This window comes from Lissotriton helveticus, chromosome 5_1 (assembly GCF_964261635.1).
Source record: "Lissotriton helveticus chromosome 5_1, aLisHel1.1, whole genome shotgun sequence".
Classification (NCBI taxonomy): Eukaryota; Metazoa; Chordata; class Amphibia; order Caudata; family Salamandridae; genus Lissotriton; species Lissotriton helveticus.
In genome coordinates this window covers 941,127,127-942,280,559 of record NC_136065.1, presented here as the reverse complement: position 1 = coordinate 942,280,559, position 1,153,433 = coordinate 941,127,127, and the positions used below count along the sequence as shown (strand labels likewise).

General features: G+C 44.1%; 1 protein-coding gene across 10 annotated transcripts; it reads left to right on the top strand.

The window, feature by feature from the left end:
• The first annotated feature begins 267,237 nt into the window (after window positions 1–267,237).
• Window positions 267,238–1,116,851, top strand: BLNK (B cell linker). 10 transcript variants are annotated; one of them, XM_078643456.1, is made up of 24 exons: window positions 267,238–267,375; window positions 341,887–341,949; window positions 566,425–566,471; window positions 779,449–779,514; window positions 846,657–846,713; window positions 853,493–853,542; window positions 871,042–871,082; window positions 872,816–872,972; window positions 930,950–931,200; window positions 934,526–934,613; window positions 950,974–951,048; window positions 982,349–982,374; window positions 994,969–995,000; window positions 999,155–999,200; window positions 1,003,996–1,004,038; window positions 1,029,632–1,029,698; window positions 1,034,513–1,034,540; window positions 1,043,750–1,043,789; window positions 1,044,764–1,044,851; window positions 1,046,683–1,046,714; window positions 1,097,190–1,097,272; window positions 1,100,540–1,100,623; window positions 1,100,737–1,100,892; window positions 1,115,747–1,116,851. In XM_078643456.1, the coding sequence occupies exons 1-24, from the start codon at window positions 267,301–267,303 to the stop codon at window positions 1,115,864–1,115,866; spliced, it is 1,815 nt and encodes a 604-aa protein (XP_078499582.1). In that variant the 5' UTR covers window positions 267,238–267,300; the 3' UTR covers window positions 1,115,867–1,116,851. The 10 variants fall into 10 exon arrangements, with proteins under 10 accessions (XP_078499582.1, XP_078499572.1, XP_078499573.1 ...); XM_078643446.1 differs by having other exon boundaries at window positions 267,239–267,375; window positions 930,956–931,200; XM_078643447.1 differs by lacking the exon at window positions 846,657–846,713 and having other exon boundaries at window positions 267,239–267,375.
• The last annotated feature ends 36,582 nt before the right edge of the window (window positions 1,116,852–1,153,433 follow it).

Genomic DNA, 1,153,433 nt, shown 5'->3' with positions numbered 1-1,153,433 from the left:
GCAACTTACCTAGTTTTGATATAAGTAAAATGGTTAGAAATAGCTTTAAAAATCCTAATAAAATACGTACATACATTTTAAATCTCTAATAAGTGGATATACATTAAATTAATTTAACCTAGTTATTGTTCTCTTGAATGGGATGAATGAAAATGATATGCAAATCTGGCATTCTGGCACTAAGAGTGCTCCAAAGGAGATGTGCAGACTTTACTAATGTGGAGAAAGGACAGTTTTAAGTGTTTTTCCCAAAAATTTGCGTCACGCCATAGCTCAAGAGGGAGAGAGTCTCAGTCCAGCACAACTAGAAAGGTGAATGCTCTGTCTCCAATCAGGGCCATCTAAATTTTAGGATGACACAGGAGTTTTGATGGCACAGAGTATGGGATTCTGGAATGAACAGTACGGAGTGCTGTCGAAAGAGAGGACCATTTTAATGCAGTGCACAATGACAATGACAAATAGATAGTGCCTGGCAGATGAAGGGTTTCAATTAAAAAACACAGCATACAGCGGAAAGGTGAGAAGAAATAGAATTGTAATGCAGCAGTCTCAGATGAGTTGCCTAACACTGTCCTGAATGATTTGAAGGTTACTGAATGCGAAAAGGCGGGAAGCCCAAGAGAGAGGGAATAATAATGTAATGAGAAGAATTAGAACTGACTGCACAACAGCTTCACTATAGTGAGATGGGAAAAAATGGATGATTTTGTAATGCTTATGGATGTAGTAAAGCAAGTGGATGAAACAAGGTTAATCTGTTCCGAATAAAAAGAGAAGATGCAGGAAAATGAATCGAAGATTTTTTTTGCTGACTCCACCAATGTGGGCGATTGACCCAGCTCCACCAGCCACCAAAGAGAGCACCATATGGTATGAGATCGTTTAAAAATGAGAACCCTTGAATTGTCACTTTAAGGTTTTAATGAATTTGTCTTCATTCAGAAATCAAGTGTTAGCGTACAAGTCCAAATATGTTCTTGGGCAAAGACAGATCGCTACTGAGGGAAGTCATGTTTGGGTATCAATGTGCGCTGGATATCAGCAAGAAACCAAAGTACTGTATGAGTAAGACTAACTGAGAATTATATAGATTGAAGAGTGGAGGCCCAATAAATTCCAAAATTCAGAGGTTTAGAACATAATAGAAATAGGTGGTGAGTGAATTGTTTCAGATTTCTCAAATCGGATACAGGTAAACTACACCAGGGGGGATACTTACATTCCAGGTTGTACTAGTTGATTTATAAGCACTGGCTGAGAAACAGTGTCAAATGTGTTACTAACTTTTAGTAGTATTAAGGCTGCTCTAACTCTACGATCAAGAGTCAACCACAAATCATTTGATACAGCACAAATGCTACTTCAAACTCCTAGAGTTGTCAGAAGTTAATGAGTAAATAATGTTTTATAAAAGAGATGTGGAAGTTGACTTCTTTTTTCTAGTATTCAAATTTCTCTTGCTGTTTCTGACCCTTCAAACTTCCACCTCTCCCCTCCTGTCTCATCCTGCCCAACCTCTGACATCTTTCAGTGGTCCTGCTTTCTTTCATCCATCTCTCAGCAATACTTCTCTCTCCACTCTGCTTATGTTCACTTGCTGGTTCTGTCTCTCTACCACACATCTTATCCATACACTCCCCTTCAACTCTAATCTCTCCCCCAGCCTCATTACTTCTTTCCTTGTTTTGCTTCATTTACATCCACCTCTCCCTTTCCATCCTCCAGGAGCATCTTACCATTTCTTGTTGATGATGACTCTTTTAAATTCACCTTCGCCTCAATACTCTTTTTCTCATCTTTCCCTCAGCTTTCTGTGATTGAATCAAGAAATATAAGACAACAGCTGACTTACATTTAAAAACAGCCAAGGGTCTTGTTTTTTTGTCAATGACTGTTTAAGATAAATGAGTAACAACAATACATTATTTTACGTTCACCCTGTCACTGTTTTGACCAATGAGTACCTCCTTCACACACATTTGCACAGAATACCAACTGCAACTGGAATACAGAACCGTTGATCAGTGTGCTCTTCAGAGAGGCCATGTTTTGAATGACCATGTATTCTGGACACCTTTTTGACCCACAGACAGGCACAGTGTGAAAGTTGTACTGCCTGCATCCTCAAATCCAAAGTACTCAACTGTAGCCTGTTATAAACACCTGGAGGCAACTCACTACGATGTGTGCCCCATACAAGAGTAAAATACTGTGAAATGAAATACAGAAACACACATCCTGGACATAGCTAATACTCTTGGGGAATGCAAGATTAAGTAAAGCATGTGAAATATAAACAGGAACAAAATCGTTGCCATGGATTACTCTATCATGCAGTGTGAGACTGGGTCAGGAAATAGGCCTGGCACTAAAATAAAAGTGCCCCCCATTAGTGAATTAGTAAGCGAGAAAAGTGTCACATGTTTCAAAATTAGGGCAGTTTTTAACTTGTAAAGACATGCTGTTTAGGTATGGGAGACTGCATAAATGTGATTTAGCTGCAGACAATGTTTGTTTTAATATCATGAAAATAAACATTAAAAATTCGCATACCATAAAGCAGGCAACCAAACTGCCCAAAAAAACAGGTCACATATTAACCTGACAGATTAGACCATCACACACTGCCTGATTGCCCTAATGACAGTCCAACCCGGCCACTGTGTTACACAATTATTGTGCAGATACAGGATCATTGCTTTTGCAGGTAAAGTAAAGGACATGAATATAGGGTCCGATAGGGGCCTGTTTCAATGTCCATTTTTATTAGCCACCAGGTAAAGAAGAGGCACCCAGCACACTTCAAGCCCTAGTCCAGCCAATTTTACATTCGGATTGTGCTCCTCTTTGTGCACCAGTGGCTGCTGTACTCACACCGATCTGCTTCCCGCCCCCTCTCACTTTATTCCGTTTTTCGTACCCCTTTCATTCACCTCTGTACTCCTTTCCCTCATCCTGGGTGAGCTGAGTGGTTTTCATTGTGAGGCACAGTCATTCTACCTTTTGTTCTGCGCCCTGCATGTTATCCTGCTTTTCATTCAAACAGGGGCAGGGTGCCCTTCACAGGTGAGGACTCTTTAATTACGTGTCTGATCGCTGCTATCCTCATGCAGATGAAGCGATTAAAAGAGAGACGGACCAGCCCGCAGCTATTGATCAAAATCCCCTGGGCCTCCTGGACCCCCTGGGCCTCCAAACTCTGAAGTTTATGAAAGCGCGAGGCCCCCTGGCTGTGAGCCAGCGTGGGGCCCTGGGCAGCAGCCCACGCTGCCCATGCCTAGCGCCGGCCCTGGATAAAACTGTCTAAACCTCACAGTGTGTGTAGCTGCACATGTGAAAAACGCCCCATAAACACAATCGATAACACAGCGGTATTCAATCAAGCTGAAAGGTTTATCCCAGCTAGCTTCCTTTTGAGGCCACGGGTCCCTATGCCCATGTACATACTTATTACACTTTGGATCCTTTCTAGAGGTGTGCTCGAACTCAAAGGTAGGTGACAGCTCTGGCTGTGTGGTCAATGCTTTATAAAACTCTGTGGCATATCATAAACAAACAGTAAATCGAAGAGAGCTGTGGGAATCCACCTTCACCGTCTCCTGCCCGCTCAGTCATGTTCTAGACTTTCTGCCTCACTCCACTTCCATGGGAAGACACCATCATAAATAAGCAAGGGAAACAGAGCTAGCGCTCATTTTTTGGAACCTGCTGCAAAATACAAGTGCAGCTTGGAAGGAAGCAGACACTTCTCAGTCTAGGGACCAACTCCATGTAGCATCTCACTGAATCCGGACCTCACCTCAATACAAACTTCAAAACTCACCTTTCCTGAGCATGTTGTTCAGGCACTACTTCCAACCGCAAAGCGCCCAGAGTCAATCCAACTCAGGCCTGCGCTATATACATAGCCCAGTTAATATGCAGTATTAGGAAGGTGGTCTGATGCGCCCATTTTGAAACGGAGTTGATGAATGGCTGGAAAGCACAGAGATACAGGCTCTCTCTGATGAAATAAGTTCAACAAAGTCAACTTCTTACAAAAATAGATATGTGAAAAGTTACAGCAGCAGTAAAAATAGCTAAAGATACACAATTGATGGACGGAATGTAGAACAAATCAAAACATGCACCCCCAGTCAAGAGATCTGGGTTAAATCCATCATTCTTTTGCTTACCATGCCACCCCAGTTTAGACCTAGCCATATGCAAATCAGTCTTGACCCGGTGCCTCATGGGAACAGTCCAGCCCGAACTGCCAAGCCAGGTCCTCCCTGGACCGGAACAAGCATCCTAGGACCGGTTTCGGGAATTCACCCCTCTTTAGCCAGGATAGCTTGCTTCCAGTGGCACAGTGAGCCCAGGACCCACGTCTAGGCATACCTGGCGCACTAATAACAATACCCCTTAACAACACTTCCAGTGTTGTTATGGGGTCAGGAATGAAGTGTTCTAGGGGGCGGGAGGGGGGTGGGTGGGTCCATGGCTCGCTTAAAAATGAAAGCACTCTAATCCATTTTGACAACATTAAGTCAAGAACACAAAAGGTGCAGAGTTGACAAACATGCTTAAAGTTGGAACTGCGAGCAGCGACCTCGGAGCGAGTGGTGGTGATGGGAGCAGGCTCCAGTGTTGTGATGGGGTCAGGCAAGGAGTGTTCTAGGGGGCAGGAGGGGGGTGGGTGGGTCCATTGCACGCTGTGTGAAGAGAAAGGGGGGATGGCCAACAAAAGTAATCACTAAGTGAAATCGCCTGGGATGAACCAAGCAGCCAAAGGCGCGACAATTCAGTGGAATGGACCAATTGAAAGCCAGCATTTCTGAATGCCACGAGAAAGAACCAAGGGCAATGGGCGGGTGTGCCAAACCCCACAGAAGAGATAACAGGTCGATCAGAGCTCGACCTAAAAATAACTAAATAAAGTAAGACAAAGTTGTCGCAAAGTGTCCATATTGATTTTATTCACACCCAAACACATCAGCGTCACTTTACAGAGTTGGCCACTGAAGCGCTACTTTTGTTGTTTTGTCTTTCTTTGAACAGCATTGTTTTCCCCATGTGTGGAATTGCATCCATCCTGGAGGTACTGGAATGCCTTACTGATGGGAGGATTGGAAAACAAATTGCGTACTGCGACTCTGTTAATTGATGTGGTCTTTTTAAACCATACTGCTTACGATTTATAAGAAAATAAGCAATGGACATTGAAAAGGGTCCCTTCCGGGCCCTTAACTTTTCAAGCAAAAACACTCACTGATTTCTGAATAGTAAGTGTAAAAGCATCATTACTGCTTACATTTCACATGCTTTACTTAATCTTGCATTCCCTATGACTCTTTGCTTTTTCTAGCATGTGGTTAATTTTTTTTTAGGCAGCATATTGCCCTTGGCTTATGCTTAATTTGAATTGAGTCACATCCAGGTGTTTATCGCGGGGCACAGTGCAAGTTTTCTCAGTGGGGCAGTATGGAGTTCAGAGGGGATGAGGATGCGGCACTATGGTCAGAGCTGCTGACTTTGGAACTGGGGAACCAGGTTTAGCCTTCATGACCAGACACCCAGACCACTCTCCTGAGGGAGCACATTCCCATGCTGGACCTTAGAAGGCCCCGCAAGACCTTAGAAGCCCTGGTGCCCTAGCACCAGCAGGTGGACCTTAGCGGTGTCAAGTGTGGGTTAACCTTGAAGGCCTGTACACCAAAATCCATACTGAAGTTCACCTCCGGTCTTGTGGGCAGGTCTATGACGCTTTACACCCTAGAGCAACAGAGACTCAGTCCCTGAGGTCACAGGACCCTTGAGAAGGACCGGTTCTAGGGTGGTGCGACCGATGTGACCGCACCGGGGGCTGACTTTGGGTAGGGACGTCAGCAACAATAACAATTTCATGATAACTCCAGTGATTAATGTTCTTCCTAGAGAGAGAACAGAGTTTTGTCTATTGGAAGTTTTGACTCATAGAAAGGTAGCGCAGAGGGTTAATGTGCCTGCTGCAAAAAAAATGTACCATGCAGATCATAAAGTGCACATAATGTAAATAAGTCAGTGGTCTACTGCTTTTGTCAGGGAGATCCTTTTGTTACTTGCAGTTTATAAGTTAAAATCCTAACATAAAACAGTGAGATATTAACTATCTAAGCGCTGCAGGAAAACTTCAATGTATAAATTAGTGTGTTACGGTGTTTTCCCCCCAGTCCTTGATTATCCTAATGTAGCAAAAAGTGTTCATTTGTATCGAAATCAATTCTGATTATTAAAGAGAACCCCCAACCATGGTATTATGTTTTAAATTCTGAATGTGAGTGTGATGGTGGGTCTATCGCAGGCCGGAAAAGCAGGCAAGGAGGCCGTATATAGTGGGCTATACTGTTCGTTTATTACACCAAAGACAGAACACAAAGTCCCAATAGAAGCAAGAAGGTCCAGGGGAGGATGCCGCTGTTCTTTCCGGTTCTTGGGATCGGGTCCGGGTCTTCGGGACGTCCGTCGACGGCTCCGGTAGTGGGGAGGATCCACGGAGGACAGCAAGAGGAGAAAAACAAGGGACCGTTAGTCCTGTCTTGAGCCTTTGGGCATGAAGGGAACAAACACCGTCACCCGGGCAGTGAGGGGGGCAGAAAAGAACCAGTGAGGGAAGGAAGGGCTCGAGGGGGAGGAAAGACAGGACGGCAGATAGCAAAGGGTGTTGCTCGGTCGGGCGTGGAAGGCTTTATACACGGTGATAGTGCTTTACAATTATACTACAGTGCAAGGGATGTGAGACTACAGAGAAAGGAGATATTTACAGGGGCTATACAACGGGCTCCTAATGAGCTATGAAAAGAAGACTCTAGGGTACTCACGCGGTCCGCCGTAACTCTCCAGTGAGTCACGGCCGCTCTTCAGCCACCTCCTGAGGGCTCCACCACTCTTCTGTCCACACCTCTTCCTCGCACGCCTCCTCTCCTGCTCCAGCTTCAGTCCGAGTGTCCTGCCACGATGCTCCGACGGCGTTCTGCTTCCTGGGCTCGGCTTTTCCCTGTTCTGGCGCTGCCGCGGGGGCGGGACTTCCGGGGTTGGTGGGATGTGCTTCCTCCGGTCTCAGGGCTCTGGTTGGTTCCTGCAATAGAGAGAAGGGCGGGGGTCCGTGGGTTATGGCTGCTGCTCCGAGTCCCGTCTCCGGCGCGGGACTGTGTCTTTGGGGTTGCCGTCTCGGCGAAAAGGAAGGAGGTACGTGTGGGGGAGGGCGGCTTCCCTTCAGGGGGGCCCGGGGTACCGTCTCACATCCCCTTCCCCTAGCTGTCCTTCTTGTACCGGAGGGAGACAGAGGATATCGTGAAAGGAAGTCTGCATTACCCTGGTCTGAACCTTTTCTGTGTTTTGTCGTGAAACGGAAGGGCTGTAGGGACAGAAACCAGCGGAGGACCCGGTCGTTCTGGCCTTTGTTCCGGGCCATCCACTCCAAGGGGGCATGGTCAGTGTAGAGGATAAAGTCTCTGCCGTCAAGGTAGTAACGCAGGCTTTCCACTGCCCACTTGATTGCCAGGGCTTCTTTTTCCACGACAGCGTAATGTTTTTCTCTGGGGAACAGTTTGCGGCTCACATATAGTATGGGTCTTTCGTTCCCTAGGGCATCTATTTGTGATAGCCTTGATCGGAAGCATCCGTTTGCAGAATAAACGGCAGTGAATAGTCAGGGGGCACCAGGACCGGACTGGAGGTCAGGGCGTCTTTTAAGTCCGTGAAGGCTTTCCAGGCTTCGGTTGTGGGGTTTCGTAGCTGCTCATCAGATCGGTTTGTTTTCTTTAGGAGATCTGTGAGGGCTGCAGCTCTCTGGGAAAAGTTAGGTACAAACCGCCGATAATAGCCTAGAAGGCCTAAAAAGGCTCGGAGGTCTTTTTTTGTCTGAGGGAAGGGAAGGGACTTGATGGCCACGGTTTTACTTTCTTGGGGTCTTATCAGGCCATCCCCCAGGAGATACCCCAGGTATTTGACTGTCCTGGCTGCTAGGGTGGTTTTGGCGGGGTTGATGGCAAACCCAAAGGAGCCTAGGGAAGAGACAACGCTGTGAAGATGTGTCAGGTGTTGGTCCCAGCTATCACTAAAGATGACGATATCGTCTAGGTATGCTCCAGCATATCGTGAGTGGGGCCGTAGGACGTGGTTCATGGCACGCTGAAAAGTGGCGGGGCGCCATGTAGCCCAAAGGGCATGACCGTGAATTGGTACAACCCCTCAGGGGTGGAAAAGGCGGTTTTCTTTTTGTCCTGTTCCCTGAGGGGTATCTGCCAATACCCTTTGCAGAGATCAAGGGTGGAGATGAATTTAGCCTTTCCTATCCTCTCTATCATCTCATCCACCCGGGGCAAGGGATAGGTGTCAAAGCTGGATACCTTATTGACCTCCCGAAAGTCAATACAAAACCTGACAGACCCGTCAGGTTTTGGCACCAAGACTATAGGGGAGTTCCAGTCGCTGACTGAGGGCTCTATAATACCCATCCTCTGCATCTCCTCTATTTCCTTCCGTATAACCGCCCGTCGAGCCTCTGGGACTCGATAGGGCCGTAAACAGACAACCTTTCCTGGCTCTGTGTCTATGACGTGTTCCGTGATAGCGGTTAGGCCTGGGGAAGAGGAAAAGACCCCTTTCACAGAACATAGGGCTTCTCGGATGTCTCGGTTTTGGGTGGAATTCAGATCGGGGTCAAGGCAGGGATCAAAAGGGAAAGGTAGGGGCAGGCGGGTTCCGGCGAGGACCGGACGGGGTCCTTCCCATTTTTTTAGCAGGTTCACGTGGTATGTCTGGGAGGTACCCCGAGTGGGGTCCAGCTCTACCTCGTAGGTGACTGGGGTCACCTGCCGTCGTATGGCATAGGGTCCTTGCCATTGACCCAGGAGTTTTTGGTCTGACGAGGGCATCATAAGGAGGACCAAATCACCCACAGCGAAGACACAGGTTCTGGTGCCCTTGTCGTATTGCCTCTTCTGGGTGTTTTGGGCTGTTACTAGGTTCTGCCTTACGATGTCTCGTATCTGTGACAGGTGGGACTTCAGGTTTTCTAGATATTCAGGGAGAGGATGAGTGCGATCAGGCTCTGCTTCCCAGGCCTCCTGTGCCATGTCTAACAGAGTACGTGGGGGCCTCCCATACAGCAACTCATATGGGGAATAACCAGTGCTGCTCTGGGTCTTGCAGCAAATGGCGAATAGGGCCAATGGTAGCATGTCTTCCCACCGTTTTGCTTCCAAGCCCAGAAGTTTTTTCAAAGTTTGTTTTAACGTAGCGTTGTAGCGCTCAACTAATCCGTCGGTTTGCGGATGATACGCTGAGGTCCTGATCTGTTTTATCCCTAACTGGGAACATACTTGTCTCATAAGAGCAGAAACGAAGGGGGTACCCTGATCAGTCAGGATTTCCCTGGGAAACCCCACTTGGGAAAAGATAGAAATAAGGGCTTTGGCTATGCTCTGGGCCGTGGGTTGACGAAGGGGTATGGCCTCCGGCAAGCGAGTGGCATAGTCGACTTTGACCAACGCATAGCGACACCCACTTCGGGCGGGTAGGAGGGGTCCGATGATATCCATCCCTATTCGGCTGAACGGGATGTCAATAAGGGGGAGAGGTAGTAAAGGCACTTGGGGGGGTCTGTGACGGCTGTGTTTTTGACAGACCGCACACTCACGGCAGTATGTTTTAATCTTCTGATGTACGCCAGACCAGTAGAACTTTTCCAGAACCGCTTGACTGGTCTTCTCGTCCCCGAAGTGTCCCCCTAAAAGGTGGCTGTGAGCTAGGAAGAGAACCTTGTCTTGGAAAGGACCAGGGATTAACAACTGGGGGTTCTGTTGGGGCCCACCCTTTGATACAGTAACCCGTTCTTTTTGTAAAAGTAGGGACCTACTTGCAGCGGATCCTCGTTATCCAGGAGGAGGGGATCCTCCTGTTGTGCTGCCCTGAAGTCCCTGTCGGTCTGCCAGGGGTGGTCTTCCGTGAGGGCGGGGTAAGCACTGGTGTAGTCCTTTTTTTCTCTTCTCCTCTGGCTTTTGGGCTTGTGAGGTTTGGGATCCGTAGTCGGGGTTGTTAGGCCTGAGGAATAGGGAGCCACACTCCACCACTGAGCCAGGGAGTCTGTTGTGTCCTGGAGGAGCATAGGCCGTCCTGGATAGTCGCTCCCCAAATGGCTTGCTCGGGTAGCGCTGGCACCAGACTGACAGTGAGACTTGTTCCGGGGTCTTTGGGGTGTTGGACATGAACCTGGGTGGTTGGATACCGTTTGGTATCCCCATGGACACACTGGATATCCACGACTCCTGTAGGTTTGCCGACTGGACAAGAGAAGTCCTGAGGCCGGGGAACGCTTTGACGACAACCTGTGTCGGCTAGAGCCATGACTCGCTGTCCATCAATCGAGACGGGGCAATGAAACGGGGGAGGGGTGGTTTCCTGAGTGGAGCACACATAGTTCCTCACGAGACCGACCTCCATCAGCTCTTCTTTCTGTGGGCACACACGGGCAATGTGCCCAAAACCCCCACACGAATAACACTGGGGTCCTGGGTTAGGGGGCCGGAACAGGACCGGTGAGGGCATAAGGGGGGTTGGTTCTGGTCTTCGTGGTAGCAGAGGTCGGGGGGGGGCGAGGGCCTGTGGCATTGTGGGGCCTGTGAAGATGGTCCTCCTTGCCCCGCTGGAGTTCTTGAGCACGGCTAAAGGCACTCGCTATTTCGATGACAGTGTCCAAGGTGAGGCGGGAGTGTTGTCTAACCCAGCGTTGAGTAGCCGGGTACAGGGAGTTCAAGAACTGTTCGAGATATATCTTCTCCAGGATATTCTCTTTAGTGGAGGCTTCTGGTCTGAGCCAACGATTTGCCAGATCCCTAATCCGGAATGAGAGTGTTCTGGGGTTCTCTCTTTCGCTTGTCTTAGTTGTACCCGGTAGGTCTCGTCGTCAATACCGAGACGCTCCAGGATACACCGTTTGATGTCCGCATACGGGTTGTTGCCCTGGATGTTGGCCTGTTGGTAGGCGGCCTGCAAGTCGCCTGTTAAAATGGGACCTAGATATTGGCCCCATTGGTCCACAGGCCAATTGGCTGCTTGGGCTAATCGTTCAAAGTTAGTAAAGAAGTAGTCCGGGTCTTCCCCCGGCACATACTTCTGGAGGACCACGGAGGGGAGAGAGGTCACAGGCCTCTGTTGTCCCATGGCATCAGTGAGTTTCCCCAAAGTTTGTTCATGGGCTACTCCCTGGCCCTTCAGAACGTCGTGGAGCTGTCCTCGGTCGTCTTCCGCGGTCTTCAGGAACCGCTCCATGAGCTTTCCGAATTGGTCTTGTGATTCCGCCATTTTCGTCAGGACGGCCTCCATGCTTCCAGCAGATCCCACTTCTGACACCAGATGTGATGGTGGGTCTATCGCAGGCCGGAAAAGCAGGCAAGGAGGCCGTATATAGTGGGCTATACTGTTCGTTTATTACACCAAAGACAGAACGCAAAGTCCCAATAGAAGCAAGAAGGTCCAGGGGAGGATGCCGCTGTTCTTTCCGGTTCTTGGGATCGGGTCCGGGTCTTCGGGACGTCCGTCGACGGCTCCGGTAGTGGGGAGGATCCACGGAGGGCAGCAAGAGGAGAAAAACAAGGGACCGTTAGTCCTGTCTTGAGCATTTGGGCATGAAGGGAACAAACACCGTCACCCGGGCAGTGAGGGGGGCAGAAAAGAACCAGTGAGGGAAGGAAGGGCTCGAGGTGGAGGAAAGACAGGACGGCAGATAGCAAAGGATGTTGCTCGGTCGGGCGTGGAAGGCTTTATACACGGTAATAGTGCTTTACAATTATACTACAGTGCAAGGGATGTGAGACTACAGAGAAAGGAGATATTTACAGGGGCTATACAACGGGCTCCTAATGAGCTATGAAAAGAAGACTCTAGGGTACTCACGCGGTCCGCCGTAACTCTCCAGTGAGTCACGGCCGCTCTTCAGCCACCTCCTGAGGGCTCCACCACTCTTCTGTCCACACCTCTTCCTCGCACGCCTCCTCTCCTGCTCCAGCTTCAGTCCGAGTGTCCTGCCACGATGCTCCGACGGCGTTCTGCTTCCTGGGCTCGGCTTTTCCCTGTTCTGGCGCTGCCACGGGGGCGGGACTTCCGGGGTTGGTGGGATGTGCTTCCTCCGGTCTCAGGGCTCTGGTTGGTTCCTTGTCCAAATTCAATAATGCCTTGAGTACGGCGGTCAACCTGATCGCCCCCCTAAGACGCTGCAACCAGCGGTCGGACCGCAAACAAGAACTATGGTACTCAGACTTACTGCGCACGGAGAAAAGAGCCTGCAGAAAGTTGGAGAAATCTTGGAGACTCTCGCGCAGCACTGTCGATAGAGACAGATATAGCTCAGCAATGAGACTCTATCATAAAAACATCAGAGCTGCCCGTAAGTCCCACATTATCTCCCAACTCTCTGGGGCCGGCAACGACCCCAAAATGTTGTACCAGGTGCTCTGCACATTCACCAAGCCTGTCGCTTGCGACAGTGCAGAAGTGCTGACCCAAAAACTGTGCGATGACACGGCCGGTTTTTTCACGGACAAAATTGATGCTATTTATCGAAATATCTCCCAATCAAGCACATCCGCGGATGAAATTGTCCCCTCCTCCAGTCTCCAGCCTGGAACGGCCTGCGCTGTTCCAGCCTCACTATCATTCATCCCTGAGATCACTCTAGACCAGGTCAACTCCCTGATTGGGACCATTAAGTCAGGCAGCCCAGTAGATCCTGTACCTGCCCGTGTCATGCACCTCATTGGGAGTGTCCTCAGCCCCTGCATTCGGACGGTGATCAATCGCTCCCTGTCTGAGGGACTGGTCCCCCGGGTGTGGAAGGAGGCCATGGTCAAGCCTATCAGGAAAAACACCGCTATCCCCTGGTCAGACTTGACCAATCTGAGGCCAATTTCCCTTCTGCCATTCATTGGCAAACTGACGGAGAAGCACGTCAACCACCATCTCTCCGCCTTCATTGAGCAGACTGGCAGCCTAGACCATTCTCAGTCCGGGTTCAGGCCTAGGCATAGTACCGAGACCGCCCTCCTCTCCGTTACGGATGCCATACGCCTGTCCCTGGACAGAGGGCTGTCTGTGGTGTTGGTGCTGTTGGACCTGTCCGCAGCATTCGACACCATATCCCACGCCATTCTCCTCACCAGATTAAAGGAGACAGGCATTGACAGATCTGCCTTGGCGTGGTTCACCAGCTTTCTCTCAGAGCGCACCCAGAAGGTGAACATGGGCTCCTTTAGTTCCACCTCGGCTAATATCATCAGAGGAGTCCCGCAGGGCTCCTGTCTTAGCCCTACGTTGTTTAACGTATATGTCTCCTCTCTGGCCAACATGACAAGGTCCTTTGGGTTTATGCCTATCTCCTACGCTGACGACACGCAGCTGCTGTTTACTTTTAAGACCTTTACCCCGGAGATAAGACAAGCTTTCTCCAGCGGCATGACTGCAATCGCCAGCTGGATGGCCAAGAACTTTCTACAGTGCAACGTGGGAAAGTCTGAGGTCATGTTATTCGGGGAGGCGAGAATCCTCTGGACCCCAGATTGGTGGCCTTCCAGCCTGGGACAGGCCCCGCTCCCTAAACAGGTAGTAAAAAACCTGGGGGTTCGTCTAGACCAGGACCTCACCCTTTTTCACCATGCCAGCACCACTGCAGGGTCCTGTTTCCACATTATTGGCCTCCTTCGGAAGGTGTTCCCCCTTCTACCCGACGATACTCGGAAGACCCTGGTCCAGGCCCTCGTTTTGAGCCGCCTGGACTATTGTAATGGCCTACTTCTAGCTGCCAATGAGGGAGTGCTCAATAAACTACAGGTGGTGCAGAACACCGCAGCACGGCTGGTGACCAACACCCCCCCCAGAACGCCGTCCCTCCCCCTCCTCCGGGCCCTTCACTGGCTTCCTATCCGGAAACGGGTAGAATTCAAGATTTGCTGTGTGATACACAGGAGTTTACACAATCTGGGACCCCATTACTTGGCGGATAAATTTGTTTATCACCGTCCATCCCGCATCCTCAGGTCCACCAACCAACAGTTGCTTCAGGTTCCCAGACACTATAAGACCAGACAGGGAGGCCGCGCCCTCTCCATCATGGGTCCACGTCTATGGAACAGCCTCCCCCTCTCCCTCAGAGAATGCCCGAGTCACTCAGCTTTCAGGAAACGCCTAAAGACAGCCCTATTCTAGGAGGAGCTTCCTTGACCTGTTCACCTCACAGCACCGCGCGGAGATACACCTTCGGGTGTGATGCCGGCGCGTAATAAGCCCATAAATAAATAAATAAATAAGGGCGGGGGTCCGTGGGTTATGGCTGCTGCTCCGAGTCCCGTCTCCGGCGCGGGACTGTGTCTTTGGGGTTGCCGTCTTGGCGAAAAGGAAGGAGGTACGTGTGGGGGAAGGCGGCTTCCCTTCAGGGGGGCCCGGGGTACCGTCTCACAGTGAGTTTCTCCAGATCAATCACTATTAAACTATACTGCCTACTAGTATGGTTGTCATGTGACTCCTACACCTTGTAGTCCTTAGTCTTTTTTAACATGATCTATACAGTGATTTACACACATATAATTGATGGTCCCTGTATAATGTGTGTGATGTAAAGTACTCTGATACCCTACACTGGTAAATCAATCAATCAATCAGTGGTTTATAGAGCGCGCTGGGGGGGGGGGGGGTAAAACAGCTCGAAGAGCCGGGTCTTGAGGTCTTTCTTGAACGTGTAGAGGGTTGGGGAGCGTCTGATGTTGACCGGGCGCACATTCCAGGTTTTGGCTGCAATGTAGGAGAAAGCTCTCTGCCCGTTATGCTTCTGTGGGGGACCTCTGCTAGGGCAAGGTCGGCGAAGCCGAGGTTCTTCTTGGGTGCATGGAAACATACTCGGTTGTTGAACTATTTGGGTCTGATGTTGTTGAGGGATTGGTAGGCGTGGGTGAGGAGTTTGTAGGTGACCCTCTTCTCGAAGGGGAGCCAGTGGAGGTTTCGCAGGTGTTGGGTCATTTGTTCGTGGCACGGTGTCCCTAGGACAAGCCTGGCGGCAGCGTTCTGGATGATTTGGAGCTTGCGTAGAAGTGTTTTGTTGATTGCGGCATAGAGGGCGTTGCCGTAGTCAAGTCTGCTGGTGATGAGTACACGTGGGTGACGGTCTTTCTGCAGTCGGGGGGGGGATTCATTTGAAAGAATTACGGAGGATGCGGAGGCAATTGAAGCTGGTGGAGGAGACAGCGTTGATCTGGTGGTTCATGGAGAGTGAGGAGTTGAGGATTATGCTGAGGTTCCGAGCATGGTCTGTCGGGGTGAGTGGGCTCCTGAGGGCGGAGGGCCATCAGGTGTTTTCCCAGGCGGAGGTGCAGGGTCCGAGAATGAGGACCTCGGTCTTCTCGGAGTTGAGTTTTAAGCAGCTGTCCTTCATCCAGGCTGCTACGTTTCTCATTCCTTCCTGGAAGCTGAGTCTGGTGGTTTCTGGGTTCTTGGTGAGCGAAAGGATGAGTTGGGTGTCATCAGCGTAGGACACGATGCTAAGCTCATGCTGTCTGACGATGGCGGCGATGGGGGCCATGTAGATGTTGAAGAGCGTCGGGCTTAGTGAAGATCCTTGGGGTACTCCGCAGAAGATGTCAGTGGGGTCGGAGAGGAAGGGGAGGAGTCTGACCCTCTGGGTTCTGCCGGAGAGGAAGGATAGGATCCAGTCGAGGGCGGACCCCTGTATTCATGCGTTGTGGAGTCTGGCGGCTAGTGTGCGATGTGAGATGGTGTTGAAGGCTGCGGAGAGGTCTAAGAGGATGAGGGCTGCGGTGTGACCCTGGTCGAGCAGCATGCAGATGTAGTCGGTGGCAGCAAGGAGGGCAGTCCCAGTGCTGTGGTTGCTGCGGAAGCCAGACTGGGGGGTGTCCAGGATGGAGTTTTATTCGATGAAGGCAGCCAGCTAAGTGTTCACGAGTCCTTCGGTGACTTTAGCTGCGAAAGGGAGGAGGGAAATAGGCCGGTGGTTCTTCAGCTCAGTAGGGTCGGTTGTTGGTTTCTTGAGGAGGGGTTTCATCTCTGCATATTTCCAGTAGTCAGGGTAGGTGCCGGATGTGAGGGAGGAGTTGATAGTACGTCCTAGTTTGGGAGCGATGGCAGTGGCAGCCCTGTGGAAGATGTGAGGGGGGCAGGGGTCAGTTGGTGCTCCTGAGGGTGTCTTCTTCATGGTTGCGGAGATGAGCTCGATGGGCGCGGTGGCCCAGGAGGTGATGGTCGGCTTCTCGGCGATGGTGAGTTTGTCGCAGAGTTCCTGGGAGGGTGCGATGCCAGTGGCTTTGCAGGAGGGCTTTCCAAACTGCTGAATGACATTGAACAGCTCCTTCGTGTTGGATGCGTTAGTCTTGACTTTGTCACTGATGAAGGTTCTTTTGGTGTCCCTTATACACTGGTGGTAGTCCTTCATGGCTATCATGTGGTTGTTTCGTGTTTCTGTGGTCTTCTGGTTCTGCCAGGTTTTCTCCAAACGTGTGCAGGTGCGTCTGGCTTCTTAGAGGTCAGTGGTGAACCAGGCGGCCTCTGGCGGGCATTGTTTGGAGGTGTGTCGGAGAGGTGCCAGATTGTTACGGTTTTTTCCCCCCAGTCTTTGATTATCCTAATGTAGCAAAAAGTGATCATTTGTATAGAAATCAAGTCTGATTATTAAAGAGAACCCCCAACCTTGTTATTATGTTTTACATTTTGAGTGTGTGTTTCTCTAGATCCCTCATTATTACACTATACTGCCTACTTGTATGGTTGTCATGTGACTCCTACACCTTGTAGTCCTTAGTCTTTTTAGGTTTCGCCTGTCGAAAGCTGCGCACTGCGCAGCCTTTCGCGCAGGTGAAATCTTATGTTAGAACACTGTGGCCTTCGTTCCGCCTCTCTCTTCCATTGGCTAGCTCCAGAAATGGAGGCTAGCCATTGGAAGAGAGAACTGTCCGTCATTTCCCGAGGCGATTGGTGGGCGCCGATTCTTTCCCTCTCCGCAACGTCATGAAGACGTGGCCACTGTGGGCGCGTACTTTTTTTTTTTTTTTTACACCGATGTTTGTGTTCATTGTTAACCTTGTCCCTGTCCCGCTGGCTGTTTCCTGACCACCTTCCTGCTGTCCGTCCCCCCTCCCGCTACACCCCTCCCGCTGTCCGTGTGCCCGTTAACCTGCCCACCCTCCCGCTGTCCGTGAGCCCGTTCACCCGCCCCTTCTCCCGCTGTCAGTGAGCCCGTTAACCCGCCCCCCCCTCCCGCTGTCCGTGAGCCCATTAACCCTCCCGCTGTCTGTGTGCCCACCCCCCCTCCCGCTGTCCGTGTGCCCGCCCCCCCTCCCGCTGTCCCCCTCAAGCGGACACTAAACACCCCCTTCCCCGCCAAGCAAGACATATTGCTTTCGATGGCTCTCTTTTCCTTCGCTGGCCTCGCGCCTGAGAGGGTGGGTGGCCGGGGCTGGCACGGGGCAGCCTGAATGCGCGCTGATGAGGTAGCTGAGCGGGTTAAGGTTTTCCTGGAGAGATCTGCTTATCACTTGGTCGAATCACTGGGAATGTGTGTCCGGGAGGCAATACAATTAGCATTTTGTTAGTCGGCCTATTGTAGCCATTGTTGTTAACAGCGTTTAGAGGCACAGTGACAGCTTTACATATGGTGTGTTTGCATATTGATAAATCTTCAGAAATATACACGCGCCTCTTTCAGCACCCTTCCACGCCGTAACTTCCTTTGTGGCACCCAGTAAGCTGGTGTCCCTTCTGACTGGATCTACCCAGGTGGAGTTGGGGGTTTACGAATGTTTTGCCTGGTGGGGCGAAGTAAAACTTGTCATCTCCCCCGCACTCCTTTCCGCCTCTCTTGTAAGCTTACACTTCGCCAACAGTTTATTCTTACCCCAGTGGCCTCTGTTCATTAATCTCGTCCCCTCCCTTTACTGTCCTCTCTTCTTTCCCTGGTGATCTCATCCTTTCCTGCCTGTCTTCACTCCGTCCTCATCCTCTGCCCGCCGTTGGCTCTCTTCTCTCGTCCTCTTTCCTATCTGTCCCTCGCGTCTTCTTCACCCATAAGACTCCCTCCCCAGCTCCTCCCCCATTCATCAGTCCCGTTCACACTTTTTTAAATGTCCCCCTACCTTCCCTCTCTTCTGCCCTCACTCACCCCTCTGCCCCAGCCATCCCCTCTCGCGTTTCCCCTCTATTTCCTCGTTGGTTCCTCGCTCTGCCTTTCCCTCTCTTTCTTCTCCTCGCACCCTGACCAGCTCAACCTCCTCCATTCGCCGTCCCTCCTGCCCGCTCACCGTTGTCCTCACACACCCCTCTCCATTTCGGATGCCCCCTCCTTTCCTTTCTCCCTCCCATCCTCTCACATCCTCCATTGATACATTGTACTCGCCCTATCTTTCTTTTGTTTTTCTCTTCCAAATCTACCTCTTGCCCTCTCGGCTCATTCCATGACCCGCCACTACCCCTTTACTCTGTCCCCTTTCTCTCTCTCTCTCTCTTGTGCTTTCTCCACATCTTTCCCTCTCAGCTTTCTTTCTTCCCTCTTACAGTTTCGGTTTCTCTCGTTCTCTCACTCTCTCTCCCCTCCTGCCGTCTCTTTTCCTCTCACCCCTCCTCTTTCCTCGCTCAATCTGTACCCCTTGTGTCTGCTCTCTCTGGTCACCAGAAGAGACAGCGCCTCCCACCGCCGCATAAATGCCCACCATAGAAAGAGCGCAAGGGACAGGAAAGGGAAGGAAAGACACACAACCAAGAGTGGAACACTTAAAGCTGCTTCAGAGAGGGGGAGTCGAGCAGGTCCGCCTGGGAATGTACATATGTAGAGACACTTCCCCGGGAAGGCCCCCCCGATCAGACCCTTTCAATTATTCAAAAGCTAGAGCAGACCAAGTGACTGCCAGGTGCAATAAATCAGGCTTAGGAAGGGCTCTCATTAGATTCGGAGAGATTCACGCTGCTCTCTCCCTCCATCCCTCCGCCCTCACTCCTGGAGCTCCCACCAGCCCCTCTCTGGCCATTGGCGCCCATTGACCTTGGTGCTCCTCATGCCAGCTGTGTGTGCCAAGTACAGTGACTGTTCTCTTACAGTCTGCTTGCCTGAAATGCATGTACCCCACTTTGAATTTGACCCTGGTTAAACCTTCACGTACATCTAGTTAAGAGTGCGCCATGAAGCTGTCATTAGCGGGCAGAATGTTTGGCGCTACAATATTTAAAAAAAACGGAATCCTTCGAAAAATAAAATAATAATTCCTTTAGACACAGTTCTTGCAGCCAGCAGGGTTGTTTCCCGAGGGCAGGAGCGGTCCCTTCAGCTGGCCTAGTTATCACACGGTCCCAGGCCGAGCGGTGGCGGAAGGCCCTGCCCAGGCCTGGTGGGTAGGATTGGTGCTGAGCCCAGGAAGCTTCTACACTGATCAGGAAGCGGGCACCCTGCTGCTTATCCATGGATCGCCATGTATCCCACCCACAGCCCACTCTGCACTCGCACACGCTCTTAATAGATATTATGTGTACACACTCCCAGCTCAATGTGTTATTTTAAAAGAGCTAATTTCTTGCACTGCATTAAAATGTAATTTTAAGAATAGCTATAATTATACACTATTTTCTAGCGGATCTAAAAACACGTGCACGCGTTTTCTTATTTCCCCTTACAAGGATAGTGTGCTAAATGTATTTCTACGGGGGATTATTCCCTGACCCTGCTTACTCCTGCTTACAGCTGCGCGGTAAGTATACAAACATCACGTTTGTCCAGTGAGCCGCACTGGGGTCCCCGCCGCTGGGCGCACCTGAAGCCCCTGGGCGATGCCCGTGCTGTAATGCACGGTAGAGGAAGTGTGTGTGTGGTGTGTGTGCCCGCGCTCTGCGGCGGCTGACTGTGCAACATCTCCTCTTCTCTTCCTTTTCAGGATCAGGCTATTTTTGGTGCCTCTATCGCAGGCTCCGGTGAGCGTGAGATCATCGCCGTCCAATCCCGAGGCCGGCAGCTCGCCCCAGCCCGGGAAGCATGCATTCTTTACAGTGTGCAGCTGCCTGCAAATGTGTACTCATTACAGAGCGTTGGTGCACAGTCCTCAACTTATTTTCTGTACTGTGTGTGTTGGGGCTGTGTGTGTTGGGGCTCTGTGTGTGTTGGGGCTCTGTGTGTGATGGGGCTCTGTGTGTGATGGGGCTCTGTGTGTGATGGGGCTCTGTGTGTGTTGGGGCTCTGTGTGTGTTGGGGCTCTGTCTGTGTTGGGGCTCTGTCTGTGTTGGGGCTCTGTCTGTGTGGCTAGCTTTTTTGTAGGTGGCTCTATGTGTGGGTGGCTCTGTGTGTGTGTGGGTGGCTCTGTGTGTGTGTGGGTGGCTCTCTGTGTGTTTGTGCGTGTGGGTGCAAATGCAATAGGTCTCGCATTTGTGAGAGATTAAGCTATTGGCATTGTAAATGACAATGCCATTTATTTATCTGTTTTCAAAACCAACACATAAATAAAAAAATTGTCATTTACAATGACAATAGCTCTAACTTTTACAAGACCAGATCTGATCTCTCCGCTGCAAACCCCTGGTGTCTTCTATTTCTCCTTGTGGCTGGTCGGATCATTTTCTGATCTCCTTCTCCATCCCCCTGGGTCAGCCCGAGAAAGCTACCTTGCCCAAGAACATCTGGGCTCGGTGCTGGAAGAATGTTGATCTTAACGACCTTTCCTCCTCTCTTTCTCTATCGGCTCCCGGCCTGACTGATCTCCCTGTGGAACACCAGGCGGATGCTATTCGCACTTGGCTTTCCTCGGCTTGTGATCAGGCCGCCCCTCTCAAAAAGATTAGATTGGCCCGTCATCACGACGCCCACAGGTGGTTCTCCAACGACCTCAGATCCCTGAAGCTCGAGCTCAGACGGTCGGAACGTCGCTGGCGTCGTACCTATTGTCCCACTCTCCGCCTGAAGTATAGGGCTCTTCTTAATAACTATAAATTGGCCATTCTAGCGGCCAAATCCAAATACTTCTCGGACCGCGTTGCCCTTTCGGCTAACAAAACTCGCGAGATCTTTTCTCTGGTCCGTAGCCTTGCCACCTCTGACCGCGCTGGACTTTCCCCTGCTCCTTCGCAATCTCTTTGCCTTTCGTTGAACACCTTTTTTATTAATAAAATAATCACCATTAAGGCCAACATTCCGACTGTGCCTCACCCTGACCTCCCGGTCCACCCCCTTTCCTCTTCCTCTGTTTTTGATCACTTCGCACCCATCTCACCCGAGCTTTTCCTTGACCTCCTTGTCAAGGTCAAGTCCGGCTCCCCGGTGGATTGCGCACCTGCTCGCATCCTCAGAACTCTATTCACCAGTTGTCCCACCCCTCCCCTTTCCTTCCTTAATTCCTGCCTGGCTCTGGGTTCTGTCCCTTCTTTCTTTAAGTCTGCCATTGTGCTTCCCATCTTGAAGAAAGCCGGCCTGGACCCCTCTCTTCCATCTAATTTTAGGCCAATCTCCCTTCTTCCCTATCTTGGGAAGATTTTTGAGAGCCACGTAACATCCTGTCTCTCATCCTACATCGAGGAGAGTAACATCTTGGCCTCCCACCAGGCTGGCTTTCGACCGGGCCACTCCACTGAGGGTGTGGTCCTCGCGGTCCTTGACGAACTGAAGGGCAGGGCCGATGGTAATCTCCCTCAGGCCTTGGTCCTTTTGGACTTGTCCGCTGCGTTTGACACGGTCGACCATGCTATTCTTCTTGACCGTGTCAGCGCTGCGGGCATCCAGGGCGTTGCCCTCTCCTGGATCGCCTCCTTTCTGCAGGGACGCTCACAGGCAGTCCACCTCTCCACCTTCTCTGCCCCCCCCTTCCGGTCACGTGTGGGGTACCCCAGGGCTCCTCTCTCTCTCCCCTTCTTTTCAACCTCTATATCCGCCCCCTCATTTCTTCGCTTCTAGAGCTGGGGGTCTCGGTGTATAACTACGCCGACGACCTCCAGCTCGTCTTCGATCTGTCTTCCCCCACTCACTCTCTTCCCAAGCTCAGGTCGACTCTTGTCTTTATCTCCCAGTGGATGAGCCTCAATCATTTGAAGCTCAACCCTGATAAGACAGAGCTCGTCCTCACTGGTGGCCCCTCTAATCCCTGGTCCTCTGCTCATTGGCCCCTTTCTTTTGGTCCTCCTCCTTCCCCGGTTTCCTCTGTTCGGACTTTGGGCATCAAGGTCAGCAATGATCTTTCGATGCATGCGCACATCAGTTCTGTTGTATCCTCTTGTTTTCTTTCCCTCCGTCTTATCCGCAAGATCTCCCGGTTTTTTTCTGTTGATGCACTTAAAGTTATTATCACTGCCCTCATTACATCCCGCCTGGATTATGGCAATGGCCTGTTTGTATGCATCCCTGCCTACGAGACTCGTCGTCTCCAGGCCATCCAGAACCAGGCGGCCCGTCTTGTCCTTCGTCTTCCTAAGTTCTCCCATATCACTCCCGCCCTTAAGACCCTTCACTGGCTCCCTGTTCAGTACAGGTCCCAGTTTAAACTTGCTTGCCTGGCCTTTCGGGCGCAAGCCCGTTCCGCTCCTTTCTTCATCAACTCCCTCATCTCCTCTCATGCCCCTCCTCGCTCCCTCCGTTCCTCCTCCCTCTCTTTCCTTCACGTTCCCCGCTTCCGTAAGTCTCGCACAGGGGGCACCCGCTTCTCTGTGCGCGCTCCGCAGATCTGGAACTACCTCCCCCTCTCCATCCGTTCCATCCCCATCTTTTCTCACTTTCGGAAAGCCCTCAAAACTTTTCTCTTCCTTCAGGCTTTCCCGGACTAATTCCTCCCTGTACCTGTTAGGCAGATGCTGATGTGTTCCCCAGCGCCAGGAAGCCGCTTGGCCACAGAGCGCTTTATAAATCCTTTTTTCATTTCATTTCATTTCATTTCAAAGGCGAAACCGTTGCATTGTAAATGCTTGTTTTAACATTATCGATACAGTGATTTACACACAGATAATTGATTCTCTCTGTATAATGTGTGTGATGTAAAGTACTCTGATACCCTACACTGGTATAATTGGCACTGTAAAACAACGTAAATGCATCTGAGAGAGAGTGTGGTTATGGAGATTTGAGGGGCACTGTTAAACGGTGGTAGTGTAGGATTCTGTGGTGGAGGTGGTCATTGAGTGGCACCCACAAACATTGTTGCACAGGGCTCCGCCAGCACTAAGGCTGCCCCTGTCCTTTGACGCCAGTCTGCCTCACCTATTTGTAACCTCCATTGGCCTTGTTTCAGCACTAGCAGTGCAACTCATCAAGGATGGGCAATGCAGGATTTGCACACACCAAACTAAGTTTGCGAACTTCACAGTCTCTCTGCTCCATGCAAAGCACTTTTAAGCTGTGCTGGCTGCTTTGGGGCTACTGGAATTATGCAGCAAAGGAGGACAAAATAATGCTGCAGTGTTTCCTAAAATATGCAGCAAAAAAGGCAGCAGCATAATGTAGGATATTTTCTGATACTTTATTATTCTGACATTTTTACACATGCAAAGTCTCTGCAAAGATGTTGCCTTATTAGTACCAGTGTAACATACAACTGCAGCAGTGAGGAAGGTGATCAGTCAGCCTTTGTAAAGGGCCGTCACTTCACAGCAACAGAAGTCATATTTTTTAGTAAATTTTGATCTGTTTGAGCTACAAACAATGTATTAGTTAAAAGTGTTAGATTATACAGCAGATGTATTATGTGGCAAGCACTGGCATAACGAAAAGTGAGGGGGCCTCCCTGCACGGTACTTAGTGGGCCCCCCTCCGGGCTCAATTAGGAGCTCTCCTGGCCAGAGTTCAGTGCCGAGGGGGGCCCTTGGAGCTATATAGCGTGGGTTGCGGGGGCCTGTGTTACGCCCCTGGTTGCAAGAGCCATAATTATATAGAAAACATTTGCAAACTAGGATATTTTGCCATTCATGTTTGAACTGCTCTTGTGGAAAAAGGGAGGAGAAGTGCTGATGACAGAAACTCCATGCCTCTGAGACAAACGGCTTGTCCTTCCGCTTTTAAGAGCATTTGGGACATTCCGTGATTGGAAACATATCTCACTTTGTGAATATATTTTAATGTCAATAACCCCTATTAAACCTTAAATAATCATGTGTAGATTGGTTGAATTAAATAACATAGTAAGCTGTAACTGGTCAGTGAAATGCCAAACAAATACTAAAAATTGGAATGTTTTGCGCATTCTGGCCACACCTCTGACTCCGCTCACTGAACCCTTCCACAGGTAATTCCAGCCCTCAGATTCTCCGCCAACATTTCCCCACATTTTGTCCCCCACTTCGACCACTGAATAAGGCAATTGTGAAAGTATAGTTATGACATCAATAAAGAGATTTAATTTGATAATAACGTAGGTAGCTGCCAATAAATCTCAGTGGGTTTTCAGAAATTAATTAGGGGGAAATTACTGCGTCGTGGTGTTGTTTATGACAATTCTCCCGTCTCAGCAGGAAGAGAGGTTTGCCCAGGCATTAGAATTTTATTGGACAATTTGTTTTCATGGCATGGCATTAGCAGTGCCCTCGGAGAGGCATGCCTTCTGAAGCTTCCAGACATTTTTAGCCTGGTGCTGTGTAAGCCCTTTCTTGCAAAGAGAACTACAAATCCCAAAATACCTCTTGTTTCAACCTTGGAGAAAAGTTGAATCTGATACAAATGGCAGGGGGCTCATTATTTCAAACCAAAAAGATGCAATTCATGAAAAAGCATTTAGGTTGCTTCGTGTAGAAAGTTAATAACAATTTAATAAAAAAATATGTACTTTTTTGAAAGCACTTACGGTCTAAGTGTCAGAACACTCTGAATTAAATGTAAACTTCAATGCTATTAGCACACAGAGTTGCATTTTTTCTGTGCTCACAATAAACACCCCCCCCCCCCCCTTATCTGTCAGTTATGAGCAAGTGGACGTTGCTGTGGCAATACCGTTCCTATGATTAGGTGCTCGAGGGGCAGAATGAATTACTTTCCGTTCTGCGGGACTCGGAATAGCCGGGCTCCGATCAATCCAACAAGAACAGCACCTTCGGCGTCCATTTTAAAAAGCACAGCCTGTTAATTCCACACACCGGGGCTTTGCCATTTGTCTACATCTGTGTTCAGGAAGGTCTGTTTTTATGACCTGACTAGCCATTTGTCAGGACATAAAGACACTGACAGCAGGCACACAAACCGCTTCGGGATTTCACATTTCAGTGACACACTTGACTTGATAGAAGTTGAGTCCTAAATAGGTAGTTTAGCTCATAGTTTGCTGATGTGGCTTACACAAGTTAAATTATTGAGGAATAGATGTCAGAGGCTGAAACCAGCTGGCAAACATACTTTAGTCGTTTTATTCTATTGGTGTTTTATATTTTATAGCTTGTTCTTATAGAAGGATCGCATATAGCCCTCAGCAGACCTTCGGGAAGGCAGGGTTGGATTGGCAGGGCGGGCAATCGGCCGGTGCTCGAGAGGCCAGAGGCAGAGGCCAGATTGTGGACCGATTGTTTAGTCTGTGGATGAAGCAACTCCAAATACCTGGGCTGATTTTCCCAATAGAGCTGCAGCTTCAGGTGAGAGGTAGTCTGAGCAGCCCACATATTAGGCCCATTAATTATTATTTGCAGAATGACAATAGGGCGTCAGGAGGACGTGCATAACCCAGGGACCCAGAAGGTATCAGTGAGCCTTTGTGGGATGTGTGTCTTTTGAGCAGTGCAATTAACAAGTCGTTGGTGTGGAAAGGAGGCTTTTGTCCCCCACCGCAGGTCACAACGACCTGCCTGCTGCCAAGTTTCTCAGATGGAGATTAGGAGTTCCATTGAAATACTGTGCAATGGAATTAGAGAAAAGAACAAGAAACACAAATGTTTTAAAAAACTTTGCAATAAAAAAAAAATCTGACTAGAAACGGATAAGAAGAAATCACCTCTTTTGGCATGAAGGGTTGCAAACTGCAATTGTCGGCCTCTTTTTTTTGGATGCCCGGGCCGATTTTTCACCACAATCCGACCCTGTGGAAAGGTCTGAAAAGAGGCTAATTAAACAAACCAAGGTCAAGGTCGGTGTAGCCCTGAACGGATGAGTGTCTTTCCATATCTGTGGTAGGCGCACAACACTCGTATCTTCTATAACCTTCATGGGAACCATTTCACCCAACAGATTGGCACAGTGGACAAGACCGAGATTGGATTCAGAAGTGTCATGACCTAAGGAAAAGTTAACTCAGGGGCCGATAGTGTCTCAGAGTCCCACATTGCTTTTCGTAAGCACCATATCTACTAAATAAATATTTTACTCTTTCATAAAACGTAGTTGCTTCCCAGCATTCATTCGTTTGTGGTTTTCCTAGTGTGTCGCTGCTGTGTGAGTGTGTTGGCAAACGCTTTACACATTGCCCCTGCGATAAGCCTGTCTGCTCGTGCCAAGCTACCAAGGGGGTGAGCCGCGTGTAACTCCCTTGCCCTGACTGGAGTGGTGGGTTCTGCCTGGCTTAGGTTTCTAACATGCCTCTACTGCGCATGTTGGGCTGGCCGAAGAAAGGCAGATGGCCAACCCGACATGTGCACTTTGTAGCCCTAGGCTACGCGTTGCGTGCTACTGCGCTCAGTGTATACTGTTCGTTATGGTTAGTGGTGTAATTGAAGCCCCACCCACTCAGAGCCGCAAACAGAAACAGCCTGCCGCTAAACACTGACTGCTGTGGGTGCATGCATAAAAAATCTAATACATTTGGAAGTTTGTTTGAATAAAATGTATTTATTTATTTACATGTCATGGAAGAAAAGGAGGCAAAAATATGAGCGGGGTAACACCCCCATGCTCTACTGCAGGGACCACCCCTGTGGGCCACAGCAGAACATGGACGTGCGCATAAAAGATACTATTACTTAGCAGTAAGTTTCATTACTCTTGGTCCAAGAGTTCCTTGTCTCAGGCCTTATATTAAAAAGCGGCCTCACCCCAAAGCAGGCCCTGTCACAAAAAAATTTCCCCTTCCAACTTCAGTTAAAGGGATAGTGCCTCTTCTATTTTACTTCCTGTGAGAAGTTGGCCTGGCATATGATGTCCACTATTCTAGTGGGCACCTTGCACCAGTCCAAACGACCCTTATTGATGGTAGGTTTAGACAACCTTTATAGGAAGCTATCCTAGTGGTAGCTGTGGAGAGCAGCCTAAAGGGTAAGTCTTGAAGGAATGTAAAGCAGCTTGTTTTACCAGTCTATAATCTCCTGAATGATCAAATGAAAGCAGAACCACATCAGGTATATATATATAAAATATATATACTTATTCTAAACACAACCCCTCTAGTCCCCTTATAAGGCTAGAGGTCAAAGTACAATACAAGGACTTAATTAGCACACAGTACGTTGTACAGTATACGTTTTGCTCTAGGGGCCTCACAAACTATATACTAAGAAAGTGGTATAAGAACCAAGTAGAGCATAGTGACAAGGCCTTGGGCCTGTAGAACCGCTGGTGCAACCAGGAACCACCCAAGGTAGGGACACAGGAGACCCACGGGGAACGCGTGCAGTGTCTAAACACAGCCACGAATCACCATTGACTTCTATGGAGGAAATTCAAGTTACAAAGTTAAAGTTTAAGGACACTTAGGGGTGAGTTACGATGGAACCCTTTTAGACTTAGACACTTCGAGAGTCAAGACCCATGGGAGCATCTGAGTACTCGTGTTACCTAACCCAGGGAAGCCGGGTGCATAGGTGTCTTTTCGTGTCGGGTTTCGTCATCCATTCCAATGTAGAGCTGCGAAGAAGTGCTACAGGCGACCAGAGGAAAAGTATATACTTATACTAAGTTTAGGGGTTGGACTAACTCTTGGGTCCGCCTATGGGAGGCCCCGGGGAGGGGATGGTTACACCCCTTCCCCTTTGTCAAGTTTGGCGCCTGAGCTGGGGCTGAGTGCCCCAGCAACCAGTTTGAACTGGGAAATGCATGGAGCACCTTGTGTGCCCCAGGTAGAGTGTGAAAAGCATTCGCTGAATGCAATCCACTCTGCCCCAATACACTAAAGCCTGTCTGGGGAGGTGCTGGCACCTCCCTGGACAAGAAACCTATTGTCTTTGCCTCCCCTGCTGGAGTTTCGTCCAGCAGCAGGAGGGCAGACTCTTGTCTGTGGCAGCAGCATCCATTTTGTGATGCTGAGGCTCTGTTTAGCTTCTACCGGGTTTACCAGTGTGTACATGTCTTCTCCATCTTGAAGGGTAGAATGCTACCCACGCCGCCAGAACTGGCGAGGGGGTAATATTCTAAACACGCCATGTTTTGATGCAGCCAAACCAAAGTTAGCATTTACAGTGAGGATTATAATGCACTTAAGAGTATATGGTATGGCTGTATCATGGAACGGCTATAAGGAAGGGATTCCGAAAGCTGCAGACGGGCTCAGCTCATGCTAGGGCACCCTTTTACACAAAAACCAAGCACTCTGCCTCCAGGATTGTCAAGGCCTGCCATAGGAGTGACTTATAGGTTTATATGTGCCCATATATATAGGTAGATATAGGTATACTATATCTAAGCAAGGGGCGCTTACACCCCCTTACCCCGGCTGCAAGTTCAGACCTGTGGAGCCATTTTGGCAGGCGTTCCAGGGGTGGCATAATACATGCTTCAGCCCCTGGTAGGCCTCTGGGGTACCTATGCCCTTGGTACCTAAGGTACTATATACTAGGGACTCACAAGGGTAACCCAGTAACCAATCTGGTATGTACCTGATGTACATGCAATCAATTTAGGGAGAGAACAGCTAGGCTGTGGTCCTGATTAGCAGGGCCGCAGCCAGACTAAAGTCGAAAAACCAGTGAAACACAGCAAAAAGTGGGGGTAACCATAGGAAGCAGATCCTACTCTCCTACACTTCCCCCTTAAAGTGTTTGATTTTTTAAAGAAAAAATACCAGTGCCTGAAACTCTGCATAGCAGGTCTGGCTCCAGGATTCGGGAACTGAAAGAGTTAGTGAGGCATGCTGAAGAATGGACTTGCTCAGCATTTCCCGGGCTTTAGAGACCTCGGTATAGGCATGCTTAATGATCTTGGGGGATGAGCTGCATTCTTTGCCTCCTGAGGGGAGTCATGCTTTATAGTTTTAACTGTAGTTCTATGGTTTTGTTTTGTACCTAGATTCTTTATCTCTTTTGCAGTGGAAGTTCCCCCTAAAGGGCAGAGGAGTGTCGCCCTGCCAGCTGCGAGCACAGCAGGTAAACACAGATTAATAAAATGCTCTTTACCATTTTATTACAAGAATGCCTGGGCTATTATCGCGTAAGTGTGAGGATGGCGATGGACTGATTCTTGCGGATTGCAGGATGACTGCTGCCACTGCACAGTGCACATGTCAGATTGGCCAGCTGTCTTATAACAGCCAGCCTGACATGCGCATTCCAGGCTCAGCAATCCCAGTGCTATGAAACTGTTTGGGGATTGTAGACACAGGCCCCTAGCCTCAAAATGACCTCTGGGTTAGCCTGCTCCAACCCATCCTGGTGCTTCTCTCATGTAGATTTTTCAGGTAGGTAGTCTGTCCCTTGGTAAAAAACCCTCATGCACGTGAGTAGATGTTTTATGGTAGCGGTATATCTTGGTTCTCCGCTATTTTACTCTTGTATCTGCATAATCACAGGGTTAGTTGGTATGCAGCCTACACCAGGAGGTAGTAACCCAAGGTTAAAAGCAGTAGTGTCCAGTGATAAGTGGTAAGTGTGAGATTAAAATAACTCGGACAGCCAGATGCCGTTATTTATTGTTCTGGATTCGAGTTAAAGGTGAAAATCCGGTAGATATGCGTAGGGAGAATTGTTAAGATTCTCACGCTATCCTTTTTCGTGATATTAAAAGGTCGACATGTTTCAGCCCTATATGCCTAGGTAGGTCGGTGGGTCTTCTTCAGGACCGTGTGGTGTGTGTGTGGTAAAGCGACGTATTAGTCCTTTACTTCTGGGAGGTCAGTGTTGTGCCTGTAAATAAAAATGGTGTGGGTAACCTTGTGGAAGGTAGTGGGACATAAACAAGTGTGATGTATATATTAAAATGCAACATATAAAAATGGCAATACTTTATCGATCACTACATCTTGCAGACAAACACCACATACTCAGGTGCCTGGTTTTCATCAATGTTCATTCTCGTTTTCTGCAATCAGTTGGTAAATTTCCTTTCTCATTATCAATATATTCCCACAGACCGGTAATGGTGTGTATACTGTGAGCCTTATTTTTAGTAAAGATAGAAGTAAGCATATGGCTGTTTGCTCATAGTATTAGTAAAAGACTGGCTGCCTTAGCGCAAAAAATCATGCTGCTCGCTAGTTAGTTTCGATATCAAATCAGTTCAAGCCCTTTTGCATGTCAAGTTAATTCGTTATTGATGCGCCGGTTGGTTCTGGCGTTGCGTAAAAATGATTAACAGCCTTGACCGGATACATATATGCTCACTGCTTATTGTCAGTGCTCAATAGCGGTTTTCAAAATACCCAGACAAAGCGGTCGTCAATAACATTTTGTGCCTGCACTCATTGGCGTTATGCAGTTAAAAGTTATCAGGAAATTGGTGCTGTTCGGTGATCAAAACGCGCTCGCATTTTTTAAAAATAAAGGTGTCTGATTGTTAGCTACGTGCGTGGCTTTCGCTCAGGCATTACTTATAATGATCTGTTAAAGTACAGTCACACGCATCACCGGAACTTGTCTTCCTTATGACATTGATGCCACGTACCTCTGCGCATTGATTAAGTGCTTCCTCAGGTGACCAGAGAGTCTTTGGGAGGGGGGCCCTTTTCTAAAAACAAGGGGTAGGGAATTAGTAATGGAGGATGGTACTTATCCGTTAAGACGCCAGACAGGGCTCAGTCCTCGCTGTAGCTGTAGCTCCTCGCCTCCGGCGCCACTTGTGCTGACTCTGCCGTCCTGGACTTGGTAAGGCTAGTTTACTTCTTGGGTTGATTATATTACTTTTCCGGCTATGGGAAGTGTAGAGAGACTATGCTATGGGTGATTATTTATATTATGATGTGCTTTTTGTGTTCCTGTGCAATAATAAAGATTTATAATAAAGATTTATTGACTTTAAAAAATGTCTATGTCATGCTTATTTGCCAAAATTTGTTTACCAATTATAAAAGGCTCAGGAATTACAAATCTAATTATGGTTCATCACTGGGTTTGCTGGGTGATTATTTACCAGTGTTCGAATGGTCGAGGTGAGCTGGCATTTGCCAAGGTACTGTAAAAACAGGTCAGGGACAATCAATATTTGCCCGGCGGTATCGCCTCTTTAACCCACAAAATATTAATCAATGAAGAGGCAGGCGCTGGAGACTGGAAGGCAGGAAACAAGGTTTATTCTCTCCGGAGGAGAACACATCAGTTCGGACAGCCAGTATCGTCACAAGGTGCTCTAACCGCATCTCTGAGGCCTGGCCTCTTATACACAGGTTTATGAATTTTATTGCAGGTAACACATTCTTGCAATGCTTTGAAGTATGAAAGGACATCCTCGGAATCTCCCCTTCAGGCCCGTTCCCACACACATTTACAGTTGAAGTCCCCACCCCGGTCACAACAGGTGATGATTATCGCGCAGCTGGACATTCCGCCGATTCACGGAATGTGGGGGGTTGATCGGATCTCATAGGGTGGGGGCTTTGATCAACTCGAGGGTCCTTTAATGGGGGAAGCTTCCTACTGTACGGGGGGGGGCAATAAACAGTATCCGCAGAGCTAGGTGGCGGCCTGGGAACGAGGAAGACAAACGGGCACACAGGAAAGGGTGTTTGTATCAAAGGGCCTGGGACCATGAAAGGAATGAAGGGAGGTGTCGCGCTGGGAACAGGATGGGGTTCTGAGGCAGAGCTGCGCTGAAGAGGGGTTTATGACCCAAGGCATGTGAGAGCGGGGGGGGGGGGTGGCCAGTGCGTGGGGGGTTTGTGGGGGCGAAGGGCTGTGCTGGGGGCCAGTGGCGGGCAGAGGGTGGTTCTGATCGAGGCACCTAAAATGGCGGGTGCGCACGACAAAAAGTGTGGCATCAGGGGAAAAGGCAAGATGGCGCAGATAATGTTTACCAAACCGTACTAATTTTTCACAGTCCTCCCTTTAACATTTCCAAGACATCTTGCTGGCCTATTTCCTATCCATGTCTACTGTGGCGGTCATAAGTAAAGAAGTAGGAACCCAGGTGAAGGAGCTATAAACATAACATTTAAAATCTTTCGTCTTAGGAGGCGGGCCTATCGATAAGCTCGTTTGCAGGAAAGTCATAGTAATGCAATATCGGACAAAAATGATTCTGTAGTGAGAGCGTTGAGTACATTTCATAGATGCTTATAGTCATTCGGAATAGGAACTGATAGGTTATTACATATGTAAATTCTTTTCGCATTCGGTTGGAGTTTAATCAATACAATGGTGGCTGGGAGAGAAATGAGACGTAGTAAAAGCGACAATCAGGGGTGTCATTGTTCGAAGGGGAAGTCCTATTGTCAATGGACCATTATTAGTGAGTTCTCAGCATTCTTTGTCGTCTTCTGTTGGCACCGTGGAGCACCGGCGGTGGAGCTATGTGTCCAGCTCTATTCTAGGTCCCGCGTTGCAGGGCATGACCTTTTCCTCGCTTTCCTGGTCAAAAAGGTCCTTTTCGCCCTGTGTCCTTTTGAGTCGATTGTCCAAGAGTTCAGGTGGAAGAAGGGTGTGTGTGAGTAGTCCTTAGGGTAGGTCGGAGGAAAAGGGGATGGAGCAGGGCCAGATCGGGAACAGACCAGGGGGACGGAAAATTTTAGGTAGGCGGGCCCATGACCGAGTTCAGAGAGCGGGGACTTTTCGGCACATGTTGATCATCGAGCAGGGGCATCAGGTCAGCCCTTTCCTCTCATTTTGTCGGAAACAGTGCCTCGTCCTGCGACTCCTTACTGTTGCGGTCTCGCCTTGGCCAATGTCGCAGATGTTCCACGATCTGTAGTCAGGCCGCGTGCTCCCACATCCGGTCTCTCTCTCCTCTGACAGTTGGTACCCTTAAATGAGTTTGAAAAGACAGTCTTTAGAGAATTGGCAGAGGAAGGTAATCACATAAGTCTATTTCTCTCCCAGCTCCAAGCTACTGAGAAACATCCATTACATTGGGGTTCACAACCAACATATAAATAATTGATGATGGGCTTGCTGGATTTCCTATAACTTTCCTTCGTAACTATTTCTTTGGCGTTTGTTGGTGTTACATTCATTGTCGTGGTACGAGATCTGGTACCTATTCATTGCATTTTGTTTATTACAGTTACGTCAGTTATTCTGGCAGAGACCCACTTTCCTAGTACGAGCCTTACGAAGCTATACCGTTCTCCAGGGCTTTATATTTTACGAAAAAGTGCAACGTGCTATCACCATGGTCTGATAGGTATCTTTCTGAGGAACGAACATAGGCTAAACAATTTTCCATTCTATCAATGCATCCTACCTTTCAACTAAACATTTTACTTTCAACAGGGTTCATTGCAACAATTTCTTCATTTCGGTCTAATCTTAACTTTGCAAACATCATTCTAATTTCTACATAGTCTCTCACAACCTGACTACTTAAGTAAAAAACCGGGGTCTTATGGAAAACAACTAGGAACATAGCAAACTGTGGTGAGGGACTATCGTCTTGCTTTGTGTCATGAGGGCGTTATCTAGCAGAAGGCCACAGTTCAGTTGGTAAGCGTTCAGTGACATTTCTCGAATTCTAAACTCTGTAGCTTGCTCATCAACAAATCATTTCTAGGAACAACGGCTGGCCTGTGTTAGTCGTAAGTCGACCCATCTCTTACAACCGGGGGTGAGGGACAGTTTTAAAACTCTCGTCCGGGGCAGCTGATACAAAACTGGGGGTGTTCTGGGAAGATGGGGATGTTTCGATCACTTTTACTGTTTGGGTATTGAGACAATTCGGGACGGGAAGGTCGCGTTATCTGAGGCATTTTTTTATCATAGAAGCCACTGACATGTAGTTCCCTTATTACGGGTCAGATTAGGGAACCTCAGTCGTCTTACCTGTCCTTTCCCTTTTGGCCAATTCTAGGTTTCATCAATTTTTAGCAGAAAGGAGAGGTAGTGACACGGCATCAAGGTGATTTTATTTAAGACAAATTTGTGCAAATACTTGCGGTATTTGGAGCCAATTGGGTCGTGCACCAGGGGTGGCGGCTTGCCAATTAGGTGCTAGTCGTTCAGAAGAGTGAGAGTGTGGAGGAGAGAGAGAGAGAGAGAGAGAGAGAGAGAGAGAGAGAGAGAGAGAGAGAGAGAGATGTGCAACAATAGGCTAAATAGTACACGTGCGACATTGGGGGTGGCAGTGTATTAAGATAGGCTATTCAGCGCATTACACAACATAATACATTACGGGTCTGTGTTAGAATTTCGAAAGCATGCAGTTTGGGACGGACGAGCATTAGGCCGGGTACAGGGGACATGCATTGAGTAAAAGGCACTATTGTGTCGCACTTCTCGCACTCTCGGTCCTCTGACTAGTTAGGTCAACGCTTCAGTCGCATAAAAAACATTTTCTCATAGTTTCAGACATACGTGACATGTGCCCATTCACGCAACACGGATTAGGGGTGATCGTGTTTCATCATATCATACAACTTATTGGCTCTTCCGTTACATGAGCAGTTTGTGGGTGTGCTTAGGTGCCACCTTGCAGCGTTAGTCCGCTTCATGTATCAGACATGGCGAGGCTTCAGATCTTCACTATACCTCAGTCGTGATTCCAATGTAACCTGTAGAGGGAGGAAAAGAGGGGAAGGGAGGGGGACAACATTCGAGCATATCAAATGCATGGGCACGAAAGTCCTTTACTTACCACATACTCGTCTTATCTCCTCGGGATAGAATCCCTGGGGTCTTGGTTTCTGAAGCCAGGGGGGGGGGCAGTGTGTCCTTATAGGCCGTGTGTAGGGAAACGTTAAAAATCAGAGGCACTTAGTGCGAGGTATCTAGTTGGTAGATGTATCTAGCTATCGGGGTCCTTAAATCTTTTCCAACGCTGTGATGTTCTAAGGCATATCAGCTCTTCGGCCAACTTTGTTCCCTAGTACCTTTGAGTGCCGTACCTTTATAACATTCTATCATTTACACCGCTTCACTTTACCCGTCCTCAGAAGTCGAGGTCCTTCTCCATGCATTAGTTCCTAAGCCAGTCGCATACTTGGAGGCAGAGTATCATGTCTTAGATTCGATCCTCCATCCGGGGCTGAGCAACCATCTTCTAATAACCTTAAAAAGAGAACAAAGCAGGGTGCACAGAAAAATTCTCCCGCTGATCCCACATTTTTTAAAAAAAAAGCATGCAATACCTGTTCATAGTTTGGAAAACCTTTATTTGCACAATCATTCAGCATGTAGATATGAGGGTGCAATCGCATTTGGCCGGACACGGCGATGGCTGAAGCACGTACAGTAAGGGGGGTATTTTGCAGCATAAAAAACATTTAAAAGGGTTTATTTAGGCATTTGCAGGAAACTAAAAAGGTCTATCAATAGGTGAGGGATCAAGGGGCATTCATTTCATAATTGGAAGCACAGTCAGACTAGTTGCAATCAAATTTCCTAAATGCATACCGTGGGCGTGTGTCACAAGCGAGGTTATGTATCAGTTACAATAATATCCTAATAAATCGTACATTGAAACCAACATTTTTCACGGGATCCTTTTACATGTTCGTCGAGTGAACCCTCCCTCTTTTTCGTCAAGTGTACAAAGGATCATATACATATCTCAGAGCATCAAGTCTTATTAGCTAAAAACACCACGAGGTGTTCGTAAGTTCTCATTGACACCGGCGCCATTTTGGGCGGGGCCGGGTTAGTCCGGAAGTAGCATCAGGGACAAAATGTTTCCTACAACCGGCGGTTGGACCAGAGTCCCTTTCGGCAGTTCAAAAAAACTCGTGTTAACAGAAGGGGTGGCTATGTCGTGGTTATTTCGTTAGCGATCAAGGCAGTTGTTCCTCACCGGAAGCCTGCAGGGGCCGAGGGCTCCGGGGACTTTTGTAGAATCTTCAAGGCTGTGGGGATGCTGTCGGAGGTGGGGGCTCGTGCCCCGGTGGGCAAGCGTCCGAGTTACATTGCTGGTCAAAGTTACTCTAGCGGCCTAGACCCGCCTTCCAGGGGGCCCAGACGCCATTTTGAGGCCCTACAGCAGCCGCCCTTCGTCGAGTCTGCAAGAGTGGAAGAGACCTTTTGGGGTGAAAAAATGGAACACCGTGCCGTAGGAGCAGGACATTCGGCTAGGGTGCAGCTGTGGCGCCCCCACCTGGGGGGGTGAGGGAGACTCGTTTCCGCCGCCTCCCTCTCCCAGTGCACCCCACGCCGCCCCTTCTCACGGGCATACATGATGGCCACTCCACATCCCGTGCTCCACAAGTACACTTGAGGGCCATCGTATGTCTTGTGCTGCGCAAGTAAGGCCGGCGCCATCCCATGTCCTGTGCTGCGGAAGTATGGCCGCCTGCGGTGCATGTTCTGTGCTGCGCAAGTATGGGCGCCGCCGTTGCATGTCCTGTGCTGCGCAAGTATGGGCGCCGCGGTGCATGTTCTGTGCTGCGCAAGTATGGCCGCCGCCCGGCTGGAGGATTTCGGCGCCGGGCCGGGGCTGGGAAACCTCCTATCCGAGGAGGTGGGAGAGGCTCGTTCGCGTCGCCTCTCCCTCCCAGCCCACCCTGTAGAATCTTCAGCGGAGGTATTTGTGATGGCCGGACCGGGGCTGGGAAACCTCCTATCCGAGGAGGTGGGAGAGGCTCGTTCGCGTCGCCTCTCCCTCCCAGCCCACCCTGTACCAATTTCAGCAGAGGTATTTGTGATGGCCGGACCAGGAGATACGAGGGAGGGGGTCATCTGCATCCGCCCCCTCCCTACTCGTGGCCCGGGGGACGCCACCCCACGAAGAAGAGGATGGGACGGGCCCGTGGTGCCTCCTGGACATCCCACTGGCGATCTTTTCGATCGATGGCTGTCAGCAGGCCCCGCCCCACACGTGCTGTGTGTTTCACCTTCCGGATGGGCGTGACCGGTGACCTGCGGCATTTCGGGAACTTCCGGAGTGGGGGTAGGTATTTTGTTTGGACAGGCATGTCTGGGTAATGGGGGGTTGTCTATGCAGGCCTGTAATTGCTCCTTTTTTACAGAGTGGGGGGGGCAGCAGAGAGTAATCAGTCCCATTGCACTCGAAGTTTGAGTTCATTAATGGAATGTATACTAATCTGTCCGAGACTACTCTGTGTATTGTTTCTGTAGGTTATCCGAAAAGGGTGGCTTTTTGTGTTAGGGAACAGTAGCGGTAGTACGGGGTTCGTCACCGGGTAACTTAGAGCTAGACTGGGTTTCCCGTCTTAGCGTGGTTCGATCTATGAGGACTCAAACATGTCGCTGAAATCGGTCTGGCGAAATCTGTGCCATCGGGCATAATCAAACGTGGTGGTTCTATCTGGCCTGTCCGTGTCAGTCTGATTCATCTTTGTCTCACGCCTTTTCCCTTTCTGCCGGCCTGTTATTTCTGTCGGCCCTCTGCTCTTACCCTCGTTCAGTAGAGTCGGGCATTGGGCTTTCCAGTGCCCGGAATATTTACAAAAAGCACATTGGTTTTGCCCTAAGTCTGGTCGTCCTGTGCGTAGTGTCGGGGGATTACTTTCGGGTCGTTGTGTCTTAGGGTTGTCCTGTCGATATATTCCTTTACCTACTCTGACTTCGTCTCTTTTCTTTCGTTGCATTGCTTCTTTGCGCCACATACCGAGACTGTCGAGCATAATAGGCGTTGTCTTATTACTACAAAGGGCTATTTCTAACGTTTCTATTTTATCAAGATCGAAGGATCCTATCAGTGGCCACTGTTTCTCTTGATTTTCTTTGGTATACTTGTGCCACAGCTTACTATAGGCTATGGTAACTAATCTATACTTTGTGAACATGTCTTTATTAGGGGTGCCTTCCAGCGGAGCTAGATGGTCCACCTCTAATAAACGGTCCGGGCTGAACCAACTACCAATCAGTGGGGAGAAGACAGACATGACGGCTCACAACGAGGACAAAAGTCAGCACTGCCTATCTTATCACTGCGTGCAAAGACTAGACAGAATATTTCTATTCTACGTTGTTTGCAGGCAGTGAATACCTCATGAACCAATATCAAATAGTCAATAAACAATCAGTGGGGAGAATAAGTAGGCCCGCAAAAGGTCTGCGTCCTCTACCCTTTCACTATCTGCAAAGAGGAACCTGTTCTTTCCTGTTTGCAGACAGAGAATCTCCAGAAAACAATCCGCGAACAGTAGTTCGGGGTCAAAAACAATTAATCAGTGTGGGAGAGGGAAATCTCCCGAAAACAATCCGTGAATAAACAATCAATCAGTGGGGGAGAAAGATAGGCACGCTGGCTGCGTTACCTATCCTTCACTGTTTGCAAAGAGAGAGAGCCTGTTGTTCCTCCGTTTGCAGACAGTGAATCTCCAAACAAGTCAACAAAGAGTAATACTAGTATTTTCCGAACAATAAAACAATCATTTCGCAATTCGTCGTGTTTACACGACCTTACCCGGACCGTATGGACAGTTTCTTATCTTCCGAATCCAGCGCCCGATCGTCCTCTTTTCCTTGTATTCCTCGCGGCACTCCTGATGGTTCCCAGTCAGGACCGTAGATCACTCGAGAGAGGTCTGTTCGGAACCAGTGAAGTTCAGATGATCGGCTGCCAGACGAGGGTCTATTGGGCAAGAGCTCTCCCGATCGTTGCAGTCGTTCACTCTGTCGTCAGGACCTCTCCCACTGGATCCACGTGTCGCTGATGGGCCCCACGTTGGGCGCCAATTGTAAAAACAGGTCAGGGACAATCAATATTTGCCCGGCGGTATCGCCTCTTTAACCCACAAAATATTAATCAATGAAGAGGCAGGCGCTGGAGACTGGAAGGCAGGAAACAAGGTTTATTCTCTCCGGAGGAGAACACATCAGTTCGGACAGCCAGTATCGTCACGAGGTGCTCTAACCGCATCTCTGAGGCCTGGCCTCTTATACACAGGTTTATGAATTTTATTGCAGGTAACACATTCTTGCCATGCTTTGAAGTATGAAAGGACATCCTCGGAATCTCCCCTTCAGGCCCGTTCCCACACACATTTACAGTTGAAGTCCCCACCCCGGTCACAACAGGTGATGATTATCGCGCAGCTGGACATTCCGCCGATTCACGGAATGTGGGGGGTTGATCGGATCTCATAGGGTGGGGGCTTTGATCAACTCGAGGGTCCTTTAATGGGGGAAGCTTCCTACTGTACGGGGGGGCAATAAACAGTATCCGCAGAGCTAGGTGGCGGCCTGGGAACGAGGAAGACAAACGGGCACACAGGAAAGGGGGTTTGTATCAAAGGGCCTGGGACCATGAAAGGAATGAAGGGAGGTGTCGCGCTGGGAACAGGATGGGGTTCTGAGGCAGAGCTGCGCTGAAGAGGGGTTTATGACCCAAGGCATGTGAGAGCGGGGGGGGGTGGCCAGTGCGTGGGGGGTTTGTGGGGGCGAAGGGCTGTGCTGGGGGCCAGTGGCGTGCAGAGGGTGGTTCTGATCGAGGTACCTAAAATGGCGGGTGCGCACGACAAAAAGTGTGGCATCAGGGGAAAAGGCAAGATGGCGCAGATAATGTTTACCAAACCGTACTAATTTTCCACAGTACCCGGTGGTTACATGATGGTATCCTTATTGTTTGTACCTGCCACATGAGCATTGGCTATGCGATGGTACTACAGATGCAAGTTGACAACTTGGTGGGGTGTATATGTTAATTGACGGCAAATTAGTATTAGGATGTTGCAAGGAAGTGTAACTTTTTTGGTACCTTTGAGTGGGCTCGGTTCACAAGGCAGGTGGATGGTGTAATACGTTTAATAATTACTATTAAGTTCTTACGGTGCAAGGTGCTGGTCATAGTTCTTAGCATGTCACCCTAGGTCTGTGTGATACTGAGAGGGTGTGCGGTCCTTCTTCTATCTGGTCAGGCTAGCCCATGGGATATTGTCATTGAGACCTCGTACATCGGTGGCGAGTCTATGGACCCACCTTTGTTCTTTTTCATAAAGGATGTGTTCCGCGTTATGGTCCTTGGTTTTCAGAGTTTCCAGAATTACCCATTGTAGGTCATTCACCGTGTGGCCTTTTTCTAGGTAATGCGTAGCCATCTTGGTCGTTGCTTTTTTGTATTTGACGTTACTGCGATGCTCGCAGATTCTTTGTTTTGCTTTTCTGCACGTCATGCCTATATAGATCAAGTTGCATGGACATGTAATCATGTAAATTACATGACTTGTGTTGCAATTTATGTGGTTCCGCATAGTCCATTTCAACTGCAGTAAGAGCTGTAGTTCTTTTGTGGGTCTGGTTAGTGGGCAGACCTAGCAGGATCCGCACGGGAAGTGTCCCATGGTAGGTGGGAGATTCCATAGGGTCGATTGGTTCTGTGGTGTGGTGGGACTGGGTCTCGTGTGGACCAAAAGGTCTTTCAGATTTCTAGTTCGTTTGTTGGCAAACCGTTGTTTTGGCCAGGAAATGTTTGCAGAGGTAAGGATGCACCAGTGTTTATTTATGATTTTCTTAACTTTGTTTGAGGCAGGGCTATACGTTGTTACACACGTTAGTAGGTCTTCTTGGGGGGCTCTGGTGGCTATTTCCAGTAGGCCTTCTCGGTTTTGATTCCTGGCTCTCTTCTTGCATTTTCTGATCACCTTCTTGGGGTACTGTCGTGCTTCTAGCTTCTTGCAGAGTTCGTTAGCTTGAGACTTGTAGTCTTCGGTCTTGCTGCAGTTCCTCCGTAACCGGAGGAACTGGCTGTAAGGGAGATCCTCCCGTAGTGGACGTGGGTGGTAGGTGTTGAAGGATAGAATGCTGTTTTTGGTAGTGGGTTTAAAGAAGGTCCTGGTTTGAAGGTGTCGTTTTCGACATAGATGGTTATGTCTAGAAAGTCTAGGCTCTTCTTGTCGGCAGTATAAGTGAATTTTAACCACTCATCTTGTGTGTTTAGCCATGTGTGGAAATTGATTAGACTTTCCATGTCGCCTTCCCAGATGAGAAGAATGTCGTCTATATAGCGCTTCCAGAAATGGATTTGATGTTGGTAAGGATTATCCTGGTTGTTGACGATCATTTTCTCAAAATTGCTGACATATAGCCCTGCCACACTAGGGGCAAATGTACTGCCCATAGATGTTCCATGGCACTGTCTGTACATGGTGGTATTATACTCAAAAAAGTTTTCAGTCAATGCAAGTCTACAGCACTCCAGGACAAAATGTCGTGGAGTTTTGTAGTGCCAGTCCATATCGAAGAGTAGGCTCTCTAGGGTATTTAGAGTCTTTTCTTGTGGCAAGCTTGTATAAAGACTTTCTACGTCCATCCCTACCAGGACCATTGTGCTCTCTGAGTAGGTTACTTGTGTAAGTTGATTTAAAAGGTCCCTCGTATCTTTCAAATAAGTTGGGGTCCTCTGTGTTAGAGGTTTGAGGTATTCGTCAGCGAATTGGGAGAGGGGTTCCAGGATAGACCCAATGCCGGAGACAATGGGTCCGCCTGGAGGTGGGAGGCGTGCCTTGTGGGTTTTTGGGAGGGAGTAGAAGTAGGGTGTCCTTGGTGTTTTTGTCTCCAGGAACTCCCCTTCTTTCTTTGAGATCCAGTTGTTGGTTTTAGCCTCCTCAACCATTAGGGAGATTGTTCGTTGTAACCTGGGTGTAGGGTCGATTATTATGATTTGATAGAACTTGCGGTCCAAAAGGAGGTGCAGACATTGTTTGTGGTAGCCTTCTTTGCTGAGGAGGACTATCCCGCCCCCTTTGTCTGCTGGTTTGATTACGATTTTGTCATCATTTTTCAATGCATTCAGGGCCTTCTGTTCCGACTTGGTTATGTTCTGGAAGGGTTTCACTGTTTGATCAGTTCGTCCAATTCCTTCATCACAGCTTGTTCAAAGGTCACGATTTATATCGGTACCTGAGAATTCAGCAGGCAGAATTTCGATTTGTGTCGTAGTGAAGTGTCCCCATCTGTTGTTGGTGGTGCTTGATTGGTGAAAAAAGCCTTAAGTTTCAGTTTTTGGCAAAATTCTGATATTTCGCATTTAGTCTTGAAGACATCCAGATTGGGTGTCGGTACGTAGCCTAGGCCTTTGTTTAGGACTCTTGTTTTATCAGGGGGTGGCAGAGTGGGCTAAAGAACGGTGATGGATTAAACCCAGATCTGTTCACTGGGTGTGAGTGTTTGATTGGTTTGGATGCTCCGTCCATCACCACCCCCTTTTGTACCACTACTTGCTGGGCAGCTGGAAAAATTGGCACAGGTACCCAGGTGCCCCCTGAGCCCCTCTCTGGGACTCTAAATAACACTGTCCCCCACGGTCGCAGCTGCCGGTATCTGCTGCGCAGCTGTGGCGGCAACAAACTGCCCTGGTGCCCAAAACAATGCCCCACAAGCAATGGGGACGGGCACTGGGCACATGGGAGTCCCACTCAGGGACTCTGAGACTCACTATGCCCCCAATGTTAGTAAAAGGGTACTGGCCCTCCACGAGCCGCCGGAGTTCCCCCTTCCTTGTAGCCAGTATGAAACAAAAGGGGCACCCCTACTCACCGGGCTGACTCAGGACTCCCCCGGCAGGTCCTCCCTCCTCAAGTCTGCCGGTAACTCCGCTCTTCAGGCACCATCCAGAGAAGTTTCCTTTAGGGACTCGCTGGTCTCCTCTGTCCTGCTCCTGACTCCCACCAGGCATCGAGGAGTCCCCGCTCACCGGGCTCTCTCCTTCGTCAGCGGGTCAGGCTCGGCAGCAGGTGGGGCTCTCCATGAGCACGGGTTGCCCCGCTGGCTCACATGATCGCTTCCGGCTGTCTTCACGAGCACAGGAGCGCAGGGTAGCCTCCCGTCTGATACCTGCTCAGCTTGCGGCCCCGCCCACGTCCCAACACAGGTTGCCTGGCTTCTTGTCTGAGCGGGGCTGCGGCCCCGATTTCGCCGATTCCTTCCTGCGGGCACAAAACGGGTAGGCTCCCGTTTTAAGTGAAGACACTTGCGGGTGGGCACCCGCTCAGTGTACTTTGAACAAAAACAAGTCCGCATGCAGGCTGGGCACCCGCTTGGAGGCAGGAAATAGATAGGTGGGCACCCGCTGTTTAAATATGCAGAACAAACGGCCAGGATGAGGGGTGGGCTCCCGCTTAAGAAAGCAATAATCAGCTGGGTAGGCTCCCGCAAATTTTAAGAATACAAATGCGGCAATAACGCGGGGTGGGCTCCCGCAAGACGATAAAATATGGGGGATTCCCCAGGCAGCCTCTCCGTGCTGCAAATTAAAAATAGAAGCGCCCTCTAAGCTCTAGGGCCCACAATTCAGTAAAAGGTCAGAGGGGCAAGCTGGACAAAATAAAAGTGCTGTTCCCACGAAGCACAGTGTTCCTCAGTAAGGATGTAGCGCTGTTCAGCAAGAATCCAGATAGGTGCTCAGTCCAGAGAATAGTCCTTTAGGAGGAAGGGGGCAAGGGCTGGGCCCAGGCAAGCCAGCTCACAGGGCCTTCCAGCAGGGAGGCAGTCCCTAGTGGCGGTTCCTCCTGGCACCCAGCAGCAGCAGCAGGCCCCCCTCAAGTCAGAACAGCACACCAGAGAACACATTCATGGGGTCACAGCTTCTATATTTATACACCCTTTTTCCTTTGTGTCACGACATAGGGCTTTGGGGATACCAGTCAGAACTGGTTTGGGGAGCTTTGGAGCCCTTTGTTTTTCTCAGCTCCTTTCTCCTTTGTCAGGTGGGGGCTCAGGGATCAGATGCACCACAGGGGGCAGAGCCAGCATTGTGGAGGGAAGGCACAGCCCTATTTTGGTCCCAGGTGCAACTCCTCCCTCCCATCGGCATGCAAATCTCTCTATTCACCACTGGGCTGACTCCCCCTGGCTCCTGGAGCCACCCAAACCTCTCAGCATCTGTTAATCACAAACCAGACATGCAATTCACATCAGGCAGGCAGACACATAGCACACAGAAATGCCAGCTTCTAAAAGTGGCATTTCTCCACCAGTCACCATACATCTGTGCACACCATTGCGCAGCATTTATTCTAACATGTTCATACATGCTAAACTCGCCCCTGCACTCCTCTCATACCAGGAATTACCATGGACACACATATCCCCCATGCATTCCTATGGAAGGGCAGGCCAATCTCACCACACGCACTCAGAGCGCGCACGCATTTTACACTGGGCCACAGTGCTAAAGTGTGCAGAGGCTAAAAACTACCAATATCAGGTCACAGAAAAGGCAAAAAGTTTAGAGGTGAACCTGCCAAAAGGGCCAAGCCAAACACATACCAGGAAAAGTGAAAGCACTCTTTTGGGAGAGACATTCAAAGGGTTATGATATACTTCTAGCAGAACAGGCCTGGCCACCAGAATTTGTCAGGGAGTGCCCACATGGCGAAGACATCATTATGCCAGCCTTCTCCAACCATGTTCAAGTACATTTAAAATATACTTATGCCAGGAAATGGGCAGATGCCCAGGCCCCAGCATTATACAAAAATCATGTAGGATGGGATGAGGATTTACCTCATCATAAGATCCAGTTAAAAAACCAACCAACTGCGCAAAGCAGTATCCAATTAAGCAAGAAGCTAAAAAACAGGTCAGGGAGATCTTAGATCAACTTGAATACCAAGGGGTGACTGAAACATGCACCTTTCCCCACGCGCCGGCGACGTAGGTCCAGCCTTTGCCCCCTTCTACAGCCGTGACGGACTTCGAAGTGTACACGCAGCGGGACTTCCTGCTTACTCACTCAGGCCCACGGAGGAGACGGACTGCGACCAGGCGTCCACACGAGGTGGTGAGGATTGCGGATTATCCCAACCAGAGCCCAACCCGTGAGAGAGCAAGGTCCGAGGTTCCGAAGGCCCACCTGTTCTGAGGCACATGCGTGGTATCAAGTATCAAGTTTCCGAGGCCTTCAAGTTCTGCTTCCCGATGAGTACCACTATGGGGAACGCATCAAGGTAAAGACGTGTCCGTTCACACGGACACGGTAAAGACGGGTCCACGGTAAAACGTGGGCACGGTAAAGACGGGTCCACGGTAATACGTGGGCACGGTAAAGACGGGTCCACGGTAAAACGTGGGCACGGTAAAGACGGGTCCACGGTAAAACGTGGGCACGGTAAAGACGGGTCCACGGTAAAACATGGGCACGGTAAAGACGTGTCTCATTTTTGGGACCGGTATGGTTGTACTGTATTCCAGTGCATAAAGTTAACTGTTTTCAAGTATGTGTTTTATTCCATGTATCAGGTTAGACTGTATCTGTTTTAGTGTTTTAATGTTGTAGTGTGAATGATTGTTGATTGTTTCAGTCTATTCTGTGTGCATTGTATTTCCATTGTGTTGGTTTCAACATGCCACTGTTTTCGAAATTACGTCAGATAGGGACCAGGAAAGGTATACTAGAAGAGTCAGTTAACATCCCGCCTAGAGACACACCTGGTCATTTTATGTATAATAAACACGGGCTAGACGCCATTTTGTTTTTAGACTTCTGGGTAGATTACACGAAAGATCTGAAGGAGAAATATAGATGGCCTGTCTCGGGGACATGGGATTCTGAATGCATTATGAGAGTGGAGGAAGCGCTATGGAAAAAGAAGTCAAGACCCTCTCAGAAAGATGCCATTGAGTTATGGCGCAAAGAGTCACATAGGAGAACAGAGAAAGAATTGAACAAGGCAGAGAGAACTAAACTAGCAGGGGAAAAAGCCAAAGAAAAAGAACTGCGGGAGGAGGGGGAACGGGTCAAAACAGAACAGGCTGATAGAGAAAGAAATGCCGTCGTTACTGGTATTTATCCCGTCCTCTCAGAAGAACTAGCTAGAGTGACCACCTCAGAAACACCCAGTAGGTCGCGAACGCCACCACCTGTACCATATAGAGTACGTAGAATAAAGCCAACAGCATCTGAGGCGTTCATTTCCTCGTATCTAGACGAGCCCCTACCAGACTATGCAAATGCAGATTTTCCTCCGCCTCCACCAGCGGAGCAGCTCCAGCAACTTGGGAAAGATGATGTAGTGCCAGGGGCAGTAGGAGGAGGGGTGCCTACTGTAGATGTAGCAATTCCACATTGTATATATGATCCAGAACCAGGAAAGGGTCCAATGCTTGTGATTTCACTAAGACTGAGACAAGCTGTCGCATATTTGGAAAACTTACCAGACATGAAAGAGCACGTAGATAAAATGTACTGTTTCATTAGAACGGGGGAGGAACCCGATTGTATAGTACAAGCCATGCAACACAGAAAGGTAGGGGTTAAGAATTATATCCTACGTTTTATTATTAATTGCCTGATCAGGAAACAAGACGGAGGTGACGGAGATGTAAGATCTGGTTTGATAGAATGGAGTGATCACATAGATGCCGGTCGACATGATAAACAGGGACAGACAGAGAGCATGTACAAGAAAATACAAAAGGAAATATTGGCCATACACAGAACAGGGTCTGACGAGAAGGGTGAGTCATCAACGGAAGAGGTAGAAGACAAAATGAATTATGTAGGTAATGCACGACGGTTTGACAGGCCCAAGTGCCTCGACTACCGTAAACAGGGGTCAGCTATAAAAGAAAGATATTCCCTTGAAAATCTGTTCCAAGCTACTGAACAAGCCCTGAAAAAACGGATAGGGAGTGAGAGACCTCCCACCTCACACGAAATTGAATTAGCCCGGTCAGCCACCCAGTGGGTGTCTAATTCTAATATATATAGCAGTGATATAGTGGCTCAGACTTTCTTGAGCCTTCCACCGAACGAACAGCGTTTGGCTGGTATTTACATGGTCCAACATTTAATAACGTTGTATGAGAGTCAATATTCCGATCCCGGTAAATTGTATAAATTATTAGACGACTTGCTTCTAGACAGATGGACAGGCCTAGGTACTGAATTAGTTAATGTTATCCTGGATCAGCGACATAAGTACATAAATTCTTTGACCACATGCATGCTTCCAACCTCACACCACGGCAGAAATAACTTACACGTAGACAGACAGAAACCCCTACGAGAGGTACATCCAGTCAAAGGTGCGGACAATGTGTTGCAACGGGTGTATGTTTACACCCCCTTAACGAAATTAGAAATACTAGAAATGAAAAAGATGCTGCCTTGCCATGATAAAGACCCGGGGGGGTTTCACCGAGAATTAAAGGACATCCTCCGCATAGGAGATTATACGTACGCTGACATTCTGAAGTTATTGAAAGTACTATTGCCTGCAGGGATTTATGAAAAGCTTAAGGAAAAAGACTGGGAAGTAGGCGAGAAAAAGTTAAGTTGGGATGCATTGGAAACAGAAGAAAAAGGCAGGGCCCCGGGGGTTGGTCTAGGGGAAAAAGCTAAGGAACGCCTGAACTCCTAATACAGGTTTTGCCAAGACTATTGATTACTAAAAAGGAAGACTGGGATGCTATTTCAGCCTGTAAACAGAAACAGGAAGAGGACACAAGTGATTTCTATTCTAGGTTTGAGAAGTGTTTTACTATTAATAGTGGCCTTAAGCCTGGTAGCGAATCATATTCACATCTTTTTGTGAGCAAATTAGTAGAGAATTCCTTACCCCAGATCAAGAATAGAGTACTGAAGGTTGAGAGTACTTGGCAAGCAAACAGCCCTTCACAAATGTTACAGATGCTACAATATCACCAGAACAGAATTAGCGAAGAGCAGGATCAGGAAAAGAGACGCATGAAAGACACAAAAATGAAGGTGCTGGTTGCCCAGACGATACCAGCAAATAAGAACAGAAATAACACGACACATGTTAAGGGGAACTGTAATTATTGCAAACAACCAGGTCACTATGTAAATGAATGTACTGTCCTGAAACACAATATAGCTACAGGCAAGACAAAGGAACGACAATACACTCCTAGACAGAATCGCACCCAACAGAACACACAACAGACAGTAGCGGCTTTTCCACCTCCACCACCGCCTGTTCATGCAACACCACAAATGTATCAGTACACACAGTCAGACTATCCAGAATATCTACAGTTCTCATGAAACAGCCTCGAGAGGGAAGTTGGCTTGCCCCTTATTGAGGTTCCTGTAGATCAAGAGGGTCCGTATGTACATAGTCGTGTATTAGGACAAGACCAAAAATTTCTGATTGACACAGGGGCGAGCAGAACTACCATCAGCCATGACGAGGTTCCAGGGGCACCTCTCTCGGGCTCACAGAATGTTTCCTTGGGATTTTCAGGAAAGCCTATTGTTAATGAAGTATCGAAACCAGTCTCCCTAGGGGTTGGTCCACTGTCACGTACTACAGACTTGCTACTTACTAAATCATGTCCAGAAAACTTACTTGGTATGAAGACATTAAAAGAACTAGGAGCAGTTATCTGTTGTTCTCCAGAGGGAGTGCGACTGTTCTTACGTGATTTTAAGGGACATTATGTGCTAACTGATTTTGACCACAGACTCCAGAACGTGCCACAGCACCTATGGGCACAAGGACCAACTGATGTAGGGTACATGAATATAACACCACACCATGTCACTATCGAGGAAGGAGTAGTACTCCCACGTATTAGACAATACAAGTTACCACCTGATGCCGAAGTAGCCTTATTGAAGATAGTTGACGAGCTCATTTCACGAGGGGTAGTTGTAGAGACCGACTCGAATGTATGTAACTCACCTGTCATTCCTGTACTTAAGCGATCTGATCCTAGTGTACTGCCAGTGTACCGACTAGTTGTTGACGTACGAGAATTGAATAAATGTGTCGTACCACAATATCCAGTGGTTCCAGACATTTCTTCATTACTGACTGCCATTGATTCTGAGGCCACGTTCTTCACTGTCATAGACTTAAAGAACGCTTTCTTTAGTGTACCCATTCATCCTGACAGCCAATATCTGTTTGGATTTAGTTTAAAAGGTCGTAGCTTTGTATTTACAAGAGCTCCTCAAGGTTTTACAGAAAGCCCTAGCATTTACAGTCAAGCACTAAAAAGACAGCTGGACAGTATTAGCATGCCTCCCAACACTGCTCTACTCCAGTACGTAGATGACATCCTAATTACAGCACGATCAGAACCAGAATGCGCGAATGCATCACTGACAGTTTTACACTTTCTGGCTGACAAGGGGCACAAAGTGTCCCCTTCGAAGTTACAGTTCTGTGAACAGCAAGTGGTGTACCTTGGACACTTGCTGTCCAAGGATGGTAGACAGCTAACACAAAAACGTATACAGCTCATTTCTAACCTTTTACAGCCCAAAACACAGAAGGAGGTACGTGCATTCATTGGCCTCACTTCATACTGTAGGCAATGGATTCCCCAGTATGCCTATCTAGCCAAACCACTCATACAGTTAACTACACAGGAGGCAGCCACTTCGACTGTCCTCCCTTGGACACAAGAACATACCTTGGCATTTGAGGAATTAAAAAGAGCATTATGTCAAGCGCCAGTTCTAGCGACTCCATGTTACATGAAACCTTTTATGCTTTTCGTAACTGAACGGGATGGAACAGCGTTATCTGTCCTCACACAAGATCAAGCAGGAAAACACAAGCCTTGTGCTTATTTTTCTAGTACACTAGACCCAGTGGCCCAGGCTCTGCCTGCGTGCCTGAAATCGGTTGCAGCAACAGCCCTAGCCATAAGACAAAGTGACTCGATAGTGCTGGGGCACCCTCTGACAGTACAGGTACCACATTCAGTAGAAGTTCTCTTAAACAGGACACAGACACAACATTTGACTGTAGCGAGACTGACAGGATATGAACTGACATTGTTTCAACCGCACATAGAGATCAGACGATGTAACATTCTAAACCCTGCTACACTTTTGCCCTCAAGTACAGTAAATGCACCACCACATGACTGTGTGGAAATAATGAATATAGTGACGAAACCAAGACAAGACCTGACAGATATTGCACTTCCAGACCCTGACCTAACACTCTATGTAGATGGATCATGCATGAGAACGAGTGCAGGAGAGTTAGTAGCAGCATATGCCGTGACCACTGCTACTGAAGTCATAGAGACACAAAGAATAGACACACTGTCAGCACAAGCAGCAGAGCTCATCGCTCTGACACAAGCCTGCATAAGAGCTAAGCACTTAAGAGTGAACATTTATACAGATTCACAATATGCTTTTGGCGTAGTTCATGATTTCGGAGTACTATGGAGGGAGAGAGGTTTCTTGACCTCTCATGGAGCCAAGATTCAGCACGGCCCGCTTATTCAAGCCCTGTTGGAAGCAATACATTTACCTACAGCCATAGCTATCCTGAAATGCAAAGCACACACCAAAGTTACAGACACCATTTCCCAGGGTAATGACCTGGCAGACCGAACTGCTAAACTTACAGCCCAGACACCAACAGACACGACAAGGACAGAGGTACCATTACTGACAAAAAGCATGACAGTCAGGGATCCTTCTCAAGATGTACTCGACATACAGACACATGCCACTACAGATGAAATAAAGAAATGGACTGAACAAGGAGGGGTCCAGACTGACCAAGGTTGGATGACTAAGGGAAAAGGCACATGGTTTCTTCCAGATTCCATGGTACAAGTAATTATAAACACAACACATAGTCCAGCACACTTGGGAGAAAAGGCAATGATAGACAGCTTACAGAATATCTGGTTTAACACGCACCTGCGTGCAGCAGCGAAACAGAAAGTACGAACATGTATGATCTGTTGCCAATTCAATCCAGGTAAAGGCATCCCGGTGGAACAAGGCGGATTTCATCCCCCTGACCACCCTCTTGAGGTCCTCCAGATGGATTACATCCAAATGGACAGACGTAGAGGTTACAAGTATGTCTTGGTAGTTGTGTGTGCACTATCTAGATGGACAGAAGCGTATCCAGTTCCAGATTATACTGCTGTGACAACAGCCAGGCAATTGGTGCGCGAGTTCTTCCCCAGATATGGTTTGCCCCGTGTCATCTATTCAGATAACGGTCAGCCATTTTCCTCTGAATTAATGAAACAAGTGTCTCTTCTGTTAGGATATAATTGGAAGTTCCATTGTGTAAGACACCCTGAAGCAGCAGGCCTTGTAGAAAGACATAATCAGACAATCAAGACGAAACTTGCAAAGATTTGTGCAGACAAAGGCGTGGATTGGATGGTAGCCTTGCCGGTTGCCCTCTTTTACATGCGCATGGTAGCTCATTCCAGAACAGGCCTATCCCCGTATGAAGTAGTCTTCGGTAGACCGCCAAATATGTGGGGTACGCCTATGCCTAAAAAAAAAAACTGATGTTGACAGTAACATGCTGACAGATTACCTGGCTTCCTTGATGTCTGCACTACTCTCTTGTCGTTCACAGGTTGCTGCCGCCTTCCCTGACAATACCCAGGTCAAGGAATACGCCATAGTCCCTGGAGATTTCGTGTTTGTGAGGAACTTTGATCGTTCAAGCCCCCTTGAGCCACGTTGGAAGACGCCGAAGTTGGTGTTACTGACCACGAGGACCGCGATTAAAGTGGAAGGACGCAAGGGATGGCTTCACGCTCAACACTGCAAAAGATACTTTGGACAATCTGGAACTTTTAAAAAAGAATAAAGACATTAAAGACTTGGCGCCGCTTGCGCCGCCTTTGCTAGAAAAGACTCCACAGCAAGAGTATAGGTCTAAGTTACGATCTAGTAAGTCAGACGAAGTTTAATTGTCTAAGTCCACTCGGTGGTGAATCGGTTAGACTAGATTTCTGACATATATAAGATCACATACGAGAATAGTAAGAAAAGCAAGATGAGAGATATCAGATAGTACCAGACGTGCTGGTCGCCCTGACACTGAAGGCCTCCCTACTAGACTGAATGTCAGCTCCCCCCAGTTACACGTCTGTTGCACGTCATGACCAAGTTACGCAAACCAGTAGGGCAAAGTTCCAGCTTGCCATGCAACCCCCTCCATGTATCCGCCCACCTATGACTCACCTATGACTCCTCCTCAAGTGAACACCCTCATGCACGCCCACATGCTCTTATCTTCTTTTCTCTCTTGCTCTGCCTCGAGCGCTCCTCCTATGTACAAGATTGCACGTATAAATATGTACTCTGCAAATAATGTTTTAGAAGACCCTTCCTGAACCTCAGTGGTGATGGAACAGATTCTCCCTTAACTCGAGTTATTGGAATAAAGCCCTTTTGAAACGGACACCACGGACTCTGCCTCTCATTTAATGCATGATGCATGTTTATGCCTAGAAATTATGATAGGGTAATATTTTATTTACCACACATCAATGAACAATCCTTTGTTTCCTGTTTCCCAACCAGGCAATATATATTGTCTACTTTTGGATTACAGACACCTAAACTCTTGTTGTAAAACATTTGCAGTGCAAAATGCACACAGTACAGCATTAATGAATAACACTGTGCGTAAAAAATATAAAACCACATTAGATATTTCTAACGGTTTCTTTTGTCAAAACATAGCACCTGAAAGTAGGTATTTGACAGCTTTCTCAACAATGGGGACCCAGCCTCAATTTTGTCGACTCCCACAGGGATTCGAGAATAGCCCAGGCATATTCTAAGCAATGGTAACAGAGTTACTACAAATTTATGATGATGAGGCATTGTCATATGTCTATGATATCTATATGACAGACAATGACCTGGACAGGCACTTGAACAGGGTGAACACCATTATACTGGGCTTCGCCTCTGAGGGTTATAAATCCAATTTCAAAAGATCAAGAATTACCAATCACAATGTCCTTTTTCTAGGATATGAACTATCAAGTGAAGGCAAAAGCCTGGCAGCCAACTTTTTAGAAAAGTGTGCGCTGCTCCAACTTCCAAAAATGCAGAAAAACTTACAGGTAATTCTAGGTTTCCTAAATCTTGGAAGAATATACATTCTAAATTACGCAGAAAGGGTTAAACCTCTCTACGAATTAATCAAACCTGATCTCAAAATCATAAATTGGACACAAGAACACACAGAAATCTTACGTTCACTTCACGCTGACAGTTAGCAACAAAACACTTACAAACACGAGTAAGCGTACGCAACTTAGTGATCCGAATCATTCCAGGTCAATGTGGATTCACCTACTTAACTTTTAACGAAGGTGAAAAAGTACCAATTACGTACAAATCAGATTTGTTGCAAAACTCACCATTTTGGTGAGTCCTCGCGTCCCCTCTGCTCCCGACCGCCATTTTAGGTGAGGGACCAGGGACTCCTGCACGCTTCCAAGACGCCATCTTGGTTAGTGCACTAGTGTTGCAGGGAAGACAGCAGCAACAATATTTAAAGATCAGGGATGCAAGCGCGCAGCGCGCGTGCGCAGCCGGCGCGCCACTGGTGTGCCGGAGGCGCGCCAGAGGCAAGCCAGTCGGCGCCCGGCCGTGCCCGGCCGGGCCCGGGGGCCAGGACTCCTGTTCAACAACATATTTATACAGCTGAGACACACATAGCACTGAAGACAGGCAATGAGGTGTTAGAGGGAACTGCGCTAGCCAGGCTACGAGAGGAGTCATTATTGAGGGATGTTATTCAGGAAGGGAAGGGAACTACATTGGCTCGGAGACATTCTCGTGTGAATACGATAAATGGCCTGAAGGTAGCAGTGCTCAATACGCGTTCACTGCAAAAACATCATCTTGAAGTGTTCTCCCTTCTTCTCGAAGGGGATATTGATATTTTAGCTCTTACGTAAACATGGTTGGGGGACACATCCACCCCAGATATTCTGGCAGCACTGCCAATAGAATTTGATGCGTTATGGCATAACCGACCTGGGGACTCTAGAGGTGGGGGAGTTGCGGCCATATTTAAAAAGACTCTCATGGTGACCCAAATTGTCGCAGAAAACTGTGACAGTGCGGAGCTTCTGGGAATAAAAATCTCCCTAAAATCCTCCTGTATTGTGATGCTGGTAGTCTATTGTCTACCTAAATGCTCCCCAGACTTTAACAATGTCTTTCTGGAGCTCCTAACAGATCTCGGATCAAGAATAAACATCTCCTTGTGGTAGGGGATTTTAATTATCACTGGGATAAGTTACCCAGAGATTCTGTAGAGGCTGTGTTCGAAACAAATTTGACCTCTTTGGACCTGCTAAAATTGGTAAATGGCCCTACTCATATTAAGAGCCATACTTTGGATTTGACCTGGTCTTCTTTACCTCGGGTGGAGATTACAGATATCAGTCCCTGTGTATGGTCGGGTACCATGTGACTGTCCTCCTCTATCGACAGCACCCTTGTGGAGGAAGGTTAGATCCTGGAAGAAAGTGGAAGCTGAATCTTTAGTCTTGACGCTTCGTTCAATTCCTCTCCCAGTCATGTGTGAGGGTAACCTGGATCAAAAAAGTGTGGCATTCATATCTCGGCTTCAGGTCGCAATTGATGTATTAACCCCTGAACGGATAGAGAGGGTTAGAGTGAAAGGAAAAAGAGTCCCTTGGTGTGATGCCACTCTAAGGGAGGAAAACCAACTTCTCCGTCAAGCAGAAAGGAGGTGGAGACTCAACTACAAGCTAGTGGACCTTGACACTTATAATGCTCTTCTGTCTAAATATAAATCAAATATCCTACTCAGGAAGGCAGCCTTTTATGAGGGCAGAATCGGCCGGGCCGGTAACAAACAAAAAGAGATCTTTGCTATTCTGAAGGAACTTACGCAGATGGGGGGGCAGAGCTCCAACAATCGACCTCCCGAACTGTGATACTTTCCAGGAGTTTTTCCTTCAGAAAGTCCGGGATATCATCCTGGATATCACTACAATCTCGACTGATCTCAGTGTATTAAATCCACCCAGCCCTCCCTGCCTGAGTAGGAATCTGAATAGTTTTCCCTGCTTGGACGTAGTGAGTCTGATGGCAATAGCCAACCAGATCAAATCCGGCTCTAGAATGGACCCTTGTCCTCCGGGGATATTTCAAATGGCCCTGCCGGGTTTGGAAAAGCAGCTGCTGGATTTACTCAATGAGTCGCTAGACTCAGGATATTTGCCAGTGAACCTGAAGGAAGATAGGGTTATCCCCCTCCTGAAAAAAGCAGGGGCGGATATAAAAGTTTACAAAAACTATAGGACCATCTCTCAGCTTCCTCTCTTGGCGAAAATCCTGGAAAAACAGGTCCTGAATAACTTGGCTAGCTATCTGGAAGATCATGAACTATTCCATCCCAGACAGGCAGGTTTACCATAGCACTGAGCTGGTGATGGCCTCCGTTGTTGACGACTTGAGAATCAGGGCCGACAATAAACAGCCATGCGCCCTGATTCTCTTAGATCTGTCAGCAGCACTCGACACGGTCAGCCATTCCATTTTGCTGAACTGTGTGTCGAATCTGGGGATAAAGGGGCAAGCATTTAAATGGCCAAACTCCTTTCTAACCGGCCGGACTCAGAGAGTGCAAATGGGAGATCAACTATCATCTGCCAGCCCAGTAACTTGTGGTGTGCCCCAGGGCTCTGCATTGTCCCCCCTTTTATAAAATCTTCTCAGGTTTACGGTTAACTGGATGGCAAATAACCTCTTGACCGTTAACTCGGATAAAACCGAGGTGCTTATCATCGCAACACAAAACAGCCCCTGGTGTGAGCTTTTCTGGCCCCCCGAATTGGGGGAGGTACCAACCCCAGGGAGAGTAGTAAAAAGCCTACGACTGAAAATTGATTCAGACCTGTCCATGGCCCCCCAAGTCTCCGCAGTAGTAGGCACCTGTAAAGGCCTACTTAGGCAACTGCGGAAACTTGTTCCCATTCTCTCTGTTCCGGCATTACAATCCGTTGTGTCAGCCACAGTTATTTCTCGGCTGGACTATGGCAATGCTCTTTATCTAGGCCTCCCCTCGGAAACTCCTCAGGAAATTGCAGGTAGTTCAAAATGATGCAGCCAGGCTCATCTTCTCCCTGCCAAGGAGAACACGAGCTACCCCCCTTCTACATAAACTGAACTGGTTGCCCATCGAACACCGAGTGCAATTTAAGTGCCTTTGTGTAGCCCACAAAGCTATTTATGGAGAGGCTCCCAAATACATTAAAGATCGACTGGTAAAGTACACCCCAGGCAGAGCCTTGTGCTCCTCCAAGGCCTGTAAGCTTGCCCCATCAAGATGTGAACTCAAATCCAAGGGTGGTAGAGCTCTGTCGGTCCTCCTTCCTCAAATCTGGAATGAGCTACCAGAAATCTGTGCTATTATCCTTCAGGAAGTCTCTGAAGACCCACTTGTTTAAAAAGACAACAGCCCAATTTAAACTGCCAGCTTGGTTGCTGGCGGATCACGGGTGGCTATCTATTTTGTTCCTTTCTTTAAAAGCGCTTAGAGACCAGTGATGATTTGCGCTATATAAAAATAAAGTAACATAATATAACATAACAAGCAGAAGTTAAATTTACATCGACAGAAAAAATTCTGACAACAGTTCAAACCGCTGTAGCAAAAGAAAGAGCCCTAGCACAGGGGAAACGCATTATGGTCGTAACTCCTATACCAGCCTTAGTGGCAGTTACAAAAGCGAGCATTCCAAATGCAAAAGCTTTACATACAAGATGGATACAATGGGTTAATTAACTTGCTGCAACTGGTGTTGAATATGTTTTTGATCCTTATTTGAAAACACAAGCATTCTTGCAATACGAACACGAATGTCCTCTGCCTACTGAAATTCTCCCTCTTGATCAGTACGAACTTATAATTTATACTGACGGATCTGTACAACCCGCTATGGGGGGGTAAGCAAGCTTATAGTGCAGCATGCGCTATCGTTAAAGGTTGTATGCGCGATGGCAAATTCAGACCAATGGTCACAAAAATGCAATCTCTAGGATATTGTACAGCTCAGCGAGCTAAACTACATGCATTCAAAATGGCACTTGAAAATACGGATCGCGAATCTCCCACACTCATAGTGTGAGATTCCTTTTACAGTGTTCAATCTTACAATGAATATTTACAGAATTGGCTTCAAAACAGTTTCAAAGATGCAAAACGTGGCACAATCAAGCATAAAACATTTTGGGAACAAGTAGTTCTGTTGCAAGACGGACTACAAAACACTCATGTGATACACACGCTGAGTCATCAACGTGATGGCGTTCATGTTGAAGGGAATTCATTGGCTGATGAAGCCGCGAAGGAGGCTGTGCAAACGGCTTCCGTACCTGCAATCACTCATTCAAAAATGAAAATAGACAGTGAAATAATACTGGCTATCAATGTTTCAAGCCAAGGCAGTGGTGCAGTGTTACCTAGAAAGTTTCCACTCAAATACTCATATACAATTGATGCGAGCAATGTTCCCTTGGCTCGAATCCCTGGAGTGGGGATAGGGTAATACCAAACATGGAACATAGATTAGGACTAATCCTAGCAGCACATAAAGGGATAGCCTCTGCTCATGCAGGTGTTTCCTCCACAGTATCATTATTAAATTAGAGATATTGGTGGCCAGGCATTAGGAAACTGACCAGAAACTATGTTTTGGACTGTGAAATATGCCAAAAGATGAAAGTCTCTACTGCGAAACATTCTGCGCAGACGTCCCTGTTAATTTCAGATAAACCACTAGCTTGTGTTTACCTGGACCACTGCGGTCCCTTACAAAGGAATGGTAACTATACATATATCATGGTTGCAGTGGATTCATGTTCAGGGTTCCTATGGATGGAGCCTCAGAGCTCGGCTGACGCTTGAACTGTTATAAAAGATTTGCAAGTCTTTATCGGCACATACGCAATTGGCACATAACACTCTGACCAGGGCCCTACGTTTAGCTCTCGAGCTTACAAAGAAGCCATGGCCAGTTTGGGCGTAGCATTGCAGTATTCTTCTCCATTCCATCCTGAGGGAAATTCTGTTGTGGAAAAAAAAACGGGACATAAAGCAGTCTATATCAGCTCGGGTATTGCCGTCCCAGCAAGGCCTCTCTGGATCCCAAAGCTTGGGGAGCTAGTCGGAGAAAAGATCGCGGATAAGAAGGAATTTCGGCCTTCTTACAGACAACCAGTACCTATCCTAGCAATCCACGGATCAAGAACAGTACTACTGCCGGCCCTTGCTGGTAAAAAGGAGAAAAGATTTGTGTCTATCGACCTGATCAAACCACACTATGTGACTGATACTAAGCAGTAGGCCAAGTGGACTTGGACAATGTAGCAGGTGCACTCCTCTAGCTACAATCCAAGAGGTTCAAACTGAGAGACTCATCATCTTTGAACATTCTACAGTGAGAAGTGAAGGACTTAGCAACAAAGCTATGGAACTCGTTCCTCTTGAGACCCAAATAACAGTTAATCCTGATACACCTGTCTATAACGAAGTAACAAGTGATCAACTGGTTCCAGTGATTTCAACAAATCCTAATGCAATTCCAACCATTGATAGAACTGCCTCTGGCTATTTTATGTGCTTTGATACGTTTTCTGAGGATCCGAGCGAACCTGAAACGACGCCAGCACAAAGAACTTTCAAAGAAAAAGCAACAGATTTTTTTCATCTCCTAAAAAAGACTTATCTGGTTTCACCATGGATTGAACTATGGATTGTTTTGGGTATATTTTTCTTTCTACTTTGGTTAGTTCTAGTAATAACTCTGGGTATGCTGATAAATGGAAGATATATTTAAATGGACACGCCGAGCAAAAGAATGAACTTCCTTCTCCAGCCACACAAATCATTCCATCGTGAAGCAAGTTGTCAGCAGTGAACATCAAAGCCGTTCCTATACCAGATGGTATAGTTTGGGACAAAACAGAATATGACATTTTTGGCCCATCTGAACTTTTGAAGATTCCACACTTATTTAAAATTTCATTAAGTGACTTTATTACCTCTAGTACCTTTTCTGATGATTGGGACTTCAAGACTGTTAATAACGATGTCTGATCTAGAAATGTCTGCAGCATTCACAAATAATGAATATTTACATGGTTCATCAGACTATGAACAAATGCATTGTTATAACCATTATGGTCATCATTTCTTGCACAAATCTGCATCACCTAGAAATGTATTTATGTAAAACCAATGGGAATATTGTCCTACACCTCAAAAGAGTAGCTCAAAAACTTTTTCAAAGAAGTTTCCATATTTTTCATGGTTCAACTTGTCAAATCCAAAATCGTTTCACTTTAGAAATGTGAACAAGACAGGAACGAAAAATATGTTAACCAATACAAAACAGATTTATTCTGCAGCTTTTATTGCCCAACTGTCTAGAGAGGGTTTCGACTTTTGGAAAGACAACATTGAGACAAAATATGTCTGGGGTACAAAAGATTGGCAAGTGCAGAGGGTAGAAGCTTTGTTTAGAGCCTGTATCATCCCTGAGCAAATTTTGAATGCCACTGTCCAACAAACGTCTTGCCTTGGGATAGCCAAGATCAAAGACATGAACACTCCGTCCATACCTGCACCTGCAAGTAATAGCACTTCACAGGGGGAGGTCAATGTACATACTATTTTGTATCACAACAGATCAGATCCAGATTGGAACATATGGTTGCTCTGGCCCACAGACACAAAAAACTGTCAAGATCGATTCCTGAACAAAACACAAGGTTTTACAATCAATAGGCCAGACCACGCTATGTTCAAAGACAGAATCCAGGGGGAGTAACAACATACATTGTAGGGAATCTTTGTCTTGATAGGCTACGCAAAGCTACACTAGAGGATGTAAAACAACACTTATCTTTACTTAAAGAAGGCACAGACCTTGGGGAATTCTTGCTAGGACCAATGAAAACCGCATCAAAAACGTTTCATATATGCGGTATCTACGCTGCTTATATTGAAATATGGAAGATTACCCAAGCAGAGACCGCAGAACGAATAAGAGAAATTGATCGTATTAATTTAGAGAAATCTATCTCTGTAGTAGACAATGGGTTAACGACTCTGTCGTCCAGGATATATACATTGGACAGCATTGTGTCTTCTGCCATAGACATCATGGAACAAGACTTGGTCATGTTGCAACATGGTCAGTCTCAATTACGTTCTATCATGCTATTGGGCTGGACGCTACAAAACTTGTGTTCAAGCTATGTGCCTTGGCGTTTAATCAACACTACGTCACTGTTTTCAGAATTCAATCTCACTGATAAACAGATCAAACTGGCACAAAGGGGAGCAGACTATACGGTGCTGGGCATTGAAAAACTGGAAAAATTACCATTTACAGTGGCAGAAAGACCAGCTACTGAGTGGATTATGCATGGTAAAATTACTCTGCCTGTTACAACTTTCCATTTTCATTATTGCCTAAAACACATACCAGCAGGCAAATATGAAAGGTTGGGTAAAGAATGCATCAAGACATCCTGGAATTTACCATACACACACAGATGTAGGCACAATTCACATTGCCCTTATTTAGGCATATAAATCCTACCCTTATTTAGGCATTATCCATGCTAACCAAATACAGGCATGGTCACCCACATCTGTCTATCCACATCACAACGAGTTCTTGGAAAACCAGACTCTTAAGCCTTTAAGACTTCCCCTTGCTTGGATTATTGATTTCTCCAAGAACTCATTTATTATGCATGAACATCTATTCCTTAGGGGTTCATTCATGTTGTTCCTCTGCCCGACTTTTACGTCAATACTGGCATTCCTAAACACCTTCGAGGTATAAGTATACCTTCACTTGCCATGGCAAAGCATGGCACGATTCGGCTGCATACTTGCAAGGCTCGCCACGGCAAGTTCAGAAGGAAGTCAAGTCCTCTCCTGATGCACTGACCAGATGCTGTCATCCTCCTCGCAGAGAATCCAGTTCCAGTGTTTCTGACTCCCCTTGCGGGGTGTTAGAGATCGAGACCCGGTAAGAGATTCCAACCTCTCTCATTCTAAGGTATGGAGCAGACTGGAACCGAGATCAACTCTTGGCAAAACTAAACTATAGCTAGCTATACTTTAGAAAAAGGCACCTACTTCTTACCTCGTACTACACTTAGGTTAGGTACACTGGGGTAGAACTAGCTAGAAGCACCAGATGAGTATTCATATTTTAGCCTGTGTTATTTATGTATGTATTTTTATGAATATATGTCATAGCTACAAACCATACTATTGCAGTATTATTTTATTCTACTGCTAACGCTGTACGTATTATACTTTGCATTCTATCTTACAATTGTTCATATCTCTTGCATGAGAAATAAGACTGTTCAATAAACCTTTTTTATTGAAACACTCGTCTATCTATTTCTGTGTACCTCTGTAGAAATGAAGCATGAACGATTGACAGAGTGAAACTGTTATCTATTGTTTCCACAATTCTGAGACTGTTCCGATGCTAAGGGAAACAAAGTTTTTTTTTTTTTTTTTTTTAGTTCAACACTGCTTTATTGCATCATTTGAAAAGAAGTACACAGCTGTGCGTGTCCACAACCCGGAGGCCGGCAGCATGGCGCAACCATCATAACACAGCCTTTAAACCGGCATCCCGGTGGCAGATTGTACACCTGTGGTGTCGTGGAGCACCTGAGGGAAGAGCAGCAGCAGAACAGTGTTTTCGAGATTTACGTATAGTTTCATAACATCAAACAGAACTCCCCAACTTCAAAAACCCAAGAGGCAATTCAATCTTCTTCAGAACAAAAAAAAAAAAAAAATAGGAGGTGTCTGGCCGGTAAGGCAGCTTAGGTAGGGATGGTCATGCAATTCGCCGTATTCGCAGCTCCGTTTAACCATTAGGGAGCTTACACGTCCACTGACCTCTGCATATGTGGTGCTCTGTTTTGTGGCGAGGTAAGGATAATGTGTGTGTATGCGGCAGGTGCGATGGACAGTAGTTAGGACCATACATGTGAGGGAAACAGCAATCTCCGAACGGGGGGGACCCCAACAGCAGGCATCATGTGGAAGAAGGAAGTAAGGACGCTAGCCCTGCGCCTCTGGAACAATATGTCGTGATGGGTGTGGGACACACCTGTATGTGGAGGTAGGATCAGAACTAACTGCCCCTGTCAGGTTCGCAAGGAAGATCCTTAGAGAGCATCCGGGCCGCCCTCCGACGTGTCCGCATCATCAGTGTGTGCTAGTAGATAGGACACTAGCGGGCCCCATATGTCCCTGGGTCGACTGGAGATGGGCAGCAATTCAGCAAATGTAGTGTGTTGGTCCTGACAGTAGGTCAAGTCCTCTAACCAGTTCTTGAATTTAGGTGCCCTACCCCGACCCCATCGACAAGCCACTCATCTCTTAGCCAATAGGAGCGCAGTGTCTACAAATCTCCGGGAAGAGCTAGGAATCAGTTGAGTGTATCCAAGGAGCGTCACCAAGGGGTCAACAGGCACAGATGCGTTCGTCATTTCCGCAAGAGCAGCCGTCACCTGTTGCCAATATTGTGCCACCTGGGGGCACTCCCATGCCAAGTGTAAAAAATCCGCATGTTCTGCTCGGCATCGCAGACATCGATCGTTATCTGCTAAGCCAAATCTATGTTTCCGCACCGGCGTATAGTACAGTCGATGTAGATATTTGTAATGTATAATTTTCAATCTGCTACTGGCCGATATACGGGAGGTGAGCGCACAGCAATAGAGCCATTGGTCATCAGTGATGTCGATTGCAAGTTCAGAGACCCAGTGTGCCCGAGCATTGGAATCCAGCCTCAAGGCCGTGGTCCGGAGTTGGCGGTAAAGGCCAGAGACCAGGTGTTATGTTATGTTATGTTATGTTATGTTATTTTTTATTTGTTAAGCGCACATACGCCCGAGGGCTTCTTGGCGCTGGAGAGAGTCAAACATAACAGTATATAAAAGACACAAGTCGCTACTTACAGTAAACCTGAGAAAAAAGAAGAGTTTTAAATGTCTTCCTAAAGGTAAGGAGGTCCCTGCTGTGTCGCAAAGTCAGGGGGAGTGAATTCCACAGCGAGGCAGCTAAAAATTGAAAACTGCTGCCTCCCTGCCGTTTCCTTTTAAAACGGGGGACCTCAAGTAGGTCTTTGTGGGCAGATCTCAGGCTGCGTGAAGGTTGATATCTACGCAGCAGTTGTCTAAGAAACATGGGACCCTTGCCCTCCAAAGCCTTAAACACAATGCAACCCACCTTAAACATTACTCTCTGCTCCACAGGCAGCCAGTGCAAGGTCTGCAGTCCATGTCTAATCGATTCCCACTTCGGGACTTTACAGATAAGTCTCGCTGCTTGATTTTGCAAATATTGCAATCTTTTCAACTGGCCAACAGGAGCCCCCAAATAGAGGCCATTTGAAAAGTCAATGTGGTCCCGTCCTGAGAGCATAACAGGAAATGTAGTGGGGGTAGTGTATCCGGTTCATCAGGGAAATTAGGAAGAACGTCCCTCATTCCCGCACGTAAACGGATGTAGTAGAAAAGTTCTAGAGGGGTATAGGTGTGCGCCGCAAAGAAAAGGTCCGCTGATTTGAACTTGCCATTTGAGAACAAATCACCCCAGGTCGAGACACGAACCTTCGCACAGAGGTTGCGGAATCCCTGTTCCCTCAGTAAGGTGAGGTCAGGGTGATAGGCAAGTGGCAGCCTCGGTGAATTAAGGGAAACAAAGTTGTCATGTTTATGCGGTTGTCGGAAACTAATCCCTTCTTGTTAATTCGAGAAGTTTCTTGTGACCTCTGAGTTAGCTGGCACACACAAGTAATTACGTTTTTTTTAAAAAAAACTTTATTTACAGATTTTTGGAAAATACAAAAGGCAAACCCCCACCCCACATAGGCATCATTAAAAAACAGTAGTACACAGTTCGATGGACTCATTATGGCACTCCACGGAAAAAGACCACATCTGTAAACAAGGAAGTCCATGTGACAGAGAAGCGTCACCAGCAGTACATTACAAAACACGTGAGGGATTCAGGTCAGGTCCTATAGCTCGCACCCTACAGACAGGTACTCATATACTTGCATCCCCATCCCCCTCCGGGCCTGAGTCAGGAGCAGAGAACAGCTTGCCACTGGTCCCCTCCGAATCAGATTGAGACTCCGTGCCAAACCCTGCCATACACATGGTTCGCCAAACCAACAGGTCTTTCTGCAATTTGTCATCTTTCCTGGAGCACTGCATATGTGTTTCCTCAGCTAGTACCCACTCCCTCACATCCTTAAGCCAAATGTCAACCTCAGGGGCCCTCTGTCCCATCCACGTAATAGTGACCCTACGCCTAGCTAAAACTAGCATCAACTGCAGCAGCTTATACAGGATTTTTAGTTTCCTGGGCTTAGGTCCCAAGCCCAACAGACAATGCAAGCAGGACAAGTCAATTTGGAGGCCGGTAGCGGCCGCTATACGACCCACCACCCCCGCCCAGAAGCTCCCCACCAGGGAACATTCCCAGGCCATATGTAGGAATCCCGCCCCTCACGCGCCACACCTGGGGCAATTGTCCCGTCTGTCCGTCGAATATCGGCTCACCGTTTTGGGGGTAAGGTAAGTGCGATGAAGAAAATTGAAGTGAACGAGCTTGAAGCGAGCATTACAAGACACTCGCCTCGTCAAGGTCCCTATGCGTTTCCGCTGACCTTGGTCCAGGGGTGCACCCAGGTACCTTTCCCAGGCCGCCCATGACGGAGGGACCGGGGGTGGGGGCTGAATCGCGTTTCATCGCCGTGTACAACAAAGTAATCAATTTACGTCCCCTGCCACAGGACAATATGATATGAAGTGTATGGGTCGTCTGGGGGGTCTCCGAACACTGCGGCCAGATCGTTCGCACAATGGAGCGCAGGCCCTGGTATTGAAGAAATTGCCCTCCGCTGAGGCCAAAAGTTTCCTCCGCCTGCTCATAAGTCAGGGAGCTGTCCGAGGGGTACAGGTCGGCAAGCAACTCACAACCCCCTTCCCTCCATGCACGGAAGGAAATCTGGCTCTCCACCTCCACCATAGGGGCCAAGATCCAAATCAGCAACTCCCTATGAAAGGGTGCCGAGCGCAGGACCCTTTCCACGAAACGTTGCCATACACTAGCCGTGTGCCGCACCACATACGGTAGCCCGGGTGGAGCCCCCGAACCCCGCATCAGTGCCTGCTGCTGAAGCTCCTGCGCCGTGGCCCGCCCAGTCAGCAGTTTTGTCTCCCACGTATCAGTGTCCGCAAACCATCTGGCCACCGGAAGGAGCTGTGCCGCATGATAATAAAGGTCAAAGCGTGGGGCCTCCAAACCTCCCTCCTCAAAGGAGCGCACCACGGTGCTCAGGGCCACCCTGCTACGCTGTCGCGCCCACAGCAGGGACGTGAGCAGTGAATTGAGTGTTCTAAACACCCTCGGCGGGAGGGGGCACTGCGAATTCTGAAGAATATACAGCATTCTTGGCAGCATCACCATTTTGGCAATGGCCAGCCGCCCCATGAGGGAGAGTGGCAAAACATTCCAAAATGTTACCGACTGACGCAGCGAGGCAATCACTCTGTACGCATTGCGGGTGAGGGACTAATCCTCCGTCGGGGCCATGTGAATGCCCAAATATCTAAAGCTGGTCAGTTCCCAACGTAACTCCGGCTCCGGTAAATCCTCCTTGCGCATCCCGAAAGCGGAAAAATCTGAGATTTATTGCGATTGAGCCGCAGGCCCGACGCCTCCCCAAAGGAGTCAAGGAGATGTAACAACCGCGGAAGGGCCTCTCTAGGGGTGGACAAGTAGAACAACACGTCATCCGCGTAGAGCGACAGAACATTACAGGTGTCGCCTACCATGATGCCCCACTGATTGAGCTCAGTGCGAATCTGAACCGCGAAAGGCTCTATAGCCAGGGCGAAAAGCAGCGGCGACAAGGGGCAACCCTGTCTGGTTCCCCGTCCCAGCTGCCACTCCTCCGATCTCGCTCCGCCAAGGCGCACCCGGGCACTGGGGGAATTATACAAAATCTCGATCCAGCGAGCGAAGTTGGGTCCAAAGCCCATCTTCCGGAGTACCTCCTGCAGATAGCCCCAATCGACCAAATTGAAGGCCTTGGCCAGATCTATAGAGACCAACACCGTCTGCTCTTCCCTACCGCTCACCTCTTGCTGTATGTGGTTTAACCGTCTCAGGTTCATCGCCGTATTACGACCAGGTATAAAACCACACTGGTCCTGATGCACCAAGTGTTCCATGTGTGGCACCATCCGAGTAGCCAGCAGCTTAGTCAGTATTTTAACATCCGTGTTGATCATAGTGATTGGGCGGTATGAGGAAGGGTCATGCTTGTCCCCCCCTGGCTTGAGAATCAAACAGATCTCCCCCTGAGCCATGCTCCTCGGAAGAACTCCCCCCTCAAAGGCCTCAAGATAGACCTGCAACAGGAGTGGCGCCAATCTTTCCCGAAACTCATAATAGAACTCCGGGGGGAATCCATCGCTCCCCGGTGATTTGGCGCGCGGCAAGCGAGCCAGCGCTCCCTGTATCTCCAATAGAGACAAGTAATTAAGTTTAATGTACTCGATAGAGACATATTGACCTCAGTCCTATGTCAAAACTATAGTGTATATTTTTCCAATGCGCAGAGCCTATCAGGGATATAGGAACTACACTACAATGCAATAGACATGTCATAGGTACCCCTTCTTTTCACATGTACCTGTTAACAGCCATTATCCCCTATGGACTTCACACTTGTCTCAAGGCTTCAAATAGCCCACAGCATTGGTGTTTGTCATGGAAATAAAAAATTAGGCTAAAAAAGCAAGGCTACAGACCCACGGTATTATTAATTAAAAACATGAAATGTTTTTCTACTTGTAAATGGGTCATCGGAGGGCCTGGCCCATCTGGCCACCTTGGTTGAACCAAGCCTGCTGCACAGAAGCCTGTGGTCTATGCAATTAAATGTCAAGCATACAGAATGCCAAGCCTGGCAGTTTTAAACCTATCTCATACCTCCTTCATCCACTACCAGACACACTCTCTCCCTTTATCTTCCTTCTGCAAGTTCCTGCTTTCTTCTTTTTGACAGTTTTGCCGTCTTTCTCTTCCTCCATCTTTCCGATCTATGTAATTTCCCTCTCTTGCATCCAGTAAAACAGATAATGCAGATAAATAAGTGCTGTTCTGGTGCATCCTAAGGGGTGCCACCGGCGCAAATCAAGCACTGCCCTTTTACAAAAAAAAGCACTCCTCTCAACCCAGTGGCCGGCTTGTAACAAGGAGATCAAACATTGGAGGTGCCACCATAAGAAGGGAGGGAGGGTGGTTTGTGGACTCTGACTAGGAGCATTTGGACTTAGGGTAATGAACATTATCGGAAGGTATTAGGATCATTACTTCTTCGTCCATGCTCCTCATCCCTGTTCTTACATTACAAGGATATGCAAAGGAATATAAAAAGCACCAACATTAGCGAAATTACTGTCTGAATTTATTTAGCATCACTACTTACCTTGAAATTACTTCATTTCAGCTTGAAAAATGACAGAACCAAAATTAGCAGAATGATAACTATTCAAGTCCAATTTTTATAGTTTAACAGAGGTATGGGCAATGACTGCATTCTGGCTCTTCATATCTCCTATAAATAGAATCCAGCCAACTCCGCCCAAGATGTGGGCACTGCTCTTGTTTATCTACTTTGCAAAGGAGTCGAACCTTCATGGCCTGCTGACAGGTAGCCAGCTGGATTCACCTGCTTAATACTGAAACTTTATTGCCTCTGTTAACTGTCCCAAAAGACACAAAAAGGGCATTAAAAGTCTCACATTTTATAGTTCTCTCTAGATAAATTAGGAACACCTTTTAATGCCCAACAAAACATTAACTGTAGAAGATGGATCGCCATCAAAAACTGGAAAAATTATGTCCTGGAATAAATGATACTATTGTGGAACCTTTGACTTAAACCTCGGGTCCAGTTTTAATCCCACCTTATTCAGGAAAATGATTTGATATGGGTATCAGTTTGCTTGGTCTTCTCACTGATGCGTTCGCTCGATGAAGTCACACGATGAAAGCCAGGAAATAGAAACCAATGACCAAAACAATTTTCTTTTAAACCTTTCAGTACAATTGATATTTTACATGAAGAAACTGGATTATGGACCACCAATTTTCTTAACCTGAAACTCAAATAGGTCTAGCCACGGATTGCTGAACCATTTTGTTACAACAAACATTTCCTGACTCAGATGGAATGTCAGTGAGAAGAGGGTGTTGTAATTTAACGGCGATTAGATTGAGCGTTAGCAAAAGACATCTGAGTTCTAGTCGTTATCTTGGCATTTAACGGACTCCATTTTACATTCATGGCAGCCATTTTGTCTGCCACACGTTACCTCGTGTCGACCATGTGCTTTGTCCTATCTTCCTGCCCATGGCACTTGAATCTGCCCAGCAACAGGCTATTATTAGCATCTCCTTGTTTTGCCGCTGACCGTTAGGGTCCACATCTGTTAGCGATTAGCCCTAGATTGGAATGTGTTAGCAGAAACCCTAAGACTGTTAGCTCCACCCACTGATCGATTGTGCTTCTCGATATTACCCTATATGTACATAAAATGTGCTCTTGTGCTTTGTACCGCCTTCTTTTTAGCCCCTGTGTGGGTATAAATAAACCACGCACCCCTAGTTTGGGGTGCTACTTCTTGCAATGCCGCAGGGTACTGTTTGAATTGTAGCACCACCTAATGAGGTGTAATAAACGTTATGTTTTGTATTTCCAGTTCCTCTGCCAACTTCTTTCATCTTGTCTGAGGACTTTGTGCGGAGAAGGGCGAACCCCTTGCACTAGCGGGCCTGGCTGAGGCTTGCTACGACAAATTGGCGCCGGCACGTGGGGCTCATCGGCAACTCAGTTGCCAGAAGGATTGGTCGTGACGAAGGTTTGGAACCTAGCCAAGGACGCGATCACTGCCAGAGGAGACCCGAGTCTTGGCACCTGATGCGTTTCTTCCCTCCTTTCCGATCCGACCATCCAGGCGGCGCCGGTCCTCGACTGAGATCTCTTCTGTTGGTCTGCCGTGCAGTGACTGTTTGGTCGAATTTAGAACTTGGCAGTTGGAATCTGGACAGCCTATGATTGGTAAGAGCCGTTTTTCGGCACCTATTGTAGGTTTTTGGATGCCTGTATGGTAAGGTAGTTTTTAGGAACACTTGCTGTGGCATATTTGTATTTGGAATAGACTAGTCTAATTTGTACTTGGAATTTGTATTTGGAATTTGTATTTGGAATTTGGAATTTGTATGAATATATGTGTTGCAACTCACATAGGCGGGCAATGTGAAGACTTTTCTTCAACTATTTGATTTGAACGGCGCAATGTACTAAGAAAGTACCTTAAGCGCTACTTTGCATATAATATTGTATATTTTGCAATATTTCTGGCATGCCTGTTTTCAGCGCACTTCGAAGGTTGTGCTGCTTTTGTAAGGGTACCAATTTGAGACTTGAGGAATCACAGCCGGCTCCCCGGAAAGGACGCCTAATAGGTATATGTATGTAAAGTTTGGTCTTTCTGCCATAATGTACAGCACGTTGTTGCACAAATATACCAAAAGGATCCTGAGTTACGATGACCAATGCATGGGTCATTTGATGCGCGAAAGATTGAGTATGTGGAGCGATGTATGTTTGAGCAAAGATCTTGACGTGATATGTTTGAATGTTTGCGTATGTGGGAGAAAGAAATACGACAGCAAGAGAAGCGTGAGCAAGCGTTGGTTGAGAAAGAAGAGCGAAAGAATGTGTATGAGAAAGCGCTGGAGTTGAGAAAGAAAGAAGTGAAAGAGTTAAAGGAGCGAGAGGAGAAAGAACATAGGTTGCAGGTATCTGGCCAATATCCTGTCCGACAGCCTCTCTATCCCGACCTCCACCTCCGTATGCCGTTAAGTCCGCTCCGGCCGAACGCGACGAGGATTCTGACGCAGATCAACGAAAAGCGTGGGACACTCGATCCATGTTGTCTGCTGAGCGGAAATCAGACAAGCAGCTCGTAAAGCATTACGTAATATTGATTCTGCTCCGGATCTTTAAACTATTATGAAGGATTGGTCGGAAAAGGAGCAGATATATTTTTTGAGACATTTGCTGACGAAGTTGTAGAAATGTTTCGAAAACACTCTCCAGTACTAGAACCTAATGATATAGCATATGATCGTAAACAGCTACTTGATGGTTCTTTTGTTTTTTCCCAGGTAGAAGATGCGATTAGACGACTGGTTAAATTACGAAACGAGGCGTTCCATCTGAAGGAGCAGAAAAAGAATGCGGACGTCGCTCCACAGCCCAATCTGCCCGGAGAGACGCAGTCCCCTATCCTCGTGACAGATAAGAGCATACCAGCCGAAATGAGACCTATGCGGGAAGCCGCGCCCTTGTATGTTCCTCCTAAAGGAACGGGTGATAGTGACGATAAAACTTCTGTTGATGCTAAGGGATATTTTATTTATAATTGGGTGTACACTCCTTGAAATAGAGTAGATGTAATGGCGCTTAAATTAGCGTTGCCTGATCCGCGTACAAATCCAGCCGCCTTTTATGAGGACGTTGAAGGAGCTTTAAAATCTTGCACTATGACCCTATGTGATATAGATTTATTTTTCAGCCTAATTTTGTCCCCAGATATGTGGCGGACTGTTCGTAAAATTGATGACCGCGTTACTTTTGGTGCCGAATGAAAAGATTTGGAACGAATAGACGCGGAAAGAGAGCCCGCCCAAAAGCCACATTGGCTAATACTAGATCTTCCTGCTGCGATTTTAACTAAACTTAAAACAGTTATTCCCCCTAAAAAGATTGATTGGACTGTTTTAGCATTGTGTAAACAAAAGGTACATGAATCGGTTTCTGATTTCTTTACACGTTTTGAGGAAGCCTTTCATGACTTTAGCGGTCAGTCTTTAACGGATGATACCGGCAGACATTTGTTTGTCAATAAATATGTTACGAATATGCTACCAGGAATAGCTAGCCGCTTAAAAGCTAGTGAAAGTTCTTGGACTACATCCTCTCCAGCATCCGTTTTAACAATGGCTCAATATTATGAGCGTCAAGAGTTAGAAGCAAAGGGTAGTGAGGATAAGAAATCTAAAGAATTAAAAACAAAAGTTATGTTGGTTCAGGTTTACGGACCGCCCTCTAGAGGCTCCGATAGAGGCTATGATAGGAGTTATGATAGAGGCGGACGAAGATTTCCCAATCCCTCCTACACTCGTTCGAATTTGTCTATTGACCAATGCGCGTATTGTAAGGAGCTTGGCGATTGGATGTCTGATTGTCCAGTGTTGCGCGCCTAGCAGAATCCACGAGGGCGGGGACAAATGAGAAATCATTCAGGGTTTTCGGGGCCCAGGGGAACTACGAACGATCGTGCCCGATCTGATACGAATGTACGAACACAGAATAATCTAAATACTTTTGATAGACGAAATCAATATCAAGTGTCTGATTATGTCCAGCCTGATCTTTACGATTCCGCTCATGCATAGGATTGCCTAGGATGGGGTAAGGAATCAGTTGAAGTCCCAGTGGATCAGACGGGTCCCTATGTTACAACACATGTTTTGGGTTCTACTGATCGGTTTCTGGTTGATACAGGAGCTACTCGTAGCGCTTTCTCTAAACAATTGGTTCCGAGGGCTCCCCTGTCTGGCATGACTATTACTTCGATAGGTTTCGATGGAAGACCTTCCCTTAGCCCATTGTCACAACCACTTGCATTCCATGTTGATAGATTTAGTGCTCCATGTCCATTTTTGCTTTCCCCAAATACACCAGATAACATGGTGGGTCTTGACATGTTGAAGTATTTTAGAGCCACGATACGATGCTTCCCTGAAGGAGTGCGTGTCATTTTGAATGATAATTACTCCGAGCCTGAAAGAATTTGTTTTGTTAAAGAAGATGTTGCATTAGCTTCACTTCCCAAAACTTTGTGGGCTACCTCAGACACTGATGTGGGTCAAATGGTTATCCCACCGATTCAGATTAGTGTCAAGGAGGGAGCTGTGTTACCTCGTTTGCTACAATACAGGATCTCACAGGAGGGTGAGGAAGCACTCATCCGTATTGTACATGATCTCATCCAAGTTGGGGTTGTTGAGGAAGTCCCTTTTAATGTTTGTAACAGCCCGATTCTTTCAATTTTGAAGAGAGACACTGATACGCGAGTTTACAGGTTCATTATAGATTTGAGGGAAGTGAACAAGATTGTCGTACCACAGTATCCTGTGGTTTCTGACATCACGACACTTCTTACTTTGGTTCCCACAACTGCTACTACATTTTCTGTAATAGACTTGAAGAACGCTTTCTTTTCGATCCTTATTCATCCTGACAGCTGATATCTGTTCGGTTTCACTTTGAATAATCGATCGTATCGATTTTGTAGAGTTCCTCAAGGCTATACTGAGAGTCCGAGTATTTACAGTCAAGCATTAAAAAGAGAACTTGATTCTTTTGCTTTGCCCGAAGGTGTGGCTCTCATACAATATGTCGATGACATCTTGTTGGCAGCCGACACCCAAGAGCAGTGTGAAAAATGTACGCTATCTTTGCTTTCTTTTCTTGCTTCACGTCATCACAAAGTGTCTAGAAAGAAACTGCAATATTGTAGACCAAAGGTAATCTACTTAGGTCACCTTTTGTCTAAGGAGGGACGTGCATTGACATCAGATCGCATACAAGCCATTTTAGATACGCCAGTTCCTACTACACAGAAAGGAGTACGTGCATTTTTGGGTCTTACTTCGTTTTGTACACAGTGGATTTTGGGATTTTCACACATTGTAAAGCCATTGTTAGCACTTTTGACGAAAGATACCCCCATACCTCTTCCATGGACAGATGAATGTGAAAGTGCTTTTCGACAGTTACGACAAGCTCTTTGTTCAGCACCAGTGTTAGGCACCCAGATTATACGAAGCTTTTTACAGTTTACGTACATGAGAAAGATGGGTGCACATTGTCAGTTTTAGTCCAGTTACATAGCGATAAGCAACGTCCTTGTGCTTATTTTTCGGCAGTACTTGATCCTGTTGCTAGAGCATTACCTGGGTGTTTTCGTTCAGTCGCGGCAACAGCTGTGTCAATACGGCAGAGTGAGGGAATAGTTTTGTCACACAAGCTGTTAGTGCTGGTACCCCATGCTGTTGATGCTCTTTTGAATCAAACAAAGACGCAGCATTTAACTAGCGCGCGTCTGACAGGATACAAACTGACATTGCTAGCTCCTCACATTACATTGAAGAGATGTGCAACTTTGAACCCGGCCACTTTGTTGCCGTATCCGGTGACTCAGCCTCAGTCACAAGAAACGCATGATTGTATATTCCTGACTAAGGAACAGACAAAGGGTCGCATTGATCTGCAGGATACGCCCCTTCCAGATGTGGATGGTGAATTGTGGGTTGATGGGTCTTGCTTGAAATTACTTTGTTTTTTGCAAATTACCAGATGGCACGACCTCAGCTGCGTATGCAATCACCACGCTTGAAACAATAGTGGAGGCAGCTCGCATACCACAGAAATCAGCTCAAGCAGCTGAACTGATAGCTTTGACACGAGCATGTGAGCTTAGTGCTGGTTTATGTGTGAAAATTTATACAGATAGCCGCTATGCTTTTGGAGTAGCGCATGATTTTGGCCTACTCTGGAAGGAAAGAGGCTTTCTTACATCTTACGGAATGCAGATAATGCACGGAGAATTAGTGCATATTATCTTGATTGCATTGACATGCCCAAAGAAAGTAGCCATAGTGAAATGTAGCGCGCATAAGAAAGTAACAGACAAGATTGGACAGGGAAATGCCTTTGCAGACCATGTGGCACGTGAAACTGCGGTGCAGAGAAACTCTACTCACATGTATGTAGTGAAGTCAAAAGCTGAAAGATGGGATGATGCTAGGCAAGAGGTACGAGAGATACAGAGGACAGCCTCTGACAAAGAACGTGAGCAGTGGTCTGAAGAAGGAGAGTAAGATGACGAAGGTTGTTGGAGAAATAAACAGATGGATAGATGGAAGCTGCCGATAGCTTTTGTACAACCTATGGTTCAGATGGCACATGGGCTAGCACATGTTGGAGCTTCCGCAATAACGAAACTGCTTACGCAAGTTTGGGAGCATCCAATAATTGCTAGCACAGCTAAAAGAGTAGTACAGTCTTGCTTGATTTGTTTGCAATACAATCCTGGAAAGGGAACGCGAGTTCCATCTGGAGGTTTTGCTACACTGACTGCACCTTTTGAAGTCCTGCAAATGGACTACATTCAACTTGAGCGTTGTAATAACCTGAAGTATGTTCTAGTGGTGGTTTGTGCTTTCAGTAAATGGATTGAAGCATACCCCACAAAGGATAATATTGCTATTACTCCTGCTAAGGTGCTATTGAAGGAGTTCTTCCCGAGGTTCGGTGTTTGCAGACTTTTATGGAATGATAACGGACCTCATTTTGTTGGGGAAGTTATCAAGTATGTCTTGAAGGGATTAGGAATCAAGCAGAAGTTCCATGCTGTGTTCCATCCACAATCAGCAGGATTGGTGGAGAGGTATAATGCTACTCTGAAGCTGAAAATTGCGAAAATTCAAGCTTCTACGCACTTGACTTGGCCAGATGCGTTGCCATTGGCATTGTTGTCCATCAGATCAGTACCACATTCTAGAACGGGTCTCACCCCATACGAAGTGGTATTTGGACGGCCCATGAATATTTGGGGAGTTCCGAAACCGAGTTCTGTGTATGATGTACCTTGTGTCTTAATGAGTGACTATTTGTCACAATTAACTGACAGTTTGGTTTCTATTCATCAACAGGTTCAAGAAGCACTCCCCGATAAATCTGAAGGTGATGGCCATGAACTCCGTCCTGGTGATTTCGTGATGGTGAAAGTATTTGAGAGGTCAAGTAGCTTGGAGCCGAGATGGCGTGGACCAGAACAAGTGCTCCTTGCCACGAGGACAGCGGTTCGGGTTACCAACAAGAAGAATTGGGTGCATAGCACTCATTGTCGGAAGGTATTGTCGACCTTGGTGGAACCCGCTGTGTTGACCGATCATCGAGAGATCTTGACCATGGAGAAAGGCCCTGCTGTATCACCTGACGGATCTGCGGAGTTCTTCCCGGACCAGACGACTCCTGGAACAACGCGATACAACTTGAGACCGAGGAAGTGATCTACAGTTTTTTTTATAGAGACTGGTTGAGCAACCGCCTTGGGTAGTGGAAACGGAATGCCAATATGACAAGGGGGGGATCAGCCCTGCGTAGTGTAGTGACACCCGTCTTGATCTGTGGCGAAGAAAACAACGTCTACCCACGGAGAAGAGCTCATTGACTATTTTTGGTTTTCTTTTTGTTCTTGTAGTTTTGACAATTATAGCAGTGATTACTTGGTCTATTGAAATGATGATTCCTGCTCGTGGGTTTTTTGTGGTGCCGACTACTCCAATCCCAGAAGAACATCAGCATTTTACTCTTCCGTATCCTGAGCAAAAGCATCGAGAATCTTATCTCAATATTACGTTTGTTCAGATGCTCCACCATACTCACAATGCAACGAATGCCACAAATTGTTGGATATGTGGTATGCTTCCAGCACATCAAAAGAAAGGTGGAACACCGTTTATTCCACTTCCTTTTTCACATAATGGTTCTTGTCGAGCTTGGTACACTCTTCTTTTTTGCAACTAGGAAAGCTGCAGTAGGTGGACTTCTTTTCCGTCTGAATAAAGAGTGTTATCAAGATGAACATGGGTATCCTCAAGCAAATGGAACTATATGGGAATGGGAGGAATACCGACCGGACAATGCTTCTACACCATATGTTTTCACCCATACGAGAGACTCTACCACAAGCAACCAGTCTGTAATGACTGTTACAAGGACTAAGGCAGACCTGTGTGTGCAAAGTACTGGACGAATTCCAGTTGGAACTACTGATTGTGTTACTGTGTTAAATATAGATGAAATAAATGATAGTCCGTTCTTGGCTTCGCATAACACAAATCTAGTATGTGGAAGTCATGGGTATCATAGACTACCGGTAGGGTGGTCAGGTATATGTTATGTTTCTTTCCTATTGCCTCCTGTTTTTCTGGCACCTGCTTCATACCATCGAGATTTTAAACTGTTTAGAAACATTTCAATGAATCATTATAAAAGGACAATAAGAGTTGATGACGTGGATCAAACTGATACTAGTCTGCAGCAATATGTTGATTTTAATTTGGGTCAGTTTCCTTTTGTGGGTGCTGCATTAAATAGCAGGAAAATACGACGATTGACTAGAGTTGTGGAAGCTGTCACTAATGAAACTGCTATAGCTCTTGGCAATATTACAGAGGAGTTGCAAATTGCTAGAATTCTAACTCTCCAGAATAGGATGGTTCTAGATGTTATGTTAGCAGATAGAGGAGGAGCATGTAAAGTTATTGGTAGTAGTTGTTGTGTTTTCATCTCAGACAATTCGCCTTCAGTGTATGAAGCAATTCTTAAACTGCATAAGATAGCTACAGATATTCATACCAAAAATGGCTCTTGGACTTTTGCTGGATGGTGTTGGGCTCTAGTTTCTGCTTGGGGTTGGAAATTACTGACTGTACTATGTATTGCAATTGCAGTGATTTTCACCTGTTGTATGTGTATCCACTGTGGCCCAATGCTATGCTCTATGTGCATAACTTCTTGTATACCATCCAAAAGGAATGCCGTGAAAGCACAACACATGTTGGATAAGGAGGTGACTAACATAATGAGTATAGATATACGAGATGAGTGTTTAGATTACCCTAAAAGAGCATATGTCTTTAGCTAACGCTAAAAGGGTCGTCTGTTGTAATTTAACAGTGATTAGGTTGAGCGTTAGCAAAAGACATCTGAGTTCTAGTCGTTATCTTGGCATTTAACGGACTCCATTTTACATTCATGGCAGCCATTTTGTCTGCCACACGCTACCTCGTGTCGACCATGTGCTTTGTCCTATCTTCCTGCCCATGGCACTTGAATCTGCCCAGCAACAGGCTATTATTAGCATCTCCTTGTTTTGCCGCTGACCGTTAGGGTCCACATCTGTTAGCGATTAGCCCTAGATTGGAATGTGTTAGCAGAAACCCTAAGACTGTTAGCTCCACCCACTGATCGATTGTGCTTCTTGATATTACCTTATATGTACATAAAATGTGCTCTTGTGCTTTGTACCGCCTTCTTTTTAGCCCCTGTGTGGGTATAAATAAACCACGCACCCCTAGTTCGGGGTGCTACTTCTTGCAATGCCGCAGGGTACTGTTTGAATTGTAGCACCACCTCATGAGGTGTAATAAACGTTATGTTTTGTATTTTCAGTTCCTGTGCCAACTTCTTTCATCTTGTCTGAGGACTTTGTGCGGAGAAGGGCGAACCCCTTGCACTAGCGGGCCTGGCTGAGGCTTGCTACGACAAGGGAACGTTCGACCAATTCTATGCGCCAGAATGTTTTTCCTCCCTGGGATTTACAGTACTCTGAATGACAGGACATGAGACTCCACTCATGAGCAAATGAACATTGCTATCTCTGACAGAGCTTTATTCCTTGTTCTCTCTTGCATGTTGATAAAGCTCTTTTTGCCATCTGAGTGTCGGTCCTGATTAAAACCAATTTCCTGTGAAGATGAAACAAAAACGCCTGTGGCACATACCAAGTGACCACAAATTTCAAGAGTGTGGTTCCTCCAAACTAGACTACTTCTGCTTTACCTCCATCCTATCTGATGTTGCCCCCGAGATGGCGGAGATTTGAGGTTACTATTGCAGAATTCAAATAGTTAAAACACACTCCCTTCGCAGGAACTCTCAATCCAACCACTGTTGAAGCGGTTGTCTCTCCATGCCTGAGACTGGAATTAAGGTTTTGCAAGGTTGGGAGATCAGAGTGTGAGAACATGAAGTACTAACATTTTTAAATTATAACAGGATCAGAACATTGGACCTTTCATTTTCAGCCACAACTATGTCTGATGCTTGGGGAAGAGCAATTAAGTCTAGGATTTTTTTAATTCTGGAAGGAACACTTTTCCCTGATAGGAGGTGAGCACGGGCCCTATGAATGTCTTCTGCTCAGTTGACTGTGGACTCGATGTTTTTTGATTTATGGTGAACCCTACAGACTCTAGACGTCAGAAAACTGCACTGGATTCAGCCTTTAGAAAAGGAGAACTAGAAATCAGACAATGATCAAGGTACCAACATTCTAATTAAAGTACAGTGTCTCAAAGACATAAAAACCTGCAAGCCACCAGGATGGGCCGAGTTTTAAAAAAAATAAGATTCAAGTTGGAACAAGCATTTACAATGCAACGGTTTCGCCTTTGGAAAAGTTAGAGCTATTGGCATTGTAAATGACAAAATTTATATTTATGTGTTGGTTTTGAAAACAGGTAAATAAATGGCATTGTCATTTACATTGCCAATAGCTTAATGTCTCGTAAACGTGAGACCTATTGTACCCTACGGACGAGCTCAGCAGACAGCAATTACTACCACACACACACCCAGAGCCACACACACCCCCAGAGCCACACACACACACACACACCTGCGCCGCTTAATTTTTTGCGACAAGGCGGGATTATGAACACTAAAGTTGTATTTCAGAAATTAGCACAGATGTCTTCTGCTTATGTCAATACAGAGAATTTTGCAGAAAGGCCTCTAAGTTTACACAAGCCCGCAGGCTGCTTGTGTAATAAGCTGTCTCGGTCCACCTAATAATGACTTCATGTAAGCAATGAGCCCAGGTGGGTTGTTGGTTCCTGACCTCTTGCCTTCATCTCCTATTTTTTAAAGTAAAAGTGGCAATGAACTTTCTGACGCGGGTCAGCGGAAAAATGACAGCAGGCTTTCAAACGAGGAGCTTTATTTGAACTCCCTGACAGTGACAGATGACTGCAATAATCAGATTTCACCATATGCCATAACAAGGTGTATAGTTAACTCACCACTTAACACCTGAAAATTGATACTTCTGAAAAAGAATAAAGTGCGGCTCTGTTAAGTTCCTTCCCATGGCTATCTGTCGTCTCCCACTGTTCCCCCATCCCCTCCGTAATTTCCTCTTCGTCTTCACAAACAGATCAGCCGATTGAGATAGACTTTGCGACTTTACTCTGTGGACACGAACGGATCCCCTCCTTGATGAACTGGAACCTGCACCCCCACCCCCAGCGCCTTGAGACCCTTACAGGTGAGTAGTCGCGCTCAACAAACGCTTGATTGATTGATTGATTGATATATATCCGGTATCGCATACTGTAGAAATGATGTCAAATAAAGTGCCTTACTTTTTGCTCACCAAGAGGAGTCATTGTTTTCACTTCTAATATGGTTAGTCCTAAACTGTACAACGAATAGAAGCACATAAAATAACCGCCCAGGGTTTGCATGCTGCCTGTTATGTTATGCACCTATTATCTGTCTTCACTGTCATAGAAGTGGAGCTGGCCCAGATCGTGAGCTAGTCCTAAATGTCCGCTATTCCTATAATTGTATTTGTGGTGTCCACTTTGAGGAAAAATTATGCAGGTTTTGTAGAATATTAGATTAAAACCTTTGCAAACTTGATAATACTGGTTTTTAGACAGCACTCTCTGACGTGGCTTTTGCAGTTTGTATTTGCTGCAGGCACCACCATGGGCGATCTATTATCTAACTTAGAGGTTCTAAGTTCCCAGCGTCGGAATGATAGAAAGCTGAGCAGCTTGCTGCGATTTTTTACTTGTGACAGCAGATGTCAGCAGGGAGCTATGATCTGTGCATTAGCCATGCAACCATGAGCGTGTTCATTTTTTTTTTTTTTTTGTTGCGATATTAACACGAACATTAATCCAAGCGACTCCTCAAAACAAGACACGACAAAGGGTCTTACTGTTAATGCTGGCTTAGAGTGGGAACTGTCAGAACCCGGGTTCCATTAGCTTTTCTTATGCGGGAGCTGGGTTCTGGGCTGGGCCTGTTGAAGCATCACGTCTATGGTACCTGCACCAATGTGATCAACTGTTAAATAACGACTCGTTAAAAACATTCTGTGACTGAAAGGTAGGGCTATTTGCAGGCCCGCTTAAATCCATGAATTATTTTACCAACCGGAAACTTGTGATCTGCGCTTAACGCAAGGGTCTCTGCAAGTATCGCACTAACCCACTGATCGGTCTTGCATGGACTACTGCAGTTTACATGCAGTGTCCTGGTGCATTGCCACTTTAAGTTATTTCATGATGATTCAGACCTGCGACCGCGCACAGATCTCTGTAGCAAGTGCATTTCCCAGCTGAACTACCCCACTTGTAGTAAACTATGAGACGAGTTGTATACACGTAGACTATGTGACGTAGATGTTTACAGCAGGTACCTCAACCCCTAAGCTACCTTAAAATGCCATTTGTTAGTGACCCAGAAAGTAAACCGGAATCGCATTACTTTTCGAGTTTTCGTTGGCGCCAATTTCCTGAGGGAGGGGTACAATAATGCCATTGTACTGATATACCATAGACTGGCTGTTATTAACCCGCCTCGTGACCCTGGCCCATGGTAGCTGCCACTAGTGCAACAGCGAGGTCTTGTTAAGCCACGTTGAAGGCAGTGCTTAATTTGTAAAATTTGAAGTGCAGGTGCTCAAATGTTTGTCAGAGGCCACACCTACTTTTCTCCGGTTCCACCCACTTCCTCCATTGGCTCCACCCACTTACTCTATCCGCTCCACCCACATCCTCAATTGGCACTGCTAAAAGTCAGATGTAATACCCGATCTGAATTTCAGGATAGGAGGTTCCCCTGCCTTGTGAAAAAGATTAAATCAAAAAGGGCATTTTAAGCACAATTTTGGAATAAATTGGCTAAAATCACTAATGATTTGAAAAGGAACAAATCCAGTGCTCTATGTGCCTATTTGGGGAAATTACAATATTGGGGTATCATAAGGAGGACAGGTACCTCTCCAGGCAGGTGCAGTAACAACAGGCCATGTTCCAATGCATTGTGAAAAGTAGAAGAGCTACTTTAGTCAGCCGGTCCATGTTTTCACTAATGTGCTGCCTCCATAGCAGGTGTGAAGTCACGGCTGCCCGGAGAGAGGGGCAGTGCTTTATATATGCACTGACCAAGTCTGCATCTGGTGCACCCACTTAAAGAGGCCAGGCTTGTTCACTGGAATATTGGGCTGCAGTTTAAGTCCCATGTGTTTCTAAGTTCAACAGATGCTGATGCTCTTATATCACTCCTTTCTGGTCTGATGCTCTTGCCAAGTAGAAAACCTGCTCTCAGCCTCACTGGCTATGCTGCAGCCCCACATTACCTCTTTGAGCCACAATTGTGTATTTTCAGGTTCAACAGATGCTAAATGACTGTCAGTGCAAGTGCTCTTACCCTTTAATCCAACTGTAGTTTGTGTTTGGCTACTGTTTACTCACACAGATGATGGGAATGTCGCGATGCAATCTACATGGAGCTTTCTCTTTGCCTGAATGTTAGCACACCTCCCGTTTTTACCAGCTCAAAACAAGCTCCCAACATCTGAGCAACCGTGTAATGAGCAGCATGTGTTGTTTGAATTATAAAAAGTGCAAGCAGAGGTCATGAACTTGGAATTAAATAGGTGATCAGCAATATAAACACACAGTGTGTCAAACGGTCATGTATACATGTGTGCTTTTTCAAAACGGAATTCTGTTCCTATTCAATTTATGAATTTAAAGGGCAGACTTACTTTCCTGTCCTGTCCACAATCCTCTGTCAAACTCCAGGGTGCTCACACTATCCGCCCTTCCTGCTGAACAGCGGGACTCACACTGTCCTACCAGGCAGAGAGATGAGCTGAACTACCCCACTGCCCTCCATTCATACAGTACAGTTCTGTCTCTTAAAATGGCAATGTCTCACGTCATTTCTCTCAAGCACCAGGGCTGCCTTAGTGTGTTTTCTGTGACAGAGTTGAGTTATCTCGGAGTTTTCTCTCTCTTGCAAAAAGTATAAGTGTGCTTAATTCGCAACAGGGGTTTCTAATTTGACGTCGGTGATACCATAGGGAGTCGGGACGTCTCATTGTCATCTCTTTCAGTCTCAAATCTCCGGGACTGCCGTGGTAGCACCGAGGCCCCCACTCTCTCTTGACAGGAGTTGTCTGCTGAGGTGTGTGTTTGATGAGGAGGAATGGAGGGCGGAGGTGGGTCGCGGGGCGAGGCCAGACGATACAGGATACATCCCCACAAGAAGGCAGACTAGATGCCGAGGGAGCTTGACAAGCGAAGTGATGCAGGAGTCCCGGCACTACCTCTGCTCTCTATCCCCACGACATTTGTGTGGAGATGGAGGGTCACAATTGGGGGGGCTATAAATATTACAACTTAAAACCATTTGCGGACCGAGAAATTCTACTACATCTGAATGCAGACACAGGATAGAGAGGCACAGGGAACTCACATCAAAACATAGGGACCCATACATGGGGCATAAAGGTATATGTAGGTGAATTGGCACTGCCCTTTATGAAAGTGGGGCAGAAAGACGGAAACTGAAACTTGGAGAGCTCGAAAATGAGGTTAATAGGTTAAAAATGAATGTATTGTGATCGTGTGTAAAGTAACTTCTGCTCAGTGACACTTACCCCATCAATGCATTGGTGATGTCACTGCCCTCCTAATCGCACCGCTGCATCATGGTGGCAGCTGAGCTCTCCGCAAACGCCAGTACCGGTACTTGCCGGGGCTGGGCCAGTCACTCCTCGCTGATTGTCAGCGAGTACTGATTGATGGTCATGGAGGCATGAAGAACGGGCCCAGCCGTGAAGTGCAGCGGTAGCGCGGCCCATCTGAGAAGAGAGGACTCGAGTGCCTTGCACAGATCAGGCTGCATTCAGATTTTCACTTGGCTGCAGGCCGCTGCACTCTGTAATGGCAGAGCGGCCAGGCTGCTGAGGTACCTGGCACCACTCTGTAGCGGCCGCGGGCCCCATTGACTTCAGATAGGGGTGCGGCAGATCGCAGTAGAGAAGGAGCCTCCTGGTGCGCGGGGGCGCCATGTTCTACCGCCGCACTTGGAATAAGAGATATGCCTCGGTAAAGTGTCATCCCCACTAAGTTGGTAGGGTCAGCGGAGCTTGCCTAGTCACTCGGCACAACGCAGTGCAAATTACAGCGGCAGACTACTCCCACCTCTGACAGCTTGCGCAGGCTCATTCATACTTTAAATGTATCGCGCGCGCCCAATATGTCACACTATCGGCTGTTGCGATTGGATGCCACGTTAATACCGCGCATCATCATTGAGCAACCATCATCACGTTGACAGACTCTCGTGAGCAACAGGTGTTAGTGGAACACTGTAACCAGGCGAGCCCAGAGCGAGGTCAGCCAGCCCCCAAACTTAGTTTACTGGCTGCAAAGCAGCGCGGACGCACAATCTTATCTAAGGCAGGAACTCTGAACACTCTGCACCGAGTCTTGGGGAAATCAATTATATCAATAAATATCATGTGAATAATGTGACGTCACGAGCAGCAGACGCGTAGACCCGGCCCTGATAAGAAAGTGCCGATGCTAAGCACCGGCACAAATTAAGCACTGGTTGAAGGGCATGTGTTATTCCGCATTGCAAAGAATTAACCCGGATGCAACGTTCTGATTGGGTGGAGATATCTGTGAAAAAATTCAGAGGTTGGCAAATAAATCCATTTCTGATCCGAGCGTTTGCTATATAGTCTGTCTGGAGATTTAATGTAACATACTCTCCTTGGAAATATAAAGTAGAATGGCAAAGAATGCACATTGTTTCAGTTTACTTTTTATGTGAAGAGCAACCGATATTCTAAATCCAGCCCGTTGCCTAACTCAGACAATTTGCCACACTTCCGCGGTGTGAAGACAAGTACCTATTTAACTCAATCCGTCGTCTGCCTGCTGTTCACACCTTGGCAGACATGCAGGCTCATTCGTAAGGTTAGAAACCTTGCACATTCCCCAAAGTGCCCCCTCCCCAAGAAAGAAACCCCTTCTAAACAGCGGCCGAAAAGGAGCTTGCTGCGTTGGACGTCAGGCGGAGGTTCCGCTTGTGGGAGAATGAGTCACGTGCCTGCACAATGATTAGTGTTTGACGGGATCCAGGCCTGATTCTCTAGGTTACCATTCACATTTTTAAAGTGCCTGATGTAATGGGGCTGAATCAGCAAACTGCTCCCTGCTGAACCATTACTGGCCACGCAAACCATTAACCCTTGCCGAAGATGTGCTTCTAGTTAACATCAGTTAATTAAATTCCTTTCTTTGGCGGTCGCTAGACCTGTCTGCCGTCCCGATTAGCACTTAACAAGAGTTGTTCCCTTCTGACAAACATGCTCGGTAATTATAAAGCTCAAAGTACATTAGCGGGGAATGACGTGGGTGTCCCGGCCAGCAGATTCGGGGACGGGTTTTTCGTGCTCTCCCCCTCCCATTGGCTGGAAGGTAAAATTCCAGCCAATGGGAAGAGGAGAGGGCGGGACTTAAAAAAAGACACGGAAACGCCCCCGAATCGCGTTTTCACGGGGAAAGCGTGATTGACAGCCAATCTCTTCCAATGGCTAGCCGCCATTTATGGAGCTAGCCAATGGAAGACAGAGGCAGAACCAAAGCCCCATATCTAGGACATAAGATTTCGCCCTGGGCGGAGTAACTGCTACGCAGTTGCTACGGCCAAGGCGAAACCTAAAAAGAAGGAGGTTTGTGAAAGGGTCTGTCTAGAGGGTGGAGCCACCTCTTAAAATAAGGACTGGAATGAGAAGTGTGAAAGAAGAGGTAATGTACCCATGAATTCGCAAACTGGAAAAGGGGGCCTAGCCTTATGTAAGGGTTTGGTGGCTAAGTAGTGTCCATTGCGGGTCGTTCTCTCAGAGACTAGAAATCAGTAGAAGGAGGCCAGGACAGGCTTCTCATGGTTGTGTTTTTCAAGCCAACTAAACTGCTTGCAGCTGCATTCTAATTGGCAGGTGTTTATTTCTCTAGGCATCAATAAATCTTTGGCTCACACTGGTTCCCCCCCATCTCTACATGAAGTGGAAGAACAGTGAGGTGGATGGAACAGGTCATCCACCAAGTTACAAAGGATATGTCATTTCCACCCACCTCTAAATTATGCCTTTTGTTGTACCACAAACACTATTCAAGGGTTGTTGGAGAATTTGAGAGAAGAAAAGAAAACCTTTCTACATCACGTTTTATCAAGGATTTTATCAAGGATTTAGTACATTTTCACAATTTTGAATATGGCTTAATTATTATTATTAAATAATGTATGCATCACAATCTGTTTATAGTTTAATTTCTGCAATATAGGCATCGCATAAAGTGGATGACAGAGAAGCAAACTAGTCCAGTGCATTGTCATCATTATGTCGCTATTAAAAATGCATACAAGATGAGGAGGAGGATTATTTTTAGGGGAAGGAAAAGCAGCATAGTATTCACAACAATGCTTAGCAGTCATGAACGTAGGATGAGGGATTAGTTGACAAATAGCCAATCAAACTGTGTGTCCTAGTGCCTAATATTCAGAGAAATAAAGGAGATAGATTAGAAGTTGTGAGATCGGAAAAGATAGTCAGAGGTTCAGAGTCATATTAATCATGTAGGTGCATCGCACTTGTGCCACGGAACGGGGTGCCTGCGCGAAACAACTACTAAGTGTGATTTATCAAGCCACACAAGGCCACCTTGCGTGGCCCTAAGTGGCTTGAAAAATCCAGAGCAGTGCAATGAGGCGCAAACTGCAGCATTGTTATACTCTGCCCCAGGGAGGAGTTCCAAGGGTGGGTTGTGGGTGTCCCCATGCAACACCTATGGATTATGAGACATTCCCAGATTTACCATAAGTGGCACCAGACATAGAAAGAGAAAAATGCCTCAGGGGATTGTTTTTGTGCAGGAAGGTGCCCCTTCCTGTACAAATGCAATCCTTTTTACAATGCAGGTGCCCTTGCACCATGATGTAAGGATGCCTGTGTTGGCGCTAAGCAGCACATTGTGCACCAGGGCTGCAAAAAGACAGGAATGTGACATATAATGTTAAATTCTTGCCCTTTCCCTGTCGTGCAGCGCAGCAAGGTGGCTTGGTGCGCTGTTTGACTTTTTGAGAAATAGGCTCCTTAGTGTGTTTTAAACTGTGTCAGTAACCGGTGATTTTTTTTGTTGGACTATGTATGATGTAAGAGAAGGGTCATGCTTTAGCTCAACATCATTCCAGGTCTTGTTGCAGTGTTGGTTTTAAGGTGGAGAATATTGGTGCTCCTCTGATGCCGATGGTTTCCTGATAAGGAATTCCTTTTTTTCCTCAGGTAGTGTTGTGTTTACTTACCTTAAGGATGATGCAAGCTGGTGTAAATGGGCATTGCTTTTAGAGTGGGAGCCTTCCGAGTTTCATTAGTACCTGGATGTTGTGATCACATTTCTTGTGCCTGTGGTCAATCTAGCTGCTGAATTGTGGATGACTGCTGCTTGACTTACTTATTTTATGTCATTCATATGTAGTTTGGATTGATTTTATTTATTTTAGTAGAAGGGATGTATCACTGTGTATCATTTTAGAACAATTTTTAGGAGGTGTAGCTGCCAGTACTTATTGATGTTACTGTTGGGGTGATGGGTGAATATGAGGAACTCCATTTCACTTCGATTCGAGAGGTCACCCTGTTTTGTATTTTGAATATATTATTCTTGAAGTAGTCTGTGGCTAAAATCCCTATTGTTTTTTTGCATAAATGTGTGCCATTCACATATTGGTTGAATGACAGGCCTAGAGAATTTAGGAGTTCTCCTAATGGGTCCTAAATATTCAAAAATATACAAATGTTACCTTACCCTAATGAACTTGTAATATGGCAACAAGGATATCACTTGCATTTGTGGTGAGTAACCCATCCGCCAAACTCTGAATCAAGCTCAAAGTTTGATGTAGCACGCACTATATACTATATACGTTTTAATTTTAAGTCAGTCAACTCTCATGCAGAAAGGATGGGGTTTGAATACCAAAGCAAGCAAGCAAGCACAGCATGATAAACCATTTAAAATGTGGGATCAGGAGGTATTGTTTACCCTTGTACATCATCTGTTATGCGTCATACATGAATTGATGATGGCAGTTTGGTCTGATACCCTATTCTGAAGCTGGATTGGAAGTTATTCAGTGGTCTGTGTCCAAGTTGTGAACTAGATGTTTTTCCATTATTTTGCCAAAAATGGAAAAGGCCAGCCTTTGGTGGTTTTGGTTAGGTTTTATAGTGCGGTTCATAAAAGGGTTGTGAACAAGACTTTGGCATTGAGGTGCATTAATTACACAAATTGTAGTGGAGAGCAACTTACTGGCTTGGAAGGTCAGTTGGTGGAGGGTCGAAATGATTGTTGGGTAGGGGATTACTTCTTTCGGTTTCATAAAGTATATAGTTCAACGTAACCAGCCATCCAATGGCATTTTCTTGCTGGGGTGAATAGTAAGCGTTATTGTTGGGGTTAACACTGTAGATGCAGTTCCATCTTGAAAATCTTGAATCATTTTAATAAAGACATTTGCAGGTGCAGTACATTCTGCGCTCATCTGGTATTCAGACACATTTCTAGCGGCGGCTCCTTCGCTCTGGTGGAGTAGCATCGCCCCACCTAACAGCTGCCTCAAAACGGCAGGAAAGTAAAAATAAAATGATAATAAACATGCTTTATTGTTGTTTTATTTTTCCTTTCCTGCTGAGTCTTTAGGGGTTGGGTCATGGGGATGAGAGGCAACAGGAAGAGTGGTAAGTGCACTGTGATCAGCGTGTATGACGGTTTACCTGGCTGTCTCAGCCAAAGTTTGCTAGAAGATTTTTTCGATGTTATTATGTGATCTTTGAGAAAAGGGCCTTTGATGTTTATTGGATTGGATTAGTATTTAACTCTACACTGCTTTGGGTTTTAGCCAGGGTGAGTGAAGAACATTTTTCTGTTTACATTCTAGAAAACAGAAGGTTCATCTCAATGCATGTTCTTTGGGTGCATATATTTTAGTTCTCTGGAAGCATGTTTTTAGTTCTTTTTTTGAAACCAGTTGTAAGAGACACTAAGGAGTGGTCATTTTCATGTTCTTGAATCATGCAGTTAGGATGAGCAATATTTAGGTCAAAGAATTGGTAGATGTTTCAAACAGCTGTATACGGTCCATGGTAATTAGGAAAGAAAAAACGTTGCTCTGGATGGGTTTATGTAGTAATGATAGAATTTATTAAAGCCCCCCAGCAAAAAGTGATCTTTAGAGTATAGTAGTGATAATAAAGAAGGTCTTCAGTCACTGATTTATGAATTCTTGTCAGTGATGCAATAGAGAGTTTGAAAACAAAATCCAAGACCTAATTCACAAAGAGTCTTTGAGACTTTTTGAGGTGAAAGTCCCCTTCATACAGGTCAAAACTGAAATTATAGCCACCGCTGTGGAACTGCCGTCAGAAACTGGAAGCGGGCTGGCCCGCTAACAATCTGGAGCTTTTCAGTTTTGTCTAAAAATCTTGTAAGTACTGAAGCAGAATGTTTTTGCAGAGGTGCAAATATCTCCATGCGGAACAAAGCTGAAATTCAATCCAATGCTGTGGAACTGCCTGTTGGACACTTTTCACAGGAGTTACCACTGAGGTTCTGGAGCAAATTTTCCAGACTTAAATATGGTGCCAAAACAATGAGAGGAGTGCAATACTATGGTCCCAGTACAGTAGGGGAAGGCACTTAGAGACTTGCAGGGTATCAGACAGAGGCCAACAGAAAAGTCCAGTCCAAGTCCAGTTGGGACTGGTCAATTGGGCACTTTAGGAAAAAGGCTTCTTGTAATTTGTTTGGTCCCTGGAGCCACACAGGACATCTGCCAACTGACCCTTGGAATTCACTTATTTTGTCCTGCGTACAAGAAGGAAAGGTCCAGTCCTTAAGGGCTCCTGTCAGAACACAGACTGTAGGTCCAGACATCTTCTGTTCTCCTTCAGGTCTAGAAAGTGTTCTAATGGAGTGCCTTGTGTTGCCACATGTATGCCTGAACTTACCTAGTTGGTGGTAATAGTCCTGGGCATGCCCTAACCAGTAAAGTGAAAGTTCCTTAGTGAAACCTTCCCACTTTTTCAGTAGTTCAAGTTTACCATACTACAAACAGGCCCAACATGGGGTGTGTCATGGCATTATTCAAGATGGCAAAAGTCTTCTGGGCTATGAGGATTGTGAGTGTTTAGGGCAGTGCACTATGGTAATTACCAGGTCCTCCCACATCTAACTATAAAATCAAGTTTCAAGTTGGCCCTGTATCAACTAAAAACTAGCAGACAGATGTCTGGTAAGACAAAAGCAGAGACCTCCAGAACCCAGACAGGGGATACACAAACAAACAAGACTTGTCCTGGACGCCTGTTTTCTCTTCTCATCAAGAGCACCAAAAGTGTTACCTTTCGCTAAAACAGACCCACAGGTGGCAGGATTTTATACTATGGTGTCAACAGGATGCCTACAGCCCCCATTCTGAAGATTCTGCAGAGCTCAGAGGAGGTATCTCCGCCCATAATGGTCGCCGTTTTGTGTAACTTCTAGAAGGAATCTCACACCTCATTTACATCTCATTCAGGGTTGAGAATGGGTTAGGAGCTGGCAGAGCTAATGCTAATTATCCAAATGAAATGTCAGGCAAATAAACTTTCTGAAAGTTACTTTTCCTTAATATTATTAAAATTCTGACATCACCAGTGACTTTTTTTTTAATAACTAATAAAAATAGTGGTTTACTTATGTTTCTAGCTGTTCCCTTTCCAAAGTTAGCAGTACTGGTATTTTAATCTGTGCACTGGTTTACGAAGGATAGCTAGACCTGCCAAGGTGAAAACAACTTTTTGGGCCTTGTCACTGTAGGGACATGGTAATATTCTTCTTCTACCTGTACCATATTTAAATACATTGTACCCTGCCTTGTAGGCTACAGGAACTACATAGAAGTGACTTCCTAATATTTAAAATGGAGCAAGTTTTACATGGAAAAAGTCAGACTACATGGGGTAGGCCTGTAGCTATGTTTCCACTGCCACTGTAGTGGATGGGCCAATAGGTCCTGCCGACCAAAGTGGCATTTAACATCTAGACCCTGGGGCACTTTCTACGCCATATATTAGTGACATACAGTCAAGATAAATGTGCCAACCAGGAATAACCACGTTTAACTATATTTAAAGGGGGAGCACAAGCACTTTACTCCTGGTTATCAGGGATAAAGTAAACACAGCTCTGAAGCCCACCAAGTAGAAATGGCAATAATATGATGGGGCATTTTACAAAATACGGTCTTTTCCTACAGGGGTGATCACATGTCCCTAGTGCTTAATTTGAGCCTGTGTTTGAGGTGCTCAGCACCAACACTTAATTGTTAACACCAGTGCATATGACAGTCTGCCACATGGTGGCATGTTTTTTTTCATTCAGAGATCAGCACCACGGTTGTTTAGTAAATCGATATACATTAAGAATGATTAATACCTGCTGCAGTAGGCAGTAGGCAGTAGGCAGTAGGCTGTGCAAGTGGAAATGGCCTACTGCCTAATGGCACTTTTTTTTTTTTTTTTTTACAAATTAAACACTACATCACCCCTATCCTGATGGAATTCCATTGGCTTCCCTACTGGCCTGCCCCAACTTCAGAATCAGTTGCATCATTTACAAAGCCATCACAGTGAGCATCGCTGCTTATCTTGCAAGCATCATCACCATCTCTGGTGGCTCTAGGCAGGATGTATGACGGTACGACGCGTACCGTTACAACGCGTCCCTTTATGGCGCAGTTTTAACAACGCAAGTTGTTACAACGACTTGCGTTGGGGGGCGCTGACAGTGAATAGTTTAATTTACTATTCCAACACCAGTCCCCGTGGATAGTAGGGAAGGTGTTGGATAGTAAATTAAACTATCCCCTATCCTAGAGCGCCCTCCAGCGAAAGTCGTTGTAACGACTTTCATTGTTAAAGCTGCGTCGTAACGCAACCGTGTTGTAACGGTTACATTGTAAAGGATGTTCCCCCTCTAGGCACACGCACAGCCAGGACACCATCAGACTGAAGACTAAGAAGTGTTTAAAAAGAAAAAACACAAAGAAGCAAGCACTTTCCATCTATGCACCTAGGACCTGGAACAAATCCCTGTATCCATCAGGACCGCCCCAACAGGGCTCCAATTTAAGAAAGAGTTGAAGATGCACTTCTTTAAAGAATACAACATCATCATGGACTAACAGTTCACAAACCAGCTAACTCTCCTATCACTTATTGACTGTATGCTTGTCTTTGACCCTGTATAGTGATCTGCAGCCTTTTGGCTAGTTTTGTATTACATAGGCATCCAACAGACATTCATACAAACATATATAAATCTTTGACCTGATGGCCCATCTGCACCAGGCCGTCAGACCACAGTCATGGTTGCTCTGACCTATTTAGAGAGGAGCGACCATCAATACCTCTCAATTTCAGTTCAAAGAATAGTATAGAAGACCTGTTTGTCCATAAGAACAGTACATAACATGCTTGCAATACCAGACAATAAACTTCACAACTAAAAAACAAAAAAAGGTGAAAAACATAAAGTATTTATACAAATATCACTAGTTTTCCCATCAAAGACCACCATGCAACCTACAGCATGGTGGTTCAAGACAGAAAATACATACCATAGCCTCCACACAAGTGAGAAAAATCCTTGCACATCAGCCACATCACTGTTTTGTTTCAACAAAAACGAACTCCCACTCTGAGATCTTCTTTATTGAAAACAGAAAAACCTTTCTGAGTGAGAGCAACAAAACTCGGAAAACTTCAGTGCATTGAGTGGGAACCGCCCTGGCAGCAGCTCCGCCTGCCTGGTGGGAATCTTTAAATATAGGGGCAGTCTGCCCCCAATGGAGCAGACGTCACTGCCTTTGATGGCCTTGTGGTCCACCCGCCAGGCTCTACATTGATTGATAATGACATATAACTTTGAGTCTTAGGCAGACAATTAAGAACAGCTGGAGTATGCTCTCGATAGCTAGCACCATGTGAGTTTCAGTATCATATTGTATGTGTAGTTCACATTTTCGGGCTGCATAACCTAAGATAAATAGTTTATGACTATTGGCTATGGAATTGACATTGATTACAGAGAATAAATTAGACATTTAAGAGTTCCAGGTTTTAGTCTCTTCAATTGTGTTTTCTACGTTTTTAGGTGTTTCTGTGATACAAATAGTGTAGAATACTTTAAATGTATTAGATCCTGTGTTTTTAATTTGGACGTGCCATCTGGATTCTTTGCGTTAATAGGAGCCATGATGTGCCATGCGGGAACCTGCCATTTTTTGCCACACTACTGCCATTTTTTGCCACACTACAGCTTATTTAACAATATAAGAAAGGCAATCGTAGTTACACAGGGGAATTGGTGCAAAAATACAATTGATAGTGTGTGAAAGTCCCCAAGTCGAAAAGTAATAAATAGACTGGTGGATCATGAGCCAGGCCTGCGGGTCAAGTCCCAACACAAAATGAAGTTAATGTAGGAACCTGGCTCAATGAGGGAAAAGTATTTCAATGCCAGCTGCGAAGCAATTACAATAAAAACAGGTTCTCCTACAGGTTGGGAGGAAGTTTTCATTGAGACATGAATGTCATGAGTCATGCATTTCTGTGAGAAAGTAGTGTTTCTGCAGATGCATTTTAAATCCCGGTGAATGAGTTCCCCTTAACAGTGCTTAAAACAAAAGGGTTGCTGTAAACTATTTTTCGCATTACTTTAAAAGAGATGTGTCAGCTGAACTGTCACTTGCAGGTTATTGGCCCTGACTACTGCACAGGTCGCCCTGCCCTTACAATAAGGCCCCTTGTGTCAGTGTGTCTGAACCAAGATGCAGAGGAAGCTAATTTTTTTTGTGACTCACACGTGAATACAGACCTCATTGTTTGTCCTGGCGAGGCCGCGGGGCAGGAAGAGGAAGGCTTTCAAATCTTATGAAGCTTAATACTTTGAAATCCAAAATACATTCTGAATATGCACTTCTCACATATTAGCATTATATAGCAAAGAGATGTTCTATCCAAGGCAGATTCAATGAGTGTTGTTTCTGTGCGATAGTGTGTTCCCTGCTTGCGAAGTTTTAATGAGATAATAGGCAGAAGCAGTACAGCTCGGTGGAAAACATAGCAGGGAAAGGGATTTTAAATATCTGTGGGGTAAGTAAAAAATGAAATTGAAACTATACATAAATATTTATCATTGAGGTTGAGAAACATTTTACATTACACAACTCTTGCAGTGATAACTATTCTTCAACATTGGTGAATGTTTACACAGGCAAGGTATTTATCATATTAAAGTACTCTGCTCCACTGGTAACTTCCTAAAGCCCCAAGATGTTTGAGGTCGAGATATCTGCCCCTCAGGCCACTGTATGTCGATGCCAAGACCTCTGCCACAGTCAAATGTTCTGATTCCAGTCGTTCTGCCAGCTTCATTCATCTCTGCCTGTCCTAATTGTGAGCTCGTGCCAGGACTGTGTCCATTCACAAACACCATCTCTGCACCTTGCCCTTCACGAGACAATCACAGCCGGCCGCTGTGCTGGTCCCAGAATATCTTCCCTCTCACACTCCTCTTAATAAATGTCAGGTCAGGCAGTACAAGGCATTCTCTTGCATTAAGCAGTAAGCCTGAGAAGAGTCACTCAATGAAATGAGATCAGAGACTGCACGGACTCGCCATATGTGTTCCTACAACTATCGCCTCCTAGCCGGTATACCACGAGCTCTAAAATAGCAGAAGCCCACAAAATGCTAGATAAACTCTGATCATGGCTGGATCCAAACTGGGGTGCCATAGTGAGCAAAAGAATGATGGATTAAACCCAGATCTCTTGATTGGGGTGAGTGGTTGAAAAGTTTCAGCACTCCGTCCATCATCTTGTAGTGTTTACCATGACATGGGCCTCAAACAGCTCTTTTTAATGTCTGGAACGACTATCAAGATGGCTTGAGGCCAAGGTTCCCTCTGCATGTTATGACTAGCTGCCACCTTTGATATGCTAGACCACAATATCTTCCTCCACCCTCTGTAATAAAAAGCAAATGTTATTGATTTATACCACAAATGTTTCAAATACTTTCTCTGAGACCACAGGTAAAATGACAAACTTTGTGACCAGTCCTGCTGTCTCTATTATATATAAAACTCCACCCATACTGCACAACTGAAACATTTGTGTTACACCTCTCAGGAACCACCTCAAATGCTTCCACTATTTTTTCAACTCTTAGACTCTGACGACCAGCAGATATACCTATGCGTCTCAAAAGGGAATGGTACCAGAATATCATTTTTCAAAATAGCCTCTGACACAACTATTGTGTCCTAAATAGGGCTCACAATAATATTGCCCATTGCAGTTAAAAATGGAAAATACACACCAATGGCATGATAGTTTTGTAAATGACATTTAGGAAATTATATTTATGGCAGATATGCTGAAAATAATAAACTGACATTCGAAGAGAGAGGGACACATTTCGCTATATACATGTGCCTCAGGGCAATAGAGACCCAGATTACCAAAAACGTCAGAAACTTAACTAGCCCCAAACCAGTCTGAGGACCAATCCTGCTACTGAAACAAAAGAATTTGCTGTGAAGACACAGTCCCCATGGAATCAAGATGAGGAATAATGGCATAATATGTGGCTCAGAACCCAATTGGAAGAAATAGTGCAATTAGCCTTTAAAAAATGATGCTACTAAAATAAGTACCTGGCTCTTCATTCTTCCAAAATCCTTCCCCATGGGAGTTGACACACTTGTCATCCAATGACTAGAACAAGGCAATAGTATGAGTGCTGGTGTGCTAACATAACTATTAAGATTACAACAGGCTCGGAGGGCGTGGCCAACTGCATGGCCGGGTGAGACGTGCCTCGGTGCAGCTCCCTGTAAAACTGCTCGTAATCCGTCATTTATGCATCCAGTGACTCTGACAAGCCTGAAATCTGCAGCGGGGGAGACGGCGGAAGGTCTGGGGCACCCGAGGTGAGCATCGGACCCGTCCTGCATGCTCGCAGAGGAGGGATTTTGCTTTTCAAATACCTCCCGAAAGATGGAATTCTCCGTATGCAAGATGGCGGCGCCCGGGGCTCCCGAGGCCTACATCTAAGACATCGGCGTGGTGGTGAGAGCGGCGGGTGGTGCTTGCTCCCCCCGTGTGCATGCAGAGGACTCCGCGACTCACTCCTGCCCCCAGCTGAGATTGGCCCCCCCGGACGACATTGAGGGACGCTGACGCGGGATCGGGCGAGATCCGGTGATTCTGGGATTGCGACCCTTGGCTTCCTGTTTCCCGGATGGGCTGTCCGGAGAGTGCGGCCCCTGCGGTGTGGCCCCGGTGACTGTCGGTGCCCCGGTGACGGTGCTGAGACGCTGAGGATCCAGTGACAGGCCGTCCGACCTGTGAGCGGTGGGTGCCCATCCTTGCCCCCACCTCTGCCCGCGGGGTCGGCCGGGGCCGGTGAGACCCGAAGTACGTGCTTCCCGAGGCGGGTGGATTGAGCCCGACTGCGGCGTACCCGCGCTCTACCAAGGGAGGGCTTGACGGGCTGTTCCCTCTCGCCCCCCCCCTGCAAATACCGGCGATTGTTCGGCGGACCCTGGCGGACACACACGGGGGGAGAATCTGGTGAGCGGATTGGGAGGCGGACCTGGCTGAGCCCCGGAGGGGTCCCTGAGACACCCCGCTGGTCCCGGTCATCCCGCTGTGGAGGGTCGGGGGTGACGGTGGGCCCTAAAATCCGGGAACTGGCACTGAAGCGGAGAAGGCCAGGGGTGAGGTGAGGGCCTTCTCCCTACATACTCTGCTACATCGGAGAGGCCCTCCCTGGGCCCCTGGGTGCTGGGGACTGCCGTTTTGGTCGCTCTGCAGGGCACCGGTGCTGCTGCTCTCTCCCCCCCCGCCATCACATCGGCTGCAGAGGGGCACGCCCGTGGACGAGTCTTTGGGGGACACCATGGGCAAAAGAGATCCGGCCCGAGGACGGCCAGGCAAGAAACTATCACAAGGGCCCAGAAGGAAACAGCCACTGGGGCCCGGGAGACACACAACGACACTGCCATGCTCCTTGAGGCCATACAGGCATCGAGAACGGACATCCAGAACTCGAGAGCGGCGCTAGAGACCAAAATAGGGGAGGTGGGGTCAGAGGTCCTCCTACTGTGCCAGGACTTCAGGAATTTATCTGACCGAGTGGGCACGGCGGAGACCAGGAGCTCGGACGCGGAGGACTCACTTACTTCCCTCAAAAAAGACATGCTGGAGCTGCAGGCATCACACAGACAGCTGCTGTGGCGGGTGGACGATGCAGAAAATAGGGCACGCAGAAACAACCTGCGTTTCGTGGGCCTGAGAGAGGGAATTGAGAAAACGGATGCGGCAGCCTTCCTGCGTTCATGGCTTTCCTGATTACAGTCAGGACGTACAAAAGCAGAGACGTTCGTATGACACCGTGAAGGCAAAACTGAGAGAATTGAACATATCCTACATGCTGCTCTTCCCGGCGAAATTGAAAGTTCTCTTCAAGGGCAAGGCACACTTCTTCACTCGCCCGGAGGAGGCCTGGCACTGGCTGGAAGAAAGACCACTCCTGCGAGAGGCGGAGGAGGAGGGGCGCAGAATCTGTAACTAAATGGCGGCTGCCAGCTTCAGGGGAAGCCCGACCAGGTCGCAGAGATCAAGACGCCACCGGGCAGGCAGACAACAGCAGCTAACGCCATACCCTCCCCAACGCGCGGAGAGCGGAGACGCCCAAGGAGGAGAAGATTTCTCCAAGAAGGACGCTGCCCCGGGGTCCAGGTTCAGGTGCCTGCTTTCACAAACAGGAAATGAGTCGGAACACGAGGATGACACGAATACCCCAGGATTAGAGGACCAGACGGAACAGTCCCTGCACCCGTTGGCCGTCGCCATCCGAGAATTAGAGCAAGGGGAACCTGGCAACGCGGAGGTCGCTGAGACAGTAACCCAGGACTCCCACTCTTGAGACACTATGGGAATGCGATCCAAGATAGCAGTTCTTACTTTGGGACACGCAAGTAACATTTACAGTTCTTCGGGGTGGGCTTAAACCACTGGAGAACTTAAGTTTGCAACGCTAGACATCTCTTAGTTGGGGTGGTTTGTAGGGTGGGCGACAGACCTTACTACCTGGTAGTCCGAGCCGCCGATGGTTGCACGGGTGGGATGGCCGGGGGGTATAGGTGGGGTGGGGGGGGGGGAAGGGGTTGTGCATGCAGTTTGGTTGTTGGGGGAGGGGGGAGGGGGTACACAGTCGGTTAAGCACAGTCATGGCTCTTGGAGCAAAATGTGGTTCTTTGCTAAAGGCGGCAGCACGCCACATCTGATCTTCCCGCCAAGATGGCAAGTACACTAACGCCTCCAGCTCTGGACACTGAGACACTCAACGTCCTGACGTGGAATGTGAATGGTCTGGGTAACAAGATAAAACGGGGATTGGTGAACAACTATTTTAAAAGAGTAGGCCAGATGTCATTTTCCTTCAGGAAACACACCTTAGGGGCACCGCCTGTGCCTTCTTAGCAAGGGGCAGGTACAAGGTCCTGGCGCATGCGGGGTACACGTCTGACTCTAGAGGTGTAGCTATCATTGTTAAGAATACCTCTCCGTTCCACATCACGCGTACGTGGGGGGATCCATTGGGGACTTGTGTTGGGGTACAGGGGACCTGGCGCAGACGCACCTACACCCTCATATCAGTTTATGCGCCTCCAAAACTGCAGGCGAATACGCTGAAGATGCTAGCGAACATACTCCTGGATACCTCAGACACCCTACAAATAGTGGGAGGGGATTTTAATTATGTAATGGATAAGGGCTTAGATAGAACAGGAGTGCCAATTGCCCGAGAGAACCATACCCCCCTTGCCCAGATGGTCTCTACGATAGGTCTAACTGAAGTCTGGAGGCTGCTGCACCCGGATACTGCTGCGTACTCGTTTTACTCGGCTGCGCACAAGGTGTTCTCCAGATTAGACTACATATTCATGCCCAGACAGGAACTGGCTAGGGGCGCCACGGCGGAATATCTGGCAAGAGTTCTCTCCGACCACTCGCCGCTACTGTTGTCGCTGGGCCGGACTGGGAACAGAGGAGAGGCCTCATGGCGTCTTACCGCTTGGGACCTGACCAATAAGACGATACTTAAAGGTATTAGAGCGGACGCCCGGGTATACCTAGCCGACAATGAAGGGACGGTGGACTCGGCGGTGACGGGGGAAGCTATGAAGCCAGCGATGAGGGACAGAATTAATGGCAGATTGAGGGAGGAGAAGAGAAGGTTACAAGACGAGGTAGGGACTGTAGAGCGAGACATACTGACACTGGAGAAGGAGCACTTATCCACAAATAGCACCGACACCTTGCGAAAACTGCTGGACAATCAGAGACATTATAGAGAGCTGGTGTCCGGGGAAGCTAAAACGCAAAACTTGGCCACACTCCACCGTCTCTATGACGTAGGGGATAAATCGGGTAAACTACTGGCCTGGCTCAGCCGTAGGGAAAGGGCGGCGAGATGGATAGATAAAGTCAGAGATGAGTAGGGGAAAACCGTGTGCTCAGACCCTCACATCGCAAATGCGTTTGCGGCCTATTACGAACGCTTCTACAAGGCCAGACAATTGGGCACGTGGGAGAATTCTCTCCGGTATATGGCCCGAGTGGCTTTGCCCGTGTTGGACACGGAGATGCTAAATACATTAGAGGCTGACATCTCCCTGGAGGAGGTTAAAACCGCCATCGCTGGACTAAAGCCGGGGAAAACGCTAATGGTTTCCCACCGGAATTCTTTAAGGGCACGGCGGACATCCTGGCACCCCATCTGAGAATACTTTTTCTTGAAGCGTATCAAGAGGGAGGTTTACCTGCTGGCCTCTCCCTGGCGATCATAATCCCTATCCACAAGGAGGGCAAGCCACAGGAGGACTGTGCCTCCTATCGACCCATTTCCCTGCTAAATACGGAAGTGAAGCTCCTTGCCACGATACTGGCGAGACGACTGAGAACGGTAAGACCAGACTTAATCCATATGGATCAAACCGGCTTTCTGTCTGACAGGGCCACCAAACTTAACCTCAGGCGCACTCATAATTGGTTGCAGGAGGTTGGGGACAGGGAATCACCACATTGGTTCCTCTCCTTAGACGCCGAAAAGGCCTTTGATTCAGTGCATTGGCCGTTCCTAGAAGCTGCCTTACAAAAGTTCGGTTTTGGCCCCAACTTCCGGACCTGGGTTCGCCTCCTCTATACTAACCCACGTGCTAGAGTAAGAGTGAACGGGAGGCTTTCTCGTGAAATTCGAATTCAAAGAGGCACTCGCCAGGGCTGTCCTCTATCCCCGCTTCTCTTCACCTTAACGATTGAAGTACTGGCGGCCAGGATTAGACAGAACCAGAGGATATCTGGCTTCCGGGTAGCGGACTCGGACGGATCGCAGGAGAAATTATCTCTGTATGCAGACGTAGTCCTCCTTTACATCACAAACCCAACTGTCACGGTACCGGAACTGTTCCGGGAATTGGAACACTATGGCAGTTACTCTGGATATGCCATAAACTGGCACAAGTCCGTCCTTTTTGACCCCGGTGGAGGTGCACGTGGGGAGGCTCTTCCAGACCGACTGGTGGTGACCGCAGAGGGTTTCCAATACCTGGGAGTATATATCACACGGGACAGGCACCTATCGCGACGCAAAAATGTAGAGAGAATACTCGAGAACTCCTCATCGGACATGGACCGGTGGCGACAACTCCCTTTGACACTCCTGGGTAGGGCGGCTATGTATAAGATGATAGTACTTCCCAAATATCTATACGCCCTACAAAATGAATACTATTTAATCCCAGATAGCCTGCTCGCTAAGATTCATTCTGATCTGCGGGCGTTCATATGGCTAGGTAAGCAGCCGAGAATTGCACTGACCACCCTCCAACGACACCAATATTGTGGAGGTATCTCGCTCCCAAACCTCGAAGCCTACTATTGGGCGGAGCACCTGACCCCCATTAACGACTGGCTTCATGCCCCGGCGGACCACCCCACTTACGCACTCGAGCGTAGCAAACTGGCTCCACATAATCTGTTGTCCTATCTATATGGTAGACCGGCACAGAAGTCATTACTTCCGGCTACGAGCATCACACTCCGGGCTTGGAGACTGGCCACAAAACGCACAGGTTGGGATAGGAAGCCCACCCGGAAGACACCACTCTGGCATTGCAAGTGGCTCCCCGAACTACATAAGCTCATCGGCTTTCAGCGGTGGGTCGATATTGGAATATCTATGATAGGGGATGTAGTCGCCAAGGGAGAGCTGAAACCTTTTGCGACCTTGAAGACAGAGTTTAGGCTCCATCATTCGCAACTTTTTAAATACATTCAGCTGCGCCATGCATGGAGGGCACAGAATTTATCCCTGGAGGGTCTCCCCGAGTATGCTCCGTTAGAAGGCAGGCTCCTACAGGAACAGATGCCTAACAAGGCAGTTTCACTCACATATAAAACACTTACCAACAATATGCTGGGAGATTTGGCGAAACTCAGGGACACCTGGGAGAAGGAGGTGGGGACACTGGAAGACATAGACTGGGACATAGTTCTAATGCATCCAAGGGAGGTGGCGATCAAATCCCGGCTCCGCCTTATTCAGTACAATGTGCTGCATAGGACGTATTTTGATAGGGTGAGACTACACAGAATGGGGAAAACGGCAGATGATAAGTGTCTCCGTTGCCACAGTGAGGGAGGGGATTTCTTTCACATAATATGGACCTGTCCCACGATACAATCCTATTGGACCCTCATCTTTACTGAACTGAGGGAAGTTCTGTCTGTACCGCTGGAGCAAGAGCCCAAATTAGCTATTCTGGGAATGACTAATGATGTTGATCTCCCCCGTCCCCTGTTGGTGTTCCTGGTCTTGGCTTTAGTGGTGGCAAAAAGGGATATTGCTAAATATTGGGGGGCAGCGACCGCCCCTACTGTGGAGGAGTGGAGACGAGGGTTGGACCTTTATATGGCAGCAGAGCGGGTGACATATAAATCAAGAGGATGCCCGAGAAAGTTCAGAAAGGTCTGGTCTAAATGGAGACACTATCACGGGCTAGATGGAGGGCTGGGTGAGGGTGGCACATGAATGCATTACACGCTGGAGGGGAGAGATGAGATGGGGTGGAGACACGTGTGCTGAGTGGATCCTGCTGTATTAGGACTTGTGGGTGGACGAACATTATATGCATCAACTGCATGCCAGGTGCGGGGGGAGGGATGGGACCTAGGGGACTGTATAAGGCCACTGACATGACTGTACTGTTGAGTTATGAACAAAATGTTAACATGCTGATTTTTCTATTACTTTGTCAAAATGGGGAGGTAGGTCCTGGGACGTAGGGTCAGCTGGACCATATATTACTAGGAAAAAAGGCAAAATGCTGGCCCCACTGTTATCTTTACAAGCTCTTGAATATGAGCGACAAATCAATACTTAATTCAGATTTGTACGGTACTATTTATTTATACCATTTACTTCTTCTTTTTAAATTTTTAAACAAATCCAATTGTGTGAGAAAGATACCACATTGGCATTACAATTAAGACGTTAACATGACAAATTAACACAACAATTCATTATATACACATATATACATTACATCATGATCGCGCCTTTGCTATGCAGCAAATTCAAATCTTTGCATTTGTGATTGAACAAATCATATTTCCACAATGCTTATCAAGGATAAAGTCGCTTATGGAAAAAGGAGGCAAAAGAAATATGAATGACACAACATTTTTAAAGTCAAACAAATCCAACTCAGACTACACTACTTAGTCTGATTCCTAGTCAGTACAAATCCAACTCAGACTGCACTACTTAGTCTGATTCTTAGTCAGTCCAATTATTTGGCTTGTTCTTTCCTATTAAATATCAATTGTCTCCTTTGTTGCCGACGCGTTTCAAACTCGCTATTTCATTTGGCGAGTTCTCATCAGGGCTTTATCTTTTGAAATCTGCAAATTAGGTACAAAAGAATAAAAAAACTCAATGTCTGAATGATCTAAGACTTCCCTTTTCTCTGACACATTGTCTCTTGGATGGAACATTGCATACCTTTGTCCTGGAAATGTAGCAAGCTTCTGACTAAGAATCAGACTAAGTAGTGCAGTCTGAGTTGGATTTGTACTGACTAGGAATCAGACTAAGTAGTGTAGTCTGAGTTGGATTTGTTTGACTTTAAAAATTTTGTGTCATTCATATTTCTTTTGCCTCCTTTTTCCATAAGCGACTTTATCCTTGATAAGCATTGTGGAAATATGATTTGTTCAATCACAAATGCAAAGATTTGAATTTGCTGCATAGCAAAGGTGCGATCATGATGTAATGTATATATGTGTATATAATGAATTGTTGTGTTAATTTGTCATGTTAACGTCTTAATTGTAATGCCAATGTGGTATCTTTCTCACACGATTGGATTTGTTTAAAAATTTAAAAAGAAGAAGTAAATGGTATAAATAAATAGTACCGTACAAATCTGAATTAAGTATTGATTTGTCGCTCATATTCAAGAGCTTGTAAAGATAACAGTGGGGCCAGCATTTTGCCTTTTTTCCGATTTTTCCATTACAGCATTGTTTGTTCTGGGGGGGGGGGTATATAAGAGAAAAGCGGATGCCCAGATGGCTCCAACGGATGCCCACTATGTTAGGTTGACCATGTCTGGATATCGCACCATCTTTATTGGCAGATTGATACTTGAGATGAATATCGAATGGACATGTGTGGCTCCGCTGCCCATATTTTGATATGTAATGTTGCTTATTTGAATAACTGTGTCAATGTTGACCCCTCTTTTCTCTGGGCATCTGCAATAAAAAGAATTTAAAAAAAAAAAAGATTACAACAGGCTCAAAATATGTTCAAAAGGCAGGAAAGTGTCTCATAAAGTAACACCAGATTGTCACCTTCAAATTGGAATCCTTTCTAGTTCCAAATACAGTCCAGACTTTTGTTCAAGAGTTGTGCCTCACATGCAAGTGCCTAGAAGGATGCAAGTCCGCTCTTTAGGACCATATCCAACAATACATATGCTCAATCTTACTCTGCTTTTACCAAGTAGAACACCTAGTGGTAGGAGGGTCACCCACAATCTTTTTGCCTTCTCCCCACCTGGTTGCTGAAATTTTTTTTGTTGGCATTAGGACTCTGCACACTTTACCCCTGCCAAAAAGTGCTAAAGTGCCTGTGCTCCCTCCTTCAAGCATAGTAAATGTGGCTTATGCTCAAGTCCCCAGTAAAGTGTACACCTGTACCTATGGACTGTTAATAAAATGCTACTAGTGGATTTGCCACCCAAAATGTCCCACCCACTTAAGTGAGTTCAACATTTATCAGGCCTGGAATTGCAGCCTGTGTGCATTTTTAAACTGCCAATTCGATCTGGCAAAGTAAACCTTTGTCTAGGCTTAAACCTTCCTTTTGAATTTATACAAGTCACCCCAAGGCCCTAAAAAACTACAGAGCAGGGTGTAATGTATTTAAAAAGTTGGGCATGTACTTTTAAGTTTTACATCTTCTGGTAGTGAAAAACTCTTAAATTTGTTTTTCACTACAATGAGACCTTCCTCTCCCATAGGATAACATTGGGTTACCTTAGTTCATTTATTAAGTGATAACATTTTCATTGAAAACAGGTACAAATTTAATGTTTCGTGTCTAATTAATTAAAATAATCTTTTAGAAAGTTACAAATAAAATATGTCTTTGGAGGAAATATTTATATTCAAGTTAACCTTATGCTGGTCATAAATATGGTTCAATTACATCAATACATCACTTATGTACAGTACCAATGTCATATTGTTATGAGCATGAATATATTTATAAAGATTGAATCATCAAAACATCATATCCATTGCACATAATTACAGTGCAAGTATAATATTATATGCAACAGTACATCGACAGAACAACACTGACGCCACCTTATGATCCCGATAATAACAATTATTCAGTTTGGAGATCCAGGGAAGTGCAAAATCCTCCTAACCATGTAGGTTCAAGACACCACGGTCCGTGAGATACAAATCATTAAATTTCAACTTTAGATGAAGGACTGAAAGCTGGTAGTCCATTTTCCTATGTTTCGTAGTTTCAACCTGCTAGCAGTTTTTTGTGGAAAAGGGTGTCAAACCGATGGGGGAACCTGCAATGCTATACATTTCCTAATTCTAGACTAACTTCCTAATTCAGCAAGGGGCCATTTATTTAGATTGCATATGTTGTTCCACAAGAAGCTAATTGCTGAAATAAAAAAATAGTACAAATATGGAGAAAAAATAGTAATTGCTGATGTTTTCATCTGTAATTGTAGTCCTGATGTCCATTTACAAAAGTAACCTACCTTTAAGTCCAGCAAACCCATCTGGTCTCAGGGATCTATAGTCTTTACTTGTTGTCCAGAACAAGCATTACTCAGAGCCAACAACTGAGCTGCAGCTTGTAATGATTTTTCATTCTGTGCCGACCATGCAGCAATTCATATACTAAAATCCAATGAAAGAAAAATTGCCATTTAGAAATGTGCACAAGATGCTGAATTCAGGAATAGTGAGTATTACTACACTATTGTGCTTTAGAGTAGTTTACAAAATGTGATTTTTCTTGCACTCTGGCTTACATTTGGAACCCAATAATGGAAAGATAATTCGTTCATAATAAAAATTGTCATCCTATTCTGTGATTCCACACTTCCCCTATTAAAAGTGTTATCCCTAGGGCCCATGACACATAAAGCCCCAAAATGCGAGGTGGGGTGTTCACAATTTCCTGTAAAAAATAAATCTGCTTTGGTGAGGGTGGCAGCAACAGTATTTGGGCATGGACTCAAGTGTCACCCAAGGAAACCTACCAAACCATGGCATTTTTGAAAACTAGACAACCAGAGGACCTCAGGGTAGTGTGTCTTTCATGGGTCTAATTATATTGTCTTACCATAATGCTGTGTACACTTCACTCATTCTCATAATATTTCTATAATGGAAACCTCTTGAATCTACAGGGAGCCACAAAAGTCTTACTACTCAGCTTTCTCACACTTTTCACAATAAAAACTCTACCCTACATGTGTCCCTCGGCTTGCCCCTGTGGCAGAAAAGATCCCATAATGGATTACAGATAAATCAGCTTTTCCTGTCAAATAATGGCCTGTTATGGTGATGGTGCTAGCTGTGGCTGCCACCACCTAGAGAAACCCAGACAAATTCAGTCATTTTTTTAAACTGGACATCAAGGGCAATCTATGGTGTTCTGCCTTGTATGGATGACATTATGTTTTCTTACACAAAATGTCCTGCAACCCTCAAACATTGAGTAAAATCACACATTTTTCTTGAATTTCCACCACAGAAACTTCAGTAATCTGCGAAGATCCACAAAATGTATTCCACTCAGTGTTACCATACTTCTTCAGATAATAACGCTACTCCGCTTGTGCTGCTCAGCTTAGCACCCACGAAAGAAAATGCCCCAAACAATTTTCGGTAAAAACAAATTATCTGTTTTGGCAAAGAGGGTAGATGCTGTATTTGGGGCCAGGCTTGCCTGCCACCCAGGGTCACCTACCAGACTCAGACATTTTTTTAAACTAGACCCCCCCCCCCGGGGAGTCCAGAGTGGAGCACCTTGCATGAATCCCACAAATTTTCCTTACCGAAAATGCCCCGCAAATCGCAAACTTTGCCTAAAATTACAAATGTTCCTCATGCTTCTGTGATGGAAACTTTAGACATTTGTAGGGATCCACAAATTACCTACCACCAAACATTCTTACACTTGCCCCAATGCAAACGGTATCCCACTTGTGTTGGTGAACCTACAGCCCCCAACAGAAAAGGCCGCAGAACACAACATGGAGAGAACACAATTTCCCAATCACAATTATGAGGTTTTTATGTGGGTCACTGAGGATTTTGGGTCAGGGCTAGGCTGCCTCCCAGGGAAACCTGCCAGGTTTCAGAATTATCTGAAAACTAGACAAACAGGGGAGACTGAGGATATCTGGTTTGTGTAGATCCTTCTACTTTGCCTTACACATAATGCCCTGCAAACCTCAAACATTGGCTACAAACATGCATTTTCTTCACATTTCTCTGAGAGAAAATTCCAGCACCTGCAGGGACGTACAGAATTCCTACCATCTACTGTCCCCACAGATGCAGCGACAAAAATGCTACCTCACATGTGTAGGTTGGCCTAGCGCCTCAACAGGAGCAGAGCATACTAGGTACCCCACTTGTATTTGGGGACCAGGAGCCAACAAAAGGTACAGATCAAACCAGAGATCTAGCAAACTGTGCTAGGACCTTGGTTTAATCTGTTTCTGTTGCAGGCTCTAGTTCGACTCATGCATATGTGGTACTGTTTTTGTCTGGTAAATGTGGCTACGTGGGTGGAAGAATTGTGTGGATCTCCACAGATTCTGTAACTCTCTATCACAGAAGTATGAGACAAATGTGTTTTAGCCATAGTCTGAAGTTTGCAGAGCATTGCGAGTAAAAATAAAACAGGGATATCCATGCAAGCCAGACTTTTCCGGCCTTCCCCTGGAAATCTAGATTTCCAAAATGACTGGATTTGGTAGGTTTACCTGAGTGGTGGCTGAGCCCGTGCCCAAAATACACAACAACCCCTACTGCAAAAAGCGAGTCATTTAGTTTGAGAAAAAGTGATCTTTCCATGTTGCGCTTAGGGGCCAATTCTGTTGCAAGCACTAGGTCCACCAATTGCATTATTTTGAAAAGTGTAAAAAAGTTGTATGTGGGAATTTTGTAGATCTCCCCAGATGCTATAACTTTTCCTCTCTGAAATGTGAGGTAAATGTGTGATGTTAGCCGAAGATGGGCATTAGCAGGGCATTGTGAGTACCAATACCTAGTATGATCCACGCAAGTCACAACACCATGGGCTCCACTGGGTGTTCAAAAATGTCAAGTGGGGATATTGTTCCCTCAGATATTACAGACCCAGAGCTAAAATACCATAGCCATACTTAAGCTCAAGTTGAAATAGAATTATGCATATATTCTAGGAAATGCTGAACTGTCATCAAGGGAGAGTCAGGCCAGCTGTTGAAAAAACACCTGCTGCACAGTGTTTGTAGGTGAGAATGGCATCAATGTGAGAACAGATTTTAGGAGCAGCAGTTCTAATTAGAATTGCAAATATATCCACTATAAGTACAGTCTCATCCAGGTTGGGTTTAGCTCAATTGTAAGTGGACAGTTCTGTTAAAAAATGATCTCATATTAATTAAAATGAAGCAGTCAATGTTAATAAAATAATTTGAGTATCAGAAAAATAAACTCCTGACTTACAGCTTGTTAGCTATGAAACCTTGTTAAGGAACCAACCACTTTTCCGGCCTTCCCCTGGAAATCTAGATTTCCAAAATGACTGGATTTGGTAGGTTTACCTGAGTGGTGGCTGAGCCCGTGCCCAAAATACACAACAACCCCTACTGCAAAAAGCGAGTCATTTAGTTTGAGAAAAAGTGATCTTTCCATGTTGCGCTTAGGGGCCAATTCTGTTGCAAGCACTAGGTCCACCAATTGCATTATTTTGAAAAGTGTAAAAAAGTTGTATGTGGGAATTTTGTAGATCTCCCCAGATGCTAGAACTTTTCCTCTCTGAAATGTGAGGTAAATGTGTGATGTTAGCCGAAGATGGGCATTAGCAGGGCATTGTGAGTACCAATACCTAGTATGATCCACGCAAGTCACAACACCATGGGCTCCACTGGGTGTTCAAAAATGTCAAGTGGGGATATTGTTCCCTCAGATATTACAGACCCAGAGCTAAAATACCATAGCCATACTTAAGCTCAAGTTGAAATAGAATTATGCATATATTCTAGGAAATGCTGAACTGTCATCAAGGGAGAGTCAGGCCAGCTGTTGAAAAAACACCTGCTGCACAGTGTTTGTAGGTGAGAATGGCATCAATGTGAGAACAGATTTTAGGAGCAGCAGTTCTAATTAGAATTGCAAATATATCCACTATAAGTACAGTCTCATCCAGGTTGGGTTTAGCTCAATTGTAAGTGGACAGTTCTGTTAAAAAATAATCTCATATTAATTAAAATGAAGCAGTCAATGTTAATAAAATAATTGAGTATCAGAAAAATAAACTCCTGACTTACAGCTTGTTAGCTATGAAACCTTGTTAAGGAACCAACCACTTTACAGTCTTGTCACGCACCTTTCATGCTCCACACACACCAACCAAATTATAACAACAGCCATGTGACCAACACAGGATAATGCACATATCAGCAAACTGCACCCAGTCAAGGGTCCATCACTCGCATGTTCCCACAAGACTGAGAGACCAATCACACCATCACTCACCCAGACATCAGCCAATTTAAATACAAAATATACCTCCAGAAAACCACTAAACATATACCACAAGCCAAAAGCTGCATATACCACCAGTAAATAAACAAACATACCATCAGCTAACAGCAACACATATCACCAGCCAGAAATGCCACAAGCTAACATCCACACATACTGCCAGTCAACAGCCATGCATATTTGCATAACACCAACACACACATTATGTCAATATCATAGCTGACAAGGTTTCAGATTGCCTATGTGTGACATTTTCTTATGTTTAGTGTAATTATGAGTGACAATCTATGCCTAGGAGTGACTTTCTTGCGAGCAAAATCAAGCAATGAAGACTGGGCAAACACATAATTATCAGAAATTACACCCATTTGAGCAACGAGAAACTCTAAGAAGATCTTAAAGCTGCTACAAAGCACCAGAAATGGAAGGTCACTCTGAGAACCAACTGTACCAAACAGGAGGGAGTGGCCATACTGCCTGCAAATGAGCCTCATGTTCCATAACGCCCACAACTGCGAAGTGTTCAAATTGCTTATATGTGACATTTCAATGGCTCCAGTGTACTTATGAGATTTAACTCCCAAATGTGTGATACTTAAGTGACACTTTCGCATGAGTAAAACCAAGCAATGAAGTGCATAGAAAGACATAAATATCAGAAATCACACTATTTTGATAAATGAGAAGTTCTAAAAGTGTCTCACAGACAATGTCCTCTTGCACAGATCAGTAAGTGCTCTCTTTCTGGACTCTCCTTTGCTCCCAGAAACAAGTCCTCCTTGCAGTACCAGACTGAGGCAGACAGCTTCTTTGGCCCATGTTTTTAGACAAGAGAGCAACAGTGCTTGCTGGCAGGGGTCCTGTAGTCTGTAAATCCCAGAAGCTCACAGTCTCTGCTTTTGTGCTTTGCTTTTACACTCAATACGAAACAACTTGCTCCAGTGCTATGCCAGCAAGTGAAAGTAGAGCCTCGCCATCGTCTTTGTTGTCCCTATCAGCATTATGATATGTTAGTCATGTTTCATTGGTGATGCACCGTTACATCGCAACTTTTACAACGGGAGGCTTTTACATCGGAATTTTTACAACGCAGGATCTATTACATCGGATGCCATTACAACGCATGGCATTACATAGCAGATGCTATAACAACGCATGGCATTACATCGTAAGTATAAGTAAGTATTTAATTTTTTTTTATTTTATTAATATTAATTATAATTAAATATATTTATTTATGTTTTTTAATATTATTAATTTATTATTTATTATATTAATTAAAATAATTTTTAAAATAAGTACAGGTGTACAGGGGTGTTTTTAGGTTTCAGGATAGGGTTTGGGTTTTGGGATACAGGGGTGTTTTTAGGTTTCAGGGTAGGGTTTGGGTTTTGGGGTACAGGGGTGTTTTTAGGTTTCAAGGTAGGGTTTGGGTTTTGGGGTACAGGGGTGTTTTTAGGTTTCAGGGTAGGGTTTGGGTTTTGGGATACAGGGGTGTTTTTAGGTTTCAGGGTAGGGTTTGGGTTTTGGGGTACAGGGGTGTTTTTAGGTTTCAGGGTAGGGTTTGGGTTTTGGGGTACAGGGGTGTTTTTAGGTTTCAGGGTAGGGTTTGGGTTTTGGGGTACAGGGGTGTTTTTAGGTTTCAGGGTAGGGTTTGGGTTTTGGGATACAGGGGTGTTTTTAGGTTTCAGGGTAGGGTTTGGGTTTTGGGGTACAAGGGTGTTTTTAGGTTTCAGGGTAGGGTTTGGGTTTTGGGGTACAGGGGTGTTTTTAGGTTTCAGGGTAGGGTTTGGGTTTTGGGGTACAGGGGTGTTTTTAGGTTTCAGGGTAGGGTTTGGGTTTTGGGGTACATGGGTGTTTTTAGGTTTCAGGGTAGGGTTTGGGTTTTGGGGTACAAGGGTGTTTTTAGGTTTCAGGGTAGGGTTTGGGTTTTGGGGTACAGGGGTGTTTTTAGGTTTCAGGGTAGGGTTTGGGTTTTGGGGTAGAGGGGTGTTTTTAGGTTTCAGGGTAGGGTTTGGGTTTTGGGGTACAGGGGTGTTTTTAGGTTTCAGGGCAGGGTTTGGGTTTTGGGGTACAGGGGTGTTTTTAGGTTAAATTAAATTAATTATATTATATTAATTACATTTCTTAATTAAAATAATTAAATTAAATACATTATTTTAAATAATTTAATTTAATTACAATTAAAAAAATATTTAAATTAAATTAATTTCATTATATTAATTAAATAAAATTAATTACAATTTTCATTAAAATTAATTTAAATAAATAGATTTAAATTTATTAAATAAAATTAATTACTATTTTAAAATGTATTTTAATTAAATTAATTAAATTAAATTAATTAAATTAACTTAATTACATTTTTTTTAAAAAGGTATACTTACCTATACTTACGATGTAATGCCATGCGTTGTAATAGCATCTGCTATGTAATGCCATGCGTTGTAATGGCATCCGATGTAATGGATCCTGCGTTGTAAAAATTCCGATGTAACGGAATGCGTTGTTATAAACCGCGTTGTAGTGACACCAATCCGTTTCATTTAGCCCTGTCTTTTGTATACTAATGAGACTTACAGCTTATTTGCCATTTTGAGGATCGAATGCTATTATTGGATTATGCTGGTCTTTAGAATTAAAGGTTTCACTATGAAATGCTGGCATGAATGCTCCAGAGTAATATTGCTGAGTTAACAGCATTTTAGAAAATTAGAAACATCTTGAGGGCAGCACATGTTGACAAGCGTTGAGCAGCTGTTTTCGTTTGATTCATTCCGGCAGGCTCGCCCGGGCGACAGAAATTACTTTCTGGGGGCCGGGTCGGCAGGATTTTGAATTAAAATGAAAAACACCCTGGTGCTAGTTGTTAATGACGCCGGCCCTGTCTAGGCAGACTAGCACACAGTGCGCTACCAGTAAGGCTGAGGTCAGGCAGTGTGGACGGACCAGAGTTGCTATCTCTACTCAGATTGGTTCTACAGAGCCCGAGGACTTGTGAAGAGGAGCTGATGTCCCTTCTTCCCCGGAGTTCCAGCTCAAACCAAACTGGGGGCACAGGGGCACCAGACACTGTGATTTGGGGTGTGAGCAAAGCTGTAACAGGCTCTCGGCATGTATGCTGATCACACTCTAAAATTAAATATAATTAACACCCCCCTGTGTGCATGCACCCCATTTCCTGCACAGCATGAACTTTTCAGTCCATGCCCTGCAGGACCTGTTTTTGGCATTCTCATTGCAGTGCCCATTTCCTGAGCCCCCGCCGTGGGAAAGCCAAAAACAAGCCCACCTGACAAAAGGAAACTCCTAAACTGATGAGCGGTCTAACCACAGCTATGGCGGTGCGGTGGCGGACAGACATGGCACTGCATGGCCAAAGTCGGATTCAAGTCCTAAATAATGTATAGCACTTCTGATACAGCGGATGGGATATTCACCACATTTTGATCGGGTACACCAGTCACCACATTTTAAATCAGGCCCAAGAACCTTAGGTTTGGCAAACCGGATGTTCTGCCCTCGGCATTTTGCAGTGCAGTGACTGGAATGCACTTGTAATATGGCGATCAGAACATCTCGAAAGGGTGCACAAGATCTGTGCACTCTACACAAAGCGTACTACTCATGGACCTCTAAGGTTCCTACCAACAAAGTAAATTGTTTCAAAACAATTTTTACAAATTCATTAGGACACTCCTTTTCTTGATGCTTTATCTAGATATATAGGTTTAATATTCAAACTTTTTATATATTGAAGACAAACAGATTTACATATTAATCTTGCTCGCTGGAGCATAACCAATGTTACATCACATTGTACAATTTCATTGACTAAATGTTATTGGAGAAAAGGTTATGAACTGATTCCCAATGCATTTCGGGTTGAAAACCCTTCCTCAGGTGTACGGAAATTCTTGCATATTGATAACTCTGATGTCACACGGCCAACTAATTACTAAACATGTACAAACTAGTCAGTGGTAAGATGATCCAACACAGGACGACTTGGGTACACTGTGGCTTGCCATCTTGTGCTTCCGTTGTGTAGATACGCGATTCACCCAGCGTGGACCGTGCAGTATTCCCGGTGCACTAAGAGTCAAAATATCTGCCACATTTTGACACAGGATGAAGATAGGAAGCAGGTCAAAAGCAAAAATAATGTGTACCTATTTACTAAATCAAGTAAAGGCAGAGCACCTCAAAGCTATCATCCCAAAACTTCCTTTCTCAAGGCGCCTACCAAAATGTAGCCATTGCATAATACAGATTGAAACATTGGGGGTGGCATAGCGCAGGATTTGGGGGAAGTGGGGAAAGTAGTCCCTGGTTTCCTGTCTGATTCCCTTTTGGTAACAAACTTGTCATCTCTGGTAAAGTTTGTGCTTCTCATGTTCTGGAGGAAATTCTAAAAAGTGCTGTCTAACCAATCTAGAATAGCCTAAAACTATAATGAATGGCGCCCGCACTTCTTGTATACTTGATTGTTGTTTGTCTTTTTCTGTCTCCTGTTACTCCTGTGTTTGTTTTTCAGTATGCTACCTTTTGCATCACCATCTGAACACAGGGTGATAAATGTCAACTGAAACTAATTTCACAGCTGTTAGACCTGGCATCCTTGGCGTGGTTTCCTCCGATCTTTTTGCCTCTGCCTCCTGTATTTTTGATGCCGTGCTGGATTTCGTTTTTGCTGGTTTAGATGCTTTGGACACTCTGCCACTGCTGATCAGTGTCAGAGTGTAAGTGCTCCCTGTGTAAATTGTTATTGTGATTGGATATACATGATTGGCATATTTGTATCACCAAGAAGTCCCTAGTAAAGTGCACTGGGTGTGCCAGGGCTGGTGATGACAAATACTACTAGTGGGCCTGCAGCACTGATTGTGCCACCCACATGAGTAGCCCTAAAATGGTGCCTCAGGACTGCGGGGGGCGTGGCTTGAGCGCCGATGGGTGAGGCGGCGTGAGCTGATAGCTCCGTGCCTGATCCCTAGATTATCCTGTTTAAATACTCCTGTAAACAGCTGAGATCGACGTGAGGGGTGTCAGAAGATTGGGAGGTAGCAATCCGACCGACACTGCAGATCCTGAAGCCCTAAAGAGACCCAGGCGCAGCTTTTACTGCTATCGGCGACTGGAGGAGGAGGGCAAGATGGCGGCCGAAGCTCGTAGCGGACGCTGACCTGTACTGGCGGCATATCGCTCGCACCGGAAGAGAGAGCGTCCTGAGGGCTCTGTTGTCCAAACTGGCGGCGGACCCACCGAGACGAGGGAGCAGAGGTGCGGATCGGCAGGCGGTGCTGATTGCTGTATTCCCAAGAAACGCCGAGCCGGAGCTGGGATAAAGATGGCGGTCATGACCCGACTAGACTCCAGACCTTAACCCGAAGATGAAGGGAAAAGAGCTCGAACGACGGGGTGATCGGCCTGGGACGGCGGTGTGAGCGTCTGGCTGTTGTCGAAGCCATAGAGAACTGTGCAGCGTCCTGGGACTGCGCGACGCTCAAGGAAAACCGCCTGAGACACCTGAAGGCCCAGCGCGCCACCGGAGGTACAGCCGAGCGGTCAGGGCTCCTTCGGCTGGCGTGGCTGAGGGCGCCCGACTACAGTCACCGGTAAGTGTGGTGGATGGGCCTGCGCCTGGTACTGCAGAGGTGGGGCGGGAAGCAGGTCTGGGCCATCGCATGAGCGGGGGATGGGGGCGCGCGACCAGCGGTGCCAGACTGCCCCAGCAGGCCCGAGTTAGGAGAGCTGCGGGAACCGAGCGGCCGGGGATCAACATCGGTGCCCACCGAGGTGGACGGGGGTGCTCCTGGGGACCTGTGGATTCAGCGGGCAAGGAGAGGAACTAAAGGAAGGCCCGCGCTGCACTGGAGTGCAGTTACCACCTCCCTGGAGATAACACAGTGGACTCCGCGATAGAGAGAGCGTGCTGCATAGTGCTCTGTTGGGATACATGCTATAAAGGAGGCGCCAACGGCACCAGAACGGTGCGGGAGACTGGACCTAGTCTTGGGGGCGGTGCAGGGAGCACTAAACTTCCACAGAACTGACCGCATGCAGGACAGGCAGCAATAAGGCTTGGGCCCAACGGGAATATCCATACCCGGCCATTGAGAACTCGAGCGATTTTGTGAGGGATTGCTGAGCAGCGAGGTACAGACTAGACAGTGTGACTACCACCATAAATCATGAAATCCAAGGGCAAGAAGGAGGACGCTGTAGGACAGGATGAGAACCAGGGTGCGGGAAGTGGACTTGAAGAAGAGCTGTCAAGTATAGGGCTGCACCAACACCTCGACAAGATACTGGAGGCGATAGCTGCAACGAAAGAGTCCCTTCACCAAGACATTGCGCAGGTGGGAACGGGGCTTGGGCTCTTGCGCGCAGATCATGCGAAATTAGCAGACAGAGTAAGGCAGAACGAACTAGCTATCCAAGAACTGAAACCAGCGCAATCTACAACGCAAGCCAGGCTAGGAGATGCTCTTGAACGGCTTGCGGTGCTGGAGAAGAGGGCTGAAGACTCAGAAAGTAGAAACCAGCGCAATAACATATGCATGGTGGGTCTGCCGGAAAAAACGGAGGGAACTGACATGATTGAATATCTAGAAAACTGGCTTAAAACAGAGGTTGCCCCGGAGGGACTGTCCTCCTTCTTTACGCTAGAGAGAGCGCACAGGGTGCTGGCTCGGCCGCCGTTGCAGGGCCGTCCTACACATCCGGTAGTGGCTAAGCTGCTTCATTACAAAGACAGGGACGTCCTGATACAAAAAGCACGCACAGCGGGACCCTTTAAAGTCGGCAACGCCACAGTCACCATATTCCCGGATTACACCCAAGACGTCCAGAGACGCAGGGCCTCCTATCTGGCGATTAAAAAGGAACTGCGAGACGAGGGGATCCAATACTCCCTGATGTTCCCGGCGAAACTGAGGGTGATCTTGGATGGCACGACGCGTTTCTTCCAAACGCCTGAGGAAGCATGGACCTGGTTTGAAACGTACAAAGCGGGCACGGATCGCCGGGCCCAAGAACATGCTGCGCCACCAAGGCCCTATCAGATGCGTAAGTCCCAACGCATAAGGAAACAGACAAAAAATCTGCAGAAACAACAGTTGGCCCGAATGGCGAGGGACAGGCAAGATGCATTGGTGGCGACAGCGGAAATAACGGGATCGCAGAAAACTGAATCAGTAGTAGGGACAGACTCGGACAAGGACAGAAGGAGATCGGAGGCAGAACATTCGGAATCGGACAGCACTAAAGGACCTGTGGTCACGCCACGAACAGCAGAAGGAATGCTGGACGAATAACATGCGAAGAGGACTCCCGAGGGCTGTATGATCGTCATAACCAATTTACTCATATCGCTCCGCCTGGCAGCACTTGGGCATTCATGTTCTCAGACTGGTATTCTCTGGGGTCTGCAGCGGGAAGGCTTGGGTGAACGCTGCTCCCTGTCAGGCCGAGTCGCCCTTCCATTGCCCTTAAGGCTTACTGTGGTGACTACCACAGAATAGTGTTGTATGTGCTGTTGAGAAGTTTGGATGGGGGCTGATAGTCTATTATTGGGTCCTGTTCTGGGGGGGAGGGTTCCAGGGGTTCTTTGGGGTGTTGATATTTGGGGATTTGACGATGGTGTGGGCGGAACTGCAGTGAATTGGGCGAGAATGCAAAGTTACTGTTATGGGGACGTTACCTGATTTGAAATGTATCACGTGGAATGTGAGAGGCTTGCACATAATGACTAGGCGCCACAAAGTGCATGCTTATTTACTGAGTAGAGGAATACACATAGCTCTATTACAGGAGACACATCTTACTAGGACAGAGGGTCAGGCGCTACAGCGTAGATGGAGGGGTCAGGTCTTCAGCACAGCATATTCTGCGTTCGCTAGGGGGGCGCTCATATGGATAAAGGCCGGAGTCCCTTTTCAAGCCACCAGACAGGTGTTGGATCCAGAGGGCAGGTATGCTGCTGTAGAGGGTAGGCTATATGGCATGGACATTGTGTTATGCAGTATATACGCCCCTAATGTCGAACAAGCTCACTTTTTGGCCAATCTGTCGGGCGCGCTGGCGACATACCTGGCGGGCCCGGCTGTGGTGGGGGGCGATTTCAATGCCATTGCAGATGTAGACATGGATAGATCACATCCTCCTCTGGCTGCCGCCCGGTGCGGAAACTGGCTAAAACTAGATCTGATTGGCAAGACAGATGGGGCTGATTGATGTGTGGCGGGCACAACATCCATATGATAGGGACTACTCATTCTTTTCCTCCATGCACGAGCTTCATGTCCGTATTGATGTAATCTTATGTTCCCATTCGATTGCTCGCGTGGTGGCATATACTGAGTACCTTACCAGAACTATTTCCGATCACAACCCGCTGTTGATGTCGATCAACTAGAAACGAGCGGGCTTCGCAGTTCCGACATGGCGCTTGTGCCCTGACACGTTAGAAGACCAGGCATTTCGAACAGAGGTGGGAGAAGGTATTGATCGCTTTCTTCAGGAGAACCAGGGAGCGGCGACCACGAGAGCGGTAGGGTGGGATGCCTTTAAGGTGGTCATTAGAGGGATTTGTAATAATAAATACTCAGGGGCCAGGAAGACAGTGCTGGAAGATGTAGCGCCAGCAGAGAGGGCACTAAGGGACCTAGAGCAACGAAGGACAGAACAACCGATGCTACAGGGGCAGCTAATGGAGGCTAAAGAACGGCTAGCGGCTGAGACCGAGAGGCTACGCTGCTTTGACCACAAGGGCTATCTGGCGAAAGTGCATGCGGAGGGGCATAAAGTTGGTACGCTGTTGGCCAAACTGGCTGATTCGGTCCCAAGGAGCGGCCCGATCATGCGGATAGAATCGGCTTCTGGCCTGCTGGTTCACTCGCAGGCGCTGGTGCTGTCTCGTTCGCTACTTATTACGAGTCCCTGTATCGCAGTAAGCGGGAGGGAACGGAGGCAGACATAGAGGAATACATGGAGAGGATCCCTCTGCCACAGCTTGATAAGGACCAAACTACATTATTGGGGCAGGACATCACATTAGCTGAGATACGCGGTGCAGTCAAACACATGGCCCGGAATAAGACACCGGGACCAGATGGGCTCCCTGTTGAATTTTACGTTTAATATATTGACGCACTGGCTCCCCGCCTGCTAGAGGTATATAGGGAGGCAGGGAAGGAGGGCCGACTCCCATGTTCAATACGTGAGGCACTGATCATTCCCCTCCTGAAACCTGGACGTCAGATGTGGACGTGGCCTCCTATCGACCATTATCCATACTAACGGTGCACTACAAAATCTTGATCCGGATATTAGCGACCAGACTCCTACCGCACATGACATCGCTGGTTCATGTGGACCAAGCGGGTTTTATCTCTACACGGTACACAGCTGTGAATATTGCAGAGAGCCAGGCGGACCTGGGCTCCGCGGCGGTCCTATCAGTGGACGTAGAGAAGGCGTTCGACAGTCTGGAATGGGCCTTCCTCCATAACGTCCTGGGCAGATTTGGACTGGGCGACCAGTTTGTGAAGTGGACGAAGGTGTTGTACTCCTCAGCCTCGGCCCGGGTATGATTGGGAGAGGTGATCTCTGACCAATACTCAATCATGAGAGGAACAAGGCAGGGCTGTCCGTTGTCGTGGCTGTTGTTCGCACTGGCGATCGAACCTCTTGCAGTTCAAGCGAGGTCGGGACTGTTGTACAGGGGGCTGCTGCACCGGGATAAACAACACTACATTTCGCTGTATGCAGACGATTTGCTTCTCTTCCTCCGAGATGCTGAGACCGATTTGCAAGGGGCTACGTCCATGCTGTCGCAATTTGGGGACTCAAAGTGAACTGGACTAAGACATGCCTCTTCCCGACTCGACAGGGTCAGCATCCTCCAGCATCCCTTGGGGAGATCGCGTGGGAACCCACATGATTCACCTACTTGGGGGTTCAGATCTATCATAACAACATGGACCTGCTAGAAGGAAATATAGGACGCTGTATTAGGGCTTTGAAGGGCTGTATGGAGTTCTGGTCGACACTCCCCGTCGGTAATGGGTAGAATAGCGTTGCTTAAGATGGTAGCACTCCCCAGATTACTGTACTATTTCCGTACTTTGCCGATCTGGATCCCGCCGTGAATATTTAAAGACCTGAGATCACTGACTGTGGGATTCCTCTGGGACAGTGACATACGGCGAGTAGCGCTCACGACGCTGATGAGACCCAGGTACGATGGCGGACTGGCGGTGCCCGATTTTGAGCTTTACTATCTAGCGGCACAACTACAGGTCCTAACACAAAATATAGCACGAGAATATTGAGGCCCGGAAGATAGACAGGGAAAAGGTATACAGCGCCACGTCCTGGCCTACATAGTTCTGCAACAAAAACTTGATCGGAAGGATTTGACTGGGGAGGAGCGGACCCTGCGGCTTTGCTGGGATAGAACCCAGCGTAAGGCGGGGGTTCATCACCCGTATACGCCGGAGATCCCGCTGGGGATGTTGTCGGCACTACCGCATGAGGGGACTGGACTCCATTAGCAAACTGGGAACAGCTGGGTATCCAGATGGTAGGGGATTTGTACCTGAACAAGGAACTGCTGCCCTTCCCAGAACTACGAGATATGTATGGGCTCCCGGAGGGTGACTTTTTGATCCATGCAGCGGTCACGACCGCGATTCAAAAGCACTGGAGAAATGGAAGAACTGAGCCTGTGCTGACACTTGCATGCCAGTATACCGTGATGGCGGCGGGGACGGTTAAAGCAGTCACGTGCCTCCAATCCCGGATGCTGCGGGAGGGCTTACGCCCCTTGGCGGATCTTAAAACAAAATGGGAAGCGAGCATAGGTCGCCCGATCCCGGATGCCACATGGGAACACATTCTTAAGAGGGCATGGAAGGGAAATAGGTATGCTAGGCTTCAACAGATGCAGTATTTTATTCTGCACATGGCCTATCTGACCCCAGGCAAGATCCGGAAATATTTCCAGGTCAGAGACGCGGCGTGTCCCAGATGTTTAGAGGAGGATGTTGAACTAGAGCATATGCTATGGTTATGCCCAAGAATGGGGGATTACTGGGAGGAAATAGGGGAACTTTTAACTGCAGTAACTGGGAGACAACTCGAATATGATATGGTCACCTGTTTGTTGCACTGGTTCCCACACACGGCTAAGACCAAGGTACCCCTCAAATTTATTGATCTGGGGCTCTTGTTGGCCAAACGAGAAATAACCTGGCATTGGAAGGCGAAGGAGGGACACTCGAGCTGGCGATGGCGAAAGGAATTCTGCAAATGGGCGAACTGCGAGAGTGTGGTGAGGCTCAGACAGGCTACTCGCATGGGCAATGATAAAGCGCTGGAGGTAGCTAGAGCATGGGAGGCCCTAGCACAAGCTCTGAGGGATTATCAAATGACTGAGGAAGAGGAGTGAGCGCGCAACATCCATGTGACTGATACGCAAGGTACAAAGATTTGCTAGCCCTTTGGAAAACTGTTACGAGGGATTGTGAGATTCTGGAAATGCCCACACCATCGATTCAGTACGGGGGGAGGGTGTTGAGGGGGGGTTGGGTATTGATATGGGAGCATATCTGATTATGTGATGTTTGCTTAGACTCGATAACGTATGCTTTCAAAAGGGAAGGGTAAGGATGTAGAAAGGCAGGGGGGAGCATACCGAGTAGTAGCTGTAAGGACAATTAGATATCGCTTTCAGGGGTTCGTTAAAGTTTATATGTTGGGGGTGGGTGAACGGGAGAAAAAGAAAAGCGGATACGAGAACTTCTTGCTCAACGATCAAAATTGTATATCTATTGCTTTTATGCTTCTACAACCTTCCGCCCGACCTCCGGGATGTTGGCTAAATGGCCGTATGATGCACTATTCAGGGATGTGTGCACAGCACATGTCAGAAGCTGGACTGTTGATCGGAATGGATATGTAATATGTCAATCTGCAATAAAAATATATTTTCAAATAAATAAATAATAAATGGTGCCTCAGGCCTGCTACCGCAGTGCCTGTGTGCAGTCTGTGAACTGCCATGTCCTCCTGGTCAGTGTCCCCACTGACCAGGCCTAACCCCTCCCTTTCTGTGCACATTGGTCACCCCTATGGAAGGCCCAAGGTACTTCCTTGGGCAGGGTGCCGTCTATGTGAAGGGTAGAGCATGTACTTGTGCAGGTGGCATGCTCTGGTAGTGAATTACAGCCATTTTCATTGATCACTGCTGCAAGGCTATCTTGCTCCATAGGCTATCATGGGGGATGCTGGCTACAGAGGCTACCAGCATATCTTCTCATAGGAACAAGATGGGACATAAAAGTCGGGTATCCCTGAACTCAGAATTTAATAACACATCTTTTAGGAAAGGTTGTTTTTAAATCCTGTGTTTGAGAACAGCACTTTTCGAAAGTGGCTGTTCTCTTGTCTGACCTTTCTGTGTGCCTTGGCCTGTTTGTGAATTGACTGTCTGGTTTGAGAGTGGCAGGGGCTGGGGAGCTGCATTTGCAACTTGAGTGGTGGGAGGAGATAGCACCTGGGCCTGAATAGGGCTGTGCCTGCCTTCCACAATGCTGGCTCCACCTCCTGCTGGGCAGCTGACGACCCTGCCCCTCACTCTGAAAGGAAAGGAGAAGCCAGGAAAACAAAGTGCTCAAGGAACACCCAGACTGGTTCAGACCGGGCTCAGGGCCCACTTGCACAAAGAGAACAAAGACTTTTAGGGGTATAAGTAGAGGGCCCCTGACAACAGAAGATTAGATCATGCTTGAATCAAGAAGGAACCTCTGCCAAGGAGAAAGCTGAAACTGAAGAAGGAAGTCGGTCCTGCTGTTGCTCTGCTGGACTGACCTACTGTTGCTTTGCTGCCAAGGAGAGGGGAAGGACTTTGCTTGGTGCTGTGTCCCCTTACTTGAAGGAATCTCCAAGGGCCTGAGAAGAGCTGGCTCCCTGTTCTGAAGTCCCAGGGACAAAAGGACTTCACCCCAGCTTCCCTGAACTCTACTGAGAGAGTTCTGTCCTTCCTGGAGTGCATGGCCCAAGTGTGGTGCCTCTAGAAGTTGTACCTGTGTTGGGAAGCTGGAAACCAAACTTTTAAAGACTTTCTGCAAGTATTGTCGCATCGCTCGCTTGCGGAGGGCATCCCTGACAGTGCGAGGAAATTCCCGCCGCTACGAAGGTAGAGATCGTCGCAGTGCCTGTTGCCGCTGCCAGAGCCGTCGCATCCTTCGTTTGCGGGATGCACCAGACCGGCGCGGGAAGATTACCATCGCTGCGAGTGTCGTCGCAGAGCCTGTCGTCGCTGGGTGAGATCGCCGCACCGCTTGCTTGCGGACCGCATCACGTCGCTGTGAGTGTCGTTGCAGAAGCCATTGCATTGAGGAGCTGCGAGAGAGAGATCACCGCTGGTCCGCCCATCGTCGCCCCGGAGATCATCGCAACTCCAAAGATCATCCCATCGTGCCTTTGCGAGAGAAAACTTCCTATGGAACCTACACACCGGAATCCATACAAGTCCGCCTTCCTTCCCATACAGACCGGATTTGTCCCAACACGCCCACTGCTGCAGCGGGGTTGTCGCATCGCCTCCCCAGGGTCTCAGGAGCAACGCATCACTTGTTTTCCACGGCACCAGCTTCTGCTTTTGAACTTTGTCACTTCTAAAAGGTACTGTTGGCAAAACGTGACGCAACTGTGAACTTTTCACGCAACTGTGGATTGTAATGTAATGTATGTATACTTGTAAAGCGCACTGTTACCTCGTTACGTGGCGTCCTGGCGCTGTATACCGCTGGGGAACCCGTCCTGGCTTTCCCTGTGAGAGGGCACCCCAAGGTGAAGCCAGGCATCCCCGGCGTTGCTGGGCCCGTTGTGGAGATTAAGCAAGCTATTGCTCAGAGTTGCAGAGTGGGACCCATGGTTAGCGTAGGCACCTAAGTGAGAATTGTCGAGTCCGCAGACATTGACCCAAGACCCTGCTGCGTCGGGAATGAAACCCTGGTCCCGGGCCGACCTCTGCTTCAGGGTCTGCCGCTTCTAACCAGTGAGCCACACTTCTACACTTTTGGCGCAACCTTAAGGACTCTTTTGCAACCATATTTTTGAACTGTGTATGTTGGATTTTTGTCGTTTTGATCTTGTTTAGTTTAGATTAAGTACCATTATTTTTCTAAACTGTTGTGGAGTCAGTTTGTGGTGTTTTCACTGTGTTACTGTGAGTGTTGCTACAAATACTTTACACATTGCTTTTGATAAGCCTGACTGCTTGTGCCAAGCTACAAAGGGGGTTGGCAGAGGTTATCTAAAGAGTGTTTCCTCCTTACCCTGACTAGAAGCAAGGGTCCCTATTTAGACAGTGGTACCCACCTCTGCCAACTAGAGACCCCCAGTTCTAACAACAGCCATCCTAGGGGGTCTGTGTCGCACCTAGCTTTGCTACTTTCTTGGTGTTGTTGGACTTTCTTTTGTCAAGTTTGAATTTCAGGCTGGAAATGCCCTTTGTCACGGAGGTTAAGGAACATGGTTGTGAATCTATTGAGCATTAATGGTGGCTTTCAGATGTTAGCAGCAACCGCTGCGGCAGTTAGGGCCCTCGCTGCTATACGAGGGTTTAAATAGAATTACAACTATGTTCTAACCACCTGATGAAGGCAGTTTTCAGAATGAAATGTATTTGATATTAGGGAATTAAGCATTCATACAGAATGAAGTGTTGAATAAACAACGTGATGATAATGGATTAAACATAACAAACATTTTTACTCTTCATGAAAGCATCAATTATGCAGTGTTTGTTAAGTAACCCCCAGAAACTAAAGAAGGTAGTCAAATGACACCAAGAATGTTGTGCACCCAATGTGTATTTTCTGTGGTTCTGCTCTCTTGATTGTTTGTCCTATGGGAGTCAATAGCAATTAGCCTTTTTGAAATGTATCTGAGTCGCTCTTTCTGACATTGTATTTGTGGGGTTTTAGGATTATATATTAAATAAATGTTTTTAAGAACTATTTTTAAGCAGCATTAATATTTAAATGTGCATTACATGTTTTTAGGTCGAGATTTAGCAGCCGCGTGCATGCGCTGTTCCCTCTGCGAGGCATGCAGTAGTAGAGTATGGGAGACAAGCGGCCCTCACACTCCGCCCACACTTTTCATTGGCTTCTATCTTTGTCCTTCGTAAATTCTGTCTTCTGATTGATTATGAAACTTGTTAGTCCCGCCATGTTGGCATTTGTACCCTCTCATGGCTATTGGCCCCTTTACTTCGAGTGTTACACTGTACGTATGTGTAATTTAGAGCACTATTTTTTCCCCCTCCCCTGCAAGCACTCCTGTTGTCCTTGCCTTCTCACCCCCACCCGCACTCCCGCTGTCCGTGCCTTCTCACCCCCATGCCCCCCCGATTGCCTGCCCACCCACAATCCCGTTTGCATGCAATAGATCTCGCGTAAATGCGAGTCCTATTGCTTTGCAAAAGTTTGTTTTTCTACTGTTTCTCTCCAATAGTAGACCAGGCATCTAAAAAAAGTATCAATGCATCAGTTTAAGGTTTGCAGTTGTCAGAACTTTTTACTGCTTTTATTCACAGTTCTATCCCACCAGTTGCCATTTTCATCTATGCCCACCTGGAGGTGTATCATTCTTGTCTCATGGCACTCTTTCTATAGTTCATATGGAAAAGGATCAGTGCCTTTAAAGACTTACATCTGAACTCGGTGCCATCTTCGAGGCTCTCTGAGTTGACGACATTGTGCACCATGCTTCGAGAAGAGGCCACACGTAGGGCATTAGTCTGAGTCGACATGGCGTTTCCAGAGTTTAGATGCAGATGCACGTTGCTGTATTTCTCTGTGCTCGCTCTTGGTCTGCCCATTAGACTGCGTATACTGTACTGTTGCTGGACAATTTTGAAATGTCATTTTACAGTCAGTGCCAAAACATTTCCATTTGACCTGACCTTACAAAAAACAACATTTTGCACCTGATGCAAAATGTGTTTTACACTGGCTGTTCGGTGCAAATAATTCTGCAGGGCTACCAGCACTGGTGCAATCTATGGCATCCTTCCAAAACTGTGCTGCACCTGGACTATCTTTTGATTGAAAAGGCTTCTTCCCTTCTGTGAACACCAAAGAAACCACAGCTGGTTTCACAAATAAGTATAATTTTCGCGCCAACGTATACCATGCAGGGAAGGCGAATGTCTGAGTGGGACGCCATGACCCGAGGAACCCACGCTGGTTTCAGCGCTGCCCCACACAGCCTATGAATTTGACCCCCACCCCTGACACCGAGGTGCAGTGTCATGACTCATTGTCCTGGGCTCTTACAGACGCTAGCATCGCGCTTCGATCGAGAGGTGTTTGGTGAGGCACGGCGGCAGGATTGCCTCTTTCCCTTGGGGCTGCTTTTGTATCAGGTAAGTGTGGCGTGGAAGATGGAAGGTAATAGTCGTTTTTAATGACTATTAAAATAATAATTAACTGTTATTGTGTCATCTCTAAATTTAGCCAGAGGTCGCCACCTTGTGGCAGACTGCCACAAGTGCCGTTGTTGACAATTATGTGCTGGTGCCGAGCACCAGGAACCACTGGCTCAAATAAAGGACTGGTAATAGCAAAGGAAACCACAAATCTTCTCTTCTGTTCCAGGTGGGGCCTACAAGGACAGTGAGGTTAGTTTCTGAGCGTACTTGGCAAACTGCTTTTAAACATTTTTTTTCAATTCCAGGCTGCCAGTGCTTGTTTTTTTCACTACAGCCTCTCAGTTCCTTCCTGCGCTTTTCTTTCCTTGCCTAGGGATGCCACATTTCCCAAAATACTAGTCATTTGTTCATGTTTTAGGATTCTGCAAAGGTCTGGGCCCGTCTTCACTTTCACCACAGGGTTTTTTCCATTGTTTAATCAAACTATCAGTCACTGATCATTAAGTCAGTATTAGAACATATGTTACAATTATTTCTTATGTTTGCTGCTTTAAGTATGTACTGATAAGAGAGAAAATACTGGATTTAGGTGATTTTTCTTAATTTTTGTACTGCCAGAACATTAAAATATTGGTCATCCCAGTAAAAAAAACAATGGGCCAGGTGACAAACCTATTCTTGTTCTCCACCTTCCTTCTCCTCTTTCTCAAGGCTCCCACAATCTGTTTGGCTCCATTGGAGCTTATGTGCGGCATAGTAGATCAGGTGAGCAGAGGAGGTGGATATGTGTTCACCGTCCGTTCACTGTTGTGAGGTGATCAGCATGACCTGCCTGACCTATGAGCACTAAAGGGCTCAACAGTGACACCAGAGAAGGACCAAGGCGAGGGGGAAGAAAGACATAGAGTCAGTTGCTCAGGTTGCTACATTTTCAAAAGAAAAATACTGGCCATTTGTTCATGTTTAAGAGTCTGCAAAGGCCTGAGCGTGATACTTAAACAAAACGCCATATAAAATCATTTGTATTCCTTTGAAACATGACTTTTCTCCTTTTGTTTATTTAGCAGTCAGTGATCGTTAAGCCAGTTGTAGGGCATTTTAAAGTGTTTTCCTATATTTCTTGTTTGAAGTATGTAGTGATAAAGGGGAAGAAAATACCGGCTTTAGCTAATTTTTCTAATTTTTCTTTGAGAAGGGCTATAAAATAAAGGTCATGCCTGTAAAAAAGGGATGTATGACATTACAATGCAAACTATTACAACGCATACTTTTACAACACAGTTTTTACAACACAACTTCCATTACAATGCATAATATTACAACGTATGTAGCATTACAACGTAAATTACTATTCTAACACCGTTGAGTGCTTACCTCAGGGAAGGTGCTGGTCAGTGAGGCATATGTGCTGTAATGGCATGCATTGTAATAGCATGCATTGTAATGGATGTTTCCTATTAAGGAAGAGCCAGGTGGCAACCCTATCAGTTGCAGTGAAGGTTGAAGAAAGTAAATCTTCGCTTATTCTCATCACAACCCAGCAACACCGTCCCTTCTATACCCAGAGGCACACTCCACCATATTTCCTGTCGTACATAGAGCTTAGAAAGTCCAAGTGAGAGAAGAGGGGAAGAAGATCATGAAGGGTGCCAAACTTGGTTTTGCTGAGGGCGCTATCTGAGAAAAGTTCAGCTCTGGCTCCAGACATCACTTTTTAGTTTGTGCCAAGTCAGCGCGCATGCGCTGATCTGCGAGATATGCTGTAGTCGAGTATGGAAGAGAAGCCCCGCCCACTCTCCGCCCATATTTTTCATTGGCTTTCGTCTTTGTCTTTCGTAAATACTGGCTTCTGATTCAATAATTGGATTGTTAGTCCCTCCTTAGTACGGCCTCGTCTTTATTTGTAACCTCCCATGGCTACTGGTCTCCTTACTTCGGTTGTTACACGGTACGTGCTATTTAGTCTGTAGCACTATTTTCTTAATTGAGTTTCTCTTACTGCAGGCACAAGGAGCTTTTCTTACATTCAGCGACCCCACTTCTTGTTTTAACCTCCTGCTCCATTAGTTCCACCCCTCCCCTGCCTCATTCCCGCCCTGCCTGTCACCTCACTTTTCCACCCCTAACTTCCATCCCTCAATGCTCTAAGGAAAAGTGAAAGTAAGGTTGTGGCGCATCGGTTGAACAAATCGCTGTACCTCATGTTACTGTGGTCTGGGTGGCGGCTGACCCAAAGCCAGCATGCAAGGATATAAAAAACACACTTGCGTGTGCCAAACACAGTGAAATAAATTAATTTACCGCATTGCTTGCATGACGCGGTTCAAGCAGCGAGCAGAACTTTCACGTTCGGTTGTTTATTTTGGAAACATAAATGCTTTAAATGGCAGCTGCTTTACCCAGTGGTAGAAGTGGGCGGGGACGGAAGGGCACGGCGTGCCCCTACTTCTAAAAATTATTTCAGTCCGTTCCCCTACTTCTTTCTTTTAAAAAAGCATCCCGGGACGGCAAGAATAGTCCTACTTAAACCGACAACTTTTTTTTCAGCTTCCAGGGGCTGCTCGCACTTCTCTGTGAACTCCAGAGGCTGCAGCAGCCAATCCCTGAGCTAGCACAGACCGAGGGCAGGCCCATTGTCATTCCAATTGAGGCAGATTATCTCCTTTGGAATGACAATGCGCCCGCCCGCTGCCTGCCGTTAGCATATGCCAGTGAGATCTGCATGAGGTGTCTCTGGTATGTGGGTGCTCAGAACAGCAGAGAGCATCAGCCTGACTGATGGCGTCATGAAAGAGGATAACGTGGCAAGGTCACAACGAGAAGGCCATCATCAGTGCAGCGGACCCTCTGTTCTTGCTGGCTGCACATGAGTGTCTGACCATTGCACACTGAAGCAGGCAAAATAAATGCTCAGCTAAAGTGCTCAGTAAACTCCGAGCCGCATTCCTGACATCCTATGATCTGCCGCCTCAAAATGCAACAGGGAAACATCCTTTCTTCCCTTCCACTACCATCCTTTGAGCTATCAATCTGCAATACGTGATCAATCTTATTGTTTTTACGTTTGCTCTGCTTCTTAAAGGCCTATGATGGCTATTAGACAAAACCACGAGTATCAAAATGAGGATGCGATAATTAAATGACAAACATGAAAACATTTGTAAATGTTATATTATTGACTCGAGGTGTAGGATAAACAATCTTGCTATTTGCATTTCTTCGATCCGCAGGGAGACACATGGATACTGTCATTAGTCCAATGCGCACCCTTGATTATACATATAAAAAGTGCATATTTTATATCCGAGCACTGTCAAATATTACAACAAACATATGTACAACCATTGCATAGGCCTCTACATGGTTTCAAGAGAAGGGCACTTTCAGAGCGCAGTTTAAAGAGGCATCTATCACGTGGTGTGTGTTTTAACACACACTAAAACAATCTTCATGTTTTGATGGGTTAGGACACTGGCCCGTCAGTGACCACAGCTGAGCATTGCTGCAGCTGTCTGAGCCCAGGCAGTCTCAGAGATGCAGGCGACCCCTACACAGGTGATCAGGGAGCATAAGCTAATGATTAGGACTTGGGAAGAAGCACTACGAGGCTCATTGTGCAGTGCACTAGGCCACAGGCAGAGCATGTTCGGGTCTAAGGTAGCAAGGTATGGTGCATCTGTCAGCAGGATTAGCCCTGCAAGACGAGTGTGTTCATGTCACTAAATAGAGACATTACAAATTAGACTATCAGTTCTCGAAAAGGACTTCCATATTTCCTCCTAGCAGTGCGATACAGCAGCGTATATTACCAGCGGTGCTAGCAGAGAGGTCAGAGGTTACGCTACTCCCAGTGAAGAACGCTCCAGTTGTGCACAGGAGACACTGCTCAGTTAGCACACACTGGAGTATCAGCAGCTCTGCCTGTGAGTGCCAGCCAGTAGTGCTGCTGTCTCACAGGAGAAGGGAAACAGCAGCTAAGTGATGCACAGCGATAACTGGGTACAAGTCCCAGGACCGTAAAGAAGAGATACATAGTACAGCAAGTCACGTGGGATATGCTGCCATGCAGCAGGCATCAATCATAGTGCATGACGTGGAGAAGGCCGAATAAGTTCAAACTGGGATTGCTGGAACGCACGTGGGCTGAACCGTCATCCTGTGAGGGCTCAAAACACCCTCTAAACTTTGTCTGTCCCTGGCAGAAAGGGACGGGAACAACGCAAACTCGACAAGGAAGATTTATAGGAAGGGGAACATGTTACATCTCAGCTGATTTGCGTGAGCATTCTGGCCCCTCGCGGTAATGCGGGGAAACTCCCAGAATGCGTTAGCCTAACGCCTGATGGGTGAAACTTGGCAGTACTGCTCAGGTCAGGTGAGTCTGCAAGCCTAGGAGGCTGGAGTAGTGGTCAGATGTGTCGGTGGCTGGCTCTGTGCGTTTAGGCGCTTGGACTGCTCTGTGCCGGTAACTAGTCATAATATCGACTGCAAAATATCGAATGGACAAAATATCGAGTCAAAAATATCGAGTATAGGAAAATATCGTAAAAAAGAATATCGAAGTAGAAAATATCGTATTATTTAATGTGAAAATAATATCGAGTACAAAAATATCTAGTCAAAAATATCGAGTAATATTAATATCGATATGTAGTAATAGTAAAAAATATCGAAAAAGTATAGATAAAATGTTAATAAAATATTATTAATATATTTTAAAAATAATATATATATTTATATAAATATATAAATGTATGTTAATGTTTAGGAGCGGGATGTTGGGTTAATAGGGGATAAGGGTGGGGAGTAATTTAAAAATATGTTATAAAATGTGTAAAAATCAATAAATTATTAGTATATTTTTTAATAATTTATTGAATACATTTTTTTACAGGAAAAAATATTTTTTTATTTAAAAAAATAAAAATCTACTCAAAAAATGGAAAAAAATGAAAAATACAATATAATTTTTTTATTTTAAAAACACCTATATATATTTATATAAATATGGAAAATAATGTTAATGTTTAGGAGCGGGATGTTGGGTTAATAGGGGATAAGGGTGGGGAGTAATTTAAAAATATGTAATAAAAAGTGTAAAAATATATAAATATATTATAAAATAAAATAAAAAGAAGTTTATAAATATAATTTTATTACATAAATTAATTTTTTTAAACATTAAAAATGTATATAAAAATATTTAAAATAATAGGAAACAAAAACAATTTGGGATAATTTATGGTAAATAAGTAATTCTAAAATAAAACATTTTTTTTTAAATTTTTTAATTTTAAAAATATTTTTTAAATATTTGAAAAATATTATTAATAATTTTATCAAATACTATAACATATTTTAATATTTATAAATATTTATCAATATTTTAATCAAATAATATAAAATATTGTAATATTTATAAATATTTATTACAAATTGTATCTAATAATATAAAATATTTTAATATTTATTAATATTTATTAATATTTTTATCAAACACTATAAAATATTTTAATATTTATAAATATTTATGAAGATTTTTTCACATATTATTAAATTAATTTATTATTAAAAAAAATGTTTTATACATTTTTCAAATAATAATTTCTACTAATGTTTGCTCATAAAATAAAAAAATAAAAATTCAGAATTACTATTCTAAAATATGTAAGAAATACTTAAATCTATTTAATTTTAGAACAATATACTGATACTGAAAATAACTGATTATAAAAAATACACATAAAATATATCTGAAAATAACATAAATATTTTTTTATAACACAATATATATAATTTAATATGTGGAAAAATATTATTAAAATATGATATAAAATATAATCTTTTGCACATAAATGTAAAACATTTAGAATAAAATTAATAATTACAATTAATATTTTTACAGTAATTCATTAACAACAAAAACATTTGTATATTAAAAATACTAAATGATCAAATATATTATATATAGTGTAAATCACAAATAATATGTGGACAAATTTATTTAGAATCAGTGTCCAATACCTACTCTGATATATGCCTGACTGGAGTTGGAATAGTAAATTATAATTGGTCAGTGTCCTGCACCTTCCCTGATATTTGTCTGACAGGAGTTTGAATAGTTACTTATAATGGGAAACAAGCTTTACAACGCAACTTTTACAACGTACTACCATTACAACAAAACGTTTACAACGCAAAAACCATTCCAACGCATGTATTTACAACGCATGTTTTTACTACGTAGGTACCTTTACAACGTATAACATTACAACTTAAGTATTGGTAATTATATAATTCTATTTTAAATGTAATATGTTTGGGGTTTTTTAAGGGGTATTTTTAGGGTTCTGGGTCAGTTTGGGGTTTTTGGATAAAGGGGTATTTTTAGGGTTCAGGGTTAGTATTTAGTTTTTTGGTAAAGGGGTATTTTTTGGGTTCAGGGTCAGTTTTCAGTTTTTGGGTAAGGGGGTATTTTTAGAGTTCAGGGTCAGTTTTTAGTTTTTGGGTAAAGGGGTTAATTTTAGGTTTCAGTGTCAGTTTTTAGTTCTTGGGTAAAGGGTTATTTTTAGTGTTCAGGGTCAGTTTTCAGTTTTTGGGTAAAGGGATTTTTTTAGGGTTCAGGGTCAGTTTTCAGTTTTTGGGTAAAGGGGTATATTGAGGGGTCAGGGTCAGTGTTCAGTTTTTGGGTAAAGGGGTATTTTTAGTGTTCAGGGTCAGTTTTCTGTTTTTGGGTAAAGGGGCATTGTTAGGGTTCAGGGTCAGTTTTCAGTTTTTGGGTAAAGGGATTTTTTTTAGGGTTCAGGGTCAGTTTTCAGTTTTTGGGTAAAGGGGTATTTTTAGGGTTCAGGGTCAGTTTTTAGTTTTTGGGTAAAGGGGCATTGTTAGGGTTCAGGGTCAGTTTTCAGTTTTTGGGTAAAGGGATATTTTAAGGGTTCAGGGTCAGTTTTTAGTTTTTGGGTAAAGGGGTATATTGAGGGGTCAGGGTCAGTGTTCAGTTTTTGGGTAAAGTGATATTTTTAGGGTTCTGGGTCAGTTTTCAGTTTTTGGGTAAAGGGGTATTTATAGTGTTCAGGGTCAGTTTTTAGTTTATGGGTTAAGGGGTATTTTAAGGGTTCAGGGTCAGTTTTGTGTTTTTGGCTAAAGGGGTATTTTTAGGGTTCAGGCCAGGTTAGTTTTGGGTTTTTGGGTTACGGGTACAGGGTAAAAATGACATTAAATTACATCTAAATTATATTAAATAATTTTTATTAAATTTAATTACATTTAATTAAATTAAATTATATTAATTTCAATTACATGCGTTGTAATGGTTTTTGCCTTCAAAATATTTTGTTGTAAAGGTATGCGTTGTAAAAGTATGTGTTGTAACGTAATACATCTATTATAATTGGTCAGTGTCCAGCACCTTCCCTGCTATTTGTCTGACTGGAGTTGGAATAGTAAATTATAATTGGTCAGTGTTCAACACCTTCCCTGATATTTGTCTGACTGGCCTAGGAATAGTAAAATATAATTGGTCAGTGTTCAGCACCCTCACAGAAAAATGTACATGACTGTGTTAGAATCTTAGGAAAATAAGTACACATGGATGTTTTTAAAAGTTTTATTGTCAATTTGTTTTTATAACATGTACAGTACAATAGTCAAAACAATTAATATTCTATATAAGTATTTAGGAAAAAAGGATGTGTTCATTTACATTTATTGTCATTTATAAATGTACATTTTTTAAGCATATCTTTTGTATTGTATTTATACAAAACATAATAATTTGTAACATATTTATATTTGGGTGACAAATTTTAATATTGAGAACAAATTATAATCATTTTAATTGACAGACTGTTTATTATTTATTTAATAATGTTAATATATTATATATTAATATTATTAAATATACATTTCTGATATAGAGATTATTATAAAAAAAACAATAGTAATTATATGTTTTAAAGATATTATACAAAAAACATTGTAAAATACTTTGATAGATATTACATAGAATGTTTTTAATAAAAAATAAACATTTTTTAATTCTTGTTATATATATACAAATATTTAGGAGAAAAACATTATTCCAAATACTATATGAAATATTAAAACAATGACTTAGTTGGATATAATGTTTAAAAATATATGTTTTTAATTTACATACATTGTTGGGATAATTAATAATAATAATTAATATATTATATTAATATTATTAAATATATATTATTTATTATTTATTTATTATTATTATATTATTAAAATTAATTTACAATTTAACAATAATTATAACATTTGTTACAAAATAAATATATACATTCTGAAAATAGTACATCAATTTTAGAGTTGTCATAGTATTTATTTCCAATGATGTATTTAAATTATATTATTAATATAAATAAATAACAATATTTATTTATTTATACTATTAATTTACAAATGAAATAAATTGCTACATTTACTTAAATATAGGGAAAAAAAATATAATAATTTTAATTTAACATTAAACATTTAAAAGATATGTATTATAAAGTTTATATTTTTTAAGTAATATTAATATTAAATAATATTCTATAAATATTATTTAATATTAATTATAAACGGATATCTAAACTAAATAAATGGTCATTAGTGTTACACATTTTTATTCGAAATTATAAGTTGGTGTATGTATTTTATTTCTTATTAGAACATTGTATTTATTATTTTTACCTTTCAAATATACTTTAAGGGGACTACTTTTTGACCGCGTAAGGTTATTTTGCTTCATTCAGGACTGGAGAAGGGCGCGGTTGGAAGCTGCTTCGCGTTGAGAAAGGTAAGGGGAATTTTAACTAATATTTCGTAGAGAGTAGTAGTGTTTGAGACTATATTCGACGTTTTTAGAGTTATTGTATGTATGTAGTTGTCGTTTTGGTATGTTTTAGGTGAAACTTCGTATTTACCGAGGCGTCGTGTATGTTAGAGGCCTAGTGTTTTTCTATGCTTAGGATATGTGTTTGAACATGTTTTACATAAATTTTAATGTGTATTTTGGAATCTTTGGGTGTTTGTGTGGGTGGGTTACTTAATGTATGTTTTTTTACAGGTACCGGAACTTCGCAGTATTATTCCATGGAAGGATGCGTTTTTTTTTTGGAGATAAGATTGTATTACAAAATATTGTGATATTTTAACATCTATCTCCTTTTTTCGTGATTTCCTGGAGCGATTTTTAATCTTTTTCACAATTTTTCGGGTTTTTATGGTTGTTGATTTGGAATGGATTACGATAAGATAGGGCTTATTTGTTTTTTACTAAGTGTGTGTATGTTCATTTTTTTAAATGAATTTTACACACTTTGTTTAATCTACGTTTACTGGAGCGATTTTTTTAAACCGTTTACTAATTTTCGGGATATTTGTAGGGTGTCGCATTGCATTGGGAGAAGAATATGCGTAATTTAATTTTTACAAGGTGTGTGTATATCACTTTAAATAATAAAGTGTCCACACTTGTATTATCGGGATTTCCTGGAGCGTTTTTCACAAATTTTAAATTATTATCGGGTTTTTGAGGGTTTCCGAAATTGATTTTGTACTGGATTGTAAGGTATGTTATGCATTATACGTGGCTGGATGACCTCTTCTTCTGCTACATAAATTGTACGTTTTTTACATTTATTTAATTTGGGTGGGAAATGTCGATTTAAATGTCATTGCAATGTTTAATATTATAAATATTGCATATTTCTTAAATAAATATTTCTTATAATTTAACAAATTTATTTAACAAATGTGTATTATTTATGATTAAATGAAAATTGTTATTCATTGCACAATTTCTGTAATTACCTGAAGTTTTTGTTAGTCTTGGTATGATACATTATAGTAGGCTTTTAGCTATGAGTGATAGGTACTCTAAACCTCTGGTTGAAGGATATAGAGTTACTTGGCTTTGCAGGAGTCTGAACATTTGTTTTGTTTGTTTTGTTAGTTTAGGGCCAATTTGTGTAACAGATTGTTCTATCCTTAGTTCTTGGTAGCTTTGTTCTTTTTTTAAAGATTGTATTATATTTAGGAAGGTGGGTTTGGCTCTGTTAGTGGTAGCTTGGAATGCATTGTGCCATCCTTCCACACTGCTATTCGTTTTTGCCTCTTGGTTTAATGTACTTAGATATACATTCCACCAAGGTATGTGGAATTTAGGTTGGCGTCGGTGCCCAGATCTATGTAACCTTCCCACCCAAGTATCGTCAAAATAGTCCAGTAGTGGGGCCAGTTTGTCTTCATACTTTTTGTAGTATGTGCAGTTAATAAGTAAGTCATAGTGTTCCGCTACATGAGTAACTGGAACATAGGCTAGTGCTATTAATTTTTTTACTTGATATGCAAAGTTGCTATCAGTTGAGTATTGAATGCTTAGCGTTGATTTTTGGAGATGTCTCCATATACTATGGTTAAAGTGATAGTAGCAACCTTGGATAGCTGTGTGGGGAAATGTTTTCAAAATGCTATTGATCATAGCAATTTCGAAATCAATAATTATTTTTTGTGGAAAATAATTATTGATTTCATTTTTGATAACATTTAATATTTCTATATATGTATTTTGTTGTTTGTTAGGTAACAAACAGTAAATGAAAGGGATATTGTAGTGATGATATAATCCATGAATGGTATATAGTTGATAAAATGGTTTGGGACATGGTTTAAAAGTCCCATCCATCATCCATTGGTCGCATTGTTGTATTTTTCTTAAATTTGTTGCTGTTGCAAACATGATAATTCTGTTGGTGGGGCTTTCATTGTCAAAAAGTAAAACATTATCATTACTGTGTGTTACGCTCATTTCTGGGGAAATTATTATTTCTTCAAAAGATGTAGGGTTAGGTTGAGTAGTAGTAGTTAATCTTTTAGTGCGTGCTATTGTGCGTTTAAGGGAGTCAATTGAGGGTAGCTGCCCTGAAGCATGGGCAGGAATTTTTAACAGTTCTTCTTTTAGGATTTGTGTGGTAGGTTTGTCACTCCCTGTGCTAGCTGTTTTTATAGTTTCTAAAGCATCCCTTATTTCTATCTCTGTGACATTGGGGGGGTGATTATGTTCTCTGGTAGATAATACATTTGTGTCTTCAGTAGTAGCCCTACCATAGCATTTGTTTGAATAGTATTTGGTACATTTCCAGAATACTTTTCTTCCTGTTTGTCTTTCTTGATTATAAACATACCCCAAATAACATAACAACAATTTATTTTTCTGTGACATAACAAATTCTGCACCTTCAGTCATTTTGTATTAATTGTTCTAGGAAAGATTAGAAAGAAACATGTTTAAATGTAAAATATTATTGGTAGTGTTTTACACATTTATATTTCACTGTTTATACTTACAGTTAGTAAATCTGGTGTTGAAAAATTCTGAAACTGTTATGTTCAATTTATTTCTAGTATGTTCTTCTTGTTTTCCTGTTGGTAGGCAAAGTAAAAAATTATAAGCCATTTGTTAAAAATGTTTCGATTTTTTTTTGCAGAAAGCAGTATTACATTTAGCTTTTTAGGCAATTTTAGGACATTATTAGAGATACTTACTTTTTAAAATTGTTCACTGTTTGTCTTTGGTGGAGTAGATGAAGGATGTAATGTGATTAACTGTAGAGAAGATATAATACACAAGAAATGATTATTAGTACATAGATTTATAAACTTTAGGGACTTAGAGGAAGTTAATAAATATACTTACTTGTTTTAATTCTGTAGTGTTAGCTTAAGGTAGAGGAGATGTAGGATGTTTTCTGAATATCTGTAGAGAAGATAGAAGAAAAAACAAATGGTGTTTAGAATATAGCGTTAACTTTTTAGGGCCTTTGAGGAATTTTACACATATACTTACTTTTTTAAATTGTGTACTCTTTGCCTTTAGTCTAGTAGATGTAGGATGTGTTTAGAATATCGGTAAGGAAGATAGAATAAACAAGAAATGGTTTTTAGAAAATAGTTTTCGTATTTTTGTGCCTTTTAGAACTGTACACATATACTTACTTGTTTAAATTGTGTAGTCTTTACATTTCGTTGAGTAGAATGCGGATGTTATCAGAAATTCTGTTTAGAAGATAGAATAAATAAAGAAAGGATTTTAGAAAATAGTTAATAAGAACAGCAGTTGGTGTATTAGACAACATTTACATATACTTACAAATAGTATTTAGTGGTAAATCACTAGGAGCATATATTTTGATGTGTTTAGGAGATGTCAATAAATCAAATGTTAAAAGAGAAAAATAAATGTAATTTAAACTGTTAGGAGAAATACATACAATTTTAGCCTAGTACTTGTGTATTATAATAATTAATTTTCACTTACTTGATTAATTTTGTTGCAATCTTGAATAGTAATCTCGATTTATCAGGAACTAGTTGATCAAAGAGTTGCCTTCTGTTTTCTATAGCTTGTGCAGCAACAAATGGTAGTAGGCATGTACTCCTTTTATAGTGTGTATTTTTTGTGTTCTCTAATCTCATTGGATGTTTTAAGAAAGAGAGCATTTTATTGGTTAGTTTGAATTTTTTCACAATTAATTGGTTTGTTTGTTGAAGTGGAAATGGTCGTTTGTGAAGAGTTTTGCATTAAAGCAGGTTAGTTAATGTAATCTTTTTAAATATATGTACTAATAATGTGATGATATATGTTGAAAAAATTCGACAAATGTATATATTATTTTCTAACTATTCATGATATGTAGGAAAAATGTTTACACATTTAAATGTGTTTTAAACATGTATTTTAATATATAATATATAATTAGCATTGTGTAATGTATTTGACAAGAAGATTTATGTATCATTTTATATATATAATGTGTATAATCACAAGTCGATAAATAAAAAAATACGATATTTTTGTAGTCTATATATTGGTAGTCGATATTTTTGTAGTGTTAGGGTTATTTAGCTTACAAACGATATATTTTTAGTCGATATATTGTTTGTCTATATTATTGAAGTCGATATTTTATAGACTCGATATTATTTACTCAATATTTTTGTAGTTACTTAAATAAGTGTATAAACTCGATATTTTTGTAGTCGATAATTAGTCAACTATATTTTGGCAACTCGATATTTTGGCCGTCGATAATATTTCAGTGATCCCTCTGTGCCCACCTGGCCCTGGCGCAGTCCGGGGACCTGGAAGCTCTCTCAAGGTCAGCTTGTCTCTGTTTATAGTATCTTCTGCTTAAGCCATCTTCCCCCTTTGCGCTCTCTCTTTCTGTCACTCTGTCTATAGAATCTGCTATTCGTCCTCTCTGTCACGCTCCCTCTCGCAGACTTCCTGTCTGTCTCTGCAATTATTGGGTGATTTTAGCTGCTGCCTCTGTCTCTTTTACCACAGGCCACTAGAATGAGTGATTCCACGACCATGGTGTTTTCCACTTAATTATCTGTTTGCCCCACTTGTCACATGATGCACAATATGCTGCATAATTAGTACTTTTCAAAGAAAAATGTTTCTACCTCAAAAGGATGAAAACGCTTGGTAGGGTTGACAGCTCACCTTTCAACTGTGAATCCCTCCATATAAGTGCTGAGCTGCTACAAATAAAGCGCACCCTTTGCTCACATATTATTACTGCCTTGAAAAGGATAATGCTGAAAATAATACTGACATAGAATATGCCGCCTGTGGCCAAGTTTGGTCTTCTTTAGCCACATAATTGCAAGTGTCCCTGTTTATAGACAACTAAACACTATTTCTTGAATCGTTTTTTGGACTCTGTCTTTTTCTTTCCATCGGTCGTTCTCTCCGTCTCCTTCTTCCCTCTCCATGTCTCTTTCTTTCATTGTTTAATTATCTCTGTCGTTCTGTTTGAGTTTCTTTATTATCCCATACGCTCTCCCCCGCTCCGCCCCTGTAGCTTTAGAACTCCTGTTATTCTCTCTCTCTCTTTTTTCTCTCTCTCCCTCTCTTCTGCTTCTCTCTCGCACTGCCCCTCTCAATGGCTACCTCTTAATCTTCATTTAACTCGACCTATGTATGTGTGCCTCTGCCCCCAGCCGTCTCGCGTCCCTCTTATGAATAAATGAATGATGAAGGGTGGAAGGAACTTGCACTCGTATAGCGCTGCTCTTGGAACTGAATAGTTTTTAGCTGCTTTATGGCTTGGAGAAGTATCAACATCTTCACTGTCTCTCACTGTGAGTCAATTGAGCTACCTTTGGTGAAAAGTGCATACAATCGTCAACCACTACCCCAGACTTTTGCTGGTGGTAATTGCATTGGTGAAAATGCCCAAAAGTGATCGACAGCTGCAACAGTAATCCAGCTCTCCTTTATGTTTTATCCCACTTCAAATGTCTAAACCTGAAATTAAAGTCCTGCGCAAACACGGTAACAGAGAGTGTGCTACAGGGGTGTACCTCTGGACTTCGCACAGAAGTCATCGGAGGGGACTGCGCTCTAGGGCTTCTGAGCTCTTTGTTGACTTTTATTGGGATCCCTTTGTTTTCTCACTGCAACATTTCTGAAATAGAGTTCACTTTTGTGATAAATTATTCTCGAACTTTAAGAAGGTGCTCAGCTTGCTTTTACCATAGTCATATAATTGTTGCACCCACGAGACAATAGATATCTCCGGAGTAGCGCCAGTGGATGCCCGAGTGTGAGTGTGCCATAAGAGCTGTCTAAAACCGAGTTGCACTAGTGCAAGTCTGGTGAGTTCTCCATTAGAGTTGTGTAAATATGAAGTGCTCCGGACAGTGCACGGCTCTGTCAGTGGGCCATAGGGTCTGTGCAATCTAGAGATGCCCAGTGTAAATCTCTGTGAGTGTGCCATATGATCTGTGCAAACTGGGGATGCTCCATAGTAAATCTCTGTGAGTCGGCCATACGATCCGTGCAAACTGTGGATGCTTCATAGTAAATTGTGAGTCGGCCATACGATCTGTGCAATCTGGGGATGCTACAGAGTAAATCTCTGTGAGTCTGTCACAGGGTCAGTGCAGTCTAGAGATGCCCCAGTGTAAATCTCTGTGAGTCTGCCATACGATCCGTGCAAATTGGGGATGCTCCAGTATAAGTGTTTGTGCTATGAGATCTGTGTAAATCTGAGGCGTCACAGTGCAAGTCGGCAAGAGCATGCCATAATACCCGTGTAAATCAGAGTTTTACCAGTGCAAACCTTGGTGAGTTCTCCATGGAATGCGTGTACATTTGAGGTGCTCAGTTGCAATTCTCTGCGAGTGTGCCATAACATCTGTGTCATTTCGAAAAGCTCCAGTTCAAGCCCCCTGGGTGTGCCACAGTGCTTAATTTGTAATAGAATAAGTGCCCGTGCCCAAAACTTTGCTCTGAACCCCGCAGCCGGTGCAATTAAATATCAGCGTACTGAATGCCAAGGATGTGTGGTCTTGAAACAGCCTCAGGCCTTTTTATTCTGCTGCCAGACACTAACTGTCCCTTTATCTCATCCTTACACACTCCTGCTTTCTCCCTTTATGGTGGGTTTTTCGTCATTCTCTTCCTCTGTCTTTCTGCTTTGTTCGTTTTTCAGTCTCTTGCTCTTTGGTGCCCAAAAATAAGTGCTGGTGCTCCCCACCGGCAACCACCGGCTCAAATTAAGCACTAGTATGCCATAAGATTTGTGTAAATCCGAAGTGCTGCGTTGCAAGTCTATGTGAGTGGGCCATAAGACTCGTGTACACCAGAGGTACTCCAGCCCAAGCCCCTGTGAGTGTGCTGGGAAGTTTGGGAAATCTAAGATGCTCCAGAACAAGTCGATGTGAGTGTGCCATGACACCATTGTACATCGAAGGGGCTACAGTGTAAGCCTCTGTTAGTGCACGTGTCATAAAACTCGCGCATATGTTATCTTCTGCTTGCCAGGCATTGATTTCAGTCAATGTTGTTTGTTTATAAGGTCGCTACACGCATGTTCTCTGGGACATGGCCATTGGAATCTTACTGGGGGTCCTGGAAAACCTTAGGACCTCTCTTGCTCAGACGAATCATTGCTGACGAGATGCAGGCAAGCATGTGATTCATGCCATCCTAGATACTTCTGATAACTGACGCTCTTGAAACGTTTTCTTGTAACTGATGTAATTTGTAACTGATGTCATTTTGTGGAACCTTATGTAAAGTGCTCTGATACCTCCGGGTCTAGCCAGCGCTATATAAAACTCAAAATAATAAAAATAAATAAAATCCTAGTTAGTGATTACAGAGCTTTCCCCAAGCAGAGTACTGTGGGGAACTTGCCACCTTGTGTAATTTGTCAATGTTTTACACAGAGTGAACTGGGCAGGAGCAGTGATGGGAAAGAAGAGGTGACTGGGCAGGAGAGTTGACTGGGCAGGAGAGGTGACTGGGCAGGAGAGGCAACAGGGCAGTAGAGGCGACTGGGCAGTAGAAGCAACAGGGCAGGAGAGGCAACAGGGCTGGAGAGGCGACTGGGCTGGAGAGGCGACTGGGCAGGAGAGGTGAGTGGGCAGGAGAAGTGACGGGTCAGGAGCAGTGACAGGACAGGAAAGGTTACAGGAAAGGAGCGGTGAACGGGCAGGAGCAGTGAACGGGCTGGAGCAGTGAGCGGACAGGAGCAGTGAGCGACAGGAGCAGTGAACGGGCAGGAGCAGTGACCGAGCAGGAGCAGTGACCGAGCAGGAGCAGTGACTGAGCAGGAGCAGTGAACAAGCAGGAGCAGTGAACGGGCAGGAGCAGTGATGGGGCAGGGGAAGTGACTGGGCATGGGAAGTGACTGGGCAGGGGAAGTGACTGGGCAAGAGAAATGACAGGGAAGGAGCGGTGACAGGGTAGGAGAAGTGACCGGGCAGGAGAAAGTGACATGGCAGGAGAAGTGACTTGCCTATTTATTTATATACTATTGCATGACATCTACTGATGTGTCTGCAAAGCATACCTGTTGCCCCACATTTTTGTCCTGAATTTTGACCCCTTGTCCTGAACTCTTACACTCACCATCCTCAATTTGCACCCATGCCAGTTGGCCACCCTAGTCTGGAGTGCCCACAACCTCCTCCCCCTTCCCTTCTATCTACAGGCACACAAACTAGTTTATTTTAACAAACTGACTACACTGAACTGAGTACCTGCGCGCCCTAAACTGGAAACACATTGAATAACACAAGAGACAGTGCCGCCAAATCTGGGACTAGTAGAAAGGCCATGAAGAGGCAGAACACACAGCTTCTGTTCTAAAGAGCTGGGTGATCCTCTGCCTTGACAAAGCACCGTCTAGGTCACGCTGCTTCCAATCCACTTATGGCAAGCGTGTCTCTGAACCAGCAAGAGGAGAGCTTAGCCTCTGGCACAACACCGGAACCTCTGCCTCAGTAAGGGTTCGGCTGGAGTTTCCCCGGCCTGGACCCAAACCCATCTCTGCACAATACAACTTCTCTTCAACTCAAAGTCACAGGACTGCAGATGCCATGAATGCATTCTGCCTTTACTTCTGTTCTGTTCGGCATGGCCCTAAAAAATTTACAAAATTGGCTAGAAGTTAAAAAACATTATATTGCTTGTTAGAAAGATTATGTTAAAGGTGCAAACTTTAAAACATCTGCCAAAAGATTATGCATAGTTAAGCACAGGCAGGAATTGTACAGGAAGATCAAAAGAGTAAGTGGTCCTGTGTGAGGGTCCTTATGAATAACATTAATGTGCTTACCTCAGAGGTCTACACAGATACCTTCTTTTGTGTTCCAAACATGCTCATGTGTGTCATTCAGGCAGGAACCCAATTCAAAGGATATTCAGGAAGAATCTGAATCTTACACTAACAGTGATCCATGACGTTTATATCTAATAAGTATGCATATCTGCAGTATTGCATTGAAAAAGGTAACTATGCCGGACTGGCCGTTCCAGGTATCAGGCGTTTCCCAGGGCTACTGGAAGGGTAGGGGCCAGTTTAGTTTGGGGGGACCGGTTTTGTACAAGTGCAGGAGTGTTAAAAACACAGCAAAGTTCTTTGTATATTCAGCAGGTTTTGGCCAACAATACAAGTGCCAAGATAACTTTGGTGATCAATGTACCTGCTGGAGAAAGATGGGAGTGTGTTTTGTCTAGTGGCTGTTTTACTCATCTAAGGTAGCGCAGAGGGGTAATATGCCTGCTGCAAAGTGTACCATGCATATCAAAGAGCAATATTTTATGTGCATAGTTCAGTGGGTACTGCTTTGTGTTCACTTCTTGAATGAAAGCACACTTGAATACATATGACCTGGCAGTTTGGGCTGGACTGGTCCCATTGGGTGCAGGATCAAGACTGATTTGCATATGTCTGGGTCCAAACTGGAATGGCATGGTGAGAAAAAACAATGGATTTAGGTCCAGATCTCTGTACTGGCAAGAATGTATGACATTGTTCTGCATTCTGTCCATCTTGTACTTTTTGCTTTTGTCATCCCGAGTGGGACGGGTATGTCCAGACGTGGGTCCCGTGCTCTCCATGCCACTGGAATCAAGCTATCCTGGCTGATGAGGGCTGAAAGCCCGAAACCGGTCCTAGGATGCTTGTTTCCAGTCCAGGGAGGACCTGGCCTGGCAGTTCGGGCTGGGCTGTTCCCATTGAGCGTAGGATCAAGACTGATTTGCATATGTTGCACGCTTTACATAAACCTGCATTCTCTATGAGTGTTTGCTTTTTCCTGAATTAAACCTAAAATAAACATGTTTATCCATTGTTTGAATTAAATAACGTTATAAGCTGTAACTGGTCAGTGAAATGCTAAATGCTAAACGTACATAAAATTGGAATGTTTTGCTATTTCTAGCCAGACCCCGGACTCCGCCCACTGATCCAATCTTCGGTTATTCCCGCCCCCTGATTCTCCACCCACAGTTCCCCTACTTTTTTTTCTCCACTTCGACCACTGGCTTTACCCTAAAGTGTGTCCCTGTCTCAGGCAAGCAGACATCGAGGCAGGCACACCCTGTCCTCGTGGTAAAGTTTTATTGCACCAGCTTCTGGACTGCGAGGCTCACCAATACAAGGTTCCACTTTCACTTCTGCTTGCTGCCTCCGATTGCTCAAGTACCTGAAAAAAAAGATTCACACAGTTACGGATCTTAATGCGGCGGAAATAGAGCATTTAGAGCAGAACTGCACAGAAAAGGAAAATGTGTACTTTCTGCTGCAAATTGAATTCCTTTGAGGAAAATATTTGATTCTCGACTACCCGTGCTAAACATCAGTTTGCGCCAGCAAAAGCCTACACAACAGAAGAATGTCAACAAAATGTAACAAAATAGTGCATTGAATAATGGTGTACACACAAAGTGTGTAATACAAATACGATCGTTCAAAAATGTGCGGTGAGTCAAGGGAGAATATACCGCTTTCTCCAAGCGGGGGCTGTGCTCACCTCTTAGTCATTAGCTATTCTGGTGTGCAGCTGTTTATGTGCACGATTTATCAAGCTATTTTTGCATATATACACTTATTTGACATAAATGAGCTTTTACGAATACAGAAACAGTACCTGCACATTTAAACACAGCACATTTAAAAACAGCAAAGCACAATAGAGGCAACCCGAGCCAGCACACAACCCCACAATCCCCATTGCCAACTAAATATAGCAGGCCATCTTGGACAAGGTGAATGCAGCCTGAGAGCGGAGGTGGACAATGGAAGAAAACCAGAACATCCGGAATGATGCGAAACGCACAAACAATCAGAAACACACCGACAACAAGAAGGCAGCAATGCACACCAGAGGTGGAAGGCCAGCGCCACACCAGGAGCCGGATGACATGGTGTCGACCACATCAGTCTGGAGACGGTGGCAGGACTCGGGACTGGAAACTGCCCAAAACAAACACATCAGCAACAGGGAGAGGAACCAGCAGGGACTTGGGGGAGATGGGCACAATGGCACACATGCACAATTAAGCTCAGCACCACTGCATACAAACCATGGGTATCCGCGTTGCATGATCATTGTCTCCATGGCATCTGTGGGTCTTCAGGTGCGGCTCTTCGCTGGGCTCCCTTTCATGCTGCAGGTAGTCGTCCTGCTTTACACCAGCAATGAACAGGTGTTAATTTCCTGCTGCTACTGCGGCTTATGGCCTGTTTTTGTTTAGCATCGCGGATCTGGCATTTAGTTGTGAAAGTGGTCAGGTGTTTTCGTGTGTTTCTGCACGGGAAACACCTACTCTGCATCTCATTAGGGTTAGTTAGTGGTGTCCACCGTGGAGATATATTTGGGGCAGTTATCGCGGGAATGCTGGCAATGTCTGCAGGTTGCACCAGCTTGTGAATAGGGTGTTAAATCTATCTCCGCATTTGTTGAGTTACGGTGGGGATCATTTGCAACTGTGTCCTTGTGAATATCCCCCCTAGAGTCTTTCAAAATGTACAAATATAAGGATGCTGGTCCCTTCATTAAGCAACTTCTCCCAACCCGAAAACGAATTCTCCACCGCAGCAGCACCCAGTAATGAAGGGAGGTGTCCCATAGAATCCTCGCAGCAGATGGAAATTTGCTTTTCAAGTGCATTTTTTTATGTTTTTGGAATTTACAAAACATTTGAGGCATATGCCTGGAAAGCAGTTGCAGGTTCCCAGGAGTAGTTCTGGGATTCGTTTTACAAAGGTGTTTTCCCATGCTCAAATGTAACAGCTATACATTTACCCACGCATAAGCACCATACAGTAGTGAAACTGCACGTCAAAACTTTTATTTCTCCACGTGGTAAACATTTTTTAAGTCAGGCTTACTGCGCTTGTCCTGTAGGATGATATGTGCATGTTCCCACTTCACCGCACTGTTAGGCAGGTAGTGATCCTTAGTGTCTGAACTCATGCTTCTATGATTAAAAAAATATATGCATAACAATCACCAGAAATCTTTGGGTGTTCCCTGGGTTGAGGTGATTACCATCAGCTGGGGTTGTCATTCTGCTGAAAATACGTGTGAGCGAGGCTATGTTGCAATAATGTGCGATAATATGCAGCATCGCTAAATACTTATCAGTCCCAAAGGCGAGACCAATTGCATTGCAAATGCTTGTTATATTTTATAGTTACATATTTCATGTTGCTTTACTTTGTAAAGATGTTTGTTGAGTTCTTTTGTTTCGGAACGTTATGGCATAAGTGCTTGATTTTTGCTTGTTTAGAAATCAACATTTGTTAGCATTAGATATTTGAAAAAATATATTTTTTTGTTTCTTGGCATTTATTTTGTTTTACTTTTATTTTTAAACATTTCAGTGCTTTCGGTGTTTTTACATTCAGTTATATTTACTTGTCAAAATGTGTTTGTTGCATTTGGAATTTAGAAAGATAATATTCTTATTTTCGTCTTTTTAATTTTCTACTTTGCTCGTTGTTGTTTGCTATATTAGGGAAACATAAATGGAAAGCATTGCATTAATTTTTGTTTTTAAAGTAAAAGTTTGTCTGTCTGTGTTATTTAATTATAATTTAAACAGTTTATATTACTTACTTTTTAGAGTTGCCTTTATTTTTCCTGGAATTGGGGCCACCTGTACGACCGTTTTTAGCAGTCGCAAACAGCGAATTGGGCCATTTGTGACTGCTAAAATAGCCTTAACATACTCACAATATTGTGTATTTCTTTACTTTTTCAATATTTTACTAGTAAATATTTCTTGTTTTTTTTAAAGCATGGGATGGCAATATTTTTGTGATTAGTATTTTTGGGAAATATTTCTATTTCGAAATTGTTGTTTTCAATATTGCTACATATAGCTAATAATGGCAAGTTACTCTTCAGTCCTAGACAAACGCATACATTTGGGAGTCTACTATAATGGCAAGCGGATCACCACCGCCCATATGGCAGTGGCGATCCGCCCGCCATTATCCACCGCCCACATGCAATTTACCCCCGCCTGATTATGTTGGCAGGGGGTACCACAGCGGAGGGGAAGGCCGTCCGCTGCTTTTCCGCCCGGTCGATGAGTTGACCGGGTGGGAAAGGTTTGAATATGGTGGCGGTGTCCATCCATATTACTATGCTGCAGGGATCAGCCTTTCCGTGGTTAGTTGATATCAGAATTACTTAATTCCATGATATACACAATATATAGGTTAGCTGTCCAGACCCGCCGTGACCACCAACTGGGGCACCATAGGGTTGAAACGTCGATGTTTACGCTAGGTCCAGTACTACCGGGATTCTATACGACGCAAGATAGGAATCTCTGGACTGAAATCAGCTTCTGGCCTACAACACACTTGTATATAAATAACCATGATTTCCCTGTATATGTTGTACACCACTTGAGCACTGTGCACAATTGTCACTCCTACTCACTTTGTATTCCTGTAAATTATTGATCTTGACAGTCTACCTATATATTGTGTATATCATCGAATGAAGAAATTCTAATATAAATAATATCAACAAACCATTCATCTCAGTTCTTATTCATTAAGTGCTAAGTAATACAGCTCAGTTCTTATTCTTGAAGTGTTGAGTGGTTGTTCATATGAAGCGTGTTCCAGAGATTGCTTTCCATATTGCATTTTGAGCATCCTCAACTAACGGTTGTTCTACCCGACAGAACCATTTCTTGTTTAAATTGTAACTTACCCAGGTTCTGAGGGACACAGGGTTACCCCTTTATACTTAATCATTGTCAATGAGTTCACACTCCATTTCTGACTGGTTTTGATGGTTGGAGACAGATGTAGCATTGGAAGTGAATCTGAAGAGGAGTCTGCCTACTCTCCTAAGCGACCATTGCTCACTAGCACATAAGACTGGTTAGCAAGGTCCCTCCAGGAGTAGGGGAAAGAAAGAGCTGTGATGTCATAGGAGCTGAAATGAGAGAATGCAACAATCAGTAAGATGTCTTACAATATGATTCTATGTTTTTACTTCCAGACATCTCTTGTGAAATACTAAATCTAGAATGGACAGCGGCAGATAATCTCATCTGTAACAGCAGCAGCACCTTCAAAGAAATAGTGATCAACACATTTGGAGACTAATACAGAGCTGACAGAAACACAAGAGAAGGTACCCTCCATCCCCTCAGGGGAGTGTGAATATTCAAAATAGTAGGTGGCAGAAGAGGGGTACAATGTAGAGAGGGACAAGAATCAAGGGAACGCCCCTTAAAGAGACAGAAAGTAAGACAGTAACTGGAACGAGGTCAGTGAAAAGTCTAAATATATTAGCAGTTAAGGCTGGAAAGGAGGTGTTGATCTGGGCAACAGAATAGTCTAACAGAGAGGTTGCTGAGATGCTGCCTTTGTCTGGATGTTCCTTTTTACAGGCCTTACTCTGATTGCTATTTGGTGTCAGGTGACCTGGCTCTGTGAGTGTGTTGACTGTTTGTGTGTGCGCTGTGTGTGTGTGTGGATATGTATAACACATGCTGTGAGAACCGTATCAGTCCTCTTAGCATAGGTCAACCCTGACAGAAGCAGACAAACACTACCTTTGTGAGGACTGGTGCATTAGGAGGACCAGTCCTGGTAGTGTGTTTAGGTACTGTCGAACAATCAAAGTGCGTGTGGAGTAAGAATAGTAAATTCACACTTTATTACGGTCAACGCCTGGTCCTCATAACAATAGGCGTGTTATATTGTGTCTGTGTATGTGTGATTGTGTAAGAGGGGCTCCACATGAGTGATCTGCACTAGAAAAAGCAGAACTTCCCAGTGGCTTCCAGCTCCCTATTTGGTATGGGTGTCTCGGAGCTCCCTGCTGTATCGATTCCCACTCCCCACAATGCCCACAGTTTCCATTGCATTCTTGCCAGCTTCTTCAGTCTCCCAATGGCACATCTTGCCCTGAGACCAACCTGTGTGGGTGTGCCTGTATAGACGCAGCCTGTAAGCAGGGGGTTTAAATTAAATGGTGCTAGGATGAGAATTATTGCGCTCTGTCCCTATCCCTTCCGCTACGGCAACCCTCAACTCCCCTTGCTTTTCTAAGTCAATCAAGACGATTTCAAATAAGTTGGGAGATAGGTATATAATAAATATTTAAGTAAGAAATGTAATTTGTTGATAGGGAACACCCAGATGTATTTCTGTAGATACTCTCTTCTTAGCATTGCTATGGTCTGAGTACTACTGAACGAGTCTCATTCCTATATGCTCATTTAAATGACATTTGCTCACTTCCATGTGCATAGCTCTTAACAAAGGACTGGATTGATACATTGTGAGGCCAGCACTTTATCACTACCAGGTGCGCAAATTTAGCACCCAGTATGGGTACAGGGCAACTCTTTTCTGGTTATATGAACAGGTTGTTATGAGGTTAGGGGTTATGTGTCTTTTTCTCCCAATTGCCTCAGAATCCTGTACTTTGTATTTGGACACCTAGAATTGGTCTTTGCAAAACAGTCAACTGTAGGCCCGTCAAAGGCAACAACTCATTCCCTTCCCTATGTATAGCCATTTGCAATTTCATTTGATCAATGGCAGGAAATCATCTTATGCTTGAATCATTTAAAATTAGTCCCAATTCAACAAAAGTAATGGTTATAACAGGAAAGAGTTAAGCTTTTATCCAAACAGCAATTTAGTCTAAATTATATGAGGTGCTCTGTAGGAAAGTAGGATCTGCTTTCATGGTTGCCCTCACTTTTTGCTGGTGTCATACTGTTTTTCTGACTAGTCTGACTGGGATCCTGCTAATCAGGACCCCAGTCACTGTGCTTCCTCCTTAAATTGGCTACGGTGAGTACCTAGGCACGGTCCTAATTTGCTGCTGGTGTACCCTAGTAAGTCTCTAGTATATGGTAATATGGTACATGTATATGGCCTAGGTGTGGCCTAGGTGCACCAGGGGTCCCACCAGGGCTGCAGCATGCATTATGCCACCCATAAGAGACTCTCCAAACTCCGCCTACAGGCCTGCCATTGCAGCTGTGTGAGTGGGTGCTTACACCTCTCACATAAGATATGTTTCCTTATATCTAACCACACTGCACTTAAAACCTCTAAGTCACCCCTCTGGTAGGCCTTCAGTCTCAAAGGTAGGGTGCTCGGTTCTAAGTGTGAGGGTATCCCTGTACGAGCAGGTCACCCCTACAACCTTCGGAGTTCATTCTCCCGGGTTGGAAGTGTACCAGCCATTACGATACATAGAGAGGCCATGCGTCATTACGCCATGACGATCTCTAAACTGGCTGTAATGAACCCTGCCATGTTTGGTATCAAACATGTTTGAATCACACCTCCACACCGTGAACGGTGTGGGAGGTATGATTTGTGCACTGCAAATCTCCTCCCGGGGGCCTTCAGTGCTCCTGATACTAGTCGTCCAGAACCGGACAGCAAGCTAGGGCTGCTGCCGATCTGAGACACGATTCTGCCCTGCTGCTGCTGAGCCAAGCTCGAGCAAGGGAAGGCAGAACAATAGGTATCCTGTTACAGGGAGGTGTGACCACCTCCCATACAGGATTTAGTGTGTTGAGACAGGGTGGGGTGCTTGCCAGCGGCACTCAGACTGCTTGAGGGGCACATTTGGTGCCCTTCTTGCATACTCCAGCTCAACCATTGGCTCCCGCTCTCCCGTGAAACTGGACAATGGACATGGGAGTATCCTCCCCACTGTCCAGCCCGTCCTCTGGGAGGGGCCCCTGAATCATCACAACCCTTTCCTTAGGCCACTTAAGAGCCTACCTAAGGGTGGACCCCTAGATTTTATGTGGGATTAAATTCAGATCTAACTCTGCGTCCTCTTCAACCATCTGGACATTCTCACTGTGTGGTACTGACCGCGTCAGACTGACCGCATTGGACTTCGCCTTGGAACCGAGACTGCAACCGGGAAGACTCTGTCTGCTCCTGATCTCTTTGTTCTTGAAAGCCCATTGCTCCGTTAGTGCCTGTGCTCCATACAGGTCCCATCTAGGGCAAAAGACACCCGAAGGAATGTCCCTTGGAGTGAAGGAGTCACTCCTCTACATCCGCTGGCACCGCAATGTAGCTGACCGCTCTGCTGATCCTGGGCTTCTACGGACTCCAACAGGTTCAGTAACACAGAAGGTGGTTCTGCAACTTCTTTGAGGCCTGCACTGTCTTCAGACCGAATCTATGGCCAGGATCCATCGTCGGCATTGCCGGAACCGAGTCCCTGTGCACTACCTTGGCTGGCCATTGCTAAGGCTGGTTGGCTCTTTTCTCCAGAGATCATTGGGCCCCGTTGAGGGTCTTCTTTAATTCCAATAGGCTCCCTTGCTTGCTCGGGCCTACCCTGATTTACTCAAATGTGGAGAGTCTCTTGGACCTTGTTGGCCCCGACACCATACCTTTTGGTCTTATTCCACGTGTTGTCGTTGCCAAGGCCAGTGGGAGATCCTTCCAGACACCGACCCCCTGGATATTGACATCCGACAGCTCGTACACCATTCCTGGTCATCCTCAGCATCACCTGGTCCACGTAGCTGTAGAAACAAAGGCACCGTCAACTCCCCTGCAACAGCCGACATTGGTGGGCACACGACTCCCATGCCCCCTGGTCACTCTTGAGTGAACTAGACTCTGTCCCCTCTGCTTGCAGGTTCTACTCTTCTTGAATACAGGCTTGGATTCCACCGGACTCTTCCAGCTTCCTCGCCAGCAGCATCTTGCCTCCATTGGGGTATATGGAGGTTCCCAACATTACTTCGTACCTATGCACCTAGCTCTCCTGGGGAAGGTAACCTGGTCTCCTGGGTATCCACGGGTGGAGTGACTTTCAAACCATCCATCTTCCATGGGGTGTCTTCTAAGTCCTCTGGAAAGGGTCCTTTTTCAAAAGAACTGTAACCGTGACTTCCACGTTGACTTACCTTGACCACACGGTCATGTATCCACCTAGCACACAGCCTCTGTGGGGTTCCTGGGTCCTTACCTCGGGTGGTTCCTTGGTTCTCCAGCCGGTGTAAGTCTTCTGGGTCCACTCTCGACCTCGGTCGTTAGTCGCATTCCACTATTTTTGAATTTTCTTAGGTCTCCCCCTGGAGCCCACTGTATTTTCGTGGTATTTACCTATCATAATACCAAAGTATTGGGTGTATTGTAATTATATGTCCGGATAGGAGATATTGAATTGAGTTAGTGAGAGACTGTAATAAATAACTATTTTTATAACTACACTGCATGGTTCTTTTTCACGTAACCTGCACTATAAGATTAGATTCTGGTGAAACAAGCCGTTTTAAACTCCACCTAGACTGAGCCTGAAGGCTGCTCTCCATAGCTACCACTTAGAGAGCTTTCTAAGGTTGTCTAAACCATTAAAAACACTATAAGGGTCATCTGGATTGGTGCAGGGTGCTACACTTGAATAAGTGTGCATCATATACCAAGCCAGTCTCCTACAGGCTCTAGGCGAAAACTATCACCTGAATACAGATAAAGACGAAATCTTCAGTTCAGTTGATTTTTTTTTATATAAAACCATAAAAGGTACACAAACACAGAACAAATACACACTATATAAAATACATACAAAAATAAATCAACCTCATGCAGCTAGCCCAGGAGCAAATCATGAATATACTATTTTCAAATTTTAGCTGCATCAAGTCAATTATCCTTTTTAAAAATTCAACACATAGGGCCATATGTAGGTAATCTACATTTACCGATTCTAAAATAACGAATTTTACCGATTCGGTATTTTAGAATCTGTAAATGCTATGTAGGAAAAAAATCTGTAAATTTTACCGAATCGTTAAGATTCGGTATTTAAGAATCGGTATTTACCGATTCCGTAATTCCCATTCATTCTAATGGGCCTGGAGGCCCATAGGAATGAATGGGAAGCCATTCACTATTACCGATTCGTTCAATACCGAATAGGTAATAGGGAGCACATATTCAAGGGTGGCAGGATGTCACGTTGACACCCTGTTGCACCCTTGAATCGTGCATGTGTGCACATGTGGCACACATACATGCCCTAAGGGCATGTATGTCTGCCACATGACACTGTTACCTAAGCACAAAATTGCTTTTGTAAAGGTTTTATATTTACCACCAACTTGTAGTTGGTGGTAAATAACGAATCCTTAAAGCACAAAAGCACTCTTAAACGTGCTTCCTACATACCATTTACCGATTCAATAAATACCAAATCGGTAAATAATGATTCGGTTTATACAGAATCGATAAATACCGATTCTGTATTTACCGAATCATCACCTATACCGAATCATCACCTACATCGGAAATGGCTCAATACCGGTCGGTAAGCCTGAAATTTACAGAATTTTGGGTTTACCAACCGGTAATTAGCCACCTACATCGGACCCATAGTCCTGACAATAAAAACAATTGTTTTTCAAAGTGCAAAATGCCATTTGTTGATGAAAAGCTTTCCTGGCTAAGCAACAGTATATAAGCAGGGTGTGTAAACATTTAAGTGAAGTGCTTAATAACGTTCCAAAGAAACAAATAGGTTTCAGTCAGGTGTGGCTCATTTTACTATTGTCATTAACTTTCAGATGAAATTTGGGGTTCAGACAATAAATAAATACTGCCTTAATGACAATCGTTCTTAGAGTGCAATAGTGTTTTGTTAAACAAGTCCAGAAAAGTTAAAATATGAAGTATGAAATCCTCTGCCGGTTGCAGGTAATATATATAAAACAAACTCAGAGGGTAGCAAATAAAACAGCATCTCAAGTAAAAGGGACCTACTATTTTCCAACTATCCTCCTTAGGCGAATTGCAGCAGAAATAAATCTATATATCATTTCGCAAATGTATTCTGACTGGAGTAATCGGAAATAAAACAGCACTGGTGTACATTTTTTAATGTTCAGAATCCAAAAGTGGTATCATGTATTCCCTGCGTGGTGTATTGTATTACTCGCAGAAGAAAAGAAAGTGCAGCAAGTTCTGAATAAAATTACAATCACAGGGGCATGGTTCCAGAAGTGCCTCGTAATATGTTTGACTCCGATACAAGACCAATAAGAACAGTGCCAAATCTGAATCTAGTAAGATAACATTTAGTAAAATGGCTAAAAGGGTACAAAATATATTGCTCAATTCCTTCAGTGGTACTCAAAGGTAAATAATCAGTTACCTGCTTTTTACTGCGCTCCTTGTATTCTCTATGGTCTCTTAAAATATTTAAAAAATCTCTTTTTAGTTGAGATTTTGTGACAGAGATCATGAGCTGAGGGTTTGTGAAGAAATCCTGCCTTACTATGCTAGTCAGTTGTGTCTTCAAGTAGCTGAGCCATGGTATTTTGTGAGCATGGTCGCAGTTTAGACAATCTAAAATTATTTCCCCGTTAAGGGCCGGTTCTTCATTTACCCAAATCGAGCACCATAGCATAACAGGAGCACATTAAATGCGGTCCGCAAGGGGGGTTAACCCCAGTTCCCGGGGGCAGGTAATAGAATGGAGGCTTTGGGAGGAGGGGGTGACAGTAATCTTCTAAGTAATATATTTTCCGTTCTATGTAGGGTAGAAGAATTGCAGAAACCCCATACCCCAGCTCCGTGCAGAATCACAGCAGAGCATTGGGCGATGTAAATATTAATAAGGGATTCAGTGGGTCTACTCTCTCAAAAAGAAGAGAGTTTCCCAGGGACCAGAAAGGACTGGGTATCAACAATTTTATCAAAAAGAATTCCTTTCTGTGTATTAGTCTTTCAACAAGTGACCAACAGGCCTACACGTTTAGATCATTTGTTATCACTTTATGCTTATAGAATTACTCAACATTAGTACGCCACACTAGAATGTCATTTTTAGTTACTCTCAAAGTTTTATTTTAAAAAAAAAAATTTTTTATAAAAAGAAAGACATTTGTATTTATAAACTTTGTATTGAATTTTACACACTTTAAATCATTAAAAAGGGTGCTCTGTTACACTTATAACTGCTATCTAACAATTCCAAATTACGGTTTCTAATTCAGAGTCACACCAAGTTAAAAAGATTTTGTATATTCACATTAAATACATCAATACAAAACAGTTCATATACAATTAATAAGTCCCATTGTCGACGCGTTTCGGTGCGTAGGTTACATTTGTGGCACCTTCCTCAGGACAGACGAATATTTAAAACCAAAGTTATTGCTTCTTTTTGAAGTATAGGGGTTTCAGTCCTTGTATTGAATTTCAGGACTTCTTTATTTCAGTTTGGCGTTGCGCTTTGCGTCGTTCACACCAAGACCTTATTCAATCATTGACTTTCTAACACTTTGCTGCTTAATGCTGACACTCCGGCTGTTTCTTTCTTACACCCTCTCACGTGGTGTCTGGCAACCTTATTGAGATGAAGTGTTTTGCATTAGCCCGGAGTGCAGCTCTTGCTTTTCTTGTGCCAGAGAAGCTTTAACTCTTGGGTTGGAGCGATGTTTTTAATTCAATCTGCTCTCGACCTTCTCGTTGCCGGCGTGAAGTAAAAATGCTTGCGACCGCTTCCTGCTCCTCATCAGAAGCGGTCAAAGCAGGAAGCGGTCGCAAGCATTTTTACTTCAAGCCGGCAACGAGAAGGTCGAGAGCAGATTGAATTAAAAACATCGCTCCAACCCAAGAGTTAAAGCTTCTCTGGCACAAGAAAAGCAAGAGCTGCACTCCGGGCTAATGCAAAACACTTCATCTCAATAAGGTTGCCAGACACCACGTGAGAGGGTGTAAGAAAGAAACAGCCTGAGTGTCAGCATTAAGCAACAAAGTGTTAGAAAGTCAATGATTGAATAAGGTCTTGGTGTGAACGACGCAAAGCGCAACGCCAAACTGAAATAAAGAAGTCCTGAAATTCAATACAAGGACTGAAATCCCTATACTTCAAAAAGAAGCAATAACTTTGGTTTTAAATATTCGTCTGTCCTGAGGAAGGTGCCACAAATGTAACCTACGCACCGAAACGCGTCGACAATGGGACTTATTAATTGTATATGAACTGTTTTGTATTGATGTATTTAATGTGAATATACAAAATCTTTTTAACTTGGTGTGACTCTGAATTAGAAACCGTAATTTGGAATTGTTAGATAGCAGTTATAAGTGTAACAGAGCACCCTTTTTAACGATTTAAAGTGTGTAAAATTCAATACAAAGTTTATAAATACAAATGTCTTTCTTTTTATAAAATTGTTTTTTTTTTTTAAATAAAACTTTGAGAGTAACTAAAAATGACATTCTAGTGTGGCGTACTAATGTTGAGTAATTCTATAAGCATAAAGCGATAACAAATGATCTAAACGTGTAGGCCTGTTGGTCACTTGTTGAAAGACTAATACACAGAAAGGAATTCAGTGGGTCTACCACAGAGTTTCTTGAAAACCTAAATAGGGCCTGAAGCGTTCTAACAAAACTCCTATTCTTAACCTCAGTACGGAGGGCCCATGAACCTTTTTGATCAAATGTAATGCCTAGATAGGAGAAAGTTGGCACCTGAGCTAATTTTTCATCATTAATAAAACAGGGTCTCATTTTACTTTCCCCACCACCATGACCTGTGACTTAGGGGTGTTGGTCTGCAGGTCCAGCTCACTCATAAATTCATTACATTTGTTGAGGAGGGTCTGCAGGTCCACACCTGTTCTTGAGATCAATACATAGTCGTCTGCATATAATAGTGCAGGGATATTTCTCCGCCGCACCTTTGGCACACCCATTGCCTCTTCATTCAGGAAACTCTCCAGATCATTTACATATCGGCAGAATAGTCAAGGGCCTGGCACACACCCCTTTTGTACCCCACTATTCATTTGAATCAGGGCTGATAATTCTCCATCCACACCATATCTTACTCTGCCCATGACATCCTGATGCATTTGTGCTAAAAAGTGCCCATGCCTAACATCTGTTGCTATAGTTTCCCTCGCATCACACAATTGAAGGCCGATGTCAGGTCCATAAAACCCAAGTAGAGATTAGTATTTTTTGCCATGGTGTATTTGCTGATTACCAAATGAAGGTTGTTCCACCGTGCCCAGGCCCCTTCTAAAACCATATTGAATGTCCAAGAATTTCCCCTTTTCTGCTATCCAATTTTCAAGGCGGTCAAGTAGAACCCTGCCCATCAACTTACATATGGTACCAATGAGTGATATTGGGCGATAAGATTTGGGTTTTGACTTATATCCCTTTTTAAAAATAGGAACAATTATTGCTGTTGACCAGGATTCAGGAGGACCCGTAACTGTGATGCAGCATAAAATATTGGTTAAAATTGGGAGCCACTGGTCAGGCTTTGCCAGGAAGAGACTGGTCAGTACGCCATCTGGTCCGGCAGCCTTGTTTTTCTTTGTGAAGCCTAGGGTCTTTGTGACTTCCTTAATTGCCGGGGGTCTCATTTTCTCGCAGCCCCTTTTGTGTGATTGCCACAGTCTGTAGTGCCAATTGGGTCCTCCCATTATTATCAATAGCCTGGAAGTGATCAACCCACTTGTTTGAGGAAAGTTTGACATCAGTAGTATTATTATGGTAGTCTTGAAAAAAGGGGGCATTATTAGTCTTCCAGAAAAGGCTGCTATTTTTAGTGATACTTGCTCCGTATATCTTCTCCCATGCCTCCTTCCTGACGGTCTCCCTGCGGTTTGCAAAAGTCATTTTGTACTAGTGTCTGCAAGTTCTCACCCGTAATAAATCTCTGGGCATTTATTTTAAAGCTTCGACGATCTTGTTATGGCTCCTTGTACAATCATCGTTGAACCACTTAAACTGCTTGCGGGCGTAGACCGGTCACATTTTAGAATTTTGTTTGAAGTTATAGAGATGTCTGTGAACGTTGCTAGCATTGTATTTGGGTTTGATTCATCTTTGAGGCAGATCAGTATTTGCGACTTATTTCTTTCGAAAAGTTTTCCCAACACCACCTCAGGATTCATGGATGCCCATTTACACATGAGAACCTTATTTTTATGATGGATTAAAGTAGGAACTGCCGGGGGCAAATTCGTGGTTTGTGTTTCAAAATACATCACTAGAGTAAAGTGGTCGCTAAAAAGAACTTTTAGGATTGAGAAATTTACCGACTTAGGTTTATAAAAGTCAGACAAGGCAATAAAGTCAATAAGGGTGCTCCGACCACAGCAAATATGCGTAATCTCCTGCTGCCCATCCCCCAAAGTCAAATCTATAGTTAGAAAAAAGGAAAATTTAGACAAAATAGAGTTAAAAACATTACCAAAGGATGCGTGTTCTTCCATGTGGGTACAAACAGAAACCGGTGATACTGTTTAGAGTCTACAATTAAAATCCATACCCCATAACATTATATAATCTGTTTTCAAATCCATGATGTGTTTACTTAATAAAGTTTCAAGGCTAACCGCTATTTCTATGGAATAAAATTATTATGATAAAAATGTACAGTTATAAGTGTGACATTTAGTTCATATGCAACATTAATAAATTGAAAGTGCGGAGTGTCCAGATTGGAAAAGGTATTTTGTTGTCTAAAGTTGTTGTTGTTAAAGTGAGCAGGCCACCTTGGTCATGATCTCCACACGAGTGGACAGCTGGTGTGTCAATGGGCATAAATTCATCTATATATATCTTCTTGTGGGCCCACGTCTCCTGAAGACAGATAATAAGGTAGCCTTTTATAAATTCTAACCAGTCAACATTTTTCAACTTAGACGCAAGACCAGCTACATTCAAAAATAGGCAACTAAACTGATTGCCCTCTTGCGTGATGAGACCACACTCTCTAACCACGGGACTGTTCAAACAATTGGGTAGGGTCTGTGTAACCTTCTTTTCTATATTGTCTGTGAACATACAAGGGGGTGCCAGAGGCAAGGGGGTGGCCACATGTGTCTGTGTTATTACTCTCCCATCCTTATTAGCGTGAGCTTCAGCCTGGGCCATCCTCTGTTTGTGCAGTTAATCAATTTGCTCCAGGGGTCAGAAACGGTTGTAAGTTGGAATGGAACACCGCTCCGGGGCATCCCCATCAACTTAAAGCAGCTGCGGGGGTTTGCTTGATAGGCCTATAGAAGTATCCCAGGGGTCCTGCCTCAATCCCTCCTCCCATCGAGAAAAATTGGGATGCTCTATCCAAAATATAGACTACTATGTGCTTGTTCCTAAAATTGACCACAATACAGTCACCAGGAGTCTCTTTTGAAGGAAAGCTTACCCAGGACAAACTTTAAACATTATTTATATTCCTGTAGAGTTCTTCACAACTAAAACAATGTTTGATTTTAAGAAGCCAGTGGATGACCTTGTTTTTTAATTGGCAGTGCTCCTCAGCTAGGAAGGAAGGAGGGATGTTTTTTAAGACAATTACTAGTGGTGTTGCAGAATTATTTTAGGTCTTATACATAGTGCTTCATGATTTGCAGTGACTAAATGTTTTTTAAATAAGAATCAAGACCATTGCTGTGCAACCTCGATGGGCCTGATTGTACCGTGGGTGGGATTAAACTGGGCAGTACGGGTAGTGCTATTTTCCATACCATCCTCTTGTACTCTGCCCACACCTTTGCGGACCTCACCCAATGCCCCCTGGTTGACGCTAGACGTAGTTGTACTAAAGGCCTCTGAGCTTTTCCTGCGCTCCCCCGGGCTTCTAAAGGTGCTTGCGACAGTGCTCAAACTTGATCCAATCAAGATATTTAGGGAAGTCTCGATACTGTTGAACAGCATAAACTGGTTCCAAGCGCACTTTTAGTGATTTTACCAGGAGCTCTGAAAGATTGGCTTGTGTTAGACCTCTGTGTGTGGTTTCGTTTGGTGGCTTAGACCTAGGTGACAACCCGCTGTTTCTGCTGACTGGGGTTAATCTGTTTCCAGCTGGGGGCAGCTTTCTGTTTCGTTTGTAACTAATTACTATTTTTTGCCTTTTTCACTGGTGGCTAACCGCTAGAATCAAGCTGGGAACTCTGAACTACATGAGACACGATCACGAGGTCGCCATTAAAAATACAGGGGTTTTAATGTCCTTACTGCTATTGGCCTGGTGCGGAGGCTGTGGGGGCTGGGCTGTACCCCCGTCTCCGGCGTCTCCACCCTGGGGGTTAGTGTGCACAGCTCTCATAGTAGCTCCTCCACAGGCTCAATCTCTTTGTTTATCTCCCCATTGCTGTGATCAAAAGGCTCAATAAGGTTTTGGCCAGCGGGCGTTCTCTAGCATTCTTCAATGCTGCCTTCCTTTACCCCATGATCTTACCTTACAGGAAGTTTTGATTCCTTTCCGAACTGCTTTTCCAGTTACGGACCCAAGCGGAGTGGCCCAACCCAGCCCCGGTCAGGCGCAGATGGGCGCAGACGGTCCAGGGCTTTGCCCAGGAGCGGCCCGGGCACGCCAGCGTGCATCCCACACTGCTGGAGTCCTGCAGGAATTTTAGGCGCTTCCTGGTGCATTGGTGGCATGCAGCCACGTGGTTGTTGGGGGCTGTGGTCCCCGGTGGCGGCAACAGCAGCAGCAGCATAACAAACTTGGGCTCCCAGATGAAATCTCTCTGTCCTCCTCCCTTACAAGGGTTATTTTGGGAGATGAGATTTCTTTAATCTCCCAGATAACTGTCGAAGAATTGTTAAAGTGGAGACTTAAACCGCTTCAAATTGTCTCCAGGGTGACTTGCTCAACTTTGAGTCCAAACTATTTGTGTGGGATTCCCAGCAGGTGAAATTCTTAGAGATATGAAAATGTATTTGCTTATTTGTGGTGAAAACCCTGTCCACAGGGAATCATTGCTCTGCAACACAGACCTCTCCTATCGTTGTTAGTGCAGCATACAATGTGTGGGCTTTTCTTGATCAGACGCGAAACCTGAAAGACTTTGGGCTGTATCACAGTCTAGTAAACAATTACAGGGGTACATTAACATACAACTCTTGTCTCTTTGTAATACCATTCTTGGTAGGCAATCCCTTTTTTTAAGCTGAATAACATGAGAACAGAAGAAGCCCACTGTCACCACAAAAAAATAACTAGGAAAGTAGTCCATGCATTTGCTGGAGTCTCTTATGGAGTAAGGAATTGTCTTCCAGGCAGAGACTAGTATAATCCCAGACCACGTGGAGTCTAGGGTGCACATCTATGGTCTAGTCATTTGTCTGCTATCTAGTGAGAAGCCTACTTTCCTTCTCCTAAAGTGCCTTCACGGTGAAGGAACAACAGTATTTATTTTGCTTGATTTGATGGAATACAGGAAATGCTCTAAAACCAGGTATACTGCACAAAATGATCCCACCGAAGCTTTGTATGAGTGGTCTAGATTTACCCAATACCTCCTCTATGGTATTGTTTGTACCCTTGTACACAATTGCTACTTTAATGCCAGTGGGGAAAATGTAACTTTTACAACCATTTTAGGCCCAAGGTAACCAAGTTTCATCCACTCAAAAAAATTTTAAGTGAGCCAGATTGGGGGTGGCCTTTAACTTGCTTAAAAAACTGGGAGAGCACCAACCGCCATAAAATGTATTCATCCTTAGCATGGAATACTGCAGTCAATAATCATTAAATTGGTGACATTGGCAGTGTCTTCTGCATCTGCGAGAGCTCCAGGAAATCTGAAAATGTAAAACTGACAGGATCACCAGGAGCTTCTGATAGCCCTGTCTCACCTTGGCTGTAAAAACGCACTGTCATTTAACTGGAGATTTTTCTATATTCCCCAATTGCTCCTCTTCAGAATGACTGGCCTTGTTTAAGCCTCAACAGCAACTCACTTCAGCAAGATACTTATAGGAAACTTGGGGTCAGATGTACAAAAGCATTTTTCCAGTCGCAAACAGCCCAATTCGACGAATCAGGACATTTGGACCAGAAAAATGTTTTTTAAAATGTACAAAATGCAAAATTGATATTTGGAAGGGGTGTGTTTAGAGCGTACCTTCCAAATACCGAATCGGTATGGTATGTATTACTGTTCTGCAACCAAATTTCAGTCACAAAACAGTAGTACTTTGCCACCAGTGTAAAGCTGGTGGCCTACCCATTCGCCAAGGGGAAGAAGTCCCCTGTGGACCCCTTCCTCTTTGTGAATGTAAATAATAATATTTTTTAAGAGCAGGCAGTGGTCCCAGGAACCACTGCCTTCTCTTAAAAAATGAAACTGCAAAGTTTATTTTTTTCTTTTTAAATGTATCCCGTTTTCCTTTAAGGAAAACAAGCTGCATTAAAACAATTGTAAAAAGATTGCTTTAGGAAAAAGCAGTCACAGACATGATGGTCCTCAGCAGACCACCATCCCTGTGATGGCTGCGATTCCTAATGGGTTGCAAATTGTGACCTACCTCATTAATATGCATGAGGTAGGACTATTTTCAACCTACTAGGAATCACTAATGAAACTCAAAAGAGTTTAATACATTAGGAATACCGATTTCCGAATTACGATTCAGAGAGAATCACAATTAGGAAATTGGTTTTCCCTACGTTAGTACATCTAACCCTTGGTTATTAGTTGAGGGGTGAGAGTCCCACTCAAGTAAAAGACATAATCCTTGTCAGTGTGAATAACACTATCACTAAATAACCGCTTAACCCTCTGGCAGTCAGGCTTAACTTAGAGTCAATGTGTAAAGTATTTATGAAGCACTCAATAGTAATAAAGTGAGAACACAACAAAAGAAAAATCCCAAACCAATTTAGATAATATAGAGAACATTTTAATAAATAATAAGACAACAAAACGACAAAAATTCAGTAAGCAGAATCAAGAGTTATGAGTCTTTAAAGTTTTAGTTAAAAATAGCACCAATAAGTGCAAAGTGCCAATCGTGGTTATCTGGTCACGCTGGACTGAGTCAAAGTCAAAAGTTCAGACTGACCACGATGGAGCATGGGTTGGATACAGGAACCAGGTTCAACCTGGTGGAAAGTTTACCTTCTAATTTGGTCCAGTTCCACACAAGGAGCCCCAGTCAGAACTTCGCGATGGCGGTGCTATCATTGGCAGTTTCGAAGAGCTGGGCAGCAGTCAGAGATACGATTGGCGGGAAATGCAGGGCAGCTGTTGACTCGTCAACTTCCAGATGCAGGTCCAGCGTTGGTGTTGGTTTAGTCAACTCACGTTTACAGGGAGTCTGGTGACGGTCTTTTCAATGGGAAAAGGACCTTTGGACTTTCAACTTCAGTCCATTTCCTTCAGTTTTTAGGTTGGAGGTGTACACTCTGATACCAGCCAATGGTCTCCCTTAACATGGAATAAAAGAAAGAAGGATAAAGGAATCGAATGAGCAAATGCTATGGATTGTTCCTTCTGTAATGTGTGCGGACTGTCCTTGTCCGTTTGATTCTCTTCTGCTGAGCTTCAAGCGGGGAGAGAAAGAAACTGCTTTTGCCAATTCTTCATGAAGCAAAAATTAATCATTTAAAAGATTTGATAACATCAATTATGAATTGTGGTAATATTCAGTTGTATTATGCATTGAGCAAATATCTAGAAACTGTGATAAATTATGTAGAATAGGATACAGAGATCAATAATGAGAGTAGCTACTGTCGATGGTTCCTACAAGCCAGGCAAACTGCATTTCCCATTATCTGAATAGTTTTTTGTAGCTAGATTGTTAGATTGCATGGAGAGGGCTAAGAAGTACAGTTATTTTAAACTATAGGCAATAGTACCAGCACATTTCACTTTTTCATATGATTTTGACTCTAATTTTGATTTTTATTTAATGGTTTTTAATGAATTTGGTTAGATGGAACAGGAGTTTAATGTATGTGCTGTTTTAGGATACATATTTATTCATAAGATGTATTTGTCCATCTACACTGAAAGCAGAGTTTAACGAATGATGAATTAAGATTTTAAATATATGAAAACTGTGATTAATATTTTAGAATGGGAAATAGCGATTGTTAACAAGCATATTTATTGATGATGGTTAATATAATCGGGAAACAGACTTTAAAATTAGGTTTTTACCTCGTTCTGCCTTTACCACACATTTTTAGCACACATATTTTTACAGCAAATATGCATTTACAATGCATACTAATACCACGTATTTCAGGTAAGTTGGGGATTTGGGGGGTCTCCCCCCCACAAATTCATTGTTTTTAAATCTAAAAACAATGCTTGGGATTGGCATGCGTTATAAATGCATATTTGCGGTAAAAACATGCGTGCTAAAAAATGTGTGGCAAAGGCAGGCGATGTATTTGCCTGCATTGTACCGTCGTAGAACCATATAATCTAGGCCCCTTCCACTTTTCCCTGGACCATTAAATAACTTACTTGACCATAAGAGAGAGAAAATGTTGAATTTTTTTAGAAGATATCAAACAATAAAATTAAACAAACTCAAAACCAGCCAAGGGTCCAGGACTTGAGGTGGCACCTCTTGTGGGTCTGGACTCCCTCCAGAAGAGGTCAGTAGCAGGGACCAGGCTGGTCCACTTGGTGCTGGGCAGCTGGGTAGTTGAAGGGGAGGCCTCTGGAAGCTTGTTGTTTTCCTGTAGTTCAAATAGGAGGTCAGTCAACTGACCCTTGAAGACACATCTGGGATCCTGGTTTCAAGGTAAGCAAGTCCAGTCGCCCTTCTTCAGAAACTAGTGCAGTACTTCTTCTGAATCTTTCCAGTCCAAGGAGTGTTCAGACTCTTGGTTCTGGGGGTGTCACTTTTATACCCAGTGCCAGCCTGTGTGTGTGGGGGGGGATCCCTTACCAACTCCCAAACTAGTTCTGGCCAGTTCTTTCCTTTTTCCTGGGGTTAGCTTGAACCTGACAAAGGCAAGGATGGGCCTGGTGTCAGGTTCCTTTGTGTGTGATTTAGGCAGCTTCCTTTGAAGTGTAATCAAGGCAGGGCACAACTCCTTCCTAGCCATCCTGTCAGGAAGTCCACTGCCTCTACACCCAGGCACCTTTTATCCCCTGTATGGTAGGAATGCACCACAGAAGCGCCATTAGCAATCATGTGAACCTAGACACTAGCAAAAAGGCACATTTGGTTTACTTTAGGCATAAATATGGCAGCTTTCTAAAAGTGTAATTTTCAGAATAGGAACTTAAAACCCAACTTTTGCAGCACTTCTGTTTTTTCAAAGCACACCATGACCAATCATGAGGTGATGTTATGACATATGTATGCGTATCCTCAGCCTTTAAAGACAATTAATAGATTTGATGATGGCAAATATGTTGTTCACTAGGACTGCTGTATAGGTGGGTATGATGCTCCTGTCACAATAGTCATTCTTTCTTGTAACTTGGGTATTTGGTTACGTTTCACTGGATTTTATTTTGTCTGTATTGTCTTTGATTACATGTTCTGTAACTATTGATATTGTTTATATGTTTTTAGCCCTGAAGAAGTTTTAAAAACGAAACACCCCAGCTGGCTACAACAAATGAGATGTCTGTTTGTTCAAAATGTAATCTGATGTGAAGATGGATCATGGATAAAGACTTGTTTTTATTCCCACATCGGATCTTCATGCAATATATTAATCTTGGAGGGACTGATACTTAAATATACATTAGGGGTCTGGCCAGATTGGTATATATCAATTTTGAGTGCTGAGTTTGTCTTTCAAATACCTTTACACAGACACCCCCAGAAAGGGAGGCCCAATAGCACCTTCTCCTAGGCACCTCTTCCTTCCCTTTCATATGGAGGAATCTTGCACTTGCTATAAATGTAACATTTATTTAATAAAGAGGGTATCACACTTACTAAGTCAACATTGCATTATGATATTTTGGAATTTTAGAGGTATGATGCAGATTTTTGGGGCGCTGGTTCTGAAGCAGTTAGGGGTTTCTATGCAATACCGTTTATGGGTTCTGTCATTTACCACTGGTGTCCTATGACCTTACTACTAATGTGCTCCAACAGGATAACAAAATAACTCCTTTTGGGAAATTGTCTCTCCCTCTGCAACAAGGACAAGCAGTCAAGGTTGTGGTAGGAGGTAGTAAGGGGTAGAAAATTGGATACAGTATGCCACAGTAACTAACACTAAAAAATCTTTAGTCGGTCCTTTATCTTTGAAAAAGAAAATGTTTATTTTACGGCAAGGAAAACATTTAAAGATAGGTTACTAACATAAAATGAGAAGGTACTAGCACCATTCATGACAGAGATACAATCCTGTGTTGCCATATGTGATAGCAAAACACATGGAATGCGAAAGTGCCACTCAAGGAAGGAGAAACCTACTCTAAGCAAATGAATGAACTGATCAACCCCCCCAATCACCATGCACAACATGCATTTTGGAGGGGTTTAAAACATGTACATGCATGCTGACCGGTCCTTGATGAATAAAACCAGCCTTTACTATGGAAATCCCCATGCTCTGCAGCAGACACATACAAAGACTCCCTTCATCCGTGTCTTATCATAATGAAGGCAAGTGACCTCAATTAAAGGAATGGATGGACCTTTAACTGGGGAGAGCTTGCTGGCAGCCTTCCACATGAATACAGTTACAAAGGCATGTTCCCCAGGACTAACGATTCACTGCACCACATCCAGTTACTTCATGGTTTGAGTTGAAGGAGTAGTAGTCACACTCACTGCTCTGGTAATGAACAGTGGCTACACTCAATGATGTAATTGGCACACTTTAAGTGTGACCTTTCATCAGAGCACATCACTGGTGGGGAAAAAACCCTACTTGGTAAGTCCTGTGTTTTTCCTTGAGTGGGTTTGAAGATCATTTAAACCTACAAAAAGGAAACACATAGCCATGACAACACAAAAGGTGAAGGGAGGCTGAACCCGTCATTCTTTTGCTCCCCATGGCACCTCAATTTGGACCCAGCCCTATGAAAATCAGTCATGAGCCTGCTCCCATGGTTAGACTTATGGCAAGCAGCCTCCCATCACCTTTTGTGAGTTTCATGTACCGCCTTATGTGGCATGGGTAATGCCAGACGAGGGTTGCATGCTCACTGTGTCACTGGAACCAAGCTGTACGCTGATGAGCCTATAAGTAGGGAGAAACCGGTCCTGGGTAGCTTTTGTGTTTTGGTTTGGTGAGGATCTGGCCTGGCAGATCAGGCTGTACTGTTCCATGAGGAACAGTGTCAAGACTGATTTACATATGGCTGGGTCCGAACTGAGGTGTCATGGGGAGCAAAAGAACGAAGGGTTGAAGAGCAACCCTCTGCGATTGCCAGTCATTAGACTTATTCCAAGCAGCCTCCCATAACCTTTGGTGTGTTTCACAATCACGGCCAACCAGAAAACTGTTACACTGCATGACAGAACTGCTATTCCAAGCCATGCAAGGGTGCTTTCTGTCCCAACAAGGTGGTTGCCTGTTTGCTTATTCGACATGTACCTTCATATGTGTAGTAGTATCAATGTGCTATATCGTGGTCAGCAGTAACCAATGAAAACCACAATTTTCTAGTTTGTTCCAGAGAAGACCTCTGCCAGCTTATTTAAGGACTGCATTGTAACCTATTTAGAAAGCACATAGGTTTGATTTACTTGGTTGCAGTGCTTTTGAACTAGAAGTGGTAGCACCATTATAATATTAATGTAATCGATATTATTTATAAAGGGCAATGAAAACCCAAGGGCGACTTGGCACCAACATATGCTAGGTGAGCGACAAAGGAATAGTTTCCTGAGGCAAGTGAAATTGTACTGATTTTTTTAACTGGATGTGCAGTTTATTCCAGAGATTGCACGTTAAAAAGACAAAACTTCTGCGCCCCCCCTACCCCCCAAACCTTTGTTACATTTGGGGATAATCAAAGTTTTAGATGCAGCGGAGCAAAGAGCTTTCCTAGGTGTACAATGAGAATGTTTTCCTCAGGTACTCTGGGCCCGTGTTATGCAAAGATTTATGGGCAATGTGTTGTGCCTTAAAAGCAACTCACATTTTGATCAGCAGACAATGCAGCTCAGCTAACTTATGAGAAACCGATTTAAATTTGGGTGTTCTTGTAAGAAAACAAGCATCTTCATTCTATAATATTTAAAGTTTGTTCATGAAGTTTTGCTGAATGCCCAAATTAAGAGCATTACAATAATGCAACCAAGAGAGTACCAGTGCTGTGAACACTGATTTCTGCAGATCAAAAGCAGGAACAGGAAGAATCTTCCTCAACAGCCTTAGGGGTCAAAACAAGAGGAAGAAAGCACATTGATCTGATCAGAGAACATTGGATTAGTGTCAAAAATCACTCCCAGATTCCTGGCTTTTTGAACAGGAGAAGGAAGGGGTGCCTAATGTTGTGGCCACCAAGAAGAGTCCCAAAAGGAAATGTCCTTTCCAAAAAGGAGGATATGAGTTTTATTCGAATGTAATTAGAGGGAGTTATATCTCATCGAACAGACAACTGCGCTCATGCAGCTATTGAACCATTCTGAAACATTCTTGACATCATTAGAAATTAAGACCACAATTTGGATGTCGTCAGCGTAGGAAATAGTCGAAAAGCCAACAGAGTTGATCAGGCTTGCTAAGGGGACTACATACACATTGAAGAGCTTGGGGCTCAATGATGACCCATGAGGTACCCTACAGGGCAATGAAAACGGTTTACACTCTAATTTTCCTAGGGAGACAGACTGTTTTCTGTTATTAATAAAAGTGCAAAATAGATCTAACGCCATTCCACCAATCCCTATCTCCTCTAAGTGATCTATGAGGGTGGAGTGACTCACTGCGTCGAAAGCTGCAGATAGGTCCAAAAGGATCACTGCAACCTTGTCCATAATTGATCTAATCTCTTCAGTGGCCGCTACCAAAGCTGATTCTGTACTATGCTTTTTCTAAAACCATACTGGGCACCATCTAAGATTTCATTTTGATGTAAATAATCAGAGAGAACAGGATAAAGATGCTTTTCCAGAATTTTCACCTGCATTGGCAAGCTCGAAATCGGACAATAATTGTTTTCCTTCTTAGGACTGAGATTGACTTTCTTTACCAAAGGAATTATGGAGGTCTTTTTCCAATTAGTTTGATATTGTTCAGACAAGATAACATTATTCAGAATGGGAGTGAGATGACCTGCTACCGTCCCCGCTATTTCATGGAGAAGTTTAAGGGGACAGGGGTCAGAAGCACCCTTGACTTAGAGCCAATTATAATTGTGATCACTCCCTCTTCGGTGAGCAAGGAAAAATTAAAAAACTAAGGGGTTCATTAGTATTGCGGGCGGATCGCCACCGCCCGTATGGCGGTGGCAATCCACCCGCGAAAAACCTCCACTCGCTCTCCCTTTACCCCCGCCACATTACCATGGTGGGGGGTCCCTGGCGGACGGAAAGACCGTCCGCCGGTTTTCTGCCCGGTCGCAGAGTCGACCGGGCGGAAAAGGTGCTAACATGGTGGTGAGACCGCCATCCATATTAGCTTGTCTGCTGGGTTGTGCCTTTCCGTGGTGGCGAAAGGCAGGCGGGTTTTACCATTGGGGGCCCGTAGCGGGTCCCCTGTGATTCATGGGGGTGGGGGGTGCACATGGGGGGTACCTATGGTACCACCCTGCAGTTCCCTGCACAACAAGGCAGGCACCGCGCGGTGCCTGCCATGTTGTGCAGGGAAGTGCACGCCATGCCTTCCTGGCATTGTGGCGGGCGGAGCTAAATGCACCACCCGCCACGATGTCAGGAATGCAGGATGCGCCCGCCACTGTGGCGGGCGCATCCTAATAGCAGGCATGGGAACTCCACAGCATCGGCGGGCAGTCCCATTCCCCGAAAGGATGGCCGGCAGACAAAGTCCACCCGCCATCCTAATGACCCCCTTAGTATTCCTTGCATCTGGAATCTCAGTTCCAGGGCCACAGGTTAGTGACGATTAGTGTCAAATTCCCCATAGACTCCCTGTACTTTATTTTGAAAAAAGCTGGTGAGCGTACCGCAAAACATTGACTAGGCAGGAGGGCATTAGTACAAATACAACCAGAGAGGATTTTAACAGTTTTAAAAAGTTCTTTTGACGAGTTATTAGCCAAGTCGATTTTCTCAGTAAAGAAATTCTTTGTTTCGAGTATAATCAACATTTCTTGGATACGTTTTATTATAGTTACCTCTTTCAGCTAAGCAATAGTGTTCTCTCCACTTTTTCTCTTGTCTACGACATTTTTGTTTGAAGGCCCTAAGTTTAGAACAAAAACATGGAGCCGTAGGCTTATTTCTGTGATTTTTGGCAAATTTAAAAGGAGCCAATTTATTAACTGCTGAGTTGATCCAAAAAATTGACTGTAGCTGCATTGGGATACTTTGGAAGATGGGGTAAAGTAATAGTTAAAATATCAGTGATATCAGTTTTGATAATCTTATTCCAGGCCCGGTATTGTGCTGACGGATTTGTAACTAGGAGATTTGTGTTAAAAGTGATGGTTTTATGGTCTGAACAAATTCACAAGTGCACTACTTCCACCTGCAAGTGAGGATTACTCATAAAAATCCCACCTAGATGATGGCCTGCAGTGCGTATTGCGGTATTTACCAATTGATTAAGATCAAAGCAACTCAAATTATCAATGAGTTGGTCAGTTTCATAATTAGAGGAATTCTCTAAATGAGAAATAAAATCACCTGGAATGGTGTAATCTGAGTATTTTCATATAGGGTTCCATTAAATAATTTATGGATAATAAAAAGTTGGCTCTAGGGCCAGGCGGGCTATAAGTCAGCAATCCATTGAAAGTATGACTATAGGTTAATTTACATTGAAAAATGAGAGCTTCACAGTCTAATTGTTTGATAGGTTCACATCAAGGGGTATATTTATCAAGACCTTTTCCCGTTCCAAACGGGCAGATTTTCATAATCGGCCCGTTTGCGACCAGGAAAAGGCCTTTTGGGATGTACCATCCCAAAAGGGAATCACAAATGAGAGAATTGCAAAATTTGCGATTATCTATTTTGCGATTGCATTCAAGGAATCTCAAATTGGGATCCCTTTAATGCGATGTAGAAATCACCTAAGTTGTGCGAATTTGGCATAAGAAATCTCAAATTACCACCAACTGACAGTTGGTGGTAATTTGCGAATTCTGTGAAAGAGTGCCATGTGGCACACATAAATGCCCTTAGGGCCTGTAGGGGTGCCACATGTGCACATATGCGCATTTCAGGGGTGCATCAGGGTGTCCTTTTAGAACCCTTGCACCCTTGAAATTGTGTGTTCAATTTCGGAGTACCTATTGGGTACTCGCAATTTGAGCATGCAATTTCCATTCATTCCTATGGGACTCTTGGCCCATAGTAGTACATGGGAATGGATTCCTTAATTGCAACTTGCAATAGCGATTCTGGAAGTCACATAACCTCTCAGATATGTGGCTGCAAGATCTGGGCCTGAAGCCTCATCTGCCCATGTCTCGGTAAGAAAAGCTATGTCCGTAGTATATGTTTCTAAATAATCAAAAAACTTATATTTGTGTCTAATTACCGATCATGTATTGATCAGAAAGCATGTCAGATTATGGACACATTCCGGAGTTTTGGAAAGAGGGGCAGCGAGCTTTTGTCTACAGGTATGTGCTGACACCCTCTAATTCAGGGCTTCCAAGCTTTTTAGAACCACAACCCAATTTTTAGAACAACAATCTTTTGCGAACCACCTAGCTTTAATTGACATTTATTAATGTGACTAAAGCATCATGTGGAAGCTCACTGTCATTTACAGACAGCATATTTTACATTGAAATGGCCACTATATTGTTTGTATACGTACTTTGTACAGACAAACAGTTTTACTGGTAAAACTATATTGCACACAAATGTTAATTTGTGGAAATCGGGTTTCTGCGAATATTTATCATTTGTGCATCACCAAGTAAAGTGTCTTGATTTGTTTTCATCGTAATAAAATCGTTGTTTTACATCACACTTCAGAATTATAAAAAGCAGTGCTTCATTTTTTCTGTCTGAACTGCTGAATGTATGCAGTTCATTTACAGGTATTTACATGTTGTTGTTGCCAGGCCTGGAATTCCCGAACTGGCTTCCGTGTGCGGAGGAGGCGGAGCATGCACAGTATTCTTTGGCAGGAAGCTGCTTGCCGTTCTAGTTGTTGAGGTCCACATTCCTGCCACCGCATCACCTTTCTGTTTTCGTTCCAGTGTTTTGCTTTCAGCTTTCTTTGGCCTTCCTAGTCGTAGGGGCAGACTCATTCTGGATTCGACGTGCACCACTCATCCTGGTGTCCTTAGTGTTGCTCAGCTCTCAGATCCTGGATTTTCCCACTGCAATGACAAAAAGGATATTTGCTGCCGCAGACTAGGTTTGGGTAACAGGCTAATCGTGCATTGTGCTTTCATATGTTAAAGACTCTAATACTTATTTGACTCTTGCTGATGCTTCTCGATTCCTTTGCTTTAGTGATGACTTGTACTTGATATTACCTGTGGAATCACAAAAGACGCATATCTACTGATTTAATCATAGAGAACTGGGCCACAGCATATCATCTTGTTGTACTCTCTGTACACCTAACTGATACTAGGATTGTGTGTTATTTGTTTTCTTTTTTGTCAAATCATAGATGGTTGAAAAACTAGGCACATGACGTAATGCACTAAAGTGTATGATTTATATATGTATGTTGTTCTCTCTACTATACTCTCTATTTATTCAGCCATCCAGTATTAAGCCTATTGTTTTGGGAGGCATGAAGATTACTAGAGGTAGACTATCAGAAATGCATGCTTGATAATCTAGAAAGCATTATTGTTATTTAGATTCCTACGTGTCAATCTCTCTTATTACTCCTAGATATGTGGAATACCCAGTTGACCATATTATCACCACTAAAGATTGAAGAGGGCGTTCTAATAGGTATAACAGGCATATTGTATTCTAGAAGCACATGCATTACAGAGAAAGTCAAAATATAGTTTTGAGGTGTTTAGTCTGATACACTCTTTTTCCTAACACAGGGAGAGCCATAGACGGGTCCCGATAGATGCACCTTTATCAGGGAAGTTAGTGGTGGATGCTCATACAGTTTCTTCTTATCCTTCCCCTCTTTTCCATCGGTTGGGGGGGAGATTGGAACTTCACATCATGACCTCATCTTGCTCCAGTGGAAAAGCCAGGTGAGGTTCTGACAGAAGAGCAAGCCCACGTGGAGTTTTTCTTGAGTGAGATGGAGGCACGAGATATCCCCGGAGCAGACCTGGCCCATATGATAGACAGAGGCATTATCTCAAAGAGTAGATGCGCTACAGGAGTTGGGGGGCTGCAGGGTCTAGTGGACAGATGCCAGGTGTAAGGGCAATGGGTGGTACCCCTCCTACATCCACCACAGCAGGGTTTAGTCAGGGGTCAGGTGCACCAGTCATTCAAGTCACTGCCCCTCCCATGATCCTGTTAGATCCTTTTGAAAGGTTTGCAGGGGATCCTGTGATATTTGCTTCATACATCAACCAATGCTAGTTGCATTTTACATGAAAATGGTATGGTTTCCCCAATGAACAGTCAAAGGTAGCTGTTGTGTTATCATTCCTAGGTGGTACGGCAGCTACGTGGCTCATTCCTTTAGTGGAACATAATGATCCTTTGTTGTATAACTATAATGCCTTGAAAACTGAACTGAAAAGGCTATTTGATCGTCACTCATTTATGCAGTCGTTAGACTCAGAGCTACTGAATTTATGACAAGGTACTAAAGACCTCATGATGTATATTTCCACTTTTAATAGGTTAGGTGTGGAAGCCAATCGGCCAGAAAGCAAGCATAGTTCTTTGTTCTACAGGGGCTTGAAAGATGAGCTAAAAGATCCATTGGCCCAGGTAGTGGATCTTCCAAATTTTGTAGTGATTTAATAGGCCTAGTAGTAAAACTGGACCATCGCCTTACAGAAAGATGTCAGGTAAGGAGTCAGACCAACACCAAGATGTTGGTGTTTAGAGATAGAAAACCCGAACCAGGGAAAAACTCAGAAGAGCGTGAACCAATGCAGAAAGGTAGCTTAAGGAGAACTTTAAGTGAGGAAAAACACCAGAGACGTCGGGAGATGAAGCTGTGTTTATACTGTGTGTCACTTTCTATGTTTCTGTACTTTGAAGCCAAAAAAAAGAGGAGAATTAGGAAACTAGAAACCACAAGACCTGCTGAGACAAGCTTTTCTGCTTTGTCCAATTTCTACAGCCTCAAAAAACATTGCCACAAATAAATTCTACGTATACCTACCATCACTTTTTTCTTTGTACCCAATTGACTTTGGGGGGAACACTCCAATCAACTGCATATTTTAGTAGATTTCGGAGCAACAGGGAATTTTATGAATATAGCTAGGGATATTTTCTTGTGCTCCGCTTGATGTGACCGCCGCCACATCACTGTCCTTTTCCACAAAGACAGCTCTCAAGGAAAAGCGAACAAGACAGACCCAAGTTCCTGGTGCAATTTAGTGTTTTATTTCCATAAAACCCAGCAAGACCGCATGACGCGTTTCGCCTCTGCCTCGAGGCTTGATCACATGATACCAGGATATGGTAGATGAAGTTAAGACTACTGATGGACGAGCTCTAAAGTCAGGACCCATTACTACGTCCACCAGGGATTTGATATTGCACCTACAGGAAATACACAAAGAAGTAGTACATTTTGTTTGATTCAGGACCTCCAATTCCAAACTATGGGCCCGATTATGATGGCGGTTTTCCCGCATCGTCCGGGCCGGCGGAAGCCACCGCCGGCCCGGAGGATGCAGGAAAACCGCAGCGGACTGAAAAAGACCCACCGCCAGATTAGGATGGCTGGGGGATCGTTTTTCAGTCCGCAGCTTTTCCGCCGCGGTCGCCTCCCGTCCGCGGCGGAAAAGCACTAACATGGCTGGCGGTGTCTATCAGACACCGCTAGCCATATTAGGATGTCTGGAGGAACATGCCTTTACACTGCGGCATTTCCGCCGTGCAAAGGCATACGAATTTTTGTTTGGGGGCCCGTTGCGGGCCCCCTGGGTGAAGGGGGGTTGGGGGGTGCACGTGGAGGGTACCTATGGTACCCCCCTGCATTTGCCTGCACAAAGCGGCAGGCACCGCGCGGTGCCTGCCCCTTTGTGCATGCAAATGCACAACTTACATTTTTATCATTGCGGCGGGTGCTGCTTCAAGCAGCACCCGCCGCAATGATAAAAATACAGGATGTGACCGCCAGGGTGGCGGTCACATCCTAATTTGCACGGAGGGACCTCCGCTGCCCCTGCGGACGGTCCCTCCTACTCTATGGTGGCGGACGGACTCAGATCCGTCTGCCATCATAATCGGCCCCTAAATTAGGGAAGCCCAACCTTGATATTGATTGAACTAAGCATACCCTGACATTTCGATCTATCTTTTGTGTTAAGCATTGTTTACCTAATACTTCTGTGCTTGACACCCAGAACAAGTTGGTGGCAGCTACAGAGGTTGCTACGTCTGTTATGCCTCCATGTCACCTCAGCCTTGCAGCTGTGTTGGGTAAAAATGAAGCTGCAGTACTTGCCCCTCATCAGCAATACATTGCCAAAAGGACCTTCTACTTGGTGCTCAGATTCCTTGCAGTAGGATATATGCCTTAACTGAACTTCACGCAATTGGTATAGCTTATCTTATTGTATTTTGCAGAAACCCCTGACGAAGAGCCTAAGGCTCGAAATGCATTGGGTGATTTAAACAGGGCCTACGTGGGTGTTTATGAAATTACACATGCTGTTGTCTAAAGGCCTGGAATGGCATGCAGCAGCATTTGAAAATGGTTAATAAACATTCAAACCCAAATTCGCTGTCTCCGCGACATTTATGAGCATGAGAAGGAGAAAAATTAATGTTGAAAAGGTTAAAATGTTGATGAAATATGGAAGAAAGCAAGGTACTTTTAAGGGAAAAGGTCCCCATTCCGCAGTGCGTAAGTTTGGAACAGATCGACGCTCCTTCATGATTTTCACTTTTGAACGAAAGACCTGGGACGGGCCTCTATGAACAGACGCACCCAAGTCACAATTAAGCAAAACTATGGATTATTTGAAAGGGAAGGAGTGCACTCTGATCTTTTGACTTTGTTGTTAACTGAGAAAGAGACACTCCATCTTCATGACTACCTCGATGAAATGCTCCGTATAGGTTTAATAAGACATTTTTACTCCCCTTCTTCGTCTCCTTTATTTTTCATGCCAAACAAGGGAGGAGAGCTTCTTTTGTGCATTGACTACCGAGCCCTTAACAATGGGACTGTTAAAAATCATTACCGATTGCCATTTACAAAGACATTACTTGATCAAGTCAAGAATGCAAACATTTTCACTAAACTGGATTTGAGGAGGCAAACTATTTGGTACGTGCCAGAAAGGGAGACTAGTGGAAAAGAGCCTTCTGTACTAAATTTGTTTTTGACAAATACTTGGTCATGCCCTTTGGCCTCTGCAATGCCTCAGCAGCGTTCCAACTCTTTATTAATGAGGTCTTAAGGAAATAACTGGATGTTTGTGCTGTAGCATATATTGCTGATATTCTGATATATTTCTCCTCTATACAAGAACATGAAAAACATGTTAGAGCCATACTACAAAGATTGAGGCAGTACAGTTTGATTGCCAAATCAGAGAAATCTGAAATCCATGTAGCAACAGTTTCTTATTTGGGCTATGTCTTTTTCTGCACAAGGAATTAGCATGGATCCTCGGAAAGTTGTAGCTATCACACAGAGGAAGTCACCCCAGATGGTTAAAGAAGTGCATAGCATTCTGGGGTCCACTAACTACTACTGTTGGTTCATTGACCATTTTTCCACTATTGCCTTTCCCGATACTAGGTTTCTATGCAAGGGAATGATGTTTCTGTGGATGGAGAAAGCAGAGAAAGTGCTCCAACAGCTAAAGAGGGCTTTTATTAGAGCTCCCATTCTGCATCACCCAGCTCCCCACCCAGCCTATCCTTGTTGAGGCGGATGCCTCTCAGGTAGCTGTGGGTGGGATTTTGTCCCAAAGATATAACAAAACTAGGAAACTTCATCCTGTAGCATACTTTTCCCATAAATTAAGTCCCACTGACTCCAATTACGCGGTGGGTGACAAGGAGTTGTTGGCCATTAAAAGGGCTTTCGAAGTGAAGGGGCATTACTTCTTAGGTTCTTTACATACCGTTATAGTACTAACAGACCACAAAATCATGACATTTCTGAAATCAGCCTGAGCCTTGTCCATGCGGAAATTGCTCTGAACTCAGTTTTCTATTGACTTCAACTTTTTTATTCAAATTCAATCAGGTTGACAACATGGTAAGGCCGATGCCCTTGCTCGTCTAGGGTACGAGGTGCACGAGCCCACGATGGAACATCCACACATTATTCCATTTGAACGAATCCTAGGGGCCTCGTACTCAGAAAAACAATGTACCCAATAGATATCAAAGGCATAGAAAACCAAAGAAGCAGAGGTAGTTGCACACAGACATAATGGACAAAGGTTTCACAATCTTACATATATATCCAAGGGGATTTACATGTACCCACTACCCCTCTTCAACAACAGGCCTTAGAATGGTGCCATACACAGTTATTAGCAGAGCATCCGAGTGAGAAGAACACCTTGGATCTCCTTAAGAAATACTTCTGGTTTTCTACTCCCATGGTTGACACAAAACAGTACAGTCAGAAATGTGGTATCTGTGCTCAAAGTAAGATTTCCCAGCCAGTACCCACAGAGCAGATAGTTCTGTTACCCACTCTTCTGGCTCCTTGGCATATTCATTCCATGTATTGTATGGTGGAATTGCCTATAACTGAACAGTCTAATATACAAATCCTAGTGATTGTAGATCTTTTAACGAAGATGTCCCATTTGTTTCCCTTTGAAAGGTTTACCCACCTCTAAAGAGCTAGCTGAACATATTGTGCATCTCCATGGACTCCCTTCTGTTATTATTTTTATTATTTTTTTATTTAGATTGTGGTTCCCAGTTTCTTTCTACATTCTGGAAGGCACAAGGTGACACACTACAGATAGATATTCGATTATCCACAAGACACCATCCTTAAAGAGACGACCAAATGGAAAGGGTAAATCAATGTGTTAATCAATACTTATAGTGACAGCTTTACCAAATGCCTCAGACTGGGCTGTATATTTGTGGGCAGCAGAATTTGAATATAGTAAAGTTGTTTACAATTCCAACTACTCCATGTTTTTTGTCACTATGGTTTTCATCTGTGCTTCTATTTATCCCTTCCTCACTCACACCTGGGTTTCCTGCTATACAGGACTATGTTGATAATGTACATGAAATAAAACAGGCAGCACAGGAGAATCTTGATCAAGCTAAGAAAGCGTACAAAAAGTATGGAGACCAACATTGCCGGTCCAATCCAGACTTCGAAATTGGGGACAAAGTGTGGTTATCCACAAAATACATAGCCTTGAAAGGATCACGCAAATCTAAACCCTGATTCATTGGGCCCTACAAGACTGTGAGAAAGTTAATTTGGATGCAATGAAATTGGAACTACGCTCTATGGTGCGGATACATCCTGTATTTCATGACTCCTTGTTGATCCCGGTCATGCCTGGAACTCAAAGTCTCACGAAACCATCAGCTGTATTAATCGATGATGAACCTGAGTTTGAAGTTGAGGCTATATTGGATTCCAAACGGATAAGACATAAACTGCTTGATCTCACACATTGAAAAGGATATGTTCCCGAAGATCGCTCTTGGGAACCTGCTGGTCATGTTCACACCCATCGGTTACTTAGACAATTCCATTGCAGAAATATTGACAAATCCAAACCAGTTGGGGGTGCTGTAGGAAGGGTATACTGTCGGCCTGCTGACTTCCTGTGTCGTCTTCTGTGTGCGGAGGAGGAGGAACATGCACAGCATTCTTTGGAAGGAAGCTGCTTGCCATTCTAGTGCCCCAGCTTCCTGCCGTCATCACCCTCCAGTTCTCCTTCCAGTTTTCCCCCACAGACTTCGGCATTCTTTGGCGTTTCTTGTTGTCAGGGTGGGTTTATTCTGGATTTGATGCACCGCGAATCCTGGTGTTGTCAGCATTGTTCAGCTATCTGATCCTAGATTTTCCGGCTTGGTGCTTGTAACAACAAAAATGACACAACAAAGGACAGCTGCTGCCACGGACTACATTTGGGTAATCCACTAAGCACACGTGCATTCATATGTTAAAAACAAACTCTTACTGATGCTTCTCTGTTCTTCTGCTTTGATGATGACTTGTGCATGATATTACCTGTGGGGAATACAAAAGATACAGATCTACTTATTTGATTATTGAGAACTGGGCCATAGCATATCATCTTGAAGGATTCTCTGCATATCTGATTGACACTAGGCTTGTGTATTTTTGTTTTCTTTTTTGTCTAATTATAGTTGGTTGAAAAACTAGGCACATGCCGTAATGTACTGAATTGTATGATTTATTGATGTATGTTGTTCTTTCTACTATACTCTCTTTTCATTCAGCCATCCAGTGTTAAGGCTATTTTTTTGGGAGGCATGACGATTACAAGAGGTAGATTATCAGAAATGCATGCTTAATAATTTAGGAAGCATTATTGTTATTTAGATTCCTACATTTCAATCTCCCTTATTACCCCTAGATATGTGGAATGCACAGTTGACCTTATTATTACCACTATAGACTGAAGAGGGCATTCTAACAGGTGTAACAGTCATATTGTATTATAGATGTACAAGCATTACAAAGAAAGAAATATAGTTCTGAGGTATTTTGTCTGATACATTCTTTTTTCCTTACACAGAGAGAGCCATAGACGGGTCGCAATAGATGGACCTTTATCACAGAAGTTAGCAGTGGACGCTCATATCGTTTCTTCTTATCCCTTCCCCTCTTTCCCATCGGTCGGGATTCGCTTTGACTTCATGGGGCAACCTCAGTTGAGGGGGATGTTGAGACCGCATATTGTGACCTCCTCTCGCGAAAAAGCCAGGTGTGGTTCTGACAGTTGTTGTGTTACAAAAACATGGCAGCCTACAGTCTTTGCTTTACACTTGCTGTACCCCAGATTATTGTCACATAATTCATTTTACTTTTCTGTCTCTGACTACAAAGAGAGAGGAGTTTGTAAATACCAATTCCCATGTTAAAAAGAATAAGCAGGATTTTTACAGATGACATAGCCTGACATTTGATCTCTGTCTTTGAAGCACAGCAAATGTAACAAGATAAATACAGAATTTCTAGGCATCTTCATATGCTTCATGGACTTTGCGACCCCTCCAAAAATCAGGTCACGACCCACAGTTTAGGAAATACTGCTCTAAATCCATTTTGACTTAGCAGAAATATCTCTTTCTCATCACCCCTGCAGAGGATTCCTGAAAACACATTTTGTTTCAGTCCTTTACTATTTAGCAAGGTAACATGCCTATATTTAATAAAACTGTAATAATCTACTGCCTATTTCTGGTGGCCGGAGACAAATGTACCCCCAAGATTGGATCCAAAAAGGAACCACCCAACACACTTAAGCAACCAGTACTCATCACAACAGCAGATTGGGCAGCAAGGGGTCTGCCACAGGGGCAAGGAAACAGCAGATGTAACAAGAAAGTTGAAACAAGAGAAAGGGAATAATCAGTTGTAGGAAATTACTACGTTTTGCATGGAGCACCAACAGTTTTTGCACTATGGGGTCGATTAGGATGGCGGACGGAAATGGGTACTGTCCGCCATGGTCGGGGAAATTTTACTCCCGGCTGCGCCGCGGAGATTCCGCGGTTGGGATTAGGATAATCATGTCACGAAACTCCGACCGCGGCGGACGGATCATAACCAACACCGTCCGCGGTGGACGGAACACATCCAACTCCGTCCGCGGCGGACGGAGTCCAATGAACAACCACTGCCGCGGACGGAAATGACCGCAGAAAATAACACATGTACCGCCATACCTGTGAATACTCCGTGGCCGCAATTAGGATAAATCCGCCCGTACCACGGAACGCACAGCCATCCACGTCCGCGGCGGAAAGAATGCAACGATAAACACTGCATCACTGCGGAAGGCCAACACGCACAACATCCCTAGCGGCAAACAAATGTTAGAAAGTGTACCGCAAGTCCAAAGCAAACATACGAACATTGACAACGCCCCCCCCATACACCAACACCAAGCACAAGCCACCATGACACGTCCCAAGTATCCAATAATGCACACTAGTAAACACGCCCACCTACCACCTGACTGCCAACAACCATTGAGACACGACTATAAAATGACACCCACACACTACCACAATCCTTAGCATCACAGCATTGCTGCTAGCAAGAGGCCCAAATCTAGATACTGCTTACTCACATAGAAGACACACAACCACCACCCTACCACACCCACAACACAAACACCCACCACACAATTCCTAGACATCACACACCACACACCTGCACCCCCCAACTCACTCAACTCACACACTGAGCACCACACACCATGGCACCCAAAAAAAAAACTAAATTCACGGAGACCGAGTTGAGGGTAATGGTAGATGAAATAATCCGTGTTGAGCCCCACATCTTCGGGGCCCAAGTCCAGCAGACGTCCGTGGCGCAAAAGAACCACATGTGGGACAGGATCGTCACTCGGGTGAATGCATCGGGGACTGTGCCGAGGACGAAGCATGAAATTCAGAGGCGGTGGCATGACCTGAAGACCAGGGTGAAGGGCATCCGATCGAAAAACAATGCAAGAGCCATTCTTACTGGCGGTGGAACACCCCCGGAGCCCATACCCTACACCGATTGGGAGCAGAAGGTGCTGGTGATACTACACCCAGAGAGCCTAGACGGACTTGACGAAGGAGAAGAGGCTGGTAAGTACAAACCAAGCACCACGATCAGCACGACATGGTCAGGCTCACACAACTGAGAAGAAACATCTCCTACGCCCCAACCCATGCACGTTGGACACCAACTCACAAACATGTACATGGCTCCCAACAGGCCCCCATGTTCACGGTGAGGGTGGTGGTGGTGGAGGGTGGGGTGTGTGAGAGGCCCAAACTACAACTCCCAACAGGCCCCCATGTTCACGGTGAGGGTGGTGGTGGTGGAGGGTGGGGTGTGTGAGAGGCCAAACTACAACTCCCAACAGGCCCCCATGTTCACGGTGAGGGTGGTGGTGGTGGAGGGTGGGGTGTGTGAGAGGCCCAAACTACAACTCCCAACAGGCCCCCATGTTCACGGTGAGGGTGGTGGTGGTGGAGGGTGGGGTGTGTGAGAGGCCCAAACTACAACTCCCAACAGGCCCCATGTTCACGGGGAGGGTGGTGGTGGTGGAGGGTGGGGTGTGTGAGATGCCCAAACTACAACTCCCAACAGGCCCCCATGTTCACGGGGAGGGTGGTGGTGGTGGAGGGTGGGGTCTGTGAGAGGCCCAAACTACAACTCCCAACAGGCCCCCATGTTCACGGGGAGGGTGGTGGTGGTGGAGGGTGGGGTGTGTGAGAGGCCCAAACTACAACTCCCAACAGGCCCCCATGTTCACGGGGAGGGTGGTGGTGGTGGAGGGTGGGGTGTGTGAGAGGCCCAAACTACAACTCCCAACAGGCCCCGATGTTCACGGGGAGGGTGGTGGTGGTGGAGGGTGGGGTGTGTGCGACAGGAAACAGAAATGTCTACAAATCTATATGACCATGTAATGTCCACATTACTGACCAGCTCTATCTTGTCCCTCAGGTGATCGTGAACTGACTGGGGAAACCAGTACCCGGCCACCAGCCTCGCCTCCCACACATACAGGACTCTCTGGTGACGAGGACACAGGCAGCTCCGGTGCGGAGGATGGAGCGGGACCAAGCACACAGCCAGGGCCATCTGGCTCACAGGGACTCCCGGGACCGACCACCGTCGCATGTGTGACTCCAGCGACACCTGTCTCTGTGATCTGCACAGTCCCCACCACCACCAGTACCACCAGTACCACCAGTACCACCAGTACCACGACTCCTGCCTGTGCCACCCAGCCTAACCCAGCGCACGACGCTGGTCCATCGGCCTCACACACAAGCAGGGTGAGTGGGCCACAAAGAGAGGCAACGGGACATCAGCCAATCAGGCGATCCACACACCGCCGTACAGAGGAAGGACAGCTACCCCATCCAGTGGCAGAGTCCCTACAAGCCCTTGCCAGGTGCCAGGCGTCATACGACCGGTCCCAGGCAAACGCTGATCGTGCACACCAGGACTCAGTGGACAACACCAACATGTTGCTCGAAATCTCTGGGTTCCTTGGCCAGATGGTGCACATCATGGGCCAGCAGGCAACAATGTGGAGGGAATGGGTTGGCCGGAACAACCCCCCCCCTCCACCAATTGTCGTAGCGCCACCGCCACCGTCACCTCCACCTCCACCGCCACCGTCACCTCCGCCTCCACCGCCACCGTCACCTCCGCCTCCACCGCCGCCACCACCACCTGTGCCCCTGGCGACGGATGTGGCCCATCAACAACCTGCCCCCCCAGCTGCCTCTGTTCCACCTCAGAGACGGAGGGGCCGGCCGAGGCAGGAAGTGGCTGAGAGCAGTGTTGGAGCGCCATCCACACGCTCCAAGAGGGGACGCCAATGACAATGTCACTGCCTGTGCCAGAGATTCACCCTGCTAAGTATCCTGTCCCACATAGACAATCATTCCCACTGGTCTGCTGGACTACCCTGACACCCCCCAATGTGGTGTCAGCACGGACATTTCATCTGCCATTACCTTCAACTCCAACTCCCTCCACCCCACTTACTTGTAAATATTCACCAGCACAAAAGCACAACCTGTAAATAAATTTCACTTACACACACAATGATGTTTTGCCTCCATGTTTATTCACATGATTGCCTTCAGAAACAGACGTAAACAGGTTCAGGGATCATAGTCGTACATGATCATGGCGCTGCGGGAGTGACCTAGGGAAAATCAGAGACAGCAAACACACGTCAGGAAACAGATTGACACACATCACAACACAATGCACAGCAACATTACACAAACTACAATCATCACAAAAGCATGGGATGAGAGCACACACATCATGGAGACTTGTATGTCCAAAGAAATGAAGACACACATATGCAACCATCACAAACAACACACAGCTGATGCACCCCACATCCACACAACACCAGCAAACATACATGAGGCATTGTCAACCGCCACTAGAGGTAGTTACTCACATTCAAGGGAAGTAGCGATCTATGAGCTGGCGCCTCTGGTCCACACCTTCCTCCTCACCACTATCCTCATCAGTCGACATGGGTGGGATGGGAGGCCGAGGAACATCTTCGTCTTCAGGGTCCAAGAGCAGTTCAATGTCATTGCGTACTGCCAGGTTGTGGAGCATGCAGCAGGCAATCACGATCCTGCATACTTTTCCTGGTGAGTAAGGCAGGGCCCCTCCGGTCTTATCGAGGCACCTAAACCTAGACTTTAGCAGTCCAAAGGTACGTTCGATGACTCTCCGTGTCCTTCCATGTGCATCATTGTACCGCATTTCACCCGCTGTTGTAGGATTACGTAGGGGACTGAGGAGCCAGGGCCGGTTTGGGTACGCCGAGTCGCCTATGTAGGGGGATGAGAGACACAAACATCACAACAAGATATGGTGGGTACCCCATGCCACACAGAGATCACAAGAGTCCCCACTGCACACTCACCAACAAGCCACGCTTGACCGGGTCGCAGATTTGCCATAAGTCGTGGGACAATGCTGCTCCGCATGATGTGGGCGTCATGTGCGGAGCCAGGAAATCTTGCACACACATGGGAGATGATGTTGTTTGCCAGGCACACCACCTGCACGTTCAGCGAATGGAAGTGTTTGCGATTCTTAAAAACTTGCTCACGTGCCCGTGGTGGAATGATAGCGATGTGTGTGCCATCAATTGAACCCACAAAGTGAGGTATGTGACCCAGTGCATAGAAGTCAGCTTTGACTGCTGCCAACTCTTCCGGCCGTGGGAAATGTATGTAGTCATTCTTGTACAGCATCATAGCTGTTAAGACATCCCGAAGAACCGTGCTGAACATGGCCTGTGACATCCCCCCGGCATGTCCAACTGTGTACTGAAAGGTGCCAGTAGCAAAGAAATGTAGTACCGCCATGACCTTTGCAGTGGGTGTAATCGAACCAGGATACGTCCTACGTGGCTGCAGATGAGGAGACAATTGAGCAACAAGCTCCAGCAACCGACGTCGATCCAGCCGGAATTTCCTAATCACCTCCTCGTCAACCATATCCTCCAGCACAGTGTATGGCCGATGCACATTTGGAGCCCTCCTGTGTGGGAGAGAGATGTAACTTAGGTCAACTTACAAACGACGCATACGTGTACAACTCCATCACATGTGAACCTTACTGACAAAACGTCAGTCTTCACCCTAATGTTTAGTAGCCACATCACAGACACACATGCAACTGCATGCACACAAACGATAATGATACACACGCCATGTCATCAAGCACCAATGCCAACACCAATAATGTTGTGCATACGGTAATTACATGCATGGTGTCACAACGTCCAAAACACATACACGGAATGCATGTGTACCACCACCATTGTAGTCACCTCGCCAGAACCACACACTGACAACAGATGCATAATTTGGCCATACAGCCGTGATGTACTGTGTAGTTTTGAAGATGTAATAACGTGTGTAGGGTCACACCCGACGTCAACACGTCCAAATGCACATCTGTTGCCCATTGTGTGCCGACCGATGGGCATAGTATGGACACACATGCTATATTGTATGACATATGACCTTTCCCTATCACGCTCACAACCCTCATGACGCAACTGCACACAACACATCACGGTGCAGCGTCTGACAAGATAACATAATTGGCGCCGCCATGGCGGTGCACAACTTCCGCTACTTCCCAAAGGCCATACGCGGCCAGCGGCCCTCTTCCCATTGGCTGCATGTGCACGGACCGTCACGGGCACACATCAGCAACCGCACGTGCAAGCTTCAGGCACGGATGCTTCAGTTGCAACAATGTTCTATCACTGGCACCACCATGGCGGTGCACGTACTCAGCGGGGGAGGTGCAGGCCTATACACCCTTTGGATGTACTCAATGGACATGCCAGTTCATGTCCCCTCTTACAGTCACATTGCATCATCCACCAGCCGGAGCGGCCGGGCCAAGGACGGCCGTGCCCGGCCATGTACACACCCGCCGTGCCCGGCCATGTACACAACCACCGTGCCCGGCCATGTCCACAACCACCGTGCCCGGCCATGTACACAACCACCGTGCCCGGCAATGTACACAACCACTGTGCCCGGCCATGTACACAACCACCGTGCCCGGCCATGTACACAACCGCCGTGCCCGTCCATGTACACAACCACAGTGCCAGGCCCGGCCTGGCACGGCGGTTGTGGACATGGCCGGCCACGGCCGTCCTAGGCTGGGCCGGGCACGGCGGTTGTGTACATGGCCGGGCACGGCGGTTGTGTACATGGTGGAGATTAGTCGAGGAAATGAGTCCGGCTCAGACTTCGCACACACGCAGACTGACACAGAGGAGGCCAGCGCCGGAGAGGGGGACAGGACCGTCCCTGAGGACTCGCATTTGGAGACACCATCGTCCTCCTCGTCGGACACTCTTGGTGAGCCTGCACTGTTGTCACAGACTGGGAGTGGGCAATCATCACCTTCTGTCGGAAGACAGCACACAGGGCCCACACTTCCGCCAACTGCACCATGTACTGTTCGTGGCCGGAGGAGTAGGGGGAGCAGAGTGGCGTTCGGTGCAGGCACCGCTGCCCCTGCCACGGTGAGCCAAAATGCACTGTGTGCTGAGGCCGTTGATCTGCTGCGACAGCTGTGTGTGGGGCAGACCAATATGACAAATGCTTTCCAGGACCATGATAGGAAGTTGGGGCAGGTGGTGGCATTCATGGAAGGGATGCATGGCGATCTTGCAGGTCTACAAAGGACAGTGCAGTCATTGGCAAGCAGTGTGTCGTCTGCAATAGTACAGTCGCATGAACAGGGTGCTACTTCTGTTTCCCCATCTACACCACTGGATGTCTCAGGGGGTAGTGATTATTCTGAGCAGGACTCAAATACAGGTTATTGCACTAGAAGCAGCGTCAGACAGCACGTCAGGGCACGCAGGGCACAGACCCCATCCCCTAGATCAGCTAAATCTGTTCACGTAGACAACGTCAGATACACTGGAGTACACACACAGGATCCACAAGTGTTGTTGGGGGACATGCCTTCAGGAGCTACACAGGCATTCAACACAAAAGGTACTCCCAAGGCAAGGGATACTCACATATCCATGGACTGTACCTTGGACAAGGCCAGTCAGAAGACAAAGGCACCTCCTAAGAGCAGGGAGACTCCCAAGGACAGGCCCACAACAGAGGAAAGGGACACTCCCAAGGACAGTGAAAAGACAAAGGCACCTCCTAAGAGCAGGGAGACTCCCAAGGGCAGGCCCACAACAGAGGAAAGGGACACTCCCAAGGACAGTGAAAAGACAAAGGCACCTCCTAAGAGCAGGGAGACTCCCAAGGGCAGGCCCACAGCAGAGGAAAGGGACCCTCCCAAGGACAGTGAAAAGACAAAGGCACCTCCTAAGAGCAGGGAGACTCCCAAGGGCAGGCCCACAGCAGAGGAAAGGGAACCTCCCAAGGACAGTGAAAAGACAAAGGCACCTCCTAAGAGCAGGGAGACTCCCAAGGGCAGGCCCACAGCAGAGGAAAGGGACCCTCCCAAGGACAGTGAAAAGACAAAGGCACCTCCTAAGAGCAGGGAGACTCCCAAGGGCAGGCCCACAGCAGAGGAAAGGGACCCTCCCAAGGACAGTGAAAAGACAAAGGCACCTCCTAAGAGCAGGGAGACTCCCAAGGGCAGGCCCACAGCAGAGGAAAGGGACCCTCCCAAGGACAGTGAAAAGACAAAGGTACCTCCTAAGAGCAGGGAGACTCCCAAGGGCAGGACCACAGCAGAGGAAAGGGACCCTCCCAAGGACAGTGAAAAGACAAAGGCACCTCCTAAGAGCAGGGAGACTCCCAAGGGCAGGCCCACAGCAGAGGAAAGGGACCCTCCCAAGGACAGTGAAAAGACAAAGGCACCTCCTAAGAGCAGGGAGACTCCCAAGGGCAGGACCACAAAAGAGCAAGGTCCATCTCCCAAGGGCAGGGACACACACAGAGAGCAGGTGTCTACTGGAGACAGGTGCACCACAGACGACAAGTCTGCTGGCAGGAACAGGGCGGCGACCAGGGCACAGGCTACATCCAGAGACAACACTCCACCTAAGGATAAGGCACATCCTACGGACAAGGCTTCTAGCATGGACAATGGCGCAATCAAGGACAGGCATACTTCACCCCTGGCTGCACTGAGGCTGATGTTTTCTACTGAACGCAAAACAGATGTCTCCGCGGCGGAGTCCCCCCATACCTCCACTCCCATCCAGGCCAGTCAGAAGCAGAGGAGGGTGTCCCCTGTTGTTGCATCCCCCATTACACATGATTCAGAGTCCAGGCGGCAGGCACACAGCAAACGACAAGCAGGCTCCAGCACGTCCCCAGAAACCCGATCCCCGGCTGCAGATGCTCCACCTATGGTGGGTGGTGATTCTTTCGAGTCCCCACCACTTGGCAGTCCTGTCCTGTCCAGGGTGCACTCACACATCCCTAAGAAACGCAGACACACACCATTGACACCTGCCAACCCCGATGTGGCTCAAGGTCAGCTATCCCCAGCTCCCAGGCCCACCCTGCCTCCTGGCCCATACAGCCCTGTGGCTCATCATTTCAGTTGTCCCAGTGGCGCAGGTGCAGTTGACTCTCATGTATCAGATGGTGGCACTGTGTCTGTTGTTGGCTGTCATGCATCATGTAGTGGCACAGTCTCTGTTGTGCCCTCTCCTGTTGCAGGTCCTGGCAGTCTATCTGGGTCTATGGCTCACGTGTCAGTTAGAAGATCTGTGGCTGTGTTGCACACTCCTGTTTCTGGTGCTGGCAGTCTGTCTGGGTCAGTGGGTCACGTGTCAGTGACTACATCTGTGGCTGTGTCTCACATTCCTGTTGCTGGTGCTGGCAGTGTGTCTGGGTGTGTGGCCCATGTGTCTGTCACTTGGGCTGTAGCTGTGTCTCACACTCCTGTTGCTGGTGCTGCCAGTGTGTCTGGGTCCGTGGCCCATGTGTCTGTCACTCGGGCTGTGGCTGTGTCTCACACTCCTGTTGCTGGTGCTGCCAGTGTGTCTGGGTCCGTGGCCCATGTGTGTGTCACTCGGGCTGTGGCTGTGTCTCACACTCCTGTTGCTGGTGCTGCCAGTGTGTCTGGGTCTGTGGCCCATGTGTGTGTCACTCGGGCTGTGGCTGTGTCTCACACTCCTGTTGCTGGTGCTGCCAGTGTGTCCGAGGCAGGTAGTTCACGCAGTCCGCCTGATTCTGTGATGTGAGGTGCTGAACACTTCACTCAAATGTTATTTCACATGGTGTGTCCATTGAGAACTGCGTGGCACTCTTGTGGTCCCTGTGACGGGTTGGTAGGGACACGTACTTGTGCTGCCTCTGATGTACCTGCTCTGTACTCCACAATGCCCTGTTGATGCTCTGATACTGCATTCTGCCCTCTCGTTTACTGCCAATGATGTAGCTGCTCTGTACTCCACATTGCCCTGTTGCTGTTCTGATACTGCATTCTGCCCTCTCGTTTACTGCCAATGATGTACCTGCTCTGTACTCCACAATGCCCTGTTGATGCTCTGATACTGCATTCTGCCTTCTCATGTGCTGCCTCTGATCAACCTGTTCAGTGCAATGGACTGTTGATGCACTTAGCCCCTCTCATGTGCTGCCTCTGATCAACCTGTTCAGTGCAATGGACTGTTGATGCACTTAGCCCCTCTCATGTGCTGCCTCTGATCAGCCTGTTCAGTACAATGGACTGTTGATGCACTTAGCCCCTCTCATGTGCTGCCTCGGATGGACCTGTTCAGTGCAATGAACTGTTGATGCACTTAGCCCCTCTCATGTGCTGCCTCTGATCAACCTGTTCAGTGCAATGGACTGTTGATGCACTTAGCCCCTCTCATGTGCTGCATCGGATGGACCTGTTCAGTGCAATGGACTGTTGATGCACTTAGCCCCTCTCATGTGCTGCCTCTGATGGACCTGTTCAGTGCTATGGACTGTTGATGCACTTAGCCCCTCTCGTTTACTGCCTATGATGTACCTGCTCTGTTGGGCACAATGCCCTGTTGATGCTCTGATACTGCATTCTGCCCTCTCGTTTACTGCCAATGATGTAGCTGCTCTGTACTCCACAATGCCCTGTTGCTGTTCTGATACTGCATTCTGCCCTCTCGTTTACTGCCTATGATGTACCTGCTCTGTTGGGCACAATGCCCTGTTGCTGTTCTGATACTGCATTCTGCCCTCTCGTTTACTGCCAATGATGTAGCTGCTCTGTACTCCACAATGCCCTGTTGCTGTTCTGATACTGCATTCTGCCCTCTCGTTTACTGCCTATGATGTACCTGCTCTGTTGGGCACAATGCCCTGTTGCTGTTCTGATACTGCATTCTGCCCTCTCGTTTACTGCCAATGATGTAGCTGCTCTGTACTCCACAATGCCCTGTTGCTGTTCTGATACTGCATTCTGCCCTCTCGTTTACTGCCAATGATGTAGCTGCTCTGTACTCCACAATGCCCTGTTGCTGTTCTGATACTGCATTCTGCCCTCTCGTTTACTGCCAATGATGTAGCTGCTCTGGTGCCCACTTTGCCCATGCTCACGCATACACTGTGATTATACCCCTATTATGTACAATAAAGGTAGTCTATCAAGTCTCGTGGTCTGTCATTGTCATTCCTGCTTGCGTACTACAAATGTGTATTCGTATTTGCTTCTCATCAGTGGTTTCGGTAACATGACACTCCCCCTCCCTACGTCACGACCCTTGCTGGTATTCCCCTCCAGACAGCCAATGGTTTGTGCCTTACCTGCGTCGTCGTCGATAGTGGGCCATGACTAGGACGTGGTGGATCGCGAAGAGCATCGGGAAAGCGTGTAGCGCTGGGTCCATGGTGGTGATCAGCTTGCGGTGGGTATCTCTGATATGTCACCTATGTTCGCTGTGGGGATTCCGCCGTGTTCAGACAGGTTGTTTTTCCGCAGCGGTTTTATGTGTATTTTCCGCCATCTTGATTTGGGGGACGGTCTTAGACGTCAGTACGTACGGCGGAGCCTCCGGATGTGTTCCGTTCGCCGCGTGGTCGTGTGTAGTTCGACGGCGGTGCGTGCTTTCCCGTCGCGGACGGAAATTTGACACGTTTTCCTATCCTGATATGGCGGACGGAGTATCCGCGGCAGGCGGACACGGAAAAGGGTTTTTCCGCCTACTCCAGGGCCACGGTGGCTCTTCCGTCCGCCATCCTAATGAGCCCCTATATGTTTTTGCTGGCGGTAGAACTCAGTGTACCTTACCTCTGCTAATCAGTAGTAAAGTGGCTGCTCCCCCATTTAATGTGGTTGAATTGGAATACTCCTAATTGACATATTTAACTTGCCTATATGTCCCTAGTCTTTAGTAAAATGCGTACCCAGGGCCTGTAAGTTAAATGACACTATTTGACTGCAGCACCTATTGTGCCATCCGCTACAGTGGCAGTGTAAACAAGGCTTCAGGCCTCTCATTTAACCATGACTGCAGCAGTGTCAGAGGTACAATTTGGCCTGTCAAATTAAACTATTTTGACACTTCACAACCTCACTTTTAAATACTAATAAGTCAGCCCTATGTAGTGCATACAACTCATGAGGCAGGGTGCATGGTATTTAAAAGGGGGACATGTAGAAATGCAATGTTAACATGTCCCTACAGTGACTAGCCACCAAAGCTATTTTATTGTAGGAGGGTTGAGTGGCCAATAGAAAAACACTGGGAAGCAAAACTAAATATTATATGGTAGTGGCCAGCTGGAAGTGTGATTACACTTATATGTTTAATATTTGTTAAACGTCCAATTCAATGGTAAAGATGTACTTTTAGAAAGTTACTTTATCCCTACCTAAAGCCTCTGAAGGCTAATTTCCATTAGTCTCCAACTGCAGCCCTCTGTGTACTCAAGCCCTGAATGAGGTGTGAAAACTGCTCCCAGAGCAGAGGCGAAGGCCTGGGTGTGTGGAGGTATTTTTGCTCCTCTAGTAGGATGACCATTTGGGCTGTGCCCAGAAACTTAATGTACTCCAACGGGCCCTACCTGTCACAGGCAGATGTTAGATGACTCCTGACCAGGACACTTCTTTTGTTCCCCCTGTCACACAGGCACCAATCCCAGTGGGAGGGAAGCTACCTCCAGAACTGGTTTAAAGTGACCACAGAGGAGCGGCTGCTCTTTTTTATGGGCACACAGGTTCTGCACAAGGGAAGAAGGGATCCAGCATCATGAATTTAGGCAGAGAGGTGCCCTGTAGGATTGCTTGCCAAAGGGCACAGAAGGAAATGCAGCAAAAGTAGGTAGGGTAACCTTTGGAACATTTATCTCATTGGTTATGAGTAGCCAGGAATCACCCCCATCAACAAGCTAGTGCAAGACATAAATGTGGCATCTCTAGTACCCTCCACAGAATAATACTGGACCTGAGAAAGATCACAAGAAGACTAAACCTACTGTCTGCGACTTGAGAGCATCCCTGAAGGACTGGGCCTGCTCCTCCTTGTGCCCAAGACAAAGAAGTGGACTCCAAGAGTCAGACTGCTGCAAGGACAAATCAGGTTACAAGAGGCCTTCCCTGCAATTGCTCAGCTGGCCAGCTCCAACTGGAACTAGCCTGAACCTTGCTGTTGGCCGTTGCTGGTGAGAGTCCCCCAGGTGCTGTTCCTGAGGTCCTGAAACCCTTGACTATGTCTGGCTGGACTTCTTCCACCACCCCTGAAAACCTGGGGCTTAGAACATTTTTGTCTTCAAAGACCTCCAGAGGACCAGGACCAACCTGCCAAGTGGATGTGACCAATATGCGCTGCTGCTATACTGAAGATCTAGGTTTCTTTTGCATAGAGCTTTTTACAACATCAACTCCTCTGCAGTGGGACCTTGAGGAGACAGTATGGAGCTCTCTTTGGCTACAACTAGCAGCCTTGCTCCGCTGGAGGAATACAAGCTCCAAAAAAGTGACCAACTGCGAATGATTAAAACTTGACCGAGTTAATACACCAAAAGTACCTGGCCGGCGATGAGCTTTACTGGGTCCCAAGGTAAAACTTTCAATTGGATCAAATCTGATCCCTGTATCCCACCCACACTCCAACGTGGGTCGGCTTAGTTCCCAGTATACCAGTCGGCCGCAGTTGGCGCCTAATGCTTTCTGGCACTATTTTTATTTTAATATAAAATCTGGTCCACTTATGGAATTTTTGATATTTGGTACATAATGTAAATCCATGGGCAACTTCAACAACAACAATATCCAAAACCAACAAGTAAATACTAAGAGAGACAAGTGTAATGAAAAAACTACAAAAATAGTTATCTATTGATAGTAGTATATTCTGCTTTCCAATATAAAATGTAAATAACCTACATGCACTACACAAACATCTAATCATACACACTCAACATTCAGAATATATACATATCCAAGTATATTCAATATTTGAGACCTTGTCTATCAACATATTATGTACATGTTCTGATGCATTAGATCTTAATAACACTTTATTATTTTTATCATTTTTCAAGACTGGGCCTTGTCTTTAGGCTTTTGATATTAAACATGTATCTGTGTCGTGAAGCGTCCGCAGTTCCCAGGTGGTTTCTACGCGCGTTTCGGCATAAAAATGCCTTCTTCAGGAAAAGCCACCTCAGATACAGGTAGTATCTGAAAAATCAAACATATCAAGAGTATATACCGTCTCTCCTATTTGATAGTGAATTACTCATTGTTTATATGTACAATTTTAAATTAGAATTTAAAATTTAAAAAGGCTCCGTATTTGAAGACCATCACCCTTGTGAAGATTGTTCAAAATAGTGAATGAAGAAATGATTGGAAATAATAAAAACAACTGAGAAAGGCAAAATGGCACCTGTGTGAAGAAAAGGAAGAGATGAAGAAGAACCAAATGACACCAGAGAGCTGACATCACCTACTTGTGCGGGCGATATTGTGACCATTGCAAGAATCTATATACATGCTGATGTGAAAATGAATGTGCCAGTGCATAGAACTATCCTGTGGCATACCAAAGAATGCTAATCTGATATTTGTACAGTGATTACCTATGATTCTGAAAAAAGTCCAGCCAGACCAATGCAGAAAAACAGGTGTCTTGCGCTCAAAAGGAATGTCACAATATCGTCTAAATATGGAAAAAAAATAACATCAGGTATGTTATAGCTTGAAGTACCGGTCAGAAGAATATTCGGATATGTAAAGGCATATTTACCTTGTGATGGTATCATATCGCTTGAAGGATAGTGCCTCAGGAATGATAGTCGCACATTTACTTCGTAGTTTACTACAAATGCAGAGGCCAATGGCCGGTAGTATTTTTCCTCTTTTTATTCTTCGAGTTCAAAACCCAGTGGATGGTTACCTGAATATATGTGAAAACAAAAAAATGGATCATTGTGTAAAGCTATAAATATTCAGCTCATTAGGATGCCTAAAGTACTCAGGTGATGCTATACTAAGAGTGAGACTAAAGGAGCAGTGTCCAAACAGTAATTAAAGATCACAAGGCTAAATGAAAGAAAGAAGACATACCAAATAATGGTGGCTCTTAAAGCCAGAAATGCATGGGAATAGGAAAATAGTTTGGAAACCTGTCTATAACAATGTAAGATAAGCTGTAAAATGTGATACTGTGGTATTGTATCTTGAATCTAATGTTATTCTTGCCCTCTCTGTGGAACCTTGCTATGATGTCATCCTATAGAATGTTTGGAGTCAAATCTTCACAGTTCACTGGGCTGAGTAGCCTGCTGGCTGCTCCTGGTGGGGTCTATTGTACCATCTTGAATAAAATTACATGAATCTCATCATGCATACTTGACTCAATCACTACAGGTTTTTGGCGACGATCCTGAAGCGAACCTGTGTCTGTCACCTCATCAAGAACCTGAAGCTACTTCAAAAATACAGAACCTACAGCAACTTAAGTTAAGTTAACCCAACTGGCATCCTGACCCCATCAGTGACCTCCCATTGGTCGCCCACAGCAGTCTGCCAGTTGTACCTGTGTGTCTGGGGAAGTGCTACTCTTGCAGCTGCCAATTTAATTTTGGGTGACTACTCCCCTCTATCTGTATGCATTTTGTGCTGTGCCTTCGGTGAGGGTAAGCCTGCCAAGGTCTACACTGTCTGGTGAAGAAGTGTGCTATTATATTAGTGCACCAGCCAACGCGTCTCTGCTATCTGGATCTCTGTTTCTCTCGAAGTTGTTTTGTGCAAAGGTCTACATTTCTGCACTTTCTACAGTTGCTGCAGTGAGGGTAAGCCTCTTCAATTAGACATTTGTACCACTCCGTGCTTTGCTTCCTTCAAGAGATGTCCCTTTTCTGCTACTGTGTCCTTCTGCATTGGGACATAGAGCAACACACCGAGTGACTGTCAATTGTGTCAAGCTGTCATTTACAGTCTCTATCATTTACAGAAGCCATATATACGTTTGGAGCACATTTCACATCTACAATGCTGTTTCTGTTTTTTGACTCATCACTGGGAGCGATGTGCTATTGTCAGTTTCTAGCTAAATGCTTTGGTGAGTTTTATTCTGACATTATTGACTCTACGTGGCTAAGACTATTTAAACTGTCATTGCGCGGTTTACATTTTACAAACTCCAACCCCTCTATCCAAGCACAGACTTACTTGTCTCACCCATTTGCGTGGATGTTCTGTGCAAGTTCTCTTGCTAGGCAGTTTTGCTTCCTATGGGGACGTTTTGGTGCATTAATGCACCGAAAGCCACTCAGCGCAGCTTCAGTGGCGTGCCGCTATTTTGGAGTTGGCATAGGCTGTTGTTGCTCACTTTGGCTCAGTTTCTTTTTCCAACCACGTCTACACTTCAGAAACTGACATGGACGTCGTGTCAAGAAGGAATGATGGTACGGAGTACATATTGAATCCTCAGCGCTTTTCTAACGGACATTCCGCTGTCTGTGAAGGGCCGCTCTAAAATAAAAGCTCTTGTTCGCTGGAGGTACTTCTTCAATATGTTTCTGTGTGGTTTCAACTGTTTTTGATCGCTTTGTTGCAACTCCCTATCATAGTATTGGCACTGTGTTCTACTGTCTGTGGTCGCTTCACAAGCTCATGAGTTGCAAGTCTTCTGGAACTAGTTTGTGTTTTCACAATTCTGTGTGCATACTTTGTTTGGTTAGTTCTCTTCACTCCGGTGACAGGCACACCACGTTTTAAGTACTGCCTGTCTGATTTAGGGTTACCATTCCATGTACATTTATAATCACACATAAACCTTCAAAAGGATGTTTCACGCAATCGTTGCTCGGGTGAGTAGTCGCTCACCGGTGTTGGTCGAATGTCATGGTTGTTACACTTTAACCGCCAATACAAATGATTTTGCCATTGTTTTTTTTTTCCTCTTCACAACATGCTGTTGTTCTCATGTATATTTATTTACAGGTTTGCATGTCAAGAGTCTAAGAGATAAGTCATGGGTTGCTACCCATTTATTAGGGTTCCTACCCACATTTTACTTGAGCACTGTAGTTTTTCCTCAAGTCATGGGTAAGTCTTGGTTTCAGGCTGTGTCCTCTTGTATACATTCCCCCACACAGGGTGCATATACAGTTATCTTACACAGTGTGTAGGCTATGGGCCTGAGTCAGCCCATAATTGTGCTCAAAGTTGCTTTTACTGTTTTGGGTTATGTCATGAGTTCCTACTCATACATATTAAGTTAACACAGTCACATGCAGTGCACAGCGTGGAAGTTCCACAAAAATTTGTCCTCACATGGATTTCGTTTGTCAATTTATCTACTCTACATAGGGTGTGTATGGGGAGTGCACAACTTAGTTCTGGTTTCCTTCTGGGAGCTATGCAAGGGTGTCATCCCCTTTTTCATTTATATATTTTTTGTTCCTACCCAAACATTTTCAGTTCTACCCTTTTACAGGGGATCCATGCAAAGGTTTCAGTCTTTTTGCATTAGTAAGGGGTCCTAGCACAGACACTTTCAAATGACGGGTCTCCACCCGATGTCCACTCCACATGTTAGGGTGTTTCTAATTGGTTCATGGACCCTTGGTATACACCATGTAGGTACATGCTATCATGGTACACGCCGTCAAGAGTCCATTGTTTTTTTTTCACTGTCTCATGCATGCTTTAACTTTCCCTACATGGGACTCACAGAGTGCTATTGTCCCATCTGCTCAGTGTACATGTGTTCACGTCTCACATGTGCACAACGCTATTCTGTTCTGCTCCTGGGAGCTATGCAAGGGTTTCAGTTCCTTTCGCATTATCATATGAGTTCCTACCCATATCTGTTTTTGACATCACTCCACCTCTCTTAGTTTTAACTATGTCAACACTACAAGGACTACTGTTTCTATGGGTCTTAGTTCCATCTGTTACTACTATAATCCCTTATCTTTTTAGGGATTGCTGTTGGGCTATAGTCCTTACAAAATTCACATAGGTATGTTATTGTTATATTGAATATTATATTTCCACTGTTGTCTTTACTTTATATTTTTCATTTTGTATTGATGTGGGTGTTTGACTTGGGTGAGGATTATCTTTTTACTTTTCCTCATCTTCCTTGTTTTCTTCCTTCATTTCTGTTATTTTGGTGATGTTTTCTCCTGGTGTCTCGTGTGGATTCTGTGCTTTCCTCTCCTTTTCTGCCGTGCTTCCTTTGTCTGTGTTATCCACATCCTGTAGTCCGGAGTTTTGTTGGTTATTTCCTCTTCTGCCTTCTTACATTCCTGTTCTGGCCAGTGGGTGTGTTTTGGGGCAGTTGTTCGTGCTTTTTTTTCTTCTCCTCTCTGATCTTGTTTTTTTCTTTCCTTTTCTGTTGTGTGTAGAAGGGAGGATAGTTCCAATGTTTGGTATATTTGGAATTTCCTCTCTTATTTCAATTGTTTCTTGTTTTGGCTTTTCTCAGCTTCTGCTTTTCTCAGCTTCTCCTCAATTTTGTTTTTCCTTTCTTTTTCCTTCTTTGTTGTTTTTTTATATATAGAAGAAAGGGGATGTGTTGTATCTTGACTCTAATGTTATTCTTGCCCTCTCTTTGGAACCTTGCTATGATGTCATCCTATAGCATGTTTGGGGTCAAATCTTCACAGTTGACTGGGCTGAGTAGCCTGCTGGCTGCTCCTGGTGGGATCTATTGTACCATATTGAATAAAATTACATGAAACTCATCATGCATAATTGACTCAATCACTACATGTGGCAATACGTAGTAAAAGCATACCACAGTTCAACAAACAGAAATCAGTAAGCCCTATGCCGGAAACTCTCTATGAGTGATCAAATGTAAAAACCAACTGGGCCACGCAGAGATATATAATGCGCTCACATGATGTAGGTCAAATAAAAAATCAGTAATCTCAATGCCAAGCACTCTAAATGAGTGGTTAAAAGCAAAAGACCAAACGGGCCACACAGAGATAAATTAACGCGCTGACAAGGTGTAGATCAAACCGACTCACCACATGTGGGTAGTGGAGTTGTCTTCAAACCGGTAGGTCCGTCGCGGCGCCCAATGGGTTATTCACTGTGTGTGCTGGACTACAATGCGCACAACATGATGTTCCTGAACAAGTCTAGCCGGTATGCGCGTTCTCTGCCGGCTTAAGAAGCGGTCGTGAGGAAATCATGTGGGCGGGATATTTGGGACTAAAACTAATGAAAGGTAGGCGGCCATGATAGAATGGAAAAGGTGGAAGAAAAAAAAACTCCGTAATACCGAGGATATGTATAGCGATGGTCATACATGGTGTATAAGCTGGACTTAGAAATACAGGAGCTGTTCACCTATAATCAATTTATTAACAATCCCATCCATGTCTGTAGAATAAAATGTCCTTATATAATTCAAGATACGGACACATATGAGAATGGGCCGTAGCAGTAGCGTTTCTGCTTGATTGGTAGATATATGATTAATGAACCCAAAACAACCGAAGTTGGAGTCATGACAAGTAAGCCCTAATTAGCAAAAGAATTTGTAGTATTTACCTCGGGCATTGATCACATGACATCTAGATACCTATATATAAAAAATCTGATTTAGACTGTAAAATCGAACACCATTTTCTGGAAAGGTGGAGAAGTTACCAATGAAGCCTATGAGAATGGAACTGGTCTACAGATGAAAATGCATAGAATAATGTATGAACAACATGTTTTCTAATATGAGGTAAGGGTACCCGGCTAGGCAACAATGAATGGAGTTCATCTGTAGATTCTAGCTGGATATGGCTGCGTAGGTTATCCATTATTATAGCGGATCGCTTGGTCCCATGGAATTTCTTAATTCAGTCTACGGGAACAAGTGTCCCACACAAAAAGCCAGTACACTTTTCTCTGCTTCCTTATTTCCTCTGTGTCTACAACTGTTCTGTTGTCAATCTTTTCTAAAATTAGCCATCTGATTTCCTAAGAAGTGTGGCCTTTCTTCACATAATGTTTCACTAAGGGTGGCGCAATTTTATTGGTTCGAATATCCTGACAATGCTCTGTTAGGCGTGTGGAGAACGGACGTGATGTCTCACCCATGTAGCCCAAGTCACATAGACACAGACGTAGATATACAACGTTTTTAGTCTTGCAATTGGTAAACGTCTTTAAATTGATCTGTTTTGTGTTGTATGTATATGTGTTGGTGACTATGGCTCCATTACACGCTTTACAGTGGGAACATTTATGGTTGTCCCTAACTGCATTTTGTCTATTGATCGTCTTTTGCACAAAGGGGGTGTTGGTCATCATCCTAGAGTGTGCCACCAGATAGCTCAGGTTTTTGTTGCGTCTATGTGCAAACATTGGACGTGGCACTTTGTTAATTGTTTACATTAAGAATGTGCCACTGAGCATTAATTATTTGACGTATCTTCTTGTTGACGACTGAGTGTCTTGTCACAGAAACCAATTTAGAGATTTCTGTGCGTTCAGAAGTTTGTAACAAGTGGTCTCGATCATAAAATCGTGCTCTTTTGTATGCCTCTAGGACTCGTCTTCTCGGGTAGCCCCGATTGATAAACTTAGGCTTCATGGCTACAGCTGTAAGGTCATAGTCGTTTGAGGTTGGTGTAATTGTCCCTAAGGCTTTTAGGGTGATAACTGTTAAAATGTAAAAGGATGTTTCTTGCCACGGGCTTTTCATAAAGATCTACTTCCAGTTTTAGATCATACTCTCTGATTTCTATGTCCAGAAATTCTATGTTGTGAGTTCCTGTGTTGGCAGTGAAACGGAGATTATCGTTGCATAAATTAATACATTCAAGGACATCCGTGAGGGCTTCTAAATCACCACTCCACACAAAGAAAATGTCATTAATATATCCCACATATGCATCTTCTCAAGGAAAATTCCCTAGTGCCTCCTCTAGGGTCCCTGGGCACATGGTCAAAACAAAACGTTTATGTGTTGTCCTTGTGACTGACACTCATTTACATGAACCGCCACTGGATATCTTACATCACCTACTTTTACCACTCTCATATGCTCACTCACTCTGTCTTTGAGAGCACGGATCGTACTTCCTATATACAAACAGTCACACTTACATATAATGATTTGTACCAAAAACTTTGTGTGACATGTAATATCTAGGATAATATGGCCCCTGTTGTTGCTATTAGTGGTGGGTGGTAAACTCAGCTTTCCTGGCAGAGTTCAGGGAGATTTTGTAACTCCACACTCCGCTTGGAGGGCGGAGTATGGCAAAAACTCCACCTACGCCACATAGTGGAATTTACCAGCACCCACCACTAGTAAGCATCCATTGACAGTTGTGGTGGGTGTACATGTAAGCCACCCACATCGCGGCAGACAAGGTTTAGTCCCTCAAGTCACACTCGCCCCCTTTGTAGCCCCCCGGCAGCAGCCCAGCACACAATGATGTAGGAGTAGGACTCGGAGGGGAGACAGTCCAGGGGAAATCAGCAAGAACACTACTCACGCAGCTTAGCGGGCTGGATCGTAAGAAAAAAATATTGCCTTTATGACATTCAACAGATCAGGTTGCTCACGGTGGCAGCTTGCTCCACCAAAGCTGCTGCAGGGTAGAGTAAGGATGATCAAAGGCAGGAGCGTGCTGAAACGTGCCTGTGAAAGTTGCTCTTCGGACGTGCTCCGAGAGAGCTCCAACCCTGGATGGTGGGATGGCACTAGCAAATATCTCCGGTGCTCTACAACTGCAGAACTGACCATTCTCCAGGGCGGATTGCGGAGAGACGAGCCGAAGGCAGGGAGACCCATTCACGGCAGCGGGCAATGGTGGTGCATTTCCTGGTATAAGGGCCTATGAACCCAGCACCAGACTGATTGTCACTTCAACATCTGCTTCCTTTTATTTACTGCTATACGAAGGTGTTCTGAGGAGTATCCCTGGTGTTGCATCAGATCAGTCCCCTGCTCGCATATTCTAGCAGGTCCTCAGGTCTGTCTGCTAGCCAGATCTCAATCATTAATATCAAAGATGGGCTTCGAAACGCTGTCGACACCATCCCGAAACAAACCATTTCCCAGCACCTACCATTGTTCTCGATGGCTGTGACTTATTAATGAATACCATGGTAATTTTTGTATTTTTGAGACCTATGTGTATGTCACAAACTGTCACAAATGTGATATTTAGGTTCTATGTTCACTTGGAACACCGTGCACCTTAGTTGATTTAATTGATTAGCTATTTCTATAAAACACAAACATTCATAATTGTCTTGTATATGGTTTTGGTTTTTTCTCTCTCTGACATCTCATCTCCCAGAAACATTGCCATTGAGCTAATCATTACCCTAAATCACACACATTGTCCACAGGAACAACTGATCCTGTGAAAGGGCAGCACCACATTCATTGTGACTTATCATACTGATTCTGTGATCTGGGTTCTTGGTCCATAGGTAGACCTGACGGCATGCACACTTGGAGCTATGCCTGTCTTACAGCCACCTGTAAATGTGACAAAAGAATTCTGATTCTCAGTTGAGTAGTAGAAGCATGGCATACCTGTGCTGAATATCGCCACAAAAAAATCAGCGGAGAAAACACATGACTGCCCACAGGGAGAGTACTTAGACTCTCCTGTTCTAATTGCACTGCCCATGACTCGCCCACTGAAACACTATGAGACTGTTTCAACTAATGCTTGGAGGTAGCTAAACTAGAGGATGCCAACTTTGCAGACAGGGGCTTTCTTCTAGCCTTCATTCTCTGTGACCAGTGGGGGGAGGGGCCCTGAAAAAGCCACTACAAATAAAGATCTTGATAAGACTGTGAAAGAGAAATGTTTATAGAAAGGGACATTCACCAGTAATTCAATGAGACTCAAGTGGTAACACTGGAAGTGCTGACATTAAACCATTATCTCCAGAGACAAAAGAGTATGCACTGGGCCAAGGCTGATTACCTGGTCTAACTTTGGCCCTGATTGTGGTAACAGACTACACCGGTGGGAGTAACTCTCTTGTTTTCCGCAAGACATTGAGTGACTGACTGTCACATCCTATCAACCTAAGGTAACCTAGATCTGCTAAGTAGGGATGCAGGTGCAGAGACATACTACATTTCCAGTGGAAGGAATGGACGTCAGCCACTAACAACAGACTCATAAGCCTGCAAATTCAGAGTAGACTTCACCAAGGGCAAATGTGACCGCATCCTCCAGCCAGGACATTGAAGAAGCAAGGATAGTGATGGATCACAAGATAGATGCTGTCACAACTGATATTAACCTGCTAAGGACCGATTAGTGCAAGCTGTCAGAAAGAGTCATAGATTCTGAGGGGCATGCCTACTAATCCTTCACGCAACCCAGGTCAGCAAGCTAAGTTGCTGTGCTGCATTGCATGAAAGAAAAAGAGTAGAAATGGTCAATATTTACAAAGATATGGAGTGTTTCTGCTCTCTCCTTGCACTATCTGCTGTCTAGCGCCAACTGGGGCACCTTTGCACAACAGTGCAAGGGTGCCTGAGCTACGGGAGGATTGTTTTTGTTCAGGTAGGTCCTGCACAAAAACATTCCTTAGAAGCATATTCCACATTCTATGTGTGCTGTAGAATGGAAAGAGGTAGTAATAAAGAGAAATAAAGATATTTCTCCTTGTTATGCCTCATTGGGGAAGGCGTAGCATTTCAACATATTCCCAGGTTTTCCATCTTTAGAAAATCTGTGAGTGTGGCAAAATCCATGGGTGGATGCAAGGGAATACCCATGCCCCACCCATGGAATGCCTCCCAGCTTGAAATGTAACATAATGCAGCACAAACCGCTGCGTTGTGTTAAATTTCTTTACAAAGGCATGCAAGGTGGTGCTTTGTTAATATCATTGAAGCCTTTGTGTTGTCCTTGTGTCATCTTAATGACGCAAGAACAACACAAAGACTTGCTAAATCTGGGCCAAATCAAACTTTCTGAAGTGAATTGCTGGTCGGCCTGCTCCAACAGTCACAAGACTTACATATGAGACTGAGTGGAATATTTCCAACACAATGGCGAAGCATGGTGTTACTCCAAAACTGGTAATGCCATGCACTGACATTTTTAAAACGCAGTGATGCACCATATTTCCAAAAATACAGCGCACCCCTGTGTTTCCCATAGCGCCGCCGCTAATAAAGCGGCCTAGCCCTAGTGCTGGCAGTCTTGCACCATGTTTCAAGCATGCCTGAGCTGCATGGGACATTTTTTATTGTATTGTATTGTATATACACCTTCCAGCACAGAAACAATCTTGAAAGGCGATTTGCTCTTTCTATGTGTGCTGCAGAATGCAGCACACATGAAAGGAGCAAAATACGAGGAGAAAATAATAATTTCTCCTTGTATCTCCAGTCTACGACCAGGTATTCCCTGGTCCTAGATTTTGGTTCTACCCCAGCGTGGTAAATATGGGGCAGAGTAAAAAAGCAATGGGTGTTACTGTGGTACGCCCACTGCACTGCCATTGCATGCCCCTTTCACACTAAGTAAAGCGTGAAAAGGGGGCTTATTTACAAGGGGATGTCAAGCCACGTTAAGTAGCTTAATGCCGCTTTGTAAATAAGGAGAAGGAGATTTCGCCACCAGAACATCTCTAAAAGTGATGTGCTGGTGGTGGTATCCCCTTGAAAATATGACCCCAAGATTTTGGGAATACAGAGTAGAGGATGCTGAAGCACAGTCAACATCCAAATTGTAGGACTACGGGAAATAACAAAGCGCCACTTAATGGAATTATTTTTACAAGAATGGTTCATAAAAGCATTGCACCGCAAATGATTATCAAGCCTCTTCACAGTTGAAAGGGAACACAGGGCCCGGGCCACCCCCCACCCTGGTGCCCACTGCATCTGATTGTCACAAGTCTGGTAAATTACAGGAACTGAGATGCTACCTTGCAAAGTACAAGACAGATGGGACCAACCATGCATAACAGTAACACCACAGTATGTATACACTCAGATTAACACCCTTACTGTACAACATGCTCAGAATAACTTACTAGAGGTGAAAAGAAGGTTATGAGAGCTCGGGCTGAAGCACATGTTACCGTTTACAGTGAAATTGAAAATAATGGCCTATGAGAGGTCCCACTTCTTACCAGATGCAGTCACCGGCAATTCAATTACACTAATCCGCAAATTGTGCAAGATGATGATTGACGCAAGGATAAACGGGCAATGCACAGAGGAAAGAACCAGCACAAAATCATGACCAACTCAGGTCAGGTATCAGCTGGCAAGGCAGTAGTACTGAAGGGTGTGCAGCAATCAAACTTGAAACAACTTAGTGATGCCAAAAGTGAGATGGTCTGACTGGGAGGAACAGGTGGACTAGCTGGGCACTGTGCTTGAGCTGCTCCTTTTCACTACTGGATCGCCCAATGATGACGTGGTCACTGAGATAGCTAGGCTGGGGGATACCAGTGCCCATGTTGTATCAATACGCTGAAGATGGTGAGCTGAGACCATGTGCTGGCACCCCAGAAGCTCCCCTTCTTTCCTTTACTTCTACTCCATTCCTGACTGTACTAAACTTATCAGTTGTCATGCTGTTTCAGGTTGAAGTTAGAAAATGAACAGTTAGTTTGGACAATATATGTGTGGACATATGTTCTGTTATGATTCTTTTCCCGCCCTGGGTGAGGGTTGTATGTTATCTCAAATATGCTGCTATATGTGGTCACAAAGTAGGCATAGTTGCGCGACTCAACATGGATCGCCTGCCCATGGCTTGCTCAACCACTACACACCTTTTTTTAACGAATGGCCCGGTGCTCCAAATGTAATTTCAGATCCTGGAACGCGAAAGGCATGACCACCCCAGCTAAAAGATATACAATTTATTTATATTTCAATTGCAGAGGCATTCATATAGCCATCTTGCACAAGACCCACTATAATGGGGTGGGAGGATAAGGATCTAAAGTAGCTAGAGGGGGGCAAGTATATCACACAACCTACTCAGCATACACAGGAAGGGTGCTGGTGTGGATCAGACCTCATTCCTGTGGACGGATCACAATGCAGACTCAGAAAGTACGTGGTTGGTTCAAAAGTTACGGAGTCAATATTTCTGATTGGCCTCTAAGCACCAATTGATTCTCTGATCTAGTTCATGCACAAGCTTTGCCCAGCACTCAGATTTGGCTTGACTGTATTCCTGATGCTGTTCTGGATTGTTCGTGTCCTCCTCCTCCTCCTCCGAAGCAATCCAGCGCTAGAGTGGCGGGTGACCTCAGGCATGTATGAGGTCCTGGAGCCAAAGAGACACCAGGAAGGACACTCATCTACTTTAAATGGAATATTCAGTCTTCTACACCACCTCTTCTCTAGGATAGGCTTGTATGTAACCTCTACACACATGAGAGTGCTAGCTGTAACAATAGAATAGAGATGCAACACATTAAATCATTCTCCCATGATGTACACAGTGGCCTGGGTCAAAACTCTATCACTGATACTCTCATGAAGACTACAATCTTTTGCAGTCCTGTAGCCCCTGTTTAAATGCACACTTGGGGACGGAATATCAAATTGCTTCCTGGATGATGAGAGGAATGCGTAAACAGACGATCTATGCATGTAGACCAGAGTTAAACAAGAAATTGCTAGTAGAAAAACATGTGCTGATACACAGGAACGTTTGTTGTGCCTTAACTATTGGGATTATGCAAAGAGGGAACATGTAGAGGGGGACAAGACATGCAAACTATCAGTGCGACTGATCAGACTAGAGGCAGATAAATGTCCAGTGATGGCCCAGAAAGAGTGGGAAGTGGAAGTTAAATGTGTCCAATCAGCATACATGACATTTTCAAAGATGACTACAAGCAATTATATGCAGCCAAGTCTATCCATTCAGGACATGACATGGAGGATGTTCTGGAGAGAGCACAGCTCCCTCAGATCGATCTTAAATACAAGAATATCCTAGCTGCCCTCTCACTGCTGCTGACATTAAAAGCGTCTTCTTGCCTATGCTGGCAAAACACCAAATGATGGCCAAACACCAGGTCAAAAGGCCCTTGATAGCAGGCAGAGAACCAGAATCTACTAAGAGGAACTTTATAGTAGTGCTTCATAAGCCAGATCACGAGACACTAGATATAGCCTCATACCACCAGCTTTCTATCCTCATCACTGATAACAAATTCTTGAACAATATTCTGGCTTCCTGGGCACTCATAATTCTGCCGACCTTAGTGCACCCTTTTCAATGGGGGTTTGTGCTCACACAGAGCATGCCCTATAACCAAAATACCATGCATCTGTTGTCACTGAGATGGGCATGAAGAAAGCATTCAATACCACTGACTGAGACTTCAGTGATTCCACCCTGACTCATATGCAATTCAGGGAACAGTTTTTTTGGCTCCAATTTCAACAGAGTAGCCCAACAGAGAGAACGCAGACAGACACAGTTATCTCAGGTGCTAGGCCCACTGGTAGGTGCACAAATCAGGGATGTCCACTTTGCCCTAAACTTCACGCTCACGGTCAAACTCTTGGTGTGGAATATGAAGGGAGTGTTAGAATACAAGGGGATTGGAATACACACAGGGATGTATAAAACAGCATTATAAGCTCATATCTGCTCTAACGGTCATCTACAATCTTTCCTTGGAGAGTGGATATGTTCCTGATGCATGGAAACATGTGATCATGTGCCTACTACTAAAGAAACCTTTCTTGGATCCTGATAAGACGCATAATTACAGACCCATCTCGCTGCTTGCAGGCATTAGTAAAATCCGGAGAAAATTGCTAAATGGTGTCCTTCGTGAATTGTTGGACTCTAACAACCTACCGCACCAGACGCAGACCGGTTTTTGATCTGGGTGTAGTACAGAGGCCGCTCTCTTATTGGCCACAGATGACCTTAAAAAGACTCTGGAAAAGGGAGGGTCACTTGCGCTCATTCTTGTGGACTTGAGCACAGCTTTTGAAATGGTCTCCCACTTGATTCTCTGTCAGAGGCTAGAAGAAATGGAAATCACAGGTTTGGCACTAAAATTGCTAACCTCCTTTCTAGCTAATAGGAGCTTCTTTCTTTTGGCTTGGCTCGACTGCAGAGCCATTTTAAGACTTGGACAGAGTAGGCAATTGCTCAGGGCCCAACGTTTCAAGGGGCCCGGCCCCTGTCCGCCCTCCACAAGCACTAATTGAACATTGCACCGCCAGAGTTTGGCAGGGTAGGAGGGTGCTACCTATTCAACCACTTGACCGTGCCTCTTCTGTCTATGGCCTCTCTGCAGAGACTTCTCTCCAGTTATGCAATACTTTCCAGTACACAGGGAGGGCCTTCCTGATTTTAGGAATTGTCCCACCTTGTTCTTCTCTTTCTTATTTATCCGGTTCTTAGCATTGACCCTTTGAATCAGTTGCTGCGGATCTCCCATCTGATCTTGACTACATCCTGCTCTTTAATAATCTCTCTGATGGTTGGATCGCAATCCTGAGAAAAATATAGTGTCCCTGCTGCATACTCTAATGCAGCAGTCAGGCCTTCCTGGTGCTGTGAGACTAGAGACAAGTTGTGGATACCTCACATCCTGACATTTAGGGGCATATTTATAAGGGGATTGCACCACTGGAACATCACTGTTTTCGACGCTTCTGTGGCACAATGCATTGAACCATATTTACAAAGCACTGTTAAGCCACTTTGCATGGCTTAATGCGGCTTTGCAAATATGGTACCCTTTCACATGGGCATCTGCGTGAAAGGGGTGTGCAATGGGTGTTGTGGGCATTCCACTAGAACACTCCTTGCTTTTTAATGCTGCCCCAGATTTACATGGATGTGTAAATCTAAGGGAGCGACAAAAACTAACCACGCAAAGAGCAAATCGCCGTTAAAGATTGTTTATGTGCAGGAAGGTATCCCTTCCACTATGATGCAAGGGTGCCTGTTTTGTCGCTAGAAAATCATCCCTGCAACAAAGACACCCTTGCACTATGGCCCAAGGGTGTCTATTTTGTCGCTAGGCAGCTATTTTTAGTGCCAGAGCATGGGAAAAAAAAAATATGGGTGGATTTTTGAAAAGACAAAAAAACACAACACTGTGCCATTACTTATGAATATACCCCTTGTTGTGACAATATTTGGGTAAGAGTAATGCCCTTGACACCATGCTCAGGGTTTCAAATTACTATTGAACAAAAACATAATGCGCCATCTGAATGTAGCATACCTAGAGGCACTGTCATACGCAACACAGTGAATAAGTACTACAATATAAAATATAACACATACATGCATTGATAAACCAGAGGGGCATGGTCGCTCCTTCTTTGTTCCTGAATTTTTGTCCTGAATTTCGACCCTTTGTCCTGAATTTTTGTCCTCGATTTTTGTCCTTAATTTTTAACCTTTGTACTAAATTCTTTACAGTCCCATCCTGAATTTGCCTCCATGCCAGGTGGCCACCCTATTGAAGAGTGGTGACATTCCGTATGTTGTACATCAATCAAAAACTTGTACTGTAAACATTGAAGCTATCTGTCAAGTTGAATCCCTCATAAACTCAGATCGGAGGCAGATAAACCAATGGGTATTCCAGCAGAGAGGTTGGTGAAGGTACAGCAGGTCAAAGCAGAGTGGACCAAATGTTTGGCTCCATAGGCTAGAAACGAACCTTTGAAAGGTTATAAGGACTGCAGAAGGGTCATCAAAATTCAGCATTTTGAGTTTAGCAGACAGTATTCAAGAAGGCAGAGTCAGTCACATGTAAAATGCACCTTTAAAGTGCAGCACCTGACCAATATCAAAAATGAAATGTACTTATGGTGGACACTCCCTGACCGCTTTGTAATTCAATCTAAGGGCCAGATTCCAATGCTGTTAGGAGTGGCTGCAGCCCTCGGTCGGAGCCATCCTAACTGCATCAAACCTGCACGTTCAGATTCCTTTCTGACCGAGCTCGGTTAGAATGGAATCCAACTTAGTTTTCCAGATGGCTTCTGACAGGCTCGGAGAGCCAGTCCGCCATTCGGAAACCCTTCAGTACTCCCCCGGCCGGCTCTTTCCGACCAAGGGAGTACGATGGCAGTTTTCCACTGCCTTTCAGTGCTGACCTTTCTGACACAGAAAAACGGTGAGAAACTGTCTTTTGGGGCCCCCAGCAGGGCCCCCATGGGTGCGAGGGCACCAAATGGCAGCCTAGCTATTGTGCCCCCCTATCGATCCCTGCACCTTGGGGTGCTTGCCTCGGGGTGCAGGGATGAACTTCACCTCTGCACTTTACTATGCGAGCATTCATCCCATTCGGAATACAGTATAGGATTGCGACCAAACAGGGTTCAGTCGCATCCTACTTGCAGGTCTGAACCGACAACAAGAGGTTGTTTGGTTCCAGTTCCTGACCGATGTCGGACGGACTTGGTTCCGTCCGACATCGGAATCAGCCCCTAAGTGTATTCCTGTCCCTAAAAATTCACTATTAAATGATGAATGATTGTGTGAGGTGGGAGGACATGCCCTTCCTGTAAGTAGAGGTTCTTCTAGCCGTAGTTAGTAACTTCTGCCTTTAATAAGCAATTGCATTTTTTCTTATACAAGGCCCTCCCTCCCTCAATAGCTTTATAACATGCATGCCTGATTAATTTTACACATAGCCTCAAACATTGCCAAGATCATTGTCAAGAATGTGTCATCTGGACCAGCCCCAAGTGAACAATTCACATTTTGTGGTATTAGACTGGATTAATGTCTTGGGTGGTAAGGGCAGGGCATTGCAGGAATAAGTAGATACCATGATCAGGAACAACCTGACTATTTTGGATGTGGTTACTGTAGAAGACCCTGGTGGCAGTGATTCTCTAAAGGTTGATGGAAGCTACTAGGGACAGGTGGATCCCTGTGCTTCAAGATCCCTGAATCTACACTCATGGACTGCGGACAACATGAGAATGAAACTGCTTCTACTCTCCTATAGGATGAAGTGAATAGAACAGATTTCAGTGAAGCTTTACTGTGAAGCTCAACCCACAAGGGTAGTCATCTGGCTAGTAGTTTGCTGATATGGTCAGTATTTTTATTTCAAGGGCTGTAAAAAGAAGTGTAAACCTAAAATGACTCAAGATCTGTTTTAGATCTGTCTCTAAACGGTCCATCAATGATTAATAAAAACACAGAGGCAGAATTAACCTGTTAAAAACAATACAATGGATTTTATACAAAACGTTATTTATGATCAAGGTCCAGGACCTTGCAGAATATTGAGACATAAAAAAGTGGTTGTAATTTCTATTTTACACGTGTGTAAACACTATAAAACCAAACAGAATGTATTATTTTTCAGCAGTGTGTCAACTGTGCTCACTATCTAGGCATTCTCCAGGAGGGAATTGTAGTAAAACACATTTGTTGAGTGCCAGCTTTTGAACTGAAATCATTGCTTCTAAAATTCATACTCTGCACGTCCCATTCTATCGAAACACCTGAGAAAATTCATCTTAATTTATCAGTCATACAAATACCTTTGTATGAAAAGGTTGGGGAATTTTGTGCAAAATTAGGACAATTTGAAAGGCAGGGCTAAATAGAATTGAATTAATCTAGGAGCATAAAATATTTGTGAACAGGCAAAATAATAAAATGGCTCTAATGTAGTGACTTCTTTAAATTGGTAGTAGCCCTAGTTTTCATTTTGAAACAGACAAAAACCTGAAGCACACCCGGATTTTAAACGATACAAGTTCCTGTTGCTTTTTAATCCAATTTAGCGTGCAGCACTCGAATGCGCTCCATTCCATACGCGCATGTATTAAAACATCGGTAAATGGAGGCTCGCGATTTGGAAGTCACTGCGAGTTGCACAGCTTTATGCTCTCTGGTCTTCCAATTAATAAACCATCAACCATAGTATTTCCATTGTAATCCATTTTATTCATAAAAGTTTTCTCCAATTTTAATCCATCAAGTCAAAGGTGCAGGATTCAACTCATCTTATGCATTTTAATGACTCCAGAATTGCCCATCCGGGCCTATTCATAGGCAATAAACAAACCCTGAATCCTCTGAATATATCCCAATAACATATCTCCCAATGCATTTCGGTCAATGATGACCTTCGTCAGGGGTATCTGCAATTTACCAAAAATATATGTCAGTCACACTCTCTTAACATACGACATTGCAAAACATTATCCCTCCCTTGTATGTAGTCATAATAATCAAAAACATAATCCTGATCTCAAACTGAACCATTACCCATGTGCCCTTCCTCCATGTGCATCAATCTTGTAAAGAACGAAATACTGCGTGATTAATTGGTGTCAATTCAGTAAACATTTTTCTAAGTGAAACTTTTTCATGAAGTATTTCAAATTAAAAACGATAATCTAGATTGTGCGGTACAAAAACAATCCCCCATTGCTTAACTGTCTCTCCTCAAATTGCACCAGGCTCGCTAGCTCTCAAAAGAAACCATATTGATGCCCCAGGCGTACCTCATATGTTATTTTCACGAACAAAACCTCCTGATGTAGGCTACCGCGTCTGCTTCATCTAAATTGTGCAACCAACTCAATTTAAACTAACGTTTCCACCCCACCGTAGTTTTCATTTTAACAGAGACCACTGTAAGGCCTCCTGGACAATGCATTATTAAAATTCACAAAGAAGCAGCCTATTGGGTATCTAGGCTTCCTTGTAGTATGCAAAGAATGTAAAAAATGGGTAACATGGCAAGATCTTGAAACTCTTGTGTGTCAAATGTCTTATTCAGACTTTTAACTCAGTTTCACCTTTTTTCACTTGTAATTAGGGAGAATCCTCTCTGTTGAGGTCACCGCAGTCTGAGATAAAAATCCACATCTTCTTCCAAGCATATGTCTATCTAGAGAGTATTTCAAATTCAATAAGCAAAATGCCTAGATGGATAAAACAGGCAGATTTTGCACAATTCACAAATGCTTTAAACTTTTGTTTCCATCTGGTGCAGCTTGTTTACATGGACGTAATTAAATTATTGTTCTCAAACTGAAAACTCTGACTTCACACAGGCCACAGCATAGGCGGGCCTTGCATCAACATCTTGCCCTTATGACTAAAGGTCTGATTTAGGCGTTAGTATGCGGATTGTAAGATTCAATTACATATTTTATTTATTAAGTTATGGAACTCAATAGAGATCTACATAAGGAATACAACAATTCATTCTTATCTTCAATACAACGATATTAAAAACATTCACAAGAAAAACGTCTAAAAGGAAATACGTATCACTACCATCAAAGGCTAAATTATTTCATCCATTCAAAATTGACATGCAAAAATCCACAGGCATAACCATCAAATGGCCTAAATCTATGTAAGTGACAAATCTAGTACACAATTCTATCACAAATAGCATACACAGCCTTATTAAGTACAAATATTCAATACCGATGCTAAATACAGCTCTCTGTTATAAAGTGCCATGATCTGAAATGGTGAAAATATGCAAGACAGTCAATTTAGTCAAAACAGTTTAATACAAAATACACACTCTACATTAAAAAACAAAATATTAAAAAGTGCAAATGAGCAGCTAATATTATATAAGGGCAAACAATAAGCAATTATGTCTACTCAAATTGTAAAAGTGCGTTAATCCCATTACATCTGTCGAGCATCCAACTTAACAAATGGCATATAGAGTACTAATAGTACTTGCAATTGCAAATTAGCAATTATGGTCCTCTACAATTCGGGCGGAGTACAGAAATCAATTACACATGGACATATGAAATGTAAAACACATTTAATTTTTTTTTTTTTTAAATGTAAAAAAATTGTGCAAACAATTTCAGATGGGGAGAGGGGCAAATACACATTGGTGAGCTTCAACTACCGAAGTTATATTATACGTAAAAAAGAACGGTCTCAAAAGGTGGTGACATACACAGTGAAGGTATTGGCATTCAATAATCACATGGTTTAAATCTTTGAAATGGTTCAGGCAAAGATCACAAAACCTCTCGTCCCTCAGTTTGCCTTTCCATGTTCCTGTGATAACTCGTTACGGAAGAAAATGTAACCTCAATAACAGGATGAGTGCCGTACAGCATGTGGGAGATTCCATAAAATATAGGGTTGGGGCTTTTTATAGATACATTACAATTTAATTCCATATATACTGTGAACAAAGCAAAATATTCCTTTTCCTATTCACTACGTGTAAAGATTTATCCTCAAGTTTTTTAGAAAAGATTTTGTGAATGGAACATCCCCACTATGACTGACCTTACACATTTCCAGAGATTTTAAATAATTAGAAAATAAGTGCACTTCTTCCTTTCAGAATATGAAACATTTCAAACTTCAATGCAGCTCAGATAGAACCTATTTCACTACCCAGTAAACTGTTCCCCCACCCTAGGACAGGTGCCTTAGCAAGCACAATTGTGGAAGGTAACCCAAATTCAAGCCAAAGAGCAAATGGAGATGCCAAAGAAATCAAATTACAAATTTAGCGCCATAAGTGCCCTGGTACTACGCCTTACTTTTACAGTCATTTATGCGATCTTTGTTTAGGCAGTTACTTGAAAAGATTTGACAGAGGTAAGAATAGAACTGCACAACTTCCAACTTGACATTCCCCAGGAATCAATGAAAATGTTGCCAAATTCTACACTCCTTCATTCTAAAAATCATAACTTTACTGTTGGATATGTTTATTTTTAAAAAAGTGTTATTCTACATAATTCTCCAGCACACACACATGCCTATGAAGGCTTATTTGGGTTAGATCCAACAAAATAACATTGTATGCATAAAGAAGACAACTAACATTCATTAAGCCTAATTTAGATGGGTCTCCCTTTATCTGACCAACTCTATGAGGCAAATCATGAGTATAAAGCAAAAAAAGAAGAGGAGCAAGCAAGCAATCCTGCTTTATGCCAGTGTGCATCTCCACTCTACTTGACAAACCTTGGTTACCTCCCATCAAGACCTGAGTCCAGGTACAGGAGTGCAAGGCAATTATTAGCCTCAAACGATGAGCAGGGTACCCTAATGCAGACAATTTTCGCCACAGCGTACCTTGGTCAAACTGTCGAATGCTGTGGAGTAATCGATAATTGCAGAATACATGAGCTTACCCCTAGACAAAGGATTCTTATCAATTAGTGTTTGAAGGGCCATGATATTATCAAGGGTACCACACTTCTTACACACACCAGCCTGCTCAGCAGATATGAGGTTATGAGGCAGATGTAACTCTTTCGGGATGGTGGAGGACAATAACTCCACCATCTTGAGGGACATCTGCCCGCCAATTCTAGAGTCATCCGTGGACCATGCAGGCAACTCTCGGCATTGACAGGAACCACCATGATGGTGATTCCTGTCAATGTAGGATAAACTTGATGGAAATTGCCATCAACCATGATGGTTTGCTGTCAAACTTTTCCATTTAAGGAACCAATGAGGACTCCAACAAGGAAATACTTACAGCCCACCCTACTTTAAATGAGGCAAATGGACTGTCAGTTTGGCTGACAGGTTACTCCGTCATGTTTGCGAGAGAGTACCTTGTCCCCCAAACTCTTAATTAGGTCCTAACACTCTATACTAAACAATGGCAGATTGCATTGGCCCAGCACAGAAGTAAAATGTTTAAAGAGGATTGTGCCCCACTGGACAGTTAATTCTACCTTTCGGTATTACATATCATCCTCTTCTCATGACTTGTCTTTTAAACATTAGAGAAATTCAGTGCTCCACAAGGTTTACATGTGACTGTGATGCAATCCAGATATTGATTCTACAAGCTCCTTCAGTCTTATTCACTAGTGTGGTAATTTGATTGTGGTACATTTTTGTAAAGAAAAAGATGAGGAAGAATTTCACTTCTATAGCATTTACTGAAAATGAGCAAGTTATGCACTCACTACAAACACCAAACAAGTACATGGTGTGTGGTATGCTCCTTGCAAGCTATTGTGAGAAAGAATTGTAAAAGTAATGAAGTAGTGCAACTAAGAAATAATGGGAAAATAGTGGAACTGGTTTTTAAAATGTCAGTATGGAAGCTCACTATTGTTTTAATGTCTTACGCATTAATCATATCTAGTATAAGCAATAAGACTGGGGAGCTTATTTGTGAGAGGGTTGCATCACGTTTGCACCATGTAATTTGGTACATGTGTGACGCAAACCTCTAAGTCGGATTTTTCATGCCACGCAAAGCCACCTTGCGTGGCTCTGAGTGGCTTTAAAAATCTAGAGTAATGCAGCACAAAAATCAATGCATTGCGTTACTCTGCCCTGGATGTGCATTCCATGGGCATTGCCAACGCAACTCCCATGGATTTACAAGAACTTGTAAACTCGGGAATGCGCCAAAATCGTATTCCTTCCCAGGTGCCCCTTCCTGCACAAAACCAATCCTGCGTGCAACACAGGCGCACTTGCGCCGTGTTGCAAGGGTGCTGGCAATGGTATTAGGCTGGCAAAAGGGCGCAAGGAAAGGACAGAAATGTGCTGTATTGACTTAAATACGGTGTTTTCTTGCCCTTTCCCTGTTACACAGTGCAGCAAAGTGACTTTCTGTGCTGCACTGCGTCACTTGCTCATAAATGAGGCCCTAAGAATCTGTAAAATTATGTGGGAAGAAAATCGTGAGGGTATATTCAAAAAGTGAACAGTTTTACCTAAAGGAAATAGTGGAAGTAATCATGAGCAGCCTAAAATTCATCGACAGTTCTATCAGTTGATAGGGTTTTGTAAGTAGGTATGCCTAAGATACAATGTGCTGTGGAAAACTGACAGGTACATACTGATGGAGCAAGGATTCACACGTATAGCGCCTTGCTTGTACTCATGAACCTCAAATAACCCTAATAGTATTTATCAACCTGTTTGTCTTATTAATTTACCCTTTATTCCGACATTTTGGGTGTCCGAGAGAAGCTTGCCTATGTGTTTACTAATCCTAATACCCTTGCTGCTAAGATGGCTGCTGTTACGCGGGAATTTCTTCTGCGCATGCGTCGGTCATAACCATGTGATGTGACGTACTCGCAGTTTTGGTGGGAATCCTTTTGCACTTGCGCAGTAGAATTAAAATGGCTGCTTTATGTTCTCACACGCCTGAAGCTTGCATCGCTGCTTTGGCTATGCTGTTTGTTTTGCATTAATTCTAATGCTATAGTTATTATGAAATAATGGGAATAATATAGGGATTCCTGGTATACAGTACATTTATTATTTCTGTGTTTTAAAACTGTTTCTATTTACTTTTCATGTATCGTAAATCCGTGGGCATGAGGGACGGGAATATTCCATGTTGAAGATCCCTTCTGCGCATGACAGCCTTTCGCAAGGGGATAAGCTCGGTGTTCTTGAAACCAAGCCAGATGGAAGCACTAGCCAAGATGTGCCTGGGAACCATTCGTCTGACCCTACTAAGAAGATGACAAAAGACTACAATGTATAAATTAATAGACTGTCCATTGTTTCACACATTTAAATCGTCATGTGAACCTGAAGTTCGGAAGGCGTGCCCAGAAAACGTAAATTATGGGCTAGAGAAAGTCAAATCCTAGGTGGTGTGATGACCTGTCCTTTCTTTTGCCCAATCGAAATTGGGGATCCTTACACTTGCAACATTTGGGGGGTGGTACACTGACCCGAAAACAAGATAACTAGCCTAGGTTTAGCTAGAGAATTGTCCGACTTGTCCGAATAGCTGACCTGTCACTGACCCTACGCACTCAATAGCTGATCGAGAAACAGAGGTGCTGCGGACCACTCTGTCCGACAGACTCACAGACCCAATCGGGGTTTTTAGAACTTTAAGTGCTGGCGAAGCACTTTGCTGGGGAAATTCGAGAACCCAATCGGGGTTTTGACTGATAGCTGCAGAGAGGGTGGAGCGCCGGCGTTGCAACTGAACTGCGGGTGCTGGTCTTACCTTGGTGGTCCTGTCCTGATCCTAATCTGGTTTTCCTGTCCTGGGTTTCGATTCTGCACCTGCTGGCCTACTGGCGACTGCATTTCCTTGGGGTTTCTCCTGTCCTTAACTGACCCGTTGCCAGGGTTGGTCTCCACACCATTCTAGGTAAATATAAATCTGTGAGGGAAATACACTTACGTCTTTTTCTTGTCTTCTGAAACTGCTAAAGTCTTATTTGCGCATTTGTTCATTTTCTTTACCTTCCCTGTGTTGACCAATAATAAAGTTTTACACTTTAGCTGTTTATTAGCATGTTCCATTCTTCCCCATCCTTTAAGTCAATAAGTGAAATACTGTTCATGAAATATAGATGTTCCTTTTCTTTACCCTCCTTTTAGCTGAATTTAAGAGGTTGCTCTGAATTATTAGCGTGTTCCATTTTTCCCTACCCATTTAGCTACATGGTTATTTCTAATTCCTTCAGTACAAAAAAAAGTCTTCCGCCTTACCCATCTTCTAGGGGTACTCAAACTGTGATATTCTAGCATGTTCCTTATTTTCCACGTCCTTTAGACACACAATACAGTCTAAATCCTGAAAAATTCATACTAGTATGTTCCCTGTTTTTCCTTCCCTTTAGAGTTCTAAATGGTTGGCATAATCTATTTTCTACATGGTTAACCGATCTTCATGATTTTGCTTATCGATAGTTTGCTTACTGTAAATGTAATGCTTTCTGACAGTGACGAGAACTAGATAAAGGTTTTCAAAACTTCCTGAGTCTGTGGTTATTATAAAAGTGTAAATATTATAAATGTTATTGTATTTTGGTGACTGCTTATCTTTTTCAGCTAGCTCCCTGATCCATTGTGATCATAGGTACCTGTGACAAGGATTGGTAAGTCAGGTACATAGGAAATAGGTAGGAACTAATTAGGGTTACTGGTAGTAGAGTGTAGGTTACCCGATTAATAAATATGGTAAAATTGAATTTATGGGCCCAAGTGTGCATATGGTAAAATTATAGTCGGGTGACCTGCGCGCTCTATAAATACAACGTGGAATGATGGGCCATGTCTATAAACAGAAGTCGTGTAACTGTTTTATGATTAATACTTGTAATTGGTATGCTATCGACAAATAGAATCGGTTCTGCTGGGAATAAATTCGACTGCAACTATAATTGTGGTGATGAGACAATATTCAATATGCTCCAACATTTTGATGGATGGGAGCACATCGGTGGTTGCCCGTAGTGTCAATTGGCTTAAACAGTTGTGGAAAAATATGACCATAAATATTATGCATTATGGTCCTTCTATTTCTTCAAATGGTCCTTTTACATTCTGAGTCATTGATTGTGGTTCAGAATGAATCTTAATCTATTTGCATCAGTCACAAGAAGTGTAATGGTTCAGTGAAGTGCATGTATTTTTTGCAGCGCTGGAGCTCCTTTTTAGGTTTCGAAACCTGGCGAGGGGCGAAGCCCCTCCCAGATCGAAATCTATTGTTTTCAATAGTGAGGTTAGGAAAACGCGATTCGGGGGCGTTTCTGGTGCTTTTTTTAAGCCCCGCCCCTTTGTCCCGGGCCGCGCTGCGTTTGGCTGCCGGCCCGGGACACCCCCGTGACGTCATTCCCGGGCCGTGCTGTGATTGGCTGCCGGCCGGGACACCCCCGTGACGTCAGCCAATCACAGCGCGGCCGGGACCTGACTTGTTTATGATCTCTTAGCCTCAGTCTGCAGAATCGCCAAATGTTGTTGAGTCTGAACAGGTAAAGTATAAAAATAACAGAGAACGGAGATACCCGTATCTTACAGGCAGATCCGACGGTCTCTCCCGGGAATTCACCGATATGTCCCCTAGCTCTCCTATGGGTCGGTATCTCGTGACCTCTGTGTACAGTGGGGATTTGTTAACATCTCTCCTCTGCGGGAAGTGCAGATACGGAGACATCGCCGCAGGACCTCCAGAGACACACAGCCCCTCCAGATAGACAGCCCCAGTCAGTCTCTGCTGCGGAGCCGAGGAGGTGTTCGCGAATCTGCATGTTTCTCACCGGGGCATTTCGGTAGCAGCGGTTCCAGCCGAGCGCGGCCGGGGTCTGCTCTGCCTCATTCATCACTGGCCTCTGCTCTGTGCTCCTGTGGAGTAGAGGGTACAGCTGTGGGGGAGAGTGAGAGGGGAGCCTCAGTCCGGCAGCTTCTGCGTCCGACCCTCGCTGATGATCCGCGAGAAAATTATCGCAGGGGGCAGGAGGGCCCAGACCCCGGGCTCTCCTGCCTTATCTCACGGTCACCTCACTGCTGATCCGCGGAGAACCCCCTCACCTGGGGCATGGGGGCGACCGTCCTGGCCGGGCTCCCTACCTTATCTCACCCAGGGATCGGGCTGAAACCCAACGCGCAATTAAGAGCCCGTTCGGCCCGCAGCGCCAGGTGTAAGTCACGGCTGAGCTCCAGACACCAGTGTGCCCCTGGCCCGGTCGACAACTTGCAGTCACTGCTGCTAAGGCGAACCCTACTGCCTGCTGTCAACTGCAGGGCAGCCTCAAGGCGAGTTCGTGGGGTATGGTTATGTGGTCGTATCACATTATGAAATATAACAGCGCATACAATGTTTATATCATAACATATAGCAGCACATAGACTTATCATCCATTCTGTGATGGATGTATCACACTATAGGTGCTATCTACCATAATGTTGATACACAATATTGATTGATTCAGCGAACAGAACAAAAAGCGCCTGTAGGCGCTTATGAGTCAGAACAATTATGTGTTTAGTGTGATGTGTACCATAGCCTGCAGATTATCTAAATGGAATAAAACACAATATGTGGAAATGTGTGTAACCTGAGCGACACATGCTCTGTTCTACCCAGCCAAGCCTTTCATCCTTCTGTTGTCGATAAGCTGCGTACCAATAAGATCGAGCAATGCATTAAGATTCTTCAATGGCCTTACATACTCTACTAAAGCCTGAACAGGTATTATTGTTCCAAGTATTAACATGTTACTGCTGAATCTACGCCAGTCCTTCTAACAGCATCCCCTGGAGTGCACGCCCTCACGAAGCACTTACCTGTCAGGAAAGAGGAAGCCAGGGACAGGTGCACCAAGGCGTTGATGAAGAGGAGGCAGCCCGTGCGGGCCATGCTACCCTTGGCGGGGGACGAGAGCTGCAATCTGCCCCTGGAGAGGATGACGAGGAGGGTACTGGGAGTGGAGCTGCGGGGCATGGTGCACGGGTCCGGTGCAGGCAATAATCCAGGCGCCCAATGTGCTGCTGTGGAGTCAGGCGCAACCTGGCACCTCCAGGGGCTCCGCTCTGTAGAAGTCCACCTGCTGCCCCAGTGCCGGGAATGTAGCGCCTTGAACACCAGACGCCGGAGGCGGAAGCACGGCGATCCACAGTCCAGGAGTGCAGAGCACACTGGGCGAAGCTCGGGACACTCAACCTCCGCGTCTTCAGATCAGCAGAGACGACACTTCAGACTCTGGCACTGTATGGAGTACCGACGTCAGTGCACAGCAGTATAGACTGCCCTTTGAGCCTCCTGGTGCTTGAAGTACCGAGGGTGGGTGCCCGCTGGTAGACGAGATGGGCTCAGACTGCAGGAGCCTCCGTGTCCGGGTACTGGTGTCTGAAAAGCTGCAAAACAACGCTTTAGCCTCCCAGCACTTCAAGGGTTTAGAGGGTTAGTGTACTGTTGGAGAAACTGGGAACTTCGGAGCATCCCGGTGCTTAAAGTGCCTAGAGGATGGGTGCTCCCTTGGGAGAGCCTGGGAACACTGTAGCCTCAGGCTCCGCCGCCAGAACCATCTGCATACACAGGCTGAGAGACGCCGGGAGCACCGGAGCCTTCGGCGCTTTAAAGGTGCAAGTATACGGGGTAGACAGGGTGGAACTGAGATATGCAGCCCATGCTCTTCAAAGGAGCAGGGGCGAGGTGCGGACTGACGCGGGACTCTGAGCGCCTTCCAGGGCTCGAGATGCAGGTCACAGATGGGAGTAAGCGGACTGGAGCCCCTGGCACTGCAGCTGCACAGACGCGATCCTAAGCACTTCCGAGTAAGTGCCGGTGATACTGTGCACACTGGATACTCCCGCACTTCCGAGGTGTTGCACCCACTGCACTGTTCATAGTGTGCGAGCGCTTACTTCCCATGTGTTGCACGCACTGCGCTGCGCACACTTGATTCTTCTGAGATGCAGTACACGCTGCACTGTGCACGCTGGACACTTCTTCACTTCGGAGATGTTACACACGCTGTGCTGCTCGCGCCGGGTGCTTCCGCGTGTCAGGGATGTTGCGTGCACTCAGCACTGGATGCTTCTGTGTTGAGCACAGCTTACAACGCGCACTGGTTGTGACCCTGGAAGGGACAGGACCGGACTTGCCCTGCGCTCGGCGTTTCTCACAGGGGGTCTCCGCCTTGTCCCGGGTCCTTTACTCCCTCCTCCTCTGGGGTCTCGCAGCTTTCCGCCTGCACCGGAGCTGGACTGTGGTGCGCTGGAGCTGGCGCTGGGATGTACAGACTGCCTGTCCCGCTCTCCCAGATAGGATCAGCCTGACATATCACACGGGGCGGGGGGTCAGAAACCTCAGGCAAGGAGCTGACACCGGCCGCGCTCACAGCCCGCCCCTTTTACGAGAACCTTTCCTCTCACTACCACCACCTCCAGCACCCCTCCCCCAGGCACTCTCCTCTCTCCAGCAACCTCCTCTCGCCAGCACTCTTTTGCAGGTCCCCTTCCCCCCCACACCTACTGTCACTTCCGAGGAGCGCCTCTTCTAGCGCCCCATTCTAACACCTTCCTACACCAGCAATTCTAACCAAGCAGCTCTCCTCCTAGCAACACCCCTGTACCTCCGTATACCCACTCTTTTCACCTGCACCCCTTCCTCTACAGCCCCTTCTACTTACCAGTAACCCCCATCCCACAGAGCCCGCCCACTCACCAGCACTCCCCTTCCCCGAGTATTGCTTTCCTCAGCACCCCTTCTGCTCACCACCCCTCCTCCGCCAGCAGCTCCCCCCTCAGTAGTACTATTCCTCCACAAGCACCCCTACTCTCACCAGCACACGTTATCAATTAACACTCCTGGTCTCACCGGCACCCCGCTTCTGACCACCGCCGCACCCCCACACCCCTTGGTCTTTGGCGGGAATACCCCGCTGTCTGCCTCCTGGACTGGTGGCCTGTCCTAGCACCCTCATCGCGGGTCTGCGACGTATTTAAACAATGTTTAACCCCTTCCCCCCGTTCGCATTTCTCTCCCCTCTTAAACTATTTGTTCTATTTCCCCTTTCATAGCCGGCTCACCTCTTCTCTACATCTCGCCCAAGAGCCTGTACAACCCCACTCTTCCATCCTGCCCGCTTTTCATTATGCTTTAAAGTCATCGCATCTCTCCGTTGCCCTCACTCAAGCACCCTCGTTTGTACTCTCTACCCCCATGCCCCCCCCATATGTCCCCGTCCCTCTCAGTTCCTTTTCCACCCAATCCCTCGTTGTTCCGTTACACTATGCTGAAGGCAGCACCTCGGCCTGTCCACCGGTGAAGCCCCTGCGCAACCTCGCTCCCTGAAGCCTGCCAGTGCTATCTCAAGGGAAAAGGGACTCATTTCCCACACATCTTTCCTACTCTATCCCTTCTGGAATGTTTTGATCTAGCTGAACACAAGCTGTGTCCCCTCCACGCCTGTCACAGCAGGGGGGGCGCCTGCCACCGACACTGCGCCCCATACACAATGGGGCGCATGCAGACAGCGGGGAGCTCGAACCCCCACTGTTTCCGACCCTCTCATTACAGGAGCATCGAGACCCGACGCAGAGCTCCGTCTACAGAGAGCCCATCTGCCCCAGTCCTCGGCCCCATGGTCTGTGTGCTACAGGAGCACAAATGGCCCCGGGTAATGGCTTGCAGCGAGACCCTCGCTTCCAGAAAGGGGGGAGGGAAGGTGTACACCAGCAGCTCTCTTTCAGAGTAAACATTTTTATTCCCATGCTGTATTTTCTCTGTGGTTTGCTTACTTACTGCCGGCCTACTATGTAATGTAATGTCCTTCTGCTGTTTACTGTGTGTATGTAAAGCGCTCTGATACCTACGGGTCGAGCTAGCGCTATATAAAACTTTTAAAATAAATAAAATAATGTGGGTCTGGTGCATCCCTTCAAAGCTCTTGCTTGGTACTGGGTGTTTGGTTCTTTCGCTGGAATAAAAAGACGCTTTTACACCGGCGTGACCCCTGCGTTCAGTTCACACAGGGTGTCTTTTGCATTCTGTATTTTCGGTGCATCAGCTACCTGAACCTCCTGTCTGGAAACCACCTTCAGACGAGCGCAATGCTGCCTGCGATGGGAAGGCAGAGACAGAAGCAGTGAAATGACTGCAGTTTGAAAACAGCGCCAGGATATAGTTTGCAAGCTGCTGATCAATGCCTCGTCACTGGGAGGCAGTGTCCTACCTGCTATCACACAGGAGAAGCAGGTACCCCTGGAGTTACTCCGTACAGGCACGTTCAATACAGGTCAAGCTTAAAAGGAATGTCGCGTTTTAAATAGAGTGAAATGCAGTGAAGATTATTATGATTATTATTATAATTATTGTTGGTATTGTTATTATTAGTATGGTTGTTGTGTTTGACAATAATAACAATTATAATTATAATTATAATTGTTAATATTAATAATAATAATGACAATATTAAGGATGATAATAATAATTTTCACTGCATGTCACTAGTTGATTAAAACAAAGGCATTCCTTCTAAGATTGACATGTGTTTAAATATGTTTATGCGTCCTCGTTTTTTTTCGTCTTTCTACATATTTTGCATTCTGCAGCACACATAGAAAGAGGAAAAAGCCTCAGAGGATTGTTTTTGTGCAGGAAGGTGTTCCTTACTGCACAAAAACAATCTTGCCTGCAATGCAGGCACCATGCCTGCGTTGGCGCATGGCAGCTACTAGTGCACTAGCATAGAGGGAGAGCAGGAAAGCCCAGGGCATTTTTTAGGTTTCGCCTGGCCGTAGCACGCTGTGCTTCGCCCAGGCGAAAACTTTTGTTAACAGTATGGATGTTCGTCCCGCCTCTGTTTCCCATTGGCTAGCTCTATAAATGGACGCTAGCCATTGGCAAACAGAGGCGTCCGTCATCCTGCGAGGCGACTTGTGGGCGTTTCTGAGAATTTTTCTCATCCGGCCCCTTTGGACACGTCAGTGCGGCGGTGGGCGTTTATTTTTTATTTTTTTGGCTGCCTTTTATTTGGTCATTTGCCCCGACCTCTGGCGAGTGCTTGCTGCTGTCCTGCCAACCTCCGTCCCCCCTCCCGCTGTCCGTGTGCCCGCCCGCCCCCCCTCCCACTGTCCGTGAGCCCGTTAACCCTCCCGCTGTCCACCCCCCCTCCCGCTGTCCGTGAGCCCGTTAATCCTCCAGCTGTCCGCCCCCCCTCCCGCTGTCCGTGAGCCTGTTAACCCTCCCGCTGTCCGCCCCCCCCTCCCGCTGTCCGTGAACCCGGGGCACATTCTTGCGTCCTCCAAAATTCAGCCCTGAGGAGGTTCTTGCTCCTGCCCCAGGGTGTAACCATCTGCGAGTGCGACCCTCCCACCGAAACTCGGGGCTTGTGCTCGGGTTACTTTGGATGCGGAGTTAGAGCAGAGCGTAGCCCGTCCGGACACAGCGCCTTCCTTCTCTGCCATGGGGCTCCTCCAGGCGCCGCTGTGCAGCTTCATTGGTAAGAACTGAGCGGTAACGATGCATGAACCGGGGTCCCAGTGAGAGAGAGCGCACGCTGAGCTAATGCTGCCCGTAAGGGCCGTCCTGCAGTTGGGTTCGTGGCAGTGACTCAAACCATGCCACTTTGTATACAGTTGTTTACACATGTCTCTGCCTTAGAGATAGGTACAAATGAAGCCTACAAAGGCGAAACCGTTGCATTGTAAATGCTTGTTGGCCTTTGTTTTAAAGGTCAACATTTTGGGAATATTAGATTTGTGCTGTGTTACACATTAACCCGTGTTGGCTCTATTTATGGAACCTTCACCTGGATGAGTGGGCCTTCAATGCGATTTAAGCACTGTGCAAAATGCATAAGGTAATTATGGGAGCAGGAGCAATATCGTTTTACAGAAAGGATAGCAACAACCCATTTTGGCATTGAAATGAATAGAAAGTATGTCCATTTTCTCTCTAGTATGAGACGTGCCACAGTAGTGTACTTTCAATTAAAGAAAGAAGACTCATTTGTAAAAAAAGGTTTTAAATAACTCATATCAACGTTAATGGGAACATTAACTATGAAAGGGTATTATAACCCGTCAGTGCGATTCACCCCGTTAAACTCACTGCCTCCCAGATATCAAAATACTCAGCATTGTTGGAGCCGCACTGTTTAATGGGCTGCAATGTTAATTTATTCTAGGAATTACTGAACGTGGAAGAGCCTATTATAAAGAAGCAAGCTAACCTTTCCCGAGACAAGAAAATTATTCAGTATGTAAATATTGCAGGCGCCTGCCACTGTTTCACACACAAAAGAACAGAGCCACTGAGTGTGTGGCGTTGTAATCACCATAGTAAGGATTTTTTGTTGTTCACTTTTAATACAGAGAACCTTGAACCTATTTCAGCTCTTTATAGAAAAACAATGGTTTGTCTGTAAATTTGATTTCCACGAGGCCTTAGAGAGAAAGCATGTATAACATTTTTGGATTGAATTAAAAATGCCAGAAGTCCTATGTTTACACATTTTCCATGGTCTATCATGGATAATATTATTGTATATCTTATGAATATTAAAAAGGAATTTGTGCATATTTTATGTGAATAAACAAGACACTTCTACCACTTTTGCAGATGGCTGTATGGATAATTGACAGTGCTAACGAAAACTAAGAGTTTCAACTAGCTAGACTTCAAAGGACTAGCCAGACTTCAGTGAGCCTAGCTAGACTTCTGAGGGACTAGCTAGACTTCAGTGGGACTAGCCAGACTTCAGTGGGCCTAGCTAGACTTCTGAGGGACTAGCCAGACTTCAGTGGGACTAGCTCGACTTCAGTGGGACTAGCCAGACTTCAGTGGGCCTAGCTAGACTTCATAGGGACTAGCCAGACTTCAGAGGGACTAGCCAGACTTCAGTGGGACTAGCTAGACTTCAGAGGGTCCAGCTAGAATTAAGTGGGACTAATTAGATTTAAGAGGGACTAGATAGACTTCTGAGGGACTAGCCAGACTTCAGTGGGCCTAGCTAGACTTCAGAGGGACTAGCCAGACTTCAGTGGGACTAGCTAGACTTCTGTGGGACTAGCTAGACTTCAGAGGGGCTAGCTAGAACTAAGTGGGACTAATTAGATTTCAGTGGGCCTAGCTAGACTTTAGAGGGACTAGCTAGACTTCAGTGGGCCTAGCTAGACTTCAGAAGGATTAGCTAGATTTCAGTGGGACTAGCCAGACTTCAGAGGGACTAGCTAGACTTCAGTGCGACTAGCCAGATTTCAGTGGGACTAGCTAGGCTTCAGAGGGACTAACTAAACTTCAGTGGTGCAATTGGGGTAGACCATGTCTGTAAGTCAGATATAGTCCAAGGCTGCGATGACTAATAAATATAGGCGCTGGAACCATGCTAGATTTCCGAAGGTGAATGAGGAATACAGATGCCTTTAAATGTTCTTTATATCTTGTCTCATTGCTGTACATTCAGAGACAGGTATCAAATGGCAAGCTATTTTTTCTTTTCTGAGTTTTATATAGCGCGAACTAGACTCGAGACATCGATTATCAGAGCGCTTTACACGAGAACCAGTTTCTTACAAAGGGACACATTCATTTTTGTTAGGCACGGGGAGATTAAGCGATTTGCCCAGAATCATAGGATGTTGAGTGTTGTTGCCAAGACTCGAACTTGGTTCCCCAGCTTCAAGGTCGACACCTCTAGCCGTTAGGCTACATCCTCTCCCTAAGCAATGTCTTCTGACAAAACTGTTGCTTGTTCTTTTAACTTGGAGATCACTCACTTTTTTAACGGAGGTTTCCAGGCATCTAAGACTTCACAGCACCAGCGCACTTTTGGACTAGCCCACGAGGCTCCCTGCTCCAGCTGCAGCAAACTCCTCGCCGCACCCGCTTCGCGGGTGCCGCTTCGTCGGAGGGATTGTGCGTCTGCAGCGGCGCGGGAGGACAGGCAAGGCGGCAAGGCGGTAAGGGGCGCGAGGCACCGGCGGGGCTGCGAGCGTGCAGGGACTTCGTTTCCCAGAAGTCCCTGCGAGACCAAGGAAGAGCTTCCGGTCCGCTCTCCCCGCCGGCCCGCACCCCGCCCCAATCACCAACTACATAACGCCATACTACTCCCGCAGCGCGGGACGCAGCCCGGACGAAGACTGGGCAAAGACAGGGCCGTTTCAGGCCGTTAGAGGCTGGTAGAGACTGGACTGGGCCACCCCCCTTGGTTCCGTATAGGGTTGTTTGCCCTCAGACTGTAACTGTAGTGAGCTCCACACAGAAACTGTAACTGTAACGCATTATGTGTACTCGGGGGAGTCGTAGTAAGACTGCGATGGGGTTAACTAAGCCAAAAGGCACTCTGGACGATTTTCTCGTTAAGACAAATTTGGCAATAGACGCCGAGATCACTAAAATGCAGAAGAGGGTTTCAATGGAGTTAGATGCTGCACGCAGGCTTTCCCAAACATTTGCAAACTCAAAAAAATCCTCCCTGGGAAATATTGCGTTCGCTGCATCTCCCCAACAGGTGGAACGCCCGCCACCTCTGTTGATCCAAGTTGATGTTCATCATTCTCCCACTCTCCCTTCTCCACCACCAATAGACTCCTCATTTATTTTTTCCCCTATGACCGCCCAACCTAGAGAGGGTGATCCACCTAACGAACAGGGAAATCCCACCATTTTGTCGCTTAAAAGTGTCCCCTCCTTCTCGGTAACAAAAAGTACAAACCCAGCTAGTCAAGCCTTGAAGAAGAAAAACAAAATAAAATCCGCTTTTGCTCGAAAGAAAGCCAAAGTTGCTAGGCAGCAGTTTTTCAACCGTAGAAGATTTTTACACAATGAAGGGGACCCTAAACGAACATCACCCCCAGTTATCCATCAAATAGGTGGTGATAGTAACCTCATTACTGTCCCCATGGGAGAGAATCTTATTATCCCTGAAGATAACCTTACAATGGGAGGGCCAAATGAAGCAGGGAGGGAAAAGGATAAACTGGGCAACGATGAAGACTTTCTTCAGACAGTCTGGGTCACCTTAAAACAATTATTGACACCTTTCGAACTCAGACTGTCACGCATCGAGAACCACCTATTGGAAATGGACAAAACATTAGTATCTCTAGCCACGCTCAGCTTAAAACAGCTAGAAGTAACACATCCTCATATTAACGAGAGTCCATCACTGGCTAGAAATGATGTTATCCAATCTCCTTTAGCCTCTAACATTGGCACCAAAACAGCGACAGCATTTAAGGAGGCCCATCCTGCCCCGTTGATTTCGACTGCAATTTTACCCCCCTCTTCATCCAAACCCACTCCGATCCCTAAACCTAGGACACTTGTCAATGTTGCTGACAACCCCCCAAAAATAGAGGAAAAACCACCTAAAAAATATCTTCAGCCCAAACCCCCCTCTAGAGTTGAGCAGAAGGTCAATAATCCCATTACCCCTCTATTAGAACACACCCTAAAATTATACCCGAACCATCAGAATTTCCGAGGAGGCTACATTGATCTTCCCCCTGAGGCTGGGCCCTATGTGGCTATTTTGGCAGGGGTACCTCCGATTGCCCCTGAGATTGTGGAAACCCAGTGGTCCTTAAAAAACAAAGTGATCCACTGGCTAAATACCAATAGGCAGATTCCTCTTACCAACAAGAGCAGGGTATTAATGGTCAGGAGAGTCCCCTGGGTGGGCCGTACCTACAAATCGATACCAGGAGACTGCATCGTGGTGTCCTTTGCGGACCCTCATACGGCCCATCTTATTACCACATGGGACCAACACATGAACGTTGAACAAACTATCGTCACCAAACCCCTAACCTTTTTCTACCCTCCAAAACAGCTAGCAGAGTGTCCTGGGGCTTGGACCATAGTCCACAACCATAACTGGAGGGGACAGGGGCAGCGATGGCAACCTCCTAATAATTGGTGGGAGGGTGCACCCACCATGAATAGGTTTGGATGCTTAGACCAGGTGGACTGACTGGGAACAGTCGATCAAACACTCCGATCAAGTGATCAAAACCATGCAAAGATTGATAGTAATAGTAACACATTCCTACCCATCGTTAACAACTTGCCCCACTTGATGGCGGTTTCACCACCCTCTCACCAGCACCCGCCCCCTGTGCGAGTCACACAACACCTAGACATGGTCGCTTTGCAAGATCAGGTAGAGGTAATGGAGAGTGAGGGCCATACACAGCAGGTAGAAAATGAAGAGAAACACTCATTATTATCATGGAATGTAGCAGGACTGGGCAACAAGATCAACCATATACCTTGGCTGGAGACTGTCCAGAAGCACGGTATACTCTGCCTACAAGAAACCTGGCTTGTAGAAGAAAAGCATATCATGGGGTATCAAACATTTCATACACCTGCTGCTCCCTCTACCCATGGCCGCAACAAAGGGGGTCTGTGTATATACATGTCAAATGTGGGGGATACAAAAGTGCTTAATTTCCACTCTGACCAATATTTTCAAATTCTGTCTTTTAAATGGGGCTCCACACAAAAGGTCATACTGGTGAACTTTTATAATAACATGCCATTATATGAAATGGAATCTACTTTAAATAAAATGTTAAACTGTATCCATAAAGTGAGGGATCGAAATGTAGGAGACCATACAGTTATATGGGTGGGAGACTTTAATTGTGCGGTCTGCCCACTTTCTGAGTTAGGTTTGTGCGGCCTTGCAGATCGTGATGAGGACTGTCCTTTTCATTTCTCACACACTAAGCTGGGGTCTCTCCTTAACAGTATTATGTTCACTTTTGACCTCACTTTTGTTAATCAGGCATGTTCTCCTCCTGTTCCCTTTGCCCCAACATACAATGGAAGAGGTTGCGAAACTACAATAGATTTTGCACTGATATCCCCCATTTCGCCCAATTTTATAACTTTTTGGGAGATAGGGGATGATCCAATGAGCGACCACTACCCGATTATTTTTGGGTTTAGACTTCCACTGGAGAAATCAAAGGAATTTAGTGGCCGACTGTATCCATTGGAGGTGACCTTAACAAAGATAAATGGTTACGTCCTTAAGTGGGAGAAGTTGAACCCCACAATCTTCTTCCATAATTTAATATCATCCTGTTCTGCAGATATTTTTGTCTGCTTGGAAGAAGATGTGGAACCTAAGGTGATTATGGCAGCTTTCACTAAAATACAGGAGTACATAAAAAGTGTTCTAACTAAGATCCACAAAAAGAAGGGGAAATGTGCTTCTGGGTGGTTTGACTCTGGGTGCACAGCTGCCTTAAAGAAACTGAAGAAAGCCTCAAACGCCATGCCGAAAAATAGGGCCCAGATCTCTGAGGCTAGACGAGAGTACAAGAGACAAATTAACCGTAGGAAATTAATGATGAAAAAGGAAGCCTGGGAAGCACTGGGAGAAGCTGCCAGGAATAAGGACACTAACCTTTTCTGGAAAGTGATCAGATCAGTATATAATGATAAACACTCTGATAACTGCATAGATGTGGCTATTACAGCAGACCTTTGGGTGGAACACTACGGGAAACTTTATAGTAACCTACAGGGAAACAATACGAACCAACAAAAGGCACTTTTACTCCCAAATAATCCTACTCGAGAAAAGCAGCCAAGTGATCCCCCAGCCTTGCCGTATCCAATTGATCTGGTCTTTACCACCCTAGAAGTTGAACATGCAATCAGGGAAAGTCCTTCAGGGAAAGCTCCTGGTCCTGATTATACACCAGTGGATGCCTATAAAACAAATTTGGAATTTTGGGTACCCCTTTTAACGAACGTCCTGAATATGGGAAACAAATGCGGCCTAATTAACACCTGGTCAGATGCCATTGTAGTTCCCATTTTTAAAAAGGGAAACAGGGACGATCCGGCTTGCTACCGTCCCATATCCTTATTAGACGGTCTTATGAAAATTGCAGGAAGGATCGTACTAAAAAGGATACAGCACTGGGAGACGGAAAACAAGGTCATTTCGGATTTCCAATATGGATTCCGAAAGGGATTGGGAACCCAGGAGCAATGTCTAAACCTGTCCTTATTAATGTCAAAATACATTGAGGCTAAAAAAGGGGACTTGTATGTTACATTTGTTGACCTCAGCTCAGCATTTGATTGTGTGGATCATTTGCAGCTTTGGTCAACTTTGGAGCATATTGGGGTGGATCCCACTATTGTGACATTTATCAAGGAACTTTATAGAGATGCTGGTGCTAGGGTGAGGTTCGGGACCCAGGGGCAATGTACACAGAAATTTTCCATAAATAGAGGGGTCAGACAAGGCTGTATACTTGCGCCCCTTCTATTCAGTTTCTATATAAATTCTGTGGTAGACCATTTGATAAAGCTCCAGATTGACTATCCAGCCGTCAATGGTAGGCCTGTACCCATCCTATTATACGCCGATGATGCGGCTATTATGTCGAGGACTAGGCTAGGGTTGCAGAGAGCGGTAAGAGAATTTACGTCCTATATGGGGCAAAGACACTTGAAAGTAAACATCTCAAAAACTTTCTCTATGCCGTGTACCAGAAAGAGTAAAAGGCCACAATGCTCGATATACCTTGACGGACAAAGAATTGAGACCACAGACACCTTTTGTTATCTGGGGGTTGTCTTTGACAGAAAAGGAGCCTGGAAACATGCAGTTTCGGCTAGGAGGCTTGCTTTCACTCGTGCTATTGGTGCCCTGAGATCTTTTGCAACGAAAATTGGGGGCAAGCCGACCGCTGAAATGATACAGATTTATCAAGCAAAGTGTGTAGCGACAGTTACCTATGGAGCAGGCTTATGGGGCTTTGAAGATGTGACCTCACTCCAGATTTGTGAGAATCTTTTTATTCGTTATTTATTGGGGGTGAGTAAATCTACTTCAACTTTTATTACTCACATTGAGACTGGCCTCAAATACCTCAGTGATTCCATAAAGCTGTCACCGTGTTTACTTTGGCATAAAATTTGGACCACCAGGGAATGCCAACTTAACAGAGAACTCATCACGGACTGCATGAACTTGGACGCTGTATCAAAAATAAAATGGTTGTGTCATGTACGATGGATGTTTGCCAAGATTGGCTGTCCTGAATATTATGATGACCCAGAGTCTTTAGAAAACCTGTCTAGGTCGTCCCTCAAAAAACTTCTAATTACCCACCTGGAGGGCGTTAGATGGGATACAGAGAAACTCAAAAATACCACCTTGAGTTATCAGAGAATTACTCCCACTGAAGGTCTGCAATTGTATCTCAGGACCGAAACGTCACCTTACTGTCGCATGCTTCTTACCAGGCTGCGTCTAGGCACCTTCTTTCGCATGGTCACTTTCCCAAAACAAAATGAATGGACTGTCCCGAACCTAATTTGCCCATGTGATGACCACTCATCACAAAGCAATATCCATATTATGTTCTTTTGTGCCTTTTACTCTGCCCCAAGAAAACTGTACCTATTACCACTCTTAAAACACTGGGGCATAAGAACATGTAAAAACGCTTATGAAAAACTCCTACTGTTAGATGAGGTATATGTCACTTTTGTTGTTTCCCGTTTTTTAATGTCAGTGATGAAACATAGAAGTTCTATGATGTAACCCTTACATGTTTTTAACTTTTCCATACGTTTTTACATGAGGTTTACGATTGTAATTTCACCATTGACTTTTATTACTTGTAAAATTGCTTTATTGAGTCCTATAAATTCGTTGGGGATAAATTTTTAAAATTTGATGTGAAAATGTATTTGTATGCTTTTATGATTTTATCAAAAAATCGAATAAAGCTATATTTGAATTTTGAATTTGAACTTGGAGATCGTTGTTCACATTTCTTTTGATAACTACAAAGTGGGAAGATTTTGTAAAGTGAACAGTGTGACAGGATATTGTGTAAACGGGTATTAATGAACATTAAAAATATTTGAAAAAAAAATCAACAGGTAGAAATTCACACATTAAGCCAAATATTTACTGAAAGTAAATTTCCACACATTTGTTTGTGCTATCTCTTTTATCAGTAAAACTATGTGCAAAATTAGCTGTAATTTCAGTGGTAAATCTGCTGTCGGCAAATGACAACGAGCTACCATACTATGCTTCAGTAATATATTTTGGACAGTATGCTCCAAAATTCACCATCAGCTACATACTACACCCTTACTGCTCCATTGCTAATGGACGTGGCTGAGGTGCCACAATTGTTCTTTGTGTGATGCTTGGATTTTTCACTGTCCCTATGAGGTCAGTGATATAATATATTGATGGCGGCACCCTCAGTCTGAAAAATTTTCCTGCACTACTGCTAACAATAACAAAAGAAATGCAAAATTGACATTACACTGGCCATGTTAAGTACAGACAGTGGCAGTGCAAGTTACATTCACACATAGAATGGGCAAAGCACAACAGCACCCGGTAAGCACTTCCTTCAAGGTCCTTACTTCACTGTCTGGGTCTCCAACCTCCAGCAACAGGAAAGCAAACAATACACTTCTACTGTCAGGGAAAGTAATCCTCACTCACAATGTGTTCCACTCTGAACCAGGGACATCCAAATGAATCCCACCTTACTCTTCTAATTAATACTGTGAGTGATAAGTTAAGGGTGAGCATCAGAAGAGGTTATCTCCAGCATGTGCAGAATCTCCTTTTCAGTGTTTGCACTATTTACAAAGAATATTCTCTCATGTTGCTACTGTTGGCAGGTGGTTTATTGGTAGTGGTAGGTAGGTACCTAAGGTCAGAAAGTAATGGAATTCACACCATTTTCCTCAGTGCAAACAACACTTTAAGAGTACTCAATGGCTAATATTTGCATGCAGACTTGATGTGTGCTCTGCCCAATTAGCTCAAATATGCAATAACAAGAATGTCTGGTGAGTAGTCACGCCACAGGTTCAAGCCGCACAGCCATGCAAGAAATTGCAAAGATCAAGAATCCAATATTTCATCTGAGTAATCCATATTTAATCCATGTTTTCATTTTTCTCATGATTTATTTGTTCACAAATCGAAACAGCATCCTACCAAACTTTAAATGCTTCAGAAAGGCCCATCCGGGCATGTTTTCATTGGCAGATAAGAAGATGCAGTTCATCCTGGGTAACCATACACATATCTTCCCAATGCATCCCTTCATCAGCGGTAACTAAAACAGAAAGAAAGCCCATCAGAAGTTGTAAAGGACCACATAAAACATAAACCTAAACCAACCATAAGGTATGGAACATGTACTCCTAACAGTGAATATGCCAATTACAACATGCATATTCAATTTAAAGCTATCAGTGCTTACAAAACTGAAAAAGAATTGTGCAATTAAGCCATAAAACTTGGGACACATTTTGATCGTGCATGTTCCATACTTTATGTGGTTCTTTACGACTTCTGATGGGCTTTCTTAATGTTTTGATATTTATGCTTCAATTATGAACAATTAAATCATGAGAAAAATGAAAATATGGATTACTCAGATGAAATATTAGATTCCTGATCTTTGAATTTTCTTGCATGACTGTACGGCTTGAACCTGTGGTGTGATGACGCACCAGACATTCTTGTTAGGTTGGCACCTAACACCAGAAACAATGCCACTGACACAATACTGGGTCCTAAATAGGGACTAGTCCCTTTCTCAACCCTTGGTAGTTGACACCAAGCAATGAAGCTTAACTTAGGAGACTGCCATGTAAGGCATTTAATAACACCACTACAGTAAATAAATAAGCTACAACACACAATAAAAACCCCACAAAATAGGAAATATTTTTATCTTTAAAATGACACCAAAACTATCCAAAGTAGGGAAGATAGACATTTTTTAATGATGAACACTTTTGAGTGCTTAGAAACCAATAGCGCCACTTCTGGACATCTTGTCATGATTGACCGGGACAAAGTCAAAGTTTGAGGCCGACCAAGATGGAGCCCTACTCAGATACCCCACATGTGAGACCTCGGTCAAACTTTTACTTTCGTACTTAGAAACTTTTCTGGAGCTTTTTCCGCTGAAGGCCCTTTCTACTCTCCACCAGTCCAGATTCGTTGAGGGTTCGCAGACTTGACTCTCAGGGAGCTCCAGGTCAAACTCTGGAAGTCGGAACTCCGGAGCTCTTCAGCATGATGGAACTGGATCTGGGCCAGGTCACGGTTGAAGGTGGCTGATTTGGCTATCTCCGTCAGGTCAGTCACCTCCAACGTGTGACATCTTCTTGTGTCAGAAAGCACTATTCCTCCAAAATGCATCATGTTATGTTATGTTATGTTAATTTCGATTTATATAGCGCCAAATCACCGACAGGTCTCTTAGCGCTTGCTTTGGGAACCCGTCCTGGCTTTCCCTACAAGATTACCCATACTGGTCATCCCCAAGGTGAAGACCAGGCATCCCGCCGCGGGGGGGGCCGTAGTGGAGATTAAGCAAGCTATTGCCCAGAGCTGCAGAGTGTGAACCCATTATTCGAGTAGGCACCGAGGTGAGAATTATCGAGTCCGTGGACATTTGGGCTCAAGACCCTGCCGCGTCGGGAATTGAATCCTGGTCCCGGGTCTGACCTCTGCATCAGGGTCTGCCTCCTCTAACTAGTGAGCCACACTTCTCCATCATGACTGAAGTCTCAGCAAAGCAGTAGGAGTTCACTAAACCATCTAACAGTGTGGCTCATTTTCATAGCTCTCCTCCCACTAACATCTGTAAAATAATTCCTTAAGTCTGCTAGCTGGCTGCTGCACAGGGGAATGGGGGTAGATAACTCTGGAATCCCCTTCCTGTCCTATCCTCCTTTGAAGCCACGTGCTTTACGACCCCACTCCCCTGGCATTCCTGTGCGGCCGCAGAGCTCTCTCCAGCACATAGTCTCTCCCCTGGATAGCCACTTATCACCTAATCAAGGTAGCCTTGCTAAGCCTGTTAGCACTGACCAATCAGGGACGACTGCAGGAAGGCTAGATTTTGGTTTACATGCAAGAAAGTGTTATAACTTATTTTCAGCATGAGTTAGGATAAATTCAACATGAGCAATTTGTTGGATTCATCAATACCATTCTGTTAAGTCTTTGAATTATATTTTCATACTTTCCTAGCAATAGTTATGCGTCCATAAAATATTGCCATGTTAGCCTAAGAGGCCAAGTATCTACAATGCGGAAAATGAAATGTGCAATTCCTTCCTCACCACGGTTTATAAAACATATTTTATGAGAACCCTGCTCATAATTGAAGGACCCCCAACCCTGGGACACATAGGGAAGCCCTGGGGGGTGCCTAATATGTCAAACGTATGAAGATTAATACTTCACAGTGCCCACAGAACCAAAGCAACCTTGCAGGGTATTTCCTAAAGTGTGGAGCAATACAATGGACAGCTTTCACACACCAGGGTTTGTAAAACATATTTGCTAGAGACCCTGCTTTTAGTTACATGACACCTCACCCCTGGAATACCTAGGCGAGACCTAGGGGGCACCCAAACTGTAGAAATAAGGTAGATTATCACCTTTAAAAATGCCGATGCCACCAAAGTCGAGTTTGCAGTGAATTTATTTTTTAAAGTAGTGCTGCAACACTGCTGCTTTTAAAATTACATCATGCTCTCTGCAGTGCACACATGCATGTGCAAAAAGGCTGCTGGTCTCTAAACTGCCAGGCCCTATTATATACTATGGATTTTTAGGTAACTTTCATCCCTTGCCCAATTATCTACTAGGGACTTACAGGGTAGGTCAGGCCAATTGTAAGTGTACCCTAAAACATAGTGTACCCTATACATGGAGATGTTTAAGCATACCACTGCCCTGGGCCTGCCTAGCAGAGCCTAGGGCACTCTCAGAGTCAGACAACCAGAATTCGGGGGTCTCAAATGGGCCATGGGTAAGGGTACACTGCAAGCAGGTCCTGATTCCTCACAGCTAAGATCATGAGGTTACTGCTGCCTTTGAGTGCAGCCTAAAGGTCTTGGTTTTTCCCTAGATATGCTTCCAGCCACTACTTTACGCTTCCAACCACTGAGCTGATTAGCTCTTCTTGCTAAAGAAGTGATCGAGAAGTAGAGTAACAGGATAAACTGTTTTCCCATTCTAATGCCTCTCACAGGTTCTAATAAAACCCTATCTCATATGCAAATGTTGTTGTTTCTTTCTACAGTTTTGCATCCCGAGATTGCATAATATCTCAAAAACCTCCACTGTATTCCCAAAAGAATACATTAAAAACTTCCCTCTCTCTTAGTTTCGAATGGCCCTCTCCTTACTTTCCATCCTCTCATTGTCTTCTCTCTCTGGGCTTAGCCTTCTTTTTCCACATGCACATTTGCCCTAATCTTTATTATTGTATTTTCTGAAAATTGCCCTCATTTCATTCGAAACTTTCAGAAAATTAGCTATCTTTCTATAATGCTCATTGTTGCAACCTAACAATATCCAATCTCCTCTGTCTCATCTGTTAATCCCACCATCCATCTGCATGAACTCAAATGCCCTCCCACTACTAATTATTACACCTAGCTCCTATTAACTTAATTGACCACAAGGAAACTGGAGTAAGTGCATGGAATGAGTTTTTTTTGCTTGACAGCCCAAGGCTAATTATACTAACTGCTGGATTAACCACTAACCTTGGGTTTGGTAGTACTGTGCTGTCTGGTGTAAAACCCTTCCACACCTCATCAGGAGTAATACACACTATGTAAATGCAATCACAGTACAATACCTCTTTACATATTGGTCAAGATACAGGGATGTCAGAACTCTGGCAACTATTTGCTCCAATCCACAATGTATTCTCCGACGATATAAAAAACGAAATGGTAGTTAAAAATACTGTTTAGGATATGCCATTTGATAAAAAGCAAAACATACCTTTTGACCTGGAATCCACACATTGAAATGGGCTACTTTAATGTGCTCTCTTGTCCATTTTTTTATTCTTCCAGGATAATTACCAAAGGATGAGTTTATTATTGAAAAACGAATGACTCAGGGTTCCAGTGGGTAAGCTCCCTTCCTAGGACTGTCAAGCCTCGAATGGGCATTACAGGCAGGGAAATCTGGTGATGGTTGCCAGTGTGTTCAATAGGGTTGGACAGCTGTCAAGATGATGTAATGGACCACTAGTGGATGATCTGTTAAGTCAAAGATTCCTGATGATGGAGCCAGCAAAGGCTCCATGTCTGAAAACCAGCGCTTCTCAGCCTCTAAACTAAATCAAAGGGAGAACTATGAGTTTCACAGAGCAGGATGACTACTGATTTGCCACAAGCTTGTTGCCCCCCAAATTCTAAATGACCCCCCCCTTGTCTTTAGTTGTTTTATATGAATGTTGTACTTGGACCTTTCTCGAGGGTCATCCCCAAACCTTTTGCCTTCACCCTCATATTTTCTGAACCCGTTTTTTGTTGACTTTCTGTGCACTTTACCACTACTAACCAGTCCTAAAGTGTTTGTGCTTTCTCCACGGTAACATAGGCTTTCACCAAGTTGACACAAGAAGGTACTTATAAGACCATAGTAAAGTGGTAATACATGTACCCAGGGCCTGTAAATTAAAATCTGCTAGTGAGCCTGTAGCACCAATTGTGCCAGCCTCTAAAGTAGCCTTTTAAACATGTCTCAGGCCTGCCATTGCAGCCTGTGTGTGCATTTTTAAACTGCCATTTCCTCCTGGCAAAAGAAAACTTTTGCCAGGCCTAAAACTTCCTTTTTAATACATATAAGTTACCCCTAGGATAGGCCCTAAACAAACCAGAGGACAAGGTGCAGTGTATTCAAAACGCTGGACATGGCAGTGAAAGACTCTTACATTCGGTTATCAGTAATGCATGGAATGTCTCACCCATAGGATAACATTAAGTCAACTTATTACATTTAATAAGTGATAACTTTCAACTGGAAGCAGGTAGGAATCTCAAGTTTGGTGTCTAATAAATTGTGTTTAAAAACATTAATTAATGGTAAAGTCTGATTTTAAGTCACACTTCGGAAAATGCCACTTTAGGAATGTTGTATCCCTAAGGAGTTAGGGGCCAGATGTAGGTAATTCATATTTACCGACTCTTAAATACCGAATTTTACCGATTCGGTATTTAAGAGTCGGTAAATATGAAGGGGGGAGATGTAGGTATTACAGATTCTGTAAATACCGAATCGTTAAGATTCGGTATTTACCGAATCTGTAAATACCGAATCGGTATTGCCCATTGATTCCTATGGGCCTTGAAGCCCATAGGAATCAATGGGAAAAACCGATTCTGTAATTACAGAATCAGTAAATACCGAATTTGGCAAGGGTGCAGGGGGTGTCACTTTGACAGCCTCTGGCACCCCAAAAATAGGCATGTGCGCCATGTGGCACACAGACATGCCCTAAGGGCATGTCTGTCTGTCACATGGCTAGGTGTGCATGCACACATGTGCATGCACACCTGATTTCGGTATTTTAACACCCAATTGGATTGTGTGTTAAAATACCGAATTTGTAGGGCCTTTGGGACTCAGAAGAGTCCCACCTACATCTGGAAGGTACCGAATCGGTAAAAATACCGATTCGGTATTTTACAGATTCTGTAAATTTACCGATTCGGTCAATATACAGAATCTGTAAAATCTGGCCCCCTACATCTAAAGATGCCAAATACCGGTCGGAAACAGCCGAATTCGGCCGTTTCCGACCGGTATTTGCCACCTACATCTGGCCCTAGGTCCTTATCAATGGTTGGGACTAGACCTTTAAAGTATCATAAACAACAAAAATGTCCCAAACACAATTATTTCAAAAAGCACTTTAAAGGATGGAAAAATGTAAATTCATTCCAAACCAGGCAAATTCTTTTATTGCCATTTACTTTGAATTTTTTAACAATTATCAATTGTACTAGCAAAAAACAAAAGCACTGTACATTCAATATTCCACTTTTAACAAACAATACATGAAATTGTGAATCAATAAAGACAACATCAAAACATGCTGCAGAAAGTGAGACAAATTCATAAAACAACATATATAAACCACAACAAATGGATGTATGTAAATGTGCGAGGAACTTATGCCAAATAAATGGCAAAAAAATGCTAATCACTGGACTGATAAATCCTAGTTGTTATTACAAAACCCAGTTTGTTCCTTCAAACACAGAAGCCGACGCGTTTCAAGGCCAGGACAAGTGTCCCTGGTCTCTCATCAGGGCTTTTAATTCCTTATGTCTGCAAGGTAAAAAATGAAAAACGCTAATTACTGGACTTAAACTGATTGATTGCCTCTCCTGGTCTCTCAAAGAGTGATAACATTAGTACATACCAAATGTGAGTCATGTGGCGAGGACGTCGCGTTCTAAAAGAATCTGCGACACCAAGAGCTGAGTGTGGAGCGGGGGTACCTGACAATGAAAAGGGAAGCGCGTGTAAATGTGGCGCCAAAGAACGTTGTTTTATGAAGGAGCTAAAACAAAGAAAACTGACCTTTACTGTGCCGTATTTCGGCTTGACCTTGAATGGGTGTGACCATATGCCGGTCTTTCTGTGTTAAAAACATATTCAAAAAAGAAAGAATCAATATTGCTTCACTCACCGCTGTCTGTATTTGAAAAAACAGGGCAGGGGACAGGGGGGGCGAAAAACGGGGGCCTACCTTTTAGAATTCTTCACTCGCCCGAAATTGTTTGTTACTTTTCTCAGCTCACTCGGATCTGGTTAGATAAAGAACGGGCGGAATTAGATCAGCTAACCGGATAAAGGATTATTACCTAAAAGAATTCCGGTAAACTCGAGCCTCTTACCGTGTATAGCTGTGCCTTCTCAGGACCCGAATCAAAACACACTGATTCAAAGATGGCCGGCCCGCTGATCGTGATTGGTTATAGCGGTTGTTGAACCATTGAATTCTGGACTTGGTAGTTTTGGAAAAAATATTGAAGCATGCAATGTGCGGTGCAAACAAAAACTGGTAGCACAGCTTGGACACTGCAGCTGGTGTCACTAGGGTCAACAGGTGATTTAATGGGGAGCATTAAATAGGCAGTGATATGAATTATGGAAAAGGAGGGGATGAATTAAATTTGTAAGTTGTGGCCCCGCAGCTCTTTAGGTGTCATGTCTCTAATGGGGTGTGAGGAAACAGGCTCTTAGACCCCCCAAGGAGGCCAGACGGAATGCCAAGTAACTCAGTGAATACAGGTTTCACAGGCGTGTGATCTCAGACAGGTTATTCAATCCTGTCTGGGCAATGTTGAATTTTAAGAATAAAATGCTTCTTTTTTAAGCAAAACACGGTCAATGTCTAGGAGGTTCTTTTTAGAATTCACTACGTGCAGCACAGACCATTTAAAGTCATGCTCAGTATGGTCCTTGTCAAGGAAGTGTTGCACCATGGGTGCCACTGTCACTTTCTTTTTAATTCTTGAGCGATGTTGGCTAATTCGATGATTGATCTTTTGGTTCGTTTTTCCAACATAAATCTTAGAACAGGGGCACTGTATAACATATACAACGTTTTTTGTGCGACAGTTGGAGAATTCGTTGTGAGACCATTTGATCCCCTGGTGAATAAATTCCTTTCCCTCAATTGTGTTCGGACAAGCGACACAATTTACGCACTTGTGATGGCCCTCAATGGGTTTAAGTTTCCACTGTGCCATTAAATCACTTCCCCCATTGGAAAGACTTGTCTGCGTCACGACATTTTGTCCTGACACGCACAAACTTAGGCAGGCTGTACTCAAAAATTGGCATCTTTTGGAAGGACTAGATTGTCCTTTCCCTAAGCCCATTTTCGCATTCAAGAAAAATCGAAGTATTGGCCAACAGCTGATTCGAGCAGATATCGCTCTACCGAAACCACAAAGTGATTTAATGGCACAGTGGAAACTTAAACCCATTGAGGGCCATCACAAGTGCGGAAATTGTGTCGCTTGTCCGAACACATTTGAGGGAAAGGAATTTATTCACCAGGGGATCAAATGGTCTCACAACGAATTCTCCAACTGTCGCACAAAAAACGTTGTATATGTTATACAGTGCCCCTGTTCTAAGATTTATGTTGGAAAAACGAACCAACAGATCAATCATCGAATTAGCCAACATCGCTCAAGAATCAAAAAGAAAGTGACAGTGGCACCCATGGTGCAACACTTCCTTGACAAGGACCATACTGAGCATGACTTTAAATGGTCTGTGCTGCACGTAGTGAATTCTAAAAAGAACCTCCTAGACATTGACCGTGTTTTGTTTCAAAAAGAAGCATATTTAATCTTAAAATTCAACAGTGCCCAGACAGGATTGAATAACCTGTCTGAGATCACACGCCTGTGAAACCTGTATTCACTGAGTTACTTGGCATTCCGTCTGGCCTCCTTGGGGGGTCTAAGAGCCTGTTTCCTCACACCCCATTAGAGACATGACACCTAAAGAGCTGCGGGGCCACAACTTACGAATTTAATTCATCCCCTCCTTTTCCATAATTCATATCACTGCCTATTTAATGCTCCCCATTAAATCACCTGTTGACCCTAGTGCCACCAGCTGCAGTGTCCAAGCTGCGCTACCAGTTTTTGTTTGCACCGCACATTGCATGCTTCAATATTTTTTCCAAAACTACCAAGTCCAGAATTCAATGGTTCAACAACCGCTATAACCAATCACGATCAGCGGGCCGGCCATCTTTGAATCAGTGTGTTTTGATTCGGGTCCTGAGAAGGCACGGCTATACACGGTAAGAGGCTCGAGTTTACCGGAATTCTTTTAGGTAATAATCCTTTATCCGGTTAGCTGATCTAATTCCGCCCGTTCTTTATCTAACCAGATCCGAGTGAGCTGAGAAAAGTAACAAACAATTTCGGGCGAGTGAAGAATTCTAAAAGGTAGGCCCCCGTTTTTCGCCCCCCCTGTCCCCTGCCCTGTTTTTTCAAATACAGACAGCGGTGAGTGAAGCAATGTTGATTCTTTCTTTTTTGAATATGTTTTTAACACAGAAAGACCAGCATATGGTCACACCCATTCAAGGTCAAGCCGAAATACGGCACAGTAAAGGTCAGTTTTCTTTGTTTTAGCTCCTTCATAAAACAACGTTCTTTGGCGCCACATTTACACGCGCTTCCCTTTTCATTGTCAGGTACCCCCGCTCCACACTCAGCTCTTGGTGTCGCAGATTCTTTTAGAACGCGACGTCCTCGCCACATGACTCACATTTGGTATGTACTAATGTTATCACTCTTTGAGAGACCAGGAGAGGCAATCAATCAGTTTAAGTCCAGTAATTAGCGTTTTTCATTTTTTACCTTGCAGACATAAGGAATTAAAAGCCCTGATGAGAGACCAGGGACACTTGTCCTGGCCTTAAACCGTCGGCATTTGTGTTTGAAGGAACAAACTGGGTTTTGTAATAACAACTAGGATTTATCAGTCCAGTGATTAGCATTTTTTTGCCATTTATTTGGCATAAGTTCCTCGCACATTTAAATACATCCATTTGTTGTGGTTTATATATGTTGTTTTATGAATTTGTCTCACTTTCTGCAGCATGTTTTGATGTTGTCTTTATTGATTCACAATTTCATGTATTGTTTGTTAAAAGTGGAATATTGAATGTACAGTGCTTTTGTTTTTTGCTAGTACAATTGATAATTGTTAAAAAAATTCAAAGTAAATGGCAATAAAAGAATTTGCCTGGTTTGGAATGAATTTACATTTTTCCATCCTTTAAAGTGCTTTTTGAAATAATTGTGTTTGGGACATTTTTGTTGTTTATGATACTTTAGGAATGTTGCCATTTTGTGGTCCCAACCATTTGGTGCCTGCAGCCTCTAGCATGGGCCACATGACTAGTGTTAGACTTGTTTAAGGGTGGTCTTCTCCCTGGCTTTTTGTCTTCTCCTCCCTTTTTCTGACCTTGTTTATGCTGGCATTAGGACTCTGAGCACTTTACCAGTGCTAACCATTGCTAAAGTGCATGTGATCTCTCCTCTAAACATGATAATATTGGCTCATACTCAATTGGCATATTTAATTTACTTATAAGTCCCTAGAAAAGTGCAGTACATGTTCCAAGGGCCGGTAAATTAAATTCTATTAGTTGGTCTGCAGCACTGATTGTGCCACCCACTAAAGTAGCCCTTTAAACATGACCCAGGTCTGCCATTGCACAGCCTGTGTGTGTAAGGTTTAAACTGCCATTTTGACCTGGCAAAATAAAACTTTTAATAATAAAAACAAAGAAGGCCTGAGGAGATTTAAAGACTGGCAGGGGGCGACTCCCCTCGTCTTAACTATGGCACCACAAACAAGCCACCCTGGGTCAAAGTTGCAACAACAGAGTGCAGGGGAGTCCCTTTTAAAGGAAAAATTCCCTCACCCACCCGTAGTTGACATGCTTCATCATCGGGAACCTCCTCGCACTGCAAACCGAGTCGCAGTGTGGGGAGGAGCTCAGGGATGTTTTGATGAAATAGTTGAGAGGTATGCTAAAACCTTCAGATGAGCCGGGTGTGGAGTGAGTGAGTGAGGAAGGTGTGAGTGAAGTTAAAACTGACTACCTGGTATTCTAAAGATACATTTTAATGGGACATCCAGTGGTCAGAATTAAAAAGATGTATGGGTCACGGCAGGAAGATTCAACCTGTCAGGTCTCTAAGTGGTCAAATGGTCGACATGTTTCAGCCTGAATGACCTCCGCAGAGGTGACATGGCTTTTTTCAGGACCAGGTGAAGAGTGAAAGTATGTGAAGTAGTGAATATTGCCACAATAGCAAATTGGGTATATGGAATCAAAGGATACAGCCAGCTAGCAGGTTAATTAACCAATTCATATGGGTCTGTTGGTCGACGTTGTCCCTGTAAAGAGACAAGTGTTTAGAACAAAGAAGTTCCTAAACATTACAACATGCACTCCTTAGTTTACGTGCCACATATACATAATTTAGTGTCAATTGTAGCTACGCAAATACTTTAACATAACAATTTCTTAGGGCTTACCTGTGTTGTCGGGGAAGCTAATGGCAACTCATCCTCGGCGCACGCACTTGAGGTGGCTTCCAAACCCTATATTAGGAAGATGGGCAAATAAGGGGTTGACTGTAGTGTACAGTCATACATATACATAAAATACATTTGACTTTGCATGCTCACTGTGGGAAACAGGTGACTATTTTGTACTCTATTTTGAAACCAAATCCACGCCTATGTAACCAGAGATATGGTAAAGCAAAGAGTAATAGTGCGAAAAAGCGGTTACAGAAGTCCCATGGGACAGTGTATTGATGCCTACATATACAATTGCAATACTGAATGTTAGAATTGAGTGTGAGGGCCTCATTCTATGGCAACCCTGAATGGTAATGGACACTGAATGTGTCCACTCAAAAATTCTGTGAAGATTACACACACAAAATCTTGGAAGGCACACGAACAATGGACATATCAACTCATGGAATCTGACCCAGACAAGAGTGAGACGCCTGGGTTACGGCGATCACTCGTTGTAATTACTGAACACTCATAATAATAGATGGACAGCTGTAGAGGCACCATATCACCTCCTCTGTGTAAGGCAGGTCTCCATGATAATAATGGGATGGAGACTATCTCAGGAGGGAGAGAACTCTTAAGCAGTATGACTAGCTGTAAAATAGGGGGGGAAATAAATATACCTCGGTTAGCCCTTCATAGGCAAAAACCTGGTGTACTAAGGCAACAATGGTGAATGGACTAAGCAAGGGGAGTCTCATGACCGGTCTCATGAGCAGTCTCTCAGGCCATGCCCGAGGGGTTGAAATATCGTGGTCGGTCTGTGTTAGATAATTCATCAGTTGGGTGTTGCCAGACCGCTATCTAAAGCTAAATGTGGGGTAGTGAAGTCGTAGAACAGAGCTTAACCACTATGACGGGGAAACTACATGGAATACCAAAGACAGCAATTAGGATGATTGAATAATGCTTACCTTGAGGGGGAAATACTCCCGACCAATCCGTGCGACCAGGATGGGGAATGCTGCTCAAATAGGAACACACGGTATACAGCGTCCTACTGAACTTCGGCTCGACTGGCCCGGATCTGGAAAAATAAACTAAGTCCTACGGAACTCGTGGGAGAACCGTAGAAACAAAAGAAGGGCTCGCCATGCTTCTTGTTAGAAGTAGTGGGAGTTTGGCAGTGATCCAGCGCCCCTATAGAAAATATGTCATAGCAACGCTACCCAACTACACAATACTCACCATTAATCATAAAATACTCACAAGGCCCATAAACTAATGTGACATATTTTGAGCAACTGAATCATGTGACCTAATTAATAAAACCTATTCACAAATTATATACACATTTATATACAACTGCAGTATAATGATTTCACCATGGCTTTTGTAAAACTCTGTATTTAATTAAGTCACTTAGGGTAATGGATCTGCTGATGATAACGTGACTCTGAAATAACAAGACCAGCTTGTCTTTTCAAAAATCTTATTTTATTAACTATTTTATTCGAGGAACGTGCATTTTATTAGAATCTTTTTATTCAAGCAGCATTATTTGAAGTATAGTAAATAGAACCAACAGTTTTAAGCAAAATCAATTAGCATGATTTAATGAAGAATAAACAGTTTTCCATCACCTAAGCCCTAACTGCCCTGTCTAAAACTCACTTCACCTAAAAGAATAAAGGCAAAAGTCATTTAGCCCTATTGATCCTTACGTGCTCCAAAGAGTCCGACAGCACATCACGCCTAACTAGAATCAGGAGAAGATGAGCAGCAAGAGACCCCTCCCTCCCATGGGGACAGTTTTTATACCTTTTCTGACTAACTAAAGTATCTTTATCGGACGTTTTTTCTGTCAATCCAAACGTTCCATTGGCTGAGCCATGTCAGTCCACTGTCAAGTCACGCACTCCTGACCAAGACCGGGGCCTCATCATAGCCCTTATTGTTCTTAGTTTCACCATCCTCTTTGCTTCCTCAAAACGATACTTATGACGGGGAGAAACATTTACTTCCTAATCTTGGCAAGCCTCTCGACATCCTGTCCTTGGAAATGTCACCAAGAACACATTCAACTCGACCAGGATTGCTTCTGCATTAAACGTTGTCAGCTCAGCAAAATACTCTGCGCATGTGTGAAGATTTCACTCTGGTCAAGTCTCGAAAGCTGCAGCACGGCAGCCATTTTCTTTAGGCCCATTCGTAAAACTAATGTATAAACAAACACAAAACATCGATTAATGAAAGAAATAAAGTTCGTTCTGTTACCCACCCACCTTTGCTCATTATTAGCCCATTAATCTATGTTACCTAGCAGAAGCAAATGAAGCAACAAACAGATTTGTGCAACATTAAGACGAAAAGACAAAACATGAGCACACAGAAATAAGCACATGCCATTATTAAAACAGCCGCATTTAATTCTGACAAAATCGATAGACAAAATTAGTTTATTATTTTTCACAAACATGCATTTGCAACATAAAGCACATATATGAGCACATATATTAGTTCCCGCTTGTCATGAACTGCAATTTTATTCTAAGTTGGTTAATAATATTCACTCCATTCACATTAGTATAATTATTTTATTATGGAAGTTTAACTTTACGAGTTGAAATAAATATATTTCTAAATCTCGCTCCATCAACTCCCTCATCTGGTGATTTCAAAATCACCAAACCATACCCAAAAATTTAGCAAAATTTTATCTCATAGAAAAACATGTCTTGATTTTCACTGTGTTAGTATTTCTAAAGCCTTGTCTCAGCTGTTTGTCTGCAACTCTCATATTGAGTTCTACGAAACTCTTCCAGTTCTATCTCTCTCTCCTGTTCCTTTCTGATCTTGTATATTCTATTCTTTTCCCTCAGGTATTTCTTTCTCTTGTGTAACATGCAACTGATCTTCAACAACAGTATCACAAAGACTATAACTAGCAAAGGTGTCAGTATTTTGCCAAGATTTGAACCACCAATTTCTTGAAACCAAGTTTTGATTGCTGCAAATCTTTTGGATAAACATTCTGAAAAATAATTCTCTTCTAAGGGTACAATTTCTGATTGCAACTCAGTGATATTTTTGATATACATCTCAATATTCTGACTCTCATCAGGAATATAGGTACAGCAGTGTTGGACATGCAAAATGCCACAAACTCCTCCCTCTTTTGCTAGCAGAATGTCTAAAGCAAGACGATTCTGCATTACCATGGACCGTATAGCAATGAGCTCAGTATCCACCAATTGGAAACCACTAGCTGTGTCAGTTGACCAACCTGTCAACAATTGTGGACAATTTTCTAATTCTACCTGCATTCAGGGTTATACCTACTAAAGGTATCACTGCTTCAAAGATGTCTCCCAAAATTTCAGAGAAACTTTCTCTTTTAAACCTGCTTAAATGATTGCTGATTTCAAATGAACCTTCTGCATTTCTGTCAACATGAAATATTTTTGGAAAAACAAGTCCAACAAAACACGTCCCATACCAGTGATCTGAGAGGTTATAGTAAGCTTTGTCTCCACATACAAAATAAATTCCAGGAAAAATTGGATCCTTGCCACCCTTGAATCCCCAACCCCCATGATTTGAAAAGTGTCCTCACAATGACTTGCACCCACAAAATAGTTATCTCTCCTAATACAAAATTTACCACTAATTGGTTTATCTATGTGTATAGCAACATTCTCAAATGATTTACCATTAAGCTTTTCGTACTCTAACTGCCGGAATTTTGATTTGGTCTGCTTGAGCATCTCATTTCTTTTGTAAATTGCTCTCCTCTCCTCAACTAAATTCAGGAAATATTTTTCCTCAGTTCTCAATTTACAGGTCAAATTGTTTCTAAAAGCATACTCATAGGTGAGTTCATTTGTCACAATGAAAAATTCCCTCATCTGTTTGGCTTGTTTGTGCTTATTTAAACTTTTCTCAATTTTCAAGTTAGCAAAAATGTCGTAATGGTTAGAATAATAATACTCCAAACGGCCAGTCTGATACAATAAACTAGCTATTACACTACAGGTTATGCCATAAGTAAGAGGACGCATATTATAAGTCACTCCCTCTGAAACAGAAGCAGGCAATTTCACACAAATATAACAGTCTTTGACTTCCATGACCTTTACATATTCAGCCAGAAGTCTTGAAAAAGTATTGCTAGAAAAATCACCAACAGATCTATCTTGGTGAATCTCTGGTCTATGATCAATAACTCTGTTAGTTTTACCTGTTGCATTATGTTTGTCTTGTTTAACTGAAGCTTTGCTCGTCATATTAACCTTATACGTTTCCTTGTCAATTCCAAAAGGGAAAATGACAGCTAAAACTAACCAAAGCAAGATTATTAGAGCCACACAAATCAAAGACATCTTGCAGCATCTCTTAAGAATGGAACACCTTGAACTGTTATTAACAAAAACGTAAGGCATTTTCACTCTTTTAACAAAGTCTTGCAAAGAAAACAAAAATCAAAAATTAAAAATGTCTACATTTTCTAAATTTCTAATACCCCCCTATTTTAATTTTTTTTTTTAATTAAAACTCCACTTTCTAACAACTTTTCTTCGACCTTGTCACAATTTGTTTTCCAGCTAACACAATTTCTTCGACCTTGTGTCACCTAACACAATTTCCTCAGCCTTATGCCAAAAACTAAAACCTTAAATTTTAACAGAAAAATACTTCAATCGTTGTCACTATTGTCTTCTATCTCTTCCTGACTACTGCTGTTGACTTCCACTACAGGTGGTATAATTATATAAGTCCACTCAGGTGACTTATATTTCTGGTTTGGTTTCACAACTCTCTTTGCCCTACTACTAATGACTTCTATTTTCTTTCCTGCTTCACTTTTCTTTTCAGGTTCCTTTTGAGTTGATATCTCATTAATTTGCTCCTTTGATTTCTTTATCAATTTGAATTTCAGACCTTCATTTTCTTTTGGCCAGTTATCACTTTTTCTTGGTCATTTCTTCTTTGGCTCAGTCACATTACACTCTGTTCTCCAAGCCCTTTTTCTGAAATTTCTTATCTGAGAATCTTCATCGCTCTCTTCAGTTTCACTGTCAGAAATTTGAATTCTGGACTCAGGTACTTCTTTACTCAGCAATTTCACTCCGTTAGGAACTCTATCTTTATAGCTGGTACTCGGTAATTCGTCTTCTTCTTCTTCAATTACCTTCAGCTTCCCAGTTTCAGATTTTCTGTTCCTGCTTTCAGAACTTCTTTTCTGCTTTTCAATACTTTCCTGGTCTTGAATCACAACTTGATCAGACTCTTCCTCTGCTTCTTTTTCTATCAGATCTTCATCATTATCAGAGTCTAGTATTACAATTTCCAAATCTTTTTCATTCAATGCTTCATTCGCAGTTGAATCTTCCAGATGTCGACCTGCCTGTCGATTTTCAGGATCTGGATTTCTCTCAGGTTCTTCTTCAGAATCCGAATCGGCAGTTGTGTCACTTTCTTCGTCAGAATTTTCAGGAGTAGGTACAGGAATAGTATGGCTTGCGTGAATCCACCTCTTCAAACCCCTGCACTTCACTGCATTTGTTGTGACCAGAATGACTTGTCTTGCCTTCTGCCACCTGGGTAGCAGACAGTTTCTTCTTTGATGAACTTTTGTCCTTACCCAGTCACCTGGTAACAGATCATGTGCTTGCTCTTTTTCTCTTGTTTGCCCTTCAGTTCCCACCTGATGGAACACAGAAGTCACGACGTCCGACAAGTTCCTGCAGTACTCCAAAATGACGCTATCATTAATAGTCATCAATTTTCCTACTGGTATAAATGCCTGTCTCATGACCCTGCCCATGAGAATGTCATGTGGGCTTAAACCTGTCTTTTTATCAGGTGTACTTCTCAGAGACATCAAAACAAGTGGAAGTGCATCAGTCCACTTCATACCTGTAGCTAGACACATTTTAGCAAGTCTATTCTTAATGGCGCCATTTACTTGCTCAACAACACCTGATGCTTCTGGTCTGTGTGAACAATGTAGCTTCTGTTCTATGTGTAAAGCTTCACAAATCATTTTTTTCAAAATGTGTTCCACGATCACTTTCCACAGTCACCGGAAAACCGTACCTAGGTATAATTTCCCTTAAGGGTAATTTTGCAACAGTAATTTAATCATTGTGGCGTGTAGGAAACGCTTCAACCCATCTTGAAAACAAACAGATTATTACGAGGACATAACGTAATTTGTTGTGTGGTGGCATTTCAATGAAATCCATTTGTAACCTTGTGAATGGACCACCCTCCCGTCCCATGGTTCCCATGCTCACAACTGTTTTTCTGTTTGGGTTCATTTGTTGGCAAACTAAGCACCTCAGGCAAAAATATTCTGCTATTATTCTGAACTTTGGATTGAACCAAGTCTGTCTGAAAAGCCTGGTCATAGAATCTCTATATGTCCTTGCCCATGATACATCCTAGCCATGTCAGCAATCATGCTATTCGGTAAAACTGGTCTGCCATCTTTGTAAGTCCAAATTCCATCCTCTTCTCGCTGTCTACATTCTGCTTTTAACCATGTGTTTTTCTCCTCATCACTTGCTTCATCTTGTAAATCCTTCACTCCCTGCCATGTTTCAACTACTGATGTTAGCATAAGTGAGCTCAAGACATGTTCATCGTTTCTTTCCCGATTAATTGAACAATTGTTTTTCGCACAATACCTAGCAATCTCATCTGCATAGGCATTTCCTTTAGTAATAAAATCCTCACCCCTTTTGTGAGCTACACATTTCACTACAGCAATTTTTTATGGTAATTGAATGCCATCGATCAATCTCTTAATCAATTTTGCATTTCTGATGGGGGAACCTGCAGATGTTAAATAACCACTTTGAGACCAGAGCTGTCCATAATCATGCACAACTCCGTATCCGTATTGGCTGTCAGTCACTACAGTGATTTTTAAATCTTTTGCTCTTTCACATGCACGAATCAAAGCAATCAATTCTGCTACTTGAGCTGAACGAATTCCTTCGAGACATGATGCTTCAATTACATCAGCAACTGTGCAGGCAGAATATGCTGCTCTCAAAAAGCCCTCCTCTGTTCTCAGACAAGAACATCAACAAAGTAAACAAAATCTGACACAGGCAAAGGAACATATTTAATGTCCTGCCTAGGCTTGGTGCAATATTCCAAAACATCCAAGCACTCATGGTCAATGTCATTTTCATTTCTGATTTCTGTCACAGTTCCATCAGGCAATAATGTGGAAGGATTTAAATTCATACATCTTGCTATTGAGACATTATCTGATCCCAGAATAATTTTCTCATATGTGGTAAGCCTGTTGCTTGTTAAATGCTGCGATTTGCTTCTGGTAAGGAAAATTTCAACAGAATGGGGTACATAAACTTTTACAGGAAACCCCATTATAATTCCCTCACTTTGCTCAAGGCTCACACTAGTTGCAGCTACTGCTTTTACCTGGTAATGCTTTTGCAACAGGATCAAGCACTGCTGAGAAATATGCAATTGGCTTTCTCAGTTTTCCATGTCTCTGAATTAGAACAGACAATGCACATCCTTCTCTTTCACTGCAATACAGCTCAAAATCCTTTTCGTAGTCTGGCATACCTAAAGCAGGTGCTTCACACAAGCTTCTTTTTAATTTCTCGAAAGCTTCCATTTCATTTTCTGTCAAAACAATTGGATCTCTTATATCTGATTTTGTTAATCTCTGCAGTGGTTTTGCAATTACTGAAAATCCACTAATCCATTGTCGACAATAGCCAACCATCCCTAGAAACATTCTGACCTGTCTCTGTGTTTTTGGAGGTTGCATTCCCTGAATCATTTTTATTCTCTCAATTGTCACTTGTCTGAATCCCTTTGCAATTCTGTGACCAAGGTATTTTACCTCTTGTTTACAAAACTGTAATTTTGCAGGTGACACTTTATGTCCCTCATCTGCCAGATGATACAAAAGAGTAATTATATCTGTGACACAGTTATCTCGTGTTTTTGCTGCAACAAGTAGGTCATCAATGTACTGAACCAATGTCGATTTTCCAGATGAATTTATATTCTCCAATGATTTGTTTAGGAACTGATTAAAGATAGATGGACGCTCTGTATACCCTTGAGGAATACGACAGCATGCTAATGTGCGACCTTGGAACCGGAACGCAAACATTTGCTGCCTGTCTGGATGCAAAGGAACAGTAAAGAACGCATTGCAAAGGTCAATGACAGTATACCATTCTGCTTCATGCGGAATCTGGTAAAGGATCACTGCTGGATTTGGAACAACTGGGCAAAATGGAACAACTATCTGGTTAACTTTTCTCAGGTCTTGAACTATCCTGTATGTTCCATTCGGCTTTTGGATCCCCATGATCAGTGAATTACAAGGATTGCTTTCAATTTCTTTTAGAACACCTTGTTTTATTAATTTGTCAATTACAGGAATGACACCTTCAATTGTTTCTGCTTTCATTTTGTACTGTGGAATGTTTGGAAAATTGATTTCCCTGTTTCACTGTGACTTTAACAGGATCATCAAGCCCATCTCACTTCCTGACAAATCCCAAATTTCAGCTTTGACTGTCTTTTTCAGTTCTTCAGGTAAATTGTCTTTATCAAATGCAGGAAATAATTTACTTTCCTCTGCTTCAACTATTAACATTGCTAATCTGTAAAGCCCATCTTCCTCTAATGTTTGAAGCTCAATACCCTCCGGTGAGCAATATATTTTGCAGTTCATCTTGCACAATATGTCCCTTCCTAACAAGTTTACAGGGCTGCTGTTACAAACTACAAATCTGTGTTTATCTTTGAATTTTCCAATTTCAATTTTTACAGGCTCTGTCAAATCTGTTTTAATCTGTTGATTAGCTACACCAACTACTTGGATTGATTCACCAGAGAGAGGCAGGTATTCTATTTCCACTGATCTAACAGTAGAACGGGTAGCACCAGTGTCCACAAGAAAAGTGATTTCTACATCATTCACTTTGCCATTTACAAATGGACCAGACTGGTCAACCTCAAGAGTGGCTCCAAGCATACACTCTTCCCCCTCTCTCAGGCACCGTCATAAATAATCCTCAGAATCACTTCCACTATTTTCTGTCATCAAAAATTATCGAGAAACATTTGGCACATTCACTCTTTGTGGTCTGATTACCTGATCACCTCCGCTGAATCCTGTTTCCGAATTATACCTCTGACCATTCACACAGTTAGTAAGAGGAGGTTGTGGAATCTGACTCTGCTGATTCGCTAACTGTCGCTGTAGCTGTTGCTGATGATTTAGCTCATTTAATTCTCGCTGTAGCTGTTGCTGCAGATTTACATCATTCTGCATCTGTGAATTTAATGATGCATTTTTAAAATTTCTGGGCGGATTTTTACACTCGCGCTTCCAGTGTCCAATTTTGCCACAATTAAAACAAGGCAGGTTTTGTTTTAGCTCTTCAATGTTAACATTACATTTTGGCTTATTAAAATTGCCTTTAAATTTTCCTTGACCCTGATTCTGGTTAAGATTTACATTTTTGTTCTCCAAATTTGCAATCTGCTGTTCAGCTACTTTTACCTGAGCCCACATAGCCTTTTCCTTAAGCTTCTTCTGCTTCGCTTCTATCTCATCACTGCAATATTTTGCTTTTCTCAGTATATCGTCAACTGAGAGTGATTGCCAGCCGAAAATTCCGTTTCTAATCATCTCACCAATTTCAGGTCTCAGGCCATAAACAAATCTGTATATAAAGTGGCTCATGTCCTTCTCACTTAATTTTTCATAGCCACTGTACTGTTTAAAAACCAACAGTAGTCTTTCATAGAATGAATGCACTGATTCTTTTGGCTCCTGATTTGTTCTGCCAATTTTAACCCAGTCCACTTCTTTAGGAGCAATTTTGTTTTTCAACCATACAATTACTTTATCATAAAGATCCATAACAACTGATGATGGAGCACCTGTTGCTTCATCTCGAGCAGGTTCTAGCTTTGGTCAACTTACAGAGACTTTACATTCTGTCCAAAGATCTGATGGGACAACAATGTCAAAGAATCCATCCAGATCAATCCACAGAACTTTTGAAACCTTTATGAATCTGTCTACCTGTCGATACCATTCCACTGGCTTTTCTCTTAACCGAGGAAAATCATTTGTGAACAACAGAATGTCCTGTCTAGTCCAAGGAACATGCACATAACCACCTCCTGCTATTTCTCTCATTGGGTACTGATTAGCCACCTTGCTCTTTTCTCTCCTTTCTTCCTCTCTTTTCTTTGTCCACTTCACTCTCCATCAAATCTTTTATATGCAGAATTCTTCCCATCGCATTAAAATTCCCAATGTCTTTTTCAGTAAAATCTAATCTGTAATGTTTTCCCAAATTTTTCTGTTTGCTCGAGTCAATTTCTAATTCTGTAGCCAATTCCTCTAACTGTTCATATTTATTTTTCGTTTTCCATTGTATGCTTTTGCAAATGAATAACAATTCATCATCTTGATAATGCTTTAAACTGTCAGGACCAATTGTGCCAATGATTAATTCTTCCAAATCTGCTTTAAGTTTCGTGACATCATGCTTTGAGACTGAATCTGTTTTCTCAACACTCTTTTCTGGAGATTCAGTATCTGACTCTGCACCCATAGGTGTTCTGCATAATGAACCTGGATTAAAAGTTAAATCAGGCATCATTGTTTTCTCTCGATGTATTTCAGTCAAATCTGAGTAACATTTTTCAGCCACTTTCTGAATTTCTGCATTTAATGGAATTGTCAAACCTGGATGTCTAATTTCTCCCTGATCAAAAACAGGCTGAACAGGACCAATCGTTACTGGAACTGTTACTGCTTCCATGCCTTTAGTTAATTGTCGAATTAATTCTTCTTTTGATCGTAAATATTCTGAAGTACTTGGAATTTCCTCATCTCTTCTAGCACCCATTAGACCTCTGGAAGGAGTCTCATTCCTTGAAACTGGAGTTTCAGGAAAATTTCTACTTTCACCATATGCACTAGAATTAGTTCTCGTTTCTAATCTTTCAGGGGTTTCTGTATTATTCAGGTAAAATCTGGGTGATTCTTCATTATGTGGAGGTGCACTTGGTGTGGTTCCTGTAGAAACCATCGGGGTAGACCATGAATAAGCTGGTTTTAAAGGAGTCTGTTTCTTATTTGTAAGGTATATTTCTTCTAAAACTGGATCTTCCAAATCACTTTCTTCAATATTATTTCTCTTTTGGGTATTCTTTTGACCTGGTATTTCAGTAATCATTACTCTTACTGGGTAGAGACCATCACACATGTCTGCCTGTCTCCATCGACGCATTCTATCCTCATGGGTTTCTCTTTTAAAAGTTGATTTTGGAGGTCTTATTATACCACTTGCTTCCCGTTGAAACACCTCATCCTCCCATTCAACTAAAGCTTCAAATTGTGTTGGTCTAGGCTTCTGTACAAGAGCCATCATTTTTTCTCTCAAATTTCTCAAAATTCTCATATTAAATGAGCCATCCTCTGGCCAAGCTAAAACACCATCATCCTTGGTATAATCCATCCAATTGTCAAACCAAAGGCAAGTATGATAACCATATTCACCTTAGGGGCGCTGGATCAATTCTCATAGCAGCGTTACGGTTATTCTTTTGCGTGGAATAGACGACGCTACTCTCACAGAATATACAATCGTTGATAAAGTAAGCTTTTACTCTACCCTTCTAACAAGTAAATAACGAACTCGTTTCCTTCTGAATGCACATAAAGTAGCAATTCAAAGTTTGACTCGAACGAATTCTCCACTATGACGGGGAAACTACATGGAATACCAAAGACAGCAATTAGGATGGTTGAATAATGCTTACCTTGAGGGGGAAATACTCCCGACCAATCCGTGCGACCAGGATGGGGAATGCTTCTCAAATAGGAACACACGGTATACAGCGTCCTACTGAACTTCGGCTCGACTGGCCCGGATCTGGAAAAATAAACGAAGTCCTACGGAACTCGTGGGAGAACCGTAGAAACAAAAGAAGGGCTCGCCATGCTTCTTGTTAGAAGTAGTGGGAGTTTTGCAGTGATCCAGCGCCCCTATAGAAAATATGTCATAGCAACGCTACCCAACTCCACAATACTCACCATTAATCATAAAATACTCACAAGGCCCATAAACTAATGTGACATATTTTGAGCAACTGAATCATGTGACCTAATTAATAAAACCTATTCACAAATTATATACACATTTATATACAACTGCAGTATAATGATTTCACCATGGCTTTTGTAAAACTCTGTATTTAATTAAGTCACTTAGGGTAATGGATCTGCTGATGATAACATGACTCTGAAATAACAAGACCAGCTTGTCTTTTCAAAAATCTTATTTTATTAACTATTTTATTCGAGGAAAGTGCATTTTATTAGAATGTTTTTATTCAAGCAGCATTATTTGAAGTATAGCAAATAGAACCAACAGTTTTAAGCAAAATCAATTAGCATGATTTAATGAAGAATAAACAGTTTTCCATCACCTAAGCCCTAACTGCCCTGTCTAAAACTCACTTCACCTAAAAGAATAAAGGCAAAAGTCATTTAGCCCTATTGATCCTTACGTGCTCCAAAGAGTCCGACAACACATCACGCCTAACTGGAATCAGGAGAAGATGAGCAGCAAGAGCCCCCTCCCTCCCATGGGGACAGTTTTTATACCTTTTCGGACTAACTAAAGTATCTTTATCGGACGTTTTTTCTGTCAATCCAAACGTTCCATTGGCTGAGCCATGTCAGTCCACTGTCAGGTCACGCACTCCTGACCAAGACCGGGGCCTCATCATAGCCCTTATTGTTCTTAGTTTCGCCATCCTCTTTGCTTCCTCAAAACGATACTTTTGACGGGGAGAAACATTTACTTCCTAATCTTGGCAAGCCTCTCGACATCCTGTCCTTGGAAATGTCACCAAGAACACATTCAACTCGACCAGGATTGCTTCTGCATTAAACGTTGTAAGCTCAGCAAAATACTCTGCGCATGTGTGAAGATTTCACTCTGGTCAAGTCTCGAAAGCTGCAGCACGGCAGCCATTTTCTTTAGGCCCATTCGTAAAACTAATGTATAAACAAACACAAAACATCGATTAATGAAAGAAATAAAGTTCGTTCTGTTACCCACCCACCTTTGCTCATTATTAGCCCATTAATCTATGTTACCTAGCAGAAGCAAATGAAGCAACAAACAGATTTGTGCAACATTAAGACGAAAAGACAAAACATGAGCACACAGAAATAAGCACATGCCATTATTAAAACAGCCGTATTTAATTCTGACAAAATCGATAGACAAAATTAGTTTATTATTTTTCACAAACATGCATTTGCAACATAAAGCACATATATGAGCACATATATTAGTTCCCGCATGTCATGAACTGCAATTTTATTCTAAGTTGGTTAATAATATTCACTCCATTCACATTAGTATAATTATTTTATTATGGAAGTTTAACTTTGCGAGTTGAAATCAATATATTTCTAAATCTCGCTCCATCAGCAGCCATCATAGTGGCGTCATAAATGCTGATGAAAGCCCTCAGCAAGAAATAAAAAGGACTAGGGAGAGGGACCCCATGAGGTAAACTAGTCCTATCTCACTACTACTTGGTTAATTAAATAATGGACATGGGAAAATGCCCAAAGACTCGGAAATAATAAAATTGATAGAACTGCATCAAACGGGCATGTATACATTGAATGCCAAGTAGGGAAAGGGTCAACAAAAGTAACAAAGGGGCATGGATGGTGCAAACAGCGTGGTGGCATGGGAAATGCTGTCGAGCCAAAAAGCCTTATTGAGTGTGAGTTGAAAATGGCGGGCAGCCACAATTGAAACTCAAAACTTTATTGAGGTTTCAGTGAGCGATAACAGGCCTGGCTGGCTCAATAGGTATATTACTCAGCTGAGGCATTAAATAAGATAATAAATGGGAAGAACATGAAACCTATCAGCCAAGAAGAAGGAGTATACAAGAGTGCCTGTGAGTAATACATTTCTAGTTGATAAGAATAACATGCACATACTACCACTTACGAATGGGTATGGCTGAACCAGGGTATATCATCATTTAAACCCCTGGTATCCATGTGCAAACTGAAGACCCAGCATTGTTCTTTTCTGAATAGGAACTGGGTCATGTTGACAATGGGCTGGGAATGTTAGCTTTGTCCAGAACAACCCACAAAAACTCATTGGGATCATGTCTCACGTCCAGGAAATGTGTGCTAAGTTTATTGATCTGTTTTGTGCAGCATATTTTACTCTTGTGTTCAAGTATACGTGAATTGACCTTTCTCATGGTCATTCCCACATATCTAAGTCCACTGGGGCAGGTGGTGAGATATATTAAGCACTCTGAGTTACAGTTGGTATGTTCTCTCAACTCCCAGGGGTGAACTGCACCTATATCTATAGTGGTAGTGTGTGAGGTCTGTGTGCAGACCCTACAGTTCCCACAAGAGAAATGCCCTTTCACCGGTGGAAGATTCCAAAGTGTATTCTGTTGGGATGACTGTTTGATCCGTAGTCTTGTGTGGACTAACTGGTCCTTTAGGCGGATGCTGCATTTGAAGGCAAACATGGGTTTCGTTAGCCTACAGCTGCCTTGTTCAAGATATTCCAGTTCCTATTTATGCATTTCTGTAGGAGACTTGACTTACTGCTAAAGATGCTGACACAAAAGTGAGGGGTGTTGTAGCCCGCACTGTGACTAGGTTCGCAGTGAGAGGAGGTTCCAGATGCTGAAGCATGCCACCTACGGGTGGGTGAGGGAATTTGTCCTTTAAAAGGGACTCCCCTGCACACCTTTGTTGCAACTTTGACCCAGGGTGGCTTGTTTGTGGTGCCAACTGCAATCTAAATTTTACCTACAAAAACAAAGGGACAATAAGCTAGTCCAGGCCCAGAATACATCCTCCTCTATATGAATCAATATAAAAAGAGTATGAAGTTCCTAAGAAGAGTCAAATGGGAGATCCCATAGGTATCAGACCCATGGAAATATTCCTCTGATCTTTTTTTATATGAGTGTAATACCTACAGGATCTCCCACTTGACTCTACTTAGAAACTGCATACTCTTCTTATATTAAAATTAATCTTTTACCAGGCCCAAGTATTCCTTTTAATACATATAAGTTTCCCCTAGGGTAGGCCCTGAATAGCCCAGAGGGCAAGGTGCAATATATTTAGGCTGTCCGGTTTCAGGTTTAAACCTATAATAACTGATAGAACACCACTGAAAGAGAAATAGCCCTCACCTGTGAAAACATATAAACACTGAAAAAACACCTGCACAACCGCAAACTAATTGCCATTCAAAGAAAGAAGAAGGAGAGTGAAAGAGTATTTTTTCTTCTTCTTGAAGGGGCCAATACAATGTAACTTTGTTATACAAGCTAGCTGCAAGAAAGACTGAGCTAGCATTATTCTGCTTGAGTTTTGTTGTTTAGGGATACCACAAAAATATTGTTTATTCTTTCTTTTGCTTTTTTCAGCTTTGTGGCCTTTGGTCTAAAGATGCAGGGTTTGTAAGCATGTTTTAGATCTTGTTTTATTATTTTATAAACTGTAGAGAATCAGGAAATATCAAAATCATGGTTGATATGTGGCTGCATTTGATTCTTTCACTGGTAGGTAAAATGACTGGGAATCTTCACCAATACGTGTCATCACATTTACCCACAGAGAATGGGTAAAAACCCTTAATACATCAGCCCCCAGTTTCTAGTGAGTCAGTATTGATAGTAGGTGAATTGCCAACACCTCAGGCTTCAAACATTAAATGCAAGGTATAGTGACAAGTATATGTGAAAAGAGTGCTTTCACCAAGCATCTGGGATAATGGTGAAAACATGACACCAGACTTTGGAAAACATGGAATGCAGTGTCACTTGGAATGCGTTGTAAAAAGGCTCTTTCCAAGTTCAACAAAGATTGGAATGATATTGTTTGTATGTGCAGTGATTCAGCTATGTATATGAAAATGTTTTGTGATGACCTATCAAAATCGATACCTGAGCTGAAGTTCTTCCCGGTAAGAGATCCTTGCCACTTGTTAAATCATATGTTGCAAGCATCTTTACAATATTTAGAGTTAATGAAAATGCTATTGACTTTTTAGTCCATTCTGGTGCACTGTTTAAATATACACAGGAACTAAAATGCAAATATTTCTAATTTTGTGCTTTGTGTGGCATCAAAGAAAGCGTCATCCCAACTGTGTCACTTAGATGATGGTTCTCAGTCCAAGGGGCGATAAATGCTATATTATCCATGTGGCGACCATTTACAGAATTTGTGCTGAGTGATGATGGAAAAGGCAAGACATGTGAGGATCTTTGGTCGATATTGATAGTGAAGTGAAAAAAAGTACATTCCACAGCATTTTTAGATTTTTACAGGAAAACATAAATGCTGTAGTGGACATAATTAAAAAAACTAGAGTCGGAAATCACCCTTGTCTGCCAAGTGTTCAGCATAATTGGTGTAGATGTGAAACATCTCCTGGAGAGTAGGCTGGGCAACACCTTTAGTGACTCTGGCACTGCAACATGTTCCATGTTAGAGTGCTTGCCACTTGGTAAGCAAAGCAACGTTGAAGAGCAATTCAGGATTTTTTTTTTTACAATATATGAGAAATGGCTTGCAATGATGCATAGAAATGTCCCTTCACCAACATGGCATTTGAAGTCAATGAAACCTCACTGTGGTACTCTGTACAAGTTCTAGATCCCTTCCATAAAGGGGAATTTCCTCTGTAGTTTCAAAAGTGCTGCTTCATTTTTGACCGATTTAATAACTCTGAGAGCCTTAGCGCCCAGTTCAATGCAAATATGCAGAACCTGCCATGAGAATGGCAATCTTCAAGTGCACCAGTATTAGCATGGAAAGCTATGTCAATGGCCAGAGTCAACAAATTGTGTACTGGCTGCTTTGGTGCCATCTCAACTGCCAATGTTGAGAGGGCCTTTTCACAGAAAAAAGTTTACATGGGAAGGAAAGAGTGAGCGCACATGAACAAAGGCTCACTGAAGAAGTATTGTATGGTGTACTACAATAAGTTAAATTTGCAAAAAATGTATTTGGACCTCATATACACTATATGTACACTGTTTCTATACCATGTGCTATCAGTGCATAAAGCAAGCAATAATAAAAGCAATACATTCCATAAACACCAGAAAAACACTGTTTCTGTTGTTTTATAATGGTGCAAAAATGTGTAACCACTGATAACCACTGTTTTTTAAAGGTATTGAACTTACCTGAAAACACAGAAAAAAAACACCAGAATTTGCCAAAAATAGAAACTGAAAACAGGAAAGCCTAAATATATTTCAAAAGCAGGGCATGTACTTTTAAGTTTTACATGTCCTGGTAGTGAAAAACTCCTACATTTGTTTTTCACTATTGCAAGGCCTATATCTCCCATAGAATACCATTGGAAATACCTTATCACATTTTATAAGCGTCATTTCCAACTGTTAAGATATATCTGGTTCATGTGTGGTGTCCTTGGAAAACTAATTGAAAAGCCTAACTCATGGTGAAGTTGGATTTTAAATTAAAATTCTGAAAATGCCACTTTTAAAAAAGTTGCCATTTTCTTGCCTAAGCCATTTGGTGCCTGCAGAATGTCTCTGGTCACCTGACTGAGTATAGTTGGCAGTTGGGTTTTGTGTATTCCTCCTAGACAGGCACACACAAAGGGAGATTAGGTGTGACAGAATGAGCCATCACGATCAGGATGGGAGGGATGAGCTGGACCCAGCCTCACTTCCACCTGAATACGATGAGTCCTGTCTCCACACAAAGGGCAGGATAGCCCCTGTAGTTAGTCTGGAGCCAGGGGCACTTCTGGACCTGTGGAAACTCTGCCAAAAAGAAGGTATGCTGTGTTGCTGAAAGACTGCCACTCTGCTAGACTTCACTTTGCTGGACTCCTGCCTTGTTGTGCTGATTTATCTATTGCCTACTGCCCTCTTGACTGGGTGGTAAGGAGTGGATCTGCATCTCTTTACCACATACTTCAGGGACATAACAGGCTTCCAATCCCTGCACCTGGACCCTACCAGGAGTCTACCCTGCCAAGTGGTGCCACCACAGACCTGGATCCTGGGAAATGGACCTAAGGTGTTTGCCAGCGGACCTGCCGCATGGTCTCTCTGAATGACGCATCCCAGTGCAGAACAAACACATCTTCTCGGCTGAACAGCGCATCCCCGAGCAGAAATTATGCATTGCTGCTGCTGTATGGATTGGACATGTCGCAACAGATTTGCCACAACATGCATCTTGCAACCGATGCATCCCCTTGGAACCACCACTGAGCGATGCTTTCCCATGGTGCAAGTCTTTGTATCTCTTGTGTACGGCAGCTCCGGCGGTGATGCCGAAACTCTGCATCGCAGCTTCACCTCTGATCGGAATAGAACACATCGCCCTGACTGCGCATCCCATTCCCCAACAATGGACCTTGCATCACAAGCTCCATCGATGAGATCTGCAAAATTGGCGCAACAGGACCTTGTCCCGCAGCCTTGACGCATCTCAGAATCGACGTATCGCCTCGCCTGTGCAACCCATCTTCGACAAGCAGCGCTGCACAACCAGGATTTAAGGTACTCTTTCAGCAGGCCTAATTGGGTTCCTGTAGCCAGCCTGTGTTTCATCACCATCAACCTGAACTTGCAACTTTGTCATTGTCCAGAGAATTATCCCCATTAGCACTTTGTGCTTTTTTGCGCTATTTCTCTCTACAAATTCAAAATTCAATAACTCAAGTTATACCTTTGGGATTTTTGTCATGTTTCGTTTATTAAACCAAGATCTATTTTTCTAGCCTGGTGTGGGATCCTTTTCTTGTGTGGTGTTGCACAAATACTTTACACATCGCCTCTAAGTTAAGCCTGACTACTCTTCTGTGCCAAGCTACCAGAGGTAGAGCACACGTTTATTTAGGGTTTGCCTTTACCTTACCCTGGTAAGTTTGCTGTTTGTGGTTGCTGTTTGGCCAGAATTCACACACCAGTCAACCAGTATCCCAATTTCTAACAACTAGGTGTAGCTGGTAGTTGGTCTGTGTGTATTGCTCCCAGACAGTTAGACAAAGGAGCATAGGTGTTAGCAAGCTGGGCCATCTTTGACTTGATGAGGGGGAGGAGCTGTCACCTACCACACTTGCACATCACAAAAGCTCTGCCTGAGAACACTCACAGAGGTTTTGGGACTACTCTATTGTGACCCCAGATAAGCCCGGGCTAGGGCAAGTAGGCAGGAAGATCCAAACACCTCTGGGAGCGGAAAACTCCATAACCTTCTCCTACTTCAAAGGGGACACCAGGTATAAATAATGAACCCTCAGACCCAACTCTTGAGTACACCTTGTGACCTTCGAAAGACTCAGAAGGACTTCTACTCTGTTCTCCTACTGTCCTGTAGTCTGAGTAAGAAGGAGCGCACCTACATCTTGATCCCAGGACCAGTGGCTAGCTGGATGGTCTTGTGATCAGAGACTCAGGGGCAAAAAAGGTGCCAACCGTCTTGGACCAGGCATGTGGACTCTATTTGCTGTAAGTCTTGCACTCCAAGTGGTGCCACCTTAGTTCTGCACCCTTAAAAAGTGGTCCTGTAGGCAGAACTCATGCAGGGGATGCATTTCCTCAGAGCTCCAATTTGGAACTGCTGCTGTGTGACGCATCCCTAATGCAGAACTTCACATCGCAGCATCAAGTCTCCTCAGAACCACCACTGTGCACCACATCCTTGACACTGGCCTTTATATTAGAAGCCCCTCATCAACGCCATCCTTGACGATGATGCAGAGCTCTGATCACAGACCCTCAGCTGGTGTGCGATGCATCTATGATACAGAACTTCAAATCACAAGCCCCTCGTCGACAGCATACTCGATGATGTCGAAGGACCTGCCACTGCAGCCTCGCAGCTCCTCAGAACCACTGATGTGCAATGCATCCTTGATACGGGATCTCGAAACGTTCCGCAACCAGGATATAAAGTCTTTGTTCAGCTGGCCGAATTTGGTCCCTTTATCTGGCCTGCACTCCAGAGCAGCTGGCGTGGACTTGTGACTTTGTACTGGTCTGACCCAACCAGATAACCAGAATTTGCGCCCTGTGCTTCTAGACATTATTTTTACTCAAAATTTTGAAAGTGCATATCTCTGATTTTACTGATTGGATTGTTGATGTTTGGTCTCAAATAATGCATTAAATTGTGCTGTGTTTCTTTAAATTGATGTGGGATTTTTCTTGTAATGTTTTCACTTTATTACTGTTTGAACTGCTGCATAAATATTTTACACAATGCTTCTAAGTTAAGCTTGGCTGCTCTGTACCGAGCTACCAGAGGGTTAAGAACAGGTTAATTTGAAGTTTGACTGTTACTTCACTGTGACAGAAATTGTTGCTGCTGCTTGAGCAGGGTTTCACCCCGTCAACCAGTAACCTGATTTCCAAAACCACACCGCCGCAGCACCCCCAAACCCGTGTGAGAACCTCCTATCATAGTATGGCTTTTCTAGTCACAGATAGGCAGTTTATTTGGGGTTTCCACAGTGATGCCTATGAACTAAGCACTGCAGTAGGAACATCAAAGGACATTCCAGCATGTCTGGCTGGAACTGGGGCTGCATGCACACAGGGGGGCACATGTTGTGCCCTCCAATGTGCATCCACACGGAGTAAGGCACAAGGGGACATGTAGGGGCCCCTTTCTTTCCTCACCACCACTGTTTTCATAAAGGAACGACCTCCATGAAATCAGTGGCAATGAGGACAGTCGTACAATGCTTGACGGGACCGCGGTTTCCTCAAGCCCATGGAGCCACCGCCAGGGAACGGCGGTTCCCTGGCTGAGTTGGCAGCCCCAGGGCGGCAGGATTGTCAAGGTCGTAACGTGGCAGTCAGACAAGGCACAAGTGGGGGGACGCTGACGTCACAACAGGAAATGACACCACGAGAGTTGGCTTGCACTCAGTTGCAGTTTATAGTTATCGAGCACCCAGTAAAATAAGTGGGGGGACGCTGTCTACCCGCGTGGTACCCCGACTCGAGCCCTGCAGTCAGAAGACCACCTCCGACCACCACGAGTCTGTTGGTCCGAGGACCGCCAGGCTCATAATTAGGCCCTTACTGTCTAATAAGGAATATTTGTGTATATTGTTTTTAATGTTCCTTAATGGTGGAGTAGCAGGGTTGTAAACACAGGTCCCCGTAGCCCCTGTGGTGCAAGGAGGGCCCCAACCATTCAGGGGCACCCAAACCCTTCAGAGAAGCTCCATTCTGTCCGAGGCCAATGAGAATCTGTGCAATATGTGAGACTCAGGCGCCCCTCTACACATTCTGCAGGGGAGGCCCGTCATTTTAGGTTACACCATTGATTGCAAGCTATTCTTTAATGCCATACGATAAATAAAATAAGTTCAAAACACAGATGGGTTATTTTCATCTTTCACGCTCAGCCCTTAGCAGCTTAACGTTCACATGCGGTAGATACTCACCACAGTGACGAACCACTAGCCACGTTCGGTTACCTCACAAGCGGAAGATAGGGGCGGTCAGCCGTGTGCGCATTGTGGGTATTTTTCAATGACTTGCATAATCTTCTGTCAGGAACGGTCCAGCGAAGCTGTCAAGTGTGCACTTCCTTCCCGTGTGTTGCAAGGCTAACTTCAGAGGCACACAGGGCTCTTTGACAGGCAGAGTCAGACGGTCACACAGCGAGCGAGAGGAGCTCCCACCGCACAGCAGCAGCATGGCTGCGAAGTTCCCCCTCCGCGAGGAGTTCGAGCGCTGGGCAGTGGAGCAGGTGGTGGAGTTTTTGAAGCAGGTACGATACCGAGTGCAGCACAATACACAGGAGGTCTTTTTTTCTAAGCTAAGTGAAAGGAATGCATTTCAATCGTCCTTTTTCTTTACCGTGCCAGTCAGTTATTTACACAGAGAAGTATTTGTATAATGGATAACTTTGTGTTCTGATATTTCTAATGATGAAATCGTAATTAAAGTTACATCTCCAAAGTTCTCGTTGAGCTACAAGAGACGCATTTTTTAACAACGTCGTTCATATTAGGAATCGGAAAAGCTCCAGTCCCACAATAATGGATATAAGGAAATGACAACAATATGGCGGTCCCTTCACGTCCCGGAATATAATACAGTTTAATTCCAATTAAAAATGTTTACAAACAGCTCATGTCACATCCACACGGTGTCTTGCTGGCACAAAAAATAAGCACCAATGAAGTACAAACTAAGGAAAAAGCAGGAATGTGTTTTTCTTACTTTCAATTGTTTAACGGTACAACAACGTCACTATAAATCCACACTAGCGTTAAACAACCTTACTCACGAGCCTAAATTAAGCTGTTATGTTGTTTCTTGGACCACAAGCTCTATCCCCACCGATAATGGGATGGAAGCTGGGCACGAATTGCGTAAAAACTAGACTACAATCAGCATGACAACTGTAGTAATCACATACATAACATCGTGTTCCTAATTAGTGAGAAGCATGTCATTTAATCAAATCCACAGAAACGAGCAACATTTGAATGTCAATAATAGCAGGAACTGCATGATACTGAATGCATGACTAACTGTCCCCATTATGTCAGACTAAACCACGAACACAGAGATCTCAAAGAGAAGTGCGCTACCCCGTCTGCAGAGCGTTCCACTGTCTCGATAGGGATAGTAAACACTGCATAATTTCCTCTTAACTCATTTACAAACCATCTGTACACTATTTTAATTTGACCTGAACACTCAAATCTACTTTGGATGAATCCTCAGTAGCACTATCAGAGTTTATAGCCTTCATAAACGTTGTATAACTGTTGCACAATTGTCTATTTTCACATAATTTCCATGAGGTTCTTAACAAGTTTTTGTTTTGTCAGTTTGTCTTTCAAAAACAAAACAAATAAGGGCCTTGACACAGATGGAGTTTCCTCCCTGAGCACTTGGACCATTGATGGATTTACTGCACAGGACCACCAATCTTCTCAAGGAGGCCCATGGCCGGGAAATCTAGTGAGGGTCACTGGCAGCCCAGTGGTGGACACACTGGCGGGTCAAGGACGTCCACTAGGGGATCCAGCTCTGACTTCATCCAAGGAAGTCATGTGGTTTTCCCATATCTAAATGGGTCAGTAGAACAGCGAGTTTGACGGGTGCTTTACCCATCAATTAAAGGCTGTTCACCCGTTCCATCAAGCTCGAAATGCCCTCCCGAGGTGTTCATGTTTTTGCACGATTATGTGAGCCTCCTAAGGTGTCCCCTTTGGTTTATGATCTGCAAACGGAAAATACCTATGGTTGTATAGAGTAGACAGAATTCCTTTGGTGCAGAATGTTTAATAGTGCATGTTTTGCCAGGGCCAGATGTATCTCTGTTACTGTTGGTTTTTAATTGTTCCTGTGCTCACTGACTATAAAAGCTTCACAATTACAGTTTAGTATGTGTTATTTAAAGTAGGGGTGCTGCATCCTTACCCTTTGCACCTTAGGGGCTCACTATAGAAAATCATAGTATTTATTACTTAGTGACAGTGCTTTTCCTGTCCATTGGTTTGTGTAGTAGTACTCCAAATGTCTTTCTTTCTTTGCCTTTGGTGTCGCATTGTAGTTGTATCCAAAAAGTACTAATGAGGTGTATGCCCTTTGGTATTTGTATGTCACTAGTATGCACTTTCAACACATACTGTATTCAATGGTTTATTGTTTTCTAAAACACGTAATATGAATTATTGCATGGGACATTTCAGCCATTTTAAATGGCTAAACTTCCATCCACCATTGGGATGAATTGAACCGTACATTCCATGCCCAACCTAGGAAACATATGGTAGCCGACTGACTTGGTAATCTGCATAGAGATGGAATACCCAGATTGGTCTCTTGCAGATAAAACCCCAGCACAGTGGAATTCCACAGAAAGGCCCTGAATACAAGTTGGGCAGAGCAGAATTACAGTGTGGAATTTCACTCCACCTAATCATGACTGACTCTGCTTTTGTGACAGATTTTCCCTGGTGCGGGTTTACCGACCTGATGAGGTTTCAGTGGACGGGGTGTTAAGCCCTTTTTACTGGATGTACAGACAAGTCTGTGTGCGAGTAACAGTAAAACTGATACTTTGGCAACACGTATGGACAATATCAAAGAGTGAATGGACAAATGGATGCATGGACATGACTGAGAGACATATTTCAGACACTAATGATTCAGGTGCCAAGGGAGAAATCTTCTTATAATGGAGACAGTACTAGTGGTTATCCAAACGAAGAATGAAGACTTGGGGTTGTGTTCATGCAATAATAAATTAGGCATAGCTGGAATACCGGAGTCCACACATAAAGGAAATATGGGAGCATATGTTGAAAAGCTCATCTCTGATTAGATTGATAGGTAGCAGTAGTCAGTTCGCTTTATTGTGGTTATGGGCACGATCCCTAGGGCAGTGTTTGGGGCTTCCCTGACACCCATTATTTTATGGATCCTGTAAAACAGGGACCGTGATACAGTGTTGTGCATAGCTAGGGCTAAGAGAGAGTTACAATACGAGGTCTCAGTCATACTGATCTTTCCAGATTTCACCATCGCAGTCCAAGAGCAGGGAAGAATCTTTTGCCTGTAAAGAAAAAAACTACAAGCGTTTCACCTAGAACAAGCTATGCTATACCCCACCAGACTGAAAGTCACTTGCAAATAAAAAGTACATGACTTCACTGATCTTCAACCTGTCATGAAGTTTATTAAAGCAGCTGTGCTGAAAGACAAACAACTGAGGTCTGAGACTGTGCAATTAAACTCAATGTAGCATCTAGATGACCCTTAGTGTGATGTGGCTTCGCAGGTGAGAGGGGATTTCCACAGACTGAGAAATAGTTGTTTTCTGGACCAACTTGATACTGATGCTTGCTCATGTAGGTCAGTCATGTTGATTGCATTGCTAGCAGCATCACAGATGAGGCCAATGTCAGATGATGCCCGGAAGACGGGGGCTGGACAGAAATGCTCTCCCAATGTGATGTTTTTTTGCTTCACATTATTGTTTTCGTCGTCAATGATCCATGTTATTGAGGCCACACCATGGGTGCAACTGTGTGGGATAAACTAATTGAGCGCACACCCTGTGAACAAAAACATTGGGAATTGGTGAGTTGGGGTGTAATTTCATAGATGGCCCTTTCTAGATGTGCTATGACAAAATGCGGGGAATGAGTTGAGCCCATCCAAGGAATGATATTATTCTTTACATTAGAGACCTGACTAGCATTGTTGCCCCAGTGTTACGGGAATTGAGATGCATGGATCGATATCAGAGCTACAAATAAAATGGAGTATCTGAGAGGTGTATCCTGTGACCCTATGCACTTTTAAGCTGACGTGTGACTTTTCTTTGGAATGAAGGGAGGATTCTGTAAGATATCAGGGTATCATGATTCATTGGGTAATTGAATAAATACTAAGGAATTATTATGTTTATTAATATCCACATACCACATTTGAGATCTTCTTTTAAATCTTTCCTCATGGTACTTTCTAAATTCATATGGGAGGGCAAACAACCTCTAATGATTCAGGACACCATGAACTTGCCATATGAGAGAGGGTGGTTTGCTATTACTGATCCTGAACAGTATTTTCTGGCAGCAGAGTATGTACCATGCTGAAGTACCACCTCTTAATGTGATGGTGGAGGCAGATGTGGATCCCTATGTCTATAATCCATCCCAAGACCCTTGACTCAGATAAATATGGTGTGTTGCAAAAGCCTGGCGTGGTACTGGTTGGTGGACAGTATTAGGCTGGTGATGGTTTACTACCCTGAACTTCCATTGTTAGATTATCTTTAGTGACAGTTCACAATGGAAAAAAAGGATCAGATGCAAATGAGAGACCTGGGCTTACGTGAAAAGGGAGATGTGTACCCCAGGGTATATTGATGACTCTGTACCGGATTAAGAAGCTGGGTAACACTACCACGTTGGATGTGTTTATGTATTTGTCGACTCAAGCTCTCACTTGAGCAATATTTCCCCTCGTTTCCTACTAAATCACCAATACTAGTAGTCCTCACACACATTATCTTTGTAGATCATTCGTCGCTCGCTTATACAGTATGGACATCGCTAATCTTATGCAGATACCGGTGACTGTGTCAGGATGACAATGGGACGCAGACCTAAAGGAATGATACACGATACACTGGCAAATAATGACCCTACTGCTGCACCCAAATGAAAGAAATAACATTAAACACTAGGCACTTATTGTTGCATTATAAATATCTTCATAGGTTGTAATATACCCGGTGCTTAATTTAAGACATTGTTTTCCAGTACTCAATTGTCAGCATTTGCACTTTCGGCAGTCTGCCAAGTGGTGGTACAGTTTGTCTAATTTAGAGAAGAGCACGACAACAGCTGTTTATTAAAACAATATAAATACAAAAATGATTAACATCTGCCTCCCAAGCCATTCTATACCTTTGGGGAACTGGACAAATCTGAGTTGTCCCAGTTGTAGGAATGTGATGATTACAAGTTGTGTTGGCACTGTCATCGGCAGCGTTGGCAGGGGCAGTGGGTGGTGCAAGCTGCAGTGGCTTCTTGACGAAAGCCCTGACACGTATGTTTTTTACAAATTAAATACTGAATATACTTCAGCAAAACTGCTGTTCTTCTGGCTGGAGACAGACTGGATTACTCTCTGTGTCAGCTCATAGAGGCAGACTTCATGGATTTGACATGAACATGACCTCCATTTGTGGGCTACTGAAACTAAATATTTGACAAACTATCTGTGACGATAAAGATGCCCATCCGACTCGGATAGAGCGCAGGTAAATGGCCAACGAGGGGATCATTCACAAATGAATTACAAATGTCTTAAATATATTTCATGACAATGTCACTGTTTGGGACAAGAATTACATGCAAGTAATTTTAAATTCAATTGTAAATGATCCTGTGTTGGCCATATATCTGTACTCTATCAGGTACTAAAGCTCGCAAAGGGCTATTGGCTTGCCCTATTCCTTTCCAACATCCCCCTCTGATGGCATTGTTTTTTTAAAGAACTACAAGAGCAGTATGGCAAAATTCAGGGGTAGGGCCCCATCACCCACAACACAGGAATGGAGGACGAACTTAATATATTGTAATAAAGCAGGGAAAACGATGCTTCTGTCACAATAGAGTTATTTGGAATCCTCTAAGAAGTTTATTTATTTATGTATTTTTTTTATAATTTGGAGTATAATATAGCATGTACTAGAACCAGGTTTATCAGAGTGCTTACAGTGTAGAAGAGGAAACATTTGCACAAAACACGAGCACACATTCTTAGTTAACAGTAGTGGGGTTACACCGCAGGTTACAGACCAATTAATGGCGCTGATCTATTTACAATAGAGCGGTTTTATACAGTCATGTGGGGATGGAGGCTTGTATCCGATGCGGCACTGAATGACCAGGAGATGTGCATGGTATACGTGTGAGCTATGTTCTGAGGTATAAAGACACATGATTTGTGGTGCTAAGTCGTTCTTGGTATGTGAGGACAGTCAATGGCTTTTTGGTAAAACTATGCAAAATGTTGAATTCAAGTTAAATACACCACGTGCTGATTGTTAAATTTCGAAGTTTGTACACGTATCACTGTATGTACCAACTAGTTGTGTACCACGCTGTACAGTTTGCGTGGTGAAAAGAAAAATTATGTTATAAAACAAAACACAATCTTGGAATAGAACACTTCAGAACAACGTAAATGGAAAATGGGAGCTACCTGCTTCCAACATATTCCGAGACTCTGTGTGAACACCGTACTTTTAAAAGTTACCCCCAACAATTTCAACTATTGATAGTGTGGGGGCTAGACCGTCAAAGATTCCCTAATGAGCATCAAGGGTGGAAAGGATAGGGTAGTGCAATACAGAATAACAATAGTTCCCACTCCAGACAGAGTAGGCAAAATTAAACTTAGATTGTATAATACAGCAAATGTAATATAGTAAATTGCTAAAGCTGGTGAGAAGGTGGTTTAAGCAAAATAGAAGGAAATTCAAATGAAATATAGAGGTTCAAACGTTTTTTCGTTATTTTGTTGAAAAGGACACTGGTTGTAGAAGTACCGTTTGTGCTGACTTCAGCTTCTAGCTTCAGGCCACATGTCAAGTCTGGAGTCTGGATGTAGAGGCCATCTTAGATGTGAAGATTTCCCACTGAAGCCAATGGAACCTCATTGGACTGTGACAGAAATCCCCTCCGATAAAATGGTCAAACATCAAAGTCATGACTATTTGTCAATCTTATATGAGGAGAGTCTCCTCATAGTCCTTCTTTTTGCCTAATCACTTTGCACCATCAGAATCAACACATTTGGCAGATTCTGTCTCACCTCACCCACTGACTTTCAAACGATTGCTTCCCACAAGCTTCTGTGATATCTGCTCACATAACATTTGATTGATGAAGGATGCAGTTCTCACCCATTTGGTTTTCTTCTATTTCTAAGCTCCTATCTCATCCATTCCCACAACAACTCATTATGTGACAGTCTACTCATTTCATCCGTAACCCCTGTATGAATTCATATCCACTCATTCCTTTAAAACATTTGCTTTGAATACAATATTATTCTACAGTGAAATGGGCTAAGGCCTCACTATTCATTTATTCAGCATATGATTGGAAAATTTGGTTAGACGACAGCTGAGACATCGCAGAACTGTGTCCCCGGGCACCAGGAGACACCATGGCTCCCTCTGTGTTCTGGATGATGGCCTCCATCCACATGTCATTGTCATGGCAAAGTGGATATCTTGGAAGAAGGTTCCCTCAGAAACAAGCAGAATTCCCATTGGGTTATGAGAAGAAGGCCTTCATGTAAGATTAAAACATAGCAATGTCACAACATAGCTGCCATCTTAGATGGGAGTACTCTGGTCAACTGAGCATTGCTGACTAAAGAAAGACACCAAACAGAAAAGTAAATCACCCCTTTATGCTAGCACTGTGTGAGTTTGCTCGCTGACTGTGTTGCTCATTTTTCGAGGGGGAGGAGTGAGTGGCAGTGTTGACAGTGTGTTCCGGAGGCAAACTAGTTGTTGCCAATCTCTGCTGCAAAAGTAATGGTAAATCAGTGCAATAATCACAAGGGCTGACTAAAAATGTGGAAGAAAGTTCAAATAAGAATTAGTTGAAAGGGGTGACCCAAACCTCCTCTCTGTTCATGTTCTTGATAAAATACCTTTGGCGTGCAGAATCCATAAAAGGGTCCAAGCTCTATGGATTCAGTTTAGAGCCTTGTAGCTACAACATGCTGCAGTCAGGGTCTGCATTGATTTCTTGCTGTTAGGAGAGCAGGAGTCATTGCTGCATAACATTGCATTTTAGCTACCTTTTGTGCTGGCTTAAAGGACTGTGTGGTCAGTAGGGACTCCACAATCTGAAACACCCATCAAAGCTAGAAGTTTCTGCTTATGTACTGAGGGAGCTGGGATGTTTATATCTTCATCTTTGGGTATACTCATCAAGTAGCCCCCGCCACTGGTTGCATGCACCCCTGCTGGTCGACAAAGAGAGTTTAAAAGGAGCAATCTTGCACATAAACCTTTCAGTATAAGTAATTCATTTGACATTTGTAAAGTCAATGGAGAGAATTTCTGTGAGTTATAGGGTTGTGTTAACAATTTAGTAAATTAAATCTATTTTATTTAGAAAGTATTACTCTTTAGTAATTGTACTTACAAATTCAAATAATCCATCAATTGATATTTCAAACCAAGATAAAATCCAAATTTAGTGAAAATTATTGTCAAAACAGTAATAATTCAACAAGTGTGTTCCAGAAAGGAATGTCCTAATCTACATTAAATTGATAATAAGGTGTCATTTCAGAAACCAATAAAGTGTTCTGATGAGAGAATAAAATGCATAAACACGACACATTTGCACTTCGAATAAAAGAGAATAGTTTAGCTGGAAAGTATTCTCAGCTATAATACAGCAGGCATCTCGTAAATGGGAATAGGATCAAAAAGTACTATCTCATGAAGAGAGATATGGTCTCAGGAAACCCAGGGAAAGGATCTCCAGAATGTGATGACCTACTCTTGGAACACATGCTAATATAAACAAAGTGAATTGTGAATTGAAATAAGAATCACATTCTCCGTTCACAGCATCCAATAGGATTTCAGTACATTCCTGGCAGTAGACAAACTCTACTGTTTCTCACATCTTTACAATAGGCTACAGACACGTCCTTGAAAAGATGGGTTGTCCACATTTTACAGTTCAGACAGCTCTTCCCATGAATCATCCTTCCTGTTGTCTCTTCTCCTCCTGGTGACAATCTCACTATCAGTTGTCTTATAAAAAACAAATGCCTTTTCACTAACAGAAAGCTTTCTGGAAAGTTACAGCTTCTGCAGTGGAAAGAAAAATGTCTTAATCAAAATAACAATTCAGCACGAAAACAGGCCTTTCAATGTTAGAATAAAAATCTCTGTTCATATGGCATCAACTGTTAGGCTAACTGAAGCCAGTACATTATTATTTCTTTTGTATGCTCATAATGCCTAAGTTTGAATTTGTACGGCAACATTTATAATACCTAATACATGTATTTTTCTGGGAAGCAGGAGCCTGGCAGAAAGAGCTGTCGTCAGAAAACTCCTATCCCACTCAATAGACCACACCTGCCTGGAATGCGATGTCATCAAAAAGACTAAACATATTGCATATTTAAGGGAATTAATTCAGCAGAGGACACTTCTGGCCATGAGACAGATATGGTGGTGTTCAAGAAGGAGGCTGGAGTTGGGCTGAGAAAGATAATTAGGCAGATGGAGGCTCCAAGCTAGCATCACCGAGGTCTGAATCAGGTACTGAACAGGGAAGATGAACAGGGAACTTACTTGGATGTCAGAAGGGTAGGACCCAATACAAATGGTAGCCAAAAACGTTGAAGAACAGTGTTCTGGTACTAAACTATGTATCAGTATCAAGCCACCAAAATATTAGGGGGCAGATTTACAAGCCCCTTTGCGACACATTTGCACCGCCGTTGCATCACTTCTGTGATGCAGCGGCGGCGTAAACCATGCGCCACGTTGCAACTTATTTCCGTTGTAAAGCACTGCGCCACAAGAAATCTGTGCAGACTTCATCTGGGCGTTCCATCGCAGGGTGGGTGTACCGTCGCAGGAAAGCCTCGTAAAAGTGACACAGTGAAATCTACAAGATTTCACTGAGTCAGTTTTACGACGCCGCTGCGCCAAACCCTTACGCCTGCTTGAAGCAGGCGTAAGGAGTGAAGGACCACGTTAAGTATGTGCGGCTCCTGAGCATTGCTGGAGTTGTGTCACGCTTGTGACACGAACCCAGCAATGTGTTGCCCTTACGCCACAAGATGTGATATGCATCTGCCTATCCTTGCGCCACGGTGCGCCGCATTGTAAATGCGACGCGTCCATGGTGGCGTAAGGTGAGAATTGCGTGTCGCATCTATTCTGGTGCATTCCTGCTGATTTGTAGAGATGCGCCTGACTTTGTAAATATGCCCCCATACATTTTTTGCTGAGTTAAGAATCAGTTATACAGCATGAGCCATGTGGCTGGGTTCACCTGGTACTTTGCTTGAAGCAGAAGGTAAGATGTGCATGCACATAGTAGACCTATGTTTTTTCATAGCATTTAAAACAAATAAAAGGTGGGTTAGAAATGAACAGTTTTTATGGCTAACCCTCCTTCATCCCATTAGTTAGCGAAGTTAATGAAGACTAAGCTAAGCAGTGGAATGTATATATTGAAGAGAAATATGCAGAAAATCAAGATATTCAGATAGACTTTGCCAGCTTAACTATCAGAGTAAGTGCTAACTTGCAAAGACGAGGACTGTGGATTTAATTTTGATGGTAGTAGGACTTTATCACCAGGGCTTGTACTACCTCCTGCCGGAAGGATAAATGCATCATTTCTTACTGGGTATCTTTGATATTTTTCTGAAAAATCAGTATCAGCTGTTTTTGAAATTTGCTTAAATTTGTCACCACATTGCTTGAGTCTAATAAGGAGATGTCCTTTCTAGTCTCAAATACTTGATTGTGGTGTGGCCTTATTGTTAAATGTAATGATTGCATGTTTTGTTAACTTCTTCTTTTTACTTATGTTTGATTGACTCACTTCTGTGAAGGATTATCAAGCAGCTATTTACAAATTTCTTATTACGTTGAATCCTAGCAATGTATATGAAAATTTCAGGGGTGTAAGTTGCTTAACACAAAGGCCAAGAGCAGTAGGGTCGTTTAACAAGATATTAACTGTTGTCAGAGAAGGGTAGACTAATACATTAGGTTTGCACCCATTGACTCAGAAAATCATTGAAAATCAAAAAAGGTTTCCGAGTTCACCATCAGAAATTTGGCCTCTTCTTTGGCAAGGTGGCTATTAATAAGTCTTCCTCGTGTTTGAAGATAGAAAATAATGTATTGATTTACATTTAAGGCTTTTTAGTAGGGTTCGTGATACCAACGCTATACGAGGCAGGGTACTGCTGGACAACCCTATCTTTTATTCATACCATGTTGGGCACAGGTACTACATTTGTTTAAAAAAAATCATGTCTTTCTCTCAGCCCCCAAACTTCTAATTTAGAGTGGTGGCAAAATACAGGTGCATTACTAATAATTTTCTTGTCCAAGGTATTTTGTAGAGTAAATGCCGTAGACTTCCTTTGACAGAAAAACTGTTGATGCTGTATGATAGCATGTCTTAACACATTTCCTATAGTGAAAAGACATTTTATTAATGAGCTGATTTCACAGTGTGATGTACGAATAATGACAGACATTATGGGGCAGATTTATTATTTTTTCACGTAACACACTGCAGCAGCCCTAAAGCCTGCGCTACGTGAAAAATAGAGAGGAAGGGCACTCTATTTACTGAAAATAGGGCACTCTCCTCCCCTATCACTAGCGCTAGTGCTGAAATCAGCTGCCGTGCCACGGATACACCTTTGCGCCATGGTGCAAGGGTATCTCTTTGAGTCTAGCATAGGTTTTGTACTGGAAGAAACCCTTCCAGTACATAATACTATGCACAGACTCAATGTAACCATTTTCCCACTTTGTATGTGTGCTGTAACGTGCAGCACACATGCAAAGCCGGAAAAGGAAAGAGAAAATAAAGAATGTCTCCTTCCTTGCGCCTACTTGAAAAGGGTGCAGTTTTCTCACGCTAAACCCAATCTACTTTCTTTAGTAAATTGGGTTTAGCTTGACAAACCAAGGGTGGTTGCATGGCAATGGCCACGCACCACCCTTGGTAAGCCCCCATGGTGCAAAGTAATGTGCGTGCTTTGCATTACTTTTCTGTTATTTGCAGCACTAAACAAGTATAGCACTGGAAAGTAAATTGGGAAAAAAAATTGTGCAGATTTGTATCACTTTTGTGTTGCAAACATGGCGCAAAATCTTGGTAAATCTCCCCCTATGTGTCAAGTATTGCATTTTGAGAATGGTGTAATTATCCTGATTCCTGTTGCGACAGGTCTACGCTGAAGATTGCCCGGTTAAATTGAGGTCGCGTTACCAAAACTCTTCTCAGGTGTGTAACAAATAATGGGCTGTGTAGTGAGATGAGTGATATCAGTCTATTTCCCATTGCAAACTATTACATTTTTATCCTTGCTTAATTGACATTTCCTGCATGTCTTGCTTCCTTATCCGTGAAAATAATGACCAAACTCAAGCACGTCCCTAATCAAAATGTTTCCTCTTACAAACCACTGAGTCATTTCAGTTCTTTACAGAAAACCAGAAAAGGGGAAGTGAATCTATGACTCCCTGAAGCAGTATAACATGTCGAACACAGCACAGCCACACGTTTTCCTGATAGGTTCTACTTAGGTGGAGGAATTAGACAGATTTGGGTTGAAGTGATAAAACAAGCCAAAATATCATTGTTTGGTAACAAACCTTTGTGCCCTTAAACTATCAGGAGCTATAGAGCGAAATCGCCAGGCCACCCTCCTCTCACAAATTATTCCTACTAAAAGGCCTGGTTACACAAGAGTGTCTTCAATATAACTCTTGAAAACTGCTACTAATGTGGGATTATCATTTTCAACCCAATCTTTGGCACCCTGTCCACTTTTTCGCAGTCCCAGAACTCTCAATCTAATATAATCTTAAAAACACCACAAACGGCTGTTAGGCAAAGTGTCCAACCACGCATATCCTTCCCCACAACATATGAGTAAAGAATAATTCACAAAAATAAGTGAGAAAGTGAGAGGGCACCTCACGTATGCAAAACCAGAGAGGCTACCATCCGGTTCTCGCCAGTATGCCCACGTATATCATCATCGGTTGACCACTCATAGAAAAAAAGAAAATAGTGTCTAGTGCAGTAAGAGGAGGAAGAGAGGAATCATCATCGGTTGCCCACTCATAGAAAAAAAGAAAATAGTATCCAGTGCAGTAAGAAGAGGAAGAGAGGAATCATCATTGGTTGCCCACTCATAGAAAAAATGAAAATAGTGTCCAGTGCAGTAAGAAGAGGAAGAGAGGAACTGTTCCCAGAGGAACTGTTCTTCTCTTCCTCTTCTTACTGCACTGGACACTATGTTCTTTTTTTCTATGAGTGGGCAACCGATGATGATTCCTCTCTTCCTCTTCTTACTGCACTGGAAACTATTTTCTTTTTTTCTATGAGTGGGCAACCAATGATGATTCCTCTCTTCCTCCTCTTACTGCACTAGACACTATTTTCTTTTTTTCTATGAGTGGTCAACCGATGATGATATACGTGGGCATACTGGCGAGAACCGGATGGTAGCCTCTCTGGTTTTGCATACGTGAGGTGCCCTCTCACTTTGTCACTTATTTTTGTGAATTATTCTTTACTCATATGTTGTGAGGAAGGATATGCATGGTTTGACACTTTGACTAACAGCGGTTCGTGGTGTTTTAAAGATTATATTAGATTGAGAGCTTTGGGACTACGAAAAAGTGGACAGGGTACCAAAGAGTGGGTTGAAAATGATATTCCCACATTAGTAGTAGTCTTCAAGAGTTATATTGAAGACACTCTCTTGTAACCAGGCCTTTTTGTATGAATAACAAACCTTTGGGCTCCCCTATGAGAAAGTGATGTAGTGCAGCGCATCAAGTCACGTCGCTGCACTGTGTAACAGGGAAAGGGCAAGAATGTGCTGTATTTAAGGCAGTACGGCAATTCCTGTTCCATTCCACTCTGCTGGCACCCTTTTGGCAGCCTAGCACCAAAGCATACACCTTTGCACCTTTGTGCAAGGGTGCCTGTGTTGCAAGCAGGGTTGTTTTTGTGCAGGAAGGAGCACCTTCCTGCACAAAAACAATCCTGGGAGGCATATTACTCTTCCTATTCCGCAGCACACTTAGAAAGAGGAAGAAACAAGGAGAAATAGAGATTTTTCTCCTCGTTACTCCTTCCCTGGGAAGGCAAAACGTTTTGGCACATTCCAAGGTTTACCAGCTCTGTTAAATCTGGCAATGCATGAAAATCCATGGGAGTTGCTTGGGAACACCCTCACAATGCCCATGGAACGTCTTCTAAGGGCAGAGTAACACAACACGCAGTGATTTGTCCTGCGTTGTGTTACTCTTAAGTTTTGAAGCCACTCAGAGCCATGTAAGTAGAGGTTTGTATCGTGCATGTACCATGTTGCGTGGTGCAAATGCAATGTAAGGCTCTCATGAATATGCCCCCTTGTAGCTAAATAATGAAGTAAGAGCGTGTTAAGGTCATGATTCCCCAAAAAGTTAACAGATCCAAAATCTCGCGAAATACGAATTTTTAGGCCTTCAATTGCACTCTAGAATGGCAACCGCTGGGATTATGCCTGTGCGCCAATGTACTACATTTGAATAGGAATGTTACTGTTTCTCCAATATTTACTTTGACAAGATGCAAATAATAGTGCATTTGCATGCTGGACTGTTCAGGGGAAAATTGTGTGTTCCCCAAATAATCTAGAATTGGAGTTAGAATAGTAAAATGAAAGGACACTAAAGGCCCAGTCTCTATCCACGTTCAATAATCTGGTGCAAATTGTACACCAGCTAGATTACACTTGCATGCTGATCATGCATTATCCATCACAATTTGAACCAAACTATGAGGTTTATTTACAAGTCCATTGCGCCATCGGTACTTCACTTTTATTGATGTTTTATTGATGCACCAGCAGCGCAATAGGCTTCGCCATATTTACAAGGCCATGTGAAGTCATCCTACGAGACTTATCATGGCCTTGGTAAATATGTTTCCCTTTCACGCATAACTCTGCGTGAAAGGGGCGTTCCATGGGTGTTGCTGTGGGTGTTCCCATGGAACGTGATACAATCCCAGATTTACAACATTTTGTAAACCTGGGAATGCGTCAGAATTCTACACCCCCCCAGTGGAAGCATAAGGAGGTGCAACGAGGACAAATACTTGTATTTCTCTTTCTTTTTCATCTTTCTATGTGTGCTGCATTCTGCAGCACGCATAAAAAGAGAAATCTTGCTTTAATGATAGTTTTTGTGCTGGAAGGTGTCTCATTCTGCACAAAAACAAATATCACCTCAGCGTAGGCACCTTGCAAAATTAAGCAAGTGTGTCTGCGCTGTCGCACGGCTGCTGTTTGTGAGCAAGTGATCAGTACAGGAATGCGGTGTATCTTGTAGATGTGGCACATTCCTGTGCTTTTATTTTGACGCACAGCAGCGCAGCAGAAAGGCTTGGTGCGCTGCTGTGCCTCAAAATCTTGTAAATGAGGCCCTATGTGTTTGGTACCTTGGAATTAACCCTGGGCGTAGTGGGCGTAGTGGGGCTTCGCGAAGCTACGAGAAGTGGGCAAACAACGACGCCCAACCACGCCCGCATTTCTCGCGAGAAATGCGCATGCACGGGCGGCCGCGCATGCGCATTAGTATCCAAGACGGCGGCGGCGCGATGATGAGAGGGAGCCCCGGGGACGCAGCGGACAAGGTAAGTGGTTTTATAATTCATTTTTAAGCTAATTTAAGCATTTAATGAGGGCGGGAGGGAGGCGGGTGGCGGGCAACTTCGCTACGCCCAAGGAGTGGGCGTAGTGTTGCCTGCTTCGCCTACTTTGCAAAGGGCGAAGTAGGCAACACTACGCCCACTTCGTGGGTGTAGCGAAGTTGCCCGCCCAGGGTTACTTGGAATGGGAACTATCTACTTAAGAGTGTTACAGCTTAGAAGGTGTGCACTCTGCACAACACATACACTTATAATGCGAAGGAAACAAAAACGTAAAATGAAAGAACACTTTGCTCAATCCTTAGAAAGTGACAATGATATATGAGAAAACGTATAATAAAAGCACAGTGAAAGCGTGCTTAGAGGATAGAAATAGAGAAAATATATATTGTGTGTCTAACTTGTCTAAGAGCTGAAATTCAAAAAAGCCTAAATCATGCTAAACACTTTGCAGTAGTTAGGTATGTCGTTTATTTGAATCTTCCAGTAGGAAGTAATTAAAATGAATCTATAGATGGAAGCAATGATAATGATATATTATTAGGCTTTACTTACAAGTCTAATGATTTGCATACTGAAAATGAACGCATAACTGTCTCAAAGTTATCATCATTTATTCTCATTGCAATGTACCATTGACTTTGAAAAGTTGGTGCAAAACTGTCTTATAATAAGTTAGAAAGCTGAAACTTTCTGTAGTATGCGCTCTAGTCTATGAGCGTGAACGCGATGACGCGTCACGCTATAGACGAGAGCGCGAGGCGCGCGCAGGCGCAGAAGCGGGTTTGGTGAAGGCGCGAAGAGGGAGAACGGAGTTGGCGACCGGAGCGTTAGTGTTCAGACGCTCGGCGCCCTAATGCTCGGTATTGCTTTGTGACTAATGCAAATAAAGAAGTCACACATCTACAAAGTCTCAGTGTACAGTGTGGGGGCAAAGAAGAAACATTACAGTGGCGACGAGGCTGGGACCACGAACACCAGGGAGCACAGTGGTCAGGAGCAGGCACTCCACAACAGCCCCACACCAACCAGAAGGACAAAAAAAAAAAAAAAAAGCAACCTGGACGAGCAGAGGGCGTGGCAGTAGCGGAACAGCACGAATATAAATTACAATACAGCTCCAACAACCAGGTCAGTGCTGGGACAGGGAACGGAGAGTACAGTTAGCACCCTGGCAGCCAAAGGCATCACCCCCAAGACAGAGGAGGGGGCACAAACTGACAACCCCACGCAGGCTATAAGGGACAACGCCCCAGGTAGCCCCAGAGGGCAAGGTGACACGGCAGGGAGTGCAGGAGCATCCGGTGTACCCATTCAACACGGTGCCCAGGTGGTAGACCCCAGAGGTGAGGCCAGGATGGCGAATCAAGCGTCGGCCCTGATGGCCCCTGTCCCATTCCTGCCTAGACCGGGAGAACCACAGTTAAAATGGGAAGATTGGAAGGAATACTTTCAAAACTACATTGAGGCACTTGAAGATGAAAATGAGGGGGCATTCACCCCGGAAAGGAAGAAGAGACTGTTACTCCACAACCTGGGCCCGGAAGGGGTGAGAGTGTTCAAGAACCTGGTGCCCAAGGAGAGGGGAGCGACTGAAACAGATGTCTTTAAAAATGCACTAGATGACTTGGACAGCCATTACCGTCCAGCAGTTTGTGTCTCCATAGACAGGTATAATTTCCAACAGAGGAGGCAGGAGACTGGTGAATCGATTGATGATTATGTGGCAGCACTCCGGCGCCTGGCCATCACGTGCCAGTACGGTGCTCTTCAAGAGGAGTATATCAAAGACCAGATAGTCATGCATACCACCTGCAGGGCTGTCCAGGACAAACTTTGGGCGCAGAGCGAGACATCACTTAAAGAAGTTGTTGCTATGGTCAAAAAGGCTGAAATGTCAAAACGCGGCGCTGATGCAGCCAAACGAGAGGGCGCACCGAGACAGATGATCAACAAGATAGACGAGGCGCCCCAGCCCAGCAAACCCAGAGGGACGTATGGAGACCAGAGGAAGGATTCGAGATGGACAGGGAAACAGACGGTCCGCCCCGGTGCAGACAACAAGTTTGCATGTTACAGATGCGGCAGCACGGCACATTCGGCACAGGATAAACGCTGTCCCGCGTTCCGCGCCAGATGCTCGTTTTGTGGCCTGGTCGGCCATTTTGAAAAGGTATGCCGCAAGAAGGGGAAGAAGTCCACGGTCAAGTGCGTCGATGCGGCCACAGCGGACGTCAGCGAGGAGGACGACCTGGAAGATGGAGATTTGGTGCTATGCATCGAAGACCAGGTGCTGGAAGTGGCGGGGAAGCGAAGAGATAAGCCTCGCACGGACATGCTGATAGGGGGAGTGAAGGTACATGTGGCCGTCGATTCAGGATCCCCTTGGACTATCGTGCAAAGATCCATTTGGGAAGAAGACTTCGTGCCGGTAGTGGGGTCAGACCTATGGCCGCCGGACATCAAACCTATCTCGTATACCGAGAATGCCATTCCGCTAGTGGGGTGCCGAGACTTCGCATTTGAATTCAGAGGGAGATCAGCCACGTGCACCCTGTATGTGGCAGAGAGAGGTCCTTCAGTGCTGGGGTGGAGAGACGCAGGAGATCTAGGAATCATACTCAACCCAGGTGGAAAAGAGCAGATTCTCTTGACGGACGAGTGGCCCCTCACGAGAGATGAAGACTGGAAATCGGCATACCCCAAAGTTTTTGATGGCTCAGTCGGAAAACTGGACAAGTTCGTCCACAGAATGGTCCTCAAGGAGGGTGCAGTACCAGTGGTGCACAAAGTCAGGAACATACCCATATCCACTAGCGGAGCGGTGCAACAAGAACTTCTGAGGCTGGAGGAGCAAGGCATCATAGAGCCGGTGGACAGTGCGGAGTGGCTATCCCCCTTGGTGGTGGTCAAGAAACCCAATGGACAGGTCCGTCTCTGCGTTGACCTCCGTGAGCTCAACAAAAATCTCATAGTGGAGAGATTTCCCCTGCCCAGGATCGAGGAGATGCTCGCCAAGACGAAAGGTGTAACCCACTTCTCCACTATAGATCTCACATCTGCATACTATCAGATTGAGCTGCATCCGTCGAGTAGGAAGTACACCGCCTTCATTACACCCTTTGGGTGCTACCAGTTCCGGAGGATGCCCTTTGGCCTGGCATCCGCAGCGGCTGTCTTCCAGAAGCTGATGCATCGGCTGTTCAAGGACATTGCGGGGGTACAGTACTTTCAGGATGACATCCTGGTGATGGGCTCTTCCAAAGGAGATCACGACAGCAAGCTGCATAGAGTCCTGGGAGTACTGCAAAACAGGGGGCTAACAGCGGAATGGAGCAAATGCAAGATTGGGACCCACACAGTGACATACTTGGGTCATGAGATAGGCACGCTTGGAATTTCACCCAAGGAACAAAATGTGAAGGCCATCAGGGATGCCAAGGCTCCCAGCACCAAGGAGGAAGTGCGGTCATTCCTTGGAATGGCCGAGTATTATAGCAAGTTTGTGAGGCACTTCGCCACCAGGACATACAGAATGAGGCAACTCATCAGAGACAAGACAAAGTTTGAGTGGGACTCAGAAGCACAATTGGAATTTGACACGATAAAAGACTGCATCAGCCATGCTGTTCCACTGCAAGGGTATGTCCCCATGGGCAAGACCGTGGTGACTACAGATGCCAGTGATAAGGGCTTAGGGGAGGTTTTGGCACAAGTGAGAGATGATGGAGCTACTGAAACGATCAGCTTTGCTTCACGAGCGTTGTCCCCGACGGAGCAAAGGTACAGCGTCATTGAAAAAGAGATGCTGGCGGTCACCTGGGCCTTAGGCAAGTTCCGGCAGTTCGTGTGGGGCACGAGATTCAAGCTTCAAACCGATCATAAACCCTTGATTAAAGTCTTGACGTCCTCGGGTCATGAGACAGCGACCCCGAGAATAGCAAAAATGACTCTGAAGCTGCTCGATTACACCTATGATGTGGAGTACCTACCAGGAACGCAGAACAGGGTTGCGGATTATCTCAGCAGAGCTGCGGCGATGGAAGCGGCGCCGGTGGATGCCCTGGATAAGGAAGAGATGGTGGCCAGCATGGAAGACCATGAGAAGTCGATAAGTATCCAGGAATGGGCGGCAGCCTATGATCAGGACGTGGAAAAGGTAGAGATAAAGAGACATCTGACGTCGGGCTGGCCTGACAAAAGGAGGCTCACCGATGGAGTACGGAGGTTCTATGAAATGAGAGAGGAGCTGTCTCTGAGTGACTCGGGAGTGTTCATCTACAGAGGTGAGAGGGTCGTGCCACCAGATTCACTAATACCCAGATTATTAACTCTACTTCATGAGGGACACCTGGGTATTGTGAAGACCAAGGCACGTGTCAAGCAAATGTACTGGTGGCCAGGCATGGATGTCCACATAGAAAGGCAAGTAAGGGAGTGCGGCCAGTGCCAAGGAGCGGACAAAGTGCTGAGACCACTCCGACCAGCCTTAGGGAAGTTTGACACGCCACAGGGCCCCTGGGAGAACGTGGCCATCGACATACTAGGGCCTGTCCTGGACAGCAAAGGTGTGAACAAGTACTTATGTGTGGTAATAGACAAGTATTCCAAATGGCCTGAAGTGGACATTCAAGAATCCATGGATACGGACACGATTCTGAAATTCCTGACGACGGTGTTCTTAAGAGAAGGTATTCCCAAAAATATCCTCAGTGACAATGGCCCGCAGTTTGTCTCGGACAAATGGATTAGGTTTATGAAGAGGAATGGGATTGAGTCTAAACACACGGCAGTATATCATCCAGCATGCAATGGTCAAGTGGAGCGGTTCAACCGCGTGCTAATGGGCTCCATACAGGCGGCCATCACGCAGGGAAAGGACTGGGAGACTGAAGTGATGAGTATGCTGTGGGCCTACAGGATCACCCCCACGGCTGTGGGGTACAGTCCACTTCAAGTGCTGAGAGGACGGCATCCGTTCACCCGGGACAATGTAGTGTGGAGGGAGAAGACCATCACTAGCAAATGGTCCCCCGCGGTGGTTCAGCACAACTTGGAAAAGGCCCAAAAGATCTATGCCGCAAACTATGACAAACGTCGCAATGTGAAGGGGGCAGAGCTGGAAGAAGGAGAGTGGGTCAGGGTTAAACTCCCTACCCTACAAAAGAAAGGTGAAAGCAAGTATAGCCAGCCTTTACAGGTCAAGGAGGTGCGAGGCAGGGCAGCCCTCCTCAGCGACGGCAGGGTGTGGTCCCAAGACCGCATGGCCAGAGTAAACAAGATAGTTGTGTGGCCCAAGATGGAGGAGATAGAGACACAAGTGGACTCCCGTGAAACCAGGCCTCGACCAGAGCAAAGCGATGAAGTCCTGCCTGATGGAACAGGAGAGGACAGTGAGGCGGAAAATCCAAACACAGGGTTTACAGCCAGAGATGGTGCACCGACCGGTGTAACACAGAGTGGAGATCAGAGAGACGGTGCGAGATCAGGAGGAGAAAGAGAAGTGGAAGAGAACATGCCGGTAAGACACACCCGTAGTGGCAGGGCAGTCACTGTGCCCTCTCGATATAGAGACTTTGAAATGAGTGGACACTAGTCATAGGCATCCAGACATAGCGCCCCCCAGAGACTATCGGGGACCATGGACACTCAGTGAGAGTTGGAAAAAATGTTATTTTGTTTATTGTTGAAAAGGGGAGATATGTAGTATGCGCTCTAGTCTATGAGCGTGAACGCGATGACGCGTCACGCTATAGACGAGAGCGCGAGGCGCGCGCAGGCGCAGAAGCGGGTTTGGTGAAGGCGCGAAGAGGGAGAACGGAGTTGGCGACCGGAGCGTTACTGTTCAGACGCTCGGCGCCCTAATGCTCGGTATTGCTTTGTGACTAATGCAAATAAAGAAGTCACACATCTACAAAGTCTCAGTGTACAGTGTGGGGGCAAAGAAGAAACATTACACTTTCCTGACATAATCCTTATACTGATAGAGTCTCAGATTTACTAAAACGAAAAATATTTCCAAATGTATGCACATATAGTACATGTATACGGACTCAAACATAGAAAAAGGCAATACTTACTAGTGAACGTTTCATAAGACTGTTTATAACATTGACTGATATGCCAAATGTATTTATGAAAACACACAAGGCTCTGTTAAATGTGTACTTATAGATATTAATTTTGATATATTGCTCAGGGGGTGGCTCCTCCGCTATGACGGAGGAGCATCTCCCCACTGCTTTTAAGCAGTGCACTGCAAAGTAAAGAAAACATAAAATGATAATAACTTTTGAGTTATTATAATTGTATGTTCCCTGCTTCTTTGCGGGCGGATGGGCAGAGGAGGAGTGGTTTGCCCACTCCTAAGTGTGCAATGACTGATTGGTCGACCCTCTCGGGCCGCCAAAACCAGTAATGCGCAACTTTCCCTGTTCTCCATGCAGGCTGCATTACTGCCTGCGTGGAGAACAACCCCAGGCCCCTATTCCCTGGTTGAGCATGAAAACCAGGACACTCAAAACCAATCACAATGCTTTGCAGCATTGTGATTGGTCAGGGGAGCCTTTTCTGTGCTTCCTGTGCCTCATTCTGACGAGGAGAACAGTAGTAGAGACACGGGACTGGCACGGCAAGGTAAGTGCTGCTTTCATTATTTTTTTACCTTCCCCCACTCCCTCCTCGCGCGCCCTTATCTGCCTCGCCATCCGCGAATAATGCCAGCCGCCACTGATTGCTTCTTTAACCCCTTCGATGCTTGTGACGGAACCGTTCCGTCATCAGTCACGGCTGAGCTGTGCTGATGACGGAACGGTTCCGTCAAAACCGCACCCTGTTCTGGAATGTCCAGCACAGGGGCGGAATCGGCGCCGCACGGAATCGGTTAATGTACTGCCATTCTTGCTAATGTAACATTTTGCGTACTTTCTCATGAGACTAGAGGAGTCAATACATATTTTATTTGCATATTGATATGTTACATTAACTTTTTGCACTGGCACAGAGGACGTTTCAGCTATCAATAGCCTATTGTTAATTAACCGGTGTGCCTGGGATGGAAAGTCATTCTCATGCTTGCTGTGGGAAGATTCTTGGTTGTCGCCACTTTGCACTTTGTGAGCAGAAGATGACCTCATTGAAGTCGAACTATGATGGTGTGACAGTGGGTATAACCTCTGGACTAATAAACAATAATATCAAATCTCTCTGAAGAGTTGGGATGTTGGTTCGTTGGAGAATTCATTTGTTGCTTTGTTGGCCTTTGACAGAGCTGTTCCCCCACTTCATTCGTGTAGCTGTTCCCTTTGCACTTGCCTGTATGGACTTACTGTTTGTAAACTCTGACCAGACCCTGTGCTGATGCTGAGAGAACCTGTCAGACTGTCTATGGACTCCTTGGCCATCCCAAAACTCCACAATGCTTTGCTGAGTTTCCCCTTTTGAGCCTCCTGCTTCCTAAATTCCTTACCATGAGGAAACTCCTTCCCACGGACTTTGGAACTTTATCCTATGAACTCTGTTTAATGTGTAGTTTTGCACTACACCTGTAATTGACCAATTTGAGACTGTATTGCGGTGTAGCAGAGTTGTTAATCTAACCCATTCAAACTTCTGCAGGTGGTTTTAACTTCCAGTTGCTATTTTGTACATTTACAGTATGGTCCTTAGGGTCATATACCTGATTTCAATCACCAACTTGTAAATTTATTGCCAGTTCCTGGTCCTCATTGGGTAGCCAAAGTTGACACCTTAACTCCCTCACCCCTCAATGCGATAAGCAAGAACCATTGGAGCACCAATTAAAGGAGAACGAAATATTGATAGAGATAAATAAACATAGAAAGAATCCCATGTGGGCCGGGTAAACGCTGGATCAATAGCTTATGTTATTCTACAGTTCATTGTGTGTATGTCGTGTAAGTGCACAATTGCTTCCACAATTTGAGCAAGGTTTCACCAGATGACAATCACAGTAGCTAAAACCTGCAGTTTGTTCCTTCACTGTAATCTCATTATGGGAACAAAATATAGCTTGCACACAAAATTGAATTAACGGGCGAATTTCCAGGGAGTCCTGCCTCATCCAGAAGTGTCTTTAAGATGATTCAGCCCAATTTAAAATGTATTCTTGCTTCTAAGGAAATCAATGAAGATTTCTTAGAACAGGGGATATATGGTTGAATAGTGCTTGGGCCGGACACAGCACTGGTCACCAAGTGAAAAATAACTTTAATTGGTATTAGGCAGAACAATGTTATGTCTGTTAAGATAGAATTCCAAAAATAAATTCTGGCTAACACCATAGACTTTATTACGTATTGAATTTGGACATTTACATCATCAATCACTAGAGGAGGACATTCTCCAGGAATTCAAATAACTTGGGCACAGACTTCCACTTCCTGGCATACAGATACATTTGCTGAGGCAGCACAGGTGGTTAAGCACAGCTCATCAGGAGAGGATGGTGGTGGGGTTGGCCTTCATTGGAGCATATTTCTTTCCCAAACAGTTACCTCCACATTGCAGAATGGTTTTTACTGCTGTGCCAGGATTTACCCCAGAGGAGGGTACATGCTGTACAGGTTTGCATAGGGGCCTCTGACACAGCACTCCTCAGAGCTCCAAGCTAACCACCATTGATAGCTATACGCTCCAGAAGAGATTTGGTGGCATATTATCAAGGACCGACAATAAATATCGCAAAGCGCGCTTAGCGCTAGCATATTTATTGCCAGCAATCTCTTGAATCAATCACCCGGTTAGAGCGTTATCAACAATGAGCATCGCCGAGGCGAAAAAAATTCCAGAGATAGTGTGGATATCGCCGTTTTCCATGGCGGAAAACGATGACATCCTAGATGATAGGGCCTGTGGTCTTAGCCACACAATCCACCCCCCATGTTAGGTATGCCTTAGTCAGGAATTTAAGAGACGTTAAATTCCTGCGTTAAGGCATACTTAACGCGATTTTATATATCACTAAACCTCCTTGATAATATTGCGAAGCTGACTTCACAATATTATCCCATGTTGTTTTCACAGCCAGGCCTCCTTTGTATATCTTTAGCGATGCGAGGCGAGGCGTGTGAAACCGGGCGATAAGTCAAGGAATCACGCGCTAGCGTGTCCTTGATGATACTGCGATAATATTAACGCCGCTTTTCGCCCGAAAACGGGCTCTAAAGTGGTGATAATATTATCGTCGCCCCTGGATAATATGCCCTGTAGAATTGCAACCACAATGTCTGAGAAGATGAGATTGTGTTGCAGGCTGATCTTCCACTATTTATAGGTCTAAACTATTGTATGCCATTTCAGACTGTCTAGGTTATACAAAAGCAGGGGCACACATTTTTGGAAGCTCTAGAAGCATTGATTACTCTGGATTTCTGAGCTTTACTGAAGAGCTCAAACCAGCAAGAAAGCACAAGCACTTCCACTATGATGGGTGTATTTTGTTATGGCATCGCAGCTACATCTTTTTTTTTTCTTCAAACATCTCTGACTCTGCCACATTCTACCACTATATTGATACCTAAGGAACCGACCAGACATTTGAAATAGCATACAATCCCTCTTGAGCTTACCTTTGACTGCTGCGAATCCTTAAATACAACTGACAGATACGGCCCACTGGCAATATTCCAACAGTACAGGGCCTTCAGTGGTATCTCCCCATATGTGCTGTGTTATCTCTCTCACTTAGCCTCCTCCTCCTTTGATAGTACTATAGAGTGCATGACGTGGCAGACCACCCAAAGCAAGAGAAATAAACAAAAAAGTGTCTATAAGTCGAAAAGAAGTACCAACTTAAGGAGGCACCAACTCCTTATTTCTCAAGCCCACAGACAGTAGACACCCCAAACCTGGAGGTTAATTCTGAAACTTCATGCAATGTGATTACACTGACCTCTGTATGACAGCATCTTCATAGTGGAAGCACGTTGACTCTTGAATATACAGCAGCATCCACATTTCCACCACTCGCATTGATGGAAGAGGTCTACACTCTGCACTTCTTCTTCTCTTAACAATTTACTTTTGAAGAGATCTACCATTAAAGTTGGGGTGCTCAATCTTGTTTTCATAATACAGTCCACATATCTTTATTTAACTTTTTACTGTTGCAGTTTTATTTAATACAACCAATAACTGGGGGTGTCAGGGGACTTTACATGGGCACAGTTCCCATTGCATGCAAATTACCCGAAAACAGTTATTAATTTATGGTTACGACTTCCCATAATAACGTTCCAAAGATAAAATATGGTAAAATATTAAAAGCAGTGAAAATGGTTACAGTATTATTGATGAAGTCAATATAAATTTAAAGAGGCAAAAATCATTTAGTTCTAACTGCAAGAGTCTCAGTGAAGCCTCCATACTACTGGTGTACACTGGGGACAAGATTCACTAAGGTAAGCGTACAATATTATGAGTTTATGATTTTTTGCAATTCACAAAGCAATTTTACGAGTAGTATCTTTACGAATGCCTATCTTTTTATGTGTGAAGTCTCCGCCAAGAGTACGGATACACCGCAGTCGTAAAGATACCACTCGTAAAATTCTTTTGTGAATTACAAAAAATCCTCAGACTGCACAAAAGTGCAAGTTTACCTTTGTGAATCAGGCCCTGAATGAGTGGGAGTAACTCTAATATGATGCCAAAATATACTGTGTACATGTAATGTTATTTCGGGCAGTGGCGTAGCTGGGGGGGGGGGGTCCGGGGTACTTTTTTTGGGGGGGCGGCAAGCACAAGATACAGTTTCTATAGATTCTCCTTCATTGTCGTCTGTCTGTCACTGCCCACCCGCTCTTACCTGCATCTGGCCATCACTGGGTAGCAAACTCAGCGACCCCCCCAGGCAGCAAAAGCTCTAGGTACGCCACTGGTTGCAGGTGTATTCAGCATTCTAGACTGAAGAGAAAATTCCTGCAAGAAAAAGTCCATCTTCTGTTTAGAGGTTTATGACTCCTGCCATTGATTGTATACAGTTAAAAGTAACAGTAATAGCATTTTTATGGCAAGGTAGAGTGCCGGAGGCATCCAGTCATATAGTCTGCCTCAGAATGTCTATTGTTTAAGGCCCCCATCCACAATCTGTCCTAACTTACCCATAAACCTCTACAGCCATGCACGAGGAGAGGGAAGAGGTCAGACGAGGTCCTGTCTACTGATCCACTATGCACCACAATGGAGAACAGCCAACAGATGAGAGCTAAGATGGCTCACAACATCTGGAAGCATCCCATTATTGAGAACATGCATGCTGCTGGACCCTGAGTGCATCAGAGATAGCCACTTATAGTGCAACAAGAGCCAGCATCAAAGTGGAGGAGGGGCTCTTACAACCACCAGGGAGTCCTGCCTCATCACAACCACAACTTATATGGCAGAATGGAATTCTATTGGCAAATTCCAGGTGATTCAGGACTCACTGTTTGAGATCGGCCTGCAGATGACACACTGTAACATGAGTTGAGGAGCTGGAAAAACGAGTATACTGTGGAAAACCGTGGGCACCCCGTCTAAGGCAGAGATTGCATAGGGGTTGCTATCAACTATTGAAAACTGATATAGACAATATGGAAAACTAAATGTAATGGTATAATGTTAAAATCTTTGGGATCGTTGTAGTAGTCCAGGAAAAAGACCTTGCTAAAATGAGACCACTTTATTAAGATTTGCAATCACCAAGCTTACAGCTTGGAAACATGATAAAAAGGTCCAAAGGACCCACAACTAGTGCATTTCACTGGGAGCCCAAGTGCTGCTCTAATTTGATTTGAATTAAGTTTTGTAGAGCATGGAGCATCCTGGTAGGCATCTTGGCGCTACCATCTGCATGAAGGCTGAAAACTGTCTGTAGTTTAAAACCACATGAGAGGAGTAAATAACCAAGGGGCATATTATCAAAAAAGGGCGATACATTATCGCCGCTTTTATCGGAAGGAAACTGCCACTAAAGCGGCGATAATAGGCTTGATAATATGCCCTTGAGGATTCCCATAGAAGCCCAGGTTCTGGTGTTAACCTGGGCTGCTATGGGAATTCACAAGGGCATATTATCAAGCCCATTATCGCCGCTATAGCGGCAGTTTCCCGCCGATAAAAGCGGCGATAATGTTTCGCCCTTTCTTGATAATATGGCCCTAAGTTTTGAGACATTTTCTGAAAATCTGTAGATTTGGCTCACTTCTCAAATGCTACAGCATTTGATTCCAGAGAAGGAAGGTAGCATAAGAGAAGCTTCTGCCACCCCAAGAGGCTTTACGAATTTTTGGAACTAACATTTATTTTTGGCTGAAACTAATTGAAGACATTTTTTAGGAGTATACCATGAGATTTTTTTACTAAGAAAAACAGGGCTGGTGTGATTGAGAGCTTTATGTGCTGGGCAGAGCGCTTTGAAAGGTAATGTATTTTTAACGGGTAGCTAGTGTAGTTCTTTCACAGCTTTCAAAACTGGTTTGAACTTCCTGATGTTCCGAAGGAACTGGACTTCTTAATTTTGCAGTCTCTGAATATTTTTTTTAAATGCCTTGCTGCACACCAGTTGTAGGGCATTACAATAGTCCAGCCTTGATAGAACAAGAGAAGTAGTAACAGTTTTCTTATGATCAAGGGGTAAGAAGGGAAGGATTTTATTCAAGGTTTTTAAAATTAAGAAACATGAAGACATAAGTTGACTAATTTTATTCATGAAGAGCAAGTCATTCATTAGCTACAAGGGTAGATATCACCAATGCATCAGCGCACTGAAAGGCATGTGTTTAAAAGCTGCCTTTCATAAATTTGAAGAGTTAGGCCTGTCAGCCTTAGAGTGGTCTTCCCTCAATCCTTTTACCTTACTCCTCCTGTTTTGCCGAAACTGTTTTTGTTGAACCTAGGACTCTGTGCACTTTATCACTGCTAACGAGTGCTAAAGTGCTTGTGCTCTCTCCCTTAAACATGGTGAAATTAGCTTACACCCAATTGGCATATTTACTGTACTTGTAAGCCCCTATTAAAGTGGTATTACAGGTACCCAGGGCCTGTAAATTAAATGCCACCAGTTGACCTGCAGCACTGATTGCGCCATCCTCTTAAGTAGCCCCTTTAATCCTGTCTCAGGCCTGCCACTGCAGCCTGTATCTGCAGTTTTAAATTGTCATTTCACCCTGGCAAATAAACCTTGGGCCAGACCTAAACCCTCCTTCTTAATGCATACATGCGGAGGGTGGAGAGTATTTGAAAGGTTGGACATGTACTTTTAGCGTTTACCTATCCAGGTAGTGAAAAGAATCTTCTACCGTAGAATAACATTGGATCAACTTCTTATATTCAATAAGTGATAACTTTCAATTGAGAGCAGGATTGGAAAGTCAAGCATTGTCTCTAAAGAATGGCAATTTAAACCCCTCTTTAATGGTAAAGTTGGATTTTAAGTCACAATTCTGAAAATGCCACTTTTAGAAAGTTGGTGTTTTCTTGTCCTAACCATTTGGTGCCTGCAGCCTGTATCCTGAGTCACTTGACTAGGTGTGGCTGGCAGCTGGTCTTTGTGTATTGCTCCCAGACACTAAACAAAGAGGCAATAAGTGTTAGCATTATGGGCCATCTCTGTCAGGATGAGGGAGATGAGCGGTTACCTACCACACTTGCACATCACAAAAGCTCTGCCTCAGCACACTGACAAACGGTTTCACACTAGTCTTTTGTGGCCCCAGATAAGCTGGGGCCAGGGCAGGGAGTCAGGAAATACAAGACTCCTCTTTAGGTGAGGACTCAAGAAATTTCTGCCACTTCAATGTGGACACTAGGTATAAATATTGGGCACTCAGACATAACACTTCAATACACTCCTGAATGTGTGGATACAACTGAAGAAGGATGCCCTGCTGCCCTGCTGCTACTTGAGGCCTTCCCTTCCCGTCTAGAAGGAAGACTGGACCTGCAACTTTCATCCCAGACTGAAGTCACTCCAAGAGTCAGCTGACTGATCTCCTGTTCAGAGCTACAGGAACACAACAAGCTCCAAAGGACTCCCTAGAACTGATCCGCTGACCTGCTGCACTTGACCTGCCTGGAACTGCAACTGGACATCTCTGAGCCCTTCTGGCCTCTTCTGAAGTGAGTTCCTGATCCTCAAGAAGAGCCCTTCCAGTCCTGGATCCTTATGCCGCATCAGTTGAGCTCCTCCCAGAAGAAAATTAGAAATCGTGAAGTTTTAGGCTCTTCGTGACCGCAAACAGGCCGTTTGCCCCAAGAGCTTGCCACCCATGCCACCCACCAACATGAAGCTCCGGTGAATTCAACTATTCAGGCAACAGTGAACGCGAGTGACTTCCGGCAATGTGAGATCTGCACTTTATGCTAGATCAGCGACAGCCCATGGCAACCACCCACATGAATCTCCATCAACACTGTATGCGATGCTAACAGGATCTTCGTGCTACAGTGATGACCATGCATGACCCTTGGCCTTCTCTTTGCGCTACAACGACAAACATCTGCAACGCTGTCTGCTCCTTGCGGCGTCCTCCGCCACAAACTGAACTCTTTTGCACTGCACTGTAGAAAGTAACGTTTCAGTAAAACTAACCTGCCACCTGTATCCGGCCAACACTCCATCTCAGTCAGCCTAAACTTGTGCCTTTCACCTGGTCTCGCACAATCAGATACCGGTGAGTGGCACTTTGTGCTTTTAGGCGTGATACTTACCATAAATCTTTGAAATGGCAGGTCTCCAGTTTTAGAAAATAGATTATTGTCATTATGGTATCAAATAATTTATTTCCTTTTACTATTTTTCAAAATTTTTGTGAGATTTTTATTGTGTTGTTTTTTCAGTTTATTACAGTTAGTGTGCTGAATACATACTTTACACATTGATTCTAAGTTAAGCCTGACTGATTTTGTGCCAAACTACCAGAGGATTGAACGCAGATTAATTTAGAGACTTTTTGTGGTTCACCCTGACAAGGATTGTGGATGCTTAGTGAGTAGAGTTTCACCCGCATAAATTAACAACCCAATTTCTTACATTAAGAAAATGGGGTTAGTGGCAAATCAAATATATTTTATAGGAATCAAGCTTACCACTTAAAAAGTGGATTTGTCTTACTTTTTCCACTTGTACTCCTAGCATTTTCTATGTCGCAAAAATGCTTGATGATGTATGACCCAGCGGTGGCTCCTCCGCAAAGGCGAAGAAGTGTCGTCCCACTGCCTGGCTCAGAGTCAGCAACTGAAAAACTAAACGATGTTCTAGCATCGTTTTAATTTCCATTAATGGCTCTGAGCCAGCGCTGTAGGGTGGGGCAGAGCTGAGGCATGAGAGGGGGAAGAGGAGTGCTATCTGCACTCCCTTAGTGCTCATATGTGTTTTGGCCGGCCTTCTCAGGCCGACCAAAACACACATGTACAATTAGGTTTCTCCAGACCAGCTGCACTGAGCAGCCGGGCTGGAGATACCCCACAGACTCCCTGATCACAGCAGGGCATCTTTTCAGCCCGCTCAGGCCAATCTCTGTGCTGCTCTGCAGCATGGTGATTGGATGGGAGTCTGTCCCAGGGGCTGCTGGGACCAGGAAGAGGAGAGGAGGCATGATGTAACAAGGGGGCAGCTTCAGGTAAGTTCTTTCTTTTTAAATTAATATATTATTACTAACCCCCCATACCACCGAGGCAACAAGATCCCTCTGGCGTTCACTCCACCCACTCCACCAGCCTTTGTTTGTTGCGGCTGCCACTGGTATGACCCACCAATAACACCACCACCACTACCACCACCAATATCAACACCACCACCACCAATACCGCCAATACCACTACCTCCAATACCACCACCAATACCACCACAACCACCAATACCACCATCACCAATACCACCACCAATACTACCACCACCAATACCACCACACCAACAATACCACCACCAATACCACAACCAATACCACCACTAACACCACCACCACGACCAATACCACCACCAATATCACCACCACCAATACCACCACCACCACCCATACCAACAATACCACCACCACCAATACCAATATCACCATCACCACTAATACCACCATCAATACCGCGGTCACCAATACCACCAATACCATCACCAATACCATCAATACCAGCAATACCACCACCAAATCAACCACCAACAATACCACCACCACCACCAATACTACCACCACCAATACCACCAATACCACCACCAATACAACCACCGCCAATACTTTCACCACCAATACCACCACCGCCAATACCTCCACCAACAATACCACCACCACCAATAGCATCACCACCATTACCACCACCACCAGTTCCACCACCAATACCACCACCCACACCAATACCACCACTACCACCACCCCCATACCACCAATACCACCACCAATACCAATACCACCACCAAATCAACCACCAACAATACCACCAATATCACTACCGCCGCCAATACCACCACCACCAATACCACCACCACCAATACCTTCACCACCAATACCACCACTGCCAATACCTCCACCACCAATACGACCACCAATACCATCACCACCATTACCACCACCACCAGTACCACCACCAATACCACCACCCACACAATACCACCACCACCATTACCACCACTGCCAATACCACCACCACCAACACCACAACCACCAATACATCACAGTCAATCGCACCACCACCAATACCACCACCACCAATATAAACTCCACCACCACCAATATCCAGACCACCACCAATACCGATACCACCACCACCCAATACCACCACCACCTCCAATACCACCACCACCAATGCCACCAACACCAATACCACCACCAATACCTGCACCACCAATGCCACCACCACCAATACCACCACCAACACCAACAATACTACCAATACCACCACCAATGCCACCATCACCAATACCACCTCCAATACCACCAGCACCACCAATACCACCACCACCAATATCTCCAATACAAAAACAACCAATACTACCAATACCAACACCACCAATACCACAATCACCTATACCACCTCCAATACCAGCAATACAATACCACCACCACCAATACCACCACCACCATCTATACCACCAATAACAATACCACCACCACCAATACCACCACCACCAATACCAATACCTCCACCTCAGTGCCTCTCGCTCACTAGTAGTAGCTGGGGCACTGTATGAGGCCGGAGCTGCAGCCGAGACCACCCCTCCCTTCCTCCTTCCATGCCTGCCATAAAGCACAGCCTACCCTGCACAAGGAGGTGAAGCCAGGGCCCTGCTACAGCTGAAGTGTTTTTTATTAGACCAAAGATAGCAATGACATTACGCAATGTCACACTGCACACACAAATCACGGTGAGGGCAGGAAAAAGCCCCCCCCGCTCTTCCTCCTGAGCAACGACAGTGTAATCACAGAGCAAAAGGTGTTGGAGCGCTTTGTTAGTGTTTATAGCTCAGATCATATGTAACTCACTTCACACTTTGTGTCTGTAAAATTTACAACACTTACACATCTTCTTCACTGCACTGTTTATCACTAATCTGAAGACGTCACTGGCCTGTTTCTTCCTTTGATATTTACAATCTAACAAGCTGTCGAGATAGCCCTTTATTGCAATGCAATAGGTCTCACATTTTTATGAGTTTAAGCTATTATTTTTGTAAATGACAATACCTTTATATTTATGTTTTAAGACCTAAAACATAATTAAAAGGCGTTGCCATTTACAATGCCAATAGCTCAAACTCGCGTGTATGCGAGACCTAATGCATTGCAAATGCTTGTTCCAAAGGGAAATAGTTTCAAAATGAAGAAAAATACCCACTTGTTACATTACTCTACACTGCTGATGGCCTGCGGGATATGTTGCCATGCTTCTTGGATGCAGGATTTGGAATATTGTAAATTTCTCCAGCTCTTATGTCCTGACCTTGGGCCCTCAAAAACCAGAAAAACAAATTCATGCTTATTGGTAACACATTAATAACACCTGGAAAAGCATTTAATTATCTATGTATATTATTTGGCACTCAGGGGCAGATTTAGCAATATTTTTTGCGCAGGTGCAAAGGCAGCAAAAGTACTTCTAACTGATGCAAAGTGCTGATTTGTGTTTTACTTTCCAGTCGGAAATATTCTGCCCTGTAAAATTGCCTAAAAATAACACAAAGTAGAGATTTGCTCTACTTTTCATTAGTTTGCATCAAGAGGGCATTACAAGGATGGGACATGGGCATTCCCATTGTACCACCCATGTATTTGATGTGAAGCCCAATCTACTGCCATTTTGGACAGTGCTTTATGCCCAAACATTATCCTTTCTCAAGGCAGGCATTAAGGTGGAGAAAAGTATTTATTTCTCCAAAAATTTCCAAACTATCCATGTGTGCTGCATGTACAACACACATACAACATATTTTGTTTTTACTGGAAAGCTATCCTTCTTGTATTAAACCTATGCCAGACCTCAAGCACACACCTGTGCATTATGGTGCAAAGGTATGTTTTTGGTGCTAGAAAGCCTAATCGACAGCCAGCACAGAATATGACATCAGGGGCTGCATCATAGATGCAGGGCATTTCCCTTCATAGCACTGGGCGCACCTCTTGTCAGAAGGTGGACCCGGCGCAATGAAGAGAAAAGACCTGTATTACCATGAATGCACTGCCCCGAGGGCAGCTGTGAACTCGCGCTACCCTGGGGGCAGCGCATTCATGTGAAAACCGGAGCGGTTGCTTGGAGCTGCTCCATGTTTTCACAGTGCAGGTGGCAACCCACCTGCACTTTTAAAGGGGATCAGAGATCCCCTTGCAGGTGGGTGCAGTCAATGACTGCACCCGACTGCAAGGGGATGTCTGGGGGGATCCATGGGGACCCTTTTTACTCCTTCAGAAGGCTGCTCTCAGGGGGCTCACTGACAGTGCACCACCTTTTAGGTGGCACATTATCAGTGCACCTCCTGAGAGCTTCTTTGCCTCTGTGCCCACGTCTATAATACAACATGGGTGCAGAGGCAAATAGATTCCCTCATTTGCATGGGGCATGAGCCCATGCAAATGAGGGAACACCCCCTGAAGTAAGCGGTGGCGCTTTATGTATCACAAGCTGGGCCTAGAGTACTTACGTGTTTCATTCCACTCTCCTGCAGCGAAAGATTTCCATCTTCTGTAATCCCTTTGCATTTTCCATCAAGGATTGACTGAAAATTTATGAATGTTTCAGGATGCTTTGACTGACGTTTATTAGACAGGTTACCTGGGTTACTGGATGACCAGATCTTTTTACTGAGCCTGATGGGATCTCTTAGGCAGACAAGAATTGTCTGGGGAGTATTTTCTTAACTAATATGTTTGTGAAAGAGACAAGAAAGAACTAAAGGAAAGTCACATTAGAGTCCATTTGTAGTGAACGTTTATATGTGGATGGAGACTTACTTAAAATGATAATTTGGTGAATGAGGTCACATTAGATCTCACAACCCCAGCTGATATCAAATAAATAAACAATCTTGAATGACTATTGTTGGTGATTTGTATAAATTGAGGACTGGGTGCAAAGAGAACCATATTTATCTTTACAATGGATGGCCATTTAAAGATGGTTGGCAGTAGTAAAACCAGATTTCTGCTGACTAAGCTGAGATTTGGCACCATCGTCTATTTATTGCCTTCTTCAATGACATAATATCTTTAAAGTGATGCTAATAAGTGTGGCAACTCATCTAGACAAACAAGTATACATTACCTTTTCTTTAGTAAATTTCAATCTGCAGTTCTTAATGAATGTATTAATCCTGCGATTAAGGAGAGTCATTTCAGTTCATGCAGTTCAGCCTTCCTATATCTTCTCTCTTTACAAGTTCCATTGATTTGATATTTTTTGAGGATGGGCTAAAAAGAAGGAATGCATTGCTTGTTTTATTACAAAAGATCCCTCAATTAGACTTTGATGGTCTTTAGAACAGTTTTGATGGTTTTAAACTTGGATCATTGATTTATTTTATAATTTTCTTTTATTAGAACGATGATGCGTTGGATATGTTTGAGCGTTCATTTGCATATTTTCGTTGTGGATGTGGAACATTTTTGTTAATAACAATATTTTTTTTTATTTTTTATTTGTATTACTATTATGATTCTTTGGATATGTTTGATGATACTTTGGATATGTTTAAGTAGTATGTTGCACATTTTCTGTGTATTTAATGTATTTATCAGATGCAAAACGTTTTTTAAATAAATTAAAAGAAACTAGGAGAAACTTCGAATTGACAAATGAATTGCAAGACTACTCCTGCAAATCTGCAAATATCACAGCTGCATGGTATCAATCTTGTACTCTTTTGTGAAGCAAAAAATAGTTGGAAATGTACTTCAAACTTAAAAGCACACCTACATTAGTGCATGTTAACATTAGAGAATTTTAGACAGTGGGGCCTTGTTCGCAGTTCTAGTGGCACATGTAAGTGAAAGGTGTAAACAAAGCAGTGAACTGTAACATTGTTATTCACAATATGTGAATTTGCAGTTAAAAGTTGATTTACCAACATGTGAACAAGTCCCCTCATAGGTAGGGTTTAGGAGCATCTCAGTTAGTAGGTCGGTAGTGAACACACACAATCATGAGTGTCACAACCAATCTTGCAGTGCTGTTTGTTTGCTAAACGTTGTCCTCGTTCCCTAATTTAAAAAAACAAACATTTTGTTGGTAGTTTCACAACCTGTGAATGGCTAAGGATTTACTTATGTGAAGAGCAGAAATAAATACATTTTTAGAAAAAGTAAGATGTAGAACATTAAGCTCATTTTGGAGACGTAGAGGAAAAGTGGATAAATATTTTCTCTGTGGAAAAAAAATAACAAGGTGCAAAAGCACTGACGATTTATTTCTTCCCATTCAGTGATGTATACTTATGTTCTCACCAAGAGCATAAATGATTGCAACATGTGAGTAGCTGCAACTTTCTCAACTTTCTTAGTCTAATCCTGCAATTCGTTGTGAATTCAAAGACAGCAAAAAGAAATATTCAAAACTAGGAATTACCTACAGGAACAACCTTACAACATATTGTGAACCGGGTCAAATTTTCCACAGGCCAAATATTACTCATCGAACTTTTATTCAGCTTGAGTTGACTTGGTAAGAAAGGGGGAGATATTTTTTAACAAAATATATTGTAGGAACTTAGTCAGCCAACCTCATTTCAAGATGTGTTTTATGATGCCATTGTACCGGGCGGTTCTTATTCCTTCATCTTTATTTTTGTTTATTTTTACTTAAATGTGATTTACATACAGTTCGACCTGGAGACGTTAACCTATACAAATGACAGCTGAAACATGTCATTGGGACCATATCCACGGTCCATTCCTTCAATTCACATCTCAGCGTACTGTGTCAAATATGAGCATGTGGCTTAAGTGAGTACAATTGAGTTCATGCAATAGCAAGGCTATTTATGGAAATGCCCCGGTCATGCAATTTATGAGCTGATGTTGTAATTTAGGTTTCATTAGTTTCCTCCACGTTCAAGTTTTTGATTACTGTTCCCGTCTCACATCTTTATTAAAGATTAAAGGCGTTGGTGTCTCACGTTTGAGTAGCACAGCATGTTATTTTCATTTAATTGAATCAGACCTTTAACTTAAATGTTACCAAAACGTTTAATTAAGAAAGGGAACATACTTCCTTCGAGGCCTTTAATATCTATAAATGCGAACCTAAAAAAATATGCGTGAGTTAGGCTCTTTGTGTAAAGTGATTTTGCAATTTCAGCAACTGTTTTGCATAAAAAAGAATGTTTCTCTCTGTTCTGCAATTTTGAGCGCGGAATATTCCCGCCCATCCCCCAGCAAGAGGCCAGTAGTTCTGGTGACGTGGTATTACTGTTATGTAACTTCTGTTAGAGTGTGACGGGTGGGTAGATATTGTCAGAAGTGAACATATTAGAAATTCATGATCTTCTGGTATATGCCTATTCAATTCTCAAATTATAACTAGTGTGGAGAAACTGCAGTTTTTCCCTCACAAGTTTCTGCAGGTAAGACCTGATAAAAATCTGCAGGGAAAATAACACACATTTTAAGGTCTGCAGCTCGGAACAAGGGAAGCGTGTGGTTTTATTGCATATAGAAGATGCAGACCTCGGAATGGGGAGGTAGCACCGCACACTGTAAATAGGCAGCCGGGTTAGTCTGCATTAACCGGGTATGGAATTACCTTCCAAAACACCTGGGCGCCCAGAAAGAGGCCCTAACTAGATATACTTAGGTCTACCTTAGGAACCTCTCGTCCTAGAAAGAAATTTTAGAAAGGCCTAGAATATATTTCACTATCACTGTGGGGCACATCGGGACAAGAAAATGCAAGCATAGTCCAATGAATTCCCACTTAAAGTGAATCCTAGAGAATTATTGCTGTTTCATGGATCGGCAGTAGCCCATGATCCCTTTTAAGAGTAAACAGGAACTTCCTCCTTTTCAGCAGGGTTGAGTGCGAAGTCCTTGTCTTCTGTAAGGGGTAACCCGGGTTGGGCAGGAAGGTACCGCATTGGCGCATTGGCTCGTCCAGTCTGGACTCATCTCAATTCTGCAAATGTAAAAATTCCCAAATGCCTTTCTGTGTTTGTGTCTACTCTTGGGACTGCAGACTGAACTGCAAACTAGGATGGTGTCTACTGTGAGTAGCAGTTTATCATCAACCAGAAGGTGCCCACCGTGGGGCACAGACTTCTTCCAGTATGCTTTCAATTCCTTTCTACAGTTTAGAAGATTCCCATCCTTGTTCTAGAAACATCCATACTGATGCCCTTTACATTGCAGTCTGGTCAATTTAAGCAGTGGGGGGACTTGGTTGGGTTTCTGTTAAGGCAAAATCAAAACTTGAAAGCATGCAGCGATGGGGAAATTATGGTAAAGTTGCCTGGCTATCTGAAAAATCATATTCTGTTTCACAAGCTACAAACAACTACACGCGGTGTTGTGCATCAAAAGCATATTGCTTCTGCCTGCAGCTAAATCAAATTTAGCCGAAGCACACTTTAAGGTGTTAGTAAAATGCTGTGAAAACAATTGCCAGCACAAATGATAACTACTGCAGGGCCGATTCACAGAACTAATCTGAGATAAAATCCTAAACTTACTACTTTTGGTATTCATAGAAGGCATTTAGTAGTAGTAAAGTTAGGACTCCTAACTTCACTACTACTAAATTCCTTCTGTGAATACCAAAAGTAGTAAGTTTAGGATTTTATCCCAGTTCAGTAGTAGTAAAGTTAGGTGTCCTAACTTTACTACTACTAAATGCCTTCTGTGAATACAAAAGCAATAAATTTAGGATTTTATCTCAGATTAGTTTTGTGAATCGGCCCCTGCGTCTTTTATTTGTGTTAAAATCGAATGTGATAAACCATTTTTGAAATTTCTATCCCTATGTGTGGAGCACTAAAGGACATAATGCCATATACTGGTTCAGCTAATTTATTGTTAATGATGTATTTGTTTTTATTCCTTGTTTTTAAGATGTTTATAGCATTTGTAATGTGGGTTATTGTGTTTTGTTTAGATGATACTGTTTGGTTTGTAAGTGTCTGCATGTTTTCCAAGCAAACTCTGTCACAGGATGTATCTTGTAGTATATAAATTGAGATAATAAATACAATTGCTGATTTCTATCCAGCAGTTCCCCCAAAACAACCCAACTAAGTATAAGAAGTACTAACTATTTTGAAGTTAAGAAATCAAGAACAATACAATTCCCAAACCAATTTAGAAAAATAAAAAATAAACTGTATTTAGCAAAAAGACAAAAAATGGTTAAAATCAGGTACTGGGAATCAGAGATACGAATTTTTAAAAGTTTTATGGCAAAATGGTAAAACAGTCCACTACATCAATGGATATCAAAGAGGCACTTACAGACTGGGTGCATTATTATCTAAAAACAGCCACCAGATGCCTCTCTTGCACAAGAAATTAAAACAAGGATACATTACCAGCAATCGGTCTGTTTTGAGAAGCCGGGAGATCAGAAGCAGAGTCAGTAATCTTCGTCACAGGTACACCCTAGCATCTGCAATCTTCCGGGGACTCTTCTGGGTGACTCCAGTCACAGCTCCAAAGGCTCTACCAGTACTTCCGCCTCTGCTTCTTGCTACAACTAAAGTTACAAATGTTTCTTTAGTCTGGGAAAAACCACTCCTGAGGTTTCTTCTAAAGCCCACAGGTTCTCACAACAGTCTTCCAGACCAGGTCACTTCCCAAACAGGGTACTCCCACAGTCCAGTCTCAACTGGTCAGCTGGGTCTTTGTCAGAATAGGGTGCCCTTCTGTTTTATTTAGAGCAATTCCAATCCCTGGGTGCTAGCAGGAGCAAGTAGTTTTTCAGTCTTCTTTCCAAGGCAGTCAGTCAGAATCTTCCTTTCGTCCATATGTTTCTTCGTAGGTCCAGGAATATTCTGATGTGTCAGAAGTGAAATGTCAGTGTTACCATGTGTGCATCAGCCAGTGAGTAGAGAACTTCATATCCCCAACACTGATACTCTCTCACACAATTCCCACAACTTTTTTCAGTACCTTCTCTCTTGGTTTACTACAAAATTCACAGAAGCCCTCAAACCAAACCGACTGTCACCATACTCCACCAGGAGGAGTGATATCCCTCCCTGAGCCACTACACCATTTAGATGAGGTGCCCTCCTCTCTGTTAGCACCCATGCTAGGTTTTCCTCTTGCTGGGCCTTGGAATGAATGGAGCAGTTTCTGTCAAATCAATAAGAAATCAGGTTGTCTGCTGTTCTGCCAGCTTTTTACACACCCTTCAATATAGCTAATCCTTGTTAAGTTACTATTTGTGACAAGACCCTAAATACATGTTCCCAGAAGCAATCTATTGTATGCTGAGTGCAACGTAGATAACATCCAGCCAGGCATGTATATTGAGCCTCTGGAGTAGGGTTGAGAAGCAAACAGTCTCTGAACCAGTTTTCTCTCAGGCAACGCGAAGAACATTGTTGTGAACTCGCTCTTTATTTGAATTAGCATGATGAAGATATTACAGCCTTACTCTCTTATTTTGAAATTATTTATGCACACAGCTTTGACTCATAACACAGTTGTTTGTGTGGTCTTGGGTGCCTTAACCAACCATGCTAACCTGCCTTGCTGAATGTTAGAGCAAAAGACCATTTGGAAGGACCGAAGCATGTTCTTTTAGGTGCCAAGCTTAGTCTGCTGGCCAAGGTCAATGAGACAGCACACATTCTGGGATGCAATCCAATATTTTGGTTTCAGAAGCGTAAGTAGACAATGAAGAGCATTGTGTAATTTTGGATGGGTTTCAATTGATTATGTAATTCAGGTGTGAAGCTGTGTGCTCTACTGAAAAAAGCAAGGTAACAATAGGTCACTTTCTCTCACCTTTCTCCAGTTTGAACCAGCTGGTGATCGAACCTCGAATTCACAATCTTTTCTATTAGTCAGAGAGGGTAATGTTACGTTTTCCGGATTGTGTGACATTTGTTTAATATAGGTTTGATTGATTCTAAATGTGTCAAATTACAAGTATGTAGGTGTTCTTATCAGGCAGGGGAGCGGACCAAATTGTTTTTATAAACACCTGTCTTTTGAAACCATCAAAATAGATCTCGAGGTTGGTCAGGATTCTGCTTGGAAAAGTGCCAAAGGGAGATGTAGAAACCTGCATGTTTCACTGGCATATTACCCTCTCGTTTGAATGGGGCATCTCGAGACAGGGACCTAACAGAACAGCTGTTTAAATGAAAGTGATTGAACCATTCTTATAAAGATCCTGGAATGACAAAACCTAGTGGGATATTAGTAAGAACTTCGGTTTTCGTTTCAGAGGGGTGGTAGAGCCTTTTCTTGCCAAGGTGACTAATAAAACATCACTAAATTAACCTGTGCTTAACACACTGGTAGCTAGGCACAAAGAGGTCAGGCTTAACTTAGAGGCAATGTGTGAATTATTTATGAAGCACACAATCAGTAATAAAGTCAAAACACAACACAAGAATAATCCCAAACTAATTAAAAAAAAATAGCGTACACTTTACTAAATATTATGACACCAAAGTGAACAAAATCCTATCAGCAGAACCGGAGACATTGATTTTTAAAGCTTTTAGGGAAAATAGCACCAAGAAGCACAATGCGCCACTCACGGTTATCTGGTTGCGCTAGACTGGTGTAAAGTCACAAGTTTAGGCTGAATGTGATGGAGCATGGGCCAGTTACAGGGGCCAGGTTAGTCCCTCTGAAAGTTTACCTTCTCAAGTTGTGGCGCAAAGAGTTCCATTTGTGTCAAAGGAGGCAATGAGAAGGAGGCTTTTGGCCTGAAGAGCAAATCTAGTGTTGTGGACAGTCATTATTGTGGAGGAGATATGGACGGCGCTGGAGCGCCACGTTGATAGATCGTCACTGTTAGTGTGAAGTGCAGATCTTGCATTGTCAGTTGCCGCAGGCAGTCACAGGCAGTCATTGTCGGCGTGAGGAGCAGGTCCAGTTGAAGCTTCGTGTTGGTGATTTTCGCAGGTGACAGAGTTGTGGCATGACTTGACCCTTTTGTGATTTAGAGGAGCCATAACTTCAGGATTGTTACCTCTTTCTTTAGGAGGAGCTCTCACTGATGCCAGTCAAGGGTCCAGGACCTGAGAGGCCACCTCTTGGGAATAATGGTGCAGTCCAGCAGAGGCCAGCAGCAGGGCTCAGGCAGATACAGGCAGGTCTAGTTGGTAATAGTCAGCTGAGCAGTTGCAGGCTTTTTGTTTACCTGTCGCGCATAGGAGATCAGTCCCTAGAGTGACTGTGGGCAGACTTGGTTCAAGACACGCAGGTCCTTCTTCAGGCAGCATGGCAGTCCTTCTAGCAGCAAGGCAGTTCTTCTTCTGAATTTCCCACAGGCCCAGGAGTGTTCTGAGAATGCCAACTGTTCCCCAATGCCAGCCTTGTGTGGGGTATATCCCTAGTCCACTTCCAAACTAGTTCTGACCAGTTCCCCAGTCCTTTCTGTGTTTGGCTTTCAACTGTATAGGGCGACAAAGGCAAGGGCACGCCTGGTGTCAAGTTTCTTTGTATGTGCTGTAGCAAAGCCCTTTGAAGTGTAAGTTGGGCTGGGTACAGACCCCACCCCCAGCCATCCTGTCAGGATAGCCCATGCTGTCTGCACCTAAGCCACCTTTGTCCCCACGTCTGGTAGAAATCAATAACACACTCCAGGAGAGACAGTCATGTGACTCTGTTTACTGGCAGAAACGCGCAGTAGTTTTGGGCACAAAAATCCCTACTTTCTAAAAGTGGCATTTTCAGAATTGTGAATTAAAATCGACTTTAGTATTAAAGAGCATTTAAAATTACAATTAATTTAAGTGTAAACATAATTTCTCAATTTTTTCATATTCTGAAGTTAGCACTTATTAAAATATAATAATGTAACCCAATATTAGCCTAAGTAAAAGAAAGCCTTATAATAGTGAAAACAACTTTAGGAGTTTTTCACTGCCAAGACATGTAAAACGTAAACCAATATGACCTACATTTTAAATACCATGTACCCTGCCCTAACAGCTGTTATGGCCTACCTAAGGGGTGACTTATACGTCTTAAAAATGAAGATTTAGTGCAAGAAAGTGGGTTATTAGTTGTGAAGGATGTGATGCCTTCACAAGTAATACATCTATAATCTTTCTTTTTTTTTATTTAAAAAACTTTTATTGGCATCAGCACGAATATACAAAAAACATACAAAAATATATATATAGGTGGAGTGTACATTAGCGGCTTTTTCTATATCTACAGTCCATTTGTGGATGCGCGCTCTTTTCGTTTGTTTTCCCTCAGTTACGAGGAGGGAAGGAAGAGAAAGAGGGGGAGAGAGAGAGGGGGGGGGGTTCTCACTGGGGTTTCCTCAGGTGGTCGTCGAGTGGGCCCCACATGTGTAGTTTGGCGTTGTGTTCTTTCGAGAAGTTGCCTGTGATGTTGTCAGCCCCTCTCAGGAAGGTGACCCAATTAATCCATGTTTTAAAATTTGCTTTGGCTGTGTTCTTCCAGTTTGTCAGGATTATTTTAAGGGCTGCTGTGAGGAGTAGGTCTAGTAGTTCTCTCTCTTCCCTACTTTTCAGGTTCGCGGTCATGTGTTCTGTCGCCAGGCTTACGAAGCTAATTGTTAGGTCGGCTTTGAGCATATCGTTTATGAATGTGTTAATTTGTGTCCAGAACCTCTTGACCTTTACACAGCTGAAGATGAGGTGTTCGAGGGTGCCTTCTTCTTTCTGGCAGTTCCAGCAGTTGCCTGATTCTGCAATGCCGACTTTGTGGAGCCTGGATGGCGTCCAGTAGGCCCTGTGGAGTAGCCAATACTTTGTTTGCGCTAGTTGTGGGGTGACTTTGTTTGTTGTCGCTGCGCTCCACATTTTTGCCCGTTCTATTTCATTCAGTTGCCTGCCTAGGAGCATCTCCCATGTGTTGGTGGCCTTCTTGTTCTGCGCCAGCGTGGAGGGGCTTAGGAGCTTGTAGATCCTTGCAGTTTGGTGACCTGCTGAGTTGAGGGCTTGCAGGTACTTGATGATACTTGGCTCCCCTCTGTGTAGGTTCGCTTTCGTTATGGCTGTCTTGATCTTTAGGAAGTTGTAGAGTTCTTGGTTTGGGAGGTTGTGTAGCTGCTGTAGGTTCTGGAACGTCAGCGGTCCGTGCTTGGCTTCCGTCTGGTTGGGAAGGCTTATGCCTTTCTCGATCCATGTGTCGTTGTGCAGTGTCGCTCCATGATAGGTTACTTATGTGTTGAACCAGATCGACTCCCATGATGAGCCTTTCAGCTTCTGCGCCATGTGTCTTTCTACTTTCATCAGTGCCTCTCTCGTGTGTTTCAGTATGGCGTTAGTTTTTTGTGGGTGTTTGTTTGCTGTTAGGAGGGCTATTGGCTTGAGCCCTCCCAGGATGTCTTGTTCAACCTCAAGCCATACTGGTTTGTAAGTTTGTGTGTCGTCTATCCAGGCAATCCCCTGTCTCGCCAGGCAAGCCGTTTGGTATATTTTGAAGTTTGCCAGGTTGAGGCCTCCAAGGTCCCTTGTCAGTCTTAGTTTTTGTAGGCTTATCCTTGGTTTTTTGTTTTTCCATAGGAAGATGTTTATGAGTTGGTCTAATTTTTTGTGGAATGTCTCTGTCATTGGGAGTGGTAGCATTGTGAGCGTGTAGTTTATCGCTGGGGTTATCATCATTTTGATGGTTTCAATTCTTCCCCACCAGCTTATGTATTTTGGCGACCATAGTTCCAGCCTTTCTTTTATTTTTTTCAGTGTAAGGTCCTCGTTGTGTTGTAGCGTTGATGTGAAGTCTCTTCCAAAGTGGAGTCCTAGATATTTTAGTGGTTTCGTCTGCCATGCCAGTCCGGATTCGCCTAGGACCTCTCTTGTGGTATGGACATTCATTGGCTTGCACTCCGATTTCTCCTTGTTGAGTTTGTAGCCTGAGGCTTCCGCGTATTCTCCTATTGTGGCCATTAGCGCTTTTATTGACGTGGAGGGGTTTGCTGTTGTGATTAGGATGTCGTCTGCGTACGCCGCTAGTTTGACTGTCTTCTTCTTGATCTTGACGCCTGCTATACCTGTGTTGTCTCTTATTCTGGCTAGCAGTGGTTCTAGAGCGAGCAAGAAGAGGCCGGGGGAGAGGGGACATCCTTGTCTGGTGCCTCTTCCCAGCGTGAGCGTTTCGGATGCACTCCCGTTTACCACTATTTTTGCTTTCGGTTTGTTGTAGAGGGCCATGACCATTGCCGTGTATTTTTCCCCCAGTCCGAAACTCCCCATGCAGTTTCTCAAGAAGGGCCACGAGACTCTGTCAAAGGCTTTTTCCGCATCCAGCGCTATCATGACTGCTTGTTCATTGCTCATTGCTGTGTGGTTGATTAGATGGCACAGTAGCCTTGTGTTGTCCTGCGATAGCCTGTTTTTAATGTATCCCACTTGTGAGGTGTGGATGATGTCTGGCAGAATTCTGTTTAGTCTATTGGCCAAGACCTTTGCGTAGACTTTGCAGTCGACATTTATTAGCGAAATTGGTCTGTAGTTCTGGGGGTATTGTGGGTCTTTCCCCTCCTTGGGGATTATGGTGATATTGGCCTCGCACATGGACTCCGTCATCTTCCCGTTCTGGATGCATGTCGAGTACGTTTGTGCCATTAGCGTTTTAATGTGTTCGCCGAAAGTTTTGTAGAACGCTGCGGAGTATCCATCTGGTCCTGGCGCTCTGTTCTGTTTTAGTTGGCTTATGGCTGTTTCAATCTCCTTTTCCGTTATGTCGGCTTCGAGCGACTCCCTCTCCTCCTCCTTGAGTTTTGGCAGATTGGTGTCATTGAGCAGATGTAGTCCTGCATCTTTGCTCAGGTTCTGGTCCTCAGTGTACAGCTCTTGGTATAATTGTCTGAAGACTTCTAGTATTCCTTTGTTCGTTGTTTGGGACTTGTTCGTTTGATCTGTTATTGCTGCTATCGTGTGCTGCCTCTGTTTTGCCTTTAGGTAGGATGCCAGCTGTTTCCCTGCTTTGTTTGCTGCGCATAGGTTGACTGATTTGAACTTTGTTAGCCAGGACCCTGCCCTCTCGCTTAAGATCTTGTTCAGTTCGTATTTCTTTTTTGTGAGCAGGGTGAGCGTGTTCTTGTCTGTTATGTTTGCGCAGTGACCTCTCTCCAGTGCTGTTATCTCCTCCTCAAGCTCAGAGATTTTCTTGTTTCTGCTTCTGTTCATCCTGGATTTGATGTTTATTAGTTTCCCCCTTAGTGTCGCTTTGAGGGCGTCCCATATGATGTCCTTCCCTACTTCGCCATTATCATTGTGCTCGAGGTATTCTTTAATTGTGGCTTCAATTTCTTTAACGTTCTCTCTGTTCTGGAGGATGTCGTCGTTAAGCCTCCATCTCCTCGTTGGGCTTTCGTTGTGTTTGCCACTTAGAGTGAGTGTTATGTGAGCGTGGTCCGAGATGGTAATTGGAGCTATCTCCGTTTCTTCTATAAGGTGCGTGTGAGTGTTGGACATCAGTATGTAGTCAATCCTGCTGTAGGAGTTGTGTGGGTGTGAGTAGAAAGTGTACTCACGCGCTGTTGGGTGTTGAAGCCTCCATGGGTCTGCTAGATGCTGTTTGATGCACAGGTCTTTCAGGGTGTTGTTGTTGTTGTTGGAGTTATGGCTCGGTCTGTTTGGGTGCCTGTCCGTTGCCTGGTCCATTGTCCTGTTCATGTCCCCGGCTGTGATCAGGAGGTCTTCTTGGGGCAGGCCGGATAGTTTGCTGTCCACTTCCTGCCAAAATTGTTTATCTTCAGAGTTGGGGCCGTATATGTTGACCACGTGAATTCTGTCGCTCCCTCTCTGGACGCTCGTTATTAGCATGCGGCCGTCCTCGTCTGCGTCCGTTGTTTGTGTTGTTAGGTTGGCCCTCTTGCTCAGGATCGTTATTACTCCTCTTTTTTTCCCCTTTGCTGGCGAGCAGAGTACTTTCCCTATCCATCTAGCTTTGAGTTGCTTTGCTTCTTCTTCTGAGAGCTTGGTCTCTTGCAGCATGTATACGTCTCCTTTTAGTGTGGCCAGGTGTTCTAATATTTTCCTTCGTTTGACCGGGTGGTTCAGTCCTTTAACGTTCATGGATACTATCTTCAGGTCAGTGGACAGGCCAGCTTTTGTTGGGTCTGTCATGGTGGTCTGGTGTTGTCGCTGATGCTTTGCATTTTGCAGCCCCCCCCAGGGGGTTGGATGGGAATAGAAAGAGGGAAAAGGTAAAGGATGTATATAGAAAAAGGAAAGAGTAGAGGTATTTTGTTCATTACACAAATGGTGGCTGTATCATGTACTGTCATGTCCACCTGCTTCACTCCCCCCCCTGCCCGCCCACCTCCCCCCCTCCCCCCCTCCCCCCGTCAGTAGTATCTCGGGTATGCAACAGCAAGTGTCCTCACACTCCCCCCCCCCCCCCCCCAAGTCCTTGCTAAGTCTCTGGTGTTGGGCTGGCCCCCAGCCCTTACGGTTTCTTCGTTCGATCGGGTACTAGCTAAGAAGGATATGGTTGTTGGTGTTCTGCCCCTTCTTTCCGTGGCTGCGGTGGCTCTGCTGAGGTAGCTGCGGTTGCTCTTGTTGTGCGATTGTCTGAGGTAGATTTGTTCGTTTAAGTTCAGAGTCTCAGTACCTGGTTGCGCATGCTTGTTACACAAACATTCCCTTTCCTATTCCCCCCCTTCATGTGTTTCGTCCGAGGATGCCCTTCGCTTCGCCCCCGGGCTTGGTAGTTCCATCTCTTCTGGTTCCGGGCCTTGTAGATATCTGTGTAGGTCGTTGGGGTCGTCGAAGATTCTGCTTCCGTGCCTGTCTGTCACTCTCATTTTGGACGGGCCCGCAAAAGTGAAGGCAATGTTCTTTTTCCGCAGGTGGTCCCTCTGGGCTAGGAAGCCTTTCCTCGCCTCAACTGTTAGTTTGGAGAAGTCTTGGGTGATTGTTACTTTGCTTCCGTTTACCAGCATTGGACGGCCCTTCCTGGCTACGGCAAAGATCGCGTCGGTTTGATTTTCTCTTAGAGGTTTACATATTATGGGCCTAGGGGCGTTGCTGTTCGCTTGCTTTCTGGCCGGTATGCGATATGCTTTGGTGATTTCGAGCGGTTTGTCGAAGCTGAGTCCGGTGAGTTTGGGTATTAGAGACTCCAGCATTAGGGCGCATGCCCCCGGTGTATCTTCCTCCTCTTCGGGCACTCCCAGGAGTCTTATGTTCCCCTTGCGGCTCCTGTCCTCTTGCTCCGCCATGGCTTTTTGTAGCGCCGTGGTTCTCTTTATCACCAGCCCCAGGTCTTTGTGTGTTATGTTGGCATTGTCCTCCAGCAGGCCTATCCTTTTCTCTGCCTCGTCTATTCTGCCATTGGCTCTGCTTTGCTCTGCTCTGATCGCTATTAACTCGATCTGGATGCTATCTACTGTCTTTTTCGTGGCCTTTGCCAGCTCGTTTCCTTCTGTTATTTTCTTCAGGAGCGTGTCTAGCGTGATTGTACCGTCCCCCTGGCCACTGCGCTCCTTGCTCGGGGAGGCTGGAGTTTCATTCTTGCTTTTTTTCAAGTCGTTTGTGCCCTGTTTCCCGTCTCTGCCTGCCATGGCTTCGGTACCTCCTTTGGCCTGGTTAGTCTTGGGTTTCCCTTCTATTGGCGGTTGTCTTTTGGCGGCTTTGTTTTCCCCCTTCCCTTCCTTGTTCCTCAGGGTGCTTATAGCTGTTAGGGGGTTGTCCCTGAACCTGGGTGGCCACTTGACCACTCTAGTTTTTGTCCTGTACTCCGCCAGCCTCTTGCGGTTCCACCCCTTGTCTTCTTGCCTTTTTCGCTTTCTCCGGCTTTCGCTCTGGTGGCTCTGCCCCCTCTACCGCTTCTTTTGTTGTGGGTTCGTTGGGGATGTGGGGCCTGGCTGTGGCTTGGTGTTCCCACGGCTCCCTGGGCCCCCCCTTTCACCCCTTGCTTCTGTGTGTGCTTGCAGCTCTGCGTCTACTGCCATGCACTGCCCCTGCGTCCGCCTTCGCTGTTTGGGGGGGGTTGTTGACGTGCGTGCTTGCAGCTCAGCGTCTGCTGCCCATGCACTACCCCTGCGCCCGCCTTCGCAGTTTTGGGGGTTACTCGCTGTTTGGGGGGCTATTCACTCTCTGGGGTCGTTTTGCGCTTGGTTGGTGGCCCTTCCCTTTCTTCCTCAGGTACTCGTGCGGTGCTTCTGGGTGTGCTCCCCGCTTCGCCTTCTTCAAGATGGCCGCCTGCCCGCTTCAGCACCTCTTCTAAAATGGCCCCCCCTTCTGTGCCACACCCTCGTTGTTGCAAAGGTGTTCCCCTCCGGACTATACTGTTTGTTTTCCCCTCTGCCGTGCGTGAGCTGGCGGGTTGCACTTCAGCCCCGAGCGCCTCTCTCAGCCGACTTGGTGGCGGGCTTTGCACCTCCCAGCTACCGCTTCTCTCCGGGCCTCTTCCGCCCCTCCTCCCCTGTTCGCTCGTTTCTTCTGCTCGCTTTGCGCTCGCTCTGCGGTCTTTCCTCGCGGCTTGGAGTGTTCCGCTTAGGGAACGAGCCTTCCTTGCGTTGTGGACGCCCTCCGCTTCTGCCCACACCAAGATGGCCACCTTGTTTCCCTCTTCCCACTCCAAAATGGCCGCCTCGTTTCCTCGTCTGTGGCGCTTTTGGGGGGGGGGTTGTTCTGCTCACCGCTTTGCCTACGGTGTCGGCGGGTGGCTTCTCCTCCCTTCTATGGGCCCGGGGGGGTGCGCGCCTGGGGTCGGGTGTTCTTACTTGGTTGCTCGGTGGCTCTGTTTACTTCTTCTCCGAGACGTCCGCCATCTTGCGCCCGCTCTCCTCCTCTCGGCTGGCTTCTTTCCTTCGCTTTTTTTCCTGCTTCCCGGTGGCGGCTCCTCGATTTGGCTTGGCTCTCGTGGTGCTCCTTTCATTCATGCACCCTCTGTCTCGGTTGTTGTGGTGCTTCTCAGCGTTTTTCCTTTCTTGCTCGCCGTTCTTTAGACTTGGGGGTCGGGAGCTCCGGACTTAGGTCTGCTCCCTCCTTGCCATCCAAGCCACGCAATCTTTCTATTACTGTGAACCTAGTTGACAATTGAAGCACTCAACTCTCTCAAGATAGTAAAGTAGAGTAGTTCAAGGCTTACTTAGGGGGGTGTGGTGTGGTTAAAATATATACAATCAGGTAGATGGAAATACATCCTCAGAACAGTTCATTCCCCCAACAAGTCCTGAACCCATCATCATACACCTCCACCACCTACACTAACCGCGACATCACAAAATTAGTGGGTGTCAGTATAAATTAGAGAGGCCTACTAGCTTTATCAGGATGTCACCACAATGATAAAAATAGAAATATGTCATAATAAACCAAGATAACACCGTTGAAATCAATAGGGATGGTACCATCTTACAGCAACATTCATTAAGGCGAGTCATAACTCACTGTTAACCTTGGTGGTGTTCATAATTCAATTCAACAAAGTGATTCAAATTTAGGTTCATACCCTTGATTTAAACATGCAATGATTGACTGTTACCCTATTGTTCATCAATAAACTGTTTTTATGGCCATGCATGAAATATATATCAATGTGTTGTCAATATTATCATGGTCGATAAAGCATATTTAAAAGAATTCAATGGGTGCAAGATTGTTTCTTCTACTTTAATGATGCTGCCTTTTAGTTTTATGGCCTACCGAGAGGGAGATTACAGTCCAGAGCCCATGTGCAAAAATACAGGCACCAAGAGTGCTTCAACACATTGAAAGTGTATCCTGGGGCATGGTTATCACCCCCTAGGAGACTTGGAGCAAACGTTTGGGAGCATCTTCTGGGAGGGCTGTTACACTCTCGGCAGTCCCCCACAACACTTACACAATCTGTTGGTACTGCCCCTGTCCATTGTGAGATACCACATGTAAAAACATAGTGCAAATTTAGGGGCATTTGCTGGGATTTATGGGAAGATCGTCAGCAAAAAACAGTGCACATTCATTTAGTGGCTTAGCCGCTTGTATGAATGCATTTATTCCGAGTGACAATCTTTGTGACGCAACTTTCCCATGACCAGGTGCCCATGCACATTTAGGCACCTGGGTACAATGTTTTCATTGGGGCCTCGGTGGAGGCCCAAGGCCCCGCAGCCCCTTCCGACTCCCTCTGTGTGCTGCACTCCTTCAGTGTGCCATCCAGGAGCCGGCTGCAGCTTCTATTTTTTTATCCCCACCTGCGATCTATGTGACTGGGTGGGAAGAGTTGTTGGATGCCTCCAGATGCATCCAGGACACCTATCACCTACCTGGCCTAAACAGGTCTAGGCCTACCCTTGCTATGGTTCACATAACTCTATGCCCACCCCACTCCTGTGGAGAAGCATGGCTCAATGGTTAGCGCGGCAGACCCTGATGCAGAGGTCTGGCCCGGGACCAGGGTTCAATTCCCACCTCGGCAGCTCTTGGACTCAATTTCCCCGGACCTGATAATTCTCGCCTCGGTGCCTAGTCTAACCATGGGTCCCACTCTGTGACTCTGGGCAATAGCTTGCTTAAACTCCAACTCCACAACGACCCCAGCAACGCTTTGATGCCTGGCTTCACCTTGGGGGTGCCCAGGAGTGGATATTTCACAGGAAAGCCAGGATGGGTTCCACAGCGGTATGAATACAGCGCTATATAAATACAAACACATTTACTCTTCCTGGCAAGGGTTCAGTGCCTCAGCTTCAATGTTGACAGGTCTGAAATCTGTCCCTCAGGCCGCTGTCTGTTCTCCTCCTGGAGCATACAAAGCCCTAGTAACCTTAGGTACCTTAAGTATGACGACTAGCATCGAATCCATAACCAGGATAAGAGGAAGGAGTGTACATAGACGCAGGGAAAAGGGCATTAGGAAAGACTTTTTTTTATTTTAACCAGTTTTGCGTCTGGGATTGGCCAAACTGATACATTTTGATAGCTTAGATAATAAGGTTTATATAATCAGAAACATAATAATCTGGCACCATGAAGCTGAAGATGTTCATGAATTGCCAGAAGAGACATTAGTACAAGTCTATCCATTTTTAAAATTCTGCATATAACCAATTACTGACTGGACAGACTAAGAAAGGAAATGTTGAACAGTTTCCTGGGAGTTTGATATAATGCCAAATGATTAAAGATTGTTCACCAACACTCATTTACAAAACGTGTCATCAATTACAGGGGAACTTTTTGTAAATTCTTTGGTGTTGTATATTTATCAGACAAGTCACGGGTAGTAATAAGCATAACTCAATAAGGATTCGGGCATCTTTACTGTGTCTGCTGTCAGATAATGAAATGCTAGTTGTTCAACATATGCAGCAACAAGTATTGTCATTACTTAAAAATGTCTTGCACAGAAATGTTATAGCCTTACAGCTAGCCACAAAATGTTGCCTGTCTGTTGTAAATTGTTTAATTCTCTGTCACCAGTGCATTGAATAAAAAGTAGTTGAAGATGAAGATGGCCGCCCGGTAGGAGCTCTCGTCCGGAGCTCCTAGTGCTCGGGATCCCTCGTTTGGATTTATCCCAGATAGCACTCATCTTCTTGGGTGAAAAATAAATACGAGTAACTGGATTCTTACCGAGTAACTGGATTGGTCTTAAAAGTAACTGGATTGGACAGCAACATCGTTGAAAGACACCTACCTGTGTCACTGGCGGCTGGGACCCCTGCGACTGTCACCGGAGCATCGGCAAAGCGTGAGATAGCGGGGGAGAGCCACGGTGAATGCAGCAGGTTGCTGGAGGCTGGTGGCGGCTGGTAACTGGGAGGTTGTGGGCGTCGGAGAGGCGCTGCTGTCTGGTGCCCCGACGCTGCCGTGGCTGCCTTGGCTGTCTGCTGTGGTCGCCGATCACTGGCGGGCATAGGATCGGTCATCGGATCCGCTCCGGTTCCCCCTGTTGATGGCTTGAAGACTGTCGGGACTGTCTGCCGGGACGCCAGTCACTGACGGGCACTGTGGAGGTGCTGTAGGCGAGGCGGGCAGTCTGTGGTGGTTGAGGAGGTGCCCCAGCACAGTAGTGCGGAGCGGGGCAACGGGGCCGATCCTCCTGCTGAGAGAGCCGACGTGGAAGACGACGAGCGCGACGGAGGCACCGGAGGATTGGTCTCTGCACTGGAGCCCCGGTCTGCGCGGCTCACGACGGAGGTTTATCTGGCCTCTCTCGACTGCACACCGGGAGCTGTGGAGGTGAGGGGCAGCTGGCGGGAGAGTTGGGCGGTGTGTCGGCTGAACATCACGAAGTCTGCACACAGAGAAGATGCCTAATAGCCGCCCCCCCCCCCAGGAAATGCGTTGAACAATTGAAAAGAACTATGATAGCACTAACATCGGCTATCTCTATGTAACCCTCATCTGCACAAATATACCTTTTGCATTCTGACTTGAACAGCTTCAGTGCAGCTTGACAAACATGTTATTTGCACACATACTTTTAATTATTATTTCGAACATGCTGGCTCTGCATTCTATGCCCTGAATCCTACAAAATTATCTGCCTGCAAACTATCTTCGTGGCATGGCGGTCGATCCACTCTTCTCACTCTCCTTTAACTAAAATGGCGGGGGCCAGATACCGGAGCCATAAATCGCCTCCACTGCCCACCAGATGACCATGAAGCTACATACCAGTGTGGTCACAGGTCAACAAAACAGAGATAAGTCTCCCTCCTCGCCTCCAAGCAGCATGGAAGCTAATCTCTCTCCTCCCCACCTAACAACACTGAAGATGGACTAACGCGACCTGCCCCTGAGCAGAAAGAGAAACTATCTCTCTAAGGCACACCAACAACAGAGAAAGGACCACTACTAGTGTCTCCCTTGATGCTATTCTGGCAGCCATCTTTGACGAGTCCTCCACTGGGGCGGCCATCTTAGACTAGTCATCCTTACCAACTACCCATACGTAAGTTTACTTGAGTTTACATCCCTGCAATTTTACACACTCACCCACTTACCCCCCTCTCTTCTATCTATGCGTCTTCCACTATGGAACGCATGGGCGAACACACATACAAAATAAACTACCCACCCGAGCTCTCCATAAAAAACGCCAAACGCTACAAACACAACTTCATGAAGGCACACCCTGAAACTCCGTTCGTGGACACTTACTTCTCACAGATCAACGGAGCCACAAGCACCGATATCATCTTCTACACTCTGCGTAGAGCACAGTGGAGGAAAGCGCTCCTCTCCATTCTCACTAGCTCCACCACCAGTAAATCGGCTCATGGCCTAACGCTGTCTATCTCGTCATCCCAAGTATTCCCAGGCAAAGCCACCATCACCATCTACCACAACGGGACTATATTATTCCAAGCTACTGATAGGAACCTCGACCGACTCGACATTCTGTTCCCTACCTTCTTAGAACACATCACCAAACGGCGGACCTCCTCTCCGAACACATCAAGCTACACTACACCCTCCAACTCCAATCCCCAATCTAACTTGCCTTACCCATCTCTACAGCGGATTGACACACACCTGTCCCATCCCCCCAGCGCTATAGTTAGTCGCACACCAGATCTAACTCCTCCTCATCCCTCTGCTACTGGCGTAGATCGCTCCCCCCCATACATCCTCCATACCCCCACTCTCCCTCCCCCCCACCTCTCACCTCCCACAAGTCTCGCTGAACCAACCACCGCCCGGAGCTTATCACCCCCCCTCCCCTCCCTGCGGTAGATCCATCTCCCACCCTATCTCCCCCCCAACCCCCACTCTCACTCCCCACTTCCCCACCCTCCCAACTAGACACACAGAACATATCACCTCCCTTACCTTAACATCCCCCCCTCTCCTCCCCACCACCTCCCTGCCACACCCATTGTCCTCAGCCTTCACTCACTCCTCAACTCACCGGCTCCGCCTCCCGCCGACATATCTACCTGTGCCGCCTACCCTCCCCCTGATAGAGCGCGCGAGGTCACCCAGCCAATGATTTCGCCGTTTCCGGCTTCAGGGCCCATATACTTTCAATTCACACTATTCATTGACCAGGCGACTTCACGGGCTGCTACCAATTGTGTGTGTTCCCTACTGTTATTACTTAGTGTACCCGACTTACCATCCACCGACACGGGTACCTATGACTTCAATGGATCAGGGGCCTAGCTGTAAAAGGAAAGGCAGCAAATACAATTTCAAAATGACATTCAATACTGTTGTAAATGACCACGGACAACTGGAAGTTTTAAAATGTTTATCTAAAGTTCGTTATCATCAAGCATCAGACTTACAAGAATAAGGCAATCAATGACCAAGATAATGAAAAGTATATAACTATAGAGAAATAAAGTCAGGGTAATCATTAAATGTAATAATGAGATGCAAAGGAAATATGCTATGCATTCAAGGCAAGAATTCTTTAGAAAATCTAAATAAGGCCGTTCTAGACCATATCAGAAAATGACAAACTGCAATGCAAAATATGATTTCTAAAAGGTAGGGTAACATGGGAACATATCAAGAAAAATTATGCAAATGACTTTACGTTTCAAATAGTTTGCGGCAAAAGCATGGAAAAATCAACATGTGCAAGATGTCTTTTTATTAAAGCAAAAAGACAGAAATATAGAAAGGTGCAAGTTTTAAAGAACTTAGAGCCAGTATTTACCTAGACTGGTGTGGAAACCAAACCCTGGCCACGGGTCAGTTAAGGACAGGAAACCCTCAAGGAAGGATACCCCTCAAAGGACAGCAGGTGCAGAATGGACACCCGGACAGGTCAGGATACCCTCAGATTAGGAATCAGGACAGGACCTCAGGACAGGACAGCAAACCCTCAGGACAGGACCGCTCAGGACAGGACCGCACCCGCAGTTTGGAAGCAACGCCTGCGCTCCACCCTCTCTGCAGCTATCGATCAAGACCCCGAATGGGTCAACGAACTCCCAGCAAAGTGCTTCGCCAGCACTTTAAGGTTCAGTAGAACCTTAGTCTATGGTCAATTTTGGACAGAGTGCTCCGCAGCGCTCTGTAGCTTCAGTCACCTATTGAGTACGATGGGTCAGTGACAGGTCAGCTAAACCAGACAAGTCGGACAAATTCCATAGGTGAACCCAGGGTAGATATACTCTTTTGGGTCAGTGTACCACCCCCCAAATGTTGCAAAGTGTCAGAATCCCCAATTTCGATTGGTCCTAAGGTAGGATTTGGGTAACACACCAATCATAACAGTCTATTTGGATACTACATTTACATATTTGGGTACCGCCTAGCGAGATTGGGGTTCCCATGAGAAACTGTGCAGAAATACGAGTGACAATTTACATTGTTGCCGAGCTAGGACAACTGGCTCCGCTTTCCTGGGTTTTCAGGTCAGTTCTCAGGAGCATCTTGCCCATCACTGCCAGCTGGCTAAGTTCCATCAGCCAAAGTTGTCAGGTCCCTGGAAAGGCGATCATGCGCAGAAGGGACCTCCAAGATGGCTCTCGGTACAGATAGACCCCCATTCCCCGCGGTACATGAAAAGTAAGCGAGAACAAATTAATACATAGAGATAACGTTATGAAAACACATCACAGGGTTTGTACTTTCAACTTATCACTAAGAAATATACTTATGCAGTCTAAATGTTAGCTACATATATACATACACAAGAGCAGTGGCACGAGCAGTACCACGTTGTAGGCAAAGCTATGAATTACGCATGCGCATAAATTTCCCTCCACTTCTACAGACCCGTCAGGACACGTGAGTGTGGCTGACGCATGCGCAGTAACTAAATACAAGCGGCGGCCATATTTTACGGACACGGATTAAAATCATTAGGAATACACATAGGCAAGCTTCTTATTCCTTATTCAAACTTAATATAAACGTTAGTAAGACGTACACTTATTACCTTGTTACACATAGACGAGGTTCATGACTTCGGCAAGGTCGCAAAATATGCGAAGCTTTGCTTCATCAATCCCCTCTTTGATGATATTTACTATCATCACAAAATAAATGGAACCAGATGCCAACTTTTCTTTCACACTTTATACAGTTCTATCTCTTCCAGCAATCGCTCCAGCTTTTCTCGTTCAGTTTTGGTAGGGTGAGAATTCTTCACCTTTTTATAGATCTGATTATTCATCTCTTCTAATTCGAGCTCATCCACACTCCGTTTCACTCCTCTTGTATTTACTTCTCTTGCATTCACTTCATACTTCTTTGTGTGTTTACGACACTTGCAGCAGACAAATATGAAAAATAGGATGAGACCTATAATTCCAATTGGCATCAGTACTTTGAGCAATAAGCTTTTACCTAAGCTAGCAAACCAATGACCTACATTTGAGAGACCATCTACCAGTCTCTTCCAGGCACTATCAACCTCGAGTGGTTTGAGTTCCTTCGCCAAATTAGTAATGTTTTTCACGTATCTTTTGAGCTGTACACTTTTGTCCGGAATATAAGTGCAACAATGTTGCGCCTTTAACATCCGGCAGACTCCGCCCTCTTTCGCCAATAAGGTATCAAGAGCAAGTCGATTCTGCAAAACCATTGATCTGATCGCAACCATTTCGGTATTGACCAGCAGAAATCCATGAGCTGTCTCAGTAGACAATACATCCACTATAGTGGACAATTTACAAATTCTGTGAGTGTTCAGAACCACTCCCACTCCAGGTATCAGTGCACTGAAAATACTACCCATTATTTCACCTATACTTTCTCTTTTACTACGCACTAAGCCATTAGTATTTTCACTGCTTCCAGCAACTCCATTCACATGGTATATTTTCGGGAAGACAATGCCAAAATAGCAACTTCCATACCAGTGATCCGGCAATTTGAAATAAGCCTTGTCCCCACAAATATAATAAATTCCAGGAAACACAGGCTCTGACCCATTTTTGAAACCCCAACCTCCAATTACCTTGTAATTATGTTCGCATTCACTGGAACCAATGAAAATGTTATTATAATAGCTAGTCTTCTCGCGGTGAAGACATAGCTTGCCTTTCTTTTCAAAATCCAGCAACAGAGCAGGACCCGCCCCACCAGTTGAGGTGCCTTCCATGTTCTCTGCCCACTTTGGCTTTTTCTGACTTTCGTCATTAGCCTTCTTTTGTATTTTAATTCTCCTTTTCTCTGCCATGTTTAGGAACATCTTTTCCTGCTCATGCAAAGAACAAGTCAAGTTATCTCTGTGTGCGTCAGCTATGTCGATATTACCTATGGTTAGGAAGTAATCTCCCATGTATCGTATTGCGTCACTTTTGGTATGTACAGGATTCAAGTTCCCACGTATAGGAAGCTCAGAAAAGATCACGTCATTATTAGAGTAATAGTACTGTAATGGTCCTCTTTTGTAAAATAAACTAGCTAAAATGCTACAGGAGATTCCATATGTCAGCGGTAAGTGATGGTATGTCACGCCTTCAGCTACAGAGGTAGGTAGCTTCATGCAGACATAGCAATCTTCAATTTCCATAGTCTCTACATAGTGTATTAACAAGTTTGCAAAAACATTTAAGCGTGTCCTGTTTTTAATTCTATGATAATGTAGTTCTCCCTCATCTGATGCTTCTAAGTTCTGTTTTGTTTGTCTCAGTGCTCTCTCATGTCTTGCTACACTCTGTGTTGTTAGCTCCTCACTGTCAGTATTTACAATTTCAGTAGGGACAATATTAGTATCTTTGCTTACAGCAAAGGGAATGAAAATTGTTAGTCCTATCCAGAGTAATATCAGGACAACTATACTACAGACACATACCTTGCAGCATGTTTTGCAACAGCTGCGACTAGGTCTACCACTCACGTTTGAATCAGACATTTTAGGCTTCAGAAGAAGTTTCTCGACCCCTCTTTGTGACTTTACACGAGTATCTTACTTTGTGCAAATTCACGGTGGCTCGTCTTCTTCTTCGTCAGAGTACTCGGGGACGGGCTCTCCGTCGCTTACGTCAGTGATATCGAGATCTTCAAGCTCTTCTAACACAAGTGTCCATTCAGGTGCCTTGTACTTTTTGTTTTGTCTCTTTATCCGATCACTCCTTCTTTTGGAAGTGTCTTCTGGTTGTTCTGCTATGCGAGCACTTCTCCTTTCTTCTGCACGTTTTTCTTCTACTGTTTTTATCCTTAGTCTTAATTTCTTTACGAATCTGGGCTCAAGATGCTTTCTTTTCTTAAGTCTTTTAGTTGGTACTTGGACTTCGTTTCCTTCTCTGGCCCTTTTGTTCTCATTTACTGTTGGTAATTCTGTTTCAGTTTCTTCTTCTTCTATCTGACTAATACCAGGACTCGTATTTATTTCTTCTGCCTGGTTACTAATCTGGCCTTGTTCAGGTAAATTATGTGTTTGCTCTTCAAGTGTCTCTGATTCTGTTTCCTGAACACGTTCTTCTAATTCTATCTGATCCTGTTCAAGCAATTCGATCTCTGGACTTTCTTCTGCTCGAACTATTACACTATGTCTAGTCTGTCCCTTCCCGATATCAGGAGTCAGTGGAGGAGTATCAAACACTTGTTCTGTATCCTGCACTTGTTCAGTATCGGGCACTTGTTCAGTCTTATTCACTTGTTCTGTATCAATCACGTGCTCTGTCCCTGTCTGACCTTCTCCTTCCTCAGTTTTGATGTGAATCTCAAGATTCTGAGGTTCTTCGCCTGTGCCTTGCTTTTCCTCACTAGCCCACTCTCTACCTTCTTGTAGTCGCTCACTCGTTCGAATGGGGTCCTCAGTGAGATCAATCAATGGAATCCACTCTTCTGGCCATATGCTTGGCAGCTCGTCTTCAGCTACTTCTGGCTCACCTTCTTGGACCCCCTCAGCAGGCTGGACTCTTGGTAGTTCGTCATCAACTATCCTTGGGCCAACGTCTGCTGATTCTGCAGCTCGACTGGTACTGGGCTGTACGTCGTCAGCTACTTCCGGTCTGGCTCCTGCAGAGTCCTCTGCTGGACGTCCTTCTGCTTCAGGCACCTCGTCTGGTGGTACCTTCTGGGTGTGGCTGGCGTGTACCCAGCGTGGAACTCCTGCACACTTTACTGCTGTGGTAGTTACCAAGATCACCTGACGTTTTTCTCCCCACCTTGGCTCCAGGCATCTCTTCCGAGTATGCTTCTTTATCTTCACCCAGTCCCCCGGGACCAGTTTGTGGAGAGGAGTCGTTGGATTGAGGATGGCGTCTTCTCCGATCTGGCGAGAGATAGAACGCACTTGGTCACCCAATCTCTTGCAGTATTCAAGCACCAAATCATCAGTAATACTCAACAGTTTGCTTCCTGGTACCCATGCTTGTCTCATCACTCTTCCCATAATGATTTCATGGGGACTTAGGCCTGTCTTGCGATCGGGAATACTTCTGAGTCCCATCAGGACCAAAGGCAGGGCCTTCACCCAGGTCAATTTAGTTGCATCACACAGTTTTGCTAGTCTGTTCTTGATAGTTCCATTTATTTGTTCCACTACTCCAGAAGCCTCTGGACGGTAGGCACAGTGAAGCTTTTGTGAAATTCCAAAGGCCTTACAGAGTTCGTCGATCACTGCATTCTGAAAATGTGAGCCTTGATCTGATTCAATAGTGACTGGAACCCCGAACCTAGGTATCAGTTCTTTTAATAAACACTTAGCTACTGTTTTTGCGTCATTTTGGGGAGTAGGGAAAGCTTCCACCCACTTTGAAAATAAACAGACCATGACAAGGACATATCGTTTCCCTTCACAACGGGGCATGGTGATGAAATCAACCTGTATCCTTACAAAGGGACCCCCAGACCTCCCAATTTTCCCCAGTTCCACCACAGTCCTCTTCCCTGGGTTCATCTTTTGACATGACAGGCACCTCTGGCAGAGGGACTCTGCTACTTTCCTGAACTTTTTACTGTACCAAGTCTGTTGGAACACTAGAATCATGGCGTCCCTACCAATGTGTGATCCTTCATGTATCAACCTCGCCATTGTGCTAAGTAGGTCTCTAGGCAACACAGGCATACCAGTTGGACCTAAAATGACACCATCCACACGTCTTGGTCTACACCCATCGTCCTTCCACTTCTCTCTTTCTTGCCAAGGTGCCGCCTGCTGCCACTCTTTCACTTCATCCCATGTAGGCACTTCTTCAAACACCTGAAGTTGGCAGCTGGTTCCTGGCCCCCCTCGTTTTGGATTTACGATATACCGATCTCTTGCGCACCATTGGGCCACTCGATCAGCATAATCGTTTCCTAGTGATACCTTGTCCATGCTCTTCTTATGAGCAGCACATTTTACCACTGCCAGTTCCTTTGGTAACTGGATTGCCTCTAAAAGGTCCTGAACAACTTTTCCATTTCGAATAGGGGTACCTGATGAAGTCAGGAACTCCCTCTGTAGCCACAACTGGCCAAAGTCATGCACGACCCCATAACAGTACTGACTGTCAGTATACACTGTTATGCGTATGTTCTTCCCAATTTGGCAAGCCTTTATCATAGCAATCAATTCGGCTACTTGTGCAGACTTGATGTGATATAGATAACCTGCTTCCTCAATTTTCTCTAGGGACACTACTGCATAGGCAGCACTCAGGCCTCCTTGTTCATGCCTTAGACATGAACCATCTACAAATAGTTCTTTATCATGCACAGGCAATGGCGTTTCTTTTATGTCTGGGCGTGGCTTGGTATTGAATTCTGTTAGATCAATACAATCATGTTCATCATCCACCCCCCCTTCCATATCCTTTGGGTCGGGGAGTAAGGTGGCTGGGTTCAGAATACTGCACCTAACAATGTTTACATTTGCAGCACCCACAAGAATCCTCTCATATTTAGTCAGCCGACTAGGGGTGAGATACTGAGTTTTTGTTCTGGTCAACAAAATTACCACTCCATGCGGAACATACACAGTTACCGGATGTCCCATGACAATTGACTCACTCTGTTCTAAACTGGCACAGGTAGCAGCTACTGCTTTCAGACAACCTGGTAATCCAGCAGCCACTGGATCTAAGGTGGCAGAGAAATATGCCACAGGCCTTCTCGTTGTGCCATGTTCTTGAGTTAGGACTGACAATGCGCAATTATCGCGAGTGTCACAGAATAGGGCAAACTCTTTGGAATAGTCTGGCATCCCCAATGCAGGAGCAGTGCACAGACAATCTCGTAGTTTGGTGAAGGCTGTTAAGCTTTCATCATCCCATTCTACAATCTCGGGTGTTCCTCTCTTAGTCATTTTTATTAAGGGCCTGGCTAGGACTGCAAATCCCAGAATCCACTGCCTGCAGTATCCTATCACGCCCAGGAACATTCTGATCTCTTTCTGAGTACGGGGTAACTGCATCTTTTGAATTATCCTCACTCTCTCCGATGTCACTTTTCTGACACCTTTTTCTATCTGGTGCCCCAGATATTTCACAGATTTTGCACAAAACTGTAACTTGTCAGGGGACACTTTATGTCCCTTTTCACACAGGTGATTCAGTAGGGCAATGGTGTCAATCACACAATCCTTATGACTTTTAGACGCCACCAAGAGGTCGTCTATATATTGCACTAAGACAGAGTTCCCAGGTAGGACTAAAGTTTCCAAACATTTTTTCAAGATCTGATTAAAGATAGATGGGCTCTCTGTATACCCTTGAGGGACCCGGTTCCAGCAATACACGTGACCTTCAAAGGCAAATGAGAAAAGAAATTTGCTATCTGGATGCAAGGGAATGGAAAAGAATGCATGACACAGGTCTATCACAGTGAACCACTCAGCATCCCAGGGAATCTGATACAGAATCACTGCTGGGTTCGGGACAATAGGGCAACAGGGAACTACTATTTTGTTGACTTTTCGTAGATCCTGTACTACTCTGTACTTGCCACTAGGCTTCTTGATGCCCATAATCGGAGAGTTACATGGGCTACTCATCACCTCCTGTATGATGTTTCCTTCTAGTAATTTCTGTATTTCCACAGTAACACCAGCTTTCACTTCTGCATTCATTCTGTAGGGTTTAGTATTGGGGTATACTGCATTGTCCTTAATGGCTATCTGTATGGGGTCCACATTTTTCATTAACCCTACATCTTTCCCAGTAAAGTCTCACACCTCTGGCTTCACTGCTTCTTGGAGTTCTTTGGGTAAATCCTGCATGGTCATTCGTTTAATTTCCGAGTCAGGGCGGACTAACATTAATTTATAAATGCCGTCTTCATCTGGGGTCTGAATTTCAACACCCTTTGGTGTGCAAAAGATGGTACAGTTCATTTTGCACAGCAAATCACGTCCCAGTAAGTTCACTGGACTGGTGTCGCAAACGACAAATCTATGCATTTCCTTAAAATTTCCAATTGAGATCTCCATGGGCTTGGTAACAGGAGTACTAATCAATTGATTAGATACACCCACTACTTGGATGGCTTCTCCCGAGAGGGGTAGGTTTGGAACCTCCACTGTTCTCACAGTAGAACGGGTAGCGCCAGTGTCCAACAGAAAGGTGACATCATTCCCGTCAACCTTTCCTTCAATGTATGGTCCGGACTGGTCCACCGGCAAGGAGGCGCCAAGTACGCACTCCTCGTCCTCCCCTCTCAGGCCCCGTCAGTACTGGTCATCACAAAGGAAGGTATCATTTAAAAGATACTGCGAAGTTGCTGCATTTCTGTTCTCATTGCTTTCCCAGACTTCTATCTCATCTCCCTCTGCCTGTTTTCCCCTGTATACTTGCTTTGGTGCTCGGGGCACCTGAACCGTTTTTACCTGTGGTTGAGTCTTTCTTGGTCTCTCTTTCTGCGTCTGTGGAGTTAAATCAGGAGGTTTGGGGTTATCTTCGGGCAAGTAAGGACACTCATTACGCCAGTGTCCAATTTCGCCGCACTGATGGCAGGGAAATTTCTTCATAGCCTCTTCCCTGCTCATTTTGGGCCGGGGCTTTGCTCCCCCCCTCCCCCAGGGCCTTCGTTCTTTGCATTTTTGACCATGTTACTCAACTGCTTTTCCTGCTGTTCTGCGAGCTTCACCTGAGCCCACATCACTTTTTCCTTGAGAGCCTTTTTCTTTTCTGCCATCTCGTCCTCGCAATACTTTGCGTACCGCAGGACCTCGTCTACCTTTTTGGAGTGCCAACAGATTTTATTATCTTTTATCCACTGACAAATTTCAGGTCTCAAACCGTTTACAAACCTGTAAATAAAGTCATTATATCCTTCATCTCGATGTTATCTATACCACTGTATGTTTTAAACACCTGCAACAGCCTTTCATGATAGGAGTGCACTGTCTCCTCCCTTTCCTGCGTTGTTCTATCTATCCTGGTCCAATCAGTTTCCTTAGCTGGCACCTTTAGTTTCAGATGCTGAATTACTTGTTCATACTTTCTCATGACTTCCTTCGAAGGTTCCCCTGTTTCTTTATCTCTTGTGTACTCTTCACTGGGCCATGCTATGGCTATTTTACACTCGGTCCATAGATCGACCAGGACCACAATGTCGAAAAACCCATCCAGGTCTTTCCACAGGCATTTCTGCACCTTCACGAACCTTTCCACTTGCCGGTACCATTCAACTGGCTTCTCACGCAGTTTCGGAAAATCGTTAGTAAAGGACACAATATCCTGTCTGGACCATGGAATGTGCACATACCTCCCACCTGGTACTTCACGCATGGGGCATAATGTTTCGGGCTTGTCTACTTCTCTCAGAGGGAACTCAGGGGTAGCTTGTCTCGATCGGGCCTCATCTTTCTTATGTGCCCACCTCGTTTTCCACCTTTCCACGTCTCCCCATTTTTGCAAAACTGCAAGCAACTCTTTAATCTGCAACTTCCTCCCTGACACATTCAAGTTCTCCAAATCCTTATCTGAGAACTCAGCTCGGTATGGTTTCTGCAAGGGCTTTGATCTGGATATATCTATCCCCATACTAGCTGCGGTGTCGGTCAGTTTTTCGTGGAGCACCCTAGTACTCCGGGTAAGGCTTTTACACATAAACAGCAACTCTTCCTCGGAATAAGTATTCAATCTGTCTAATCCCACATTTCCTGCCATTAATTCTTCTATTTCTACTCTCAGTTTGTAGAGGTCTAAAGGTTTCGTTTGCGGAGCCTGTTTTTCTAACTCACGACTCCAATTTTCAATTTCTTCCGGCGTTACCAAAGAGACACTCCTGGTACCCGTTGCTGATTCTAATTTAATTTCTTTTGTATCAAAAGGATTATGCCTCTTCTGCACTCCCTTTCCGGTCTGTTTGTTTGGTAGATCCAAGAACACAACTTCGGACTCGCACTCACTGGACTGGTCGTCTATCAGTAGGGGCTCTTGCCTCGGCGGGGCCATTATCGGGTTCATAACTGGAGGGTTCGGACCTCCTTGACTATTCCCGTACAATGGAACCACGGGTCCGATTGTTACCGGAATAGTCAAAGCTTCAGGACTGGTATTTAACTGGGCGATCTTCTGAATTATTTCTGTCCTCTGTCTAGCTAGGACTTCTTGCTCCCTTTCATCTAGTACTCTTCCTAATGTCCGGTCAGGTATCATCTGTGGGGTCAGTTGAGGCGTAAAACTCGGGGCAGTAGGATGCGTTTCACTTGGTCCCCCACCATAATTTGGTTTCGGGAACAAAGTTCCTGTCCCAAATGACCTGCGCTCCTCCCCATATGGAGGCTGCAAAAAGGGTACTCCTGAACCTACTGGCTTTTCTTCGTTCTCATAAAGAGGTCTGGGGTAAAAGAGCTTTTCACGGGAATATTTTTCCTCCGGGTTCACGGGCATACTGGGATATATATTTCGTACTTCCGGGGGCTCGGGCTTCTCAAAATAGGGCAATACCTGGCCCCCTCCCCCCCTACAAAGGGATCTGTCCTCCTCCTTAATAGTTGGACGCTGGAGATTCTCTCCTGCACTGGAAGGTCGGGCTCCTTCATTATAAGGGGGCGGACTTCTCGTAAAGATGTCATCTAACAATTCATCGTCTGACTCCCCAAGGCCCCCCCAATGCTTACTCTTTTCTGTCCTTTTCTCTCCCCCAGAAGGGTTTCCTGCTGGCATCATTGGAAACAGACCCTCAACAATCATGCTCTGTCTCCACTGTTTCATCCTCTTGTCCCTAGTCTCCTGTTTCAGCCTTGGGTACCACTTGGTCAGACCTTTGTCCATTCGGGGTTTCTCTCTTTCAAAAGCCTCAATCTCCCATTCCTCTAATGCCTCATACTGCGTTAGTCTTGGTCTGGGATGCAATTCATTCATGCGGGTCCTCAAATTAAATAAAATTCTGCCATTGAAAGTACCGTCTAATGGAAAAGCCAATACTCCGTCATCTTCTGTGTACCTTACCCAATTCTCCAACCACACACATGTATTGTACCCTCGGTCAAACATCATGAATGAGGCAGGAGTATCCGGTGGCGGGATAGTAACACCCTCTCTAGATTTAATCGGTTTGTCCGTTTTGAAGAAATTCTTTACCCTACTTACAAGGGACATTTTTCTCTTTGCTCCGTACATGATATCGTATCTATTAGCTTTCCACTGATCCCTCTCGAACCCTTGGTTTCTTGGATCGGGTCTAGTCTCTGGACTATAAGAGTGCCACATACGTTTTCTACGCTTAACTCTGTTTACAAAATCACCTCCAATCAGAACGCGTCTTGCAGTTTCGTGCGACCAATGAGGTGCACGCGTTCAAATATTTTCGGCCAATGGGTGCGCGGCCCTTCGTGAGACTGTTCTCACGCTCCGGCGCTTCACCCCTCCTTCACAATTCCAGCCCCGCTACCCGCCCGCTGTTTCTACCAATCCCAGCGCGGCACGGAGTGACGTCAGAGGCGCTTCGCGACTGACTCCCTCCCTTCACAAGGTAACGGAAACTTTCTTTCCTTTTAAAGTGCTTAGTGCTTGGTTATTTTACAACAAATACACATTCGCCACAGTGCTCAAGTGTCTAGACAGGATAGCTTTGTTTTACTGCAAGTAAACTACTTCCATTTACTTTTCACGCTCTGCGGGTAGATCTCTTCCGCCTACCCTTCACTCTAGCATCGGTGCACCTGTTATTCCCCTAAACTCATCCACTTCTTTCCGGGATATATCCGAGTCTAAGGTTTCCCAGCGGACCCCTCTGCTTTCACCCAAGCTCCGAGGAACCTGCTACTCTTCCGATGTGACCCTTACTAGGTTACGCCACTATGGGAATTTTGCCAATGAACCCCGTTACTGACATTTATTCACACACGTATTCAGAAAAACCCTAGTTAGTGCTTCCCGGTTATCCTAACCTGCACCTAACTTTCCTTAAGCCTGTGACCTCAGGACAATGGATTCTATTCACCACTTGCCCTTTCAATTCCCCGGGGAGTTCGGACAACAAGAAACAATACGGTTTACAAATGCATGGATTAATACATATAACAATATAAGAACAAGAATAATAACAATACAACAATTCATGAATTTCAGCAGCGTATTCACAAGAGAGTGATCAGTCCCCTCGGAACAGCCGCTCTTATAGCAGCATTAATGTACTAGCAGCTCCCGACTTAACTAGTCTAACTAGTTCTACCTAACCTTTAGCTAGTCCCTAACCATCCTCTGATCTACCAGAAAACTGATAGAGCGCGCGAGGTCACCCAGCCAATGATTTCGCCGTTTCCGGCTTCAGGGCCCATATACTTTCAATTCACACTATTCATTGACCAGGCGACTTCACGGGCTGCTACCAATTGTGTGTGTTCCCTACTGTTATTACTTAGTGTACCCGACTTACCATCCACCGACACGGGTACCTATGACTTCAATGGATCAGGGGCCTAGCTGTAAAAGGAAAGGCAGCAAATACAATTTCAAAATGACATTCAATACTGTTGTAAATGACCACGGACAACTGGAAGTTTTAAAATGTTTATCTAAAGTTCGTTATCATCAAGCATCAGACTTACAAGAATAAGGCAATCAATGACCAAGATAATGAAAAGTATATAACTATAGAGAAATAAAGTCAGGGTAATCATTAAATGCAATAATGAGATGCAAAGGAAATATGCTATGCATTCAAGGCAAGAATTCTTTAGAAAATCTAAATAAGGCCGTTCTAGACCATATCAGAAAATGACAAACTGCAATGCAAAATATGATTTCTAAAAGGTAGGGTAACATGGGAACATATCAAGAAAAATTATGCAAATGACTTTACGTTTCAAATAATTTGCGGCAAAAGCATGGAAAAATCAACATGTGCAAGATGTCTTTTTATTAAAGCAAAAAGACAGAAATATAGAAAGGTGCAAGTTTTAAAGAACTTAGAGCCAGTATTTACCTAGACTGGTGTGGAAACCAAACCCTGGCCACGGGTCAGTTAAGGACAGGAAACCCTCAAGGAAGGATACCCCTCAAAGGACAGCAGGTGCAGAATGGACACCCGGACAGGTCAGGATACCCTCAGATTAGGAATCAGGACAGGACCTCAGGACAGGACAGCAAACCCTCAGGACAGGACCGCTCAGGACAGGACCGCACCCGCAGTTTGGAAGCAACGCCTGCGCTCCACCCTCTCTGCAGCTATCGATCAAGACCCCGAATGGGTCAACGAACTCCCAGCAAAGTGCTTCGCCAGCACTTTAAGGTTCAGTAGAACCTTAGTCTATGGTCAATTTCGGACAGAGTGCTCCGCAGCGCTCTGTATCTTCAGTCACCTATTGAGTACGATGGGTCAGTGACAGGTCAGCTAAACCAGACAAGTCGGACAAATTCCCTAGGTGAACCCAGGGTAGATATACTCTTTTGGGTCAGTGTACCACCCCCCAAATGTTGCAAAGTGTCAGAATCCCCAATTTCGATTGGTCCTAAGGTAGGATTTGGGTAACACACCAATCATAACAGTCTATTTGGATACTACATTTACATATTTGGGTACCGCCTAGCGAGATTGGGGTTCCCATGAGAAACTGTGCAGAAATACGAGTGACAATTTACATTGTTGCCGAGCTAGGACAACTGGCTCCGCTTTCCTGGGTTTTCAGGTCAGTTCTCAGGAGCATCTTGCCCATCACTGCCAGCTGGCTAAGTTCCATCAGCCAAAGTTGTCAGGTCCCTGGAAAGGCGATCATGCGCAGAAGGGACCTCCAAGATGGCTCTCGGTACAGATAGACCCCCATTCCCCGCGGTACATGAAAAGTAAGCGAGAACAAATTAATACATAGAAATAACGTTATGAAAACACATCACAGGGTTTGTACTTTCAACTTATCACTAAGAAATATACTTATGCAGTCTAAATGTTAGCTACATATATACATACACAAGAGCAGTGGCACGAGCAGTACCACGTTGTAGGCAAAGCTATGAATTACGCATGCGCATAAATTTCCCTCCACTTCTACAGACCCGTCAGGACACGTGAGTGTGGCTGACGCATGCGCAGTAACTAAATACAAGCGGCGGCCATATTTTACGGACACGGATTAAAATCATTAGGAATACACATAGGCAAGCTTCTTATTCCTTATTCAAACTTAATATAAACGTTAGTAAGACGTACACTTATTACCTTGTTACACATAGACGAGGTTCATGACTTCGGCAAGGTCGCAAAATATGCGAAGCTTTGCTTCATCACCCCTACCTCACCCACACCCCTCGCCCACAAATCCTCTCACACACCGAAGACCATCACACACGCTACTACCACAGAGCCCTCCTATAACGCTAGCATATCCCCCCCTTCGGTACCCAGCTCGCTTTCCAACTCACTACTCAACGATGCACCCACGGCTCTCATCACCAACACCATCCCCAATCCACCTCTGGACATGATTTTACCCACCCTCCTACAATTCAAAGAAGATCTCCTACAAGTCAAAGAAGATCTCCACACCATCAAAGAACTTCTCTATACACACCCCAGACAACCCCCCACCTCGCCATTACCCAACAAACGCCCCACCCTCCTCACCGACCCTCGCATCCAACTGTCCCCGCACTGGCCCACTATCCCCGCTCGCAATCACACTCACCGCCCCCGTCGCGCCCTCAACTCCCTGTCGGACCGCGACCTGTGCTCCCTCCTTCGCTCTTTTGGCCCTGGTCCTGTAAAACACACAACGATCACACACCTCCCCATACCCACAATTCTCTCAAATACCCTTAGGCCCCAACTCTAAGCAACAGAGGCTCCGTCCCCAACAATCTCAGAATTGTCCCCCTCTCGCTAGAAGGCTCAACTACCCTTCTCACTCCCAGACTTAAATGCATCCTACTCAACTGCAGATTGGCTCAGAGACACTCCTCCGACATCGCTGATCTCGTCACAACAATGGATCTGGACCTAGCCATTCTGACTGAAACGTGGCTAACTGAAGCTTCTACACCGATATTGGACATACTAGTCCCCCCCAACTATCACATCATTAGACTTGACAGGCCTGGCAAGACGGGCGGGGAATTGCATGCATTTTTAGGAGCAACCCCTCCGTTACTAATGCCACCTCCCCCTCCCTCACTTCCTGTGAACTCTTCTGCCTAAATATCTCCAGCGAGGGCAAACAAGTATGTGCTCTACATCTCATCTATCATCCGCCTGGGGACAACCTCACCTTCACCCATCAACTCATGGACACGATCACATCCAATGCCGGTCGGCAGATCACTCAAATCTACCTGGGTGACTTTAATCTCCACTGGAACGATCAGAAAGACGCAGTGGTGAATAGTCTCAAAACTTTCCTTAATGCGCTTGACCTCACCCAAATATGCAACAGCCCAACACACGACAAAGGCTCGATACTTGATCTCATTATCGCCAAAGAGGACTCTACCCAACTGGAGGCGATCCAACCCTGTGACTGGTCAGACCACCACATTATCACCTTCTTTAACAACGAAAAAGTTAAACCTAACCCGGCTCAACCTACCAAATCCAAGATCTGGAAAAGGGACATGAAGAATCTTAACCCCAATTCCCTGCCTCCCCACACATGCAGTCTCCTCCTTCCCCCTTCGGGCTCGTCGGATGTTCAATCACTGACCGATCACTACCTCGACTCTATGAACTCAATAATCAACGAAGCTGCCCCATTGTAACTGAAGAGAATCTCCACCAAGAGCTCAAACCCTTGGTACGACGGTAGACTCAATGAAGACAGGCGTGCTTTGCGAATGGCAGAGCGCACCTGGAGATCTGACCCCTCAGCACTGCATCTCAAAACGCTTAAGATCAAGAGAAACGCCTACTTTAGGAAAATCAAGCGCGCGAAATCTGACTTCTTTAGCCTTCAACTGGACCAAGCAAAAAACAGGCCAAAAAAACTGTTCGAACTAATCAAAACTCAAACCAAGACACAACCCTTACAATCGAACAGCACAACAAGCGACACCCCACACTGTGAAGACTTCTCTGCTTTCTTTAAGCTAAAGACAGACAACATAAGAAGTGACCTCATCAATGATGTAAGCCGATATCCTAGTCTCACCAGAATGTCTGACACTCAACCTAAAAATAACGCATCATGGACGTCCTTCGACATCTGCTCTGAAGAAGCAATACTCAAAATGCTCGGCACCTTGAAGCCCTCTAATCACCTCATAGACCCCCTACCTGCTAATGCTGTAAAATACTTCATCCCCCTGCTCCTCCCACTTTGGACCAAAATCATCAACTGCTTCCTTCAACAAGGTCTCATCCCGGACACCCTCAAGGTGGGGCAAGTCACGCCTATACTCAAGAAACCTACAGCTGACCCGTCTGACCTAAACAATTACCGCCCTATCACCAATATCCCCACCCTGGCCAAACTGCTGGAAAAATGTGTACAACTCCAACTAACAAAACACATTGACCAGTTTGACCTCCTCAACCCTCATCAATCAGGCTTCCGTGCGAAACATAGCACGGAAACGGCTATGACGCACATAATTGATGACGCCCTCCAAATCCTTGATCGCAATGATTCCTGCCTCCTCATCCTGCTTGATCTCTCCTCAGCATTTGACACGGTCAAACACGAGAACCTACTGGAGTTGCTAAACACCAGAATGGGCTTATCCGGGACTGTTCTCAAATGGTTTACTTCCTTCCTACATAACCGGTCTCAGAAGTTCAAGATCAACAATGCGCTGTCTTCACCTGTGACAGTAGATCTAGGCGTCCCACAAGGATCTTCCCTTTCTCCCACACTGTTCAACCTCGTCATGGAACCTCTCGCCACCTTACTCCAAGCATCCAATGTTCAATTCCATATGTACGCCGATGACACTCAACTTTACCTAAAGCTACAATCACCGGAAGATATCAAACTGCTGAACTCCACTCTTAGAAACACCCAATCGTGGCTGGCCGATAACCACCTTAAACTAAATGCTCTGAAAACTGAGTTCCTTCTGATCTCTCCTCCTGCGAAAATTACCACCACCCAAACTTGGCTCAATCACCTAACAGCACTCAATGTCCAACCCACCATCATGGACTCTGCAAAATCCTTAGGCATCACACTCGACGCCAAGCTTAACATGCAGCAGCACGTTAGCAAAGCAACGAAAGGAGCTAATTTCCAAATCAACACATTGAGGAATCTTAAACCCTTCTTACCAGCCAAGGACTTCCAAACTGCTGTACAAGCCCTAGTCATCCCCCGCATAGACTATGGAATTGTGGCCCTCAGCGGACTCCCTCTATCAACAACAGCACCCCTTAGAGCCTCCCTGAACGCTGCCGCGAGACTCATTACTGGCTCAAGAAAACATTCGCATATTTCCCCAGACTTAAAATCTCTGAAATGGCTACCTTTTGAAGCCAGAATACAGCTGAAAATTGCCGTTATGACTCACGCAGCCGTACATCACAAGGCACCCAACTACCTCACTCAAAAGCTGTCTTTCTCAGGAGGTTCGAGATCCAACAGAAGCACAAAAAGTCTACTACTGAAACCACGTAGATTCCGGAAGGAAAAAACATACAAACGCTCCTTCTCAGGAATGGCACCCAGGATCTGGAATGCACTCCCTCCTGAAACCAGGCTTATCTCCTCCACTGCATTCTTCAAGAAAGAGGTGAAAACCATCCTTATGGCTAAGTTCACCTGAACTTTATTGTTGTTGGATAAGAGACCTTGCACCGCCTTCTACTATTGGCTACCTGATTGTATATTGGCATTATACTCTTACTTGATTGCATATTGGCTTTATATTCTTACTTGATTGTGATCTCACTATGCTACTCACATACTACCGACCACTTTATTCCACTCATTAGTTTGTTGAATCACTCTCTTGATGCCCCTAACACTTGTTCCCCCTAATTCTAAGAAAATGGTATAAGCCATCCATACTGTCAAAGTTTTACCTGAACACTATTGTAGTTGGATCAATGACTTTGCGCCATCTTATATTACTGTTTACCTGATTGTTTGTTGTTTTTTTTATCTATACATTACTATCACATTGTATCCAATAGTTTGTTTAGTCACATCCCTGTTGCCCCTACCCCTGTCTCTGTAAAGCGCTCTGATATCTGTAAAGATCTTGTTCGCGCTATATAAAACTTTGAATAAATAAAATCCAAGAAGAGATAGTGGGAGGACCATTGTGTGGTATGCCTTACCAGTTTGTGAATGCCTACAAACCTTTGAATATGTGAATATTTACACACTCCTATCAGACCCTTTCCCACCCTACATATTCTTAGAGCTTCACTCCAGCAAAGGGCTGTGTAATGGATCACCACCAAACCTGGTGGGGTGTAGGTCAATGGCTTTTCTCAGTAGAGGAAAATACAAATACATTTGCCTATCAATATGGAGCTGTTTTTCAATAGATATGTACATTTACACATTGGGGAAATAGCATCCTTTAAAATTCTTGACTAATGAAGGCTGTACGTTGCATAGTTTTCCTGGAATACTTAAGTGGAGTTTTCTGAAAAGTGGAAAATCCTAACCCCACATCCATGAGAACTAGTACTTATACCAATGTATATTTAGAGGCTTATTTATAAGAGCCATGTATCACTTTTGCACTACGTAAAGTGGTACATATGTGATGCAGGATTCTCATAAAGATTTATGAAGCCCTGCAAAGCTAACCTGCGTGGCTTTGAGTGACCTCATAAATTATGAGTAAGGCGATGCAGTGCAAATCACTGCGTCGCCTTACTCTGTGTCCGGGAGGCGTTCCATGGGCATTGAAGTGGGTTTTCTCACACAACATCCATAGAATTTGATACTGCCCCAGATTTACAATGTGATGTAAACCTGGGGAAGCATCAAATCTGTACGCCTCCTGAGGTGAGGCGTAATGAGGTGAAATATGTTCATTTCTACTAGTTCATTCCTCTTTACATATATGCTTCATTCTGCAGCACACATGGAAAGAAGAAAATGCCTCGTAGGATTGTTTTTGTGCAGGAAAGTGCCCCTTCCTGCACAAAAACAATCTGCCTGCAACACAGACACTCTTGCACCACGATGCAAGGGTGCCTACGTTGGCGTTAGGCTGCCAAAACGGCACCAGTGCAGACAGACAGGACAGGAATTCACAGTATTGCTTAAATACGGTGAATCCCTGCCCTTTCACTTTGGCGTAGGGCAGCGCTGCAAGGTGCCTACGCCGCCCTATACTAAAATGCCATAAACGAGGCCTTTTGGATTATATTTGTGAATCTGACACAAATTTAGGTACACAACAGAGTAACTCTCCCAAGACTCAGCTTAATGTCTGGCTGCATTTTATTTTGTGCAATCTATTAAGGCAAAACATAGGTTTAATGTAACCCAAATGTAATTTTCAAACATTTTGTAACTTTTCTTTATATTATTTATTTTATCCTTGTTTAGTTTGGAATGTACCAGTGTGCTGGCGTTGTCGAGAAATTCGAATTAAATGGAAGTCGATTTCTTGTAAGTATTAAAATCTATTATTATTGAACTATTAAAAAGGTTTTATAACTGCTTACAATTTATAAACTGCACCTGAAGTTCAGCATGACTACTCATTCAGACTCAATATTTCATGTCTTTTTTACAATATTTCATGGATCTAGGAACCTAGGGCCTCATTTACAAGGCTCCTGCCCCACCTGAGCATCACTTTTTTACGATGCTTCGGTGGCTCTGTGTTCTCCTCCATATTTACAAGGTAGCACTAAGTCACTTTGCATGCCGTAACGCAGCCTTGTAAATATCGTTCCCTTTAATGCAGTTGTCTGCATTAAAGGGGCGTGTAATGGGTGTTGCTGTGGGCGTTCCCAGCAACACCCATGGCTTTTTAACACTGCCCTAGATTTAAAAGGAACCGTAAATCTGAGGCAGTGCCAAAAACGTACGCTTTCCAGAGGAAACATAAGGGTGGCGCAATGAGGAGAAATACTTTTATTTCTCCCCGTTTTCTGCAGCACACATAGAAGGAACAAATTGCCATCAATGATTTTTTTGTGCAGGAAGGTGTCCCTGCAAAAACAACAGTTGATGTACAGAATGCAGAACAATGTCATACATTCACCCCAGTACAGAGATCTGGGCCTAAATCCATCGTTTTTTTGCACTCCACACCACCCCAGTTGAGACATGGCCATATGCAAATCAGCCATGACCCTGTGCCTCATGAGAACAGTCCAGCCCGAACTGCCAAGCCATGTCTTCCCTGGACCGAAATCAAGCACCCTACGACCGGTTTCTGGCTATCAGCCGTCATCAGCCAGGATAGCTTGACTGCAGTGGTGTGGAGAGAACGGGACTCACGTCTGAGCATACCCGTCCAACTTGGGGTGACAAATGCAAAAACAACAGTTGATGGACAGAATGTAGAACAATGTCATACATTCACCCCAGTACAGAGATCTGGGCCTAAATCCATAGTTTTTTTTGTTTTTTTGTCCCTTCCTGCACAACAACAATCATCTCTGCAGTGCAGGCACCCTGGCACCACTGTGCAAGGGTGTTTGCGTTGGTGCATGGCTGTTGTTTGTACGCTGGCACAGGCGTGAATATAGGAATGCACTGTATTCTTATGCATACAGTGCATTCCTGCACTTAGACAATGATGCAGCTCGGCGCAGCAAAATGTCCTCACTTTTTATTTATTTGGGTAACATATGACTTCTCTTCAACAAGGGCAAATGAGGGAACAATGATATCTGGCAAATTATCAGGTGCAAGACTAGAAACGTAAAACTAAAACGTTGGCGCCTGCTTAGAATGAAGAGAGGAAAAATGACAAGGTAACCAGGTCAAGAAAGAGTTTTTGAGTCAAATATTGAAATCAGAACGGTTGCCCAGATTCTGAAAGTGCATTAAGCACCTAGGAATGGTGGGAATGCACGACACACATACATATTACATAGCATAGCTGATGCTTTCTAGGATCTTGTACTACTGTGACAGGTGCCTTTAGTGCCTATAAATTCAAGTGTCCCATTCTGGCAACAGAATATTTCCAGGTATAGCATGATAAGGGATCTCCAAAGTATGGTGAAATATCCTTTCGTTGAATGATGAATGGGGCTACTTTCAAGTATGTCAGTACAATAATAGAACGTGTCATTGTACAGTCTCTTGAAGCTGGCCTGAACACAGTTTATGGTCCTGTGGTTGTTCTCACCAGCATCGATAATCAGTCTTCAGACAGTTGTCACTCTGTTTTCTAAATTAAAAACTAATTTATAGCAGTGTATTGGGATTTCTTACAGCCTGAAGAAAGTCACCTGACCAGTGCCACATTACGTTAGGAAACACGCGACTGGTGTGGTTTTCCAGGTATATTATTTCACCCGTTTGCAAATGTCAAGTACAAAATTAGTTTCAGGTGAAGATGTAGGACGTTGCCCCTATTTTACATCTTTGTACCTGAATTGGACATCTGGCATTTTGACCTTTGGGTAGTTGAGGCCTTCTACGCAGCTCTCAACTACATGTGCTTTTTCCATTTTTGTATTTGAATGGGCATATTCTATCTTTTTGTGAATAAGCTGGATTGTGCATATAGGCCATAACAATACTTTGTTATCCCACCTCAGTAAATGTTTATAGCCTTTGTATAGAAATGAAGAGAAATATGTATCCTTCAGAACTGTAGCTCAAGCTTTGCACCTCGTTATTTTGCTCTTTCTGCTGTAAAATCTCAGGAGTTCTAGCCTGTGAAAATATTTACTCTGCCTGTCCTGAAATAAAGTCAGTGCTTAATTTGAGCTGGTGGTTTCCGGTGCTCAGCATCAGCAGTTAATTGTCAACGCAGGCACTTATGTCATGACTGCCCACCACATGGTTGTGCTGATTGTCTAATTTTGTGATGAGCACAGCAGTTCTTTAATAAATCAATGTACATTAAAAATGACTAATACCTGCCACATAAAGCTATAATAATAGTTTGGGTGACAGGTATTAGTCATGTTTAATGTATATTAAAAGTTTGAATTGTCTCACTTGAAGGAGCATGATGGCTAGTAGTTGTGCTGGTACTGTCATTGGCAGCACTGGTGGGACAATGGGTGGTGCAGGCGACAATGGCCTCCTGAGAAGGGGCCTGGCACTTACATTGTTTACAATTTAAGCATTGAATAAATTGTATGTGTGCATACATTCACATATGCTTTCCCTTTCCTAATTTGTATGGGGAAACGTTATATCACTCTTTAATGCACTTGCGGCTCTTGCTGTAGTGGCACTTTGCAATGAGAATCTTGACTTGTGCTTAATTACTTAACTTCATCTCTCACTTTTAAAAATTTTCTTTGGCAAGCCATGCTCCTCTGGATGCTGCTGGTACTTCCCTAATGAGTATGTTGGAAAATTCCCCTACAAATGGCCCACTCAGTGAATGCTACACTAACCCCATATAGTTCTACTAGGCCCGTGATCCTGTCTTTATCCATTTCTATGCAGTCCCGCCCTACGCACTTCCTTTAAACTATCCTTTGCCACTGCAGCATTTCTGCCTTTATTCATTGAGCCGCCCCCTAGATCCAAGTATATATGTTCCACGTGTTGTTAAAAACTAAGGGGGAGTCCATTGTATGGGAGGTCTGTGCACAACTCATAATAGAGAGTGATCTACGGTATGTGCATGTATCGAATTTCTTAACAGAGCTGCTCTGTCAGTAGTTATTTTGTGATGATTAAGCTATGTGTCTAGAATGAAGGTATAAAGGCATCAGTAGTTCAACAGCTGTTTCATTGTCTTCAGCGCTATGCTGAGCTTTCCATGACTCGCTAGTAGAGCTATCCCAGTGGTGATCCAAACATCTGAAAAACAGTTCAGACATAATCACTGGCATTTCTTTAATGAATCTTATTTAATCCAATCCATGTCTAGTACATTTTAGAAATGTCCTCCACAATAACCTCAATAAACATATGCCTGAATGGCATAACAGATAAACCTCATTGGCAAATCTTGTTTTTTTTGCCTCCCATGGGTTGTACTACTGAATGTCAACACCCACAATAATGAGATATAAGAATATCATGGGACAAAATATTGAAAGGTAAGTGAATATGGGGAAGCATAAATTTACTGTTCCTAAATCCACATCTTTGTACCTTGAAGATATATTTACCTCGTAGGTACACATATTTAGAGTTATGTATAGAAAATCGAGACCTACTTACCTGTCAATATATTTTTGGGTATATTTTGACCTTCGGTATTCTGTCCCTTTGATGTTGTGGATTAGATATTTAGGGTGCACCCCCTTTCCAATGAATTCATGGGGCATTGAAATTAACACATGCTGTCTCTTAGGATGAACTGATTTGTCAAGAGTCAAATCCCAGTACCAAATACAGCGCCCACAAGCATGCACATTATATATCAGTGCTCTTATATTGACTAGGGCTAACTAATCAACATTTGGAGTTGTATTTCAAACTGCTGCCGCTATTTGAGTATTTCGCCTTAACTTCAACAAGAGCTCCAACAATGAAGGGTAGTGAGGCAGACAAAGTGTCCATTTGACGTAGGACTTTTCCTAATATGGTCAGGTACTTTTTCTGTGGCCTGGATCTCATTGAATGCAAATGAACAATATAATTTTGACTACATAAGCATACACTCAGGTTCTCTTCTAGAGGCGAGTGCACCATCAAGAGTTAATACTTTTGCAGTCATAACAGTAAAACATATTGGGATATGCTACATTACCCCCGGATTTGAGTCGAGAAGTAAAGAACAGTGACTTTTAACTTATTCAAATTTGGGTATTTCTAGGGTTGCAGACTTTATAGTCTAAACATGTTCACTTCAGTTCAAAGAGCTTTATTTCCAATTGCCATAAAAGCACATAGAAAACAATAAAATGTAGGAAAAACACAGTGATTAAATGCAATAAAAAAATGTGGCTTAAAGTCATGGTTTAAAAACAGCCTTTGAACAACAGTCTTGTATACGGCAAAAAAAACTTTAATAATATGTTTACATTTAGTCAATATACTTAAAAAAGATAAAATAGGCCCATCAAATTCTGAGTCATCTGAAAACGAATTAAGTATAATTATACAAATTATGCTCATTGTACCTCACGTCGGGACAGAAGCTTTGGGGTGTTTCTCAGGGGGGCACATATATTTCCTTAGCTCTCCACATAGCCATCAGAAATCGAGTGAACCCATAAATCAGTGGCTTGCTCAAATCTGTTTTTAACATCCTAAATGCAATATTATACTCTCTGATACCCAAGTTCCGACATAGAGGAAGTATCCAGCAGCGCCTGCTTTTCTTGTTGGCCGGGGTAAAAACAAAATACATGTTCTAAGGTCTCTTCAGGGTCGAGCCAAGCACCGCCGATCATCTGCTGCCTGGTTTTTAGCCGACTTTCCAGTAAACAAGTGAAGGGGTAGAGTCCCGTAGTGAAATAGCAAGTGTAAGTGCCTAGCTATGGGGGACTCATCTCATCCAGAAAATTCTCTCTAATATAGGATTTATTTTAAATATAAGAAAAGCATCCGTCATTGTGCCTCGGCTTGCCCGGGTGTGTGTGTAAAGGAGTGGCTGGGATTACAGCTTCCTGCGGAACACTAGAACGTGTCCCGCAGGACACTACAGTGTGTATTAGAGAATCTCTATACTGTTGGTAGGCTGATTTAATATTGGACTTGGGTCTCAACCTTGCTTCTCTCGGGGTACTCCACAAAGTTGACATCCCAATCTCTCCCAGGGGGGCTTGATCCAGAGTATGTTACGGGAGCCCACAAGACTATGTATTTCTTGTAGGCCTTCGCCATATGGATGGAGCTCTGGGGTAGCCTAGATCCTCCTCCAATAGAGAATGGTACTTAGACCTGTTTTATCTGATTGGACTCTCACCCCAAAATCAAATCTACGGGAGAATAAGGGAGTACTAATGGGGACCCTAATAAATAGATGCATGAATCGATTCCCCGCTGATTCTAAGATAGAAGCATCTAGATGACCCCACAGCTCTGCTCCATAGGTAGCTGTCCCCATGGCTTGGTGTTGGATAACTGCAGGGATGGCTGTCCAGGTCGAAACTGAGAGCTGTGTGTCATCTTGATTATGACTCCTTCAACTTCCTTACGTTTTAACCTGTGTTGTGTAATGTGTGCCTGCCAATCCAGATGTTTGGTTAATGTGTTGCCCAGATAGGAAAAAGTATGCACTCTCTCAAGGGGATTCCCTGCTACTGTCGAGTTAGCCGTGGTCGAATGCCCCGGGTTCAATATCATATGCTTGGTTTTACCCACATTACTTTCTAGGCCCTCTCTATACAGAGTTTCTCGAAGTTATCCAGGAGCTTGTGCACGCCCATGGGAGACTTAGAGAGGAGAAGTTTGTCATTGGCGAACATGAGGGCTGAGATCCTTATCTTCGCCAACTTTGGAATGTTGTTATCACTCTGTTTTTAGAAATCAATAAGATCATTGATGTAGAGTGAGAATAACGTGGGGGCAAGTATAAACATGTGAAATTGTACACATTTTCAGCAATCTTCTCACAACAAATGCCTACCAATTCGATTAGACTTTAAATGAATGTATCAGAAAACATATATAAATTGAAGAATTGCATGGTCTTCAAAGTAGAGGGACCTCCATTGTTACTCGTGTCCTTTGACCTGCAAGTAAATAGGATGAAATGCTATACAGTTTTTCTTTTGCTAGGAATAGGCCATCCAGCCACCTGTCAACCTGCAGGTGCCTAACAAGACAGCAATACCTGTAATGGGAAGGCACCCCTAATTCACAGAGGGATACACCTTGTGTGCAATCCGTGACATGCCTTCCTAGTATTGGGTCCTTCCATGCATAATGAAGTGATAACAAACAGAGGGGCCAATTTTAACTCCTGTCTATTGCGGTGGCGTGTGTTCTTACACCAACCTGTGGGCACATCTTCAGCTTTGGTGATTATTCCTTCTAGAGAAGTTTGAAACTGCAAATCTTATCTTTTGTGCATGTCATGAAGCTGCAAGAAAACATTTCACACATTTTAATGAAGCTTCCACAGTTTCACCAAAGAAGCAGTTGCAGGATATTGTTCCATGACAGGGGTATCCAGTAATGAAGGGCCCGATACAATGTCGGGCGGAAAGCCATCCGACAGCTAGTCTATGGTTTCCATCCGACCGCCAAATATTATAATACTGGCCGTCGTAGGGAAACCCACTGGGAGATTCCGCTCTGCTTCCAACGGGCTCACAGAATCCGTCGGGGCGGCGGGCGGAATGATAATCCCATAATACTTGCAGAGCCAGCCTCGGCTCCACCGTCGGGATGATGATATCGTTTTCAACCTTCCCTTTCATGGCGGTCCAACACTGCACAAGCTGCAATTGTAAAACGGATCTTTCCAACCTTTTGGAACCCCCGGCCTATGGTCGAGCGGCTCCATTCCATTAAGATGTCAGTTGGACACTTGTCCAACTGACATCATAATCAGGCACAAAGTGTGCAAGAGTTAATATGGTTAATGAGAAATATGACAAATAATCTACAATACCCATTTGGCTTTTTGTTTTCCAAAGAGACAATTCTGGCTATTGTCTTGGGCTGTCTTTAGAAGTATTTTATTTGTCACAAAAGGCATTGATAATTATTTTTTTGTCAATATTGCTTTCATCAATTCACATTATTTGAATTTAGACAAAATGATCATAAAAATACAATAGATCATAAAATACAAATTCAGATGTATATTACATTTCAACCACATATAAGTAAATAAATACAGATAGAAACCATCTAAAAACTGCGGTTAAAAACACTGCTAAGACATACTAATTTCATCCAGAATACAAAATAATGTGCAAAACAGTGCCAAATCAGTTAAAGTACAAACTATGGGCCGTTCAGTTTCCGATTTACATAAATAGAATGCAAAAGTAAAACTTACATAAGGGTCAGGAAGCGAATAAAGAAAAAAACAAAGCTGGGCAACATTGTGCAAAGTTATATTTCTGAAATATGGGTACGGATATACCTTTTGAGTTCATATATATAAAATTTGCAAAAAAATATAAAATGAAGATTAGACTGAGGGGAGATACCATCACAAGGACAAACTGGCAAATCATTAATTGAATAAACTCCCGCAGGAAAACCCAGCATGCATGGGATAAGATTTAATCGAAATCTCACCAATACATACTGGTGGTGATTGTTAGTCACAAAAACCAGGTATGAGTTTGCTTCGTCAGGGACGAGGGGAAGTCCCAGATATAGCGCTATAATTCTACCATGGTTTTATTACACTTTAAGTGCATGTCTTTTGTTTTCCCTATACATTTTGAAGCAAGATTTAATTTCAGCTTTGGGAATTTTCTGGCAGTTGGATGGGTCATGATATGGGGATTCAAAGGCCAGTATCCCTAATAATATTTTGGGTTAGTCCCACCATATCCCTCCACCAGATTGAATCCCATAGTAGAACCAGGGCAAGGGATATTAAATCTGCAATATATAGAACATTTGTGGCTCGATGCATAGTATAATTCGAACAGCTTTTAGGAAGGGATAATAATCTTTTTTTCGTTGTAATACATCAACCATTGTTATTCCCCATTGCTTTCAAATTTCCTTGCTAAATGGGGGATATTGCGACCCTGTGCAGAGGAAATCGAGATTTTATTAGAAACAAGGACAAATCGATGTTTGCTGAGAAAAACATAATGAGAAAGTCATCATCCTCATATCCTATATTTGGCTCCGAGCAAAAGCATATTCAAAAATAAATAAGAACATATACAAAATAAATACAATAAAATGATACATCCATAAAATTACAACATTACCGAAGTCCCATAACATTTCCTTATAATAAGTGTAGCTTTGATAAAGTTTAAAACAGTGCAACAAATATCAGGGGAGATTAGTTTCTGTAAATAAATAAAGCAGTGTGATGATGTCTAATATTGGCTGCACCCAGATGAGATACGAAAAGATTTCAACGCGGAACACTATAAATTATTGCAAATGAAGCATTTCATCTCCCCAAAGCCATCTTTATAAAAGACCATCTACCTTTGCTTGATCAGTTCTGCATGAAACAATCTAAAACTTAGTGTTGATAAATGGACTACCAATCCTAAAACAGGCTTGTGTGGTGAAGACAAACATAGGGGGTGATTAGGATGGCAGGCGGACTTAAGTCCGCCGGCCACCCTAGCGGTAACGGGACTGCCCGCCTGCCATGCGGCAATCCCACCACCCAAATTATGATGCGACCGCGGCGTTTGCATCAGGCATTTTAACATTGCGGCTGGTGCTGCTGGCTGCAACACCCGCCATAATGGTGAAATGCCATGTTGTGCATTGCCACGCACAACGCGGCAGGCACCGTGCGGTGCCTGCCACCTGGTAAATGGCAATGAAGAGGGTACCATAGGTACCCCCCAGGTGCAACCCTCTACCCCCCCCCCATCCTCCCCGGGGGCCCACATTGGGCCCCCAAAGCATATCCCAGCCAGCCATGAATGGCTGTGCCTGCTATGAACCACCACCATATTGTGGCCCAAGTCCGCCCGGCCGGCAATCGGAATGATTGCCGACTGGCGGAAAAGTGGCGGACGCACTTTGCTTCTGTTGCAATACCCCCGCTATTATGACATGGCGGGGGGTAAACCAGGTTACGATGGCGGGTGGATCACCACGGATCCGCCTGGCATCGTAATCAGCCCCTAGTCTTTTGAAGGTAACCTTTTAAATATCCCTAGGTTAGGTTGTACCCCGAGATCAGAATAAATTGTACATTAAAGGGCAGTGGTTAGTCTGTCAAATAAAAAGTGCCGGGTCTCTCCTCAGGAGGCAGTGCTAACAGGAGAAATGTGCTTGTGCAAACTGCCTCCTCACTAGAGCCCCTGTACTTATTAACCTGGAGAGGACTTGGCCTAATGGGTAGTGCTGCCGATTTCGGAGCAGGGGACCCCGGTTCACGGCTCGGCGTGGCTTAACATCCTGTGAGTCTGAGGTAAATCATGTGCCTTCTAAATAGATGTGTCCTTAAGTGGTGCTACAAGCACCGGTGACGAGGATTAGGTGACGGGGCTGAACACCAGAAAGCGCTGGCTCAAATTAAGCACTGTTGAAGGGTAAACTGGAAAAGAAGTCACCCTGTTTCTTAAGGACACTGTCCATGTTGTTTTTGGGCTGGGTACCTTTCCTTTGGCTGCAAAAATAGCAAGGTGGTTGAATAATTATTCTGCTTTACGTAAAGGTGGTTTTAAGGGGTTGTAACATGAGATACAATGTCAGTCTAAATTGATCTGCAAGCTGCATGCCAGAGAATACAAAATGTGTCTGAGATCCTTTTGGACTGATAAAAGTATAATAGGATGAGGGAAAGATACAAACGTGCTTGCCTGTCGTGCTCAGCATAGACTGATGCATCAATGTATCCAGTGCGAAGAATTTCCAACCAGAAAAGGGGCCTATTTTGACTTATTTACCTTTATACATTTTTAGAAATAGTGGGATTTTACATAGTTAATCCTGACAAATCCTATTTTTTTTATCAAAACTGTTGGTCTTATACATTGTGTTTATTATGAAATAACCAGTTATTGTAGTATTATGTTTTTAGCTTAAGACATGGTGGCTTGATTGTAAATTGTACAGAGCGTAGGTTATCCTTGGCTGGGAGATCACTCCACCCTAGTATAAATGGCCCAGTGTCTTCAGGTTCATTTTCTATGGAAGTGGCATCCCTGAACCCGTATTTACTGGCTGTAAATTCAGGCCTGTTTAAAACAGCTGGTAAATGCAAGCATTAATCCCCGTCGGATTGGCAAATCTGTGCTGAATTTCGACCCGAAAAAATGTGTTTGAATTGCTATTCTCCAGTCCATGAAGTATTTGTATGGTACTGGCAGCAGGTTACGGCACAGTGCCAGTGTTTACAGGTGTGGAGTTACGGCCAGAACCATGCAAGTTTTAATCAGATCTATACAGCCCTAGTGCTGGAATAACCTCATACTTGGCCTTATTAATGTGAGTAAAATGAATTTATGAGATTATTTTTACTTATATCATTTTATATTCAAGCGTTCTTTATTATAGGCTGTTGCTAACAATACAATGTCTTAATGGGTAATGAAGAGAATAAATGGTGCAGTCAAGTATTCTTGGCCGCGAAAGGTACAGGACATATTTTCCTCAACATTTATTTCTGATTATATTTTCTGTCAAAACTATGGTGTTCCATTACTGTGCCTCATTATTTCCCTGCAATATTATTTACAAAAGTATTATTTGAATAACCATTGTTTGAAAAGGTATTTCTTACAAAGGAAATAATAGTTGTTTTTACTTCCAGTTGAAAGATGTTGGTTGAGATAGGGAACAGTCATTGTGGTTTACGGTAGAGATAGTAGAGATAGTATTCTATTTCCTGTTGTGATAGGTCATCTAAGTCTGTGGTGAGACGCAGCGACTGACAAGAAATGCTTTGTGCATCAGGTCTGGATTTTTAGATATAATCCAGATTTAGGACAAGATTAAGATGTAAACTATAATATAACTATATGTTATTCTCTTTCTGGAACTATTTTTTATCAAATAGCTCTGGACTCGTAATGGCCTTTCTTTTTTCTCTTATATTGTTACAGTGTACACAGGAGACTATTCACAAACTGCATTTTGTAGAATATTTAATAGTACTACAGTCATACTACTCACGTACTACAAAATGCTGTTCACAAACCTACCTAGCTTTTCTATGCAGAGATCTCACTCCAGTTGTGAAGGTCGCCACACACGTACTTATACATTTTAGCAGTGGGGAGAAGCTGTGGCAGACATCTCCCTATGGTAATGTCTAGGGAAAGGAACAATGTTACTAAATCTGACAAAATGTATAAAATGAATATTAATGTAAATACATGTTATGTATTTATTTTAAATGTACAGCAAAATAGAAAATGCAACAGCAATAGTAACTTATTTTTTTATTTAAAAAGCAATAATGTTGAATCCACTAAATAAAATAAATACTTTTTCTGTAGTTCAAATAAAAAAAATAATCCCACCTAAGGTATTTTAAAAAAAAATCATGTATTACAAATTAATACAACTGATTTATGGAATTAATTAAACATACTCTATTTGTATTTTAATAATTAATAACATTACATTAATTTTCAAATTCTAAAAAGATTATGAACATATTTTAAAATAATATAAGTTATATGCTTAGATAATTTTTCAAAATTGAAATATATGTTTTCATACTTCCAAATAGTTTCAACAATTAAATTTTATTTAACATTTTTTCCTAAGGGGTTTTATTGTAAGTTCCTGTCCCCATTATTTTCTATGAGAGAGTGTTGCAGGACCAGTGATTGGACATGTGTGGTGCTGAGCTTACTCTTTTTCTGAGCTGGAATGTATTTACTACTGTTTTGGGATTGTAGTTACTTTAGAAGTGCAGTTTGAGAATAGCACCAGGTTTACTCCTTTGTGGCTTATTGACTGTCATTTTGTAAACCCCTCCTAAGCCCTCCCTAAGCCCCTCATTACTTCTTTGTAAAGCCCTCCTAAAAGCCCGTCTTTCCAGCCATTATCTTAGTTGTTCTCACATTTATTAGTAAGTAGTAAACCTACATGTATGAGAGGTTGAGATGGAGAATTACACGTGTAGATTATGACTTGAATTTTGTAGTAATAGTATTTTACATACTGCAAAATGGAGTTTTGTAAATCCACAAAATAATTAATATATGATAAATTAATGTTTTATTTAGTTATGTATTTATTAAACATTTATTTAAATAAGTTATTGTGCTGTAACATTTTAGGTTATTAATACTAATTTTAAGTTCCTTTGCTTTTTTTAATTTTCATTAACATATTTTGTTATTTTATGTACTTTGCCATATGGAGCGCTCCACCCCTGTAGCTCCTGTAGCGCAGACCTCCGCCTACATGTGAAAAGTTACTAGTAGTAACTTTACACTCCTGGCAGGCTCCACCTCATGTTAGGAGGATGTGGAGACATATAAGTTTGCACCTAATAGTAAATGGCGAATAGCAAAAAAGTGTACAATTACTTCTAGGGCCAATTGTAACTATTCACTGAGTAAATCTAAACTTGTAAATTTATATTTGTCAATAGGCAGCCCAGTATTTAGCGATGTATCATCTGAAGGATTATTTCAAAAGTAAGCCCGAAAGATAAAAAAGTTTGGCCAATTATTTTTACCAAAATAGATTTTTTATTTTGGTTTTGCTCAATTCTTTGCATCCACTCTAAGATGTTGCAAAATCTCCTAGTTGACCGTGAGACAGTGGCAATGTATTATGTGGTTACTTCCTTCTCATTTGCAATAGAGGGGGTGAATAGTTGCCTATGTTTACGGCTATGGCTTTAAGAACAGCACTCTAGTTCCTTTTTTGATTCTCGTAAAAGAAGCTGTTTTGCATATTGCTTTTTTCCAGTAAGCATTTTATTCTGAGGTGACTATAAGAAAGCCTTTGTTGTGGTATAAATACGATTGTATGCTCTCCCTATACTCATCATTTTGAAGTTAGAAAATACATAGAAAACCTATTTTAAAAAATCACACTTTCAACGGACCACCTTCATTGTTTTTCTGGTCAGTTTGAGACCCCATGAGCTCTATGGTTGAGTTCGCATAGGTCAAGAGTTATTGCGCCACGTTATGAAATATCTTTATGCAACCCTTATTTCATCAGAGCCTTGCATTACAGAGATAACAGAGGCTAAGAGACAAATGCTGACTTTACGTGAACTTTGCGACAGCTCATATAGGGCCATGTTCCAAATCACACATTTGGTTCTAAATAGTGCGTTCCCGCACCTGGTATTGGTTGATATTGGGCATGGAAGTAACACCTCCCTCCCACTTCCCCGGCAATGAGGCCCTAGTCTGACAAGCCCCCTCCTTGAAGAAAGTAGAACCGTACCCAAACACCATGGAAGCAATGTTATGCACAACCAGATTGCTTATGTATACTTATGTTGCTAGTGCTGAAAGCACTTTTCATTGCTCTATTCAATTTTAGAATGTACTTTACATGAGTGTACTCACCTTTCCGTAGGACTCATTGATCTAATGCAAAAGTCTGTGACCTTGTGGCTTTCATCCCCACGTCATATACTTGTTTAGTAATTTAGTCTTTAAATATTAATATTATTTATTATTTATTTGTTTGTTTGGTTTTTGTCTGCATATTTATTCGTCTGGATATGCTCAGCACAGCTGGGTCTGCCCCACAGAGCTAGGAAGGTACAGAAGTAAAAGGAGGCATTGGGGATTATCTTGTGATGGGAATGTAATTAGCAGACACAGGGTGCCCCTTCACCCAGGGCAATGCCACCACTTTCAGGAACCACTAGTTATGTAATTGAGATAACTTAGATTAGCATCCATCCTTAAGGAGGGCACACCAGCAAATTGAACAGAAGAGGTGTGATGTGCTTAAGCAATTGGGGTGCTGGTCAGTTTGACCTGAGTGTGTTGTAATGCTCTATTAGTTTCCGATAATCTTCATTACTCCGGGTCCCGTTGTTCTCATTCCATTCATTACAAAGTGGAGATAACCATCTCCCGAAAGAAAAAAGACCAGCACTACCACTGGGAGTACATATGCAGTACTTACTCAACATTCCAAATGAACTACCAAGCCCCCTACAGGAAGGCCGGCCCTCCGGGAGGGAGGGCGGGGTGTATGAATGGGACGAGTACAACGGGACCCGGAGTAATGAAGCTTAAGGTAACTAATAGAGCATTACTCCCAGGCCCCTCCTGTCCTCATCCCATTCATTACAAAGTGAAGAATACCAAAGCAGAAAATACGGCCATCAAAAACCCACAAGCACACCCAGGAAACCACACCAAAGGCAGCAACCCAAGGAAAGGGAGAACCACTGGAAACCCCAGGCTGAGCACCCATACAGAAGGGCACCCCACCAAAGCATGGATGCACCCACCAAGATAACGAGGCGGACAACTAACAGAGGCCCCCCAGCACACACCAGGAGCACCCCCCCAGCGAACAAGAAAGGGGGAGAACATGGACAACAAAAACCAACAAAGGTTGCAAATAATAAAAAAGAGGAAGGAGGCCACCTAAAGAAGAAGACCCCTCAATGGCCCAACGGACCAGCAAGCCAAGACCGGCCAACAGGGACACAACAAAGGCTTGGAAACAGAACCAAGGAAAACAGAAGGCTACAGCAAGAAAGCAGCCAACCAGAAAACGAAAAACAGAGAATCCAGCCAACAAAAGGGGGGAAAAAATGTCAGGCAAAGGAGAGCAGGCCCAAAAAGTCAACCAGGCCAAAAAAAGGAGCCGAAAAGGAGGTACCCTAAAGAGACCGCAAAGGCAATGCCCCAGAAGGGAAACAGGCCCCAAAGCAACCATCACTCCAAACCGCCGCGGGCCAGAGAAAACAAAGCCCCAACAGGACACGACCAAGAGCGCCCACTTGACAAAAGGCTGAGAAGCCCCGCACCACCAGGCAGACACACAGGACCAACCTAAAAAAGGAAAGGGGACAGGGCCAGCCAACAGGACACAGGCACAAACCCTAAGAACCATCCAAGGGCAGGACCACCCAGAGCAAACCAGAAAAGGGGAAAAGCATTGGCCAGGCACAAGCCCCCCCAACCAGAACAACCCGGCCCCAGAGAGCCCAGAGGAAAAAGCCCCCAGAACCCCACAGAAGAATGAATGAATGAATGAATGAATGGCATCTTGTTACGCGCAAATTAGCTCAAGCGCATCAAGGTGCCTAAATGATGGTATTACTGGTAGTATGGACCGGAGACACGATTACGGATAGGCCTCAGTGAAGAATAATGTTTTTAGTGCTTTTAGAAAAAGCAGAATGGAACACTGTCCTTTTAATTCAGGAGGAAGAGCATTCCACAGTCTTGGAGCAAGGGAGGAAAAGGCCTTCCCATCCCACCTGCAGGCCCGGACTGGTCTTTGCAGGCACCGGGCAATCCCCCGGTCGGCCGCGAGGGTGGGGGCCGGTTTTGGACCCCAGGGGGCCGGTTTTGTTACAGGGTCGTTTTTTGCAACATAGCTGCAAAAACGGCACTGTTACAAAATAGGCCGAAAACCGGCCCTAGCAAAGAGCGCGGTCGCACCCCCCAACCCCCCCGGGGGGAGGGGGGGCCGGCCGAGCACTTTGCCAGGGCCGGTTTCGGTTCCCAGTCCGGCCCTGCCCACCTGGCTTTAAAGGCCCGGGGAACAGACAAATGTTTTTTATTAGAGGAGCGGAGAGCTCTGGTAGGGGAATATGAGGACATAAGGGACCTTATGCCTTTTGGGCTTGTGCCATACAAAGCCCCATGGGTAAAGCATAGGATCTTAAAGGAGATCCTAGCCTGGATAGGTAGCCAGTGTAAGTTCTTCCTGGCTAAAGAGGCTGAGGAAAATCTTGGGGCGTCAAGGACAAGCCTAGCGGCCGCATTCTGCACTTTCTGAAGGCGCTGAGTAAGCTTTTTATTGATGCCTGAGTAAAGCGCATTACAATAGTCTAGTCTCGAAGAGACAAGAGCCATAGTAACCTGCTTTCGAGCTTCTAGGGAGAGGTAGTATGCGATCTTTCTCAAAATCCTGATGACACCACAGCAGGTTGAAACCGTCCTACTGACCTGAAGGTCAAAGGAGAGCGTGGAGTCTATCAGCACACCCAGATTACGGGCGGATTGCGAGGGCTGAGGACAGGCACCAAGGGACGGAGGCCACCAGTCACTTGACCAAATGTCCTGATTGCCCCCAAATATCAGGACTTCGGTTTTCTCACCGTTTAACTTCAGGAAATTGAGGACCATCCACTGAGAGACTGCCTCCATGCAATTCCTGAAGTTAAGTGCGGAGATGCTCACTGACTGGGAGAGGGAGACCATAATCTGGGTGTCGTCAGCATATGACAACACTTCCAGCCCGAAAGATCTAACCAACCTGGCAAGTGGGGCCACATAGATGTTAAAAAGTGTGGGGCTCAACGAGGAACCCTTAGGGACCCCACACTGCACAGGTTTGGCGGCAGAGAAGAACTCACCCACCTTAACCTTCTGTTCTCTTTGATTAAGAAAAGAGGACAAGAGGCTCAGAGCTGGGCCCTCAACTCCCATCTCCCTAAGGCGTGATACCAAGACAGAGGGAGACAGCGTGTCGAAGGCAGCTGTCAAGTCGAGTAGGACCAGGAGGGTAGTCTGGCCCCTGTCGACTTTCAGACGAATGTTATTGACGACCACCGTAAAGGCGGAGTCAGTGCTGTGGGCCCTTCGAAAGCCGTGCTGGGAAGAATCCAGCAGGCTAGAGGCATCCAGAAAAGCGCTCAGGTGTTGATTGAGATATGCCTCAAGCATCTTCACTGGAGCAGGCAGCAGGGATATAGGACGGAGATTCTTCAAAACTCCAGGGTCCAATGAGGGCTTCTTCAGAAGCGGCTTGACGACCGCCATTTTCCAGGAAGATGGAAAAATGCCTTCAGTGATTGCTGAATTCATCACCTCTAACAGAGAAGGCAATAATACCTCCCTGCAATCCTTCAAGATCTTAAGAGGACAGGGATCCAAGGGGGATCCAGATTTTATTTTGTTGAGGAGCAGGTTTAGTTGCTCAGAGGTGAGAAGAGGGAAGTTAGTCAGGCTCCTGGTATTCGACGGTGGAAGATGCCAGGAGGAGTGGAGGTCCCAGCTCGCAGTTAAGAGATTCAAGAGCGGTGTAAATATCCACTATTTTCTCGTGGAAAAAGGTAGAGATCTTATCACACAGCTCTTGAGAACCTATTATAGGATCCGACATTTGGAGTTTGGAAAGGTAGTCAACGATCTTAAACAGTTCCCATGGGGAGTTGAGGGAGGCCGTCAGATTGGAAAAATGGGCCTTTTTTTCTCAATAACCGCTGATTTATACTCTTTCAGAAGGCGTTTATGTTTTTCCTTCTCATTAGGGTCAAAACGCGATCGCCAGAGCTTCTCCTGTTTCCTACAGCCCTGCCTTAGCAGCCTGAGTGACTCGGAAAACCAGGGAGCAGAGGGACTCTTTCTGGCGGAATAATGCTGTTTCATAGGGGCCAGAGAGTCCACTGCTCTCGCAATGGTTTTAGAGAATTCAAGGGCGACAGCATTGGTGTCCCTCCAGGTGGATGGTCTAACACTAGTCAGGAATGGAACAAGTGTCTCATTGTTGATCGTCCTATAGTTCCTTCTCAATTCCCATTTCCTAAAATCAAGGGGGGGGATAGAGGAATGGTGAGTTTTGAGTTCAAAAGGGACGGCCATATGGTCTGACCATGCTAGAGGAATGGGAGAACCTATCCTTAGTCTGGGGTCATTAGAAAAAACTTCATCCAGCGTATGACCAGCTAGATGGGTAGGAAAGTCCACAAGTTGCAGCAGACCACACGAGGCTAAGGAGTCTACAAGGGAAGACGTATCACTAGAACTTGTATTTTCTAGATGAAAATTAAAGTCTCCCATTATGGTGAGGTTAGGCCTGTCGATGAAAGGTTCTAGAATTTTTAGGAGGTCATAACTGAAAGCAGACCTAGGGCCCGGGGGCCTATAGAGCAGAAGGCCAGAGAAGGAAACTGTAGGGGAGGAATTTAAAGAAAAATACAAAACCTGAAGGGAATCTGAGGGAGGAGAGAGGGACTTCGTATGGCAGATAGAGGAACTTTTGTATAAAATGCCCAGTCCACCTCCCCTACGTCCGACTCTGTCCATCTGAGCTAGAGCTTAGCCCTCGGGATGGCATTGACAAGCTCAGGACCGGTGGATTAGGATGCCCAGGTTTCCGTAATGAAAATCCAAGAGGGCTTCCTAACGGCGACGAAATCCCTGAAGGCAATATTATTTTTAACAAGGGATCTTGCATTAACAAGAAAACCATCTTCAGTGGACGATGAGGGAGGCTTTTGAATCTCCGAGGTGGGCTGCAACTTAGGCGTGTCAGGGGTTTTAGGGGGGCTATCTTTAATAAAGCATCTACAACTCAAAATACCAAGAAGTGCCTCTGGGGGAAACGCATGGTGGCAGGGCAGAGTGCGAGGTTTAAGTGCAAATAGTTCATGGGGGGAATAGAGAGGACTTACTTGGGGGCGAGCCGGAGTAGAACCAGTCTCCCTGGCCCCTGGCACGTACTCAGCGCAGACGGGCTGGAATTAGGCGCGACTTCGGTCCGCGCCCTCTGCGCATGTCGGCTAAGCGTGGAGAAAGCCATCGAGACTAAATAGGGATCGACCTAAGCGTCAAGCCCCGCGTGACCCTATGCAGCCAATCAGAGCAGGGGGAGGAAATGTTTGCCGGCGCCCTCCACAACAACCGGGAAATCCTGTGGTGGACCGGTGCACTGGCAGGGGCAGCGTAGAGCAGGTAGGAAAATGCGGGAAGGTTTAACAGCAAACACAATGAAGGTCACAAATTTAAAAGATGAAAAAAATCAGAGCAACATCGTAGTCATGCAGCTCAGATAAACATTTGAATAGCAGCGTTTAAAAGCGAGGCATCAAAATCATGCACTCGAGAAGAGCAGCAGGCCCCAGGAAAGAAGGCCCGCACCAACCACCAGAGCCGACAGATGACGACCTCCAAGCACCCAGCCCGGGAGGCGAGACAGAGCCCAGGGACAAGCCAAGAGGAAAAGCCAAGGCATCCACAAACAGAACTGGGAATACACAAACACAACCCTGGACAGTCACCTGATAAGGCCCCAGGAGCCGGAAGGGAACAGCCCTGTCAAAGACCGGAACCCCAGAAGGCCAAAACACCACCCATGGAACAAGGACCCAAACAGAACAAGGGTCTGCCGGGAAAAGCCCGAGCAGCAAGAGCAAACCAGGAGAAACCAAAAAAGATAGGGGAACAAGAGGGAGGCCCTGTCCCAAACAACACAGCCCCGGCAGAACACCCCAACCGGAAACTCGGGGTCACTTGAGCAGGATTCCACAGCCCCAGAGAAGGCGCACACCGACCACTGGAGAAGAGGCATAATGGGTGCCCAACGGAACAGGCAGCCGACCAAGCGGCCCAGAGAACTCAAAAACAGAGCAAGTGAACCCCAAGTGAGCCCCAACACCAACAGCTGACTAGCCAAGAGCAGAAACGTTTGAAAGAACAGGCCAGCCAGAGACACCCCCAAACAGACCAGGCAGACTGCTGACCAACAACAGACAGGCCAGCAAAGACCGGGAGCCAACAACACACACCGCAAAGAGGCCCGGAAGTAGCGGAAGAGGGTCAACCGCCACAGCCCAGAAACCCCAACCCCGAATGGAAAAGTACCCCTAAAACCAGCCCAGCCACAGGGGCATAGAGGCCAGGGCAGAATCAAAGCAGACGCACAGGCACACCAAACCCCACAGCCCAGCACGCACAAAGGGAGGGCAGGAGCAGGGGAGAAACCCCCACAGCAGAACAAAGGCAACAGAGGACAAAAGCAGCCACGAAGCCAGGGCAAAAGCCAAGCTACCTGCCCGAAACAGATGGACCCGGAGGTCCAACCCACACCCTGGGAAGGCCAAAGATGGGAAGGCCCAAGCAGAGCACAGGCAAAGCAAAGGCTCGGGAGGGCAACAGAGACCCCCGGCACCGAACCGCCAGACCACGCAGGACTGAAACCTAAACAAGGCAACAGCCCAAAGGCCTGGACCAACCAGGGCCGAGAACACAAGAGCCAGGCCCAAAGCCAAACAGAAGCCGGAGCCAAAGCCCAGAAGCATACGGGAGCCGGAGGACACACTGCCCACACCACTCAACACGGAAACAGAGACCAGAAGAGGCCAAAGCAGAGAAAGAGCTGCAAGCAGGCCAACCAGACACAACCAGAAGGCAGAGAGCAAGCGGCCCTGGGGACAGCACAACAGGTAACGCAGGCAGAATGACGTCCAGAGACACAAGACCCCCCCAAAACACAGCTGCAGACCCCTGGGAACCAGCAGCCAGGCAGCAGCAGAGGCAAGGCAAACACCACGGGACAGCCTCCCTCCGACAGGGGAAGGGTGGCACATCACCCGACCGATACCCACAGCGAGGGCAGGCCTGCAGGGAAGACAGGAGCGGGTGGACAGACATAGACAAGCCCAGCCGGAGCCAAGAAGCCACAACGGCAGGAACACCCCACTCCCGCAAGGACAGGAACCCGACTGCAGAGGGACCAGCCACCCAACAGGAGGATAACACGCAAGACAGGAGATAGACCCCAGAAAAAAAGGGGGAGCCAGAGGCGGACACCCCACCAGGCCGCAACCAGCCAAACCACAGACAGGAGAAGAGAAGGTGATACCAAGGAAGCACAGCCGAAGGCCAAGCCGAAATAGTCGCAGGCCGGCAGACCAGGAGCATCCCGAGCACAGCCCATGGCCCGCCAACTACACAAGGTGAAAAGAAAGAACAACACCCCCAGCGGCGCAACACAGGGGATCCAAAACATGGCAATGGAAGGGCCGGGGACCCCAACAGCGCCAGCAAGAGGCACACAACACCAGGGCCACCACACTGGCAAGATAAATCCAGAACCACCCACAGGCCACAAAAAGGGCCAACCAAGGAGGAATGCTGGGGCAACGGCGGAAAGCCACAGTCCACCCCAGGCAAAGAGAACCACCGCACAAGGCAGGGACAGGCAGACCCCTACCAGGGAACCAAGTCTGAGGAGAATGCCGCACAGGTTCACCCAGACAGGTATCTTGCCACTGAATAACAGATTAATAACGTCACCCAACCCAATGAAACTCAGGAAAAAAAACTTACATTGACAAAAGGCAGAGGGGACCCACTGGGAATTGAACATCAAGAGGTCAAACACAGGACTCCACAGCAGAAGCAATAGTCCACTGACACACCAGAGCTGGCTAGGCCCATGGAAACGTAATGCCAGCGGGGACCAGCGAAGCCCGGCCAGGACTCCTAGAGAGCACACCGGCAAGGGAACAGAGACAGTCCCACGCCACAGCACCTGCTGAGAGCTCGCAGAGGAGAAAAAGCGGAGCAGCAATCGAACCAGGCCCAACTGTGTCATGGACAGCACCCCGAAGCAATGTGACCATGGCAGGCGCACAAGGGGAACCTACAAGAAGCAAGAGCGCCGTAGTCCGAACACTCAGTCGCCACCATAGGAAACAGCACTACCGACAGAACCTCACAAGGGGAGAGAACGGAGCCCGCTGAAGAAGAGAACAAGCGGCCAGAGAGGTGCCGGAGGGAGACACGAACCCCTGCAAGAAAGGGTCCTGCTGCACCAAACACAGTGTACAGGCAGGCTCACCCACCATTGTAAAGTATGGTCACCAAACACAGTGTACAAGCAGGTTCCTCCCCCCCATTGTAAAGTGTGGTCACCGACAGCAGGACCGAACTCACAGCCTGGTGGTTTCCTTGCACTTGTGCCCTATGTGGGGAAATGAGTGAGCTAAATACCAAAGAATCCCTGTACCCTGGACGTTGGTTAGCATTCATCTAATAGGCATCAAAACACTATTTGCTGGAAAAAAATACTCTTTAGATCCAGCCTTACCCCCTCTCTAATTATAGTTAGGTGTATGCTATCTAGTGCCTGACCGTCCAAATCAAACCGCTGTTTGTAACTGCAAGCGGGAGATTCTGGGCAGAATTCAACTCGACACATCCAATGATGTCTGCTCCACTGAGACAGTCCATCCACCCACACTTGAAAAATAAACACAATGAAAAATGTGTGGTGAAAAGGAAGGCACCTCAAGGCGCGAACAACCCTCGGGGCGCTTGGCATATGTTACCAATTCCCTGCCCCTTTCTCATCATCGGTCGCCATTCCTTTTTTCAAAATAAAATAAGTGTCCAAAACAGAAACCCTTCGAGTTGTGCAGAAGGACAGGTGCAAGACAAGCAGCTCAAGGAATTGCTCCCTGATGTGACAAAAGAAGTGATTAAAATCGGCAGACACACCAATGGTACAACTTTATTACTAGATCTGGTGTGTACTGGTGAAGTAAAAAGGCTGGTAGCTTACTGTCGCATACCACTACCTGTAACCGACATGTTTCACTGCCTTATACACTTTATGGCAGATTCATCAGGGTTCACCAATCGGTCACCGCACCAGTGTTGGACATCTTCATTATGGAAACTGTTGAGTTGAAAACAAAGCCCAAAATTTAAAAACACTTCCGGAGAGTACTTGTAGCATTCATCATATGTTTGCATATTATTGCATATAGAGAAAGGCCCATTACCCTCAACCAGCCACGTACTCTCATACCAGCTGGCCAGGGAAATGTCAGCCCTACTGTCGATTGTTGTATCAATCTGAAAGTAATCAAAACATTGTCGCAAAAATTAGATGTAGATGTACTGCAAACACATTGGCGAGCAACAACCTTGTTGTGCAGTAATGTTCAAGCACCGCGTCGATTACTAACCACAACCACTCGCACTCACTGCATGTCCTCATACCCCTCATAGAAGGACCACACGCGTGCGGCGCTGTGGTTCAGCCCAATATTCAACTCCTATTCAAGCCTGTATTTACCCATATACCATTGTAACAGACTAATTGAGGCTCCAATATCTGGCCGAAGTTATTAACATTGCCGGGTAGCAGAACTCGTGTCAAACTAAGCCCACTACACGCAATTCTCGGCAGAAAATATCATTCATACTGTCCCCAACTCCTCACCGTACGGGTATTGAACCAGGACCATAAATCATCCCAGGAATGCCGATGGTCGTATACAGCCGCCTTTTAAAACAAACATGGTTTAACGAACCCAGATTACCCACGGTCACGTGGTAGAAACTACACGCCACATAGAGGGTTATTGCGGACGCCATCTTTAAACGGGGTGAAAAATGTGCCTTTCGAATCATAACGTAATATCGTTTATCAGCATAGCGAAAGTGTCCACAATTAAAACATCGACACAGAAAACAGGAGATTCATGTATAAATCCATTGTTTCCATTGTTTTTAGTCATGTCAACAAAGGAACAACCCTCAATGTTATTACAAATTATGTAGCGCCATCTTTAAACGGAGTGAAAAATGTGCATTTCGAATCACAACAGCACTCTGTATCGTTTATTAGCCTAGCGAACATGTCCACAAAAACACCGACACAGAAAACAGGAGATTCATGTATAAATCCATCGTTTCCATTGCTTTTTAGTCATGTCAACAACGAAACCACCATCAATGTTATTACAAATTATGGGCAGTGTCATGATCCATAAGCTCAAATCTTTAATAAAAAGACATTGCATTCAAAATCAGGGCATTGTAATGGCTCCCCAAAATATTTTCTTTATCAAAAACCATTCGTGAAAACTTTATTGACAATACCTCTAGACACCCTGAATACAAAACAGTGTTTAGAAATCCCGTAAATCTTGGATAAGTGGAGCACTATATACAGGTATCACCGGACTTGCAATTCGGCGGCGCACATGTTGCCAGTGTGTTATATGGCGTTTAGCAAAAGTAACTCTTCACCTTCCATAGTCAGATCTTTAATTGCCTCAACAATTACGGGGTACAAGGCACATGGTTCCAGTCAACGGCTTGGTTGCAAATGCACAGCCTATCACTCTTGGTGAACTATAAGGGCACAAATCCAGAATATCCACTATGCTCCCCTAAACTTAAACTGTCGACAAAACAGAAAATAGTGGCCTACTATGCGTTATTTTACTTCACTCTGTTCCATTCAATTATTTCGTTCAAGCCCTGTGTGTCACTTCTTTCTCTAAAGATCCATCTGGCTTCCTTGGCTAATAACACAGCCTCAATATTGTTCGGGTTGCCCTTGACTGTCTCAAGCACAGTCCACGTGAAGCCATGTTTCTCCTGATAGCAATGCTGGACCAGTTTGGTAGTTAGTTTGCCTGCCTTTATCGTGCTTAAATGTTCCTGTATACAGACTTTTATTTTTCGGGAGGTGAGTCCAATGTATTGAAGACCGCAGCTACACAGTAATCTGTAAGCCACTTTCGTGGTATTGCAGTTACTGAAATGGTTTAAAAACCATTCCTTGCCCACTGCCAACATCACACTGCTGCATTTCTTAGTAAGTGGGCACACAGAGCACATCCCACAGGAATAATGCCCATTGGGGATGGTTGTAGATTCATTTTTGGGGGGCACCCGTTCACGGGTATGGACAAGCCTGTCCTTTAGATTGCCCGACCGTTTAAAGGCGAATCTAGGTGGTGGCATAGAGAAATCTTTATTGGATAACAGATTCCATTGCTTTCTTATGGACTGCCTGATCTTGGTGGCCATGGGGTCAAAAGTCATAACTACTGGCAAGCAATCCTGTTTTTCTTTGCTGGTCTGTTCAAGTAGGGCACTTTGCGGGGTGTTGAGTGCCCTTTTTCTAGCATTCCTAACCACCTTTCGAGGATAATTACGCTGTTCAAGTTTCTTAGTCAGGTCGAGGGACTGTTCAAGAAACACGTCCGTTGCTGAACAATTGCTTCTGTACCTGAGAAACTGGCCCACCGGGGGTTTTTGTCTCGGAGGGCCCTGGGATGGTATGAGTTATATAGAAGGAGTGACTTCCTGTCAGTGAGTTTTTGATGTACCCGGCTACTCAGGCCTCCCTCTTTCCCTGCCTCAATTTCAAGGTCCAAATAGATAGCGTTGGTATGGCTATAAGTCCAAGTAAAATTCAGGCTCTGGTCCTGTGAGTTTAGCCAAGTCAGGAACTCTAGTAAGGAATCCTCAGACCCTGACCCTCTCCAGAGCACATCGTCAATATATCTCTTCCAGAGGCAAATGTGTCTCTGGAAGGGGTTGGTGTCTTGGTAGACGATGTGCTCTTCAAATTGGCCCACGTATATACATGCCAAACTGGGGGCCATAGAGGCCCCCATGGACGTGCCGGAGGTCTGCAGGTAAAGTTGGTCTTTGTAAATGAAGTAGTTTCTGGTGAGAGCCAACTCCACACATTCCATGACAAATGATTGCGGGGTGTCATAGAACCATTGGAGATCCCCCAGAGCGCACGCTGCTGCCACCAGCGTCGCGTCCTGGGGAATACTCGTATACAGAGACTCGATGTCAATTGTCACCAGAAACTGTTCACATGGGTCATACGAGACATTCTCCAAGATGTTCAAAACATCGATGGTGTCCTTAACAAAGGACTGCTAGTTAACCACCGATTCGCGGAGAAAATAGTACGCGAATTGGGAAAGGGGTTCCAGGAACGACTGGATCCCCGACACTATGGTCCTTCAACAGGATCCCTATTGAGGGGTCTGTAATTCGTGAGTACACTGAGCAGACGTTGTATCTCTGCATCATAATCCCGTGTATAAAGGACCACCAATTCTAACCAACAAGCTTGCCGGTGCTGGCCGGTGCCCCTTTGCGAGGTACCACCTCTGCCAGGGAAGAATGGGATAAACTAACAACATTAAAAAAGAAACAAGTGAGGGTTGCGCTGCATGGTGCGTTGATGACCGAATATTATACAGCAGGAGTAGCACCAGCCAGCTTGTTGGTTAGAATTGAGCCACGAATTTTCCTGGATGACAGTAAGTTTCGACTTGATTGGAGTTTCATCGCCAATAAGTGTACCAGGGACTGGCTGATTCTAATAATTAGCACCGCTCAACGACTGAGTGAGGATCTCCTGAAAGAGATCCTTGAGTTGGAAGAAAGTATAGCCAACAATACCACTCTGGTGGACACTAAGGAGCACCTTCAGAGAATCCAGGAAGACCTTACAGACTATAAAAATTATATGGTCAATCAAAAAATCAAGTGGTTGACTCGTAATTTGGAAAAATACTCACATGAGTGTGCTTTCCCTTATGTAAAAGAGGAGTATTATCAACAAGGACCAGAGCAACTCAGTGCAGGATCACGTCAGAGAGGCAGGGGAGGCAGACCACAACCTAGGCGCACACCCAATAACTGGACGTTTGAAAATACATCAAGCGAGGAAGAAGAAGAACCTCAGCAAAGCAATAGGGTGACGTTCAATCAACAGGACCGCCATAACGAAGATCTAGGGTCCCTGTTACGTTCTTTTTTAGGGCAGGGTCAGAGAACCAATCACAACAGGGGAAGAGGGGCTCCAGGAAGAGGCAGAGGGAGAGGCAACCCACCACCCCCATGGCAGACCTACTCGCCCAGGGTGACCTGCAGCCGGGGCCACACATTGAACTAAGGGAGAGCATTGTAGTGAACTTGTCTGATCACGCTTTAACATCTAGCGAGGAGAGAGTTCTTAACAAAGGTTTGGGGTTTGTCCCGACGCCTACACATGATGCATTTAAGTGCCGCATTGAATTCCATGAAACAGTGCGAAAGATTAAATTAAAAAAATTCTTTTCCAATAAAGAAAAAGATACTGATTCGTTTCGAGGCACTAATTTGAAAAGACCATCGACCTTCTGTCCCCCTGCTGCATTGTGGGCCCAGAGGTGGCAGTGTTTGAGGAGAAGGTCCTTCAGGACATTGAAGCTTTTAAAAAATCCCAGGAACCATGTAAATATACTAATATGACCAAAAATGACTGGGAAGCAATCAAGGGACTGGAGCAGAATGCATTGCTGACCATCAAGTCAGTCGATAAAGGGGGCGCGTGGTGGTCCTTAATACACGGGATTATGATGCAGAGATACAACGTCTGCTCAGGGTACGCACAAATTACAGACCCCTCAATAGGGATCCTGTTGAGGGCCTTTTGAAAACTATCCGTGAGATGGTGAGCAAAGCTAAGACAAATAAATGGATTTCTGTCAAGGAAGCGGAGTTCCTAGTGAACTACACCCCTAGGACTCCTGCTTTTTATATCCTGCCGAAGATACATAAACCCACCCGTCCGCCGCCTGGCAGGCCCATAGTGTCGGGGATCCAGTCGGTCCTGGAACCCCTTTCCCAATTCGCGGACTATTTTCTCCGCGAATCGGTGGTTAACCAGCAGTACTTTGTTAAGGACACCACCGATGTTTTGAACATCTTGGAGAATGTCTCGTATGACCCATGTGAACAGTTTCTGGTGACAATTGACATCGAGTCTCTGTATACGAGTATTCCCCAGGACGCGACGCTGGTGGCAGCAGCGCGCGCTCTGGGGGATCCCCAATGGTTCTATGACACCCCGCAATCATTTGTCATGGAATGTGTGGAGTTGGCTCTCACCAGAAACTACTTCATTTACAAAGACCAACTTTACCTGCAGACCTCCGGCACGTCCATGGGGGCCACTATGGCCCCCAGTTTGGCATGTATATACGTGGGCCAATTTGAAGAGCACATCGTCTACCCAGACACCAACCCCTTCCAGAGGCACATTTGCCTCTGGAAGAGATATATTGACGATGTGCTCTGCATTTGGTCAGGGTCTGAGGATTCCTTACTAGAGTTCCTGACTTGGCTAAATTCACAGGACCAGAGCCTGAATTTTACTTGGACTTATAGCCATACCAACGCTATCTATTTGGACCTTGAAATTGAGGCAGGGAAAGAGGGAGGCCTGAGTACCCGGGTACATCAAAAACTCACTGACAGGAATTCACTCCTTCTATATAACTCATACCATCCCAGGGCCCTCCGAGACAATCTCCCTGTGGGCCAGTTTCTCAGGTACAGAAGGAATTGTTAAGCAACGGACGTGTTCCTTGAACAGTTTCTCGACCTGACTAAGAAACTTGAACAGCGTAATTATCCTCGAAAGGTGGTTAGGAATGCTAGAAAAAGGGCACTCAACACCCCGCGAAGTGCCCTACTTGAACAGACCAGCAAAGAAAGACAGGATTGATTGCCAGTAGTGATGACTTTTGACCCCATGGCCACCAAGATCAAGCAGTCCATAAGAAAGCATTGGAATCTGTTATCCAATAAAGATTTCTCTATGCCACCACCTAGATTCGCCTTTAAACGGTCGGGCAATCTAAAGGACAGGCTTGTCCATACCCATGAACGGGTGCCCCTCAAAAATGAATCTACAACCATCCCCAATGGGCATTATCCCTGTGGGATGTGCTCTGTGTGCCCACTTACTAAGAAATGCAGCAGTGTGACGTTGGCAGCGAGCAAGGAATGGTTTTTAAACCATTTCAGTAACTGCAATACCACGAATGTGGTTTACAGATTACTGTGTAGCTGCAGTCTTCAATACATTGGACTCACCTCCAGAAAAATAAAAGTCAGTATACAGGAACATTTAAGCACGATAAAGGCAGGCAAACTAACTACCAAACTGGTCCAGCATTGCTATCAGGAGAAACATGGCTTCACGAGGACTGTGCTTGAGACAGTCATGGGCAACCCGAACAATATTGTGGCTGTGTTATTAGCCAAGGAAGCCAGATGGATCTTTAGAGAAAGAAGTGACACACAGGGCTTGAACGAAATAATTGAATGGAACAGAGTGAAGTAAAATAACCCATAGTAGGCCACTCTTTTCTGTTTTGTCGACAGTTTAAGCTTAGGGGAGCATGGTGGATATTCTGGATTTGTGCCCTTATTGTTCACCAAGAGTGATAGGCTGTGCATTTGGAACCAAGTCGTTGATTGGAACCATGTGCCTTGTACCCCGTAATTGTTGAGGCAATAAAACATCTGACTATGGCAGGTGAAGAGTTACTTTTGCTAAACGCCATATAACACACTGGCAACATGTGCGCCGCCGAATTGCAAGTCCGGTGATACCTGTATATAGTGCTCCACTTATCCAAGATATACGGGATTTCTAAACACTGTTTTGTATTCCGGGTGTCTTGAGGTATTGTCAATAAAGTTTTCACGAATGGTTTTTGATAAAGAAAATATTTTGGGGAACCATTACAATGCCCTGATTTTGAATGCAATGTCTTTTTATTAAAGATTTGAGCTTATGGATCATGACACTGCACATAATTTGTAATAACATTGATGGTGGTTCCGTTGTTGACATGACTAAGAAACAATGGAAACGATGGATTTATACATGAATCTCCTGTTTTCTGTGTCGGTGTTTTTGTGGACATGTTCACTAGGCTGATAAACGATACAGAGTGCTGTTGTGATTCGAAATGCACATTTTTCACTCCGTTTTAAGATGGCGCTACATAATTTGTAATAACATTGAGGGTTGTTCCGTTGTTGACATGACTAAAAACAATGGAAACAATGGATTCATACATGAATCTCCTGTTTTCTGTGTCGATGTTTTGATTGTGGACACTTTCGCTATGCTGATAAACGATACAGAGTGCTGTTATGATTCGAAAGGCACATTTTTTACCCCGTTTAAAGATGGCGCCCGCAATAACCCCCTATGTGGCCTGTAGTTTCTACCACGTGACCGTGGGTAATCGGGGTTCGTGAAACCATGTTTGTTTTAAAAGGCGGCTGTATACGACCCTCGGCGTTCCCGGGATGATTTATGGTCCTGGTTCAATACCCGAACGGTGAGGAGTTGGGGGCAGTATGAATGGTATTTTCTGCCGAGAATTGCGTGTGGTGGGTTTAGTTTGCTACCCGGCAATGTTAATAACTTCGGCCAGATATTGGACCCTAGTCTGTTACAATGGTACATAGGTAAATACAGGCTTGAATAGGAGTTGAATATTGGGCTGAACCACAGCGCAGCATGCGTGTGGTCCTTCTATGAGGGGTATGTGAGCGTGCAGTGAGTGCAAGTGGTTGTGGTTAGTAATCGACGCGGTGTTTGAACATTACTGCACAACAAGGTTGTTGCTCGCCAATGTGTTTGCAGTACATCTACATCTAATTTTTGCGACAATGTTTTGATTACTTTCAGATTGATACAACAATCGACAGTAGGGCTGACATTTCCCTGGCCAGCTGGTATGAGAGGACGTGGCTGGTTGAGGGTAATGGGCCTTTCTCTATATGCAATAATATGCAAACATATGATGAATGCTATGAGTACTCTCCGGAAGTGTTTTTAAATTTTGGGCTTTGTTTTCAACTCGACAATTTCCATAATGAAGATGTCCAACACTGGTGCGGTGACCGATTGGTGAACCCTGATGAATCTGCCATAAAGTGTTTAAGGCAGTGAAACATGTCGGTTACAGGTAGTGGTATGCGACAGTAAGCTACCAGCCTTTTTACTTCACCAGTACACACCAGATCTAGTAATAAAGTTGTACCATTGGTGTGTCTGCTGATTTCAATCACTTCTTTTCTCACATCAGGGAGCGATTCCTTGAGCTTCTTGTCTTGCACCTGTCCTTCTGCACAACTCAAACGGTTTCTGTTTGGACACTTATTTTATTTTGAAAAGGAATGGCGACCGATGATGAGAAAGGGGCAGGGAATTGGTAACATCTGCCAAGCTCCCCGAGGGTTGTTCGCCCGTGAGGTGCCTTCCTTTTCACCACACATTTTTCATTGTGTTTATTTTTCAAATGTGGGTGGATGGACTGTCTCAGTGGAGCAGACATCATTGGATGTGTTTAGTTGAATTCTGCCCGGAATCTCCCGCTTGCAGTTACAAACAGCGGTTTGATTTGGACGGTCAGGCACTAGATAGCATACACCTAACTATAAATAGAGAGAGGGTGAGGCTGGATCTAAAGAGTATTTTTTTCCAGCAAATAGTGTTTTGATACCCATTAGATGAATGCTAACCAATGTCCAGGGTACAGGTATTCTTTGGTATTTAGTTCTGTTGAGGGGAGGGCTATCCCGGAGGTACCCTTATTTCCCTCTGGGCTCCTATGTGTATTACACGGGAAATGAGTGAGCCCTGCCTGTATTCCAAAGGCCTTCACACCAAAGCAAAACCACATAGCGGGACTCACCCCGGGGGAGGGGCGACAGACATGAACAAGCACCCCCTTGTAACAGCCAGCCCAAGGCATAAGGCAGAAGCAGAGCACTGGCCACCAAAATAAAGGAAAAAAGCAGATATCGCTACGCGGTCTTCACCCAGGGGCGGGATACCACCAGGCCAGACAGGAACAAGGACCCCACTCCAGTCAGCCAAGGCATCCACAAGGTCCCACGGCTGGGCAGGAAAGGCAAGGAAACTACAATCACGGCGTGTCTTCCACCTGGCCAGGCCACAGGAAGACGCGTCCAGCATCCCAGAAGCAACCGGGAGGCAGGTGCACCAGCCAGAAAGGGTCGGCTGGCATGCCTGAGCTGGGCGGGAACAACCAGGCCTCCAAACAAGTCCGGGCAGGCCGGGAGGTAGGCCACCAGACTCCCTACCCGCACTGCTAGGCAACTGGACGGGGAGAGGAAGAAACACCACTCCAGCAGGAGCAGCACCAGCACCTTATCCCAATTCTGTTGACAGACAGAAAAAAAGAACAGGCAGAATGCTAGGTAAGTACTGCTTATGTACTCCCAGTAGGAGGGGCCGGGTCAGGGTCTCCCTCACCATGAGGTGGATTGCCCGGATTCTCGGGGGGCCCGACTCAACTAACCCCCTAGAAGTGGGTAATATCGGGTTACTTGGAAGTTCAAGTGGTAAGCCATTGGAGGCTGGAGGATTATATATTGGGACAGAAGTTGCGTCAATTGACCCAAACTGACCCCCCCCTGGCAAGATACTGGTCGATTTATTAAGTACCAAACAAGATTCAAGAGTTTGTCCTCTATTAGAGAGAGTCTGTCAAGGAGTGGTCGAAAAGATGAAGTAAAGAGGGCTCCCATTTTGGCCAGTAGGTCATCTCCAGCTCGTAGGGAACAAACCTCCATTGAATCTAGGTCTGACAACCCCATCGAGCAGATTGGTGATCGGATCCCCGCCCCTGAAGAATTTGCTGTGGACTCCCTCACACCATTTTTAGTATGTTTTTGAATGTTAGCTTTTTTTGGATTTTTGTTCATCTGCAAAGCCCCACCCCGCTTTCTCTTTGTAGCTGGTGCCAGGGGTTGGGCCGCAGTTTGCTGAGGGGGATTACAAACAGACCTTGTCAAGGGACGGGAAGGTAAATTACTGACAGGGTCTCTAGAGGGCAAAACAACAGGCTCAACAGTAAGTGCAAGTTCCAATGAAGAAGGTACATTGACAAGGTTATTTGGGGCCAGTGGAGGCTGATGGCTTCCTCCATGCGCTGGAATAAAGTTATCAGCCATGTCAATGTGCTGCTCTGGTGACCTCACCCAGGGATGATCGTTTTGATACAATGGGATCCAGCGATAAGCGCTGCACAGTCAGGGCGATTTCACGTGCCAACACCGAGGTAGCTCTTATCAAGAACAGGTCCAGTGTGCCCACTGATCCCCCTATAGCGGTATTGCTCTCCTTTCCTCCCTTAGCGGCCATCAAAAGAGATCCTACAGTTCAGTTATACAGCAAAACCAAACGATGCAAATACCAGAGCTGAATGCCAACTCGGGAGATCTGGACGGCTAAACAGCACTAACCTTGTGATGATAGAAATGACGTTCAGGTAAGAGGGGAGGCCCGGCGCGGCCTCTCGCGATCTCTAACGGGCTAAAACGGGCCCGCCCTTGGCCCGGGCTTCGCCCGCGCGCGTCCCGCACAGCGGGTGCCGCGATGAGATAAGTAGGTGGTGGGGAGGGGCTGGTACTCTCGACGTTGTGGGTCTTGTAGTCCGTCCCAACACTCAGGCTCTTCCCGCAATGGTCTGGGTCTCTGTCAGCAAAGGCTCCCACCGCGAAGCGGCACCCGCGCAGCGGGTGCTGCGAGGAGCTAAGTAGGAGGCGGGGAGGGGCTGGTACTCTCGGCGTTGTGGGTCCTGTAGTCCGCCCCAACACTCGGGCTCTTCCCGCAATGCTCCGGGTCTCTGTCAGCAAATGCTTCCATTACGAAGTGGCACTTCTGCTTTTATGACACTGGTGACTCAGCTTGAATTCAGCATGCTGTAATAACCTTTAATTTCCATGCATTCGGCTGTGCTATATTTGGTGTTCAAAAGTTGGGGCATACACACCGGTGGGAGACAAAGCTTTTCTTCCTCCTATGTCAGACTTCATTTACATTCTCAACTATTTTGAGAGATTGCTAAGCAGAAGGCACTCCAAAGATGTACTAACATAGACCATGGGAGGATTCAGGTGAAAAAAGTATGAAGAAGTCACTGATTAATCTTGCTATCTGTTGTGGAATTTACGGCTAGAGAGTAATGGTCATAGTATATTTTAGAATTCATTGTTAGTGTTTTAGAATATTTTTTCAGAAACATCTCTGGGCAGCAACATGGGTTTTTGCATGTCCTGCAAACTCTTGTCTAGCATCGTAAATCAGCGATTTGAAACCCAACATTGGTGACTACACATGCAAAAAAGGTTATGTAGCTACATTGAGAACTTATAGGTTCTGTAAGAAAAACATGTGATTTGCAAAATAAAATGTCAAGGGGTGTTACAGTGTCTTACAGGTGTCCACGTTTACCTGGAGTGGAAGCTTCTGGTGAACTGGGGCAGAAATATCACCAGCTACTTAGAGGATGTAAACATTATTCCCCCTGGAGGGAGGTTGACCCCCGAGATTCATTCCTGACTTGTCTTCCGAATGTAATTGTATGTGCTTTATTTATTTTCTCTGATGAGAAACAAAAAAGTATCTGCACAGATATTAAAGCAGCACAGAAATGTGCACTTTCAACATTAGAATTTTTTTACACATAGAAAACACTGTTTTTTTACTTTTCCCTTAGATTTTATTGTGCTGAAAAAAAGACAATTTCATTTGCTATAATAATCAAAGGAGAATGGATCACTTATCCTGTTAAATCAGGGTCTTTATTGTATGCATGTAAAAAAAACTCAGCAAACGTACACAGGCCGGTGGCCCGTATGCGTGTATTCGGACGATACAGTTTTGTTTATACAAATGGAGCCGTAACTCAAGACCAGTCAAGCGTGCGGAATTTGTATATTTGTCCTGAAGAAAGACTCAAGAATTTAAAAGAAGGCTGAAACATGTCGACCCAATAGTGCGGAGGACTGGTAACTGGGTCCATAACCACACCTCAACCGTTTTTAATTTTCTCACTTCATTCATTTTTGGAATAAAATTCTGGCGCAATAGAGTGGAGTAGAGAATTTTAATTCACAGCACTTGAGCACTTGCACCATATTCACTGCTTCTAATCTCTGGACACTACTGGAAATCAGTTGGTCTGCCTCCTGGTGGAGGACAGCATACTACAAATCTTAAACCCTATGATGATGCTGAAACATTACACCTAGGCGGAGAATCAAGATATGCCGCCACTGGCCTGTGTACGTTTGATGAGGGTTTTTTTACATGCATACAATAAAGACCCTGATTTAACAGGACAAGTGAGCCATTCTCCTTTGATTATTATTGCAACATTAGAAAGCGGAATGGACACATAGCTTCTACTTTCCTCGACTCTGATGATTACAATTTCATTTGCTAGACAAGTGGATCAGTTGGCTGTGATATACCATGATCATGAAGGAAAAAAAATCAGAAAACGGGGAGGAAGAGGTTTCCACTAGGTTCACCCTCCTTCTACAGTAATGGACACAAAAAAAAATCTGGGATACCGGAAATTGGAACCTAGCTAAGGGGGAAAGGAGACTTCTGCTCAGGTAGAGTGGAAGGGTCTACTGGTAGGAAAGAAAACTTTCTTTCTATAGTCCCCTCACTCACCAGGGTTTCCCCTTGGTGACATGCTTGATCAGAGGGGTCCTCTCAATCCGCTGCAGATTGAGGCGTGCTACGACTTGTGGAGTTACATAGGAGCACTTATGTGAAGTAATTGTGTAGCACAGTGATGTGGAGTGGAGAAAAAATGGGTTAAAATACCTAACTAGTGGGAGAATTACTTTATTCTTGCTCCTAGTTGGTATGTGTAAAAATTGGGGTAACTAGGAAAAAACAACATAACATGTTTCAAGCCTCCCCAAAGCTATTCCCCAGGACCACACAGGGACCAGCCCTGTGTGTACCACGCCTAGGTGACCTATAAATAAGGTAATGTGTGAAGTAAAAGGGTGCCACACCTACTGTGCGCACACTAGTAATACATACGATTTACTCAATGGTACGTAGTATCAGTAGGGAGATAAAACAGAACGCTGTTAGAGTAACACTCGCCTCCCAGGATACTGGTAAGCATCATAATTATAGTCGTCATTCTAATTAGTATAAATGTGTGTAGTTTTACAACTACCTTGTGTTCCCTCATTCTATATGGAAGGAAAACATATGATCAGTGTCTCCGATGGAGAAGGTGATTCAGTGCTATTTACAAAACATAAACCACGTGATATACAAGGCTCAAATGTGCCCCATGGTCTGGAGGAGTTGAGGGGCTCGAAGTCACACTCTGCAATAGTAATGGTAACAAATGTGTGGTTATTATTTGACCCTGTAAAAAATGCTGTGAAAAATGGGGATTGCCTGAGCCTCCATGTGGTCAAAAACCGCCAAGTGTTGCCTCCGCTGTAAGGAAAAGGTCAATGGCACTTACTTAGTCAGAGCACACCTCACCGGCAATACACATATTCGCTCTCCTAGAGACCGCATATTAACGCATGTCTCCTCGGGTGCTTCTAAATATACTTCCGCATCCGCCTAGTCATTGTGGTATTGACTAGGGTGGCACAGAATCGAAATGGCCGCCGGGGAATGGCAAAACTGGTGGCCATATTGGGAGTATAGAGAGTTGTTTCCATAGACAGGAATTGGTACTTAATAGGTGAAAAATGTGGGTTATTTCCGATGATACGTTAGGTAAATGGAAACAAGATGGAAAAAAGATGAGACCATATTAGGAGATATTGAATGACGGATTTTGCATACGATATAGTACCGCCTTAGTGGAGAGCGAGACTCAGATCTCATAGTGAGTTGGTTAAGGGAACGAAAATGATTATGCGTTCCTGCATAGTTGATAAACCACATATTCTACCTGTGTTACCATATGAGTGCGAGAAGGGTACCTCAGCAAATTAAGTGTGTTTCAAGCCCGTGTCACTCTCTTTGATGAAAGGGTAAAACGTTAAAATGTTAACAAACATCAAGGCTCATGATTAGTCATGGTTGAAAAAAACGGCGACGGCCAAGATGGTCAATCATCTGGAACTGTGGGTGTGATGTCAAGAGTACATAAATCAGTATGGATTATCTTACTAAAGATTGTCACTGGTTATTGTGTTTACTTAGTAAATTGACCCCAAAGGATGTTATCATTCAAACCTTGGGTGCGGTGCGGAGTTTGAACACTCAGCGTTGTTCCTTCTCGAGCAGCCTGTTTTCTAGCTTGTCTACATGTTTCAGGTGCTCCAACACTACCCATCTGAGATCATTAGGGGTGTGTTGTTTCTCAATGAAATGCATTGTCATTTTAGTGGTGGCTCGCTTACACCTGATGTTACGGCGGTGTTCCACTATTCTGGTGCTAACCTTCCTAGTGGTCATTCCTTCGTAGTGGAGGTTGCAGGTACAGGTGATCATATACACTACTCCTACGGTGTTGCAATTAGTGAATTTCCGCAGTTCCCATGTCCTGTTGTTATTAAAGACCACCTTTTTAGTGGAGATATTAGGTGGCAAACACTGCAATTGCTGCAAGGGTGGTGTCCCCCCAGTGTTGTGTGGAGTACTCGCTGCGCTCCATCAATGTCAGTTGTTGATTTTGGGCGTGCATGTACCAGAATGTCTCTCAGGCTCTTTCCATTCCTGTATCCCGTTTGTTTTGTGTTCACTACCATGATCATGATCAGGCCAGTCTAATAACCAGTGCTGCAGAGCCTCTGTGTAGTCTTTTAGCCACAAGTGGATCGACACACATTATTGCACCAAGGTTAGTCATGGTGTAAGTGGAGTTTTTGATGGATCACACAGTGGCTTCTTGTGATCAATGAAATATTAGACACAAGTAACACACACTTCTTGGAGTTCATCATCAATGCGTCCCTCTTTTATTCACTCATTATGAAACCCTCTCTGTGCAGTTGTAGTTTTATTGTAATAATGCGTATGTGGTTTTCTTTATGTGCTTTTCTGTCACTTCCACACGTGATCAAATAGATAGTTTTTTTAGGCATGCTGCTTATTATGCCAAAATGTAATGAAAGATGAGTTATTTAATGCATGCAATAACTATCGGATGCATTACATACCTCCCAGCTGATAACTATGGGATGCATTACATACTTCCAAATTCGTAATTCTGACCTGTGTATATACACGGGTTTACGCACGAGTCACAATGAACTGACCAACTTGTAATCAAGCCCGGAGTGTTGTAATCAGAAATAAATTAACATCTTGTGCTTTGCAAATGATTACTGGCTGTCCAGGTTCCATGCTTCCCAACCACATGAATGAGTGCAAAGCATTTGTGTAATTCTCAGGGAGTTGCAAGAAGTGTGAAACACCTCTGTGTCTTCCTTCCACCTTGTAACTTGGGAGAATTCGCAAAATGTTCACTCACATTGTCAATCGCATGAGTAAATTGTTCTCACTGTGTGCAGAAGAGCAGATAAATTGCAAATTCAGTAAGCACAAATGTTTTTTTATGCTGGATGGATTAGGCATAAAAATGCAAATTACTCTCAGAAGATTTATGTTGCCCAAAATAATCTATAGCTCTCTTAATGCAATAATTATGTTTTAAGAAGACTAGGAACCTTTCAACCATGAAATGAGTGTCTTGGGACTCGCACTTGCGGTTCTTCTGTAAAGCAATAGGGCGCACGTTTGCCAGTGACTTCACTTGTGGGTTCAAAAGTCGAGCATGTTTTCAAACAATTTGAAAGAGGTCAGGTTTGGTGTCTAAATCTTTAAAAAGTTTATATTGGTATATAATATATGGTTGGGTTCTCTGAAGTTGTTTCAGTGTAAATCTACACTTTAAGAAGAAGGCGCTTGTTTGCGTCAGCAGACCACATCCTGCAGGCCTAGTTTCTTAGGCCAGTGAAAGGTTTATGGTACGCTTTAGATTAACCTATTTAGAATAGGCACACTAAAAAAAGGCACGTAAAAACATGATTTAGCAGTTACAGTCCAGAGAAAAAGTTAGGATTTTATCAATGACTGGTCTAAGAAATAATCCTTTTTAATGTTCTTAAATTAAGTAATACCTGGTCCTTGGCAAGTACAAAAATGTTGTTGTTCAAGCTATTTATTTTCTTAAAGGTAGTCGCGGTTTTTTTCAACACACAAGATAATCAATGTTGGACCTGGCTCTCCCTGCAGGTCACCCCCAAACCTTTTACCCTTACTCTCCTATTTTCTGAACCCATTTTTGCTGGCATCGAAGTCTCTGCACACTTTATCCCTACAAAACAATGCTAAAGTGCTTGTGCTCTCTCCTTTAAAGATGGCACAATTGGCTTGCACCCAATGGGCCTATTTAATTTACATGTAAGTCCCAAAAAAGGGGGTACTATATGTACCTTGGCCCTGCAATTTAAATGCTATTAGTGGGCCTGAAGCACTGAGTGTGTCACCCACTTCAGTAGCCCTTTAAACCTGTATAAGGCCTGCCATTGCAGCCTGTGAGTGCAATTTTGAAACATCCAGTTTGACCTAACAAAATAAACCTTTTGTCATGTGTAGACCTTCCTTTTTAATGAGTTTATGGCACTCCTAGGGTAGACCCACAGGGCAGAGTGCAGTGTATTTAAAATGTTGGCCATGTACTATCATGTTTTACATGTCTTAGTAGTGAATAACTTTTAAATTCATTTTCCACTATTGTAAGGCATACCTATACATTAGGATAACATTGGATTATCTCATTCCAATTAATAAACAAAAACTTTCAATTGGGAGCAAGTAGACAGGTCGTGTCTGGTTTTCTAAAGAACTGCAATTTAATGCCATCTTTAATGAAAAAGTCCGATTTTTTCAATTCTGAAAATGCTACTTTTAGAAACTTATTTACAACAAGGGGTGGTGATGGACAGAGTCTCTGAATTAAGCAGAATACTCTCACCCAGTCAAGAGATCAGGGCTAAATCCAACACCGTTTTTTAGCTCATTGCACCATCCCAGTTTCAGAACCTGGCTGTATGCAAATTAGTCTTGCCATTTTTCTGTCCCAACCACTTGGGATCTGCTGCCTACATTCTTGGTCACAGGACTAGCTGTAGTTGGCAGTTGGTCTTTCTGTATTTCTCCCAGTCAGTGAGACAAAGCGAATACAGGTGTTTGCAAGATGGGCCACTCTGAGTTAACCAGTGGAAGGAGCTGTCACCTACCACACTTACACATTACAAAGGCTCTGTCTGAGCACTGTCACACTGGGTTTGTCACCAGTTGTTTGTGACACTAGACAAGCTGGGGCCACGACTGAGAGGAAGGGTTTGCTTGACACTTCAGGGGGTGGAAACTTCAGGAAGCTCCCTCTACTTCAAAGTGGGTACCAATTATAAAATATTGGACCCTAGACCCCAACTCTTCAGATCACTTCTGGACCTGCGTGCCCTGATAGGTAGAAGGACTGCCCAGCTGTGTAGTCTGCCCTGCTGTCCTGATTTGCTACCCAAGGACTACTCTGCTGCCCAAGACTCTTCTGCCCTGCAGAAACCAGACTGCCTGTGTGTATGAAAACTCCAAGATGCCCAAGAGTCAGTCGGTTGACCTCTTGTTCTCAAGCCACAGCGATGTGGTGTAGCAAGGGGGTTTGGGGTAGTTGGCCCCGGCGGCACGTGTTTTGGGTACGGCGGTCTCCCCTGCTCTTCCCTGTGGCTGTCGCGAAGTGGCTGCTTCACACTAGAGACTCTGAATCAGTCGCACTTTATTGGCCAGTCAAGGGTGCTTTTGTAAAAATGATAAGGTCTTTAATGATCAAAGGCTAACTGCTAGCTTTATCGCTGTCCTGCTGTTATAATGCTATGGGGTCTATACGAATGCGGAGCATGTGTTTGTTTCAAGAAGACAATGGTGCAACGCAAATTGTCCTTCTCCTCCACCCCCCCCCAAGATTGTGAAAAGAGCCACCCGAACATTCCATATCTGACAGATATTTATGAGCTTTCGCTGAATAAGGGCCCCTCTGATTGATTAGGGGACCCCTGGAGGACACCTGTACCCCTGAAAGACGACCGTGGGTAACTAGAGTCGTTTTGGTTTTATACGTGCTGTGTTTTGCGAAATCACATGTATCTCGCTGTCACTGATAGCTTTAGTAACTCTCCAAGACAATCTCTCTAAAAACTGTAGAGTGTACAGATTAACTCAACATCCGGTGATTAAAAAAAATGAATATGTAGAAACTGAAGGACAGGAGCCCTCTTGGGGCCTTTCATTTCTTCCATGCGCACATGCAACATACACACACAGCATGGGTTTCTATTGTGTATGGAGGCGTGGTAGAAGCCAAAGGTCGTGCATTTCATGATTTAAATGAAATCATGAAATGCGCGGCCTTTCGTTTCTACCATGCCTCCCTCCTTATACAAAAGAAACACACACACTCTTTTGTGTGTGCAGGGCTTTAAGTGGGATGAAAAAACTGGGGGGGTTTCTCTCATAGGGGTGTTCCATGTAATTATGAGCGTGGCTTAAACTGTTAAGCTTAAAATCCGTACTTAGCATAGTGTGCTGCCTCACTGATATTGTGCTTCTTCTGTCATTGCCTCCAGATATATAATATGAGTGACATTACACCTACAACCAGCCAGGAATATTGGCTTTGTCAGTGGTTGTAAGTTGTATAAGATAAATAGGAACAAACTGCAGCATTTTCATTATTATATACAATGTAAACTTAGGTGGTTCAGAGATGTGTTACAGGGGAGAAACACTTGGAGGGCCTGTTTCCGTTGGTTGGGTGTGCTTTGCTTGGGGGTCATCTTGCAAGCAGACCATTTAGAGGATTCAGCATATTTTTTATTTGTTTCTAATGTTTTCTTCACATTTGTGCTCTAAAATGCTATATTTGGATCCCCTTTTTTCAACAATTCCAGTAAATATGTGGTGTAAAACCCACCGTTTGAATCCATTACTTTTTTCAAAATGTTCTTGCGGTGGCAGAACCCCCATGCACCCTCCTTTTGCGGTTCGGGCTCGCTCACTTCACTCACTCGTTGAAATGAAATGAAATGAAAAAGAAACTTGCTAAAGCGCACTGTGGCCAAGTAGCTTCCTGGCGCTGAGGGTGGGAACCGGATTCTACAAAGCAACCAGGGGGACTAACCGGGAAAGGCCTGGGAAAAAAGGAAAGTTTTTAGGGCTTTACGAAAAGAGAGATAAGTGGGAATAGAACGAATGAACAACGGAAGACTATTCCAGAACTGGGGAGCCAGAACCGAGAAGCGAGTGCCACCGGTTCTGGATTTACGGTAACGGGGAACTTGGAGAAGAAGGAGAGATAAAGAGCGAAGGGTGCGAGCTGGGGTATAGGGAGTGATTAAGGAAACGATAAAGAGGGGAGCAGAACGGGTATAAGCCAAGAAGGCTAAGCAGGCCAATTTGAAGAAGGATCTAAAGTGCACTGGGAGCCAGTGGAGGGACTTGAGTACAGAGGTGATGTGCGAGGATTTGGGAAGGTGAAAAATAAGACGGGCTGCCTGGTTTTGAATAGCCTGCAGCCGTCGTGTTTCAAAGGCCGGAATACCCACATAGAGACCATTTCCGTCATCAAGACGGGAGGTGATGAGGGCCATAACAATGGATTTGAGGGCATTTGTGGAAAAAAAACGGGAAATTTTTCGGATGAGGCGAAGGGACAGAAAGCAAGATGAGACAACGGAGCTAACTTGGGCGTGCATAGAAAGGTCATTGCTGACCTTGATGCCTAGGGTGCGAACGGAAGGAACAGGTAGGGGAGGGGGACCAAAGGAAAGGGGCCAATGAGTCGGGGACCAGGGATTGGTGGGACCACCCGTGAGGACAAGCTCCGTCTTCAATTTAAGATGATTCATGGACATCCATTCCGAGATGAAGACTAGGGTGGAACTGAGAAAGAAAGGAGAGTCGGAGGTAGAAAGATCAAAGATGAGCTGGAGATCATCCGCGTAGTTATACACGGAGACCCCCAGCTCACGAAGCGAAAGAATGAGAGGGTAGATATACAGATTGAATAGAGGAGGGGAATGAGAGGAGCCTTGGGGAACCCCACACACAAGAGGGCGGGGGGGGGGGCGGAGAATCCTGCAAGATGGACGGCTTGGGTCCTGCCCTGGAGGAAGGACGCTACCCAAGAGAGTGCCTTACCCCTGATGCCGGCTGCGCTGACACGGTCGAGTAGAATGGCATGGTCGACCGTGTCAAACGCAGCAGACAGATCAAGGAGTACCAAGGCTTGGGGGAGATTTAAATCAGCTTTTCCCTTGAGCTCATCCAGCACTGCAGTGACCACGGTCTCTGTGGAATGGCCTGGGCGAAAGCCTGCCTGATGGGAAGCTAAGAGACAGTGTTCCTCAATGTGTGAGGACAGGCAGGATGTGACATGGCTTTCTAAAATCTTCCCCAAATAGGGAAGAAGGGAGATGGGCCTAAAATTATGGGGGGAGGAGGGATCCAAGCCGAGTTTTTTGATGATGGGAAAAACTGTTGCAGTTTTAAAGGAAGAAGGGACAGAGCCAAGAACCAACGAGGAATTGAGCAGGGTCAGAGGGGGTCCAGGACAATGGGTGAAAAGGGTTTGAAGAATCCGGGCCAGGGCACAGTCAGCCGGGGAGCCGGACTTGACCTTAGCAAGCAGAAAAAGAAATCTTTCGGTGGAGATGGAGGGGAAGTGATCCAACAAGAGGGGCGGAAGGGGAAGGGGACAGGTAACTTGGGGTTGAGAGACTGCAGGGATATTGGCTTTTATAGTGGCAATTTAAGTTATATTAGAGTACAACATTTTTTGCCCTACCACTTTCAAAATCCACCAGCCACCACTGGCCACAGGAACACAACAGGCTTCTCTGTACCACACATTTTCGATGCAGGATTGCACATCGCCTCAACAGCTCCCCAAGCTTGATCCAGCGTGACGCGTCTCGTTCCCAACAACCTGCCCAGCGCTCCACAGCTATGATGTAAGACTGCGCACTTCCTCATCAGCTCTGCCTACCCAACCCAGAGCGACATAGCTAAACACCTACAAATGGCCTAGCTTGAAGCAGTGCATATCCACTTGAGTCCTCACAAGCCCCAGCGGCTTTACCAGCCCTGGAACAGCACGACGCATCTTGACCACAGCATCGATGCATCGCTGCTCAAGTCTTTGCAATCCCAGCAGCTTCCTCAGCCATGGATCTGGCATTGTGTGTTCCCATCAAGTCACTGACTTTTCTGCATGACACATCTTGGCACAGCACCTTGCATTGCAAGCTCCACATCACAGTTACTTGATGTCGGAAAGTTCAACTCAATGCAAGAACTTCCCACCACTCGGTAACCAGGACATAAGACACTCTTGTTCAGTGGACCTAACGAAGTCCCCTTAGCTGGCCCACACTCCATCGTGGTCGGCCTGAACTTGTGACTTTGTCCCAGTCCAGTATGACCAGATTACCACAGTTGGCACTTTGTGATTTTTAGCACTATTGCCCACATGCATCAAGGGTTTTTGCATTCGCAAATGGTGCGAATCGCAAAAATCGGCCGTTTACGAATTCAAACCCCTTTTTTGAGATGCATTAAACTTTTTGTTATTTTCGCAATTTAAGAAATCGCAATATATTTGCGATTTCTTAAATTGCGATTGCATTTAAGAAATCGCAATTTGTGATTTCCTAAATGCAATGCATTAACATTTTTTTTGCGAATTCGCAAATTGGAAGAGGTAAATTACCATGAAGTTGAACTTCATGGTAATTTGCGAAAACTTTCATCCGCAAAAGTGCATTTTTGAAAGTTTCATTTTACACACACATGCCCTTGGGACATGTGTGTGTGAAAAATGTTCTTAAAATTTAATTTCAGGGGTGCAGAGGGGGGTCCTTTGAAACCCCCTGCACCCATGAAATAGCATTCTCATTTTGCGATTCCTTAATTGCGAATCGCAAAATGAGAATGGCTTCCCATTCATTCCTATGGGCCTCTAGGCCCATAGGAATCAATGTAAAGGGATTCCTTATTTGCGATTCGCAAAATTGGGAATTGCAAATAAGGAAAAATAAGAAATCGCAAAACAAAATGCGAATTTTTAATGCATAGGTATTTGCGATTTCTAAATTGCGATTCCTTAATTTTCGCAATTTAGGAATCGCAAATACCAACAATGATGCATGTGGCCGTATATTCCCAGAAATCTTTAAAACTGCATATCTCTGATGGTACTGATTGGAATTTTGTCATTTTGGTGTCAAATTATTTATGATATATTTTTCTTTTCTAAACTGGTGTGGGGTTTTTCCTTGTGTGGTGTTTTGCACTTTAACACTGTTTACATGGCTGCAGATATACTTTATACACTGCCCTTGTGAATTCCCATAGCAGCCCAGGTTAACACCAGAACCTGGGCTGCTATGGAAATTCACAAGAGCATATTAGCAAGCCCATTATTGCCACTTTAGCGGCAGTTTCCTGGCGCTAAGGCGGCAATAATTTTATCGCCATTCTTGATAATATGCCCCATATATCTTTTTAGAGGAGCTTGCACATGTTCCTTTTAATCTGTAAAACATGGACTTGGATATGGAGACTGACGGTGCTTTTACTAATGTGCTGCATAATGGCTTTTTCCTATCTCATGTAAGCTGGGTTTTTTCCAGGTCTGACATATCTGTACTTTGCAGAGCTTTGAAATTGCCTTTAGAGTATAAGATTACATAAGAGGATTTCTACCGGAAGGAAGCTTCAGGGAACGTTACAATGGGAGACGAAAGATCCACTGCATCAGCCACGTGCAGTGAAACCATTCTCTTACAATTGGTCGACATTGCACAAGTGCCATAGCGGTACCTTGTTCATAGAACTATTTAAACAAGTGGCATAGGAAGGGGGGGCGCGGTGGGTGCGGGCCGCCCCGGGTGTCATCATAAAATGGGTGTCATGACAAAATGGTAAAAATATGTGTTTTAAACACATATATTTGCAATTTTGTCAAGCCGGTTGTGACAAGTGTCATCAATGATGGGGGTGACAAAATGTCAAAAATATGTGTGTTAAACACGTATTTTTGCCCTTTTGTCAAGTCGGGGGTGACAAGACATTTTCCGCCCCGGGTACCACCTGACTTTGCTGGCCCCAAGATTCCCATCTTTGGAGTTCACTGCCACCAAAAGTGATGTAAAGTAAGGATTAGTAGATGTGGGTAAAGGTGTTGATGGGAACAATTATGCTTTGTGTTACATAATAGCTACGTTAGAGGACCACAGAGTTGCCGCTATTCAATGATGTAAAGTTTTTCTGGCATTCTATGCTTGTTTTGATCTAGAAAAGCAGTTTTAGTGGAATCAAGACTTGTAATTGTCCAAATAGGGGATGTGACGTAATAGCCAGAGCTGCTGACTTTGGAGCTGAGAAACCAGGTTAGAGTCTTTGTGCCAACTCAACATCCAGTGATTCTGAACAAATAACTTAATCCCCCCCCCCTTCCCATTCCTGCAAAAAATGAATGTGTCTTTGTGTAATGCAACTGTTGCTCACGTAAAGCCCTCCAATGTCTTCAGGTCGAGTTTGCGCCATACAACACTGCCAAAAAAGGTTTATCTAGAGTTTAGCATGACCACTAATTATACTTTTGAGCAGAGTGGCTGCTATGTGTTTATATGTCTATACCCCTTCGGTAACATCCAAGCAAGGACATCGCCTGTGCATTTAGCATATTTGTTGGCCTATATAAATATTGTTTCTTGTGTCTTTTTGATGACTGACATTGTGCGTCGGAAATAGTATCAGCAATGACTGGGCCATTTACAGAACTCTAAAGAAACTTTAATCTTGGCAAAGTTAATTCTGCTCAGCCATGGCATTTCCTAGTGCTACTACCTCTCACATTGCCCAAGGTCCTCTACCACTGCTTATACACTAATAATGCTACCACTGCCCATGCTGTAATGCCACTACCTCCGTCAGTGCCCTACAGTGCTTAATTTGTAAAAAAAAGTGCAGGAGCTGAAAATTTTGCCAAGGAGGCCACCGCTCACGTCTTCTTCCGGTGAGCCCCATTTTTAACACTCTCACGGCCTCAGACTCTATCTTCTAACCTTGATCTGTTGTCTGTCCCCTAAGTCTTTGCTCTAAGAGTCTATCCTCTCCCCTCTCTAATTGTTTTCTATCACCTTTGTCACACCCTGTATTTCTGATTTGCCCTCTATTCATTTTAGCCCTGCCCTTTTTTCTCTTCACTTTTATCCATGCTCTGCTCTCTCTCCCCTCGATCTTGGCTCTTTACTATCACTCTCTAGCAGTGATTAGCTGTGTCTCCATTTTATCATTTGTCTGCTTTTTTTCCTCTTTCCCGTCCTCCACATTCTATCATTCTATCTTCTCTCTTCTTAATGCTCTCTTCTTCACATCATGGCTGCTTTCTCTTTGTATCTGATTTGCTCTCCTCCTTTTCTTCTAGTTTGCTCCATTTTACCTCTCCCCTCTTGTTGTTTCTTCTCCGCTTTACTCTTGCTGTCTCTCATCTCTTACACTGCTGCTGCCTGTGACCCCTTTCGTCAGCCTGTACATGTCCCTGCTATTTTGAACTCTGCTTTTTCCTGTTGTCATTCCTAAAGAAGCGGAAGATGACGTGTTTTACTTTCTTACCTACACAGAGTGCAAAAACAAAATGTACACCAAATGTAAATGCTTTTTTGCATATATTAATCAGTGTGGTATGACTGGGTTTATTGCGTAATTAGTAGGTCCAGGGATGACGACGGCATCGCCATCCACTGCTCAGCTTGCTGTGATCCTGCTGCTGCAGCCCAGGCATTGTCCCCAGCAGTAATGCGGCCAATGCCAGTAAGTATGGCTGTGGTGCCTACTGGACTCACTCACGCTCAGCAAATTACCATGCTGGGGTGCAGCGCACATATTCTACTGGTGACGCCATGGCGCACAAAAGTTGTGTTGGGCCACAGGCGCATCAAGCACATTGAGGATAGCAGCAATGCAGGGCTGCCGGATATGATACTTTGGCTACGCAACAAGTGGAAAGTCCACACTTACTTTCATTTATTCTTCCTCAAGAGCCCTCACTCCCAAGGTCCAAATTCTCTCTTGCAGCTTCCTTGCCTCAACTCCGTCATGAGCCAGCCCCCCAGCTACAATTATCCAATGGGAGGTTTAGGCTCAGGCAGTGGCAGGGTGCAGCAGACTAGGGGAATAGAATGCAAGCCATAGTTTGTCGATGACTGTTTTGATTTGTGATCAGCGTGATGACATCATCACTAACGTGGTGATACACAATCATGCCTGCCTGGACAGGCATATGCCGGCCTGCCTATGAACATTTACCAGCCAGTCACCATGCAATGTATGTTATTCTTTTTACTTTGAATTGAACAATTAATATTGAGACCACCACCTGCAGGTTCAGAAATTGTAGCCCCGGCCCTGTGAAAGAAGTGCAGGTGCTGAGCACCTGAAAGCACCTGCTCAAATTAAGCACTGCTAGTATCTCTATGACAGGGCTCAAGCATTTGTCATTAAAAATGTAATGCCAATATGGTGCCCCCTCATAGATGCTGACTCAATATTATTTTAGATTTTTAGAAATAAACCCCCGAAGAGTGAGCTTGTTTCTTAAAAACAAAAACAAATGTACAGTACATGCTAGGATGTTTCTCCCTGTGCATCAGGGACATTGCGGCATTTTCCTGCCTAAGGCCACCAGTTCCACCATTTCATTATGGACACTGTGATATCCTAATACATTCTGGGAGTTGTAGTGTTTGTTTGTTTCTATTGAACTAATTAGACTAACACACCTCAAATCCGTAACTTATAAGTGAAAAGGTCAGGACTGGAGGCAGTGTCCATAATAACCTGAAATTAAGTGGTCATCCAATTCCTGGCAAAAAACGCCATACATCACATCAATGCCGAATGCAAGAAAAACCTAAGAATGGCTGCCCTATATATGGTGGTCTTTATGATGTTCTCTTGCCCAGTGTCCCAGTCCTAAGTGAGGCAGGAAACCCATGGGTTTGGCAGAGCTAGAGCTCCACAAATTTACACAGATTCTCCTGCTCCTCCAAACTCTAAATTACCTTCTGTTCTTCAGATAATTGAAATCCATAGCTACATGTCCTAGCATGACTCTTGTTTTTTAACTATATATATAAAACCGAGGGTCTACCCAGAGCTAGCCATACATTTAGGGTAAGAAGAGCAGTCTTCAGCCATTGAATTCCCATATATTATCACCCCTATAATCATCCTGGACTGGACAAATAGAACTCAGTAATCTGTAAGGGACAGTCGAACAGGACATGATGAGATGATGTATTAATACATAACTAAATCTCTAATACTTAGTTTAGTTGTATACACCCACTAATGCACGCTGTATTGCAAACAATGGGGAATATGGCTGCACCTTGTACCAAAGCACTTGTTAGGTCTGGCATCAGGCAAGACCTTTTGATTTAAAAAAAAAATATGTGTACAGTATACCCATATAAAGGCTTTTTAAGCCAGCTTTCTTCATCCATTGGTCTGTTGGTATGTCATTCACATCTTGCTTCTGCCCTCTACAACATACAGCATGGGGCAGAGGGTCAGCCCACTTCTACCACTGGTTAACTTCACTTTGAGTGACTTCATTTTGCTCTTTCACAAAGAGCACATCCACACACAAGCTAGTTCCTTTCTATGCCAATGTTTTTTGTTTTTAATTTTATACTTTGATGTTGCCTTTGTGTTTTGACTCTGATGTGACAGCAGGAAGCTATATGCCAATGAGAGCACAGGCCACATTCCAAGTTTTATGAGTTTCTGTCTCCTGCCAATGCTGTTGAAAATTCTCTTTGGGAAGGACCTTTGTTGATATGATGTTCTCAGATAAACAAAGAATACTCCAGAAAGATTTTCACAGCATAACAGGTTGTGTCCATTTGAAACTGTTCTATTTTAAGTTATTGAAAGCTTCATTATTATACATATGAATTCATTAGGGGATAATTTGTCTGAACACATTTATTCTGGGCTCAATTTGAAATGAAATTAAATGAAATGACCACTAGTTCTTTAATAATATTTGCCAAGAAAAAACCTCTCTTCATTGTGTTCAAATTTCATCATGTGTAATACTTTCTTTTATTCCTTCTTTCTTCTCACTTTCTTTCTTTCTTTTTTTCTTTCATTTACTCTTACTTTCTTTCTTTCATGCCTCTTTCCTTCTTTCCTTTTTTAGTCCATTCTTTCTTTCTTTTCACTTTAATTCTACCATTCTTTTGTTCTTTCTTTCTTTCTTGTTTTCTTTCTTTCTTTATTTTTTCTTTCATTCCTTCTTTCCTTCTACCTTGATTCTCTTTATTTTTTTCATTCGTTCCTCTATTCATACTTTCTTTCTCTCTTGCCTTCTTCCCCCTTTTCCCTTCTTTCCTACTTTGCTTCCTATTTTCCTTCTTTCTTGCTTTCCTTCCTACTCTCTTGCTTTTGTTCTTCTTTCTTTCTTCTGGCCTTCATTCCTTTTTTCTTGTTTCCTTCTCTCTTTCCTTCCCTTCTTTACTTCCTTCTCTCTTGCTTACTTTCTTTATCCTTTCCTTCTTCCTTTTTTCTGTCACTCTCTTTATTGTTTCTTTTTCTCTTTTTCTTTCTTTCTCCCTTTCCTTTTCTATATTTGTCTTTCTTTTCCTCTTTCTTTATTTCATTGCTTCTTTCCTTCTTTCTTACTTGCATTCCTTCTTTCTTGCTTTCACTCCTTCTTTCCTTCTTTCTTGCTGCCTGCCTTTCTATTCTTCATTCTCTCTTTCTTTAATTCTTTCTTGATTATTTCTTTCATTCCTTCTTTCTTGATTTCCTGCTTTCTATGCTTATTTGTTTCTTACCTTCTTTCTGTCCTTCTTTCTTACCTTCCTTTCTTTCTTTCTTTCCCTCTTTCCTTCCTTTTTCTTTCTTTCTTTCCTCCTTCCTTTTTTCTTTCTCAAATGCAAGAGGCTGTCATCCAATGGCACAACAATTGGCTTGTTTAAGACTGTGCTACCCTAAAATTATTTTTATGACAAAGTTACTTATAAGGATTTTCAGCCACATTTTATCCATTTGTTTGTGGTTTTGTCATAAAAAATGTTCTCCAACTCACTCAAGCGTGCATCGAGGGCCAATGCGTCATCCCACCTCAGCCATTCACTGACTTCACTATGAGTTACAGCATGTTGCCCTTTCCCAAGGAGCAAATCCACAAACAAAGTAGTTCCCTTCAGTTACAGGGAGTACTATGGTAATGAGTGCTTCTTTGAGACCATAACATGTTTTTGCCTTTGGTCAATGTGTTGCTTTTATTTTGACAGTCGCATGGCAGCTTCCCAAATGATAAAGTTTTGAAAAACTCATGACAAAACAAAATAAGAATTGCCATAAGGCTGGGGGATGACGCCAGACCTATTTACTTTGCCAATGATTGCTAATACTTGAACCCTTATAACAGGACCTAATCCTGAGAGACAGTCAATACTGCCTTTGAAATACTGATAATGCGTGATTTCTTTTTTCTGTGTTGAGGTATTGCCTCTCGTTCTGAGTTTCAGATTTAGCCCAGGGGATAATCTTGTAATAAATACTTTGTTATTTAGAGGTCACATGGAATGCTCAAGGGAGTTGCCACGTTTCCAGAGTTTCCAAGATTGTGCCAGAACGGTTACATTACTCAAATGCCTTTCGGTTAAAACATATCATGTTTAAACGTAAAATAGCGTGAAATATGTTGTATTGGGCCATCTTTGGTCCTCAGTTTAGCTGGAATCCCTCAGTGCCAATGAATTCCTGTCAACCCTCAGCTTTCCTCTAGATAAAGATCTAAAATACCAGGGGGGTCACTTTTTTACAAGTTTAGGGCTTTCTACTGTAATTGAAGGTGTCACTAAAAAGTGAACTGCCCACAGATAAAGAGAATGTGAAGATTACCAGTTTTAAAATTGCATTTAGGAACTTGGGCACTATATTTTGTCATTTCGAAATGTCCTATTATGAGTATATTAATGTATGGGAGCATACTTGGGAAGTTGCGACAGTTGCAGCTTCCCATGATGAATAGTACTTAAATTATTTGTAAATTCCAAGACAGTTCGAACTTTATTCCAAATGTGGGAGAAGCCCTATGAGAGATTTCGAAGACACTTCAATTTGGAAATACAATAAATATTAAAAATGTTCTTGCAATCCATTGTATTAAAACATGACAATTTTGAAGTGTTCTTGCTGTAGCAGTTCCTCTTGTTGTCACTAGAGGTCCGTGTTGTATAAAATATAGCTCACAAAATATTACACTATCAGGAAAATTTAACATGACAGGTTGAAACTTTAAAAAGTAAATAAACGATCAGAAATGTATTTGGCTCTAGGGGTCAGGATTTCCTACCCCTTCTAAATAGAAAAGAACATCAAGAATTGACCAAAATAATGCTCGATTCTGTATGGAGCATGAACAAAGAAGCACAAAACGTTAAGGCAGATATTGACATAGATACTGCATACATGTAGACACAGCAACACATGTGGAAATACCTATGCACATACAAGCAAACACATGTACCAACACACACCAAGACCTGCATGCTCCCAAACACATAAACCAGAAGACAAACAGCCACGAGAACACACAAAGCAAACTATATACAGATAGCCGTGCACAGCCCAACAGACCCACATGCAACTATACACTGACACCAACAGGCACACTGCCAACACAGAACACTAGATATGTCTCCAAATATACAAACAAATACACAGCTGCGCTCTCTCTCTTACACACACAGAACACGGGGCAGAAACACGCGCACTCCCACACACCACATATCGTGCACACCAGTCGGAACACATAGATGAACAGACCTATGAAAGCTCACTTGGTGAAGGAGAGGTTCATGGTCAATATTCATTTATTATTTGGCGCCTTCTCCGAAGATAGTAATATTTGAGGTAGACAAAGTAGTGGTGTGCTGACACCCCTTCAATCCTTAGTTTCTTCTCGTACATTTTTCTTTACTGGGTGGTATCAAACCTAATTTCCCATGCCCATCCAATGTTTGGCCTCTTTGCAATGCAGCATGGGTATGTAATATTATCATGCACTCCGGGAGACTTTCACCAATGCTCTCTTCAGTGTAATCACATATATATAGCACTTCCATTAATTACCTGCTTCTCTCGATTCACATTTAGTAGGCCTGAGTTTTCGTTTGTTAAATAATTGTTATCAAGTGTTGTAATAGGAATAGAAACATAGGCCCCCTTTTATGGGATTGGGCACCTTCCTGCACAGAAACAATCCTGAGTCGTTATCTTCTTTCTATATATGCTGCAGGAAATATAAATATAAATAAGGTCAAACAATGTAATAAAAAGATAAATACTAGAATGTTATGTTTGTGACTCACTTCTTAATAAATCTAGTGATGGTCAGCCCATAGAGCTCTAGCAAGCATATAAAGAAGTAATACAGGTCGTGTGGGAGTCTTTCTTGTTCTCTAATCGGAATGACAGCCTTGTGTCATGCAAGTGCCATTTTACGTGGTGCAAAAGTGAAGCAGGGCTCTAATAAATAAGCTCCATAGTATTTATTGAGTATCTATAGATCTGGCCATCCTGGATGCACATTGCTCTCTGTAATAGTGCTACTAAATGCAACTTTGTACAATAAACTAAATATTTGGTATTTACAATTTAAACTAAAAACAATTAGTTTAGATTGTAACCTGAGCTAAGTATTACCCAGATTTTTCTCCATCATGGATGGTTTCTGTGGCGATCAGGAGCATATTGGGGAGTTGAGTGTTACTCATTATCCATGTGATCCCTTCAATAAAGAGCTAGAGTATGCCCGGTCCCGGTCATTAAAGAAGCCACATGCAGATTTTTAAAGGAGGGACACGTCAATGCTCCTCTGAAACATGCCTGGATTGCCTAACTTCTCAAAAACGTTACTGTAGGCCCTGAAATCCGAGCTGCAGACACTTTGCAGGGATCCGTTTTTTTTCTAAGGCTCTTGAAATGGTGATAACAAAACAACTAACCAGATATAGAGGGGCATATAAATTGCTGAGGGGTTTGCAATTGGGCTTTAAACATGCACCAAGCAGGTACAATGCCATACTGGATGTATACAAGAGGTTGCTTTAGATTGTAGAGCAAGGATCAGTTGCACTCTTGATGCTTGACCTTTCTGATGCTTTCAATACCACTGATCATGGCTTTTTGCTGAAGCACCTAGAGAAAGTGGCTGAGTGTCTTCAACTTTTCTCCTATGGTTCAGATCTTTCATGCGGACTAGATCACCACAGTGGGATGGGTCTAATGCATCAATGGTGCAGTCTGTTCATGGTGTATCAGATGGCTCTTTCTGGCTGGCCCCTATGCTTTTAAGAGACATTAAGTTTTATTAGGATCTGCTGGAAGGGCAGGGTATGGATTTCCATGTATGGGAATAGTTAGAGAACCCCCTAACTACATCAGCCTTGGCAGAGCTGATACAGGGAATCAATGAGTGGATGCCGCAAACGAGGGGAACTGATGTTAATGTGGTCGCATCCATCCTTAAAGAAGGTGGATCGCACACACTCAGTCTGGACCCAGGGTGATTGCAACATCAGTATCTCTAGGGAAGTTAAACCCTGAATGTGGTGCTTGATGGGTGAGTTACCAATGAAGGACAGCTCAACAAGCGCACAAAGTAATGATGCTGTTACATCTGTCTGCTGCATAAATTTCCGTCTTTGCTTTCAGAACCTAACAGAGCTGCTAAAAATAGAGTGATAATCTACTCCAGGATCGACTTCTGTATTCGTATGTATCCCATATAGCTCTTGGATTACCTGCAAAAGATGAAGGGAAATATTTACAAGGCTTTATCTCCGCTTTTTGGCTTAAAAAGCCAAAAAAGCAGAGATAAAACTATCTCCCTATTTACAAGATGGTGCTAACATGCATAATCACATGTTAGCACCTTTTTTTCCAAAGCCTCCCTTTGCATCTCTAATGAGATGCATAGTGGGCGTCACTGAGTGTACCCCGGATGGACAACCTTGCAAATATCGCTGATGTTCACATCGCGATATTTACAAGGCTGCCCCAGCATTTTAGCACGCGTACGTTTTTGGAGAAAACCGCTGTTTTCTCCAATATCTAATGTCTGCTAAAATGCAGACTTACCTATCCCTAACATTGGGGTGGATTATGCTGATACGACCCTGTGGGTCGTATCAGCAAGGTTATCGCAGTTTTGCAGGGAACATCACTGGAAAACCAGCGATGTTCCCTGCAAATCGACGATAACCTCGCTATCTGTGGAATTGTTATCGCCGTGGATAAACGTGTTGTTAATAACGCGCTACCAGGGTGATAAATTCCAGAGATAGCCTGCAATAATAAAATTATCCCTAAGCACGGCCAGTGATAATTATCGCTGGCCGTTGGAAATATGCCCCGTAAAGCCATATTAGCAAGAAGCTCGTTTAAATTATCGCCGTTTTAGCGGCAGGAAACTGCCGCTAAAGCGGCGATAATGGGCTTAATAATATGCTCCATAGAATTCCAATAGAAGCCCAGGTTAGATGCGCAGGACATCTAACCTGTGCTTCTATTGGAATTCTATTGCGCATATTATCAAGCCCATTATCGCCGCTTTAGCTGCAGTTTCCTGCCACTAAAACGGCGATAATTTTAACGAACGTCTTGCTAATATGTCCCATGGAATTCTACCTATTGAGTTGCTTCATCCATCAGTACCAATCAGACCTGTTTTGTAAAGACACCACTGGATCCCAAATGAAGTTTTGTAAATTAGTTAGGATTTCCTAAGCTTTCATCAAAATGGCCGCCAACCTGGAGAACCAGATTTAAATATTAATCTCCATTCAGGGTTCTGGGATCTCAGAATATTGACTTGCCGGAGGTCACCAGGACTAAAATTACCAGTCTATGTTGCAGCACCTCCAGGTAACTGGGGCAATTTGATGGAAAGTCCTTCCTCTAGACCAGTGAAATATTTGGGCTTAATGCACTTCAAGAGCAGACTGGAACCCTACTTCTTTTACATTTTTTTCGATCTTGTTTGTGCAGGCATAATGACACTTATTGGTTTTAGTGCTCTAAAATGGTTTTGAATTGACTTGTTTTGAATATTGACCTGACTTGACCACCTGAATCCTGAAATCCAATATCAGCTCAATGCTAAAGAACTGTTAGATTGTGTAGTAGTTAATCACCTGTCATTACGTTTGCTGTGTGCTCTGCGTGAACTAAAGGTCTGCGTTCAACTTATGAAGAATAATGTGTACTTTTCTGATACTGTTGACTGGTCTGAAATGTGCCTACATCTTTGGGATTTTATAAGTAGTCGTTGGCAGGCAAAAGTATGGTACTTGGAAAATGTTTACTTTTTTTTAAAAATAATTGCATTTTTACGCGCCTATTTTAGTAAACTTCACCCACTGTAAATTTACTTTTGAGTATGTGTGAAGAAGCGGCTTGAAGTTGCCACATCAGCCGTGCCACCTGCCTTTTCCACCCGCGATTATAGCCAACAACTCTGGCTGCCATTATGGTAGATGCAGGGTCCCCAGCAGAAGGCACAATAAGCCCTGAACAAGGCATGCACCAGAGAGGAAATGTTTGTGAGAAGGAAAGAAGCAGGAGTGACTGTAACAAGAGGGTTATGCACCACACCAGCTGTTTCTTGCACCTGCAGCACTTGAGGTGTATAATTTGTTTCTCTCTCCTGCGGGGGACAGAAGCAGGTAGTGGGGGTCCAGCGGTAATAATGAATGAGCCCTCTCTTTTCACATACAATTGTTTAGGGAAAATGTACAAAATTCCGGTTGGCTTAGAAGCTGGAAATGTTTGTGACCCAGTAAGGACTTTGTATAGCTTCTTTCAAAACCCATGAGGACTGGGGAAGAGGGGAGATCACATGACATGGAATCTTTAATTTTTTTAAGACGAATATATCACGTTTTCCCTAGGCTTAATTTTGACCCCCTATACATCCAACTTATTGAGGTGTAAACCTGAGTCAACCACTGCCTTTTGCGTAAACCTCATTGATGCATTGTATATCATACTGTTTTATTTGCTTCATGCTGTCAAAAGGCGAATGTGATAACACCAAAGTACATTTATGAGAAAATTGAATCAAATCTTATCATCTGACTGTAACTTTGTGGGGAGCGGCTAATAAAAAAGATGATTGTGCGTGCCCTAGCATTGAGTTTGGGTACAATAGGTTAGTGGGTGAAGGTACGTGGACTGCTCTTGGACACGGTGCGCATATGCATGACAAGGGTATGTGAAATCATTGCCATGTCACCATGTTGAGATACTCAGAGACAGGTCCAGCCCTATATACCGGGACACTGTCTTCTTCTGGGGAAGAAGCAGCTCAGTAAGAGGAAGGCCGAAAGAAAATGTGGAGAATTGTCAAAGCTGAGTGAGGTAGTCCCAGGCATCGATCACAATAATTCTGCACAGAAGAAGAAGGAGGGAGAGGTTACATTCCTACCCCGACCTCCCCAGTCAATGACTTTAACACACAAAAGGAGATAGGAAAGTATATACTGGAGGTGGTACGTGCTCATTCAGTACGTACTCCCCCCAGTATACACTTTTCTACCTCCTTTTGTGTGTTAAATCCAACACGATGAAACAGATAAGTTGGCAAGAACACGTTACCTAGGATCTTCTCCTTTGTGTCACAAAGCTAGTCATCTAGCAGTTATACATGAGTATAGGAAAAAGTAACCCCTGCTGCTGAACAGAAAAGAAGAGGAAGAGCTATGGTAGGATATGATGTAGCAGAATACTGACGGGGGCGGCTCATTGGTTAAGAAGGCGAGGTGGTTCTTTTTCTTGGAAACTTCCTCTTTGTGTCTTGGAAATTGAACTAGATCTTTGTAAACATTGTTCCAGTCTTACAGTTTTATAAAGTAAAGAAGTTATAGCAAGTCAAGTTTCAAAGCTTTATTCGACAGTATTGTAATAAAAGCATTTTCACCCTACTCTATACATAATAAATACTATTCTACATTACAACAATTAAAATACACATTAAACATAAAGTACTGTCGAAAACATATTTCAAATGTACAACCGTTTTAAAAATAGAAACCTGATACGTCAAGTGAATAAAAAATCATATAAAAACGTTCTACTAATTTTGAGACAATTCATGAGATAAAGTGCGGGTGCGTATCATCCATGCCCAGCCCAAGTATTTGGCTAGTGCAATGGCAAGACAAGGGGAGCAATTTGTTCTTAAAATTCTAAGCGCTTCTTGATGTATTCTAGTCCCTAAATTTCTACATGCAGGTTTTACCCATCTTTGCCTTGGAGCCGCATAAAGGGGGCAGGCGAACAGAAAGTGTGGAATGTCCTCAACAAGATCCTTGCAGCGGGCACAGGTGTTGACGTTACCAGGGGACCATTTTAATGTAAATGCATTAAGCGGTGGGCAACCCACCCTAAACTGAAAATACAGCTTTCTGTCCATTGGTTTTGTGATCAAGTCCCAATAATGTTCACAGGTTGGGACTAGTTTATGTTCCAAAAACTGGGAAGTTAACACCGAAGATTGGTTGGATGACAAAACCGAGCTGAGTATCATGTCCCAGTACATTTTCTTTAACAAATCCTTGGAAGGAAAACCTGCAGGGTCAGTAATAGTCCATAGATGGTCAAGATGGAGCTTGTTTAATAGATTCCTGATTTCTTTTAACCACGTGATTTTATGGAACCGATCAGAGTTGACAATGTCCATGAGTGCAGCAGCGTAGTGGGCCAGTTCAGGCGTAGTCTTTATGCGCCTCCAAAATAATAGTGGGCGCAGCCGAGCCTGGTCCTCAATCTTTTTCCTCCCTAGGTCATAGAGGAGAGGAATAGATGGGGTATTCTGCGGGACGCCTATCAGCCTACGTAAAAATTTATTCTCTGCCACTGTCAACCCATTGATGTTAGCGAACCCCCATAGTTCTGCTCCATAAAGACATGCACCAAGAACTTTCATGCTATAAATCTCCATAACTGGTTGAATAGGTTTTGTCAATGAAGATTTATGCTTCAGAGCTATGGCCCCCGACAGCTGGTGGAACTTTAAACCCGCAAGATCAATGTGCGATTTCCACTGCATATTCCCCTGCAAATTTATGCCCAAGTATGTGAAGGCATCCACCTCTTCTAGAACAGCCCCATTAAAATACATTGCCCCCTTAAACGTCTTAGCAGGGTTCATGTTCATGAACTTGGTTTTAGCAGTATTTAATTCCAAACCCCGAGACCTACAAAAGTCCCCAAAGGCGTTAATTGTCTTTTGTAACCCACTAGGCGTTCGCGATATTAGCAGAGTGTCATCCGCGAACATGAGTACCGGGACCCGCACCCCATCCAGAATGGGTGCATCGGTTGGTGATTTCCTAAGATGGTCCACTACTCCATTGATATAAAGGGAAAATAAGGTGGGGGCCAGGACACATCCCTGTCTCACCCCACGCTCTACGGGGAAGGAATCGGTGACTTCGCCCTGAGTCCCCCATCTAATTTTGCCGTAGTTGCCCTCATGCATACGCACTAGTAATGACAATAGTTCAGGGCTAATCCCAAGTTCTCCTAACACATTCCATAATTTTTGCCGCTGCATATTCCCCTGTAAATTTATGCCCAAGTATGTGAAGGCATCCACCTCTTCTAGAACAGCCCCATTAAAATACATTGCCCCCTTAAACGTTTTAGCAGGGTTCATGTTCATGAACTTCGTTTTAGCAGTATTTAATTCCAAGCCCCGAGACCTACAAAAGTCCCCAAAGGCGTTAATTGTCTTTTGTAACCCACTAGGCGTTCGCGATATCAGCAGAGTGTCATCCGCGAACATGAGTACCGGGACCCGCACCCCATCCAGAATGGGTGCATCGGTTGGTGATTTCCTAAAATGGTCCACTACTCCATTGATATAAAGGGAAAATAAGGTGGGGGCCAGGACACATCCCTGTCTCACCCCACGCTCTACGGGGAAGGAATCGGTGACTTCGCCCTGAGTCCCCCATCTAATTTTGCCGTAGTTGCCCTCATGCATACGCACTAGTAATGACAATAGTTCAGGGCTAATCCCAAGTTCTCCTAACACATTCCATAATTTTTGCCGCGGAACTAAGTCAAAAGCCTGTTTTAGGTCTACAAAAACGGCAAACAATGGGCCATCTGCTAGGGTGACATTTTTCCAATACAAGGTTAGAAAATGGAACACCTGGTCAATGGAGCTGGTTAGGGGGCGAAATCCAGCTTGATATGGCGAGAGGACTCCATTTTCATCTATCCAGTCTTGTATTTTATTTTGAATCATTCTACCCATCAATTTTTGCGCTGAGTCGATAAGGCTGATGGGTCTATAATTTGATGGTAAGGCCTTATCTCATTTTTTAAAGACTGGTATAATCTCTGCGCCTCTCCACGAGGCGGGTATTACTGCTCCTTGTGCTATGGAATTTGCAAGCCAGGCAAAGTACAGGCACCAATTCTCCCGGTCCGATAAAAATACGTCGGCCGGTATGCCGTCGATGCCTGGTGCCCTCCCTCTTGTCACCCCATCTAGTGCTACACTTACATCATTTTTTGTAAATACTTCCTCTTTGTAGAACACTATGGGCGGGGTAGGTTGATACTCAAGAGGCCTTGTACAGGAATATTGGGGCTTGAAGTAATCAATCCAGCATTCTTTTGCCACATGGTTTTTTGGGCATTCAGCTATTCCACCCCTATCCCATTTTATAATTGCCCAAAATTCTTTTTGTTGTTTAGCTGCGCAAGCGTTCTTTAGTTCCTGCCACTGGCTTTCATCCCACGATCGTTTTGCCCTGATCTGGGCTTTTCTGTACTTGTCCCTAGCCTTCAGGACTTCTCATCTATTTTTACTTCTCAATACCACGCTTAGATTTTGCCTCGCCCTTCTGCAGGCATGATCATACCATCCTGCCATTTTCAAAGGAAACACGCCCTTTTTCTGCTTGACTTCCTTTAAAAAGAACCCCTGAATCTTTAGAAAGAATTTGGGATGTGCCTCTTCAATTAGTTTATAAAAATCAGTGTCATTGTATCGGTCCTGCAAACTACTCACTTCATTTGCCACCACCACTTTTAAATCTTGCAGTTTTTCGGGCCTATCTAACAGTGCAGCCCACTTTATATGACGTAGATTGTTAGTGGAGATTAAATCCAGGGGCAGGAGCCCCATACCCAAGCCTGGCACTGTCACCCCATGATTTAATTGAAAGAGCAGACACAGCGGATTATGGTCACTCTCCACTCTAGGGGTGACCCTCATGTCCCTAACCATGTGCCAGACTCTAACATCTACAAGGATGTAATCAATCCTGCTACTTGCCCTGAGGTTGTCAAAAGTGGGAGCACCATGTAGGTCTGAGATGGTGTGACCATTTGCAGCCCTCAACCCCCTGGCTAAGCACATACTCTTCAATTGAACGGCTGCCTCAGACCACTTCTTTATCGGGGGTAAGTCTAGCTGCGGTATTCCCCATTTGGCATCCTCATCTTGGGAGAGTACACTATCTTCAGGACCCAAGGGTTCAAATGTGGTATTCACATCACCCCCCACCACGATTGTAATGTGCTGTGGCAGGGCTTCCATGTTGTTATCTAGTGCAGTTGCCACATCTGAACCTCTACCCCCAGGAACTCCCCTGGCATAAATGTTAAAAAGGGCCAACTCGGAACCATCCCTCCAAGTAATCACAACTGATAGTATGTCGCAATTATTCACGGGCCTTGCTCTTACAGTGCATTGTAGAGATTGTCTTACCCATATAATTAACCCCCCTGATGGACACCCCTTGGGGTTCTTTTTTGCAGGAATAAAAAAGTTTTAAAACCCTTGCCGATGGACAGGGAGGACTGCCCACGTTTCCTGTAAAATAATTATATCATGGAGCTGGGTAAACTCCCCCCATTCTGGGGACTCTAATTTGCTAGAAATTCCCGCCAAGTTCCATGATAAAAGTTGGAGGCCCTCTTCAACTAAGCCAACCATCTCTTTTGATAGCAACAAATTTTGGCTACTAATAGGATATTGTAGATTAAGTGGAGGGCTACATGCCCTACGATCATTGGAACATCTGGCGACAGAGTCTAAGTGCCCAGCTAGACCATGCTCCACCTTACCCCGAGAGTGTTTACTCCCTTCTACTGATTTGGAGGCAACTCGAGGGATGAATTTAGGTACTCTCCTCTCTACAATGACAGCCTCTCCAGATGGAATGTCGGCTGTGCGAACCATCCAGTCACTCTCCCTCTCATACAGTCAATCACACTCGTTTAAGCCTGATAGAGCTAAAAATCTATTCTCCAAAGGCATACCCCAGCTACTTTTGGCGTCAGAAGGCTTTCCTCTCCGTACCACCGTTTTCCATTTTGTTCTCAGCACAGAGGGATTAAGCTTATTACCTCGCCTTGCATAAAAAAAGTCCAAAGTTAGGGGGACTATCTCTGTGGATCTACGCTGTGGAGGATATATATTAGCCAAGACGTTTGGCAACACCTCAGGATCGGAGAAATGTAATACCACACAGTCCCCTCTGTATTTTTAGTTACTTCCCCCGATCCACTCTACTCTTCTAGCCTTTACCACCTCTTGGGCCAGTTGGTCCATACCCCCCGGGGAAAAGGCCATATTTCGCGAGAGCCAGTGCAGAGATTTGTTTATCAGAGAGGATGAATTTTCTATGTGCCCAGATTCCAGATGAGGGACATTGGCAAGGACCAATACTAGAGGCGAGGCCTCGACGATCAATTCTACTGGGCCCTTTACACTCTTCGGATCTATCCCCTCTCCCCAGCCCTTCAGAAGCCCCACTTGCACCCTGTCCTCCCAGATCCCCCCCTCCAAGAGCATTATCCAGTGTGGAAATAAGGGGGATATTAACCAGGGGTTCTAACCTGTAGGGTGTCTGGGTTTCTTTTGTCTCAACTCTCAGTATCTAATGTCTTGGGGGATTTTCCTTTTCCTGAGTTGCTTTATCCAGGAGCTCCCCTAGTCTAATCACCTCTTCGGTTAGATAGTCAATTTTGGTCAGGAGGGGTTTGGTTATGTTCTTAATTTTAACTTCTAGGGCGCTTACCAGCCTCTTGAATTGGTCAGCGTCCAGCGTTACCTTCCCTTCAGTAATATCCCTTTCATCCTCTCTACTCTTTTTACCTGGGGAATTGTCAGGACGTTTTTTGCCTGAGCGGAGCCCGTCCCTCTTTGTCAGATTTTTGTCTCCCCCCTTAATACCTCTAGGGGATGGAACAGGTGCTGGGGGCTCATCTTCTAGTAGTATAATTTCTTCATCTGGCATTGCTTCAGCTTCTGCCTCAGCTAGGACCGCTACTAGCTGTGTTAAGGAGTTATTCTCCTGGGATGGCTGCTGGAGTACCTCACTATTAGTGTTAACATCAGATGTGTCAGGAGGCAAAGTTTCTAATAATGGTATTTGGGGGGATAAACTCAAGCCCAGGGAAGATCTTCTCTCGTTATTTATCTTGGCGACAACTTGAACGAGATAATTGTCAAGTGTATTAACAATTTGGGGTGTTTTGGGTTTTGACATTTTCAATAGGTATTTCACTAAATTACCACAGTTATCACCCTTAAATGTCGCAGTAGGAGAAACTCTTGTCCGAAGACGAACCGATGTTACAAAATATACTTAATAGAGGAGGAGACTCACAGATGAAGAGTTAGGCAGAGTCCCTGGCCCAGTCCAGTACCGGCCAGTCGCGGACTGTCGCAGACTGTCCCGCCCTTGTCCCGGGCTTAGCCCGGGCGCTCCTGCGCGCGACTCGCGGGGCGAGAGGGCGGACTGTCCTTAAATGGCGCCTTCGGGCGCTCTCTGCGCGTCACGAGCGCGCCGCCCCAGAGGCTGCTGGGGGATGTGGTCCTGCGGGGCTGGGAGTCTCCCGGCGCTCTCGCTCTTCCAAGGGTAGATGCAGCCTGGTGTGGCCGCCGCCGTTTACCTTGCGGCTCCGCCGACCCCAGTAGTCAGGTCAATCAGGGCTGGGACCTCCAAGTGGTTACAGGCAAGACAGGTAAGTGATACAGCATAACACGAGTCCCTAGTCTTGCCACAGAATCGACCTGAAAAAATGCTACACTACATATTATGATAAAATCACGCGTATTACAAATGATCATGTAGACGTTCTAATTTTTCGGGAAGTGGATAAAAACACGTCATTTGATTTGTTTCCTCTCAACAAAAAAAATCAACAACATTAAAAAAAAATATTATTTAAATGTAATACACACAAATTTAGACCAGTAAAATAAAGAACTAAGAAATATCAAAATGACTTGTTACTTACCTAATGTAGGGAAACAACTGATATCTCAATATAGAAAATAAGATAAAAACTCTATTTCCTGATGCAGTTTCTTAAGCAGAACCTTACGTCATGTTCAGCTATGTCTTAATAAATTAAACAAACCAGTTTCAGTTCCATTTGCACGAGCATGTCAAGATGCTCAAGACAGGTTTTCTCTAGAGCAAATCCTAATGAACCAATAACACATTGCTGTTGTAAATAAGTGATACTCTGGGCTACTATTTATTTTTGAAGTCATTTATTTTATATTAAACAAGATTCTTGATACTCATCCAGTACATTATTGCATCAGAATATTGCAGTGAAGCAAGGGGACTCCATATCTCCTAGTCCTCAAAACATGTATAAAAAAACGAATGGGGGGCAGGATAGGGATACCTTTGGCCTGGTGGGAGTGCATTTCTCGTTTGTGGCCAAAAACAATTTCGCGAACACACATTATTTTCTTAATTTTAAAGCACAGCCTCCCACACTTTAAATAAACAACCCCCCCCAAGGGTGGGCCAGTGCTCTGGGAGATGGGGGGTGGGGAGACGCAATCCATTTAATAGGATCCCATTCCCCCAAGGTGAAATTCAAATTAAGGGAAAAGGGCCACACAGCCTCTCAGCCCTCGGGACCCCCATCCCTCAGGCCATAAATTTAAATTAAGTGAAGGGTGTGTGACCCTGCACCCTAAGCCTCCAAAGGCCACAGTGGCCCCATCCCCTGGGGTCACTATTTTAAAAAGAGAGAAGAAAAACTGCTCCCTCTAGATAGGAGCAGAGCTGGCTCCCACTGCATCTAGAATAGATGCTTGCAGGAGAGCTGGAGGGTCTGCGGGGTATGTGTTACAGGTGCCCGGTAGGGACCGGGGAACACACCTTACAGTGGTGGCCCCTCCACTAAGGCGGAGAAGCATCGCCCCACTGCTTTATGCAGTGTAAAAATAGGAAAAATAAAATGATAATAACTTGAGGTTATAATTTTATTTTTTCGCATTGCGGCATCATTGTGGGGCAGGGCTGGCCTCAGAGCAGGAGGAATACTGATTTGCACTCCCTATGTGAGCATGAGTGATTAGTCGACACTCTCGGGCTGGCCAAACAGTCAGGCGCACAAATCATGTTATCCATGAGTGCCTGGGTAGAGAACAAGCCCACCCCTCCAGCCCCTGGCTGAGTGCTGTGCTACGACACTCAGACCAATCACAATGCTACGTTGCAGCACTGTGATTGGCTGCGGGGAGCATGGGAGCCCTGGTGCTTCCTGCTTCCTGTTTTCCCCAAGAAGCCAGTAAGAGGTTGTAGGAGCAGCGGCTACCTGGCCGGGAAGTAAGTGATTATTTTGTTTTTTAACCCGATCCCTCCCACCCCTTCTCCCCCACCCCGTCCCACTGCTGCTTCCAGGTAGCAGCCGCCACTGCCATCTTAGGCCCCAGGGATGAGGTCCTCAGGGGCCAGTCTTGGCCAGTGCTCATCATATAAGCATTGATATTTCATGTACTGTCTGCGGAAACTGGTACCACAATTCCAACTCAAGGGGCGCATTTCATACTAGGCATTACTAGAAGAAAAGCAAGTTGTAAAAAGGGCTGGTTTACAAATGAAATTCATTGCTCTGGCTCTGGTTCTGGCCAAACGTTCTTTGGCCATGGCATGGAAATGCCCAACAGACCCATCCACTAGACATTGGCTGCTCGCTCTTCGGCATGCCCTAGTGGCCGAACACGTTAATTCGATGTCTCAGCCTCCGATACCAACGGCTCAGGCACTGCCTGTGTATTGGCAACACTAAGTGACTACCATAGAAGCTAGTCTGCAGGATGCAAATGACTACGAGGACATGTCGACGGCGCTGACACTGCACCTGGCCAACGCACCTAGATCTCGCTCATACCCGTGGTAGGATGTGCCTACAGACGAAGAGCTGGGTCATGTATATGTGGGAGTGGCACTGCCATACTATGGCCCACACCTGCCTCCCCCGATCATGCACGCTCACATGTAACGCAACACCCGCTTTGCACAATCCCTCCATTATTCTACTTATATAGTGAGGCCCACAACAGCAGGACTCTGATAGCTTACATTCTGCATAACCGACATACTCAGCGAGAATACACTTGTGATACGTATAGGACAGACACACTAGGAAAGTGGTATTAAGTTTACTAGTTTATTTCCCTTATGTTATGTTTGGACATTGCTTTGTACAGTATCATCAGCTGTTAATCTCTGAAATTAATTATTGTTGTCATTGTTGGATAGCAATGATGAATATGGCGATTTGCTCCCCCTACCTAGTTGGCAAAATAATGCGAATGGGGATGTACCATCATTTGCACTTTACTGTGTCATAATCACAGCTGTATGTTGTGCTGAATATAAAACTAATACAAATTATTCAACAAAAAAAGCATTGATATTTGATGATATCAAAACGGATACCTGAAGGTAGTCACTATTATGTTTATGTTCTTGTTATTTTCCTCTTTGGGATTTTCATGTCTGTAAACGTCATAACCATATTAAAAATGTCGAAAGGATTATGTTATTGTAACCAGTTTAAAATCCAATAAAACGTGTTTTAAAAAAAATAATAGGACAAGTGTGAGATATACAAATTTAAGTTCCAGACTCTTGGATTTAGGGAAGAACCACAACAGTCCTCCTTCTGACCTAGAATGAATCTTTCTTCCTGCCAATATGGTCAGTATTGTCTCCAAAGCTGAATGATTTGCCCAAAACAATTAAATATTTGGATAAACCCATACACAATGGTTGAATAATGCTCCTTTGGGACGGCATCATGGGCACCCCCCTACAACCTTATAGTATGTCTTACTCAACCCACTTGGGGATAAATATGCTAAACTTCAGAAGTTTAAACCTGGCATTTTAAGAAACTGTGGCAAAGTATCCCGCTGCCCCAGGTCAGTTATCATCCGATATTTCTCATCCACTGGCTGTTTCCCAACTGATTCTCAAGTCAATTAGCAAATGTAGAAAAGGTTCAAGCAAATCTCTTTACAAGCCCATCACAGTCTTTCACTTATCCCAATGCTGCCTCAATACCAATTATGGCACTATATCTGCCTGTGGTTCAACCAGCCTTCCATCCCAAGTTTTAGCCACTGCTTTCACTATGGAGTCACAGGCCAGGATCTGGCCAAGAGGAGACTCATAACATTATATTCAGATCCCACATCAGAAGAGGCATGCATGGTAGAGGATTCATAAACGTGACCCATTTGTTGTATGCCTGCTCTACACAGACCTTGTTATCAATCAGCCCTATTTTCCTGCAGATTCTCAGGTAACACTACATAGGCCAGAAAACTTTAGATTTTTTTTTAACAGTGATTCCAACAGTGTCTAGCTACCTTTACAAAAAGTGGAAAGGTTGTCCCAGTTCAGTCACCTCAATTGGCCTCTTATTGAGTGAGGCCAAATTTCAGTCGCTGGGTACTGTGTGTCCGCTGATTTCCACTTTGTTAGTCATTTGTCCAAGCTTTATAACTGTGAACAAACTCCTGCACACCAAGCCCACCTTCATGTAGCGGAAGCTGCCACCCGCTGCCTGCCTGAGTTCACATCAAATCTGTAGGAAATGAACAGAGCAATTAAAAACAGGTCCTGCAGCACCATCACTGGCAGATTAACAAAGAATTACAGCAGAGACAGTAGCATGGTCATCCTGAAGAAGGTCACCCTGCCCATTGCCCACAGAGGGAGTCTCTGCCAGAAGTCAACTGATACCTGTAACGTTGTTATTATTGCGTATTAACTTCCATCTATAATATCAGGTTGGAGTGATAGATAAAGACCCGAGGTATTTATATGAAGCAGGCACCCACACAAGTGGGGCATAAACATGTCTTATAACTCCACATTATCATGGGGCCTCAGTGGAAACAAGCAACACTTTTTACAGTGTACCTTAGACTAGGTACAAGCTCTAAGTGATGCGCTATGCCCAACAACAAGGTCATATCCCATCTAGGATTTAGTAGATACAGGAGAACATCAACTGCAAAAAAATGGAGATAATATGAGAGGTAATGACACAGAGTAGTTTTGTACTTTCCTTTTAACGTATAGGGAGTCAATATTTTTGTATTCTATATTTTTACCTCAATATTTTTTCCATCTGTACTTTTGTGTCGATATTCTGCCAGTGAACCACGGTGTGCGTTGTAATTTTGCGTACATATCTCGCCCAATGAAAGAATAACAATATTGTACTTCAGCGACATTCCCATTCTATTAGTCAATGTGTGATGAAATATCAACTAAGCAGCAAGGAATTCATAACACAACGGAATGCCTATCTTTTCACATATTAAACTATAATTCTATAAAAGTATGGTAATTAACGAATCAATATATAAAAACATAGAAACCCATGAACGCAGATGAAATTGTAACCATAATGTTGTAATTGTAATTAAAAAAATGCATTCATCATTTATCAAAATCAAGAAATATCCTCATTTCACGATGCCGGTAATATGGGGTTGTAGAACTGGGTGCACTATTACTAACATTCCTGCAGGTAAAATCACCCCTTTTACCAACTTTGATATGTTTTAAGCCCAGAAGGCGTAAAAGGAAGCAGAATAACTCTGCCCCTTATTGTATGTTTTTTGCCAAATATTCCCTCAAAAATTTGCAACAGGTAGAAAATGTGGATCGAAAAACATGCAACTTTACCTGGTGCACATCCTCGCCGAATAACCCTTGTAATTGTGTGGGCGGTATTTTAATGGATAACCTATGTATATCCCAAGACCAGAGGGCTATGGCAGACAGCTGTAGTGATTTATCCCACTATACGTCATCTCGCAAAGAGGGAAATCAGGAGTTTGCACGCCTTAAATGCTCAACTATTTTATGTGGTTGTATGATATAAGCATGCATGGTTAAACCACACACACAGCCCAAACCACAAATTTGTCTTAACCATGCATGCCTTTGGCGCGAAATGTTGTGTATAGGCATGAATGGTAATGGGGTATGTGTGGCTAAGGTCGCCACTACCCCGCCCTTCCACCCCCTGCGATGTCCCTTAAACTACCCCAACCCTTTCCACTGCCCTAAAACCTACCCAACCCCAGCCCTAAAACTACCCTATCTACCCATTTCCCTCCCAATGTTCTTTTTTTGAATAACAAGTTCTTGATTGTTCTTTTTTATATAGTGCACCGTCACTAACCTAACCTCTTTTCAATGTTTAGTTATCATGAAGGAAAATAAAAAAACAATTTAAAAAAAAGAGAACAATTTTTACAAAAAAATAAAGCAGCAGTTAAGTCTGTGCAACTGACTGCTGTAACACTCAGTGGCAATGCCCACTGCTTTCACTGTGCTCCCTTGTAAGTTAATGCTGTACTGCTTCCTCCACTGACTGCATTCTCTGGCATCCACATCTGAAGTATTACTGCAGCTGCCCGGGCCTTCACAATACCCTGTTTTGTGTCTTTTACTTACTCCTTTGGGGAGGTGACTGAAAACAATGGTTGTACGTTTCATGAATGTATTGACCCTTTGATGAACACTGTCAGATCTGCTTTGCCAGTTTCTGATGGATTACACATACAGTTTTAGGTAAACTCTCGTTCTACAGCAGCTTAAGCAAAACAGTGAGGTATTATAGTTTAGCTTTTATTACCACTGACTATTCCCATGCCGTAACAAATAGCTTGAAATATTTACTATTGTCATAACAATACGGTCAACGAGCTGTGCGCTGATTTTTACTGTAGTGCTCATTTTGAAAAATAAGTGTTACAGATTGTTAGCAAGAAAAAAACATGTTGCTCAACAAACCGTGGACAGCCATGACATGTTGCACCTGACAATGCAAGCTGTTTCTCTGCACAGTGAAAGATCCCTCTCCAAGACGTACAATTATAGCGGAGGAGACTGGAAAACGCAGGAGCAGCCGATAGTGGTGAACGTGTAGTCTGGAAACTGCTGATTTCATGGGTTGTAAAAGTATAGGGTTTTCCAGTTGCTCACATGCACTTTCAGTTAATGTAATGGCATGACATTAATTTGCGATTAAAGGTGCTAATTATACACTTGAAATGTGATGACAACCAGGTGAATCAAATTATGCTACAGCAACTTGATCAGCAGGATTAACATTGTCTACATATTTGGAAATAAAGGGATGTAAAGCAATATTTAAAGATTGCTCAACAGTCGCCTACCGCTCTGTGCGCATGTCTGAACCAGAGACTTGGAATCAAGCCAGAGAGAACATGAGAATCTGAGTGTCAAGGTAGATGGGCAGCTCTCATAGCTGCCCAGATATTTCTTGTCTAATATTGCTTTGTCATTTCATTGGTTTGTCATTGTTTAAAGACGATCAGTTGCTCTGAATGTTAGGTCATTCACCTGAGAAGCAATATGTTGTTTTCTTTAGCAAAACATTATCTTTGCTTCAATACAATCTCCATACAGACATACTTGTATATTGCATTTGGAGAGATTGGCAATCACACAAATACATTTAAAGCTTTTCTTATAACTCTCAAATAGTCAAAATAGGCAAATATTAAAGTTCAGTCTCAAATTGTAGATAATCTCTAAAGCCTTGACATACGAAATATGTTTAGATTTTTATAGGGATTACTGTCTTTAGAGGTGCTAAAGTATTTTCACATGAGAGCAATTTCTTTCAGCAAACTGACTGTGAAGAAGAAGAAAGAAACCTCTATGTAGGGAATGAAAACCTTTATAATAAGATTCCCAAATTATTTACACATAAAAACATTTCATGAAACTATTAACATACAAGACAAATTAATTACAATTCTTATAAAAACCATCTAAGCAGCAACGGTGTACTGTTATTCAATTTCATTATTGTATTAGACTTTTTTCAATATTGTCTATGAAATTCACAATTCTGGTGATCCACTGAATGTTGTCACCTCTCATGACATAGATCACAGTATCCTTTACGTTTGAAGGCTCAGTTTTTAAATAGTGGACTGTTAGACCTGACTTTTCCAGCAGGTTAATCTCCAGACTTTTTGCTTTTGGGCCTCCTGTTTTTTTCCCTGTTTTGGTTGGTTTTAGGACTCAGGGAACTTTACCACTGCTGTTCAGTGCTGAAGTGCATTTGCTTTCTGTGTAAATTGTTATTATGGATTGGTGTTTCCATAATTGGCTTATTTGATTTACTGTTAAGTCTCTAGTATAGTCACTGTGTGTGCCCAGGGTCCCTAAATCAAATGCTGCTAGTCGACCTGCAGCCCTGATTGTGCCACCCACACAATCAGCCTTGCAAAAGGTTTTCAGACCTGCCACTGCCATGTTGACCTGGCCAGTGCACCCACTTGCCATGCCCTAACCTTCCCTTTCCGTACATGTAAGGCACTCTTACATGTACATGTACTGGTGTGTGTGAGATGTCCTGATAGTGAAATACAGTGTATCTCATTTTTCACTATTGAAAGGCTATCTGTCAAATAGAATAGAATGGGTGTTTATTTATATAATCTTATAAGTATACCTTCCCATTGGGACAAGATAGAAAGTTGGAGTTTAGTATGCCTGAATTCAGATTGTAAAAATGCATATTTTACTAAAGATGATTTTTATATTGTGTGTTTGAAATTTCCACTTTTAGAAAGTGTTTCTTGCTTAGCCATCCTGAGTGCCATGGGCTGTAGTTGTGCATTCACTGTAGACAGCCACTGGTGGGTTGAGGTGCGTCCTGCCTTTCCTGGATGAATCAGGGCTGGGCTGAATAGACCTGGGCTGCATTTAAAGTAGTGGGAGGTGATTTCCTTGCACCTGATTGGGCCTGGTCTGTCTTACACAATGCTGTCTCCACCTCCTGCCGGGACGCTGGACCAGAGAGGACAGAACTGATTTTAACTGAGCACAGATCCTCTCTACCACAAGAGAACAAAGATAAATTGAGTATAAATATTGGGGCCCAAACCCCAGAACTTTAGAATACTTCTGGACCCAAGAGGAACCATTGCCAAGGAGAAGAGCTGGGAAAGCTGAAGGAGAGGTATTGCCCCTTTGCTGTGTGCTATCTGGGGTTGGCCTGCAGTGGCTGTTTCTGCCAAGGGGAGGACAAAGACATTGCTGTGTGCTGTGTATCATGCTTGAAGAAGATCTTGAAGAGCTTGAAGTAGAGCTTGCCTCCTGTTCTGGTGTCTCACAGACACAAAGACTTCACCACCAGCTCCCCTGAACTTTCTTGTTGGGTGTTTTGACCTACCAAGAGGTGCTTGTTCCTGTGTTGGGTCTCTGGAGTTTGTTCCTGCTGTTGGGAGCTGAGAAAAGAGAAGCAACTAAAGTAGCATGATGCATCCGCGCCCGTGTCCAATGCAACACCGCTGTTCAGGAAGACTTCACACGCATCGCCACCATGCTGCTGAAAAAACTGATGCAGCGCCTGCAAGTGGCAGGAGAAATCGCTGCACGCTGAGTCTTGTGTACCGATCTCCAAAGTCTGAGATCACGGCACTGACTGCAACGCAGGCAGGCCCTTCTGTGCAACTGCAAGAACCAATGCAACGCAGGACCGCGGCTAGAGAGATCAACGCAGCGCAGTTGCCGCCGCCTCATCGAGAACCAATGCATCCCTGAATACCCACGCATCACACCGGGGTGCCAAGTCTACAACCACGCCCGGGCTACAGTAAAAAACTGGCGCATCACCTCCCCGCACAGTAAGAAAGTGACGCATCAGCTCCTCTTCAGTAAGGAACTGATGCATCACCTCACCTGTGTGGCACTGACGCATCACCTCCCCTGGAGCGAGGAACCGAACCATCACCTTATCTTGGCGAGGGATTCGACTCATAACCTTCCCTGCGGCTGTTTTTATTTATGATTTTGACGCATCCAAGGAACTTTGTGTTGAAAGTGTTGCATCTATAATTTGCTATGGACAGAACTGTTTTTACCTTTTAAAAGTCATATCTTGATAACTGTATATTGGATTTTTGTCTTTTTGGCCTTGTTTGGTTTAGATAAATATTACTTATTTTTCTAAACTGGTGTGGTGTCCATTTGTAGTGCTTTTACTGTATTACTGTATGTGTGCACACATGATTTTCACTCTGCCTCTGAGATAAGCCTGGGTGCTCCTGCCAAGCTACCAAATGGGTGAGCAGGGGTTGTCTAAGGTCGCAACTCCCTTACCCTGACTAGATGCAAGGGTCCCTACTTGGACAAAGGTTCAAACCATTGCCAACTAGAGACCCCCATTTCTAACATCATTGGTCCGGGGTGAGGATTAGGACTTGCATTTGTGCCTTACATGCAGTGATTGGTGTACACTACTAGTATAGTGCAGACCATTACACAACCACATACTGTTTTTTTCTGTTTTTTGGTGTTCTCCTGGAAGTATTTTTGATACTGAGACTGTGGTTAGTTGTTGCACCTGTGAAGTCTTGACAACATGGAAATCAACTTGTACATCTACACAATGAAGGAGATAAAGGTATTTTGCAAGGAGAGGGGGTTGCCTGTGGAGAGAGGATCCACAAAGAGGTATCGTGAGGCATGCCTGTATTCTTATGAGAGGGGCCAGCCTGCTACCCTGCCTGCTGGACTCAAACACGCACAACTATAAACGATATACAGTTGTTCACCAAAATCTATATAACATAACAGTAAAAAATTAATTCACTGAATTTTAGTCAGTTTTCTGCAACTTCTTGTACTCAAAGTTTTTTAGAGAAATTCAAAAAAGCATCATCACCATAATGCTCAGTTAAGCAAACAGTAATAATAATGGTAACATTCATGGAACATAAACACTTTTTTCGACTGCGAATTTTATACAATAAACAACGTGGATGTCTCAAGCCCAATGCATTTCGGGACTTATTTGTCCCTTCTTCAGGGGCAACACTGAAAAACAATCAAATAAAATATACATATATCAGCAAAGTACACAGTTAAATATCATTCAGTACCAATCCCATCAAAACAAGTGGAAAGTAAGATGTAAGAATGTGCCGAATTTTGAACAGAAATAAGCAATATAGGTCTAAAGATGGACTGCCCATGCACCTGATTTGAAAGTAAATAGTTTAAGTTGAAGTGCTAGGAAGAGTATCTAATTGTGTAATACTGTCAGCAGTGCTCAGAATTAAAAGTGAACCTTGTGGGGGGGCGTGGCCTTAGGGAGCGCGGAGGCCTCGGAACCTAGCGAGGCGGGGCCCCCCCTGGGAGTGCTCATGGAACTGTCGGTGCCTGGATTGGGGGCGAAGGCGAGCTGAGCTCCTGCACGGAGGTTGGATACCTCATCGCGGAGCTCGTGTATTGAGAAGGAGAGGATTCCCGCCGCTGGGCGCGGCCTGCTGTTTACCCTGGCATACCCGGGCTAGTGGTTGTGGCGGTCCTGGAGGGGTGTTGACCCTCGTGGGTTCAGAGCGCAGCGGCCTGAGGAGACCAGGAGTGGTGACGTGGTCTAGCGACTGGCTGGTGCGGAGCGCCGGAGGAGCTGGTGGGAGCATCTTTGAGATATCGGAGCGGCGTGGAAGATCCGGTCCTCCACAACCTTGGGGTGAGCCGCCGGGGGGCATTGGGTGGGCCCCCTGGCGCCATCTGTTTCCCTGGGAAGGAAAGCCCCGGGGCGGGCGGTGCCATAGAGAGAGGTGCTGCCTATTTGGAGTGAAGGAAGGCGCTAGTCGGGTGGCGGATATTGGCGCTCAGAGAGGCAGGAGCTCCACGCCTGGTCTCCGTGAAGCGGCGCTGGAAGCAGCGGAGCGATAGTTTGTGCCCAGCACGTGTGGACCAGAGGGGCAGACTGCACAGTCACAGGCCACGGCAATATTCTAGCAGACGCACACCCGGATCGGGGTAGACAGTCCCGGAAGCAATAGGCATGAAGCCCGATGGGGCGGCAGCAGGTGGACCGTAAACACAGTGAGTGATGTGTTTCCTCCATCACCGCGGGGGTCTTCTCAGAGGTAGCAATGAAACCTAAGAAGTCCACCACCACGCAAACTAATACCATTGACAAATATACAGCATTGGCGGGAGGAACGGAGGAGGCCGCCCCCGAGGGATCGGCCAACAAGGTGGAACCGTCCCTGGCCTCCATCATGCAGGCCATACAAACTTTGGGTACGACACTGGAGGCTAAAATTGATAAAGTTACTATTGAAATGGCTCTTCAGCGGGCAGGCCTGAACAAGACCTCAGAGAAGGCCACTCAGAATGCCACGTCTATCGCCGTGCTTCAACGATCTACCAAAATGTTGAAAGAACAGGTCCAGCAGCTGACCCACCAACAGAAGCAGACAGAGGCCAGGCTGGAGGATCAGGAAGGAAGGGCCCGCAGGAATAATATCCGCATGGTGGCAGTTCCGGAGACAATGGAAGGGCTGAGTGTTGACCTGGTCCTGGAGGACATTATCTTGAACCACCTTAAACCCAAAAGACTCTCCAAGTTTTTTGTTATTGAAAGAGCACACAAGGCACCGATTCCTCCACCGCGACCCGGAGCTCTCCCGAGAATGATCATTGCCCGGATCCTTAATTATAGGGACCGATACTCTATCCTGCAGGCCGCTCGACAAAATGGAGACCTCCGGCGCCACCATCCAGTTCTTTCTGGATTTTACCCTTTTACCCTCAAGGTCCAACACGAGCGCCGCTCGTTCGACGGCGTCAAGAGCGAGCTTCGGGAGCGTGGCATTAAATATATGATGTTCTTCCCGGCGCGTCTCAAGATTCATGCACATGGGAAATCCTTTTTCTTCACGTCCCCGGAGGACGCCCACGCCTGGCTGGAGGAGAACGTACAGCGACCCGAGGGTCCACGACCGGGAGACAGCTGGAGGAATACCGTGGAGCGTTCCCCGACCTCATCCACGGTATCGACAGAGAGAGAGCGACGCCTACGAGACGGACTTCGTGCGCCCTGTCGGTCTAGGTCGCAGAGTCTGTCTGTCACGCCGGACATTGGGTGAGGAGGCGGAGGGCGCCCTGGCCTGGAGTGTCGAGTTGGAGCACACGTAAAGTATGCTGGTTCTCCTATATGTAAAACTGCTGGGACATTGAGGTATAGTGGGGAGCCTAGCCCGAGTGACTGGCAGAGTTGGTCCCTATCAGACTTGGTACCGAGGACACGATACGTTTGGGGGGCAGAGGTTGGTCCGTATGTCCAGCAGACATACCTACGTTTACTGTCCTGTCTCCCCTAGGAAAGGATTCTATAGGGGCTAGACTTATACGGTTAAGGGCTGGCCGAGACCCTCAGGATACCAAACCGGTTGTAGCACACTCCCCCAAGTTTTCGTTTTATGGGCGACAGGCGCTCTGCTCGTTGGGGCAAGTCGGGTCATGTTGGCCTGAGAAGCAGGGTAGCAGGGAGGGGGGAGGGCACAGGAGGTTGTGGGGGAGAAGTTGAATGTTTGTGTTTTGCATTCTGGTTTAAGCATGGTACTGTTCTTTTGGCTCCGATGGCACTAATGGTGGGCATGCGGGTGGCGGGTGGTGTTGAGGGTGGGCAATCACCTCTAAGGTTCTTTCTAATAGCTGTATATGATGCATACACCGAAGGCACAAAGAGTTAGCATATTATCCAGGAACATCAATGGTCTGCAGAATAAGATAAAGCGCACTATGGTCCTCCAGTATCTCCATAGACATGCCCCAGATATAGTCTTCCTACAGGAGATGGACCTGATAGGTAATCATTATAAGGCCCTTAACAGATTTGGGTACACGCTACAGGCCCACGCTGGCTTCACTTCTGGCTCCAGGGGCACTGGGATCCTTATTAAAAACTCTCTTCCATTGGTGATTGGGCGTAAGTGGCTGGACCCTTTGGGGCGCTATGCGGCGATCTCTGGGCGGTGGGAGGGTCGTACGATCAATCTTTGCTCTGTTTACATTCCACCAAAATTACACACCGCCACTCTCCCAGATATTGGAAAACTGTTACTGGACATGCCGGGTGGGATCCTGATCATGGGGGGGACATGAATGATGTGATGAATAGGGATACTGATAGGTCCGTAGCTTTGCCTGACCGGGGGGGCGGGCGGTTTGAGGCATTTTGGGGACTTTGTGCATGCAATGGGCTTGGTGGACCTATGGAGGGTGCATAACCCCCACCTTCGGCAATACACGCATATCTCCACGGCGCATGGCTCGGGGTCCAGGTGTGATGTATTCCTATAGGTTCTGTATCGATCCCCCTATTCCTGACCCTATTCTGGTTAACAAGTTAACTAGCAGCCATCCCATGAGGCAGAAAACCCCCATGATGCAGGAACCGTTATCTGATAAAGCCACACTACGGCACAGGAACGTGTTATCTGATTAGGTCATAACGCTTGCCATCTAATTAGACAAGCGATATTCCTCCAGCCCCTGATAAGGCATACGGAGTTCTCAAAACAAATCAAACCTATGACAGACCTGGGAAAAACCCTGCGGCCATTGTTTTGATTTCACCGAGAACTTCAGCAAAAGAATGTGCTAACGACCAGGTCGTATGACATCCTTATTGACGTATCTATGTCCATCCTTACGTCAATCTCGGCACCTTAAAGGTATAAATATTACCGATATTGCCCTATGCAAACACACGCGGTGGTGACGAGATCGGAGCAGCCAGACTTGCCGAAGCCCAGAGCAGAGCAGACCCCGCTGGCGCAGCCCCGCCTTCCTGACGCGCTGAGAACGAGAAGCTGCCTTTTCTCCTGCCGAGAAATCCAGCTCCGGCGCTTCCGGGTAGCCCTCGCAGGCAGCCTGGAATATCGAGACCAGAGTCGAGAGATACCATCCCTCATTCATCCTAGATTACAGGTACAGAACTGAATAACCCCTCGCAGAGAATTCTTTAGTCAGTCACTTGGCAAAACAAACTTAACTTAAACTGTAACTTTCTATTCCCGCCCACGTATTAGGCTTAGGTCAGGTACACGGGGTAGGCGTAGTTAGAAACACCAGTTGAGTACGATTAGTCAAATGTATATGTGTATGTATTCATTTTATTCATTTTAAACCATCATATGGCTTAGAAACCATATCAATGTTTTTACAGTATTATTTTATACTTCTGCTTTTAATGTATGCACTTTACTTAACCATAAGTATTGCAATAATATCGATCCATTTCTCTTGTATGAGAAAAGAGACTGATCAATAAATAACATCTTTTATTGAACACGCCCGTCTCTTCCTTTTCTCTACAATCTGGTGAGACTAAGAATGCACGTACTGACTGAGTAAAATAAGTCGTCTTTTGTTTTCACACGACTCTAGAGATACACTCTTGATTAGGGGAGAGCAAAGTTGTCATGTTCTATGGTTGTCAGAAACTAAATCCCTTCTTGTCTATCCAGGGAGGTTCAACTCCTCCTTGCCTATTCGAGAAAGTTTCTAGTGAACTCTGAGCAAGCTGGCAAACCCAAAACTTTAAGTCTAATATCGACAGTAGTAGACCTAGTTAACGTCTGGTCTAGGCCTATACTATTGAAGGTATTATTCCAATGCGCAGAGCCTATTGGGATAATAGGAACTACACTACATGGCGCCCAACGCGTTTGGAAGGGCGATAAAACTAACGTAAGACATTTAGAGTAACTCAGTCGTGCTTTTTCACTCAGACCCCCTTTTCCCATAATACTCCAAAGACGTCTGGAGTGGGTAAAAGGTAATATCCGCCAGACCTCGCAGGAGGAAACTCCTATGTATGGTTCTTGGTTTAGTCAACGTTGAAGGATACACTGTTCCAAAATATTGTGCATCTAATCTTTGTTTCCATAAGAAACCTGATCTGCAAACAAAAGAAATAACCTTCCTGTCGGTAAAATGGTAGACAGTGATGATGAAAGAGAGACAGTTAGGATAGCAACTGAACTCGCAGCAGCTGATAATGCACTGCAAGACGCTGACCAGGATATAATACTCATCCCGGTCATCAAAAGGAAATCTATAACCTTAAAACTTATAGAAAATGGACTGACACCTAGAGGTGGCACAGTCATATTCGTGATTGAGGCACATGAATATCGGCAGACAGAGGTATACTATTCATGGATATATTTTCCAGCAGCAAATGCTGTAACAAAGTACTTCCACTATTACAAAACAGAGGACCCTCCTAATGAGTACACTCCTTTCGAGGAGGTGGAAGTACCACTTAAATTTCAAGAGCATCTGCTCTTATTTAATGGCGCCCTAAAACATAATAATCACATCACCAGGCTCGGTCCCTTAGGTAGACCAGGAGCAACGTGGCCGGTCCTAGCCGGATACACACCACATCCAGACATCGATGGGATGTCTGCAGCAGAGCTTTTGACACAGCTAAAACAATTAATAAAATTACATAGACAATTAGTCCAATATGTGATGCGGACTTCAACAATTCAACCAGCAATTAAAATTCCACAGCTGACCCCTCACCAGGGGAACACAAATAAAATTACACCACAAAACATACAGTCCTGCCTAGGTAAAGTACCGGCTAAACGAGAACAAATACCATTCTGGCTAGCACAAAAAATCACCCAAATAGAGGCGGTGTTTCCAGACACCACCCCGTTAGAAAAACACAGGATTCTGACTATCTGTCTTCCAATGGGAATCGCACCACACGTGGAGGACTGTGACACTTGGGGTACAGTCTTTGCTTCCATCTACACAAAAACGCACGGTGTTCCATCCATTTCGGTAATACCAGATGTGCTAAAACAAATTCAAGACGAATACGGTCCAGAACCCGCTTTAACTCTTGGTATGAAATTACTAAAAGACTTCAAGCAGGTCTCGGCTATATTTTTAGCCAACATAAAGGGAGAAGCAGCAAACGTGGCGATCCGCCAGAGGTTAAAGGAGACAGATATAGCAGACCAACCAGCTGAAATTGCCAGAATTATAGAAAAGTCCTATGAGGAACTAGGTAGAGATAGTTTAGGTGGAATACCAGTAAAACCACAACTGATTGAAAGTCCTGAAAAAATATTTTTTAATAATAATTCAACATCACAAAAAAAGAGCTGGGATGGAAACAAACAATCCAATCCTAAAGAAAAGAAATTCCAGTCCAGAGGAAGGTCTCCTCGGCGAAGAGAAAAGTCTCCAAACCAAAGACACAGGTCACCCCAAAGTGACCCCTCTGGGAAAAGATATAACCTTAGAAATAGGGATAATATAAAGAAGCCTGATAGATATCAAGACATTGATACACGTCCCTCTCAATCTTTTCAGACTTCCTCGCAGAAATCGGAAAGAAGAGGACGGTCAGAACAAAGAGAAGAGCACGCCAAGTCCAAAGACAAGGAACCTGCTCATCTAAAAAAGACACTACAATTTCCAAAAAAGAAGGTAGCCAGTATCAAGGTAGTTAACAATGCCGAGAATACTGAGGACACAACTGAAAAACGGAGAATGGGCTCAGACAATGCTAGACAGCGCAGCAGAAGTGAGCATAGCTCGCAAAGTCCTTATGAATCATCTGGAGACAGTGGACACGAATGAATATCTTCAAGTGGAAACTGCAGACACCAGAGTTAGCAAACCTCACAAAATATATGAAATAACTTTACGTATAGAAGGGGATAAGACTAGAAAAATAAGGGGACTATTTTGGGATAATCTCTCCAAGGGCTATGACATCCTTCTAGCTGAAAAAGACTGGCCACCAGAGTTTGTCAGGGAGTGCCCTCATGGCGAAGAAATAATTATGCCTGCCTTCTCAAATCATATCCCAATTCATAAAAAATATACACTTGCCAGAAAGTGGGCAGTAGCTCAAGCTCCTGCTTTATATAAAAATCATGTAGGATGGGATGAGGACTCTCCTCCTCACAAAATCCAGTTAAAATCACAACCTACTGCACAAAGGCAGTACCCAATTAAGCAAGAAGCTAAAAAACAGGTAAAAGAAATCCTAGATCAATTAGAATACCAGGGGGTGATTGAAACTTGCACCTCACAAATGAACAACCCTTTGTTTCCGGTCTCCAAACCAGACAATTCATATCGTCTAGTTTTGGATTACCGACACCTTAACTCATGTTGCAAAACTTTTGCAGTACAAAACTCGCATAGTGCTGCACTAATGAATAACATAGTGCGCAAAAAATACAAAACAACATTAGACATCTCTAATGGATTCTTTTGTCAAAACATAGCACCAGAGAGCAGATATTTGTCTGCGTTCTCAATAAATGGCACTCAAAAACAATTCTGTCGGTTAGCCCAGGGGTACAAGAATAGCCCAGGGGTATTCTCAGCGAGAGTAACAGAGTTACTACAAACATATGATGACGAAGCATTATCTTATGTCGACGACATATACCTAACAGATGATGACTTGGATACTCACTTGAAGAGAGTGAACACCATAATACTTGGGTTCGCAGCAGAGGGTTACAAATTCAACTTTAAAAAATCCAGAATTGCCCATCTAACAGTCCTGTTCTTAGGATATGAATTATCAAGTGAAGGCAAAAGCCTGGCTGACAATTTCCTAGAGAAATGTGCCGTACTCCAAGCACCTAGAACACTAAAAAACCTACAATCAATTCTAGGCTTCCTAAATTTCGGAAGAACATACATTGCAAATTACGCAGAAAGGGTCAAACCCCTTTATGATCTAATAAAACCAGATTTTAAAAGAACCAATTGGACTCAAATACACACAGAAATTTTGAGATCCTTACAAACAGACATGTTAATTAAAACAAAATTAGAAACACGTGATAACACACGCAATCTTGTGATTCGAGTCATCCCAGGAAGATGCGGATTCACATACCTGACCTCTAATGAGGGAGAAAAGGTACCAATTGCATTCAAATCACACTTGTACACTAAAGCTGAAATGACATTCAGCCCAACGGAAAAAATTCTAACTGCAACACAGACAGCTATAGCAAAAGAACGAGCCCTGGCACAAGGTAAACGAATAATAATCGTGACACCGATACCAGCCCTGGAGGCTGTAACAAAAGCAAGCATTCCAAATGCTAAAGTGCTCCATCCGAGATGGATACAATGGGCTAATTCTCTTGCTGCAACAGACGTGGCATACGAATTTGATCCTAACTTAAAAACACAAGAATTTCTCCAATATGAATTTCAATGTCCTCCGCCGACCGAAATTCTGCCTCTAGAACATTACGGCTGTATAATATATACAGACGGATCAGCACAACCCGCAGTAGGGGGTAAACAAGCTTACAGTGCTGCGTGCGCGATTGTTAAAGGTCGCTGGCACGAAGGAAAATTCAAACCGGCTATTACTAAGACACAATCTCTAGGAGATTGTACAGCTCAGCGAGCTGAACTACTGGCGTTTAAGATGGCGCTTGAAAATACCGATCGAGAATTCCCCACACTCATAGTGTGCGATTCGTATTATTGCGTTCAATCTTACAATGAATACTTGCAGATCTGGCTTCAGAATGGTTTAAAGGATGCAAAAGGAGGCACAATCAAGCATAAGACGCTTTGGGAACAAGTAGTTCTATTACAAAAAGAACTACCAAAGACTCACGTGATACATACGCTGAGTCATCAACGTGATGGCGTTCACGTTGCAGGGAATTCATTGGCTGATGAGGTCGCGAAGGCAGCTGTGCAAACGGCTTCCGTAGCGGCCATCACACGGTCAAAAACAAAAATAGACAGCGAAATATTACAGGCTGTCAGCGCTACAGAAAAGGATTCGATAGAAACACTCCCGAAAGGCTTTCCAGTAAAATACTCATACATAACTGATGCAAACAATGTTCCTTTTGCTCGAATCCCTGGAGTGGGGGATAGGGCAATTCCAAACATGGAACATAGGTTAGGACTGATAATAGCGGCACACGAAGGGCTTGCTTCTATACATGCTGGCGTCTCAGCCACAGTATCATTATTAAAACAGAGATACTGGTGGCCACAAATGAGAAGACAAACAAGGAACTATGTTTTAGAATGTGAAATATGTCAAAGAATGAAAGTATCAACGGTGAGACGTCCAGCGCAGACGCCCCTTCTAATCTCGGATAAACCATTAGCCTGTGTTTACCTAGACCACTGTGGTCCCTTACAAAGGGATGGTAACTATAAATATATCTTGGTTGCAGTGGACTCATGCACGAGATTCATATGGATGTGGCCCCAGCGAACGGCTGACGCCAGAACTGTAATAAAAGATTTGCGAGTCTTTATCGGCACATACGCAATTGGCATGCTGGATTCGGACCATGGTCCTGCTTTTAGCTCTAGAGCTTATAAGGAGGCCATGGTCAGCATGGGCGTTACATTGCGGTACTCTTGTCCATTTCACCCTGAGGGGAACGGAATTGTTGAAAGAAAAAACTGTGACATAAAGCAATCGATAACGGCAAAGGTATTAGGTTCGGGAGCTGGGTGGGTCAAACATCTAATAAGTGTCCAACGTAGTCTAAATAACTTGCCAAGAAATTCTCTGAAGGGATTCAGTCCGTACGAATTATTGTTTGGAACTAGGATGTTAGTCTTAGACCTCGACAGTCAGACTTCAGTGGTGAAGGAAAAAAGCTTTGATATCAAAGATCGTTTGGCTATTTTGCAGGACTTAAACGAAACAAGAAAAGACCTGAGCAACATAAAGTTGAAACAGCAGCCAACAACCACTGAAGAACCACCACCTGTCCCAGCAAGACCTGTCTGGATTCCAAAAGTCGGGGATCTAGTCAGGGAAAAGATCGCGGTAAAGAAGGAATTTGGGCCTTCTTACAGAAAAGCAGTTCCTGTCTTGTCTATCAACGGGACAAGATCAGTTGTACTACCGCCGCTTGCTGGTAAAAAGGAGAACCGAGTTGTATCCATCGACCTGGTAAAACCACAATCATGTGGCCGATAACAAACAGTAGGCCAAGTGGACTCCCGAGAAGTAGTAGAACACCAAGATTTGCTACTAACACAGAGGTTCAATCTAAGAGGCTAATCACATTCGAAACGCCTACAGAACTACAACAAGGACTATGCAACAATGCAATGGAACTTAGACCTCTGAAAACCCAAATAAAAACATTTAGCAGAGACACACCAATCTATAATGAAGTAACAAACGACTATGCAAGAAACAGTAATCCTGAAGCAATCGGAACAATTGACAGAACTGTATCTGGCTACTTCATAAACTTCGATGATTCCTCTGAAGGCTTCACTGAAACAAAAACACAGCCATCAACAAAAACCTTTAAAGATAAAGTTAAAGTACTTTTGAAACAACTGAAAGAAACATATCTAATTTCTCCATGGATTGAATTTTGGGTGGGTTTTGGTGCATTTATCCTCATACTTTGGCTCATCATGGTACTAACTTTGGGACGCTTCATTGAGGGAAAATATGCTAAAATGGACACAGCAAGTCAGAAAATCAACTTGATCCTCAAACCACACACATCTTCACACGTCGAGAAAAGAGAACTTTCTTCAGTCAACTTCACAGCCAATCCTATACCAGGTGGGGTAGCATGGGACAATACTGACTACGAAATTTATGGTCCGGTTGAAATTCTGAAATATCCACACCAAATTAAGATCTCGTTGAGTGACTTTGTAAAACCGAGCTCATTTGCTGATGATTGGGACTTTGAAAGTATAAATAACATGATGTCTGACTTAGTAATGTCTGCTAAATTTACCAAACATGATTATTTGCAGGGTTCGACAAATTATGATAGTATGTACTGTTATAACCACTATGGTAACCATTTTCTACATAGATCTGCACAACCTAGAAATGTTTTAAATTATAATCAATGGGAACATTGTGCAACCCCCCCAAAAGGAAGCTCAAGAACCGTTTATAACAAATATTCATACTTTTCAGGTTTTAACACAAGTAATGCCGAAACATTTTATTTCAAATTGTCAAATAAGACAGGGACAAAGACCATGATAACAAACACGAAATTGATATATTCAGACTCATTCTTTGAACAAATGAATACTTTTGGTTTTGATTATTGGGACAAAAATGTTGAAGTAAAAAGTGTTTGGGGTACGAAAGAATGGCAAGTACAAGGTATAGAATCTTTGTTTAGAGCCTGCATGATCCCAGAACAAATTCTATTTTTAAATGACACTGTTCAACAAACCACCTGTCTTGGCTTAGCCAAAATCAAAGACTTAAATAAACTGTCTATTCCAAAACCAACAATGAACAGCAATAGCTCTACAGATGAGGAGATAGACGTAAATTATGTATTAAACCAAAACAGAACACATCCTGATTGGAAAAAGTGGTTGATCTGGCCCACAGATACTAATAACTGTCAAGATAGATTCCTGAACAAAACACAGGGGTTCAAAATGACCAGGCCAGACCCTAGATATTCCCAAAGACAACACCCAGGGATAATAACCACATACAGTGTGGGCAAATTATGCCTTCAGTGGCTACAAACTTCCACACTGGCAGAAATTAAGCAACACCTAACTTTACTTACTGATGGTGCTGACCTGCGTGATTTCATTATGGGACCGCGCAAACAGCGTCAGAAACGTTTCATAGCAGCCTCTGTATATGCAGCATACAACGAGGCCTGGAAGGTTACTCAAATTGAGACAGCAGAAAGTATACGGGAAATTGACCGTATTAATTTGGAAAAATCACTTTCTGTAGTGGACAATGGGTTAATGACTCTGTCCTCCAGAATTTTTTCTCTGGACAGCATTGTGTCTTCAGCAATCGACATATTATCGCAAGACTTACTGTTGTTACAACACGGCCAGTCTCAATTGCGTTCTATTGTACAGCTTGGCTGGACGTTACAAAATCTGCGTTCAGGCTATGTGCCTTGGCGTTTAATCAACACGACGTCACTATTCAATATCTTTAACCTTACTGATAAACAAATCAGTATGGCACAAAAGGGTGCTGATTATACAATCCTGAGCATTGAGAAACTTGAGAGATTACCAGTGACAATGTCAGAACGACCTGTCAGTGAATGGATAATACATGGGATAATTAATATTCCAATATCAACCTTCAGGTTTCAATACTGCCAAAAATATATACAGGCTGGCATGTACGAAAAATTGGGAAAGGGGTACATTAAAACAACATGGAACCTGCCCTATTCACATGCATGTGTCAGTAATAAAGGACAGAAAGTGTTTCTTAGTGGCAATAATTGTGCAATGTCACTAAGCGGTACACTTCTGTGTAATGGAATTAGTTTGCATGGAGCCTGTGAAGGGAACTCAAATAACCTTTCATGTCACCAGCTAGGCGCACCTGCAACAGAGATAGAACCATTCTTTCAAAGACTCTATAATGGGAGTTACATTCTAATTGTAGATCGCAGATGCTGTAGTCTTATGCCCGGGACTCCTTATCTCGTAACTACGACTGCGAAGGTCAAGTGCTGTGGACGCTTATTGTTCCCCAGCTCCCTTCCAGACAGGGAGGCAAGGGCATGGCCCAACTTGAAAATTACTTCTATTCGAATAGATACTTTAAGCAGAATGAAAACAGTGCTTCTTCAGACGCCGACCAGACTCACGTCATCAAAAGAAACGTATGATCTCCTAGTCGCAAGGACGACTGCAGAGATTCACTCCTTATTATCAACTAATTCCCCCATACATTTCGCAGAAATCCTGAATGAAATCTTAAATATTTCTGATACCAGTGGAGTCTCAAAAGTATTTAAGACAGTATTTTCGATGGCATTAACACCATTCAAAGCCATACTGGGTATTTTTCCAGACTTCGTCCATTCGATTTTTGGCGGACTTCCCCTCATTTTGGGACTAATTGCAGGAATCCTATTCTTAGTCCTTATATTTCGTTATGGCAAACCATGTCACAGACAAAACACCTGCGACAAGGGAAGAAACAATCCTAGCCATTGGATACCGGGACCGGATATCAAAAATCCTGGGACTATCCCGGCTTAGAGACCTGAACATGACTTGGTTTCTTTCATTTCGACCAATGTGGCATCGATGTGTTTTACCTGTATTAAGGTGCTTGCTATGCGGAGAAGAATGCGTGTTAGACACCTGTCTGACGCTACAATCAGATGCGCCTATGGATGCAGAAACATTGTTGAGTCCGATAAAGGCTCATGCTTTGTGCTGCCCTCAACGGCTACCAATCCTGATGACGGCATTCGTGGAGGCTTCACCACTACGATTAAGGGGTAGTGAAGTTCAAGATGAAAGCAGCATTGATCAGGTACGACCTTCTGTCAGCGACACAAATCAAAACGTCAATGGAGACAATCATGCGCACGAATGCATGGTTACACCTTTTTCCGAGTTAGTGGAACTCTCCCAGGAAGCTGTTGACAACTTTTTCGAGAGTCTAAATGATATGATGTTCTCACCAGAGCAGAAATAGAGACTTTTGAGCAAGCTCGCACACGGCGTTCCCTGAATTTGGCCTTCAACTAGAATAGCAAAATACCATGAACAATTTTCCCTCCAGTTCACGGACAGCAATTTTTTTCAGCAGCCCCAAAATATTTCTACATATTTTTCGGGACACTTATCTTCTGCTTAAAGTAAGAACTATTCTTAGAGAACTAAGGTTTCTATTTTTAAGATACTTTATAGACATTAGCTGCCCGCTGATATGTTCATAATTATTTTACTCTGTGATGGAATGGTCTCGAACATTTTTTTTCTGTATTAAGAGCCATTTCATGTGTAAATTCTCATATACAAACTAGTGATGATGTATAGATATGCGTGATTACTTTAGCATTATTCTACAGCTTGAGTGCATATATTACATGTGACTGTTTTTTCCGTATATTTGATAATTTCAAAATGCATTTATGTATTTTGGGGTGGTAAGGTATACACGATACCCTACAGTATGTTTTACTATGCATAGATTCGTAAATATGTCCATAGTTAGCGTGGAGCGGGTGTGATGTATTCCTATAGGTTCTGTATCGATCCCCCTATTCCTGACCCTATTCTGGTTAACAAGTTAACTAGCAGCCATCCCATGAGGCAGAAAACCCCCATGATGCAGGAACCGTTATCTGATAAAGCCACACTACGGCACAGGAACGTGTTATCTGATTAGGTCATAACGCTTGCCATCTAATTAGACAAGCGATATTCCTCCAGCCCCTGATAAGGCATACGGAGTTCTCAAAACAAATCAAACCTATGACAGACCTGGGAAAAACCCTGCGGCCATTGTTTTGATTTCACCGAGAACTTCAGCAAAAGAATGTGCTAACGACCAGGTCGTATGACATCCTTATTGACGTATCTATGTCCATCCTTACGTCAATCTCGGCACCTTAAAGGCATAAATATTACCGATATTGCCCTATGCAAACACACGCGGTGGTGACGAGATCGGAGCAGCCAGACTTGCCGAAGCCCAGAGCAGAGCAGACCCCGCTGGCGCAGCCCCGCCTTCCTGACGCGCTGAGAACGAGAAGCTGCCTTTTCTCCTGCCGAGAAATCCAGCTCTGGCGCTTCCGGGTAGCCCTCGCAGGCAGCCTGGAATATCGAGACCAGAGACGAGAGATACCATCCCTCATTCATCCTAGATTCCAGGTACAGAACTGAATAACCCCTCGCAGAGAATTCTTTAGTCAGTCACTTGGCAAAACAAACTTAACTTAAACTGTAACTTTCTATTCCCGCCCACGTATTAGGCTTAGGTCAGGTACACGGGGTAGGCGTAGTTAGAAACACCAGTTGAGTACGATTAGTCAAATGTATATGTGTATGTATTCATTTTATTCATTTTAAACCATCATATGGCTTAGAAACCATATCAATGTTTTTACAGTATTATTTTATACTTCTGCTTTTAATGTATGCACTTTACTTAACCATAAGTATTGCAATAATATCGATCCATTTCTCTTGTATGAGAAAAGAGACTGATCAATAAATAACATCTTTTATTGAACACGCCCGTCTCTTCCTTTTCTCTACAATCTGGTGAGACTAAGAATGCACGTACTGACTGAGTAAAATAAGTCGTCTTTTGTTTTCACACGACTCTAGAGATACACTCTTGATTAGGGGAGAGCAAAGTTGTCATGTTCTATGGTTGTCAGAAACTAAATCCCTTCTTGTCTATCCAGGGAGGTTCAACTCCTCCTTGCCTATTCGAGAAAGTTTCTAGTGAACTCTGAGCAAGCTGGCAAACCCAAAACTTTAAGTCTAATATCGACAGTAGTAGACCTAGTTAACGTCTGGTCTAGGCATATACTATTGAAGGTATTATTCCAATGCGCAGAGCCTATTGGGATAATAGGAACTACACTACATGGCGCCCAACGCGTTTGGAAGGGCGATAAAACTAACGTAAGACATTTAGAGTAACTCAGTCGTGCTTTTTCACTCAGACCCCCTTTTCCCATAATACTCCAAAGACGTCTGGAGTGGGTAAAAGGAAATATCCGCCAGACCTCGCAGGAGGAAACTCCTATGTATGGTTCTTGGTTTAGTCAACGTTGAAGGATACACTGTTCCAAAATATTGTGCATCTAATCTTTGTTTCCATAAGAAACCTGATCTGCAAACAAAAGAAATAACCTTCCTGTCGGTAAAATGGTAGACAGTGATGATGAAAGAGAGACAGTTAGGATAGCAACTGAACTCGCAGCAGCTGATAATGCACTGCAAGACGCTGACCAGGATATAATACTCATCCCGGTCATCAAAAGGAAATCTATAACCTTAAAACTTATAGAAAATGGACTGACACCTAGAGGTGGCACAGTCATATTCGTGATTGAGGCACATGAATATCGGCAGACAGAGGTATACTATTCATGGATATATTTTCCAGCAGCAAATGCTGTAACAAAGTACTTCCACTATTACAAAACAGAGGACCCTCCTAATGAGTACACTCCTTTCGAGGAGGTGGAAGTACCACTTAAATTTCAAGAGCATCTGCTCTTATTTAATGGCGCCCTAAAACATAATAATCACATCACCAGGCTCGGTCCCTTAGGTAGACCAGGAGCAACGTGGCCGGTCCTAGCCGGATACACACCACATCCAGACATCGATGGGATGTCTGCAGCAGAGCTTTTGACACAGCTAAAACAATTAATAAAATTACATAGACAATTAGTCCAATATGTGATGCGGACTTCAACAATTCAACCAGCAATTAAAATTCCACAGCTGACCCCTCACCAGGGGAACACAAATAAAATTACACCACAAAACATACAGTCCTGCCTAGGTAAAGTACAGGCTAAACGGGAACAAATACCATTCTGGCTAGCACAAAAAATCACCCAAATAGAGGCGGTGTTTCCAGACACCACCCCGTTAGAAAAACACAGGATTCTGACTATCTGTCTTCCAATGGGAATCGCACCACACGTGGAGGACTGTGACACTTGGGGTACAGTCTTTGCTTCCATCTACACAAAAACGCACGGTGTTCCATCCATTTCGGTAATACCAGATGTGCTAAAACAAATTCAAGACGAATACGGTCCAGAACCCGCTTTAACTCTTGGTATGAAATTACTAAAAGACTTATAGCAGGTCTCGGCTATATTATTAGCCAACATAAAGGGAGAAGCAGCAAACGTGGCGATCCGCCAGAGGTTAAAGGAGACAGATATAGCAGACCAACCAGCTGAAATTGCCAGAATTATAGAAAAGTCCTATGAGGAACTAGGTAGAGATAGTTTAGGTGGAATACCAGTAAAACCACAACTGATTGAAAGTCCTGAAAAAATATTTTTTAATAATAATTCAACATCACAAAAAAAGAGCTGGGATGGAAACAAACAATCCAATCCTAAAGAAAAGAAATTCCAGTCCAGAGGAAGGTCTCCTCGGCGAAGAGAAAAGTCTCCAAACCAAAGACACAGGTCACCCCAAAGTGACCCCTCTGGGAAAAGATATAACCTTAGAAATAGGGATAATATAAAGAAGCCTGATAGATATCAAGACATTGATACACGTCCCTCTCAATCTTTTCAGACTTCCTCGCAGAAATCGGAAAGAAGAGGACGGTCAGAACAAAGAGAAGAGCACGCCAAGTCCAAAGACAAGGAACCTGCTCATCTAAAAAAGACACTACAATTTCCAAAAAAGAAGGTAGCCAGTATCAAGGTAGTTAACAATGCCGAGAATACTGAGGACACAACTGAAAAACGGAGAATGGGCTCAGACAATGCTAGACAGCGCAGCAGAAGTGAGCATAGCTCGCAAAGTCCTTATGAATCATCTGGAGACAGTGGACACGAATGAATATCTTCAAGTGGAAACTGCAGACACCAGAGTTAGCAAACTTCACAAAATATATGAAATAACTTTACGTATAGAAGGGGATAAGACTAGAAAAATAAGGGGACTATTTTGGGATAATCTCTCCAAGGGCTATGACATCCTTCTAGCTGAAAAAGACTGGCCACCAGAGTTTGTCAGGGAGTGCCCTCATGGCGAAGAAATAATTATGCCTGCCTTCTCAAATCATATCCCAATTCATAAAAAATATACACTTGCCAGAAAGTGGGCAGTAGCTCAAGCTCCTGCTTTATATAAAAATCATGTAGGATGGGATGAGGACTCTCCTCCTCACAAAATCCAGTTAAAATCACAACCTACTGCACAAAGGCAGTACCCAATTAAGCAAGAAGCTAAAAAACAGGTAAAAGAAATCCTAGATCAATTAGAATACCAGGGGGTGATTGAAACTTGCACCTCACAAATGAACAACCCTTTGTTTCCGGTCTCCAAACCAGACAATTCATATCGTCTAGTTTTGGATTACCGACACCTTAACTCATGTTGCAAAACTTTTGCAGTACAAAACTCGCATAGTGCTGCACTAATGAATAACATAGTGCGCAAAAAATACAAAACAACATTAGACATCTCTAATGGATTCTTTTGTCAAAACATAGCACCAGAGAGCAGATATTTGTCTGCGTTCTCAATAAATGGCACTCAAAAACAATTCTGTCGGTTAGCCCAGGGGTACAAGAATAGCCCAGGGGTATTCTCAGCGAGAGTAACAGAGTTACTACAAACATATGATGACGAAGCATTATCTTATGTCGACGACATATACCTAACAGATGATGACTTGGATACTCACTTGAAGAGAGTGAACACCATAATACTTGGGTTCGCAGCAGAGGGTTACAAATTCAACTTTAAAAAATCCAGAATTGCCCATCTAACAGTCCTGTTCTTAGGATATGAATTATCAAGTGAAGGCAAAAGCCTGGCTGACAATTTCCTAGAGAAATGTGCCGTACTCCAAGCACCTAGAACACTAAAAAACCTACAATCAATTCTAGGCTTCCTAAATTTCGGAAGAACATACATTGCAAATTACGCAGAAAGGGTCAAACCCCTTTATGATCTAATAAAACCAGATTTTAAAAGAACCAATTGGACTCAAATACACACAGAAATTTTGAGATCCTTACAAACAGACATGTTAATTAAAACAAAATTAGAAACACGTGATAACACACGCAATCTTGTGATTCGAGTCATCCCAGGAAGATGCGGATTCACATACCTGACCTCTAATGAGGGAGAAAAGGTACCAATTGCATTCAAATCACACTTGTACACTAAAGCTGAAATGACATTCAGCCCAACGGAAAAAATTCTAACTGCAACACAGACAGCTATAGCAAAAGAACGAGCCCTGGCACAAGGTAAACGAATAATAATCGTGACACCGATACCAGCCCTGGAGGCTGTAACAAAAGCAAGCATTCCAAATGCTAAAGCGCTCCATCCGAGATGGATACAATGGGCTAATTCTCTTGCTGCAACAGACGTGGCATACGAATTTGATTCTAACTTAAAAACACAAGAATTTCTCCAATATGAATTTGAATGTCCTCCGCCGACCGAAATTCTGCCTCTAGAACATTACGGCTGTATAATATATACAGACGGATCAGCACAACCCGCAGTAGGGGGTAAACAAGCTTACAGTGCTGCGTGCGCGATTGTTAAAGGTCGCTGGCACGAAGGAAAATTCAAACCGGCTATTACTAAGACACAATCTCTAGGAGATTGTACAGCTCAGCGAGCTGAACTACTGGCGTTTAAGATGGCGCTTGAAAATACCGATCGAGAATTCCCCACACTCATAGTGTGCGATTCGTATTATTGCGTTCAATCTTACAATGAATACTTGCAGATCTGGCTTCAGAATGGTTTTAAGGATGCAAAAGGAGGCACAATCAAGCATAAGACGCTGTGGGAACAAGTAGTTCTATTACAAAAAGAACTACCAAAGACTCACGTGATACATACGCTGAGTCATCAACGTGATGGCGTTCACGTTGCAGGGAATTCATTGGCTGATGAGGCCGCGAAGGCAGCTGTGCAAACGGCTTCCGTAGCGGCCATCGCACGGTCAAAAACAAAAATAGACAGCGAAATATTACAGGCTGTCAGCGCTACAGAAAAGGATTCGATAGAAACACTCCCGAAAGGCTTTCCAGTAAAATACTCATACAGAACTGATGCAAACAATGTTCCTTTTGCTCGAATCCCTGGAGTGGGGGATAGGGCAATTCCAAACATGGAACATAGGTTAGGACTGATAATAGCGGCACACGAAGGGCTTGCTTCTATACATGCTGGCGTCTCAGCCACAGTATCATTATTAAAACAGAGATACTGGTGGCCACAAATGAGAAGACAAACAAGGAACTATGTTTTAGAATGTGAAATATGTCAAAGAATGAAAGTATCAACGGTGAGACGTCCAGCGCAGACGCCCCTTCTAATCTCGGATAAACCATTAGCCTGTGTTTACCTAGACCACTGTGGTCCCTTACAAAGGGATGGTAACTATAAATATATCTTGGTTGCAGTGGACTCATGCACGAGATTCATATGGATGTGGCCCCAGCGAACGGCTGACGCCAGAACTGTAATAAAAGATTTGCGAGTCTTTATCGGCACATACGCAATTGGCATGCTGCATTCGGACCATGGTCCTGCTTTTAGCTCTAGAGCTTATAAGGAGGCCATGGTCAGCATGGGCGTTACATTGCAGTACTCTTGTCCATTTCACCCTGAGGGGAACGGAATTGTTGAAAGAAAAAACCGTGACATAAAGCAATCGATAACGGCAAAGGTATTAGGTTCGGGAGCTGGGTGGGTCAAACATCTAATAAGTGTCCAACGTAGTCTAAATAACTTGCCAAGAAATTCTCTGAAGGGATTCAGTCCGTACGAATTATTGTTTGGAACTAGGATGTTAGTCTTAGACCTCGACAGTCAGACTTCAGTGGTGAAGGAAAAAAGCTTTGATATCAAAGATCGTTTGGCTATTTTGCAGGACTTAAACGAAACAAGAAAAGACCTGAGCAACATAAAGTTGAAACAGCAGCCAACAACCACTGAAGAACCACCACCTGTCCCAGCAAGACCTGTCTGGATTCCAAAAGTCGGGGATCTAGTCAGGGAAAAGATCGCGGTAAAGAAGGAATTTGGGCCTTCTTACAGAAAAGCAGTTCCTGTCTTGTCTATCAACGGGACAAGATCAGTTGTACTACCGCCGCTTGCTGGTAAAAAGGAGAACCGAGTTGTATCCATCGACCTGGTAAAACCACAATTATGTGGCCGATAACAAACAGTAGGCCAAGTGGACTCCCGAGAAGTAGTAGAACACCAAGATTTGCTACTAACACAGAGGTTCAATCTAAGAGGCTAATCACATTCGAAACGCCTACAGAACTACAACAAGGACTATGCAACAATGCAATGGAACTTAGACCTCTGAAAACCCAAATAAAAACATTTAGCAGAGACACACCAATCTATAATGAAGTAACAAACGACTATGCAAGAAACAGTAATCCTGAAGCAATCGGAACAATTGACAGAACTGTATCTGGCTACTTCATAAACTTCGATGATTCCTCTGAAGGCTTCACTGAAACAAAAACACAGCCATCAACAAAAACCTTTAAAGATAAAGTTAAAGTACTTTTGAAACAACTGAAAGAAACATATCTAATTTCTCCATGGATTGAATTTTGGGTGGGTTTTGGTGCATTTATCCTCATACTTTGGCTCATCATGGTACTAACTTTGGGACGCTTCATTGAGGGAAAATATGCTAAAATGGACACAGCAAGTCAGAAAATCAACTTGATCCTCAAACCACACACATCTTCACACGTCGAGAAAAGAGAACTTTCTTCAGTCAACTTCACAGCCAATCCTATACCAGGTGGGGTAGCATGGGACAATACTGACTACGAAATTTATGGTCCGGTTGAAATTCTGAAATATCCACACCAAATTAAGATCTCGTTGAGTGACTTTGTAAAACCGAGCTCATTTGCTGATGATTGGGACTTTGAAAGTATAAATAACATGATGTCTGACTTAGTAATGTCTGCTAAATTTACCAAACATGATTATTTGCAGGGTTCGACAAATTATGATAGTATGTACTGTTATAACCACTATGGTAACCATTTTCTACATAGATCTGCACAACCTAGAAATGTTTTAAATTATAATCAATGGGAACATTGTGCAACCCCCCCAAAAGGAAGCTCAAGAACCGTTTATGACAAATATTCATACTTTTCAGGTTTTAACACAAGTAATGCCGAAACATTTTATTTCAAATTGTCAAATAAGACAGGGACAAAGACCATGATAACAAACACGAAATTGATATATTCAGACTCATTCCTTGAACAAATGAATACTTTTGGTTTTGATTATTGGGACAAAAATGTTGAAGTAAAAAGTGTTTGGGGTACGAAAGAATGGCAAGTACAAGGTATAGAATCTTTGTTTAGAGCCTGCATGATCCCAGAACAAATTCTATTTTTAAATGACACTGTTCAACAAACCACCTGTCTTGGCTTAGCCAAAATCAAAGACTTAAATAAACCGTCTATTCCAAAACCAACAATGAACAGCAATAGCTCTACAGATGAGGAGATAGACGTAAATTATGTATTAAACCAAAACAGAACACATCCTGATTGGAAAAAGTGGTTGATCTGGCCCACAGATACTAATAACTGTCAAGATAGATTCCTGAACAAAACACAGGGGTTCAAAATGACCAGGCCAGACCCTAGATATTCCCAAAGACAACACCCAGGGATAATAACCACATACAGTGTGGGCAAATTATGCCTTCAGTGGCTACAAACTTCCACACTGGCAGAAATTAAGCAACACCTAACTTTACTTACTGATGGTGCTGACCTGCGTGATTTCATTATGGGACCGCGCAAACAGCGTCAGAAACGTTTCATAGCAGCCTCTGTATATGCAGCATACAACGAGGCCTGGAAGGTTACTCAAATTGAGACAGCAGAAAGTATACGGGAAATTGACCGTATTAATTTGGAAAAATCACTTTCTGTAGTGGACAATGGGTTAATGACTCTGTCCTCCAGAATTTTTTCTCTGGACAGCATTGTGTCTTCAGCAATCGACATATTATCGCAAGACTTACTGTTGTTACAACACGGCCAGTCTCAATTGCGTTCTATTGTACAGCTTGGCTGGACGTTACAAAATCTGCGTTCAGGCTATGTGCCTTGGCGTTTAATCAACACGACGTCACTATTCAATATCTTTAACCTTACTGATAAACAAATCAGTATGGCACAAAAGGGTGCTGATTATACAATCCTGAGCATTGAGAAACTTGAGAGATTACCAGTGACAATGTCAGAACGACCTGTCAGTGAATGGATAATACATGGGATAATTAATATTCCAATATCAACCTTCAGGTTTCAATACTGCCAAAAATATATACAGGCTGGCATGTACGAAAAATTGGGAAAGGGGTACATTAAAACAACATGGAACCTGCCCTATTCACATGCATGTGTCAGTAATAAAGGACAGAAAGTGTTTCTTAGTGGCAATAATTGTGCAATGTCACTAAGCGGTACACTTCTGTGTAATGGAATTAGTTTGCATGGAGCCTGTGAAGGGAACTCAAATAACCTTTCATGTCACCAGCTAGGCGCACCTGCAACAGAGATAGAACCATTCTTTCAAAGACTCTATAATGGGAGTTACATTCTAATTGTAGATCGCAGATGCTGTAGTCTTATGCCCGGGACTCCTTATCTCGTAACTACGACTGCGAAGGTCAAGTGCTGTGGACGCTTATTGTTCCCCAGCTCCCTTCCAGACAGGGAGGCAAGGGCATGGCCCAACTTGAAAATTACTTCTATTCGAATAGATACTTTAAGCAGAATGAAAACAGTGCTTCTTCAGACGCCGACCAGACTCACGTCATCAAAAGAAACGTATGATCTCCTAGTCGCAAGGACGACTGCAGAGATTCACTCCTTATTATCAACTAATTCCCCCATACATTTCGCAGAAATCCTGAATGAAATCTTAAATATTTCTGATACCAGTGGAGTCTCAAAAGTATTTAAGACAGTATTTTCGATGGCATTAACACCATTCAAAGCCATACTGGGTATTTTTCCAGACTTCGTCCATTCGATTTTTGGCGGACTTCCCCTCATTTTGGGACTAATTGCAGGAATCCTATTCTTAGTCCTTATATTTCGTTATGGCAAACCATGTCACAGACAAAACACCTGCGACAAGGGAAGAAACAATCCTAGCCATTGGATACCGGGACCGGATATCAAAAATCCTGGGACTATCCCGGCTTAGAGACCTGAACATGACTTGGTTTCTTTCATTTCGACCAATGTGGCATCGATGTGTTTTACCTGTATTAAGGTGCTTGCTATGCGGAGAAGAATGCGTGTTAGACACCTGTCTGACGCTACAATCAGATGCGCCTATGGATGCAGAAACATTGTTGAGTCCGATAAAGGCTCATGCTTTGTGCTGCCCTCAACGGCTACCAATCCTGATGACGGCATTCGTGGAGGCTTCACCACTACGATTAAGGGGTAGTGAAGTTCAAGATGAAAGCAGCATTGATCAGGTACGACCTTCTGTCAGCGACACAAATCAAAACGTCAATGGAGACAATCATGCGCACGAATGCATGGTTACACCTTTTTCCGAGTTAGTGGAACTCTCCCAGGAAGCTGTTGACAACTTTTTCGAGAGTCTAAATGATATGATGTTCTCACCAGAGCAGAAATAGAGACTTTTGAGCAAGCTCGCACACGGCGTTCCCTGAATTTGGCCTTCAACTAGAATAGCAAAATACCATGAACAATTTTCCCTCCAGTTCACGGACAGCAATTTTTTTCAGCAGCCCCAAAATATTTCTACATATTTTTCGGGACACTTATCTTCTGCTTAAAGTAAGAACTATTCTTAGAGAACTAAGGTTTCTATTTTTAAGATACTTTATAGACATTAGCTGCCCGCTGATATGTTCATAATTATTTTACTCTGTGATGGAATGGTCTCGAACATTTTTTTTCTGTATTAAGAGCCATTTCATGTGTAAATTCTCATATACAAACTAGTGATGATGTATAGATATGCGTGATTACTTTAGCATTATTCTACAGCTTGAGTGCATATATTACATGTGACTGTTTTTTCCGTATATTTGATAATTTCAAAATGCATTTATGTATTTTGGGGTGGTAAGGTATACACGATACCCTACAGTATGTTTTACTATGCATAGATTCGTAAATATGTCCATAGTTAGCGTGGAGTGGGTGCGATGTATTCCTATAGGTTCTGTATCGATCCCCCTATTCCTGACCCTATTCTGGTTAACAAGTTAACTAGCAGCCATCCCATGAGGCAGAAAACCCCCATGATGCAGGAACCGTTATCTGATAAAGCCACACTACGGCACAGGAACGTGTTATCTGATTAGGTCATAACGCTTGCCATCTAATTAGACAAGCGATATTCCTCCAGCCCCTGATAAGGCATACGGAGTTCTCAAAACAAATCAAACCTATGACAGACCTGGGAAAAACCCTGCGGCCATTGTTTTGATTTCACCGAGAACTTCAGCAAAAGAATGTGCTAACGACCAGGTCGTATGACATCCTTATTGACGTATCTATGTCCATCCTTACGTCAATCTCGGCACCTTAAAGGCATAAATATTACCGATATTGCCCTATGCAAACACACGCGGTGGTGACGAGATCGGAGCAGCCAGACTTGCCGAAGCCCAGAGCAGAGCAGACCCCGCTGGCGCAGCCCCGCCTTCCTGACGCGCTGAGAACGAGAAGCTGCCTTTTCTCCTGCCGAGAAATCCAGCTCCGGCGCTTCCGGGTAGCCCTCGCAGGCAGCCTGGAATATCGAGACCAGAGACGAGAGATACCATCCCTCATTCATCCTAGATTCCAGGTACAGAACTGAATAACCCCTCGCAGAGAATTCTTTAGTCAGTCACTTGGCAAAACAAACTTAACTTAAACTGTAACTTTCTATTCCCGCCCACGTATTAGGCTTAGGTCAGGTACACGGGGTAGGCGTAGTTAGAAACACCAGTTGAGTACGATTAGTCAAATGTATATGTGTATGTATTCATTTTATTCATTTTAAACCATCATATGGCTTAGAAACCATATCAATGTTTTTACAGTATTATTTTATACTTCTGCTTTTAATGTATGCACTTTACTTAACCATAAGTATTGCAATAATATCGATCCATTTCTCTTATATGAGAAAAGAGACTGATCAATAAATAACATCTTTTATTGAACACGCCCGTCTCTTCCTTTTCTCTACAATCTGGTGAGACTAAGAATGCACGTACTGACTGAGTAAAATAAGTCGTCTTTTGTTTTCACACGACTCTAGAGATACACTCTTGATTAGGGGAGAGCAAAGTTGTCATGTTCTATGGTTGTCAGAAACTAAATCCCTTCTTGTCTATCCAGGGAGGTTCAACTCCTCCTTGCCTATTCGAGAAAGTTTCTAGTGAACTCTGAGCTAGCTGGCAAACCCAAAACTTTAAGTCTAATATCGACAGTAGTAGACCTAGTTAACGTCTGGTCTAGGCCTATACTATTGAAGGTATTATTCCAATGCGCAGAGCCTATTGGGATAATAGGAACTACACTACACAGGTTGGATTACCTTTTCACGCAGGTGGGACAGATGGGCCTTTTTCATAATAGTTGTCATAAAGCCAGAGGTATATCCGATCATTCCTCGGTGGAGGTGCAGCTAGGGGGTCCCGAGAGGGACTGGTCTACTCCCCCCAGGCTGGATATATTCCTGTTTAAGGACCAGGAGCTTCAGGAGCACTTCAGGGAGCGAGTGGATCAATATTTTGAGGAGAATGTGGGGTCCGCTAGATCTCAGTGTACCCTCTGGGTGGCTTATAAAACTGTGGCCAGGGATTTTGTACAGGCCGAGATGGGGAAACGACGAAAGGAAAAACATGCGCAAATTGATCAACTGGAAGCAGAGTTCCACACCTTAGAGAGCGCGAGGGGGAGACACAGGAGCAGGAGAAGGAACTAAGGCACAAGCTGCGATTTAAAGAAAAAGAACTGAAAGACGTCATGTCCGACCAGGCGAAATTGCGCGCTATCGCCACGCAGCGGCCGTTTATGACTTGCGGGATAAAGCTAATAAGATGATAGCCTGGCTTGAGAAGCATTACATAGACCGTAATTGGGTGCCTGGGATCCGAACACTAGACGAGGCATTGCAGAGGCGTTTGCGCAATATTATGAGGCTATCTATCAGCCGCACACTGAGCGACCGGAATGGGAATGTGACAAATTCTTGCAAGGTATCCATCTACCTACACTAGATCCTGAGGATAGGGATATCCTGGAGTCCGACATTACGGTGGAGGAGGTGGAGGCTGCTATGGGAGAATTGCAGGCCGGCAAGGTGCCGGGTCCCAATGGGTTTCCAGTGGAGGCGTTCGGGTGTGTGTCGGGAAGGGTAGCTCCATATATGTTAAAAATGTTTAACAAGGCCAAGCAGGATGGGATACTTCCGAAGGATCTTAGATCTGTAACGATAGTGGGGATACATAAGCCTGGCAAACCGCAGAATTTGTGCAGCTCCTACAGGCCTATTTCACTCCTTAATTATGAAACCAAGGTCCTGGGAAAAATCCTAGCCACCAGGCTGGGGGCACTAATCCAATCCTTGATCCACCCGGACCTGTGCACAAATAATGTCATCTATGCAGTTAAGTGCCCTTGTGGCCTACTTTACATAGGCAAAACAGAGCGCGAATTTCTGAGCACAAAAGCAGAATACACAATAAAAACATAACCTCTTAATTAGCAACACACTGGTCTGACAAACATCATACAATAGCCCAACTTAGATTTCATATCATAGAGATTGTACCAGATAACCCAGGTTTAGACATGAATAAACGGTTACTTCAGAGAGAGACCTTTTGGATAAAATGTTTAGGTACAATGAGCCTAGGGGATCTCAACGATCGGGTTGAAATGAGCTGTTTCTCATAAAGAATTGTTATATAGGTAGAATGTGTAGATTAGCTTGTGTATAGGTAGAATGTGCATATTAGCTTGTGTAATAAATGAACTGCTCATGCAAAGTTACTCCACAGATCAAGTGGTTTCTTAGTACTGCTTGTTTTTCTCTTTTTTTCTGCTTTTCTTTAACACTTTTTTTATCATATTTTGCACACTTTTGCTTTTTGAGTTTGACATTGGTTTCATAAGAAAGGAAAGAGGTTTGGATAATTGCCCTACGTTTTCTATATTCACAGGATAAAACGGAGGTTCACTTGGTCCGATGTCCTGTCTCAGAAGATAAGGAGTGGCAGTGGACTGTGTCTCGAGGTGCCCCAAACCCAGTCTCAAGGCCTGGTTTGTGCCATGAGGGAACATCAGGAGGGGGCCTTGTCTGAAACGGGATGCCAACCCCTGAGAGAGATCCCAAGGTGTCAGTTGAGCTGTGGGATGCAGCTGTAACCAGTGTCCCACCAGATTTGGCATCTGGCAGCACCTCCCTAGTTGGGAGAGTGCATGAGTCAACAGAAAAGTGTGAGGGGACACAGGGACCAGTGGGTGAGGGGTTGCCAGCTCGGAGGTCAGAGCACCCCAGGACTGACCCTGGTGAGGCCACTTCTGGCCTGGGCAGTTTTCATGCTCTGTCAGGTGGACAAGAAGCTGGAGATCTGCGCCAGGCAGACTCTTGCACATCTCATGGGAAGTGTGTTTCCCTGGAAGGGTTTGGTGTACTCCCCGGAAGTCCTGGCTTGGAAGTACAGACCCTGGGTTGGAGGGCCAGATTCAGGGTGTCCCCCTTGGCTTGGAGGCTGCTGACAGTGCCCCTCCCAAATTGTCTTCTGGGGGCACCGCTCCAGGTGGGAGGGTACAGGGCCCCAAAGGGGGGGGAGGGGGCGGGGAGCGGGAGCCTCACCGCTCACCCCTTCCCAGCCTAAGGGTACAGACCGTAGGCTGGGATACCAGTTGCACAATAGCACACCTGAACTTGTGGGTGAATTGTGCAGGACACCTGCCACAGGTCCCCTGATAATTCTAGAGTCTGGGGGTAACGCTCCAGGTGGGAGGGTGCAGAGCCCCAGGAAGGAGGACAGGTTGTGGGTGAGCCCACCCCAGTCCCTTGTTCAGCCTCAGGTTACACACCCTAGGCTGCTATACCAGTTGCAGTGTAGCACCCCTGAACTGGTGAGAGAAATGTGCAAACACCTGCCACAGGTGCCCTGACAATTCTGGAGTCTGAGGGAACCACTCCAGGTGGGAGGGTACAGAGCCCCAGGAAGGAGGACAGGGTGTGGGAGAGCCCACCCTGTCTCCTGTCCAGTCTCAGGGTACAGACCCTGTCCTGGTGGATCAGTGTCAGGATGTCATCCCTGACCTGACAGGAGGGAGAGTGGAAATAAGGTGGCAGGCACCAGGGGCTACCGCCCCCACTCTCTGACACCACAGGTGTTAGAGAACCATGAATGGTCCGGGCCTGGCTCTCAGCATTGACAGTTGTCAGTAGCCACTGTGGCATGCTATCCTGGTGGGCAGAGTGGCACCTGGGGGGGGGCAGGTGTCACACCCCAGGGGTTGACTGGGCCACACCACTGTGTTGGCCTTGTGGGTACCATCTGCCTGCAGGGGCACACCTACGAGCAAGCTACGGTTAGGTGCTGCACAGATGGGGTCCCCAGGTGAGAAAAAGGGTTCCCGATGGGTTAGCTTAGTAGGCCCAGAGCGTATGGACAGAGGGATCCAACTAGGTCCAGTAAGGAGTAGAACCAGAACATGCCCCGCTGTTGTGTGCCAGGTCTAGGTTCTTTTGCCCCGAGCAGGGAAGCCCATCAAGGTATTGATTAGTCTACTCTGGCTTTAGGCTGGAAGGGCGTTGTGTTAGACCTGGCTTTTCCAGTGGGTTTAAACATTTTGCGGTCCATTAGGATGTCGTGCGGATTGCCTCCGCCAGGCTGGCGGGGGCCACCGCCGGCCTGGCGGAGGCAATCCGCACGACATCCACTGCCCATTCCCCCCCGCCATATTACAAAGGCGGGGGGGACCGCGGCGGTGCAAAACACCGTCCGCCTGTTTTCCGCCCCAGTCGCCTTGCGGCCGGGGTGGACAACGAGTAATATGGTGGCGGTGTCTGCCATATTACAATGGGCAAACTTCAATGCATTTCCGTGGCGGCAATGCCGCCACGGAGAGGCAGGCGGTGTTCACTCTGGCGGCCCCCTGTGGGCCCCAGAGTGAAGGCCAAAGGGGGGTGGCACACAGGGGGGTACCTGTGGTACCACCCTGCCTTTGCATAATAGAAGAGGCAGGCACCGAGCGGTGCCTGCCGCTTCTATTGTGCAAAGGCGTTTTTTTTTTTAACATTGTGGTGGGCGGTGCAGTGAGCACTGCCCGCCACAATGTTAAATCGTGAAATGCGCCCGCCACTGTGGCGGGCGCATCATAATTGTGATGTCGGGACCCCCGCCCCTTTAGGCGGGCGGTTCAGATTGCCGCTAGGGTGGCGGGCGGGCAAAGCCCATCCGCCATCCTAATGGACCCCTTTGTTTTTGGGCCTTCTGTTTTTGACCCTGTTTTTGTTGGTGTTAGGACTCTGGGCACTTTACCACTGCTGTTCAGTGCTAAAGTGCATATGCTCTCTGTGTAAATTGTTATTATGGATTGGTGTTTCCAAAATTGGCTTATTTGATTTACTACTAAGTCCCTAGTACAGTTCACTGTGTGTGCCTAGGGCCTGTAAATCAAATGTTGCTAGTGGGCCTGAAGCACTGATTATGCCAACCACACAAGCAGCCTTGCAAAAGGTTCTCAGACCTGCCACTGCAGTGTCTGCATGCAGTTTTCACTGCTATTTCGACCTGGCCAGAGCACCGAATTGCCAGGCCCTAACCTTCCCTTTCCTTTCATATAAGGCACCCCTCAGGTAGGTCCAGGGTACCTCTATGGGCAGGGTACAGTGTATGTGAAAGGTAGGACATGTACTGGTGTGTGAGACATGTCCCGATAGTGAACAACAGTGTATTTCGTTTTTCACTATTGAAAGGCTATCTGTCCCGTAGTATCGAATGGGAGATTATTTATAACATTGTATAAGTATACCTTCCCATTGGGACAAGATAGAAAGATGGAGTATAGTATGCCTGAACTCAAAATATAAAAATGCATCTTTTAGTAAAGATGATTTTTATAATGTGTGTTTGAAAATACCACTTTTAGAAAGTGGGTATCTTCTTCCTTAGCCATCCTGTGTTCTTCTGCTGGTTTGTGGATAGACTGTCTGGCTTTGGAGCGACAGGGGCTGGGGGTGTGCATTCAATGTAGACAGCCACTGAGGGTTTGAGGTCTGTCCTGCCTTTCCCAGATGAGTCAGGGCTGGGCTGAATATAACTGGGCCCCATGTAGAGTAATGGGAGGAGATTTCCATGCACCCAAATGGGCCTGGTCTGCCTTTCACAATGCTGTCTCCACCTCCTACCAGGAAGCTGGACCAGAGAGGACAGAACTGGTTTTGACTGAGCACAGAGCCTCTCTACCATAAGAGAACAAAGAGAAATTGAGTATAAATATTGGTCCCAGACCCCTGAACTTTAGAATACTTCTGGGATCAAGAGGAGCCTCTGCCAAAGAGAGAGCTGGGAAAGCTGAAGGAGATGTACTGCCCCTTTACTGTGTGCTGTCTGGGGTTGGCCTGCAGTGGCTGTTTCTGCCAAGGAGAGGACAAAGACTTTGGTGTTTCCTGTGTATTTTGCTTGAAGAAGATCTCCAAGGGCTTGAAGTAGAGCTTCCCTCCTGTTCTGAAGTCTCAGGACCACAAAGACTTCACCACCAGCTCCCCTGAACTTTCTTGCTGGGAGTTCCGACCTGCACAGAGGTGTCTGTTCCAAATCACTGACAGAATATCGAATACACAAATATTGTGTTACCAAAATATAGGGACATAAATATCGTTGTCAAAAATATCAACATCCTATCTTTATAGTAAAATATCAAGAAAGATATATTGTTGTTAAAAATATCGCTTTTTTAAATGTATTAGAAATAATGTAAAATAAATTAAATAATATGTAATTAAACAAAACATATTTAGAATTATTAGAAAATGTTAAAAATTATAAGTAATAAATATGTAAAAATAAATTAAACATACATATATAAAATATTATATATATGCACTTAATATTATTAATAAATATTTATTTTAATAAATTATAAAATGTTAGAACCATATTAAAAATGATCAATATATATATATATATATATATATATATATATATATATACATACATACATACACTTGTTACACAAAAATAAAAATAGAATATACATATATACATTTATATATTATATACATATATGATTATATATATATTTAATAAATTAAAATAAACATTTTTTGTAACTAGATTTTACACTACATTAAGTGCAACAATAGGGAAAATGTGGATAGGGGAGGGGATAAAATTACTATTACCACTCCAGGGAGTGCAACAGTAGGGAAAGTGTTGGATAGCGGAGGGGAATAATTTACTATACTCACTCCAATGAGTGCAACAGTAGGGAAAGTGTTGGATAGCGGAGGGGAATAATTTACTAATCCCACTCCAGCTAGTACAACAGTAGGGAAAGTGTTGGATAGCGGAGGGGAATAATTTACTATTTCCACTCCAGAGAGTGCAACAGTAGGGAAAGTGGTGGATAGCGGAGGGGTAAAAATTACTATTCCCACTCTAGAGAGTGAAACAGTAGGATAAGTGTTGGATAGCGTATGGGTAAAAATTACTATTCCCACTCCAGCAAATGTAACAGTAGGGAAAATGTTGGATAGCGGAGGGAAATCATTTACTATTCCCCCTCCAGCAAGTACAACAATAGGGAAAATGATGGATAGTGGAGGGGATAAAAACGTACTATTCCGACTCCAGAGAGTGCAACAGTAGGGAAAGTGTTGGATAGCGGAGGGGATACAATTACTGTTCACACTCCAGCAGGTGCAACAGTAGGGAAAGTGTTGGATTGCGGAGGGGAATAATGTATTATTCCCACTCCAATGAGTGCAACAGTAGGGAAAATGTTGGATAGCGGAGGGGATAACATTTACTATTCTCACTCCCTAGAGTGCAACAGTAGGGAAAGTGTTGGATAGCGGAGGGGAATAATTTACTATTCCCACTCCAGCAAGTGCAACAGTAGGGAAAGTGTTGGATAGCGGAGGGGATACAATTACTGTTCCCACTCCAGCAGGTGCAACAGTAGGGAAAGTGTTGGATAGTGGAGGGGTATAATTTATTATTCCCACTCCAATGAGTGCAACAGTAGGGAAAATGTTGGATAGCGGAGGGGATAACAGTTACTATTCCCACTCCCTAGAGTGCAACAGTAGGGAAAGTGTTGGATAGCGGAGGGGAATAATTTACTATTCCCACTCCAGCAAGTGCAACAGTAGGGAAATTTATGGATAGTGGATGGGATAAAAACTTACCACTCCCACTCCAGAGAGTGCAACAGTAGGGAAAGTGTTGGATAGCGGAGGGGATACAATTACTATTCCCACTCCAGCAGGTGCAACAGTAGGGAAAGTGTTGGATAGCAAAGGGGATAAAACCAAATATAACAGCTATTGAACCTAAATCCCCAAACAAAAGAAAAACAAAACAATTTCCAAAAATATTTATCAATTAATAAATGAATATTAATGGTCAACTAATGATTAATTTATTTAAACTAGATTACTTTCCATCCTCTACCCCAATAAACACCAAAACACACACCTAGAAATATTTACACAATTTCCATAAGTAATTTTACATTAATAAACAAATAACAATTAACAACAAATCATGAATTAATTTTTTTGAAAGTTCTACCCAACATTTACAACTATAAACCCCAAAACTCACACATCAAAATTATTCCACAATTAGCATATTTAATATTTAATTAATTAGCATTAATTAACCAACAATTAATTAATTAAAAATAATGTACCTTCCACCATATTTCCCTATAAATGACACCACCAATGTCGTAAAACATGACACAATTAACATAATTATTTAACAATGAATTAATAACAAGTAACAAGCATATTAAAAACAATTAATATTAAATACATTCATATAATTAACACTATAAAATAACATTAAATAAATATTATATAAAAATATTAAAAAATATATTAAAATTAAATTACTTCTCACCCTACTCCGTTATCAACTCACAACCCGCTCCTAATTAAGAACTAATTAATAACCAATTAATTAATAATTTCTAATAAATTAATTTCCACAATTAACAATATAAAATATTCAATACATAAATAATAATTAATAAAACATATGAATTAATTAATTATATTTAAATTACTTCCCACCCTACTCACCTATAAACCGAACACCCACTCCTAAAAAAATACACAATTAACATAATTACCAAATAATTATTAATAATTACCAATTACCACAATCAACAATATAAAATATTAAAAGCATAAATATTAATTAATAAAAACATATTGCCCTATAAATCCATAACCCGCTATGGAACTGAAACGCAAAATTTAATTTAAAACAAATTAATAACTTCTAAAAATTATTAATACATTTATTATAATTAAATTGCTTCCCACCCTATTCCCCTATAAACCCACAACCCGCTACGGAACTAAAACGCTAAATTTACTTTACTTACACATTTTTTACTTACTTCATAAAATGTAACACATATATCAAAAAACAAATGCAATACTTAGACAAAAAAATAGAACACATACATTTAAAATACATACTAAAATACATAACACTAACTACAACAACGATACTTTTAACAACTATATTTATGCAAACGATATTAATGACTTTGATATTGTTGAAAATGATATTACTTACCTTAGACTCGATATTCTTGACCACGATACTTGCTGATATTTTTGTATCACGATATTTTGCACTCGATATTAGTGCATGTCGACATAAACAACTCGATATTCTGTCTGTTTACCGCCTGTTTCTGTGTTGGGCCTCTGGAGGTTATTCCTGCTGCTGGGAGCTGAGAAAAGAGAAGCAACTAAAGAAGCATGATGCATTCGCATCCGTTTCTGACGCAACACCGCCATGCAGGAAGAATTCCCTTGCATCGCCACCGTGCCGCTGAAGAAACCAACGCAGTGCCTGCCTGCGGCTAGAGAAATTGCCTCACACCAAGGGGGTCATTAGGATGACGGGCGGACTTAGTCTGCCCGCCATCCTATCGGAAATCGGAACCGCCCACCATAAGGGTGGGGGTCCCGTGGCGGCTATTAGGATGTGCCCACCACAGTGGCGGGCACATCCTGTATTTTTAGCATTGTGGCAGGCGGTGCTCTCAGCACCGCCCGCCACAATGCTAAAAATGCATTACAGCATTTGCATAAACAAAGCGGCAGGCACCGAGCGGTGCCTGCCGCTTTGTTTATGCAAATGAAGGGGGGTACCACCGGTACCCCTGTGTGCAACCCCCACCCCTCCTTCACTCTGGGGGCCCGCAGGGGGCCCTCAGAGTGAAGACCGCATGCCTTTCTGTGGCGGCATTGTCACCACGGAAAGGCATGTCTGAAGACTAGCATACATTTTTTGTACATTCCTAAGTTATCCATCGGTCCAATTATATCCATGGCAAGCTTACTCCATGGTTTCTGAGGTACAGCAACAGGGGATAAAGTGGACTTGCGGGTACATTTAGATTTGTCACTTTTAGCACAGCTGTAACAATTGTTCACAATCAATTCAACCAAAGAATCCATTTTGGGGAACCAGAAATTTAGTCTGACTCTATTTTTTGTCTTGCTTCGGCCTAGGTGTCCTTCGTGTGCGAATTCCACAATTCACGTTCTCAAATCTTCTGGTGGTACTATTTTGTTGTTACGACAAACTTTACCTTCCATGATACTCAGTTCAAACCTAACCTCACAGAAGTCCCTGATCTCCTCGATGACATCACATCACTTGCTTGGCAACCCATTGACAATCAATTCCTTAACCATACTTAATCTCTTATCCATTTCCATCCTTTTTTCTCATTCATCTTCAGTTAACATTGGTTCGATTATAGACAAAATGGAACGATCTAACATCAGGTGACTCTACTTGTAAAGGTGCCCTAGACAAAAAATCTGAAATTTTGTTCTCACCACCAGGAACATACTCAGCTTTAAAACAGGCCCAGTAGCCATGTGCAGATACTGGAGTACTGTATTCCATTCCTTTGATTGTACACATAAACGTAAGGGGCTTGTGGTCTGTACGAATAGTAACATTTAAAGTAAGAATTTAAAATGTTTAACTGCCCAAAAACATGCCAGGGCCTCTTTCTCCACCACAGAGTAATTTATCTCCATTTTAGTAAGGCACCAGGATGCAAAAGCAATCATTCTTTCTTCCTTACCATCTTTCTGTGAAAGTGTGGCACCTAAATCTTTGTTCGAGGCATCAGTAGTGAGGATTGTTTTTTCCTGGGGTCAAAAGTACCTAAAGCCAGTGAATCCACAATTTCTTCCTTCAATGTATCAACCATGTATTTGTGTTCATCCTGCCATATAAAATCTATACTGTTTTTTAAAAGATCATGCAACGCTTCACATTTGACTGAAAAGTTCTTAATGTATTTAGCCATATACTCTAATAATTCTAGGAAGGATTTGAGCTCATCTCTCCTCTTTGGATAAGGGTACCATTTTCTGAAATAGAGTGGCCTAAGTAATCTACCGATGTCACTTTGATCTGACATTTAGATTTTTGCACTGTCAACGCAGCATCCATCAATCTCTTGAAAACACATCTGAGGGTTTGGTCATGGGATTCTACAGTCGGACAATTTACTAAAATATTGTGCTGGAAACAAACAGTGTTATTAACAAATCCAAGATTTATTGCATTATTTACTGGAATACAGCTGCAGCCGATGCCAGGCCAAAAGGCATTCTCAGAAACATGTATGCTCCGTGAGAGGTAATAAATGCTCTAAGGGGTCTATAATCAGGATGAAAGTCTACTTGGTGGTAGGCCATGGAGAGGGCGATAACACTGAAGTATTTAGCAGCTCCCATTGTACTAAGCATTTGGTTTATGTGTGGAAATGGGTATCTTTTAACCCCGATGTTTTCATTAAGACTACACAAGTCCACACATAAATAAATGCTTTCTCCCTTATCCTTGGGAGCGATAACAATTGGTGCCAACCACTCTGAAGAGTCAATCGGTTGGATGATGCCCATGCTATACAAACTCTTTCTTCAATGGCTCCTTAATAAAATGCGGCACAGGCTGCATCTTATGCACTATGGGTCTTACACCTTTATTTAACTTAATCTTATGCTGGAATTCACATAGTAATCTTAGTTTGTATGAAAATAAGTTGGGAACTCCTCACATATTCTTGCACCAGTCTTGTTTTCTTCCAATAAAAGTACTTGTTCCTGGTTATTGAGATCAAGAATTATACCCAACTCTTTTTTATGTTGCCATCCCAATAAATTTGAACCAGTCTCAACAATGTAAACTTTTCCGCAGTGTTTCTACCTTTGAATTTGGTGAGCATCTCCTTCATACCAACAAGTGGTATGTGTTCCTTAGTGTAACCTGTTGGAGAAATGTCTTGTTTATCTAGCAATACACTTCCATCTGTACACATCCTATCAAAATTTGAATGGCTCAACAGAGTAACAGGCGAACAAGACTCTGCATAAATTGTAATAGCCTTCGTATTGAGAAATACATCACATTTGGGATAAATTAGATTCACATTGCCCATAATGTCCTGTACTTGTAAAACATATTTCCTTTCATTAGATGTGACACAACTAACTTCTTTAATGTGTTCACCCTCCTTTTCGGCACCTTCTCTGTTGTTAAAATCTTCCTCTCAACCAACTTTTGCAAAATGGCCTCTTCTATTGCATTCATAAATGTTATATTTTTTGCTGGACATTGTAAATTATTCGCTAAATGATTGCTGCTGCCACATCTGAAACACAAGTTTCCTTTCATACTGTTGTAATTTACTCTTCACTTTACAAATGTTACCCTCGTTTACACTCTCTTGCACGTTTGCAGCCATTTCTGTTGGAGATTTCATCTCCTTGATACACTTAGCTTTGTGCTCCACATATTGTGCAATTGAAACTGCCTCTCTGAGTGTAGGATTTTTTAGCTTTTTAGCTAACAACTTTTCTTGGATGCACATATTATTAGTGCACCGATCTAGCTGATCCCTTATTAGAGAATCTGTGAGGTTACCAAAATCACACAACTTACTCAAACCCCTCAAGGCTGCAATGTAATTAGTTACAGATTCTTGTTTCCCTTGCAATCTGCAAAAAAACTGTGATGTTCTAATACTACATTTATCTTATCACTAAAATGAATCTCTAATAATATAATAATGATATGTTAGCACATATGTGCAACGCATAAAATTTTCCTTCTCCTACAACCTCAGGTTTAGGCAAGGTCTTGTAAATATTCCAGCCATAAAACCCCCAAATTATGTAACAGGATATGCTGTTTACGCGGAGCAGCGAAACGTTTACCACCAAGGGCAATTAGGTAAGATTCAAACAGTTTAACCCAGTCTTTCTAATATATGTCTGGTACTCCTTTTTCATTTAGGAACGATGGAGGCTGACTCATGCTTGCTGTATCCATCATTTTATACGGTTGTCTTAAGTGAATTAATTATGGTATGTTTTCCTTTTTATGCAATCCAAAACACTGAGATGTGGAAATATTCTAGTTGAGCTGAGAATGCAGAAGTAGCACTAAAATAAACACATACACTGGGGGGTCCTCCCTGTAAAGTTGTAAATGTGTATGAGTGCTTTTTTTGTGTTCTTTTTTGTGTTTTGTTTCCGAATACATTAAATTGAATTGTTGTAGATAAGTATTATATATAAGTAAAGGCTCCTGACTGTCAATGTACTTTTAAGCAGTTGAGGCTGAGATACTTGCTTGATTATAAATGGAAGACTGTTTTTCCTGCAATGTAGTATGTTCCTTTAGCTCGCGTGTACAGCCTGTACTCTGCTGCCACACAATTCTTAATTTATGGCACAGCACTTCCCGATCCCCTGAGCAACCATGCACAAATGGATACTGTTTTGGCAGGGAATGTACTTCCCTGTGTGTAGAGGCTCAGTCACTCACCTGCGTAAAAAAGCTGGAAACGGTCACCTGACAGGAAACACATTGAGTATCAGAGCAGCACAGGTGCACAACTGAACATGTTCTTTCCTGTTCAAATGAGGCCTCTGATGCGATCCGACAATGAAGGCTCCTCGCGTCTTCGGCTTGCACACCAGGATTGCCCTCGAAACCTCCTCAGCACACAATGACTGCGCCGGACATCAGGCTCACCCACGTCAGCACTTCACAAAGACTGCTGTTGAACAACTCCAAAGCCCGACAATGCGTGGAGATCCTGGCCACACACATCAAACTCTGCCTCCGACGAAGAACACACGACAACTGTAGATGGAGAGAGCAAACAAAGCTTAAATGGCCAGACTGCCCCTTACGCAGTAGATCGTCACCAGTGTTGGGAAGATAAAATGAAGAAAACAAGGTAGGAAACTGTGGAATCTTCTTTATTTAGCAACAGCAAAACAAATTGTTGTTTTTGCATTTGTCACCCCGAGTGGGATGGGTATGCTCAGACGTGAGTCCCATGCTCTCCACACCACTGTTGTCAAGCTATCCTGGCAGAAGACGGCTGATAGCCAGAAACCGGTCCTAGGATGCTTGATTCCGGTCCAGGAAAGACCTGGCTTGGCAGTTCGGGCTGGACTGTTCCCATGAGGCACACGATCAAGGCTGATTTGCATATGCCCATGTCTGAACCGGGGTGGTGTGGAGTGCCAAAAAATGATGGATTTAGGCCCAGATCTCTGTACTGGGGTGAATGTATGACATTGTTCTGCATTCTGTCCATCAATTGTTGTTTTTGCATTTGTCACCCCGAGTGGGATGGGTATGCTCAGACGTGAGTCCCATGCTCTCCACACCACTGGAGTCAAGCTATCCTGGCTGAAGACGGCTGATAGGCAGAAACCGGTCCTAGGATGCTTGATTCCGGTCCAGGAAAGACATGGCTTGGCAGTTCGGGCTGGACTGTTCCCATGAGACACAGGGTCAAGGCTGATTTGCATATGGCCATGTCTGAACTGGGGTGGTGTGGAGTGCAAAAAAATGATGGATTTAGGCCCAGATCTCTGTACTGGGGTGAATGTATGACATTGTTCTGCATTCTGTCCATCAATTGTTGTTTTTGCATTTGTCACCCCGAGTGGGATGGGTATGCTCAGACGTGAGTCCCATGCTCTCCACACCACTGGAGTCAAGCTATCCTGGCTGAAGACGGCTGATAGCCAGAAACCGGTCCTAGGATGCTTGATTCCGGTCCAGGAAAGACATGGCTTGGCAGTTCGGGCTGGACTGTTCCCATGAGGCACAGGGTCAAGGCTGATTTGCATATGGCCATGTCTGAACTGGGGTGGTGTGGAGTGCAAACAAACAATGGATTTAGGCCCAGATCTCTGTACTGGGGTGAATGTATGACATTGTTCTGCATTGTGTCCATCAATTGTTGTTTTTGCACTTGTCACCCTGAGTGGGATGGGTATGCTCAGACGTGAGTCCCATGCTCTCCACACCACTGGAGTCAAGCTATCCTGGCTGAAGACGGCTGATAGCCAGAAACCGGTCCTAGGATGCTTGATTCCGGTCCAGGAAAGACATGGCTTGGCAGTTCGGGCTGGACTGTTCCCATGAGACACAGGGTCAAGGCTGATTTGCATATGCCCATGTCTGAACTGGGGTGGTGTGGAGTGCAAAAAAATGATGGATTTAAGCCCGGATCTCTGTACTGGGGTGAGTGTATGACATTGTTCTGCATTCTGTCCATCCATTGTTGTTTTTGCATTTGTCACCCCGAGTGGGATGGGTATGCTCAGACGTGAGTCCCATGCTCTCCACACCACTGGAGTCAAGCTATCCTGGCTGAAGACGGCTGATAGCCAGAAACCGGTCCTAGGATGCTTGATTCCGGTCCAGGAAAGACATGGCTTGGCAGTTCGGGCTGGACTGTTCCCATGAGGCACAGGGTCAAGGCTGATTTGCATATGGCCATGTCTGAACTGGGGTGGTGTGGAGTGCAAACAAACAATGGATTTAGGCGAGGGGCGCTAGAGGGCGCACTAGCTAATGGCCGCACCTCTGTGAGGCTCTGGCTGCCTGGCCAGCATTATCCTGCTTTCATTCGCTTCCCCTGCAGATGGATGCCTGAAATTCGCACCGCTGCTGGATGCACCTGTGACGCGGCGCCGGTCCAAATCTGGAGGAGATCCGACGCCCAGAGCCTGAGTTACGGCGCCTTGAGAGTGCCCCGAGGGTCGTTGCTGTGGAGGGCCGCTGGCCGGGACCGGGAGCTGTGACACCTGAGGCCGTGGCTTTACACGAGGCGGCTAGGCCTCATCATCGCGCAACCCGGCCGGAACTGCGGGAATCCTGCTGGACGAGTGCCGTGGACTGGCGGAGGTGAGTCTCGCCCCCCCCCCCTGAGAAAGCGGCACTGGGGAGTAGGGCTGAGCACCGCGCCACTTCCCCTGCAGCGGCGGCGAAGGGTCGGGTTTCTGCACCCTGGACCCGGCGGAGGCCGCGGCGGCCATCCCCAAGGACGCGACCCTCCGCCTGGAGGACTTCACCCGGACCCGGTTGGCCATATCGCTACACCTGTGCGCGGCGGGCGGCTGGGCCCCTGATCTCGCCGGAGGCAGCGGGGGACACCCCCAGGGGCGCAATCCTTTACCACTGAGGACTCCTACCAGGCCCAGCGGGGCCTAACACTGCTCTCACGCAAGGCGGCAGCGGGCACCGCCGGTGCTCTTGTGCCACTGAGTGCGTGGTCCCGCCGGCGGCTGCGGCTGGGGCGTACGCCCTCTGATCTCGCCCTCCTCTGCCCTATCCTACCCGAGGTGCTCCTGTTGCTGCCGGGGGCTGATGTGCTGGGGGCTGGCCGGCTCTCAGGTCTGGTGGGAGCTGTGTTTACCCCGCTGACAAGACTCTGACACGGTTGCCCCTAGGGCATTATATACGGAACGACCTGTGCGCGGGCTCTGCTCGGGGGGCCTGACGGGCCGACCACTCATTCCAGCCACTGGGTGCCAACGGATTGGGCACCATGGGCAAGAACGATGCCAAGCAACCCAGACTGTCCTTCGAACCTGCAGCCTCGAAGAAACCAACTAGAGGCGCAACGGGCGCCGGGAGCTCCACGGGACAGCCAAGCACCGGGGTCCCTCCTGCGGTCATAACACCAGAACTGCGCCTGATCATTGAGGAGATGCGTCAGGGATTCGCAACGGTTGTGGACAAGGTTGATCGGCTATCTTCCAGGATGGACGGTGTGGTACAAAAAGTGGAGGTGCATGAAGAGCGGCTCTCTGAGGCGGAGCGACGCATCTCCACGGCCGAGGACACTGCCGCGACATACGACACACGCCTTACCCGCATGGACAACATCCTCAGAGTGATAGCGGCGAAGAATGAGGAATTGGAGGCGAGAAGTAGACGCAATAACATCCGCGTCACGGGGGTTCCGGAGTCCACCAACACTGGGCGCATGGAGGACTATGTTGAGCGCATACTGCAAACGGCAGTGGGCAAGGAGGCCTTCTCGAGTCAATTCATAGTAGAGAGGGCGCACCGCTCACTGGCCCCGATCCCCAAGCCTGGGGCGCCGCCGCGGCCTATCATCGCCCGGTTACTTAACTACCGCGACAGGGACGTTGCCCTTAGAGCTGCCCGCACGCATCGGAATTTATCGTGTGATGGTGTACAGTTTTCACTCTATCCGGACTTCACGCCCATGGTACAGGATCAGAGGAAAAAGTTCCTTGAAGTGAAAAAGAAATTGAGGGATATGCAGATCGACTATGCCCTTCTTTATCCGGCCCGGCTCCGGGTAACCCATCAGGGCAAACAGCACTTCTTCACGAACCCACAGCACGCTGAGGATTATGTTAAACGGATTCGCACAGAGAGGAGAGACAGGCGTAACGAGGGTGCGGACGAAGCGGGAGGGGATCCTGCTGCACAAGATGAATGACTCATAACGGCGCCCCCGTGAGGTTTCTGCCACTCGCCCCCTGTCGCACTGCTGGAGTAGGGGCCGGGTGCTGCTGGCGGTGACATCGGTGTCCCCGCCCTGGCTGCTCTGTGGCGGCATGCTCCCTCATCATTTGCTTGTTGTATCTGCCTTACTGCACCATGGACCCCCAGCGGACTACTTGCCCAGCTGGCGTGCATTGCTCCTTTGATTGACTAGTGCCTGGGACGCACGCACTGATATTGCTGCAGGTGACTGGGCGGGTGGCAGTTGGGAATGGAACTGAAATTATTATTGTTTTCTACTGTTAGCGGGCTGTGGGTCCGGTGCTGTTGGTTTTTCTTAGAGGCATACATCTACAGGACTACGTTAGGCCAGGCACCACCCCTTCTTCTCTGTCTTCCCCATATGGTATATGCGGGAGGGGAGGGGAGTGTTGGGGTGAGTAGACGTGTACCTCTGATGCCCCCAGAAGGGGATTCCCCACATGGTTCTGCTGTGGTTATTGAGTACGGGGTTTGGGAGGGGGGAGGAATTGCAATACTGGCAAGTTTGGGTTGCTTCAGTGGGTTGGGGGAGGGCTCGGGGAGTGGGGTTTCTGTTACTGTGAATGGAATGAGGGGGAATGTTCAATTGTTGAGGGGGGGATTGTTGGGAGAATGAATGACTGTGCGGATGATAGTTATGGCATGTGTGCTGGGAAAGGACGTACGGGTTGTGGCAGTATCACTGATCTAGACACCCGACGATGCTATACGCGGTGGTTTTTGGTACAGGATGTGGCACCACAGGGTGCTGGGACTGTTTGCACTCATTGGGTACAGGGATGTGATGTTGAGCACGGGTGATCATGCTTTAAATACTGTGTCTATAATGTCATGGAATGTCAGAGGCCTTAATAATCCGCGGAAATGTAGGAATGTGCTGGGATACTTGGATAGACACCAGGTGCAAATAGCTCTACTCCAGGAGACTCACCTTAATCCGCGTTGCGTCCCTTGCTTTGCAGACAGATGGGCGACCGTGCGGGAGTTCTCCTCCTATTCCACCTATTCCAGGGGCACTGCCATTTTGATTAATAAACGACTAGCGTTCCAGAAACTGGGTGTTCGGACGGATAGTGAGGGGAGATATGTGATCCTCTGGGGGAGACTGGGCACTGATGTTGTTATGCTCATCAACTGTTACGCACCCAACATTGACACGCCTGGGTTCTTCTTGACACTATGGGGACATGCACTTGAGGTCGAGGCCGCACATGTGATCTGGGGGGGGGACTTTAATCTCTCCTTGTACCCGGGGGCGGACAGGTCAGACGGTAGCGGACAGTACAATACGAAAGCCGGTGAGGCGTTGCGGGGCATACTGGAGGAAGCGGGATTGTTGGACAGCTGGAGGCACTTACATCCTGGGGCTAGGGAGGGCACCCACTTCACCACGCATGCACGTTCATGGGCCAGGATTGATTACTGCTTCATCTCACGTGGTCTGGCTGGTGGCGTCGCCAAGGTGCGGCACCTACCTCGAACATATTCGGATCACTGCCCTGTGCTGACCGTCCTGGAATTGCCTGGATATGCGAGAATACGCCCACCGTGGCGGCTATTCCCCTCGGCCCTCCTTGACCCGGTGTTCAAACACGAACTCGGAGAGGAAATCGAGGCCTTCTTCCCTAGGAACAGGGGTTCTGTTGCTAAGGTTGAGACGATCTGGGAGGCTTTTAAGGTCACCGTGCGCGGAGTCACAATCTCTAAAAGCTGTGGCGTGTTACGGGAAATAGTGCGCACGTTGACGGGTATTGAATCGGAACTTAAAGCGTTGGAGGCGGAGATGGTCGGTAACCCTTGCCCTGACCTGGCGATAGCATTCAGAACCAAGTTATCCGAATTTGAGGAGGAGGCGGCCAGGGAAGCCAAATTCCGTGGTAAGTACTGGACGGCTCGACGCTATTGCGAAGGAGATAGGCCGGGAAAAGTTTTAGCAGCGCTCACTAGACACCAGCGATTTGCCACGCACATACTGGAAATCACTGATGGCGAAGGCAGGACTTATCAGGACACTAAGGGGATACAGGACACCTTTCTGCAGCATTATAAACGGCTGTATACCACGCAGCAGACTGGAGAGGTTGACTTCAGTGGGTTCCTCGATGACATTGCATTGTGTTGGCTGAGTGATAATGATAGGGCTTTCCTGGGGTGTCCTTTCGAGATTGATGAAATCCGAGATGCGATCATGTCACTCAGTAACGGTAAAGCCGCGGGATTGGACGGCCTGCCGGCCGAATTTTATAAATGTTATATAGACATAATGGCACCAGTGCTGAAGGAGGTGTTCGAGGAGTCGCTGGAGGAGGGGATACTACCGGGCTCTATGAGGGAGGTGGCAATCACTTCGCTGCTTAAGCCGGGGAAAGACCCGAAGGATACCGACGCCTATAGGCCCTTATCGCTACTAAATTGTGACGCAAAGATTCTTGCGAAAGTGCTTGCCACTAGGTTATCCCTACTTATGACTACCCTGGTGCTGCCGGACCAGGCTGGATTTGTTCCGGGTAGAGCTACGTCCCATAACCTCCGCACCCTGTTCTCCCTCATACCTACCATTTCGCCGGACCTGCCGGTTGCTGCTGTGTTTCTGGACGCCACCAAGGCGTTCGATTCGGTGGAATGGGACTATCTCCTGGCCATTCTAGGCAGGATGGGCTTCCCCCGGATCTTCATTGCCTGGGTGACATTGCTTTACACCTCCCCAGTTGCTAGGGTCATCATCAACGGAGTGTTGTCGTCGCAGATACCAATCACGAGAGGGACTCGGCAGGGCTGCCCATTGTCGCCCCTGCTCTTTGCCCTAGCTATCGAGCCCCTGGCTTGCAGGATCCGGCAGTTGCATAAGGACAGCGCCTTTAACTGCAACCAGAGACAGATAGGCATATCCCTCTATGCGGATGACGTTACCTTATATGTGCGGCGCCCGCAAGTACACCTCAACCCCCTATTGAGAGAATTTGTGTTGTTTGGTGGAGTCTCCGGCGTACACATCAATTGGCAGAAGTCGCAGTTCTTCCCCCTCACGCCCTCGGTGACCCCTTTCCCGCTTGATTACCCGCTGGAATGGTGTAGTACGGATTTGAAATACCTGGGAATTGTTGTGTCACTCGCTCAGGAGGACACGGTCCGCCTGAATTATGGGGTGGCCATCTCCAAATTAGCCGATACTGTGACTCGCTGCTTGGCCCTCCCACTGTCGATGGCGGGAAGAGCCTCCCTGATAAAAATGGTCATCCTTCCGCGCTTCCTCTACCTCTTTCAAAATATACCCTATTACCCGGGAGCCTACTTCTTCAAAAGTCTTCGGTCTGAACTGCTTCGCCTATTTTGGGGCGGGAAACAACCGCGTCTCAGCTGGAAAGTATTGACGCAACCGTATGACCGGGGTGGATTCGACGTGCCTGACTTGGAGGTGTATTACCTCAGTGCGCAGGCTCAACATGCTTATTATTGGATTCACCCCACTCCCTTCATGCCTCAGGTGGCAGCTGAGGACTGGATAGTTCACCCGCTACCGCTTAAGGGCATGCTGCTGGGCCAGATCGGGGACGTTGAGACGCCTGCCACCACTGTAACTTGCACCATGGACGCTTGGCGTAGAGTGACTAGATTACTGGAAGCCCCCATGCTCTACTCATTGGCGCTGCCCCTTTCATATCATCCGAAGTTATCGCTCCTGACGGAAAATGGATTTCACTCCATGTGCAACCGCATCCAACTTCATACCTGGGGGGACTTATTTCATGAGAAGCGGTTCCGCACTAAGGAGCAGTTCTTTGGTGCTACTCCCCCGACGCCAATGGAGGTCTTTTATTACATCCGGCTCCGACAGGGTATGAAGGAGATAATTCCTGGCTACCCGGAGGAACCGGGCGCGGTCCTGCCGCTGCACATCATGCTTGTTTCGGACGGCAGACATTTGGTGTCGAAGCTATATTCGGCCATTCGAGAGCAACGGCCCCCTGTTCCGTCCAAGGCACGTACTGCCTGGGATGCTGACCTACCCACTGCTCTCACTGATGAACAGTGGGGATACTGCTGCTCGGTTACCGCACGGGTCTCCTCTAGTTGTAGACTGAAAATTATCCACTATAAATTTGTGCAACGGTATTACTATACACCAGTTCGGAAACTGCGATTTCGACTGTCGGATGACGACAGATGTGCGCGTTGCCGTGCGGAGGGCGCAGGTTTCCTCCATCTGGCCTGGGAATGTGGAGTAATTCGGGAATACTGGGAGCAGGTGCATGCCGCGTTGCAGGTGATGATCGCTGGTCCTCTTGACCTTGAGCCGGTGATGATGCTGCTAGGTTATACCAAAAACATTCCCAAATCGGATCGCAAGTTTGTCGATCTCGCGCTCCTTCTAGCTAAACGGAGGATTGCATGCAGATGGGGGAGAGGGAGGGCACCTAAGTTTAAGGAGTGGCTGGACGACCTTAAGTACTGCCAGGACCAACATGGCGTTTATGCGGACCTTATGCCTGCCCGCTGCAGACCCAGGGACTTCTGGTCCCCCCTGCAGGTTTACTGGCTGTCCCAAGCTGCCGGCAGCGACTCCTCCGGTGAAGACGAGCCGATTCCTGGCCCATGAGCGTGAAAATGCACATTACACTGCACTCACCATGATGCATACCACCCGACGGATTGGCCCTTGACCAGTGGTGCTCCACCCCTTATATTCCTCCCGTGGTAGGCTCCCTGGGGCGCGCAGCGGCTCCCTATCCACCTGGGCACACTCATAACATGTTGATACACCGGGCGCCGGGGGTGTCTCGCTGGGCGACGACAGGGAGACTTCGGACTGATGACATTACGAACTCCTGGTTCTCCTTGCTGAGGGGATGCCTGACTACGAGGGTGGGGGGGGGTCCCCCCCTTTGCTAATTGCACAGCTACGATGGCGGGGGGAGGGATGCAGGCGCAGTGGCTTCTGACTCCGGAACATTGTTGGAATTCATCTATGTTGTACCTTGCCCGCTGCAGATGATGGGTATCCGCTGAATGTACCATGATCGATACTGTACAGGATAATTGATGCTGTTACTGTCATGACTATGTGATGCACAATGTTAATAAAAAAAAAAAGGTTTAATAAAAAAAAAAAACAATGGATTTAGGCCCAGATCTCTGTACTGGGGTGAATGTATGACATTGTTCTGCATTCTGTCCACCAATTGTTGTTTTTGCACTTGTCACCCCGAATGGGATGGGTATGCTCAGACCTGAGTCCCATGCTTCCACACCACTGGAGTCAAGCTATCTTGGCTGAAGACGGCTGATAGCCAGAAACCGGTCCTAGGATGCTTGATTCCGGTCCAGGAAAGACATGGCTTGGCAGTTCGGGCTGGACTGTTCCCATGAGGCACAAGGTCAAGGCTGATTTGCATATGGTCATGTCTGAACTGGGGTGGTGTGGAGTGCAAAAAACGAAGGATTTAGGCCCAGATCTCTGTACTGGGGTGAATGTATGACATTGTTCTGAATTCTGCCCATCAATTGTTGTTTTTGCATTTGTCACCCCGAGTGGGATGGGTATGCTCAGACGTGAGTCCCATGCTCTCCACACCACTGGAGTCAAGCTATCCTGGCTGAAGACGGCTGATAGCCAGAAACCGGTCCTAGGATGCTTGATTCCGGTCCAGGAAAGACATGGCTTGGCAGTTCGGGCTGGACTGTTCCCATGAGGCACAGGGTCAAGGCTGATTTACATATGGCCATGGTCTGAACTGGGGTGGTGTGGAGTGCAAAGAAACAATGGATTTAGGCCCAGATCTCTGTACTGGGGTGAATGCATGACATTGTTCTGCATTCTGTCCATCAATTGTTGTTTTTGCATCTTCTTTATTTAGCCATTCACTCTCCGACTCCGCTTTCAACTGATATGCTACCAACATTCCAAGGCAAGCTCCTTTGGAATGTTTCACTGGGAAATGTTACGGGGGAGAATAGGGAAAAACCAAATGGAAGAACAAAGGCAATTGAAAAGGATGAAATTACAACAGTTTAATTGTGAACTCATTAAAAGATTTGAACCAAAATAAACAGTTTGAAAGGGTAAATATTCTGAAGGTAGCCCCTTTCCTATACTCTCTAATGTCTAGTGAAAGTTCGAATTTCTTGCATTCAACAGTCTCAACTTCCTTGACACTAGCTTGTTTTGGGGAGGAATCTGTACAATTTGCATGTGAGATGACAATGGCATGGGAAATGCACTCAAAAGAGGTAGAAAGGAACAGATGGGTGAGACCTGTCCCTGTGTATTATCCTAAACTGCTCTAAGGACTGCCTAGAACCCGAGACAGCTGGAAAGAATTTAAATTGGTCACTTCTTTTCATCTGAAAAATCAGATAAATGTTTGTTGTCCAAGCACGACTTATGGGGCTTGCCTCTTGATTGCATCTTCATTTTCCCATCCAGGAATAGTCTAATTTACGTAGTGTGGTTGGATTAATTGACTGCCTTGGTGTTGTGGAACAGGAGTGGTAGGTGTATTCTTTTCTTGTATTTAGTATTTGGTACCATCCTGCCATGGCAGTGGTGAATTGTGAAATGAAATGCTAGATATTAATTGTTTCCTGTAAAAATATACTGTTACTTAATTGTACAGATAAAAACACTGGGGTGTCATGCCAATCAAGAGTATTATTCTGATTTCAGTTCAAGCACATTCATGTGGCAATGTTTGTTTATAAATTTTTGAGATTCGGTTTATCCCAGAACCCGTGGTATATGTTGCATGTAAAATGTCTTTGAAGTGTTTAGTTCCTCTTTCCCTGATCTTGCTTCTTGCCTTATCGATTGTGAAGGCAGGCTAGCACAGAACTGGACGTATGTGTTGGCTGACAAAAGCTAGGTTAACTTGTACACTTTCAGCTCACTGTAGGAACGCTTTCCGCCACCTGTACTGGATATTTTTAGGTCGAGCCTGTGCATCGCATGCATTGCTCTGCAAGGCATTCTGTATTGGAGTACAGACTTAAAGCCCCGCCCACTCTCCACCCATATTTTTCATTGTCCTTGATAAATGCAGGCTTCTTATTCATTAATAGGCTTGTTAGTCACTCCTTAGTACCGCCTTGTCTTCATTTGTAACCTCCCATGAGGCCTGGCCCTTTTACTTCAGTTGTTACATGGTACTTCTTATTTAGTAGTCTGTAAGCACTATTTTCTGTAATGAGTTTCTCCTCCTGCAGGCACGACATGCTTTCCTGCAACATTCAGCGCGCCATGCGCACTTTCAAGGAGCGCTTTCACAAGAAAAAGCATTTGTTTGTCAACTTGACAAACAAATGCTTTTTGGGTAAAAGTGCCCCATACCGCACTTTCACTTTAATAGCGGCTGCGGTCCTTTCTTTAGACATGGCTCATGTAAAGAAAGGAACGTGGCCTCTATTAACATAAAAGCGAAGCATGGGGAGCTTGTAAACAAAAAAAGGATTTGCAATGCAACAGGTCTGCATTTTAGAAACTTTGACCTATTGGTATTATACATACCAATGCCATTCATTATTGCAGGATTTTTAAACTCATAAATAAAAGGCATTGTTATTTACAGTGCCAATAGCTCAAAATCTCGCAATTGCGGACCTATTTAATAGGAAAGGCTTGTTTAATCTGTATGCAATACTGTTCGGCAAAGGCAGCTCCAAATGCATGGTAGACCTTTAGGCTCTGCCTTGATTGTGTGTTGTTTCTTTTACTCCGAGGGCCCCTGCATTCTCTTTATGTGGTCAATACCTTCATTCCGCAGTCTCACAGTTCGCCTGCCCCCCCCAGTGCTACTCCACTTTAGTTACAATCCCTGTTTTTTTATTATTATTTTTTGGAGCCAACAGCAAAGTTTTACTAGACAGCTCACCTTTCTTTTTGCCTTCCCATGCAGTTTATTTTTTTAGTTATATTTATCCCTCAGAAATGGCCGTCAACCGTGTTGGAACAGTGAAGTAAAAAAGTCAAAAGGAAAACCAGTGCATCGTGATGCAAGCATCACACGCAGAGGTAGTGAACATATGCACGTAAATTGCTCACCTTAGAATAAGATGGACGTAATGTACTCAGAAGCATGCACATGCTTTGCTATGCATTTTGGTCAGTTTTTTTGTTTTTTGTTTTTTTTCTTTTGCCATTACCATGTCAACATGGTTAACAGCCATTTCAGAAAGGTAAAACAAAACAATATAAAGTTCAAGGGAGTACAAAAAGGAAGCAAGCAGACCGGTTGCACTTTGAAGCTGCCAGATCCCCAAGGGGAAAAAAGCTAAATAAACAAAGCTGTGGTGGAACCTATAGTTTGGCACTCACCCGTTAGAGGTGAAACCTATTTTCTTTGCCAATGCTTTAGTTCCCTTGCCCTGGGGAGTGAAATGTTGCCAGCTATTGTTTTGTAATAATTTGTTCAAACCTCATGCTACCAGGTTTGCGATGCTATGCTCATTCGTCTCCATTTCCGATTTCAAATTATTTGTGGGGTGTACGAATGAGACGAACATAGTTGATCTGTCTTCTTCTCCCATTTTTGCACTTCTAAAGTGTTTTTCTTGTTTGCTAATTGGACCCATGAATTATAATCTGTCCCTCTGCTGTGCTCTTGGAACATAACCTTGATAAGTTCTGTGCAGGTGGGCAGATGGTAACTGAATTATCATATTACTCTTGTTTCCTTCCTTGTCCCTTCTTAATTCTGTCTTTCTGGTGCCACCTCCCCCTATTGAATCAGACTGTCATCTCAGTTCATAGGAATGTGTCCCTGTCACATTTTTGTGCCCTTTGGTCTTAGTTATGTTTTACATTCTCAAGAATGGTACAGATGCTCATAGATCCAGATTTGTATCATAACTTTCTACCATGCCAGCATGTCTCCTTGGGGCATGGTGTAGAACGCACTGGCATTCGGAAATCAAGTTGACTCTCAAGGGTGAAGCTGTCAATATTTAATTTCTAAGGTTATAATGTAAGTCACAATCATCATGTCTGGTACTGACTTGAAACTGGTCATGTTGCTCGTAGAATGGTTTCTTTTATTTAAAGGTAAAAGTGATATCTACATAGAGGAGACATTAAACAGTTCTCCCACCTTGTGTATCCTTCCAAACCAACATAAATCAAATACACAATTATCGTGAAATTGTATAACGATCAAACAAAAGCGATCATTCATGCTTTAATCTTTCAATGTGTTAATGAGAGACAGCCTCATCTGGACACTTATAATGCGGTTAACACTCACTTTTCTGAAATAATAATACATGTCAGCTCATTAAATGTGAAAAATGCACAATTCAAAGAAACGTATCAATATGCTGTGGGGAAGCATTTTCATGTTACCGTGTCATTGAGGGGGTGCAGGAAGAAGAAATAAAGCAACAGGTCTAAGGGTCTTGACCATGCTACAGATAAGTTGGGCAGTTAAATAAAGCTACAAGAACAAAAGCAGCAGGAGGAGTGGTTTGAAGAGCATAAAAGGAATCAAACGGATTAGGTCATGTGGGCTAAAAATAAGAGTTACCAAAGGGTTCATTGTAGGTAATTGCAGCAATATGTTGCGCATGCGTGATATGTTCCATTAGTCGCTTCCACTTTAACAAAAATGTAAAGGCTTCAATACATTTCCCCCATGACATAGCGCGTTGACTTCTGAGGAATTGATCCTTTTGATGCGTTAATGTTTAATCTAGTAAATTCATCTCATATTTTAATAGTAATATGGTGCAGCTGAATGAGTGAGCAGGGGACTGAGTGCCCTTAATTGGTACAGTGTGGAGTGATTTGTGTTTGTAAGGTAGTTGGGTGGAGGAGCGGTGAGGAGAGAGGCTTGTGGAGAACAGAAGCTGCTGTCAGGAGCATTTAGAGTTGACAGGATCAGAGGCATTGAGGTGCCCTAGAGCTGGACTGTGGAGGACAGAGTAGCTCTGCCCTCTTCTACTCACTAACTTTTTTTGCATCGAACAAAAATGGCTAGAATAAACATCTAAGGCAGCAACACAATCTGAATCAGTTTATTGAATGTGGAGAGTGAGTCCAGAAATAATTAATTAGACGTTGAAAGATACTGAGTGTTTTTTTCTGTAATTTCCTGAAGCTCTTACTTATGTAGAAAGGCAGCTTCAAACAATGATTGCAGCATCAGCAAAGGATGGTTGCAGGGGTAAATATGCTTTAATTTTCAATGTTTCAAGGTGCAAAAATTCTTTATGCCTTCTGCCATTTCCAATTACGATTTCAGAGGCACTACTCTCCTGAGGCGGAAGCCGGGAGACGCTCGATTTAAAAAAAATTGTAAAACAGTCACAAATACTTTGTTTTTAAACCTGCACTGCACTCACCTAGTGCTTACTTCACCTCTCTTTTCACTGCTTCGCCGCGCAGCCGATTCAACGCTGACACGGCACAGTGAGACTCGCCGCCATTTGCCTCCCTCAGCCCACAGGCCACGCCCACGGCCCAGAGGCCACGCCCCCCTCGCCTCGGCTATTTAAAGCGCGCTGATCTAGAGCACGCATTTCAGAGGCACTACTCTCCTGAGGCGGAAGCCAGGAGACGCTCGATTTTTTAAAAATTGTAAAACAGTCACAAATACTTTGTTTTTAAACCTGCACTGCACTCACCTAGTGCTTACTTCACCTCTCTTTTCACTGCTTCGCCGCGCAGCCGATTCAACGCTGACATGGCACAGTGAGACTCGCCGCCATTTGCCTCCCTCAGCCCACAGGCCACACCCACGGCCCAGAGGCCACGCCCCCCTCGCCCCGGCTGTTTAAAGCGCGCTGATCTAGAGCACGCATTTCAGAGGCACTACTCTCCTGAGGCGGAAACCGGGAGACTCTCGATTTTTTTAAAATTGTAAAACAGTCACAAATACTTTGTTTTTAAACCTGCACTGCACTCACCTAGTGCTTACTTCACCTCTCTTTTCACTGCTTCGCCGCGCACCCGATTCAACGCTGACACAGCACAGTGAGACTCGCCGCCATTTGCGTCCCCCAGCCCACAGGCCACGCCCACGGCCCAGAGGCCACGCCCCCCTCTCATATATAAATGTGCATTCCACGGACGCGCGCTGCGGCGCACTGCATGCGCGCCAAAGGTAAGCCCGTCTGCGCCCGTCCGCGGCCGACCGGGGCAAGGGGCCACCCCCCCTGCTCAATCATCTTACCAGGTCATTACCTATAGTTCCCAGTTCCTCCGCCAACTAAATCAGGCTGGAGTGCCACCCTGCCAACATGCATGGGACACATCCTTAAAACACCCCACCTGCAACCAGTGCGGATTCCACTTCTTACCTCATCCTAAAATTGAACCCACACTATACTCCATGCTCCTGCTTAACTGCAGATCACTCCCCAAACACTCCATGGATATTTCCCTAATGATAGAGGAAATAAAGCCAGACATCCTTTTTATCACAGAGACATGGCTGCAGGAACACTCGGAACCCGACTTGGTACAAACCCTTCCACCTGGATACCAAATATCCCGCCTCGACCGTAAGATGGGAATTGGCGGTGGGTTAGCAGTAATCTATAAAATAGGATACGAAGTCACTAGCACCCCTGTACATCTTCCAGACAGTGAATGTCTTTCCTTTAATATAAAACTTAGCCCCACGCACACCTTCTCTAGTATGCTCATTTACCGCCCGCCAGGGACTCAAGGACAGTTTCTGTCTAATCTTGCTCCAACAGCTGCAAACCTTGCACTTAGTGCCGCCAACTTTACAATTCTGGGCGACCTCAATATCCATCTTGATGACCCGAACGACCCAAACGCCAGAGAACTATCCTCCAGCCTAAGGGCCCTTGAACTACACCAACGTGTCCTTGGCCCAACTCATCTAAAGGGTCATCTCTTGGATCCCATATTCAGTAACTGCCCCAACCTTCACGTCGGAAACCTTTCCCCCCTCCCCTGGTCCGATCACTTCCTCATCCCTTTCACCTGGACCCTCCCCAATCACCCCCCCCCCAATCCACCAACGATTCAACAGTCACGCAACTGGTCCAAAATCCCCCAACCTGAATGGCAGGATAACTTACAGAGCACCAAACCTATCAATACTTCTAACCCCATCCAGGGCAACTAGAATTACAACAGATGGATGACCAGCTCCTTAGACCGAGTACTTCCACTAAAAAGTACCCATCCTAAGCGGGGCAACCCGACTGCCCCATGGTACACGACTGATCTCCGGGAGGCTAAACGCGCCTGTAAACGAATAGAGAGGAAATGGCGTCTCGATTATCTTCCAGCAGACAAAGCAACCTATAGAACAGCTATCAAAAACTATAAAGCAGACATCAAACTAGCTCAGGCCAAATACTACGAAGAAAAGATCAACAAGGCAGCCTCGAAACCCAAGGAGATCTACCGGATAGCTAAGTCCCTTCTGCAACTTCCCGAGGCCCCAAAGGATCATAATAACACCCAGACCCATTGTGAGGAGATAGCCGAGTTCTTTTACCAAAAAATAGAAATTATCAACTCCTCTTTCTCTCACTTCACCACCCCACCCAGCGATATCGCCGACATAGGCCCTACGACAGTCTCAGCTAACGCTCTCAATAGCTTCCCGTTACTAGACCTAATTAATCTTGAAAAGATTATGGGACAGGTCAAATCTGGATCACCCACTGACCCAGCTCCCCCACGGGTTCCTATCCCGATAACCAGTCAGATTTCACCTACCATCAAGGACCTGCTCAATTCCTCCCTCCATACTGGCATCGTCCTGCCTCTATGGAAGAGAACTATGGTCAAGGCACTATTAAAGAAACCCAGCCTCGATCAAACTAATCCCTCTAACTACCGACCTATCTCCCTTCTACCCTGGCTCAGCAAACTTCTCGAGAAGCATGTCAATTCTGTTTTGACTCATTTCCTGGAATCTAACAATATACTGGACCCCACCCAGACGGGTTTTAGGCCTCGTCACGGAACGGAGACTGCTCTGATAGCAGTGACGGAGGAGGCAAGAAGGATCCTGGACGGTGGCGGGTCAGCGGCCATCGTCCTACTCGACCTTAGTGCCGCCTTCGACACTGTAAATCACGAGATTCTACTCCACCGCCTTGGCCAGATAGGAATCTCAGGAGCAGCACTCACCTGGATGGACAGATCTTTCCAGGTATTTGAGAAGGATTTCACCTTATCCAGTAAACCTCTTAATTGCGGAGTGCCTCAGGGCTCCTCCCTGAGCCCCACCCTTTTTAATGTTTATCTCAGCTCTCTGGCCGATGTCGTCTGCCCCTTTGGTGTGAAAATTGTCACCTATGCGGACGACACACAGCTGGTGGTAGCGCTGGACCCACCTCTCAACTCCCACCACAGCTTACATAATTGCATGGAAGCAGTTGCCGCTTGGATGTTGAGCTCCTGTCTAAAACTAAACGGAGATAAAACAGAGGTAATGCTCCTGGGAAACAACATCACTAAACCCATTGATTCCATCTGGCCCCTCTGTTTAGGCAGCCCCCGCAACCTAAAGAACAAATCAAGAGTCTAGGCATCTGGCTAGACCGAACTCTTACTTTCAACCACCAAGCAACCAAGCTTGCTGCCACATGTTTCGGGCTCATGAGACTACTTCGCAAAATCCTCCCTCTCCTGCCGCTTCACTCAAGACGGATCATGGTCCAAGGACTTATTCTATCCCGCCTCGACTGCGGAAACGCCCTATATCTTGGGGCCCCACAGTCCACACTCAACAGACTTCAAATCATCCAAAACTGCGCGGCAAGAATCCTCCTCGACATCCCTCACCGCGTCTCAGTCAAAGCCCGATTGAAGGATCTCCACTGGCTCCCTGTGAGAGCAAGAATCGAATTCAAGAGCATGTGTATCGCTCACCGCTCCTATTGGGGAACCGGCCCCACCATCAACCGCCCTTTGGTAAAGGCCTATCTTCCCAATCGCCCTCTCAGATCTGCAACCTCTCACCTCACCTCAGTGCCACGTATCAGAAGAGCCAGATGTGGAGGTCGGTCGCTCTCCTATAATCTAGCCAAGAACTGGAACTCCCTCCCTCCCTCAATCAGATCAGAATCCAACCTACTTACCTTCCAAAAGCTTCTTAAAACTTGGCTCTTCAATAAAAACACCTACCTAAATCTTCCCACAGACCCACTAAATCCAGCGTTCCGGCTAAAACCTCTTCCTCTGCAGCGCTGGGACGCCTCTGGGTAGCCATCGCGCTATATAAATTTTCTTTCCATTCCATTCTTTCCATACGTAATCATGACATAATTAGACTAACACGCACATGGCTCTGTTTTTCTAAACTCAGTACTATCTTGCCCCGAAACTGGCCATCTCAGGTGAACAATGTCATGTTCGAAGCGTAGTCACTCTGCTTGAAGGACCAGAATTTAAGAAACCAAGGACACTAAAGCAATACTTATTGGGAAGTGAACCTCAGATGTGGAACTCCATCACAGCAGCCTTGACACAATTCTGTCCTATTAAGCTCTCAAAATATAGCTGAAATTCCAAATGATTCAGTGTCACTTCCTGCTGTGAAAGGTCTTTGGAAGGTAGTGTACTGTATTGATCCTTTCCCTCGGCTCGCCAGTAATAGTAGTTCTGTAAACAATGTATTTTTTTTATTTTGTTGATGTCAACACCTACATTTTGTATGATAAAAGTTGAATGTTACCATAGATTTAAGCATGTTTATTTTCTATGATAAGACTTAGATCTTACTGCTTGCGATTCACCCTTTGTAACTATATTATGTGCAATTATAGTCTTATGAAAATATTCCTATGTAAAATCTCTGCCATCCAGTCAGTCTTTTCTCTGCTGTATACAACTTCCAATTAACAAATATGAAAATTCATAAACTTGGCTAAATAAGACAACATATTTTAAATTTGAGCCTGTTCTCCAAGATCTGGGTGTCATACAGTTTCCTCTCTGGTGAGTTTAATTGGTCAACAGAATGAATACGGTCTTAATTGGGACAAGTAAAAATGTAGAAATTCTAAACAGAATATTGTTTACAAGGTCCAAGTAGGATTTGATTAGAGCATGATACTCTGTTTTTATTTGATTTGCAGCCAGAAAGCTTGATTTCTTGAACGAGTGAAGGACAAGATTTGTACCAAGCGCTACTGTGTTAATGTGAGTAAGGGTGGGAGGTGAACTCCTATCTGCCAGTGGAGTTTGCGGAGTTTTGCCAACTCCACGCTCTGCTGGGAGCGTTGAGTTTGGCGAAAACTCTGATTCCATCCATAACAGAGTTTGCCCCCTCCACCCACCTCTGCTGGGAACACACATCCTTTCCTGGCTGTTGTATGGTTGAAGTCCACTTTTACAGTTGGACTGTACCACTGTGCGGCATTAAGGTGCCTGTCTGGCTGCGACTGTTGTTGGTTGGTGTCATCTTGCTTAGCACATACTCTGTACAAAATTGAAGATGCTGTGAGAAGGTATTAATAATACATCTCTAGGGGTTGCGGCGTGCATGGGCGCATGCATCTTAGTCGCCTGCCTCCGCAGGAGACTGAACCCCCAGTGGCGGCTGCTTCGGAACATAGGTGGTGCGGCAGGGGGCGGATGAATTACAAAAAAGTTATAATAAAAAAGTGACTTACCTTTTCCTTCCCCGCTGCGGTGCTGCATGTCTCTCCTCCGTCTGCTTCCTCATGATATACCGGAAGCAACCAGGCATCCGGGCTCTCCCAGCCAATCAGGATGCTGCAGGAGCAGCACCGTGATTAGTCTGAGCATCCTGTTTGGACTCTCAGGCTGTGCCTCGGGCGGCTGGGCATGTTCTCCACAGGTCTGTGCAACACAGCCCAATGGTAAACATGCCAAGGGCGCATGACGGTTTGGCCAGCCCTAAAGGGCAGGCCAAATTGTCATGTGCACTTAGAGGAGTGCAAATCAATTATCACTCTGTTTGGCATCATGGAGCCCTGTATCGACCCTGACTGGCTCCGAGCTCCCCAAAGAAAAATAAAATGATAATAACGTTATGTTATTATCATTTTCGTTTTCTTTTGTGCACTGCTGAATTAGCAGTGGAGCGACGCTTCTCAGCATTAGTGGAGGAGCCTCCACTGTGAACCCCTCTCCACTAGTGGTGGTTTGTGCTGCTGGTTTCCTGTATGGGTGTGGGAAGAGGGCAAAGAAGCTCTCTGCATTTACTGGGCTGATGTCGCAGCTGCAGCGCATTGCGCTGCTTGCCTTCCTCCGCCACTGGTACCGACTCATCTCTAGACTGAGAGGGATTATTTTCTGTCGACATCCGCTCATCATGGAAGGCGCGGTGGCCAATGAAAAGGCAGAGACTGGCCGGAGAAGCAACGTCAGTGGCAACACAGGCCAAGGCCGGGCAAGGCGACCCCGACGCAGGACGAGGAAGGGAGACCGAGCTTGAGATAAGATATAGGGTGGGGTCTGCGCATGACCTAGTAGGGTGCTTGGTACAAGGAGCTGCTGTCTGGACACTGTGCATCCTGCGCCCGGTGACCCACCATCTTCCTAGTTACAAAATCTGTCCCAACCACAACACTTCCTCTTCCTACTGGTCTTCAGCATGGTAACCCTCTTCAGCCCAGGTGTAGATGCCCAACCTTGCATACCTAATCCTCCAACTCACTTTATCAAAAGCCTTTTTGTCCAAGCCCTCTTTGACAACCCCCCCCCCCAATCTGTCACAAGTAGTTCTTATTTGATTTCAGTCACTTTAAGGTGGAGTGGAACTCCGTGGAATCCTACGGAGTTTTTATGCAACTCCGCAGAATTCCGCGTAGTGCAACTCCACGAACTCAGCCCACCCCTAAATGTGAGGTGATAGTGATACAGTATAACTTATGGTATAATCCAAATCTCAACTGCTCCTATTGGAGAAGGGCCAAGCCTGATTTGCATACAGCTGAGTCTACTATGAGGTGGCATGGTGGGCAAAAGAATGATTGTTTGGAATGCTACTCCAATGATTGTCAGTGGTTATAATATTGCAAGCATCCTCCCATCACCCTTTCTGTATTTGATGTACCACTCTAAGTGGCAAAGGGTATGCCAAAATGTGGGTCTCTTGCTTACTGTGCCACTGGAACCTAGTTGTACCTGGCTGAAGTGCCCCAATCAGGGTGAAGCCAATTTTGAGCATTTGTGTTTCGGTTCAGAGAGGACATGTCCTGGCAGTTCGAAATGGACTGTTCTGACTCAAGCAGGATCAAGTAAGAATTGCACATAGCTGGATCTAATATGAAGTGGCCCGGTAGGCAAAAGAACAATGGGTTGTAATGCTATCTGAGCAACTGCAAGTAGTTAGACTAATTGCAAACAATTCTCCCATCACCATTTGTGTGTCTAAAGGATTTTCATCCTTGCAAGTTTGCATAACTCAAAGTAATAAACCCTGCAAGTATGAAAACCAAATCACAATGTATTTCGATACGAAATGCCTTTGCAACGCACAATCTCAAAACTGCAATCCTAAAAAAAAAGGGTCAGCAAAGAACCTTTCCACTGTTCCTTATGATTAACAAGGAAATGTATCAATACTTTATCACCATTCAATCAATCAATCAGCATTTATTTTTATAGAGCAGCACTGTCACCCCTCGGGGTATCAAGGCACTGAGGGTTCCATGTCTCCATTGAAAAGCCAGGTCTTGAGTTCCTTTCTAAAGTCCGCCAGGGAGGGTGCTGCTCGAAGGTGGAGTGACAGGCCGTTCCAGGTCTTGGCAACGATGTAGGAGAAGGATCTTCCCCCACTGCAGCTGCAATGGATGTGGGGGTGTGCACGTGGACAATTGAGGAGGAACACAGGTGTCTTGTGGGTAGATGGAAGTTCAGTTGATGGTTGATGTAGGCCGGCCCTCGATCGCGTAGAGCTTTGTAGGTATGAGGATATTGAACTGGCATCTCTTTTGGATGGGGAGCCAGTGCAGGTTCCTGAGGTGAGGGTGATGTGGGACTATTTGGGGAGGTCCAGGTTGAATTTGTGTAGAACTTGGCCCTTTTTGGCTAAAGTCCCTAAACTTTTTGATTTCCCCCAGACCTTTTTTCTGACATGGTGTTGCCAACTTAGATGCTTTGGACACTTTGCCACTGCTAAACAGTGTCAAAGTGCAAGTGCTCCCAGTGTAAAGCATAATGGTAATTGGTTGTCCATGATTGGTATGTTTGCCTTACTAGTAAAGTCATTAGTAACGTGCACTATGTGTGCCAGGGCTGGTAATGCAAATGCTACTAGTGGGCCTGCAGCACTAATTGTGCCACCCACACCAGTAGCCTTAAAAAGGGAACAAAGGTCTGCCATTGCAGGGCCCACGTGCAGTTTGTTAAACTGCCATGTTGTTCTGACAAGTGCACCCACTTGCCAGACCTTACGCTTCCCTTTCTATGCACATCAGACACCCCTATGGTAGGTCCAGGGTAACCCCTGGGCAGGGTGCAGTGCATGTGAAAGGTAGGACATGTACTGAGGAGTGTACCAAGTCCTGACAGTGAAATAATCTCCAATTCGTTTTTCACTGTTGAAAGGCCATCTTGTCCATAGGATAGAATGGGAAGGCTGTGTAATATGTATTCCAGCCTATCTTCCCAAAGGCTTAAGATGGAGAGGTGAAGTTTAGTATGCCTGAACTCACAATGTAATAACACATCTTTTTATGAAGGTGGGCTTTGCATTGTGTGTTTATAAGCCACTCTTTTAGAAGTGGCTGGGTTGTTGTGCTCTAAATATATCTGTGTGTCTCTGCCTGGTTGTGGATTGACTGTCTGGATTTAAAAGCGATAGGATCTGGAGAATGGCTTGACCCAGGGGAGGAGGTGAGACAGCAACAGGCTGACCTGCATCTGGAGTGTAGGGGGAGGAGTAGCCCCTTGAGGTGAAGAGGCCTGGGTTGCTGCTATAAAACATTTGTCCCATCTCCTGCTGAGTGATTGAGAACCCAGACCCTCACTAATCAAAGGAAGAAGGTGTCACTGACAGGGAGACACCCAGAACTGGTTTGAACAGGGGTCAGTGCCCCCTGAAACACAAATACTTCAAAGCCATTGAGGGGTATAACTATGTGAGATGAAGCCCCTGAACTTTGGAGCATGGCTTGATTAAGATTGAACAAGACTGGGGCTACTTTGTGGTCAAGAGGAACCTTTGCCAGGGAAGAAACAACTGAAGAGACTGAAGGAAAGGACTGACCCTTGCTGTGTGTTCTGAGGCTGGCCTGCAGTTTACTGTTTTAACCAGGGAAAGGCTAAAGGAACTTTGCTGTGTGCTGTGTCCCCCTGCTTGAAAGGACTTTGCTGTGCTGCATCCTGAAGTAACGTATCCCAAGGGCCCGAGGTGAGCTGGCTTCCTGTTGCGGAAACACAGGAACACAAAAGTTTCCAGGAGAGTCTCAGCGGCTCTGTGTGCATGTGATTGTTGCAGCCTGAGACCCTCGTAATTGTGCCCTTTGATCATGCACCTGGAGTCCAAGGAAGGATCAGCCACACTGTGTGCGTGTGCGTGTGCTTTTGGCAGCCTGAACCCTTTGTGAGGATTATCCAGTTATCGAGTGCACCGGAATCCAAGGGAGTCTCATCGATGATGTGTGCTTGTGCTTTGTGCAGTGTGAGACCTTCGTGAGGATTGCCTTGTTATCGTGTACACCCTGAATCCAGGTGAGTCTCATCAACGCTGTGTGCGTGTGCTTTATGCAGCATGAGACCTTCGTGAGGATTGCCTTGTTATTGTGCACCCGGAGTCCAAGTGAGTCTCATCAATGTTGTGTGCGTGTGCTTTGTGCAGAGTGAGACCTTCGTGAGGATTGCCTTGTTAACTTGCACCCGGAGTTAAAGTGAGTCTCAGCGGACCTCTGCGCATGTTCTTCGTGCAGCCTGAGACCTTCATGTGGAGTGCCTGGTGATCGTGCACCCCGAAGCTTAAGGAAGTCTCAGCGGCTCTGTGTGTGTGCCCTGTGGCAGCCTGAGATCTTTGTAGCAGTAGCGGCCTGGACCGGCAACCCCGGAGGAGCTAAGCCGCCGGCCCGAGCCCGCCGTTGCTCATACACCAAGATTGCATCGGAGGCCCAAACCGTTAGTAGAGGAGAGGAGAGGGAGTTCGGGCCCCCCATGTAACGTGTGTCGACTCCTGGGGTGGGGTGCGGGCTCGAAGGGACACTCTCTCGGCCTCTCTCTCGTTCTGGCAGCGCGAGCCTCTGCTTTAGCTCGTGCACCGGCCCGTAGTGCCAAGGGCGTGGCAGTACCGGAGCCGGAGTGCGGAGATGCAGTTCTGTTACACCATACCCGTGTTGGGTGCAACTTTTGACAGAGGCTGACTGCGAGTTAGAAGAAGTGGCAGAGAGACCGCCAAAGGCTCCATGATCGGTGCCGGAGTGTATTACGCATTATCTGATTTCTGCATAACGGAGTACCTGATTATCGTTTACACATTGCATTATTTCTGCATAACAAACTACCTGATTAGTGTATGACACATGGCATTATTTCTGCATAACTACGTACTTGGTGGTTGTATTACGCATTGCATTATTCTTACATTACAAAGTGCTGTGTTGTTGCGTTACGCATTGCATTATTTTTTTACATTGCAAAGTGCCTGATTATTGTGTTACGCATTGCATTATTTTTACCTTGCAAAAGTGACTGATTCTATCATTACAAACTGCATAACATGGTATTAGGATTACAGTAGGATGTTTAGAAGTGCTCATTAATATCATCAGGACTTACAAGGCCTGGCTGGCCTAACAACCGGCCAGGAGAGATAGTACACATATTTATATGTTGGATTTATATTGTGTGGTCTTATCGTATATCTTTTTAATATAAAATGTATACTTGTTTTTATAAAACTCGTGTGGTGTCATCATTGGGTTGCTGTGAGTGAGGTTGCAAATGCTTTACACATTTGCCTTGAAAGTAAGCCTAGCTGCTTGTGCAAAGCTACCGAGGGGGTGAGCAGGGGCTATCTCAGAAGGTGACATTCCTTACCCTGACGTGGAACCGCGGATCCCTATTTGGCCTAAGGTACCTACCTCAGCCAACCATAGATCCTGGGTTTAACAGTCTGGCTTCAGAATGTTGTATGGTCTGTAGTCTTCGGAGGAGCTGGGTGGAGATGCTGGTGTAGATAGTGTTGCCGTAGTCGAGGCGGCTGGTGGTGAGGGCCTGAGTAACGGTCTTTCCGGTGTTGACTAGAATCCATCTGAAGATTATGTGGAGGATATGGAAGCAGGAGGTGGCGACTGTGTAGACTTGTCATTTCATTTATCAGTACACTGTCGAGGATGATGCATACATGGTCTGACGGTGTGGGTTTGGCCCGAGTTCTGCTAGACACCCGCACTGGTCCCAAACAGAGGTGCTCTTCCCCAAAATCAGTTCTTCTGTCTTATCGGAGTGGAGTTTGAGGCAGTGGTCTCTCATCCAGTTCCTCTTTGTGTTTCCAATTATCCGGTCGGGCAGCTCTAGAGATGGCGACGTTGATGGTGCTAATGGGTTGGTTTTGGGGTTGAAAAGACTGTAGGGGCAGGATTCGGTGGGTACCCCATAATGTATGGAAGACATGATGGCTGTGCTGGTCTGAGTGGTGAGCAGACACCAGGTGGTGATCTGGTTGATTCTGTCACTGGAGGTGAAAATTCAGTTGAGCGTGTGTCCGGCTTTCTGCATGGGTTCGGTGACCAGTTGGGTGAGCCCAATGTTGTTCAGGTTCTTGAGGTGGGTGACTGAGTTGGCATTGCTGGGGTCATCAATGTGGAAATTGAGGGTTTCAAGTTAGACGTAGTGGTAGGACTCGATGGCTAGGAGGGCAATGAGGTTGGAGATGGCATCGTAGAAGGCTGGTTGGGGTCCCAGGGGTCGGCATAGGAGGGTGCCTCTTATTGTGGTCTTGGTGTCAGTCTGGGGTTGGGAGTTGATGTGTTCCATAAGAGGTGTGGGGTCATCATTGGTGACAGTGAATCTGATGTTTTCCTTGAAGATGATGGCAAAGCCCTCGTCATGTTAGTTAGTGCGGTCTAAGTGTATCATCTTGTAGCCATCAGGTGTTGCGGTGGCAATGTTGGGGTTCGAGGAGGGGTTGAACCACGTTTCTGTGATGAAAGCAACTTCAGGGGAGAGGAAGGTGATGGTGTTCCAGGTTTCCGTGGCATGTTTGCAAAGAAAACGGGCATTGAGCAGGATGCATTGGAGTGGTTTGGGGTTGTTCGTGGCCTTATGAGCAGGAGAGGCACAGGATCCAGTGAGGTCTGTTGGTCTTGTATTGCAGGAGAAGCAGTAGTGGCAGCAGGTGAAGGGTCTTTTGGTTGATTGCGGGGAGAAGGTGAAACAGCTGTTGTTCTGGTGGCTGGGGTTCAGGGCCAGGAGCCCCTGGTGGTGTATCAGCAGATGGCAGGAGGGCCAGGAGTCCTGGTGCTGGGCGCTGTCCAGGCACAGACGGGCTTGCCTTCAGTGCACCAGTGACCCGCCCCCTAAATAGCTGGCAAAAGTAGTCCTGGGAGCTGGGAGGTGGGAGGGGCTGTCAGGGAGGTGGGAGGCTGGGAGCGGGCAGTAACAAAACGGCAGGAGAGGGCAGAGAGAAGAGCACTAAAAATCAACCAGAAGAACTAAATTAAGAAATTAAACGGAAGCACTAAATTATCAAGAACCAGAAGCACAAAAGTTCAAAAAACAAAATAAACACCCAAGCGGTTGACAGCGGGATGAACCTGGTTGGTCTCTGGTCTTGTGGCAGGAAGAGAGGCAACAGACTCTAGTCCTAGGCTGAGGCAGCAGGCGCTGTGCACAAATCAGGTTCGTCAGGGCTACCCACTGGGGATGCGCAGCAGCATGCATAAGTAGTCCCTGGGAAGTGGGAGGGGCTGTCAGGGAGGTGGGAGGCTGGGAGCAGGAACTAGCAGGTGGGTAAAAAACAGTGGTAGAGGGTGGAGATTAGAGCACCAAAAATTAACCAGAAGAACTAAATTACGAAATTAACCAGAAGCACTGAATTACCAAAAAATGAAGTAAACACCCAAGCGACATATGGATCGTACCTGGAAGGTATTGGGTCTTATGGCAGAAAGCGAAGCAACAGACTCTAGCACTAGGCAGGGGCGGTGGAGAGCAGCACACATAAGAGGAAGGGCAGGGCTACAACTGTGCCTGCTGAGCAGTGAAAGATTACAGACTGTCCTTGCCTCTGTGAAATCCTTTGCTCAGAGAAAATTATCAATAAGCAACAGATTTCGCTCTGCCAATTAAAGTTGTGGGCATAAACAGAGCGACATTGATTCTATAGACTGTTGTGGTCTCTACGTGTCCCTTTTACAAAGTGCCACTTTTTTGCCATTGCACCTTCTGTCCCTATAAGGGACAAGGGTTCAAATAATGGCCATTTCAAATACAGGCCTCCACCTTTACATTAATATCTGTCCACGTGGGTTTGCAGAAGGAATCCTGCATCATGGTGGTTGATGAGGCAGAATTTATGTGCATCATTGTGGCCCTACTATGTGAGATGTTAGACTGATACATTGGCACCTAAATTACACCCATTTATCAAAGCCAAGGGTGTACACTAGGACAGACAGGGACGTGGGATCGTGAAGTATTTTTGAGGGTACATGGGTCCATATCAATTCAAATACAGAGAACAATCAAGTCCACAATGAATGTGCAATTAGAAAAGAAAATGCAGAGAAAGAATATCTGCCGTACATGATGAAGTTAGAAAAGATTTATTTAATCCACAATCATGATTTTCAGTTTTGAAATGAAATACTTTCAAAACTGGTGAAAGAGCACATTGTGATAAAATAATTCTAAGGCACAACAAACAGTGGTTTCCGGTGCACCTATACATAAATTGTTTTAATGCACTTTCTCACAAAACTTCAAAAAAGGTAACAAAATATTCTGCTCTAAAATCACAGATTACCCTGAACTAATTAAGCGAAAACATATGACATGAAATGTAAGTGGTAATGTTTTTACCTTGGGTTTCGAATGTCATTGCTCACAACGCAAAAAGTTAATTCGTTTGTCCACGATGTCATTCAAAAACGTTCGGTGAAAAGAACATTTCCAGAGTTTTATAGCGATCTATCTTCAACTCAAGATGTCCAGCCTACTGCCTTGTTCTTTTTGTTCTGATAAATAAAAAACAATTGCATTACACAACTCCCTGTGTTAATAACTTAAAAAAATTGTGAAATATATGTGACACAATTGGGAATTTACTGCATACATTGTAATCCCCGATTGAGTCGGGTGCAATAATTACTGGCTGAATTGAGAACTATTGACCACTTATAATGATGTTTATTGAGGAACCAGTACTAGTTAGTAAAACAAAATATCTGACCTCCCTCAGTCTGTCAAACACTCTGTGAGGTACCCTGGTATTCTGCTGATTTTCTGTAAACTGAAATACTCTTGCACCACCATGTAATTAGGTTTACAAGTCAAAGCAGGTGCTCCACCGTACCTCATAATTACACAATGCATGTCAAACATGCTGTTCTTCCAGGCTGGTAACATTGCAAACCATAGAGAAACAATTGTAAAGAAGACTCCCTCGTTCAGATACCATTTAATGCTATCTAAAGTTCAGCTGCCTCAAGGACTCCTGCTGTCTGTGAAGAGGTGAACAATATAAACAATTAATGCTATTAAACAGACTCTGTACAACAAAGAACAGGAGGAGAGGGTCCAAGGGAGGAAGTTTAAAGACCTGCAAGGAAAAATATCCCCTTATCCAATACAATTACAGCACAAAATAACCTTGGGTCTGAGTACGCCCAAAAACAAGCTGAAAGTTATCTCGTATTTGTCTCATCAAGTCTCCTCGGGGGGGGAGAGATCCCTTTCAGGACGAATACCCTCACCCACCTATGGTGGTATGCTTCATCATATGGGTGTCTCCTCCCAGTGGGAACGCCTAGTCCCACTGAGGGCTACAACTTCCTCAATGTGAGGAAGGAGCTCTGGGATGTTTTGAAGGTAGCGCAACACTTATAAGGATGCTAAAATCCCATATTCCATGAGATTATATGGAATTATAAACAGTAATAAATAGTTAACTTGCTGGTAGTCATTGACATGGAAAAGAAAAGATCAGAAAAAATAAAACGAGAGATGATTGAAGAAGTAAAGGAATAGGAAAAGAGAAGTATAACAAATAGAGAATAAGGAACATTAAGGAAGGCAGCAAAAAGAAGATAAGGAAGAGAAAACAGAAAACAGAAAAAGAGATGGTACAAATCCAAAAAGGACGACTGGAAAAACGTACTAGAGGAAGTAGGGAAGAGAATGGAATTGGGGTGGTGATAACACATGAAACAATGACTCACCCAAAAGGGTGGAGAAATTCAAGACACATCAGGACAACAAACATTCAAGAAGAAGGACCACACCGACGCAATTACATAAGATGCATCTGCAAGCAGTTAAAAAGAGCATTATAAAACATATTGTATATAATAAATATCTCCAAAAATTAAAAATGTTAAAATATTCTAAAGAATTCATAAAACAAAACATCAATTCAAACGATCTGAAAAGCCTATTAGGAGTTGAAAAAATAATAAAAAAGAAGAAGATCAACTATTAGAAGGTCCAGCAGGATCCATAGTAACCAAAGTATGCATTTGTTTAAACTTCTGCTGGATCTTCAAACACCGTAGTATTATTATTATGAAAAGTCAATTTGAAAATGCAGGGATGAAAAAGACCATATCTGGTGGTAAGAGAACATAGGGGAGCTCTCAAATTGAGAAATTCTTTTCATCTTGCTGCTATGGCAGTGGAAACAATTCAAGATAGGAACACTCTTTGTACAAGCCAAGTAACCTGGTGCTTGGTTTTAGCCCCAGAATGAACTGACAGTAAGTCAGTAAATTTCAAGTATAATGAAGCCTCTGGGTTTAGCTAGCAGGATAAAAGAGGATGGGGTCCAAGTCTATGAGCTCCCTGAATGTTTAGCGATCGTGAAGGAGGCATATCTAACAATTTTGTCAGGAAAGGGGAAAAATGGAGACATGATCATCTCCTGCCAAAGCTTCAGGCAGGCCATGAATGCAGAGATTATTCTCCCTATTTCTGTTTTCCAAATCCTCTGTGTGTTGCAGAGGCAGTGCACCTCCTTTTCCAAGGAATTAATCTTATGAGTTTCATCACACAGATCCACAAGCTGCTGTTCTAAAAAATGCAAAAAGAAAAATTGATGGACAGAATGCAGAACAATGTCATACATTTACCCCAGTACAGAGATCTGGGCCTAAATCCATCGTTTTTTTGCTCACCATGCCATTTCAGTTTGGACCCAGCCATATGCATATTAGTCTTGACCCTGCACACAATGGTAACAGTCCAGCCAGAACTGCCAGGCCAGATCCTCCCTGGACTGGAAACAAGCATCCTAGGACCGGTTTCGGGGTTTCACCCCTGTTCAGCCAGGATAGCTAGACACCAGTGGCAGGGAGAGCACAGGACCCACATCTGGGCATACCCGTCCCACTCAGGGTGACGAATGCAAAAAGAACAATTGATGGACAGAATGCAGAACAATGTTATACATTCACCCCAGTACAGAGATCTGGGCCTAAATCCATCGTTTTTTGCTCACCATGCCATTACAGTTTAGACCCAGCCATACGCAAATCAATCTTGACCCTGTGCCCAATGGGACAGTCTAGCCCGAACTGCCAGGCCAGGTCTTCCCGTGGGTCCTGGGCACACTGTGCCACTGGAGTACCTGGCTTGGCAGTTCGGGATGGATGGTTCCCATGAGGCACAGGGTCAAGACTGGTTTTCATATGGCCAGGTCTAAACTGGGGTTGCATGATGAGCAAAAGAATGATGGATTTAACCCAGATCTCTTGACTGGGGGTGAATGTTTTGATTTGTTCTGCATTCCGTCCATCAATTGTGTGTCTTTTGCGTTCTTCTAAAGTGCACGGATTTCTTCCAACAATAGCTCCATGGAAATAAGGGACATTGACTTGTCAGGTGAAGGAGGATCCTTCTTCAACCTTTTAGATACAGAAGAGGGCTACAAGGTCTTGTTAACAGCAGATTGTAAAGAGGCATTACCAGGGGTGACGGAATTCACTACTACGCCAAGAGAGATTGATTGGATTCCAGGTAATTACTGTGGACCAGAAGTAGCACACACACTAGCTGAAGAGTGTCCTTTAGGGGTGAAGACAAACCGCGGTTTTATCAGTTTTCCCATAAAAAAGTAATAGTACACTGCGTCAGAAACAGCAAAGTGAAGTAAGATAAAGACTTATTATGCCACAAGTGTTCCTCTGCTAGATATCATTGAGCTTTAGATCATCGTAGCACCAGAAAAAAACAGAGTAAGAGCAGCTTGAAAGCTGTAACAAACATATACAGCACCTCAAAACGAAATCCTAAGTACACGTATGTTATATTACAATACACGTGGACATACGTAACGTAAGCACAGATCAAATTCAAGTAGGTACGTTCTCGTTCTTTTTCTTTTATTTCTGGATGTTCAGACAGACAACACGTGTTTTGTCGCATACATGGGAATTAGTCCCACGACTTTATCAAGGCTATTGTCTTCTTGTATGGAATCCTTTATTTGTGGTGATACTTCCAACCCACAGTGGGGTTCAGTTTCTTGCGTCGTCACAAGTGTCAGATCTCAAATCCAAATTCGCAAACACGTACGTCGCTCCTCGTGTAGCCGGGTACGGTGCACCGTACTCTGCTCCAGTGAAATATAACAAAATGGCAGCCGCTTCTGTGTCACTGCCAATAAAAAGAGTAAGTAAGCGTTATTTTCTAAAAAGCAGCACTGCAGCATGCTATTACATTCCTCTTTTAAAATCTGCTAAGCATGTCCATTGAGGTGGCGTCTAAACACGCCGAAAAGCCACGAGCAGCCTGTAGTGCAGCAGATTCTCCTTGTTAGGTGGCCAACTTAGGTGGCGCCAAAGCCATGCCCCGTCTTTTCATTTTTTGACTAGCTTTCCTCTTCAGAACCTTTAAAAGTGTTTCGGACCCATTAGGAATCAGGTGTGTAGTGGGTTCTTCATCTGGACTCTTGTGACTCCTCTCACCTTACATCTCATACACATTGACTTTATGAGGTGAAGGTGGATATTTCTAATTCAATTACATTTCTTTTACATGACATCCCCGATAGTTACGGTGTAGTTGTTAATTACTCTGGGCAGTTAAATACTCCTCAATTCCTGCAAACAATCATTGTGAGTACCTTACTGCATTATGTGCCAGCCTCCGTTTGCTAGTAAGCATGTTACTTGGTATTTCTCCATGCACAAATGGAATTGCATGCCTGCAGAAATGCGACACAAAAATGCATTTTCCCTTATTAACTATTTTGATGAAGTTTTTATTATTTCTCAGTCACAAACATATTGAATCCAGAATATTGACTACCATTACCCCTCAATGTAAATATATACCGAGAGCTATAGATTTACTGTTCTTCACTTCACCTCAATATACTATTTTTCACTTAGTAATTGGAAATCTATACTTAACTATATATACTTGGCTTGATGATACAGTGGTAGTAGCTATTCAGGGACAAAATAAAATACTCAATATTTTGCCATGCAACCAAAATATTTTTCTTCTGAATCAAACCTTCTCCTTCCCCCTGAAAACACATTTATTTTCACTATGAATACCTCTTACAGTTTGTAGGTATTCACCAGCTTTTACAGATGAATCCACAAAGTGAGCTCACAACCTGATTCCTACAGCTAGGCTTGCTCTGTTTGGAATCTGTAGGTGAAAAGGTCCTATTTGGAAGTGCAAACCCCAGCATTGTTTAAGCTGTTATCCAGGAATGCCTTCATTTGCACATGTAAGGTAAACTTTGGTGTACACATAGCTTTGTGAATTGGGTGAAAATATGAATGGAAGGTGGTCAATGATCTCTGACTAACGTTAATAGCGTATATGAGATATTGTGTCATTATTAGAAGTCATAATAGTACTAGTAGCATTTATATTATACTCATTAGCTGCAGTGGTTTTATTATAAGTAGTAGTAATAGTAGGGTTAGTATCAGTAGTAGTGACAGTGGTAGTTGCAGAAGCAGTATTATTAGCTTAATAGTAGCTGCAACAGAAGACAACAAATAGTAGGAGAAGAAAGAGCAGTAGTAGTAATATTATCAGTAATACCAGTAGCAGAAGCAACATTAGGCAGAACAGCCATAGAAGTAGTAATAATAAAAGTGATGGTGTTGTTTGTATTAGTAGTAGTAGCAGCAGTGGTTTTATTATAAGTAGTAGTAATAGTAGAGTTAGTATCAGTAGTAGTGACAGTGGTAGTTGCAGAAGCAGTATTATTAGCTTAATAGTAGCTGCAACAGAAGACAACAAATAGTAGGAGAAGAAAGAGCAGTAGTAGTAATATTATCAGTAATACCAGTAGCAGAAGCAACATTAGGCAGAACAGCCATAGAAGTAGTAATAATAAAAGTGATGGTGTTGTTTGTATTAGTAGTAGTAGCAGCAGTAGCCAAAGTAATAGTAGTGCTAACAGAATTTCCAGCAGCAGACGCATTATCAAATAATAGCAGCAGTAGTAAAAGCAGCAGGATGAGCAGTAGTAGTACTAGCAGTAAATGTAAAGGTAACAATACTAGTAGCAGTTGTAGTATCTTCATGAGCAGTAGTATTGGTAGTAGCAGTGGTGGTAGTAGTAACAGCAGCAACAGGTGTACTAGTAGTTTTAAGCAATGGTATGAGAAGCAGTAGTAGCAAAATAGTAGCATTAATAGCTACAGTAGTGGTAGTAGTAGTAATAGCAGTAAAGGAGTGCCAGTAATAGTAGTAGCAGTAAGTGCTAAAAATTCATAACAAGTAAGTGTTGGTATTTCATCTTGCTAAATACAACATAACCCTATTGTAACACACTGAATAATTACTGAAAGGAAGCCATGCATGTAGGTTATGACTGCATCAATCCAAATGTATGCAATCAATGGAACTAAGTCCAATTCTTGTGTAATGGACGTCTGTTCCATTGTTTAACTTTTGTCTTTTCATTTAATACTCAAATTTTACTACCAGGTCCCAACCCAGCAGTCTTTACGACTCTGAGAAAATGGCACCAATTACACATTTTTCCCAAAAAAGGGAAGTAATGGGTAATTTTTTTCCCCAACAAACATCAGCAGATTGACCTGCTGAAATGAATTTGGGGAATGCAATTTTGTATCACTAATCACATGGGTCAGATAAATGCGGAGCCACCAACTTATCAGAATTTATTAGGCATATCATAATGAGGTCCTAGATATGTCATGATGTGCAGTGAGAATCCATTCACACAGCACAAATAATGGACTTTCACATAGAAGTGTCCTTAGTTTCAGGAAAAAACACCTTTAAGCACAAGCCTCGAGGTTCAGGTCCAAATATGTGACATGCCTTTTATTCTTTTAACCCCTTGGCCGCGGGGGTAATTCCCCCGCTGTGCTGGGGGGGCGGGGGGTGCAGACAGCGCCACGGTGCTCGTGAGGAGCTCAGCTCGTCATGAGCCACGGTGGCCGTGTGCTCATGACGAGCTGAGCTCGTCACTGCCACACCCGTTTCTGTGGAACGCTCAGCACAGCGGGGGAATTATCGACGCGTGCGAGCGTTGGAGCCGTTATGACGAGATCAGCTCGTCATGAGCACACGGCAACTGTGGTTCATGACGAGCTGAGCTCGTCATGAGCATGGGAGGGGTTAAAGCACCCCTCGATCCATGGAGTAATGTATGCACCAAGATCCCTCGTCAAACATCAGAGAGAAGAATTTAGGGGCATATTATCAAGAACGGCGATAAAATTATTGCCGCTTTAGCGGCAGGAAACTGCCGCTAAAGCGGCGATAATGGGCTTGATAATATGCCCTTGTGAATTCCCATAGCAGCCCAGGTTAACACCAGAACCTGGGCTGCTATGGGAATTCACAAGAGCATATTATCAAGCTCATTATCGCCGCTTTAGCGGCAGTTTCCTGCCGCTAAAGCGGCGATAATTTTATTGACGTTCTTGATAATATGCCCCTCAGTATCTTCTTTCCACAAAGCCTGCGTGGAGTTGTGTCTTGCTTAATTGTGTCATGTCTCCTTGTCTGTACTATGATATGTCAAGCCTTTGAATAAAAGGGTGAAGTCAATAAAGGCACAACGAATCAAGGGGAGAGCCACCCACTTTAGCTTTCTTGAGTATGAGATCAAAGAGAAGTAAAAAATAAATACTAAATATTACTCAACCGTATTAAAATATCCGAAATATTTTTTGTGAATGGTGTGTCCCTTTCCTCGAAAAGGCTCTGTGGGTAAAGAACTTCACGATGATCTATTCACCCAAGAAGCAGCTGTATTTTAAGCAGCTGAGGCGAAATATGGCCCTCTCATTGCTACACTCAATATTAGTTGAGCTGTGCAGCTCTTTTTAGGTTTTGCCTGCACAGCCCTGCGGTGTGCTTGAGAAATCTATTATTTTTAATATAAACTTAAAAGGGACTCTTCTCTTTCCTGGATTCTCGAGGTTACTGTGCATGCCACTTACCTTTCCTCCTTTTCTAATAGCTGTAGCATATTTTTCTGCGTTCATCAATGTTTGTTCGTTGTCTGCTTCTCATATCAGTTTCCCGCTGCCGACATACTGTTAACATCCACTTTGGTGGAACTATATTTTCATAAAGTTTTGCCTTTTACTCTTGCAGCATATTTATATAACAATATATAACCAAAAGAGATTAAGTGATTTGCATAGAATCACAGGATGTTCCGTTGCTCTGCCGAGAATAGGACCGGGATCCCCAGCTGTCCAGTCAGAAGCTTTGCCCGCTGCGCCACATCCTCTCCACGCCCGTGTTATCTGTCAGGGAGCTCTTTCCTACTGATGTTTGATGAAAACACCTCTTTATTTATTGTACAGGCGAAACCGATGCATTACCAATGCTTGTTTTGTATCATTCTGAAAACGATGTATTGGCATAATCTAGCCCTTAGAGTACAATTGTGTTTGCCAGAAATATGATATGATGTGTGGTCTTCGGAAATAATTGGAAAACTTTGTAATGCCACCATATCATCGCCACAAAATATAAATCCTCATTATCTCTACAACCAGGCCTCAGATCAGCCTGTTTCAACTGTTTCCATAATTAGGCAACATTGCTATCCTTATTGCACAGCACAACAGGAACTACCTAACACATGACCAGTTCAAATATGAGGTTTTAACTCTGTAAGTCTTTTTTTGTCAAGCGTGGGCACCATTAAAATTCTTGCATTTAGTAGGATGATTTGAACTTTCAAGGCCCTTTGTTTAAAGTTCTAAACCAAACATATTTCTCGGAATATCACAGTAACAGCATCTTTTTTTCAGAGAAAGGGGAAGTGTCCTGTGGACCGGAAACAGGACTCTGAAGTAAGTTATTGAACTCAATGCTAATGCAACTCCAGTGGCTTCCTGGGCCAGGGTTGAAATTGGATCACATTTCTCTATGTGTGCTGTATTATAAAGAAAGTTACAGTGGCCCTTTTGTTATCAAATGGATTGAGATCTTGGTCGAGCTGAGAGGCACTTCCTTAAAACATTTAGTTCATGCATTTGTCTTTTACTAGACCTAAGTTAGAGTGTTAAATTGTGTCTCCCATTATATAATCCATTCTCCATTTGATTAGGGTAGTTTTTTTTACTCTTCTTTGACACTGACTACACTACTACAGTGATAATTCAATACTATAGTGAAATATTTACATTGCTGAATTACTTATGCTAAAGTGTAGATGTGGAAGGCAGAATCCCAGAAATCCCAGATCAGAATTTGGGAAATCGTACATTTAGGTGTAGAAAGTGAATTACATGAATAGTCTTTTGAAGGCGTATTTGAAACTGTGGTTTGTAACAAAGAGCTTCATAAAAACACAGCGGATAGGCAGTGGTGTAACATTAGCCCCCATCCACTGTGGTGCGGGAGTGCCCCTGAGCTCCAGATGGCCCCATCTGGCACTGTGCATGGGAGGGAGCCCCTAGCCTGAGAGCACTGGATGGGGTGGGCCTCCTTGTACTTTGTGTGGGCCTCAAGTTTTGTTTCGCCATTGCAGACAGGCCAAAACAATAGAGCAGTGGATTGTTTGATAATTGTTCTGTATGTGTAGAACAACTAATGCTGATAAATGGAACATTTGGTATGGAGGATGTAGGGTTCCTATAATCGCAGTGGCAGTGACTAGGTGATTATGCATGGGTCGAATAGGCTAGGTCACAGCGTGATGATGCCAAGGAAAAAAATATACCAGAAGTTTCCCTAGATATTGTTGTCAAGCGGAGCATGTCAAATTACTGAATACAGAATATTAGAACACTGGAATGTTTAAATCTCCACTGAAGATAATAGAGCAGTAGCTAGTATAGAGTCTCTGCCTCTCTCTTTCCCTGTCTCTCCCAAAAAAATGGATTGGATAGGGGAAAACAAAAGCCAGTAGAGCACACACAAGCCTCTTTCTCCCAACTCCAGTAGCTCACAGTGTCACCAGAGCTTAGGACTCAGAGAGAGGGAATTCTACTCAGCTTCTAGGTCTCACTGTCTTGGCTGAATGAGGTACAGCAGCTTAGTCAAGCCCAGGGAGAACCAGGGGCTGAATTATCTCCCCTTTCGATGTTTCAGCATTCCGTCCATCATCTCCTTGTGTTTGCTTTGTTCGGCCTAAGTTAACAGGGTATGCCCAGTGATTGGTTCCTTGCTGATTTTGCCACTGGATTCAAGGTAGCCTGGCTAATGAGGGGTGGTACCTCAAAACTGGTCCCAGGATGCTTGTTTCTGGTCCAGTGAAGACCTGGCTTAGCAGTTAAGTCTGGACTGTTCCCATGAGGCACAGGGTCAAGACTGATTTGCGTATGGCTGGGTCTGAACTGCGGTGGAGGAGTGAGCTAAAGAACGATGATGGATTCAACCCAGATCTCTGAATGTGGGTGAGCATCTGGAAAGTTTCAGCGCTCTGCCCATCATCTCCTTGTGTTTACTTTGTTTGCCTTAAGTTAGATGGGTATGCCCAGACGTGGGTCCCTTGCTCACTTTGCCACTGGATTCAAGCTAGCCGGGCTGATGAAGGATGTTACCCCAGAACCAGTCCCAGAATGCTTGTTTCTGGCCAGGCAAGACCTGGTTTTGTAGTTCGGTCCGGACTATTGCTATAAGGCACAGGTTCAAGACTGATTCAAATATGGCTGGGTCTGAACTGGGTTGGCAGAGTGAGCTAAAGAACAATGATGGATTCAGCCCAGATCTGTGACTAGGTGAGTAGCTGAAAAGTTTCAGCGCTCCGTCCATCATCTCCTTGTGTTTGCTTTGTTTGCCCTAAGTTGGCATTGAATGCCAAGACGTGGGTCCCTTGCTCACTTTGCCACGGGATTCAAGCTAGCCTGCCTGATACGGGACGTTACCCCGAAACCGGTCCCAGGATGCTTGTTTCCAGTCCAGTGAAGACCTGGCTTGACAGTTCAGTCAGGACTGTTCCCATGATGCACAGGGTCAAGACTGATTTGCATATGGCTGGTTCTGAACTGGGGTGGCCGAGTGATCTAAAGAACGATGATGGATTCAGCCCAGATCTGTGACTAGAGGTGAGCAGCTGAAAAGTTTCAGCGCTCCATCCATCATCTCCTTGCGTTTGCTTTGTTCATCCTAAGTTGGCATTGAATGCCAAGACGTGGGTCCCTTGCTCACTTCGCCATTGGATTCAAGCTAGCCTGGCTGATGAGGGGTGTTATCCCGAAACCAGTCCCAGGATGCTTGTTTCCGGTCCAGTGAAGACCTGGTTTGACAGTTCAGTCTGGTCTGTTCCCATGAAGCACAGGGTCACGGCTGATTTGCAAATGGTTGAGTCTGAACTGGGGTGGCGGAGTGAGCTAAAGAACAATGATAGATTCAACCCAAATCTCTTACTGGGGTTGAGCGTCTGAAAAGTTTCAGCGCTCTGTCCATCATCTCCTTGTGTTTGCTTTGTTCACCCTAAGATGGCAGGGTAAGCCCAGATGTGAGTCCTGTGCTTACTTTGCCACTGGATTCAAGCTATCCTGGCTGATGAGTGGTATTACCCCAAAGCCGGTCCCATTATGCTTGTTTCCGGTCCAGTGAAGACCTGGCTTGGCAGTACGGTCTGGAATGAATGAATGAATGAATGAATTTATTTGTGGTTACTCAAAACCATAAAAATAGAGCAATTAAATAATTAAAAACATTTGCATTGTAAAAATCTAAAGTGCATTAGTCCATTTGTGCTTTCTCAGCAATATGGCCTGCTCTCAATCGCATAGGCTATTAAGTCTCAACGATGTGGGAGATCAGTGCAGGTACTGGCCCAATTACTTAGCTGGGGGAGTCCATCAATTTCCGGCGTGTCTGTTGTATAAATTTGCCGAACATAGCCATATGTTTCACTGTTTCCAGTGTGTAGAGATGAAAAACAGCCTCCTTGGTGGATATGATCCCTTGTAATAAAATGGGCTTGAGGTAAAGACTACGCTCTAAACATAAGGCGGGCAGCAAAATAGGATGTGGGCCAAACTCTCATATTTATATTTACATAGCCGACACTCCGAAGAACCCATCCTTATCGACTTCGAAGGGTATAGTTTATTCAGGGGGAGAGGATGTAATCTGAACGCTACAATCCTATTTAGGGCTTGTCTCCCTACTGCCTGGGTAAGATGGAGTTTGGACTTATGATCTGTGTGTGGGAGGCTTTGGGACTTGTGAAAGCCTCTTATTTCCAATGATTCCAGGTCAGTGGTGCGTGAGCGGAGGCGAACCTGTTTTTTTTATTGCACTTTTGATGGCGGTGTACTTAGTTATCTTGGGATCCCAGTTTTCCACTGCGAGATTCAATACTTCTTTGGCAGCAGATAGGCTGGTTGACCAGGGGTTATCAGGTTCCAGAAAGATGTTTTTTATGATGGACTTCAATGTGTTCTCTGTTGCCGCCATGGTGAGAAAAAAGTATTTGCTCATGGAGGCCATCTCTTCCAATTTTTGTTGATTCAGATGGAATTCTAGCCGCACTAGATTGTTTCTGGTACATGCGGGTAGGTGGAATAACTTTTTGTATGCCGAACAATGGATTTTTTCTAGGACGCTTGGAAGTTTTCCTGGGAAGGCCTGTTGTGCATAATTATGTGATGGTATTAACTTTGCCCTCAGTACTCTTTGGATTGCTGTTGTTGTGGGACTGTGTAAAGTAGCATAAAGCTTACCAAGGGCGTAAGTAATGCTTTTCCCTTTTGTACGTATTTTGTCGAGATGTACTCCTGGGCGCCCTGTTTCAGTAAGCCAGACTCCCAAGTAATTGTAGTGTTGTGTGCAATCCAAAGACAGCTGTCTTATCCTCCATTTTGGCAGGTTTTTTTTCGGATGGCGCCCAAAGATTCTTATTTTTGATTTGGATGAATTGACAATCAGTTTGTTCTTGGTGTTGTAGGTTGCCAGGGCCGTTAGAGCTTTTTGTAGGCCAATTTTAGTGTGGTCAACGAGTACCAAGTCGTCGGCATATTGCAGTAGTTGGAGCTTGGCGTGTCCTATCCTCGGTGTTGCTAGTGAGGCTCCAGTCAGGGCTTGGACCATGTCAGCAGTATATAGATTAAAGAGCATTGGAGCTAAGACACAGCCTTGCTTCAGGCCGCGGTCTGTGTCGATTTTCTCTGAGGCAGCAGTGCTTGAAAGTTTGATTCTAACCCAAGTTCTTGAATATAACGATCGAATAGCTTGTAGTAAGGGGGGGATCAATGTTCCAGCTTGCCAATTTCTGCCAAGGGATGGAAAGGTCAACGCCATCAAATGCTGCAGTGTAATCTATGAAACAAGCAAAGAGCGGCAGACATTTTCGTGCCACAGCCTTCTGCGCAAGGTATGAAAGCGCTATAATGTTATCCACTGTTGATGCTCCGGGTCTGAACCCTGTTTGATAAAAGGGGAGAAGGCCCTCGTTGCTTACCCAGTTTGAAAGTTCCACCAGAAGGGTACTTGCGTAGGCCTTGCCCTCGATGTCAAGCAAGGCAATCATACAATAGTTGAGGGTTAGATTTTGGCCCTTTCTTATGTATTGGGTGCAGTAACGAGCCTCTCCAAGAATCAGGGACATCCCCCATTAGTCGGCATTCGGCGAATAGCGTGGACAGTTTGTCCGTCCAAAAGTCGGTGTCTTCCCTAAAAAGGGAACCAGGCAGACCATTAAGACCTGGGGCCCCATTATGGCTAATCTTTTTTAAGATTTTATTGACAACCTTTTTTCCAGGGAGAGCCAGGTGATCCACAGTGTTTATAGGAAGGGTAATGTTGGATGGCCGTCAGCCTCGTCCGAATCTTGTTGTCACATGGACTACACTGCTGTCAGCATCAAGTGAATTCTCTCTCTGGTTGCCGCCTTGATTTAAGGTGTTTAGGTATTGCCAAAACTCTTGGGACTTCCCGGGTCTCAATAGGTCGAATATCTTTAGCCATTTTGCCTCGATGCAGTCGCGTTTTGCGGCCCAGACTTTCTTCGAGTGGATTTTTGCTGCTTCTTGAAGTAGCCTTTTAGCCATTGCTGAGCCCGTTTTCTGAGAGGCCCTTCGTTTAGTTCTTAATTGTTTCGCACTCCCTTTGATTGCAGGGATGTGGCCAAGGTTGTAAAATTGACGTGGAAGTTTTATTTATTGTTCCTCCTTGAAGTTGTATTACCAGATTGCAAGCAAACTGGTCCCATTTTTCTATTGCACCCCTGTTGTTTTCACTTTGTGGCCCATCGGCCCATTTTTTTTTCCATTCCTCAAACTTGCTAGATGGCACTGGGCCCCATTTAATCCTTCTCACTAATGTAAAGAGTTCTGCTCCGTTTGATGACCCAACGCATTGTAGCTTATAGGGGGTATCTACTGCAAAGTTTAACGTGATTGTTAGTGCGGTGTGGTCGCTTTCGTTACGTTGGTCAACTTTGTAGCCTGTCATAAGATTCTGTAGGTGACTGCTTAGTAAAATATAGTCAATGGTGGTTTGATTATTGTACGTTGGCGGGCAGAGAGCCCCTGGTGTATCCCTTAAGAATAGAGAGTGAGCTGATTGCAGCCGATAAGAGCACATTAGGTCATTAAAGGCCTCTGTGGCCGTAGAGTTGATACTTTGTGTTAACTTGACCCCGATGGTATGTGTATTAAAGTCCCCAAGTACTATTGATTCCATGTGTGGAAATTGTAGGAGAAGATTTCTATTTGGCTTATTAGCTGAAACAGCTTGCCCTTGGCTCCCGGTCCATGGGGATTATAGTAAACATTAATTAAGAGTATTGTAAGTGGGCTCTTGTTTGTTGAGAAACCTTTCAGAGTGCCTGCCATGAACATGTTTGACGGTGTTTTTATTTCTGTGAATTGTATTTTCCGAGAGTGCCTGATGTATATAGAAATACCTCCAGATGGGCTACCAAATATGTTCTCCTTGATAGCCGGTTTGCCGTATTCCGCGAATCCTCTTATTGATAATGGTTTAATGGCCCACGTTTCTGGAATGCAAATTATGTCCACTCCTTCTAAGTACGGCAGCGTCGCCTGGCTTTGTACTAACTTTAAAATCCCTGCTGCGTTCCAGGACATGATACTTGCACAGTGAGAGCTAATCGATGAGTTTTTATTCTTGGCTGGAGGATCCATTTACGGGTGCTGTAAGGTTTTCTTGCTTTCAAAGCACCTGTAATTAGGAATTGTGATTTAGGGCCCTTGTCACCCAATACCAGTCTTCGCTAATATTGTTTTTCAATGAGCAAGACCAAGTGCCTTTGCCCAAATTTGTGGTTACTTTAATTAAGCCATTGCTTGTTAATTTTTTATTTGTGTCACCGTTGGTCCCGTGAAGAATGGACAGTGCAGGCGGCTGTAAGTGGGGTGGCTCAGTCAATGGACTCTTTTTTTGAGTTTCCAATCCCACAGAGGTGTTTTGTTGCTTCGAGTAATTCTGTTTGAGGGGCAATGGGTATTTTAGCGCAGGCCTACTCGTGATATTTTTGCCTCAGTCTTCCAGTTGTTTCCTGTTTCTTTTTAATGCCTGGGCCGTATCCAGATTGGAAAAGAGCAGTTCTGTAATCTCATTGCACTCACCTGGTCCTGGGGTAAGGAAGGAGACACTTTCAATATCAGTTGTTTTTATGGTTTCTAGACCTGGGATGTTGGCGCAAAGTTTTAAAAGATTGCTGCGATTAAGAATGTCCCACTTGCCTTGTGAGACATATTCAGGGTGGAGCAGTATTTTCAAGTCATTGTGAGTTATGGGAGTTGAGTTATGTAGTGTCATAACTTCCCGCGAGTCTTGACAAGTTAAGTCGTTTGAAAATTTCTGTGTCAAGACGTTGACCTTGGCCTCTGTTTGGTTTATGTTAACAGCCTTCATCTGGTCTTTCATATCGGACTTAACTGTGGTTGTTGAAGCTTCCCTCACTCTATGGGCAATAGTCTAGATAGAGCCTTGCGGTCCCCTTCGGCCCGGTGATTGTTTGTTTGTTTTTAGTATGTCTCTGGTCGTGCTGCTCGAACCTTTTTCCAACGCGTTGGTCAACGAGGAGTTCCCTGAGTTTGGTGCCAGGGTTCTGTGCGAGGCATGCCTTCCGTCCCAAGGTGTCTATCCTTGTAGGCGGTTAGAACACCAGCCGACTTTTACTTCACTTGTATCCAAAGATTTTGGCCGTTGCTCCATGCACTCGTCCGAGACATCCCCAGGGGTTCTTTCAAGGTCATTTTTACCCAATTTAGTGGAACTGATGGTCTTTTCGTTTAGAATTTGAGGTTTTGGAGGCGTATTGGTCTCAGAGTCATTATCGGTGTGGGGCCCAGTTTCTTGTTTTTCCGGCATCAGCCACTGTCTGATTGAACCGTGAGATATGGAGTTGTTTTTACTTTGTTTATTCAACTTTTTAAATTTGTTCTTATTTTTCCGTGAAAGGTGGGCGGTGTCTAAACTTGTCATGTGCGTGATGATTGTAGTTTCTTGTTTTTTAGCGTTGGCGCGGTTGGGGTCTGTTGCCGTTTCTTTAGCCCTGCATGGGTGTTCCTCCACTGTCCTTATGATGTCCTGCAAGGGTTCTTTGACGTTGGTTTGAGAATGCTGCAAATTTTCAATAAGCGTGAGATCCTTGTTATTCTTGGTATTCTGCTGGAAATATACCGTGTTCCGATGCCTGCTGGTTTCTGACTTGAGGTCCTCGATCAGTGTGTTCATTATCTCTGGGAGCTTTTCCAAGTTAAGCAGCACAGGGCTGCAACCACAGTCCTGCTGTTTAAATGTTGTTGCTGTATTTGCCTGAGCTCGATGGATCAAGGAATTCAGGTGTTCCAATTTGGAATCTATTCCTGAAATCAGTCCAGCGACTGTTTGTAAAATGCTTATCTGAGCATCCAGTTTATCTGTGTGCATTAATGCAGCGTTTACCATTGAAGACAGGACATCGTTAATTAATACAAATTGATCATCTAAATTGGGCGGCTTCGACTCCATAGCCTTTTCCACTCCCTGAGGGCTAGGGCTTACAGGAATCAAAGGAATCAAAGGTGCAGTGTCATGTGCGGTGCTGCTATGATTTGGAAAGTAGGTTACTGTGGCTACAAATGGGTCAGCATTTGCACTTAGTGATTGAGCATTAATTGTTCTGACCCCCTGGGGCCCGGTCATCCCAATTGCCCCAGTCACTCCAGTCTCTCCATTCGCTCCATTGGCCGGGCAATCCATTTGCATATCCCGCGGTCGTTGGATTGCTAACTTGGGAGGGCTATTTTTGCTGTTATTATTACTGGTCAAAGTTGGAGCCGTGGTTGATTGTGCTAATATGCCGCCCGGCTTCATGATTATTTTTGGCGATAGTGGAATGGCCAGGCGCATGTTCGGTCTGGACTGTTCCCATGAGGCACAGGGTCAAGACTGATTTGCATATGGTTGGGTCTGAACTGGGGTAGCGGAGGGAGCTAAAGAACGATGATGGATCCAACCCAGATCTGTGACTGGGGGTGACCTTCTGAAAAGTTTCAGCACTCCCTCCATCATCTCCTTGTGTTTGCAATATTTGGCACCACCCCATCATTATGTGGTGCATTTATGTTCAATTATTTTAGTCTCAGATCTCTACTAATGGAGATGTTGCAATAAGGATCAATGCTAATCTTAGGCTTTAACCCCCTTGCTACCTCGCTAGTGCTGCCATCGGCCAACGGCCGACGGCCGACGCGGCCCTGCCCATTTTGCGGAAGTGCCGCACTGCCGCATAATCGCGGCCACGGTAAAGGGGCTAACCCAAATCAAGTTGCATACATATTTGCTCCCATTAAACTATGCAAGAGTGTTTGGAAATATAGTTTCCCAGTACATCTGTTGAGAAAGTGTAATTTGCCTTATTCAGAGGATAACATTTATCAGTGGCCCACTCTCTCATAAACAGGCACAAAGGACAGTGCAGCTTCTGACATTGGTAAAAGGGGTATTAAACAATGAAACCCCTCTGCTGCTCTCCAATAATTGTCATTAGATTAAGTCCTTGTTAAATTCTGTAACGTTAATGTCCTATGGGCCTGACACATACAGTTTTCTTGAACCACATAAAGCTTTCCCCCATTCACTCTTCTCCACCCTTGGCCCATTGAGATAAAGATCCATTTTTGCCTTCATGTATTTGGTTGAAGCCCCTCACACTGTCTCTGTAGGCCCTAACTAGGCCACATGAAGGAAAAGTGGGAATTATGTAAAGTAACAAGGAAGAGTAATAGCCAAAATTCCTGCCAAATAATCAGAACATTCCGTCTCAAACCCTCTTGGTCATTACCTATCTTAATTTTGGGCTATATCAATGAAACAGCACTTGTTAAAAAGCATGACTCAACTACATTTAGTAACGCAACAGCAGAGACCACTGAAAAACAACTCTGTGTGTAGTATGCTCTAATGATACTGAAACCTTTAGCTTGTAATGTGAAATGGACAGGGAGGAAAACTCTCAAGCAGATTACTTTACAAACATCAATTTTTGGAGCACTTATGGTCTTTTTAAGTAGGCCACCACTCACCTCAAGGGTGTTTCTTGATCACCAGAGGAAAATACACTCTGCAAATGCAAAACCTCTTGCACATACCCTAGATTTAGAATAAACATGAGCGCTTCCGAGGACTCTTGAAAAGTGTACGCATGAACACCAAAATCCCAGTCACCTGACTCAGACTCAAGTCACTTCAACCAGAAGGAGGACTTTAGATAATAGGAACTCCAAACAGGGAGGCGAGAATTGAAAAATTTCGCCCCCTCCCTTATACTACGATCACTTTCGCCCCCGTCATCCAGGATAGAAGAATTAAAACATCAGATATAAAACAACTTGTATTCAACATTAAACGATAAAACACATCAAACATTAAATATTAGAAAACGCAGACTTTGAAACCAATTAAGCATAACAGATGTACTACCATACTTCTCCTGGTTACCTATTTCTTTATGGCAGGGTTTTAAAAAAAAATGTAATTAGTTTAGGCCCACATTTTGCTTTGGGTGTGCCACTTTTTCAGGACAACCTTAAAGCAAAATGTGTTGAACCAAATAATGTGCTTATTTGCTTAATGCACTCATAATATATATTTGATATTTGATATTTGATATTTGATATTTGTGGGTATTTGTAAAGCGCGAGCGTTCGCTCCCAGGGGAGCATCATGGCGCTGGGCGAGTTACGGAGGAATAACTGGGATAAGTGGTGAATAAAAGATGGAACTAGATGGCAGCCAGGACAGAGGAGTCGGAGAGTTTGTAGACCCATGTCTTAAGAAGTTTCCTGAAGTTGTTCTCATTATTAATGACTCTGAGGTCAATGGGTAAGGTGTTCCAGGCTTTAGCTGCCAGAACATTAAAGGATTTTCCTCCTCTGGTCTTATATTTAAATCTGGGGATTTGGACAAGGTTAGTCCCAGAAGATCTCAGGCAGCGCGAAGGATTGTAGCGCTTGAAGCGGTTTACAAAATAGCGGGGTCCTGTATTTTGCATGGTCTTATGGACTGTGAGAAGCAGTTTGAAGAAGATTCTTTTGTGCAGTGGCATCCAATGAAGTGAATTCAGGGCTGCAGATGCAGATGACCTTCTGGGGAGTTGCAAAACCAGTCGAGCTGCAGCATGTTGCAGACTCTGCAGCTTCCTGAGGGTAGATTTTTTCACCCCAGCCATAAGGCCGTTGCAGTAGTCAAGTCGGGAGAGTAGAAGGGCTACCGCGACTGACTTTCTGGCTGCAATTGGGAGGAAATCAAAGAATTTCCTCAGAGATTTTATTAGTCCAAAACATCGACCGGCAGTGATCTTGACGTGGTCGTCAAAAGTGAGGGAGGAATCAAATTGTACGCCCAGATTTCTGGCTGCTGTAACTGCACTAGGAGGAGCCTCGGAGCCTGTGGGCCACCAATCTTTAGGGGAGAAAGAGATATTCTTGCCTATTGGAATGATCTCTGTCTTTGCGCTATTGCATCTAAGATGGTTAGTGTTTAGCCATACAAAGACATCGGATAGGCAGTTTTTAAAGCGAAGCTCTGCGTCCGTACGCTGTTTGTCGATGGTGACGACTAATTGTGTGTCGTCAGCGTAGGACGTAACCAGGATACCATGCGACTCTATCACAGCTAAGAGGGGTGCCATGTAGATATTAAAAAATAGGGGGCTCAATATGGACCCCTGGGGCACTCCAGATGTAATTGACTTTTCGCTGGAAAGATATGGTCCAAGTGCTACAGTCTGGGACCTGTTTGATAGGAATGATGAAATCCAAGCCAGGGCTAAGTCTGTCACACCGATCTCTCGCATTCGATTGATTAGAATAGCGTGCGAGATGGTATCGAATGCCGCTGTGAGATCCAGCAGGATGAGGACAGCTTGCTTGCCCTCATCCTGTAGGAATTTAATGGAGTCGGTAAGCTCGATCAAGGCTGTTTCTGTCGAGTGACCGGAGCGGAAGCCCGATTGCTGTGGGTGCAGGATGTTATGGGCTTCTGTGAAGGTTTTAAGTTCCTCGTGCACTAAATGCTCCGTGACTTTGCCTAGGAAAGGAAGTAGGGAGATAGGCCGCATATTAGTCAGGTCTGTAGGTGGTTTATTCTGTTTTTTTAACAGGGGTTTGACAGTGGCCTTCTTCCATTTGACAGGTACAATTCCAGATGCAAGGGATTCATTAATGATTCCATTGATGTGGGGATTGACTGTATCAATCAGGTGATGAAGGATGATAGGAGGACAGGAGTCCGTAGGTGCTCCTGATTTACAGGCGCGGATTGCCTTGCTTGTCTGTTCCAAGGATACTGGTTTAAAACTGGAGAGAGGAAGGTGATTGACTGTGACTTGTGTGGTGGTCGTCGGGGGTAGAGGAAAGTCTTTCTGAATGTTGACAATTTTGTCAACGAAGTAGTCTGCAATTTGGTTGCAGAGACTCTCTGACGGAGGTATGTCAACGGTAAGAGCTTTTGGGTGGGTGAAGGACTTGACTATAGTGAAGATTGTTTTTTGGTTTTGGTGCGCTTCCATTATGAGATTAGTAAAATAGTCCTTTTTAGCTGCTTTGATGTCAGAGAGATATACTTTTCTCTGTTGAACATAGCGAGTTTTGGAGGTCGTGTCATATGTTTGTCTCCAGTGTCTTTCAAGTCTCCGGCATTGGAGGTGGCTATCTGCCAGGGTCTTAGTGTACCATGGGGCATTGGTTTTTTTTTTCTTGGGTCCCTTTCCTTGGTTATTTTTGGGTTCAGAATTAACCGCAACTATTTGGTGCATCCAGGTGTGGAAGTTACATGAGTCAGCTTCGGCATCTCCAGTTAGTGCGGGGGGTAGGGGCAACGGTTTTGACTCAAGCTGTATACGTTCTGCCACCTTCTTCCAGTTGACTGTATAAGCGGCTTGGGTGTGTCTGGGGTTAGATGGGGGAGCAGTAGGTGTCGTGATGTCAAAGGGGATAAAAAAATGATCGGTCCAAATTAAGGGCAGTGGAAGGGAGGTGGAAAGGGTAGGGATATTAGAACAGATGCCGTCAATGGTATGACCAGCACTATGGGTGGCCATATTAATAAGTTGGGGGAGGCTGAAGATGTTCAGGGACTGTAAAAAGGAAATGACGTGGGGGTCAGTGGATGATTCCATGTGCAGATTCATATCGCCAAGGAGCATGAAATTAGAATATTGTAACATAAGTGCGCCTAAGGCCTCGTCCAGAGAGTTGAGGAAAGAGGAGGGATTGCCCGGAGGACGATAGAGAAGTCCGGCCGAGAGAGAGAACGATGGAGTAATTTTAATTGAGAAACCCAGACTTTCAACGTCTTTAAGATGGTATAGGTCGAATGTGTGGCAAGGAAATATATCCTTGATTATTAATGCTATCCCACCACCTCGACCTGAGGGTCTGTCCCTTCTAAGAATAGTGTAACCTGGGGGGAGGGCAATGGCCAGGTCAGGGTTGGAAGAATCGTTAAGCCAACTTTCGGTAATAAACAAGGCATCCAGCTCTTGGTTTAGTATTAGGTCGTGTACATCTTGGCAATGGCAGGTTAAGGACCTGGCATTAACCAGACCTCCCTTGAAGAGGGTGGGGCGAGTCTTTGGAGGGGCGTGCATATCGTCGAAGCCATTTGTGGGTATCAAAGGTGTCCATTTACAGCAAGGACATAACAGAGGGCTGGAGGAGGGATCAAAATGGGGGCAGACATGACCATGGGGGGCGGGTGGAGGGCGTAGGGACAATAAATGATTGTTGTCATACCTGATGACAGGCTTTGGACCGACAGCGTGCCCTGCGCCCAGCGCGATCCGGTCGCGGACGGGCGCAGACGGGCTTGGCTTAGGCGCGGCTTCGGCGCGCATCCGGCGCGCCCGCTGCGCCAGCCCGCTGCGCCGTCTGGCCGGATTGCACATGATATAGGGAGAAAAGGGGGCGGGAGTATAGCGCGACTAGAGCGCTCTCCCTGCCTCCCTCAATAAAAACCAACGAGTGGGATCTTACCTTATCTGATGTTACTTCTTGCGATGTCACTTACTGTAATGCCACACATTGTGACATCATAGGCTATGTGGCCCAATAAGCACCAATTGTGGCTAGATTTTAGTACTCAACTGTAGGGGCAACAGGGCATTTTTTCTTTCAAGCAATAGGACAGCCTCCAATTGAGGTCTATCCATAGTCCGAATTATCCTACATAATCCTCCTAAATCTTTTAATTTGTACCACAGAAGGGCTAGCAGTGGTGAAATGCTGTGGCACTGGCACTCCGCACTCTTGACACCAGGCTCAGACAGTTCCACGCATTGCTGGAATGCACGCAGCTCAAGGAAAGGGGAGCCTCAGAGTTTAAACTACTAGTGGAAGGCACACGCTCTTCACGGCCTTCCTTTTATTTTATTTATTTATTTTACGCGTTTTTCTATAGAGCAGACTTCACCCGAAGGTGTCAGAGCGCTTCACAATGGGAACAGTAATGATACATGAGGAGAAAATTACAAGTGAACAGATTACAAAGGCATACGTTAAGTTACATGACGCAGAAGTGACAATTGTGAGCAAACAAAATACAAGAGGTAGCAAACGGTGCATTACAGGAGGAAAAAGTGACATGTGTACAAGATACAAAAGCGTACAAAGTACAAGTAGAGGTATAATACTGGAATAAATGGCAGGCCTCCACTCAGCCTGGCACTGGTGCTCTACACTCTTGACACCAGGACCAGGCCGAGACAGTTAAAACACATTGCTGGAATGCGCGCAGCTTAAGGAAAGGAGGGCCTCAGACTTTAAACTAATGGAAGGCACACGCTCTTCACGGCCTTCCTTGACCCCCTCTCCCGTGTCCTGACCTCCACCCAGCCTTGCCCGCATGCACAGTTGTGGAGGGATTCTATCACCTCACTGACTGGAGCCGAGGCCTGCCGCCTGGACCTGGGGCGGCGGAAGCCAATCACAATGCCTGTCATTTTATGACTTTTGAATTAGGGCCTGCTGCTGCAACAAACAAAAAATTAACAAAACCCACGCAGACATATCTCTCACAGATGTTCCCCCGTCTCTGGAGCCGTGAGGACCAGGACGAGCTCAGAGACTGACTCGGACTCACAGGCCTCTTTTCAAATTAAGAGTAGGTACTGTAGATATTTTGCACATTCGCAGCAGGCCTGCATGAAGTTCGTAATAGTCGCTTCACTGTAACTGCGCGGTAACTTACTCACCTGTGCTCGGGTGAAAGAAAGTCACGTCCACGCGCAAGTCCGTGCCGTTTGCAGGCTCAGAGGCTCATGCACTGCTGTCCTCAGTCAGATGCTCCGCGCTACCACCGGCACTACTACTGTGAGACTCTGGGGTCTCAAGCCAGGCCAGCAGGAGCCGAGGACTCGGAGTAGCCAGCCGCTGGACAGGACAGGTCTGTGTTGTTCTTGTGGTGCACTGGCAGCAGTCAACAGGTCGTCGGGCCTGGCAGTCAATCACCGCTCGAGGATTGGCCAAAATGATGATGCCTAGGGCTGTCATTGGTAGCGCTATCCCGCGCTACTAGATTGACGGCCCTAGGGAGGGACCCGCACATGATAGAATACTAGTACCGCCCGCCCGCTCATCTCCACACGCACCACAAACCACCACTAAGCTAGGGTGCGCTGCGCTGCGGAGCAAAAATGTACTAATACAAGCATAAAGAATGGTGCGCTTGCACTCCACTTATAGGTGCTGCTGCCCGCATGTTTTTTGCCGCCCTCTACATTTTGCCGCCCTAGGCGGCCGCTTAGTCCTGCCTAATGGCAGAAACGGCCCTGACTCCAAAAGCACTTACTTCAGAAGTTTGCCCAGGGGTCATTCCAAAGCTTGAATATATAATTGAGGCATAACTACTTGTCTTAGAGCATTAATCAAGATCAACCAATTCAACAACCCAACCATGTAGCCAAAACTACACAAAGATCCAACCATCTCTAAGGCAGTTGTAAGACTCTTAACTGATGCCCTTGAGGTTCTTTTGCTGGAGCTGACTGAATATTAAATGTTAATCAGCAGTTGTTAGCTAGCTGGGTATCTTATTCATTTGGGTGTACAGTGTTTTCACACACCTGTAGTGGCAGAAAAACTAAGATCAACAATTTAAATAAAGTACAGCACATTCACTTCTGCAATAGAGAGAAAACGTGCATCACTTCAGCAGATCAAAAGATTGTAGAGTGGGGCAGACAGTTTGCAGGCTACAATCATAGTCAATATACTAGGTACAGCACTTGTAAATGTATAGGTTTGTGTAAGCTGTCGAAAGTATGAAAATACGTTATGTTTGTTTTGTAAGCAAGCCATAAAAACTAAAAAAGAAATGGTTTAGAAAACATATAAGAAATATTGTTAAATGTCAGAATGCTAGGCACAGCGATAGTAGATGGTTAGGTTATATAGGCTGTCCAAAGCATACGAATATTTTGGATTTTGTGTTGTAAGCCTACCTTAAAAAAATGAATTCTTTGAATTGTTTTAAATACCTAATGGGGATTGTAGATGTGCCTCAGGTGGACATGGATATTCTTATGCTTTGACAGCTTACACAAACCTATACATTTAAGAGTGCTGTACCTAGCATCCTGGTGCGTCGCTACCCTCAAAATACACATGAGAGATACCAGGATAAACCTGGCATATATATATTTTTTAATCTCTGCATTTTCCCTCCCTCACCGCCCCTTCCCCCCTTAGCACTCATATTACGTCTATAAAAAGAAGAAATGACTTGTGTCCCTTTTTGGTACATCATTGGGCACAGAGGAAAATATGTGACCTCAATCCACAAATTGATCTATCTGTAGAAGATTAACCCTTTCTCATTTTCCTCCCAATATTATGCTATCACAGGTTACATATTTAAAAGGTTGCTTTACATTTTATACAATGTGGAATGTGTACTACAGCCAGACCTGCAAGTAAACAGGTGGGCCAAATATATACTTACCTTCTAGTTACCACTGCCTGACCAGAGTAAAAATTATATCAATTTGTAAATAGAATAAACAATCTATCCTTCTAAACAAGTAATATGCCACATCAGTTTAAAAAACCCCTGTAGTGACAAAGGCACTCCCATGTATTGGGTCCACATGATGACCTTTGACTGCAGAGTGGGATTGTTTTCACAGAGTATAACAGCCTTGCCAGGAACAGAGCTTGTGGGATGTGCATTTGCAAGCATGAGAGCGAGAAAGGTGTGGAATATACATCTCTGGCTTGGAGTGGCGTTATATGCAGTGGTGCTCAAATGTGCATTGTGTTGTACATTGGGAAGTTTTATGAAGTTTTACTATTGGCTTTTACATGCCCTCATGCAATCTTGAATTCTGATTCTGTCTAGCTTGAGCTTTGCACACACAGGCAGGTCCCCATATCACTCAAGTTGTTTAGGGTATTCACGTTTAAGATTGATTTCTGTACTTTTGGAAATGTTTTCTGTATTTTTGGAGATGTTTTCGACTTTACCAATCTTTGCTAAGATACGGGCCTGAAACATTTGGGAATGCAGAAGAATATGTGAGAACTCCTTTGCCTTTGGAATGCTTGCCAACTCCAGTAAGATTTTCTGGCACAGAGGCAATCCTCTCTGAAATATCTAGTGAATTCAGATTATGAAAATGGGGTTTTGTGATTTGGAAAGGGGGATTTTGAGACCTGAAGGAAGGACGGATGCTTTTAATTCAGTGTGGCAGTTCCCGACTTGCTGTGTCTCTTGACCCCAGCTGTGAATCCCCCAGTCTGGAGTGGGCTAAGATAAAGTTATTGCAGCCAGTGATATATTTTCTCTGATTATTGGCATTGTGATGTGTGAGTGTGTCTGTATGCATATTCACGTCTCCAGTGGGTATAATCATGTGATGTATTTAGTGTATATATCTTTGTATCTTTTCATGCTTTCCTTTGGTTCCTTGTTTCTGATTATTTGCATTCAACAGTGATTATTTCTTGAACTGGATATCTAGTATTATTATAATTTTTAACTGCCTGTATTTTATTCCAAGCATTTAACTATTGCATTTGCTTATTTGTAAGTGTGTTATTATTGCTTGCACGTGTGTGTGTGTGTGTGTGTGTGTGTGTGTGCGCGTGTGTGTGTGTGTGTGTGTGCGTGTGTGCGTGTGTGTGTGTGTGTGTGTGCGTGTGCGTGTGCGTGTGTGTGTGTGTGTGTGCGTGTGCGTGTGCCTGTGCGTGTACGTGTGTGTGTGTGTGTGTGTGTATATATATATATATATATATATGTATATATATTTCAACGTACAATTATATGTTGTTTCATTTGACATCTGGGAAAGCCTTTCTGTTAGAGAGTGTTACACCAATAAAACCCCACTCTTTATTCTGAAAACTGTCTTTTGATGTGCCTCATTTTATGAGAGTGAAACCCTTTTACAGGTGTTTTCTTGCTTCACTCTGTGTGTGCCTCCGTGTGGGAGAGTGGTATTTTTAAAATATTTTTGAGTGTGAATAAATACAATCACAGACATCCAGAGCAAAACAATGGGGGTAACATGGCAAAAATATGAGATGCCTTAAAGCATAATCTCATTTGGAAACAAATTCCTCTTTGGAAATTAGAACTATTTAAGGTTATGAAAGTGATGTAAACAAGAGGACAATGCCTATGGCTACATATAAATGACAGAGCGCCTGAAAAGTGTGAAATAGCCACAGAAAGAAAACCACATGACTCTTGATCTAGAATTGGTGCTATAAAAGGAAAATGCACAAAGTCATATATGCAATAGCGACAAAATCATAGACGTACAGTATGTTTCGTACAACTCAAGTGTAGGTGACAATTAGGGGTGGACTGGTCATTACACTTACCATGCAAATGCTTAGGCAGTTCAAATGCACTAAACCATTAGGAGCTGCTCATTTGGAGATGTAGGACTACATCTCGACCTCGGAGCACCACCCTCTCTCAGCAGAGATAACTCTTCGATGTTTTATTAGGATGGTGCATTTTCTCAGCTCCTTCTTTCAGTCTCCCAAGCAAACAAAGATTTGACACTCAGCATGTCTGCCTTTGCGGCATATGTTCACAATGTGGTGGCCACTTCAGAATTGTTTGTGCATAGGGCAGCCAAGGTGCAGAGCGGGAAGTGAATATGACTACCTTTATGAAGGGATGCAAATGTGAGGGGCTACTAAAGGGCAATAAGAGGCAGGTACAGTGGAATTTGGCTGCAGTCACATCTGCTGGGCTGCTGTTGGTATTCCAGTCTGTCAATGATCAGGAACAGAAAAGAACAACTAAACATCAGAAGCTAGACATTTTAGATTACATCCAGAGAAGATCACAAGGCTGTACTGCTCTCTCCAGAGAAAATGTTGCATTTGCTCGTTCACACAGGGCACCATCTACCCCAAAGAAAAGGCAAAAGGGTAATTTTATCCACACACGCAGCTGGCAGGTATTGTATGAGTTCCATCATCCGCGTCTCCCATAAATGGAGCGCTTGCTGCAGAAGAATGCTGCAACATCCCATAAAGTATTCCACCACATCAATTATGTTCTAAAGTCCATCACCACATTCGCATTCCAAAAAAAAACAAGGAACATACAACCAGGGAGGATGTCTATAGCATTCGTATGTTGCCCACTACTATAAGAGTAACTCCATGTACATCCCCTTCACAGCACCAGTCACCACCTGCACTTAAACACTGAGTTCAATTTTAATTTTCTGAGTATAGGAAACACAAACAACATCTTACCAAATACCGAAAGAAAAGCCTTGATTCAGTCCAAGACAGTGACGTACATATACTGACCTACATGGAGGACATGGACATGGACAGCAGAAAGAGAAGACATGGCTATTACCTTAGAGTGGACCAGCATGTCTCCCAACCTAGATGTACAGAATGTCACATCAATGGAGTCATTTTAGAGTATGGTGGGGTTGTTTGCTCCCACAACTGATGGAGGCGAGGCTATGATATGGATGTGAAAGGGGGTGAGCATGGAATGGTGGGTGACAGGGTGATTGTGAACACGAAGATGTGGAATGCGAGTTATTGGGTTTTGGGTTTCTAATCCGAGGGGCAGTTGGAGGGATAGCAACTTTCCTGATGGAAGCTCTTTTGCTGGTATTTTGCTCAGTCCAGTGCTGCTCCGGTTAGTAACTGTAATCGTACTGTTACTGAAATCTTATATGAAGCATTCCCTTGGGTCATTGTGCGAGAAGATCATTTCTTAACTTGTTGTTGCCACAGTGACTATAGTCCTGGCAATCGTTGCCCTGCAGGGCATGCCTTGAAGGCTGCCTTTAGGTGGAGTAAGGGAGGCTTGGAAGAGAATGCCTTCATGGAGTAAGTGTGACTCAATTGTGTGGGATGTTCTTGTCACCCACAGCGATTTTCTACAGGGAGGGATTGTTGGGTCTGTCATCATTTACAGTATGGATACTCAGTTTGGTAGTATTGTCAGGTGTGTCAATGGCTCCAGCAGTACAGGGGTAACAAAAGATTTAAATTAAGATTGGTGATTGCTCAGTAGCAAGCTACTGAAGCAATACCTTTCAGAAGCGAAAGCAGGCCCCTCCTTGAAGTATCATTTGTAGTTTTATGATCAGTGAGTTGGAGATCTAAAATACAAAAGCTCCTGAGTCGTACCATTCAAAGTTTTAATCATATTCAAATGTACTCTTTGTGTCGATCGTGAAAGCATGAAAAGTTGGTCAAACTGTGATACAAACCGGCAATCTGTGGTGGGACACACACATCACAGCACGATAAAACACAGATCATGTATAGTTAATTTGGGTTTTGTGTCCTGTAAGTTAGGTTACATGTAAGTGTGTGCAATAAATACTTCCCCTCTACCTACTTCCCCAAGGTACCCACATAGTTTGTAGTCTGTCACTTGCGGGATACAAGAGTTTCCCGCCGCAGAAACATTACAGCATGAGCTTTCTTTCTGTGATGGGAACATGGGATATACAGGGAACATATATGTCTCTGTAATAGGAGCATCAACTATGGAAATGGCTTGACAGTTCGGGCTGGACTGTTCCCATGGGGAACAGGGACAACACTGATTTGCATATGGCTGGGTTTAAACTGGAATGGCGTGGCGTGCAAAAAAATGATGGTTTTGCAACAAGATCTCTGACTGGGGGCGAATGTTCGATTGATTCAGCATTCCGCCCATCATCTGTTCAGTTTAGGATGCTTGTTTCTGGTCCAGGGAGAACCTGGTCTGGCAGTTCGGGCTGGACTGTTTCCATGGGGAACAGGGTCAAGACTGAAATGCATATGGCTGGGTCTAAACTAGGATGGCGTTGCGTGCAAAAAACACAATGGATTTAACCCAGATCTGTGCCTGGGGTGATTGTTTGTTTAATTCAGCATTCCGTCCATCATCTGTTCTTTTAGCATATGTTGAATTATACAGCACAATATTCTCCCAAGAGGGTATACAGGCACTTGGGCAAGGTGTGTGATTTCCAAGGTGCTTATAAGAAGAGCCAGATCTTTAGCTTCTTGCAGAACTCAAGAAGTGAGGAGGAGGCTCTGATGATTTGAGGGAGGTCATTCTATGTCTTGAGTACGATGTAGGAGAATGTGCTACTTGCAGTTTTGCTTTTGTGGATGCCGGGAGTGTATGGGAGTGAGAAGAATGAGGCAGAGCATAGGCATCTGGTAGGTAGGTGAAAGTGTATGAGGCTATTCAGTTATTCTGGACCTTTGTTGTCTAGGCCTTTGTATATGTGCAAGAGAAGTTTGAATTGGCTGATCTTGTGAATTGGGAGCCAGTGAAGCTTTGTGAGGTGCAGTGTGATGTGGTGCGGAGTGGAAGGTCGAGTATAGTTCTTGTGGCTGTGTTCTGGGAGGTCTGGAGTCTGTGCAGGAGTTGTTTGGCGATTCCGGCATAGAGTGCTTCTGTAGTCCAGCCTGCTGGTGATGAGTGATTGCATGACCGTCCATCTGGTGTTCTGAGGCAAGCAATTGAAGATCTTTCACAGCATATGTTGGGTGTGAAGCAGGAGGTGCACAATGCATTGACTTAAGCTGTCATGTTAAGCTTGTCATCTAGGATGATTCCTAGATTTCTTGCATGGTCTGTGGATTGTGTGTGTTGGTCTTAGCTCTGATGGCCATAAGGTGGAATCCCACAGAAAGATATTGTTACCGAAGACCAGTACTTCCATCTTGTCAGAGCTGAGCTTCAGGCAGTTAGTTTGCATTCATTCTGCTTACATGGTCATGCAATTGGCGAAGCTGGTTCTGGTGGTGTTTGTATTGTCTGTGAGGGAGAGGATGAGTTGGGTGTCATCAGCATTGGAGATGACGGTGATCGGATGATGTTGGTGAGGGGTGTCATGTATATGTTGAAAAGGATGGAGCTGAGGGATGATCCCTGTGGGACACCACATACCAGTTTCTTGGTCTCTGGTGTGAAAGGTGGCATCCTCACCATTTAGATTCTTCCTGTGAGGAAGGGACAGATCCATTTCAGAGCGAATCCTTGTATGCCAACCTCATGGAGTCATCGCATGAGGGTGTTATGGAGCCATTGTTGAAGTCAGGCAGGAGGTCACTTGCAGTGCTTTATTTGTAAAAAAACATAAGTGCCAGGTCCCTAGGCAGGAGGCCACCACAGCTTGCACAACTCTTTACCGCTGCCAGTGCTGTCAATGACAGAACCTACAGAACTACCAGCCATTACACTGCTACAAGTGTTACAATCCAGACTGTTCAAGGCACCACAAGATATTAGAATGGCTTGAGCAGCAGGTATTGGTTGCTTTTAAAGTATTTTGAACTAATAACCAACTGTGTTTCTGCTCATCTTTAAATAACACAAGCAGCGCCACCATGTACCAGCTGTCATAAGTGCTGATGTTGATAATTAAGTGTCAGTGCCGAGCACCAGAAACCACCAGCTCAAATTAATCACTGGTTGAAGGGAATGCGGGCCCCTGTGCAGTCTCAGTCCAGAATGTTTAGAATGTCATTGGTGGCAGCAAAGAGTGCTGTTTTAGTGTGCTGGTTCTTTCTGAATGCTGATTGTGTGTTGTTTAGAAGAAGGTGAAGTTTGAGGTGATATGGGAGTTGCTTGTTGAGGGCCTTCTCAATCATGTTGGCTGGATAGGAGAGCAGGGAGATGGGTTGGGCTTTGCTCAGTTGATTTGGGTTGACTGTGGGCTTCTTGAGGAGGGCATTGATTTCGGCAAGCTGGGAAGGTGGCAGACGTGATGGAGGTGTTGATGATGTGGGTCAGGGTAGTGCTGTTTGGTGATGTTTCCAGTTTGTAGATGTGGTGGGTGCATAGGTCCACTCAGGCTACTGAGTGGATGGTCCGCATGAGTGCTGCTGTGTGGTTTCTGGGGAGGGTTGTCCTTTCAGTCTGGTGCCTGTTTTGGTAGGTGGTGTGAGGGTTAGCAATGAGTTCTCTGAGGTTTGGTTGGTGTAGAGGTATGCGATTCTGCTGTGGAAGAACTTGGATAGGTTGTCACAGAGTTGGTGGGATGCAGCAATGTTGTTGAAAACGGATGAGGTAGAGGTGGAATCCTTGACAGTCTAGTAGATCTATTTGTAGCTGTTGGGCCTTCCTTCACCTAGGTCTACTAGTGCTTTTTTCTTGGTGTCTCTAATCTGAGCCAGTCTGCTTCTGTGATTTTTCCCCAGCTGCGGCTCAGAGTGCTGTACCTGGTAGAGGTGATGACGTGAGATGTGTTCATTTTACAGTGGATGATGGAGTGGTAAGCCCATGTGAGCTGTGTGGGGGCGTTGTATTTGCTGCTGTTGCTTGTGGTGAAGATGGGGTTCAGTGCGTGTTCTCTAGTGTGTGTTGGTTCTGTGATGAGCTGGGTGAGTCCAATGTTACTCAAGCTTTCGACGAGTGCTGTGGGGCAGGGGCTGTTCGAGTTTTTAAGGTGAATGTTGAGGTTTCCGAGAAGAATGTAGGCTCTGGAGTCAATGATGAGCGGAGCAACTAAGTCGGTGGTGAGGTTGGTAAGGTAGCTTGTGGTCCGGTGGTCTGAAGGCGAGGGTCCCATTCAGGGTGAGGTTTTGAAAGATTTGCAGCTTGAAGTGCAGGTGTTTCATGAATAGGACGGTGTTCTCTGTGGATGCTGTGAATTTGATGTATTCCTTGTAGGTGATGGCTTGTGAAGGCAGTCCTGTTGAGCGATCTTGTAGCCCGCTGGGATTGCAGTAGTGATGTGGGGAGTTCAACTTGAATTCAAGCTTATCTCATGTTCTTATTGCAATAATATCAGTGTATGGTGCAGGTCTGTGTAGAGATGGACTGTGAGAGTCACTCAGTACTGGGATATCGGTTCATAGAAAAGGTCAGCATATAGTGGCACTGTGTGAATTATTGATGTCTCAATAGAAGGGTAGCAGAGCACAGTTCACTTCAGTATGTATGTGTGTTATGAGAGCTATGCAAATATCCCACTAATACCTTATCAGTGGTTGTCACTGTGTTTGAATAATGCTTCATAATGCAGATCAGATTAGTGGTGTATTGTGAAAGTGTTGTGGATGGCTCAGGATTAGCATATAAGTACATTGAGCAGGTCAGTAAGGAGTGCATCATGAAAGATTGGTAAACTGGGAAGTCAGTATGTTATGCAAATTAGTATAATGTTACTACTTGGTAGCGCTTCCAAAATACATTGGTTGCGTCCCACTGGGCACTCCTGACATCCTGGAGAAGGATTTCTCAATCTATGCTGCTTCACTCCCAAAAGAAATTTGACTCTTGTCACAATCCTTTTAGAATTTCTTTATTTGATTTTTCTATTCTCTTTTGGAAATTATTTTCATTTCAACATCCTTTTATTTAACATCATTATTTCTTTGAGCTGCAAGCTCCAGTGCATTTCGGGCTACCCGCCCTTCTTCAGGGAGCATTACTGAAAACACAATCATAGCACACATACTGGTAAAAAGATTGCCTGTATTCACAGGGTTCATCCTTTCCCCCATGTTATAATATGTTAGTGGTTTTTATATCAGGTACCCAAATTGTGTAGTGATAGTGGTGAAAACATGCGATACTGTGGTTGTGAGGCTTAACTTATAACGCAAGTTCGTGTAATGTGTTGATATTAAGAGGCACAAAGTGGTATGGTGATTTCTTAACCGACGTGTGCTCTTGTCACCAAATTAAACAACAATTACAAAGTGCCGATCCCCCGTAATAACTTTCTAGTTACTCACGGAGTTTCTATGTCTGAATTAAGCCTTTGCTGTAGGAGGAAAGACAGCATAATATCAAATCGTTTAGACGCGACAAGATTTGAACATGTAGTAACGCTGACTAACAGCTTACTTACATTTATTTTGAAGAAATCGGGCTGTTCGTGTCTCGGTATTAAGGTGCTCAGTATCAGCATTTCTATTTTTAAAGCACGAGTCGTGTAGCTGGTGAAATATGTAGGACTATTGTTGCATCGTATTCGTACGAACATAAACGTAGGACTACTCTGCCGAAGTATTAAGAGGTGGCCATCTGTACGTGGAGTTAACCGATCGGTGTGTGTTTAAAAATGAATAAAGATAAAGTTGCCTCTCGCCTCTATGTTTAACTATTATGTGTTAGAGAATTATATGTTTAAAAATCATGTGTTACTCGTCCATGTTTCAATTTGTAAGTGTACCAGTGGGCTCTTTTTGTGAAAACTGTATATCATATATGTGATTAATGTACCAACAAACAAACAAGGAATTGAATTAAACAAATAATCAAAACCAAGTAATTTAATCAAAAACAAATTATAGATAACACGCATATTCCATACGTTCATTCATTCCATGCGGCTTCAGTGATTCGAGTTTCATGATCCAAACGTTTTCTCTTCTAGGTAAATGTTTGTTATTGTCTCTGCCTTCAATTTTGTGAATCACTTCGAGTACCTGAAATTTTAATTTAGATATATTGTGATTATGTTCCAAGAAATGTGTTGTCACTGTGGATTTCATATTCTTTGTCCGGATGTTCGATTTATGCTCATTAATATGTAATATGTATTTTGATCTTGCGTTCTGTTTTTCCCACTTATACTTTTCCACGTGGGCATTTTAACATGTATATTACGTTTGAGGTGTCACATGTGGCTGTGACACATAGTTTAGTGTTATAACCTTTCCTTGGATGTGACAAGTTGATTCCTTGTATCACGTTATTACAGTTATTACAATTTAAACATGGTTTAGTGCCTTTTGGAGATGGGGTATCTATTTGTTGCTGCTTCAAGATCTCTCCCAGGTGGTTGTGCAAACATGTGTTAAAATCCGGCTCTATTGTTAACATTGGCCAATGTCGTTTGATTATTCTTTTAAGGGTGTTGCTCAACGTTGAGAATCTGGATACTATCACCATTCGATTGTTTTTAGGTTTCATGGTATTCTTAAGCAGGTCTAATCTAGAGGTAGTATAGCTGAGTTGTTTTGCTAACTCTAATAACGATGATGGGTATCCTCTCTCTGCAAATCTTTGTGACATTTGTTCTATTCGTTTGATGGATTTCTCTGGATTGGATGTAATTCTTTTTACCCGTAACATTTGGGATACCGGTAGATGTTGTTTTAATGATGACTGGTGAAAGCTGCTGTAATGTAACGTATTGTTGCAATCAGTTTTTTTGTGGAATATGTCGGTTTCTAATCCATGGTTGGTTTTGCTTATTTCTACATCCAAGAATGTTATCCATGTTTCTTGTATTTCAAAGGTAAACTGTATCTGTTCATCGATGGTGTTCAGGTAAGATAATGCCATGGTTAATTGATGTTGGGTACCATTCCACAAGATGAATATGTCGTCTATATATCTCAAAAAAAGTTTCATGTTGTTTTTCCATAGTGTTGTGATAGAATGGGATCTTCCTCGAATTTTTTAATAAAAAGATTGTCATAGGCCGGCGCAGTACAATTGCCCATGGAAGTGCCTGTTAGTTGGAGGTACCAGTCGTTTTTCCTTTGAGAATAGATTTGATACAGGGTGAAGTGAACTAATTCCATTAAAAATACTTGCATTACTTGTTCTAAATCCGTTCGCAGCAGTGCATGTTCTATGGCTTCAATGCCCAATGAATGCGGAATTCATGTGTACAGTGATTTTATATCTGCTGTGCAGAGTAAGATGTTTTCTTCTGCACTGATTGTTACATCTTGTAGTTTTAATAGAAAATCAGTTGTGTCTTTTACATAAGTCTTCATCTTCCTCACGCTGGGTTGTACATATCTATCCAAAAATTGACCTATGGACTCATGTAGGCTTCCTCGTGTGAATACTATAGATCTAAACGGTGGAGCTCTCAAGTTTTTACGAATCTTCAGTACCATATACAGGACAGGGCTTTTTGGATTTTGTTTGATTAAGAATGTCTTAGTGTGCGAGGACCTGCAATGCCCCAGGAAAGTGGCGATTCGGGCGCGATTCCGTTTGGTACAGCTCCATATACTCCACAGGTCTTACACCCCGTGCACGGTTCAATTCAAAATGGGATGCACAACATCACGTTTCTGCCTAAGAGGGTGCGGATACGAGGGCACATTCTTCCATATCCTCTGGGACTGCCCCAAAATTCGCTCCTACTGGGTCAGGCTAAATGACATAATGGAGGAGGTAGTTGGGGCGGAGGTGCCGCTGGAGGCTAGGTGGCACATACTAGGAGTCACGGGAGAGGTAACATGACCCACGGGGTACAAGGTGTGGCTGGCCTTTGCGAGCATGGTGGCAAAGAGAAACATCGCTCGTCTCTGGGGGAGTGACCTGCTACTGACAGTAGAGGAATGGGAACGGGACTTGGATTGGTGCCAAAGGGCGGAAAAGGTTATATATAACAGTAGGGGCTGTCCCAGGAAGTGGGAAAAAATCTGGCAGGCCTGGAGAAGGTACAGGGGAGAGTGGCTGGACGCCTCAGAGGATGAGTAGTGGGGCCCTGCCCGGTCAGGCTTCGCCCGTGCATTACCTGTGTTCCCTCCTTCCAGGGAGACTATGGGCTCAGGCTTAGATATGACCTGCATTTCTGAGAGGAGGGTGGGGGAGGAGGGGGGGTCGAGGGGGAGGATGGTGAGAGGGTCAAGGGACGGACTGAGGGCCAGGGCCGGCCTCCAGGGTACACTGAGCTAAAGATGGATCCTCCCAAAACCCGTTAATGTTTGAATTGATGTGATTTTCACGCTGTAAGCCAATTCTGCTCTTTCACTGCTCAAAAAAGTGTACTATGATGGAACTGTTTTCTTTCAATCAAAAGATTTAAAAAAAAAAAAAAAGAATGTCTTAGTTCTTTCTTTGATCACGCAATGTTTCATTCGCTTTTGTTTGCATTTGTGCCACTCCTTGCCCCTCGCTTGGAGAAGGTATTTGCAGACTCGCTACAGATCGGTATGTTGCCAGACTCCACCAGGGAGGCGCTGGTGGACCCCCTGCCGAAAACCAAATCTGAGACAGCCAGTCTGTCTGAGTTTCATCCACTCTCCATGTTAAACATGGATTTTAAGATAGTCAGTAAAATCCTAGCCACGAGACTGCTTCCATTTATGCTGGGGCTGATCCATACCGACCAAAATGGATTCATATCCACTAGATAGATTTCAGGGAACCTCCAACAGTTGTATCCCGTCCTATTCCATCATGATATAGTTGACCACCCTGATGCTATAATAATGGCGGTTGACCTGGAGAAAGCATTTGACTCCCTGAGATGGGATGTTTGATTATCCGTTGTGAAGTGGATGGGTCTTGGAGATGGGTGGCTTAAATGGGTACGGTTACTCTACACACATCCAACAGCAAGGGTCAGGACGTGTGGTGTTATCTCAGCCTCCTATGGAATTCACAGGGGGACCAGCAGGGCGGCCCACTATCCCCACTCTTACTTGCCTTAGCCATGGAGCCACTAGCAGAGTGTTACAGACAGGAGAGGACACATCATGGCTTGCTCCTGACAGGAACATATAATATATCTGGACTGTGGGGGTTTTGAATCCTTCGCCTTTCCCTGCTGCTGTCACTCGGGGGCTCCTTGCGCTGCAGGTCCTCTCGCCGCTGCTCCCTACCACTCGAGCAGGCCGATGAGTAGAGGACCACAAGACCCAGGCTCCTTAGCGGCTCCCCGGAAGTCACCACGCCACCTGTGCGCCCGGAGGCGCTTGAAATTACGGACAGCCTCGGCAGAGCGGGTGTTACCGCACTTACTCTTGGACTGTGGGGGTTTTGAATCCTTCGCCTTTCCCTGCTGCTGTCACTCGGGGGCTCCTTGTGCTGCAGGTCCTCTCGCCGCCGCTCCCTGCCACTCGAGCAGGCCGCCGAGTAGAGGACCACAAGACCCAGGCTCCTTAGCGGCTCCCCGGAAGTCACCACGTCACCTGTGCGCCCGGAGGCGCTTGAAATTACGGACAGCCTTGGCAGAGCGGGTGTTACCGCACTTACTCTTGGACTGTGGGGGTTTTGAATCCTTCGCCTTTCCCTGCTGCTGTCACTCGGGGGCTCCTTGCGCTGCAGGTCCTCTCGCCGCCGCTCCCTACCACTCGAGCAGGCCGCTGAGTAGAGGACCACAAGATCCAGGCTCCTTAGCGGCTCCCCAGAAGTCAACACGCCACCTGTGCGCCCGGAGGCGCTTGAAATTACGGACAGCCCCCGCGTCTCGGGCCGCGTGCGGTCTGCGCCGGGCTAAGCCCGGGCCAAGGGCGGGCCCGTTTAAGCCTGTTAAAGACCGGGTAAGACTGGACTGGGCCACCCCATTTATTTTTGTCCTGCGGTACTCATCTTGTCCCCTATATTGGACATATCTTATGCTCCTTCTCCTCTACCATTGGCAAAACTTTGTTTACTGTTATTAACAACATGACTACTAAGGGTAGTAGGAGTAAAACAGCACAGGGCGCAGCACAGATCATTGGCCCAATTGATCATTATATCACCAGGGCAAACGAGGCAATTGACAAAGGTATAATCCTTTTAGAACGCAGGGTATCACAAGATTTAGCCCGGGCCAAACGGTCATCGCTGGGTTCTCTAGCCTCAGCTAGGACACCCACTCAATTACGGGAAACTGGCCCATTATTGGAAGTACACGTAGAAACCCGTACTGTGCCAAATACGGTTGATTTGTCGGCATCCCTGGAGTTCTCGGACTCGCAATCGTCCATGATATTAGAAAAAACCCCTGTTCTCTTTGCGAGCCCGGGGCGAGAGGATCCCGACATAGAGACAGATCGGGGATTGAGGGAGGGCGCCATACCTAAACAAAAGAAACAAAAGAAACCGCTTAAAGCGAAACAAATTAAGAAACATAATCACTATAATGAACCATCCCCCAATCAGGCATCAGGACAAGATAGTTCAAGTCAGAGAGACTTAACTACTATACCAACTGAAATAACAAATCTCTCTATGAACACAGCGAACCTCAGTGTAACTAGTAACACGGGAGGAGGGTGCAAAGTTTGTGGGGTAAATAATCAATTATTAATTAGATTAGGTGAACTTGTTAAAACTTACATGCAACCCATTGAAAGGAACCGTATAAAGATCTAAAAGCAGATAGCTGCTTTGAATGCAACTTCTAATAATCCGAAGGGGGCGGGGTTGGCGCAAACAGGGGGGCAGAAAGTGAACAGCAAAACCTCTACGGTAGGGGTGCAAGCCACAAAAGTCGCCACTGAAGCGACAATTGCAAAACCGAAGCCCCCTCCTGTAGTGGCGAAGAAGGTCCCAGAGACAATAAAAACTCCAGTCCCCCCAACACACTGAAGTCTGTCCCTGCTAAACCATCAGGGGCACAACATACCAACATTAGGAATAGGGGGAGGGGCGGGTACCCAATACACTTACCATCAGAAGCAAGCCCTTATGTGGTAATTATGACTGGGGTCCCCGAGCTGAGTCCCAACGTGGAGGAACCAGGTTGGTCTTTAAAAAACAAGGTGCTGTACTGGTTATCCACCAACAGACCGTCGCCACCGCACCTTGTTAGCAGAGTCTCAATGGTTCACAGGGTCCCCTGGATAGGTAAGGAGTCGAAAACAATCCCGGGGAACTGTATTATAGTCAATTTTGATGACCCACACACAGCCAAGCACATTTGTTCCTGGGGCATGCCGGTAACGAATGATGGGATAGATACAAAAAGACTCTCCTTCTTCTATCCCCCAACACCCCGTTATAATGAAGGCCCAGAATGGAACTGGACTCAAGTAGGAAACTGGGATAGGAGAAGGGATTGGGTCGACTGGTCTGGAACCGTAGGTAGAGACATTGCTCCTCTTGTAGGCTGGAGAGGCATACCAGTCACAAATAGATTTAACTGCTTAGAAATGGTGGATTGACCACCACCGTGTACTGGTCAGGGCAGCCCGGGCCCAATATTTCTTGGGTCAAAATCTCCACAACCATCTTCTAGCTCCCCGAGATCCTCCTCAAACATTGTAATCCCCGATAGGACAATGGAATTAAAAATAACACCACCTAATTCCTCCATAGAAATAACTGCTGATTCATCAGAGACTTTAGCTGCCAAGAATGAGACACCTGGTAGTGTGGGGGAGCTGGCCATCCCAAGATCATCAGAAGCAGGTTTGGTCCATGATAGTTCTATAATCCCTGACGTACCCTCTAAAATACAATTAAATGTTCCGTTGTCAGAATTGTATTCCTTGATAGGTACAAAAGCTTCTAACGTTCCCCTTGAAACTAATGACTTGTCAAACTCCAACCTAACCCTTTCTGTTCTATTTTGGAACGTTGCCGGTCTCCGCTCCAAAACAAATCTCAAAGCATGGACAGATACAGTTAGTGTACACCAGATAGTATGTTTGCAGGAAACCTGGGCCATTGCGCCTATACACCTCCTAGGTTATTAAACATATCATGTTCCAGCTAGCTCTAGAACTTTCGGTAGACCTAAGGGAGGTCTCGCTGTATATACCGCAAACAATTTACCACCTATGGATATAACTGTTCTTCTGTCTGGCGAGAATTTTCAAATCTTAAGGGCTTCATTTAATAAATGCATGACGTATTATCTGGTTAACTTTTATAACAATCTTCAGTCAACTGAAGGTGCTAAAATTTTAATTGAATTTACATCTTTTTTAAACGAACAGGGGAATAAGCACTTTTCCTCTACCTCCTATGTGATTTGGGGGGGAGATTTTAATATTTCACTATGTAATAATTACAAGAATGGCACCTGCTGTCTTCAGGACGAAAATGGTTGTTCCCTGACACACTTTACGCATACGAAGTTAGGTAATTGCCTAAATGAGTGTCTATTTTCCTTAGAGATGGACTTTGCGAATGATCTTGTAGATCCCACCGCTGATTTTTTGCCAATGTTCCATGATAGGGGTCTGTCAAGTGTCATCGATTACATTCTATGCTCCCAGATTATAAAGGGTCAACTGGTAACTTTTAAAACAGGCTCAGATATTAGCAGTGACCATTTTCCTAATATTGTTACCCTGTCTATTAAAAATGTTTCATCTCTAGTAACCAGGCCAAGTTTATTGAACCAACAATCGTTGTCTATGGACAAAGTAAACAACTTTTCTGTAAAATGGTCTAAAATTGACCCTGCAGCAATTACCAGTAAAGTGGTATCCAGAGCCCTTCCATGGATGAATAATTGTTTAGCATTAGACTCCTCACCCCAGCTGATCATAACCAGCTTTTTGGAAACTATTACAATCATACGGGAGGAGCTGTCTTGTAATCAAAAGTCCAGAAAATCGGAAACCAAAGGCTGGTTTAATTCAAAATGCCGTAAAGCCCTAACTGACCTAAAAACAGCTCTTCACGACCCAGTTAGAGACCGAGCTGAAATCACTAAACTAAGAAAGGTTTATAAACTAGCACAGCTTAACCGTAGGAATGAAAGAAGAACTTGTGGGCCCAATTACATGAGAGCTGCTTATCCAAAGACAGTTCCCTGTTCTGGCATACGGTAAAATCACCTTCCTTGGTAGATGCTTCATCCCCACAACATCTTGATGTTGCAGTGATGGCTGATGAGTGGGTAGCCCACTTTTCAAAGATATTTGGTGGTCCCCCGAGGATACTGACAACGAGGCTCACGTGGCAGGTGACCGTTCCGGGGACCAGATATTTCCTATTGACCTTCTCTTCGACCATAAGGAGGTCATTAACGCGCTGTCATCCTCCAAAACCGGTAAGGCCCCCGGCCCGGATGGAGTTCCACTAGATATCTTTGCACACAGCCTGGAACTCTGGTCACCTTTTGTCACTCAGGTTATGGCAGCAGTCACAAAAATCGGTCTAATAGACTTCTGGTCCACTTCCATCCTGCTCCCAATTTTCAAGAAGGGCGAACGTAACAACCCAGCATGTTACAGGCCCATTTCCCTCCTGGACTCCCTGGGGAAAGTTGCTGGTCGCCTGATCTTGGAACGTCTCCAGGATTGGGCGTCTACGAATAACATCTTGACTGACCTGCAATATGGTTTCCAGGAGGGACTTGGTACTGTGGAACAGCCATTGAATCTAGCCCTTCTGATCGGTAAATATGTGGGGGCTAAAAGTGGTAACCTCTATTTTGTCTATGTAGACCTCAGCGCAGCGTTTGACTGTGTCATTCACTCAAGGCTGTGGTCTATTCTCGGTGAACTAGGGGTTGATCCACCTCTTATCCAATTCCTTTGTGAACTTTACACAGACGCCACTGCGGGATTGGTGGTGAACTATCTCCATCATTTGCCGTTAATAAAGGCGTTAGACAGGGCTGTGTCCTGGCTCCCTTCTTATTTAATCTATATACTAACGGGCTGGAAGCGGCCATGCTCGAAGGGAGTCAGGACCTTCCATCTATAAATCATCGCCCCATTCCCGCGTTACTATACGCAGATGATTCCGTAATTCTAGCCAGAACCTTAAACCAGCTACAAAGTCAGCTAAATAAATACTGTCATTTTATGCTCTCTTTAGGCCTAAAAGTGAATAAAAATAAAACCTATGTTATGCATATCGGTCCTAGGGCGAAGAAACCTAAAACAGTTTTTATCGACAAAGTTAGGTTGGAACGCACCAGGAATATCCCTACTTAGGTATTTTAGTGGCGATAGTTTATGTTGGAAACAAGCCCTGGTTAGTAAAAAGCTACTTTTTCAGAGAGCGACCTCAGCTCTAGTTTCCTTTTCAAGGAAACTGGGTAAGCCTGCTCCAGTGGAGTTGCTAAAAATCTATCAAGCAAAGTGTCATAGCGTAGCAACCTACGGTGCAGGGGTTTGGGGTTACGCTCCCATTGATACCCTTCAAACGGTTGAGAATGGGTTTCTTAAATACTTATTGGCAGTACCTCAAAATGCTCCAACATACGGTTGCCACATCGAGCTGGGTATTGATTATTTGATAGATATTATTAGATGCCAGCCGATTTTGCTGTGGCACCGTATCTGGACCAAAACACAATGCCATCTAACCCGCTCACTGATAACCGATTGTTTGGCCCTGGCAAACTGGAGTAAAATCCCATGGCTTCTGTACGTGTCCAAGGACTTGGACTGTACTTCTTATTTTTTAGAACCTTCTATGATGACAGACATCACCAGGAAACACTTGAAAAAACTATGCTTAACTCATCTCAGAGAACTACGTCTTTCTCAAGAAATAAGTAAACCCTCAAACGTACAGATCCTATCAGTCCAGACTGCTTTGGGTATCCAACCATACCTAACATTCCATCTAACTATTTACGAAAAATATGTACTGACTAGGTTTCGATTTAATTCCTTCTTTCGCCTAGTTACATTTCCAAAAGAGCAGGACTGGTCACTTAATCCAACGAAATGTCCTTGTGACGGCATATCATCCCAGTCTACGATGCATGTAATATTGTTCTGTAGATACTATGAGCTTCCTCGCAAGCGCTGGATTATTCCCTTACTGCGAACAATGGGCCTGAGAACATGTTGGCCCGCTTATCTGGCCCTACAGTTTTTGGATTCTCAATATACTGCTAAGTGTGTAGCTTGCTTTTTAAAATCATGTTTAAAAATTCGCTGTAATTGCTGAGTGTTCCAGTTTACTCCATTCTCTTGTTTTGTTAGCCAATGAATTATTGTTAGCAATGGATTTAAATTACATCTGTTTTTAATTGTATTTTGACATTGTGATTTTTTATATGTATCGTAGTGTTTTATCCTTGTACTTTTTATGGTTTCGCTAAGATGTAACCGAATACAAGTTTTATGACTGACTGATATATCTGTGCATGGACAATTTACTTCTTTATTTGAGAGACGGTGCACAGAGGTAACTCATGCCCTGAATATACTGGAGGAGTTTGCCGTGATGACAGGACTCATATGTCCAAGACACATATTTTCTCAATAGCACCTCCATTACATCAGCCCTTAACCCTACCGGCAGGCCTTAACTGGGCCCATTGCTCGTTTAAATATTTGGGAATACAAGTTGTTTAATCTTAAGGTTAAAATCCCTGCACCTGGTGCTCTCTTGTAGGTAGCTTTGAAATGTAGGTACATCTGCCTCGGACGCACGGCAGTTTCCCCTTTATGGCCTGGACTTCCCCCTGGTGGGGCTCCCACGTGGCGATACCCTAACCCCATTCACTTCATGTCAACTATGGGACTTTAGGATAGCAGGCATACTAACAGTTCATGACTGCTTTAAAAATGGGGAGTTAATCCGACTGAATGACTTCCTTGCACATCAAGACCTGACCCCTGGTCAGTTCCTACATGATCACGCATTTGAGAGGACTTTCAGTTCTTTGTTGCATGGAGGCATACAAGGACTGGAAACACATGCAGTCCTGCAGATGATGGTGACGTAATGGACAGCACATCACCTAGTCAAATGGCTCTACAGGACACTAATGGAGATGGCCACACAGCCCCTATGATACACACGGGAGAGGTGGGGAGCCTTATTGGGCAGGGAACTGACAATCAAAGTGGGGTAATGTCATGGGCAGCCCAAAGAAAGTTTCTAGGAATACTAACTTTAAATTTACACAACTTAATTTCCTGCACATGAACTATCTCACCCCACATAGACTCAATATTATGTATGGGAACAAGGAGCAGCAGTGCTCAAGATGAGGAGCACCGGACTTAGGGTTTGCGCATATGGAATGGGATTGTCCAAATCCACATGATTACTTGCTCATGATTGTATCGGTACTCAATGAGGTGCTGTCACATTCATTGCCCTGTATGGCAGAGGTCTGCTTTCTGGGATTATTTCCCAGACCTAAAGCTGAGAGAGTAGGCACAGCATTTGTAGACTTTACTCTGGTTCTGGCGCAAAGACGTATTGCCCTCCATTGGCGATCGAGGGTGGGGCACAAGGTGGTGGCCTGGGAGCAAGACGTGGACACTTGGGAAGGACAGAGGAAAGAGCTTTGATGTAGGAGGATGCCCAGGGGGTGCGGCAACATCTAATAGCAGGGTTGTGGTTGGAGTTGTTTCAAGCATAGGATGGCAGGAAGGTAGTAAGTATGGAGAGCCCCTCTGGAGACAACCAGAATGGGGAACAAACAGGGGTGAACCTCAGAATTCCATCCTCAGGTCCCGACGGGTGAGGTGGAAAAACCTAGGCAGGATTGGTGAATCTCCCTCTCAACCTCATATTAGTCCAAGAAACCCTCATACAACAGAGAGTTGTAGGCACCACATACCTGCGGAACCTGAATACCTACCATAAATGTTGACCCCATAAATGTTGAGTTGTTTGTTTCTTTAAAAGTTCATTAACAGTGTCTTGTACTTTATTAAGATGTCAGATGTGTGGCAGCAGCTACAACTCCCCTGAGGCATAATGTGAAATAAGGGTAATGAGTTGAGATATGAAGTTAAAATTATTGGGGACAACTGTTAGTTCCATGGGTAACGCCCTGTACGATTTCGCATACCTCGAGAATTAACTAAAGCAAGTGTTTTCCAACCCCATGTTGCCCTTAAGCACACGCACATGTTTTCATACAAAAATGTCAATAATGAGATATTTCAATCTAACCAACACTGGGGAAAGTGCATACATTAGGGGTGGGGTAAGATGTATTATTCTAACTCTAGTCTAACAAATGTTGGAGAAAGTGCATACATGGGGTGAGGCACAGTTTTGTATTCTAACTTCTGTCTATCAAATACAAAGCACATGCAGTGGGTTGTTCAAATACAACACCCACAGATACAATAAATAAACCTTATTTGCAAATAAATCATGTAAACATTCTAAATATATTAAAACATAACAAATTCAAACAAATCTTAAACATTGCAAAAATATCAAGACTACAAACACTTCTTTTTATTTTTATAAATGAATAATAATTAAAATAAACAGTGTCCCTCAACCACCCCTCCACAAAACATGTAAATACAAAAGAAAAATAACATCTGTTATGACAAAAAAAGTTAAGATTGTATTTAATTATAATTGAACTCGTTTTAAAAAAGACTACATAAATCACGTATTCCCCAACGTAACGCACATAGCAAAAAGAATTCTAAAATATTTGAAAAATAAAAATGATCAAAATCTTTTTAAATATTAAACATGTAGGAATTACTATACACTTTAAAAATAACAATACCCACTCCAATCCCAATACACAACTTGATCCATAAAAATGACACAATATATCTAATTAATTCAAATAAGCAATCATTTTTATAAATGAACAATATTTAAACATAGATAAAAAAGTCAAAACAAAAACATTTTCATGATAAATATATTAATACATTTTTGCACAATACATTTTTTTTTTACTTAAAAGCTATAATCCCATACCCCCAACAAACCCAACTACCCAAATTTCAAACAAAATAAATAATTGAAAAGTATATTAAAAATGTAAACAAATAAATAAATATTTTACAAATTACTCAATTCACATTAATTATTAAACTATTTTAAAAAGCACTTCCACCCAAACTCCAATAAACCAGACAACAATCAAAAACATTATTAAAAATATATACAAATAAGGAAATTGGTATACCCTCACGGTTCAGACTTGTGCAACTTAAGATCCTCCACCGCACATATCACATGAGAAGCACTTTATACAAAATGGGCAGGGCACAACATCCATATTGCCTTAGAGGGTGCGGGGCGGAGGGGTCCTTCTTCCACACGCTATGGGACTGCTCAATGATAGCCGATTATTGGCGAAAGATACTGCGAACTATTTCACAGAGTGTCGCTCATGCCAGAGCCGCGCAGATGCCTCTTAAACATGTGGGAACCCAACTACCTTGCGCGTCCTTGGCAAACATGGGTTACGCTGGGACTCATGGTAGCGAAACGTAACATAGCGCAAAAATGGGAGGCTGTGGAACTGCCGTCGCTGGCAGCCTGGTGTAGAGATATGGACCTTATTATGCTAACTGAGAGAACAGTTTATATAAATCGGACATGCCCCCGGAAATGGACCAAGATATGGACAGCATGGAATACGTACCGAGGGGACATATGTGAGCCGATTCTTGATTCTAATGAAATTAGTTCTGATGATGAATCTGGGGATGTGTAAAGGAACTATGCCGAGTAGACTGCCTAATGTTCCAATTACTGTCAGCCAGCATACTGTTAGACTTAATGAGGACTTGTTTAAATGGTTTTGTGAACTAACTGTATCAAGTGAATATATACATTTTGATACTCTTGCCGATGTTTTGACTGAAAATAATAAAACAGATAAAAAAAAAAATAATAATATATATATATATATATATATATTGTGTCACAATGTGATCCCAAACCATGCGAGAGCGCTCAGCAGCGTGTGCTCAGCCCAGGGGTCGGATCCTGACCCAGGGAAATTTTTTCAAACAAAGGAGGCGGCACATCAGGAATTAATGTAAGTCTTTTTATTCAAGACTTCACCCCACCAACGCGTTTCAGCCAACACTGGCCTTGCTCACGGTTGGTTAGTCCCTCTTTAGTGTTTGTTTATATACTGTCCCACTTAGAGCCATTTAGGAGGCATTGTGGGATTTGTAGTTACAGTGTCCATTTGTGAAAAATAAAAATAAAAGAAAGACAATATTGTGCTTTTTAAATAACTGCACATTGGTGACAAATAGTTCACTGGGGCTGTATTCTTATCACAAATTCTTGGTATAGTACCCAAGTCCTAAAAAACATGTTCTTCATTACTGACTCAGTGTTCATAATTTCTGGTATAGTACCCCATTATCCTGACGAGAACACATTTACTATTCAAGATGGACGTGCAGATCTTCTCCAAAGTTCATCCATTTCGGGTGTTTCGTTCTGAGTCTGACTATCATGCGAGATTCAATTTGTCGCAGTCTGCGAACCACATCACCACCTCTCTCCATTTTGTCCACCATCTTTACACCATAGAAATGCATTTGTCTCCAGTCTCCATTTTGGCAAATGCTCATGTGTTTTGCTGTCGCATACTGCATATTAGAATTTTTGACTGCTCGGATGTGTTCCAAAATTCGTTTTTTTAACATGCAACACTAAAGAGGGACTAACCAACCGTGAGCAAGGCCAGTGTTGGCTGAAACGCGTTGGTGGGGTGAAGTCTTGAATAAAAAGACTTAAATTAATTCCTGATGTGCCGCCTCCTTTGTTTGAAAAAAAAAAAATATATATATATATATATATATAATATATATATCTGCAATACCTTGCAGCGCTCCACCATTACAGTGAATAACAAGGCATGGACCTTCTTTTTTGCAGTATACCGTTTATTACCCAACAAACAGCTCAGCCATGACGCGTTTCGGCCGTCCCTGCGGCCTTGGTCACATGACGATACATTATTTTGAGCCTATTTTAAAGTGCTAGTGCATCACATGTCAACAGTAGATATAGACAAAATACTAACGGTATAAATACCCTTGCTAGATTTGAATAACACTGTCACAGTATATATATATATACACAAATAAAAAACAAATAAAAATTCTGAGTGACATAGCTTCACCCTAGTCTCCTGTGGTGTTTGAGATTAGGACATGTCAGGCAAGACAGGGTAACTGGAGCAGGAGCGTCTGGGAAAACAAATGTGTACTTCCGGATGAAGTTACATGGAGGGAGAATACTTCAGCCAGAGGATCGAAAAGAAAGTATAGCTCGAATCAACACATGTTACATCTAGTCATCTGACAATGGCTGACGACTGGAGAACGGCTCATGTGAAGTGGAGACCAGCAGAAGAATTGACTTGAAGCAAGGTCATCAACTTCCTCATCAAACAAAAGAAAGTACTGATCCACTAGAAGCTGTGTGAGTGGGCGAACTGGGGGATTTCCCCAAGTCTCTCTACATACATTTTTACCTAAGATACATTTTACAACCACACCTTATACTCATACTCAGCTGCCACAAACTTCGATTGGCCCATATAATGCTACATCAACCATGGACTTTAAGGGCCCTCCGTTGGATCTTTTGGTCGAGCTAATAGGGACTTGGGTAATCAGAGATGGATGGTCACTCCCTCATGAGGACCTGGAATAAAGAAGTACCTATCTAACAGCCAATAAACATATAAATATCAAATGACTAAACTTTAAAAAATGTTATATGCATGAATCGTTATAACAAGCAAAACGTTATCTAGAATTCAAGTTGATTCGTCAAGACACAAAGATACATTGGATTCATTTATTATTACTTTTCAACTGAATACAGGTAAAATCGCAACAGCAATGCACATCTCAAACCAATGCCTGTTGAGTGAGAGAGAAGAGAGAGAAAAGAACACAACGCAAATTCATTATACAATCAAGAATCATAGAAACCAAGAATTGAGTGAGATTTATCAGGAACAGTGACTCAAGGTGAGCCCTGAAGGACGCTAGAACACAGCATGAAATAGCCTGAGTCTTTCAACCCTTCAGCCGAAAGGTTTGACCTGCTCGACTTCACCAGCTGACAAGGTTAGGGAAAGAAAATATCAGGAGTTCATTTCATGGAAGTCAGAGTTCAGACTAACAGCCTGTCAGGCCTATGTAAAATTTTGCAAGAATAGCCCTCACAGTCCTTTTTCCACAGGGCAGTTTTACTTCCAATCTTTCATAGTTCCTTCCTACAAAAGTAACTTTTGCACAGTTTGCATGATTTTCATTGGTCAAACTCCATGACCCGATCATGGGGTGATCATCATGGTGTGATCATTACTTTACCAAAATGATCTGGAAAATTTACGTAATGCCATTGTCCTACATTCATTATTTTACTAAAAGTTCAATTTCATTTCTCCTCGGAAATAGGAAGTTTCATTTGTATCTTATCATGTCTGTTCCCAGCACAGCTAATAGTGGTGAGACGGTAGGATGGGGTGGGGTGGGGACAGGAAGTTGACAGAGGACGCGATAGGTAAAACTAAATAAGGACATTAATAATACCAATTACCTTGCGCTCGCTGCATCGCTGAGTCTGCGATACGGGGAGTGCAAGGTAGGTGGTTGAATTAACTTTTTTATTTAATTTTACCGACCCCGTCATCTGTTGAGCCCCCCCCATCCCAACCCGCCCCAAAGCCCCACCACTCTTACCTGGGCCGGCAGCGCCTGCCGTGCAACACTAATTTCTAAAGGTAATTGCTGAATTTTTGTTGAGGTTCTGGGCACAAATCCTGCCAGGTTGCAATGTAACTCGGAATGAGGGCCTTATCTTTTGTTATATTTGTTATGTAATTTGACGCAGATATATTCCTCTCTTCCTACTGGGTTTCCCAATCTTCACAATGACCTACAAATACGTCCTCTCACTCCTGTCATAGGGGAACTCAAAGCGGGTATCCAGTGACTAACATCCCCGTAGGTTTTACAACCCAGCAAGACGTCAACAATCAAAGACACATTCCAGATCCATTATTTTTGGTGATTGTGAATGATGTAACATTTGGTAAAAGGAGAAGCTTTGTTTTTGTTTGTCATGGATGGACTTTTTCAAAATCCCCATATGATGTATTCCCTCACTGCATGTTTAAGGAAAATTGCCTCTCACAAATCGCTCAAATTGTAACAGGAATTAAAATGTTGGCACAGCAGTTTGTCAGTGAAGTCCTGGGGCGAGGGCTGTCTGGCAATCCCATTGCTCAGATGCATTTTATTTGTTGGGGTACCAGCATAAAACGACAGCGCGCGCGACCCCAGTCATCGAGAGATTTTAATAAACAAAAAGTATATAAAAGAGGGATAGAAGTGTTTCATCATAATTATATAAAATGTTCTACGTAAGCGCTTATATAAACGCTTATATATTCAACGTTTTTATAATGCGATTTGCAAGTAGTAACAGAAATGTGTGACCTTTTATTGTTTGGAATCACACACTGCTCTTGTCAACGCGAGGCAAGGAGCATGTAAATAAGCCCTATACTTTTTAAGAGGACGGTAGGAGATCATAAATGCCCTATTTATTTATATTCTGCTGTTTTGTTGCGTTTTCAGGCCTGTGAAGGTGTTTTCTCTGACTGATTCTATTGTTTCGGTTTACTTGGTAATGGACTTTCCCACGAGGGAGGGACTCTCATTACAGAAGGCCCTGAGGCTGTTCTATATATACAGTGAGATCACTTTCAAAGCTATGCCTCAGCCAGGCATCGACTCTGAGTCATGCAGGCCCAGGACGGGCAAGACCAGGCCGAAGAGCGTGAGGAGAAAACTGCTTATCCTAGGTTTGTTAAAACATGTTACTTGCTCCATTCCTTTCAGCCTGTCTCTGAAAGTAGTCTCTGTACCCCCGTCTTTCCGCAGTACACATTCAATGTACGTCAACAGTATAACGCAGGGGTGGTTGGGTTACACGGACTTGAACCTGTGACACGTGTGTGAAAATCGACGAAGGTGACGTAAACGTGAACACAGCCTTGTCGGATTTCTCCTGATAACTATTAGATCTGGCCACAACCTAACACACTTATTATCATTCATGGCTTCAGTATATTAAAGTGAGAGGTGGTAGATGATGCCATTCCTTCCGTGACGTCACTGTTACATATGAAAGAAAACATTCTAGCAGCATAAAGCCATGATTTAAGCCATTTTAGTCACAACTTTCATAGGATTTTTGTTAGGCAATATCATATCAAGTGCCGAAGCGAAAAAATGTGGTTAATGTTGTGAAAGTGACAGAAATTGCGCGAGCCTACACAACCAGGACAGTTAGGAGACATACTATTTTCAGACCTACTTTGTGAGGTGAGGGAAAACACAAAACACATCCTACAACAGTCGCTCAAAATTAGGTTTTTATTTGGTTGGCCTGGGCAGAATTTCAATTAATCCGGAGTAATTTCGGCAATTCCACGTTACTCTTAGGCATAGAATTACCAATAATTTACACAAATAATCCTCCTTGTGTAATTAAGAGTAATTTGGGGGGAAGAATCTTAATACGAGAGCATTTTTAGCTTACGCTCGCTATTTGTGTTCTGCTGCATTTTGTACTGGTTCTTAGCGCAAAATGCATCCTCATGCCCATTTTGGATGCGAAGGAGCATTTTGAGCTAAGAAAATAGCGGTAAATATTGGTAGGAAATTGGGTGAAAATCTTACCCCAAGAGCACATTTAGCGAATGAGAGCTGACACTCGTGCTTGCTCTTTGTGTTCTGTTGCAGTTAGCGTTATTTCTTAGTACAAAATGCATCCTCATTTTGGATGAGAGTGGGCCTTTTTGCGCTAAGAAATAGTGCTAAAAGGAGAATTACTCTTCTCGCATAATTCAAATGTAATCTCACTGGCTTTTTAGGTAAATATGCATGATTACACTACACTGAAATACACGAGTTATGCCCACACCTCGTCTTTATCGAAGGTTTTTTCCAGCCTGAATCTTCAAACATGAAAAAAATCTCTGGACCAAAATATATTTCCTCTTAGCGGAAATTGATTCTACAGAGGTTCACCTGCTAGGGTAACACATGGGTTTCTTTGACCACCACAGGTGACCAATCCACTTTCCTGGACTCTGGAATCCAGCCCAAATTAGCCATCGTACCTGCCATCCTTCCGCTTATGAGTTCAAATGGACTGTGTCCTGTCATTGCACAGGGAGTGACCCTGTTTTCTCACACCATATGCATAATCTCTCTTCTCCAACTCACCTTCACACTCACACAAGCCACAAAGTATCTCAATTAACAAAGTTAAAGTGGTGTACAGCTCCAATACCCGCCAGATCGTACACAAATGTAGTTCTGTGAACAATCCCATTCCTTTTTATGAATGATTTGAAGGCAGCAGATATAAATTGCAGGCCATTGTAACTCTAAACGAGTTTGGTAACCCTTCTCTCACAAACACTTTGTTCATAAAACCCAGAATCTCTTCAGAATACACTTTAGAGACAATTTCAATCTCAGGCCATTTAGATAAATAATCTATCATAAGATTGAGAAACTTCTGCATGTCATTCTCCTTTACTGGGCCCATAATATCTATTCCAACCTTTTCCCACGGCATGCTAGGCACACTTACCGGCCATCCTGATGACTTGCATTTTGCGGTACAAAAGGGGGTGGTCGGCATCTCTACGCAACAAAGAATCCACTACCAAGACCTCATTAGTTTTATTCATGCCAGGTTACCAGTACCACTTTTTACCCTGGACTTGGTTTTTATAGTCCCTAAATGACCTTCATGGCAAATTCCCAAAACTTCTCTCCAAGATTCACAGGGGGTACCAGTTTACCATTCCTTATAACTTTCTCATCAACAATGGAAAGTTCTTGCTTCAACTCCCAAAAGACTTGTACCTTTTTACGTAACTGCCTTTTCTTTGGCCATCCCTCAACTGTCCACTTCCTTTACCTACTTCAGGACAACATCCTTTTCCTGAGCACACATCCATTCCTTCCATAAAATAGCACTCTCGACTTCACCAATTTCACCTACACAACACTCTCAGATTCACACCTGGTGGCATGCAATATTGGTAATGGAAGGCATTTCAAAAAATGCTATTCTGTTCTTAACTCTAGGTACATACTGAACCTTATAATTTAACCTAACAGCCTCAGTGACAACCATGCTAATCAAGGAGAAGCATTAAATAATCCTGTTGTTGTCAAACCTTTAGTAAGTGGTCTGTGATCACTGCATAATGTCACACATATCCCCCAAGTGTACTGTTTAATATGTTCCAAACCCAATACACATGTAAGTGCTTCTCACTCGATGATAGAAAATTTCTCCTCATTAGTAAAAAGGGAACGAGAGCCAAAAGCAATTAGACTTTCGTTGCCTTTCAAATAATGTTAAAACTCTCCCCAACCATCTCCCACTGTCATCCGTCATGACAATACTCCTCAGGATCATGTCAAAATCTTGTAAGGGTGGAGCACTACATACATCTTCCTTCAATTCTTGGAAAACCCTTTGGCACTCATGGTGGTGGTGGCCTGGCGGTGCAAACCAACATGCCACGGCTCCACTGAAGGTCACCGGCGCCCAACAGATTACAATTTTTAAGTAGTCTGGCAGGCGGGCAGCATGGCGGTCCCAGGGTAGTGCCTCTTTTAAAGGCTGAGGTGCCTTTGAACAAAGGCACCACAATGGGAATGCCTCACAAGGTTCCTGCACGGCATGGACTCAAGAGTCCATCCCGTGCTGGAACTTTTGTGCATGCACACAGGGAGGTGCATGTTATGCCCCCCTGTGGGCATGCACAAGGGGAGAAGGCACATGGGGCCCTGTAGGGCCCCCTTTGTTTCCTTCTCTCCAAGGTTTACATGGAGGAGGAACTGCCATGTAAACCCTGGAGGAGAGGAAACTCATAACATGCTTAGCGGGCCCAAGGTGGTCCCACCAAGCATATTGTGACCTCTGACTGCCACACCACCTGCAGGGAATGGCGGTTCCCAGGTGACTTCGGCGGTCCCAGGTTGAACCGACCACCCAAATCTTAATGGCACAGTCAGACTGCCGGTGCCGCATAGGCGATATCCACCACCACAGCTCCACCACGAGTCTGGTGGTTCTCAGACCACCAAACTCGTAATAGGGCCCTCAGTATCTTTCTTCAGAAGTTGCTGAATTGGGTAAGTCTTGTCAGAAAAATTGCAAACAAATTTAGAATAAAATTCAACCAAACCTAGACATGCCCTCACCTCATCCTCATTCCTAGGCGATGGTTGCTTTTTTTTTAGCTTCTACTGATCCAGCGGGCTATAGAAAATATATCATAAACTACGTTACCCAATTTCATAACCTATAAACAAAATTCTAAACTATACATGGACCCATTTATGAACCTGATATATTTTTGGGCCTACTGAATCAGGTGGTCAAATAAATCTATATACACATTATTTACAAACTATAAACATATTTATACATTTGCAGAAAGAATATTGTCATTAGAATAAAACCCAACCATTTAAACGACCACCATAGGCGACGTGATCTAGCTAAAGGTAACCTATACTTCTAAATAACCAAGACCAGCTTGTTTGTCAAAAGTAAGATTTATTTTCTAGATTATGGTATATAAGTTGTAAGTTTTATAAATGAAATTTTATTTGCAATAAAGCAAGCATGATGGTAAGAAATATGGAAAAATACAATTTAAGCAATTTAATCAAATTTAAAGAAATTATATAAAGTTTAGCATTTCTAAAACCTATTTCCCTAACTGAGCTAAATAGACAGAATTTAAAGTAAAGTTCTTTGAGGATTCTTACGTGCTCCACGCAAAGTCCAGCAGCACATCACCCTCATCGGAAAGTCAGAAAGCAGCAGCCAGCCCAACCCTAAGGGCATGACTTTTTATACCTTTCTACGCTAACTAAACTAGCAAAGGAAAGTTTTCAGAAATACTCGACGTCCCATTGGCTGAAAGTGACAAGTGACATGTCACCCGATTCTTAAAAAGTTCCACAAAATCATGTCTTACAAAGACCATTGTCTCTTCCACGTGAAGCCAGAGGCTTCCTGCTATTGCAACTTTGTAACAGATCATCCTCGCAGCTTCCATAGCTTTTCAGAGCAACTTCCGCGGATGCCAAGTTAAGGACTGACAAAAAGTTCACTTTCGACCTTGGCCATGTCCGACAGAATGATGTCAGCTCATCAGTTTTTGCTTTGTGAATGCAGCTTCAATAAACGTTTTAATTCAGAATGGGCGTCTCGTGACTTTCTGCAGAAATATGAATTAGCTCTTTTTGTGCGGCTCAAATAGTTAGGCCTCAAAAGCAGGCAACTTATGATTTCTAGTATAAAACAAACACAAGAAAAGTATTAATGTAAGAAATAAAGTATATTCTGTATCCACCCCATGGTTTACTAAATAATTAACCCACCCGATTAATCAAAATGTTACCTAGCCATTGCAAACAAATAAAGCAGCGTTTATATTTACCAGTCTCCGTTTTTCTATGAGACCCATATGCACCTAGAATAGTAGAAATGACATCATACAGACAAGAAAAAGCAAAACAAGCACATGCTTATTTTAAATATGCAGCAGTTAGTAATGACAAAAACGAAAACAATAAATTATTTTATTATTTTGCACGAACAAAAAGATGCAACATTTATGCACGTTTATGAGCACACATGTTAGTCCCCCCACGTGTAAAGTTTAATCTAGGTTGTATTAGCACAACATATCACAAATCATTAATAATTTTATTCATGTTATGGAAATGTGACTTTGCGAGTTTAAACAAAATTTTGTTTTCTATCTCGCTCCATCAACTCCCTCATCTGGTGATTAACAAATCACCACACCAGCACTCAAAAATTTGGTAAATTTAATTTATAAGAAATCGATTCAAATTCATTGTATTAGTAAACCTAAAAGTCTGTTTCAGCATAATCCTTGCAATTAACATGACGCTCTCTATGTAACTCCTGCAACTCAATCTCCCTTTCCTCTTCTTTTCTGAGTTTATAAATTCTCTTCTTTTCTCTCAAATGCTTCTTTCTTTTATGCAACAAACAACCTACTTTAGTCAAAATAAAAATGAATATAATTATAATCAAAGGTGCCAGAATCTTGCCAAGAATTGAACTTCCGATATTATGAAACCAGTTTTTAATTGCTTGAAACCTATTTGAAAGTTTCCCAGTAAAATCTTCTTCTTCTAAAGGAATTATTTCAGAATGCATTTGTGTAATATTCTTAATATACATTTCAATATTTTTACTTTCATCCGGTATATATGTACAGCAATGTTGGACATGTAAAATGCCACAGACTCCTCCCTCTTTTGCTAAGAGTATGTCTAAAGCAAGACGGTCTTGAATTACCATGGATCTAATTGCAATAACTTCAACATTCACTAATTGAAATCCATCAGCAGTGTCAGTTGATAATCTATCAACTATAGTGGACAATTTTCTGATTCTCCCTGCATTTAGGGTTATACCAACAAAAGGTATTACAGCTTGAAAAATATCTCCCAGAACTTCAGTAAAAGTTTCTCTTTTAGCTCTATTTACATAATTATGGATTTTAAATAATCCTTCTGAATCTCTGTCAACATGAAACACTTTAGGAAAAACAATTCCCACATAACAAGTTCCATACCAATGGTCTGGAAGGTTGTAGTAGGCTTTGTCACCACAAACAAAATAAATTCCAGGAAAGATAGGATCTTTTCCACCTTTAAATCCCCAACCTCCCATAATCTGATAAGTATCTTCACAGTTGCTTGCACCTACAAAATAATTATCAAAAAGTGTGTTATCTCTTCTAATGCAAAGCTTTCCACTAACAGGTTTGTCTATGTGAATTGCAATATTTTCAAGCATTTTACCATTTAGTTTCTCATCCTCTTTTTGCCAGAATGATGACTTAGTCTGCTTGACTAATTCATTTCTCTTATAAATTGCTCTTCTCTCCTCAACCATATTCAGAAATTTCTTCCCTTCAGCACTTAGTTTACATGTTAGATTATTCTTGTAAGCATACTCATAAGTGAGTTCATTAGTAACAAGGAAATATTCTCTCAATTGTTTAGCTTTCTTATGCTTATTTAAAGCATTATCAATCTTGATATTAGCAAAAATCTCATCATAATTTGAATAGTAATATTCTAAACGACCAGTTTGATAAAATAAACTAGTTAATACACTACATGTAACAGCATAAGTGAGAGGAAGCATATTATATGTTACTCCCTCAGAAACAGAAGCGGGTAACTTAACGCACACATAACAATCCTTTGCATCCATTACCTTTACATATTCACTCAAAAGCTTTGTGAATGTATTGCTTGAAAAATCACCTATTGATTTATCTTGATGAATGTTAGGTTGATGATCAATTACTTTAGCAGATGCACTATGTTTAGTTTGGCTAACTAGAGCTTTGCTTGTTAAGTTAACTTTGTGTAATTCTCTATTCATTTCTAAAGGTATAATCACAGCTAGTATCAACCAGAGCAGAACTAAAATGAGCAGACACACCAGAGTCATCTTACAGCATCTTTTAAAAACAGAGCATTTTGAAGTGCTCTCCTTAATGTAAGGCATTTTTAGGTTAGTTTTAGCCTCAAAAATAAAATTAAAAATAAAAATAAATTTTAAAATTTATATACACCCCCCTTTTAAAATATTTTTCTTTTTATAACCCTAAACAAGATTTCTTCGACCTTATGTCATACATAAGTTTTTCTTCTACTAGACAGTTTTTCTTCGATCTTGTGTCAACTAACAGGATTTCTTCAGCCTTATGCCAATTTAATAAATTTGTACTTCAATCATTGTCACTAATTTCTTGGATTTCGTTTTCTTCTTCACTACTATCATATATGTCTATAACAGGTGGAATTACTAAGTAAGTCCACTCAGGAGACTTGTATTTCTGGTTTGGTCTAATTATTCTCTTCCCTTTTCTTGATATCACTTCTATTTTCCTCCCAACTCCAACTTCTGTTCCAGGACTCTTTTGACTACTTATTTCTTCAACTTGTTCTATTGGCTTTTTGATTAATCTCACTCTCAACCTTCCACCAGGCCAGAAGTCTGCTTTTCTCACATACTTTTTCTTTGGTTCAGAATTATTCGATTCTGATTTCCAAGTCCTTTTCTTTCTGTTTTCACTTCCACCTTCCACGTCACTTTCCTCAGTTTCGTAGTCTGAAATTTCAATTGACTCAGGAACTTCTCTATATGGCAATTTCACTCCTTCAGGAACTTCACTTTGTCTTCCATCACTGGTACTCGGTAATTCGTTCTCCTCCTCTTCCTCAATTACCTTTAGCTTCCCAGATTTCGGATTTTTGTTCCTTACTTCAGAGCTTGTTCTCTGCCTTTCGATACTCTCCTGGTCTGAAACTTCTTTTGGTTCAGCTTCTTTGTCTTCAATATAGACAACCGAATCCTCAGTTATCTTTCCTTTTAACAGATTCTCTTCACCTTCAGAATCTATTTCAATTATTTCTAAGTCTTTTCTTGCCAGATTTCCATTCACCGGCACAGTTTCCAGATGTCGACTTTCTTGTCGATCTTCAGAATCTGGAATTACTTCACCTTCTGTTCTGTCTTCTGCTTCAGAATCAGAGTCATCTGTGGTATCACTTTCAACATCAGAATTCTCAGGAGTTGGTATTGGAATAGTATGACTTGGATGAATCCAACGCTTCAATCCTCTGCACTTTACAGCATTAGTAGTGATCAAGATTACCTGCCTAGGTTTCTGCCATCTAGGAGATAGACAATTCCTCCTCCGATGTACTTTCGTTCTGACCCAGTCTCCAGGTCTCAGATCATGTGTCAAAACTTTGTCATTTGATTGTGCTTCAGTTCCCACCTGATTAGATACAGAAGTTACCATATCAGATAACCTTTTACAGTAATCCAAAATTGCACTGTCATTTATGCTCAACAGTTTACCTACAGGTACAAAAGCTTGCCTCATAACTCTTCCCATCAAAATTTCATGAGGACTCAAACCTGTCTTTTTATCTGGTGTACTTCTTATTGACATCAAAACAAGTGGAAGAGCATCAGTCCACTTCACTCCTGTCTCTAGACACATTTTCCCAATTCTGTTTTTGATAGTTCCATTTATTTGTTCAACTACACCTGATGCCTCTGGTCTGTATGCACAGTGTATTTTCTGCTCAATACTCATAGCTTCGCAAATTAATTTCAACAGTTTGTTATCAAAATGACTTCCTCCATCACTCTCAATAGTGACTGGAAAACCGTACCTTGGGATGATTTCTCTGAGCATTAGTTTTGCTACTGTAATTGAATCACAATGTCTTGTAGGAAAAGCCTCTACCCACCTTGAGAACAAGCATACAATTACAAGTACATATTTCAAACAGTTGTGTAAGGGCATTTCAATGAAATCTATTTGTAACCTCGTAAAGGGACCACCCTCTCGACCAATTATTCCTGTCCCCACCACTGATTTTCTGTTAGGATTCATTTGTTGGCATGACAAACACCTTTGACAAAAAGATTCTGCAATGGTTCTAAACTTGGTATTGAACCATGTTTCTTTAAACAGTCTGACCATAGAATCTCTTCCTAAATGTGCAGGACCATGATATAATCTGGCCATGTCAGAAATCATGCAATTTGGTAAAACTACTCTCCCATCTTTGTAAACCCACACTCCATCTTCATCACGTTGTCTACAATCTGATCTTAACCACTGATCCTTTTCTTCATCATCTGCTTCGTTTTGTAAATCTCTAATCTCATTCCATGTTTCTACAACAGTTGTTAGCATTAATGAATTTGAATCAGTTTCTGTACTTCTATTCCGATTGTAAGAATAATTTTTCCTTGCGCAGTACTTTGCTGTTTCATCTGCGAAGGCATTTCCTTTGGAAATATAATCAGTCCCTCTAGTGTGTGCTGCACACTTGACTATGGCAATTTCTTTTGGCAATTGTATTGCTTCAATTAATCTTCTAATGAAAACTGCATTTTTAATTGGTGACCCTGTTGATGTCATGTATCCTCTCTGTGACCAGAGTTGTCCATAATCATGCACAACTCCGTATCCATACTGACTATCAGTAATGATGGTAACTCTTATATCTTTTGATATTTCACATGCACGAATTAAAGCAATCAATTCAGCCACTTGTGCTGAACGAACTCCTTCAAGACATGATGCCTCTTCAACATCTTCGACTGTACAAACTGAGTATGAAGCTTTCAAGACACCACCTTCGGATCTTAAGCATGAGCCATCTACAAAGTAGACAAAATCCGATTCAGGCAAAGGTCTGTCTTTGATGTCTTTTCTTGGTTTTGTGCAGAATTCCATGACATCTAAACATTCATGTTCTGTCTCGATGTCATCAACAATTTCAGAATCAGGCAGTAATGTAGAAGGATTCAGATTCAAACATCTTGAAATTGAAACATTATCTGCTCCCAGTATGATTTTCTCATACTTTGTCAATCTGCTACTTGTTAAATGTTGAGTCTTACCTCTTGTCAGTAATATTTCAACTGAATGAGGCACAAAAACTTTTACAGGAAATCCCATAATGATTCCTTCACTTTGTTCAAGACTGATACTTGTAGCTGCAACTGCTTTTAAACAACCTGGTAATGCTTTTGCAATTGGATCAAGAACTGCAGAGAAATATGCAATAGGTTTCTTTAGGTTCCCATGTCTCTGAATTAACACAGATAATGCACATCCTTCTCTCTCACTGCAATACAGTTCAAAATCTTTCTCATAATTTGGCATACCCAAAGCAGGAGCTTGGCATAAGCTCTTTTTCAAGTTCTCAAAAGATTCCATTTCAACATCATTGAGAATAATTGGATCTTTTATATCTGATTTGGTCAGTCTTTGTAGTGGTTTCGCAATTACCGAAAATCCACTTATCCATTGTCGACAGTAACCTACCATTCCCAGGAACATTCTGACCTGTCTTTGTGTTCTTGGTGGTAACATTGCTTGAATCATTTTTATTCTCTCTATTGTTACTTGTCTTTTTCCTTTTGCAATTCTGTGACCAAGATATTTTACTTCCTGTTTGCAAAACTGTAGTTTTGCTGGGGACACTTTATGTCCTTCTTCTGCAAGGCGATTTAACAGAATTATTGTGTCTGTTACACAATTTTCTCTTGTCTTTGCAGCAATTAACAAATCATCAATATACTGCACCAACGTAGACCTACCTGGTAAGTCTAAATTTTCTAATGATCTTTTTAACAGTTCGTTAAAGATTGAAGGACTTTCTGTATAGCCCTGAGGGATTCTTGTCCATCCAAGGGTCTTACCTTGGAATCTGAAAGCAAAGATTTCATAACTGTCTGGGTGTAGAGGAACAGTAAAGAATGCATTGCAAAGGTCAATGACTGTGTACCATTCAGCATCATATGGAATCTGAAATAGAATTACTGCTGGATTTGGAACCACAGGACAACATGGAATAACAATTTGATTAACCTTTCTCAGATCTTGTACGATCCTAAATGTTCCGTTAGCCTTTTTAACTCCCATAATTGGTGAATTACAAGAGCTACTCTTCATTTCTTTCAATACACCTTGCTTGATTAATTTTTCAATTACAGGTGTAATACCTTCAATTGTCTCAGTTTTCATTTTATATTGTGGAGTGTTTGGAAATTCTATTCCCTGCTTCAATGCAATTTTAACAGGATCTACGTTTTTCATCAGACCCATCTCATTCCCAGTAAAATCCCATATTTCAGATTTCACTGTTTCTTTTAGCTCTTCAGGTAAATCTTTTTCTTCAAATGCAGGAAACAATTTTGTTTCTTCTGCTTCCATCATCATCATTGTCATTCTGTACAAACCATCTTCCTCCATTGTTTGTAATTCAACTCCTTCAGGAGAACAATATATTCTGCAATTCATTTTACATAGGATGTCCCTACCTAATAGATTTACTGGACTACTATTACAAACCACAAATCTGTGTTTGTCTCTGTAATTTCCAATTTCAACTGGTACTGGATCAGTTAAGTCTGTTTTAATTTGCTGATTACTTACTCCGACAACTTGGATGGTATCCCCAGAGAGAGGTAGGTTTTCAATTTCCACTGATCTAACAGTAGAACGAGTAGCACCAGTGTCCACTAGAAAAGTGATGTCTACATCATTAACTTTCCCGTTTACATAAGGACCAGACTGGTCAACCTCAAGAGTGGCTCCAACAACACACTCTTCCTCCTCTCTCGGGCACCGTCAGCAATAATCATCAGAATCACTGTCTTGGCTTTCTGTTAATAAAAATTGTTGTGAAGCATTTTGCATTTGAACCCTTTGCTGCTTTTGCTGTTTTTGTGGTTTTATTACCTGTTCACATCCCTGAAATCCCACGTTTGGATTATACTTTTGAACTCCCCCACAATTCGGAAAAGGTGGTTGTGGCAACTGGTCCTGGCGATTATTCACCTGTTGTTGTTGCTGTTGTTGTAATTGTCGCTGAATATTAAATTCATTTAACCCCTGTTGCATCTGTAGCTGTTGCTGCACGTTAACACCATTCTGCATCTGTGGATTCAATAAGGGATTCTTTAAGTTTCTAGGAGGATGAGGACACTCGTCCCTCCAATGTCCAATTTCGCCACAATTAAAACAAGGTAATCTTTGTTTCAGCTCTTCTATTTTTGGGCTAAATTTCTTTTGGAAATTATTACCTTTAAACTTTCCTTGTATCTGGTTCGTATTTCCAGTTTGAACAAAATTAGTGTTCTTATTTCCCATGCTGGCAATCTGTTGCTCAGCTACCTTTACCTGTGCCCACATGGCTTTCTCCTTTAGCTTCTTCTGTTTTACTTCTAATTCATCGCTACAATATTTTGCTTTTCTCAGAATATCATCTATAGATAGTGCTTGCCATCCGACAATACTAGTTCTGATCATTTCTCCAATTTCAGGTTTTAGTCCATAAACAAATCTATAGATAAAATGACTCATGTCTTTCTCATCTAATTTTTCATAACCACTGTATTGTTTAAAGATTAACAGTAGCCTTTCATAAAAAGAATGAACTGATTCTTTTGTTTCCTGCTCTGTTCTTTCTATTTTAACCCAATCAACTTCTTTGGGTGGAATTTTGTTTTTCATCCAAACAATTACTTTCTCATAAAAATCCATTACAAGTGGATTTGGGGCACCTGTTTCTTTAATTCGCTCAGGTTCTGTTTTTGGCCAACTAATAGATATTTTACATTCTGTCCAAAGATCAGATGGAACAACAATGTCAAAAAATCCATCCAAATCAATCCACAGAACTTTTGACACTTTGATAAATCTATCGACTTGCCTGTACCACTCAACAGGTTTCTCTCTTAATTTTGGAAAGTCATTTGTGAATAACAGAATGTCCTGTCTCGACCATGGGACATGAACATATCCTCCACCTGCAACTTCTCTCATTGGAAATTGTTTTGACATTCTTTCTAATCTTTCATCTTCCTTTCTTTTGGTCCATTTAACTCTCCATTTGTTCAGTTCTCCTAGCTTTTTGATATAGACAATCAAATCTTTAATGTGAACTATTCTTCCCATTGAGTTCAAACTCTCAATGTCGCTTTCTGAGAAATCTAATCTATAATGTTTTGCAAAATTCTTTTGTTTACTCACATCGATTTCAAGTTCTGCGGCTAGATCCTCTAATTGATCATATTTATTTTTCGTTTTCCATTGAATACTTTTGCAAATGAATAATAGTTCATCATCCCGATAGTAATTTAAACTATCTGGGCCAATTGTTCCAATTATTAATTCTTCTATATTTGCTTTTAATTTGGCCACATCAAGCTTTGGTGTAGTTACCCTGACTTCAGGACTTCCTACATCTGACATAGCACCCATTGGTGTTTTTGGAGATAAATCCTCATTGAAAGTTAAATCAGGCATTCTCGATCTAGAAGTGTTTAATTCTGTCAAATCTGAATAAAATTTTTCAGCAGGCTTTTGAATTTCTGTATTTAAAGGAATAGTTAATCCAGTTTTGTTTGTATTTCTTTGTTCAAATACAGGCTGAACAGGACCTATTGTTACTGGAACTGTAACAGCTTCCATGCCTTTTGTCATTCTTTTAATTAATTCTTCTTTAGACCTTAAGTATTCATTATAATCATCATCCTCAACATTTCTTGTCTCTCTTGTATATTCTTTTGGAGGTTCCCTTGCTCTTGGAGTCATTGAAAAATGTCTACCCTCATTTCGAGCATTCTCAAATTCTGGTCTTCTAGGAGTTTCAGTGATTTCACAATTATTTGGATAAAGTTTAGGAGCTTCACTAATTGGAGGTGCACTCGGTGAAGTTTCAGTAGAAACCACCGGAGTAGACCATGATCTAGGAGGTCTCAAAGGCTGATTAGGCTGTTTATTTTTAGCAGTTGTATATATTTCTTCCATAATTGCATCCTCAGATTCACTTTCCATAGATTTTCCTGTAGGAGAACCCATTACCATTTCATGAATTAAATACAATCCTTCACTCATGTTTCCCTGTCTCCACATTCGTAATCTATCTTCATGAGTTTCTCTTTTCCATGATGGATTTTTAGAAGGTCTTTTAATTCCACTAGCTTCTCTTTGTAACTGATACATCTCATCTTCCCACTCAACTAAAGCTTCAAATTGAGTTGGTCTCGGTTTTGGAACAAGAGCATTCATTTTCTCTCGTAAGTTTCTTAAAACTCTTACATTAAATGAACCATCATCAGGCCAAGTCAAAACACCATCGTTTTTAGTATAACGTTTCCAACTGTCGAACCATAAGACAGTATGATATCCATATTCACCTTCCATGTATGCTGCAGGTGTTTTATACTTATGAAGTAGTTTACCACCTCGCGTTTCGATTTTCTTGTCAGGTGAAAATAAATTCTTAAATTTCTGAAATAATGTTGTCTTTTTCTCAACATGTTTAAAATGATAACTCATTTTTAAAAGTTAAATTTAATTCACAAAATCGTTCGTAAAATATTTCCGGGATGTTCCGCAAAACAACCAATCCGTGCGCGAAACACACCAACAAGCCAATGGCGGTTGAGCTGAGTCACTTTTCAGTTCGACCAATAAATTTAGAGTTTTTCTGAACTACCAATCAGCTCACTGGCCGTCAGAGACTCAGGAGCCAATCAGAATACAGCTTGTGACGTAGGTCACCCAATCCCAGTGCGGCTCTGTGACGTACACAGCAGCTGCGGTTTCTCGCTTCTCACTCCTGGCGCTTACCCCTCCTTCACAAAATCTTTTCACAGCGCCATTTTAAGAACACTTTTCAGTGTGAATTAATTCTTAACAATGACTTATAAAGACAACATCTGTTCGTTTCGCTAATTAGGATAGTTTACATACATTCAAGTATCCACACTTCGGAATAGACGGCGCTATTCACACTAAGGATAATATTCAATTGTCAGTAGAGTAACCTTACCCCACCCTTCTAACACGTATAATTATGAACTCGCTTTGCTCTGAACCCACCGCGAAGTGAAAGTTCTAAGAGTTCCACTTGAACATAAAATACAATTCAAACTCGCACTTTTACACGGAAAATTCCCTAATTTCAAACACACACGAAATCCGTACAGGACTCTCACCTGTTTATAGAAATCATGCACCGTTAGCAAAATAACGACGTTATCCGTACAGGGCTCTCACCTGTTTATAGATATGAAACATGTACCCGTACAGGACTCTAACCTGTTTATAGATAATCATGCACCGACGTTAAATTTTACCCTTCACTCAAGCTCGGATATAACTAATACTCTCATCACAGTGAGTTTTATGGAAGGCGCTTTGTCCCTATTCTCATGCTGCTTTGATTTCTTAGAAATTCCTCACTATACAAGATTCAGACCTAGCCCTAAAACTGTGCTGCTCGGCGACAACACTATGGTACACGGCGATACCTCTTGTGATACTCGGCGATATCACTACAAACGAACAGATGGCTTGCGTGACTAATTTCTCGCCACACAATCTATACCGGTATAGCTTACAGATAGGCATGAAAAACGAACTTAACAAGTGTTAAAACATTAATCCTATTTGTATACCATGACGTAATCCTTAGCAACCAACATGTTACCTTGGTTACCCCTTAGCAACCATCCTCTGCTACCAGATAATTGATCCAGCGGGCTATAGAAAATATATCATAAACTACGTTACCCAATTTCATAACCTATAAACAAAATTCTAAACTATACATGGACCCATTTATGAACCTGATATATTTTTGGGCCTACTGAATCAGGTGGTCAAATAAATCTATATACACATTATTTACAAACTATAAACATATTTATACATTTGCAGAAAGAATATTGTCATTAGAATAAAACCCAACCATTTAAACGACCACCATAGGCGACGTGATCTAGCTAAAGGTAACCTATACTTCTAAATAACCAAGACCAGCTTGTTTGTCAAAAGTAAGATTTATTTTCTAGATTATGGTATATAAGTTGTAAGTTTTATAAATGAAATTTTATTTGCAATAAAGCAAGCATGATGGTAAGAAATATGGAAAAATACAATTTAAGCAATTTAATCAAATTTAAAGAAATTATATAAAGTTTAGCATTTCTAAAACCTATTTCCCTAACTGAGCTAAATAGACAGAATTTAAAGTAAAGTTCTTTGAGGATTCTTACGTGCTCCACGCAAAGTCCAGCAGCACATCACCCTCATCGGAAAGTCAGAAAGCAGCAGCCAGCCCAACCCTAAGGGCATGACTTTTTATACCTTTCTACGCTAACTAAACTAGCAAAGGAAAGTTTTCAGAAATACTCGACGTCCCATTGGCTGAAAGTGACAAGTGACATGTCACCCGATTCTTAAAAAGTTCCACAAAATCATGTCTTACAAAGACCATTGTCTCTTCCACGTGAAGCCAGAGGCTTCCTGCTATTGCAACTTTGTAACAGATCATCCTCGCAGCTTCCATAGCTTTTCAGAGCAACTTCCGCGGATGCCAAGTTAAGGACTGACAAAAAGTTCACTTTCGACCTTGGCCATGTCCGACAGAATGATGTCAGCTCATCAGTTTTTGCTTTGTGAATGCAGCTTCAATAAACGTTTTAATTCAGAATGGGCGTCTCGTGACTTTCTGCAGAAATATGAATTAGCTCTTTTTGTGCGGCTCAAATAGTTAGGCCTCAAAAGCAGGCAACTTATGATTTCTAGTATAAAACAAACACAAGAAAAGTATTAATGTAAGAAATAAAGTATATTCTGTATCCACCCCATGGTTTACTAAATAATTAACCCACCCGATTAATCAAAATGTTACCTAGCCATTGCAAACAAATAAAGCAGCGTTTATATTTACCAGTCTCCGTTTTTCTATGAGACCCATATGCACCTAGAATAGTAGAAATGACATCATACAGACAAGAAAAAGCAAAACAAGCACATGCTTATTTTAAATATGCAGCAGTTAGTAATGACAAAAACGAAAACAATAAATTATTTTATTATTTTGCACGAACAAAAAGATGCAACATTTATGCACGTTTATGAGCACACATGTTAGTCCCCCCACGTGTAAAGTTTAATCTAGGTTGTATTAGCACAACATATCACAAATCATTAATAATTTTATTCATGTTATGGAAATGTGACTTTGCGAGTTTAAACAAAATTTTGTTTTCTATCTCGCTCCATCACTACCAATTCAGTTTTAGGTTTTATTCCATCAATACTCACTTCATGGCCTAAATATATGACTTTTTCTTTGGCAATTTTACATTTACTTAGCTTGCATGTGAGACAATTTTTCCCTAAGACCGTCAAGATCTGAATACGTTTTAACTCTAGTCCTCCCCATGACCAACATGTCATTTTGGAAAAACATGACCTTCTTCGTACCATTAAACCACTTGTGCATCAATCTTTTTAACATTGCAGCATCTGAAGCAAGCCCAAAGGGTACTCTTACAAATTGGTATCACCAAAGGGGGTAATTGAACCTTCTGATAAGCTTCAGTGAGGTCGATGGTGCTAAACCATTTTTCTCCTTTGATCATAGACAACATTTCATTTATTCATAGGAGGGGAAATTGAGGATGCTTTTGCTTAAATCCCGCAAGTCCACACATAATTTCAATTAAACATTGGACTTACTCAACACTACCAACAGAGTAGTCAGATTTGATTATTTAATAGGTTGTATTCCTTGCCTTGTGGACACACAATATAGCATTATCCTTTATCTAAATTCTGTGTTGGAACCCTTTAAGTATTCCTATTTAACCTGTGAAAACCTTAGTAAAAGGTCTAACAATTAATGTACAGCCTCATCCTCAGCCTGTGCAATCATGACTGGTACTGGACTGTTGGGAACTAAAATAATTCCTAAATCCCCCCATATATCTCCACCCCAGCACTGCTGGTCGATCCTTTGAGACGTATAATTTACATTCTGCTTCCCTGTTCTTGAATTTTAAGGTCAGTTTCCTGAAACCCACCATATCAAGAGAGTGTCACCAGTTAAACTTTTTGGGTGAAATATCAGGTGGTTCTAGATGTTCTCCCAATGTAGGTCAAATGTATTAATCCAGACCTCCTTGTTAACAATAATAATTTGGGAACTCAAATTTGCAATAATTTGTAACTTTACCCTACCAAAATCCATATCACAGACTGGTTTCATCTTCATAGACTGAGTACCAGACATACCTTACCCATGCCCTTCTCCATGAGTGTGACTCAGATGGTTTGGCGGGGTGTGACAACATTAAGGGGTCCATTAGGATGGCGGCGGACTTCAGTCTGCCCGCCACCCTAGCAGTGCTGAGACCGGCCATCAGTTGTGTGGCGGTCCCGCATCGCCAATTAGGATGCAACCCCCACTCTGGCCGTCGCATCCCGCATAATCAACCTTGTGGCGGGCGGTGCTATGAGCAGCACCTGCCACAATGCAGAAAATGCATGTCATTACCGAGACAGGGTCTGGGCTCACTGGCAATAAGGACAAGCCTCACAATCAATAGTAACAAACCAACACGAGCACCAATATTGCCAAACTATTTGAACACTGGATCAAAGGAATGATCGCTCGATTTACTGAAACCAAACAGTAACTCTCAGGGATTATTTTTTACCCGGAATAAATCCAGTACATTTTTATTTTGCATCAAAAGAACCATATAAATGAGCAATTTTTTCTTTTTGCACAAACACAATTATTTAGAGTGAACTTGACATGAAGAATAAACAATTATTTACAACATTCACACACTTACATTCACACATTCATGCAGGATGGCACATTAATATTTATACACACATAAACTTTCTGAGATTTATACAAAAATATTTACAATTTCCTATAATTTTGATGGTATAGCATTGGAAATAATATTTGGCGTTTTTAATGTTTAATGATCCAATAGAATGTTCCTAATGCTGAGTAGGGGGGTCTACGCGTTTCGATGTCCCCTGAATGGGGGGAATCTCATCAGGACCAAGAGCCTGTAAATGAAGGAACACAGAAACCAATCAGCCTGGGGGAACCCATGCCTGTAGCACAACAGTGATAGGGGGAGGGGAAGCTTTCCTACCTCTTGGTTGCTCGGTTTTCGTGCGTATTTAGAAGAAACTGTAACCAAAAACAAAGCCCATTTAGCTTCTATACAAAGGAACTTATGCTAAATGAAACGACAGACTCATGCGTGAATACTCACATCATTTGCCCCATGTTGAAAATGGCCAGGGTTGATGGAAGGAGAAATCTGTGAAGATGGAGCGTTTAAAGTCAGAGCATAGCGGAATAAAGCGGGCTCTGTGACTGTTGGGCGAGGGGCAGGGGAGAGCACTTACATGGTTCGGGCGCGTGTGGTGTCCGGACAGGATTTTCCGGTTTTGGCGGTTGATGTCAAGCCTGGTAATCGCTGCAATGAAGCGGAGAGATAAGTTAGATTCTCCTTCGCTCGTGATCCGTCTCCAAGTGGAGTTTGCTTGTGGCGCTAGCGTTTACCTTAATTCTTCGAATGCACTGAGTAAATCAGGGGTCCACACTGCTCAATCTCTGTCAAGGAATGACAGCGCTCGCATCAATTCGTCAGTGTAGCTCCTCTCGCGTGATGTGATTAAACACACTTCCTGGTCAAAGGAATTCTGGGGATTGTGGTTTGGAACCACAGTCGTTATGGTAACGACGTGTGAGACAAATTTAAGTGGGAATGGGATGCAGTTCCAAAGGACTTTGTGCAGCCGACCTGCAGGGCTATCGCGGGGGGCGTGAAAGCGCGTGGAATTCAGTGTTGCTGGAGTATTTACAACCGATAAATCTCCGAGAGTTCGTTTAGTCCATCTATTGCCGTATTAAACTTCACGATTAAAAGAGCTTCATGGCGCGATAGTTTGGCTTCAATATCGCCGCCTCTAGAGTCTTTTTCGATCTTGGCAATTACTGTCCATTTTAGATCTTCTAACGTATGTCCGTGGTTTTTCCAGTGATTTACCAGTGGGGCGGTTGTTACATTCCTTTTGATGCGTGATTTGTGCTGTGTAATTCGGCATCTTACCTCCTGGCTCGTTTTCCCGACATACAATTTGTCGCAGGGACATGTTATGCCATAAATAACATATCTCGATTTACAATTTGTAAATTTATCGTGTTTCCAAAATTGATGTTTATGTTGGAACAAATTGCCTTCCTCCGTACTTGCGCAGCAGATGCATGATCCACATTTATGGTGTCCTTGAATTGGTGGCAGTCCTAACATTGTGCCAAGTGTTGGTATTTTCTTTGTTATCGCTGCTCGGACCAAATGGTTAGCCACACTTTGGTCTTTTTTGAAAGCAAAAAGTGGTTTCTCTTTCAATGAATCATCAATATTTTCTACTAGGTGCCAGTTCTGTAGAATGCTTTTCTTTAACAAGTTGGAGTTTGGGCAAAACGTGGAAACACAGACAATCCTATTCAGAGTGGGTTTTTCTTTCTTAACTAGAAGAGTGTCTCGCGGGATCCACCAGACTCTCTTCATTGTCCTTTTAAGGAGTTTTTTAGGGTACCCTCTACGAGCCAGGTTGTCCGTCAGATTGTTAGCATGAAACATGTATTCGTCTTTAAAATGGCAGTTCCTTTTAATCCGAAGGTACTGCCCGAACGGGAGGTTCTCTTTTAGGTTCCGTGGGTGGTTGCTGTTGAAGTGCAACGCCTTGTTTCTGTCTGTCTGTTTCTTGAACAGAGTGGTAACCAAACCTTCATCGGTAGGGTAAACCTCGACATCGAGGAATGACATCTTAACTTTAGAGAAGTTCATACTGAACTTTATTTCTTCTGTTCTTGAGTTCAGCCACTCATGAAATTTCTTTAGGTCTTCTTCATTTCCCTTCCAAGTGAGGAAGATGTCGTCTATATAACGACTCCAGCTAGTGATTTTGTCAGCAAATGGGTTCGAATGGTACACGAATCTTTCCTCATACAATGACATATAAAGTACGGCCAATTCGGGAGCAAAGGGACAACCCATTGCTACTCCGCTTATCTGGTAGAAAAAATCACCATTAAAGTTAAAGTAATTCTTTCTTAGGGCCAGCGCTGCTAACTGTATTATAAAGTCAGTTGGTACTCTAGTGGGTCTGGGTCTTTGATCTAAGTAATGCTGGATGGCATCCAGACCATCACTTTGAGGAATTTGAGTGTAAAGTGAACAAACGTCCATAGTCACTAAGAAATCTTGATTTTGGTCAAAGGAAATGCTAGGAAGTTTGTTTATGAAATCCGTAGTATCACGGAGGAAGGATTTGACTTCGGACATGAATGGTTTCAAGAAATAGTCAACATATTTAGACACTGGTTCAAATAATGACTCACAACCGGATATGATGGGCCTTCCTGGTGGGGCGTTTATGTCCTTGTGGATTTTTGGTAAGACATAAAACAGGGGTATTCGTGGACAATCGCATTTTAAGTATTCATACTCCTTCTTGCCAATAATTCCATCGCTTGAACCTTTTTCTAGAATCAGATGGAGTTGCTGTTGTAATTCTGTAGTGGGGTCCTTTTGTATTTTTCTATAGCACCTTGGATTATTAAGCTGGCTCATCACTTCTGTTATATATTTTCAGTTTTACAAAATTGTAACGTTACAATCAGCCATGGGAGATGTCGACACGGAGGCAGAACTACAAGAATTGGTAGTGTCTCCGGTCTTCAATTTGTCAAATAGAACTCTCACTACAGCAGAAGTGAGTATTTTGGAGAAAGGACTATCTTTTGTCCCTACGCGCCATACTAATTTTGTAAAACTGAAAATGGAGGCACTGGAATTTTGTCGGAAAATCAAATTGAAATCTTTCTTCTCCCAAACAACGTTTAATCCAACGATAGAAGTCACGGGACTGAGAAAAAAGTCATCTTTCTGTCCACCAGGAAATAAAGTCGCGAAAGAAATTTTAACTTTCGAAAAAACCATCCTATCGGCTATAACTAAAATGGAGAGTAAACATAATTGGACCAAATTCAACATTTCTAAAGAAGAAAGAAGTGCACTAGAAAACCTCAAGAAAGACACGTCAGTTATTATAAAACAGGCGGACAAAGGAGGGTCAATTGTTGTATGGGATACTGACAAATATATAACAGAAGTGATGAGCCAGCTTAATAATCCAAGGTGCTATAGAAAAATACAAAAGGACCCCACTACAGAATTACAACAGCAACTCCATCTGATTCTAGAAAAAGGTTCAAGCGATGGAATTATTGGCAAGAAGGAGTATGAATACTTAAAATGCGATTGTCCACGAATACCCCTGTTTTATGTCTTACCAAAAATCCACAAGGACATAAACGCCCCACCAGGAAGGCCCATCATATCCGGTTGTGAGTCATTATTTGAACCAGTGTCTAAATATGTTGACTATTTCTTGAAACCATTCATGTCCGAAGTCAAATCCTTCCTCCGTGATACTACGGATTTCATAAACAAACTTCCTAGCATTTCCTTTGACCAAAATACAGATTTCTTAGTGACTATGGACGTTTGTTCACTTTACACTCAAATTCCTCAAAGTGATGGTCTGGATGCCATCCAGCATTACTTAGATCAAAGACCCAGACCCACTAGAGTACCAACTGACTTTATAATACAGTTAGCAGCGCTGGCCCTAAGAAAGAATTACTTTAACTTTAATGGTGATTTTTTCTACCAGATAAGCGGAGTAGCAATGGGTTGTCCCTTTGCTCCCGAATTGGCCGTACTTTATATGTCATTGTATGAGGAAAGATTCGTGTACCATTCGAACCCATTTGCTGACAAAATCACTAGCTGGAGTCGTTATATAGACGACATCTTCCTCACTTGGAAGGGAAATGAAGAAGACCTAAAGAAATTTCATGAGTGGCTGAACTCAAGAACAGAAGAAATAAAGTTCAGTATGAACTTCTCTAAAGTTAAGATGTCATTCCTCGATGTCGAGGTTTACCCTACCGATGAAGGTTTGGTTACCACTCTGTTCAAGAAACAGACAGACAGAAACAAGGCGTTGCACTTCAACAGCAACCACCCACGGAACCTAAAAGAGAACCTCCCGTTCGGGCAGTACCTTCGGATTAAAAGGAACTGCCATTTTAAAGACGAATACATGTTTCATGCTAACAATCTGACGGACAACCTGGCTCGTAGAGGGTACCCTAAAAAACTCCTTAAAAGGACAATGAAGAGAGTCTGGTGGATCCCGCGAGACACTCTTCTAGTTAAGAAAGAAAAACCCACTCTGAATAGGATTGTCTGTGTTTCCACGTTTTGCCCAAACTCCAACTTGTTAAAGAAAAGCATTCTACAGAACTGGCACCTAGTAGAAAATATTGATGATTCATTGAAAGAGAAACCACTTTTTGCTTTCAAAAAAGACCAAAGTGTGGCTAACCATTTGGTCCGAGCAGCGATAACAAAGAAAATACCAACACTTGGCACAATGTTAGGACTGCCACCAATTCAAGGACACCATAAATGTGGATCATGCATCTGCTGCGCAAGTACGGAGGAAGGCAATTTGTTCCAACATAAACATCAATTTTGGAAACACGATAAATTTACAAATTGTAAATCGAAATATGTTATTTATGGCATAACATGTCCCTGCGACAAATTGTATGTCGGGAAAACGAGCCAGGAGGTAAGATGCCGAATTACACAGCACAAATCACGCATCAAAAGGAATGTAACAACCGCCCCACTGGTAAATCACTGGAAAAACCACGGACATACGTTAGAAGATCTAAAATGGACAGTAATTGCCGAGATCGAAAAAGACTCTAGAGGCGGCGATATTGAAGCCAAACTATCGCGCCATGAAGCTCTTTTAATCGTGAAGTTTAATACGGCAATAGATGGACTAAACGAACTCTCGGAGATTTATCGGTTGTAAATACTCCAGCAACACTGAATTCCACGCGCTTTCACGCCCCCCGCGATAGCCCTGCAGGTCGGCTGCACAAAGTTCTTTGGAACTGCATCCCATTCCCACTTAAATTTGTCTCACACGTCGTTACCATAACGACTGTGGTTCCAAACCACAATCCCCAGAATTCCTTTGACCAGGAAGTGTGTTTAATCACATCACGCGAGAGGAGCTACACTGACGAATTGATGCGAGCGCTGTCATTCCTTGACAGAGATTGAGCAGTGTGGACCCCTGATTTACTCAGTGCATTCGAAGAATTAAGGTAAACGCTAGCGCCACAAGCAAACTCCACTTGGAGACGGATCACGAGCGAAGGAGAATCTAACTTATCTCTCCGCTTCATTGCAGCGATTACCAGGCTTGACATCAACCGCCAAAACCGGAAAATCCTGTCCGGACACCACACGCGCCCGAACCATGTAAGTGCTCTCCCCTGCCCCTCGCCCAACAGTCACAGAGCCCGCTTTATTCCGCTATGCTCTGACTTTAAACGCTCCATCTTCACAGATTTCTCCTTCCATCAACCCTGGCCATTTTCAACATGGGGCAAATGATGTGAGTATTCACGCATGAGTCTGTCGTTTCATTTAGCATAAGTTCCTTTGTATAGAAGCTAAATGGGCTTTGTTTTTGGTTACAGTTTCTTCTAAATACGCACGAAAACCGAGCAACCAAGAGGTAGGAAAGCTTCCCCTCCCCCTATCACTGTTGTGCTACAGGCATGGGTTCCCCCAGGCTGATTGGTTTCTGTGTTCCTTCATTTACAGGCTCTTGGTCCTGATGAGATTCCCCCCATTCAGGGGACATCGAAACGCGTAGACCCCCCTACTCAGCATTAGGAACATTCTATTGGATCATTAAACATTAAAAACGCCAAATATTATTTCCAATGCTATACCATCAAAATTATAGGAAATTGTAAATATTTTTGTATAAATCTCAGAAAGTTTATGTGTGTATAAATATTAATGTGTCATCCTGCATGAATGTGTGAATGTAAGTGTGTGAATGTTGTAAATAATTGTTTATTCTTCATGTCAAGTTCACTCTAAATAATTGTGTTTGTGCAAAAAGAAAAAATTGCTCATTTATATGGTTCTTTTGATGCAAAATAAAAATGTACTGGATTTATTCCGGGTAAAAAATAATCCCTGAGAGTTACTGTTTGGTTTCAGTAAATCGAGCGATCATTCCTTTGATCCAGTGTTCAAATAGTTTGGCAATATTGGTGCTCGTGTTGGTTTGTTACTATAGAAAATGCATGTCAAGCATTGGCATGCACAACGTGATAGGCACCACAATGTGCCTGCCACCTTGTGTATGCCAATAGAGGGGGGTACCATGGGTACCCCCCAAGTGCAAGCCCCCCACCCCCTGGGGGCCCACAACGGGCCCCCAAAGTGATTCCCGCATGCCTTTCCATTGCGGAGTCTCCACCATGGAAAGGCATAACACTGCCCACATCATAATATGGATGGCGGTGCACCATATTATGGGCCTTTTACACCCGGTAGGCAATCGTGACCATTGCCTACCTGCGGAAAAGCCGGTTGACGGTCTTTCCATCCGCCGCTATACCCCGCATCATGCTAATGTGGCAGGGGTAAAAGGCCGTCCAGCGGGGTGTTTGGTGGGCGGATCGCCACCATCGGTCGGGCGGTGGCTATCCGTCCGCCATGCTAATGGGCCCCTAAGTGTCTATAGAATATTTCTCAATATTCTATAGACGAGCCGAGCCGTACCCCATGTACGATGGGTGTACGAGCCGTACACCATGTACGATGGGTGTACGAGCCGTACCCCATGTACGATGGGTGTACGAGCCGTACCCCATGTACGATGGGTGTACGAGCTGTACCCCATGTACGATGGGGTACGGCTCGTAGTACGGCTCGTACACCCATCGTACATGGGGTACGGCTCGTAGTACGGCTCGTACACCCATCGTACATGGGGTACGGCTCGTAGTACGGCTCGTACACCCATCGTACATGGGGAACGGCTCGTACACCCATCGTACATGGGGTACGGCTCGTAGTATGGCTCGTATACCCATCGTACATGGGGTACGGCTCATAGTATGGCTCATACACCCATCGTACATGGGGTACGGCTCGTGCGATCATCGAGGGTACGCACCGTACCCGGGGGGCCGTTCCGTACCTGTTTCGTCGCAAACTCTGCTTTTACGGCTGTTTTCAGCTCCCGTAGAAAAAGGGTCGTACGGTGCGTGCCCGACACGTATCGTACTTGCTGGGTCGTAAAAACCAGCAGCGAACCGTACAGATGTCGCGTACAGCGGGTTCTGAGGGAGAATCGTACGGAGATTAGAGTCGTACGGTCTCTGTACGACTCGTACGGAGTACGGCTTCTGGTGCGAATCGTACTTCGTCGTACGTACGGGGGACATTGCAGGGTACGATTCGTACGGGAAAAACGCTCCGAACGGCTATTCGAAGCGGTTTTTCCCGAATTGGAATCGGCCCCTTAATGTCCCCGCCAAACCATCTGAGTCACACTCACAATCTGCTTTCAAGATCTCTCCAATATTATCTTTCTTCCTCCAAAACACTTTAAAGAAATGGTCTATAATACCGCATCCTGAACATTTCTGGTTAGATGCGGGACATCTTGTATAATTGGCAAACTGACTATAGCACTTCCCATCCAGCATTTTATAAGGTCGTTTTTACCTATTATTGGACCTTCCAGTCTCCTCCTGTTTCTTCCTTGTCTCATGTAGAGCCATGGATTCATTAATAGATCCAGCTTTTATTTTGGAAATAGTCGCCAAGTTCTTCTCTCTCCTTTTCCTTTCCTCCAAAGGTACAGACTTTGCACATCTTCCAGTTAATTCTGCTCTTTTGACTATATCTGTAACCTCTTGCAATGGCGCTTCTCCTTTAGCCCATAGGCTTTCTTGAATGTTGTTAGATTCATACATGACAATTGGTCACAAACAAGCTGATTATGCAGCACCCCAAACCCAAACCAGTACCCCAAACACAAAACCAGAAATCCAACACTAAGGGCCAGATTACAATGTTGAATGGATCTGAGTCTGTCCAAAATCTTTTCGGTACTGGGACTGACCGCCCTCCAGTTGGCGGTCCCAACCTTGCAATTAGGATGCAACAGAACACTCCTATTCTTTACAATGGGAGTATGCCTTCTGACCAGAATGCATGCTCTCAGCGTAAAGTGAAGAGGTGCAGTGCATCCCTGCACCCCGTGGAGGTGCAGGGATCAACAGGAGGGCGCCATAGGTGCCCCCTCGGCCACCATCCGGAGGCCTTGCACTCATGGAGGCCCTGCTGGGTGCCCCCAAGGTCGACTTCCGATAGCCATTCTGTGTCGGAAAGGCCAGCACAGAAAGACTGTCGGAAAGAGCCGCCCTTGGGATTACAGCAGGCTTTCAGAATGGCAGATGGGCTCTCCAAGCCAGTCAGAAGCCAATCGGAAATCCAGTTTGGATTCATTTCCAACCGACTCCATCCAAATTGGTTGGTCAGGAATTAATCCAAACAAGAGATTAAGATGCCGTAGGAACGACTCTGACGTTTCCTACGGCATCGTAATCAGCCCCTAAGTATTTTAAGCAGAAACAAAATCTTCAATTGGCTCATATCTGCCCTGCTTCCTGTGAAACAAGTTGTACCTGTCTATCTCAGCGCACACTGTAGGCTTGAACTATGGTTCTTAATCATCCAAGGCATTATTAAAAACATCTCCTTGTCCTTGCAATCTAGGTTTCTTCTCAATGCGAATTAACATTTTCAAACCTTCCGACCCAAGACAATGCAACAGTATTTTTTGTTTAATTTCCGAAGTAAAATAATCATTATTCTCAAATGTGGCTATATATAATTAAGGAACTATTCATGCCATTTTTCCCATTTAATGGATACATCCCCTAAAGACAAAATGCAAGGTTGTGGAGGTGTAAGAGTGCATGGGTTTAAATTAGCCAATCTAAGTAGGCAAATCCAACACTTTTGTAATAAACTGCAGATGATAATAGGTAGGAATAGTTAATAACAAGCATTTGCAATGCAATAGGTCTCACATTTACGAAATTTTAAGGTATTGGCATTGTCAATGACAATGCCTTTTATTTATATGTTTTCAAAACCAACACATAGATAAAGATTTGTCATTTACAATGCCAGTAGCTCAAAGTCTCGCAAATGCGAGACCTATTGCATTGCAAATGTTTGTTGCTCATAGTAACTCTGTCTGGGCAAAGATTTCACCTCATTAGTACCCGTTTAGTAATCAAAAGCAGCAATAAACAACTGAAAGATAATTAGTAAATTTTTGCAAAGGGTCTTCTTCTACTGTGCAGGAACATACTGCAACGTTTTGAGTAACATTTGATGCCTTTAAGCCATTAACAATATATATATATATATATATATATATATATATATATATATATATATATATATATATATATATATATTTTATAAGAAGGTGATAGATTATACTCAAATCTATAATCATGCAGAAGACGCCGATTATAAGGAGGTGGGAGATTACATCCAAATGAGGAAAATCCATACTCATGCAGAAAACTCTGCAGATCTCGTAACTCCAGATGCCCTTGATATAGCAGAGCAGCAGCAGTCAGAGGTGCAACTAGAGCCAAATTTAAGGGGGGGGGCTAAGAACTTATTTCAGGGGGGAGGCCAGTTCTTCCACCAATAGCCAGAGTGGAGATGAAGGGGCTCTTAGAAGGGGTGAAAAAACAACAAAGCCTCGATAACAAGCAATCAGTCTTTTTAAGACCTGTGAAGTACTCGGGTGCGGCTGTGTGTGCCCGGGAAGCTGTCTCATCCCGGGCTGCCACACCCGACAGGGATCGCTGCAGCCCTTTGAGCCCAATGGGTGTTGCGAGCATGGCAGCAGTGCAAGCTCTCCTCCTTCATAGCACAGATAGAGCTCAGATAGCAGCAGCGCACGTGGCCTTTCCTGCCTGACCAGGTAGTTTGATAACAATAGTGCAAGCTTCAATCCCGCACAGAATGCGTACAGCTCAGGGTTCAGTGGCATGTAGATTACAGACCGATCACTGCAGCAAGTATTTCAGTTAAGCACTTGCTGCAGTGAGCCATCTGTAATCCACATGTCACGGACTAATTCACTGAGACAAGTGAATGATTGATTGAGTTTTGTCGCCCCTCAAATACACACTGTCATCACACTTGATCTAGATTTTAGACTTCTGTTTTCACTTGGTATGATGTCAGAGATTGAGAATAAAGACTTACAGGAAAACAGAGGAACATCACAGGAGCAGGAGGTAACAAAGCACAAGAAACCCTCTGCATGCTATATACGTTTTAAAATAGGCAGTTGGCTTTAATAGTGGTGCATGTCCATTTCAAAATGGTGGTGCAATATGCGAGTCCTGTAAATGTCTCAGCACTGAACTGAGAAGTATTCCTGAGAAGTCAATCCCTTAATGTCAAAGGCGAGTGCAGTGCTACAATTTAGGCCACCTAGAAAAGGACACAATAGTAAGCGATATACAGATAAAAAAAACACAGCCTGTACGTATCCCTAACTACGGCATTCTGCCAATTCACCCTGCCTTCCTGTATCATACTTGCGTGGGTTTTTGGGAAAGAGTTTTAACTTGCGTGAACTAGACACCATGCATCGGGTATCAGAGCGCTTTACATCAGCGCCAGTTTCGTTACAGATTGACACATTAATTATTTCTTAGCCACAGGAGATTAAGTGATTTGCCCAGAATCACAGGTTTTTGAGCGTTATTGCCGAGACTTCAACCGGGTTCCCCAAGTTTTATGCTGGTTATAAATTGGTACTCCCTTGCCCTCTTAAAACAAGAAAAACAACTATCAGTAATAATTACCTTCCTGGCTTGAAAGACTTGAATTACTTAATGGTCTGCTGATTGGATTAGTGGATGGGGAGGCTCTGCGTGATTGGTCGGATCCGAGAGTGCCTGAAGTTTGATTAATTTGCCGATGGCAGTGCAGCAGAAAGTGCTTTAGAAAGGGGGTTACACTGGGCAAAGCTTCACAAACTCGCCTACACACACCGTCTTTGCAGACATTTACCACAAGCCATGTACCATGTCAATGCCTTTTTAAGTCCTTTCCTCTAAAATACAGGCATACCTTAGGAGAAAAAGAAGAAACGCGAACGTTACCACTCCACTGACAGTTTTATATATTTAATGAATGAGTTTGTCTGCAAGTTCTCACACCCTGTATCTGATATACTGATGGCTCGCAGCCCCGCTGGCTTTGTACTTCAAGCTGATCTGGTACAGATCTTTATGAGCGGATACTGAGCAAAATGAGCTAGTTTAGTCAAGGGAATTCAACGGGCTTCTGAGAAACAATAACTTTGTGTGGAAGACAACACTGAATAACAAGTGCTGCGAGCAGTGAATTTCAGCAACGGGCGAAGCAGGGACACCGGTCTCTGCTGGCAGCTCTTCAGCCTTATAGGGAGGGAGAGCGGTGGGGTGGAGGAGCAGGTTAAATATATACAAGAATGAAAGCAGAACCAGCGCGGCGCTCATGAAAGGGAGCCACGCTGATAAAAATGCCTCATACAGCAGCACAACCCCCCTCTGTGACCGAGGGGGAGTGAAAGCAGAGACGTTGGGGTGGAGGAGCATAGGAATCACACAGCAAAAATTAGCCAGCTGCTCAAAAGTCTCCAATTACAAAGGCAGGCTACAGCGTGAAAAACAGATGGCACACTGCACTTCAATTAAAAGAAATGCAAGCAGAGCGAGCTAACACTGTAGTTAGGCACCGCTGTATCGGGACTACGAGGAAGTTAGCAAATGGCCAACAGAAAGGAAGATAACAACAACACTACCACAAGTAAGCCAATAGGAAGCGAAAAAACATATTACATAAAGTTTAAGCCAACATACAGATTACTTTAGGTCTCGCTGAGACAGCGCATGCAGAGCATGCACTGCGAAGGCGAGACCTAAAAATGAATACACAAGATACACTTACACCAGTTCAGTCTGTGCCACTCCAAGAAATCAACAAGTTACAGGTAGTTTGCCATGAGAGGTGAAGAATCAAGAGGCATAAAGTGGAGTGGTGTGGCTCACTGGTTAGAGGCGGCAGACCCAGAAGCAAAAGCAAACTGTCTGAAATTAAATTCCGATAAAACCGAGGTGGTCACTTTTGGCCATCTCAGCCCTAGCTGGTCCCCAACTTGGTGGCCATCTTCCTTTGGAACGGTACCCAAACCGGTCACGAAAGTGAGAAATCTGGGCGTCATCTTTGATGACAATCTGAATTTCATGGCTCATGCCAATCAGACGGCCTCCACTGCTTTCTATAAGTTACGACTGGTCAGGAAGATCCTTCCTTTTCTTCCCAAAAATGTGGGCAAGACATTGGTCAGTGCTCTGGTCCTATCAGCATTGGATTACTGCAATGGCTTGTTTGCTAATGCTCAAGTCAGGATTATCAAGAAAATGCAGACAATCCAAAATGCAGCAGCCAGACTTCTCCTTAACATCCCTAAATTCAAGCCTATAGCTGAGACCTTAAGGAGTCTCCATTGGCTTCCTGTTAAGAATAGAATTAAATTTAAAACACTGTGCATCGTCTACAAGTCATTACATCATCAAGCGCCTCAATTTTTGAGCGACCATCTTGTCCCATATATTCCCACTCGGACACTACGATCAGCAAGACAGAATGACTTGGTAGTGCCACGGACTAGGCTGGTCAACTGGGGAGACAGACGTTTCCTAGTTGTTGCCCCAAAACTATGGAACACACTCCCGCAAACCATAAGATCCAGCCCAAATCTCATGTCCTTTAGGAAGAAACTGAAGACATGGCTATTTGACCTCTGAAAGACATGGCTATATGACCTCTGAAAATTCCATAAGATCATTCAGGAAAGTAATAAAAGTACAGCGCCGAGACGCCTGCGGGCAATTGTTCGCGCTTAATAAATGTTAAAAATAAATAAATAAATAAATAAGAGAACGGCCCGGGACCAGGGTTCTATCCCCGACGCGGCAGGGTCGTGGACCAGGGTCAGCGGACTCGATAATTCTCGCCTCGGTGCCTACTCTAACCAGGGATCACACTCGGCAACTCTGGGCATTAGCTTGCCTCATCTCCACAACGGCCCCCCACATACGCCGGGGATGCCTGGTTTCACCGTGGAGATACCCAGTAGGGACCATCTCACAGGGAAAGCCAGGACGGGTTCCCCAGCGGTCTACAGCGCAGAGATACTCCTTCGGGAGTTGATTCTAGCGCTTTAGAAACCCACAATTAATTAATGTAATTAATAAACAGCGATTGGATCGCAATAATGGCTATGTAAGATGACGGCACGTCACGGTAAACATGGGCACCCATCCCGTCTTAGTCCAGTTCAATATAGCGGGCAATTACAAGGGAGATAACAATGGTTCACCAATAGTCCATCTCCATGCTCACATTTGACTGGAAGCTAACTGAAAAGCCTGAAGGCAAAAGTACTCACACAGAGTGCAGTCGATGATGCAGCTTCCGTAAACCACAAAAGTTCCACGAACTGTACGTAAGCATTCAGGGGTTCGTGCTTGTTCAGCGATCGCCACTTCTTGTAAGAGAATGTCCTAAAAATAAGGTACTTGTATTATCTTTATTGTAAGAACTGACAAGAAATGTACAGGTAAAGGTACTCTGCTATTCTCCCTTCCAACGTCTCTTACCAACTGCCCACATCAGGAATCTTCCTACATCAAAGTTCTATGCTGACATTATAAACCCAACTAGGATCGATTTGGACTCTGATCTAGTAACGAATAGCAACACAACAGTAATGCCTCCACATTGTAGCAAACAACAATTGACAAATGTTTTCCAGGTGTACGCCTGGAACCTGGTGACTATTGCAGCTTTTTAGTTATGCAAAGTTTTTCTTAGTTCTTAGACATCATACATTTGTACCGATCAGAAAACGTAGATCAGTGGGTGCGGATTTACAACTTTCTTTGTGAATAGGGATCACTACATTTTCCCATCAATTGTTGCATGTCACATGAATGCAGCAAAGTGATTCCAAGTTATCAATAGTGGAGCATATCAGTGCCTCTAAATGCGAACGTGGCCTCATCAATTTGTGGATACTGCTGCACTCTTTATATACTGGGGGACCTAATTCTGAAACAAATACGTAAATCTCTGCCCAGAGATTTAGAACCTGGAATGTTTATAAATTTAGTAATATCAAGATTTTGCAAACGTTTTCCAGGTTACCTGCACCAGTCTCACAGATATGCAGGTTTATACCTGGAAATACTGAAGAATTCATTTTATCAGACAGGAATATACACATGTATTTTCCTACATGAATAAAAATGAGCAAGTGCAAATGCTGATTTTTTTCGTCTTGGGGAAGATATATTTCTCCTTCGAAATTAACCTTCAGCCTATCCTATCCCCCTCAATTTTGGAGTAGCTTGTTTTGCTTTTCCGTGCTACAAAGAGATTTACTCCTGCCCTTGACTTGAGTAAATCACTGACAATTTCCAAGGTGGGAAGTGGTTTCAAAACGGGCTGTGAATACCCACAAATATGCAACGTATTTTAAACTTTAGAATTGGCTATTCCAACCTGAGACTAAACATTAAGCCTTATCTTTAGACAAATGTGCCCAGCGAACTGAGTAAATATGGATTCTGTGCCACATGTATTTGAAAGGAAGGGAACAAAACTATCAAATTGGACTTTTCAGTCCATGAATTGCCTGTGACGTGTACTTTATAAGACATGTTATGAGTATTTTGCAACCATGTCAGTAATTTTAAAAATACCTTTATATTCCTTTTGGTTTACAGAATATGACGGAGGTTGAACTGAGCAAATTTAATATATTGCAGCAGCCGTAAGTCTCCAAATGCTTTTTATACCTTATTTGAAAATGTTTATTGTATTGGTGTATTGTTTATATTTAGCTCCTTGAAAGGCAGACAAATAAAATGGGAGCTCAAATACAGCTTTTTGGGGTTAATTTGAGACGTTCTGCAGCAATTGTAAAAGTATCTCTTGGTTATTAAAAGACGACCAGGTCCAAAGCAGAAAAGCTCTTGTTTATAGCTATTTTTTATTTAGAGGCTAGAAATTTAAACTGTAAAATAAATAGAATGGTTTATGAAATAGATGTACCCCAACAAAACCTATCTATCTAGGGAACGTTTCAACATCAGCTTGGAAGGGGAAAGCAGACAAAATGGCTGTTGTGGGAAGGTGACAGAGTTTCCATGCAATCTCTTGTACATACCCACAAAATAGGAATTTTGTATGTACTTACAAATGGTTTCCATGAGAATTTTCCCGTGGAGAAAAAAATAAAAAAACATCCTGTGTGACTGCACATGTACATTGTACTTACATATATGGATTGTCTGCCTTGTGGACAAAAGGCAGGATGTGGTACGATGCAATAAGCATACTTAAGTACACCTACTACTTTCATAGAATTCAATGAGCACCTTATGGGATTTTGATGACCCCTAATGGCTGGAAATCTACAAAGAATCAAGTTCTGGCTTTTAAAAAACATATTCAATAAACAGCCCCGCAGTAATTTTATATGGCTCTTCACTGATGAACTGGACACAAAATAACCTGGAAAGACGTCAACATATGCTACCACTTCCTCAGTCCATATTTATGGAAGAAGATGAGAGAGGGAGGGGGGAGAGATAAGCGAGAGAGAGAGAGAGAGAGAGAGAGAGAGAGGCACGAGGCTGCAGTCATAGGAGCAGCAGAAGCACAGGAGCTGGGTCAGCGCGGGTGTAGGCCAGTTGGAGGGCTGGTCCAGGGAAGTCTAGAGGACATGGCCTAGGTATCTGCTTGCAGTCAGTTGCACCCCGTGGGTAGAAAATCAAGCTGTGACCTTTGGCTACATTTGGTAATGGCTGAGAAAGTTTGACATCTTCCATGGCTATACTGTGGGCTGGCTCTGTGGTAGGGTCTGCATAACACAAGTGTATAATTCAAAGAAGTGTTGATGCCAGATTGTAGTTATCATGGTACACATAGCCTAGAAAAGTTTGCAGGAAAAATAAAAATGCTGTATTTGTAAATGTTGATATCTACTTTTTCGGATACCAAAACCCCAGTTTTTTAAAATACGTTCAATAAGGGTTGCAAATTATTTAATAATACTGAAAGGCAGAATTAAACTTCCATGCAAATTACAAGAGGATACAGGTGACTTAAGAAGAGACACAAACGAGCAAGTTAGTCATTAAAAGTATCGGTTGATGTGGTTTCAATTGGGAAGCATGTTTCAGCCAAATAGTATACGATCAAGACAAATGTGAAAACCTGGAATAGGTTTTATGCACCTTATTTTATGGGTACCAAGGACAACGTTGCAAGATCATACTCTATACTTTTAGTGGTCTCCAGAATGCCAAGAGAAGGAACAATATTATGCCCCAGGTGTACTTGCAGTGCTTAGTTTGTAAAATATTAAGTGCCAGGGCCCTTTGCGGAAGGCAACTACAGCCTGCATTACACATTGCTCCTGCCAGGGATGCCAGTGACAGAACCAACATAACATCTAACCATTGCACTCCTACAACTTGTGACAATTCACACTATTTCAGGCCACACAAAACTATAATAATGGTGTGAAAGGCTGGTATTTTTCATTTTCAAAGTGGTTTGACTTACTAAACACAGTTGTCATGCTCAAAATTAAACAGAGAGTGCCACCGTGTGGTGGCCTGTCAGTAGAGCTGTTGCTGACAATTAAGTGCCGGTGCCGAGCACCGGAATCCACCGGCTCAAATTAAGCACTGTGCATTTGATGTATCCTGGTGCCCCAAAATGTCTTTTGACAGGCTACAATACCACAATCACGAATGTGCCTTAATCTGTGCAAAACAACCCACATCGCAGCTGTTCTGAATTCTCTCCACTGGCTGCCTTTTGAAGCTGGGATTAAGGTCAATTTCTTTGCATCATCGACAGAACCATCTGGAATGAATACACCTGCAGAAGTTGACCCTATGCTACATCCCAGCAAAACCCACTGATCCTTAGATTTGGATGCTAATGATCCAACAAGGTTATCTGAGGCTGATGAAACATGGAGGCAGATCCTTGGGAGTGCAAGGTCCAAGATTCTTAAAAGTGATCATACCTTCTTGGAAATCTGAGTTCAGTCACCTGTGAATCAAAAAACTCTTCAAAACTGAACTATTCTGAATTGCTTACTAATAGATGTTTCAGGTCATCAAGGAAGATTATCACAGAGCATCAGCTATGGGAATCCACCCAACATCATTGGTCACATTATCCCACATTTTTATCTGCTTCTGTATAGTCTTCTTGTTCCCTTCTTATTTTGCTTGGGGGAAATTGTCATTATGCTGCCATAATCTCATGCAATTTCTAGCATAACACGTTGTTCTATTTACACTAAATTCCTGAAATTATCCATTTAGCCACGTTGCTTAATTTCCTATCCTTTCATGGAAAAATAGGATTGTGTGTGACCGTAACAATGTAAACTAACCAAATGTAAGTGTCTGCTGCTTGCGTCTTGTAGGATTTTGTGCTATTAAGTGGAGAATGGACACGAGAATGCATTTCATGCTCAAATCTAGCCCTAAATGCCAGGTTTGCCGTTCTTGTAATTGTGCATAATATTTCCCAAATATGGTGTCTGCACAAAAGGAAATTAATACAATTTTGCAAACCACTGCTTCTTATGCTCTGATATAAACAAAGCAATTCAACAAAAAATCCAAAATAAATCCATTGAATGTTTAATTTTAATACAATATGCTGATAAAAAACACCATGACTCAGAGCTGATACAAAAATACACAATATATTAATTACAGAAGAAAAGGTATGAACACGTAGGGCCTGATTTGATGTCGGTCGGAAAGCCTCGGACCACCAGTCGGATTCTCCTAAACAGTCTCAGCATTCATCCGCCCGACTTGATCGGAACCAATTCGGACCAACCGATTATGATGCTCGCGGTTGGAAGGGGAAACGTTTGGTCATTCCAAATCGGTACGACCGGCATACAGCAAATCCGAGTCGGTCTGAGACGATTCGTACAGTTCAATGGACAGCGTTACCGATGGACCGATTATGATTTCTTATTCCGACAGCATTTCCGACTCGGTTTGCCCGGCATGAACAGGCTTTCGGAAACTAACTTCGGGAGCTCCTAGCAAGCCCCCCTTCATCCTGAATTCTCCAGTTTGTGGTAGAGGGGGTATCCAAGTGATCCCCCTCTTTTCAACCATTCACAGTGTGGCAGGCATCGTGGGGTGCCCCCACCAGGAGGCAAGGTTTTCTGCAGACGCCCAATTAACCCATAGAAGCCTGTGTTGTCTGTCGGAACACGGACTCCCATTGAAGTCAATGGGAGTCCTTCTGAACGATGTTTGGAAGCATCATAATAGATCGGGAGGAACTGCCGACCACAAGTCGGTCGGAACCGAATCCGTCAAGGAGTCGGGCGGTTTAGGTTTCGACTGACACCTTAATGAGGCCCTTAGTACGTGAAGAATCTGTCATTAATTTTATGCATAAATGCAAGAATTTTTTTTCTGAGGGTCTTAAAAATACAGACGCTGAAACGCAGAGTACTTACTGCCAGTAACTACAGTGGATTGATGCATTTTCCTATAAGTCATATTGTAAAGGAGAAGTCTGCAAACATTAAAATTAAAGTTGGGTTATAGTTTCCCCATAGGCATACAATCAGGGCCATATTCAGGAGTAGGACACTCTACTTCAGCTATGAGCTTTTTATGTACTTTTTATTTAGCCCTATTTAGCATACAAAATGGGTTAAGCCAGCCTTGTCTAGACCACAAAATTCACAAGTTACCGTGGTTTTGTTTATGACCAACCACTTCCCTCTTTAAGACAAGGCTCATAGTCAAGCATGAACATTTGCATTACAAAGGTCTCATCAGCTCGCTAAGATAGCACTGTGCTCCAAGAGTAGAGTAAGTGGGCGGCAACAGCAACATTTGTACTGTGGTTTCTGTGGAATTCCTGTAGTCTACTTAAACAAATAATCTCTGTGATAGATGTGGGGAAAACCTTGGTCAAATAAAGTGTCGAAATGCTAGGATCATCCCAAAGTGGTCTTCGTTGGTAGACAATCAGTAACCTGGCTAAATACTGAGTCACTTCACTCTTAAGAACTGTAAATAAGTCTTTTTAGAGTAAGGAATTAACTAAGTAGGGGAATGTAGACTTAGCGATTCATCAGTCTTTAGGACAATGGAGAGCGTATCAAGTTCCAGTCTACTTATCGATTGAAGTGAGCATCTTTTAAGTTTAAAGATTGTGATTGCTCATTGTTGTCAATCAAATCGAAAACAAACTTGCATTTACCTCAGTATACCACAGCACAATATCCAAGGACGAACTTCATTTTCGTGAAAAAAGACCTTTTGGACTGGAATACATGATAGGATATCACTGGTCTCCAAAAACCTTCTAACACCCTGCCCACTACTTGCACATTTCAGTTCTACAGACCCTATGTGGGCATTCCAAGGCAACATACAGTTCAACATCAGAGCCACGTATACGCCATCAAGTTACTATCTCAGCAGGAGTCTAGTGTCGTACTTGTCAATCACAGCCAAATGAACAAGCATTGGCAAAGCCAATAGGTTTCAGCTTTAAAAAGCGGAGCTATTGGCTTTTTGCATTGTCATTAGCTAATGGCAAAATCACCACCAGTGCATCAGAAAGCATGTGCATGCATGCACAAACATAATGTCCATCTTGGATGAGTTTTCTACTGGAATAAAGCCACTCCACGATGGCTGATGATGTGTATGTGTCGTAAAGCATCAGTGTGCATGCTTCATGATGCTTGTGTGCACTTGAAGCCATTCCAAGATGGTTGTATGACAGAATATCAAGAACAACAATATTGAATTAGATAAATATTGTGTTCCAAATATGGTTTACAAAAAAATATCTTGTTTATATATTATGATTCAAACTACAAAAATATTGTATCAAAAATATTATGAAACAGAATATCGCCCGGAAAAGCGAGAACATCATTTTTTTATAGATATCAACATATAAGTAACATATTTACAATATTAAATTAATAAAAAATCTGAATTTAAAATATTTGTTTAAATAGGTCACAATATATATGCACATATTATTTAATTAAATACAAAAACAATAATTAAACATTGTTTTAACTATATTACGTTTCAAATATTAACGCTGTTACACTCACAGCTATTTTTATTTACCGGTTCAACGTGACTGCATAGGCCTTTAAAGTTAAAAAGTTGCAGCTGTCAGGCCATCATAAAAGGAATTTAAAAATGTTTTAAAAAATGTTTTAACTGGGGAGCGGGAGAGAGAGTGAGAACACAGAGCAGGGCCAGGGAGCAACAGATGAGCAAGGGTAGGGGAGGGCAGAAAATAGAGAGTATGCAGGAGCACAGTGATGCTCAATAACGAAAAGAGGAACTGGGAGCAAGGTGAGAGTCGGGAAGAGAGCAGTATCAGAGTGGTGGGGAAGAGATGTCAAGAGAAACAATGAAATACATGCACTCCCCTGGAATGGTGAAAGGAGTATCCCCTAAAGCCAGTAGTAGAAGGATGCAACTTATCCAGTCAGAATGGCGTGAGACCAAGATGCTGCTGACCGGAACAACCACAAGAATAGGGAGGAAATCTATGAGAAACAGAAACCTGATATTGACAACACAGCCATTCAGTTTTAAGGAAGGGGCTGACCCACAGTCCACTCTACATATATGTAACGAATTGGAAACAATGGTTCTGTGGCAGATAGTTAAAGCAGTAGACAAGCATAAAATGAGGAAACCATCTTTGCCCAGCAGGAACGACTTGATGTAAATACTATTGTCAGAATCCGATTGGGTCCAGGAGCACAATGATCAGCTTTTAAACTACTTCTTCCATGCTGTTTAAGGCTCTTGCTTGCCACTGGGCTGTTGAAGCACTCCCCCCATAATTTCTTAAGACAACATAATTTTTCCCAACTCTAGTCTTTTAGCGAAAAAAAGGATCTAATGACCTCTAACCTAAGCATGAGAAGGTTAGTCCCTCCTCCCTCTCCTTTTCGATCCCGGAAGTCACTAGTTCCATTAGAATTTTGTCTCGTAACAAGCCCCCTGGCCCAGATGGGGTGTCTGCTGACCTCTTTAAGAGTGACACAACTATCTGGCCACCTTCATTGACAAACATATTTTATTTTTTTTGCATTAAAAGGCACTTTATGTTCTTAGTCCCAATTCATCGTAGTGCCAGTATTCAAAAAGGGTGACCTGGGGAGGGGGGACCCAAAATGTTACAGGCCAATATTGCTTATTGATACCACAGTCAAGGTTTTGGGTCATGTCATCTTAAAAAGGCTGTCAAACTGGGCTAAACAGAACAATATCATTATGGATTCAAGGTTCTATCGAGCAATATTTAAACTTACGCCTCCTGATCCAAAAGTATACGATGGCCAGGTCAGGCCGCCATCTTAGCCACGCCAAGTTCACTCTTTTAAATCTTGTTCAATGCTAGGTCCTCCTGGAGCCCTTCTATTCAGTTGAAAAGGCTCTCCTGAGCCAGATTGTGTGCAGCGGTTCTGGATTTCAGCTTAAGGGTGGGCCAGAAACCTTTAACAAGCATTGAAAATGCAATAGGTCTCGCAATAGAAGAGTTTAACTTTTTTCGTTTTGCAAATGGATGAGTGGCGTTGCGTGGATGAGTGGCGTTGCGTGGATGAGTGGCGTTGCGTGGATGAGTGGCGTTGCGTGGATGAGTGGAGTGTGAGTGGCGTTGCGTGTGTGAGTGGCGTTCCGTGTGTGAGTGGCGTTGCGTGTGTGAGTGGCGTTGCGTGTGTGAGTGGCGTTGCGTGTGTGAGTGGCGTTGCGTGGGTGAGTGGGGTTGGAATGCAATAGGTTTCGCATTAGAAAAGTTGTAGTTATTGGTCTTGTAAATGACATAATTTATTTATTTTTTCGTTGTTAAAATTGCTAAATTGATGGCTTTGTCATTTACAATGCCAATAGTTATAACTTTTGCGAATGTGACACCTATAGCATTTGGAATGCAACATGTTTTGTATTTACGTGACTTATATGGCAGCTCTGGTCGTTATGCTACATCTCTAGATAGTTTTATCTTTCGCAAATGTGACACCTATTGTAACACAATATGTGTTGTGAGGGTGAGTGAGGGTGAGGGGTTGAGGGTGAGGGGTTGAGGGTGAGGGGTTGAGGGTGAGGGGTTGAGGGTGAGTGAGGGTGAGGGTGAGTGAGGGTGAGGGGTTGAGGGTGAGTGAGGGTGAGGGGTTGAGGGTGAGTGAGGGTGAGGGTGGGTGAGGGTGGGTGAGGGTGGGTGAGGGTGGGTGAGGGTGGGTGAGGGTGAGGGGTTGAGGGTGAGTGAGGGTGAGTGAGGGTGAGGGGTTGAGGGTGAGTGAGGGTGGGTGAGGGTGAGGGGTTGATGGTGAGTGAGGGTGAGGGTGAGTGAGGGTGAGTGAGGGTGAGTGAGGGTGAGTGAGGGTGAGTGAGGGTGAGTGAGGGGTTGAGGGTGAGTGAGGGTGAGGGTGAGTGAGTGTGAGGGGTTGAGGGTGAGTGAGGGTGAGTGAGGGTGAGGGGTTGAGGGTGAGTGAGGGTGAGGCTGAGGGGTTGAGGGTGAGTGAGGGTGAGTGAGAGTGAGGGTGAGTGGTGGGTTGAGGGTGAAGGGTTGAGGGTGGGTGAGGGTGAGGGGTTGAGGGTGAGTGAGGGTGAGGGGTTGAGGGTGAGTGAGGGTGAGGCGTTGAGGGTGAGTGAGGGTGAGGGTGAGTGTGGGTGAGGGTGAGGGTGAGGGGTTGAGGGTGAGTGAGGGTGAGGGTGAGTGAGTGTGAGGGGTTGAGGGTGAGTGAGGGTGAGGGGTTGAGGGTGAGTGAGGGTGAGGGGTTGAGGGTGAGTGAGGGTGAGGTGTTGAGGGTGAGTGAGGGTGAGGTTTTGAGGGTGAGTGAGGGTGAGGGGTTGAGGGTGAGTGAGGGTGAGGGGTTGAGGGTGAGTGAGGGTGAGGGGTTGAGGGTGAGGGGTTGAGGGTGAGGGGTTGAGGGTGAGGGGTTGAGGGTGAGTGAGGGTGAGGGTGGGTGAGGGTGGGTGAGGGTGGGTGAGGGTGGGTGAGGGTGGGTGAGGGTGAGGGGTTGAGGGTGAGTGAGGGTGAGTGAGGGTGAGGGGTTGAGGGTGAGTGAGGGTGGGTGAGGGTGAGGGGTTGATGGTGAGTGAGGGTGAGGGTGAGTGAGGGTGAGTGAGGGTGAGTGAGGGTGAGTGAGGGTGAGTGAGGGGTTGAGGGTGAGTGAGGGTGAGGGTGAGTGAGTGTGAGGGGTTGAGGGTGAGTGAGGGTGAGGGGTTGAGGGTGAGGGGTTGAGGGTGAGTGAGGGTGAGGCTGAGGGGTTGAGGGTGAGTGAGGGTGAGTGAGAGTGAGGGTGAGTGGTGGGTTGAGGGTGAAGGGTTGAGGGTGGGTGAGGGTGAGGGGTTGAGGGTGAGTGAGGGTGAGGGGTTGAGGGTGAGTGAGGGTGAGGCGTTGAGGGTGAGTGAGGGTGAGGGTGAGTGTGGGTGAGGGTGAGGGTGAGGGGTTGAGGGTGAGTGAGGGTGAGGGTGAGTGAGTGTGAGGGGTTGAGGGTGAGTGAGGGTGAGGGGTTGAGGGTGAGTGAGGGTGAGGGGTTGAGGGTGAGTGAGGGTGAGGTGTTGAGGGTGAGTGAGGGTGAGGTTTTGAGGGTGAGTGAGGGTGAGGGGTTGAGGGTGAGTGAGGGTGAGGGGTTGAGGGTGAGTGAGGGTGAGGGGTTGAGGGTGAGTGAGGGTGAGGGGTTGAGGGTGAGGGGTTGAGGGTGAGTGAGGGTGAGGGTGGGTGAGGGTGGGTGAGGGTGGGTGAGGGTGGGTGAGGGTGGGTGAGGGTGAGGGGTTGAGGGTGAGTGAGGGTGAGTGAGGGTGAGGGGTTGAGGGTGAGTGAGGGTGGGTGAGGGTGAGGGGTTGATGGTGAGTGAGGGTGAGGGTGAGTGAGGGTGAGTGAGGGTGAGTGAGGGTGAGTGAGGGTGAGTGAGGGTGAGTGAGGGTGAGGGTGAGTGAGTGTGAGGGGTTGAGGGTGAGTGAGGGTGAGGGGTTGAGGGTGAGGGGTTGAGGGTGAGTGAGGGTGAGGCTGAGGGGTTGAGGGTGAGTGAGGGTGAGTGAGAGTGAGGGTGAGTGGTGGGTTGAGGGTGAAGGGTTGAGGGTGGGTGAGGGTGAGGGGTTGAGGGTGAGTGAGGGTGAGGGGTTGAGGGTGAGTGAGGGTGAGGCGTTGAGGGTGAGTGAGGGTGAGGGTGAGTGTGGGTGAGGGTGAGGGTGAGGGGTTGAGGGTGAGTGAGGGTGAGGGTGAGTGAGTGTGAGGGGTTGAGGGTGAGTGAGGGTGAGGGGTTGAGGGTGAGGGGTTGAGGGTGAGTGAGGGTGAGGCTGAGGGGTTGAGGGTGAGTGAGGGCGAGTGAGAGTGAGGGTGAGTGGTGGGTTGAGGGTGAAGGGTTGAGGGTGGGTGAGGGTGAGGGGTTGAGGGTGAGTGAGGGTGAGGGGTTGAGGGTGAGTGAGGGTGAGGCGTTGAGGGTGAGTGAGGGTGAGGGTGAGTGAGGGTGAGTGAGGGTGAGGGTGAGTGAGGGTGAGTGAGGAAAGCATGTTAATAAAAATAAAATAAAATACTGGTGGTTGTGAGTGGGAAGCGGTATACAAACGAGGGAGCAAGAAAGCAAATGGTCTCCGACGAAGTGCTGAGAAAAAATTGATATAGAGTAAACACTTGTATAAAATTCAAAATAAGCTATATATAGATTTGTCACAACTACACAAAAACTATAGTTCATCAAAATGTGCTCCAAGTCGCAGCACAGTGCAAGTGAACAAGTATTAGGTGCATGGAGAAAGTTAATTAAAAAGAGAAACAACGTCTCTTTTTTGGCTTCTACAATAAATTATTTGCAAGGGCACCGACTTCACCCAATGTGAAGGCTGCAATGCATAGAATTATTTGCAAACGGTATCAGTGGAAGCATAAGCGTTTTGACCCCTTGCAACACCTTTTCATGTGTCTTCATCAAGACAAACTAAATGTAGCATACTACAATATAAAAAGGTATAGTTATGGGCCCTACCAATGGCAGCTAGAAGACTATGAACTGCTGAGGTAGCTACACATCTTACCTCTACTACAGCAGTCCAACAGTATCCAGAAGATTAAATAAGAAATATGTTTCATAATACACACAAAATGCAAGTGTTAATGATTAAGTGCCAACGGTCACACCAGTAGACTCCTGCTGAAATTAAGCCCCCAGCCCAAGAACGCGCTCATTCTGGGCGCTGCCTACAAAGGTTCTAAGTAGAAGCAGCGCTTACAAACATTATTGTATCTATTAGTTTGAACAGTTCCACCTGTGCCCGTTAAAGGTTTGTTTAGATAAATGAAAACAACTTTTAAATTCAGAAACGTGAAAACAGAAAATGAATTTACATCCTTCACATTTACAGGTAACCCGCAATCCACCAGGTGCCAATGTTAATTATTTACAGAGGCAAAAAAAAAGAAGGCCAGAGAGACGTGGAAGTGTGCCTTTGTCACAGTGTGTATCGCAGTTTGTCAAAAGGGAAGTAGTTATAACAACGTGCTCAGCTCACTGTGATACATGTTGGAGTGTTGGATATTTCTATTGCCACCCAATTATTAAAGTAAGTCAGTTATTGCGACCTGCACAGTGAGGGGTACCGAATGTGCTTTATGAATTACACTTTATTATGCGTGAATGTGAGGAGCACAGATAGGCATGAAATTCACCAGTAAAAGAAGCGCGGACACAAAAGTGAAAGCGACCTCGACTGCACTGTGTTAATTAGTGGTAAAATCTTCAACAACAGGGGAGGAATGCAGCTGTGTGCCACTGCTCTCTCCCGAGATCCAAACGCCATGGGAAGGAATGTTTAGAGAGGAGTGAAGGGGGCGGGTGAGGAGCCAGTGAACGGAGATAGATTGCAGTGATAAGAAGCAGTACACAGACTGTTTACTGTAGAGCTGTTTGTTAGAAGTATGGGAGAGGTGCTGGGTCTGCCTCCTATTACAGTGAGGGGGCTGGTGTGCTTCCTGTGTGGGCAGCACAAGAGCACAAATGTTGCCGTGGCCCAGACACCTAGGATGAATAACATAATAAGCAGAACACAGATAACTTACACTTTTGGGTGTTAAAAAACGGAAACAGCATATTCCTTAAGTAATATGTATTACAACATGCCCAGAGTAAGCGCCAGGAATTAAACGCCAATGTGCGCACCGGTAAACCCCGGCTGAAATTAAGCCCTAGCACAAGAACACGCTCAGTATAGGCCCTGTCTACAAAGGTTCGAACTAGAAGCAGCGCTTGCAAACATGATTGTATCCACAGTGAGAACAGTTACAACTGTGCCAGTAAAAGGTTTGTTCAGATAAATGAAAACAAACTTTTAAATTCAGAAACGTCAAATCAGAAACTAAAATTAGATCGCTTCACATTTACAGGTAACCCGCAATACCTCAGATGCTAAATTTTAATTATTTACAGAGACAAATTAAGACGAGGCCAGAGAAAGGTGGGAGCGCGCAATGTACCTTGGACTAGCACTACCCTTCCCTAAGAAATATAATCATAATACGCCCACAATGCAAAAGTAAATGACAAGCTGCGAACAAAGCATCCGAAAGCAGCCTAAAGGGGAGAAAGGAGGGGTGAGTGTAAGCCGAGGTGACAATAAGGGCCGCTGTGGAGGGGGAGGGGCGAGCCAGCAATGCGGAGGAAGATATAACAAACAAGGAAGAGAAAATAAACAAGAGATGTTACCACTGTTGCTGACTGTGGGACTTTTGTGGGGGCTACGGTACAGTACACACAGAAGTTGAGAAAATGGCAGCTTATTTCCACTTTTGGTGATGCAAATGTGTTATTTGCAGATCAGTTGGAACGACAAGTAAGTAATATGCAATGCAGGCGCTGCCACAAGGAAGTACACCGTGGATAACTTACAAAGCCCGAGGAATGCACTTTCCATCTTCATTTGAACACATATAAAGTGCAGCAGAGTGTACAAGGTCGTGCGTGAAAGGGAAATTAATGGCATGTAACGGCGAAATAATAATCGTACCTGCTCTAATTCGTTTTGGCCGCAGGCCTGGATTTTGTGGGGTGGGGCTGGGGTGTTAACCATGCCGGACTGTGCATATCAGAGCAGTGGGCGTGCAGCTGCTACTCTATAAACGCTGGCTCCCGTGAGGCTCCGAGGCCGCCAAAGGAATAGTTGCTCACACTTTTCAAAACCCCAAAATGAAATGATAAAGCGAGGCATATGGGTGAAGGAACGGGTCCTGCTGATGTCAGAGTGCCCCCATCTATGCGCCCATATCACACATGGGAGAAGCTTTGACACGTATGGACCTTGAAACAGCCTGCACCTTAATCGATTGAATTACATTCCTATCCCTTATGAGGTACACATACAATGTTCTACTCTATTGATCATGGCGTACAAGAGTAGAGGCATAGGTTTGACCTTCAACTCACTCAGCGGGGACACTTCTGTCTCCTACTGCTGGCTTAACACTGTCCAATGAAAATAAAGTGTATCAGGTGCAAATCACAGGACCTCCCACACCCCTACCACCGGTACCTGGTGCATATTCTGTGCAAGTGACAAACGCATGTTAGAACAGCAATTTTTGCACATGCGTCTCGCGTGCAGATTCATTTTGTCATTATGAACATGCGTAAAAAGTGCAGCATTTCCGATCTGCGTTAGAGCCTATTGAAAACTACGGCTGTCTGTGGCCTTTTGTGTAAGTCCCTCCTTTTCCATATTCCCCTTTGGAATCATGCCCTTTGTTTTTTGAAGCTGGTGCAGCCATGGCGCACCAGAACTATCTTTTTTTTTTTTTTTTTTTTTCGTATCTGTGTAAACTCCGCTGCTATTTCACACAGCTGCATGCTAATATGGCAGCGGGAACCAAAGCAGTGAACAGCGGGAGGGATAACAGAATCATGGCGCATTTCCTCTACCTGCTCGTAAATCATCTTGGGACAATGTAATGTATTCCGAACTTGACTTTATAAAACTGGCAAGTTATCTCTTTTACAAACAAGATTGAAGCTCGCTCGGGAGAGTAGGTGGAGGAGGGGGGAGGAGAGTAGGAGGAGGAGGGGGAGGAGAGTAGAGGAGGCACGGCGAAGTGAAGAGACAAGACGGAGGGAAGGCAGAGAAGGGGAGGGGGGAGGAGAAATGCGACACGGCGGGCAGGGGAGGGGGCGGAGCGGGGAGGGGGTGTGAAAACAGCAGGGGCCTGGAGTGCGGCTGAGGGAACTGATGTGCACGCGCTTTTAAGCTCAATGCACATGCGCATTGAGCTTAAAAGTCACGGGCACTGCAAGGAATCGCCACGATTCCTTGCTTCTTAGTTAAACGTTGTTAAAGCCGCAATAGGCTCGCAAGCTCGATGCGCATGCGCATCGACAGGCGAGACCTAAAAACACTGTTTCATGTTTATAGGGTAGGGTGTCGCTGCTACGTGCTATGGCAGTGATATCCCGTGGTATTCGACTGCGGTCCCCGCCAGAAAGAGGAGAACAAGTTTCTAAGGCATTTGCTGAAGTTTCATCAACATTTGCAGTACATGAGGAACTTGGCCTTAGCTATACCTCAAACATCATTAAACTCAGGCACATATTACTTTGGCTCTCGATATGTTATAAGAGGCTCATTATTCGGGATTGTCTCTCTTTAGCTAACTCCAAAGCAGATCCCTGGTTATGTTACATTCAGTCTGCTTTGACATCTTTGGGCCGCCCCAGCCTTTTCTGTCAGTCGGACGAAATTGTCAAAGATGACTACTACCTGTGGGCTAAACAGAATTTCCTACCCCGGCTCTCAGTTCTTAGGGAGGATCCGGACCAGTTGTCCGAGCATATTGTTTGATAAAAACTGTCAGCTCCCTCAAACTATACGTGACCTGGGTCAACCATATTTACCATTGTTAACTATTATACAGATTTAGGCTGAATTCTTTCCTTCTATTGGTCAGTTTTCCCAAAGATTGGGCGGTGTACGGCTCTTTAGTGCCTTGTGAGTGCAATCAAATTTCTTCACAATCCATGATACATTTTGTAATGTTCTGTAGCTTATACACTCTACTAAGGAAAAAGTTATTGGTTCCCCTTCTACGAGAGGCCTAGTTTCAACAAAGTAAGGTCAGCAATGGTATTCCTCCTCATGTTAGGTGAGATGTGCACCTGTATAAATAAGGGTTGCTTTTTTAGCACCTGCATCAAGATTCTTGGACTGTCTTTAATCTGTTTGTACAAATTGACCGTTTTTAATTGTTTCTGATATATGTTGCAATTGTGTTTGTTTTGTCATTCGTGTGTTAAGGATTATGTATAGTGTATTTTGTGTATATGTGAATGAACTGTTTGTCACATGACTTTTTATGTGTTTTATCTTTTATGGTTATTTATTTAACTGGATAGAGAGATGTTAGTACTACTAAAACAATTTAACTCAAATTTGTTCTTTCCAAACTACTTGGAGTATAGCCAGTTCAGTTGTGATTTGACTTTTCCCATCAACACTCTCTACCATTTTCCGCAGCTATCTGTCCAGTCACTTCCAACAGGACTGATATTTTGTGTTGTGCTGTCCCTTAGACGTATGCAGAGACCTCATGTATAAACATCTTGTTAGTGAATCATTACTTAAGTAGAATGAACCTCCAGGACTTTATAATGTTCTGTTAGAACGTATAACTGACCACAGAATCACACAGCAGAACTATTTATTTACACAACAAAATTGTGAAATAAACACCTCACACAGCTTTTGCCCCGAAGTAGCAAAGACACTGAAATACTTGAGCGAAACTTAATAATTAACTTGCAGAACTGAGGAAGTTTCTCATCTGGTATGTTGTCCCCAGCCATTCAAGGTCGAAGTCGAATACACGGCCTGTTGGACTCTAAAGACGGACATATAAGGCGCCTGTCACTGTGGTTCACTGTAAGCCTGCTGCAGCTGTCTCGGTGGCACACTGCATGTCTGCTCTCTCGGGGTCTCTCGCGTCCTGGTTTGCTGTGTAAAAAGACTCGGAATGGAGTGAGGTGGAAATCCGGAGGAGATCTACATAATTGTCAGCTTCCTCTTTCGTTTCCTGTTTCTACATTATCCCTCCTGGAAACAACAAAGGGGAGAGAAGAAAATGAGTAGTGGTATGCGGTCTGAAACAAGGGCAAACAAGATGACGGTCACAAGGTAGGTGGCATTCTGGGAACGCAAGAGAAATGAAGCAATCCCTGTGCACCCAGCACAAGGTCCCTGAGACCCCCACCTTCCCCCATACAGCCAAAGGTAGCCCTTCTGTAGGTTCGTACCATCCACCCAGAGAGACTGAGGGAAGAAAGGGCAAGGCCGGCTCCCCTCAGACTCCCCCCCACTTACTGGCGCTGCAACAAGGCCAGTCCACGTGAAAAGCAGAGAGGTGACATTTTGTATTTTTATAGCTCATTTGATTACAGGAATTTTCACGCAAACAGCAACAAATCATACCAATGCATATGCATTCGGAACACCTATAGGCAATCAAAGCAGTATACAACATGTGTAGTTCTAGGGCCATTTTTAGTTTAGGACTGTTCTACAAACTAATATGTTTTTAATTAGAAAGCTATTCCTGTGAATCGTTCATTGCCACGTAAAAGCAGTTTTCTCACCTATCATTTAAGAGAAATGCAAACAATTTGTAGCAAAAGTTAATACGTTATACAGCCGCCCCTCTCCTTTGACAGCACGTGTCGATGCAAAAGTCTATAAAGTAAAAGAATCTTCGAAAATCACCGCCCCATTCTCTTGTGCCTCACAAAGGTTCTGTTCTGATGGCCACCAGAAAATACTTCCACAACACATTTCAATCGGAGAAACTAGCGGATTGTTAAATGTTAGAGACAGGCCTACTTGCAGAATGATCTCCATTTATTATTTGCCTGCAGTACGTAATGTAAATTCAATTCACCCGATATTTATTAAACTTGAGGCCAGTCGTACACAAATCTAGACTTTTGATTTCCTGATTGTGATTCTTACTGAATTGCAATTAAGGAAATCGCAATTCCTGATGTAGGAAAACGTACATTCTTTAAATACAATTTATAGTGGGCTGCAAATGGACCTTCCTCATGAATGTTAATGAGGTAGGTTTCAATATGCGATCTATTAGTAAGCAGTGGTCCGCCGGCAGAGGAACCTTGGGACCATTGACCACTATCTGCTCTTTAAAAAAATAATATTTTTTTATATTCTCACAGTGACCCCTTCCAATTTGCGAATGGGTTACCTCCTGTGTCCAGTACATTGGGCAGGGTGTGCCTCAGGGCTCCGTTCTGAGTCCTGTACTATTTCATCTGTACTTTCAACCTCTTGCTACGGTAGCTAGGGACAAAGGCCTCACTATGGTCTCATATGCTGAGAACACGCAGTTGGTGGTGGCCCTCTCTGACGACTCCACACGGGACGCTTCCCATTTTAGGAGCTGCCTGGCTGCAGTCGCGGAGTGGATGACCATCAACTGCCTCCAGCTTAACGCCAATAAAACGGAGGTGTTGCTGGTGGGGAGAGACAGAAGACTGTGGAGTGAGCAATGGTGGCCCACCACTCTTGGTAGTGCACCCACCCCCCAACACGGTGGTAAAAAACTTAGAGGTATGGATGGATTCTACTCTCAGCTTCCCGGATCACACCAAGAAAGTGGCCGGCACTTGATTCGGGGACTTAGGCCCTTGCTGGGGTTTTTTGATCCACCTACCCGTCAGTTGATCGTTCAAGGCTGTGCTTAATTTGTAAAATATTAAGTGCCAGAGCTCTGACCAGGAGGTCACTGCAGCTTGCACCACCCATCGCCCCTGTCATCGCTGCCAAAACAACTACTAACAGTCTCCCTCGCATGTAAATGCGACAGTTTAGATTATTCCAGGTACCCAAAGCTAAAGGAATGGCTGGGGAGGCAGGTATTAGTAATTTTTTAATGTATATTGTTTTCCTCATTTAACTGGTATACTGCTCATCTCTAAATGACATGAGCAGTGCCACCTTGTGGCAGACTGCCCTAAGTGTGGTGTTGACAATTAGGTGCCGGTGCCGAGCACCGGAAACCAATTAAGTGCCGGTGCTCAGCACCGGAAAGCTCCGGCTCAAATTAAGCACTGGGCCATCTTATCTAGACTGGATTATATCAGTTCCCTCCTCCTAGGGGCTAATCAGGCTGAGGTAGTGCGCTTGCAGCAAGTCCAAAATAAAGCTGCCAGAGCCCTGTTGAGGCTCCTGCGTAGCTGCTCAACCGCTGGTGCTATCCAGCAGTTACATTGGTTGCCCATGGCCAAGCGCATCGAATTCAAGGCTCTCTGTTTGTCCTTTAAAATTCTGAAGCTTGCGTCTCCCGGGTTCTGGACAACTTGCTGGTACCTTATGTTCCTAGACGCCTGCTGCGCATTCTGAGGCAACACTTGGTTGTGATCCCTCACGTGAACTGTCTCCGTGTGGGGGGGGGGTGGTCCTTCCGTTGTTTGGCAGCCAAATTATAGAACTCCTTGCCCTTTTAGTTTGGATAGCTTGTTGGCCTTTCAAAAAGCCATTAAGACATTCCTCTTCCCCTTGGCATAGTCCCCCTTTTCTATGTGCACTATTTTCTGCACCAAGACGCCCAGTTTCTTAGCCTCTATGTTCCTCTGCTGTTAGCGCCGGGACGCCTCTTTGCTGAGGCAGCTGCACGCTATCTAAGTCTAGTTAACATTAACATCTCCTTTGAGGCATCAGTAAAACATTAATGTTTTGGGACCGGAATTTGATCGCAAAACATGAATGGGACACTTTAAACACACCTGTTCCAAATACTAAAGTGTACATTTAAAAAAAGCATTTTGCAGTCGCAAACGGACCAATTTATGACCACAGAAATGGTTTTTAGGTCTCGCTGGAATAGCATCCGAAGGATGCGTCCAGCTGGAGACGTATAGCTGGCCGTCTCGGGGGAATTAGGGACAAAAGGGTGTTACGAGCTTTGCCGTGAGGATTTGGGTGCGCGAACGCGCACGTCCAGCCTCGCGCCGCGCCATGCACATCCCCGGCTCCGATTTCTTCAAGTTGGCACACATGCGCGCGCATATACACACATATACACACACAGACAGACAGACACTCGCTCGCTCACACCCCCCCCCACAGTCATCGGTCTCTTTTAAGCACACACACGCATACACACAGACTCCAAGACACATACACACACGCACGCTCACACACATACAGAGACCCCCCCACCCCTCCCCCCGCCGCACGCGCACACACACCTCCACCCTCGCAGCTCAGCAAAGGCCCCTACTCACCGGTACTCGTCTCCAGGCGAGGGCTCGTTGCAAGCGGCGGCGGTCTCTTCCTTCGGTGCGGGGCTCTCTCACCTCACGGGAGCCCCGCTAGCGCCAGCCGCCCTTCTCCTCCTGCCCACACGTCGCAGTGCTGGGTAGGCTCCTGCCTGGGCTTCCGGTGTGTGTTGATGTCCCGCCCCCGGCCTGCCTGACTTCCGCCCGTGATTGTGCACGCCACGCAGTGTCAGCACAAAAGGTTTCTTTGCAATTTTTAATGTATTTTAAATCCAACACCCTTTAGTGCATGTTTCTTCTTACTCTCTCCCCTGTCTGCTACTCACACTTCACATCTACCCCCTACTCTCTACATGTGGCACCGTGACTCCCCAAAGTTTATTGCATCCTGTGCCCCTCCTATGTGTTATTTATTTATTTATTTTACACGCAGCTAAGACAGATCCTACCTCGCTGCTCTCCAAGATGGGTGTCTAACCATCTTAAAATGGTAAAGTAAAACATAGGGGACACCATGTCCTGGTGCATTTGCACATATATATACTGAAAAATAAACCCCTATGTAACTCTCACCACGCTGGTGCCAGCCACTTTCCTAAAGTTTGCAGGTTCCACACTCTGTGTTTGCTTTTAAATTTGTATGTTTATTAAATAATAGCTAGTCCCTGTCACCTACTACACATTGCACGTTGCATTTTAAGATTTTGTTTTTGTATTTTTATTCATCCATTCACACCCTTTACGTTAATATAGCCAATGCTTTACTGTATATGAAGCATCGTCAGAGTGGCTTTTTAATATTGTTTTGGTTGTGTTTTGCAATGCTAAGGGGTGAATCCTATTCAGTAGTATCCGGGAAGGTTGGATTACAAATGCTATAGGTGTCACATTTGCGAAAGTTATAACTATTGGCATTGTAAATGACAAAGCTATTAATTTAGCTATTTTCAAAACAAAAATTGACATTTACAAGACCAATAGCTCAAACTTTCCTAATGCGAGACCTATTGCATTGCAAATGCTTGTTACATATGACCCTCAGTGCCTTTTTTTAGACAGCACCACTCAGAAACGGGCTATTTCCTGTTTTAAAAAAAGCTGTGTTCACAATTGACTACAGTTTCTCAGTGTCAGGCCATAGGGCCTACAGAACTCTGAGGTGAACGGGCAGGGATTTGATTCAGTGATGTCATCAATGATGTCATTTGTGATAATTCCAGCGTGACCATGTGTGACATGAGCAATGCAGTAGTAAAAATTATGGTTACATAGTTTACCACAGACAGCGAATATCTGTGATTGGTTTTATAACACCTTTTTGTTGTGTAAGGAAATAAATAACCTTTAATAAAGTTTTTTTCTTTTGATGTTTTTTGAATTTGTTACCATTTTCATATACACTTTTCTCTGTTTAAAGTATCTTTGGTCTTTGGGCACAAGGCGTTTGGTTGTTCACAACAGATTATTGGTGCCGGTGTGACCTTCGGGAAACAACCATTACAACACAATCATTACATCGCACTACCTTCACATAGCAGTTATTACATCGCAACATACTTTACATTGCATGTCATTACAACGCAGCCATTACATTGCATGTCACTACAACGCATGTCATTAAACCGCATGTCACTACAACGCAGGCATTACAACGTAAGTAATTACAACACATACCATTACAACGCATAGTACCCTTACACTATCCAACACTTACCCTACTGTTGCCCTCACTGGAATTAGAATAGTAATTATTACCCCTATACTATCCATCACTTACCTTAAATGCAATGTAATGGTATGCATTGTAATGGTATGCGTTGTAAAGGTATAATGCGATGTAATGGAATGTTTTGTAAAGGTAGTTTCTCAAAATGCGATGTAATGCCATGCTATGTAAAATAATGCGTTGTAAAGGATGTTGCGATGTAAAAACTGCATTGTAAAATCATGCATTGTAAATATATGCGTTGTGACGTCATACATTCGTGACCTTCAGCCATGTCCTTTCGATTCATGTCCCTGCCCCTAGAACCTTCGGGCATTATCTATGCCCAGCTGGCTCGCGGCACAGTGTATGACGCTCTGCAATACGCTGCACCCAATTCTATACCTACCTAACCATAAGAGGACCTGAGCCATGCTCAGTGGGCTCCAGAAGTCAGTAGAGTCTGACATTTGGCATGTCCTTTTCCGAACCCATCAGCTCAGGAGACCACAGTTCTTGGCCTGTCCCATTCCCTGCTGTATGTCCGTGCAATCGGTGAACTTTTACTATGTCTTGCACCTGGTCCTCCAATCCCGAAGCCCATAAGTTGTGACATCTGTCAACACCACAAACGGATAACGTATCCGCAAGGCTTTCAAAACATCCAAAAAAAGGCCTTGCTAAGTCTTATAATTTCTCTTTATGCACTTGACGTGCTATTGTAATCTCAAAAACCTGAATTTGGAGGTGAAGGCTGTAATATGTTATCAGATTGGGTTGTGCAAACTTTCAGCTCTGGCAGAATGGAAATGAATGGCAAGGTCAGCTTACAGAGCTTTTATTTATGTATTGATTTGTGAATAAGATCTTTGATTTTTTCCAAACAATATGCACACTTTACATTATAACAGATAGTTTTGTATTCAGAAAATATGCACATTAGTTGAACAGGTATGTTTTTACATTTTTTCAAACACTCGATGGAAAGTAGTATTGACCGTTACGAAACAGACTGTGTTTAGAGAATTGATAGCCTCTGCTGGAAGCCAGGTGGAACAGTTAGCTATTGTCTGAAGAGTATAAATATGTACATAGACAGTGTACACAGTAAATGACTGATAATACAACATGAACACAAACACCTTAATCCCATGCTGTCAAATGTGTATGATGTGCATGGAGAACATAATATGACCTGATGACACAGAGAGCTGGCAAACCTGCCACTAAACAACACTCCCCTCCCTACACCCAAAGACAACAAAGTTAGGTAAATCCCTTTAGGCAGGGATATAATGAAAGCAAGGGTAGTCTGGATATTGAAACAAGAAGGTCGGCTGTAGAACAGGAACAGGCAAACCATTATAACTCAACATCCAACCATCTTACCCCTGGGAGGACAAACAATGCTGTACGGGGCAAATGTGGTGGTAATTTAACTGCCCCAGGAAAGCAAAGTAAAATGTATGACTTCAATGAAAGGGGTAATTACTTTATGTAACCTACTGTTGCAGAGATGATGCACACAGCCTGTCTTTGCTTGTTATACTTTTGCCAGAGACTTGGGAGCAAGACGTAAATTGAGTTTTGTTATGATAGACCATGCAAGAGTCATGTCCACTGTTTTTTTAGGAATGCCCAGGATACCGATGCCCTAATGCGACTTCCTCTAAAAGTCCTGAAATGATGCTGACACCTGATTAAAGCGATAAGAGTTTGACAAGTCAGGCAAAATGAACGGACTGCTAATGTGCCACCTTCTCGAGATGTTAGTCACCCCAATGAACTGCATACCAAAGCTGTGTCCAGCCTAGAACTCGTAACGAGATTTGCAGGTTCAAGTTGTCAGCTGGCACTAGTACCCAAACTGGTAGGTAAGAGGCATCCCTAGGAGTTTCTGTGCAATTTGAGTGCTGCAGTTTAAGTCAGCAGGGACCAGAATTCTGAAGCAACCAATATTGAGTACCATAAATAAGGTATTTGGGCAAGTCATTGATTCCCAAGCGGTTGGTTTTGAACCACTCTGTCTGCTTCCTTGGTGCATTCTAGGCCACGATGTGTATTCAGCTTTCACCACACTGCCATAGAGGCAGGGAAAGTGATACACCTCCATGGATCTGCCAGTTATTGGCCTTGGCCCTTTCTGCAGGGATATCCCCAAATATTTTGCCTTTACCCTCCTGTTTATGAACAGTTTTTTATTAGCTGCTAGGACTCTGTGCAATTTGCCTCTGCTAACCTCTCTCCTTAAAACATGGTAGAATTGGCTTATTCCCAATTTGCATATTGAATTTATTTGTACGTTCCTAGTAAAGTGCCACTCTAGGTGCCCAGGGCCTGTAAATTAAATGCTACTAGTGGCCCTGCAATATTCTTTATGCAACAGGGCAAACCAGTCTTCCCTCAAGGAACTGGGTATTGCAATGTACAAATACAATGCTCCCGGAGGAATTATTCATACTCAAATCAACCAGCCGTGAAAAACTCTCACATATTCCTTAAACAACGTACTGCTGTAAACACAGATATGTTTATATGAAATTAATCAAGTTACAATACATACATTTTATAAAATGCAATTCAAGATAAGCAAGTACAAATTCAGCAACACTGGTGCCCACCTCCCACACGATCCCTACAACCTTTGCAATGTACATCCAATCCTAGGATCTGGGGAAGCGCAAAGTCTTCTTAACTATGTAGGTTTATAAATCCACAGTTAAATGTAGTTCATCCTTTCGTTTCAGGTACTGAGATGATCGATACTCGAAACGAAAGGATCATGTGGAAGGCACCAGTGTTGCTGAATTATCTTTCACTACTGCAAGGCCTACCTCTCCCATAGAATAGAATTGGAGTTACATTATTATATTTAAAAAACTGTAATTTATCAAATGGGAGCAGATAGCCTGTTAATGTTTGGTGTCTTTGGAATTGTGATGAAAAATCCTGACTTATGGGATGTATAATTTTAAATAACAATTTTAAAAAAGCCACTTTTAAAAAAGTTGGCATTTTCTTGCCTTATTCATTTGGTGCATGTAGCTTGTCTCTCGATCACATGACTGGGTGTAGTTGACAGTTGGGCTGTGTGTATTCCTCCTAGACAGCCATACACAATAGGGAGCTTGGGTGTGCCTGGATGGGCCATCACTGTCAGGATGGGAGGGAGGAGCTGAACACAGCTCCACTTACAATTGAATAGGCTATGTCCTGCCTCCACACAAAGGGCTGCATACCCCCTGTAGTTAGCCTGGAGCTAGGCCAGGGAAGGCAGGGCAACTGTTCACTTCAAAGGCATTGCTTTAGAAGCTTCTCCCCACATCAAAGGCACAACTGGGTATACATTTTGGACTTTAGGCATCAACTCTTCAATACGCCTCTCGACCTGTGGATACCCTGCCAGAAAGAAGGACTGCTGTGCTGCTGAAAGGACTGCCACTTTTCTGCCCTGCTGCCCTCTTGCCTGGAGGAGAAGGACTGAACCTGCATCTCCGAATCCAGGGCCCCATTGTGGCTCCAAGGGCTAGTTGGCCGGCCTCTTGATCAGAAGTCTCAGGGATGTAACAGGCTTCTAACAATCTTGAACCCATCACCTGGACTCTGACATCTGTGAGACCTGCCCTCCCAAGTGGTGCCACCTCAGTCCTGGACCGTTGGAAGAGGGACTGAAGTTGCTCTGCCAAGCCCAGCTTTCATCCCCATTGGAACCAATGCAAATCAATGCAAAGCCTTGATGCACAACTGCAAACCTAATCAGAAACTACGCTGAGCAGCCGCGGCCCGTGAAGGGAGTTACGGTGGGGCAGGAAGGTGAGGAGGGGGAGGGGCAGGGTGGAGGGTGCTAAAAACCGGCATATGGATAATTGCAGGTAAGTACACAATTTAATTATTAAAACGAAATTTGTAGTGCGCACTGCATCGCATTTTGCGATGCAGTGTGCGCTACGAAGTTCAGCAACAGCAGTGCTAAATGCGAATCCAGTCCAGGTCTTGCGCTGAGTGAGCACGTGAGCAGAAGCAGCAGTGTGGCGGTAGCAGTGGCGGTTATGACATGGCAGCAGCAGCGGGAGGCCAGGAGGAGGCCAGAAGGGTCGCAAAACCGCTAGCCGCACTAGGAGCTGCGGCAAAGGTCAAGGATTGGAGCGGCATTGGAGTTGCGGCTCTGCCTGGAGGGTCGCAAAACCGTGAGCCACACAAGGAGCCGCAACAATGGTCGTGGATTGGAGCGGCATTGGAGTTGCGGCTCTGCCAGCAGCGGCGTTGTGGGAAGTCGGGAGTCGCGGACCCCGCAAATTATAGCGGGAGCCACACAGAGGCTGCAGCGTGGAGTCGTGGGAGTCGCAGGAGACTGCGAGGTGCTACAGCGGTCCCTGCCAGGCGAGCGGAATGCTATGGTGACTGTAGAGACTGGGGAAGCTTAGGTGAGCTGCAGGTGGCGAACGGACTTGGTGTGGTCGTTCTGGGGCGGTGGTGGTGGTATTGGTGGTGGCAGTAGAGAACTGTGTGGGTATGGCAATAGCATCTGCAGTGTGTTACCATTTGTAGCCACCCATAGCCACTCCTGGCCCACCCTCATCGTAGTATTACCACGCTTCCCTCTGCAGTATCCATCTAACGGAGGCACAGAGGCTAAGAGGTCACTAGGGGCCTAGGTGAGAAAAAGCAGCAGCAGCAAAAGCAAAAATAAAAGCATAAGAAGCAAAAGGGGTGGGCAGGCACCAGTTTTTGGCCAACCCGATCCTGACAAACTCCTCGAGCACAGAAAATCGTGTGTTTTTGCAGCAACAATGTTAGAGAGCAAGCACCGGCAACAGAGCCCTTCAGCAACAGCCACCAAGGGAGGCACGGAGGGTCAGCAGAATTGGGCTCAGTACAGGACACCGGAGCACCCTGGAGCACATAGGAGAACTCCGCTGTCAGTGCACCCAAGAGGGAATAACCCAGAATAACACAGACCCCCGATAACTAAAAGAAATTTGTCAACATTCAACTCAACTTCCCCACAAGGGAAATGAGATCGGGGAAAGTTCGTCAAACTTCAACAGGCAAAAAAACAAATCAAACCAAATCCAAAAAATCTATTGAAGAAGGCTCTCCATCAAGCCGAAAAAGAAAGGCTTCAAATTGAGAGAGAGGCTGGTCTCAGCGCCGACTCCGGAAACAACACCGCTGAGTCAGAGAAGCAAAACCAGGATTCACAAATTCTTCTTTTTAAACGACCCACTGGCTGTGATTTACGCACCAACAGTTGAGGCCACCCTGCTGCTAAGCCCAATTTTTTCAGACTTTAGGACCAACAAGGGCCTCTTCAATACAGGAACACCTGCTCAACAAACAAATTGTGACCCCACTCATGTCAAAATAAGTGCTTCCTCCTTAAAAGTCCTGCCAAACACCAGTATGCTGATGACATTGTGGTGTTGAGCCAAAGTCCCATTGGATTACAAAGAGCGATAAATAACCTAGTAACCTACTTGGACCAGGAAAACTTGGAACTAAACAAAGAGAAAACCAAAGTTGTTCGCCTAGTGGACACTAAAAAAATTAAGTTTATATGGCTTGTAAAAGGGGCAACGGTGGAAGAGCAAGTGTCCTACAAATAACGTGGCATAATAATAGGGCGGGGCACAACGCACAAGGAACACAAATTGCCAGAAAAAAACAAAGCGCAATCGTTAACTTTTGCATACAGATACAGATTACTGTATAAAAAACTAGACTGCCCGAACCATAATCACCTCTTAAAAGTGATGGCTGCTCAAATCCTGCCTACACTGTCATACGGTCTAGTCACCTGGTGCGGCAAGGAGGCAGATCTGTTAAAAGAACTTCAGACGAAGGTTTATAAGGCCATTTTCAATCTGCCAAAGTCTGCCTCTCCAGCTCAGGTCCGGCTGGAATTTGGCCTCCAGAATCAGAAATTCAGGGGTATGAGCAGCTACGTTAGTCTATGTCATAGTTTCCGCTCCTTTGATCAAGACACAATGAACATTCTATGCTGGGAAGAAATGAAACACCAGATGGATCAAGAAACACCAAACTCATGGGGAAGTTACTTGTGAACATCACAGGCTAAGCTGGAAATACAAACAGCATGGGATAACATGGCAGACAGAGCAAGCATTAGTAAAGCTGTCAATGACACAGCAAAAAAGAAATCTTTTTTGGAAGATAAAAAAGCAATTTCCAAACGTTGGCATGGATGGACTGTGATTAATTCTTACAAATCTCTAAAGCCGCAAGCTTATTTAACAGCTCATTTTAGCTTGCAGTTAAAAAAGAGCTTCGCAGACTATTGGATGGGTTTGCGCGATTCAAGCAGCCATCTTGGAAAAACACCCAACAAGCAGCTCATTGTCGATTATGTGGCTTTTACAAGGAATCTTTAACTCATCTGCTATGTGTATGCCCAGTAGTTATTGATCTGAGGAGACAGTATTTAAATCCTATTTGTAACGAATTGAATATTTGCACATGCAGGCAAGCCGTGATACGCTGGTTGGAAGGGTCCCCTATAATCTTGGCCTGCCGGGGATTAATATACCTGGCAGAAGTAAGGAAACTTTTACGGCAAGCTAATCTGGAGGAAAACAAAGAAGTATGATCATTGCCTGCAGGGGCCTAGCTGATTCATTTTTGTAACAAACGGACTGAATGTAAAACTCATTAAGAGACAATTTAATTAGCAGGCCCTCAGAAATTTGCTTTTAAAACACACCTTACACTTTACTGTATGATTGCACTTTTTTCAGGACCCTGCTATTTTTAAATAGGGCTTTCTAATTATCCAGCTTGTTGTTTTAAAACACTGATCGTAAGGTTGAAAGCACTATCACGGTACCAATGAAAAATATTTATTTATTAAATATCTCTATAACGCATTCATAATATTATATGCCAATGGTTTAGCACTTGCACTTTAGCTAATAATCAAAGGGATCCCATCAATGTTGCCTGGTTTAAATCGTGTATGTAAAGACATATTTTATTTGTTTGGAAATTTTTAAAGATTTTAATTAATCATAAACAATAAACTATGACTGACAATGAGATAGGTGTGATCACTTGTGGGACGCAAATGGTTAATGGAGTTAATAGATATGTTGTTAGATTTTAGGTTGCAGGACGATGGTTTCAAAGACAGAGAGATTAAGGCAGGCAGGAATGTGACACATAGTTCAAATACACATTGGAGGTATGCAGAAGGTAGAAGTGAAGGAGAGGGTCATTCAAAAGAAATACAGGAGGGCCAAACTAAAAGTTTAAGCAAAGTTCAATGTTTGAGGGAGGGTTTTAGAAATATAGAGGTGGAGATTTTTTAAGAGAGCATGCAATTTCTGGATCAAAACCTGTAGAAAGAAACAACAAAACCTTCTGCTGCAAGACCCAACTACAGGTTTAAATTCTGTTCTGAAAGACTGTGGCTTTTTGCAGTATTTTAATAGACACTTTTTAACTTTCAAAGACGTGGAAGATACATGCCTACCCATAAAAAGCAACCCCAGTGCTTGTTGTGAGACCCCTTTATGAATGACCATCAAGCAATGTGACATTTGAGCACGTCCTAATACCTGTAATTACCATTTGACAACACCACCGAGAAGGTTAGAGTCAAATTGCTTGAAGCATGTGATGCTAATTCAAGCTCGTGTGTACACCTCCCCTCGGTATACAATACATTCAATATTTGTAAACCCAGAAAAGGCCCCTGTCTGTACCTACTACAGCAGTACATTCAATACTATGAAGTATTGTTAAAGTTTATGCAAATCATTTTACACCATACATAAGTTATACATATAAAAATGTAAAAAATTAAGCACCCACCAACTTAAAGTACAACAAGACAGTTGATAAGCATGTTGCAGCAAGCATCATTGATAATTTCAGTGTATGTTGATCTGACACATACATTACCTAGTTCGGAAAGGCGCCAATCATTACAGGATGGTTTTGCCCCCTGGCCCCACCTGAAAAGCACCGGGCCCCACAGAACAGACACCCCAGTCTGCAGAATGGATGTGTCTGAAATCACCATGACCCTCCACCACCCATCTTGCCTACTAGTGGGGCACACCTGACCCCAAACTTTGCAGTTAGTAGTGTTTCACCCTATGTTCCTTATTATGGGTCAGTTTTGCAGTTAGACGCTGCAAAATGTGTATTTAACTTATGTGAGCTGGCCTACATGAGCATGTGAAGAGCTGACATGTTTATGTGTATTTTCTTGTCATATTGAGTATCACACTATACTTCGCTGCTACCATTCACCACTGCAAGCTCTGTTCAGTGTATGTTTACTTGTTTTTCTGACTAGGGACTTTTAACCTGTGGGTTCATGAGAAGTTTGCTGCCAGTCTAAACTGCCTGAACTGGTGTCCTTTCTTGTGTGCTGACAGCTGTACAGGATCATTCGTTTTTCAGTAGCGTCACTTTTGACAGGTCCTTGTTTACTCTAAGCGCCATGACTCTTGCATCTCAAATACTTTGTGGCAAACAGCTATTTAGTTCTGGTATTAATGAGCCTAACAGTGACCTTCTCTTTATCAACGTTGCTGCAGATTACCCATTTTTAGGCTTGCAGCATTCCGTCTCTTAATTATGTGTTGTTAACGCATTGGCATCAAGATGATTACATTACTGTTGGAATACACACTTTGGACTTCTTTTTTAAATGGACTCCTTTTGGGCAACTTATGTTTGTGCCAGTAACGGAGTCAGGTTATCTATGCTAATTACCTTTTAAATACAGACTGTAATTGAAGGAAATGTGTAAGATTGGCCAACTGCTGCGTTTAATTATTGCAGTAATTTATTTATTGTTTGTTCTTTTTCTGATTCAAATATTTATTTGCATTTATTATCATAGGGTTTTGCATTTATATTTCTGTGCAAGGCAGCGCTATCCTCCGACGAAAGCACTGAAGCAGTTTGAAATGATCGACAACCGTTCGTTTTAAAGCGAGAAATGAAACTGCTGTTTTGATAGTGCAGGGAAAACCGGAGAGGAAATAGGGATGTTAAGTGTATTTGTAAAGCACACTATAAGGGTAGCCTAGCAGTGAGCAGGTGTGTGTGCATAGCCCTGCCTATGGTAGGTTGGTTAATTGAAAAGCCAGGTCTTCAGCTTTTTGCTGAATACAAGAAGAAAGGAGGATGTGGGGAGGGATTTAAGAGAACGCTCGTCCTCCTGATCTGGTTCTGTGTATGCGTGGGATGTGTGCAAGTAGGACTCCTCTGCAGTCGAGGTGTCTGGGTGGCTGGTGGAAGGAGATCCAATGGTTCAGGTAGTTGGGGCCTAGGTTATGTAGTGCCTTGCATGTGTGTGTCAGAACCCGTTCAGAAGGCCACGGGACACTCAGGGGTTACTGGACCAAATCATGGTGTTTGAGGCTTTTTACTCCTGATCCTCCTGGACCTGGTGTACCATGGATCCTGAGCAACTGGTTCAAGTACCCCTCCTGCACTTGACTCTCAGTGGTAGCTGTGCATGAGCAGTCAAAGGCTCACTCGGGGGAAGTGTATATATGGATTAACGAACGTGAATCCAAACTCAAAGAGAACAGCAGTATCAATAAATCAATGTCCATTGATTATAATAAAAAAATAAGTATTTTATTTCTAACTCCATGAATTCAAAAAAAGATTATGACACTCCTAAGTAATAACAAAATTCCCCTTGAGGTCAGGGCTTTTTTACTGGCAACCCCCTGTTCTACCTACTCCTCATAATATGGTTAGGCTATTCTGCATTCACTTCTGGCCACATCCAGGGATTGCTTGCTATTAAGTCATAACTCAAGAGCTCGCTTCAACACTTAGAAAATAGTCAAAAGTTTCTTTGGCGCCGCAGTGCCCTTAGCGGCGAGTCTCCCTGGGCATGAATCATCTCAGTGAACCCACCCTTCGAATGCAAGGTTTTAGACCTCCTTGCTGAGTCAGTCTGCATGCAGGAGTCATGGCAGCTCCGAGGGAGCGCAGGCTGTTCTTAAGCTGACACAGCCGGCTACAGCAACTTGGGTGCGCCTCCTGCACTGTAAGTTCTGCGATACCCACCGGGGGAGTGGAGTTGATTTCGATGCTCCCAATCTGTGTCCCAGCGATAAGGCAATGCAACCCACAGCGTCTCCCTCAGTCCATGATGGCAGGTCGGTCACAATCCTCGATGCTTCCTTTGACCACGGGTCACATAGATTTACATTTTTCAGGTGGCAGCCTGATCCTCGCAATATATAATATTCTGGCAGTCCCTCCTGGTACACAGGGTTGCCACAACACTTCCAAATGAGGTTCTGGCCCTCACCGCATGGCAGACTGTACCACGGCAGCCCCTCCTGGAATCGGGGGTCACCGCAATGATGTCACACAGGCTTCACTCTCCCCACATGACATTTAGTTCAAGGCTTTCTTCACAGCTGCCTTCTCCTGGCATAGGGGGTTTGCTGACTTAGATCTGCAAATGGCCAACCACCTGATTGGTGCAGCAGCCATCTCCTCACACCTTGTACCAGGAGTCCTCTAGACGCCCTGTCCTCAATAGACCCTGCTGCCCCTAATGCTCTCCTCTTCTTCACAGTGCACACTGATCTTGACAAGCAGGCAGGCACAGGTGCATCAGACCAGATGGTCATGGTTTCCCTTGGTGATATCCAATCACTCAACAGGGATACTAGGAAGCCTTGGCCCCCAGTCCTGGCCACAGGCAGAAGTCTTGCAGAGCTTTCACTCCTCACACAGCTCATCTGACTGCTTGGCAGATGACAGTTCTTGAGGTCTCAATCTCCCCTTCTTATAGTCCATTTCCAGACATCAAATATGATTTAGGGCCTGAGGATGAGCCTGGCTGCTGAGTCCTGGATGGTTTGTAATCTTCTAGTGAGCTGCTTGATTATTACAGCGTGGAGTGTATTCACATACTTCAACTTGATGTTGACTAGGGTGTGAGTCACAATTCTTTTAGTGTTGCTTGGGAGCCTTTTGAAGATATCCCTCAGCATCTTTAGAGTGTGGAAGCAGGATGTAGTGATGGCATTGACTTTTGTGGTCATATCCAGTTTGCTGTCAATTAATATTTCAAGGTTCCTGGCGTGGGTTTGGGATGTGGCCCCAAGATCACCCGGCCACCAGTTGAAGTCCATGGTGAAGTGTTCTTGCCAAGAATCACTGCTTGTTTCTTGTCAGTGTTGAGCTTGAGACAGCTAGCTTTTCTCCAGTTATCCATTTCGGTCCTGCCGTCCGGTGAGCTTGTTTCTTGTGTTGAGGGTCTTGTCCGCGAAGGAGAGTATGAGTTATGTGTTGCTTTTGTAGGCGAATATGCTGATGTTGTCCATAGGGATCACGTATGCATTGAATAGGGTGAGGCTCAGCAATGAACCTTGAGGCCATCCGCAAATGAGTTTTCAGGCTTCTGAGGAAAAGGAGTAGATCTAGTGGACTGTGGGTCCTTGAATGCCAATCTCATGTAGGTGGTTAATGAGGATGGGTGGTGAGATTGTGTCAAATGCTGCAAAGATTTCCAGGAGAATGAGGGCTGTCGTGTCTCTTATGTCAAGGATCATATGGGTGTCGTCTGTGGTGATGGAGTGCTGTTTCTGTTCTGTAGTATCTGGACTACATGGTGTTGAGTAGCTAGGGTTTGGTGAGGTGGTCAGTGAGGAGTTGGTTAATTAGTTTCTCTAACAATGGGTGCAGATAGGAGGCACAGTGCCTCAGTGATTTAAATGAAGCGTCAACGTTCAGCTATTAATGTATAATGAGGTACATGAGGAATATTGCATGGTTATGAGTGATGCTCTGGGGACATTTAAACAACTGTTGAAAACATGTATGTTCTTGCCAGAGAAAGAACTTTAAAAACACTGCTCAATGTTCACTTTCAAATCGATCACTTTTCATGGCAAAGAGCTTTTAAATGCACCAACAGAAGCTTGAAAAGTGTAATCACAAGTGTCAGCATCTTTTATGATCCACGTCCCTACTGGAAATAGTTTTTTATAAGTAAAAACAAGAATTGTTTTATCAGGAGTTCCTTTTAAACTTTGGTTTAAACAATTGAATCTCTTGAAATGTGTACTTTCTTGTTTCTTTGGCTTCATCTCAACGCAGAGATTAGTTTCATAGACCCACCGAGCGTAACTTTTAAAGTGGTAATTTTCAGACCAATTGCATAAAGCATCTATTATTTTGGGACGGTTGGCAGACGTACATTTTTGCAGGCATCTCTTTTTGCAGACATCTCTTGGCTCACAAATACATTTGAATGAAATCCAAGGTTTTCCAGGCCATGTATTTTTTTAGCTATGTTCCATTTGATTCACAATAGGACCAAGATACTGTGCACTGATCTCAAGCCAAACCTCAGTCTGTGTTGTTACAGATGCATCAGCCTTAGATTGCATGGTGTACATTATCCATCTTGCTGCATATGTAACCCACACGGTGATGTGTCACGCCTTGCAATTACTCCTGACGGATGTGGGTCACACGGTGTCCAAAAAACACAAAATGCATCTTTCTGTCATTCCCTTGCAACTTCGTCACCAAGAACTGATGAGATAAACATGTGTTGGGGATTCTCATGGGAGCTGTAGAGGCAAATATGTAGATCAATAGCACTGTGAGCAATGTGGTAGTATAAAGATATGGATCAATACACAAATAATGTGGTGGTACGTAAAAAAAATCAGGCACTGCTTAACATTTCAATATATATATTCTGACAACAATATTCTGAGACCACAGCTCCTGATTGGTCCATTGTTGGACTGGAGATCTCTGTGTACAGCCATTTCAATTTAAACAGGCTGAACACTAATGGAGAAATGGTTCTGCAACAAGAAATCATTATGGGTGTAAGAAAGGTAAATCTGGTTTGTAACCTGCAGCTGCACTAATGGAACATTTATACAGATGAAAAAGCCTATTTTGTTCTTGCAAATCATTGGTCTACAAGGGAGCTCAGCATTGGCTGTTTACACAAACTCGAGATTGTTTGGGAAGGCCACTGGACCTGGCTGAAATCCTGACACTGTGCAGTGGACTGTCAGCATAGAGGCTTGGTGTATGGCCCAGGGCATGGTTGGTGGCTAGGCCCTGCATTTAATTCCTGTAGTATTCTGATGAAGGCCTCGAGCAGGTTTCTTACAGCTGTGGGCTTGAGAAAGGACTAGACCCTAGGTGAGGTCATATGTGATATTACCAGTTATGACATTGATGATGTTAATGGTATGGCGGTATTGAAGAGTGCATTTGGGGAGAGTAATGATTAAATTGCTAATCACAGCTAGTGACTTCGAGTGGTTTGTAAAGTGAAAATGATAACCATAAATTCCAATTCAATGGAAATGTTAAGAGGATTGATAGCTGTGTATCACCTTTGACTGTGCAAAGCAACCCTGGAAGGGGATCCTGGCTTACATCTGGCTCTGTCCCAATACCCAAGCCCACCCATCCCATTTTAGGAATTTTCTGGAAGGCTAGCACATTTGATAAGAGTCTGGGGTTCTTAGGAAGGTGAGCTCAGATTCTGAGAGATTGATATATGGCCTGATGACGTTTTCAATTAAAATTTTGGGGATTTTAAGAAAGAGGTTGTTTTTGCCTCTTGGGTCTTTTTCATGTTCCACAGTACATAGCAGGGACGGACTGGGAACCAAAACCGGCCCTGGCAAAGTGCTCGGCCGGCCACCCCACCCCACTCGGGGGGGGGGGGGTTGAAGGTGCCACCGAGCGCTTTGCTAGGGCCGGTTTACGGCCGATTTTGTTGCACGGACGATTTTGCAGCTATGCTGCAAAAATGGCCCTGTAACAAAATCGGCCCCCAGGGGCTCAAAACCGGCCCCCACCCTTGCGGCGCACCGGGGGATTGCCCGGTGCCCGCTATGGCCAGTCCGGGCCTGGTACATAGTTTATCTTTTAGGTGTCCAGGCAGTCCAAGGTGAAGGGCTTTGTATTGTGACTTTGAGGGAAAGAAAGTGGAGATCTCTCAGGGTGTGATTTGTTATGATTGCATATTGCACAGCTAGCAGTCCCATGTTGCGTGTACTTTACAATCACAAAGTTCTGAATGTGGACCCAATCCAAGTGCGTTGGCTCATTTGAAAGGTAAATGAAAGATTGGATGAAATTATAATGAATTCTTTGGTGTTTAAAAAATGTGTATATTGATTTTGACATCTTGTATATTATGCCAAGACAAACGGCTGCTCATTTAGCTTAAATCTCTTTAAAAAGTAAAGAAAAATAATTTACTTATGAAGCAGCCAAGTTCAAGTCCCAGGGGTTTGCCCTAAGTGTTATGCTAAAGTCCAAATCTCCTTTCTTTTGTATCTTCCGAACTGAGGAAACAGCTCTGAGGAGACCAGAGTTACTAATGTCAAAAGTTCCGCATTGGTCTTTTTAATGAAGGATAGAGAGCTGTGTGCCCTACCCAATGACAATACGCATTGTTGCTTTCTACCCAAGACTCTGTATCATTCTCCATGGCTGAAAGCAATTGAAAAGGCCCTCATAATGCTTACCTTGGTGCTGTGCTCTGTATTAAATCCCTCCCCTACATCATACACTGCTACTCTATACCTCCGCCGGCAACATCCCACAGCGCTCTCAGATCAGATTGACTGGTAATACAGCATCGGAACATACAAGTAAAAATCAAAAGAAGCTTTACCTGAGAAAATTGAAATTGAATGCTGAATTAGGAGCCACGCGGGGAAGTCTTGGGGACTAATCAAATAGAACGGCTCTCAAGTTACAGAGGTAGTTCTCATTGGGAGGTAACTTTTTATATAGTTGTTTTAAAAAAGAGGCATTTTTAATTCTTAAAAGCACTTTTGACACCCTTTCTAGTAAGAAGTAGATTTGGCCTGTGAGCACCTAATGCCCTATCAAAGATGGCACCAATGTTGTGATGAATCTGGATGGATAGGCTACTGGCAGTGACTACGGGGAGGTCAAGTGCTCTCCATGGGACGGGGGTATCATGGCAGCCCTTTCTTACCACAATACTGATAACGCTGTTATATTTTCTTAGACGAAAGGATGGCAGTCTGGTCCATTGCCAAGGGACCATTTTACCTTTAAATTAGGGTAAGATTGTATGATAAAGACTTCTTTTATGAAAATGTGGTGAACCAAAATATTACATTTGAAATGCTAGAATGATTACGCATAACTATATTCTTGCTAAAGCTCATGAGTAACAACATTGGAGCTATGCACAATGGTTTTTATCACAGAAGCCTAGATACAGATACGTGGTAGCCTACCAATCACTCCACCTGTTACCGTTGCGTGCTGTGGAATGATATGAACATATATTGAAAGATAAGAATATAGGATATGAGGTAGCACCTTGCATGAGGCAACTGACTAAACAGAAGGGGCTAATAAACAGAGAAGTGCCGATGTAATACAGAATGCTTGCGACATTACCTTACAAATAGTTGACCATATGTATGGTATGTCTTGTATATGTTGGTATATGTCTTTTTCTTTTCAGCTCATCTACATATTTGTGAAGAATTACATCCAGATTATGGGTGTAAATTATCAATAAAAAGCTTTTTGCATAGCACATATTATTGTATATTAGGTAGGGCCACATAATACATGGCAAGGTCTACCTACCAGAGTAGATTGAATTTATCCTTAGTTCCTGATGAAATGCTATTGATCCATTTGGAACAATTTCGGTGTGAAACATGCTGACCAAAGTTGAATGGATCTTGAAATCATTTTATTTCCAGTGATTTTTGGGTGTTTTTATTCTTTAAAGGTGGCCCCAATATTAAAAGAGATGGTGAGGGAACCTCTTGTTAATTTTAACTGTGGATCAATCTACATGCTGCTTTAACCTCCTTCTCACCCACATATATAAGAGATTAGAGGTCTTAAGACTTCATTCAGTAAGGCGATACAAAAAAAGATGTCCGGCAAAGAACACCCTCATTGAGCATTGCAGTGCCAGCCCAACGAGGTGTACAGCCTGATTATAAAGCATGCCACCATTGGTGGGTGAGGGCTTGTGCTCATAATAGGATATGCCTCTGATTACCTGACAGGTCAAGGCTCGTAGTATGGACTGATGGAGCCTTTCATCTTCACAGAACAGCACACTTGTGGTTAAGAACATTTGATTTGGGATGACGGACAATAATCCCTCTCTGCCCCCTCATCTTTTGATTTCTGTTGGTATAATAGAAAGACCACAATTTGCATTGAGGGGAAAACAGGTCGAGAGAAATTCGGAAGTCAACACAGTTTTTTCACAAAATTAGAAGTTATCTTATAGATTCTCTATATTGAGGCACAATAACCCAAAATTGAGAACAAAATAAGAAAACAAATTGAAAGTCCAACACCTAATTTAACACCCGCACATTTGGCAGGAGACAATGGGCATACCTTCAAGCAACAAATGCCACCCATTGTTGGGGGAAACTCTTACAAGAATATGACAATGAGAAAATTGATATCCGACAATTAAATATAATTTCCAGAGTGCTAAGAAACTAACCCTGGATGATCCTCCTTCACCTGGCTCTGACCCCTCATTTTAAATTGCCCCTGAAATTGAGGCCCCTTCATTAACATGTTTGCGCCAGGGTGGCAATTATACGTTTTGTGGATTTTACCACACCCAGTAATGTTATTATCAGGTGTGATAAATATTGTACCAAACACAAGGCCACTTCCATGGAGCGCCTAAGTAGGTCACTAAGTACAGGGGATCAAGGGGGTCAGAAAAATCCGTGGCATTGCTTCCTGCTAAAGTAGCACAGAATGTGACTGCCACTGCCTCCTTCTTCAGGGTCAGGCATGCAGGATAATAATTTGCTAGGTGCCCAACAGAACTACATTTGAATATAATTTTTGGGTTGGATATTGCAAGCCTTTCTGTATTTACTGTAAACAGATAACCATTAGTGGTTGGGAGGTGCAAAATCAAATGGGAGCAATCGCACATTCAGGGACATGTCTCTCTGGCATCACCTCCAGCTGCTTCCTCCCACACTGTGCATTTTCAATGCTTAAAAAGTGCAAAACAGTTGTGCATTCTCCAGTACTGGTATTTATTGTTTATTTTATTATATAGGGCATAATCTAAAATGTATTTTAAAAATAAATGTATTCGTATTTCTTAATGCAAATGCATAAGGAAAACATTCAACTTGTGCTATTTTTTTAACTACCACATCTAGATTAGAAAAGTGATGGCTGTAGTTTCGCGTGAATGGGTTTCCTTCCTCAAACATGCGAAGTAATAGTGAAAGGTCTGCACCTGTGGTACTAAATTAGAACAAAATAACCCTTAGTTCACTGGTGCGTTAAACTGTGAAATGTAGTCCATTTACACTATTAACATTATTACGCAAGAAGGCACACGCAGACATTTTGCATTCGTTATCTACGCTTCTTGGATACTTTTTTACATTGCTTTCCGAATTTTTAAGACTATTCAAAGCTGAAATGTAAGACAGTTATCAAAGAGCCCTTCTTGAGGTACCCTGCACAAGCCATATTTAGAACGTTTTCGCAAACTAATCCAAAGCAATTGAGAACATTGTCCATTGAGTGCTAGGGATGAAAGCCCAATTATACAAAAATGACTAATTTTGATTCTCTTAAGAAAAAGAACTTCTATATATTTCCCTTCTCGAAGTTATCCCTGGTCTTTTCTGTAGCCTTGTTAGTAATAGCATAGAACTGAGATATTCACAGGTCTTATTCGAAAATGCAACTATTCTGTGTCGGGAGAAAGCTGGCATCACACCCTGGCAGTAACTCTTAAACCATTTTAGTTTTTGGAAAAATGTGTAATTCGGCTTCTTATAGGAGTTTTACCAAGCTCTACATTGCTCCTCATCTGTTATTTAGAATATGTATTCAATGAGATGGGGAAGGAGACAACTTAAGGGAAATTGTTGGAAATGAGTTGACTGGTTGAGGGGAGTGAACCTCTACTCAATCAGCAGCCACAATTTTTGTCAGGTTGAAGTCAGACCCAACCCTAAATCAACCTGTGCTTAGGCCTATGGTACCTCGGCGCACTAGTCAGGCTTAACTTAAAGGCAGTGTGTGAAGTATTCATGCAGCACTTCAAACAGTAACAAAGTAAAAACACAACAAAAGAAAAATCTCACATCAATTTAGAAAAATAGAGCAAAATGTAATGGAGGCCAAAAACAGCAAAAATCCAATTAGTAGAACCGGAAATGTGCAATTTTAAAGATTTAATTTAAAATAGTGCCTAAAAGCACCATGCGCTAACTGTTGTTATCTGGTTGTGCTGGACCAGGACAAAGTCACAAATTCAGACTGACCATGACGGAGCACAGGCCGGATATAGGGGCCAAGTAAGGCCCACAGAGCAAAGTACCTTAAATCCTGGTTGCAGAGCATTGCGAGATCCTGCAGCGAGGATGGGTTGTGCACCGGCAGTTACGAGGAGCTGCGAGCCTGCGATGTGACATTCTGTATCTACCAAAGAAGATTAGACACATTTTAAAGGGGAAATGTGACATTTGTGGTGCACAATAATGTTTCCAACCTCATAAAGCATAAATAATTGGGATACTCGTGAACTAATGGGACTTTGTGTTGGTCTCCCCACATTCATTTGTTTTATATCTATTACAGCGCTTCTTGAATACAGGACATCAATGCAGAACAAGATGCATTGAAATCAAAGTGGAAAAAAATAATTTTGCACTTTTTTCAAAGTTGTTTTCAATTAAGTGTAGTGATTATGTTCGAACATGCTATTTTGTAGGTAATACCTTATGTGTACATTGTATCAGTTATACTTATACTACCTCAACAGATTACACAACCTAGTGTTATGTTGAAAAACTGTAAAACGTTTAAGCTAGTAGAAATTAAAAGAAAATTGTTGCTTCTACTAATAAAGAGCACCCCTGTTTTTCAAAGAGGTGTATCGCATTAACATGAGCATCAACCTCCTAAAACAACCTTGGAGTATTCAATTATAAATTGACAAATAGTCTCCAATTCAAATAAATAGTCTGAGAAAGCAAGACTGACAGGAATACATTCCTGGGGCCATATTAAAGATTCCTCTAACGGTTAGCAGACCAGTGGGTGTTTGCAGTCAAGTTTTTTGTGTCTGCGGCCATAGGCATATATGTAGGCCCTTCAGTGATAATGACTGCACAGGTGCACATTTTGTGCTTGTGCGATTTTAAGGGTACATTCCCTCATTTTCACATGGGCTTGCCCCACGAAAATGAGGGTTTGCTTTTACAGCTGTGCCAGCACCGTATTACATATGCAGACACTGGGTAAAGCAGGCTGTCAAGAGGTGTACAGACTGCAGCATGATGGAAGCAGTGCACAGTGTGCTCTCCGAGGACATATTTTGGGAGGGGATAAGGCAGTGATGTAACAAAGCCCTTGCAGCCCCACAGTGCGGGGAGGACCCAAGCTTCAGGGGACCCCCCTCAGCACTGGACCCTGACCTGAGAGCTCCTGAGTGAGTACAGAGGGAGGGCTCTTCCATGTACTCTGCAGCCACCCCAAAATGTCATTACACCAGCGTGATAACAGTGTCCCAGAGACCCCGCCAGGTATTCTTCTGCAGGCAAGTGTTCACATGCAGTGCAAGAGCTTGCAAGGGGGGTCTTGCCCCCTTTACAAGGTTAGGATGGTTTGCTCTACTCTATGCAAGCACAAAGTCCCATCTCACTGCTTTCTTTTGCTGCAAAAGTCATCGAAAAGGCTGTCAACACACAGCTAGCACACTTCATAGAAACCAACATCCTAGACACCTCTCAATCTGGATTTCGCAGCAACCACAGCATCAAGACCGTCCTCCTCGCTGCCACCAGCAACATCCATGCCCTCCTCGACCAAGTCCATATGGCAGCCCTCATCCTCTTGGATCTATCAGCAGCCTTCGACACAGTCTCCCATCGCATGGAAGCCACCAGGCTCCACGACACCGGCATCCAAGGAAAGCCCTTAGACTGGATACAAGCTTTTCTCTCAGGCAGAACAAAGAGACTAAGACTCCCACCCTTCCGCTCAGAACTGACAGAGATCAGATGCAGAGTACCCCAAGGATCCTCCCTCAGCCCCACACTCATCAACATCTACATTACCCCCCTTGTAACCATCGTCAGAAACCACAGGCTCAACATCGTCTCCTATGCCGATGACACCCAGCTCATCCTCTCCCTCACCAAGGAACCCGACATCACCAGGCATAACTTCCAAGAAGGGATGAAAGCCGTCGCGACCGGGATGAGGAACAGCTGCCTGAAGGTCAACTCAGAGAAAACAGAAGTCCCCATCTTCAGCTCCACAGCGTCTGCTTGGGGCGACACCTGGTGGCCCCCCACCCTCGGAAACCCACCCACCCCAACTGACCATGCACGCAACCTCTGAATCATAGTCAACGCATCACTGATCATGAATCGCAAGATCAACACCGTTTTTCTCCACTTGCTTCAACACCCTCCGCATACTTCGCAAGACGTTCAAGTGGATCCCTTCTGAATCCAAGAAAACTGTCACTCACGCACACATCAACAGACTGGACTACAGCAATGCCCTCTACACTGAAGTCAACAAAAAACTCCTCTGCAAACTCCAGACCATCAAGAACGCCACAGCCAGACTTATCCTCGATATTCCACGCCACAACCACATCATCCAAATACTCCACAACCTCTACTGGCTCCCCATCCAAAAAAAGTACACCCTTCAAGCTGCTCACTCACGCCTACAAAGCCCTCTACAACACCTGACCCCAATACCTCAACAGCCGAATCTCCTTCCACTACCCCAAGTGAAGCCTCCACTCAACCGACCTCGCCCTAGCCACTGTCCCACCTTTTTACAGGACCAGAGCAAGTGGAAGAGCCTTCTCCTACCTTGCAACCAAAACCTGAAATGAACTCCCCCTTCACCTCCGACGGAGCCCCACACTGCATCTATTCAGGAAGGACCTCAAGACCTGGCTCTTCAGATGACCCCAACTGAGCTGCTCTCAGCCCCCCATGCCCTCCAGTGCCTTAAGATCCTCACGGGTGAGTAGTGAGCTTTACAAACCCCGGTTGATTGATTGAAAGTCAGGAGATCACTGCTGCACTGAGGAGAGCTCATTTGTTCTTATAATGTGCACCTGAGGAGGGAGTGTCCAGGTTAGGCCTATAACATGTGCCACAAATTGTAATATGACTCCTGTGGTCATTGTTGAGTGCTTTACTCTCTAGAAATTTTGTAAATTGTACAGGAGTGTAACCCATATACCAATTCAGGACTGGGTAGGTAAGGTGCAACAAAGAAACAATGTCCTGTACGTTTCGGGCTACCGGATTCCAACCAAGCACGCCCCAACTCAGACAACCAAGTCCTGATGACGATCCCAACTTTTGGGGATCGAAACGCCGTCGACCTAACAGCGCAATAATAGGCGCACCCCTTCTGTGTGGCTCAACATCGAATTGAAAGAACCTATGTTTACTGTGATATCACATTGTCACATGTTTTTGGAGCCACTCACTGTAAAATATCTGCACTTTATTCACAGTGCGCTGTCCACGCTGTTCACTCCTTCACTTGCGTCGCCACCCTCACTTTGTACACTTTTTTGCACCAAGTATGATATGGTTGACACAAATTCAATCTATGCAGTGCTGCTTCTAACTGTATAATAGTCCGACCATGAAATTAATGTCATAAGATAAAGATGATTAACTATCTTTTTTCATACAAATGAGTACTCTCCTTCTTTCCTTATAAGTAATGCTATATGCATGCATGTTTAACTGTCTACATATCCTTACTCTCTAGAAACGCATGCACCAAATACTGTATGTCTGCTGTTCTTAAATTCATCCTCTTTTACTTTGATCTTTTTGGTTTTCCGGGGTTCCCCTTTATTTTATCCTTCCTTCCCGAACACTTTTGTATAATATTCTGCATCACCCTATTTATATGTAAGGCAAAATCATCAAATCCCTCTTTCTGGAGCGCAGGGCACACTATGATGTTACCCCCACATAGAAGAATTATGAGTTTGGCGGCTAACACGGCACAGATACATTTCGACACATTTTATGCAGTTTAGGTAAGTAATATATAGCTGCACTACTTTGTACTAAAAGGAAAAAAATAAGCGATTCAACAACAATAGTGTGAAATGCCAAAAATTGCATATGCACCTTTGCTATTTTAAAGAAACTCGGTTTGGACCCCTGATTTAACAGCTGCAAAGTCATTATTTCATGTCCATGAGTTATTTGACTAGGTGACGAGTGGTCTGTCCCATGATTTTCATTTCCCAAACTTAAAGTGACACTGCAGCAGCACAGACTTGACGAATAAAAAACAGGTCACAAAATGAGGCAGGTTGCAAAGAGACATATATGTCTGTGGTACTTCATCCATACCTGTATTTGAAACGGTGTGCACATTGTTTTCTTTGCAAATTTTAAATATATTTACCACTAAAACTGTGTAAATATATGTGAAGGAAGCAAAGTCCAGCGCAGACTGGTCTTTCACTTGAAAACTGGTACTTTCACAAGTATATTGTAGGGGTATAAGCACTGCAAGTCAAGGGCATAACACAGACCCCTGTATTGCAGGGGGCACTGAGGTACTGGGTTTTTCAGAACCGGTACTTAACCGGTAACCCAGCGGTGTCAGGGAATACACACCCAAAGACCTTGAGTCCTTTTCCTGATTCAGACCACAGAAACTCAGAGTCTTCTAGGTGAAGTCAAAGATTAGTTTATTGGCTGCAACCAATGTAACAAGTGTCCTAGAAGTACAACACGGGGAAGTATATTCTCAGGAGACTGCTCGAATTTACAAAGTCGGGTTTCTCTCTTTATACAGAATATTCAGCTTCAGGCAAACATTCTTCGAATTTGTAGTATGTCATTTGCAGTTATTGGTTTACAAAAGAAAAGCAGAGTCATGATGACATGTACATATTTCACGTCGTGCTGCCCATAACAAATCACCCGGCAAGGCCCAACATTTCATCAGATATCAGTGGACCCCCAATAAAACAGGCACCTCCCCACCATAAAGTAAGTGAAGCAAAAGAGTAAAGACAGATGTGAGCAAGATACGGCAGGTGTGTGCGCAATGAGGAGGTTTATGGCCGGCTGAGCCCTGATGCTATCTTGCTTGGCCACTGGAGAGGAACTGACCTAACAGGTCCGGCCTGGGGCAATGGTTCCAACTGGCATAGGTCAAGGAAAAGTCGATCAAGGTGTACGTGTCCTTCTGGGGTCGAATCCAGCTGGTTTATAAGCCTATGTAAAGGGCAACTCACAAAATGGCTGCCATACACAAAATGGAAGCCGAGGGTTCTGAACGAGAGTGACGATTTCAAAGTGAAATCGTCACTTGAATATGCTGAAAATACCTGTACAGGACGTACTCGTCATTCTCGGTCTTTTGGCACTAAATTCGTCCATTTACGATTAAGTTTTATTCTCGAGTGCAGACACATTACACGAGTCCAGAATTTTCAGTACTACAGCCCCCAACCCTCCAAGATGCCCCAGTCCTTCAATGAGGGCCCAATTAAGCCCAAGACCAATGAATATCTGGGAGAAATGGCAGACTTGGTGGCCCCTAATCACATTCTGCATAGGCGCTCCATCATTTTGCGTTACGCCACTGCTACATGTATTCAGAATCCCAGCCATAATAAAGTAAGCAAGGTATGCAGTAGCGTACAAAATGTAGGCCTTGGTGGTGAACTTCAATCCGTTTGCGGAGTTTTTTGCGTGGTGTGCAGAAAACTACACTTTGCGATGTCAAGCCGAGTTTTTTTCCTGCTCGCATTCGCAAATAGTAAGTTTGCGAGCGCGAGCTGGCGCTCGGGTAGAATTTCTACCCAAGCTGCAGGAACACCAGCACAAACTGCAGTTCGCACTGCACTCTGCTACTCATGGAACTTCGCGGAGTCTTTTTGTAACTTCGCAGAGTTCCGCATAGCAAAACTCTGCAAACTATGCCCAGGCCTAACAAAATGATGGCGAGTTACTGATGTGATACCGTCGGCACCTACAAAGAAGCCAATAATCGTCAATTCTGCAAGACTATCCTTGGGTTATAAAAAACGTGCACTCCCACAATTAACATATGTTAGCACATTATAGCCATGCCTATCAGATTTACCTATGGCTGGATCTTACATCAAATGAAGGGAAACAGTCCATTAAGTGGACAAGCTGCTTAAGTGTAGCTATCAGCTGAATACAAAACAAAAATATTCTGTCTTCATCGCCAAAATATGAGGATTAGATGATTTAGTTGAGGTATGATGTCAAATGATCAGTAGGTACAATAGTATTTGTAACAGCTTGTTTTGTGTAGTATCAAGCAGCATTTCTGCCGTCAGTGTTACCCGGTTTCATGGTAATCTCTTAAGTTACCTCTTCAGGAAAGATGCCCGAGTCAGTCCTTGGCATGACTCGTAGACAAATGGTTCTCCACGACTTAGTTTCCTCCAATATGCATTCTATGTTTTCTTTTTTCTATGAATTCATCTACTACCCTCACAGATGCAGCACCATTTAACTGACTAGGCAATGTGGAAGGTGGTAAGCAGCGGATACCTTTTTTAATAGAGCAAGTAGAGCTGTTGTACGGGCACCCAAACAAGGTGTTCCCCCTCCCTCAGTACATGCCTCACTTTGTAAAGAACTAAGTTTTGGAGCTTGAGTGCTGATGTGGGTGTTTGCAGGGATTCTTTGACTTCTCACTGTTGAGACCCCTAACAGCACGCGTCCTATCAGTGGCTAATGATGAAGATATGACTGGACTACCAGCTTCTCATGGCTGCCACACTATCCTGACTCTCTTTTGGTAAAGTAAGCTGCAGTGGGCAGCCTAGCCCATGGTGCTGCCTGCCTCCCCTGCTCCCACCCTATTTATTTCTATTTGTTAATGCAAACATCCATGGATGGAGCTTAAATGCTAAGGCAAGCATGCACAGAAATGTTTCTGCCCATCACTATCATGCCTCTGACTGGCTGTCTGACAAAATTAAATGCCAGTGCAACTAAAACCTGGCCATGAGGTGGTGTTGATTTCGACTGGCACAGCTGCAAAAAAAGAGCAGTCTAAGTGTTACTATGTGCAGTGTCTGCTGGAAGAGAGTCAGGCTATCTCATGGCAGGGGAGGAGGACCTGTGCTGTTTACCAGAGTCCCGAGTGGGAAATACTCCATACACTCACTCGTACCCATAAACCACCATGAAATAGCTGGAGAAATTACCCCTGTTTGCTGTCCCAAGGTAAGACCAACACTTTTTATATGAAGGTGACTGACCCAAAGCATCCCATTGCTGAAGTGGGCTGACCCAAAGTCCCAATCTGTATATTCCTTTTTGATTCGCAGCAAAAGCTCTGATAAACAGCACATTTGTCTCTGGCGAGACCTAAAAACACAGAAAGACAACAGGAATTGTTGACAAATTGTTGCATCCTATGATACAGCTAGACAAGAAATAAAAGCTCAAGCACATTTGCCTGTATTTGCATAAATCTATTTAGATTTGAGTCAAAATTGAAAAATACATGCTCTCCTCTCTTGTTCGTTCTTTTTCTCGTGGTAACTTGGTCCAGTGCATTATATCAATAAAGGTAATATGAAGTCGAATTTGAAATTACTTTTGAATTCTGCAGCAATAAGTAAGGCAACTAGTGAGGTGAATACAGTGCCACACCCTAGAGGAAAAAATGTTAGTTAAAAGAAACAATGGTCATTTTGTCATCAAAATCTGTCAACAAGTCTGTGAGCCTTGTTCCAAGCCAATCTAGACTCCGTTTGTGTTGTAGGGTGTTTGTCTTTGGTGTTAAGAAATGATGCAGAAGAAAAGCTGTGAGATCATAGCGGCGGAATTGTAATGTGCCCATTATCCATGTATCATTGTGTCATGATAGTAAATGAATTGCTTGTAGAGGTTTGCAAAACGTTATTGATGGAATGCTTGAATTAAGTCGACAATTAAACCCTGTTACTGGTAATAACTCTGGGCCACAATGCCCAGTCCATCTTTTTCTCTCACTGTGCCACTGCATTTTGGGATAAATCATATGTAATTCTGTCTAGCAACCATCCCAAGAGGGACAGCCAAATCTGAACTACTTTGGCTTGATATGTTCCTTCGCTTTGTAAACACAAGCAACAGCAGACATGTTGCAGCTTTGTTGGGTCTCTTCACTGAGGTGCAGCTCTAGCCATATGGCACAGCAACCACTAGGAGCCATATCTGGCTATGACTATCCCACTTAGAGTTTCTCCTTAAAAAGAACTAAAAATGATGGATAGAAAGCTAGCATTAATCTCAGCCACTGGTAACTACTCCATTCCTCAGTCATTTCTTACTTTGCTTTCTGTGGCACTTACGATAGACCAAGCCTATGCAGATTGGTCTTGGTTCCATCTCAAATGGGACACTCTAACCTAAACTGTGTGGCTTTGCCGTCAGAAGTGTTTTTGCATTGTTGGGTCGCGTCAGTTAGGTTCAGCTTGAGTCCAATGACACTCCGAGCTTTGTGACTCGAATCTGGATATACTGTCTCACTCAGGGTTACTCACTGAAAAGAGTAGTAGATTTGATGCTTGCATTAATCTAAGATAATGGTAATTACTATCGCCTTATAGCCCGCCGTAGCGGGCTACACCAGCTATTAAAGGCATGCTCCAGCAAGGGAGCTGGACTTTAATAGCCCGCTCCCTTTAATAGCCCTTTAATAGCCAGCTACGAAGGGCTATAAGGCGATTAGAACATTCTGCCACTAGAGGGCAGAATGTTCTAACAAGTAAAACAAAGGCTTTAGGAAGCACAAAGAGATTGAAATCCCCTCAGGCTCCCTGAAGCCTTTGTTCACAGCCACAGCTTTGAACAAAGAAGCATTGGAATGTTGGAGCTCCGGGCTTATACCAGCCATTATAAGCACAGAGCTACCCCATTGTTTTCAATGGAGCTTCCAACATTCCAATGTTCTATTATATAGGAGAAAAAGAGTATGCAGTTCCTCAGGGTGGAGAGCAGGGTAGAGAGGGAGAAAGAGAGGAAGGAAATTCCTCTTGTCGGAACTAGGGTCCGCACACACCCTGCAAGCTAGGTGTCATGCTTCATCATATGGACCTGCTCCTCGTCTGGTCGGCGCTGCAATACCCGACGGGCACCCATAAAGGGGCTCTTTGGCGGAGATCTTTTGTTCCTGGTGTTATGGTGCAGTGTGTGTGAGGGGCCTAGTGGTGCAGATGTGAGTGAGTGTAAGTGATTATTAAAACAGGTTGGATAATTCAAAATATGACTTTATTCAGGCTGGCTATCCGCCTGACTAAAAACAAACGAAGAGTGGCAGCCTGCTGACGTCAAGGATCAGCTCAGCTATGCTCATCTCTGTAGGTCAACATGTTTCATGCCTCGCAGTCCTAGTGATCCTCAGCAATTCTTCAGGACCTAGTGTAAAGGAAAAACTATCTACACATAAGAGGTGGGTGTGGATGCTACCTACCACGTCAAGTACTATGGGAACATTCTCTCCATGTAAGTCGGGTAACCTAAGAGAAATATATAAGAGGTAATCACAGCATTATCAATGAAGGGTACTGAGCCCTCTCTCCAGTTATTCAATAACCCATGCTTTCTACCAGTGATGGGTCATACAACGTTGAGTGGTTATAGCAGGGGGGGGGATTTATACATGATAGCCACCGTGTAGGTAAAAACAAATAGGTTGTGAGGTTAAAACCATTACTAAAACTACAATTACAATAGAATTTAAAACAGACAAACTGAGGACCTCGTGCCGGTCAAGCACATTTTAACAGTGTATACTAGAGTGGGTAGACTAACCACAGGCTCACTGTTTGATTTAGATGGAGGTAACACTCACCTAAATTAGTGTTACCACCTGCTCCAGTCCGTGTTCGGAGCGGGACCGGGACACCTAGATCGAGTGTCCTGCGGGTGACAAAAATACACATGAAACACAAGGAGCATTGAACACACCAAACATGGTATTAAAAGGGCTTGTTGCCTTATCGTTTGAATATCATGCAAGGCAATGGGTCTCCGGCGAAGAGACCAGCTGTCAACTGCCAACCCCATCAGGGCCAGAACTGCAAAGCTAGTCAGAACCCTTGAGGCAGATCATAGCCTCACTGGCGATTCCAGAGGGTAGTCCCATCATTGGCTAGTGTCTTAGGGCCCACAGCCTGCAATTCAACCCCAATCAGTGACCGAGACAAACTTGGACAGCATGGCGGTGCACCATAAAGTATGGTTACCCCCCCCCAGAAAGGGGTGTGTGCAACCCTTCGTCCTTACAAAATACAGAGACCATGGCGCAATTCTTTCTTTGTTACTCACAAATAGTATGTCACCGGACTGGGCTGGAATACCTGCCCCTCACCGCTCGAACTAGGGAGTCCTGAGCCATTCTGCAGACGCGCTGAAGTACTAACTGGTGTGGGCGGGGCTGGGCTGGCTTCCGGGAATTCTATCACGTGTAGCGGTCACATGGTGAAATTACGTTTCTAGGATTCGAACGGGCGCTGCTCATCAGGCCAAGCTGCCATCTTGGAATGGCAATGTGTCCCGCATTGTCCTGGGTTATGTGCACATTATGACACACAGTCTAGGGTCTAGTGTGAAATTGCCCCGTCCTGTGAAAATAACTTAAAAACAAGAGTAAGAGTAAGGAGTACGGCGGTGCGTTATAGGCAGTGACAGTGTGTAAGCCATTAAAGGTGTTTAATAGAGATCGGCACATTAGAGGTTTGTTCTGGAATTCCCTTATAAATAGCCAACAGGGCTGTCACGTACCTATGTCCCAGTCACTTATCCCTCCACGTCATGCTCTGGTGTGGGGGTAGTGACCACCTATTGAACTCACAGACTGTAGAGGGTGGGTGTGTTTGCTGGGTTTAGGTGACTGTCACAGTTACCACGGTTACTGATTTCATGCAGGTAGGTGATGAACTGCATAATCAAAGTGCCGTCACCAGGGCTCAGCTATTAGGTAGTAAGGACCACTGAATGGCATCATTCAAGCCATCCTGGTCCGACCTAAGGTGATGTATCCATCTCTGTTCTGTCCTGAATAATGCCCTTTGCGTTATCCCAGGATGGGTTTCCAGCACCAGCGTAAGGAGTCTGAGGTATGTCCCTGGTCCTTGTAGTGAGTGTACCTCTTTGTTGTGACTCTCTGACACCTAATGTTACTTTTGTGTTCTGTTATCCGTGTTTTCACTGCTCTATGAGTTATCCCTACCTATGCCTTGTTACAGTGGCAGGTCACTAGATAGATGTAGTGTGTTGTGTTGCAGTTCGTGTGTCTCTGTATTCTACAGGTGAATGTATTTGGGAAAGCGACCTGCTTGGTCACTCCCGTCTGGGGACAAACTGAACAGTTGCCACATGGATAGGCCTGTAACTGGTGGGAGATCCCACAGTGTTCTTTGCACATTTCGATTTCTAGTCTTGGGTCTAGTGTGAATGAGAATGTCTTTAAGGTTCTGTGTCCGCTGAAAGGCAAACCTTGGGGTAGGGATATTCAGACATCCTCTCTTTTTCCCATCTCTCTCCCTCTCTCTCCTACTCTCCACCCCGAGGAACTGCATACTCTTTTTCTCCTATAGCTTAACAGGGCATGTATGCTGGACATCCATAACAAAAGCCCATTAGTCCCTTGTTGTTGATACAGTTGTGCACGGACGACCCTCGTGGGACTTATTGTTACAGATTACCAAGCAGTGACACCTACACTGACTGGCCAATTAGCGTAGCTTTAACCCTAGACATTGAATGGGCGGCTAGATTCCCCACCAGCGATGGAGTATAATCAACGACTAAGCTTCAATGATGAAGTAGTAGCCAATATTTTAAGGAAAACACCCTCCATGCTGGGGGCAGGGGGTTCTGCGGCCTCTGGGATGCAATCTGAAGACTGGACCTCTTTAACTGAATTAAAAAGAGAATGGGTTAAGATCACGCTCCATGGGGCACTGATGACTGAGTACTTGCGAGCTAACATCGCTCCGAGTGGACTCATAGTGAACATATTAACCAGACTGTTTTTGGAAGACCCCACTTTCAAAAAAGAATGGTGTCTGGTATCCTGGAAGTGCACCCAAGACCTTTTGGTACTCATTATCAACACTGCTCAACAGATAGCAGACACCTTATTGGCAAGAATTCAAGCAGCAGTAGGGGCACTCAAATCTACCATTCAGAACACCACCTTTAAATCCAAGCTGGCAGAGATTAACAGCAAGATTGCTGTCAGCAGAAAGTTCCTGCTTAAGCAAAAAATATCCAAATTACAAAAGGATATTTAAAAATTTAACAAGGAGAGAATATACCCTTACTTGAAGCCTAATTTTAAAGCAGCCAAGAATAGCTACTCATCTGATGACAACTCTGACAACTCCAAGAGGGGCTCCGCTAATAGTGACTCAAGCACTGGTAGCTGGGGAAGTAGTAACCAAAGGAGGAATAATCAACCTTCCTACCCCCAATATAACAGCGCCCCAGCTTATGCAGGCCCACCACAACCCCCTCCACCTTTCTGGCAATTCTCGGTATATCCACATGGACAACCTCAATTCTACCCCATGGGCAACCAACCTTTTTTAGGCAGAGGCTGGGGCAGAGGAAGAGGGCGAAAAAGAGGGGCACAGAAAGGAGTACAGTGGCAGGACCAGGAACAGTATCCAATGGAAACCAGGCGCAGGAGCAGAGGGAAAAGGACATAGTGGTCAATCTGTCACACAGACCATTGACCAAGAAGATCACTTTCCCCAATACATTCACCTGGAGAATACAGAAACACACAAACTGCAACACAACACACTGCATCTATCTAGTGACCTGCCACTGTAACAAGGCATACGTAGGGATGACTCTTAGAGCAGTGAAAACACTGATAACAGAGCACAAAAGTAACAATTAGGTGTTAGAGAGTCACAACAAAGATGTACCCTCACTACAAGGACCAGGGACATACCCCAGACTGGTGCTGGAAACCCGTCCTGGGATAACGCAAAGTCCATTATTCAAGACAGAACAGAGATGGATACATCGCCTTAGGTCGGACCGGGATGGCTTGAATGATGAAATTCCGTGGTCCTTACTACCTAATAGCTGAGCCCTAGTGACCACACTTTGATTATGCAGTGACAGTCACCTACAACCCAGCAAACACAACCACCCTCTACATTCTGTGAGTTCAATAGGCGGTCACTACCCCCACACCAGAGCATGACGTGGAGGATAAGTGACTGGGACATAGGTACGTGCCAGATTTGTTGGCCATTTATGAGGCACTGCAGAACAAACCTCTAATGTGCAAATCTCTATTAAACATCCTTGATGGCTTACACACTATCACTGCCTATATCGCACTCTTATTTTTAAGTTATGTTCACAAGACAAGCGATTTCACACTAGACCCGAGACTGTGAGTCATAATGTGCACATAATCCAGGACAATGCGGGACACATTGCCATTCCAAGATGGCAGCTTGGCCTGACGAGCAGCGCCCATTCGAATCCTAGAAAAGTAATTTCACCATGTGACTGATACACGTGATAGAATTCCCGGAAGCCAGCCCAGCCCCGCCCATGCCGGCGAGTACTTCAGCGCGTCTCCACAATGGCGCAGGAGTCCCTGGTTCAAGCGGCGAGGGGCAGGTATCCCAGCCCATTCCGGCGACCTACTATTCGTGAGTAACAAAGAAGGAATTGCACCATGGTCTCTGTATTTTCTAAGGACTAAGGGTTGTATACACCCCTTTCTGGGGGGTAACCATACTTTATGGTGCACCGCCATGCTGTCCAAGTTTGTCTCGTCACTGATTGGGGTTGAATTGCGGGCTGTCGGCCCTGAGACACTAGCCAATGACGGGACTACCCTCGGGAGTCGTCAGTAAGGCTATGATCGGCCTCAAGGGTTCTGACTAGCTTTGCGGTTCTGGCCCTGATGGGGTTGGCAGTTGACAGCTGGTCTCTTCGCCGGAGACCCATTGCCTTGCATGATATTCAAACGATGAGGCAACAAGCCCTTTTAATACCATGTTTGATGCGTTCATGGCTCCTTGTGTTTCATGTGTATTTTTGTCACCCGCAGGACACCCGATCTAGGTGTCCCGGTCCCGCTCCGAACACGGACTGGAGCAGGTGGTAACACTAATTTAGGTGAGTGTTACCTCCATCTAAAGCGAACAGTGTGCCTGTGGTTAGTCTACCTACTCTAGTATACACTGTTCAAATGGGCTTGACCGGCACGAGGTCCTCAGGTCTTCTGTTTTAAATTCTATTGTAATTGTAGTTTTAGTCATGGTTTTTAACCTCACAACCTATTTGGGTTTTACCTACACTGTGGCTATCATGTATAAATCCCCCCCTGCGATAACCACTCAACGTTGTATGACCCATCACTGGGAGAGAGCATGGGTTATTGAATAACTAGAGAGAGGACTCAGTACCCTTCATTGATACTGCTGTGATGACCTCTTATATATTTCTCTTAGGTTGCCCGACTTACATGGAGAGACTGTTCCCATAGTACTTGACGTGGTAGGTAGCATCCGCACCCACTTCTTATGTGTAGATAGTTTTTCCTTCACACTAGGTCCTGAAGAATTGCCGAGAATCACTACGACCGCAAGGCATGAAACATGTTGACCTACAGAGATGAGCATAGTTGAGCTGATCCTTGACGTCAGCAGGCTCCCACTCTTCGTTTGTTTTTAGTCAGGCAGATAGCCAGCCTGAATAAAGTCATATTTTGGACTATCCAACCTGTTTTAATAATCACTTACACTCACTCACATCTACACCACTAGGCCCCTCACACACACTGCACCATATGGCCAGGAACAAAAGATCTCTGCCAAAGAGCCCCTTTATGGGTGCCCGTTAGGTATTGCAGCGCCAACCCTTCGAGGAACAGGTCCATATTATGAAGCATGACACCTAGCTTGCTGGGTGTGTGAGGACCCTAGTTACGACAAGAGGAATTCACTTCCACTCTTTTTCTCCTCTCTCTTTCCCCCTCTCTCTCCTGCTCTCCACCCCGAGGAACTGTATCCTCTTTTTCTCCTGTAGCTAAACAGGGCATGTATGCTGAACCTCCATAACAAACGCCCATTAGTCCCTTGTTGTTGATAATGTTCTAATATAGCCTTATAGTCCTGCGTAGCGGGCATACCGGGTATTAAAGGCCCGCCCCAGAGTTAAAGGCCTGAGCCAAAGGCGAGGGACTTTAACAAGGGAGCAGGACATTAATAGCTGGTACAGCCCATCTACGAAGGGCTATAAGGCTATTAGAACACTCTGCCACTAGAGGGCAGAAAGTTCTAACAAATTAAACAAAGGCCTCTCGAAGTTTATGGGGTTTTAAATCCCCTCGGTCTCCGAGAGGCCTTTGTTCAAAACACATTGGAATGTTGCTTTGTGGTCCTTTACCAGCCTGTAGAAGCACGGAACACACCATTGTAATTAATGTAGTGCTCCACAATCCAAAGTTCTACTAAGGTTTACATTCCATGAGCAAATGTTTTATGACCATTCTATGTCCAGTGAAGCTTACTATTAATTTCTAGATCCTTTCGGCTTCTCCATTCTGCAGCATGGTGATACATTCTCATCAATGTAAGGACCTAAGCTCCTATGGAATTCACAAACGGTAATTGAGGACATTCAATAAAGAGCTAAGGATCCCACACCAGCAACATCAACCGAGGAGTCTCCCTTGTTAGGACATGTTCTGTGAAATTGCTACGAATTGAGGTATTTAACCAGAGCACATGTGTGAAATCCATCTATTGACATAAAATCTCGTTATATGGAGCTTTTGAGCATGTTCTCAATCGCTTTCCTTTATAAGACTTTAATGAATGCCCGATGGAAGTCATATTGGTATACATGCTGAAATATCATCGTTTATAGGGTCAGGAGTATTATATACATATTCATTTTGTATATGTCTTGGGCGTCACCATCACAATAAAATGACAGTCTACAGTCAGTCACATATCAATAGACCAAGTACGTTTTCTGAAGAGTGGCAGTTTGCACTAAAAGCACCTTGAAGCATGCCACAATATTCAGTCACGCTATTTGATGTAGTAGATTATGTTGAGATACGTTTGCAGATTGTACGCAAGAATCAAAGCAATGCTGAGACACATAAATTTTGCCATCCAGCCAAAAAAGCAGTGATGATGGCCTTTTGAACGTGATTAATGCCAACAACAGAATTAATTGCCACTGAAAATAGTTAAGAACCTTTCTAGTCACTAGACCGCTTTGTCCTGGTACAGCATTGAACTGTCAAACTGTCACAAATCCACTAATCAAAAGAAAAAGTCCTGAAAAAAATACAAAACTTAGAAAAAGCAGATGTGATTGCCTCATAGAGTCAGATATTCACATATTGTTGTGTTGTTCCCTAAATGTGCTCTAGAAAATCATTTCCTAAGCTTCTATTTTTAGAGTGGGAAACCAGAATTGCAGCGTAGGCATTGCGGTTCTTACTGTCTGGAGAAAATGAGATGGCAATACATGCCAGAATCAAACTGGTAAAGAGTAGAAACTTCTTGGGAGATTCAAGTGTGTCTGAAATAAGGGACTGCGCTATTGAGCAACAAAGTAACTGCATGCGCAGATTAAAGATTTTAATTACACGTAATAAAAGACATTTAGTTGAAAATATGAGCAGTTTACTCGATTTTAAATTCTTTAACCAATAGTGGTTTAAACTGAGTGCAATACAGTGTTATCACTGTTGCTTTTGCAATAAATGAATTCGAATGGGTGATTTGTAGCATTTGTAGCAATGTAGCAGCGAAACCTATGAACAGGTGTATATAGGGAGAATTGCAGCCGTTTTCAAAACTGAATGGACTCTTACAAATAAAAACATAAGATTGAGTGTAGAACAGTGGGAACCACTCACCTTAACCATAATCCGCATCTGCCCAGGAGCCTTAAAACACTTTCATGAAACCTACCCCAATCATGTAACAACAAGCACACATGATGAGTAAATGCCCTCCACGAGTCCCAAACAAATCTGTCACGGCCATAAGTAAGCAGTAGATTACTCCTAAAACACATGAAAATAAAAAGGAGAACAGAGCTATCTCGCATAAACACAATAAATGTTTATGAAATGGGAAGTGAAGCTTGGGTAAAATGGTAAAGGGGAATAGAATCGTCAAATTAATACTGCCCTCACGATTCTGTCAGGATAGAGGATGTGTTTTGGAGCCCACATGAAAAAGATTATACGGAAACTAAAAGCAGACTACAAAAACATAACCTAATTATAGGCCACACAACTTTGGTAGTGTGTGGGGAAGGGCGGCACAGAAAAGAGCATAGTAAAATCAATACAAAAAATTATTCTGAAAGAACAACACTTCAAAAAACAAATGTATACAGGCATTGTCTGATCAGAATTTAAAAAAACATAAACGTTCAGAAAAAAAGGAAATTCACAATAAAAGTACTAAAATTGTGGTTGTTCATAAAAACCTATTTACTGAGCAGTAGAACACTTGACCTCAGCCTTCAGTACGACTGCTAACTTGTCCTTCACAGTTAAGTGCATGGTGCCTTCTTCAGCAGGTAAACACTGAAGCCCAGAGACTTCAGGAAGGGTAGGGAAAAAACAGGAAAGAAAATATTGGAATGGGAGGATGACAATACAGTGCCAGGTTGAGTAATAGGGTCATGGTTGGGAGGGGAGCTCTTTGCATACTGGGAGGTCCCGCCACTCTCTTCATCTCTGTGCTGGGTGGCCACAGTCAATAAAATATGTTTTACATCATTGTTGGCCTCCTCAAAGGCTGTCATATGTGTAGTTTATGCCCACAGATAGTATCCAATTTAGACAGGACCTCCTGGGATGCAAGTGGAAGCAGTGCCTTGGATGGCAGGAGCAAAAAAGACCTCAGTCCCAGAGCTCCTGGTTGGCGACAGGATCCTTGCATGGAGTGGAGAGATAGTGGCACCTGTAACAGGTGTCACAGACTCTTCATCCACAATAGTTGGCTGGCTAAGACAGTTAAGCAGGAATATCTTCCAGAAGAGTTTTCTGGACCCGTGCTGGCCTCCATAGCAGCCCCATCTTTCTTTTCCACTCAGTGGAGGTTATTTGTTACTTCCTCCGACTCAAGTGGCACAACTCCTTGCCTTGACTGTCCCCGTCTGCCTCAGCTTCTAATCCACTGCTCCACTCACCAGTCTAGTCATATGGCCAGTATAATTTCAAGATATAACATTTGGAAAACAAATTAATCATTTGAAGCATCCGAAATTTTCAACATGTATGTGGCTATAACACCGAAGGATGCTGATGGATTTGCCTTGACAACCCTTTCACAGACACTTCAGCGGGGGCAAGCTTTGTACCTACCACATCCTGGATGCAGCTACAACCTAAATCCAATTTTAAAATAGTAGATGAGCAATAGCTACTGTCATTGACCCTTCTGTATCAACAAAATACACCTGACCATAACAAATATGCATTTAAGTCCAAATATGAATTCAATCATCACAGTAACCTGATAAAATAAATTAGTTGGAGAGGACTTGTGATGTCACATCTAAACTATGAATCCCACCTGCAAACCAATGTCTATATATGTGTGACAAAAATCTGTGTCTGACTCGTCAACCTCTTGTGCTGAATGAAGTGCTATCCAGTAGACAGCAATATGTACCAATGTAAACAACATGACTCAGGAATGCACAATCTGCAATAACATTACTAGACCATGGCAAATCCCTACATATCATGTGATGATGTTTCTAGATAAACATGTAATGACACTAGACACCAACTTTGTGATTCACCACGCACACAGTGTGGCAAAGCCAAAAAATATCAATTGAAAATGGTCATGACTACTGCGTTTAACAAATTCGACAAAATGAGACCAGACAATCCTCATTATGGCCACATGTTGGGCCATGTTCTGATTTAACCATAGGTCAAAAGCTTAACTTAACCAAACTGTGTGTACCCCCTTGCTGCTGTTCCCTTTCTTTCTGTTTTGTGAACAGTGGTTCAAAACGTACCTGTGGTAACGTATATGTTCCTTTTTAATGAAAGGGAAAAACATAAATTGAAATAGGTTCTGTACGTTTTTTTTTATTTCAAGGTGTTTTTATAATTTTTTTTACAAAACAAGTACATTTGCATTTTTGTTAAAGGTTTGATCTAGACTCTATATTATGTTAGATACTGAAAGCTTTTTGAAGAAACACAACCTCCAAACGTTTTTTTTTGCAGAGTTTTATATAGCACAAACTTGACCCGAATCGGGTATCAGAGCGCTTTACATAGAACCAGTTACCTTACATGAGGACACACATTCATTTTTGTTAGGCACAGGGAGATTAAGTGATTTGCCCAAAATCACAGGATGTTCAGAGTCATTGCCGAGACTCAAACCCAGTTCCCCAGTTTCGAGGTCAACCGCCCTAGCCGTTAGGCCAACTCCTCTCTCCTCTCTTTGATCTTATAGTGCAATTAATTTATTCATTACAGTATATCAAGAGACTTTGTAGTCTAAACATTTTTAAATATTATGAATATATATGATCCAGAGCTCGACTGGCTCCATTTCTCTTAAATTTGCCAACAAAACGGGTGGACGACTAATCACAGAGTTTCTCCTCTCTTCCCTGTTTGGATCCCTTTAAGCATTCAATTCCAAGTAAGTCTCAGCCTCGGGTTACGCCTTGAACAGACCCTGATTTTTCGTCAATTTACCTCCCTCTCCTTCGTGTCACAGATACTGCGGATTTATCCACTTTCAACGCAAGAGATTAGTTGATGTAGGCTCTCTCCTTGCATGATTCTCCAGTAAGTCACCAGCAATTACACTATTTTAATTAAAGCCCTGACTATCTTATGGTTAATTGATTAACCATGACCAAATTAAAAATAAGATGTGGGCAACACTTTTTAGACAATTTGTTTGGGCCCCATACTAATCAGCTGACTTTTATATGAAAAAACTCTCAGCTCTACAAAAAACTCAACTCTACTAAAATTACGTAACCTATTCTAAGACCCAAACAGCTGACCATTATATGAAAACAAAAATACTCTCAGCTCTACTAAAATTACGTAACCTATGCTAAGCCCTTTAATTACTTTGGCCTTACAACCTCCTCTCTCTCTTTTCTTTTCCAGTGGTACCAGGTGCTCACCCACCTACCCTGTAGATGATCTAAATTGCTTGAGATCGAAACGCTCTCATAACTATAATCAACTCCTGCTGTCACTATATAAATTCATGTAAAGGAGTTTACATTTATGCTTTTCTAGGAGTGCATGTTTTTTTACTCTCCTTTTCACTCACTGGAGCACCTTTTTCACTTACCTGTGAACACTGGATCATATATATTCATATTATTTAAAAACGTTTAGACTACAAATTCTCTTGATCTTCTTCAATGAATAAATTAATTGCACTATAAGGTCAAAATGTTTGGAGGTTGTGTTTCTTCAAAAAGCTTTCAATATATTACATAATATAGAGTCCAGATAAAAAAATGTACAGAACCTATTTCGATTGATGTGTTTTCTTGTCATGAAAAAGGAGCATATGCGTGACCACGGATGTGTCTTGCACCACTGTTCGCAAAACATATTGTTAATTGTGGGAGTCCCCTTGTCTTAAAGAATATATGTTCCTTTTCTTTCAGCCAATGTAATTAATCGGAGAAGGCCACCTAAACTGTCACTCCCATCAGTGGTCACCAATACTGAACATTTTTCTTTTGCATGGTTCAACTCGCATGCAAGCAGGGTCGGATTGCCAATGCGGGCAATCGGGCATTGGCTGATGGGCAGATGCTTAAGTGCCAGCAGGGACTGCTTTTGGGGGGGGGGGCTCTGTCAACCGCCTACAGAGTGCGAAGAGGCCAGGTGTTGTTGTGGCCTTTGGGCCATTCACACCTAGGGGCTGAATCCGATGTCGGATGGACCCGGAGTCCATCTGGCATTGGACAGGAACTGGAACCGGATGACCTATTGTCGTCGGTTCCAGATCTGGAAGTAGGATGCGACCGAACCCTGTGCGGTCGCAATCCTATACTTACTAATGGGAGCATGCATTCTGAATGGAATGCATGCTCGCATTGTTAAGTGAAGAGATGCAGTTCATCCCTGCACCCAGTGGCAGGCACCCCAAGGCGCCTGCCACTGGATGCAGTGATCAACAGGGGGGCAACATAGGTGCCCCCTAGGCCACCATTGGGCAGCCTCGTACCCATGGGGTCCCTGTTGGGGCCCCCCCCAAAGAATGTTTTCAAGTGATCTTACCACAGATAACTCTGTGCTGTCATCTAGTAATGATGTTCAAGTTCAAGATGTAAATGATTCTTTGTCAAACTCTTTGGCATCCAATGACTCGCCACTTATTGTTGATGCAATGGTTACCAACACTGATGCAATAAGACCTACTCGGAATTGTGCATTTCCTTCAAGATACAAAGATTATTATTTGTCTTAGTTTTTACCTTTGTTTTTGTTTGTGAAAGGGGAAGGGTGATGTAATATATAGCATTCATGTTCATTCATGTTCACGTGACCTACTAGATATGTTTATGTTCACGAGCTCTCATTGTTTTCACGAGGTTAACTGCATGCGTGCATTTGCTGTTTTGTGCTGTGTAATTGTCTTTTAAATGAGAATTTATTAAAAGTGCATTCACGTGCGTTCAACCTCTTCTCTGGAGTATGAACGGTCTCTCTAAACAGATTCCGTTTGGACTTCAGAGAGGAAGGACGCACTCCTTTTTTTTTTTTATTGGTTTCACAAAGTCGGAGTCTTAACAAAGTTACAAAAGAAAGATAATTCAAGACCCCCCCCCCCACCCGCCTCCCACCTTCCATCTTCATTACAACCCAATGGCACAGATACTTATAAACAAAGATGAGGAAAAAAATAGGATAAAGCTGGAAAAAATGTGACAAGAGAATGTGTCTGAAAAAGAAAGAAAAACAAATATAAGAAGGAAAGAAGAGAGAGAGAGGTAAAAGGAGACAAGGTTTTGTGGATTTCTGGTGGCCATTCTATGTCTCTATATCCACCATCCCTTGTTGATCAATCCATTTGGAGAATGCCCCCCAAACTTCAATACCCATCTTCCTTTTTCTTCGTCCTTTCTTAGCATATACAGATTTTTCAAGATGGTATGTGGCAACTAGTCTAGCCAACCATTGTGCATAGGAGGGGGACTCTGAGTCTAACCATCCAGAAGAAATGCATATCCTCCATACTGCCATTGCAACAAATATCAGCCCTTCTTCTTTTACTCTCAAGGAGTCCGATTGTGTTCCCAAAAGAATAGTGGTAGGGTTCAGAAGAATTGATTGATTTGTTATTTTACTCAGTAAGTTCTGTATTCTGAGTAGGGTGGAACTAATAGCTGGGCATGTTGCAAATATATGTATAGAGTCTGCCCCTATCTCAGAGCAGCGCGAGCATAATGTTCCTCTCCCAGATCCCCATTTCATAATTTTGCTAGGTGTCATACAAAAAAAATATAGTTTTAAAATGTTGTGCTTGTAGTTTGGCCGAGATAAGGATTTGCTGTGATAAACACAGGGAGTTGAAAAATATGCTTTGAGGGGAATCAAGTTTAGTGTGCCATTTGGAAGCAATAGTTTCTAGATCATCAGGGGTTTCCTTGTTTATTAATTGGTATATACTTCCAATGCGAGTAGAGGTGTTATTCCGGAGAGTGTTCATAAGCTCAACCTCGGCAAATCCGTTGGCTCCTCCCACTTTCCTGGCAAGGTAATCGTAAATAGCCATATATTTAAATAGGTCTTGACTTTTTAATTTGAATCTAGTCTGCAAAGTTGAGAAGGTCTCAATTCCCCTAGTTGTTATAAGGTCCCCTAATTTTGTAACCCCTGCTCTATGCCATTCGGATAGATAAGATGAACTAAATATAGCAGGTAGGTTGTTGTTATTAATTATAGGGGAATAATAGTTATGTCTACCCATTCCAAACGTTTTCCGGACATAGCGAAAAACTTTATAAGAATTCATTAGCGTCTTAAATTTAACGCGGTTGTAATATCCATAGGCTGTTTCTCGGACTAGACAGCCCCACTGTTGTTCCCCTAACAAGGACCGGAAGGGTGAGGGCAAAGACGGATCAACTCCACAGGAGGATTCTCTCAACAACACTGAGCTGTATTGAAGGACTGCCGCCCAGTAATATAGGATGATGTTGGGAAAAGCCCATCCCCCTCTGTCTTTCGGTAACGTAAGATGTTTTAATGCACGTCTAGGTTGAGCGTATGACCAAATGAACTGGGTAAAAATTTGTTGAAATTTAAGTAGATCTTTTTTGCTGAACTCAAGAGGGATACAGCGAAAAAAATAAAGTAATTTGGGTAAATAGGTCATTTTAATGACATTGCACCTGCCAACCAGCGTTAGGTGTAGATTATCTATTTGTTTTAGTGCCTTCTTAGTCTGTGCAGTAAGGGGAGCCAAATTAGTTGCAACTATTTCCTCCAGTCTAGGTGTTACTAGAACGCCCAGGTATTTGGCCTTTAGTACCACTCTAGCATCGGCCCAGATGATTTTGTTATTTACTAATATCTGTGTTTTGCTTTTATTTAGGGTGTACCCAGATAATATCCCAAATTTGTGGGCCTCCCTTTCTAAGGCCTGTATAGAATTGGCAGGGTCTGGAGTAGTGATGGCGAGATCGTCAGCATAGGCCAGGATTTTACAGCTGTTTTGAAAATATGTTACTGGAGAAATGTTGTAATTCTTCTCTATTTGTTTAATAAGAGGGTCTAGGTAGAGCGCAAACAGTAACGGGGAGCAGGGGCAGCCCTGCCTAGTACCTCGAGAGATTTTAAAAGGCTGCGTCAGGTGTCCATTTATAACGACGCTAGCGGTTGGATTGTGATAAAGTGCCTGCGCCGCCTGCATGAACCTACCCCCGAATCCCATGCTGTCCATTACTCTCCAAAGAAATTGCCAGGAGACCCGGTCGAAGGCCTTTTCGGCGTCGAGTAGTATTAATGACATCGGATCTCCAGCGACTTGAGCAGCATCAAACAGAGTAATAACTCTCCGGACATGTTCAGTGGTCCCTTTCTTAGGTATAAAACCATGTTGCCATTTTGAAACGAGGGGTTCCACTACTCTAGATATTCTAGAGGCTAATACCTTGGAGAAAATTTTAGAGTCGCAGTTGATGAGGGTTATTGGTCTGTAGGAGCTCATATCTAGTGGAGATTTGTCCTTTTTTGGAAAGATAGATATTCTGGCACTAGACCAAGAGCTTGGAGGTAAAGTGCCGCTGAAGATGGAGGTAATTACTTCTGAGAATATAACCTTGATTTGGCTGGCAAAGATTTTAAAAAACTCGACAGGAATGCCGTCAGGGCCAGAAGCTTTTCCGTCAGGAAGACTTTTGAGGGCATCCAGGATTTCTTCCCATGTGGGGGTGAGGTCTAATAGTTCACTTTCTTCTAAGCTAAGCTTGTTCAATTCGATCTCGCTAAGATAATCAAGAATCTTTCTATCTAGAACTTCGGTCATGCAGCAGTTTTCTTCCTTGTATAGCTTAGCATAAAAATCCTGGAACTCGTGTCGGATGCAGCTAGGATCGGAGACCTCGGTGCCTGAAGACAATCTAATTTTATGTATTTCATTAGAGGTAATTTGTTGTCTCGTCTTAACAGCTAAGTGATGTCCAATACTGTCACTACACTCATATGTCTTCTCTCTTGCTGCTGCCCACTTAGCTGCTATTTTACCCATAAACACCGCCCCTATTTCCGCCCTAGCCAGGATCGCTTCTTGCTGGACTGGCTGGCAATCTAGTCCTGCATGGATTGTTTGAGTTAGTTTCATTTCTATTTTTCTTAATTTTTCCTGAAGATCTTTGACCTGGGCTTTTTCTGATCTATTTTTTTGAGCTGAGAACCTAAGGGTCTCACCTCTAATCCCTGCCTTTAAAGTGTCCCATACTATCATCTGGGAGGCAGAGCCAATATTAATCTCCAGGAACTCTGGGATCCATCTTCGCATATGATTGATGTAGCTTGGATCATATAATAACGCTTTCTCAAAGCTCCATCTAGAAGCCTCTCTGGGTTGCTCAAACTCTCTTATAGTAAGAATGATGGGATTATGATCGGACATAAATCGGGGTGCTATATCTATAGTAAAACTAGAAGCTAATGATGCGGAGACAAAAAAATAATCCAGCCTAACCAATACTTGGTGCGGGGCCGAATAAAAAGTATACCCAGGTAGTGAAGGATTTTTGCTCGCACTCCTGTGGTGTCATTATTTATCTTCAATAAATCTTCAGAAATCAACTCTCCTTGTTCGTGATGAATTTATTTTCATGAAGAAGATACTACATTTCATAATGGTGATTGATTAGTCAAAAGAATACTGTGCCAGACGATATCATATTCCTCACCCAACTGCAACTACTTCAAAGCTATTAAAGATACGGGATCGACCATGACCCGTTATCGCATCTGTGCGGCGATGTCACATACCTTGAAATCCAACTTAACGGCTCCAGCCCTCAAGAGAGAATTGGTCGCGGCTCAGGCATTCTGTATTTGACTGCCACGAGCGATGGCGTGCACGTCGAGTGCAGCCGCTCGTTACCTTCACGTTCCAGAACGTAAAACACGAAGGCCTGTCACTGTTCAGTGCCGCTTTGTCAAAGGGCTTATTAGGGATATCTTAAAAGAGATTTCTAAGGACAGAAAGTTCCAGGGCTGCATTTAAAAGGTGATCCTGCGAATATGACATTTGCAAGCATATACCTGTGCAAGATCCTGCATATAGTACACTTACAGACATGTTATTGTGGATTTAAACAACAATGGGGAAAAAAACCTTGGAGAAGGAAGCAGAGACATTAGGTACTGAGTATTACAATGAGTACGGCATTATGGTTAACAATAATGTAAAAAATACCAGGTTGCGTGTTGGGTTCACTCTGAACCATAGTTTGCGGTGTTGTAAAAAATAAACAATTGAGTTATTTAGACTACATAACAGGATACATGTTGATGTTATATGCACTCTTTTTTTGTTTTTTGTACCATTCAGTAGACAGTAGCGTGATATATACGTAGGAGCTTTTAACAGGTAAAACCTTTTACTAACCCCACATTACAAATGAGCCAGACGTACAAAATATAGACAACCATTAGGAGACAATATCTTTACAGGTGAGAGGTCAATAATATCAAGGTTAATGCACATTATTCAGTGTTAAGAATAGAAAGTTGTGCATTCGTGCCATCAAGTTCGTTGAGGCCATTGTGTACTGTGTCCATAGTATGCATCCATTTGCATTCGTGCACATTAAAAAATGGAACTGGTGTCACCTCCCCTACTACCCAGAGATACCTTTTCCAAAGTGTGTGTGCTTTCGTGATGAAATTACAGGGACATAGGATGAGGTAGATCACATCTGTGGAGTTGCAATTGGGGTGGACTTTTAGATCTATGGGGTGTTGCTTATATCAACATTTCTTTGTTTCAATGGTCAGGTTGCATGCTTTACACTTGAGCATTTAAAGTGTCCCACTATTTCTGGTCGTTTCCAAAGTGTTTGAATAGCAAGCTGAGGGGCGTGTCGAGTTGAGATCGAACCACATGATCTCTGATGCTTCTTGCTTTTTTGAAAGAGTGCAAAGGCCATAGCAGATGGTCACAGTTGGCCCTTCTTCACGACTAGCCATCATGCTCAGTAATTATTTGACAGCTATGGTGGTCAACCGCATTGGATGTACATGACAAATCTCACACAATAGACAAATACCATGGTGTACTGAGTTTCTCTGCAATGTCCTTGAATTATGGGGTCATGCTAGGAGAAACTGTGCTGCCATGTGTGGAGTGCTGGTTGCTGTGTTTATTTTATGTTTTGAGAGGTTGATCTTGGTGCCTTCGTCTGTATTTGAGAAGCCTATCTGCTTCTCATTGTCCACTCCATGCAAAGAGTGGGAACTCCTTTCTCATTAATATATATGAGGCAGGATTCATTTGGTGACTTCTTGCAAATAGCTTTGAGTGCAACCATGGAGGCCTGCGAAGGACATTTTACCTCCATCCTAGCATTCTCATTCACATTATAGAAAGTTTTTTTTTATTAAAGTAGCCCTTGGGGACAAGGGCTACTTTGAAAAATAATAATTATATTCCAGGCGACTGCTGTATTTTGTCTGCAGTGCCAAAACCCAACGCTGACAGGGTGGGAGCTGTCCAATGGTGACAGGTTCCGCTTTACAAATGGATACTATCTCTTGTAGATCCTGTCCCGCCACTATCTGAGCAATGATTTGTATTTGGAATTACGCCAGTACAAACACCCTTTTCTTTGCAATCCTTTATAGGTCACAATGCGCACATCGAGTGAGTTGGAAAGCCGTTTCTGATTATCAATGTCCCCTTAGAATATTGCAACTTGCTTTTTGCTGTTGCAAAGCTCTGATAGTGCTAATTACTGATCGAGCAACCAAAAAACAAAAGGCTTGATACATCAGGCTGCATGTCCATTAGAGTTCAATGATTATTTTGGGCCAATTAACTGCTTTAGGGAAAACTACACCCTTCATAGTTTTTTCTGGCCTGCGCCTGCCAGCCCTAGTTCTATGTCGGTGGACTATCTGCAGAGTGAACAAAATGCAGTGATGAGGTTTGGATAAATATGCACAGGCATTTTCATTTGGATCCCTGTGCTTACTTTACCCTGAAAATATTTTCCATGATAATGAAATTACTTGTCCTACACCATTGAAATAAATGGAGCGGTGGGACAGTGTTCCACAGTTACTGCAGCACTTACACTTCCTTGTCAGTCAACAACTACAATAACTAGTGGGGGAAAAGTCATTTCACTTTTTTGTGAATAGGCACAGTTATATTTATTGAGTGTCCAGCGCATTTATAATACAAATTCCCAAGATGCTCCCTTGGAAATACCCAATTTTTTCCTTCTGAACGTTCCACTGAAGAAGCTGAAAGCCTAGTGATCTGGCCAGGTTGTCTTAGGCGTCTCCTGTAAATTCTGTAAATCACTGTCTGCAATTTATTGATCAGTATGTCGCACTTGCCACAGAAAGTGCTTTCAATTGACGTTGTTGTTGTTTGGATAAAATGTATGTTTTTATTATACAAATTTCTTTTTCGCATATAATGCAAGGAGAAATTGTAGTTCAGTCTTCGATATTCAAAAACTGAAAAGCAGATCCTTTTTATTGGTTGTGAAACTCGATGATGAGATGGAAAGAAGAAGTAGACTTTTTTTTGGCCTAGCATTGGTTTTGTTCTTTTGTGAAAAAAAGTTACTTGTGCGGGTGATAATAGACTGTTTTTCTTGCCCAATTAATTTTGAGTATACTGTCTAGCCCGGAGGTCTGTCAAAAATGGATACATTGATACAAGGAATTCCAGACCAACAGTGGGGCATATTGGCCTTACAGACTGCTGGGACCTCATTGTCTTTCCTGAAGTTATATACATGGAATCCATCAGTTTAGAAAGAAGTAAAAAAGTATCTGAAAAATAGCTATGCATTTTCTTACTACTCTTATTCGTTAAATTGTTTGTAAAAAGAAACATGCACACGCATTTGAGCCAGGTGAAATTGACCTCAGAAAAGAAGGTATAGTTCAGTCTCACTGAACCTGATTCACAATGTTTGAAATTTACTCCAGTCTGATTACGCCCATGTTTGAAATTAATTTACTTTGTAGAATTTGCAGAGAATTCCATGAGTACTCTTAGGAAGTTGCACCCGAAATAGTTCAGGAATTCTTTCAAATTTAAAGTTATCTTGTGAAAAAGCATTTTTGCACGTCATCGGAGTAAATCTACATCTGCACGAGCGTAAATGTGCCACTGATGCCCTTTTGCAACCTTTGTGCTTCATCTTGTTTAGCTGAATATTGCTAGCAACACTCCGTTTTTGGTGTAGCTCACCATTCACAGGGCAAAGTGCTTTACTCAAAGTAGGCTGGAAGAACTGGGCCTTGTTGTAATGATGGTTATGACTTCAGGCCACTTGCATGTGCTTGCGGCAGTTTGCCTCCTATCATTAGCTCTTTGTAACAGTAGACTTTTTTCTCTCTCCTGGAAACTATCTCTGTATTCTCAAGGAGGTCAGCAATGAGAATTCCTTCCACTGGTTCAGTCCTTCCTCTTTCAAGTGCATTGATCTTTCAAGAAGTCGAAGATGATCTGACATACAGAACTTGACCTCCAACTTACATCTAGAAGTTGTTGCAGTTGTGGCAGTTTGCCTAAACCAGCCAGTCAGACTGCTGATCAGTTACACTCGATCATTAGGAGACCACCAACCAAATCCAAGTGGATCTTTCTTTATGTGGTTATTGGGGGATTGTGGCGATTCTATGTTACTGTTGTAACGCAGAGTTCTGGGCAAATTCCGCCATGTGGCGGAATTTTTTCCAGCAAGATTCCAGAAATGCAAACTGCCGAGTGCAGGCGAGATTTGGTGTCCCCTAACAAGATTTTCTTATGTAAGCGGTTGCGAGCGGGTCTGGTTAGAGGGCTGCTTTTCGTGTAGATTTGTTGCCGCTTGATTAGATTTTCTACACGAGCGTCAGCAAAATGATCTTGAATGGCAGCGTGCTCTTGTGTACCGCATGGTGACAGTTGTGTTGATTTTTCAGTGCTGTTGGCACTACCTGTGCTAAACTGTAGCGCGAGCAGTGCAACATGCATATTTTCTGCCTGTTAGCGGATCGCCACAGAATCTTGCTGAGTTTTTATGTAACTCTCAGGAATTCCGCAGTGTGAAACTCCACGACTTCTGCCCGCACAGGATATATATGAGACATCCCATAACTGTCACTGTTGGTGGTGGAATCCTGAAAAGGGGGTCCAGTAACTACAGACCTGCTACCGAACCTGCAGCCCTTCTAACAGGATGATCAAAAAGCAGGTTTCTTCTCTTTAGACATGTATAAGCGGCTGTGCCCTGCCCTGCCTTTCAATGTGACATCCTCTTGCAAGCCACAAGCTGTCTTTCAGAACATGCTTAAGTCACTTTGGTCAATCTCAAATGGATATTATTTGCCTCTTTGTCTTTGTAGCTTTAATGGATTCAGCCCAAACAATTACAACTCAACCAGTATTTGTGGGGAAGGAATGTTTGATGGGCGGCAACATCTGTGACATGCAAGGGGAGTTGGAGTAAGAGAGTAACCGCCAGAAAAGTCCACAAATGGTCTCAATGCCAACCCAAAGCTTAGAACTATAAACATACGAGGACCAATAAGGAGGAACACATTCCCTTCCACACACCTTGCAACAGTTATAACACATGTGTTGAGGTGTCTGTGTTATAACAGAATCCCTCCATTTTAAAACAGGAAGGCCAGAAGGCAGCCTCCCTGCCAGGGGTTTAGGCAAAGAGGCTGGTACCCTTGCAGCATGGTGCTATCACCTACCAAACTGATGATAGCCGAAATGTTTCCCTTACTAAAGGTAGAGTGTGTGTACTGCTTTAGTGTCCAGCATCCCTAAAGGGGCTCATAACATGCTACTACCTGAATAGGAAAGATGCGTGATTAAACAAAAGGATCACAATAGGGACAGTGACCCTTAACTACACATTTACAATTATTACATCCTGTCTGCCTCTGTTATTTGTTCTGCTAAGTACAGAGCGATTTTGAGGATTTATGGGGTCTTCAGCACAGCCAAATTTTGGTCCTCTATTCACACCAAAACACATGCAGCCAATATCATTTGCACTAGGTACAGGGTGAATTTTTACATCTGATTATTACCTGTGCACAAACCATTGGGAACAACATGTAGGATTTTAGTATTATAGTTAGTTGAAATTAAACACGGGCTTCAGAGAGCAAACCTAGCGCACGGTGATTGTACTTCCGAATATTGAGTCAAAGAAAATTGAGATACAGGAATATCATTGGCAAGATACTGAAGACAAAAATAACATTAAACCTTGAATATATATATATATATATATATATATATATATATATATATATATATATATATATATATATATATATATATATATATATATATATATATATTTAGGAATAGAAAATCTATGCATGCCTTTCCATATTTTGGGTTCAATGGTTTGTTCTTGATATTTGTACAACTTGATATTCTAGCTTCAATATGTAGGGGGCATACCTTGTGACGCTTCATACAGAGGATTCAGGCTTTTGGATTGAAGACCATCTCTTAAGTGACAAAGATCATAATATGGGCACATGGTATAGGTAAACTACCTCAGGTTACAGAACTCTTACAGGCTCAGACAGTGATTTTTACCAAAATGTTAACGCCTGAGACCAAAGAGCTTCTGCTTGGGACAGAGATTCATCCCATCTTTATCTGCTAAAAGGGCTTCACTACTCTCAGAAAATCTCACTCAGCAACACCATGGACATGTTTCACCTTGATTACTGAATTCATACTCAGGCCTCGCCAAAGCTTCTCTCTCAAAATTCCAGAGAGCTCAACACTATGCTAGCCTTGCTCTCTCACATGCACCAGCAAATGCATTAAACGACCTCTCGCCTCAACTTCTGTGTACAGCACATGGGCCTGAAGATCAACAAGAAGAAATCATAAGTCATGCCACTTAACATACCAAATCCCTCACCAATCAATTTGTCCATAACTGAATAGTTCATCTACTTAAGCAGTACTATCAGGCATGATGGAGGGGCAAATAGTGATATCAAGAGCAGACTAAACAACGCCAGGAATACCTTCAGGATGCTGAACAATGTGTGGAGGTCATCTCAGTACAGCACTAACACCAAGCTGGAGCTTTACCAGATCTGCCCTCTACCCATACTCTTGTATGGATCAGAATGCTGGCAGATGATTGTCAGCCTTCCACACCAGTAACCAGGGAAGCATCTAGTGCATTTCTTGGCCATGAACCATCTCCACCCAAGAATTGTTCACCAGATGCAAACAAGAGAGCATGGACACTATCATTATAAGAAAAAGATGGAGCTGGATAGGACACACCATCAGAAGAGAACAAGACTACATCACAAGAAAAGCTCTGCACTGGATCCCAGAAGGCAAATGGAAGAGAGGCAGGTGAAAGACGACTTGGAGGTGAACTGTGGAAACAGACAACAAAGACCTTGAACTGCAGGCGAAGCACCATGGAGAAACTTCCCGAAGACAGGAACAGGTCCTTCATTGCTGACCTACATGCCACTTGGTACAATGGGCCATAAGTAAGTAAGTAACACTATGCAGCCCACATGTTGTTTGGTTGAAATCATATGAAGACATCACTGTGTCCCTGAAATCCCTCTACTGACTTGTAGAAAAAACAAGTATAAACTTTTAAGCTCTCTTTCTAGTACAAAAGCTGCTCCATGATCAATCACCAAACCTCATCACAAAACTGTTCATCCCTTATATACTGACTATAAGACTCAAGTCCACCATATGTCTCATGACTACATGGTCTGGTAGATACAAGAAGTTCCATGGTCAAACTCCTAATGTTCTAGGCTACTCCCAGTAAAATTCCCTATTGCTCCAAATGAGACTAGAAGGTACTTTTCCAAGTTCAAAAATCCTCAGCTATTCTCCCTTCCATTCAGATAACCAATCGTCTTCAAGTCAAACCTCCTTAATTGGTGCTCATAGCCCTGGCCATTGAGAAATCTACGACAACCATGCCTTCTGCACACATGGCTTTCAAAACTCTTTTCTTTTAGGACTTTGTCACTTTCAATCTAATATGTAATGGCAGGTGCCCATGAGGCATCCCAAACTTACTGCTTAACTACCTGGTCCTTCATCACCAGGCAAGGATCCCTCCCACTTTTTGCTTATCTTTAAATGTAACTATATCACAAATCACTATTGAGTCACCAATGCATAGTATGTAGTGCTTTAAAAAATAACATACATTGAAACAACAAAAGAGCTATCAATCAGTTTGCACAAATGTTACTAGCTTATGCTCAAGAATATAATACTGTCATTTCGTTTATACATATTACATGTGATCATTCAGCAATCTAGGTTCTAGAGTTCTGATAGGCTCAACCCTCAACACTAAATGTTGGGGTGCAGGGGCTGCCAAGGCTCCCACTTGAGACATCAGAGCTACCCTATATGTTACATACATCTTTCAGCATCCTACAGAAAATCTATTATTTTGATTACAAAGACCTTACAGGCTAAAGTTTTGTAGAGAGAAACTACCCGTCAAGTTATACAGATCTCATTATTTCAGGCAGCAAAGATATTCCATAGGTTACACATCTTACAGGCTCAGGCAACAGTCCCTCATATTACAGAGCTATGACAAGTTCAGTCCTGAGAGCAGTCCTTTGGGTTCCAGCAATTGCACAGCTTCTGACAACTGACGGCAGAGCTACTCCACACGTTAGACAGATCAGTCATGCTTCAGACACCAGACTTACCCTTCAGGTTACAGAGACCTTACAACCTAAGGCAGCATGCAGAAGAATGAGCCATCAGATTGCACAGATGATTACACAGGTTTAGGCTTTCAGCAGCTAAACTATCACTTATGTTATCCCAATTGCACATTCACAGGCCTGTGACAGAAGAGCTTATACTTGGATGATAGAGATCGTACATCCTCAGTTATCTCCCAGTAAAGCTACACTTTGAGTTATATAGATTATGTAAATTCAGTCCTCTGACATTAGAGCAATCCTTCAGGTTCTACAGTTCTTGCAGAATCCTGAATTTGTCAGAAAAGATAAGCCACAGATTACACAGATCTTATGGAACCAGGCCTAAAACAGCTGAGCTATCCTTCTGGTTATAGAAGTCATTAGCTGCTGTGAGAGCAAAGTTATCCTTCAGGAAACATAGCTTGTACTGGTTGAGGCGTAGGACTACAGACCTATTTTTCATGTTACAGAGATATTATAGTCTCAACTCTATAAAAAACAAAGCTATTCTCTTGTGACACATGTATTATAGGTTGTAATTCTGTCAGCAGTGCAATTTTTGCTTAGAGGCATCATGATTGCTTGGACTACAGAGAGTAGAGCTATCTCTCAAGCTGCAAAACTGCTGCAGGGTGAGGTCCCTGAGCGTATGGGTTACACCGATCTTACAGGTTGATGGTATGTTAGCCGGTGCTTTCTTTGACCTACTTGCTGCCGGTGGGGGCCACAGGTGCCTATTTTTCAGGACCGGCACTCCATTTTCACATCAGATAATTATCGAGAGCAAGAGAGAGAGAAAAACACACAAACAGTTAAGAAAGAGGAAGAGTAAGACTGAACAAGCATTGGTAAATGCATTCAATTTTGCCAATGCGATTAATGATAAGCTGTTTTTTGTTGTAGGTTGCAGCTTGGTGAGCAGTTGTACAGTATAAGTTACTGAAAATCCATTAAAGTGTTATGAATTGTTTATTGAGAAAGTTAATTTATTGTGCTGGACACAATGAGGTCGATTCCGATTCGGGAAAAACTACTCCGAAAAGCCGTACGGAGCGTTTTCCCCGTACGAATCGTACCCTGCAACGTCCGAGAGTCTGTACGAATCAAATCCCCGTACGAATCTCCCTCGGAACCCACTGTACGCCACATCCGTACATTTCGTGGCTGGTTTTTCCGACCCAGCAAGTACGAATCGTGTCGGGTACGCACCGTACAGCGCTTTTTTTACGGGAGCCGAAAACGTCCGGAGAAGCAGAGTTTGCCTCGAAACAGGTACGGAACGCCCCCCCCTCCCGGGTACGGTACCGTACCCCGGAATCGCAGGGTGTACGCACCGTACCCCATGTTCGCTGGGTGTACGGTGCGTACACCCTGCGGGCACCGTACCCCTGCGATCATGGGGTGTACGCACTGTACGGTGTGATGTGAATGTGTGCTTTTCCGTACGAATCGCCCTTACCTGACGTGGACCGTACGAATCGCGTCCTCATACCCCCGGTCCGGATCGTACTCGTCTGTTCATACGGCATGTTCACGATTCGTACGGAGAGGGTTCCGGAAAAGAATCGTACGGACAATTTTTTTTCCCGAATCGGAATCGACCCCAATGTGTCTGGAATGGCCAACATTTTGGCAGGGGTAGCTGCCATTGAGCTATAAGTGTAAAAAAATGTATGCTATCATTATGCCAGAAATGTACACAACAATTCCAACCCTAACTGTCCATAAATAGGCCAAGGATGTCCACAGTATGTCACACATTGTATTATTAAGCCATGGGTGGGTCTCTTAATGCCAAGAATGCACAATAAAAAGGCAAGCATGGCTATTGTTATGCCAAAGATGCACAGCTTATGGCAGAAAGGATTACAACTAGGCCTAGAATGCTCTCTGTATGCCAAGGATGGCATCAAGCATTCCAGGGTTAGTTAAAGAATACCTAAATGATGCCTGGAATGACCACAAGTATGCCAGCGTCACATAATGCCATGGGGTCACCATTATCCTATACATTGGGAAAGCCATACAAGCGGGTAAGAAGGAGGAGGAGAAAGACATCAAACTGTCCCCAAAGGAGAAAGCAGGAATCTGCAAAAGTGAGATAAGGAGGAAGGGGGGTGTGAGTGAATTAAAAAGGCCTGAAGTGGATTCAGGACTACACAGCCTTGGTATTCAGCAAACTTGACATGTGAAAGGGTAAGCCCCAGGCTTCTGAGCAGCTCTTTGGACAGCAGCACTCATTATTATACACATTAAGCACTTCTCTTGAAATACACACAGATGCAAACCTATTAGGAAAGTCTTTTCAATATGCATGCACCAGAGACTGTGTAATCCCAGCCTCTGAGTCGCAGCTTCTCAAAATGTTGAGAGCCACAGCTACCTCCTAAATAATCCCTCACAAGAGTCTCTGACTAATGATATAGGAATGTGCTCACACAAATTTGACTCCTGACATCTGAAGCATGTGCAGCTTATAAAAAAAAATAGTTAAATCATCAAGTCACTGAAAGCATCTTTAAAGTATTGGAGCAACCATGCTGTGCATTTAAGCATGCCTTTCTTTAATCCACTTTGTGGAAAACCTTGCAGACCCCCATGTGGCATGTTTCCATGTTTCGTGCTCCTTTGTTATTAGCCTGGGTAAATGTAAAGCCACAGTTCAACCTGAGCAACTAGTACATCACATTAAAGGATCACAGGGTCGAGCAGCCAAGGAGAGCAAATCCAGCCACTTCCCCACGCAGCAGATGAGTTTAATAAATGTGCACTCTCGCCAGAGCCAGATAAACATGTCAAGGAGGGAGATAGGAGAAGAAGTGATGTCTGCTCCTCCTTAGAGCACCTGCATTGAGGAAATGTCTAAAAACAAGCATCAACAATAACAGCTCCAGCCTCAGCCCCATGTGTCCCCTGTAAACTCCTTAATCCCCACATAAACTAACTAAATGCATGCTCGATGACAGCACAGTATGGCTTCAGCTCCCTAAGCCAAGAGTGTCAGGAGCTGGGGGATCATTATATTTGCTTCTGTTGTCCGTAGCTTGGCGGGGTCACGAACCATTCTTCTAAGGTACTTTTTATTTACTGATCGATGGAGGTACGCGCAGGCACTGTAGAGTGCGGAATAATATTCATGTGCCTTACGCCAGCAGAGCAATGAAAAAAAGTATTAGGGAATAAATGTTTTAAAAAAAGAATGCTGACCTCTGTCAGCATCAAGAGCACAACATAAAAAGTTTTTTTTTAAATACCCGCCGTATGTGAATTTGCTGAAAGAAAAACAGAGGGCTCAACAAACTGGAAGTGCCGTGCAGCCGAGGTGCACACTGGAGAGCAAGAACACTAGATTGCTGACCTTTGTCAGCATCAAGAGAGCAGCTTCACAAAGAAGATCACTGAATGAAAATAAGTACTTGGGACACTGATAAGAGCAGACACATGCAGAACAACAGGAAATAATGTGTAACGGCCAATAGAAATGGAGGGAAAGTAAGTGGCAAGCACATGAACCAATACAAAGTAAGGGCATGTTGTAAGCCCCTTTTAAGATTTGTATATACATAATAGATTTAACATGCACACCACAAACGCTGTGCAGGCAAAACCTAAAAACCATCACAAAGGGAGCAACAGGAACCAGCAATAGTGAGATAAAGGAGCAGGGAGTGCCTGGTAATGGATTAAAGAAGCCATGAGGTGGTTTAAGACTATCAGTCTCAGTATTCTGTGCGCCGATGTTTAATAGCTTCTGAGTAGAGCTTCGGGCACCGCACTCTTTCATTTACAGATTAAGAACTGCTGATAGCAATTTATAGAGCATGTGATTGCTTACAGGATATTCTGGCATTGGTGGTTGGAACAACAAACCTATCCCTAATGATACATATGTTAAAGGAATGTGTCTTAGAGAGAACAACTAGGATACACATATTTAATTTATCTGACATCTGCCAGTGACGCTCTTCTGAGGACATTCAAATTGTACGGGCATATGCCTTCAATTACCATTTGTGAAGTTACATGGCTATTACAAGCCTAGAGTTAGCATAAACGTGAGATCCTTCGTATTGCTAAGTTAGGAAATAATATCAACTCCTGTGAAACATATGTACTATGTGACTATCTTGTACAGTACAATTCTGGGTGGCAAGCTATAAAAAGCTGTTGGTAAATGGAGGTGTGCAGTTCCTCAGGACCCATAGGATGGAGGTATCTGGGTGTTCCAGTTCAGGGAGAGAGCTCCAATAGGAGCAAGTGCCCTTACATATCCCATTATTGGGCTGCAATACCAGACAGGCACCCACGAGGTGGCTCTTTCCCAAAGAGCTTTTTATAGCCGTATGATGAAGTGGGGGTTGTGGGTTTTTGTAGTGTGGGTAAGGTGGTGTCACAAAAGTGAGTTACAATAGTCCTAGTGATGTTCAGTATCAGATTTCTTTATTGATTGAGCTCGCTAACCTAAATAAAAGAAGTGGGGCTCATCTAGTGTGCAATGATCCTAATAAGCAAGGAAAGTTTTTTTTTTTTTATTAAAAATTAGGTCAACATGTTTTTCGTCTTTGTCTGTCCAAATGGATGAAATGGCAATTCTTCAGGACTTAACAGAAACAAACTACACTATATCATGACTAGGTTCAATAAAAGTGCATTGTGATAAAGTGATCAGCCATACATTAGGTCAATTAGTAAATTTTACCTTGGTCTGGATCACAACCCTAAGACGGATAAAAAAAATGAGCCCTTGAGGTGAAGGCAGAGAGAAACGCCTATTAGCGTCCACTGTGAGACCTACCCCAGCCCAACAAGGAGCAAGCCCAATGAAGAAGTGTGACACCCTTAGGGATGTGTGAGGGCACTTGCTCCTAATGGAGCTCCCCACCTGAACTGGAACACTGAGATACCTCCTTTCTCTGGATCCTGAGGAACTGTAACCCTCCCTCCCCCGTTTACCGATAGATTATTGATATAAGGAGCAAGTATGCTAGACCTAAATAAGCTCCTGGTTCATCTTTTTGGAGAAGCTATAACAAGCTCCACAAAGCAACATCCCACTTGCAAAATCTACCACATAGACAAATGAGTCTCCAGGACAAATCAAGTATTTTTTCCTGTGTGAGCACAGCTGGAATTAAGAAATCTCAGCCCTAGGAGTATAACAGACAGTTCTTTTTCTAAAGGGGATTCCCAACGGGGAAAGTCCACTTTTGTAGTGGACATTTAACACTGTGCGCATTGAGGTTTCCATGGTGAAAGCTTTGCTAACAGACACATGACATGCAGAGCATAGAGAGCTGACCTGCCAGCAATGAACTTGCACAGAAAAAAGTTTGAAGGAGTACTGCCTTTTAGGGAATTTGAATCATAAATGCAAAACTGACGTTTTTTTGTTTCACTCATGGATACCCTTTGAAAAGATTTACTTCTCTCTTTTCAAAGAAAAGAGTGACAGGAGTCCGTAAACTAGGTTACATTTTTGTGGTGAATAGGAGAGGGAGTAAAAGAGAAATTGCATCATCGCCTCATCTTACACGGTGACCTGAATCTGATGTTCACAGAAAAACAGCACGTACCAAAGCCAGCTAATCATGTAACTTTCAAAGCAGAAAACATGACTTTATTAGACGAGCTATTGGCATCATTTTGCTGAAGATGGTGTTGTGCAAATCATAATAAAACCAACAATAAAATGTGCAGTGTTATAAGATAGGATGGGGTGAGATGGATTTAGTGTGATGGGATGGAATAGGTTGGGTTATCATTGAACTTATAATGTACATGCACTCATGAAAATTAGAGTTCAGCAATTATAATGTATTCTACTACTTTAGCTGGGTTGAAATCAACAAAGAACGACAATCTAAATATACTCCCTTCCAGTTTTAGTTAGCTCTCTTTAGTTAAATCTATCGTGAAGAACATTGATGCTTTTCTCAACAACACAGTTCCTGGAAACACTCAAATCAACAAGATGGGAAAAATATTGGGACGTATTGGCAAAGGTCAATGCGTGTAGTCTGGTACTGTCATGCTGACTGGGCAAGTGCACCCACTTGCCAGACCCTAAACCTTCCCTTTTCTTCATATTAGTCACCCTTATGGTAGGCCCAAAGCAGGGTGTATTGTAGGTATAAGGTAGGACGAATATGACATGTTATTTTGCATGCCATTACTTTGCATGCCATTACTACGCGGTTATTACTTAGCAATAACCACTACTACGCACTTTTTTACTTCGCATACCATTACTTTGAAAGTGTTAATGTATGCTAAGTAAAAACTTGCCTACTAATAAAAATAGAAAATAGAATGCGGAATAACATGTCATAGAAAATACTCTACCCTACACATCTAAAACACTAAAACACTACTCTACCCTACACTACTGAAACACCACTACACTACCCTAAACCCTAAATCACTACCCCCTACACTAACATACACATTCCCCTGCTCCGCCTCCTACACTCATTCACTACCCATCACAACCCCCGACACTACACTAAACACTAAAACAGTAAACTACACTACACTAACACTACAACACTACCCTAAACCCTAAAACACTAACCCCAGCACGACGCTGCCCTTAGCCCCAGTCCTGTCCCTACCCCCAAACACTACCATGCACAAACCCCTACACTACCCTAAACCCTACACTACAGTAACCCCACAACATTACCCTAAACCCTAAAACCCTACACTAACCCCACAACACAACACTACCCTTATCCCTAAAACCCTACACAACACTAACCCCACAACACTACCCTAAACCCTAAAACCCTACACTACACTAACCCCCGACACTACCCTAAACCCTAAAACACTACCCCCAGCACGACCCTGCCCCTACCCCCAGTCCTGTCTCTACTCTCAAACACTACCCTTCACGACCCCCTACACTACACTACTCTGCACAACCTCGACACTACCCTAAACCCTAAAACACTACCCTACACTACACTAACTCCACAACACTACCCTAACCCTAAAATACTACCCCCAGCACGACCCTGCCCCTACCCCCAGTCCTGTCCCTACACTGAAACACTACCCTGCACGACATCCCGACACTACCCTAAACCCTAAAAAACTTCCCTACACTACACTAACCCCACAACACTACCCTAAACCCTAAAACACTACCCCCAGCACGACCCTGCCCCTACACCAGTCCGTTCCCTACTCCCAAACACTACCCTTCACGACCCCCTTCACTACCCTACACCCAAATACACTACTTTACACTACACCTACACAACTGTCCCTACTCCCAAACACTACCCTACACAAGTACACAACCCTACACAGCTCCACTTACCTCTTTCCACGCGTGGTTCCAATCTTCTTCCCCTTCCTGCTTGCTCTGGCTTCCTCCTCAGCAGCAGCAGCAGACCCTGTGAGTTCCAAAAGCGGCGCCCGCCCCCTACGCATGCGTTCTTAGTACGCATGCGATGTAACAGCACGCTTACTAAAGGTGACGCGTTGTTACATCGCTTGCATACTAAGGCATGCGTAGTAATGGTACGCGTAGAAATGTCCGCACACTAATGGATGTTTCCCGGTAGGACAAGCCCTGATGTGTGTGGCATGTCCTAATAGTGAATTACAACCCTTTTCGTTTTTCACTATTGCAAGGCTACCTGTTCTCCATAGGCCGGAATGGGCTGTTAGAGTTATTACAGTTTATAATCCTAAGTGTCTCAGAGAACATGGTAGAAATTCGAGTTTAGTATGCCTGAACTCAGAATAATAAAATACATCTTTTAGTGAAGTTGGTTTTAATATTCTGTGTTTGCAAATACCACTTTTAGAAAGTAGGTATTTGCTTGTCTAACCATTCAAACCTGCCTCTGCTAGTTTGTGTATTCCTATGTCTGGTTTTGTGAGTGACAGGGCTGGGGAATTCCCGGCGACAGGCTGAGTCACCCGGTGGTGAATAGAGAGATCTGCATCTAGATGGGAGGGAGGAGTTGCACCTGAACCTTGAATAGGGCTGTGCCTGCCTTCCACAATGCTGGTTCTGCCCCCTGGGGAGCGGCTGATGTCTCTGCCCTGCACACTGAAAGAAGAGAAGGAGTCCTGTAAACAAAGTGCTCCAGGACTGTACTTGCCTTCCACAATGCTGGCTCCACCTCCTGTGGGGCGTCTGATGTGCTTGCCCTGCACTGTGAAAGGAAAGGAGAAGTCGGGTAAACAGAGTGCTTCAGAACTGGTTTGGACTGGGCAAAGGCCCCTCTCCCCTCAGATAACAAAGGATTTTGGGGTACAAATATTGGAACCCTGATCACGTGAAATTAGATCACTTTGGGACTACAAGAAAAAACCTTTACTGAGGAGCGGAACCTGAAGAAACTGAGGAGAGACTATTCCCAAGCTGAAGTGCTGCTTGGGGGATTGACCTGCAGTGGTTGCCTTCCTGCCAAAGGAAGGAGAAAGGAACTTTGTGTACTTTGCTTTCAACTTGTGAAGGATCTCCAAGGGCTTGAAAAAGAGCTTGCCTCCTGCTGAAGTCTCAGGGACAACAGACTTCACCCCCCAGCTCCCCACGGTGAGTTATTTGGAAGTGCCTGCTACTGTTTTGGGCCTTCTGAGGGACTGCGTGTCACAACGAGAAGAAGTGTGTTGCCGTCGCTGTGCCTGCCGTCGCAACTCCGAAGGAGGGTGTCGCCGCTGGAACTGTCGCACTGCACCGCATCAGAGAGAAGCGTGCCGCAATGAAGAGGAAGCATGTTGCCGTCGCTGCTGCTGCCGTAGCATCTCCGAAGGAGGGTGTCGCTGCTGTAGTTGTTGCACTGCACCACATCAGGAGAAGAATCTCGCAACAAGGTTGGAGCGTGTCGCCGTCGCTGCACCTGCCGTCGCAACTCCGAAGGAGGGTGTCGCCGCTGGAACTGTCGCATTGCACCGCATCGACCAAGAGCACCTCGCATCCCTGAGAAGCGTGCCGCCGTCGGAGCTGCTGCCATCACATCTTTGATGTCGCCGCTGTAGGTGGCGCATCGAGCGGAAGCTTCACGCATCGTGGGAGATGAGCGTCACCCCTGGAGCTGTTGTCGTCGCATCGTGAGGGTGTCGCCACTGCAGTCCACGCATCGAACCGAGAACTTCTCGCATCCCCGAGAAGCGTGCCGCATCTGGAAGATCTTCACGTCTTTATTTCTTTGTATCTGAACTTTGCCGCATTTCCCATCGCTGTGACATTGCTTGTCGTGGAAGCGCAACGCAACTTAAGGTACATTGATGCAGAGTGTTGCATCTAAGAACCGAACTGAACTAAGCTTAAATCTACCATCTTAAAGTAATCAAAGTGTGTATTTTTGTCGTTTATGGTCTTGTGGTAACTCTATATAAAGTATATTTATTTTTTATATAAAACCTGTGCGGTGTCTATTTGTAGTGTTGTCACTGGGTTACTGTACGTGGTCACAACTGCTTAACTTACAACGCCTCTGAAGTAAAGCCCTTCTGCTCGTGCCAAGCTACCAAGGGGGTGAGCAGGGGTTATTTTACGAGTGTAATCCCCCTATCCTGACTAGAGGAGAGGGTACCTATTTGTCAAAAGTACCTACCTGTGCCAACTAGAGACCCCCAAATCTAACATTAACCTTCTCCCTCCGTTATTTACCATGGGAGGGTATTACATTACCAGTGGCTGGCCATGTGTGGTGCTGGACTTACTCCAAGTCTGAGCTGCAGTACATTTACCATTGTTGTAGTAGATTGTGAATAGGAATGGTCTTATTTTTTTGCTGTTGTGTGCATATCCTTCCTTAAACCCTTCTGTAGCCCTTCCGAAACCCCACCTATTTAATTCATAAATATTCCCCATTTTCCTAATACTCCCACGTCTCTCCCACATTTACTACAAAAACATATTCATACACATGCAGAGATCTCCATAGTCAGGGAGGTAATCTCTGCATATAAAAGAAAGGTAAAGCGGAGGAGGCGACCACTGCATGCAGTTTGATGAATAGCAATGTGTAGTACTATTATAGTAATGCTGCTACAGAATGCAGTTCTTGAGTAGGCCTGTGATATTTTATTGACAGTGTTTCAAAAAATTAGATCTTATCATTGCTCAGTTTATCTGCCTAATGTATGGCTAACAGAAAATGCATGCCTTCATTATTACAATTGGGTTTACTTGAGAATTGGCAAAGGCTGGCTCGCCATGCAGCAGATAAACACATATTCTGGAGTTCAGGGCATTATGTGTTTACAAAAATGTGGTCATGCTGCTAGAGTCAGGACACAAACCTGCGGGATTGTTTTCAAGTCTCTCTGCCTTTTACGTAAGTGTATTTATGGCAGTGCTTAAACATAAATGTTGGCAAAGATTCTTCACCATTAACTGTCCAGTTTGACTTCATCTGCCAACCATCATCTTCTCATACAATCCCTTTTCGAAGACCACCATGGGCGCTCATTGGGCCTGATTCACAAAAGTAAACTTATACCAAAAGTCTAAGTTTAGACCTGACGTCTAAGTTTAGAGCTCAATTCTAACTTTACTACTACTAAAGTTAGACTTTAGGTCTAAACTTAGACCAAAAGTCTAACTTTAGTAGTGGTAAAAGTTAGAATGTAGGTCTAAACTTAAATTTCAGGTCTAAACTTAGACTTTTGGTTTAAGTTTACTTTTGAGAATCAGACCCATTGACTTTTATCTTTAGAGTGCTGACTTTAATAATGCTCAGTGAAACTCTAATTTCAGAGCCCAGCTTATGTTTCAGGCATAAGCTTTTATCGTTTCTCTTTCAGGGCCTTATGCATGAAAGAGTCTTCCGCATCCTGTGTCTTTAGGGGAAATGGGTTAGTGCATATGGCCCTTAGCCCTAAGCACTTCTTTGGAGACCAGCACCCTGAGACAACCACTTGGTCGTAGGAGTATGCTACTTAAATGGTCTATTCATTCATGATAGCTGAGAGAATTCTAATATAGCAAATTTCGTAATGCTATCCGACATAGCGGCGAGAGAGATCTGGGTACAGGGTTTAGAGCCAAAGCCTCACTTACAGTTGTCTGGAACAAGGTAGAATTTGATTAACTTTGGCAATGGGGGAACAAAATACTGGTTAATCGAAGGAGCATTGCTATATTGCGCCTTTTTTTGCGCCTTTTTAACTTAGAACTCTGGACTATAAAGACTTTTAGGATGATGATTATGATGAATTTAGAACTTTGATGTAGCAATTGACATGTAACTTTTGAAGTGGCATACTGCGTAGAATTCCAAAGAACAATATAAAATATTTTCAATTAAAAAGAAAAAATATACATTTAAAATAATGTGCTATAACTGTGTTGTGCATTTCCTCGTTTTAACTGCACGCACGAAAATAAAAGATGATTAACAGCTTCGCCCGGTTGCTCTGCCCTCCTGTCAGGCACAGTGCGTTACTGCTGAATTTCGAACAGAAACTTGTAGCACAAGAAACAGTAACAGGAAATACTGCCATAATTCCTTGAGACGCATCCCATTACCGTGGACCAATAGAAAAGGCCGCCTTCGCCGGCTCATTTGCACATGCCCTGGCATAGGTTCCAGCTGATGAAAGGCACAATCAATCCGTAAGGGGGACTAGGCGTGTTGGTGACGTCACGTGCCAAGGAAGAAACATGAAACCCGAACTTGTGCTCCAACAAGTTTCAGTTCTCATGATTGGAGAGCGTCTGCTCGCACGCTGCAAACCTGCGCGCGGAGAAGTCGTGACACGTGCCAGCTTGGCTGATTAAACCAGGTGACCCTGCCAGCCTCGCGCGCACGGAGAGGGAGCCACCTATGGTCATCTTCTGGGGGTCTTGGAATCCTTGCTGCAACGAAAATGGAAAAAGTGAACAGAATTACGGAGCCAGTACGCAACACTTTCGGGTGAGACATTTACTTTCTCCTTACTATAGTTTGCTTACAATTGGGAGTTCGTCCTCCGCTAAACGTCTTGTCCATTGGTTCCGTTCCCGTGTGCTTATAAAAAGAACCCAGCAATATAACCAGCCACGTAATTAACCAGCCCTCAGCAATTAGTTTAAAAGTACAACGCAAGGAAACGGCACCTGCTCGCGGTCCGCCTCTCCCAGGGAGCAGGAACGGACCCGTATTGACAGAGGTAGATAAAGCAGGGGAACTTCCTGGTTGCTAATAGGCGTCTCTGTTACGCTCAAATGCCCGACAAGTAAAAGGCATTTAGAAAAGTTATCAGGAAAACGTTTTTAAAACACAAATGCCATCTAAACATGGTGATTAGGAGACAGGATACGGTGGATCAGACGAATTCAGGTTTATTAGTTTCCTAAGAGAAATAACTTTAGTGAAAAGTTTGCCTCTTTGTATTGTGACGTTTTTCAAAGTGACACTCGGCGTTATTTACATTAAGTCTTCGGACCGGTGCGTAACACGTGTTTTTTTTGGGTCAGACAGGGAGAGCCGGTGTTCAATGTTGAGAGTTTTTGGGTGGCTTTCTCCAGTAAAGTCACACGAACGGGGAGAGATGTAAAATGTGGTCTGTATCTACAGCAAAGGGACGGACAATTCACTTTATAACACCATGCGAGACATATTTATTTATTTATTCCGGGTTTTTGCACAGTGTGAAACTAATAATCCTAAACTAGGTTAGTACGTTTAATAGAGGAAAAAATAAGCGTGTCACGGTGGTCATATTAATGTAAATTTTAATGAGTTTCGTCCATGTAGGTACATCAGAAGAATGCAAGACAAGAACATATCACTTAAAGCGTTATATCTATTGAAGTTTGGTAGCTCTTCTGAAGGGTTTACAAAGTACGGTTATTACATCCATACTGTCAAGGGCCTATACAGTGAAGAATGCAATAGTGTCACTGAGGAAGCGTCAACTGTTTCGCAAGTTGGTGATTGCTCAGTCAGCTCCTGAAGGAAGTGAAAGAAATATCCTTCTTGAAATTTAAGGGAATGCTCTTCCGGATCTTCGGAGGGAACGTGTTAAAGTAGAGGTTTTGTTGCAGCCAAGTGTTTGCAGGTGGATATTGCTAGTGCTGCTGGCATGTCTTCACCCACCCGCGAATTTCAGTTTCCTTTTCCGAGAGTGGAAGGTGTTAATATGATGCAGGAGGGCCTGAAAGTGCAGTGTGTTTGGAGAGGGAGACATTTGAGTTGATGAAGCTCTGGCCTTGGGACACAGTCGTTTTCTGGGGACACTCCCAGAGGGCAGTGGGAATAGAACTTCTGTATTGTTGTCCTGAGATTACCATTGCCATATGACTTGATCTAGATCTTCTTTGAAGATACATCTCTTTAGTGACTGTATCTGAAAAAAACACGGGAAAGGGTATTTTCAAGTAATGGAGAGCCATAAAAATCACTATGAATAACTACAAACAAAAATGAACAAATAAGTGAGGTGGGTGCCTGCCTTGAACTAGCAACATATCTTGCAAGCGAATTTGTTAATATCTGGAGTTCTGGAAGACTCGTTTTTTAAGGTCTGATGTTTAGAACTAGTGTGAAGTAGCATTTTTGTTCAAGTAAGTCCTACCCATTAAAATTGTTATCTGTATTTGAAGCCAGTTGTCAAGACATCCCTCGTGTGTTGTATCCGGTGAAGCTCTGCAGTGATATAGGCACAAAATGTACACGTATGTCCTGTTAACAGTTAAATGCCACCATAAAATGAGACTTTAGCTGACCAAAAAGAGAGGTAGTACATATAAAAGTGATAATTTATTTATACGTAGCTAGTAAGTGAGCTTCAATGATAAATATAAGTGCAGTTTATACATGTAAATGTGTGATAAGTGTGAGTAGTGTATGCACACCTAATTTCCGATAAGTATTAGAAAAGTAGACATGTACAGGGAAGTGTCACGGAATTGGTCAAAGTCAGCTGATGCACATTTATTTACTAGATACAAAGAAGCTAAGTATAGGAAAGCACATGATGTGTCTGTGCCGGCATCATCAAATATACCCAAAAAAGAACCGTGGGAGTGGGGTGGAGGAAGTGCAAAAACAATCCAGTATTTACACCATGTTGGTACAAAAGAATGCTCCGTATGACAAAAATAATATTTTGACAGTAAAAATTTGCTAAGGAAAAAATTCAGTTTCTTGCTGCTTACCTTAGCCACATATAGTATGAAAAATGTCTGTACATCCCCAATCAAAACTAATGTAAAACATATATATGTGGGTGGGTGTTTTGTGTGTAGTAGAATATTCATACACTATACCTCACTTACATGGGCATGTATGTGAATTAGGAAAAATCATAAACTATGCACCTGTTCAGTGTAACTTGCCCATTGTCATATTAACACACCTTTTGACCGAACCTCAGTGAATCGGCCTCTAGGGTTCTGGAGGTAAAGTGTCAGGGGTGTAATGTAAGCCCCTGCAGCCCATGGACGTCATTTAGAGGTCGCAGCTGCGACCCTTGCAACCACTGGCACAGCATTTGCGATTCCTGGCCTCGGAGGTGGCAAATGCAGTCAGGAGAGGCTCCTCCGTTATGGCGGAGGAGCATCGCCCCACTGCTGGAACCAGCAGACACATGTAAAATAAAATGATAATAAAGCACTTAGTAAAACTGCTTTAATATAATTTTATTTTACTCCAGAGCCGCCGCCAATTCTTGAGGCCGGGGCCATCCGGAGCAGAAGGACTGGTGGGCTCAGGGCACTGCCAGTGTGCATGCAGGTTTGGCCGGCTGTTTTAGGATGGCCAAACAAACATGCGCACTTGGATATCGCCAGGCTATTGCTTGGAGATATCGGCAGGCTCATGAGCACAGGCTCCCAGTCCCTGCTGGAGCGTGGAACCAGCCAGCTCCACCCAATCCCTACGCTTCTCTCATACTGGGTAATACCAGCTTGAGAGTAATGCCTGGATTGGTGCAGGGGACTCTGTGAGCCTCTGTGAGCATTATCTATAGAGGCTGCGAGGCGGCGGACGTCAGGCTGCAGGTACGTTTTTATTTTTTTATGCTCCCACCCCCACGCTCCCCCACCAATTTCCGCAGCTTGCGGCAGCCACTGAACACAGTGCCAGAAATACAGGGGCAGCTCATCCTGACATTGGTTGGGGCTGGCATCTCCTTGTTTTTGTCAATTTTTGTTGCACTAATAGTGAATAATAACATATTATTCACAAAAGTGTAATAAAAATGGTGTACAGCTAGCTGGAATTTGACCCTCCGTAGTAGTTGATGTAAATGAAAAAGTCTCTTAGATGTATTTTGTGTGCATGCGTGCAGGTGACATTATGTTAATGTGAGAGGGTGCGTGTATGTCTGATTTTGTGTGCATGTGTAACCATGTGAGTGTGAGCGAATGTAAAGCTCAATTGGCAGGTGATGTCACTTCCGCTACCCCAGGATTTTTGGTGAATTGCCTTTCATGCTGGAGCCTAGTCAAGGCAAGGAGGGATTTTCAACCTTCAGTGGCCTCTATCAGCCTAAAGCCTATGACTATCTGTGAGGTATGTAAGTATCAGATGCCCCTCTCCACATTCTGCATGGCCCACCATTTTGATTTACGCCTGCTGTCACCACACAAAAGAAACATCGCCTGACAATGAGAGCTAAAACTGCAAGACTGTGAGCAACTTCCTTCAGACCACACATTGTGGGAGGTTCAGACCACACATTGTGGGAGGCAGGGCACGAGGATGAACCACAGTTGTAAGGCTAGAAGAAATTAGAGCAACCCTGCCCTATCCAGAGCGGAGGCAACATGCCCAGACGTCAGCGAGCAGTCACGGCAGAGCGAGTGCAGATTACTCATGGACTGTATAACCCAGAATTAAAAGGGGAGCTTGGCTGTGGGTGTTGTTCACTGTAGTTTTCGTTCGTCATTCCCGGTAGAGCTGAATAAAGTGCAGCGTGTTGCAGAAAGGAGCCTGTGATGAGGTATTACTGCAAATTATAGATTTGATGCCCTTCCGCAGGAGCAGTAATAGTGGCATTCCAGATATACATCCTGGTACATAAATGTCAGTGCCAAGTGACTCCTTCAACCTAGCAATGCAGAGGATCCCTTTAAAGATGATACTTAGTTTTTATTAGTTGTTGCTCACGCCTTTAGAGTAACACGAATAACGTTATATATAGGCCAGGGTGAAATGCCCTTTACTCCTGCGCAATCTCACATAATCTTGCATATTTCATGCTGCGCTTATTATATAAAAAATTATGCCATTATATTATGTGGTATACTTTTAGTATGAAATCACAGGAACAACGCAAATGACCAGAAAGCAAGTGGCTGTTGCTCTCAGCACTTGTATTTTTTACGCTTTTTTTGGTTTGAAATGCATCCTCGCCTGCCAATATGGACTCAAGGATGCATTTCATGCTAAACTATATTGCTAAATGTCAGTTTTGTATTTTGCATAATCATTGTTGTAGAATTTCGCATAATTACTCAAAAGCAAATTATGTGAATTTCGCACACCTCTAGATATATAGAGGCAGATCCCTCAGAGTTGCAGAATTGGAGTCAGCACTCTCCAACTGCTGTTCTTAACAGCATTTAAGTATCCCAAATACTGTTATCTTGTGTATTCATCATGGAATTAAATAAGCTCACATTCTGGAGTTCTGCTTCAATTTAGTTTCTTTTTGTTCTTTTAATTTCTTTTAGAAGAGATCGAATCTAGTTTTAACATAGGAAGGAGGATTCACTAACGTGTTAGTACACGTTAGATATGGGGACAATGTATCCATTTAGCTTCTTTGGGTATTGCATATGTTTACTTTATTCAGTTGAGACATCTTTCACTCAGTTTAATATCTACCCTTTAAGCTTTAAGGCTCTACCTTTCCTTTGTATCAATTTCACATGAATTATAGTCTTTCACTTATACTGGTTTGTTGTTAGCCTCAGAATAAAGATGCAGTCTGAAAACACAATTTTTTTATTTGTGAAGCCTTAACATGTAGAGTAGTGGTGACAGTGGCGGCTTGCAGAGGGAGTGCTGAGGGGAGGTGAGGCGGTGAAGGGGCCAGGTGGGGGGGGGGTAGTGGAGTCAGACATACGACAGCCAGGAGTAAAGTAAGTAAATAAATAAATAAAACTAGTTACCTTGCGCTCGCTGCATCGCCGAGTTGGCGATGCAGTGAACTTAAGGTAAATAGTTTTATTTATTTACTTACTTTACTCCTGGCCATCATACGTCAGACTCCTCTACCCCCCACCCTTCCCCTCCCCGCACCGCCCCACTGACCCGCAGCACTCCCTCTGTGAGCCGCCACTGGGTGGATACCTATAAATGATTCTGTTATGTGCTTCACTTTTGAGTCAGTTCTTTCACCCCCTGCCAGCCCCTGTGTAGTTCTGCCAGCTGGGAGACTCCTTTCACTCCTTGGCATTCCCTGCCTACAAAAGGTAGAGTTAGATGCCAGTAGTAGTTTGAATGCATTTGAATTGTTTGCAGAAAATTATTGGCACACAGTAAATGACAGAAAAAAAGAATAATGGTCAACTGTAATCTTGGAACATGCCTAAGAGACACCACGAAGTAGTGTGCACGGTATAAATGTAGTCAGTCTGTCACTCTAATATAAGGGTGCTCGCAAACCTTTTCTCAGGGGCCAAGTAGTTCGATTAGTGGTGTAACCGAGGGCTACACTAATGCCAACAGAGTGGTGGTAGTGGGCACTAGGTGCAAGGGGCGTGTAGAGGAAGCGAATCATGTACAGCTAGTGCTGAATTGAATTGCACAATGTGGAACCAGAAAACCTGGGATCAATCCCAGGTTCCCCACTTTACCACCTTTTGTGATTCCAGGATATTGCTTTAGTTCACTTTCCCTCCGTTGTTTTCATTATCACATATAAGAGGACCTCAAAATACATTGACTCCAGGATGTGAGCTATGCAAAACTGCCTCCTGTGTTTGATTTAGTAAACTACAATGTTCATGTATAACAGCAAGCCAGCGCACCCAGAGGGTACACATAACAACTGACTTACATCTTCGTTTACCACTGGCATTGTTGTCAGGGTGGGGGGAAGAAACATTTCTGTATCTTAATTCATGTTTGAAAACTATCACTTTAAAATATAAATACTTCTCAATTCAGTGATCTCATCTGATTTACTAAGGTCAGTTCTGCATGTTAAACATTTAGAAGAGACTTTGAGTTCAGCGGTGCGGGACGTACACCCTAGTTACTTCCTTTCTTTCTCTGCAATTCACCTTTACATACATGCTTGCTTGTAGTGCAAGTCCAGTAACTAGCAGCCCAGAACTGCTGTTGACCAAGGGGCCGCAATAAAATGTCAGGAGGGCCTCCTGTGGCCCCCAGACCGTACGTTGAGTATCACTGGTCTATTACAAGGAACAGACACTTGATTACAGCTCGATACACAGCGCTCGAAGCGACCAGAAGGCCACATGCCAGTACACTACAAAACTGCATAAATAAATACCAGTGTAGTAATATATTAATGTGAATGCACCTCACTGTTATGGTCACTGAAAATGCTATATTGACAGCAAACAAAGTTTTTCATTCTTACAAGGAGTAAGCACAGCGAGGGTTCCCATAATGCACCTCACCTTTTCTTAACGAAATATTAGATTTCAACGCAACGGCCTCAGGCTAACAATCGGCCTAATTGTGGTGCGCTAAAATGTTACAAGTGTAAAGTTAAATTTGAATGTGAATTTTAGCTCTTATATGGCATTTGCAGATAAAACAGGTTTTGAAAAAGGTGTAGACGGCATATGAAAATGTACATGGGTTGTTTTTAATGCTTATTTTATTTCTATGAAATTTAATTTAGTCACTAGGATTGTGTTTATAATTCTGTTACTCCGTGACTGTGTTTTCACTCTTGTGTGTTTTGCTACGATCTGGCTCTGTCCCTTCTGTCTGGAGATTAAAATAGCTCATGATAATTTGAAATGTTCCGGATTGCACCGATCACGAAGGCTTCCACCTGCCATATGTGTGCATTGTTCCTGCCACACACCTAAGGTCCAGTTAAGGAACAGCTTCTGATGCACACTGCTTCTTTCTGTTCATGTTTTTTATAGCCGTCTATTTCAAATTGATCAATAAACAGTGTTGAAGCCAATGGAAGGCTCTCACAGAAATATGATGGCAAATAGCAGTAGGAGTTCTGTACATGGGGCTGTATTTCTGGGCTCGGAGGGCCATTTGATCGTCATTTTAGTTTTGGGATGGGTTGGGCGGACTTTGATTTTTGTCTGAAGTGGCTAGGGCACCTCTGTTGGAGACGGGTTTTTCTTATCTGTCATGCTATCCCGAGCGTTTTCCTCGTGCTTTTTTTCTCCTTATTTATCTGCCTTCTCTTTTGTTGCAGGTCTCTTTCCTGCTCCCTCTTTCTCCTACTCTACAGGATTATGCTTTTCTTTCCTTCTTTCCTGTCAGTACTTTTTTCATTTAAATATTGAAAACGCTGAAAATGGTGAAGAGATCAAAAGCACTATTAGATCCTCAAAAATAACTTCGGTTCACAAACTGGGGAAAGAACTAATGGTAGTTCACCAGAATAACTATATGCACAACTCCATTTCTAAATCCCACCTTTGTACACCTTTGCAGCTTACTGTGGTTCGGTAGGATGAGCTACATATATGAACACTTTGAAGATGGGCCATGCCAGGTGTTAGTAATAGATTCAGTCCAGCTCAGATTCACTGCATTCAGTAGTATTTTATCATTAGTGTCTTGTATTTTACACACATGAAATAAGTCATATAAATAGGTACTGTTTCTGAATGCTAGCGCTGGACAGGGACTAGTGACATAAATGCAAATTAGTTTTAAGCCATGTGTGACACCATCTGCTAGTCCTGAGTTGTTAGTGAACTGCATGCTGCATTCTGGCACTTCTAACTTCACTATTAACTTTCTATGAATTATTTGGTCATATTGTGTGCTTGGTGTAGGAAATTGCCCTCTTTTGCGTGGTGTACCCCCTGATTTTTGCCTTGACTTTTTTTGCTGGCTGTATAACTTGCACTTTGCCCCCGCTAACCAGAGGTAAAGTGCCTGTGCTTTCAGTTTCAACATGATGAAGTAGGAATTCTCTTAAGTGGCATATTTATTTTACGGTTAAGCCTCTGCTATATGGTACAAAGTGCACCCAGGGCCAGTAAGTTACATGTCACAAGTAGAATACAGCACCCATAGTGCCATCTGCTACATTGACAGTGTAAACATGACTGCAGGTCTACCATCTGTAGCTTCACTGTGCAGTTTTAAACTACAAATTAAATCTGCCAAAACAATCCCTTTTGATACTCCTAATCTTTCCTTTTAAATATCAATAGGTCACCCCTAAGTAAGCCGTACTGCCCACAAGGCAGGTTGCATGGTATTTAAAAGTTGGACATGTAAAATGATAATGTTAAACATGTCCTTACAGTGAAAAGGCTCCAAAAGCTGTTTTCACTGTCACAGGGTTGACTATTCCCAAAGGAAAGCATTAGGGTACAATATTACATTTAATAATGTTATTGCTGGTTGGGAAGCAGCTAAAACATGAATTCTTGGACGTTTTGAAATATTTATTGCACACCAATTCACTAGTGAAGTCGGATTTGTAATAACTATTTTGGAAAAAGTACTTTTATAAAGTTACCTTTTCCCTGCCCTAGGCTGCTGGAAGATTCCAACTTGCATGAGCTCCAACTGTCACCTTGCAGCTGATTAGCACCCTTGATGGTGTGGGAACTGTTAGACTTGACTTTTTCAGCGGGTTTACCCCCATACGTTTTGCTTTTTGGCCTCCTGTTTTTGACCCTGTTTTTGTTGGTTTTAGGACTCTGGGCACACAACCACTGCTATTCAGTGCTAAAGTGCATATGCTCTCCAGGTAAATTATGTTATGGATTGGTGTTTCCATGATTGGCATATTTGATTTACTGGTAAGTCCCTAGTACAGTGCACTGTGTATGCCCAGGGTCTGTACATCAAATTCTGCTAGTGCCTGCAGCACTGATTGTGCCACCCTCATGAGCAGCCTGTAAATGTAACTCAGACCTGCCACTGCAGTGTCTGTGCGCAGTGTGGTACTGCCATGTCGACCCACTTGCCAGACCCTAATCTTCTCTTTTCTTACATGTAAGTCGCCCCTAAGGTAGGCCCAAGGTAGCCCCATGGGCAGGCTGCAGTGTATGTGAAAGGTAGGACATGTAGTGGTGTGTGTGGCATGGCCTGGTGGTGAATTACAGTGCATGTTGTTTTTCACTGTTGAAAGGCTGTATGTCCTATAGGATATAATGGAAGTTTATTTATAACTTCTTATAAATATAACTCCCCATTGGGACAAGATAGGGAAATGGAGTTTAGTATGCCTGCTCTCAGAATGTAAAAATGCATCTTTTAGTAAAGATGATTTTTATATTCTGTGTTCGAAAATACCACTTTTATGAAGTAGGTATTTTCTTGCTTAGCCATCCTGTGTGCCTCTGCTGGGTTTGTGTGGTGACTGTCTGGCTTTGGAGTGACAGGGGCTGAGGATGTGCATTCTTTCAGACGGCCACTGGGGGGGGGGGGGGTTGATGTGAGTCCTGCGTCTCCTGAATGAGTCAGGGCTGGGCTGAATAGATCAGGTCTGCATTTAGAGTGGTGGGCGGATATTTCCCTTGCACCTGAATAGGTCTTGCCTGCCTTGAACAATGCTGTTTCCACCACCTGCCGGAAAGCTGGGCCAGAAAGGACAGAACTGGTTTTGACTGTGCTGAGAGTCTTTTGCCACAAGAGAACAAAGAAACACATGGTATAAATATTGGGGCCCAGACCCCAGAACTTCAGATTACTGCTGAACTAAGGAACCTGTCAGGAAGAACAGCTAGAAAATCTGTCAGGAGAAACTGCCACTTTGCTGCATGTTCTGCTGTGTTGGCATACTGCTTGCTGCTTCTGTCTTGGGCAGGGAAAGCACTGGATTGTACTTTCATCATCCTGCTATTAGAGTTTTCTCCAAGGACTTAAAGTAGAGCTTGCCTTCTGTTGGAAGTCTCAGGGAGATAAAATACTTCAGAGAACTCTTTTGAGACCAAGTAGACTGCCGCGAAGAAGAGCCGGAGAAGCTGTAAGGAGGAACTACCACTCTGCTGTGGGCTTTGCTGTGTTGGCCTGCAGTGGCTGCTTCTTTCTTGGGCAGTGAAAGGACTGGCCTTTCTGCAACTTCTTTGTGTGAGTTTCTCCAAGGGCTTGATGTAGAGCTTGCCCCCTGTTCAAGAAGTCTCACCAACAGCAAAAACTTCAAGTTTATCTGCTACCAGCACTGGTGATGTGTCTTTTATGCTGATGACTCCGTGTCCTGAAGGCACTGCAGAGGGCACCGCTGCACCTGGCACAGCAACCCTGGTCTCACCGACGATGCCACCTGATGCTTCCACCGAGACGTTGCTTGCACCGCGACCTGTGGGTACCACATTCCACACCACCTTGCTTCACACCTCCGCCCTGGTATTGGCGACGACGATGCTCCCCGCCGACATCGATGCTGCTGCTTGCACCGTGGTTCAAGGGCACCGCTGGTAAGTTAAACGATGCACCGCCCTAATTTCACACCGCATCCTTGGCCTACCGATGCCGGCAACATCGACTCCAGTTTGTCAGCCTACGACAGCGCTTCCATAACAATGACGCCGCTGCATGCACCGTGACCTGCCAGCACCGTGACAAGCACTGCATCACTTCGCACTGCAGCCCCGGTCTCACCAACGCCACTGGGCGATCGTTACCGAGGCGCTGCCTGCAATGTGACCTGAGAGCACCGCACTTTGCACCGCAGCCCCGATGCTTGCCGACGCCGGTGCTCCTAACTTCAACTGCGAGGAGTTCAATCTGCAATGCGTGTGATTTCAAGGGCCTGACGACTCCTGCACCGGCCTCTGGAATCAACGCCTGCGGACACTGGCTCTTCGGACCTCAACGAGAGGTCTCCGACGCCCAACATTTCTAACAGGTACTGTTTTGCAGGTCTTTTCAACACCATTGCAGGCCCGTGTCCCCATGGTCAGCCAGAACTGTTTGGATATATTGTTCACAACGCCGTGATAACCCCGGACAGAGCTATCGACGTCAAGGAACTGTATTTTAAGTCTATATTTGATTATTGAAAATTCTGACATCTGTATGGTGGATTTTCATCGTTTTTGGTCTTGTTTGCACAGATAAAATATTGGTTATTTTTCTAAAACTGTTGTGGTGTCTTTTTGTATTGTTTTCACTGTATTACTGTTGGTTATGTGCAAATGCTTTACACACTGCCTCTGAGATAAGCCTGACTGCTCATGCCGAGCTACCAAGGGGTTGAGCAGGGGTTATTTTAGGAGTGTAACTCCCTTGTCCTGACTAGGAAGAAGGGTCCCTACTTGGACAAAAGTACCTACCTCTGCCATCTAGAGACCCCTATTTCTAACAGGAACTCACTCCCAGAGCATGGACAAAAGGCAGGGGTGTGGAATTTATTAAAATATCTACTTGTCCATGGGGCAGGTTGCTTCATAAATCTACTTGTACTGTAACAAAATCCACTTGTCCCCTTGGTGCCATGTTGTGCGGCGACAAATTATGGCAGCAATCTCATTATAAAAGAGCTCTTATATAGCCTCTCTGATTATGCCAGGGCCCATACCATAGTAGTGTTTGAATACTAGTAATCCCTTTATGTTGCTACGTTTCCGCAGATCTACATACTGGAACTGAAGGTAGTGGTAAGCAATAGTTCTAGGGGTGGAATGTCCTTTTGAGTCTGTGCAAACCTACTAACTTGCATGTTTTAAGGGTTTTCAACAACTCTTCTCTAATCTTTTGCAATACTGAGAAATGTTGGAAATTTCCTCCTGACAATGGCAGACGTAAACCTTCATCCAGACTTGGGAAAAAAGGGGTTGGAGGGAAAATAAACTTGCAAACACTCAGGTTTTCACATGAGCAAATCTACACATGCATATTTAATCATACTAAAATGCAGCTCACAAATATTTTCTAGGAGTACTATTTCTTGCCCTACTGCTGTAAATTCTTGTGAATTCACAAAAGCCATATAGCTGCCCTTAATGCAAGGACATAAAACAAGGGTGCACTTTTGAGACTTTCTTTAATAATTGGACCCCTAATTTGGTCTGGTGTTAACCATGACCTTTAGTGTTTATTATAGTTCTCTCTCTGTATCGGCTGGCTTCACGTGAGTGACAGCATTCTGCTCTTTCATAAGGAGCATATCGGCACACAAAGTAGTTTTGTTCAGTGCCAGTAACTAACGTGGAAGTGTGTGCTTTTTTTAGACCAAAAACAATTTTTGCTTTTGCCAATGTTTGTTATAATGGTGAGGGTCCGGCAGCTCTCACATCAATAAGGTTTTACAAAAACCATGCCACAAGTCACGCATTGCCAAAGCTAAAAAGCTGACCACCATTTCAGACCTACTGGCTTTGCCAATGCTTGTTTATTTTTATGTTCCCAAAATCTTATTGAAACTGGTTACACTGATTTTCTAATATTAATATTTTGGGGAAATACTAGCATGCATCAACACATTTTACTAAATGATGCTGCAAAGAAATGGTACCTGAAATTTTACAGTAGTTTTAGCAAAAAAAATGTTTTTCTACTTTCATTTTTTAGGGACATTTTATATTGAAAGCAAAGAATCATTAATCTTGCTTTCAAGTTTCTGCAAATATTTGCATCTAATCAGAGAGCATTCTGTGAGCATTATACATAGCCTTTTATTGCTAAACTTTGAAACCATGTGCCCACATTTTTATGCTGGAACCACTGTCAGTAGTGCAGTCAGAACTTACATTTATTGAGAGCGCTCAGCCTAATAATAAAGGCTCTCAATTAATGAACCATAAATACAAATTTGAACAGCATTAACATATGCACACAAATATTAACTTAACTGCAGGCAGTGCCCTTCCCTGACCCTTAATGTGATACTGCAAACTGGCAGCCAAAGGGTCTGTGCTTCAGGGGGTTGGGCCTGCTTGTCCTAAGGCCAAAATGCACATTAAAACGTGTTGCCCTTGACCCCAAACAATAGGTCCTGGCCGTCGGGCTATAGGAATTCCACATCCCTGAAAAGGAGATGGTTGTGGGGTGGTGTTGTTTTTTCTTTGACAGGATGGCCTGTGTGCCGAGTCTAGGAATTTGGATAACTTCAAAGATGACTACTCTGTCACAGGCAGATGCAGCTAACATCTTTTTCAGAATACCAGATCCTTTTCAGTGGGACCTTGCAACATTGATTTCTGGCCTCATGGAAGCTTGTTCAGCTACAGCTTGCAGCATTGTCCCACTGGAAGAACCTGAGGTCCCAAAAAGTGCCCAAGTCTAAAGGTAGAAATCTTCACCAGCTGAAGGTGTGAAAAATATCTGGTCAGCAAGAGATCATCTCAGGATGTACAATTCAAATCTCTAATGCTCTGAGCTTTCCTGTCAAAAGTTAACTTCTTCATAGAGATATCAACCAGCAGCTATTGATGATGTGGCACCCTCTTGGGCTCAGCCTGATGTTGGCCCAGCTGAGGAGTTTTAACTTCCATTTCAGAGACTAAGTCCTAAGGTAAAACTTCTGACTGGATTGAACCTGGTTTCTGTATCCGACCCGCACTCCATCGCAGTCAGCCTTAGCTTGATCCTAGGTACCGATCAAGTCCACCTGGATGACTAAACTTTAAAAATTCATAACTCTGGTTTCCCTTATGTTATATTTGTTGTTTTGATATAATTTATTTATTAGAATATTCTCTATTTTCCGTGTGTGGGTGATTGTGTACATACAAGCTTTGTAGGTAGAGCTGGAGGCATGTGACATATAATCCATTAGTGCTAATCCATGCAATTCACACTTTTAGTGGACCACACTTTGTGTGCCTTATGGTTGAGGGTCATATGGGATATTTATTCATACTATTGAGAATATTTACACCATGCAGAATGTAATCCTTATCTGTCGAGAGTAAAGGAGACGTCCAGAGTTTCACGTCCTTTAGGGCAAGTATATCAAATGTACACACAGCAGCTCTAAGTTCTAACACATACTTGTTAGACCTGTCAGCCTTAGGGTGGTCTTCCCCCAAACTTTTTCCTTCACTCTCCTATTTTACTGAATTAGTTTTTGTTGGCCTGAGGACTGTCAGGGTACATTGTAATTAAAAGGTTAGACAGGCACTCTTACGTTTTACATATCTTGGTAGTGAAAAAAACTCTACATTTGTTTTTTCACTTCTTTAAGGCCTACCTCTCCCTTAGGGTAACATTGGGTTGTCTTATTACATTACAGTGCTTACGTCTGATTGGGAGCAAGTAGGACTTTCATGTTTGGTGTCTGAGAAATTGTCATTTAAAATCTTATTTAATGGTAAAGTCAGATTGTAAGTTACAATTTTGAAAATGCCACTTTTATAGAGCTGTGTCTGTCACAAAGTGGAGTGATCCTGCTGTCGTGGTAGGGGGATGGGATCAAATAACGCGTTGGGAATACATGTACCCCATACCATGACTTCTGGTCTAATTTATACTCCGATACGCCAACTATTCATATCTGTGATTGTCATTAAGTATGAGCGCAAAATCCGTTCCGCTCGCAGATTTTGCGAATTTACGGTAAATTCGCGATCCGCGAACTCCCGTGAATTTACCGAGAATTCGCAAATCCGCGAGCGGCGGATCCGGGGGCAAAAGTTGAAGCCTTGTTTGTTGTAAATATTTTACGATGGCGCCGGCAAGCTGCCAGCGCCATCCTAAAATAGTTACTAAGTTAGCTTCAACAGGAAGCTCTAATAGATAAAATAAAGCAGGTGCTCGAGCACCTGCTTTATTTTATCTATTAGAGCTTCCTGTTGAAGCTAATTTAGTAACTATTTTAGGATGGCGCTGGCAGCTTGCCGGCGCCATCGTAATATAGTTACACCATGCCCTTCCTGTGACCAGGAGCTTCTGTCTCTTCATCTACTGCTTTGATCGGTCTCAGACCTTTTATACACACAAGAAGCATGTGCACTGATGCACTCGCATGGAAGCCCCGCCCACACACTCGCGGTGTGCACCGTCTTCCCGCCATTGACCCACTATGATGGACAGCTCACCCAAGGGACCCCTGCGCCCTTCTGGGCGATTGCATAGTAACACACACATGGTCGCTGGAACTAGTTGAAGCTCAAATTGAGTGACTCATTCATCAGCCCAAAAACAATCGTGCGCGTCATCGAGGCTGGGCAGGTGTGCCTTCTTCTTAAATCTACCGTCGAAAATCAGCTGTGATGCTGGATAGAGGCCTTTGTATCCTTGACTTTCACGAGCGCAATCCCTTTGATGTTCGTGTGACCAGGAGCTTATGTCTCTTCATCTACTGCTCTGATCGGTCTCAGACCTTTTATACACACAAGAGACATTGTGCACTCGCATGGAAGCCCCGCCCACACACTCGCGGTGTGCACCGTCTTCCCGCCATTGACCCACTAAGATGGACAGCTCACCCAAGGGACCCCTGCGCCCCTCGGGGCGATTGCATAGTAACACACACATGGTCGCTGGAACTAGTTGAAGCTCAAAATCAGTGACTCATTCATCAGGGCAAATCCGCAGATCCGCAAATCCGCCGATTATGCGGATCCACGATCCGCAAATCCGCAAAATCCGCGGATCGTGGATCCGCAAAATCCGCCCATGCTTAATTGTCATTCAAGACTTCTTATTCTTTTCTAGACTTTTGTTTAATCACTCGGCTCCCACACATCTATTTTTAATGTAGATCTATGCACCACCACTTTCCATGAGATAAAGAAAAGACATGGCATGTATAAAAGATGTTTTTCTCTCAATTCAGTGTTTGTACTTCAGTCACCACCCGTAATGCATTCAGTGTAGTGCAATAAACAAATAATACACATTTATAGGTATTGTTACATAAACATCACAGTAAACAAAATATATACACAACATACAACATTGTTACATGGTAACATTACATTGATAAGTGCACAACACATACAATCACAATTAGTGTTTGTTGAGAAAAAGTGTCCAACAATGTAATGCAATCAAGGTTACATGTTGCGATACAATGGGGACATATTGTAGCCCTCAGAAATACGGTTCAAGATGTACCAAGTGGTCCTTAATAGTCGGGGTCGGTCTAAAGGCATAGAGGTAATAATGCTCTCTTTGCCTTTTCATATATATAACTTCTCTCCTTATTAAGGAATGGCTGTCTCCTGACCAATTTAATGTGTCCACCATTGCTTTTTGACCTTCTAGTGGGGTATGGGGGTTGTTAGTGATGGTTTTCCTCAGGGCAGGAACTGTGCGTATGAGGGACACTGTGTGAAATAAAAAGCAACGGTAAGATAGTCATAGCAGTCTACTCAAATTACTTATGTTAAAAACATATTTACAAAAGCATATCTATTTAATGGTTGCCCAAACTGGTCTAGAGACACCTTTCTCTAGAACAATGCCACATAAAAGATAAATTCAAGGGAGTTACAGCATGAACATACCATTCAAAAGAGTGTCATATTGAGGGGCTCAATCTTCGGGGGTTGTAGTTTGGGTCTGGCGCAAATTCTCTTTGTGCTTGCACGCCTGAAGTGTCCAATGACTTGAATGACAAGGAAAAGGCTCAGTCTCAGCGAGCTTATCCAGCTCATTAAATCAGTGGTGCTGTAATAAGGTCAGTTTAGGAAGCATAAATGCTTGTTTTCAGAGAGGGGTTCCTTGTCCTTCCTAGGGCGTGGTTTCTTGTATAAGTTAAGCGCTGACTGGGCCCAATCCACTTTTTGTATCTCACTCATTCTCCATAGCGGTCGGCCAAATATTCTGACTTTTACCCAGACTTGTTTGGCAGGATGTCTGCGGTTGTCGCTTTGATCTTTTAGGTGCCAGTTTTTAGCTTAAATTAAGAAAATTCAGAACCCCGGCTCTACTGATTGGATGTTTGTCATTTTGGCTTCAAATAATTTATTAAAATGTACTCTATTTTCAGAAATTGATGCGGGGCTTTTCTTGTGTTCTGTTTTCACCTTATTACTGTTTGCGTCCTGCATAAATACTTTGCACATTGCCTCTAGGTGAAGCCTGACTGCTCTGTGTCAAGCTAACAGAGGGTAAAGCTCAGGTTAATTTAGTGACTTTATGATCAGGGTTAACACCCTACTAAACCAACAACCCAATTTCTGTCCAGGCTGATTTGCAAGTGCCCTAGGCTTATTGCTTTCTGCGGACAGGTATGTAAGTTTTGCCAGCCTGCCTGCCCAAGTGTCCTTGATGGGATGTCTATTGGAAATAGCCCCCTGCAGAACCAAAATTAAAATGAAAGAGAGAACAGCAATGTTATCTCTCATCATAGCTAAGCATATTCGAGGTAATTAAGCATCTGAGCCCATAAACCCCTTTCTGGTTATTTGAAGAAGAGATGTGGAAGATCTGACGATTATAGGAAAGAAGACAAGTTGGAGGTAGACCTGACTGACTGTAGACAGTTTGTGTAAGGCTTGCTGTATCCGTCTAGCCATGTGGTACTTGAATATGTAAAAAATAACATTGTTGTGAGGCTATAGATAACTGAGTGAATGCTCAGGTGAACAAGCTGGAAACGTCTGGGAACACGGCACCAATGAGACGTGCATTTTGCACTGTAATGGAAACCAAGTTGTCTTGGTGACATGATTCCTGCTCTTTTCCATCTGTGATTGGCTTTAATTTGCTGACAATATGATGTTTCCATGCATACATGTGACAAATTAGTGTTCCTCTGTCTATTTGTTTTATTTTTAAATAGCAATTAAATCATTATTTTGAAAGGCAGTACTAAGAAATCCACCTGTAAATTATTCTGGTCATTAGGAAAACGTGTCATCTACTCGGTCAGGTATCCCAAACAGTGCATCTTTGTATTTCACGGTATGCATGAAAAGTCCCATGTAATCTATTTTTCCAATGGCTCATTCACCAAGATAAAATGGATTTGCGGAACTATTTCAACATTGCTTTTGACAGGCACTGCAGTAATAATAATTTAGACCCTTTATGATTTGCAAAATTAATCGTCCTTTGTGATAAGTAAGGTTGCACGTGGTCAAACTCCTTATGCCACCATATTATGTAAACAGATTATTGGAGATGGTAATATTTGACAACAACATGTATATTTATTTGCTGAGTTGCATTTTGTAATGGCGGTAATGTGTTACTTATTTCTGTGCCGTTGTGTTCATGTGTGGTGTTATTGGATTATGTTATTGCTGTGTTGGATGGTGGTTGCCTCCTTGCACTCTGTTTTGGCTGTTTTGTTGCATTGTGCTCTGTTGTATTTTTGTTGTGTTGCTATTTTACTTTTTGTTGATCTGTTTTGTCATGTATTTACTTTAGAGATGCCAATACATGCTGCTACATTTCCAGCAAAAATCAGCATATTACCTTAAATATTCAGTGGCAAACAACAATTTACCCCTGTCTAAAGCACCAGTCAGCTCAAAACTTTGGAAGAGGCTGTTCTTAAAATAACTGTCTCAGTGCTTCCTTTGAGCTGCAGTACAAAGGCTTTTAGAGCAAATGCCTGTTCCAAATGACTTCTGTGAAGATGGGCTTTCTTTCTTCTGTTGCCACTAATGAAAACAGAAGATCCTGCCCTACTAGCTTAGTACTATATTCGAAACATGCCATTTACATACCTCTCGTGCTCAACCAGTCGCAAAGTCAGCATGTCACACAACATTCCATGCCACTTAAATTTCCTGCAAGAATGAACGACACCAGCAGAATTCAAGTAATCTGAAAGATAAAAACCAAACAGATAAAACAATGATAAACAAAATCTGCAAGGCTTAAACAAGAACACAATACTACGTTAACACCAATGTTTCAAGGTTGCTATAGAGACTTTAAATGCCTAGCTTTGGAATGTCAGTTTGTTGAGCTATAACATTTTGTCTTTTAGTTCCTCATACCTATCTCTTAGGGCTTCAGGAAAAAAACCTTAACAAGCTGTAGAACTGGTCTAAACAAGCTGGTGTGATGGTTATTTGTTTATGTTTTTACTGCAAGCAAATGCCACAAAAACAAAAAACAAAATTATCTCTTAAACATGCTGACAGCTAGAATTTTTATCTGTGCAGCGATAAAGTCAGACATAAAGATAGTACTCGTAAATGCCCTTTGTGAATTTCCAAAGTTGTAAACTTAAACTTTTGGTTTAAATTTAGATCCATTATTTAAGTTTACCTTTGGGAATCGGGCCGTTTGTGTACTACTAATGAGTGATATTATTTGTAACACATATTATGTGAGTGGCTGTGTGACTGTGTGTATCCATATGTGAGTAGATGTCTGAGGGGCTCTGTGGGCGTGTGAGTGGTTTTATGGGTGAGTAAGTGGCTGCATTGATGTGTGAGTGGGTGTGTGTGGTTGTATGAGTGAGTGACTGACTGTGTATATGGATCTGTTGGTGAGTGAGTGGGAGTGTCACTGGTATATGGCTGAGTGAGTGGGCAAGTGAGAGGATGTAAAGGTGAGTGATGGGGTGTGCGAGTGACTGTATGAGTGAGTGGGTGCATAAGTATTTTATGGGTGAGTGAGTGGATGTATGAGTGAGTGAATACAGGTGAGAGTGGCTGTCTGGGTGAGTGTGTGCTTGTGTTAGTGACTGTATAAGTGAGTGAGTAAAATGTGTTAGTAATTGTATGAGTAAATGGGTGGGTGTGTGAGTAACTGTATGGGTGAGTGAGTAAGTGCATGAGTTGCTGTATAGGTGGGTTAGTGGTTGAGTGAATGTCTGTGTGAGTGAAAAGATGTGTGAGTGTCTCTATGGATCAGTGAGTCGGTGCGTGAGTGCTTGCATGGGTCTGTAAATGGGTATGTGAGTGGGTGTGTGGAAGTGTATGAGATGTTCTATGTGAGTGTGAGTGAGTGTGTCAGTGGTTCTGTGAATTATGTCATCAGTGATGTCATCTGAGATGTCATCCGTGATGTCATCAGTGATGTCACTGACCATGTCATGAGTGTGTTAATTTGTGAGGTCATAAGCAGTGCCTTCCGGGGGCATAAGTTATAGCCAGCTTAGGTAACTATAGCTGTTGAATTTCACAGTTTTTTTTACGAGTGAATTCTGAACCTAGCTATATTGTCCCTGCAACGTTTGTTTTTTTTAGAGAATTTTTACATTTTTATTTTTATTTCTAACTGTGACCTTTGAACTTTGAGACTGGATGTGTGAGTGGCTGTACAGGGCAGTGAGTGGGTGTATGAGTGACTGTACGGATCTGTAAGTGGGTGTGTGAGTGGCTGTGTGGATCTGTGAGTGGATGTGTGAGTGGCTGCATTGGTCTGTGAGTGGATGTACGAGTACCTGTGTGGGTCTGTGACTGGGTGTATGTGTGCCTGTGTGGGTCTGTGACTGAGTCTGTGAGTGTCGTTATGGGACTGTGATTGGGTATATAGGGTGGCTGTGTGGGTCAGTGAGTGGGTATATGAGTGCCAGTGTTTTCCTGTGAGTGGGTGTGTGAGTGGTGCTATGAGTCTGTTAGTGGGTGTGTGACTCAAAACACAAAAAGAGGGCCCCTGTAGAAATAAATGAAGAGTTAGGAACACAGGGGAATACAAGCAACATCAAAACAGTATCCCTAAAAAACATAATTGGCAGGCTGAATATCTCACCATACATGACTCTTACTACAAATTACCATGGAGCCCAAATATATTTAAATAAATGAAGATAGTAGAAAGAAAATATACACCCAAATCAACCAGTATAAACGTACACATATAATATCACAAATATATTTTTTAATACTTTTTTATTATATTCATATTTCTCATGGACCATTGTATTAATTTAGTTCAAAGACAAAATAAGTGTATCAGAAGTTTTTCCTTAACAATATGTATCAAAAAGGTATTTTCATTTGTTAATACATTGTATCGCTCTGGTCAAAATAAAGATGCCTAGACCCCTGACTGCACTATCCTTACTAACCACCTTTCATACCTTCTTCATTCCTCAACTACAAAAGGAAAACAATCGAAATAAATTAATCAGAACAATGAGAAACATCTAATAAAACAAAGACCTAAAGACAGAGAAACTTTGCTCTTATGTAGGATGAACATTGATTGCCTTTCTTCTTTAGACAACTTAATGTTAGCATTTAATTATCTATACTACTATTATAAAGAGAGAACTGTGTCCTGTAAACCCGAAAAGTACACCACCAATCACAACACCCAATACAGCGTTGGAAAGGGGAGGTCCAGGAGATGGACATAGGTTATAGAAAACCACACCATATACATTAGGGGGTGGGGGGGACGTTAGGGGAAAAGTAGTCCGTATGGGCGTATGGATACAGTGATTGCACATGGCGTTCGGCGTCCTCACAACGCTTGCGAGAGGCGCAATGGCATGTGTGCGTGACGTCACGTCAACGCGACGTTCGCTGTCCGGACCGGAGCACAGGAAGGAGCAAGGGAACAAAACACGACATGCGGGGAGGAGCGGTGGCGCGGGACCGACACACAACATTGGAGTGCCCAGCGCGGGGAGGAGCGGCGATGCTGGTGGGAGCGCAGGAAGGAGCAAGGGACACACACCCGACATGCGGGGAGGAGCGGCGGCGCGGGAGCTGGTAAGTACTCTCTGGAGGAGCGGCGATGCTGGTGGGAGCGCAGGAAGGAGCAAGGGACACACACCCGACATGCGGGGAGGAGCGGCGGCGCGGGAGCTGGTAAGTACGCTCTGCTGCTCCCGCTGATGGCCGCTCTGCTGCACGTCTCCTGCAGCGGTGCTGCCCCCAGCCCCATTCTGCCCTGGACAACGTCGGGGCGGGCTGCTAGTGACAATATAAGCTGAATAGATTGATCTTCGTGTCCTGATTCAGCACCAACGGGCATTTCAGTGAAGACCCACAGTCCTGGACACACCTTCCTCAGGGAGCTAAAAACATGTAGATGTCAGAGTGCCAAAGTACAAGAGGTAAAACCAAAATCTTGTTAACTAGTTTGACAGGGATTAGGTGCAGAAACATATATGGTATCTCACCAGAGGAATAATAAAGATAAAGCAACTATTTGTTCACTAGTCAAAGCACATTCCTCTCAGATTTGGCAAAAACAAATCATGTGGGATAGATAAATGTTTAATAGAAGATGGATCCTGGACATCAATGAATTCAAGAGTCATGGGGTTCACACTATATTGGATCTGCCCAGGTTAGGAGACTCAAAGTGTAACTGCCACATAGTCCATAGATTATTTAAATGTATCCAGTGCTAGTAGATGGGTGTATGTGCACTGCATTCCTTCTGCATGTGTTAAGTCTTCTCCTACTGGGAAGAAAAGGATGAGAGGGTGTGTGAGTGCCTGTTTGGGTCTGTGAGTGCCTGTGTGAGTGCTTGTGTGGGTCTGTGAGTAGGTGTGAGTGCCTGTGTGAGGCTGTGGCTGGGTTTGTGAGTGGCGCTATGGGTCTGTGAGTGGGTGGGTTAGTGGCTGTGTGGGTCTGTGAGAGGGTGTGTGAGTGCCTTTCAGTGGGTGGGTGGCACTATGGATTTGGGGCATTTTCATACTTAGGGTATTTAAAAGGGAGAACCAAGGACTCTGCTCTCACCAGGAGATGACAATAAAGAAACCACTCGTCACAGTCCCTACAGATTAGATTGCACTTCATTAGATCAATGATGCATTCACCTCCATCAAGGATTTCAGATTGTTTTTCAATGTGGAATACGGGAGGAAACATACTTGATTTGCCTTCGCCAAGCCCAAGAAGTTATAAAGGTTTGTGCTTTACTGAAGTAGAGCTTCAACTGGGGCCCCTGCTATGTTTATATGTGTAAGTGCTTCACGTTCAGGTTTAATTTCTGTGAAATGCGCACCAGGGCCAGCCTGGAACCTCATTTTTTCCCCGAATAGTACCTAGTTTTGCCGAAAACATCTACCTAACCGGAGTACTTTTATCTGGTTAATTAGTAAGTGATACCTCATGGGGTAAATGTCTTGCGCATGCTCTGCACTACAGCTGTGTAAAGGCCCACGTGGTACTGTGTCCAATGGCCTTATCTGTATGAATTTCAGCAATGTGACTGTTCCTTTTGTTAAGCTGTTCATCAACTTGGGAAAAGAGGGAAGACCTTTGCATACTATTAAGGAAAAAGGGGAGGGTGCCGCACAGACCCCCTCCCCTAGCTGATAACAGCCCCAGGGACCCCAGCCCCCAGGGTGCCAGCCACAATGAAATGGGGAGGCAGGCCGTGTGCCCCCCTCCTCGGACTGATTTTGGCCCTGGGGACCCAATGCCCTGGGGTCCGGCCATATCTCTCTGGGTGCCGTGGTCCCACCCAGGCCACCCAGTGTTAATGTTGGGGACCACGGGGGAGCCTCAAGGCCCCTGCGGTCCCAGATGGCTCCCCACCTCCTGCGGGAGACCGCACTGCTCTCACTCAGAGGGAGCTGCTGGAAATGCAGCTCCCTGTGTGCAAGAGCAATACTTTCATCCCTTTCCCTGCTTGCATGTCTGTGGGCAGGGTAAGAGATGAAAACTCCGCTTCCAGCAAGTTTTGTATCAGCTCCCACCAAGCAAAAGCAAACAGCTATCTCCAGAGGGTGGGCACCTTGGGAGAAAGAAGGAGCTGGTCCTGAGAAACGGTGGTCCCCGGGGGGCCATATATGGCCCAGGAGGGGGGCCGGGCAGCCCCCTCCCTCTTTTACAAAAAAGTAATTGACCCAGGGAGGTGGTGCTGCCCATAGCCCAGAGAGATCTGTGTGCCCCCATATGATTTTTTATTTATAGCCCCGGGAGGTGGTGTTCACCGGGGCCCAGGGGAGTCTGCACGGCCACCCCTACTTAATATTATCATTAGCCCCAGGGAGGTGTTGGTTGCTGGGCATTATTAAGCCCATGGAGGGGGGCCTGTGCACCCGCCCCTCCATTTTTATAATTAAACTCTGCATGCCCGGCGACCTTCCCCACCTCAGCTCTACAATTATAACAAGCGTGGAAGACCGCGCTTTAAACATTTATTTCACAGTGATATTTGCGAATATTTTCGAATTTTGCAATGAATTAAAAAAAAAATGCCATTTTCCCTGCCAGGATCAAGGCTTGGGGCTAGGTTATTCATATCCTGCACCCTTTTCTTTTTTTTTGGGTGTTTTTTTCTGGGACTCGGCTGGTTGCCAACACTTCCTGTTTGAAGTGTTGGCAGCCAATCAGAGCACTGCAGATCTCTGCTCAAGCTTGTCATTATTTGCAAAGGATTTGCACCTCTAGATATCTAAATCTGGATTTCCTTTAATATCTCCAAAAATACTGAACGGATTGACATCACATGACAAAAAGCGTGATCTCCGGGAACAAAATATAAATTTCTGACAAATTTGGTGTAATTCCCTCCAGCAGTTTGGGCTGTAGTCGTGTTCAAAACCCCTATTGGAATTAACATGCAAAACATATTTTTTGGGCCCCATTTTTCCTGCTTCCCGCTTCACAGATCACCCTGAACCTTCCAATGCACAACTAGAATCACCGGCATACTTTTTGGGGAACATTTCCTGAAGATTCGTCAAATGAAGCCAAAAAATATCTAGGCAAATCAAAAAACACTTTTCCTATGGAAACCTGGTCCTAACTATAGCATATATATATTTATATATATGCTATAGTCGTTTTTTGATTTATATATATATGTGTGGCCGAAATGCATCAGGAAAGAGAACGTTTTTTTTTTTTACAAGTAAATGCTAAATTCCATTGTAATGTGTGCTGCTCAACTCCTTTCTGTGCGTGAGGGGCTTGTTGCGATATATATATATATATATATATATATATATATATATATATATATATATATATATATATATATATATATATATATATATATACATAAAATGTTTTTTAATGTATACATATATAATGTTTTTTGATTACATGAGGCAGCAAGACAGCTAAGGTAACTCTAGGCATAACATCACACAGTCTCCTTTGCTTAAGAAGGAATCTGTTTAAAACTGTCCTGGTCAGTATTTGTTCTTACAGAAAATACTTTTTATTTATGGCCCCGTACATCACTGGAAACTATTGATCTCGAACTGAATGACCAGTCACTCTAGATCTCGAATCACTGTAATGTTTGATGATGGGAACACTTTTTAAATGGTATTCGGCCAAACTAAAATATTCTACTGTATAGATCCACTAATACGTTGAAAGTATGTCTTTTTATACGAGATGTAATATGACAGTCAAAAAGGCCTTCTTGTAAGTAAGATAATATGTTTACTTGCATAGCTTTTAGTGCAACTTAATTGCTTGTGGCGCTACAGCATATGAGGCATTAGGTCTAGGCTGATGTCAAAAAACGTATTGTGATTACAGTATTCCTGCACCAAGATAGAAGATGCATGGCATATCAGAAGCTTAACAAACACATTGCATAACAGTAACCTATGCATAGATTGAGGATGTGTTGTGGCAACAGCAAATATGCGGATTGGTTGGCAGACTACGGAGGTCATTAGGATAGCGGGCGGACTTTGCCCGCCCGCCATCCTCAAGGGGATTGGGACCGCCCGCCATAAGGGCGGGGGTCCCGTGGTGGAGATTATGATGCGCCCGCCACAGTGGCGGGCACATCCCTAATTTTTAACATTGTGGCTGGCGGTGCTCTCTGCACCGCTCGCCACAATGCTAAAAATGTATGTATGCATTTGCATACACGAAACGGCAGGCACCGCGCGGTGCTTGCTGCTTCATGTATGCAAATCCTGGGGGGTACCACAGGTACCCCCATGTGCACCCCCCTACCTCTCCTTCACTCTGGGGGCCCGCAGGGGCCCCCCAGAGTGAAGAGTGCATGCCTTTCGGAAAGGCATCTTAAACAGCCCATTGTAATATGGCTGGCGGTGTCTAATAGACACCGCCACCATATTAATCCTTTTCCGCCCCGGCCGCAAGGTGACCGGGGCGGAAAAGCGGCGGACGGTCTTTCCGTCCGCCGCGGTCCCCCCCGGATTGCCCCCGCCAGGCCGGTGGTGGCTACCGCCAGCCTGGCGGGCGCAATCTGCCCGCCTTCCTAATGGGCCCCTAAGTGTGAAAAAGCAAGAGTGGATTTGGTAAAGTTGAACAAATGTGGGTTGGGCAGTGAAGGTCTTCAGAATCTGTCTCCTGGCCAGTCACAGAAAAGGAATCCTCGCTTTTGCCCTAAACTGCATGCGTGTGAAGGCACTGGCAGTGTGAAGGGAGAGTTTGTTCCAGTGGCTGGGTTTAGGAAACAAGATTCTCGGTCGTGAGCATTGCTTCCATGAGCAGATCAGACTGCGCATGAGGCTGCTTGCAGTTTACATTTTGCTAGAGGTAAGTCGTGTGGAGCCCTATATGCCTGCAAGAGCATCTTAAATGTGACTGGGACTTGCACAGGGAGATGAAATATCCTTCGAAGACAGTGGTCTTTAAACTGTTTAATGCCCCCTAGCCCTGAATAAAAAATAAATATTCTCCCCCCACCAAAATGAAAAACAGTTTTTCACAATTATTCAGTACAATTGGTAGCTCTAAACATATTCAATAGTTCAAACATTACAGTTATGCACGGGTGTCGCTTTTAAAGTGTAAATACATGATTGCAAATACGCAATGGGAGCCTGGTCTCCCAAAATTCTAAATGTATCAACAGTGTGTGATCCTTTATCAGAAATGGCGGAGGCGGTTTGAGGGTTATCTGGAACCACCTGCCCCTTGGACACCTACACCCAGCCAAGACATGCATCACAAAAGATGCAGCAATGGCCGATATAGAGTGGTTGACTGCCACTTTGTTTTTAGGCTAAAACCACTGTGCTGTTTTCAGCATAATGCTCATCTTTGCCAGTGCATTGGTACCCACGTAATCAATTGGGGCTGCCCCAAAGTTTGAAATCCTCTGTTCTGAGACGAAAGGTAACTAATTGACATTTTTGGCTCCAAAGATCAATTGTCCAGGTGTGAGATTTTAGTCTCTTAAGCTGGTATGATGGCACGCCTGGCATTGTGTGCACTGTCGAGGCATGTAGAAGATTCAACATTGCCCCAACCAAGCACAGGTGGCTTTGAGATGCAATTAATTTAATGGAAACAAATCCTTTTATAACATGGTTCTGTGCTCACTTATAGAGTGTTGGACCAGTCTGACAGTGGAGTAAACCCTCATGTGGCCAAGAAGACTTTTCAAAATATCGAAATATAATTCCTAGGCTAAACGGTATAATTAGCTGGCATCACTGCAATGCAGCTGCTTACAATAAAACCTTTATTTTCAACTCTAGGATATATGCAGGGTTGGAGACCAACATGAAACTAAAGTTGGTGTTATTTAGGCTGTTATTTATGCGGTTTAAAATTCAGCTGTAACGCTTCATACCATTATCCCCTATCTAACTTTCTGTTATAGATGCTGACTCTATCTCTGTTGGACAGTATACAAAAAGTTGCATTTATCTCGAAAATGTGACGAAGATTGAGGAAACATGAGTAGGAATGATTTCTGTGATGGGTGGTTTTCCATTGCCTGTCTCGGAACATTGGTTCCAAGCACGTTGTTTTCACTCACGTTGTTTCCAAGCACGTTGGTTTCACTCAGTTAATTTGTCAATCTGGGTCACCCTTTTCTGTGGGCAGTTCTTTGAAACACAGCAAGTTGATTTTATTCCTGGTATGACAACATGCCAGAAAATGTGTATGGCACCAAAGTGTAAAAGCGAATGTAAAGTTAACGTTTTGGGGACATTTCTGACCGTAAGCCCATAAAAACAAATTACATTTAAACAAAAATGTGAAATGGATTTTCACACTTGGGTCGCTTATATGCTGACAGGATAGTATAGTACGTTAATGTACATGAAATAAGTTATGTGAGAAACCCGTAGTCTTTGCTTTGAATTTGATGGGGCTCACTCAGATTGTCATTTTTCTGTGATCATTAAAAGGAGGGCCATGTATGTTGCGTGAAAGAGATCACCTGGAGGGAATATTGTGCCCTGTACAGTGCTCAGTTTGTAAAATAATGAGTTCTAGAGCCAGAAGCTCTGCTCAGATGCCCGCGGCCGGCGCTATTAAATGTGAGCGCTCCAAATATCAAGTATGCGTAGTCTTGAATTCATCTCCGGCCTCTTTAATTAACTACCAGGCCCTGCAACCCCTTTATCTTACTCTTGCAGGTTCCTCCTTTCTCCCTTTGTGACGAGTTTCCTGTCTTTCACTTCCTCCTTCTTTCCCCTTAGCGTGATTTTCTCTCTCTTTCTCTCTGGAAATGTCTGCTTAGTCATAAATAAGTGCCGGTCGTCAAAAACGACCACCGACTCTGATTCAGCACTGACTCTATAAAGCACAGTTTTAGTGCTATGATTATTAAATATTAGCCCATTGGCTACAGTAGTGTGGAAGCGATGGGAGAAGTACTTTCTAGTTTTTTGCTCAGAAAAGGAACAGTTGTGGAAGTGCAGGAATGCTAGAGACATAGTTCCACCCCTTTCAAAGGCACATTTTTGTCCTGCACCGTGGGAAGCTTAAAGCACTTGTAAGTGTGCCCCCTCCTCATTGAAGTGCAGCTGCAGCTGCGAGCTGGGCTACCGGAAAAAAACAGAAAAAACAGAAAAGCCAGGAAAGTCAGTGGTGCTGGTGGCAGTGGTGCTGCATCTGTCCTGAATTGGTATCAGGCCACACCCTACACCCCTCGTGCCCAGGTTTTGCGTGTGACGTATAGTGAGAGCGGGAGAACAGGAGAGCAGCGACAATGCGAAATCGTAAAAAAAAAGGGTCTAAACTGAAGTCGTGAAGCCACGTTGGTGCCACGCTGGTTCCAAGGGAGGGACTGATGCTGAGCGGAGCTGGAGCTGGTGTGTGCAGCAGTGGTGAGTGAGAGTCAGGAAGCGAGTGAGTAGTGAGCAAGAACGAGAGCACTGAAGAAACCCGACGAACGCCACCGCCAGAGAGCGGTCACCGGACAGTGAACTGCGAATTGTGCCAGGAAACGCCACAAACACTGCCACCAGACAGCGGGTTGTGGACAGTGCGGAATGTGCCAGGTCTGCCCGGACTGACCCCCCGCGGACAGAGAGTCGGGCTCCCAGCCTGACCCCCCTTTAACAGAGGTGAGGTGACCGGACAACTGTCACAGGGGGGCAACCGGAGCCGTGACAGATTTGGTGGGCACAAGAGTGTAAGCTTAACAAGTTGAACAAGAGCAAAGAGCAAAACACCTATGATAAGTTGGATAAGAGCTTAATCACTCCGGTAGGAGCCCGGAGGGGTGGGCATTCCTCAGCTCCTTTAGCTCCTTTAGCTCTTTTTGCTCCTCACCTCCTTAGTTCCTCTTTGGCATCCCCAGGAATAGGAGCGCCTGGAGTACTGAAGGATAGCTGCCAAGCCCCGGGTGAGCCCTTGCTGGAGGGCTGAATCTCCTCCAGAACTAAATGGTCCTAGGTGGCCCAATGAGGTCGGGAAGAACAAGAGAGGTCATGCTCGCCAAATTGAAGGGAAAAAAAGGAAAGAAACAAAATTCCAGGACTCAGAATAACGCTGGACAAAAACTCATTGCAATTGAGCTGGACCAGATGGAGACAATAGCAAGGACGCAATCAACCAGCACCACATGCTCTTACCAACCCAAGATTTATACAAAATTTAATTTTCTAAAGGATGCAGGGTTGGTTCATTTCTCCAGCAATTCCACCCTTAAAGGCCTGCATTCGCCATTGCTACCCCAGCCTCTACAAATGCAGGTGACCGATTTGAGCCTACTGCCCCTAGATAAAAACGGAGCCTCACAACAACAAGGCCAGCAATTCACGTTCAAACATCAATCACAAACACACCCTGCGGGGGCGAAAGAGGCAGGCATTACATCCCCAGCGGCTTCGGCAGGAATGCCTGGTAATCCAGGACACCCCTCAATAAAACCTAGTCGACAGGGCAGCACCCAGAAGAGTCCGACTGCAGAACACAGGCCCCAAAAAACAGGTGATAATGCCGGAGTGGAAGAAATCAAGGGCCAGAGTGAAGCTAGTACAGACTCAAGGAGAGAAGATGGGGCACAAATCAGTGAAATCAACTCCAGCCCCTCAACCAAGATGACAATAAGAATTTATAGCACTCCTATTAAAGCAACAGATCGCGTAAACGCAAATTCACCAATGGCAGAACCCCTGGCTCACGGAAGTGCGCCTACCCAACATGGAGGATTAGGCGCAGGGACATCGGATCTAAGCCAGAAGGAGGAGGGAAGGGCGACCATATCCTACTTAAACACACAAGAATGGGAGGATGTGCTCGCAACTTACACTGTAGACCAAGAACAAAGAATGCACTTTCCTCAAGACTCTCCCCAAGAGTGTCCCCGGGATTCTTTCTCAGCAGAACAAAACAATAAAAGCACAAAGGAGGATGAACATAGAAAGGAGCAAAACACTGGCACTTGGACTTCACTACTAAATACAATACAACTAGCTGTCGTAACACTGCAATAACAGTCTGAAAAGATGGAGATCCAACTAACACTATTGAATACACTGGCAGTTTTCACTGCAAGCATTGACGAAAAACTGGGAAACCTAAACGGCCTGATAACAAGAGCGCTATCAAACACATACCTCAGCTGCAACTGCAACCAGGTTGTTGATAAACTATTCACCTTGCCCTCAATGCTAAGCGGTCTGATAAAGGATATCAAATGCGCAACAGCAGAAAACTCAACAAAAGACCAGGGCATTTCCAACAGCATGGAGGGAACAACAAACAGCAAAACAACTAGTAACACACATAAAAGCAATCCAGAGGCGGACATCGAGAAGACGGTTAGGCTTGATGATCGCCAACAGAAAAGAAAAGGGCGTAACCAAAAGCCCCAAATAAACGTAATGAAATACTTCCCTATCTTCTCAGGACCACAGAACAAATATGACACCAACTTCAGAGACGCAAGCTTAACAAGCCAGGCTCAACCGCTACCAGTCAATTCCAGTCATCTCCTGGTACAGGGAGCAGCCACAAAACAGCCAATTGAAATTAGGGCATATGCGGAAACCAGAGAAGGAACTGGACAAGGAACCCCACCAAGGGACAACACAGAACAAAAAGAAGTAAAAAGACAAGAATCTACAACCACTACGCCAACAATAAAATCAGACAGAGGTTACAACCAACAGTCAACATACAGACACAAATTGAGGGGAGACAGAAGGAATCAACCCAGTGAACCTGCACTGCTACAGCAGGCATGTGGAGAGTGGTGCAATTTAGGGGCCTCAAGCTTGATTGCAACAAAGCAAAAAGTCTCCAACACGAGCCCAATCACAGGGCCCAGAAGAAAAGCTTGACAGACAGGCCAAATCAGGTCTCACCGCTTAGAGAGACTAAAAGGCTCAGCATACCAATCAAAGTCAGCCCCAGATGCAAACTAGTGAAAAAAAGGCCACAGATCGGGGTTCAAGAACTAAAGCAGTCAACTCTCATGTTCACAACATTTAAACCAACCACAAAGAACTTTATGGCAGAAAGACCAAATAATCAAGTGGAAATACAATTTAAAAAAGCAACCAGTTCTACACTTCCAACTGAATCAACAGACACAGCAAACTTACAGCTACCGACATCACAAATACCAAGAATCAGACAACAAGAAACAGGTCTTGGTCTTTGATCCCTAATATACCTCAGGATTCGCTAAACCGAGGAAACATTATAAAACTAACTAAGTCCATTCCAAATTTGGCTGCATAAGCTCAAAGGATCTACTCTCTGTAGAATTCATACCTACTGCGAATCCTAAAAATCCAGAGGCAACAAAGACAACATGGTCCACAAGCAAAGTCGCAGACACAAGTCTAGCTGAACTGGGGGTATTCCAAAACTGGGGCAGTGATATTGCCCCTCTTCAAAAACCAGCCTACTCATTTCCATTATTGAGCATCAGAAGCCCTGCATAAAAAAAACAACAAGCACATTCAAACAGCGTACTTAGAGGAGCGCGGGGAAGATCACGACAACATAGCTCCAGCAGCCAGTGGGTTCGATCAGACACAGAGGAGGATTGACGCTACCCACAAGATAGAGCCTACAGCAGGGCAATGGAACCTTCCTTAGTTTATGCTCGTGGAACATTAGTGGTTTAGCAACAAAAATAGAGGACCCTGAATTTTTTTACTACATTACTACCATTGATATAATCATGTTCAAGAAACTTGGCTCCTGGACTCAAAGCATATTGAGGGTTACACATGTTTCGATGCACCAGCAACAAGGACCGGTAGGTATGGTCATTGCTCAGGGGGGCTGACCACCTATGTTTCCACAACAAGTATAGCCTCAGCAACCCTCATGGACTCGATGTCAAGCACAACACTAGCAACCAGAATCAAAATCACCCTTGAGGAAGAAGAAATGGAGGTTTGCATAATCAACTCGTATGTCCATCCTAAATGCAAAGCAAAGGACTCGACTAAAATCACCAACCATTTGGCTGAGTATGTCGCTGAGATGGAAAACCCAATGTTCATCTTGGCAGGGGTCTTAAACCATTATCTCATCAGCTCGGCAGAAGGGGAGGAGGTATCAGCTCTAACTAGAATCTCTATTATTGCCACACAATCCACTCCAACGCAGGGAAAGAAGAAAAGTCGTAACAGCCGCTTCCTCGATGATCTAGAACATCAAAATTTTCGGGCACTGAATGGAAGATATCCGGAAGACACTCCCCCAGTCTATTCCCTCTATTCCACGACAACAAGCTCTATTTTGGATTACACCTTTGCAAGCCTTGCGCTGTTCCCATACATCTCCGGGTTCAGAATGGGGGACAAGGGTGACAGTGATCACCGCCCTCAGGAAATACTACTAACAGCTACTGCACCTATTTCAATCAGGCCAGACATATCCCTGGGGCCTATTCACACCTTAAATTCAAAAAGGATCAAATGCACAACAAACAACTCAAACTTACAGGCCAAAGCTGCAATAAATCTCTTTAATTAGCAAACCTCGAGCGCAGATGACCTAATCGCTCACTGGGGACATTTTACAGCTACACTACACTGTAAAAGACAACTTTCGGGAAAAATGTGGAAAAAATAAAATACAAAAAGAGCAGAGAGTACAGCTCAAGTCACTCAACAAATCAATAAATTAGTTTCTGCGCAAGCTGAGAAGATCCCCAGGGAACATGAATGCTCGAGCATCCCTGAATCATCAAAGGTTAGCGCTAAAAAGACTAAAATGGAACATCAAGAGAGATTGCGAGAATGAAACCTGGGCAAAACTCTTATACAATATAATTCGTAACAACAGTGCCCGCTTCTGGAAAACTGAACAGGATCATGCGCCCACAATTTAAGGGCATTGGGTCTTATATCCCAGAAGCAAATTGGATAAAATAGCTGACAAGTCATTTTAACAACCAAACAGAAAATGCAGGAGTTCAAATGGTCAACAGCTGGAGTCAAGAGGGACAAGCTGAAGCAAGCGTATCCGTGATAAGGGAGCAGGAGTACCCAGTCAAAGGAATCAAACCATCGGGCGCAGCGAACCGCCCGCTGTCACTCTTAATCCAAACACAGATCGCCAAAGGGAGAAAAGAAGGAGCTCCGGGACTGAATGGCATACCACCTGCCCTGTTCAAAGTGAAGAGTACAGATTGGGTGGATACCTTACAACCTCTCTTTCTGGAAATTAGGCTGCTAAACAGAATACCAGAATCCTGGAAGGGCTTGACAATAGTCCCAATTCACAAAAAAGGGGACAAGGCCGAGCCCAACAACTACCGCCTAGTAGCTCTGATTGATAACGAAGCAAAATATTTTGCAGGCACCGTTACAGAGGAGCTCACACTTTGGGCGGAGACGAACCAGATAACACTGCTGAATCAGGCCGGTTGCCGCAAAATGACTAGTACATCCACAAACATCCTTGCAATCTCACTAATAATCGACGCAGCAAAAGCCTCCAAGTTACCACTACATCTGTGTTATATTGATTTAAGTGCTGCATTTGATAATGTCTAGAGAGGCAGACTAAGGGGAAACTAGTGCGATGGGGCATTCCACAGACTACCTTAAACATGCTGATGCTTTTACATACGGATACCTGGGTGCAGGTGAAACTAGGCGGTGGCACCTACCTTTCCTCAAAAGTACCAACAACAAAAGGACTGAAACAAGGTTGTGTGTTTGCATCAGCCCTGTTCAATTTATTCATGGCTGACCTTCCAAATGTGCTTGAGGCCTGTAACTCCCACGCTCCAAGGGTGGGAGGGAGAACTCTAACCAATCTTATGTACGCAGACTACGTAGTTCATGTCGGTCTCCAAAACGTATTAACAGAAAATAACTTAAAAATAAACCTGAGCAAGACAAGGACAATGTCAATAAATAGCAAAAAGAACATACAGAAGAACTGGTTCCTTGGCAGCACTAAAATTGTCCATGCTTGTGAGTATAAGTACCTAGGAGTGAAATTCGACAAGGAAGGGTCATTTTGGCGCCAAAAAGAGGAAATTAGAAGAAAAGGTCTGTTGATTGCCCTGACAATGAAAAATCTGGCAAATCAATTGATGGTACAGACTCTGACCCCGCTATTGACGATAGTTCAGGCCAAACTTCTCCCCTCGATTACTCATGGTAGCGAGGCGATGCAGGGAAGAGACGCTAAGGAGCTGGACAGTATGCTGGTCAAAGCTTACAGAACCATGTTCTGCCTTCCGCCCTATACATCACCCGCTAAAATGAGGCTAAGACTTGTTGTTGAAAACAACAAGTCTTAGCCAGGTATGGTGCATATATCATCTGTTGGCATAAGATAAGAAGTGCCACTACAAACACGCTCAACTATTTGTTGTGGCACGATATACAACACAGGGAGTTCTCCCAGGCAAGAAACCACCTTCAGTTAGCCTTGGATTCTACCAAACTCTCTGGACTTTGGGATGCGCAACTCGGTTACCTCAATTTTAAGAAATTAGTGCAGAAGAATACAAATGTAATCTCCTTATTGGAGGACAAGGCGAGCTTCTCGAAAAGATCTCATGCCTGGGTGACCCTCAATTTCTATCACTCGCTCCACAACCATACTTTAATCAGGGCTATCCTAGGGCCATAAAAATGAACTTCCTAAGGTACAGACTGGGGATCCTTCCATGCACCCAGCATCTACCACCATGGCTGAGGACAAAAGGGCAAGATACTTGTAGGCTGTGCAACTTCAAGAATGGCGATATTCTTCACTCAATTTGCCTATGCGAAGAACTGCACCAAGCACGGCAACAATTCCTAAAATAACTTTTTAGACAGAAAGGTATTAGAACTAGAAGGCAAGCAGTGCTGGCCTGCTTAAACCCAGTAAATACTCAACTAAACTGCAGACTGGTAAAATTCCTGATGATGGCTGAACAAAAAATACCAAAAATACCAAAGAATGCTTCACAAAGCCCACTGCCACGAAGCTGACCAGCAGATGGACAAAGGGTCTTAGCGGAACCTTATCAAGGATGCTTAGCAGCAGCAGAGGGATAAATCTTGCAATAAGCAGAGACAATCTGATCGGACAAATGGGCAAGCAGGGCTGGAATAAAGATAATCTGAGACAAACACACCACACCATCCAGCGATCTATTGACTTTTCCTAAACTAGCACAACCGAATTCTGATTTTACCTGCAATGAACCTTCCATCTTTGGCTTTTAATCGATTTTAATAACAATGTTTTAAGAATTTTGTAGTGTCTCTATTGCAATGGTTTTAATTAACTATGCAAAAATAAATAAACTAAACTAAACATAAAAAAAAAAAAAAAACTTCCACCAAGGGGAACAAGAAGTGCAGAAATGTTGAGGGGCGTAGTCCCGCACCAGATGAAGGCAAGTTTTTGCCCCGTGCCACAGGAAGGTTTAAGCTCTATTAATTGCATTGTTGCAGCATCCCCCCGCCACCGAGGGTAAACTGGAAGTGCAGGAATGATCGGGGACATAGTCCCACCACAAACGAATGCAAATTTGTGTCCAGGAATCATTTTAATCACAGACAGCTACATGGTGTACTATCAGTCGATTTTGCGACTTTCAAAAAACATCAGGCCAAACGCAAGAATCAGTCACAAAAAGATGGGCTGGTGCTGGAGAGGCCCTGTAGTAGCTTACACTCATTTCTAGGATCTCCATCTGCAGAGCCCTCGCACTGCTGGAACTGCCTGCCCTACCCTGCAAGTTGCAGCCTGGAAACCATTAAGAAAACAAGAGCTGAAATGATGCATCTCGGGCAGCACGGTTACCCTTCTCGGGGCGAAAAAACCCTAAATAAAGAATCGGGGGTGGGGAGGTGACGCTTCTTTTCTCCTCTCTGACAACAGTTAAAGGTGCTCTGCGAGTTGTCCTTCCATCCAGGCATGCCTCCAGCAGGGTCCGCGTGCAGCAGCTGCATGGATTTCAAGGCGCTAATAAAAACACATGCACAGAGGCATTAGTGACTACTCATCTGCACTACTAGCAACCCAATAGAGACAACCAACCCCGGAGACGTCTTTCAGCCTTTTGATCGTGGAAGCAACAGTTTATGATGTTTTACAAATAGAAGATTCAATGCTGATTTGCACTATTTTTCAATGTTTTTATTTATAAGTTATAACATTTCTACCAGATACGTTTTACAGAGGTAACATTACCAGACGGGAAACAACCATCACAACGCAACTTTTACGACACAGTACCATCACAGCGCAACTTTTACAACGCAGGTGCCATAACAACGCATGGCATTACAACGCATGACATTACAACGCAGGTGCTAATACAACGCATGCCATTACAACATAAGTATAGGTAAGTATTTAATTTAGTTAATATTAATTTATTTTTATTTACTTTTAATTTCAAATATTATATATATATATATATACATATATATATATATATATAAAAAATGTGTTTTAATAATTAATGTGTTAAATATAATTATAACATTTTAATTACTAAGTTATATTTTTGTAATAATATTTTAATTTATTTAAGTAATTTATTTTTTTAATTACATTTATTTTAGAATAGTAATTTTAACCCCTACACTATCCAATACTTACCCTACTATTACACCCCCCTGGAGTTAGAATAGTAAATTTAACCCCTACACTATCCTACACTTACCCTACTATTACACCCTCCTGGAGTTAGAATAGTAATATTAACCCCTACACTATCCAACACTTACCCTACTATTACACCCCCCTAGAGTTAGAATAGTAAATTTAACCCCTACACTATCCAACACGTACCCTACTATTACACCCCCCTGGAGTTAGAATAGTAATTTTAACCCCTACACTATCAAACACTTACCCTACTATTACACCCCCCTGGAGTTAGAATAGTACATTTAACCCCTACACTATCCAACATTTACCCTACTATTACACCACCCTGGAGTTAGAATAGTAAATGTAACCCCTACACTATCCAACACTTACCCTACTATTTCATCCCCCTGGAGTTAGAATAGTAAATTTAACCCCTACACTATCCAACACTTACCCTACTATTACACCCCCCTGGAGTTAGAATAGTAATTTTAACCCCTATACTATCCAACACTTACCCTACTATTAAACCCCCCTGGAGTTGGATAGTGTAGGGGTTAAAATTACTATTCTAACTCCAGGGGAGTGTAATAGTAGGGTAAGTGTTGGATAGTGTAGGGGTTGAAATTACTATTCTAACTCCAGGGGGGTGTAATAGTAGGGTAAGTGTTGGATAGTGTAGGGGTTAAAATTACTATTCTAACACTTACCCTACTATTACACCCCCCTGGAGTTAGAATAGTAATTTTAACCCCTACACTATCCAACACTTACCCTACTATTACACCCCCCTGGAGTTAGAATAGTAAATTTAACCCCTACACTATCCAACACTTACCCTACTATTACACCCCCCTGGAGTTAGAATAGTAAATTTAACCCCTGTCATGTATTCCTATAGGTTCTGTATCGATCCCCCTATTCCTGACCCTGTTCTGGTTAATAATTAACTAGCAGCCATCCCACGGTGCAAAAACCGTTATCTGATTAAGCCACACCACGGCACAGAAACGTGTTATCTGATTAGGTCATAACGCATGCCATCTAATTAGACAAACGCTATTCCTCCAGCCCCTGATAAGGCATACGGAGTTCTCAAAACAAATCAAACCTATGACAACCTGGGAAAATCCAGACAGCCATTGTTTTGATTTCACAGAGAACTTCAGTAAAGAATGTTCTAACGACCAGTTCGTATGACATCCTTATTGACGTATCTATGTCCATCCTTACGTCAATCTCGGCACCTTACAGGTATAAATATTACCGACATTGCCTTAAGCAAACACACGCGGTGGTGACGAGATCGGAGCAGCGAGACTTGCCGAAGAGGCCAGCACACAGCGAAGCCCACTGGCGCTGCCCCGCCTTCCTGACGCGCTGAGAACGAGACGCTGCTTTTCTCCTGCCGAGAAATCCAGCTCCGGCGCTTCCAAGCAGCCCTCGCAGGCAGCTGGAATATCAAGACCAAAGACGAGAGATACCAGCCCTCAACCATTCTAGATCTCAGGTACAGAACTGAATAACCCCTTGCAGAGAATTCTTGAGTCAGTCACTTGGCAAAACAAACTTAACTTAAACTGCTACTTATCTACTCCCGCCCACGTATTAGGCTTAGGTCAGGTACACTGGGGTAGGCGTAGTTAGAAGCACCAGTTGAGTACGATTAGTCAAATGTATATATGGATGTATCTATTTTATCAATTTGAAATATCATATGGCTTAGAAACCATATCAATGCTTTTACAGTATTATTTTATACTTCTGCTTTTATTGTATGCACTTTACTTAACCATAAGTATTGCAATAATATCGATTCATTTCTCTTGTACGAGAAAAGAGACTGATCAATAAATAACATCTTTTATTGAACACGCCCGTCTCTTCCTTTCCTCTACAATCTGGTGAAACTAAGAATGCACTGAACTGACTGAGTAAAATAAGTTGTCTTTTGTTTTCACACGACTCTAGAGATACACTCTTGATTAGGGGAGAGCAAAGTTGTCATGTTCTATGGTTGTCAGAAACTAAATCCCTTCTTGTCTATCCAGGGAGGTTAAACTCCTCCTTGCCTATTCAAGAAAGTTTCTAGTGAACTCTGAGCTAGCTGGCAAACCCAAAACGTTAAGTCTAATATCATCAGTAGAAGACCTAGTTAACCTCTGCCCTAGGTCTATACTATTGAAGGTATTATTCTCCAGTATTAGGGGTGTCTTTCATAGATTCACATGCCTGAATCATTCCCCGTCGTCGCATTGGAAGACAGATAGTCAGAATCCTGTGTTTCTCAACAGGGGTGGTATCTGGAAACACCGCCTCTATTTGAGTGATTTTTTGTGCTAGCCAGAAAGGTATTTGTTCCCGTTTTGCGGGTACTTTACCTAGACAGGACTGTATGTTCTGTGGTGTAATTTTATTTGTGTTACCCTGATGAGGGGTCAGCTGTGGAATTTTAATTGCTGGTTGGACTGTTGAAGTCCGCATTACATATTGGACTAATTGTCTATGTATTTTGATTAGTTGTTTTAGCTGTATAAAAAACTCTGCTGCAGGCATTTCTTCAATGTCTGGATGTGGTGTGTATCCGGCTAGGACCGGCCACGTTGCTCCTGGTCTACCTAGTGGACCGAGCCTGGTGATGTGATTATTATGTTTTAGGGCGCCATTAAACAAGAGCAGGTGCTCTTGGAATTTGAGTGGTACTTCCACCTCCTCGAAAGGAATGTACTCATCAGGAGGTTCCTCTGTTTTGTAATAGTGGAAGACCTTTGTTACAGCATTAGCTGCTGGAAAGTTTATCCATGAATAGAATACCTCTGTCTGCCGATATTCGTGTGCCTCTATTACGAATATGACTGTGCCACCTCTAGGTGTCAGTCCATTTTCTATAAGTTTTAAAGTTACAGATTTCCTTTTGTTGACCGGGATGAGTATTATATCCGGGTCTGCTTCTTGCATAGTATTATCAGCTGCTACGAGTTCAGCTGCTATTCTAGATGTCTCTCTTTCTTCATCACTGTCTGCCATTTTACCGACAGGAAGGTTATTCTGTTTGTTTGCAGATCAGGTCTCTTATGGAAACAAAGATTAGATGCACAATATTTTGGAACAGTGTATCCTTCAACGTTGACTAAACCAAGAACCATACATAAGAGTCTCCTCCTGCGAGGTTTGGCGGATATGACCTTTCACCCACTCCAGACGTCTTCGGAGTATTATGGGAAAAAAGGGGTTCTGTGTGAAAAAGCACGACTGAGTTACTCTAATGTCTTGCGTTAGTTTTATCGCCTATCCAAACGTTTGGGCGCCATGTAGTGTAGTTCCTATTATCCCAATAGGCTCTGCGCATTGGAAGAACAATAGTTACTTACCTGTAATCTGTGGTTCTCCAGTATTGGTGTCTTTCATAGATTCACATGCCTGAATTATTCCCCGTCGTCGGAGTGGGAGTCCCACGGTACATAAAAAAGCAATAAAATGCTATAAATATATAGTAATACCAATAGAAATGAACCAGGAAGTAAAACAGCCAATGGTACAGTAGGCAAAAACTTCCACATCTATGACCCTCATAGTCATTATGTATAGTCCAAACTACAGCCAATCAGGCGCCAGCACCCACCAGAATGTTCTCCCCAGAGGCTCAGGCTCTCAGATTTTCTACCGCACGTCGTGTGAAGGGAGTCTCCCTGAGCTCTGCTCAGTTTTCTAACTTCTAACTTCATCTGTGTCTTCTCTTCAGGATGTCTTCAAAGAAATCTCTCTTTAGAGCCTGTGACTGCTGTGGTAAGCCTCGGCTTTTTGAGAAAGATCCACACAAAAAGTGTATCTATTGTCTCTACCCAGATCACCAGGCCTCTGATTGTAAGATCTGCAGAACCATGCCTCAGAAGACTCTCAGGGATAGAGAGGGTCGTTTACTGCTGTGGTTGAAGAGGCTAAAGGATTCTTCTAATCCTGTTTCTGAAGTAGGCAGTGTCACCTCTGCTTCCACTTCAGCCTCCAGGAAGAGACCTGCGCCTGAGGGACTGTCATCTCCCAAGGCTAAACTGCCTAAAAAACAACCACCTGCTAAAGGACAGGATCAGCCTTCCACTTCTCAGGCTGTCCCCACCTCCAAGGGCATGGAAGGCGCTTCTGCTTCCACAAAGGGGAAAAAACTCAAGCTTTCCCTATCTTCTGACAGGATGTTACCACAGACTTCATCTCCGCCTCCTGTGAAGTCCTCTTCAGCTTCCTCGTCGACGAGAACGACGACTTCAGTGACATCTACGGTAACATTTTCATCTCCTAAACCTAGTATGGTTATGTCCTCGTCTACGGCGTCTCCAACGATGGTTTTTGTTTCTGTGAGGCCTATTTCGTCGACGTCGGTCGTCGACGCCTCGTCGTCGACGCCTTTAAAGGCTTTACCGCCGACGAAAAAGACTCCGTCGACGAGCTCGTCGTCAGGCTCTACGCCGTCGACGAAAATAACACCGTCGACGAAGAGTGACTCGTCCACGAAGACGGTCCCGTCGACGAAGAGTGTCCCGTCGACGAAGGGTGTCCCGTCGACGAAGGGTGTCCCGTCGACGAAAAGTGTCCCGTCGACGAAGAGTGTCCCGTCGACGAAGAGTGTTCCGTCGACGATGGGTGTTACGTCGACGAAGGGTGTTCCGTCGACGAAGACTGTCCCGTCGACGACGAGTGTCCCGTCGACGAAACGTGTCCCGTCGACGACGAGTGTCCCGTCGACGACGACTATTCCGTTGCCGAAAAGTGTCCCGTCGACGAGAGGTGATCCGTCGACGACAAATCCATCGGGAGTTAACCCTCCGACGACGCCGCAGTTATCCTCATGCACGGCACTACAGGTGTGGTCTCCGTCGACGGTGTTTTTAACACCACGGCAAGCAGCAGACCAACTGCGCAACACTGTAATGAGGCTTTCACCCCTTCGTGTTTCACCTCACAAGGTGTCATCTGAAGTCCCAGACCAACTGCTGGATTCTGACAGTGACAATGAGATGGTCCAGAATACTTTTGGGCAAGCCACTAGTCCATCGGAGTTACATATTAAACTTCAAGATGATGAATATGAGGATTCTCACTCTCCTGCTGAGGTATCGATGCCTGTGAGTACCCCTGTTGCTCAAGTGCCTTTGGATTTAATATCCAACTTACAGTTTATGTTGGACGATTACTATCGGAGGTTTCCCCCTTCGGAATCGGCAGGTTCTGGACAGGCAACTCCAATTTCGGAAACGCCTCCACCCGTGCTCCCATCGGTGTGTCCACCTTCACACCCACAACCTGCTCACGAAGAGGACCCGCAATCCTCGGAAGATGACGACCAACGGGAAGAAGGAGAAGTGGATGATTTATCGGAGTGGGAGGACTATCAGGTACAATCTCTTTCAACATCTCCTCAGACTGCGTCGGCCTCCCCCCCTGTTGATGTAGCGAGTTTTCACTTGCTGATGGAGCGTGCAACCGCACGTTTTCATATGAAAATGGAGCATACTCAACAAGAATGTTTCCTTTACGATTTTAAAGATCAGCCCAGGCGACAAATTAGGACAATACCCATTGTGGAATTCATCTGGAAGGAAGGTGTTAAGGTGATGTCAACGCCGGCTTCTATTCCTCCAGTCTTGCCAAGAATTGATAAGAAATATAAAGCTCCAGACAAGACGCCTGCCTGTCTCATTGGACAAGCAAAACTTGACTCGGTAATTGTCCAGGCGGCCCAGAAAAGGGCCAGAAATCCGTCCTCTGCAGTTACTGCGCCGCCGGATAGAGATGGCAGACGCCTAGACTCAATAGGAAAACGAGTTTCCACCATGGCTGCAACGACTGTCCGTGCTGCCAACGCATTGGCCATCTTAGGTCGGTACGACCGTCAAATGTGGTCTGACATCTCACCATTTATTGATCTACTCCCTGAGCCATCCAAGGCGGAGGCACTCCAAATTCTCCATGAAGGTCAAAGGACCTCTGAAGAGATAATTGATTCAGCTGTTGATGTTGCATCTAAAGGATTTCGCCAATTGGCAGGAGCTGCGGTTCTACGTAGACAGGGGTGGTTACGTTCCACTGCCTTCAGACAGGAAGTACAAAACCGAGTTCTAGACATGCCATTTGATGGCGAATATTTATTCGGCCCCAAGGTAGAGGAGGCCTTACAGACTATCAAAAAGGATACCGAAACAGCCAGATCCTTAGGCACTCTACAATTCCACAAGCCGCCCTTTCGAGGAGCGAGAGGACGAGGAACCTCCTTCAATAGAGGTGGATACCAGCAACAACATCAACAATCCTCATACCGTCAGAGTAATCAGCGCTACCAAACTCAGCGCTACCAGTCTTATGGGCAGAAAAGATCTCAATACACCCCAAACAGGGGTAAGGCTACCTACCGCGGCAAGGACAAGCGACAATGAAATTTTTCACCTGCCACCACCGTCTTTCCACCCTCTCAAAAGACTTGGCGGAAGAATATCCAAATTTTACTCCAATTGGCAGTCGATAACAACGGACAAATGGGTCCTGGATATTGTCGCCAGGGGCCATGCCCTAGAATTCGAAATATTCCCCCCGAATGTACCGCCAAAGGGCCCGCCTCCAGCTCACCTGAAGGAGCTGCTTACCCAAATCAAAATGATGATACAAAAAGGAGCTATCGAGAGCGTTCCTCAGAGGATGAGAGGACTAGGATTTTACTCCAGGTTCTTCCTGATCAGAAAGAAGAACGGGGAGTGGCGCCCGATCCTCGATCTTCGTGCATTAAACAAATATCTAAGGAAATTGACATTCCGGATGCTCTCTCTTCAAGAAATTTTGCATCTTCTAACAGCAGGAGATTGCATGGTCACCCTAGACCTCCAAGATGCATATTTCCACATCCCCATCCTACCTCGCCACAGGAAATTCCTTCGCTTCAGGGTGGCTGGCAGGGACTACCAATTCAAAGTCCTTCCTTTTGGACTACGGTCAGCTCCAAGAGTTTTTACGAAAGTTTTAGCTCCAGTAGCTGCGCACCTCCGGCTGGAGGGAATACAAATTTTCCCATATCTGGACGATTGCCTTATAAAGGCCAATTCTCATGGCACCGTTCTAAGTCATCTTCAACAGTGTCTCCACCTGTTTCAGTCTCTAGGCCTGACAATAAATTTCTCCAAATCCCAAATGCAATCGTCTCAAAGAATAGCATTCTTGGGAGCAATGTTGGACACTCACAAATGCAAAGCTTTCGTCTCCAAGGAGAGACAATTGAAAATAAGTCGGCTAGCACAAGATCTCATGCAAAGAAAGTCAGTTTCTGTCCGACTATACAAATCCTTTCTGGGGATGGCATCGGCTTGTATTCCATTACTTCCAAATTGCCGGCTTCATATGAGGCCGCTTCAGGAGGAACTAGCCTTGCAATGGCAACAGATTTCAGGCACTTTCGAGGACCTCATTCAAATCACACCACTCATGAAGGAGTCTCTTCTGTGGTGGACACAGAGGTGTCATCTCAGTCAGGGTCATGCGTTCCTTCATGAACCACCAAGTCTCACCATCACTACAGATGCATCCCTCGAGGGCTGGGGGGCTCATCTACAAGGCCTCACGATCAGTGGCAAGTGGACTGTGCAACAGAAACTGTGGCACATCAATCGTTTGGAACTGAGAGCCATTTTTCTTGCCCTCAAGGCGTTTTGTGCCATCATTCAGAACACCAATGTGTTGATAAGAACAGACAACACAACAAGTATGCACTACGTCAACAAACAGGGAGGAACTCGATCTCTTCTCCTGTCTCAAGAGGCGCAGGAATTATGGACATGGGCTCTTCACCACAATGTACAGTTGCATGCGGTGCATGTTCCGGGAACGGAAAACGTACTTGCGGACGCACTCAGCAGGACAACGATCACCAACCACGAATGGGAGCTTCACCAGAACACAGTGGACCACATCTTTCATCAGTGGGGTTGGCCAGACCTGGACCTATTTGCGACAAGTACCAACAGCAAATGCCTGAGCTTCGCCAGCTGGCACCCCCACAAGAATTCTCTGGGGAATGCGTTCTCCATCGATTGGTCCCTGAGGTTTGCGTACGCTTTCCCACCGATTCCGTTAGTCCCCAAGGTTCTGCGGAAGATGAGGAAGGAACCTTGCCGACTGATCCTGATCGCGCCCAGATGGCCGCGCCAGTATTGGTTTACGGAGCTCCTCCTACTATCAGAGAGCAAACCAATTCAGTTACATCCAATCCCGAACTTGCTCAGTGTTCAGGAGGGTCAAGTCTTCCATCCGGACCCAGCATCGCTGAGATTAGCGGCTTGGCTCCTGAACACCATGAGTTTGCACACTTGAACATCCCGGCAGACTGTAAAGAGGTGTTGGCCAAAGCTAGAGCACCCGCTACCATCAAGACTTACAGTCTCAAATGGAAACGCTTCTGTATCTGGTGCCGTTCAGCAGGTGTTCACCCTTTTTTAGCAAAGCCTGAGGAAATTCTTCCTTTTTTCTTGCAGTTGGCACGAACAGGTCTGTCCCATGCTACCTTAAAGGTATTTCTGGCTGCAATATCCAGATATCGACAGGATGGGTCTAATTCTCTGTATTCAGCAAGAATTATCCAACAGTTCTTTAAAGGCCTCTTTCGAATGTTCCCTCCCGTACGTCGTCCACCTCCTTTGTGGCATCTGAATGTGGTCCTGGGTCAACTCATGCGTCACCCATTTGAGCCCATCCATCGTGCTGACTTGAAGTATCTTTCGTGGAAGGTATCACTGCTTTTAGCCTTAACATCCGCCAAGAGAGTTAGTGATATCCAAGCTTTCACTGTTCATCATCCTTTCCTCCAATTCACAAGCGATTCTGTCATACTTCGCACAAATCCCAAATACATTCCTAAAGTACCTTCGGATTTCCATCTGAACGAACCTGTTGTTCTTAAATCATTTTTTCCAGACCCGCAAACTCCTGCGGAAAGAGCTTTACACTCGCTTGACATTAGAAGATGTCTTAAATTCTATCTACAAAGAACTTCTACTGTACGCACCTCTGACCAGTTGTTCATTACCTACGGTGCGATTCGTAAGGGGCAGGCAGTATCAAAACAGACTATTGCAAGATGGATATCTGCTGCCATTGCCTTTTGCCATACACAGGCTGGGAGACCTTTACCATCTGCGCCCAGAGCGCACTCTACAAGAGCAGTCTCCTCATCTACGGCCTTATTTGCTGGAGTCCCTCTTCAGCAGATCTGCAAAGCGGCTACTTGGGCGAGTCGCCATACCTTTACCAGACATTACTGTCTAGAGTCCATCAGCGAAGCTGATACTTCTGTGGGTCGAGCTGTTCTACGGAATCTGTTTCATTAAGGTGAGCCTCTGTTTCCCACCTCCTTGTTTTCTGCTGTCAGACGCTTCTTATGTTATGTTTTCACATATTTTCATGATTGCATTATGTTATGCTTTATACCATATGTGTATATTCACTTTGCATTGTTATTTGCATTACTAACTGACAAGCTGGGTGTTATGAGCGTCTGTTCAGCAAAGATATGTACTGCTAGCTACTCTGATTCAGGCATGTGAATCTATGAAAGACACCCCTAATACTGGAGAAGAACAATAGTTACTTACCTGTAATCTGTGGTTCTCCAGTATTGGTGTCTTTCATAGATTCACATGCAACCCGCCCACCTCCCCTCAGAGGCTTTTTAGGCTATTGTGGTTTACCTTCACTCCTTGCGAGAAAATCTGAGAGCCTGAGCCTCTGGGGAGAACATTCTGGTGGGTGCTGGCGCCTGATTGGCTGTAGTTTGGACTATACATAATGACTATGAGGGTCATAGATGTGGAAGTTTTTGCCTACTGTACCATTGGCTGTTTTACTTCCTGGTTCATTTCTATTGGTATTACTATATATTTATAGCATTTTATTGCTTTTTTATGTACCGTGGGACTCCCACTCCGACGACGGGGAATAATTCAGGCATGTGAATCTATGAAAGACACCAATACTGGAGAACCACAGATTACAGGTAAGTAACTATTGTTCTTCCAATGCGCAGAGCCTATTGGGATAATAGGAACTACACTACATGGCGCCCAAACGTTTGGATAGGCGATAAAACTAACGCAAGACATTAGAGTAACTCAGTCGTGCTTTTTCACACAGAACCCCTTTTTTCCCATAATACTCCGAAGACGTCTGGAGTGGGTGAAAGGTCATATCCGCCAAACCTCGCAGGAGGAGACTCTTATGTATGGTTCTTGGTTTAGTCAACGTTGAAGGATACACTGTTCCAAAATATTGTGCATCTAATCTTTGTTTCCATAAGAGACCTGATCTGCAAACAAACAGAATAACCTTCCTGTCGGTAAAATGGCAGACAGTGATGAAGAAAGAGAGACATCTAGAATAGCAGCTGAACTCGTAGCAGCTGATAATACTATGCAAGAAGCAGACCCGGATATAATACTCATCCCGGTCAACAAAAGGAAATCTGTAACTTTAAAACTTATAGAAAATGGACTGACACCTAGAGGTGGCACAGTCATATTCGTAATAGAGGCACACGAATATCGGCAGACAGAGGTATTCTATTCATGGATAAACTTTCCAGCAGCTAATGCTGTAACAAAGGTCTTCCACTATTACAAAACAGAGGAACCTCCTGATGAGTACATTCCTTTCGAGGAGGTGGAAGTACCACTCAAATTCCAAGAGCACCTGCTCTTGTTTAATGGCGCCCTAAAACATAATAATCACATCACCAGGCTCGGTCCACTAGGTAGACCAGGAGCAACGTGGCCGGTCCTAGCCGGATACACACCACATCCAGACATTGAAGAAATGCCTGCAGCAGAGTTTTTTATACAGCTAAAACAACTAATCAAAATACATAGACAATTAGTCCAATATGTAATGCGGACTTCAACAGTCCAACCAGCAATTAAAATTCCACAGCTGACCCCTCATCAGGGTAACACAAATAAAATTACACCACAGAACATACAGTCCTGTCTAGGTAAAGTACCCGCAAAACGGGAACAAATACCTTTCTGGCTAGCACAAAAAATCACTCAAATAGAGGCGGTGTTTCCAGATACCACCCCTGTTGAGAAACACAGGATTCTGACTATCTGTCTTCCAATGGGAATCGCACCACATGTGGAGGACTGTGACACTTGGGTGTCGATTCCGATCCGGTAAAATGCGCTCCGAATGGTCGTACGGAGAGTTTTTTCCCCGTACGAATCGTATCCGTAGACGTCCCGTACGTACGATGAAGTACGATCCGTACTAGGTGCCGAACTCCGTACGAGTCGTACAGGACTCCGTACGACTCAAATCTCCGTACGAATCTCACTCGGAACCCGCTGTACGCGACATCGCGGCACGTTTTTACGACCCAGCAAGTACGATTCGTGTCGGGTACGCGCCGTACGACCCTTTTCCTACGGGAGCCGAAAACAGTCGTAAACGCAGTGTTCGCGCCGAAACAGGTACGGAACGCCCCCCCCCCCGGGTACGGCACGTACCCCCATGATCGCAGGGGTACGCGGGGTACCCCTGTGGTCATGCGGGGTACGTGCCGTACACCCAGCGTACATGGGGTACGCACCGTACCCCATGTACAGTGGGTGTACGGCACGTACCCCATGTACGCTGGGTGTACGGCACGTACCCCGCATGACCACAGGGGTACGCGGCGTACCCCTGCGATCATGGGGGGTACGCGCCGTACGGTGTGTAGGTGATCGTGCGCTTTTCCGTACGAATCGACGTGTACCGTACGAATCGCGTACGGGTCGGCCGATCGGGATCGGAATCGTCCGGTCGTACGGCGTCTGTACGAGTCGTACGGAAACGGCTCCGGATACGATTCGTACGGACGGGGATTTTACCGGATCGGAATCGACCCCTTGGGGTACAGTCTTTGCTTCCATATACACAAAAACACATGGTGTACCATCCATGTCAGTAATACCAGATGTGCTAAAACAAATTCAAGATGAATACGGTCCAGAACCCGCTTTAACTCTTGGTATGAAATTACTGAAAGACTTCAAGCAGGTCTCGGCTATATTATTAGCCAACATAAAGGGAGAAGCAGCAAACGTGGCGATCCGCCAAAGGTTAAAAGAGACAGATATAGCAGACCAACCAACTGAAATTGCCAGAATCATAGAGAAATCCTATGAAGAACTAGGAAGAGATAGTCTGGGTGGAATACCGGTAAAACCTCAACTGATTGAAAGTCCTGAAAAGGTATTTATTAAAAATAATTTAAACACTCAAAAAAAGAGCTGGAATGGAAATAAACAATCCAATCCTAAAGAAAAAAGATTCCAGTCCAGAGGAAGGTCTCCTTGGCGAAGAGAAAGATCTCCCGACCAAGGACGCAAGTCTCTCCAACGGGAGCCCTCTGTGAAAAAATACAACCTTAGAAATAGGGATAATATAAAGAAACCTGATAGATATCAAGATATTGATACACGTCCCTCTCAATCTTTTCAGACTTCCTCGCAGAAATCGGAAAGAAGAGGACGTTCAGAACAAAGGGAAGAGCACGTCAAGTCCAAAGATAAGGAACCTGCTAATCCAAATAAGAAATTACAATTTCCAAAAAAGAAGGTAGCCAGTATTAAAGTAATCAATAATGCCGAGAATACTGAGGACACAACTGAAAAACGGAGAATGGGCTCAGACAATGCTAGACAGCGCAGCAGAAGTGAGCATAGCTCGCAAAGTCCTTATGAATCATCTGGAGACAGTGGACACGAATGAATATATTCAAGTGGAAACTGCAGACACCTGAGTTAGCAAACCTCACAAAATATATGAAATAACATTACGTATAGAGGGGGATAAGACTAGAAAAATAAGGGGCCTATTTTGGGATAATCTCTCCAAGGGCTATGACATCCTTCTAGCTGAAAGAGACTGGCCACCAGAGTTTGTCAGGGAGTGCCCTCATGGCGAAGAAATAATTATGCCTGCCTTCTCAAATTAAATTCCAATTCATAAAAAATATACACTTGCAAGAAAGTGGGCAGTAGCTCTAGCTCCTGCTTTATATAAAAATCATGTAGGATGGGATAAGGACTCTCCTCCTCATAAAATCCAGTTAAAATCACAACCTACTGCACAAAGGCAGTACCCAATTAAGCAAGAAGCTAAAAAACAGGTAAAAGAGATCCTAGATCAACTTGAATACCAAGGGGTGATTGAAACTTGCACCTCACAAATGAACAATCCTTTGTTTCCTGTCTCCAAACCAGACAACTCATATCGTCTAGTTTTGGATTACAGATACCTTAACTCATGTTGCAAAACTTTTGCAGTGCAAAACTCGCATAGTGCTGCACTAATGAATAACATAGTGCACAAAAAATACAAAACAACATTAGACATCTCTAATGGATTCTTTTGTCAAAATATAGCACCAGAGAGCAGATATTTGACTGCGTTCTCGGTAAATGGCTCGCAAAAAAGTTTCTGCCGTTTACCCCAGGGGCACAAGAACAGCCCAGGATTATTCTCAACGAGAGTAACAGAATTACTACAAACATACGATGACGAGGCATTATCATATGTCGACGACATTTACCTAACAGATGATGACTTGGATACTCACTTGAAGAGAGTGAACACCATAATACTTGGGTTCGCAGCAGAGGGTTACAAATTCACCTTTAAAAAATCAAGAATTGCCCATCTAACAGTCCTGTTTTTAGGATATGAATTATCAAGTGAAGGCAAAAGCCTGGCTGACAATTTCCTAGAGAAATGTGCTGTACTCCAAGCTCCTAGAACACTAAAAAACTTACAATCAATTCTAGGCTTCCTAAATTTCGGAAGAACATACATTGCAAATTACGCAGAAAGGGTCAAACCCCTTTATGATCTAATAAAACCAGATTTTAAAAGAATCAATTGGACTCAAAAACACACAGAAATTTTGAGATCTTTACAAACAGACATGTTAATTAAAACAAAATTAGAAACACGTGATAACACACGCAATCTTGTGATTCGAGTCATCCCAGGAAGATGAGGATTCACATACCTGACCTCTAATGAGGGAGAAAAGGTACCAATTGCATACAAATCACACTTGTACACAAAAGCTGAAATTAAATTCAGCCCAACGGAAAAAATTCTAACCGCGGTACAGACTGCTGTAGCAAAAGAACGAGCCCTAGCACAAGGTAAACGAATAATAATTGTGACACCAATACCAGCCCTGGAGGCGGTAACAAAGGCAAGCATCCCGAATGCTAAAGCACTCCATCCAAGATGGATACAGTGGGCTAATTCCCTTAATGCAACAGACGTGGCTTACGAATTTGATCCCAACTTAAAAACACAAGAATTTCTCTAATATGAATTCGAATGTCCTCTGCCGACCGAAATTCTGCCTCTAGAACATTACGGCTGTATAATATATACAGACGGATCAGCACAACCCGCAGTGGGGGGTAAACAAGCTTACAGTGCTGCGTGCGCGATTGTTAAAGGTCGCTGGCACGAAGGGAAATTTAGACCACTGGTAACTAAAACACAATCTCTAGGAGATTGTACAGCTCAGCGAGCAGAACTACTGGCATTCAAGATGGCGCTTGAAAATACCGATCGAGAATTCCCCACACTCATAGTGTGCGATTCGTATTATTGCGTTCAGTCTTACAATGAATACTTGCAGATCTGGCTTCAGAATGGTTTTAAGGATGCAAAAGGTGGCACAATCAAGCATAAAACGCTTTGGAAACAAATAGTTCTTTTACAAAAAGAACTACCAAAAACTCACGTGATACACTCACTGAGTCATCAGCGTGATGGCGTTCACGTTGCAGGGAATTCATTGGCTGAGACAGCCACAACGGTAGCAACTGAATCGGCTTCCGTAGTTAGAAAAAAGCGTACAGTAAAATACATTGACGGTGAAATAGTGCTGGCGGTGAAAACGTCATCAAAAGGCGACTGCTCAGCACTACCGATCAACTATCCACTCAATTATACATACATAATCGATGCAAACTCCGTTCCTTTTGCTCGAATCCCTGGAGTGGGGGACAGAGTGATTCCAAACACGGACAGGAGAGGATTGTTAATAGCAGACGCACATATGGGTGAGGGTCTCAGACACCTCAAACTAAAAGATTCCCTGGAAGAATTACAATCGGTGTACTGGTGGCCAGGTATGAGCCTGCATCATCACATCTTTGTAAAGAACTGCCCAGACTGCAATAGAGATCGCAGTGGCGAGAGAAACGGTATATTACCATGGCGTTTCACTCCAGAATGGATCAACAATAAAAATTAATGCGTCCAATTAACATATAAAGACTATTTTCCACTTGTGATGTAGACCCCAGCACTCGGCTGACGTCTGGACTGTTATAAAAAGATTTGCGAGTCTATAATGGCATATACGCTAGAAGCATGCTACGTTTGGCTAAATGTTTTTTCCTCTTGCCCTAAAGCGGGTGGAAAAACATGGCCAAATGAGCATAGCATAGCGGGACTCTTCTCACTTCCTACCTGAGGGAACGGGATGGTGTAAAGAAAAAACCAAAGGCATAAAGTAATCTATAACAGCGAAGGTATTAGGTTCGGGAGCTGGGTGGGTCAAACATCTAATAAGTGTCCAACGTAGTCTAAACAACCTGCCAAGAAATTCTCTGAGGGGATTCAGTCCGTACAAATTATTGTTTGGAACTAGAATGATGGTCTTAGATCTTGACAGTCAGACTTCAGTGGTTAAAGAAAAAAGCTTTGATATCAAAGATCGTTTGGCTATTTTGCAGGACTTAAACGAAACAAGGAAAGACCTGAGCAACATAAAGTTGAAACAACAGCCAACGACCACTGAAGAAAAACCACCTGTCCCAGCAAGACCTGTCTGGATTCCAAAAGTCGGGGATCTAGTCAGAGAAAAGATCGCGGTAAAGAAGGAATTTGGGCCTTCTTACAGAAAAGCAGTTCCTGTCTTATCTATCAACGGGACAAGATCAGTAGTACTACCGCCCCTTGCTGGTAAAAAGGAGAACAGAGTTGTATCAATCGACCTGATAAAACCACAATCATGTGGCCGATAACAAACAGTAGGCCAAGTGGACTCCCGATACGTAGTAGAACACCAAGGTTTGCTACAAACACAGAGGTTGAATCTAAGAGGCTAATCACATTCGAAATGCCTACAGAACAACAATAAGGACTATGCAACAACACTATGGAACTTAAACCTCTAAAAACCCAAATAAAAACATATAGCAGAGACACACCAATCTACAATGAAGTAACAAATGACTATGCTGCTGCAACAAAACACGCTAATAAAGCAAACAGTAATCCTGAAGCAATAGGAACAATAGACAGAACGGCATCTGGTTACTTCATCAACTTCAATGATTCATCTGAAGATCTGAGTGAATCAAAGGAACAAACATCAACAAAAACCTTTAAAGATAAAGCTAAGGAACTTTTTCAACATCTGAAAGAAACCTATCTGATTTCTCCATGGATTGAATTCTGGGTGGCCTTAGGTGCACTTATCCTCATACTTTGGCTCATCATGGTACTATGTTTGGGACATTTCATTGAGGGAAAATATGCTAAAATGGACACAGCAAGCCAGAAAATCAACTTGGTCCTCAAACCACACACGTCTTCACACGTCGAGAAAAGAGAACTTTCTTCAGTCAACTTCACAGCCAATCCTATACCCGGTGGGGTAGCATGGGACAATACTGATTATGAAATCTATGGTCCGGTAGAAATCCTGAAGTATCCACATCAAATTAAGATCTCATTGAGTGACTTTGTAAAACCAAGCTCATATGCTGATGATTGGGACTTTGAAAGTATTAATGATATGATGTCTGACCTAGTGATGTCTGCTAAATTTACAAAACATGATTATTTGCAGGGTTCGTCTAATTATGATAAAATGTTCTGCTATAAACACTTTGGTAACCATTATCTGCATAAATCTGCACAACCTAGAAATGTTTTAAATTATAATCAATGGGAACACTGTGCAACCCCTCCAAAAGGTAGCTCAAGAACTTTTTATGACAAATATTCATATTTTTCAGGGTTCAACACAAGTAATGCAGAAACATTTTATTTCAAATTATCGAATAAGACAGGTACAAAGACCATGCTTACAAATACTAAATTGATATATTCAGACTCATTTTTTGAGCAAATGAGTACATTTGGTTTTGATTACTGGGACAAAAATGTTGAAGTAAAAAGTGTTTGGGGTACAAAAGAATGGCAAGTACAAGCATTGTTTAGAGCCTGCATGATCCCAGAACAAATTATATTTTTGAATGACACTGTTCAACAAACTACCTGTCTTGGCCTAGCCAAAATCAAAGATTTAAACAAACCGTCTATTCCAAAGCCAACAATGAACAGTAATAGCTCTATAGATGAGGAGATAGACGTAAACCATATATTAAGCCAAAACAGAACACATCCTGATTGGAAACAGTGGTTGATCTGGCCCACAGATACTAATAACTGTCAAGACAGATTCCTGAACAAAATCCAGGGGTTCACATTGACCAGGCCAGACCCTAGATATTCCCAAAGACAACACCCAGGGATAATTACCACGTACAGTGTGGGCAAGCTTGCCTTCAATGGCTACAAACATCCACACTGGCAGAAATTAAGCAACACCTAACTTTACTTACTGATGGTGCTGACTTGCGTGATTTCATTATGGGACCGCGCAAACAGCGTCAAAAACGCTTCATAGCAGCCTCTGTATATGCAGCTTATAACGAAGCCTGGAAAATAACTCAAATTGAAACGTCAGAGAGAATACGGGAAATTGACCGTATTAATTTGGAAAAATCACTTTCTGTAGTGGACAATGGGTTAATGACTCTGTCCTCCAGAATATACTCTTTGGACAGCATTGTGTCTTCAGCAATCGACATAATATCGCAAGACTTACTGTTGTTACAACACGGTCAGTCCCAATTGCGTTCTATTGTACAGCTTGGCTGGACGTTACAAAATCTGCGTTCAGGCTATGTGCCTTGGCGTTTAATCAACACGACGTCACTATTCAATATCTTTAACCTTACTGATAAATAAATCAGTATGGCACAGAAGGGTGCTGATTATACAATCCTGAGCATTGAGAAACTCGAGAGATTACCATTGACAATGTCAGAACGACCTGTCAGTGAATGGATAATACATGGGATAATTAATATTCCAATATCTACTTTCAGGTTTCAATACTGCCAAAAATATATACAGGCTGGCATGTACGAAAAATTGGGTAAAGGGTACATTAAGTCAACATGGAACTTGCCCTATTCACATGCATGTGTCAGTAATAAAGGCCGGAAAGTGTTTCTTAGTGGCAATAATTGTGCGATGTCACTAAGCGGTACACTTCTGTGTAATGGTATTAGTTTACACGGAGCCTGTGAAGGGTCCTCAAATAACCTTTCATGTCACCAGCTAGGCACACCTGCGACACAAATAGAACCATTCTTTAGGAGACTATCGAACAGGAGTTACATTATAATTGTAGACCGCAGATGTTGTAGTTTTGTGCCCGGAATACCTTATCTCATAACTACGACTGCGAAGGTCATGTGCTGTGAACGAGTATTGTTCCCCAGCGCAATGCCAGACAGGGAGGCAAGGTTATGGCCGAATTTGAAAATTGCTTCTATTCGAATTGATACTTTAAGCAGAATGAAAACAGTGCTCCTTCAGACGCCGACCAGGCTCACGTCATCAAAAGAAACGTATGATCTCCAAGTTGCAAGGACAACGGCAGAGATTCATTCATTGTTATCAACTAATTCCCCCATACATTTCGCGGAAATCCTGAACGAAATCTTAAATATTTCTGATACCAGTGGAGTCTCAAATGTATTTAAGACAGTGTTTTAGGTGGCTTTAACACCATTTAAAGCCATTCTGGGTATTTTTCCGGAGTTCGTCCATTCCATCTTTGGTGGACTTCCTCTCCTTTTGGGACTAGTGGCAGGAATCCTATTTTTGATCCTGTTATTTCGCTATGGCAAACCGTGTCACAGACAAAACACCTGCGACAAGGGAAGAAACAATCCTAGCCATTGGATACCGGGACCGGATATCTAAAATATTGGGACTATCCCGGCTTAGAGACCTGAACATGACTTGGTTTCTTTCATTTAGACCAATGTGGCAAAGCTGTGTTTTACCTGTATTAAGGTGCTTGCTATGCGGAGAAGAATGCGTGTTGGACACCTGTCTGACGCTACAATCGGATGCGCCAATGGATGCAGAAACTTTGTTGGGTCCGGTCACGGCTCATGCATTGTGCTGTCCCCAGCGGCTACCAATCCTGATGACGGCATTCGTGGAGACTTCACCACTACGATTGAGGGGTAGTGAGGTTCAAGATGAAAGCAGCATCGATCAGGTACGACCTTCTGTCAGCTATGCTGATCAAAACATCAATGGAGGCAATCATGCTCATGAATGCATGGTAACATCTTTTTCCGAGTTAGTGGAACTTTCACAGGAAGCTGTTGACAGCTTTTTCGACAGTCTAAATAATATGATGTTCTCACCAGAGCAGAAATAATGACTTTTGAGCAAGCTAGCACACGGCGTTCCCATCACCCTGAATTTGGCCTTCAACTTTAATGATAAAGTAACATGAACAATTTTTCTCTCCAGCATGGACAGCAGATTTTTTCACAATCCCCAAAATATTTTTTTACAATTTTTCGGGACACTTATCTTCTGCTTAAAGTAGAAACTATTCTTAGAGAACTGAATTTCTATTTTAGGAACTTTAGACACATTAGCTGCCCTCTAGCATGTTCATAAATATTTTATTTTGTGATGAAATGGTCTCGCATTTTTCTTCTGTATTAAGAGCCATTTCATGTGTTATTTTCATATTTTATTAATAATGATGTATGGATATGCGGGATTAATTTAGCATTTCTCTACTGCTTGAGTGCATATAGTGCATATGATTATTTTTTCTCGTATATTACATAATTTCAAAATGCATATGAATGTATTTTGGGGTGGTACGGTATACACATACACTACTGTATATTTACTATGCCTAGATCTTGTAAATATGGACATAGTCTGCGTGGAGTGGGTGTCATGTATTCCTATAGGTTCTGTATCGATCCCCCTATTCCTGACCCTGTTCTGGTTAATAATTAACTAGCAGCCATCCCACGGTGCAAAAACCGTTATCTGATTAAGCCACACCACGGCACAGAAACGTGTTATCTGATTAGGTCATAACGCATGCCATCTAATTAGACAAACGCTATTCCTCCAGCCCCTGATAAGGCATACGGAGTTCTCAAAACAAATCAAACCTATGACAACCTGGGAAAATCCCGACAGCCATTGTTTTGATTTCACAGAGAACTTCAGTAAAGAATGTGCTAACGACCAGTTCGTATGACATCCTTATTGACGTATCTATGTCCATCCTTACGTCAATCTCTGCACCTTACAGGTATAAATATTACCGACATTGCCTTAAGCAAACACACGCGGTGGTGACGAGATCGGAGCAGCGAGACTTGCCGAAGAGGCCAGCACACAGCGAAGCCCACTGGCGCTGCCCCGCCTTCCTGACGCGCTGAGAACGAGACGCTGCTTTTCTCCTGCCGAGAAATCCAGCTCCGGCGCTTCCAAGCAGCCCTCGCAGGCAGCTGGAATATCAAGACCAAAGACGAGAGATACCAGCCCTCAACCATTCTAGATCTCAGGTACAGAACTGAATAACCCCTTGCAGAGAATTCTTGAGTCAGTCACTTGGCAAAACAAACTTAACTTAAACTGCTACTTATCTACTCCCGCCCACGTATTAGGCTTAGGTCAGGTACACTGGGGTAGGCGTAGTTAGAAGCACCATTTGAGTACGATTAGTCAAATGTATATATGGATGTATCTATTTTATCAATTTTAAATATCATATGGCTTAGAAACCATATCAATGCTTTTACAGTATTATTTTATACTTCTGCTTTTATTGTATGCACTTTACTTAACCATAAGTATTGCAATAATATCGATTCATTTCTCTTGTACGAGAAAAGAGACTGATCAATAAATAACATCTTTTATTGAACACGCCCGTCTCTTCCTTTTCTCTACAATCTGGTGAAACTAAGAATGCACTGAACTGACTGAGTAAAATAAGTTGTCTTTTGTTTTCACACGACTCTAGAGATACACTCTTGATTAGGGGAGAGCAAAGTTGTCATGTTCTATGGTTGTCAGAAACTAAATCCCTTCTTGTCTATCCAGGGAGGTTAAACTCCTCCTTGCCTATTCGAGAAAGTTTCTAGTGAACTCTGAGCTAGCTGGCAAACCCAAAACTTTAAGTCTAATATCGTCAGTAGAAGACCTAGTTAACCTCTGCCCTAGGTCTATACTATTGAAGGTATTATTCCAATGCGCAGAGCCTATTGGGATAATAGGAACTACACTACACCCCTACACTATCCAACACTTACCCTACTATTAAACCCCCCTGGAGTTAGAATATATTTTTTACCCCTACACTATCCAACACTTACCCTACTTTTTCACCCCACCCCCCCCCCTGGAGTTAGAATAGTCATTTTAACTTTCAACTCCTACACTATCCAACACTTACCCTACTATTACACCCCCCAGAAGTTAGAATAGTAATTTTAACCCCTACACTATCCAACACTTACCCTACTATTACACCCCCCTGGAGTTAGAATAGTATTTTTTGATTTTTTTTTATAATAATTAAAAATTAATTAAAATATTTTATTAAACAATTTTTTTAATTAAATTAAAATTTAAATGTATTAATAAAATTAAATACTTACCTGTACTTGCGTTGTAATGGCTTGCGTTGTAATAGCACCTGCGTTGTAATGCCATGCGCTGTAATGCCATGCGTTGTAATGGCATCTGCGTTGTAAAAGTTGCGTTGTGATGGCATGCGTTGTGAATGCATGCGTTGTAACGTCATACATTCTTACCAGACACCAGTCTGGAATTCATAACAATCATTGCTAATTTAAATATCTACTTGACAATAAAATAACTCTTTTATGCTGCATGCTTTGTCCAGCAACATTTATTCGGCAACTCTAAATCTTATATTTCAAATACACATTTTATAACAGGCTAAAAATAAATATTTAATTACAAATTACTTTTAAGAGAGAATTTCCAAAGAAGATGCAGCCCCCCTGGGTATGCATCACAGACCACAGGCTAAGAACAGCTGAACAAGACCTTATCACAGCTAGGTTAACACATTAAAAGTACTCTTGCATAGAAGTGTTTTACTGTCTGTCCGTTTTGCTGTTTTTCACAAGTGTTAAAGTCTGGTGTTTCATAATATATGTCAGCCTTGTAGCGGTTGTTTAGTGTTATTTCATTTATAGTGCCTTTTATTTCTGTGCTTTTAAAAACCTACAAGCCATGCATAAACACGCACTGTGCACTTATAGTCGTTGCTTACGAGAAGCAAGGTTATCAGTAACTGTGCGTCTTTTACTGCCAGCCTTGCTTCTCGTAAGCAAAGACAATAACTACAAAGTGCGTGTTTACGCACCTTGTAGTAGGTTTTCAAAACACATAAATCAAAGGCATTGTCATTTACAATGCCAATAGCTCAAACTCGCAAATGTGGGACCTATTACATTGTAAATGCTTGTCTGTATTATGTTGCCATGTTACCTTCCATGAAGATCACGTAAAGATACACATTTGGAAATGTCTTTTCATTCAGTCTCAGTGTTCCTCAATAGGGTTTGTTGCCTCATCCCAAAATGTCCACCTCAGGAAGCCAGGGGCCTCATCTATGAAGTATATTTACAGTTGCAAAGCCTCTGAATCGCAAAACGATGGGCTTTGCGACAAGTCACAATATGCTAAAGGTGCTTTGCATTTCGAAAAGCCTTTCTGGTTTACAAGTACCTTTTGTGGTTCATTTCAAATTGTAAAGTGGGGGGCCTCAAACAGACAATCACCTTAATAGCGTCTGTGGCTCATTCCGAATTGTGCAGGGGGGTTGTGAAACGTGCTCGTCCCCCTCCTCATTGCAAATCGCAATGATAGGTATCAACGTCTTACAAAGGCAGTTGCAGTCACAAACCTTTGACAGTATGTCAGGAGTCTACCCATAAGCAAAGTTGAAGCGTCTACACAGCACAGCTTCACATTGTGAATGTCAGCAGGTGATCCCAAGGGGGGGGGCAGATAGCAGAACATGGGACTTCTGCATTCTTCCCGACGTTGATCCCTGTATACCAATCGAATGCAAGCCCTACATCCTTCTCGAATCCCAGGATTGTTTTTTAACAAAATACTGACATGCGGGAAATGCACAAGCAGGTAAGTAGGCCTGTTTTTAGCCGGCAGAGACATAAAACGCCTCATGCCGTATACATATAAACAGGGCACAAGTCCTAAAAAAAAGAAGTGGGGGATGCTGACATCACACCAGGAAGTGATGTCACGAAAAGTGGCTTGCACCATCAGACTCGTTGCCTCCCCTCGCTCACCCCTTAGATGCGATTGCATCAGAGAAGCCAGCACGTGAGCAGCGTTCTGAATGAGCTCCGATCTCGCCCCAGAGAGGCCAAAGAGTGAATGTGTGACTCCATTTGCTCCAGTTATCGAACTCCCAGTAAAATAAGTGGGGGGACGCCGTCCACCCGCGTGGTACCCTGACTCGAGACCTGCATATTAATGAGGCAGGGGGTTATGCAAACCTCCTGCGAATGAGCATGTTGTGATGTGACGGATTAGTACAGGAAAGGCAGGTTGCAAACCTTGAGTACGCATTAAACACCTACTGGTTTGCAAGTGGCCCTTTTGTGCATTGGGCTCTAGATGCGTAGTTGCTGTTCGTAAGCAGCTAGCTGATGTACTCGACAACATTCAAGCTCTACTGCTGCAGTAGCTCCTGGTACCTTCAGTGCTTTCAGGTTGTTTCAGGTTTCAGGGACTGTTTGAGAGTTTCACTGACATTCCCCTTGAGGTGAAGAGGTGTGATTTTTTTGTGTGTGCAGCACTGGCACCAGTAATGCAGCTGCTTCCCTTTCGGCGGCCTTAGCCAGCTGGGTGATGGGCATCTGGGGGCCTGCTGTAATGTTTGTAGTCTTTCTTTTCTGTCAATGCTTCTCTGTTGGCAAACATGGGCTGTGAATTTAAGTGTGTAAGCAGCTGAAAGGCGCCCATGCAGTACACCGAAAACAGGCAACTGATTTGGCCTTTCTTTTGTCAACGAGTGTCTACAGTATCAATAAACATATGTCTTTTCCCTGTGCAATGTTTAAATGCAAAACAGACTGGGATGAAAAAGGCAATCTGTTCTGAAGTGAAAACAAGGAAACGGATTCTATTTTATTCAGAGATCATGTGGGCAGGAGCCACGTAGTTTTCAAAGGGTGAACTGGAACTGTTTTCAGAAGGATTCATTAAATTGGCAATGTATGATCTCAGGCAAGACACATTTAATGCATCATTGACAACTAAGATGAGAATTGTTCATTTAGTTCTAGTGCTGTCATGTAATTGTATATGCTGTCCTATTTTCGTAAATAAGGATCATCGTACAAAACTACTATTAGAAATATCAAATCTTTACGAAGTGAGGGAATAACAAGTGAGGTGAATTTAGGAAATGCGCAGCTGTTAAAGGAGGAGGGTAGAAAGACAGTTATTCAAGTCTCTATGATTCTTTCTTTCTTTTAAAACATCAAAACTGTAAGTCATTAAAAAAATTAGATTAAATCAAGAATTAAATCTATCACTTTTTGTCCCATATGGGTGAGTCTTCCTAAAAAAGAGAACTGTGACTAGATTTGGCTTCTGAGCTGGCAGTGCCACAGGACTCATGTTCAACTACACTGGCCGAGGCCGAAAGTTGTCTTGAGTTACTTGTGTGCCCATTCAGATGGGACTTGGCCAAGAAGTTTGGGTTGAACTGTTCATTTTCGGGCAGGACTACAGATGGTTAGCCCCTGTTGTTAATGGCACAGACAAGCTCAAATCGATCGAATGGAATACAATTTAAATTAATTACTAATGGTTGAGCTTAAATGAAGCTTTGCAGGTGTCCCATTTTGTGATGTCTAAGAAAAATTACCTGATTAAGCTCCCCTAATACTATCGAGTTTAATCTATTGACCCCTTCTCCTGTAATGGTCTTTTCCCAATGGCATTACTGTTTTCAGTCTTCTGACCCTATCATACCAGACCTATGAATCAGCAGATGTACAATTTTGTGGAATCAGTAACCTGATCACTAAGAACCTAAATAATATGAGGTTACATTAATGATAAATAAAATGGATTGACTCTTGACAACAGATGAGCTTAGCTATTCGGTTAACCATCTGGAATTCTGCTGCAGTTATGGAACCCTAGAGGGAATTGGAAATACTTTACCACCTATGCTTGCTTTACTTAAAGCACTTCCAAACAATATAAGCCCACCAGCACTTTCCTCCTGTCTCTCGATCAGTCTATTCTGGAGTAAAGTGTTAACAGTGGCGATGAAAATATTATATTCTCCAAACATTAAACATTACCAGCAAGCAGTCAAATAAAAAAAGAAATGGCACTATAACTTGTGGCCTAAAGTAACTATAACTCACACTCTCGCCATGACCTGCTAATTACCCACACTATTACATCACTCATGACATGTTCAATGACATCACCTCAACATCAGAAATGGCTTCATTGATGAAAACACTGTGAATGGCGGGGACGTAAATTATAATTAGTTTAGGGTACGAGTAATATTTACATGAGATAACTATAACTGATGAATTTCAGTGGTTTTGTTAATTTACAACATGCTTTAGCTGATGTTTTCACTGACGTTTTCACCTAACTGTAACCTTAGTTCTTTCAGTACATTTCTAAGGTTTCAAGATGTAATTATAATTCCTACCTATAACATCTCTTTAACCTTTAGTTGTTTCAATTAATATATAATAATGTACCTCCTTTTATTGATTGCATTTCTACTTATCAAATAAAACTAAAAAAAGGTAAGCCACACCTGGTCTTAAATATAAACTATTCATATGCATATTGCTTTAGTGTATCTCCTACTAAGACGAAAGGACTACTCACAATACCCATTTTGAATATAATCCTCCTCGCTTTTGCATTTGAGAAGACTAATAACACCAACAAAGGCAATTTTAAATTTGCCCTCATCAATAAGTTATTTATATCTATTCCTCCACCACCTAATTATCCATTCCCCACAATAATGTTGTCACTCTTTAGATTTGCTGCAAAAACTTTGAACGGTTTGCCCAATTTATTTATATTTTTGCTAAACCAACCCTCACCCCAGCTTCTGCCCACACTCCCCCTTCCTTTCATGAAATGGATAGGATGTGTTATGCTTACCCCTGTTCCACCCTTCAATATGTTAATTAGCCTTCTAAACCAGGGTCTTTGATCTGGGAAGGAGAGAGAGAAAGATAGACTAAGAGAGAGAGAGAGAAAGAGAGAGAAAGAGAAACCATCTGTCGCTAACTCAAGAAGAAAAAAAAAAGCTTGGAGAAAAAAATCCCACAATGCCACTAGTATATCAGTTATCCCTAATTATTTACAGAACCGGAAGTTAATTCAGTAGGACTTGGGCTTCTGAGATGTCATCCTACACTTTAAATGCTCCTGTCCAAAGAACTTAAAATCTAGAATTATGGACAAACCTCACCTGCATTAGACCTTTGCAAAGTCTGGAAAAAGTCTTAAGTAGTCACACTGTTGATTCAACTTCTCATTAGCAATATCTTGGTATATGTGAAATGGAAGGTCTATCATTGCCTCTCATCTCTTTCATTTCAAATATATATTTTCTCTTTTAAAGTGTAAGGCAGGTTCAGATGCTCGGTAGGTAATAGTAATCACAATGTGTGGGTGATCAGAATTAGGGAGAGGCTCACCTAAAATGACAAGCAATTTAAGGTTTCTGATAGTTAACTCAGGCAGTACCTAGTGCTCGGCAATCACCACACACTTCTTTAATGATTGATGATTAGCCACTTGTGTCATGAGAGTAATTTATGTGATACAGGGCTTGGTTGGTTACACCTGTCCGTCATTGCAGACAAATGTGCAAACGTCTTTTCACACAGGGATCGGAATTCCGAATCTGTGTTAATTACCGCACCTCCTTTCATTTTTCCTTGATACATTTTGGCTCGTCAAAATTTATCAGGTAAAACACGCACGCAAACTTAGACTACTACAGAAATAGGTGGAATAAGCACCCAGGCACCGCCTGGCCATAGCGGGCACTGGAAAATTTCCTGGTGGGCCTTTTTTAGCAGTGCTGCAATATCGGCCCCTTGTATTAAAAGTAGCAGCAGTGTTTCCCACCAGCCCACTTTACTCTCCCTGGGACTTAAATAGGCCACAAGGGCTTAGCTCAAAGGAGATGATGAGGAGCTCAGTCAGACTACAGCTGCTATAAAGATGTGAATGCCCTGCAACGGTTGTAATTCTATTTTATTTTATCCCCAAATATGTTTATATACACAATGAAAGTCCACTGTAAATACTACTTAAATGGCAATGTACAACAACAAACATAATGTAGTAATTTCCACTTTCCAAATGTAACTCTGCCCAGTGGATGCCTGCTTGGGGATCGCCACAAGAGAGTGATCCCCATGCAGGGATCCACCCCCTAGCCACCAGCGGTAGGGGAAGCAGCCCTTTAGGCAAAGGATAAGGCTCCCTAATGGCAAACAAAATATTTCAGTCTTTCTACCCACCCTGGGAGGGGGTGGGGGGCACATGGGGGCAATTACCCCCAATCTGCCCCCTCCCAAGAGGGCAGAAAGCTGGCTAGAAGCAAAGGAAAGGTATTTTTTTTATATAGATGTGGGGCTGATGGGGGTACTGGCACCCAATATACCCCTGGTGGCAGAAATCTCACTAGATGCTAGGGATTTTTGTTTTTAAATATACGGGTGGGGGATCCCCAGCATGGGCATGGCTGCCCACACTCCAAGGAAATGGGGCACCAGTCTTTCTGCCCTCCCTTAGGGACAAATGGCAGTAATTACCTCCAATTAGCCCCCAGAAGTGATCAAAAGCGCACTAGACGCCAGGGCAGGCTTTTTTTTAAATATAGGGGTGGGGGCTGCCCACCATGGGCATGGCTATGCTCCCACCCCAATTAAATTGGCAACAGTCATTCTGAACCCCCCTGCCCCCAGAGTGCTGATGGGGGCAATTAACACCATCTTCCCCCTGGGGGTTAGAAAGCTCACTAGATGGCAGGTGATTTTTCTTAATGTAGAGTTAGGGGCTGCCCAGCATGGGCATGGCCATGCCCACACCCCAAGTAAATGGGTCAACAATCTTTCAACCCCCTGGAGGGGCAGAACACCCGCTAGAAGCCATGTGAATGGCTATGCCCCAACTACAACAAAATGGGGCAACAGTCTTTCTGCCCTCTTGGGGGTAGATGGGGTAATTCCCCCAATCTACCTTTGGGGGGGGGGAGAGAAAGCCCACTAGATGCCAGGGAAAGTTTGGGACGTTCCACCTGACACCAGGAATTTTGCCTTTTAGGCAAAAGACAGCGGTGCAGGTGTCGCACTCTGGCATTGACCAAACCTCACCCCAAAAGGGTCAAACCAGTCTTCCTGCCCCCCAGGGGCAGACAAGAGATGTGCCTCAATTGGCCCCTGGAAGGCAGAAAGCGCACTGTATGGCAGGAATATATCTTTTGTAATAAAATAAATGGGTGGGTCTTGCCCATTCTAACATCAGGCCCCACCCTCACCCTCACCCCTAAAAACTCAACAGTCTTTCTGCTCCTCTGCGGTACAAAGCATTTGGTTCTTTTGGAGTTGTCAATGTGGTTAACTCCCTATATCATCTAACTTGCAATGGTGAATGGCTCAATTTTTGAGGTTGGGTAGGCTGCCAATTAGAAATATCGACTAGACCCAGACTGTTCTGAAAACTAGACATCTGGGGAGTCTAGGGTGGTGTGCTTCGCATGCATCCCACACCATTTCTTACCTATAATGCCCTATAAACCTCAAACTTTGACTAAAAACACATATTTTCCTCACCTTTCTGTGAAGAAATCTTCTGGAATCTGTGGGAAGCCACATAGTTACTACTACACAGCATCCCCACAAGTCTTCCGTTCAAAATGGTACCTCACTTGTGTGAGTGGGCCAAGAGACATGACACAAAAGGCCCAAAAGTGCTGCGTGGAGAGGACAGCAATAGAGGTAGCTGCAGGATGTGGGGCTGTGCTGTGCTGTCACCCATGGAAACCTACAAACCACAGACATTTTTGAAAACTAGACCACTAGGGGATTCGAGGGTGGTGTGCCTTGCGTGGACCCCACAAGGTTTCGTACCCACAGTGCCCTGCAAACTATCAGGCATTTTTCTTACATGTCTGTGAAGGAAACTTCTGGAATCCACAGGAATCCATCAAATTCATACCACCCAGTTTTACCCCACTTGTGCCGATAAAAATGCTGTGCCACTTGTGTGGCTGGTCTTAGTACCGATGACAGGAACAGATCAAACCAAGGTCAATGGGAGCCCTTGGGAGGGGACTCGGGCAAAGTTTGAGGTTTGCACAGCATTGTGGGTTAGACATCCTAGTGGGATCTATGCAAGGCACACCACCCTTGATTCTCCAAGCTGCCTAATTCTAAAAATTGTGCAGGTTTTCTAGGTTTCCTTAGGGGCCATCTGAGCTAAGGCCCAAAATCTACAGCCACCCACTTTGCAAAAAACAGGTCAATTTTGAGTGAAAAAAATCTGATGTATCCAAGTTGCATTTTGGGCTGTTTCCTGCCACAGGCAGTAGGCTTACCCACACAAGTGGGGTTCCGTTTTTATCGAAATACTTAGGGGAATGCTGGGTGTAAGGACATTTGTGGCTCCCCACAGAATCCATAATTTTCCATCTCAGCAATTTGAGGAAAATGTGGTTTTAGCCAAAGTTTAAGGTTTGCAAGGGATTCTGGCTAAAAGAACCTGATGAGAGCCACACAAGTCACCACACCCTGGATTACCCCAGATGTCTAACTTTTAAAAATGTACTGGAGTGCTAGGTTTGCCCAGGTGCCACCGGAGGTAGGGCCCATAATCTACAGCTACCCACTTTACAAAAAACTCTCAGTTTTGACTGGAAAAAAGTGATGTATCCATGTTGCATTTGGGCCGTTTCCTGTTGTGGCCACAAAGCCTACTCACAAAAGTGAGGTACCATTTTTATCAGAAGACTTAGGGGAATGCTGGGTGGAAGGACATTTATGGCTCCCCAGAGATTCTAAAACTTTCCATCATAGAAATGTGGGGGAAATGTAGTTTTCAGTCAAAGTTTGAAGTTTGTAGGGATTCTTGGTGAAACAACATGGTGAGATCCATGTAAGGCCACCCATCCTGGATTCCCCTAGGTGTGTAGTTGTAAAAAATGTAGAGGTGTTCTAGGCTTTCCTAGGTGCTGGCTGAGCGAGGGCCCAAAACCTTCAGTTACCTACTTTGCAAAAAAGGGTCATATTTCTGTGAAAAAATAAAATGTGTCACTGTTAAATTTTGGGCAGTTTGCTGTCACAGGCGCAAGGACTACAAGTGAGGTACCATTTTTATTGAAAGACGTGAGAGTATAAAATAGTAGAATATTTGTGAGTACCAATTGGATTTTGCTGCATTTGTGCCTTCCAAATGTATGCCAGTGTGTAAGAAAGAAGACATTTTTGAAAATACCCTCTAAATCATATGATCATATGGGTACACAAAAATTCAGAGATGTACAAATAACCGCTGCTCCTAAACTCCATATATTGGGTCTATTTAGAAATATATAGGTTTACTTGATACCCATTTTTCACTCCACATATTTCACCATATGAATTGTTTAAACTCCGTACACAATGAAAAACCCTTGCACATTGCATTTCAGTTGTTGGCTTTGGGTACCTCTTGTTCTAGGAGAAACTACAAACCTTATATTTACCCGCAGCCAAAATGGTCTAATGAACGTAATGGTACATTGCTTTGTAATTCAGCCATCGTGACAAAAAGATACAGGTGAAAACATTGTCACAAATGGCTGTTTTTTTCTATTCAATTTCAATAACAGTTTCTTCGGAAAGGGATCAACACATATAACTCCTTGGTGAATTCAGAATTTTGTCTACTTTCAGAAAAATATAGCTTTCCTGGATCACCTATGGTTTCAAGGTGGTTTCCACCACAAACTGGAATTCGGTTGATAGCATAAAAAATAGGAAAAATTGTCTTCCTCTTTGAAAAATGCCAAAACTGTAATTAAAAATTAGTTTTTTTTATTCTGGTCTACAGGTTCTGGAAAGTTGGGAACATGGTGACTTTAGCACAACAAACGGTTCATTGATGCCATTTTTAGGGGAAAAACAGACACTTTTATCTAGAGCACTTTTTCCTATTTTCCCCAAAAACTCAAAATGTAGCTATATTTTGGCTATTTTCTCAGTCCCCTCCAAGGAAATACACAAACCTTGGATACTTTTAGAATCAATAGGATGTTGGTAAAAATTATGCATATTTGGTGTGAATACCTTATGTGGACAAAATGTAATGGTTCCCTAAGCACAAACTATCCCAAATAGCCAAAAAAGTGCTCAGCACAGGGGGGAAAGGCCCAGCAGGTAAGGGGTTAAGCATCATTCACATTATGTTTTAAAGCTTGAAACCTAAATTACAGAAGTAAACAACCTTGTGTAAGTTCATTCGGCCAACCACTATTTATTTATATTTACGAAATGTTTAAAGGCAGACAACAGAGTCAGAATAACAACTGTTGCAACAACAAACGTCACACCAGGCATAATAGCTGGTATTAAGTGTTGCACAATACAAGATGTTTTCAAAATTCCATGAGCTGGCAAATCCTTCAGTAGTCACCCTCATGGCACATATCATAAGTGCAGTTCATGCTCTGGTTAAGACAAAGAGAGAATTTTTAACAGACCAGACTACACTGTTTCATAATATATATTAAGGTTCGTGGGGGGTGGGGGAGGGAGGAGCTCACAAGATCCCTCCTGTTTCAGAACAACCTTTATATTGACTATCCAAGGTAGAAAGAAAGAATGCCTGAACACACCAAGCTCACCAAAATGTACGGTGAAATCTTGGGTTAAATGAATTCTGTTTATGCACTGCAAGTGTATAAACACAAGCTCCATGTTCTGCTGTCCTGGAAAAGCCCATCATGATACAGGTCCAAAACGTCTTCCTAGAAGGGCAGGTGAGGTAGCCTAACTGTTCTGATCTGTACACCAACTAGAGCATGAGTTTTTTTGGTTCAAAGGGAGCTGCCTGTTAAACAGCACAGGCTGAGTAAATATGACTTAGGCACTGAAGTCAATTAAGACTTTAATTCTCAGTCAGGGCAAGTGTCCTAAGCAGAGGTAAAAACGGTGCAATATAAATAACTAAACATCAGTCACAAAACCTGAGGTGAATAACACCTGGTACCGGAAATGCCAGAGTATTGTACACACACAGCCACTTCCAATTGGTTCCAGACTCTGTTATTAAATAAATATTCTGGTGAGCTGAAATTATGCCCTGCTCGATTCCCTCGCATGCACCTTTGGGCCTATTGGTGACTGTGTGTGGAATGGTTACAACAATGCTTTTTTAATGAATCAATAATTTTAGGTAATTGTATCATCCAAGAATAAACCAACATTAACTAAAATATTAGTTTGAGGCAGGCACATCTGACACGTGACTGACTCTTCCACATCCTTACTAGCCTTTTCAGAGGTACGGGCCCATTTTAATTCAAACCTGTAAGGTACTCAACATTTAACTTCAGTCATCTGACAGACACTTTAACTGCCCTGTCGCCTTTCTAATGGTTGTAACCGATCACAAAATGCCCTGTCTAAACATTATCAACTTAATTGTATCGTCTGATGATTCATAAAGGCTAAGTTAGACAGGCCTCTCAAATGACTGACTCTGCCCCGACCTTAACTAATTTTCAGAGATACAGGCCAGTCACAGAATATTTGTATGGCAACATGCACATCAGTGGTATGTTTTCCTACTTCAGAAAGATGAAATACGTTGTCATTCTTGCCTCGGATTCCTATCAATGTGGGCCCTGTCGACCCTTTACATAATGTAGATGACAAATTAAGGTTCAGATAAACAAAGGCATTTCGTGATTGCAAACTCTTTGGGCCATATGTATCAAGGTCCAGTTTTGCGATTCTGAATTAGCGATTTTTCGCAAATTACAAAATCAGAATCGCAAAACGGGATGTAGGTAAGAAATAAAAAAAAATAGCGATTCCCAAAAAATCGCAATTTTCATTGCGATATCTGAAATAGCAATTCCTTAATGGAAAAAATCGCAAATTAGCGAATTTCGCAAATCTGAGAATCGGAAACTCAGGTGCAGCTTGATGACATCACAACCAGGAAGTGTGACTACCCATGCTGCACCTGAGTTTCTGAAACACAGACAGAGAGAAGGAGTGGAGGAGAGGGAACTCTGCAGTGGAGAAAAGAATGCAGGACACAGGAGACATGCCCAGCCAGGACACCCCCCAGCAACAGCAGGGTGACAACCAGAGGAAGAGGAAGCAAAAGTTTTCAGAAGCTGAGCTGGAAGTGCTCATTCAAGAAATGGTCACAAGCCATGAGCTGCTTTTTGGAAAGAAATCACTCAGGGTGCCTGAAACACGGAAGCGGCGCATATGGGCAGACATCCAGCAAAAGGTGAATGCTGTTGGGGTAACACACAGGAGTGTGGAAGACTTAAGGAAGCGCTTGTACGACCTGTGCCAGCGCTCCAAGGAGAAGGTGGCTGCCAGGTTGGAGCAAGCCAGGAAGACTGGTGGAGGGACCTCCACTGCCACTGACTCAACACCTTTGGAGGAACTGGTGGAGGGAACCCTACTTCCTGAAAGCGTCATGGGCGTGGCCGACCTGGACAGCTCCGACCCTCGGGGACCAGGACAAGGTAAGAGGCATGCCATCACACCCTTGACCCCCCCCCCCAACTACCCTCACACACCCAGCAGCGACCCAGGGGCAGGACAAAACTAGAGGTCCAGTGCAGGTACACAAGCACACACTGCAGTGTATTATGGGAGATGTAGTCACATGCACATTACAGTGGTGCATTTACACCCAGCCAATCCTCAAATGCATGTGCACATCAGCAAAGGAAAAAACAAGATACATGTAATCCCAACAAGTGATATTTAATAATTGTCAAGTGCAAGTCAGAACAGTAAATACATGTGTGCTTTTACATCCACAGCATCAACTGCAACACAGGTAACAGGCAGTGGGAGACAGGGTGATTCCCCTACCAGACCAGTGGCAGGGCAGGAGGATGAAACAGAGGAGGAGGCTAGCCAAGTGAACCCCCCCAAGCGCCGCAGGAGGAATGTTGTGCTATCACTACCCCCATTGAAGGACGAGGGCCAGGACACTGATAGCGATGTCCAAACTGATACTACACAGCCAGAACCACAATACCGCCCACGTGCAGATCCGATACCAGTAGTCCCAACCAGGCGCAGGTCCCATGCTTCCAGCAGTGCCGCAGATCCAGGGGATGGGTCTGTGTTTGGCGGACTGGAGCTGCACATGTTGCAGGTACAGCGCCTGCAAGCAAAAAATAATAAAGTCATTACAAAGGAAAGTCAGGGCAGGCTTCAGGGGCATGACAGGCGCCGAACTCAAGGCCGACCGTGCAGCTAGGCGCAGGGAGATGCAGCACCTAGACTTGTACACACGGGTGGTGAACCGCCTGTCCTCTGCCACCAATGTTTTATCAAGGCGCAGCATCTGCATGCAGCGTGAGGTGGCGCACATCAGCCAGGACGTGGCAAGGGCCCTGCTCCAAATTACTACGGCTGTGGATGAGCTACGGGCAGTCCGCACTACTGGGCCTGGAGTCCTGACTCTCACTGATGAGGATGCCCTATCAGGAAGGAGCAGCGTCACCCTCCCACCCACCATGGATAGGCGCCGTAGTGGCCCAAGTGAGGGGGGCACTGTGCATCCCCAAACAGGGGCTTCCTCCTGACAGCGCCGCTTGTGAGGAGTAGTACATGGAACCACAGGATGGGTGCAGCTACCTACTTCACATGGACACTTGCCCCTGATGGGGGACTTGCACTGTGCAGGAACATGTGCTGGACATTTGGATGTACATTGTGTGTCACTCAGCCTGTGTGACGTTAATAATCCTGATGTTAAGGAATAAAACACAAGTCTGACAATTGATATCTAGCATTGTGTCATTTTCTCTTACCTATAAATAGTTGTGTGTAATCTCATCTCGCCTCTTGTGCCCAACAGCTGCACCAACTACACCGGCTGACATGCGTCCTGGAGCTGGCCCCTCCACATCTGATGAGTCTGATTCACTGAGCTCCAACGGTGTGCCTTTCCTGGTGGCGATGTTGTGCAGCATGGCACATGCTACCACTATCTTGCAACAGGTCTGTGGGCTGTATTGTGGTGCCTCTCCACTCTTGTGTAGGCATCTGAATCTGCTCTTGAGTATCCCAAATGTCCTCTCAATGGTGCCTCTAGTTGCTATGTGGGCGCTGTTGTACCGCCGCTCCGCTGCGTTGGCTGGATTCAGGTAGGGCATCAGTATGAAGTCACGGACCTCATACACACTGTCACCTGTGGGGTGGGAGGAATATGGTTAAACACTGTCCTGCACATGCTATCCTTAACAAGTGTGGGCTCTGTTCAAATGCATTTACCTAGTAGATAGCCCTCGCCAAACTCCCCACTTGTGAGTCTACAGTGTATCCCACTGTGACGTAAGATGTAAGAGTTGTGCGTGCTGCCAGGGTATTTGGCAACAATGTCCGTGATGATGTGTTTGGCATCACACATCACCTGTATGTTCAGGGAATGGTAGGATTTGCGATTCCTGACCACGTACTCATTCTGGGAGGGGGGGATATTGCAACGTGTGTCCCATCTATGCATCCGATAATGTGGGAAATTGGGCTATTTGATAGAAGTCCTGTTTGGTCTGGCCTATTGCCTGTGGGGTGCTTGGGAAGTGAATGTGGTGATGCAGCCTCTGTACCATGGCAGCAAGGAACGCGTGGAAAAAGCGCGAAAGTGCACTTTGTGACACCCTTCCTGCTGAGGCTATCACCCTCTGGAAACTACCTGATGCCAAGAGGTGCAGTGAGCACAGGACCTGGATGTTGGTGGTGATGGAGTGTGACCTGCGTGTGGGATGTTCAAGGAAGGGTTTGAGTACATCAATTAAATCAAGGATGCTCTCTTCATTCAGCCTGTAGTGTGTATGGATGTCCTCCTCAGTGCGCTGGAAGATGGTAATGCGCGCATGGAATATCCTCTCCTGGCGTCTCCTCTGTGCAGCAGCTCTGAGTCGCAGCCTCCTGGCTATCACGTAAAGCCCAGCCATTGTGGAAAAAACTCTGTTGCATTGTGGGACTCCTTATATAGTTTGCACCTGGTTACCACCTGCTCCTACTTGGTGTTAATTGCGATTCTCTAAAATGCGAATTTCGTGAAATCACTAATTGCAATTTTTTCATACATTCCATAGCGATTACTTGTTTTGCGATTACCCCATTTGCGAATTTAGCTAACTGAGGTGATCGCAAAATAAGGAATCGCTAGGGAAATCGCAGAATTCAGGGTCTCGCAACGTAAGGAATCGCTATTGTAGCGATTTCTCATTTTGCGATGCGATTGTGCTTCATACATTGGGAATAGCAAATTTTTAGTTGCAAACGCTGTTTTTTGCGATTCGCAGTGTTTGGGACAAAAAATTAGCTTGATACATATGGCCCTTTGATTCATAAAATTATAGGGTTTGCGACCGCTGAATGGGTTTTTGGTGTGTTAGAAACCCATTTGGTAAGTCTAAAAAGCATTTCAAACTCGCATACTCAGGTGTATCGCTTCCGGGAATATTGCATCAAGATTAGGAAGCATCGAGAAAGGGGCATTCCTATTTGTGATTCAGCACTGTAGGTGTCAAAAGTTTGCGAACACAAGATATCCACTACTTAACGGTGGTAGTAACTGACTCACAAGGAGGGACCTTCTCCTTTGTGATTGGTGTTGGCAGCCTCAGAGGAGGGTGAACATTGCCGGCCTTCCTCCCTCCCTCCCCAAAGTCTTTACAAACAGATTTTTCTTTTTTTTAAATGCATCTCTGTTGTTGCCGACGCCGTTGTACTGCGTGATCCCGTGACCCTGATGTTCTACGTTTTTCGCTGCGAGAGTTGGAGCTGGAGCCTGGAATCAGGAGCGGAACGAAACGCGGGTCTGCTGAGCGGGATTTCCCGTAGTAAACCCTTGGCGAGTGCCTTGAACGCCTTTTTTTTTCTCCTCTGCTGGCCGTCTGCTGCAGCAGCCGTCGCCCACCCGCCATCCCCAACAGAAGTCTGGTCATTGTGCTACGTGAGCACAGAGCACCCCATGTGAGTGCCCGCCCAGGGAGGCGGTAGATCGGTGGGATCAAGGAAGGTTGGAGGGGGAGTGGCGAAGCCCAGTCTGGTTAAGGCTGCTGAAAGGGGATAAAGGCGAAAATTATGTGCTGGAGGAGGAAAGCGGTTCAGTAGAACTAAACCCCATAAAAACTCCATATAACTGCACCATCTTTGCAGCAGTAGTGAGGGTGCCAAAGGAGGAAGGAGGAACTTTGTCTGCTGATTAGTGTGTTGGGAATAGGGTCAAAAAGGGCACGCTGCACGGCATAAGTACAAGCTCACTGCACAACAGAGGTAAGTGACAGAAAAAGTTTTTCTTTTAAAATTAAAGCAGTTATCACTCCCCTGTCGCCCCCCCACCCCCCTCCCCTTCCTGTGGACTGAGCTGGTAATCAGGGGGTAGTTTTGGGGTTAATATTGGGTGCTTATTAAAATTGCATGTGCATAAATTGACCCTCGGAGAAATAAAAGCACATTGGGTCCTGCACAGAAAGAGAAGTCCACAGTAGAAGAGCAAAACATTTCTGGAGAAAATCGGATTGCTCCAGGAGTAGAGTCAAAATCAAAACGTGGCTATCGTGTACAAAGGAAAAAAGGACAAGCTGCCAAGGAACCATTGCAAGGAGGAAACAAGGAGGTATAGCATCAAACTCCCTCAAAGTTTTTGTGGGAATGCATTTTAAAAGGGGTTTTCCCCTGCTAAAACCCTGGTTGTAGAAGATGGGGATGTATCATGGAAAGGGGGCTCCTCCCTAATTTTTGATGAATGTACAGTGGAGTAACCAATCGGTACAGTCTTTGATAGGTCATAAGGGGGTAATAATGTCACCACGTCTCTCCTCATCACCGCGACTGCTATTTCAGATGTCCGATGAAGTAGCCCAAACCCCAGATGGAAGACTAAATGAATGGAAAGTCCGGATTTACATGGAACCAAGGGACCAGTGCTAGCGGACAAAATTGGCGATACTTGTGGTGAAAATCAATCCCTGGAGATAAATATGGAATCTTCGGAAACTCCCGCCTTTTCAATGCTGTTAATGTTGCAAAAATCATTACAAGGTTTGCTGGAAGTGTCTATGCTAAACCATGACATTTTAAAAACTCAGAAAATGCACCTCTTCAAAATCGAGGGAGAATTACACGGCATTAGAGGGCAAATGCCATCAATGTTATGACCTGTCTCTGATTCCTTATCGATAGGTTCGTGAGGGAAGGGGAGGTCGGAAATGTTGAACCCCCGATGGCTAACCATGACTCTGAAGTACGGTTGTATGATGTTACAACGCATACTTTTACAACGCACACCTTTACAACGCAACATCCATTACAACGCATTCCATTACAACGCATGCCATTACAACTAATTTTTTTTAACTACCTTTCAACGCATTCCATTACAACGCATACTACCTTTACAACGCATACCATTACAACACATAACATTACATTGCATGTATGGTAAGTATTGGATAGTGTACGGGTAAAAATTACTATTCTAACTCCAGGGGGTGCAACAGTAGGGTAAGTGTTGGATAGTGTAGGGGTGAAAATTACTATTCTAACTCCAGGGGGTGCAACAGTAGGGTGCGTGTTGGATGGTAATGGTATGCGTTGTAATGGTATGCGTTGTAATTACTGCGTTGTAATGACATGGGTTGTAATGGTATGCGTTGTAGTGTCATGCATTGTAATGGTTGCGTTGTAATGGCATGCTATGTAATGGATGTTGCATTGTAAAAGTTTAGTTGTAATGGTAGTGCGTTGTAAAAGTTGCGTTGTAAAGCTTGTTTCCCCTGAAGTACCAACAACCAATCATGAAGTCTATGTTTCAAAATGGCCGATGTTGGTAAAAAGAAGGGGTGATTATACAATCTATGGGTTGCCAAAACGAGTGAGATTGGCAGGAAGAGCTGCACAAAGAAAGGGTAAAACAAGTCCAAGGAAAATGAGAAGGGAGCAGCAGGAACGATTAGGAGTATCTGCTCTAGGGCCTAAGCCTGAACCACTTAAAACAGTGAGAGAAACTAGAATGTCAAAAATAAGTGTGGAGAAATCTGCAAGGATGTTAGTAAAAAGGGGGCTCGGTAATAGGAAGCAAAACCACTAGGATAAGGAGTCAAAAAATATAAACCATATGCCTCTTAAGGCAGTAAGAACACTTGGTCCTATGGTCCCCCCTAAAGACAAAATATACCGGGGTATTAGCTCAGAGGATGGGAGGAGAATCAACATTCAACCATTATTGAGGGGTCCTAGGTGGGAAGGTGGGGAGGATAAAGAGAACAAGTCGCTCTATTTTGAACAAGGAAAATAGGAAGGGGTGGGAAAAAAACGAAGAAGAGGTCCTATTTCAACAGATCCCACCTCCTTAACTCCTTTTCCCACTGCCCAAATTTAAAAGGAATAGGATCTAAAGATCTTCGGCTAGTGGGATTTCAAGCATCCTGTGATGTGAGTTTACTAGGGTACAGCTTTATTCTGACCTGGTTAAATCAGCAATAATAAATGCAGTGAAGGAGATACGTAAAGAAGGGATTAGGCTAGTGCCCAAAGAAGAGGTTGTAACAGTATACAAAGCTCCGCAACAGAAAACCTTCCTACGATTCCATGCGGGCCTAGGAAAAAGACAAGTGAAACTACCAGGAAGCGATGTGGACTGTGGGTTGGAAAACTTCAACATAGTAGTAAATAACTCAGACATCATGGAAGCCTGGAAGAATTGGCGTTATAGTACAAGGCCTGCAGGCCCTTCCCAGCGTTATATGGAGGGAACAGATCCTCTCGGCCCACTGAGCGATGTAGAATAGGGAATGGGGCAGCCACATGGCATAAAATTGGTCTCTTGGAATATAAATGGTCTCGGAACACAGCTAAAGCAGGAACTCTTAAAAAAGCTTGCTAAAAACAACAAGGTCATCTGTATACAAGAGACCTGGCTTTGTGGAGAGCCCCCAGTAGTTGAGGGGTTTCGACAAATCCATAGTTCAGCGAAAAAATCTAGCTCTGGTCGTGCAGCAGGTGGCTCATTGATTTTATTATCTACAAACTAGTTATTAGGGTGTTCCAGTTATTGGTGACATGTAAGTGGCTTTTGGCCTGCAGGATACGGACGTTTGTTGACAAAAAATATGAAAATATGTTGATTCTAAAAGTCTATATGCAATGGGGTTCGCAAGAAGAATATGTGGTTGAACTGGGACATTTTAAGAATGACTTGGATTCACTTTGTGATAAGTATGGCACTGATTTAATTTTGTTGGTGGGAGATTTTAACCACAAATTAAACCCAAAATTGTTAGACCTTTCGTATACTGAAATTCTGGACTCATATGATATAAAAAAAGCAGAGTTCCTTGAAAATATAATACCGACTGATGCTGCCAAACTTGGAAGTTATTTAGCGTCAAAAAGTCTTTTCTGCTTAAACGGTAGGCTAGCTCAAGATTGTCCGGCAAAGAAAACTTTCAAATATGGGACTCAAAATTGCCCTATTGATTATGTTTTCATGCTGGCATGGAACTTTGAACTAGTATTAGATTTTAGGATTGGCCCTACTGAATGTAGCGACCATAATATACTAAAATTAGAGCTGGTAATATCCCCACAGGCCGATTGTGACGAAGTCATTTTACAAGAGATAGAGTACCCGAAGCGGATAACAACTCGGGTTTCGGATGTATTCATAGAAAGGTTAACTAGACTGCAACAAAATGTTAAGTTAGGATGTGTGAGCGGCCAAAATCTATCATGGTATGTTGACAAAATAGACCAAGTGGTCAAATGTATAAGTATAGATTTAAGAATAGATGCAAGGGCACCCAAGGATAAAGAAAGGATGCAGGCTAAACAAGGAAATTGGTTTAATCTAGATTGCTTAAACAAGAAACGAGAATTAAGGAGAGAAGAGCGTTGCCTACGCAAACATTTTGACCAGGCTAGGGCGGCCTCGCCAAAATAAAGAGAATATACATCACTAATTTGCAATGCTAAAAGGGTCCACAAAAAATATGTTGGGGAAAATTATTGGAGACGATAGAATCTAAAAATATTCACCAGTTCTGGATGCTAATAAAATCAGCTACAGAATCTTCTGTTGCCCCAATGAACTGTGTAGTGGAAGAGGGGGCTTGGGAAGATTATTTACAGGAACTATATTCCCCGGGGAGGGAAACTGGAGAGGATAGATTGAGAGAATGGAGCGGCCTAGTAGAGAATTTAAAATCAGACTGCTCAATAGTAAACGTGCTTAGTATAATAAGGACTTTGAACCTAACGAGAGCAGCTGGCCCAGATAATTTACCAGCCCTGATAATAAATTTAAACCAGACCTGGTGGGCAGAATTTTACTCTAAGATGTTTTTAGTAATCCTAGATTTAGGTAAGATCCCCACAAATTGGAAGGGTGCAATAATTAGGCCGATCCACAAGAAAGGGGACGTATATGCCCCAAAGAACTACAGACTTATTAACCTGTTAGATATAGTAGAAAAGATCTTTGCGAAAATAATTCTAAGTAAATTAAAAGATTGGGTTGAACAGGGATCTATTGTGCCAGTTGAACAAGGAGGGTTTAAAGAAGGCCACTCCACTATAGATCACTGCTTTGCACTGTGGGCACTGGCCAGGAAATCAATAGAGCAAAATGGCAAACTGTTTTGTTGCTTTGTCGACTTCCGGGCGGCTTTTGACTCTGTGGACCGAAATAGCCTCTGGGAAGTCCTGGGAAATTATGGTTTACCAGTGGGCATTTTGAATATTTTAAAAGAGTTACACAGTGACAACTGGGCCCAGGTTATTAGAGACACAAAGGGGTCACTAACGCACAAAATACCTGTAAGGAAAGGGCTTAGACAGGGGTGCGTTTTGGCACCCCTGCTATTTTCAATTTTTCTTGCAGATCTCCCCGTAGTGTTAGAAATAGAAAAAAGTGCAAGTCCGCGTATGAATACAAACAAAGTGCCCTGTCTTTTATACGCTGACGACATTGTGATCCTTGATCAAACTGAAATGGGACTCCAAAGGAAATTAAATATTTTTAAAAATTATTGTGATAAAACGTTTTTAACTGTTAATATGGAAAAAACAAAGGTCTTACGATTTGGGAAAAGAGTTAAAAATAAAACTTTTAATTGGTTTTTAGGACAAGATAAACTAGAAATAGTAAGTGAATATACATTCCTAGGCCTTTGGTTTGATAGTGCCTTGACTTGGGGCACCCATCTAGAGGCACAAGCTGCAAAGGCCTTCTCGTCAGTCTGCGGCCTGAAAAAATGTAATAAAGAATTTGGCGACATGTCACATAGACCCATGTTAAATGCATTTGAAGCTATGATCCCTTCGAAAGTTCTGTATGGTGCAGAAGTTCTCTATTTTAGTGGCAAAAGGGGGTGGGATCGTGAAGAAGGAAAAATCTTAAAAATGCTATTGTCATTACCCAATAGTTCCATGATTCAGGCAATCAGAATGGAGGTAGGGCTAATAGCCTGGAATGTAAAGTCCCAGATGGCCCTATTAAGATTCTGGAAACGCCAGGAACCAGGTGGAGCGCAAAAGGTCTCAATATGGTGCAGAGAAGAAATCCAAACCAGTAACCTTAGTTGGGCACAGGAGGTAAGGAAAACCCTCCAGACCGTAGCGGCGCACCTAAATTTGAGCCTTTCTCAGTCATCTCTGGACATAGTCTTTACAAAAAGAATGCTTAGGGATCAAGGGCTTCAATACTCCAGATCACAAGATCTTGAGTATTTGAAGGTGAAAAAATCGGTTAACTGGGTAAGGAGCGCATGGGAAAGGGAGGATTGTTTCCCTTATCTAGATTTTTTGCCCAATAAATGGTTAAGACAAGAAATCCTACGTGTTTGTGTGGGCATTAACCCGTGGAAGTCGGAAGCGAAAATAAAAGCAGCATTGATTTAAACGGATGGGATCTGTAAATGAGGCCTAGGAGTAAGAAATTATATTTTGCACATATTGCTTGATTGCACATTGATTTTACCAATACGGAAAGTATTTTTATGTCCAATATTTTTAAAATATAAGGTGAATTCACGTGCCCAAGCTGCTTGTATTTTTATGGATATGTCATCTCTTGATATTACAATTGCCTTGGGGAAGTTTTTGAAAGCGACACAGAGCTTTGTAAAGGAGAAAGTAAAAGAGGGATGCTGTTTTTAAAAATTAAAAAGATTTTTTTATTAGAATGTTTTTCCAATACTGAGAATTTTATGGATTTATGCTTTTGTAAATGATGCTAAAATGAAATGTGTTTTAACTACGTTATTATTATGAGGATCCAAAGCTGTGCATGGTTTTAAAGACTATGGTCTAAATAAACATTGTTTACTACTAAATGCATCATCCGTTCCATTAACCCCTTGAATGCGTCGGACGGCCGGCGGCCGTCCGACGTCACGGTGGGCGTGTGCGGAGGACGGCCGGGTGCTGTCCGAACCACGCCATACAAAATGTCCAATTTAATAGAAAAACAGTACCGCAGGGTGAGCTGACTTGTAATCCAACGTGTTACAAAAGCAGAGGAACAAGTATAGCTTACTACAGCAATAGCAAGAGATGTTGGGGGTTATGAGCTAGAAGCATTATTTTTGATAAAAGTCATGTTTTTTCCGCTGTGACCCACTGTGAAGCAAAATGCTTTAGTGCATCAATAAATAACCCTGTTGGACCAATGATGTTTTTTGGTATTCATCTTTTAATAGACAATCATTGAATATTGTACATTTGTTCATAACATTTGATAATATTTAAATCACAATAAAATCAATTATAAACTCAGTTTACTTTCAGCTGCAACATTCAAAAGAAAGGTAGTAAAAATGATATGGAAGATGCAAAAGAAAAATTGTAATTCAAAAGGAAAGCTGTTTTGGAAGCTCTGAAACCCCAGCTTAGGGCAGAACTATTCCATTTGAACATGATATTTGTCTGTAAATTGCATCCTTTCTATCATAAAACGTACTTATATTCATTACAACGAAAATGTACCTAGTGTTGGATTTTAAAATGTAAGTGATATTAAGCAACAGAGAGGCTGGATAGCTGGAGAAAAGAGATGTGAAAAAGGAGCAATGGATTTAAGTGGATAACTGTAATTAACTATTTTTGGCTCTTCAAAACTATAGTATGCTCTAGATCACTAAAATCTCATTTGAACTAGCCAGTTGTAAATCGTCGCTTACAATGAAAGTACAAATAAACCCCTCATTTAGCTAGTTTCCACATTCTGCTTTATAGAAAGTGGCTTAAAGTAAAGAACTCCGGTTCCAGCAACATGGCTCTCAACTGAGTCTTACTTGTGTCACAAATATAAATTGTTAACGGTCTAGTTACTTACTGGAACACTGTTGCTTTTGGAAGTACGTTTTACTCAGCTTGCCAGACATATATCTGAGAAGGGTAAAGACCATATTTCAGAATTTACAGAAAATGTTACCTTGTGTCAGCTTTTTGGACCACCATTTGTAATGCTCATGGTGAAATCCAACATAAAAATAAGTTAATCAAATCCCAAAAGGAAATTAGTATTGTTTACATGATGAAAAATAAATAATAATAATGCACTTTAATTGCAAAAAATAATGCCTGTGACACCACAAGTAAATGGTTTCAATTGTAACATCTGTTATCAACGTTTGTATTTGTTCCTTTGTTATGATCCTCAAAAATGTTACTTAATTTTAAAATGTATGAAGTCCACTGTTTTAAAAACAAAAATGCGTTCTTATTATATTTAGGTGCGCCAAATACAAGTAACTGATTAACTAATAATTACATATTATTAAAAAATATAGATCTTGTGAACTGGAGCAGATAACTCTGGTAGGCCCACATTTACTAAAGTTTGTGTTGGTGAGCAACCAATGCAACACAATTTACGGCTTCACAGATAAGCCTTCAACACATTAAGCACATTTTTACTATATTTGCGTCACAGTGTGTCACAGGAGCACCAGTGAAAAAACTTTAGTAAACATGGGCCTTGATATCTGTAGGTTAAAAGAAACACAAAGAAGCTTTAATAATGATGTAATTTTCTAAAAGTTAGTTGTATCTTTGAAGAAGAAACACAAATCTTAAGAGCTTTAAAGAATGTAGTATTCATTAGAGTAATTATACATGGCTAATAAAGGATAGTTTGTATGGTAGATGCATTGATAATAATGTGATTAAGTGTAAATCCAAGCAGCGTAGTAGACACCCGAGATGACGCAATCAAAGAAAACAATGAATCCCATTTAAATGTGATTCCTTTTTCACTTTCAGTATTAAGACATTGTTTATATTATAATTTATAAATCACTCAAATACACTTGTTATCTAGTATAATTAGACCATCATCCAATACTATAGTATGCTAATGATGCATGTTATATTCAAGGCAGGCCTGATTGCATGTAAACATTACTGCATTTAACATTATAAAGTGTGTGTATTGACATAGTGGCCTTGTATACAGACTGTTTGAAAGGTTATGCTACCAATTGTATGCCCAATCACTCTGTTCGCAGTTTAGAAACTTTGTTATGAGATACTGTTCAAACTAATAAGGCAGGGAAAGAAAACTTTCCTCCTCTCTGGTACATGCCTTGTAATCTTGGCTATCAGGGAAGATGGCCTGATAGAGATTGAGCTTGGAAGTAGAACAAACTGGCATTAGCTTCTGTTGCTTCTGTATACCTCTGCAAAGCAGCATTGTTTGCACATTTATATAGCAAAGTAGGAGATGTGCACGAGTGACCCCCTTCTCGCTCCATAAGAAACCATCAGCACTAAGGGTATGTAAGATTCTGGTGAAAGGGTGGGGTTAGACACATGGATCGGTAACTGAAGGGAGATGCTGAAGGGCTTAATTCAGACTGCTGACACTATAACAGCTTAAGTTATGTGGTGAAACTATTCATGCTTTGAACAGGGAAGCTTAGTGAACTGATGCAGTAATGCAGGTTGGGGGAATTAAACTAATAAAGATACATTGAGTAGGAAAGTGTGATGAAATATGATTGGGGCTTTCTTTAATTTCTTCCTATTTTGCATATTTTCTGCTGAGTTGTTGATAGTTGTGATCATAGAGATACTCTCGTGATATGGACAAATACTGTACAATAAATAACCATGCAATTGTGAAAGACCAATGACTGTGTGTGTGTGTATGTATGGATTTGAAGTACCCAGTAGGAGCTCAATTTCATTATCACCTGCAAATACAAGATTCTTTGACAGGATTGGCTGCCTCCTAACACTTCTGAACTAATTGAACAGAACTCACTAGAGGTGGGATGAAAGACCCTCCATTTCTCTTTTTCTCTGAAAAGGGTACTTTTCTTTGTGGGGTTAAAGGGATCTACTGAGTGTGACCCCCAATAACTTTGAGCTGAACATAACAGAATCATTATTTGATTGAATATAATTTTCTGTGTCCATGACATTGGAAATTTCAAAATAGTGCAAATAATAATTATTGGTGGATTCACAATGATTTGTATTAATATTATATTTGCAATACATATTCTTACTGTATCGATGATTATATGAAGTGATGGGGAAAAAATAAATGAAAGAGGAAAAAAATTCATTTAATCTTAAGAATTTGTCAAGCTTATCAGAATTATTCTTAAAGAATAGGTGCAGATAGACCTGGCTATAGTAATATGTTTGTATAACTGTATGTATCATTCATTTGTATTTATCAGCACTTATGTGTCCCTATTACTTAGATGGAGATCAAGTACTCATCTGTGTTCTCTTCTGGCTCAGTCCATCATACATCCATTAGTTTAATATGTTGATTTCATAAATGGAGAGATATCAAAGCAGTGTTGCAAGGTTGGACGTTTCCAGTTACAATTAATATATTTCTTATTATGGCCTACAGGGATAAGGCTAAATTACAAAACAGAAAGTGATTAACTTGCCAATCAAAGCATGTGCAGCCTCAAATTCAGTCACATCCCACAAATTACTAGGTAAATGTTTGGTAATGTTTAGTGCCCCCTTCACCCGAATACCTATTCAAAAGATCTTTAAGGACTGCATAGTACAACTGATGCCCTACCTTGATTTGCTCCATGATGCACTCTTAATTTGGTGTGCCCTGTGCAGACAGGGCCGATACACCCAATTACACAAAAATGCACTGTCCCCCAATCTGTGCGCTACTCTGGGATGGGGGTCCCCACACACATTGCTCTTAATAAGATGACTAGGAGTTGGTATGATGGCAGGATTGCCCTGCTTGATGTGCAACAATACTATTGGTCTGAGCAGCTTGTCACTATTAACCACCGGGCCCATCTCCCGGGGGACGAACCAGCAAATAGGATGGATTGGAGAAACATTCACTCCAGAGGCTACTTAAGAGCTATCTATGGGGGAACTCACATCAAGTCCTTCCCTAGTCCCACCACGGTCACATGCCCTACTTAGCATACCACGCCAAATGCTTAGGGTTGGCGGGGCAGAATTACACGGGGCACTCCTCTGCGGGACACTGCGCAGATGGGCACCCTTTCCACACAATCGGGCTTTGACAAGTAGTACCTGATTGGTCTGTCTAAGGTGGGAGACTTGTGGATGCATGATGAGGTCATTCCATTTGCAGAGCTACAACAAGAATACCACTTGGATCCCAATGAAACCTACTGGTATCTTAAAATTCGCCACACATTGCAGACAGCGCATCCAAAGTGTGGGGACCTCCCAGAATCATCCCGGCTTGTTGATAGATGGTCACATGTTTCGGAAGACTATCTCCTGTACCTATACTAAGCTGCCAAATAACTTTCCTGATACCCTGACTCAGTACGGGAACATAGGGAGCATGATTTGGGGTGATGCGGGATCATGAGTGGCCCAATATATTGTCAACCTCCAAAGAGGTGGCCATCAGATCAAGATTTTGTCTGGTGCAGCTAAAAATCCTACACAGATGCTATTATGCATGCACCACTATGGCGAAGTTGGCAGGGCCGAGTCCACACTGTGTCCTAAACAGTGTGGCCAGGATGAGACGTTCTTTCATATGATATGGATCTGCCCGGCGGTTCAGCAGTATTGGGAGTCCATGATTGCCTGTTTAAATGCCATTTGTGGGAGCGGCATGCAATTGTTGGTGTAGTGCTGCCTCCTAAATGTCTAGGATGCCACTGAGCTCAATCTTATGGACCAGCTCTGGATGACGCAGGGGTTAATGGTGGCTAAACGTAATATTGCACAAATGTGGAGGGCGGAGCTTGCTCCACGCCTGAATGATTGGAAGAGAGCTTATGCTTTGATGCCACAATGTGCAATGATTATTGTTATTGCTTTTTTATTTGCTTTTGTGCAATAAAAATACTTTGAAGAAAATGGCAGTCCCCAGTGCAGGTGCAAATGCTGACAGTTTGTGCCTATGCTGAGGAGAGCAAGCTGGTGAAAGACAGAGCTGCAGTTTGAAATGCAGCTGTCTGTCACTGGCGGCAGATCGGCCTCAGTTCCTTGAGTGGACAGGAATCTCCGTAATGCCGGTGGAATGTGTTACTGCACTCACCTGCAGTGGGATGCCTGTGAGGGTCAGAGGGACCCTTGCAACCAAGTTCCAAGGAGCACCATCGGGAATGCACTGATGATGCTCCACGTTCTATGTGGCACACAGTCAATGTGCCTCCTGACAGGTTCTTTGCCATTGCGCATGCTCTGTATTACAGGGACGTATCCACATTCAGATGTGTTAACAATCTTGTGATCACGCATTTTTGCAACAGCATGAGCATATTACAGAAGTGGCTACTTCTCCTATACCAAGGTACGCTTGGGTGCCAGCAGTGGGAACACGCACCCATCACCCACCCCGGGCACTTTGGTATAACGGGCCCCAGGTGTGTATCGCTCACTCAACACACAGCTTTAGTAAGAGATTTAATTTGGGATTCTGTCTAGCACTGCGTGGGTTAGGTCTATCATGAATAGATTTCCTTTGATATCCATGGCTGCATTACTTAATGATTGTAGGGTAGAACGTTGTGCAAGGGGAAATCCACTGTGCCCTTCCTGGGCTGCTGCTACCGGACAGGAAATCCAACAGTCCCAGCCGGGGTTGTTGCTTCGTCTCGGGAGGAAGAGGTGTACCCAGGTGTTTCACTTTGGGGCCCAACGAGTTGACGCCTGTCTTCTCTTGGCTGGTCATGGCTCTGGAGTGGCACTGAGTTTTGGGCCCCCGTTCTTCCATCGTCCTGACCACCTGCACCGGCATCGATGGTTTCATCAGCGTCCCTGGGAACGCCATCCGACATCCCTGTTCTTTTGAAGCAGGACACATTTCGTGTGACGGTCTGTTGGCCGAGACGGGCAGTCACCATCGTTCCCCGAATTTTCTCCACGATCCATCTTTCCGGTTCAAACGGGGTTCTAAATTTCCACCCAGGGTGCCGATCTTGTACCACTACGGTGTCTCCTTCCTGCAACCCGGGGTGTCTTGCATGTCTCCTTTCACTTGCTTTCTGGTTCGTGACAGTTCTCCGTGCCTGGATGGCGGCGCCATCTCTCTCTTCCGGGGTCCACGTAGAGGACGCAGGGATGTTGCCTCTCGGTGCCCTTTTGAACAGGACATGTGCCGGTGCACATTGGGTGGTGCTATGCGGAGTCTGCCGGTATGCACTCAGGAATTGGTCCAGCGCAGCTTCCGGATCTTGTCCATCATTGACGGCGATGCGGAGCGCCCTGTTGAGGGTCCGCATGAGCCTCTCCACTTCGCCGTTTGCTTGCGGCCACAACGGTGTGATCTTGCGGTGTTTTATCCCCAGTCCATCCAGGTATGCCTGGAACTCTCGCCCTTGAAAAGGGGGTCCGTTGTCCGATTTCACCTCCTCCGGGAGTCCCATCGTGGCAAAGATGTGGTCCAACGCTTTCTTGACTGGTCCGAATGCTGTAGAAGAGAGCAGTTCCACGACGGGGAACTTCGAAAAGGAGTCTACGACCACCAGCGTGTGTTGGCCGTCGAGGAAGCTCCCGAAGTCTATGCTCAGCTGAGTCCAGGGCGTTGTCGCCGCTTCTTCGGTGATGACTGGGGCTGGGGCGGGATCTGACCCCGTGATGGTGCAGGCATGGCATGAGCGCACCATCTCATCCACCATGCGATCCATGGCTGGGAACCATACTTTGTTGCGTAGCCGGGCCTTTGTCTTGGCTGTTCCCTGGTGGCCCGTGTGGGCGATCGCGAGTGTCTGTTGTTGGAGGCTTGCAGGTACCACAATGAGATGTCCTCGCAGTATAATGCCTTCATCACCGACGCTCAACTCATGGCGGATCTGCCATAGCTGTTGTCGAGCATGGCTTATCTCCGGTCGAAGTCCTTGCGCTCCATCCAGGAACCGAGTCCAGCTTCCAGTTTCCAGGGCGTTCTTGACGCGGGTCAGAGTCTCATTTTCAGCGGTGGCTACACCGATCTCCGGCAGGGTGAAGGTCTCCGGGCAGGCGGCCATGGACACCATATGGACGAATTCCTCCACCAATTGACCATCCGCCAGCGGGGTAGCTTTTCTGGTCACGTCGGGGTGCCTGGACAGATAGTCTGCGGGATTATGGGCGCCCGGCCGGAAGACCAGGGTGAAATTGTAGCCTTGTAGCTGGACGGCCCATCGTTCAATCCGCGGGGGGGCAAGCCTGGAGGATCCAGTGAACAGGGGTAGGAGCGGCTTGTGGTCGGTTACGATGGTGAAGGGTTGGCCACAGAGATATAAGTGAAAGTGGTGGCAGGCCCACTTGATGGCTAGCGCCTCCCGCTCGATTTGAGCGTACCGTGTTTCGGTGTCCGTGAGGGCCTTGCTCGCATATGCGACGGGCTTCCAGTCACCTTGTCCATATTCCTGCAGTAGAACTGCGCCGAGACCTACCGGGCTGGCGTCCACGACCAATTCGGTCTTCCTGCGCGGTTGGAAGTAGGCCATCGTGGCCTTGTCCAGAAGGCTCGCCTTGATTTCCTGGAAGGCTTGGTTCGCTGCGCACGTCCATTCCCATTCATGGTCCTGTCTCGTGAGTGCGCGAAGAGGCTCGGCCAGGTCGGCCAGGTTGGGTATGAATCGGCCACAGTACGTGGCCATCCCGAGGAAGCTCCTCACTTCGGTGGGGTTCCTGGGCGTGCTGGCATTCCGGATGGCTTCCGCCTTCTTTGGGTCAACCCGGAGTCCTTCGCGCGTGAACCGGTAGCCGAAGAAGTCCACTGCTTCCTGGTAGAACGAGCACTTCTCTCTGTGGAGGGTTAGTCCGTGATCCTGTAGTCTTTGTAGGGTGGCCCTAAGATGCGCATGGTGTTCCTCCAGTGTGTTTGAGTAGATGAGAATGTCGTCGCTCAAGTTAATGACCCCACTTAGCCCGGACAGAACTTCCTTAATTGCGTTCTGAAACACTTCGGCCGCCGACGACACACCGAAGCTGAGTCTTTTGTATCTCCGAAGTCCGACATGGGTGGAGAAGGTCGTGATATACCGGCTGCTTTGATCAAGTTCTAACTGGTGGTACCCTGCGTTGAGGTCAAGTTTAGAGAACCACTTCGCCCCGTTGAGGTCAGCGACAATGTCGTCCATGGTGGGCGTGATGTGGCGCTCTCTTTTCACTGCTGTGTTCGGCAACCTCATGTCGACGCACAGCCTGATGGCGCCGGGCTGCTTGGGTTTGGGAGCTACCACCAGCGGGGACACCCAGGGAGTCGGTCCCGACACCTTCTCGATAACGTCAAGGTCTTCGAGCTTCTTCAGCTCTTCTTCCACCTGAGGGCGGAGGTTAAATGGCACTCTTCGGTGTCGCAGGGCGACAGGACGGATGGAAGTGTCTATGTGCAGTTTGACTTTCTTGCCCTTGAGCTTTCCGAGGCCACTGAAGAGCGCAGGGAACTCTTCCAGCATGTTATCGGCGTGTGATTGGTGGACTTGGTTGGCGAAGAAAACCAGTCCCAGATCTTCTGCTGTGTTGCAGCTGAGCAATGTGCCTTTCTTCCCTTCGGTTACGTGGAACCGGGCTTCTGTCGTGTACTCACCATTGCGAATGGTGGTGCTGATGACGCCGCGTAGCGGCATGGGTTCAGTGCCCCCATAGGTGTATATCCGGGCGCTCGACGGGTTGAGAGTGGGTTTAGGCGACATTTGGTCATACTGGTCAGAGTCCATGACGTTCACGGAGGCTCCCGTGTCGATAAGTGCTCTGATTTCGGAGCCTTCCACGGATATCGTGCACATGGGCGGCGGCCTCTTCCGGGTGGCAATCCTGCTGACATAGGATACTACATACACCTCATCGTCCTCCTCATCCTCATAATATGGCTTCCGGCCCTGGGCTTGCGTGTCTGGAGGCGGGTGTTCTTGCTCTAGTGATAATTGTCTCACTCTGGATGTCGCCGACCGAGGCCCATATCCGCCTCGCGACCTCTGTGCATTGGGCCTGTATCTTCCTCCTTGGCATACAGCGGCAAAATGATTGAGTCTGCCGCACTTCGAGCACGTCTTTCCTTTTGCGTTGCACACGGCGGTCGCTGCATGGTCTCCCCCACAGTAGGCACACTGAGCGTCCCGGGGTTGCCACTGTCGTGTCCTTCCGCTCGTCGGTCTTCTTTGTATTGCGTCGACGGTTTCCTCCTTGATGGGCGCCATTTTGGGCATGGCCTGTGGAGCTATGGGGGACCGTAGCGCCAGCTCCATTTCGTCTGCTCTGGAGTCCGACAGTTCGTGGGAGCGAGCGAGGACAAGAATGGCGTCCAAAGTGATTCCCGGTTGCCTGAGGATGAGCTTTCGGAGTAGTTTCGACTTGCAACCCACGATGATTTGGTCTCTGATTTCCTCACGCGGGTCGGCGAATGGGCAGCTGCTGGCCAGCCGGCGCAGCCTCGCATAATACATGTCCACGGATTCAGCCTCAGTCTGCCACGCCCGCTTGAACTTGAATTTCTCATAGTCGGTGTTCACCTGTGGGTCAAAGTGGGAATTCAGCGCGGCCACCGCCGCGTCGTAGTCATCATCCTCACCGGTGTTCGGGAGAGACTCGAACAGGTCGTATATTTCTGGGCCTCCATAGAGGATCAGGAGCGATCTCTTGACGGTGTCGTCAGTTTCTCTGGTTCCCCTAAAGTATAGGTTTAGACGCCCCAGCCATGCCTTCCATCGCGGCGCCGCAGTTGCAGGGTCTGCAGTCTCGCTAAATGGCTGGATGGGGGCCATTCCGGTATGGGCATGACTGACCACGTGGGAGTCCGCGTCTCGACGTGCAGGAAGGCCAGCGGGTCCTGGTACTGCAGCAGTCGTGGCTGGCGCAGTGGGGGCAGCTGTGGCAGGCGCTGTGGACGTGCCACCTGTGGCGGGGTCGGACATCTTGGGGACCTCTCCGTGTGGTCAGAGGGACGCTCCCGGGCGTCGTCCGTAGGAAACGGCGTGGACAGGTGAACAGTCGTCGTTCGGCCCCCTTGCTATGGATGTCCCCAGGCGAGACAGCAGTTGCACTTGCCAGTGCTTGTTTGCTTTGCAGGGCACTAACAGGTGGAAGCGGCGTGGACAGCAGTTAACCAGCCACCCTGCAGATTGATTCCCCCCCAGGTGGGACAGCAGGTGCAGTTACCAATGCTTGTATTAATTCTCCTCTTTATTTTAAACAGTTTTTTTTTGGGTTTTTTTAACAGCGTGTCCCAGGCCGGAGCAGGCTGACACCTCGCGTAAAAAGCAGCGTGTGAAGGCGGAGGGTCTGGCAGGCGTTGGAGGCGCCGCGTGGCCGGGCCTCGGGGCTGACGTGCAGCGTCTCCCCTCTTCGCCCCTCCCCCGCCGGGGCAGCACGTCTAGGGACGCGCGTCTGCACCACGCGCACAAGGGAGAGCGAGCCCCCCAGGCAGCAGCGCGCGTAGCGCGGGGGGGAGCCAGGCAAGGCCCGCGGGGTGATGACTCACCAGGCAGCTCCCGCCGGCCGAACACGCTCCGTCCCAGGAGGCGCGTGGGCGGGAGCCGACTTCGAGCAGGGGTGACAGGCCGGCGGACGGGCTCCGCGGCCGGAGGTGACGCCAGGTAGGCACAGCAGGCAGCGAGTAGCCGGGCAGGAGCGGGCAGCTCCAGGGGCAGCCAGGCACGCGCGGGGGCGGAACCGGCCTCGTCGCCAGTGTAGTGCGCGAGGTCCGGGCCTCGCGCAGGGTATAATTACTTAATTAACAGGACGCACACACAGGATGGAGGGTATGCCGGAAAGACCCCGAGCGGTCTACCGCGCTTTTATTATATACCCCGGGGCGTGCCCGTCCCGAGGGTGAAGGCGTGCGTGTGTGAGTACTGATACAATGTTGTTGAGAGGCCGGGTGGCTCTCTACACTCATGACCGAAGAATGGTCGCTCCACCAGCCATTTGTTAACGTGTGACAGGAGGCACCCAGTCCTCTGAACCATGAGGGGAAAAAATCACCAACTGCCAATGTTGGCATCAGAGAGAGAAAGGACGCCAGCTTCTGTAATACCAAACTGAGCAGTGGATAAAACTCCAGTGCATAGTCGTCGTTATAATATGTTTGTGCTAGATATTGAAAAGGTAAACTTTATGTGTTATGCCACATAGTTTTACTCCAACAAGTAATTGATGGATAAACACGAGTTTACAACTACAAGCCTTCTATAAATTAGTGATATTTTTGAGACTCTGCTTTATGACGGCATCAAGTTACAAACCTGATAAGGTCAACAGTTGCGCCATGACTTGAGAAATATTGGCGGTAATAGGCACTGCCCTTCATTTTCGTTTGTTTCCCTCCGTTCCTTCGTGCAGTGCGCCTATTTCCGTTCCCATATATATATTTCTCAGATCCTTTGTTGCTTGTAATAGAACAGCCGTTCCAGTCGTCACCCATACTAAACCTCTTGTTTGGTATTACAAGGTAGGAATTAATCATGCGAGAAACGTGAAATGTTCTTGCTGTCCACACATCTGCATCCTGTAACGTCTGTTTACTTCTTTTCATTTCCTGATCACGTCCTACCCCTGCTTCCCTCTAACCAGCCCTTTATGTTTCCACCTGTGTGCAACATTGTTTTATTATTTAAAAATCATGTTGGAAATACATTCTCTAGAAGCTAATCGTTAACTCAGTAGGTAAATACACACCACAATATTACATCTAAAACATTTACCCTAGAGTCCCTGAGATTACCTGAATACATACAGAATGTGTTACTGGCAGGTGAATAAAGAAAGACATAATTGTTCCTTTCTTATCCTAAGGCTTACAAAACCTTTGTAGTAAGGGTAGGCAGGTCTGTAGTCTCGGAGACATATTGGGGTCGGTACAAGTAACAGCTCTGTTTTTTTATTCGTGACTTCTTAGACTCCCATTCCTCAACGTTTTTTCAGTCACCTCAGGTTTCCATAATTTTCATCCACACCATCAACACTTCTCACGTTGGAAAGATTCACTATTCTAACGCCAGCGCTACAGACCTTGGGGAGAGAGCATAAATACATGTGGTGGGATTGACTCATCTAACTGAAGTCCCAGAACTATTGAGTTCAGAGCATAGTAAAAATAAAGGGGGCTAACATTTACTATTCTAACCCTAGGCTTACAAACAATGGGAAAATCATGCATATATGGGGTGAGATTTAATATTCTGCCTCCAGTCCCACAACATTGGACAGAGTGTATAAAAACCAGCAGTCGGATTTACTATTTTAAACCATGTTCCTCACACATTGAAGGGAGAGAGATTTTCTATTTTTACTACAGCCCAACAAAATCTGTGGGAAATGTACACATGAGGATAAAATGCACTGCTCTAATGCCAGTCCCACAAACATTGTGGAAACGCATAAATCAAAAGGGGTGATTTTCTACATTAACTTCAGGCCAATGAACATTGGCAAAGTGAAGGAGTTAAGATTTACCATTCTTCTAACTACAGTCCTACAAACATTGGGGAAAGAGCCCAAATAAAATCATATTAATGTAACAACCGAAGTATTTCTAGAGATTAAAAACTATAATAATAAATATTCAAATTGTAACATTAAAACTAATTATTGAATACCACAATATTTTGGCAAACAATATTTTAAACATTGATTTTTTAACATATAGAAAAAGATACAATAAGCATTGATATTATGGCCCATTATATTTTATTCAGGACCTATACCAATGTGCCTCATTAATAAATTTACAGTTGGACCGAGGCACCTGTCCCAAAATCACTTCTATCTTGAACTATTCCCCCTTGTCAGCCAGTTTTGTCCTATAGCTTTCACCTTCTCAGGGAAATGTGTCCCCAAACCTTACCTCTACCATTCACTTGTGCTCATGCACCTTCTCCATAGCTGCTTGAGCCTTGTAGTTTCTACCCTCAGCCACTAATGCTCCTCTACCTTTTCCTCTTACCAGTTGTCATGCCCCGACATGCCACACTTACCGTAGCCTCAAGTTCGACAGTATATAAGATGCCTTGATCTTTAGAACGCCGCTTTGCGTTCTTGCGTCTTGCCTGACTTCTGTCCTGATCCCGTTTGCCTGACTTCCGGTTTTCGTGTTGTTCCGTTCTTCCTGTTTGTTCCCGACCTCCTGTGTACGGCTGGTTCAGTGTAGCTTCTTACTCTCGCTACTCCACTGTAACCTTGCCGCCCCTTAACCCCCCTTGTTTCTGCAATCCTTTTATTTTCTGTGAAATTGTCTTTGTCCCTTGTGTTCGGATATTTCATCCGTGTGTGTTGTTTTAACCTAGTACCCATTTTGTACTCCGTCCGACGGCCGGGTCTATACCCCGCCGTCCGGCCGGGCACGGTTTCTCCTTCCTCTCGCCTACATCCCTGGTGCTCCACCCGGTGGCCGGGTTTGTCTCCGCCATCCGGCCGGGCACTGAACCTCCATTCTTGCAATCCAGTTTTGATGCTCCACCCGGTGGCCGGGTTTTTCCCCGTCATCCGGCCGGGCAATACCGAGTAATAGTGTTTTGGGTTTGTTGTCCAGCTGACTCCCGGTGTGCATTACCTCATCCTATATTTCTCCATTTTTGTATTCATTTTGGGGAACTTGCGTGGACCAGAGTGTGGAGTGAATTCAAGCCTCATCTACAGAAAACACGGTAACAGCGCCTTGCACTGCTTTTCAATTCGCTATATATATAGTGTTATAAGCTTGGATACTAATTGTGATTCTTATGTGGCAGATATCCTTGTATGTACTGCAAAACGCGTATTCTTGTATCCAGTCCTGAGATGAGAATTGAATGTTCCTCCAGTGTTACCCCAAAACTAGCACAGTGAGAATCCTACACTATTTCCTTTTCATACTAATAGCAGGGTGGAATAGGGTTTTGATTCTCTGTTATCTTATTGTACACAGAAACAAGAATACCTTCACCTACCCTTTCATCATACCCAACAGTACAGATAAGCATATGTGGTAGGCGATGTTCGTCTTTATGTATTGGACTTTGTGTAAATCATTGTACTGATATAAAGTGTAGATGGTAATCTCCTCCTTCCTTTACAGTCTGTGTTCCACCGAGTGTCCGCTCTGAAGTCCACAGTCAAGGTCTTCTGTCTTCCCCAACCTTTCCTTGTTTTGTTTCCCTGTTTTCCCCTGGCGAGCCTTCCGGTACTCTAGAGTCTGATAGAGTCGGAAGGCCGTAGGGGAAGGCTGAGGATTATCCTCCGGATTCCTGACGCTCCTGCGGAACCTGACTGGAATTCCTTACACCAGTCCATTACGTCTTCTCTTGGCCTCCTTGTTGGCTCCTTGAGGAGAGAGTTATTAAAAGTAAGAGTGAGATCGACCACCTTCATCTAACCTTGATCACACCCATAAAAAGATCAACCTGGGCTTGCAGCTCCAGCTTCTGCCTGATTGCCAGTATTATTTAAAATTAATTGATGGTAGATATGCCATTATTGCCATTATTTTTCCCTGTGGGTGTTAGTGGGTCGACCCTGAATTTGTAGGCTTGTCTCATGGTCCTTTTTGTGTCTGGATGTTTGCACTTCCATGTGCAGGTGACCTAGTAGGACAATTATCTAACCAGCCTTGGCTTGCCCAAAGGCTGCCACCCGTTCCATATCATGTGACTTTTCCCAGTCATGCTACTGTCTTGTCCTACTGCCCCTTATATCATCTTAGAATTGCTTTACAAGAGGGAGATGACAAGAGCCATTATGCTACTCCACACCCTGAAAGTAATGAACTTGAAGCTCAGCCACCAGAGGTTTCAACCTGTTTAAGGCTATATCTTGAACCACAATGCTGCTGTATTTCCTTTTATTTCTCCCATCAGTTGTTTTAATGGATTAATACTCAATTTGCAACCAAGTCTGCCGGCTCCTTTTTTTGTGATTGGGTTATTATTTGTGTTTCCTTAGGTTCAAGTGCACTTAGTGCACAAGTAGCCTGCAAACGATGACCTTCTCTGAGTTCTTTCTACTTCCCCATCGTGTGATCCTAGCCAGATTTGCCATCTTGTAGTGGTTCCCTCATTATTTCCCACAGACTCTCTCCCTTTTCTTTCCTCCTGAGACCAACTTAACCCTTCCTTCCATTTTGTTCAGTCCAGATGTCGAGGTGGGCTAACTAATGGGGACTTCCTTAGCAACTTTACTGTTTGGACCTGTTGATCAATTAGTGCTTATTCATTTGTTTCTCCCACAATCTAAACCTCCCTCCCTTGAAAGCACTACCTATTTGTCTTCACTTCTTCCTCCAATTTAAGTGGCCTTGACATTGTTGGTATTTCAAGAAGCAGCTTCTCCCTCTGGTTACATCTCCCACAACAGTTGACCTCATAGTCTCCTTAACTCTGGTGGGTTTAGCAACCTGAATATTCCATGGGTTGTACATACACTGCTCCTGGGTGGTCCCCTATAGATTTTTGTACCAGGTGAATTCTATAAGCTATATATGTCCTTGTAATGTCTGTTTCAGCTAGGGAAGTGCATCTTCAGTAGTTTGCACCTCCTACGGTCAAAGCTTCTTTAACACAGCTAGTAATTAGGAAGTTACATCTTACACAGGTTACAACTCTACCACTGTTTGGTGGACCCTGTGGATTCTGAAATCATGGGTCGGCTCCATAGACACATAGACTGTATTTTCTGGTTGGTTGCATACAGAGGCATCTGAAAAGTGCTGCACCTGCAGAGAGAGGTGAACTCATAGCATCATTAAGTCAGAGGGTTTTTAGGTACTGCCTCTTCCTTGAGTTGCACCCCATCATTCCTGGGAGTACCCATACAGTATATAATTTTCGGTGGCTTTAAGAAATTGAATATTCAGTTGGCTGCATGTCCATTGCTCCAAGATGGACACCATAGATTATGTGATCTCTTCCTGGTTTTGGAAGGTACATAACTCCTCTGCCATCTTTCAGTTGAACCCATTGACTCTGTAATCTCTAGTGATCTTTAGGAAGCAGTGTCATCCTTGCGCTGAACCTTTGTTGTTTCTTGGTGAACCCAGGGCCGGACTGGCTACCAGGCAGTTAGGAATGCTGCCGAGCTGCTGCCTGATTTTACTGCAGTGGAGGCTGATTTCGTCCATGGAGACCTGCGTGTGCTGCGAAATACTGAAAGCAAAACGAATTTCGTTTAGCTCACGCAGGTCCCCATTAACGAAATCACCCCCCAGCTCAGCAGCATTCCTAACTGCCCGGTAGCCAGTCCGGCCCTGGGTGAACCCCATATACACTGTAACCTCTGAGCTTAAGAAGCAGCATCTTCCACAGATTGTACCTTCTACAACAACAAGTAACCTATTGTATTTATTGGATAAAGAAGCTTGACCCTACTATTTATCCATCACTTACATACAACACTCTCCCCACCAAACCCTCCTCCTCCTTGTGGAGATCAATGATGGGTGCCCATCCTTCCTGTTTCTGCCTCATTTTGCAATCTCCTTCATCTGAGGAAACCCTCTTCCAATTCAGACAAGGAACTGATCTCACTTTAGTGACCTAAATACTAAAGGCCTGAGGCACAAACACTTTTATTCAATTATTTTGTATCTAGTTATCCAAAAACAGTTTCTGAAAGCAAATTACAGTCCCTGAGTCGGAGAATCAGAAGGGCTTTCAAAAAGTTAGCATGCACATGTGGGAATTCTACCAATGTAACAAACTGACAGATTGATAAGAATAAGTTCAGGGACAAGATAATGATAATTTCTTGCGGCGCCACGCTGCAAAAACTTGTAATTCTTTGGGTATTTAACTATCCCTAACCGGTAATTTTCCAACCTATAAACACATATAAATGTGTTCCTGCCGAAGGCAGGAGTAATTGTATTTGCAAGGTGACAATCGGAAGGAAACATCAGCATATTTAATGGAGAAGTAAAGAGTGAGTGTCTCCACTGGGGAAAATAATTTCCAAATGGAGAAAAATATGGCCTGTTCTAGACACATTTGTGTTGTGTGCCCACACTTATTTTTCTACCAGAGAAAATTGTACTTCAGAAAATCTGTAACTGCTGTGGATTTCATAGAAAGCTCCTGAAATATTTTGAGAAACGCATAGAATTCAGAAGTCTGTTCCAAACTCTAGAATCATCCTGCAAGAGCAGATTTCCATCTTTGAATCATAGGTCTTTCTGAAAATGGCTCAAAATACAAAATCAATATTATAAGTCAAGAGAAAGTTGCCAATCTATAAATTAATAAAAACTAAGAATGCTTTCTAACTGCCACAGCAGCATAAGGAAACCCCTAAATCGTACTTGTCAAAATAACCAAACGATTCTCCTCAAACAATAATTCAGTTGGATGTTGAAATGGATTTTGAGAATATATATGTCGAGCACAGTATGTGGAAAACTGGATGGCAAATACAACCCTACCACTACAACTTCCTAAGAGCTAGACATTGTTTGTTTGTGGGTTAAGTATCCAAATTCTAGGAAAATGGGGGAAGGGAAAATAGAGGAAACATAACACAGAAACGGCAACTTTAGGGATGCCCACCAAATGCCTGTAGTATTTCTGGTATAGAAGGGATCTGTCTCTGTCTGGCAGATCAAAATTATACAGCACACAGTGAAACAAATCAATAGTAACAACATTATTGTAGGATAAGTAGGTATTGGGTTATTGGCTCCCAGTAAATGAGGAGCTATGAACCAACTGACTGCTAGAACCGACAAGAACATGATCTGAGCAAGGAATAGATTAACCAGGTCAGAAGAAGAGAAGAGCTCAGCAGGAACATGGATGAACCAAGGAGAAAAAACCACAGAGAAAAGAATAAAAGTAAGCAGCAGGTGCTTTGTTGATGAAACGTAGCAGCAGTGTAGAATTACACAACCATAATAAGCATTGTCGAGTGAGAACTAATGGGTTTAGCATCGTGAAATACTGTCTTTAGAGAACCAGAAGATCAGCCTGGGCGATGGGGAAACTGAAGTGAACACTGTACAGCATTGCTTCTGCAACTACACTAACACATCACTATCTGTGCCACAAATGCAGCCCTAACCCTGGCATGTCATAACATACAGTGATAGAAGTTGAAGCCTTAAAAGTTATTTTTTTAAACTATTTTGAAGGCTAACATTGTTGATGAATATGTCAATGAAATTACAGAATTCCCTTGTAGGGGGTCTAAAGACAAAATATTAGCAAATGATATCTCCTACAATTTCATAAACGTACAGTAAGATGGAAATCAGGAATGACTCTAAATGCTAGTCTGGTCCCCACATTTCAATAGAAACTCCTGTATATATTACTAGGAATAAAAAATACATTACTGGAATATTTATTGGTCACAAACATTAAAAGACAATGATAATTGTGGATTACCTACTTGTTCATATCTAGCCTCAATTATTTCAATCCTACTTCTGAAAATAATTGATATTAGCTTAAGTTTTTGATATAAAATTAATTAAATCAGTTTGCATTTCATACTTCCATTGGATAGAGTTTTACAAGATCTTTTCACACAAATGAATTTTTGGTGTGATTTAAGAATGATTAAGTGGACACATCACATAGCCCATAACACCGCTGGGGCCGAATCAGCTTTCTAAGTTACATCGTACTGGTACCTCACACCGGCTCGCATCAACAGCTGGGACAAAAATCACACTGAGACGTGTTGGAGGGGTTGTGGACTTTCTGGCTCTTTGGTACACTTACTCTGGCATTGCCCAAGATTAGAGCGTTTCTGGGAGGGGGTACAGAATGACATTGATAAAGTCTTTGATACGGAGATCCTATGCTTCCCTTAGTACACACTACTGGGGCTACCAAACGTGCTAACATTTCCTCTTCACGCATTGAACGGAAGGCGGATGGCGTTAGTCCTACTAGCTGCACGTCAAACACTCCTTGCACAATGGGGCACTACGAACGTCCCGGACCACACAGCCTGGCTACACAGACTTTGGTTGACCCTAGTCATGGAACGCCTCTTTCAAACCCAAGACCACAAGGGTGAGGCCGATGCAGAATTATGGGCCCCTTTCATCCAAATATTGTCAAAGGAGGTCAGGGAGGTAACATGCCCCAAATATCTCCAAATATTGCATTTGATTCCTGAAGTAAAGGAGGCAACGACGTCCCACATGTAGTGGGTCATGTCGGGATTTAAGGCTAATAGCTCCTGACGGATGATTTAACTGTAGGCTGGGCTTCAACTGGTGCAGGTCCCTTTTTCTTTCCTTTTTTGGGATGGGAGGAAGGGCATTTTCCTTTTTCCTTTAGATTTTATTAATGTAGATAGGTTTGCTTATACAATCCAGACAACGCTGCCAGCTCCCGGGTTGTAGGCATTGAAGCTGTGTAAATGTGTCTTGTTTCTAGAACCCTCGCTGCCAGCCATTGTGGTTGTAGGCATACAGCGGAGCAATGCTCAAGGAGTATTGCTCAAAACGGATACAAGATTTGGTCCATAAAAATGATTAAGTGCAGATAGATTTGAATTAGTAGAGGTATTGAGCACATTCATGGAAAAGACTTCAGGATCATAGTCAATGTTCAGTCTAAGGCTTCAATTTTTAGCATGGAGCAAAACTGCATCAACTCTTCAGGGGGTGTCATCCCTCTCCGGTTAAATGTATCTTTCAATTTATGTTTCAACTATAGCTTTTATTTGTCACTATCCCTCTCATACTATTCAGTGTTAGATCTGTAAGCTTTAGGGTGGTGTTCCCGAAAACATTTTGCCTGCTTACCTCCTCTTTTTGCTGATTCTTTTTGTTTGCCTTAGGGCTCTGACAGCATTACCACTGCTGGCCAGTACTAAAGTGCATGCGCTTCTTCCCTAAACATGGTAATATTGGTGTATACACAATTGATATTTTGTATTTACTAGTTTGTCCCTTGTAAAGTGGTATACCATATCCTCAGTGCCTTTAAACATGTCTCAGGACAGGTTTTATTGCCATTTTGACTTGGCATTTAGAACCCTTTGCCTAGTCTTAAACTCCACTCTTATTACACAAAAGTCGCCCCTAAGGTAGGCCCTAGGTAGCCTATAGGGCAGGGTGCTGTGGAAGTAAAACGTAGGATATGTACTGGTAAGTTTTGCATGTCCTGGTAGTGAAAAACACCTGAATTCATTTTTTTACTCCTGTGAGGCCTACTCCTCTCATAGGTTAAGATTGGTTCTCAAACCAAAATGACTTGGATTTCACCACATTCATGGTCCCTTCAGTAAATACTCTAGACTTCACCTTGGTTCACAATATTACTATGTAGGCACGTATCCCTAACCTTGCAGAAGCTGCCCAATCCAGGTCCATGTTCTAAGGAAACTTAAGCCATCCATTTTAGTGTAATAGTTCAGTCTCGTGGTTCAAGCAATGGCCCTCTCACACCTTGGTACCGTGTTCACTCGCATCACGGCATTGCATTACAGCACCATGCAGTCCCCACAACAAGGACCAAAGGTACAATTCCTCCTCCTAGGGGAAAAGGTACAACTCCAGCGCCTATCACACCAACATTGCATTAATCTGCCCATCTTGTCAGAATAGCAAAGAAGTTGGATCAGTTCAGGCCCATTCTGAAAGACCACCATTGGCTCCTACAGAGATGAGAATCCAATGCAAGATAGTATGCTTACACATAAAGCTTTTTATTTAGGCGGACCCCGACCAAAATGATAAACTGCTAGTCATGGGAGGAGAAAGACCTGAAATACATCTTGACTACTGCCGGTGATCACAAAAGTAAGGAAAGCAAAAACTTTGAACGAAGCCTTTTCCTGTTTGCCCATAGAGTCTAGAACAATCTCCCAGAGTACTTGAATCACTGTATTCCTTAAGAAGAAATCCAATGTACATGAAACCTATCTGTGAGAAATTGGGTTGTTTGTTGACTGCGGTGGGAGCCCTGGTCAAGCACCAGACACAATCTCTTGCAGGGTGAACCCCAAAAAGCCACTAAATTAACCTGTTCTTAACACTGGGTAGCTTGGCATAAAAAGCAGTCAGGCTTAAGTTAGAGACAATGTGTAAAGTATTTAGCCAGCATCCAAAGAGTAATATAGTGAAAAAATCTACACCAGAAAAATCCCTAACCAATTTAGGAAAATAGAGTAAATGTGAATACATTATTTAACACAAAAATGACAAAAATCCACCAGTAGAACCAGAGTTATTCATTTTTAAAGAATAAACGGAAAAAAGAGTGCATAAAAGCATAAAGCACCACCCACGGTTATCTGGTCAAAGTCAAAAGTTCAGGCCATCCGCAATGAAGTGAGGGTCGACTGCTGTCCCAGATTAGTCCAGCTGAAGGTTTACCCTCTCACATTTTTGTGCCAAGAGTCCTGTTCGCACTGGACAGGGTCACCAGGAGCAAGGAGAGCATAGCAGTTAGTGGAACTTGTGCTGATTTTCCGTGTGAGTGGGACAGTTCTGGTGCGCACGGGCCCATTTGCGGTCGAAAAGAGCACAAAAGCTTGAATTTTTGTGCTCAAGAACAACAACCATGGGTCCAGGACCTGAGGGGCACCTCTTGCGGTGGGTCAGGATCTCGCTGGAGATAGGCGCAGGAGCTGTTGGGGAGAATGTTATGTCCCTGAGGCTCAGATCAGAAGGCCAGTAGACTAGCCCTTTGAGTCACTCTGGGGTCCTGGGTTCAAAATGGAGTTGCAGATCCAGTTCTTCTTCCCCAGGCAAGAGGGCAATAGGTCATCACAGGAGGGCAACAGTTCTTCAAGAGCAGCAGTCAGCAAAGTACAGTCCTTTTAGCAACAGAGCAGTCCTTCTTTCTGGCAGAGTATCTACAGGTCCAGAAGTGTGATGAAGAGTTGGTGCCTGAGGTCCATCTTCTTTCCCCTGGTTTCCTGGTTCTGAAAAATGGGAGAAGCTTCTAGACAGTGACTTTGAAGTGCATGAGCGTCCCTTCCTCACCTGCACTTGCTCCAAGATGGCTGAAGTGATAGTGCCGGGTTGGTAGGCCCTTTACGTGGCGGCAGAACACAGGCTATTCAATTGTAAGTGGGGCTAGGCTCAGCACAACCCCCCATCCTGCCAGCAGATGGCCCATTCAGGCACACCTAATACCTCTATTGTGTGGCTGTCTGGGAGGAATTCACAAAGCCTAACTGTCAGCTACATCCGATCATGGGACCCATGTGACTGCTGCAACCCCTGGTGACCCCTAAATGATGTCCATGAGTGCCACCTTTTAGCCTTACAGCTCTATAATGGGGAAAGAAGAGAGTAGAGAACCTTTTTGTTGGTGTATATCTAATACCATTCTACTTATTTGAAAAGAAAAAATAGCCTGGATGAGCAGGAAAGGGTTTCATGAAAGTGTTTGCTCTGATTATTGAACTGAATTCCATTGATCTGTTCAAGCGTGGGGACAGTGGCAATATCCCAGGGCAGCTGGATTCGTCATCCTTCAAAATACTGAAGGAAAATATTAGGTTTATGTTTATGTTGTCGGGGGTTGCAGTCAAGTGTAATTCACCAGGTGAATATCCAGATATTGTGTCAACAGTAAACCATAGGGTGGAAAAAACTCTGTTCTAAAGCAGGTTGTACTATATCCTCTCATCGCAGATCTATAGGTCCACTTTAAATCTCAAAAAGACCCTATCAGTTTCACGCATACTCCTCATCACTTTGCGTTCATTTGGTGTTTGTTTCCCCCCTTGTGCTCACTGCCACCCTTTTGCTCCTACCCGCTACTTCTTAAGTACTAACTCTGGAATACTACCTTTTCCTAGGGTTATGGCATCTGGTACTCAGTGTGGGATCCTGACAGCAAATAGGTGTAAGGTGGTAGATATCAGGCTTCCCTGTGTGTTTTTGTTTTCTATCTTGGGCTGCCTTCCATCTCTTCTTTCCTTTCTGTGTTACAACTCACCACTCTGATCTATGCTCCTCCACTCTTCACTCCACTGTTCTTCGTACATCTCTCCATGGCTTCCGCTGCCTCCTCTACTCCATGCTCCTCCTCTCTCATTTTGCTGTTCTCCATTCCACCCTCACTGACTAACAATCTCTCATGTGCTCCAATATCTTTTGCACTCTCCAACACTTCTTGTTTGGGCACAGCCTCAGGCACATTAGTGAAATCAAATATCTGATCTAGATCACAGCTTTACTGAAATTTGCATCACCAATGGTTTTATTCTCTCCTTTGGCTTATTGGTTGAGGGTCTATAGTAAAGATGAACAGCCACCATATTGGATAAGACCCTGATGCTATTGGGAGGCAGGAGTCAGGCGGGTACAGGTACTTTATTCAGGAGCACGTTTCCGATATGGGAACCCCACAGAGAGCAATAATGTAACCAGCACAGTAAGCAGCCTCAAGAGGCAGGCAGGTACGGCTACTTTATACAGAAACAATTTTCAGCTATGGGAACTCCACCATGAGCTATGATGTAACCAGATCAGACCCCAGCTGTTGGCTGAAACTCCAATAGTCAGGGATACAACACTCACAATGATGACATCACACATTCCGCATGACTCACAACATTCCACTTCTGGCTAGGACAGAAACAACAAACTAGAGGCCCTTAACAACTTTGTTGGGTAAAATACCATATCACAGTCTTATTGTGGTTTGGAATATATATACAGGATATCACAATATGAAACTCTTTCCATAAGGTATGAGCCAATTATTGCAATCAATTCCCATCTGCCCTAAAGAGTCATTTATTTGCTTAAGTCTCTCTCTCTCATGAGCTGCACTGCTCGACAGTCCCTGATCAGCACATAGAGATGCTTCTACCTAAATTCCACTATATGAGTGTACTCCAAATCAACAGAAACAGGGAAATATTGGTGTCTCTACTGGGCTACTCATTTGGATTTTATCAGAGCCATTCCGCTTCTTGCTCATATTCTTTGTCTTTTGAACCTAAGGCTCTTTAGAACTCCCCTGCTGTGGGATCACTTGCATGACGCACCTGTGGCCACTCAACCGTGAAACAGTAACCATCTAGTCAGAAACCATTCCCCAGGCCACTAAGAAAATGAGTGGTAACCTAAGGAGAATGTAGCGCCTCACATTCTGGGGAAATTACCAATCGCTACTTTCTTCACAACAAATCTCTGTGTGTCTCTGCCGCGTGTACACCGTAAGGTACCTAGCCCTGCTGGGGTCTCCTGCTTGTCCCCTAAACAGGCAAACCCCATGCCCGTTTTTATCTCTCTGGGCTGCACTGTGACACTGGCGCTTCTTTGGCCCTAAATAGTCTTCTGTAACAGCTAAAAATATGTTTTCCTCAAATTCTACAAGTATTTCCAAATGGAACATCATGGTCTTGGTTGGGTGCAGAGATGGCCCGTGTCCATGGGAAGAAATTGCACTCACATTTGAGTTTATGTGAGTTTAAATGTCATTTAAATGTAATGACAGTAACATGTACGTTTTCCCCTACTGATTTATAGGTATATTTAAACTGGAAGTTTGAGCAGAAAATAGGGTGAATAACAGTTTCAAAATAGTTCTCTTAAGGCACGTTTTTCTTGTAATACGGCTTTAACTTCCTTCTTAAAAAAGCCTGAGTGAGTTAATTGCTCTCAATGAGGGTGGTAGGGAGTTCTATATTTTTGGAGCAGATCCAGCGAAGTGCATCCATGTGTTTTCCTTTTTTTGAAGCTAGATGGTTCCAATATTAGGGATTTCGCCCTTCTCGAGTCCTTACTGCCTTCTGATAGCTTGATCCTATTCACCATGTATTGTGGACCAGAGTTGTGATGAGCTTTGTGTGTTATGCAAGCCACCTTAAGTTGGACCCTAGCTTCAACTGGGAGCCAGTTGAGGGTTCAGAGTGATGGGGAGATGGGGAGATGTGGATTTACCTATGTGTGGCTGTTAACAGTTTTGCTGCTGCATTTATTGTTGCTTTCATTGGGGCTAAGATGGCTTTCGATAGCTCTATTAGTGTGGCATTCCCATAGTCCAGTCTTAAGCGCTTAGCGATTGAATCGCCATTTTGCGGTCACCCAGAGGCATGAAGGGTTTTAGTTTTCTTAGCAGTTGCAGATGTAGGTTAGCACTTTTGGTTGCAGCTTGTATGTAAGCTCATATGTTTAAATTAGAGTCTAGTGTGACGCCTAGTGATTTTATGGAGTCGCAGGTGGTTGGGCTACCTTTTAGTGATTTGAGGTTGAGACCAGAGTTGCGGTTGGGGGGGATCTAAGGGGATGGGGAGAAGAGGATGAATTTGTTTTTTGTCGGGTTGAGTTTAAGATGGTTGTATGCCAGCCATTCATGTGTTTTCTTCAGGGTGTCATCCAGTCTCCGCATATCCTCATGAGAGTAGAGTTTGATGTAAAGCTGAGTATCATCCGCATACATGTGGTATGCGATTTCTGATTGTTCAAGGATTTCAGTGAGTGGTTCCATGTATAGATTGAAGAGTGTTGATGAAATTGTAGATCCTTGCTGAATGCCCCTGTCAATGTCGGTTACATTAGATAGGGTAGAGACAATTTTGATTCTGTTATCGGTACTGCAAGGAGGTGAACCAGTTAAGGACAGCTCCTCCTGAAAGGCCCATTCTGAAATCATGATTTTCTCTGAGACATTTGCAGCTAACCATGTGGAACACCGCTAATAAATCTAGAAGTATTAAGAGATAGGATTTGTTTTGGTCTGTTACTGTTTGCATATCTTCTAGGATGTTAATTGGCAACATCAGTATTGGGTCCAGGCCTTAAACCTGGTTGATATTTGTCAAATAGGTAAAAATTATTTGATGTGTTCGCATAGCTGATCGTGATTTTTCTATCGATTTGGCAAAGAAGGGAATATTGTATGCTGGTCAGAAGTAGTTTGTCATTCTGGTCAGTGCCTAGTGTTCCTTTAGTAAGGGGGATACTTAACATATCTTCAGGCATTCTGGGAGGGATCCTTATTGTAGAGAAGCATTTCTTTTTGTCCATAAGGGAGTGACAGCTTTGTGTATCTCTTTCAGTAGGTGGAAGGGGATGGGATTGTTGAAATGAGTGAAAGGTTTCACTGACAGAATTGTTCTCTGGATTTCCTCCTCTGATAGAAATCTAAAGCCGCTCGAGAAGGCTCTGTTTTTATCTGGAACGGTTGAATAGTGTTGGTCATACTTCTTGCAGTGTGTTGTGAAAGTGGGGTTGATAGATTCTCCAGGTTTTGTACTCGCTTGGCTATGGATAGAGTTGCTTATGGTTGTGATTTTTTTAAAGAAAGTGGAGAAGGTGTTGTAGATGTCCATTGAAATGTTTACAGTTGTGGGTTCTCCAATTGTTCCTGATTTTTGTTTTATTATGTCAAATAGTCTTTGCTTTATCTAGTTGTGATCTGGTTGCTGATGTTTTGGCATTCAAGATAGCCTTTTTATATACTTTTCTGTGCCTTCTCAACTGCTCGAGATTGGTGATTTTTGGGTCCTTTCTCCAAAGTCGTTCCAGATGTCTTAATTTTCTTCTTTTGTTATTTATGTTTTAATGGTACTGAGGGTTTTTTCTTTTGCCTTTTTAGACATAATGGAGCAGCCTTCGGAACTATGGCGGTCATATTGCTGTTTAGAGTGCATCAGTTCATGAACCAATGTTTGGTCCATCCAAGGTTTCAAAGAGGTTTGACATAGTTTCAATAGTTCAGTTCTTTTTTTAGGTCTCGCACCTGTGACGCATCGTGAAGCGATGTCGCAGCGAGGCCTATTGTCGGCGGTTCTGCTTACAAGGAGCTATGGGAGACAAGAGATGGGCACGCGCAGCTTCAGGAATCGGATCAGGTCGCGCGCGTGAGCTCTGACCGTGGACAGCATGGCAGAATCCGATTATGACGCGCGCTTCCATTGTGAACAGTTCATGTTAGTTTGTATCAGCCTTTAGGTTTCAGTTTCGTTCTTACTCGTGCGTGGCCAGCTGGCTTTGCAAGATTTACAGCGTATTACTACATTGAAGTGGCGCCTCGCTGGCGCCAGCAACTGCCTCTCAGTTATACCGAAAAAAAGCCTTGCAAAGAATGTTAGTAAAGTTGCCTCCTTTGAAAAAGCGCATACAGGTTACACTGTGAAAGCAACTGCCTTTCAGTTATACCGAAAACAAGCCTTGCAAAGAATGTTTGTTAATTTGCCTCCTTTGAAACAACGCATACAGCTTACACTGTGAAAAATACAGGAAACAGCATTTTAAGACTACATGTATTTTGTTAGTGTTTTTGGAAACAGCGTTGTTGAAATGTAAACAGCATTTGACGGGTAGAAAAAGGATATTTGTCAAGTCGCTGGGTGCTTTGGAGAGGAGCAAGCTGGCTCTATTGCAAAGTATCAGGGACACGCGCGCAACGTCTATTGCAATGAAAGAGCTTTATGCCCCCCCTGTCGTGTGTGGCACCTCACGCTAAAAGAGCTTCAGGGCATACATACATACTTACTCGATAACTTCTAGGTGTTTAAAAGACGCTGTGCATGTTAAAGAGGCTTTGTTGGTAGCTAGAATGAAGTGGCGCATCGCTGGCGCCAGCAAGTGCTTTTCTTCATAGGTGTTTAAAAGACGATGTGCATGTTAAAGAGGCTTTGTTGGTAGCTACAATGAAGTGCCGCCTCACTGGCGCCAGCAAGTGCTTTTCAGTTATACTAAAAACAAGCCTTGCAAACAATGTTAGCTTATTTCACTCCTTCGAAACAGCTCACACCGTGAGATATACTGTGAACAGAATTGAACAGGTACAAAAAGCAACACTGTCCTGTGTTTAGCACCTAGCTGCATTGCAAAGTATTAGGCACATTCGTGCAAAACACATTGAAATAATACAAAAGCTTTAGCTTGTCCTTGTCGTGTGTGCCAGCCTATGCGCCAAGAACTGTAGAGTACACTTGGAATAATTGCAAAGTATTAGGGGCATGCGCACAAAACACATTTAAATAATAAAAAAGCTTTAGGTTTTTCTGGTTGTGTGGGGTAGCCTAGGCTCAAACAATTGTAGGGCACACACACAGCGCCATCCTAGCACTTTACTGCTGTTTAGAAAACAATGTGCATGTTAAAGAGACGTGGGTAGTATTTCTAATACAAAATCTTTAGCTTGTCCTTGTCGTGTGTGCCAGCCTATGCGCCAAGAACTGTAGAGCACACTTGGAATAATTGCAAAGTATTACTGGCATGCGCACAAAACACATTTAAATAATAAAAAAGCTTTACATTTTTCTGGTTGTGTGGGGCATCCTAGGCTCAAACAATTGTAGGGCACACACACAGCTTCATCCTAGCACTTTACTGCTGTTTATAAAACAATGTGCATGTTAAAGAGGCTTGGGTACTATTTCTCCCCTACTAACAGCCCCTGCGGCGCTACTCTATCTATTGCTTAGTGTGCGATGCATTATACATGCACAGAACATTCCTAAAAACTACTGTCACGTGAATATACAAAATAAAAATAGCTAGTAACAACACGTATTGTTACACACTCCTGCATTGTACACGCCTTTTATAATTATTATGTCACATGCATTTTTTGCCTACATGCAGATAGGAAATTAAACGTACTGCACCGTACAGCCTACAAAGTGCACTTTAAAAAATATGCATACAATGTAGCCCAAATGTACATAGTTCTGTGTAAATATTCTCCGAGATAAATGCATACGCACAAATACTTTAAATCGTGAGTGTGTGATGCATTATACATGCACAACACATTCTTAAAAACTTGTGTTACGTGAATATACACTATACCAATAGCAAGTAATAACACGTATTATTACACACCTCTACGCTTGTGCACTGTACACGCCTTTTAAAAAGGTTATGTCACATGCATTTTTGCCTACATGCACATAGAAAATTTTACGTTCTGCGCCGTACAGCCTACAAAGTGCACTTTAGAAAATATTCATACAATTTAAGCCAAATGTAAATAGTGCTCTGTAAATATTCTCTAATATAAATGCATACACATAAATACCTTAAATAGTGCTTGGTTATAATACGCTACAGTAATAACATATATTGCGGCTACACCTACGCAGTGCGTTTCGGGACATTTTCTTACGGTCTGCATACGCATTCATAATACTACTCTCTGTTACTTTATATATACATATCAACTACATATTAAAAAAAAATTAAAACACCTTTATAATACATTGTGACTAAAAAAATGATATAACAGCAGCTTAGCAATATTTACTTTTGTAGCCTTAAAGTACAACACTATACGCACAGCTACCTTTGCATTAACACCGCCAACGTGTACAAACTCAATTTGCATTTCAATACATTGCAAATACAAAACACAAAAATAACGTTAGAAAGTCGCGTATGCTCAATAATAAGTATTAGCACGTCACATATGCAAATTCCGTTTTTAAAAAAGTCACCAACTTTCAGGCTAACTGTCACGATGTAACTGTCACGATACTGTAAAACATTACTTTTTAACTTGCCTTGCTAATTTAAATGCTATTTTTTCGTTGTCGACATCAATGCAAAATATTACATTTCATACTAATAGTCACCGTTAGTACCACAATTCCTACAATAGCAATCCCCTTACACAATTAACTATCCTGTATCATCGCTATTTGTACTACAATACATTAGATTTACAGCAAAACACATAACATAAAACACATAGCATCACAACAACACACATTTACAATTACATAATACATACATATTCACGAATACATTATAAATACAATCACGAATGCAGGTTACAATAGCGAACACATTAAAAAATAAGTATAATATTGCAATAAATAGCACACGATAAACTACAAACACAAACATTACATACGCAATATAACATATATGCACGTAGCGAAAAAAACAACATTTACAAAACATTCATATTCGCTTGCGAAAACAAACATTACGATATTTATATATAACAAAAACATCAACACATACATGCTACGACACTAATATTTAACAAAAAAAACTTACCACGCAAACGAAGCGAAACTCCCAGCAAACGCGTCACTCCTTTCACAAGCAACGCGGTTAACAATCTAAAATTTAGACGCCTGGCAATTGGTACATTACGTTACATAATACAACGGAGCAATATTATTGGCTGCGGCACACGTCAAGTGAAAAATACACGTAAACCAAAAAATAAACTAGACCGCAACACTCGATAACTTACCTAGCGTTACAGAACATTATAGCCGCCATTTTCTTTAACATTATAACAATCTGCATACACACAACATATACACATTAAAAGCTGCACACACATGTAAACAGAGACACACACGCACACACTTAAAGCCACAGCTCTCTACAAACAGAAAGATACTCACACATATAACGTAACACGCAACACAGTCCTGCAACGGTACAGTTAATATTTAAAATGTACAAGTAAAAAAATCTGTGTTTTCATTCCGTCACACACTCTCTTAGCGTATACAAGAGTCTCTCTACCTTTTCACAGTGCCATATCTCTTTAGTGCATCACACTAACTATGAAGATGTCTTGTGTGAAAAACGCTATAAATATGCACCACAAGCTTCTTACACCTAACTCATAATATCTATGCAGCCACTTAATGCATACACATATGCTTCCAAGTTCTCACACTGTATAACTAATGCGCCATAACTATCATTTGTCTACATCTCTTACACTGCTCTCTCCAGCTCTTCGTCTCAAGCTTATCTTAACACCATAACATATTAGTTTTTAGTATACTCTTTTCTATTGCTAACTATTGTACATGCTTAGCTTCATCTACTACACATTACTCATTAGCACATTGCGGCTTTTACATTTGATCCCACCTACACACACACACATGCACTTTCTCTCTCGCACTCTCTCTTTATCGCATTCTTTCTCTCTCACACTCTCTCTCTTTCATACTCTCTCTCTCTCACATAAGGCACTGTCACAAACGTTATTGTTTAACAACTTTATTTATTTTAAAAACTTTATCTACAAGCATCTATAAACATATATAAACAACTAGCAATAGGTACCGTCAATAAATTTAACTACTTTCACATTGATTGTTTTACTATTATTCTATTATTCAGTATTATGCAGTACTATGTAATATACTTATAAAAATAACAGCTAGGGATAGTTTGTTTACATTGTTTACCCTAAATAAAGATTTGCAACACAATAAGTTCTTACGCCTCCTTTGCAAACTTGCTATGCACTGCTCACTACTTCACTTGCTCTTTCTCACACACACTAACTCTCTTACACTCTTTCTTTGGCATTCTTTCTCTCTCTTGCACTCTCTCTCTGTCTCTTGCACTCTCTCTCTCGCACTCACTCTCTCTCTCGCACCCACTCTCTCTCTCGCACCCTCACACTCACTCTTTCTCACGCTCTCTCTTTCTCGCACTCTCTCTTTCTCATACTCTCTCTCTCACATAAGGCACTCTCTCTCTCACACTCTCTCTTTCACACTTTAGCTCTCACACCCTCTCTATCACACTCTCTCTATCACACTGTTTCTCTCACATTCTCTCTCATCACGTTATAACTCACACACTCTCTCTCACACACTCTCACATTCTCTCTCACACTCTCTCTCTCTCTCACACTGTCTCTCATACTTTCTCTCTTGCACTCTCTCTATCTTGCACTCTTTCTCTTTCGCATTCTCACTCTTGCTAACACTCTCTCTCTTTTGCATGTACAAGAAACACTTTTAATATATATAAAGAGCACCTTCCCAACTGTAAACTAACTATTTGTATAACTCATAATAAATAATACAAGCTACAAGATATTGTTATACATCAATAAGTCAAATGTTTACATATATATATAACTATTTCTTTAAAATACTACTTAAGTATTGCTGTTTTTTTAGAAAAAGAAAAAATATTTAGCATACATAATGCCTTTAATACTGTTTGTTTTCACAAATATGTTTAAGTAACATAGTGTTTATAACAATAATAATTAATGTTTGAACATCTTTACATGACATAACTGTGTGCAATTTATACTTAAATGTTTACTTAAACTGTGCAATTTGAAATTGTATTATTTCTTTTTACTTAATAATTTATGCATATACAATAATCCAATTAACAATATGTGCAATTTGCAACTGAAATGTTTACTATGACTTAATAGTATCAGCATATAAAGTAAAAATGCAAATTTTGAGAGAAATTGCATCTTACACATTAAACTTTGACTAAACAAATAGACAATGTTTACATATTTATTTACAAACTACAGAATAAGCACATTGTTGACTCTCAGAAGACATACTAACAAGAAATGCTTATAACTACAAAAGTAACTGTCAATATTATTGCCAACATTGCTTACTATTCAGCAACAACTAACAGCTTGCAAATAATCGTCATACAGCAATATAGACGTTGCTAAAGATTTCATGCAACACATTGTCATATACAATGGCAATGACTCAAACTTTAATGCTGCGAGACCTATTGCATTGCAAATGCTTGTGTACGCGCTTCTTTAGTCCCTCCTCCATGTTTTCTCACTTCTCGTTTGATCCTTGATTTTAGTTTCTTGTGTGTATATTTGGAATAGAATTTGAGGGGGTCTGTCGGGGTGATGTCTAGCATGTTTACTGATAGCAGTTTGGTGATGATGAGGTCAGGTGTGGCACCTTTGTTGTGGGTCGGTCCCTTGCTTGCTTGAATCATGTTGAGGTCCTGAAGCAGGTTACTGCGTGCAGCCACTGTGGGTGTCTTTGTCGTTGTTCCAATGCTGGTTGAAATTTCCTAATAGTATTGTATCAAAGAGGTGAGGTAGCATTGTGATCGTTTCCATGAGTTGCTCCAGGAGCCGGCTCTGTTTCTTCTTCAACTGAGCAATAGCCCCCCCCCATCAGGACTATACACATGTGCACTTGCATGTTTTAACTCACTTGTATACTTCTTCATTCGAAGTCTTGCATTGTTTGACATGCTTAGGTTCCTGATGTCCTGTAAATTGGAGGCATGTTAAACCTTGAGCTATTGGTCAGTCTCAGGGTGTTAATTCACCTTTAAATGCCGAACCCTAACTAAAAGCCACATGAACCGCATGAAATTAGGACATGGCCAAAAAAAGATCAAGATCAAATCAAACACCAAAAAGATGTGGCATGTAAAAGCAAAGAGTATTTTACTCACGTTAAAAGACCCAATTTAAATGGTTCCTCTCAACAGAGAAAGGAGTAAGACAGGTCACATGTTTTCTATCAGTGCAAGGGCGTTACAAATTCATATATGGATGTGTTGTACTTGAAACTAGAAACTTTTTTCCAGAACTAACACTGGAGTAAGGGAACTTAATGCAGTAATTATGTGCCAATTCTTTCTCCCATGGGGGGCGGTGCCAACAACATGGCCGAGTAGGACGGGAGCCAGCTCGTTCCGGCTACCGTCAATAATCCGACGCACATATTGGCGAACTTCATTCCCGAAAGTTGAATTTATACACTGCTTGAGGCCCCGTGCACCTGCTGGCTACCCCTGAGAGCGGCTTGAGGGGGAATATTGCCCGGAATCCGGAGTGGAGCGGTCCGGAGGCCTGGCGGCTGTGCTAAGATGGCGCCGGCCCAGGACTGCTGACGGATGCGGCGCTACTGGAGGCCCTGTGAGAGGAAGGGGAAGCGGTGTCTTGGGCGGCGCACACCGGGCTCTTGAATCGACCGGTGCTGGATGCCTGCGACCCTGACGGCATACTGGGCTGCTCACGGTGAAGCGTGCTGCCTGCTGTGGTGCCTGCAGTGGTCGCGGGAGCTTCAGGACCTGGCCCCGGCCTGATGAGCCCACATCGGAAGAGCGAGCTTGAAGCCGAGGGGCTGCGGATCGCACTCGGCACACAGAAGATACAGCGGAAGGGCAGGGAGGACATCGGGGCACTGGACGCGGAGGCGTGGCTGCCTGGAAATGCCGCTTGCGTGAAGGGGAGTATCGGGAGTGGTGGCGGCCTTCGAGCCGGTGCAGACACGGGTCTGGAGACGGGCCTTCTGCTTTGGCCTCCACCCCCCCCCTCCTGCTTGCCTACCAGGAACATCGGTGTATTGCTCCCCACTCGCACAGCAGCTGGCACCGGTAGAGGAAGAGTGCTCGCGAGGGGGCCCATGTTGCACATCTGCCGCTAAGGGCCGCGGAGGGGAGAGGGGCTGGCCCTGAGACGGGAGGGCCTCATGGATGACGCCTAAGTGGAACACAGCGGGGTCGGAGCCAGGCCCCTGACTAGTGGAGCATCGGGATGGGTGTGAGGGAGCTGGGGAGCTTGACTACTTGCCTGAAGGTCGGACTGGCAAGGCTGTGTGGTGGAAGCAGAAGGGGGTGACCCAGTGAACTGTGCTGGAGGTGGGGAGTAACCTTGCAACATTTCTAGCGCCTGGGTGGACGCTGGTGCCGAACGGCAACGGTCAGTGGCACACGATACAGGGCGAGTTGGAAGACTCCGGCCCAGATTAGAGAGGCCCCGGTGAAGGTGTGACAGCAGCGCAGCACAAGATGGGCAAGAAGACCCTGGACCCTAAGCTCCGGTGGCGGAGGGAGATCCGAAAGGGGTGAGATTGGACACAGCCCTCTTGATGAATGCCATACAGGCGTCTCGTGAGGCTTTGGAAAGCAAAATAGGTGAGGTGGGATCGGAGGTGACCCTACTGCGACAGGACCTCCGCAATTTAGCCGAGCGAGTGACACCTCGGAGACCAGGATGGGGGAGGCGGAAGACATCGTACAGAATCTAAAAAAGGATCTGGTAGACCTACAGGCCTCACATAAACAACTGCTGTGGAAGGTGGAGGGCGCGGCAAATAGGGCGAGATGCAATAACCTCCGCTTTGTGGGATTTCGGGAAGGAATTGAAGGGGCAAGCATGGTAGAGTTCCTCCACTCCTGTCTTCTGCGCACCTTCCCAAAAGACAAGTTCTCCACTTGCTTCGTCATTGAGAGGGCACATAGAGCGCTGCTGGCGAGGCCTCCGGCCGGGGCGCAGCAGCAGCCAGTCATCGCCTGTTTCTTAAATTTCCTAGATCCGGACATGATCCTCAGGGAGGCCAGGAAACTGGGGGACATTCGGCACGGAAATGCGCACTTAATGATTTGCCTGGATTACAGCCAGGAAGTGCAGCAGCAACGGCGCTCCTTTGACTCGTTGAAGGATAAACTGAGGACCCTCCAAATACAGTACATGCTGCTCTTCCCTGCCAAGCTAAAGGTGATCTACAAGGAGAAAACCCATTTTTCCCTATCTCTGGAGGAGGCATGGCAATGAGTGGAGGAGCGTCCTCCTCTGGGACGCAGCCGATGGAGGAGCGGAGGTCGTCGTTTAGAGATCACCCGGGGGGAGGTCTTCGAGGCTCACCAAAGCCGCAGAGACTGAGGCAGAAGCGTGGCAGCCGCGATGTGGCGGCTACCCCATACCCCACCATCGGACCGCGACGGAGGAGGCGGCGGCGCACAGCCTCTCTTGATTCGATTCACCCGGCAGGCTTCCGGGGTGGGCGACAGACCTCCTTCACCTGGACGGCTGTATCTCTATCTTTAGGATGGGGATGGTTTTGGAAGGGGGAGAGGGGTGGGGGAGTTTCTGGGGTGAACCACTAAGGGGGCGAGGGAGGGAAGCGGGGGTTACTAGTGCTGTAAGATGGGGGGAGTTTATGGTTATGGTAATTTTTTTCAAGCATGATGTAAGCAGAAAGGTTTACTACACCTGTACGCCCTACACCAGGGACCGGCCGATGCCTGTCTTGACCCAGTTTGATGTCCCCTGAAGGGATGGGAGGCCCCGGGATGGAGGCGCATGATACTGGATCTGTCAAAATTCTTACGTGGAATGTGAACGGCCTGGGGACCAAGATAAAGCGGGGACTGGTTATGGCCTTTGTTAGGAGGATGGCCCGGGACATAGTCCTACTCCAAGAAACACATTTGCAAGGTATGTGGTGTGGATTCCTGGGCAGGGGGGCGTATAAGATATTAGCCCATGCTGGATACACATCGGGCTCCAGAGGGGTGGCCATTTTAGTCAGGAAGTCGCCCCCTTTTATGGTTTTAGACACTTGGACTGACCCACAAGGTACATACGCTGAGGTAACAGGGACGTGGAGGTGTCAGAAAATCACGATCCTGTCAGTGTACGCACCTCCTAGACTGCAAGCTAGAACACTTGGTGGGGTAGCTGACATTATTCTATCCACGCCAGAAACTTTACACGTGATAGGGGGGATTTTAATGATGTGGTACACTCCCCTCTAGATAGGTCAGGGTGAGGGCAGACGCCTCGGTCCAGTCCCCTTTGGCGTGGTTTCTTGACACAGTGGGGCTGACGGACGCCTGGAGATGGCTTCACCCGGATGCTAAGGTGTACTCTTATTTTTCTGGGGCCCACAAGGTATACTCCAGACTGGACTATGTCTTCTTGCCCCAACGTGCGCTTGATGTGGCTAGCTGGGCAGAATACCTGGCGCGAAGCATCTCGGACCACTCTCCGGTGCTGGTGACAGTAGGGAAGAGACTTGGGAAGCAGGGTAGGAGCTGAAGGTTGGTGGCATGGCACCTCCAGAATAAGGACTTGTTACGAGTCTTTAGAGCGGATGTCAAGGTGTACTTAGCGGACAATCTAGGCTCAGTGCAGTTGGGGGTGATGATCTGGGAAGCTCTAAAGGTGGTCATGCGAGATAAAGTACAGAATAGGGTAGCGGCAGAAAAGAAAAGAGTGCAGGGTGCTCTCTGTGACCTGGAGGTTCGCGTCTTAGAGCTCGAACATCGCCATGCAGCAGATGGGGACGCACGTTAGTTACGACAGATGCTGGATGTCCAGCAGCAATACAGGGCCCTGGCAACTGACGAGGCCAAGACTCAGGCGCAGGCAACCTTGCACAGGCTCTATGATGTGGGGGATAAATATGGGAGACTTTTGGCGTGGCTGAGTCGGAGGGAGCAAGAGGCAACATGGGTAGATCGGGTATTGGATGCAAATGGCGAAAGCAGAACGGTGGATGAACAGATAGCACAGATGTTCGCTGCCTATTACGTGGAATTCTATGAGGCTCGGGACCTAGGCTCGATGGCAGAGATCAGTCAATACCTGGATGGGGTTGAGACTCCCAGTCTGGAAGGAGCCCACGAGAAAGCCTAGAGGCAGAGATTACAGTAGCCCAGGTGAGAGTGGCGTTAGCTAAACTGCGCCCGGGGAAGTCTCCGGGGCCAAATGGGTTCCCCGCTGAGTTTTTAAAAAAAAAACAGCAGACCTCCTTACTGCCCACATTCTGGCTTTGTTTGAGGGAGCATTGGAGGAGAGAACGCTCCCCCCGGACCTTCGCATGGCCACAATAGTACCAATCTATAAGCAGGGCAAGCCGCCAGGGAAGTGTGCGTCTTACTGCCCCTTATCTCTGTTAAATGTGGAGGTTAAACTCCTGGCGACGATTCTGGCGCCTCAACTGAGAAAGGTGATACCAGATCTGATACACCTGGATCAGACAGGCTTCCTCCCAGACAGGGCAACTCGACATAACTTAAGGAGGACCCATAACTGGCTGATGGAGGTGTGTGATCGTGGGGAGCCCCATGTGTTTCTATCCCTCGACACTGAAAAGGGGTTTGATGCAGTGCACTGGCCCTTTTTGGACGGGGTGTTGCTAAAGTTAGGATTTGACCCGAAGTTCCGGAACTGGGTAAACCTTCTCTATACTGATCCATGAGCTAGGGTTAAGGTTAACGGAGTGTTATCAGGTGACTTCCCCATAAGGAGAGAGACCCGGCAGGGGTGCCCTCTATCACCACTGCTGTTTGCCCTCACCATAGAAGTGGTGGCGTGTGAAATACGGCAGGACAGACAGATAACGGGATTCAGAATAGACCAGGGTGATGAATATGAAGAGAAAATCTCGCTCTACGCGGACGACATCTTGTTATACATTACACATCCATAGGTCTCGGTTCCGCATTTGTTCACTTTGCTGGGCCGCTATGGGTCACGCTCAGGCTATACTATAAACTGGCACAAGTCGGTCCTATATAGTCCTAGGGGTGAGAGCATGGGGCCTGCCCTGCCCGCGGCGCTACGGGTGATGATTGAGGGATTTACATACTTAGGGATATATATGACAATGGACCGCTTTATCTCGTATAAGAAAAATATCCAACGAATCCCCACCAATTTTGCGGAGGCCGCGATCAGATGGAAGACTCTCCCCCTCACCATTCTAGGACGGGCGGCAATGTATAAAATGATTACCCTGCCATGACTATTATATGAATTTCAAAATGAGTACTTCCCCCTTCCCACTCAGGTTTTCAAAGAGGTAAATGAGGGGCTTCGAGCGTTGCTTTGGTTGGGTAAAAAGCCTAGGATAGCCCTGGAGACCCTACAGTGGAACCAATATAATGGGGGGATTTCCCTACCTAACATTGAGGCCTACTATTGGGCGGAACATCTAGCGCCAATAAATGACTGGCTACATGCCCCAGTAGCCCACCCTACCTATAGGTTGGAACAGGGAAAACTGGAGAGACGTACGTGTCTACACTAGATATATATCGGGGTAGGGGACGAGAAACGCTACTATCTGCGACATAGGTGACTGTAGAGCTGTGGGAAAGGTGGACAAGACGAATTGGTTGGCACCACAAACCGTCGAGACAAACCCCGGTATGGCATTGCACGTGGCTACGAGAGTTGCATAAGCTGAACGGGTTTAAAAGGTGGGATGACATTGGTATTTCAATGCTGGGCGACCTGCAGAAACAGGGTGCTTTGAAGTCCTTTCAGGTGCTGAGGGCAGAGTATGGATTGCATCACACGCAGTTCCTGAAATATGCGCAAGTACGCCACGCCTGGCGGGCGGAAGGGGCGCTTACGGGCCCTCTGCCGGAGTATGCTCCACTAGAGGGTCGGCTATTACAGGACAAGGTCCCGTCTAAATTAGTTTCCCTGACTTACAAAACCCTGCTTAACAATATGCCTGATGGACTGGTGAAATTAGAAAAGTGCGTGGGAATCAAATCTGGGAGAGATGGATACCCTGGATTGGGAGACTGCCCTTATGCACCCTAGGGAGGCTGCAGTAAAATCGAGGCTCTGGCTCATTCAGTTTAAGATTCTCCATAGGGTTTACTATGATAGATACCGCTTACATCAGATGGGCCGAGCCAGTGACCCTAATTGTTTAAGATGTGGACATGCTGAAGGGAACTTTTATCATACCGTCTGGGAATGTGGGGTCCTCCAGAGCTATTGGGCCACGATACTGAGGGAGCTTAGTGAAATACTTGAGACGACACTGCCGCTGGAGCCTAAATTGGTTACTGGGGATACCGACTGAGGTGGATTTGACCCGACCCCACTTTTTCTAACACTGGCCTTAGTAGTGGCTAAGAGAGATGTGGCTCGGGCCTGGGGAGCGCTGAGCCCCCCGAGACTAGACGAATGGAGGAGGGGAATGGATATTTATATGACAGCCTAAAGAGTGACATATAAAGCTAGAGGTTGCCCGAAGAAGTTTAATAGAGTGTGGGGGAAATGGTGACGTTACGATGGCTTGGATGGGGGCTTTGAGCGTGGGGTTACTGTCCTGTTTATAGCCCTGGTGTGTGGTGGAGGGGCTCGGATACAGCGCCATGTTCCGGAAGTAGTTGGCATGTTACCATATATGGACAAAGGACAATGTTTTGTACAATCTTGGCGAAGGTGGGTGGTGGGAGAGGGGAAGGCAGGGTACGATGAACAATCTGCTTTGACATGCTTGTACTGTTTCTATGGTTTGAAAATGCTAATAAATATATATATTTTTTTTAAATAAATAAATTCTTTCCCCCCATATGCCATTTATGGCAATCACTCCTTTCGCTGCAGACTCTGCAATGAGTCGAGAGTATATTGTAGCTAAATTCCTGCCTCCTCTGGACTTTGCATCAAAGTGAGTTGAAAATGTACTTGTTCTGGTTGCCGAATTTCCTGTAATCTAGTGCTCTCCCTTGTGTGACCAGGATCCTTCCCATCGATGTTGCCACATATAAGTGCTTTGTCTCCCCTAAATGGGACCCTGAAGTGTCCCCACTGTGCCTTTAACACTGTTTTTCCTGCCGTCTCAGGGGGTTGGAGGATCATACCTCTGTCCACCTAATGTCTCCAGGCCCACATCAGAAACTTACAGCTAGTTCAACCTTGCAGCTTCACGCTTTTCATGCATCTAGGCAGGTTATCTGCTATGTTTGATGAGCCTGGGTTATAATCTGTCCTGGACACATAAGTAGGTGGAAGGATAGTTTGGTGAAATACACCTTCAGTGCACAACTGAAAGGCATAAGGGGTCTCTTCTGAAGCAGATGAGTGACAGTAATGAAGGAAACTTTAGGTGAGTGCTGGGGAAGCAATGATCTGGGGAGGGTTGTGTATTGTCTGTCTGCACATTCGGGAATGCAGTTGTCACACCACACCTAGCTCAAAACAGTTAACTATGGGTTAGATAAAGTAAACCGGTTTACCTATCACCAGCTAAGATCCCTGCCACAACACATGTGCCTCATCACCTCTGCTCATTGCAGTGCCAGAACAATGGAAAAGATGCATAAAATCAGACTATTACTAGCTACACCCCCTCACATCATCTTTCCGAACTCTTACTGATTTATTTACATTCTCACCATCATTCATGACCAACCTGGTGTGTGACTGCCTAGCACCAATGTGTAAGCCTTGCCCCACACACTCTTTCTCTCGCAGTTTCTTCAGCTATTTCACAAGCCTTTTTACACAGTCCAATAACATAATCCCCCCCGCCCCTGGGTCTAAATTTTCTCTCTGTGCACCTATCACATTGCTTCAGCCTGTCTTAGGTCACTTAATGAGACATATCACTGTCTATGATACCAGAGAGGAGGCTGCTTGCCTATGCCCAATCAATTAATGTAATAGGGTCTTCAAAGTATGAAGTCCAAATATCACATACATATTAAAGTTGTCTTCTATAGCTTTTAGAAGTAATACTGTTTATAAAACCAGTTCTTCCACCTTGAACCTTAATTCTAAACATGACTCAAGACATATCCTCAGACCTATTTAACTGTATTAATCAGTTGGGTAGCATTGCCAACAGTGGTGTAAGACAATTCAGATACCATCAACCCCATTCCTCCCTCCAGTCACCTGCAGACCACTATTTTCTTGGCAGGGATTGACAGCACACCTATTTGGAAGGTGCTGAGGAACCTCACAGCATAACAACATAGAATGTTATATCTACTAAGGTGCATGTAACTGGGCGTTAGAGGTGCAGTGCCCCAGCTGGCTTGTTTGATCGGAGTGGAAGAAGAGGAGACAGTGACTTTTTTATATAATGGTTTTGCAGGAGAGATTGTGACTCTAGTAGATGGCATTCGGGCAAATTTCAATCGGTTGGCAAAGTCTGCGTGCTCTGCATTAGGTCCATTGTACAACACATCCCTCATTACATATCTATTGTTATGGCATCCACTCCTCGTACTACCTAATAACTTTATTTTACAATTTGACACATCATAACAATAAAAAGCACTAAAAAAAGCACTTCTCATTCCTTGCTGGTGTTTTGTGGTTTAGAGGTCTGAAAGGGCACCTACACCAGCAAGTTAACCTTCTAACATGTTGGTAGAATCTTCACTGAGTTTTGCTTCATTGTTAGTCCTTAGGTCAGATTGGTCCCAGAGTTGCAGTGTTTAGACGTGAAGGCAGATTCACACCTCCTATGACTTCCTCTATTGAGCAACATCAGCGAATGATTCTGTGGGGTGAATTTCCGTCAGGAAAGCAACTCTCACAGAAAGTGAACAGAAAGATTTATTAGAGTTGCTCCTGTAGGTAACACCTCAGCAAAAAAAATGGCTAAATCTACCCATACTTTGTATTGTAGATGCTATGACAAACTGCTTCCTACCCTAACGAGGAGCTGACACACTTTGAGAAGAGGTGAACACTACCCCATTGGCAGTGGCGTGATACAAAATTATGGGGCTGCCCTGCAGCATGTAGTGAGGGGCCTCTGAGACCCTCATATCTCGCAAATGTTCCTAGACCTTTGGCTGAATGCAGTGACCCATGAAGCGTGTCCTACCCTTTTGCCCTGCCCTGCAGGGGCTTGCGTTACACCCTTTCCCATTGGGTGTGCTTGTTTGGAAGAGTATTGGCTTATGTGGGAGTAGTCTCATTATCATGCCTGACGACGAGAGCGGTGCTCTGGACGTGTTATATTTCGCTGCGCCTTAGCAATTAGTCATGTGAAAAACAAGTGAGAGGCAGGAGGCTTATGTTTATATGCTTCATTGAATTGCTTTGAAAGGGTATGGAGATGCAGTGATAATCTCATTTTAAAATTAAAGCCCCGGAATTTATCACTGGCATAACATTAAGACTACAATTTGGCACTACAATTTGGCAGTGACCATAGAGCACAGAAGCACTTAAATTGCAACATTCACTTCTATGACGAGAATGAAGTCCAATGCATGGAAGATTGTATCCAAGTTCGACACATACAGATATATGATTAGACATGCAGCCTAAATTGCTTACATCATGCTGCTTGGAAATCCTGCAAGGAGAATCGTGCTGCTTTGGAAAGCTGGGCTGACGCCACCAGCTGCAGCAAGTGTGGGGGGCGCAGCAGCACAGGAGCCATGTTCCTTCTCAGTCTGTACTGGTTTGAGGGGGGTGGTCAACGGAAAGCAAATTTGGGACATCTGGTCACTCCAAGTGTGGTCTTAACGGGGGTGTTTTGGTGTCAAGTGCGACTGGCATAAGCTGCTCCTTCCACGTCACAGAGGAGTGGGGTGAAGGAGAATGGGAGCTATGAATGAGCTCGTGCAGGCCATCCTTGTGATAATTATCGTTCTAGATCTAGGGTGGGTGTGAGCCCGAGGTATGTTCTGTCCATTCCATCATCTTGCTATGCACTTTTTTTTTTATTATACATGCCCATGTTATTAAAGCTGCAATGGTTTTCAAGGGCCTACAAGAGATAGTTACTCTAGTGAACCAACCGAGGCAAACCATCACCCTGCTAGAAAGCAGTATTTGTGAAAGCCTGGAAATGGCCAAAAAACAGTGCAATAAGCATGGCATGTAGCCACTGAAAGACATTAAAGGGGTATGACTCAATTTGGAGACAACATCTAGATTAGAAAACATTGCGTTTGCATTAAAGGTGTGCAAATGCCTCTCTATAATGTCATCTAGCAATAGGTGTTTACATTTTCATGATTATGAATTAGTCAACATAACTGAAATGCTCATTTTATGAGAGCAGAAGCATTTAGAGGAGGTTGAACTTCACCTGTTTACATACACATAAAGCAACTTGGGGAAGGGTGACGAATCTAAAAGTTAATCTCTGATTCATCAGAGATAAGGAATGCGACCTCATGAACAGTCTCCCAGCTCTGGAACTGGGTCATCCACAGGCCTTCTCCTGTATGTATCCTAGCCCTGCTGATTCTCAGTTGAGCATGTGACACAGCTGCCCATCTGTTTTTGTAAAGTGTGAGGACTGTATCAAGGCAGCAGCGATTAGTGGGCGGCATCAAGGACGCCCTTGCACAAGGTTCTCAAGAAAATAATTGTGCTACTCAATCCTATAACGTCAGTGGATGTTAATGAAGAGGAAGCTATTTGGGATATCAAGAACGCAGTTTATTGTCAAGCTTCATAGTTTTAATCCTTTTTTTCTCACTTTCTGAAGGTTTCTGTGTGGAATGTAGTGTGTATATTGTACATTTTTAAATTGTTTATTTTGTATAATTGCTGTAGGAGCAAAATTCGCAAACATAATTATAAAAAGATGATGGAATAACAATGGCTTGCTTACACATTTTTAATTTTTGGGGGTTTTATATAGTTTCAACTGGACCCGAAGGTATCAGCGCATTGAACATGAGCACCAGTTAAGTTATATATTCATTGTTGTGACGCACAGGAGATTAAGTGAAGTGGCCAGAATCTCAGGATGTTGAGCGTCCGGCCAACGCTCAAACCCGGTTCCCCAGCTTTGAGGTCAATGACTCTAGCCGTTAGTGCTGGCAAAGTCATTAGGTCCGGCTCACATTGTAATATATAAGCCATATCCGGTGGCTTCGCCTGTTTTTGTGAGTTGTAGGGTTCCGCTGAGTGCTCTATTCAGCACCAGTGGCCCAGCTGCAGCATCAGAGAGGAGACCCCCATGGAAGAAGCTCCACCAGATGTGCCCCCTGTATGAGCAGCGTCCCAGCCGCAGGGGAGAGGTGCAGACTCTTAACACTGAGAACATTATAAAAACAATGATGCATTCCATGTTTTATGTCATACATTGATGCTGTGTGCAAAGCCATCATTTATTCTTCAGTAGTGCGTCAGGGTTGATCCTGTTGGTTTGGTCAGTGCCTCAGAGCGAACCTAACACTTGAGCATCGATTAAGAGTTTCTGGCAACTCCTGTTACTGCATATATTTGAATTATGAGATTATACACACCACGTTACTTCTGAGTGTGATAAAATCTACATCCCTAGATACATTTCAACAGGTCTATTCTATCATTTTTACTAAACTATAAAAGGCGGTAAAATGCTAAACATGTGGATTATGGTGCAGTAAGCACCAGAATCCATGGTATACACTATTTTTAGTTATACAGCTATAAATAGATGATACATTTTGCACATGATAGATTTCGAAGAAAGCAGTATTGAAATTTATTCGATACGATAATTATTGCATTCTACACTGGGGCACTCATAATCAAATCCTTAGATGGCTGTCCGGTGGCTCCAGTCCACTGCCATTGGGCAGCCATCTAAGAATCAAGCACTTGAAAGTAAGACATAAACTATTCAACACGTGGTAATTGACATTCTTTTCAGATGTAAAATAGTCCCTCATCCCAATTGAGGTGGACGAATACACCTTAACAGGCAATAATAGAAAGGCAGTGACATTAATGTACACCAGAGGATTGATCCAAGAAGTGATTGACAATACCTGTAGATTAATGGGTAAAACTTCCTGAGCCAAATAAAACAATAGCTGAAGGAAGGTGAGCCAACACTCACTCTATGTGTATATTGTATATTTTTTTGGGAAAAGGTCTTGAAAGGCACAGATCTAAAAAGGCACTTTATAGATTTAAAAGTATGATAGGTATGTTTGCATAAAAAGGTAGAGAATGCGGGTTCGTTCCACATATTCACAATATATAAAAGATTCATACATGAATAAAGAATGAGGAGTGTACTCCAAAATTCAGCATTCATATGAAGTGCTTTCTTATTCTGAAGTTTTGTTCAGTTACATTCAATCATAAATTCGATATTTAATTCTCAAAAGACAATGTTACTAATATTGCATGAGTAAATAGTGATTAGATGTCAAGTAATGATTGCTGTCTAATGTCAAAACGGTCAATCTTGTGTGCTAATTGCCTTTTTTGATTGTTAGGTACCTGCTTAGTGGCCATTTCTCAAAATATATGTAGAAAGTTATAGACATAAATAGACGGGTACTGGACCAAAACTTCATTTCAGAAGATGGAAATCTACTCATAGTTTTATTCCTATTATTTGAGATGTTTGACTTTTGCAGTGGTGGTGTTTTGCAAAAGTCCTTAAGACTAGTTGGGGACATCTATACAAATCATACATTTTAATCAGTACTGTCTCTTCACTATACATACTCCTACAGATTGAGTGGACAGTATATAGGAGCACATAAAGTAGATAAGTGCATGTGTACTTTAAAAGAATGTGTCCTTCTTTTCTGGTGGTGAAACAGAATTCTCTAAACATGAATTTCGGGGGTGTTTTCTTTACTTTCCAACCTAGAAACACAGTTTCCCAACCTGTTTTGGGAAGTAGGTTTGAGGACAATCTATGAATTTTGCATGCATGCCCTTTCCCCATAGCTGTCAAGCCCACTTTTACACCAAGGACCTGATTCATAAATGGTGAAACTACACACAGATATTTAAATCTATTTCCCAGTATGGTTTTACTACTTTTGGGGAATTCACAAATATGGTTGGAATCTCAACGGAAAGCTGCTCTTGTGTCTCATTGTGGATTCCATGGAGAATCAACTCTGGCCCATCTAGTATAGAACCTAAGTTTCTGGCTTGATAATGGGCTCTCAATGAACCATCAGATCATTAAAGTAGCCTCCACCTGGTTTGGTGTACTAAGATGCTTAAAGAACATACATGGGTGCCTTCCAGTCTCTGCCCAAAGAACAGTAATACAGGTATTACTTATCTGCAGGCTGGATTATGGCAACATTCTTTATTTGGGGGTGCCTGGGACTTCACTTAAATGGCTCCAGATAAGTCAGAATGTGGCCACCCGACTACTACTTCAATACTTCTACCTCCAGGCTTCTTAAATATCTCCATTGGCTACCGATTGAGAAGTGAATTCACTTTAAGACTCTGTGCTACATGCATACAATCATGTAAACCTCAGGTCCCGGTCACCTTAGCTCTCTTGTGACTCTTTACAGCAGAATTGTCTTCTGCGATCATGCAAAACCATCCACTCCACAGTTCTAGAGTGAGGAAAGCCTGTTAAGGGGGCCAGTCCTTCTCCTACTTGGGTTCTAAGCTGTGGAACACCCTGCTTGTTTTGATGAAGTCTTGCAGTTCTTTTTTCGGCTTACCAAAAGCTTCCAAAGACCTGACTTTTCTGAATTTGTGCATATTGTTAGTCCAGGTTGTATACCATGAAGTGCTTAGTGCTGGGAACCAATGTTTGGTTAGCTACATAATCTATAAATCTATATATAGTAATATCATTCTTTCTGTACGAGGTTCTCCATGAAGAACTCCGCCTGGGAGGAATGGAATTTCCAGTGCAAATGCATGTTTTTTGAAAGAAAAAAATCACCACAGGGAAAAAATCTAGTGCTATCACCCATGATTTTTTGTGCGAATATCTATTAACATTTGTAGAGAGGGCTTTAGGCCAAATAAAAATGCCTCCTTGAGGCATGCACAAAATAGTAGAACAGTTTCTTTCTCCAAATGTTTCAAACTTTTGCTGCACTGTACAGTACACATAGTGAGGTACGTTTTGAAGTATGTTTAAGCATAGTGTTTTGTACTAGTATGGTACCTTTCCAGTACAAACTCTATCCTAAACATTATGCATGCACCTTTCTACTATGGTTTAAGGGTGTGTGGTGCAAGGTTGCTTAACCCCTTGCGTGCTCCCGTCGGGCAACGCACTACCTCCCTAGTGCTGCCGTCGGCCAACGGCTGACGGAGCCCCGCCCACCCTTTAGAACGCCCGCACCACGGCGGTAAAACCGCCACGGTTAAGTTGTTAATGTGTGTCTGCAGCAGCATAACTTTGTAGATATGGTACTGTCCTGCTCACTTGCTTTCATACAACGAAGGGCAGCAACTTCGGTTACTTAGATGTAGTGCAACGCATATTATAACATATAAGGAAACGAGAACCCAGGTACAGCTCTGGCAGCTGAACACAAAGATAGTTCTTATCCCCTCATCACAATGTTCAGAGTTGCACCGAAAGGACATTTTTATTTGAACATTTTTATATAGCGCTGGCTAGACCCGGAGGTATCAGAGCGCAATACATGAGTTACAGCGAGTTACAGGTTACATAGTTACATCACTTAAATCAAAGAGTCACAGGGGAGGGAGAGGGAGGAAATACACAACGGGAAAACAATGTCAGATGTCTATTGATTATTCCCAAAAAAGCAAACAGTTGTGGCCTACCTACATAAGCTCTGAGGTACACAACCTAAAATAAGCAAAAGCGATATTATATCCTCAGCATATAAAATCAACTAAACTGTAACCTAAAGACACAGGACATATCAATAAATGAACACAATGTTAATGCATGACCACAAATAACCAGAATACCTTAATCCAAATAGGCTAGAACAATTCCAAGTCAAGTTGACTTCTGCAGCAATAACCTGGAGGCAAATTGCGCCGCTAACCCACTGATTGACAATTTGAAACCTGCAACCTTATAGGACGACCACCAGATCATATGCAACTCAATTTTGGAATAAGAGCTGTAGGATCTGCAATACATCAGATTATTGTTGGTATTGCTTATGCTCTTTTTAATGTAATGGGATTATAAAAGAAAGCTAAGGACACTCCCTTCTAGAATGCAGTTCAACAGTTAGCAAGCAAAGTTGATATTATGCTCGCCACACAGACTTTTTTCAATGCGTTGTGTGATTAATGTGCTTAATCGGCACACAGTTGATAATTCATGCTTGATTTCTTGCAGACATCTTCAGAAGATGGTACGAGATATAAAGAAAAATGAAGGTGGATTCATGGACAAGATCAAAAAGTAAGTTCATCTTGAGTCTGTTAATATATATTATTTCGAAGTAGGAAAATGAGGCTGAATGTTGTCATTTTAGGAACACGGCGCTAGGAATACAGCCCACACGTGGCTGACAATCTTGCCTCCTTTTCTAATAGTTCCACCAGTGTTGAAGAGAGAAAAGAAAAGGATGTATGCAAGTGGTACAGTGTACAACAAATGTGCACAACACATAATAAATTGGAGTGCTAACAAGACCCCATCCAATCTATCCTTTTTTTCTGGTTGGCCTTGGGTGCCCCACTGGTATATGCTATCACAAGCTGAATTAATATAAGATATTATCAGTCAGGGTCTGTGTATTAACTCTCACGTATAGAAGATCATCCACATTAGCCTCAAAACTAGCCTTTTAAAGGTCCAGTATACTGAAGTCTTACATTCTCGATTGACTCGACCCATCTTTCCTTGAAACCAGTGAATATATGTATGATTTCTTGTATTACTGTCAATGTTTATACATGTGAGCACATGTAAACATACTTCACTTGAAGTTATATGTTTAATATTCATTGTTTCAATTTCCTCCCCTCTCTTGTGATCAAGGATGATAACGCTTCCCCTCTCATGAGTAGCTCATGCATGTGCTTACTGTATCACGATTATGCATGAAGCGCTTCCATGAGTCCCCTTTGGGGGGGCCTGCCCTGCACACTCTGTTATTCTCTTGCTCCTGAGGACACAAGGATGCATTTGATCCTTGGTGTGCTTCTCTGGTGCCACCCTCCGATGTTGGGAGCCAATGTCATAAGTCAAAGCACATGTCTGAATTGGGACGGGGTCGCCCATGGAGCACTACTTGTGCGGAACCAATTCGGGGCTCCTGTTTACACTCAGTTCTTGTAAAGCTTAATAGCTATAACATTATTTTTCAATAAATTCTCTTTCCTTACAATCGGGTGGACATGCTCCTTTTATTGATGTATCAAATTTAATGTATTTATCTGTGTCCCGTTTCCCATTCACAGCTTCATTTCAGACTCCAATTGGCCCTTCGTCAGTGGGTGTCCTCTGAATGAAAAGAAAGCAATGTCTCTATTCAATTATCGTTCATCATGTAAGGCATGCCATGATGAGTAAAAGAAGCATGCATATAACTAATTGTGAGAAAAGAGGATTTATTGAAAATCAGTGCTATAACTAATAAGCTTCATAAAAACTGAGAGTAATCAGAAGGACTGAATAGGTACTTCACAGGTAGTGTTCCACATGAGACACAGTCCTAATTCGGACATATGCACTGTCACATGTGACAGCATTGTGAGGTCTGACTACAAAAATGCTGGTAACATAACAAATCACCTGAAGGCAGTTACCAGCTCAACCAGATGCAACCCAGCATCAGCGCCTTCATATTGGGGATCTACAAGTACAAATGTACATAATATCGATATAATAAGGGAAACATCCTTTAAACGCAACTTTTACCACGCAGTGCCTTTACGACGCAACTTTTACAACGCAAACAATTACAACGCATTGCGCTGGGGGCGCTCTAGGATAGGGAATAAGTTTAATTTACTGTCCAACACCTTCCCTAGTGTCCACGGGGACTGGAGTTGGAATAGTAAATTAAACTATTCACTATCCAGCGCCCCAAAGCACTATGCGTTGTAATGGTATTCGTTGTAAATACCGCGTTGTAAAGGCATGCGATGTAAAAGTATGCGTTGTAATGTCATACATCCATATAATAAACTCTGAATTTGCTTTTCATTGATGCACAACAAGAAAATTGTACCTAACATGTATTTTAATAATATATTAAAATGCAAATACAAACCATATATGTGGTGTCATTTAAGTAATTAGTCGCTACCCTTGGAGGGATGTTGAAATTGCAGCCTTCTGATAAACCTATGACAATATTCTGTCACCAAGGCCTTAAAGTCCACGTTCTCTTTGCATTTAATAATTTGTTTTCATCCTAATTTTCGGAACCATGTTGAATAACATTCTAAGTTCCTTCAGTCAATCAGAAAACTAAAATACATTTTTTAACTGATCTAGACAGCATCACAGTTCAATATATCCAAGTTAATATCTACTGTGAAAGTTGCCTCTACGCTTTCTTTTTTAAAGAAAATGTTTAAATATTTTTTTTTCACAGTACATGCATGTTACTTCTAAGAACTAACAGCCTGATTCATGAAGCGAAATAGCGCCCGCAATGGCTGCGAAAACGCAATTGCGGGTGCAAAACACGGAATCGGCATTCAAGTACGAAATAGCGAAATCGCTAAAAAATAATAGCGACTGGAATAGCGATTACGCTGTAAAAGTCGCAGACTCCGGGAAGCCGAGCATTAGCGATAATGAAATAGCGACCAACCACGGAATCTGCGAATTGAATAGCGAAACGCAATATTGTCTCAATCGGCATTCATGAAAGAAATACATTAGCGAAAAAGCGCTAAATCGCACATTTGCGCGGCGCAATTTAAGGACAACTCAAAGCAGGTGGTAACCATAAAAGCCATGATTAACCAAATTTTGAAAAACTGTTAGCCAATCACCAACAGGTCCAGGCCTGACCAATCACACATAAGGACATTCAGCAGCAGCAATAGGCGTTCCACAATGCCTGGGATGTACATGGTGGTGAGGCGGCGAAGGCTACAGCGAGCAGCACGGAGGAGACGCATGAGGCAGGCAAGGATTTACCGGCAGCGGGTCACCTTGCTGGGGCAAACCAGAGAACAGATTTATGCTAAATACAGGCTGAATGGGGAAATGATCACCTGGCTGATACAAGAACTCGACCCCATCATGCAGCACCCAACAAGGCGAAACAATTCTGTGCCCACACATGTGCAGGTATTGTGCAGCCTGCACCTCCTGGCATCCGGCAGTTTCCAGGGCATAGTAGCCGCTGCTGGGGGGATATCCCAGCCCACCATGTCACGCTGCCTCCACACTTTTGTTGACGCCATGCTCACCCAGCTCCACCGGCACATCACATTTCCCACGAGCCAACAGGATTTGGACCTCACAAAACTACAATTTTATAATGTTGCCCATTTTCCCCATGTCCTTGGCTGCATAGACTGTACCCACGTAGCCATCTGCCCACCAGCTGGCACGGAGTATATGTACCGCAACAGGAAGTCGTACCACTGCCTCAACATACAGATGGTCTGCAATGCCAAGACCATCATCACTGACATTGTGGCCCAGTACCCAGGGAGTACCCATGACTCCTTCATCTTCAGGCACAGCGGACTCCACACACGACTGATCAGGGGAGAGTTTGGGGAAGGACACCTACTCGGTAAGTACACTTTGTCGACAATGTCACATTGCTATGAAGTAACTGCGCTGCACAGGCAATCAACATCTGCTCCTCTCATACAGGTGACAGTGGCTACGCCCTACGGGAATACCTCCTGACCCCTTACCTCAACCCTGCCACACCTCAGCAACGCCGCTACAATGTTGCGCACATCCGGACAAGGAACTGTATTGAAAGGACATTTGGCCTGCTCAAGAGCAGGTTCCGTATACTGCACAAGACAGGTGGGGCCATGTATTACAGTCCTGCAGCGTGCTGCCGCATTGTGGCTGTCTGTGCAATGCTTCATAACATTGCAACCAAGCGCCGGATACCAGTTGACATCTCAGGCAGTGAATCTGAGGGGGACGACCGGCCACCAGCACATGCGCACCATGCACGCGGGGAGAACCCAGCTGAAGGCCACAGACGTCGCAACCACATCACAGCTAACAATTTCTAGCCCACCCCCTTCCCCCACCCCACATATCACAATTGCATGCAAACTGTAATGATTACACAAGGCGTATGTGTGCACCAAAATAAATGTATTTGTTATTATCACAAAAAATAATGGGTCTTGGAAACAACTATTTACAAAATGCAGTATTCATGCATACTGCATGACACGGTCCATGGCAGGCTTAAGTTCAGCCTGCGCCTGTGTCCCTGACACAATGTCATTGGCGCCTCCGGCGCACAATTTGCATGCGCCTGGGAGGCTCCTCCTCCTCCTGGGCAGCTGGAGCAGGCGTAGACCTTGTGCTGCGCCTAGGTGGGGGGGCCTGCGTGGCAGAGTGGCTGCTGACACTGGAGGCACCCTCACTAGCATCATCACCCCCCACAATTGCCGGTAGCACAGGTGCGTGCAGTGCGGTGACGGCGGTGGTCAAATGCTCCAGCACCCGGGTAATATCTTCGCAGCACTGGACCAGTTGGTGCTGCTGGGTCAGGGAGCGCCGCGCAAGCAGGGTGGTGGCATTTGCCGAGACATAATTGGAGCGGCTGTAGGTGGACAGCCGGCTCAGCAACTGGTGGTGGCGCCTGCTTGCAACACTGCGGTGCTTCACCAGCGCTGCAGTGTTGTCTTCCATAGCCGCCGTCATGCGGTCCATGGCCGCCGTCATGCGGTCCATCCTCTCCCCGACTCCAGCCACATTGCGGCCTATCTTATGGAGCTGGAGCTGGATTGCTCCCTGCTGCTGGGACTGCCGCTGGTGTATGCGGAGCATGCGCCGCTCCACGCTCAGGCAGGCATGGAGATGCCCATTGCCCCGCCTGCTGTTGGGCCGCTGTGTAGCGGATGTGGCTGGGCCAGATCTTATTGGCCGTGCTGCAGGTGTTGTTGCAGCTGGTGTTGCAGGTGCCGCAGCCACTGGAGGCACATTGGTGGGGTGCCTGGCTCTGGCAGACTGTGGGCCTGCAGGTGTTGAAGCAGCAGAGGCGGGGGGCCTGGCCTTGGCAGCCGGTGGGCCTGTAGGTGTTGATGCAGCAGAGGCGGGGGGCCTGGCCTTGGCAGCCGGTGGCCCTGTAGGTGTTGATGCAGCAGAGGCGGGGGGCCTGGCTGCTGGTGTTGGCGCTGCTGCAGGGGCTGGTGGCTGTGTCTCAGGTAGGGATTCCTCCTCCTGGGCCTCCTCATCGATCAGCAGCCTCTCACTGTCACTGCTGTCTCCCGCACCTGTGAGGGTAAGTGGATACTCATTAGGTGCATGTGACTGTCAGACGTGCAGATGTTACATGCATGCTGGGTGTCATTCCCTGGGTGGCTGTGTATTTGCGCACTTTGGAACCTTTCTGGCCGCATTGTGGTACTACTACATTGTGGACATACTACGTCTCCCACAATGCTTCAGGGCATTTCCTGATGCACAACATAGGCATGAATAAGGGCCAATGAGTGAGCCTATTTGGTCAGGGGCGGTCATAGGGGACAGGGTCGCAGTCGCATGCCACTTACCTTGGGTGTCTTGGGTGGGGCGGGAGGAGTCCAGAGGGGTCACGCCAACACACGCCTCCCTCTCCAACGTGTCCTCTACCTGGTCCTCCAGGGGGGTGTTGGGTGGGACAGTCGGTCCACCACCTCCGGTGCCTGATGCCTCACCAAGGCGCTCCGCAACCCTCTCCTTGGCACGGCCTTGGAGGTCGTACCACCGCTTTTTGAGTTCCTCCAGAGACCTGTCCGCAACGCCCACAGAGTTCACACTGGAGGCAATCCCAACCCAGATCCTCCTCTTCTCCTGCTCTGGGACCCTCCGGGAGTTGGCACCAAACAGCTGGTCGTGGTTGGCCACCACCCCTTCGATGAGGTTCTCCAGCTCCTGTTCGGAGAATTTCAGTTTGCGCTTGCGGGCAGCGCTGTTGCTGGGGCCTGGCTGGGGTTCCTCCGACATGGCGGTCGCTATTTCGGCGGGGTTGTGAGTCGCTAACGGCAGTTTAGCGGCAGCTTTCGGTCTTCAACACTCGACTGATAGCGTCACTGTGTTGTTTGGGGGTGGGATTTGGCTGCTTCCTGGTTGTGATGTCATCACGGTGCTCGTAATGCGTCTTCCCGTTTTCCAGATCCCGCGAGATAGCGACTCGCATTCCCGATCCCACGGGATTGCGAGTCGCTATCCCGTGCGATCGGGATTGCGAGTCGCTATCCCGTGCGATCGGGATTGCGAGTCGCTATCCCGATCGCAGGTAGCCGGAAATAGCGATTTTTCTGCGTTTTTTGTCGGTCGCTAACGGCTTTAGCGCCCGCGTGCGAGTCGCTATTTTTTCCCCGAAAAGTACATGAATACCGTTTTGCGTTTCCTCAATAGCGAGTCGCTATTAATCGCTATTAGGGACACGCAAAACGGCCCGTACATGAATCAGGCTGTAAGGGCCAGATGTATCAACGCATTTTGCGATTGCAAACGTGCCGATTCGCAGAATTGACCCATTTGCGATCTCCACAATGCATTTTGACATGTATCAAGCAATAAGAATTCGCAATATGGGTAATCGCAATTATTTGCGAATACCTAAATTGCGAATGCAGTTAGGGAACTCAATTTGCGATTCCCTAAATGCTATTCTTATAGCCTTAGCAAATTGCAATATCTCTTTAAGGAATCGCAAATTACCACCAACTTGAATTTGGTGGTAATTTGCGATTTTCTGTTAAAATGCACTGTTTTGCATTTTTTTAATGCCATGTGGTGCAAATACATGTCCTTAGCGCATGTTTGTCCACCACATATGCACAAATGCATATTTCTGAGGTGCAACAGGGTGTCCTTTTAGGACCCTTGCACCCTTGAAATTGCATGCGCAATTTGCGAGTACTTATTCGGTACTCACAAATTGCGCATGCAATTCCCATTCATTCCTATGGGCCTCTTGGCCCATAGAAATGATTGGGAAGCCATTCCTTATTTGCGACTCTCAATTTGCGAGTCACACATAAGGAATGCGTAGGAATCACTGTTTGAAATGTGAATCCCACATATATTGCATTTTGCGAGTCCTTAATAGCGAATCGGTAACATTTGGTATTAAGGACTCGCAAAATGCAAGGTTGATACATCTGGCCGTAAGAATTCTACACGCTGCATGATGGTTCTTGCTGCATGTCAAAGTTCTGAGTGGGAGTGTTGTTCTGTTAGCAATGCCATTCAATGCCGTCCCCTTCCTGATACTACAAAGAGGGCCATAAGTGCATTTTATTCCAGGGCTTGTGTGGAAGGTTCCCGCATTTCCAGGGTCTACTAAGTAATTAATGCATTTAAAAAGGCATTTTGGGTAAAACTGTCCCTTATGGCACCTTCTCTTTAACTCAAACTATAGGTATCTAATGTTGTAACTAACAATTGCACCTGGTTTTTAAGTTGGATTTTCTGCCTTTGCATTAGTTCATAAGAATATGGAGAAACCACCTGGGAGACCAATAGTTTCGGGTTGCGGCTCAGTGCTGGAACCTTTTTGTAAATGTATTAACTTTTTCCTTAAACCATTGGCGGAAGACACAAGATCATACCTCCGTGACACTATGGAGGGTATTAATTTAATGGATGGAATGACTTTTGACCCTGCAAAACCGATCCTGGTCACCATGGACATTGTGTCCCTTTACATGAGCATTCCGCAGGGCCCAGCATTGGAGCTGATACGCAAAGCATTGGACAGAAGGGTGCAACCCATTGATCCCCATGGAGTTCATTCCCCAATTATTGGAAATTGCCTTGATGAAGAACTTTTTCATGTTTCAAGGGGAATATTATCTGCAAACAAAGGGGGTAGCCATGAGAGCCACCTTCGCCCCGGATTTGGCAATACTATTCATGGATCATTTTGAGTAGGAGTTCGTATACAACACCTCAAACCCATTCAGAACCAATGTGACCCATTGGAAAAGTTACATTGATGACGTATTGCTAATATGGACTGGTAATGTGGCAGAACTTCAGGATTTCCGCACTTGGATCAATGGCAGATTGGATCATATTCAATTCAGCATTCACTGGGACACCAAGTCTATTGACTTTTTTTGATATCTCCATCAAAACTCAGGATCAAAATCTATATACCAGCATATTCCAAAAACCTGCAAAAAGGAATACTCTGTTGGGATATGGAAGCCATCTTCCCAGAGGATTGCGTGATAATCTGCCCTTTGGGCAGTTCCTTAGGATCAGAAGGAACTGCTCCAGGAAGGGAGACTTCTTTCAGAAATCTGATGACCTAATATCACGACTGCTTAAATGTGGTTATCCTAAAAGGTTTGTGAAGAAGGCAAGGAAAAGGGCCTGGTTAAACCAACATGACACACTACTTATGTAAAAAGACCGAAGCACTGAGATAATGGAAAGAATGATCTGCGTGACAACTTTTAATACCTGCAGCAACGCCATTAGACAAGTCGTTAACAAACATTGGGGTATCATTGCTCATGACCTGGAAGTACAGGACCCTCCAATGCACTCTTTCAAGAAAGGGAAGAACATTAAGTAACATGTCATTAGGTCCTTACTTGAAATACCCCCAGAACCAACAATCCAATCACTTTGGCAGCTTCCTGCGGTAGTTGGACTTTTAAGTGTAGCCACTGTAAAGCGTGCAAGATGACACTGCAAACCAAACAATTTTGCTACTGCCAGCCCAAGATTGATCTCACTGTACACACTAACTGCAATACGTTAAAGGTGATTTATGCTATTCCATGTCCCTGTGGCTTAATCTACTTTGGCCAAACCATACAGAAAGTAAAGGCAACGATACTCCAGCATTGCAGCAGGATTAGGTGTAATACTGTTGGGGCCCCATCGGTGGAACATTTTAAAGGAAAAAAGACATCAACCTGAATCCTTACAATGGTTGGTTCTTGAGAAAATCACATTGGGACCAAGGGGTGACGACCTTGACTTAATACTCAACATCCATGAGTGTAAATGGATGGATCTTTTTGATTCCGTCAGGGATGGCGTTAATGAGATGGATGCCACATACGCCCAACTGTCTTGTTTAGTCAAAGACTAGTATACCTACACCATGAGATCTTTAAAACATAAGGGTGTCTGACACGCATCATTTCATTTTGGGACTTATCTCCGTTGATCATCCATACTAACACAAATTTCTGAACATTTAATTATGTAATTGACATCTTGATTATGCAGTGATCATAGCACCTGTGATGTGCCTTAATCATATATATATTGTGGGCCATTGTCTTTTACAGTGACCAAATCTAAACTATCTGGAATACACAATAACGTTAGCATATATGGTGTTGCATGACTTGCAAAAGACCCAAATAGGATAGTTGCCCTTTGAATTGTCTCCCAGATGTAGTGTGCGCCATATGTCTTTGCCAAGTAATGATGCTCAAAACTATTAGGACTATATAATGCCTTGTGTTCAAATGATTTGTGAACAACATAATGACAAAAGAAGTGGGGCCTCCAGTCTTGCAGAAACGCTTTCCTTAGACTGCAACGACTAGAAAATATGGAAGTGGTCCACACCCTAGCAAAATTTTTGAAACTTTTCGTAAAGTTTAGGAACTCGATGTAACATATGACACATGTTTAGGTATCTTAGATCTTTTTTAACTCATTGAGTTTAATGACTTCTGTTTGTATGTTGTTTTTATGGTCATTTTTTGTTTTTAATGCACTTGGCACTTTGAGATTATACCTCTCCTTTTGTAATTCATGGTCTATTCGTCATGGCAATGTAATTGGCACTTTGTGATATGTATTAGATTTTAACATTGTATGCTTTTATGATATTAATTTGAATATCGCAATAAAGCTTCTTTGAACTTGAACTTGAACATAATGACACAATGCCCTGAGTACAAATGGAGTGATTTGTAAATAACATAATGACAGTTGCCAATTTATATTGTCCTACATGTATACTGTGCGCCCATTGCCTGGACCCTTGTGAAACGCAGTTTCTTTAAGACAATATGATGTTTTGATCGAGATCAGCAATATTTGTATCTTTAAAATGTCCACAGACAATTTCATTACAGAGATGGCCCGTCCTTTTACTACGCCGGTTTTTTAATCGTGTGATGCTGTAGCTAGCATCGAGCGTCTTTTAAGCTGCGCAACTAACGTGCACCGAAATGTGTTCACGTTAAATAGAAACCGCTACTGCAGCCGTGCAGCCTTTCCGAATCAGACAGGAGCCACCGGCGGTGAGTAGCGTGCTCTGCCCTTTGTCTCGCGTTGTAACTTGGCTAATATTCTTCATGTATTAGAGGAATCTGGGGATCTTATTTACAAATGAGACTCTGCACAGTATGGCCATCCACGTTTACGTGGTACTTGGTTTTGGTAACACACTCGGGCTTTCAATTCATTTAAGTATGGAATACTGGCATATTTACATTCTGCAACAGGCGTTTTTGTTATCCTTATATAATCTTGCCACATTGTTGACGCACCCTGGCAGTTTTGTCCATTTTTCCTAACCGTGATGAAGGTTTTTTCACCACCCCTTTCTTTACCTGTATTTAGTCACTATTGCCCTATAAACCTATTGGGGGTAAACGTTCGACGCATCCCAGCCATTAGTGATTCCTCTTGAAAAGGGAAAGGGAATGTTTTGAGGTTTTACTGTTATCATTCTCACTCGAGATTTGACTGTACCATTATCTCACCCATGACTAATTTGATTTACACCTCTCGCGCTTAACCTGGAGATAGGATTGCGCGCGCCACATTTAACACGTCATTTCTGTGATTTGGTTTTGCGTAGTTAGAACTGGGTTGTTCTGAAGGATTTCTTTGGCCGCTATGTCTTCTTTAGGTTACTAATCAATCGAGTCCGGACATTCAGGTGTACTCTTGGCACCCATCACTCAATTTCACCCCCTAAAACATGGTTGAACTGGCTAACTACTAAATGGCATATTTACTTTCCAGTAAGGCCCTACTGTATGGTGCAGGAAATACATCAGTGGCATGGGAACATTACATGTCACCTGTGGACTGCAGAGCATGTTGTGCCATCCACTATGGAGATAAGGAAAATATAGATAGCTTCAGGTCTACCTGCGTAGCCTGACTTCTGCAGTTTTTAAGCCAGCAGGCAAACCAGTCAAAATAACCCTCTTAGCAGTAAACAACCCTGTTATTTAATCCTAAATAAGTTACTCCTAAGAAGGCATTGTAGCCCACAAGGTATGGTGCATAGTATTTAAAGGTGGCACATGCAATAATTTTGTGTTGTCATGTACCTACAGTGACTAGCCCCCAAAATCTATTTTCACTGTAAAAGGGCAGTAGCTGTCCTGTGAGGAAAACTAAAGTTCAGGATGAAATGTTAAATCTGCTATCTTTGGTTTGAGACAAGCTACCGGAATAATTAGCACATTATTTTTAAAGTACATTAACTTTCCATTGAAATCAATGGAAAGTCCATGACGAGTTACCCTTGTCATTAGCGCTGAAGTGGTTAAGAATCCTTTTCAGTGGTTAAGTTGGATTTTTTAAAATACATATTTAAGAAAAGTAACTTTTAAATAGTTAGAATCTGCCTGAACCTCCAGTAGGCTAATTAGCATTAGCCTGCCAGTAGCTTTTCCCAGTCAGTGTTTCGGTTAATGAGGAATCCAAAATGCTCCCAGAGCAGCAATGGCTTAAGCCTTTTGACAATAAGATCTGAGTGTGAGGTATGTGATTCCTATCAACTCAGGAAGGACAGTTGGGAAGGGTTAAGGAACTTCATTACCTTTAAAGGGAACAGGGTGAGGCGGGTTCAGGAACTTCATTACCTTTTAAGGGAACAGGGTGAGGCCTGTCCATTTGTAGGTAAGTGTAAAGGAAGACCTGGGAAGCACATTTTCTTGTTTCCTGGTGTCTCTGTAGCCAGTTACGCCCCTACCTAGTGGGAGGGGGAGCTGGTCTCAATACCTTTTTTTTGTAATTTTGGGGGAGGCGACTGCTCATTTCTCTAATAAAGAAAAACCAAAGGTGGCGATGGACGGAGCGTTGACAATACAAACACTGGAGTCAAGCTATCCTGGCTGAAGACGGCTGATAGCCAGAAACCGGTCCTAGGATGCTTGATTCCGGTCCAGGAAAGACGTGGCTTGGCAGTTCGGGCTGGACTGTTCCCATGAGGCACATGGTTAAGGTTGATTTGCATATGGCCATGTCTGAACTGGGGTGGTGTGGAGTGCAAAAAAACGATGGATTTAGGCCCAGATCTCTGTACTGGGGTGAATGTATGACATTGTTCTGCATTCTGTCCACCAATTGTTGTTTTTGCATTTCTCTAATAAACCCTTGACTGGCAGCAGCAACCTCCAAAGACAGAAAGATGTTGGCATCCTTGGATTTTCCTCAGAGTAGTGCACTGTGGAATAGTTTACAGTAAGACAAACAGGATGTGCTGCAAAAGTGCAAAGGGTTGACCCTGGGAACATTTTTCTCATTGGTTCGGAAGTGTCCAGGAGTCACCCCCTCCCGCTGGTAGTAAATCCTACAAAGGTTACACCTCACTCACGGTTCATCAGAGCACTCTTTGGACCTATAAATGAACAGAATAAGACTGGGCTTGTTGTTTGAGACCTGTGTGGAGACCTGAAGGACTTGGCCTGTTTCCACTTATACTCAGGACAAAGATGTGAACTACAATGTTCTGTTAGCTGACTTCCTGTGTGACTACAGGTACTAAAAAGCTGAAATGCTCAGATGACCAATAGGAACTGGACTTGGACTGGACCCTACTGTTGGCCTAGGCTGGAATGAGTCATGGTCCCTAGGTCCAGTCACTGAGATACTAGGAGCCTTAGAAGTAACCAAGAGAAGTTGCTCCAGAAAGTCTGAAAAATTGGACCTTTAAACATTTTTGGACTTCCAAGACCTCTGGAGCATTAGTCGGACATCACAGGAAAGGTGTCCCATTTTGAACAGACTTCAGCAGATAGAGCTTCAGGCTTATCCCACTGGAAGATTCTGAGCTCCATAAAAAAGACGAAGACCAAAGGTCGAAATCTTGACAGGCTGAAGCTTTCCCCACCAGCGGGCCTCGTCCTCTGGCAGCACATTACAAAAATGGTAAGGGACTGAGAGAATATTTCAAGCTAATTGATAGCATCTGCAACAGGAAAAAACTTAGGAGTGTGGATTTTTTTAATTGGGTGGTCTGTAGATTGACTGTGACAGCGACCTGAGATGTGTGTCATTTAAAATCAATTCTAAAGTGATCAGACCACATTGTAGGAATTACTTTCTCAATCTGGATGTTGATGTTTTGGAGAAAATTGAATGTTGTGTGTGACCTTTTATGTATTTAAGTCCTGGGTAAAACCCAGGTAAACTAGGGCAGGGTTGAGAAAAAAAGAAGCCTAATATGGTTCATGGAGTCTAGTTATACGTTGAAATCCCTAGCACTAAGTTGTTGGCAGATAGGATCTCAACAGTGTTAATTAAGTTGTGTAAGATTTGTTTCCCAGCAAATTGTAGCACACTGTATGTGAATTTTGGAGCCAGTTGACTGAACAATGTGAGCCTTCACAGCCAGGCCATACTAAGCAAGAACATGCTCAGCAAATCCTCAAAATGTTCTTACAGAGGACAGCAACTACCACCCTCCCCTTTACCAACCTGTCTGACTTAGTATATTATACAGTGCCATATTTGAAACATGTGTGAGATAATGGCCTGCTGTCAGCAGAATGACAAGATTCTGCTAGGCAGAAATCTTCAGGATGAGCTTTCTCAATAATGCCATGAAGCTCTTGCTGTGGTTTGACTGCCAATCTGCAGTTGAGAAAGAGGCATGAGAAGGCCGCAAGCAATATTAAGGGCAGTTGTTTAGGAGGGCATGTAAGACGTAAGAAGCAGAGAGAGGTTTTAAGCTTCTTTTAAACATCAAGGGTGTTTAGGATATCAAAGGAAGTGGTAGATGTGGAAAAGGGCCCATAATCATCTGAACAAGATTGTGCCCAATAGATTCTGTTTAGACATAGAAGACATTGGCCAGGGGCCACAGCTCCTATCAAGAATGTATTCAGAGATGAAGCTGTATAGAGGTATAATAGTTACAAAACCTGTATAGTCCCTAGGGATTTGGTAAAAGGTCAGAGGTAATTTGGGTGCAAGAAACCCTCTGTGCAAATTAGGTTTGTGATAGACTTCACTGTATTTCTGAGATCTGTTCAACTTTTTTCCTTCAAAATTAAAAATGATAGGTGCAAATGTCTTTTGTGTCCTGTTTCCCCCTTTTATCATTTTATTTCGCTCCTTTTTAGAACAAGCCTGTCAATGCGCTTGCGCATTGAGCTTGCGAGAGATATTGGGGCTTAACCAGAGCTTAACCTTCGGGCGATTTGATGCTGTGCCCGTGAAAAGCAAGGCTCAATGCGCAAGCGCATTGACCTCAAAAGGGCGTGCACATCAAAGCCACCAGCCTCCCTCCCACTAGCATCCCCCAGCGTGCGCTGTGCACATCAAAGCCACCAGCCTCCCTCCCACAGGCATCCCCCAGCGTGCGCTGTGCCTCAGGCATTTCTCCTCCCCTAATTTATTCATTGCCCACGGCTTTCACTTTGACGGCCACCAGGCCGTCTCTCGCCTCACGCTTTTCACACACCCCCTTCTCTCTAGCACGCTAACACTCATTCCTCAGCCTCTCTCAGCAATGTCTCAATATTTAAAGCTTTATTACAAAAGAAAAAAAAATATTATTATTACACTTTTGATATTAAGTTTTTTACCAAACAAAAAAAAGAAAAAACATAATATTCACAAAATTAAATTACAAACGTTTAATCTAGTGCCATTATAAAATACAACAACTATTAGGTAAGTATTATTTACTTTTAACATTTATAAGCCATTGTGATTATAAAAAAAATAAAAATTACCTACTTTCAAAACATCAACATAAGTAAAAAAATTATTACATTTACAAAACAAATAGCTCCAACTTTTCTAATGCGAGACCTATTGCATTTTCAATGCTTGTTTCGTTTTTTTACTCGTAGATAATAGTTGAGGCAACAGTGTGCAAAACTGTGGCATTTGAGTGGAGTTTGCACTTGACTCGCAAAAAAAATAAATTCTCATAAAAAAAAATATTTGCACTTAATTTTTTCAAGTGAAGCCCAAGGTCTCAATGAGAACAGTAATGGACATAAATGATACACATAATTTGATTGATAAGATTCCCTTTTCTGTTACTACACAGAAAACTGAGGGTTAAAGGAGAAGAAAGTGCTAGATGCAGTGCATAATTAGCGGCACTCATTTTTCCGCATCAGACATTTCCAGAGGGCAAGAGAGGGAAAAAACTCACAAATCGGACAGAGTGAGGAAGAGAAAGACAGACAGCGATTGAAAAGGGAGAAATCAGGTACCTTCTTGAATGAGATAAAGGGACAGGGAGTCCCTGATAGTTGATTAGGAGGCATGAAGTGTATTTAAGCCTGTCAGCCTTGGTACTGGGCGTGCCGACTTTTAATTGCATCGGCCTCAGACTTCTGAGCAGAGCTTCGGGCACTAGCAGGGCCGGACTGGGAACCGAAACCAACCCTGGTAAACTGCTCACCTGGCCCCCCTGGGGGGGAAGAGGGGGGTGCATCCGAGCTGTTTGCTAGGGCCGGTTTTGGCTGATTTTGTTGCAGGGTGCGATATTGCCAAAGCCTGGTAATAAAAACAGCCCCCAGGGGCCTAAAAACGGCCCCCGCCCTGGTGGCCCACAAGGGAAATGCCCAGTGCCTGCTCCGGTCAGAACCCTTTTTGTCACAAAGTAGGCAGTAGCTATACTGCTCAAAATTCGTCCAGGTCATTGGAACATTTCAGGGCAGCAAATGAGTCACCTCAAGCATTCATCAAAAGTTTTCCACATGCAAATTAAAAAATACGCACAACATTCATAGCTGTGTCCTACGAATATCCTTTGGTGTAATCGCTCTGAGGTTCATCTCCTTCCGCGAATTAAGAGTAGACTAAACTTTCTAAACATAAACTTGTGGCGCAGCAATAGAAAGAGGCAACAACTGATTGCTTCTGAAGGCACATCATGCTCGTATTGCAGAACAGGTCAGTAGTTACACTTACATTTGACTTGCATTCCTAAAATATTTTAAGGCCCCCTACTGAGAACTTTCTTTAAAGTGAACGCCTGCGCCCCAGAGAACCTTGAGGTTGTATCTGTCTCACGTCAAACCTGTTGTGCAAGAGTGAGCATGCAGTGCAAATGTGCTTCTTGTTCATTAATTGGGAAGTATGCTTTTGCTTTTTAAACTCTTCATGCAAAACAAAACAAAAATTTTCATATATTTGTTGCAAAAACTGTATGTAATATATTAGCTCATTTACTGGTATCATAGTCCTCGTTAATTTAATACAATACAATGCTGATAACAAACTTGTAAATTATGTATTCATTTTTACAGCTAAAAGTTACATATACACTGTACGACTGAGTGACAAACTAACTGTAGATTCTACGGTAAGATTATCACGCCGTCATTCACGGATAAAAGAGCTAAGCTTTTCTCAAAGAAAATCCTAAACATCAAATTTGACACTGCAAAGGTCTCAACATATTTTGAAGCTAAAATCTGCCCAAATAGCCATTCTCAAACTCGTCATCTAAGGAGGCAGATCCAGACAACAGGATAAATTCTAACGCAAATGAAACCATACTCATTCATAGATGACCCACTACATGAAAACTGGATCAAATAGTGTTCCCCTTTATTGGCCCGTTCATTGAGTGTGTCATTGGCCTGGACAGTTTTTCCATCCTCTCTCCAAACTGGGCAGATCTTCCCTTTTCTAAATTGCTGTTTTTAGGTCTCGCGCCTAGCATTGCAGTGCGCAGCGCGGGAGCTCTTGTAAGGGGTTTTGAAAGCTGACCACACACTTGTGCGTGTGGTTCTGCTCTTGCGGGCTTCCATTGGCTTTAGCGTATAGAAAAAGGCAGGCAATTGGGCAAAGGCGGGTGCCTGTCCCACCTTTGCTCCCCCCATTCCCACCGGTGTCTAGGACACGCATCAGCGCACAGCACAGACAACAGGCTCCCTCGCGCCTGCTCCTCTGTGGTGCGCGTGCACCACTGGTTTCGATTCCCTGCTTCGTCTCCTCTGTGATGCGCACGCACCACAGGTTCCGATACCGTACTTGTTGTTCTGGCCAGTGTGGTTCTGCTCTGCCTTGGGGCTGGACGAAATCAGAATGTCCCAGGATGAATACTAGTGGGAGCTGCTCGGGTAATGCCCTATTCCTTACACTGGTCCCCTAATGTCTCATTGTATAATGTTGTTCTTGATGTGTCTGTAAAGCACGTTTGTGAGGCGCACTATGAAAGCACACATCTTACTATCATCTGTGTTACCAAGTTAGCCTATAATAATTCCCGGCCCAAGATGCTTCCCATTGAAAGCAATTCTCTAATTCATCAGTTATTCAAACTTTCGTGTTCATACGGCTTGTGCTAAATTAGTTTTGGCACTAGCAATTCAAATGCCAAAGTGTCTAAATCTGCTGCCGCCTAAGGCTGCACCGGGCCAAATGGACCGTCTAGCTGAATTCTGGGGTTGCCTCTCCATGTTGAATAAGTAATGCTCCCTGACCCCTAGGTTACTGCACAAACATCTGGGGGTTTGTGTAGTAGGGAGTGACACTTTTATGTTGGTGGGGATCCAGTCTGTTGGCATAAACTAGATACAAATGCCCATAGGGGCTATAAGTCATGCCCCCATGCAAACTAGCATAGCCGACAGAAGTTTATGGAGTTGAAATACACTTTCCCAAACATATTTAACCCGTGGGAGAATTCATCTTACGCCTGCCTGTTACTGGAAGTTTAGGAAATCTGATACAGGTGCAGGTTCAAAGGCCGCTTCTCGTGGTGATGTACTCTTGAAAACACGGACCAGGAGTTCATGCGACACTTACCTGCACCCGAGCTGTCTTTGGTGTTCTGGCAGGTGAGGGTCCACCCCACACAACTCTTCATGCTGACCACCAGATGGCGGTAGAGGTCCGTGCGCCTCTGCACTGCGGCTTCCTGTCCCTCACTGCACTCTCCGGCTTGGTTTCAGGAACACTGTACGACCACCGTACCGCAGAGAAGACGAGAGAAACTGGGTGGAATAAACCATCTGCGCGCCGTGGCAGCAAAGAGGCCTTCCCTTAAGTAGCTCAGATGCCGCTGCCACAGCTGGAAGTAATTATTTTCTATGTTCTCTTCCAAATGAATTTTCATAGGTTTGATGTTTTGCAACAAATAAAGTGCTTCATTTAATTAGGGTGCTGCGCGAGAGAGGCGTGAAAGATCACTTGGTCGCTTGCTTCTGATGTGTGCATCGTGCTCCCAAGTTACAGTGAACAGTCTTGTGCTCTGCATCTGAACATACACAATCTGGACTGCAATGATTGGTTGTCTCTGAGAGAGGAGTTGCAGGAGAGGTTGGTTCATTGGGTGTATGTTCGTCCTTTGGATGGACTATGGACTATGTTAATAATGGCTTGTCTTATTAACTCAGAGGGCTAGCACGGGCACCAGATGCATTTGAAATGCAAAATATCGCACATTTGAGAGAGTTTAAGCCATTGCTATTGTACATGACAGTGCCTTTTATTCATCTATTTTCAAAACAACACATAAATAAAAGGCATTGTCATTTACAATGCCAATAGCTCAAACTCTGGTAAATGCGAGACCTATTGCATTGCAAATGCTTGTTTAAAAAGGGAATCTGGAAAACGATGGCTAATGATGGGTGAACAACCTTTACAACAAAACTTTTACAACGCACTACCATTACAACGCGGTCATTACAACTCAAACCATTACAACGCATTGCGCTGGGGGGCGCTCTAGGATAGGGAATATATTTAATTTACTATCCAACACCTTCCCTACTATCCACGGGGACTGGAGTTGGAATAGTAACTATCCAGCGCCTAAAAGCACTATGCGTTGTAATGGTATGCGATGTAAAAACCGCGTTGTAAAGGCAGGCGTTGTAATAGCCTGCGTTGTAACGGGCGGTAGGGGGACTGTGAGAGCGTCTCCCCGAACCGCTGGCGCACTGGTAATCAGAAAGTGACATTGCAGCAAATGATTTTTAATCTTGTTTGATAGCTGATAATTGTGTTTTAAATGTATGCACTCCGCTAACGCTGCATTTTAAAATCCTATCTGTTCTGTTAACATTAAAAAGCGCTACTCGCTATTGGGGCAAAAACGATAAAAACTGTTTTGCATAACCTGGGCTCGATATCGCGTCCTGCCCGCCCCGGTCCGACTCGGCAACCAGTGCCGTTGAGCGGAGGGCGGGTCAGGCAGAGCCAGGTTACTTCCGCATTTGCCTGAGCGGTCAGCGCTCTAGTTGATGTAACCTGAGGGTATTTAGGCAGCGAGGAGCGGGCGGCGCACTGCGGTAGGGGGACTGTGAGAGCGTCTCCCCGAACCGCTGGCGCACTGGTAATCAGAAAGTGACATTGCAGCAAATGATTTTTAATCTTGTTTGATAGCTGATAATTGTGTTTTAAATGTATGCACTCCACTAACGCTGCATTTTAAAATTCTATCTGTTCTGTTAACATTAAAAAGCGCTACTCGCTATTGGGGCAAAAACGATAAAAACTGTTTTGCATAACCTGGGCTCGATATCGCGTCCTGCCCGCCCCGGTCCGACTCGGCAACCAGTGCCGTTGAGCGGAGGGCGGGTCAGGCAGAGCCAGGTTACTTCCGCATTTGCCTGAGCGGTCAGCGCTCTAGTTGATGTAACCTGAGGGTATTTAGGCAGCGAGGAGCGGGCGGCGCACTGCGGTAGGGGGACTGTGAGAGCGTCTCCCCGAACCGCTGGCGCACTGGTAATCAGAAAGTGACATTGCAGCAAATGATTTTTAATCTTGTTTGATAGCTGATAATTGTGTTTTAAATGTATGCACTCCGCTAACGCTGCATTTTAAAATCCTATCTGTTCTGTTAACATTAAAAAGCGCTACTCGCTATTGGGGCAAAAACGATAAAAACTGTTTTGCATAACCTGGGCTCGATATCGCGTCCTGCCCGCCCCGGTCCGACTCGGCAACCAGTGCCGTTGAGCGGAGGGCGGGTCAGGCAGAGCCAGGTTACTTCCGCATTTGCCTGAGCGGTCAGCGCTCTAGTTGATGTAACCTGAGGGTATTTAGCCCTCTCGTCACTAAAAGCGCGCAGCGGTAGCGTGCAGCGAAGCGCCTGAGACGCGCCAGAGAGAAGCCCGTCTGCGCCCGTCCGCGACAGGACGTGGCTAGGGGCTTTGGCAGTCCTGCCTGTTGATATTCCGGGTACCAGGCTGGTATATTTCTCTCACACCCTACATTTTTTACGCCCTAAACTGCCTTCACTTAACTGTGGTCCATCTTCTTACTGTTGCCCTGAAGGGCCTTTTTCGTGTAGGTCTTGCCATACACAATTTCTGACACATAGCGTTTCATACCAACAATGCTCTGATAATATCACGACTACTCAGACCCTTGGGAGTAGTAACTTATTATGCAATGTTAGATCTTTAGTTAAGCACTCAACTGAGGTTTGGGACCTTATTTCCACCTACAAGCCAGATATGTGTTTCTTAACTGAAACTTGGCTTAAGCCTCACACTACCCCCGCTATTACCCTTGGTATACCGGTGGGCTATAAAATTGTCAGACAGGACAGACCTAATAAAATTGGTGGAGGGGTAGCAATTGTCTTTAAAGATGATATTTCTGTTTCAGTTTTGGATCAATGTTGCACCCCTGACTTTGAGATGATGACATTTAGGATTGATTCATCCACTAAATGTAGTAGGAAAGGAGCCTTGGTTTACCGCCCGCCTGGCCCATTGAAAAACACGTCCAAATTGTTAGTGGAAGCAATAGCACCACATATAAGCCCGGATAAAGAGTTTTTACTACTTGGGGATTTTAATATTCATAGTGAGGAAGAAAATAATACTGAGGTACAATCCTTTATGACCGATATCTCTCTTCTGGGATTGAAACAATATAATAGTGGACCTACACATCAAGCGGGACATACTTTGGACATGATTATAACCAACTTTATTGGTATTGAATGTAATGAACCCAAACAATATCCTTGGACAGATCATTTTATGCTTGAGTTTTTCATGCCAATAAATGCTCCGCGATCCTCTGTACATGCCCATCTTCCATCTAAACGAAGGCAGTGGCATAAAATCACCAACATCACTTTTGGGGAAAAATATCTTCCACCCTTAGTCGTATGTACAGACGACATTAATACTGCTCTTTCAAAGTGGGATTCAGTAATTGGTGATGTAGTAGAACAACTTGCCCCGATAAAGACCTTCAAAACAAATCCTACTAAGAAACATGAAGTTTGGTATTCGGAGGATTTGCGTAGTCTTAAGCGTACAGCTAGGAAACTTGAAAAAACATGGAGAACTTCGCACTTGGAAGGAGATAAAGTTAAGTATAAGATGGCTCTTAACACCTATCATAAAGCCATACGATCTGCACGCAAGCATTATATCACCGTTCAGTTAGAGGCAGCTGGTAACGATTCAAAGACCTTGTACCAGATTGTCAATACATTTCTGAAACCAGCTGCGTGCGAGAGCGTAGACATGGCCTCACAACATCTTTGTGACACTATCTCGAGTTTCTTCTCGGACAAAATTGATGCTATTTACAGGAGAATAGAGATGACAAACACTGATAATAGTAATCAAGATCTTTCTACTTTGGTGCATATGCCATCTACTAAAGCTACCAAATCTCACTCCTTTAATGAATTTCCAGAAATCTCACTGAGTGAGGTCCATAGACTACTTATGGATATTAAAAGCGGAAGCCCGGCAGACCGGCTTCCAGCCAGACTCATGGGTCCATTAGCACACTGGCCCCTGACGTTCAGAGGCTAGTAAACCTCTCATTAACATCTGGAGTCGTTCCACAATGTTGGAAAAAAGCTCTTGTTAGACCGATCAGGAAGAATTCATCTATTCCTTGGACCAATCTGTCTAACCTTAGACCTATTTCCCTTTTACCATTCTTGGGGAAAATCACCGAAAAGCATTCTAACAAACATCTATCCACCTATTTGGAACAATCTGGCTGCCTCGATCCATCCCAGTCAGGCTTTAGGCCAAAATACAGTACTGAAACGGCCTTGCTGTCGATAACAGACGATCTTCGACTGTACCAGGACAAAGGTTATTCCGTAATCCTGGTACTGCTAGATTTATCGGCAGCGTTCGATACTATTTCCCATAACATACTTATCGAACGCCTGTCTGAGAGTGGAATCGGTGGTACTGCACTGGAATGGATCAGAAGCTTTCTCTCCAACCGCACCCAATCTGTCACCATGGGTGACTTTAGGTCGGAGGAGGTTAACATCACCAAGGGGGTTCCACAGGGCTCATGTTTGAGCCCAACTTTGTTCAACATCTATGTGGCCCCCTTGGCAGATGTAACCAGAGCTTATGGATTCCACCCAGTGTCATATGCTGATGACACGCAGCTGATCTTCCCTTTTAAACATCTTACATTGGAGATAATACAATCTTTCTTCAATGGAATGAAGGCTGTTGCAAGGTGGATGGCCTCCAATTTCCTTCAATGCAACGTTGGAAAAACGGAGGTGATGCTTTTCGGCGATGTAAAGGTCCAATGGTCTCCTGACTGGTGGCCTCTCGATCTGGGCCCAGTTCCTGAGCCCAAAACAGTGATCAAGAATCTAGGAGTCAGATTAGAACCTGAGTTGACTATGAAACATCATGTCACCATTACGGTAGGAACATGCTTTCACGTAATTGGTCTCCTTCGGAGGATTTTTCCTTTCCTCCCTGATTCTTATAGTAGAACCTTGGTTCAGGCTCTGATTATCAGCCGTCTTGATTACTGCAATGGTCTCCTGGCAGGAGCTAATGAAGAGGTTTTTAACCGCCTACAGGTGGTACAAAATACAGCAGCGAGGCTGGTGCTTAATGCACCTCCTAGGTCTCCCTCCAGACCTTTATTGCATAAACTACACTGGTTGCCTATACGGCAGCGAGTGAAGTTTAAGACCTGCTGTATTATTCACAAAGGCCTTAATGAATTGGGACCAGAGTATTTAGCTACAAAATTTGTTCCATACGTTCCTACTCGTACCCTTAGGTCTGGCGAACAACATTTGCTAAACATTCCCAAAATTACTAAATCCAGGCAAGGAGGTAGGGCTTTGTCTGTGGTAGGCCCCAGTCTCTGGAACTCCCTCCCGCTTTCTCTAAAACAGTGTAGGAATCACCTCGAGTTCAGAAAATGCCTAAAAACTTTTTTGTTTAGTTCATGTTAAATAATTATCCGCTGGTCCATATGAGCTTTAGTTATAAATCATATTCCCTGTGGTTCCTTCTAAGTCTTGATTCCAGGTGTCATAAGCGCGGAGATACTCCTTTGGGAGTCTATTCATAGCGCTATACAAACACGCAAATAAATAAATAAATAATGATGTGGCGCCTTCTGAATTTTGAATGTGGCGCAGCGGAAATCCGTTTACCAAATCACATTGTGAGTGAGCGTGGCAAACGGGCTGGCACCTCCCCTTTCTCAAAGGGTATTCAAGGATGCTTTTTACAATCCAGCATTAAAAAAATTGGGCATTACAGTGAATTTCCAATGCAATTTTCCTATGGAATTCATGAAAAGCAACAGTTTTTACAGATCTATTTGTAGGGACCCTCATGAAAAATTTCAGGTACTGCACTGTTTGCAAAGTGCTGCTGACCCTCCCCAGACGTGAGGGTACCACACAGGGGGGCTTAGAGTATTTTTTCAACCATCTGCCACAATTTACTGGCAGGATGCAGAGCACAAGGCATGCATACACGGGTAGATGGAGTCCCCCCACTAATTTTTGAGAGGGGTGATGCCCCCTCTTAGCTTCTGGCAGAAAGAGCCTCAAATATGTCCCATTTATTAGAAACAGCAACACACGGTGGCACTTTGTTAATGCCCCGCCACGCTGATTGTTCTATTGCATTTGCTTGTGGCCTCACCAGGCGTATTTAACCCTGATGTTTGTATTTCATATAGAACTTTGAAATCCAAATGTTCATAAATATATCAGTCATGCTGTTGTATAATATGTGATATCACTGTGATCTGCTTCGTGTGCAATTTAACCATATTGACCGATGAGATGCAATTGACTCACAGATGTTTTGTAAGCATCATTGATTGATCAGGGGTACCTTTTACACCGATCAAATAGAATAGCTGACATTGTCCCTCTACAACAGAATTTTCAATTCCTCGTCAGTGAGCAATTACTATTACGATCGCATCAGCTTTCATTGATCCTACATTTTATTGAGATCGAGCTTTGCCCATTTACGTCTCAGTGGCTCTAATTGATTGGAAGAGTGTTTCATCTTTTATTTTAAGATTGATTTGACACACCCCGAGTGGTTGGTCACTTGTGTAGCCAATTGTGGGATACAGTGCCCTTCCAATATGGTGGCGGCTATGTATGGCCCCCTTCCCTCTTTCAAAAGGCCTTGCCATTATGAACACTGCCCTCTATAGCGTCTATCCCTTGTATATGCAAATTTCTATTGCCATATGGCTTCGGACCCTTTTAGTCTAGCCTTTCAGGCACTTTTTGGGCATGCACGCCTCTCTACATTTATAAATTGAAGACGCGCTCTCTCATCTGAATGTTCAGATTTATACAGAACAGCGGCGTGACTTTATTGCTAATGGTGAGTTTCTTACTTCATGGTTAACAATTTTGAGGATTTCACTGTGTCCCCCTGTCTTGATGAGACATATCAATTATTGTTTTTAAGGCGCTCTTTCTAACTGCACGACACTCTAGCCTGCATGTTCAATTTGTTCATAGCTGCCAGATTGCTATGTGTGGCATTTTCATAATTTCAGGGTAAATATGAGTGACATTTCAACGACTATGAGTGACACTTTCTGGCAAGCAAAATCAAGCAATAAAGATGAGAGGAACATATAAATATAAGCAATTACACCCATCTCAGCAATGAAAAACTCCAAGAAGAGGCACATCATATTACCAAAAATAAGGAAGGGAGTGAAGAGGTATAGTAAGTTGTGGACTCAGCCTCCTCTGTAAACTATGAAAAAACAAAAAGAGTTCACTCTAAATTACAAAGAAAAGTACTAACCTTCCAAAAAGTGACTAAACCCAAGAGAACCATTCCGTTTCTGGCATTGGAGAAACAATAGGTTTTCTAAAATAACCCTCACCCACCAAATGGTCCCTTGGTGGCATGCTTCATCATTGGGTTCTTCCCGCCCGCTGCGGGACGGGGCATGCTACGACCTACGAATACGTGGGAGCACTTTTTTAAGTGAAGTGAAGTTATGTGTTTGGTGTTAGAGTGGAAGGTTCAGGAAAAGAGTGTATTAAAAAATACATGGCTGTGTGGAAAAACTAAACTGTAATGCTCCCTATAGCTGGTATTAATAAAATGTGGGGAAATAAGGAGGAAAAAGTGCTTTATTAAGCAGTTTACTCACGGGTCGACATGTTCCAAAGCCTACCCCTAAGCTTCTCTTCAGGACCTACTAAATTGATCCCTGTTACCACTCTGACTGCTACCTGGTGACGTCAGCCTAGTTAATGTTGTAGGCTACAGTACACAGTGCCTGAGTCTATGTTCTATTAGTAGTACCCGCCTGAAGGACTTCACCGCTCATAGCTATGAAAATGAACGGCTGAACAAAAGCAAGCCCACCATCATTCCTACCTCAGGTCTCAGCAGTGGGCCACAATGAAATGCAGATAGTCAAACTGTCAGCCTTAGGGTGGTCTTCCCTTCAAACATTTTGCCTTCCTCCTCCATTTTTGCTGATCTTCCTTATGCTTGCATTAGGATTCTGCACATGTTACCCTGGCTGGCTAATTCTAAAGTGCATCTGCTAACTCCTTAAAACATGCTAATATTGGCTTATACCCATTTGGCATATTTAATGTATTTATAAGCCCCTAGTACAGTGGTGCTGAATATACCCAGGGCCTGTAAATTAAATGCTACCAGTGGGTCCACAGAACTGACGGTACCACCTACTTAGGTAACCCTTTCAAACTTGTCTCAGGCCTGCCACTGCAGCCTGTGTGTGCATTTTTAAACTGCCATTTCAACCAGGCAAAAGAAACCTTTTACCAGGCTCAAACATTTTTTATTTACAGAGTTTTATATAGCGCAAACTTGACCCGAAGGTATCGGGTATCAGAGCGCTTTACACGAGCACCAGTTGCTTTACAGGAAGACACATTCATGTTTGTTGGCCACGGGGAGATTAAGTGATTTGCCCGGAATCACACGATGTTGCGCGTCCTTGCCGAGAATCGAACATGGTGCCCCAGATTTGAATTCAACTGCCCTAGCCATTAGGCCACATTCTCTTCCATATAAGTCACCCCTAGGGTAGGCCTTGGACAGCCCAGAAGGCAGGGTGCAGTGCATTTAAAAAGTATGACTTATACCTTTAAGATTTATGTCCTGGTAGTGAAAAAACTCTTAAATCAATGTTTCACTTCTCCAAGGCCTACCCCTCCCATAGGATAACTTTGGAGTTACCTTATTACATGTAATAAGCTGTAACTTCCAAATGGAAACAGGCACCCAGTTCATGTTTGGTGTCTTTAGAATTGTAATGAAAAATCCCCTCTTATGGCAAAGTCGAGTTTTTAAGTACAATTTTGAAAATGGCACTTTTAGAAAGTTGAAGAAACATGGTGGGCATGCACTCCTTCCCTTGATGAGACACCATACTTCAAAAACGTAACTTCATGTGTAAAGTGCGTGCGAACAGTATATCGTGGATCACCCCAACCACAATAAATACAACTGTATTGAAAAACTAAGCTCTGCCCTTGTGCTCTTTTACTGTCGCACTGCGATAAGTGGGAACAACTGCCTCCAATGTATCATGTTCATCCAGGTAATCCACAGTATTCCTTTTAACCAAAGTAATTTTCAACTTCCTTATTGGTCTTATTTTTTAAATTTATCACCAGAATGGAGACAGTAAGATACAATCCATAATCTTTATTAAACATTTCTGATACTTGCTGTCTGCCATTCTAAGCTTAGTACAGCAGTACGTACGAATTGATCTCCATCTGAAGTGAACACAACATGTATTGTCCCAATGCATTTCGAGCCCCAAAGGGTCTTCGTCAGGGGATTCTAAAACATATAAAATGGACAGTGTAACTTAACTATTCCAATACGATTCATGTATAATAACAAACAACCATCAGACAAAGTAATTTTCAAAAACACCTTTCCTACTCAATGCCCTCTACCGTCACCCCCACATTACAGAAAAACATGATAAAATACACCCCTCTACTACCCTTCCATCCTACCCAAACCGCTATTGACTCAAATCTTCCCTATAATGCCAAAAACTCACACTAATCACTTAAACTTGTTTCCCCTCTCATGGTTCTCCTCATTCCTCTCCCTACTATATTTCTCCCTTAACCCTCCATTACCACTCTCCTTCCTACAAATCACTTCCACTCTTTGAACCTATCCCTCGCCATAGCCTACATTCCAGGAAGGCGAGGGGTAATGGAGGATTGATGGAGAGAGATAGTACAAGAGAAAAATGTAGGCTATAGGCTAATATGGATTGTATCTTACTGTCTCCGTTGTGGTGAAAAATTTCAAGAATAAGACCAATAAGGAAGTTGAAAATTACTTTGGTTAAAAGGAATATCGTGGATTACCTGGAAAGACTTGATACATTGGAGGGAGTTGTTCCCACTTATCGCAGTGCGACAGTAAAAGAGCTCGGTTTTTCAATACACTTTTAGAAATTTGGCATTTTCCTGTTGTAGCCTTTTGGTGTATGAAGCCTGTTTCTGGGTCACATGACTAGGTGTAGCTGACAGTTGAGCTTTGTGTATTCCTTCAAGACAGCCACACACAATAGAGAGCTTAGGTGGGCCTGGATGGGCCATCATTTCCAAGATGGGCGGGAGGACCTGGGCACAGCCCTACTTACAATTGAAAAGTCTGTGTCCTGGCTCCACACAAAGGGCTGCATACTCCCTGTAGTTAGTCTGGAGCCAGGGTCAGGAAGACAGGACCCTTTTGCATTTATAAGAGGGTCATCCAGAAGCTTCTTCAACTTCAGAGGCAGAACTCGATATAAATATTGGACCACAGACACCAACTCTTCAGTACACTTCTAGACCAGTGGATACTCTGCCAGAAAGAAGGTCTGCTGTGCTGCTGAATGGGCTGCCACTCTGTTGGACTGCTGCTCTGAAGGACTGCTACCCCGCTGTGTTGACCTGCTGTTTGTTGCCCTCCTGTCTGGGTGAGAAGGACTAGACCTGCATCTGTTGACCCCTGAGCCACCAGAGTGACTCCAAGGTATAGTTGACTGGCATCCTGATGTGAGCCTCACAGACAGAAGGCTCTAACAACTTTGAAGCCAGCACCTGGACTCTGCCATCTCTAAATCTACCCTGCCAAGTGGTACCACCTCAGTCCTAGACCCTTGTAAGTGAATCTAAGTTGGTGTGCCAGCCTCTGTGGATCAAGCAGAACCAACACATTTCTTCTGCTGTGCTTCACAGCGCAAGCTTGATCAGAACCGATGCATCACCACTATTGATTGGATCTTCTGCGTCGCAAAGACCCGCATCACATCGCAGCCTGACACTCCATCATAACCACCGTTGTGCAACACATAATCGTCACAGGCCGTCGCATCACTCGTTGACTGCAGCCGTAATGATGATGCCGTACTCCGCATCGTAGCCTCACAACCAACGCATCGCCTTGATTGTGCAACACGTCCTCGACGCCAGACTTTACATCGAGAGCCCTCATCCACGGGATTCTAAATGACAATGCAGGAACTCGTACCGCAGCTTCACTACATCTCAGAACCGACACATTATTCAATATCTCTGGTTCAACTGATTGAATTTTTGTCATTTTGGTCTAGCTTTATATATTGAAAATTACTCTATTTTTCTTAACTGGTGTGGCATCCTTTTGTGGTGTGTTTTTACGATGTTACTGTTTGAAGTGTTGCACAAATACTTTACACATTGCCTCTAAGTTAAGCCTGACTGCTCTGTGCCAAGCTACCCGAAGGCGTAGCGCAGGTTAATTTAGGGTTTACTTGTGACTTCACCCTTACAGGTATTGCGGTTTCTGCTTGAGTAGGGTCTCACCCCCCATTAACCTGCAATCAAATGTCTTACAGCCAGGCATTGATCATTATATTGTACAGAGAAAAAAAATTAATAGAAGCAGCAAAATAGGGTGAGTGGAGACTCATTGTCCTAAAGGATGAAATGTTACTAGAATAATCAATTGCAATATTGCACCTCCAAGTTCAAACTTCTGTGATTCTAGCAATCAGGTTTCAGTCCTAAATGAAGCCAGGTAACAGCCACCCTCTTGCAGTGGATACGCCCTCCATAACGTGGCCAGTTATGAAGCTTGCCTGCCTGCTATTGCTTAATCTTTCAGTGGCCTTTATTATGTCAATCATAACATTTTATGCAAGACAAAATCTTTGCAAAATAGGAAATTAGCAGTACTATTATGAATTGATTTACATCTTACACAGAGAAATCAAGTAGTCCACATAGGGGCTTGGACGTCAACCTTTCTTCCTCTTTAATGCAAGGACAGATGCTAATATACCATGTTTAGCTATTAGACTGAACCACCAGAATGCCTACTACCTAAAAATGATATTGCCATTAGGATCACTGACTCAATATCGGAATCAACAATATTGTGTAACATAAATATTGTGTCAAAAATATAATTTACAAAAACATACAGTTTCCCTATCTTTATAATTGTAAGTACAAACATATCGAAACAAATATCATTCACACTAATATTGTTAGGAACATACACAAATATTGTTTCTTAATATCTATAGTTTAAAGTAGTACATCTTAAATATTTTAATATAGACCATTAATATACATTAGGAAATATATTCAAGTCTGGTAATAATGCATATGCTATTCCCACTCCAGTCTATCCAATAGTAAAGAAAGGGTAAGACTTCGGAGGGGTTAAATATATTATTCCCACTTCAAGCAGTGCAACAGAGGGAAGTGTTGGACTTCAGAGGTATTACATTTACTATTCCCACTACAGCCTGTGCAACATTAGGGAAAGCACTGAACGTCGGAGGGGTTAAATTTACCATTCTCACTCCAGTCTGTGCAACAGTAGGGAATGCGCTGGACTCCATAGGGGTTCAATTTACTATTCCCTCTCCAGTCTGTGCAATAGCAGGGAAAGCATTGGACTTTGGAGGGGTTCAATTTACTATTCCCTCTCCAGTCTGTGCAATAGTAGGGAAAACATTGGACTTTGGAGGGGTTAAATGTACTATTCCCACTCCAGTCTGTACAACAGTAGGGAAAGCATTGGACTTTGGAGGGTAAACATTCACTATTCCCACTCTAGTCTGTGTCACTGAAGGGAAAGCGTTGGACTTCAGAAGGGTTACATTTACTAATCCCACTCCAGTCTAAGCAACAATGGGTAAACTACTTCACTATAAACACATTACATTATTTGAGTAACCATATTAATTTAGAAAAATATAATACTCTTAATATAAACATTATTACTTAGCATAACATATATATATATATATATATATATATACATATATATAAATATATATATATATATATATTTATACATAGATATATATATTAAAATATTTTTTAACAATTAACCAATATGCAAAATGTATAAACAATTTAATAATTAATTTTCAATGAAATAATAACGGTTATTTAATTATTACTAAATTAGCGTGTCATCCTATACCTCTACAAACCTAGCAAGCACACCTAAAATATAAACAAAGAAATATAACAGAATTTATATAATTAATACTCAGTTACCTAACTAATTAACAATTAATATTTGTTCAATAATAATCACTTAATTACCGTTCTACCCAACAGTCCTACATACCCAGCAACCCACACCAAAAATAAAGGTAAAATATATCAATATTACACGATCTTCATAATTATTATTTACTTAAATATTTAATTATACATTAATAGTTATTTGTTATTATTATTACTTAATTAATTTCCCTCCCAATACCCATACAAATCAAGAAACCAGCAACTAAAATATAGCTAAACAAATCAGTTTTACATAATTAATAATCACTCCAAGTATTGTTAATAAATTAATAATTAATTGTCAATTATCACTTCATTAACTCCCCATCCTATACCACTACAAACCCAGAAGCCTGCATCTAAAATATATGATTAGTGAAAATATACATACATAATGATTAATTTAATAATTAATAATAAGTTAAAAGTGAATTGTTAATCATTCCCTAATTTATTCCGCACCCTGTACCCCTATAAACATAGCAACCCACACCTAAAATATAAGTAAATGTAATTAGTATTTCATTATGTAAATGGTTACAAATTAATAATTAATTAATAATGAATTATTACTTAATTAACTTCCCACCCTATCTCCCTACAAACCCAACAACCTGCTATGACACTATAAAATACACAGCTACTATTGCACCTATCAAGGAAAATGAACCTGTGATGGAATTCGAGGAGCACAGAATACAAGTAAGACGTTCGTGGCAATCTGAGCTGTTGATGGCAAAAAAGGGAAAACATCAAACACAGCCATTCCAGAATATGGTGTGGGCTGTCATAGAAGCTGACACTGAGCTCCTTTCTGTTATGCTGGAGAGAGGCCACAAAAAACGTATTTAAAAGCTTTCTCTCTCTGACCGGGCAATGCTCTCTTACATCAGTGCCTCTGCACTTCTACATACTGTTACACGTACCACCTCTTGTTCAATATAAATGAATTAAATTACATTTGTGAAGCACTACTGTTACTCACAGGGCTGCGGGTGCTAGCAGATTCCCAAGCAACAACAGAGGTAATAGAGCAGTACCTACTAAGGCATTTGAAACAATTCGGTTTCCATCTTTTTCCTGAAAGTGCTACAGTTGGAAGTGTTATTGATTGACAGAGGGAGGGAGCTTCGAAAATTAGCTGATAGGAATGTAAAAGAGGATAGCCTGATGTTAGGGACCACCAACTATTGAAGAGCAGAACACCTCCTATGACAAGGTGGAAGACTGCACGAGAATGTCTTCCTTATAGAAAGTAGGCCTGTGGTATGCACTGCTCCATGGATAAAGCAAAGGACCATGAACAGGATGCATGTCGATCATTTTGGGTGAGGTCTGTTGTAAAACACCACATTATATAAATAAAAGAAGTACTAAGTAGACATCTTCCCAATAACAAGATTTAACAATGTGATGGGTGGAAGGTCGAAATAGCAAGATTAGATGTCATTTTAACCTGTAATAATGCCGTGACCATATGGGCTTCAACTCTTTAGAATCAGTGAGAATCGAATAAGAGCAATCTGCAACCCCATTTTAGTACTCAATCTCGTAGCCACTCGTTTTAGCTGATACTTCGTTTATTTCAATTATTTAATATTCAAAGCCAAATGATTATCCAGGGTATAAGGTTCTCACCTGAAATTACTGGACTCAGAGAAGAGAAGTCACCCCCCACGAGGACTTGAACTGATCGTTAATACCCAGAAGTTCAATTGCAGGAAAAAAAGATATTCATGTTATCTCACTTAACAGGTTCTGGGTGCCAGAATTGTCAATAACGAGTTTTAGGCAGTTGGTTTAGATCTTGTTTTAAGGCTGTATCAGACTCCTGCATCTATCTTAATGGTGAGATATGTCACCATCTATCTTAACTTAATCAACATAGAGTTGCGATTTGTCATGTTAGTGTAGTCTTCCTTTCGTAACTATGCTTACATATTTGTGATCAATGCACAACATTTGATTTCAAGGTATTAGAGGTTGTAGCTGAAAGATTGTATTGTGTATCAAACAAATATATGAAGGTGAAATATATCAAACTCACTAAAATGTTATCATTCATACTTTGTCCATAGTAAACCCTAAGAATTAACCTGTGTGAAGTTTAACTATAAATGCATTGATCAGTAAAGTTAGTAAGAAAAAAAAGTCAATTTTAAAATGATAAAATATAACAATTAGTTTACAGCATTTTAACTTAAGTTAAAATTGATTATCAAATTTTAATCCCAGGCGCATTTTGGCCTCAGTGTTCCGATTGGCTGAGTTGTACCCTTTCACTACTGACTTCGGTGTGCATATAGTGGTAAGTTAGAAACAGCTTAGTGCAATTTTTCATTTATGTTGCTTTGTACTTGCATTGCTATTTATTGCAAAGAACCATGGCAGCCGGGCTTCCCTTCGAGCATCATTAGTGCCAGAATCCACAGCACTTTCAGAGCCTTCTTCAGTGGCTTCATCAACGACGCATATTTTGGCAAAACCAATATCTACCTCTGCCTTTCAGAAGAAAAGTCTTTAAATTTGTCAAAGCTTATTTAGGATTTCTTAGGAACCTTTTATTCTTATGTCTGACATACCTATTATTTCAAACACGTGGGTTCTTGTAGCATTTACTGGAAACTGTTCTGCAGAGCTTTTTGATAGTGAGGATGGAGACTCACATATGTTTCTCTTCCACAAAGGTGAGCCCAAAAAGCATATTTATTTTCCATTTTATTGCATGTTCCATTTTCTGGAAAATTAGGTTGGGGGTCTGTTCTATGGTTCTAGATGTTCCATAAATTCATGACATGGCTGAGAGGTAGGAGCTACTGTGTCATAAAAGGCGAATGAGACAACATGTTCCACAGATGATCGTCCTCATAATTCCCTGTAAAGGGCCCAGTGCACCTTGGTGACTCCCTTCTTTCTACCCAGCCATCACCCCACGCATTGACAGTAAAGCCCACCAAGAAATACATCAAGTTCGATCACTGAAAAACTGGCTGTAGCGGGCACCGGGCGTTTCCCTGGTGGGCCGCCAGGTTGGGGGCCTGTTGTAGCCCCCTGGTGGCCGTTTTTCTTATCGGGGGCTGGAAATACCGGCCCCCTCTAACACATTCGGACGAAACTGGCCCTAGCAAGCAGCTCGCCCGCAAACCCCCCCCCCCCCCCCAAGGGGGTCTGTCAAACAGTTTGCCGGGCTGGTTTCCGTTCCGGGCCTGCTGAAAACTTGTAACTCATCACTATGCTTAAAGAGGAGAGAGAAATCTATTATTGAAATGTGTACAGAAGAACATAAATGATGGTAGTGTGTTATTGGACAGTGAAACCATGTTCACTACTACGAATCCATAGACAGGGCAACTGTAACTATGCATCGGGGGGGGGGCAATTTAGATGGGAGTGTTGACTGAATTATGGATTGAGTAAAGGCAGTAAGCAACTGAAAAGTGTCCAGTCAACCTTTGCTAGGGGCCTTCCAATGCGCAGCAGCAAGAGCAGCTGTTTGTTTGTAATCTTTGATCAATTTCAGCGAAAAAAAAATTGCTGCTAAAATCTGCAAATTATGGATCATGTGGCAATTTGGCAAATAAGGCAAATCCATAACTATGCGGTAAACGACACAGCCACATAAATCTGTGGCCCTGTCCTTAGGTCTCATTGCAGCAAACTACATAGGCCTCACTGCATTGGCAAAGGCAGCGACAACTGAACTTGCACATTGACCTCTATTCCTTGTTGATGATAAAGCCTCCTTTGCAGCCATTTTATTTTTAAAGTCCCCTTCTGTTGCGTGAGGAAGGTTGAAAGCGCGTGCACTGTGCCGGAACCGAATGGCAGGTACTTTTATCGATGCTCCACCTCTGCCAGAAAGGGAAGAGAAGAGATTTATTGTAGAGGGACTGCGCTGAAAAGGAGTCTGGCTTTAATATCTGGAAGCACTTGGTTAAACAGCTAACAGTCGACTTGCAGAGCAGCTGACAGATAAGAAGCTATAAGCAAACAAGGCAAGCACGCGTCTGCCCGGCAGTGCCATGGAAACACAAACGGTGGCCTAGAGGTCAGAACAGGTGGAAGTGAGCAGTCTTTGTGATGCTGAGCAGGTAAATGGATGATAATCACCGGTGGCCAAACCTGTCTGATAGCGTTAATGTGTATGCATGAGTGAGTGCAGAGAGGCGGCTTGACAGTCTGTGTGTTCCTGCAGGCAGCAAGGGTTAGAGAGTGGAAGTCCATTCTTTATCACCTACATATTTCTAATGGAGTTTGGACTTGAGATTCAACCTAAGACACACACCTGTGTCCCAAACTAGATGTGCTGCTGCGCTTGAATGGTACACGGTAAACAAGTGCAACGGGTTCTTACTAAGTCTAGCGTTCAAGTGATTCCTGCAGATCTGGTGCTGTTGCAGAACCAACTGATCCATTTTGGTTAACAAACACTGAGTAGAAGGTAAACATAGTCAGTAAATTGACGATTATTTCTTTTGAAACTTAAGAAATTATCAAATCCATTGCACGTAGTAGGTAAGGAATAGATGAGGGGCGCACCCGAGGTCTCAAACAAACCCTTCGAGCCTCCAGTGGTCCGTTTGTGACCATTAGTCGCACATATAGCCCCATCGGCACAGAGAAGTCAGGTTTCTCAAAATGCCTTGTCTGCTCTGTGATTTGGCTACATCTTGTCCCTCCTAGGGCCCTTCAGGAAATTCTTGTTGGCTGAATCAAGGGGTGAGGACTACTTATCCCACTGTATTTGCAACCACATTACACTAGGGAGGTTCACCCTGATCAGTATGATAGCTATCATTAGTGCAGCAGGGCCAGTGCCTCTGGGGTCCAGTGACACGAGGGGGCTCCCTGAACCCCAATCATGGCAGTATTTTGGGACCTAGCAATGGATCTGGGCATATTTTCTTTGCTTGCATTAAGTCCCATGGCACCCCCGCTATGCCACTGATCCTGGCAGCAGGAAATGAGCGCATGCTTTTCTATCCATGCATATGAAGCACCTCAGTCTGCACTGAATTGTGGGGAGACAAAATCATTACTTCATGTTCAAATTTCAGCTCATACATGATCCCATAATGGCCTCCCAATCCCCTTTGTAAATGCACTGTAGAAGTGTGTCAGGAGTTAGGAGAACGAATGGTGGCAAAAAGGGAGTGAACGTGAAGAAGAAATGGTACATAAGTACTTAAGGCGCATAGAGCTGCACCCAAGGTACAACACTGCTGGAAAAACTGTGCAGCATCATGGTATATACTGACAGAACTAAGACACACGTAGCACTAGTCAGACACCCAAGTATATACTGACAGAACCCAGGGCACCGTTGTCACATAACAAATTACACAATTACCTTCTTTATGTGCAAAGGGTTGGTATATTTCTCACTTTATTTAAGGATATATCTATACACCAGTTTTATTTGTAACCAGGCGAGGTCGCCCCCACACACCCCTGCTACTGCCTCCGTCTGCTGTGCCCTTTTGCTGCCCTCGTTTTTGGGTGTGACTTTGCTGACCTCGTCCCACTGTGCCCTTGTTACCTTCTTTTTGCCTTTGCTTTTGCTCCCTCGTTTTTCCTCGTTTTTTTCCCCTGCTGTGCCCCTTGCTGCCCCCGTTTTTTGTGCTGTGCCCTTGCTACCTTCTTCTTGCTCCCTTGTTTTTCCTCGGTTTTTCCCTCCTCGCGCTTCTCCACAGGGCGACCCAGCCGCCGCTGAGCTGCCCGCTGCCCTCCTTCCCGCCACTGCCACCCGGCGGCCACGACCCCTCCTTCCCATTCGCCGCCCGCTCCCGCCACCCAGCTGCTCCTCCCTCCCGGCTCCTTCTTATGTCGCCCCCTCGTACGCGCAGCGGGCGCGCCGATTGTGCGCCGAAGGTGCGCCAAAGGCAAGCCCGTCTGCGCCCGTCCGCGCCTGGACCGCGCCCAGCGCCAGGACCCCCGGCCCCCACCGATGCAAGACGACCCGACGGACCTACGACGCCGCCGCCCTCAACGCACTCAATACCGGCCGGAACCCCGCCTGCTGCCGAGCCACCCCGAGACGCATCCACTGACCCTTCACCTGCAAAACCTGTAAATTCACCTGCCTCCGAACCTGCACCCTCACCCGCCAAGCCAAGCACCAGCAGCAACCACCTCAAGTGCATCCTGCTCAACACCCGCTCCGTCCACAGACACGCCGTGGAACTCTGGAACCTCCTCGACGCAACATCACCAGACGTCGCCTTCCTCACGGAAACCTGGATGAACGCCTCCTCAGCCCCCGACATCGCCATCGCCATCGCCATCCCGGACGGGTACAAGATCATCAGGAGGGACCGCGTCAACCAGACCGAAGGAGGCATCGCCATCGTCCACAGGAACACCATCCGCATCACGACCGACTCCAACGACACCTTCGCTGCAGCCGAGCATCTCCACTTCCAGATTCACACCGACCCAAAGACGACCCTCAGAGGCACCCTCGTCTACAGACCCCCGGGACCACGCACACAATTCAGCGAGACATCATGGACTTCATCAGCCCGCACGCCCTCCCCTCCGCTGACTACATCCTCCTTGGAGACCTCAACTTCCACCTGGAGAACAACAAGGACCGCAACACCGCCGCCCTACTGGACAACCTCGCCAACCTCGGACTCAAGCAACTGGTCAACACCCCCACCCACTACGCCGGCCACACGCTTGACCCCGTCTTCTCATCCAGCAAGCACATCGCCTTCAGCCACTCCACCGGACTCCACTGGACCGACCACAGCTGCGTCCACTTCAGCTTCAGAAGAACCACAACCCACCACCACCCGCTCCAGGTTCCCCACAGAAGCTGGAGCAAGATCACCGCCGACCAGCTCACCACCTCCCTCAGCCAGAACCCACCTGCCAGCACACCGGACCCCAACGAAGCAGCCCGCAACCTCACGCAGTGGCTGACCGCCTGTGCCGACGACCTCGCACCACTGAAGAACACTCCCAGCAGACCCAGAAGCAAGAAGGCATCCTGGTTCACCGACGAACTCAAAGACTCCAAGAAGACCTGCTGCACCCTCGAGAAAGCCTGGCTCCTCGACCAGACCACCGACAACATGACCGCCCTCAAACACGCCACCCGCAAGCACCACCAGCCTATCCGCACCACCAAGAAGAAATCCCTGAAGGAACGATTGGACATCAATGCCCACGACAGCAAGGAACTCTTCAGCATCGTCAAGGAGTTCTCCAACCCCAGCACCGGCAACAACGACATCACTCCATCACAAGACCTCTGCGACTCCCTCGCCTCGTTCTTCCACCACAAGATCGCCGACATCCACAACAGCTTCTGCGCACCATCCACGCACCCCACCGTCGAACCAACGCCCCCCACCACCACCCTTCGCACCTGGACCACGGTGACCACCGAGGACACAGCCCGCACGATGAACACCATCCACTCCGGATCACCGACCGACCCCTGCCCACACCACGTCTTCAACAAGGCTGACTCCACCATCGCACCACAACTCCGGAACATCATCAACACCTCCTTCAACACCGCCACCTTCCCGGAGAGCTGGAAGTACGCCGAGCTCAGCGCCCTACTGAAGAAACCAACAGCGGACCCCACCGACCTCAAAAACTTCCGCCCCATCTCGCTCCTCCTTTTTCCTGCTAAAGTCATCGAGAAGATCATCAACAGGCAGCTGGCCGCCTTCCTCGAGGCGAACGGATCCCTGACCCCTCGCAGTCCGGTTTCAGAGCCAACCACAGCAACGAGACCGCCCTCATCGCAGCCACCGACGACATCCGATCCCTGCTCGACAACGGGGAAACTGCTGCCCTCATCCTCCTGGACCTCTCCGCAGCGTTCAACACTGTCTGCCACCGCACCCTAGTTCAACGCCTCAGCAACATCGGCATCCAAGAGAAGGCACTGGAGTGGATCACCTTGTTCCTCGCCGGAAGAACACAGAGAGTCCGCCTCCCCCCGTTTCGATCCGAGGCCACCGAAGTCATCTGCGGCGTTCCGCAAGGATCCTCACTCAGCCCCACCCTCTTCAACGTCTACATGAGACCTCTTGCAGCCATCGCACGCCAACACAACCTCAACATCATCTCCTACGCCGACGACACCCAGCTGATCCTCTCCCTCACCAGAGACCCCGACACCGCCAGAACCTGCCTACACGAAGGGATGAAAGACGTCGCCGAGTGGATGAAGAACAGCCACCTGAAACTGAACTCAGACAAGACGGAAGTCCTCATCCTGGGACCATCGCCTTCCGCCTGGGACGACTCCTGGTGGCCCCCTGCCCTGGGCACCGCACCCAAGCCAACCGACCATGCCCGCAACCTGGGCTTCATCCTGGACTCTTCCCTCTCGATGACCAGACAAGTCAACGCCGTCTCCTCATCGTGCTTCAACACCCTGCGTATGCTTCGAAAGATCTTCCGATGGATCCCGACCGAAACCAGGAAGACGGTCACCCAGGCCCTCGTCACCAGCCGAATGGACTACGGAAACACCCTCTACGCCGGAACCACAGCCAAGCTACAGAAAAAACTCCAACGCATCCAGAACGCCTCCGCCTGACTCATCCTGGACATCCCCCGACGCAGCCACATCTCCGGCCACCTGAAAGACCTGCACTGGCTCCCCGTCAACAAGAGGATCACGTTCCGGCTCCTCACCCACGCACACAAGTCTCTCCACGACCTGGGCCCCAAGTACCTCAACGACCGCCTGACCTTCTACACGCCCACCCGCCAACTACGGTCCACCAGCCTCGCCCTCGCCGCCGTACCACGCATCCGAAGAGCCACCGCCGGAGGAAGATCCTTCTCCTACCTGGCTGCCAAGACATGGAACTCCCTCCCCATCCACCTTCGGCTGACCCAGGACCACCTCGCCTTCAGGAGACAACTCAAGACCTGGCTGTTCGAGCAGTAGCAACCCCCCTTCCCCCAAGCGCCTTGAGACCCTCCCGGGTGAGTAGTGCGCTATACAAGTGTTATGATTGATTGATTGATTGATTTTATAATCACTGTGATCGGAGTTCAATGCATAAACTTGAATCTGCCTTATAGACACATAAAAATGTTGGCAATCCTTATATTTGATATATTTGCCATTTATCAAATAATGTTCATTAAATTGCTTGGGACCAGATGTACAAATTACTGGTCGTAAAAATCTAATTGCGTTTTCGGACCAGTAGGGTTGCCACCACTTTATGAACTGATCTATGTACTAATAGGTCAGTTTATACAATTTCGATTTGGAGTGGGTCGTAATCCTGACTACTGCATGAAGGATGTATGACGTTACAACGCAACTTTTACAACGCACTACCATTACAACGAAATTTTTACAACGCAAAATCTATTACAACGCATACATTTACAACGCAAGTTTTTACAACGCATATACCTTTACAACGCATACCATTACAACGTAAGTATTGGTAAGTATATAATAAAAAAAATTATGTAAATTAATTAAAATTAATATAATATAATTTAATTTAATTTCATTTCATTAAATTAATTTAATTTAAATTTAATTTTACTTAATTTTTACACTGTACCCCTGTACCCCAAAAACCCAAAACTGACCCTGAACCCTAAAAATGCCCCTTTACCCAAAAACTAAAAACTGACCCTGAAGCCTAAACATGCCCCTTTACCCAAAAACTAAAAACTGACCCTTAACCCTAAAAATACCCCTTTACCCAAAAACTAAAAACTGACCCTGAACCCTAAAAATACCCCTTTACCCAAAAACTAAAAACTGACCCTGAACCCTAAAAATACCCCTTTACCCAAAAACTAAAAACTGACCCTGAACCCTAAAAATACCCCTATACCCAAAAACTAAAAACTGACCCTTAACCCTAAAAATACCCCTTTACCCAAAAACTAAAAACTGACCCTGAACCCTAAAAATACCCCTTTACCCAAAAACCCAAAGCTTACCCTGAACCCTAAAAATACCCCTTTACCCAAAAACCCAAAACTGACCCTGAACCCTAAAAATACCCCTTTACCCAAAAACCCAAAACTATAACATTTTAAATATAATTATATACTTACCAATACTTACGTTGTAATGGTATGCGTTGTAAAGGTATCTGCGTTGTAAAAACATACGTTGTAAATGTATGCGTTGTAATAGTTTTTGCGTTGTAAAAGTTTCGTTGTAATGGTAGTGCGTTGTAAAAGTTGCGTTGTAAACGCTGTTTCCCCTGCATGAATGTTAATGAGGTTGGTTGCAATTTGCTGCTCATTGTGATTTGTGGCTATTATAGAGATGTTGACCTGCTAGGGTCAGTACGTCACAAGAGTGTAATTACCTTTAAATAAAGTAAAAACATTTTTAGTTACTAAAAGGAAATAGGGATGTGTTTAAAAAAAAGTTTTATTTTTTTCGAAAAGTTTTCTTGACAGTTGTCAGCGGTCCTCTGGACCATTGTTGACTCCTCAAAAACCTTTTCTGCCTTTAAATTCACAAATCATAAGGTGTTCCTTTTTCAAATGGATTACCACTCTAACTCATGAGTCTGTAACTTTTCAGTTACTATTGCAAAACAATAATACATCTCATACATTTGAGCATTTGGAAGGGAAGCCTAGAGCACACCCCTTCAAAATAGCAAATCGCTATAGGAGAGAAGTCCCATTTTAGGAGTCAGCAAAAGATTGCTGACTTCTTAAATGGAATTGGTACATACGAAAAAACTATTTTGCAATTGCAACATCCGAATTAGCTTGTGACTGTAAAATAGGTTTGTACATCTATCCTTTAGTTTCATAGTGTCAGCTTTGAGACTATGGGGCTGATTACGATGTCATGCTGAAACTTTCCACCCGACTCCTTCTCGGAATCGGATCTGACCGACTCGCGATCGGCGGTTCCACCCGACCGATTATAATGTGACCGAACACTATTTGGTCGGAGTCCCATTTACTTCAATGGGAGCCCATGTTCTGACCAACAACACTGGCTCCTATGGGGAATAGGGGTGTTTGCAGAAAACCCTGCACCCTGTCATGGGCACCCCATGGTGCTTGTTACACAGTGCATGGTTTTACAGGGGGGTCCCTTGGGTACCCCCCTGGCCTCCAACCGGAGGCCTCAGGATGAAGAGAGGCCTGCTAGGGCCCACCCTCAAAGTAACTTTCCGACAGCCTTTTCATGTCGGACGGTCCTACTCGGAAAGGCTGTTGGAAACCGATATCATAATTGCTTGGTTGGAAGCGATGTCCGTAGAGCTGTACGATGCGGGTACGACCAACATGGATATTCTGAGAGCCGGTCGGAACTGATTTGGAAAGACTGCGCTGTTTGCAATCTGGCTGTGAACATCATAATTGGTCAGGCAGATTGGAATCCGACTGAGTAGGGCAGATGGGTTCCAACACGATCTAGGAGAATCCAAATGTCGGTCGGTGGCTTTCTGCACAACATCGTAATCAGCCACCTTATGCGACTTCTTTTGTATTTGTCATATCTGCATAGGGGTAAGGTGAGAGTTGAAGTGACTTTGTTTGTTGGTTTACATGGAAAAGAAGAAAGAAAATAAGTGCACTTGATTTGTAGTATCTCATTATGACTTTCTGGTACTCAGTCTGGTTTCAGACAGAGATCCATATTTATTTAGTTATTTGTCACCTCTGTCTCATGTTCTTCAGCAGCAGTTGTGATTAGCTGCTGTGTATGTAAAGAGAAAAAATATATAATGAGGAACGTATACGAAATGGAATTGCCCATGCAAACTTGCTCAGAATAGCCCGTTTTGCGTATGCCAATACCACAGTCACAAATCATCATTTTGTTTTTGCGATCCTTATTAGATATCGAGCTACTGGACAAACATTTGTGGTCCATTATAGACTAGGAGCACATGCAATGGTATGGTTTTAAATTGGAAAGCAATGTAGGAACTAATCGTGTCCAGCTATTGAAGGTGGTAAACATTTTCAAAGTGAAAGTAGTCTGTGGTGGACCACTTTCATTGCTGGAAATTAGAAGAAATGTACTCCAGGAATCCACAAATTGTGGGTGCATGTGTTTCATCTGAAAAAGGACAATCACAAGCAGCGGAGTCATGAAGGACTGTTAATTGACAGTCATCCTCTGCATTATTTTTTACAGAATCCAGGCATCTTGGGGTAAAGTGGTATAAAACTGTAATTGATTGTACTTTAACTGAATCTGGGCCCACTTTGGTTTCCCATGGTTACTTGTATTAGTAGCTTTACGTTGCCTTTGCTTCGCACAGCCACACATAATGCATTTGCTTTTTTGACTTGATATCATTTTAGAAATATGCTGTGCTTATTATTTGTTATTACTCCCCCTGTGACTTGTCTCTCTGCTAATGCTTGACAAGGAACACTTTCACCAAAGAGGTAGGATGTGCAATAGAACAAACATGTAGGTACACCTACCACAATGGCTGACCAAGAACTAAATAAAACTGAAAATATATGGGATTATTACCCCAAACATACATCACTGAGGTTTCCATACATGTCTGCAGTATATATCAGAAACTCTTAAAGGCTGCTTCCTGTTATGGACTCAAGCTAAGTTTTACCCAAAAGTCTATCCTCACACCCTGCATTACCAGGGTAAATGTAAGCTCTACAATTATTTTTCTCTCATAACTAGAGCTCCCTCCTGATTGCTCCTTCCTAATTATGTAAATTAAAGAGCCAAGATTCACCCTGGAGGTAAGATATTGCTTGTTCAAATATGCAGACAAACACCTACTCTGAGAAGGCCTAAGGAATTTTTTTCAAGTTTAATTGCTTCCGAAGCAATATAAATGCACAATGCCAGCACCCTCCTTCTAATCAGGGCTTCTAATGTATCCATGTCTACCAAGTGCCCAGAGAACGACATCTATTACCATATGTTACAGCTGCCATGGCCTTAACCAGTATGCCTTCCTAAAGCCCAAGGTTGAAAGTGTACCATGATCACAGTTGATCCTAGTACACCTCCCTCAAGGGAACTAAGTGAATGCTTCTTGGAATTATATATTGTTCCCCAGCTGAAATCTGACTTGGTCTGAAGATACACATGTCTGTCAGGCACACATGGGCAAAAACTGAAGTATGTTATGCCCTAGGACCCAAATGATATTGTTAGGCCAAGAATTAAAATACGATTTTTTGTTCTTTCTTGTATTTTCCATGTTTAATTTGAGGTGATTTTCCTTTGACTATCCATCCAAGGACCCCTCTGTAAACTTAATAGTGTCCTATCTAGGAGCACCATGTCATCTGCATAAAAGACGGACCAAGTCTGCTGCCTGTTGCCGAACTCTACTACTCACCTCCTCTTTAGCTAGACCACTAAAGTATATATCAAAAAGAATTGGGGCAAGCACACAGCTCTGCTTGGCCCCTGTGTGACTTGATATTGGGTCAGGGAGTTGGTGTGTTGTTCCTGTGTAATTTAGTTATATCCATGTTTTCCCATATAGAGCACTCAAATAATTGCACTGGTACTTCACACCTAAGCTTTTTTCACAGTTACTCCTGTCCAGTTATATCAAAGGGATTGGAAAAGGCCACAAAAGCACAATACAGAAGCCCATCTGCCCTATTTATGAGCTGACTAGCCACGATGTGCATGGCTACATGGGCTGCTGAGCCTGAAACCTCATTTTGATATTTTAGATACTTGCACTGCCTTCCATCTAATCTAGTAAGTATCTTTGGCAGTCTTTGACAAGGGGGCAAAGCATGGTAGTAGTCAGCAATTAGGTGTCAGATTCCCATGCACATTTGTGTGCATCCTTCAAAGACAGAAGCAACTCAAACAGATGGACTCGCCAAAGAACAAAAAAAAAATTCCAAAACAAAATTTGGCCTACGCCTTCCTCGGATACTATATGATTGTATGCTCAGTGACTGCACAGCTAACACTTCTGGAATTTCATAGAGCATTATGAGTGAAGATTCCATTGGGAATGTGGATTAACTGCAGTCCTGCGATCTCTTGAGATATACAGTTATGAGGTGGTATTGTCAGTGATGTTCAGTCCATCTGGATGCAACAACTGTAAACAGCACATCCAGAAGTTTTCTTAGAAGTCAAGTAGTTCTTCCTTTAAGGCATGTTCCACAGTAAAAATCTTCAAACCTGATAGTATATGGTCCACAAGGTTACAATGATTCGCTAAATGCTGTTCAAGTTTATTATATATTGTTGCTGATTTGTGATTCCTGAATTGTGTACAGAGGTCATCCACTGTTTGGCCTACATATTGTTTTTAACAGCATTGGCACTGAATCATATAAACAATGTATGTTGAGCAACATGGAGGTTGCTGTCTTATGCCATAGGTTCGTCTTGTAAGAGAACTTGTTACTGTTGAGTTTGTAAAACGGATTAAAAAGTAATGCACTTTTTACAATCACAGCAATGCACCGCAGTATTCATTGCAGCTTGTTTGAGTTCAGCACTCACGATAAGTGATTGTAAATTGTAAGCTCTGCAATATGGAATGAGTGGCAATTTTGGAAAAAACGTTTTAATTTTTTTGCCTTTTGCCATTGGTATTCCAAATAAGTTCTTCAGTGGGTAATTGCAAGGACTTGTCAATTTGTTGCCTTATGATATGAGAGGACAATTTGAAATTTGGAATGCTCTATTACAAGCTTCTGTTGATGTTATTTACAAGTTTCCTCACGGCTGCAGATGAGTCTTATTCTGATTGCTTGGCTGTCGATGATACAGAGCTTAGTGTGGTGTGGGTGACATGAAGTCAAGTTTAGCTACAAATGAGCATCTGGGTTTGTGGTGCAGATCAGTTACAATAAGCGATGCAGAAAAGGGAGCTGATGCTTCCGTTTAGTATTGCTGCTGGTGAATTTGAGAGTAGGATAGATACTGATGATATAAGCTTTAAATTATTCAAATATTCTACTTTCTTCATGCCATGCTACACATATGTCCTCGATGTATGTTAGCAATACCATTGGTTGATGTTACTAGTAGTTCCCATGTAGATATTCACATAGGATGAAGTCATCCATTTGCCTGTTGAAGTTCTTTCTATTTGCTGATAGGTTTTACAATTCAATGTAAAAAATATTGTATTTAAGGCATCTCTTGCAAAGCTGGTAATCACTTTGGTTGATGGCTTTTTCACAGTTCTTTTATTAAGAGCTTTAGATAATACATAAGACAATCCTCATGTGGTATGTTGGTATATAATCAGTGCTTGATTTGATCCTGTGGTTTCCAGTGATCTGCACCAGCACTTAATTGTCAACACCGGTGCTGGTGACAGTCTGCCCCTAGGTGGCTTTGTCTGGCTGATTTAGAGATGACCACAACAACAGTTAATTATTAATTCAACATACATTAAAAATTACTATTACCTGCCGCCCAAGCCAGTCTTGTTGCTTTGGGGGCCTGAAATAATCTGAATTGTCTTACTTGTAGAAGTGTGATGGTTAGTAGTTATGTTGTTACTATCATAGGTAGGCAGCATGGCAGGGCCAATGTGAGGTGAAAGCTACAGTGGCCTGAATTTCCAGAACAGGAGGCCATCCAATTAGCACTTGGAGTCGCTCTGATAGTCCTGTGATCAAGCAGCATGGCAGTCCTCTGAAGGTACAAGGCAATCTTTAAGCAGCAGGACAGTCCTCTGGGAGAAGCCGGGCAGTCCTCTAAAGTACAAGACAGTCCTTCAGGGGTGTAGCCTGCAGGGCCAGGACTGAATTGAAGAGCTGGTCTGAGGGTCCATTATATATACCTGGAACCAGCCTTTGAAGTTGGGGAAATGTCTAGGCCTTCTACATCTAGTTTCTGGAAACCTCTGCCCTTCTCCTAACCAAGCTCCAAGAGGTTTAGGGTGACAAAAGACGGGTGTGAATGTGCTGGAGGCAGCTCCTTTGAAATGTAATTGGGGCAGGGAACAGCTCAGCCTACGCAGCCTGGCAGGAAAGCCCATCCTGTCAACACCTAGCACCCCCCCGTTTGTCACACTGTCTAGGAGACCAACTGCCTTGCTACGTTATTCACGGGCATGTGACCCAGGACACAGCTGCAGGCAACAAATGGGTAGGACCAGAAAATGCAACTTTCTAAAGTGGCATTTTCAAAATTGTGACTTAAAATCCGACTTTACCATTAAAGAGGGTTTACATTACAGTTCTGTTGAGACCAAACATGACATTTCAACCTGTTTCCAACTAAAAGTATGCACTTAATAAATGTAATAAAGTAACACAATGTAATCCTATGCGAAAGTTAGGCCTCACCATAGTAACAAATGAATTTAGTTGTTCTTCACTACCAGGAAATGCACAAATTAAAAGTACATATTCAACTTTTAAAATATAATGCACCCTGCCCTATGTGGTGTTTAGGGCCTGCCCTAGGGGTGTCATATTTATTTAAAAGGGATTTTTAGGCGAGGCAGGCAGTGTATTTCGCTTGGTCGAATTAGCAGTTAAAAGCTGCACAAAGGCTGCGATGGCAGATCTGAGACATCTTTTTGAGGGCTACTTAAGTGGGTAGCACAATAAATGTTTCAGGCCAACTAGTAGGATTTAATTTACAGGCCTTTGGTACAAGTAGTATCACTTTACTGGAGACTTACAAGTAAATTAAATATGGCAATTGGGTAGAAGCCAATGTATTCATTTTTAAAGGAGTGAGCACAAGCACTTTAGCACTGGTTTGTAGTGGTAAAGTGCATAGAGTCCTTAGGCCAACAAAAACGAATTTCAGCAAACTAGGGGGGAAGGCAAAGAGTTTGTGGGGAAGGCAACCCCAGAGCTTTCAGGTCTAACACTGGGCCATGGGTGGAAGCAGTGGGAAGGATCTGTAGAACTCCTAGTTTGGTCCACAGCAGATGACCTGTGCTGTTACATTGACTCCAACTCTCTCAGTCTGCAGGGTCATCTTCACCCCTCAGTCACAGGGGAGAAGTTTCAAATAGGCTGGTGTATAAGGGTTTGGTAGAGAGCTGAACACAGTATCACCCAGTGGTTGACAACGCACTACTGCAGCGATTAAATAGAGCTTGTTGTCAACAGCAAGCCAATGTTCCCAAAAGAATGTCTTCCAATTTCAGTTCAGTCTTTTGTAGCTTAATGTTAATGATTGTCACTCATGCACCCCTGCATATTTGAAAGCTCAAGGGTTGCGTGGGCTGTAAACCATGACAAGCACGGATACCATATTGTACTAGAGCTACCAACTTTCAGTGCCTAATACAAAAATTCACGCTATGCCCTAATTTGCAGGGCAAACCCTGTAATTGGATGTAATTGCTGCACTCAATGAATTCTCATCCCTGGAGCAGGGGCGGATTGGCAAGGCGGGCATTCGGGCATGGGCCGAAGGGCCGGTGCCTCAGTGCCCTCTGTGGGCCGTTTTTTTCTCCCCTGTCCCAGCCCACAGAGAGTGGACTAGGAAAAGGGGAGAAAAAAACCGGCCCACAGAGTGCACGGAGACAGACAGAGAAAATGAAAGCAGCCTCGCTGTGCTGCCGGACAGCGATTGTCAGCTGTGGCCTCTCCTTCACCCCTGCCCTGCCAAGCAATCATGCTGGTGGTGGGCTGGGGAGGGGTGATTGTTTGCAAGAATCGGCCTCCCTGGGGGCCAGGTGTTTCTCAGGCCTTTGAGCCATTTGCACCTCGGCCCCCCTGGGGCCCATGCAGCCCAGAAACGGTGTTAGTCTTAACACCTCGCCCACAGCCCTTCACATTCAGGGCATAGTGGGCGAGGAAGAATGGGTCTTGCTGTGGGGGCCAGGTGATGTTTGGAATTTTTTATTTTTTATTTATTTATTTATGCGATTTTATATAGCACGGACTTTACCCGAAGGTGTCAGAGCGCTTCACACTAGGAACAGCAATAATACATGAGGAGAAAAATTACAAGTGGACAAATTACAAAAGCAAACGTTAAGTTACAGGAATCAAAAGTGACAATAGTGAGCAACCAAAATACATGAGGTAGCAATCGGTACATTACAGGAGGAAAAAGTGATATGTGTGCAGGTTACAAAAGCGAACAAAGTACAAGTAGAGGTATAATACTGCAATAAATGGCAGACACTCCAGCACAAGAACAAACATTACATAGGCAATGGTGGCACTTGTGCAAGTTTCTAAAGCAAACAAAAGTGAGAGGTAGCATACAGTGTGATACCAGAGAAAAGTGATGTGTGCAAGTTACAAAAGGGTACCATACACAGGTACAAGGGTAATACTACAGTAAATGGTAAACACTCAAACTGCCAGAACACACTGGGAAGGCACTTCCCATGCACCAGCTTCACCTCAGCCTCCCCCCTGGCTACCTGGCTACCTTGGATGACCCAGAAAGCTGTGTTTTGTGCTCCCCTGTGAGGACATTTTCCCGAGGCCTGGAGGGCTGATTAATTTACTAATTGCAGGGGCCTTGCCTCTGTTCATGTGCTCCTGAGCTGAAGGTCTGGGGAGGGCTAAGTAGGTTAGTAATAGCAGGGGCTTTGCTGCTTTTCAGGTGCTCCTGTGCTGGAGGGCTGGAATAATTTTGTGACAGAAAGGGGCCTTGCTATTTTTGTTAGTTGCTCAGCATGTAGGCCATTGTCACCTTGGCCCTGTGTCCTGTGCAAGAACAGTATCCTCCCACTTTCATTCCTTGTCTGTGCAAATGGTGTTTCATGAACGGGCACGCCCCTTGAATGTGGGCCACGCCCCTTAAATATGGGCCACGCCTCTTGAATGTGGGCCACTTTTTTCGTCAGTGCCCGGGCCGAATTGTGATCCCAATCCGACCCTGCCCTGGAGTATAGGATTTCACAGAGATCTATAATTATCCCATTTTCCTCACGCTGCCCTGCTACCTCACATCTCCCTCTTCCTGCTTTCGTCTTTATGGCCTAAGAGGGAATTCTTGGGATAAATATTAAACGTACAGCTTTGAGAGTCTACAGAAAGCATTGATGAGTGAAGTGTCTTGTGACCTGTGAGGGGAATTCCAAGGCACACAGAATGCTTTGTTAGATTAATGACGCTTTACTAACTCTGAATATGTCTTCCTCTTTCTCTCTGTTGACTAGAGTAGCAGCCTCATGACAAGTCAGACAGTAACACGAAAAAGTGCAGTAATTTTCGTAGGAAGTGTGAAACACCACAATATGCGTGGGAGAAAAAGAAAAAGGGAAATGTAATGCCATGTCTTTACAACACTTGTTTATGTGTACGTGCATCAGGTGTACCATGGACCATTATTCAACACTATTCGATGTTTTCTGCTGTGTTCATAACACATCTAGCATTAATAAAGGTAGGAGCAGACATAGTAACACACTGTGGCCGCACTGCATTGCGTGAGAGGGAGAGAACAGAGTATCTCCGTATATCGCTGCTACTGTCTTTCCAAGCACAGGTGCACTTTCAGGTTCCCAAGTACTGGTGCACTTTTAGTCTTCATAGTGCCATATACTTCAAGGAGCAGTGACGTAGCTGGGGGGGGGGGGTCACTGGGCGGCACTCTTTTTGGGGGCGGCGGAAGTGAGCCAGTTGTGTCTATCGACTACCACCATCTCCCGAAAACAAGTTGTCCGTCACCCCCTCCCGCTCTTACCTGCACCGGGCAGCAAACTCTTGGGGTCCATCCCGGGTGATAGTAGGTCTAGCTACGCCACTGGCAAAGAGGCATAATGTTTTGGTGAAAAGCCCTGTTGTGTCATTGTTAGTAGATAGGGCTTTGTGTTATAAAACACGGATGATAACATAGGAACGCCCATTTACCAACTTTTGAATGTCCCCTTTGTGCAAAGTCACAATTTGCAAAGCAACAGTTTGTGTTAGCTTTAGACAACGTTCCAGTACAACAACGTTTGTGTTGGAAAGTAAACACTTTATCTAGAAGTTTGGGCTGGTTTACAAAAGTCAGTGCACTTTGATAAACGTGCCTGTATCCTTTCAGTTGTACTACTTTTTAGCCTTTGAAACTTATATGGAGTGTGTGATCTGCTGCCGTGGAACAGAAATACACTGTTGCCAATCGCTTAACTATGTTCTCAATTGTGTTTGCTGTTCGCAATAATACAAAAAACTAGAATGCAAAATTTGTAAATAACAGATACACTTTGCTTCTTTGTTAAAAGGTTAGCTATGCTGTAATGTAAGACAGGTGTCACACGCTACGTGAGTTTGTACAAAAAACGTTTTGAAAGTAGAAAGAAACGTACCTGATAAATTCCGATTACAGTGCGATTTTAGATGCCTTTTTAACATACTCATTGTTGCAAGTGGCAAATTACATCTTGAATTCCATCAGCGCCTAGAGACGAATTGGCCGTGAGATGAGATACTTTATTGGTGACCCTTTATGTAATTACTTGACAAGTTATATCTTAAAACTATTCAGCCATGAAACCACCATTCATGTGAAGATTTAAATCGTACCAATAGAGAATATATTTTCAGACTGTGATCACAGGTTTACTTCCGTCCAGTTGTGTAGCCGCCATGATACCACTAAAACAGTTTCTGCAGTGTTAGGCATACTGGAAATTCTATGCTACTAAAGGAATAGACTACACAATAATCAATCGCTCCTTATTTGTAATTGTGCATCAACTTCCAAAGAGTAAAGCGTGAAAAGGAAATCTGCATTTCCCCAAGGACTCAGCTGTACTGTTTATTCTCACCAGAAATAGTGTATGGGTTTTCAGCTCTCCAGGCAAAATAAAATGTTGCCTGCTGGAGTGCTCCGCCTACACCAAAACCCATATTCTGGTCTTTTCACGTAATATGGAGAAGCTTCTAGGTAGCGCATAAGACTAGCTAGGCTGTCCTACCTCACCATAAGGAAGTTCCCATCTTCGACCCACATATTTTACTCGTTTTTGGCAGGGTTGGGGTGGGGGGACAAGTGAAGGAGTCGCCTTCGAGATATTTGTGTTGTAAATGTGTATTAAAGTAATTGCACTAGCCGGCTTCTGGAACTTGTGAATTGCAGTGCATGTATAAAGCTTTAAGGGGCATTTCAAAATTGGTTGAAGATTTGCTGAGCACGTCAGTTCATAACTCCCAGATCTAAGCTAGTGTAACTAATCTAGAATGTGTTATATGCTCAACAGCCGTCCTAAATTTCTGTGGGTTTACAAAATGTTAATATTTCTGTGTTCAGTTTCCCGTCATTCATGTATGTCTGTGAGGAGACATGGACACTCGCGACATATGGCACATAGTTTACCTTTTCAATATATAGATAAAGTCAGCTGTTGCATGATTTCTGGTACATTCAAATTGCAGGCGTCTGCCTGAACGTACAAAAATGCTAATTTACCAAATGGGGTGAACGTAATTTTCCTAACCTACATTCTACCACACCAGCATACAGACGCCAGAATACCCTCGCGGGTGAAAGTACACTTTCCAAATACAACTACTCTCATACCGTAGACATACATAAGACATTCAATGAACCAGTGCGGAAAAATAAAAAGCACTGGCTATCTACTCCCAGCACAATTCACGTTACTCATGTAAAACCCCTTCTGAAGGTAAAATACGTGTACATATTATGTGGGGATGCACATTTATATAATCGCCCACATGCCCTCCTTACATTCACATAGATGCACTCATGCATGCTCTTGTTAAACACACACCCACACACACCACAGTCACACCCAATGTGTACTAAAAATCTACCAAGCCTGCGAAAGCCGCTTACTAAAAGAAAGTACAGCGAGGATTAAATGAGAAATCACCTAGACATCCTGCCAAATTCCCGCGTCATTAGTTATGCATTAAGAGCAAACTGTGGTATTTTACAATAAAGAAGGTAGTAGGACACAGTCACAGCTGTACTTTACAGGTGAAATGGAGGCAAAATAAATAGCAGAATCGCATTGACATTATATCTGGCCAGATATATAAATCCAAAATATCTTATTAAAATAAAGTAATACAAATACATTTAAAAGCAGTGCAAGCGGAATATAGAGAATGTGTGACTGCCTGTTGTTAAGATTCAACAGATACAATTTTCTTGGACATATAAAGAGCTTATCACCGTCAACCTCTGGAATGGGTCCAGCTCAAACAGTATCTTAGTCAGCTATTGATAATGGCTTTACCCATTCAGCGAACAAGAAAATGAACTGAGTGTTTCAACCTTCGACGATAAGTAGGGCAGAATACAATTGGAGGCAGTACACGATGAACTCGCTGAAGGATCTAGAAGCACATGAACTATGGACCGCAGATCTGCCTGCAAAACATACAGCCAAGCTCCCACTAAAGCAAGTAAGGCGAATATCCCGGGACCAAGCCATGAAAACATTGAAAGAAAAGTCCCATGGTAGCTTGACCTTCAGTCACTATGACCTGGGATCACTTCCTACATGTTTATCCCAAACTTGGCCAAGGGCATGAAACTGAGTTTAATAAAATTACGATGTTGCCTGATCCCACTTAAAGGGAACTGGTATGGAAGAAAGGAAGGGGATGAAAGCAGGACATGGTGACTCTGGAAGGTACACTAATACACATAATCTCTAATGGTAAACTCCTACTGACATACAGGAGATTTTGGCTACGTCCCCTTTTGCGAGTACTAAATGTGTACACATGCCACAGCGCAATGCTCTGCTGCTTGAAAGGTGATTCCATACAATTTGCAGCACACTTCCTGACATTTTTCAAGATAGCGATGCAAATGCTGCTAGTGGCCAAGGAACAGCGTCATGGCAACTGTAAAGGAATAGCAGGATACCAACAGTGATATAGTTCTTCATAACAGTAAAAAGCCAAGAGAAATGTGTTTGAAGTTCCAACATTGGGGAGAGGATGAAGCCTAACGGCTAAGGCAGGCATCCTTAAATCTGGGGAACCGGGTCCGTGTCTTGGCAACAACGCTCAACATCCTCTGATTGCCTAACAAAAATGAATGTGTCCTTATGTAACGCAATTGGTGCTCATGTAAAGCACTCTGATACCTGATACCTTCGGGTCAAGTTCACGCTATATAAAACTCCAGAAAAAAAGACACAATTTTACGAGCCTCAATGGACTATGATTAAATATGATGACTGTCCAGTAGCACAAAGCATTTTATAGCAAGGAGAGGACTACAATTTGACCCTCAGCTCCTCCGCCTATAAACTCGAAGGTTTATTGACAACACACTCAGGATTAGCACTACTTTAATGAATGGACAGGATAACAGTACCCCCTAAATCCTAATTAGGATTTCCCTATGGCACTATCATAAGGTTAGGCCCTGCTAAAGAGAGAGGTACAGAGGGGTGAATCTGCAGGTATTACAGCCAAAAATAAACTGCAGCCATACTGCTGAACATACCGATTGGTCCTCCCTGAGCCTTGGACCCATGTGCATCAAATTGAATGAAATTGTAATGATTTTAAATATTTGTACAATAAATGTTTAAATTTAAGCCAGGTTATAAAGCATATGATTTTATTTCATATATATTTGAAGTTATCTTGTTACATCTTTCTCCTGAATTTTGCTAGTGAAGGCAGATTACAATAATTTGCCAAGCTCTGAGTATTTGCTGTTGGTTTCTTCAATAGACGAGTAATGATGGCATGTATCCTTGGGCAAGGGACAGTCCTCTTCAAGGGGGATGCATATCATTAATTTGTAATCAGGGACACAAATGAAGAAACCAAGGGCCAGATTTACAAAGCATTTTTCTGGTCGCAAACGGCCCGATTCACAGAACTAGGCCATTTGCGAACAGAAAAAATGCTTTTTCAAATACAAATGCAAAAATGTGATTCCATAACTTGTTACTGAATCGTAATTTGCATTTGTGATTTTTGGAAGGGGCATGTTTTCGGCATCCCTTCCAAATGCTGAATCAGTATGGTATGTATTACAGTAATACTTTACCACCATTTTAAAAACAATGGTAACTAATTCACAAATAGGATGGGGTCAACTTGGGACCCCTTCTCCTTTGAAAATGTTGAAAAATATTTTTAAGAGCGCGGATCACTGCCTCCTCTTAGAAAATGAAACTTCCAATTACATTTTTATTCTTTTTAAACGCATCCTGTTTTCCTTTAGGGAAAATGGACTGCATTTAAAAAAAAAAAAGATTGCTTTAATAACAAGCATTTACAATGCAATGGTTTCGCCTTTGGAAAAGTTAGAGCTATTGGCATTGTAAATGACAAAATTTGTATTTGTGTTGGTTTTGAAAACAGATAAATAAATGGCATTGTCATTTACATTGCCATTAGCTTAATCTCTACAGTCACTCTGCAGTCCCTAGCACTCCATAGCACTCCCTAGTCACTCTGCACTCCCTAGTCACTCTGCACTCCCTAGCACTCCCTAGTCACTCTGCACTCCCTAGCCACTCTGCACTCCCTAGCGCTCCCTAGTCACTCTGCACTCCCTAGTCACTCTGCACTCCCTAGTCACTCTGCACTCCCTAGTCACTCTGCACTCCCTAGTCACTCTGCACTCCCTAGCACTCCCTAGTCACTCTGCACTCCCTAGCACTCCCTAACACTCTGCAGTCCCTAGCACTCCCTAGCACTCCCTAGCACTCCCTAGCACTCTGCAGTCCCTAGCACTCTGCAGTCACTCTACACTCCCTAGCCACTCTGCACTCCCTAGCACTCTGCACTCCCTAGCACTCTTCACTCACTCTGCACTCCCTAGAACTCCCTAGCACTCCCTAGCACTCTGCAGTCACTCTGCACTCCCTAACACTCTGCAGTCACCCTGCACTCCCTAGCACTCCCTAACACTCTGCAGTCACTCTGCACTCCCTAGCACTCCGTAGCACTCTGCAGTCACTCTACACTCCCTAGTCACTCTGCACTCCCTAGCACTCTGCAGTCACTCTGCAGTCACTCTACACTCCCTAGTCTCTCTACACTCCCTAGCACTCCCTAGCACTCTGCAGTCACTCTGCACTCCCTAGCACTCCCTAGCACTCTGCAGTCACTCTGCACTCCCTAGCACTCCCTAGCACTCTGCAGTCACTCTGCAGTCACTCTGCAGTCCTTAGCACTCCCTAGCACTCTGCAGTCACTCTGCACTCCTTAGCACTCCCTAGCACTCTGCAGTCACTCTGCACTCCCTAGCACTCTGCAGGCACTCTGCACTCCCTAGTCACTCTGCACTCCCTAGCCACTCTGCACTCCCTAGCGCTCCCTAGTCACTCTGCACTCCCTAGTCACTCTGCACTCCCTAGTCACTCTGCACTCCCTAGTCACTCTGCGCTCCCTAGTCACTCTGCACTCCCTAGCACTCCCTAGCACTCCCTAGTCACTCTGCACTCCCTAGCACTCCCTAACACTCTGCAGTCCCTAGCACTCCCTAGCACTCTGCAGTCACTCTGCAGTCCCTAGCACTCTGCAGTCACTCTACACTCCCTAGCACTCTGCAGTCACTCTACACTCCCTAGCACTCCATAGCACTCTGCAGTCACTCTGCACTCCCTAGCACTCTACAGTCACTCTGCAGTCCCTATCACTCCCTAGCACTCTGCAGTCACTCTGCACTCCCTAGCACTCTGCACTCCCTAGCACTCTGCACCCACTAGAACTCCCTAGCACTCTGCACTCACTCTGCACTCCCTAACACTCTGCAGTCACTGTGCACTCCCTAGCACTCCCTAACACTCTGCAGTCACTCTGCAGAGTGTTAGGGAGTGCAGAGTGACTGCAGAGTGTTAGGGAGTGCTAGGGAGTGCAGAGTGACTGCAGAGTGTTAGGGAGTGCAGAGTGACTGCAGAGTGCTAGGGAGTTCTAGGGAGTGCAGAGTGAGTGCAGAGTGCTAGGGAGTGCTAGGGAGTGCAGTCACTCTGCACTCCCTAGCACTCCCTAACACTCTGCAGTCACTCTGCACTCCCTAGCACTCCCTAGCACTCTGCAGTCACTCTACACTCCCTAGTCACTCTGCACTCCCTAGCACTCTGCAGTCACTCTGCAGTCACTCTACACTCCCTAGTCTCTCTACACTCCCTAGCACTCCCTAGCACTCTGCAGTCACTCTGCACTCCCTAGCACTCTGCAGTCACTCTGCACTCCCTAGCACTCTGCAGTCACTCTGCAGTCACTCTGCAGTCCTTAGCACTCCCTAGCACTCTGCAGTCACTCTGCACTCCCTAGCACTCCCTAGCACTCTGCAGTCACTCTGCACTCCCTAGCACTCTGTAGTCACTCTGCACTCCCTAGCACTCTGCAGTCACTCTGCACTCCCTATCACTCTGCACTCCCTAGCACTCTGCAGTCACTCTGCACTCCCTCTGGGGAGTATCCCATGTCCTATTTTTAACATCACACTCACACCCCTACACATACGACACCAATCCACACCTAGACACACATACCTAAACTTCACAAACAGCTTATGAAAAGATAGCCGGTAAAGAGCCCCCATTGAAGGTGCCCGTTGAAGAACAAAAACTCAATGATAAGGCATTACACGTATCTAGGTGTGTACTGGCCTGAGTAGATTAACACATCTTATTAAGAACTGCATACACTAATTACCTTTGACTATTTGTGAAAAGTCACATCATTCTGTTCTTCATAAAGAAAATACACTCCCATTCGAAGGTTTCTTGCTACACAACTTTAGGAAATATGGGGGCAGGTTTTTGCACTTTCACTTCGGCCCATGCATTTCTAAACTTACACCTGGATACCCAGATGAAAGTGTGACAAGCATTGGCAAAGTCAATTGGTGTTGCCTTTCGGACTTACTGGCATCCAGTGCCTTTTGGTGATACTATACAACATGCTGTGCCAGGCAGAAGGCAACAAAGTACCCCAAGACACCTTCTGATACTAAATAAAGCAAAACTCACATGAAGAAATAGACAATGAGGCTTCAAAAAAATGGCACAAAAATTGATACGGGCTTCTCTTTTGGGAACATAACCTAGACCTCCGTTCCAACATATTTTAATAGATTAATCCTCACTTCTTCCTCATGCCTGGGTGTCAGTATTGCACACCTCTTACTGAAGAACAACCTCTCCAAGCACAATCAGCTTTCACCAAACCACACAATACCACCAAAAAATAGTTGCACGCTTCGGAACTAAATGCATCAAATCACTGTAGTGAAGGGGCTGTGAGAAGGTCACAAAACAGACTAGACATCTGGTGAAAGCAATGGGTATAGATTCCATTGTGTACCCAACAAATGATTTGATAAATGTTACGGTTTCTCACACCCGATATGTGCGGATGGTTCTGATTGCAAGGGTAATTCATTATTTTTCTGATTCTCCTAAGACTGTCTTAGGAATGGCGTGGTAGTAGAACATTAAAGGAGTGAACTGCATAGCTTGTTGAACGGCAATGTTTAGAATTATGTCACAGTTTACACTATTGTGTGTCATCACTTATCCTGTAATCCCTTCTGACCCCACTCTACCCACTAACCTCATGTCCTACTTGTTAAGTAGCTCATACAGTCTGATTTAATAATACATGTTTGAAGCATCAAAAAGGATACCATGTACTATAGCCATGATGTGCCGCTCACGGACATTGCTGCAGACAACATCCATTGTGCACGGTTGCAAATAACGCGCACCCCTGAACAAATGTATACTCAAACGTACAAAAATGCCGCATCTTAGTCTTAGCTAAAATAGGCAGACAGTTATACAATGTGTGTATGCTTCCCATATCTAGGCTGATTGCTATGCATGGCATACATGCTTCTAATTTCGGCTTATCAAAGCCGCAGGAAGAAACAGGACCCGCACCGGCCACCTTATTAACCCCTCATGCGCATCCCTTGACCCCTGCCGACCCTGTCCTCCACCCACTGAGAGCCCCTCCCCCACCTACTCTAAACATGATAATGCGGGCCGGGTGTGGGGGTGAAAGGGCATTGTCGCCTTGGATACAGTTAGCAATGAATTTCAACAAAATTATGAATATTTTACCACGTCATTGCCAAAGCGCCCTCTCACCTAATGTTTCACTTGGAAATCAAGGAAACGGGACATGTGATGTGAGGAGTCTGAAGGGCAAATTGTAAATAAAAAACTGGGCAAAGTGAAGCGCTGCTGGAGGCAGGGGCTCGGGGGGGGGGGGTCAGGAGACAGAGGCACGGCAAGAGGAGTTTTTTTTTTTTTTTTAAAGTGGGATACAGTCAAACATACACCCATCGCGCGCACCGTCCAAAACATTTATTAATACACAAATCTCAGAGGTAAACATGCGGGGCCAGCAGAAATCTCGCCCAGCCGTCCTTGCCTCGTCGCCATGTGTTTATCGGGATTGCATAACGTCTCCCTCCCAATGATTAACACGTCTTTGGAGGTAAATAGGCAGACAGTTATACAATGTGTGTATGCTTCCCATATCTAGGCTGATTGCTATGCATGGCATACATGCTTCTAATTTCGGCTTATCAAAGCCGCAGGAAGAAACAGGACCCGCACCGGCCACCTTATTAACCCCTCATGTGCATCCCTTGACCCCTGCCGACCCTGTCCTCCACCCACTGAGAGCCCCTCCCCCACCTACTCTAAACATGATAATGCGGGCCGGGTGTGGGGGTGAAAGAGCATTGTCGCCTTGGATACAGTTAGCAATGAATTTCAACAAAATTATGAATATTTTACCACGTCATTGCCAAAGCGCCCTCTCACCTAATGTTTCACTTGGAAATCAAGGAAACGGGACATGTGATGTGAGGAGTCCGAAGGGCAAATTGTAAATAAAAAACTGGGCAAAGTGAAGCGCTGCTGGAGGCAGGGGCTCGGGGGGGGGGGTGTCAGGAGACAGAGGCACGGCAAGAGGAGTTTTTTTTTTAAAGTGGGATACAGTCAAACATACACCCATCGCGCGCACCGTCCAAAACATTTATTAATACACACTTCTCAGGGCTGAGGTTCGTCGGTTTCGATGTGCGGCACAAGTCAACAAGCGGCCAGAGGTAAACATGCGGGGCCAGCAGAAATCTCGCCCAGCCGTCCTTGCCTCATCGCCATGTGTTTATCGAGATTGCATAACGTCTCCCTCCCACAAGCAACGGAGAGTGAAAGGGGAGGAGGGGGGGACGGGCACACGGGGAGGGGGGCGGAACGGACACACGGACAGCGGGAGGGGGCGGGAACGGGCACAGGACAGGGGGGGGGAAACGGCGGACAAAATACGTAAATTTACAAAGTGAAAACACATTTCTAAACAAAATGCTCACGGACAGGGGGGGAGGGGGGATGAACAGCATACGGACAGCGGGAGGATCAGGTATAAACAAAATGCTCCTTACCTGATCGCCTCGTGGGAACTCGAATCTTGCAGCCAACTCCAACAACAGACACTTTGAAAAGGAACAAAACAGGCCCACTCGGAAAAAAAAAATAACACACACCCACCGCCGTGATGACGAACAGAAGTGGGTGGAGAGGGAAAAAATCGCGGGAACGCCCCCGAATCTGGTCCGGCCTTGACGGACAGATCCGGCACCCAATGGCTAGCCTCCATTTATGGAGCTAGCCAATGGGAGCCGGGGGACGTTCCCGAAGTCCTTATTGTAAACAAAGGATTTTGCCTGCGCCGAAAAGCTGCGCAGAGCGCAGCCTGCGGCAGGCGAAACCCAAAAAGCAATTAGAGACATCAGCAGGCCACCATGCATGTGATGGCTGCAATTCCTAATGGGTTGCAAAGTGAGACCTACCTGATTAATATTCATGTGCTAGGTCAATTTGCAACCCATTAGAAATCTCTAAATAGAAGTTGTAAGTTTTCTTACATGCAGAATTGTGATTTCTAATTGCTATTGAGTAAGAACCGCAATTTAGAAATAGTAATTCCAACTTTTTGTCTATCTGGCCCTTAATACTTTATGCAGTCTGCATGGCATTGTTCTGACACAGTGAAGGGTGATTTGGTTTTTGGAGCAAATCTGGACTGTATTTTTACAACTTTTTCCTAAAAAAACTCCAGAAGATCCTTTCTTGGCTGCTGGGAAGTGTATGCGGTGGATATTGGAACTAGTGGATAGGCCTTTTTTTCAGATGCTGAAGATGCCCTTAGTTTCCTTAGCTTTCTTAAGAGCTTCATTGACGGCTTGGGTATGCAGACCTTGGGCCTAATTACTAGTGGACTGCCAAACCTGTGGTGGCGGTGTGGCAACCGCCGCATCGGTGGTCTGACCACCGTATTTTGTGTTTGGTGGTCAGACCGCTACAGTCCTGCCACAACCACCAGGGATCATGGATCCCACAAGGGTGGCGCAGCAGTTGAGGCTGCAATATGCTGGTGGTGCCGATGTGGCACCGACAAGCATATTTAGAGTGCTCTCACTGCGACCCTATACGTGGTGGTGAGCTCACCATGGAGAGGGTGTCGGTGAGGCAACTCAGGGGACCCTGTCACCTCTGTGCAGAGGGCTGCATGCAGGGGGGCACATGGTGTGTCCCCTGTATGTTAGCACCCCCATTTCCTGCACAGGAAGAAATGCATGACGTGGTACATTTCTTCCCGTCAGTGGCGGCTGCTCCCAGGAAGCAGCAGTGGGGCGGGGAGGGGAGAGAGGGGGAGAGAGGAAGGGGGAGTTTACAAAAAAAAATTAACTCACCTGCCAGCCTTCCAGCCGCCATGCCTCTCCTCCGTCTTCTTCCTGGCTTCAGTACAAGCAGGAAGCACCTGGGCTCCCAAGCAATGCAGCGGTGTGATTGGTCTGAGGGCCACTCCTCCCCCCTGCCCTGAGGGCAGAGCCGTCCCACCCTGCATCCAAAGTTGCCAAACAGCAGGAACAAATAAAATAATAATAATGTCAAGTTATTATCATTTTATTTGTCATTCTTAGCACTGCAAAAAGCAGTGGGGCAACCTCCTCTACCTCAGCGGATGAGACGCCACTGCTTCCCGTGCAGGCACCTGCTTTGACACTCCCACGGCACTGCCTTTATGTGGCTCGTCTCTTGGCCCTAGAAAGAAACCGCCACGGGATCTCAGCCGCAGGTCCGCCCACCAGGATTAAACTCATAATCCAGTGGGCGGTCTGACTACGGGTTTGGCAGTCTCGCACTTGGGTGCTGGCTTGGTGGCCCGCAGCGAGACTGGCAAACTAGTAATCAGGCCCTTTCTTTGTTTCTTATAAAAGCTTTGTGGTAACCCCTTGAATCTTTAAAGTATGGCATTCCTCAATAATGCTTTTTTGACCCCATTTTTAGATCTCGTCTGAGACAGTGCATGCACATTTGCCTACAAGACATTTTGTTTACTTAGAGAAGACTTGGAGCCCGCCCATTGTTTACCATTGGATGCCCTCATTGTCACTCTCATTTCCTTGCTTCTCTTTGATCAGTGCGTTCATGCTTCACTTTCTCTTCGTGTATTTGTCCCTCCTATGGTTCATAGCCTATTTATTGCTTCTTTGCTCAGTGTTCTCCCACTACTTGCACTATCAAAGGTACTTTTTTATTTTAGTTGCACCAGTCCATAAAAGTCCTTGTGTTTGCAGGCTGTCTCCCCTCCTCCAATCCCGCTCCAATACTTAAGCCTGCCCATCCCACATTATTGCTTGATGGTGTTATTGCTTTCCCTTCCCACCCTCCCTGACGTCTGTGTTGCTTTGCTCACACCACCCCTGGGTGCCATCCATGTAGCTTTGTCACTACCCTCCATTCCCACCATCTATGTTAATTTGCCAACGGGCGACAGCTGTGCTGCATGACTGACAGTAAAAGAAAAAATAAACACTATGATGGACCCATACATAAAACTGATCTATTTCCGGTATGTGCTCTATTGGATTCACATTAGAATGGGCTCATGGAAAACAAATGGTCCACCCATAGCATTTCAGACTAAAGGTGAATTACGTTTTGCAATCCATTTCCAGAAAGTGTTTAATAATACCAAAATCACCTATTGCTTACATAACATTTCTTAATTGTTTTTCTTTTCAAAATATTTTTTTTCAATGTTTACAACTTCAGGCAAGAATAGAAATTACTGTCTGTTATGATATTGTGGAATACATGCGCGCCCCAAGAAAGTTTCAGTCACCGAACCATTTACATAACTGTGAGTTTGACTATGTAAAGACGAAATAAAGTACCAGGAATACATTTTAACTAGTCAAATCTGTTGTAAAATGATTTTTTAATTGCCGTTTTCTATTTTACACAGTGATTGTGTTGATGCAGTTGGGCCAAACAGTAGATAAAATGTAAACAAGGCAAATAAAAAAATAAGTTTTGTATATTTGTTCTGCAACTCTAGGACATTTCCCAGTGTTGATAAGTAAGGTCATTGAATTCACTGCTTGCATCTGATATCTGCGTGACTCGTAGACCATAGGTTTAAATCCCAGCATGCCTGACTTCCCCGCCCCATTTAGAGATGATATCATATTCAGAAATATGTTCACTGCTTCTCCAGTTAAAGATTTGTGTAATATCTCCTTTTACATCTCTGACTCAGAAGAAATATTCTCACTGGCTAGTTTGGTACCCACCACATACCATGAGAAGGAAAGCCAGTATAGTAGCCAAAAACTATGGGGCGTTATTCAAAGGTGGGCGTGTGGGCCTCCAAACTAATGGGGAGGAAAAAGTACTGGCTATGCCTGGACCTTGAGAGTCTGCTATTCTAACTTCTCTCCTGATCTGTGAGCCGTTTTTGTTGAAATTGCTTTTGCCAACACTGGTGTTGCATTTTCAGACCAAAAGTAGTGCTGAGAGGGCCATCATGTCAGGGCAGCCCACTTGGCAATTTTTTTTGTTTTACAGAAATAAATGGCAAAAATAGGGGGGTTTGATTTTGAAAAAAGAAATTTCCCTTATGTGCTGGAAGTTTTCTCCCAAGAGGCGGGGGAGAGGGGTGAGCATTTAGATTTTCATTATCACAACATCCATGATTTACATGGCAGTTGCAACCATGAAAAACATGTGTAGGTAGGCCTAGCTTAAATATGTTGCGCCTTATGACACATTGTCGCCGGCCGCACTGTGGTGTATGGGTCACTTGATAATGGCTTCCAACAGTGGTGCTAGTTGAGGTTCTGATGGTGGAAACCAAATGATTCTCCCGCCTCTAAATGAGATCTTGCAAAAACAGCATCCACCCTTTTTCAATGTTTACTCAACTTCTCAAAACTTTAAATGACCCCTATGTCTTTTAGAAGTTAAGGCATACAATTTCAATATTGGTTAACAATATATGTCTAAATAAAGCTCACAAGTGATTTTTTATTTTTGTAAACTTGGTGGCCATTTGACAAGCTTTTCATTTACTCCATTACTTCCAAAGGAGCAGCTACCTGATAGTGCTGTGCCAGGCCCACCCCTTATAGATGTGGCATACCCTACGCAACACCTATTCCAATAAAAGAACAAGCATTGGCATAGCCAATAGGTCTCGCTTTTGGGACCTTATAAAGTATTTAGTTATGCAGCACAATATCCTTGGTGCAACAACATCAACTGTTGCACGGCCATCACTTATAAGGTCCCAAAGGCGAGACCTATTGGCTATGCCAATGCTTGTTTTCTCTTCCTAAGCGGGCTGCATTCTGCATCACGCATAGAAAGAAGAAAACACAACTTGTTATTGTTTTTGTGCAGGAAGGGATGTCACCCTGCACAAAAAAATGATCATCCCCACAACGCAGGCACGCTTGCACCGTGGTGTTAGGGTGCCTGCGTCAGTTCATGGGTGGGTAACTGTGCGCCAGCGCAGGGGAGAGCGCAGGGAATATTGCCTATCGTGACAGTGTCCCTGTTGTGTATCCCCTGCTTGTTACCGAACCCTGTGTGTTGTCTTCAGCGGATGTGCTGTGCAGTTGGTGCTGTGTCTGTATGCACTGAGAGGCCATGGAAAGTGATGTGGCTCCAGGTACCCGTGAGGGGAAACACCAGCAAGAGAAGAATGCATATATAAATAACATTAGAAACAATTATTGTTAAGCTAGGCTAAGTGGGTTCAAATGCAAAACTACAGGGGGTGACTTATCCCACAATACTCAGTTTTACTGACAGCTTTAAAAAACATCCGTTCAAAACATGAATATAATTTGGACATAATTACAATACAAACTATAAACTCTGCAAAAATATTCAATACAGATTTTCTTGAATAACAAATAAGCGTAACCGGAAATATGAGAGAAAATTTCGTTTGTTTAAACAAAAACGTACGTCAACAAGAGAAAGTAATACCTTAAAATCTTTCTGCAGCAATAAATGAGAAAACCTAATGCCAGAAAATAAAAGCATTTTAAGGTATCTGTGATGGTGTTAAGCGTAACTCTTTAAAAATGAATTTAAAACCGCAAGCATAAAATGAAGCCTGCTCTTACAGCAATCAATCATTTGCATTCCCTCTGCATTATTAGCTTTTCGGTTTCATTGAATTTATTTTTATGACACTTATTTATCAATATTTATATTTTTAAAACATTACTGATATCTTTCCATATTTATTTTATATTTATGTTTCGGTCGGTGTAAAAATTGCCCTGTGGTGGGCGGGTGTTCCATTGATATATTACGGGTCTTCATTGTAAATTTCTTTCTGTGGGATGGTGAGGTGAAGTGACGCAGGAAATCGAAAGTGTTCTGCTATGGCGGGCGCGAGGAAGAGGGGGGTTGGGGCGGGATGTCGCGGCCCTAAAAGTGACGCAGGAAAGCGAAGGGAAAAATGCTACCACCGGCCACAGCTAGCAGTGCATGTGCGCAAGTGGTGTGCGCGCAGCAGTAATCACGCCATATGGCGCCTCTGCGCGTGCGCCCGCGCACATGCACTGCAAGCTGTAGCCGGCAGGAGCATTTTTTGAAGCCCTTCTTACTTAAGGTCTGGCCAGATGAGCGCAAGTGCCGGGTCAGGCGACACCTAAAAAAGTGTTCTCCTTCAGTGTTGTTATAAGGGCACTTCTTTAAATGTGGTTTTACTCCATCGTAAGCATTATTATTTGATGTTCACTTGTGGGAGAGCAAATATAGAATAAAATGAAGGGCCTTATTCGCAAAGTTGATTTGTAGCATAAAATATGCAAACACCCATTTCAAATAAACTGCATTGCTTCAGTAATGGTATAAAGGCGCTTCCTTAAATGTGGTTTCAAGCCTCCTTAATCATTATTTAATGTTCACCTGTAGGACAGCAGACATGCAATAAAATGAAGGGTCTCATTCAGAAAGCGGAGGTGTCAGACGTCATGGGTCTACTGCTACAGGGTCACTCTTGTACTTGGGTTACTTTTCCAACCTTTATGGGATTCAAAAGAAATCTTATACGTATGGCCGAAAATCACAACAATTACAGATTTCCAGTAGTCTCTCAAATCACTACATTTTCTGGTGTATTTGCGCAATTAACTTTTTTAACACAGGCAAAATACTTTCCTTATAGAGAAATCCATCCTACTATACCCCTATTGGGGGTTTTCTCTTACATTCCCAACCTGAAATTAGGCCTAGGCAACGTTTGCGGAGTTCTGCGTTACGTGACAAAAAAACTCCACTACATTCCACGGAGAAACGCAAGCGGCAGAGTGAGGTAAGCTTCGCTGATTTTTAGCACCGTTTGTAAAATCAGTGCGAATAGCACCACGCTCCGCACAAAAGGGCACAGCTTCTTTCTGTCGCTCAAGTAGAGGTTCTACTCGAGCGACAGGTTCCTCAACGTGAGGGCCAGGTTTCTCAATGTGAGCGGTAGCACCCTGCTGTGACCTGCTGCAACCACCTGCGTTGAGAAATCTCACCGAGAGGTGGTCTACCGTTGTATGTTCCACGCTCGTGCTTGCCAACTTAATGTTAGCGAGCCGCGAGAGAGGAAAAACTCCGCACTGTGGCATTTTTGGGAACTCCATGCTCTACATGGAACGCGGAGTGAGAAAATATCTGCAAACTCCACCAGCGGAGCAGAGTTTACCTCCCAGGCCTCCCTGAAATGTCACTACTGCTTTATTACAAGTGTGCTCAAAAGTATGCTTTAGTGATGGAAAACTACCTTCAACAGGTATGGTAATGCTCACAAATCTTCAGACTTTTGGGTGTCCATTTGCAACAGAGTGGACTGGCCGGAAAATATCAAACCTCCCTCTCCCTAACGTAGTCCTACATTTACAATGGCCGAAAGCTCACCATTTTCCTCCATAGTAAGTGTGGTTTACAGTTGCAATGTTCCAGAAATCCCGGTTCTGTGAGTCAGAGTTAGTTACATTCTTGAATTGCTTGTCTTTCACAATTAGGTACAATAAGTACACCATTTTGGTACAGAATACTTCAAAACACTACTTAATAAGAAGATTTAGGATGGGTTTTTATACTTCACGCTTTTTATCATTTTCAATTTAAATTTACATTGTGTATTCTGTTTTTGTTTTGTGGAATCTTTTCAGCAAAGCAAGACCTTTTGGAAATTGAGGAGGAAATGATTTCTTCCTTGGTCCATCATTGATTAAATGTGTATGTGCAGGATTTGAGTTTTTTCTTCTCTTAATGTTTAGGTTACGAACTGACAACGTGGCTATAATTTGCCAAACTGGGCAACGTACATGGGATCGGTATGGAAATCAAAATTCATTTTGCATGCTTCAACTACTCAAAAGGCAAAACTCACATTTTTCGCTTTAAGCTTTCAGTGTAACACATGCATATAGAATCTGCTTTTGGCCATGCTCTAATCTGCTCAGAATACTAGCAAAATTGGGAAACATGCCATGTGTGCCACGCTACATGAAACTAATATACCTCTAACACCAAGTGTAAGTTGAAGGTCTAAACTAATGGGCTAATTTCCTCATCACTGTATACCTTGACTAGTCCCTTCTGCATCTAAAATACAAAAGTAGGCGAAATATAAAAGATTAGGAATAACCTGCAAACGTTGAATGTTTGGGTTAGTGTGAATAACTTCTGTAAAATAAACAAGAAATAAGTCTTTCTGAATTAAACTAAATATAGTTTTTTTTTCTCAATAATACTTCCAAGGTCGTTTGTGAATACTTCCCCTGGTTTACCATTTTTATCTTATATTGTAGCTTAAAGCATGTCAGTTTTCTTTTTCTCCAAAGTGAACTATTTTCCTCTAGTCGAGAAAAGCCTTTCTAAACAGCATTTAAATTACACCTCTGCCATAGAAACATTACAAGTCACCTTATTTATATTGCTTAACTTACATCTGACTTACATCTATGTTTTTAGAGGTGAACATTAAGTACCTGGTTCCAAAATGGTTTGTAACTGCAGGAGGAGACACCAAGGCAGAGCTACCTTTTCCGACAGTGTCTCCACCCAATGTACATGCAATCACAGATTCATGAGCCCAGAATGAGGGTTTACAAGCCAGACCCGGAACTGCCAGATCCAATTCCACATGCAATTCCCAATTCTGGGCCCATTTCCATGCACCTTTGGTTAAATACGCCTGTTAAAATGTGATATTAGGTATGGTGGTATCGCCCAAGGATATATCACCTCTCCCAGCTAGAAATCGGGGCCTTAAATAATCCGGAAGGGAAAAAATGATGCTTTGAGCTGCCAGACAGGAGAATGTAATGTGTTAGGGCATGTTGGATAGACTGCCCTGTGGAGGATACTTTATACACTGTGGGGCATATTTACAAGGGAAGTGGCGGAGTGAGTCGTTAACCCTCCTGGCTTAACTCCGCCACTTCAGAAACGCACGGCTGCACCATATTTACAAGAATATGGTGCAGCCCTGCATTTCCCCCTACGCTGGCACCATAGTGCAAGGGTGTCTGCGTTGGGGGGAAGATTCTTTATGTGCAGGAAGGTGTCTCTTCCAACACATAAACAATCTTAAAATGCCGTTTTGTAACTTCTATGTGTGCTGCTTAATGCAACACACATAGAAGTTACAAAACTGCATTTTTTTAAATGATTGTTTATGTGCAGGAAGGGGGAACTTCCTGTACATAAACAATTATTGTTGTTTTGCTGTTTCCATGTGTGCTGCACAATGCAGCCTACATGAATAAAGCAAAAACGAGGAGAAATTAAACATTTTTCCTAGTTGCGCCAGGGTAAGACTAGGTTTTCTTAATTTTGGCGCTGCCACATATTTACGTCAAAATCAATGGGTGTTGCGGTGGAAGGCCCACAGCAACAACCCATTGCCCTCTCCTTTCACTGTAAGCATAGCGTGAAATGGTGCCTTATTTAAAAGGCAGTGTTAAGCCACGTTAAGTGGCTTAATGCTGCCTTGTAAATGAGTTGAAGCCCCTATCGCCACAGGAACGTCTTAAAAAGTGACGTTACCGTGGCGATAGGGGCTTGTAAATATGCACCTGTGGGTCAAAATCACAAACATACCCACACACAGTTGTGTGTTGCAGCCAAGTGTTCTGAGCTTGCAGATCCTGCTTTTCAGTGAACACCTTTACGCTGGAGGAGGGCCATACCACAAGTGCTCAGTGATAACAACATGCTGACTTCGCCCCTAGCAGCGGCACTGACATCTATATATCTCAAAGGGCCAATGCTTGTTTAGGCATTGGATTATATTTTAACCTTTAGCTTAGGAGTAATCAAGTGCTTATGTAAGCCATGTACACTAGCAATTCTAAGCTACGCAAAGCCATTCTATGGGAATCAGGTGTGGGCTAGGTTCACATCTCAATGCATCCATTTGTGTATATGGTGTGTGGCAACATGTGTACATTCCACACCCATGGCCCCACCATATTTGCATGAAAGGGAATTGCAGATAAAAATAACATTGTCAATTGTAGCTCTGCAGCACATTTTGAATGTAGCTGTTGTGCTTGGAAATCTGGGCAAGCCCAAAATACCCCCTTTTCATCATATGCGCTGATGGGAAAACAATGCTGTCAATCGGTCTCTCCTTAAGCAGTAGAGTAGTCCACCCTAATACAACACACTCCAGCATCAGAAGGGCAGCTCTACATTCTTCAAGAAGGGAACTCTCCCAGACCTGAATAAAACCTTTATGTACATAATATAAGCTGTGGACAAAATAGGATTCATAATGTGCTCGTATACAACAATCTAGAATGTATGCGTGATTTTCTTTGGCTCATGGACTCATATTGCTGTTTGGGCTGGCTGTTCCGGGCTCTTTCCTGCAGGTGACTGCTTTAGATGTTGGTTGAGCAGACACTCAATAGTAGATAATAGAAAACTAAAGATTCGTGAGGAATAGTAGTCAGGGTCTTAAATGGAGGGGGTCCTGCCAATCCTCTACTCTGGCCTATTGAGCCCTATATTCATGCCCGATAACTTTACAGGCACAAACACTGATCAATTCTATGACAGTGATCGTAAAAACTTCTTTAGGTAATACATATCAGTGATGCAGTCCCTGTTAATGGTTTACCTCATCTAGAATTCCCTACGAGTATTTGATTTTTCCAGATGTTGTTTCTGTAGTGTTATTTTTCATGCAAGGTATGATTCTTGCATGGTGCATACTGGAAAATGACTTATCTCTAGGCAACTGGGTGAGTTCAAGTTGTGGATAAGTGTTCAGGCTAAATACGATTGAGATCTCTGTCGCCGAAACTTTCGGCAGTCTGAGTTCCTCACAGTACCTCTCAGTGGGTCATAAAGGTGTTCAGACTACATGCTCATCCAATCCTTGGCCTTTCTGCAGAGTGCAAAAAGCATTGGTCGCATATGTGCGAATTCCATTTACAGAAAGTGTATGAAGGTGGCATTCACAACTGTTGAAAGGAAACGAAAACACAGGGTGTAATTTTCAAAGGTAATTTACACGTTTGGGTAAGTTTACACTTTTGAGTAAGCTTACTATTTTTGATAGTCACAAACTCCGAGACTACGTTACTCTTTAAAATTAAAATTAAAAATGTATTGAGTCCAGCACTACACATGGCCAACCAATGGTACAGCAGAACCCTCCAAAAGAAAAAAATGGAGGTAGGGACTTAATAAAACCTCATATTTTCTCCATTATTTTCTTTGGGATGGTGTGTAGTGTTGAACCTACTACCATTTTTTAGTAGTAATTTACACTAAGAATTTGTGAATACCGGAAAGTAGTAAGCTTACTCATAAAGTGTAAGTTACCTCTGGCTATAAGGCATACTGTGTTTAGAGGCAAGGAGAGAGAGAGCATGTGTCTGTGTGAGAGAGGGATGAGAAGGAATGTGAAATAAGGAAGTACATGCTGAAAAATAAGGAAGTACATGCTGCAGGACAAAGGGAATAGATGAGATGAAAAGAAAGGTGAAGGATGGGAAACTGAGATGAAGTGTTTTCAGAAGGAGAGATAAGTGAAGAAAAAGAGTGAAAGTGACTAATGTGGCATAAGAGGTTTCAGAGGAAAGTGATGTGAAGGAGAGAACAGTGGCAGGGATACTCAGAAGACTACTCCTCCTCCCACAGACTTTTGTAATGTTTAAGTCATAGGCTCACATTTTCAGACTGGAAAGATTTCTACTAATTCTAATTATTCACAAAACTAACATTGCTGTTAATCTTTTGTCTGATATTGAACACGGTTTGGAGCTATCAAGCATGGGCAAATCAATATGTATTACTAGTATGAAGTTAATGGGCTGATTGTTGTGTGGTATATCTGAATGTATTAAAAAAACTCAGAGAGAGATGCAAAAAAAATTAGTCAGATGTCACATCGCCTAGAAGACATGATTCTATTTCACATGTTTTATGACACACTCTTATTTGAATAGACTACACCGTTTTTAAAAGAGTTTTATTTAGCATTATTTGGCCATGTCCCTTTTAAGAGCTCCACCTTTTCTATCACATTCGAAGCACTGAGCATAGTATGTGAATATCCAAGAACTGCTGGTGTGATTGCAGTGCAAATACATGAACATATATATGAGAACTGGGAGGGGTAGAGGTACCAGGGCCCCTTCTTCACAAAGCTGTGTTATTTGGCACTGGAAAAAGAGGGTCTAGATTTCCAGAATTAATATGTATTTTGTTTATCAATTTCTTCTGAATTATTTTGACTTTTGACACATGGATCTTGTACCTCTACATTCATGTAGTGGCTAGTCAACCACACTGGCATTGGCTTCTTTTGGCCCTCATACCTGGGTGCAGAAGAGCGTTGAGGTACACCATGTGTCTTTAGGACCCATGCTGTGGCTGTGTGCCCCTATATATACCAAGAGTAGCATCCTCTGCTAAGACACTCTGTGATTAAATTAGTTTAGATTCAGTTTCTCAATGCAAACCCTGAGTGGGCCACTTCCTCAACCACGGCCACTCCATAAGGCTACACCAAGAAATTCCGATTTTTAGTCATGAACTTGTGATCTTGAAAATGTATTCACCACTTAAGGTATAGAGCAAGCTACGAAGACCTGCAATTTTGAATACACTAGTGCCGCCTCCCTTCATTCAGTTATACAAGTCTCTGCCTCCTAACCGATGCATGGGTGCAGCAACTGCAAGCACAAAAGAGATGCTAGAACATACCTGGAAGCACACTGGCTCTGCACCTGTTGCACTGTAGTCTTTTATGATGCAGCCAAAATGCTACTTACAATACAGAAGACATAATAGTGTCAGAGGGTCAATAATTCCATGTATGGACATGGACGTCAAACAAAAACCCTGGGGTAGTGGAAGTGACATCATATACCCGTTGACCTCAATGATTTCTCAGGAAGTGATTTAAAATGTCCTATGGGTGCCCCTTAGGTCAAAATTACCTCCATTGCTAGGACCAGCGTTTTGCTATGGTGGACCCTTTTGCCAAACATTGCATACAATATGCCAGTGCCAGAAGTTTCCTAATACTGCTTCTCTTGCACTATGGATATCCCTTATGTGAAAGGTTATGTCCAATATGTTGTGGACCGCATTTTGTCATAGATGTCCCCATGTCATTGTCACAGTTGTCTTCCCATATGCCAAGAATTTCCTCCAATGTGCCATCACCAGCAATTTGCCACAGGTGTAACCAATGCCAAGAATTTCCTCCAGTGGGCCAGCACTGGCAATTTTTCATGGGTGTCCCATGCCAAAATGTACTTGCAGTGTGCCAGCAGTAGCAATTTGCTGATGGTATCCCATATGCAAGTATTGTCTCCAGTATGCCAGTGCCAACATTCTGCCAAGGGTGCTACTATACGCTAAGGCGCATGCCAAGTCCAATAGCGGATTTGAAAGCAGAAAAACACAGGCACACTTACATTCACTTACACTCATTCTTTCATTAGCACTCACTTGCACTCATTTATTTTCACCTTGTCTAATGCGCTCACTCTCACCCTGAATCGCTCATTCGCACTCTCTCTCACTCAGTCTTACTCTGACTGACTTATATTTACTCACTCATTTTGACACACACACAACCACGATCTCACATGTTCACCCATATACCCGCTCCTACAAAAACTCAATCTCACCTACATGCATGCACACAACATACATTTAAAGCCCTTTTATTTTTCTTACTTAAGATGTCAGTGAAAGTCCAGATCCTGCTGCTTCACTTTTTATGACACTAATAGTGAATAATAACTATTATTCACTATTAATGTAATACAAATGAGCATTAAACAGGGTTAGAGCCTAACTCTGATAATGCGAGACACCCTTGTATTCTTCACACTGATTTTGCCGCTTCGGAGGCCAGAGATTGCAACGGCCGTGCCAGGAGTAGCAAGGAGCATGCTATGGCGACCCCTAAATGACGTCCATGCCGGTGGACCTCGTACTGTATTATTTCCATGCTTGTCTTTCTGTTTCTCCCTGTTTAATTTAGAACATTTTATCCGTAGTTGGTGGAATGTTCTAATAGCATCGTAGTCCTTCTGTCTCAGGCTATACTAACTCTATTATATGTCCTTATATGTCCTTGCCTTTGACTTGGCACTGGAACAGCAGGATGCACTTTAACAGCTGGTACAGTCTTCTGCAATGGGCTATTCTACTAAACTAGATTCAGAAGCTGCATCGCATGACTCTTGCAGGAGTGAAAAATACTTCTGTACAAAGACAGAGAATACTAAAGCAGCCTGTGGTGAAACACAAGCCCTCATGGATGAAAGATTGAGAGTTAAGAAAAGTAAGCTGTTCCACACGGAGTCATGGAATGTCACTCTTTGTGACAATGATTTATAATGGTTTGAATGCAACTAGCGAACATGCTGTCAGCCACGCCTCTAGGATGCCGCTGATGCTTGTTAAAAGCTTAAAAAGCTTATCATGCACTGCTTTTTTTATTATTTTTGCTCAAAGCTACATCTCTTTGAACAGTTAAAGATATCTCCATTTGCGCTTCTTAATGTGTACTCAGGTTGTGGGGTAAGAGGTCTGTCTCTGCTCGAATGATAACTCTTTAACTTGCTGTTTACAGAATAACCAATAAAGCACCGCCGAATGTGCCTCGGAGGGATTATTCATCAGGTAAGGTCTTTGTATCTTTAGAATACACACGTTTCAATGGCTCTGAATATAATTCATGGAGATGTGCCCACTTAGGGGTTTACTACAGTGGGTCTAACAGCTAGTCAGAAACTAGTCACAAATATAAGTGGTACCACTGAGGATTCTGGCTCCTTATAGCAAGGAAAGAGATACACAATTTCCCCTGCATATTTTTGATATATATATATATATATCCTTAATACATTCCCTCCACTAGAGTGCAGTGGGGCCCTGGTGCCACTGTACCTGCTGCACCAATCAAAGCCACACTCCTTCGACTATGTCGTTACATCCTGTGAGCTGGAACACACCTGAAATTGTTGGATTGCTCAGTTTTAGAACACTTTGGATAACTATGGAAGGCTGAGATTGAAACAATCAAGTGTTAAGATATTTTGGGGCACATGTATGGACTTATTTTACAGTTGCAAATGCTCTGCTTTTGTTTTGCTATGCGACAATCATATTTTAGGAGTTGGTAAACTTTTACCAATTCCTAAAATGAGACTGCAAGGCCATGCCGATTTGTTTTTAGAAAGGGATGTGATGTAGGTGTCCCTTCCAAATACCAAATAGGTGTGACATGTATCTCATTGTGTGACTGAAATCCAGTAACAAAACATTTAGAATTTACAGACTCCCGATTTGGGGTGGTAAACCATTCGCAATAGGGAAGAGGTACTCTTAGAACTCATTCCTTTTTGTGATTATAATAAAAAGTTTGTTGGGCGAGAGACCAGTGGTCCAAGGGACTACTACCAACTCCTAAACAAACTTTTTCAACAAGGCCATTTTCCTTTAAGAAAATTAGAATGTACTTAAAAAAAAGTTAACTTTCTTTGAAGGCAGTCAAAGAGATGGTGGTCTGCTGACCCTAGCAGGCCACCGTCCCTGTGATGGCCATACATTGCAACCTACCTTATTACTGTTCATGAGATAAGTCGCATTAGAACCTACTCTGAATTGGAATTTTACGAACCATCCTATTAGTACATGTGCCTGTTTGTAAAGTTCTTTACTAGTCGCAAATTTTAACCAATTATTTGTGACAGTGTTTTGCAGATTGGTCTCTTTATTTCACTTGCTATTTTTCAAGAAACTGAGAGGGAGCTAATCAGTAAAAATACTATTTAAAAGCAGTGGTATAAGATTTATAAGTGACAATCTGATCTGAACAGTCTGAGCTATTTTTCGTAATGCAAATAAATTGCGGAAGAATTTTGTAATTCTTTTTTACATTCCTGATGATGCAAGATGCCAGATCATATGATAGTGTATACATGAATAGTGTTGCAGAATCAGTACTAACCTAATAGTTGACAAAACAAAGAAGGCATTTTATGTTTAGAAACCAATTTCTAAATAATAGAAAATGCCCTTGTGATTCAGGCTCCTTAGTGAGTAATGTAGCAAATGTGGTATATAAATAAATAATACCGGATCTATTTTTGTCTAGGCATAGCAATAACAGATAGCTCAATAAATAAGAGTCAAGATTCGAGGTAGTAGGAGTTTTGCAGGTTTAATACAGCATAAGGACAGGAACAGGATGACCTGCACGGGAACAGGATGGCAGCGCTGCCGGGGGCAGGATCGGAATCGGCGTAACATTAAATAACAAGACATGATCATATATACTAAAACAGTTGCATTACAATACATACGATAGGCGGAGCAGTGGGTGTGGTCAATAGCAGTCGCGAAAGATAAGGGTGAAAGTAGGTGTAACAGAGGCGTATACATAGACATGTGATGCAAACGTAACAGAATATGTCATGAATGGGGCGGAAACATGGAGGGGGCTACCTAAGGAGCCGGGACCTCTGACCTAATGGTGCGCGCAAGCTGGCAATGACGTATTACTAGGAGAAGCTGGGGGCTACGAACTCTGTGCTAGGAGCAGAGACTGAAGTCTGGAGAGTCAGGGCGACATGTACCTAAGCAGTATCTAGTATCTGATGTTTAGAGAACATGTTGATAGAATCCAAAAGTTATCGGGGTAAAGGCGAACAGACTCTAAGACTGGAGCATGCATTATTCTACATGTAGTGCGTGATAAAGAATATTAAATGAGCATTAATACAGTATTTCTCCAACATGGAGACGTAAAGGCTGGACAATGACGGAAACTGTTGATGCAGTTCAGTAGCTTAGGAATGCAGAGAAGGAGGACTGAACTGATAACTAGAATCATAACATACTCTTGGCAGACTCAGAGGCAGAGCCAGGCTGAGCCGGGCACTGCGAGGCAGGAAGTAAGTGAAGGGTCGAGGATACAGGTGGGGGCTGTATCGCTCCTCAGCGAGGCTTCAGGAGACAGGAGCTGAATCTGGTGTCCGGGCCCTTTTGAGGCCTAGAAACGGGGACTTTATAATGAAATAACGTGCACACTGAGAAACGTGGCAACGTAACTTTACATAGGCCTGATATTCGTAGTATTCACGAGAACTGGAAACTGACATACTAGAGGTGGACACAACTGTAATTGCGTCTTTAATCGAACATAGGGAATACATATGCATATTAATCATGCACAGATAACATATGATGGAGGACGCGTAGGGACACAGAACATGGCAAAATTTACTTTTCCACATTCCCTCCTTGTCACTACGTTTCCATCAGGAAACATCAATATTCATGATACCATCTATCATTTCATACAGTATCATTTGCTCGTCTCGAATTTTCTGGGAACGTGTTTTAGAACGGGGCTTGGGACTAGGAATACAAGAGGTAGCACAAATGCCGCAAATCGCAGGGCCACATTGTATACAGAGGCAGCAGCTGAATATGATCGCTACTGCAATACCTAGAAAGGACAAGACTTTCCATCCCCAAGCGGAAATTATATTCCAGAACCAACCGGACCATGTCCAGGTGCCTGGATCTTGGTGTAACAGATGGGCAATTTTATGGAGTCTGGTTATAGCTGAATAAACAGACGGCGCGTTATTAGGAATGAAAATGCAGCAACTAGATCCGATGACTCTACAGGCCCCGCCCCTATCGGCCAATATGACGTCAAGGACGAGACGATTCTGTAAAACGACAAATCTCATAGCAGATTGCTCTTCGGTTAAGTTACCTAGAGCAGAGGCAGTCTCATTGACTACTACTTCAAGGGTTCTGGTTAATCTACGAATTAGCTTACTATTCTGGATAGGTCCTATAAAAAAGAAGAAACCTCTATTGAAATCTGTATACTGTTCTAGAGCAGTTTCAGTATAATCGACAATGGGGGACTCCCTTCTATGTCTAATGTGTACTAGATGTGTGTTTCTATGATAATCAGATGGGGCTAGGAAAACAGGTGGCAGTAGGAAGGCAATGTAACAGGTTCCCTCCCAATCGAGGGGCAGACGAACATATGCGGTCTGACCACAAATAAAATAAGAATGGCGTGAAGCTTTGAAAATAGATTTCCCACTGTCACTATATCTGACAATAGTAGTACAATCGCTATGTCCTATATGTACGGAACCATTATTTCGGACACATAATTCGCCTTTGACTGGTAGTACTGAAATAGCAGGTAAGTCTGGAGTGGAATCAGACTGAACATTCAGGACCATGAAATTCGAAGAATAATTACCTAAATTGTAAACTTCATTTTCTAGATCTAACCCTGTTCTGTGGGGAAGACCTTGCTTGTCTGGAAAACATGTACTGTTAAGAAAAGACATATCTGTTAAAGATGACGTTAACGTGGACCATGCTCCACACGAACCATTATGTGAAAATGGATAAGGAAAGAGTGGCAGAACTCCCTTCGGGGTCTGGAAAGGGGGGAGTCGACCACACACCCAACAATTTGTGGTATTGCTGGTCTGGTGTGAATAATGTAACATGCGGATAAAGAATTGTTACGCATAGCGAGGCGGTAAGAAAGTTCATGAGGAGGCAGATCACTAAACGTGTGCTCTACTGTAGCATTAGAAGACTTATTTACATGAGGAACTGGAAAATACAGATAAAACGCATAACTGGTGCAGGAAATCATAATACTGAGAAATAATATGAAACATAGAAAAACGATACATCGGATTGAGTTTTGACTAACTCTCTCACTATGGGGGTCTATTTTATACATGTCAGAAACCGGTCTAACCGTTTCACCTAGGGGAGGACTTAGACAATCAAACTGGCTGACTTATTTTACTAGACCTTAATTTAAGCTTATACTCCTGTTGCGGAGTTTTCTCTAACAGGGAGGGTGCAGTATCATTGTCTTTTGCGGGACAGTCCTTAAGAATAGTACTTTGGCAGTCCTTTGAATCCTGGGAAATGTTCTTTGAGACTGGCTTCAATCCATAAAATTTTTTAATATGCGAAAGATGCACCCAGCCTTTGCGTCCCTCCAACTTCACGGCTGTGCGGGTGGCCAGGAGGACCTGTCGGGGTTCCTTCCAGCGAGGCTCCAGCGGACTTGAGCGATCGAAATTTCGCACTAGGACCATGGATCCGGGAACGATTTCATGCGGTGCCACCTCGGTATTGTCTGGAAATGCGGCAGCAACCTGTGAACGACAAGAGTTGAGGGCAGACATCAAGGAAGCTAGGTAATCTGTCAGCATATTACTTGAAACATCGGTAATACTTCGGGGTCTAGGTGTACCCCACATGTTAGGGGGTCGGCCGAAAACGACCTCATACGGGGACAGACCTGATCTGGAATGTGCGACCATGCGCATATAGAACAGGGCGACTGGCAGAGCTATGAGCCAGTCCACACCTTTCTCTTGACAAACTTTTGCAATTCGGATTTTCAGGGTCTGATTATGTCTCTCTACGAGACCAGCTGCTTCAGGATGGCGTACACAATGGAACTTCCACTGGTACCCTAACAAAAGGGACACGTGTTTCATGAGTTCGGATGAGAATGGCTGGCCGTTGTCAGAATATACGACTCTAGGGAGTCCGTAACGGGGGAAGAACTCACGAACCAACTGCTTGGCAGTGGTCGCGGCTGTGTAATCTGGAACTGGATATGCCTCCGTCCACCTGGACAAAGCGCATACAACTACAAGGACATACTTGAAACCTCGACATCGCTCCATCTGAATGTAATCCATCTGGAGGACTTCAAAAGGGTGGTCAGGGGGCTGGAATCCACCTTGTTCCACCGGAACACTTTTACCTGGATTAAACTGGCAACATATCATACAGGTACGGACTTTCAGCTTGGCTGCAGCTCGTAAATGCTTGTTGAACCAAATGTTCTGGATACTGTCTAACATAGCTTTTTCTCCTAAATGTGCTGGACTATGTGCGGTATTGATAATGACTTGAACCATAGAGTCGGGGAGAAACCATGTGGTTCTACCCTTTGTTACCCATCCCTGATCTGTCTGGACCCCTCCTTGTTCGGACCATTTCTTGATTTCCTCGGGAGTAGCATGTAACTGGATATCTATGACATCTTGAGTAGGGTCTTTAACTGTCATACATGTAGTCGGATCTGGAGTGTGCGTCTGTGTCTTATTAACTGGAATGTCTGGTGTCTGTGCTGTAAGCTTGGCTGTGCGATCTGCTAGATCATTACCTTGGGAAATAGTGTCAGTAACTTTCGTATGTGCTTTGCACTTCATGATAGCAATGGATGTCGGTAAATGTATGGCATCTAACAGAGCTTGAATGAGGAGACCATGCTGAATCTTGGTTCCATGAGAAGTCATGAAACCTCTCTCTTGCCAGAGCACTCCGAAGTCGTGTACAACTCCAAATGCGTAACGTGAATCGGTGTAAACATTAACTTTCAGGTTCTTGGCGTGTATGCAGGCTTGTGTCAGAGCAACTAGCTCTGCTGCTTGAGCAGACAGGGTGTCAATACGGTGTGTTTCAATAACTTCAGTGTCAGTAGTCACTGCATACGCGGCTACTAGTTCTCCTGTACTAGTTCTCATGCATGAACCATCCACATAAAGTGTCAGGTCGGGATCTGGTAATGGAATATCTGTCAGATCTTGTCTTGGCTTTGTCATGATGTTAACTACTTCCACACAGTCGTGGGTGGCAGAATTCGAAGTAACTGATGGTAACAATGTAGCAGGATTTAAAACGTTGCAGCGTCTGATTTCTATGTGTGGCTGGAACAGTGTCAATTCATAACCTGTTAAACGTGCAATTGTCAAGTGCTGAGTTTGTGTTCGGTTTAAAAGAACTTCCACGGAGTGTGGAACTTGTACTGTCAGGGAGTGTCCTAATACTATGGAATCACTTTGTCTGATAGCTAGTGCAGTGGCTGCAACTGACTTGAGGCACGCAGGCAGAGCCTGGGCTACAGGATCTAATGTGCTCGAAAAATAAGCACAGGGCTTGTACTGTCCTGCTTGATCTTGTGTGAGGACAGATAATGCTGTACCTTCACGTTCTGTGACGAAAAGTGTAAAAGACTTACTGTAGTTCGGTGTTGCTAGAACCGGGGCTTGACATAGGGCTTTCTTTAACTCATTGAAACTGAGTGTATGTTCAGATGTCCAAGGGAGGACAGTCGATACGGCTGCCTCCTGTGTCGTTAACTGTATCAGTGGCTTGGCTAGAAATGCATACTGAGGAATCCATTGTCTGCAATAAGAAGTAAGGCCAATAAAAGCACGTACCTCCTTCTGGGTCTTGGGCTGAGGAAGACTCGCTATTAACTGGATACGGTCTGGTGTCAACTGCCTACCCCTCTTGGACAGTAAGTGTCCTAAGTAGACCACTTGCTGGACACAGAATTGAAGCTTCGAAGGGGACACCTTGTGTCCCATCTCGGCAAGGAAATACAAGACTGTAAGGGATGCTCGCTCGCAAGCACGTTCAGAACGGGCTGTGATCAGTAGATCATCGACATACTGGAGCAGGGCAGTGTCAGTTGGCATGTGAATGTTGTCTAGTTGTCTCTTGAGTGCTTGACTGTAAATACTAGGACTTTCTGTGAAACCTTGAGGAGCGCGTGTGAACATATAGCTCCTTCCATTTAAACAAAATCCGAAAAGAAACTGGCTGTCTGGATGAATGGGAACACTGAAGAACGCGTTCTTGAGGTCTATGACTGAAAAAAATGAGGCTTCAGAATCAATGGCTGTCAACAGGGAAGAGATATCTGGGACAACTGGGTACTGGGGAATAATACATTTATTAAGCTCTCGGAGATCAATCACTAATCGATATACTGGAGGTGCATTTGGATCAGTACGTTTCATAACAGGAATGATCGGAGAATTGCATATATTGGAGTCAGTTTCTACAACTACTCCTTGAGCGATGAGCTCGTCAATAATTTTGGATAAGGCTGCTACAGCCTCAGGTGGCAATCTGTACTGCCTGATTCGTGGTAACACTACACCTGGCTTGAGAGTCACACGATGGGGTGTGATTTGCATATAACCAACATCAGTTGGACCTTGCGCCCATAGATGCTGCGGAACATTGGACAATCTGGGATCAAAATCTCGTAATACATAGTGACCTTTGAAGTCACGTAGGAACAATCGTATTCCCTCGGGGGAACAGCATATAACTGCACCTAACTCTTTCAGTGTTTTAATACCTAATAGATTTTCTGGACATGACTTAGTAAGTAACAGATCAGTAGTGCGGGACAATGGACCTACTTCTAGAGTAACTGGCTTTGATATTTCATTTACAATAGGTTTTCCTGAAAATCCAAGGGAAACATTTCTAGAGCCTGAGAGCGGAGCCCCTGGAACTTCGGCGTGACTGATGGTGGTCCTACTTGCCCCTGTATCAATCAAAAACTTTCTGTCTTTCCCTAATACTTGACTGTGAACATAGGGACCTTCTTGATCTACAGGTATCTCGATGAGAGGCAAGCCTACCTCCCTCTCTAGGCTGTTTCATGAATATGGCTGATACTCTGGATACTCAGACTGTGCATACTGGTACATCTGCTGTGTAACATGCTGTGTTGCAGCGATAGGCTGCGGAGCTGTACCTGTCTGTGGTGCATTCTGTGACTGCGGAGTCTGTGAAACTTGCTCTTGTCTAGGCGGACGTGGTCTTTCTTTAGTCTTACCGGTAGCTATGTTGTGTTTCAGAACTGCACACTCGTTTATAAAATGACCTGGCTGTTTACAATAATTGCAGTTCCCTTTAACGGGAGCTGCAGGATGACTGGCTTGATTTGGTCCCCTTTTCTGACTGTCTTGAGGAACGGATTGTGCAACTAGTACTTTCATTTTCGTGTCTTTCATACGTTTCCTTTCATGTTCTTGCTCTTCTCTGATTCTATTCTGGTGATATTGAAGCATCTGTAACATCTGGGACGGGGTATTAGCTTGCCAGGTACTTTCGACTTTCAAAACTCGGTTTTTAATTTGTGGACTTGAATTCTCGACTAATTTAGTAACAAAAAGATGAGGGTATGACTCGCTACTCGTCTTGAGGCCACTGTTTATGGTAAAACATTTCTCAAATCTGGAATAATAATCACTAATATCTTCATCTTGTTTCTGTTTACAGGCTGAGATTGCATCCCAGTCTTCTTTTCTAGTTGTCAATAACCTAGGCAAAACTTGTATTAATAATTCTGGTAATTCTTTACATTTATCTCCAAGACCGGTACCTGGTACTCGTGCCTTGTCTTCAGCTTCTAGAACTGCCCAATCGATCTTTTTCTCTCCCACCTCCCATTCTTTTTCCTTGAGTTTCTCATATACCCCTGCGGGCAACAGGACTTTTAACATTTTAATAATATCTGGATACGTGTATTCTCCCATACGGAGCATGTCTTTTAATTCTCGGTGGAACCCTGCTGGATCTTTATCATGACAGGGAATTAACTTTTTCATCTCTAAGAGTTCCATCTTTGTGATCGGGGTGTAAACAAACACTCGTTGCATTTCACCACCGTCTGTCTTAACTGGATGCACTTCTCGTAACGGATTCTGTCTGTCTATGTAAAAGGGTTTACTTTCTGGGGGTGAGACATGAACAAAATGCGGGTTCAAAAACATACTATATTTGTGGCGCTGTTCTAGAATGACACTAATCAAATCGGTACCTAAACCTTTCCATCTATACTGGAGTAACTCGTTCAGGACATCGTGTAACGGACCTGGATCAGAATGTTGACCCTCATACAATGTAATGAGGTGCTGGATCATATACATACCCACCAGTCGCTGCTCGGCTGGGGGCAATTTCAGAAACATTTGTGCCACTATTTCGTCTGGAAAAGTGGTAGAATCAGTAGTCCATCGGACTGCTGATCGGACTAGTTCTTGTTCATGCATGGTACTTAACTCGCTATAACCGATTCGTGATTTCAGAATGTGATCGGTAGCTTGAAATACTTGTTCCAGAGAACCTTGTTCTCGTGCTGGATGATGAAAAATTGACTTGTGTTCTAGGCGCAAATGGCGATCTAGAAATCTAGATTTTCCTACATACGCTATTCTGTCGGGATTCTCGTCCTCTACCTCTTCTGTAGAAGAGTCATTTTCTTTCTCGCTTACTTGTGCTTCTTTACGTTGTTCGTGTACCCTTATTATTTCTTTACGGATTTTCTTGTACATACTCTCTATACTACTGATAGTCTTGTGCTTACCCTCGGCTATATTATCACTCCACCTTGTCAGGACTTTCATTTCGGCTCGATCTTTGGTCGGATAATCTTGTTCCCTTATTAGACAATTAATCAGAAACTTTAATATCATGAGCTGGACTTCAACTTTTCTTTGGCACATGACGTCACTAATACTTTCTGGATCATTCCCTGTACGGATGAAACGATATATTCTGTCTAGATCTTCTTTCATATCTGGTAGGGTGACTAGATACTCGGTCACCTTTCTCACGCGTAATGAATATAAAACCATACTATCCTCGCCTGGGACTGGATCATAGCCACATTCAGTAAGGGCTTTTCTTATTTCTGCAACAGACTGATATCTGGGCGTACGCTGTGACGCTTGTGCATGTAATTCGGCTAACGTTAAACGCTTATGTGGCGGCGGGGTTTGAGGAGGACCTCCTCCTGCGGCCCCTAAACTAGAGTCGTCTACTGATGCTCTTCGTCCTGGCAGAGTGGGAAATGGAAATGCAGGCTGGACTTGTATGGCGGGCTGGACCGGGGGTACCGTAACAGGTACTCCGGTGTCTGGAGGAGCGGGAAGTGCCTGATTTACAGGGACTGGCGGAGCGGGATTTGCATATTCTGGGACTGTGTCGTCCAAATAGGACGAAATGAAAATATCAGCTGCGGTCGGTTTATGACGTAGCTTAGTCGGAACTAATGGTGGCGGGAAATTACTGGATGCCTCCGGGGTCGCTTTTGGCAAACCCTCGGCAAGAAGAGGATACATACCCTTAATGAGGGCGTTCCTCTGTCTGTCTGTCTGTTCGGTTTTGACTCGTTCACCAATCTCGATTAATTCCCTTTCCTGGGCTCGTTCCAAGGATTCTCTACTTAGTTCTGACTTTCTGATTTCTTTTTCGGTTCTTTTATGAGATTCTTTGCGCCATAACTCGATGGCATCTTTCTGTGACTGTCTGGCTTTCTTTTTCCATAATGCTTCTTCTACTCGCATGATGCACTCAGCATCCCATGTACCCGATACGGGCCATCTATACTTTTCCTCTAACTGTTTGGTATACTCTACCCATAAATCTAGATACAATATGGCGCTTATGCCATGCTTCTGATACATGAAATGACCTGGACTGTCCCTAGGCGGGACAGGAACTGCTGCTTCTAGCAGACCTTTTCTGGTTTTTAACTGACGCAGTTTTGAAAAGAGTGGCATGACTGAACTATAATCTGGACACAATACGATACACAATAAACACGAGAATCACTTCGCACTCATACCACGACATTAAAATACATGAAGAACATTATGAATAACAGTTCGAACAGAATACCACCTGGAATACGGAAAACAGAATACATGAATTTTCTCGAGAACAGAACTGACTAGAACAGAAACTAGATGCACTGCTGAAACAGTACGAAACTTACCGGTCTCATACAGAGACACGTCAGGACCCGCATCCACCGGAGTGGACACTTCGTTTGTGGGTCTGTGTACCACCAACCCACGGACCAGAGTCAATTAAATTGACCCTGTCTAGATACTACCCCAGCAACGGTACTCACCGGGCAGCAAGAACGGAAGGCCTCGGACTGGACTGGACTGCTTCGACGCCGGGCGGACGAACTTCGGACTTCTGTTACGGGTGGGCCTCCGGATACCTCGGACCTTGGACTCTCGGCTTGGGCTCTGGTCGGGACTCGCCGCGTTCCTCCACCGTCTCGTCTGGATGCTGGACCGCCTCCTCCGTCTCCTCCGTGGGCCTGAGGGATACTTAAAGCAGAAATATCTGCCGGTGCGCAGAAGAGTTCCGTCACGACTGCAGAGGGTCAGGGGGCCGGCGTGGCTTCACCGACGCGTGGGGAAAGGGCAAGTCCCTATTCGGGCGCCATTATGTGGTATATAAATAAATAATACCGGATCTATTTTTGTCTAGGCATAGCAATAACAGATAGCTCAATAAATAAGAGTCAAGATTCGAGGTAGTAGGAGTTTTGCAGGTTTAATACAGCATAAGGACAGGAACAGGATGACCTGCACGGGAACAGGATGGCAGCGCTGCCGGGGGCAGGATCGGAATCGGCGTAACATTAAATAACAAGACATGATCATATATACTAAAACAGTTGCATTACAATACATACGATAGGCGGAGCAGTGGGTGTGGTCAATAGCAGTCGCGAAAGATAAGGGTGAAAGTAGGTGTAACAGAGGCGTATACATAGACATGTGATGCATACGTAACAGAATATGTCATGAATGGGGCGGAAACATGGAGGGGGCTACCTAAGGAGCCGGGACCTCTGACCTAATGGTGCGCGCAAGCTGGCAATGACGTGTTACTAGGAGAAGCTGGGGGCTACGAACTCTGTGCTAGGAGCAGAGACTGAAGTCTGGAGAGTCAGGGCGACATGTACCTAAGCAGTATCTAGTATCTGATGTTTAGAGAACATGTTGATAGAATCCAAAAGTTATCGGGGTAAAGGCGAACAGACTCTAAGACTGGAGCATGCATTATTCTACATGTAGTGCGTGATGAAGAATATTAAATGAGCATTAATACAGTATTTCTCCAACATGGAGACGTAAAGGCTGGACAATGACGGAAACTGTTGATGCAGTTCAGTAGCTTAGGAATGCAGAGAAGGAGGACTGAACTGATAACTAGAATCATAACATACTCTTGGCAGACTCAGAGGCAGAGCCAGGCTGAGCCGGGCACTGCGAGGCAGGAAGTAAGTGAAGGGTCGAGGATACAGGTGGGGGCTGTATCGCTCCTCAGCGAGGCTTCAGGAGACAGGAGCTGAATCTGGTGTCCGGGCCCTTTTGAGGCCTAGAAACGGGGACTTTATAATGAAATAACGTGCACACTGAGAAACGTGGCAACGTAACTTTACATAGGCCTGATATTCGTAGTATTCACGAGAACTGGAAACTGACATACTAGAGGTGGACACAACTGTAATTGCGTCTTTAATCGAACATAGGGAATACATATGCATATTAATCATGCACAGATAACATATGATGGAGGACGCGTAGGGACACAGAACATGGCAAAATTTACTTTTCCACACAAAGCACGCCAAATCTTCTGAAAAGTTGCTACGGTCCGCTTTAATCCACTGCCATTGTCTTGTGGAACAACCAAGGATTCAGCACAATTTTTGAGAAGTGATGTTGGATCGAGCAAAAACAGGTAAACTTACTGATTCAATTATTTAGAATAATTAAACACAAAATAATAAATTTTTTCAGAAAGACTATTGCCTTTAGTACTCAAAACATTTTATTGAAAGTGCCTGTTCAGGCCCAATAATTCATAAAGACGACATTATTATCTCTGATTTTAAAGATCTGGCTGCAGGGTTGAAATATTGTTCTTATAGCCTGATGGTTAGAACATTTACTGTAACTTTAAGCCTCACAAAACACCAGATAAATGATTTCTTTCAAAAAGGTGAAGCTTAGGGCATGATTTAGAGTGTGACAGATGGATTACTCTGTTACAAACAAGATGGATATCCTATCTGACTTATTAGAAGTGCATTATATCCTATGTCATTTATGATAAGGTGGACAGGACATCTTTTACATCTGTGATGGAGTACCCCTCTGCCCCACTCTAAATCAAGTCATGTGTCTTTAAAGGAGGGCTTCCAATGCATGTTAAAGGTATTGTATCCTGGTATTTTTTTAATTGCATACAATTTCCTCTGCAGAGGCTAGGCTAAGCTTGTCTTTTTATGGTGATCGACCTCACAAGAATGTGAAACAGCAGAAGACTTTTGTAAACAGGTGAGTTTTAATAGTAAATAGAAGCTACCACAGAAACATCCTCTCAGCGCGATAGCTCCCAGCCACTGACAAGGAACACGAAGAGCTTTCTATTGTACATAAACATTCCAAACATCCAACGTTCTGCCCACACTTATGTACTCACCACTACATTACTTTTCCCCTTACACATTGACATTACATCACTTTAAAAACTAAATCGTACCAATCTTGCTTTTTTTGAGAAAAAAAATCATGTTACATAGACAAAAACAAGAACAACAAATAAAATAATAAAAAATTATATATAATACACATTTTAATTATTTATTTATTAGTGTTTTATAGAGCGCAAACATGACCCGTTAGGGTATCAGAACGCTTTATATGGATAACAAATTGTATAAATGTTAGACGTAGGTAGGGGCGTGGAACATTTAAAATTAAAAACAAGTGCAAACTATTTTAAAGTCAAAATGTAGAGAAAGTCCAAGATTTACCAGGATGGGAGTACTGGGAGGTGCAAGGTGGAGAGCAGCCGGACAGTCCAAGGTATAGTAGCAACAAAATAAAACAAGTTCGCTGAACGGTGTGTGCAATGCAAGAGTTATGAGGGGAACTTACCTATTAGGAAGGATTTGGCTTCCTTTTAAAAAAGTGCTAGAGTTAGAATTCTTCTGATGACAGGCAGGAGTGAGTTACAGTTTCTTGGTGTGGCCCCAGAAAAGGCACGATTGTAGGTTTTTTTCTTTTGGAAGCATGGAGGCTGGAGCAAAAGGTCTCTGGAGACCAGGAGTTTCTGGCTCCTCCGGACACCAGGAGTTTCTGGGCGAGAAATGCAGGGGATTTAGTGTGTAGTGCCTTGTAAGTGATCCATGCCAGTTTGATTTGAATTCTGGCTTCAAGAGGAAGCCAGTTCAGAGCTTTCAGATGTGGAGAGATGTGGTCGAAATTTTTTGAACCTGTTAGGAGTATGGCTGCGGTGTTGAGGCAAGCATTTAAGGGGGCGTGGAGAACATAACTTTCATATCTAAAAGGACCAGCAGGGTAAAAGTTGAACAAAAACAACATTGCAGTACAGATTACTTCCTTACCCTGAGTGGAATCTGCCTTGGGATGCTGCTCCTACAGACAATGGGTCTGTCACTTGTTTTGGGAACAGAGCCACCTGTGCAATATGATCCTTCACCTGATTTGGTACCACTCTCTTCAGAAGACGAACTGTACCCTTGCTCAACCATACTCCCACACTTGGTGACCCTGCCTAGGCTCCACCAGTCAGAACAGTTAACTCTGACTGAATTGTCACACACTTTATCCATAACCACAGGATCACTAAACTTCTTGCCACCTATTTGGACATAGGCTTCCTTTTTTATATGAACCACATCACCAAACTTTACTTCCACTTTGCTAACATGGTTGCATTCTTCAAAATAATATTTTTTTCTGAGCTTTGTTTCAGCAACATTTCTCTTGACCATAGCCTCATGTTCATCCAGCCACATCAACAAATTTGACCCACCTGCTCATCCAATTGGGACAGACTTTGGTGGCTGGCTTTCTTCCTCTTAAAAGCTCATAAGGGGAAATGTGAGTAGTTGAGTGTGGACTTATCTGATAAAACCATAGCATGGAATGGACAGCATTCAAAACTACACACTGAACACACTGAGATAACACCGTATTCATTTGGTCTGCCTGTCCATTTGCTTGGGGATGACAGAGTGATGTTCTTAGATGCTTAATATCACCCACTTTTAGGAAAGCATCCACCTCTTCATTCACAAATTGGACTCCATTATCCAATATAAGCAATTTTGGAAAACCCTTCCTGAGGGAAATCTCTTTTAAGAATTCTATACCACAGCCTTAGCACTGGGTTCAGACACAAACTTCACTACTGGCCATTTAGTGTAGAAGTCAACCACAACAGGCACATAGCGTGATTGATTGGACAAACAATAAAATGGGTCAACTGCATCTATGCGTTTAGTGAAAGTGCTTCCCAAGTGCCCTTTATGGGCAGTCAAAACCAGCCTACGCCTGACCCCTCCGGTGGTACCAAACCCACCTTCTGCCCACACTTAAGTATTGACCACTTGCTATTGATAAGCCTGGACTACTCTTGGCATAGCTTTCGCTATCCATTGCCTTTGTGTAGTAATCTACTGAATGTGTGTTTTTTGCTTACTCATTAACTGAAATTAAAAAAAAAGATCTGTAGGCAAAGTGATTGTATCAGAAACATATTAAACTTAGAGCAAAAGTGGGCTGTGGCCACTTTTCTAGAGGACCCAAGTAAGTGATCAGGACACTCCGAAATCATGTCAGAATAACACGGTACATAAATAATATGTTATTGTTTTGACAGCTGGGCATGACAGGACAATCGAGCATTATCCCATTCACTACTACTAGTAATCTATTAATCTACCTCCAGTTCATTTGCTACCTCATGCTTACACCACTTTTCTCCAGTTGTACTCCGGTTCTCTCTCCATCTCCTTTCTCACCACTTTACTCCTTTCTCGCCACCGCTCTCTTTACCCTTACAGGTTTTTGGCAATCATCACCTCCCCCCTTTCTCTCATCTGTCATTGTTCCTTTGTCCCTATTTCAATTCAACAACTCTACCTCAACTCTGTCTCTGTACCTCACCCTCCTTTTATCTCTCTACCTCACATCTATGTCTAACTCTCTCTTTCTCTCCCTCACAACTCTCTCTATCTCAGCCTTTGGCTCTCTGCCTCTTTATCAACCTCACATCTTTACAAGCTTATCTCTCTCTCTGCTTCACCTCTTTTCTCTCAACATCTCATCTCTCTTTTTACCTCTCATGCCTTCCTCACTATCTTTTTCTGTGCCTTACTACTCCCTTTACCTCACCTGTCTTTCTATACCTGTCTCATGTTGCCCTTCTCTCTCCATCCTCACTCTCTCTACCTTGCATCCCTTCATCTCCTTTTTAAGGATGATACAATGAATGCCTTTCGCACCAATTGGTTAATAAAAATATGTGTTATCACATTATTGTCTCTATCGCAATCTTGGTTATCTAAAGTGTTCTTAAACAGAACAATCCAGCAGTTGCAGGTGTATCCCAGAGGAAAGATTGGAAAAATCAGTGACACTGGGCCCCAAGTTCTGAAGGCCTACTGCACTCCAGTTTGGCTACCTGCCTTTTAATATTCATGCTTGGGAAGGAGATCCAATTTTACTTGCTTGCATTAAGGCTGATGGCATAACTTGCTACACCACTGAGTGGCCGTTCACCAGACTTATTTCTATATGAATAATTTGAAGTGCATTTATTAATGCATATATATCCCAAATACACAGGTGGTTTTTGTAGATTCTTCTTTCGCTGTAGAGAGCCAGAGGCCTCACTGATGTCACATATCGCACATACGATCCATCAACTGCGGTAGGACACACTGTAGTGCTTTGTCAAAGAAACTGTAAACTATTGAGTATGTGGAAAGGCTGTTTGGGCCACCCCTTATACAGAAAAGGCCAGGTTCATCTAGGTGGAATTTCAATACAATATTGAAATCCCAAAAATCTCAGAAAATAAATGTGTAAGAATATTGAGGCATCCAAAGGAATGGAAACCACTGCTGTTCTTGATTCGATAGGAGAGTAAACAATCTATGATGAAGAATAAATTAACATAAGAGTGCAAAAAAGGAGTTAAGGCAACATAAACAGTAATGTGAAATCTGTCATTCGTCATGCATTTGTGTGCGAATCGCAGAACTTGATCCATTCTCCTTTTCCTCGAGAATATTTGCTTACCAATATACAGTATACTCGAACCTGCGTGGCGTGGCACTTTGATTAATTACATAATGCTGGTGGCAAAATTGTAAATAGAATGCATTTGCATCTAAATAGAATGGCCATTATTTTATGAATCATTTCAGAAGTTAATTGAAAAGCCCTAATATTCTCGGATCAGATATATATTTCTAACCTAACATTTCTGAGAAGTATGTTATAGAGTGCAGGAAAGCAGAGAATGTTTGGGAAGCACTCTGGGCATCCAAATACATCAAATATATGAACAATCATCCATTAAAACAGTGTTTTACCAGTTACATTATTTTGTTATGCGTGTGTTCAATGCCTTTGCTCTAACATGCTATTGCAATGCTTTTAGAAAACGCCAGTCCTGAGGATGATCAGTGGTCAGACGATTTTGTGAGTATACGTTTATTACTGAAAACAGTTGCTGAATATATTATTTTCTAAGCAAGAGAAACTCTTTTTTTTATTTCTAAGCCTTTAAGAACACCGGTTTATTATTTAGATTAATAAAACTTCATAAGGTAGTCTGTGATGTTTGCAATCTGTATTTTTCATTGACTGCCAAAACAACATTATGAGTAATGAAGGTGAAAAAATGAATAGCCACTTTAACAAAGATCAAAAGTTAAACCTCACCTGAGTCCATGAAGGGCTGGACAGGAAAGTTAATAGAGTGAATTGTCTTCATTGATGCACTCAGTTCACTTGTGAATTGATTGCTTTCTTGTTGGTTTGACACTGCCAGTGACACTGCCAGCGACGCAAAGGAAATATCCTTTGGTTATTCGGGGTCATGATTGTAGAAGAGGTATGGGTTAAGTAAGTGTTAGCACACACTCAAAGTATCCCACCTGGTTGCACTATAATAGCGGGCACTATTCTCTCAAAAAAAGCATGCTGGGAGGCAATACCTTTTAGTTAGATAACCCTCACACACTCCAGTAGTGTAATGCTTCATCATCGGGTTCACCCTGACTCCTAAAGGTCAGGGTGGGCTCAACCATATCTCAGGGAGCACTTAGAAGAATAGGCCAGGGGGATAAAGATTAAAAATCCTCCGGAAACTCCTGGTATCCCTTTATTGTTGGAGTTTCTGGGGATATTAAAACTAGAAGAAACGTTATGAAGATTTATTGGTTCTATGACCCTTATACAATTGCCAACATGTTTTAGCCTTTGTGGTGGCCCCTAAGGAGTCCTAGGCTTTCTTCAGGGCAAAACAAGAGAGAAATCCTTCCCTAGTATGAAAAAGCGTGTTGCTTGTGTAGTGTAGATAGCTGCATCTCGAGTCCCGTTTCTAGGATATACTTATCCTGGATCAGGTGATTTTTATAAATTTATGTCCAACCCAATTTGGGGGGACAATCCTTATCTCTTGGGGATGCAGATTGAGGGGTGGTCCTGTAGTAAACAGTCGTCAAGGATCCCAGCCCCACTCAACAACCTATTTGATTCCGCATCACCCTGGTTTTTGAGATCCAGATAAGTAAGTGTTAGCCAATACAGAGTCGTTCAGGCCCTATATTGTTTTAGCCTCACTACAACAATCAACTAACTACTAAGATCACATATGACTTCAGTTAAATGGGTGTGATACTGCTAATGACAATGCAGGATCTATGGAACGTGTGATTTGTATATAATCGATTTCCTCAACCCTGACAACCCGTGGGTCCTTTAGTTTTTTTATTACAACAGTCATGGCCCGATATAATACAAAGAATAAAACATGTGATGGAACTGATAATGATAATTATATTAACCACAGTAATACCTATTGTAACAACCACAGTAATAAACTACTACAACGGGTAACATTACAAATAATAGTACAAATAAAAATACGAATAATTTGTAGTTGTTGGAGTCATATAGCATAATGTATTATTATAATTAGTAGTAGTAGTATTAGTAGTAGTAGAATTGGTGGCAGTAATAGTAGTGTGACTGCTACTCATCAGTGTATAATGGGTGGGTCTGTCGGTCGAGAACAGTAATGTGGGATGAACATTATGAAAGTTATTGAATACAAAACGTTTGATGATAATGCATGTAATAAGCATGAATGATAATGTTATTACTAAAAGGAATTTGAAGTAAGCAGTGAAATATTCCCTATTTTTCAGGACAGTGAATATGAGGATCCAGATGGACAGTCAGATTCTGAAACGTACGTGGACCCCAGTGAAGACTGCGGTGATGACAAGTATGAAGCTCCACCCATGGAGCCAGAGAAGAAAAAGGTTTTGCCAGCATTTTCGTACCCCAAAGGCGAATATGCAGGTATACAAAGAATCAAGCTTATCTGTCATTTTAAACCACAGATTTTTGGACTTTCACTCACCAATTTATCAATTCATTGAAACAGCAGGACGTTTACTTTTTGGAGAAGCTGATGTGTTTCCACTGTTCCTATGTGTGTTGGCCACCAAGTTGCGGTGAGGACGTGATGATGTCAGGAAACATCGCTTCATCCTTTCACCCATGAGAGTGCACTGTGTGGTGACCCTTTAAAGAGCCTGTGCATTTAAAAATATTGAATAACATTTTTAACCTTTATATATTGGTTAACGGTTGTTCTGTACTACAAGCTCTAAGGTATGGTGAAGTTCAGAGTCTGCAATACAGGCCCTTGCTATTTCAGTGCAGTCTTTGGGGTCAAGCCTGCAACAGCATGCACTAACGCAACCATCTCATTTGCAAGACACTATTTTTTAGAAATAGGGGCTGGAGCCTGCCCATTGCTTATAATTTGTCTACTTCAGCGTCACTCTTCTTTGGAGCTATCTTAATTGGCCAGTGCAGCCGAAATGTCACTGTCAATGCTTGCTGTGGAGCAGGGACTCCGCACAGATTGGTTCCATTTAACCAGTGCCTGTCTGCTGCTCCCAAGGTTTTCAAGTCATATTTCTTCCCCCCTCCGACAACCCCTACCTGCTGCTCCCTCCATAGCAATTTTGCACTCATATTTTTTTAATCTATGGATCCATCGCTGATCTGTAATGTAAATTATTTCTTTTATGTTCAGTTCTCCATGTGTTCAGCGCTCCATGGGCTTAAAAGCGGACCATTCCTGTACTTCTCTCACCATTCGCTGCTTTTTGTTACCCACTCCCCTTCCCATGGTGCTCACCATGTGTTCTTCCCATTGTCTCTTGCGCAGTGGTGTGACTTTATAAGCACGTAGGTTCCTTCTTTCCTCTGGCCTTTCGAGGTTACACAGAGAATGGATTTGTGTGCATTTCTGCACGTCTCTGGTCGGAAGGGAACTCTGTAGTAACACAGTGGGTTTGAAAGTGCATTTTTTTGCGCAGGACTTCAGTCCTGGCAGCCTCCAACCTTCCATTTATGTGTTGCTGGTTTTCCTAACTTGTGTTTTTGTCTGCTCGCAGTCTCCTTTAACTACAGCAGGGGCAGCGTCTTTGCTGTTGCATCACATCAATTTAATGCAGGTTACGTGCCTTAGTTTGCCTTCTCCTTTTCTCGCAGGTCCCATTTGCTATAGATTGTTGAAGTCTGCTTTCTCAGCCTCAGGACAGAGGATATGTTGGAGAAATTAGGCTCTGCTCCTGCATACTTTGCCATCTCGAAAGTGCAAGATGTTAAGTAATCTTGTGTAGCACAGGCCCTGAGTGCTTATGAAATCTAAAGTTTATTGTGTGACTTCTTCGCATCTCTCTCCCACCCTCCTGTTATCCATGTTTGTCCACCCCCCCCACCAGCCGTAAGAAAACATGTCATACCGCTTTTTAGGGGTCCTGTTGCCCCTATTGTAGCTTTCCATCACTATAGCATGAAGAGGTACATGTTATAAAGGAGCCCATGTCATGGTTAGACTGCAGGCCATTAACTCTTTCGTGTCCCTCAGCACTGTGAATATGCAGGAGCTTTACCAAATTCAGTTCCAGTCATCCTTAGCCTTTAACATGCACCATGTTGTGGAACTGGTGTAAACTCTGGGTACGACATCTGTTAATCTGATTACATAATACCACTGTGTCTGCCAAAAAAAGAATCACTGCGAATGTTTTTCACTCCAGTTCCCTCTAGCTACCCTTGTTAATGTGGCAATAGCTCATGTCACGTTGGAACACTTCTTAGTTTAGTGGTCGGCGTTTGCAAGATGCATCATCAACCGTGCCAGATGGCACCATTATGGGGTAACTGGCATTGTAACAAATGGAAATATAAGGCAGCTTGCCGCATCTTAGGTCAGTGAAACCAAGAACACTTATCCAGTATTGGGGTATCTTTCATAGATTCACATGCCTGAATCATTCCCCGTCGACGAGGCGGGAGTCCCACGGTAAATAAAAAAGCAGTGCAAAAAGCACTTTGTAGTAATAGTAGGCCCTAGGAATAGGCCTGAGGCCTAAATCATAGTAGCCTATCTGCCTCATTATGTAAAAAAGACCAAAGTCTTTGCTCCAACCAATCAGCTCACAGCACCCTCTAGAACCCTCTCTGCAGAGCCAGCTCTCCTCAGATTTTCACCGCACGTCATGGGTGAAGGGAGTCTCCCTGAGCTCTGCTCAGTTTTTTCTTCAGTTTTACTTCTTTTTGGATTACATACTTAATTTATCTGACCCAATTAAGGCGGTACTATGGCAGAATGGCAGTAACCAAGGTAATAGACTATGATTTATGTCTAACCTTTTCTTCACTAACTCTCACGTTCTGAGAGTTGAGGCCGTTTTGGGTCAGAGACTTTTACCTGCCACTTCTGAGGAGGATGAGGAACGGTCGAAGGGAGAAGTCGCGCCAGGAGCCTACTGAGGGCGCGCATAAAAACCTGCCACTTCTGCGGAGGATGAGGTGAGGTCGAAGGGAGAAGTCGCGCCAGGAGCCTACTGAGGGCGCGCATAAAAGCCATAAGATTCACCTTGAGTCTTTATAGGCATTTCTCACAGAGGATACAACTCCCTTTTTCAACCCTGACACTACATCAGGGAAGACCTCTTGTCCGGACATTAGGAGTATATAACAATTATCTCCATGTTCTAATATTACTGCCTCACCAAACTGATCCTCATCTACGATGATCGTCGACGAGGGCCTCTTCCTCCATGGTCGTCGACGATGGCCTCTTCTACGAGGGTTGTTGACGACCGCCTCATCTACGGTGGTCGTCGACGACAGCCTCGTCTACGACGGTCATCGACGACTGCTTCGTCTACGACGATCAGCGACGACGGCTTCGTCGACGACTGCATAGTCTACGACGGTCGTCGACGACGAGCCTCGTCTACGGCGGTCGTCGATGACGGGCCTCGTCTACGGCGGTCGTCGACGACGGGCCTCGTCTACGGCGGTCGTCGACGATGGGCCTCGTCTGCGACGGTCGTCGACGATGGTCCTCGTCTACGAGGGTCCTCGTCTACGACGGTAGTCGACGACGGGCCTCGTCTACGACGGTCGTCGACGACGGGCCTCGTCTACGATGGTCGTCGACGAAGGGCCTCGTCTGCGACGGTCGTCGACGACGGACCTCGTCTACGATGGTCGTCGACGACGGCCGCACATTGATGACGGCCTCATCTCTATGACTGCTGATCTTTGATAGTGTCATCTACAATGGCAATGCCTAGCTTCGACGGACTTCTATGACAGCCTTATCAAGGTAGCTTCATATACATATGGCCTCATTTGTGCATGGTCTACACTACACATGGCACCATCTATGCATGGTATCATCTATGGCTGACCATCATTCAATTGCCTCATCTATGAGTGCCTCATCTACGGAGGATATCACCTATTTTAACCTCATCTATGATGGTTTTGCTATGACTGTCTTCTATGACAGCATCATTCTCTAACAATGGCCTCGTCTACCAATGGCCTCGTCTACCAATGGCTTCCTCTGTAAAGGGCTTGCTCGAATAATGGCCTTATATGCCAATGGCCTTGTCTAACAATGGCCTCGTCTATCTATGACCTAGTCTATCAATGGTTCTGTCTATCAATGGTTTTATCTACCGCTGGCCTCATCTCCTGATGATCTCATCTACCAATGGCCGCATCTACCGATGGCCTCATCTACGAAGGGCAAATGGCCCCATTTGTTACCCTCATCTACGGATGCCCTCACTTATGAATGCCTCATCTTCAATGGCATTGTATATGGCTGTCGTCTGACAGCCTCGTTTAGAAGGGTTGCTCATGACGGTCATCTATGACGTCGTGCTAGTCTGCGATTACCCCACTTACACAAAGTCTATGATGAGATTGGCTGAGTTGGCTTCAGCGGTAAGAGCATCATATATATTCTTAATGTAGTGGGCAGCAGCTAGATTTTGACTGCCAGCTACAGGCAAACAGAATATATCCTTCATGGTTTCGAAGAGGTATGCATCACAAGTGTGGTACGTATAATAGACTAAGTCTATTCCAGCAGTGTTTCTGCGCATAGAATAGAAATGATGTATACCTACTAGCAGCCCATCCGATCTGATAGGCCATCGTTCGACCAGATTAAGTAACTTCACAGACTGTTCATTAGCAATCTAAAATCCTGCAATATCTATCTCCGCATCGCCTTACAAAGAAGGATGTCGTCTGAACCTTATAAAAAAAAAAAAAAATGATAATCATAATTTCTCTACTTTGGCAGTGGCCTCTAGTAGAGCTGACAATCTTTTATCCTTCATCGGTTTTTATGATCGTCCAATGTGGTTGGACATAGCGAATTTCAAGGACCTCATTCCTGAGAACCGAAGGCGGGATGCAGGAAAGATTCTGTTGGAAGGTGCACGCCAGGAATGGCTTAAAGCCGCTACCTTCAGCCCTGAGCGAAGTTTCTAGGCATGGCCTATGATGAAGAGTTGTCGGTTTGCTAAACATTTGAATGAAGCCCCCTTAGGTATAAAACCGGGCACTGATAATGCACGATCATTAAGCACCCTTCAATATGGGCCGGATCTTTCAGAGAAGCGTGATAAAGGGGTTTTCATCAAGAGGAAGATACCAAAACCAATCGGATGAACAGTATCAATCTCACTACAGCCTTGCAGCCAGGCATCTTTCCGTAGATAGTCTGTCTACTTTCTCCCGTCACGAACGAGATTTAAGTATCAAGACTGAGACATTGACAGGAGGCCATGATCCCCACAAGGTTCCAATCATTTTATCCTTTTCTCGCATGGTCCCGAAGGTTTCAGGTTTTTGTTTCCAAGCAACAAGGAACTATATCGGACCAATGTGTTCTAAACCTAGTAACCAATGGCCACTCCCTGGAATTCATCAATCAGCCATATACTACTCCTCCCAGGGGTCCCCCTCCCCCTCGTTTTTCATAACAATTGTTATTTAAACAAAGGATCTTTTATGGCTTCTCTGGATGGAGAGGGTGCGAATTTCCACATACTTGTCCACCCCAAACAGCACGAATATTTTCGCTTTCACGCGGCTGTCGCCCATTATAGGTGCGTAGTGCTCCCGTTTGGGCTAGGATCGTCACCAGGAGCCTTTCACGAAGTACTTGGTACTAGTGGCAGCAACATTGAGATCTTGAGGAATGCAAGTGTTCCCCTGTCTAGACGATTGCCTGCTTAAAGGTCCTTCTGAACACGAGATCAGGATTGCCACAGTAGATGTACCCATCTCATTTTTTCTCTGGGGCTGATTCTCAACGATAGCAAATTGCAGTTAGGTCCTCTCCAAGTAAATTTATTTTCTCGGAGCAGGTTTAGACACAATCCACAACAAAGCATTCTTGTCACACGACCACCAGTTGTGTTTTCAAAAATGGGCAAGGTTAACTTCATAAGGTCAGTTTCAGTTCAAATGTTTGTTTCGTTCCTGAAGATGTGCTCTTCAGCGATACATCTCATACCATTAGCATGGCTCAAAATGACACCTTTTCAGATAGAACTACAGTTTCAAGATCAATAACCAATGGGTTCGTTCGACGATACCATCAAGGTTACGCCGTGCATGATCAATCCTGTACATTGTTGGTCGCAGACAGAGAATATAGCCCAGGGTCGCACGTTCCTGCAAACCATTCCAGGGTTAGTTTTAACGATTGATGCCTCCATGGAAGGATGGGGAGGTCATCAGCAGGATTTGCAGAATTCGAGGAACATAGTCTCAAAGACAACGACAACAGCAGATCAACAGGCTTGAGCTCCACAACGCTGTTCTGTCCCCCCAAGCATTCCTCTTGAGGATTGAGTGTTTGTCTGTGCCAGTACAGACCGCAAACACCATCCGCATGTATTATATCAATACACAAGGAGAAACTAAATCTGCTATGCTCTCGCAAGAGGTTCAGGAATTGTGCGAAGGAGTTGCCTTGCACAAGATGTCTTGAGAGCCGCACATGTCAGGGCTCTACACAATGCTCTGAGCATGTCTCAGTCGGACTGTCACGAGGGGACGCCGGAAAAGGGACAGGTGAACCCAGTTTTTCCAAGTTTGGGTTAATCTGGCACGGGATCCATTTGCATTCAGAGAGAACAAGGACGGCCGATATTATGCCAGCAGGTTTCCTTAACAGGAATCAAGAGGGAATGCCCTGTCCATGCAAGGGTCAGGGGTTTGTGCGTATGAGTTTTCCCTCAATACCATTGGTTCCGAAGGTGTTCTGCAAGATGAAGCTGCAAGGTTACCATCTGCTTCCGATTGCACCCCGTTGGCCAATATTGGTTCTCGGAACGTTCTGCTATTGTTTATAGACAAGCCCATTCGGCTGCGGCTTGGGCCTACGATATTGTCAGGGGACGGAGATCAAGTGGTTCGTCCGGATCCACAGTCATTAATATTGCACGCACAGCTTATCATTTATTAGAGTTCAAGGGCATCCACGTTTCAAAGAACTGTTGTGAAATGTTGGCAAATTCTCGTGCCCGAGGCACAATCAAGGCTTATCGCCTCAAATGGAAGCGATTTTGCGGTTAGTGTGAGGTGATAGCCATTCACTCAATTACAGTTACTGCAGAACAAGTTCTCCATTATCTGCTCTTCTAGCCAAGTCTGGGCTTAGTTTTTCTTCAACAAACAAAATGCGTCTTGCTGCTCTTTCCAGAATTAGGAAATGTTAAAAAATTTCTTTTTTCTGCTCTCCGGCGCTTGTCAGACAGTTAATGAAAGGGCTTTTCCGAGCCTTTCTCTCCAGTGCGAGCACCCTCCCAGAGTGAGCACTCTGCATTGTTTGTGCAGTTAATGCAGTGTACATTTGAGCTGATCCATAAACCAGCTCTCAGATTCCTCACCTGGAAGGTTGCCCATTTACTGGCTCTTACTTCGGAAAAAAGGGTTCGTGAAATCTAAGCTTTCACTATAAGGAACACCTCACTTTTACATTTTCCTCGGAACTATGTCACCCTTTGGTCGAATCCTGGGTTCATTTCTAGGGTACCAACACAATTTCACTCTAACGAACCGGTAAGATTAAGGACATGCATGTTTTCTTTCCAAATCCTTCAACCTCAGCGGACAGAACATTGCATTCTTTAGACATCAAAAGATGCTTAAACTTCTACTCCAGAGAACCAAGACTTTTAGAACATCAGATCATCTGTTTGTGACTTATGGCCAGATTACATTGGGTATAGTGGTCACTAAAGCTACGTTTTCTAGATGGATAGCCTCTGCCATCCAGTTCTGTCACATCAAGGCTAACCGACCATTGACAAGGTCTGTTCGATCTCATTCCACAAGAGCTGTGGCAGCGTCTGCAGCTTTGTTTGCAGGTGTGACGCTTGAAAACATTTGCCGTGCTGCGACATGGAAGAATGTCCACACGTTCACAAAACATTACTGCCTACAATCAGCAAATCAGAATGATGCGGCAGTGGGCCAAACCGTTTTTACGACACATGTTTCCATAGGAATACATTCAGGTTCTAACGTTGGCTTATTTCTGAAAAAGTACATACAATTCAACTTGTTGTTTATGATATACAGACATATGTTATCATATACTGAGTTTCTATGATACTAAGGTTCCTTTCCTGTAGGAACTTGCATGATTTCTATGTTGGTTCGGAAGATGACTTGTTAATAGGTCAATCTCTAGGCGATTGTTGGTTGTTAACGGTACATTCATGGGGGTGCACTACAATAAGTCTCCCACCATCCGCAACCGACTTTGCCAGGTTTACTGCTTGCTATTCTGATTCAGGCATGTGAATCTATGACAGATACCCCAATACTGGATAAGAAAACAAGTTACTTACCTGTAACTACGGTTATCCAGTATTGGTATCTTTCATAGATTCACATGCACCCACCCTCCTCCCCGGAGAGTCAGTTCTCTAAGATTGGGATACTTGTTCCCACTTGTGCTACGAAAATCTGAGGAGAGCTGGCTCTGCAGAGAGGGTTCTAGAGGGTGCTGTGAGCTGATTGGTTGGAGCAAAGACTTTGGTCTTTTTTACATAATGAGGTAGATAGGCTACTATGATTTAGGCCTCAGGCCTATTCCTAGGGCCTACTACTACTACAAAGTGCTTTTTGCACTGCTTTTTTATTTACCGTGGGACTCCCGCCTAGTCGACGGGGAATGATTCAGGCATGTGAATCTATGAAAGATACCAATACTGGATAACCGTAGTTACAGGTAAGTAACTTGTTTTCTTATGTATCGTTCAATTTAGAGATGAATGCGCAGGGCATAATGCTTGATGGCTGATGATGGTGCTGTGGCCTTGTGCTCATTGAGTAACCTGAGGACTGCACTGTGTGCTTGGTTCCTCGGTAATAGAGGTGTCCCTTTTTAGGTCTCGCGCCTAGCGTTGCACTGCGTAGCAGTGCTTCGCGCAGCGCGAGGCATTTTGTAAATAAAAAAAGGGGTTTTCAGAGCCACTTTTCACAGTAAAATGCTTGTGCGTGTCCTTTTTTGTTTACTGTTACTTCATTGGCCTTGGCGTTGTTTCCATAATGAAAGACTTAAATCTATTGGCTTTTTCCGCGAGCATTGCTCCTCCCATGGCCTATTGGTGTCTATTACGCGCATGAAGCTCGTAACCGACACCAATAGGCCGTAGGAGGAGCAACAGAGCTACGGGCATGGTAAGAGAAATGACACGCCTTGCTGTAGCGCGCGCGCGTGTGTTTAGCAATTACGGGCTTCGAAATGACACGCCTTGCTGTAGCGCGCACACGTGTGTCTTTATCGATACAGAGAAGTACAATGGTAGGAGTGAGATACAAGCTGGAAGAATGCGCATGTTTACCAATTACTTTATTTATTTCTTTATGCATTTTTATGTACTACGGACTTTACCCCGAGGCGTCAGATCGCTTCACACTAGGAACAGAACTGATACATGAGGAGAACATAACACGTGAACATATTACAAAAGCAGACGCTAACTTACATAAGGTAAAAGTGATAGTTGTGAGTAAACAAAATGTTCGAGGCATGTGGGCTGCTAAATTCATATCTTAGCCTAGTGTTGGGTCCGGATGATCGCACATTGTTGTCCTGGAAGACTCTTCGAAGTATCCTGAGATAGGTGGCTCCTCCCCTGGACTACAGTGCGCATGGGCATCGGCTCCATCCCCAGATTGTTTTTTTCCGCCATTGGGTTCGGATGCGGTCTCGACGTCTCTCTGTCGGAACCGAGAAAAACTAGCTTTTACGGCCAAAAGGCCTTGTATTCTTTGCGTCGGTATTGTTTGCGCACGGTCTCGAGTTCTTCCACCTCTTGGAGTCGGAATCAGCGGAGTACTTCACTCTTCGGACATCGAGGCGTTCTCATCGCGACACAACCGCAACTTTTCAGCATGGAGCGGAGTCCGTTTAAGTACTGTCCGCTCTGTGGGTCCAAATACCCACATATCGACGTGCACCCGGTCTGTAACAAATGCCTTTCACCAGACCATAACGAAGACAACTGCATGGCCTGCGCGAGATTCAGGTCAAAGAAGACACTCAATCTTCGGCGCGCGGTGCGCCTTGAGGCCAGACAAGCGGCCCCGGATCCAGAAAACATCTTCGGCGACCAAGAAGAGGAGGACCAGAGCCATCATCTTCAAATCTCCCCGCCCGAGACGGAGGTCGAGGCAGATCCGGAAGACGACGACGGAGTCGTGGGTCAAGGCCTTGAATACGTCGACGAGGTAGGGGACGTCGAAGAGATTTATGGGGCCGCGGAAGATAGCTCAGGGGACGAGCTATGCCCCGAAGGTTACGAAGTTCAAGATCGGGTCACGGGATCGCCTGTCGGCCTTACCCAAGACCCCGTACCGCAAGCCACGGCCCCGCCTTCAGGCCCGGCCACGGACATACTTGCTGCGCAGCCCGTATCGAAACCGAAACTGAAACCTACGGTATCGACTACACCTAAAATGGCCGACCCGAAATCGAAACCGAAACTTATGGATTCGAGCGTCCCTAAGATGGCGGCCGTCCCACCAAAAACAACGAAACCCGCTGCTTCATCGACTCCGTCGGCCCCCGGCCCACAGAAGTCGAAGAAATCTGTCGATTCCACAGGGTCGAAATCGGCGCCAGAGGAGGGATCCTCTAAGAAGGGTGGTCGGCACGGGTCAACCACTGCAACGCCATCAAAGCCCGCCAAAGCCAGCGACACGGCTCCGGTTCCGACTGGGACTTCGTTAGTCGGACGCGTGGTGGAGACGGAGCCGGCAAGATCACACGGATCGAAGGCTGGCACATCTACGCATCGGTCCAAGGACTCTGGGTCGGCGGCTGCCGCATCAGCATCCAAAACTCAAAAGGGCCAACAAGACGTCGGATCCGAGGGCAGGGTCAAGACCTCCTCGTCGGCGCCAAAGGTCACTGTAAGTGACGCGTCCCCCATCGCCTCTTCACTACAGAGAATCAGGGAGAAGGCCTCTGCTACGTCGGCTCCGATGCCATCGCCACAGAAGCCGATGGACATTCCGGTGAAACCTGCGGGTAAACTTCTCTTCCTTCTGCCGCCAAAAGAGGCGCCGAAGGCCTTTTCAACAAAATCGACGCCAAAGAAGTCGGATTCTTCTACGGCAGGGGCACTTTCAAGTCGGGTACTCGACTCAGAAGAGGATTCTGAGCGTTTTATCGACGCAGACACGGGCAAATTGACCCTTTACAAGAGGAGGATCACTTCACAGCCAGTGGACTCCTATGTCATCCCCCTGAAGAAGAAAAGGCTTTCTCAGGACGCTTCAGGCCTCATGGAACCTATCCAGCCTCCTCCAAGAAGGAGCCCAACTCCTTCCCCAGAACACTCTGAGGGTGAGGGATATGATGAAGATGACCAATACACCTTCCCCATCAATGAACCAGATGCACAGCCAGATTCATATGATGACATTGGTGACCAAGGCACCCAAAATGTGGGGCAAGACCCACAGCCTTTCAGTGCACGTGCATCCCCAACAGAAGATTCTGCTGGTTTTCATGCACTCATTGAGAGGGCAGCTGCAAATCATGATGTGGACATGCATGCTGACCCAGTAGAAGAAGACTTTCTATTTGACACTTTTTCAGTCTCTGAAAGGACAGTAAAGACACTGCCTATGCTCAAAGGGGTCCTCAAGCATGCTGCGGACATCTTTAAAGAACCTACCAGGGCGAGAGTGGTCAATCCACGTATCGAAAAGAAGTACAGACCAGCACCTGCAGACCCTGCATACATTCGGGGACAGTTGCCGCTTGACTCCCTAGTGGTCGCAAATGCCCGCAAAAGGGCCAACTCCCAAACAACGGGTGAAGCTCCTCCCCCGGATATGGAGTCCAAAGTGCTAGAGGCAGGAGGCAAAAGAGTAGCTGCACAGGCAGCCAATTTGTGGCGTATTGCAAATACACAGGCACTCTTGGCACGTTATGATAGGGCGCATTACGACACCCTAGAGCGGGTTTTGGAACACCTGCCTTCGCAGTTTCAAGAGGGCACCAAACTGCTTATAGAAGAGGGAAAACTGATCTCCAACGCAGCCATAAAGTGTGCACTTGATGCAGCAGACACAGCAGCTAGGGCCATTAACACTAGCGTCATGCTGAGACGACAGGCGTGGCTCCGCATATCGGGGTTTAAACCTGACATTCAAACAACCATACTTAATCAGCCAGTCAATCCTGATGGACTGTTTGGTCCTGATGTTGACACCACCCTAGAAAAAATTAAAAAAGACACCGAAACTGCTAAGTCTATGGGGGCCCTACAATCACAACAGTTTCGTGGTAACAATTTTCGTCGCTCAGGTGCACGTGGAGTCACCAGAGGACAGATGGGTCAACAATCACAATTCTCTAGAGGTGGAGCACAGTCCTCGTACCCTAAACAGAACAAGGGGGGTTACCGAGGAAACAGCACCAGAGGACGTGGCAGAGGGAACAACAACTCCCGCTCCTCTGCCCCAAGCAAACAGTGACTCTCTGTCACTGCCCCCCGACCACTTAACACCTGTCGGGGGAAGACTACAGCAGTTCCTGCCCGTCTGGAGAAACATCAACACAGACAGGTGGGTGCGACAACTTGTCCAGTACGGTTATTGTCTAGAGTTAAAATCCACTCCACCCAACATTCCACCAAGGCAACGGCCTATGTCCGCAGAGCACTTGCACTTATTGCAGCAGGAAGTGGTGGTGATGCTGCAAAAAGGCGCAATCGAGCTCGTGCCGGTGGGGGAGGAAGGCACAGGGGTATATTCCCTGTACTTCCTTATTCCAAAGAAGGACGGATCTCTCAGACCCATTCTGGATCTGCGTCCCCTCAACCTGTATATACTGTCAGAACATTTCCATATGCTTACACTGCAACAGATTCTTCCCTTGTTAAACCAAGGGGACTTCTTAGCAACCTTAGACCTCAAGGATGCTTATTTCCACATACCACTACACCCGTCCCACAGGAAATACCTCAGGTTCACTATCCAAGGCAGGCATTATCAGTTCAAGGTCCTACCATTCGGAGTCACCACAGCCCCAAGAGTGTTTACCAAGTGTCTGGCGACAGTAGCAGCGCACCTCAGGAGGCAGAACATCCATGTCTACCCCTACCTGGACGACTGGCTCGTTCAAGCCAAGTTTAACAACAGTGCGCCGCAGACATGTCGACTACCATTCACCTCCTTCACGATCTGGGTTTCTCGTTGAACTACCCAAAATCGCATCTTCAGCCGGCACATGTCCGGCAGTTTCTAGGTGCGACGATCAATACCCTGACGGCCATGGCTCAACCAAACCAAGTCAGGATAGACAGCATGCAGTCTCTAATCCAGAAGTTCAGACCACAACACTCACTTCCAGCGAGAGTGTTCATGCAGTTGATAGGCATGATGGCCTCCTGCATCTTCATAGTTCCTCACGCACGGTTACATATGCGCCCGCTCCAGGAGTGCTTAGCAAATCAGTGGACACAGGCTCAGGGACAATTAACAGACCTAGTGTTGGTTACCAGTCGGGCATACGACTCTCTGCATTGGTGGACTCCACACAACCTTTGCAAGGGCCGACTGTTCCAGGAGCCAGTGCCACAGATTATCCTGACAACGGACGCATCTCTCCAGGGATGGGGAGCTCATCTGCTCACTTACACAGTGCAGGGACTATGGACGACGCAGCAACAGAAGATGCACATCAACTATCTGGAAATGATGGCAATCTTCATGGCGCTCAAGTCCTTCATTGTACATCTGTGCAACAAGGTGGTGTTAGTCCGGACGGACAACATGACCGCGATGTACTACATTCAAAAGCAGGGGGGCACCCACTCGCCACAGCTGTCTCATCTGGCTCAGGGCATGTGGCGGTGGGCCATTCAGAGGAACATCTTCCTCATGGCAGAACACCTCCCGGGCAAGGACAATCAGATGGCGGATCTGCTCAGCAGATACAGCCATCAAATGCACGAGTGGGAGTTACACCCATCTGTACTCCACCCGTACTTCCAGCAGTGGGGTCATCCGGAGATAGACCTGTTTGCAACAAAAGAAAACGCAAAATGCCAACACTTTGCCGCCAGGTTCCCTCACCCACAGTCGCAGGGGAATGCGATATGGATGAACTGGTCAGGCAAATTTGCGTACGCTTTTCCGCCAGCCCCTCTGATACCGCTGGTGGCAAGAAAGCTAAGGCAGCACTCGATGACTCTCATCCTGGTTGCTCCAACGTGGGCGCGCCAAGCATGGTACACCACGTTCCTCGAACTCTCAGTGGTGCCGCATCAAAGACTGCGCCTCACGCCCAGACTTTTGACGCAGAACCATGGAGACATTCAGCATCCAGATCCGCAACAGCTCAACCTGGCGATCTGGCTCCTGAAGTCCTAGAGTTTGGATACCTTCACCTACCTCCAGAATGCATGGACATCATCAAGGAGGCAAGGAAGCCAACTACCAGAGCATGCTATGCTGCAAAATGGAAGCGTTTCGTCATTTACTGTACAGCCAATGACATCAACCCGCTAGATGCATCTATCCCTAACATCATTTGCTATCTGCTACATCTTTACAAGTGCAATCTAGCGTTCACTTCTATTCGGATACATCTATCCGCCATCGCAGCTTATCTTCAGAATAGGCAGCATCTCTCTGTCTTCAGGGTGCCGGCCATTAAAGCTTTCCTTGAAGGTCTGAAACGAGTCATTCCCCCAAGAACACCGCCAGCTCCGGTGTGGAACCTCAATGTGGTCCTCACCAGACTGATGGGACCACCTTTTGAGCCACTGCACTCGTGTGAACTCCAGTTCCTGACGTGGAAAGTAGCTTTCCTAATTGCTATTACGTCACTGAGGCGTGTTAGTGAGCTACAAGCGCTCACAATCCAAGAGCCATTCATTCAAATTCATCCAAATAGGGTAGTGCTACGTACTAACCCCAAATTCCTTCCGAAGGTGGTGTCACAGTTTCATCTCAACCAAACTATTGACTTGCCTGCATTCTTCCAAAACCCACAAACGGTGGCGGAAAGAATGCTCCATACGTTAGACGTACGGAGGGCGTTGATGTACTACATAGACAGGACACAACACTTTAGGAAAACAAAACAACTTTTTGTTGCCTTCTCACCACAACACAAAGGCAACCCTATTTCCAAAGCAGGAATCGCCAGGTGGATTGTTAAGTGCATCCAAATATGTTATCAAAAGGCCAAGCGCACTTTAACGATACCCCCAAGGGCCCACTCTACACGCAAATTGGGGGCATCCATGGCTTTCCTGGGGAACATTCCTTTAGAAGACATTTGCAGAGCAGCCACGTGGGTTACACCACATACCTTTACAAAACACTACTGTGTTGATGTGCATTCCAAGCAGCAAGCTGCTGTAGGACAGGCTGTTCTCAAGACACTTTTTCAGGTTTCTGCAGCTGGCACGGGCAACCGCCGCTGATGGAGGGACTGCTATGTATTCTATGCTAAGATATGAATTTAGCAGCCCACATGCCTCGAACTGAATATGCTACTTACCAGTATGCATCTGTTCTTGGCATGTAGGGCTGCTAACATTCATATCGCCCACCCTCCTCCCCGGTGCCTTTCGCAGCTGCAGATATACTATTGTATTCAATCATTAGCATGGACATCCTTTACACTTTTCACTCCATCTTCTGCCACAATGGCGAAAAACAATCTGGGGATGGAGCCGATGCCCATGCGCACTGTAGTCCAGGGGAGGAGCCACCTATCTCAGGATACTTCGAAGACTCTTCCAGGACAACAATGTGCGATCATCCGGACCCAACACTAGGCGGCGATCTAATGCTAAGATATGAATGTTAGCAGCCCTACATGCCAAGAACAGATGCATACTGGTAAGTAGCATATTCAACATGAGAGCAATGACACGCCTTGCTGTAGCGCGCGCGTGTGTTTCGCAATTATGGGCTTTAAAAAAAAAAATTGTTGAACGGCGTGCTTTAAGGAACAATAATAGAAATGACACGCCTTGCTGTAGCGCGCACGCGTGTGTCTTTATCGATACAGAGAAGTACAATGGTAGGAGTGAGATACAAGCTGGGAGAATGCGCATGTTTACCAATTACTTTATTTATTTATTTATGCATTTTTATGTACTACGGACTTTACCCCGAGGTGTCAGAGCGCTTCACACTAGGAACAGAACTGATACATGAGGAGAACATAACACGTGAACATATTACAAAAGCAGACGTTAACTTACATAAGGTAAAAGTGATAGTTGTGACTAAACAAAATACATGAGAGCAATGACACGCCTTGTTGTAGCGCGTGCGCATGTGTTCCGCAATTACGGGCTTTTTTTAATTTATTTTTTATTATTACCTGTCTCCCTCCTCCCCTCTACATTTCAACATTGCGGAGACAATTGCTGATGCTATTACCCTATGGCATTTGTCCGCTTAGCTCCTCGGCATGCTCCAAATGCCGCAACCCCTGTCCGTCCAATGGCTGCTGAATCGCTCCTGAGTCTACTGCTCCCTTGCGGCTGTTTTCCTGATTCTAAACGAATGGGTAAAGCAGCCATAAGTTTAGTCCTCATTGCTTCCCACCCAGCGTGCTTCTTGTTAGCCGCCTGCCCCTTCACATTGCGTCTCCCACTCCTCAACCTCTTCTCACCTGCCTCTGGATCTTCTGATGTGGTGGCGAGCAGACAAGTGGGGTCACCTCCACACCTTCTGCTGAGCGCCTTGTTGGACGGGCCTGCATGCTACTCCTAGGACTTCTAAAGCACATAGGCCCAGTAAATCTTCTCTGCCTGTCTTGCAGAGAACCCTGCGGTGCCTCCTCAATGTTAAATGTTAAATGTTAAAAGATTTCTAAAGCACATGGCTGCCCGCAAGCGTCCCAGCGCTGACAGAAGATCAAGCGCGAACAGTAGAGGGAGGTTACGGGAACAGGGAGTGCGTTCCATAGTTTAGAAGCGTTGTAAGAGAAACGTCGGCCTCCAGAGCGTGACCTCCTGATCCTAGGTGTCATGGTTAAGTGGGTATTGGAGGATCGGAGGGTTCTGGAGGTAGAATAGGGAACGATGAGGTCTTTAAGGATAGGGGGGGCTTTCCCGTGGAGAATTTTGTGGGTTAGGCAGAGGGCCTTGAACTGCACTCTCTGCAAGACAGGCAACCAGTGCAGTGCTCTGATGGCCAGTTTGGCCGTGCAGCGATTCGAATGCCGCACTAAGATCCAGGAGGATCACTGCCACTGATCCCTCTGCATCAATGATCTTCCTAGCCTCTTCGACAACCGCCACCATCGCTGTTTCAGTGCCCTGGCCCGGGCGAAAACCTGTCTGAGAATGTTTGAGCAGTTCATTGGATTCCAGGTAATTGGACAGCTGGCCGTTGATGACTTTTTCAGCCATCTTGCTGATGCATGGAAGGAGAGAGATCGGCCTGAAGTTAGTCAAGTTTCGGGGGTCCAGGTTAGGCTTTTTTATCACGGCCCTGACCACCGCCTTCTTCCAGCTGGGGGGAACCGTTCCGTCTGCTAGTGAAGCATTGATCAAGTTCACCATCGAAGCAAGGATGATGGATGCTACCTGTTTTAAGGTCTTGACTGGGACTGGGTCACGCGGAGAGCCACTCTTAAGTGATTGGAGAATGGGCGACAGGGTGTCCTCACTGATGGGAGTGAACATGTCTAATCCTATATTCGGGTTCTGGGCCTGCATCAGGCAGAAATGTGAGGGGTCCACAAAGGTGAGAGGGGGAAGTTGGTGGAGGATGTTTTGGATCTTTTGATCAAAGAGGGTGGCTAGCTCATTGCAATGAATGTCCGAGAGATCACTCGTGCAAACAGGCTCCGGGGTTTTTAACAATTGTTTTACGATTTGAAAGGTTTCTCTGGACGAGCAGGATGCAGTGCTAATTTTTCCATTGAAAAAAGCTGTTTGCGCACCTTTCAGGGCTTTTTTATAATTGAGGATAGCCAGTTTATAATCCCTCTTGCGGTTAGGGTCAAAGTCTTTCCTCCACACTCTTTCAGACCTCTTACTAAGTTTTTTTAGAAGGCGGAGCTCATGTGTAAACCATGGGGAGGTAGGTTTTTTTCCGGGGTTTCAGATAAGGTTTTTTGGGGAGGACGATATCAAGGGAGTTTTCCATCCAAGAAGAAAATTCGACATCCGCTGATGCGGGGTCGGTTTCCTAGTTAGGCATAGAACGCTCCAGGACCTGCTTCCATTTGTCAATATCTAGTTTGGCCCAGGGACGGGAGCGTCTACCCGGTGCTTGGTTGGGAGGTGGAGTGGTAGAAATCCACCAGCTGAAGGGGATAAGCAGGTGGTCAGACCAAGGCAGTGGAATGGGTGCTCCCACTTTGAGATCAGGAATGTTGCAAAAGATGGGATCAAGCAAGTGCCCCTGATTATGCGTGGGTTGGTCGTTCTGTAGGTGTAGTTGATTGGCTGTCAGGTCTAAAAGCAGTTCTGAGGCCGTGTTGTCCTTGCTATTATCGAAGTGGACATTAAGGTCCCCTAAGATTATAAAATTGGGCAGGGTACTGGCCATGGCCAAGGAGGATTCCAGAAGGGAACTGCAGAACTGTCCCAGAGCTCCTGGGGGGCGATAGATAAGAACTCCCGAGAGGGAGTGACATGGGGACATTTGGATTGTAAAGTGCACATTTTCACAGTCCGAAAGGGGGCTATCGTGAAATCTGCATGACAGATGGTCTCTATAAATAATAGCTATCCCTCCTCCCCTGCCCTTGGCTCGGTCCAAGTGCCGTACAAGGAAGCCATGAGGCAGCGCTTGTACAATATCTGAGTCAGAGTCAGGGGCGAGCCATGTCTCCGTGAGAAACAGAATCTCCAGTTGCTGCTCTTCTAGGAGCATATGAATTTCTTGGGCATGTTTGGGCAGGGATCTGCAGTTGACCAGGGCCATGTTTATGACCGTCTGGGTAGAGAGCCCGGTCTTGGCAGAGGTCAGTTTGAATGGGCAATGGGGGCAGGGGGTGCGAGGACACTCACCTCTAATGGATTGGGTGCATAGGGACTGAAGGGGCTGATTAAGTTGGAACAGGCGATCCCTGGAATAAGATAGCCTCATCTGATGGGGAGATTTCGAGGTGCCTGGCCCTAGGCCCGTCCTGGCGTGGACGGGCGCAGACGGGCTTACCTCCGGCGCACCAACGGCGCGCCCGCTGCTCTCGACCGCTGCGCGTCCGGCGGGGAGGAGGCATTTTGTAGAGTGAGGGCCTAAATCGCCCACAACACTAGAGCGCCGACCGACCTTCCCAAGATGGCGGCTGTGAAAAGCGCTGTTTTTGCCTGCCTAGTAGGTGGTCCAGGAGACCCTAAATCGGCCACCAGCGGAGCGCGGGATATCGGGGGAGTCACGAGAAGGTTGGGGGTAGGAATAAGCTTTTTTTTTTTAAAAAACAGTGTCTAACTTTTAAAATACTGTGTCTAACTCACACAGCATTCGAAGCAAGTGTCAGAACAAAGTTAAAATAGGTCACAAGAATAACAGTGCAGACAATTTTAAAATAAAGCCCTTGGCTTCCGGCTTCCGCCTCAGGAGTCGCGAGTTCTGTCAATGGGTCTTGCCTGTCGGTCCGCCCTATATGTAGTGTGAGGGCCTAAATCGCCCACAACACTAGAGCGCCGACCGACCTTCCCAAGATGGCGGCTGTGAAAAGCGCTGTTTTTGCCTGCCTAGTACGCGGTGCAGGAGACCCTAAGAGGAAGACTTTCAAAGTCAACTACCCTACAAGCTCCAATTTTAATAGTAAGAAGTATGGTAAATGAACTGCTCACAATCAAGATCAGTCGTACTCTACGGTTGTGGAGTGTAATCGAGTAATGTCCCCAAAGATCACATCACCAGCAGCAACAACACCATTAAAGTGTGGTTTATTCTGCACATTTGTTATCTAGTAACATTGTACGTTAAAAACAAGCATATGACTTGCTATGTTGACGGTGAGATGTAATGAGCCCAGAACTCGGGTACCATACTGCCTGCATCTGTGAGCAAAATCTGTAGCTGAAACCAGGTTGCATGGAACAGTGGTAGACTCTGTTTCCACCTCCCTCATGTGAGTGTAGCTACCAGTAACTTAAAACAGGATCGTCCTGCAGGCATCCCTCTTAACTGCCATTAACATGCGCTCCAAGAGACCCTCAATTTCTAACAAGGGTCTGGTAAATGCAACTTAAACAACCGAGGGGCGGGGCCTCATGCAGGCGTTTCCACCTCAAGCATCTTATTTACAAGAGACATCATGAATCATTACTCATGAATTTCCTTGCAAAGGTGAATTCGACGAAGAGAGCTTTTGAATGAAGATCACTTTAAGTTAATAAACATATTTACACTTTAGCTCGCTTTGCATGAGTGACATAGTATCGCACACGCTCTAAACGGATTATTTTATGCTGTGTAAGGGACTTGAAAGGCAAATAAGAATAGTGGCTGAGATACGAAGATTACTTGTTTTATTTTTGTGTCTCCCTGTATGGTGAAGTATGGTATTGAGTTAAGAGCCTTTCTACTAGAAGAGCGGGATGTAGAGAGAAAGTAATGATACCAAGCAAGGCTTGGAAGAAATTAGTACAGTACATTCAGAAAATATGTTCACAGTATACAGATTTACACCTGCAGGACAATACATCCATCTCAGCTTTTGTGTTCGCTGCCTTATTACTATTCAACCTCCCTCTGAAATGCACATGTAGCCAGGCCTTTTTGCCCTGTCTTGCTATTCTAAATTTCCAAATTGAAATTTTAAATTGTCCTTTAATCCTAAAGTTCCCGTCATTTTAGCTGATACTGAGAGCACTCTTATTTTTTAATAAACTAATTAAAAGTGGTGTGGAGGCTTAGCTACAACCATACGTATTCCTAAACTGGCATCATCGATTTGGTGTGGACTCATGCCAGGGACTATTTTGGTGTCTTTATGGGTACAATAACGGGGGCCCCATTTATGGGGGTTTGGACAGCACCTATCTCCCATTAGACATTGTTAATTAGCATCATGAAACATGCTCTGAAGCTGAAGAGATTTTACCATTGCTGGCTGAAGGGACATCACAATGCTGGCTATGATTTTTTTAATACATATTCTTAGTAGATGGCAATGTTGGGAACCTAAGACTAAAAAAATTGGGAAGAATCCTTTGGCCCAGCGTTTAGACTATGAAACTTGCTAAGCCATTGTCATTGACTGTTTATTTCATGGCGTTTGAAAAAAAGCCTGGCTTAAGCCACACATGCAGATAGGTGTTCAGTTGGTAATCTGAAATGTAATACCATTGTTGAGAGAGAGGAGAAGTATCTTGACCCACTCACTGCTTCACGTTTCGTTAACCTTGACCCTCCCCAAACTCAACCATGGTAATAAATAACACATATTCTATCCAAGTAAATATACAGGGTACATAACGTGTAGTTGTGTAATATGGTCCTATATCTTTGTCTTCAGGCTCTGGTGACATCATAAACCCTGAGGCTAAAGGCTGAGGGATCGGTAAATAACACCAGAACCCAGGATGACAAAGTAGAACCATATTGCAAAGTACCTTCTAATGTATTTTCATATTAAATAATTTTTGAGTAGACACGTTAAAAAGGTATTTTTTTCATGTAAGGCAGTGCATGTTGTAATTAATAAAAATGCAAATATTTGTATATTGTCCATGTAGAGACTCCCTAGTCACTATATATATTCTATGGCACAAGCATTCTATGATGTAGAAGGGAATGTAACAATCGAGAGGAGATGTAAATGACAATGCCTTTTATTTATCAGTTTTAAAAAACAACACATAAATACAAGGCATTGTCATTTGCAAATGCCAATAGCTCAAACTTTCACAAATGCGAGACCTATTGCATTGTAAATGCTTGTTTAGGTCGAGCCTAGCGTGGCAGCGCATGCACTGCTCGCTTTGCGAAGCTTGCAGTATTTAGTATAGCGTGGAAGCTTCGTGGAAGCTCCGCCCATTCTCCGCCCACCTTTTTCATTGGCTTAGGTCCTAAATGTTGCCTCCTGATTGGTTTTAGGCTTGCTAATCCCTTCTCAAGACGGCCACGTCGTCATTTGTTTCCTTCCATGGCTTCAGGCCCCTTTACTCCAAACACTATTTTCTTCCCTGTCTACCCTGCGCCCCCTCCCGCAGTCTGTGACTTCTCGGGCGCCCCTCTCCGCCACCTCCCGTTCGTGCCTTCTCGCCATCCGCACTCCTGGTTCCAATGCAATAGGTCTCGCATAAATGCGAGTCCTATTGCATTGCAAAGGCTTGTTTACACTGTGAGCACTATTTTCTTCCCCTGGCGGAGCGGCTGAGCTTTTGGTGAGGGGAAAGTGCTTGACGACGGAGACTGAGCTAGTCTGCGGGAGCTCGGCGTTGTGGCCGGTGTACTTCAGGGGTGTCCGCTGCGGAAAAGGACGATGGGTCCCAAAACTATCAAGCCAGGAAAGGAGCCCCTGAAGGAGACTGTTGCACCAGGAGGAACGGCATGGTGCGGCATGACTCAACCCCGCCGCGGTGCACACGCCAGGAAGACGCAGGTGGCTGAGGCTCGAGTGGCCAAGGGGGAGGCTGAGGTTCAGAGTAAGCAGCGCGGGCGGCTGCAGAGGGCTCTCTGAGACAAACATCTGTTGCCAAGGTTTTCCCTCCGGCCTCCATTAGCGGCTCTGCAGACTCAACAGTGGAATCCGGGACAGAAGGAGCAGGGGAGTCGGGGGGCTCCTCCTCCCACGGATACAATGTTGAAGCAGCAGCCCGGACTGGGGCTGGGACCGCAGGGAACTAATTCTTCCACTCAGTCGGTACAGCAGGAGATGCCACAAACACCAGCAGATGAGGAAAGATGCACCCTGAGCAAGCAGGATCCTGCTTGGGGACAGAACTCCCAGCGAAAGGTAAAAACAAACTATCTAAACATACGTCTATACTTACTCCAGTAATCGGGCTTCCGAGGGGGGATCTGGGAGTCATGAAACCTCGCTGCCACCTTGGTCTAGGAATTTTTGTCCCAATAGTGTTCTTAAGCTGTGCCATGTTTGCTATTTGAAGTATCATTTTTCCATTATAAATCTGGGACTGTAAGCACTCGAACGAGATTTTAAAGAACAGCGTTCGTTGATCCGCAGACCTTTGTCTCAATTGTACAACTCCTGCTTAAAATGACCTGGTTACGGCATTATCATGTTGACAGACTGGATTTTTATTTACCAGTTCATTCCATTCTAGTAACTGCAGTCTTTACTTTGTTTGAACCAATTCGACTAACGCTGTATAACAACGGTTTGCAAAAAGAAAGTCTGGATCCATGTTGTGCAGTGCACATGGAGAGATTTGCCAATAAAAAAAACGAAGGAATTTCAGAATGAGAAACGTGGGCATGTATGAAGATACCAAAGAGGCCAAGGATGGAACAGGCATGGGAAGTGCATTGCCTTGTTACAGACAAGGCTTTACTGCAAAGAACAAAAGCTGTGGATGGGCATGCCCCTCCCCTTCCCATGCTGCCTTTGCAGAGTTCATCCGACCGGGCTCCAGGTACAACTGTCCTGACCCTTCTTCTGACCACTGCCTGCTTTTCCAAAAGTTTCAGACTAGCAACAAGAACCGGCATCCGGCTGAATCCTAACTGTATCCACTGGATAGATGCTATGTGCGTCAACATGTAAAATCACAAAAAAAACATGCTGTATGGCGCACATTGAGCACGGGTGAAAGCTCTACCGAACCAGTGGTCGAAGTGGGGACAAAAAAGTAGGGGAACTGTGGGCGGACACTCAGGGGGCGGGATTAAGCAGAGGATTGGATTAGTGGGCGGAGTCGGAGGTGTGGCTAAAAATAGCAAAACATACCAATTTTTAGTGCATTTGACATTTCACTGACCAGTTACAGCTTATAACGATATTTAATTCAAACAATCGATACACATGTTTATTTGAGGTTTAATATATAAGTTGTTTATATTTAATTCATTTACAATGTGGGACATGTTTCCAATCACAGAATATTCCAAATACGCTTATAAGTGGAATCATAAGCCATTTGTCTCCGAGCCATGCAGTTTCTTTCATTGGCACTTCTCCTCCCTTTTTCTAACCATTTCTGAACATAAAATTGAGGTTTAAATTCTATGACAGGAGGCCCCACGATGTTTATGAACATTATAGAAGACAGACGATTTATTGATATTCTGCTCTTGTCTCTATTTTCCAGTCCTCTTTCTTTACACATATTCTGTCTTTCTCTGTTGTACTGTTTTAGTCCCTAAAAACGAGTGCTGTTGGCCACCACCTGCAACCACCTTGTCAAATTAAGCACCGGAAATGTGAGGCCTGATGACAGTATGGGGCTTGACTTTGCCTCCTGCTTTGTTTTATTTTCAAAAGTAAGCAGCCCTCCATATAACTACAATCAGCAATTATGCAAGGAAAGCATCCACTTATTGATAATTTGTGACTAGAGCTAAGCTGGACATTACTTGGAGATAGTGCTAATTAAATCACGACTACATGATGTTTTTGGTTATGGCTGTTAGCAGCACTATTATGGAGTCAAGATCCCTGTATTGAAGTAAAATAAGAATGAGAAATATGAATGTGCATGCATCAGGAGAGTTGGAGTGAGCTCTCTGGGTCTCATACGGGATGGAAGTGACGTTACTAAATAAAAGAACGTATAATGCTACATTTGGGTTTCAAACTGTTACTAATGGGGTACAACTAATGCCCAGAGAATGTTAAAAAGCTTAAACAGGACAAAACAATGAAGTAATATCATCACAAAATGGGCCACGTAAAGCTGCGTAATTTTCCTTTTCTTGCCGCATAATTTACTCAAACCTGCTGCATAATTTGACGCTCCCTTGCTGCATAATTCCAGTGGCACTGCTTATTGCGCCGCCTTAAAGCAATGAGGCCGGTCAGCCATTGCTTGGTGGCTGTCATAGCCACACCCACTTGAGATTGGACGGGAACTGCTTACAAATTGTGTACACCAAATAATCTCAATTCACGTATAAGAGTGCAGAGGAGAGGGGATTCCATATAACGTGCGTTTGAAGCAATCCAAACTCCAAGAAGTTCCGACCATATTGGAAACTGCCAACGCATCAGAAGGCTGTACCTGATATGAGACAGCTGTTTGGTCAAGGTCAAGGTAGAGGCTTGGTTAACGGCCAGTGTGGCGTTTTATAAAAGCCAGAAAACCAGGACTACTGGAATTATGAGATTTTGTGGCTGCTGCATTTTCTGCATAACTATGTATTTACTGCATTTGCTACATAATCCATCATAATCCATCATCTGCTGATTCTAACAACAACAAAAAATTCCAACTCAAACGGAAGAAAAGATACTAAAAATGCTGCAAAAGATGTTGCTGTACAGTGCAAGACCCTGTGCAAAGGTTCACTGGTCACCGCTCTGTGGTCAATTGCTGAATTTGGATGTTAAACTGGTACTAGGGAGAGGTGTGGCGCCGCGGCCAGGGCGACTGACGCTGGAATCTGGGGACCACGGTTCGATCCCCGGCTCCGGCGGCAGGTTAGCCCAGCACCATGTGACTCTGGGCAATAGCTTGCTTAATCTTCCCGACGGCCCCCAGCGCCTAGAGACCCTTACGGGTGATTGTGCGCTTTACAAATGTGGACTTTACTTTACTAGTGAGGTGAAACCTTTGCCCAGTGTTAACATGTGAAAATGACAAAACATTGAAGTAATACTATCACAAAAAAGTGGCACATTATGGTGCTTAATTTGGCTTTACTTTTCGCATAATTTAGTCAACTCTGCTGCATCAGTTGGTCCTCTCTTGCCGCATAATTCTAGTGGCCCTGCACACAACATAACATCCTTTCTACATTCAACGGTGGGCTGCTGTAGACAACTCAGCTAATAGAGAATAACATAAAGAAGCTAACATATATAACAAGCATCACTCTCACGTCTTTTGACAAACTTTCACCATCTGGAAGAAATAATAAAATATTCAAAGACTTACTACAATCGTAAGCAAATCTTATGCCACAATTTACCTCAGCGAGGTACTTGTGGAATTTCAAAGGCCTTACTTTGTTTTATTCAACATACAATCCATTTTCTCTTTCACTCTGGGGAATCCCCTTGTAAGCTTTTCCTTGTGTACATGATGCAAGCTATTCTTGGTTCAGGAGAGAAACAACAATCAATGCACACCTGCTGATTGGGAATAGCAAGAGACTCTGGAATAAATGGGGGTCTGAAGCCACGTAATTCTCTACATAAGCAGGTATAAACAAAACATGTGCCGCATAAGCCATCATCTGCTGCATAATGTGCTGATTGCAACAGCCAGAGAGATGCATCTTGCTCAAATGATCAAAGGTTACTTAAAAACCGAATAGCACCAGGCATCGTGCGGTTCAAAGGCAGACCCTTTGCAACAGTGTTCAGGTGCTACACCAATACTACTGAAAAATGGCATATGTGAGTGCTGAAAAGACAAGACACTGTTAAAAATACTGCAACAGATGGCGCCAAAGAATGCTGCTTAATAATATGCCTTTTCTTCGTGGATAGCTTACTCAATGCTGCCACATAATGTGGAACTGGATTACTGCATAATTCTAGTGCGCTATATTGAAGAAACCTCTACCTTGCTAAATGTACACAATGTTTTTTTTAACTATACTGTTAAGGGAGTAATTGAACTATGTTTATGCTTTTTGACACGCTTTTTGCTGATGCTGTTCAGCATTGGCAAATGGAAAAAATATTATTTGCCAATGCTGCGAGCGCCATAAAAAAAAAATGACCACAGATGCACGCAGGCCCTTCAAAAAGGAAAAATGCAAAATTAATGCAAGCATTCAATGATTGGGAAAGCCGATAGGCATCACCTATGACATCTAGCAGCTTTGTCAATGTTTCGCACCTATGTTGTAAAGCAGTGTGTTTGGACAAAGACACAGGCGGGGGAGGAATTTTTTTTTAAAAGGGCTATGACGCTCCCAGCGCTGGCTGTGTATCATAACGCTTTTTGTTAGCACCAACGAAGCAATACAGAGGGATGCTGAGAGGCAACACGGAAGAAGAGCAGTAACATGGAGGGAAGGAGAGAGGTCAGGACTGGTGGACAACCGAGGATAGTGAAGGATTGTGAGGTGTGAATCACGGGCTCACAGCAGCCGCAGGGCCATCAGAGTAGCCGTTTTCGCACCATGCTACACTGATGGCCCTTTCAGTCTCACTTTGCAGGCCCATTAGACACAGCGGGGAAGGGGAGGAGGTCGGGCGCACTGCAGAGGCCTTCTGAATATTCACGTTGCACCACTCATGCGGGAAAAAAAGGTGTACTTTTAAAGTATGGCAATTTTACAGTCCCCGGTACGCTCTTTCAAAAGTAAGAAGTAGGGGAACGGACTAACATAATTTTAAGAAGTAGGGGCACGCCGTGCCCCTCCGTCCCCGCCCACTTCTAACGCTGTACCGAACACTCAATGTTGCTTAAAAATATCCATAGTGTTTGCTACCTGATGATGGTTGTGAAGGCAGGCGTCCATTTCCCTAGTCCTATGTTTCAGTCGTAGCCACGCACATCCTATTATACCGAGCAGCTGAGGCAAACGGCAAGCTAGCAGAGCGAGAGCTGAGCATTTTGGGCTTAATTTGTGCCGGAGCTTTCCGGTGCTTAGCACCGGAACATTTTTATGAGGGCCGGGTCTAGATATCAGAGCATGTGTGACAAAAAATAATAACAAGTACGGAACATTTTTATGAGGGCCGGGTCTAGATCACACAGCATGTGTGACAAAAAATAATAATAAGTACGACTCTTCACAAGATCCGGATCCCCACTCTTACTTGTCTCCCGAATCCCCAGTGAAAAACTGAGCAGACAGCCGATAATAAAATCATGCTTAGCTTCAGTCAGTGCAGTGGGCGGGCCACTGATTGGGCGTGCGTGCGTAACCTTTTTTTTAAATTCCTTCCCGCCGGCCTGCCGGATTATTTTAAGAGAGATGCACGCATGACGCACCAGCGGCAGTCCGACACTATCACCAGAAGCAGCAGTGTGTGGTGTGCAGTTAGTTTGCTACAGCAGGTCTCAGGTAGGCTTTTCTGCGATGTCCAAATGAACGCAGATTACTTTAGAAGTCATAAAACTTCCCAGAAATGTGTTTACGATCCTGCAAGAGCCACAGAACTCCAGGCGCCCTCCTCAACATTTTGTAGTAGTTCGTGTTTTTGTGGGCTGACTTGATTACATGCATAGTGAACAAAATACTACTGCCTTTTATAAATGCCTATTTTGTCTTTTTTTCCACGGGGAAAATCTATTTCCTCTAGAAGCCCTTTGTCCTACATCTCCGTTGACTTTTGGGGGTGTTCCCTTCCCCATTAAAACCAGTAATGTATTTTTGAGAGCAGGGTCACCTTTTAAAAAAAAATAAGTTGCATACATAAATCAAACCAGTCCAGACAACATGGTTAAATGGCTCTGTGAGCGGATGTGCATCAGTGCAAAATCCGTACCCACATTTTAATTTGTTGTGTGCCGCGCATAATGGAACACGGTTGCGATGGTTTTATGCAGTTGGAGTCCATGTTTACTGAATGGTTGAAAATGTGATGTTCTGTGTAAACTTTGGGTGAAAGGCTAAAGTAGTAAGCAGTCTGGGGTCCTTTGTGGCAGTTTGTGGCAACTCTGATTGGGATGGGCATGAAGTCAGATTCGTGCATCTGCTGTTGGATGTCAGTGGAGGGTTCTGTTGGCTGGAAGTTTATGTGGTGCGTGTTTGTTGAGGTGGGTAGTGCTGGGAGTTCTGGCCTACTTGAGCTGTGATGTTTGTAACGAAGGTGTTTTTCTCTTTGTTGGGGCTGCCCTTTAGAGAAAATGCAATTTATCTACTGCCTTTGGTAAACTCACTGCATATTTCTACGCTGCCTGGACAGTCTGGCTTTTTTTGAAATACCCAGTGAAAAAGGAAACACTACCGATGTGTGCAGTGTGACTCAGGAATTTACAGGTTGTGTGTTTCCAAAAGACTTAGTTACAAATCCCTTAATGGGGCACTCCTTTAGTAATCAAAAAAAGCTTCAAGTTCATTCACGGTTGTTCACGTTCCTACTATTTGTTTACTCAGGAATTTACATCACTGCCGACCTTTCTGAACACCGATGTGCGCTGATGGGGGTAAAATGATGTGCAATATTTGTGTGGAGTGAAGGTGAAAACCCAAGTCACAAGGTGTTAAAATGGCATTGGAAAAAGGGTCAAGTTTAAAGATGTTTACTTCATCCTTGAATTTTGCAACGAAACATGTCATTGCTTGCGTGGGGTGCAGAACCTTGAAGGGTCACCAGACAACCATGTCCGTTGTCAAACATTCTGATAGAGAAGTAGTAACACAGCCAGTGTGCCCTTGGCCACAGTGCAAAGGAGGAAATGGGCCCCTGGCTGCTGTTTGAATTATAAAATACGGCAATCAGGTCCAGGGGCCATCGCCTGCTGCACCTATGGAAGCTAAGAACTGGGCACTGCAGAGGACACTGGCTGTTGAGAGCAGCTTCCACTTTGAGAATAAACCTGTCAGGACAAGGTAAAGAAGAGATAAGTTCCTGCAGGAAAGTTGCAATTATGAGACTTTCTGAATGAAAATTACAGGTCTGTCTGTGTCTCTGCATTCAAGGCCATTTGCACGGATTCCCTCATTACACACCATTGGCCCTGCCTAGATCAACAGCCACATCTTCTTTCATAAAACATCTTTGCTTGGCCAGACTTATATTTGCAAACATCCTATATAACAGTTGTGGCTTTGAACTCATGACACACAATTAGACTCTGCCTAAATTGACAACACAAAGCACCTTTGCACATACCTCAGTATTGTCCTTTCCCCAAATTGGCACATAGAGCACTGGAATTTTTCACATGCCTCTTTTCGATGATTTAGTCATTTTAGCTTATTTAGTCCAAATTGTGCTTAAAATACACTTTTGATTTCATCTTTTCCAAAATGGTTGCTGGGTAAGAAAACCTCCTACCAAAACCTTACTTGAGGAAGGCTTCCTTGATGAAATTCAGATTGGGCATTACTTCTGGCTTTCAGCAACACCAGTTGAGGATGTAGGTGGAGCCAATAGAATAAGTGGGTGGAACCTGTGGAGGAAGTGGGTGGAGCCAGGACAATTGGGTGTGGCCTCCCACAAACATTTGAGCACCTGGACTTCATATTTTACAAATTAAGTCTTTATTAAGTTTTGGACTTCAAAAATGTGGCGCCTTTCACCGCCTAGACATCTGTTGCTTTCCTTTTTTCTCTTTGATCCGTTATTTCGGTTTCGTTGCCATTCTACTTCAGCTACTGGCTGGTAGTAGAACTAACTAAATGTGTTTTGAGGGTCAGCTTTAGCATTTTTCCATTAAAAGCCAAAGGTTGAAATAAAGCAGTAAAAGAGACAAGCAGTGCATAACAAGTTCTCATGTGGTATCTCCCCGGTTCAGGAGTCCTTGTACATTTTATATTTACTAAAATGTCTGCGCCAAGGGTCGGCGGATGTTTTAAGCGCACTTTCCTAAAAATGCAGATGTAAGCGGTGAACTGGAAAGGTAAAGACAGACAGCTAATTTCGTGCTCTGCCTCACCGTCATCTGCATTAAGAGTGGGAAGGCATACGAGTTTTTGTCTATGTCTGACTGATAGTGCTAACATCCTGTCCAAGTTCACTTGTGCTACAGTGTAAACATCGGGATCTTGGGCAGTGCTTAAAGGTATGAATGATCCTGATTTTAAAGAGTCTCTCTACAGTTCATCCAATAATGAAAAGTAATGTGCCCGCAATCATACAGTTTGCATAACAGTGAAGCCCGAATAAAAAAAATCCGGTATTCAGATTGCCCAGCCAGGATTGTAGCCAACCTTCTATCCCCTTGTCTCATTTTCATCTTAATGCTCTGAATAGTGTCTGCTCTTCAACGTTTCTGCTTCGTTCTTCATGCCACTAAATGCCATTACACAATTACACAGTTACACTACACACCACACAATTCCACCCACACAATTGCACAACTAAAAATTGGAAATCGAACCACTTAATTAAAGACATACATTCACTTTACAGAAAACAAAAAAAAATGAAAGTACAAAACATTGTCACTTACAATGCCAAAAGCTCTAGCTTCTCACAATTGCAAATATATAACGCGAACTAGAGGTATCAGAGCGTTTTACATGAGCACCAGTTTCGTAACAGAAGGACACATTAATTATTATTATTATTTTTTTGTTATGCACGGGGAGATTAAGTGATCTGCCCAGAATCACAAGATGTTGAGCTTCGTTGCCGAGACTCAAACCTGGTTCCCCAGCTTCAAGGTTGACCGCTCTAGCCGTAAGGCTACATCCTCTCCCCAACTTGAAATGATCTTGCTTTGTTCCCTGTGTTGCTCACTCAGATATCCATTTGGATAAAAATGCATATTTTAATTATGTTTACAAAGCTCTGTGCATTGCAATCATTTGATTATTTTTTTCCTGTTCATTGTTTTGAACTTTTTCTTATTCTAAACCTATTGCCCATCTATTGCCATTTGTTCTTTACTACGCTTGTCTTAAGTGCTTCTTTTTTATTGGTGCATTTTTGTGTACACTGTCTGTGAGAAATGCTGTATTCAGTCTATGGATGCATGAATAAATACTTATAAGTTCCCAAAGGCGAGACTGATTGCATTGCAAATGCTTGTTTAGAATAATGTTTACCCATGCTGAGCAGCAGCTGTGCTGCTGTACAATATGGCATAAAGAAATTGGAAAACCAGCTTGTTGTGATTAGATGTATTTCTATGCAACATGGAGTGCATTACATCACAAGCTGTGGTGGAGCATTCCAATGTACTGTGGTTTCAGTTGAACTGGTTTCCTGTTGATGGTTGCATCAAATAAACTTACTCTACACATTACGACTGGATTTGGACCTATTATCACTGGCGACGAGGGAAAGCTTGATTGGGGACAAGCTCTTCAACCATCAACTCCCCTGTGAACCCACACTTGGATTTTAATCGGATTTGGATTGTTCTACATGAACTACGAGTACCTCCGTGGATTGATTTGAAACTTAAAGATTACATGGTGTATTTCAACATGAATGGTATTCTGTAGACTCTTACTTTTGACATTGACATTATTATTATTCACTCTATTTGGATTGATCCTGCTTCTGCGCTGAGTGAAAACGTGTACTTCCAAACTTTTTTTGCTGACGGCGGAGTAGCAAAGGAAATCGGAAAAGCAGCAAAGGAAATCGGAAATCGGATATTCCACGTTTGTTTTTTTTATTTTATCATTTTGATTATTAAATCATATCACCACTCACCGAAGGACCGTGCTTCTTAAATACGCGATACTGTGATGCACGCATTGTTTTCATTTGAACCAGCCGCGTGTAGGATTCGAACAACGCCATGATTTTTCGCTCCATCTCTCAAGCGAGTTCTCTTCACACTGACAAGACGTCGGATCACGCTGCATCATGCGATGTGTAGCGCATGACGTCTAACGATGCATCGGCCATATTCGATTAGATTTGAAGTTATTTTTCATTCTGCGAACTGTTTTGTCAGAAGCGGTGACGTTCACCATTTCTTAGGCTGTTCTACTTCTTTTGACAACGAAGCTTCGATGTACTCTGACTATTGCAGACACGGTGAGTGCTGATTTCCCATTTTTTCTGGTTTCCACGAGTTTAAAAAAAATCTTGAACAACCACTACTACAAACTTTGACTGAAGTAATATAAACCAATTGGAATCTAATTTTGTATTAAAACCAGTTCTGATATTCTTCTATTCACCATCAGAATGTCTACAGCATCTAGTATGTTGCTGCCTCCACCATTCCTCTCTGAGGAAGGGGAACCAATTTTACAGTGGAAAAGGTGGAGGAATCTATTCGATTCTTACTTAGTGGCTATAGGAGGAGAGACATTTTCAGCCTTTAGGAAACAGGCAATTTTGCTACATAACTTAGGTGTTGAGGGTAGGAACACCTATGACAGTATGGACCGTATACCAATTGGTGGTGGTGATGGGGAATCTTCGGATGTATATGAAATGTCCATGACTATGTTGGAGCGTTATTTTGGCCCTAGGATCAATGTTGTTCTTGAACGTCATAGATTTTTTACTCGTGTTCAAGGTCCTTCTGAACGAGTGGGTACATACGTTGCTTCTCTCAAAACTCTAGCACGTACATGCGATTTGGGAGAATTGTCAGAATCATTTGTGAGAGATCAACTTGTGCGTTGTACCAACAGTTCTAGGGTTCAGGAAAAGCTTCTATCAAGAAACCCAACATTGTCTGAAGCACTTGCAATTGTGGAGGGAATGGAAAACACATCTTCTTGGGTCAAAGAGATATGGAAAAATCGGAAAGATGGCACTAATGATTCCAATGACAATAAGAAGAAAAGCCAAGACAATGTACTTATGTTGGAAGGTAATGACTTGAGTGAGGAAGCTCACGAAGGTATAGCCAAGGTGTCTGCAAATGGGAGCAATAAACCTGTGCAAAAAAACTGTGCAACAAAAGAACGAGATGCTCGCTCACCACATCTACCTGCACATCAGAAAATGAAATGTTATAGGTGTGGGAGCTTCTCACACTATTCAAGCTTTCCCAACTGTTATGTAAGAGAAAGTATATGTAACAATTGTGGTGTCAAGGGACACTACGCTCATGTCTGTAAGTCATCTAGGAAAAGAAATAAGGGTGATGAAAGTTCTGATGTCATTCGCACTGTGGTAGTGTCTAATTTAAAAGAGAGTGAAGGTGTTATTGACTCAGAACAAATCATTATGCCATTTGGTGATATTGGTGTGGATGATAATGTTTTTAAACTAATGGCGGATTCTGGGTCTCCATTTACCCTGATTGGGAATAAAATTTGGGATGAGGTTGTAGGATTGGAAAATATATCGCTTTCACCTCCCGACATTGCTCCTTTGAGTTATGGGGGCTCAAAAATTGATATTCTTGGATATGTGGTAGCAAAGATCACATTCAGAGGGAAGGTGTAAGCATTTGTGTCCTATTCGCAAAAAATTTATTATTCCCCTTATCAAGGATAAGGGCTTCAGACAAGTTAAACCTGCCCTTTTATATTTACAGTTGTTGTCTACTACATGGGAGATCTTCAATGTAACACATTTTTTAACTATTGCTTTAAGACTGAAGAGGAAAATGAACTGGATAGATTGCACATAGTTGTATATATAGGCCTAGGATTCAGCATTTTGTTTAATCTTTTTTTAATTGGCTCTTTGCCGGTTTTTATCTTCTTAACTATCATATTTATAATGTGCATTTTATCTGCACATGATTTTGTTGTGATAAGGTTTGTAAATTAATGTATCACTTTTTTAACCAAGGTCTTGACTTCGATGAATTTTGTAGTACACTTTTATGGTTTTTGCTATGAACCGAATAAAGTATTTTGACTGACCGACTGACTGACTGGGAGGGTGTATATAGCGGTGAGAGGAGATAATCTTCTTGGGTGGAGACACCAACATGATTTGGGGATAGTTCTTAACCCAGGTGCTAAGGACTATCGTAATCAGGTGTTGTTAATGGAAGAATTAGTTGGTGATACTCATTCCCCGACAGTTGATACAGTGTGTGACCACAACAAATATGTTGAAGATTATCCTAATGTATTTTCAGACACGCTTGGTTGCTTGAAGGGGTTTGAACACCGAATAATTCTTAAAAAATCACCAAGGCCATGTGTTCACAAAGTACGTAGAGTGCCAAACATGATGCTAGGACCGTTGAAACTTGAGATAGAAAGACTATTGAAGATGGGAGTGATTGAGGAGATAGAATCCTCTGAGTGGTTGGCTCCGGTGGTTTTGGCACCCAAGGATGGAGAGAAGTCTGTAAGATGTGTGTGGATTTACGCGGTTTGAATAAATGGATCTGGGTTGATCGCCAGCCTCTCCCTAACATTTCTGAATCTTTAAGTGTTTTGAAAGGTGCCAAGATTTTTAGTGTGCTAGATCTTTCGGCAGCGTATCACCAGATTATGCTTCACAAAGACTCAAGGCCCTTAACTTCTTTTGTTACTCCTATAGGAGCATATCGGTTCTTGAGAATGCCTTTTGGGCTGGCCTCAGCGACAGCATGTTTCCAGAGAGTGATGAAGATGATTCTGGGTGACCTACAGAACGTGATGTTTTTTCAAGATGACATCTTGATTTATGGGGAAGATGAACTAGTACATGAGAATATGTTGAGAGCTGTGTTGAATAAATTGGGAGAAAGTGGTCTCACGGTAAAGAAAGCGAAATGCAGGATTGGGCTTGAGTCAGTTACGTATCTTGGTGATGTGATCTCAGGGAGTGGTATACAGACAAAAATTGAACTTGCTGATAGCATTGTGGGAGCTCCAGCGCCAGAAGATAAGGAACAATTTAAATCGTTTTTGGGAATGGCTGAGTTTTACTCAAAGTTTGTTAAGGGTTTTGCAAGTGTTGTTGAGCCAATTAGAGCACTTTTGAAAAAGGGTGTACGTTTTATATGGTCAAAAGATTGTGAGGAAGCTTTTAGGGCTATCAAAATGGAAATTGGAAAATTGCCAACCTTAGGCCATTTTGATTCGAAATTGAAAACCATTTTGACTACTGATGCTAGTCTTAAAGGTCTTGGGGCAGTTCTCTCTCAAGTGGTCAATGGTGAAGAAACTGTTGTGGCTTTTGCTTCAAGAGCTCTTAGAGAAGCAGAGAGAAATTATTCTTGCATTGAGAGAGAAGCGCTGGCTGTGTTTTGGGCGATTCACCACTTTAAATTTTACTTGTGGGGGATTCCATTTGTGGTGAAATCAGACCATCGACCTCTCGTACAAATTTTCTCTTGTCATCACAATGATCACATGACTCCCAGGTTAAAAAGATGGAGTGAGGGTCTGCAAGAATTTAACTTTTCAGTACAGTACATCCAAGGTTAAAATAACAAACCTGCAGATTGTTTATCACGCTTACCCATTGATTCTGAGCATGATTTGGAGATGGTGGAAAGTGTGAATTGGTTAGTTGAGCCATCAGTATCTAGGGAAGAATGGTTGTCGTGTGTTAGGAATGACAAAAATTTTGATTTGCTCAGAACCATCATCTCCAAGGATTGGCCTGATTATAAAAGTCTAGACTGTAATCTAAAATCTTACTGGACAGTGAGGGATGATCTTACTTTTTGGCAGGATAACTTGATGAGGGGTGACAGAGTAGTACCACCGTGTGATTTGAGAAGTAGGATAGTCAACTTGGCCCATGAAGGGCATTTGGGCAGGAGTCTCACCAAAGCACGTGTCAGGGAAAAATATTGGTGGCGTGGCATGGACCGAATCGTTGACTCTGTTGTCAAAGACTGTCATCTGTGTTCTGTTAATGATAAATCTCGTACCACCAATCATTCCCCTCTTTCACCTGTTGAAGTCCCTGTTGCAGTTTGGACCAAGATTGGTTTAGATATAGCTGGTCCATTTGAATTGATGCCTTCTCACGAAAGGTTTGTGTTACTCTTGGTTGATTATACTTTGAAATGGGTTGTCTCGAAGTGTTTGGGTGTTGTCAACTCTACGACTGTGATAGAGTTTTTGAAAGATGTGTTTGTGTCAGAAGGCAATCCCAAGTATTTAATCACGGATAATGGGGTGCAATTTACCTCTAATGAGATGGACATGTTCCTTAAAGACCTAGGGATTGTTCATCAGAAGACGGCTTTATATTCACCACAGGCCAATGGTCTTACAGAAAGGATGAATAGTGTTGTGAAGTGTTGTGCTCAACGAGCATTGGAGTCTAGAACTTCTTTTAGTAGTGTGCTGAGAGAAACATGGTGAGCACATCGCACTGTTCCAAATGCTATCATGCAAAAGTCTCCTTTTGAAGCTCTTAGGGGAAGGGTGGCAAATTCGAAACTTAACCCTGCTTGGCTTTCAGTAAAGAATAGAGATAATAGCATGGTTAGTAAACAGAGGGATGTGTTGTCTAAATATCAAGATAAGTACAAGCGAAGGTATGGTGAAAAAAATGGCTGTGCAAGTAAGGAGTGGAACATGTCTAAGTTATCTAAGTTCACAGAAACCAAAAATTATATTACAGGTAGTTCTCCTAACTTGAACTTGAACACAAGAGTTGAAGATGGGAGATGCAAACAACTTCCCAGGAAGTTCAAAGACTTAGTCATGTATTGATGTATTGATCTTTTCTCCTTAGCTGTTTATATTTTTTCTTTGGTTATTGTAACAGGTATGTCGTTAGTTTTCTTCTGTTAATTACTATGTAAGAGGGATGTGTTGTGATTAGATGTATTTCTATGGAACATGGAGTGCATGACATCACAAGCTGTGGTGGAGCATTCCAATGTACTGTGGTTTCAGTTGAACTGGTTTCCTGTTGGTGGTTGCATCAAATAAACTTACTCTACACATTACTACTGGATTTGGACCTTTTATCACAGCTCTTGCATAAGCGAGACCTATTGGCTTTGCCAATGCCTGTTATTATCCAGTATTAGGGGTATCTTTCAAAGATTCACATGCCTAATCATTCCCCGTCGTCGGAATGGGAGTCCCCGGTACATAAATAAAGTAATGTCCCATAGACATATAGATAAATAGACCTAAAGGCCTCACATTAGAAACCTATCTCTGTCCTTTTGTAGAAAGGACCAAACTCTAGAAAGGGGCCAATCAGCTGTCACCTCCCTCTAGAACCCTCCTGGAAGGAGCCTCAGTCCCTCAGATTTTCTACCGCACGTTGTGCTAAGGGAGTCTCCTCTGAGCTCTGCTCAGATTTTTCTTAACAACTGGTTTCCAGTGTTCTTGGATATCTTATCCTGTTTCTTCTGTGACTGCTGATACTATCATGGCTGACACACCAAAAAAGGGTATTTTTAGATCCTGTGGTTCATGTGGAAAGAAAAGGCTACATGTTGATGACCAGCATAAAGACTGCCTATATTGCCTGTATCCGGACCATTCTTCGAAAGACTGCAAGGTATGTCGTACCTTTTCCACTAAACCCTCAAAGACCGTGAAGGACGCCTTTTAATCTGGCTCCAGAGGCTGAAAGACCGGTACCACCTTGAATCTTCTGAGGAAAGTGAAGGTTCTTCAGTCTCTTCAAGATCTTCTCTAAAGAGACCAAGGGTGGCTTCTCCTAGCCCTACGGCTCCTCCTCAAAAGAAGACATCAAAGAAGTCTTCAGAGGTTCTCTCTAAGGCAACTTCTGTGAAGGTTTCCTCTCAGGAAGGTCACACCTTCAAAAAGCCTATTTTGACACCGTCGACGACGGCATCGTCGACAACATCTTCATCGTCGAGAAAAGCTGTGTCTACTGCTTCACATGTATCTACGACTGTTTCTACGTCGACGGCATAGTCGTCATTATCCTCGTCGACGACTACGACCCCATCGTCGACGGCAGGTAAGACTTTGTCGTCGACGATAGCCATCAAGAAAACACCGTCGATGTCGAAGACACAGTCAACGATGGCCTCGCCGACGACGGGATCGGCGACGACCTCAACGACTAAGCCAATACTATCGACGTCAGCACCATCGACGAAAACATTGTCGACGAAGGGCTCGTCGGCGTAGGCACCGTCGACGAAGACATCGTCGACGACAGGGATGTCTCCATCATCGACGGCGGCCCCGCCGACGATGAGTTTACCTTCTACGGCACCCGTCGACGTTCCACCGACGACGGCCTCGTCGACGATGATGGATTCTTGCCTTCAAACCACATGTGTACGCCTAAGAATCATGAAAAAGGCACTCTCGCCGGCTTTAACTTCGCCAAGCAGAGTTCATCCACTGCCTCCAGCATGTCTTCTTCAAGAGGAGGATTCAGATGAAGGGGACATGTTTCAGACGGTTACAAGCCCTTCGAAACTTAATGTAAAATGCCAAAGTTCGTATGAAGAAGAGATCAGGAGGAGGAATATCATCCACCACCTCAACCTATGGTTTGCCTTCCAGCCTCTTTAGTTACTGACTTAAGGTACCTCATTTAAGACTACAAACAGAGGTTTCCAGAGTCTCGTGCTCCACCACCTACCACAGTATGCCCTTCACCAAGACCACGGCCTCCACCTTTAAATATTCAGCGTGAGCGGTTTGATCTGCCACATCCTCCGACTTCTGATGAGGAAAAGGAAGAACAGCAGGAAGAGGGAGAACTGCAAGATACCCAATCTATGCATGATGACTGGGATGACTATGTCATTCCCTCTCCCGCGTCTCCAGTATCAGCGCCCGATGATTCTCCACCAGGCGACATTGGAGGGTTCCATAACGTAGTTGAGAGGGCCGCTCAACGTTTTAAAATAGCAATGGTCTCTCAAGAACAAGACTGTTTCTTGTATGATTTTAAAGACCCTCTCAAAAAAGCAGTGAGATCAATACCCATTATTGATTATTTATGGATTCAGGGTGTTAAAGTCATGCAGAACCCTTCCTCCGTACCTCCGGTGGTACCTCGATTGGATAAAAAGTATAGATCACCTGATACTGCTCCGGCTTGTTTGATAGGACGCCCCAAACCGGACTCAGTGGTGACACAGGCGGCACAGAAGAATTCCAGAAATCCTTCTGCGCTATTATCGGCACCTCCGGAGAAGGAAGGCAGGAGGTTAGACAACATTGGGAAGCTGTTCTCCTCAATTTCTGCAATGACGGTGAAGGCAGCCAATGCCTTAGCGCTCTTGGGACGCTACAATAGACAATTATGGGCAGATATAGCCCCATATCTATCGGAATTACCAGATACATCCAAAGAGGAGGTAAAGAAAAGTTTACTAGAGGGTGAAACCTCGGCGTCAGAAATAATAGACTGCGATGGATATCGCTACAACTGGTTTCCGACAGCTGGCTAGAGCAGCAGTCTTGCGACGGCAAGGGTGGCTAAGAGCAACTTCCTTTCGTCCCTAGGTGCAAACAAAAATATTGGATATGCCCTATGATGGCCAATTGCTTTTCGGCTCCACAATTGATGAAAAGCTACAGAATATAAAGAAGGACACGGACACCGCTAGGGCTCTGGGTACTCTCTAGTACAAGAACCAGTCCTTTCATGGGTCTAGAGGAAGAGGACAGTCCTCTTATAGAGGAAACTATCAATACAGGTCTTCATACTCTTCAGGCCAGAGTCGACCCCAATATCAGCAACGCCAGCAACATGGATAACAATCTTCTTATGGCAAGTCGTACTTTTGTGGTAAAGGACAGCGGAAAAACAATGGGCGTAGACAATGACATGTCTATTTAGCCAGTCTCAGATTCGTTTCCCTCATCAAAAATTGGAGGAAGGATTTCCCATTTCTTAACAAATTGGAGAAAGATTACCACGGACCGTTGGGTCCTTCAATTGATTCAATACGGACATTCTCTGGAATTCACGCGTATTTCACCCCAAACTCCTCCCTGCCCAATGAATCACAAAAATCTACGGCTGCTTCTCCGAGAAGTCTCTCTTATGCTCCAGAAAGGGCCATAGAAAAGGTACCTCCGTCTCAACGAGGAAGGGGATTTTACTCTCGCTTCATTCTAATTCGGAAAAAAGAGAAGAAATGGAGACCAATTTTGGACCTCAGGGCCCTCAACAAATTCCTGAAGAAGCAGTCGTTTCGCATGGTGACGATCCAGGAGGTCTTACAACTACTGGAAGAGGAAGATTTCATCACGTCCCTGGACCTCCAGGACGCTTACTTCCATATCCCGATTCACAGAAATCACAATAATTAAGGTTTGCAGTGGCAGGCAGACATTTTCAATTTTGCATCCTGCCCTTCGGGCTCAAGTCTGCACCTCGCATCTTCACGAAATGTCTTTCCCCAGTTGCTGCATATCTCAGGCAACGCCATCATCAAGTCTTTCCGTATCTGGACGACTGGCTGATCAAGGATCCATCTTTGTAAGGCGCGTCCAGGTCTTCCAACGCTTGTCTGCAACTTTTCAATCATTTAGGACTCACAGTCAATCGGGAGAAATCAGTCCTTCTGATGTAGCAAGCCTCAGCCAGGCCTACTAGTGCAAGGGATTCGCCCTTCTCTGCTCAGAGTCCTTAGACCAATAGTAAGAAGTTGGCACGTAAACTGGAATAGAAAAGACAGGGTTTATTAAACCTCATGAGGTGGAACTACATTCACACAACACCCTTCGGTAGAGTATGCGGTAGCACACTGACTAGAAGGCGGTACAAGGCACAGAGTGTTGGTTTCAAATACATATGAGGTCATACAGAGAGTGTGCTAGCAACAAGTGGGAAGGGCTGTCAGTCAGCTATTTCTGGTGGGCACATCTTGACAGTTACAAGTTGGAGACAGCTGTATGCTCTACTGAGCATGTGCAAAGTGAAGGAGACTAAACATATCTTGTCTCTAGGCAGATTTCAAGAGCAGTTGACAGGAAGGTAGGACAGAGCACATGGCATACAAAATGGCCGACAGAAAGACAAAATGGATTCCGTAAAACGGGCAAGATAGATGAAAAACTGGATGTCTTCCGCTAATGCTTAACTTACTGATTGCTAAACTACTACACTTCTACCTTCTCAGCGTATTAATTTCCTAGGTGCAACTCTCGACACATGACTAAAGAAAGCCTTCCCATCTTAAGAGAGAAAGAACTGGTTTTTGACACTGGCTATGCTTGTGACTTCAAAGAAGACCTTAACAGTCCGACTTTTCAAATCCCTACTGGGAATGATGTTGTCATGTATCCTCTTGATACCTCACTGCAGGCTACACATGCGCCCCTTACAGGAGGCACTCGCAAAACAATGGGTACAATGCGCAGGGTCTTTCGACGATCGCATAAAGGTCACTCCTCAGATGGTCAAGGCCCTTCAATGGTGGATATCGGTTTGAAACCTTTCTCAAGGCTTACCATTCCTGGTTCCCGCTACACCACATGTCATCACGACAGACGCCTCCTTGGAAGGTTGGGGAGCTTTCCTCCAAGAGCTACAGATAAGCGGGAAGTGGTCCCCTTTAGAAAAGGGGCTCCATATCAATCTCCTGGAACTACGGGCAGTCTTCCTCGCCCTGCAAGCTTTTCCTTCCAAGAATCAAAAATTCCCTAGTGCTCGTCAGTACAGACAACACTAAGACAATGCACTACCTCAACAAACAAGGAGGGACTCGCTCAATGACACTCTCTCACGAGTCGCAGAAAATTTGGAACTGGGTAATCAGACACAATATATCTCTTCGGGCGGAGTATGTTCCAGGCATGGACAATGTGCTCGCCGATTCACTAAGCAGACAGAGAACAACATTTCACGAGTGGGAACTGGATCAAGGAATCCTCAATCAAATTTTCTCGAGATGGGGTACTCCTCAGGTCGACCTGTTCGCCACAAGGTCCAACACCAAATGCCCACACTTCGCAAGTTGGCATCCCCAGAAAGGGTCCCTAGGGAATGCATTTTCGATCGCATGGTGCAACGTCTTTGCGTACGCCTTTCCACCGTTTGCAATGATTCCCAGGGTCCACAGAAAGCTGAAGGCGGAGCCTTGTACTCTCATTCTGGTAGCCTCAACTTGGCCACGCCAACATTGGTTCACGGAACTCCACCGTCTATCTCTGGAACTGCCGATGCGTCTGAAGAAGTTTCCATCTCTCCTCACGTTGTGCAACTAGCAAGTCCAGCATCCAAATCTGGCCTCACTCAAATTAGCCGCTTGGCTCCTGAGTTCAGAGAATTTCAAAGCCTGACTATCCCGCCAGAATGTAGAGCAATCTTGGCTCGGGCTCGGGCTGATAGCACCAATAAAACATACTCTTTGAAATGGAATAGATTTTGCATCTGGTGTAGAGGTCAAGGTATACATCCTTTCTCTTCCTCTCCGGAACAAATATTGCCTTATCTTCTCCATCTGGCGAACTCAGGCCTGGCTCATGCATCCATCAGGGTCCATTTGGCGGCGATATCCCATTACAGAAGATCTCCTACTGGCCCTTCTCTGTGGTCTAACAGATTGCTCAAACAGTTTTTAGGAGGTCTCTACAGGACCTTTCCCCCTGTGAGAATGTTGCCACCTACCTGGCACCTGAACACAGTCCTTAACCAGCTTATGAAGCATCCCTTTGAACCGGTACACCGGGCTGACCTGAAAAACCTCTCTTGGAAGACAGCCTTCTACTTGCTCTCACCTCTGCAAGAAGGGTGAGTGAGCTTCAAGCTTTATCAATACAAGAGCCGTTCCTGCAATTCAAGCAGGATAGAGTAATCTTGTGGACAAACCCAAAGTTTATTTCAAAAGTACCGTCGGACTTCCATCTCAACGAGCCGGTGGTCTTACGCTCTTTCTTCCCGAATCCCACGACGGCAGCGGAAAGGTCGTTGCACTCTCTAGATCTTAAGCGCTGCCTTAAATTCTATATTGAAAAGACAAAAACCTTCAGGAAGTCTCATCAGCTATTTGTAGCTTACAGTAGACCCAGAAGAGGTCTTCCACTCACCAAGCAAAGTATATCCCGCTGGATTTCTGCAGCTATTTCGTTTTGTCATGAACAGGCAGGGCAGCCCCTGCAATCTAAGGTGCGAGCCCACTCTACCAGGGCAATATCTACATCCATGGCGATGTTTGCAGTAGTGTCGGTAATAGACATTTGTAGAGCGGCAACATGGAAGTCGCCACATACCTTCACTAGGCATTACTGCCTGGACACAGAACTCATGAGGGATGCTGCAGTGGGACAGGCGGTACTTCGTCATCTGTTTCAGTAGAGGTGAGCCTTCTTTTCATCCCTCAATCCTTCTCATGTATGCACATTTCTCTATTGTATAATTAGGTGGTATCTCTCGCTTGCAAATGCATGTTTCTATCACTTGTTTGATATGTTGTTATCTAATGACCTGCATATCCTATACCATCCAAAATGTGCTTTGTTCATTGCTTGCTACTCTGATTCAGGCATGTGAATCTATGAAAGACACCCCTAATACTGTATAAGAAATGCGTTACTTACCTGTAACTGCAGTTATCCAGTATTGGTGTCTTTCATAGATTCACATGCAACCCTTCTGCCTCCCCTGGAAGGGCTCACCTACTTCTCTCAGTAATACGCCTACTTAGCTTTGTGCGTACGAAAATCTGAGGGACTGAGGCTCCTTCCAGGAGGGTTCTAGAGGGAGGTGATAGATGATTGGCTCTTTTCTAGAGTTTGGTCCTTTCTACATAAGGGCAGAGATAGGTTACTGATGTGAGGCCTTTAGGCCTATTTATCTATATGTCTATGGGACATTACTTTATTTATGTACCGGGGACTCCCATTCCGACGACGGGGAATGATTAGGCATGTGAATCTATGAAAGACACCAATACTGGATAATGGCAGTTACAGGTAAGTAACGCATTTCTTACGTTGTGTTCATGTCTGTGGCAGGCTTGTATTAGTTAAGGCTGCAGTGAGAAAACAGGAGGAGCACCAGGCAGTCATCGTCAATGCACCCCTGTGTGAATGTGAGGTGTGTTGAGATCTGTGCCTGCCTCTCTCCCAACACACATCCAATCCCAGATTTTCCAAGTTAGCCTGATTCATGTGCAGAAGGCACTCTGTGTATATGCAGGTCATTTTGCACATGCACAATATGAGCTTTGATCCAGGTTCTTATTTTTCAATCCAGCCCTAAAATACAAAACCAGATGTAAGACACTTTTTGAATGAAATTCTCTACTATTCAAACAATAATCCTCTGGTTTCGTTAGACAGCAATGTGGGAACTTAGGGCCCGATTACGATTGCGGTGAATCCGCATCCTCCGGGCCGGCGGAAGCCACCGCCAGCCCGGAGGATGCGGATTCCCCGATGCGGTGTGTTGGAAGACCCCCCGCCAGATTAGGATGGCCGGGGGGTCATCGGCGGACGGGTAGACCGTCCGCCGCTTTTCTGCCGCGAGACCGCGGCGGAAAAGCTCTAATATGGTGGCGGTGTCTATCAGACACCGCCAGCCATATTAGGATATGCGCTGGGACATGCCTTTCCGCGGCGGCAATGCCGCCACGAAAAGGCATACGGTCTTTTCTTTGGGGGCCCGTTGCGGGCCCCAAGGGTGAAGGGGGGGTGGGGGTGCACATGGGGGGTACCTATGGTACCCCCCTGCATTTGCATGCACGAAGCGCGGTGCCTGCCGCTTTGTGCATGCAAATCCACTGCTTGCATTTTTAACAGCACCCGCCGCAATGTTAAACATACAGGATGTGACCGCCAGGGTGGCGGTCACATCCTAATTTGCACGGAGGGACCGCCGCTGCCCCTGCGGACGGTCCCTCCACCTCTGGGGTGGCGGACGGACGCAGGTCCGTCCGTCATCCTAATACGGTCCTTAATTTTGTCTTAAAAAATGTGGTGTCCAAGCTGAGTATATTCTGCTTTTTGCTGTTAAGAAGCTTCCAGTTGGCTTGCACTGATTCCCAAAGGCAATACTTGATAATTTGCTAGTCCTTGGAAATAGCAAGTTCCTTGGAAAGATATCTTTTTACAATGGCGCTCAAGAAAATATATCCCTTATAATGAAAGCTGGTACCAGGCCCCTCTGGGTACCAGCATCTGTGCTGTGGTGATGTGCCACGTTAAACCTGCCAGGTACTTTCATGGGCAGTGATACACAACCACTCCCTTCTGCAGTAAACATCTGGAATGTAAACATTATACTTTTGTTGGTCCATAAACCTACACCAGTAAATTTCATTTTTCTAATGCATTCATCTACATTGGACTCAAGATTTTCTCAGATTTACAATTTCTCCTCGCTCCATAACACCAGTGCCATCTTCAGGATTTATGGGGCCCGAGCAAGATATATTTTGGAGCCGCCTGCTTGGAGCAACTTTGAATTTATTACCCCTTTTCGGCTCATTCATGTCCCCCATGATGCCAAACAATACTGAATTATATGTTAAATCTCTAGAAATAGGGGTACACAAAAACTGATGGAAGCTCAAGCTGCCTGGGGCCTGCCAGCCAAGCAGTACCAAAAGAAAACTTGAACAAGCACTGATGAAGCCATTTTCTTTTAGTTTGCATCTGCATTTTTTTTTACTCGCAACAACATGTGGAATGCAGTGTTTAACCAGCTTGTTACTCCAATTGTAGGAGAAATATTCAGCAAACAACAGCATAATATTAAAGTAATACACATGCACATATTGATGAAATTATAGCTTTAGTTGCTGAATATTTGTAATCTGTTGCAACAGTGAAAATCAAAAGACTCTTCAGAGGATTTTTACTATTCCATTGATTAAAATAGTTACTTAGATTTATTTATTTTAACACCCCAAGCCGATTTCCACCACCTTGGGAGAACATTGCAAATGAGTAAATGAATTTACAAGTGCAAGGTCAACTTTTTTGTGGGGCTTGTACTGGCAAAGTGGTCCATTTGCTTCTTAAAGTTGGACTTCTTGTAATGTGGACTCGCACTTGCAAATGGCTTTGAGAATTGGGCTCAATATGTTCCTTTGTCTACTTGATAGAAGTATGCACCTCTAAATACTTCATTTTCATTTAAATATTTCATTAAAGTATTTCCATTTCAGCCATTGCTTGCTCTGTCATGATATTCTGATCTATAAAAATTATAGCTACTGGTTTTTTTTTAAATAAAAGGATTGGCAAGATTACTTTTTGTCAATCTTGATTACTCCAGTTCTCTCTTCTTCGACCCAGTATTTACTCATTGATGATGGTTAGACCCGGCATCTTTTGGCACTGTTTCCCCTGTCTTTTTGCTTTTGGCCTCCTGTTTTTGACTGTGTGCTGAACTTCGTTTTTGCTGCTGTTACAACTTTGCGCACTTCAACACAGGTGACGAGTGCTAAAGTGCATGTGCTCTGTGTGTAAAATGTAATGGCATTTGGTTTCTCCATGATTGGCATATTTGATTTACTAATAAGTCCCTAGTACCATGCACTGTGTGTGCCAGGGCCTGTAAATCAAATGCTACTAGTGGGCCTGCAGCACGGATTGTGCCCCTCATATGAGTAGCCCTTCAAACCTGTCTCAGGCCAGCCACCACAGAGCCTATGTGTGCTGTTTTAATCTGTCATGTCGACCTGGCAAGTACACCCACTTGCCAGACCCAAACCAGGCAAGTGGGTGTACTTGCCAGGTACTTTATTGCATGTAAGGCACCCCTAAGGTAGGCCCTAGGTATGCCCCTGGGCAGGGTGCAGTATGTTTAATAGGTAGGACATGTGGTTTTAAGTTTTACATGTACTGGTAGTGAAAAACACTACAGCAAGGCCTATCTCTCCCATAAGTTAGCGTTGGAGCTGCCTTGTAACACTTTACAGGTGTATCGTCCAAATGGAAATAGATCAAAAATTGGAGCTTGGTGCCTCTGGTCTCACAATTAAAAAATGCATATTTTAGTGAAGTTGATTTTTTAATTGCAGGTCTGAGAATACCACTTTTAGAAAGTTGGCATTTTCTTACTTAACCATTCTGTGTCTCTGCCTGTCCCTAGAATACACGTCTGGGTTGGATGACAGCAGGGCTTTGTGAATTCTCTCTAGACAGTCACACACGAAGGGAGCTGACGTGTGCGCTGCATATCCTCATGACCCATCACCCTGCTGATGGGTCTTCCTGAGCTAGAGTGGTGGGAGGTGCTGACACTTGGTCCTGAATGGGGATGTGCTTGTCCCCTCACAGAGAGCTGCCTACCCCAGGGTCTTGTGCACTACAAAGACATGTCTTTGAAGTCTCCCAACTTCAAAGGCTGAAATGGGTATAAGTAATGGACCTTTGACACCACTGACTCAGAACACTCTGCACTGAGGACATTCTACCAAGCAGAAGAGCTGTTGTGCTGCCAGGAGGAACTGTCACTTTGCTGCTTGCTATGCTATTTTGGCCTGCTGCCTGCTGATTCTGTCCTGGAAGTGAGAGAACTGGACTTTGCATTCTGCACCCTGCTTTCTAAAGTTATCTAAGGGCTTGAGTTGAGTCTGCCTCCTGTTGAAAGTCTCAGGGACATAAAAAATTTCGCCCGCAGCACCAGGGCTTTCCTGCTTAAAGCCCTACCTTGCCAAATCCATTTCCAGGCTCTTGGAAGTGAGTTTGCTGTGCTAAACAAGAAGAAACCAGTCAATAGACTTTGAGTGTGAGTTCGGAGCCAGTACCGCTCTTCCCCACCACGCTGCTGCCTCCACTGTAGCAGTCGTCACCTCCCTACTCTACGACCATGACTTGCAACGCCGGCCCTGATGCCGCCGCAACACCTCTGAAGATTGGAGACAGCGTGAGTCTTGAGCACTGCGCCACTGAAGTTTACAACGCCTGACTCCGACTCTGCAGCAGCACCAGCACCTGTGCCCCTGTGGTATGACATCAACACCACTAAGTTGACGCCTCATGGCTTTACCCTCAACACTTCATCGACCTCACACTGCCACCAGAACCGACACCTCGCTGCCAGCGCTGCATCACCTTCCCTGTGCTTTGCAACATCCTGGACGTCCCTGGCGTGCCAACAACCTGCATCGATAGTAAGGAACCAACTCTGCACTGGCCTCAGCAACGCTTCACCTCCCTGGTGCCTCGCAACGTGTTTGTTTTGTGAACGTTTTCAAGGTACTGCAATCAGGGTCTGTACTACTCTGAAGCTGGCAGGCGCTCCCTCACGGTCTGCCCCGAACCTTGAGATTCGACTTTGTCAAGTACGTAGATATAGCCCCCACTGGAGCGATTGTGTTTCTAAGTCCTAGAAATGCCTTTAATCTTGAAGAGATTTGTGTTTTTTTTTTGTGTATGTTGGATTTTTCTGTTTTTTGGTCTTGGTTTAATCAGATAAGTATTGGCTATTTTTCTAAACTGGTGTGGAGTACTTTTGTGGTGTTTTCACTGTATTACTGTGTGTGCATGCACAAATACTTTACACATTGCCTCTCAAGTTTAGCCTGACTGCTCTGAGCCAAGCTACCCGAGGGTGAGCACAGGTAAACTTTTAGTGTGTACACTGTACTACACTTACTCTGACTAGGATGATAGGCCCCTACCTAGAAAAGGTGCAACCCTCTGCCAACTAGAGACCCAAGTTCTAAGAATGATTATCTGCCTCCTCAACACAGACATCCTAGGCTAAGCAATTTTCTAGCCAACAAACATTACCCCAGTATTGGAACTTTCATAGATTCCCATGCTTTGTATCATTCCCCGTCGTCGGAATGTAAATGTAAATGTGCTGGATTTGTAAAGCGCACGGTTGCCCGTAAGCGTCCCGGCGCTTGCTTAGGGAACCCGTCCTGGTATTCCCCTGTGAGAAACCCCGGCAGGGTGTCCACAAGGTGAAAGCCAGGCATCCCGCCGCGAGGGGCCGTAGTGGAGATTAAGCAAGCTATGGCCCAGAGTTGCAGAGTGTGACCCCGTGAGTTGAGTAGGCACCAGAGCGAGAATTGTCGAGTCCGTGGAATTTTTGAGCCCGAGACCCGCCGAGGCGGGGAATCGAACCCTGGTCCACGGTCAATCTCAGCTTCCGGGTCTGCCGCCTCTAACCACTGAGCCACGCTTCTCCACTGAATGGAATGGGAGTCTCGGTAACAAAAATACCATAGCTGTAGGTACAAAAGACCAAGGAAAAAGGCCTAGGCCTCATTCCCTTTTGTAGCATATCACCCTCTCTGTGTTAAAGAGACCAAACTTAGGCCTCAGCCAATCAGAAGTGCCTCACCTCTTAGAACCTTCCTGAAGGAACCTCAGAGCCTCAGATTTTCTACCGCACGTTGTGCTCAGGGAGTCTCCTGTGAGCTCTGCTCAACTTCTACTCTTCAAAGCATTTACTTCAGGATTTTTTCTTCACAATCTTTCAAATTCTCTTCAGGATTGTTGGCTGCCTTCCAGGATGTCAGAAATGGAGAAGAAAAAAGCCCTTTTCAAGCCCTGTTCCACCTGTGGCAAGAAAAGGCTTTTTTATGCAGGATAGGCACAAAGACTGTATTTATTGGCCCTATCCGGACCACCAGGCTGCGGACTGTAAGATCTGTTGCACGTTTTCGACCAAGACCCTCCGGGACCGTGAGGGTAGGCTTCTGACTTGGCTCCAGAAACTGTAATCCAGGAAGGAGACTGTCTCTAGTGACAGTGAGGATGCAGCGTCGTTGTCTTCTTCAAGAAGGTCAGGGAAGAGGGGTAGGGGTTCCCCTTCTCCTTCTATGGAAAGATCTTCCAAGGCCTCAAAAAAGACCCCCAGTGAGTCTGAGAGCCCAGGTCCCAGCAAATCTCCTCACCGAGGTGTAAAGGAGAGGGTAGGACCTGCTACGCCTTCTAGAGGTGAGAAGACTGCTACAGCCTTCAAAAAAGGAGAAGTGTGGCTCACTGGTTAGAAGCGGCAGACCCTGAAACAGATGTCGGCCCGGGACCAGGGTTCAATTCCCGTCGCGGCAGGGTCTTGGGTCAATGTCCGCGGACTCGATAATTCTCGCCTAGGTGCCTAAGCTAATCATGGGTCCCACTCTGCAACTCTGGGCAATAGCTTGCTTAATCTCCACAACGGCCCTATCAGCGCCGGGGATGCCTGGCCGCACCTTGGGGGTGCCCAGGAGGGACCATCTCACAGGGAAAGCCAGGACGGGTTCCCCAGCGGTATACAGCGCCAGGACACTCCGAGATGGAGTAACAGTGCGCTTTACAAGTATACATTTACATTACAAAACCTTCATCCCAGTCTTCTGTGAGGAGTTCCAAGTCCTCGACGACGAAGACGTCGACGGCGGAAGTTCCGTCGACGGAAAAATCGAGATCGGGAGTGATGTTGTCGACGATCCCGTCGACAGGGGTTTCGTCGACGAAGGTACCGTCGACGGCGGTTTCTTCACTATCGACGGAGAATTTACAGTCGACGAAGACGTCGACGACGAAGACGTCGACGAAGGCGACACCGACGACGAAGGTGTCGTCGACGAAGGTGCCGACGACGACGGTGCCGACGACGACGGTGCCGACGACGAAGGTGCCGACGACTAAGGTGCCGGCGACGAAGGTGGCGACGACAACAGTTACAATGTCACCGACGACGGTGGTGCCGACGTCGACAATAACGACGACGACTTTAACAATGACAACGGCTGACGACTTCCACCACTCCGATCTCGTCGACGCGTATACAACCGTCGACGACAGAAACGTCGACGATATTGTCCTCTGAAAAAAGAATAACCATTTCTGTGACACGAATCACGCCAGAGATGACTTCTCCGAGGAGTGTGTCTCCCCTACTGCCCACCATGCTTTTTCAAGAAGGGGAGTCAGAGGAGGATGACCAGGACTCGTACAGCCATGCCAATAGTCCCTCCCAACTTCTAGTCAAATGCCAGGACACTGACTCTGAGGGCGAATACGGCCACGAGGAAGTTGGTCATCATCAGTTGGCCCAGTCACAACACCATTCTGAGCAGGAAATGGTTACAGTGCCATCTTCTTTTCTTCAAGATCTGCATAAAATGCTGCAAGTCTATAAATATAAGGCGAGTAGACCTATTCCCGTTACGTCAACGCCTGCTACGCCTACAGGGATTTCGGCCTCATTAGTGATGCCTACTTTTCCGGCTCAAGTTTCCCCTCAGCCTCAAATGTCCTTCCATCATAATTCCTCCGGGTTACAAGAGGCCCATGATGATTCCTCGGATGAGGATCAGCGGTCGGATCATGACTCTATTCCAAACACTGAATATGATGAATATATCATTCCAGATCCCTCATCACCAGTTCCGGATCCGGCGGATTCCCCGCCAGCGGACATTGGGGGCTTCCATCAGCTGATGGAAAGAGCTGCTGCAAGATTCAAATTAGCCATGCCTAAGGTTACTACGGATTGTTTCTTATACGATTTCAAAGAACCATTTAGGAAATCAACTAGGTCCATTCCTATCGTGGATCATTTGTGGAAGGAGGGCCTTAAGGCTATGCAGCACCCGGCGACGGTGGTCCCTGTGCTACCGCGTCTGGATAAAAAATACGTGGCACCCGATGATGGTCCAGCGGCTTTAACGGGTCATCCAAGACCGGACTCTGTGATCTCACAGGCAGCGCAGAGGAAATCCCGTAACCCCTCTGCTCCCTTAACAACTCCTCCGGACAAGGAAGGGCGGAGGTTGGATAATGTGGGGAAGAGGTTCTCGTCGATGGCAAGTTTGCTGGTGCGAGCGGCTAATACCCTAGCAATCTTGGGTAAGTACGACCGCCAGCTTTGGTGTGATGTCGCCCCGTACCTTGACCAGCTGCCTCCGGAGTCTACGTCTGAGGCAAAGAAGATCTTGCAGGAGGGGGAAGCGACGTCGATGGAAATCATTGACTGTGCAATGGATATTGCGACAACGGCGTTCCGTTCCTTGGCTGGGGCGGCAGTCCTCCGCCGCCAAGGATGGCTCAAAGCTACTTGGTTTCGGCCTGAGATCCAAAACAAGGTCCTGGATCTTCCCTTTGATGGTGAGGCATTATTCGGCAAACTCATTGACGACACTCTTCAAGAGATAAAAAAGGACACGGAGACGGCCAGGTCCTTGGGGACCCTCCAATACTGAAAGTCTCCTTTTAAGGGATCCAGAGGTAGAGGTGGTAACTACAGAGGATCATTTCAACAACAACGCTATTCCACCACGGGCTCAGGTTCCCAGCAATACCGTCAGCCTTACCAACAGCGGCAGGGCCAGTCTACCAACTATTCCAGGCCTTACAATAAAGGAAAACAGGCTGGACGAGGACGGGATTCGTCCAAGCGCCAATAGCGGCCTCCATGATCTTCCTACTGGACCCTCCTTCAAGAGATCATCAGTTGGAGGCAGGGTCACCAAATACCTTCAAAACTGGTCCAGGATAACATCGGACCGATGGGTGCTCAACATCATTCGGAAAGGGCATACCTTGGAATTCACGCAAGTCCCTCCACCCAAGCCCCCGGCAGCCATTCCATCGAAACCCCAGCGTCTTTTGCGGCTCGAGGTCCAACAGATGCTCCGGAAGGGAGCAATAGAGCCAGTCCCCTCAAACCAAAGGGGGCAAGGATTTTATTCCAGGTTCTTCCTGGTGAGGAAGATGCTAGAGAAGTGGCGCCCCATTTTAGACCTCAGGGAGCTAAACACCTATCTCATCTCCCTGTCCTTCCGGATGGTCTCTCTCCAGGACATCTTGAAGCTGATCAGCCCGGGGGATTTCATGGCCACGCTCGATCTGGAGGATGCGTATTGCCACGTTCCGATTCACCCAGCACACAGAAGGTTTCTGCGATTCACAGTAGCCAAGAGCCATTTTCAGTTCAGGGTTTTACCCTTTGGACTCCGCTCGGGCCCCCAGAATTTTCACAAAGGTGCTGGCGCCAGTAGCAGCTTTCCTGCGAAGGAACCATTTTCAGGTCTTCCCTTACCTGGACGACTGGTTACTGAAAGCTCCGTCCAGGGAGGCAGCTCTGGAGGCTGTTCAAGCTTGTACCAATTTGTTTCAGAATCCGGGACTCACTCTGAACAAAGCGACGTCGATGGAAATCATTGACTGTGCAATGGATATTGCGACAACGGCGTTCCGTTCCTTGGCTGGGGCGGCAGTCCTCCGCCGCCAAGGATGGCTCAAAGCTACTTGGTTTCGGCCTGAGATCCAAAACAAGGTCCTGGATCTTCCCTTTGATGGTGAGGCATTATTCGGCAAACTCATTGACGACACTCTTCAAGAGATAAAAAAGGACACGGAGACGGCCAGGTCCTTGGGGACCCTCCAATACTGAAAGTCTCCTTTTAAGGGATCCAGAGGTAGAGGTGGTAACTACAGAGGATCATTTCAACAACAACGCTATTCCACCATGGGCTCAGGTTCCCAGCAATACCGTCAGCCTTACCAACAGCGGCAGGGCCAGTCTACCAACTATTCCAGGCCTTACAATAAAGGAAAACAGGCTGGACGAGGACGGGATTCGTCCAAGCGCCAATAGCGGCCTCCATGATCTTCCTACTGGACCCTCCTTCAAGAGTTCATCAGTTGGAGGCAGGGTCACCAAATACCTTCAAAACTGGTCCAGGATAACATCGGACCGATGGGTGCTCAACATCATTCGGAAAGGGCATACCTTGGAATTCACGCAAGTCCCTCCACCCAAGCCCCCGGCAGCCATTCCATCGAAACCCCAGCGTCTTTTGCGGCTCGAGGTCCAACAGATGCTCCGGAAGGGAGCAATAGAGCCAGTCCCCTCAAACCAAAGGGGGCAAGGATTTTATTCCAGGTTCTTCCTGGTGAGGAAGATGCTAGAGAAGTGGCGCCCCATTTTAGACCTCAGGGAGCTAAACACCTATCTCATCTCCCTGTCCTTCCGGATGGTCTCTCTCCAGGACATCTTGAAGCTGATCAGCCCGGGGGATTTCATGGCCACGCTCGATCTGGAGGATGCGTATTGCCACGTTCCGATTCACCCAGCACACAGAAGGTTTCTGCGATTCACAGTAGCCAAGAGCCATTTTCAGTTCAGGGTTTTACCCTTTGGACTCCGCTCGGGCCCCCAGAATTTTCACAAAGGTGCTGGCGCCAGTAGCAGCTTTCCTGCGAAGGAACCATTTTCAGGTCTTCCCTTACCTGGACGACTGGTTACTGAAAGCTCCGTCCAGGGAGGCAGCTCTGGAGGCTGTTCAAGCTTGTACCAATTTGTTTCAGAATCCGGGACTCACTCTGAACAAAGAGAAGTCTTCCCTGGTCCCGTCCAGAAAGGCTCGCTTCCTGGGAGCCATCTTGGATTCAAAGCTCTCAACAGCCTTCCCTACTCCGGAAAGGAGGGAAAAATTACAGACCTTGGCCCAGGACTTACAAACAAAAAGGTGTCTTTCTGTACGCCGCTACAAGTCTCTACTGGGAGTAATTTCATCGTGTATCCCACTAATTCCCCATTGCAGACTAAGAATGCGTCCTCTGCAGGAACAACTGGACAACCAGTGGAAACAAGTCCACGGTTCATTCGAGGACAGAGTGACGGTCACTCCAAGGATGAAGGAAGCGGCCTTGTGGTGGACAAATCAAGACAACTTGTCCCAAGGTCTATCCTTCGTAAGCGACCCGTCTCCACAAGTGGTAACAACGGACGCGTCACTGGAGGGTTGGGGGGCAGTAATGCAAGACCTGCATGTCAGCGGTCATTGGTCCCCCCCAGGAGAGATGCCTCCATATCAACCTGTTAGAGCTCAGGGCGATACGGCTGGCTCTGCAAGCTTTTCTTCCTCGCCTGGAAGGTTCACAAGTGCAGATCAGAACGGACAACACCACGGCCATGCACTATGTGAACAAGGTGGGAGGAACCAGATCTCATCCATTGTCGCAAGAAGCTCAGCAGATCTGGGAATGGGTGATCCTTCAGAGGATATCACTAAAGGCAGAACATTTACCAGGCGTCCTAAACGAAAACGCCGACAGACTGAGCAGGTCATCCTCAGTCAGCCACGAATGGGAATTGAATCAGACAGTTTTGGAGGAGGTCTTCAGCCAGTGGGGCAGACCGGAGGTCGATCTTTTTGCCACTCCGACCAACAAGAAATGCCGGTCTTATGCAAGCAGGCTTCCCCATCGAGATTCTCTGGGGAGTGCGCTTTCGATAGCATGGTCGAGGACATTTGTCTACGCTCTTCCTCCCATACCTCTGATCCCACGGCTCATCAGGAAGATCAAGGTGGAGCCGTGCAGGATGATCCTGATAGCCCCTGCTTGGCCGCGGCAGTTCTGGTTCACGGAACTCCATCTGCTGTCGATAGCTCCTCCTCTTCCTTTGGAGGTTCTACCAGATCTCCTCACGATGTCCGAAGGACAAGTTTGGCACACAGATCCGCAGTCATTACACCTGACTGCATGGCTCCTGAGCAGCGAGAGTTTATGAACCTACCCATATAAAGTGAGATTAAGGAGGTCCTTTCTCAGGCAAGGGCTCCTTCCACGAACAGGACTTACCATCTTAAGTGGAAGAGATTTTGTTGCTGGTGCAGCAAAGAGAGCATTGACCCTTTCGCTTCCAAGCCTCATCAGATCCTTCCTTATCTGCTGTCCTTAGCTAAGTCGGGACTAGCCCATTCATCGATTAAGGTCCATTTGGCGGCAATATCTAGGTTCAGGAGGACTGGGTCTGGGCCCTCCTTGTGGTCTTCAAGAATTGTCAAGCAACTTCTAAAGGGCTTGTTCAGAGTCTATCCACCAGTGAGACCGCCTCCTCCGACATGGCATCTGAATCTAGTCCTTTCTCAACTCATGAAGGGCCCGTTTGAACCAATCCATCGTTCTGACATGAAATACCTTTCATGGAAATTGGCTCTCCTCCTCTCTCTCACGTCGGCTAGTCGTGTTGGAGAATTGCAGGCCTTGACTATCTAAGAACCTTTCCTTCAATTCAAGAGAAACACTGTATTCATGCGCACTAATCCGAGGTTTATGCCTAAAGTTCCCTCGGACTTCCACTTGAATGAGCCGTTCATTCTGAAGGCGTTCTTTCCTCAACCGGCTACACCAGCAGAGAGAGCATTACATTCGCTAGATGTGCAACGGTGCTTGAAATTCTACTTGGAGCGTACTAAGGGTTTTTTGGAAAACCTCACAATTATTTGTTGCCTTCGGGGGTCCCAGCAAGGGCCTTCCACTATCCAAACAAGGTGTTTCAAGATGGATCACGAGTGCCATTCTGCATTGTCATACTGCTGCAGGAAAACCTCTGACTGGAAAGATTCGAGCACATTCCACGAGATCTGTGGCTTCTTCGACAGCCCTCTTCGCGGGGGTGCAGATTAAAGACATTTGCAGAGCTGCTACCTGGGGCAGCGTTCACACCTTTACCAGGCATTACTGCTTGGAGTCCTTACAACAAGATGATGCGGCAGTAGGACAGGCTGTTCTGAGGAACCTCTTCCAATGATTGGTGAGCTTTCCTTTCTCTCCCACCTTCCGTCTTTCACATTTTGTATCTTTATGTCATGTTACCTATTGCTATTTTGTGATGATGCAAAATGTGATTTTGTTGCTAACTGCTTGCTACTTGATACAAAGCATGGGAATCTATGAAAGTTCCAATACTGGGGTAAGAAAACAAGTTACTTACCTGTAACTTTGGTTCCCCAGTATTGAAAACTTTCATAGATTCCCATGCGCCCACCCACCTCCCCGAGGAAAGCTCAGCCTACAGCGGATATGGTGTCTAAGTACACAACGGCTACGAAAATCTGAGGCTCTGAGGTTCCTTCAGGAAGGTTTAAGAGGTGAGGCACTTCTGATTGGTTGAGGCCTAAGTTTGGTCTCTTTTACACAAAGAGGGTGATATGCTACAAAAGGGAATGAGGCCTAGGCCTTTTTCCTTGGTCTTTTGTACCTACAGCTATGGTATTTTTGTTACCAAGACTCCCATTCCGACGACGGGGAATGATACAAAGCATGGGAATCTATGAAAGTTACCAATACTGGGGAACCAAAGTTACAGGTAAGTAACTTGTTTTCTTCCTCAATGTCCCCACATTGGTGGTAAAGGGCAAACTTACCTACAACACTTCCTTTATTGTTTTTGGGCATCCATCTTTGATGAAGGCTCTGGCGGGCTCCAAGATCTCAGGTTTCTTAGTCCATGGTGAGGAGGGCGAGTGGGGCCGGATAAATGTTGGGGATAGTGTTGGATCACCGCCCGCTCTGTTCCTCTTTGATCGTTTGGGAATTTGCCTTGAGGGAGCAAACCCTAATTGAGTAAGTACTGGGATGAGGCGTTAATGTGGGATTGTATGTATTATCTTTCACAGTACACCTCCCATTTTTTACAATTAGCCTCAACCACTCCTTCTTGTGACCGCTGCTGCTAACATTGGATGCCAAGTACTTTATTCAAACATTATTTATATTATTCAATTAGAACAATATTATGTTCTCAGTGGTATCAATCCAAGAACTGGATATGGGGAACTCGGTTGCAGGATCTGTGTAGTTTGTTGTTCACTGGGTTGGATATCTTTTATGTAACTGATGTACTCCGAAGTCCTTATGTAATGTAACTGGTCCTTTTGTAAAGCGCTCTAACCACTAGTATATGCAGTAGACCATTGTACATTCTACCATTCCTATGTGATTTTAGAGTTTATCCGTTTGTATCTCTTCCTTGTGTGACTTTACAACTTGAACATTTGCATTTTTTCCCTCCTTTTGCCCCACTTGTACATTTTCAATTTTGTTCCTCTTTTATATCTCTTATGTAACTCATTTAATCCAAAGTCCTTATGTAACGCAACTAACTGGTTCTTTTGTAAAGCTCTCTGACACCTTCGGGTAATGTTCGTGCTATATAAAATCGCATTAAATAAAATAAAAATAAATAAATAAAATAAAGTAAAAATAAATGTCATTAGAGCTAACGCTGTCTTTTATTTCTATTTGAGGAAAAGAAGGAGGAGCCAGCAAGCAGCAGCCATTCAGCATACCGCTCCCAAGCCTGCCAAGAAACTCAATGGCAAAGCAAAGTTCAGCATTGCCTCGAATGTCGAATCAGCCATCTCCTAAATCGAATCCACCATTATCTAAACCAAATCCACCGCTGCCAACACCAAGGAATATGCCACATTCAAATACACATTCTTTGGACAGGAAACCACAGCCTCGACCCCATGAAAATGGGGACAACATGGATGAAGTAATACATGCCAAAGTATCAGTACCTAAATGTAATTTTAAGAATGAGATATGTAAAGATGTTATTAACGATATATAAATATATTTTCTTTTTCTACAGCAGTGATATTATAAATGTTATTGTAATTGCGCACCCACATCTTAAAATGCACAGATTCTCTCCTAGTTTCCTTGATACCTCGTAGGAAGGCTGTCCCACCTTTATATCACCTTTGAGGCATCCCATCTACCTATTGAGAGTGCATGTATTGTTTGATTGCTTGCTTACTACTTTAGCCTGTATTTTTATCTCAACCCTCATGTGCTTCTGTATGGTGGAGGTAACCTTTATAACAGAACATCTTCACTGGGGCAGACACACAAACGTGGATATATTGAGGATTATTTCTCTAAAATTTTGTTAGCGGGCTTGGGTGGCCCAAAGCGACGCAAACTATTGCCTCAATTTACATTCCATTAAAATAAGCCAACGAGTTCAGAGCATAACTATGCAGTGTCAAATAAGCGTCTGTGCAGTGCTTAGTATATAACCAATTTTTACTAAACATACACAGAAGAAAATAACCCCTTTTCACGTGGCCAGAATCCCCTGTCAAGTGCTGTTCATCTTTTAAAGCAGGCACATCGAAAATTTAGCTAATGACTTTTGTCCTCAGCTTGTCACAACATGGAGCACTGTGAGCATATAAACCACAGTGCCATAAAATCACTTTCATAAAGGAATTAGAGAACTCTTTAAAATCCCTGGGAGCTCAGGCTCATTCTGATCAAGCAGACCTATTGAAAACAGCATAATCATTTATTTGTGCTTTCCAGAATCATCTTATTGCAGTCGGTCAGAATCGGGATACATTTTGCCAAGCAGGAGTCTAAAACAACAAAACGAATTCCTCAAAGATATTTGTGCATGATCCAAAGTGTCTTGAAAGTAATTATTTTCCTCTCTGAAAGCCATTGTGTGTGGCATGTACTGGGGAGCTGGTTTATCACTGTCGAATACCTCTACCAACTCAGGATGTTCCGTTCTGCAGTTACTGCAGACTGCTAAGGATGTAGGTGGAAAAAGCCAGTCAAAGATCATTATAATTGTCCAATACAATGCTCAGACTTAGGATGTGGTAACTTTTCAATGCTATGAAATGGGTGCCGGTGGCTAAACATTGATACATCTCATACCAATTAAACATTTGGAAGGGACAACTTTAACACACACCTTCCAAATAGCAATCTGTGTGGGGTTGCAATCCATTATGAGTAGTCTGTAATAGTTTACTGATTTACTATAATGGGATTGGTATATTAGAAAAGGCATTTTTGCCATCACAAACTCCAAATCAGAGTGTTTGCAATTGTGAAAATACTCTATACATTTACCTCAGTCATTTTTATGGGACATTGAGTCACAAATTAGTTTCACTTCCCTTAAAATATTCCTAAAAAAATCTTGTTTCTTTCTTTCTGCAAATATCTATCAAAAATAGTTAAAATGATGCGAGAACCATAAAAAATAGCAGTGCAAAAATCCCCTCCGGGACAAAAACTTTGAAACTGGGAATGTTTTGCACCTAACCAATTCCCTTATGAATGGTTTTAGATTCTCTGAAATGAGAAGCATGTCACATTTATATAAAATATATGTAAACCATTGTGACTTATTCATCCTATTCTATACTTTTTTAACTCCTCTGGCTATGATCTCCAGTACACGATGAAACAGAAGCAGCAAAAAAGGGCAGCCTTGTCTAGTTCCATGAACTAATTGGAAAAAACAGACTTGAAACAATCCACCAGAACTGGAAAATTTGCTCTGTCAAATCAAAGACCCTTTAGAAAAACAAAAAGACTAAAGTGCACAAACGAGATTTAAGCAGACCATTCGATGAAAAACATTTTCAGAATAAAAGCTACAAGCTTCAAGCTACAAGTGAATCTGAAGACTTATTCTTGCCAATATTAGAAATAATTGTCATCTACTCATATTTCCATATCCCTCTCCATAATTTTTATAAAGCCTTGATAAACATTAGAAATCAAGAGAGGGAATTTTATTTTGAAAATTTCACTTCAATGGTGTCAGTCTTTGTTTGTTCATCTCAAGAACCATCCTGATTTTGGTGATTGGTGTATCAGCAAAACTGAAGTGTGTGGTTTCAGTTCTTTCCCATTCTTCAGGATCATTTGAGTTTCCTTCGAAAACCTCTTCTATTGAGATTTACTCAGTTGCCAAAAGTGTAAGAGTGCATCTCCTTTCTGATTTGATCACTGTTAACACTGCAGAGTTAGCCTTGCCCCTTGCTTAATTGGTATCGTTGTTTGGTGAATTGCAATGCCTAATACCGTATACATCCATATATACTGGGAATTAGATGATTGTCAACAATAGAATGAGTGGGTTTTGGTGCATCCCTTTTCTAGTTAGATCAATTGCAACTTTCTCCAAGAAAAAGACTTGTGCTACTAGTAAAAAGATGGATGTGATTTCTTCCATTTTTAAAATCTTAATCTTCAGGGCAATGCCGTATCTCACCGTAAATAGCCTGGATATCGCTGTAAATCTGACAGTCACTTTTTACAATGCTCTGTTGGTCAGTCTGTTCTCTTTACCTTGCCTCTTAAGAAAATTGAAAACATTTTATTGATGAGGGTGACGTTACAATTTTCATTCAAATCTTTGTCTTTGGCAGTTGCACTGGAACTTTCTACTTCTTTGATGTTCTTTACATTTTCCCCCACAACTATCTTCTGTTGGTGGCAGAGCCTTTTCTTCCTGACCCCCTGACTGTGTAATTTCTCCACAAGCCACTTGTGGGCTTTCAAGCTATCCAGTGGAGCCCTCTTTTCAACTTATCACTTTCTCCAAAGCACAATGAAGCTAATGAAAATACAGTGTTCTACAAATCTTAACACTACTCACAGTAACAGATACATCTATAATATAAAGGAGAACACAATATCAGTCTAAAAATGTCAGTAATTCATTTTAACTACACGTGTATCAAATTGTTGAAGTGTTTTGTGGCACTTTTGATTTCAAACTGATGTGACTCTGCTAAGAACAAAAATCAAGCCATTGCTGTTTATGCTATGTGTTTAGATACTAGCATGAGTGAGAACAATACATGATGTGAGGAGTTTTTGATGAACTCACCATGCAATGTATCTACTATGGTATCCATGAATGTTGGCATCGGTTCAGTTCATCATCAACATCTTATGATATTTTTGACCCAAATATCCACCAACAGCTATGTCTCAGTAGCTAAGAAGCACACTTGTGTTCAGTATTTGGTGTTGCATAGTTCATCCCTCATTTTTTTAATTTTTAGGACGACTACATTGTGCCCGTTGAAGAGGAGGACGAGGAAGACAATTACGTTGAGCCTACAGAGGAGGCACCACCAGTACCTTTAAAACGTATGTTTGAAAATCACTTACCCCAGTTTTGCATCATTCAGATCATAAAACCAATGAGAGATTGGTATTCAATAAATCAATATCCTGTTTATTTGCTGAATTATAACTTTCAACATTATGCAAGGATTAATAATTGGAACATTTATACTGTACTGTTAAAATTGTATTAAGTCACCATCTAAAACAGTACTCTTATTTGTATCAGGCTTTTAGATCAACTTAATACAATTATGATTTTGCAAATTATTCGATTTATTTACTTTAATGTTTTTGTATAGTGCTCTGACATTTACACACCTTCCAAGAAATAGTAGACATTATATTGCAAAGTATGAGGAATCGAACAATTACTTTTCATGAATTGATCAATAAAGTGTGAACCTTTAGAAAAGAAGTGTTCGGATTATACTGCCAGTGACTAGTTCAGATGAATATGAAAGAAAAGAGTTTTCAGCATGTTCCAGAAGTAGAGCATTGCAAGGTAGGTTTTGCACCAAAGAAGGATTGGGTCAAGGCAAGAGATGCCTTGCATTTTGGCATTTTCAGAATCAAAGTATCTTTGCCCTTAAGATTTTTTTCGTTTTTGACCTTTCTGAATGGTAATCTGTGTGTGTCATGTGTGCCTGAGTGGGTGCAACAGTGGGATCTAACTTAGAAACGTCTCCCTATTTCTTCCCACCTAATTTAATGGTAAAAAAGTAAATATAAATTATAAATAAATATTATATTATTTTTAAAACATTTTAACTAACTTTTTTTAAATTTAAAATAAATGTAAAGGTAATTTAACAAAATCACTAACCTTTTTAAAATCATTCTATATATACACCTCTTAGTGACTAGTTGTAACTTTACAATCAAATATGAAGCTTTTAATGACCTCACCCCATTTTTCAGGGAGTGGAAACACGTACGTTTACAGTTTTGATTAACTTCCCACCTGCAAATGGTGACTATCCACAAGTAGTTAAGTTACTGAAAAATGTAACAGGAAACTTACACATGTAGATTTACTCATGTGTATGTTTACTCCCTAAAGGAACATTGTAAGACATAAGTTGCAAGCATTTTCTTACTGTCTCTATGCAGCAAGGATGAACCTTCCAAAAAAAGCTGAACAACCGTGATTCAGAGTGTAAAGTAAATCCTTCCTGTTTTTGTACTTTGTTCAAAGTACAAGACAAGTGTATAAGAATGTTGGCACTGTCCAACAGCGCTTCACAGGCTATGTAGATGCTTCTAGCCTGCATACCTACGTTTCATAGCCTTGTCATTTCTGAAGATAAGAGGCAATAGTTGCACCCATTGTGTCGCCATGATGAACGAAATTCACGTAGCACTATTTTACGACTAACATTGAAGCATAACAGCAAGCCTTGCTTCAGTCTGCTTGAAACTCTAAACCAAAGTCACCTCATCATTGGTATTGTGGTCCCCTAAACAATTAGGTGAAGGGCTCTTAAAGTTACTCTATCAGATATGCTTAGGCCCTGATCAGGGAAGCCCCCCTGCAGAGTGTCCTCCTGCAGCACAAAAGGTGCAGGAGCCTACATTACATGTCTGGATTTGGGAATTCGGCCTGTTTCACAACCTTCCAGCTGAGAAAGCAGGGAATTAGTTTCCAAAGTATAATGCCCACATTTGGAGCATATTTTCATGTTTTTTTTAATTCTGATATTAAAATTTAAGGAGTACTCCAGTCTTAGTGTTCAGGTGACACTCACATGCATAACGCATAACATTTACATGTGAATTTTCCACCAGTTGGAAAATTCGACATAGGGAAAAATTACACAAGTGTGCTTTAGAGCAATTAACTTTTATTGTCTGTCAATGGGGAATAATTATTTTGCCATAGAGAAAGCCTGCCCCTTACACTAGCTTTAACACTTGGGAGAATTTCCACCAAATTCCAATCTTTCCTGACACCAGCATTAATAATTGGGGATAATACCACACAATTCCCATGCTGTTAGTGAATGCACTCTTGCCCTTGCTGAAAGTAGTTTTGCAAGTGTTTGTCAGGGCGAAATCTACCTTCATGGGATACATGAATAGCCACAAACATATGGGCACTTCCACTAAGTCGCCCTAAATTCGTTTTTCCATCAAAGGGTCTGGAAGTACAGCTGAGGGCTCCAGAACTAAAGAAGGAAGAAGACTGACATTTTCGTCAAAGGATCGAGGAAGACACCAAAAGTCAGAGAGTTTTTTTAACTGAATTAGTGGAAGATGTTGAAAGAGCAACACAAAAACACTGAGCATAATTTTTAAGAACAGTGATATCGGCCATGTAGGTTGCAGAATAACCAACGGGTATGGAGCACACCCCATTTTGGTTTTACCTCAACTGCCACCACAAATTTTCGTAAAACGACAGCCACAACATATGCAACCTTGGCCTCTGAAAAGATCACATGTTGGAAGGGGGTGCCGTGGGTTCTGAGTTCCAGCCAAAGACCTTCAAAGCAAGAGAAAGGCAAAGAAGGGCGCACTATGACATGGTGCAGTCTTAGCAGAACCAAGAGTTACTTAGGGAGTTTGGTTTGTCGTGTGATGATGAAACCCACGAGAACACTGAGCTGGAGCAGGGAAAAGGTTCCTAGGCCAAAGAAATTGTTGAGGCCAAGAAGGAAATAACACCGAAGAGGTAATAACTCTACAAAACACCAGATAACACACCAATGGCGTACTGTGGGCAAGCTGAAATTGTTGGACTTGAAGCACGCAACATCGGCCTCAACACTAGTCTTGCCAGACCAGCTGCAGAAAAGGTGGTCCTGCCAAGGCTAGAAAAGAAATACAGTCACTTGACCCGAGACACACCTTATATCAAGGGCAATGTGGTTGCAGATTTCCTGATTGACGCAATGTCATGGAAGAGGGAAAAAACACAACTGTCATTGGTTCACCTCCTGATAAAGAAAACAAGTATGTGGACATGCTAGCCTGAAAAATAGAGAGGTCAGTGGCGGCACAGTGGTGTATTTCAAACACCAACAAACTACTAAACCAATATGCCCACCAGCAATGGGATGAAATTCAGGACCTCAAGTAACACCTGCCCAAAGAATGTAAAAAGTGTGCAAAAGCAGTTATTCAAAAGGGCAAGAACATTGCAAACACTTGCTTGAAGTCATCACTCGATGCAGCAGACACTGCCAGCCGAATACTTTGTGCAGCCACAACCCTAAGGAGACACGCCTGGCCAAGGGCATCAAATTTTACATGAGGGAATCAGTAAGCCCTTCACTGAGGATAGACTCTAGTATAGTGGACAATGCATTGCGGCACTTGAAAAAGGACAGTAAGATGTCCAACATAATGGGGGCTCTGCAAGACAAAGGACCTTTTCAGTAGGGATTGCACCAAGGAAAACAACACCCACAAGAGGAGGTCTGCAGCCAACAACGACTCCCTGTGCCTTCACACCATCAAGTGCTCACCATGTATATCCCCACAGTGGCAGTCTTGGTCACTATTGGGACACATCTGTCAATGGAGGGCCAGAAGAAGAGGGACCACCTCAAGAGGGTCAGAACTCTAGAGAAAGTGACTTACCAATGAAGTTACTCCTGCACAACTACCTGTAGAAGGAAGAATCAAGTGTTCATACAAAAGTGGAAGAAAATCACCTCCGACAAATGGATTTAGTACTTAATTCAACATGGTTACTGCTTAGAACTGTTAAACAAGTCTTCAGCTAGTGAGCTCCATGCCCTTATAACAGAGGACTCTTGTCGGAAAATTAAAAAGGACAGAGTAGTAATGAGAATAAATCCATAATTTATCTCAATGGTGGCTTTACACATCCATGTTAACCAAAAGTACCCTAACTGCATCCTTAAATACAAGCAGAAAAGGCCTTATATAGTTTGATAGTTAGAAGAGCAATTAAGTATTACTACTTACAAAAACACAAAACCAATCCGGAAGGGGAACCAGTTTTTTTTTACACTGCACAGACGGGCAAGGTTTCCCCAGTCACTAAAGGAACTTTTGTAAGATGGATAGTGTAGACACCGCAGACATGTTACAAATCAACAGGCGTGACATTGGGAGAAAATCCATGAGTACTCTTGACAAGGAAGAAGGGAGCAGCACTTGCTTCCTTGCTAATGTATCTTTAAATCTCATCCGCATAGCATCCACACGGTCCTCTGTTCACACCTTCACAAAGCATTACTGTGTACACATTCAAGCCATCAAGGAGACTTGGAGTATTCAGACACGTTTTAAATACACACTCTGGTGATCCCAGCCAGAGAATACCACTACAAAACCAATTCACAGCATGTAAATGCAGAACAGATTCACACTGCAAAACAAAACTATTACTTACCTGTATGAGTGGTTCACAGCTTGAAGAATTTTTTACTGGATTTTTCCATTTCTAACAGGTAAATCATTGCCACAAGGTTTGCATTGGAAATTATTGTTAATGTGCAAAGCACAAGGTAACGGTTGTTCAACAGCACTGTCACTACTGTCCTCTGATGAAGAAAAGATGATTCAACTGAAGAAGAATCAACATTTTGTGTCTGTGCTGAAACAAAATGCCTGCCATTGTCAGTAACAACAGCTTTAGGTGTGCATTCAATAGAAAATATCATAGGCAAAAATGTTATTACATTCTCAGTACTTGACTTTCTCACCAGGCAGAAATAAATCCACTCAAAATAAAAAACAATTTATACTATAAAAAAAATCTTAAGTCAGCTTGCAATACATTAAAAGGACCAACAAAGTCTAAAATAACCTTATCTATCACATGGGGATTCTGGAAACGCTGTTGGCTATAAAGGATTTTCTAAAGACTTCCAATGTTTATCAGAAATCAGACACTCAGGAACCTCTGTTGACCCAGTTATACACACGCTGGTCAAAAGAAGGCCAACTGCAATGCCACTGCAATCTTGAATAGCAATAATGGTAGCAACGGTATAAGAGACATGCATGTAAGGGAAAACATGGTGGCTGCTTGCTGAACTGCCACTTGCACCCGGATCGCTCGCGTCCCAGTTTCGAGATGATTTGAGCTTCTGAGAGAGACTCGCCTTACCGCTCGAACGTTGGTGGATTTGGCCTCAGACTTGCTTCTTTTTGCGAAGGCTCTGCTGCTTTTGCTGCTTTGGCTGGGGATGTGCCTGGGGAGATGGTGTCCCTCGGTTCTCTCTGCCCGACTCGGTGGCTGGAAGCCGCCCTGGAGCTCAGGTGGGGCCACAGAGCAGCGGCTCGCAGGCTCCTCCGGGTCAGCGGTGGCAGCGCCAGCACCGGTCAACACCCCTGCCTCCCAGAGAGGAACACTCGGGACAACGAAACACAGGAGGAGCTGGCTCAAACTAGCAACGCCACCTTGGAGCCATCGCTGCAGCTACAACAATTACAACTGGAGAAGCAGGTACAGGGGGTTCAGTAGGGGCACGCTAAGCCCATTACCCCAGGTGAGACTTACTACTGTTCCTGTTGTTAAGGGGATTAAAAAAGGCAAAAGCATGGGGGGTGACACTGGGTCCAGTGAAAGTAAAATCAGGGGGCAAAAACAGCAAACTGCCCCCTGAGGAGGCTAGTTGAGGGAGCAGTGGTAAGAGCCAGGGAACCAGGAGTCCTCCCAACATAGATGCAGTCACTAGCAGCTCTGCCTTTCAGTCATACAAGGTCAAAGGTAGAAGCATTAAGGCAGCAAAGGCCAAAAGTAATCCCCTTGACTCCAAAGTTAGGATCACCCCTTCCTTGAGGTCATACTTTAAAGTACAACCAGCGGTACTGGATATTGTTAAGCAAGGAGAGGCTCTTAGAAGGACGTCAGCAGGGCAACTAGCCTTAAAATCAGCTCCTGATAGCATGGAGGCCACGGGCGGCTCCCTGTCCCCGGATGTAACCCCAACTTTTCTCACTGAGAGTGGTATAACGGGGGATCCAGATAAAGCGGAAGAGTCCGCTGGGCAGATGGCCTTGGCACCAGTAGCTGGCCACGACGAAGGGATAGATAATGGCTTCAAGGACCATGAAGCAAGGGGACCCTTAGTGGCTTCTTTGGAGGTTCTTTTCTCTACACTATGGGAGGACATTAAGAAGGGGCTCTCGGTCTCCGCTGCTATTCAGGGAAAGATTAGAAACTTTGGTGAGTCATTGGAGAGAAAAGTGGATCTCTTAAATACAAGAACTGAGACTTTAGAGAACACTGTTGGAGAGCTAAAAGATCATCTTTGGGCTGCTAAAGCTGATATCCAGTCCCTCAAGAGGGAGGAAGTGGCCTTTTGTGACAGGTTGGAGAATAACTCTTGAAGAAACAATTTGCGTATCCTGAATGTTCCGGAGGAGAGTGAAGGGACTGACCTCAAGTCTTATATGGTCTCATTCATGAAAGAATCCTTGTAGCTTGAAGAATCAGAGACGGTTCTGAGTAGCGATATTCATAGAATCCATAGGGACCCTTTTCGCAGAAATCCGAACAGAATAAAGCTGAGGAAAATTCTTATCAATTTTCATACTTATTCTCTAAAGGAGAAGATTCTAAACATGGCCTTAAAGGTGAAATTGTTGAAGGCCAGGGACTTCTCTTTCGAAATCCGTTCAGATGTTGCCAGAGTTATAGGCAATGGGAATTGAGCAGGAAGCTCGATAACTTTAAAAAACTTGGTGCCGCTGCCCAGCTTAAATTTCCAGCAAATCTGAAAATTATGCACAAGAACAAAATGCATAATATAAGGGCAGTCCAGGAGGCAGACGAGTTGCTTGAAATCATGGTGAAAGGGGTGCCTTAATGGGCGAATCTAGCCCAGAGGCCTGGCATTGTCTTGGTTGATTTGTATATTGGCTGGTCAGGGCTGCTCATAGCCATGGATTCCTAAATTCTTTGCCTCTTGTTTCTGCTTAGATATGCCATGACATGATAGTAATAATCATTTAGTTGCTCATCCTTTTTTTTTCTCTCATAGTTTGGCTCACACTTTTTTTTTGTCTACACATAAAGGGATGGGGTGGGCTTCTCTCGGAGGCAGCATCTGGACTACATCTGTCCAGGTAAATGGGGGTTTTCTTCAAGGGGGGGTGCTTCGGAAGAGGGGGTGGGGGTTTAGGGGGGAGCACAGGGGTATAAAACACAAAATCTCCTCACTCACCTTAGTGCCCATTCAGGAGGCCGTGGCTAAGATGCAATTGGTCTGGTGCTGGTGCTGGTTCCTCCCGTGTCCCAACCGTGTTAGAGATCTCGGACTAAACTTTCATGAAAACAATTCAGTTTCTGTCCTGGAATGTTGACGGCTTGCGCATGAGGTCCAGAAGGGAAAATGTTTTGCAATATTTAAAAAAATCCCCTGCCCAGGTCATTATCCTCCAGGAAACTCATCTCCTCAAGGAAGAGATCATCGAGATATTCAAAAATAAAAAATGGGTGGACTCTCTTATTTGTTCAAATCAGACTGCCAACACCAGAAGCGTTGCTATACTTTTTAAAAAACAAGCTAATGCCCGTGTCTTACACTTTTTGGCTGACCCAGGTGGCAGATGGGTAATCCTGAAGGTGACCATCACGGGTTTTCTCCCCCCCCCTTGGTCGGCTATTATGCCCCAAACCAAGACGACCCTTCCTCTCTTAAAACTATTTTCTCGCAACTCCTAGACTACCCAGACCCGGTTATTATGACCGGGGACTTTAATATTGTCCTCAAACCTAAACTCGTCAAGTCGGCAAGTAGTAGAGCCTGGTTCCTTCTAAGTCTCGGATGTACCTGCAGTCTATGATGGCGCAAACCGGCCTCTGCGATATTTGGTGAGAAAGATCGGGCCATCAGTTGGGAGTCTCATACTGCAATAGTAAATATCAACACAAGTCGAGAATCGACCATATTTTAATCAGCCAATGTTTGAGGGGCAAGGTTAAGGACATCGGATACCTGACTCCGCATCTGTCTGCTCATTCAGGGATTTTGATGGACCTGGACTTGGTGCAGGCCCAGCATCTCACAGCCTGGACTTTCGATCAAACTTTGCTTCTCGAGGCAGAAGAGATGCCCTACCTATCTAATGAGACTGAATATTTTCTGAAAGTGATTCTAGGCTCTGCTACAACTGCTGTGCTTTGGGACCCCTTTAAGGCTTTTTTGAGGGGCCTAATCACGAACAGGGTGAGCTTCAGGAATAAAAAATACAGAGGGGAGGTGGCACTCAAGGAGGCGGAAATGAAGGCAGTAGAGTTAGATCTGAATTGAGGGTTTGGTTTGGAGGGAGAGCAGGAGGATCGCGCCAAACTCAGCAAGGGAAGGGAGCAGTTAGACACTATTCTCCAACTCAGGGTTATGAGAAGATGGTAGGCAAGCAAGCTGGCCCTTTTCGAGTATGGGGAAGGGGCAGTTAAGCTACTGGCGTGGAAGGCCAAGTCCGATAGGCTTCCCAACCAGATGAAATAAATTGATGGTGATGAGGGGGTAATTGCTCTGTCTTCGGAAGAAGAGATAGGAGATGCTTTTTTTGATTTCTTCCAGGAATTATATTAAGAAGATCGAGCTGTAGTTAAGACGGAGGCTAGGGAGTAGTTTGGCATGACCACTCTTACCCCCCTCAGCTCCATGCAGCAGGAAGATCTAGAGCAGGATATCACGCAGGAAGAGGTGAAAAAAGCTAATTTGTCTGTAAGAGAGGGAAAGCTACAGGACCCAATGGGCTTCCAACAGAGCTCTTTGGATCTCTGGGCGGGGTGATAGTTCTGGCCTTAACACAACTATTTAATGAGATCTTATCTGATGGCTTTAAGCTTCCAGGGTCTTGGGGTGAAGCCACAATCACCCTGATTTTGAAACCCGGTAAGAATCCAGCAAGGCGTGAGTCTTATAGGCCCATCTCGCTATTGAACGCAGATTATTACATCTTTGCCAGGATCCTGGCGGCTACGCTGGGCCTTGTAGCAGGAGACATTCTACATTCTGATCAGAAGGGGTTTGTTAAAGGTAGGAACCTATCAGACCTCACCTATGATTTCATTGGTGCAATAGACATCGCCTCTACACACTCACTTCCTCTCGCAGCTATGACACTCGATGCTACTAAGGATTTGGACGGGGTTAACTGGGTTTACCTGTCGGCAGTCATGGAGAAATTTAATCTGGGCAAGAAGTTTTGTCGAGCTATCCAGTTAATTTATCAACAGCCGTCAGCCAGACTTTTGGTTAATAGCAACCTGACCAGACCTTTTTATATCAATAGGGGGACTAGGCAGGGCTTTCCTCTCTCTCCTTTCCTCTTTGACCTCTACAGTGAGTCTTTTGCTCAGCGGCTGAGAGAGAAATCTAGCATTTCGCTTTTAAGCATGAGGTTTGGGAGAGGAAGGTGGCACTGTATGCAGATGACATTTTGATTCTTTCTGCGGACCTTGCCACGATCTTCCCTGCTGTAATCAGATTGGCACAGGACTTCGGGCAGGTATCGGGTACAAGGTCGACGCCGGGAAAACCGAGGTCATGACATGGAATCTTGAGGGGCCCCAGCATCAGACCAAGCGTAATATGTGGTATCTGGGAATCAGAATAGTCCAGGACATTGCCAAGATTACAGAGATTAACTTTGAGGCTGTCTCAAGGGAGTGCAAAACACTGATGAAATCTTGGGTCCATCTCCCTTTAACCATTCTTGGGAGTGTCAATTTGGTTAAGATGGTGGTACTCCCTAAGATAACCTTCCTTTTTAATTCTATCCCCCTGCACTTTGACAAATCAGCCAGTGACAAGTTCCAGCAGGCTATCAACTCTTTTGTCTAGGCATATAGGTCCACTAGAATCACCTGGAGGAAGCTGAGGCATAGGATGGAAAAGGGTGGACTTGCTTTGCCTGATTTGCAATACTATGCATGGGCTTTCCAGCTGTCTCATTCTAGGATGCTCTTAAAATCTCCAGAAAGCACAGGGGGGTGGGCGCTATGTTCTCTGCAATGCTAAAGGGTGTTAGCCTATCCGAGGAGGGTTTCCTGTTTAAATTTGGAGAACCGAAATGTTTCAAAAAGTTCAAGCTTAAAGTTCTCCAGGCAATGGCCAGATCGTGGGCCAGTCTCAAGCGCCTTGCCGGTCTTAACTACTTTTCTAGCCTTGCCCCTCTTTGGGACTCACCATCACACCAGAGTGCCTAAAGGATAGGTTGGCATTACCTCTTAGAGCAGCTGGTTTAAAGGTGATGGGGACTTGGCCCATGAGGGTACGCTTATTTCATGGGCATCACTTAGCGAAAGGGTTGGAGTGGGTCTTTCAAGTTTTAAGTACATTCAGCTGCAGAGCTGGGCCCAAACTCTTAGAACCCCCATAGGTAGCAGTAACATCTTGGAACATCAGTTAGTGGTAAGTCCAGTTGGGAGGAAGGAGGTTTCTTTCTGGTACTGGACCATCGAGGAGGCTGTTGACGGAGAATTGAAACTGGCCAAAGAATTGTGGGTGGATACTTTACCAAATGAACAGTGGGAGTATTTGTGGCAAACCTCATTTAAGACCTTATTCGCCATTGTAAAACCAGCCTGGCTTAGGAGGAACCACTTGTTTACCGCACACAGGGCCTACCTATCTCTGCTGAGGTTGACTAAAATGTCGAGTGGGTCTCCAGTCAGCTGTAGAAAATGCAGTCTGGCAGGAGCTTCAGCTGTACATATGGTCAAGGACTGCAAGGCAATAGAAGATTTTTGGGAAGGAGTAGGAAATTCTGTGGCGGATATTTTAGGCCTCCCAATCCAAATAAATCTTGCCTTGATAATTTTTGGTTTATCTAAGGAAATCACAGGTTCTGCTAATCTTTCCTATTTTATGCTATACTATTAGCTAGGTGGCAAATATGTAAAAGATGGATAGATCCCACACCCCCCTTGTCTTCTTACTGGTTGACCTCGCTTTTTTAGACATCCAAGATGGATCTGTCTGGAACTTTGGGCAGGAAAAAGACAGCTTTCTGGGATGTTTTGCTAAAATGGTCTGGGGCTTAGGAAGGTGAGAAGGTTAGGGAGTTAAATAATTACTTAAGTATCTTCAAAATAATCTGTGGGTCCTATGAGTATGCCTCGTTGGCCCTCTTCTATGTTGGGCATCTCCAGTTCCCCCGACAGGCCCACGATAATAGTCGCCAGGCTCACCTTGGCCGAGTGGAAGAGTGACCTCTCCCCCCGTCATTTGGGGGTTAGTGACACCTGAGTCTGTCACGGTACATGTAGGCAGGGCATAGCCCTTGTCCTAAGCCAATAGCCTTCACCCTTCCATCATCTCGCTTTGGTACGGACGGCTCCTTTGTTCAGTGAAGTCTGAGGTGAATGAGAACAAAAAATAAATAAAAAATAACGGTAGCAACTACATACTCTGAATCTTCCAAAACCTTATCACTGTGACTTACTGATAAAGGCATTATGGACAAGCAATCCACCCTGTAATTGTTTCCACAAGGTATAAACTTGATATCAAAATTGTATTCTTGTAACCAGGACAAAGGTCTAACCAATCTAGCAGAACTATTACATAAGCCATTGAGTAAAAACACTGATGGTTTGTGATCTGTACGCAATTCATATTTGTTTCCCTGTACGGAATTTTTGAATTTTTCTACAGCCTACAAGTAGGCCAATGCCTCTCTTTCAATTGTGCTGTGTTGATTTCAATATGACTCAGTGATCTAGATCTAAATTCAATAGTACAATCTTGATCTTCAATCACTTGGCTCGGCACCAATACTTAACATGTTATCATCCACTGTTATTATGCATTATGTCTAGAAACAAAAGCATTTAAAGTAGGTGATTCAACAATTAATCAATTAGTTTTGGCTAATCCTTCCTATATCTCTTTAGATCAGATTAATTTAACATGGATCTTAATGGCTGGACTACATAAGCATAGGCCTGAACAAAATGTGTATAGTATTCACTAAGACTGTGACCTAGAAAACATCTTAACCCCTTCGACGCGCGTGACAAGGTCAGCTCGTCATGGGCGTTACCTGCGCTGCGCGTGTGACGAGCTGACCTTCTCACGTAACGAGGGTTTTTGCGAATCGCAGCGCACAGTGGGAAAACCGCTAGCGCGCATGCGGTTAATACATCTTTGTCTGGAGGAACATGAGCATCAATGACTGACTGAATAAGATCAATTTTGGCCTTATGCCTTTACTTGAAAGAGTAGGTCACAGATAGTCAACTTCTTCAACCAGAAATGTTAATTTCCCTTTTCTCACAGTCCTTCCTCTATCTCTTAGAATACTTAAAACATTTTCCAGGATGACATTTTATTTCCGCATGGCTTTTTCAAAAACAAGAATGTCATCCTAGAAGGCTTGGATACCACTCGCATGCCTACATAAATAGTCCATAAGCTTCTGAAACAAACTAGCTGTGGACGGTAGTCCAAATCGCAAAATAAATACTCAAAAGCTCCAACGGAATTTACAAATGTGGTTAAATCCTGGGAATCTTTAGGTAGTTGATCCTGATGAAAGCTGAACTGAGACCGATGATTGGAAAATATTTAGCCCCCCCATGTTAGGCAATAAATCTTGGATTTTGGGCAGAGGATGGCAATTCACCAAATATTACTGTTGAGCATGCACAAATGAGTGCAAAGCTGAATCTCACCTGATTTCTTCCATGTTATAACAATAGGAGAAACCCAATCTGCTGAATCCACAGGTTTTATGATTTTCTCTGTATATAATGTGTATAACATTACTTTCAAATCATTGTGAATGAGTGGTTTGGCAATCTTTTAAGCCTTATTTGATGCTCAAACCCTGAAACCGTTCCTAATTATCTTTTAAAAACATCAGAAAATGTATTCAAAACACTGTCAACCACCAATTTACCATGTTCTAGCTCATTAACATTTTCACACACAATGTTATATCAAGGTAAATCTCCGAACACAATAGAAAAAAATCAGCTCCTGGTTTCATCAAATACTCATGGGAGCCAAACCTTGCCACCTCACGATATACCTGCCTTTATGTACCACATATATGTTTGTATAAGTAACTTTACCTAAACAATATAGATTATCTATGAAAAACCCTAAAAGGTGTATTTCAAATTCACTAAGAGTCTGTGAACTGATTTCAGGAGCTTGGAAAAGTTTTGTATCTCCTCACCATTTATATAAAGTGTTGTCAGATACAACAGTAATGCTCAAACCTGAATCGCTCATGGCATCCAAAGACACTTTCCCAGTACGAATGGCACACATAGGATCTTTGCCCATACAAGTGTAGACAAAATATTTTCAAGTTTATCACAACATTCGTTCCTCTCTCCATCCACACTACTAATCTTAATTTTACTTTTACCACTCTTACAAACCTAATGATGCATCTTTTATCATGAGCTGGGTAATTGTAACTTTTACTCAAATGGTGATTTAGAATCACATCTGTAAAATGCCCCTTTTGTTTCTTGCCCACAGCACACACAGGCTTCTTTTTATCCTTTATTGCACACACAATGCTTCCGTCATGAATATCTGCAACAGTTGCATTGCTGCACCCTCATTGTTCCAGCTCTACAGACATGGTTTTATTCCTAACCAAGGACCGTTGAATACTACAAGCTAAATTAGGCACCTCAAGTAGATTAGGATTAACTGTTTAATAAACGTTCTTGAATTTATTTTAAGTAACAAATGCATACTAATCACAACTATATTCTTCAACATTGTTGGTAAATCTGCATGTTGAAGTTAGTGCTCTTAATGCTGCAATGTACTTTCCTCAAATGTTTGTTTGCGTCTGAAAAAGTTGTGTCTCTCCAAAGGTACACTAGGGTCCTAGGAATATTATTTTGCAGGCATACTACGGCCTCATAATAAACATCCCAAGTTCCAAATTTACCCTGTAGAGCATCCTGCACGGGTAAATTACCGAAGACCTGCTGACCTGCATGACCCAGATGGCTAAAAAGAATTACAACTATTTAAGGTGCTACAAATTTCACATCATCAATTGCCGCCAAGCTATTCTCAAAAATTCTCAAACAATGCTGCCACTTAATTGGTGGTCTCCCAAGAGTGTTAAAAAAGGGAGGTTATAACATCACATTCTATATACTGGCCATGACTCCACAAATGAAATAAATGAAAACAGGGAGAGAATATAATATTGCTGTCATAAAAAGTGTCAAAAGGCACTTGAGGTTAACATTTTCTAATGGATAATACTTTACAGATGAGAATATATTTACAATGCTCCAATACTTCCTAACTTCTATCCGTTATATTTAGACAACATGCAAGTACTTCAGTACACAAAACGACTAAATAGTAAATCTTCACAAAATATGGCCGGCATCACTGGACAGCAACACTGGCTTCATATGCCCATACATGAGAAGCCACCTGGATAGTGTGCATGCAACACAGGAGGAGCAAGGTACCAAAGAGAAGCACTTGTGTGAAGAATGCTCAAAAGCGGTGCTTGTTCAGAGGTGCTAATGCTGGACACTGACCGTTGTGTTGCTGAAGAGCCGTTACAGCCTAAATACTGCTGGCTTTGAAAACACTCATGAAATTGGAAACAAAGGCAACTCATCAAAGTAGGCAGTCAGTTTGTCAAACTAGAAAACACAGCTACCTTGTTTCCCCTGGAGGATCAGAAGCAGATGAAATGTCTCTTGAAGAAAGCTTCCAATGCACCAGGCAGGGCTGCTTGATAGCCGGTGGGTCTTTGCCAACAGCTCCTCATTGCCAAACTATATTATATAGTGCTGGAAGTACACAAACGCTCTCTTAGCTGTTGACTAAATTCCAGGTTCCTTCATGAAGACTAAGAACAAGCCCCACAAGGAGGCCAAAGCAAGGCTGCGTCTAGCAGAGCCTCCTTATGTCGATAACTGCAGTGAGCAAAACACCGAGATCTGAACACACCGAACAATTCAACATTCCATAAGCGTATAATTAAAACCCCCACGCGGACACTTACCAATACCTTAGGCCAGTCAGTTCAAGGGCACCAGAGAGCAGGCTGTAAGCAGTAATTCTGAGGAAGGACTCCATTGCAATTGGGTATACAACCTTTACAACGAATCTTTTACCACGCACTACCATTACAACACGGTTATTACAACGCATACCATTACAACGCATTGCGCTGGGGGGCGCTCTAGGATAGGGAATAGGTTAATTTACTATCCAATAACCTTCCCTAGTGTCCACGGGACTGGAGTTGGAATAGTAAATTAAACTATTCACTATCCAGCACCCCAAAGCGCTATGCGTTGTAATGGTATGCTTGGTAAAAACCGCGTTGTAATGGTATGCGTGGTAAAAGTATGCGTTGTAACGTCATACATCCTTGCAATTGTGACTCAAAGTAGGAAGTTAGCTTCCCTAGCCCTGGTAGAAAATGATGGTTTTGGGGAATGCAGGCAGGTTTGCATTTCATAAGGCATTTGAGAATTCTTAAAGTGTGATTGCTCATGCAGGTTCCATAGCGTTATATTTCATTACTTGGACATGGTTTACATGCCTGAAATATAACCCTAGCTGCATGTTGAAGACCACATGAACTGTATCACAAGGTGTGTACTTCTACCTTGTAGTATTGACCACTGTGGCAGTATTAGTTAAACGTAGTGTTTCCGATTTCTTTCAGCTTAGGGCAGAACTGGGTGGTCAGGGCTCATACTATTGACTAAGGAGGTCAAGCAACTTTCTTCTAACCTGGCAGCCTAGAGCATACCCAGTTGTTCTATCTCTTGAAACTCTTACTTTATTTCTGTTTAGTTTCTCAGTCAGCTTTCCTCATTCTTGACACCATTTGATTTTCTTTCTTCCACTCTTGAGATTTAGCTGTGAGTGCAAGAGTGGCTAGGTTTCCAAAGGTGTATAATACTTGCTTCAGTTTCTTTTTTTACTGGTAGTTGTGGAGCCTGTTTGTCGGGCTATCTACATACTCTAGTGTAATGTAGTACCTCTGATTTAATCTGCCTTTTGTGACAGTTAATTCTGCAGATGTGCAGTTGTTTGCCGCCAAGCATGTCCTCTGGATTTCTGATCTTGATCGTCAAATGCATGGATTCCAGCTCTCCCACTCTGTGTGTGTTCTTGGGCTTGAACAAATATTGTAATGCTTGGATTTCACAGTCAGTAAGATCGGAGTCTAGTAATGTGTTCTCATGTCACGGAAAGTGCTGAAAATGTGTGTAAAATATAAAAGGCCATGATGTGAGACTTTTTCCCAAACAGACTCCCACTCCTAAATAAGGACTGTGACAAGAAAGAGCAGGATTCAGTCTGAGGGAGCTTATATGTCAGAAAAGGAAACATTACTCTCTACCAATGATATAAAAGTAAAATAATGCTCAATTCTAATTTACATCAATTAAACAAAATGTATAATGTGCAATTTTTGCATTTTCTAGCTCCCCCTGTGATGCGGTCCAGCAAACCAACACTAGCAGGAGCTACACCTACCCCTGTGGTCATGTCTAAATCAGGTAAATAGTACCACTACTTACATATTGTATTTGTTATAACTAGAATGTTCCTGGTTTGTGCAAATAAAAAGGAAAAAAGCTAAAGCGTGGCAGTTGCTTTTCATGTATAGCATCATAAATGCCTAAGAGTGGTACCTCTACGGAGATAATTTGGCCTGCGATGCAAAAAGTGGGATTACTAGCTTTTCAATTGATTGAAATATCAGTGTCAAGTCTCAGGAATGAAGTATTGATGTTGACTGTATTCTTTCTTTGTCATTTTGCTGATTTGTGTTTAGACCTTCGCAAAAATCTGTTATCGTTCACAGATTTCATCAAAACTGTTTATTATATTGTGCCCTTTGTGAGTGAAATGTGAATGTTGCTGGGGAAACATTTGGTGGAGCATGGTATTTAAATAAGTGAAAATTATATTTGTGTCACATTTTTTGTTCAGAATGCATGACTGCAAAAAAAACGAGAACACAATAAATAAGTAAACGCTTGTCAAATTGTCCAAAGTCGAAATGTACTTTCCAGTTATGTCCATTTACCCCAGTGTGTGCAGCTGCATAGTGTTCGGATGTCAAGAATTTAATAACTTCGGAAGGGGTACTTAATGAACACAACCCGGTCTAATCCCAGCCCACTGACTCAGCTCTGTAAAACAATTGTTGTCCAGAGATTTTCATTTTTTATTTGTGTTTTTGGATCATTAGAGAAGTAATTTAGATTGGGTAGACATTGCTGATCCAGGCCAAATTTTTCTGGACAACATTTTTTTTAAATATCAGATGTCATATAGTGATGATGTAATATTTCAGGAACCAAGAGACCTATCTTCTACTTCAGTTTGGTGTCAAAACATAGGTTTTGGAAGTAAAGTAGTCTTTTAAAGACAGAAAATAACTCCTCAGAGAAACTCTTCCACCATTTTCCAAAATGGCAGCCATAATAGAGTAGAAAGATATATATATATATATATATATATATATATATATATATATATATATATATATATATATATATATATATATATATATAAATAAAACAAATAATATGGGTTTTTAATCTTTTTATGTATACACCAAACAATGTTTATGATTTGAATATGAAAACAAAATATTGTTTATCATTCCTGTTTTAGATAAATTTTCATAGTTCACTTAAATGTATTTGTTTCGACAGTCGCTCATGGTACATTTGCAGACTGCTGAACATTTGAAAAGAGCATATTGATAGGGACATCTTTTTGTAGTACAGGTTTTGCAAGTACATGTACGTGTAAGTCTTCTGGGTAGAGGCTTTAGAAATGTTGTAGGTTTTAGCACCCCATCAATATCTTCCCAACCAAATTCACATGGATCTTTCTCTACACATGCATGATCCAAAACATTTACACAGCTTCTGATCAAGTAGAACGCTCTTGTAATGTGTCCACGTACAGAATATGACATCGGTGGAAGATCACTTAGCCGGACTGATGTCTTGAACTCACTGTACCAAAGAACGTCAAATGTGTAACAGTCAGGACTTGTTTTCCACACATGTACAAGGTATTTTCCTATGTATTTAAAGTCACATTCTTCTTCTGTCTTAGCAAATCCTTTTAGAAACTTCAGAGATTCAGCAGGAAAAGCTTCAAGCTTCGTTCCAATTTTGCTGATAGTGTCATCACCCATGAGAAATATGTGCCTTGATAAAAACACTGGGCGTCTCTGGGTTTAGTTTCTTGTACAGTATATGAAGCTGGATTAAGAGTCTTTTCTCGCCTGTTCCACAACAGATCCATAACTCTGACAATCCTTGACTTATAAACATTGTAATCAATTTAAGTTGCACAATATTAACATCTGTCATTTGACGGTACCGCAACTCAATTGGAACCATCTTGAATAGCCCACTTAACATGTCTCCTTGAACAATATGGGCCGTACCTTTTGAATATATTTCTGCAGGCACCAGTTCCTCATTGACAATCATTCCACTTGCAATAATTGGAAATTTAGTGTTCACTGAAGCATCAGCAATGTTTTGGTGAGTTAACATCTCCAAGTTCATCTTGTTTGATGTTGATGACCAGAATTGATCAAGTTGCACAGGTATAGGTGTCGAATTTTTGATCATGCAAGGTCAATTGTTCCACTTGCAGACATTCATATGAATCTCTCACATTTTTTGACAGATAGTTCAAGATAACGGTCAAAGACAATGTGCAGTTCTTGCAAGGTGCACGCTGACTTTGATATCTGTAGAACAGTCTAAACAACCTCTCTGACGTTTTGCATGGATGAAATCTTGACCATACGCAATTGTGACATATAGTCCACAACAACAGCAGTTTTCAATGAGGACACCTTTTCGAATTGAAATTCTTCAGGTGAAAGTTTTTTTTGGACTCTTGTACGAGTTTGTGATTTACTGGTTTGGTAGTAGCATCTCCATAAACTAATGCATTTGTTGGCAGAAGATCATACGACAGTATGTCCTTGATAAATTCACCCCTTTCTTTTGCTATATCCATCTCTGTGTGTGCTTGTAAGAGTTGTTTTTTGTAACTTGTTTTTTAGTGGCTGGTTGGACGAAACTCTTACTATGGCAATTACAGCTTGGAAATTTGGCTTTAGTGATTTTGTCAAACAGCTCTTTCCCTTTCAGTACAAATCTCTCCTGCTTCAGTTCGGCATATAGTTTTGATCAATGTTCCAGGACATCTAGTAGATGTGTCTTTATATCGCTATCTAAATATTGTTTGGTCACGAAGTTATGTAGTCGCACAGACTTATTTCAAAGGGGTTTCCTTGCTGCTGAATGAAATGAAGAAGGTTGTCAACATATTTATTAAACCGTTACCCTCTCTTTCCCACAAGCTCGTGGTGAGGGACAGTTTCACGATGGTCCATTAATTTTGGATTTGTCACCTCTCAACATTGAAAATAGAAAGGACTTCATGGTAAACTAGCTGCCATTGAGCAACATATTCACTTGTACGTGTCTGACCAACAATTGTCTTGGATCTTTTCTGTGATCTCTGGATCATCTGTTCCACTTTCATATCTGAAGCCACAGCATTGAACCTTTCCTCTCTGTCTTTCACCACAAAATGTCTTTGGATGAATTTTCTGTTGAGGTATCGTTTTTCCACCTCTAGCTTCTTCACTCTTTTTAAATACCATATCTCAGGTAGTTTATGCAATCAAATTTGCAAAACACAGTAATCAGTGACTCCACATTCTTAACGTGTAGCTCCCAATCACTTTCCCGATCAGCATTTACCGAGTTTTTCACTAGAGCTATCATGTGTAAAACATTTCTCCAGTTTTTGAAAAGTTCTGCTTTTTATTCACATTCTTTGACAAACTCTACGAGTTTGGTTTTCCGGTTTTCTGATTTTGAATTGAGTGTATTGAGCATTGGCTGGCTTTGCATTGTGTTTTTTGAAGAAGTGCACCCTGCCTTGTTCGCTTCTGAGATAAGATATGCAAAACCTAATTGTCATTCTTGTTACAGAAAGCATTCCAACGCAATGTTTCTATAGCCTCAGATATGATGAGCATACCTTGTAACGAACTAACATAATGAGTTCTGCTCAATACTGACTGGACGGTTTTGCTACCAAAGATTTCAGCCTCATTAAGTGCATTGTCTATGCGACATCCAGTCCTGCACACTGCAATGCAACAATTGTCATGTGGAAAATGCCCGTCATTGGATAAAGATCATAACTTTTTAATTGACTGCTCATAAAAATGTCAGCTATAATACGGAAAACACCTTCATGGCAGACAATTGACAGGATTGTCTGGTCTTCAAGCTAAGCATGCTTATTTTGGAAGTTTTTTAGAGCCTGCCATGAAAAGGGTGGCGGTGAGGAAACTAATGGGGCCATAAACATTTTTCTTTGTTGAAGGACTCCTCATATTTTGTAGTTAGCAACACTCTGTCAGGAGGTAAAGATCCTCTGCTACCACCTGCTTCGCTCATGTTTATGAATTTGGATGAACAGAAAACCTGAAACAAAAACAATATTAAAATAAATTACCAACATAATGGCCAAAACACATCATTATAGAGCCGCCATTTTGGAAAATGGCAGAAGGGTTGCTCTGAGGAGTTTTTTTCTGTCTCTCTAAGACTACTTGACCCCCAAAACCTACGTTTTGACACCAAGGGGCTGATTACGATGGCAGGCGGACGACCGTTGCGATCTCGAGTCCGACTGACCTCCGGTCGGCGGCCCGACACCGCTATTACAATGTGACTGCACATGGTGCAGTCACATACTCTAATTCCTCTATGGGAGCTTGTGCTGCGGCAGTAAACTGTCCATAGCACAAACTCCCATAGAGAAATGCTAGTTTCTGTTAATTCCAGCACCGCGTGGCAGGCATCTCACGATGCCTGTTCAAATGCAGGGATTAACAGGGGGCCCCAACCGGAGGCCGCAGGGAGAAGGGCTACCTGCTAGGGACCCCCAAAATCGTTTTCCGACAGGCTTTCCATGTTGGAAACCTGGACATGGAAAGCCTGTTGGAAACCGACATCGTAATCCCGATGGCAGAAACAGCGTCATTAAGGCTTACATGCCAGTTCACACTGGCCGATGGGGCAGCCCGTTGGAATCCAGCCGGAATGAGCGGCCGGTTTCACTTTTGACCGCCGGCATTGTAATGCGGTGGTCGAAAGTGAAACCGACAATGTTAGTCGGAAAGCCTCCGACCTGTGGTTGGAGGCTTTCCAAATCACATTGTAATCAGGCCCTAAAATGAAGTATATAGGTCTCATGGTTACTGAAATAATGCATCATCACTGCAATACAACAGCAATTTTTCAATATATGTTGTCCAAAAAAATTCGGCCCGGATTAGCAATGTCTACCCTAGCTAAATTACTTCTCTAATGATAGAAAAACACAAATCAAAAATGAAAATCTCTGGACCACAATTATTTTTACGGAGGTATATGAAGGGGCCAGGACAAATTAGTCCGAGACACAGTTTGCACAACCCTTGGTAGCTATGTCACATGCAGAAAGTAATATCACAGAGAATTGTGTGTTTACAATAAACAAGAAGACACAAAATTATCAAAATCAGATAGAGGTCAAGGAGATATAAATGTAAATAACGTTAAGACTTGAATTACCTATGAAACAAAAGTGCTCGTTTAAAGTCTCAGTTTGCAGTTGACCTGGACATGGATGCGATGTCAAGCTGACTGTGATGAAACGTAGGTCGCATACACCAAAAGGGTTGCCCCAGTCAAAGATTTTTGCCATCAGACTTAGTCCACCTTTTGTAGGTCAATGTCCTCGGGGGGACAATACATGGCTAAAGATGATGAGTGTCCCTCCAGGATGGATACATCATCAGTGATATCATATGCAGCTAAAGCTGTTGGCTTTAGTGCCAAATGTTCTGAGTGGGACAAAACTTGATTTTATAGCCACCAAGGTCACTTCACCACTGTGACAGATTTGCTGCCCAGCCCCGATCCAAGGTTTTACCTACTGACTTAGACACTTTTCTAATTCTCAAAATTTAATAGTGGGGCAAGGATAGTAGATAGCTGGGCAGGGCTCCATGAGGTCAGGTATCTTTACCACTAGGTACCACTGGATCAGATTTCCGCACTGCAAAAAAGGTCAGAGTGGAACAAACCTGGTTTTCTTCTGCTACTATGGCTGCATCCTGCCTATGGGAAAGTACTGGGGAAATTCTAAAAGTTTAATATTCTTTAAAAAATATTTTGAATTTTTTTTTGTAAAATAGACCCTAAAATAAAATGTGAAATAACATTAGCTTTGAAATGAGAATTTATAAAATGCACTGATGCCCAAAGGCATCCAGGCGCTGATCCAGCTGAAGATAGAACCGAAGTGCAGTAAAAGATTGATGTGATGAAGAACTTAAAGGTTAAAAAGCCATGTTGTCTGGCATCTTCTGAAGGGAAGCAATCTTGTCAATTTTTTCAGATCGAGAGGAAGAGGGTTCTAGAGTTTGGAAGCACACGTGAAAAACCTCTGCCTCCCCACTTTAATCTTCTGATTTTGGGAACAGTCAGGTTATATGCAGAAGATGAACATAGAGACCTGGGGGGAGTGTACCAGCGAATGCTTTGCTTCAGGTAGTCAGGGCCAAAGTCAGTCAATGCTTTAAAGGCTACAGAAAGTGCTTTAAAGTCAATGTGTTTCTTCATGGGGAGCCAGTGTAGTTTTATCAAAGCTTGGGAAACAGATTAATATTTAGGTGCCCAGCAATAAGCAGGCTGCCATATTCTGCACTACCAGCAACTGATTTAAACCTTTTTTCTGCACATTTATAAATAAAGCATTGCAGTAGTCGAGTCAGGACAATAAGAGGACATAAACCATGGTTTTCTGCATCTCTTGTGGGATAAATAGGAAGACCTTCCTCAAGAGTTTCAGGCTGTAAAAGGAGGAGGATGTGTTGGAATTCACCTCACTTTCGAAAGACAAGTTGCTATCATACATGAACGCTAAGTTTTGGACTTTGGAAACTGAAGAGGGTAGGCGGCCCAGCCCCTGATGCCACCAAGTAAGAAATGAAAATTATGTGTTGTTTCCAAACAGCAGAACTTCCGTTTTGCGCGAATTAAGCTTCAAACAGTTTTCGTTCATGCACCTGCTGATCTCCTGCATGCAGTTATAGAATTTAGTGGCAGTGTCTTCAGGGTTCCCTGCCACTGACCCCAAAATGTGGGTGTCTTCAGCATAGGATAACACAGAGAAATCAAACAATTTAATGCATAGTGCCAACGGGGTAATGTAAATATTAAAAAGTGTTGGATTTAAAGATGAGCCCTGCGGCACACCACAAGGTAGAGACAATGAAGGGGATATAAAATCGTCCAGAGCAACAAGCTCACATTCAGACTGAAAAGGTTTGACCAGTGCAATGGCAACTCCACAAATTCCAACAGAAAAGAGGCGAATAATAAACAGGTCTAGACTGACTGTGTCTAATGACACAGAGCGCTCCAACCACATCAGGGCTGCATTTCCACCTTTATCGAGCCTCTGTCTAATTTCTTCAGACGCAGTAATCAGGGCCAGTTCGATGCTATGTTCGGCTCTGAAGCCTATCTGAGTAGGATCCAATAGCTCATTGTTGTTAATGAAAGCTGTAAGTTCCTGATTAATAGCTTTTTCTACCTCCTTAGCCAGAAAAGGGAGGTGTGAGATTGCCCTATAACTACTGGGGTCCAAAACATCTAATTTAGTTTTTTTCAATGAGGGCAACATTGAGGCTTTTTTACAAACTTTGGGAAAATAGCCGGTACTAAACATCAGGTCAAAGATGTCAGTTAGGTAGATTGATACAGTTTCTAGGATCATATGTATAATTTTTGATAAACATGGGTCTAGAGGGGATCCTGATTGAATGTTAACAAGTAGGTCCTGGACTTGAGCTACTGTTAGTGGAAAGAAAGAGGACAGAATCATAGGTTCATGAGCCAAATTAGAGCATTGTAAGAGATCCTAGAGAAGCGTCTGTAGGACATTGACCCCTGACAAGGTGGTCTTCGACTGACTGGTGAGGAGATTTCTTATTATTGGCAGTGAAGTTGGTATAAACTTCTTTAACCTTATTTTGTAAAAAATAGGCTATTGTATTGCAAAAAGCTTTGTTGGCCATGTTTTTTTTTTGGGAAGTTTGGCTAATTTTGTTTATTGTAGTAAACAGTTCTTTTGCGGAGTTTTTTGAAGTCTCAGTTTTGTGGGTGAAGTAGCGAGCCTTTTCCTGGTGGATCAGTTGTTTGTAGGCCGAGATGGCATTTTATATATATATTCCCATTTCTGTGCTGTTGTAGCTTAATCTCCACTTACGTTCTTTCCTGCCCAAACTTTGTTCCTCCAATTTCAGTTTGCAGAAAACCAGGGTTCAGAAGGGAAGGCTCTGTGGCTTTTATTTACCTTCTCGGGGACTAAATGGCTTAGATTAGATTCTACCCACCGATGGTAGTTTGGGGTGGCAGTTGTTAGAGGAGGAAGGGAACGTGTGAGCTAGTGCTGAGCTGAGTAGACTGGCTTCTAGTTTGTGCCAGGTGCACCTTAAACTCTTTTGTTGAGGCTGATTAATGTTAAGGGCTCTGGTTGCCATTTTTATGTCAAACAAGACTCCTAGATGGTCTGACCGGGTGAGCAGGAGAGATGTTAAAGTTTAAAGAAAGGGGCTGTCTGAGAAGTAGCCCCTAAGTAGATGTCCTGCTTTGTGTGTCGGGTCTTAACCTGCTGAGTTAGGTCTAAACTTGCCATCATAGCTAGAAAATGTTCCATGTCTTTGTCCAACCAATTTTTTTAATTAAAATTAAAATCCCCAAGAGTTGTGAAGTCTGCATGATTTACTTTAATTTCTGTTAGTTGGCTGAATGCCTGGGTAAAGGCAACTCTAGGGCTAGGGGGAGGATAGATAATGAGGCTGTTAAATGAGTAGTTTTTTATTAGTTCAATAGTAAAAGAAAGCACTTCACACTAAAATGACAGGGGAGAGCAGAAAAGGTAGCTTCAAAATCATTGCAGTTGATAACTGCCAGCCCACCACCCCTTTTCTCCTTCCATTCAAGCCGAAAAATGGAGTACCCTGTCAAGATTGCCGCCACTAGATTGGGCCCTGAAGCAGCATCGGCCCCGTTTCTGTGAAAAACGCAAAATCTTAGTCGTGTGAGTCAAGAAAGTCGGCAAATATGACTTTGTTTTTTATAAGAGATATAGCATTAATAAGAATGCAGTTATGTACTTGTAAGCTCTTATCCTGCTCCGGCTTGGGGTTTAAAACACATATTTTTGCCATTTTGTCACCCCCCTCAGTGATGACTCCAGGGGCGCCCGCACCCTCCGAACCCCCCGCATCTCCCGTCCTTCGCCACTGAATGAACGATCTATTAAAAAGGAAGCAAGCCCTTTAGTGATGGCGGCTCTGAGCAAAACAGGAGCCGGACACCTCCTGTGTAATGCACACTCGTGCTACAGGGATTAAAAGCTAACAAACCGCAGGTGTATGCTGACTTCAGAGGAACTGTGCGGATGCACTGTGAGGCTTGCTTTGAAGCCCGGCATCAGTGGGCGTGTAAGGGGGTGTGGTGACAAGCTGTACTACAAGGAAACTAAAAGTGAATGAACCGAATGTGGATGCCGACTTCAGAGGAACTGCACGGACGCACTGTAAGGCTTGCTTTCAAGCCCTGCATCAGGGGGCGTGTCAGGGGGTCTGTTGTCGAGCTCTACTCAGTATTATTGCTTGCATACAGTGAGAGAGAGATTATTAACCTCATCGCTGCTAGAGCGATTCCCCTGCTGTGCTGGACAGCAATAAAAACGGGTGTGGTCATGACGAGCTCAGCTCGTCATGAGCACAGGAGCACTGTACTGCATGACGAGCTGAGCTCGTCATGAGCATGGAAGGGGTTAATAACAAACAAGGGCCAGGCAACCTCTACTGTATTCCACAAGCTCCCTTGTGGCATGCAGCTACTCATAAAGCAATTTTCAACTAAAATAATCATGAGAAACACCAGAAATCGTAAACATATCATTAAAGAACGATCCATTAAAAATGGAGCAAGCCTTTCAGTAATGACAGCTCGGAGCCGAACAGGAGCCAGGCACCTCCTGTATAATGTACACTCATGCTACAAGGAAATTAAATGCAAATGAACCACATGTGGAAGTTGGCTTAAGAGGATGGTATTTTTGCACTCCTAGTGAGTTGAAAGAAAGTTGATAGGAGGGACCCTGCTCTCACTTTCATTTGTTCCTTGTGTCGTAGAAAGATGCTTTTGTATCAGTTGCAACTCCCAGGCACTGGTAGTCTTGCTCTTGAATTAGTTTCTAATTATTTAAGTGCCAAGGTCCTGCTTGTTGGATGTTAACACTTTTGTTTAGTTAAGATTAATATCCAGGTTGTTTACTAAGGTATAGTTACTTAATTTGTGCAATAGCCTTTGTAAACTGACTTTGGTTCTACTAAGAAGAACAATTTTGTCACTGTATAACATACTTCTCAATAATTTCCACTGTAATTTGGGTGCACTGGCATTTGTCTGGTCCAAGTGTTGGGTGAGGTCTGCCAGGAAAAGGTTGAACAGTGCTGGGGCATGCATGCATCCTTCATTAAGGCCTCCTGTGGTCTGCATTGTATGAGAGACTATTGTTTCATCTCCTTTTTTTATCCTGATCTAGGTGTCTGTGTGGAGTTGTTGAATTGCTTTCAATAATTTCTCTGAGATCTCCCTGGCTGTGAGATTGGTCCAGAGCATTGTCCTGTCGACGTGATCGAAAGTGGCTTTCAAGTCCACAAAACAGGCATGCAAGGAGCTTTGAGTTTCTTAACTTCTCCTAATGCCATTGCTAAAACTGTCATATTTGTCAGAGTGCCCTTCCCTGCGTGAAAAATGGTCTGTTTGTATGAAATTATCTTCCGTCATCCACCCAGCTGTTGAGGGGATGTATGACATTACAACGCATGCTATTACAACGCATGCCTTTACGACGCAAGTTTTACAACGCAACTTTTACAACGACTTGCGTTGGGGGGCGCTGGATAGTGAATAGTTTAATTTACTATTCCAACTCCAGTCCCCGTGGATAGAAGCGAAGGTGTTGGAAACTATTTCCTATCCTAGAGCACCCCCCAGCGCAAGTCGTTGTAAAAGTTGCGTTGTAATGGTTGCGTCGTAAAGGTACTTCGTTGTAACAGTTGCGTTGTACAGGGTGTTTACCCTGTTGAGGTCATGAAGTAAAAGCCCAGAGTAAAATGTAGCCTCTTTATCTAACAGAGTGATCAGGTGATATTTTGCAGGATCGCTATTGTTGCTGTCTTTAAAGATCAGGTGGGTGATCGCGGTTTGCCAAGAGTCTGAAATTTGGCTGACAGCAAAGCAGTGATTATACATTTGCTAAACAGTTGGCCCAACTCTCCGAGCTGGAATGGAAGTGGGCATTAGGCTAACCACTAGGCGTTGGGGCCCCTCCTGATTTGCTTTTAGCTAGCAGCCTCTCTATCTCTCTTGTGTGACAGCTTTTATCTTCCAAATTGTCCATATCCCACATGGGCGAAGACATAAATCTATCCAAGTATGGGTTTGTTTTCACAAAATCTTTTAAGTGTGTAGCGTAATGGGCTGCGAGGGACTGTACCCAGGCTAAGTCACTGATGTTTGCATTGTTAGCCTCGGTAGTGGCCTCTTTCCAAATTAATGAAAGTCCTCCTGAATTGGCTTAAATATTTGCTTTTGCAGTCGTGAAGGAGTCTTGCCCACAGGCCATCATTATACTCCTTCTTGGCTGAGCATAAAGCTTTTTTATACACTTGTCTGGTTTGTCTGAATTTCTCTTCCTATGATGAATTGCCAGATTCATCTTTGCTGCTCTTTTTATATGGTTTGGGCAGTTTTTTTGAGGTTCTTAGAGCTTGTGTAAACCATTCTGATATGTGCCTCCTTGAGCCTAGTTGATGGTCATTCTGATGCAAAGGGTTTAAGCATTTGTTTAACAACTTTACGACAAGTGACTTCCAGTCTTGCACAGGATAGCTATTCTGAAGGGTTTTCAGGAAGGGAGGAGCGGCACACTGCTCAATTGAGTCTTTTGAAATTTGGCCTTTCCATTGCAGCCTTTTCAATTTTTCCAATGTCCCTGGAGTCTGGAACATTGCATCTTTTGGATGCAAGGTGATCATTGTACTTAAGCCGATTAGCTGAGGACAGTGCTTGCTTTCACCGCATGACTTAATTCTAAACGATTTTAATCGAGTGAATAGACTTAAGGATGCCAGGGTCTGGTCAATTGTAGAGCTAGTCTTGGTGGCCATTCTCGTTTTTGCAAGAGGCTTGTCCACTCGAAATCTCCAATTTAATACACGAAGGTCCATGATAGTACATGCTGTGAGAGTAAACGTTCTGATTTTATTGCTTCTTATCTCCATAGGTGGCAACTGATCTGGAATCTGCCATATTAAGTCTTGTTTGACAACAAGTTAATTAAAATCCCCTCAAATAAGCAGTTCTGCTGTTGTGTTATCCTGCTTCAGGCCCATTTATATTGATAGGAGGATTGCCTTGACTTTGAATTTTTCCGATAATGGTGGATTAATGTATATGTTCAAGATCAGCGAAGGTGCCCTTAGACCAATCCTCCAGCTTAACCACCAGGATCCAAGGGAGAATCATGACCAGCTGGGTTGTCTGGATCTTTAAATCTGCTGAGACGTAAATAGACAGACCACCCTTTGGTCGATCCCTTAAGGTATGTTTGATTGCAGGATTGTTAAATTAGATTTATCCAATTAATGGCATTCTTTCCAGGGCCAAGTCTCTTGCAGTAAAGTGATATGGTGCCTGTTATAAACTGGGTTACTGGCTGACTGGGATGTGAGACTTGGCCAAGCAGCAACCACAATCCTAGTCAGGGTAATAGGCAGGCAAACCCTAAATTAACCTATTCTCACCCTCTGGTAGCTTGGCTCAGAGCAGTCTGGTTAAACTTAGAGGCAATGTGTAAAGTATTTGTGCAACACTTCAAACAGTACACACTGTGAAAACACCACATAAAAAGACGCCACACCAGGTTTAGAAAAATAGAATATATTTTGATAAATGAACAAGAAATAGTGCCAAAAAGCACAAAGTGCCAACAATGGATATGTAGTCACACCGGAAAGTCACAAGTTCAGGTCAACCACAATGAAGCGTGGACTGTCTACAGGAACCAGGTTAGACCCGCTGAACAAAGTGCCTTAAATCCTGGTTGTAGAGGGTTTCATGAATTCGAAGCAAAGAAGCATTGTGCAATCGAAGTGATGCATTGGGTCCTAGATGCAGCAAGGTTGTAGTGCGAGGTCCTGTTGCGTCATTGTCAGGGATCCCATTGATGGGAGCTTGCGATGTGAAGTCTGGACATCTTGGATACGGTGCGCAGCGGAGGCTGTATGTCGGTTCAGAAGAGCTGAGCTGCGAGGCTGCAATGCAGAGCTGCAGTCAACGAGAGATGCAAGGACCTGGGTCGTAGATCCACGGCACAGTCTGTGAAGATGCGAGGGTGGTGCAGACCTTCTGTGCTGGGCCCAATCCACACAACAGCAGCGATGCATCAGTTCTGTTCGAGGATGCCCCACTCAGCCAAGGAGATGTGTCAGTTCAGTTAGAGGGTGCACTGCTCACTAGAGACTTTGAGTCAGTTCTGCTGGTAAGGTACCTTAGGCCCACTTCCAAGGGTCCAGGACTGAGGTGGCACTACTTGGCAGGGTAGACTTGCAGATGTTTTGTCCCTGAGACTTCAGGACAGGAGGCCAGCCAACTAACACCTGAAGTATTCTGGGTTCAAGAGATGCATGTCCAGTCCTTCTCAGCCATGCAAGGATGGCAGCAGGCACCAGGTGATCACAGCAGGTCAGCAGTTCTTCAAGATCAGTGGTCCAGCCCAGTGGCAGTCTTTCAGCAGCACAGCAGTTCTTCTTCCTGGCAGAGTATCCACAGGTCTGAAGTATACCGAAGTGTTGGTGTCTGCGGTCCAGAACTTAGAGCCTTTGAGGAGGGGGAGACTTCAAAGACAAGCCTTTGAAGTGCACAGATGTCCTGCCCTGTCAGCCCCGGCTCCAGACTAATTTCAGTAGGCTTGCGGCCCTTTGTTTTGGGACAGGGCACAGCCTATTCAGGTGTAATTAACACATGGTTCAACTCCTCCCTCCCATTCTGTCAGGATAGCCCACCCAGTCATACCTAAGCTCCCATTGTGTGTGGCTGTCTAGGTGGAATACACAAAGCTCAACAGCCATTTACACCCAATCATGTGACCAGGCTGCAGACACCAAATGGCTTACGCAAGAAAATACCATATTTCTAAAAGTGACATTTTCAGAATTGTAATTTGAAAATCCGACTTCACCATAAGTTAGAATTCTATATTAGGATTCCAGGGACACCACACATGAAACAATTATATCTTCCCAGTTGGAAATTACATATATAAAATGGAATAAGGTAATCCCAGTGTTATACACTGGGAAATATAGGCCTTACAACAGGGAAAAACTAATGTAAGAGCTTTTCACTACTAGGACATGTAAAACTTAAAAGTACATGTCCTGCTTCTTAAAACATTGCACCCTGCCCCCTGGGTGGTACAGAACCTTCCCAAGGGGATGACTAATATGTATTAAAATAAAATGAAGGTTTGGGCCTGGCAAGAGACTTAACTTGCCATGTCAACATGACAGTTTAAGACTGCAAACACAGGTACTGCAATGGCAGGCCTGAGACATGTTTACGGGGATACTTAAGTGGGTGGCACAGTCAATGGTTTAGGCCCATTAGTAGCATTTAATTTACAGGCCCTGGGCACAGGTGGAGTGCATTGCTAGGTACTTATAAGTAAATTAAATATACCAATTGTGGATATGCCAATAAAACCATATTTAAGAGCGTGAGACCTAGTACTTTAGCACTGGTTAGCAATGGTAAAGTGCACAGAGTCCTAAGGCCAACAGTAGCAAATATTCAGCAAAATTGGAGGCAAGCAGGTGAAAAGTTTGGGGGAAGACCATCCTAAGGCTGTCAGGTCTAATAGTGCCTCTTCCAGAAACTGGATACTATGGCCATTTCAAGTGGGTTTTTAAGCTGCCCATGTTCCAGGAACAGAGTTGAAGAACTGCTGAGTATTCTGTGCTGCTGGTCTGAGATTGTATGCTTTTAATTCATCCAATGACTCTGTTAGCTAGGGCCGATGAAAGCCAGCTCCGCTTACTGTCTGGATGTTGTGCCCTGGTTGTCAGATATGGCTGCTACACCAACGCGGTGGAGTCTGGCCAGTTCTAACCAATGGGGTTCATCAGAATTGAGTAGGCTGGAGGGTGCAGCTTTGTACTTGGCGGAGATATATTCAACTCGGGTTGGGGCTCCCATGAAAGGATGTATGGATAAGCTTCCTCTAATTGACCTGTGATGAGAATCCTCCACTTCTCAAAGTATGATTTGCTGGCCAGTACTGTATTGCCTATTTACTCTGAGCGCCTGGTGACTTTCGTTTTTTAAGCCGCATCTCATGTCTGGGCCAATTTTGACTATATCTGTAGAGTTGATGTCCCGGAGTGTCAACATACTCTTAACCAACCAGACAATATTTTCTCAATTTAGTGTGTCATGTCATGCCCTGGAGACATATGTTGGTATCAGATGTAACTGTGTATTGGTTCATTTCATCTGATTGTGCTTAGCAGTGGGATTGTCAAATTTATTGGAAAGCACTCTTTTTGGGAGCTCAGTTGCAGGCTTGAACCTGGTGACTCAGAGATTCTGAGCTGGTCTAGGGTGCATGTGGAGGAAGACAAGACTCGTCTCATTGGATTCTAATTGATAATCTTGTTTGTCTGCACACGTAGTGTTATACCTGTTAAAAGATTTCTTCAAGATTTGTTTTGAATTTCACGCCCTTGGTTTACTAGGACCAATTAATTGAGACCGTTTACATGTGTATTGTCATCCCCCTTTTATAGGTCAGCCCATGTACTGGGAGTGACAGATTTTTGCGATTACTTGCAAATCTGTTAATAAACTTCTTTGAGATTTTTTGGGGGGATTTCAGGCCCTTGATTTCCTAAGACCAGTTTATTGTGGCCATTTTCATGTTGTTTTGTCAACTCCATTTAGCGGATCACCTTTGTGAACCTTGAGAGACTTTTTTGTGATTTTTCTTGCAAATCCAAGTATTACTTGGGCTCTTCTGAGACTTGAGAAGTAACATTAAGCATGAGACTGAAGCAATTTGTGTGTTTGCAGCTCTCAATGTTTTTGTCCTCACAAGTAGTTGTGGCGGTTTTATGTTTGGGTGTTTTTTTCTGGGTGAATGGTACCTTCCCTTGTATTCATTAGTACCTCCCCTTGTATCTGTTTTTGGGCACCTGGTTCTCCTATCAGCTTATCAAAGTTCCCTCGGACTGCAGAGTCCGAGTTATTTCTTTGAAAAAACTGGAAAAGTTTGATGCATTGTGTTGGTTGGGACAACCGGGGTGTTACGGCCTGAGTTGCCATCAGATGAATCTTATTTCTACCCCAGCGCACTCTCTTGCGTACACATTTCAATAATTTACAATTACATACATCTCGCAAAGCTGATAAATTGATGTCCTCTGCTGTGTCACCTACATGCCCGTCTGAATCTGACTTTGTTGTTGCTGCATTCACTATGTTGCTTTCTCGAGAGTGACCCTGCGCATTTGATTTTGGGGCGGAAACCCCAGAGATCCGACATCTTTGGGGGGAGTGTTCAGAGAGTTTATGCCTTGGAACCCATTGAGTTAATATAAAGTGTCAGCTAGGGTTTGTCTTCTATGTAACTCTCATTATGTGCAACCAAGGCTGTGACTATTATTGTTTTTTGTTTGTTATCAGCCTCCTTCTTAGTATTCTCTAGATTGAATTTTGCTAGCTCAGCTGGTGAACCTGAGTCCTCTCCTTGATCCACAAGCAGCGCCGAGATGCCCTAGGGTGATTTGTGTGCTATATCAAGTTGATTTAACATAACATAACCTATAGTTTTATATTTGGATGGAGTTGAACGGATGTCTAATTCAAGACTGGTGGTTTTATTTGCTATACTAGGTATTTTGGAGTATTCATCTTGACGAGCGTATTCTTGAGATTATACTATAGATCTGTCATTTGCAATTGCAAGACACTTGGCCGAGAACTTAACTTGTCTACAAGGGGAGAACATTAGCAGGCCTTGGACTCAACCTTGGCAGGCCTCACTAGTGGAGGTGATGTGATGTATTAATGTTTATAACTTAGCATCACTTCTGGTAACAAAAGGTGCCAGCATGTTTAGGAGATCCACTTGAATAGCTAATTTTTCAGAGTGAAAGTATGGGGCCTTCACTGTCGCTTGAGCCAAGGCTAAGATGGATGACCAAGTGTCCTCCGTAGCTGCCAAGGGCTGATTGGAATGGTATCCAAATTATCTATCTTGCACCTCGTTGCACAATTCATCATCTTGAACCTGGATGCACGTTTATGTACCTCTAGATAATACATCATTTGTGCTGATTTCCCCAAACGTTTGCTGGGGTATGCTTCTTGATGAGTCTGTGTCATCTAAGCTCCAACTGTCCCTTTGTGGACTATGCTACAGATCTTTGTTTGGTCCACAGATCGTAGACTGTGTTGGAATACTTTGATCATACTCCCACTTTTCCACCAGTAATGATATTGGATTGTACAAATAATTGAAATTTCATTTTGTCCCATTCAATTCCTCCTTTACCTTCAGCAGAATATTAGGGACTAGAGGGCCTTTGGTTACTGCAGGTCTGGGATGTGATGGACGTATCACGTGTTCCGAGTTCTAACTTGTCCTGAATTTGTAGTTGGATAACTGAGAACCTGGGGTTAATGAATCAGATTAATCAATGTTTGTGGTAGAAAGCATAGAGGACTTTTCATGGATTTCATGCTCTCTGGGAGAGTAGAATATTGGAAACTCTGACTTTTTTGCTAAGTGCTGAGTTATGTCTCCAGCTTCACCTAACGGCGTAATGAAGCAAGTATTCTGAGATTCTTCATTTGTCATGTTAACCATGATTGGTGTAGACTTGAGACCCTTTTGGGGGGTTTTTAATAGGAACTTTTGAATTTTATTTTGATTTGCTCCAAGCTTGCTTTTTCTTTTGGTTACACCATGGGACTTTGCCATGGTTGGCTTATTTGTTTTATCACCCGTCATCATTAGCTTCGTATACCCGATTGCACCTGCCCACTTTTAAAACCACCAGTATTTTTGTAATCTAAGAGGCATGTGGGTCTCCTTGAATGGTTGAGAATGGTGGGGAATGGTCGAAAGCAGTAATACTTAGCAAGTTACAGAGTGTTTAATATATAGCCTGTTGTCTTAACAGTCTAACCTCACTCACACTCTCAACTGTTGGCCTGGTGGCTCATCGGGCTGGTGCGGTCTGGTCTGGCTGTAGTTTCAACTGAGTACAGATCTGTAGAGGAGAAGGCATAGGAAGCTGTCAGGTGGTCTGCTAGAGGTCTGATGTTGAAACTGCTGGACAGGGTGGAGCGGGTAGGAAATTGGGGCACAAGCCTCACCCGCTGCTAAGCAGGCCGCTTCCACGCCACACCTCACTCAACCCTTCCAACAGGTACGAAGCGCACCCATGCCTCAGTCTGCCAGAATGCTTCCACAACGTGACACAGTCCGGTAACTCCTGGGCCGAACTGCGAGTCACGCTGCAAGCAGGCCAGGGTCCCTCTGCAGGACTCTTGATGGGTCGCTGAAACTTCTGCTGTTGTTGTCGTGGCCACAGCCAAGTCTGTTCCTGGACTTGCTGACCACAGCCCCTCTGCAGCTCTCCTGATGGATCCAGAGGCCTGCTGCCGCCACCACCAATAACTGATCGGGAAGCTCTGCCCTGCACTTTGCGTAACAGCACATCTAATTCCTCCATCTTCACCTTGCATTCAGTCTCTGCCTCTTGGTTATATCCTTTCCACCTTTATAGAGACTGATTTTAATACACTAATTTTAAAAAATACCACCCTTTCTAGCATTTTTCTTTTTTCTAATATTGCTAAATTGTGGGAAAATGAATGTGTTTCATTGACTACAATTATTTTAATAAAGGTTTAAAAGTTCAAAAGTTTTTTTTTTCGTTTATAGTAAGTGTATTAACTTTTAAAATAGTCTATGTATATGATTTAAATATCAACATAATGTATGTATTTCAACATTAGAGCACCCAAAAAAAATTAAAGAGAAGCAGAGGCTGTGGTGTCCACCTGGCAGTTTGTGAACACCATTTTGTAGTAAGTGAGTAGTATTACTGTAGTTCTACTTTATATACAGCAAAGTGCTGTTTGTGAATAGGCCCCTTTCAGTCTCTTTCTTCCAGCAGCGTCCTCTTTCTTCAGATGTGTCTTAACAGGTCCACAAATGTTCCTGGGGAGGTGATAGTGAGTTGCTAGTCTTATCCTGTACCAAAGCCAGTGCTACTCGCTGAACTTCATCTTCTGCTCCATTCATGCACAGCACCTTCTGCCCTCAGCTACCTGTGGTTAAGAATGACATTTAGTCTGTTTGCATTGATATCTTTATTGGCTTGTGTACATTGGTGCCTATACGTTTGATTGACTTTGTGAAAATGGGTGCCTGAAGGTTTGGTGATCTGTATGAGCTGTGGGTGTATGAGTACACCTTTGTTGTGTGCCTTTATTCGATCGTACTGCAGTAACTATCAACACTACTGATTTTATCAGTGCTTATATTGTTATTATGTTGATATCAGTCTACAAATTTCGACATAGCTATGCAAAAATATTTTTCTTATGTGTATTCCTTCCATTCATCCAAAATGTGTTTATTTTAATCTCTCTACTCTTTGCATCCTTCTTGGCCTCAGTGGCAGCTCCTCCGCTTTGCTCTGGCAGAAAAGCTTTGCCCCACTGCTTCACAGCAGTGCCAACTTTAGAACCATAAAATGATAATAACTTAGTTATTATCATTGTATGATTCGTGTACGTCTGAATTGCGGGCGGGCGGTGCTACTGGAATACTCATTTTTTAAGTTATATTTTAGGTGCCGGCTGCCAGTTTCGTAGGGGTAGAGGGTTGTAAGTTAATTTATTAATAATTGAATAACAATTATTTATTAATTGATCAGTCATTATTTTAATGAATAGTAATTATGTGAATTGATTATTTCGGGTGCTTTCCCCGTTGATTACGGATTATTCAGTTTCTCCATTGGGTAGGAATGCAGAAAATTCTCAAACCAGTAGTTGAATAACTATATAAAATATGTAATAAACAGCTAATGTACACAATCAGAGTAGTTAAAACTATAATAATCCCCCATTCTAGTTGGGGCCATAGTTAAAATAGCTGTGCTGTATGTCTCAAATTTGCAGAGCTGTATAATGCAGTGATATTTTTTTTATAAACTGCACATGCTGCGTTGATATGAAAGCCACTGGTTTGGCTTAGTGAAACTGTGTCTCATTGACTTGGTATATTTTCTGCACTATCCTCCAATGGATCTGACAACACATGTCAGTCCTCTCAAAGTTCTCTATTTTGTTTGAGTTTTATTTGACATCAGAGCTAAGGTCTAATGGCAGAGGTGTACCCCAGTGCACCCATTTTCTGACTGAAAGTTGCTACTGCCGCACATGAATATGAAGAGTATAGTGAAGCTGGCAATTGTATTCCTTTCCAGAACACAAGCCTTTTGCATGCACTCCTGTGGGGAAACTAATTACTTCCTCTCCACCATCCTCATCTGTACAATATGCTAAAGTAGGGTCCCTTGCCTTCTCTTAGTGTGAGAAATATATGAAGGATATGTGCATATATGTTTTGCCCTGACTACAACTCAGCCTACCCCATTTCCTATGTAGCTTCCATTCCCCTTGGTAAAATGAACAGATAGCTGCAAGACTTGGCCTGAGCCCAACACATCAAACCTAGTGCCAGTCAGACCTGGTTTGGTGGGGACTCTGGGCTCTGAAGCCTATGAATTCGCGCCAGCAACAGTAAGATGCTTCTCCGGGATTGGAGAAGCATTAGAACTGTTAAATGTAAAAGGCTCGCTGGTTGGTGCCAACATCCCCTTGCCCACCAGATGGGCACTTCATTTCTTAGCTAGTAATGAGTTTGTTCTTTTTTTTTTTTTTTGCAGAGTTTTATATAGCGCGAACTAGACCCGAACTCAATCAGGTATCAGAGCGCTTTACATAGCACCAGTTACGTTACATGAGGACACGCATTCATTTTTAGGCACGGGGAGATTAAATGATTTGCCCAGAATCACAGGAGGTTTTTGGCGTCGTTACCGAGACTCGAACCCAGATCCCCAGGTCCGAGGTCGAGCGCCCTAGCTGTTAGGCCAACTCTCTCTCTTTGTTGGCAACTGGACATTACAGAGACCTCTAAACTATTGCACGAACAGAAGGCGCTGGGCTATATTATCTGGGGTGCCTTGTGGGGGGTGCAACAGCATATGCTTTCTGAGCCTCAAGGGCACTTCCGTATTACAGGATGGGCTGGGACCCTTGTGCGACCCATTCTGTAATATTGATAGTGCCTGCACACACGTAGCACTGGAGGAATCCTAAAGGGTGCATGACCTCGTTTGCATGTGGGCATGGCTCCAAAATATGATGGAAAGACTTTGCCCATGTGCACAGGCCATGTTATGGACACTGGCGTAGAGGAAAAGGTGCATTGACTTTGGGCTACACAGAGGTAGCACATAGTGGATGCGCTATCCAAGGGTGACCCCAGAAAGGTGGCAATTAGGTGCCTTGGAGCTGCCAGACGTCACCATGCAGATAAGAGCAATCACTTATTGCACCTGCTTGCAAGAGGATATCTACTTTCTTTTAAAGTACAGGCTAGGTGCTGCCTGTATTGCGACTTCCCAAAAATCTTTTGTTGACACTGTTGCTGGCAGCATGAGACAGACAGCTATTGCTAGCCTGTGCCTGTGTGTGTATGAGCATTTAATTACAGCTCATTAAATGAGAATTGTATTGGTCTTAAATTACCCGGGTGATGTGAACTGATATATGCAGGAGTAATGTTTCCTGTCCCTGAGGTTTCAGATACTACAATCTTTTTCTTTTTTATGTGGAGGCTGTATGTTATTATCATTTATGTAGTGCCCCACACTAAGTTGACCTTATCATCTGTGGTTGTATGTTTTTACAACAAACTCCGTTGTAACGCATGCCTTTACCACGCATGCGTTACAACGGAATGCTGTTTTCACGCATATCCTTCTCCATGTAATTTTCCGTGGTGACGTCATACGTAATAAAAAAAACGGCAGTTTCCTTCCTCTACGACGCCGAATGCCTGCACATCTCAACTAAAGGTTAGTGTTTTTTTTGGGGGGGAACCCCCCCTCACCACCCTTTTCTTAATTGTACCCTTTACCACACATGCCTTTACTACGTACCTCGTAGTAAAAGTATGCGTGGTAAAGGCTTTCGGTGTAACCACGCATGCGTTGTAATGCATGCGTGGTTAATGATTTCGTTGAAACGGCCGCGTTGTAGTGGCCGTTTCCCTGAAATGCTAGCATGTGAGGCATAGGAGTATCACCCGATATTCGCCTGTTCTTTGTTGGTAGCTGGTTTCGTTTGACGTCAAATTGTAACAAAAAGATGTCACACTATTTTGGGAGATCTTTCTTTGCGTTGAGACCATTGGCTGTTCACACCTGTTATGTCCCTTTTGCATAGATAATAGGGAGATTGTCAGCCTTGATGTAAAAAAAAAATCCCTATAAAAGTTGACGAGTACTGGCGTTTGTGTCTTTTTGTACTGTGAATCTTGGCCCTCATTTGAATCCATTGCAATCATTAGAAGGCAATTGTTAATGAATAATTTTCTTCAATAGTCTATTGTGCTACTGTCATAACAGAACGCTTTTTCACTTCGTATTGCTAAATCATTTTCATTTTATTGAGACTAAGAGGTAAATGTATGTTGTCATTGATTTGCATTCGTTTAATTCCAGTAATTCTCAGACTGATGACACTGATGGGAAAAGAGCGCAGGAAAGGCACCGTAGCGTTCTGCAGGATACCATGGAGAGGATGGAGGTGGGAGAGATATGCCTTAGTACAGCGTTCTCCTAACAAGGGGGGTCTCTCTTCTACCTGAATCAATTTACACAGTACAGCGGTGCTTCTGTGCGGAAACAACTAAGAGATCGAGTACAAGTTAAAGGGCCTGGCTATTTTTGGAAAAATCAAAAGGTGACAAGCTCAGGTAACCATATGCCTTCAGAGTTTACACAGATGCCAAAGTGTCCATGTGGCAGGGCGTGCATGACGTACTCTGCGCAGCAGAGCACACAGTGAGGCACTTCTAGACATAGTCCAGCAGGGGAAACGGCCATTACAACGAAGCCGTTTCCACGAAAGGCTTAACCACGCATGCATTACAACGCATGCGTGGTTACCACGAAAGTCTTTACCACGCATACCTTTACTACGAGATATGTAGTAAAGGCATGTGTGGTAAAGGGACAAATTAGAAAAAGGGACTGGGTGGTCTCCCCCCTCAAAAATAAAAAATCACCTGAAGTCACGTCAAGAAGTCCAGGAAATCGGCGTAGTTTAAGAGGAAATGGAAAGACACTTCCGGATCCCCTTTACGACGTAGGACGTCACCACGGAAGATGGAGAGGAGACGACGTGAAGAGGTAAGGGGAATTTTAGTATTAGAAAAAAAGATATATAAAAGGAATAAGGGCAGGGGTAAATATAAGAAGGATTGGGGATGGGGAGTCACCTTTACAAAGAGTATTCCCTTAACAAGCATACATTTACAACGAAAATTGTTGGAAAGGTATGCGTGGTAAAGGAATTATCGTAGTAAATGTTGTGCGTTGAAAAAGCATTCCGTTGTAACGCATGCGTGGAAAAGGCATGCGTTGCAACTGAATGCGTTGTAAGAACATACAACCCTCTCTGCAGCGAAGTCCCCAGGGGTAGGGGGCCGCCACTGAAGCGTTTGAAGGGAACACACTTGATTACAAACAGTTTACCATTGCTTAGGAGTGGGTGGAGCTCCACAGAATCTCATGGAGTAATAATGTAACTCCGCGGAATTCCGCAGGGTGAAATACCACGAGTTCCACCCACCTACTTACCGGTATGAGCAGCAATCTGAATAGTGCCTACCATAAGTAGTCCACCTCCATTCATAGAAAGACTTGCACAAAGCCCATCTGACTGGAAAGCTATCTTGAAAAAGATTCCACAGACTGAATCAAGCTAGAGTTTTGACATTGCATTAACTTAGTTACCCCGATTGAACCAAGGACCATGTAAAGCTACGTGGCTGAAGGAGCTGCAACGTCTACCGCTGTTGATGCAACCATAAGCATGCACCGTTTTAAAGTAGTTCTCTCTCCATCCCCCACACTTCGGTTTCTGAGACTACACATTTCCTCTGACGAATGTGAACGCCACACTATGACTGCCAGGGGGAGCTCTAGAAAGACTTTACAACACTCTTCGTCTTATGTTATATTTTACCAAGGCATCCATAGTGGATTCCGCTATGCAAACATACACTCAATTAACCATGGAGTCCTGCCACCAGTTACCATATATAGACCCCCCCTGAAAAGTAAATAGAGATGTCAGTGCAGGGTTTGGGCATTACATTCAAGCATAACTTTATTTGAGTTGTTTCTTTAGGTACCACTCTAATACCTAAACAGGAACAAGGTCTGTGTAGCATTATCAATCAGACACATGGAATCAGTGCCACCACCCGTTGATATTTACGTCTCAAGTCATAGATGTATGCCATGTCGACTAGAGAGTGCATTCAGATGAGCCGGGCCCTGGGTCTCATGGTCAGTTACAAGGCTTATGCGGCAGCACACACACAGATATATCATGTGTGCTTGCCCAAAAATGCAGGGGTCACTCAGGGAAGTGGTGCATGTTCGTACTACCTACATTCATGTCCCAACAGTGATATTACAATTTGATACTTATTTTAAAAACTGTTTGTAATTATTGATGAGTAGGAGACTGATTGCGGGTTATGGTTTAAACGTTCTGCTAAACAGCTGATCAGCTGTCGGTCAAAATGTCTCTTGCCTAAATGACTGAATCTTTACGTTTAGGGTTACTCACTCCTAATTAGAGATTCCACCTGAGCCTGATAGAAGTTATCTATATGTTTCATTCTGCATTAGGAAACATGCCTGTGTTAGATATGGAGCTTGCACAGATTAGGATTCTCACATCATAAATGCTTTGCTAGCTCTGTGGCAGTAAATGTGAGACAAAGGAGACAGTTTTCTTCAGGTGTTCACATATGAAGGCTAAGTATATCTCTCTTTTGGATCCTTTGTGAAAATGGGGGGATGCTGATGTGATGATGGAAATGGTCATGTTTGAATTTCTTACGTATACATAATGCTCTAGAGACTATTCGATCTACTTTCGCTTAGACCTTTTTGTATTGTTATCTGTATTCGTGAAAGGTTTGTATGTTTTGTGTTTAAAGTATAGGTCAAAGAAGCAGTAGTGCCAAGATTCGTTGGTTAAAATTAAATAAACAAAATATAAATTAAATATCAAACCATTAAAATTCAAAGATCTATTAGGTCCAGATTCCTAGTTGCTCGGTACTGCTGAACCCGCAAGTAGTATGCAATTTCGAGTTAATTACCAGAGAATGAGGAATAACAGTTTTTACCCATTTTTACAGACCAGATTTCTGCCTGCTGTTACCTTTGATTGGGGTTTAAAATTCACATATATAACTTGCTCTAAGCAGGTTATTAATGTGATCATGGTGCTTGTGTGTGGGGGGGGGCTGTGGGTGGTGGGAGAAGGAAGAGGAGGACGTTGCTTTGGCAGTGGGAGCTTTACAAGTTGTTACAGAAGACCAATTCGGCTGACCATGGTTCAGCACCTCTATCCCAAAGTAAAGAAAGTCCTTTTTCCGTGCACACTCGTCCGGAGCTTGCCGCACTTTTGCTCAACTGAGAGTTAGTCAAAGGCGTGAGGGTAAGGACGGTGCACCAGGAACGAAGTCAAAGGGGGCTTCAAATGTATCCAAAATATCCTTTATTCCATAATTATTTTATTTTTTTAATTGAACCACAGCCAACGCGTTTTGTTCTTTCGAACTTCGTCAGGGCTCTGTATTAGCGCATGGATCAGATCATGCAGCGAATCCCAGCATATATGCAAAATATCAATTTGTATAGAGTATCAATTCCCATTCCTCCGTTCAAGACTGGAGGTTTGTTCAGATCACCCCAACATATACTTGTGAGTGACTGGGCAAAAATTGCGCCTTGATACCTTCCGTAGGAATCTGGAGGTGTAGTCTTGGGGGAAGTAGTCACCCCAGATAGTAATTAGAAATGGTGAAGGCCAGAGTAGCAGCCTACCGTCCTGTATTGCAGAGACACGATCCAAAGCCGGTAAAATCTACGCGCTAATACAGAGCCATTACGAAGTTCGAAAGAACGAAACGCGGAAGGTGAGATGGTTCAATTTTTAAAAAATAGCTTTAGAAGTTGTCCTTGTGCAATGAAAGGGGACCAGGTGGGGGCTAGTGAATGGGGCCGGGCTGCATTGCGGCTTATTTCCAAAATTATTTTACCAGCTGAATTATCCGGCCAATAGTATCTGTTCTGTTACTCCAGCATCCAGAAGATCTTGGTGCTAGAACAATGTTGTAATCTACTGCTCCTGGTTGGGCGTTCCTGTAACCTGCAACTAAGTTAAATAAAACTACATCTATAACCTACAAGGATCCATCTGATTTGTAACAAACAGCCCACTCGTCACTGAGCAGAATTCTATAGACAAATTCCACTTTATTCAATTCTTAATTGGAGCATCAGATACAGGGCACTAAGCTTTACATATATAAATATTTAAAAGACACAAACCAAGGGGTATAGGGTAGTTGCGAAGACACCTATCTCAATGTCTAAAATTTTAATGTTTCTGCAATATATGGGGGTGCAAAGAATCAGAGGCTCAATACCCCTTAAGCCTCCAAGGTTATTGATGGTATTTACAAGCAATGATTCAGCACTCCAACATGTGTAATGATTAATATTTTCCACAAGTACAGACAAGGTGAAGAGAAGCACATCAATTCAGCAGGTTCTTATTTCTTTATTGAAGAATGTCTTCTTAAAAATGACCGTAGCCAACACATTTCGAACCAAAAGGTCTTCTTCAGGGCAATAACACTAAAAATGTTCTATTGTAGTTCATGAGATCCTTTTTTTAGGTCTCGCCCTGCGATTGCAGGCCAAAGGCCTGCAGTCGCAGAGCGAGACTATTGTCATCATTCCGGCTTTCAAGGACTCAAGGGGAGCCGGAGAGGACAACAGACTGTCACGCGCACGCAGCAGCAGCCTGCCAGGATCAGGTCACGCGCTCCGATTCCGGCAGGCTCTTCACAACACACATACAGCCCCCCCCATACACACACACATACATACATACAGAACCCCCTCCCCTCCCGCATACACACACGCCCGCATACACACACGCACGCACACACATAGCAGAGAACCCCCGGCACTTACACACACATCCCCTACCTCGTCTCGGCGTCTTCGCGCTCCCTTGCCCCGCTCCTCTGGTGTGCGCGCGCACCACTAGTTTCGATTCCCGCGTCGGCTCCTCTGTGGTGCGCGCACCACAGGTTTCTATTTAAACAGCCAATCAGGAGGCAGAACTCCTTGCAGACATGCTCCCTCTCTGGTCCGTTGTCATTTTTAACTGCGTCATGTTTACCTTTGTCTAGTCCTTCTTTTATGTCTTTGTCTCTACACCCTTCCACCAGTTAATCTTTAGAGTAGAGCTTTTCTTGTCTGTGTTGCTATTATGATGTATCGCAAAAAAAAAAAACTAGAGCGACAGCTAGTAATGTAGCGTGGGCCTGCACTCAGTGCCCCATTGCGAGTGGGATTAACCTCTCGGCAGAGAAAGCCTTCCTAAGATGGCCGCTAGGTTGCACTCGCTCCTTAACCAAGCCTGGCGTCGAGCCCGGTGACGGCGTCAGAAAGAGACTCCAACCAGCGCCGTTCATGGTGCAAGATGGCGGCCTCAGGAGGAGAGTTTCATGCAACGTGATCAAGTTATTCGGCAATTAACATTGGTGTGCCGACCAGCAGGGATCGGTAGAGCCGATCCCGTGCCTTGCCTGATAGCCCAATGCCTTCGAGAACTTAAATGACAGGTAATGCTTAACTGAAGGAAGCGTCGCGAACCACCGTGGCACAACTGCCTACATTCACACGCTTAGATTGTGGGATTTAGATAATTGAATCACAACTGTCTGTTTAATATTAAAGCGAAACAGTGGCAACGCCGCGCTTGACCATACTTCTTTCAATAATCCTTCCTGTGCATTGTCATTTCATTCAAGCAGTCAATCTGGCACTGCTTCCTACTTAGAACAACATGATACTTCTGTGTAACCAGGGACTGGAGGCAGCGTTATGAGTCCTTGGATTAAAAAAAAAAATGCAAATAATGTTTATTGTATTAAAGACAACACCCCACTTACTTTATTTACCCGGGACTATACATTTAATGTCTTCAGTGACCCTGTGACCTAGTAGACATTGGTAACTACACAGCTCCAGCGAGTCTCGTTTTTGGGGTCTAGCAATTTGACGCTGTCACCAATACTCGCAACTTCTATTTCCACGATCATAACTTTGTATGTACTGTGTACACGTTACCTGGGGGGTTGGGGGGGTATACATACGCTCCTTTTCTCCTGACATCATCTACGCATCTCATACGTCATCACCTTCCTTTCCATCTGTCTTTTCACTCTGCCCTGCTTGTTTGTGATGCATGTGTTCTGCTCTCGAAAATGCACATTCTTGAGGACGAAATTGCGCGTGGTTCTGTGTCGAGGATCCTGTCTATGCTTTGGAGATGGTGCAAACACGTCTATGTCTATGTCAACTGTGCCGGCATCTCATGCATATCCGTTGTTGTGGAGGAGAGGAAGTCTGCATCAGCCAGACTCTCGCACCTCCCCTCCCTGCATGCGCACCGGGGTAGGAGAGCATGGGTGGGCAGAGAGCAGGCAGAGCCAGGCAGTGGTGCTGAAGATTGCACGGGCGCAGTGACACATCCAAGGACAGGGAAGCACGGAGGGGCAGAGAGCAGGGTAGTGGTACAGAACCTTGCACAGGCTCGTGCTGCTGTGGCGCATATGCGGACAGGAGAGCATGGGTGGGCACAGAGCAGGTAGAAATGGGCAGAGGTGCTGAAGCTTGCACAAGCCCGTGCTGCTGTGACGCATCCTCGGGCAGGAGGTGGTCTCTTGTGGTGGGCAGAGAGCAAGCAGAGCCGGGCAGTGGTGCTGAAGCCTACACGCGCCCGTGCTGCTGTGACGCATTCGCTGGCAGGAGAGCACGGTGAGCACAGAGCAGGCAGCGCTGGGCAGTGTTGCTGAAGCTTGCACGAGCCCGTGCTGCATGACGCACCCATGCAGGAGAGCATGTGTCGGGTCGTCAAGCCCCATGGATGGGCAGGCAGAGTGGTGCTGAAGCTTGCACGGGATCGTGCTGCTGTGACACATCCAAAGGCAGGACAGCACGGGTGGGCAAAGAGCGGGCAGATCAGGGCAGTGTTGCTGAAGCTTGCACAGACTCGTGCTGCTGTGACACATCCATAGACATGGCAGGAGAGGAAGACGGGTGGGCAGAGAGCAGGGCAGGCAGAGCCAGGCAGTGGTACTGAAGCTTGCACGGGCTGGTGATGCTGTGACGCATTTATGGGCAGGAGAGAATGGGTGGGCAGAGAGCAGGGCAGTGGTGCTGAAGGTTGCATGGGTTCATGCTGCTCTGCCCGCCTGGTGGAAGCCCCTTGTTGCTGTGTATGACTGACGCCTCCTGCAGGTTGTGCGAGCCCCCGTGCGCCCCCTCCTGCTTTAATGATGCCTCTCTGACCGGCATGCACCAACAGACCCACCTGCTGCACTGGAGGCAGAGGAGGGGGGCTGACACTGCATCTTCGGCGCGCGCTGCCCTTGTGTGCATCTATCTGTGCCTAAGAACATGGCTGCACTGCAACAGCAGGTGTTAGTTCGCATTGATGGAGAAGAGGGTCTCACATGCCATCCTTGAGGCGTGTGTCTGTTTTAGGTTGTGTGCCTGCGCATCTGTGTGCAGCTGCCCCTGTGCTTCTTTGATGGCTGCTGACTGTCATGCATACTCGGTGGGGATCCGGCCAAGGGCCTTTATTGGCACTGATGCCGGCTGCAGACACTGTGCAGCGTGGCACGGAGACGTGTGTGCATAGGGGAGCAGTGACGTCACGAGGGTGCTTGGCAGGACACTGACAGCCTGTGTGTTTATTATCCACTGCATTAGCAGACGCTGTGTGTGATGTGCACTGTGGTCGGAGGCCTGGCACGGGTGCTGTGGTGGGCGGTAGACAGGACACCTTTAATGTGTGCCTGTGTTCACCCTTCTTGGCACTGAACTGAGGGCACAAGACACCATGCAGTGTTGCTGGCCGGAGTGGGGCCTGCAGGAGGGAGAGGGCGGTCGCCAACCTGACATTTTTGATTTGTGATTGTGGGAGCGCTCATGTGTGGCATCCCATGGGCTCCTGTCCAGACAATGCAAGATATGGAGTAGGGTCAGGCATTGCGCTTCGAGGACATTAGCGGGACGCCTGTGTGTGTGTGTTTGTATCCGGCCCACCTCCCCCGTGGCTTCATAGAGCGCCCAGGCACCTCAGAGTGTGTAACAGGCACTCCTGACCTGTTCACGTAATAGTGGCGGGATGAGGGGTCGCTGCTGCAGAGAACGTCGGACTGACCTTATGTTTGTTTGTGTGTGTGCGCGGGCGTGCACACTGCTCCTCACTGCGGGGGGGGGGGGGGTGTCAGACAAGTCCAGGAGGGGTCATCTCCCCAGGAGGGGTCAACTCAGGAGGACCAGGGACCCGCATGACTTAGTCACAAACACCTCTTTACTGTCAGATGAACCTCACATAAACAAGCATTTGCAATGAAATAGGTCTCGCATTAATAATGGTTGAGCTATCGGCATTGCTAAATAATGCAACACCATTAGCTCAAACTTTAATAATGCGAGACATATTGCATTGCAAATGCTTGTATTCAACTCCGTTACTTGGCATAGATACCTAGAATGGTGCATTTTTCACTCTAGTTTTTTGAACAAATATTGTGATTTATATGGGAATCAAAAACAATAGTGTCGGTAAATTGTAATACAGGCCAACATTTGTAAGCACATAGAGATTTGGGTCCCTCGTTTCTGATAGGGAATCAATCGGAGAAAGCAGTATCTTGGAATGCATACATGGATTTGGGCAACCTGTCATTAAAGTTAAACAAGCATTAAAAATGCAATAGGTCGCTCCTTTTATTAAGTTAAAGCCATTTCCTCTGCTATACAATACCATTAGCAAAGCAAATGGCTTTAACTTAATTAAATGCGAGACCTATTGCATTTTCAATGCTTGTGTAATTCAACTCTTCGCCTTGTCTGTACTTATGGAAAATATTAATCATTACACATGTTGGAGAGCTGAATCATTGCTTTGTTGTTAAATATATAAATATATAGCAAAGGGCAAAACTATAATGAGCCATTTCATGCAGCAACTAACCAAAGCCAAGCCACTAGATAGTCGTTACAACGTGCAAGATGATATATAAAAAATGCAAAATTAATAAATGCATGTTCTCCATAAGTAGACACAATCAACAATTGACAAATGTACTTTGTATTTTCTCTTACAGTTTTGTATGAAGTTTGTGAACAAGAGGTAAGACATGCATTTTGCAATCTTTTTCTTAAAACAACAAATGCATCGGTGCTCATTGAAATGTGCTAACTTGTTTCATCAGTGGCAGCGTTGCCATCTTCATGATGTCAGGAGTGTCTTGACTGAACTTGAGGGGCGCATCTATATTTAATTGCAATATGTTTCCTAGAATCCTTAAACTAAATCAAGGCAATTTTAACTTGCTAGGTATCTTTTGGATTTGATGTATTCATCTTCACGGATCACATATTTCTCAGTTTACTGAAAATACAATTAATTCTTTATTGCCAATATGTCTTTCATGATTTACTGCTCGCTTCTTCAGGGTCTTGGCACTATTACAATCCATTTCAATAAGCAGTTCACAGATTGTTCTCAATAATTGCTCTAAAAGACAAGCTAGGAAAACTTCCTTTAAGAAACTGTGAAAGAAAATGTATTTACAAGATATACAAACCTGATTAATAAATTAGTGTGTCTATCTTTTTGCGCCCAACCCTCCGCAGGCGGTCTAACCCTGCTGTGGGCGGTGTTTAGCTGTTCATAGCAGAACTGGACTGCAAAGCTTGACCTTTTGCAAGACACAGAATAAACCCTCCATGGGAGGCCTGCTCCCTCTGCACACAGACCTCAGCTGTGCCCAACGTGGGGTGTCCGCAGGGATTGGCACCCACGGAGTGCTGATTTGCGAATCCTGAAGCCCCAGTAGGGCTCATTCGCCCCAGGGAGGGCCAGAATTCGCAAAACCTGCAAAGTTGGATTCATTTGCAAATCCCTTCTTAAAAATATATTTTTTTATATTTATTTTCTTACCCACTTACGCCCTCTGTAGGCCATGGTGACAAGACAGCATAAAGCGAAGCTTTAAGTGGGTCATGTTGCCTAGCCCCTCTAAATAGCCAAATGGGAGTTAATGGGAACGACAGATCCACACGACCTTTCAGAATCTGGGTGATCTCACCACTCACAGACCCACTAACACCTGCTGCAAATGCAGATTACTGTATGCGGGGCTCGGAAGCAACAGACTGCAAACCTAGGGGTGAAGTTAGTGAATGTAAGCGGAAAGAGAGAGTGACAGGGAAGGGGAGGAAAGAGATATTAAGGGACAGACAGTAAAGAAAAAATAAAGCACATGAAAAGAACAGAGCTGATTTGGACAAAAATAAAGACTTTCAAGTTGAAGAACAGGTGGTTTGCTTTCTTTACTCCTTTTCAAAATACCGAAATGCAGCCTGTCTGCACAGAGCTCACTGTTGTGGTTAAGGACATGGCGGGGGCGCTATTAAGGATAGGGAATTCGCCTGCAGTATGTGTGCTGCAGCTAGGTGTAAGTGTGGGATGTGCTCCTGCAGTGCAAACGTGATTCACACAGTCACTACTGCACGATTGAGTAAGATTGGGACATGCTTCTGAAGTGCACACGGCCAGCATGTATACACCACAGACACCTGCCCCAAACACACACAAAACTGCAGTGGTAGTGCATTGAGTAGCATGTCCCATCATCACCCCATCCCTAATGCTGGGAGTAAGAACAGTAAGTATACAAAACAGTGATGGAGGAATGCATTTCAGCCACTGGTAATCACTTGGATCAGCATTTCAATCCATCCTTATTCTGCAAATCATGCCACCTCAGTTTTGTCCCAGCTATATGAAAATCAGTCTTGACCCTGCTCCAATAGGAACCGGCCATCCCAAACTGCCATGCCAGGTCCTCCCTGAAGAAGAACACAAGCAACCCAGGACCAGTTTTGCCCTAGTTATGGGATTATTTGCCGGGTGCAACTTGGTTCCAGTGACACAGTGTGCGCGGACCCACATCTGGGCATACCCGTCCCACTTAGGGTGACACCATAAGTATAAAAACAGCAATATATGTAATGCTTGAATTCATCTCAGCCACTGGTAATCACTTGGCTGCATCCCAATGTTATTCTGCACACCATGCTACCTCAGTTTGAACGCAGCTATATGCAAATTAAAAACTGTGCTCACTGTGGCACAGAAATCAAGCCATACCTGGCTGATGAGCCCATAGTAAGGGTGAAACCGGTCCAGAGTTGCTGGTTTTCCGGTTCAGGTAGGACCTAGCCTGACTGTTCAGGGTGGACTGTTCCGATTGGTGCAGGGTCAAGGCTGATTTGCGTATGTCTGGGTCCAAACTGAGGTGGCATGGTGGGTGAAAAACAATGGGGAAATTAATTCAGGACTTGCTATTACAATATATCTCTGGTGAATCAGGGTAAGAGGCGGGGAACTCCCCTTTAGCACACAGATGCTGCAGCTGCATAGAGCGACAAGGGTGTGCTACTTCAATGCATGTAAAGCCTCATTTGTTGATGTTGAAGCACTATCACTACACCTCCTATGAGTATGATGCCCTCTCTGTTCTGGTGACTCCCTTATTGATATTAAGGGTTACCGCCTGTAAGGCCAGTTCTCTGAGAGCTTAGGGAACTCTGGGACAGCTGGGCAATCCTTGAGAAGAGTATTACTTGTTGTCTCTTAATCCTGAGGAATCACGTATACAGTAAACCAACTGAATACCAAGACATGTCTTAGTTATCTTTGACTCTCTGAGAGTAGTGGCACTGAGTAGTCAAGACATGAAGGGTGGCTTAGGGTAAAGTGCTCAGACACCGTTAACATTGGAATGGGGCATGCGTAACATATTTTTCCAAGCAGTGTGATACCTTTCATGAAAAGTATGCAGCTTTAATTCAAAAATTAACATTTTTATGGTGAAGATGCTAGATGGGGGTTAATCGGGGGTATAAACGTTTTACAGTTTACTTAGAAAGCCACTTGGCCAGTTACTCTTCGCAAAAGCAGAACTAAGTGGTTTTCTTGTATGAGAAAAGGAAGGGTGCCACCAGGTAGCTCAAGGTACTGTAGAGGAAAGGACTCTCTCGAGAAAAAACATTTTTCTCTAGAAAGAAAGAAAGAATGAAAAAATATTTGTTTTTGCACATTTCTGTCATGCATACACCAGTGGATTGTCTGTCATGAGGAACAGTCCATTGGAGTACTCATTTTTTCGAAATCAGAGTTCATTAAAATTATTACATATTGCATTACACAGTAGTATTTCTAGTAGAAATTAAGTACACCAGGGATCTGCGGTTTGTGTTCATTGTGAGGAATACTTTCACTAGTTATCCAGTATTATGGGTGTCTTTCATAGATTCACATGCCTGAATCATTCCCCGTTGTCGGAATGGGAGTCCCCGGTACATAAATAAAGTAATGTCCCATAGACATATAGATAACTAGGCCTAAAGGCCTCACATTAGTAACATATCCATGTCCTTTTGCAGAAAGGACCAACCTCTAGAAAAGAGCCAATCAGCTACCACCTCCCGCTAGAACCCTCCTGGAAGGAGCCTCAGTCCCTCAGATTTTCTACCGCACGTTGTGCTAAGGGATTCTCCTCTGAGCTCTGCTCGGATTTTTCTTCACAACTGGTTTCCAGTGTTCTTGGATATCTTATCCTGTTTCTTCTATGACTGCTGATACCATCATGGCAGACACACCAAAAAAGGGTCTTTTTAGATCCTGTGGTTCATGTGGAAAGAAAAGGCTACATGTTGATGACCAGCATAAAGACTGCCTGTATTGCCTGTATCCGGACCATTCTTCTAAAGACTGCAAGGTATGTCGTACCTTTTCCACTAAAACCCTCAAAGACCGTGAAGGACGCCTTTTAATCTGGCTCCAAAGGCTGAAAGACAGGGACCACCTTGAATCTTCTGAGGAAAGTGAAGGTTCTTCAGTCTCCTCAAGATCTTCTCTAAAGAGACCAAGGGTGGCTTCTCCTAGCCCTACGACTCCTCCTCAAAAGAAGACATCAAAGAAGTCTTCATAGATTCTATCCAAGGCAACTTCTGTGAAGGTTTCCTCTCAGGAAGTTCACACCTTCAAAAAGCCTGCTTTGACACCGTCGACGACGGCATCGTGGACGACATCTTCATCGTTGAGAAAAGCTGTGTCTACTGCTTCACATGTATCTACGTCGACGACGACTGTGTCTACGTTGACGGCATCGTCGTCATTATCCTCGTCGACGACTACGACCCCATCGTCGACGGCAGGTAAGACTTTGTCGTCGACGATAGCCATCAAGAAAACACCGTCGACGCTGACCTCGCCGACGACGGGATCGGCGACAACCTCGATGACGAAGCCAATACCGTCGATGTCGGCACCATCGACCGAAGAAAGCATAGTCGACGAAGGGCTCGTCGACGAAGGCACCGTCGACGAAGATACCGTCGACGAAGACATCGGGATGACTTTACCTTCTACGACACCCGTCAACGTTCCACCGTCGACGACCGTGCCGTCGACGGCCTCGTCGACGATGATGGATTCTGGTCTCCAAACCTCATGTGTACGCCTAAAAATCACAAAAAAGGCACTCACACCGGCTTTAACATCGCCAAGCAGAGTTCATCCACTGCCTCCAGCATGTCTTCTTCAAGAGCAGGATTCAGATGAGGGGGACATGTTTCAGACGGCAACAAGTCCTTCGGAACTTAATGTAAAATGCCAAAGTTCGGACGAAGATGAGGATCAGGAGGAGGAATATCATCCCCCACCTCAACCTATGGTTTGCCTGCCAGCCTCTTTAGTTACTGACTTAAGGTACCTTATTCAAGACTACAAGCAGAGGTTTCCAGAGTCACCTGCTCCACCGCCTACCACAGTATCTCCTTCACCAAAACCACAGCCTCCACCTCTAAATATTCAGCCTGAGCGGTTTGATCTGCCACATCCTCCGACTTCTGATGAGGAAGAGGAAGAACAGCAGGAAGAGGGAGAACTGCAAGATGCCCAATCTATGCATGTTGACTGGGATGACTATGTCATTCCCTCTTCTGCGTCTCCAGTGCCTGCGCCCGCAGATTCTCCACCAGGCGACATTGGAGGTTTCCATAATGTAGTTGAGAGGGACGCTCAACGTTTTAAAATAGCAATGGTCTCTCAAGAACAAGACTGTTTCTTGTATGATTTTAAAGAACCTCTCAAAAAAGCAGTGAGATCAATACCCATTATTGATTATTTATGGACTCAGGGGGTTAAAGTCATGCAGAACCCTTCCTCCGTACCGCCGGTGGTACCTCGATTGGATAAAAAGTATAGAGCACCTGATGCTGCACCGGCTTGTTTGATAGGACACCCCAAACCGGACTCAGTAGTGACGCAGGCGGCACAGAAGAATTCCCGAAATCCTTCTGCCCCATTATTGGCACCTCCGGATAAGGAAGGCAGGAGGTTAGACAACATTGGGAAGCGGTTCTCCTCAATGTCTGCAATGACGGTGAAGGCAGCCAATGCCTTAGCGCTCCTGGGATGCTACAATAGACAATTATGGGCGGATATAGCCCCATATCTATCGTAATTACCAGATACATCCGAGGAGGTAAAGAAAATGTTACTAGAGGGTGAAACCTCGGCGTCAGAAATAATAGACTGTGCGATGGATATCGCTACAACTGGTTTCCGACAGCTGGCTGGAGCAGCAGTCTTGCGAAGGCAAGGGTGGCTAAGAGCACTTTCCTTTCGTCCCGAGGTGCAAACGAAAATATTGGATATGCCCTATGATGGCTAATTGCTCTTCGGCTCCAAAATTGATGAAGAGCTACAAAATATAAAGAAGGACACGGACACTGCTAGGGCTCTAGGTACTCTCCAGTACAAGAACCAGTCCTTTCGTGGGTCTAGAGGAAGAGGACAGTCCTCTATAGAGGAAAGTATCAATACAGGTCTTCATACTCTTCAGGCCAGAGTCAGCCCCAATATCAGCAACGCCAGCAACATGGACAACAATCTTCTTATGACAAGTCATCCTTTCGTGGTAGAGGACAGCAGAAAAACAATGGGCTTAGACAATGACATGTCTCTTCAGCCAGTCCCGGATTCATTACCCTCATCAAAAATTGGAGGAAGGAGTTCCCATTTCTTAACAAATTGGAGAAAGATTACCATGGACCGTTGGGTCCTTCAATTGATTCAATTCGGCCATTCTCTGGAATTCACGCATATTCCACCCCAAACTCCTCCCCGCCCAATGAATCACAAAAATCTACGGCTGCTTCTCCGAGAAGTCTCTCTTATGCTCCAGAAAGGGGCAATAGAAAAGGTACCTCCGTCTCAACGAGGAAGGGGATTTTATTCTCGCTTCTTTTTAATTTAGAAAAAAGAAGAAGTGGAGACCGATTTTGGACCTCAGGGCCCTCAACAAATTCCTGAAGAAGCAGTCGTTTCGCATGGTAATGATCCAGGAGGTCTTACAACTCCTGGAAGTGGAAGATTACATGACGTCTCTGGACCTTCAGGGCGCTTACTTCCATATCCCAATTCACAGAAATCACTAAAAATATTTAAGATTTGCAGTGGCAAGCAAACCCTTTCAATTTCGCGTCCTGCCCTTCGGGCTCAAGTCTGCACCTCGCATCTTCACGAAGTGTCTCTCCCCAGTAGCTGCATATCTCAGGCAGCACCATCATCAAGTCTTTCCGTATCTGGATGACTGGCTGATCAAGGCTCCATCCTTAAAAGACAGGTCCAGGTCTTCCAACGCTTGTCTGCAACTTTTCAATCATTTAGGACTCACGCTCAATCAGGAGAAATCAGTCCTTCTACCTTCTCAGCGCATCAATTTCCTAGGTGCAAAACCCTCGACACACGACTAAGGAGAGCCTTCCCATCTCAAGAGGTACGAAGCGTACCTTTTCCCTAGGACAGTGTAAGATTGTGGCAACGTAACAACGCGTATGGTTGGTCAAAGTCAAAGCGCCAGGATACCCTTTGGGTGACAGTGTTTGCGCTATACAAATATGCCATACAATACAATACAATACAAGAGAGAAAGAACAAGCTTTTGACGCTGGCTATGCGTGTAGCTTCAAAGTGGACCTTAACAGTCGGACTTTTCAAATCTCTACTGGGGATGATGTCATCATGTATCCTCTTGATACCTCACTGCCGGTTGCGGATGCGCCCCCTCCAGGAGGCGCTCTCAAAACTATGGGTCCAATGCACAGGGTCTTTTGACGATCTCATCAAAGTAACTCCTCAGATGGTCAAGGCCCTACAATGGTGGATGTCTGCTCGAAACCTTTCTCAAGGCTTACATTTTCTGGTTCCGGCTACACCGCATGTCATCACAACAGACGCCTCTTTGGAAGGTTGGGGAGCGTTCCTTCAAGAGCTACAAATAAGCTGGAAGTGGTCCCCCTTAGAAAAGGGCCTCCATATCAATCTCCTGGAACTGCGGGCAGTCTTCCTCGCCCTGCAAGCATTTCTGCCAAGAATTAAAAATTCCCTAGTGCTCGTCCGTACAGACAACACTAAGACGATGCACTACCTCAACAAACAAGGAGGGACTCGCTCTATAACACTCTCTCACGATTCGCAGAAAATCTGGAACTGGTTAATTGGATACAATATATCTCTTCGAGCAGAGTACGTCCCAGGCATACAGAGGTCAACATCTCACGAATGGGAACTGGATCGAGGAATCCTCAACCAAATCTTCTCCCAATGGGGCACTCCTCGGATCGACCTGTTCGCCACAAGATCCAACACCAAATTCCCACACTTTGCAAGCTGGAATCCCCAGAAAGGGTCCCTAGGGAATGCATTTTCGATCGCATGGTGCAACGTCTTTGCATACGCCTTTCCACCATTTCCAATGATTCCCAGGGTCCTCAGAAAGTTGAAGGCTGAGCCTTGTACACTCATTCTGATAGCCCCAACGTGGCCACGCCAACATTGGTTCACGGAACTCCACGCCTATCTCTGGAGCCGCCGATCCGCTTGAAGCAGTTCCCATCTCTCCTCACAATGAGCAACCAGCAAGTCCAGCATCCAAATCTAGCCTCTCTCAAATTAGCGGCTTGGCTCCTGAGTTCAGAGAACTTCAGAATTTGAATATTCCACCAGACTGTAGGGCCATCCTGGCTGGAGCACGGGCGGATAGTACCAAAAAACCATACTCTTTAAAATGGAAGAGATTTTGCATCTGGTGTGAGGCTCAAGGTATACATCCTTTCTCTTCCTCTCCGGAAAAGATACTGCCTTATCTTCTCCATCTGGCAAACTCAGGCCTTGCTCATGCTTCAGTCAGAGTCCACTTGGCGGCAATCTCCCGTTACAGAAGATCTCCTACTGGCCCTTCTCTTTGGTCCCACAGGTTGATCAAACAGTTTTTGAAAGGACTCTACAGAACCTTCCCTCCTGTGAAAATGTTGCCACCTACCTGGCACCTTAATACAGTCCTTAATCAGCTCATGAAGCATCCTTTTGAGCCAGTACACAGGGTGACCTAAAATACCTCTCTTGGAAGACAGCCCTCCTGCTTGCACTCACCTCGGCGAGGCGGGTGAGTGAGCTCCAAGCCCTCTCGATACAGGAACCCTTTCAGCAATTCAAGCAGGACAGAGTCATTTTGAGGACAAATCCTAAATTTATTCCAAAAGTCCCGTCGGACTTCCACCTCAACGAACCTGTGGTCTTGCGCTCTTTTTTCCCGAATCCCAGTACTACAGTGGAAAGGTCATTGCACTCTCTAGATCTTAAAAGATGCCTGAAATTTTATATTGGATAGACAAAAAACTTCAGAGAGTCACATCAACTATTCGTGGCTTACAGCAGGCCCAGGAAGGGACTTCCACTCACCAAACAAAGTATTTCATGCTGGATTTCTGCAGCTACTTCTTTTTGTCATGAACAGGCAGGGCAACCCCTGCAATCTAAAGTGAGAGCCCACTCTACCAGGGCCATGTCCACGTCCATGGCACTTTTTGCAGGAGTGCCGGTCATAGACATTTGTAGAGCGGCAAAATGGATGTCGCCACATACCTTCACTAGGCAATACTGCCTGGATACAGAACTCGTGAAGGACGCTGCAGTGGGCCAAGCGGTACTTCATCATCTCTTTCAGTAGAGGTGAGCCCTCTTTTCATCCCTCCATCCTTCTCAGGTATGCACATTTCTCTGTTGTATGATTTGATGGTATTTCTTACTAGCGAATGTGTATTTCTATTAGTCATTTGATATGTTGTTATCTGATGACTTACATATATTTCATACCATGCAAAATGTGCTTTGTTCATTGCTTGATACTCTGATTCAGGCATGTGAATCTATGAAAGACACCCATACTACTGGATAAGAAATGTGTTACTTACCTGTAACTGCAGTTATCCAGTATTGGTGTCTTTCATAGATTCACATGCAACCCTCCCGCCTCCCCTGGAAGGGCTCACCTACTTCTCTCAGTAATACGCCTATTTACCATTGTGCGTACGAAAACCTGAGGGACTGAGGCTCCTTCCAGGAGGGTTCTAGAGGGAGGTGGTAGCTGATTGGCTCTTTTCTAGAGTTCTGTCCTTTCTGCAAAAGGACATGGATATGTTACTAATGTGAGGCCTTTAGGCCTAGTTATCTATATGTCTATGGGACATTACTTTTTTTATGTACCGGGGACTCCCATTCCTACGACGGGGAATGATTCAGGCATGTGAATCTATGAAAAACACCAATACTGGATAACTGCAGTTACAGGTAAGTAACACATTTCATTGTGTGAATTCCTAATATCGAGGTAATCTATGTGAATTGTATACATACGTTTATAGTGCGTAGATTGATGTCTTTTTGTGAACTGGATCCCAATGTCTTTTTCTGTCTCTAAATCTGTGGGATTACCCACTTTCCCTGCGCCATCTTAGATTCTCTTTAAAAACACCTAAAAGAATATACATACATTTGATGCCCTCCTGGGGAAGTGATTGTTGGGTCTCCCCAAGTGCGCCCAAAATACAAAACGTTGAGTGTAGATTCGCTGAGCTCATGCTGATCCTAGCTAAGAGGAGATTGGCAATTGCATGGAAATCACCCAATGCTTCACTACGCGCTAAGTGGGAGGCTGGCTCGCTTAGATGAACAGAGCCGTAGAGCACTGCTCTGGTGCAGCAACAGACTGGTGAGGGCGGAGAACAAGCTCACAGGGTGGGATATAACGCAGCTTGCAAGGGATAATACTGATAATCCACCCTGAAAAATAGCAGTTTGTCACTTATACAAGCGTTAGCATTGCTGATGGACTTACTCCATCAGCCTCGATAGTAGCCCATAGTACGAACTGCTGCAAGATCACAGCACACTTCAAAATTGCTCACAGAATGGAAAAGACCAGCTGACGCTCATTTGCAAAGAATGGAACACCTAGGAGCGGCTCGCGCAGATAAGAGCTGTGGCGCTGGTTTGGGGGTGCAGGGGGAATCGACAGATTACCACAAGGGAAAATTAAATAATTAATGTTCCTCATCATCGTCTGTCGAAATCCCCCCACCCAGCCCCAGCGCTCTTACCTGCACGGACCACGGCTGCCTATAGATAGGATGAGATGTATGCCTCTGGGTGTAGAGAAGGTACCATGAGATTACTATCCCCTACTGAGGTAAAATACAATGTAATAATGCTGTTTAATGCCTCACATAGTTGAATGTTGCACTTTGGCTTTAGCTGGAAATTACGTTTAAGGGGAAAAGTGTTATGTACGTGGTAATTAATGTATGCACCTTTGTTTCTTCTCATGCACAAAAAGCCACTAGATAAACTGTATAATTAAATAGAAACACCTACAGAACACCTATTTGCCACGGCCTACAAACAGCAATGTACTGCCTTCTTGTACCGTGTGCCTAATTAAATCTGTATTGACTTTCCATCTGTAAAGAGTCTTGAACTAAAGCACTATAAAAGGCAGTTAGATGAAGCAAATAATTTAGTTTCGATTTCATTAGTTAGACAAGATGAATTTGAACATTACATTCAGTATCACCCCTTGAACACAAGGGGTATTACCATGAGCTGTGGCTCAGGATGAATCTAGTAAAGTAACCAGGCCTTAAGCCTAGGCAGAATGCTTCCTAACTGAGTTAACAAGCATTTGCAATGCAATCGGTCCCGCTTTTGGAACCTTATATGTATTTAGCTATGCAGCACATTACCTCCCTGGGTGCTGAAACATCTACTGTTGTTTAACATGGAGGGAAAGTAAGCACCAAACTGCGTGACACGCCAGGTATGGGAACACATGGAGAGAAATATTGCCTTTCATCGGGAAATGGTATAGTTCAAAGCTCTGTTTTTAATATAAAAGCAGGGCCTTTGGTGGTCATATCACTGAAAATACAGGATTTGAAAAAAATATTATTGTCCACGGATGCTCATTGAAGATAATTTCTATGGACTGGAATCTAGAGAATGCTAAAGATATTCTAGTATTTTACTGACCTCTGCAGGTCGTTTTCTATCAAGAAAGTTAAATAGAGGCAGTTGCCAGAGAAATTAAAAAAAGAAAGTCTCTCAGCCGAAAGCAATTCTGTTATTTTACTGACCTCTGCTGGTCGTTTTCTGTCAAGGCAGTCAAATAGAGGCAGTTGAACAGAAAAAAAAGTCCCTAAGCGGAAGCAGACAAGTCCTAGGGCTGAGCTCCAAAGCCCATAAAGTACATACACATATAAGTATATACTAAAGTATATACAAGAGGTCTCGAATGCTCGACCTAAAAATGATGCAAGACATTACTAAATGCGATGAAATGCTTCATGAGCCACGGAAAACTGGCAAGAGAGAAAGAATACTGCGAATCCAGACATTAACCTTGATTTTCATCTAAAACATATTTCATCCTGTATGTGATGTCTGCCTTCTGACAAAGGGAGCATTGTTATTATTAATAAATTGTCCGACCATGGCAGTCTCCCTGTTCTGTTTCTGAAACAACAGCAGTAGAGAAAGCATGTGCGTCACAAGACAATGTTCCCTCTATTTCACATCTGAAAGTCATTCGTGAAAGTCAAGACAGCTCTGGCTCCATTATTTTTACTGGCCGAATGCATAGTGTACATGAGGAGGTCAAGGGCAAGAAAGCGTGGTAGGGGCCACTGCTTCCTCATAAGGTGTGTTTTACATGAGGAGGTCAAGGGCAAGAAAGCGTGGGAGGGGCCACTGCTTCCTCATAAGGTGTGTTTACCTCAAGTTAAGTGCTAATAATGAGGCTCATGTAGTCTCGTTAGTAAAATGCTCCGATTTGTAGAAATGCTAAATCTTAGAGGGAATCAACAGACTGAATTTCCTCCAAGATAAGGTTAGTACGATAGAGGACATTTTGCAGGATGATTTAGTGAATTTTTGAAGAAAGTGATTAGTTGAAGTAGAATTCCCTATTGGGTGGCATGGTGGACGAAATCTGGCTGTCAGATTCTTCTCAGGATTCCGAATTTCCTCCACAAATATGAGGTACTTCCATCACTATCCAACTTCAAAATGCTAAAAACACAAGGCAACCAGCCACCAGAATTGCCTGTTCCAGACTCATGATGGGCTGAAAGTAATTCTGCTGGTGAATTTCACTCTGAATGTTGTTCTTCGTCCAGAAATGGTAGGATTTACTTTTGCCACACAACTATGAAGTAAACAGTACATCTGAACGCACTTGTCTGTTTTTGTTTGTGAATTTGCACTTTTCATTCCGACTGCCTCATCTAACAGGTGTAACTTTTTTCTTCAAAGGCAAAACCAAAACCGTCGCCACCACAAAGCAGGTAATGGCAGTGCGTTCTTTGCTTAAGTACTATTTCATCAGATACAAAATGTTTATTCCTATATACATTGAAAATATAAGGGGCCTATTTATGAAATGGTCACACAGTGTAGCACAGCAATTCACCTTGCTGCGCTGCACGTCGTGACAGGGAAAGGGCAGTAATGCACCATATTTAAGGCAATACGACGCATTCCTGCCTTTTTATCTGAGCTGGCACCCTTTTGGCAGCCTAGCGCCAATGCAGGCGCCCTTGCACTATGGTGCAAGTGTGCCTTTGTTGCATGCAGGATTGTTTTTATGCACGAAGGGACACCTGTACAAAAACACTCCTGAGACATATTCCTATATCTATGTGTGCTACAGAACACACTGCACACAAAAAGAGGAAGTAGTGAGGAGAAATAAAAGATATTTCTCCTCGTTAAGCCTCTCCTAGAAAGGTGTCTCTTTTTGGCGCATTCCCAGGTTTACAAGTTTTGGTAAATCTGGTAATATGTCTAAACCCATGAAAGTTGCATAGGAACACCCACGCAATGCCCATGAAATGCCTTCCTAAGGCAGAGTAAGGCAGGGCAGCAATTTGTGCTGCGTTGCCTTACTTAAGATGTATGGAGCCACTCAGGGTTACGCAAAGTGGCCTTGTGTGGCTTCATGAATATGACTTAAGGTTTGTGTCATTCTTGCCCGCAAACCACCTCGTAAATAGGCCCCAAAATGTTTATGATCAAAAAACAGTTCACCGTTAATGCAGTATTTGTTGTTTATAAAATATATCATTTTAAAAGTGAACTGTTAAACCGTCAGGGGATCTTGTGCAACAGCAGAACGTAAATAGGCTAACCGAGAAAATTATTAAGTAACGAAAGACCAAAAATAAATGTATAAATAGAAGTATATATAATTCAAAGTATTTTGTTCCCTTTTATTTCTTTGGTTGATCTGCACTTGAAAGCAGCCGTAGAACAAGCACCACGCTCAAACTCAATAGGTACTACTCTTACGTTGCTGTAAATTTGCTTAAAGCATAACTTCAAATGACTCTCCTTGTTTGTGGTTGCTCTGATAACATTTGCTCCTGTATGTTTCTGAAATTGATCCTGTGAACATTGTGCCCCGCTGCAAACAAGAAAGTCATTTTATTAATACAGTTTGGTAGGTAGGCTACTGTTATGACAAGAACAATACATTTAATACCCGCTACTCTCCAAATCAATTGCCACATATTTTACATATTACCTACCAAACCTTTGTTGAAATCTACTTTATAGTTTACCAATTGTTATTCATATAAACAAATTGTAAAAATGGACAAAAGTTAGTGTTACTTTCTTTAGTTAAAAACTGACTCAAAGGTTCAGACTGGATGACAACAATGATGGGACCTATTCACAAACATTTTGGCAGGGGCGTATCGCAGGCCTTACAGCCCCTTTTGCGCCGGTGGGTCCAACTCTTCAGGAAGCCCCTATTCACCTCAAGACCAATGAATATCCATGAGATATGCAAGACTCATTAGCCCCTTAGCACATCCAGCAGTGGAGGCTCCACCATTTTGCATTACACCACTGTGGGCCTGATTAGGATGTCGGTGGGACTGCCACCGACTGGCCGTCAGCGGCAGTCCCATAAACATCCAGCTGAGCTATCGAACCGAAGCAATATGATCGGGTTGGTAATACTGCATTGGTTGGAGGGACCGACCGACGCTACGATCGGACCGTCGGTCAGATCGTAGTCACTACAATAGGGGCGGTGCATGCTCAGACTCCGCCGTAGGAATTACGATGTCCCTTCCTGACAGACTTTCCATGGTGAGCCGACTGCCATAGATAGGCTGTTGGAAAGGGACTCTGGGCGCCCCTAGCAGGGCCCCTGTCCCCCCTGAGCCTCCACTATGAATCCCGGGGGGCACCTGTGGTGCCCCCCCAAAACAATCTTGCACTGTGTTCCAGGCACCGTGTGGTTCCTGGCACATGGTTCAGGGATGTTGGGTCAGGGATGTTTGTAAACATGCCTTTTGCCATTGGGGCCTGTGCTGCGGTCTTTTTCCGGGCCACAGCACAAGCCTCGTAATTTGAATGGTGGGACCTCCTACTACCTGTCAGCCGGTCCAGTTCCCGCAACAATGGTGTTAGTATCAGCCCCTTTATTTTGGGATAGGCAAAGTAGTACTCCTATAGTTCTACCTCCTGTACTCATAAATGCTTTAGTGCATTAGACCAAATGTTATCACCTATGTGCCAAACTATGGATACACATGCAAAGTGTGTTATTTTCACTTTCACAGTTACTTTACTAATGTTAATTATTTAGACCCTCAACACTTGTGTACAAATGGCTAGCATGAGAATGGAGGCTGAAGGAAGACTTTCTTCATAATGGGAGAATAATAGAAAGATATTGCTAACTCCAAAAATATTTTTCTGTGTTCAATTATTGTGAAAAGAAGAGCTTTGTGTGATCGTATCTCAAACAAAACAGTGATAAAGAAAACAACTTTTTGTACTCTTAAATGCCTTTGTAAGGTGTCCTTAAACCATCTACATTTGGATTTAAATGGGATTATTCTGAGAATATTCAAATACAATTAGCACAAATAAAAAGAAGTATGCCCTCTTTACACTTTTACTAATAGGGAGTTGGATATTTCAGGCTGATTCACAACAACATGCAGGAGTACTTTTTGGCATTATTATTGGTAATGCAAGTAGCAATGTAAGCAGTAATGATGCTAGTATATTGGGTGAAAAATAGAGAATACTTTTTAGTAAATGGAGTGGGTTAAGAGTGGACTAAGGAGTGGTTAAAGGAGGATTAGGTAAAAGTTTAGGGAGGGGAGGGGCAAGCATCCATCCACAAAAGAGCAAACTCATTGCGATTCGCAAACTGTTATTCTATAGTTATAGCAGTCAAAAAGGACTCAAACCAGTCAAAATGTACTCTAACTCAGAGCTGAAGTAAGTCCAGCACTACAGATGACCAACCACTGATATTGCAGCACCCTCCCAAAGACAATAATGGAGGTAGGAGCTTAAAATAAAACCCCATAAGAAATAATTTTAAAATAAGTTGTATTATTTACATTTTTTTTATTAAAAAAACATTTTATTTAATGTTTACAAATAAAATAGAATTACTATTTAATTTTAAAATATTGTATTCACTTTTTAAATTTAAAAGTAATTTCAAATTAACATTTATTAAAATAATTAAATTACTTTTAATTAATGTTATACATGACGTTTAATAATTTTAATACATACAGAAAATATAAGATGGGAATTTTATTTTTAATTTACACTTCAGATTACTTTTTTTTAATTAGAATATTCAAAATAATGACATCCTTAATTTAAATTTAAGTTATTAATGCTGTAACTTTTTATATTATTCTATATATAAACACATATTTAAATTTAATTTAATGTTTAACTCAATATAGTTTTCCTAACCTTTAAAAACGTTTAATAAACACTTGCACTTTTCCTTATACTTCACAATAGAGACATCTCTGACCGGATTGCGAAGGTCTCTGCCAAGTGTGCAGAACATCAAATATGGTCATAAAGTCACTACTAATAGTAACTTTGAACCACATTTCACATTTGTTCTGACTCTCTTATTTCAGGTAGTAGGGACATGTAAGTCTGCACGTTTCTGTAACTTTACAGTCTATGTGAGATAATGATTTAGACAAATGCACAGTGTTATTGACTGGAAAATTCGACAGCAGTTGAAAACTTATAATTAAGAGAATATCATATTTTTCTTCTGAAACAGAAGTGTAGGTTAGCTTCTAAGACTTTGATTGTTATTTTCACCTCTCTTGGGCTATTTTGAGGTGTACAAAAGTTGGTCAAATAGTAGAAAGCAAAAAAAAAACTGATGAGTAAGTGCCTTCTGTGAATACCAAAATGAGTAAGTGCCTTCTGTGAACACCAAAACGGTAGTAAGTTTAGGATTTAGTCTTAAGTTAGTTCTGTGAATCGGGCCCTTCAAGTGCTCTTGCCCAAGCACATACCACATACTTACAAACAGAAAAACACAGATTGAGGGCATGAAACAATGCAATTTCAGTTACCTTATTTTTATCAAGAAAATATGATGATCAATGAGAGTTTCTTTATTTCTATTGTCTCAATTTGTTTTTAGGAATAATATGTGGAAGAGTCATTCTAAACATCAAATGGAAGAAAGGGTAAGTTAACCTCTCTCTTTTATATTCACAGGAGATTATCTGGTTATATCTCTTCACTGCAAACTTCCAGAAACATACATCTCTGCATCGTTCCATATTTGCATAAAAACAGCTCCAACAGTAGAACTGCCTAGACATGAACGTCAATTCACCAAAATGCCTGGGGTAATGGATGCAACATCACACACAATTTGAAATTTGCTTTCACTCACACACACATGCTTAGACATACACACACATTCACACACTCTCATATATAAACACAATTTCACCTTGAAGCATGCACACAATATACATTTTAAAACATTGTTTGCTTACCTCACCTGACAGGGAGAGTCATCTTCCAGCTAACTATACATAATTTTTTATTGCACTAATAGCCAATAATATAATATTCTTGACAACTAGTTTAATACAAAAATGGCAGAAAAAAAGGAAAATGGAGCCCCAACCTTACGTTCATAAAGACGGTCTGCCCCTGAGTTCCTGTCACTAATTTTACCACCTCTGAGGCCAGGGGTTGAAAAGGTAATGCCAGGGGTCTCAAGGGGCAAACCAGAGGGTCACAGCTGCGGCCCCTGGTGAACCCTAAATGGCGTCCATGTGTCTAGGCCTCACAATGCCGATATGAGAGGTTCACACCACTAGTGGCTTAAATCAAATCTGATATATATATTCCCATCAGAATAAAACTGTCAATATATGGAGGCCTCAAGACTCCCTCTCTTTGTTGGGAGAGGCACTGTGTGGATTGTCTCATACACCCTATTAATTGATAGTAGAGTAGAGCCTGCTCTCCCTGCAGGATCACACTCATTCTGCAATGGATGAGGAAAAGATTGTTGCACAGCATCTAACCTCAGCATTTTGGCAATAATTATATCATAAAACAGAGAGCATGGCAGGACGTTCCTCTCTGCATCTCATAAGTGGAAGAGCGCATAGCTCACTGCATGGGTGTTTTGTTTTTTAATCAACAAACTTGTATTCAGCCTTGCACAGAAGTAAAAATACCAAGTATAAACACAGCCCATAATTGGAATGAAGACAAATACAATACAAATATCATTACTTGAAGAGACCATAACTTTTATTCATACTGAATTCTGGACATTTTCAGAAAAGGGGTAATCAAACACAAATATATATATAAATAAATACATAAATAGATAAGCACACAAACAAATACATGTCTTTTGACTGGTAAAGTCAGAAGACAGAGGATGCAAATAATGCTTTTCCTAGCACACCATACTTGGTGAAGAAACAAAGATGAAAATGCACTACATGCATTCTCACATCTAAAGGTTAGCATCAAAGCAACAGCGATCTAGTAAATGAAGCGGCAAGAAACTGCAACTGTGTTTATTCGCTGTTCTGGATGCAAAGTCCTAAAAAACATCAGCTATTAACCTCAGTGAAAAGTACAGTAAAACGGAATATCAGGCTCACATTTGCTAATAGTGGATCAAACATGATTCCTGGAACTCCGAAATAACTGTGGTTGTTACTGAGGTGGCTGGTGGTAGCAGGTAAACTCTGGAAGGAAATTAGGTTGAGAGTCTTAGGAACTTCCATAGGAGAGCCAGGGATAGGCCTTCATGCTGCACATGAAATGTGCATAGCCCTTTTGATATCTACGTTTGTGAAACAACATGCCAGTGTGAAGACAATGTTCAGTGATCTTTAAGGCTCTGTCAACACTGAGGAGAGTTACCAGCAGGTTCTAGCAGTCGGTGCCTATAGTACAAGAGATCAAAGCACGTTTTGTGTTTGCTGATGTGCATGCCACTCAAAGGCACACTTCTCTAGACATCTGCGGGCAAATGGTCAGATCCAGGCTGAAGTAAGATTCATCATTGGGCAGTATTTCTCAAGCAACTGCAAGTAGTAGTAGTTCACATACAAAGAGTGGTGACTCAGCGCAAGGACAGGCGCTTATAATTTTAGTTATCCAAAAACTTCCCATTCCAGAACAATGAAGTATCCCAGTTGGAACCAGAGGATGGCAGCAGTGGCAAAGATAGCATGCCAGACCCACAGGGGGATCCAATATCTGGGAGACGGCGACTTAAAGGACAGAAGTGGTAACAATGAATGGTGATGGACACATCATTTCCCAGCTGGGCAGATGAGGAGGGAGGGTGATAGAGGGCCAGTCTACTAACAAACAGCAAAGCAGCAACCGTGGCAGTTCCAGCAGAATGCCTTGGCTTACAGCTTGACGTGGGTCCGGAGATGGGCACCAGTGGGCATATGTCTCAGGAGATTCAGCCCTTTTGCACTGAAAGGAGTGAACTCACGAAGGTTTCACTTGGTGTAGATTTTCCTGCCCCCATTGCCATGTGCCAGCTTCTCTTTACATAATGGTAGGTGGGAAGGGAACAGAAAGTAGGGTAAGGGTTCCCTCTATTTTTTATTACTGATCTCATGGATGAGGGTGTCAAGGTATTGCACACTCACACCCAAAGATCACCTTTCAAGGTTAACCTTTGGCTGTGTGCCTGTGTGGGGGACTAGACAAGGGCCCAATCAGAGGGCTACTTTCTAACACACTTCCGTCCTTCATTGGTCTGTGCTTCTAGTCTTGGCACTTCTACCTACCTTCCACATTTCGGTGCTAATCTTAAAGCGTGCTTGCGCGCTATCAACCATGGATTACACATGGATTGCACATACACCGTCATTGCTATTGGAGTCTTCTAACTGCCCAACAGTCTATTATCCTGTCATCTCCTACCCAGAAGAAATCTTAAGTGCATGTTAACACATTGCAAACAGTACAAAACAATACATGTATAGGTTTGAGTGAGAGGAGGTAAGAGGGGCTATTATTGCCCTAGTAACGTCAAAGATACCGGTCCTCATGGGGTACCAGCTGACTTGTTTAAATCGAATGTCAAGTTGTGCGCCCCTCAGGTCATTGTGCATCTTAATGCAAAATAAAAAATGGCCAGCAAGCATCAAAATAAGCAAAAGCAAAACACCAAATCGATGGAGCAGAGATTCGTCTGGGTCAGTTGGAGCATGTAATGCTAAAATTAATATATTTTGGTGCTACATTTATACACTTCATCTCTATGCAAATGAATAAAAGAAAGAACAGGAGATAAATAGGAACTGCGGATAGGTGCTAAAGAGGAGGGGCCAGGCTCTTCTGTAAGAAGGCCTTGAGACTTAGATACAACTTTCTCAAGTAAAATGGTAATGTCACTAATTTCTGATGTCCTTGCTTCATTGTGACAACTTCAGAAACCTAGTTAGATTAATATGTGTGCCCAACACTGAGAAAGAAATGTAAGCCATTTAGGCTCCATCATGACTCAAATGGGATATAACAGAATTTTAGAATAGTCCAAAATCACCCAGTGAATCTAGAGTATGTTATCTAGGATAAAAGACAATGCATAGCATTTGTATTTGCTATAAGCCATTAGACCTAATCAAGTCCTGTTTAAAAAAGCTTTTTAAGTGAAATGGTATAAATACAAGTTAAGAAGCAATGAATGCATCCCATAACTGGTCTAAAGACGTGTAGAAATGTTATTACATCTGAGGATTTACTTTACCAAATTTTGATGGAATGTGGCTCGGCTGAGATCTACATTTTTATTCAGTAGACTATGGTTTACGTCTTAACACTAGAATATGGAAAATTGTGATTTCAAACAAAAGTTTGTTCTTTTGTGATTTTGCAGTGATTAACATTCGTTCTAGATTTTGTATTTATTAGGCCTGCAGTAATTAACTTTTTTACGGTTTTGTTAGTGTATTCTTTATAGTTCATATAGTTAATCACTGACACAATCTGGTAACAAATAAATGGTTACACGATGCTCATGGTTATGTAACACACACTTAGGCTTTATTATATTAGCCCATGTCTTAGCTTTAAAGTGTGCTCTAATATCAGAAATAGAGTAGTTGATGCTAATGTTATAGTAGTTTGTGATGCTGTAACTGATATTATCGGTAGTGAAATCATAGATTTAATTGAGATATAATTTATGATGGCATCAAATAGGTTTGCATTTTTGGGAAGTCCTCAAGTTGCGTATTTGAAATGATAACTTTACAAAACTGTATATTTTATTAGCAATGGATTGTAACAGGATCAACCCACTATTATTTTTATACTCTGACATTTAATTTGATTTACATTAAACTAGCATCACTGAATTTAGCTGATTAAAAAAAATCTATATTTACAAAACTAGCAGAGAGTGAAGATCACTGTGTCCTCTCCTGTCCGAAACCTAGCTAGTGACACATCTTAGCGCATATGCAAATTCTTACATTTTTTGGCCAGCACTGGCAGGTGAAAGAATGAGAGAAACCACACTTTGTTCTCTTGTGTAGCATGCTCATTAAAGTGGCACAGAGAAGAGGCCTCTGGGTGATTTCAAACCTACAGTGAGAAATGTTAAAATGTGAGATTTCTTGATGGGCTTGACTCTGCCTGTTATATTGTACCACTTCTTATTTTTGACCTAACAGTTGAGGGTAATTTTTGTAAAGTAATGTGTATTACCTAAAATATTCTATTGCATATGTACACTGTATAGTTGTGTGTTTTGGTCCTTTCCTAACTCATGATCAGTAACAACTAGACCCATGTCCCCATAACTTTCAATGTTCCCTTAATTGTTTCCATTACTTCGGTTGTAGTAGAGATGTTTGGGTTTCAAACAACAATGCAAGGCAACATAAAACCAAGCTGCGGGTAATAGTTATGGAATACCCATTAGTCCCAAACAATTTACAATACTAGTATTTGCTTTTCTTTTTGTTGCAGGATGAACCAGCAGGAGATGAGTATGAAATCTGTGACCCTGATGGTATGAGCAAAAATTGATCTAATAAAAAATGTAAAGGTTGACTGGTTAAGTATCGACATAGAACTTCAAGTCCATTGTCAACAATACACACATCTGCTCTGCAGCAGAATTACTCAAATGTCACCACATTTGATCTGCATCTCCATCACTAGCTCGGGGTCAAGCTGCCCTGTGTAAGAGCTTCCTTTGGCATATTAGAATATAGGGCGAGTCCACTTTTATCTCAGAAACATTTAAATGATTAAAGGTTTATATGTTGATGATCAAGTGGAATGATTAGTGCATCCAGCAGCAACAGAGACTAATTACCTTTCAAAATATGCTAGGATCTGGGGCAAAATGAACATACATCAGTGAAGTCAACTGCCCAAGCTTATTGTTCAGAGTGAAAAAATGTTTTGCATTGAGCATCAAGTTGGGGACTCGTTTAAAAAAATGTATATATATATATATATCTATAATTAATATCCACCATCTCCAACCGTTATATCCACGGTAGGGTTGCTGAACTGTATATGAGTGCCCTGACGTGGCAAGACTGCTACATCACAGCAGTCTACAATACCTCTTAAATAAATAAATGTGTGATCTACGTATTTGTAGAAAGGAGTATTGTAAAGGTGTGTGTAATAAATGAACAGAAACATTTGTTTAATAGCTGTGCCAGAAGGCACTGTGCATGATACAAAGAGCCATGTTCACATATAACGTCAACCTGTGCACACAAATTACTTGATTTACTAGTGTATAGTATTCACAAAAGTTAAAAACCATGCTCAGTTTGTATTCCCCAGGCAGACCTCTTCGCTCATCGCTTCAACTACAGCTCACGGTACTGAGAAGCAAAAGAAAGAAATGGGGCAACAGAGCATTTTCTATGGCCGCGAGCAAACTTTGGAACACCCTTCCAAAAAATATAAGGGCCATCTCTCAGCTCCAGCCTTTAGGAAGGCTCTTAAGACCTGGCTATTCTCCTTGTAGTTTCCTTCTGAATCTGGAGTACTAGTGGACTTCTTCTGGATGGTGATCTGTAGCGCCTTGATGCCCTTGGGTAATTGCTGCCTCTATAAATTTTAAATCAAATCAAACTTACACATCCATTTACTCAAGCGTTATATTACCGCAGTTTGGTGCAATATTATATATGACTATGTCTATTATACCCAGTCTTAGACAGTTTGGAAAAACGCACAAACTCAACTCTTGGTAGTTATTCAGGTGCTTGTGCAAAAACCGTTACCAGCCTGGAAATGGTCAGAGATGTATTATTCTCAAGGGTAGGAGAAAATAGCTTTTTAGGGTGAGAATGAACAGGGAACACTGCAAAAATCGAGGGGGTTTAGGAGTAGATGTTTTTCCAAGCGAAAAATATTTCCTCATGGGAAATAAAAGACAAAAAGAAAAATGCAAGTGCGCTAATTCAAAAGCATTTTTCAAGCATAGTTGTGTACTGTGCACTACTATGCACTCACAAATGCTCATCAGCAGGATTATGCAAAACTCTTCCAGGAGTAAACATGTAAACCTCTCACTGTTGCAGATTTTCACGCTTATGCATAGCAAGGTTTTTGAATTACCTGGCCCATTGCTTAATAATAATGTTTACATTACTTTTCAGAGATAAAATTCAATATCTATAGTATAAAATCAAAAAATGATGTGGGGTAATGCTGCAAAAAATTGCAACTCCACTTGTACTATTTTTGCTGTTTATGTGAAACGAATTGGAGCAATTGTTATGTGCATCAAGGTATTCAAAAAATACTTGTGAAGATCACCCTCTCCCATGGACTCAGCATCTTGTACGTCGATGACACACAACTCATCCTGTCTCTCTCAGAAGACCCCATCAACACCAAAAACACCTTCAAATGCTGCATGACAGACGTTGCCATCTGGATGTGTGCCACCTGCCTGAAACTCAATGCTGAGAAAACGGAAGTCCTAATTTTCTGACCCAACAACTCTCTCTAGGACGCAACCTGGTGGTTCACAAAATTGGGACTCAACCCGACTCCCATCGACCTGGCTCGAAAACTGAGCATTATCCTGGACAACGTACTCTCCATTAGACCCCAAATCAACGCTATTACATCCACCTCCTCCTGGACACCAGAAAGTCTGTCACCCATGCTTTGACCACGAACAGGTTAGACCACGGCAGCACCTTCTACTGCGGTGTACCCCCGCTCGCACAGAAGCTTCAAACCATTTAAAACGGCACTGCAAGACTAGGGCTCAACCTACCCCGCCGAACCCACAACACGCCTCATCTCTGGGACCTCTCCGAGAACTCTAATGACTCCGCGTCCAGAAACACTGCCACTTCAAGAAACTCACCCTCGCCTACTGCATCAGAATGGACCCGCCAATCTCAACTCCCATCTGCTCTTCCTATAGCCAGCCAGCAACCTCCGATCTGCTTCGCTGTCACTCGCATACATTCCAGGCATTAGCAGAAGCAGGGCAGGAGTCCGCTCATCTAGCAGCAAAGAGCTGGAACGTCCTCCCCAGGACTTCAGAACAGCCAATGCGCTATCAACATTCAGCAAGAAACTGAAGACCTGGCACTTCAACTGATGCTCCTGGCCGTCTGCACAAGCACAAGCAGGAAAAATGTGAAAATGGATTTGCCCTGTTTTTTGCACCGGTGCAAATCTGCTTTATAGGCTGCCTTGTGAAAATCTACGGTTTTGGAACACACGTGGGAAGAGTATGTGATTGATGAACGTTATCCTGCCTCAAAATCTATTTAGCTATTTAACGATTTATGTACATCGTTTTATCCAGTATTTGGGTGTCTTTCATAGATTCACATGCCTGAATCATTCCCCGTCGTCGAGACGGGAGCCTCCGGTATATAAAAAAGTAATGTCCTAGAGACATACATAGAAAAGAATAGGCCCAAAGGTCTCACCTTAGTAGCCTATCCACGTCCTTTTGCAGGAAGGACCAAACCGAGCAGGCCCCAAGGGTCCCACCTTGGTGGCCTATCTGGGTCCTTTTGTAAAAAAGGACCAAATAAAGTACAACAGCCAATCAGCTACTACCTCCTTCTAGAACCTTCCTGCCAGGAGCCCAAGTCTCTCAGATTTTCTACCGCACGTTGTGCTAGGGAGTCTCCACCTGAGTTCTCCTCAGGAATTTCACTTTTTCTTCAAAAAACCACTTTTATTGTCTTCTATAGTTATGTCGGATAGTCAGAAGAAGGGTCTTTTCAGGGCTTGTTTCTCCTGCAGCAAGAAAAGACTTCATATTGAGGATAAACATGAGACATGTTTATATTGCCTCTACCCTCACCACCAGGCAAAGGACTGCAAAATATGTCGGACCTTCTCCAACAAGACCCTCAAGGACCGAGAAGGTTGACTCCTGTTGTGGCTCAACAGGCTCAAGACCAAGACTGATGACTTGGTGTCCGAAGGTGAGAGTGTGTCTGGAGTGTCGCAATTTTCCTTGAAGAGGCCAAGGGTTTCTTCCCCTAGCCCCACAGACGCCCCTCCTATGAAGACTTCTAAAAAGTCCTCAGAGGGCAAGCCATCTGTGTCTGGCAAGGACCTGCCTGTCCCCAGGAAGCAGCCGCTAGTCCTGACGACGGCGACAGCGTCGACGGTGCATTCTGCACAGAAAACTGTCTCGACGTTGACGACGACAGTGTCGACGACGACGGCATCGTCGGCTTCCTCCTCGACGACGAGGACGACACCTTCATCGTCGGCGAGCAGACCTACGCCGTCGACCATCCCAGTCACTCCATCGACGACGAAGATATCGTCGTCGACGACGAGACCCTCGTCGAAGACACCGACGACGACGACACCGTCGACGAAAATAACACCGTCGACGAAGTCTACCTCGTCGACGAGGATCATCCCGTCGACGGTGGGATAGCCGTCGACGACGAGTACACCGTCGACGGTGGGAGCCTTACCGTCGACGAAAATGACGTCGACGATGAGTACATTACCGTCGACGAAAATACCTACCACGACAACGTCGACGTCTACAGGACCCTGGAAGGAGTCTGCACTCCTATCCCACGCCATGGATGCCTTTCCACCGCAAGTGAGCCATGTCATGGTGAAAATTACTAAACGGCCGATTACGCCGCATCAGACATCGCCCGGTAGGATACAACAACTACCTCCGGCCTGTCTGCTACAAGGTCAGGAGTCGGACGATGACTCCTTTACGCAGGCTACTAGTCCATCGGACCTAGTGCTCAAATGCCAAACCACTGACGAGGAGCCGGAAGAGGAGGAAGACCGTATACAACAAACGGTCCAACCTCCATCCCGGACACAGGTTACTCCGATGGTGTGTCTACCCGCATCCATCGTCTCGGACCTACAATTCCTCATAAAGGATTATAAGGAACGGTTCCCGGAGAAACCCTCTGCGCCCGCACTTCCAGCTCCACAGGCGCCAAATCCTTCATCTCGCCATAGGCCAGCTCCCCTGGTCATTGAAAAGACACAGGTGCCAATTCAGGACGCTCCCTCATCTGACGAAGAGGAGAGGGAACAGGAAGAAGGGGAAGTAGATGAGGACCAGTCGGACCCGGATGCAGACCAGGACTATGTGGCACATTTTCCAGCCTCTCCGGATCCGCAGACCTCGGAGTCTCCACCCGCTGACATCGGTGGATTCCACAACATCATTGAGCGGGCTGCCAAGAGGTTCCATATGTCCATGGAAACCCAGGAAACTGAATGCTTCCTTTATGACTTCAAGGAGCCCACTAGGAAGACTTCAAGGTCAATCCCGATTATTGACTATATCTGGAAGCAGGGCAAACAAATCATGCAAGCACCTGCTTCTATACAGGTGGTGGTGCCCAGGCTTGATAAAAAATACACGGCCACCTCATCGGCACCAGCATGCCTGACAGGTCACCCCAAACCAGATTCCGTGGTGACTCAAGCGGCGCAGAAGAACTCACGAAATCCAGCCTCGCCTCTTTCGACGCCACCTGATAAGGAGGGCAGAAAACTGGATGCCGTTGGCAAACGCTTTACTACCACGTCGGCCATGACGGTAAAAGTGGCTAATTCAATAGCCCTCCTGGGCCCTTACAATCGCCAACTCTGGGCGGACATTGCACCATATCTTTCAAATCTGCCGGAGGATGTCCGAGAGGAGGCACATTCACTTCTTTTGGAAGGACAGACCTCTGCCTCCGAACTAATCGATTGTGCCTTTGATGCCGCCATGACTGGTTTCCGGCAACTGGCAGGGGCTGCAGTCCTGAGGCGACAGGGTTGGCTCAAGGCCACCACTTTCCGCCAGGAGGTGCAAACCAGGATATTAGATATGCCCTACGATGGCCAGCATCTGTTTGGTGACCAGATTGACGCAGCCCTTACCACCATCAAAAAGGACACGGATACCGCCAAGGCTCTGGGTACTCTACAATTCCGGACCCAGTCCTTTCGTGGCAACAGGGGAAGAGGCCAACCTGCATACAGAGGTTCCTATCAGAATCGGTCTTCGTACTCATATTCCCAGTCCAAGCCGCAGTTTCAACAGCGACAACCTCAACAGGGACGGCAGTCTTCCTACGGCAAATCCAATTACCGAGGGAAGGGCCAAAAACGACCTGCTGGCAACAGACAATGACTTGTCTCCCTGGCTAGCCCCTCCACCACTACATTCTTTCAGACTTGGAGGGAAACTGAAATACTTCCATCAAAATTGGCAAACTATAACAACAGATCGGTGGGTACTCCAACTCATTCGATTTGGACATTCCCTAGAATTCACCTCTATCCCCCCAACGACACCACCGTGCCGACGTTCACACAGACACCTACGATTACTTCTTCAGGAAATAACTTCCATGCTGCAGAAGGGAGCGATAGAGAGAGTTCCAAGGGCCCACGAGAATCAGGGTTTCTACTCTCACTTCTTCCTAATCCACCAAAAAGGAAAAAAGTGGCGACCAATCCTGGATCTCAGGGCACTCAACGTGTTCCTAAAGAAACAATCGTTTCGCATGGTGACTCTGCAAGAAATCCTTGGTCTTCTGGAGAAAGGAGACTACATGACGTCCTTAGACCTTCAGGATGCCTACTACCATATACCTATTCTCAAAGGGCACAGGAAGTTCCTCAGGTTTGCGGTGGCAGGACAACACTACCAATTTCGGGTCCTTCCATTTGGCCTCAAATCGGCCCCGAGGATATTTACCAAATGCCTATCTCCAGTGGCAGCATTTCTTCGTCAGCAAGGCCACCAGGTGTTTCCATACCTGGACGACTGGTTGGTGAAGGCACCGACAGCGGCCGCCGCAGCCTCATCCTCCAGCGCCTGTCTGGATATTTTCCACCGCCTGGGACTGACCCTCAACACCGCAAAGTCGACTCTGGAACCCACCAAGGTTATCACGTTCCTTGGAGCGACTCTGGACACGGAGCGTGTCAAGGCTTTCCCCTCTCAGGAGAGAAAAATCAAACTCATCTCCTTGGCCAAAGCAGTGGCTTCGCGGAAGACTCTTCCGGTCCGCACGTTCAAGTCCCTCCTTGGCATGATGTCTTCATGCATACTGCTCATTCCACACTGCCGCCTGAAAATGCGTCCACTTCAGGAGGCACTGACAAAGCAATGGACCCAAGCCACAGGTTCTTTCGAGGACCGCATACGAGTCACTCGACCCATTATCAACCATTTGCAATGGTGGACGTCACTTCACCATCTGTCAAAGGGTCTGCCGTTCCTGCTCCCAGCAGAGCCACATGTAGTGACTACGGATGCGTCCCTGGAAGGCTGGGGAGCAGTCCTCCAGGAACTCCAGATCAACGGCAAATGGACGACACAGGAAACCAAGCTCCATATCAATCTGCTGGAGTTACGAGCGGTCTTCCTAGCTCTACAGGCGTTTCTCCCACGCATTCGTCACTCCCCAGTGCTCGTCAGGACGGACAACACCACGACGATGCACTACCTGAACAAGCAGGGGGGGATGCGTTCGATCTCGTTATCTCGAGAATCGCAAAGAATCTGGAACTGGCTTCTGGAACATGGAATAGCGTTGAAAGCGGAGTACGTCCCGGGCAAGGACAACGTCTTGGCGGACGCACTGAGCAGGGAGAGGTCTCCTTCCCACGAATGGGAACTTGACATGGAGGTGCTGGACCGTATCTTCGAGGAGTGGGGCACCCCAAGCATAGACCTCTTTGCCACCAGAGAAAACGCCAAATGCCCAAGCTTCGCAAGCAGGCATCACCACTCAGGAACCCTCGGGAATGCATTTTCCATCGCATGGCGCAACGTCTTTGCGTACACCTTTCCGCCATTCCCACTGATACCCAGGGTTCTCAGGAAGATGAAATCGGAACCCTGCACTCTGATCCTCATTGCTCCGTCCTGGCCGAGGCAGCACTGGTTCACGGAGCTTCATCGCCTCTCTGCCCGGCCCCCTCTTCGCCTGCAGCAGTTTCCGGCCCTGATCACGATGTCTCAAGGGCAGGTTCTCCACCCGAACCTGAGCTCTCTGAAGTTGTCAGCCTGGCTCCTGAATACCGCGAATTCAGCCACCTGAACATCCCGCAGGATTGCAGAGATGTCCTTGCGAAAGCCAGAGCTGTCAGCACTAACAAAACCTACTCACTAAAATGGAAGCGATTCTGTTCCTGGTGTGTGGATCATGGCTTGCACCCCTTCCATGCCACTCCACAGCAACTGCTGCCATACTTGTTACATCTTGCGCAATCAGGCCTTGCGCATACATCCATCAAAGTGCATCTAGCGGCGATTTCAAGGTTCACAAGGACGGCTACGGGCCCATCTTTGTGGGCGGACAGACTCATCAAACAATTCCTAAAAGGTCTATACAGGTCCTTTCCACGACCGCGACCTATTCCTCCATCGTGGCACCTCAATGTGGTTCTTCATCAACTAATGAAGCATCCCTTCGAACCCATCCATAAGGCAGAGGTCAAGTTCCTCTCTTGGAAAACGGCCCTCCTCCTGGCACTAACCTCTGCCAGAAGGGTCAGTGAATTGCAGGCTCTATCCATCCAGGATCCTTTTCTTCAATTCAGAGAGGACAGAGTCATTCTGAGGACTAACCCTCGCTTCATTCCCAAAGTCCCCTCAGACTTCCATCTTAACGAACCAGTGGTGCTTAGATCGTTCTTTCCGAATCCTACCACGGCAGCCGAAATAACTCTACATTCTCTAGATCTTAAGAGGTGTCTTAAATTCTACATCGATAAGACACAACACTTTCGAAAGTCATCCCAGCTCTTTATTGCCTTTAGTAGACCAAGGCTGGGCTGCCCCTGACAAAGCAGAGCATCTCCAGATGGATCTCTTCTGCGATCACCTTTTGTCACGACAAGGCCGGACGGCCTTTAGACTCACGAGTCAAAGCTCATTCGACTAGAGCCATGTCCACATCTGCGGCGCTGTTCGCTGGAGTGCTGATATTGGACATATGCAGAGCGGCGACATGGAAGTCTCCGCACACCTTCACCAGGCATTACTGCCTGGATACTGAGCTGATGAAGGATGCAGCAGTGGGCCGAGCAGTGCTTCGCCATCTATTCCAGTAAGGTGAGCCCTACTACATCCCTCTATCCTTTACGGGTATGCACATTCTCTTTCTGTATTTATATGTCATTGCATTTTGTACTTTATAGTCATGTGATATGTTTATCTACATGCTCATACCTGATGTTCATACAGAATGTGCATAATGTATTGCTCGCTACTCTGATTCAGGCATGTGAATCTATGAAAGACACCCAAATACTGGATAAGAAATGCGTTACTTACCTGTAACTGCAGTTATCCAGTATTAGTGTCTTTCATAGATTCACATGCACCCTCCCGCCTCCCCTGGCAGGGCTCACCTTTCTCTCTACTGAGTTTACGCCTAACTAGCTTGGTGCGTACGAAAATCTGAGAGACTTGGGCTCCTGGCAGGAAGGTTCTAGAAGGAGGTAGTAGCTGATTGGCTGTTGTACTTTATTTGGTCCTTTTTTACAAAAGGACCCAGATAGGCCACCAAGGTGGGACCCTTGGGGCCTGCTCTGTTTGGTCCTTCCTGCAAAAGGACGTGGATAGGCTACTAAGGTGAGACCTTTGGGCCTATTCTTTTCTATGTATGTCTCTAGGACATTACTTTTTTATATACCGGAGGCTCCCGTCTCGACGACGGGGAATGATTCAGGCATGTGAATCTATGAAAGAGACTAATACTGGATAACTGCAGTTACAGGTAAGTAACGCATTTCTTCTGGTGAATTGCCCAATAAAAGCTCCATTAGCAAGTGCTTCACAAGCTCCCTTTTTAGGTCTCGGCCTGCCAATGTGCTTGCGCATTGCTGGCGGAGATTATAGTATGGGCAAAAGAACAGCCTACCAACGGCGGATTTGCCACAGTTCATGTGTCTATGCGCGTGCACAAACCAGCTACGTCACAAACCACCATTTGTCTGTGCCTCATCACACTTCAAAGGCTGCCGTTCCCCGCCCCCGCCCCCCGCGTGCACATCGCAGTCGCCTACTTCCCCTCCCACCTCCCACGGCCGATCTTCCCATTCACACGCTCTGCAGGTCACCATTTGCCAGCATGCGGCCGCTAGCGCTTTCATCCCTATCACTCCCCCCTCTCCTACTTCCCCTCCCACCTCCCAAACAGCATCGAGACGCGAAGACTGTCACACCCTGCTGCTACGATGTGCATTTTGTATCCTACTCCATTCCTTGTTTTCATTTATAGAAGCAGCATGAACCATGGGGCTGAAACACATGCAATTTTGCAAAAATAATTGTAATACTGCTTTGAAGTTTACATTTTTTTACCACAGCCTTCTTCCTCCCTTTGTCTCCACCGCCCTGTTTGCTGCCAAACTCGTCTCCTCTCTTCTCTGTCGCTTCAAGTACTTCCTCCCTCCCCCTTTGCTGCCCGTTTTCTCTCGCTCCTATCTCTTCACTCCCTGTCCTCTCCTCATTGTTTTTAAGCCCCCCTTTCTTGCACCCTTCTTATTCCTTACAATTTCACCCGCACCCCCAACCTCTTCTGCAGCCTGTCCCACACTCCTCCGCCGCCTGCACCCCCTTTACCCCTCTTCTGTTGCAGCCTGTGCCTTCTTTCTCTGTCGCCTGTTCCCCGCCCCCTTTTCAGCAGCCTGCACCACTCTCTGCACTCCTGTTTCTGCAGGTTGTACCCCCCTTGTACTCTTCCTGTGCCGCCCGCGCCCTCCTTGTTTCCACAGTGGTTCTTTTCTTTCCCTTAATAACATGCCAGCACCTTTTAATACATCAGCACGAGGTGTGCGCCGCACAAAAACAAAGGCCTATAAATTACTCCATTCACAGGGCTTTAAGTGGGATGAAAAAACTGGGGGGTGTCTCTCAATGTGGCGTGGTCTATATAATTTAAGGCGTGGCTTAAAACACCTAAGCTAAAACCCGTTCTTAGCATAGTGTGCTGCCCGACTTTTATTTTGCTGTTTCTGTCATTGCACCCAGAAATGTAATACAGCAAGTAATATTATACCTAACAGCCAGGACTATTGGCTTTGTCAATGGTTGTTACTACTGCCCTGTGAACGCACGTGCCCTTGTGCCACGATTGCTTTCCACCCTTGACATGGGCTCCCCTCCCCCAACGCTCACCGCCACAACCCCAGCCTGCTACTGCAAGTACATGCCCCGAGACCAATGATCAGTGTGGCAGGGTAAAGCACGCTATCGGTTTCCGTGACTTTGCTGCAGGTTAGAGTATTCTTCATGAACAAAACATGCATTAAGTAGATGCCATTGCTATCAAATAAACCATACATTTCTCATACACAGAGCAGAATTACTGGCCACTGGGTCATGAGGCACGGATCTTTGGAGAAGTTAGTCTATGAAGGTGACATTCGTCGTAGTGCCCTTTTGTGTGCTCCTATCTGTATACCCGTGCTCTCTCCATAGTTGTCTTGTGTGGCCACTTCATATTCTCTTCTTACTTCATTCCCTCGTCTCCTAATGCTTTACTTCAAACTCCGTTTTGTACATGTATATTTATTCCCACCAAGTCTATTCACAGTTTTGCCCCGTTCGGTTAGTGAGTCTGACACTGATCAATCTTGTATTTTGTTGGTTAGCTCTCAGCGGTTTGCAGATGATTGTTCTCGGGCCTTTCATGTGCAGCTGTCTTGTGGCAGGCACTCTGTACGCTTTGTCAATTTCGAATGTTCTTTCGAAGTTTAGCCCAGTCAGCTTGGGTATCAAAACTTCGAGTAGCGCCGCGCATGAGCCTGCTTCTTCCTCTTCTTCTTCCGGTATACCTAGGATTCTGATGTTCCCTTTCCTGTTTTTGTCCTCTTGTTCTGCTAGCGTTCTTTGCAAGTCGCTGGAGATCTTGGATATGTAGCGAACATCTTTTTCCATGGTATCTGATTTGTCTTCTATGTCGCTGATTCTTTTCTCCGTTTCGCCTACTCTGCTCACTATTTTACTCTGGTCGGCCCGTATGGCTGTGAGTTCTAGTTGGACATTGTCCATGGAGATCTTAGTGGCTTTTGCCAAGTCGTTGGCTTCTGTTATTTTCTTTAGGAGCAGATCCATTGCTGTCTCCGTGTTCTGTAGGGTCTTCAGCTTGATTGGTGATTCTTGATTTGTTTTAATCTTTTTGATGTCGTTGGTCGTCATCCCGCCAAACCCTTTTATTCCTTGATGTGCGGGCGGCGTGCCCTTCTTGTGCTGGTCTGCTTGTTGCGCACCCTGTGTTGGGCTGGATTTGGCGTAGTTCGTGGCTTTCTCTGTCTTTGCTGTGTCTCCAAACGTGAACCTGCTGGGCCACTTTATCGTCCTTGTTCTGGTTCGCCCTGACGCCAGGGCTACTTTCACTTTGTTGCTGTTGCCCTTTTTGCTTCACTCTGCCTTCAGATGGCCACCGTTGATTTCCTCTCGCTCGTACCGCCCCCTAGCTTCGTACCTTCCTGTGTTGTCGTCCCGCTCTGGGGGTGCCTGCTTCCAGTAATTGCTGGCTTCTGCCACACCGTCCCGTAGTCGCCTCTTTTGTGTTTGTGTGGTTCGCCCACTTCCAAGATGGCCGCCGTTGATTTACTGTCCTCTTCGTCGTGTTTACTCGTTTAATTAATGCTAGGCGACTTGGGCACTCTGCCTGGCACCTCTTGGGATCGTACCTAGCACTCTGCTTTCATGCGTACATGCGTTCTGCATGTGCGCTCAAAGCCCGTTCTCACTCTGCTTTGCCCCTCTCAAGATGTCCGCCGTTGATTTTACTGTCTTCTAGGCAACTTGTGGCTTCTGTGCTGGGTAAACACTTGGGTCTTGTGAGCAGGGTACCCGTGCCTGCTTTCCCTGGCTTCTCTTAGGGTCGTACCTCGCACTCTGCTTTCATGCGATCATGCGTTCTGCCTTGGAGCCCGTTTTCGCTTGGCTTCTGCCCCTTCCAAGATGGCCGCCGTTGTTTTCAGTCGGCTGTTTACGCTGTTTATGCTAAGTGCTTCAGATTTTTAAAACGCAAGCGGCTTACTTGCTGATGTTGTTCTCTTGGCGCTCGTGGAGGTCCGTCTCCCTTGCCCGGTCACCTGGCCTGTTGGCTCCTCCGCTGGGTCCGGTACGCGCCTAGGGTAGTTGTCGCGTTCTGGCGCCGCTTCTCCGCTCGCCCTCCTCAGTGTATGGCGGCTTGTGTAGCCTCCCACTCGTGGACGCCTTCAGCCTAGATGCGCCTCCTGTGCTTCCTCCTAGTAGCCCACTGCTGTTGTTTTTGCAGCGTGGACACCCAAGATGGCCACCCTTATTGCCTGGTGTCTTGCTTCTCTGCCTTTATTCTATTCCCTTTTCGTCCCGGTCTGACCTGAGTTGTTCTTCCTACCGGGCGCTCCCCCTCGCGTTCCAGCGTTGCCACCGGCTCAAGCTTGGTGAGAATCTCCAGTGTCGCCGTAGCTGTTGCGATGTTGCTGGGTTTTATGACCCCGCCATCTTGGGCTGCATCTTCCGTTCCTCTGTCTCGGAGGATTCCTGGCTTATTCTGCTTCAAACACGACGTGCCGATTGCACTAGCCGCCTCCTGTGCTGCACCTTGTGTTCCTACACACCTCCTGCCGTTTTGTGCGGGAGTTCAATCCGTTTCGCCGTTCTTCTCGCTGTTTTTTAGCCCGGGGTCACGGAGCTCACGAACTTAGGCAACCGCCTGCGCTGCCATCCTGGAAGGGCAAGAAGATTATCATCACCCAAGACTTCTCTAAAGGCACAGTAGAGACAAGGAAGGCGTTCCTGGCACTGAGGGAAGCAATGAAGAGGGCCAGGATAACTTGCAGCTTGGTGGGCCCAGCAAGAATGAAGATAACAGACAGGAAAGGCACGCAAACGTTCGACGATCCAGCAGACCTACGCAGATACCTTCAGGAACCAGACCAAGAAGAGATGGAACAAAGAAGCCCAGGAACGGCAAAGAGAAGAGCATCCTCAGACGGCTCGGAGACAGGCGAAAATGGCACAGCAGGTCGTGGTTGAAGGGCACTGTCAAGAGACGGGGTCGATCTGACATTTACCCAAATTAAACACTGCTACCTCAATTGGAAAGACACACCTACCTCATGATAAAAGAATATAGAACTAAGCTAAGACAAAAGAGTCATCCCAAGGAATGGACACGAGATATGCATGAGATCCAGCCAAGAACACAAAATCACTCAGAACTTTGAGCCAGACCTGGGAAACAGAGACGGACAAGATATCCTTTCATCAACGCTTAACTAGGAAGGGTGCGGGGGGAGGATCTAATGTACCCAGGGGGGCGGAGGGTGGTGAACCGCTGCTGTCGCACGTTTACAGTACCTTGACAGGGGGGAGGGGGGGAGGGAGAGGGGGTGGAAGCAGGGGGAGGGTCATGCAGCGCGGACAATCCTTGCTTGGTGGGGCTATCAACTTTTTCTTTTTTCTTTCTTACTTCTTTTTCACATACTTCCATATCCCAACCCAGACCCCGGGGGGGGGGCCCAAAGACGGGTGGCGAGAGGTGAGTCCACACCGAAGGCAGAGATCATATAGAGGTCACAACCCAGAGAGCAGCTATCCTATAGGGGAACCATGACTACTCACAACACTCAAGGCCTAGCACAGATTACAGCTGACATCAAGATTGTGTCACTGAACGTCAAAGGCCTCAACCACCCCGTCAAGCGACGGAAAACACTAGACTACCTGAATAGGCTCAAAGCCGACGTGTACGTGCTCCAAGAAACTAGAGTGACCACAGAGGATGCTAACAAACTTAAGGCAAACTGGATAAGCGACATAGTATGCTCACCAGCAGTCAACAAAAAAGGAGGGGTGATAACCATTATGAGCAAGAAAGGGAAATTCAAGACTCTGGGCAGTGCAGCAGACACGGAAGGCAGGAGACTAGTCACAAGCATCAAAAGAGGAGAGGAAGTAATGCACATAGCTAACATCTACGGGCCGAATGCCTCAAAAAAAAGTTCTGGGAGGAGGTAGAAAGCGAGCTCAGCAGGATCTCACTGGGAGAACTAGTGATAATGGCAGGGGACATGAACGAGGCGATGGATAATGCCACAGACAGGCACCCGCACAGGCAAAGCCATGCCACACAAGAACAGAACACACTAAAAAACCTTTGCACCAAGCTTGCACTAGCGGACCCATGGAGACTACAACACCCCAGTGCCAGGGAGTACTCATTCTATTCAGCACCACACAACTCATATAGCAGAATAGACTATATCCTCATGTCAAGCTCACACACACACCTGACGGACAGAACGGAGATAGGACCGATAACAGTCTCAGACCATGCCCACATCTCCCTCTCCATAAGTGGGAAACACAATGAGCTACCGAACAGGGGGTGGCGTCTCAATAGTGACATACTTGAGGATCCCGCCAACACCGGGGAGATTGAGGAGGCGATCAAAGAATATCTCTTATTTAACGACACAAAGGAGGAGACACTGTGGGACGCGCTCAAAGCCACAATAAGGGGGAAACTTATAAGTATTAAGGCAAGAATGAACAAAAAAAGGAACAAACACATTAAAGAACTGGAAGAACAAATAAAGGAACTAGAGAACAACCACATCGCAAACATACTAGACAGGAATACACTCACAACACTAACAAAGAAAAAGTATGACCTCAACAGACTATTAAGCGAGAGGGCAACGACATGGATAAACAAATACAAATCCATAAACTTATGCTCAGCCAACAAAGCAGGTAGGGCACTTGCAGGGTACCTAAAAGCCAAACAGAGACAGCACTCAGTTGCAGCGATCACCGACACAGACAACATAACGCACACAGAGAACAAACAAATCCTCGAAACCTTCAGGAGGTTTTACAAAGACCTATACACCGCAGACAAAGCACTAAAGGAGGATGGAGGGGCGAGCCTTCTCGAGAAACTTGACCTACCCAAGCTAAGCGGCGAACAAAGTGAGGCGCTAGACCAAAACATAACAAAAGCAGAGGTAGGGATGGCCATAGACGCACTAAAACCCAACAAAGCCCCGGGGCCGGACGGATTCACAGTGACCTTTTACAAAAAGTTCCAAACGCAGCTTAAAGAAATACTAGTGAGAGTATTCCAGACTTGTGCAGAGAAAGGAAGCATGACAGACTCAATGGCAGAGGCAAACATTATTGTCATCCCCAAAGAAGGGAAGGACCCACAATTCCCACAAAACTACAGGCCAATATCCCTAATAAACGTAGACTGCAAAATCTACGCTAAAGTAATGGCAGCTAGAATAAACACATACCTACCCACCCTCATACACAAAACACAAGTTGGATACCTGAAAAACAGGCTCTCACAGGACAACACGAGACTGCTCTGCCACCTAATAAACCGCACGGCAAACAGCACAGAGAAGGCAGTAATGATTGCACTAGATGTAGAAAAAGCCTTCGACAGAGTCTCGTGGTCATTCCTAAACGAATGTATGCGCAAATTCGGATTCGGAGATAGATACAGAGGAATGATAATGTCCCTATACAAAAAACCCCGAGCTCGAGTGGTAGTGAACGCAGCAACATCAGAAACATTCACCCTAAGTAGAGGGACGAGACAAGGATGCCCCTTGTCACCAGGATTATTCCTGCTGGCAATAGAACCCCTTCTCCACATGATCAGAACCTACACGCAGATTACAGGTGTGAAAGTGGAGGGTCAAGCCTTCAAACTCGCAGCCTATGCGGATGACATCCTGATCACCACAAGCAACCCACGGGAGTCAATCGAGGCACTGGTACAAACAATAGAGGAATATGCACAAGTCTCAGGGTATAAACTCAACAGGGATAAATCAGAATGCAAACCAATGAACTGCCACACTACCAGAGCAGTACTAGGCAAGTCAGGCCTGGCATGGCAAACGAAACCCCTAAAATATCTGGGACTCCTCTTTGGGAAGGACCTCAGATCAACACTAGAGCACAACGAGGAAGCAATGCTGAAAAAGATTAAGACGAAGCTAGACACATGGGGACCCAAATTCGTCAGCTGGTGAGGCAGAGTAGAGACAGTTAAGATGATGATCACCCCTATGCTCAACTACTTGCTGTCCATGCTACCACTATCACTAACGACAGACTTCCACAAACAAATCGACAAAGCCATTAACTTGTTCCTATGGGGAGGTAAAAAACCTAGAATAAGTCTAGCAAAGCTCAGGCTGAAAAAAGAGCAAGGGGGACTGAACCTCACAAACTATAAGGCCTTCCAGACGGCATGCCTTGCCAAACAAGGGCTACACTGGGTAGCACCAACACCAGAATATATGCCAGTATGGCTGGAGCTAGAAAGAGGCATTCTAGGAGGAGCAGACCCAATCATGGCCCTCACGGCAAATAGACACCCAGAAGCCAAAAACTCAATAATACGGAACACAAAAATAGCACTACTGAGATTGGATAAAGAGCTAGAAGTAAGCATCAGAGGCACCAAATGGGAGTCATTATGGTACAACACCAAAATCACATACAAAGGGAAAACGCTAGACAGCAAAGAATGGCTCAGCAGGGGCATAACAACACCGTCACAACTAGAGGCAGGAAACAACCCACTCACCTACAAGACGCTCCAACAAACAACTAGCCTACCAGACAAGGAATTCTACGAGTACCTAAGAATCAAAGCAGCCATCACCAGAGCGAACCTCTCCAAACACAAACCAACCATCATACAGTATGCACAGAACATAAACACGGCAGGTCACCAAACAGCGCAGATCTACAAAATAATCACACCACGCAGCACCACTCTTAATGACAAAACAATAGCCTTCTGGGAAGAGACCATCCACAGACCGCTAAGTGAAGAAGAGAAGGCCAGACTATGGACATCAGCGTCCAAAAACAAGATCACACCACAGTTAGCACAAACAAAATACTGGATACTACATAGACTACACTGGACACCGGCGAAACTAGAGAGAGTTGGGGCTAGCGACAACAGCAAATGCTGGAACTGCCACAAAGCAAGGGGGGACCTAGCCCACATGATATACGACTGCCCCAAAGTCAAAGCGTTCTGGAATAAAGTATACAACCTAATAGACTCGATCACGGGATGCCAGATACAACGAGGGCTAGCAGGGATAATCACCGGATTCCTTGAGCCACAACTCCAATCCAAAGAAATACGTGATCTAGTCGACATGCTCCTGGCGGCAGCTGTAAAAAATATTCTGGGGTACTGGAAGAACTCCAGCAAGGCCACTTTCAAGCGCTGGTTCAACTGGGTAACATTCCTTCGAGGGGCAGACAACATCACCGCCAAACACAAGGCGGCGAACCACACAGCCAAAGAGGACATGTGGGCAGCCCTAGACGAGTATCTGATGCAATAAACCCCCCCCCTCTCTCTTCTTCCTTCTTTCTCTCTCTCTTTGCTACCACCGGGCCAAGCATACATGTAAAAGCAGCCCAAGAAAGACAACTGTATACAATGTACATGTGAAACGTATTCAATTTAATTAAAAAAAATTTGAAATAAAAATCTTGTATTTTGTTTTGTAGTTTTTATAAAGGGCAAATGCGACCTACAGGTTTAGGATTGCTTTACGTGAGCACCAGTTATATTATATAAGGACAGATTCATATTTATGTAGGGAGCTCTGACCATTCCGCCACATCCTCTCCAAATGAATCTCTGTGCCTCATCACACTTCAAAGGCTGCCGCTCCCCGCCCCCCGCGTGCACATCGCACTCTCCTACTTCCCCTCCCACATCCCACGGCTGCTCTTCCCATTCACGCGCTCTGCAGGTCACCATTTGCCAGCATGCGCCCGCTAGCGCTTTCATCCCTATCACTCCCCCCTCTCCTACTTCCCCTCCCACCTCCCAAACAGCATCGAGACGCGAAGACTGTCACACGCTGCTACTACTATGTGCATTTTGTATCCTACTCCATTCCTTATTTTCATTCATAGAAGCAGCATGAACCATAAGGCTGAAACACATGTAATATTGCAAAAATAATTGTAATACTGCTTTGAAGTTTACATTTTTTACCACAGCCTTCTTCCTCCCTCTGTCTCCACCGCCCTTTTTTGCTGCCAAACTTGTCTCCTCTCTTCTCTGTCGCTTCAGGTACTTCCTCCCTCCCCCTTTGCTGCCCGTTTTCTCTCGCTCCTATCTCTTCTCTCCCTGTCCTCTCCTCATTGTTTTTAAGCCCCCCTTTCCTGCACCCTTCTTATTCCTTACAAGTTCACCCGCACCCCCAACCTCTTCTGCAGCCTGTCCCACACTTTTCCGCTGCCGCCTGCACCCCCTTCACCCCTCTTCTGTTGCAGCCTGTGCCTTCTTTCTCTGTCGCCTGTTCCCCGCCCCCTTTTCAGCAGCCTGCAGCACTCTCTGCACTCGTGTTTCTGCAGGTTGTACCCCCCTTGTACTCTTCCTGTGCCTCCCGCGCCCTCCTTGTTTCCACAATGGTTCTTTTCTTTCCTCATTACATGCCAGCACCTTTTAATACATCAGCACGAGGTGTGCGCCTCACAAAAACAAAGGCCTATAAATTACTCAATTCACAGGGCTTTAAGTGGGATGAAAAAACTGGGGGGTGTCTCTCAATGTGGCGTGGTCTATATAATTAAAGGCGTGGCTTAAAACACCTAAGCTAAAACCCGTTCTTAGCATAGTGTGCTGCCCGACTTTTATTTCGCTATTTCTGTCATTGCACCCAGAAATGTAATACAGCAAGTAATATTATACATAACAGCCAGGACTATTGGCTTTGTCAATGGTTGTTACTACTGCCCTGTGAACGCACGTGCCCTTGTGCCACGATTGCTTTCCACCCTTGACATGAACTCCCCTCCCCCAACGCTCACCGCCACAACCCCAGCCTGCTACTGCAAGTACATGCCCCGAGACCAATGATCAGTGTGGCAGGGTAAAGCACGCTATCGGTTTCCGTGACTTTGCTGCAGGTTAGAGTATTCTTCATGAACAAAACATGCATTAAGTAGATGCCATTGCCATCAAATAAACCATACATTTTTCATACACAGAGCAGAATTACTGGCCACTGGGTCATGAGGCACGGATCTTTGGAGAAGTCAGTCTATGAAGGTGACATTCGTCGTAGTGCCCTTTTGTGTGCTCCTATCTGTATACCCGTGCTCTCTCCATAGTTGTCTTGTGTGGCCACTTCATATTCTCTTCTTACTTCATTCCCTCGTCTCCTAATGCTTTACGTCAAACTCCGTTTTGTACATGTATATTTTTTCCCACCAAGTCTATTCACAGTTTTGCCCCGTTCGGTTAGTGAGTCCGACACTGACCAATCTTGTATTTTGTTTTGTAGTTTTTATAAAGCGCAAGTGCGACCTACAGATTTAGGATTGCTTTACATGAGCACCAGTTATATTATATAAGGACAGATTCATATTTATATAGGGAGCTCTGACCATTCCACAACATCCTTTCCAAATGAATCTTTTGTACCACTACTGCAATAGCGTGCTGCACACCTTCACTTTGGTATCTACTGCAGGTAAAAGTTGGGCGGGGTCAGATTGGGCCCTTAAGTGAATTACATACCTAAAACAGTAGACTTGTCTTCAAACAACCCGGGGCAGTTTTGAACATGTTTGAGACTGCATGCATGTATGCTTGCTGCAGCCAATGATTGTGGTAATATCAGGGGAAACAGCCTTTATAACGAAGGGTGAACAACGAGATGCCTTTACAATGAAGGCATTACGACAATGTCTTCATGATACTTGTTTATAACATGCTTTCAGTTTAGGCAGTTTCGGTACTAAAATGTACTTTCAGCTGTGTACTTCTAGCAATGACCTACTTCATGATTTCGGACCAGTAATGTGAGTGAGACATCCTGTCCAAAATAAACATGCACACCCTCAGCGAATGACTGCATCAGCAGTTGGATGGTGACGGTCGGTTTGGCTTGGTGGTGAGTGTAAAACAGTGTAAAGTAGAAGCCCCACGCTACTTTCACCACTCTCTTATCCCCCTACTATCACTAGCCGCTCACAGCTCTTCCACACTAGCAGTTCCACAATACCTACAACAGCCATATCCGTCACAAACTAGCAGTCTTACACTACCAACAACACTTGCACACTCCTCATAGAGTAGCAGTCTCCCACTAACAGCACTCTCACACCTTCACACTACTTACAACACTCGCACACCCTTCATAGACTAACAGTCTCACACGCCTCCCAAACTAACAGTCCTGCACTACCGGAAGCACTCTCTCACACCACTAACATCCTCTCACTCCCCTCACATGCTGGAAGTCAGACAGTACCAGAAACACCGTCACGCCCCTCGCAGACCAGCAGCGAAGCCAACAGGTCCGGCACAGGCACTGTATCTAAAGTGCCACCCTCAGGTCGGTATTCCTAATGACTCGGTATGGTAAAGCGCTGACACAAACTACACAGAATGCACATTGGCGCAGTTTGTAAAGCGCTAATATTACCCACGAGCCAGAATGAAAACCCACTCCCGTCTGACCCGTGGTCCCCAGCATGTGGTTGCTGTGATACTTTTCAGTTTTTTGAACCGCACGGCGGCTTGTCTTATGTCACGGGCTGGTTTTATTTAATGCAATTTTATATAGCGCGAACATTACCTGAAGGTGTCAACAACACACACAACCACACACACAACCACACAGACAACCACAACCAGACATACAACCAGACATACAACCACACACACACAACCACACCGTCAGTGCACTTTTTCACCAGGCACAGAAACCATCAGTCGTCAGTGCACGCTTTCATCTGGCACAAACACCACCAGCTGTCAGTGCACGCTTTCACCGGGCACAAACACCACCAGCCGTCAGTGCACGCTTCCACCAGGCACACACCACCAGACGTCAGTGCATCCTTTCACCAGGCACACACACACCACCAGCCATCAGTGCACGCTTTCACCAGGCTCACACACACCACCAGCCGTCAGTGCACGCTTCCACCAGGCTCACACACACCACCAGCCATCAGTGCACGCTTTCACCAGGCATACACACCACTGGCCATCAGTGCACTCTTCCACTAGATACACACACACCACCAGCCGGCAGTGCACACTTCCACCAGGCACACACCACCAGACGTCAGTGCACGCTTTCACCAGGCACACACACACCACCAGCCGTCAGTGCACGCTTTCACCAGGCTCACACACACCACCAGCCGTCAGTGCACGCTTCCACTAGGCTCACACACACCACCAGCCGTCAGTGCACGCTTTCACCAGGCGGACACACACCACCAGCCGTCAGTGCACGCTTTCACCAGGCATACGCACCACTAGCCATCAGTGCACGCTTCCACCAGGCACACACACCACCAGCCGGCAGTGCCTACTTCCACCAGGCACACACACCACCAACCATCAGTGCACGCTTTCACCAGGCATACGCACCACTAGCCATCAGTGCACGCTTCCACCAGGCACACACACCACCAGCCGGCAGTGCCTACTTCCACCAGGCACACACACCACCAACCATCAGTGCACAATTTCTACAGGCACACACACCACCAGCCATCAGTGCACACATCATTTGATAATGCATCCACAATTAACTATTGTAGTAATTACAGTATGGCGCACTTTACTTTTAAACATATTCATCTAAAGCGCAGCATACCACCATTGCTACAAAAATACATATACATTTTTTTGGCATACAATTTATAGACTTTTGTTGCAGTTGGTGTTGCAATATTTAGCAATGCCAATAGCTCAAACGTAATTATCCCGAGACCTATTGCATTTTAAATGCTTGTTTATAAATTGTGTTCTCTTGCAAAAGCCAAAAAACGGTTTTCTGTGTATGATTTATCTTTCAAATATGGATATTAAACAAAACAATCTTTTCTGGCAAAAACGCATGCTAAGATGTGATCTAGCCAAAGAACTGTAAAGTGCCATCCTGAGCAGCTATGAATTCTGGATTTTAGTCAGTCGAATATGGGCTTCTTCGTTCGTAGACAAAAGTCAGTTTCATTCTTGCAGCGTCAGTTAAACTGCTGAGTAATGTAATGTAAAACAAAAATCACTGTCACAAATGTTTAGTAATAGTTCAACTGCTTTAGTTTACGGAATTACTACAGTTTCCAACAGTAATTTGCTGGGGGAAGCCAAAGACAAATAGATCCACAAAAGTACTTACCAACATTTTTTCCCGCTTGGTATTCGCCATATATTTCTGCAGAGCTACTGTAACTCTGGAGCTAATACGGAGCGTTAAGATCATCACTGATATACGGTATTACTTCCTGATATAACATATACCTCACAATTTGTCCTGTGAAATTAAAAACCTTGCTCCTGTAGGAAACACCTCCTAAAATTGTTCTTCCTATTTCTTCAAATTAAAAGCTACTTTTTTACTATATCAAAGATTTAATATTAACCTGAACTTATACTTGACTCCACATTATCGTACATATCATTAAACTAAGTAAATGTGGAGTGAAGACTAGTGAATCTATACTTTCCTATACAAGATGATAAGTTGATAGTTGGCATTGTGGAGTCAAAATATGACCATCTCAATATTACTGACCTCAGTATTGTGACTTACAACTACTTTTTCAGTCATGTTGCTGTTGATAATGAGATGTCAGTCTTTACTAGAAAATGAGGAGACTATGTGAAGTATGAAGCTGATGTGTCTACCATTTAAAATAGGCAGAGCGTAACATTGAAAAATGTACTATTTGCAATATTGTTATAAGGCTATGAAGGACATTTTTTCCTTATAAACCACAGGGGAAAAACATTGGTCAAATGTAGTGTTTTCACTTCCAGCATGATATGGACATCTTGAAGAGTTAAGAATAAATTGAAATACATCAAATGCTGGTGTAAGATATGTTTATCATTGTTTTTGACAATAAGGACCTCTTCATATCTGTTTCAGTAACTTTCTTCTTATCAGATGCATAATAAATTCAGCAGTCAGACCTCCGTCAATTGGCCTACTGCAAAGAGATTTCTGATGGTACCTCTAAAGGAGGCTGGGGATCAGCAAGAAGTTGGACAAGACATCTGTCTTATTAAGGAAGGAAATCTTGATCTTATCCTCCACTCAATGCAGTCTTCATTTTATTTGGCAGCATTATAATTGCTTTTCATAAATGAATGGGCCTTCTTCACAAACTGCATTTTGTTGTCCTTCAGTAGTACTAAAATAGTACTACTACCAAAGTACCATGCGATTTAGAAACCTACAAGACTAAACCTCCAACTCTGCTTCTATTTTCTTTTGTATAGAGAGATCCTTACACATGTATTTTACTATTAGTAGTAAACGCGGGATGAAACAGGAGGAGTGGCTACTAAATAGGAGAAGTTTTGGGAGGAGTAAGGAGGAGTTTAGGGTGTGTTATGGAGGGGTTTAAGGAGAAACATGCACCCTGCCATAAAAGAGTAAGCCTATTTCAATTCACAAACTGCACTTCTAAAGTTACTGCAGCCAAAACGTGATCCTGAACAGTAGTAAACTACTCCAGCTCAGAGCTTAAATAAGTCCAGCACCACACATGGCCAACCATTAACACTGCAACACCCTCCCGTAGAAAACAAATGAACACAAGGACTTAAAATAAAACCCCATAGGAAATAATATTAAATTCACTTAAAATGATTTAAAATAGTTTAAATTATTTAAAAAATATTATTTAAGGTTACAAAATGTTAAACAACATACATTATTTAATTATAAAATAATGTAACAACTGTTTTTGAACTTATAAATAAATGTAACCTTAATTTGTATTAAAATATAGTTAACCTGCTTTTAATTAATTCTATACATCATTTGTTCTCTATGTTGGAATTAATTATTTTATTTAAACCCAGAAAAGGATTTTAAATGATGTCTATAAAATAATTAAATATTTAATTCAAAAGTAGGTTAATAGTGCTGCAGCATTTATTTATTTTGTTTTACATCTAAAATAAATATTAAAAATATTTTAAAATAATATTTAACTTAAATATTTATCTACTAATGTATCATATAGTTGCTTGGCTCACCACTGTTTCTTTTTGGCAATACTAACTTACACTTGTAAATTTGTCTCCACCCTCTTTTTCAGGGCATGGAGATGAGCAACTCTACACTTTTTAGTAACTTTACACTCTAATTTTGTCAAGTAAAGTTACTCAAAAGTACAAGAGTAAGTTACATGTGTAATTACTCACGAGTAGAAGTTACCTTTTTGAATAGCCCCATTCTGGGGCCGATTCCGATCTGGGTTGGAAAGCTCTCCGACCGAGCCGGATCCTGAGTGTTTTCTGACCGAGCCGGAGTCCTGCAGTCTGACCGAGCGAGTACGATGCGGCCGCATGCTTCCGGATTCGATTTGGTTGGACTCCCATAGAAGTCAATGGGAGCCGGTCGTACGACGCGTACATGGGCTCCCAATGACTGAATGGTTATTTCTCCCACAAGGGCAGGTACGCGTCGGTGCCATCCGCACCGTACATGCCTGTGTTGGAGAGACCCTTGGGTCTCCCCCTGTGTCCGAGTCGTACGGCTGCGTTGACAGTGGGCCCGACGCGGACTCCCAAAGGCAACGTCCCGGACATTTTGCGAGCCGGAAACTTCGGCTCGCACCGGCTGTCCGATGCGTGAATCGTACTGGCTTGGTCGTAATTCGCATCCATTGCACGACACAGTCAGCTTACGGATGAATTGTACGGAGCGGTTCAGACCCGAAAAACGACTTGGTCGGTGAATTTCACGTTGCTCGCATCGCACTTGCTCGCGCGTACAGCTGTACGAGTCAGGCGGAAAAAACGCGAACGGCTTGAACTTTTTCCGGCCAGATCGCGTTCATTCCCCGTTCCGACCCAGATCTGAATCGGCCCATCTAAGTTTAAAAGCCAACTGCCAAGCATAATAATAAACAACTTTCACCACAAAGTCCTACAAAAAACACTGTTCGCAATACTCAAGTAGCTGATTTCAGAAGTGATACGAAAATGTTACATCTCAATTTGAACAACATTATTGAAATCCTGCTCTACTTAACTAAAGTCTAAAAATAATTGAAGACATCAATATTTTAAACATCAAATGTATTATTTATGTTTAGATTCTGGCAGCAATGGAACCCATATTTTCAAGCCTGCACCAGCACCTGCACCAATACCAAGAATAGGGTAAGCACAGTGAAAATGTATTGTTGTATCTTATTGTTAGTGACGATAGAATCTATCTTTTCATATCTTCTAGATTTGTGTCCCTCCCACAAACCCATGTATTACAAGCATTTTAAAGGTAGTGAAAAGGTATACATCTCTCGAGGTAGTCATTGGCCCCCACTGCTTATTTTGACACGGGTAGATTAACTTTAATTCTCCAGTACCATTGCACATATCACACAACAGTTCCCTTTTAAGAAAGAGATCATTAATAAATTGTACATCACATCGCAATGAATCAGCACTGGCAAACAGACCTATAGGATGCTCTGGAGCACGAATTAGCACCCCTCCTTAGGCATGCTCCCAAGATGCAATAACATAAATGGCTCACGATCTTAGGCTCCTGTAAGTATCAAGAAGTATGCACATACCACCCTTTGTAATCTCTTGTGCCAGAAGTTCAGTCATATAAGGTATCATGTCTGTCCCCAGTAAGAAAAGAGATTTGAAGGCTTTTTCAAGACACCTAGGATACTTGATCCAATACCCAGGTCCTACATGTCATTACCCACCTTCCATTCTTCTTCTCCAGTTATTTTTCTCCATTCTTGTTTTTCTTCTTTTCTAAATTGTCACAAGGTTTTATCAGTGAGGATGGATGTCCATCATACTTGCTGGCTTCCTACCTTGTGTAACTAACGGATCCTCCTCAACTGTTCATGCATCCACTCTAGAGCTACTCTACTTTCACCCGTGGCACTGCACCCACAACAGCTTTGCTCTGATAACCCTCCTCGTATTCTGGTTGGCTTTCTACTCCTTCACCTTTTCTCTGTTCCGCATCTGATGCCACTCTTACCACAGCACTACTTTTGTTATCCTCCTAATCAGCTTCTACCCCAGCTGCACTGTCTGTCTTCTGTCCCCTCCAATCACACTGTAATGCTATTATAAGTTTTACAGTCTTTCATCTATTGTGATTAGTGATCCATTTGGAGAATTAAGGGGCTCCTTATGATGGCGGGCGGACATCAGTATGTCGGCCACCATAAAGGTGATGGGACTGACCACCAGACCTGCGGTGGTCAATTAGGATGCGCCCGCCATACTGGCGGGTGCATCCTGGCCTTTTACCATTGCGGACGGTGCTGCTGGCAGCAGCACCGTCCACAATGGTAAAAGGGCATGCACAGCATTTCCCTGCACCACGTGGCAGGCACCACATGGTGCCTGCCACTTGGTGCAGGGAACTGAGGGGTACCATGGGTTCCCCCAAGTGCCCCCCCACTCCACCAGGGACCCGCAACGGGTCCCTAAAGCCAATCTCCGCAAGCCTTTCCATGGCGGCATCGCCGCCATGGAAAGGCCTTTCACCACTCGCATCATAATATGGCTGGTGGTGCCTGCTAGCCACCGCCACCATATTACTGACCCTTCTCCGCCAGTAACAATTGCCAACCAATGGTAAAGCGGCGGACGGACTTTGTTTCTGCCGCGATACCCACCACCATCGTGTTATGGCAGGGGTATTACACAGTGCGATGGCTTAACGGTCGTCACCGCCGGCTCGGTGGTGGCGATCGTTACACGATTGTAATGAGCCCCTAGGTTCCCACGTGCTACAGTTTTCTTTCCAAAAATGGTTATTAATCTACAATATTTCTTCCAGAATGTTATCAATTAGTAAATGCTTCTCATGTAATCTTTACATGCCACAGTCACTGACCCATCCACTTTCTCTAGGACTTTTGACAAATCTCACCAAATCCTAATGAGTTGAGATAAGTGTTCTGACTGATGCAAGGTTTGGAAAGGTTTTTCCAACTTCAGAACTGACTGTTCCTTCAGGACATTTTGCAACGTTTCATCTCCCACAATTTCAGTGCAAGATGACTTTGGGACATGTAGGTATATATCATCCTACTTCATTTGTTTTTATACTTGCAGCAGGAGGCAAGCCACACCTCAACTGCCCACCTTTAGTACCATGGTACCTTTTGAGAGCTTTCCTATTGAGGTCATTGCTGTGTTTCAGTTAGATCTGTAGTTGTCTATATTACTGATGACTTTAGTTAACAATGTGGTAAGGAAGCAGGTATGGATCATAAACACAACTTACATAATTTTGCATTAAGGACCAATATTCTAAATGGTAACAACACTTAACACTTGTGTGACGGAGTAGAGTGTTCAATATATCTGCGATACCACACCCATGTTTTTGGTGAATAATCAGATGGACTATGTTTGTGTGCCTCCTCTTCTAGTTGGACGTGGAACCATGGCTGTTGACCCCATATTGAAGCATCCACCCCTCTGCCACTCACCCTGTGGACATACAAAGTCTACAGGCTAAGGAGTTGAGCAGATGAACCCATGTTTATCACTAGTGGGAGAAGTACCATAATGTGATACATGCACAGGCTTACTTTCGGCACCTCACAGAGATACTGCAACCTTGGTGAGAAAAGCACTTCATCACTGGATGTAGCTTTCCTCCCGGAAAACTCATTTGTCATAACCTGCTTTTCTTTCCCTCTCACTCACTTCCATGCATTCCAGGTCTCACATGTATTGCTTTATTATGTGATACCAAGATTACCACAAACAGATGGTGACTCTTTGGCCTGTTAGCAATTTTTGGGCAACCCACAATCACCCTTCTGCAAAAGGGTGGTTTTCTCTATTATAACAAGAGCATCAGATGTGAATATCTCTACCAAACTGTGTTATGTATGATGGCAGAGAACAAGCGTTGCTGCCCTACATCCAATCTTAGTTTCATTCAGGAAGTTATTAACATAATTGTATATGCCTGGTAGCAGTATGGGAGCACGTGTCTCTGACTATAGACTTCAAATGGGAACCTACATTAACTACTATTTCCAAAGGGCTGTTTTAGAATTTATCTCCTCTTTTGTTCTTTCTAAAATTCAAGGTGACACATATAGATCTTATGTTACAGTAATTGATACCTATAGAAAAACAAAGAAGAATTCGAATAGTTCCAAAGTATAGATTCTAAGTTCCTTTGCGATGACCTTCTCTACTGGTATCCCTGACTTAACAGCCTTCCACCCAATTAGTTTCAAGCTAACATTTTGTATTCTCCGCACTTATAAGCACAACAAGTATATGGCAGTCAGTGACTTAGGGGCCTATTAGCATAAGTGGCGATCAGCCCGCCTAATGATCAATCTTCACCCGCATATTAGCATGGCGTGGGGCACCGCGGCGGACGAAAGACTGTTGGCCGCTTTTCCGCCGGTCGGATTCCCGGCCAGGCAGAAAAGGCCTTCAATACGGTGGCGACGCCTTGCAGGCCTCGCCATCCATATTAGGATGTGCCATTTTCAGGGACTTTCCATGGCAGAGATTCTGCCATGGAAAGGCATGCGGTGTGCACTTTGGGGCCTGTTGCGGGCCCCCAGGGAGGTTGGGGGGGCTGAACTTGGGGGGTACCCATGGTACCCCCCAACATTGTCATATACAAGGTGGCAGGCACCGCGCGGTGCCTGTCACGTTGTGCATGACAATGCACAATATGCATATATTGCATTGTGGCGGGTGCTGCTTACAGCACCCCCGCCACAATGAAATATATGTGAGATTCCACCATCACAGTGGCATCCTAATTGCAATGGCGGGACCGCCGCACCTCTGGCGGTCGGTCCCGTGTACCGTTACGGTCCGCCTGCCCATCGTAATGGACCCCTTAGTGTTGCAAAAGACAGCTAATCTTGTTTCCTTCATCTCTGCTGATGTGGGAAGCGCCATAAAAAAGAAGCATCATTTTGTCCTGAGGAAACACTCCGATTTCCTTTCAAAGGATGTCTCCCACTTTCACATCATTCAGGAGATCATTCTAGTAACTTTTCCCAAATCTTTCATTGGGCTCAGAAATAAACCTCCAAAAACTTCATTTGTCAATGGTATTTTGGATCTACAGAAATTGCTTGTGTTCTCTGAGACATCACTCAGTCTCATAGTTTGCTTTTCTCACAGCTTCAGTTATCTAGCCATGAACCATGATGCCATTGAGGGGCGACAGCACGCTTTACAAACTCATGCACATTAACCTTCAGACAGGTTGTCAATGAGGGTCTAGGATATCCATCTCTGAGTGGCTTTATGCATCTTGGAATGATAGTTAACAAGGGGAATCACTGCTCCTGTGGAGATCCATGCATATGCTGGTAACTCCAAGGTAGTGTTTGTAGCTTACCAAAAGCCTGGTATGATTTAAACGATCTTTAATGCTAACAGAAGGGCTTTGCCCAAGACTTTCTCTAAGTAGTATGCATTGCATGCATGCTCTAGAATTGATGCTGGAGTTACTCAGGCAATTCTTGAGAACATCTTTGGCTGTTGCATATACCTTGTATAGCCTGCCAGGACTTCCTACTCCAAGTAAAGAAGAGTTTGAATACATATATTTAAGTAACGGTTACTGCCCAAAATAACATTTTGACTCCTAGTCCTTCACCAGCCCTTCCCTTCTGTATCCCAACATACCCATTGTCTCGCTTATCAATATATGCTTTATGTACACGACTAGATTATGTTATGCAAATGAGTTTATGCACCATGGTCAATAATGACAAGCTCCAGTCGTCTGTTTCATATTAGTGGGAAGCTTGATTCACATCTGCAGCGGCTCTGCTCTTACAGACATTCTGTAGTAAATGCAATGAATCAAGTAACACAGTGGTTGAGTGGCTTTCTGTCTCAGTCTTACTCGTCTAATGTAGATCTGTTGCATTGCTTTAGCTTTTATATTAGCTGCAGTTGCTTCTCACAAACGTGTCTAATTACATTTTGTTTTTCAGAATGAAAATGCTTAATATATCAAAACAAGTAAGTTAATAACAAATTGTATATGGCCTTTTAAACAATGCATTAGCTCTGAGTCTTAAATCCTAGTGTAGATTTCGAATAACCAATGTTCTGGTGTTCCCTTTTTCCTGAATGTTAACATAAAAATCACAACTTCGTTAAGTGCAATATTTAGGTTTTAACCCATACTAGACAGACGTCTAGGCACACAAGAAAACTCGTTAAGTGTAAGACGATAAAAGCTACCTCCTTAAATAAATGAATGACTTTCCCCATATTTAGCACATTCACTATGAATGTAACCATTGTTTTCCTGGAATGTAATTCATACAAAAACTCTGAAGTGTGTAACTAATAGATGAATAAAAGTGCCTAGTGTCTTCCTACCTTTAGATGTTTATGTTGAATCACTGACAAAATATCGACTGACGAAATATCGTGTTCCCAAAATATCGGGACATAAATCTTGATGTCAAACATATCGACATCCTATCTTCATAATGGTAAGTACTAAAATATCGAAAAAATATATATAGTTGTTAAAAATGTCGAAGTAAAAATGATAGTTTTTAAAAAATTTATAAAAAATAATGTAAAATAAATTAAATACATATAACTTATAAAAAAATATTTAGAATTATTAGAAAATGGAAATATAATGTAAAAATAAATTAAACATACATATATAAATGTTAATAATAATTAATAAATAATTATTTTATTAAATTATAAAATGTTAGAAATATATTAAAACATATAAATACATATATATACATACATCTGTAACATATATGTATGTACATATACATATACATATACATATATATATATATATATATATATATATATATATTATAAATTAAAATTGAAAAATATGTATTAATTTCTAAAACTACATTTAACACTAGATTAGGTGCAACAATAGGGAAAGTGTTAGATAGCGGAGGTGAATAAATTACTATTCCCACTCCACCGAGTGCAACAGTAGGGAAAGTGTTGGATAGCGGAGGGGAATAATTTACGATTCCCACTCCACTGAGTACAACAGTAGGGAAAGTGTCGGATAGCGTAAGAGATAAAATTACTATTCTCACTCCAGGGAGTGCAACAGTAGGGAAAGTGTTGGATAGCGGAGGGGAAAATGTACTATTTCCACTCCAGCAAGTGCAACAGTAGGGAAAGTGTTGGATAGCGGAGGAATAAAAACTACTATTCCCACTTCAGAGAGTGCAACAGTAGTGAAAGTGTTGGATAGCGGAGGGGAATAAATTACTATTCCCACTCCAATGAGGATAATAGTAGGAGCAGAGGGGATAAAACCAAAGATTACAGCTATTGAAACTAAATCCCAAAACAAAATAAAAACAAAACAATTACCAAAAATATGTATCAATTAATAAACAAATATTAATGATCAACTAATAATTAATTTATTTAACCTAAATTACTTTCCACCCTCTTCCCCAATAGCCCCTTCCATGCTCAGGGTGGGCTTGTGCGCACAACTGCCGGGGACCGTCCGAACCTCGCCCAAGATTGGAATGTCACTGCAGCGAAACATGCACCGCAGCAAAGGTGTTAAACACCAAAACACACACCTAAAAATATTTACACAATTTCCATAACTAATTTTACATTAATAAATTAATAACAATTAACAACAAATCATGAATTAATTTTAAAAAAGTTTTCTTCCCAACATGTACAGCTATAAAGCCCACAACTCACACATCAAAATTATTCCACAATTAGCATATTTAATATTTAATTAATTATCATTAATTAACAAATATTTAGTTCATTATAAATAATGTACCCCCCACCCTATTCCCCTTTAAATAACACCATTGTGTCATGTTGTAAAACATGACACAATCAACATAATTAATTAACAAATAATTAATTAATTGAAAGCAAAATAAAAACAATAATAAATTAATTCAAACAATTAACACTTTAAAATAACATTAAATATTATTAAATTAAAAATATGTAAAAATGTATTTAAATTAAATTACTTTCCACCCTAATCCCCCATCAACCCACCACCTGCTCCTAAAAAAATTACACAATTAACATAATTACCAATTCATTAATAATAATTAACAACCATTTAAGTAATAATACATAATTAGCATAAAAAAGGACATAAATAATAATAAAAATATTAATTAATTATTTATAAATAAATTACTTCCACCCTGTTTCCCTATAAACCCACAACCGACTATGGAACTAAAACGCAAAATGCACTTAAAATAAAATTAATAACTCCTAAAAATGAAATACATATTAATAAAAACAAATGCAATACTTAAACAAAAAAAATCAAACACATACATTTAAAATACATACTAAAATACATAATACTAACTAAATAAACGATATTTTTAACAACTATAATTTTGCAAACAATATTACTTACATTAGACTCGATATTCTTTACCACTATATTCTGACAGGCAATATTTTTGTATCCCGATATTTTGCGCTCGATATTAGTGCAAGTTGAAAATAAAAACTTGATATCTTGACTGTTTACCGTTTATGTTGAGGATGTCTCCCATCCACGGGATGTTGTTTAGATGTTTAGTTACTTGCATTAAATTACCTCTGAGGGTATGGGTGACACGTTGATCACCAATAGAGGCCTCATTATGAGCGGCTCTTTAAATCTGTCAACCTCTACATGAACCCATTTTTCTTTCTCCACAGGATTTTTCTTCCTGTGGAGAAATTGCTTCCACACGTAGGTCCATTTTAAATCTTGGTTTGCTATTCACCTTGATAGGAATATATATCTATGTGTAATTTATGGTGAGAACTATTAACAGGAGAAACATAATTACCCACAAATGTATGAGTTTGTGGGCGATTACTCAAATCTGTGAGAAGTTCTACCGAGAAAAGCGCACAAGCCTGCCTTTGATGCCAAATTTCCAGACAATTCACCATACTCACAGAACTTTGCATTCAAAAAATGCACTTAGCGCATGAAAAAATCTACCTAATCCTGATTTGACTCCGAATGTAAATTTACATGGCAAAAAGGACATTTAGCACTTTGAGTTCAACAGAGGTAGACAAAATATATTGCAATATATACCCCTTGAGATCCTGGTGTACTGATAGCTGCGAAACAAAAGGTAAATGTTCATTAGAATTAAAAAAGGGATAGGGAATGTTCTAAGTCAGAATGATAAATGGAAACTACCACAATGGAGCTTCATGAAATGGCAACATAAACTATGTGTTGCTTCAATTCAGATTTTACCTATCATAAGATGCCCATGCAGTGCTTAATTTGAGGCAGTGGTTACCGTGGGGGCCAGCACTTATTTCCTGCATCAGATATTTATCAAGTTCAAGAGAGGGAAAAACATACCGATTGGACAGATGGAGGAAAAGAAAGACGGCAACACCGTCACAAAGGGAGAAAGAAGGAACCTGCAAGTATGAGATAAAGGGGCATGGAGTATTTGATAACGGTTTAGAAACTACCAGCCTTGGTATTTGATGTTTAATTGCTCCAGTCTCCGGCTTCTGAGCAGAGCTTGGGGCACCTGCACTTATTGTTTCACAAAATAAGCACTGTCTTGATGACTCAGCTGCTATCACACAGGCCTGTGAAGTGAAGGCTGTTACACCCAGAAATTGCATCTCACCCCACCCCTCCTACAACCACCCACAAAGTCTTACCCATCACACCTTGAGACAGAGCTGGACATAATTAGCATACACATTTAACGTGAACCTAGAGGGTTGACCCAGCCCAGGCCAGGAGGAAGGGGGATATACCAAAAGAAGGAGCGTGGTCTCAGAACTCCACAATGTAGGTCATCACTCAATTAATTACACAGTGGAATGAGTACATATTGACAATGATTTGTGACCACACAAGAGATAGTTGATTCATGTCCACATAGTGAAGGCAGAGGAGAAACAGCTGGTGGTCAAATCTTTGTTACGGTATGTTATGAAGATTTGTAAAGTGCAATATCACCCGGGAGGGTATCCTGGCGCTGAGCAGGTCTGAGTCAGCCACATCTAAGGCCTGGAGGGATTACTCAAAACTCCAGGTCTTCAGCTGCTTGCAGAATTCACGCAGTGCGAATGAGGCCCTTATGTGTAGTGGTAGGCCTTTCCACACCTTAGGAGCGATGTAGGAGAAGGCTCGGCTGCCAGATCTGGTTTTCCCAATGCGTGGGATGTGTGCAAGTAAGAGTCCAGATGTGTGGAGGTGTCTGGAAGGTTTGTGAAAGCAGAGGTGATTGTTGAGGTATGCTGGGACACTGTTATGTATCTATCAATCAATCAATCAGGGATTTGTGAAGCACGCTACTCACTCATGAGGGTCGCAAGGCGCTGGGCGGCATGCAGCTCAGAGTCAGCCAAAGAGCCAGGTCTTGGGGCTCTTCCTCAGGGTGTGCAGAGTAGGGGAACGTCTGATGTTGAGTGGGAGCTCGTTCCAGGTCATTGCCATAATTTAGGGGAAGGCTCTCCCTCCCTCTCTGGCCTTGCGGGTTCGCGGGGGTTCAACGAGGGTGAGGTTGGCGGAGCAGAGGTCTCTCTTGTGTAAATGGAAGAAGACTCTTTGGTTGGGGCCTTGGGGTCTGGTGTTGTGAGGGATTTGTAGGTTGTAGGAGTGAGTAGCTTGAAGGTTACTCTCTTCTTGACGGGGAGCCTGTGAGGGTCTCGAAGGTGCTGGGTGATGTGTTCATGTCGTGGGATGCCGAGGGCGAGTCTGGCTCCGGTGGTCTGGAGCAGGGATTTGTTGATTCTGGCGTAGAGGGCGTTTCCGTAGTCCAGTCTGCTTGCTATGAGTGTGTGGGTGATGGTCTTTATGGATTCGGGGTGGATCCACTTGAAGGTCTTGCAAAGGATGCGGAGGGTGTTGAAGCAAGTGCAAGAGACGGCGTTGAACTGTCAGGTAATGGTGAGGAAGGAGTCGAGTATGATGCCGAGGTTCCGGGCATGGTCCGTGGGAGTGGAGGGTTGCAGAGGGTGTTGGGCCACCAGGTGTTGTCCCATGTTGAGGGGGTGGGTCCGAGGACTTCTGTCTTCGAGTTGAGCTTAAGAAAGCTGCTGCTCATCCAGGATGTAAAGTCTTTCATTCTTTCCTGGAAGCTGAGTCTGGTGGGGATCCTTTGTGAGGGAGAAGTTGAGCTGGCTGTCATCGGCGTAGGATACTATGTTGAGTCCATGCTGTCTGACGATGTATTGCCTTGAAAGTGTGGGTGAGGAGTTTGAATTGTGCTCCAATAGAGCCCCTTCAGGTTTGGAGCTTTGACAGTCACCAACAGGTTAAAGATGATTTGTTTCACTGTGGTGGCCTGGGGTCCAAGGATGTAGGGCCAGATGTACAAAGGCCTTTTGCATTTCTTAACGGGCCGCATTGCAATTTTGGCCTGTTAAGAAATGCAAAACAGCTTTTTCCTATGCACCAAGGCCTTGAGAGAATCACAAAATGTAATTTCTACCCAGTAGAAATCGCATTTTAAGATTCCCTAAATAGGAATTCATAAATATGGATTTCCTATTTGTGATTTCTTAGCACATGTACAAAGCATTTGCTAAATGCAAAATTAGCATTTAGGAAATGCAATTGCCATCGACCCAAAGTCGATGGTAGCAAAGTGCATTTTAAAAAAAGCACCCAAGATGCTTTTTTTAAGTGCAACTAAGCCCATGCATTATCCTAGGGAATGTGTGCTCTACATGTGCACCACTTGTTTTGGGGTGCATTACGGGTTCTTTAAGGGCCATAGCCATCCTTGCTTTAACATTTCCTAAATAGGAATTCCCTAATTGGAAAACAGTATTTAGGAAATGCATAACTGGCCCATTGGTATGAATGGCATGGGATTTCCTAATTGCGATTTCTTAATAGCAATTCCTATTCTGTTGGAATCGCTATTAGGAAATCGGTAATTTCATACATATCATTTTGCATTTCCTAAATAGCGATTCCTATGGAGTTGCTATTTAGGACCCTTAGGGGCCGATTCTGATTCGGGAAAAACCGTTCCGAATAGCCGTTTGGTGCGTTTTTCCTGTACGAATCGTACCTTGCAACATCCCCCATACGTACGATGAAGTACGATTCGTACCAGGAGCCGTACTCCGTACGAGTCGTACAGAGAACGTACAGCTCTAATCTCTGTGCGATTCTCCCTCGGAACCCGCTGTACGCGACATCTGTACGGTTCGCTGCTGGTTTTTACGACCCAGCAAGTACGATACGTGTCGGTTACGCACCGTACGACCCTTTTTCTATGGGAGCTGAAAACAGCCGTAAAAGCAGAGTTCGCACCGAAACAGGTACGGAACGGCCCCCCGGGTACGGTGCGTACCCCCCATGATCGCAGGGGTACGTGCGTACATCTGCAATCATGGGGTGTACGCATCGTACCCCATGTACGATGGGTGTACGCACCGTACCCCATGTACGCTGGGTACACCCATCGTACATGCGGTACGGTGCGTACACCCAGTGTACATGGGGTACGGTGCGTACACCCATCGTACATGGGGTACGGTGCGTACACCCATCGTACATGAGGTACGGTGCGTACACCCCATGATCGCAGGGGTACCGTGCCCCTGCGATCATGGGGTGTACGGACAGTACGGTGTGTATGTGTTTGTGTGCTTTTCCGTACGACTCGCTCTTACCTGACGTGGACCATACAAATCGCGTCCTCATACCCCGGTCCGGATCGTACTCGTCGGGTCGTACGGTATGTTTACGAGTCGTACGGCATGTGTACGAGTCATACGGTTCACGGTTTCAGCCTTGCAATACGTACGGATTGCGACGATTCGGACGGATTCACGGAATACAGATCGTACTACGCGACTTGGACAGACGGGTACGATTCGTACGGAGAGGGCTCCGGATACAAATCGTACGGACGTTTTTTTTCCCGAATCGGAATCGACCCCATAGTGTATAGTGGTCTGATGGTGTACCTGGGATGCAATGCTGTGTTTTTGATGACCCTCGCTATATTCTGCAATACCAATGAACATTCTAATTGTTGAACATGCAATCTAATTCTGTCAATCGAGATATCTGCAAGTCAAGAAATAACAACAATCAGGCCTAAAGAACGACTGTCATTAATTAAGATGTGAATGCAGAAAGGATCCATTTCATTGTACATTCATTCAAAGCTGAAGATCTGTTTATCCAGACCTTAAAATTTCCTTATGGTGGAAGATCAGATTTAAGAATAATATATTGGCATTTCCCTTTTTGATAAACCAGTTCAGTTCCTTACTGTAATGTGGTGTTGATCCATGCAGGGTTTGGAAAAAGGAAACAACAGCTGTGTGGGTTCTTATGGTCATCCAAACTCAAATTTATAGTGAACAAGGTCACTGGTGGAATGCTGGCTGACATAGAATCATGTTCTGAGACTCTTCATGCACCCATTTGACAATCGATATATGGTCACTGATGGCATAACCTTTTAATACAAAAAAGAATAAAAGCTTTCCAATCCATTAATAATTGCACAGCAAAATTACTAAAACTAGAACGAAGAAAAATACAAAGAAAAAGAAAATAAATGTCTATCATCCAAAAAAAGCAGAGCTTTGCATTTTAAAAACAGCTACAATCTAAAAACAGGAAAATGTAATCCTCTTGTAAAGTCTAGGTACTCCATAACTACATACACATGATTAAAACCGACTGAGGCACCTAAGAGTAGAGGAGTATAAAATAGTGCTTACTAGGGCTTAACCTTGGTCTTTAAACCAAGCTCTCTATAAAAACTGAACCTTGCAATATTGCTTTGTTCAATGTATGACATAATACTTAGGGCCTTAGTATAAGTACGGCTATTCCTGCAACCGCCGTACTCACTGTGGCGTTCTGACCACCGCCGCCTCTGCGGGTCTGCCCGCAGTATTACTAATGTGCGGGTCGGACCACCACGTCTTCCATGATACTGCGGTGGTGGTGCAGTATTAAGGGGCAGGAATATGCTGGCGGTGCCACTGTGGAACCGCCACGCATATTCCAAATTGCTTTTCCACTGCCCATTTCATGGCGGTGAGCCCGCCATGAAAAGGGTGGCAGAGATGCAACTATGGGGGCCCTAACAGTGTGCCCCTGCTAGTTCTGGGTCTGGGGGTGCATATGTGGTGCCCCTCTGTAATTGCACCCCGTTCTTGCACAGTGTGGCTTGCCCAATATTGTGCATGCAACACTTTGCAGGACCGTGCTGCAGTCGCTTTCATGGCGGCGGTCTGATGTTAAGGCTCTCCTATGAGCCTAACAAAGCCGCTGTCATGAGATTGCCGCAGCGCCGTCCGCCTGACCTTAAACTCATAATCTAGCGGGCGGGCTTGGCGGTCCTCCTGCAAGCTCAGCGGGGGGGTGCTGCAGGAGGACTGACAAACTCATAATAAGGCCCTCAGTGTGCCTCATTGTTAAAACTAGGTCATGGCCATTTTTCCAACATTCTTTATAAAATTGGCAACAATACAGAGAAAGCAGTGATCTTGGGAATGTTCACCACAACCACACCCTCGGGGACGTGGCCTTTAACAATATCACAACAATATATAAATAAATAAAATATCAGAGCTTACATGTGGTGTATATGCCCGCAACCTTAAATCTAAAAAATACAATGTTGTCTCATCTATTTGCTGAGAAAAGAAATCATAGGAGTGACTAATGGAGTGATAGAATTCATCTCTGCTACTTATAATTACTTTAGACTGCATTACAGTCCCTTATTTATTTCCTCACCCTGTCTTCATAGACAGGGACTAACCCTACATGAATCAGCTTTGGTTCTGTCTGCTCCATTAACAGCAACAAGCTGGAATCGTGAGACAAGTCTCATCTGAACTGGAACAAAACCAAAACCAGATCGGTTTTGGCCTCGTTGGATCCCATCCCTGAGGTACAGCTTGAGTACTTTGGAACAGGATTCCATGTCTGGGCATACACATCCCAGTTAGGGTGTCTCAGCGAGAAATGTAAAAAAAAGTCTTTACACTACCTGCAGGCCCTACTCTATATATGTCATACTCTATTATTATAGATTGCTTTATATGCAGACTCTTATTTTAAAGGTTTCTTTCAATCAAAAAATGACCTACTTTTCTCACGAAATCATTATTCATCTCTGTTTTTGTACGTTCTGCCGAGCTCTATTGTTTAAAAAGCGTTACAGATAAAAAGTTAACGATTTTCTATTCAATTTCAGAATTTACCAGTGTCATTGAGAGAAACAGTGCCTAAGGAAGGTAATGAGATTACATTTTAGATAACATCTGAAATCAAGTTTTGCATGCATACTTTTCTTAAAGTATGCACAGAAATACAACATCTTTAATATGTGCCTGCTTTGTGGTGGATTAGTACAATGTGATTAGTGGTGTTCATAATCTACATAGAAAAATTATTCTAAAACATTTCAAATATTTTTAAATATACTTTTACTTCTGATGATAAAGAGACTTTATTTGTGTTTTCTTTACAAACTTTCTACTTAAAAAAGTAAATCAAGGACAACATTGAAAAGCTTAACAACGATGGAATATATTGAGAATGAAGTAGGCTGAATTCCATTGATGAATTTAAACATTATTTTTCTCAACCAAGGTGTTGGCATTAAGATAAAGGTATATTTATCATGCTCACATTCGCTTACAGAGAATCCCTGTGTAAGTTTAAAAATGAAATCATTGTGGGACACCACTCAAAGATAACAGGCTGGGCATCTTGTCAGGGTAAAATAGGTCATAAAGTTCATTTTAGACATGAGCTGTGCAGTTCAAAGAATTCAGGGGAATGGAAGGAGGCCTCAGGTATTTTATACATTTTTTGCAGCTGGGTCAAGATAGCTAGGGATGGCTGAACCATTAGCTGTGGAGGGAAAATGATTGGTTTTTCACAGTGTGCCTTCCACCGGCAAAGTGTAATGTGATGGCTTCCTCCTTCTATCATTCAGCCTAAAGCAATGCTCCTTGGGATATGGAATGTGGAAAAAATCTCCCAATCTAAGGGAGAGAAATGGCAAGCCAAATTACAGAAAAATGAGAATGATTTCTGATGTTTCAAGAGCTCTTTGTGTGCAGGATCTCAGGAAGGTCCCAGTCAACTTATTGTTGTTGGAAAATCCTGGCATTTTGCAATCCAATCTGTGGACGTCTGTGTGACAAAAACTATTCACTGCAAAGTAATGACAAACCTTAATGTATATGCTTTTTCTTTTCAGATAAACCAACACCTGTTGAGAGGCGAAAAGGTTCCAGCTCAGCATTAGAGGTTCCTGCACTTCAACAAATATCAGCTGTAAATCTGAAGTAATTGTTTTTTTTTACATTTGATTAGTTGAGTTCCCCTTTAAAGGGAATCTGGCAGGCTGGCATAGATGGAGTTCGGTTACATGTGAGGTGTGAGTGAGATGAGACATGACTAAACAGAAGAATCACCAAGGGAAAAAACAGTTACCTAAGGATATTCTTTTATCACATGTGATACCTTGGTATCCGCAATCTTTCATAGAAATGTCTATGAAGATAGAATTGTAATACATCAAGCAGACAGACTACAATAAAGTAACAGAAATAAAGAGCCTATAAGGGTAAACCAATTTAGAATGAACATGTTAAAACGTAATAAGCAAAATGCCACAAGAAAGAACACGAAAAATCTGAAAATAAGAAAAAAGTGGAGAGATAACTGTTCTCTCACTGATGATGGGTTGCATACAACTTTAAAGATTGTATAACAGAAAGCAACAAATGATGCATACTGGGGTAAACATTACTACATCTTTAATGGTATTCCAACTTAATTTCGACTCCAGAATATTGTTCTTCAAAAATATTGTGGATAAAATGTTGAAGACCAAAATTTCATGAAAGTAAGAATATGCAAATAAGTATAGGTTTACTTTACTTACTCCCCATTGTGGTAACTTAAAAAAACAATATATATATATATATATATATATATGTATATATATTCAAGGTACATAGCTGTTGAGTTAAGAATAGAAAACCTGCATTTACCTATATGATTTTCGATTTTTGGGACTCAATATGTTAGCCATGATGTTTGCCATCACAATATTTCTCTAGGCAATATTTCAACATTCAAACTCTTTAACTTAGCTGCTTAATAGCAAGGCCAGAAAAAGGTAGCAACAGAAGATAGCTGTTTAATAAAAATGTCTACGACAGGGTATCTGAGGTCCAAGAATAATCACTAGAGGGCTCTACCCACACAGGTGGGCCGTGGAAATGGTGCGAAATTATGTTACCTCTATGTAGTTTTGTTGCATGCTTTCCAGATTGTATACTAACGCTCGAAGACTGGTTCATGCTAATATGATTCACTTAAGAATATCTTTAAACGGTTCCTGTAAGCTAGCCAATGGTCTGAAAGTCCACCCACTACTTCACCAGGTAACTTTTGGTGCACAGTAGGGTTTATTTGTTCCAGGACCTTACAGGACATGAACCTCCCATGCTCAAGAGGCATACTTCACAGAAGGTTACATGCACCAGCAACAGACAGGCTCAATTATCCTTGGGAGGTTGGTCAGGGAAATATTTTATAGAATCTTGTTAGGTCGGGACATTTCCCTTGATATTTCCAGTAGTAAACAAAGTAGGTATTTCTTCCTCTCTCCTATCAAACTTAAACTGGTGTGCAGTGGATTTATCATGGGGATAAAAAGGACAGTCATGTATGTTATGGATAGATACCACTAAACAGATCCAGTTTTCTTACACATAGCATTATCACAACGTGAACTTTTACACTAAGAACATGTTTTTCTTGTGATTTGGCAACTGCAACTCTCACTGATTGTTAAGGTCAACTTGTACTACATTTTACAAATCTATTGTATTAGTGAGTGCTGCGTTTTGATAGCAAGTGTTGTAGTGGCTGATCCAGAGATTGCACGTATCCGAATGATTATGAATGTCAGGTTTCTTTTTTCTTTGAAAGTAGATTGACTATGGTTGCCATGAAAAGTTAGTTCACCTCTTTTTAAATTAAATAGTTAACTAGATTCTTGCTTTAAAAATTGTTAGAAGATACGGAAGCTGTGTCTGCTTTTAACACTCCATTCAACATTGAGCCCAATAAAATGTAGTATTTGACAGTTTTTCTTTTTTTTAGGCCAGTCCCTCCAAAACCAAGTGTTTTACCAAGTAAGTTCAACGTAATGGTTCAACTGTTCGATTATAACTGGTAAATTCATTTATTTGCATTTCGTAACAAATTGGGGATTCGCAAACAACCACAAAGGTATGCCTTGATACCTTTCCTAAATTAGATTTCCATGGCTACTCCAACAACTCCACCATTTTTGGGGGGATGGCCTTTAGTGTGCATAGTCCTCGGAAAGATTAGTAGCAGAAATCTGCATTTGCAAATGTACCTTTTTTTCTATTTTTGCTCTGCCTAGAAAATATTTACCAGGTGAAGAAATGTTTTCCACACTACCTCTTTCAAATATGGGTGTGAGAGGTGTTTTTTCACAGCCATTTTGCACACTTTATCCAGCATTAAATGCCATAGCATGTGCACAAAATGAGTATGAAAAGCAATTCAGAAAGATTGAAAATACACAGAAAGTTACAACTTTGTGCGTGGGCACTGCTTTTCAAATGACCCTGCCTTGTGCCCCTCCCCTGAGTAGACCCATTTTGTCTTCTTTACATAAAGCCCCTAACCTAATTTACTTTAGGTCTCACTAAAGGAATGGGAAGCTCTATGAAAATAATGCTGTATTGCAATACAACCCTAAAATCATGACTGCAGTAATGCGCCATATTTGCAGATTTGTCCAATACATAATTAGACTTGTGGTCAGGAACAAGTTGTAAATCCGAATTATATGAATCAGTTTTCCAGATTTCTAAATGCAAATTCAATGTTTTGAGCACTGATGGGCCAGCAAAGCGTGTGAAACATTGTGTAAATTGGGTCCAAGATGGTTAGCTTTGGAGAATACTGCCCTCAGGAAACCCTTTTCGGAGTCATGTTGCGAGGAGTTTGAGTTGTCTTCCAGTTCTCAATTCGCAACATGTTTGGAGACTTCATAATGGGTTATGGATGAAAATGAGTAACAGCATTCAGGCCTGAAGTATTCTCTATTTTCGCTGCAGTACTCTCGGTTTCTGCAAATGAACACATGTCATTATTTATTTAGTGATTTCCAAAAGAGTTACTGTACTGTTGGGTGTTATTACAATCTAATGGGGTGACTCAGTGAACTTCAGGACCTGGGTAACACTTGATACATATGAATTTAGATAGGAGAAGCAAAAGCACCCATCATGCAATTCGAAGCAATTTCTAACACTACTGAACACCGAGCAAGCACATTAGCTTACACACCAGAAGAAGCATCAAGTATTTATGCAATGATTCAGGAAATCAAAACAGCTGATACACAAGGGACCACAATCATACAACAGCTGAAGCAGTTTGAATTTCTAGCCAGAAGAGAGATCAACCAGAAATTACATGCCTCGACACTGGTACAATATCATCGAGTGAAACGTATTCCTAGAGGTTTGAGGCTGTCTATCAAACCCATGTTATTTAGGTTTCATCTAAACAAAGACTTCATGGAACGTTGGTATTCAATTTTAAATAAATGTAGCTTGGATCTAATTTTACTTTTAGTAGAAGAATTGGCCAAAGCAATTAATGATCTTTCAAAAGAAATAGAAATAATCAAAGCAGATTTGGAAGAGAGAATGGACAAAACTGATTGGGACAAATCACTGGAGGAAATAAATGCAAGATTGGATAAACACACAAAGGAAATACAAGCAGGCAAGTTGAGGAAATTCAAAAGAGATACATTGGACTACAAACTGCAAGAAGTATATACATGGGCCGAGGTGTATGCCCAGCGAAGAGTATTTCCAAAAAAGAAGACCAATGTATCTTCTGAAGAAAGCTCGGTGTCAGATTCGGACCTTACAGCGAATAGACCAACAGTCCAATCTCAGCTTTCAGAAGCTCCCAAAACAACAGAGGAAAGAGGAGCACAAGCTCCTGGAGTTAAACAATCTTTTTTATCCGACGCCGCGGATTCAAGCCAACCACCCGGACCTTCAAAATCAATAGGAAAACAAGGCGAAGTCTTAAAAAAACCTTCAACAAGAAGTCAGAGGTAAATTTAGTTGTGAACATTTCTGATACCATTCTGTCACCTCACCAAATCAGGATCTTAAATAGAGGATTAGGGTTCGTTCCCACTCACACTACAAATCAACTAGAGTGTGAAGTTTCACTCTTTAAATTCATGAGGGTTTTGAAATTAAGGCATTTTTTTACGAATGTTGTTCCTGCCACTTCCCAAAAAGAAGAAACAGAACTTCTTGAGTTTCGTCCTAAATCAAAGTTTCAGGCGCCAGTCTCTCATAAAATCTTAGACGCTTTTGAACGATCAGTACGCAATGACATCCAGAATATCAATTTGTCCAGGGGCAAAAAGAAAAATTTATCTATACAGGACAGGAACACTCTGAAGTCGTTACAAGATAATCCTGCTATCATGATTCAGAAAGCAGACAAAGGGGGAGCAATCGTTGTGATGAACAAAACATTCTACACTGATAAAGTTGAAGAACATGTCGCAGACAGATCAACGTATCTATTACTGGATAAAGATCCCATCAACGATCTTAAAACAACATTGAACACAATCTTAGAGCATTCATTGGAATTAGGACACATTACAGCAACAACCAAACAATTTTTAACAGTTGATCATCCCAGAAGACCACGATTGTATATGCTTCCCAAAATACACAAGAGTTTAGAAAACCCCCCAATGAGACCAATAGTGACGGGGTGCGGTACCATCTTCGAACCACTCGGAATCTACATCGATAAATTTCTCCAACCTTTTGTCCAAAAATGGCCCTCATATGTTAAAGACACTACGGACTTTCTCCTAAAATTGCAATCTATAAAACCAGACAATCGAATGTTATTGTGTACCATCGATGTAAAATCATTATACACGTCCATTCCCCATCAGGGTGGACTTGAGGCAGTAGAATGGGCTTTGCTGAGCCAACCTTCAATCAGGGCTGAAAAAGTGTTCATCTTGGAAATTCTACACTATTGTTTGTACCACAGCTATTTCCAATGGGATGAAAGATTTTTTCTACAATTACAAGGGACCTCCATGGGTTTTGCCGGAGCTCCGGCGTATGCAAACACCTTTATGGCCAAATTTGAAGCAGACCATATCTACACTGATGAAGATTGGCAGGAGCATGCAGTTTTATACTGTAGATTTATAGATGACATTTTTGTCATCTGGAACGCAGAGAGATCCCTACTGGAAAAAAAACTGCTACAACTTGATCAGTACAATGAATACATACAGTTCACTTCCAACATCAATGAACAGAAAATTTCTTTCTTAGATGTGGCAATCACTTTGGAGGATACAGAGATACACACAGAAGTCTTCCGTAAAGAAACTGATGTGAACAATGCATTGATGTATAAAAGTTTTCATCCGCAAAACTTGAAAGATAATTTACCGCTCTCTCAATTCATGAGGATTAAAAGGATATGTTCCAAACAGTCAGACTTGGAGAAACATCTTGACATACAACAGGATAAATATGAGCAAAGAGGTTATCCAAAAGAATTATTGGAAAGGACAAGACAAAGAGTAAAAATGTTCGACAGAACGAATTTGTTGCACCAAAGGATGAAACAAAAAATGGAGAGACAAGTGTTTGTTTTGAAATACTCCACCAGTTCTCAAAAAATCAAGAACATAGTGAACAAGCATTGGGCATTATTACAAAATGAATCAGACTTCAATGGCATCTTTGATCAAAAACCAATGTTCGCCTATACAAGGTCTAAAAACCTCAAGGAACTTTTAACGCCTAAATTCGTACAAAAACAAATGTCGTCCTATAAGGGCATGAAGAGATGTGGTAATTGCGTTCATTGCAATAATGTGATTACAGGCAAGTCTTTACACCATCCACAGACAGGAAAAACAATCCCTCTATTTTTCAATGCTGATTGCAACTCTAGTGTTCTCATTTACTACATAAAGTGCCCATGCGGGAAACTTTATGTGGGTAAAACAGAGCGCAAAATAAAAATCAGAATTTCTGAACATAAAAGCACCATCAGAAATCAAACCATCAAGAGCCCTTTGGCAGCACACTGGCAGGAGGCTAAGCACAGCATAGCTCAACTGCAGTTTTCAGTCCTAGAGAGAGTTGAGAATTTCGAGGGTACTGATTTAACTAGATCTCTGCTTCAGAGAGAGACCTTTTGGATAAAAAAACTGGGGACTCAGGATCCCAAAGGGTTAAATGACAAAATAGATTTTTCATGTTTTCTGTAAGAGAATCTACTGCCATATATGGCACCATGTGTTGTAAGCCATGTACCGATGGTTGATCTGAAATTTGTAATGTTTTCCATACATACATTAAGTGTTCACGTAAGGCACAAAACGAGTCACCACTTTATTATTTATTTTCATTTTTATTTCTATTCACACGCATTGTAAGTTGCATGCACGTTCACTATCGCGTTCACTCCGAAGCTCGGGTTTAGAAGCAGCGGATTGGTAGAGAGAGCCCCACGTGGTCACGAGGAACAAGGTCTATCAGGAAGTGTTGCCGTGCTCTGAGTGAGCAGGCAGGTCTAGTGGTTGTGTTGACGTCAGAGGAAACAGAGTGATTTCGATAGGCTGGAATATGTATTACGCGGAGATATAATGCGAAATGAGGCGCCAGAGCATTCGAACGCTTGGCAATGGCCACGAGAGTTGTTTGTGAGGAACAGCGTTAATATTAAGGTACGCACGTAGGAGGACTTGGGTTAAGTCGGTTTCTTTGTGAATGTACTGGAATATAGTCGGGCAGTTCTGATTTTGGTCTATTTTGTATTTGTAGAACCGGTAGCGATCACGAGTCTTCGAGTGGGTAAGTTGAGTAGCTGCGTTGTCTCTGTGTTTGTTTTTAAAGCGGAGCTTTGTATAGAGAAAAGAGTGAGTTCATGTAACGTTTTTCCATTGTGCAGGTCGTTTTTATTTTAGAGGCACAAGGAAAGGGTAAGATTTAATTAGATTTCACAGGGTGAGGAGGTGGTGGAGCACGACATTAAGCTCGTTTTTTCACTGGATTTGTTAGGTTTAACTCAACAAGTGGTCCCAAAATGTAACGCTGTGTTTTTTACATTCATGTAGATTTCATGCCCCGGAGGAAGAGCCCCACAAGGCTCGAAATGCATCGGGCTTCTCATAAGCATATTGTCATTGTATAATGCCATGTTGTTATATTATGTTACATACGCTGTATTCTTCAATGTTTTTTGTTTGAGTTCTAAAAGAATTGCAATGTTTAAAAACATGTAAGTTCAGGCTAAATGTACTGAATTGAAAAAGCCATGTTGACATCATTGAGAATTTGATTTTGAAATGGTTTAAAAAATCTTTTGAAAAATAAACTCAACAGAGTTTTGCAACAGTGCACAGTGGTCGGGTGTAATTTCACTCGAGATAGGTTGGTAACACTTGATACATACCAAACAAGGCCCTGTCGGTACCAAAAGCAGTTTTGGCGAACCTATATTTCTTTAGGGAACCCAAAGGCATAACTTGAAAGACGATAAAAGGGAAAACAAGGAGAAGAAACCACATAGCTAGGATGGAAATGGCTGCACACAGCATGTGTTTTGGTAAAGGTACATGAGACTATCTATGTACATGGCAATGAAGGTTGCTCCAACATGTGACAGATAAAGTGACTTAAGTGCTCATGCAGAGTGACATGTGACAGATAAAGTGACTAAAGATACATTAAAATAGGAATTGCAGGGCGTGTATTGGAACTGCCACGAGAAAGAACTTGCAGCGGTGGTAAATATTGTGTTTGTCAATTCTGACATGTTTTTTCAAGCTGGCCCACTGAAGGTCATACAGTATATCGTTGCAGAACTACTCATCCGCGTGTGAAATTGGATAAAAAAAACATTGGGGAGACCCACTGAAGGGCAAAATCATTACTGGTAAAGTGATAAGCAACATGCAACAGCCTCAACTTAAACAAACATTTTCCTGCCAAATCATGTGATCAAGAAGTGTAATATCTGAAACGCGTAAAGAGGCATGGATATTAATTAATTTCACTCCAGAATTGTATTGCCTAATTGAATAAATGCTGAAAAAGAGAGTGCGCTTGTGTCCTTTGGATAAACTTGTTATATATATATATATATATTGAAAACAAATTGCCACAGCATTGAAAAGGTCACACGACAGCGCCCCGACCTTCTGGTCTGTTAAGCCTCGCTGCAACCTGCATTTCACCCACCACAGATTCTTTTCATGTAGCTGACGCGTTTCGAGGCCAAGTCGCCTCTTCTTCATGAGCTTGAAAAGAGCCAGGCATCGAGTGTTCACTTCAACAAGTATGTTTTTATTCAATGACATCCTTTAGTAGGTTGGGCTTACAGCCCCTTTGCATTGTAGGATTCGTAGTCCCATGAAGTGAAATAATTAATAACTTTTAGTAAGTTCGTGTCCTGGTTTTAAAATAATAAGCATTGTTTCACCTTCGTAGGTAGGCAGGTTCCCAGCAGGTTCTGTGTGCAGAAGGACGCTGTGCCGGATAGAAAGAACACGTTCCTTCTCACAGCCTTTCACCACGGAAATGGTGCTCCTTTTCCACGGCGGGCGGCCGTGTTGATTAGGTTGAAAACAAATTGCCACAGCATTGAAAAGGTCACACGACAGCGCCCCGACCTTCTGGTCTGTTAAGCCTCGCTGCAACCTGCATTTCACCCACCACAGATTCTTTTCATGTAGCTGACGCGTTTCGAGGCCAAGTCGCCTCTTCTTCATGAGCTTGAAAAGAGCCAGGCATCGAGTGTTCACTTCAACAAGTATGTTTTTATTCAATGACATCCTTTAGTAGGTTGGGCTTACAGCCCCTTTGCATTGTAGGATTCGTAGTCCCATGAAGTGAAATAATTAATAACTTTTAGTAAGTTCGTGTCCTGGTTTTAAAATAATAAGCATTGTTTCACCTTCGTAGGTAGGCAGGTTCCCAGCAGGTTCTGTGTGCAGAAGGACGCTGTGCCGGATAGAAAGAACACGTTCCTTCTCACAGCCTTTCACCACGGAAATGGTGCTCCTTTTCCACGGCGGGCGGCCGTGTTGATTAGGTTGAAAACAAATTGCCACAGCATTGAAAAGGTCACACGACAGCGCCCCGACCTTCTGGTCTGTTAAGCCTCGCTGCAACCTGCATTTCACCCACCACAGATTCTTTTCATGTAGCTGACGCGTTTCGAGGCCAAGTCGCCTCTTCTTCATGAGCTTGAAAAGAGCCAGGCATCGAGTGTTCACTTCAACAAGTATGTTTTTATTCAATGACATCCTTTAGTAGGTTGGGCTTACAGCCCCTTTGCATTGTAGGATTCGTAGTCCCATATATATATATCTATCCACACAAGCGTCTTCTCCAAGAAGGACTCACTCTCAGAAGGTAAACCAAAGTTTATTTATGTAGGTTACGCATTTCAACAGAAGGACTGTCTTGATGATCAAGACAGTTCTTTTGTCGAAACGCGTAACCTACATGAATACATTTTGGTTTACCTCTTGAGAGTGAGTCCTTCTTGGAGAAGACGCTTGTGTGGATTAAATAGCCGGGAGACCTGCCCGGCATGACTCACCACCTGTCTACGGGCCACAGACTCCAGCAATCCGGGTTGTGTAGTGGAGATATATATATTTAAAAATAACCTACCTTTATATATATATATTACCTACTGGCATACGCCAGTAGGTAGTTATAGTTAGGACCTTGTTTCTATTCAAAAAGCGTTTTTTGTTTTCTCAATAACTTTGGCATTGTTTGACGATTCTTTGTGAAATTTTCTAAACCAGTGGCCCGCTCCGGTCAGCTTCTGTCTTGAAAGTTTCGGGGTGATTTATGAAGCGGGGGCCAAGAAAAAAGGGGGGGTCCCAAAATGTGTTTCCCCCATGGGGCTTTAATAATGATGTGCGGGGGGCTTTATTCATGATGTGCGCTTCTTGGCGCACTGTTGGTGGGATGATTAGGTCCTCTTGTGTCCTGAGGACCTCAGGACACAAGTGGACTTCACCCCCGAGCAGCAGTGCGCCAAGAGGCGCGTTTGCAGAGTGGTGTAAAAAGGCGGCGTATTCTCGGACCACCTCTCTGCAATCCAGCTCTGTGGCGCATATTGGAGGTATCTGGTGGGCTAGTTGGCCCCCAGGGACCCTCAGTATTCAAGGGGAATTAATTCCCCAACTAACAACGCGCCAGAGGGCACGTTTGCAGAGTGGTCGAGAAAGGGGGCGTGGCCTTTGTCTACCTGTCAGCACTCCCACTGTATGGGGCTTACTGGAGGTAAGAGGTAGGCTTGTTGGCCCCTAAAGGGCCCCCAGTTGCGAAGGGGACTTCACTCCCCATCCAAGAGCACGCCAGAGAGCGTGTTTGTAGTGTGGTGGGCAAAGGGGGCATGGCCTGGTATGAGAACTTACCAATGCTGCTGTGTGGGACTTACTGGAGGTAATAGGAGGGTAAGTTTGCCCCCAGGGATGTCCTTGGGGGCCAACTACCCCTCTTTTTACCTCCAGTAAGTCCCACACAGTGGGACTCCTAAGACGTCTTCGGATGCCATGCCCCCTTTCTCCACTACTCTGCTAACACGCCTCCTGGCAGACTACGAGATGGGGATGAAGTCCAATTTAGTCTTGAGGGAGTTTGGGGGCCAAGAAGCCCTCTTGGTACCTCCAGTAAGTCCTACGCAGTGGAATTCCTGAGCGCTGGTCGGAGGACCAGCACCCTTTCTCCACCACTCTGCAAACGTGACAACTACTTAAACAAGCATCTTTCTGCACCTCTGATTTCGAGGTAGTTTTAATCTCCCTTCCTTATTATGTACTAGGGCCTTACAGAGGAGGTCACAGGGGTACCCCAACGCATAGTGTTCCCTAGTGTATGTAGGTGTTTTCACTGTATTCTAAGTGTCTTTTAGCATAACACTGGCTTTAGGCCTGGTTAGTCAGTCAGTTACCACCAGTACCCGTCAGCAAAAAGTTGGGTGCACAGGAGGACTTTCTGTTCCTCTGTTGGTTCTTTCTGCACACCTCTTGCTTCTTCCTGCACTTTTCTTCATCTTTCTGAACTTCTGTTGCCTCTTGCTTCTTTCTGTGCCTTTTTTCCTCTTTCTTCACATGTCCTACCTCTGTAGGCATAATTAGAAATTAGCATTTAAAAAACCTTTGAAATTCACTGAGAAAACCATAGGTTTCAGGCATGTTATAGTTAGAAATTAGCATTTAAAAAAACCTTAGAAATTTACTGAAAAAAACTAAGGTTTCAGGGACGTTATAGTTAGTTGGACATTTCACTCGTACAAAACTTGAGAAATTTGGCCGTTATAGTTAGTTCAGCTAACTTTAACCTGCTCCCCCGCAATGCACTGCTGATGATGTCACATAGTACATCATTCATGACATGGTCAGTGACATCACTGATGGCATCACTGATGACATCTCAAATGACATCACGGATGACATCATCAATGTGATAATCTGATACACCTCCCCACACCCTAATAAAACCTTTTAAACACCCACTCTAAAATACAAACTACCAATATCGAAACCATAGACCAACCAATAGCAGTAAGTACATACCTACTCAATGACTTTTCACATATGTAGTTACACATATACCACTGAGACATCCATTCACTCACCAACACACCCATACACACACTCACCCACCCATACAGCCCTACACAGATGCACTCTTGAACCCATACACTCAGTGAATCACCCACTCACACATCTATGCACAGAGTCACCCTCCCCCACCCACTCACACAGACACTTAGGCACCCATACAGATACCCAGACAACCAATCAATAACCCATATAGACAGTCATGTAGCTACACACCAACCCATGAAGCCACTTATACACCAACTGACAGACTGATACAGACATTTACACAGTTTACTCTCTTACCCATGCATTCAGAAAGATATGCTTAATCACTCACTTACACAATCAGTCATGCACCTACTAAATCATCCATTCAGATATTTATACACCCACTCATTCATCAATACACCTTGGCATATATATATATATAAAAACATATTTAAACTTTACAGAAACACACATTCACTGGAAGATGTCATCAGTGATGTCACTGACCATGTCATGAATGATGTAATATGTGACGTCATCAGCAGTGCATTGCGGGGTCGCGAGTTATAGTTAACTGAACTAACTATAACGGCCAAATTTCTCAGGTTTTGTAAAAGTGAAATGTCCAACTAACTACAACGTCCATGAAACCTTAGTTTTTTTCAGTGAATATATATATATATATATATATATATATATATATTACCTACTGGTGGTCGCCAGTAGGTAGTTATAGTTAGGACCCAGTATCCATAGGAAATCCACAACATTCTATTTGGAATAACTTTGGCGCCGGTGGACGAATCTTCGCGAATTTCTCAAAGATGGCCCGCTCTGCTCCGCTCCTTCCCTGAAAGTTATTGGGAGATTTGTCAAGTGGGGGCTGAGAAAAAAGGGGGTCCCAAAACGTGTTTTCCCCATGTTATTTTCCATAGGACGATTAGACACGGCTACAGCCCGAACTGCTGAACAGAATTACAAGAAATTTGGCAAAATGGTAGAGTCTGATTCGCAGATCACGCTTTTGCTTAAATGGTGTAAATACCTCCAGTAGTTCCTGAGAAAATCAAAAGAAAACAAATATATATATCTAGCATTCCGAGCACGCGCTGCATGCTGATTTGCTGTCAACTGTCTGTCAACACTCCAAACCAGAAATTGTTGGCAGCCATCTTGGGACCAATATACATGATAGCACCTCATTAAAAAACATTGCAGTTAATAGAAGGTTTTAAGACTTTCGTTACATTATAAATCATTTGTTGATAGTACCATACTAATTTTAGGAATTGTGGTGTGTTCTAAGGTGATTTTACCATGTGAAAAAGCCTTCTGCTGGGATATCATGGATCATGTTTTAGAGAAAACTATTTTCTCATGCTTTTCCCACAGAGGTTTGGAAGGTGATCTATAAGCTAAACTGAGAGCATATTTTCTGTAAATTCACATTATCTTTCTCAGTCATTTGAGAATGAAGTCTGACATTCTCTGTAAAACATGTACATTGACCAAGAGCAGAGACTGTCAGTTGATTCCTTTGTGTTCTACTGCAGCTTACCAGAGTGTTCTAAAGAACAACTAGAGCGCTAACAGTCCTACTTATGACAAACGTATGGCACACCTGAAGCCATCTTGATTGGAATAAAGTGGTAACTCTTAAAACATTTAATTTAGAAAGGAACAACATGAGGGGGGTCATTTTGCCATAGAAAGTATGATTAGTGCTGCAGAAAGAAGAATTAGGGCACATTTTGATTGACTTCTCAAATCCTCTTCTATTTCATTAAGAAATTCTGACATGCAGACTGAAACATGCACTTTCAATACCAGCAGCAGACTTCCCTGGTGAGCAGTAGCTTTACTACAGTGATCTAATAAGCAACTAGAGTGCTAACATTCTGAATTTATGGCAAATGTGTGACACATCTGAATGCCTCCTTGATGGAATCAAAGTAAAAAACTGAAAGCATTTCCTACTGAGGAGACTGCAGTAAATGAGGAAATTAGGAAACTTAATAACAAATACGTCTCCCAAGATGGCCACCAGAGACAAAAGAGCCCAAATGTAGCACAAATATCACCCAGATGTAGCCTAAATATAGCCCAATGACAGAATGTCCCAGAGTGTTCTAAAGAACAACTAGAACGCTAACAGTCTTACTTATGACAAAAGTATGGCACACCTGAAGACATCTTGATTGGAATAAAGTGGTAACACTTAAAACATTTAATTTGCAAAGGAACAAAATGAGGGGGTTCATTTTGCCACAGAAATTAAATTATGATTAGTGCTGCAGAAAGAAAATTAGGGCACATTTTGACTTCTCAAATCCTCTTCTATTTCATTAAAAAATTATGACATGCAGACTGAAACATGCACTTTGAATACCACCAGCTGACTTCCCTGGTGAGCAGTATCTTTACTACAGTGATCTAATGAGCAACTAGAGTGCTAACATTCCGAATGGCAAATGTGTGACACATCTGAATGCCTTCTTGATGGTACCAAAGTAAGCAAGCATTGAAAATGCAATAGGTTTCGCCCTCGTTTAAGTTAAAGCAATTGTGTTTGTAACTAGGTGGCTTTTTAGCTTTGCTTGTATTAGTGTTTTTCAAACTTTCATGTACCTAACATGCATTTGTATGCGTATATGTATATGTATGCATGCATTTATATTCGTATTTATATAGATATGCATTTTATATATATGTTTATATATGTATGTATATATATACACACATACATATATATAAATGCATATGTATATATATATATATATATATATATATATATATATATATATATATATGTGTGCATATGTGTGCATGTAGAGAGAGGTAGAGAGGTAGAGGTAGAGGTGTAGAGGTAGAGAGGTAGAGGTAGAGAGTAGTAGAGAGAGAGGTAGAGAGTAGAGAGTGAGTATTAGAGAGTAGAGAGTGAGTAGTAGAGAGTAGCAGAGAGTGAGTAGTAGAGAGTAGTAGAGTGAGTAGTAGAGAGTGAGTAGTAGAGTAGTAAAGAGTGAGTATTAGAGTGAGTAGTAGAGAGTAGTAGAATAAGTAGTGGAGAGTGAGTGGTAGAGAGTAGTAGGGAGTAGTAGAGAGAGAGAGAGTAGTAAAGTGAGTAGTAGAGAGAGTAGTAGAGAGTAGTAGAGTATTAGAGAATGAGTAGTAGAGAGTAGTGGAGTGGTAGAGAGTGAGTAGTAGAGAGTAGTAGAGAGTGAGTAGTAGAGTTAGTAGTAGAGAGCAGTACAGAGCAAGCAGTAGAGTGTGTAGTAGAGAGTGAGTAGTAGAGAGTAGTAGAGTGAGTAGTAGAGAGTGAGAAGTAGAGAGAGTAGTAGAGAGTGAGTAGTAGAAAGCAAGTAGTAGAGAGTGAGTAGTGGAGAGTGAGTAGTAGAGAGTAGTAGGGAGTGAGTAGTAGGGAGTGAGTAGTAGAGAGTGAGTAGTAGAGAGAGAGTAGTAGAGAGTGAGTAGTAGAGAGTAGTAGAGTGAATAGTAGAGAGAAAGTAGTAGAGAGTGAGTAGTAGAGTAGTAGAGAGTGAGTGGTAGAAAGTAGTAGAGAGTAGTAGAGAGCTAGTAGTAGAGAGCGAGTAGTAGAGAGAGTAGTAGATAGCAGTAGAGTAATAGAGAGTGAGTAGTAGCGAGCGAGTAGTAGAGATTGAGTAGTGGAGAGGGAGTAGTAGAGAGTGAGTAGTAGAGAGTGAATGGTAGAGAGTGAGTAGTAGAGAGTGGTAAAGAGAGTAGTAGAGAGAGAGTAGTAGAGAGTGAGTAGTAGAGTAGTAAAGGGGGTGTGGTAGTGAGTAGTAGAGAGTAGTAGTAGAGAGTAGTAGAGAGTAGTAGAGTAGTAGAGAGTGAGTAGTAGAGTAGTAGAGAGAGAGTAGTAGAGAGTAATAGAGAGAGAGTAGTAGAGTGAGTAGTAGTCCCTGAAATCTGATACACCTCATCATACACAAGTATAACCTTTTATCACTCACTGTAAAATACAGAGTACCATATTTGAAACCATTGACACACCAATGCCAGTTTCTAAAAACCCACTAAGTGATTCCGACATCTACACACACATCTAAACACTTACCTATAGATTCACTCATACATGCTGTCAATGATCAATAGAACACTATTAAAGATACTTATACACCTACATCGACATTACACTCAGCATACATCCTATTCACTTATGCAGTCATTCTACTCACTTATGCAAACAATTGATCATACTTACATTTACTAAGCTACACACTTACACAAACACCACTTTATTTATTCGTATAGATAGTAACTCATACTTAATGTGTTATAAAATTACTATTACAAGTATACCGTTTTCGATAGTCACTCATACAATCACTGAGTCTTATGTATACTTATTTATATACAACTGTCACATACACTGCCTTTTATATTTCTAGTTTGTTAGACATGTATCATTGAGAAATATATTTACTCATCACCATACCCATAAAGAGATTCACTCACCCAAACAATAGTTTCCACATACAGTCTTAACCTCATATACCTAGTAAATCAACTATTTACACATCTTTGGACAGTCACACACCTCCCACTCAACCACACACACATTCACTATCCCATACAAATACTCACTTAACTAATTAATAACTAATATAGACTGTCACATAGCTAGTAATCAACTTATGTAGTAGTTTACACAACAAGAGATAGAGTGATACAGGTATTCACACAGTTTAATCACTATCCCATATATTTAGTGAGACACTTTAAATTAGTCACTTAAACAGTCAATCACATTGCTACTAAATCCTCCATTCAGGCACTTATACATCCACTCAGTCTTCAAGGCAGATTGATATATATATATATATATATATATATATTCACTGAAAAAACCATAGGTTTCACACACGTTATAGTTAGGAATTAGCATTTTAAAAACCTTGCAAATTCACTGAAAAAACATAGGTTTCACAAACGTTATAGTTTGGAATTAGCATTTAAAAAACCTTGCAAATTCATTGAAAAAAACATAGGTTTCACACATGTTATTTAACTCATACAAAACCATTGAAATTCCCCCGTTATAGTTAGTTCAGCTACCTATAACTCGCGCGCCCGCAATGCACTGCTGATGATGTCACATATTACATCGCTCATGACATGGTCAGTAACATCACTCATGACATCACTCATGACATCTCAAATGACATCACTGATGACATCACTGATGACACCATCTAGTGAATGTGTGTCTTTCTGAAAAATAAATGTTTTATATATGTATATCTAAAGGTCTATGGAAGAATAAATGGGTAAATAAGTGTCTAAATGGATGGTTTAAAAAAAAAATTGATTGGTTAACTGACTTAAGTGCATCTTAGTGAATACATATATTAGCGAGTAATGTTTAAATATTTAAATATATGTATCAGTGTCTCACTTTGTGTATAAGTGGCTGCATGGGTTGGTGAGTAGCTCCATGAGTGTGTAGATGGGTTATTAGTTGTTTTTTTGAGTATCAGTATGAGTGTCTGTATGGTTTGGTGGGGGGTATTACTTAGCGCATAGATGCATGAATGACTGACTCACTGTTTGTATGTGTTTTGAGGACAGCATGTGTGCAGGACTGTATGGGTGGATGAGTGTGTGTATGGGTGTGTTACTGAGTGAATGACTGTCTCAATAGTATCTTTATGAGTAACTACCTATGTTTTAATCTAGTATATGTGAGTATTGATGTAAATAAGTGAGTATATGTGAGAGTGAGAGATTGGAAGCGTTCCTGTTTAAATAAGTATGTGTTTCTATAAGTGATTGTTTAAGAGAGTAAGTATGTGTAAGTTTCCGTAGAAGTAAGTGTGGTAGTGTGTGTATAGCTGTATATGCAAATAAATGGAAGTTTGATAGTTTATTTTCATGTGTGAGTATGTGTGTGAGTAACTCTATGGATGACTGTCGGTGTGTAACAGGATGTATAGGTGTATCAGTACATATGATGAGTGAGTACATGTATGAGTGACTATATAGAACTGTTGGTGAATGAGTGGATGTGTATATAGATGGTGGAATTACTGAATAGGTTGTTGTAACTGGTATTGGTATCTCCATTTTTTTGAAAATGTTAGTTTCTATTTTTGAATGTGTGTATCAAAGGTTATATTACGCTGAAAGGAGGTCTGCCACTTTCACAAGGATGGTGTCATCAGTGATGTCATCAGTGATTTCATTTGAGATGTCATCAGTGATGTCATGAGTGATGTCACTGACCATGTCATGAGTGATGTAATATGTGACGTCATCAGCAGTGCATTGCGGGCGTGCGAGTTATAGTTAGCTGAACTAACTATCACGGGGTAATATATATATATATATATATATATATATATATATATATATATATATATATATATATATATATATATATAACCTTATAGTTAGGATCTTGTTTCTAATATATTTGGTGCCGTTTGACGAATCTTCGCAAAATGTTCAAAACTAATGGTTCGCTCAGGTCAGCTCCTGTCTTGAAAGTTTTGGGGTGATTCGTCAAGTGGGGGCTGAGAAAAAAGTGGGGTCACAAAAAGCGTTTTCCCCATGTTCATTTCCATAGGAACTTTAGACAGGGCTACAGCCCAAACTGCTGATCGGAATTACACCACATTTGGCAAAAAGGTAGGTGTTGGTCCAGAAAGCGACCTTTTTTTAAAATTGTGCAAATCAGTTTAGTAGTTGCTGAGAAATTTTAAAAATATACATATCGAAATCTGGGCACCGAGGAGGATTTGTGAACCCTCCCAAACACAAGCTTTATTCTGATTGGCTGCCAACACTCCAAACTAGAATGTGTTGGCAGCCATCTTGTGTCTCGGTAAAATCGAGTCACAAGAAATCAGTTAAAAAAAGGATAAAAAACATGAAAAGGGGGCAGGGTAGAAACACTCTGACCCCCTAGGCCTGCTCAGGGGGTCCCACAAGTACTCCCAGGGCCAAAAGAAGCAATAAAAAAAAAGTTGTTGGGATTCGCGCTGGGTTCGCGAATCAGGCCGTTCAGTGCTACTGAACAGAAATAATGACTGACTGCTTAGGTAAAAATGCGCATTTCTATTACCTTTAAAACGAGAAGCTCGAAACAGGGCACGTGCATTTAGATTAAACTGGGCAACATATGTACAGCAAGAGTTCTTCAGGTCTCGCCAATCCCCTATTTTTTAATCCCAACTTTACAAAAATAGAGAAACAAAAGCACAGATCGTGGACCCACGGTGGGCTATATGAGGTACCTAGGAGTGTACACATTGATGTGTGTGGGCGTGTGTGCGATTGCGTGTACCTGTGGCTATTTTTGCACACCATGTGTCTGAGTACGATTCTGTGTGTTCCCTCTTATGTGTCCGCATGTGTGTGTCTGTGTGTGGGCATGTGTGCGAGCCTCAGTGCCATCGCGCGGATGTCTGCTTGTGTACGTGTTCATGCATGTGCGTGGGAATGCCTATGTGCATCTGCGAGTACATACATGCTTGGCTGCAGTGGGTGCTTTTTAATGCAAATACGGTAAGATAGGCACTATCTGGAAGGTGGTTAAGGGGGTCCCTGATATTCACACTCCTACATTCCTTTATTCCCACATTCCACCATTATGCTGCTTGGCCACAGATCAAGAAGGATCCATTACGGAGGGGAGGGAGAGAGGGGGAAGAGGTCTTGGGAGGGGGCGCTGTGCAGCGCTGTGTGTGTACTGGAGCCTTTCTGTACTAGCAGAACCCATTCTGCTTGGGAATGCGCCCATCGTCAACCGTGAACTAAAACGACAACCCCTCATCAAATTTCCCATCTGAAAGTTCTTACCTTAAATCCTCTCCTGGTGAACGTCTGTACATATTTTGCTTCCCGTATATATTCCCTCTGTCAGCCCCAACCTTCCTATAATCCTCTATTCAGACCCTCCAGCATTTCACGATTGACCAAATAATCGCGAAATCGGCTGAAAAGCGCGATAGCCGCGATATTTACTATTTCGGACGCAAAAACCAGTCTCCCAGCAGGCATAAAAAAATTATGCCATTTAATTGGCTGTACGCGCATACGCCACAACATGAACTGCGCTGTACAGCCGTAAGAGCTGGAAACAGGAGAGCGACCATATCTGAATTACAAAAATGGGGCATTAGTAGCTGACTTGATTTGTGCCGTCGGGCCATTGAGCATTTTAAATCCCAAAGGAGGCGGCGCCAAACAATAACTACCATATCATATTGTGAGTTAACAAGCCATTCCTATTTATCAAAGAAGCATACCATGCAGCCATGTGTGTGTTTGCGATTGAACATAAACGCGAGATATTCATTAAACGCACCTACCAGCAGCTGCCAACCTGGTCCAATTACAGCCCACATCTTGGAGCTGCGCCGCACACTTATAAAGGGGATCATATTGTTCAGCAGAAACCAAACGAGGTGAAAAGCACAGAACTCCCAAGCATGGGTTGTGCCACATGGATTCCAGAGGCCTGGACTCCATCTGCCCTGAGATGCGCCTCAACCAACCACGTCATTCAGCTTCACACTTCTCCTTTGCATTCAGACTCTCACCGTGAACACTCGACTGCAGAGTTTGTCTCCAAAGAGTAATTCAGGAGCAGCTGGAACCAGGTGTGAGGAAGGTTATGCTTACGACTGGTAGATGTGCGCACAATTTCGGCAGTGTTCCTTCCACAGACACACAGCATCTAGGCACATTCATGATTATGATAACACAGGTGTTCTTGTGACCCTTTCTAACATGCAACTGAGTTGCAACTTCCTGAGGAGTGTCCTCACATTGGAGGAAGATGTACTTAACTATAGAGCTATCATAGTTGGACTATTGACCCAAATAAACCAAGCGGTCCGAGCTCTGATTTGACAATCTGTATATTGTGTTATTCATGTAAAACTTATCAGAGTTTCAAAAGCAATATCAACTTAGAAAACAAGATGAAGCCATTCTGCTCTGGTACCCACAAAAAATGAAGGCAGAAAGGGGAGGTGTTTTTGCTCATCAGATTATTCAGAGGTTGTGAGCTCAAAGCGTCTAAAGAGCAGAAGGCTGAAATATTAACATACTGGTGAAAGCTGGGATTGTTCTTTGTCGGGACCAATTACTGAGTGCCTCCTCAATACTTAGGAGTGTTTGATGGCACGAAAGGAGCATTTGTCTGTGCTCAGACATAGTTGGAAAATCAAGGAACCTTGATGTGCTATAAGTGGCGGACAGGACATGGCTAACACAACAGTGTGCACTCCATGGCACTGCACGCACGCACGAGCACAGGCAGCAGACCAACAGCACAGCCTTAGGCACTGCATGGAAGAGGACAGGCAGCAAGCAAACAGCACACTTTATGGCACTGCACATATAGGCTGCAGACCAGTAGCAAAGAAAATTGCACTGCGCATACGAGTGCAGGCTGGAAACCGATAGCCCACTCCATGTAACTTCACATAAGAGGGCAGGCTGGAAACCGAAAGCCCACTCCATGGCACTGCACATATGAGGGCAGGCTGCAGACCAATAGTACAGCCAGTGGTACAGCACAATTGCAGACAAACAGCACTGTTCATAGCATCATATTGCTCTTGTCTAGTGTGTAATTTAAATTGAGCTGCATCCAGGTGTTTATAACGTGGCACAATTGGGTTGTAGTTGAAGGTAGTGCAAGTATCTCTCAGTGGGGCAGTATGGTTTTCAGTGGGGAAGAGGATGTGACACCATGGTCAGAGCTGCTGAATTTGGAATGGGGAGCCTGGTTCTGAAGGATGATTATTGCAAGATGTCTGTCCTATCAGCACTACCTATAAAAGGGAGTCAGTGCATGCAACACAAGAGGAGGATGTATCTCTGCACCCAAAGAGCGAAGGGGAGCTGTGTGACTGAAACCAGGGAGCAAAGGGGGGCTGTGTGACTGAAACCAGAGAGTGAAGGGAGCTGCATGACTGAAACCAGGGAGTAGTGAAAGCGGTGCCCTGGCAGGGGTGTATACATGGGCGCTAGAACATCCCAGGGAGAAATATGGCCCCTCCCACGAGGTTAATAGATTGGAGCTGTGATTCGGTAGAGCTGCAGAAACTTTAAACATGCCTATTTTAAAAAGGAATACTCTGCTAAAACAGGTTCCATTGATTTAGGGCTGAAAATGAATGAGTATGAGTAAAATAAAGTGCCTCAATAATGCCGCAAAATTTTAATTTTTGTGCCGCAAAATTTTCATTTTTGTGCCGCTAAATTTGCAAATCTGTGCCGCAAGATCCTGGGGGGACTGTCTATTCTCCAGAGCTTTATTTTTTTCTCCTAACTTATCCTCCACTACCCACTTTCCCTCTATGGGCACTCTTTAATGTTCTTACTCCTACACCGTCCCCGGTATTCCCCTCTTACATTCTCATCCATATTTCATTACAAGTCTTATATTTACTATACCAATTGTATTTTCACCCCTATAGTTCCCCTTACCAGAATTAAAATTCTACCGTAGTCTTTGCTCCATTTTATTTCCTCGTTTATATTTGTATTTCTTTGCTGACCACCATTCCGACCCGAGCCCCATTCGGCCTCAGTGATGTCATACACTGCTATATTTCCCTACGTTGATTGCCTCTGTTATCACCCTTGTTTTTCCATCTTTGTATTTCGCCTTATACTTCCCACCTTACACCCCCAACCCTGTATTTTCTCCCTTATATTTGCACTCTTACATATTGAGTCTTTATTTCCCAATTATATTTTTTTCACCCTTACAACTGCACCTTAACATGTCCTTGTTTAGTTACCACACACACCTTCACACTCAGAACTCCCCTCAGGCTCTCCTGGGTGTGTCTGCATGTGTGTGTGCCTTTCTGCGAGACTTAATGTATGTCTGTATGTGTGTTGCCTGTATGTTATGTGCCCATGTCTGTATTTGCATCTGTATGTGTGTGTGTCTGTGTCTCAGCTGGTGTCTGCATGTGTGTCTGTGTGCATGGGCCTGCATGTGCCTCTGTGCGTGTCTGTGTGTGTGTTTATATGTGTCTGTACGCTTGTCTGTGTGTGTAGGTGCAAGTGTATATGAGTGTGCGTGTGGTGCGTGTGTCTGCCTCTCTGCGTGTCTGTAATTGTGGCAGCCTGTGTGTATGCGTGTCTCAGTGAGAGTCTGAATAAGTGTAAGTGGTTTGCGAGCGTGTGTGGCTTCCTCTCTGCATGTGCGTCTGTGTGTCTCAGTGAGAGTCTGAATGAGTGTATGTGGTCTGCGAGTGTGTGCGGCTGCCTCTGTGTGTGTGTGTCTGCCTGTGTGTGTTTGCATGTGGAAGAGGCTGTGTAACTGCCAAGTGGTCCTTTCAAAGCACAGCCACTGGACCGTCCTTTGTTGTTCCAAATCTGGAGCACACAGCACCCAGGGCTGCTAACACCGACCTCCTTGTGCAATGATTTGTAATAATTTCCGCGAAAAGCCCGGGCAGCTCTGTAGGCGTCCTGGGTAATGAACAGAGCCCCTTGCCCTCCGCTTCTGATAACAAACTCCCCTTCCGCCGTTCTGCCTGCTCTGGTGTACCAGTCCCGCTTCTTTTTTGGAACCCTTAAAATATGTTGCATATTATTCTGCATTATAATTTCAAATCTATCTATCTGTCTATCTATCTATCTATCTATCTATCTGTCTGTCTGTCTCTGTCCGTCCCTCCATTTGTCTAGTCTGTCCCTCCCTCCCTCCCTCTGTCCGTCCATCCATCCATCCGTCCATCTGTCTGTCTGTTGGTTGGCCGGCGGGTCTGCCTGTCTCTCCATATGGACACACACACACACTAAGCTGTGCACGGAGTGTAATCTGCTGTTTTTTTTAACATTGTTGAGTGGGGGAGAGGCCATAACTCCTTAGAGCTGAAGCCTCGAGTGGGCCACGTGCCCCTTTACCCTTTCAAAAGGTGCGCTAAAAAGCATGTTACAATCTTCACATACACATAAATGGTTTATGCTATGGCTATATTTTAGCAATAAATGTGTGAATGTGTGTTTATTAATACATTTGCTTCAAACAGCATGTTATTAGGCCACACAGGCACACACCCACCTCCCCTCAGCAGTGGGACAATTGTTTGGAGCAATTACTATAAAACACATGTTCACACATTTATTACTAAAGTGCAAAGGCCAAATTCAATGTTATTACCGGTGCACTGTCTAAATATTGAATCCTAAATATCGACCTACACAAATATCGAGTTGGTAATATCGAAGGGACACAATATCAATGTTAAGAATATCGATGGACAGAATATCGAACCTAAGGTAAGTTAAATCTAATTTTTTTATATCGATGTAAGTAATATCAAAGTTAATAATATCTCTATCAAATACTAATATCGATATTTATATTATTATGTATTTTATTATGTATTTAATATGTATGTGCTATATGTTTTTTGTTAAGTGTTCCACTGGTTTTAAAATATATGTATACTATTTTTATATGTTTTTTAGGTCAATTTTGTGTTTTAGTACCGGAGTGGGTTGTGAGTTTATAGGGGAATAGGGTGGGAAGTAATTTAATTATACAAAATTAATTATTAGGAATTATAAATTCATTTTAATTAATTTTAGCTTTTAAGTTCTGTAGCGGGTTGTGGGTTTATAGGGGAATTGGGTGTGAAGTAATTCAATTGTAATTAAGTAATTATTTAGTATTGATAATTATATTATTGTTAATTAATTATTAATTGTTAATTATTTATTATTTGGTAATTAATGTTTTAAATTGGTAATTATTTTTTATTAATTGGTAATTAATTTGTAATAATTGGTAATTAACTTTTATTAATTGATTAATTGATAATTATGTTAAGTGTATTATTTTATTATTGGAGTGTGTTGTGCGTTTATTGGGGAATAGTGTTGGAAGTAATTGAAATCTAATTAAGTAATTATTACATTTATTGGGTATTGATAATTAAATTATTGGACATTCATTATTAATTGGTAAATATTTTAGATGATGGTTGGGTGATGAAAATGTATTTATTGTTGATTAATCATGAATTAGTAATTAAATACTATTACATATTATTTATTGATATGTTTAATTCGTATATTAAAATGTAATTATTAATTGGTAATTAATGTTTAATCAATATTATTTTTGGTATAGAAAAATATTTAATTGTTCAATATGTTTTAATTGTTAATTACTTTTTAATCATTCATATGTTTTTGTTATGAAAAATATTTTATTGTTCAATATTTTTTATTTGGTAATTAATATTTATTGATAAATATTTATTGGTATTTACTAATAATGTATTGTTAATTAATTATTCATTGGTAATTATGTTTTTACTAATTATTTATTGGTATTTGTAAATAATTTAGAGTGATTTAAAAATTAAATCATTAATTATTTTAAATTAAAAATGTTTTTTTAAGTATGTTATATTTAACTTCTACTCTATCCAACACTTTCCCTCCTGTTGCACTCCCTGGAGTGGGAATAGTAATTTATTCCCCTACGCTATCCAACACCTTCCCTACTGTTTCACTCTCTGGAGTTGGATAGTAATTTTTACCCCTACGCTATCGAACACTTTCCCTACTTTTCCACTTTCTGGAGTGGGAATAGTAATTTTTACCCCTATACTATCCAACATTTTCCCTACTGTTGCACTCTCTGGAGTTGGAATAGTAATTTTTACCACTACGCTATCCAACACTTTCCTTACTGCTGCACTCCCTGGAGTGGGGATAGCAATGTATTCCCCTATGCTATCCAACACTTTCCCTACTGTTGCACTCTCTGGAGTGGGAATAGTAATTTTTACCCCTACTCTATCCAACACTTTCCCTACTGTTGCACTCTCTGGAGTGGGAATAGTCATTTTAAGCCCTAAGCTATCCAACATTTTCCTTACTGTTATTTTCTTTGGAGTTGGAATAGTAGTTTTATTCCCTTCACTATTTAATATTTTTTGTATTATTTTAGCTAATGTAGGATATATTTCATTTTTAAAATATTCAAAGTAAATTTTTTTTTTTTAATTTCTTATACATAATTATTTAATTTGTATGTATGTTATTGTTTTATGTGTATATATGTATTTGTAATCTATAATATTTTTTAATAATGTATACGTTATTAAAATAATTATTAAAACGGATTATTAAGTAAGTATATATATATTTTATATTATATGTATATGTTGAATTAATGTATTATTATTATTATATATGTAGTGCCTATTAATTTTAAACATTAATAAATATTTTAACTATGTTTATTTTATTTATAACTATTTTTAGTTTTGTTACATATTTTTTTAACAAAAAAAACAATATTTTTAATAGCGATATTTTTAACATCGATATTCTATTTTCGATATTTTTGTACTTACCTTGTTGTAGATAGGATGTCGATATTTTTGACATCGATATTGTTGCTCCGATATTTTTGTAGGTCGATTTTTTGACCTTCGATATTTTGTCACTGACTCGTTATTACCACAGTACACCATAATTAGCCTAAAAATCACACTACTTATTCCCTCAAATGTTGCATGTTACAGTGACAGTGCAAAGGAAAAGGACTGAGGTAATAGTGGCAAGGCATATTCATTCTCTTCGTATCTCATCATGTTCATTTAACCTCTGAAATCCTGGTTATCTGCAAATTCCTTAACTTATAACTACTGTGCATGCAGATGTGCAACACACTATTGTAATAATTACTATTGTTAAGGACGGAAAGTGGCATCATAAACAGGGTTACTTGAATTATGCGGCAGGGGCGCACCAAATTATGTGGCAGGGTTGACTAAATTATGCAGCAAAATAAGGCAAAGTATGTGGTATAATGCAGCACTTGTCTTTACAGTATTTCTTCATTATTTTGCAATTTGTACACATGGTTATACCTTCTGGGCAAACATTTCACCCCGTTAGTACCAGTGTGACAACCACATGCATAAATAAGCATCCGAAAATTTGATTTTGAGCTTGAAACAATTTTTTGTTAAAATCTGCAGACTATGCATCAGATGATGGATTATGTGGCAGATGTGGCAAATCCTTCATTATGCAAGAAAAGCCACATAATCACACAATTCTAGTTGCCCTGATCATGATCCATTAGAAGATTCACCCTCTCATGAATCATGGCCCCTTCTCACGCTCAGAAGGGGTAATCAGATACATATTACATTCTGCACATCTGTGTGTGTTGGGTGTGTGTGAGTAAAGCACAGGGTAACATGCAACCCATATGTAAAAGCCTGTCTCTAATTTCCTTAATATATGGTGAGTTCTGACGATTCTAGTTATCTGTAATAAAGAAATGGCTGAGCTGCCAAACTAAGGCAGCAGCCACAGTGAAAACCAGGCCATGGGGTGTAATAAAACTGCAGTTTAACCAACAAAAATGAAACCTGCCAGCACTGCAGCAAGGATATATTTATGGGAACATATTCATTTTTTTAACACCCTAGGTAATTTTAGTAAGGACAGAATCTCTGCATGTTTCTATGCTTCCTGAGCTGCAGTTTTCAATCTGATGTATGAAACTGATTCTGATATATTTTTGGCAGCGAATCTCTAACTGCTGTTTTGTGCTTTTAACTTTGCTCTGGAGATTCTGTTTTCATTTTCACATTTGCAACCCACTTATCTCTTTCATATGAAATAGCAACAAACAAAAGAGTGAAGCAGTTTGTGGGAACCCATGGGACCTTGTATTATACGTATTAAAGGACCCCCTGGGGATCATTATAGGGATATTGCATGGCACCTTGGAGTTGCATATGCTTTTTAATGAACTCTGACTTTGACCTTGTGCCTCTATACGGTCACAAAACTCCTCGGTGACTTGTAATATCCTTATAATGTTCGCCAGGGGATAATGTATCCTATATATAACTGGTTAGTTTGTGAGGTATTTTAGATACTCAAACCTGGCTCCAAAGATTAGCACATAGAACATTTCTGTACATATTTTACAACAGCAGATGTGTAAAATGATTTATCTGGTGAAGACAGATTACAGAAGCCTTGATGTGTTAGGGATTTTAAACTCTGCTGTTTCCTTATAAGACAGCAGTGTAAGGTTATTGTACACATGTTAATAATCAGGAAAAAAGTGATTGAACGGAGTGTGGTTTTCGCCAAGTACCCATTACACACTCTTGAAGAAATCCTCCCTGGACCTACAAGGCTCCACCTTACTGGAAATCACTGGCCAATGGTTCCAAGTACATCAATTCAATATCCTTGTGTGTAGCATCTACACCTTGAAAAAAAGAACATGGTGTAACAGATGCACTGAGCGCAATATGGTACTCATTGAGGGTTGGGGGTTGGGGGGCCGGGGGGTATCATGACTCACCCTAGGAACCTCCTCTAGTGAGTCATGGGCACGCCCCATAAACTACAATATATAAAAATAGCATATTGCACGTGCCACGTCTGCAAATGTGTATTAGTATCACCTGCTGTATTCTTAATTTATAAACACAGCTAAAATGGAAATAAGTAATTTCATAAACCTACCACCTTATCACCTTAATTTATTTGCTGCAGTTTATATAAATATATTCACTGAAAACCCCATAGGTTTCAGGGACGTTATGGTTAGAAATTAGCATTTAAAAAACCTCTGAAATTCACTGGGAAAATAAATAGGTTTCAAGGACGGTATAGTTAGAAATTAGCATTTAAAAACCTTAGAAATTCACTGAAAAAAACAGAGGTTTCAGGGACGTTATAGTTAGTTGGACATTTCACTCGTACAAAATCAGAGAAATTCAGCCATTATATTTAGTTAAGCTAACTATAACTAGCACCCCGCAATGCACTGCTGATGAAAACACATATTAGATCACTCATGACATGGTTAGTGACATCACTGATGACATTTCAAATGACATCACTGTTAACATCACTGTTAACATCACTGATGATATTATCCAGGTGATAATCTGATGCACCTACTCACACCCAAATATAACCTTTGATACACCCACTCTAAATTACAGATTGGCATTCTTGAAACCATAGACACACCAATACCAGTTACTACATACCCACTCACTGATTCCTAAATCTACACACAGATCCACTCACTCACCCATGCAGTCACTCATATATGCCGTCACTCATCAATACAGCCACTATCATTTACACTCATTCACCCATACAGAAACTCACACACTGCCACTCACCTATAGAGTTACTCACACAGCTACTCAGTCATGCAAAGAATCAATCACACTTCCATTCACTCACCTATACAGTTATACACACACCACGTCGCCTAAGACTTACTTACTCTCTTATACAATCACTGACACAAACACACTCATCCATACAGCCACTCACACATTTGCTCAATCTCACATACAGTCACTTATGCACTCCAATACTCACATAAACTGCCTTACACATATGCAGTTACTTACCCATATACCACCAAGTCATAAATTCACTCGCAGAGACACAGCCATACGCACACTTACTCATCCATAGACTCCCTCACAGATGCACCCATAAACCCATACACCCAGGGATTCACCCACTCATACATCCATGCAGAGAGTCACGCACCCCATTACCCACCCACACAGACACTAAGGCACCTATACAGGTACTCAGACTAGTAATCAATAACCCAAATAGACATTGATGTACCTATTCACCAACCCATACAACCACTTACACACCAACTGACAGACAGATACAAACATTAACACAGATTAGTCATTGAATGTGTCAAGGCAATGTGTTACTGTCACCGAATCCTATCAAGGAAAGGTCCACAGTATCTCCAACAATTAATCACACCCTATACACCTAGCCAAAACCTTAGATCCAAATGCAGGGCATCGGTGATGGTGCCAAGAATACAGAAAGCAAGAATGGGTGTTTGCTCCTTTAGAAACTTGACAGCAAAAACTTGAAATACTCTACCTGCAGACGTTCGAGCAAAACACTGCGAAACCACTTTTCGCAAAAAATTTAAAATATGGCTGTTCCCACTCACCAAATCAGAGCAGTTCCACGAGAACCAATATCACATGCCCATAGGTTGGTTTCAGTCTTCACACCCCATCTTTCAGAGTAGGCTAGCTAGCACGGGGACACACCGTAGGTGTAACCAAGTGCTCTACAAATGGATAATAAATAAATAAAAATTAAATATTCACCCATGCGTTCACTAAGACACGTATCATGACCCACTTATACAGTCAGTCACACACTCACTAAATCATCCATTCAGACACTCATAACCCCACTTATTCTTCAATACACCTTTGTGTAGATCTATATATAACATTCTTAAACTTTTTAGAAACACTCAGTCACTGGATGATGTCATCAGTGATGTCATTTGAGATGTCATCACTGATGTCATCAGTGATGTCACTGACAATGTCATCAGTGATGTAATATGTGATGTCATCAGCAGTGCATTGGGGGGCGCGAGTTATAGTTAGCTGAACTAACTATAACGGCCAAATTGTTCTGGTTTTGTATGAATGAAACATCCAACTAACTATAACGTCCCTGAAACCTCTGTTTTTTTCAGTGAATATATATATATATATATATATATATATATATATATATATATAAACAAAACCCTTTCAAGCATATAGCAACGCATAATTTATGCAAAAAAAGATGTTTAGGTGGAAAGCAGCTCCAATATATAGCACTCACAACACCAGCGACACTCTAAATTTGCTTACCTCAAATGTCTGCTTTTCCATCAAAGTCTTTAAGCGTAGGATTAGCATAGCACAGTGCCATGCGCGCGGGATAGAAATGGACGAAGTTGTTTGCCATTTCCACAGCAAAGTCTTTAAACATAGGATTAGCTCCGTGCTGTCCATGCCAAGCTGTAAAATGGCCAAAGCCTTTTACCACTCCAGGCACAGTATTACAGCTTTGGATTGGTAGAATACCATCTAAGCAAACCTGAAATGAATAAAAGCAACCCCTGACACGTGTTTTGCTCTCATTAGAGCTTTTCAGAAAGGTATAGCTTTGTCCAGACAAGGGTGCACCCTGTATAAGTCAAAACAAAACCCTTTCCGGCATAGAATGACACATAAATTATAATATATATGTATGGATAGATAGATAAATAGATATATGTGTATGTGTGTATGTATATTTTGTTAATATTAAATCAAATGGATATGTATTTTTTCAGAGTCATAATAATGTATTTTTAAATTATTTCTTATTTGTTTATATTTTAAGTCCTCCATTATTTTTTATTTGAGTATGCTACAGAAACAGTGGTTGGCCATGTGTTGTGCTGGATTTAATCCAGGTCTGAGCTGGAGTACATTCACTACTGTTTTTAGTCCTTCTTTGCTGTAGAAACGTTAGAAGTGCAGTTTGTGAATAACAATGGGCTTACTCTTCTGTTGGAAAGTGTCTGTCCCTCCATAAACTCTTTCTTAGCCCTCCCTAAACCCCTCCTCACTCCTCCCCAATCCCCCTACCATTTAGTAGTATGTTTTCCCATTTTACAGCCACTCTCCTTGGTCCCTCCCACATTTACTACTGAGGGCCTGATTAAGATGCCGTAGGAAATGGTTCTGACCCTCGGCCGGAGCCCTTCCTATGGCATCGTAATTGGCTGTTCGTATTTCTATCCGACTGACCCATTTTGATGGGGTCGGTCGGAAAAGAATCCGAATCGGATTTCTGAATGGCCTCTGATGGGCTCGGAGAGACTGTCTGCCAATCAGAAAGCCTCCAGTAATCCCTTGGGCCTCTCATTCCGTCCGAGGGATTACGATGGCAGATTCCCACAGCCTTTCCGACACAGAAGGGCTGTGGGAATACGACTTTGGACCCCCAGCAGGGCCCCCATGAGTGCAAGGCCTCCGGATGGCGGCCAAGGGGGCACCCATGGCGCCCCTGTTGATCCCTGCACCCGGGGCAGGCACCTTGAGGTGCCTGCTACCAGATGCAGGGATGAACTGCACCTCAGCTCTTTACAATGAGAGCATGTGTTCCCATTGTAAGGAATAGGAATGCAAACAAACAGTGTTCTGTTGCATCCTAATTGCTGGGTTGGGAGGTCGATCGGTCCCAGTTCCCAAACGATTTCAGAAGGACTCAGGTCCATCCAACATCGTAATCGGGGCCTAAGTAGTAAACTTACATGTGTAAGGCTTGCCCCATAGAAAACATAGGAGAGTGGTGATTTTTATTCATAGGTTTGTGAATTGCATTTTCTAGTAATTAAATGGCACTACTGTAGTACTAGTTTACATACTACCAAAGGTAGTTTATGGATCATGCCCTTTTATTGTGTACTATAGTCAGATGTCGGCTTCTCATTGCTGTTTTTTTGGTCATCATACAATGGCTTATTCAACACTCAGCAGTTATTATTTTGTTAATTTTGTAATTGCACTCAGTCCATGTTTTGTTCTGTGTAACAAAATCAAAAAGTCACCCTAATGTACAGCATATCTGATGTTACTCGATGCTAGACATATATAGTCATATAACTAATACTCACTCACTGTATAATTTCCCTGGGATTAAACTAGTAAGTGGAATTAACTGAAGAATACTATTTAAATACCACATTCAATCATGGTGTCAAACATATTCCAGCATTCCCTTGGATGTGAAAACCACAACAAACTGCATGAGAAGCTCAGTACAGACATTAGTTCTAGTAATCAGATTTTCTGATCTGGTTTAACAGAACTGCTGTCTGCTTCACTTGTTGTTACAAATTGTTTATCATATGTATATAGAGGGGCTCTGGCTCTACCCTGCCCCCAGGATAGTACTACTCTCTCACCTCATGCTATTACTGGTTGCTTGGTTTACCATTAAACTACAATTGGAGTGCTTGAACCAGTATTCTGTAGTGGCTGCACTGCAAGGTGTTGTGCTGATGTAGCTATCGACTGAGATGAATATAGCTCATTACAACCCATGCGATGTGTTTGCATGCCATTACAACGCGGTTGTTTTAACGACCGCGTTGTTAGTACGCTATACCATTACATCGCAAGTCATTACAACGACTTGCAATAGCACGCGCGCTAGACTTAGGAATAGTATTATTTACTATTCCTACTCCAGTATGCGCAACAGCAGAGAAGGTGTTGGATTTTAAATCCAATACCAGTGCGCCCACTACAGCAAGTCGTTGGAATGACTTGAGATGTAATGGTATTGCGTACTAACAATGCAGTTGTTGTAACAACCGCATTATAATGGCTTTGTGTTGTGGAGACAGCGTTGTAAACTCTGTTTCCCCCCTGGGACACTTTGAGGCAGACAGAGAGGGGAAATGGGCAACAGTGAGGGGGATACACACCACCCGTGCATGCCTTGAAACTTGAAGAAGCATGGAGACAATCTTTCCACAAACGTCCTTATGGGTTGTGAGGACAAATCAACTTTGAGGCTGCCAGTTGCTCATGCTACCCAGGGGCAATCCTCCACACATGGGGTTAGCAAACCAGCGATGTTTCCCCTTTGCCAGAGGAGAAGACTATCTACCTTCCTTCTGCCTTGGGGCTCACTTGCAGATGGTGTCCCTGGGGCTACAGACTTTGAAATGACCTGACCCAGAGATTGATCTTAGCCCCAGGGGATTGCAGCGACTGCTGCCCTAACTTTGTGGCATGCTGGAAACACATACAAGAAAGGGTCCATTAACTGATGGGGACCTGGCGACCAGGTGCAGCATCTTAACTGCACAAGACAGGTGCAACCAGGAACCTTAGAACCCACTACCCATCCTGGCCCAGATGTTAGGGATTCAGTCCTTTTTATCATCACAAGCACCGCCACTGCTCCCTCAACACGGACATTGCACTCTTGGCCACAAAAACAGTGAAGGATAGCAGTTCTCTGGGGCAAGGGAGCAGGATATGGGGCAGTGCGTGTATCCCTCTGTGGTAGGAGTCTCTCCCTTCCAATCACATTCAGAACTTGCTCTGGGTGGAGTGGTAATCAATGGACATTACTGGTGATCAGATGTCTACTATGAGGGACAGCTCAAGCACATCTCAAAAACAAGGTAAAATGAATAAATATACAAAACTGCTTCATTGTAAAAAGACTATTCCAGACTCCATGCCAGCAATATGCAGGGCAAGGATTCGCCCCCGACATGCAAGCCTCAATATCTCTCATTCTCCTAGCAATACATGACTCCAAGGCAACTCTAGAAACAAAAATTGGCAAAGTTGGATCAGACATGTTACTACTAAGGTAGGACCTTCACAATGCAGAAGAGAGGGTCACCGAACCTGAGCAATGGATATCAAAACGAGAAGACACCATTAAAAAGCTCAAATCTATTGTTGCCAAGTTTGTAGCCTCATCCAAGAAACTAATTCAGTGAGCTGCAGATGCAGAGGGTCATTCCCGAAGGAACAACTTAAGATTTGTGGGCTTTCCATAGGAGTCAGAGCCAACTGATCTAGAGCATTTCCTGAAGGCATGGCTGTTGATAATTGTCCCATAGGAAAACCTCTTGCCATGCTTTGTCATTAAACAGGTCAATAGAGCCCTGACTGTAAGGTCCCTGCCAAAAGCTTCAACTTAACTTATAATAGCTTGCTTTCTTAACTACCAAGATAGAGACTTTATCTACAAAATCATGTTACAAGGTAAATATCTGTGGATACAAACTGAAGATGAGACCTTGGGCAGGGCTGCTAATATTACACCCCTACTAGAAACTATACTGAGGCATACCGTCCACTGGTTGGCTCTTCCAATATCATTGACTGAACTGATAGCTCTAATTAAGATGATTCTCCTTCATATATATATATATATATATATATATATATATATATATTCACTGAAAAAAACAGGTTTCACACATGTTATAGTTAGCTGGACATTTCACTCATACTAAACCATTGAAATTTCCCCGTTATAGTTAGTTCAGCTAACTATAGCTCGCGCGCCCGTAATGCACTGCTGATGATGTCACATATTACATCACTCATGACATGGTCAGTGACATCACTCATGACATCACTATAACGTGGATGAAACCTATGGTTTTTTCAGTGAATTTCAAAGGTTTTGTAAATGATAATTTTTAAATGTATTAATTGCTATATTTTTTATACTGATTTACTACATTGTTTTAAAATATTTGTTTTTAGATATTTTATTTTTTAAATTACATTACATATTTTTAATATAAATTGAAAAAAATGTTTTAAAAAATATTGAAATTGTAATATTTTTTTTAATTTTATATTTTTTTAATTTATATATATTTTATATAGCAGGCAATAATATCATATGGAAGGAAATTCAAGTTACTGGTAAGTATTGTTAAAATTACTTTTCAGGAACAGTAGTGAGCTGAAAGATGCAGCACTGAGGTCTCTCCTGATAACAGGTGAGTAAATCGGAATTCGTAGTTCGGCTGATTCTCGAAGAATATTTGTACGTTTCAAAGTAGACACTTAGAAACTTTTCTGGTGAAAACCACACAATAAATTCCTATGGAAGGAAATACAAGTTACTATTAAGTACGCTTAGATTTACTTTTCAAGGTCCGTACTGTGCTCAAAGATGGAGCACTGACGTCTGTCGTGATAACAGGTGAGTAAATCGGAATTCATATTTTGCTCAATAGTGAAGGAAGGCCCACCAGGTACCTCCAGTATACGCCAGGTAGCTGTGTTGCAGAGAGGTGTTCAGAGGGTACGCCCCCTTTTTACAACACTCTGCAACGCAGCTCCATGGCGCTTACTGGAGGTACCTGTTGGACTAGTTGGCCCCTAGGGGACCTCTGAATTGAAGAGGAATTAATTCCCCAACTTAAAACACGCCACAGGGCATGTTTGCACTGATATCACCTCAAGCCCCGCCCCTACCTTCACCACAGTGCAAACCCGCCCCATAGCGTGTTCTAAGTTGGGGTATTAAGTCCCCTTGCATACTGGGGGTCCCTGGGGGCAAACTAGCTCACCAGGAACCTAGAGTATGCGCCAGGGGGCTGCGTTGCAGAGAGATGTAGAAAGGGGTGTGGCCTCATTACACCTCTCTGCAATGCAGCCCCCTGGTGCAATTGCAGAGGGGGAACTAATTCCCCCTGCATACTGGGGGTCCCTGGGGGCCAACTAGCCCACCAGGAACCTCCAGTATGCCCCAGGGGGCTGCGTTGCACAGAAGTGTAATGAGGCCACGCCCCTTTTTACACCTCTCTGCAAGGCAGCCCCCTGGCGCGTTTGCAGAGGGGGAACTAATTCCCCTTGCATACTGGGGGTCCCTGGGGGCCAACTAGCCCACCAGGAACCATCAATGTATGCGCTAGGGGGCTGCGTTGCAGAGAGGTGTTCTGAGGCCACGCCCCTTTTTACACCTCTCTGCAACGCAGCCCCCTGGCCCATACTGGAGGCTCCTAGTGGGCTAGTTGGCCCCCAGTATACAAGGGGAAGTAGTTCCCCCTCTGCAAATGCACCAGGGGGCGCGTTTGCAGAGAGGTGCAGGGAGGGGGCGGGCCTCCTCCCGATCCCGTTTTTTTAAATTTACTTTTATTTTTTGTGGAGGGGGCTGCATAGCCCCCCCTCCTATGCGCACATAAGGCCCCGGGGCCTGCCAACCTTTTTTTTTTTTTTTAATTCTTTAATGGTGGAGGGGGTCCGTGTGGCCCCCTCCTGGGCAAATTATGGCCCCGGGGACCCCATCCCCCGGGGCCTGCCCTCTCCGTTGAGGACCGTGGGGGATCCCCAAGCCCCCCACGCTCCCCGCCGGCTCCACGCATCCTGCGGGAGCTGGCATTGCTTTTCAGAAAAGCAATCCGCTTTGATTTTTGAAAGAGAGAGCAGGTTTCCCGAGGGGTGGTGGTCCCCTGTGCTGGGGGGGTCCGTCACGGACCCCCCTATTTTCAATATTAGTGCCCCAGGGAGATGGCGGTCCCCGGGCGTGTGGGGGGGCTTGAGCCCCCCCACTCAGTTTTTTTTTTTATTTTAAAAAAAGAAGCCCCGGGGTAGTCTGCGGGGGGCTCACGGCCCATAATATTAAAGCCCATCTGGGCCCCCATTATTATTTTAAAAAAAAGAAGCCTCAGGGGTGGCGGTCCCCGGGGCTGCGGAGGCTCCGTGAGTCCCCCACATATATAACGTGAAAGCCCCAGAGGGTGATGGTTCCCGAGGCTGGGGGGGGCCTTCTGGGCCCCCCATTAAAATAAACAAAAATGCCCCCGGGATTTGGCCTCCCGGGGGCTAATTAACAAAAAAGCGGCTTTGGTTGTTTTTTTCTCGGGATACGTTTTTTTGGCCCTGGGGGTCCTTGTGGGACCCTCTGAGCAGGCCTAGGGGGTCAGGGTGTTTCTAGCCTGCCCCCTTTGCGTGTTTTTCGCGTTTCTTTCACTGCTTTCTTGTGCCTCGGTTCTACCGAGGCACAAGATGGCTGCCAAAACTTCCTGGTTTGGAGTGTTGACAGCCAATTAGCATGTAGCTCGTGCTCGGGAGGGTACTCGTATATTCATCGGACGGTACGCGTATGGTACAACTTCGCAAATATATCTAGGATTTTACTTTTGATTTTCTAAGGAACTACTGAATGGATTTACACCATTTAATAAAAAGCGTAATCTGCTAACCAAACTCTACCTTTTTGCCAAATTTTGTGTAATTCGGTTCAGCAGTTCGGGCTGTAGCCTCACTTAAAGGTCCCTATTGAAAATTGCATTGGGAAAACATGTTTTGAGACTCCCCTTTTATCTCAGCCCCCACTTGACAAATCAACCCGAAACATTCAGGGAAGAAGCGGAGCAGGCCATCTTCTTTGAGAATTTCGCGAAGATTCGTCGCCCGGCGCCAAAATTATTCCAAATAGAATGTTGCAGATTTCCTATGGAAACTAGGTCCTAACTATAACTACCTACTGGCGACCCCCAGTAGGTAATTTTTCATGCTAAAAAGATCAAAATAAATCAGATTGTGGAATCCAGAAGGTGTGTGCCCAAATTCTTTGGTGTAAACAAAAGAAGTGTGGAATATATATATATATATATATATATATATATATATATATATATATCCGCCACAGAATCCGGTTAAAGGTAGGGGCCGTCAGCAGGGCGGTCCACGTCCAGGGTACCGGAACCCTGTAACATCCAATTGCAAATGAACTCTCTCACTCCAGAAAGTTGACACGGACACCCTAGATGTGCAACAAAAACGTTGTTTATTGCAGCAAGGTAAAGCAACGCGTTTCAGCTTTGCTTTACCTTGCTGCAATAAACGATGTTTTTGCTGCACATCTACGATGTCCGTGTAAACTTTCTGGAGTGGGAGAGTTCATTTGCAATTGGATATATATATATATATATATCTCGCTCCAAGTTACCCACAGGCAAGGATGCACTAAACAGCAAGATCACGGGTAAGAGCGAACACCACAGTCCGATATGTTTCCAGCTCTCATGTCATAGATTTTAGCCTGACGCGTTTCTGAACTTCTTGTTCTCATCAGAGGCTCGACAAATGAGTTTGTGCTGACACACCCACACTTAAATACCTTGTTTAGCGTCCTTTATGTGCCCAATGCTTCCTGGATTTTGTAGTGTGTGTCATCATTGATCCACAGATGGAGGCACGTTAATTACCAAGCTGCCTTCATTCAAAGCCCTTGGATGGGCCTCAGACTGCGTGCCACTCATAAATCCCATATTGTCAGCTGTTTCACTCCTTCGGCTCGGCAGAATTTCCGGGCACCGTGACCCCCAGTGATCCCGGGGTCGTGCAACCTTCGCGGCTGGGCTGCCGCGTTAACATCTCGCTCCAAGTTACCCACAGGCAAGGATGCACTAAACAGCAAGATCACGGGTAAGAGCGAACACCACAGTCCGATATGTTTCCAGCTCTCATGTCATAGATTTTAGCCTGACGCGTTTCTGAACTTCTTGTTCTCATCAGAGGCTCGCTCGACAAATGAGTTTGTGCTGACACACCCACACTTAAATACCTTGTTTAGCGTCCTTTATGTGCGCAATGCTTTCTGGATTTTGTAGTGTGTGTCATCATTGATCCACAGATGGAGGCACGTTAATTACCAAGCTACCTTCATTCAAAGCCCTTGGATGGGCCTTAGACTGCGTGCCACTCATAAATCCCATATTGTCAGCTGTTTCACTCCTTGGGCTCGGCAGAATTTCCGGGCACCGTGACCCCCAGTGATCCCGGGGTCGTGCAACCTTCGCGGCTGGGCTGCCGCATTAACGTCTCGCTCCAAGTTACCCACAGGCAAGGATGCACTAAACAGCAAGATCACGGGTAAGAGCGAACACCACAGTCCGATATGTTTCCAGCTCTCATGTCATAGATTTTAGCCTGACGCGTTTCTGAACTTCTTGTTCTCATCAGAGGCACTCACTACAAGACCCACAAACCAACGTGGACTCATTTGAGCTGCCCATTGGAGGGCTCATATTTTTAAGTGGGAGGTGTGGCCTCTATGCCAAAATGACTGTCGCGCCGCTGAAGAGTGCAATGAGCACGAAACGCGTCCGGCGTGAATCGACAGGCATGCTGTAAACTGGATCCGCTCGCCAATCCGGCTTTTACCTCATGAAGGTTGCTGCAGTGGATGTCAGTGTGCGTCTCCAACAGGTGGGAACCTTGGAGCTTTGATTTTCACGCGGCCTCCCAGCCGCGGGAGATGCACCACCCGGAAATTTGGGGCCACGGAGCTCCGATTCTCGGAGTTTCAATGTGGAGGCATCCATGGAGGATTGACAAGCCGGATGTGCGCGTGGAGGCCCATTGGTGGGCTTGAACAGACAGCGGCACATAACTGAGGCACTCACTACAAGACCCACAAACCAACGCGGACTCATTTGAGTTGCCCATTGGAGGGCTCATATTTTTAAGTGGGAGGTGTGGCCTCTATGCCAAAATGACTGTCGCGCCGCTGAAGAGTGCAATGAGCACGAAACGCGTCCGGCGTGAATCGACAGGCATGCTGTAAACTGGATCCGCTCGCCAATCCGGCTTTTACCTCATGAAGGTTGCTGCAGTGGATGTCAGTGTGCGTCTCCCAACAGGTGGGAACCTTGGAGCTTTGATTTTCACGCGGCCTCCCAGCCGCGGGAGATGCACCACCCGGAAATTTGGGGCCATGGAGCTCCGATTCTCGGAGTTTCAATGTGGAGGCATCCATGGAGGATTGACAAGCCGGATGTGCGCGTGGCGGCCCATTGGTGGGCTTGAACAGACAGCGGCACATAACTGAGGCACTCACTACAAGACCCACAAACCAACGCGGACTCATTTGAGTTGCCCATTGGAGGGCTCATATTTTTAAGTGGGAGGTGTGGCCTCTATGCCAAAATGACTGTCGCGCCGCTGAAGAGTGCAATGAGCACGAAACACGTCAGGCGTGAATCGACAGGCATGCTGTAAACTGGATCTGCTCGCCAATCCGGCTTTTACCTCATGAAGGTTGCTGCAGTGGATGTCAGTATGCGTCTCCAACAGGTGGGAACCTTGGAGCTTTGATATATATATATATATATATATATACATATATATAATTCAGAACTACCTGATTTATTTATCTAACACCACCCTCATCTCCCCTACGAAATTGAAAGCTTTTCATATGGAGTGGTGGTCCTCTTCAGGTGGCCTTTAATAAATGCTGCAAATAGGTAGACTATGGGGGACTTTATGTGATCGATATTGATCCAGTGTCATGTTATAGAGCTGCCCACCCACTGGTGATCATTGAGTGGATACAAGGACCTACTGTGTATACGACATATAGGCTGGAGATGTGGGCAATGGGTAGTGACTTCCTTTACATTAATTAAGCGGTAGGAAAATGCTGCATGGTATCCCCTTTCCCTGTAACTAAGCCTATTGTCTTAGCAGCATGAAAATCCCCATTCAAGCAAATAAAATGGGACAAGATTTAATAGGGGGAACTACCCTGTGGTGGGGTAAAAAGTTTCTGCATGTTAATGTCCTTAAGTGCTTTACAAGGAAGGACTGTTTAGGAATATCATCTCAGGGGAACATAATTGCATCTAAAACTTTGAAATCATTTGAGGGCATGTTAATGGTCTTTGGTCTATAGAACCTCAAATATGTAAATACTTACAAATATGCCATCCACTTATGCCATATCAGATATATTATATAGATATCCCTAAATATAACCCACTGAAGGATAAACTAACCATGTCTCCATTACATTACATGTGCCATATCCCCACCATATTTAAATATCTAATAAATAATTCACTTCACACTTTCCTGAATTAAAAGAGAAATGGGAACATGATATAGGCCCCTAGAAGATGTAAAGTGGATCCTGGCCCTAATGGCCCCATGGGAATCTGTCATATCAAAATGTTTCCACCTGTTTCAATTTAAATATCTCCCTTGTATCTATCTAATCCCCAGCATCACTTATGTATGAGCAGAAATCCCAATCTGATGTGTGTTGGGTGTATTATGGAGGAGGGAAGCGTTTTGCATACAATTTGGAGCAATTTTCAACCATTTTGGAAAACCATACAAAACAAAATGAGTACTGTTCTTGGTTGCCCACTTAATTTGGCTACTAAAATAGCAATGTTGAATATTATAGATGAAGAGGGGTTCATGAATGTTGAAAAATACTATTGTGATTGGGACTCATAACTGGTAAGAGAGACATAGATAAAAAAAAATGATTTGTACAAAATACACAAACTAGCTTCAAGTACAGCAACACTTGAAGGCCTGAGTTTATACTTTGCAACTTTAAATCTCAATGTATTATCTTCCTTATACATGTATACCCTTTCTATGTAACAAACACAAGGAGATGATGGCCGGAGCACTGAAACTTTTCAGACACTTACCCCCAGTCACAGATCTGGGTTGAATCCACCATTGTACTTTAGCTCACTTTGCCACCTCAGTTCAGACCCAGCTATATCTTAATCAGTCTTGACCCTGTGACTCATGGAAACAGTCCAACCAGGGCCGGACTGGGAACTGAAAGCAGGATTGGCAAATTTTGCCAGACCAGCCCCCGTCCATCGCGTTGGGAGTGAGCGCAGCGAGCGAAGCCGACCACTACTAGGGGGTTTGGGGGGGTTCTCCCCCCAAGAAAATTTGGGAAAAAGACAGACCAAAATGGTGAAATTTACAGCACATTTTTCATTACATATTCAATTGTATCAACTTATAAAGCACAGTAAATAGGAGATGATGACCTTAAAGAGCACCAGGTTACCCACCCAGTCATATGTATCCATAGACATTCTTTCACAGAGCACCAAAAATAGACACAAGTAGTGAATCAGAGAGAAAAAAGTAAAAGCGACACCATCCCACATATGGTGTGTAGCGAGCAAGCGCAGTGAGCAACCACTACTAGGGGGAGTTTGGGGGGTTCTGTGCAATGGTGCACAGTACATGGACTTACTCCTAAAGGGCCAAATGGATTATTTATCAAGCTTATGAGTGAACAGGAAGTCTTTCTTGTTATCTCCCCCTACTTTCTCCCCCCAAAGTTCCATTATTCCCCTTTCCTTTCCCTCCTCCTCACCTTAGCCAGCTTTGATGGCCCCAGCAGATGTAGGTGAGAGTATGTGTTACCCTTGTTTAAACCCTCAATAAAACAGATTTAAACAATAATTAAAAATATGCATTTGTTTGCTCGAAAACTCAAGTTCAACTTGAGTAGGCCTCTTGCGTGAGACAAGGGACCGTATCAAGTCTTCTTTTATTTGGTCTGCAAGCATAACTTGTATTAAGTGATTTACAATGAAATCTAAGCAAGGAATGCACTCCCATGCAAAATGCTGGCCAGTCACCGGAGTCATCGAACACTTGCACGTGAAACTATGTGAGCGCATAGGTGTGGGAAAAGCGGGTAAACTCTGCAAACTTGCCCTATGCAATTAATTGTGGATTCAGCTCAATTACGCACGTATAATACCCATCCAAGGCTTCACACCTACTATTAGCAATTGTAATTATACCACCAACCCCCAATCTGGTTCCCATTTTAATACACACAAGGATGATATTGGCATAAACTGAAATTCCATCAGCACTTTGCTTACTGGCATTTCTGAGCCAATAATTGCAATGAGAAATACAAACCTGCAACTCCCACGCTCTGTCCAAAGCACTAGCTGTTCGTGAGGGCAAGCTTTCTTTCCCCCAGCTGGGATTGGAGCCAGTGACCCAGAGGTACTGCACTGTGTCTTCTAAAAATGAGGTGTGAAAGCAATTTTGGCTCCACCTGGCCTGACTATTACTTTGTGTACAAAAACAGCACTTGCTCGTTCATGTATGAGAAATAAAATAACAAGTGTGCTCTCTCTTTCTCCTTACTTAGGAGTGGTGACACTTCAAGAGAAAATTACAGAAAGACATTTTGGCGCCAATTTAATTCTCCATTTCACTGTCACCCATACATGTCACCACAAAATATTAACATAAAATGTATTAACAATAGCATGCCCTCTGCTCGTCACAAAGCCCAGCAGGCCCTGGATTACATAAATTACAACATATACGTTACATTTCTATTGTGCGCAATTTGTGCCAGTAGGTTGGTGCAAACGTTCAATTTATAGACTGTAGGCTTAATTGATATTATAAAATTCCATCTGCCCTGCTGTAAAACTAGTTACGACAGCATGCTCCACAAAATACAATAGGAGATAAAGTACAATTATCCTCATGTTTTCATTCTGGGACGACACTTCAAGATACCTGATAGTACACGTTTGAACTGCAGACATTCTTACACCCCTCCACCAAAATGCCACCAAAATTAAAACAAATCAGACCTGGACGGTCACAGTACCTGAGAGAGACATGCAGAGTCACCCAATACCTACAAGCCAATGATCCTTGGATGAATGGAAGGCAGACGTGCAGCAGGTAAACTCTGTGTCCGAAGTACGTCTCTCATCATGATTCATGGTGGCCAGATAGATGGCACTGCAGTAGTGACTTCGAGCCACCCAAACCCTCGAAGCCATCAATGAAGCTAGGTAGGCACAGAGCTTGAGTGAGCAAAGCAGCTGCACCTGTATAGCAGGAGGGCACAGAGGCCAGCCTCTATGTACTCTTAACTCTGCCGTCCATAAATAAACACTTCCCCGAAGTTCTTCTGTTGGACCGGCGTTTGCTGATTGACTACAGGGAGGGAGGCACCAGGGAACCTACATAGACTCGCACTGTCGGGAACCTGGCCCCCAATTCTGGCAAATTTATTTATATCAGGCTGCATTGGAGATATGCAGAGTTCCTTCCCTGCCTTTCGGCACATAAATGGGGTTCGCTTGTTGGTCACATTTGCGGTTCACATGCATCTGAACCCAATTGTCGATGGAGCTCCACTCTCGCATCTTCTCTACGCTAAGACACACAGTCATGCGCACATTGCGCAGGAGTGAAACACTAATGCCTAGTCTCTCCAGTCTGTTTGGATGACCGAGGTTCCTCAGTCCCCGAGTTGCTGGTATTGGTGAGGGCACTCTTGGCAGTTAAGTCTTGACTACCGAATAGACTCTCTGACTCACAGTCATGAACCCAGCAACAAAACCGGCCCCCTGTCAAAAAACCAGACCCCACCCCATCCAGCCTACCGGGTGATTGCCCGGTGCCCAGAATTACCAGTCCGGCCCTGAGTCCAACCTAAACTGCCAAGCCAGGTCTTCCCTGGACTGGACACAAGCATCCTGAGACCAGTTTCGGGGTGACACCCCTCATCAGCCAGGCTAGCTTCAATTCAGTTGCAAAGGGAGCAAGGGACCCACATCTAGGCATACCCTACTAACTTAGGGCGAATAAAGCAAACACAAGGAGATGATGGATGGAGCGCTGAAACTTTTCAGACACTCACCCCCAGTCACAGATCTGGGATGAATGCATCATTGTTCTTTAGCTCACTTTGCCGCCCCAGTTCAGACCCAGCCCTATGCAAATCAGTCTTGACATTGTGCCTCATGGGAACAGTCCAGCCCGAACTGGCAAGCTAGGTCTTCCCTGGATCACAAGAATCCCCAAACAACCATTTCTAAATTCTTCCCTCATGTATCCCTCCTTTGACTCATCCCAAACCTCATTTTAATGCTATGATCTCCCTAATCCCTTTCTAGACACTCTTCTGTCCTCCATTTCTTCTTTTTACTCATCCCAATCCTCATCTTACTATTATGATCTCCCAAATACCACTTTCTAGACTCTTCCCTCTTCTATACCTCCATTCAGACCCTCCAGGATTTCGCGGTTTGCCGCGAAATCGGCACTCTTGTAAAAATGCCTTGACTTTTACAAAAGTGGCCGCGAAATCAGCACTTTGGTAAAAATGGCGGGATTTTTACTAAAGTGCCCGCGAAATCTAGACATCCAGACCCCTTTCAAGGGGGCGGGGCGGGTCTGCGGAGGGTTGGGGGCGGGGGTGTGGAAAGAGCCATCTGGTCGATCTCACGCCTCTGGAGGCAGTGGCGTTGTATAATCAGAGGTCCTGGCACAACCTCGCACAGGTCATTTGAGAGGGATTTCCATCTCCCTGGTAAGTCTGATGCACAAGGGCTCTATCTGCTGTAGCAATAGCGATGTGCACGATTGTATTGCTGTATCTTCATTGGTTGTCAAGCTAGACCTTGTACGTGTGGCCAAGGGGGGATGGGCGTTGTGTATCAGGCAAGCACGGACGCTAAACGTGATAAGTGTAACTGATTAAGCTGCGCTCATTTCACCCAGGCCTCCATTTATAAACACACACATTATGCAGGCATCTATGCAATTTATACTGAATGTCAACCCATTAACCAGGGATTTTATTAATCATTTAAACAGCCCCATTTTCGGCATGGGTTATTTGGTTTAGCGGTCACTCGGAGCTCCATATTAAGTGAAATCAGTCTTCAGTTTTTCCCTTGACGGATTTTACAACTCCTATGCCTCTGCAATTTGAAATTGAACAAAGGTTGCGATCTATATTAACAGGTTTGATAAACAGCTCACCACTTATAATTGTGATCCCTGCACAAAGAGGCGTTTGACTAGAGGACTCAAATTAACGGGTTAGTTGTCATAAGGCCCACGATCCGCAAGCCCGTCTACGTTCTAGGATGCAATATATAAAGGAGGGTTTTCTCCTGAAATAAAACTATGCGATTAATACGCTGACCGAGGCAGCAGCCCTGACCCGCTCTTATTCGCTCATATATTGTTTTCATCTGCTGGAAGTTTAACTAGAGAAGAAAACACGACCCACATAGCAGAATTAATGTCACCAGCAGGTCAGGCTGCGCTGCCCTTTGAATATTGGTGTATTACTCCACAGGGTGACCACAACAACAGGCCAGAGTGACCTTTGGCACATGGACAGAAAGAAACAAGCCCTGCAGCCTCCAACCCTTGCTTTCCTATTCATTTTGAACAAACGCTTTTACAAACCAGGAGTCAAAGGTTACAAATATATTTTTTGTATTTATTCTTAAAACTGAAGTGCTACATAAATAATGCAACCGTGCCACCGAGGAAAGCACCGTTTAAATACTAATGGAATATAGTGCTATTACTAGCTAAGATTTAGCAATACATGTATAGGATTATAGATCAAAATAAAACACCAGGGACCAACACACACAGACCACACACACACAGACCACAGACACACCAGGGACCAAGACACGCAGACCACAAACACACCAGGGACCAACACACACAGACCACAAACACACACAGACCACAAACACACCAGGGACCAACACACACAGACCACAAACACACCAGGGACCAACACACGCAGACCACAAACACACCAGGAACCAACACACACAGACCACAAACACAAAAAAATAAGATATCTGTGTTTGTTATAGTAAAAACCGCCAAATAAAATGCCGCTAAATTGCCACTAAATTTCCATATTTGTGCCGCTAAATTTCCATTTTTGTGCCGCTAAATTTGCTCATTCATGCCGCTATATCCTGGGGGGTCTGGCATTTATCCTATTCAATCCAACTAAGAGATTCACATGTACATGGCTTAATTTACCTCATATTTCCCTATATTAATCCACCACTAACCCTGTTGGATTTTGGAGTATCGTGCTTCTCGCCAGAAGGGCTTTGACTCCTTGTCTGGGGTAGTAAGCACTATATAAATACAATTACAATATGTAAGCACTGAAGGCAACCTGCCCCCCCCCACCACCACCAAGTGTTAGAAAGTGGAAAACCAGTATGGATATGCCCTGTCTGTTAGAGAAACTGGTACACAAATTGCAGAATTCTCCCAAAATCGCACCAGAATAAGGGGACAATGGCTAAAATATGGAGACACTGCTTAGACATAAATATAACGAGATGTAATGTGGTGGCTGCCTTTGATTTTTCTATACGTAGCAAATATTACCACAGGAACCAGTGGGATCGGTAGTCCGATACTTCCTTTTAGTAACACAAAATCTTTCCTGTCATTTATATGAACGAAAATTCATTTCCGAACGGTAGCAGACTTTACTAGCTGCACTCAATAATTTCCTGCAAAGCCTGTGCAGAGCTGGAAAAAGGGCAGCACAGAGAATGATACCTTTTTCGCCACACTCTGCTTCTGCCGCAGACATCACAGGAGTGTTAGGCTGCAGAAGGGCTCTTTCTTGGGGTCAAAGCCCCTTGGGACTCACTGAGCCGGGCAATATTGCTCGTTTGTGAGCTTATTTGTTCCATATGCGTGCAAAACTTGCTCGTTAGCATTTTGTTGCGCACATCTTCACTTGGAAGGCCATCTGTGCCATCTAACCCAATACTCAGAGCCACTTCTGATTCCTGCAAGAATGTGGTCTCTCCATTTCAGAAACTGTGACTGCTTGTTTCACATGCAAAAACAACAAAAGAAGACAAAAGGACCCATGCCACGTGTGGCATCTTGGCACAAACTTGGATTTTTTTGCTAAAAGTGTTTTGCCGTACAGAAATGATTTTTTTTGTTGTTTGTTTTTTACAATATAGCTATCTGTCAGTGATTATTTCGGCTCATGGATTTTCTATTTATTTATTTATTTTATATTCTTATATAGCGCAAGAATCGACCCCTTGCGGGGTATCTCCGCGCTTTGCTCGCAAGTGGCATGGCAGATGTTACCAGAGGTTTTGATTATCAGCTGACAGTTGATTATTTATTCTTCCAGGAATAAGCAGGTTTTTAATTTTTTCCTGAAGGAGGAGTGATTAGAGGTTAGTCTTAGGTCGAGAGGAAGGTTGTTCCAGAGATTGGGTCCTACCAGAGAGAAGGCTCTGCCACCTTGTCTGGTTTTTTTTACCAGAGGAGTTTTTATCAGCAATTGATTGCTTGACCGTAGAGCTCTGTCAGGTTTGTAGAGGGGCAACTTTTGAGTCAGATAATTGGGGGCTTTCCCGAACAGGCATTTGTGAACCATGCAACAGATTTTGAATTTAATGCGTTGCCGTATGGGCAGCCAGTGAAGTTCTCGCAGCAGAGGCTTAGAAGGGGTTCTAGGGGGGGCATTCAAAACCAGTCTTGCCGCTGTGTTTTGGACTACCTGGAGGCGATTTATGGCACTCTCGTTGGCTTGGATCAGGAGTCCATTGCAATAGTCAATTTTACTTATCACCATAGTCTGCACTAGGGTCTTTCGGTAGTTATCTGATAAGTATGGGAAGACTCTCTTTAGCAAACCAATTTTATGGAAACATGCCCCAGCGACTGTACTCACATGTTCCTTCAAGGTTAGATTTTGATCCAACTTTACCCCCAGATTTTTTACTGTTAGTTTTGGGGTTGGTACTGGTCCCAGGTCTAAGGGCCACCAGTCGGGGGACCATAGTATGGACGCTTTTCCGAAGAGCATTGGCTCCGTTTTGCCAACGTTGCATTGGAGGCGGTTGATCGCCATCCAGTTGGAAATGGCCCTCATGCCTTCCGCAAAATTATCCCTAACATTGGTGTTTAGGGAATGGAAAGGGTAGAGAAGTTGGGTGTCGTCAGCGTAGGACACCGGGGTGAATCCATATTTTCTCACAATCTCAGCAAGGGGGGCCACGTACACATTGAATAATGTGGGGCTTAGGCATGAGCCCTGTGGCACCCCCTTCGTGAGCATCCTAGAGGAGGAGCGATATGGTCCCACGCTGACGGATTGTGAGCGCCCGGACAGAAAGCTCTCCAGCCAAGAGAGGGCCTGTCCTCCTATGCCTACTCCCTGCAAACGGCTCACGAGGATCTTGTGGGACACAGTATCAAAGGCGGCCGACAGGTCTAACAGCACCAGAATCATTGAGCCTCCTCTATCCTGTGACATCTTGATGTTATCGGTCACGGAGAGGAGAGCTGATTCGGTGCTGTAGTTAGGCCTGAACCCAGATTGGGAATGGTCCAGGCCCCCTGTCTCCTCTATGAAACTGGACAGGTGGATATTAACATGCTTCTCGGCCAGTTTACTCAGGAGGGGCAGCAGAGAGATAGGACGAAGGTTGGAGAGCTCTGTCCAAGGGGAGTTTGCATTTTTCCGAATAGGATTCACCACTGCCTCTTTCCATTGCTGAGGAAGTTTACCTTCTTTGTAGGATAGGTTCAAAACTTTTTGGATAGTAGGGCAGAGAGCAGTGCTAAGCATGTTCATCACTCTGGGAGGAAGCAGGTCAAGGGGAGACCCAGTTTTTATTGTGTTTAATAGAGATTGTATGTCACCTTCGGAAATTTCTGGGATATCGGTGAAGGTCTCCGAATTAGATTGTGAACAGAGAGCATCAGCCGTCTCTGTGTTGTTGGGGTGTTTGGCCAGTATTTTATTGTAGATGATATCAATTTTATCTTCAAAGAATTGTGAGATCTTATTACACAAATCCTGAGAGAAAGTGTCCGGACTTTGACATGCTGTGGGATTAGTGAAGCATCTTAAGATTTTGTATAATTCTCTGGAAGAGTTATCTGCTTCATCTATTTGGGATTGAAGGCTGGTTTTCCTTGCCTTTTTTATATTTTTATAATAAGAGGAGACAGCTTGTTGGTAAAGCTCTTTTCTTTTACTGGAGTGGTCCTTCCTCCATTGTTTTTCTAGTTTTCTGCACTTTTGTTTTTCAGTTTTTAAAGCTTCCGTATACCATATTTCCTTTTTGTTGTTAGTCGATGGTAATTTGACCAGTTTTTGAGGGGCTAGAAGGTTAATTGTGTCGAGGAGGGTGGTGTTTAGTTTAACAAGGGCCGAATCAGAGTTGTCAGAGCCGGAAAGAGTTGGTTTTTTCCAGGTTTCTACAAATGCTTCCGGAGTAATCTTATGCCAAGGTCTACGTTTAATACTCATGGTGGCAGGAGGCTCGGGAGATTTGGTCAGTTGCGTGAAGGAAAATTCCAGCATGCTGTGGTCGGACCAGTGTACTGATTTGGGGGGGAAGGCAGTATATTGACGGATCATTAGAGAAGATGAGATCTAGGGTGTGGCCGCCTCTATGGGTAGGACCACTGTTCCGTAAATGTAGGCCTAGGAGGGCGAGGTCTGACAGTAGGAGCTTAGTGTCGGGGTCATCTGGTATGTCGGCGTGGAAATTAAAATCTCCAAGTAGGATGAAGTGCTCTCTTGCTTTCATATGAGGAGCAAGTATTTCAGTGAGAGTTAAGGAAAAACTTGTGTCGGCGCCAGGGGGCCGGTAGACTAAGGCGCCCTTCCAGTGGTTTTTATTCCCAGTATTGATTTTGAAGATCATTATTTCCATAGAAGGAAGTAAGGCTTGTTCTAGTACTGTGATGCGGAGACTGTCTTTGTGTATTATGGCAGTGCCGCCACCAGTTTTTATTGGTCGGTCTTGTCTCAGGATTTTATATCCTGTGGGGATTCCTGTCATAACAGATGGAGTAGTATGGGGTTTTAACCAAGTTTCCGTTAGGAAGCATATTTCCGGTTTGAGGCAGAAAATGGTGTCCCATATTTCAGTACTGTGACGCGGAAGAGAGCGCACATTAAGTAAAAAACTTTTCCAGCCTTTCTTTACTGACTCGGGAGTGGGTAAGGACCCGGGAATGATAGTATTAGGAGTGGCTTGGAAGCCACACTGACAGCAGGAAATAAGTCCTTCGGAGTTGGGCCAGCCATTGCCTACACATCGGTAGTGATCCTGGGGGCGGAGGAATCGTAGGAATTGGGAAGAGTACCTGATGTGAGAATCTTCAGATGAGGCCAGGGCACAGGAGAGGTGGAGGGACATAGGAACAGGGTGGGTGGCCCCTGGCCCCGTCCAGTCGCGGACGGGCGCAGACGGGCCACTCTTTGGCTACTCTTCGGCGTAGCTTCGGCTCCACTGCGCGCAATCGCTGCGCGCTCACGGGAAGGCGAGGGCTAAGTAGCCCCGAGAGACCCAGCTGCTAGAGCGCTAACCGCCCAGCAGTTTGGAGACAGGAAGTGGTGTCCTCCCTCTAGCGTTCAGAGGGAAGGCGGATCAGATGGCGTCTCCTATGACGGCGTTTGCACCAGTCATTAGGGTGTAGTGATGGTGAGTGTGGGCAATGCGAGCAATTTTACAATTTTAAAATTCCGTTTTAGTCACAGATAAAAAAACGCTATAATACAGATAATCACACTCACAGCATGAATGGGAGCACTAGCTCAGCGCTATGGCCTGTGGCGAGCAAGCGGATCACGAGGTACTGCCACTACCTCTTACCGCAGCGCCAGGAAGTCAGGCTCCGCCTAAGTAGCCCCGAGAGACCCAGCTGCTAGAGCGCTAACCGCCCAGCAGTTTGGAGACAGGAAGTGGTGTCCTCCCTCTAGCGTTCAGAGGGAAGGCGGATCAGAAGGCGTCTCCTATGACGGCGTTTGCAGCAGTCATTAGGGTGTAGTGATGGTGAGTGTGGGCAATGCGAGCAATTTTACAATTTTAAAATTCCGTTTTAGTCACAGATAAAAAAACGCTATAATACAGATAATCACACTCACAGCATGAATGGGAGCACTAGCTCAGCGCTATGGCCTGTGGCGAGCAAGCGGATCACGAGGTACTGCCACTACCTCTTACCGCAGCGCCAGGAAGTCAGGCTCCGCCTAAGTAGCCCCGAGAGACCCAGCTGCTAGAGCGCTAACCGCCCAGCAGTTTGGAGACAGGAAGTGGTGTCCTCCCTCTAGCGTTCAGAGGGAAGGCGGATCAGATGGCGTCTCCTATGACGGCGTTTGCACCAGTCATTAGGGTGTAGTGATGGTGAGTGTGGGCAATGCGAGCAATTTTACAATTTTAAAATTCCGTTTTAGCCACAGATAAAAAAACGCTATAATACAGATAATCACACTCACAGCATGAATGGGAGCACTAGCTCAGCGCTATGGCCTGTGGCGAGCAAGCGGATCACGAGGTACTGCCACTACCTCTTACCGCAGCGCCAGGAAGTCAGGCTCCGCCTAAGTAGCCCCGAGAGACCCAGCTGCTAGAGCGCTAACCGCCCAGCAGTTTGGAGACAGGAAGTGGTGTCCTCCCTCTAGCGTTCAGAGGGAAGGCGGATCAGAAGGCGTCTCCTATGACGGCGTTTGCACCAGTCATTAGGGTGTAGTGATGGTGAGTGTGGGCAATGCGAGCAATTTTACAATTTTAAAATTCCGTTTTAGTCACAGATAAAAAAACGCTATAATACAGATAATCACACTCACAGCATGAATGGGAGCACTAGCTCAGCGCTATGGCCTGTGGCGAGCAAGCGGATCACGAGGTACTGCCACTACCTCTTACCGCCACATTCAACGCTGCCTCTGCTATAGTTACCATTACCCTCTCCTGCCCCCAAAGCGTTGCTTACTACATAACAGCCCCTCCTACTTTTTTGCACTCAGACCACTGGTTATTTATTACCAAAGATATAAGGGAAATTGCTACAGTAAGCAACATGGTTGCCATTCGCCTTATGTTTCCTGGTTGCCTCACTGCAGCCCGCATTTAACATGGTTTGTATCTTTTCTCCCTTCCTAGGGCCGCCAGAACCTGCGAGTCGCAAATTCAACCCACCACCAGCACGAAATAATGTTTCATCCAGTTGTACGACAGCAGAGCAGGTACGGTCTGAAGTCACTCAGGCTGCAATGGTCGTGTAATTGCATCTCTTAAACTGTGTAGGACATCTTATCTTTTACTTTCCTATTAGGCAATTTGCTGTAACAAAGAAAGATAAACAACAACAAAGGAGAGTAGGAGGAAAGAGAGAAGGAATTCAAGGGAGGAAAAAAATAAGGGCTGAAAGAATGACGGGTAGGAAGGGAGCAAGACGGAAAGGAAGAAAGGAATGGAAGGAAGATAATTGTGATATTGCACCCGCGAATACAGCCAAGCTTTTGCGCGTCATAACATGTTCTAGTTCCCAGAGAAGACATTTATGGAAGATTATTTATTTTAATAGGGACTTAGAAGACGGGAAGAAATATGGAGGCAAATACGTTTCATAAACAGCACTCCATGCTCATGTATATAGTGGGTTTAAAGAAAGACACATTTGAACAGTAGGTGGCAGCAGTGCCATTAATAGGCGAATCCAAACATGATGGTTAATGATTTGTAATAGGTCAGAGATATTAATATGTGGTTCTTTTCATATAACTTTATTTTCATACATCTTAGGTAAGAAACTTTCACCATGAAAATGTACAAGTCACTCAGAAGGCAGTGTTACTTTAACATTTGTCATTTAAAGGTGGAAAGAAACCCAACAATCACAGTAACATTTTGCCCTATTTTCAGCTCATCCATTAATAATAGGTACCAATGCCCTTTACTTCCTGTCACTTTGGCTCTGCCTTACATATATGGCCTTCATAGTAGAGTGTATTTCTTATATCAGCTATCCATGGCGATATTGTCCTACTTTCTGGACTAGTAACATTATATAAGCCACAGCCGTTCCTTCCCCCAACCCAATTACATGCCCTATACGCAGGCCTGCAAGAGAATCATTCTAATTAGTTGTCCAGGTCCCTCATCCATGCCAGGAGTTAATGTACATTTCTTGCATCACAATTCAGTGGAACACCCATCCAATTGTTTATTGCTGTTTAGGCCTTTGAAACCTCAATTAGGGCGATCAGGTATCCCGGATTTTCCAGGACAGTACCGGTTTTTCACACGCTATTATGACATATTTAGGCAGATTCAGTGGCGGCCGCCTGTAAACAAAAAGTGATGGGCAGGTGAGAGGTGCAGGGTGTGTGCGGGAGGGGGAGCACGGGTGGAGTTTAATAATAATTTTAAATAAAATAGAAGACTTAACTGAAGCTGCGGGCCTCTGTCGGGGTTGTCAGCAGCACCAGGTAAGATGTACGCCACTAACCTGTCATTAACAGCCAGCAGGAACGATGCCGTGAAGAGTAGCCTTCCTCTTACCCTGAATACTACTTCCACCACATTGCTAAAATGACAAAGCGGAAAAAGGAGCACGAAAGGGAAGGGGACAAAATAATAAAGAAGTCCTGTTGCTTCACACGTCTGGTCTAGAGCGCCTGCCTTCGTCTGGTAACACTGTGTGTACGAAAAAAGTGAGAAGACAGTAAGAAACACAGTATGCATTCACCCAGGTCACCGCACTAGAAATACAGGACTGTCACACTCACATCAATTGCAGGCTCCCAAAACTTTAATACCAGCAATAGACCCTAGAGAATTCCACGGTTCTCCGTCCAATGAAAGCAAGTCATTGTGGTAAGGTACACCATACACTGAACAGTATAAGCAGGCTGCTCATTACTAGAGTTAGGTCAAATATTCCTTAATTGTTCCCTAGTACGACACTTGGCACAAATAATATGGCAGAGAAAAAATAAACATCCTTTGAGTGTACTGCGGTAAAAAAAATCAGGACAGAAGTCTCTAACGGGATCAAAGGAATATCAGATCATGCCTCTTACTTCCAAGAGCTCCTCAGAACACCTCTTATTACAGCAGAGGCTGGAAACTGGTAAAGCACAAATCGGCACAATCAGCAAATACATAAAAAACCCTCAAGGCGAGACAATCCGCATCGCTGCAGGGTCCGGAAACCATTCCGAGAGGAGAGCTCAATCCAGGAGCAGTCTTCCACTCTCGAAATGGCGGAAGAATACCTGTAAATTCGAAGGAGTTCCAAGTAGGCACCGGCGTCCGGCTTCCAGAATGCCACGCGCTCGAGGTACAAGAGCCGTTCTGCCAAGGCAAGGAACCTCAGCGTCACAGGGGTGTAGCGAAGGGGAATCTTCAGCGAGAAGCGCCCTCTGAACCTAGGCTTCAGGGAAAGTTGTCAAGCACCGTTCACTTCCTGAGGCGGTGCTTTATCGTAGGCGTCCCGGATGGGTCACCTGATTCCGTCTTCCTGTTACCGCGCCTCTAAGCCTTCTGGGAGTAGTAGTCCTATGGAGGAACCTGGGGGAAACCAAGGGTTTATTCGAAAAAGAAGAGTGTTGTGTGTTTTATACCTGATCTAACCCTTCCATCTAGCGGCAGGCTGGTAATCGCGACAGCCTCCTCCCGTGTCGTGACTCGGTGTTGTTCTTTCTGGTCCCAGCAAACAAAGGGACATCATCACAGCCTCCCTGTGCAATCCCCGTGCTGCTCTCATGCAATTAGAGCAGGGTGGGTATTGGCCTGAGCGGGCAGGTTTGAATCTCTACTTAGGGACAGGGAGTCTGGGCTGTTTCTCCTACTTTGCTGTTCAATACACCCCGGTTGGAGAAACGTAAGTGTGCATGTGTGTTTGGGTGGCCTAAGACAGCCGGCAAAGTTCACATGTGCACTTAAAAGGGCACCAACCAGTCGTTCTCTCCCTCCCATGGCCCTGCCTCTCCCTACACACGCTGGCTCAGCCAGCAGGTGAAAAATAAAACGATGATAGAATATAATTTTATTTTTCAGCTGCTGGCTCTGAGCTAGTGGGGCGACGCTCCTCCGCCATTGCGGAGGATCAACCCTTGGGCAAATTTGACTCATATCCCAGTTGTTAGAGCGGGTCAGCTGAAAACTGTGGGGAGCATGTTTTTATGTGTTCCAAAGAAGGGCTGGTTAGCAGCTGTTCTAAGAAAGCAAATTAAAAGTTATGACACTGGTTTTAAAAATTGCAGTGTATTTATTTTCGTAGTGCCTCTTTTGTGTTTCTATGTTGATGAGCGTTGCCTTTCTGTGCTGCTCGATTGATGTAAATTTGTAGTCCCTCCTCTTTTTTTTGCAAAATGCCTGGGTTTTTGCTTTTCAAAATCTAGTCACCCTAATCTCCATACAACCCTATAGCTTTTAATTCCAATCCCTTAGCACACCACTGTGCGGTCCTGTATACTTTCTAATGCAGCTTTGTATTCTAACTAAAGGAAGCTGGTGTCTACAGCAAAGAGTGGTATGCTTCGTCTTGTGATCGCAGAGCCGCAGAAGAAGCCTTACAGATATCGAACAAGGTAATACGAATACAAATTCAACACAGTGGCTAGTATTATGCTTTTTTAGCAAATTGTAACAAAATTAGACAAACATCTAATATAACATTAAAACAATCTCCTTTTTGGCACAGGATGGAGCTTTCCTCATAAGAAAAAGTTCTGGACAAGATCTACAGCAGCCATACACATTAGTAGTACTCTTCAACCGGAAAGTTTATAATATTCCAGTACGCTACATTGAATCGACTGGGCAATATGCCTTGGGAAGGGAGAAAAGTGGAGAAGAGGTGAGTCATATATTCACATAGTACATTTGCTTCATGCAACTTGTGCACATATGTGAATAAAATATACTGTGTTTGTGCAAATTGGGTTGCTCACACGTGTCTAAGACAAGAAGCTCAGATCTTGTGTGGGGTCAGGGTGTAGATCCTTAAGGTTTCCTCATTCAGAGGGTGAAGAACATTAACTATGCTCACCTGCAGCTGGGTCTCAATGAGGGGTAGGCACAATACAGTGCTCAGTAAGCCCACATACAGCAAATGCTCATATAAGGCATAAAACACTGGGTTCGAGGATTTAAGTTCTTTCCCCATATTAAGATAGGAATTTAATTTAATTTATTTCACAAAAAATATCTTTAAGAAAGTGGATTATTATTTCGAGTGGCCAACTGTTCATCTAGAACACGGGTACTCGTAGTATGGCCCGCGGGCCAACAGCGGCCCTGCAAGCCTTCCCTGGCGACCCGCGGACCGTCCAAACATCATACCCGTGTTTTAATATTATTATTTTTTTTAAGTGTGTCAGCAAACACCCCTGCGGCAGCGCGACTTAAGAGACTCTGCTGCTCTGTGGAGGCGGGCGATTCCTGCCATAGTCAGAGTAGAGCTGCAGGGGCCTAAGAGGTGAACAAAGCCTCATTAACATGTGAATGGTCTTTTAAAGACCTGTGAAGTGCTCGGGTGCGGCTGTGTGTGTGTGTGTGCCCGGAGGCTGTCTCAGCCAGAGCACACACAGGCAGGGTTAGATGAAGAGGGTGACAGAGGGAGAGGGAGGAGGTAGAGGGGGAGAGAGACAGAAAGACAGAGGGAGAGCTAGGGAGGGAGACAGAGAGAGAGCAAGGGAGAGGCAGAAGGGGGAGGGAAGGAAAGCGAGGGAGAGGCAGACAGAGGGAGAGCGAGGGAGAGTGCGAGAGAGCAAGGGAGGGAGACAGAGGCAGACAGAGGGAGAGCGAGGGAGAGCAAGGGAGAGTAAGGAAGAGCGAGGGAGGCAGACAGAGGCAGAGCAAGGGAGAGCGAGGGAGAGAGACAGAGGCAGACAGAGGGAGAGCAAGGGAGAGGGAGGGAGACAGAGGGAGGGAGACAGAGGCAGACAGAGGGAGAGCGAGGGAGGGAGACAGAGGGAGGGCAAGGGAGAGTAAGGAAGAGCGAGGGAGGCAGACAGAGGCAGGGAGAGGGAGGGAGGGAGACAGAGGCAGACAGAGGGAGAGCGAGGGAGAGGCAGAGAGAGGGAGAGCGAGGGAGGGAGACAGAGGCAGACAGAGGGAGAGCGAGGGAGACAGAGGGAGAGCGAGGGAGGGAGACAGAGGCAGACAGAGGTAGAGCAAGGGAGAGCGAGGGAGGCAGACAGAGGCAGAGCAAGGGAGAGCGAGGCAGAGCGAGGGAGAGAGACAGAGGCAGACAGAGGGAGAGCGAGGGAGGGAGACAGAGGCAGACAGAGGGAGAGCGAAGGAGAGCAAGGGAGAGTAAGGAAGAGTGAGGGAGGCAGACAGAGGCAGAGCAAGGGAGAGCGAGGGAGAGAGACAGAGGCAGACAGGGAGAGGCAGAGAGGGGGAGACAGAGGCAGACAGAGGGCGAGCAAGGGAGAGCGAGGGAGGAAGACAGAGGCAGACAGAGGAAGAGCGAGGGAGACAGAGGCAGACAGAGGGCGAGCAAGGGAGAGCGAGGGAGGAAGACAGAGGCAGACAGAGGAAGAGCGAGGGAGACAGAGGCAGACAGAGGGAGAGTGAGGGAGAGCAAGGGAGGGAGACAGAGGGAGAGCGAGGGAGGCAGACAGAGGCTGAGCGAGGGAGAGAGACAGAGGCAGACAGAGGGAGATCGAGGGAGAGGCATAGAGAGGGAGAGCGAGGGAGATCAAGGGAGAGCAAGGGAGAGGGAGGGAGACAGAGGCAGACAGAGGGAGAGCGAGGGAGGGAGACAGAGGCAGACAGAGGGAGAGCGAGGGAGACAGAGGCAGATAGGGAGAGCGAGGGAGGGAGACAGGCAGACAGAGGGAGAGCGAGGGAGGCAGACAGAGGCAGAGCAAGGGAGAGCGAGGCAGAGCGAGGGAGAGAGACAGAGGCAGACAGAGGGAGAGCGAGGGAGGGAGACAGAGGCAGACAGAGGGAGAACGAGGGAGAGCAAGGGAGAGTAAGGAAGAGCGAGGGAGGCAGACAGAGGCAGAGCGAGGGAGAGAGACAGAGGCAGACAGAGGGAGAGGCAGAGAGAGGGAGAGCGAGGGAGAGCAAGGGAGAGCGAGGGAGGGAGACAGAGGCAGACAGAGGAAGAGCGAGGGAGGGAGACAGAGGCAGACAGACGGAGAGTGAGGGAGACAGAGGCAGACAGAGGGAGAGCGAGGGAGGGAGACAGAGGCAGACAGAGGGAGAGTTTACCATTTTACCTTTTTATTTACAGGACTCCAGAGACTTTTTATCTAAATTAAACACTGTGCAATGGACTGATGATTTGGTGTTTTTAACTTTAGACATTGCCTCATTGTATACTTGCATCAAGCATGATGATGGTCTCCGTGCAGTAAATTACTTCCTTCAACAAAGGGAGGCGGGCATGTACCAACACAACAAAATGCTCTTGGAGATGATCAGGAGGTGTTTGATGAATAATGTGTTCATGTTTGATGGCAAAGTATTTAGACAAAAACAAGGCGTGGCAATGGGGGCATGCTTCTTCCCCAGCTATGCATGTTTACATGTGGGCTGGTGGGAGGAGCATGTCCTCAGGATTCAACACAGGGCACTTTACGACTTGCATGTGATGCATATGTGTCGTTATATAGATGATGTGTTTATTGTGTGGAAGGGAAGTATTGAGGAAGCTAATATGTTTGTTGAGAGTATTAATGCCAATGACCTCAATCTCACTTTCACTTCTCACATTAACTCTAATTCCACCAACTTCTTGGATATTCATGTTTCTATCCAGGAAGGGGTTATAGAAACAAGCCTGTATCAAAAACCTACGGCAGGTAACACCTTATTAAACACCGCTAGTTTCCACCCGCATCATACCATAGCCAGTCTTCCCTATGGTGAATTTTTGAGAATTCGAAGGGCTTGCAGCTTTGAAAGGGCACTAAAAGAGTCCCAAGAGAATGCTAAACGTAGGCTTCTGGCTCGGGGATACGATGCATACAAATTGGATCTGGCAATAAAGAAAGCCAATGAAAAGGACAGATCGACATTACTAAATGTAGTCCCCAAATTATCAATAGCTGGAAGCACTCAAATCAATATCTGATTCCATTGAGTTGGAAAATGATACTTCTAATTCTCAATGTAGATTTATTTCTACTTACAATAAGGAGTCTCAGACCATAAGAAGAATCATAAATTCACAATGGCCTATAGTCTTAACAGATGGAGTTCTTAAAGAAGTTTTACCATCAAAACCCAATTTTACTTACCGGAAAGCTCGTTCCATGCGGAGTGACTTGGTCAAAAACAGCCCTGAGCTTTTTAATAAGGATACTTGGCTCTCTTCCAAAAAAGGTTTTTTTAAGTGCAGCACATGTAGAGCGTGTAGATTCGGGGTTAACACCAACTCTTATAAAAATGCATTTTCAGACGAGTTGATCAAGATAGGCGTCAACTATAACTGCAAAACAGACCATGCGGTGTATGTTCTATCTTGTGTATGTGGTCTCCAGTATGTTGGGAGCACAAAACTCCAGGTCCATGGACGTATTTTACAGCACTTGAGAGCAACCGTTAATTCGGACTCTTCATACCCAGTTGCCCGACACGTCAAATCCGAACATAATAACAATCTGAATGTTCTAACTTACTTTGTGATAGACAGTGTCCCTATAAGCAAAAGAGGGGGCAACAGGGAAAAAGCTCTCAGACAGTTGGAGACAAGATATATTCTTGAGCTCGACACAAAAAGTCCGAGAGGTCTCAATATGTGTGAGGATTTACATCAGTATCTTTAAATCCTTGTTAAATATCCTCCAACACCGCATGGGAGAGAAACAAGAGCATGGTAGGGAGGGTACATAATTTTGGTTTAATTCTATTTTTAGATCTAGAGTATTTATGTATAGTTTTGAATAGAGTGGTTTTAGCTATTTATTATGGATATGAATTTTTATATCTCCATCTGATGTCCGTTAGGTGTGTGTTTTATCATGAATTTATGTATATGAATTTATGGTTTTATACTATTTATTGGCGCCATTTGCACAGATATAATTCCTGTATTATTCAAATGTATAATAATTTACAACGCACTAGCCACTTTAGCCCTGGATTTTATCTCGTGTCTTAAGCATGGATCCACATTCTGAAAGAGTTTTTCATTATATGATGTTTCTGAGATTAATCTTAGAACTTCTATATTTAAGGAAATGTTCGTGCTGCTGCCTTCTGCAGTAAAGGATTCCCGGCTGGGAATTCCTGTTTAGTAATTTAAAAAAATTATTTTTGGCACTTTACACTTAAGCACTTTATGGATTGACTAAACTTTTATATGTGACTATGTTTTAAACATTGAATATCGATATTTGGAGGTGTTTTTCAAAGGCAAATGAATTAAACTGAGCAATTTGTATGTCAAGGGCTATAAAGATATTCTGTATTATGCAGGGAGAACCAAAGTTTAATTATGCTTTTGTGGCTCTTGTACAATCATACCACATTAATTTTGAGAATCGCGTTTAATTAATTTTTATCATGATATGTGGGAAAGAAATATGCCGATTGCTCATTGGTTGTTCAATTTCTGTATTTGTATTTGTACATTATTATCACCTTCAAATCAACAAAAGATAATGCAATATTTGTAATTTTAATTCAATGTTAAAATTGGTTAAAACGCTAGTCTGTTGGTTGTAAGTATGACCAAGGGTACAAGTCTTTCATCCATGGACACTAATGGTCACATGACAATCTGTAAACCGTTTTTCATTGGTGGTTTGTATTTTAAAAATGTGTTTGGTTTCGACCACTTTCATCTGGTGAGCAAGGCGACCAAGTTCGCCGAAACACGTCGGATCGTGGCACTCTTGATTCACTTAAAAAATAAATGAAATAAAATTCTTCTGCAATTCGCATACCGGACTCAAGTGTCCGTTTCTCCAGGAAGGTGCTGTGTTAAGCGGCGTGCTTTTGGAGCGTTTATATTTATATATATATATACTATAATAAAGCTGAGTGAGTAACTACCCATGGAGTCCTGGATTATTTCCTGGGATTGTGATTGTGGAAATTATTGAATATATATATATATATATATGTCCACAACTCCTCCGTAGAAAGAGAAGAGGCCACAACAAGGGAACCATTGGAGTCAGCTTTATTCAGGAAACACACATCATGGCGAATGCATTTCGGCGTCTGTTTGCCTTCTTCAGCGCCAGGGGTGTTGTTAGGATGCAGGCGCTTGTTCTGGATTTAAATACCCCACCCCATCCTGATTGCTCGTGACCTGCTCCGCCCCCCAGGTGAGTTCCATGTGCATATACCTCCTGTGGGCCGCCTAATGCATGGCGCCTACAGGTCCCAGAATGCAAGATTCTTGCCGGCAGGTATTGCGGGGTTGGATTAGACCTCGGATGTTTACAAACCCCCAAAGTCCGTATGTCCCACGAATTCCGCTCACTCCTCGAGTCCCCAGACCACAGCAACCCCCAAAGCCACAGGGATCCTTTGAGATGTCATCAGTGATGTCACTGACCATGTCATGAATGATGTAATATGTGACATCATCAGCAGTGGATTGCGGGTGCGCGAAATATAGTTAGTACAACTAACTATATAGGAGCAATTTCAATGGTTTTGTATGAGTGAAATGTCCAGCTAACTATAACACCTCTAAAACTTATAGTTTTTTGAGTGAATTTTAAAGGTTTTTTAAATGCTAATTCCTAACTATATAAGGCCTGAAACCTATGGTTTTTTCAGTGATATATATATATATGAGAACAAAAGTCCTGACCCTCCAAGTCAAAGGAGGGACTGCTAGCAGGTATAGAGCACAACAGAGTAGACATCCAAAGAGGTACGTTGGCAGGTTTCAAAGTTGCATCGTATATTTTATTCACCCATAATAGTGCAGACAAGTGTCCGCCTCAGACGCGTTTCGATCACCTCCGCGATCTTGTTCCGCGGTTGCCAGAAGGTAGTTATAGTTAGGAGCTAGTTTCCATAGTAAAAGCGTTTTTTTTAATTTGACAATATCTTTGGCGCCGTTTGACAAATCTACGCAAAATTTTCAAAACCAATGAAGCGCTCCAGTCAGCTCCTGTCTTGAAAGTTTCGGGTGATTCGTCAAGCGGGGGCCGAGTAAAAAGGGGGGACCCAAAACGCGTTTTCCCCATGTTAATTTCCATAGGAACTTTTGTCACGCCAAATTTTGCAGAGAGTTAGCACTTGGTCCAGAGTGCACTCTTTGCTTTAAATGGTGTAAATCCGTTTAAAAGTTACTGAGAAATGTAAAAATAAAACATCTCGATATCTGAGCACCGAGGAGGATTCGCGAACCCTCCTGAGCACAAGCTGACTTCTGATTGGCTACCAACACTCCAAACAAGGAAGTTTTGGCAGCCATCTTGTAACTCAGTAAAACCAAGTCACAAGACAGTAAATAAAAGATTAAACAACAAGAAAATGGGGCAGGGTAGAAACACCCTGACCCCCAAGGCCTGCTCAGGGGGTCCCACAATGACCTCCAGGGCCAGAAAAGCATTTCATTAAAAAAAATAACGCGGATTCACACTGGGTTCACAAATCCGGCTGAAAAAATAAAAATAAAAAATGACGCACAGACTCCCGTGCTTTGTTTTCCATAAGCCCCCGGGTGGACCAGGTTCCGGGGGCAATGTGCAATAAATTAGTGAGGGCCTGCGAGGGCACCCTCAGCCCCAGGGACTGCCACCTCCCCAGGGCTTCATCCATAATGTGTAGGGGCACGCAACCCATTTGCAGTCACCTCCTCGGGGATTTAAAAAAAAACATGCGTTGGGGGCTCCTGCCCCCCATGCTGCCCTGGGGAACGCCACCTCCTTGGGGCATTGGTTATTATGGGTGGGGGCCTCACAGGCCCCCCAAGGACCAGGGACAGCCACCTCCCTGGGGCTTAAATTAAAATGATAAAGTGTGGGGTGGGCTCCTGCCCCTACCCACACTGCCCCGGGACCACCACCTCCTTTGGGCTTCAATTAAGTAAAGTAAGTGTGGGGGGGTGCTCCTGCCCCCCCACACTGCCCTGGGGACCACCATCTTACCAGGGTACTAATTATTTAAATACGGGGTCTGTTGCGGACCCCAGGGCACCGAGGACCACCACCTCCGTGGGGCTTTAAACAGTTGGGAGGGGGGCCAGGCGCCCACCTCCTGGATCCCTCGATGGCCCTGGGGACCACCACCCCCAGGGCCGGCTCCTGCAATGTCCCGGGGTGCCCACCCCGGGACATTTCCGTTTGCTTCTTGGAAGTGAGAGCAGGAAACCCGCTCTCACTTCCAAGAAGCAAAGCAGAATTGCTTTTGGGCAAGGGGAGCTGCATGTGAGCAGCTCCCCTTGCCCAAAAGCAATGCCGGTTCCCACAGGAGGGGGGGAGTCGGTTGGGACCGTGGGGGCATTGGGGCTTCCCCCACGGTCCCCAACACTGAGGCCAGGCCCCGGGGGATGGGGTCAACGGGGCCAGAAATGGCCGGGAGGGGGGCCACTCGACCCCCATCCCCTTTAATTTAATAAAAAAAATTTAAACGGTAGGCCAGCCTCGGGTGGAGTGCCCGGGGACATAAATGGCCTGAGGAGGGGGGCCACGTGGCCCACTCCAAAATGTTTTTTTTTAAAGAAGGCTAGCCAGACCCCGGGGAATGGGGTCCCCGGGGCTATAATTGGCCTCAGGAGGGAGGCCACGCAGCCCCCCTCCCAAAAAAAATAAAAAGTAAAGGCAGGCAAGCCCCGGGGGATGGGGTCCCCGGGGCCAGAAGTGGCCCAGGGAAAGGGGATATTTAATTTTCTTTTTTATTTTAAAGCTGGCGTCCGTAGGTTCTGCCCCTCCCTGTACCCTCTGCAAATGCACCTCCTGGCTCGTTCTAAGTTGGGTGATTAAGTTCCCTTGAATCCTGAGGGGCCCTGGGGGCCAACTAGCCCACCAGATACCTCCAGTAAGCCCCACACAGCTGGATTGCTGAAAGTGGTCCAAGGCCACGCCCCCTTTTTACACCACTCTGCAAACGCGCCTCTTGGGGCACTGCTGCTCGGAGGATGAAGTCAACTTTAGTCCTGAGGTCCTCAGGACACAAGAGGACCTCATTGCCCCACCAGCAGTGCACCAGGAGGAACATTTGCAGAGTGGTGTAAAAAGGGGGCGTGGCCTCAGAACACTCTCAGCAATCCAGCTGTGTGGGGCTTACTGGAGGCATCTGGTGAGCTTCTTTCTACACCACTCTTGCCTCAGTCTGGCCACCTGTTCCTTCTTTCAGCACCCCTTTTGTCTGTTTCTACAACTCTCTTGCCTCTTTCTGCAGTTCTCTTATCTCCTGCACCTCACTTGCCTCTTTTTGCACCTCGGTTGGTTCTTTTTGCACTTCTCTTCCTTCTTTCTGCACCCCTCATGCTTCTTTCTGCACCTCTCTTGCAAATTTCTGCACCTCACTTGCTTCTTTCAGTAATTCTCTTGCCTCTTTCCGCATTTCTCTTGCCTGTTTCTGCACCTCCCTTGCCTATTTCTGCACCTCTCTTGCCTCTTTCTGCACCTCACTTGCTTCTTGCTGCACCTTTGTTGCCTCTTTCTGCACCTCTCTTCCCCCTTTCTGCAACTCTCTTACCTCTTTCTACACCTCTGTTTCTTCTTTCTGTACTTCTCTTGCCTCTTTCTGCACCCTTCGTGCCTCTTTCGGCACCTCTGTTGCTTCTTTCTGCACTTTTCTTCTTTCTTTCTGCACCCCTCGTGCCTCTTTCTACACCCTTCTTCCCTTTTCCTGCACGTCTCTTGGTTCTTTTTGCAATGCTGTTGCCTCTTTCTGCCCCCTCTTGCAAATTTCTGTAACCCTCTTGCCTCTTTTGGCACCCCTCTTCTCTCTTTCTGCAACCCTGTTCCCGCTTTCTGCACCTCTTCTGTCTGTTTCTGCACTTCTCTTGACTCTTTCTGCACCCCTCTTGCCTCTTTCTGCACCTCTGTTGGTTCTTTCTGCACTGCTCTTGCTTCTTTCTGCACCTCTGTTGTTTCTTTCTGCACTTCTCTTGCTTCTTTCCACACCTCTCTTGCTTCTTTCTGCACCCCACTTGCCTTTATGCACCCTTCTTCCCTCTTTCTGCACCTCTCTTGCCTCTTTCTGCACCTCTCTTGCCTCTTTCTGCACCTCTCTTGCCTCTTTCTACACCTCACTTGCCTCTTTCTGTACCTCTCTGGCCTCTTTCTGCACCCATCTAGCCTCTTTCTGCATCTCTTTTGCTTGTTTCTGCTCTTCTTTTGCCTCTTTCTGTTCACCTCTTGCCTCCTTCTGCACCTGTTGTTTTTTACTGCATTGGTCTTGCTTCTTTCTGCACCTCCCTTGCAAACTTCTGCACTCCTCTTGCCTCTTTTGGCACCCCTCTTCTCTCTTTCTGCGCCCCTGCCCCCTCTTTCTGCACCTCTTCTGCCTGTTTCTGCACATCTGCTGCTTCTTTCTGAACTTCTCTGGTCTCTTTCTGCACCTCTGTTGGTTCTTTTTGCACTTCTCTTGCCTCTTTCTGGAACCCTCTTCCCTCTTGCTGCACCGCTGTTGCTTCTTTCTGCACGTCTCTTGCCTCTTTCTGCACCTCTCTTGCCTCTTTCTGCACACACAGCGCTACTTTTAAACTGACCTGAGGCTCAGCAGTGCACACATTCAAGTGCAGAAAAGGGCAGCTGGCCTCTAAACTGCCATGCCCTATTATATGTTAGGGGCTTAGAGGTAGTTTTAATCCCCCTGCCCTATTATGCACTAGGGCCTTACAGGGGAGGTTATGCCAATCACAGGGGTACCTCAACCCATAGTGCAGCCTAGTGTATGTAGGTGTTTTCACTGTATTTTCAGCATAGCACTGGCTCTGGGCCTGGTTAGGCAGAGACCAGGGGCCGGTCAGTGTCAAAAAGTTGGGGGTTGGCCAGGACACAGGATGACTTCGCAACAAGGCCTCTTTCTGCACCTCTGTTGGTTCTTTCTGCATATGTATTGCTTCTTTCTGCACCTTTCTTCCTCTTTCTGGACTTCTGTTGCCTCTTTCCGCATTTCTCTTGCTTCTTTCTGCGCCTTTATTACTCTTTCTGCACATGTCCAACCTCTATAGGCATAGTTAAAAATTAGCATTTAAAAAAAACTTAAAAATTCACTAAAAAAAACACAGGTTTTAGGGACGTTATAGTTACACATTTTCATTTAAAAAACCTTAGAAGCTCACTGTAAAAAAAACATAGGTTTCAGGGACGTTATAGTTAGAAATTAGCATTTAAAAAAACCTTAGAAATTCACTGAAAAAACATAGGTTTCAGAGACGTTATAGTTAGTTGGACATTTCACGCGTAAAAAACAGAGAAAGAGTTATAATTAGTTGAGCTAAATATAACTCGCGCCCCCGCAGTGCACTGCTGATGACGTCACATATTACATAATTCATGACATGTTCAGTGACATCACTGATGACATCATCCACGTGATAATCTGATGCACCTCCTCACACCCTAATATAACTTTTATACACCCACTCTAAAATATAGACTACCATTTTCGAAACCATAGACACACCAATACTAGTTACTACATACCCACTCACTGATTCCTAGGTCCACACACAGCCACTCATTCACCCATGCAGTTACTCATCTATACAACACTATCATATGCACTCATACACCTATACAGACACTCACACACCGCCACTCATCCAGATTTAATCACACACCTAATCAGTCATGCAGAGTCAATCACTCTCTTATTTACTCACCTATACAGTTATACACACCACCACTGCACTTATTCATACAGATACTAACACATACTTACTCTCTTATACAATCACTGATACAAGCACACACTCATCCATACAGCCACTCTCACAATCATTCATTCTCACATTCTCCTCAATTAGCCTGACACTTTTTAATATCTATATAGCGGCTCTAGCCTCAGTTATAAAAAGCGTTTAGCTTCAACTTAACGTCGTATGCTGATGATACACAGATAGTGGTATCAGTTAGGAATCGGCCACATTTCGTTAGCAAGCAGTTTCATTACTACATGCTTGTGGTAAGTTTATGGATGAGCGCTAATAGCCTGAAGCTTAACTCTAGCAAAACAGAGGTGTTCCTCTTTGGAAATTATCCCTCTTTTTGGTCTCCAGAATGGTGACCAATGAAACTTGGTGTACAGCCATAACCAGTAGTAAAGGCCAAGAATCTAGAGATAATTATAGATAATAAACTTACTTTTGCTGGGCAGATTAATGCCTTTACATCTTCTAGTTTTTTCATTCTGAGGAAAATTAAAAAGATCCTGTTGTTTATCTCAGTAATATTTCAACAACTGGTCATATCAGCTTTGATATTGGCCAGATTAGATTACTGTAATGGCCTCTATCTCAATAAATGCGCCCAGCATCGTAAGAAGCTTCAGGTGCTGCAAAATGAGGCAGCAAGAGTTCTCTCCCATACACCAAAGTACGTATCTGTCAGGAAAACCATCAAACAACTACACTGGTTACCAGTGAAGGAGAGGGTTCATTTCAAAGCATTGTGCTTCACGTATAAAGCATTGCTCAAACAAGGACCACAAGAATTAACTAAGAAATTAAGATGGTACACACCCCCGCAAATCACTTAGATATTCCAATTCTAAAACATTGGTGGTACCTACCTTTAAGAGAACGCACCGGGGTGGCAGAAGTTTCCATCTGGGTACCCAACAAAATATGGAATAAACTCCGGATATCCATTTGATCAGCTTCTCCTTTACTTAACTTCAGATGGGAGCTGAAAACTTGGCTTTTTAATACCTCCGATTTCTGGTAAAATACCAGTTTTTCTCATTCTCGATCAGCAGGTCAGCGCCAGGAAACCTTTTAGTAACAGAGAGCTTTACAAGTCTTATACATTACATTACATTACTCCAAGAACAATAATCCCCACAAATTGTATTGCATCGGCTGAGACACAAGTGTGCCCACAATTCTGAAGAATTTGGAAAAAACACGTCTGTATACATATTGCCTTATATATTGTCCATATACAACATATATATGGCACACTCATTTTTGAACCTCGATTTCTCAAAAACTGCTGAATGGAATTACACCAAATCTCAAAGAACACATTTCTGAAGCAAGATTTAGCTTTCTGACAAATTTGGTGCAATCCAGTTAATCTGTCTTTGCGCTATTGCTGTTCAAATTTCCTACGGAAAAATTTATAGTGAATTTCCAATTTGGGACCAGATAGATAGATAGTGAGATAGTTTTAATATTTTAACCCTATCTTTTTTTAAATTACTCTTAACCTTCCTTTAAAACTACCCACCCGTAAACACTACAATTACCCATACCTACCTTTATCACTACCCACCCCTAAACCCAGATTTTAATATATAATTAGATTTTTTTCTTTTTTGAGTGGGAAACTACCCCAAACCTGTCCACACCAAATCTCAAAGAACACACTTTCTGGAGCAAGATCTAGCTTTGTGCCAAATTTGGTGTAATCCAGTTTATCTGGTTTTGTGCTATCGCTGTTCAAATTTCCTTTGGAACAGTTAATAGGGAAATTCCAATTTGATACCAATTTTAATTTGTAAAATAAATAAGTACATGAATAAGTGCAGGGGCCCAAGTTTTCCTTGAAAGACATTGCCCAGCTTGTCGAATGCCTCATTTTAATCCCACCTCTTGCCTCTTCCACCAACATACACTTCATATCTATATCACATGCCTCCAATGCGTCGGAGTAACCGCCCGCCAAGATCTAAATCAGGCCCTTTGTTTTTAATCCTTCTTCCTCCCTTTGACACTGTATCCCTATCCATCTATGAATCCCTCTTTCTCTCTTTTCTATCTTTCTTTGTCTTGCTGTGATTCGAAGTCTGATGATGAATAAATAAGCCCTGGTTCCCAAAAATAGATAGATAGATAGATAGATAGATAGATAGATAGATAGATAGATAGATAGATAGATAGATAGATAGAAAGATAGATAGATAATTTTAATTTTTTAATCCCCTTATTTAAATTACTCTGAACCTTCCTTTAAAACTACCCACCCTGAACGATCAAATTACCCATATCTATCTTAACAACTGCCCACCCTAAACCCTAATTTTAATATATAATTTATCTCTTTTCTTTTTGGAGTGGGAATCTACCCAACCCTGTCTTTGAATTTCATTTACTCATGACTTTCCTTAACCACTACCCACCTCTACATCCTAAAATTACCCATATCTCCCTTTACCACGTCCCATCCTTAAATCCTAAAGCTACCTGTACTTCCCTTTACCACTACCCAGCCCTAAACCATACAATTTACTTTACCGCCCTTTACCACTACGCACCACTAACTCCAAATATACATTTACCTCCCTTTAACACCACCCATCCCTAAACCCTAAAATTACCCATACCTCACTTTAGCACAGCCCACCCCTTAACTCTAAAGGTACCTTCACCTCCCTCTTCCACTGCCCACCCCTAAATCCTAAAGTTAACCTTACCACTGTTTACCACTACCCACCTATAAGCCCCAAAATTGCCCTATCCTCCCTTTACCACTACCACCCACACCTAAACCCTAAAATTACTCTGACCTCCCTTTGCCATTACCCACCCCAAACCCTAACTTTTGCCCTAACATTATTTGTTTAAGGCAGGAAGGCAGGCAGGAAGGGATAGACAGACAGACAGACAGACAGACAGACAGACAGACAGACAGACAGACAGACAGACAGACAGATAGATAGATAGATAGATAGATAGATAGATAGATAGATAGATAGATAGATAGATAGTATGCCTGGTAAAGGCATTGTTGTAAAGGGTGTTTCCCCTTTCAGGCTGTTGACTCTTGCCTTTATATAAGGTACATTTTACATATTTTAATTCGAACATTCAAAATCCTGTCCAAAAAATGTATTGCTGCACAACTGTTTCTTTCGACCTAATTCTCAGAAGAGTGCACATTTTCTTCTTCTAAGGATTAGGCCACAAATGGAACAGTGTGGCCACCTAGGAAAATCCATGGCAGTGATGGGTGGTTGCTCCAAGCACTGCCGAACTAAGAAAAACTCATCAAAGCCAGTGGCTAAAGATGGGGTGACGCAAATCAAACAGTTTCTCTGTACTTCCTATTGCATTTTTCAGGAATTAATGACATCAGGAGACAGACCGCTACAGCAGACTGCATCCAGGCCTAAAAATTAGGACTCTCTCTATGAATATCTGCGTAGACACATCGCCCTCTATGAAAATCTGCATAGACACAACACTTACTTGCTCCTTGATAACTTAGAGATTCCGTAGGGTAGAAGAGAACATGTCTGTGGGAGGGTGCTTGAGGAAGCTCCTTCCTTCTCCTGTGACGTTTCTAGAAATCACACACTTGATAGTGACTCCATCTGGAAGAGAGGAAAGTATTAGAATTGTTTCAAGCACCTAAACTCTCCCAAATGCAAGATTATATTTTTTCAGTGTGAACTTCGCTGTTCTGTGATTTTCAGAAAGAGAATTAGATATTGTTTTTATTTCATTTGAACCTTTCCTTAATGCTAGACAACAAACGTGAAGTGAACTTTGTTTTGAAACCCTCACAAAATAAATTGTTGCTCCAGTTTCTACAGCCACTCATGCAAAATATGTATATGTGATCGTTTTGAGAACTTATCCACTTCTCGCTTTTACTTCCACCCTACAGCGGTTCAGTAGCGTCGCCGAGATGGTGCAGAATCACCAGCGTTCCCCTCTGGTGCTAATTGACAGCCAGAACAACACCAAGGATTCCACTAAACTCAGACATGCCGTCAGAGTCAGCTAGTCGGGCAGAGTCATCCTCCTCTGTAGACGGAACATGCTCACCTTGGCAACAGGACTTGTTATTGGAAAAGAGAACTGCTCTGAAAACAGCAGCACTGAAATCAAGCACATGTTCTACTTAAAAGACATGCCCTGGAGTTTGATGTCCAGTTTCTGCAGTGCGGATCCACGCTGCTTGTTGTTTTAAAGATGGACCTAAAGATGGCCGGCGAATGTGGATTCAGATATCGGACACAATATAACCTCTCCTAGGTTTGCGAGTGCATTTAAGATATACATCATGAAAGTCAGGCATTTAGAGCATTTTTTTAAATAAACCATGTTGGCGACTGTGTGAAAACAACATTTGTAAAAAAGAAATTACCTTGCAAGAAGCGAAAGTAGTGCCCATGCCGGGAGGGGGCTTTGAGAGGGAGGGGGTGTTTAGTTTGTCAACAGTGAAAAGGATTCTTGCACCGTTTAAGAGTGGGTCAGGACACAAAAGCGAGCACCCTGGTGAGTGCAACACACTCGAAAGCAGTGAGGACTGATGTCTATATAGATTTACATTTTCTGTTTTGATTACACGTATAGCCCCTGATGTATATAATATATTCGGCAGCCTAAAGCCTATAAGCTATTATTGTACCATAAACCACAACGTTTGATTTGTATTTTCCGTTACACCGAAAGCAATATTTTACTGGTGCCTTTTGCAAACTAGTTTTATCTGTGCTTAACCTGAGTAGCCAGAATGACGCCAGCTCCTACAGATTTCGAGGCTTGGAAATATGGAAATACATTAAGTTAGCTACAAGCCACTGTGTGACATGTATCTGTATTGCCTACCATGGCCTGTTCTGTGTCTGAGGGCAAAATGCGGATCCTTCCTTCCTGACTTCAGTTTAATCGCTTTCGATCTCCAGTTAAAGGTAACAGGCACACTTCTCGCATAACAATCAGTCCAATAATCAAGGCTTCATTTGTAAAATAAATAAGTACATGAATCAGGGGCCCAAAGTTTTTCTTGAGAAACAGTGTCGAGCTTGCAGAATGCCTTATTTTGATTCCCCCCCCCCATTGCCTCTTCCACCAGCATACACTTCATGTCTCTATCTCGTCCCTCCATTGTGACAAAGTAACCCGTCAACCATGATCTAAATCAGGCCCTTTGTTTTTTAATTCCTATTTCTCCCCATGCCGCTGTATCCATATCCATCTATGAATACTTCTTTCTCTCTTTTCTGTTACTTTTTTTTTTTTTTTCAAAAGATTTTATTAGAACATTTTTTTTTTTACATAATCAGTACAGAGATAGTGAAGGCAATACTGGTCTCGTTATATACCTTGTTGTGGGTCATAGTGTAATGATGACAAAATAAGCCCCAGTTCCTAAAAATCTGCATCAGTGACACAAATTGAGCTAAGGTTCAAATATTTATATGCCCCAGTGGATAGGCATGGTGTTCTGCAATCTTTTATCATTTAGTGTTATGAACCATAATGGTGTATATCCTTTGTGTCACCGTCTCCCAAAGTGGCCGTCACTTTGTATGAAATTTCCAGGTGCAATGCACGGACACAGCTACAAAAATAAAAATGCAGCACACTGAAGCGAACATTTCCGAGGTAATTTAGACTGGATGTAGTGAAAAAACAAGTGCAAACTGTTTAATAGTGGGGAGCGAATTCCACTTGCTCAGGTACTATTAGTTTTAAGCAAGTGGAAAAGGGAGCCAGAAATAGGTAGAAAATGCAAAAAAAATGAATACAAATACATTTTGCTTGTGTTCTAGACCAGTTTTTGAACCTATGTTCACATGGGGCATCCAAACCCTCGTTACCTGGAGCAAATTTTATTTACTTGTGAGGGGATGATTTAGTGCCTGCAGTCTATATGGTCCCTACTCTTATAGATGGCAAAGTAGCCAAACATGCACACATAGAGATTGTTTACCCTCTCCAGCAAGCAAAATCATAAATTATTTATATGATGTCTAAATGCTTTGAGAAGGCAAAACATGATACGGCTCTGCGGGTGTTGGGCGCCTGATCTTTAAAAAATGCTGTTTATGCATTATTAATTCTATAAAAAGATGTTATTACATCTTCTTTGATCTCCCACAGCACACTTCACATAGGGGCTATTTGGGATATTTTCTTTATAACTTTGCTGTTGACATTAGAAGCCCGGACTTATCAATTACATACAATGGACGTCCAGGTGGACCTTCTCAATGTCATGGCAAAATCAGTCTCCGGTATCGATCAGAAATTGTCCAAATTAAATAATCTAGTAACCTGAGGAACACGCAAGAAGAAACATCATACAAACATTTCACTTGTGCACCGCTGATTAATAAATTAGCAACAATTCCAGATGTTTTGACCACCCTAAATGAAGATATAAAAGTAGATCTGCATGGTCCTGGTTGTAATAAGGATCCATTTAGCCTGTTCAAATAGTGGAGAAAACAAACTGATGGATTTGATAATAGGAGGACAGTGAGCGACAGAACAGCGACTTACAGTCAAACTACAGAGCCATTAGGGAAGAAGAATGAAGTGGCTGATGCAGACACTAGTGTGCAAACTTACAGACCCGACGATCCTCAACCTTCTTCTCCACCATATATAATGACAAAAAAACAGAGGAAAAAACAAAGCAAAGCTAGAAACAAGATAACAAACAGCTTAGCAGATATCCCTTGTTCTACTACTACATTGGCGAAATACATAATTAAACCTACTGAGGAGTCAGGCAAAATACGAAATTGGGTAGGCAAGAAACCAAGGGAAAGGAAAAAGCTCTGCTTTCTCTTCGACAAAAAAACATGGAAAAGTTATTGAAACCCCACCCCCGTTGAAGAGAGTGAAGTATCAACACATCCTATGGATCCAGTGATCCCTGACTTTCCAGCGAGGCCATGTTTCTCAACACAACATCAAAGGGATGATGAATGGTTCCATCAAGAGCCAGTGGTTAGCCTTACATCTGTGGTAGTCTAAGCTCATCGTCCACTTGCACAAAGAGATCGAGAAGTTATGACTCATGAGAGCTTAAAAAAGCAAGATCTTAATCCAGTGGAACTAGGCCAAGTGATAGAACCAGCAGACCTGATTTGGACCAAAAAACGACCTGAAAATAGTCACGCTAATTTTGGAACAGCCAAGACAATCACTTGCCATGCTTATACTGAAGTAAGTAGTCAAACAATTTTTACACCAGAATACCACTCCAGAGAAAACAACAATATTCTGAATCCTGGGAACATTTTAAAATGTCTAATGGCAATTCCATTGCTTGATAAAATTACAACAGAAGATTTTTAATCCATCGAATTTCTATCCAATAAAGTATCTACCTTTGTGACTTGGACCTCTACTCATCTAACCAGGAAAGTCCTTCAGGAAAAAGAGTTCTTTTCAAATTGGAAAATTAAAATCAGTATGCCCGCTAGTTCTCTACCCAAGTCCATTTGATTTATCAAAGGAGTTTTCTCAGCCACGAAGTAAAGATGACAATCACCAAGTCTACTCTATTCTTAAAAATCCCAATGGCAAAACGGTTTTATCACCACCATACTTCAAACAGTGTTGCACATGCCTTTCCACGAAGGACGATTTTACTAGCTTTTAAATTGGTTTTATTAAAGAGGAGGTGAATTCCATCATAAGCCAATGCAGAGCAGGCGTTTCGGTTGTCTTAATAACTTTCAAGAACATTTTAATGTTCTCGACGGTGGAAAGCAAAAGGGTAGACCTGTATTCCAGAAAGGAGATGCAGCTTCTACCGAATCTGGGCATTTACCAGTTACAGCAAGATCTGTTAAAATCATTTTAAAACTCGTATTTTAAAAAATATTTGAAGCTCACACAATTTAAAAAATGGAGAAAGTGCAGGATAACAGCACGTGGGAGACATAGTTAAAGTTACTAGTTTGACTAATGTCTGATCCCAGTAATGCTTTTTGCCTCTCAAATGGCCTTTTTGTACACTTTAATTACCTCCTGCATTCACTGCGATCCTTAGCTCGTTGATACTTCCTGGATGATTTCTAGCCTGCAACTGATTTGCTTGTAGCAACTAAGGGTTGCATTAAACAACGCAGCAGCAGGCCACTGGGACTTGGATTTTGTTTTAAATTGGAAGAAAAACAAATGGACTTATTTACAAGCCGCTTTCGCCGTTGGTGCATCACTTTTAATATGGGAAAAAGTGACGTATCGTCGGCGCAAGGAGCTTGTAAATAAGCCCCTACGTTTTTTGGGGGGGCAGCGAAATGTCTGAACTCAAGATGTACTAGAGACAATAGGCATTGTAAGACCTGACGTTAATGCTCATCCTGTCCCACAGGTACCTTCTCCTAACCACGCCAGGCCCAAGGACCTGCACTCTACCTTTGAGTGCTGATGGCCAAGCGAGGTGCATGGATCTATTTCGGGTGTGTGCGAAATGTAGCTCAAGCTTACCTTGCAAGGCTGGTGTCTCTTCTAAACTCTACTACACCCAAACGCTCCCGGATGAGTGTTGAGGGCACCAGGTTGGCCCACACTTTGGGCAGGTGGAGGCTGAAAAGCAGCAGAGAGCCTAAACTCCTTTGCTCCTTATGCAGTTACCTCCATGGCAGTAATATACAATCCTTTGCTGATTGTGATTGGTAAGATGTGCATGCGTCTTGCTGACCACAAATCCAGGAATGAGTACTGCAAGACTTTTCTCTGAGGTCTAGTCGAAGGTCAGTTTTTCACAAAGCATCTCCGTTGCTGTGAGCAACAAAGCTCTATTGTGTTTGAATTTAAGAACAACCAGAGCATTGAAATGCAAAAACAAATATAGCACCACTGTGAGTTTGTTTCGAACACTGGTATCAGAAAAAACAGCTTCTTAAACACTCAACAACACAAACTGGACATATAAACATCTGGCAGATGCCATTGGCTGATACGAAACATGATAGACAGCACAACCAGCACTGCCTGAAGGTAGTTATCCCATAAAAGCCAGTGGCTTAAGAGGCTGGTCCAAAGCCATTGTTGTAGATTACATTTTGTGCTGATATGAGATCTGGCAGATTGCTTAAGCTCTATGTAGCTAGGCATAAAACATGAAAAAAAAATGGGTGGCAAATTAGATACTAGAGTGTCTGTGGTAAGAAATGTGTCTGTGGTGAGGAATTTGGCATGTGCATCATAATATGAAATCTCTTTCAAGGATTAATTGTTTTGCATAAAAAAGTCTAAATGGGGACACAATTTGACTGCTCTTATTCGCCATCAACATAAACTGTGTATGCCCTAGTCAGAATGGACTCTCCTTTCCGGAAGAATAGTGAGAGATTGTTACTGAACACTCCTGTGGGTAAGTTTGCTGTTAAAAAGACTGCAACCTATCTCTGGATAAAACCTTGAAGCAGACATTCCCATAACAATAGAACAAATATGGCCATACTGTACCCAAACAAATAGTAAGTAATACACGACTCCTTGATGTATGGCATTAGTGCCACCATGGTCTGCAAGATTATACATCTTTTGCTTCTTCCATTAACCTTACTAAAGACTTGATCTTTTATTCATTAATAAACACCTTTCTCATATTTCATTTCTCATTAGAAAGAGGTCCAAATATCTTATTTAACCACATTGCTGTATTTACATCACTGGATTTACGCATGACTGACCAGATATAATGATGTTAGAGGTTTAACTCTTTTCATTTCGAAAATTACTCCTTTCTGAGCTGGGCTCAACAAAATACTGAAGACTATTTTTAAATAGTAAAGTTAAAGATACTTCAGTCACTAACATATTGAGTGAGTTTCAGACACCTCTGCTGCGTGCAATCATTACACTTAAAGCCTCGATGAAAAGAAATGGTCATCAAAAATGTAGAATATCCCAATTTAAATAGGACAGCTCAAAAACATTCTTTGCCATCTAATGAAGATTTAGATTGATTATAAAATGAAATGCAAATTAAAAAAATTAAGATTCGAAAAGGGGAAAGACAGATATGCAAGTTTGGGGAACAACTTTGAAATTATTTTTCAAGAATCTTTATATATCTGGAATACCTTCTACACTTTCAGATTTTTTTCCAGTGGAATCCCTCACAATATCCAAATGAATCTGGACAGGTCTAGTCTATGATAGTACAATCACTACAGTGGAGGTGTGCACAAAATTAAGGAAACTGATGCAGGATGATGGTCGAAATGGATTTTCAGGACTAAACATAGGCATATTTGAACATATTACATTACCCCAACTCATGCGTTTTAAGAAGGACAGTAGAACAAATTCACAAGCTATGATTATTTTACAAAAAATTAGCAAAAAGTCCACAATAAAGCCGAGACGTATAGGTCAACATCACTAGAAAGCTTGAATGCAAAATATTTGCAAACACCCTAACTTACCAAACATTCCATCTAAGGTAGTCCAATGTAACAAAAACAACTTCCTTTGTAACATTTGCCCAGTCAATGTCAGTATATCCTTTTGTCAACTGTTTTCAGCTGCCTCTGTCCTCTCTAGTGTTGTCTTTTAGGCCATGGTTGTGTCAGTGCAGATGTACATGACTTGTTGCTAACAAGATAGATGGAGTGGCTTTAGGCCTGTCCCTTCCAACCACTGGCTTTCTTCAACCAGCCTTTTTCAGCCATCGGGTGGAGATATTGTCAATAGTCTTGGCTCAGCCCAGTGGAATTCTGATCTCTCATCTAATGCTTTTGGATCTTGAGGTGTATCGTTCAGCTGCCACCCCAATGCCACTCCAATTGAACTGAATGAGGGACTATTTTACAACTATATCCATCTCTTGCTGTCTCTCCCTCTCGAGTGTCTTGCTCAAATATGCTAATGCTGAATGAGTTAGCAAATTAGACCCAGGCATGTTTGCCAGTGCTTCTTATCTGTTGGGATTGCATTTTTGTAGGCAGGCAACAAACTTTCTCATTTATGGCAGGATTCTGTTTGCATCTTTGCAGTTTAAAATATCTTACTGATTCATTATGCTTTGGTTTTAAGTCTATAGCTGCTTACATATGAGCATTTGTGTGGGGCCATTGTGTGGGTATCTATATACCATTACCCTCTGCTACCACCTAAATCATTCAGTATGAATCTATAACAACAATAGGCATGACATATCCTGAGGCAGCACTTGAGCATTGCTGGAGTCTGTTTTGAAAGACAGTGGCGGAGGCAGGCAGAGGACAGAGCACCACACCTAGCCCCTCGCTCTCATGTTTGCCAAACAATAAGGACTCATTGCAAGTCCAGTTAATTAAGGGATTTCTAGTAAGTGACAAAAATATTATCAATTGTTATTAGAATTGTCTGTTTAGATTTACATATAAAAAACATTAGGGTCATTGTAGTCTTCAGTTTGGTATCCCACGCAGATTAACTGTTACACTGCAAATCGTGGGGTTCATTCATTTCAATACATAAATCTATACACCCTCCCTACACTATTAGTTTATTAGTCATTTGGGAGCAAGTGAGGGAACATCTCCCTGTAGTCACACACTATAGGCAAAATAAAATCTGCCACAATTTAAATGTATTTATTGGAATGTTCCTATCTATCTCATTACACTCCAGTGTGGCTTATGATCTGTAGGTATGACCACCTGCAAAGAAAACCAAACACACAAGTGAACACAGAAGCAATATGAGATGTAGGAAAGCTACAACAGGCCTTACAAACCACATCATTGACGATCAACACATTCATAGACCTGTACTGTACAGTGAATTAAAAACATTAGATCCTAATATACAGAATACATCCAAGAAAATCCTTCAGGGGAAGGAATAAAGATGGATATATAAACTTGTAACCCATATAAGAGGCAGAAAGGATGGCATTCCCTGCAACGTACTCAATTTGCAGAAAGTCTGATTTTCTGCTTTAGTAATAAAAACCATAATACAACGAGCACTTAACCAAAACTGTCCTGCACCCTTTCCAGGCTGATTCCTTAATATGGAGTATAAAGAGATCTTACAGTGCCTTTTAAGCCCACAACACATATATTTAAGTGTGTTACATAAGCCATTTACTGATTGAATGTCTGAAGTGGGATGACCCTGTGCCTCATGTTGTATGTGTGACTGGAAGGACCAGGTCACTCAACCTGGAACCGTACAAGACAGAAGCCTGTGACCTCTCCTGAGGAGTTCCACAAGGTTACTCCCTGAGCCTGACCTTCCTCAACACACACATGTTCCCTCTAGCCAGCACCATCCAGTCTCACATCAACTTTCTCTCCTACGCTGATGACATGCAACTTATTCTCTCCCTCACGGACAAGACGCACAGTACCAGGATCAAGTTCTATGCCTGCATGACTAAACTCTCCCACTGGATGTAGACCAACTATCTAAAGCTGACACGACCAAAATCCTGATCTTCGGTCAAAGCACATCAAAGTGGAACACCACCTGGTGGCCAACAGAGCCAGGACTGACACCCGATACCCACCCGCACCACTTATGCGAAGAACCTCTGGATCATTACCAACAGCAAACTCGAGATGACCGCCCAATTCAATGCCGTCACCATCTCATGCTTCCATACCTCGAAGATGCTGAGGAAGATTTTCAAATGGTTCCCAATCAGCACCCAGAAAACCGTCACTCACCCCTGGTCACAAGCAAACTGGACTAGGGGAACATCCTATATGTCAATATCAACAAAAAATTCACCTGAGGGTTATGGAGCCTTCAGAACTTGGCAGCCTCAACCGTGCACGCCACACTCATGTCACATCACATAACACCACACCTGAAGGATCTGCACTGGCTCCCATTCACAAATGAGCACAATTCAAACTCCTCATCTACTCTTTCAAGGCCCTAAATAACACTGACCCAGCATACCTCATCAATCACATCTGCTTTCACAAACCTTCAGTCATACAAACTCCTACTTGCACACATCCCATGCATACATAATCCAGATCCGGCTGTTGACCCTTCTCATACATTACTCCTAAAGCGTGGAACAACCTGCTGCTACACAAAAGAGCCTCCTCCTCACTCTTTGAATTTCACAAGATGCTGGAGACCTGGCTTTTCAAGTAATCTAACTATGCCCAAGGTGTGGCTTGATTCACACCTGCTCAGTGTCAGAATACAGTCCTGGGTGATAGTGCCCTCTTCAAATCTGCATGACAAAAACATCAATTTAATTCATTACATAAATGGGTTTACACCAATTATAAGACTCTTATAATTCTGCACTGCTTCTATTTAAGTATTAATAAAGAAGCATAGAAGGTTTAAACATTTATGCATGAGACATAATCATGGCAAACACACCTTTTCCACTCTTACAACCATGTAGATGTTTAAGGCCATGTAAACTATGCCATGATATGGATAATAAATACAAATCACCCATTCAATGAATGAATGCATCACATTCAAATGCCAATGCAAATGTTGCTATGTAACTGAAGTATTGTGATGACAATCTTGGAATGCACTTCTGTGTTATTGACTTCAAAAACACAATGGCATCCTGCAACTGATATCTTCAGGGAGGAGAGAAGCACACAAAAATCAATCCTTGACAAGGTAAGTCACAATATTCACAAGGAATCATTTGATTTTTAGGAGATTTGGAAAGTGGCATTTCAGCAGAAAAGTTACTTTCTCATGAAAAAAGAAATCTTGGCAGATTTTATTTCTGCTATATAGTGTGAGACTAGAGGGAGAAGTTTCCTCTCGTGCTCTCATGTGACTTGTAAACTAATGATATAAGGTACGTGTATATATGTATGCACAAAACTGTATGAAACACACATATCCACCAGAGTTCAGTGCTTTTTTTTACAATTTGCAGTGTATCACTTATCTGCCTGCCATACCAACCTGAAGTCTATAAAGACAGTAACGTTTCTGACTATGTTTATATGTCTTGGATCATAACATCACAGCGGAGGGTATTAAGCTGAAAAAAGAACTTGTCAGACCCATCGCAGATTTACCTCATTTCACCAGAAAAGAGGAAGCGCAGGTGTTTTTGAGCATGGCAGGATAGTAAGTTTAGTCTTAATTAGTCAAACTTGTGTCATCAGTTGTTTACTCAAGAAAGGTGTCCAACTTAATTGGGACAATGTATGTCAAGAAGATTTCTCTAATATTAAGGCTAGTTTAGCTTCAGCACAGTCTTTCAAAAGTTTTATGCCAGGTTTGCTCTAATTGCTTGTGACGGATGCCAGCGAGAAAGGTTTAGGAGCTATCCTGAAACAAAAATGTGATGATAGCATTGCCTTTGCTTCAAGGTCTTTGAAAAGGGAGGAAATGCAATATTCTACTGTTGAGGAGGCTTTGGCAGTATATTGAACCATTAAGAAGTCCAAACAATTTTTGTGGGGTGTAAAGTTTGTAGTGCAGACCAAATGCAAGCCTCTTCAGGACGTTTTCAGCAAGAAGGAGTTGAGTAATATGTCTTCTCACATCTGTAGGTGGTTGTTTGCTTTACACGATTATCATTTTGCAGTATCTTATATTCGTGGTGTGGAAAATAGGACATAAGATTACTTATCAAGAATAGTTACAGATTATTTGAGAATTAAGGAAGATGAGGCTACGTGGTGGAAGGAGAATGAGGTCAGGGTGTGTGAGATTTCTGTGGATGTGTATCGGAGATGTAATAGTTGAGTGAAATTGACAAGGATGATGTTCACAAGAAAGCCAGGGAAGCAATTGAAGGTAGTAAGAAGGTTCCTGGTGAGGACATAACTTTGAGTTTTAAGAAAGCTTGGGATGAACTCTCTTTTAGTAACAAGTTGCTGTTAAGAGGTGGTAGACTGGTTTTGCAGTGTGATGTGAGAAGTCAGTTGGTGCAGCTAGGTCATGAAGGTCATCAAAGAATATGCAAAACCAAAGAACGCTTGAGAGATGTTTATTGATGGCCTGGTATGAATATCCAGGCTAAAAGGGCTGTATGAGATTGCTGTGAGTATAGGCTAAATGAAAAGACACAAGACATCAGGTCTTCTCCTTTGATTTGTCCTGAGATTCATGCCGATGTGTGGGAAGAAGTAGCATTGGATATTGTTGGAACTTTTGGTGGTATATCTAAGTATTTGGCTGTACTTATAGAACATGCTTTCGAGGTGGCCTGAGGTCAGTGTGGTGCATGATATTTCTACATCATCCGTTATTTCATTTTTAACTGAGGTGTTTTCAAGAGAAGGAAGTCCTAGGCTTATTCTGACTGACAATGGGTTACAGTTTACTTAAAAGGAAATGGAGATATTTTTGAGGTAGAGAGATATTGTACAGAAAAAGTGTTGTTTGTACCATCCAGAGACTAATGGTAAGGTTGAGAAATTCAACAGAACATTGAAAGAGACAATACAAATAGGTGAAGGATAGGGTGGTGGAATACAGGTTTACCCCACACAGAACAACAGAGATCACACCATTTGAATTGTGTAGAAAGCCTTGCACTAAGGTATGTCCTCCTTGGGTAACTACTTACAATGCAAGTAATTCAGATGTAGAGGATTAAGGTGGGAAAGGAAAGAGACAAGAGCATTGTTTGCAAGAAAAAACTGTGTGATCTGTGCAAAGCTGTTGTTAGAAATGGGGTCTCTAGTTGGCGGAGGTTTGCGCCCTGTCCAAGTAGGGACCACAATCCTAGTCAGGGTAAGTCAGATACACACCCTAAATTAACCTATCCTCACCCTCTGGTAGATTGGCACAGAGCAATCAGGCATAAATTAAGAAGCAATGTGTTAAGTATTTGTGCAAAACTTAAATTACAGTAACACATGAAAACACCACAAAAGACTCCACACAGGTTTGGAAACAAGAAGATTTTTCTGAGTAAAGCAAGACTAAAACGACAAAAATCCAATAAGTGGAAACAAGATAGTAATTTTTAAAGATTAAATGTGAAAACAGTGCTGTGGGGAGGGGGGTCGGGTGAAGGAGAGTCGCCACAAGTCTAAGTGTGTCTTTAACCGGTTTTTATTATTTACTTCAATAAGACCGGGTTGATTGCAAGCAAAAGGGATAAAGTTCAGAAAACATAGGCGGGGAGTCTCTCCAACGGTGAACTGTCGAGGTCTTCACTTCCGGTCGTGACTCAACGAGAGATGGTCTGCTTGCTCCGGGGATGTACTCGAGAAAAAGAAAAGAGCCACATTAGGGACTGAGATCGCTATGTACAAAGGGAGAGAGGGGGGTAGGGTAGTGAGGGATCACCAGGTTACTACCACCGTCTATAGCTGCCTATGAGTGCAGGATGGCAAGGTACGGCGAGAGTGTCCACCCTCAGGCTACCCTGTCCCACCCCGTGAGGTAAACAACCCCTGAAAACGCCCTCGTACCTTGTGGAGCCACACTTCTCCCTTGGAAGTGTGGCGGGGCGGCTCATGGAAACGTTGGCCTCCTGGCTTGTCGAGTCTCTGCTCCAGGGGTCTCAAAAGCGGTTCCACGACGGTTCCTCCTTCTTCCTCCTTGGCGGCGTCTTCCTCGTCTTCCGGTCCACTTTCCAAAGGTTCCGCCCTGCATGAATGGGACGAAGCTTCCTTAAACGCCCCTGGCTCCCGTGATTGGACAGCGGTAGATGACGTCCAGGCACCTGAGTGGTTGTGTGTAGACGCTGTCGGAGAACACGCCCCCAACGTCATAGAGGCTGGATACAGATACTGACGTGTTGGAGGCAGAGCCGGGGAAGCCCAGGAAACGTCACAAGGATCCTGCGGACGGGGTGGAAAGGAAGAGACGTTAGCAGGCACACCCCGTCCGTCCACGTCAGGGAGCTCATCCAGGTCAGGGAGCCCGGCTTCGTGACACATCCCACCCCCAGGATTGACCCGATCGGGGGGAATCGGATACCGGGACAGAAAGTCAACATTACCCTGCAAGGAACCCTTCCTGTGACGGACCTCAATCTGGTACGGCTGTAGGGCCAGGAACCATCGCAGGATGCGGTCATTGTTCCCACGGTTGCGTTGGAGCCAAGTCAAAGGAGCATGATCAGTATACAACACAAAGGGCCTCCCCTCGAGATAGTACCTCAACTTCTCCACACCCCAACGGACAGCCAGGCATTCTTTTTCGATCGTAGAATATGCCTGCTCCCTCGGAAACAGTTTGCGACTGATAAAGAGCACAGGTCGTTCGGCTCCATTCACATCCACCTGGGAAAGAATCGCACCAATACCCACTCCAGAGGCGTCCGTTTGGAGTATGAAAGGTTTGAGGAAATCAGGAGACACTAGAACAGAGGAAGAAGTCAAGGCGTCCTTCAAAGCCTGGAAGGCCGAAGACTGCACATCAGAAGGGGAAGGGAGTGTAGCAGACTTGGTGTTTTTCCCAAGTAGGTCAGTGAGGGGTCCTGCCAGACTAGCAAACTGAGCAACGAAACGGCGGTAGTAACCCACCAACCCCAAGAAGGCCCTGAGTTCTTTCTTTGTAGAGGGGTAGGGTAGTGCTTTGATTGCTTCCAGTTTCTCAGTCTGAGGCTTAATCTGTCCATCCCCCAAGAGATACCCGAGATACTTGACCTGCTGGAAAGCAAATCGGGATTTCTTTGCGTTAATGTGGAGATTGGCCTCCTTTAGACTGGTCAGTATGTTCCCAAGATGTGTCAAGTGGTCCTCCCATGTCTTGCTAAACACCACAATGTCGTCCAGGTAGGCCGACGCATATCGTAAGTGAGGTGCCAGCAGTTCATCCATGACCCTCTGGAACGTTGCTGGCGCCCCATGCAGTCCAAAGGGGAGTACCGTGAAATGGAAATGACCAGAAGGGGTTGAGAACGCCGTCTTTTCCATGTCTTGAGGAGCAAGGGGTATTTGCCAATACCCCTTGGTGAGATCGATGGTGGTGATGTACCGGGCCTCACCGAGGCGGTCCAGCAGTTCATCGACTCTAGGCAAGGGGTATGCGTCTTGTTTAGACACCCGGTTAACGGCCCTGAAATCGATGCAAAACCGGATACTACCATCAGGCTTTGGTACCAAGACCACCGGTGAGCACCAATTGCTGTGGGAAGGCACTATGATCCCGGATTTCAGCATACTGTCTACCTCGTCCTGGAACGCTATGCGTCTTGCCTCTGGGATGCGGTAGGGCTTTTGTTTTACCACTGCATTGGGGAGAGTAGGTATACTGTGTTCCGCCAAGTGGGTACGGCCCGGTTGTTCCGAGAAGACCGCTGTATGAGACATGAGTAGGTTTTTCACTTCTTGTTGTTGGGTAGCAGACAGCTCAGGGTTGATAGGAGCATCACCAACTGTGTGGCTTGTATCGGAAACAGGAGACGCCACATTGACTGCCTGAGGGGGAGTTCCTAGCCATTTTTTAAGCAAGTTGATGTGATACATTTGGGTTTTACCTCTTCCTAATTGTACTAAGTATGTCGTGTGTCCTATTTTCCTCACAATCTTGAAGGGTCCCTGCCACTCCTTCCTCATTTTGTGTGTAGAGGAGGGTAAAAGTATCAAAACCCAATCACCTACGTCTAGTACTCTCCACTTTGTACCCCGATCATAGAGGGTTTTCTGTTTGGTTTGAGCCACCGCTAAGTGATCGTGAGCCATGGTCCTGAGTTTATGTAGCCTGCTCTGTAATTGCCTGGTGTAATCCAAAAGGGCCTCGGCTTCCTGTGCTCCCTCAGTCTCCCAACTGTCTTTAGTGATTTCAAGAAGTGTTCTGGGGGGTCTCCCGAACAACAATTCAAAAGGTGAAGTCCCTAGACTAGACTGTTTCTGGCTACGGAGCACAAAGAGGGCCAGAGGCAATAGCTGATCCCAGTTCTTCCCGTCACCCGACAACAGTTTTTTTAACGTCAACTTCAGGGAGCCGTTGTACCGCTCAACCAAACCGTCTGTTTGTGGGTGGTACACAGACGTTTTGATGTGTTTGATGTTTAATTGTTTGCACACCTGTTGCATCAACCGTGAAACAAACGGGGTGCCCTGATCGGTAACGATCTCCTTCGGAAAACCCATACGAGAGAAGACCTCAACCAACCTCTGGGCTATCATTGTAGAAGTAGCAGCCTTAAGAGGAAAAGCCTCAGGATATCTCGTGGCGTAATCAACCAGGACTAGGGCGTACTGATGTCCTCGGGAGGATTTCGGCAAAGGGCCGATTAAATCCATCCCTATTCGGTCAAAGGGAACCCCTATAATAGGCATGGGCACCAGAGGGACAGGAGGAGGAGTGTACGGGTTACGCTTCTGACATATCCTACACTCCTGACAATATTTTTGGACTTGGGCATAAATGCCTGGCCAGAAGAAATGACGTAAGATGGACTGGCCAGTTTTGTCTACCCCGGAGTGGCCGGCTAACAGATGAGCATGACCAAAAAACAAGATCTGATCACGAAAACTATTCGGGACCAGCAATTGAGGGTCGGCATCCGCCTTGGCGAGCCTATACAGCAGGCCGTTCTTTTCGACAAAGGTGGGATAACTTCTGGTGGACGGGTCTTGTCCATTTCGGGCAACCTGCCATGCATTGCTAAGGCTTGCGTCATTCAACTGGGCTGTCCTAAAATGAGTGTCCGTGGCCCAGGGCTCTGCGGCTAACAAGGCATCACTAGGAAGGGACAGGTGGTGAAGAGCTTCTAATAGTAAAGTACTAAACGTGGGGTTGTCGGTCCCTATGATTACAGGCTCGGGTAGACTAGCCATTACTCCTACGACTATGTCCATTTGTGTCCCTGAGGGCGTTGTCAACGTGACCTTGGCCACAGGATAATCCTTGACGTCCCCATGGGCACAACGGATACTGACCCGTCTCCCTGTAAGGAGAGAGGTATGTTCCACCAACTCCTTTCTTATAACAGATTGTTTACAGCCGGAATCCAACAACGCTCTTACTTTAGTACCGTTCAATAAGACACGTACATAGAAAGTGGTTCCGGTTTCTTGAGCGTACAAGATGGACCTTGGGGCATAGCTCACGTCCATGGGTTCTTCTTCTCTTTCCTTTTTTTTCCGACAAAACCGAGCGATATGACCCCACTCTCCGCAATCATAACATTGAGGGCCTGTATTAGGAAGTTCAGGTCGTTGGAACCATGCCTTTACTGGTTCAGGAATGGGTTTTTGGTAAGTCTTTTTTTTCGGTTTTGACAGGAGGCAACAACTTGGCATTTTTCTCTGGTTCCCTCGTATAAGGCCTACCCTGGGCTCGGGCGTAACAGGTCGCCATTTCTATAGCGTGATCCAGCGTTAACCCGGCATGTTGTTTAAGCCACCTCTGAGTGCTATAGGGAAGGGACTCGATGAACTGTTCAAGGTATACCTTGTTCATTATGGCATCAACGTTTCCTTCCTGGGGTTTAAGCCACAAGTCCGCAGACTCTTTTAACTTAAAAAACAGAGTTTTGGGTAAATCCCCGGGTGAACCCTTTTCTTGACGAAACCTGAGTCTATGGGTTTCCTCGTCCACCCCCAACCTGTCGAGGATATTCTGTTTCACGACCGCATAAGCAGTAGTCCCATCACGGTTCACTGTCTGGTAAGCTGCCTGGGCCTCACCAATCAATAAGGGTGCCAAGTAGAAGGGCCATCTATCCCCAGGCCAGGAACTGGCTCTTGCCGCTCTTTCAAAGTTCAAAAAGAAAGCCAGTGGGTCCTCGCCTGGACTGAATTTTTGTAACGGTACAACAGTGCCTGGGGGTGGAGCTGCAGTCCTTCCCTGTCCTATCACAGTCATCAGTTGTGTTTGTCCTTCAGCCAATTTTATAAGATTGTCGGACTGGGTCTGAATGGCTTGGGTAAACGCGGCTCTGTCAGCTTCCATTTGGGTCAACAGATTCTCCATTCTGTATCGAATGGTGGGGTTCACTGGAGGATCCGAGTCACGGCACCACTTGTGGGGAGGGGGGTCGGGTGAAGGAGAGTCGCCACAAGTCTAAGTGTGTCTTTAACCGGTTTTTATTATTTACTTCAATAAGACCGGGTTGATTGCAAGCAAAAGGGATAAAGTTCAGAAAACATAGGCGGGGAGTCTCTCCAACGGTGAACTGTCGAGGTCTTCACTTCCGGTCGTGACTCAACGAGAGATGGTCTGCTTGCTCCGGGGATGTACTCGAGAAAAAGAAAAGAGCCACATTAGGGACTGAGATCGCTATGTACAAAGGGAGAGAGGGGGGTAGGGTAGTGAGGGATCACCAGGTTACTACCACCGTCTATAGCTGCCTATGAGTGCAGGATGGCAAGGTACGGCGAGAGTGTCCACCCTCAGGCTACCCTGTCCCACCCCGTGAGGTAAACAACCCCTGAAAACGCCCTCGTACCTTGTGGAGCCACACTTCTCCCTTGGAAGTGTGGCGGGCGGCTCATGGAAACGTTGGCCTCCTGGCTTGTCGAGTCTCTGCTCCAGGTGTCTCAAAAGCGGTTCCACGACGGTTCCTCCTTCTTCCTCCTTGGCGGCGTCTTCCTCGTCTTCCGGTCCACTTTCCAAAGGTTCCGCGCTGCATGAATGGGACGAAGCTTCCTTAAACGCCCCTGGCTCCCGTGATTGGACAGCGGTAGATGACGTCCAGGCACCTGAGTGGTTGTGTGTAGACGCTGTCGGAGAACACGCCCCCAACGTCATAGAGGCTGGATACAGATACTGACGTGTTGGAGGCAGAGCCGGGGAAGCCCAGGAAACGTCACAAGGATCCTGCGGACGGGGTGGAAAGGAAGAGACGTTAGCAGGCACACCCCGTCCGTCCACGTCAGGGAGCTCATCCAGGTCAGGGAGCCCGGCTTCGTGACAAGTGCTTAGAAGTCACTAGTGGTCAAAATGTTACTTGAGGTCACGAGGTACTGGTGCACATGCAAAGTTCAGGCTGACCACGATGGAGGGCAGGCCAGCTACAAGACCCAGACAGGTGCCGCTGAAGAAATACCTTGGCAGGAGCTTTTGTCGACATCGAGAGTCTACAGCTCCGTTGTCGTAGAGCTGTTCAAAGGGGTTCTTGCGTTGTCATCAAGCTCAGTTGAAATGAATGCAATGCATCATCATCGAGCCATGCAGAGCATGGTCATCGAGCCATGCAGGCTGTAGATCTGTCATTGTCGAGCAGCATCAAAGGGCGATGTGGCGAAATTTCTCACGTAGTCGAAGCAATGCGTTGGTTTTTGCAGATATTAGCTGTAGAAACTCACTTCTGAGACCCAGGACTGCAGGGGGCACCTCGGCTCTTTGTGTGAGGACAGGACATAGCCTACTCAGATGTAAATGTGAGCCCCCACTACCCCCTACCAGCCCAGAAAGGCTATCAGAAGGCAGATGAGTTCTCTGTCACATCCAGCCAATCCTGTGTTTGTAGTTGTCTAGAGGAAATGCACAAAGTGTAGCTGTCACCCAGCCCAGACAGGTATTGGAGACAGGCGCAAGACACACAGAGCAATGTTAAGAGTAGAGAAATGTACACTTTTTAAAAGTGGCATATCTAAAAAGGTAATGTCAAATCCAACTTTACCACTAAAGAGGATTTATCACCACCATTCCAAAGATATAAAACATGATGTAGATACTCCTTTTTGATCAGGAATTACAGCTTAAAAAGTGTTTAAGGCATTCCCAATGCTAGCCTATGAGACGAGTAGGCCTCACAGCAGTGAAAAATGAATTTAACTGTTTGTCATCACCAGGACATTTAAAACGTAAAACTACATACCTTTTAGTTACACAGCACCTGCCCTTAGGGCCTTTCTTAGGAGTGACGTGTGTGATTAAAGGGAAGGTTAAGGCTTAGCAGGGGGTTTTCAATGCCAGATCAAAGTGGCAGTAAACTGCACACACAGGCCCTGCAATGAGACAGGGTTAGAAGGCTACTTGTATTAGTGGCACAACCAGTGCTGCAGGCCCACTAGTAGCATTTAGATTACAGGCCTGGGTATATGGTACACTACTTTACAAGGAATGGACTTACAAGGAAACTAAATATGCCCATCAGGTATACACCAATGTCACCATGTATTAGAAGAGAAGCGCAGTGGTGAAGAGCTCAGAGTCCTAAGGCCAACAAAAAGATACAGCAAACAATGGAGGTTAGCAGGCAAAAAGTTGGGGGAAGACAACCCTAAGGATGACTGGTCTAACAGCTGTCAAGCCTTGTGATGACATGGTGAAAGTGAAACCATCTAAGAAGACATGCGGATCTTCTTGCTTTAGAAAACTTTATTGTGTCTCCACATTTTTTAAGGGGGCAGTGAAGTTGAAGGACAGTTAGATATGACATTTCAACAGGATCATGATCAATAATACCAACTGATTTGTTGTTATTTTCTATGTTATTTTTGGAGGGGGTTTGTGATATTTCATTTTTGTGGGAGGGTGGATATGTGGTATTGTTAGGGTGTTTTTAACACTTGTATGGGTTCTTCTGTATTTCTCCCCATACTATTTGGTGGGGTATATTCTATTAGAATGTGGAATATTTTATGCTTGAATGGTGAGCTGTGAAGGCAGTGGGTGTTTGGAACTGCCAGAGCTTGCATAATGTGGCTGGAGATTCTTTTTATTATCAATAAAGAAGTGGACTTATTTTACATCTGCCAGTTCACTTCTTTCACATCAACCCCATCTACATTCAGCTAAACTCAATGGTGTGGTACAGCTGCTTCTATTATATAGTCTCTACAATTGTACCTCCTTGCTTAAAGGCATACACAAAACTCACTTTGCCTCCCTAAAAAAAGCCATGGAAACTGCTACAAAGTAATTATTATTAATACTTATAGAGCGCGCGTTTACCCTAGGGTGTCCTGGTGCTAAGTACTGATTACCTGGCCAGCGTAGGCCTAGCAGTAAGAGAAAAGCCATGTCTTCAAGCACTTGCGAAAGGAGATGAGGTCTGGAGCGTTTCTAATTTGGAACGGAAGTTCGTTCCAAGCTTTAGCTACACAGTGAACAAAACTTCTACCTCCCCAGTTGGTCTTCCTGAAAAGGGGGACCTGAACGAGTTTGGCTCCAGTAGATCTTAATAATCTCCCTGGAATGTACCAGGAGAATTTCTTCCTAATAAATTCCGGACCAATGCCATTGACCGCCTTAAAGACAATAGATAGTGCCTTAAAGCGTGATCTTAGCGGTATTGGGAGCCAATGTAATTTTCTTAAGTCTCCTTTGACTGAGGTAAACCTCGATGTTCCGGTCAGCACTCTAGCTGCCGCGTTTTGGACCAATTGCAACCTGTGCATATATTGTTTTTGAACATTAAGATAAAGACTGTTGCAATAGTCCAGCCGCGACATTATGAGTGCTGTCCCCACCGTCCTAAGATTGTCTTTAGTCAGGAAGACCTTTATTTTCTTGATGATTCTGAGGACCATAAAACATGCTGAGGTCACCATGTTCACCTGGTCCCCCATGGTGAGTTTATTGTCCACCAAGATCCCCAGATTCTTGGCTTTCCTTGATGGTTCAGGACACACCCCCAAATCCTCCGGCCACCACTCAGGTGTCCAGACCAACGGATTGTTTCCAAATTTCAAGACCTCGGTCTTACTCGAGTTCAGTTTTAAGCAATTGGAGGACATCCAGGTTGAAATAGAGTCCATGCACTCATGAAAGAGATCGCCCATTTTCCTTTCCACTCCCTCCGTCAGCGACAACACAATTTGTGTGTCGTCAGCATAGGAGGTGAGCTGAAAATCAAAAGACCTGATGATGCCGGCCAGAGGTGCCACGTAGATATTAAAAAGTGTAGGGCTTGCACTTGTCGAGGCTACTTGCGAGGGCCGCCCGCTGAACTTGATCTCCGTCTATATTCCACCGACACTCGTACAAGACTCCCTTAGGGAGCTGGGCACGCGCATGTTGGGTCTCCCGGTCGGTACACTACTGATTGGCGGTGATTTCAACAGCACGATGTGCGATGACCTGGACCATAGTCCTAAACGCAGCTCTCATTAGTCGCGCTCAGACCTCTCCGACTTTACGCAAGCCATGGGACTGGTAGACATATGGCGCCACTTTTACCCGACTACGTCGTACTTCACACACTATTCAAATGCACACAAAAGCATGTCCCGCATTGATTATTTATTCTCCCCCGCAGCCGATCTCGGCTTCTTCATCCGACCGCAAGGCCTTCCACGGAGCATATCCGATCACTCACCCCTTAGTGTGGACCTGACCTACCATCGCCCCTATACTCGAGGCCCTATTGTAATTAGCCCCTGTCTCCTGCAGATCCCTGATATTAAAGACGCTCTTCTTGAGTGCACCGAATTTTATTTTTGCTGAAAACGTCGGCTCAGTTGACTCAGCGGTGACACTTTGGGAGGCATACCTGGCGGTTGTGAAAGGCGAGGCGCTGACACTAAAGACGGGCTATTTACGTAAACATAATGAACAGATCCTCCAGGCAGAATCTGACCTCGTCCATCTCGAAACAGCACATAATACCGCCCCTACCGACGACACCGCTGCCCGCCTCCGTACTCAACAACTGGCATACCAAGCACTGACTCAGGAGAGGGCACGAGCCCGCCTGCTCCACTCGCGCCATCGGGTTTACGAATTCGGAGATACTGCAGGTAAAATGCTCGCGTGGTTAGCGCGACGAGATCAGGGCTCTAGATGGGTTTCCTCCATCCTTAGACCAGACGGAGTCACGGTTGTAGACCCGCAAGATATTGCAGAAGCCTTTGCCGACCGCTTGGAGAGTGTTTACACCGCGGGTCCTTGCTACACGCCTGAAGAGTCTAGACAGCTCCTGGCGGAGATGCGTCTTCTTGTCATATCTGATGTTGATCCGGCGACCCTTGATGCTGACATTACGGTGGAAGAACTTACTACAGCACTATTCGCCGTCAACTCTGGCAAAGCTATGGGCCCGGACGGAGTCCCTGTCGAATTCCTCAAGGACATGGCCAGAGAAATTATCACTCATTTGCGAAATATGTTTATACAAAGCCGAGACGACGGTGTACTCCCCTTAGCCCAGCGATTGGCTTCTATTGGGGGGTGGCGTTTCTCACCAACTGGTTGCTGTACACGGCCGGGCTCGGCTCCGCTGTGGTGTTCCTGGCCGGGCTTGGCTCCGCCGACCGCTGACCCTTTCTGTGGTGCTCCTGGCCAGGCTTGGCTCCGCCGACCTCTGCTTTCCGCTGCGGTGCTCCTGGCCGGGCTTGGCTCCGCCGGGGGCCGTGGACTTCAACTCCCAGCAGCCTCATTGCGGCAAAGACGCCGCACTCGTAAGCAGGAAGCGCCTGGAGGCGCATAAAGGTCCCCTCGCCACTGAGTCCTGGGTGTGGCGTTTCTCACCAACTGGTTGCTGTACACGGCCGGGCTCGGCTCCGCTGTGGTGTTCCTGGCCGGGCTTGGCTCCGCCGACCGCTGACCCTTTCTGTGGTGCTCCTGGCCGGGCTTGGCTCCGCCGACCGCTGCTTTCCGCTGCGGTGCTCCTGGCCGGGCTTGGCTCCGCCGGGGGCCGTGGACTTCAACTCCCAACAGCCTCATTGCGGCAAAGACGCCGCACTCGTAAGCAGGAAGCGCCTGGAGGCGCATAAAGGTCCCCTCGCCTCCTCTTCCCGCGGGACGCGCGCGGGAGAAGCCCGGTACAAGGGCGGGGCCGTCTGTGGCTGTCAGGGGCCAGAAGAGGCCGGGCCGGGCCGGGCCACAGACTTTGGTTTTTGTTCCTGGATCAGGACTAACTGTAAGATCTATTAGTATTGCATGGTCCATAACTGTTTTATTGTTTCTTGGCCTTAAATATGAAATAAGCTTCATTCCCTTCAACAGAGACACTGCTACTCTTATTAATACTTACCTGTGTTCCAAATCCCTGGTTACAGCATGTCTAAGCCTAGAGCAGCTAAACTGGTAGCTGATAATGATACAAGGACTCTAGATAACTACCTTGTTAAGGTAGTCAGTAAAATAAATAAAGAAAGGTGTTCATCATTAAATAAGACCAATCTAGAAGAGATAGGGTTGACCGCACCAATTTCCCCTTTGCCTTACCCAGATATTAGTGTAAATAACCCAAATGTTATTGCCATCAGTGATGTATCCATTACGTCGATACCAGAAGATCGGGCAGTTCCCACTGTCCCTACCCTTACTTTGAGCCCAACATCCTCCCCAGTACAATCACCAGTACAATCACCGACCCATTCGCCGGTTCGGAGAATGGTGCGGGCATGTAGGAAGGTCACTGCAAAAAAGGCTGTGGGGCGGAAATCTAAAAAGACAGGTACTTCCCCTATCATATCACACTGCGGTGTAGGTACATTAAAACCCACCAATAATGCTGAGGTCAATATCTTACATTCTGACCAGTTAGAGTTACTGGCATCCATTTTTGAGTCAAAATTAGAAGTAATGGTTAGACCTCTGGTGGCCAAACTAGAGCAGGTCGCAAAAGAGGTCTCTAGGTTAGGGGGCCTCCTGGAATCTCATATGGCTCGGCCTCATATAACAACGAACTCCCTTCCCGGCCCCTTTATTTTTACTGGAAACACCGTAGCCGGGGCCACCGTCACTGCTCCCGAGGCTACACCTGGAGAATCTATTGGTAACCGGGATTCAGGGTTAGCGGCCACTGTACAGAACCCTCCAGTGAACCCTCTAGCCTCCCGTTCAAAACAAATCCCACTCTCCACTACACCTTCGGGGGGAACTCCAATAGTACAACCATTAGTACAATTGCCAGTACAGCCTGCTATACTACAAACTGCCAGTCGGAAGCCTGCAGAGAGATGGCTGGGAGAAGTAGGCCGAGGAGGAACAATCCAGTAAATTTGCCACCGGAGTGTGTTCCTTACACAGTGGTACTAACAAACGTTCCAGAGGTTGACTCCTGTCTGTCTGACTCTAGGCTAGAAACCCATGCAGCCTTAAAAAACAAAACACTTGCATGGTTAAATAGGAATTGTGGGTTTCCTCTTGCTTTTCCAAATGATATAATATCCACCCGTAGAGTCAGCTGGATTGGTAACAGAAGAAAGGGCTCAAAACGGGATTGTATCATTATAAATTTTAAGCATCCCCAACACGTGGCTACAGTTCTCCTCAGAGCAGCATCTTTACCAACTGAGGAAAACTCTGTTTGTGCTAGACCCCTGGGCTTTTTTTATAATCATTTGGATAGTACGAAATGTTTAACACCGCCCCAACATAGATACCGTGTAAATGGGCACAGAGGGGAGGTGGCAGGTCGTGTTCCAAATGTTCCAACTGTTCCAAATGTTCCAAATGTTTCAAATGTCCAACATTGTCACAACACTGGGGATAGGTACTGTTACCAGTTAGCAAACAGGCAATTTGATCATACTCTACCATTATACAATCGTTACACAGCATTATCCTCCTTAGAGGAAAACGATTGACTACCAACTATCATGGAGAGTAATGACCAAATACCGGTACCGTCATTAAGAATTGCTACATGGAATGTTGCGGGGATTAAGAATAAAATTGGAAATGCTGATTGGATAAAAACTATGAAATCTTTTGATATTATTGCCTTGCAAGAGACATGGGATCAACATAACAGTTTCTCCCTGGATGGCTATAGACACTTCTGTATCCCTGCAACCGCCAGCATTGCAGGTAGAGCAAAGGGAGGATTATTAACCCTTTTTAAACTGGATGTTAAAGGCAAATTAGTGGACTGTCTTTCAGGTTGTGAAAATTGCTTGATCGTAGAACTTTCAACTCAGGATAAGGCCAAGATTCTTTTTGTTAACTTTTATAATGCTAACCCAAATGAATGTACCAGTCACAATTTGGAAGCACTGGATAAATTCTTGTCAGTCTACAATGTTAATGGAAATACTTTTGAATTAATATTATTAGGGGACTTCAATATTCACCCATGTACCGAGCCATGTATGAGTCAGGAGGTTGAAGGTCCTCCCCTCTCCTTACCAACCCACATGGAACACACTAGGCGAGGAGAGTTACTTGAATTCTTCCTTGCAAGATGGAACCTATACGACACAGCCTGTGTGAAGGGTACAAAAAGGTCCCCTACTTTTAAAGGAAATGATGATGGCACCGTCATAGATTATATTTTTATGTCTTCTTTTTTGTTGAACAACGTGATAATTTATTACACAGAGGTATCAGTGTTTAGTGATCATAATCCTGTTTTACTTGAAGTGAAGCACACAAACCTTCTTTCACTCATAACGGTGACACATTGGGGGGGGTGTAAATGTTGCCATTAGAGACCAAAAGCGTAGGTTGAAATGGACTAAAATAATCCCTGAAACATTTCTCCCAGAGGTCCTGTCTAGAGTGGAGGATGAAGTTGCTATCTGCATAGCAAACCGAACTCAGAATAAAGAGGTTATAGTGGCATTTGATAATATCTGCTCAGAAATAAACCATAGTTTACAGAGTGATTCCAGGCAGAAACCACTCATGGGTAAAAGATGGTTCGACAAAAGTTGCACGAAGGCGCATGGGGATTTATTAAAAGCACTGAAGGCTATGCCTAAAAATCGTGTTAATATAATTGAAGCAAGGACTGCATACAAAAAAGCCATCTCTGAAAGAAAAAGGGATTTGAAAAATACTGCATGGGATCAACTTCTCGACTCTGGTACACTTAAAAACAGTGGCTTATTCTGGAAAATCATAAACCAGCCACTCTTTTCTGAGGATGAGAACACTCCCCTTGATGCTAACATCCCAGATGAGGGCTGGATCAATCATTTTGAACAGATCTATGCTGAAATTAGTAGTGCTGATGTCCCCATAGTTACCCCTGAAGTAGAAGAGAGGGAATTACAAATTGAAGAGGCTCTTGCCATCAATTTTGAGGCGGCAGAGGTGGAGAGGGCAATAGAGATGACCATGAAAAACAAGGCACCGGGCCCTGATGGGGTGCCTGGAGATGTCTTTAAATATGCCCCGAAATTCTGGTCTAATGTTTTATGCAATGTCTTTAATGCTCTGAAACAGGATAATATCCCGGCAACATGGAAGAAATCCATCATCATACCGGTCTTCAAAAAAGGTAACAGGCAAGACCCCTCCTGTTATAGACCAATTTCCCTGATCGACTCCTCAGTGAAAATATTGGGCCGGGTTATTTTATCCAAACTGAATGATTGGTTAAATGAGAAGGGGGTCTTATCAAACGTCCAGTATGGTTTTAGACCAAAAAGGAGCACGATAGACCAAGGACTAAATCTACACCTATTGATAGACAAATATACTAGGGCCAAGGAGGGGTCCATGTACCTGGGGTTCATGGACCTCTCGTCTGCTTTTGACCTAGTAAATCGCACAAAATTGTGGCAAATTTTAATAAAGATGGGCCTAGATAGGGCACTGGTTAATCTTTTAGCGGATTTACATAATGACCTCATAGCGTCCGTCAGAGTTACCTCAGAGGGACGATGCACGAGCCATTTTAAATCTGAAAGGGGGGTGAGGCAGGGGTGCATATTGGCTCCCCTTCTATTCACCATCTATATAAATGGCCTAGAACCAGCCCTAAAGGAGGCAACTCTTGACGTCCCTCGTGTAGGAGGACTTGGAATCCCAGTCCTTCTATACGCGGATGACGCCGTTTTGCTTTCACGGACTGGTGTTGGACTCCAACGCCTCCTGGATTCCTTTGAAGATTTTATGGGACTGTTGGACTTAAAAATAAATGTAAGGAAGTCCCAAATTATGATAATGGGAAAGGGAAATAAAAACAAGATCTCAAAAACATTTACTTGTGGTAAGCAAGAGCTATGTAGAGTAGCCACTTTCCCATATCTGGGGATAACTTTTGACGAGAGGGGTACTTGGGGCCCCCAGTTAAAAAATAGAAATATTTCCCTCGCTAGATTAGCCTCCGCTTTACAGGGATTTGCGAAAAAACTGGGAGCTAGGCCAATAGCAACTTTGATAAAAATTTACAAAGCAAAATGTCTTGCCGTGGCCACCTATGGGAGTGCAATTTGGGGATACTGTTCCCCCGATAACATCCAGATTACTGAGAATAAATTTTTAAGAGCAGTACTCTCAGTTCCACAGTCCACTCCAACATACACAATCCATAATGAATTAGGAGTAGGATATATTACAGACCAGATTAAAGTGGCACCTGTTTTAATATGGTTAAAGACTTGGTTGAATCAAGAAATCCCCCTCAACCACAGTATTTTAAAAGATTGTCTGCAGCTAGACAGAGTCAATAAAATTCCCTGGTTAGCCTATATAAAAGACAGTCTAGTAAAGCTAGGGAGACCAGAGCTCTTCTTTTCCCCGGCCTCTATAACAACTAGGGATATTGTTCTGATCAAAGGTATGATGGGTGATCTGCTAAGACTGGAGAGGGAACAAATGGAATTAGAGAAACCAACGGTGAGGGCTAGCATTATTTTGAGCACTCAGGCTGGCCCAGAACTGTATCTAACGATTGTAAATAAACCTTATCACCGTTTTCTTTTAACTCGTTTTTGTCTCAATTTAATCCATTTGCTCCTCGGACACTTCCCAACTTGGAGTACCCCAGAAAATGCGGCGCCGTGTACCTGTGACAATTTTTCGACCCAGAACACATTACACTTCATGATGTTTTGTGATCACTACACGGCAGTAAGAACAAAATACCTGATCCCTATTTTAAAGGAGGTAGGGTTTATTCAGGTCAAACCAGCTCTTATGTTCTTACAGCTATTGCAGACCCCGAGGACTATGTTCCATGTTGCCAATTTCCTAGTGGGGGCTGTAAGGTTAAAAAAGAGGAACCTGATTAATAATTCTCCCATTATGGTACTGTAATGAATGTTAAATTGTATTAACTATATCATAGGAAAAGTCCACTTTATGATCTGCTTTCATGTTTTTGTAAATACTATGAGATTATGATGGCTGATTTTAATGACCTCTTTTTATGGTATTTTTATCTCATTGTAACATGTTTTATATAATATAATAGAAAATATTTTTGTATTTTTGTATTCCATTTGTAAATATATTGGATGTGTCAATGAATCATGATTTGTATCCTGTACTTATTAATCATTTAACTATGTATTTTTTGCTGTAAACATTTGTATAGTGCTATTGTCTTTTTATGATATTGATTTATCGAAATAAAGTATTTTGACTGACTGACTGACTGGCTTCTATTGCGGTAATCCTCAAGCTGGCCAAACCACCCACTAGCTGCGGCTCTTATCGGCCGATTCCCTGATCAGCGCGGAGGCAAAGGTTCTGGCCAAGCTGGTGGCTAATCGTCTACTTCTCGTGCTTTCCTCCCTCATACATGATGATCAGTCCGGTTTTCTTCCGGGTCGCAATGCGGCATTAAATCTGTGCAGGGTCAACAATGTCATGAGTCGTCAATCCATTATTCAGCAAGATGCGGCCATTTTATCCTTGGACGCTACGATGGCGTTTGATTCGATCAAATGGCCCTACCTCTTTGAGGTCCTGGCCCGCTTTGGCTTTGGGCCCCAATTTATTAGCTGGGTACAGCTCCTATATACAGACCTTTTTGCCCAGGTCAGGGTCAATGACCACACTTCGCGCCAGTTTCGCCTCCACAGGGGCACCAGACAGGGCTGCCCCCTATCCCCGTTGCTCTTCGCCCTTACCCTCGAACCCCTCGCTCACTGGGTCCGCACGGACGTCTCTATCAGAGGTCTCCAGTGGAATGACGATGTGACGGATAAAATCTCCCTCTATGCCGATGACATCTTGATTTATGTGTCTTCTCCCCGGTCTTCCATTAACAGCTTGTTTCATGTCCGCACTAACTTTGGGAAGTACTCGGGCTACTCGATTAATTGGACTAAATCCACACTATTTATGTTGCATGGTCCCCCTCCCCGACTGCCCCGGGGGTTCTCCATTGCGGTGGCCACGGATGGCTTCCAGTATCTCGGCATTTATATCACGCCTGACTCGAAGGTCTTCCATGATCGTAATCTATTAGGCCCCCCGCGCAGGCCTCGCTGCGCCGTTGCTCATTGGCGATCCCTCCCGCTATCCCTCCCGGGTACGGCGGCTCTGTTCAAAATGCTAGCTCTCCCGCGCCTTCTATACGCCCTGCAGAACTGCCTCTTCTTGATCCCTGACTCCTATTTTTGTATGGTTGAAAGTGAACTTCGTCTTCTGCTGTGGGACGGTGGGGCCGCTCGAATTGCCCTGTCTAAGCTTTTTCAAGGCTGGTATGATGGAGGCATTGCCCTGCCCAACCTCAGCCTCTACTATTAGTGGCTGTTAACCATTGGGTACATGGCTCACCCCTCAACCAGACCTTCCTCCTTGATAGAATCCAAACCGGTCGGGAGGGCTATCTGGGGGCCCTCTACAGCAAACCCGCTAAACATAGTTACGTCGGCCCCATGGCTCACACAGTTACACTGTGGCACAGAGCCAACAAGAGTTTGGGGTGGGCAGACACGCTCTCTAAAGCTACCCCCTTGTGGTCGTCGCAACGCCTGGGCTCCCTCTGCTTCTCCCAGGGATTCGACAAGTGGGACATGATAGGGATTTCTGAGTTGGGAGACCTTGTTCACAAGGGTTCCATCCTGTCCTTTAGTGCTCTCCAGACTAAGTACTCCCTAGCGTCCACAGAATTTTTTCGATACCTACAAATTTCACATGCCATCCGGACCGCCATTCCAGATCTATCCTCAATCCCTCCTGTTTCCCCCCTAGAGGACAGATTACTATCTGAGCCGCTCCCTGAGAAGGCTATCTCCTACACCTACCGAAAACTGTGTAGTAACCTCCCCAACTCCTTCCCGTCACTGCGGACCAAATGGGAAGTGGACCTGGGCCCCTTGGACGAGGAAGATTGGCGTTCGCCCCTCATGTCCCCTAGACAATCGGCTATCTACCATAGGTTCCGCCTGATTCAGTTGAAGATATTACATAGGGCCTATATGTCCGCTATTACCCAGGCGAAAATTGGGCAACGCCCCGACCCGTTGTGCCTGCGAGGCTGTAATTTACCTGGCACTTTCTTTCACATACTGTGGGACTGCCCGGAGGTGCAGCAGTTTTGGGGCCGTGTTCTCAAGAAAATGAGCGATTCTTTGGGTAAGCCACTGTCACCATTGCCGAGGCCATGTGTTCTGGATATCTGGGAGGCCAACGACCTTAATGTTCAGGAACTACAGTGGGCAGCTCTGGGATTTCTACTGGCTAAACGCTCCATCGCAATGAAATGGGGCTCCCAAGACAGACCGCTGGTGGTGGGATGGGTGGCTGAAATGGACCGATGCATGATTGCAGAAAAGACGGTATACAAGATACGGGGTTGCCCTAAGGTGTGGGACAAGAAGTGGGGCCACTGGAATGTGTACAGGGGTGAACTGTGTGACTCTCCAACTGCTGAATTAGCTATGTCACGTGCTGGACCTGTGGGAAGGCTTCTACTATAATTAATGAGACGTCCGCATTGTGATATTGATTCCTATCTGCTACACTAATTGTGACTACTATTTGACTCTGTTTTTTTTTTTTACATGTTCAGGTTATATAATTGTCCTTGGTTTAAAAAAGAAAATACCAAACTGTTGATTTCACTGTCTTATGATCGTATACCTGGTCTTAGCATTACGCCATGATCTGTGATCGCCGCCGAGCCTCCGGGATGTCGGCACACGGGCTGTGTACTATTCTGTTTTCTCCTATGATTACTACACGCTGCCGGTCCCAGGGTTATAGGCACTAACCAGCTGTGTATGCTATACCTTTTGCAATAAAAACTGTTTTAAATAAAAAAAATTAAAAAAAGTGTAGGGCTAAATGCCGAGCCCTGTGCACCCCACATGGAAGAGTGAATGGTTCTGACATGTTCGAAAACCGGTTCAGCAGTACCTTGTGGTGGACGGTGTCAAAGGCCGCGGATAGTTCCAATAGGATTAGTATGGCATTTCCTCCCTTATCCACGGCCTCTCTGATTTCCTCGTAGATTTTAATAAAGCCAGCTCAGTGCTAAGAAAGGCTCTAAACCAATATTGCGATGGGTCTAAGTTGTTATTGAATGACAGAAAATCACTAAGTTGTCTATTCATTTCCTTTTCTAGCACTTTCACTGGCAACGGGAGCCTAGAAATCGGTCTATAGTTGTTAGGGTCCTTAGGGTCTAGTGACTGTTTCTTCAGAAGCTGCAACACTGAAGCTTTTTTCCATGATTTGGGAAAGACTCCAGAAGATAGAACTGTATTAAGCAAAGGGGTAAGTGCAGATCCAATCAAGTTTGGGATCTGCTTAATGATCCACACTGGACAAGGATCACTAGGTGCACCCGATTTAATGAGATCCAGCAGTTTAAGTGTATCCGGTCTTTCCAAAAGGGTATATGAGTCCAAAGATCTCACTGGGACAGCCCACACAGGCCCATCGTTTTTGTTGGAGTTGGTCTGATTGTTATTAATCAAATCCACCAGAGAAGAAAATATAGTTTCTACTTTTACTTTGAAGAATTCTGCAATCTTGTTGCAAAATTCTGGGTCGCCCTGTATCTTGGCAGTGTTGGGGCTAGATAATTTAATAATGGTTTTGAAAAGTTATTTTGAATTGGATTCAGCCTTAGATATTTGCAGCAAGAAATACTCTTTTTTTGCTTCTAAAAGCATTTGTTTATATCCAGAGATACAGATTTTATATTTTACCTTATCGGATTCTGCATAATGTTTACGCCATATCCTTTCAGCATGATTACAGGCCAGTCTCTTGAGCTCTTCTGAATACCAAGGAGCCGTAGGGGAGGCTCGTTTAGGTGTCCATTTTTTGTGAGGAACTAACTGATCGCAGGCGTTAAGAAGCCAGTTGTCGTAAATGAGCGTTGCCTCCTCAACATCCGACGGCTGTTGATACATGGATTTTTTCAGACCCAATTCAAGACTTTCAACGTCCAATTTGCCCCAGGCTCTGGTGATGATCTCCTTGGCCTGGTCAGACCCGCAGGGCGGACCGAGGAGTTACTCAGTTCAAATTTAATCGCACAATGATCCGACCATAAAACCGGAGGGACTGAAACACCGGCCAGCTCTTTATTGTTAGAGTAGATATCATCCAGGGTGTGACCTTTTATGTGTGTAGGGGGTGTCACCATTTGTTTGAGACCTCCTAAACCCATAGTTTGTTCCAGCCTGGACGTGTCAGGATCATCAGCAATTTCAAGGTGGAAATTATTATCTCCCAACACCGTGAACGCTTCTAGACACAGCCCATCCTCTAATAGCGAGCCCAACAAGTTAAAAAAAACCACTTTTAGGACCTGGAGGCCGGTATAGGAGTATGCCTTTGAAAGGCTTGTGAATAGTAGAATAAATGTTAAAAGCTAAAGCCTCACACCCCGCATTAGAGACCATAACAAAATTGGGGGTGAGAGACTCGTGATAAATAATAGCAAGTCCACCTCCTTTCCTTACTGGTCGGTCGAGCGTGTGACAGTAAAAACCTGGTGGTGTGGCCTTTACCAAGTCCGGACCTGACGCACTGTCAGTCCAAATCTCGGTGATAAATGCTATTTTGACATTATTATTTTCCAACAGGAGGGCACGTTCCTCACTATGTTTCACCAACGATCTTGTGCTAAATAGCAGCAGGTGTACACAAAGCTCTTTTTTGAATCAGTAATATTGCCCATAGATAGCCTAGGACAAGGAGGCAGCATTTTTCCTACATTCAGATCATGTAGTTCCTTACTTGTGTATTGTAAGTTGGTCGGAGTGAAACCGCCAGGGGGACAGGCCCTGCGCCCGGCCGGAGCGCAGATGGATGCAGACGGGCTTGCTTTGGTGCGCCAGCGGCGCGTCCACTGCCCGCACGCGTCATCGTTTGTGCTAAATAGGCATAATGAACCGCTAGACCGCTATCCGATCCAGAAGACCCCACCCCCAGCTGAGCCCGTGATTGGAGCTCTAAGTGCGATGTATGACCAGCAAGTAACAAGTTAAAACATCCCCCGAGTGATGCAAGTCCCCAAGATTAAAAGTAATCCCCCTTGCCCAAATTGACTGATTTCCAGAGTTCCGGCAGGGAGATAAGTAAAAATACAATGCAGTCTCTCCAGCGAGCATTGAACACAGCTTCGCCAGGAGATCAAATGCCGCGCCACTTGTCAGCGTGCGCGCTAAATAGGCCTGATGAACCGCTAGACCGCTAACCGATCCAGAAGTCCCCACCCCCAGCTGAGCCCGTGATCGGAGCTCTAAGTGCAATGTATGACCAGCAAGTAACAAGTTCTTCAGAAGTTCTAAAGGCCAGGTGGGGCTACTGGGCTACTGGGCCACAACCATGGGGGCTGAGGTAATTTGACACTGGTGTTCGGGAGTCCGTATTATTATGGCTTTGCAAACTGGACTAAGTACACCCTTTCTGTACTTGACTTTAAAGGTAATGAAGGCGAGCAGTCAAAGGATTCTCAAGAGGTCAGAACGTACCAATAGGCACAATAATGTATTGTCGAGGCCAGTGCTTAAATTGGCAAAAAGAAAGTACTTTAATATCTCAGCAAAACATAAAACTACACAATCCAGTGAGGTTCAGCTACATACCTATGTTTTAAACTAAGATTCCTAGGTAAGGCTTACACCCTCTATGGCTTATTCCCCTCATTCTATGAGCTTCTCTGTGTTTATTTTTCCCTAGTGTAGGGATAGCCATACATTAGCACAGGTGCAGTTTATTAGGTGTGTACTTATATGAAGTATTTCATAGTTCTATTCCACAGTTTTCATTCAAAGTAGAAAATTAAGTAACGACCAATCTCAGCATGGAGGCTGAGAAACATTGATTGAGAGCTCACTGGGGCAGTTACAGCCTATGGGCCAAGATCAGAGGCGGTGATTGTCTGGCAGGTGCAGCCTCTGGGTTGCGATCATGCTTCTGCTTGTGCAGCAACAGCATCTTATCCACTGGATCACCTTGAAGTCAGACAACAGCAGCACTGGGATTTGGGGTGCTGCAGGGTTGCTGGACAACACATTTACATTCTGGGCTTGATTTCTGCACATGGCCCTCTGCAGGGGTGAGCTCTGGTTTCACTTCTTAGAGCAGTCAGCGTGGGTGTTCTGCATGCCAGGAACACAGCTCGCTTTCCCCCTGAATAGTCTCTCCACCTTCATGGCCAAGCACTTTCCTTCGTTTTCTTAGCAGGCAAGATGGTTTCTTGGTTGTAAGCACACCATCCGCTGCTCCAGCAAGTTTTGCAGACTTCAGGTGATGTCTCTTCACCTCTGGGAAAAGGGTTGCCATGCAGACACCAGCCCTAATCACACAGTAATCCTTTGAGTACACCGCAGAAAACTATCTTCCTGGGTTGCAAAGAACTTGGAATTGAAACAATGTTGGGTGGTTGGATTACCACTTTTATGGTTTAAATCTTTTTATTGAAATAAATGCCATGTACTGCAAACCTGCAAAACAGCGATGTAATCAGTTGGGCCGCGCAGAGCTCCAATGAAAACGAATTACATATAATGTTACCAAAAAATTAAACAATAAAATAAAACCAATGTGGACTATCACTTTTTATACATTTTTCAGATGGGGAAGTGGATCCACTGTCCAAAGTTTCACAACCGGTTTGGGGTGGTTGTCTTGCAAATGTAATTTCTGGCTGTTCTTCTGAGAAAACCTTTTCACAAGGTGAGGTATCTCATAACATGCAGCAATAGGGCTGGCTCCAAGCAGTAGCATCCAAAACAAAGTCAAAATTAAATGTGACATTTCTGCTGCTGGCTCTCATCAATGTTCCAGAAGCAGTAATCAGAGATAGAAAAAAGGCCAGCCTAGATCCTTATTCACCTTAAACAACAGAAACTGCACACCCATCCCTCACTTAAACGTTTAGCAAATAGCAATCCACAATAACTAACCAGCAGTCATTTGCTAAAAAGGGACTCATTTAATTTCTAATGGTAGCCCTGTCTCTATCCACCCTCACTTCAATATCTGAATCCACCACAGGAATTCAGATAATACACTCCCACTATCTGGGAAAGCTGAATTGCCCTACATCTAGCACCAAGCTCAACCAGGGTCAATCCAAAAGGGATTCCATTGGTCTCAGAACTCAGGCTCACACCAGATACAGAATCCTGCAACCATACATCTATAACACATTCATGAACTCAATACACACACTGCATGTCAGTGCAAAGACTTGGGGTTCACTTAGCAGAGGAATTGTATATGAGACAGTTTAGTAGACTCTCCTCTCTTTGGCACAGAGGAAAAGGTCTGGGCACACCACTGATTCACAAAAAGGAAGTACACATCTACCACCAATTTACATGATTCACTCAGGGAATGGACAGGAGACTACACCCATTATGACTGAAATATGTGTGTGCCCCCCTCCCCCCAGATCAGAGAACACATTCTGGACCTCATATAACTAGAGAGAGCCCTAGCTCTCTATACATGCTAAATAAGCGTGATTGGAGAGCTAAATTAAAAAGTCAGGGTACCAGTATGGCATACAGTTTGGCCCCCAGGGCAGAGGTAAGTAACAATTTACTATGCAGGGGATATTCACATCCCTACACACACCACTCTAAGATCAGAATAGCCAGACCCATACTTCATTGTTAGAGAAGTCTGACTGTTTTATAAGAAACACTGGCAGGAAATTCCTGCTGGATTCCCATGATTCATTTCTCCTTGTTATCAAGTTGAGCCAGTACTGCTCTAACTCTCTTATCTGGGGCATGTCTGTTCACATAATGGCTGATCATTGTATGGAGAATTCAACATAGGAGCATTATACAGTGCTTGCTTCGGGTCTTTAAAGACCTTCGTACACTTGGCAGCAGAAATCACTTTACCAGGTTGCTTCCTAGAAGCCAGGGTAGTCAAGAGAGCCATAGTTGTCCACAAAGTTCCTGTACTACCTAGTGAGTCCTACAGAGCCTTTTATTTGAGTCTGGGTGTTAGGAACCTCCCATTCTAAAACAGATTAGATCTTAAGATCCAAGAGGTGGATCTTCCTGCTACTCTCTGTAGACTACAGAGGACTACTACACCCAGCATTTGGTTGCCTAGTTTCTCTCCTTGTCTTCTGGTCGACACCTGTTCTAGGTGACTCAAGTGGTTCACCCACAAATTGCTAAAGATAGCAATGTCATCAAATTTAGCCATGCAGAACTCTCCCAATCCAGAGAGACCATAGTTCCCCAGGCACTGAAAAGTGGCCGGAGTTTTCTTAAACCCAAAAGGACATGATCCTAAACTAGTATAATACCACTAATTCAAGACTGCAGTTTTCTCCTTGGCACTAGGCGCTAATGTGATTTTTCAACAGCCACTGGTCAGATCAAAAGGTACTTAAGAAGCAAACAGAACGCCGCAGGTCCACTGGCTCATCAGCTCTGGGAAATGGGTGTACACCTGTTTTGGTCACCTAATTGAGGGTCTGCTACTCCACACAAAAAGGCAAGTCTGTTGACCCTTGGTTGGTCACCAAAACCAGTGGGCTGGCCTAAATATCACTGAAACGCTCAATGGCACATAAGTTCAGCATTATAGGAACCTCTGCTTTAACATACTTCTGGATCAGGTCTGACATCCTGTAAACATTGCTCTTCTCTGGCAAGCCATCCCCTATATCTATGTCATGCACAAAGACATGTTTTAAATTGACTGTCCACCACTATTTACTTCGTGCACACACTTTTTGGGGAAGTGTTGGTTATGCTCTAAAGATCTGGGAGTTCAATGAGCTGCCCCATCAAACCTACTTAAGGAGGCTGGCAACACATCAGTTTCTTGTTTACTGATAACCATCTTATATTTTAATTGCCATTTTAAATTAGATTATTTGCATGCATATGTAGCACTTTCTGCTTTTGAGATAAAAACATATTTTGATTCCATGTGATCAGTAATTGGATTTTAATTTGGTACTCAACCCTTTGGGAGCTTACTTTGCACATATTCTGTGTTTTTCCTGTTTTAATCACGTTTTCTATGTAGTGAGTGTAAGAAGCCAGGTTTTTACTCCGCTGTCCATCACTACTGACTTTGTGGCAACCATACCGGGAGAGTTTTGGTTGTGCTGTAGGCATCCAGGGGCTGCAGTGTGTCACCCTCTTGCAGCCTATTTAAGCAGACTGGCTGCAAGTCTGTGCAGCGGGAGTGCAACGAACGTGCCAAAGGCAAATTTATCTGTGTCTTGGAAATGCCAGATATTGGAAATGCCCAGTTACTCACTGGTAATCTTCTTTACTCCTAGTCCTGTTTGCCCCGTTCCATTCCTTACCAGTGAGCAGCTTGTCTGCTCTACAGAAACCTATACCATAGCAAATGAAAATACTTCCCCAGTATGGCGCCGCCTACACTGTCCGGCATGCATAAAGGGGGGAAGTACGACAGAACAACATCCTAAGAATACCGAAGAAACTCAAGACAAAGAAAAACACAAACACTCACCTGAAAACAAAAAAGAAAGGGAGGGAGTGACGGGCCGAGGAATGGAACAGGTAGACCAGTACTCAGAGTAATGAAGATTACCAGTGAGTAACCGGACATTACGTCCTCGTCCATCTTCCTATTCCATTCCTAACCAGTGAGCCCATACCCAAGCAAAAGGTGATTGAAAAAGGCAAAGACCAGAAGGATGCCGCACAACCAACAGGTTAAATTTAATCAACACAGAAACAGTACAGATCCCA

Excerpts from the sequence above, each read along its gene's own strand:
- BLNK (XM_078643456.1), top strand. The coding sequence starts at position 267,301 with ATGGCTGCGAAGTTCCCCCTCCGCGAGGAGTTCGAGCGCTGGGCAGTG. Across the intron at positions 267,376-341,886 it reads TGGTGGAGTTTTTGAAGCAG|TTTGGAATGTACCAGTGTGC; the intron begins GTACGATACCGA and ends ATCCTTGTTTAG. Across the intron at positions 853,543-871,041 it reads TCGGAGGGATTATTCATCAG|AAAACGCCAGTCCTGAGGAT; the intron begins GTAAGGTCTTTG and ends CAATGCTTTTAG.